The 1,153,433-nt window shown below is 40.5% G+C and overlaps 7 protein-coding genes, 6 long non-coding RNA genes, 2 other non-coding genes and 3 pseudogenes across 29 annotated transcripts; 10 read left to right on the forward strand and 8 right to left on the reverse strand.

Annotated features, from left to right (window-relative positions):
• Positions 1-102,237: 102,237 nt before the first annotated feature.
• CYYR1 (cysteine and tyrosine rich 1) lies at positions 102,238-213,847 on the forward strand. Its single transcript, XM_060640334.3, has 4 exons — positions 102,238-102,838; positions 108,433-108,535; positions 193,857-194,014; positions 205,928-213,847. The coding sequence occupies exons 1-4, from the start codon at positions 102,766-102,768 to the stop codon at positions 206,110-206,112; spliced, it is 519 nt and encodes a 172-aa protein (XP_060496317.1). The 5' UTR covers positions 102,238-102,765; the 3' UTR covers positions 206,113-213,847.
• On the reverse strand, positions 110,393-560,893 carry LOC145712433 (uncharacterized). Its single transcript, XM_081790145.1, has 11 exons — positions 560,663-560,893; positions 556,556-556,886; positions 437,533-438,043; positions 432,494-432,688; positions 366,198-366,326; positions 164,442-164,615; positions 152,426-152,494; positions 148,855-150,813; positions 143,249-143,332; positions 119,146-119,256; positions 110,393-110,483 (listed from the first exon to the last, which is right to left on the reverse strand). The coding sequence occupies exons 1-5, from the start codon at positions 560,891-560,893 to the stop codon at positions 366,236-366,238; spliced, it is 1,359 nt and encodes a 452-aa protein (XP_081646271.1). The 3' UTR covers positions 110,393-110,483; positions 119,146-119,256; positions 143,249-143,332; positions 148,855-150,813; positions 152,426-152,494; positions 164,442-164,615; positions 366,198-366,235.
• On the forward strand, positions 422,330-422,527 carry LOC132683901 (SNRPN upstream reading frame protein pseudogene; annotated as a pseudogene).
• On the forward strand, positions 437,795-712,295 carry APP (amyloid beta precursor protein). Of its 7 annotated transcripts, XM_060640325.3 has the most exons (18): positions 437,795-438,010; positions 500,670-500,837; positions 522,946-523,075; positions 554,062-554,174; positions 556,566-556,759; positions 591,994-592,196; positions 607,157-607,324; positions 609,620-609,676; positions 623,690-623,823; positions 629,918-629,992; positions 630,685-630,843; positions 647,446-647,574; positions 648,463-648,562; positions 683,715-683,936; positions 691,893-691,946; positions 698,889-698,989; positions 702,441-702,587; positions 711,332-712,295. In XM_060640325.3, the coding sequence occupies exons 1-18, from the start codon at positions 437,954-437,956 to the stop codon at positions 711,431-711,433; spliced, it is 2,313 nt and encodes a 770-aa protein (XP_060496308.1). In that variant the 5' UTR covers positions 437,795-437,953; the 3' UTR covers positions 711,434-712,295. The 7 variants fall into 7 exon arrangements, with proteins under 7 accessions (XP_060496308.1, XP_060496310.1, XP_060496312.1 ...); XM_060640327.3 differs by lacking the exon at positions 609,620-609,676; XM_060640329.3 differs by lacking the exon at positions 607,157-607,324.
• On the forward strand, positions 658,394-658,500 carry LOC132684444 (U6 spliceosomal RNA). Its single transcript, XR_009612665.1, has one exon. It is a non-coding gene; the product is annotated as a U6 spliceosomal RNA (small nuclear RNA).
• On the reverse strand, positions 690,420-692,008 carry LOC132683904 (uncharacterized). Its single transcript, XR_009612463.2, has 3 exons — positions 691,842-692,008; positions 691,263-691,289; positions 690,420-690,677 (listed from the first exon to the last, which is right to left on the reverse strand). It is a non-coding gene; the product is annotated as an uncharacterized LOC132683904 (long non-coding RNA).
• A 104,711-nt stretch (positions 712,296-817,006) lies between the features above and the next one.
• GABPA (GA binding protein transcription factor subunit alpha) lies at positions 817,007-858,699 on the reverse strand. Of its 3 annotated transcripts, none has more exons than XM_060640316.3 (10): positions 858,583-858,699; positions 850,328-850,430; positions 847,606-847,750; positions 843,535-843,619; positions 839,691-839,936; positions 831,093-831,287; positions 826,394-826,447; positions 825,316-825,456; positions 824,888-825,080; positions 817,007-820,617 (listed from the first exon to the last, which is right to left on the reverse strand). In XM_060640316.3, the coding sequence occupies exons 2-10, from the start codon at positions 850,402-850,404 to the stop codon at positions 820,389-820,391; spliced, it is 1,365 nt and encodes a 454-aa protein (XP_060496299.1). In that variant the 5' UTR covers positions 850,405-850,430; positions 858,583-858,699; the 3' UTR covers positions 817,007-820,388. The 3 variants fall into 3 exon arrangements, with proteins under 3 accessions (XP_060496299.1, XP_060496297.1, XP_060496296.1); XM_060640314.2 differs by lacking the exon at positions 858,583-858,699 and adding an exon at positions 857,684-857,790; XM_060640313.3 differs by lacking the exon at positions 858,583-858,699 and adding an exon at positions 857,174-857,364.
• ATP5PF (ATP synthase peripheral stalk subunit F6) lies at positions 857,668-867,622 on the forward strand. Of its 2 annotated transcripts, none has more exons than XM_060640322.2 (4): positions 857,668-857,765; positions 861,965-862,141; positions 866,758-866,882; positions 867,438-867,622. In XM_060640322.2, the coding sequence occupies exons 2-4, from the start codon at positions 861,978-861,980 to the stop codon at positions 867,473-867,475; spliced, it is 327 nt and encodes a 108-aa protein (XP_060496305.1). In that variant the 5' UTR covers positions 857,668-857,765; positions 861,965-861,977; the 3' UTR covers positions 867,476-867,622. The 2 variants fall into 2 exon arrangements, with proteins under 2 accessions (XP_060496305.1, XP_060496306.1); XM_060640323.2 differs by lacking the exon at positions 857,668-857,765 and adding an exon at positions 857,789-857,898.
• Positions 867,495-868,737, reverse strand: LOC144617403 (uncharacterized). The gene is made up of 2 exons (XR_013557850.1): positions 867,993-868,737; positions 867,495-867,764 (listed from the first exon to the last, which is right to left on the reverse strand). It is a non-coding gene; the product is annotated as an uncharacterized LOC144617403 (long non-coding RNA).
• Positions 868,738-871,950: 3,213 nt separating this feature from the next.
• On the reverse strand, positions 871,951-933,086 carry JAM2 (junctional adhesion molecule 2). 4 transcript variants are annotated; one of them, XR_009612458.3, is made up of 11 exons: positions 932,593-933,086; positions 898,978-899,043; positions 893,056-893,163; positions 890,651-890,803; positions 888,827-889,029; positions 886,878-886,977; positions 880,447-880,554; positions 878,517-878,532; positions 878,024-878,167; positions 875,852-875,894; positions 871,951-874,038 (listed from the first exon to the last, which is right to left on the reverse strand). XR_009612458.3 is itself a non-coding variant. In XM_060640319.3 (10 exons), exons 1-9 carry the CDS (start codon positions 932,657-932,659, stop codon positions 875,860-875,862), a joined length of 984 nt encoding a protein of 327 aa, XP_060496302.1. In that variant the 5' UTR covers positions 932,660-933,086; the 3' UTR covers positions 871,951-874,038; positions 875,852-875,859. The 4 variants fall into 4 exon arrangements, 3 of the variants coding, with proteins under 3 accessions (XP_060496302.1, XP_060496303.1, XP_060496304.1); XM_060640319.3 differs by lacking the exon at positions 878,517-878,532; XM_060640320.3 differs by lacking the exon at positions 878,024-878,167 and having other exon boundaries at positions 932,593-933,017.
• A 183-nt stretch (positions 933,087-933,269) lies between these two features.
• On the forward strand, positions 933,270-934,218 carry LOC132683896 (uncharacterized). The gene is made up of 2 exons (XR_009612459.3): positions 933,270-933,670; positions 933,805-934,218. It is a non-coding gene; the product is annotated as an uncharacterized LOC132683896 (long non-coding RNA).
• Positions 934,219-944,804: 10,586 nt separating this feature from the next.
• On the forward strand, positions 944,805-960,790 carry LOC132683898 (uncharacterized). Its single transcript, XR_009612461.2, has 4 exons — positions 944,805-944,880; positions 947,525-947,603; positions 956,730-956,885; positions 960,006-960,790. It is a non-coding gene; the product is annotated as an uncharacterized LOC132683898 (long non-coding RNA).
• Positions 944,874-960,891, reverse strand: LOC132683897 (uncharacterized). Its single transcript, XR_009612460.2, has 3 exons — positions 960,806-960,891; positions 959,637-959,784; positions 944,874-945,581 (listed from the first exon to the last, which is right to left on the reverse strand). It is a non-coding gene; the product is annotated as an uncharacterized LOC132683897 (long non-coding RNA).
• On the reverse strand, positions 951,852-951,958 carry LOC132684418 (U6 spliceosomal RNA). The gene has a single exon (XR_009612641.1). It is a non-coding gene; the product is annotated as a U6 spliceosomal RNA (small nuclear RNA).
• MRPL39 (mitochondrial ribosomal protein L39) lies at positions 960,876-981,102 on the forward strand. Of its 2 annotated transcripts, none has more exons than XM_060640317.2 (10): positions 960,876-961,065; positions 961,828-962,034; positions 963,769-963,908; positions 966,550-966,649; positions 967,837-967,904; positions 970,735-970,847; positions 973,364-973,429; positions 974,339-974,492; positions 978,704-978,751; positions 980,999-981,102. In XM_060640317.2, exons 1-10 carry the CDS (start codon positions 960,891-960,893, stop codon positions 981,047-981,049), a joined length of 1,122 nt encoding a protein of 373 aa, XP_060496300.2. In that variant the 5' UTR covers positions 960,876-960,890; the 3' UTR covers positions 981,050-981,102. The 2 variants fall into 2 exon arrangements, with proteins under 2 accessions (XP_060496300.2, XP_060496301.2); XM_060640318.3 differs by lacking the exon at positions 980,999-981,102 and adding an exon at positions 979,729-980,992 and having other exon boundaries at positions 978,704-978,750.
• Positions 981,103-1,022,018: 40,916 nt separating this feature from the next.
• Positions 1,022,019-1,031,771, forward strand: LOC132682789 (uncharacterized). 2 transcript variants are annotated; one of them, XR_009611865.1, is made up of 3 exons: positions 1,022,019-1,022,108; positions 1,022,874-1,022,982; positions 1,031,608-1,031,771. It is a non-coding gene; the product is annotated as an uncharacterized LOC132682789 (long non-coding RNA). The 2 variants fall into 2 exon arrangements; XR_009611864.3 differs by lacking the exon at positions 1,022,019-1,022,108 and adding an exon at positions 1,022,310-1,022,575.
• A 63,080-nt stretch (positions 1,031,772-1,094,851) lies between these two features.
• LOC132684359 (large ribosomal subunit protein uL30 pseudogene) lies at positions 1,094,852-1,097,142 on the forward strand (annotated as a pseudogene).
• A 29,712-nt stretch (positions 1,097,143-1,126,854) lies between these two features.
• Positions 1,126,855-1,127,492, reverse strand: LOC132684358 (peptidyl-prolyl cis-trans isomerase A pseudogene; annotated as a pseudogene).
• Positions 1,127,493-1,153,433: the final 25,941 nt, after the last annotated feature.

Consider the following 1,153,433-nt stretch of genomic DNA (forward strand, 5'->3'; position numbering starts at 1 on the left):
GAGGGGAACGGCATTTCATGCAGAAGGAAGAGCATGTACCAAGGCTCTGACGTCAAAAAAAGCCTTGTCATTTCCAGTAGAAGAGAAAGGACCATCAGGGCTATAGAGTATGGGTTGAGGGGCAAGGTGAGGTGGGGAGAATGTGAGGTACACGCTGAGACTGCAACGGTGATGGCTGGACATTCAACTCTTGCTAAGCAGTTCATATTTCCAAGTGCAGTGAAAGACCAGCTTACGGTTTACACGGGCCAATGATATGGTCTATTTCACTGTGAAAAGAATGGACCGGGGAGTTCAGAATAAAAGCAGAGATACAAGTTGGAAGACTCCATGGCAATAATCCAGGGGGGAACATATTGTGTCGTTCAAGGTCTGGTGAGAAAAGCGGAATCCACTCAAAGTATCTTAACATGAGGGAATTTAATGCAAGGAATTGGTTATCCCTATAATGGAATCGATGAGGAGTGAAACAGGAGATGACAGTGAGATACTCCATGGATGAACAATATCAAGAAGCCACTAGCATCCCAAAGCCAGAGGGTCAGCGGGAGGAGGTGATATCAGCAGAATCCAAGGCTGCATCACTGGGTGGAAGCAGGAACCACAGCGGAACAGTTCAGAAGGAGCTGAAGCCAGGATGGGGATGAGGCGATTTTGAAGGGTGGAGCCCAAGGCAAGAGGCATCATCTGACACTGTCACTCACCCCAAAATGCTTCCCACTGACAAAGTCCAGCTGGAACCCAGCTTCCCCTGGAGCCTGGGAAATTCAGACCGCAGGAATCAGCCACGTTCAATGGAGAAGAGAAAAATGGAAGGACGAACAGACCAGGAACCGCCTGTAGGCTTGGAGGGTAGAATCCAGTACAACTGGAAGATTAAGTGAAGAGAGAAGCAGAAACGTGGAGTTAAGCAGGACCTGTGTGTCTCCGGCGTAAACACCTAGGTAGATGGTGATAACGTTGACTTACAAATGACAGAGAAAGAGAAGCGAGTTATAATGGCCAGGGGCCCAGTTTGTGATATGTCAGATTTGACAAGCCAGTGAAGCATTGGTATGGAGAAGTCAAAGAGGATTGAAAAGAGAAAGTTAGCTAGAAAGAAAATAGTCAGTGATAGACGCAAGTTCAGAACAGCATTGATATGTTTGTAAGGGGGGTGGAATGGGATTTGGGAGGTATAAAGAAGGTTCATCTCCATTGAATTATTTTACTTTTTACAAGTTGTAGGGGCACCGGGATTGGGGAGGGGGGCAGGGCTCAATCCGTTAAACCTCTGACTCTTGATTTTGGCTCAGGTCACGATCTCATGGTTCGTGGAATCCAGCCCTACACTGGGATCCGTGCTGATAATGTGAAGCCTGCTTGGGATTCTCCCTCTCCCTTTGCCCCTACTCACAAGCTCTCTCTCCGTCTCTGTCTCTGTCTCTCTAAAAATAAATAAACATTAAAAGTAAAAATAAAAAGTTATAAGGCACGACGATAGCTATACTTGTGGAGAGCATAGCTTAAGGTATAGAGCTGTCAGAGCGTGATGTCATATACCTAAAACTAATGTAACATTGTATGCCAATGATACTTGAATAAAAAAGTAAGTAATTATAAAGAAGTTAGGAAGCAAATTTTTCAAAATGCTAAGACTTTACAAAATCAGGTGGGAAGTACCTGAATGGCCATTATGTTATTCTCTATCTTTTTCTTATTGCTTAACACACGTACTACTAGTAACAAAGAAAGACCGGATGGGACAAAGGCATAGAGACGGCAGGTGCAGACTGGCTTTGGACAGTGTTTGGCTATAAAGGAGTGAAGAGAATTTGCATCAGGAAGATAGGCATTAAGGGAAGGTTTGTTTGCTTTCAGTTTAGTTTTGGTTTTTTAATATCAACGATACCACAGGGTATTTCTCTGCTGAAGGAAATTATTTTGCAGAGAGAGAGATTTAAGGATGCCTGGTCCAGACATGATAAAGCAAGGGGTATGATCCTTGAGGATGTGAGAGGGGCTTTTACCCAGAGCACACGTGAAGGTGTGGCCTTTATAGAAGGAGAGAAGCTGAGTTAATTAACCGGAGTAAGTCTCCAGGAATAATTGTTTAAATTTATAAAGATATCTTCGCAAGTCACGTCAAAAATACAGCATTCAAAATTCGTTGTTTTAATACAAAATGGAAACACGAGAACTATTTTCCTTTACTACAACTAGATCTTATTTTAAGTGATTTTCACTAGAACATGAAATTGGGGGAGTGTGTACAGGTTTATGTACTGATTTCTTTCTTTCAGAAAACTGACCGTAAGCAGATAACTTCATTATATCGTTGGTTTAGTTACCCTGAAGGCACAGACAGGAGTCCTTAGCATTTCATTACTGTGAAATGTCAGCGTACACAGGATGATAGGAAATGAGACCCCAAAAAAGATCCCAAGTAATTTTCTGCTTTGTTTCTTTCCCTCAGAAGAAGCGTAAACACTATGTCTCTCTCAAAGTTAAAGCTCAGTCCTACCAATGGAAGATAGTCGGCAGGAGGAGAAAGACCATCTTGTCATGATTCTCTGCAAAATCCATCAGATGACCTTTCTGTCAGGAGGCAGTTCAATCATTGTCATCCCATTGTTTATTAAGTAGGAGCATATTCTCCCTAAGTAGTCATAGTTTTATAGTCTTGCATATGAACCAATACTCCAGCTGCCTCTCCCAGAAAGGTTGCCTAAAATCCCCTCATTTCACACCTCATTTGCACCTTTGCAAGAAACAACCATGTTGAAATTGAGCAGAAAAGGTAATTAAAATCGAGTCCTTTTATATTGAAACCAATTTTGCTGTAGGTTAAATACGTTGAGGAGAGGTCTGTGGTTGGAGCTTAAAGACCTTAGTAAAATGGCGTCATTTCTGTTTCCTACAGATCCAGTAACGGAGACAGACCATCACCCTCTCTCCCAGCATTGAAAGGGACATTTCAAAGCAACGGATGATAAAGGCCAACTAGCAGACAGAGAGTAGGCCAGAAATTACACAACATCTCTATAAGATTCATGGGTGGTAAGCAAAATAACGGTCCCCAAGGAGTTTCACATTATACTGCCCGGACCAATGAGCGTGTTGCCTTGCATAGAAAAAGGCGCTTACTTTGCAGATGTGATTAAGGATGTCGAGAAGCAAAAATTCACCTGGATTGTCTGGGTGAGCCCGATACAATCACAAGGGTCAAGCGGGATACCAGTGAGACAGGAGGGTCAAGTTCAGAGAAGTTGTAATGCAGAGGTCAGAATGATATGCAGGGCCATAAGTCAAGGAATAGGGCCAACTCTTGGGCCTAGAGGAGACAAGGAAAGAGATTCCCCATTACAGCCTCCACGAGGAACACAGCCCCATGATCCATTTCAGACTTCTGACCTCCAGAACTGTAACATGATACGTGTGTGTTTTTCCAGCCACCACGTTTGTGTCATTGTTGTGGCAGCAGGGGGAAACTACTAGAACATATATAAAGTTCTGAACACAATGCTGGCCACACAGCCTTATTTGAAAATAATGAATTATTATTACCATCGAATATTTTTCTTATTCTACCTTGCTTTATAGATTTTGCTAGCTTGCCATTGTTCAATTCTAGATATTTGTAGAAATAAACTTTCTATTCTAATTGGTATCATTTTCCAGTATGGGATCTTAAAAAAAAAAAAACAAAAAAAAAAAAAAAACAAAAAAAAAAACCTCTCCCCTGTTTTAGAGATTATTAGAAACAGAAAACAACAGCACTGTTTTGACAATTGTCCTTGTGTTAGAAATGACAGTTTCACTAACCAACTAAAAAATGCTAAATTCTTGTGTTCATTCACATAGAAAGTTGGACTGCTAATTTTGTGATGTATTTGGAAGCACAGGGGGTATGGTACTTCTCAGGGGTTGAACAGGTGACATGTATATGAATTCCTCCTTCTTTTCCTTTGATCTCTAAAAATATCTGGATGCTGTAATGAATTTTTGTTTAAGTGGAAACTATCCCAGGCTTTCCCTTATCATTTTGTTCTGAATAATGCTAACTTAAACTTGCATTGTAATACTGCCTTTGTAATTGCTGCAGCCTGTTCACAGCACAATACCTATCTTTTCCATGGAGTCTCCCTAACATTTTCCCCTTGAAGTAAATCCACGCAGAAAAACTGAAACTAGTCCCTTAAAAGAGAATTTTGCTTTGCAAATGGCCAGGCCGCCTCTCAGATACGGTTTTTGTAACCCACCCTGTCCATTTCCCCTCAATTTAAGCCGCAGGGACTCCTGTTATCATGCAATGTTGATTCTCCACCCATGTCAGAATGTTCTGACTGTCCTCCATGCAACTCTGTGATTACAAAAACACGGGGCTTAGAAAATTCCTAAGAAGCTTCTCAATCAATTATCAAGTTTGTAGAGCAACACCTAGAACAATGAAGCCAAATTTAACTCAGGTGGTGAAGAGACGAAAACTTTGTGGAGCTAAACGTTGCATATTATAAACTTTTAGATAATTTCCCAGGAAGAGACTGCAATCTATCTGAAAGATACATTCTCAGCCACATTTATGGATCGGGCTGCTTTTTGCTCTCTACCTCTACGTGTATACTGCTTATACTGAGAAAAGAAAACCTGCTTTCTGTGAATATAAAACAAGGTATGCAATAAAATATTCATAATGCCAAACTTGCAGGCTTCAATACATGCACTTTCTAGAATACCAACTATAATGAAGACTCCAATTAGAACTGAGTTTGGTTCTTTTTTATCCATTCATATTTTACATTACCTGTGTGTGTGCATGCTATATATAGGTGCCCTTTCTTCATGTAACCTTCAGCTGTCTTGGATGAATTTTAAAACTCCCTTTGCAAATTCTTATAGCCTTTAGTGTTAAATAAGTCCTCACTGACATTTACAAGTCATACCATTTACAAGAGTGCACTGTGGTCTTCATGTTTATTCCCCATTCATTGCAATAAACTGTGACGTTTAATGCTCTATTGATTATTGCTGCAGTCACAAGTGACACTTTTAACGAGTGATTTTCTTTTCTAGGCTTCATCCCGGATGCACATTACACAGATATATTCTATGTTTAAAAAAGTGTTTACTTGCATGCAATAATAAGGTTAAGCAAGCCACTTTCTTCCATTTATGAAAAAGTATAACAACAGCGCAAATAATATTATTAATATGGAGATGTAAAATAGATTGTTTTTCCAAAGACACCAATTTTATGGTGGTTAAGACATTCCCTCCCTAGTGTTGAAATCATTAAAAGTTTATCATTTTTTTCCTTGGTGAATCTAGAAATTGAAAGCTGACATACATTCCCTATTTATATGCCAGTTATATGAGCTGTGGGGGTGGATGTTTTGTGTTGGGTTTTAAATAACACCTTGCAGCAGGGAATGAAGGGGGAAAGAAACCGTAATATTTGAATGCTAACTTAAAAGTTTGGAAATTGGACATGTGTCCTTTAATTATAAGGTTTTTATAGTTATTTTTTGCTAGAGGATTATGTCCTTATTTTCATGATGGGGGTGGGGGGAGAAGAGTCCCTTATAAAATAAAGGACTTTTGGCTTTTTGCGTTCATGTTTAATTACATTCAAAATGCCCCCAAAACAACTAAAGCATGTGTCTACATGCACAGCTAATGTGCCCATGGTTATCCAGTCACTGAGGAAAAAAAATTGAGTCATGTAAGTTTTTTGAAATGTTTATCCATTTTTAGTTCATTTTTTCTTTTTGACTGGATCATCACAAAAACTCACGAATGGCCCTAAACTGTAAAGAAGCTTAGATGTGGCTTTCTTGACATCAGGAAGCTCCATTCGTTCCCCCAAGTCATTACTATCCTGCACGTTAGACTTTAAATATCATCATTCTTTAATTTTCTTTTTTTTTTCATTTTTCAAATAATTGTTCCCAGGAGAAAATGCAAGCACTACTGTGAAGGCTGGAAGATTAGGCCTTATCAGATATTTACTCTCCAGCTAATGATTCGTTATTTCCTTTTCTAACTTGACAGCTTGCTAAGAGCCGATTCCTGTAGACCGGCGCCTCTGGAGAGCGGTAAGCATGCGGAGCAAGGACTCCATCCATGGATGCCAATATCAGAGGACCGTAACATGAGGGCTCTGCATAGCCATGGGAACTGGATATCCATATCCATAAGTCAGCAGCATATGGATGGGTGTTTGGGGTACAAAGAAAAAGATGGGGAAGATGGTCAACAGAGTGTTGGATGCGCCCCATTGGCAGACATCACGTGCTTCCCATTCAGCCCGAGTACCATGTCAAAAACACGAGATGTCAAAAACAGGAGAGCTTAGTGCCACAGGCTAAGAAAGGAGTAAAGAGGGAAGAGTCATTATGTCACAGACACAAGGCAAAGACAATGTTGGAAGAAAAGATTTAATGATATGGTTAATCTGAATCGCTCTTGTTCTGCCTTTTCCACCCACTCCCTCTAAATCATCCAAACAAATCCACCCCAAGTTTATGCCGCTCATCGCTAACATCCTGGCGTCCTTGATTTGCAGGCTGCAAGTAACATACAGGAATATAGAAGTGTCCTTAAGATGCTTTTGGAGTGAATTATGATCCAAAATATGGTAGGTTCTGACTTTAGAGTTCACTCAATTTCCCTATTTAAATGCATAGCTCCTGTGTTGTTTATAAAATGAACACTATGAAAAACAGTTGCTTATAATCACTGTTTTTTTAAGGCAAAAATGACAATCAGTATATGTTCTTTGTCATCCTATGGCTCTCTGAGATGATATGAATATATTCATTTAATAGGTATGCATGTGAATCTGACTCCAGATGGGGACTGAACAAATACAGTTTCAGAAACCGAACCCCATCATGAAAAATTAGGTCTTCTCTATACCAGATGAATGTCTGTAATAACTATGTATTTTACCATGTCTTCGATCCGTTGTAAGCAGGGTGGTGCCTATAGATAATGATACTGTGCATTTGTCCAACCAAACATATACTGAATCCATAATAGGCACTTGTGATTGTGCTGGGTCCTGTATTCAACAGCAAGCCAGGCACAAAATCCCTGACCTCAAAGAGATTATAGTCCATGGAGACAAACACAGTCAAGGGCAGACTATCAACTAGGCATGGAGCCCCACTGGAAGAAAGCCAGCGAACCATAGGCTTAAGAGATGAACAGACATTAGCTAAGCAAGTCAACTGTAGCTAGTCACAAAGACATTTGGAAAACCCAAAATGTCTTTGACGAGAAGAGGTGAGAAGAAAGATTTTATCCAGGGAGAATTTTGCCTAATAATGGTCCATAAAACCGTTCATTTAATTTCTGCCCAGAAATCTCATATCATAAAAGACAGACATATAAAACATTCCATCCTTTCAATTATGACTTGAGATTGTTTAGAATGATGTGCTTTCTCTAGAAACATTAATTCGTTCAAAAAATATTTATTGAGGCCACACTTTTAGTCACTAGCATGCAATGCTGATGAAGACAGAGATGACACCCAACTCTAGGGGACATTTGACAGGTCTTTCAACTACCCAGCAGTTGAACATCTTTCTTTCTTTGAAGAAGTTTCCAGTTTTTTTTTTTTTTTTTGAGTCTTGGTAGGGCACACAGACTTTCTCTGCCTAGAAGTACTGAGAATGTTCAGTATTTTCCTGCCTCCCTTGAAGCTAGCTATGGGCATCTCAGTTAGGCTCTGCCCGTTGGAATGAATAACATAAAAAGAAAGGACAGAGAGGTCGCTTTTCTCTCTGGCAATGACAGCGGTAGCAGTGGCTACAAAATTGGACTCCATGCGGACGTAAAGGTTGCTCAGTGGGCGGCACTTGCCACAGTAACATCCAGTGGCCAGTGGCAAATGGAGTAGTTTCTTTGCAGAGCAGCAAAGTTTAAGACATTGAGCCCGACTTTCCAATTCATTCAATGATTTCCAAATCATTGGTCGCGTTCGGTGAGCTACTCCACATCTTTACAAGAAATGTGTTTTGCTTTTGCTGTGCTTTTTCTGACCCAATAGGCTTCTGTTGCTTCCAACAGAGAACCACAAATAACAGACCAACTTCAGAGCCAACCAGCCATCAGGAGAAGCAACAGTTAGAACAAAGAACATAACAAGACCTATGGGACTCGGCAGCTTTCCACATGTGGTTTCTCAATAGCATTTCACTATAAAACTAAAAAAAAATCATTCATTTTGGCTTTGAGCTCTCTCGCTGTTAAATGTTTGTATCAGTCTTCTCAGGCTGCAATAACAAAATGCCATATGCTGGGTGGCTTAAACAGCAGACATTTATTTTTCACAGTTCTGGAGGCTGGGAAGTCCAAGATCAAGGTGCTGGCACATTGGATTCCTGGTGAGAGCCCGCTTTGTGGCTTGTGGACAGACTGCTTTCTCTTTGTGTTATCACAAGGCAAGGAGATCTGTCTCTCTTTCTGTTTTTATAAAGACCCTAAGCCCATCAAGAGAGCCCCACACTCACAATAACCTCATCTAATCCCAATCACCTCCCAAAGTCCCCATTCCCAAACAGCATCCCATTAGAGATGGAGCTTCAACATAAGAATTGTGAGGGGGGGGGCATATAGAAATTTTATATTTTTTTAATCTTGAATAACGAATATGACATGCCTTCATCAAGCTGTCTAATTCACTGTGGGCCCTTTCTCCATCAGGGAATCTTCAGGTTGTGCCCTTGATGAAGAAGCAAACAGCAACTCTAACTCTTCCTCTGGAGCCTTCTAATTTTACTCAAATAATCCCTCTCCCCATATTGGCTACATATTCAACATCCTCGATGCTGCCTTTTTCAGCAAAATCAACACCCATGACATTTCCTGAAACCATGTTTTGTGTCCACACAGCACTTTCTTTATGATAGTGTGCTTGTAGTGCTCACAGGGCTATCATGAGAATATTCTTTCAGCTCTATGCTACAAGGAGTCTAGTGGACCAAGGGCTTCAGCTATTGTGAGCCCATCCCATGTTCGCACTCACACTTCCCACCGGCTGCTCCTAGCCCATGACTGAGCATAACAGCTTTGCTGACGCAGGTCCATTGCTAATAGTGAGGAGACTCTTCTGATGGTGAGTTTGACTCAAGAACTCTGTAGAACTCTGTGTGGTCTAAGAGGCTTCCAACTTTCCTTTCTTCCTTCCCTCCCTCTTTCACTGGGGGTCAGACCCACTTTATGATCAGACAGCTGTCCCAGCCTCTCCCTGTTGTCTCCCCATCCTCCGCTACAGGCAATCCTTCTAGTACATTCCTTGCACCTTTAATCCGTCCTGGGTGTCTGCTTCTAAGAAGACCCCAACTAACACACCCTGTGTCATAATGCCATTGCTCAAGTTGCTGGCCATCAGCACCCATGTGTTTCATTTGGTTAGACAAGAAAACAACTAGGAATGGGTTGTTTTTCATTTCAGGTGGAATACAGGACAAGTATCTTATCTCCCTGCCCCTTTTTGCCACATATTCCCAAATGTTTGTCTGAAAATCCTATCTGTAAACTCACCACTATACCCACCCACCCCACTCTTATAAATCAAAACAGAATAAAGATATGAAATATTTTAAATCACCATATTTGATGTCATCATATCATTAAGTCATTAAGTGAAATATATTTTAGCCATGTGTCACTCTCCTTGGCAGGCTGCCCTGGCTCTATCTATATACTGTGCCCCTAGAACTGTGCCCTAAGCCCAAGCTCCCTCCCCAATGTCATTCTGATGTCAAGACACTATGTAGAAATGCACCATATTCCAAATCACAGTGTGCATACGCTTGGCTCTCATTTTATCTTCATTCCAAATCCCTTTTCCAGTAATGTTTAATCCAAGCATTTCCTCAAGAAGCTTGGAACCCATTGCTTTTCTCTCCAGACTTCCCCTAAACCCATGGCTCTGCTCCCAGAAAGATAAGGTCTTTCTACGCTCAGAGAGACCTTTCAGATATAATGAAGCGTCTATGTAGACTTTTGAATACTACCTCTCTAACTCTATCTGTTGGGAAATCTACTTGATCTTGTATGAAACATTGGCCTAATAAAACAGTGGTCACAGCTATAACCTTGGAGATGAGCTTTAATTTGCCATGCAGATCTACCTCTATCTGGTGGGCTAATCTATACCCCAAACCTGCCCAACTCTAGTAAATAATGCAAATGTTAGGCCTTTCTTTTCCTTCAAGCTGCTTTAGTAATACCTCATGGACAAATCCTAACATATAAAATAGGAAAATGGAATAAACAAGCCAACTTTCTCTCTCTAAAATTGTTCTTCCTAAAGTAAGCAGTAAACTCAGTATCCAAAAGAATAAGATATTTGAGATATAAACTCTGGTAGTTCATGGAAACAGATGAAAAGAATGTAAAGAAATACTACCCACAGTATTTTCATTCAAAAATCCTGAGAATAGACAAATTCATAGCAACAGTTTTGGAATAGGCAGTTTCAGATTTCAAGTTCCATAAAAGAATCACTAAGCATCTCTTTTGTACCAGTCTGGTCGTATGTTCAAATGGTATGAGGCCCCGGGAAATATAAAACACGATGCTGCCTCCAGGCGCTAACAATCTCCTTGGGGAGAAAAGTCCAACATGAAGGAAAAATTGAAGACCACCACAAGATAATTCAACAATAGCACACATTTGGTATATAATAGGTAGCTTTCTGAAAGCAAGCGTGTTCTGAAAGTCCCCACAGAGAAAAAACTTGAGCCTGAATCTTGATGAGGCCAAATGTGATGAGCTGAGAGGAACACAGTCCTGGGAGAGAGACAGTCTGTACAATGAACAGAATGTAGCTTCTAATCACTGACAACTACAGAAACTATGAGGACACTTTGACACTTCATGCTCAGAGGATCTGGGGGGTGGTGCCCAAGGGCATCAAAGTGCTTCAGGTTTGCAGTGCTCAGTACAAAACATGCGAGTGCTGCCCGTAGAGACAGTGACAGGTTCTCCCGGGCACCTGTCTGGGGTCTGGAGTCAGCTACCTGGAGGCAGAGCTTGTTGACACTGAAAGTAGGCTAACTAACCTCTCAGTAATCATCTCTTCTGGAACTTTTCTTTCTCAAATCATCCGTAACTTCATCTTGTCATCCTGTCTTTTCCCAACTCTACCACGGATGGAGGTTCTTTAAATCCTCGGGCTCCATGTTTGTTCATCAGCCAGACTGGCCTCCACCAGGGAGCCCGCACCTGAGAAAGCTCTCTCTGGCCCATCCCACCTCACTGTTACTTATCCCATGTTCTACCTTGATATGAGCAGTCAGTCATAGCCAGGTGAACTACAATAACTACAGGCAAACAATGCCAAGAGCTCCGAATTCTGATTTGGGGTTCTCTCATCAACTAGCCTTTATGACATAGGAAGAATATTACTAATTCTAAAAGCCAATTCAAATGCAAGTTCGAGTTGAGCATTGCCAGCAATTTATTATCCTAAAATAACCAGAAACCAGTATCCTACTAAACTGGTGTTCTACCCAAGAGTTATCTTGGTACGGCATATGCTATTTGAGTAGAGAAGAGGGTGACAGGAAAGAAATGTCACTGTAATTGATTATCTACTCAATAAATAATGGCACCCCCATTTCACAGGTAAGGAAATAGGTGTTCAGAAAGATAACAGAACTGGCAGAACCAGTTCATGCCTCTGACAACAAAATGATGTCACTGTATTGATTTCTGATTTTTGATTTGTGATTGCCTAACAATGCATCCTTTCACAAAATGCCTACGCATGTTCAAAGTTTCTCCACAAAGATCGTAAGTGTTTCCAGGCAGCAGACTGGAGTGAAAGAAAGGCTTCCCAGAATGTGAACATTTTCATAAATGCATTAAATAGAAGCTTCAAGGCCTTATCCTCATATATATTTATGAGTGAGGATCATATAAGCCCAAATAGATCATGGGTCATTTTCTATAAAAATGTAGGAGAAGATGCATTGCAATATGACCACCTTGTTTTCCATCTTAGATATATTCCCGAGGAGCTGAGCATAAAGTGAAAAATTTTTACATCAAAGCTTACCCGATTTTATATTAAAGCATCTTTCATATATGGGTTCAAAAAATCCCGACTAAAAGGAAAAGGCCATTTTTGTTTCTAAGACAAATCCATCAAGTTATAGGCCAGTTTTGAAATAAGTCAAATTCTAAATACCTACATCAAACTTCTGCACTTACGGCATTATGTCAGAATACAGTCCCCTCAAGTTCAGAGTCTATTAATCACCAAATCACAAAGGACTCCCTTTTCCAATGAAATATACCCGCGCCTTTACTCCTAAAGATTCTACTCTTGACTCACTTTCAAAGTTTTTGTTTGTTTGTTTGGTGTTTTGTCCCATTCAGCTTTTCCAACCCTGTTATCTCTCATCTAGAGGACTGCAACCAGCTTCTGGCTGATCTGTTTATCGGAGGTGTGTTGTAAGTATCTCCGACGTCCTTGCTTCTTGGTTCATTCTTCTCACTGCTACAAAGTCAGGCCCTGCTTAAAAGCCCCCAGGGGTTACTACAAATTTTCAGAAGTATGTATTTCTTAGCTTGACATAGAAGACCCTTCGTGTTATGGTCCCAGCTTGGCTGTACTAAGCTTCTCTCCATTTCCACACTTGCCATCTTCTTGCTGATCTCTTTCCTTGGGTCATGTGTTCACACTCTAAGGATGCCTTTCCTGGCTTAATTGCGTATCCAAATCCAAATCTTGAGTTAAAATCCAGTGTTCGGGAGTCCTGAACGGTGAGTTACTGTTTTTTAGACATTTGTGCCCAAGCCACTGTTTTTCAGCTTCGACTGTTGCAGAAAGGCCGGTGCCCACCCAACAACAACCACGAGAAAAATAAATAAATGAAAAAAGAGCTTCTCATCACCGAACTATTAATAGGAGTTACCTCCAAGGAGTGGACTCAGGATGGAAGAGGAGAGGGCACTTTTACTTTGCATTGTATTTTTCCTCCTTGCGATTAAAATATTTTACAACAGCAACAAAAATAAAGTAAAATTTTAAAAAAATAAAATAAAATAAAAATAAAATAAAACCCAGCGTTCAGTTTACTCGTCCAATTCAGCACCAATATTGACTGTTCTGTCAATTAAGTACAATTAATCTTATACATCTTATCATGCCATGAGATCTCCAGTTTCTTGAAGTCAGAGATTGTGTGTGATCGAGTCCCTGTGCTCTCAGCTCTTCCCGTTAGTCTGAGATGTGGTAGGTATGAAACAAAGGACTGTTCCGTGGATAAATGAATCAATGGAGGTGATGAATTGGTATTAATCCAGATTTTCCTGTGGAAAATGACATATCTTCATAAAACAGCCAACTAACTTAGAGAGGTTGAGTCAATTTATTGGTACAACGCAATACAGCTCAGAACTTTGGGGAAAAAAGCACCCTTTTCCTGTATTTTCTTTCAGAGTTTATTAATGTATTTTTGACTGAGAGAGACCACACGCCCGTGCCAGAGGGACAGAGAGAGAGGGAGAGCAAAATCCCAAGCAGGCTCCACACTGTCAGCGCAGAGCCCCACGTGGGGCTCAAACTCACAAACAGTGAGATCATGACCTGAGCTGAAATCAAGAGTCGGTTGCTTCACAGACCGAGCCACCCAGGTGCCCCTTTCTTGTGCTTCATTTTTAATTCACCATCCCACCATCTAATTTTTGAAGGCACAGCATATATCTTTATTGAGTAAATAATGAATGAGTACCTTTCCATTTTGCAATTCACAACTTTCAGAGGTAAAGATAAAATTCTTATGAGGATAGTCAGAGCCAGTATTTACGGAGAATTTACTATGCGTCTGGCACTGTGCTAGGCATTTTCTATGGATTTATCTCATTTAAAACTCACAACAGAATGTTATGCTAAATACGAGTCTTATTCCCATTTTACAGAAGAAAAAAATAATAATAACAAGACAGAGAAATAACAGACGCAGGAACTGAATACAGACAGTGTTGGGACAAATGCCCAGTTCCCGACTATGGTGCTACCCTGTTCTTTGGGGGGCAATACACCGAATGGGAAAACTTCAGATTCCTTTTCCTAATTGCAGGGTTTGTCTCTATAAATCCCCGTAGTTTCTGGTAGCAAATGTCAACCATACAGCTTATGCAATGCGTAGCCTTCTGTAACTAAAGTCTGCCTGTCAAGTTTCTATCCCACAGTCCAATAAGTCAAGTTTAGTTATTCCTACATCAAATCCTTCTGTTCCTTTTTTTCTCCCAGCCCTAGATCTGAAACAGGAAAAGAATTACATGAAGAAGACAAAGTATTTCTTTTCTCTACTGAGCAAATAAATTGGGACACAGCTTACTTTGTGTGTGGGGGGGGGGTTTGTGTGGAGAAAAAAAAATTATTTTCTAGAGCAATGTCGGAAGCTCATTTTAAAGTAATCTGTTCATGACAAGAAATGAATGCTTTACCACAGCTCTCTGAGTGAAATACCTTGTTGGACGAGGAGAGATTGGCAAGGCCTGCAGCTCTACGACAGCATTTTGCCCAGTGAAGCGTGTTGGCTCTTTTAATCTATAATTCAATTGCTCTCCTGGCTCAGCAAAACACTTAAGAAGGCTCTGAGACCCTTCCGTTAAGTGTATTTTACGAGTGTGGTCTCAAATGTGGTGAGCCGCCCTGAAAAACCATTGAGTGATGCCATTCAAGGACTTACCTGAATAAAATACACCAGGAGATATAAGGGAATCTGAAATAAACAGTAAGAGCATTCATTCGTATGCAACTGTACTTTATAGGACTGTTCATTTCCGATTTGCTCAGCAAAGGAAAAGATTTCAGGTGAACATGCTTACCTTAAACAGAATAATTTATAAGTCCCTATTTCACAGGTTAGGAGCATGAGATAATGGGGAGAGTACACGCGATTTCTGCTGAAAATGGCAATTTAGAGTTGATCTAATATAACTCTAAATATCATAGGCAGTGGTTGCATGAGAAAGAACAAACTTGCTGTACTGGATCTTAGAAGGCTTTCCCTTTGCCCTTAACTTTACGGCCATGACTAGATTAGGAATATACGCCAAACTGTGTAAGTGAATAGTGTGAAATATTATGAAGCATTAAATTACAGGTGATTAAGCTATAGAAATGAAAATGAAAGCTTTTAGAAAGAATTCCAATGACTTCCAGGGATCGTAAGTAAAAGAGACAAAAATAGAAAAGCTTTTAATCACAAAATGTCAATGTTATAGAAAATTATTTTAAAAAGTGTTTCAGTTCTCTGATTTCCAAAATATCATTTGGGTTCACCCCAACTGACTTTGAACGGGTCTTCTAAATTTGGATATCTCCCATGGGTTGAGATGATGTTGAATAGAATTTTTAAACCTCCAATTAGCTTTGAAGAAAGGAAGATTAGTTTGCATAGAAGTGTAACTAAGCTTATAAGTTGTTTTTTTTCCCCCCAAACATATTAATTTACTATGTATGCTATGGTAGCTTTTCTGTTTAAGAAGCAAGATTATAATATTTAGTATGCCAGAAATGTAATGTCTTCGGTAAGCTTTCTCATTTTTATATCAACAAATTCATGCAATATTAAAAAATTACCTTATTAGCAAAACCATTTTAGCAAGGCATGCTAAGGAGCATAACACTCTACCAAGTGGATGTTTTCTAGGATTTTTTGCAAATTGTCCCAACTATATAATGGCACAAGTCATGGTGTTCTTGAAGAAATGAGGTTTTTAATCCTAATTGTAGAGTAAAAGCTTCTGAATCTGAAAAACATCCCACTATGCTTTATCACAAAATTATTCCACTCTGACAGTGTCTGTATTGAGAAATGTTATTAATTCTTCCCCAAAAGATTATAACTTGAGAAGACATGTAATATGAACAATTGTACTACTATCTTAAATCTTTCTAAAAAACTTTCGTTAATTTTTAAAATAAAATTTGTTGGGGGGGGGGGCACCTGGATGGTTCAGTCGGTTAAGCATCCAACTTTGACTCAGGTCATGATCTCTCAGTTCATGAGTTCAAGCATCGCATTGGGCTCCGTACTGACAGCAGAGAATCTGGAGCCTGCTTCAGATTCTGTATCTCCCTCTCTCTCTGCCTATCCCCTGCTCATGATTTTTCTCTCTCTCGTAAAAATAAATATTAAAACATTTTTTAAATAAAATTTTAGGGGTGCTGGGTTGGCCTAGTTGGTTGAACATCCAACTCTTGAATTTGGGTCAGGTCATGATCCCAGGGCTGTGGGATCGAGCCCTGTGTCAGGCTCAGCACTTAGCATGGAGTCTGCTTAGGGTTCTCTCTCTCCCTCCATCCCTCTCCCCTGCTCACACTTTCACTCTCTCTTTCTGTCTAAAATTAGAAAAAATAGTAAATAAATAAATGGATGAATGAATAAATAAATAAAATGAAATTTATATTGGTAAAATATGCAACTGGTTCATTAAGTCATTTATATCAACTGCAGTTTATGAAAGTGACTCATTATTAGGAAGGTAACAAAAAAGTGGCTTTTACTGATTTGAAAATAAATAAACAAGGAATTGGTTCTTTCTAAAAAAATGTAGCAAAGATAATATGGTTAAGAGAAATCTTTTAAGGTTGGGGAGAATATCTTATCAACAGGGAACTATGCTGGAATGATGTCCTCAGCAACTACATTTTATCTTTTTTTATTTGTTTCTTTTAGAACGGGCGATTTTATGAAATCTTCATAAATATCTTCAGCTTTGGACAAACAAAAAAAACTAAACAAAAGCAGCCATATCCGAGAGCGACCTTAGAATCATCCAGAATTTTTTAGAAGCTCTCAGTGTTCCTGACCAGGCTTCTTATCTCCTCACTGCTCATGGCGGTCCTAGCTCCTGTGATTATCAGAGACAATATGGAGAAGAAAAAGTTTAATATGATTCAAAGGACCTTAGAAGGTAGGCTTGAATTCGGGATGTCCAGAGGATCCTATGGTAGCAGAATTTACGCTGTGCAAGCCTGACTTTTAACAACAACAATTTGTCATCATCTTACACATGAATCCTGGTCAAATGTCTTCATTCTCCTCTCAAATCTTTTTCCACATCCTCCTCACCCATTAGCAAAACTACTTATATGCTATCATAAACTAGAAAAACATACTTTTTTCGGATACTTTACACTCTAGAACCTGTTAATTAATTAATTTTGGATGCCGACATTTCCCACTCTAATTTTAAATGCAATTAATACTTGAAAGATTTTGTATTGGCTCCATTGTTTTTTCAGGAGCTAGGAAAATTAGATTTCTATCATTGAACAATAAAACAACGCAGATAAGAAAATTGCAGGTATAATAGTGAGTCTAAAGCAATTTGCTGGGAATAAAGTGAACTCTATGAATTTGGTAAGAAAGCCCAAGTGGTGAGCTCATACTCATCATAGTTCATTTCAAAAGTGTTCCAATTTCTAGTGTTATTTTACTTTTTTATTCAAGCAAGAGAAAGCCATCGAGAACACACCCATTCACACACATGCGCATGTGCATGCAAACACGCGCACACACACACACACACACACACACACACACAGTATCTCTTATGAATAAAAGACAGTGAGAGGGGAAAAAAACCCTGCTTTACTAAGATTAGTTAAGAGCACATCCCACTCTTCAGTAAATAACTTGAAGTTTGCTTCAAAAAGAGACCTGGGATCCAGCTACAGCATGAGACTCCTCTGCGTTGCAAACCACGTTGTTCTATCAAGGTGACACCTTGAGATCCAATTCTATTTTTTTGGATGGGATATTTGGCAGAAACCCAGTTCAACCCTGACACAATTTTCGATGAGCTATTATAATCTTTTTTTATTTTTTCCAGTCATATTTTCTTCGATGGAGAACTTACAAACCTCGAGAATGTCCTGGAACCAAGAATGGGCAACACGATGTGGGGGAGAACGGGCATTTGGCACCATTGGTTGTTATTTTATTCACGGCACGTGGTAAATCAGCCCTATTTCCAGTTTTAAGTGTTCGTGCTTGAGGATTCGATTTTATCTTCCCCGGCTCATGAGTTTGAAAAGACTGAGATAAACCCCTCCCCCCTTGTCCTTATTACTTCGCAAGTATGAAAGCCACTTCAAGCAGGTTGAGACCTGACCTACAAGACTGAAACCACATGATTCCTCGTCACTACAGTTGATAATTTTGTGCCATTTTACACTCTTCAGAGGCCATTTTGTTTGTATGGGTACTCGTACGTGGAAGCCTCAACATCCCCAGTCATGCTGAATTCACCTCCAAGGTGAGGTCCGTGTCCCAGGTCGTGCCATCGGTTCATCACACCCAACTACTACACAGAAGCAATTTAAATCAGTTTCAGAAACTCTGCGTCTCAGTTTGTCAAACTCTGCACTTCATGGCCCCCTCAATCCCACCCATCGTGCCAAGACATTCACCCTCCACAATAGTGTATTAAGGCTTTGCAACATTTGGGCAAACCTCGCTGTCTCCCTGTCTCCACGTTCCCCTTCCTCACTGCAAATATAGAATCCCCTGTTCCCACATAGCTTTTGTGAGTGCCTCTCGTCCCTCTCACTGCCCTATATGTTAACAATTCCTAGCCCCCTTTGCACCTGGTTGTGTTCATGTGACTCAAGCAACGTGAGTGGCGGTGATGTGTGCACCTTCTGGGTCACTCCTTTCAACTTTTTTAAATGTTTATTTATTCTGGAGAGAGAGAAAGAGACAGAATGGGAGCGGGGGAGGGGCGGAGAGGGAGGGGGAGACACAGACTCCGAAGCAGGCTCCAGGCTCTGAGCTGGCAGCACAGAGCTCAAGGCGGGGGCTCCAACTCAGAAACTGAGAGATCGTGACCTGAGCCAAAGTTGGCCGCCTAACCGACTAAGCCCCCCAGGCGCCCCCTGGATCACTTCTTTAGAAAGGAAGTTGCTTCCCTTCACTTCACTTTCCCTGCTTCTGAGGTCAAGGTGGAGGTAACAATTAAGCAGCTAGTGTAGACTCAGTGATAAAATTCCGAACCTGGACTTGCTGTGGATCTTCTGCCCAGCTCTGAATCAAACACGAGAGAGAAACACATTCATATCTTGTGTAAACCAGTGTAGTTTTGCAGGCTAGCCTGAACTTTAAATAATATATCAAGCTGTAAAGAGCACTGTTTAACTATTAATAACCTAGTTCAACCAAAATTTATGATAATAAAGCTAGAAGTCTTAGTGAAAAACTAGTGTTCTAACAGCATGGTGATTTAAGGAATGGAACGTAGCTCAATTGTGTCTTGGAATTTGCATATTTTCCATTGTTTCTTAGAATTTGCATATTTTCAAATATACACTAAGTTAGCGACCAATTTTGTTGTTTATCTAGCTCTTATAATTGGTTTTGTTTTCTTTTACCTATTTTTTAAAATGTTTATTCATTTATTTTGCGAGATCGCGAGAGAGGAGGGGGAGAGAGAGTGTACAAGTTCATACGTGCAAGGGAGGGCCAGAGAGAGACAGAGAGAGAGAGAGAATCCCAAGCTGATAGTGCAGATCCTACTGCCGGGCTTAACCTCACGAACGTGAAAGCATGACCTGAGTCGAAACCAAGAGTCAGACACTTAACCGACAGAGACACCCAGGCACCCCTCTTTTACCTATTTTAGTTGATATATATGCTTATATACACAGATACATAAAGCGATATATATGTTGGTTATAAAGCAGAACACAAGGTAATGAACACTCATGAGTATTTCATCTAAGCTAATAACAAGAACCTTACTAATAACTTCCATATACTTAAGTGTTCCTCATCTTCTAATACCTCTATCGCCAGCCCAGAAGTACTCAGGATCCCACTATTTAAGAAAACAAATCCAAAGAATGTTAATATCACTTGTGAATCACACATAAAAGTTAACCATGACTCAGATTCTGGAGCAAGTTCTAAACCTTTAACCATTCTAAGCCTTGTTCGGTAAAACACCGTATTAACTCCTCCCTCGCAGATCAGCTTCAAAGTTTCGACGAGACGAAGAAGGTGAAAGCCCAGTCATTTCTCAGAACGTCGCACATAGTGTGTGTGTGTTGTTACTGACGGGAAAAGAAAGAGGCAGGGAGAAGGAAGGAGGCTGAGGTGGGGTCGAGTGTGTCCAGCCCAGCCAAAGCGGAGAGAATGCGGAGCACACAGCCAGGGATCTGGCGGGCATCCTTGTCTGTGAGAAAGTAAGGTGAGCTATGTGGGACAGAGCCAGTGAAGACAGATGATCCTTTTCTGCGATCTTGGACTCTGCTATAAGATGATGTCGTTACTGATGCATATGAAATGCGGAGAATAGTGCTGGGCACCTAGCATGATTCAAATGTTTGTTCAAACTGTAGCACTCGGGTAAGGACATAGAAAAGCTACCCTGCTGTACACACAAGTTGTTCCTTTAGATAAAGGTCATTAAAATGTAGAGCTGCCTTTTTATTTATTTATACCAAGTCATTAGGATTTAAGCCACTAGAATGTGCTTACGTTATAGTAATTTACACTCTACTGACTCAGGCTAAATAAAGGGATCAGTGTTACTTATGTTTATCTAGTTTGGTGATGCATCCCCAGTGCCCATCCACATGTCTGGCATATAGTGGATGTTCGACAATATTTACTGAATAAATGTCTAAGAAATCAAAAATTTCCAGCATCCAAGCATCCAAGTTGCTCTCTGGCTTTGGGATAACAAATATACAAGTAGGCAAGAAGACGGCATGTTCCTAAATAAATTATCATGAGTCAGAAACTGTTAAGTTTGACTAATGGTTCCAAAACCTGGCCACTGAACAGAATTATCTGGAAATTTCTAAATACAGACTACTGGACCCAACACAGGAGAATCTCAATGAGTAGATCTATATTTTTGTTTGTTTTCCTTAGTTAAAGTCAAAGTTTTATCTGCACCTCAAAAATCTACTGTATAAATTAAATCATAAGCAATTGTTACAATATCAATTGCCCAAGCATACTTTTTCATGAATGAATAACAACACTCCGTTGAATGAATATGCCATAATTTATATTACTCTTCATTTTCACTGAACACTTAGGTTATTTGCATTCTTTTTATCACAATAATATATTTAAAAGTTAATTGGTACATTTAAAGCAGGTGTATTTCAAGGAGTATTTTTGTTGACAACATTTTTTATTGTTAATTTTTAAATTTATTTTATTTTTTTTTTATAATTTATTGTCAAATTGGTTTCCATACAACATGCAGTGCTCATCCCAACAGGTACCCTCCTCAATGCCCACCACCCACCCTCTCCTCTCCCTCCCCCCACCAACCCTCAGTTTGTTCTCAGTATTCAAGAGTCTCTCATGTTTGCCTCCTTCCCTATGTGCAACCTTTTTTTTTCCCTTCCCCTCCCCCATGGTCTTCTGTTCAGTTTCTCAGGATCCACATAGGAGTGAAAGCATATGGCATCTGTCTTTCTCTGACTTACTTCACTTAGCATAATACTCTCCAGTTCCATCCACATTGCTACAAATGGCCAGATTTCATTATTTCTCGTTGCCAAGTAGTATTCCATTGTGTATATAAACCACATCTTCTTTACCCATTCGTCAGTTGATGGACATTTTGGCTCTTTCCATAACTTGGCTATTGCCGAAAGTGCTGCTATAAACATTGGGGTACAAGTGCCCCTATGCATCAGCACTCCTGTACCCCATGGGTAAATTCCTAGCAGTGCTATTCCTGGGTCACAGGGTAGAGATCTATTTTTAATTTTTTGAGGAACCTCCACACTGTTTCCCAGAGTGGCTGCACCAATTTGCATTCCCACCAACAGTGCAAGAGGGACTTTCTCCACCACCTCTCCAGCATCTATAGTCCCCTGATTCGTTCATTTTAGCCACTCTGACCAGCGTGAGGTGGTATCTCAGTGTGGTTTTGATTTGTATTTCCCTGATGAGGAGTGACATTGAGCATCTTTTCATGTGCCTGTTGGCCATCTGGATGTCTTCTTTAGAGAAGTGTCTATTCGTGTCTTCTGCTCATTTCTTCACTGGATTATTTGTTTTTCGGGTGTGGAGTTTGGTGAGTTCTTTATAGATTTTGGATACTAGCCCTTTGTCTGATATGGCATTTGCAAATATCTTTTCCCATTCCATCGGTTGCCTTTTAGTTTTGTTGATTGTTTCCTTTGTAGTGCAAAGGAAAAGCTTTGCAAAAAGAAGCTTTTTATCTTGATGAGGTCCCAATAGTTCATTTTTGCTTTTGATTCCCTTGCCTTTGGAGATGTGTTGAGTAAGAAATTGCTGCGGCTGAGGTCAGAGAGGTTTTTTCCTGCTTTCTCCTCTGGGTTTTGATGGTTTCCTCTCTCACATTCAGGTCCTTCATCCATTTTGAGTTCATTTTTGTGAATGATGTAAGAAAGTGGTCTAGTTTCATTCTTCTGCATGCTGCTGTCCAGCTTTCCCAGCACCATTTGTTAAAGAGACTGTCTTTTTTTCCATCGGATACTCTTCTCTGCTTTGTCAAAGATTAGCTGGCCATACATTTGTGGGTCCAATTCTGGAGTCTCTATTCTATTCCATTGGTCTATGTGTCTGTTTTTGTGCCAATACCATACTCTCTTGATGATTACAGCTTTGTAGTAGTCTGGGATTGTAATGCCTCCTGCTTTGGTTTTCTTCTTCAATATTACTTTGGCTATTCAGGGTCTTTTGTGGTTCCATACAAATCTTAGGATTGCTTGTTCTAGCTTCGAGAAGAATGCTGGTGCAATTTTGATTGGGATTGCATTGAATGTGTAGATTGCTTTGGATAGTATTGACCTTTTAACAATATTTATTCTTCTAATCCATGAGCATGGAATGTTTTTCCATTTCTTTGTATCTTCTTCAATTTCCTTCATAAGCTTTCTAGTTTCCAGCATACAGATCTTTTACATCTTTGGTTAGGTTTATTTCTAGGTATTTTATGCTTCTTGGTGCAATTGTGAATGGAATCAGTTTCTTTATTTGTCTTTCTGTTGCTTCATTATTGGTGTATAAAAATGCCACTGACTTCTGTACATTAATTTTGTATCCTGTGACTTTGCTGAATTCATGTATCAGTTCTAGCAGACTTTTGGTGGAGTCTATTGGGTTTTCCATATATAGTATCATGTCATCTGCAAAAAGTGAATGCTTGACTTCATCTTTGCCAATTTTGATGCCTTTTGATTTCCTTTTGTTGTCTGATTGCTGATGCCAGAACTTCCAACACTGTTAAACAACAGCAGTGAGAGCGGCCATCCCTGTTGTGATCCTGACCTCAGGGGGAAAGCCCTAAAGAGACTAGTGAAACAAGTTACTTCCACCTTCCTTTTGTAGGGTACGTATTATAGGGTAAGTATCATATAGCGCCTCCATAAACACCCCACCAAATCCTGTTCTGATTTTGTTTTCAAAATATCTCAAATTCTTCTGCTCTTTTCTAAAACACTGTGGTTACCCAAATCTAGAACTTCAAACTCATACCTCGAGTACCGAGAATAATTCCTTACAACAGTCCTGACTATCCTCTAGACTTTGAATTTCTACCCGCCCCAAACCAATTCATTCTGCTACTAATGTAAAATTTTCAAACAGCTAAAATTATGACTCTCATTCAAATATAAGATGAGCAAGAATCAAAGTGAGGGAATTAATGACTGAGGGAATCAATGCTAAAGTAGTTCAAAGGAGGGGCACTTGGCTCAGTTGGTTAAGCGTCTGACTTGGGCTCGGGTCATGACGTTGCAGTTCGTGAGTTCGAGCCTCGTGTCAGGCTGTGTGCTGACAGGTAGGAGCCAAGAGCCTGCTTCGGATTCTGGGTCTCCCTCTCTCTCTGCCCTTCCCCTGCTCACACTCTGTCTCTGTCTCTCTCTCTTAAAAATATATTTTAAAAAAGACATTAAAAGTAGTTCAAAAGAGAACAGAATATATATATATACACACATATATGTACATATATATGTATACGTGTGCACATGTATACATAGGTGTATATGTGTGTATATAAAATCAGGAATGCTAAACTGAAGTTGGTAGTAGATGCAAAACTGATTAATATCCAGTAAGACAATAAAATGTGGTGTTTGAGCTCATCTTTGCTAGAGAGCAGAAATTAATGTTATCAAAATTTATTTGTATCACTATCAGATTTCTACAACCCAAGTTCTTTCCCTACTGAGTTGCAATAGTCAATATGCACAATCAAAGATGACTATTTCTGTACAATCAGATAAACCACCATTTCACTGAAAAAACACCCAATAATCACTTCTGATTTAAGTTGCTTATAATTACTGTTTATTTCTGTTTCAGCTTTTAAAATACAGTCTACAGGGGCACCTGGGTGGCTCAGTCGGTTGAGCTTTCGACTTCAGCCCAGGTCATGATCTCGCCGGTCAGGGTTCAAGCCCCACGTCAGGCTCTGTGCTGACAGCTCAGAGTCTGGAGCCTGTTTCGGATTCTGTGTCTCCCTCTCTCTCTGCCCCTCCCCCGTTCATGCTCTGTCTCTCTCTGTCTCAAAAATAAATAAACGTTAAAAAAAATTAAAAAAAAAAACATTAAAAAAGAAAATAAAATGCAGCCTACATCATGCCCCTCCCCCTGCATCTGAATTAATTATCCCTCCACTCAATCCAGGTCAATGTTTGTCATTTCCTGCACATTCCAGCAGTTTCTTTTTCCACCATTCAACCTTCCTCCAAAATGATTCAGCCACCCTGTGTGGTGGGTTCTCAGCACACAGTGAGAATGACTATATTTTCTACCATCATGAGGATTTGCAGTCTAACATGCTTTTCTCTTTTCTCTATGAACTTAACTGCTCTTTACGGTTCAGTACCCAAAGAATTCCTCTACTCCCGCAAGAAGCCTTCTCCAGCTGCTCCAGCCACCAGTGAGCCACACAATAACTCACCTGCCACAGACGGAAGGTGTCACGTGGGCTTGGAATTCCTGATTGCTTTACGCCAACATCGAGGACAGCCACTCTGCCTTAGCCTTTTATTTTTAACAACTTCTACAACATCTACGACTTTGTGGTTTAAAACGGATAACTGTTCCTGGAGAGGCAGGGATGATGCATAAGGCTCAACGATTCTTCCAGTCTCTGGAACACTTTTGCTATCAAACTTTTTCAATGTGGCTAATTGAGTTTATTCCAGTTTATGATTCAAGACGCTTTGATTTCAGAGTGAGAGGTGTCATGCAAATGTAGATTAAAATGAGCATAAATATGCAGGTGCTGGTCTATAAAAAACATCTGTACCATGAAGCAAACCACTTTGAAAACACCAACGAAGAAAATTTTCTGGGGTAGGAGGTAGACATGGTTACAACCCAAATGTTTAATAAAGACACTGCTATTCCCTTGATTCCTTCATTTATTGAGAGCTTCCACCATAGTGGCAATCTTACTCTCTTCTGTTAAGAATGAATAGGTACCCCCCAAACCAAGAGCACGCTATACACACTGCATGTTAGCCAATTTGGCAATAAATTATATTTCAAAAAATGCAAAAAAAGAAAGAGTGGGTAAAAGTTACACATCTCCAGGAAGCTGTGCTTTTCAAAATGAAAGTAAGAGAAAATATAGTTCCGTAGGGTTAGAATATCAGCATAAAGCAATTTCAAGTCCCTGGTGATATTATTATGGGTCTCTACTTGTAACAGTAGATCCTGAATGGTTTCAATATTTTCAACGGAAATAGAAGATATGATCTGAATGCAGAATCAAATGAGCATCTACAACTGTACTTTTTATGTTGATAGTTGTATCATCTTGTTACTAACTCTTGTAACAAGAACATGGTGCAAGCTTCGGTCAGGAGGCTATTTTTTAATTTAGAATGTCATGCCCTACTGTAAAAGTTTCAAAGGAAGCATATGCATCCCATTACTTTCCCTTAGAAGCACAATTCTAAGTTTAGGTAGAGCCAAATTGCTTGCCTCATTGGTTACAGATAGATGATTAGGACTAAAATGACAATGAACTTGCACTTAGGACTGAATGGATGACATAATCCCCTAATGACTACATTAGAGTGAGGAAGAGCTTTATTTCCATCTGTCCGTAGTCGCCCAATCTAGTCGACTAAACTCTATAAAGGCTGAGTCACTGAGGCATACAGGCAAAAATAGAACATTTACTCAAATGATTTTTTTAATTTTTATTTATTTATTTATTTAAAAAAAAATTTTTTTTTTCAACGTTTTTTATTTATTTTTGGGACAGAGAGAGACAGAGCATGAACGGGGGAGGGGCAGAGAGAGAGGGAGACACAGAATCGGAAACAGGCTCCAGGCTCCGAGCCATCAGCCCAGAGCCTGACGCGGGGCTCGAACTCACGGACCGCGAGATCGTGACCTGGCTGAAGTCGGACGCTTAACCGACTGCGCCACCCAGGTGCCCCTCAAATGATTTTTTTAATTTTTATTTATTTTTTTATTTTTTGAGAGAGACAGAGCCAGAGAGAGAGGGGGAGCACATGAGCAGGGAAGGGGCAGAGAAAGAGAGAGAATCTTAAGTAGATTCCATGCTCAGCACAGAGCCAATGCAGGCTCAAATCTCAACCATGAGATCGTGACCTGAGCCGAAATCAAGAGTTTGACGCTTAACCAACGGAGCCACCCAGCTGCTCCTCAAACAAAGTTTTTTAAAGTATCTTGCTTTCTTCCCGAGCTCTGTTCCTACACCCCTCCTGGTTTTTGCTGTGAGAATTGAAAACGAATTCAGTCAAAAATTTGGAGTAATGGAAACTAAGGTTGTTTCCTTGTTGGCCATTTATCGTGAAATTATGGAAATCCACCTTACTAGCACTTTTATTCTCCCTCTGAAAATAAAAGACCAAAACGTTGGATCAAGTAAAATAAAATTATAGCTGCTAAAAGCAATTCTGAAACCAAAGACTTTACGACTGGCTGACCTAGGTAACCAAAACATTAGAAGATTTACCGAGAAGAAAAATTAAAAGGCTACCCATTTTCTGTAAGATTGGGAACGGCAAAAATCTGAATGAAAACAACAGCATGGGCGTGAAAGAACATGTCATGTCAGAAAAATAATAAATATGATTTTAACAGAATTGATGAACAGAGCGTATTCAGGGGCCAAAAGGGAAGCTAGTTTTATGGAATTTGTTCCACCTAAGGAAGAATAATCATTTTGGATTTGATAGTAAATCATTTGTTTCCTTACACCATTTCTCTTTTTTTTAATTTTTTAATGTTTTATTTCTATTTTTATTTTTGAGAGAGAGAGACAGAGTGAGTGGGGGAGGGGCAGAGAGAGAGGGAGACACAGAATCCGAAGCCGGCTCCAGGCTCTGAGCTGTCAGCACAGAGCCCGACGCAGGGCTCAAACTCACCAGCCATGAGATCATGACCTGAGCCGAAGTCGGACACCCAACCGACTGAGCCACCCAGGCGCCCCACCATTTCTTTTTTTAAAGTTTATTCATTTATTTTGAGAGAGTGTGTATGTGTGTGAGTGGGGGAGGGGCAAAGAGAGAGGGAGAGAGGGAATCCCAAGAAGGCTCCGGGCTATCAGCACAGAGCCCAACTGTGTGGGAACTCCACCGCAGAAACCATGAGATCAGAAACCTGAGCCGAAATCAGGAGTCAAACACTTAACTGACTGCACCACCCAGATGCCCCTTCTGGCACCATTTCAATGGGAAAACTGACTTTTGTAACTATTAAAATTTAATATTCACTATATATGTTGCAATCTGTATGGCAAAAGCATGGGTCTATTTGCTATTAAAGTCAATGTCCTTTCTAATACATACATAAAATGCAAATTACCAAGTTTGGAGCCCAGTAATGTTCATATATTTCATGAATGTTTGGTTCTTTGTATGGCTACTTTCCAGTAACATGCTTGACCAAAAGGAGTTTAAAACATTTAAATACCTGTCTCGTCGGGGCGCCTGGTTGGCTGAATCGGTTAGGCGTCCGACTTCGGCTCTGGTCATGATCTCCCTAGTTTGTGGGTCCGAGACCCACATCGGGCTCTGTGCTGACAGCTCAGAGCCTGGAGCCTGCTTAGGATGCTGTGTCTCCCTCTCTTTCTGCCCTTCCCCAGCTCCCACTCTGTCTCTCTCAGAAATAAATAAACATTAAAAAGAAATTAAATACCTCTCGCGTCTACTTAATAAGATTGGACAATTGGTGACCAGGAAACATCTTCTTAAAAGTACCCAGATGATTCTGATGTTGGTGGTACAAGATCATACTTTAAGAAAAACTGCTTTAAAAAAATCACCCCATCATGGATGCTGGTATTGATTCTTTTTTTTAATGTATCTTTTGGTGAGGTGTGATGGCATCCATCTCTCAACTATCCATGGTACTTGAAGGAAGAGACATGATATAACTTATCTAAAAGAGTGGAGAACATAGGTATTGTTAATTGACTTTCCAATATATTATTTGCTTTACTAGCTTTGCTGAATATAATTTTGAAGGAAGTGATGTTCCTAGCCACATCCTGGGTAGGTTGTGAGAAAAGATGGTCCCGTAATATGCTGAATCATTGAGAAGAGATCAAATTGATGGTTCTCTATTACAAGCTTTTGAAATATGGTACATTACTGTAATATCATAAAATGTTGGAATAGACTCTTGGTCCCATTATGCCAACGTCGATGATGCCATATTGCCTGGAATTTTCCAAACCGAAGAAAGATTCAAAATGACAGTGGAGGGCAAAACAAATGATCTTATAATTGACTAAAACCTCAGCTAGTTATGATACTCGATCCCCTCTCCAAACACAAGAATGCAACAAAAAGCACAAAAACATGGACTAGACTTGGACAAGAAATGTTTGGTGCACATGCCAGGGTTTCAAAAGAACCGCCACTGGTCACTTCCCACATCGCTCTAACAATCACCGGAAATGGGAATTTTCCAAAATGGCTCCAAGACCAGAAGCGTTTGTGTGCAGTGGAAACTATTCACCCTTTAATTTTCAAACGAGCAATTTCTTCCGCTTCAACTTCTTCTGGGTCCCAAATAGACACCGCTAACGCACCTTTAAAAAAAAGAAGTCAGAATTTTAAAGAAATAGTGCATGAAACTGTAAGACCAGTTCATTAAATGTGCATCATTGGTGCCGGTTCTCAATTTTAGCTCTTTTCTCCCCTCATTGGGCACACAACACTTTCATTAACATTCAGGGAGTTGCATGGATGCAATAAGGAGAAGAAAGTTCTTCCAGAGTAATGAGGCCAGAAATGTAGAACAACATCATCGCTTCTCCCTCTTGCTTCGTACTTACATTCAATACCCCCTCTGCTCTCCCCAGATAAGCCTTCTCAGCCTTATTTTCTAAACACAGATATACGAAGCCACTCTTTGTTAGTTCCTGACCACTGCTACTTTAATTTTACAGAAAGCTAAGCACACTGGAATGTGTGTTTTTGGAAGGAGAGGAATGACTTAAACGATTTCCTTTAACATCTGCTAACTTCCATGTCTGGAAATGCATTGAATTCTGACTACAAATTTGCCAGGGCCTATTAAAGAACTTGCAGAAGAAAGTCCCTGCTGTGTCCGGGCTCACGACTTAAAGAAATAAAGCAAATAATAAAATAAGCACAATAATTTGCATCTGTATAGCTTTTGTGATTAACCAATCACTTCCCCTGCCTTATTTCAAAAGTCCATGCTCCAAACTACCTTAAAAGACAAGCATTATGACATTTTTACTCCAATGCTGTGTACAGACTTACTGAAATTATAGAAGCCTTAAGCGACTCAGGTCAGGGGACTAACAGCCAGAGCTATGTTTGTGTTTGCTGACTCTTACACCAGTACTCTTTCCACGTGCCAAGTTAATACGACTTTTTGATAGTTGCTTGTACATTATCCCATGGGTGGAAAGATTAGATTGCCAGCCCATTGAGAAGAACAATAAAAGCCTTTCTTATACTATTTGCATAGTTTTCTGACAGTTGATGGAGTTGAGCCTTCTGAGGGGAAAGAGACAGAGACAGACAGAGATACCTAATTTGAACAGAACCTAAGGAAAGCAGGAGAGTGGGGGGCGGGGGGTGGGAAAGAGAGAAGAAACAAAGACTAGATGCTCTAGAAAGAACACGAAATGTAGGGAAGACAAAACCTAGAGGTGACTCTCCATGAAATAAAGTCACACCAAATGGTCTAGAGAGGATGATGTTTGCCATTTCTAAAGGCAGGGCACTTTGGAGTTCTTTTCGCAAGTGTGGTTAAAGGGGGGACAATCCATGGCTCAAAGTAAAAACTGACCAAACCCTTTTTATATCTGAACTGAACCTAAAATGATCTGGGGTTGGGACCCCTGGGTGGCTCAGTCGGTTGAGCAACCGACTTTTGACTTTGACTCAAGTCATGATCCCTGAGTCGTGGGATCGAGCCCCTATATGAGATTCTTTCTCTCTCTCTCTCCCTCTCTCTCTCTGTCTCTGCCCTTCCCCTCCAAATAACTTAAATACATACATACATATATAAAATAATCTGGGATAGAAATTGAGAAATGCACATTAACTACCGGGAAGAAAGAAAAATGCTAGAGACCTGAACCACAGTGAGAAAATGAAGAGACCAGCGAAGGAGAGAGGACATCAATCAGTGAATGGTCAAAGGTCTTACCTTCTAAAGTCCAAGCTCTGGGATGCACAGTACAATTTATCCCACGAGTTAGGAAAATGGGGGAAGGAAACCAAGAAGTTTAGTTGAATTCTGACTACAAATTTGCCAGGGCCTATTAAAAAACTCCCAGAAGAAAGTTTCCTGAAATCCTATGATTCTGAAGATTCGGGTCGGAAATCTCTGAAAATAAAAGAACTCAGAAGGTAGTTGATCCACATTAATTAAACTAAGACACCGTCAAGAGTAATACATCCAGCTTGTATGTTGATGAATTTCTGCCTCTTTTGACTAGTCAATATCAACCAGGACACCATTAGCTGCCTTACGTTAATGGATAAATTCCGTTTGGCTGATGTTTGGATAATGATATACTGAAATATCTTCTGGTGCGTAAAACAGCAACAATGCCTACGTTCTGATGGGCAAATAGCTCATTTTTTCGAAACCAGATAGGATGCTTGTCTCACCTTTTCTCAGGTTTTGCTCTTTCATTCAAGCTGATAAAACAGGGGAAGAAATATCGAAATGAGTTTCATATTCTCTTCATCACATTGGTCTTCAGGTCAGAAGTAACCAATCAAGCTCACGTGCTGACTGACCTTCTAAGCTTGGTTATACTCAAGTGGCTGACTTTTAAGATTAGCGAAGCAGAACCTGGCTCATTTTTATTTCTTTTTATTTATCTTAATTGGATGTGTAATTTTATGTTACAAAAGAAAGAGAGTTTTAAAACAGGTTACTTTTTGGTTCAATTTGGGAAAACCACTAAACCATTCTCTTTCACCTTTTGGGTTATTAAGACAATCTTTAAACAACGGTTCTAATTATTTCAGACTCTTCCCAAACACAAAATAAACTAATTATTGTAGTTACATCGACTGCAGTTTTCTTTTGTGTCAAACCAACCTTCTAGGTTCTGAATACTTCTTTTTAACATATACAACAGAGAACGTTTAAAAGCGCTTAACCAGTTAATACAAATGAAGCAAAACAAACATGAGTGTTTTCTTTGAGAGTTTCATGTTATGTTAATATAACATATGCTGACAATTAAAAAAAATTTTTTTTAACATTTATTTATTATTGAGAGACAGAGAGAGACAGAGCAGGGGAGGGGCAGAGAAAGAGGGAGACACAGAATGCAAAGGAGGTTCCAGGCTCTGAGCTCTCAACACAGAGCCCGACGTGGGGCTCGAACTCACAAACCACGAGATCACGACCTGAGCCAAAGTTGAACGTTGAACCGACTGAGCCACCCGGGCGCCCCTTTATGCTGACGATTTTAAAGAATAATTTCCACAGGCCTAAAGTTCTTCTTGTATGTAAATCAGTTGTCTGTGTAAGTAACATTAATCCCTTTTTTAGTTCGAGGGTGAGGAAGGAAGATGACTTTTAAAAACATAATATTTATGGCCAAGGTTTCTTCCTACTTATCACATGATCTGGGAATACCAAAGCAATGCCTTTCCTGACGTTTTGATTCTGTTTGCTATGGGAAGAGAAAACAGTATTCTGACCTTTATCGTGATATGGTTTATGTTCACAGCTAGTCAGTCTCTTTTCCCACTGAATCATGGGTTTCTCTGCTCCATTTGCAATGCAAAGTGAAGTTTTCCCCCTGCCTCATTAATTTAAATGATCAGTCAAATATGTTTATGAGACCTAAGTAAAGAAATATAATTTCCATCCTAACTTGAGCTTCACTGGGCTCTTCTCCCCTAAGGGAGGATATACTCAGTTTTATCTCCAGTGTTGTAAAACATGAAGGTCTTGCAGTGTGGGACTGAAAGATTCCTCTACACTTTCACGCTCTCCTTTTGGTGGTTTTTGAACTGCTTGAAACCGCTTTTCTTTACGCCACTTTTAATTTTTAGAGATAGTAGAGTTGTCAGTGACTTCTTTTAAGCAGAAGGAGAGAAACTACATTCCTTAGAGATTGAAGCAAAGGCAGACTTGAGTATCTGGATAGCTCTACACTCAGTCCAACAAAATACTGTCCAGTGCTTGTGTTCTTGGAATAGTTCTTACCTTAGCCATCCTGTGACTTGGGAGAATAATGCTCTATCATCGTCTGATCACCCAGCTGTGACCGTGTGACTGTTCTTATGACATTGGCTGGCAAATAGGAGTCCCGAAAGAGCAAAACAATGAAATCAGCAATAGTGTAGAGGAGCCGAGCTTCCTGGGCATTTGGGTCTAAGAAACTGAAGTCCAGAAAAAAATGTGCCGTGGTTGTGAGGTCAGTAATTACTGCATGTGTTTTCTAGATTGAGTCTGCTGAGGACATACTAGGTTGAAAAATGGTCTAAAATGGAGGTTTGTGGGCCCTAGTGAGGATAATGAAGAAGGAAGGAAGGAAGGAAAGGAGGAAGGAAGGAAGGAAGGAAGGAAGGAAGGAAGGAAGGAAGAAAGAAAGAAAGAGAAAAGAAAAGAGGGAGGGAGGAAGGGAGGGAGAATGAAAGGACATAATGACCAATACATATATCACTTTCTTCTGCCAGGCAAATATTTTATATGTTTTATCTTAATTCATCACTGCCTCAACCCTATGAGATGGTCTTATTACCTTCATTTTTCAGCAGTGAAAATGAGGGACAGAAAACTTAAATAATTTTTCTAGCTAGTAACAGAATCATTGTGACGTGGTTAAAAAATGTGTCATGTCAACCCGGTTCATCACTGACATAGGCTAATATGATTTACTATATATTTACTAGATGGGGTATTGGAAGTTTGATAAACTTAACCCCTTCTCCTCTCCTCATTATTATTTAAAAGAGTATAAAGTCCTTGGTGACCTAAGAATTTATCGTATGTCAGAGAAAAAAGTATGGCTTTTTTCAAAGAAGTGGATCAAAAAAATTGACTGATAAAACTGACAGACAAATTGATTACACAAACTATCAATGTTGTTGTACTTCAATATTTACTCCTTCCTTTGTTCAGACCATCAGTTTCTAAAGAAACAGATACCAAAAGAAATAATTTCACACATACTCCCTTAAGATTTTCAGTATCATTTCATTTCATCACATCAACAGTAAAGTCAGCTTACTTCAGCCAACAAAATCCTGAGAATGAGGAACTCTTTAAGTGTTAAGCCAGCATTAGATTATTTGAGATTTCAAGTACAGCTGAATACATGAAAGCAAATACAGTAAATCTACATGAAAGGCGTAAATTATCTATGATTTTCACATACTTCTAAACATTGAAGGGATGTTAGAAGTTGTCTCTTTTTTTAATTTTTTAATGTATATTTATTTTTGAGAGAGAGAGAGAGAGACAGAGGGCGAGCAGGGGAGGGGCAGAGACAGAGGGAGACACAGAATCCGAAGCAGGTTCCAGACTCTCAGCTGTCAACACAGAACCAGACGCAGGGTTCAAACCCACGAACTACAAGATCGTGACCTGAGCCGAAGTCAGATGCTTAACTGACTGAGCCAGCCAGGCGCCCCAAGAAGCTGTCTTGTTTTGTTCAGGCCGCTATAACAAAGTCCCAGACTGGGTGGCTTATAAACCACAGGGATTTATTCCTCACAGTTGTGGAGGCTGGAAGTGACAGGTAAGGGTGCCATCATGACTGGTTCTGGTGAGAGCCCTCTTGCAGATTGCAGACTATCATCTTCTCCCTTTATCCTCATATAACAAGGATCAGGAGAGTTCCTTTCACGAGGGCACTAACTCCATTCACGGGGGCCCCACACTCATGACCCACCTCCTAATGCCATCTCATTGGAAATGAGGATTTTGACACATGAATTTTGCAGGGACACAAATATTTAGTCCTTAATAGATAGATAGCAGACAACTAACACCAAGAAGAACATGATGTGCCCTCTTAACACGTAGGATAGAATATGAATCCCACTCCCCAACTGCCTAGGCTCAAATCCCAGCCGTGCCACTTACCAGCCATGTTACCTTAAGCACATGACTTAAACTTTGTGCCTCAAGGTCATCATCTATAAAATAACAGTGTCTCACACGTTGGTTTTAAAGATGAAATGAGTTAACTTATGCAAAATTCCTGGTTAATAGGAGATGGCATATAAATATTAGCTATTTTATTAGGATCAGCTGGGAGAAAAGAAAACTACTCTATGTATTTTTAAAAAGTAGGGATTTAATACAAGAACTTGTTCACAATGATGTTAAAAAGGGTGGAGGAGGGGCGCCTGGGTGGCTCAGTCGGTTAAGCGTCCGACTTCGGCTCAGGTCATGATCTCACGGTCCGTGAGTTTGAGCCTCACTTCGGGCTCTGTGCTGACTGCTCAGAGCCTGGAGCCTGTTTCAGATTCTGTGTCTCCCTCTCTCTCTGCCCCTCCCCTGTTCATGCTCTGTCTCTCTCTGTCTCAGAAATAAATAAACATTAAAAAAAATTTTTAAAAAAAAGGGTGGAGAAGCAAAAAGAAGGGGAATTGTTAGATAAGAAAAAAAAAGAAAGAAGAAAGAAAGAAAGAAAGAAAGAAAGAAAGAAAGAAGAAAGAAAGAAAAGGAAAGGAGGGAGGGAAGGAAGGAAGGAAGAAAGAAAAGAAGGAAGGAAGGAAGGAAGGAAGGAAGGAAACATCCTGAAATCAGGAAATTGTTCAAGCCCATTAGCTTGAGCAATTGACCAAAAGAAGTTTCTCCACTGTTGGGACTGCTGGAATCTTTCTCTCTTTTGGCCCTGTTGCCTCTACGGTAAACACCAACAAGTGTGGCCACTGTTGGAGAGAGCAACGAAATGCTTCTTCTCTCCCCTTTCCTTCTAACCTGCCAGCACACCGCCCCCTAACAGGACTTAACAGGAACATGGTTGGCCAGATAGTCTGGGGAATGTAGCTTACAGGCACCCCGCCCCACAGCCTAGATGAGTTAGCAGAAGTCCAGCCTGAGCCCCACCACCTGAGGGGCTCTGGGCCACGAATGGCCCTACAGGCTCGTCCTTTTTTGAGGCAAAGAGCCTTTTTTGAATCTTTCATATTTCCATCTTTGTCGCATGCTACCTCCTAGGGTGCAGCCTAAGCCCTCAATGATTTCCCAGATAGGTGGGGTGGCTTCTAACAACTCAGGGCAAGTCTCAGACGGACGCAGTGGGCTATTGGTGGCCAACACTCACGAGTGGGACACAGGTGCACTGGCTCCTTAAAATAAAACCTGTCTATTGGTGTCTTTGGCCTAAGAATTTACGGAGGGGAACATGTATTAAGTAGGGGCACCTGCTGGCATCTGTCAATTCCTCAGTCTTGAAGTTTCAAAATCTCTAGAAGAGGAGGGGAGGGGGGAACCCCACCGAACTTTAAGAAAACTTTAAATATGGAACTACTTAGAGGCACCGGGGGGGTGGTGCTCAGTTGGTTAAGCATCTGATTCTTGATCTCAGCTCTGGTCTTGATCCCAGGGTTGTGAGTTTGAGCCCCACACTGGGCTTCACGTCCGGTGTGGAGCCTACTTAAAAATTTTTTTAAATAAATAAATACTTACATTAAAATAAAAATTTGCATATTAAATATGGGGTGCGTGTAGAAAATCAGCCAAAACCTTTCATTAAAAGTAATCTTTAGAGATAATTAGCTGCTTCTGGAAGTTTTTTCCCATCATTTCCGTTAGATTTTACCACTGATCTGTCACCAACCTTTTCATACCTAAGGTAGTTTAAAATCAGACTGAAGACTCAAATTCACTATTAGTCCCACGTCTTTGATTAGACCATTCAAAACTGGTGTTCAACATTCTACAAGGAGGCACTCTCGAAGCTCTCCTGGGCTTTCTACTCTCCGTCTTAGAAAACGTCACTGCATAAGAAAATAGCAACAAGTTTTACACGGTAGTGGTTATCAGTGCCATGCTTCTGCATTAGAACTTTCTACAAGCTTTGGCTGGTGAGATTTTTCAGTCCCGTGTACTGTATTATGAAAGTTGGAATGGATTTTACACCTGCAATCTCTCTCCCTAGTGGCATGTAAGAACATTGAGGATTATTGAAATGTAATGACTTTTACAAAATATCAGGGCTAGTTAAGGGCGGAACAGGAACCAAACAGCGATTCTCCAGTTTTAGCCTTGCTACTGCACCACGCATATGTGCAGTTGTTGCTACTTAATGCAGACTGAATTCTATTATCTATTCTTATCTATTATCTATCTGTTCACCTGTCGATCATCTATCTGTCTATTTGCACATCAGCTTGATTCGAAAAGGATACAGGCTGGCTTACAAAAAACAGACACAACACAACGAGACGGTAAATACTTAATACACGAAGTGAAAGGAACATAAATTTGGGAACCATAAGCTGAAACCATGCATGAGGATAGTAAATAAATGGCTTTGGTGGGAATTTTCCACTGGCTAAAGGTGAGATGTTCATTAGGACCTGAGATTTCTACTCTGCCAACCAAGAAACAAGGATCCCATGATCATACCAGGGTAGATCAGATAACTGGTTCACTGGTTACAATGGATCACAGGCTGCAAAATACAAATAAGCCGGTTGTTTAAGAGAGCAGTCAATACTTGCTGACAAAAGTAATAAGCTGCTTTCTTGAAGAAAATGGCATCTCTCCAAGGAAAGAAATTGCAAATAAAATCAGCTTGATGCTCTTTTCGGACCATGTGTTCCGTCAGCACGTAGAGAGAACTAAGTACAACATTTTTTCATTATAGTTTTGCAAGAATTATAAATAGATCTGTTAAAATGTTATAACTTAAAACACGGCCTGCCTTACTATAATTATACCAGCATATTTAAGGATAGTTTCACGTAAAGTCGCAGTAGGTAGTAAAATTGTTGGCCCACAATATCATTTTCCTACGGAAGCCTGAAAGCCAGTCATTTTAAGGTGAGATGTCTAAGGTAGAGGGAATGTCAGGAAGGTGGCAAGGGCGTGAAAAGTCCGAAAGATGAGTGACTAAGTCTGTGGTCACAGGTAGCAGTCATCTAAAAATTTCACACTTTAGAAATCAGCTCAATTTATTCATTTAAACTTTACCTAGTTTCTTTAAACACTGTTTGAATACAGTTTATTATGCCTCCAAGAATGATTAAGAAATGTGTAGAAATGGAAATATGGCTCCAATTACCTCCATACCATTTCTAGGTCAAGCTCACTGATGTTACATAGGTGGAAAGAAGGTTGCCCAGTAATTTAGTGTGAAAACATTTCTGGTTGATGAAAGCAAAAACCCTTTATCTTTGATCTCTCAGAAGCTCAACATTATTTTTCCTCCAAGACGTTGATTCAAATCAGCCATATTGTTATTTTTTTTTCTGTATTAGCTGTGGCTTTCCATAGGATCCAGATTCATGTTTGGGTTTTTTTTATGTTGTTTATTTTGTCTCATATTTCATGTCCATAGTCCCTTTGGTCAGGTAAGCAAATTTCCTGTCAAACACATTCTTTCCAGAACTCATGAGATGGACTACTCCATTCAAAAGACATGTTGGAATCATACATCATTCGGCAGAAAACCAAATTGCATTTTTGCATCAACTTTGAGGAGGAAAATTTCATTCTGCATGACAGATAAAGGTAAAAGATTTCCATGTGGCCTCAGTCATCAATTGTCTTCCAAGATTTCAATTGCCTTAATATTTCTAGTTCATTCTCATAATAGAACTTGTTTCTGCATAAATCAGTAGACATGGGAGTTTCGATGGGTTTGTTCGCTCTCAGAAGTTTCTTTGCTGCATATCAGATACTTAATGTGAGAAGACAGCTCATCTATAAAATACACTTTGCCACTCGTGCGCCATTTCTCAGAAAATTATCAGTAAGCATAGTTCTCTCTTTCTTGAGAGACCAGAATCATCCTTCCAACCATCAAATTACCCCTTTGTTCCCTGTGGCATTGGGTACTACCATTTAAGCAGCTCTGGAATCAGCCTCCTTGAAAAAAGGTTTTACCTATTGCCTGATTTACAGTGCCATAGAACTTAGAGTAATTCTTTTAAGCACCATATTTTTTCTCATTGACTTCTTGATAATGCTTTTGGTATTGCTATACCTTTTTAAAAAATGCCTTTTTGACATCCTTCCTGGATTATTTTTTTCGTTCTATCTAGCAGCTTGTCATCTTTACTAGTGGATTAGAAAGGAGGGGAGTGAGGCTTATACCTTTCACCTTGTGCTCAAATGGTCCAATCTGTTCTCAGAGCACCAGTACTCGGGAAATGTTTTGGCTCAAGATGTCAAATAACACAGCATATATCTGCATGTTATTAAAATAATTCTTTATGTTTCCATACCAACAACTGGGACTTGGGTAAACTATAGTCCTCGTTGCCTACCCTGTGTATGTACACACACACACACACACACACACACACACACATACACACATCTCATCTCCTATTTTTAAAACCCAGAAAATTATTACAAGTGTATATGGCAAACCATCTGTTTTTAACACTTATTTTACTGTGATTGCATAAATCAGGAAGCATTTTCAGAAATAAAGCCATGAAGTTAGCCCAATCTCTTTCCCGTGGATCTCTGCTAATTGGGAAAACTGTGAACGATGTCAACCTAGCTCCTTTCTGCATGTTCTTTATTGTGGAATCCTTGGTTTTATGATAATATAATACAAGTCTACTAACTTGAAAGTATGGGCTTTACAGACACATATCCAAACTGCAGATTTAGTTGTTGTATCAGTAGGGGTGTTGGTAAGAAAAGAAGCCATGCTCAAACTGAGTAATTTATTATTTTGGGGGGGGGGGTAATTGTTTATTTTTGCCAATATATGAAATTTATTGTCAAATTGGTTTCCATACTACACCCAGTGCTCATCCCAAAAGGTGCCCTCCTCAATACCCATCACCCACCCTCCCCTCCCCCCCACCCCCCCATCAACCCTCAGTCAAACTAATTTAAAGAGAGTTTAATAAAAGGCTGATTTAAAAGGCGCTGTCAGGAATTAGGGAAACTTAGTAAGGAATAGTGTTGAATTTGATTCCACTAACTTAGAGGGGTGTTATCCCTAGGTTAGAAGGAGAAGGGTCAGAAGCAATGATTTGAACTTGAAAAGGACATTAATATCGAAAGGGATTCCTGAAGAATCTTTGGCCTCCGGTAGAGGGAAGAAATAACCAACACTCAGGAGGGGATCTGAGGAATATAAAGCCTAATTTCTGTGCTTCCCATTGGTTGAACCCAACCTGAATTCAGAGGACTGGAGACCTGTGGTCTAGACCAGCATCCTGGGGCATAAGTAGGGTGGAAAGCGGAACTAGGGGAGAAAATGGAAAATATTCCGCAGATAGGAGACCGAAAATGGTAACCACATGAGGACACACAGCAGGCACAACAGGGCCCATCTTTCAGTCCAAGGCAGACAATTTGAGCTTTAGAATGGCATTCCAGAAGTGGAATACGAGTAGTCTCTTTAGAATTCAACCTGCACAATCTATCATCATACCCTTACAATAACTTCCGAAATAATTTGTCTCGGTATCTCCTATATGGTCACATATAGTCTTATCACAGTAAATTCTCAGTAAACTCTAGTAGAGTCATAAAATAACTTGCCTCTTAGGTCCCCAGCCACAGCTGTCAGTTTTTTATCTTGTATGCATTTCCATAAACAATGTTTCCAAGTTCCAAGTCATTGTGTCCACATGTAATGACCCACCAGATCTGGACAAATAATACAGAATGCTGTATTTTAAAAGTTGTGATCAAGGTAAAGGATTCCTGCACTATCCAAAAGAAGTGGGGTCAGGAGCAAAGCACCTCTGTCAAATGAATTCATTTAGAAAAGCCTCGTGGAATAGTTTGTAGTCTCGCTGTGACGCTGTCTCGTAGTCTCGCAGAGTTAAAATGATATGGATGAACATGTTCCAAAGAGATTCACAAACTCCTCCTTTCCTCAATTTCACTATGGAAAAAAAAAGGGAGTGCTGGCCAGTTTTGGGGGGAAACAGATGCAAGAACATCTTCTTCTGCCCCACAAAGATGAATAATTGCCTGCCATTTGAAAATTGTGGTCTCAAATTCGAAGCATCAACGGCGTATTTTAAAAAGCAGGTAAGTACTGTTCTAATGGAAATGCACAAGGTTCACTCTTATGCAGAATACACTGCACCCAAGAAAAGGAGGTTTTTTTTTTCTCCTCTAAAATTTCAGTATCTTGGGTGACCTATGGGGGAAAAATCTGTATTGGGTAGTACAATAAAGGCTACATACACATAAGTATGCAGCTGTGTTACTTTTTGGGCAGACGAGCAAATTCTTTATGTTCTAGAAGCTAATTAAGATAAAGATTTGCTTGGCACGCAATTTTGCTTCCTTAACGTCTTTTATATTGAAGTCACTCTGACTTACAGAGCATCCTACATTTTAGTCACTGACCCATAACATACAAATGCAAGCCGGTTAAAGGATAACAACACGCATTCTGAATGACTTGTGAGGAAATGCTTCAAACTTGAAAGACATTTTAATAACAATTCACCAGCCAATTCCATTAGTCTTAAAGACTAGAGAAACACAAAGAGAAAATTTGAATTACATAGAATTTAAAGACACTTGCTGGAATTTAAAGACATTTCAAGCTAAATTTAAACCTTTTGGAGGTGGTATCGTGCTGTTTTTGAGCTAGCAAAACGCGAGATCCTAATGGCAAAACCCAATTAATGATAAACTCGATTTCTGTACTTCACAGTCTGCTCCTAGTGAGTGTCATTTATATCTCAGCATTGTATTTTAAAAAGCTTTCTCCGTTTAAAGAAACATACCAAGCACAGGTGACTTAAACCGGTTTCATGATATAATGATGACACCGACTTTTTAAAAATAAGGTGTTTCTCCTGTGCGTCAACTTCAATCTTTTTGTCAATATCTCCTGTAGCGTACATTTCTGTTCTACCCGTGCTGCACACACACTGTCGGCAGGCCCTGTGAATGAATCTAGTTGTTTCTGACCCCTGTTTCAAATGATAATCTTGGGGGTTTTTCATTTTCATAGGTTTTTGCATGTATGTTAATTTTCTGGGACTGGTGTAGCAAAGTGCCCCAAACTGGGCAGCTTAATACAATAGGCATTTATTGTCTCACAAGAAATTCCAGAGGCTGGCAGTCCTAGATCAAGGCGTCTGCAGACCTGGTTCCTTCCGAAGGCTGTAGAAGCATCCGTTTCATTGCCCTCTCTGGGATTGTGGCGGTCTGCAGGCGATCTGGCTCTCCTTGGCTTGTAGATGCATCACCACGATCTCTGCCTTCATCCACACATGGCATTCTCCCTGGGTGTCTGTGCCCAAACTTCTCAGTTTTTAAAAGGACATCAGCAGAGGGGCCGCTCTAACTCCAGGGTGACCTAATCTTAATCAATGACGTCTGCGAAGACTCTATTTCCAAATATTGTCACATTCTTAGATACTGGAGGTTAGTACTTCAACATATGAACGGCGGGGGGCGGGGGCTGGACAGCACACAATTCATCCTAGGACAGCATGTTGGGCCATGACTTTCAGTCTTTTTGTGTGTGTGTGCCTACGTTTCTAGAGTTTCAATTACTTCCCTTTCAAGTTTACTAATGAACTTCTAGACTTCAATGTCTATTCTGCATTTAAGCCAATGAGTTGTTTCCTGATCTTTGTTTTGCATGTTCTTTGTTCTATATGTTCTTTGTGTGCTATTCTATTTCTATTCTCATTATGTTCCTTTCCCTTTAAATGCTTGAACACATTGAGAATGCTTATATAAGCTCTTTTAATGTCCTTGTCCACTAATTCCATCATTTTTGCCACTTAGGATTTTTTTCTATCACCTATTTTTTTTCTCCTGTGAATGTGTGACATTTTTTTTCTTCTTTGCATGTCTTTGCATGTCCGGTAATTTAGGACATGGTGTGCTTATGTTAATGAGGACTAAGTTTTGTAATCTTCCTTCCAAGAGTGTTAAACTTTGTCCTGTCAAGTATTTAAGTTCATTGCAAAGCAGCTTGCTCTTCTCCGAGCTTCTTTTTCACCTTTGTTATGGTGGGTCTAGAGTAGCCATTATTCTGGCGCTTAGCCCACTACAAAGGCATGGCCATTCTGCCAGTCTCACTGGATGTCCCAGGTATTGAATGATGACACTCTTTCTGTCAAGCTGAAACATAGTGTCTTACAGCCCTTGGTGAGGTCTGAGAACCGTTCGGAGTACATCCTCCTGGTTGTTCTTTTCCCAATCTCATGGCATTTTACCCTATCCATAGAAGGCTTGGTAGACATCAACTCAGTCAAGGGTATCTCTATATGATTTCTAGAACTTCCTCCACACAGTTCTCTTCCTCCCTAGTACTTTTCCTTGCAAATTGTTGCTAACTCATTCTTCCAAAACTGGACTCCATCCCCTCAAATCCAGGGGACTATCGTGCTCTCCCTATGGTTCCACTCCCTGCATCATGATCCAGAAAGTGCTTCCACACAGATTACCAGAGGGTTCCTCCACTCCCTTCCTGTGTTCCCCATTGACTCATGGATCACTGTTCTGTGTTCTGTTTTCAAATATCTAAAAACCACTACCAATGTTGCCCAGCATTCTCATTGTTTATGGCAGAACCCACTTATTCTCATAGCAGAAGACTTAATATGCGTTTTGATAAACAATTTTAAGAGAAATTCTTCTTTAATGGTTAGTGAGGGGGGTTGTCCTGTTTCATCAAGATTGGGAAGATACTCATTTGAATTTTCCTCTAATATCTTCATGGTTTCGCTTTTAAGCAATTTTCTTCTGAAAAAAAAAATGTTTTCTTCTGTAAGGTGAGTTAGGGCCAAAATTATTTTTTCCACATTGAATATCCACATAGCCTAGTCTATTTATTAAAAACACCTTAATTAATGAACTGCTCTGTAATAATCTAGAGAGAAAATATAAGACTTTCAGCTTTGTTTTGTAAAAGATTGCCTTGACCATCGTTGGCCCTTTGCATGTCCTAATGCGTTTTAATTCAGCCTAGTGATTTTCAGTAAATCAATACATACGTAGATACATACACAAATATTCATGCTATTTTTTACTCAATCTTATTGAATCTAAGGTTAGTATGAGAATAATTTAAAACTTTACCAGAGTGGGGGCATCTAGGTGGCTCAGCCAGTTAAGTATCCAACTCTTGATCCCAGCTCAAGGTGATCTCTGGGTTATGAGATCAAGCCCCACGTTGTGCTCCACGCTGGACCAATGCATGAAGCTCAATTAAACAATAAATAAATAAATAAATAAATAAATAAATAAATAAATACATACATACTTTATAACAGTGAGACTTCTAAAAATTCATGAAAAAAATCTTTCTAAAATCTTTCTATCTTTCTTGTAAAAATATTTCCATGTATATAAGCTTCACTTAATTTCTGCCAATTCATTCTTAGATTTTAGTAAAGAGATTTTGCCCATCACTGTTTAGATTTATTGCCATATATCTGATGGCTCTGATGTTATTATAAGCAATATCTTTCTTACAACTGTTTTTATTAATTCATTGCTGGTACATAAATGTACAATTGTTTTTTGTTTTAATCATCAACATAGTGGCATTGCTCAATCTGCTACTAATTTAATAGTTTTAAAAGTATTTTAGAATTTCCATGTGCATGATCATCTTATTTTACAAGTAATGACATCTTCATTTTCCTCTGCATTATCCTTATACTTTCCTTTCCTTCTTGCTTTATTTTATTGGCTAAGGACCTAATTAAAATATTGACTAAAAGAGCTATCATCATCTTGTTCTTAATCTTGAGGGGATATTTTCACCTTAGTGTATGATTTTTGCTATGGGTTATTTACTGAAATCCTTTGTCACATTAAGAAAATGCCTATTTCTAATTCATAAAAAGAATTCTGTTTGTTTTAATCATAAATGAGTATTGAATTTAACTAAATGTTTTTCTCTGTATCTACATGACCTTTACTTTTTATTCAATAATGTAACAAATTATGTTGATTTTTTTTTAAATCTACCTGGATGTTTATCCACCTGGAACAAACCCCATTCAGTCTGGTAGATAGAACTATCTAATATCTCTTAAAGCATCTTCTCAGACAAGTTGGTTACAAATACACATAGAGTTTTTCCTGAAATTTGTCAGAAAGGAAAGAGCTATGAACATGACAATTCAGATAATTCCTCTGAGAAGGACATTTCATGAAGGAAAATGGCTATAACAGTCTTAGATCATGTAAAATAGTCTTAGACAGTGGTTAATAGTTTAACAGCTGGCTGAACATTGTAGACTGCGAGATCGGTTTGAGGACGTTAGGTTTTCCTAAGGGTGAACACCATTAGGATTTTAGGAGAGGTTCTAAAGTTTATCAATGCCTATCACAAAACTCCTAGAGAATTTTATCAGGAACAGTAATTACTTCCAGAAGGACCACCTAATCACATTAGACAGTAAAAATCGTCTCGGTTTTGGGCAGTTCTTTTTAATGTCAAACAAAGGATCTGTTCCTTAACTAAGAGGGTTATGAAAAGCTATGAAACCTTCCCAAGATTTCATCCAGTTGTAGAACGAAAGACTCAGTTCACAATGGAAGTTTAAAGGACAGTGGTGGGAAGGTTAAAGATGCTGTTTTCTGGTGTCCTATTGAGTCCAGCTGATCGCTATACCATGGCACATACTTTGTTTGTTTTTTATTTTTTATTTATTTTTTATTTATTTTTTCAATATATGAAATTTATTGTCAAATTGGTTTCCATACAACACCCAGTGCTCATCCCAAAAGGTGCCCTCCTCAATACCCATCACCCACCCTGCCCTCCCTCCCACCCCCCATCAACCCTCAGTTTGTTCTCAGTTTTTAACAGTCTCTTATGCTTTGGCTCTCTCCCACTCTAACCTCTTTTTTTTTTCCTTCCTCTCCCCCATGGGTTTCTGTTAAGTTTCTCAGGATCCACATAAGAGTGAACACATATGGTATCTGTCTTTCTCTGTATGGCTTATTTCACTTAGCATAACACTCTCCAGTTCCATCCATGTTGCTACAAAAGGCCGTATTTCATTCTTTCTCATTGCCACATGGTATTCCATTGTGTATATAAACCACAATTTCTTTATCCATTCATCAGTTGATGGACATTTAGGCTCTTTCCATAATTTGGCTATTGTTGAGAGTGCTGCTATCAATATTGGGGTCCAAGTGCCCTATGCATCAGCCCTCTTGTATCCCTTGGGTAAATTCCTAGCAGTGGTATTGCTGGGTCATAGGGTAGGTCTATTTTTAATTTTTTGAGGAAACTCCACACTGTTTTCCAGAGCGGCTGCACCAATTTGCATTCCCATCAACAGTGCAAGAGGGTTTCCATTTCTCCACATCCTCTCCAGCATCTATAGTCTCCTGATTTGTTCATTTTGGCCATGGCACATACTTTGATCAATTATTTATATTTTTAGTTATTTGACATAAGGAGTAATCAAGTATGAATCACATATATAGCTATTAAGATTTTCATTGTAACATGGCTTATACCAAAAATAAGTAAGAAAACAAGACAAGGCGAGTTAAGGGGGAAAAAAAGCAAACTTCAATGCTTATCACCAAGGAAATGATTACAGAATTAGGATCCATTAGTAAAACTAAATAATTCTCAGAAACCATTCAAATGACCATTACAGCATGTTTTCATTAACATTAATATTAGCCACACATTGTTAAATGAACAATATTCAATGAATATGTTCTCATTAAAAATAATACATATACAAATACTGTACCCAGAAATCATTTATACAGTGATGTGAAAGGCTATGTTAAATTATTTCTGGGATGATAGCTTATTTTGATTTTCCTTTTGATTTTTTAATATCTTTATTACATGGGTTTTTCTTTTATAATAAGAAAAAAATCAATCTTGTGGGAATGTATTTTGCTGTGAGAAACAAATACAACCTCCGTGTATTACTTTATAAAAGCCTCGAATGAAAGCCTCTAAAACCCCTTTATTTTTCTTTTAATTAATTTATTTATTTTGAGAGAGAGTGTGTGTGTCTGTGTGCGCAGGGGAGGGGCAGAGAGAGAGAGAGAAAGGAAATCCCAAGCAAGCTCTGCTCCGCGGGGGTCAGAGCCCAACGCAGGGCTCCATCTCAAGAACTGTGAGATCATGACCTGAGCCAAAATCGAGAGTCGGACGCTAAACTGAATGAGCCACCCAAGCACCCCTCAAACCCCTTTAAAAAAGATTTCTTCCCTGTGAAGCAATTCTCCAACATGCTTTACTGAATGCATAATAGAAGGCCAAGAGAGCTTCCCCGTTTCACTTTTGTCTTATTTCCTACAATGCCCTGTTGAGAATACCCCATTAGTGTGTTTTTATTCTATGTCCGCCACAAATAGAACACGTTATTTCACCATACTCCGTGGCATCCTTCGTGCACATCAGCTGTCAAGTAACCCACCAAAGGCAATTTATCCACTTCTCCTTACACTTGCTGGGGATCCTGGAATTAGAGTCACTGGCCGTTTTCCCCATAATATTTGGTTACCCCTTCAAGCACTAGAATTTGCCTGTACAACAGGGACAGACATAAGATGCAGTGAACCTAAGTGTCATCTAGTCACTGGTGGTGACAGTCCTGAAAGCAGGTTAATAACGAGGGGACAAGTGCTTGGGTGAGTCAACCAGATTCCCGTTCTATGTTTGAAGAATGTATTGCCAAGTCATAGTAGCCAGCTGCCCGTCAGCACAGCATGGTTTTTACAAAAGCCAGCAAAGAGTACATGGTTCTGGAGCTCATCAGCTTCTTTCATTTGGGCGGGATTCAGATCGGAAAAATGATCGCTGAAGTGTTTCAAGTCCAGTGTGTATCCTATGGGTTCTTACTATCGCTGCATATCCTACCTCAGAGATAATAGCCCAGAAAAAGAGGAGATACTGTTCCCATGTGCAAGGTGGAAATCAGTTTCCAAGTGCCAGTATATGTCTCTTATTCATAAGTGACACATTAAATTTCATGGGACTACATCTCCTATTAGCCATTATTGTTTGCAATGAAATTAATTAACATAAAAATTTTCCTTTCAGATATTCCATACCTCAGTACCATACACAAACACTTGTCACCAAACGACAAAATATTTATTGAATGTATTGATCAAACCACAAATAACCAGTTCTCTAGAAGAATGCAGTATGCTAGACAAGTTAAATATCCAAATGACTGGAACATCACCCTTTTGGTACTGAATTTTTCATTGATAACTTTTAAAAGTGTTATATATTTCTAGCTTTCTAAACCATTATATAAAATATAATGTATGCATTATTCCTATATAGCCCCAACTTTTGTGATAACCTATAGATATACAAATTTAGGCCATTGGATAAAATATATGTTCTCCTGGGCACCTGCTTTATTAAAAAAAATTATGATTTCGTTGTTCTTATTTATTATTTGTACCTTTCTTTTATTTTTTTAAAAACAGGTTTTTTTTGTTTATTTTTGAAAGAGAGAGAGAGACACCAAGTGTGAATGGGGGAGGGACAGAGAGAAGGAGACACAGAATCGAAAGCAGGCTGCAGGCTCTGAGCCATCAGCACAGAGCCCGATGCAGGGCTTGAACTCACGAACCGCAAGATCATGACCTGAGCTAAAGTCAGATACTTAACCGACTGAGCCACCCAGGTGTCCCTGTACCTTTTTTGTAAATGTGAAAAACTAGTTCTAATCTCTATAGCACAGTTATCTGTGTATACACAAAAAACCTTTAGAAGATTATCTTCTTGGCTGTTGCCATTAATAATATTTGTAGTACTATGGTCTCATAATATGATTTACAAAATATTTATCACTGAAACAATGTAACCTCTTCCTTATTAGTTTAATCTTATCTGCTTTCTCATTGTATGGCATTTTGGGGTAGGGTGTATGAAGGGCACTTAATTATCAGTATTTGTGAATTGTTATTTAATGAATGGTTTATGATTTTTTTTCATCTAAAACAGAGCATATTGTCACATAATTTTTCCAATTTAATTTCTTTTATGTTTAGCTTTTAACAGATATCTACATGGTAGCAAAAGCCTTGAATGTAACAAGATAAACATTTCATGTTCTCTTCAAGCAATAGAAGACTAGCTTGTTTCTGGTGAATATTTCCGTTAAGAACAATTAGAAAAACTAAAGAAGACTTAGATATAAATATATATACTTGAAGACATTAGAAGGCTACCAAGCCAGCAAGGATTTGTGAGACTGAGAGGATGTCAAGAGAGATGAGCTTAATATTTAGTGCACCTGCCCCTTAAGAATTTCCCTTTTTTAATTTAAAAGGGAATTTTATTTAATTTAAAATAAATCAATTAATTAATTTTATTTAATTTAAAATAAATTTTTTTAACGTTTTATTCAATTTTTTTGAGAGAGTGTGCGAGTGGGGGAGGGGCAGAGGGAGAGGAAGACACAGAATCTGAAGCAGGCTCCAGGCTTCAAGCAAGCTATCAGCACAGTGCCCAACGCTGGGCTCGAACTCAGGAACCAAATGCCGAGATCATGACCTGAGCCAAAGTCAGAGGCTTAACCAACTGAGACATCCAGGTGCCCTATTTGAAAATAGTAAAGGGAGTGGGAAGTTGAGCAGCTTCATAGAAATAGATTTGTCAATGAAAAGGAACCCTGGTAAACTCCCAAGGCTTTCAACTTGAACATCAAAGACTATAGCCTACGAGTTTGTCTACCAGAAATAGACTAGCACTTATAAGGACTGAAGCCCAGATTCTAACCTGTTCAAACCCTAACTAGATTGATTAGATTATAGTAATAAACTAATAGCTCAAGAGCCTGCCAGTAGGAAAATTAAATCCTCTCTAGAGGAAAACGATAATTCAGAGACTCAAATTATGTTTACATTGTTTATGCACTATATCTGGAATCAATCAAAAATAACTAGGCCTACAAAGAGACAAAATATTTAAAAAAAAAAACCCAAGAAAAAACAGAATCAGAATCATAAGAGAAATATCTTTGAAAAATGAAGGCAAGAGACTTTCACCGCTGGCCATGAGTATCGTATATGCAAAAAATCCAATGTACTATGTAGATTAACCGTTAGAATTAATAAGGGAACAGTATGATCACCATAAATAATGTCAGTATACAAAAAGCATTTACATTCTTATCTATCAGCAACAAAAAATGAGAAAAAGGAACTCTTAAAAATATTATTGATAGCATCAAGACTGCAAATAAGTAGGAAGGAAAACTTTTTAAAGTGTGTAAGAACTCTGTACAAAAAACTAGGAAGCATTATTAACAAAATTAAAGGTATCCTAAATAAATAGAGGGACGTACTGTGTTAATGGAAAGACTATTTACAAATGCAGTTGTAACAAATGGCTTATTATTCAATATAAATCCAATCAAAATCACAACAGACAAATTTTGAGAAACGACAAGCTGATTTTAAAATACATATGGAACTGAAAACAGCGAAAAATATCCAAGAAAATCTTGGAAGACCAAAAAGGACAAAGCTGGAGAGATTTGTCCTCCCAGTTACAAAAATTTTTAAATCTTTAGTAATCACACATGAGATATTGGCACGGTGACATATAAATAAACAAGTAAATCAGAATAAAAGATCTAGAAACAGACCCACACATACATGGGTACTTGACTCTGACAAAGACAGAATTAAAGATTCCTGAGGAAAAATACTGTCTTTTCAGCAAATTGCGTTAGATCAATAACATATCTACATGGAAATAAATTATCCTTGCTAACACACTGCATGCAAAAACCAATATCAGGTTGATTATAGCTCTAAGGATAAAAGGTAAAACAATAAAATTTCTGATCGAAACATAGGAGAATTTTTTCTTGACCTTGGGCTAGCAAAGATTTCTTATCAAGTTAGCATGAACCATTAGGGTTTAATAAAAATGGACTATAGTAAAGGAGGGACACATACTAACCAAAAGACATCATTAATACAGTGAAAATACAAATCATAGAAAGGCAAAAAGACATTTCTAATATCGACAACCAACAAAGGCCTTGTATCTGGGGTCATTCTTTTTTAACTTTAAAAATCAATGAAAGATTGAGAATACCATAGAAAATACATGAGCGAAAGATTTGAACCGTCTTCTCAAATGACCAATAGACCTGTAAAAAGTTTCTTGGCCTCACAAACAACAAGGAAACGAATATTAAGTACATGCTGTCCTGACCCAAGTTAAAAAGACTAGCAACATGGCATTGGCTAAAATATGAAGCAACAGCGATCATCATATCCTGCTGATGAGAATGTAAATGTATGTAACCACTTTGGAAAGCTGGTGGTAGTTACTAAAGCTTAGCAAATGCATGCCTTACGACCCAGCAATTACACAGATCGGTATATAACCAACAGAATTCTGTATTTATCCGTGCCAAAAAAGTGAGAGTGTGCATCACAGCACTGCCAAATCTCCTATTCTCATTCGGAAATATTTTGCAGTGCCATTTGCAACAGCCCAAACTCAACACAAACATATGTTGGTCAACTCCAATGTCTGTGAATTTTGGTGTATTTATGGAATGGAATGTCATTGGGCAATGAAAAATATTGCCGCGGGCATCGGCAAGGAGGAATCTCGCAAACGTAATGTTGAATAAAAGAAGGCAAGCACGAAACATGACATAGAGTATGATTTCACTTTTACCCAAATATACAACAAGCAGTAGTAAATTGTGGTGTGAGAAGTAAGTACCGTAGGCATCCTGTGGTTGGAGGAAGAATTTCCGGAAGGAGGCGTGAGGGGGCACCTGGGATGCTTTTCTAGATTTACCCTCTTTAGGAAACCTTTCGATTTGTGCACTTTTCTGAACATATGTCTTAAGTCAATGAAAGTGTATTGAAAACATTTTTAACCATGCAAAATTAATCTATGATATTAAAAATCAGAATAGCAATGACCTTTGGATAGGGATCGGGGCGGCGCTCTGGAGCAGGTCTGAAGGGGGCACCTAGAATGTTGGTAATATGAACACTGCTGCAGAACTCGAACCATGTTTACATGAGTGTTCCTACTATGATTTGTGAAATTTCTCCGTATCTATTTCAGTGAAAACATTATTAATCATTGTTTAAGATAAATTTTTGGTATTTTTTCCTTATGTGTGTGTTGTATTTTACATTTTTAAAATATTTAAAAACAATGATATCTTCATCTAATTTTTTTTCACTGATAGGCATGTCAACTACATAATCAATATTAAAAACTATTTCTGTTAGGGTAACTCTAAATACATATAGCAATACAATGAGGTTCTCTATTATAAAATATATGTGCCTGGGGTGCCTGAGTGGCTCGGTCGGTTAAGCGTCCACTTCAGCTCAGGTCATGATCTCACAGTTTGTGGGTTGGAGCCCCGCATCTGGCTCTGTGCTGACAGCTCGGAGCCTGGAGCCTGCTTCAGATTCTGGGTCTCCCTCTTTCTCTGCCCCTCCCCCTCTCGCACTCTGTCTCTCTCTCTCTCTCTCAAAAATAAATAAACATTAAAAAAATTTAAACAAAAATAAAAAAATAATCTGCCTATTTTCTAATTATCTAAATAAAGGTTATGACTCATCATTCTCTTACATGATACATATAATAAAGTAGAACTCTTTAACTGAACCTTTTTGGATCTTTCCTCATTGAAAATCTTGTCAACTTTTTAAAGCCGATCAACACAAAATAATATCAAATGCCACATGCAAAGCATGACATGGCAAAGGAAGGGACTGTGCAATCTCTTCTCAAGTGTATTGCTCAGATTCAACCAGAGCCAGAAACCACATTGGGGGAAATCTAGCAGTGTGGCATTTTGGAACAAGGGTATTATGCCAGAATTTGAAACACACAAAATCTAATTAATGTCTCGGCTGTTTTGCCTTCGTTCTTCGGTAACATGGAAATACTGATGCCTAAATACTAAACTTATAAGGAAATACTAAAGAAAAAAAACCCCAAAACCTCTCAATAAAGAGTACATCTGGGCAAATCTATGTCTATGCTATTGGCATCCAATGCTTTTCACACTGAACCTGGATGGAAAAATAGAAAAATGTAAAAGAATGTAGAAATAAGAGAGAATCTACAACAGCATCCGAGACGGCAGAAGTGTCCCAATGACATGATGTGAAATTAGCGTTATCCATAACTTAAGTAAGCAAGTTGGGGCTAGAATAAAAGATTTGCCTAAGAGCCTACTGGTAACCCTCTTTCCCAAGAAAGCAAGGGAGGGAGAAAATGCCTAGAGGAACTTCTGGCAGAGCTGCAGCAACGTCCTAAAGCACAAAGGAGAAAGGGCTGGAGATGAGGCTGGCAGACCCCTTAGAGGAAGAGAACGCCTCCAGGACGCCCTCCATGCTGCGGGGTCACAACAACTGGAAGAGGATGATTGCCTCAAGAAGGGAGTGGAAGGTTACAGTGGTCCCCGGTGTCCCGCCAGATACCCAAACTTCCTAGGCTTCCAGCTCCCTACTTCCTTCAGGTTCTGGTTTCACAGAACTGGTCAGGAAAACTGATATTAATGTATGTCCACAAAAGACTTACCCCAAATATAGCAGTTTAGTGAAAGCAGTCCCAGACAGGGAATAACCTAAAATGCTGGTGATAAGAAAAGAGTTAAACAAAAGGATGTTCGAATCGTGTTCGCCAGCGCCGCCTCTTAGCTCCCCAAGCTCCAGTGGAAGGAGAAGGGGGGGTAGGTAAGGTGGTCTCTCTACCGAGGCTCATCCAAAACCCACTGGTCCCAAATCTACTGGTAGGAAAGCACCAAGGAAGCAACTGGCAAGAGTGCGCCCTCTACTGGCGGGTGAGGAAACCTCACTGTTCTTGGCCTGGTGGGAAAGCGCTTAAGGAAAGGAGAAGTGATCAGAAAAGCCCCTGAACTTCCCATCCGCAAGCTTCCTTGCCAGCGTTTGGTGGAGAAACTGCTCAGGACCTCAAAACAGATCCGCACTTCCAGACCATTGGTGCTCCGCCGGAAGCAAGACCTAGCTGGTGGGCCTTCTGGAAGACGCTAACCTGTGTGCTCTCCACGTCAAACGCATTAACATTTGTGCCCCAAGACGTCCAGCTGGCATGCCGCGGACGCGAAGAACGTGCTGACGAAGAATCCACTATGATGGAAAATATTTCTTTCTTAAAAAAAATCTTATTATTGGTAGTTCTGAATGTTACATGTTCCGCCCCACCCCGTGGGGTCAAAAGGTACCCTAAGTATATGATTGCAATTGGAAAAGTAAGGGATAGAAATCGGGTATTGCCAGTGTTTCCATTTTCATTTGTGTGAATTTTTAATATAAATGCAGGGACCGAAAGCATTAATTGATGCAAGTCAAAATGTTTCAGTGAATGGTTTAGCAGTTCATCTTTATAACAATTCTAAATAAGCCTCTTAAATTTTTCTGAACAATGCCAGCATTTTGATTTTTCTTAAACAAATACATTTCTTATTGACAGCAAACACCCACACACACAAAAGCAAGCAAGCAAACAAACGCCCCCCCCCCCCAAAGCACGAGTACCAATAATGCAGCAACATAAACGAATGTAAAAACTTTCTCTTACCAAATAATGCATTAACCAGAGAATGCATCTTTATGAAAATATCCTTTATTGTAAGGTTCAAGAACAGGCAACACTAACCTATGGTGGTGGAAATCAGAAGAGCGATTGTCTGGAAGAATCGCCTGAATGGAGTCTGAGAGAGTTTGGGGGTGATGGTGATGTTTAATGTCATGTTGTTCGATGGGTATATTCATTTGTGACAAATGATTGAATTTAATCCCTAATATCTGTGCATTTCACAAAATGTAAACTTTGCCCCAATTTAAATACATGTATATGTGTGTGTGTGTGTGTGTGTGTGTGTGTGTGTGTATTACCATGACTCAGTTATATGCTTTTCATTGCTTTCCAAATTCATGGCACCCCCCGTATTACTGTAAAGTGAGTAATATATAGTATGCATTTTCCTGTGTGCTTACTTTAAACTTGGCTTAATTATTTCCACATCTTTGTTTGTTTTTTTTGGGGGGGGGGGGATTGATTACTCCTATTTATTTTATTCTGGGCTGTGTGTGTGTGTATGTGTGCGTGTGTGTGTGAATATGTAAAACTAAAGGGATGATTCTGGCTCCACTGTATGATGAGAGACTTTCTTTTTCCTTCTGTTTTTCCAAAAGCAACCCTTTTATCCTTTGATCTCAGCTAAAACACACTACAGGGAAATTACCAAACATGAACAAAACCAGCTTTTCTGTTGACTGCACCCATCTGAGATGAAACTGCTTCCTCTGGGCTAGACTAAAATCACAAGATAAGAATTGTTAATATAACTGCTCCAGTGACTTTCTTTGAACTGAATGCTTAATAAACTTAGAAGGCAAAGAAATTCTATTTTATCTTGTTATTATCTTTTTCTTGATATTCTAAGAGAACCATTTATATGGTGACTATACGTAAAAAAAAAAAAAGAGTAAGGTAATCATTTCAACCCTATCAACATCAGGATAGATGAGGGGGGAAAAGTTCCTTATTCCTCACTCCTGTTTTATGATATGAAAAGTTTTACCCACCCTGGTATTGCTCTGTTAACAAGTCCTGCAAGATATACATCTTCTGAAAGAAAATAGCCAAAGAAGAAACATAAGTCATGCTTATTGAGTTTTTGTGTTTAAAGAAAAACATGTCAACGAAAAGTGCTTCAACGACCAACATCATAAGATAGTAAAATAAATTCCGTGGGAGCTATTCTGGCCCTCGTTCAGCCTTGCTGGGTCCATTTCTAAAGTATCTCTATGGTGTCCTTCTCTGTCCCCCCCAACATTCCATAAGCTGTTGTTTCCTACAACCATACTCTGACACCTAGGATTTATTTATTCCTTCTAATGGCAATTGTCCATTGCCAAGGTGGTCACCTACTTCAGGTACACTTTTTACCTCCCCTGGGTTTCATTTATTTATTTATCTATCTTGTCTATCTATCTATCTATCTATCTATCCATCTATCTATTTATTTTTGAGAGACAGCAGAGAAGAGGGGCAGAGGCAGAGAGAGAGAGAGAGAGAGAGAGAGAGAGAGAGAGAATCTGAAGCAGGCTCCATGCTCAGTGTGGAGTCTGTCTCAGGGTGGATCCCACAACCCTGGGATCATGACGTGAGCTGAAATCAAGACTCAATCACTCAGCCTTCTGAGACACCCAGGCGCCTCCTACCTGGATTACTTTTACCTTCTATCTGGTCTCCACACCTCTAATGGCTCCTAGGGGTGTGGCATTAACGGCTAAACACTATGTTTTAGTTAAGTCAGACAGAGATAACAAAGTAACACAGACTGGGTGGCTTTGAAACAACAGAAATCTATTTCTTACGGTTCTGGAAGCCGGAAGTCCAAGATCAAGGCTCCAGAAGATTCATTGTCTGGTGAGGCCCCACTTCCTGGTTCATGGACAGCCATCGTTTTGCTGTGATCTCGTAGAATAAAAGGGATGAAGGATCTCCCCAGAATCTCTTTTATAAGAGCACTAACCCCATTCAGGGTCTGCTCCCTACCAAAGGCCCCATCTCCAAAATACCATCACAGCAGGATTAAACTTCAATAGAAGAATTTTGGAGGGACACAAACATTCAGTGCCTAGCACACCAACACAACAATATTGAGCACACTATTTCCCTGCTCAGAAACCTTCAGCTGTTCTCCTGCTGCTAAACAATCTCCACCTGCTCTCCTAGAACAGTGCATAACTGGCCTACACCCTCCCAACTACCTCTGCTCTGCTTTAATCCTCCTTACATCCGTACTTTTGAAACTTGTAACTGGAAAAGTAATCTATTCTGGCCACAAAACAAATCAATTTGTAGAGTGTATACCAGAAAAGATGACAAAGTCACTCTTTTCCCACCTCTTTCCCCCATTTCTAAACTGGTTATTGCTGTTAGTATTTCGCTCTGTTCTTCCCCCCATAAACTAAATACACTTGCATATTGTATAGGGACAGAAATGTGAAGGTAGAATTATGTTTGTGGACTTAGCTTTTTTCTATGTAATTTTTAGATATGAATATTTCTTCAAAGTCATGAATGATTTATTCTTTTTATAATTGCCTTTATTCTATTAATAAGATATACCATAATTTATTTAATTGGTCTCTATTAGTGCATACTTAGGCTGCTTCTATTTTTAACCCTTCTGTACAATACTAACTGGAATATCTTAGTATCTATATCTTAGATGCACCTGTGCAAAAGTTGTAATTTTTCTCAAAGTGAAATAATTGAATCAAATGCCATGTTCATATTTATTTTGAAAAATATTACCTAATATTTCTCTAAAAAGCCTGCACTAATGTATGCCCATTTCCCTCCTTCCTTGTTGGCAACCGTAGGTAATAAAAATGCCTTTAAATCTCTCTAACAGCTAAGGAATGGTATGTCCTTTTAAATTTTTCATTTAAAAAATCATTAGTGAATTTGAACATCTTTGCTAATGTCAATAGGTCATATATGTCTCTGTTTTGAACTGTTTATTTATTCCACACCAGAATTTATGGAGTTCCTGGTCTTTTCCATATTGATTTCTATGAGCTCCTTTGAACTAATCAATTTCATCGTTTCTCCATCATGTTAGATACAAATAACTTCCCTATTTCATTGCTCGCATTTACACTTTTGAATGATTTTTTTGCCCGCTTTTGCCACAAATAATGATCTTTTAATGTAATCAAACATATCCCTCTACTCTTCATAGAAGCAGTTCTCAAATTAGCATGTGTAAGAAGCATATGAAATGGCTATAATAAATGTACATTCCAGGAAAAGAAGAAACCAACGTTATGCTGATTAAACAAAAGAATTGAAGCATTTTCCTTCTTTTTCTATGCTCTTCAAGAGTTTAACTAGATTTAGAAGGATCTTTTCCTTAATGCTAACAAACAATAATCTTGTGAAACTATCTGGTCTTATCCTTTCCCTGCTGTGTGTATTAGCTCCTTGACAAGTATCTCATTTTCTTTCATTTCTTCTAGTTATTTTTCTTTCCTTCTGGGCTCAGTATTGGTAACTTACATTTTTCTTTAAAAGCATATATTTCGTATGAGTTCTCAATTTGTTTTCAAAGATTTGTGTAAATTAATTTTTGTATGTTTTTTATATCTTTTCTATGTGTGTCTGTGTGTGTACATTTTATTTTTCTCATGTGTAATCTGAATATAACTGGAACATGATACCGCTATTTCATATCTCCACATTTATGAGATGAAATTTCCAAAGTTAGACCTATATTACTTAAATTAGACCTATATTACTTAGATGAAAACGGTCTCACAAAAGGAGAGAGTTTTTCAGAATTAAAGCAATTTCAGGTACTTGAATTATTCATAAAAAGGTACAGATAATACTACATTTTATAATTTTAAGCCAGATATACAAGTTAAAAATTTAAGACTTACTCCTAAAATATAAAAATGAATATAAGTTTCACACCATAAAAATAAGAAACGAAAGAGACAAAGACATTTTACTAGTCTAATGGAAAGATAGAAAAAAAAATAACAAAAGCATGGAAAATCAAGGTAAATAGAAAGAACAAAGTAAGGTGGTAGAAATAAATCCAAATATATGAGTCATTACAATAATATAAGTAGGCTAAATAGCTTTTAATAGGTAGATATTTATAAATATAACTTAAAACTCACCTGTCTACTATTTATGAAGTCCACATTTAAAATTTAATGACACATAAAGGTCAAAAAGAGTCATGATTCACCTATAACATCAGACAAGTTAGAATATGTAACAAAAATAAATCAATAGAGTAAAAAAAGTTACTTCACAACAATAAAAATAATATATCCAAGAACAAATAGTAGCTATAAACTTATGTGCACATACTAAAGCAGCCTTTAAAATGCAGCAAACAGGGGCGCCTGGGTGGCTCAGTCGGTTAGGTGTCCAACTTCGGCTCAGGTCATGATCTCTCGGTCCGTGAGTTTGAGCCCTGCATCGAGCTCTGTGCTGACAGCTCAGGGCCTGGAGCCTGTTTCAGATTCTGTGTCTCCCTCTCTCTCTGACCCTCCCCTGCTCATGCTCTGTCTCTCTCTGTCTCAAAAATAAATAAACATTAAAAAAAATTTTAAATAAAATAAAAAAATAAAATGCAGCAAACAAATTTTTATAGAATGAGCAAGAATATGACAATTCATATAACAGGAGTTTTATACAATCTCCCAGCAATTGATAAATCAAGCAGATAAAATACTAGTAAAGATACAGAAGAGTTGAACAGCATAACTTAACAAACTTTATCTATTGGTCATGTATAGATGGCTGCATCTTATAATTACAGAATATATGTGAAATTCTGAAACTGACTACATTTTAGAACTCAAAACTTATTTTAAAAAAGGAAAATGTTGCGGTGGTTAGGTCCTTAGTCAGTTTAGGTGTCTGACTTCAGCTCAAGTCATGATCTCATGGTTGGTGAGTTTGAGTCCCCCATCGGACTCTGTGCTGACAGCTCAGAGCCTGGAGCCTGCTTCAGATTCTGTGACCCCTCTCTCCCTGCCCCTCCCCCACTTGCACTCTGTCTCTTTCTCTCTCTCTTTCTCTCCCTCTCAAAAATAAGTAAACATTAAAATTTTAAAAAAATTGAAAAAGGAAAAATATTGGGGTGCCTGGGTGACTCAGTTGGTTAAGCAGTCTTGATTTTGGCTCAAGTCACAATCTCATAGTCGTGAGATCAAGCCCCACGTTGGGCTCTGCACTGGGCATGGAACCTGCTTAAGATTCTCTCTCTCCCTCTGCTCCTCTCCCACTCGCTCACACATTCTCTCTCTCTCAAAAAAAAAAAAAGTGTGGGGGGGGGAGATACTGCCATCACATAGAACATGAGATTAAAATAAAATTAATAATATCAAAGGCTAGGGGCACCTGGATGGCTCAGTTGGTTAAGCAGCCTACTTTGGCTCAGGTCATGATCTCACAGTTCGTGAGTTCGAGCCCCACATCCGGCTCTGTACTGACAGCATAGAGCCTGGAGCCTACTTCAAATTCTGTGTCTCCCTCTCTCTCCGCTCCTCCCTCGCTCATGCTCTGTCTCTCTCTCTCCTTCAAAAAAATAAATAAATACATAAAATAAAATAAATTAATAATATCAGAGGATAATGTGAGGAAATGCAAACATTTCAGTTACAAAACACATACATATCTAACTTCAGAGGTGAAGAATCATAGTGGCAATTATAAAGCACAACACTGAAAATGATGAAAATATTTACATAAAACTTTTTGGAATTTAGGCAACTCACTTCTTAGAAATTTGTAGTAATAAATTTTTATTTCGTGTAAAAAGGAAACACAGAACACTAGTGGTGAACACTCAGCAAATGTACAATTGAAGAGGTTAGAAACAGAACAGAGAATTTCTACATAAGAATGATAGGCTGGGACACCTGGGTGGCTCAATCTGTTGAGTGACCAATGTTTGACTTTGGCTCAGGTCATGATGCCAGGGTCTTGGGATTGAGCCCCCTGTCAGGCTCTGTGTTGAATGTGGAGCGTGCTTAAGATTCTTTCTCTCTCTCTCTCTCTCTCTCTTTCTCTCTCTAATAATAATAATAATAATCATAGCATAAAATTTTAAATATAGGAGAAAAATATAAACTCAAGATATAGATATAGATATAGATATAGATATAGATATAGATATAGATATAGATTTAGATATATATCCAAAAGCTATTTGTCTGAAAAAGCTCCTTACATAGACAAACATCTAGCAAAACTTATTAAGAAAATAAGAGCAAAGTCACAAATAAACAATATAGGAGTGAAAATACACTCTGACAAAATCCTACATTGAGCAATTTCATACGAATGAATTTGGGAATTTAAATGAATTTCAAAATTTCTTGGAAAACTAAAGCTTGTCAAATCTGACTGAGCACTTACAACATTTTACTACTTATATTTTACCATTGTCAGCTTGAGTAGTGAGACAAGATAATGAAATAAGAATCAGATAGGAAGAACTCAATCTCACAAATGATATCATTAAGTATATAGAAAGGCTAAGACAAACACAAGCATCATTAGAAGTAATAAGAATCGGTGAGTTTATTGAACATAAGGATCTAACATAAAAATTACTCCTCTCCCTATTAATTATCAATAAAAAATGTGTGATGTTAAGTTTTATTATTATAATAAATAATGTTTTCTGTGAATATGTACCAACATCTGTAGTAAAACTGTATGGGAAATAACATAAAACTTTATTAAAAACTTTGTTTTTACATTTATTTATTTTTGAGAGACAGAGTGAGTAGGGGAGGGGCAGAGAGAGAAGGAGACACAGAATCCTAGGCAGGCTTCATGCTCCTCCGATGCGGGGCTCGAACCCACGAATGGTGAGATCATGACCTGAGCGGAAGTCGGATGCTTAACGGACTGAGCCACCCAGGAGTCCCTATTAAAAACATTTTTAAAGTCTTGTAAATTAAATGGAAACATACAGTCACAGATAAGAAGGTATAATACCATAAAGACATAGAGTCATTAAATTATGGATAAACTGAATGTAATTATGACAAAAATTCTAGCAGGATTTTAGATGAATTTAACAAACTCATTTAAAAATATATTCAGAAGAACAAAGGGTCAAATATATCCAAAACAATTTTGAAGAAATACTTTAATTTTGACTGGTGAAGAGCATATTTTTCTACTGAATATCAAGGTTCATTATAAAACTACACTAATAAAGACAATATAGCCTTGACATAGGAATAAACAAATAGACCAATTGCACAAAATAGACATCCCAGGGAAAAAAAGAGACTGGTGTGAATATTATAATTTGATATAAACCAGAGATGGTATTAAAATTACAAATAAGGGGGCCCCACAGTGGCTCAGCCAGTTGAGCATCCAACTTCATGATCTGGCTAAATGTGGGTTCCAGCCCCGCATCAGGCCCTCTTGCTGTCGGCACAGAGCCAATTTCGTGTCATGTCTCCCTCTCTCTCTGCCCCTCCTTCACTTGCGCTCTCTCTCCCTCTCTCAAAAATAAATGAACATTAAAAATAATAATAATAATAATAAATAAAATTACAAATGAGGAAGAAGTAATGGGGCCATTTAATAAATGGCGATAGGATGATTGATTATTCAAATGAAGCAAAATAAATACCTGTAACACACAAATACATGCCTGTGCACATGTGCTCATACACACACATACAGATACACCTCCCCCCAAGTGGGTTAAGACTTTTAAAAAAAAACATTTTTTTTATTGTTTATTTATTTTTGAGAGGGGCAAAGAGAGAGGAAGACCCAGAATCCGAAACAGGCTCCAGGCTCTGAGTTGTCAGCACAGAGCCGGACATGGGGTTCGAACTCACGAATGCGAGATCATGACCTGAGCCAAAGTTGAATGCCTAACCGACTGAGCCACCCAGACGCCTCGGGTTAAGACTTAAAGTGAAAAGCAAAACATGAAAAATTTTAAAGAAAATATGAAAGAATACAGATATTTGAAACCAAGGTGTGGTAAATTTTTCTATTAAGAATAAAAGAAAGACAAACTATAAACGATAAATGAATAAATTAGACTACATTAGAATATGTCAGAAGATACCGTTTAGAAAGCAAAACCGCAAGCCCCTGGCATGAAGATGATCTTTGCAGTGCATATGATTCATAAAAACACTGGACGACAGAATGTGTCAAAAAGTTAGATACATCAAGAAGAAAAGTGCAAAGAACCCAACAGAAACATAGCTAATGGATATGATAAAAAATTCCAAAGTGTGTGTATGAAAATATGCCCAATCGTATAAACTTGAGAAAAACAAAACTGAGCAACACTGAGATAACATTTAACCTAGTCGGATCCCCAAAATCAAAAAGAAAAAAAATCAAACCATCACAACTAGGCAAGACTCTGGAGTAACTGGAACCCTCCTCATACATCGTTGATGGTTATACAAATAGCACCCGGCAACTTGGAAAGCAACTTGGCAATATCTTGTAATATTGAGCATACATACACCCTGTCTTAGGACCTAGCAATTCTACTTTAAGGTATCTGACCTAGAGGAGTTCTGACATTTATCTGTAAGGATTATGATGAGATTGTTCATCGCATCGTCATTTCTAACAGAGAAAAAAAATAAAAGAAAACAAACAAACAAACAAACAAACAAAAACCCTGACCATGTCGCCAGTAGGTAAACGAATAAAAGAGTGGTGGTATATTCACACGTACAAGTAATGTGAAACAAGAGTTACAAACATGAACTAGATGTATTCCAATATGGATAATTGCCATAACACAATCACGCTCTCCTAAAGTTCATAACTATCATTGCAAGCTTAGTATTTTGTGAGATAAAGCCTTTCGATTTTCTCTTACCACTTTAGAAGAGCATGACCACATGGGCAGCCACTAACCAAATTTATTGGACTGGTGACTTACCCCTGAGATGGAGGCAGAAAGGACATTTTCACATGCATACATCTTACTTTTCAATTATATTTTGAAGTCTTAAAAATCAAAGTCTGCAAACATAGAACATTACCCAAATTTGGTATTCAGTTGAATGCTTTCTGATAAAATTTTAACAGGAGATGATCTGAATTACTTCCATGACATTAGCATTCCGTTTGCTTCTGTAATGATTTCTCCATCATTTTCTATGCAGTAGTACAATTGCATAAAATATAAATACAAAATTGATACGAAAAATGCTCTATAGAAAAGGTCTATTATTTCCAATAGACAGGACTGCGATTCTTTTTCAGAATGAAAATGCACAGTTTGAAAGTGTAGCATATAAAATAATGATTATCCTTTTCTATTATGCATTATGCTATAGAGACACAATGAAAAATTAAAACATTTATTTTATTTAAGATAGAAAGTGCAGGATAATTGGCACGGTCTCTTCTTCTTTCTAGAGGTTTCCAGGTTCTGAAACTGCCAGAGGCTTTTTGCCTAGGGCTTTAACAAGCATAAAAGGTCATTAATCCAAGGTCATCATAGTAAACTTCCATGGGAGAATAATCAGTCATGTAGAAATTATTTAAATGACCACAGAAGCGCATACCAATTTAGCTTGGTGTTTTGCATGATCCCTGTTGACCACTTTTCTACACATTATAGCAATACTTCAGAAAGCTCATCCTTGGAGGAAGGGAGATAGATACATTTTAATTTTCAAACTCTGTGAAGTAAAGAAATGGAACCAGCACAATTAGCACACGATTAGCTCAAGTGCCACGCACACGCGCGCACACACACACACACACACACACACACACTCACCCTCCTGGAAAATGCATGCCTACCTTAGTTTAAAGCTTGAACAAAAGATGTCTTACCCCACTGGAGGCCGTGTTGGTAAGGATTTATCTCTGTATAAGTTTTAAAGTTGCTCCCTCAGCTCTAAAACGGTACCAATGACACTTCTGCGTTTGTGATGGGGATAAAAATTTAAGTAACATTTTATGTGCAGAATCTAACAGAGTGGCGAGCAGTGATACATGCCCCAAAATGGTAGCCTTTTTTGTTAGGTATTGTGCAAAACCCTAACAGACAATGATAAATATTAACCAAATGTTTTTCCTTCTTTAAACTCAGTTCAGTTTAACAACATTTGCTGAATTCCTACAGTGTATTAGGCAATGTGATAGGTAAATAAGAAATAGTTTGGGGCAAGAAATCCCATGTCTAGCAGGAAAGATACAAGTAAAATATACTTATAATGTAATAAATAAGATATAAAGATATAAGGTATAATGGGGAGCCTGGGTGGCTGAGTCGGTTAAGCGTCTGACTTCGGCTCAGGTCATGATCTTAGAGTTCGTGGGTTCGAGCCCCACATAGGGCTCTGTGCTGACAGCTCAGGGCCTGGAGCCTGCTTTAGATTCTGTGCCTCCTCTGTCTGTCCCTCCCCTGCTTCCCCTCTGTCAATTTCCCTTTCAAAAATAAATAAACGTTTAAATCAATAAATAAGCAAACAAACAAGTAAATAAGATATAAGGATCAATTAATAAATAAAAGATAAAAGACTTCCCAAGAGCAGGGAAGCTTAATCCAACGAAGTTATAAATGGAAGATTTCATAAAGAAAGCAATGTCTTAGTTAAATATTGAAGGATAAATAATAAGGCAGATATTTTTAAACTGAGAAAGACGTTCCAGGCAGAGAGAACAGGCTGAGCCTATATGTTTGAGAAATATAAATTCTTTAGTTGGGTAACAAGTGCAAGGAGTAAAATGTCAGGCCCAAATTAAAGCAGTGAAACTCCTGAGATGGGTGAGGGCCAGGTCATGGGGACTTCATATGATAGGGGCAGAGAAAGAGCATCTTTAGATGGATTTTTTAAAAGGTCACATTTATTTGGGATAATTTTTTTTTTTTTTTCTGGTGGTGGATGGATTTCAAAAAGGTCAAGCCTGAAAAAATGGGAGACCAATTAAGGAATTATTATAAAAGTTCAGGTGAGAGAGTCAATCAGAGCCTCAGTGAGATGGTGAGTCAGGACAAGATTGTAGAAATATTTAAGAAGGTTAAGCTGGGGGGCGTCTGGGTGGCTCAGTCCGTTAAGCGGCTGACTTCGGCTCCCGTGATGGTCTCACGGTTCGTGAGCTCGAGCCCCGCGTCGGGCTCTGTGTTGACCGCTCAGAGCCTGGAGCCTGCTTCGGATTCTGTGTCTCCCTCTCTCTCTGCTCCTGCCCTGATCGCTCTCTCTCTCTCTCTCTCTCTCCCTCCCTCAAGAATAAATAAATGTTTAAAAAAATTTTTTTTTACAACAAGGTTGAATTGGGAGGACTTGGATGTGTGGGTGAAGGGAAAGGGTAAGGTTAACATGATTCTTGGACTTCATGCTTGGGTGGCTGATGGGAATAGAGAGCGACATATCCGAAGCATGGATAAAAGGGAGACCGATAGATATGGAGCAAAGACGACAATGAGTTAAGTGTTAGGAGCCTTGGGAGAATCAGGATGGTTGATGCTGACGATATGAAGCCCGTGCGCAATGAAAACGCACCAAAACCGAAACCAGCAGGAAACCGAAAAAGGGAGGCAGAGAATTCAGGGTTACAGGGAAATGGATTTGAGCAGAACTCTGAGGAAAGACTGTGCTGAGAAGAAACAGAATATGAAAATGGATGAAAAAAATAAAACTGAAAGAGAAGAAAAGTCCTCTTACAGATCCTGAGGAAGAAAAACTTTAAGAAATCAGCAGCAGTGTCACGAACGGAGCTCCACTTGAAAACAATCTACATTTCCCCCCTACTTTCCCATGAAGATTTTCTGGTCATTTTAATGTACCTGAAGATAAACAGTACTTACGCTTTAATGCATATCTCCCAGAGCAGGTACGGTCGTATAAAGGAAATTTTCTGTACTCCCCACATAAGTTTTGCTTTTTTGTTTCGTTCTTTTTCTACTTTTCTATGTCTTATTGAAGTAAAACTTCCGGGAGATGTTGTCCTCATATCTCTACAATCCCTGAAACCTTGTTGGAAATGACATCCAGTCTCACCGAGAATGTAAGCCCATTCTCCGAATAAGGGAAGAACCCGAGAGTTTAAAGATCTACATTCACCGACCACCAGAAACAAACATTTTAAAGAAACCATTAAGAAAAGACACGAGAAGAATTCACCAAGTATTTGCCAGGGATTTGATTTGTGTTCTTCAATAAAGACTGAGTGCCTCCCAGTTTCCAGGCACTGTGCAGTATGCTAGGGACAGAATGACAATGACCACACAGTCCAGCGTCTTGACAGCTTCCCGGTCTGTAGAAGACAGAAATAAAAGAGCAAACCGTCACCTTAATGGGCCAGCAATTCTAAGAAAGATACAAGATGCTATCAGAACTTGGTGGAGAAAATGCTCAAAGTGCTATTTTTTATATTAAACAAATTGCCACCTTTACATTTTTAAAAATATTTTTAAACGTTTATTCATTTTGGAGAGACAGAGCATGAGAGGGGAAGGGGCAGAGAGAGGGAGACACAGAATCTGAAGCAGGCTCCAGGCTCTGAGCCGTCAGCACAGAGCCCTTCGCGGGGCTCGAACTCACAGACTGAGATATCATGACCTGAGCTGAAGTCGGATGCTCAACCGACTGAGCCACCCAGGCGCCCCAGATCATCACCTGCAAAAGGGAGTAGGGACGCCTGGGTGGGGCCAGTCGGTTAAGCATCTGACTTCAGCTCAGGTCATTGAGTTTGGGCCCCGGGTTAGGGCTCTGTGCTCACAGCTCAGCGCCTGGAGCCTGCTTCAAAATCTGTGTCTCTCTCTCCGTCCCCTCCTCCGCTCATGCTCTCTGTCTCTCTCTCAAGATAAATAAATAAAAACATTAAAAATTTTTTAAAGGGGACTACATATTTAAAAATTAATGCTTTAAAAATTAGGGTAGAACACTATATTAAACTCCTAATCGCGGAAAGCCCTTTTGCTCTTTCCCAGTGTGGCCCTCAGTGTCTCTACATTGAAGAAACAGGTTTTCATTTCCGTTTGGTTTGATTTGGAGTTCTCTCATCTTCCTAAATAATGCAACCTGGGTTGCAATAACATTTAGAAAGAGAAATTGGTGTTTGTTTATGGAAGCAATGAACAGGACATCTGTTATTATTATAAAATTTAGAGGGAAAAAATGTTACTGAGAAAACTTAATTCCGTGGATGCTGCATTTCTTGTAAATCAACAGATAAAATTAGCAGGTTTAAATATTATTTATGCAGTATTTCCACATGAAAAGCTGTAAAAAAAAAAAAAAACCACAAAAATAATTTTCTAACTTCCTGGGCTTTTTCTCTTACCCTGTGCGCTGAACAAGTACGAAAAGCTATTTTTACGTGTATTTTCCATACAACGTGTAAATGCATCCTTTTTCTTAGAAATGCCAACATCTTCTCTCCATGTTTTCTACCTTGTTATGTAAAAAGACGACTGTCCTTCAGATTTACATGCCTCGCTCTCCTGCCCTAGAGGTGCCTATTAAACAAAGAATAGAAAGGGTGAGAGAACGAGAAACAGTCTTAACTCATGGGCAGTCCAAATCAGAAGAGGGTTGCTCACATCGATTTCATTAGGATTCACAAAGGCAGTCTCCATAGCAACATCATTTTCACAAGGCACAGAAAGGCTGCATTTTATTTTGTTTTTTAATGGAAATGCCGAAGGTCAGATGATCATTTTTTCCCCCCCGTATACTGTTTGTCCTCCGCCCTCACACAGTTTTGATCGCATTTAAAAGGAGCTTTAAGGACATCAGAGATGGGTCCATTTTTAAGTGGAATAATACTCTTAACCAAGTTCCTAATAGACGTATATAGTGTTAGCGGCTTTGGGATAAATCCGAGGTGAACTACTCCTGAAATTTGAAACATATTACTTGACCCTCACTCTGAGGACTTGGGAGCTACTTATTCAAACATGACTGTGCAAATCCAACAAAGGAACTCCTTTAAGAGTCAAGTACAATCCAATTTGCGTGACCAAAGAGCTTGGGACACATTTGGCCTCTTCCTGTTTTTCCACTTGCTTTGAGGATTAAGTTGAGAAGGAGGATGATTAGAGGTTTAATAGTTTTTCAGTAATAAAAATATATTTATATTCTCCCTCAAGGTATTGTTGGTTTCTAAAATGTTTTCTTTTGGTCTTCATGAAAGATAGTGGTGGAGGAAGAAATCGAGGGAACAATTGACAATAATTCCTTACTCACTAGATTATTTAATGAATTATCCCTAGAAATTCCTTACTAATTTAAAATTATCTCTTCTCAGTATTCAAACACTGAATATCTAACATCTCTGGTTTTAATGTTAAACTGCATCTTAAGATTCTAATTGTATTACAATTGTATAAGTGCATTTACCTTTTTTTCCTGAAAAATTCTAAAATAGACTTTCACACAAGAGACTGGAATAATTCCATCATGAATAAATGCTTGTTTACTCAATAACCTAGAATGAGTTGAACTCTCGTGGTCCATTGATTAAACCCATAATTAGGTGAGAAATTTTCTGATGTTTTTAAACCAATCAGTGCATACATCAGACACACCAGAATGATGCTGATAAGAATATTTTATGTGATTAGTGAAACAAGTAATTCTTTCATGTTGATAAAGCAACTATTTTTCTTAAAAATAATATTTCTTCCAAGTAAATATCATGTTATTTTCTCTCTCTCTCTCTTTTTTTTTTTTTTTTGCTTCAAGTTTTTGTTTAAATTCTAGTTAGTTAACACATATGTTAGAGTTGGTTTCAGGAGTAGAATTTAGTTATTCATGACTTAACACACAACCCCCAGTGCTCATCACAACAGTGCCCCCCTTAATACCCATCACCCATTTAGCCCATCGCCTACCCATGTGCCTCCATCAACCCTCAGTTTGGATATGAAAGATTTTTAAAGTTAATTTGCATCAATTACAGTTACAAAAATGCAGAAGAAAGTATTAAATTCAAGTACCTAGATAGTATAGACCTTAACAGACTCTCTAACACCATACGTTTTTCTTCTGTTACTTGCTTGGAAATAATGGAGCTGAGGCTATGCTGAGGCTATTAGAAGGAAATTAGGCAACAGCAATAAAAAAATCACTTTTATCCATTTTATTAAAACTCACAATATCAATTATAGAGCTTCTAAGCACAAAATATAACTGTTTAGGTTAGGATTTACATTTTCTGAGAAGAGTAAAATTTACTTGTCCACAAAGAATATTGGAAGAATGGAAAAATATAAAAAATGGAAAAAGCTTAATTAACGTCAAGAAATCACCAACTCTAATGAAATACAGCAAAATTGACCAACAACTAAAAATTCTAAACAGATACAAAGTCAGTGAAGTAAATTGAGTTTCTAAAGACAAACCAGTTTTAAAGATTGTAAAAATATGTTAAGCAAACATCAATACCTAACTTTGATGTTATCCTTATTTGAATATGGAATATTTACACACGGCAACATTTCCTATTATATGAAAGGACCAAAAGAAATCAAATACTATTTATCTTAATACACATTAATATACATTGAGTAAATGTAGTCTCTTTATTGCTTATAACATGGTAACATAATTTTACCCACATATGGTTCTAGAATAATCTGTCAACATAATTCTAACTTTTTTTTTTTACTTTAATATGTTTGCTTTTTAAAACCCTCTAAGCACTTTTGGATCTTTTATATCATTGAACCAAATAGAAACTTCTTTAGTATCAAACAGAAACTTATATTGCATTTACTTATCTCTGGCAATATTACTCATTTCATCCATCTGTTCTGATACCTATCATTTTTCTTACCCCAAAACACCTTCCTTGCCAGCCCTGGCTTGGGGGTCATCTACACACATTTCTCACTTTTCTACCTATCCACCTGAGTCTTCCTCCAAGCCCCAGACCACTTGAAACAGCTTTTTCCATCCTGCCTGCTATCTCGCAGCCCACGGCTCCTTTAAACAGTGCTGCAAATCTTGTATCTTTGGAAAAACTTGTCCCAGAAAACCTCACCTTTTCTTAAACCTACCAGCAGAGTATCCATCTATGGAGTTTCTATAATTACTGTTCCCTTGTATGTTTCTAGGCTCCATGAATACTTCCTATTTCCCTTCATGTTGTCAATTGCAAGGACAGGGAGAACATACACTATGTAATACACAATGTATTATATTACATAGTAAATATTTAACATATAAAAATTTGTAAAATAAATAAAAAGATTAATATATAATATAATATATATAATATATATAATATAATAAATAATATAATATAATATAATATAATATAATATAATATAATATATATAATATATATAATATTATATAATATACATAAAATATATAATATCTTGACCAGGACATGAGTTCTGACATTGAGTCATTGTGGAACTTCTAATTTGTTTATTTACTTTTTAAGTATGCACACTTTTTAAAAATATTTATTTTTGAGGGGCGCCTGGGTGGCTCAGTCGGTTAAGCGTCCGACTTCGGCTCAGGTCATGATCTCGCAGTCCGCGAGTTCGAGCCCCGCCTCGGGCTCTGTGCTGACTGCTCAGAGCCTGGAGCCTGTTTCAGATTCTGTGTCTCCCTCTCTCTCTGACCCTCCTCCGTTCGTGCTCTGTCTCTCTCTGTCTCAAAAATAAATAAACGTTAAAAAAAATTTTTTTAAAAATATTTATTTTTGAGAGAGAGAGAGCACATGAGCAGGGAGGGGCAGAGAGGGAAGGAGGGAGACAGTGGGCTCTGCGCCGAGAGCAGCAAACCCAACGTGGGGCTCGAACTCACAAACTGCAAGATCATGACCTGAGCCGAAGTCAGATGTTCAACCAAGTGAGCCACCCAGGCATCCCTGGGACTTCTAATTTATAAAGTGCTTTCAAATTTCCCCCAAATGGCTGAATACTGGGGTTTATATATGATGTAATTGTATAAATGAATTTTACCTTGAAGGTATACCGACCAAATAATGTGATTATGCAGAAACTATCACTGGTAAAAGTTCATGTTTATGTTTAACTGGCACCTGGCCCCTCACCACATCTTCTCCAACGAAGACCTGAGTGGGCTCAAGGGGCCATGGTCATTGAGCGTTCTCCAGCCTGACAGCCACTCATGCTTTTGCTACAAATTTGTCCCCTGAATTTATCAGCCATAATTTCCATAAAGTCTGTGTGTCGGAGTGATCATTTTCCCCAAGCAGGATCTCTAGGACATTGCAATCTTTGTCTAGTTTACGCAGTTTTCTTTTGATATTCTTTGATGTATGGCCTAAATTACATTAATTTTTTTTTTAATTTTCATGATTGATTTTTGAGAAAGAGAGAGACAGAACACGAGCAAGGGAGGGGCAGAGAGAGAGGGAGACACAGAATCTGAAGCAGGCTCCAGGCTCTGAGCTGTCAGCACAGAGCCTGATGCAGGGCTTGAACTCTTGAACCACGAGATCATGCCCTGAGCCTAAGTCGGACAGTTAACCAACTGAGTCACCCAGGGACCTCTGGCCTAAATTACATTTTAACCACAAAAGTTGGGAAGGGTATACATAACATAATATACAAATACATATTATACAGCAAATAAATAAATATAGATGCCTATCCCATCCCCCACTGACAGGGTATATCACCCCAGAAAAGACCACATTTTTCTTTTCTTTTCTTTTCTTTTTTCCTTTTCTTTTTCTCCTTCTTTTTTTTTTTTTTTTTTTTTTTTTCATGTTCATCCAGTGTCCAGTGGCTGAAAAGTCTGACATGGCCAGTCTCAATTTGAACCAACTGTTGTGTCTCATGATGACGGCATTTATTCCTTGGGCTCTAAAATCTCCAAAGCAATACATCCCAGAGTCGGGGGACAGAAACAACATTTTGCATGCATGTGTAAATATAAGAATTGCCACCTTCACTTCTGCACCCTACTCTCAGAATATATTTGGCAATATATATTACCTTCTGATTCATACTGTATCTTGCAAAAATACACTTCCAGCTTGGCTATAACTAGGTCACAATAATCCTTTTCTTTGTTCTGGAAGACTAGAAACTTCTAACTTACAGGGCACATAAGAAGACTAGGGAATCCAATGAGTCTCAGCCTTCACTTTCTTCTTTTTTTTTTTTTTTTTTCATTATAAAATGAGTTGTTTGATTAGAAGCAATGTTGTACTTGGTACTATGATGAATTTTTCAGGTATTCGGTAATTTCAAGGATGAAGGTATTTATAGCATGGTAGGAAAGATAGAAAATCCAAATCTAAGATGAGAGTGTAAGTCACAAAGGGCAAATTATTTCCTTCCATGATGGAAGGAGCCCAAAGTAATCAACCTGGAGCCTGGAAAATTGCTGATATCCCCCATGTATGGTTCTATATTAAAGGGAGTATTCATTAGAAAGTTTTCAGATGCAAGTGAGAGAGCAAACACCCAAGATGTAGGCTGAATAATGGCTTCCAGTGATATTCAGGTCCTAATCTTTAGAAGCTGTGAATGTTACCTTACATGGAAAAAAAGGGACCTTGCAGATGTGATTAAGTTTAGGATCTTGACAGGGAAGATTATTCTGGATTGTCCAAGTGGACTCTAAGTATAATCATCAAGTGTCCTTATAAGAGGAAGGGAAAGGGAGATGTGGCCTCAGTGACAGAAAGCAATGTGAGGAAACAGAGACAAATTTGGTTTTAAAAATGGAGGGAGGGACACAAGCCAAGGAATGCAACAACAACAATAGCAAAATGTAGCTCTAAAAGCTAGAAAAGGAAAGTAAACTGATTCTCCCCAAGTATGATCTTGCCTACACCTTGATTTCAGCCTAGCAACACTGATTGTAGAATTCAGACCTCCAGAACTGTAGGAGAATAAATGTTTTGCTCTGTTTTGTTTTAAACCGCCAAGTTTGTAGTCGTTTGTTACGGAAGGCTTATGACACTAACGCACCCAAGAAAAAGTGGTTTAAATAATAAAGATTTATCCTCTCGTGTCACAGCAATCCAGAGGTAATTCAGCAGCTCAAAGATGTTCAGGTGTTTGGGTTAAGTTTTTCTGTGAATCTGTTGGCTCTCTTCACCATGTGGTAAAATGGTTGCCAGAGTTCTGAGCTTCATGCTATGCTGTGATGCTATCCAAAGGCAGAAAGAAAGGGCAGGTATTTATTTCTTCTTTGTATCTCTCCTCTGTCAGGATATAACTCTTGAGTAGGCAATCAATGACATCTGCCATATGGGCTCAGATTTTACTTCTGCTCGTGGCAAATTGGACGTCCAGTCGTCGGATAAGACTCGGTACAGCGCAGTCCGCCTTATTAAACTCATGCATTTCTATTATCTTGGTCCCTTTAACACCACGGAGCCAGGGATGGGGTTGTTGGAGAATGAGATTGGCTGACATCTACAGAGTGGGTATCATTGTCCACCTGGTTATTAAGAGCTGTCTCTTTAGAAAGGGAATGTCTTGTTCAGTTTAGGCTGCTTTCACAAATTACCACAGAGTGAGGAGCATAAACAAACATATATTTCTCACAGTTCTGGAGGATGGGAAGTCCAAGATCAAGGTGCCAGCAGATTGCATATCTGGTGAGGTAACTCTTCCGGATTTGCAGATGGTGGTCTTCTTGCTGTGTCCTTACATGGCAGAGAGCAGAAAGAGGGCCAGCTCTCTTCTTCTTCTTCTTGTAAGCACACTAATTCCATCATGAAGGCTCCACCCTTATGACATAATTGCCTTCCAAGGCCCTCACCTCCAAATACCATCACATTAGTGCTCCAAGCATATGAATTGGGGGATGGGGGTGAGGGACATAAACATTCAGTCCATAGCAGTGAGCATTCACATGGAACCCAAGTAACCCCATACTTTAGTCTCATCCACATGTCTCTACCCAACCTTTTTTCTCTCCGATTTTCATAACCTAGACCAACCGACAAAACTAAGGAAATAATGTTAACCTTTACTTCAGACTCTTCTTCCGGGCAAAAATGGACAATCCAGTGGAAAGCTCTGCCTGCTTTCCTTTCTCTGAAAAGAATTCCATTCTGCACTTTCCTTCAGAGTCATACGTCGTAGGATCGTAATGTTACACATCTACTTACAGCCCATTTTAGAATTTTGGGAAGAGCCATCTGTAAACTGGGATTTATACAGGGATTTTCAGCCAACATCTCAAATGGAACTCCCCATGAGACCCTAGCTATAGATTCTGGAACAGGGGGTAGCTGTGAAGCATGACGGATGCTAGGAGTGAGAACAATCTATTCCCATGATTTAGTTGGGCGCTTTGGATCGGGTGGTACCCGATCCCATATATATACCATTTCTATTCAATAATACTGTGGCCTGGGCAGCCCCTCCTTTATGGACCAGTGGATCAGAGAACATCCAGTTCGAGAAGAGTACTATGCTCCTCCAGTGTTACCATCAGGGACTCAGTCTCTATCTTCCAGTTCCCAGTACCACGCCCAGAGCTGTTTCTTGAAAGAAAACAAGTTATTCGACCAAGCGGGCATGACTTCGCTCAAATATCCTAAAGAAGTGGGTTTCCAAAATCGTGGCCTTAGGATGCTGTAGGAAATGCATTTTAATGTGTAATCCAATACACTCAGAAGATCTTGAGCAAAATAAACAAGTTTTAATGAATGTTGCCCTTACTACAGGCAATGTATTCTGGTATTTTCCTTTCTATCCTATCCTCTTTCATATTTTAAAAAATGCTGCTCTAGACTTGTTAAATGGATTTCACAACTCACTGGTGGGTCACAACACACAGCGTGAGGCATGCCGCCCTGGAGGCCTCACAGTCATTCTACCGGGATTTGCTAGAAGAACCACGGAACAATCCAATCTGCTGCAGAAAGTTCAAGCAAAATTGATTCTGCTGGCTCAAAAGGTCCAAATGGCATAGTCGCTTGCCCTCCAGGACCTGCTGAAGAAGCTTCTCTGGGCCACACTTCAGCTTAGCAGGCAGAGGGTCACCCAGTAAGTGGCTCAGAGCAGCACCTCCCTGCCTAGCGTGATAAACGTCGCCATCAGAATTAAAGGGCCCACGAAGCAATTTTTTTCCTCTCCTAATACAAGAGGCAGCGACTTGGTTTTCACTTGTAAGGGATTTAACTATTATTCTTTTGCAATAGGAATGATATGATTCAAATAGTACCCGAAATACCCTTCTTACTGCTAGGGAAGGAGGAAGATGAATCCCACTCTGGGAAGTTGAAGGAAAGAACGGACACAGGAGAAGTCCCTGCTAGACAAAAAGGGAAGGAGAGACTTTCTAGGTTCCATGTAGAGCCTGAGGAAAGAGGAGGGAAAAGAATGTACAGGAGGTTAGACACTCATGCTCAGGCTTATGCAATGGTGAATTTGCTTCCAGGCGAATGGCCTGGAAGGGAGTCTGACTTTTTCTTGCCCTCAGTGGCAACGGAAGGTTCTTAGGAATTCTTGAGCAGTTATGGAAAATAATGACACTATTACACTTTATAACATAATGAGTTTATATGTGTACATAATGGATCCTACTACCCCTCTGATCTGGGTTCAAGTTTATGAAACCAAATGAAGGTGTCATGCTTGAAAGTTATTTGTGCACCAAAATGATCTGTGCATGTTGGGCTATAGTGAATGAGGGAAAATTCATTTTCTTTGGGAAAAAAAACCCTATTCATTCAAACATATTCATTCATCCAATGAAATGGTGGCTGGACAGCGTCGTCATGAACATGCGATCCAAAACTACACTTTGCAGATGTAGTAAATGTATAAATGAGACCCAGAGAGATACAACTGCTTGGTCGACATCCCACACAAAGTTAATAGCAGAGGCAGGACTGAAATCCAATCGAGCACACTGTTGACTTCAGAAATTAATGCCCTGAAACTCTCCTTTATGTAAACCTAACCTAGATCTGTAAATGGAGCATAAAAGTAGAATAACATCTGTATATTAAATTTCTACTCACTACTCATCAGCCGAAAAGGTGATGCAGGAGGTAAGTCAAATACTTCAATAACCTACTTCTGCAGTATTCATGTATTATGTATGAGCAAGAAGGATATCTAATTGCCATTATAACCTCCAAACAGAGATTAGAGGGTGAAGAGAATTTTTCATTAAGAACCTGTGGTACACAAGTAAAACACACATCAGGGAGATAGATAATTATCAAGACAATAAAAATGTTTAGCCGTGGGTCTAAAGGCAGAAAGTTACGTAAAGTAATAGATTTTATATAAAATGGCATTTGCTTGGAAAACAATAATAAATTGTGTTTATAACATATCGAGCCATATTCAGGTAAACCAAAGTTCTAGACTAAGGCCACAACTCTAAAGACAGAAATGCGTATAAGCTCTCCTTTGAGCGAACTTCTTTTTGGACTCGGAAATAGGCTGAGATTCCAACCCACATCTTCCATTCTTCGAAGGGGCTATAGTGCTACCTGCCTCCCACCCATCCATTTCTCCTGTCTCTATCTCACTTTCCATCCCTGTAACCCCTAAATAGCCCATGTTCACTCCCCTCAACCCTGGCTGGGAGATGTTCTAGTTTGGCTCATGGATCCTCCTTCCTGACTGATGGGCTCCTACTCCAGGACTGAGTGCCCGCCTCCTCTATGTGGTTATTCTCCACAAAAGAAGGCCATCTTGATCCAAGTCACGTCCCCTTCCCAGGGGCTGCCGGCATTCAGTGACTGGGAGACGTGAGGGTACAGAGGCCTGGACCCCTGACCCTATTTGGGATGACTCTCGAGGAGCCTCCTCCTCGGCAGCTTTAGCTGCCTGCCAACCTGGCAGAGACCTGATTGTGGTTATGCGAGATCTGGGCTTCTCTCCCCTTCCAGTTTACTGCCTCCATTCTCCCACAAAGTCGATCCCGAGAGCACTCCTCAGGGACAGCTTCCTGAACTCCAAAATCTGCCGCACAGTCAGCTTCCTAGGGAACCTGTGCTTAATAGACTGCCCTTTCGCTGAGATACTAAACTCTCCATGAAGCTACCCATGTTAAGGAGCTACTTTGTTCCCTCACGACCACTAACATTCATATCAACAACTACCTATAGATAATGAACACAAAATCATATTTATGGTTTATATTTAAGAATTTTTTATGGTGATAAAAAGCACATAACATGGGGCGCCTGGGTGGCTCAGTCAGTTAAGCGTCTGACTTCAGCTCAGGTCACGATCTCTTGGTTTGTGAGTTCCAGCCCCGCGTCAGGCTCTGTGCTGACAGCTCGGAGCCTGGAGCCTGCTTCGGATTCTGTGTCTGCCCCTCCCCTGCTCACTTTCTGTGTCTGTCTCTCAAGAATAAACACACATTAAAAAAACTTTTTTTAAAAAAGCATATAGCGTGAAATCTACCATTTTCACAAAGTTTTGGGTGAAAAGTACAGAACTGCTAACAGCATAAGCGTTGTTGTATGGAAGATTTCTAGAACTTTTCACCTTGCATGACTTCTTCATCTTGCATGACCCATTGCAAGAAGCAATGTTCCATTTCCCCCTTTCCCTAGTCTCTGGTAGCCACCATTTCACTTTCTACTGCTGTGAGTTTAACTGCTTCAGATCCCTCATATAAATGAAATCATACAGATTTGTCTTTCTGTGGCTGGTTTATTTCACTTAGTATAATAGCCTCCAGAGTCCTCCGTATTGTCAGGTATGACGGCCTTTCCTTCATTTTCCATTCTGGATAATATCCCATTGTGTGTATACATCACATTTTCTTTATCCATTCATCCACTGATGGATAGTTAGGTTGTTTCCACCTCTTAGCTATGGTAAACAATGCTGTAATGAACATGAAAATGCAAGTATCTGTTCAAAATGTTATTTTCAGTTCTTTTGGATACATACTCAGACGTGCCCTTTACTATGAATTGTCTTGTTTACTTACTGATCTTATTATACACATACCTTAATATCCTTATTGATCAATAGAAACATATAAAAATACACACATTTGGATTCTGTTTACAATATCCTAATCTTTGCACATTATGCGGCTATAAACCCCAGGAAATCTGAGGAGGGGTATTATTTACAGGGCTGATTTGATCTTGCCGAGACGAGGGGCATGAACTAGATCAGCTTTTCACAATCTACGATTTGTAAATGTCCAACAGTGGGTCAAAGCACTTGGGAGAGTTCATGACAACTATTTCCATTTCTCCAATGTTAATCCATTCATGAAACAAAATTTTTAAATGTTTTCTTTGTAACGCAGCATGGAGTGAGCTGGTAGAGATCAAGTGAGAGATGTAATTAAGCCCTTGAGTATCACGCACGGATGTATGTATGTATGACTCAATTGTACCTGACTGGACACCAAGGTAGTTTTGAGGGGTATGAAAGTTTAATTTTTTTTACTACTTTTAATTTTGATCATATCCTGTGTAATGTGTACCCATATTAGATCATTCATTAAAAGCAGGAAACATGAAGCATGAATGAATGAAATTTAATGAAAAGCATACGAAGGACAAAAATCTAAAATTTTGTTTCATGGTGATCTTTACTACATCTAACTGGTCAAAATTCTTAACTGGAATTTTAAATGTATTCTTTGAGCTTAAAAATCAATGCTAAAAAGATAAAACACCTGGATGGAATACCGCTAACTTGACCTTTACGTCTTTGGAAATAATGATTACCCAAACTCACAAAGCATTTTGCAAAATATGACTGAAATAATTTTAAATGGCCTCTCCTATTTGTTCACCTATAAACAAAACACAGAATTATTAGAAAAAAATTACAAATTGCAAGATTTCCCAATAGCAGATAAAGAAAGTTGCTTCTATAAACATTTAATTTTTTTTAACATTTATTCATTTTTGAGAGTGAGAGAGACAGAGTGTGAGTGGGAAGGGGCAGAGAGAGAGGGAGACACAGAATCTGAAGCAGGCTCCAGGCTCTGACATGTCAGCACAGAGCCCAACGCGGGGCTCGAACTCACGGATGGAGATATCATGACCTGAGCTGAAGTCGGATGCTTAACTGACTGAGCCACCCAGGCGCCCGGCTTCTATACACATTTAATACCATCATACTTAATATTCCATATACATTTGACTTCAAAATAAAGTGCATCATTTAATTTTTATTATTTATTTCTAAATCACACTTTTCGTGTATAATTAATTTAAAAGAAATTAATGGGTAGATGTCATTTATCATTTGTAAAAAAGCTAAAACTTCTGTGTCTTAAGAATAGCCATAAAATGTACTAAAATGTAACAAATTACACCAGGGTGTCTCAGGAGACACTGTATCCTGGGTCTATCTCAGCAGAGAGAATACATTTAGATGAAGCATCACTGCGACATCCAAGAGAAATTGGAAGGCAATTTAAATTTTTTACTGCTGCTTTTGGAAAGCATTAAAGAGAAACTATATTTTTAACTCTGAGCAAAATGTGTTTAAAATCTCTTTATCTGAGACTCTCTTTCAGTGTCTTTGGCAAGGCATTTGCCCTTAATCTCCCTTCTCTCTCCTCCTCACGCCTCCGAATTCTTTCTCCCTAAATCTTTGCATGCTTCTGATTAACTTACATATGTAAAACCATATGAAATAAAAAGGCATCCCAGGGAGCTACTCAAGCAATAAGGGACTCTTTCTCTTAATGCGGATATCTACGCTCTTATTTTCTTCTAATATTCTTTCTTTTAAATTGATTTATGATTTACAGTCTATAAAATGTATAGATCCTAAATGTACAGCTTGGTGAGTTTTGACAAATACATACACTTTGTAACCAATTCCCAGTATTATTATAGAACATTTCTATTAATCCGGAAAGCCCCTTTGCACCCCTGTTAGGCGGTTCCCCGCAATTAACAGAGCCAATCAGCATGATAATTCCTAATAATTATTTTTGGATCTATCCATATTTTTCACGTAGCAGTACTTTGTTCCTTCTGGTGCTAAGTGGTATTTTGCTGTATGAATATAGCATCACGTGCTTATCCATTGTCGTGTTGAGGTACATTTGGACTTTTCCAGTTTTTGGCTGTCTTGCTACTTTGTGTATAGTAACATATTCATCTATTATGCCTTTGCTTAAAACCACCTTGTTAATTTCTTATCCATCATACCAGCCAACATTTGAGTCTAACAGTAGCATATTTAGGGCAGATTATGTAGCAACCAGAACAATTACATTCTGCTGGATGGGATGTAAATTATTGTAATCACTGTGACAAGCAATTTGGTGATCATTAAGAAAGTTGTAGGGGCACATTCACCACTATCCAGTAATCCCACTCCTGTTTATACCATTTGAAGAAATTCTCAGATTCATGTGTAAGGAGTTCTTTACAAAAATGTTCATGGCAGCATTTTTTACAAAGACCAAAAAAAATTAAAACAGCACAAATGTGTTGTCAACAGAATGGATAAACTGTGATATATATCGTTAAATTAGATATTATATAGCAATGAAAATAACTAAATATGAGCTACTTGGGTAATTGTCAGAAATGCAATATTGAGCAAAAAAAAACCAAGTTTAACAGATGTTATGATCCTTTTTGTTCAGATACTTAAAAGAATAAAAGAATAGATATATTATGTGAGAATATATCAAGAAATATATAGAAATGGTAACCATCATAGGGAGAATATTAGCTACCTTTGCAGAAATGAAAAGAGAATAAGAGAAAGCTTCAACTAATTTTTTTCACTGGGATGTGGATACCTGAGTGATCATCATAATATCTCTTGTGTTTTCTATTATGTCTGAAATATTTAATAATAGCAAATTTTCTTTCATGGTACTAACTCACTCAGAAGCGACCCTGTGATTCAACAAATTCCTAAGAGGATATCAAAGTAAAAAGAGTTGAAGCCAGAATGTTTGGGAGAGGTCGAAGTAGCTGAAATTCTAGATTCTTGATTCTGTGAATCAGCATTGCAAATAGTTAAGCATGATGAGCGAGACACTGGGTAACCATTAAAGAATATCTGATCTTTTCTCAAGACTGGGGAGGTTGCTTTGAAAACATTTTCTGTTTGATCCTTTTTACTGTGTTGTGCTCAAATATAACATTTAATTAGATCAAAATATGAATATATAGATAACTTGGGGGCAGTGGTATGCTGGTAAATGTTTAGCAACCTGTGTAGGGGCAGGAGGGCAATAAAAGCTTGATTTGTAGCAATGGCCCATTCCAGTGGTGTAAACACTCCACCAATGTTGATTTATGCTACCATAAATCAATGATCTGAAGAATGCAAAGTTGGAAAGAGATGTGCACAGTTGGCCAGTATGAGCAGACTCTGGCATATTTAGGTCAGAAAGAGTTGTCACAGAAGACTTGTAGCGGTTGGAGAGGTCTGACACAGTAGAGGTCACCCACTGCCCAAGATGATACCAGATTTCCCCCAATGATTAAATGAATACGGAGTGACTCAACAAATACACTGGGGGAGGGGAAAAAAAGGGTAGAAGAATAGGATCTTTTTAAAAAATTTTTTCTAATGTTTATTTTATTTTTGACAGAGAGAGAGTGTGAGCAGGGGAGGGGCAGAGAGAGAGGGAGACACAGAATCAGAAGTAGGCTCCAGGCTCCCAGCTGTCAGCACAGAGCCCGATGTGGGGCTCGAACTCACAGACCGTGAGATCATGACCTGAGCCGAAGTTGGACGCTCAACCGACAGAGCCACCCAGGCGCCCGGAGAATAGGATCTTACTAGAGAAAGTTAAGGGTATTTCCCATGTTGATCTAAAAGTACAAGTTTACAACCTTTCCTGCATTTCAGAAGGTAAGTTTTATCCTTCTCGAAAACAGATGTTTCCAGTGAAATGCTTCCATGTCTCAAATACTCTAAATCAGAGGTAGTACATTGTTACCACAATGAAATGATGACATCCTTGATAGAACGAAGTCAAGTAGTTAAAAGAGAGAAACCTATAGCAAAATATCTGGAAATGTGTGGACTTGGTTACATAAGGGGGAGATTACACATAGGCACAGTTTCTCAATTCCCAGGACTATCATGGAAAGAGCTAGAGATGGACAGCTGTGCATGATTTCATCTGTGAGGAGAAAGCATACAACCACGTGAGAGAAGTTTTTCGCACATCCGCATAGAGGTCTCGGGCCCTCTTGAACCTCCTTCTCATTGCTTCACTGTTGGAAAGTCTTAGAATATGACTCTGGCTGTTCAGCAGGTGCATGAATCCAGTATAAAGCAACCCCCAAAACTAAATGCTGCTAAACGTTTCCTGAAAGTCAGGAGTCAATTTTCCAGGCTCTTTTCTAAGCCCATGCAGACTTCAGACCTGTTTGAAGTTTACTCTTCCTGAAGGCAAATTAAGAAAAACTTAGTGACAAGATTAAAACCTCAAATAATGTAGGAAATATTGTAATTTAAGAAGAATTTTTGTTTTGTGAATCATTACCTTCAGCTCAGCACCCCTGACATCCACAGTCATTAAATGATGGCATTCAATACGCGAACTTTTTCTTTAACCTTAGATCAAAACTAGAAAGATGATCTAACCGCAGAAGTTTCTTGTTTAAAGTTAAAAAGGATGACAGCCTGACCGATGGGATCTTCCTAGGAGGACTTAACATTTCTATCTCAGCTTCTTTGTTAAAAGATTTAACATCCAATAAAATGTCTAAAATTTTCATTTGGCAATGTTCTGCACATGTAGCTGGCTTATAGTAAATATTGCTATATATATAACTTAAAAAAACACTTCTATTATTTCCAGAGAGCCATAAAAATAAATTTTGCTGTTCTCACTGTTTAATAATAGATTTTTAATTACTGCTTATTTTTTCCTTGGGATTTGGGAGGTTTGTTTCATTTTCTGTCTACTTTATGAAGAAATAACATACCCAATTTATTTTTCAAGAATTTATGAACACTTTCAAGAACTTGTTTCTTATGTTGGTTCCGTGGTCTTTCCAGCTACCAAGGCTTCAAGGCACGGGAAATACAAACAGTAATTTAAAAGAGAGCTGCTTTTCAGAGATCCCACACAATTGACTATCAGATGACGTTCTTAACTTCTTTATGCCCTCAACTGAAATGCTTTTAAAAATGCATTTTTCATAAATTGAACTGACACTTAGAAATTTGTAGGGGGGGAGGAGTTTTTTCCCCTAATCTTTTGGAGTATAAACAAATGGCTTAGAAATTCCACCTAACTTAATTAAAAAGTAGCCCCATTGTAAAATATAATGACTTTGTTGGAAAAAATATACTCCTTTTTATGATCTTTTTTGATTCACTCAGTTATTTATCTACAATAGGTAACTTTTGGTTAATATCATACCAAATGCTAAAACCAATTGCTAGTATCTCAGGGAAGAGCAGGTTTTCTGAACTGACCCAGATTAATCAGATTAGATTGGAGATGATCGTCTATCCCCAAGCACTTGTCTCAGCCTGAAATTTCAATCAAGAGTTATTTCTTGGTAGTCTAAAAGTCTTTTTGGTCTTTTAGATTTCCACTTAAAAGAAATTCCACTATTTCTTTGTATCTGTCTGTATTTTTTTTCTTGCGGCAAAGAGAATGCATTCCTTTTAGAGTATGAAAAAATATATGCAGTGTTTCTAGATAGGCTAATTCTTTAAGCTGCTATCAACTAATGTCTTGATGGAGATGAACTGACAGCTGGTTGAGAACTTTATAGGTACCTTTCAGGGCATAAGTGAGATGGAAATAGGAAGAAGACATAGAAAGAAAGGCGAAGAGGAAAGACGTACTTCCCCCTCGTTCCAAATACTGTCTCAGGGACATCTGTTTGAAAATGGCAGATTGGACAGGTGCATTTTCTCATGCTGCCTTCAGGAATCTAACCAAAAAGACAATAAAGAGACAAAAAAAGGTAAAAGCCATCATCCCACAGGGTTAAAGAGAGTAGTAGAGAAGTCAAGAGCAGACAGGTCAAAAAGAAATCTAGAAATAGAAAAAGACACAGATAAATGATAAAGCATTCAGGTGGCTGGAGAAAACTGAAAGCTACCTGCTTTTCCAGAAAGCAGATCCGTTGTCCCCAGAGAACTACGAAAAGGCTGAGGACCGACATGTGGTGGGCAGATGCATCTCAAAAAAGGAAGGATGGTTGAGATTCCCTATAAGAGGCCGTTCGGACACTGATCCTCCCTCACCCAATGGCCCAGAATTGAGCACACTCTTGAGAAAAGGACTTGGGTTGTGAACAGTGGGGATCACAGCCTCACCATACTCTATCCCCAGACCTGGACAAGAAGGAAGGACCAGGAGGGGGAATATGAGTTTCTTGGGCACCAACACATGGTGTAATAATGAAGTTCTGAGGTCACTACTTAGATTTAAACAGACATCTCTCTTGGGAATCTGTGGCACATAACTCAAATGAGCATGTAGTTAAAAAATCATTTCTATTTAGTTGTGAATTGCATTATAAAAATTACAGCTTTTTAATTTTTTACACATTTTCTTAATGATGTTTTGCTTTGTGCAATATTAAAATTAGTTTTAATTCCCCATGCACTTGCTGGCTAAGAGTGAGGAGAGGTAGCCTGAAAATGGAGTGGGTGTTTACAAATGCAGAAACCACAACGATGGATACCTGGTAAACACCTTCTCGCATAAAATGGCAATGAAGTTAAATTTATCCCGGATCTCCAAGACTGATACAATTCCAGCCATTTTAAGAATCTGTAACAGTCAGTAATGATTCCAGGAATCAAGATGATCATTCAGGGCATATTTATTCCAAGTGAATAAAAGGCAGATGACTTGAATCAACAGCAAAATAGTCACAAAATTAAATGCAAGGAATGACATCATCTCAACAGATTTCATCTCCCAGAATAGTGGCAAAACTCAAGAATAGTCAGCAACATACACAAACTGATCTCCAGTCTTGTTACTTGACAGGTCAAAGATGCCCATCCCTACACGTTAATGTTGTGCAGTGGGTTGGATGAGAATCTTCCTCATTAAAAAAACAAAACAGCAAAACAAGGAAGCCACAAACCTTTTACAGAATCAGCAGCAATGGTTATGTGCCCCGAGTGGATTTTCATCTGCTCATATGCACTGGTGGGCATAGGTAATCATCTGCATGTTTCCAGGAGGTATATGCTCACAAAGAGTTTTTAAATATACGATATCGCAAAATATTTTTTGTCCCAAGCCAGCTTGTGTCCAAAGAGAATTCATGTCTTCCTCTTTCATATTCTCTCTCACTTTCTTTTCTTCTTTTTCCTTTTTCTTTTTTCATTTTTTTTGTCAGTTAGTGAGATGTTCATACTACCATGGAAATAGATAAACCTTCTATAACACAGAGTTGCACTGCACATCCTCCCTCAGAGATCTTCTTTTCAAAGGCGATTCTTTAAGTTATATGTAATTAAAGGAGGAATGAAGCATTTTATGAAGAAAAATGGAATGCAATTTTTCAAGTAAAACAAAGTTAATACATTTTTCTTGACATCATCTTAGCATTCAACATGTCAATGATTTAGAGCGCAATCATTATTTCTTCAATGCATATTCTCAGGGTTAGAGGAAAGACATGTTTCTTATGAGACAGGAAGGTAAATGAAAAGCTATTAAAGATAGTGATGTATTCACCAGGCTTGAAGGTCACATGTCTATGAATGCCCCAAAGTGCCACAACTCTGAGCCCATATCTACCCTCCTGGAAACTTAATAATATTCTAATTACATCTGTGAGTTTTCCATGATTCTTTCTAAATATGCTGTCCTTCCCGTGGGGCTGGCCATTGATGCTTTGGCATAAGATTGCCACTCTGCCAGGCTTAGCCACCTGGGGCTAATAATGGGGAAATTACAACACAGAATAACTATTGGTGTCTGCTGTAAATACATGGCCTCAGAGACCCTGGGTTCATGGTCATTCGCAGAGTCACAGAGTGTTCCTAACTGCTGGCCGCACTCAACATGGAGGTGTCAACTCACATCTCTAACAAAGCTTCTTATCATCATACCTCTCAGTATAGCCTCTCCTGTCCCGAGACCCCAACTGAAAGAATATCTCCCTTTCACCTTACTGTGAGCTTTGTCTTCTTGTCACAACTCTCCATTTTTCCTAGTTGATTAACCGGAAACTAGTTTTTCTAGTTGATTAACTCAAGAAGAGACACTTCCCCCTACCCACACCCATCACGGAGACGTAGCCTTTTCCTCTGGCCCTAACAGGACAATTGTACCTGAACACAGTAGCCCTGCATGGAGTCATTTCTTAGCATCCAGGTCATTCAGCTCTTAGACAAGCTCATTGCTAAGAAACCAAAGGCCCACAAAAGCGTTCACACACAAAAACAAATGTCCTTCCTTTCCTGGTTTCTTTCCAGTGCAAGTTTAAAATTATGCCTGTATCTCTTTCTTGAAGTCGTCTTCATCTGAGATTCTCATTCCAAAAAACAGCTGCTCAAGCAAGAATACATGCAATCTCAAAGAATAAATTACAGTATACAAGCAGCCGACATTATAAATATATTCATAAAGCAGAAACACATCTCTCAAAGAAGCAACAAAATCTGTAGAGACATAGCTTTGCCAAAAACTTATGCACAACAGTTAAAATTACCAAAGAGACTACATAGTTTCTCAGTTTATAACATCTGCAGTCATGTTTACATACTGAGGAAAAGAGCCAGAGAGGAAGGAGATGCTAAAATGCAGAATAAGAGATCCATGCAGATAAAAAGATCTCTTAAGAGGACTCTAATTAGGGAACAGAATGAAATGGAAGTTGGAACACGAATGGGTACAGTGAACTTGGGAAGAAGGTAAAGTTGGTTAAGGTTCGGAAATAGAGGTCTTGGAAAAGACTTCAACCTAATAACAGAAACCTCTAATATGATTGGGGAATAGATAGGATCCAACAGCAGATTTATTTCAATTCCACTGGTAACTTCTGCGTGGTTAGTAAATAAGCCTCTTCACTGGCCTGAGTTTGAATTAACTTCATAAAACAGAAGTATCACTGTATCCCTGCTTATGTGTCCCATTAAAACATAGAAATACCAAATGTGTGGCCATGGAGAAGTAGAAGACAGCCCTCAGGCATATAATATCTTATCTACGAGCCAGAGGCCATATATACAAGAAGCCTTGTATACTTGCGGGATAATGAGAGCACAGGCACTAATTGAAGCAGACAGAAGGCAAGAGTCTCTCCTCATTAGTTTGAATGTCTCATACTGAAGGCAGTTAATCATTAGGTCTATGACATGGGACATGAGCTGCATCAGATGTTGTGAAGGAGATTCCCAAATAGCACCATATTCACCATTTGGAAAGGTTGCCTGCTCTCAGAATTCTGGTGGAAAGAGAATGAGTTTTGAAGTTCTGTTATCTTAATATTCCATCTCCGTTGTTTATTATCTGTGAGCCAGACATGTCTATAAATCCCTTTAACAAGATGGCGATAAAAATGGTACCTCACGAGTTGGCCAGCCTTTCTCTCTCATCTTAGTGAGAGAGCACTGGTTTGAGTCAGTGTAAAAGACAGAAGTGCAAGGGCAACCGCAGGGAACAGGATGATAAAAATGTCCAGAGAGTCTACGTAGGATAACATAAGTTGTCTATGTGGGAAGAAAATGCTTGGATACCACTGGGGTCAGAAACCAGTCAGAAACTGAGGCAACACCATAGAATCTCACAGATGGAGTGCCTCAGGGCTCAGTTATTGTATATATTCTCTGCATATATTCTGTATATATTCTGTCACTGAATGTTTTCATCCAGATCCTCGCCTTTAAATACCAACTTACTAGTTTCCTGGCATTGCCATAGCCTTGGTGGTTACCACAAACCAGGGGGCTTAAAACCACAGAAATGTGTCGTCTCACGGTTCTGAAGGCTAAAGATCCAAAATCAAGGTTTCAACAGGTCCAAGTTTCCCTTTCCCCTGTAGGGGAGAATCCATTCTTACCTCTTCCTAGTTTTTGGTGGTTTGTTGGCAATCCTTGGTTTTCTTTGGTTTACAGCTCCATCCCTCCCATCTCTGCCTCCATCAACACATGGCATCCACCCCCTCCCATGAGTCTGTATTTCTGTGTCTATTCTCCATTTCCTTCCCATAAGGACACCCACCAGTCACATTAGATTTAGGGCCCATCCTAAATTAGTCCTCTTGCCTTGACTAGTTACATCTGCAACGACCACATTTCCAAAAAAGTCTATATTCGAAGGCACTAGGGGTTAGGACTTCAACATATCTTTTTGGAGGGCACAGTTCAACCCATAATAACATCCATACACTCATGATTCCCAAATGTGTATCTTTATAATGATCCTGAGCAATTTCCCAATTGCTTCCTTGGCATCCCCACTTGGATATCTAAATGGGCATTTCAACACATGCAAAACGTATCAACTGTCCTACCTCCCCAAGTCGCCTTTGTCTTATTGTATGGGGCTGACATCTGCCTCACTATTCAGTCTCAAAATCCACAAGTCATCTGTTGTTCCTCCCTTACCTTCGTCTCCTACGTGTATCCCATTAACAGTTTTTCTTATTCTTTGACCTCCATGAGGGGGGAGGAATAATTCATTTCTCTCATCAGTTCTGGCACCATACAGGTCCAAATCACCATGAAACACAAAAAAAATAGTCTCCAAAATTATCTCCTTGCTTATCTCATCATCCTTCTAGAATCCATTCTCCATATGGCAATCTGTCATTTTTTTTAAAGACAAATCGAATCACAACATCCCTCTTTTTGGAATTCTTAAGTCTTCCTGCCATATTTAGAATGAATTTTGAACTTCTCACCACGGTCTGCCAAAACTAATGAGGCTTGAGTCCAACACCACCCTCCCGTCCCACTCCTCCGCCACTTGTCTTAGCCCAGCCATGCTTGGAGTCACTGCAGAAACTCTCTCACTCAAATTGTCCAGGGTCCAAATCTGAAAGGCTCGTGAAAGTAGGGAGGAGAGGAGTGGAAGAGCGGGGAGAGAAGGAAAGAATAGCAATGGGCATTTCATGGTTGCAGGGAGACATAGAGAGCACCCACTTTTATATATTCGCGTTCACCCAATCCCTTTTGTTTCACTGCTGCTTTCCGGTTTACCTGATACCTCCAAGTTCCGAGCATTGCAACCGGGTTACCTTTTGCAGATACTTCAGCGGAGGTGTCTTTTCTCTCTGCTAGGTCAGGTGCTTCTCCTCTAATGGACTCCCTAGCTTCCAAAACTCACAGCAGTCTCTTCTACAGATGCCTTCTCTCCTATTCTGTTTGGCCTTATGGATTGATACACTTTTAATTCTTACTTTGTCCTCAGTGAAGGTTGGGAGTGAGAGTAGATCCATGAGTGTAATCAATCTGCCTGATTTCTAGGAAGTACCCTTTCCATTTATTTGGTTTCTCTATTCCAACTCTTCTATTACCAGTGGCAGAAAACCCCTGGATTTTTAGCAAAGTAAATATGATGTCATGTGGGTAAGAACAATGAATGGGGGGATAGGTTAGAGTAGCATTTGTCCGCCTCAGCACTATTGACATTTGGGGCCGGAGAACTCTTTGTTGTGGGAAGCTGTCCTGTGCATTGTAGGATATTTAGCAGCATCTCTGGTCACCACACATGCTCCCAGTTGTAACAAACAAATGCATTCAGATATCATTAGATTTCTCCTGGAGGGTTTCATGGGGGAGATCTCCCCTGATTGAGAACCACCAATTTAGAGAAAAATGGGAGTACTGTTACCAGGGCAAGGAGGAGAGGGTGACAAACACAAGAACGATCCTCTATTTTCATCCACGAAAATATGACTTAGAAAACCTCTCAGCAAGATATATCTTCATACTTTCCACCCTATCAAAAGGAGATAAACTTCCAGATATAAAATAAGTAAGTCACAGTGGTGCATTATCGGACAGCATGGCGACTATAGTTAATAACACTGTGTTGTATGTTTGAAAGTTGGTAAGAGAGCAGATCTTAACACTTCTTATCACAAGAAGAAGATTTTTGGTAACTATGTGTGTGACATTGGATGTCACCAGACTTTCGGTGGTGATCATTGGGCAATGTCCGCAAATATCAAATTATTGTGTCATCGACCCGAAACTAATATAAAGTCATATGTCAGTTATACCTCAGTAAGGAAATTCTTTTGACTCTACATTATCATATGACCTCAGGAAAAGGAAATCAGACCCGAGGAGAAGCAGGAAGTGGAAAGCGCCAAGGTGGCTCTGAGGAACCCAGCAGTAGGATCCTTCCATCTTCATACATATGTTCCACGATTTACAACATTCAGCATCTCTGCAGCGCCAAGTGTTTGTTTTCTGTCACCAACCTTCCAATATATGGCATATAAGATTTTAATTTATCACATATTCTTTTAAGGAATATTTACTTCCTCCTTCCATATGTCAGAGACCACTGAGGGTACTGCACATACAGCAATTGTATGTGATATTCAGAGACGCTGCCTCCGTGGTGCTTATATTCATGCAGGGCAACTGATAGTGAATAGCAAACTGATCAATAAGCAAATTAATTCGGGTGGTGATAAATGCTACACAGAAAATAAAAGGGCGTAATGTGTTGGAAATTAACGGCGGTGGGGGAGGAAGCAGAGAGGCAAGATTAGACTGGGAAATTGGGGAAGACTCGCTAAAGAGGTGACATCTCACTCAAAACCCAAAAGACAATTGCAGGAGATAATTAAAGGTTTCCCGTACGAAGACCTAGAAAGAGAAATCTAGAAGTAAAGAGCCAGTGCCAAATATATGTGGGTGTGTATGTGTATACACATGTGTGCATGTGCCCCATGATCTGAATGTTCGTGTCCCCCCAATATTCGTATGTTGAAATCCCAGCTCTCACAGGTGATAGTACTAGGGGGAAGGGGCCTTTGGGTGGTGACTGAGCCATGAGGGTGGAACCTTCAGGAATGGGATTAGCGCTCTTACGAGAGAGACCCCACAGAGCTCCCCAGCTCCTTCTACCATGTGAGGACACAGTGAAGAGACAGTCAACTAGGTGCAGGTTCTCACTAGACACCGAATCTGCCAGCACCTCTATCTTGGACTTCCTGACTTCCACCCAATCTATGGTATATATATATATATATATATATATATATATATACCTTATATATTTTTACAGCAACCCAGACGACACTATGCACACACGCACACACACACACACACACACACACATTTATGTTAACTTGTCTACTTCCTCATTCTATTCATTCATAGTAGCCTCTCCCTCATTGACACAGGCCAGCAAATGGTCATCGGAGTTGCCTGCTGTCTCCTAGTCCGACCTCCTCCACCTTGAGCTCCCACTATTACCTGCCTAATTATTGTGGTATTTCCCAACTTGAAATCATCTGATGGGCTGAATTTACCTTTTGGTTCCAAGTAATGCCATAAACTGCTTGCCAGTCCAGGGATTGACTTGTACATCAGATACCCTTTCCTAATGTCATCAAGTCTGTGACGGAAAAAGATCAGTTAGCACCAGAATACCTGCCTGGAGTTTCCGAAGAGCCCGAATGCAGTCACGTCAGTTTCTTTTAAAGAGCCTGTGGGTAAGCAAGCTTCCTGACTGACATATCTCTTGAAATCACCAGCTGAATCACCCTTTGCTGTGTACTCAAAGTCATTCTGCCCTTCAGCTCTGCTATCATTCATGTTCCATTTTTAATTTATCATCCAGAGAAATCCCTGGAAGGTATCAGAAAAATCGTCCTGGCAGGAGCAGAGGTCAAAAGCAAATAGATAAGTATATGTCTCCCTCACAACAGTGTTGAAACTGACTTTCTGTGGACACTGAAATGAACATATATTTTGTATTTCTTAGTTCACATTCTCTGGTGTGAATCATAAACTCGAGTACTAAACCAAAAATCGTTGCACAGCCATTTGAGCCAAATTACATTTAAAGCTCTGGGTAGACTATCCACAAACAGAAAAGATGCGATTCCTACCTTTAAGGGTTTACGCTGTGGTGGAGAAATGCAGTGGCTATTTACCACACGTCTGTGACTGCCCAGAACTCTTTGAGTACCCTTCCGGTGTTTTTCAAATTTTCCACATGAGCTGGTCTGATTCCAGGAAGATGCTAAAAACTCAACATCTCAGCCTCTCTGGCAACCAAGGCACAGGCATATGACTGTGCCCTTCTGGTCACACGCATTGTTAAGATATAAAATATAGAAGAAGGTACTGTGAAGACGAAGGCATAAATAGAATCTTTTTTTTTTTTTTTTTTTGGTGAGGGTGGCATGGCTTTGCAAAGTCATCCATGCCAGAGAGAAATAATTTATAGAGATTCTTATATTAGTTTTTGGTGCCCAAAGTGTAGAGTCCCCAGTTGGGCGGGCTTACAGTATAATTTGGCATTTTCTAGATTTGTGCCACCCAATATGGTAGCTAATAGCTCTATGCATCTGTCCACCTTTCAGAATGTGGCTCATATAACTGATGAACTAAATTTAAAATTAATTTAAAGTAGTATTTTAGGGGCACCTGGGTGGCTTAGTCAGTTAAGTATCCGATTCTGGATTTTGGTTCAGGTCATGATCTCACAGTTCGTGTGCGCTGACAGTACAGGGTCTGTTTGGGATTCTTTCTCTCTCTCTCTCTCTCTGTCTCTCTCTGCCCCTCCCCCAGTCACATGTGCACCCTCTCTTTCTCAAAATAGTTTTTTTATGTTTTTTAATGTTTACTTACTTATTTTGTGAGACAGAGAGAGAACGAGTGATGGAAGGACAGAGAGAGGAGAAAGAGAATCCCAAGCAGGCTCCTCACTGTCAGTACAGAGGGCTTGAACTCATGAACCATAAGATCGTGACCTTAGCTGCAATCATGAGTCAGATGCTCAACCAACTGAGCCACCCAGGCACCACCCCCCTAAAAATAAATTAGTATTTTAAAGCAGCCACTTCATTTAGTTATTGGAAGACATTTAAGTATAGTATTTAGAACAACTTTTGGTATGTGTATCTACTTTTTCAACTATAAATTTTATGAAGCCAAAATCCAGATCAGATTGTCTGATGGAAGTTTAGTATTCAAATCGAGATAAGCTGTTAAGGATAAAATACACAAAGGATTTTATTTTATTTACTTTTTATTTATTTTTTCAAGTTTACTTATTTATTTTGAGAGAGAGAGAGAGAGAGAGAGAGTCGGGGAGGGACTGAGAGAAGGAGAGAGAGAGAAGCCCAGGCAAGATGTTCACCATCAGTGCAGAGGCCAATGCGGGGCTCAAACCCACAGAACCATGAGATCACGACCTGAGCCAAAGTCAGATGCTTAACCAGTTGAGTCCCCCAGGTGCCCCAAATATACAAAGGATTTTAAAGACTTCTTATAAAAAAGAATGTAAAATATCTCACTAATACTATAATTAGTAATTACTCATACCTTAATACTACTATACATTGATGGTGTGTTCTAATAATATTTTGGATTGATCAAGGTAAAGAAAATATATCTTTAAGTTAATTTCACCTCTTTCATTTTACTTTTTTAACATGGCTGTGGAAGACTTTCAATTACGTATGTGGCTCGTGTTATGATTTTATTGGACAGCAATTTCCTAGACCAGTGGTTCTCACATTTTAATATGCATCAGAATTACCTGGAAGGCATGGTGAACGAATACAGTGTTTTCATTGAGAATGGCAGAAGGAGATGAATGAAGCAGGGAATCTGAAGAAGTGACCTTTCAGGTGAGGTCTGAAGGTGAAGGTTTGGGAAGAGGACAGCCACAAAGAGAAGGAATAGTAGGAAGTAGGGTCAGAGGCAAGAGAATGAGCGGTACTTCCGAGAAGCTCCAAGAGGCTCTTGTAGCCAGATCGCAGAGCAGAAAGATGAAAATGTGGTTAAGAAATCGGAAAGGCAGATAGGAACCAAATTGTGCATGGCTCTGTCGATCTTGGTAAGGAATCTGAATTTTATTCAAGGTGCAAAGGAAACACATGAGAGAATTTCAATCAGTAGAATATGGGATCTGATAACATTTCTTTTTTTTTTTATTTTTTTTAATGTTTATTTATTTTTGAGAGACAGAGACAGAGCATGAGCGGGGAAAGGGCAGAGAGAGGGAGACACAGAATCCGAAGCAGGCTCAGGCTCTTAGCTGTCAGCACGGAGCCCGATGCAGGGTTTGAACTCATGAACTGCGAGATCATGACCTGAGCTGAAGTCGGACACTCAACCGACTGAGCCTCCCAGGCACCTCTATAACATTTCTAAAAGACTACCCAAGCTAACACTTGGAAAACAGATTGAATATGAGCAAAGCAGGTATGGGCTGAGCACTAAAAAGTCTATCGCAATAATAAAGGGGGGGGGGGTTAAGTAAAATATACTAAAACAACCAAATGGAATTCTAAGCAGCTACTGACAGTAATGATTATGAAAATTGTACAAATGCTGAAAATGTTTAGAATTCAATATTACCTGACACAAACATGGAATATAAAATTGAGCAGACATTATGCTTCAACTATGTGAAGTTATATATGCATACAAAGACTACATGGGAATTTATGCCACCTACATCAAAGAAGAAAATACTAGTAAGAACATGGATGATACTTTTCCTTTCCCAAAGGAATAATTTTACTTAATATTACTTTAGAACAATATAAATTGGGACACTTCTTTCAGTTCATTGAAAGAGTTCTCTTGCCTACCCTCTTAGTAAGGTGAGATATTTTTATCAGCCCAGAAGGTAAAATTGTTGATAATATAATTGTTGATAATATGAGCCACATCTGCATTTGTGTTTAACCCTCCAGAGTGAGTTCCAGTTTGTGTTTTATGACGGAGACACTACTTTTTCTAGACAAGTCTTTGCACGATACCACAAAGAAGATATTATCCACTTGAAGAATTCCTAATTCTTTTAAAAGCAAATGCATCAGATCTCCAATTGGAAAGCAATGGTGACCATCTGATTTCAAATCTCCTCATATAACCTCACACCAACAAAAACACGCGAAGTATCTTCTAACTAGTTCTGATTTGTGTACTTAAATGCTTAATGATTGTTGCATGCTAACTTTATATCCTGCTACCCTACTGAACCACCTAACCACAAAGAGAGCAAAATGTATAAAATGAAAGCACACGAGGACTGTTTTTGGAGGTGCATTCCTCTATAACCTGGGAGTAAGAAGAGGCTCTCTAACCATGACTTCAAAAGTCAGATACCAAAAAAAATAAAAGTAAAAAAATTTGACCTCTTAAGAATTAAAATAACTTGCATGGCATAAGCACCAAAAGACAAAGGAAAAACTGGTAGAAAAAAATTGCAAAACATGTAACTTTAAAAGATCAAACATGTAATAATTTTTTAATTGAGGGGAAAAAGCCCCACCAAACTCCTATAGAAAAATAAGCAAAGATGTGAATAGCGAATTCACAAAATGATTGAAAGTAACCTATAGAAAGATGTTTGTGGTCACTCATAATAGCAGAAATGCAAAGGATACCACCTTTCCCATCAAACTGACCAAACAGAACAAAAATCAAAAGCTTAACAATGCGTTATGTTGGCAGAGCTGGGGAGAAACAGGCACTCATACGCACTTCTGGTAGAAATGGAAAAATGGTACATTCTCTCAATGAGAGAATTTAGCAATATTTAACAAAAGCACATATGCATTTACCCTTCAACCCAGCAATTCTAAATTTACCCTAAAAATACAGCAATAATACATATTTTCAAGGCTATTTATTGCAGCATTATTTGTAATTGTACATTGGAAGCTATAATGCCACAACATACTAGAAAAGTATGGTACACATCTTCGACAGAATACTATAGAGCCTTAACAAATTATGGAGGGTATTCGCGCTGGTTGCTGTAGGAATCCATGTATCTATGGTGAGGGGTAGGAAGGACCTGTGCCCACCAGCTCTTTTGTCCTTGGAGAAGTTTCCTTAAGATCCCCACCCCTCACTTGTTCTGAGATTAGTAAACAAATATCCTTCCCAATGCCCCAGGCACCTTTTAAACTGCTGCTTCTATGCTGTTCCTAGCAGGTTGTTTGCTATGCTGGCTCTTTAAGGGCAGGGGACTGTTTCCCATCCCAGCCCCCCCCCCCCCAGATTTTCTCCTGCCCACTGAATTTCTAAAGTTCCTGATGGTAAGCCTGCTGGTTATAAAAACTTGCAAAGTTAAGCGCCACTGATTTTCAAAGCCAAATGTTATGAAGACTCATCTTCCCATGTGGGTCCCCCATGCCTGGGGTGCCTGGTGTGGGTCTACTCCTCTCCCCTCCTTAGGTTTGTGGGGTTGGTTAATCTCCCTAGGCGTTTAGTTCCTGATCATGTCTCCACCCCTTTCATCCTTTTGATGTGGCCTCCTCTCTGTGATCTTCTGGGTTGGGTGCACTGATGTGGCTGTCGTCTAGGGGCATCCATGGGACGAGGTGAGGGTAGGATTCTCCTACTCCGCCATCTTCCCAGAAATCCTGGAGCAATAAAAAATGAATGAAGACAAACCCTATGAACTGATACGGAGTGATTTCCAAGATGTATTATTCAGTGAACTTACTTCCCTATAGACAGACTTTTTAAACTAAATTAATATTTCAAAGCATATGGTTATTACATGAACTCTCTCCCAAATTTCCTTTGAAAAGCTGATATAGCCATATTGAGTGAGGACCCCCACAAACTCAAAACCCACTTTTAATTATGAGATGCCCGTCAAATATCCTTAGGAGACATACAAATGAAGACTTCTAAAGGGTGGTTTGCCTAAACCTAGTGTGAATCCGGGATAGGTTTAAAGATCTGTGTTTTAACAGACTCTGCTCCTACAACAAGGGTGATAATAATTGCATCCACTTCATCAAGAGGCTGAGAGTAATTACAGTGTTAAAGAACTTAGAAACGGTTCTGACACAAAGTAAGCATCCAATACTCTTCCTGTACTCTGAGTGCCATATTTTAGGTTATCTCCTTCTCTCTTTTTCTTCCCCCCTGCTTGCTTTCTTCTAGATTTTTTTTGCCTTTGTATGAGTCTTGCTTTTCTTGGCATCCACACATCTTCTAATGAAGATAAAGACCAGATACAAGTAGAACCCTAAATGTACCCACTTTTTTTTTTACTTATTAATGAGTAACTAATTGCAAGGAGTTACACTGATCTGACTCTATGGTGAAATATATTATCTGAAGAAAGAAAGTATGTGTCAGAAGAACTCAAAGGGAACCATCATGAAACTCAGACATATTCTATCATATCATTACCAAAATCCGATATACGACCTCTCCCCATGGGGACTGCTGGGCCTCAGAAACAGACCTGGACAATCTGTGAAATCCTGTTCTCTTCTAACTCTCTGGTTCTAAATAATACTATAGGTTAACATTACTCACCTCTCATATGTCACCTATAGCTTTTTAATCATCTTCAGACGTTTGAAATGTTGGCTCATGCATCATCCAAAGGCAGAACTATAATATAAATCCAACAACATCAAATTACACATGATACATAATAAATGCTCATTGCTAAATATACATCTTAAAGTTTCTTAAAGTTCTCAAAGTTTCAGAAAGCCCACTAAAGAACAAATTTAAAGTTCTTAAAGTTTCAGAACTATGGCAGGAATTAAAATATCTTCAGAGATAAAACTGTTCAATTTTCAAAATGCGATAGTATGTAAAAGCTTTCATATTGTTAGGAAATATCCACTCTAAATGACATGACCAGACTAAAAGATTTTATTTAAAAACCCATTTTTTTCCCTATAAAATAATACACGCCTATTGTAAGATATATGGAAACCGTAAGCAAGAATAAAGAAGTATGTATCTATCTATGTGTTCCCTAAATTAGTATCTCAAAGGAAATACAATTTTGTTTCTTCCTTAGAAAGACTATGAGCATTTTTCTGTATTATTATTCTCCATAGACATGAGTTTAATAATGTAATATTGCAAAAATGGATGCCATCTTTTTTTTAAAGTTTGTTTATTTATTTATTTATTTATTTATTTATTTATTTTGAGAGAGAGAGAGAGAGAGAGCACATTCACATGCAAGCAGGGGAGGGGCAGAGAGAATGGGAAAGAGAGAATCCAAAGCAGGCCCTGCACTGTCAGCATGGAGCCCGATACGGAGCTTGAATTCATGAACCATGAGATCGTGACCTGAGCCATAACCAAGAGTCGGACACTTAACCAACTGAGTCCCCCAGGTGCCCCTGGATACCATCTTTTTAAAGCCAGTATTTATTATATGCTATGAGCTATGTATAGCTATAGTGAAGATTCAGGGGGAATTATTAAATAACAATTAATTAGAATTCTAGCCGTCAAAAAATAGCTATTTTTACAAATTTGTGTGTACTCTTATCTCCCATGTATGTATTAGCAATAGCTTTTAAAAAATCAACTTCCTTGAGGCATAATTTACATACTCCAGAACATGCATATTTTAAGTGTACTGTTAATGTGCATTTCCATGACTTCAGCACATGTATGCATCTGGGTGATGGCCACCATTATTAAGATATAGAACTTTGCCATCACCCCCAAACGTTCCCTCACGAGACTCTGCAATAAAACTTATATTCCTACCCCCATTCCAGGGCAGCCATTAATCTGCTTTCTGTCATTATAGATCAATTTTGCCTTTTCTACAATATCATGCAAACAATGTTATACAGTAATTTGTTTGTGTCTGGCTTCTTTGCTCAGCATATTCATCCGGAGATTCATCCAATGTGTTCCATATTCCTCAAACTTGTTTTTACTGCCAAGTTGTGTTTCACTGTATGAATATACAGCACAACATGTTTATCCATGGATTACTTCCCTTGGATACTTCCCTTTCCCATTTTTCGTCTTAACTATATATCTCAAGGACTTTCCCCCATTATCTTAAAGTATTGGATATTAATCCATAATATGGATGTATCCTAATTCACTTAACTGGACATGTAAGCTCTTTATCATGTTTTAAAGTTATTATAAATACTGTTATAAACATGTTAACAAACTCAAATGTTAATGGAATCTGATTTGGAAATAGGATTCTTGGGCTATTGCCTTTATCTTTCAAAGGTACAGAAATATTTTTGCTCTTTTAAATTCTAAGGTTGCAAATGAGAAGTCTGATGTCGGATGCTTTTTCTAAGCAAACTTATTTTATTATGTAGAAAAATTTATATTATTTTAAGTTAATGCTAGTTCAAATAGGTCTCTAGGACATGTATATATGCATTTCTCTTTTAAAAAAGGTTTCCTGGAACTCACTCACCATTTTCAATTTGAAAATTCAAATTTTATTATAGCTTGGAATAGTAAACAATAATCTAATATTTGTTTCTTCATTTTTTTTTCTTTTAAAACTGCATCTAGCTTGCATATTATTTTCATATTCGGTCTCTTCTTTATGCCGTAGCATTTTTTATATTTTTATTCATGGTTTGTATTTCTTTGCATATTTTTCTGTTAGGAATTATGCCCTCTCCTTGAGCCTATCCCCTCTAACAGCCTAAGTTGTTTTTTTTTTTTAATCTGTGACAATTTTGTAATTTTTCTGTGATATTTTAAAAATTCCAAGTCAAGTTTTATTTTAATTTCCAGAAACTCTTTTCTTCCCTCTAATGCTGTGTTTTAAGGGTTTTCATTTCATATAGATTTGTGTAGGCATGTACATACATATATACATACGTATTTTGCACCTAAAGCACCTGAGTACTTTAAGGTGGACCATCTTTTGCAATGGCAAACCAGCAGGCAAGCCTGCTTGGCCTTTTCCATTGACATGTATGAGGACAAGGTTCTCTGTTCTCAAAAGCAAGCTGGGATCAACATATTCCACTTGCCACTGGCCTCATTGGCAACAAGCTGCCAGTCCCAGAGCTGTGTGCAACAACTGGGTGGGAGCAGTCTTGCCCTTCATCTCCAGATGCCTGTCCCCACCACCCCAGTCCTAGGGTTCTGCATCCAGTGTTATCTGCCGAGGAAAGCATCTTTCCATTCCAAAAACCTTCAATATCCTTCTCCAGCTTTGCAAATACTCGCTCACATGCGTATCTTCTTCTTTTAGGACGTAAAATCCTATATACCTGAGACTTCCTCCAGTTATTTACAAATTCTCCCAGCTACTTAGCAATTGTGTTCCCCAGCAGAATGTTGAGATCAGGTTAAGAACAACAGAACCCACTGATAAAGCTTCTCAAAAACCATGGATTAAATGTCTGGATTTTAACCCAAGAGCAAAACGAGTGCACTGGGTTTTAAACCAGTGAGTGAATGTGATAAAATCTCTAACTTAAGAAGAAATATTCTAGTTTCAGTCTGGAGGATATCCTTGGAGGCAGGGAGACTGGTTGTAATGGAGACTCTAAGCGCCTAGCTTAGAGCAGAGATAGAAGGCAAAATGCAAATATATTTGAATGTTGTTTGGGCGCACCATCAGGAAAACTGTGTGATAGATCAGCTGTTGGAACTGAGAGAGAGGAGCAATTGACCGGGCTTCTTATTGGACGTGTGGATGGCTAGGCCTTCGCTGAAGCATACAGCCTGCTAGGGCTCTCCGGTTATATTTATTCTGAAGGTGGTTTTTTGTCCCATCTTCTTACACCAAAGCAACAGCATATTGATAGGACTAACCTCCTAGAGGAGGACAAACTGCATTAAACTGAATGTGTATTTGAATTTTGATACATATTGCCACATTGTTTTTAAAAGTTGGGTTGTTGGTTTTTATTTTTTATTTTATTTATTTATTTATTTATTTATTTATTTGGTTGATCTGATATATGAAAGAATGATGTCTCACTGTCATTTTGGTTTTCACTTTCATTTCTTTTTGGGGAGTTAGGATGTTTAGAAGACTAGAAGACCTAGATAGATAGATAGGTAGATCAATCTATTAATATTCCTGCTCAGTTTTCTATTGGTTTTCTTTTCCTTATTGGTTTTTTTAAAATTTTTTAATGTTTATTCATTATTGAGAGACAGAGAGACAGAGCATGAGCACGGGAGGGGCAGAGAGAGGGGGAGACACAGAATCCGAAGCAGGCTCTGGGCTCTGAGCTGTCAGCACAGAGCCCGACGCGGGGCTTGAACTCACAAACTGCAAGATCATGACCCGAGCCGAAGTCGGACATTTAACTGACTGAGCCACCCAGGTGCCCCTTCCTTATTGATTTTGAAGTTCCTTACATATTAAGGAGATCAGGACTTTACCTATCCTACGCATTGTAAATATTTTTCCCAGTTAAATGTATGGCTTGTCATATACAGACAGTTTTATTTCTTATGGAGTCAAATTGGTCAATTTGTTTCTTTTATGACTTCTGCGATCATATAATGCTTAGAAAAGCTTTCCATAATTATTTACATGTCATCTTTCCATTTTTTATCCAATATTTTTATAATTGTATCTTCAAGTTTAAATACTTGATTCGTATGCTACTGTTTGATGAAAGGAGATAAGAATCCACAGACGCTTACTTAAGGCCCCAGCACTATTCACTGAGTAACCCATCACTTCCTCTTCTGCTTTAAAAGTATCTTTTTTAAAACTATAAATTTAATTTCTATGCATATGTATCTCTATTTTTGGATTCTCCAGTCTGTTCCATTAAGCCTATCTATTCTAGTGTTAATGAAAACTGTTTCAATCATTGTGATGTTATAATATGGTTATTTTCTATTGAGGCTTATCCCATTCATCACTCTTTTGAATTTCTTTAATAAATAAAGAGAATTATCGTTATTCATTTACTCATGCTTTTTTTTTCTTTCATGCCTAAAACAGAACTTTCTAATCGATTCTAATTTGCATGAAAGAAAATGATTGAGTCTCTGTAACTCTCTTTAAGAGCTGTATAGTTGATTCTGTCTGATTTTCCACATACACAAGCATATCATTTGCCAGTGGTAATTTTTGCTTCCAATTTTTATAACTTTTTTCTTTCTCTTGCCTAATTGCATAGGCCAGTAACTCCAGAACAGCATCAACTAATAGCGATGACAGTGTACATTCTTGTTGTGTTTTCCACTTTACTAACAATGCTTTAGGTGTTTAACAAATAAACATTTTATCAGCTCTCAGCAGAGAAGCTACACACTGCCTCTGACTTTCCAATTCTTCTGGGCTTTCCTTAGTGGCTTCCTTTGTCCAGAACCTTCAACCCTGAGACTGCCCTACCTTTGTTGAAAGGTGAAAAGTTAGATTCTTCGTCACCTATTGCCTCCAAAGGAAAAATTGGAGCGCAGGGCTGGAATTCAAAAGAGCAGCTGCCAGAGGACCGGGTTGGAAGAAGTTCCCTCTTGCTCCAGGACTCAAGCCACAGAAGGAAGAACCCGAGGGTGGGGAGGAGTCGGGGCCACCCCCGCCCCCAGCCCCACGTCGGTGCCACCCGCGGAGATGAAATGTGAGCCCGGGTGGCCCAGGACGCCGGAGTGGCTGCCTCGCCTGCCGCCTGAGCGCCGCGGGCAGAGACAAAGAGACCTCGGCCCCAGCGCAGCCCCGCGCGCCCCGGCCGGGCTCCCCTCGAAGTCGCTCAGGGCAATGGCCCGGTCCCCGCGCGACCCCCCTCTCGGGAGCGCTGCCCTCTCCCTCTGATCGCGCTCCGGCTCCTCCGCGGCCCGGGCTCTCCCTTCTCCCCCCCATCAGCCCTCTCTCCAGTCTGTGCGTCTGTCCGTCTGTCCTGGCGCGCAACCTCCGGCCACCGGCTTGGATGGACGCGCTGAGGCTGCCCGGGGGTCCAGGAATCTTGCTTCCGAAGCTGGTCCTGCTCTTTGTCTACGCAGGTCAGTGGCCTGGGGCGGCGGGAGAGGGGAACGAGACTTGGGACTGAGCTCGGGTCGCCCTCTGGCCACGCGGGTTGGGCGGGAGGCACGGGGACCCTGGTGGGAGAGCCGAGACGGGGTGGTCCCCGCCTGGCAGCCAGGGAAGCCGGCGTGCTGCGACCCTCGGCTCGACCTCCCCCGAGGTTTGGTTTTGTTTTGTTTTGCTCCTTTTCTTTAACTTTCCCTTTCCCCTCTCCTCCTCCCTTCTCTCTCTGCAAGCAATTTAAAACTCCCAGTCCAATTTAAAAATCCCAAACGCGCATTTAGAGGATTTCACTCTCTGGATAGCGTTCCATTGATCCTGTCCACGACTCAGGAATCTGGGGGTTGAGGGCAGAGACTGAGGGGTGGGAGAAAAGCATTTTTTTTTTAAAAAGTACCCAAGATTTAGAGGTATTTGCTGAAGTTTTAACATGAACTAATGTGGTGACTTTTCCATTTCAAGGTAGTTATCTCCTCTCCTTGTTCAAGGTAGTCTATCTCCTCTCCTTGCTACCCCCACATTCTGAGTATTTCGAAATATAAAGCCTTAGACCATCGGGTTTCTTGTTTTGTTTTTTTCACTTTAGAAGTTGATTCTCAAGTGTGGTAGTCTGGATAATTGGATGCTTTGAGTTCAAATAGGAGGTTTTCGGGAGGCGTAAATTCACCCAGAGTCTAATCCTGTTTTCATCGATTTCGTGAAGCACTGTTTATAGGTGAAAGGAATTTCATTTCCCTCCTCCTAATTATTCTTCCTGAGAATTGCTAATAATTGATGGAGCAAAGCGGTTTTCTTGTTTCATGATTGATATGGAACTCAAAATGGCTTTTCACTGGTTATTCATGTATAAAGTTAATTACACATGTGGTTTTGCATTTGCTTCCTATTCACAAAAGAAGCTGAAAGCAAAGTTCTTTGTAAAATGTTTTCATGTCTCTCGCTTCCTAGGACAAAAAAAAAAAAAAAATCACAGGCTTACCTGTGACCTTGCAATAGTAAATTTATGTAGCACTGTGATTTATTTCTTGATACTTAACGAAGATTGCGACTGACATGGAGAGGTTCTTCAACATTATTGAACGTGAACGTCAAGAGCATTGAACTTCTCATTCAACCTTGCCAGAAATGACTCCCCAAACTTCTATAGAAATTTTCAATTGATACACTAAAATGTGAATTAGTAGCTGTCTATAAGTTATTTAAAAGATATTTTATTGCAAGGAAAACGCTGACTTTCAAATGCAAAAATTCATCAAAGTAGGAAAAGACCTTCCTACTTAATGAGGAGAAACTGCATTGTAATCCGTTTGCTTATTTCTGTACCTTAAAGTGTATTCCAGAATTTGCGAAGCTAAAAGAAACAATTGCGTTATTGGTTTTATATTAAAATCTTCCCATTAGTTCATTTGAAGCAATGATTCTTTTCACCTCCTCTGTTTATCCAAAAACAAAAATAAAAATAAGAAAATAGAACAAAACCTCACTCATCTTTACTCAAGCACAACAACTTGAGTTGAACAACAACTGACTCCTTGTCTATTTTATTCCCTGTTGTAAACTGAAAGCTTCTAATGCACACGCTTTTCCTTCCTTTCGTCCTGTTCCCCCACCCCATGCCCACCCCACCTCCACCCCCACCCCACCCTGTGCTTGGTGAACAATCCCCAGGGTTCAGGAAATCTGCAAAGCCTTCTGGCAACAAGTTTGGTTAGTTTAGAAAGTTTTTCTGCGTTCATTTCTTCTCTTCTTAGGCATACCCCCCTCAAAAGCTACAGAATAACTACAAGCCAATAATACTAAATTAATTTACTATCTTTGATAAGGAATATTTAGCCAATGTGTTCTTTGGTGTTAACTCCCGAACTCTTTGCTTCAGAAATCCCTTTATGCTTGCCTTATTTATTTACCCAATATTCACTGAGGCATTTTGAGTGTTATATAGGACAGAGGCCTTGCTCTGAGTTTCATCTGGGAGATAAAGGAGGCCTATTATAATGTATAAAAGGCTGTGTCATAGGCGAATTACAGTCATGTGCCAGAACTGTTCACAGGAGGGAACCTCATAGCTGGCTTAGGAGAGTAAACTCCATGAAGATGATGTCTGTTTTGTTCAGCATGATATTCAGATTCTGGCAAAATACCTGGCCCATAAGAAGAACCCAATAAGTAATCTCTCAGAGAAATTGAACTTAAGGAGGAATTTAGGGACTAGATAGGGAAGCCTTGGACATAAGGAAATGGAGGAGGATATAATGTGAACAAAGGCAAAAACCATGAGATATATATTTGTAATGATACAGAATTCATTTTGGTTGCAACTAAGACATGTGGCTGGAAGTGAGGACTGGGGGATGATGAGGAAACAATGCCGATCTAACAGTTGAGACACCCTGTTAAATAAATTTCCAGCTTTAATGGGACAAAAACCTATGCAGATGCACTGCCTATAATCTGAATTATTTTCCCCCAAAGCAGATGCACTAAATTCATGCTCCCTTTGATAAGGAGGTACGGGCGAAGTTTCTGTGCCTAAAGCATCACGTTTTGCTGTGGAACCACCTTCGGAAAGAGACCCGATGACATTTATGCTGTTATCCAACTCCCACCGCAGGCAACAAAGACAGGATTTGGCCAAGGTTTTACCTTCCCAGCCTCAGCCAGTGACTGCTGTCCCCTCCCTTTCCTTCCTCCCTTATCCTCAGCTGTAGCTTACAAGAGCCATTTCTGAGCATGTGCTTTGCAACCAGATGTCGCTTTTCCTGTGCCACGAATTCCTTGAGGTGGGGGTGAGGGTTGGAGAACCTTCTTCCACATCATGCCTTTGATTCAAGTCACTGAAGAAAGTTTGAACTGGCTACTTTTCAAGAATATTCACTCGAACATTAGAGGTAATATCAATTATCTTCTGAAACAATTGGAATGTTCCATTCCTTACAAGTGAGAAAATGCTCTGGTGCCTTCCAAATCCAATTTTCACAGAATTGAAAATCGGATTTCAATTTTCTCTCCACTAAACTGGAGAGAGCAACTAACATAGAAGATTTGACGTGTGGTCAAAACCTCGGTTTGAGAATGTTGTGATTGTGAATCTGTTTGCCATACTGTTACATCTGCCCTTGTCAGTTGTTTAATTCTGGGAAGTAGACAGGAGTGCTAGAAAATGCCATCAAAATAAGGAACAACTTGTGACACGATCCTGATGTTTGCTGCAGGTGTAATCCAGCTCGTTGGCTACAAGATGTTGGGCTTGGTTTCCTGTAACATTGGTTCAAAATATTTTGATAACACCACGTCCTTATAATAGTAGTAACTGGAATACAATAATAGTAATTGAACCTTTGATATTCATGGAGAGTTTAATAAGATGTCACTATCAAGGGCATCATTCCGAAGGCACCCCATGAAGCTACCTACATATGGGTTGTCCTGCTCACACAGAAAAAATGGGGACATCGGCTCTTCCGCTCTCCGAATGGCTTTTTTTTTTTTTTTTTTTTTTAATTTTTTTTTTTTCAACGTTTTTTATTTTTGGGACAGAGAGAGACAGAGCATGAACAGGGGAGGGGCAGAGAGAGAGGGAGACACAGAATCGGAAACAGGCTCCAGGCTCCGAGCCATCAGCCCAGAGCCTGACGCGGGGCTCGAACTCACGGACCGCGAGATCGTGACCTGGCTGAAGTCGGACGCTTAACCGACTACGCCACCCAGGCGCCCCCGAATGGCTTTAAAGAACATGCAGCAAAACATCCCTGTTAAGCCTCTTGAGACAACTAACTAATCTAAATGTTTGAATTAACTAAACAGCACTAAAAATGAGAGCTATAGAAGTTCATAGGGAAAAATGAGAAGATAAATAGCCTTAAAAAGTGTGATGCACTCTGCAAAGAGCATACCCTGTCAGTAGGTCATTAGATTGTGCTTCTGTCTTCAAAATTTAGCAGTGGTTTTCAGTAGAGTTACTGAATCTTACAAAGTAATTATTTCTTCCTCTCCTTTCTTCTTACCTCATCTCAGAAGAAAACATTAAGGTTTATTAATTTATGGGGTAGAAGTAAAATGGAGGGGGAAAAAAAGGTGAACGTTTTCACGTGTTCTGCAAAGGCCATGCATTATTGAAAAAGATCAATGAACTTTGCTACTTTCTGATATTCATTTGTCAAGAATCATCCTGTCAAGGAGGTGATTTAAAAACAAAATCTAGGGGCACCTGGGTGGCTCAGTCGGTTCAGCGTCCAGCTTCGGCTCAGGTCATGATCTCACATCTTGTGGGTTCGAGCCCCGTGTCGGGCTCTGTGCTGACAGCTCAGAGCCTCGAGCCTGCTTCAGATTCTGTGTCTCCCTCTCTCTTTGCCCCTCCCACCTTGTCCTCTCTCTCTCTCTCTCTCTCTCTCTCAAAAATAAATATACATTAATTTTTTTTTTAATCTAAATTTTTCTTTCTGGATAAATCAATCACCTGGACACACAGACATAATGTAACATCTTGTACTTTTCGGTTATGGTTTGACAGACAAGCAAAAGTGTTACATAATTTAGATAATAGTGGATATTACCTCTAGGGATTGAGTTGGAAAGGACTTCCTTTGTGATTCTTGAACATGTAACTTAAATTACCAGACTATATTTAGTGCGTTTCTAATCATGTACCTCAAACTCACATATCCATGATAATTTATACCAGTGATTGTAATTAAATAATCATCTGAACTTGTTAAACATAAATCATTTAGGTGGCACGAAGAATTTTTAAAAGCTAGGGCAATTTTTATTCAAATTTGGGGTCTAATTTTCCTTGCCAAAAACATCTGGAAGAAAAAAGACATACTGAATAAAAAAGACGGTTTTATCAGCTCCTACATGTCCTTTCTACTCAGAAAGCACCTTTTTCCCTTCCCATAGTGCTGTTTCATAACTTGTTGATTCTGAAATCTAACATTAAATAAATTCCTAATTATTCACGAGATAGTTATCTACGGAAACGCCTTCCTACAACTAACCCATTATCTTCCAGTCCAGATGAATTGACAGGATATGCAGACTCATTTGTGTTACCATATGTATGCAAACTGTCATTATGAGGGTAAAACAAAATGTACAGAAAGAGTAACATATAATGCATTGTCATAAAAACATACATTATCTAAAAAGTATCTCCAGTTGACAATATACACGTCAATAACACATTCCATCAAAGGACCTTAATGTGACCCTCAAGTCAAAAGACTATCATTTCGAAATTGTTATAAGAATTCTGTTGCAAAATTGAACGGCTGATCTGTTGGATCATTCGTTTCTCCTTCCGTTGTCCCATTCAGCACTTTCAACTACCAGTTATGGTGTTGGATGAAGGAAATTCAAAACAGAATGGTCTTTGCCTCTTCTGGATTTACGTCCAATAGGGAAGGAAGACTAGTTTAGATGCTTATTCATGTTTGAGAATTCTGAGTATGCAAAATGAATATCTAAATGCACCGAAGTGTGGTCGCTGACCGATGGAGCTATAAAATAGAATACTTTTCATGAAGCTGTGATTTCAGAACTGTAAAGGACGTGTGTGGTGTTTCTTTTGCAGAGGATTGCCTTGCTCAGTGTGGCAAAGACTGCAGATCTTACTGCTGCGATGGGGCCACGCCCTACTGTTGTTCCTACTACGCCTATATTGGGAATATCCTCTCGTGAGTACTGGTCAAGTTCGGCAATACTGACGCTCTTTCCATTCCTCAGTTACGTGTTCACAAAGTACCAAGGTACATAGGTAGGGGCAAGAAATTTTAAAAGGGGTTATTTTTTTTTAAGTTTATTTATTTATTTTGAGATAGGGAGAGGAGCGGGGGTGGGGGGGCGTCCCAAGCAGGCTCCACGCTGTTACATGAAATGCTACGTGTGACCTGAGCTGAGACCACATGAAACGCTTGATCACACGAAACACTAGATGTGACCTGATCTGAAATCAAGGGTGGGACGCTCAACTGACCGAGCCACACGGGTGCCCAAAGAGTGGTTATTGACGTAAAGCCTTCCCTGGAGATATTAAACACTCATCACTATCTACAGTGTTATATTATCTAACAAAATATGCAAAGTGACATGCAACATAAGCTGCTTTTGTTAGAAGAGGGTTAAGAAGTATTCTTTTACGCTTAATTTGTGTTCCATAATAACAATGTTTTTAGTCCACCACATGCATATTATTGATCATTTTTTAACATTGTCAATGATATGGTTTTGTCTGCTTTGTTGAAGGATTTGTAAGTTAGAATTTGTCATTTAATTATGGCTGGTGTATTTTGCCATGTATTTGTCTATCTCATTCAGTAGATGAGAGACATTATGAATAAAAACAGTTAAGATATGAAATGTCAATTTTCTATATAATGTATGTCAAACAACTTCGGGAAGTAAGCTTAGAGCCCAAGAAAGTCTAAGCATCAACCCTATACAGTGGTAACCAAGTACAAACACGAGTGAAACAAACACACATAGACTGTGTTTAACATTCCTCCATAACAAATTGAGAATTAATTTTGGAGATGCCCCTGGGCAACGGGACATGGAGAAGCTGGAAGGGCCTTCAGGGTTATATGTCTGAAAGGTTTGCAATTCTTTGTTCTTCTACACGGATCTTAAAGTCAAGAAATTAGAAAATTAGGAACGTAAGACTTTTCAGAGTCAAAAATCACACGTGGCTTTCAAATAACAGCCAGGATCTAGTCTTTTAGACTAGCTCCTTAGTTTTTATTTTTCAAGTGAATATCACGATAACTCATTCTCCATTCCCTGAGGACAGAAGAGCTGGCACCACATACACTTTCTAAAATCAAAGTTGGGGCTGATAGTGGAGATCATAACTGTCTGAATAAGGCCAAAAATAATCATACTTCAGGATACTCTTGAAGTCTGACATGGCTCTAAGAATTGTCAGGCTATAATAAAGATTGATGAACGGAATTTAAGCATTCTTGAAATGCAAAATAAACTGTAAATAAAATGTTTGACATTTTCTCCCGGAAGTCTTGCTGAAAAAGGGTTTAAGTCTCCTTCTTATATTAGAGATCAGTCAGAATGATTTTTACAGGATTAATCAGCTCAGAATATGCTCAATATAAATATATAAGGATGTTTCACATTTGTATGTCACTTCTCACTCTTGAAGTACTTTAAAATAGGGGCGCCTGGGTGGCTCAGTCGGTTGTGCGTCCAACTCAGGTCATGAGTTCAGTTTGTGAGTTCGAGCCCCGTGTCAGGCTTTATGCTGACAGCTCAGAGCCTGGAACCTGTTTCGGATTTTGTGTCTTCCTCTGTCTCTCTGCCCTCCCCCGTTCACGCTCCGTCTTTCTCTCTCTCTCTGGAAAATAAATAAACATTAAAAAAAATTTTGCAATTTAAAATAATTTAAAATACATAATTGCTAAATTCCAATTTCATTTTCCAGTGGATTCCACATGCCAGCTGTTGGTGTTTCAGGTAGATGTGCAGGTGGGCTCAGAAGGTGGTATAGATTTGAGGAAACAAGCTTCAGAGTGATTCCGTGATTCTCTGGTCCCCTGGCTCCTGGTCCCATCCACTAATATCCATTACTGTGTGCGTTGTGTCCTTATTTGTCACCTCACAGCTAACTGCACCCTGGGAAATACAGAGAGAAGAAAAAATTACTAAAATCAGAACTTTAAAGTTTTAAATTTACAGATGCGCTTTGTATGTTTTATATTGGCATTCAGATTTACATTTTTATGGTATGCATTGTAACTCTTTAATTTTACTCTTGGTTAAAGAGTTAGTGGAATTGATCTATTTGTCCGGGTTATTAGGGCCATGGACTGGTTATATTTGAAGAGAAGAATTGTGTTTTGAGTTGGGGGGAATATAAACACAGATGGCATTATATTTCAGGTGGTTATAACTGAATTCTGTGTTCAGAATAGAAGCCATTAAGTAAATCCTTTGGTAAACAATTCTCAGGAGAAAAAAAAAAAAAAAAAAGAGAAGCTTTAAAGTGTTTTCCCCCACTGAATAAAGGAGAATACATTTTCAGGATTTCCAGTAATTGTTTAAGATTTGAAAAGAGTTCTTAACTCCACCCAAAGCTTTTTTTTTTTAAGTTGTGGGGGGAAAGGAGATAGAAACAAAATCATTCCAAGAATGCTTACAAAAGTTCTTTCATGCACATGTTTTCAAATATTGCTATTTTGGAACACATAAACTACCTTCTTCTCTTCCAAGTATCCAGGCACATTCTTGCTAAAATCATTTTAATTATCTTAACAGAAAGTTAAATCTTTGTCCTTATTAGAAAAGTAATAAGGAAGAAAGCTGTAAACACAATGGGATGTAATGTATCCTAAATGGCTAATTTTATAAATTGGTTATAATTTGCTTTCTATTTTTGTATGTTTTCAAAATAGAAGATATCTTGGCTCAGCTTAAAATGAACTAAAAAGAGTGCAAAGTACAATCTGGGTCATTCTAAACTGTTCACAAATCAGTAAGGTAATGTGCAGTCAATCCTCATCGCTGAGGCCCCTCTAAAATAATCAGAGAGAAGTGTTCAGCCCTAACTCTGTTTCCTTCAACTCCCTTTTCTGTTTTACAAATGAACCACTAAGCTTCATTTGTAAAGAGATCCCAAGAGCTAAATTTACCTTTTAGTTGAAAAGCCTTACTTACATTACTCAGGTCCCTTGTTTTTAGACATTTTACATTCTAAATATGAGTTAATTTTGACAAATAAATTTAGATTCTACATCCCCACATTTTTTTTCTTTTTTCAGTTAGGAATTTTTTAAAGTTTATTTATTTATTTTCAGGGAGAGGGAGAGAGGGAGAACATGGGTGGGGTAGAAGCAAAGAAAATTCCAAACAAGGTCCACACTGTCAGCACAGAGCCTGACACGGGGCTTGAACTCACAAACTATGAGATCGTGACCCGAGCTGAAATCAAGAGTTGGACGCTTAAACGACTGAGCCACCCAGGCGCTCCTTCAGTCAGGAATTTTTAATTTTACATGTGTCTCCTGAAAAATTTTAAAAATTCAACTTTTAAAATGGCATATCTACTTTTTAATTGGAGTATAGTTGGCATATAACATTATGTTAGTTTCAGGTGTGCAACATATTGATTCAATATTTGTACATATTGCAAAATGATCACCACAGTGAGTCTATTTTAAATAGCATATTTATTTTTGATCATTATGGTCACACATACTAAGTTCAATATAGAAAAATAGTCCCATTTTCCAGAATTTAAGAATGTTTTCACAGAAGTCAGCATATACTATGTAATCAGTTATTTACAGATACATATTGAGTGCTCATTAATTACTCTAGCAGTACTGAGCTAGGTTCTGGGATCCAAGGATGAATAAATGATATACCTTGACCTCTAGGAACTCACAATCTCATAAGAGAAGAAAGTGAAGAACATTTAATTCTGATTCAGTGAATTAATCTATCAAGTGTTATTGGAGGGCCAGGAAGAGAGAAAACAGCCAAGTCTTTGTGTGTAGTGTTTGGAAAGAAATGTTTGGGGAAAGTCTCATAAACATGAAATTGGATCAGAGCATTGAAAGATATTTATATAAATGGACAGTCAAGAAAGGGAGGTACATTCCAGAGAGAGACTGTCACTTGCAAAGGCAAAGATATAAGAATGGAACCGGTCAGTTTGAGAAAACCCATGTTATTCAATGTTGCTGTAGAAGGAAGGTTAAACTTTAAATATAACATACGAATAAGTAGGGAAGACAAAAGATAGGTCCTTACGTTCACATACTTTTAGTGGTCATGCTTAACAAAACTGAAACAAAATAATGTATTATTTTTCTTGATTAAGATAGCTGGTTTTATATAGAAATGACATACTCTTAGGTACTACTATGACAAAGGACATGGGTGAGAAGGGTACCAAATGGACATTATTTTATTTATGCCATAAAGAAAGGATTTGGAATAAACACTTTGAGATGTTGTGCTATTTAGAACAACTTATGACAGGATACGTGACCTTGGAATTATTTCTCCCTTTTTGAGACTTTTTGTCATCATGAGGGTAATTACCTGAAGATTACAATCCTCACTGTGCTTGAAAATGAGAATTGGGTCAACTCAAGAAGTAAACAATTTCTCATCAAAATGATTCTCAAACATTTCATTTAACCACTCTTCCCCGTGAAAAATAAATATCCGTGATGAATATGAAAAGGGATATTTCAATTTTTTGCTGCTGATGAAGTTTAATTGACATGCCTGAGGGAGAGGATCCAGCATAAAGACGTGGTTTGTAGAGTACTCTTTAGCATTGGAAGAATTCAAGGGGATAGAGGGTGCACTTGAGTGGCTAATTACTGTCAGTAATGGAATAAAGTAAAAACTTTACTGGACGTGAAGGGAAACTGCTATGTGAGTAAAAAAAAGTATTGTCTGGTGTCGAATAGGAGCCCAATAATGCCTAGGATGGACTTAGTGAGCCCGATAACAAGATGTAAGATTTAATCCTTTTATTCAGAAATAGATATTTGCTTTTCCAGTGTGCCTCTGTAAAATACAGCTCTGTCGAGGGATTCCTCAGAGCACCATCTGGCCAACACAAAATCCCCGTGGGGAAAAAAATCAAGAGGGAGAACTAATAATGGAGATCCTGGTGGGATTAAGTTTCTTTTCTCCTCAATGGAATGTGAAAGATGTATTGCCCACAGTTTTGCAAAGACAGCTAATAAATATCACCACTGTGATTTTAGAACCATGTTACGCATGAAAGCAAAACCGAGCTAAAAGATAAAGGTTTCATATTTTCAAATGGCATTTGAAGCGTATGCTCATTAAGTAGCTGAACGTTCTGAATAAAACACGTGGGGCTCTTCAAATACTGACTGGGACATAATGTATTTTGAAAGGCCCTTTGGTATTGGGAACATCGTTTAAAGTAATTAAAATAAAATATTCTTAGTACTTAGATATGAGAAAAACAACTCTGAAAGGTGCTTACTGAGCAAACCAAAGTTGGTGGGGTGAGGGGGGAGGGTCTTACCTTTAGTATGACACAAAGATAAATAATTAATATAATGTTAAAACAAATATGAATTTGGCTTCAAATGTAGTAACAAATTTTGTTTGATTAAGAATAACGTCAGTGTGCCTCAGAAGACATTTCTATTTTATGGGTTATTTTATAAAGATGTTTATACAATAAACATCTAGAAATCTAAAACTCTTCTCTGTCAAATCTTACATTCTATTTCATCGTAATTGCCTCTGTAAATTAAGCTTCAATGTCAGAAACATAATTTGTGTTTAGAAAGAAATAGATGAAGTTTCTAGAACAGGTTCTCAGGAATTTGTATCTATAAATATGTGGAGAGAGATTCTGTGTTCTACACCAGGTTCTGGGGGATAGAGCCTTGAACCAAACATGGTTCTTGCCCTTGAATTATTTATAAGCTACTGGGGAGCATAGACCTATAAAGAGATAGTTTAATCTACTGGGGAAAGTGCAAAATGCAGTGGAATTAGGGAAGAGAAGCTTTTAGTCCAGTTTGAGGGTTCTAGGAAAGCTTCTTGAAGGAGCGTAATTCTAAGATTAACCTCGAAAAGAAAAGCAATTGATAAAATGCATCGCTTACTTGGAGTTAAAAGAAAAGATTTAGCAAACTAAGAATACAGAGGAAAGTCTCTTCACCTTATAAATCTCTCAAAAAAGAAAAATCTCCAAAAAACAAAAAAACCCTATGTCAAACACCAGACTTAGTGGTACGATATTATATATAACCTTTCCCTTTAAAGCCATCCGTAAGGCAAGCTGGCATCTTGGGCTTCTATTCAGCATCCTGGTCAGTGTAACTAACAAGACAAGTTAAAAAGAGGTGATAAGAATTGGATAGGGGGGAGCTAAGTTGTTATTTATTAATGGTATGATTGCCTGTACTCTTCAGACTATAAAAATGAATGAGAATTCACCAAGATTGCCGTATATAAGCTCAGCGTACAAAAATTAGTGCATCCCTCTATAGCAGCAACATTCAGACAATGTAATATGTATGTGTGTACCCAAATCTCATTTATAACATCAAAAATGATAAGATACCTAGTCAGAGATCCAGTAATAGTATATGCATGGCATTTATGGAGTAATATAAATATATAAACATTTTGAGAGAAGAAAGAGAGAGCTACAGAAATGAAAAGATCTATCAAATTTTAGATGTGAATATTGTAAGCATATCAATACTGGTATATGTCAGTTCTTCCTGAACTGTATGTCAATTCAGTGGAGTTCTAATCACAACCCACAAGACCATTCTTTTTGTTGTTGCTGAGTTTGATAGACTGAGTGTAACGTTTTCATGGGATAGCAAAGGGTGTGAGAAAAAAAGATATGAAGAAGAACAAAGTGAGAAGACATGCCTTGGAGACATCAAGATTTATTAGAAAGTTATAGTAAATAAATTGTGTGATATTGGTTTACAGGTAAACCAATAGAATATAGAACTTAGAAATTGACTCATATATATATCGGGCTTTGACAGATAACAGATGGCCTTACAGACCAGTGGAGGTGGGTGGGTTACTCAATAAATGGTGCATTAGCTATCCATATGGGTAAACATTAAATTCGCTCACTCCATCACACCGCACCCAGAAGTCTATTCGTTCCTATTGGATTAATTACATAAATGCAAGAAGCCAACATTTATCGCTTTTAAAAAAGGGAGAGAATGACATTATGGTATCAGGATAGGAAAGAGTTCTCAAATAAAAGGTAAAAACACAAGTACAACTACTAAAACTAAAAACCAATGAACTGTATACATTTTAAAAAAGATTTTCAGGGGCGCCTGGGTGGCGCAGTCGGTTAAGCGTCCGACTTCAGCCAGGTCACGATCTCGCGGTCCGTGAGTTCGAGCCCCGCGTCAGGCTCTGGGCTGACAGCTCGGAACCTGGAGCCTCTTTCCGATTCTGTGTCTCCTTTTCTCTCTGCCCCTCCCCCGTTCATGCTCTGTCTCTCTCTGTCCCAAAAATAAATAAAAAAACGTTGAAAAAAAAAATTAAAAAAAAAAAAAAAAAAGATTTTCATCCCCATGACTTCTTTATTTTGTGACAGGCTGTTTGTATCTCTTAATCTTAACCCTTAATCCGCATGGCCAATGTGTGTGCACAAAAAAAATAGCAGAGCAGAGAAGTGGAAGGGCAATAAATGTACAGAAGATGCTCCACCCAGCGAGCCAAAGCTGGGAAATGAAATACCATCTCACACCCCTCAGGCTGGCAGTGCTGCTCAGTGTGACATGAGCCGCTGTTCAGTGAGCCGCATGAGCCGAGGTGAACGGAGCTCACATTGCTGCGGAAAGAACGTCACCTGTTATCAGCACTTGGGGAGCAATTTGACCAAGTACAGTAAAGATGAACGTGGGCATACTTTGGAGGTTAGCAATTCCTCTTCCACGTATATTCCCTACAAATTTCCCAAATATGCAACAAGATTTATAATACTGGCAGACGTGTTAAACTAGCAAAACATTGGAAGCAACCTCAATTTCCATCAGAAGAAAATGGATCCAGTATATTCATACAATGGAACGGGATCCAGAAATTACAGTGAATCCGTGCATGTTGGGGCACCTGGGTGGCTCATTCGGTTAAGCGTCTGACTCTTGGTTTCGGCTCAGGTTACCATCTCATGGTTTCGTGAGTTCAAGCCCTGGGTGGGGCCCTGTGCTGGCAGCCCGGAGCCTTCTTGGCATTCCCTGTCTCCCTCTCTCTCTCTCTCTGCCTCTCCCCCGCTCATGCTGTCTCAGTCTCTCTAAAAAATAAATAAATAAGCTTAAAAAAAATCCGTGCATGTTAATGCATCACTATAGTAAATCTCAAAACTGGTAATGCTATGTGAAAAAGAGCTAACAGAAACAGACTGTGCAAAACATGATACTATTTGTGTGAAGTTAAACACATAAAATAATTCTGTGCATTACTTAGGAAACACGGGCATGTGGTAAATGTGTAAATATCTGAGGGAGCGAAGGGTATACATGAATTTGAGGATTTCCCAGGACTGAGGGATTTCCTGGAATGCAGAATTTTCAGTGCCACAATGGAGACAGCCCTTGGCAAACTGGGACAAGTTGGTCGCCTAGACACCGTTGAGCAATGAACTCAATTCTGCTACCGTGTGGAGAGAGCCTCAGATCCCAGAGGCGAAGGCCTCCATCGTACAAGACATCCTTCCACTTCAGCCACCAGGGGCAAGTCCAGGTGGCCAGCTGTGCTTCTGACCAGCTACAGATTGACGAATTTGTTGGAGTGGCCCGCAGAACCCAGAGAAACATTTTACTTGGTTATAAAAGGATCCAACTCAGGAACAGCAAGATGGAAGAGTGCAAAGGTCAAGGCCTGGGGAGAAGACTCCGAGCTTCTGTGTCCCCCTGGCAATCTGTTGTCCTCAACTCTCTGTGTGTTCACCAACCAGGAAACTCTCCAAACTCTGTCCTTTGGGGGTTTGATGGGAGCTTCATTCCAGAGGCATGATTGGACTCAGTCTCCAGCCCCACTCCCCTCCCCAGAGGTGGGTGGGTGGGACTGAAAATTTTCCATCCCTTATTACCAGGTTGGTTGCCCTGGCCACCAGCCCCCATCCTCAGGTGCTTTCCAAAAGTCACCTCTTTAACCTAACAAAAGACACCTTTAGGAAATTTCAAGCACCTGGGGAGCTCTGTGCCAGAAATAGAAGGAGGGCCAAATATAGATTTCTTATTATAAGCCTCAACAGCCCCTCGTTATCATGCAGATTCTGGTTTGGTAGCTGTGGGGTAAGACCCGAAATTCTGCAATTTTCACCACCTCCGATGGGCTGTCGACGCAGCCCAGCCTCCAAGCACACTTGGGTAGAGGAGGCTGGCGTGACTTGACAACGTCCTAACCTATGGAATGAAATGGTAGAAGAGATTAGGACTGGAGGACTGCAGGCATGCGGGGCTAGTGACTGGGGCTAAAAGAAAGAACAAGCCCACATTTAATTCTGGAGCTCCTGCTTTGGATGATTGGGTGGATGGTGTGCTGGAACTAATAGGAAATATTCAAGAAGGTTCCGAGAGGGGAATTAATTCCATTTTTAATATGTTGAGTGGCGGGCCAGTAGGGGAGCAGCGGTAATAGACTTTATAGCCTATGGGCTCAATTCAGTGGGTCTTCAAATGGTGAAATGGACTAATCTGAACTCCGTGGGAAGCCTGGAGCAGGCACAGATAGATTTGAGAGGACAAAGCCTAGAGGTGCTGGTTGAAAAAGGTGTAGAGAGAGGTGTATGAAAGAGAACAGCAAGCCAACCAGAGAGCCCCGGGGAGATTCGGGAATACACTGTGAGTTCTTCCCTTTCTATATTTAATCAGTCTTTTGAAAAGTGTTCTACATCTATTTCAGCCTCCCTTGGAATGTTTTCTATCCCTTTGATATTCCTTCGCCTCTGTGTAAATCGATCTGTTCTTCACTAATCAGCCTGACTATACCTCCCGTGGTGGGGACCCTAAATGTCCTTATTTTCTCCTATGTGCTTTTTGTGTTTTATTATCTAAAATATATTAGTTTAAATTAAATTAATTAAATTAAAAATATATTAGTTTATTAATCTTCAGAATGGCCCTCATGACCGAGGTATTGTTATTTCTGTCTGTACAGATGAGGAAATTAAACTCAGAGCTGGGTAATCTCTCTAATTTTATACAGCTACCGTGTAATGAGCTGGCACTTAAAACTGTGTGTGCTTGACGTCTTACTGCCACTCCCCACTGGCTCCGGAAGATCTGAAGATTTCAAAAGGGATGAGTAGACACTGCTCATTGCTGTAAGACCTTATGGAGACCTAAACACCGTACTTTGGGGAGAGCGCTTTTTTACCCCTAACATCTGGATTAAATTCCCTCCCTTATGCTGCCATAACATTATCCTTTCTCTACTCTGTTATTATTTATCGCTTAGCTCAGGTTCCAAAATTATCTTTCTGCCCTTCCATACTCTAGACCCTGAGAGGGTAAGAAGCCAGTGTGGCAATTTACCATCAAAGGTAGAGAGTGGAACCAACTGAATGATCCCTAATGGGCTGTTGTTTTTTTTTTAAGTTTTTATTTATTTTTGAGAGAGAGGTACAGATTGGAGAGGCAGAGAGAGAGAGAGAGAGAGAGAGGGAGAGAGAGAGAATCCCAAGCAAGCCCCATGCTGACAGCAAGGAGCCCAACGTGGGGCTTGAACCCACGAAACGCAAGATCATGACCTGAGCCGAAATCAAGAGTTGGATGCTTACCTGACCGAGCCACCCAGGCGCCCCCATAATGGATTGTTTAAATGCAGGTCAGTCCTTCATGTGCTCCCGAAGAACCGGATATATTGTGGGTTCTACACAAATATGTATCACCTGGATAAATACAAAACAAATTCGGAAATGTTATTGATTTTAGAGAATTTCTTTTCCTGGAGTATAAATCAGGTGTCATTAATGGAATGGTCTCTATGTAACCACGCATCAGTTTCTACTCACACCGTTTAGGATAAATTATAATCAGATGACAGGGATCAGACTTTGAAGACCGATTTGATTATGACGATTTGACCTCTTGTCACATCTGTGGTGTGAATGTGCTCCTTCCAGGATGCCAGCCCATGATTAGTAAGGGAACAGCCTCCTTGCGACTCGAGTCACCTGCATAATTTGGGGAGATAAAATGTTTTGCTGACAAAATTGAGGAGGGAAGAATTAGGCACACACGGTGCTTTATACGGGATTATCCTGGGCGAGTTCTGGTGGGCAGCTACGGGCCAGAACCCATGTCTCCCGCCTACAAAATGTTAGGATGAACACATCCACAGCTGATGAAAATTTCAGAGGGCAGTGATAACCTCATAAAGTGTCATAGGATTCCAACTGAAAGGGCCACGGGTGAAAGCCTCGACCGTTTAACCCATAGTAACTCAGAGACAAATGGAATTTGTAGTTTTAGTATTCATTTGTAAGGAAAGAGGAAGAAGAAAGATCTGACACGTAACAAGAATGCTTTTTTTTTAATGCCCCTGCACCAATCTGCCAAAAATAGAGCAAAACATGACAAATGACTCCAAGCATACTCTGTATGAATTCAGGCTGTTAAAAAAGGTGGGCAGAACTATATCTCCCTGAGCTGCATTTTGCAAAAAGTAAGTGCCGCCTGTGGTTGCAAATAATCACCTGCGCAGCGTTGATACAACATTCTTTCTCTGCAGACACCAGGAATAATATAAGGTCAACCTCCAAAGTATTGTACGTGAAGAAATACTTAAATGTATCAAGTTAGTGGTGAAAACGCCACTTGACAATTGCAATCCTGAGCGATACGTATCCTTACGTTAAGCAAATAGACCTCTTTGCCCTTTGCCAGGTGGAATTCAACAAAAAACAATTCTTTGTGATTTCTCTTATTAACTGATAGTAGTCTTAGTGATAGGAACTTGTAGAAGAAAGACCAAGAATGTTTGGATTCACAAAAAAATGCATTTGAGTTTCTCTTGCTCTTATGCTCTGCAAACTTTATTCTCCTAATGTCACCGAGCCTGGGTTTATTAATTTGTAAAGAGGGAACGGTAGTAACAAGTTGCCTACCTCTCAGAATTTAGCTAAAGGATATATTTGTTATTAAAAGCATTTAGAAAGGGGCGCCTGGGTGGCTTAGTGGGTTGAGCATCTGACTTTGGCTCAGGTCGTGATCTCATGGTTTGTGAGTTGGATCCTCGCATCAGTCTCTCTACTGTCAGCATAGATCCTGCTTCGGATCCTCTGTCCCCTCTGTCTCTCTGCCACTCCCCGCTTGCTCTCTCTCTCTCTCTCTCTCTCTCTCTCAAAATAAATAAATAAACTTAAAACATTTAGAAGAACTGTGCACATTTCCCTGTCATTAATGAAAACATCGGGCTTTGCAAATCTCTGGAGTTGAGAAGAGAGAAGCAAAGTGACTTCTCCAAGGTCATTCAGAAATCCATGACTGATCTGCAAAGTGAGTGCCACTTTGGGTGTAAGACCTCCTTGGTCCTCCAGGCCAAAACATAGGCTTCTGCCCTCAGGAAAGCACCCTCAGCCTTGAATGAAATAAACGACCTTTTTAATCAAACGTGATTACCATCTCTTAACCGCAAAATCTACTAATTAAGCACAGTGTTCTGCCGCCCAGCAATTGCTAAAAGCGTAATACAGCCCAGAAAGTCATGTGCATACGATAGACAAACGCTCCGTGTTGCCCTAGGCTGACCTATGAATCAGAGAAGCCAACTCAACACTGGGGTAAGGAAGTCCAAATAAAAATATATAAACCTGATTTATTAAAAAAGCACACAGGTAATAGCAAATATCGGGGAGGCAATGATTTGTTTTACTAAACTATTCCTTATAGGGTTCCAATTAATTCCCCTTTCAAAATTTATTTTATTCACAACTTTTCAGAAATGTATATTGTACATAAGCCTGGTTCAGCTCTGTGGATGACATGTCAGTAATTAATACACAAAAAACGTGTTCTACCTGCTGACCACTTAGGGGCACGTGGGTGGCTCAGTTGGTTGAGTGTCCGACGTCGGTTCAGGTCATGATCTCTCAGTTTGTGGGTTTGAGCCCGGCGTCGGGCTCTGTGCTGACATCTTCGAGCCTGGAGCCTGCTTGAGATTCTGTGTGTGTGTCTGTGTGTGTCTCTCTCTCTACCCCTCCCCAGCTTGTTCACTCTCCCTCTCTCTGTCTCTCTCTGTCTCTCAAAAATAGATAGACATTAACAGCTGACCATTTCAACAGTGATCACAGTACTCTATAGATCTGAGTGTGCCTTTGCATGTAAAAGCTTAGAAATGCCCTGATTAGGCTTTTTAAAAAATGTCTTAATCAGCAGTAAGTTAGTGCGTAAAAGACAAAAATTAAAAAGGCAATGACTTGCCTCTGATGATATTGTACATAACCTACATTTGCCACATCGCCAGATTGAAAATATTTTAGGTGGTAACGAGTAAATGCCAGATGGTATGCTGAGTAAAAAGTCATTGATCATGGCAAGGATCAGCTGAGGTCTATCAGTCCTAAAATGAATTCCTGTGTACTCAGTTTGTTGGCTTGAAACAGCCAGCTTATTGCACATGCTATATATTTCGTTTCGCGTTTGTGGTACAATCGTTTCATCTCACTACCTTTCATGGCAAGGATTGGCTCCAGTTCTGGGGGAGACACAGAAAGTGTGCTCCACTCTCTGCCTCCCGCTGAATGCAGCTATAGAATTGGGGTGGGATGCAGGAAAAGCCCTTTCAGGTGTATGGAAAGTAAACAGTAGCAAACAGATTGGGGAACAAGACCAGAATTCAAAGTACTGCCTAACTAGCCATGAGTTTACCAGTTGTTTTTTCCCCCTCTGTTTACTCCACTCTGGACTAAACGTAGCCCAAAACACAGAGGTAGCTTACACGGACAGTCAAGTAGATACAGCAGAATCTCTCCAGCTAAGTAACCGAGGACTCCGCGTGCCGGAAGACCGTGGGGGAAAATACCCCGATATTTTTTCTTTGCTCTGCTCTCTTGCGTAGCTCCCAAGTGATCCTTTGGTTGCTGCAGCAGGGCCAGGGGTAATGGCAGCAGCAGGAGCCTAACATTCCAAGAAAGGGGAATCTTCCTTTCTGATCAGAGTGATGTTATACCAGGACGATGGGGCAAATCCCCACTGCTTTTCTTCTGTCTTTGTCCTCCTGGGGTCCACCCCGGCTATGAGCCCATTTGTAGAAACGCGCAGAGAGCAAAGTAAATAAAGCCCATTTTTTTGACCAGAGAACTGCAAGTGTTGTCCCAGGGAACCAGAAAGTACCGGTGAGATCTTTGTGCTCGCTTTGGCTGCACACGTACTAAAACGGAGATTGGCAAGGCCCTGAGTGAGGATGGCATGCAAATTTGTGCAGCGTTTCATTTTTTTTTTTTTTTTTTAATGCATGGATCCAACCCTAAATGGTATCCACAGAACTTGAGAGCTGAACACAGACAGGCTAGGCAACTAGCAACTAGATCCAAACCTGACTGCAAAGGCTCTGGAAATGGAACTCACATTAAAACCACAACCAGCAGTCTGACTGAAGCTTGTGGTCTGAATTGAAACTGGTTGGTCGCCTGCTGAAACAAAAATCTCAGAATTCTCCATACATGTCACACCAAAATCCTCATAGCATAAGACTCAAAGTCCAGGATATAATTCAGAAGCACCCAGCATACAAACAAACAATCAAACAAACAAGGAATCTTAACTCAAAAGGCAAACAGTCCTCAAGCAACAGACAGGTTGGAATTCTCTGACAGAGCCTCTAAAGCAGCTATGAGGAATAGGACCCAAAAAGTAAGGACAAACCCTATTTGAAATTCATGAGAAGACTGAAACAGAAAAAAGAAGGAATGGGAAACCTGAGGAACCAAATGGTAATTTCAGAACAAAAAAAATTCAGGAGCTAAGGTTTAAAAGATTCACCGGATGGGCTCAGTAGCAGAGTAAAGCATACGTGAACTTGGGGACAGAGTAGTAGAAATTACTCAATCTGAGCAACAGAGAGAAAAAATATTGAAGAAGAAGAAAAGAACAGGGTCTCAGGGAAAAGTCTAGCGTTGATGTCACAGAGTCCAAGAGAAGAGGACCACGATGCTTAACACTTCCCAAGTGGGAGAAACCACATATTCAAGAAAATTCAATAAACTCCCAAGAGGCTAAACTTAAAGAAATCCATACCAGACACATCCTAATCAAACTACTAAGAACTAGAGAAAATAAGATCTTGAAAGCAGCTAAAAAATAAGCAACAAATTACCTCCTGAAGAGCTACGATTTGAAGGAGTCCACATTTGTCATCAGAAACCATGGAGGACAAAGTGTCAACATTTTGTGATGTGATTTATGTGATGAAAGAACAGAAAGATGAGTCCACACTTCTATAACTAGCAAAAATATCCTTCTGGAATAAAAGTGAAATAAAGATATTTTCAGATTTTTTAAAGTCTATTTACTTATTTTAAGAACGATTGGGGCGTGGGGGGGGGCGGTGCAGAGAGAGAGGGAGACACAGAATCCGAAGCAGGCTCCAGGCTTTGAGCTGTCAGCACAGAGCCGGATGAGGGGCTCAAATCCACGAACAGTGAGATCATGACCCGAGCTGAAGTTCAACACTTAACCAACTGAGCCACCCAGGTGCCCCGAGACATTTGCAGGGTTTAGAAAAACTAAGAAAATATTTAGCAGTCAGACCTGATCCAAAAGGGTTGCTAAAGGAACTTCTTCAGAAAGAAGGCAAATGATGCCGGAAGGAAATTTGCAATATCAGAAAGGAAAGAAGAGTACAAAATTGGCATGTATTTGGGTAAATATAATAGCGTAATTTCCCCCTTTTGAGTCCTTTAAAAGATGTTAGACTGTTGGATGCAGAAACATATACATTGTAGGTTTGTGTTTTCAGTGGAGGGAAATGCTATGCATAACACAACCATAGCGTAACGCGGAGAGATTAAGGGATCTGTAAGACAGTGAGGTTCCGCCTTCCAGCTAAAGTATAAAAGTGATTCTCAGCGATGATGAAAAGTATGTGTTCTGCAATCCTGAGAGCATCCACTAAAAAAAGTAAATAAAAATAATTTAAAAATAAACAAAAAGCAAAAAAAAAAAAAAAAAAAAAAAAAAAGAACCAAAGCAAAAACCTATAGCGTAATACAGTTAAAAGAAGGCAGGAGAAAAGGGGAATTGGAATGAAAAACAAAGAAAACAAACAGAACGTAAATAATACATGATAGACCCAACGTATCAGTAATTACATGGGTGGTCAAAACACATCAACTAAAGGACAGAGAATGGATTTTTTTTTTAACTGACAGAAATTTGTCCTGTCTACCTGATACTTCAACTACAATGATATAGGTAGCTTAAAAGAATGGGAGGAGGGAAAATGGGGAGATGTTGGTCCAGGGGTACAAAGTTTCAGGCATACAAGATGAATTAAGTCCTGGAGGTCTGCTGTGTAACCATGTGACTATAGTTAGCAATACTCTATTGTGTGATTGCTAAAGGCATAGATCTTACATTTTTCTCAACACACACACAAAAGAAAAAGGTAACTGTGAGATGAGGGATATGTTGATTACCTTGATTGTCGTGATTAGTTTACAATATATGAAAATATTGAATAACCAGGTTGTATACCTTAAATCTACGCAATTTTTAAATTAATTACCTCTTAATACAGCAGGGGAGGGTTGGGAAATGAGCTATCAAGCCATGAAAAGAAAAAAAAAAAGTAAAAGGATAGAGAAAATACAGACCGTGCAAACTTGAACCAAAAGAAAGCTAGTGTGGCTACATGAGTGTGAGACAAAGTAAAGTCCAGAGCAGAAAGTATTACCAGAGACAAAAAGTGATATTGCACAGTGAGAAAAGGGTCCATCGATCAAGAAGACATAACCATCAAAAAGAGAAACATGTTTGGTTTCCGTAAACAGCAAACAGACTCATTATTTGTTGCTGAAGCGCATCTTAGGAGAGAGCAGTGTGTGTCTCTTGACGTACATACAGGGTTAGATGAAATTATTTGCATTTTCCCTTTGTTCATCTTTTTTCTTTTTAATTATGAGTCATGTCAGCGAATTGTAGATAATACCAGGGAAGCTTAGATTTACTGTATTCTAATTCTAAACCAACCTAAAACTTGGCAATTCCTGGCATTTTTATGTGTAATCACCTCAACTAGGAAATGAGATATTTAAGGAGGTGGCCCACACGTGTGGTACACCAAAAACCCGTCGCAGTGATGGCAGAGATATTAATTTAATGGTACCAGATGCAGGGGCGCCTGGGTGGCTCAGTCAGTTAAGCATCCGACTTCAGGTCATGATCTCACGGTTCGTGAGTTCAAGCCCCACATCAGGCTCTGTGCTGACAGTTCAGAGCCTGGAGCCTGTTTCACATTCTATGTCTCCCTCTCTCTCGGCTCTTCCCCTGCTCACGTTCTGTGTGTATGTGTCTCTCTCTCTCTCTCAAAAATAAATAAACATTAAAGGGGGAAAAAAAAGTACCAGATAGACAGAGTGCCCTGCAGATGACGTGAAAGGAAGATAAAGACACAAGCAACAGAAAATGAAGAGAATCGATAAATGAATTTTGTGGTAAAAGTGACTACAATAATGAATTTCAACTTAGGCTTATTAAGAGAAATACATTACTTCATGAAATGTAAAAGAGAATTTCGGAAAGAGAAAGAATAGAATATTAAAACCAAGAATCTAATCAGTGGCAGGCTTTCCCAACTATGTTCGTACATTTAAAAAAAAAAATTCATTAAACTATTTAAAAGAATGATCTTGGCTTTTCTCTTCTAATCTAAATATTTATGAGAAAGGAGAACTCACCAGGAACTGCAAGACCCAAAAATTCATTCCTTTCCTGGTGCAGGAAGAAAGTAGTTCATGAGGGAAAAGAGCTTATCCTGAAATGATTTATCCAAAGCCAGTAAAATCTGTTCTACTTTTCAGATTATGCTATTAGGAAGACTAACCCCCAGGTGTTTCCATTAATCGATAGTATGATTTAAAGACCTGCACAACTTTGTAGGTTTTTTTTTTTCCCCCGTGCTGCGTCATTTATTTCAAATAACGCTTTTAAGGCTATATTAGCATACAAGAAACAAAAACGTATTTATCCATTTCTTAAATCACACCCAAGCTTTTAAATGTCTTGCAGTTGTAAACACCAGACATTAATTATGTCTGTTCATAGGAAAGTAGAGATTTCACAGCATTTACATTAGTTTATTTATTTTTAATTTTTTAACATTTATTTGTTTTTGAGAGACAGAGGGAGACAGAGCATGAGCAGGGGAGGAGTAGAGAGAGGCACACACAGAATCCAAAGCAGGCTCCAGGCTCTGAGCTGTCCGCACAGAGCCCGACACAGGGCTCCAGTCCACAAACCTGAGCTGAAGTCATGACCTGAGCCGAAGTTAGTCCCCTAACTGACTGAGCCGCTCGGGCGCCCCTACATTAGTTTAAATTAGAGGTTCCTAAACTTCAGTATGCATCAGAATCACCTGAGAGTGCTTGTTAAAACTACATTTTTCCTAGGACCTAATGTAGAAATTCAGGTTCAGTAGGTCCAAAATGGGAGCCAGAAATCTATATTTTTATTAACCAACAAATAGCCCTTGGGCTACACTAGTCTAAGTTAACTATACCAAAGTACATTTCATTTTGGACTCTACTATCCTGTTTAGTTTTCAAATTAAGAAATAGAATCGAATTGTCATATAATGAACCGTAACTTCTTTGCCTTTATGCAGACTTAATAAAGACAGTTCAAATAACTATGGTAAGTGTTTTCAGGAGTATTTATATTGAAAATAAAAGGCTATAAAGCTTTACTTAGGTTTGATCAAAGTAATTGAATAGAAGGAATGACCAATGACTTCTTGGTAAGCCCACAGCAGTCATACTTACAGAGCTTTTACCGTTACCAACAGTAACGGATTGTAAAATGGGGATAATATTAGAATCTGTCCCATGGGTGGCTACGAAGAATAGATTAGTTTGAACTTATGGGCCACTTAGAACAAGAGCTAGTGCTCAATAATTTTTGGCTACTATCTCTTCTTCTCCATCATTATCAGTTATATGCTCCATGTTGGGCAAAGCAGGTAATGGCATGAGTGTGACACAGAAACTGTGCTGGTTCAAACATTTTTTCCTTGGCAAAGAGAATCAAAAACGCAGGAATATAAATACAGTCTTCACCAGGAAAGGCCAAGACCCTTAGCTTAAATGCTGCACGTGGGAGACCTTCTCTTGCTCCATTGTAAGAAAAATAAAAATGAGTCTTTGCACCTGGGGTTCCCCATCTAGAAAAATGTACTCTCAGCCTTGCTCAGCTCTTGACTTTTGGTAGATTACGCTTCCATCTGCATTGCCTCAGTGCTGGGGAGCTGACATTTCCACCTGATGGTTTTTGTGCCTATTTATTTATTTATTTATTTATTTTAAGGTTTATTTATTTCTGAGACAGAGATAGAGCCTGAGTGGGGGAGGGGCAGACACAGAATCCGAAACAGGCTCCAGGCTCCGAGCTGCCAGCACAGAGCCCCACGCGGGGCTTGAACCCACGAACCACAAGATCATAACCTGAGTCGAAGTCGGATGCTCAACCGACTGAGCCACCCAGGCGCCCCTGTGCCTTTTTAATATCCTCTGAGGCAGCCTCCGGCCACAGTGAGCTTCCTGCCTGAGCTGGGCAAGTTATTTCCTGAGCATCCATTATTGTTGCTGGAATACTCAGTCTGAGCTCAGTAGAATCTATGGTGGCCCTAATGAAGCTTTCTTTCTTATTTTTTGCATGGGCCCCTTCATTGCATCGAAGGGAGTGCATTTTTGTAGCACTTGTAAAGTAGGATATTTTGACTGTTTCTTTTAAGACCACAATCTTTCCACTTCAATTACTTCTCCCTCAGGGGCTTTGGAATGGCTGTACCGTTTTAGGGACCAGCTGGGAGGTAACGGGAATTGTAGGATATATTTTTTCTAAGTTTAGTATATATTTATGTGGTTTATAGTCACTTCCATATATAGCTGTAACTGTTAGCCATTTCTGTATAGGAACGCTTCCCCCAAATGATCAAACAGCCCCATCCATCATGTTAGAGGAAAGACTGCATTATCTTTCTCTTCTCTGTCTAGGAAAAGATATTATGAGTTACTGTTACATGAAAAGGAGCTCAAAGAATTTGCAGCCACAAAATGTAGTAAAACACAAAGGAATTTGTTCTGCTGAGTTGTGTCAGTCAGTTAATCAACTGTATCTTCTTTAAAATAAAGGGTCCTCGGGGCGCCTGGGTGACGCAGTCGGTTAAGCGTCCAACTTCAGCCAGGTCACCATCTCGCGGTCCGTGAGTTCGAGCCCCGCGTCAGGCTCTGGGCTGATGGCTTGGAGCCTGGAGCCTGTTTCTGATTCTGTGTCTCCCTCTCTCTCTGCCCCTCCCCCATTTGTGCTCTGTCTCTCTCTGTCCCCAAAATAAATAAAAAACGTTGAAAAAAAATTAAAAAAAAAAAAAAAAGAAAAGAAAATAAAGGGTCCTCAAAAGTCTGCAAGCTTCAGACTCCAGGAAACGCTGATCTACCTACCGCTGGTTTTTGATTAACTGACCTGTCTATACTCTGTAGTCCTATTACTTTTAATTTTTAATTCATGATATTGTAGAACTTTTCATAACCCAGGACTACATACATCATGTTCTAGCAGAAACATCAGTTGCTGTTATATTATTACCATTATTAATTATTATTATTGTTATCAATGCAATTATTGGACCTTGGGATGAGGGGAGGGGGATATATTGAACCAAACCTGTTCGATAATAGGAAGTGATTTCCTAAAGTCATTTTGTATTTATGTTTTATTTATAAATTTTTATACTGGGGGCGCCTGGGTGGCGCAGTCGGTTAAGCGTCCGACTTCAGCCAGGTCACGATCTCGCGGTCCGTGAGTTCGAGCCCCGCGTCAGGCTCTGGGCTGATGGCTCGGAGCCTGGAGCCTGTTTCCGATTCTGTGTCTCCCTCTCTCTCTGCCCCTCCCCCGTTCATGCTCTGTCTCTCTCTGTCCCAAAAATAAATAAAAAACGTTGAAAAAAAAATTAAAAAAAAAAAATAAAAAAATAAAAAAATTTTTTATACTGTATTTTTAAAACCACATTTTAAGAAAAATCAAGAGACTTAAAGCACATAGAAATATTATCCTAACTTTTTCTTAAGTTAAAAACTAAGCAAGGGTGCCTGGGTGGCTTAGTTGGTTAAGCGTCTGACTTTGGCTCAGGTCATGATCTTGCAGTTCATGAGTTCAAACCCAGCGTCAGGATTTGTGCTGCTCACAGCTCAGAGCCTGGAGCCTGCTTCCAATTCTGTCTCCCTGTCTCTCTGCCCCTCCCCCCCCTCAAAATAAATAAACATTTAAAAAAAGACTAAGCAGATCATAGTTTTATTCATATATTTACTGAAATTGCGTTCTGTTTTAATAGTTACAATTTCTTCCAGCTTTATTTTGTTTCGGAAATCTCTAATATCTAAAGGTAGCAAGGTCCATCCCATGTCCATCTAAGAAAACACCTAATGTCAACATTTATTCAAATTATTTTAAAGTATCTGTTTAAGCTTTCATTATTGAAAAGTGAATGAGGTGAACCATCTTTCACTTTGTTAGGAGTACCGAGTTAACCAGGAGGTAGAAACTTCACCATAGAACTGTTTGCATGTGTAATCACTCACTCACTTTGCTATTTGGGAATTAACCTTCTGGTTGCTTCTTTGTAAAAAAAAATTTTAACGTGTGTTTATTATTGAGAGACACAGAGAGAGATAGAGCATGAGCGGGGGAGGGGCTGAGAGAGAGAAGGAGACACAGAATCCCAAGCAGCTCCAGGCTCCGAGCTGGCAGCACAGAGCCCAACGCGGGGCTCAAACTCACGAACCGCGAGATCATGACCTGAGCTGAAGTTGGACGCTTAACCGACTGAGCCACCCAGACACCCCCACCTTCTAGTTGCTTCTTAGTATCTTTCAATAAATAAATGTATATATAATTTCTAAATTATATAAATATTTATTTCAATAAATAAATAAATAAGTTTAACTTGAGAGCGATGTGGGTGGGCCCTAGAGATGTGATATTTGAGCAGAGAAATAAAACCAAATGAGGAAGTCAGCTAGATTAAAGAATACCATTTCACCAGGTGGGAGGCAGATCTGGAGACCCTGAAAGAATGTGATAAATGAGAAAACAGAACTTTAAAAGTAACGTATGTTGAAATAGTGCAAATATCTTGTATTTGTAATAAAATTTAAAATTTTAACATAGAATTGTTTTCCAAATTAGGAATTAAATACAGACCAGAATTCATAGTACAGAAATGTCGTATTAATGTTTTCTGGAACATTTAACCTGTTCTGAAATGGTTTTGCCATTTAGCTAAATTGTTCTTTTGGTGTCATTTTATACTCAAATTATAATTTATTTTATTCTCTAAATATTTGAACCCATCTGTCTATAATAGTAAAAATATATAAATAGATGCTGTGTTTTAATTACAAAGTTAACCTTTAAAACCCATTTAAATGTTAAGCAAATTTAATAAAATTATCTTTCCTTCTGATCCTGTCATTAATCAATGTAACCTAAGTATCACCAGTATACATCACAATCTATACCCCTCACAAGTGTCATCAGAGCTGGACCCTGACTACAAAGAGCTTATAAATTTAGTTGTGTAAGTCAGACAAGATTTATAAACATTGCATTCTTATGATAAACATTCAGCTAATAAATCCTAAATAAGTTTTGATTTATAAATCCTTTCATTGCCCTTGAGATTCTAGGGACTGATTTATGAGTCGGTATGCTAAAATCTATAATTTGATCAGGCATAAATCTTATTCTGTGACTTCTGTTTTAGCCCGTAATTCATAAATCCTGGTCAGTGTAGGTGTTCAGTTTTCTAAGTGTTCTGCATTTACAGTGGGTCTCAGAAGTACATATTTTAGGGTGTTAATGATTAAAAGGGATAATTTGCATATAATTCGATTAAACAAATACAGCAGCTGAATAGAACTTGCTCTGTATTCTAGGGAGTGAGTTTATAGAAATGAACTCTAAACTCAATGATGATTTCAAAGTATTGTAGCTGGAAGAACAATAAAATATTAAAATTAAAGTCATTGTTGACTGTACCTGCCAGGGTAGGATTGGTGTGCCAGAAACCATTAATTGTCTTCAAGTATCCACTCTCTTTTTCCGTAGTAATGTAATTTTCACAGAGCACAATATGTGCCCAGGATAAACACATTTCCCAGTCTTCCTTGCAGCTGGGTGTGACCATGTGACTAACCTACAGCCAATGGTACATGGGCAGAGGTGATAAGTACAATTTCAGTACATATACTCTAGCTGGAACGCAAAAGTGGTTCAGGTCCAAGTGGGGAAGGAAGGAGTGTAGCCCCCCCGTATGATGCTATCTTTTGTTGTCTGGTACACTTATTCCATGACAGATAGATGAGGGAGAAAACAATTTCTAACATCCTAAGACATTAATTAAATCTCTGTTATAGCGCACATTTAATAAATATTACATTTTATATATTTATGCGTTAAATGTGTTATTTTTATATTGTACATTTTATTTAAAAAATTCCGTTTGCCAGGAACTCTGCTAATCACTGTGGAAATACAGGTAAACATGATTCAGTCCTTGCCTTTGTTAAATTTACCCCTACGTAGTAACTTGTTTCTTAACACTTGAATACACGGAATTGTTTGTAAATTTGTTTTCTGTTGGCTGGCAGAATATAAAAATATAATTAGGGTTTGTATATAAACCCTGTCAACCACCCTACTAAATTCACCAATACCTCACTTTGTACGGTAGTTTGGATTTTCCATGTAAAAAATTATCTGCAAACCGAGTTATACTTCTTCCTTTATGTGTATGCTTTTTTTTTCTTACTTCATTGCCCTAGAAATATTGAATATCTTTGCCTTGCTCCAGAACTTAGGAAGAAGCAACATTCATTAAGTATGACAACTGAATTTTTTTTTCATTGATCTTCTTTGTCAGATTGAGGAAATTCTCTTCTGTTCCTCATGATTGTGGGTTCAATTTCATCAAATACTTTTTTGCCTCTCCTGAAATGATTGTATGCTTAGCTTTCTTGTAATGGGAATTATATCGTTTTTCAAATTTTAAACCACCCTAACATTCCCGGGAGTATCCCTACTTAGTCATGATTTTTTAAGAAAATCTTTTTATATGTTTCTGGCTTTAATTTGGTAAAGACTTTGTCATGAATTTTTGCATCTATGCTCATGAGGGAAATTGGTCTGTAATTTTATTGCCTTGTAAAGTCTTGTTGTGTGCTCAGGGTTATACCAACCTCATATAACAGCTGAGGATGTGTTCTTTCCATCTCTATTTGCTGAAAGAATTTTGTGAGATTGATTTATTTCTTCCTTAAAGGCTGGATGGAATTTTATCAGTGAAGCCATCTGAGTCCACAGTTCTATTTGGGGGAATATTTTTAATAATGACTTTAATTTTAATTTTTAATATTCATGAGGCTATTTAAATTTTCCATTTCCATTTATATATTTTAAAAAATTCTTTTCACCTGAATCTTCAAATTTAATTTTATTGAGTTCATAATATTCCCTTACTATCCTTTACTATCTGTAGGATTTTTAGTGATAAACCTTCTTTTATTCTTTTTTTTTTTAATTTTTTTTTTAATGTTTTTATTTATTTTTGAGACAGAGAGAGACAGAGCATGAACGGGAGAGGGGCAGAGAGAGAGGGAGACACAGAATCGGAAACAGGCTCCAGGCTCTGAGCCATCAGCCCAGAGCCCGACGCGGGGCTCGAACTCACGGACCGTGAGATCGTGACCTGAGCCAAAGTCGGACGCTTAACCGACTGAGCCACCCGGGCGCCCCAAACCTTCTTTTATTCTAAGTATTGCTAATTTGTATTCTTGTTCTCTTTCTTTTTTAAATTAGCCTGTCTTATCTAGGAGTTTTTCAATCTTATTGATATTTGCAAAGAAAAAAGTTTTTTTGAGGATGGGTTTGCAAGGGTGATCTTTCAGCAACTATTTTTTGAGCAGTCACATCTGCCAGGTCCTGGGATCCACACAGTCCCTGCCCTCGTGGGCTTAGTTCCTGGAAGGAGCCCTGTGGAAAGTCTTGGAGAAACCTGAGGCAGTGGGCAGCTTCCTTTTCTTGGGCAGAGTGGCCAGGGATGTAAAGAACAGAGTGGCCTGGCTCTCAGACATGCCCTCTCGGCCAAAGAGGACTTAAGTCCCCTTGCCCAGATTCCATGTAGCCCTTCATTCCTTGGTTTTTACCTTTGGGCTTTGTTAATGTTCTCTGTTGTTTTCTCACTCACTGATTTCTGGTCTTAGTTATTTCCTCGTATTTATTTTATGTTTGCACTGATCTTCTTTTTCTAGCTTCTTAAGTTGGAAGCTTAGATCACTGATGTTATAACTTCTTTTCTAATATAGCCATTTAAAGGTATTAGTGTCTCTCCAAGCATCATAGAGTTACATCCCACAAATGTTATGATGAACTTTCATGATCATTGACATGAAAGTGTACTCTAATTTCCTTGATGACTTGTTTTTTTGATTCGTCAGTTACTTGGAAGTGTGTTTCTTGAATTCCGGATATTTGTAAGTTTTCTTACTTAATATCATTTTATTATTGATTTCTAATTTAGTTCTCTTTTGGTTGGAGAACATACTCTGGAATATTTCAAATTTTAAACTCTGTTAAGATTTGTGGGGGCGCTTGGGTGGCTCAGTCGGTTGAGCATCCGACTTCGGCTCAGGTCATGATCTCGCGGTTTGTGAGTTCAAGTCCCACGTCCGGCTCTGTGCTGACAGCTCAGAGCCCGGAGCCTGCTTCGGATTCTGTGTCTCCCTCTCTCTCTGACTCTCCCCTCCTCATGTTCATGCACTCTCTCTATCTCTCAACAATAAAGGTTAAAATTTTTTTTTTAGAAAAGATTTGTGTCTGGTCCAACATGTGGCTTTAGTGAATGGCCCCTGTGCACTTGAAAAGAAGGCTGTATACTACACTTGTTAGGTGCAGTGTTCTATAAATGTCAATTATTCAAGGTTGTTGATAGTCCTGTTCAGGCGATCTGTATTCTTCCTGACTTCTTACATAGTTGTTCTATTAACTGCTGAGAGAAGTTGTTAAAAGTCCAACCAAAATTGTGAATTTTTCTATTCCTCCCTTTAATTCTACTAATTTTTGCCCTGTGAATTTTGAAACTTTTTGTTTCTAAGTGCAAAGGCATTTCTGAATATTAAGTCTTCTGTTCAATTTTTATTTTAGCATTATGAAAGTATTTATGTATTTATATGTTTTCTTCCCTGTCTTTAAGAAAGTTTTATTCCAAGTTTATTTATTTTTGAGAGAAAGAGAGAGGGAATCCCAACCAGGCTCCCCCACTGTCAGTGGGGAGCCCATTGCAAGGCTTGAACTCAGGAACCATGAGATCATGACCTGAGCCAAAATCAAGAGTTGGGACACCTAACGTATTGAGCCACCCAGGCGCCCCTTTAAGTAAGTCTTTGAATTCAGAGTACATCTAACTGAATTTTTTTATTTAAAGTAACTTCCAGGCAGACAGCATATAGTGCCTTTTAACCAACCAATTCTGACAATTCCTGCCTTTTCATTGGAGTATTTAATTTGTAATTAATGTAACTTTTGATGTGGCTGGATTAGGTCAACGTGGTTACTATTTGTTTTCTGTTTTTCCCATTTGTTTTGTGTTCCTCTGTCCCTCTTCTCCTATCATTTTGAGTTCATTGAAATTGCTTTTAAAATTTCATTTTAATTATCAAGTGGCTGTTTTGCTTACCTCTTTGTATTATTATTTTAGTGGTGATCTACAAAGTACAACAAACGTCCTTGATTTTTCAGTCTGTTGGAAGTTAATAACATAAAATGTAACTTTGCAATCTTTTTGGTTTTTTTTAGTGCAATCTTATAGGTTTTTTTACACCCTGTAATTTATGTTATAGTTCTCATGTTTATTACACAAGCTATGCATACTAGTATTTTTACCTTAAATGGTCATAAATATTTTTTAATTAAAATCTGAATTTTTATCTGGAATCATTTCCCTTGCGCTTGAAGAACTTACTTTAGCTTTTCTTGAACGCAAAGTCTGCTGGAGAATTACCTTTGTTTTTGTTAATCTGAAACTGCCTTTATTTCACCTTTATTCCTAAAAGTTATTTCTGTTCCATGGAGAATGCTGGGTTGACAATTTGTTGTTTTTATTTGACACTTTAAAGGTGTCATTCAACTATATTTTGGCCTCCAGTGTTTCTGCTGAGAGAAGTCATTGGTAACTTGTATTTTTGCCCTGTATATGTTATGTGTCCCTTTTTCTTCTGGAAACTTTTAAGATTTTCTTTATTTTTTGTTTTCATTTGTTTAATAACTGTCACCCTTCCAACTCTTGTGTTCGTTTGTTTGCTTTTTTTCTATTTATACCACATAGAGTTCTCTGAGGTTTTTGAATCTATAAAATTTGGGAAACTTTTGTCCATTCTTTCTTCAAATGTTGGGTTACCCAATTCTCTCTCTCATCTTTTTCTAAAACTCCATATGTAGTTGCTGTTTTGATACAGTGAACTAATCACTGAGACTCAGGTTTTTTCCTATCATTTTTTTCCTCTTTGTTCTCCACACTGGATAATTTCAGTGGAGTGATCTTCAATCACTGACTCTTTTATTTCCAACATGGTTGTCCAGCCTATCCAATGACGTTTTTGTCTCAGATACTGTATTTTTCACTTCCAGAATTTCCGTTTGATTCTTTTCTTATGGTTACTATCTCGCTGTTGAGATATCCTGTTTATCCATTCATCACAAATATATTTTCTTTTATATCCTTGAGCATACTCATAACAGCTAAATTAAATTTTTTGTGCTCTAATTCTGGCGTCTGGGTCATCTCAGTTGCCTTTCCTCTCGATTATGTGTCTAGTAATTTGAGATGTATCTTGGATGTTGTGAAAAATACATGATAGAGATTAAATTCCGGTATTTCCCTGAGTATTTGATTGTTTGTTTGTTTCATCAGGCAGTTAACATGACAGGACTCAAGTCCTAATGTTTGTCACTTCTGCAGTGGGTATCTGCTAAAATCTGTTCAATTCTTTTAGCCTCAGGGCTGCTCACAGTTTATGCATGCATAGTTCAGATGCCATCCTGATTTTTTCTTCCAGAATTTACGTGCACGGTTTGATATTTCCCCTTCCCCCTTTCCCCAGAGTTTCTCCTTTCCCTGATTTCCTCCCTCATTTTCCATCTGCTTTGACAGTCCTAAATTCTGACCTCTAATTCTTAAAAATGGTACACTGCAAAGATGTCTATCCAAGATTTAGTGAATCTGTTTAATCTGACCAGCGCATGCCCTTTAGCAAAAATCCTGATCAACAGGAAACTCACCAGTTCCTATTCGCTTCTTCCAAGTTTTGACTCTCTTCCAATTTATGCCTGCTTTTCGTTTCCCTCCAGTGACTTCAGGGAGATGTGTTTTATATTGACGAATAACTCACTTGCTACCTGTGGTAGGGTTGTACCCACAAGAGCTACTCCACGTTTACCATTGTACCAGAAGAAAAAACTGCCCACATCCCTGAATGTTGACTTTGCGAAACTCAGTGTAGTGTCCTAAGCAGAGACACTAAAAGCAGTTAGGGAGAGTCTGAGAAAAGTTCGTTAAGAAATGATTTCCTTAAAACACAGAATAGATGTCTTCCTTAAAGTGGCATTGCATATCAACCTTGTTGTCTCACTTTTATATTAAATCAGAGAGAAGGAGATATGCTACTATGAGCAGAAAAAAAGATGTGAATCCCAGACACAATAAAATGCTACTTATGAATTTATGAATGCATCAAAGCGCTGTTTAAACAGCATAGGCTGAATGCAAATGTCTATCTGAACTTCCTCCTAAAGCTTCACAAAGCAATGACAGTAAAGGAATTAAGAGAAAAAAAATTCACAAGGACAAAAAGAAGACAGCAGACAACAAAAGTAACATTTTGAAATCTGGGAAATAGTTTAACCACCGGTAGCTGCTTTAGACTGGAGAACGCAGCAATCTGAGTCTGTTGAGGCAGGAAGCCAGAAAGCCATTTTCGCATAAAACTATGAAAATACTCAGACTGGAGACAACCAGTGCTTGGAACGCAGGTGTGCAAAAAATGGGGCTGAAATCTGGAGTGTGAACTAAACATTTTTTTAAAGATTTATTTATTTTTGAGAGAGAGAGAGAACACAAGTGGGGAAGGGACGGGGGTGGGGGTACAGAAGATCTGAAGCGGGCTCTGCCCTGATAGCAGCAAGCCCAATGCGGGGCTCGAACTCACAAACTGGGAGATCATGATCTGAGCCGAAATTGGATGCTCAACCGACGGAGACACCCAGGTGCCTCTGAACCGAACATCTTTAAAAGAGAAGCCAGACTTCCCATCTTCCCTCTCCACCCTGGCTCCATCAAAACAAAACCTGGGATCTATTTTTAGAGAGGTTTGATCAGATAGCCTCTGGATTTGGAGACAGCAAGAAGAGTTGAGGTTGGAGGGTGAGTTACTATGCTGAAATCAGAGGGATTATGGGAAAATCTTCCCACTGAAGAGAGATTTGTTCCCTGCATGGCTCTGGAAAGGCCTGCAGCCAGGCATACATACTTGAGGTTGGAGATTGGTGAACTGCCTCCTGGAAGAAAATTGATCCACTCAAAAGTATAGACTTACAGTAGGATTTTTAACCATAGGGTCCATGAGCACAAAAATTCATTTTTGTTTCCACTAACCTGAAAATTAGCATCTCTGTCATTTTTGAATGTAGGTTACAAACCATTGTAATAATCGCAGTACCCGTCACTTTGTCACCGGTAGGAATCACGGTAATTTTTTTTATCACATTATCCATCGCGTATATCTTGAAATAATATTTTCATTCATCATTACTTCAGCAGTTATTAGATCGAACTCTAAAGCTTATTATATGATGCATTAATAAAAAGCACGCATTATTGTTTCACGGGTTTATTTTTAAAACTTTGCTATAATTGGTTCCATGCATTTAAGTACATTCTGAAATAAGGTCTACAGGCTTCACCAGACTGCCATGGCACAAAATAAGTTAAGAACCCCTAAAATGCAGATACAGGCATTTGGAGATTTCCCCCAGCCAAACAAATGATCTCATAGTGAGATGCACAGATCACGAAACTACACTTATGCTTCCCAGTCTAGTTCATTTGGGCCTCACTTTTAAATATGATTTGACAGCTAAGGAAGACCAGACATTAAGGACAGCTTCTACTCTGAAAGGTAGAACCAGAACAAAACACAATAGGGAGAAACAAAGAAGGGAGAGGAACAAAGTGGTAAAATAAACTCATGAAAAAAGAACATCATGATTAATATCCAAAGAGAACTAAGAGACTCTATTTCATCTGTAAAACAAGACCAGAACAATACACATACAAAGGAGCAAAGAATCCAAAGGACTTCTTGAAAACTCAATTAAGATAGATTCAATAAGGGTGCCTGAATGGCTCAGTCTGTTGAACACCCGACTCTTGAGTTTGGCTCATGGTTCATGAGATGGAGCCCCACGTTTGGGATTCTCTCTCCTCTCTCTTTCTGTCCCTCCCCACTTCCTGCTCACTTGTGCACTTTTCTCTCTCTCTCAAAATAAATAAACATTAAAAAAAAAGATTCTCTCTTCTTGTGTCCCTCTAAAATAAAAGAAAAAGATAGCTTCAATAAAATGTTCAACAGATGTGTGGAAAATAACATTAAGGACAACATTACTCTTTTCCTTCTTCCAGGAAGTGGGAAAAAAAGTCAAAGAAATGAAAATGGTATTTTATTTGCTCTGCCTAGTCTCCATTTCCAAATCATTGTCGTGGTTAGTGAACACCTGCTGATCTCCACTTCTGCACCCCATCACTCCCCTACAATGCCCCCACCCACACCTATTCACCTATATAGGGGCAGCTGGTTGACAATGAGAGGGCAGAAAATGGGTTGGTTTTAGGCAGGGTACCAGTAACTTGCTCTTTCCATGGACCACAGTATCTGATAAACGAAAGTTCATCTCTATGCTGACCGCTACTGTTCTTACCAGATATTTCTAGTTGTCTGCCTACCAGCCTCATGGCGGTAGGCTCCTCCTTCTCCGTAGTTTGAGGTCAAGCATTGCCCTGTGGCTTACTTCGGTCTTACATCTGCTCTTTATGTGTTCTGGGTGGTGAACCATAGGGGGATGCGACGCCACACCAAAGAACGACATAGAAGAAGCCAGCTTGGACCCTTTGGTATCTGAGCCCTGATCTTATGCATAAGTTACCTGGAGCCCAGTGGTTTTAAGTCAAACACTACATACATCAGTACCTGATTCTAGCACCACATGGTCTCTGAGTCCCTGCCTATACCATTCTTTCTATCTGATAAGCTCTCCCTAGGCCTTCTCCTGTACCCTTCACTTAATTAATTAGCACACTTATCCATCACAGTCCTTTCCAATAATTCCCCTAGGAAAGCTTCTCTGAATCCACACATCATGTAAGGTTCCCTGGCTATATGCTCCTACCCTTGTACTTTTCCTTCACAGCGTTTACAAATTCTTGGCTCTTTCGCATGATTCTTTGAGTGCAGGATCTTTGGCTGGGCCTGGTACACAGTAGGTTCTCCATAAATATCTATTGAATGACGGAACAAGTGCACCTAACGTCAAGAAAGCTGAGAATAAGTCTGGAGGATATAGAAATGATGTGTTGGGGGAATGCAGAAATAAAGATCAAGGCACAGATGCAAAGAGCCAGTCGAAGGGCTGGTGTGGTGGTGCTCAGATAACATCCAGAAGCAGGTCCATTTCCATTCCAGGGTCTCAGGGCTGCCAGTGTTATAAAAATAGTGACTGGAAATCAAAGGGGAAACGTTACCACTTTCTTTCTACCTACGTATTGAATTTTAAAAGCAAACCTTCAGGCCCTTTATAATCACATTAGAGTGACTCCTGCCATGCTTTTCTAAAACGAAAGCCTCTGAAGTATGGAGGCCATGCTGTTTAAAATGTACTAAGTAAGGAGACTTACACCATCTGAAAAAAATCCCAAGTTCCTGCCATACCCGATTTTGAAATTCTATAATTTGATATTGCCTTCCTCTGGTAATGTACACTATTTCTTAATTCATAATAGATCATACATATGCCCATTTGTTAAAAGCATAATAAAACAGCTCATAGAAAAGCAGAGCTTAAGACCTGTGTGGCTTTCAACGATATATTACTTCTTTCTCTTTCATGCTTCTCTGGAAACTCTGAGTCTTAAGTAGCCTTACGTAAGGAGACATACAAACGCACTGGTGGTCTACTGGAGAGGCAAGTTACAAATATCTCCACGTGAAAGTACCTCAGAGTTCACTCAACTCTTGAGCCTGGTAGAGAAACTGAAGCAGCCCTTGGAGGGTGGGATCTGAGAGTGACCATTGACCTACTGTGGCCCTCAGACAACCCTCAGAATGCTGACAGGGCGTATATAATGAATGAAATTAGAGAGTCTTTTACATTTTAAAGGGTGCTGTAACAAAACCCGATTTAAAGCTCATTGACTTTCCTCCATAGCCATAGTAAAGGTCTCATAAGCCTGTCTCTCTCCACCCAAACGAATAGAATGAGCAAAACTCCAACAGTACTGTTCTTTCTTCGTTTAATGTTTTATTTATTTTTGAGAGAGAGAGAGAGAGAGCGGGAGAGAGGGAGACACAGAATCCGAAGCAGGTCCAGGCTCCGAGCTGTCAGCCCAGAGCCCACCACGGGGCTCGAACTTAGGAACTATGAGATCATGATCTGAGCCAAAGTCGGATGCCTAACCGACTGAGCCACCCAGGTGCCCCAGTATTGTTTTTTTATAATAGCTAAAGTATTCTGCATTCCTCCTTTTATAAATTTCCCCCTCCTGCTCTTTTCCCTCACTCAGCAAAACTAGTTTACTCCCTTAAACTAGTTTACTCTTTTATCCAAAAGAGATACTCACTTTGAGCCAGGCTGTGTTGTGCCACTCTGTTTTAACAGGAATTACACCTAGCAGCTGCAGTGTCCACAGACAAATGCCCAGTGGCTTCTGGGAAACAAAATGAACAAAGAATGAATGAGTGAATGGAAATAATGCAAGTTCTAGGTAGAGTGTATTTCTGTCACAGCCATTCTTTGAAATGGGAGTAGTCCTATTTTCCTTGCAAGCGTAAAGAGTAACATTAATTGTTTAAGAGTTATGCAAGCAGCCATATGGTAACTGTCAAGTTCCTAGCAGGAAGCAGCACACTCAAAGGGGAGATTGGAGAGAGTTTAATAAAAGGATCTTTCATAAAGGTGCAGATGGGGAGTGGAGAAACCAAGAAAAGATGGTGCAATGTTCTAGGCTATCAACAGCTGAGAGCCTTTCCCAATCTCTAAGACTGAGAGGGACAAGGAAAGAGAGTAGTTACCCAAGTCCAGACAGAGTACCTGTATGAAAAGGACCTCCCACCAGAGCTATGGCTATCCCTGGAAGGCAGCCAACTGACTGGAGGGATAGCCATAGCGTCCTAGGACTCATTCTCCTGTTCCTTTCAACCTCCAATCCCCCCTATCCAGTTTGGCCAAACCCAAGCATACGTCGGAAGGCAAGTTGGTGTATTGGCACAGTTGTTATGGGTCAGCCTTCCTGACTATTGAGCAAGACGGAGAGGGCTGGAAGGTGGGTCAGGAGGGATAAGAAAATATCCAGTATATTAACACAGAGTAGAGACGGAATGCATGGCCACCGACTCTGAAGCTGAGTGTGATAAAGTAAGAAAGCGGTGACTCCTATTCATTGATTCACTCATTTAACATTAGCCCTTTATTCAGCCCCCATCCTGTAAAAGGATTCTCCTAGGTCCTGAGCATACAAAGAAATAAAGCATGATTTCTGCCTACAAGGAGTTGTAATGGGGCAATCAGACAAGTAAATAAGCAACTGACAACACATCATAGTGATATTAGTGAAATATTGACAACGTATTTTACAAGGTCATTCTTTTGAGATTCTGGTTGACAAATTCCTTACACTGATTTGAGACACATGCCGACAGAGTGCCAGAAATACTGGTGAATAGCATGACAGGTGTGCTTACAGCTCCATGTACTTAGAATTTGCTACTAAATTTTATATTATTTGAATCAGTCTTAGAGCAAATACATCTGAGTTTTAAATTCTTCAAACCTTCTAGGCCTTTTGCCGTGAGAGAGTAAGTGGCTTTGGCTGGTTATGTTCCATGACCAGTGTTTGCTAACATTCACTTTTGCAATTGGTCCCCTCTCAGAACCAATCCCAAGCATCGCACACAAAATACACACACACACACACACACACACACACACACACACACACACACACCCTGCTACCACCACCACCACCACCAATGACAACAGCGACAGCCTAGTTGATGTTTTGTCATGACCAGTTCTGGCACACGCTGCATGCCGTGTGGCCGAAGTGACAGGGTACTCAACTTCTATACCAGTAAAATTCCTCCATTAACAACACATAACTTGATGGCGGCAGAAAACGATCGTGCGGGCTGATTATGAAGAGCTGAATTCCATAAGCATTTCTCAGCTCCGACGACTTTTACAACACACAAATACAAGCAGATTGACCGACCTAAGCTTCACAGTGTACGTCAAATGATATGGTGTGGGTTTGTTAGTCTCCAATGGAAGATCTGTTCATGTACTCACCATCATTGTAGAGCTGTTGACCAATACATGGTCGTATTCCTGAAGATATCTATACCAGTGTTGTGCCATAACTCATCATTGTCACTAGAAAAAATGGGATGGGTGCAGTAACCTAAAACTGTCAAGAAAGGAGTCCTCATGGGTATTTACCCAAAGAAAATGAAAACACTAACTCGAAAAGATACATTCACCCCTATGTTTATTGCAGCATTGTTTACAATAGCCAAGATATGGACGCAACCTAAGTGTCCAGAGATAGATGAATGGATAAAGATGTAGTGTGTATATACAATATGTGCAACGGAATATTACTCAGCAACAAAAAAGAATGTTGCCATTTGCAACAGCATGGCCGGACCTATGGTATTTTGCTTACTGGAATAAGTCAGACAGAGAAAGGCAGTTACTGTGTGATTTCAATCATATGTGGACTCTAAAAAAAAAAAAAAAAAACCAAATGAACAAAGAAAAAGCAGAAATAGGCCCATAAATACAGAGAACAAACTGGTGGTTGCCACAGGGGCAGTGGTGGGGGGTGGGCAAAATGGATGAAGGCGAGTAGAAGGTTACGGAATGAATGAATCAAAAGGATGAAAGTTACGGCGCAGGGAACATAGTCAGTGGTTTTGTAACGTCATGGCATGGTGACAGATGGTAGCGACATTGGCAGTGAGTACAACATACAGGATAGAGAAGGTGAATCACTGTGTTGTATACCTGAAACTAATGTAACATTGTGTGTCGATACTATACTTCAAGAAAAAATTAATTTTAATTTTTCTTAACATTTATTCATTTTTGAGAGTGAGAGAGACAGAGTATGAGCGGGGGAGGGGCAGAGAGACAGAGGGAGACACAGAATCCGAAGCCGGCTCCAGGCTCAGAGCTGTCAGCACAGGGCCCGACGCGGGGCTCGAACCCATGAACCGCGAGATCATGACCTGAGCCGAAGTCGGACGCTCAACCGACTGAGCCACCCAGGCGCCCCAAAAAATTAATTTAAAAAAAAAGCAAGGATCTTCCAAAGATCTTTTGCTTCCTTGTTTTGAAGACCCATTATTACCAAAGGGCTAAGAGCTAACTCCCTCCAAATATACCTCTGCTCCTCAATCATTCTAGCAAACAGCTTAAGTGCTTAATCACGTAAAATCCAGTAGCACTGAACCACAGTGACCTCTGTCAAAAACAACATCACCTGCAGCTGATAATTTTAAATTAAGTAAAATAGAGACTGGTGGTATTGTCCCTGACGGTCGCAAGCTGTGTCTCCCTGTGCCTTCAGGATCTTGTGTCTTTTTGTGCCACACTGTCAGTCCAGCCAGCCTCCGGGTCTGCAGTAGTGTGCCCTGATTCCCAGCCCGCGCCAACGGCTGCTGCTGGCTCCAGCAAAACCGTGTTCTGTATACATTTCACCCATTTGAAGCAAAGCCGAGAGTGATCATTTGTATTCTAAGATTCAGTTCGAAGTTGTGGTTATCTGTTTTCTTCACGCATTTTATGCTTTACAAATGTAATGCATAACACTCATTAATTCAATATATGAATTACATGTGTGTGTTCCATATTAATACATGACTCAACCTATAAAAGGTCATTTGTATCCAGTTTATCAGAAGCTCATTTATTTCATGAAACTCTTGTACCTTTCTAAAACGATGCAAAAGGAGCATATGTAACAAAATCTGATGTGACACAGAATGGGCTTTGAACTCAGTAAGTAGACTTCTATTCAAATCGCACATTTGCCGCTTACTCACCAGGTGACTTTAGACAACTTAGTAAACCCCTCTGAGCCTTACTGTCTTTGTATGGCCAGTGGCAATGACAATACACAACTATTGGATTGTTGTGAGAAATAAGCAAAATGAGTAAAGTAGCTTTGTAAAACATAGAGAGGAAGGACTCAGTATTTTAATTTCTTTATGTCCCTTTGTTTGCTATTAATAACGGACGAGGTGTGTGTGAAATAGATACCAAACCAACAAAACTTTATGGTTTAGCCTGCCTGTCCCAGAAAACCTGTGTTGAAAAGGCTCATGAGAGATTTATTTGAATGTGCTTCCTTCTCTTACACACTTTCTTGTCTGACGGCCACAGATACTCAGTAACCGAGCTCCTCAATAACAAGGCAAATTGATTTCCAATTCGGACATTTCTTCCGATTATATAAATAAAGATACCATCTCAGTAGATTGAACTGAATCTTAGATTTTATTTTCACATTTTCCCCCATTTTAGGGTCTTTCCAACAAATTTCTAGCAAATGCTATTTACAGGAATTTCTAAAAAGAGACCAAAGGCTTTTAATTGTAAACCTTTTGAGCTAAAAGCAGAAATTCAGTAACTAACAAAATGGTAACATGTTGGCTCAAAATTAATATTTCTATTTCTCTTCTGCCAAAATGGTTTGCTTCTTTTTGATTGATAGTTAACCATATTTCTACCGGAGCATTTCCAGATTTTTAAGTTTTTCCTTTACCCTTTCTTTATAGAATTGCTAAAGTTTATTTCTTGACATTTCTGTATGATGTTTTCATAAAACAGTCCACTCCTTTGTCTAACTATATTTTGTCTGAGCTTTTTTTTTTAAAAAAAGGTAACAATAATGCCTTAATATTCATTACCTCAGACTTCGTAAAATATCGTATTTCTAAAGACACAACAGGTGAACAGAACCTCTGATCGCTGAGGTGTTACATTATTTGAACAAAATATTCTCGGGGACCTATGCGAGATTCTGATACCCAAAACCTGAATTTAGCTTTGAATTTGGCAGTGGAGCTCTTAGTAAAATAGCAGTGCTCCGGAGGAGCTGAGCTTTCTTTATGTATGATTCATCTGGCCATATTCATGCAAACTAAAAGAAATGTACAGAGACAGCAACGAAATGGAATACGTTCATCCCAACATAAGCCAGTTATACTTGATGAAAGTGGGAACCATTCAACAATCAAGTAACTGGGGCGCCTGGGTGGCTCAGTTGGTTAAGCATCTGACTTCGGCTCCAGTCATGATCTCATGGTTCGTGGGTTCAAGCCCCGCGTCCGACTCTGCTGACAGCTCAGAGCCTGGAGCCTGCTTCAGATTCTGTGTCTCCCTCTGTCCCTACCCCACTCATGCTCTGTTTCTCTCTCTCTCTCTCTCAAAAATAAAGAAACATAAAAAAAATTTTAAAGTGAAAGATTTCTAAATTCGTGGATAATATAAAGAACTACTATTAGATATTCTTTTTTGGTTGACTTTCTAACCTTCGAGGTTTATACAGCATTCCTTGAGAAAAGTAACAGTGGTTTGACTTTAATTTGTTATGTAACTTGGGTTATGCTACATAATTAAAATATAATGAGCTTACGGAACTTCATGCCTGAAAAAAAATTAAAAACCGTAATATTTTAGAAGTTGTGCTTGCAGCTTATTGACAGGAAACACTTGTTTTGGTAATATTTTGGCCTGTGGACAAAGAAAAGTAGGAAGCTGGCAGTGCTCCTGGCCTTTGCTCTGGCTTTAATTTGCTTCAAGTGTCCAAATGCCCTTCTCTATGTTTCCTGGACAGAAGAAAGTTATGTGAGGGCAGCCTTTCCTTGACTTCTGATCATTCATGTCATAAACACAATATTTGCAAGAAAAATAAAAAACAATAGAAGTGTCCAGAGCTTCTTCACTGAAGGAGTCAACTTTCTTTACTGTCTAATTCATTGCAAGCGATTGACTTGAACTCTTGGCTTATGTTGTGCACGGAAAGGAATGCCTTCGCTCAGATTTTTGAGAATTAACAGGGCCGCAGTGCTTGGAGGACATGGGATTTGTTCTCTAGATGGGGTTCCTGAATCTTAAAATGCCTCACCTTCCTGTCTCCTTTGATATCTAGAACCCTGAAGTAAGGACAAGAGTTCCGACACCACTTTAAAGATGCAAACAAACAAACAAAACCAAGAGTCACAGAGGTGACGTGTTTCCCATAAGGCTCCTACAGTCACTTAGTTAAAACAGAGTTGTAGTAGTGGGCTCAAAAAGAAGATGGGAGAAAAAGAAATAGAAATATACAGACGTTAGTCAGGATGTTCATCAGGGCTGAGGCCTCTGGAGAATGATTTGATTTGTATTTTATTGTAAATGGCCACTCACTTTCATGTGGAGTCCGGATTGTAAGGGGCGAGAGAGAAAGCAGGGACCCCAGTTCAGAGCCACTTTGGGGAACAAGAGAGAGGAAGATGATTGTGATCCTTCTATAGGCTACGATAAAAAAGAAATTTCTATAAATAAAAAAAAAATAGGGACAAGAATATCTATTCTATTACTAATTCAAGATTTTTTTTTCCAGGAGCTTCCTGGTATTTTTGGTCTGGCCTCATCTTATCCACCAGAGTCAGATTTCTAAACTAATTCGATTCTCTCTCTCCTCTATCTGACACCTTCAATACTTTTTCCTCACCTTACATATGCAACTCCAAACTCTTAGGATGGTCCCAAGGCTCTTTGGAGCCTGGCCTCATCTTTCCAGACTTCCTTTCAGCCAAGCTCTCCACCCCTGTCCCCCAAGCCTGTGTTCTCACAAAACTGAATGGTCACGCTTTCATACCTGTTGTTCTTTGTGCCCAGAACACTCTAACTTTCTTCCTGGCCTAGAAAAGCATAGTCATCTTCCCAGTGCCAATAACCCAGATCTTTTCTGGGAAATCAGTTATCCCAGGGATAAAACCACCATTGAATTCATTTCCCTAATAATGTTTTTCACAATATATGCTCAATAGCTGTGTCTCCATCTCTCCCAATAGACTGTGAGATTCTCAAGGTCAAGAACCTGGTCTTTTTATCTTTTCTCATCATTGTATCCCTCAGTGTATGGTAGGGGCTCATCAGTGCTGATTGAAATAAATTAAGGTCTGTCTCATTATAAAAAAATAATGACAGGTAAAATAAAATATTTTCTCTAGAAAATCAAGATGTGAAAGCAAAAGGTCCATTTTGATCAAAACAAAACTAAATTTTGTGAGCAATCAAACTGTACATAAATTGAGAGTATTCTTCTGATATATAAATAACCCTTAAAAAGTACCATCTGTGCATTTTTCCACGTCAGTGTTTTTTTAAGTTTTTTTTTTTTTCCAAAGAGGGGTGATGTCACAGGTTCCTTTAAGAGTGTGATAAAAACTGTTGGATCATTTCACAAATTCATATGAACACACAACTTTGCAAATAATTTTGGAGGCTTTCAAGCCCACTAAAATCCCCTCATGGGATAGATCAAGACTAGGTGAAAGTATCTTCTGTAAGCTTTTAAAAATATATGGTAAATCTTCTCTATAGTTGGAATATTGCTCACATTGCCAACTGTTACTGCTCTCATAATGTGTCAATGTGCTAATAACTAAAGGTGAAATATTATGTTGTAGGCAGCATATCGTTTTGACAAAATATCACATAGAACATTACAACATCAGTATAAAACTATGTGGATTTTCATTCCAGATAGAATTCATTTGCAAATGATCACAGTGTAACCTTTTCAATCCGTACCACCACAGATCCTTTCCTGAAGGGCAAAACAGCTAACAAGGAGCTCCAAAAAGAGAGAGACAGAGAGAGAGAAACATTTGAAATCCCACCTTAATCAGCTAAAGAAATTAGTTGAATTCTTCCCAAATGTGAGCAAATATTTTATTCTCTCTCTTCCTGTTTTTTTTTTCTTTGCTTTTAATTCAGAAGCTATGTCACAGATGAGCTATGAGTAGGTATAACAGAATGTATAGCGTGTATCCAGGACTGATTTTGTTGATCATTCTCTTTGGGACGAGATACACTCAAGAGTTCAACAGAGGTAGCAGTCCCATCAAGGATTGTTTAAAAAAAAAAAAATGATGGCAATATTATCACTTGGTCAAAATTAAAACAAATTAACGGAGGCCATTATTAGCTATTATTGATTGATGTGAATTTGAATGTTCCTTTCGGGTAAGTTAGTCCTGATGGTTCTTATGGGAGTTTGTGTGAAGTTGGTGTCCATTCATTGTACCACCTGCTCACAAAATGTAAGAATTAAAAAACATACCCGGGCATTTCTCGAGGTGAAATGTATTGGCAGAGCTGTATCTATCTAAATAGATTTCTTTAGCATATGTATAAAGTCGTTTCAGTCTGGGCTAGCTAGCATCGGTAACTTAACTCATGGAGAACCAAGGTCGCTGATTTCATCTCTGAAAAATACCTCTCACCTGGATTACTGCCATTGCCTCCTAGTTCTCTTTCTCAGGTTAACCTCATTCCTGACCGTCTCTTGTCAGCCCAGCAACCGGAGGGATTCCTTCCAAAACCCAGTTTTGGATCATGTCACTCCTCTGCTCGGAACCCTTTAGCAGCACCCTATGTCCATGTAGAGTAAGAGCCAAAGTTCTTAAATGGTCTCCCAGTCCCTCTGGACCTGACCTGCTAACCTCTGACCTCATCTCCTACCATTTTCCCCCTGCGGCACTCTCCCTCAGCTACGCTGACCTCCTTGCTTGACTGAGACCCAAATTATTCTCCTTCTCTGGTGGCTGTGCCATCTGCTTGGAGTGCCCTTTTCCAGGTGTTCGCCTGGCCAACTCTTTCACTGCCTTCAAGTCGTTGTATCTCAACTCTCTTGTATCCCTTCCTCTGATCCTCCTTATCCTGCTGACTTATCCTTTTATTCCTTGTAGAATTTAGTATCTTCTGACAATATTTGTACTTTGTTATGTTTATTGCCTGTTCCTCCACTCCTTCCAAAATGTAATCTCTTCAAGGACAAGTGTCTTAATAATGTATTCCAAATATCTCAAATAGTACTTGGCACATGGTAGGCTCTCAATAAATATTTGTTGAATCAAATGAATGAATTGATTACTATACAGCCTAAGATTTACATATTAATTCATTCTGAAGATACAACAATGAATAAGAAGACAGGATCCTGTACAAAAACTAACCGATGTTGTCTCTACCATTAGGATCTATGTTAAACTGTTTGCCACTGACCACAGACAGCCCTGAGTAAAGGAACAGGGATGGTTCTACCACATCTATTCAATTTTGGGAGAAAAGACATCTGTTGCAAGGATTTCAATGATACTTCAAGAATGTAAATTACTGCCTAATTTTTGAACTCAGAGTGAGGCATGATCCTGAGCCCTTTCCCATTCTTAAGGTAATCAGTTGGTGTAAAGCTAAATCCTACCATTTGTTGGTATGTCAGCAGGCTGAACTTTAGGAGGATAATAGTCTGAGAGCCTCGTAAAACACGGATGTACAAGGAGTAAAGTAGCATAATTTCTTCTTTTCATAATGAGATTAAAACAATAGCTTCAAAAACTAGTGTCCTAGACAACCATGCTGGGTGTCTAAGTCTGAATCTCAGACGATTGCAGATGTAGGACCAGACACGTCTCAGCATTGCCTTCCCAAATGCTCAGAGAGTGGCACCAACATCTTCAGCCAGCTGTGTGCAGTCAGCATAGGTGCTGTGACACCAAGATTCATGATCTTGTCGGCCAAGACTTCAAGGGCCACGTGAGAGGAACACTGACAATCCTTATCCTCTATCCAGTTTGCTGTAACAGAATACCATACTGGGTAGCTTCAACAATCGACATTTATTTCTTCTAGCTCTAGGAAGTCTAGACTTCTAGGGAAGTCTAAAATCAGTTAGCATGGTTGAGTGCTTGGTCCGGCCCCTGTTTCTGATTTAGAGACAGCTGCTTTCTTTCTCCACTGGAGGCGGGGGTGGGGTGGGGGGAGAGAGACCAAGCTCATAAGTGGACTAATCCCATCATGGGGGCTCTACCTTCTTGACCCCATCTAAATGTAATTGTTTCTCAAAGGCCCCACCTTCACATATATTGCACTGAGATTAGGTCTTCAACATACGAATCTTGAGGGGACACAAATACTCAATTCGTAATAGTCCCCAAGAAATATCTGTGGAAATTTTCCGGGGCTCCTAGAGATTTAATGAAGAATTGTCTGGTCTGTGTCAAGTCCTGGGATTTGCTACGCCTTCTCTACCCACCTTCATCTTACTTTTGCCAATATGTCTGATACCTCATCCACTTGAGTCTTCTTTTAGAGAAAAAAATAAAGAAGGAAATATTTTAATATGAACTGAATATATCTAAATGGGCGACTAAGTTTTCTGCTACATTTTTCTTTCAGTAGCAAGCCATTTCTAGGAAATAATTAGGTTTATCTGACAGCAGTACTTGAAAGATTAGAAGTAATACCATATTAAAACTGCATATAACATGAAAAGTAAAAAAAAAAAATGGATTCTAGAAAGAATCAGCTTAGATAATCCTATACAGGGTGTTCTATTTCTTTCTTATAATTCACTTTATTTGATAGGTACATTATTTTTAGCCTTAATCGTAGTCAATATTATAATTGGTTAGATTATCCTAGTGAATTCTTCAATCCTGGCTAAACATTTCTTTTATTATTCCATAGAATCCCTTCATTACTTGCTGGCTTGTAGAATAATCTTCATATTAAGTTAAGCAAAGAATTTTAAAGCAATATCCTTAAAGTATTTAACACATTCTAGAGGCCAATATAAGTGGCTTTAAGTTTTATGTATATTAAGCCATAATATTGTCTATTTACACAGACAATTTAAAATGATTGCATTTTGGGAGGCCTCTATCAAAACGAGGGAGCTTATCCAGCAGAAACCATCAGATATTCTCTCATTAATATTTTTCAGGTGCAGTTTCCAGAAGAATATATTTTATATTTTCAGCTTTAGTAATAGTTAACTTTCTTATAATAACTGCACACTCAAGATTATTTTTTTCATAATTTAGGACAACCCTAAATGGTTGTCCATCAATAAATGCATTAATATTTATCAAATGAGAAAAAAATACCGTTTAATATGCTTTTAAAATGTTCTAAATATAAGTCTTTCAAGGGGTCCCTGTGAACTATCAGACTGTTACAATGATGTAAATTATACAATAAAAGAAATTATACAGTTATTTAAATAGCACTTCTTAGAAGAATACACGATCAGAGGAAGAATACTCGAATCAGTATTTTTGTTAAAGACTTTGAAAAACAGATTGTATGCCAATAGGCCTGTATATCCTACTGGTAGTGAAAAGTACTTTTAGACTCAGATCCTTGCATTGGCTTTGGAACTGGTATAAAATGAAAAGCCTTAGTTACCTTCAATATACCGTCGTCTTCCATTTCATACAACTGCTTCTTTGAAAGAATTCCAGTGACCGGAAAGAACTGTATTAATTGAAAAGAACCAAGTCAAACATAAGGTGAGTGTGGGAACAAACCTCCGAGGGAAAAAATGCCCACATTGAGGAGCCTAAGAAAGTGAAATTTCGTGTGTACATTGTTCTTTAATACATTTTTGAACACTTTTTGTATGAATGCCATTCTAAGGCACTGTTGCTGGGGTGGGGGGTGGGGGGTGGACAAAAAGATGTAAACAAACTCTAAAGCTCCTGGAGCTTATATGCAACTATTATTTCAGATTAAGGATAGAGCCATATAAATGGCATAGAAAGAAATGTCTATCAGAGTGGAGGAAAGAAAGAGATACCATTTCTGCATAAAGAGATCAAGGAGGGTTTTATTGAGGGAACATTTAACATGCAGGGAACGAGGTGTACCAGGGTTAATTGGAAGACGGTGAGTACCCAGGGGGACTGAGCAAACTAAAATGAATCTGGAAATGGAATTTGGACATGTTTCTGAAAATGACTTGGAAGGCCAGAAATCCAAAGCACCTGACCACAGCAACCAATATGTTTTTAGATTTTTTCGTGTGCAGGTTGGCACATGAGACACAGAGTACCCATGAGTGAGTTGTGAGTTTGAGTTCAATGGGCCAGTAATAAAAGAGACAAATATCTGTGCTCTCACATTTACCATGTTGAACTGTAAAAAGACCGTTTTGTCATTTCTCTATCTGCATTATTCATTTAATAGATATTTATTGAAAAAGTGTGACGGGCAATGGTAGGTAGCAGGGGGAATTGGTGTGGCTTCATTTATGGCTGCCTTCTTACCTCAGCTCCACTAATAATCTCTAAGCCACAGTTTCTTCTTCTGTAAAATGGGGATATGCTGCTTCCTTGCAGCTCTTATGCATGTCAAATGAGGTATTGTAAGTAAAAGCCTTATCAAGGCCTGACGTGTGGTTAGGGCTCATTTAATTCTCTCTACCCTGGCCTTTCCCAGGCTTTGCTCTCCCCCTCCCTCTGCGTCTCTTGTCTTCCCCCACTGCTAGAGCCACTTAAGCCTTCTTTATAGATTTCTCTGCTCCATAAATCTCAGAATTAAATCCAAACCTAAGCAAGAATAATTTAAGGAGTCCTTACACAATATTTGGGACTCAGCTCCAGTCATTGTCTTGGTAGTAGCCTAGCTCTGACCTTGAGTGTGTTTCTGTCTTTGGACTTTTGCCCAGTCACCTCTTTACAACTCCGGTCTTTCTAAGACCCGGCTGCTATTTTCTCCTGGCCAAACGCCACAGCCTCACTTTATCCCCTTTTTTATTGGCTCTGTTGCCCTGGACCCCGGTCTGGTGAATGGAATCTCACTACTTATTGAATGTTGCCGATGTTTAGGGCCTGTCTGTTCTTCGGTGTATTTGCCTGCTTCTGGGTTGGGTCCTGGGCTTGTGCCCTTCCAAGATTTTGTTTGTTTTTATGGAACTGAGCCACCCCTCCCCATAGCAGCTTTATTAGAGCACTGACTTGGGTCTTTTGCCATGCCACTGGAATTTCCTTGGACACTGCAACTAAGGAAATACGTGATTGCCCGTGTGCAGAGGCCTGGATGGATGCTGGCATTTGTCCCTCAGTCGACCGGGATCGTCACCAGGCCTGTCCATACCCACACCATTCGTAAAGGTACAAAGGGAACCTAAGGCAAGTCCTTACACTCAAGGATTGCAGGACAAAGTAGGAGAAATGACACAAGAGTATGACTAAGTAGAGTGCAGGGCAAGATACGGTAAGTGTGTCAGAGAAGATCAAGACACTGCGAATTCACAGAAGCGAGGAATCCTATCAGGTAGACGCATTTCTGAGCTGCCAGGTTCAAAGTGACATCTGAGCTGGGATTTCAGGTTGGATATCAACAGACAGATGAAGCTACACAGATGTCAACACACAGCTACAACATGGAAGCAACATAAAAAGCTGCAGGGTACCGAGGAAAGAGTAAGTAGTGGGTGGGAAGGCTGGAGAGAATCTGGTCTGGGCCTAGCTTATGGAAAATCTTAAATGCCTAAGCTCGAGAAAAAGCACTTAAAGGGATGAGTATTAGAGATCAGGTGTAGTAGACAGCCACACAGGCTAGGTACCACTCAACCCCAGGAGGTCCCATTTGCATAGTGGGGGCTGGCAAACTTCTGTTTTATTTGGCCAGACAGTCAATATTTGAGGCTTTGCAGACCATGTGGTCTGTGTTGCAACTGCTCAAATCTGCCTTTGCAGCCAAAAGAAGGCACAGACAGCATACAAACAAATGAGTATAGATGTGCTCCAATAAAACCTTGTTTATGGACACTGAAATTTGAGTTTCACAGCATATTATTATTTTGATTGGTTTCAACCATTTAAAAATGTAAAAAAAAGGGGGGACGCCTGGGTGGCTCCCTCAGTTGAGCATCCGACTTCAGCTCGGGTCATGATTTCATGGTTTGTGACTTCAAGCTCCGCATCGGGCTCTCTGCTGTCAGTACAGAGCCCCCTTTGGATCCTCTGCCCCCCTCTCACTTTACCCCTTCCCCGCTCATGCCCTCTCTTTCAAAATTAATAAACAGTTTTTTAATATAAAAGATGTTTTAAGGGGCGCCTGGGTGGCTCAGTCGGTTAAGCGTCTGACTTCAACTCAGGTCACGATCTCGCAGTCTGTGAGTTCGAGCCCCGCGTCGGGCTCTGGGCTGACGGCTCAGAGCCCGGAGCCTGCTTCCGATTCTGTGTCTCCCTCTCTCTCTGCCCCTCCCCCATTCATGCTCTGTCTCTCTCTGTCTCAAAAATAAATAAACGTTAAGAAAACAGATGTTTTTAGCTAATAAGCATACAAAATAGGCAGCAGACCAGATTTGGCCCATAGGTTATTATTTGCCGACCTCAATCTAGACTCCATGTGAATGATACTCCTGGAATTAAGATACAGGCCATGATTGAAAACCATTGATGGCATTTATTAAAGACAAGCACGATACTGTCAAATCTGAATAAGAAAGAGATTAGTAAGAAGAGAGAGATAAGAGATCATAGTTCAAGCTGTGTGTATCTGTGTTTGTGTGTGCACGTGCGCTATTTTGGACACAGTTTTTAACTGCCATGTAGAAAGTTCCTTCTGATTCGGACTGTTTATTTTTCTATACTCTCTATTCCAAAGTGTCCACACAATGTATGGTCATCAACTTGGAACTGTGACCAGCTCTGTGAATGTCTTTTATCCACGAGAGCAGCAGAAGTGTTTCAAGAGAAGAAAAAGAATCATTCTCGAGGTTGTAATCTTCGTGGGAGGTGGGAAGCAACCCAAACCCTTGAGTCAAGGCAATAGTACATAGAAGTTGTTAGCAAAAGGAAACAAAGGAGCATTCGCTTGGCAATAGCCCGGACCTATTTTATCATAGCGTCACATAAAACATCCCATAAAATTCACTCCCTGTGCTTTCTGTTACGCTCCATTTTAAAAGCCAGCACTTGGCCATGTGTCAGAAATCTTGGTTCGGTGACCTTCTGCTTCAGAAGGCTTTATCTCATTGTTGATATGCTATCTGCATTCCAGCACGTGGCCGTGGGTATCTATTTGCAGCTGGCTTTATTGGATCCATTTCTTTTGTTCGTCACCGTAGAGTTAGGTGGGCCAATGACCAGGCAGAAAAATTCCATGACAAAGTTCAATTAGCAGATTTTTTATGTGGATTTTTGTGGGTTGGTTACCACAGTACTGACTGGTTCCTGGACTCTAATATTTTAGGCTGTAACCGATCTGTGACCTTTCAATGACCATATAGGTGTTCCTAATGTTTCGTGTGTGTATAATACTATTACTAGCAGCAAGAAACGTTTTCTGAACTAGAATCATAGGGGGAGCTTCTGTGGAGGCCCATCTGTTTAATGTAGGAAATACTCGTCTATCAGACATAGATACATGCAGGCAGAATGAGCTTTCTCAGAAAATAAATGGCAGGCTGAGTTAAAAAGAAGCTCTCTATAGGGACAGTTTGTCACTTTAAAACAGGTGACTTGGACTCTTTCTGTCATGATGCTGTAGATTTCACTGAGTTTTCCAGAGAACCCAAAGCATATTTTAATAGTAGAATTCACACGTTTGAGTATTTTGCATGACATCTATTTATAAGATTACGCCTGCTATTGATGACATTTTTTGCATACGGAAAAATGATCAATAATCATGATTATCATTATTACCATTAAAATTTCACCATCACGAGCAATCTTGAGGTGACTTACAAAATAACTACATGTACGTTCAGTACCGTTTGATGTCTGACAACAAATATACTCATTAATTAGCCAAATCTGTAAAAATTGGTGTCTTTAAAAGACTGATATCGCCTCAAATACATGGTAATGAAATTTTTCAAATAGCTGACAGTTAGCCAGTATTATACCCTGTCCTAACTACACATCCATCCTTGGAACATAGGGTCGGCTTTGTGGCCTAGACGCTCTCTAGCAACAGAGCATCAGATACCACAAGAGCCGCCAAACTTGTGTTTTGGGTAATCTTTAACGTTTAACATATATCATAATTTCCTTTGCATTTTCTTCATACTCCGTACATAGAAAATACACCAGTGCCGATACGTAAACAGCTCCTTACTTCGCTGCTTAGGCATCTCAGCCGTTAAGCAAGCAAGACTGGACATGGTACCGTTGTTTACGGCTCTAACAATGTTGATGTAGAACAGCATAATTCGTTATATCTCATCCAGACAGGCTTTCTAGGTTTCATACTGCATTATTTATGTACTCGCATTTGAACAGTCGCCTAAATACGGTAATTCTGCTTGCAGACTTTTGTAGCGGAAACTAAAAAGTCTCGCTAATACAAGCAGGGTAGGTATTATTTTCCCCATTTGGTGGATTTGAAAACTGAGACCCAGAGGTAATGATTGATTTACTCAAGGCAACATGGGTAGTGACTGGTTCAACAAGATCTATGCTCAGCTCTGCTGGATCCTACTCCTGTGCTCTCTCCATCTTAAGGAAGCCATTCCAAAGCTGGCTGTTGTGCGAAACTTGAGAAGTGCTCACCAATGCCCAGGGTTCCTTTCCTTGAAGGGCCCTTAGAAGACTACACTTCCCAACCAGTCCTCTTATAGTTAAGTGGGACCATGGAACTAGCTGACCATTGGACCATGAGCAGAAGTGATGTATGTCACTTCTGGCCTGAGTTATGTAAAAGACTCTGTGGGACCTTTCAACACAATCTCCTTCCTTTTGGGGGCAAGCATGGAGGCCATATGTTGACCGATTGGGGCCATGAGCTACAATGAGCCTGGACTCCTGAGTCACTGCATGGAGGAGAGCCATCATGGTTAGTCACCTGACTTAAACAGACTTTGAGGAAGAAAGAAGCTATCTCAGTTAAGCCACTGAGTTTTGGGCTCGTGAGTCAAGGCAGCACAAGCTCAGCCTATTCTACTAAAACCCATCTAGATCCTCTCTACAGATGCTATCAACAGATGCTATCACCATTATCTCCCGCTATGATGTTGGGAGGGAGTACAAAAATTATACTTTGGCACTACTGAGAAAATAAAGCAGAAGGTAATATCAGGGTGCCTGGGTGGCTCAGTCGGTTAAGTGTCAGGTCATGATCTCACAGTTCGCGAGTTTGAGCCCTGGGTCGGGCTCTGTGCTGGCAGCATGGAACCTGGATTCTGTGTCTCCCTTTCTCTCTGCCCCTACCTCACTCACTCTCTCTCTCTCTCTCAAAAATAAATAAACATTTTTTTAAAAAAAAGAAGGTAATAGGGATTGGTAAAAAAATTAGCTGCCACAATTTAAAATCAATGGTCAAGGAAGGACTCACTTAAAAGATAACATTTGACCAATAAGTCAAAACCATGCAGATAAATCTGCAGGAAACACATTATCAGCAAAAGGGAATGGTCACGTTTCTGACATTTGAGGAATAGCAAAGAGGCCAGTGTAGCTGGAATACAGTGACTGGGGGAAGACAGTAATGAGAAATGGAGTCAGAGAGTTAAGGAGAAAGAGGCACATCATGGACAGCTTTGTGGGCTGTCATAAGGACTTTGGCTCTTACTCTGAGGGAAAGCAGAAACCACCGGGAAGTGTAGTGACATAGTTTAATTTATATTTTTAAAAGATTGTTTGCTAAAAGCCTATTTATGACGTTAAACAGTTATTTACATTGGATGATGTTGTTGCAATACAACCCTGATTTCAGGATGTGGGGTTTGGATACATGACTAATTCACACCAAACCGACGCTGGTGGTGTTAACTCACACTGCAAATTATATGGATGACAATCAGACCTCTATCAAGGTTCCCAGTGACACCCTAGACTACAGTGCCCTTATTTGAAACACTTGCCATAAAGCTATCAAAGAAATCCTTGCAAGAGTCCTTATTCTCCTGAACCTCCACTGTAAATCATCAAAAATACTTGCATATAATTTCAAACCAGCACTTTGAAGCACTGAAACCAGCGCTTGAAGTGTCCTAGGCAATGACAGAATGAAGACATTAATCTTCCAAACTCTTTGCTTTGTCATTTCCATCTGGATATTCAAAAGACACTTTTCGGCTCAGTGTCTCCCAAAATAGAACCATTCTCCACTCGCACCAGTCTACTACTCCAGAACCTAGGCCCACTGGATTCCTGGTCTTTGTTCAGAAAACCCTTATTACTCTGGTAGCTCAAGTCAGAAACCCCAGAGATTGCTAACCATTTCTAGAAAGTTCTTTGTCCTACACAATTCAACCCTTTCCCCTCACTTTCTCCAGTGCGACCTCGAAGCCAGCCCGTGTTCCCTCTCATGCAAATTGCTGGAACAGTCCATAATGGATCTCCTAGGTCCCATTCTTTGCACACAGCTACACGAAGTATCTTTCTAAAACACGAATCTGATTGTGTCACTCCCCTCTTTGCAAGGATGAGCTAAACTCTTTGGACTTAAAGATCCCGTACCATCAAGTTCCTGCGTGCATTTTTAGCCACATCTCTTGTCACTTCTAGATTGCAATTTTTACAGCAGCTACACAAGACTGCTTGTTGTTTTCCAGAATCCTAAGCCACTTCACACATCTGTGACTTGGCACGTGCCCTCTGCTGGAATATCGTTTCACCTTGTCTGACTGACAAATTCCTACCGCTTTCAGCCTCTGCTTATAGGTCACACCATCTGTGAAGCCTTCCCCGACCCCGCCTCCAGGGCCCCTCAGATGTAACTGTATTTCAGTGGTGCCTTAGAACTCATATCTGTTGCCCACACCACACAATACTTTATATGCCAAGCCCCTGAGACAGAGGGAAAGGATATATATAGGAGGTGATAAGTCCACGTTGAATGAATTAATAACTCTAAATACCATTCTGACTCTATTGCCTGGTGTTAATATAATTAAGGGGATGTCACATCTGTATGTTGACCCGCATCCTGTGCTGCTCGGTGGGTAGAAAAATGGCATTGTGTTATCACATCCTTCTTGAGGGAAAATGTAGTAATTTCTTTAAGTAGTTTGTTGGGTAAGTTGATTAAAAAAAACACTAATTTTGAATTTGTTTTTGCTCGGGTTTCTGGGTTGTTTGTTTGTTTGTTTTGTTTTTTTTTTTGGCTTTTTATTGCTTCAGATTGACTTACTTTTGTAATTCTTTGGCTTGTTATTAAATGATTACCGATGTTATTAAATGATTACCATTCTTCTTAGGGCTGACCTCATTTTCTTGTCCAGCGGACGCTTTGACTATGAAGGGGAAACCTGTTGAGAAAAATCAGCCTCTAGCTTCTTGGTTCCTACGGGGATCTGAATTCTAAAACTGTGTAAAAATAGACTTGAGTTAAGAGAGCAGCTACTCTAAAAGTAATAATCAAACAGTGGGAAAAAAGTAAAGATGCTTGAGTTTTTAAGGACTACATTTTAATGATACCACATTGTTTAGTATTTATATATATATATATTTTTTTCTTATTACAGGATAGCGCATGTTCTATTGGGACATTGCTGTTTTTGCCTCATTAACTTGAAAGCCCTCTCTAGTCAGCATAAGGCATGTTTGGATGATGACTGCAATAATCTGCTGTTAGAACTGGCAGCTGAGTCATCTGTTTTTACAGGATGGTAGTGTAAAGAACTGAGTCATACATCTCGTGTCAAAATTGAGTGTGAATTTTAAAGTCAAACGTAAAATGAACCCTTGAGCGCACTCAAGTGAAAATCACGGCAACCCGAGGGCTGAGGGTTTTTGTAGCTACTATTTGATTTTTGACCCAGTTGTATTATTATAGTCCTTGTATTTTCATGCAGCAAGTGGAAAAATCCAAGCTCAGAACTCACTAGCACCGTTATGAAGAGGATGATATTAGAAATGATTTGAGTTTTTCTGCGATTGTCTATAAACTGTGATCCTTTGCTCATTATGGGCTTATTTTCTTGTACAGTCATCAGTGGTCTAGTGCTTAAATGAGGGGTTAGTGTCATTTTGGCAAGTGGGCACCCACCTAGATTGGGTAGGGAGCCTACATAGGTCAGTGCACCTTTTGGGCCTGTTTCTTTTCCCTAAAATGGAAGGATTCCCAGGCTGGGCACCTGGGTCAGGTATCCAAGGTAAGATTCGGAGCATAGAACACACTGATGATAGAAACGTGTGGAGAGCTGCTTCAGACCAAGAACACCAAGCTCATTCTGCTGTTGCACCATGATTTAACTCTAACTAGGACCAGAAAATCTTCTTTGGGGAATTTGAGTTTGAAAATGTAGCTGCCCGGGGGCATCTGAGTGGTTCAGTCAGTTAAGCAACCGACGGTTGGTTTCCGCTCAGGTCATGATCTCATGGTTTGTGGGTTCAAGCCCCATGTCGGGCTCTGTGCTGACAGCACAAAACCTGCTTGGGATTCTCCCTCTCCCTCTCTCTCTGCCCCTCCCCCACATGCTTTCTCTCTCTCTCTCTCTCTCTGTCTGTCTCTCTCTCTCTCTCTCCCCCTCCCTTCTCTCTCTCTCTCTCTCTCTGGCTGTCTCTCAATAAATAAATAAACTTTAAAAAGAAAAATGTAGCTACCTGTACAGTTCACCTTCAGGTCTTTTTAAAGCTTATTTTCTCTGTCACCTTCTTAGCATTGGCCCAGGATGCTTTGGAAAATACAGTGCAATGATGGTTGTAGAATTTGTGAATCAAAAAATGCAATGAAACATCATTAATGTATAGTGGAGGGAAAGTCCCCTAAATATCAGATGAATGTCACACAGTTCATCAGCTGTTCCTGTCTAGAGAATACTTAACATAGTACAGATTAATTAGATTAAGGGCATGTTGATGACAAGGTGACTGTTGGCTAGAGGCAAGGGGACATTGAAGGTGGGTGAAGTAAAGGCAGTGGATTAGGAGTCAAGTCTAGTTGGGGTACAGAATGAAGGCTTTGAATTTCTCACAAGCCCCTTTTCTAGATTGGGAAGGGGATCCGAAGCCTCATATCAACAGAGTGATTGCCTTTGGGGCCTGGATGGTGTTTTGACTGTTAGTGAGCACAAGGGGGCTTATTGAGATGGTGGATAAGATCTACATGTTGATGAGTAGGGGTTTACATGACATATGCATAAAATCATTCATCAAGCAGTATGTTTAATATTTATGTACTTATGTACTTTATGTACTTATACCTACACACACACACACACACACACACACACACACACACACAAAACAAACAGATGGGATAGAACTGTGCAGGACCTTGATTTTATACTTCTCCCAAGAATAAATAGTTCCTAATGCAGCATTACCGCCATTTCTTCTCTCACATCTCCAAAAAGCATTAAAAACACTTTTTTTTTCCTAATCTTAACCTAGTTTCTTCAGAATGTACTCTTTGGTACTATGTAGACAATAGCTTCCTTTTATTTTCTTAAACAGCAGCTCACAATTAGCTATGTGACTCTGTCATTGCCCTCAAACTCAGTCTCAGAACTTTATGATCCTATTGGCTTAATATAACTTAATAGGAATGATAATGATAATAGCTCCTGTTTATTAAGTGCTTATAAAGTTCCAGGGACCTGGCTACATACCTACTTATTTGATTTTCATAACAACCTTAGGAGTTCCATACAATAAATATGTGCATTTTTCTTGCAGAAGAAAAATGAAGTTTAGGGAGGTTGAACAGCCAATACATGGTCACATTGTGAAATATGGCAGAAATTTAGTTTTGTCTGTTATTAAAGCACAATCTTAAGCTTTCTGGAATGTACCACCTCCCAGCAGCCTCCAAATGCTCATGGAGAGGCACATCTTAATTGCAATTCAGGCTTGTATGGCCTTTTACTTGCTTGGAGATAAAGAATTTTGGAGGAAATGTTAATTCTAAATAACGTACCATACCTTGGCAACCATGAGGCACTGTATGAAAAACGAAGTGTAATTAAGAGCATCAAAGCCATAAATGTTTAGCAAAGAAGGGCCATTGTTTTCTTTCTAATTTCATCTCTGAGCTGTGTTTTAATTCACATTAAATTTCTACTTTACAAAAGTTTTTTTTTCCTTTGAGCATGAACATTTAAAAAATAGTTTATCTGCCAGAAATGCAAAATATTACTCAAATACATCCTAGCTTCTTAAACAGGGCATACCTTCCACCAAATATTAATCTCTTCTTGATCCTTGGACACCACTAAGATGTGCTGCACTCTTCGATCCTAATCAGAATGTCCCAAGGTGATATGAGGCTCTTCTGGGTTTTCTTTACGGGATTTATCTGTATTATTTTATTATATTCCAAAATTATAATTATGTCGTCATTCTTTTTTTTTATGTCATCATTCTTAACACCTGTCACCTCATGTAGTTACCAAAAGGCTTTTTTCCCTTGTAATGAGAACTTGTAAGATCTACTGTGTTAGCAGCTTTCAAGTACACCATACAGCATTAATTATAGTTATTTCATTTCCTTTGTGTATGTACTCAGAAGTGGAATTGTTGGATATGAAAGTTCCACTGCTAATTGTTTGACGATCCTCCATACTGTTTTCCATAGTGGCTGCACCAATTTACATTTCCACCAGCAGTGCACCCAGAGAAGTTTCCCTTTCTCCACATCCTCGCCAGCATTGATCTCTGGTCATGTTGATGATGACCATTCTAACAGGCGTAAGGTGATATCTCAGAGTGGTTTTGATTTGCATTTGCCTGATCAGTCACGTTGAGCACCTTTTCATGTACCTGTTGGCCATCTGAATAACCTCTTTGGGAAAGTGCCTATTCAGGTCCTTTGCCCATTTTTAATCGGATTATTTTCTTTTTCGTTATTAAGTTGTATGAAGTCTTCATATATTTTGGATATTAACCTGTTATCAGATGTATGATTTGCAGATATTTCCTCCCATTCTGTAGGCTGCCTTCTCATTTTGTTGATTTTGCAATATGGAGTTCTTATAGCTGTGTTTTATCTCCTTCACTCACTTTTTTTCACAGTTGGCCTTATGCAATTTTATTGAATTTTCTGCTTCACAACTCCTTTCGGCTAACAAGAATGTTAATAGAAAAATAACAGAGCTAAAAATACAGATAGTAGAGCCTTTAAGAATAGTTCGAAAAAAATAGTTTGAAAAACTGGGGGGAGTGGAAACGTTCTTCTATTTAAAAAAAAAGTTGGGGTGCCTGGGTGGCTCAGTCGGTTGAGTGACCGACTTCGGTTCAGGTCATGATCTCACAGTTTGTGAGTTTGAGCCCCGCGTCGGGCTCTGTGCTGCCAGCTCAGAGCCTGGAGCCTGCTTCAGATTCTGTGTCTCCCTCTCTCTCTGACCCTCCCCACTCGTGCTCTGTGTCTCTCTGCCTCAGAAATAAATAAACATTAAAAAAAAATTTTAAAAAGTGCACATTTAGGTTTTTTGTCCCACCTCCTTTTTGTATGGATTCGTAGAATTTAGATTTTTCTAAAGGTACTTTTTCTTCTTTGTATCCTATGCTTTAGTTGTTACGGTTACCTGAAATACGTAATATCCAGACAAGTGCTTTATGGTGATTTTAAAAAAATGCTACTTTCTCAGGAGCAAGCTGATGGTTTCTGTCAGCTCCTTATTAGATGCCTTAAATCTCCAAGAGGCCACAGCAATGGATGTTCAAGAGTGGTCTCCAGGCAACGGGATCCCTGGCAGTTACTGCAGAGAGAGGACACAAAAGTGAACAGAAATGAGATGAGACGGTTAGTTTGAAGAAAGGAAGAATTCAGCAGAAATGTAGATGTATTTGAGATATATATAGATATATATCAGAACTTTCTAGTATCTTGGAGATAGGTGTTGAGAGAAAAATTTTAATCTAGGATTTATTTCTTAAGTTAGATGACATTTTTAATCATTTATTCAGGAGTTGTTTAATAGCATTTACATTTTTATCAGTAAAATGTAATGCAGAGTACTCTGAAAATATCATTTTGATTCAATTTGATCCAATGCTCAAGTGACTTTTATCCTTTTTAAAGACTAAAATAAGCAGTTTAGGAAGGCGGGACTTACATGTTTCAAAGTGTGTCCCACGGCGAAAGAACAGACTCTAAATTATGTCACTAGTATCCAAAATAAATGAAGTCCCGGAATATTCTCTCCATTATAATAGTATCTCCAAGTGCTTTTAATGGTGATAAAACTGCCCTACTGAAATTAGGATCCACCTACTTTTATTTTCATTGTTCACTTACCTCCAGAATTGAGTATAAAACAGACACCTCTAACTACAGCACATACACTGAGACCATATTTGGGGAAAAAAACAAACATTTGGGGGAAAAAACTAACATATGTGAATAAAGAAGAAAAAGAAAAAAATTTATCACAAAAAATATTTATCTATAAGAGCACAGCACCATCTGTTCCACATGGTATTAAAAATCAGAGAATTTATTTCACCTTATTTTATTTTTTCAGGAGTAGAATTTAGTGATTCATCACTTACGTGTAACACCCAGAGCTCATCCCAACAAATGCCCTCCTTAATACCCATCACCCGTTTGGCCCGTCCCACTACCTAACACCCCTCCAGCACCCCTCAGTTTGTTTTCTGTATTTAAGAGTCTCTTACGGTTTGCCCCCTCTCTGTTTTTATCTTATTTTTGCTTCCCTTTCCCATGTTAATCTGTTTTGTTTCTTAAATTCCACATATAAGTGAAATCATATAATATCTTTCTCTGACTAACTTATTTCCCTTAGCATAAACACTCTAGTTCCATCCACAGTGTTGCAAATGGCAATGGCAAGATTTCATTCTTTTTGATCACCAAGTAATATTCCAGTGTGTGTGTGTGTGTGTGTGTGTGTGTGTGTGTGTGTGTGTGTATGCCACATATTTTTATCCATTTGTCAGTCGATGTAAATTTGGGCTCCTTCCATAATTTGGCTATTGTTGATAGTGCTGCTACAAATATTGGGGTACATATGCCCCTTTGAATAAGCATTTAAAAAAAATTTTTAGGGGCGCCTGGGTGGCTCAGTCGGTTAAGCGGTTGACTTCGGCTCAGGTCATGATCTCACGGTCTGTGAGTTTGAGCCCCGCGTCAGGCTCCGTGCTGACAGCTCGGAGCACTCTGTCTCTCTCAAAAGTAAATACACATAATGTTTATTTACTTTTGACAGAGAGAGAGAGAGAGAGAGCGTGCGCACGCGCGCGCATGAGTGGGGGAGGGTCAGAGAGAGAGGGAGACACAGAATCTGAAGCAGGCTCCAGGCTCTGAGCTGTCAACACGGAGCCCAACGCCAGGCTCGAACTCACAAACCTTGAGATCGTGACCTGAGCTGAAGTTGATGCCCAACCAGCTGAGCCACCCAGACGCCCCTTGAATCAGCATTTTTGTACCCTGTGGATAAATACCTAGTAATGCAATTGCTCGGTTATAGGGTAGCTCTATTTTTAATTTTTTGAGGATTTAAACTAAACGTCTTAACATTAAAATTAGCTACAGCCCACTGGTGCATTACAACATAAAGACAAACAATATGGGAGAGAAAATAAATTTGTCATTAAATATATTATGAATGGACCTAGACAGCATTTTAAAGTATACAAGGAATTGGAGCCCTCTCAAAGAAAAGACAGACACTGCCATATCTAATGCTTCTGGGTGCAAAGACCAAGAGAAATTGTAAAGGCCAAAATAATTTAATATTTCCAGTTTGCTTGAGGGCTTTACAGCCTGGAATAATTAGCGTGCAGGAAAGAAACAGTGACTTTAACTTTCTTTTAAAATGCTCAGATTCATAAATAACATATTCGTCTCTTATTGCTCTATAAATGTAACTTACTACTGTCAAACTTGCTGTGCCTTTTCATCTGCTCCCCGACTATCCTCCAAAGTAAGCAATATTCATATCTCCATTTCATCTCTTTTTGCAAGACCAACAACAATAAAAGCAGTTATCAAATTTATACACAGCAGATGAATTCTGCCCATGCCGCATTTTGAACTGGGGAGGAAAGTATCTTTGATCTCTTTGCCTTGGTTTTATTTCTGAACATCTCTGTCTTTAGTCCCTTGCCTTCCTGTACAGACTATTCTAAAATTTCAAGGCATACATTACATCGTGGGTGTTTAAACCAGTGCTTTATTTTAAAAAGTTAGCTAGATTTTTTAAGATGCAACGAGTATCTCTCTATTCATATGTTTACGGTCATGGGTGGTCAGGTTTTGTTTTTGCTTTATTTTGTTTTGCTTTATTTTTCTACTTGGATAATATGTATATTCCTTTCTACCCTAACTCATTGAGGTATTACGGCAAGCAAGCCACGATCCTTTTGCTGCATGAATTTCCCATGTTTATTAAAATATCCTTATCCATTGATACTTTTTTTAAAATTTTTTTTAACGTTTATTTATTTTTGAGACAGGGAGAGACAGAGCACGAACGGGGGAGGGTCAGAGAGAGAGGGAGACACAGAATCCGAAACAGGCTCCAGACTCTGAGCTGTCAGCACAGAGCCCGACGCGGGGCTCGAACTCACGGACCGCGAGATCATGACCTGAGCCGACTGATACTTTTAAATGATACTTAACAACTCCCTTAGGATGTGCTCTTCATCTTCAGTGCATTTTGCAGACCATCATTAATTCTCATGACACTTCAGGGAGGTAGATAAGTGGGCATTACTGGCCAGAACTGTATTTGGTCTAACTGTGGGAATCCATGCATCAGGAAAACAAAATGAAATTGAGACTCATTACCACCACTGTACAGATGAAGGAAAGGAGACCAAAAGATTAAGTGGTGAACCAAGGAGGAAAAGGGAGCCTGTGTGAATGGAATGGAAAAGCTTTTTCAGTTCTGCTGCTCAACCCTACGTCTTTTGTATCTACCTGGTTGCACACCTTCCCCTTGGCCAGGGAAAACAAATGGAACCTGTGTGTGATGCATCCTGTACCAAAATTTCTCTTAAGAATGATAAGATGTAGCAAAGTTAAAGAAAAACATTGCTTAATAATCACACCATGATGTAAGTATCCTAAATTTAGCACTAGAACTGGGGAAGCATCTGTTCAGAGTGGACCTTTACCACCTTAGTGATTGTATTCTGAGGAAATACATTGATTACTGGGATGTCTTAGAGGAAATGTCTGTCTTTTTCTTTAAATGTCTAAACAGTATATTGAACAAGCAGGACGTTTGATAAGCAAAATTCAACTCTAACCCACTACCTTTTCACAGGAAGCTTTTCTGGTGGATCTGTGACTTTCCTGCTCACTCTTAGTCCTTAAATCTTCTAAATTCAAAACACTCCTGTTTGGAAATTAAAAAAATTTTTTTCTAATCTTTATTTTTGAGAGACAGACAAAGTGTGAGCAGGGGAGGAGCAGAGAGAGAGGGAGACACAGAATCCGAAGCAGGCTCCAGGCTCCGAGCTGTCAGCACAGAGCCTGACACGGGGCAACTCGAACTCACAAACCGTGAGATCATGACCTGAGCCGAAGTCAGACGCTCAACCCACTGACCCACCCAGGCGCCCCTCCTGTTTGGAAATTTTATTTTTTTTATTTATTTTTTTAAATTTTTTTTAATGTTTATTTATTTTTGAGACAGAGAGAGACAGAGCATGAGCAGGGAAGGGGCAGAGAGAGAGGGAGACACAGAACGTGAAGCAGGCTCCAGGCTCTGAGCTGTCAGCACAGAGCCCGACGCGGGGCTCAAACTCACGAACTGTGAGATCATGACCTGAGCCGAAGTCAGATGCTTAACCGACTGAGCCACCCAGGCGCCCCAGGAAATTTTAAATGCCTAATTTAAGATGCAAACCTTTCAAACTTCGGCCCAGGCTTCTCCCCATCTTCTCACTGTGGACAATATTTGGTGGGTCACCTGTGTTTGGAAGGAGAAATGTGGCCAAGTGCTCTTTTCCCACCCGTTTCCCACCCAGCAGCTCCCCCCCCCCACCCCCCACCCCCCAGTGCATACCCAACCAACTGGTATGAAAGCTGCAGGACAGAAGAGTGAAAAGAAGGGCACAGGAAAGTTCCAGCTCAGTTCCTAATACTTAGCCGGCTTCTTACCCTGTGCTGGGCCCCTCAGACAGCAGTCTTCAGGAGTTGGAGCTTCTCGGGGCACCTGGGTGGCTCAGTCGGCTAAGCATCCGATTTGGGCTCAGATCATGATCTCACGGTTCATGAGTTCAAGCCTCATCAGGTTCTGTGCAGACAGCTCGGAGCCTGGAGCCTGCTTCGGATTCTGTGTCTCCCTCTCTCTCTGCCCCTCCCCCACTCGTTCTCTCATTCTCTCTCAATCTCTCTCTCTCAAAAATAGATAAACGTTGTTTTTTTAAGGAGCTAGAGCTTCTCCTCGGCCGTCCTAACCTCAATGTAATGATATTAGGTGGTGGGGCCTTTGGGAGGTGACTGGGTTTAGATGAGCTCATGAGGGTGAAGCCCCCATGGTGAGATTAGTGCCCTTCTAAGACGAGGAAGGGACACTAGAGCTTTCTCTTCCTGCCGTGGGAGGATTCATTGGGAAGGAAGACAGGAACAAGATAGGAGGGGGGCCCTCGCCCAAAACCAAACCTGCCAACACCTGGATATTCAACGTCCTAGAGTCCAGAAAGGTCTGTCGAGAAAATAAATGCCTGTGGTTTAAGTCGCATAGTCTGTGGTATGTTTATTGAAGCCTGAGTTGACTAAGACACTGCTCTGTACTTGCTGGGGTGCAAATTCCCCACACCCAGCCCTTTCCCCCTCCCTCTCTGCACTGCCACAGACCCCCTTTCTGCCAAAAAGTATTGCATTTTGTTCCTTTTTCCTCTCTTTCCAGTTTCTCTTCCCATTCCTCAAGACCATGATTCTTCTTCAGCCAGTCTGATCCACTCACTGATATTTTGGCATCCCATGTGCATTCAGACCCAGGATCTTTTCACTAATACAGCCTCTTGCTTGGCTGTCCAACCTCATTTCTGGCCTCTTACTCACAAATGCCCTTGGATTCTGCTCTATGGGCTTTTTTCAGTGTCCCAAATGCACTGTATTTCCGCCTCATGTGTCTTTTTCTTGCCTTGTTGTATTAGTTACTTGTGGATGCTATAACAAATTACCAAAAACTGTTGCTTAACAGAGAACAACAGAAATTTGTTGTCATATTTCTGGGGGCAGAAATCCAAAATCAAGGTGTATGAAGGACCGTGCTTCCTCTGATGGCTATAAAGGAGAATTCTTCCTTGCCTCTTCCAGTTTCTCATGGCTGTCCACATTCCTTGGGCTCATGTTCAAACTTCTGCCTCCATGGTCACATTGCCTTCTCTTCTTCGGTCTGCCGAATCTCCCCTATGTGTCTCTTATAAGGATACTTGTCATTGGATTCGGAATCCATTTAGGTAATCCAGGGTCATCTCGTGATCTCAAAATCCTTAATTTAATTACATCTGCAAAAACTCTTTCCAAATAAGGTAACGTTCACAGGCTCTGGGAATTGGGACATGGACATAATCTTTTGGGGACCACCATTCCAACCACTATACTTGCCCATTACTTCCCTCGTCTCTTTTGCAACCTTCCGAGTAGCATCTCTGTCTCCATTTTTGCCTCTCCATATTCTCTGACATCTTCCTGAAACACAACCCTATTCCTGCTACCAACCCTTCTGCTTTATAGTTTCCCCTTTACCATGGCTTTCAAAGCCCTTCATGATCTCATCCCAGTTTAGCTCACCAAACTCACGTGCAACCGCTAGTCAGCTATCTTCCTGCCATCAAAACTGTATACAGTGCTTGCTGTACTGAACTTTTCTGTTTTGAAATATGCCCTGTTCTCTCTCTTGCTTTTCCACAGGTTGTTTCTTCTTCCTGAGTACTTTCTTTTCATCCTGGGCTAACTCACCTTTCAAACCTCATTTTAATTACTACTTCCTTGATATTTCTTACTGTCTTTTTGTTTAGTTGTCTTTCTTTCCTGGTAGAGAGGCCACTCAGACACCTTCTATGTCACTGTTGTGTCCACACCTTCTAGACGTATACCTGGATAGGTACTTCATCCATAGATGATGAATACATGAAGAGATATATCCATCACACTTTTTCAAGAACTTATCAAATGTAAAAGATGGAAATCTCGTAAAGCCGATGACAAATTTAGCTGCTCAAATTTCGAACCAAATGAAAATATGACACAGGTGAAATAAAGGAAGTAAACGTGAGATTCAATTCAGACTTTCTAATTCAATGGAGAGCATAAAGTCAATATTTACACCTGGGTCTCCCTAAAAAAACCATGTTTTGCTTGGCTTTCAGTGTAGAAAAGAATATGTATTTCTTATGTTTTAAAACACAACATTCAGGCACCTTGATCTTAAATTGATTGATCCCCCAAAAAGCAATTATTAGTTTCACATTGTCATAATGTTGTTGTCAGGGACAGTATGTATGACTCCTTCTCAGGTTGGTCATGTGACATGAGCCACACTTCACTGAGTCCATGGCATTTTAATAACTTGAACTTAAAATAGTAAAAGACCAAATTATATTTGTTAGCCTCATGTGGTGCAAGAACTTCCCTTAGGGAATGATATGAGAAGCAAACTATCCTCTAGTAGCAAAAGGGAATAAAAGAGGTCAAGATTTATGGAATGGAGCTGAAAGGCTTAATGGCTACTTTTCTTTGTAGGCATGCTTCCCACAGCACTCCTGCTAGCTGATTTGCTTTTAAAAAATGACCTTGTCTGTCTTATAGATTAAAATCCAAATTCTTGTTAATGGTTTATTTTATGTTCTGTGACTTGAGTGATAGAAGATTGATAAAACAGTCTTTGAAATCACAAAATGGTGAATTGATGGGCATGATCCCAAACTGTTTGCATGAAATCAGTTATTGGTGTTGTTCCCTAAAACTTTTTATGATTTGTATTTCCTAATGAGGGTACATTGGTGAGAAAGGATCATTTTTAAATTAAATCTGAGCAGATGTGTGAATATTTTAAGGACCATTCAAAATTATTAAGACTGCTGACTTTGACTTTAAGTTAAGAAGAAAAAATAGAAAGCTTTGGTGTCGATGCAACTTAGTTACATAAGCTGGGTATTCTTTAGGAACCTCTGTACATCATCAAAAGCAAATAATTAATATGTCACTGTCCAATCAATACCTGTCGTTACCAGCAGATAGTTTTGAGTTTGTCATCTCACTGAACCTTAGCAGTCCAAAAACAGGAGAAATCTGAGTAACGGTTATAAATGACTATAGGAAATTAAGGGTCACCTTCCCATTAAGATTCATTCACATCTGGTAGGAAACTGATCTTCCTTGCTAAATGTGGGTTGATCATAAATAGAATAGGACATTGAAACAATGGGATTGAATCAGTATGGCAATTTCTAGATTGCCGGGCTAAATTTTCTCCTCATTTAGGAAACAGCAATCTGCCTATTTTCATAGCCCAACATCTCTTTTAATGGCTATACATGTAAAGGTCGCAAGCATTGTTTAATTTCTGTACCACTTTATTAATATTTTACTAATTTTGTATATAAGCAATCAAATACTTTTCTCTATTGAATATTAATTTTGTAACTTCTTTCCACACTTTAAGTGCATTTAGTAGGTTTGAGAATCTGAAATAGGACTGAAAAGAAAATAATAATAGCATTCATAACAGCACCCCATCCATTTAATTTCTGTAAATGAAAATGTGTTGACTTAAACTACTGTCTCTGTTTTGTTGAGAAATTGCTGCTAAAATCACCTTTTTTTCCTCAGTTCCACATCACTGAATCCACCTGACTTTTCCCCTGGGCTCCATCCTTCACCTCCTGAACCAATTTCAACTGAGGCAGAAAGTCCTTAAGCAGCTCTAAACCCTCTTTGTTACACTTAGTCATTGATTACCCACTTTGACTCATATTAGCACCACCAGGATAACATTAAAAATATAACCCCTAGGGGCGCCTAGGTGGCTCAGTCGGTTAAGCGCCGACTTCAGCTCAGGTCACGATCTCACGGTCCGTGAGTTCGAGCCCCGCGTCGGGCTCTGGGCTGATGATGGCCCAGAGCCTGGAGCCTGCTTCTGATTCTGTGTCTCCCTCTCTCTCTGACCCTCCCCTGTTCATGCTCTGCCTCTCTCTGTCTCAAAAATAAATAAACGTTAAAAAAATATAACCCCTAGCTGGATCTCATCCCCAGGGATTCTGATTTAATTGATTTGGGTTAGGGCTTGGGCATCAGTATTTTTGTGATGTAATTTAAATCTAATGCGGATCCAGAGTTGACTGCAGCCTTCATTCCAAGACAAAATGAGACTGGCTTTCATATTCTGTATCAAGTCAGGTGCCCTGTGGGGCCTATTCAGCTCTACAATTCTGGGAGCCTGATAACCTGGGTCCTTGGAAGTTTCATCTCTCTTGGAAGATAGTCTTTCCAGGACCCACCCATGGGCTTCATTTTGTTTCCTGAGTTGGAACTCCTTACAATGTCTCTTTCTATCATCAAGATTCTTGCCCCCAAAACAGAATTTCAGAGAGGTCAAGTCACAGAGCTCATTGATAATGGAGACGGGATTCAAAAACTGGTATGCTGATTTCATATCCTGTGCTCTGACTCACACCAGTGCATTAATCAGGATAATTATGCAGAAACTGATAAACCCTGAAATCTCAATGGCTTGGCCCAACACCATTTTATTTCTTGATCACATCCGCAGCTCACCTGCGTGGCTGTCTCAAGCCATGCCTCGGTGACTCAGCCTCCTCCCATATTGTGAGCTTACCATCCCAGAATCCTTTGCTTCGAGTCACAGAGACAGGCTAGGGTGGAAGAGGTGAAGAAGAAACACCAAATCTTAACTAACCTTGACAGGAAGTGATGCATCGTTCCCTTTAAGATTCTGTCGGGAAGAATTATTCACACAGTCCCTCCTCTCCAAACTGCAGGAGAACATGAGAAATGGAGAGGAGCACGTGGCTGTTACTATTCCTGCAGCAACTGCCTGCCTTAGGTGCCTCTGCGGAACGAAAGATTATTATTTCCTTAATCTCCTGTGGCTGTGTTGCTCTTTATTGGATCTGCTTCTTTCTGTCCAATCAGCATTAATTTGTCAGAAGAATTGTTAAAGAAGAATCTTTAATCTACAGTAATGACTTACACTGTAATTTGCTATTCTGCCTGTCCACACAGGCAATAGAAGTTACTTGAGTAAGTATAGGTATTCTGCCAGGCTGCACCGTTTACATTGGCTAGTTTTCTTCTTGCTGGTAGAATTGTTATTTCTCAGGCCACGCCTCCTGCCTTTAGTTTTTCCTAATAGATGGGATAGGATGAAGTTTGCCTGACTTCTGAGACATGCAAAAAGATGGTTCACTCAGATGGTTCAAACCAGGCATAATTCCTTCCCTGTAGGTTGCATGGCTCTAGGAATGAGTAGCCCCTTGGCCTACTGGAATGTCAAAGAATACAGTGAAATGTTCAATCACATTGTAATAGTTACTCTTAAAAATGTGCAGAATCCACTTGATTTTTGGGTCTTTTATTCTCTTTATTAAAAAATAGCATGTAAGATATCTTCTATTCTGTTGTGTCATGGTATAACCATTTTTTGTCAAGATCCTTAAGATAAAACTACATCCAAAGTAGGAGTAATCAATTAAGAGCTGATTAGATAATATGAATGAGTACATGCAGTTATAATTACTTATGTAAGATATGTAATACTACCTTGATAATTAATTACATCTCCACAGACTTGAGAGTGTTGTTTGTATTAACTATAAATGAGATAAGAAATACTGAAAAGAGATAGTCTCTTTCCACCTCAGAATTGGAGGCGATGTTGGGAAAGAGATTTGTGTGAATGAATATAGCTTGAATTACAATTAGCCAACATTCCTAAAATTCTGTTCTTGTTGGAGTGTGATTAATTATCACACTGAAATTTAACCCTCTTCTAATCTTTTCTCAATGTTCATTAGGCTGAGATTTCCACCTCTGGTTTTGCTTTCCTTTTTTTGACCTGCAGCCGCTGTGTGATTAAAGTGGAATTTCTGCTAACTGGTTGTGGTGGTAGGGAGCTGGAGGTCCGGACCTCTGGCATCATCTGATCCAGTTAGATTCTAACTGTACAAAGACCTGGATAAGAAGATCAGATTTCATGAAGCAATCTAAGAAAGACTCAAAGATTATTATTTTTAATATACATTTTGCAGAGGTTTAAAGACAGTTGTTTCAAAGAAGGATGGTTAAGAGCTCGTTGATTATACAAATAAAGCGAAACTTCTATCCATGCATGCTCGTTATGTTAAAAATTTACGTAATACAATATTACGGAGCAGATATGCCTTTTATAAACATATTCATCTTTGGCAAACACACTTGATTAAAGACAGACCAGGAAAATTTATCTCCTGCGCTTGGTATGGCACCTTCTGGGCTGGACCCTTCCCTTCTTCCCTGTGACAGGTCTCTTCTTTGGGAGAGAGAAGATTTCTGGTGAACTAAATCCCACTGAAGTGTCACACATTTACAGGGTAGCGTTGCACAGTGAAATCAGGTGCCTCCAGATTCAATGACTTCTAAGTCCTGGGAATGTCCAACAGCTTTGGATGACTGGTGGATAACACAGAATTATGATAATCCTTTCAGAGTTTGAACTTGATGACTTTAAGGCACTGCTAATTCTACTTTCTATGCTGTTCTTGAACTCCCTCCTGTCTGCCTTCCTCCATATCCCACTACTGTGGTCAGGTTCAGTCTCTTGACATCTTTTTCCCAGATAATTACAAAGATCTTGTAATAGGACTGCCCGGACACAGGCTGGTACCCATCAACTCCACTCCACTCCACATTACTCTTTGGCCTGTGCTTACAGCTTTTCACTTGTTTTCCATAAATTACAATAAAAAACCAAGATCTCGGCAGTATCAATGAAGATCTTCCCAATCTGTTCCCTAAATCATGGCTTACTCTTCAAGAGATTTGCCTCTTTCCTGGTCCAGCAGCCCTTGACTTTTCATAATCCCTTTAACACATCATGATACACTACATTCCTATGGCATTTATATGTTGTTCTTTTGATCTTGAGTGGGCTTCTGCTCTAATCTCCTCAATTCCCTTTGATTAAGTCCTAATCTTCTTTTAGTAATCAGAAGGGGTTTACCTCCTTCAGGAATCTATCTTCAAACACCCCCCAAACACTTATACACTGCACCCTCTTTCACTCACACTCTCACACGTACCCAATCTCTACCCACACATGCTAGCACGAATACTAACACATTTGGAATCGGCACTGACTGCTCTCACGGAACCTGGACTAGGCTTCCCCATTTGCACCTAATGCCATGCATGACTACATGCATGTGTGTCTGTGTCTTCGCAGTCTTTGTGTTTCTTGAACCTTCGACATCGTATCTAAGCCAGAAGAGATGCTAAGAAGTGTTTGATATTGCATAATTCATGATTCTGTCCAACCTTGAGATTAAATTATTTTTTTTTTAAATAAAGTCAGCCAGAATAGATGGCCACTAGAAATCCTCATAGTTCTACACGTGCAAACCTGCCTGAAGCTACCTTTTTGACTTTGTAGCACCTTTAATATATTTGGATGCAGGACAGACAAAACCAGGATTTGAGGGCATTTGTCTTTTTCATTCTTTATCATTGTAGCTCATACTCATAAATTCAAACTTGGACCTGGAATCCTAATCATGTCAACTACACAGAGTTATAGTGTGTGTGACAGTCTGTGTCATTGTATGCCAAAACTTTTCCTTTCTTCCTGAATTGACCATCTCTATTTCCCCCATGTCTTTCCTCATTGGTTATATATTGCAGGTCTGGGGCCAAGCATCCGACCCAAGCTGGGCCAATTGTGATATTCCTGGCTGTGGGCAAGTGGATTGATCTAGAGGTGGGTCCCCAACTCCAGCTAGGTCAATCTCATTCCTTCACTGGAAGTGTAACTACTGGAATGACACATTGTTGAAATCAGTTTTTCTCTCATGGCTAATTGTAAGCCATAAAGCTCAGAAATTGTTTGAAGCTGCGTAGAGGCAGCCACCTACAGTGAAAAAGAATGATGTTGATGCTATGGTAAGGATGTATTGATTGTGCATGACTTTAAGAGTCATTAAAATGAGCCTGAGGCTAGATCCTACAAAGAAGCCAAAGTGTAACACTTCCGATCAACCACATCAGGCTGGCACAGCTGAGGTTGTGAGCAAGACGTTCAGAGAGGTGTGATCCAACAGCAGCTCTTGGGTCTGGGCAGTCCCAGGCTCGTGAGAGTTGTTGGCCGATACTAACTGTCAGAACTGAGCAAATCATTGACAAGCCTAAAACACAAGATGGCCCCAGCAGACAGTGATCAGTTGCAGGCTTGTCTCAGCTGAGGATGGGGACTTGCCAAGGTCCAGGAAGAAGATCACAGTTGTTTGGGTGGGAAGGCCAACGTATAATGTATAGTCTAGCCATTGGTAAAACCACATGAGGAAACACCAGGCTAGGCAGCACATGGGCTCGCTACCAACGACCCATTACAATATCAAGGTCTGTTACCAGCTTCAGCAGTTAATTTGGAAAGGTTTACAACCTCCAACATCCACCCAAGTCCTATGGGAACCTTATTAAATTTTTAGAAGTCTATGCCTGGAGGGCAGCTGTTATTCTACCAGGTCCATAACTGGCCTCTCTCCATGCTGGAGTCAATGAAAGGGAAAACAGATTACTCTGAGGGCTCTGAATTTTCATATTCAGATTCACTCTCTTACATCTTAGATGCTCTCAGGACTTAAATCTCAACAAATACATTTTCAGTAGAAATCCCCATAGTCACTGTTAAGAAACTGGTTTGTGATTTTTTTCCCCACTCAAAATATGACTTAAAAAAAGTACCGAAAGAAAAAGATAGTCCTGCCTAAAGTAATTATCATAAGCAAGTTAAGGTAATTAGCTCAGTATGAAGTTCCAGCAAAGGTTACTTCAAAACGGTGAACTGTGCCAACGCACTATAAATGAGAGTATTATATCTACAAGCAATTGGAAATTTTTTAGGTTTGAAAGACAAACTTATGTGGACATAGGGAAACCTATGGTAATGTATCCATTTAAATCTAGCTTATGATTGCATATCTCATATAGTCTTCATTTCAACACATTTTTATGAACTGCATTTCATGCAGCAAGGGGCCATGACCCCGAAGACATTCTGCACTCTGGCCTCTTGCTTACTCTCCAATTCAATCAGTCATCAGGTCTTAGAGCTTCAATTTCCCACACATTCCAGGAATCCTTTCTCCTCTCCTTCTCTGCTTTCCTCCGAGACTGTTCATCTTTATATGCCTAGTGCTTATTAGTAGAGTGAAGGGACTCCGTAAACTTTTGCTGAATGGATGAGACAATGAGAGCAGGCAGTCCACTGGAATATAACCAGCTCTGTAGGGGGAATTAGGACCAGTGAGCTCTATTCTTTACCACGAAACTGGCTAGAAGATCTTTATCTTCACCTCTCACAGATTTGGTTTTCTCACTTGCAAAACAAGTGGGTCCGTTTCTATTTCACAACGGTACCCTGCGGATCAAAAACTTTTATATGCTACTAAGAAGTATTAAGAAATCATTGCTGCTGTCTTTAGTCTATGACATTTATACTGTTTTAAAAAAAACAACAACAGTTCTCTTTTGCTGAGTCTGATCATATCCTTTAATTATTTTCTTGTCTTCATCTTATATGCCTACAGATAGGGTCTAAAATTCTTGAAGGCAGGCACCATATATCATTCAAATTTTTTTTGTATCATTCAGATTTTATCTCAGCACCCAGAAGAGTGGCTACCACACATTAGATGCTCAGAACATATTTCATGAATGGAATAATGAATGTTGCTATCTAGCAGCGGCCATTTAGAATTGCAGGCATAATGCTAGAACTAAATCAAACACCTCAAGGGCATGACTGGAAAATAAGCTGATTTAATTGTGGATCAATACCACTTTTTGAGATATTGCTGTTTTATAAACAATGAAATGAAACGTTTTCTGCATTTGCAAGAAAAAGGTTCTAGGACCTTCTGTAACTATGAATTGTTGCATTTAGACATTGACTGACAGTACATTATGTTGTGCTATCCCAAGTCTGTATTGGCAGCTAATCGGATAAATGATATTTGGAATCCACACACTGTATAGAACATATCATGGGATATAGTTTAGGGAATCTTCAATCAGATTGCTGTTTTCCTAAATGAAAGTCAAATATATTTATATTTATAAATAACCGTTATTATTGATATTACTATTATTTTATTACACGCATTTGATCTTCATTGAACTTACTTCATAAATCTAATATAGGTATGGGGAACTTGTTCAGAAAATTTGGTCAGTGGAGATAACTGAAAAGCAACCAATCCTCAAAGGGTATCTTCTGGTTTGAATTATTCTTGCTTTCTTCATCGGTCAAATCATTTACCATTGAACTCCAGTGATAAAATGTTATTGTGTAGATCACCCTACCAGTCACAACACATTCAAGATCATTTGTCATTCTCATTTTGTATTCTCTTTGACATCGAGGCATTGTAGAGATTTCTTGAAGGTCTCTCACTGAATCATTAAAATTTAGCTGTATATAAGATGCAAGATGAATGATCCCAATTTAATAGAAGTTGGATGTAGTCTCTCATGCTTTCTTGGTTTTGACATGCTTTTTTGGAACTTTTTCACGGGGATGTCAGAGTACCTGTATGCTACTTAAAACTGCTCCTCCATATTGAAGTTTTCTTTTTGTTTATACTGTATGCTAATCTTGGCGAAGGATCTGTATTATGTAAGCTTGGGTCAAGGATTGTGTCACACACACACAAAACACACACATACACACACACACAAAGTGAAATAACAAAGGTTTTAACACACACACACACACACACACAAAGTGAAATAACAAAGGTTTTAATAATTTTTTAAGGCATTTCTTTCTCTCTCATGAAATCCAGAGATAAGCAATTCAAGGCTGATACAGCATCTCCTTCAAACTTCCATCCCGAGGAGGGCTGTCTTCATTTCAGAAAGCAGGACAGATGGAGGGACAAAAAACCCATTCAAGCAATTTTTTAAGGAGGTTTCTTGAGAGATGTCACAAAATATTTTACTTACAACTTACTTTTCCAGAACTTTATCACATAAAAAAAGACCAGCTTTAAGAATCAGGGAGGTAAGCAATAGTATTTATTTCAGGTAGGCATGAGTTAACCGGCAAGAGTTCTTTTATTAAGGGAAACATACAGAACAAATACTGAAGTAGACAACTCTCTACTACAGGATTGAGTCAGGAGATTAGGTAGATTTATTCATGTAGAGAAACATTGTGCTCACTTTGGCAGCACATATACAGAGAAACATTAGTTTCTAATTTTTTTTTAAATTTTTTAGGGCTTATTTTATTTTTGCCAGGGCGGGGGAGACAGACTGCAAGTGGGAGAGGGGCAGAGAGAGAGGGAGACACAGAATCCGAAGCAGGTTCCAGGCTCTGAGCTGTCAGCACAGAGCCCAGTGTGGGGCTCGAACTCACAAACTGTGAGATCGTGACCTGAGCCGAAGTTGGACACTTAACTGCCCGAGCCGCCCAGATGCCCCTAGGTTCTAATTTGACTATGAGGATAACAAAGAAGTTACTGGTAAACCACCTCTCCCAAAAGGATAATTTGAATGAAGTTAGTAAAGAAGATTAGCATGATAAAAGGCAAAATAAATTATCTTGAGCATATCTGAATTTTACAGGATTTTTTTTTGCAAGTAACATAGACTTATTGGGAGAATCTTATGGATTGATGTTTCTACCCTCCTAAAATAAGCATTTTATATATAGGGTTATAACAATATTTGGTCATGCTTTAACCATTTGAAATTATAGTAGTCTTACTTGATTTATATATTCTGTATATATTTATATATTTATATCAGATATCAGATATAAATATATATCAGATATATATATATATATATCAGATGATATATATATATAAATATAAATATATATATAAATATATATATAAATGATATACATATATAAATATATCAGATATAAATATATCTGTATATATTTATTTATATATTTATATCAGATATATATATCTGATTTATATATTCTGATTGATTTATATATAAGAGAATATATAAATTCTTTATTACATTATAGGTGTACGTGTAGCTGGCTAGAGAGAGAGATATAAACATAGATATATGTAGTTCTGGGGTCCTCTTGTAACTAATGGAAGTTACAGAACTAAATATTTTTAATATTGAAAGCCATACTCCATTGGGTTTGTTTTTCTTTCTTAACATTCTGTAATAACTTATCAAAGCAAGAAAATGCATCATTTTTAAATTAAGTAGTTCAGAATTTTACTAAATCCTATACCTTATCGATTGTCAATACATTTAGAATAAAATATTGGTTTTAAAGACTTCCGGACATGAAAATATTATACCAAAATATTTTAATGCATTGGATAAAAGAACAGTTATTGAGCAAATGGAATAATAGATTGAGGAAAAAATTTTGCCAAGCTTTATTCTGTCCACGTGTGCATTTTACTTTCAGCACTACAGTTGGGATATTTTTTTCTTTGCTTTAACTCATTGCATATGGATCATCATAAATAAATAGGATTATTTAGTAGTCCCTTCTTTAATAAAGAGGGCCTCTGTTTCACTTAAAATTTTCATTGTAATAGGAGATGAAGCCATTTTAAGTTTATTCTTTTGAAATCGTGGTCATTTTTTTTCCAGAAAACTCCCTCTTCTAAAAATTGTCTCTTCCTTATTTTTCATGTACTTCTTAAAAACTCTTTTGTCCATATACAAAGTTTCTCCTAATGGAAATATTCTGTAGCTCTGCCTGTATCTTATATGGGCATCAAATATTTCTGTGGCCCTTTTTATTATCTTATTTTATCGAGACTGGTGTTATTAGATTATTGCATAGAATATTCACTTGTTCTTTGTATTATGCTGTTTTATAAAATGCATTTGTAAGTTGGTTATGTCAAAGAAAAGAAATATCACAGTGGTATTTTTTCATATCTATTACTTACCTCAAACATTATTTTTTTTTAACGTTTATTTATTTTTGAGACAGAGAGAGACAGAGCATGAACGGGGGAGGGGCAGAGAGAGAGGGAGACACAGAATCGGAAGCAGGCTCCAGGCTCTGAGCCATCAGCCCAGAGCCTGATGCGGGGCTCGAACTCACGGACTGTGAGATCGTGACCTGAGCTGAAGTCGGACGCTTAACAGACTGAGCCACCCAGGCGCCCCTACCTCAAACATTATTTAATTGTAAAACCATGTCAAGATATCTGTATTAAGTTGCTAGATAACAGTGCTGACCCTAAAAGTGTGTCATAAGTATTACTGTGCCAATGGCAACATTATGAGAATCTTTTTGACTTATGAAAAGCTATTTATGGAATGAAATATATTATCTCTGAGCCTTGTAATAGACCACAGATTTATAGTATCATTAGAGCCACTACAAATACATTTAATATCTTACTTATAAAGTCTCATTTTGGTACAGATTTTCAATCTATAATTTCATTCAAAAGTTTTTCATTATCAGCAGGTGGTCAGTATCTACCCATGGAGTTAAACAATACACACTAATAGGCATTTACAAATATTTTGGAGAACAGAGAAGGAAGCATGTGGGGTGTCTTTCCTCCTGACAGGAATCACTTCTCCTATCAACGGAGTGTCCTACAGTTCAACTCAATTCTGACACTAAGTCCCTGAGTTGGCGTCAGACTCCACAGGTTTAAGGACTCAGTCCCACAAGACTGTCCTCATTTCAGATGCCAGTCACCAGTATCACGTTCCCGGGTTAGCCACACTTCCATCTAACGTGGCTGTAAAGTCAGGGATTCCCACAGCCTCCTCCTTCGGGGTTGAATCAATGCTAGAATTCACAGGACTCAGGAAAACACTTTACTTGGAATGACCAGCTTACCATAAAGGATACAATACAGGAACAGCAAATGAAAGAGCTGCGTAGTGCAAGGTCTGGGGGGAGGTGGGGCATGGAGCTTCCAGAACTTCCAAGCACTTTTTAGATACTCCCCCTTCTACAGCATTATCTTGTGCTCACCAACCCAGAAGCTCTCTGAACCCATCGCATAGGGGTTTTTTGGAGGTCTCCCTGTGCATGCATGATTAAATCACTGGTCATTGGTGATTAACTAATTTGCAGCCCCAGGCCACTTTCTCCGAGGTCAGAAGTAGAGCTGAAAGTTCCAACCCATTAATAGTGCTTAGGACTTTTTGTAGAGATCAGCCCTCTTCTTAAAGCTGTCTAGGGGCCTCCAGCTACCAGAGATCTCATTAGCATACAAAAGACACTTTTATCACTCTGTAGATTCTAAGGGTTTGAAGAGCTGTATGCCAGGACCCTGGACCAGACCAAACGTTTATTTTTTTTTTATTATACCACAAAGCAGGAGTAATTTTTGTATTGAAGTAGCAACAGAAATGAACTACGGTAAATATCAGTAGGGGTAATCAAAAAGTATATTCAAACTTGGCAACTCTCATGAGTTTCTAATTAATAGAATTAAAAGATCTTCCAAATACCATAGACTGTTAGATCTTCAGTACAAATTGCCCGGCCTATGCAACCACTTGCTTTGTTACAATATCATTAGTGGCATAACGTTTTAGAAAAAGTCATCTAGGAAAAACCAACATTAATTTATTCGCAAGTGAATTAAATCAGACATCAGTATACTTTTTCTGCAACAGGTGAGAGTAAATATTTTAGACTTTATAGACCATGTGGTCTCACAACTATTCAACTTTGACATTGGAGCACCAAACCAGTCAGACAACATGTAAACAGATGGGTTGGGCTTTGTTCCAATAAAACTTTTATTTGCTAAAACAACTGGGCATGGCCTTAGTTTGCCTACTGCAGGACTAGGCTGAGTAAAACAGCATTCACTATAATAAATGATTAAAATGAACAATTAAAAAAAATAATTTGCTTTAACAAACTTGGATTTTTGCCTATTGATTGTTGTATATAACCAAGAAAACTGAATGTTTTTGTTTATTACTAAGCTTACAGAATTATTAAATACTGTGAGAAGATAATTATTTCTGAAATTTTTTAGAATTCATGAAAGGTTTTGCAGTAGTCTCCTGAGAACAGAAAATTGTCTTTGCATACATATTTACCCAAATTGTGCTTTAAAAAAATTTTTTTTAATGTTTATTCAGTTTTGAGAGAAAGAGAGAGAGAGAGAGCATGAGCAGTGTAGGGGCAGAGAGAGAATGAGACACAGCATCTGAAGCAGGCTCCAGGCTCTGAGCTGTCAGCACAGAGCCCGATACGGGGCTCGAACCCACGAACATGAGATCATGACCCGAGCTGAAGTCGGACGCCCAACCCACTGAGCCACCCAGCGGTCCCTCAAATTGTGCTTTATAATCCAGAAATCAGAAGTTAAAATTTAACAAATTAATAGCATCAAAAATTTTAAAAATATTAAAAATTAACAGCATTTTCTTTTCTCAAGAAAACTGCCCTTTCAGGTTTAATTTAATAATAAAGAAGTGCCAGTAAGAAGTACTTCCATTACATTACAGATGGCCAACAGACACATGAAGAGATGCTCAGCGTCACTAATCATTCACTAATCAGCCATGTGAGTTATCCGCCTTACACCTGTCAGGACTGCCCTTGCCAAAAAGAGAAGAAATAGAAGTGTTGGCAAGAATGTAGAGGCAAAGGAACCCTTGGGCCCTGTTAGTGTGGCCACTGTATGAAAATAGTATGAAATTCTTTAAAATATATATAATTTTTATATTGATACATATGGTATATAATAAATGTTACCTATTTGATATATTAATGTATATATGTACATACATATACATACAATGAAATATTACTCAGCCACAAGAAAAGGTAAAACCTTGTCATTTGCAGCAACACGGATGGACCTCGAGAATATTCTAAGTGAAATAAGTCAGACAGAGAAAGACAAATACCGTATGATCTTACTCCTATGTGGACTCTAAAAAAAAACAAAACAAATGAACCTCAGGCCAAAAAAAGCAGAATCAGACCTATAACTACAGAGAACAATCTGATGGTTGCCAGAGGGGAGGGGGATGAGGAGTGGACAAAGTAAACGAAGGGGAGGGGAGACACAGGCTTCCAGTTATGGAATGGATAGGGGGATGAAAGGTGCAACATAGGGAATATAGTCAGTAGCCCTGCAATAACGTGGTATGGCGACAGGTTGTAGCTACTCTTGAGTGTAGCAAAACCATAGAGTTAGCTAATCATTACGTTGACCGCTTGAAACTAATGGCACATTGTAGGTCAATTGCGTTTCAATTAAACAAAGAAATACTTTCATTACAGGGAAAGAATTTTATAGGTGATATTTCCATCACAGTTAAAGAAATGTGAGATAGCTTCATTCATTGATTTATTGAAGATTTTTTGAGCACCTCTAATATGCACAGGAAAAGGTTTGGAATCATATATGTATGCCAATAACATACGATTTTTGCCCTGCCAGCCTAAATTAACAGCTATATCTTTAAAGATATTTATCACATTTTCATCTCTTCTAAAAAGGTGTTTCTATATTTCGCTTTAAAAAATCACTTTATAATTTTAAACAATTACCTTTTTTGCCAGTATTTTATTTCTCAAAGCCCCATTGCCTGACTGGACCTACTTTTTCCTATTCTTCCCTCTAAGTACAACTTGAAAACCCTAGATGTTATATATAAAACAAACAAGAAAAGTTTGAAAGGTGAAGAGAAGGTGCTAGAGCAGCTAGGATTCCCATGCCTAAAGAACACAAGAGTGAATTCCTTGTGCTTTCTCTTGACTCATTTATCCCAGACTTGGAGGGAACCGGCAACCCAGAAACACCAGTGGACACATACAATAAAAGCCCCAACAAAAGCCTAATCTTTCCAGCCGCAGCACCAGTAAAGAGGCAGCCTCGCAAGACAGAAATCTTTTAGACAATAACAATTTGACTACAAAACAACAAAGGAAACAAATACAGCCCCATCCTAACATCTACCAGTAAAGGTCAAACGGGGAGCCCAAACCCAACAGAAGAGCTACAAAATACATGGAGCAAAACTGATGAAAATGAAGGGAGAAACAGACAAATATTTAGTATAGTTGGAGCCTTCAACATCCTCACTCATCAATTAGTAGAATAACTAGACAGAAAATCAACTAGGATACAGAAGAACTGAACATCATCAACCAGCTGAATCTAATCATTTACCAAACACCCTATTCAACAACAGAAAAATAAACCCCAGAAATAGTCCCAAATAAGCATGGCCAACTATTTTTGTTAATGTTTATTATTTGTTTTTGAGAGAGACAGAGCATGAGTCAGGGGAGGGGCAGAGAGAGAGAGGGAGACACAGAATCCGAAGCAGGCTCCAGGCTCTGAGCTGTCAGCACAGAGCCTGACATGGGGCTCGAACCCACAAACTGTGAGATCGTGACCTGAGCCAAAATTGGACGCTTAACTGGCTGAGCCACCCAGGCGCCCCAGGGCCAACTAATTTTTTTAACAAAGGTACAAAAACAATGCAATGGGGGAAGGACAGTGTTTTCAATCAATGGTACTGGGGCAGTTGGATGGATATCCATGGGCAAAAAAATTACCTTCAACCTCAACCTGACACTTTATCCAAAAATTAAACCAAAATGGACTATAGGTTTAAATGTCAAACATAAACCTAATAAATCTTTTAGAAAGAAACATAGGTGAAGTCTTCAGAACCTTGGGCTTGGTGAAGAATTCATAGGCACGACACCAAAAGCTTAATCCATTAAAGAAAAAATTGAAAAACTGGACTTTATTAAAAGTAATTTTTTTTTTCTCTGCAAAAGACTGTTAAGAGGATGGAAAGACAAAATACAGACTGAGAAAATATTTGCAAAGTATATATCTGATAAAAGACTTCTATCTAGAATTTATGAAGAATTCTTAAAAGTTCAATAGTAAAAACACAAACAATCCAATTGGAACATGAATAAAAGACATGAAGAGATATTTCACTGAAAAACAAATCCACCAATAGGGGGCCCCCCGCGGGGCTCACTCAGTTGAGTGTCCGACTTCAGCTCAAGTCATGATCTCACGATTTGTGAGTTCAAGCCCCATATCAGGCTCGCTGCTGTTAGGCTGTCAGCCCAGAGCTCGCTTCAGATCCTTTGTCCTCCTCTCTCTGCCCCTCCCCCACTTGCACTCTTCCAAAAATAAATACATATTTTTTAAAAAAAGATAATACACAGATGGTAACTAAGCCCATGAAAAGATGTTTATACCCCTGCCCTCAGCCATTAGGAAATGTAAGTTAAGATCACAATGAGATATCACTACACGCCTATTTAAAAAAAACCTAAAATACAAAATAATGACAATACCAAATGCTGGCAGGGATGTAGAGAAACTGGATGTCTCATACTCTGGTGGTAGGAATGTAAAATAGTACAGCCCTTCAGGAAAATACTTTGGCTGTATCTTTTCAAATTGAACGTATACTTTTCAAATAACCCAGCAATCCCACTTTGGGGCATTTGTCCCAGAGACATGAATACTTATGCCCACACAAAAACCTGTACATGATTGTCCATGGCAGTTTTATTTGCAAAAGCCAAAACTGGAAATAACCAACATGCCCTACAATAGGTCCTGGATAACCAAACTGTTATATCCATACCAGGAAATACTACTTAATGATAAAAAGGAATGCATTGGTATGCACAAAAGCTAGGATGGGCTCCAAGGGTATTATGCTCAGTAAAAAAAGTCCATCTCAAAAGGTGATATACTACGTGACTCCATTTGCATAACACTCTTGAAATGACAAAATTATAAAAATGGAGAACAGACTAGTGATTTGAGCAGTTATTAACGGTGGGGAGGAGGGAGATGGGTCTAACTATAAAGAAACAGCACGGGGAAAATATTTGTGGGCAAAATATTTGCTTGCCATAGTGACTGCATGATCTCTGCCTGTGTTAAAATGACACAGAACTATGCACACGCTTCATCCTAATGTCACCTTCCTGATTTTGATGTCGTACTGTAGCCACCGGGCGGAAGAGACACAAGGATCTCTCCGTACTATTTTTACAACTTTCTAGGAATCTATAACTATTTCAAAATAAAAGCTTAAAAAGGAAAATATGTACACCTGGCAGTCCATTCTTTCAAAAAAAAGTACATTCCCTACACTTTTTTTCAAGATCTTTATGATGCCCAATTTCTCACACGAATAGCTTCTCTCTTTCCGACAGTTGACGGAACCAAATTATTTATGTGCCAGAAGGTTACTGCTTGTTTATTGTTTCTCTTAATTAATAATGGAGTAAATAATGCTATAAATGTTTTACTTGCCATGTCTTTAATAACTAATTTACAGTTGCTAATGGGTGTCGAAAGATCAAGGACACCAAAATCATGATTTAATCAGAAACCTCATTTAACACATTAGTTGCACCCTCAGTAGTGACCTCGCAGGCACTTTTGCTGGAGCTGCTAACAGGAAAACGAAATGTGACTCGTTTTCTACTTTCCTCTGTTTAAAAAATGAATTAATGAATATAAATATGTACCGACTTGATACCTTAACAGCTCCCATCACACTTATTTCGGAAACTCTATGCCTGCATAATTGGGCCATTGATTACTTCTGAAGCATAAATTAAGCCCACCAAATCAATCTTATTTGGACTTCAAAATTACAATAAAAAGGTTTCCAGATGACTTTTGATTTACTTATTTCAAATTATTTCCTTTGATAAATCTTTCTTTTTTGAAAAGACTTATGTATTAAATTGTTAGACTCGGTCATTCTTTAAGTACTAATAACGGCACATCCAAATACATCTCACATTCTGCTTTCATAATTTACTAACAAAGTTAAGATGCATGTAGGAGTATTTTATTTTTTTAATGCTTATTTATTTATTTTGAGAGAGGGAGAGAGTGTGTGTACATGAGCAGGGGAGAAGCAAAGAGAGAGGAGAGAGAATCCCAAGCAGGCTCCACGTTGCAAATGTGGAGCCCCATGCGGGGCTCAATCCCACAAACCACAAGATCATGACCTGAGCTGAAATCAAGTGTCAGAAGCTTAACCGACTGAGCAACACAGGTGCCTCAACATGTAGGAATATTTTAAAGAAGTCTATTGGAGTCTATTGGAATTATTAGTGGCATTCTGTTTTTTAAGAGCGGGAAAAGTCATAAAAAGGAAATCTCTTCTGAAAAGAACAAATACGTGTTCACAATTCCTGACCTGCAGTTCTGAAATCCTCCAAACAAAACAATGACAAATGTATGTATCTCCTCACCTTTACTGGGGCGCCTGGGTGACTCAGTTGGTTAAGCGTCCGACTCCTGATTTCGGCTCAGAGCATGAGCTCACGGTGCGTCAGGCTCTGCGCTAACATCTCAGAGCCTGCGTGGGTTTCTCTTTCCCTCTCTCTCAACCTCTCTCTCTCTCTATCTCTCTCTGTGTCTCTCATAATAAACTAATAAACTTAAAAAAATATTCTCACCTTTACTGCAGAAATGTAAATGTGGGGGTGCCTGGGTGGCTCAGTCAGCTAAGCATCTGACTTCACTCAGGTCATGATCTCACAGTTTGTGGGTTCGAGGCCCACATCAGGTTCTGTGCTGACAGCTCACAGCCTGGAGCCTGTTTCCGATTCTGTGTCTCCCTCTCTCTCTGCCCCTCCCCTGCTGGTGCTCTCTCTCTCTTCTGAAATAAATAAAATAAAAACATAAAAAAAAATTTTTAAGGAAATGTAAATGTGTATGTGCTCAGGATACTGGCCCTGGAAGAAGTATCCTACAATATAGGGTGTATGTACTATATTCCCTTTACAAAATCTTAAAATTTCTGATTTAAGAGAAATATCTGGCCTCAAGGGTTTGGGACGAGAATCACAGAGCTGTCTTAGAAAAGTCTAGGACAGATTATAGGATAGAAACAAAGTATAGGATAAAAAAGGATAGAGGGATGCCTGCGTGACTCAGGGAGTTAAGCATTGCCCACTCTTGATTTTGGCTCAGGTCATGATCTCACAGTTGTGCGATTGAGCCCTCCACACCCAGTGTGGAGCCTTCTTAAGATTCTCTCTCTTACTCTTCCTCTGCCCCTCCCCTGATTATCATGCCCACACTCTCTCTCTCAAAAACTAATGAAATAACTAACTAAATAAATAAAAGTATAGGATAGATATTTATATGGCATGAAAATATGCCAGATATATATCTGGCAAATGAGTCCAGGAGTACAGATATTTCGTGATATGAAATCTGAGAAAAGAGTCAGATAATCACCATGCTGACCTCCGTTTAATTAGTAAGAAAACTAGATGGGTGGGGGGCATTCAGCAACTTGCCCAAGGTTACTCAGCTACAGCTGGAACCCGGGCAGTCTGGCTTTAGAAATCATTCTTTTGAACCACAAAAATTATGTTACTGAAGACTAATTTTGAATGGTTCCGCTGTCGCAACAGAGTGGGATGCAGTCTCTAAGTTAAAAGCACAAGGATTTGTGGAAGTTCATGCCCTTAGAGGCAAAACTCTAGGCTCCAAGAAAGTGTCAGGCTGGCTCATACATAACATTGGAGGATCCTGTTCATTGGGCACCATGAACAGCCCCAAAGAAAAAACTATGGGTGCTCTTACACCGTGGATTTCATCTGTCCAATGGTAGCCTTCCACACTGAACTTTCAAGCAGCTAATCAGTGCTTCTTTTTTAAAGAGCAGAAAATTCAGGATCACCAAACATTTAAGGAAAATGCCAAACATGAAACGGATCAAAATCATCCATAAAAAGGAACCTAAACAGGACGGAAGAAATACAAAGTGTAGAAGAGAACATTTCAAAAAATTATACATCATTGTACACCATTCTTATAAGAGGAGCCAATAGATAATACATGAAAATAAAGGGGCGCCTGGGTGCTCAAGTTGGTTGAGCATCTATTTGTACCTTCAGAGATTAGAAGAAACTATATCCATGAAAGCAAAACAAGACATTATACAATAAGGGGGTGGGTGCAATGGACGATAAGATAGAGCATCCAGAAATTAAAAATATGACAACTGAAAATTCAATAAAACTTTGGAAGGTAAAGTCAATGAAGTTCCCCAGAAAGTAGTTCAAGAAAACAGAGATCAGAAAACTTAGAGAAGTTATCCTGGAAGTTATTTCAGAAAAAGCTTCCAGAAAGAGAAACACATAAAATGGTGGAACGGAAATCATCCATGTATGGAACAATTTTAAGAACTGAAGAATGAGGGGCGCCTGGGTGGCTCAGTCGGTTAAGCGTCTGACTTCGGCTCAGGTCACGATCTCGTGGTCCGTGAGTTCGAGCCCCGCGTCGGGCTCTGGGCTGATGGCTCAGAGCCTGGAGCCTGTTTCGGATTCTGTGTCTCCCTCTCTCTCTGCCCCTCCCCTGTTCATGCTATGTCTCTCTCTGTCTCAAAAATAAATAAATAAAATGTTAAAAAAAAAAAAAAAAAAAAAAAAAAGAACTGAAGAATGAGTCTCCAGACATGAAAAATCCAAAGGGACTGGAAAAATAATTTATAAAAAAAATCCAAGCACATTATGCAACTTCAGAATACTAGTGAAAAGAAAATGCTAACAACTTCTGGTAACTGTTTGAAAATTTTCTTAAGAATTTGGGGGTGGGGGCTAATAGCAACATGCATATGGAAAGATGGGAACTCATGGAAATTCCATAAACAAAGTAAGTGTAAGAGAGATGAAAGTTACCAATGTACCTTGCTTGACTCAGCAGCAAGCGATGTCATGGTAAATGTCAATACTGATGACTGATTTAACCATGGATCAAGTTTGTCTGTGGGATCGAAATTCCCAAATACTTGTAAGAGGAGCCAATAGATAATCCATAAAAATAAAGGGGCGCCTAGGTGGCTCAAGTCCGTTGAGCGTCTGACTATTGATTTCGGCTCAGGTCATGAAATCACAGTTCATGGGTTCAAGCCCCTCATCTGCCTCTGTACTGACATGTTGGAGCCTGCTTGGGATTCTCTCTCAATCTCTCTCTCTCTCTCTCTCTCTCTCTCTCTCTGCCCCTCCCCCACTTGTGCATGCTCTCTCTCTCCTTTCTCTCAAATGAATAAACATTTAAAAACAATAAAGGAATGTAACTGTATTAATGAGAAATAAGAAGAAAGGTACTAAAACAATGTTTGAAAGAGTTGAAATGGTTACTTCTGGGGAGTTACCCAAATTAGAAAGTGAAATTTTTCTTTATTGTCCCATGTCTATACACTGTTTTTTGTTTAAAGTCTATTTATTTATTTTGAGAGAGACAGAGACAGTGCAGAGAGAGAGAGAGAGAGAGAGAGAATCCCAATTAGGTTCCATGCTGTCGGCGCAGAGCCCTACGTAAGCCTCGAACTCAGGAAATTGTGAGATTATGACCTGAGCCAAAATGACAATCCGGACGCTTAACTGAGCCACCCAGGCACTGATCCCATATGCTTAAAATAAATCTTTAGATATACATTCAAAATTTTGAAATATAAAAATATAATTTTCTCCTTGCAATCATCTGTCAATACTGGTATTCTGCGAACATTTGCCTTTTCACTTGTAATATTAAGTTAACCATGTACCATGAACATTTCACCCCAATCCATGTGGACCTCTTCATCTTTTTAAGTCACTATACAGGATTCATTCTCTGGTGCATTACATTTTTTTTCTTTTTGTAATTTTCTTGATATGGATATTAAGGTGCTTCTGATATTTTGTTATTAGCAACAACACATTGAGAAATACCCTTGTTACATTATTTGTGCCCACACGTGCTGTATTTCCTCAGAAAGCATTGCTAGAAATGATGCTGCCTGTTGAAAATTTACCTTTTCACAAAGATTTCCCCCATTACTTTCCAAAATGTGGACAAATGTAGACTCTTACAAATCATACCGTGTGCACATAATGATAATGGCGATTCTTTCATGCGGTATTTTTCCCTTCTATGATTTTGTTGTGAGAGATAAAAGCCTTCCAGAGAAAAACATAACGTTAAAGAACAAAGGTGTTGCTTGCATTGTTTCCAAATTTAATGAGAATATTGTTTGTCGTAACTGTTTTCTGAATAATTTTTTAAAACTGTTTGGTTTGGGGGCACCTTGGTGGCTCAGTCAGTTGAGCGTCCAACTTCAGTTCAGGTCATGATCTCACAGTTTGTGGGTTCGAGCCCCGCATTGGGCTCTGGGCTGACAGCTCAGAGCCTGGAGCCTGATTTGGATTTTGGATTTTGGAATCCAAAATCTCTCTCCCCGCCCATCCCCAGCTCATGCTCTCTTTCGCTCTGTCTCAAAAATAAATAAATAAACTTAAAAAAAAAAAGTTTGGTTTGGTTTTCTCTGTTTTGTCAAGAAAAAAAAAATCCCAGTTCTACTTTGTGAAGAGTTTTAATAAAGATAAACGTTAAATCTTCTTTAATATTTTGGTATTTATCAAATTGTTTTCAGTAAATGTGTACTCAGACAATAGGTAAATTCTTTGCTGCTGAAGTACACAGCAGAATGTTTTTTTAATCATTGTTTTCGAGAGCATATCTGGATAATTGTGTTTTGTATAAATATATGGATTTCTAAAACCAGAATCTGAATGATAGTTTTACTGTACTGAAAGAGGATTCCCTGTCGGCTTATAACGTTTTCCTATCTATTGAAATACACAAGACTACTCACTTGACTGATTCAGGGAATTACCTTTTTTTTTTTTTTAACATTATCCTTAAGAAGATTTGTAAAGGAGCATTAGTCACATAGTCATGGAGCTGTATTTGAAAGACTTTTGAGCCTTTTCAACAAATGTACTTTTGTTTTTCTTTTTTAGGGGCACCGCAATTGCTGGCATCGTGTTTGGAATTGTATTCATCATGGGGGTCATTGCTGGGATTGCCATATGTATCTGCATGTGCATGAAAAACAACCGTGGGACCCGGGTGGGCGTCATCAGGACCACCCACATCAATGCCATCTCCTCCTATCCTGGTAAGCACAATCACTTACTCCTTCTGAAGGAAGAGTCAGATTTGTTAGTTATGCTCTATGCCTTGGAGAGAGGAAACATTGAAGAGGCCACCACAATCATCTCCAAGAAGGTAGGGCATTTCTAAATTAACGTAGATTGAAGCTCTAACTTTCAATGGAGATTAATTAGATCCAGGTAACAAAATCTACCTCACATCTGAAGGTATTCGTATTTTTAATGCCTGTCTCATTGACCGCAATTCCCAATCAGCCGGAGTTAAGAGAAATAGACGATTCACGCCCACTGTGTCTACCAGCCAGAGTTCTGACAAATAATTCTAGAGAAAGTGTAAGTGACATGTCTTAACAAACTGGCATCTGACCTAGTAGGTATGTATGTCTTAAGGAAAAGTATTAACTAAAGTTTTTACGTGTCCTCTTTATGCAAGGAAAACCCTCTTAACATAATAGCAAACTTCTCAACAAAGAAAATTCTCAACAAAGGTAATACATTAATAATTTGACAGGTATTTGACGAGAATCTGCTAGAAGTTCTACATATAAACATATTGAATACATATGACTCTATAACCAAATACTCCATTTTACATTAGGTGATTACACAGTAGAGTTTTCTAGGTCAGTCTGTATATGTACATTTTGACATATAAAGAGGAGTCAAGTTTTAAATGTAATACATTCTTAAAAAGATAAATTCCCATCCACTGTATGTTCTTTCTCAGCTCCTTTATTTATTTTTATTTTTTTAATGTTTTTTTTTATTATTTTTGAGACAGAGAGAGACAAAGCATGAGCAGGGGAGGGGCAGAGAGAGAGGGAGACACAGAATCTGAAGCAGGCTCCAGGCTCTGAGCTTTCAGAACAAAGCCCGATGCAGGGCTCGAACCCACGGAGTGTGAGATCATGACCTGAGCTGAAGTCGGACGCTTAACCAACTGAGCCACCCAGGCGCCCTCTCAGCTCCTTTAGAAAAGAGGGTACCTCGGGGTACCCTCTCCAGAGGAACAGTCAAAGCCAGGGGTTCCTCATTTTAGCCAAAGTAAATGGCAAATTCCTGACTGGGGGCTAGAAGGCAATGCATGAACTGGCTCCTCTTTTTATTTGTCTGACGTCATTTCGTTCTCTACTCCCTCTTGCCACTCTGGCTCTAGTCACACTCTTCCTTGAACACAGAAACAGGCTCCGTGTGCTCTGTGAACACAACAGGGCACACTCCCATCTTAGGCCTTTGCCTAGAACACGGACTCCCGCACTCAATTCAACTCTTTGCTCAAAAATCACCTCCTGACTGAGGGCTGCTCTGCCCACTCTATTTAAGAGTGTATTGTGTCCCTCCCCATTGTGTCCTTATTCTACCCAGTTTTTTTCCCCCAGAGTACTTTTAATCTTCTAAGATACCATATAGTTTATCTCATTGTTATATTTACTGTTTATTGTCCATCCCCTCCTTCTAGAATATTAGCTCCACAAAGAAGAAATCATTGTCTATTCTGTTCACCACTCAATCCCAAGTATAATACCGGGACTGGCACATAATGGCCATTTAAACAGATGTAGTTGAACAAGAGAGGAACACCACTCATGACAAGATCTGATGTAGTTATATACAAAAACCTAGAGAATTTACTTTAAATTCCACCCTGGAATATGTAGCTTTTACTCACACAAAAGCAATTCACAATGTGGATTCTTTCCAACTTAGTAAAAATATTGTTGGGATTAGTGTAATGATGTTAGAACTCGAGGAAAGGGGAGAAAAGGGGGGGTTGTTTTTTATTCTTCACATCTCCCTGTTTTTACCTGGTCAGCCCATAACTCAAGAGAACAGAGGAGAGTCAGAGAGAGACATTAACTAGAAAGAAGACAAGGAGAAGCCCTCTGTAGATAATATTCCAGATACACTTAAAAAAAAATTCTTAATGTTTATTTATCTTTGAGAGAGAGAGAGAGAGAAAGCAAGTGGGGTAGGGTCAGAGAGAGAGGGAGACATAGGATCCGAAGCAGGCTCCAGGCTCCGAGCTCTCAGCACGGAGCCCGACGTGGGGCTCGAACTCACGAACTGGGAGATCATGACCTGAGCCAAAGTTGGACGCTCAACCAAACTGAGCAGCGCAGGAGCCCCCAGATACACTTTTGCTTGACCAAAAAAAAGCTTAAATTAAACATTAAACATTTTAAAACATTAAAAAATATTTTGGGGGGCACCTGGGTGGCTCAGTCAGTTAAGCATCCGACTTCGGCTCAGGTCATGATCTCACGGTCTGTGAGTTCGAGCCCCGCGTCGAGCTCCGTGCTGACAGCTCGGAGCCTGGAGCCTGCTTCGGATTCTGTATCTCCTTCTCTCCCTGCCCCTTCCCCACTTGTGCTCTCTCTCTATCAAAAATAAGTAAATGTAAAAAAATTTTTTTTTAATATTTTTTATAAAAGTAGAATGTAAAATACAAAATATTTGAATGTGAGGGCTTATGTTTTCTCGGGTTTGAAGTTTCTATTTCATGCTTGGATACATGTTTTTGAGTGGCGTCATATATTCTGGCAGATCACGACAGCATGTTGCATTTTCAGTAAATGCATTGTTCTGGGAACCGAATACCGTGAGAAACATAATAAGCCTTATGGTGGAAGCATTTTTACTGCAGAAAGGCTAGGTCTTCACAAACATAATGTGCTTGATCACTTCTCATTTCCTTCGCAAAGTAACTAATTAAGCTTTTACTTAAGAGATAGGAAAACACACAGAGTAGTACTGAATGCTTTTCAAAATCTTTCATCTGTAGACATATTACATATTTTTCCTCACAGTAATGAAATAACCTTGTGATAAATGAGGCAACCACCCAATTTATTGTATAGTCTTACAGCCCGAGGGCCACATGCATGAGTAGAAAATAATTTGGCCAAGGCCATCTTATTCCTTGCTGAAAGGGCTCAGTGAGGACACCTGCAGTGAATGCTATTTCTGTGCACTAGAGAGATTACTGAGAAAAGGTAGTCTGCCACCCCCAATACTTTGTTGGACAATGACCTTCCAAAATAGTTTTTGTTCCTGCCATGTTGGGTAGAGTGAACAGTGTCCAGTTTAATTACAATTATTTGTCAAGTCTTATAACTTCCACTACTTTCCAGAACTTCATTGTGAGCAAAGGAAAGTGATCGTGCTAACCCTTTTTTAAAAAATAGGTTTGGATGATACACACTTGAAAGAAAAGAATACAGAAAGACCACAACAGAAGGCTTTGCAAAGATATAAAAATCAACAAAAGGAAAGCAGGGAATTTCAATGCTATCAAGAAGTCTGAGATCTGAAGTACATTGTTGAGTCCCCTGCTGATTGCCTAATAGATGATAGATAGATAGATAGATAGATAGATAGATAGATAGATAGACAGACAGACTGATTTGGGTAAACAGTGGAAAAGGAGGGGAAGTTCTTGCAAATGGAAAAATGACAAAGGATACATGTAGAAAGGGGTTGTGGAATTGGAAAAAATCATCATCTTTAAAACCATCATAAGAAAAGGTTGGGGGGGTGCTTGTGTGGCTCAGTAGATTAGGCAGCCAACTCTTGGTTTCGGCTCAGGTCACGGTCTCATGGTTCGTGGGTTTGAGCCCCACATTGGTTCTGCAATGACAGTGTGGAGCTGCTTGGGATTCTCTCTCTTCCCCTCTCTCTCTGCCCCTCCATGCTTCTCTCTCCCTCTCTCAAAATAAACAAATAAACCTAAAAAAAAAAAAAGTTTGGGACAAGAGTCATTAATGATGCTGAATCTGGGGGAAGAGGCTGCAGGGGGACAGGACATTTGCAAGTATCTACTCCCAGGTTTGCTGCTAGTTATAAGGGGAAAGATAGAAACCAGACAGTAGAGAAATCAAACAACATCTTGACCAGCCAGTAAAGTCACCAAAAAAGGACAGATGGACATCTTGCACCTTTGGGTATTAGTTACTCTGAAGATGACACAATTGTATATGTGTAGGATTCTGGTTGAAAGTTTACAGCTTGAATCTAAGCATGAAAAAAAAAATCTGACAAAGCCAAGTTGAGAAGCATTCCATAAAATAACTGACTTATGGTCTTTAAAATCTCCTGGAAATATTTCATTAAGAAATCAAAACTCTAGGGTGCCTGGCAGGTTTAGTCAATTAAACGTCTGAGTCTTGATTTCGGCTCAGGTCATGATCTCACGGTTTGTGAGTTCAAGCCCCGCATCAAGCTCTGCACTGACAGTGCGGAGCCTGCTTGGGATCCTTTCTCTCCCTCTCTCTGCCCTTCCCCTGCTCATGCTCTCTCTTTCTTAAAATAAATAAATAAAGCTTTTAAAGAATTTAAAAAAACTCAAAACTCTAGGGGCACCTAAGTGACTTAGCTATTGAAGCGGCCAACTCTTGATTTCAGCTCAGGTCATGATCTCACAGTTCATGAGATGAAGGCTTGTGTCCGGTCCTGTGCTGAGTGGAACCTGCTCTCTCCCCTCTCCCTTTGTCCCTCCCATGCCCATGCACTGTCTCTCTCTTTTAAAGTAATTAAACATTCAAAAAAAGAAATCAAAAATCTATTTGCATCATTGAATTCACAAATGAGGGTAACCTTATTAGTATTTGCACTGAACACACAAAGACTTTCATATACTTATCAAAGGATTTGGTGATAGGAGGATAGTATCTTCTGATTGTGCCTATATTCTTACAGAAATTAGAAACAAGTCTTGTTCTGAAAGTGGATTGAGGAGATGTTTATAGTTAAGGAATCTCAGAGGGGCAGGGAAATACCTAAAGAAATACATAATTTCCAAGCAATGCCAAGGGTTTCCACACTTAAGAATATAGTCATTCCTTGAAAGTGAAATCAGTTGTTTTAATTGTTCATTTTTCTCTAGCCACTTTAAGCTCCTAGGTACCAGTCTGGGAGAGCCAAAATGTTGAATTTAATCAAGATTGGATATTTATCAGGCAATGAGGAGAAAAAGAGATAAGAAAGTTGATAAATGCACAGAAATAATTTTACTGATGGATGATAAATCTAAGCTTAATAAAGAAAGATAGGAAGACAGGAAAGAGGTGACATCAGTTTAAATTAACTTTTTTATAATTTTTTTTAAATTTTCTTTTAATGTTTATTTATTTTTGAGACGGAGAGAGACAGAGCATGAATGGGGGAGGGGCAGAGAGAGAAGGAGACACAGAATCGGAAGCAGGCTCCAGGCTCTGAGCCATCAGCCCAGAGCCTGACTCGGGGCTCAAACTCACGAACCGTGAGATCGTGACCTGAGCTGAAGTTGGACGCCCAACCGACTGAGCCACCCAGGCGCCCCTAAATTAACTTTTTTAAATGCCATCAGTGAAACTGGAAATCTAGGTGAAGTTCAAGATATGTTGGCGTGCGTATTCTAGAAAGGTAAAGAGTTGCGGTCAGATTTACATACATACCATTCCGTTATTGGTTACAGCAAGGGTGAGAAAAAGATTTTTGCAGGCAAAAAAGTTCAAGTGTGAAAAATACTGTTTAACACTTCATGAAGTGGACAGTCTTCATGCAGAGAGCTGCAAAATAGGTGGAAGGAAGGGAGCTTTTAGAGGATAAAAAAATAAAGAACAAAGAAGAGAAAAATAGGAAATATCTGATTGGCTGCCGCATAAACCTTGTTTGGAGTGAGAAGGAAAAGGAAGTAAGTATAGAGCCCAGAGTTGGCTTGGGGTTTGGGGATTAGCTGACTGGATCTACTAAGTTCCAGGTCAAGTGGAGCTTCGTAGGGACATGATGGTTATCTAAGCTTTGGTTTGCTGCCATAGCACCCTGGGCAGAAGTAAGCTCCATCTTGGGGCTAGAAATTAACTTCAACACATGAATGTTGAAATCATCAACATGCTAATAGAAGTCATGATGTGGAGAAAGATAATGGGCCAGATGCTAAATCTTCAATGGATGAGAGTCTAGAGCAGAGCAGACCACAGGTATTGATAACGAGGAGGAGTAGAAAGTAGTATAATCTCACAGTGTGTGCTACAAAAGAGCCCAGGTTTTTAAAGAGGGAACATAAGCCACGGTTTGAAAAATGGCTATGAGAATCCCAGAAGACACCCAGTGCACCTGCTGGCCCTATAGGACGTAGGATACGGGAGAAAAAGAAGACCTCTGATTTAATACTGCTGTAGAGGAAGCTGCCCTCTCAGGACAGATCTGACTTGAATGAAAACAGAAAGTGAATGTTCACTTCCTGAGATAATTATCTCCTGTATTCTTCCTTCTTCTCAAAAGCTCAAAAACCCCTTTATTTTTCTCGCTCTCAGCAGATCTCATTTCTCTGGAAAACAGGCACAGTTAGAAGAAGACTGCCTCATATTCTGAGCTAGAGTAATGTGTAAAGGGATGAAAAGGTGAGGATACAAAGGGCTTTTCTGACGACAGACTTTGTGGTCTACTGAGTACAGTGAAAGGGGGTGGGGAAAGTTTAGAAAATTAATTAAATTCATGCCTAAAGCCTTCCGGAGTTAGAGGTCTACAATGAAGGATGTTCTCGTAGCTTGTCTAGTAACTTGTTTCTCTGGTAACAGAGAGATGTAAAACATGACTGGACTAGGTCTCGATGTCATCTGAGGGGAAGGGGAATGACAGCTTCTAACAATATCATCTTTTTGGGAAGTGCATCTTAGGCCACTATTGAGAAAAAGTGGGCAGGACTGGGTCCGTGTGGTGGGGATGGAAGCAGTGGAGAGGTCCTGCTGGGAGCTCTGTGGGCTTCTGCTCTGAGTACGGTTCAGGCAAATTGTGAGTAGTGGGATTTGGGAGACGATGGAGGAGAAGATTTTCTCCTAGCAATAATATTAGGAGTTATCTTTAAAATTAAGTTGTGAGCTGGAGCCCTGGGTGGCTCAGTCAGTTAGGCAGCCAACTTCAGCTCAGGTCACGGTCTTGTGATTCGTGAGTTTGAGCCCTGCATCGGCCTCTGTGATAACAGCTCAGAGCCTGGAGCCTGATTCAGATTCTGTCTCTCTCTCTCTCTCTGCTCTCCTTCACTCTCTCTCTCTCTCTCTCTCAAAAATAAATAAGCATTTTTAAAAAATTAAAAATAAGTTGTAAGCGAACACTAAAGTATATTAAAAGATAAATTGAGGCATATTAAAACTTTAAGAGTTTATCTGAGCAAAAATTGATTTGAATCAGACAGCACCAACCAGAAGTTGTTAGGAGTACCCTGCCTTATATAGAGAAAGTGTGGAAGTGAAGAAATGCTCAGCTACAGCTTAAATCCTAGTTGGCTCTTTGTGATTGGTTGCCTTTTTGTAACTTTGAAGCATTTATAGGCTTACATCTTGGTTTGCTTACCGTGACAGTGGAGTCACCTCAGTGTAATGGGCTCCTTGTTTAATTAATTTCACAGGTGGTAATCATATTGCAATATATAAACATGTCAAATCAACATTTTGTACATCTCAAACTTACATGATGCTATATGTCAATTTATCTAGTAAGAAAAAATTTTTTTGAAACATGTTTTAAAAAAGTCATGAGATTCACCTGGCCTACCAGCTATTAAAACCATTTAAAATCAATAATAACTAAATGGGATATTAGTACAAAAATACATGCCTTGTTCATTGGAATAGAACAAATAGATTAAAATTTCACAAACAAAAGGAGAGACAACAAAGCAATGTGAAAAATGAGGATTAAGAAGGCACGTAGATAATTTGGCTTAGCCAAAAATTTTAAATTTAGAAAAAATAAACTTTGATGCAAATATACACCAAATCAAATAATACATAAATTTAAATGGAAAACCTCAGAAATAGTTTGGTTACGTATCAGATATCTGAAAGAGGAGATAAATGTCTAAGTTTAGAAACAACACAGAAGAGATAAAAAAAGATGAAGCATATATTTTAAGTACAAGTTTTCAACTGTGGTATGTCAAGGTAAAAAAATATAATTAATCATTTTGACAGTTATTTTTAGAAAAATACCTAGAAAAGATACACACTTCTGTATATTTGTTCATATCATATTATGTTAATTATATCTTGATTCGAATTAAGATCCCACTTTTTAAATTACCAACCTAAAACAAACTAAAAATCACCCAATATAAACTACAAACAGCAAACAAGTTATAGAACAATGTGAAATCCAGCTACTACCAAAGAAATGTAAAATAAAGAGCTATTGTTTTTACCATTAAATTACCAAAGTCTTAAGTGATAGCCAGTTAGTTGATTCTTGGAATTTTATTTTAACAAACTAAATCAAAATAATAATACAAAAAAAACCTATGTGTAGAAAGAAAGTCATCACTCCATTATTTATAATAATAAAAAATTGTTAATTTCAAAATAACTGAAGAGTCAGAATAATATGCAGACATTAACAATAAAGTTTATGAAGAATATGTAGTAGAATGAAAAAGACTATGTTATAATACAAAGTAAAAAAAAAAGCATATACCCATTTTACATGACTACAAGGATATAAAAACCATAAATGACTAGAAGAGATTATATAAAGATAGTTGTTAAATCATGGCGACAAAATTATGGATGATTTTCCTGCTTCCAAATTTTTTAAAATAATGTTGTATATGTTTTGGTAACACTGTGCATCTTCCCCTTTACGTTTGCTTTAGAGATGTTGGCCTGAGTGGATGAAAAGCATTATGTTTCTTCTATGAATTACATAACGTCTGTAAATTTTATAATATTGTAGAAAACTATAATGACATTAAGGATAAACAGCATAGGTGCACCTGGGTGGCTCAGTTGGTTAAGCATCTGACTTTAACTGAGGTCATGATCTCGCGATCAGTGAGTCCAGCACTGCATCGGGCTCCATGTTGGCAATGTGGAGCCTGCTTGGATCTCTCACTCTCTTCTCTCTCTCTGCCCCTCCCCTGCTTCTCCCCGTGGTTTCTCTTTCTCTCAAAATAAAATAGATAAATTTAAATTTTAAAAAAGGATAAATGGCATATTTTCCCTACTTAAATCATAGAATTGGAGTATTGATTATGAAAGAATTTCAAAGGCACCATCCCTCCAGCTGCATCCATACATCTTTGAAAGATGATTGACCTTTAAGAACAAAACCTCTTAGAGTTAGTCAGGAATTTTCTAGAATTGATACCTTAAAAAGTTTTCTTCCTAGTGAAACCTTATTATCGCAAGAAGGAAAGATTATCACAGTCCACAGTTATACAAGTCTTATTTCAAAGTATCTTCCAGTAGCTGGTATTATAAAAGATGTGCCATGTTTATTTCATGATGGACAGTCCTCAAAATATTGCTCTTCTGCATTATGTTATCACTTTATCAAAATTCAAAGGCTGTATGAGTAGAAAGCTATATGGCTCTAATCATGTCTTAAATTTTCATGTTCAGCATGCAGCTGTATAAACCATAGGGAATCTCACTGAAATGTCCTCTAGCAGTTTTAATGCAGATGGCAAAACATAAACACTTTGTTACATAAATAGACACTGTCACCGCTTCATGACAGAGAATGATGCAGAGTCAATCTGTAGAATCATTCTACGTGTGCTCCTCGAGTGGGAGGCAGGGAAACCTTCCGTATAAAAACAGCTTAGAACCACACGTTTATAAGAAACAGTTCAATGGATATCCAGCTGTAACTTCCTGTTTTACATGGAGCCTGCATTTCTTGGCTTGGATGAAGTATATTATAAATCTCTTTGTCTCAGTCTTCCTAGATATAATGAAGCAAAGGAGTGGGTGTAATACAGCGGGAGTGTGTGCTTTGAGTCCACAGGGGTTGTTCCATTTTGTTATAGAAAACAAAGCTTGTGATAGCCCAGACTCCAAATGTTTAATTAAAGCAGGCTTAGAGAAGCTGTATACAGCTGTGTCCTCTGCCATGAGGCCTTGGCCTGTAGAGCCCACCAGACACTGGCAAAGCCTTTGCTCAGGAGAGCAGTCCTCAGAGGACATCCTGCCCAGTTCTGTGTCTCCATTTTCCTCTTTTCTCAGGTGACTCAGTCCTGTGTCCTCACATCCCTGAGTACAGGCAGATCAGTAAGTGGTTCAAGTCATCAAGCTCTTGGTAAAGCAAGCCAAGTTAAAGGGATCCAGAAGAAACATTGTTCGTGTTGCATACAGGGTGAAGCCCTATGTTTGTGCACGCATATCAATCAGAACACTATCGTAATCTTATTGGTAAGAGCACAATTTAGAAGACTTTTTTTAAAGATTTTATTTCTAAGTAATCTCTGCACCCAACATGGTGCTCGAATCCACCACCTGAAGATCAAAAGTCACACGCTCCACCAACTGAGCCAGCCAGGTGTCCCTGGAAGATATTTTAGAAATAAGTTTATTGAAATGCTGCTTGTTCTTTTCTTCCATTGTAACGTTTTTTTGCATTATTATGCAAATGCCATTTTTTGCATTATTATGACAGTAGTCCTGTGATTTAGGCTACATTCATAGTAAGCCATTAAGGCATGTCAATTTCCAATTAGAATCATGATCGTGGTGATCATTCAACTACTGCCAAATCATCAGAGGCGTTGCTCAGATGTTGCAGAATGATTGGTTCTTGAAGACATGGAGTACATAAGGGGTGCTTCTCTTCCAACCCTCAACACGGGATTGGCACACTACAAAATAGACATCCATACAGAGTCATGATAAAGTGTATTAAATGTGATTTAAAACACACTGACATATATTAACAATAAGAAATTAAGAAAATTTTTCAAACAATACTTAGAAAACGAAATTCTTCATTCCTATTCACAAACGTGCTTGCCTAAAGCGAGAAAAACCCTCACTTTTTTTCTTATTCCTATAATGGTTCCATGACCTTCTGAGTTGCAGGAGCCCAATAAAGGGTGCCCAATACCTGAACACCTTCTTTCACTCTCCATCTCTTTCTTCACCTACCCAGTGATCAAGTAAGCACTCAGCTGCTCAAGATCTCTTCTGATTTTTTCACTCAATGCCATGACTCCCTTACACTCTTTCACATATGCTATTACATCATTTCTCCTTTCCTTCTGCCCACTTCAATCCATATGGCTGAGACAATCACCTTCCCAAAGCATATTTACCAGCATATTAATATATATATATATATATACGTGTATATATATACGTGTATATATATATATATATATATACACACGTATATATATATATACACGTATATATATATATATATATATATATACGTATTTATATATCTGTTGTGCCTGGGTGGCTCCATCAATTGAGCGTCCAACTTCAGCTCAGGTCATGATCTCACGGTTTGTGAGTTCGAGCCCCACGTCAGGTTCTATGCTGACAGCTCAGAGCCTGGAGCCTGCTTCGGATTCTGTGTCTCCCTCCCTCTCTCTGCCCCTCCCCCACTTGTGCTCTGTCTCTCAAAAATAAATAAATGTAAAAAAATTTTTAAATATATATATTTATATATATTATAAATAAATATAAATATATATTTAAATATATATATATAATATATATACATATATATTATATATATATATATCTGGTAAATGCACATCACACACTCCTTATGTGATATTCAGAGCCCTCCATGATGATGCTACAATCGGATTCCTCAACACTTTTTCCCATTTCCACCCTCCATGTACTTTTTGCTTTCAACAAAAATGTTCTTCTGCTTCTGTGCTTTTGCTCAGTCTTGAATTAGCCCCTAGTCTTTAATTTATCTGCCCTTTCACATAATTCCAAGAAACTTCCCTAAGCAGCCAATTCTAAACATTTTGGCCAATGGCGCCATTTTTTATAGCACCTACCCTTTCATATACGTGCATCTTCAAATAAAACTAAGATTTTTTTCAGACAAAAATTATGTCACCTCCCAAAGTGCTCAGTCCAGTGGCTGAAACATAGTAGACACTTAAGTATTTGCTAAATGTCTGACGCCCTTTACCTTTCCTTTTTCAGTGGCACCACCGCCCTATAGTTATGACCATGAGATGGAATACTGTGCCGACTTGCCGCCTCCCTACTCTCCCACCCCACAGGCTTCCGCGCAGCGTTCTCCACCCCCTCCTTACCCTGGAAATTCAAGAAAACAGTCCTTCTCCCAGAACAGAATATGTGCCAATCAGAGATCTTGCTTGGAATAAAAGGCTTGCTCTAAGGAATACATTTTTGGGTGAAACAATATGTCAAGTGGAATGTCCAGGCTAAGAAACACTGAGTTTTTATCCTTCTCTGAGCTGACCCCATCTGACGTACTGTTCGATTTGATGGTATCATGTTTGAAGAGATGTACCAGTCAATGTAAGCACATTCAGAGAAGAGTAACAAGATAGACCAAACATCTGAAAATCATGTTGCTTAAGGAAATTGCAATACTGATCCTGGAAAAGAGAAGAATTAGGAAAGACAGGAGGACAGCCTGGACTACCTAAGGAGACAACTATATTCTGCACTGCTTTAAAAGTTGGAACAAGAATTATTCATTCTTTCGTTCATCAATAAATACTGTTCAAGTGCCTAAGAGCTCACTCTGTGTCTTCCACTGTTTGTGAAGCACTGGATGGAAGCTACAGGAACTTTGGTTTCTGGATGAGAACAAGGAACTTTGGTTTCAGTATAAGAAAGAGGAGTTGGAGCTTCCTTATTCACTAGATTGTTTTGTGAAGTTCTCTATTACCAAGACTTCAAACAGAATCTGTCTATCTGATAGAGACATGCTCTAGAAAGGACAGCTAAATCAAATGGTAGATGGATCCACTGGGCCCCAAACATTCTGTTCATGTTTTAGGCAAGAGTGAAGTAAGTCTCTATGCCTCCAAGAATTAAAACAACTGGAAGAGTTGAATCTTCTCTATTGAGTTTGACAGCTAAAACAGGATCAAAGGGACTCAACAGCTGCTTAAAGCCAAGTGCTAGCTACTGCTATCTAAAAATCATGTGACTTTAAGTAGTGTTTTATTACGAAAAAGGTTATTCCAACTGTGGGGGGGGAAACCCGTATTGAGTTCCACAAGCAACAAATACTTCTCTTCAGATTAAGAGATTAGAAGCCAAATATTCCCATGGGATTTTACATCAAGGAGTAGACTCGTAGAACTTGACAAAAAAGATATACAACAATTTACAAAAAGAAGAGAGGAAAATAAAATTTGGATTCTGTTCTGTGGAACTCCATTCATATGTAGCTTAGTCAAATTTGTTTCCCTTTTCTTTTGTAATACTTTAAAAACCTACTCCCTTGAAAAAGTTATACAGTTAATAGAAAGGTTATGATAGTGACACCAAACGGTTGCCTTTTGCCAAAATCCAAATGTTACGAAGTGCCTACCTTCAACCATAAAAGTTTTTACTAAATAATTCTAATGTGCCATATTTTGCTGCAAGTAACCTTAGCATTTATATTTTTATGTGGGTCCTTTCATGTTTTTAAAATTTACATTGACAAAATATTGGGGGAGAGGGATGTCACCAAGATGGTGACATACATCATTCCTGAATTTGCTCCCCCTCACAAGAAGAACAAGTAACAACTATCCAAAACCAGACACCACTGAGAGAATCCTAGAACACAGGAGTGAGGCTGAAGCACCCCCTGAACTTCAGAGACCAAGACAGACTGTAGTAGAGGGGTAAGAGAAGCGACTGCATGTTGACTGCATTGCCCCTCCCTCAGGACAGTGCAGCACCACGGGAAGAGATGTCTCCTGAGCCTCCAGTTCCTCCAGTGGAAAAGAGAACCCAAAGGAGGACTAACTGCCCCACCCCCACCCCAGGATGGTGGATCACTCTGTGGCAACCCCTACTCTGATCTCATACCACTGGATTGCAGGGCTCAGCCACTGTAAATATAACTGTGACAGAGAATGAGGAGGAGCTTGCAACAACCAGCCCATGGATGTTGGCAGACCAAGTTCATACTGGCAGTGCCCAAATAGTAATCTCAACCAGGGGCTTTGCTCATCTGTAGAGCCAAGTTGGGAGCACACTCTGACCAGGGAACCCAGAGGGGTGCAGATCTGCCTTATTCACATCCTCAAACAAGAAGTTTGTCAGCCCTACAGCCCAGTTTTCTCACACCCAGGAAGGGTACTGAGTCACAGCCCCGCCAACTGTGGAGATTGCCTTCAGCCCCATCTGACCAGAAGGGCTAGAGACGACTCCTGGAAGCTGCGTGACCGAGTGACACTTGAGCTGAAAGAAGAGCAGACAGAGGTGATAGTTTGCAGAGCCAATGGCCTCATTTGGCCAGGGAACTTGTGGTGTGGGTCTGCTTGAGTTAAGGCAACAAAGAGCTGTACTGGTTTTAGAGCTGCTCCTCTTCTTGCATCCAGGCAGGGAATCTAATTCATAGCCTTGCTTATTGCTGAAGACAGCCTGCAGCCTATCTGAGCAGGGAGCTTAACCAGAGCACACAGGAAGCTGCACAGCCCATCTAACAGCCCTACATACCGTGGGACTCGAAGAGAGTGCAGCCCTTGGCTTCCTCCATCTGCAGAGCATCACCTGACAAGGGAATTCAGTGGACACTCAGGGCTGATTTGTGCCCCAAACAATGATTTGTATGGGTCCTGAGCCCTGGCTGCTGCCCTGCCAGAGCAGAGAAGCAGGTAAGATAGCTCCATCTACTACTGAATATAGACCCAGTCCCAAACATCTAGTAAGTCTGAGCAGAGAATAAGACAACAGAGGACCCCATCCTATAGCTTCATATGGATAGGGAACCAAGCCAGCAATCATATCCAAGTATTTTCAGCCAGTGGTAAACACACTCCATCCCTCTCTTCAGTGTTTGAATAGATGCCTTGCCCAAAGAAGTCCATAATAGCAGGTCCCACCTGCCCAAAGGCATTCCAACAGACACACCCACCTAAAATGAGCTGACTACTGAAGAGCTATCTCTGCCAAAACAAACCTGTAAAGTCTGGAAAAGGAGGTTAATTACTCAAATGCTCAGGGCTACCTGGGTGGCTCAGTCAGCTAAGTGTCTGACTTCAGCTCAAGTCATGGTCTCACAGTTTGTGGGCTCAAGCCTCACGTCAGGCTCTGTGCTGATAGAAAGCGCCTAGAACCTGCTTCAGATTCTGTGTCTCCCTCTCTCTCTGCCCCTCTCCAACTCTCTCTCTCTCTCTCTCAAAAAAATAAGTAAACATTAAAAAATTTTTTTAATTACTCAAATGCTCAGATACCTATGCAAGAAATCAAGTCTCATGAAAAATCAGGTAAATATGTCACCACCAAAGGAAACAAATTAAGCCCCAGTGACTGACCCTAACGAAATGGAAATCTATAAACTATCAGACAAAAAATTCAGAATAATACTCCTAAGGAAATTTAGTGAATGATGTGAAAGCAGAGACAGACAACTAAACAAAATTAGGAAAACAATGCAGGAACAAAAAGAGTTTGACAAAGAAATAGCAACCAGCAAAAAATCAAAACAAAAACAGAAATCCTGCAGTTAAAAGATACAATAACTGAACTGAAGAATTCAATAGAGAGTTTCAAAAGTAGACCTAAACATGCAGAGGATCAAATCAGCAACCTGAAGGATAGGGCATTGGAAATTACCCAGTCAAAGGAGAAAAATGAAATTAAAACGGCAAAGAAAACCCTATGGAAATTAAAGGATAATGAAAACCAACAATATTTGCATCATAAGAATTCCAAAGGAATAAAAGGAGAAAGGGACAGAGAGTCTATTTAGAGCAAAAATGGTTGAAAACTTACTGAACTTGGGGAGATAAATGGATATCTAGATCCATGAGGCCCAAAGGATCCCAAATAGGTTGAACCTAAGGGTATAGGGCTACTCTAAGAGACATTATAATTATATTGCCAAAAATAAAAGGCAAACAACAACAACATTTAATAGCACCAGGAGAAAAGAGAACTTACATACAAGGAACCCCCCATATGACTATTAGTGAATTTCTCAACAGAAACTCTTCAGGCCAGGAGAAAATGGGGTGACATACAAAATACTAAAAGAAAATAACTGTCAACAAAAATTCTATACCCAGAAAAGCTGTCCTTCAAAAATGAAGGAGGGATAAAGATTGTCCTGAACAAACAAAAGCTGAGGGGGGTTCATTACAACCAGACCTGTCTTGCAAGAAATGCTAAAGGGAGTTCTTTAACTCCCCTTATAATTAACACAAAAATAAAAACACAAAAAGGTAGCATGAATCTCACTGACAATGGCAAATATATAGTCACAATTGGATTATGCAATTTGGTAATAGTGATACACCATTCACAACTCTAGTTTAAAAATATTTTTTAAGAATGTAGCAAAAATAACCATAAATACAATAACCTGTTGTTCTTTGCACCATATAAAAAAACCATAAATTGTAACAACAATAATCTAAAATGTGAGAGGCAGAGGGGAGCCTAGGAGGCTCAGTTGGTTAAGCATCTGACCTTGACTCAGGTTATGATCTCACGGCTGGTGAGTTCGAGCCCTGCATTGGGCTCTGTGCTGGCCGCTTGAAGCCTGGAGCCTGCTTCAGATTCTGTGTCTCCCTCTCTCTGCCCCTCCCTTGCTCGTGCTCTCTCTCTCAAAAATAAATAAACATTAAAATGTGAGGGGCCGAAATAAAAATGTAAAGTATAAAAATTCTATTTAAGTTATTAATAGGTTTAATATAGGTTTAAAATAGAGTGTTATAAGTTTAAGATATATTATGCATGCCTCATGGTAACCACAAGGGAAAATCTTGTAGTAATAACACAAGAGAACACAATAAATAAGTCAAACTATATTGATACAAAAAAAAAATCAAAAACACACACAAAAAAGACAGCAAGATAGGAAACAAGGAACAATGGATCTACAAAAGAATGAGAAAAAAATTAGCAAAATGGCAATAGTAAGCCCTTACCTATAAATAATTACAATAAATGTAAATGGATTATATTCTTCAATCAAAAGAATGGCAGAGCGGATAAAAAAATTCAACAATATCAGCCTTAAAAAAGACTCACTTTAACCTTAAATAAAAGACAAAAAAGGCAAGTATAGCTACACTTATATCAGACAAAATAAACTTTAAAAATAATAAAAAAAGAGTCAAAGAAGGTTATTATGTGATGATAAAGGAATCAATACATCAAGAAGATACACAATTGTAAATATTTAGGTGCCCAAGAGAAGAGCACTTTAATACATAAAGCAAAAACTAACAGAGTTAAAAGGAAAAATAAACAGTAATCCAATAATAGTTGGAAACTTTAATACCCCACTCTCAACAATGGATAGATCATCCAGACAGAGAATCAATAAGGAAACAGTGGATTTGAACAACACTATAGAACAAATAGACCTAGCAGATGTACACAGAACATTCTGTCCAACAGCAGAATACACAATCTTCTCAAGAGCACCTAGAACATTTTCTAGGACAGACCATATGTTAGGCCACAAAACAGGCCAGCAAATTCAAGAAGACTGAACTCATACCAGTAGTGTGAAACTAGGAATCAGTAATAAGAGGAAAACTGGAAAATTCACAAACACATAGAAATTAACATTTTCCTGAGCAACCAGTGGGTCAAAGAAGAAATTAGAGGAGAAATAAAAGTTTATTGAGACAAATGAAAATGGAAACACAACACACCAGAACTTATGGGATGCAGCAAAAGCAGTTCTAAGAGAGAAGTTCATAACAATAAATGCCTACATGAGAAGTAAGAAAGTTCTCAAACAACCTAACTGTATGCCGTAAGGAATTAGAAAAAGAAGAACAAATTGACCCCAAGGTTTGCAGAAGAAAGGAAATAAGATCAGCACGGAAATAGAGAATAGAAAAACAATAGAAAAGATAAACCAACTAAGAGTTCTTCTTTGAAAAGATAGAATTGACAAAATCCTAGCCAGACCAACCAAGGAAATAAGAGAAAAAAATTAAACAAATCAACAAAATTACAAATAGAAAAAGAAACATTACAGCTATTATAGAAATTCAAAGGAACACAAGAGACTGTTAGAACATAAATTAGTGCAGCCACTATGGAAAATAATATGGAGGAATCATTAAAAAATTAAAAATAGAACTACCATATGATCCTGCAATTCTGCTCCTAAGAACATAACCAAAGATACTGAAAACACTACCTCAAAAAAGATATTTTGTACCCTCATATGAGTTCATAACAGCATTATTGACTATAGCTGAGACATGTAAACAGTCTAAGTATCCATCAATAGATGAATGGATAAGGAAGGTATGGGGTGTAGGGTGGTGTGTGTGTGTGTGTGTGTGTGTGTGTGTGTGTACACAATGGAATGTCATTCAGCCATTAAAAAATGAAGAAATCCTACTATTTGGGACAACAACAATGGACCTTAAAAGTAATATGCTAAGTGAAATAAGACAAAAATAATCCTGTATGATCTCACTTATATGTGGAATCTTAAAACAGTAACAACTCATAGATAAAGAGCTCAGCCTTGTGGTTTCCAAAGGTGGGAGGCGGGAGGAGGGGGGATAAGAGGAAGGTGGTCAAAAGCTATAAATTTCCAGTTTAAGATAAATAAGCACTAGGGATGTAATGTACAACGTAATGACTAGAGCTAACACTGCTGTATGGTATATAGGAAAGGTGTTAAGAGAGTAAATTCCAAGAGTTGTCATCATAAGAAGACAATTTTTTCTTTTATTCTTCTTTACTTTCCTTTTATCGTATCTATATGAGAAGACGGATGTTAGTTAAACCTATTGTGGTAATCATTTTACAATATATGTAAATGAAACCTTCATGCTGTGTGCCTTAAACTTACACAGTGATGCATGTGAATTATTTCTCAATAAAACTGAACAACAAAACTGTGTATCACTTCTATTCATTGAAAGAACACTGTGATAATCATAACTTCCTAGTAGCTGGTTAGAAAGATCTTTATTACAAGTCTGCCTAAACACTGCACTGCATGCCTAAAAGAACACTGGGAGCAGATGATCAAATGTTTGTGTCATTTGGCAGTTAAATCTAAAAAGTTTAATCCAACGTCATTATTATAATTTGGTGAAATCCCAAAATGACACTAAGAATTTTGCTGAATAAAATAATCAAAAGAAATGCCTTAAGGTTTAAAATTACGGTTCCGGTCCTCGTAGTTAGGAAACTTAGTAGTTAATATACATAGCACATTTTTCTTTCAAATACATTGATCTGACTGAAATGCACTCTGTCAGTAAGATCTAAAAGCTGGATTTGTTTTGAATGTACTTGCTTGATGAGTCTTAGGCACTGACGATTTTCTGGCTTATAAGACACAAAGCATTCAAGAGCTCCAGCCTATTCTAGTGACTGAGATTTTAGCATAGTTTTAACAGTACATGTGCTTTATCTCTCTCCTGTAAGTGTGATCACATCCAATTACACCGCAGCTATGTGACTCAGTGCTGGGGTCTCTGTGACGTTCACAGTGTTGGTTGCAAATGAACCGTAAATTCCTTAGGAAAAATGGAGAGGAAAGGAGCAGCGGAAATTGAATTCTCATCATCTTCGCCATCAATAAACATTTACTGCGTACCTCCTATGTTCTGCAAACATTACCCCCATAGGAGCCATTTCAGTCCACACCATATCTCTTCTTTGAGTTGTTTTACGGCTACCCTTAAGGCTCAGCACAGGCCCAAAGACCTACAACCGATGTCTATTTTTACTATTTGTAGTTAGTGTCACAAGAGCATAAAGGTGAACATTACCAGTATAGACTTTTGGAGCTCACTGATATTTTCATAGATGATACATCTGAAAGGAAAACAGCATATAATGTGAAAGCTTTGAATTACGGTTGTTCAAAAACCAATGTGTGTGCTGTGGCCAGTGTCTGCAATATGCAATAAAGTGAAATGACTCATTATACCGAGGATTATATTTTAATTGTCTTGTGTCCATTTTGTTTCACCCTCCATTTCTGCTGATTTAGCCTCATTCTTTTGTACAGAAACACAGAGCTGAAGCCGGATAGACTTTACGTTGAATCCTGTCTCCTGCCTGTATTATTTGAGAGGGGCCACTTCATCTCTATGAAATTTAACTTTCTGCTCTGGAAAATGTAAATAATATAACGAGGTTCATCAGGTTTTGTGAAAATTGGATGATACACGCAATATTCTAAGTATAGTGCCTGGCACATAGAAAATGTTCTCTAAATATTAACCAAAAATAAGTTAACAAAAGAATAACGTAAGGACAGCAGCCTCTGGAATCGTGCTGTCCAACACATTAGCCACCAGCTACATATGGTTAAATTTAAATAAATCAAATTTAAATTAGATGAAAAATTCTTTTTTTTTTTTTTTTTGGAAAATTCACGTCTTCAGTCTCACTAACGCATTTCAAATGCTGTATAGCCTCAAGTGACCAGTGGCTACCACACTGGACAGTGCTGCTCTAGAAGAATCTAGGCAAAGTGCAGTGAGGTAGCAGGAAGGAGGTTATGAAGAAGGATACAGTCATCTCGTCCAGGAGAAACTGAGCTTTGCCAGCGAATGGTGACATCCTCCACAAATATGTGCAAAGAGGCCTTTGCTGTGGAAGTGAGGCTGGGGTCTGCAAGAAGCCCACTCGGTCTCTCCTCAGGGCCAGAAGCAGGGGAGGTATTGCAAGAGCTGAAGGGCTGAATCTAGAGGAGGGACCCTGGCCCAGGAGCTGGGGAGACAGAACCACAGGCCCTTCTCAAAGTCTACTCAGTTCTGCTGAACTGCCCTGCTCCACTGTGGAAGCCATTACAGGAGCATCCAGGGCCAAACGTATCTTCCTAAGGTGAGGCACTGAGGTGTGCTTTTCCATTATCTCATAATCTTGTTCCCACCACCAAATGAAAGCCGCGCTTACCATTCTTCCATTCTATTCCCAATCCGTCCCTGCTTAGCCAAACCCATTTTGCCAACTTTTGGCCGTAAGTGAGGTCAAGTCCAGGATGCATCAGACTATGTTGAGTCTGTCAAAATAGTGGAGAGCTGGGTGCTATTGCTTTATTTTTAACTTAGTTAAAACACCCTAACACCACAATGCCAAAGTCATATGCTCACATAATCGCTTTCCAGATCCTCAATCTGAATGTGGTTGAAATGCAGTTTTAATTATAGGGCCGAGTTGCAAGGGAGACAGCTGAACTTGTAAGGCCAGTGCTTTTCTGGTACGACCCCACTGTGTGGTATGACTCATTTCAAACCGCGTCAGGACCTCCAGAAACGAAAGCAACATAACTGGATTCAAAAAGACCTCCAGATGATTCTGATGTCCACCCTAATCCCCACCACACCCCTTGCCACTTACAATGGTTAAGGCAGAAGAAGGAATGAAGGCTTCAGAGTGAGAGACCGTGTTTTCTCTCACCTCCGTCGCCTTCTAGCTACGTGTTCCGAGCCGAGTAACTTGGTCTCCACAACCTCGGTTTTATCTAAAATATGGGAACACCACCACCTTTGCCAGGTTGTGGCCATGATTATAAACAGTATACAGAAAACAGCTGTCATAAAGATTCTCTCTGGGTTGCTGAGTCCGACAGATACAAATATATATGCCAATTCTCTTTCCAATGCTTGTTCTCCCACTTCTGAGCCTTACCACTTCTGTGAGCAGATATAATAGTTATCCATTGCTGCGTAACAAACTACCCGAGAATTTACAACCTTGAAACAATGTTAACGATCTCAGTTTCTATAGGCCTGGAACCTGGGTATGGCTTAGCGGGGTCCTCTGACTCAGGGACTCCCACGGGTCACCTCCACGTGCACCTGACGAGGGCCTGCCTCCAAGCTCTTTCCTGTGCCTGGAGGACTCTGTTGACAGGCTTCTATTCCTGGCGGGCTTTTGGACTAAGGCCCGATTTACTCACTGGCTGTTGGCCAGGGACCACCTGCAACTTGAAATATGTCTGCTTGCTTCCCCAGCGCGAGCAAGCAACAAGAGCCCTAAGGCGAAAGAACACGCTAGCAAAACATAGTGCCAACGAGAGGGGAGTCACAGAGTTAAACGCTAATCTTGGAACTGACGTCCCATCACTTTTGCCACGTTCAGTTCCTTCGAATAAGGTCACCAGGTCAAGTCTACACAAAAGAGAAGGAGATTACACAAGGGCACAAATACCAGGAGGTGAGAGCACTGGCTATCTTAGTAGTCAGCCTACCACAGGAGGGATATTTTTTCTCATCCTCTGTGGGTCCATTATGTGGAGTTTAGGCAATCTTTCCTAACAGGACTGTACCAGCTCCACAGCTGAAAGAATCACAGGGCCAAGCTTGGCTGTGATCAAATTGCTTTTAGTGAGCTGACGGGGGCAGAAAGGAGCCGCGACGATCCCAGAGACATGCTGACTTGGGTGAGTGTTGCATTCCTAAGGAACACTGAACCAAGATCCACAACGTTTGTGTCTCTCGTGAACTTCGTCTATGAGCTGCGATACAGCACATCGAATTTTGGCAGGGGAACAAAGTAAACCACGTACCACATACCTTATGGACAAGTCTTAACATGGCCCCGGTTCTAACCTTTGTTTCAACTTCGTGCCAAGATATTTAATCTCCATTAAGAAGAGAATTCCCAGACGAGTTTCCAGATGAGTGTTCAGTGGACCAAGCTGCTACCTAACCTAATCTGGAATACCTTCACTAAACATGGGAAACAAATCTAAGGAAATGTTTGCGACCGCAGGAACGTGTGCTGGGGACTTTGCCTTCTCTGGATGCGTTAAGAAATAAATGGTTTTAAAATGTTCAGCTAGACCCTTCGATTTTAACCTGTTTCAGCTCTGCCTTCCCTTTTCCCACCCAGCTTTGAGCAGCTTTCCAGTGTGTGCAGCCCGCCTCCTATTAGTGCAAAGGGGAGGCAGGGGGATCCCTTTCTGAATCACATTTGGTCATAGGCAATCCGTGAATAAGAGATCTCATATTGTCTCCATGATCTGAAGGACGGATAGAACCAAGTGATCTGATTTTCCCATTTCTGTATCTCATTGTGAGTTAATGTCTCCATTATCACACAACTTGCACCTTATTTTCGTGGTGGACTGGGAAGAACGCGAAGGCAGTTCAGAAGAATGAAGTCGCTAAAGTCCAGTCCTTTCTGCTTTGTCTATGAAAATGCATTTGGAGACCACGCCCTGGGTCTCTCACCACTCCCTGAACACACAAGACAAACTTGCTTCTTCCTCTTCTTCTTTTTTTTTTTTAATGTTTATTTATTTTTGAGAGACAGAGAGTTTGAGCACAAACAGGGGAGGGGCAGAGAGAGAGAGAGAGAATCTGAAGCAGGCTTCAGGCTCTGAGCTGTCAGCACAGAGCCTGACGTGGGGCTCGAACTCACAAGCCGTGAGATCATGACCTGAGCCCAAGTCAGACTCCTAACAGACTGAGCCAACCAGGCACCCCCAAACTTGCTTCTTCAAAAGGCTTCTCAGTTCTGTGGACCCCCTGCTCATCTTCCCACATGTAGCAAAAGGGCTTATACTCTGGGAAGTGTGATGATTTCTCCCGTCAAAATTCACAGATTCCCACTTCTGCCCCTGCTTCTACCTAGTTTGTACCCTCCTTGTATCCCTTGTTACAGATTTGTTAAATGTCTGTTTTTAAGAATTAGAAGAGGGGCGCCTGGGTGGCTCAGTAGGTTAAGCTTCTGACTTCGGCTCAGGTCATGACCTCACAGTCCGTGGGTTTGAGCCCCGCGTCAGGCTCTGTGCTGACAGCTCAGAGCCCGGAGCCTGCTTCGGATCCTGTGTCTCCCTCTCCCTCCCTGCCTCTCCCCACTCATGCTCTGTCTCTCTCAAAAATAAATAAACATTAAATTTTTTTTAAAAAAGAACTAGAAGAAGAGAGTTTACAGTGAGTAGCATATTCTCAGTGGGGTCCGTAATCCAAGATAGGGGTCAGAGAACTGGCACAAAGGCTATAGTCTCAGTTTTTAATTGATGGTATACATCGATCCAGATGTAGCTGGATTGTGTCATTAAGTACGATATTAACACATGTCACTCAAGCAAATGAACATGCTCCTCTTGACTGACTCACTTAGTGGGAACGAGACCACACACCAGTTTGGGAGCTGTGCTCTTATAATTCTTCAGATTAAATCCGGGCTCATTTTTTACATAAAAAGAATACCAACCAAATATCAGAAAATAATTGTCTCATAAATCACATTTCCCATAGAACAGATTACAATGTAATTTAGACTTCACAAGCAGTGTCCAAAGGATTTGCTAAAGGCATTTTTACTAAAATAAGATTTCATCGTTTTCCCATTACCATTTCCTCAGGGTATGTTAAAAAAAAAAAAAAAGAAAGAAAAGAAAAGAAAAAGGAAAAGAAAAGAAAAGAAAAGAAAAGAAAAGAAAACACTGAATATTCAGAAATGAAGCAAAAAAAAAAAGAAGAAAGAAAAAGAAAACTGGTGGAAATAGGTTATAAAATGGCTGCTATCCTTTGTGCCGTTATCATTTGATACGTATAGAGAGCATTAGTGCGTTTATCCAAGTTCTGAAAAAGCAGTTATACGATTGTAAAAAGATTCTCAATGAAAGGATCCTTAGAAATGTATTACCTTACATCATAATAATTTTTCTGATGCCAGGCACTGTTCTAAACATTTTACATTTAATTACATTGAATCTGCCGATCTCATCGTATAGGTATTATTATCATCCTCATTTTGCAGATCTAGGAACTGTAAATGTATCATTTCATAGTCCTAAAAAAAAAAAAAAACATCTTTCGGTGAGAATAGATTTCTAATGATGCAAAGAAATATATCCATATTTACTCTTTGCTTGTAGAGCTACCTGTGGTGATCCTGTCACTGATCACAGAAGCTGCCTTTCCATGGCTTGGGTTCTAAACAGATAATTTTACGTGTTTGAACAATCTTAATGACTCATATCCTTCCTTTCATCCTTCTGTTGCAATTCATCACTTTCTCTTCTTCAGTTCCCACTTTTATGTACACTGTCGATGTGATGGAGAGTAAAAGGTCCCTCTGTTCCCTGATAAAGCACCTGGTCCCAGCAGACACCTGCACCCAATTATCTCTCAGGGCATGACTTTCACCAATACAGAAACCACTCGGAATTTTCTGTGAATGTCCTATATTTCTTTGGACCAGTACAAATGAATGAGTCAATATTTATTTTTTAAAAAAAAGAGAGAGATGGGGCGCCTGGGTGGCTCAGTCGGTTAAGCATCCGACTTCGGCTCAGGTCATGATCTCGCGGTCCGTGAGTTCGAGCCCCGCATCAGGCTCTGTGCTGACAGCTCAGAGCCTGGAGCCCGTTTCAGATTCTGTGTCTCTCTCTCTCTCTGCCCCTCCCCTGTTCATGCTCTGTCTCTCTCTGTCTCAAAAATAAATAAACGTTAAAAAAAATTTTTTTTAAAAAGAGAGAGATAAAGGAAGAGGATATCTGCAGAGTGATGTAAATTTTTAAGTGATTTTGAAGGGACAGTCATGAATGTTGATAGAGTATATGAAAACTGTGAACACTGGCATCTACTTTGTCAGTATCTCAATATTCCTATGGAACTGGTTGTTGGCTTTCTGTTATACATTCAAAAAGTAAAAGAAAAAAACTCAAGATCCCTGCAGAATTTTAAAGGGAAAATTACCTACAAGCAATAAAATAATAAATTAGACAATAGCAATATGTTAGAAGAGTTAGGGGAAATGTTTAAATAAGAAAAAGGCAGTAATCGGGGCGCCTGGGTGGCGCAGTCGGTTGAGCGTCCGACTTCAGCCAGGTCGCGATCTCGCGGTCTGTGAGTTCGAGCCCCGCGTCAGGCTCTGGGCTGATGGCTCGGAGCCTGGAGCCTGTTTCCGATTCTGTGTCTCCCTCTCTCTCTGCCCCTCCCCCGTTCATGCTCTGTCTCTCTCTGTCCCAAAAATACATAAAAAAAACGTTGGAAAAAAAAGAAAAAGAAAAAAAAAAAAAAAAAAAAAAGAAAAAGGCAGTAATAGTCTTCTAGATAATTCTGCATAAACAGCAGCATTCTCCAGGAATCCAGGAATAAAGTAGTTTTGCCCAGCACAAAGCTATATATGAATGAATGTCAAAATTAAAATATTTATGAGGTCTGCGTTTCTCCAGGCCAGAGCAATCTAATAAAGGGTATTGCCCCTTTCTGGGCCTCATTCGTTATTGTAGGACTTCCAGACTCCTGAAAAGTATAACCTGTGATTAGATTTGGGAGTCACCAGAGTATTTCTGGGACCTCTCAGTTATCAGGTAGCATCTTCTGCACCTCCTCTCTTATGGAGGTTATTGACCGGACATGCCAACCACTAAATTGCACAAAGGTCACGTGGCACTGCCATGCTGCTAGGGACACTGGTAAGATGGTTTGGTGTGCCCAGCAACCAGCACCATCATTGCTGCGGGAGATCCTGTGTTGTATCGTCACTGTCCACTATTGCAGCGGCAGAACTATCCTGGAGAATGACTGGGGTGCTATGTCTGCCTCTGGCTGTTGTTGAAACCTACTGGCTGAGGACTCCAATAAAGTTGGGACACAGACACCTTGAGGCCTGGGCCACTGGAAGGGTAGAGACCCCAATATGCTAGCGCTTCCTATATTCTTTCCATCTTTTAACAAACGAATAAAATGTTGTACCCTGAGCTAAATGGGAAAAGAACTCTTTCTCTTTTACTGAAGATGCCAAGCTCAAAGCAGTTCCCAATGTCTCAGGGGCTATCTTGTGAAACTATTTCTTTCATTTTTGACCTAGCATCCTTTTCTCTCCCTTAAACTTAGACCATAGATCTACAAGGAAATAACTGTAGGACAAATTCTAGTGACAGACATTGTGCTCTTTTCATTAAAAAAAAATTCTACTCTTCTCTGAAAACTAGGACATTTTATGGGAACGTAATTCTGCCTCTTTTCCTCCCTTGAGATGAAACTTGCCCAGGAGACTTAATCATCTCTCATACAAATAAAATCTCAGTGGATCTGCTCTACCACTTAGACTTTCGGACATGCTGGGAATGAACAGTTGAAATTCAAAGTGGGCAACTGCATTCTGCACTACAAGCAAAATACAGTGGTTTCAATGACTCCAAGTATGTCTCCCAGTAAAGAACAAATAGCCATGGGGCGCCTGGATGGCTCAGTTGGTTAAATGTCTGACTCTTGATTTTTGGCTCAGGTCATGATCTCATAATTCATGAGTTTGAGCCCCACATCAGGCTCTGTGATGACAAGCGCGAAGCCTCCTTGGGATTCTCTATCTCTGCCCCTTTCCTGCTCGTGCTCTCTCTCTATGAAAATAAATAAATAAACTTTAAAAACTTAAATTAAAAAAATAAGAACAAATTTCCATAAAGCAGAGCTTAATTGAAACTAGTGTTTGGTCAAATTCAGATGAACTGAGAAAATAACTTTATCAACCTATTTAGATGGACTCATTATTTACTTCAATTTTTTATGTGAATTTGACTGTCATTTTGGCAATCAGTAGACATGTTCTTAAAGATAGGTCAGTAGAAACCAAAATAAAGGCCAAATGTTTATCTATAATAATTTTTAAGCAAATATATGGCATGACATAAGATAACCTAAAGTATTGATGAAAAAAAAAACGTTGAATAGATAGAAAAGTTAAAAATACTCTTTGCATAAAGCCTTTCTGTATCACATACCTCCCATTCTGTCCATCCAGATCTAATCTCCACCCCTCTTCCCTGTATCTCTTCCCAGGGAGTCATACTGTATGGACTACACCAGTGAGCTCCCTTGCCTATTGGGCTTCTGGTTGAGTTTGGCCAACAGGGAGCCCCCTCAAGAGAGCAGAAGGAAAACAAAGAATAGGATAGGGTATTTACTTGGGTTATTTATTTGGGCTGTGCCTCTTACAAAGAAGTCTTGATTCTCATGGGATTCACTCATCAAGCAGCTGTTTCTGCCAACTCTTTCCTCTGCCCCATTCAGACCCAGGGCTGGTAACACTCCACACTGATACTAGCCTGGGTATACTGTGCAGCCACTTGCAATTTCCCTATACTCTACCCACACATGTCATTAAAGGCTCTTCCAATTACCCAGTTTGAGTGTGCCATTTGTTTCTTGTCCTGACTGAAACATGCATTCTTTTTTTTAAATTTTTTAAATGTTTTTATTTATTTTTGAGACAGAGAGAGACAGAGTATGACAGAGAGATTGGGAGAATCCGAAGCAGGCTCCAGGCTCTGAGCTGTCAGCACAGAGCCTGACACGGGGCTTGAACTCACGGAGTGTGAGATTGTGACCTGAGCTGAAGTTGGACGCTTAACCGACTGAGCCACCTAGGTGCCCGAAACATGCATTCTTAAGAACATATATCTGAATACGAATCATGTAATATATTAAAATAGACCAAAGGTCTCTTCTCAACTGCTCTGGGTTTTGTTACCTATTTATTTGAGAAAGCAAGCAGGACACCTGAATTCTAGTCCCAGCTCTACCACTAACCAGCTTCAGGACCGTGAAGAATTCTCCAGAACCACTGTTTTCTTGAAAACAAAATAAAGGTGTTAGATTAAATGACCTCTAAGATCATTTCTAGTTCTGTGATCCTAGGAGGAACTAACAAATTTCTTCTGGCAGCTTCTGGCAGCTTCCAAGAATGAACAAGCCAATAAAAATAATTGCATAGACTCATAAGGATATTTTCATGTAACATCGCTATTTCTTAAGTGAGGAAATAGACACAGAATAGACAGACTTTTTCAAAGTCACTGGTGATAAGCAAACTCATCAGGACCTCAAAGTCATTGCTTTTATCCACTGCACTATGCCACTTCTCTCCACACTTGTTGGTTCAGCGTGTTATTGCCACACCCTTTCCTGTGCTTTGCACATACTGATGCCCCGTCTTTCTTATTTCCTGATCTCATTTGAAATACCAAATGATAATATTAGGGCTTCTCTAACAACCTGATCTGATTAAGTCTCTAACGGCGCCTTACCGTTGCTCTGCAGCGCTATCTCCCGTGTGCTGCCTTCACAGCACTTATCTCCAGATGTACTTAAATATTGTTTACTTGTTTCTGTTCTGTCCCCTTTCTCCATTAGACTGTAAGTTCCCCGGGACCAGGGGCATGTCTGTTTAATGTATAACTCTATACCCAGCATCCAGTAAAATGTCTGGAAAAATATAGGCACTCAGTAAAAGTATCTGTTAAATTCATCATTGAATGTGTTTTCCAGAACTGCAAACTAGGGTATGGGATGTCGTTGCCCAAATGCTATAATAAGAGAACGTTTTTAAATTTAAGCCCACAGTTCTTACATTTGAAGCGATCATCTCAAGACACTCTCTCCTTCCCTCTTTTCTCCTTTTCTCTACAGCCTTCCCTGATGGGAATGATTCAGAATGATGGGTGGTACCACCACCACCAAGAACCAGGGAGTCTTTGAAACAATGTGGTAGCATTTCAGGTGACACTATGTCTATGGAGATGCTACTGACATTTAGTACACCACAGATGGCAATCACATAAAACAAAAAATCGTCCTGCCCCAAATGCCCCAGGGGTCAATATTTTCTCCAAGATCTTCCTCAGATACCTCCGAGTCAACCCAAAAGGTACAAATCCATGATTACGTGAAGCATCATTAATTTTTAATGTTTCGGATAGTTAATGACCCTAACACATGCCATTAGCAATGTCAGCTGACTGGCCGGCCTGAGGAACAAAGGGAGTCGTAAACGTTCCACCTCTATTCTCTTTTTCGAACTTCAGAGACTGATGGTTACACAGCAAGAATATCTCAAGTAGGGTATTGGCCTCTCTCACTGCAATTTTGCTTTGACTGCTACGTTTCACCCAAGTGATGGCCACACGTTGCTGCCTCCAAGAGACAGATGCAAATATCTATTGTTCGAGTCAGGATGTATTTTTACCTGAGAGCAACCTGCATTCTATTCAAAGCGGAGCTTCATTTTATTGTCGGTGAAGAGGCCAGTGATAAGTTGTGAGTGTACAAGTTGTTGGGAATATGAATAACTGACATTGAACATAAGTCCTTTTTATGGTCTCCATTCATTAGGGGAAAATCCAATCAGGCAGCACTGTTTTCATGTCATCAGGCTTGAAATATGGTTTGGAAATAAAAACATTGGCTTCTACTTGTCTTCAGCATGGATTTAAGTAAGTCAGGCCTTAAAACTATGAGATAGCGTGAAAATTAAAATAGTAGAGGCAATATTTCTACTTATATGAAGGGGAATAAAATAGAAAAGTCCATCAGGTTACCCAAAAGTAAGCCTGGTACATTTGTAGGCGTCCACTTTAAAATCACTTTTATCCACTTATTCATGCATTCGGGCATTTACTCAATCAACAGATTTTTATGGAGAACATATTTTGTGTCAGACACTAAAGGCTGGGTTGCTAGCAATGAAGAAAATGGGCACGGTCCCTTGACTCATAGAGATTACAGTAATCTCCGTGTTCTGTACCAGGAAAAAAAAAAAAAAACAACACAAAACACGAGTCACTACAAAATTAATGTATTAAATTCAATTGTAGGAATTTATCAAATGCAACTGTCAGGTCACATTATCCTAAGAGCAACCGTATAGGTCATTAAGATTGAACATGTTATCTCAGAGGCAGGAATGCTGACATCCTGGGAGGTGAAATGGCTTAGCTGAGTATAATCAGAGGAAGCAGCCAGCCTGGGGCTCTTACCAGGTAAACACAGAGGAAGCAGAGAAGATCTTCATCCACACCTAAGGCTGACAGGACCACTAAAAGACAAAATACAACCGTGTGTGCACTTCAGCTAAAGTTAGGCTCATAGCTCATGTCATCTAAAGATTCTTGCCACTTGCTACAGCGTGGATGGAACTAAGGTGTATTATGCTAAGCGAAATAAATCAATCAGAGAAAGAGAAATTCACAATTTCACTCATATGTGGAATTTAAGAAACAAAACAGATGAACATAGGGGAAGGGAAGCAAAAGTAAGATAAAAACAGAGAGGGGGGCAAACCGAAAGAGACTCTAAAATATAGAGAACAAACTGAGGGCTGCTGGAGGGGAGAGGAGTGGGAGGAAGGACTAAACGGGTGATGGGCACTAAGGAGGGCACTTGTTGCCATGAGCACTGGGTGTTATATGTAAGTGATGAATCATTAAATTCAACTCCTGAAACCATTATTACGCTATATTGGTTAACTAGCTTGGATTTAAATAAAATTAAATTTTTTTTAAAAAAAATTGGTGTATCTGAATAAAGAATATATGGTGGTGGGGGGGGGGCGCGGGGAGAAAGAATAATGGTCTTCGAAACCCAGGAGTTTTCCTTTTGTTTTTTTTTTTTAATGTGACTTACTTAATGGTGGCTGTTTTCATTTGGTTTTGTTTCTTAAGCCTTTTGGTTATACAACTGTGGTTCGTTTGCTTCTTGGTTGGTTTTAGCAAGGCTCAAGTATGTTAGGGTTGGAAAAAGCCCTTTCTAGAAGCCAATGTGAAAAGAAAGGCTCCATAGTATATGATTCTACTATAGGACATTATGGGAAAGGCAAAACGATGGAGACAATAAAACAGTCAGTAGTTGCCAGAGTTTAGGAAGGATTATTAGGGCAGTGAAACTAATATATGTTACTCTAATGGTGGACCCATGTCCATTACACATTTGTCCAAACAAATGTTCGAGCCCCACATCAGGCTCTGTGCTGAGGGCACATGGAACCTGCTTGGGATTCTCTCTCTCCCTCTCTCTCTGCCCCTCCCCTGCTTGCGTTCTATCTCTCAAACTAAATAAACATTTTTTTAAAAAGGATGTACTGGGAGAGGGAAGAGCAAAAGCTAAGAGGGAGGATTTCTGGTTCCCTGAAGTTTTGGGTGGTTTTTTGGGGGGGGTAGGGGGAGTTGTTTTTTACTTCTAAATGTCCCCTGCCTTATGCCTGGAGAATACTGCGGTCAAGTTCTACCCAGCCCTTCTTAGCCGGCTCAGAGAGGCACACCGAGAAATAAAATTTCACAGGATAAGATTAGGTCTCAAATATTCATTTTCATCTTAATTTTTTTTTTAAAGTAGGCTCCACACTGGGCATGGGGGCTTGAGCTCACAACCCTGAGATCAAGACCTGAGGTGAGATCAAGAGTCGGATGCTCAACTGAATGAGCCACCCAGGCTCCCCTCGTTTTCATTTTTAAAAGCCCTTAGGTCTTCTCCCTGAAATATTCTACCACTCTATTTATTGTTTCCTGGACTGAAGAATCAGGGTCTATGTGTGGTTCTGTCTATAATTCTGAATGTTTATCATCTCTATGCTACCACACAAAAATACACAGCTGATTTCATCCCTTTTACGGCTGGTGAATAGAGACGAGAAAGGTTGTGCCAATAACTAAAAGTATACGAGGACTGGTAAGTCCTGGGATCTTATGAATGTTCTTATGGAATGTTTTACTAGCTTTCTGCCAGAACTGACATGCAGCATGGGAACCTTTCACTCCCTAAAGGTATTGTAATTTGTGGTATATATTTAATATTCTTTGTGCATTCTTTTGGGCAGATACAAAGTAAAGATGGGAAATATTATTATCCTTCCCCTTTAAAATGAATTTAAGGAGTGTGTGCACATCTAAAGTAGAAATTTCTAGTTTATTGCTGTAACTTTTCAATACTTTCGACATTTCTAATGGTGAGTAATTTGGTGTGTGTATGTGTGTCTGATGCTCATTTAAGCATTCATAGCAGATGGATATGGAGGTAATGTTAAAATCTAGAGAATTCATCTTATGTTTATGAATATAAATTATTGTTTGTCCACAAATTAGTCAATTACTAAATAAAACGTACAAACCAACCAAATGTCTTCTATGTCAATTACCACATTTAAATTGCTCACCTACCTGAAACATTCAAAGGAGAGATCTCCAATTGGAAAATAGCTACACTGTTTTCCATTGTAAGATTAGCATTTTCCTTGAGTCAAGAGTTCATAGCATTTCCCAGCTTTCTCCCAAAGCTATCCTCATAAGGTGAGTCAAAGGAAAAAAAGATAAATGTGGACATTTTCAAGAAATCTGCTATCTCTGCAATCAAATTTCCTTTTTCTGAAATAACCATGCCCCCTCCTAACTCACAGACAAAACATGATGATTTAGGGGTTGAATGATTATATTCCAATGAAGTAGTGCCATTTGATTTCTAACTGCTTAAATTTCACATTTCTTATTTCCCAGCGGCATACAGCTCTTCATACACACACTGAATGTATGAGGGTACGCAATACCCTAAGATATAGCTAGCTGATAAAAAATGGAATATTCTAATCTCCCTGAAAAGAGGGAAGGGGTAAGAAAGGAGTCTAAAAAGTTCTAAAATGCTCCCCACATATGAAGACTGATGCTTCCAAATACATATATTTTAGAATACTTCAAACAATTGATAGGGTTATTGACTTTCCTCTTAAGCTCTGCTCATAGAAGATTCAGCCCCAACTACAGATCCCTGAATAATTTTCATATGTCTGAAAATGGCGGAATATTTTCTTAAAAGACGGCCTAAACAAAATCATGAGGTTTCAGTTTGTTAGCGTAAGAGCTGCTTTCCTTTCTGACTCAGTTTATCCCCACTCGATGGTGCATCCTCCCCCTTCAGATGTCAGTGATTATGAGAGTTGATAGGGGTTACTTTCTCTTTTCTATGATGTGGATTTTCCAGGGATCAGGCTAAAAGAGTAAGAGAGGTTAATGCGTGGGGCCAGAGGAGGTGTGTGTGTGTGGTCGAGCGTGTTGCATGAATATGAATATGTGGGTGTGTGCACAGTGTGAATGCATGTAGGTGTATATGTTGGGGGTGGGGCGTGAACATGCAATGAACACAGTAGACTTGGGAATCAGTCAGAGAGAGATTTAAGTCCCAGTCCCACTGCTTACAAGCTACAGGACCTTGTTGAACTTACATAGTTTCTCTGAGCCAAGGTTTCCTCATCTATAAATGGTACACCATTTAGTGTGGGCTATTGCTTTGTCTAAGCTTCCAAGAACCATCTGTGAGGGTAAATTGTGTATGTCAAATTGCCTAGGCTACAGTGCCTAGTTGTTTGGACGAATACTAGTCCAGATGCTTCTGTGAAGGTATTTGTGTATATGATTAACAATTGCAACCAATTGACTTAAATAGATTACCTTCCAAATCATGGGTGGTCATAAGAACAAAGACTGAGGTTTCTCCCAAGGAGGAGGAGATCATTGTGCCTCAAGACTGCAGCATAGAAACCTTGCCTCAGTTTTCAGCCTACCAGTCAGATTTTGGGTCTGCCAGTCCCCACAATTACATGAATTAATTCCTTAAAAATAAAATCTCTCTCTCTCTTTCTCTCTGAACACACACACACACACACACACACACACACACACACACACACACTCACTCACAACATGGTTCTGTTTTCTGGAGAGCCCTGACTAACATACTATCTCATGTTGTTGCCATGGAAATGAAAGAAGTCCAGTATGGGGCTAGAATGCTGCACATGTTCGATAAATTTTGGTCCCTTACCCCATTACTCCCTCTCCCCCACCCCCAGAGTTACAGGAGATCCACTCATAAGGCAAATTCTGAAAGCAAACTGCCTTTGTCCTTTGGGCTTTGTAGGTAAGTTGGGAAGGGGGAAGAAGGAAACAAAGTCTCACAGGATGGGCTCTCTCACAGGAGCTTCCTGGGACAAAAAAAAAAAAAAAAAATCCAGTGTGTCATTTGCTATCTTTCAGCCCTAGGCTAGGCCTTATTCCACCAGAGGAGAGGGCTCTAAGCCTGGCTGGCATCATTATCTTTTAAATGAGAGCTACTGGCCTGATTTCTGGAAACCATCTCACATCAAACCCAGACCCAAACTGTGTTTCACTTGGGCTCTGGCCTCTCAAAAGCAATTGAAGAAAAGGGATTCAAAAATATCTCCACGAGAAGAAGCACTATAAAGTGAAGGTGAGGCTTTTCTTTGTCACTGAATGTGATAAAAATAATGCAATACTTTAAATACCATCACCACTCCTTACCAGAATTTCTAAGGGAGAAACTTAAACCAAAATCAGCTCAACTACAGAGTTGACACTATTCTCGTAAGAATATTGATACAGTCTTTTGTCTCAATAACCAGACATATAATTCACTCTCATCTCTCTCTAGAGTCCCTCAAACCTTCTAATATAGGTTAACTTGATTTCACTTGGGACGATGTTGAATTTTATGATCATGGCTTATGAAAACACAATCACAAACTTCAACAGTCAAATTAAACCAATTCATGATTTCAAAATTTTGGTGGCTTTCTTAACATATCGAAAAACCTATTTCCAAAGACATGTGTCTAGTTAAGATGTGGGGTACGGGGACAACTCACGCCCTATTAGCATGTAAGTTGGGCAAATCTTCCTGAAGAGCAGTTTGATAACATACACCAAAATGCAAAATGTGCATATGTTTTGACTCTATATTTTCACTTTGAGGACACGATTTAAAAGAAGGAAGACAAATATGCACTTATTTAGCTATTGGTTGAAGATTATTTCCATATTTTAACTATGCTACAGCTGTTCTTATGCATCTTCAATTTATGCAACTGGCATTAAGACTAATTCTAGAAACCATGCCCTAAATCAGGATTCCCTGAAGCCAGCAGTACAAAATGTGGGCATTCTTCCCTCTGAAGGACATTTGGCAACACCTGGAGACATTTGTGGTTGTCACAAATGGGGGAAGGAGCTATTAGCACTTAGAGGGTAGAGAGAAGGAATGCTGCTAAACGTCCTACGGTTTCCACAATAGTTACCTAATCAATGATACTTCAATTGAAAAAAAAAATGGAAAAATTAGATGGCCCAAAATGGCAATAGTGCCGAAGTTGAGAAATACTGCCTTGAGCCTTGCATAAAAGTTATAATAAAGTCTTCTAATAATATTCCTTTATGGAATTAATTGTTATTTCAGTGGCCCAAATAATCCAATAGGACATGACACAGAAATAACTTCAAAGCTGAGACTATCTGTGCTCCTCATAATGTGAAGCATATCTCTCTTGCTCTTTGATAAGACACAGGAAACTTCAGACACAGTAACATCTTCAGATTAGTTCGGCATACCAAAGGCACTGAACAATTTACTTATGTTCCATTTGCAAAGTCAAAAATACCAAGCACAGATTCTTTAAGAATAGCCACATGTTCAGAAAAAATTGGCAAGTTATTTCCCCAAAGAGCTCAGACTAAACTATTAACCTGAGCATAAGATGATTAAAAGTTTGTTATATGTAAATTTCCCTAGACAAGATGCTTTAAGAACTACTATAGACTGAATGTTTGTGCCACCCCCAAATTCATATGTTAAAACCTAATCCTCAGTGTGATGGTATTTGGAGGTGGGGCCTTTTGCAGTTGGAGGCAATCAGGGCAAGACAGTTGAGACCTCATGAATGGGATTAGTGCTCTTAGGAAAAGAACCCCAGAGGGGCACCTGCGTGGCTCAGTCGGTTAAGCATCCGACTTTGGCTCAGGTCATGATCTCATGATTTGTGAGTCTGAGCCCCCACGTCGGGCTCTGTGCTGACAGCTCAGAGCCTGGAGCCTGCTTTGGATTCTGTGTCTCCCTCTCTCTGTTCCTCCCCTGCTCGCACTCAGTCTCTCTCTCAAAAATAAATAAATATTTTTTTTAATTAAGGGAAAAAAAAACCCAGGGAGCTCCCTTGCCCTTTCCAACAGGTGCACGGACAGAGTAAAAAGACAGCCGACTATGAACCAGGGAGCAAATTCTCACCAGGCACCAAATCTGCCTGTGCCTCGATCTTGGACTCCCCAGCATCCGGAACTGTGAGAAATAAATTTCTGTTGTTTACAGACCATTCAGTCTATGGTATTTGTTATAGCAGCCTCAACAGACTAAAAGCAAGCAGCAGCATTTACCCCCATTCTTATAAATTTTTGTGTGTACAAGATGGACGGTGACTCTGATATGACTTATTTCTAACTAGGATCTTTGGGGTCAAGATCCTTAACCAGTGGTTTGTCTGTGTGAATGTGTGTCTGTGTACATGCTTGCGTCCGTAAGTCTAACAATCACAGACTTGATGACATCGCTGTAGTAGGAGTTTACAAATGTGCTGTGTGGCACCATTAGTGAGAAGCTTCATCCATCCTACAGAGAGAGGAAGGCTCAAATGCTTCTTGAGAGGAAAATGCTTCATGTTCTTGGAATTTTGTATTCTAGTATTCAGTATACATGCCATTAGAGATACTTGATTATTGAAAAGTATCTAGGCATTTTCCCAAGGCACATTTTAAGGAATTGTGGATTTAAAGGAGAAAAATCATATTTACGCCAGCCAGGGCGCAAACCCACTAAAAGGTAGAAAGATATATTTTTTCCCTCAGAATTATATAATCAAGACACATCCTATCTCTACCAATGGTCATCAACACGATCTGAAGTTGATGTGGTTTTTCATAAAGCACTTATCCAAAGCCAACTCCTATCATGAATCAACCATCACTCTTTCCGCTTAGGAGAAAGACCTTTGCACAATTTGATGTTGCCCAGGCTTATGAGCAGTACAAATAATACATGTCCAGGTACTTCAAAAAGTGGCATTTCTCAAAACAATATTTAATGGCCATTTTTAATGGTTCTTCTCCCCTGGAATTGCTCAGCCATTTATGGAGTTCTAGAACTCCAGACATAACACTGTTCTTTTAATGATCTCCATGGCATGGGATCTGCAGAAGGTGAATTCACAGAAAGACTTCAAAGTCATACACTTTTGGATATAGCAAGGGCCGAAGTGAAAAAATAGGCAGAAAATAGCAACTTGCAATGTGAGCAAATATTTGAAAGTTTCTACCATGCATTTCTTCTACAAAAGCCTCTTCGGTTGCACAACAATGTGAATGTACTTAATGTTGCTGAATTGTGCACTTATAAATGGTTAAAATGGGAAATGTTATGTTATGTACATTTTACCCAAAACATAAAAATACAAAATAAAAAGCCTAGTAGGAAAAGCCAATCCATGGAGTGAAAATTCTCAAGATGAGTCTCTTTTTAGAATTAGATTGTATTAAAATCTGAGTCTGTGCTATAATCTCAGTATCAACACCTGTTTCCTGACCTGTCTCTAACTTTGATGGGCTGGCTGTGTATCCCACCAGAATGTCTTGTGTATTGGATGTCTCTTGTGCCTTTTCTCACGCCCTCTTGGCTCAACTTTTTACCGCAAGCTGTCACTCAAGACCCACCTCAATGCAAGTGTAGCTTCGCGCACCTCTTCTCATCCGTACCACCCCCCCCCCCCCCCCGGCCACCACCACCACCACTTTCTACCTGATGGCTTCTCTGCTGCTACTGCCTGGTACACCTGTGGAAACCACTCAGACATTCTGATGCATGTGCCGTCTGGAAGTACGAGGGAGCCAACACCAGACAGGAAATCAGGAAACTCTACCTAGCTCATTAGAGGCTCCCCAACATATAGCATATTTATATCTGTAGATGTATATGTTTATATATGCAGCACAGAATCTCTCTGGAAGGATACCCAAGGAATTGGTGACATTCTTATCTCCAGGAAATGTAATTGGGTGGCTGAAAGACAAGGGTGAAGAGAGAATTTTCAATGAATATTCTTTGGTGCCTTTTGAACCATGTGACTATATTGCTGATTTAAAAATTAAATAAAATTAAAATTGAAATACATAAAATTATCCTTCATTAATGTTAGGACATCTTATCTGATACAAGAAAACCTGAATATTCAGGTTGATTGCTGTCATATAGGTGGGGGAAAATAAATTAGATAGGCCACGGTTGTCACTTTGAGAAACTACCTTAAAAAGTCAAGCTTGTCACAGATTATCTGCCCATAAAGATGCTTTTTATAGAGAAAATAGCAGGAGAAGTTCAGAAAGCAATCATCACATTATCTTGGTCACATTTTAGACAGTACATGTCGGAAATGTTGGAATGAAACTGTTGGTTAGAAGCTATTTCTGCTGACCTCGAATTGCTTATATATCAAAGGTAGTAGAAAGGTGTGCATCATACATAAGACTACTAAACTAACTGACAGAGGCAATTTGCTTTTCTGTGATATTTTATGCAGAAACCTTGATCTAGAAGCACATTCAGGTGAATCCGGACAAATTTTGTGAGATCATTTCAGAGGAATTCCTTGATTTGGGCAGACTTGAAAAATGGCCCAAAGGGCTTCTAACGCTATACCAAACTTTGGCTACAAAACAGATTTTCATATCACAAAATATGGAAACTCTGTCTACCTTCATGAAGTCTATTATAAACACAGGCGCTTTATTGATGGTTTCTGCCATGCTTCCAGCAAGCATGAGAAATGAAAATATGTTTTGCAGGAAGATTAATCAGTGACATTTCAAACAACCAGTTCAACCTTAGTGAATTTAATCTGCTATTCATATAATCTAGATATACAATGAAAACTTTCAGCAATGTTTTTGTGCATAAAACATGGGTATCATGTTTCATATTGCTTGAGGCAAATTTCTTGCTACATTTTTTTTGTACCATCCTTCTAAAAGTAGCATCCATTAACTGCAATTTTTCCATTTTTATACAGGAGAAAATAAGCTAGAAGATGGTTCTGGCTTGCCTTTCTCACTTACTGTATCAGTACAGGAAAATATGTAAAGGTTTTCAACCTCCACGGCAGGCACCAAAAGAAGGGACCTGCTCCTTTGCATGTGGCTAAACCATGGGATGTGTGGTCCCTACTTCCCTTCTGCGTTTTGTTAATTAGAGATTTATTCTTGGTCAAATTACAAGATCAAATGTGAGTTAAATCAAATTAAAGAAAAATGATAAAACTAGGCACTCTTAAGCACAATAGAAAGGCGTAAGAACCACCACACAATGCAGCTACTCTAAAAATTACACTATTGGTGGCTGTCCCAAGTGTTTGTCCACAATAATTCATAAGAAATACCATCACATGCTGGAAGATAGCATAATTAAGATTGCCTGTTGGCATTGCCCTGCATAATATAATTTGTTTATTCAGAAGCTCCACTTTGTCTTCTGAAGGTTGATTCGAGAGCTTCTTAATCCGACAAGATATGGTTTATTATGTTTTCCTTTGCAATGAATATTGGAATAGCTAATGTAGGGACTGATTCTTTATTGAAAACAATGTATTACAGGGAAAAACTCTTATTCTGCCTGTGAGAGCAATCTGGTGTGGGTTTATTAACCATCTAAATTTGATCTTCTCATGAAGCTAATCTTTAATTGTCCAACAAGTACATGTAAGGTCTTTTATACCAAAATAAAAAAAAAGTGACTATTTTAAGCTAAACACTTATTAAGTATCAAAAGCAACGGACCTCACTTAGTACTTAATAGGCCTTATATTTACTGAAACCTGAAACTCTAGGTTATTACCACTTATATAACATTAAACTTAGTGCTTATGTGAGAGCATGACAGAGGTGACATTGGCCAAATTTAAAAACTCCCCATTAGAAATTGCCTACTGGTCAACAAGGGACGTTTTAGAACTACCTGGAGAGGCGCAAAACTAAAGGAAGTTTCTGGGGTGGTTTAGAAAGTAAGTCCTGGAATTCTAGGGATGAAACGTTTAATTCTGAAACATCAATTCCCCTTCCCCGGCTCGACACTACTATGGAAGAACACAGTTTTTCGTGCCAGATACGTCTTTCCTGGACTCCTCCTAACATCCATTTTCTTTCTTCACCATTCCGACAATCCATAATTTCCCTAGGAACAATGAGAAGTTTTTGGTTTTTTCTTTGTTTGTTTGTTTTTTCACAAAAATAGTGTCTGTTCAATTCCAAAATAATCAAGGCACTTTTCTGGCAAATAAATCAGTCTCTTATTCAACCCAATCAAATCTGTGATGTCATGTTAACAACAACAACAACATCATTGGTGATGATATTTAATTATTTGACCTTTCATTGGGTAATTTTAGAGGTTGAAGAGACAAACTATGAGTCTATGTCTTCAACTCCTAACCCAGATCAAATTTATTCTCAGTGCAACCTTGGAGGGGACCAGATGAAACACCAACGAGCTATTTCAAGGATCATGTTCTGGAGTAAATTTTTTTTTTAATTTTTTTTTTAACGTTTATTTATATTTAAGACAGAGAGACACAGAGCATGAACGGGGGAGGGTCACAGAGAGAGGGAGACACAGAATCTGAAACAGGCTCCAGGCTCTGAGCTGTCAGCACAGAGCCCGATGCGGGGCTCGAACCCACAGACCGTGAGATCATGACCTGAGCCAAAGTCGGACGCTTAACCGACCGAGCCACCCAGGTGTCCCCTGGAGTAAATTTTAAGGAGTGAAGAATCTGAACTATTTTTGTTTCAGAACTTACCTGGAGCACCTTTAAACTACGAGCACATCTTTTTTTTTAAATTTTTTTTTTAACTTTTATTTATTTTTGAGACAGAGAGAGACAGAGCATGAACGGGGGGGGGGGGGGGGGAGGGGGGGGCAGAGAGAGAGGGAGACACAGAATCTGAAACGGGCTCCAGGCTCTGAGCTGTCAGCACAGAGGCCAACGCGGGGCTCGAACTCACAGATGGCGAGATCATGACCTGAGCTGAAGTCGGATGCTTAACTGACTGAGCCACCCAGGTGCCCCCGAACACATCTTATCCATGCACTTGTTCAAAACATTCTTCTATTGGCGACTCTCGGTAGCAGACAATCCCCCCAGGAGCTACTCTGGGCATGTTAAACATGACGGACCTGACAATACATGGAATGAAAAATGGCAGGCTGACCCTCCAGGTGAAATCGATCTGTTCCTTTAAACTTTGAAGCTTAAAGAGTTATTTGTCATTTTCACTCACTCTGCAGGTATGGAATTCTCTTGTAACAGTGTACAGGGTCAAAGCTTTGGTCACTGTGCAATACTCTATTTCTTTTCCTACTGCAGGGATGCAAGAACTCAACATGACTTATAGCCCAGGCAGTAACCAAAATGACAACGTGTAAGAAAGAATAAATCGACTGACCCCAGAGCTCAGCATCCATCTCAGAGATTTACAGTAGGGACCATGAAGAGATATCTAGTAAGTCAAGAAGTACTCCTAGACTCCTTGAATTTATGGTATTCTTCACTGCAACCCACCTAAGAAATTGGGGTTGAAACAAGCATTGTCTTCTATTCCCCCACATACTACAGTAATTGTGGTAATGGTAGTCATGCTCTCGGTAGTAAGAGCAATAATTGTCATAGAAACATTGCAGCCTGATATTCTTAGAGTTCTATGATAGATTTGACTACAACTTTCTAAAGAAGGCTGACTGAATCTAACTGAAAAAAGAACAATCAGCCTATTCTATGTGTGGTAAAGTCTCTTTTTCCCCCATGTTATACTGAGATATCATTGACACACAGCACCATAAAAGTTCAAGGAATATAGCATAGTGACTAGACTTTCATATATTGTGAAGTGATGATCACAGTAAGTTCAGTTAACACACAGATACCAAAACAAAGCAAAACAAAATGAAACAAAATAAAGAACAAAAAACAAAAAACCATCAAACACAAAAAAGGAAAGGAAGAAAGAAAGAAAGAAAGAAAGAAAGAAAGAAAGAAAGAAAGAAAAAGGAAGGAAGGAAGGAAGGAAGGAAGGAAGGAAGGAAGGAAGGAAAAATTTTTTTTTCCTTGTGATGAGAATTCTTAGGATCTATTCTTTTAAAGTCTCTTGCCAAGAGGAAAAAGGAAAAAGCTTTAGGTGCTGCAGAACAAATTAGTGAGGCCAAGCAAAGAATTTGGATGGCCAAGCAAAAAATGTATGCCCTTAATTAACTATCCAAACTTGAGTTATTTATTGAAACTCCCTGGCTCTCAATTTTATCATTCTCTCAGTGAGAGATTAAATGACATCTAATTTCCATCTCAACTCAGAAATTCTAAGATTCTATGATTAAATACATCAGCAAAAAAAAAATGAGTGAATATTATTTTCTCACCAAAATTACTGCCAAGCCTACATTTCACACTTTTGTATAAACACAAAGAGCTATTTTTTTTTTCATATTTAACCCTGAGTTAATACTTGAGAAGGTGCTTGACCAAGACTATCAGATACATTTATTTCCTCGTAGGGTGACCAGCAGTTAAAACAGGACTGTCTTAGTTTTACAACTCAAAGGCCCATGTCCCAGAAATCTCTTCTTAATCCTGGACAAACCAGGAAGGCTAGTCACCCCATGTCACCACGTCACTGCTACTGTCACTCTGACCCACAGCCTATAGGAACTAATTCCCCTCAACCAGAAGATTCCATTCCACCCAGTTAGTGATTTCATTTCAACCAAGAAAGACTTTATATAAGGAACCGCCATTTAGATTTGTGGTTCTATTTCTCACCTGCCATCTAATGGGCCTGAAAAGGACATTGGCCAGATACTTGCCTACTGAGAATACATTCCTGTAGTGGATCTGAAATCCTGCTATAATGCCCCGACCTCTTATCTATGGGTTTAACAACCCGCCACACCCTTCCCCCCTTCCCACGAGAGGGTTATGCCTGCCATTTGTACTCCCTGATGAAGGCCAGAGTCTTCTTTTGAACCAGTTCAACTTCTCATCTGACAGTGACTTCCACTACTCCCCTCATTTCTGTACAACAACCCCCAGACCTGGCTCTCCTCTCACTATTCCAAACCTCCCATTAGTTCCTGAAAGAGAATCCAGGCCAGCCCAGACCAAGCTGAGATGAACTTGTTTGAGCAAGCAGCCACCTCTGCAACCACCACTGGTTCTTCTCAGTCCTGGTCTCTCCATTCTCCCACTGGCTTACAGTATTGTTGGAGATGCCAGCCCAAGCCACAGCCAAGCTTGGCGACATTTGGATATGGCCCTGTCGTCTTAAGCATGACATGCCTCATATTTGACTCCTTCAGCTTTAATTTACTGCTGAAATCTGTCATGACATAGGTGGTATTAGTGTCCAAGGCCCTGCTTCTCCCCCCACGTTGGTATCAGCTATGCCTCAATGTTGTTAGAACACAGCCACCGAAAGGATTAAATCGGTAAGAGAAGGCAATTGCTAATGCACATGAGTCTCTTCAGACACTTAATGGACAATTAGAATTTTGTGCAATTTCAAATATACTTGTATTCTATTATTTTAATATGGAAACACTGTTATAGATGAGGAGTCATGATCTTCAACTTCAAAGGACACCTTCCAGGGGATACTGGGTATGAATCAGATCTTCTGTCTTTGCCGGTTCCTACAGCAATCAGGAGAATTGTTTGAACCTAATTCACACTTCCTGGTGGAGCTTTTCAATCCTAAGTAGCAGGCCCCAGGAATAACGAGAACAAGCCCCATGAGGAGCTAAGACCTCCCCTACCCAGTTAAGACAGTGGCCAGGCTGCAACCTTTAGGAAAACAGATCCTCACTCTAAGCTAAGACATGCACCTCATTCAAGGCCCAGTCAGATGCGGAAGGAGATGAAAAGCACAAAGGTAGGTACTGTCCAGTAGCCCTTTCCCCAAGAGCAATGACAAGACAGGATTCAAGTGATTAAAGTCAAATCTCAGAGTCAAAAGACCTGCACTTGCTCCCTGCTGGTAGGGGAATGCCACATGGATTGGGGAGTCTGGGGTAAAGAAGACAGACAGAGGCAAATTAAGTAGCATCGGAGAGGTGAGTGTCAGGAGGCAGGAAGCCAAGAGCTGCTGGAGCTAGAAACTGCTGAAGACGCAAGTTGGCGGCAACTCTGAGAGAGAGATGATGGGAACCAACCAAGTCAGAGCAGCAACCAGCTGAGTCAGAGCAAAGCTGAGCTCTGTCTGCACAAGACAAAGCCAGACTGGGACCCAAAGAGAAGTCACAGGGGTGACTCACTAACACGACAGGGAACCACGGAGATGCGGAGTTCGTGGGTCTGCTTTCCCATTATGATGTCACTCTTTAAACTCTGGACAAAAGGCACACATTGGTTAGTTCTTGTTCCAGCTTTGCGTCACTTTTCATGTGTCAGAAGAATTAGGTGTGTGAAACCACATCAGTGACCAACCAGATATGTAGGGAGCAAACTACCATATCTCCAAGACCGTACAGTCAAGGACAGCGGAACAAAACAGTAGCTACAGCGACTTATACCCACTGAAGATTACACAGAAGGTGATGGAATTTGGCCAGACTCACTTTGCAGATAGCTGTCACTGCTGCTATTGAATTTCGGGTGTGTGAGATGGAGTACAGGAGAGACAGTTGGCTTAGAAAAGGAAAGTGTCTTTCTCTACTGATCTTCCAGTTATTTCTGCCATGCCCCCCTACCCTAACAAGAAAACAAAACCCGAAAAACAATCCACATTGGAATGAGAAACTTGAAAAAAGAGTTAAGGAACCAAAAGCCAAGATAATGATATGCCACTCATAAATTATAAAATACTAGACATCACCTAAATGTTTAGGGACTCAGTTCCTTTATCTATAAAATGAGGGGGGGGGGGAGTGAGGTCGCTTTTTCAATTTTATCATAAATGTAAAATAAGAAAGTGAAATGTGAAGAAAGTTTAGGTGCTACAAATATACACTACAATTGTGACCGTATAAGGATAATGTGAGACATTTTTTAATCTCTATTTTATTTCTCTCTTACTTCATTTCTTCCTTGTTTCTCTTTTTACTTCTCTACCGAAGCGTATAGGGAATACGCTACTTTCAGGTTGAAAAGCCTTCCAAAAGCAATAAAATATGAAGAAGTACAGAGAAGCCAAAAGGAATGTCAGGCTAATCAGAAATGCTATTTATTAAGAGCAATTGCTGGCTAATGTCTACACACTTATCGCTGACGGAAGATTAGCATTAGCTCAAAAGCATGAAGACATTACCAACAGCCCTTCCTCTGTTTTCCTTCTTATCCTTCCCACGTTGTACGTTTTGCTTTGCTCTCCCTTCAAAATGGTGTCATTTTCCTGATTTTCAGCCAAGTAAGTCTTCTGTCCTTATGTATCGAATTTAATTCGATACACTTGATTATACATAAAAAACATTACTAAAACAGATTTCATTTTAAAATGTCTACATAATACAGTGGCTATGTCTATTATTCATCAGAGACTCCATCTAATGGAGACAAATTCTGAAGCCACTGTTCTGGCCTTACAGCTTTCTTTACACTCTTTTTCTATGAAAAAGAAAGAGGACAAGGGAAAGTAGAATGGAGAGAAATTGGGGGTGGCTGGCTTGTTGGTGGAGTATGTGACTCTTGATCTCGGGGTTGTAGGTCTGAGCCCCATGCTGGGTGTAAAAATTACTTAAAAAATAAAAAATTTAAAAATAATAATAAATACATGGAGACGAATCAGAACATTGAAAATATTAGATATATTTTCATTTAAAAATCGAAGATGTCTTATGCTATGCACTGAATATTTGTTTTCCCATAAAATTCATATGTTCAAACCTCATCCCCAATGTAATGGTATTTGGGAGTGGGTTCTGTGGGGATGATTAAGTCATGAGGGTGGAGTCCTCAGGAATGGGATCGGTGCCCTTATAAAAGAGGCCACTGAGAGACCCCTTGCCTTTCCACCATGTGAGGAAACAGTATGAAGGCGCTGTCTATGAACAAGGAATCAGACACTCACCAGATACTGAATATGCCAGCATGATGATCTTGGACTTTCAAGCTTCCAGAACTGTGAGAATTAAATTGCTATTGTTCAGAAACCACCCAGTCTATGGTATTTTGTTTTAGGAACCTGAATAGACTAAGACATTCTGGAATCCCTTCACTCTCCATTTCCTATATCCAACTGGTCAATACACCTATCTTTTAAATATACGTCCACTCTAGCCCTTCCCTCGGTTGCTGCCTCTTCCAAATCCTCATAATCATACCATCGACTCTGCCAGTATAGTGGTGTCATGCAAGATTCCCAAATCTGCATAATCCTAACTCTTATAATACTCTTGTAACTGCTTCATTCTCTTAGCCCTCCATTCTTTCAGTCCAGCCTATAACTGTCCTTAGGCTTCTCTGTTTAAAAGCTTCCAATGGTGGGGTACCTGGCTGGCTCGGTCAGTGGAGCATGCAACTCTTGATCTCGGAGTTGTGAGTTTCAGCCACACGTTGGGTGTAGAGATTCCTTAAAAAGAAAATATTTTTTAAAAGCCTCCAATGGTTCCTTGTAGTTTACAGACTGACATCAAATATCTAGAGCTCACCCCCAGATCATACATCTTTAACACTTTTTCACTACGCATCCTTCTCTTCAATCAAAGTGGGCTATTTGTAAATTATCACCAGAGCATGATTTTTTAAAATGAAATCTCATTAAAAAATCATTTTAGAATTATTATATGGTTTGAACTTTGAAGATTAGTTTTTCATGTAAAATTCCTTATGTTCAGGAAATTACTATTGTCCTCATAGAACTTAAGAGTCAGGGAGAAAAACATTACCAAGGTGTGCTCGCTTATTTCTTTCATTTTTTCAATAAACATTTACACAGTGTTCATCATGCGTTCCTTATAGTGCTTGGTGCAGCAGACCAAGTGAATGGTCGCTGCCAAATGGAACTGTTAAGGGATGTCTTGTAGAAGAAACAGAAATCCATTTAAGGCCCTGTAGATAGCAGGGATAAAGAACATTCCAAATGAAATGTTACAAGCATGCACACGTATGAGGGACAGGTTGAAGAATGACATGATTATAATGGGTATAGTGTGTTGGAAAACGTAAACTTAGTATAGAATGCCAAAGTATAGTACCACCTAAACGTTAAGGAATTTTTATAGTAACTTTTTGAGATAAGAGTCATTATTATCTGATTGGGGGTGGATCAAAGTTAAGGATAAGCTTCATGATATATCATAAATATTTAATGGGCCACCTTCTGCATCTAGGCATGACAGGGTTCCTCGTATAGAGGATTTTTGGTGAAGCACATGTATGGAGAAAGAAGAAGCAAGAAGAAGGAATATCCCTAAATTAGGGTGTATGTAAATATCTTCAAGTATTTGGATCTTACACGAAAGACAAAATGGTACCCTGAATGGTTTCTTTGATGGCATCATTTGTTCTACCAGAAGATGTGTTGATAATATTAATCTTTTGGGACTGACTGACTGACTGACTGGGTCAAACCATTTCTTTTAGGATTGGAGTTGAGTTTCAGCAATAATTTATTTTGAGAGCATACTAATTATTTATTTTCATGTTACTCTTGGAGTAGCAGAACAAAAATAGTTTCAAAATAGTTGAGGAACAGAGAATGCAGAAACAGACTCAGACATTTCTGTTCAGTTGAGTTGCAACAACCGGCAGAGAGTAGGAAACACTTGACAATAAACAAGGAATAACTACTGACATCCTCAAAGCCATGGACAGATCTCAAAAATAATATGATGAGTGAAAGAAACCAGGCACAGAAAACAATATATTGCACAATCCTATTTATATGAAGTCTGAGAATAGTCAAAACTAATCTATAGTGATAGAAATCAGATCAGCATTTTTCCTTGAGTAGGGAGTAAACATTGAGCATATGGAGATGCCAGGAAGGTTCTGGGGCAAGGAGAATGTTGTATATCTTACATGGTATATCCTAGTTTCCTAGGGCCACCATCACTAAGTATCACAAACTGAGTGGCTTAAACAGCGGAAATTTACTGTCTCATTATTCTGGAGGCTGGAAATCTAAAATCAAGGGGTCAGCGGAATCATGTTTCCCTGGAAGGCACCAACAGTTCTGACCCAAGCCTTTCTTCAAGTTTGGGTGTTGTTTGGCTTCTGGAAATGTAACTTCAATCTTCATAGGACATTCTCTCTGTGTGCATACCCCTGTGTTCAAATTTATTCTTTTTATAAAGTTAACTGTAATATTAAATTAGGGCCTACCCAAATGACTTTATTTGAACTTGACCACTTCTGTAAAGACTCTCCAAATATGGTCACATTCTAAGGTACTAGGGTTTAGGACTCCAATATATCTCTTCTGGGGGGAGGGGAGCACAATTCAACTCATAGCCCATGGCTTGTACATTTGGCACAACTCATAGAACTGTACACTTAAAATGTGTGCATTAGGCTGCCTGTAAATTATAGTCCAATAAAGTTGATTTTGAAAAATTGGACATGTCTGAAAATTCTGACATGTAAAATGCATATTAGAAACTTGCGTTCTTCTCTAAGCACAATAGTGTGCTAAAAGGACAAACCTTGATTTTGTTCTGCATCCTTCAACTATATTAGAGCCGGCATATTAAAATCAGCAAAAAGACGCCCATTCATCCTGTGCATAACATTAACCAACTCTTGTTGAATGCTGCTTATATTTCATGCAAACCAAGTGATTTCCTGATAAAGAACCGACTTTAAAAACATAGGAATGTGAATCGTGTTAATGCTGAAGCAATAAAAAGAGTGACCATAATTTAGAATTCCAAATGATTTTAAGCCACTCTGCTTTGGTCTCATCCTTGGCATGCAATGTTGAAGACGGCTGCACTTCGGTGGGAGGAAATCTCACCCTGGAATGAATTGTTGGGAACTCCATAAATCCAGAGACTTGCAGAATGAAAAGCCCTCTTAGCGGCCAAGAAGAATACCTTCTTTTTAGGGAGGTTAGGTGGTTTGCCCAAGGTCACATGGCTAATGAGAGGTAAAATGGAGACTGGAAACCACATTTCCTGACAATTTAACCGATGTTCATTCCAAACCCCTGCTCTGTCCACACTCAGTTCTTGTTATGCTCTGGGTGAAATGCAAAGGAAAGAAGCATTTAACCTGATTGGCACAGAAAGGAGGGGACAGAATTTCATGCCCAAGAATGTCAAACCCTAATTTCTTTGTATGATGAAAATGCAAGACTGGAAGAAAACAATACTCCAAAACTGAATAAATTATATTGCTTATATTTGGATATGTCTTTACTGTGGATATACAGTTTTTCAAGAAATTCCTGTCATGTGGAGTTACCTGATGTGTGAAAGCTTGAAAACACAGAAAATTTTTGTCTTCAATGGTTCTCAGACTACAATTTAAGTATATTTGTAAGAATTTGTATCTTTAGTTAATTAAGATACACTCATATTTTTCTTTCACTTATAGAATGTTCTTACCTTGAAACCTAATGGAGCCACAGACAAAGGATGTCACAATCTTTCTAAAACTCACAAAGCTAAGTGAAATGTATTTTATTTACCACACTAAGTAACATTTTTAATATGGGAAGGATAGTAGCCGCAAAATAAATCATCTGACGATCTAGTAATTTGTAACATGATCTCTGTGTATCCCATATACGTATACTTGTATTCATTCTTTCATTTGTTCAACAAAAAGTTGCTGAGCACTTATCATGGGTCCGGTTCCTCACCGTTCAGTTTTAAAACATAAAAATGTAAAATGTTTAAAATGTTCTTTCTGTTTCCTTATCAGAAATAGTCCCTTGGACCATCACAACTGCTAGAAGAAGATAACTCCAGGCCATCTGTCAAATGCTTACCATTCTCAAAACTCTCCTTGGGGAAGATCCAACTCTGGCTCGCCTCACCAGCAATAAGTTAATTTTTCCCAGTCTTAAAATGTTCGAGGTGCCCCAGACACAACAAAGAAATAAAATAAGCCTCTGACTCTAAGAAGCTTACATTCCATTGGAAGAAACAACAACAAACACATACATATATAATTTAACGTTAGGCAGTAAAAAGTTCAGAAAGATAGCTGGGAGCAGGTGGGAAGTTAGTATTCAAATACAGTGGTCTAGGAAGTCCTCTGAGTAGGTGGCATTTTCACAGAGACCTGAATAAAATAATAAAGTAAGTCTGTACGGATTTTGTCAAAAAGCACTGTAGCCAAAGGACAGAGCAAGGGTGAAAATCTAGGTCCAAACATATCTAGGGTGTTCAAGGAATGGGAAGACCCGTGTGGCTAAGGTGCATGGGAAAGGGGGAGCATGGCAGAAACACAGGGCCTTGTCTTTGTATTTAGTGGTCAGTGTCATGCAAAGTCTTTTGGAAAGTTCTGAGATAAGAAGGGACATAATCTGACTGGCATTTCTAAAAGGTCTCTTTGTTTTCTGTATGCAAACTAGACTCTAGGAGAGCAACCAGAGTGGAAAAGCAGCTATAAGGCTTTTGTTGACACTCCAGGCAAAGGCTTTGACCAGGGCAATAACGACAAGGAGCTTAGAACTAGTTGGATTTTAGACATATTTCAGAGACAGAGCCAGAGGACGCATAAATGTATTTTGGGCATAAGGGGAAAGAGCCATGATAGTTGGGCTTGAGCAACCAGGTGAGGGGTGGTGTCATTTGCCGAAACGAGAAATCCTGGAGAGAGGAGGAAATCAGTGTTCAGTTTGGGGTCCTGGTAAGTTTGAGACATTCACTAGGCATCTAAACAGAGATGTCTAACAGTTGGACACTTGAGACTGCAGTTCAGGGAGAGCTCACAGCTAGAAAGAAAGATTGGAGAAACACCATTCTATTGATAATTTTTAAAACCACAGGATTGATGAGGGCACCTGCAAAATGAGTGTCTATTCAGAAAGAAGAGAGCCAAAGACGGAGTCCTGAGTTTTTTGTTTTTGCTTTTTTTTAATTTTTTTTAACGTTTTATTTATTTTTGAGACAGGGAGAGACAGAGCATGAACAGGGGAGGGTCAGAGAGAGGAAGACACGAATCTGAAACAGGCTCCAGGCTCTGAGCTGTCAGCACAGAGCCCGACGCGGGGCTCGAACTCACGGACCGCGAGATCATGACCTGAGCCGGAGTCAGAGGCTTAACCGACTGAGCCACCCAGGCGCCCCCAGAGTCCTGAGTTTTTAACAGGATCTTACAGACATGGAAGGCCAGGAAGAGTCAGCAAAGGAATCTGATAAGGGATCTCTAAGGAAGAAGCAGGAAAATTAGAAAATGTGAGAGCCGAGAAGGCAACCGAAGTATTTTGAGATGGACAAAATTATCAACTGAGTCAGACATGGTTGAGAGAACAAGATAAGGACTAAACATTCATTGCATGGAAATCAAGCTGGAGAGCATTAATGGCCTCCATGAACAATACAGGGACAATGCCTGAACAGAGTGGATACCAGGGAGCGTGGAAGGTGATGGTAATGTAGCCAACGAGGATAAAAACATCTTCCAGGAATTTTGCTATAAAGAACAGAGATGTGTGGCAGTAGCTGAAGCCTGTTTATGTATCCCAGAGTTTCTGGTTACAGCTATAAAATAGCTTCCGCCCTATAATCAATTTAATGTCCACAGGTGGGGGTTTCTAAATGTGCAGGCCTTCTCTTAAATTATAAATTTTAATTTTAATAATAGCCAGAATAAAACTAATTGAAGCTCGGGGTGCACTTTCCATATTATCTGGAAATGTTCAGCAGGAAAAAGTGCTGAGAAATGCAAAGCAACATTCACTTTCATTTAAGCTACCCAGCGTCTTAGAGTTCTTCTGGAGCTCTCAGAGGGCATAACCAATTACTGTGCATACCAAAACTCAATAAATTCCAGTTGGAATGACTTTTATGCCACCAAATCCAGAGAAATTAAGGTTTAAAGGAATGCCAAAACAAAATATCTGAGATTGCCTACCGATCAGGACTCTGCCAAGAAATCTTAATGGCCTTGTTCCTAAAGTGTAGTATTAAGCCAAAGCGACTACTTGGGCAATTTGGGTAAGAAACATCTAAAACGAAATCTGTAAAAGCTAGAAAACTGAAACTGAATTAACCAACGAAGAGATGGATAGATGGTGGGAATTCTCCTACATTCTTATCTCACTGTTTATGGATTTCTTTACCAGCCATGGGGGGGGGGGGCGGGGGGGGGGACTCTTTCCAAAATGTTGCATCAGTTCGCCACGTAATCGTTTGGGTTTCTTTTCCCTGAGTCTGGCAACATTTGCAAGAGCATTTCCTTTAATTAAAATAATCTTGGCTCTGCACCCTGAGGAAACGTGCCCCCTCCATACACTCAAAATTCCCGTCTTCTGGAGACAAGAGAAAACCTCACGTCCTCAAAGTAACACCCCATCTCCCCAGCCTCCACACATCACTCAGAAGCCACGGAGGGGGTGTCCTCACTCCTCACTACCTTTCCCTATTTGAAGACTCAACACCACTCTGCCTTGAGACTGCCAGGAGTCATCACATGATAGCTGTTTGCACTATTTATATGCATCATCCCAAGAGGCCCAGATTGCTCGAGTCTGTCCCAATCCCTGACTCTTCCCCAACTCTTGAACCTCTTCCATGTGCCCTTATCCCCCAAACACCCAACCACCTCAACCTTTCCCCGGGGCTTTATCGCCCTTCTTAGTTTAACCAGTATCAATCTTGTGAGGGCATGGTGCGCCTCAAGCCCCCTCAAGGTTGGTTGTCTTCTCCCACAGCCCTAAATGGGGATCTTGACAAGTGTCTTCTCTGTTTCTCATTGCCACTTCCACACCCTTGTATGCTTCCTAAGAAACCCAGCTTTGAATTTCTCTTGTTTTGCAAACAAACCCACAGCATCCAGCTCACTGTTACTCTCTTTCCAAAACCACTGCTACCACTCATCCCGCTGATTTCAATATTCATATGAATGATTTTTTTAACACCACGGGCTCTTGGCTCATTAAACTCCTCTCGCCCATAGTCACAATTCCAACAATGCCTCAGCCACACACTCCCATGGCCGTAACCCAGGACTGTCATAATAAAGAAACGCAACTCCCCCTTGATCTCAATTTCAAAACTTCATTTCTCTGACATACAACAATCCCTCTGCTCCAATGAATCTTCCTTCCTTTAACCTTGCCCCCTCTCCACTCATTCCCCAACTGTCTCTGTTTTCCTCCTTACCTAAATGTAAAGTCCATTTCAATCATTAGAGAACCTCCCTTGTGAACACTCCCAATCCCTGACTCCCCTCTTATCTCACTGCACTCATTGAGCAAAACTTGAACCCTGGTCAAATGCATCTCTCTACTTTATCTACACTTCCATCTATGCAACTAAGTGTGGCTCGAGTGAAATGTGCAAGCATGCTGGTTAGTCTCATTTTAAATGTATGACTTCAAATTTCAAGTAAGCTTTTATTGATGTCCCCAAATTGTGTCACATTTCCTTAGGCCACTCACACTCCCATGTATTAAATGATTATAAGATACCTCCTCCTCTCTCTCTCTGAACCTTCCACACCTTCTTACCCTTTCACACTGCCAAATGATGACCTTTCTTTTCACCTCACTGATAATATAATTGAAAGAGAACTTCTTTAAGTTCCCACCACCACTACATTGACCCACCCACCAGCATTGGCCCCTATACACTGACTTTGCTGCTATTATTGTGGTTGATGGGATCAAGCCCTGAGTTGGGCTCTGTGCTGACAGAAAGGAGCCAGCTTGGGATTCTCTGTCTCCCTCTCTCTCTCTCTCTGCCCCCCCCTCAAATAAATAAACTTAAAAAAAAAATAAAGCAGTCTGTTTTCTTTTCTTTTCTTTTCTTTTTTTTTAACCAGCAAAAAGAAGTTCATTTAAGAATAACAGATAATTGCAATTTGGGACATGCAAACTATGGCAAAATCATAGATAAGTCCGACAAACAAAAAAGAAGAATGTTATTTTATGGAGAAGAAGGAGGAAGTTGAGAGGGGTTGTTTTGAATGAAAGTCCGTTGCAGAAAAGCAAGAGTTCATGGTGATAATAGTTTCTCCTCTGCTGAGCTGCAAGGATAGTCAATTTTTCTAGGAAATGCAATATACATCTTTCCCTGTTAGGTCCTGTATTTGATGTTTTTTCTGTTGAGGTTCTTCTGTTGGGGTCCATAACTGACCATTCTCCCTCTAGTTGACATTGGGTGACCCAGCTCCCCTTTCCAGCCTCCCCTTCTAACCTCCGGGGTCCATGGTAGCGAGGTTTCCCTTTAGTAATTTTCACAAGGCCAATGGGGAGCCCAGCAGAAATCTGAAGTGGGGAAGAGAGTGAGGCTAGTCTCTTTTTCGCTCCTTTCCCGTGCTTCTTTCCGGCAGTGTTGCAGGTCCTATATCCCTCAACCTCGGGGTACAGCTCCTGTCAGGCAGATTTCCAACACAGTTGTTTGTTACTCCAAGTTCTAATAACCACTTACCAGTCACCCGCTCAGGCTCAGTGATGATCATAGGGCTCTACTGTCTCTAGTTGCTGAACACTATACCATTCTTGGCCATTTCCCTACAACCTGTGCACTTCTCTAAACACTACACCGTTCTTTGTCATTTCCCCTACAACCCATGCACATCTCTGTAAATAATCACTTTTGTCAACTCTCCTCAAAATATCCCATTTGATTGAAACATTGGTCTCCTGCTCAGACTGATGCAGGGCCTTTGCATATGCTCTATTTCCTCTACCTGCAGCACTCTTCCCCACATCACTCACTCACTCCCAAGCCTCGGTCTTTGGTCAAACGTCACCTTCTCAGTGAGGCTTTCCCTGTAATACGGATTTAGACTTGCACTTCTCACCTTCTTTTTCCTGTACGTTTTCCCGACTTTATTTTTTTTCTCTGGCACTTTGAAAGTGCCAAGACCTCGTTCCCACCTCTTGATCGTCACATGGAAGCACCTTCTTCATATCTCAGAAACTCTGCCACCCCTCTTGATGGATACGATGGGCAGAATCACACCAGAAGGTAAAGTTCCCCTCTACTCTATCAACTATTCACTAATTTATTTTATTTATGGCTTTCTCCCTCCCCCCACTAGGTGCTAAAGTCCCTGAAGGCAGAAATTTTTGTTTGGTTTTATTCACAGTGCCTAGCTGTAAGAAGTTATCATAGAATAAACATTTTTTTTTAATGCATGCAAAACTAAAACAGAAACAACAAACCGAAAGCCCTCCTAAACCCCCAGAGAGTTAAGAGAGCTTGAAAATCTTGCCAAATCTTGTGAAATTACTCTGTGATGAGTTTAGCCTTATCCAAAATCAGGTGAGTCATTTAACTAGAGATTTTATTGAGTCTCACCACCGGTGACTTAAGATTCCTATTTGAACAGGTAAAATTTAGAAAGACAGATTTGCCCTTCAAACTCCACTTTTAAAGTAAATGTTAAAGTCCATAAATCATTTCAGTTGCTTAATTAGACATAAAGCCAGGTCTCAGAAGTATACAGCAGGAACAGTTTTAGTTTGATAAGTGTGATTACTCAGTGTTTTCTATCTCCTGGCAGTGTATCGATCCTCTATTTTGCGAGTTTGCAGAGAAAAGTAATTTTTTACTCAAGTAATTTTGCATGGATGAATCCCAACACCTCGGTGCAGTTAAATTCCCGACAGATGTCGAAAAGCCAACAGCCCTGCCTTTCTCTCAGCCTTTGGATCTGTAATTCTCTGCACCATCTTCTTGCTCCCTTAGTTCATTTTTCTTTCATTGCAATTAGGAAAGTTTTATTCTTTTGTGAATGAAGCCCTCTTGACATCAGCCCACCCAAGATGCAGGTACATAAACCATAAATAATTTAAAGTTAAAAGAGCTGTCACTCTGACGATTTCACTTGCACCTTCCTTTTAATATCTAAAGTGACTCCCGTTGCATATGCCAATATCAAACTGACAAATAGCAACCAATATGGCAGAACAATCATTTTCTTCCAGCTCCACAGGAGAATTCATAATTCCTTGATTTATTAGGATGGAATGTGTTTGTGTACATGATAGGGGCCTGCACATAATAATCTGAAGTGGATTCTTAATACGTAACTAACTGCTCAACAGTTAAGATTACTGGTTGCCATATATCATGTTAATTTTCATTTATTGTTTATTAAAAAGGCATTTTTATTCATTGCTAGAAAGGCGGGATACACAGAAATGCAAACTGAAGGAAAATAACAGTCACTCTTACTCCCATATGGCAGACATGGAGATCTGTCACTCAGATTCCTTTTCAAAGAAGAAATCGCTGCCCAGCTTCAAGGAGCATGCCTGCCTGACAGCCTCCAACTGTTAACTCCTTCAGCGTCTGCCTCAGCTTTCAGGCGGAGGTCCTGCTCATCTCAGAGCAACCCTTCATCAATGACTGAGTAAGGCATGGGGGCCAAATTCATGATAACCAAAATTAAGGGGTGATGCGAAAGCCTAGCCATACCCACCCAATGCAACGCCTTCTGACAGGCAAACTTTGCTCCAGAACTCCTACTAGCCCACTGGCGACTGTCTGCATCACAGTGTGATAGGTCCCCTGCGTAATTCTCCTTCCTTTCCTTTTTCCTTAACAGGTGTTACTCCCCACTAATCTCTTTAAGTTGTGGTAAAATACACATAACATACAGTTTACCTTATTAGCCATTTTTAAGTATGCAATTCATTCATCTTAAGTATATTCACACTGTTGAGCAACCAACCTTCGTAGCTTTCACCTTGCAGAAATAAACCTCTGTACCCATTAAACAACAATTGCCCATCCCGCCCTCCCCCAGGCCCTGCGAACCACAGGGCCTGTTTTCTATGAATTTGTTTCTTTCTGTTTCTGTGAATTTGACTACTCCGCATACCTTATGCAAGTGTAATCATTTAGTATCTTTTTTGTGTGACCAGCTTATTTCATTTAATATAATGTAGCATGTTTGAAAATTTCCTTCCCTTTTTAAGCTAAACAATAGTACGGTGTGTACATAGAATATTTTGTTTGCCCATTCATGGTCTATGGACACTGGGGCTGCTTTCACCTTTTGGTTATTGTGAATAATGCTGCTATGGACACGGACACAGAAATGCAAAGATTTCATTGATACTCTTCTTCCAGCTCTCTTGGATACATACCCAGAAATGGAAAGGCTGTATCATATGGTAAGTATATTTTTAGGTTTTTGAGGAGCTACCATATCGTTTTCCATAGCGTTGCATTCCCATAACAGTGCACAAGGGTTTTATTTTCTCCACATCCTCATAAACACATTTCTCCACATCCTCATCAACATTGGTTTTTAATTTATTGATGGATTCATAGTAGTCATCCTAACGACTATGAGGCTGTATCTCATTGTGGGTTTGATTGGCATTTCCCTAATGATGAGTGATGTTGAACACCTTTCAATATGCTTGCCGGGCACCTGGATGTCTTCTTTGGAGAATTGTCTATTCAAGTTCTTTGCCCATTTTTAATAGGATTACTTGTTTGTTGTTACTGTTATTGAGTTGTAGGAATTATTTATATATTTTAGATGCTAACTTAATATCAAACATATAATTTGCAAATATTTTCTCCTGTTCTATTGGTTGCTTTTTTGCCCTGATGATTGTGTCCTTTGATACACAAAGGTTTTTGATTTTGTTGGAGTCCAATTTATCCATTTTTCTTTTTATTGCCTGTGCTTTCGGTGTCATATCTAAGAACCATCATCAGATCCAATGCTATCAACCTTTCCCCCTGTTTTCTCCTAAGGGTTTTGTAGTTTTAAGTCTTATATTTAGGTCTGTGATCCATTTTGAATTAATTTTTGTATATGGTAAGGGTCCAACTTTTATTTTACGTGTGGATTTCAGTTTTCCCCAGCGCCATTTGTTGAATCCTCAGTAATCCTTTGGCACTCTTAACTGTGTCACAATGTCTGCTTCCCAGATAACCCAAACTGAACCAGAGGTAGCAACTGCTAAGAGTTTGTATGTATCCTTCTAGTCCTGTCCCTATTTCTCCCTCTCTCCCTACACACACACACACACACACACACACACACACACACACAAACACACACACACTGTTATATATGCTGCTCTTTAAAAATAACAATATATTGTGCTGTTTCATTATGTATTTTCAGCAGCATCAAGTTTAAAAACTCTGTAGTGACTCATTCTGTGGATGTACCATTATTTACTCAACCAATACATTATTTTTAATGGACCATATACTTAAATTTTATTTTTTAAAAATTCTGTTTCCTTTAGAAAATTGGCTTATGAAAAAACTCTATGCTTGAATTGCGGAAAAAAGGTTTATTGGTCACTTACTTGATTATGTTCCAATTATTCTTGTTTTCACTCTTCCTTTACATGCTTTTGTGAAAAATACGCAAAAATACATTTTTGGCTTCCGTGCATTACATAAAAATAGAATTTGCTAGGGGCGCCTGGGTGGCTCAGTCGGTTGAGCGTCCGACTTCGGCTCAGGTCATGATCTCTTGGTTTGTGAGTTTGAGCCCCGCGTCGGGCTCTGTGCTGACCGCTCAGAGCCTGGAGCCTGTTTCGGATTCTGTGTCTCCCTCTCTCTCTGCCCCTCCCCCATTCATGCTCTGTCTCTCTCTGTCTCAAAAATGAATAAACGTTTAAAAAAATAGAATTGGCTAGATCCTTCATGTGATGCTTCATGAGATCTAAGAACATGCGTCATCCAAGTCTGCTTAGAGGTGACGGGCTTTAATTTCTCAAGGGCAAAGCTATTCAATGCTACTAATATTGCATTTGACCTCAAGGCTGACCAATGCTAAGAAACCCATCCTCCAGCAACCTCCAAGCTCTCTTTGCCCCAGAACTCCTAAACCCAGGAACTTAACTGATTTTACTGGCTGCTATAACGCTGAAAGATTCCTGACACCAGGGCAGGAGCAACCATAGGCAGAGAAAAGCCACGGAAGACAGAAAAATAAGCTCCCCTTAGCCTTTTGCTGGCTCTGTGACTCTAGCCACAGCCCTTACGTATTTTGAGCCCTGTTTTCCCCATCTGTAAATTAGCAGTAGTAATTACCTTCTCTTCAATGTTGTTATGAGCTTCAAATAAGGTGCCATGTTGGAAAGTAATATATAAATAAAATGCATAAAACAAATTTTGGTTGTTATTCTTAATAATTAGTAAGTATGGTGCAAGTAAGCAAGTAACTAGCGATGTCAGCACCCTGAGCTTCCTGGGAAAACAGGAGACGGGGCAAACTTCAATTCTTAACTGTAACCAACAACTCACCACAGCTGGCCACATTTTCGCCAAACTGTGCTAAGGCTCCCAAACACTACTTATTGATCGACTGACCTACAGGTTTCAGCTCAATCAGTGCCAGCTCTTAAGTTACCATTGAGTATCCACAGGAGCCAGTGTGAAGATTTTGTTCATTCAGTGGTGCATTCAGTGGTGCCCAGCTAGAGCACCAAAGTCCGCTTACCAGAATAACCTTGGATTCCAACAGGGTCAGCATAAGCCCCCGCCAGAACAAGCAAAATGGTTCCAGGCCATTTGACGTTGCCTAAGAGTGAAGTCACTGGCACTCAGATGTGAACAGTGCCGACTGCTGCACTTACCCTCAGGAAAAATGAAAGTCTGCATACAAGTACCAAAAGGCAGAGCCAACCTGGTAATCTACATCTTCCAGCATCCTCTGTCTCTGAGGTATAAAAAAAAGACTCCATCTGAAGAAGTGTCCCCACCCACTTTACCCTTGCTATCTCCACTCCCTCCCCACCCACCCCCATTGCAATCAAATGCTTCTGAAATCAATGAACTCCACCTTATTTAAAGTCTTTAACTTGTGAACATAAAGATGAAGATAATGTTCACGGTGGTCCCTCTATAAGATTATAAGTGCCTGTGCCCCTACTCTAGTTAAGAGAGGGAGAAGCTATTTCCTGATCCTTGTCTGGAAACACCTGAACTAGGACATTGTTCAGTCTTTCACTCAAGAGAGTGAGAGCTGGAATCGAGGACACAGACTGCTTCGAAGGGAGGAATCAAGACTTCTGGGAATAGAGAGTCAGTTTGACATTGCTAACAACTCTGGATACTGCAGTGTGTCAAACAGGCATCCCGGTCCAGCTCAAAATCTTCTGCCGGCAGTACTGTGGTAGGGGCTGCTAACACTAACTTACTGAAAGAAAACAAATGTATTGGTGGTGAATTAAAAATCAGAACTTCTATTCTCCAAGTCCTATGCTTCATTAGATAGAAAAAAAGAGAGGTGAAGGAGGAAAGAAAGAAAACAAAAACTATTTTATACTTAAAGAGGTAATATTTGTGCAGGTTGCAAGCCTGAATAAAGCTAAAAGGATATATATAAATAGCACCCCTCCTCCCCTATCTCACATGCATGTTTGAAACAAGTCAGAACTCTATCTCTGAGGTTTCCCAGCATAATCGTTATTCAAGAATCATCTTTCCTTGGAGTTTCCTGGAGTCCGTCCCTCCCAAATCACTTCCACAGCCCCTCCCAAAAATCCTTCCCGTGACCCCAACCTGCTCTTAGCCACCATTGCACGCCTCCCTTGCCTACACCTGGGCTGTTCTTTGGAACAAAGAAATATTTTGAACAATGAGCCTGATACCATCAAATAAAATGGACATATTTCTGTTCTTACCTTACTTGTCCTTGTTGTGATATTGTCCATTGTTGCCCATTTCCTCAATCTGGAATCCCTCCTGGGTCTGGGATCTCTCTCTCCTCACTTTATTCCTATTTCTCCTTCTGTTTCCTCTCAGACTCTTTTTGCAGGTTTTCTTCCTCTTGTAAATCTACTAAATGTTCAGTTTCCATGGTTCTACCCTAAGCTCTCTGCTCTAATTAGTCTACCAACCATCCCTTGGTCAATTACCCGTGTTTATGTGCTAACAGTTAGTTGTCCTCTAGCTCACAGCCCTCTATGGCGCTTCAATCCTGTACATCCAACTGCCGATGTTCTACAAGCCCCTCAAACTCAACACATCTGAACCCTTCCAAGCCTAATATACCCATATTTCTGCAAATGGCCCTACCTTCCACCCAGTTACCATGGCCATAAACCTCACAAACATTCATTCTTTTACTTGTTCTTCCACATCCCGTTAGTCACCATCCCACAAATTATATCTTCTTCATTTGTCTCAAAATCATCTTTTCCCTCATCTCCACTACTGTCGTTCCAGTTCCCACTCCCATCATTTCCCTCCACATTTAGTGAAATTGTGTGCTAACTCATCGCCCTGTGCCGATTCTGCCACTCTTCCCTCGGCCTCTTTTCTAGGCACCACTGATAATGGTGATGAAAAGTTTCAGAATTTTGAAATAGAGGTCTGAGAACCCTGAGAATCCCCACATCCCTATGGGAAGTTGTCTAAATTTCTGTTTCCTAAACATTAGAATGAGCCTAATCATACTTTCCCTAATAATAACTTAATTAGTTATTTTTCTTTCCTGATTATAATCCTAAAATTGCTTTCCAGAGCACCCAGAATAAGTTCAGACCCTTCATTTTAATTTCTATGAACTTCATAATTTGGCCTCTGCCCACCTTTAACTTCATCTCCTTAATCATCCCCACATGCCATCTCTTCCCTGGACACATGGGACCACTGTAGTTTCCAAAACATACCCTATTGTACTCTCAGCATCTCCACACTGCTGTCACACCTCTATGTAAAATGCCTTTCTTGAGGTACCTGGGTGGCTCAGTCGGTTAAGCATCAGACTTCAGCTCAGGTCATAATCTCACAGTCCATGAGGTTTGAGCCCCATATTGGGCTCTCTGCTGTCAGCACAGAGCCTGGAGCCTGCTTCGGATCCTCTGTCCCCTCCCCCCTCTGCCCCTCCCCCACTCACGTGAGTTCTGTCTCTCTCTCTCTCAAAAATAAATATTTAAAAAAAATAATAAATAAAATGCATGTCTCCTTTTTATCAGCTAGAAGGTTCCTATTCATTCTTTAAAATTCAGACCAAATCTCAGGCTCCTGGCAATGTCCTCTTTTCCCCACGGTCTCATTTACAGCCTCCTCCATATTTTGGGGAACAGCTCCTTGGGTATATCTACATCTTCTTGTAGCCATATTAAAGCTTTTATCACCTTGTTCTATTTGTACCGCTCAGCCAGACTGTCTCCCCCTGCCGCCCCCCCAACACAACCCAGTGCCATCTACTCCGTAGTTATAAGAATCATGTCTGTCTCTTCACCTCATTGTATATCTGACACATTAGTAAGGGCTCAGTACAAGTAGATGAATGAAAAAAAGAACGAAGGAATGGAGTAACAAAAAGTTAAGAATGAATGGATAAAAGAAGGGAAAACAGCTATCTCTCACCATGCTAAAGTCTCTGGGCATTTTTTTTCCTTCAGCTTCTGAAAACCCATAGACCCCATTATCCTGCCACAAGAGGTGTTTTAACTTCTCGTGTAGAGTCCGTGACTTCATCTCCCTGCAAACAATCTCCCAGGCAGTTCTGTTCTGGCGCTCCCCACTGAATCAAATCCCTGCCTCCAGCCTTTTGTATCCACTGTGATCTGCAAATCTTCATCCTAACAAATGATCCTTTAGTAATTTGGAGAGAATTATTCCTTTGACTTCTTATAGTACCCTTACAATGAGAAGAACAAAGACAACCTGTAAAAGGAGCTAGAGAGAGGAATTTATGCTTTCCTTGTATTATTCCTCAGTAACTCAGGGATTCATTGAACAAACACATTTTGGGCACCTGCTCTTTGCCTACAGTGCATTCTGCACAAGAAATACAGAAGTTGATAAGCCAAGGTCTTCACTTCACAAGGAGCTCACAAATTAACCTATCTTTCAACTAACATTGCTTTGAGTGCCTATTGTATGCCAGGCACTGTACTAAGTATTGGGAAAATAGCAGTGAACAAAACAGAAAAGTTTCCTGCTCTCATGGCAGTGACACTCTAGTAAGGAAAGCAGACAATAAATACTTGGGCTGCTGTAAGGATAAAAAATGAAAAGGAGCAAAGGTGGACATTGGGAGATCAGTTATCCACTCGAGGTTGTCCAGTCAAGAGGTAATTGGACATTTCTTAGCACAGGGTTGTAACAGTGGTGAAAACTTCTGAATTCTGTAAAACCAACTGGATCTGCTGAAAGATTAGATATGAGCTATAATAAGAAAAATGGGTCAATCTTGACACCAAGTATTTTGTCTGCATACCTGGGAGAAAAGAATTGCCTACACTTGAGTTTGAAAACTCAGCATGAGGAATAGGTTTTTTTCAGTGAAATAAGAAGCAAGATCATGATCTGAGAGTAAAATGGAGAGGAGATTTAGAAGTTGAGAAGAAAGAAAGGAGAACCAATTGGGAAAGTATTTAATTGTCTATGCCCCCTGTGGTTTGAAGGTTAGGGGAAGATGAACAATAAAATGTTTAATTTTAGATGTGGTGCGTTTGAGATGCCTAGAAATAATAACAGCAAACATTTATACAGTAACCACTATAAGAGGTAATCCCAAAAAGATGTATAATGCAAACTTAAATCAGGATGTGTTGTGTTGATGGAGTTATAACAGTGATGTAATATATAAGGTAGGTGTTCAGGACATCGTTCTCCTGCATTAGAGTTAAGAGGGGGGAACATCCTGTATTTTAGAAAAGAACTGTTTTATTTTTTTGTGGATTAGGATAAAGGATCACCGATCCTTTAAGAGTATTATGCTTCTTAACGGAAGTAGGAGCCATAGATCTTGAGTAATGGTTTATGTAGTAGAAATAAATGAACATTCACAGACAGCAGAGAAAAATTAACTCCTCTCTGAAGGGACATTGGTTTATTGCACATCCAGATTTATTAACTCTTTAGCCTCAGTTTTAAAAACTGTGGAAAGCACAGCTCTCAGTTCGCTTCCCAGAAGAACAGAATGTGTCTCAAATGCTTATCATCTCTATTTTGATCAAGGGAAGCACTTTTTAAACAGTAGATTTTATGGTTCATTTGTATGCTGATGGAAATGATATGGCGAGAGGGAAAATTGATGATGCAGGAGAACAGAAGACCTGGGGTAACAGACAAAATGGGAACTAATGATAAAGTAGAGGAAATGGCTATAGATGAAATGAGGGAGGGCCGATCCACCACGGTTATTGGAGTTAAGGCAAAGAAAGAAGTATTAGATTTACTAGCAGAACATGTCAGATTCCCTTTTAATTGCTTTCAAGTTTCAGTGAAATAAAAATCAAGGTTGAGACTGAGAAATGGAGCAGTGACGTTGGAGGCTTTAGAAGAGAGCGAAAGTTATGAATAGCTGCCTGGGAGAGTTTTTAATTCTCTGCCCTCTCTGTGGAATATGTACTGCAGAAGACCCTATCAAAATCTAAATTTGGTTAATCCCGTCTTCCCTAAAACCTAAGCCTTTTGGATAGGTCAGGAAGTGAGGACCTCACACAAGATGGATGAATACTGATTACTTCCATGGGAATTTTGGACCTGGAAATGAGAGAGTCAATCTCCCTTGAAAGGCTTGATTTGTGGAGACATAAATCCTTGTTTCATGCCATGAGAAAATGAGAAGCATGTCTGTGGGGGCCTTGTGAATGGGCGACTGGCCACTAACAGTATGATAGGAGGGATTCAGGAAAGTGAGCCTTGAGCAAAACATCTTCCCTGATTCACCAGCTGTGGTTTATGAAAGTCCACAGTGAGAGTGAAAGGGTACCCCCATTTATTTACAGAGTACCGTCTAGAAGTCTAACCCCAAGCTAGGTGTCTTTAAAATATTATCTCATCTAGATAGTCCATCAGCACTGCAAAAAAAGCTCATTCTTCCAAAAACCATGGAAGAAATATCTCTTCCCAAAATGTGTATGTCCAAAATAGTATTGTTTGCTCCAGCATTAGGTGGAAGTGACATTAATTGTAAAAACCATATTTAGAAATGTTAAAATTACAATTTAGTGACTGAAAAAAAAAAAAAATCAGTGAGCCAGCAAATGAATACCTGAACTGGAGACCAAGACATTGGAAATAGGATTGGGGGCAGAGGACAGAGGGCTTGGAGTCAAGTGCAAGTCCCAAAAGGCACAACAACAGACAGGGGGAATCAGATTTAAAAAAAAAAAAAAAAGGCTTGAAAGCTGTAGGCAGCTATTGAAATAAACTTGTCCAGGCAGATAAAACATGTCTGGGAAAGAGAGAGACTGGTTCATGGAAATGCCTATTAAGGGAATCACTTAGTTATGTCCTTAGTTATGAGAATTTCAAGAAAGATCTGCCTGGACTCAGATTAGGAGCCAGTGCAGAAAAAAAAAAATGCAACACAGAGTAAATGCCTATGAAAGCCAGCGCTCTATTCCATGGAAAGGTTTTTATTTCCAGCTAGAATAAATATGAGGATGTTGTACTTATTGTGATTTAGCTACCAAAACAGAGAGATAGCTAATGCATATATATTTATATAGTATATATCCAAGATATATGGGATTTCTCTCTGATTTGGTAAATTATAAATATATAAATATATTTATTATACACAGAAATATATATATATAATATACATACAACATACATATATATGTATATATACAATATACATATACACAAAAGTATAAATATACTATATATAATATATACATATACAATACATACATATATACACACAATATATATAGACTATATATAGACTATATATATATAGAGAGACTATATATAGACTCTCTCTCTCTCTCTCTCTCTCTATATATATATATATATATACACACAAATAATATATTTGGTAATATATATACATATATATATATATACATATATACACACACACACACATATATATGCTTTCCCAGCATCCAGGGCCCATTAGAAGACAGCAGCTACAATCTGTGAAGTGTTCATTCAATTCTTGAAACTCAGTTCTTCCTTCCCCCTTTTCTTCTCTCATATGAGTCTCATTTGAGAGATACTCCCTCCAGCAAGTCTCCAATCAGGGTGTGGAAAAATATTTCTGAACAAAAGGAAATGTAATGCTTTTCAAAATGACATATTCGAATGTGATTTCGAATCTCTAAACCCAAACTTCAAAATGTTGATCATTACCACAGACACATAGAATGCTAGGTCTGGAAAGGAATTTAGAGGTCACCTGGTACAAAACATTCATTTTGTTCATAAATAAACTAAAGCCCAGATAGTCAAAGTGAGGGAGAGGGGCCAAGGCCACACTGATTGTATCACACAACTGAAAGGAGAGGAGAGGGATTGCACTTCCAGCCCCAAATTCTTCTGAAATATACCTTTTTCTTTTTTAAAGAACTTGCCTACAACCTTGATGACATTTGGATCCAGACACTAATAGATAATATAAAAGAGATCACTAAAAAAGACAACTAATTCAAGAATCTCAACAGCATATACCCTCTTTGTGAATGAAACTAAGCAATTCAGTAAAAAATGGAAGAGGGGAATTATAAATAATAAAAATAATGCTCTAGAGTTAAAGTTTTATGATCTAGTTATTCATGTACCACATAGATGATTACCATAAAGTTACCAAAAAACCTCACTCATTTATAAGTTCACCAAAAATGACTCTGAATAAACAAAAACAACAGTAGAAACCCGGAAGGAGTGGTTATGGGCAGAGGGTTTCCAGTTGAAGGTGTTCTGCTCCTTTCTCATCAAAAAGTGTTGGCCGCAGGCCACAGCAGGTCTTTGTCCAAGAAGATAGCTGACACAATGCTAGGCCAGCTGGACAGACACACCAGAACTGTGAATGTCTCTATTAAATTTGGGAACTGTTTTAAACAGAAAAGAAGGTTTTTAAAATTTGAGAATGGAGGCATTGATTAAACAGTGAACCAAAGTAGATTTCACTGGAGCCACTGAAGACTCAGGGAGGCACTCACAGCAGCCCAGGCTTGGCCCCTCATTTCCCTAACCCGGCAGTACCCAGAGATGGAAAATGTCAGCTGACTGGAGTGAGGTCTTTTCCAGGGCAATTTAGGAAGGATGGAAAGACAGGAAACTCAATGTAGGAAGAAAGGTAAGGGAAAGCCCTGCAGGAATAGGGAGGAAATGGGAATAAAGTTGAGTCAGTTACCAAGAGAGACTGGGGCCTTGGAAGCCAACAAGCACACTAGTTGGGTAAGTAAGCTGATGGGTCATCAGCCGCCCCCAAGGGCAAGAGACCTGGTAGGACTCCGGTAGCCATCTTGGTTCTGTCTTAAAGGACCCTTTGATGAGGCAACATGGGGTCTTAGCTTATTCCACACCATTAATGACTATGAGTCATGTGTTTTAACATGAGCCATTCTAATATAATGCCAAATGAAACTAAAGAAAATAGGCTGCCTGCCCAAAGGAGCAGAAATGATGGGTCTGCTCTCCCCTCAGGGTATTAACCTTCAGGGGAAAAAATGACTTTACGGACATTGGAAGCAGCAGCTTCTCAAGCATTAAGAAGATTAAGGGAAATAGTATTGGACTGGCACAGAGAGGAAATTATTTGCCTGTCTCAGACAGAACAGTTCTGTTGTTATTGCCCCTATAAACTATCTTTACCCTCGATTCCAAATCGGGCAGGGCTGATGGGATTTGTTGAGGCAATATATCAAATTAGTCCTGCTGAGGAAACTCCAGAGGGAGGCCTGGTGCCAAGAGCACCCTGAAATTCATCTATGTGACAGGGAACATAGAGAAGCAAATGGAGCCCCGAGCTTGCCACTGTCGACACCATAGCCAAAATGATGCTAATTAGAAGAAGACCCACGCCTTTGGTTCCAGGGAGAAAACGAAGATTCAAAGAGTAAACCAATGACCACCTAAAGGCTTTTTACCAGGCTTGAACTTGGGTGGAAATGGAAGAAAATGCCATGAGCTCAATCAGAAGTTCAGGGATTACCAGCAGTGTTAGGAGAAAACACGAGGACTATCATGATGCACTCGTGCCCCATGCATTGGATTACGAATGATCAAGATCGTGTAACTATTACAATAGCAAATAAACCGTCTACCTAGCTTTAAGGGAAGAGGATGTGGAAAGATATTCTGCAGCTGAATCAACCCTGAGGGTCCCCAAAGAGCTCTGAGGAGCCCTCTCTGCCCCTTGCAGCTTCCTTTTTATCACCCTCAGGGTATAGGAGGCATAAAGGGTGCATAGCAATGCCGCAAGACATATCCAAACAATCTCTGTGTAATGCACAGTCAGCTGTAACAGATCACAGCCAAGCACATTCTACTTATTTATGTTCTTGAGGGTTCGTAGACTCTTCTTCACCTCTTCTTCACATGAACCAACTCAGCCTGTCCTTCTCCCCGCACCCCCACTCCCCACCAATCTTCTCTGTCCCAAGCTGGTTTCCACAGGAAGCACACTCTAGGACGGAGTTTTACATGCAAAATGTGCACTTAGGAGAGCCCTAAGATTCAACACCTGAGGAGGGAAAGAAAAGAAAGCAGGGTTTGGCAGAAGCAGTTGAGTCATAACCCAGACTCATGACAGCCTCAACGACGACAGCTCTGATGCATCATGCATCAAGCCCCTTCAGAATTGTCCTGAGTTAGATCAAGATGGCCAGGACTTTAAGCCATCACTGAGCAGTCATTGGATGTGTGCCATTCCAGGAAAGGGTGCCGGCCACCCTTGGGCAGGGCAGCTCACTGTAGCTCAGGCAGTCCCAGAAGGGGCTGACAGGTGAGGGCTGATGACAACAGAATCCCAATAGCTGGAGCAACAAATTCTTTCTTTTCTTCATTTTTTAAAAAATGTTTATTTATTTTTGAGAGAGAGAGAGAGAGAGAGAGAGAGTGTGTGTGTGTGTGTGTGTGTGTGTGTGTGTGTAAGCAGGGGAGGGGCAGAGAGAGAGGGAGACACAGAATCCAAAATAGGCTCCAGGCTCTGAGCTGTCAGCACAGAGCCCAGTGCGGGGCTCGAACTCACAAGCTGTGAGATCATGACCTGAGCCGAAGTCGGACACTTAAGCGACCCAGCCACTGGGCACCCCAACAAATTATCCCTTAAAGAAGGATCTGGACAGCACATCATGCTCTCTACCACACGCTCCTCATGTATATTTTCAAAATGCACAAAATCCCAGGAAGTGAACCTTCCAACCTTTTCAGTGCAGAAATCATAGTAGGAAAAGAAAAACTGTGAGACATGAAAAATTCTTTGACTCCAAGCGCCCTGAAGAATTAAAATAACTACAGCCTCTGGTCCTGCAACTGTGAGACAAAGACAGAAAAGTTGCCCGGCTCCGAAACAATGTCTTCCCTTTGTCTGCCTCCGAGAAATGTTTACGAGTTTCATTCAGTCAGCGACTTCTCACTGAGGGTCTGTATGTGCTCAGCATTACATTAGATCTAGCGATGGGAGATGCCAGGGAAATACATAACACGGTCTGTAACTTTGAGGATGCTGCAGGCTCCTGGGAGGTTGAGGTAACACAGTAGAGCGAAACGATCCAGAGGAACCTGGGTTCAGACCTTGACTCTTTTCTTTACTATATGAAGTTGGTCACACTGTTGATGTAAGGTTGGTCAAGACACCTACATCTCTAAGAACCAGTTTCCTCATTTTTTCAATGGATCGACCACACCTAGCTAGTAGATGTGAATGTAAATTGAATGAGGCAAGGGTTGTAAACAGGTTTCGTAGGTCATAAGAAACAATGCGAATGTTTGCTGCTCTTTTCGTTCCTCTTACAGTGTCTGCGAAGGGTGAGAAAAACTGATAAGAACTGAAGACGTCAACAGAGTAGAAGTTCTGAACCTTTGAACGAGGGCTGTGAGCTGGCAACATTCTACTGGCACCACATGCCCACAACTTCCACGATCTCACATGCATGATGCTCCGTCTTGTTTAATTTGAATACCTTTAGAAGGGGCAAATCATTCCAAACCCGCTGTGGGGTTAGAGCCAAACACATCATTCCTACTGTCTGGAACACCCAGTGATGAAGGCGCACAGGGGACAGAGCTGGGTCCCGTTACTGAACTCAACCGGGCACAGGAGAAACACGTTCCCCAGGAACCACAGCCACTGGGGCAGTGGAGAGGAGCTGGGAGGAGCTTCCTACCAGACGTGGACCTGTGTTGGAGGATTGTGGGGAGGATTTAAGGAAGACGGAACAAGTTGTGGGCTGGAGACTGCCAGGAGGTGGGGTTTCTCATGACCGGTTAGTTTATTATGCTTTATGTAGGAGGTGGGGGAGTTAAATTGAGGTTTAGAGTTATCATGGGCAAAGCAACAGACAGAAGGGAGTGGGGTCATTTTCGGGTCTGCAGTGTGACTGTGTCTGACCTGTGACTGAGCCCCAGATATGGTCACAGGGTGGCCACTGTTCACAGTCTGAACAATGTATATATTCTGTGAAGATGTTTATGATCCATTGGGAGGCTGCCGGCACGACCACTTTTCCTTTCTCATGTCGTGCATCTTGCCAAAGGCATTTGCATAACCGTCTGGGTCCCCTTTGGTAGTCCTCTGAGTTTGCTACTCCTACGAGCTGAACTGTGTCTCCTTAAATTCCTATGTTGAACATCTGGCCCTTCATTCCTCAGAATGTGACTGTATTGGGAGATCGGGCCTTTACAGATGTGATTAAGTTTAAAGGAGGCCATGAGGGTGGGCTCTAATCCAATCTGTGTCCCTATAAGAAGAGGAGATTAAGGACACACAGAGACACATCAGGGAGGTCTGGGCACAGCAGAAAGACCGTGTGAGGGCAAGTGAGAAGACGGCTGTCTTCAAGCCAAGCAGAGAGGCCTCAGAAGAAACCAGCCCCGCGGACACAATGCTCTTGGATTTCCGGCCTCCAGAACTATGAGAACATACATTTCTGTTGTTTAAGCTCCCCAGCCTGTGGTGTCCTGTATGGCAACACTAGGAAACCAGAGCAGCTACCCTGCCTTAATCAAGGTACGACAGTTCGTGAGTGGGAACAGAGGCTGAAGAGAAGCCTAACTGTGCCAGGGGAAGCTGTCACGGAGGAGGTGATGTGGAGACAAGTCTTGAAAAATGAGTTTGAACATGGCAAGTGGAGAAGGAGACAAAGCAGAGATTCTCAAAGTGTGGTCCCTGGACCAGCAGCAGCGGCCCACCTTGAGAACTTGCTAGAAATGCAAATTCTCGGGGCCCCTCCCCACCCCTGCTGAATCAGAAACTGTGGGCTGGGGCCCGGACATGTGTGTTTAACAAGTGTGTTTAACAAGTCCTCCAGGCGATGCTGGTGCAGACTGGGGTGTGGGATCCCCAGCCCTGCAGGGGCAAAAATGCTCACCGTGAACAACTATGACTTGTTCAGTGTGGCTAATAAATACTAGACGGGCCAGGGAAGGTGAAAAGGGAGAAATGGTCGTTGGGCTGGGCCTTAAAAAGAGGTGGAAAGGTGGCTGGGCAGGAGGAGGAGAGGCAGTCGGAGACAGAAATAATGGGAGTGGAGGCTTCTGCCTCTGGCTTAATCCTTCACTTGGACCTTGAGACCCAAACACTGCAGTGCTCGAAGCTCAAAATGACCCTAAAAATAAGATGCTTACCACCAAGGGCATATTATTCTGGATTTTCTACCAGAACAAAGACTTACTGAAGAACTCTCTCAACATTAATCTGGTGAATTATGTGTTAAATGGTCCATCCGGGATAGTTATCAGTCAGAGAACTATGGTCACTGAAAGAGACCCTTTAGAGCCAAAATGAAGAGTATGTGAAAGTTGCATTAATCGTCCAACGGGCATCCTTTGTGTTGAATTTGAGAAGGCAACCTCTGCTGTAGGCTTTTAGTGAAATTAAATCTCTTCACACCTGCCAAACTGTGACTTTCCCGTATGAAGGACTGAACCTTCGCTCCTGGAAAAGATTACTACAGAGCTCATCTGCCAATGTCTTACAACAGGGGGATGTGATGCAGAGGCTGAGAAAGAACAAAAACCCTGGTCCCTGGGAAGAAAAGCCAATCTCCATCATGACACTTTGGACTTCACGAAACTCTGTGCTAACAAACCGAGTCATTCAAATCTAAGACTGGAAAGGGTTTTTGTTTTGTTTCTGTTTATTTATTTATTTTGAGAGAGAGAGCATGAGCAGGGAAAGGGTAGAGAGAGAATCCCAAGCAGGCTCCATGCTGGCAGTGTAGAGCCCCACGCGGGGCCCCATGCTCAAAGGAACTGTTGAGATCATGACCTGAGCCAAAACCAAGAGTTGGAAGCTCAACCGGCTGAGCCACCCACGCACCCCTGGAAAGTTTTAATTAGCCTTTCATTCACGTTGGTTTGGTTTGGTTTTTTGTTTTCTAATACAATCAGTTGAGTTCCTTTCGCCCTTCCATGTCACGTGAATGCCTCTGACCAATTATTCATCCTTTCTACCCCTTTGACAGTGATGAGTTTATGTTCTGTCAGTCATCGTCCCATTCAGCTTAGTGGCCTGAAACTTGGGACTTCTGTGTGTGACTATGTTCACGCTCTGCCTCCTCCCCTTCTCCATACCTTGCACAGATGTTATCATCTATGCGTGAGCTTTTCCAGATCCCTTTATAGCATGAACGAGTTCCTTCATGTTCATTTAACTGCACCCTGAGAAATTATCTATCCACATACTCAGTGGCAAGAGACAATAGCAGATGGCTCTAAAATTGAAATAGGAGTTCTTCTGGAAACCTAAAGGGGAAGATTGTGTTCGGGGACTGGATTATGTCAATTTCACATTTTTTGGTTCCCATAAAAAAATGATCACTTCCTCAAATCTGATATAGATTGGACAAAACCATTTATTCAGCAATGGCCAACTTGCCTTTCTTCAGCAGTGGCCTAAAATAGATGGCTTTAGGAAAACAGAGCATTTTCTTTCCTCACTGATAGGAAAACTATTCAAAGGCACTGCCATAATATTTATTTGATTAGGCCGCAGAACTCTTTCTGTGGAGAAGTAAATGCAAGTCTTTCTTCTTTCCTCTTTAGACCTATAAAATAAAGCGGACTTCCAGTAGTACAGTACCTTTGTGTGATTTCAGTCTTCCAAAAGATGAAATTTGGAAAATACAAATTTAAAAGGAGCCTCATATAAACTGCACTGCTATTTTAATCAGCACTTCTACTCACATCCCCCCCTTTTTTTTTATTTGCCAGCTTTCCTTTTGATTGTATCATAATAACTGTCTAGACTCTGTTCTCAACCGTGATAGATTTTAGGAGACTTTGTACAAATGATGCTGGAAAAAAAATAAATTACCAGTGCCATGCATTAAAGTGCCACAGTTTAAAAAGTTATGAATAGAAAAATCATTGACTATAGACATACCAGTGAAGATAGCCTGGTATCTATTCATTTCCTCAAGGTTATAACCAGTGATTGGAAAATTCTTATCCACCTGCTGTCAAAATGTACAATAAATAATGTCCTAATAATAAAAGTAAGTTTCTACATCCCTATTTAATTTTTTGTTTATACTAGATGCAAGGGATAATCCAGATTCATGCATGAATCCAGATTCATGAGAATCTGGTTAAGTGAAGTCAGAGATGTCAGGGCTATGATTGTAATTGTAATAAGGATGGGTTTCTGGCTTCTTTTGTTATGGGAAGGACTGCCTTAAGGTTCAAAGCCACAGCTATTAAGGTTTAACTTGAAACAGCACAACAATCACAATGACAGCCAATAATGCCTGAAACAACTCTCCCTGGTTGATATTTAGTAAGAGAGGAGATGATTAACTGTGCTCTGCAATGTCATAAGAGACATATTCAACCCCCAAAGTTAGAATATGGGAACATTTGTAGGGAAGGAGGATTCTGCCTACAGGCTTGCATGTATTTAGCAGATGTGCCCCCACACAGATCTCCTTCACTAGGTCAATGCAGCGTCGGCTGCTGGTATTGGTTTCCAGGGGCTCACAGATGCACCCTCTTCTGGATATTTGCCGTCAGCCATGGCGAGCCCCCTTGCCTGGAGATGCCTGGGAGGAATGCTTCCAGCACAACTAGAGTAGCCAGCACCTAACGACCCATTCTATGCCTGGCATCCTTGCAGGACAGTCTTGTGGCACCATTCACCCCCCAGAGCTCCTGTGGAATCGGGCAGACGCTAGGTGCTAGGTCGCAGTAACCACACCTCTGTTTAGGTTCCCCCCTTCACTTTCCTGCTTTCTTCCTATCCTTGTAGATTTCTCCTGCAAGCACTCCCTTAAAGGATCCCTGTACACACTCCATTTTTAGAGGACCCAGTGCATGTTTTAGAGACAGAATCAAAGACTTCGTTCTTTCTACTATAAATTGAAAAAAAATCAAGTGGACAATTTTTAGCCCTTTTATCAAATAAATTTGAGGGATGTTAGTGCTGTTTAACTTTGATTTTCTATAAATTATACCATTAGGAACCTAAAGTAGATTGAAGTTCTGTTTTTCTTTTCTGTTGCAATATTTTTTTTTCTTTTTGTTGGACCTTCATTGTTGACACACATGTTTTCCTTCTGTTTTCTCCCACTTCTGATTTGTAGACCACCAATTAGCCACTTCAGCTAATAATGAAAGGTATCTTCATATTTTTGTTTGCCCTTCCAGATCCACTCTCTGCCCTTCTCCACTCTGCTCTGAACCCCAAGACTAACCTCTAGGGATGACGCCAATAGGCTTCCTTGTCCTCTAATTTCTAGGGCAGCCAATGGAAGATATGTGCCAATAAATTGTAAGATCAGTGGAGAGTGAAGAGGGCACTTTTATCCAATAGCAACCTCCCTGCCATGCCATCACAAGTTGGCTCTGACCCTCTACCTGAGGCCACAGTTTCTACTGAGCAAATGTTTCCACCCAGTTACTCTCTCTATGTTCCAGTAACTAATTGCTTCCCATACAGCCCCCTCAGAATTCCTGCTTTTGCTGGTTCCAGGCTACTGCACCACCCTTTGTTGTGTTACTACACTTACCCCTGCCCACATCACTGGAAACACTCCCTTCCTTAAACTCTCTTCAATGGTCCTTTTGACTATGTTGTTTCCTGCCTGGACACTGGGTGAAACAACAGGATATCCTAAGTTGGCTAATATTGAAACTGAAAATATTTCTTACTTGGAAAAAAATGCAATGTGATAAAAATATTTAAGTAATTCCTATGGTATCTTATTACTTAACAACTCCTTTATACTCATTTTTACCCACTGATTTTTGGTTATTACATTCGATCATCCCTTTATTCATTTACTCCACAACCAGTTATTGATCACAGCTATGACTGATATATAAGCTATAGTAACCATGCACAGCATAGGACTGTTGTCTCATACACTGCATCACAAATTTCTCCCTGTGAGCAATTTCCAGGTTACCTTTGAACAGTGACTGTAGGTGAACAAAAATATTAAAGAGTGGAAGGAAAACACTCTGGCCTCAGATTGGGACCAACAGGAGAAACTTACGGATTAAAGGAGCAAAAATGACTTGTTAAAACCAATTCTCTTACATTTAGCAACGGAAGTATCACTCCAAAGGGCTCAATAAATGAAGGTGATAAACCCTTTGTACTGAGAAACCTGTGCCTGAGAAGATGTCTGGTAGTTAAGTGGACGGTCTTGAAGCTATGCTGATCATTTGGGTGCAAAAAGCTGTGAGTCCCAAATGCTTCGGAAACAACTTCCCAGGCTGTCCTACCTCAGGGGCACATCATCCCACAAATGACTAAACAGTCAATTTAGCAAAAACCAGTCAAATAAACTGCTTGATATTCTCAAGACTGAAAAAACCAATTGTGTGACTGAATTTTTCATTTTTCAAGGCAGTCGTTGTAGAGAGAATCTAAATTTTGCAGATGATTGCTTTTAGAATAACACTGATGTTTAATCTCCGAGTCATTCTTTCTGCTACAGACAGCTTGAAACAGAGGAAATAAATGCTGTAGAGAGAGGAAAAAAAGAAAAAAGAAAAAAGAAAAAGGAAAAAAATACCTTCAGGACAAAACCCTGACTTAGAGTGTCACTTACAAAATATCTCTAAACTTTAACTCACTTTCTATAACTGCTGGAACATAACTCAGTATTTTCTCAAAAAAAAAAAAAAGTATTTATTCAAATAGAAGAAGCTGAGAAAATTCTGATACAATCAAGAAAAGGTATTGCGCTTAACCAAAGTAGCGAGGGTGGCCTAACCCTCGCCCGCCATTACCTAATCTAGTTCTTGGCACTTCTGTTGTGTTATACAGATTGTTGAATGACTAAAACAGAGCAGAGTTATTTGTAGATGGCAGTAATCCCATCTGAGCAATGAAGAGATATTTGATAAAGACACTGACTGACCAGTGTAGCAAGTTGGCCGATCCGTATAATGCGAATTTACTTGAAATCACATTACGCGGAGATCTGTAAGCCCATGTTGAAATATAAAGATTTGCTGACATTTTGGTGACATACGGTCTTATTTCTAGCATCTGCTCATATTCATCACTCCTGCCATACGCATCGTAAGACATGATGGGGAATGGGAAGCATTATCTGCTCTAGGTACAAATTTATCTTCCAGAGGAGTAGGACGGACTGATTGACACTCCTTGGCAAAATATCCAAATGCGGAACACTGTTGGTTAGTTGATTTCGGTTAAATACAAGGGTTCCCTTATAGGGTATGAAGTCGATGGTCAGCACAGGACCTCTGAGTGCCTCGGGAACTGGATGGTATACCATTTATCTTCACATTCCAAAACCTAGGCCAGTGTTTGCTTGTCTGGTAGACACAGTGTATGCTGAACGCTGGTTGGAAACATTTGTGAAGTGAATCAGTGCATTCTGAGTTTTAGCAAAAAGTAACATTCACCGCACCTCCCTAGAGGGTGATGGTGTTAAAACAATAAATGACCTCGTTTGGTAGATGACATGTATTATAGCACAATTTAACATGAAGTAACTGTGGGGGATAAACATAATAAGTATGATATATGTATCTTCCTGGAAAACAAATAGATTCCATTTGTATTTAAGCCTAAAGGTTTGGTTCTTTATGTGTAATCCTCAGTGGTCATCTGGGGTAGAGGTGAATTTAGTCTAACATTAAGTAGAAGAAATAGCACATCTTTATTTACTGAAACCAACTTAGTTCAACTGTGACCCACGCCGTTGGAATTCCCACATATGTTTAATCCCATCCTCTAACTTCCCCACCGCTAGGTGTGCATGCAAGCACACACACACACACACACACACACACACACACACACACACTTTATACATAAAGCAATGGTTAGGATAAGACAAAGTTACAGTTTTCGGAAAGGTCCTTTTAAGACCTTTCGATTTTCACTCTACTTCTGGGAACACTTATGTTCTCCTTGTGTCCTGCGATCTGGCCCCTGGGTCACACTTAGGGCATGTGGATTTGGGTGAGTCTGGGAAAACAGAGCCATTCCTTCTGAGGATTCCTCATTCCCGCTAGTGCTGCTGGATTGCTCGAATCCACAACACAAGCAGCTTGTGGTCCTCTCTCCCCTTCCCATTCTGACTTAGCTCCTCCCTTGCTTCTCAAAAGCTCTCCCCCATATCTCACCAAGTTGGAGACTTCACCTCCTCTAGAGGGCTAATGTTTATATACAGAACAAAAATGAAGCCTTGGATTTAAGACTGCTTATATTTTCTGCCAGGCAAACACCCATACGGCAAGGGATATCAAAGTCTGGATTCTGCCTTGAAATGGAGCAAGGAAAAAGGAGAGGCAGAACAAATATAATGTCTTAAATTATCTGCTGCAAGACAAAGTCCAAGAGCTCTTGGTGAATTTAAGGTGGTGGGTGGGGGTGGGGGATGTAAATGGATATCTCTAATACCCAAGCAGGCTAAAAATACAGGTCATGAAAGATGAATTTTAAAACCCTGTTTCAGGAATTGTTTATTGATTAATCATTATGATTTTGAAAGAATCACTGTAATTCCATATTTCTATTCTTCTTATCTGGAATTCTAGTCTATCAAGTAGTAGATGTGGGGTGGGATTGCATTCACTGTGATTTTTGAGGGGGTATCTGTGTGTGTTTCCATATAGACTCTTATTTTGCAGTATAATTTCTCTCCTAGAAGCTTAGTTGCTTTGAGAAATAAATTTGGAACTAGGGTGGAATGTCTGCTAAATAAAACCACATAAGCCTGAAAACAAAAACAACACAGAAAGCCTGGAAAACAACTTTCTCTAATATAGGAATCTACCTCCAATTGGTACGATTTACCACAATGTTATTTTGAGCTTGACTCAACCTCTCCATACATACTTTTCATATATGGCACATGTTATCAAATATTTTATTTTAAATACAAAGAAAATTTCTTTGTGAAAAAAAATGATTTTTTTCTCTGAAATGTGGTATAAAGCAATTTTTAAAACTAATATAAAATTCTTTTTTCTTTTGACAAGATTATCCTTAGGCTAAGAAAGAAAAAGTGGTATTTGTAGTACGTAGTAAGAAAATGGATGGATAGATGCATTTTGTATTAGGAAAGAGTAATAAATATTCAAGACCCATAGGCATACCACTGAGCTATGTTCCATGGCTTTGTGTGAAGTTTGGTTTCCTAAAATGTTGACCACCTATAGTTTCTTGAGGAAAAAAAAAACAACAAAAAACAAGTTATATAGTCACTAAACAGACAATTAGATACCTGTTTTCAAGGACAATTATACATATCGTATGTGTGCACATGGTTACCAAATGTTTTCAAAATGCTTTAGAACTCAAACGTGCTCTAGGAATTGGCACCACTCTCAAATATCTCAAGGGTTCTATAGTTCCTAGTAATAACCTGAATCACAGGCCATTACTGCGTCCCTGATGGGCTCGACATCTGTTCTGAATATGTGTTTACCGGTGAACACTGTAAGAAGGTAGAGGTTAGTCTAGAAGGACCAGATCAACCTAACTTGTATTTTAATGTTCCATGTAATCTGTATTTATTTATTTATTTATTTATTTATTTAATTTTTTTTTTTTAACGTTTATTTATTTTTGAGACAGAGAGAGGCAGAGCATGAACGGGGGAGGGTCACAGAGAGAGGGAGACACAGAATCTGAAACAGGCTCCAGGCTCTGAGCTGTCAGCACAGAGCCCGACGCGGGGCTTGAACCCACGGACCGTGAGATCATGACCTGAGCCGAAGTCGGACGCTTAACCGACCGAGCCACCCAGGCGCCCCCATGTGATCTGTATTTAAACAATTTGCTGAATCTTTATACTTTTCCATTGAAGTTCCTGTCTAATATCAAAGACAAAAGGTGTGGGAGAATCCTTTTTATTACTAGTATTTGTTATAGGTGGTTAGCAGATGTAGTCTGATAAAGAATAAGGAGTCTTCACAGGTGAGAAGGGTCTCAGATGTGGGCTCTTTCCTTGGCTTTATAAACTTTATTACTGTTTCTGAAATGGACTCTTAACCTGTTATCGACAAACCTATTTCACTGCATGACTTACAGGAATGTTGGTTGTCTTCAGGGCTTGTATTTGGCTGGTATGTCTGGTTATTAAAATACTAAAATCCTTGAGTGTCCTTAGAATTATCCCAGTATTGTCTCCCCCACAACCTCTGTCTCCCCTGAACTCCCCATGATCCGGCAAACACTCCAGTTCTATGACTGTGTCTATTCTGATCATTTGTTGTCCATTCCATCCAGTTAAATATTTTTCATATTATCTAAATTCTCTTCATTATTCTTGCTATTCTATGCTTGGCAATAGTAAGCTAGATTTGATGGTAGGGTTACCAGAATATTCTTTGCTGGGTGAGCCGTTCCCCATTATGGAGTCAACCTTTTAATTCAAGCAGTGTATTACTTTGGAGATCTTACTAATATTATCAGCAGGGCAGGTAGGAATTGAAAATTAGGTCATACACCCAGTGTCTTTCTATCCCTAGGTTCTCCTAATGACCCACGGAGCTGGCCCTTCTGGTCTGTTGTGCAATGTGTATGTCTTCTTCCCATCCCATCCCTTCCCACTCCCTACATACATATACCTCACTCTCAAATTGATTTTCCTCATTCAACTCGCCCTACCTGGGACATCCGATGTTCACCTACACAACTTCCTCCTATCCTTTATACTTACTCCCTCTGTCCATATGGTTCCATGTTCTCATCCTTAGAATGCTGCTTTTGGCATCTGGAAGAATCAATTGCCTAAACTTCACTGCTGTTGTGATCATTACTACTACCTTGAGAAGGAAAGACTTGTATCTGGTAAACTGGGTCTTAACTGTGACATTTTGGAGACAGGGTCCTCACCTGTCCTTTGTTAGTCAACCCAAAGTACACTCTCAGTCAGTGAGTCCTACAGACTTGGAAAAGCATGCTGACTCATAAGAGGCTGGCTGAACCTTGTGGGGCCACCATTACTCATGTCTCCTTCCCATCTGTGCAGTCCTTTCCGGGAGAATGAACATTTTCCAAAACGGTATTTATACAGCTCAAGTGAAGAAGAGGTTTTTATACCATTATTTAACGAGTTAAGAGACTGTTCACATTGCCTGCCTGCATGGGGCAAACAAGAAGGAATAAATCAGTCTGCTTTAATTTTTCAGAATGGCTGGATTGGGTCCCAGATCATCAAGTTCTTATGGCACCTTCGTTTTGCTTTGGCTCTGGAGTCACTGCTGGGGAATATTATCTAACCCAATTATACTCGCCCTTCTCTCGAGTCCTCTTGGGTTCAATAAGGAGAGGCATTACTCAACGGTATGTTACTCTTCAAAAAGGTTTCGAACACATGAATATTAGACTCTATTTCTTCTAGCACATCTCACTGCTTGATACTTCATACCTAAAATATTTAAAATCTACTCACTATTTGCTCATTCTAATTCAAATAAGAATCCATCATGCCAAACAAAATTTATCTCAGCTTGAGGGTCTTTTTGCGTGGGCGTGGAGGAGCCCGGATATTCTTCCTCTGCCTATATTCTGCAAGGGTATTTATGTGTCATGCGGCTCTTAATCTGATATTTAAGAAAAATCATCAGAATATACAGGTTTGCTAAAAATGACCCAAACCACTTGAAGGAGAAACAGTAGCCAAGTGTGTGGAGGTGGAAATGGCAAACGTGTTGCTGGTTTTCAGAAATATCAAGACCATCTGCTATGTCAACAACATTTCTGCCACAGTCAAAACCAGCTGAAACCAGCTGGTTGAGAATAAAGGGCTTTCAGGATGGCTGCCCCTGAGATGAGAGGAGATGGCCCTCCCATCATGGCAAAGCTTGTTTTGGAAGAGGTTCGACACTCAGAGGAGAGAGCCAGTGGGGAGCTGCAGGCCACAATAAGGTCCATGTTTGCAAACAAAGCATAAATCATACCGCTGATGAGTGCTGCTTTGTCCTGGACGCATCTCAAGAACGCATTAGTCACACATACGGCATATATAGAAGTGAGCCACCAAATTACTCAGTGGAACCCCATGTCCACACCTTGACTGGAAGTGTTATGGGGCATCCATCAATGTGATTCTCTACTCTTCTTCTTGTAGTTGTCCTGGGAGGGCATGAGAAAGCAACATAAGGAAGCTGGGCATGGTGGAATGGGGGGAATGTCTTAAGAATATTCTGGGCAGTGGTGCATGAGCCTACGTGAAGAAGTAAAGGGTCAGATGACTAACTAGAGGAAGCAGAGAGTGCCTTCCCAGGAAAACGTTCCCCTAAGCTATATTTACCCAGAAAACAGGTCATTCTGGTCACCATTTATTTCTTCTTGGCTCCAAATATCCAACAAAGCTCATGATTCAGGTTAATCTAATCACCTCATAAAGAATGTCATCATCATTTCAAGGCAGACAGAATATAATTTGATAAAAAGTATAACAAAGGCTTGCATTAGATTAAATGTATCTTTAAGGTCTGATAATTAAAATGAAAAAGATGTGATTCAATTGTACTTGGGTTTCAACGCTGTAGAATGCTATAATCGGTATGACCTTGCCATTTATAGGTCCAGTCTTTGACATTATATAGTAGTTACCTTTAGCCTCCTTCAAACTTCTATAAATATAATAATTCAGAATATGTTGTGAAACCTTTATGCATGGGCATGTGTGCATGCCCGGGCGCATCCCTGGCTTTAAATCCAGCTATTGACCTGTACTGTTCTGTTGTACTGTACTAGGGGCAATAGGTTTTCAATAAAATAAGCAAGTGATCAACTCTATTTTAGTACATATTGGATACTCTCCTAAAAAAGTAAAATGACTTCTTCTATGTCAAGAGGGAATAGTACACCCTCCCAATTTGACTTTATTTATATAGGTAATTCTCAAAATCCCTGCAGTAGCCAGTTCCCAAGACATTTTCCTCTAATAATCCATAAGATCACCTGTATTGCACTATAGTCCAAATGTGAATATTGCAGACATTTTTTTCCAGCAGTTCATAAATATAATGTTTCCTTTTTAGCTAGATGTGTCACTAACCAGCGTTTTGTTACGACATTTACGAGGCGGGCATCAAAGCCAAGTTCTATTTCTTCATACTAAAGATATTTGTAACAATACTTCCAAAAACAACTACTCAGATTCATTAAGCACAGCCATAAATCTTTCTCCTGAAATGGTGATTCTGTCAGTCTGCACAAGTCTCTGCAGGACGCACGGCGCTAACTCTGCTATAGGTTGAGTTTAGCCTGCAGATAGGCTGCTACTGAGAAACATCGTGGGCTGGTGGACACTGTGAAAATAATCCACTCCCCCGTCCTGCTCTGAGATCTCAGGCAACCTTAACCAAGTCATCTGGACTTTTCTTTGCACTTTCGTTTCTTTCTACAACAATGGAAAAATTTATACATATTTTCTCTTTGTAGGGATCATTCTAGTATCACCTTAATTTCTTCCTATTATGTGCATTCTCTTTATTATTGGTTTTCTATTTGCCAATCCTTATGATACAGCCATCCAACATTCCTGGTTAGCTGTGTAATTACATCAGAGTCCAAGGAAATATTTCTTTGGGCAGAAAGGTAACTAAAAATGATAAGGGAACTGTAAAGGCCTATCATTCTCCTTCATTTCTCATTCTTCATTGAAAATTTATCCACTATGAACTGTATTTTCTTAATCGCCTTATTTCTTTCATATCTGCTCCATGCCCCTTCCCCAGTCTTTTTTTATGTAGCCCACATTGTTTCTCAACATTCCAAACTCCCTAAATAAAAGAAAGCGCCCCATATTACTGAGTTCTAGTACATGCCAGATGCTTTATTCCTCCAACAAGTATGTAATCAATAACAAAGTGACTGTCAGACAAAAACAGGACAATGTTGGGAGAGAGTTTCAAAGAGATAAATTTTGACTCAACATAAATGTTTTCTTCCCACGCAGACTCATCTGGATGGGAGACATGTAGGAGGAGAGCACTACACTACTAGAAGAAAAAAAAGAAGGGAATTTGGGTTACCACCATGACCTGTGTGCACCCACCCCAGGTACAGTCTGGGTAGCAGAGTCACTGAGTGGTCCAGTGTGTTGTCAGAATGGGTCTGATAAAAGCAAGAGGTGATACCAGTGGGCTCAATTCAGTTATTGGGAAGAATAACTGGCAAGGAGAAATCAAGGTGGCAGGCTATGATATGAAGTCAGATTTTAGGGTTTCACAACATTATCCTATCTTTAGCAGCCCCCTAACCATCACCACTGCCATTCTCTGTAAAAGGGACTGTCTAGAAATGGCCATAGCATTAGCCCCAACATACATGGACTGTGGCAGTGTCCTATCAGAAAGAAACTGGGCAAGAAAAGAAAAAGAAAAAGAAAAGAAAAAAAGAAAAAGGAAGAGGAAAAGAAAAAGGAAAAGGAAAAGGAAAGGAAAGAAAAGAAAAAGAAAAAAGAAAAGAAAAGCAAACTGGGCGGTATTACCATGTAAACTATTGAGAAGAGGAAAAAAGAAAAAACAGCTCTTGAACAAAAAGTGGCCTTGCACGAATGGCTGGGCCATGTTATTCTCCTATTGGATATAAACAATCTCAGTGAATACCAACATCAGGCAAGGTTACTCAGAGACCATAATAAAGTGAGACAAACAAGTCTACTTCATAATTTTGTCTAAGTGCAGATAAAACGAAGGTCACCGTATCACCCATAAAACACCAAACACTCCACCTCTTGGCACAAATAATTGACTGCTACTTCTTTCCTACTCCGCCCTCTCTATAGATAAGATTTATTGATCCTCAATCATAGAATTGCCCATGCTTTCTGAGAGCACTCAATCTAGGGTGAACTCCTGCTTTCGTAGACCCTCCCTCGTATCAACCAAAGGCTAAATCCTGCAAGTGGATCTAACACCCTCTACTGAGATACCTTGTGGTTTCCCGTGGTGTGTGTTCTCTCTCACCAACACAAGCAATAAACCCAACTGGTGGATCACAGGTATGTTCCTGGTGGTCTTTGCCTGGAGGGCATGGACACCACAAGGTTGGATTCAAGACAGAAGCCCAGGTCTAAAGAATGGGCCAACATGTAGAGGATGAACACTTATTAAAACTGCAACAAGTTAGGAGCTACACAGCAGCGAGGCTTGTCCCAGGGCCCAGGGTCTTGGAAATAGTTCTCAGCACAACCTAATTCCAAACCACACCAGGAAGTAGGGCTGATGTCACAGTTCCAGCTGAAAGTTGCCTCTTCTTTTTGTTTACTGTTTATTGATTTTTGACAGAAAGAGACGGAGCGCAAGTGGGACAGGGGCAGAAAGAGAGGGAGACACAGAATCTGAAGCAGAACCCGAATCCTGAGCCATCAGCACAGGGCCTGATGAGGGGCTTGAACCCACAAACTGCGAGATCATGACCTGAGCCGAAGTCAGACACTCAACTGATTGAGCCACCCAGGCGCCCCTGAAAGCAGGCTCTTTAAGATGACAAATAACACTTGGGCCTACAGTAGGGACTTAGGGAAATAAGGGCAAATAGAGAAGAAAGCACCAATTAGTGAGCTGAGCTGTTTCTATAATGCTGGTAAAGCCTTGAAATAGTATAAACCAGGATCTTTGTGATCAGAATTGTCAAATCTCTCAATCACCCAGAGACACATTAAAGAAAACCAAAAGTAATAATAACATAGTTGCTAGAATATAGGAAAATCTTAAGGATGTCTAGCTTTAAGGCCATTTATACCATCTCCTTTTTATTTAGTTTATTCTCTCTCAGTCTCATCCCTACACACACACACACACACACACACACATACCTTATCAATATATTTTTATGCTTTTCTTTTTTCAAGCCCTTTATACTTGTTGCAAGGCTAGACGCTCTAACTTGTGTTATCCTTTGCTTAAAGCAGTGGTTCTTAACTTCAGCTACACATTAAAATCCCCCGGGAAATACTTTAAAAAAGCCCAGTGTCCAGTACGTACCCCAGACCAGGTGAATTAGAATCCCTAGACTAAGACTCTGATATCATCTTTGGTTTTTGTTTGATTTTTGTCTTTTTTCTTATGTGCAGGTGACTCCAATGTACAACCAAGACGGAGACCACCTGGCTTAGAGTTTCTTCCTCAGCTTTGACAACAGACTCGTTTAACTGGCGAATTCCTTTCCAAATAGTGGGCCATACCTTCAGGCTATGTTCTTCTAGTTCTTAACCTGCCTACAGATCCCACCTGGGGGTGTGGGGGGGTTAATGTGAGAGTTCCAGGGTAGGCTTAGTCACCGGTATGGACTCCAAAGAACCATGGAAGTTTGAATAAAGAAGTAAAAGAATAATGGAAGCTCTTTCACCAGGTGCACAGGCGTAATATCTAAAACCACTAAGAACAAGTTGACACCACCCAATCAATATGTGCAATGGCAATTGAGCTGGGGTGGGGGTGGGAGGATCAGAGAGATCTCCCACTGTGCTAAGTGTCAAATTTTAATTGCTGAATTAAAGTGAGGCCCTGAGGATCCTAAGAAGGGGTCTGGGAAGCCAGGGCACTGAAGGGTCATTTGGGGAACTTTAAAGAGTGAACATAAATCAGTAAAGAAGCATTCTAATGTTTAACAACAGGTGCAGCCTTTCCTGCAAGTACCCACAGAGTATCAGCCCACCCCAAAACAAGCCTGCAGCTAGGGTAGCTATCATTCTTATATTGCAATTATGTCTTTGCATATGTTCTCTCTGCGAATACATATCATGTGCGCGACAAATGCCTGATAAGTTCATGAATGAATGGACTTGTCTTATGTAGACAGCCCTTTAATTCTTTCTTGTCATCTGTAAAACTAATTTCCTCTTTTAGACCACAACTACCATTTCAGTGTTTTTATAACTGTAAACACTGTGATGTTTCATAATTGCATTTTTTTTTCAGTATTACGTATCCTGTGTACTTACCATGGTGTTAGATATTACAAAAAAAATAAAAGAAAGTATAAACTGAGATTTCTGAGTGTCAGGTACTTATGGACACCAATGATTCCACGTTAGACCCTGATGCCATTTCATCCCATGGTGTTACCAGGCCCTGTTGAATCAGCACCCAGGGAGGCATCTACAATGACAGCATCTCAGGTCCCATGGCTTGCTTTTGGGGGAGGTCATTTTGGCACACAAAGATTTTTCCATTACCCTATTCCCCACAAATAACAAATAACTTCCTACTGATAGGCACAAGGGATGAAATTTCCTTATCTATAGATATCAAACTATATGTTCCTTGATGTACATTATTGTAAGAGATGCCTCTTGGGCCAATTACTTAAAATTACAGTGGAAGTTAAGGTCAAAACATTTAACCGTCCTAAACCCAGTATGTCACTGATTCTCATTATTTTTCACGTCTCCTTCGCAAAGAAAATTAAACCACAAACCACCCGTAGGTAATAAAGCAGAAAGTAAAACTGTATTTTATTCCCTAGAAAGAGCCCATAGTGGAAAGTGAGCAAACACTTTAGCATTCTAAAAATCTTAAAGTGGTTTATTGATTCCTAAAATGTCCCAATTCTAAAGAATCCAGACAAATACATTTCTTTGCATTTTTAAATATATGTGTCTATATTCAATTTGGTTTATATTTTTAAGTTTATTTATTTATTTTGAGAGAAAGAGAGGGAGAGAGCATGTGCACACAGCAGGGGCAGAGAGAGGGAGAGAGAGAGAATTCCAACCAGGCTCCACGCTGTCAGCACAGAGCCCGACGCAGGGCTTGATCCCACATACCACGAGATCGTGACATGAGCTGAAATCGGGAGTCGGATGCTTAACTGACTGAGCCACCCAGGATCTTCTGATTTGTTTTAAATATTTTATATCCCCACAATGATTCAATATGGCACATGCATTTAAATCAGTCTTTAGAATTAATAATGATTATACTTACTATCACGAAATATCCACCCAAAGGTGCTCTCATGGACATTCAGTGTCATAAACAAATGTGTCCCTGGACTATAACTCTAACTTTAAGGACTACCTTCCTGGTGTTTCTCTAAAGACAGAGTTTATGGTACTTCCATAAATACAGTGACTGTCTTGACTTTTGGTACAACACACCATCTGGGCCCTGTTACTTTAAGACCAATACGGCTATGGGTTTTCTCCTCTCTTTATCTTAGAATGTTTCTTTGCTACAGCGGCATTGATAATTTTCACAATTAGTTAATATTGAATACAGATCCATAAAGATAAATACTGGTATATCCTATTAATGACTAATATAAATTATTCTATTACCCACGCACAGGAGAAGCCCATTTACATGTTGGTGTCAGAAAACAGACCAAATGGCCATAATTTAATCGTATCACCACAGAGTATTATAGTATGAAGCTCTTAGCATTCAAGAGCTTAATTTGATGGTTGGTATTCTTTACATCAAATGTCTGTGTAATATTAGGTTTTATCCCAGTTATTTGACTATGTACCCAGTGGAGCTTTAACATTCTGTTAAGGTCCACTTTCGGAAAATAAGCTGTGAGTTTAAATCCTTTTAATGTATTCCATATTTGCTATCTCTCTACTTTTTATTTTTATGAACACCTGTTTCAATAGAAGACGGCTGAGTGAATTTGCAGCTGGAATAATGCATAAGCAGGAAAATATGCTGGGAACCCTTATGAAGAGATGAAGCTTTGAATGAAAGGCTCGGCTAGCACCAAATTAGATGAAGCTGAGAAATACTAACTCACAGAAGGAGAAGTGGCTCCACGCAGAAGGAGAAAAACATTTATGTAAAAAGGATAGGCGTAAACTCAAGCTGAGTCTTGGCCAGCCTAGAAGGGGTCTGTATTGAGGAACCAGGATGGAATGACGCACTGGGAGTCGTCTGCAATGGCAGCTGTTCACGCCTCACGTGAGACAAGGGGATTTGCAACTGGAGGCATGCATACAAAGTAAACACCCAAAAACCTGGGGCATGGGTTAGAATGAAATGGCAACAGTAAACTCCCCAGTCCACCGGCTGAGACATCAGTGTTAGCACTGCAGCCCACACCTAGCCAAACCCACAAATGGATCACACAGGAAAGGCTGTCACTGATAGGGTTGCAATGAGATGCTCCTGCCTAGCAGGTAAGGTTCCATTTGCCTCTGGGCACTTGAACATTAAGACTGGCTTGAAGGGTATTTCCAGACCTTCTTGGTCACTGGCTACTGACTGAGGGGACAGTCAAAAGATAGGTGTGAGAAATAAGTTAGAAAGGAGAATGGAAAGGATGGTAACAGAAGTAATGCAAAGTCCTAGGACTTACTGATATGGGGTTCCATTAGTAAATCAGGTCAGTTCTAGAGCATATCTGCCCTTCATCAAGACTAAGTTTTCAAATGCAAATTAGCCTCCAGTAAAATCCAACTAGATTCAAAAGGAATCGTATTTAAAAAGACAAATTTTGGGGCGCCTGGGTGGCTCAGTCGGTTAAGCCTCCGACTTCAGCTCAGGTCACGATCTCACGGTCCGTGAATTCGAGCCCCGCGTCGGGCTCTGGGCTGATGGCTCAGAGCCTGGAGCCTGCTTCCGATTCTGTGTCTCCCTCTCTCTCTGCCCCTCACCCGTTCATGCTCTCTCTCTGTCTCAAAAATAAATAAACGTTAAAAAAAATTAAAAAAAAAAAAAAAAGACAATTTTTTTTTAACTAAAAAAAATTGAATGATAAAACCAGATGCAACACCATGGCAGCTCACTGCTTGCAGATGCATTAACTCATTAATTTATCTATTGAGCAAACATTTGTTGACATATGGTAGGCATTGTTCTAAGTATCACCATTGGTGGATTATCCTAATGGGGTGGGTACCACAGAATTAATAAGAAAAATACAAAATGATTCCAGATATTGATTGTCGTGGGAGGATAATAAAGCAGGACCTTACAATAGAGACTGACTGTGGAGGGGAAGGGAAATGACTTCTTTAAACAGAGTGATCAGGAAGGGTCTTTCCCAACAAGGTGTAGTTTCTGACTGAGACCTGAATGGTGCGAAGGAACTAGCAGGGGAACGGAGTTCCAAGCAGAGAGCTAAGTAGTATCTGTTGCTAGGGCTCAAGCACGTCTGGGCATGTTTGACGAACTGGCTTTCAGGTCCAAGAGATCTCGGTTTCCATGATTTAATTTGCCCATAGCCCTTGGATTTTGGCTGAAAGAGAAAGGAGTAATGACCCATAAAAGAAGACAGAAGCATTGAGGAAGACCAGTCAGGTGTCTTATCCAGCCTGGGTCCAGAGACCACCATCTGAGATGAATGAAAAGACGACCATCTGAGATGGAGGAATGCACTGTTTTCACAAGGGGCTCATGAGACACAAAAGAATAATGGTCTGGGGGACAAAGCACATTCCAGAGTACATGAGGATCATACCCCCTACTTCTTAGGAAGTGCAGTGTATTTCATGCTCATTATGGACAAAGAGGGAAAGAACACCATTTTGATACTTTGAGGGGTGTAGAAAGGGCAGGTAGCGGCAGGTGTTCACTCAGGGTGCCACCACTGAGACGGTGGGAATTGCAAGTCTTCCAGAAACCATCAGAAAGGGGAGGCTCCTCAGATGAGCTAGGGTAGAATGAGAAGCATGAGAAGAATGTTCATAAACATATATTTGATATCCCACTCCTAGAAGTATTGGGGGTCTACAAAAGAAACAGGGGATTATGTTAGTAAAGAATAAAGTATGTTACCATACACCTCGCCACAAAAACTCCTACAACTTCACCCTCTTCTCTGAATCCTTCCTTTACATTTTGTACAGTTTTCCCTGCTGCCCTCTCTGGGAATGGCTTTGAGAACACTGGATCTAACGGTAGGGTAGGTGTCCTCACTGTTCTTTGAGGCAACTCTCACTCTCTTTTTCTTAACCTCCCTCTCTGGTCTTGTAACAATAATCATCGGTGTTTGGGGCCCAGTTGTGTCCCCCTAAATTCACGTGTTAAAGTCCTAACCCCCAGTACATCAGAAAGTGACTGTATTTGGAGACAGGGTCTGTACAGAGTTAATTACTATTAAATGAGGTCACTGAGGTGAGTACTAATCCAATATGACTGGTGTCCTTATAAGAGGAGCAAATTGGACACTGACATGCACAGAGGAGAGAACATATGAGGACAAAGGGAAAAGACAGCCATCTACAAGCCAAGCAGAGAGGCTTCAGAAGAAACCAATTCTGCTGGCACTGATCTCAGATATATCTAGCCTCTGGAACTGTGAGAAGATAAATGTTGTTTAGGCTGTCCAGCCTGTGGTATTTGTTATGGAGGCCCTGGATGGCTAACACAACCCAGATACCCGCTTTCCTTGCTGCTGTTATCTGCAGCCCTCTCTGGAGATTTCAGAATTGGTTTAGTCCTACTCCTCTCTCCTAAACAACCTATGTCATAATCCTTGGTGATTTCTAGATCTAGGCCTCGGTGTTTGTATTTCAATGAGGAAAATGTGACTTTGCTGCTATACAAGAGACAAATTAACCTCTTATGTAAACCATAGTCTGAGACACAGCCTGAGAGTAGGAAATCCTTGTGGCAGCACTCCCACACCTACACGCCTCTCTTCTCACTCTCCACGTTGTGGTTATTATGGCAACTTTGTTTTCAGGGATCTGTATTATTATTTTTTTTTTTAGATATTGCTCATCACAGCTGTTGACAAGAACATTTACGCACTTGTCTTCAAGGATAGGGTGAAGCCACTGCTGATATTCTGCAAAGGGTGGTTCCATGTGCTTTTTAAGAATTGGATGTGACGGTATATTTTGAAAGAAAAAAAAAATCACTCAACGTGGATAAGGAAAGGTTCAGTAGCCTACAGAAAATGGTGCAATCTGCTCAGATGTCCTATTATTACTTGCCTAGTATCTTCAAAATTCTGTAACTTCCTCTCTTCTAAAGGTTCATGTACGTATTTTCAAACTCTCTTGCTCAACTAATTTCGTGGAGCCATGAAATTGCAACGCTCGGCAAGACCGTGAGACTTCATGATAACTGCAGCTTCCCCACCAAGACCAACCCTCTCAGTCTTCCATATGCCATTGACTAGAAGATTTCACCCACATGCCCACTTAAAACTCTGTCTCTTTGGCCCCCCTCATCTTACCCCCACCTCTTCCCAATTATACATGTCTCTTTTACTCTTATTGCTCCATTTACTTTACTATTTTACTCGGAATTACTTAGAGTCCAGATAATAGAAGCACCTGGGTGGCTCAATCGATTAAGCATCCAATTTCGGCTGAAGTCATGACCTCCTGGTTTGTGGGTTTGGGCCCCGCGTGGGGCTCTGGGCTGACCGCTCAGAGCCTGGAGCCTGCTTCGGATTCTGTGTCTCCCTCTCTCTCTGCCCCTCCTCTGTTCATGCTCTGTCTCTCAAAAATAAATACAAATATTTAAAAAAAATAAAAATAACTAAAAATAAAAAAGTCCAGATAACATATGCCTCGTGAAAAGAGTAGGTTTCAAAAATATCAAAAAACATTATTGCATATTATTGTTCAGCCTACTGGGATTTTTTTTAAAAGAATTTAATGTGTATTCTTATCTCAGAGTGATGTCCATGGATAGCTAAAGCTACACATGGATTTATGATCGTTATTAGCACTTTGTTCATACTTTACAACACTTACTATTGTATATTATAGTCAACCTCTTAGGTGTCTGTTTCCCCAAATGTTCAGTTTAGAACTTATTGTTTAATAAGTTATTCAAGGGCAAGTACCAGGTCTTATTCATATTTATAGCCCCCTAATCTTGCCAAGAGACGAGAGCCTAGAATAAGTTGAATAACAATTTGTTGAGTGGAAAAAGATGACAGGAAGTCATTTAATTTTGTGTGTATATTTATGCAAAAAATAAACTGGCTGTTGAGTTCTACCCTCAAGAAAATAAATTAAAAAATAGGATAAAATTCTATTTCAGGAATTTTTGAAAGAGACCTATAACCAAAAATATGTCATTGCAGAAGTAGAGAAGCAGTCACATTGCAAAACTGCAATGCCACCAAGAATAGAAGAAATCTCAGCTTGCCAACAGAACACAACGTGTAATTCACATTTGAATCACTATTCTTGAGGTCAAAATATTTCTCTTCTAGTTTACTTTCTCTCTCTCTCTCTCTCTCTCTCTCCATATATACATACTACACATATGCTTCACACATACACAGACAACGTATATGCGTATATACTCTCCTAATTTCAAGTTTATGCTTCATGTCAGTCCGTATAAAATTATACCCAACTATCTCGAGTCACTTTGGGAAGAAAAATAATGGATTACATTAGTTGAGTAACTGATTATTTAAAAAAAATTTTTTTAATCTTTACTCATTTTTGAGAGGGAGAGAGAGAGAGAAAGAGAGAGTGCGAGCAGGGGAGGAACAGAGAGAGAGGGAGACACAGAATCCGAAGCAGGCTCCAGGCTCTGAGCTGTCAGCACAGAGCCTGACACGGGACTCAAACTCATAGACGGCGGGATCATGACCTGAGCCGAAGTCAGATGCTTAACTGACTGAGCCACCCAGTCACCCTCAGCAACTGACTATTTTAATAGCCAACTGAATCTAATCAATTTATTAAGAAGCAGTTATTCAGTCATTCAGTCATTATTCTATTTTATGTAGTTTATCAGGGAAGAGTTTTATTCATCCCTCTCGCCCCCATCATAACCGATTTCTTTCCTACGGATTACTGCTCATTTACCAGCCACCATCTGAGAGAATTGAGAACTGACAATAATGTAAACCTTATAGTGACTATATAGGAAAAAATTTTGTTAAATAAAGAGACAATCTCCCACGTGAAAAATAATAATAACAATTGAAGTGAAGTTGGTTGTCTCCAATCCGATAGTCTAGGCATGCACATAGGCCCACAAGGAGCATTCATTAGTGATCATTGCACACAGACACCCTAATAAGAAATGTAAAAATCTGTGAAGCTGCCCCAAATGTAACGTTATGGGTAAAGAATGTTTAGATTCTCTTTTTTGAAGAAGAACATACATACTCTAGTATAAAGTCTGCATGGAAGAGCAAACCTTTAAATTTTCGAAAAACCAATCAAGAAATCAGGTACGATGAGTGAAATTTGGGAAAAGAAATCAAGTAAAATATTTTGATATCTTATAATGTATTATTCAGACAGTCCTTTTCATTGTTTCCAAATTGTAATTGAAATATAAGTATATTAGGGGTGCCTGGGTGGCTCAGTGGGTCAAGCATCCAACTCTCCGTTTCCGCTCACGTCATGATCTCACACTTTCGTGAGTTCCAGCCCCACGTCAGGCTCTGCGCTGACAGTGTGGAGCCTGCTGGGGATTCTCTTTCTCTCCCTCTATCTCTGCCCCTCCCCTGCTCACACTGTCTCTGTCTCGCTCAAAATAAATAAATATACTTAAAAAAATAAAAATAAAGAAATAAATTTAAGTATATTAGAGTTTGAAATGGATGGAGGTTAACTTAAAAAATGACATAACTTGGGGCGCCTGGGTGGCGCAGTCGGTTGAGCGTCCGACGTCAGCCAGGTCACGATCTCGCGGTCCGTGAGTTCGAGCCCGGCGTCAGGCTCTGGGCTGATGGCTCGGAGCCTGGAGCCTGTTTCCGATTCTGTGTCTCCCTCTCTCTCTGCCCCTCCCCCGTTCATGCTCTGTCTCTCTCTGTCCCAAAAATAAATAAAAAACGTTGAAAAAAAAATTTAAAAAAAAAAATGACATAACTTGCTCAATTTATATATAGTGATTTGGAGTAAAGAAACCTTTATGAATATTACTATTTTAAGAGACAAGATATGTTTTAAAAATATCTTTAAAAACAGGAATGAGATATGATTTGACATTTTATTATTAAATGGGATAGACTGTTTATGGGAAATATATGTGGAGATGACCCAGTTAACATACGCTCCTATAAAGCCCAACTAGATATCCTAGTATGACACACTCTAAGAAGTCCATATATATTTCACACAAAAATAAGCAACCAATGCCAAAAAAATTTACTTTATCCGGAAGCAACCCAGTGTAAAAGTATTGGTATCTTATGAAAGGAATACTTCAGACCAGTCAGACCTTATATAAAAGCAGGTTTTTTAAGCAGAAGTCAGGAGGCTTTGGGATAGACATTCTAAAGAGAAAACCCTATTCACCAGACTTAAGAGGGTTGTTAGTCAGCTCACACACTGGCTTACCCTATTCCCAAAGAAGCACTGGCATCCATTTTGGATGAACACGTAGTCTTCCATCTTGAATTACTTATCTTTTATAGTCTACTTGGTGAAACTGGAGCCGGGGGAAGTGCCACCTCCAGACTTGATTTCCCCCCACGTCTCTTGTTAGAATAAATCATTGAGACAGTGGCAAATTAGCAAGAAAGTTTTTCTCTTGGTGTTTTGACTTCCTCATATGATTATGGCTGGTTCCATTGCTTTTGAACGGATATTCTCGCTTCTCTATTTCCTAAGAGGTGAATATATTCAATGCATTCATTTTATGAGAAACTTTCCCTCCCGAGAACATTTTTCAATGCTGGCAACCTTCCTGGAAGCTGAAGAATTCACAAGAAGTAGGTTTTCTTAGTAGCCTAATCACAGCCTGGAAAGAAGTATGCTAATGTTTTCACCATGCTTCATCTACCTCACACAACATTATACAGATTGATTTGAGTAGAAAAATCACTCCCAAACTGGAGCTGGAAATGGAGTTAGGAAAATAAACAGGCTTTTTTCTTCACTTTTTAATGTCTTCATTGATATGACCCCCCAAAAAGGAAGATGTGAACACTAAATTCTACCTTCATATACACCAAATACCTTTGATTTGAAACAACACTGGCATTCATCCTTTGGAATTTTCATTAATAATTAATAGCATTATAGTTTTCATTTATGTACTACATTGTATTATTCCAGTCTATCTAGTCTCTACTGAAGAGACTAAGTAAAATGTTTCTATTTCTATTTATAAATCAGAAATTTAATTCTCCTAAGTTCACTCAAGTTCTCACCAAGATAAAACTAGAACCTGGAGCCACGGTCCCTGAAATGTTTATTCTGTATCATCAAGATTCATTGTTATCTGGACAAATATTAACTTCTTCAGAGAAAACAACAGGCAATGCAGTTGCTTTGCACACAACGTATTTTGAAAATACACATGCTCATATATTTATTCATATTTCTTTTGTGAGACTTCTAACTAAAATCTTGCAGATTCATTTTTCCTATATGACACAAAATCAACCATCAAGCCATACAGATAATAAGCATAATTTTTTGAGGGTTGCATAAGGCTTTAGGAAAATATTATCATACATACTTACAGACTTTTTTCAAAATATATAACATATATTCAAGAAAAGAAATTCAAATAAAATTATTACATTAAGTTCTAATCATAGTACTAATAGTAGAATTTGAAATGGAAGGAAGGAAGGAAGGAAGGGAGGGAGGAAGGGAGGAAGGGAGGAAGGGAGGAAGGAAGGAAAGAAGGAAAGAAGGGGGGGGAGGAAGGGAGGGAGGGAAGGAGACAGGGAGGGATAGCCTACCTAAGCCTACCTAACCCACTAGGCTTTTTCTAACATCCTAAACTCAGAGAAGGCTGAATTCTGAATTCAACCCAGTCTGGAATGGATGGGTTGAAGAGTGTATCAGCTAAATGTATTAGACTGTGAATAGCAGAAAATACAGAATGCGGTTGTGCAAATAATTTATTTTTATCTCACAGAAAAAATCCACAAGGAGATGCTCGAGGACTGGTGTACTTGTGTAAATATTATCAAGGGATTAGGCTCCTTCTATATGTCAGCTCTACTACCTTCAGTGTGTGGGTATTGTCCTCAGCGTCACAAAGTGGCTTCCCGGCCTACTCCTATCATTTGCTCATTCCAGGTAGGAAGAAAGAGGGGGAAGAGAAGGCAAAGAGCTTCTCCTGGTGGGACTTCTCTATGTCATCAGTCCTCACTGTCACATGGCCATTTCTAGCTGCAAGGGAAACTGGCTCTCCAAGTATTTCCCTTTGAGGCCTGCATAGTACAGGAAGGCAATGGGAGAGGGTGTGATTGAATGAATCCACCCAGAGCACCTCCCACAGAATGTTGGACTGTAAGGCCTTTCTAGAAGAGGAAAAAATGAAACAAACCCTCAAAACTAAGTCCCGAGTATAGTGCGAGAAGGGAAATGAAGACAGAAGCACACAATGAAAATTCTACAGGGTGAGTGTTGTTTTCTCTTTGACACTGTAAATCCTAATAAATTAAAATAGACCCAAGTGATATTCAAAGACAGGAAATCTCCAAGAAGCCCATATGAGTGCATATTATGGTCTCGATAAATATTTATTGAGCAACTGAAGGGATGGATCGTAGTCTTGCTTCTGTTGCCAATGTCATTTGCTTATTTAAGCTAAAGTTTTTGTTATGCTGTTCATGTTTCAAAGCGAATTCCTTGAGTTCAGCTCTCTATGGTGAAAGGTAAAAGCTTGATAGTATGCTTTCAATACTGATCACTAGAATTAAATCTGAAAGCCACTCTTACATAAGCCATTAGTGTTAGCATTTGAAGCCTAGAGAGAAACACACTATTCGTTTGTTTTTACTCCCTGATGAAACATTTCTAGAAAATAGATGGCTACAAAATCTCCATTACTTGCACCACTCCTCACTTTACTTTTAATTTCCTTTAAAATAAATGAAGCAGTAACTTTATAATATATCAAGTGAAAAAGTAATGTTGAGCTTTTGCAATGAACTGGACAAAAGCAGCTTTTTTTATTTTTTATTTTTTATGGGAGGGACCTCACCCAACTGATCTCACCTGAGCTGTAGAAAATGAAGGTAGACCATGTAACGTACTAGACAGAGATTGACTCCTTTTCACAGGAAAAGAAAATTCTAAGCTAGGGCTCATGTAATAATCTGAACAAGATGGAAGATTTTCTTGCTAAAAAATAAGAAAGAGAAATTGTGAGTACATAATACGATTTAGTTCTCAAGAAAACAACACCAACTACATAATGTTCTCCATTTCAGGAAACTATTGTCTTAGAAGATAGATTCTGAATGCTGAACAGGGATATGTAATGATTCAATTCCATGCAATCTGCATCTATTGTGTTCCCGCTTTATGGCTGTAGATTGTCATAGGCCAAGGGAAATAGACATGAAACTGCACGACCTCTGCCTTTATATTATTTATGATCTTGTGAGGAAGGAGGGCAGATATAAACAACAAACAGACTGAAGACTGCTATGAGGGTGTTTATGGAGGCACCAAAAAGATACATATAGGCTAATATACCTGGAGGACAAGGGAGAAGATCACAAAAAAGTTGATGGCCCCAACAACCTGGACCCCTGGTATTCTAGCTTTTGTATGGTTCCCTCCCACACTGCTCTGGTGACCAATAGACTACTGAGGAAGTGACACTGTGTGGGGTCTAAGACAAGATCATAAAAGATATTTCCATTCCTGTCTTTTTCTCTCTCGCATCACTTACTCTGGAGGAAGCCAACTTCTGTGTTGTAAGAACACTCGAACAGCCCTAAGGAGTAGTCTCCAAGCCCAGGAACTAAGACCTCCTGCCAGAAGCCAACACCAATTTGCGAGTAACCATGTGAGCAAGCAATCCTCAAAACAGAACCTCCAACTCTAAGCCTTCAAATTAACTACATCTTGACTACAGCTGCATGACAGACCCCAAGTTAGAAGCGCTCATCTAAGCCGATCCCAAATTCTTGAACTGTGTGTGAGATAGATGTTTATTATTATTTCATGTCATTAATTTAAGGGTTAATCTGTTATGCAGCAATAGACAGCTAATTCAGGTCCTAATGGATCCACTGGAAAGAGCCAGATAGAGGAGTGGTAAAATTCATTCCAGGAATAAGAAGCAGAATATGCAAAGGCAGAGACGTAAAACAACACGATGTATTTAGGAAATAATGAGAGACTCAAAATGCAGTAGTTGGGATGTGTGGAATGGCAGGACTGTGTAAACCAAGATAAGGAGCTAGAGTTTTATCCCTGTAGGCACTGGGCGGCACTGAAGCTTCGAAGTAGTAGCAATCAGCAGCCGCAGCAGCAGCACATATAGAGGACTGACAATATGCCAGGCCCTGTTTGGTTTTTGTTTCATTTTTTTTTAATGCTTATTTATTTATGAAAGAGAGTGTGAGTGGGGGAAGGGCAGAGAAAGGAAACACAGAGGATCCAAAGCAGGCTCCACGCTGACAGCAGAGAGCCCAATGGGAGGCTGGAACTCAGGAACCCTGAGATCATGGCCTGAGCCAAGGTCAGATGCTTAACCAACAGAGCCACCCAGGTGCCCCAAAACCAGGCACTGTTTTAAGCATTTTCCATAGATTCATTTAATCCTCACCACCATCGCATAAAATAGGCTCTTCTTTTATTCCTGTCTTACAAAGTGGGGAACCAAAGAGCAGGAAAAGAGGGATAGAAATTGAGGATGTTTGAAAGGTAATGACTAACAAGATAGATGAAGAGAATGGGACGTGAGGTACTCATGAGAAAGGACAGCACCGGTACTCATCCACGGCACCTCACAGGGAGGCTGAGGTCAAAGTATGGAGCAAGTAAACGAAAACGGAAGAGGTTGCAGTTTCAGAAAGGAGACCAAATGAAAGAGGAAGATTATCACTGCAAAGAAGAAAGGAAACCATGAAAGAGTAAGGTTCAGGAAGATACAGAAGATTAAACCCAAGGCACAATGAAAGGGAAGGAAATCTCATAAACAGAAGAAGAGAAAGACATTTACATGAGGGAGGAAGGAAAGTTTGAAGGCGTACAAGAAGAGGGCCTCGGTATGCTCTGTGAAATGAGATTTCAGGCTGCCTATTAAGAGTGAAGGGATTTGGTCTGAGACAGAACGTTAAGAAGAGTACAAAGGATTTGTGATGACAGCCATGGGAAGAGAGGGGAGCTCACAGTACCAAACACCATCACCAGGTAATACTAAGATCTTCTTGGATTTGGATGTCAAAGAAATTCTTTTTAGGGAATGATTTACTGGCTAGAGAATAATCTTCCACTTTTGTGGAAGGACACAGAATTAATCCATTCACTTTGTTTCTCACTTTAAAAAAAAATTTAATGTTTGTTTAACTTTTGAGAGAGAGAGACAGAGACAGAGACAGAGCGCAAGCAGGGGAGGGGCAGAGAGAGAGGGAGATGCGGAATCTGAAGCAGGCTCCTGGCTCTGAGCTGTCAGCACAGAGCCCGACGCAGGACTTGAACCCACAAATCGTGAGATCATGACCTGAGTCGAAGTCGGACACTTAACTGACTGATCCACCCAGGCACCCCAAGCCATTCATTTAGTAAGTAGTTAAGTAGCTTAGTGAGAGGAGAGAGAACCTGGTTTATTTTCTTTGTTCAACATTTTGTTCCGAAAGAATTTACTCTATTCAAAAAGTACTACGTTGTTGGGAGAGTGAAGTCAACACAGTGGTAGAAGAGGTGGCCCTGTCTTCCTGCAGGTGCACTAAAGACACAGCATCACACAGAGCAGTTCTCACTGGGAGAAATTCAGAAACTAGTGGGTCCCGCACACCAGGCAACGGAGAAAGCACCCACCCTGAAACAGGCAGGTAAAGCTGAGACACTCTTGCCATGAACCCCATCACTGGCACAGTACCCTACACTTGGGAGGGAACACCCAACTCTCACCTTGTCCCTGAGCAGTGAAGGGTTGGAACCATACCCCATGCCCCAACTTTTTCAGCTGCTACCCAAGGGACTGGTGCAGTCAGGTTTGCCTGTCCCTAAAGGCTGGCAGCCTGGAATTTGCTAGTCCCCCACGAACACAGGTGGGAAAGGGTGGCTTTAAATGGGCACATGAACACTTACCCTGTTTCCAACCTGATCAGCTCAGACTGAGCAGGCAATAAAGTCCCCCTCCCAGCTGCTTCCTGGAAAGAGTGGGACCGCACATCTAATTCCCCAATTTATCAAGCTGCTGCCTGAGGCTGTGGCTTTTACCTCGCTTGTCTCTGGGGGCTGATGGGGCAGTACTCCCCTGGGAGTTTGAATGGCTGTGAGGGCACTTCCTGAGGCTCCTCGCCACAGCTCACTTTAGCAATAAAACCAAGCCTGTCGCTTCTTCCTAGACGTCGTTGGACTAGACGTCCAGTGTCCCAACTTTTCTAGCTGCTATTCGAGGCACTGACTTTGAACACACCTGCCTATGAAAGCTGATGAGGCCTGGCGCAGGGTCTGTAATGGTGGTGGATAAGTCATTTTTAATTCTAATATAAAAGTTAGAAGACGAAAGTATTAAAAATGCCTATAACTAAATTGCTAATGGATATGCAATATAAATAGATGTAAATTACGACACCAAGGGCATATAATGTGGAAACAGGAGAGGTAAGGATGTAGCATTTGGGTGAACCTGGGTGGCTCAGTCGGTAAGCGTCCGACTTCGGCTCAGGTCACGATCTCGCGGTTCCTGAGTTCGAGCACCGCGTTGGGCTCTGTGCTGACAGCTCAGAGCCTGGAACCTGCTTCGGATTCTGTGTCTCCTTCTCTCTCTGACCCTCCCCTGTTCACGCTCTGTCTCTCTCTGTCTCAAAAATAAATAAACATTAAAAAAATTAGGGGCACCTGGGTGGCTCAGTCGGTTGGGCATCCGACTTCGGCTCAGGTCATGACCTCGCGGTCCGTGAATTCGAGCCCCGCATCGGGCTCTGGGCTGACAGCTCAGAGCCTGGAGCCTGTTTCGGATTCTGTGTCTCCCTCTCTCTCTGCCCCTCGCCTGCTCATGCTCTGTCTCTCTCTGTCTCAAAAATAAATAAATGTTTAAAAAAAAATTTTAAAAAAATTGTGTAATGTTTACTTTTTAGAGAGAGATAGAGAGAACATGTGAGAGTAGGGGTGGGGGGCAAAGAGAGAGGGGGACAGAGGATTCAAAGTGGGCTCTGCGCTGAGAGCAGCGAGCTGGACATTGGCCTCAAACTCACAAAGCGTGAGATCATGACCAGAGCTGAAGTTGACGCTTAGCCAACTGAGCCGCCCCGGCACCCCTGTTTTTAATTTAAATTTTAGTTACTTTAACATACAGCGGAATATTGGTTTTAGGAGTAGAATTTAGTGATTCATCACCTACCTACAACACCCAGTGCTTATCACAAGTGCCCTCCTTAACACCCATCAAAACAGATGAACACAGGGGAAGGTGGGGTGGGGGGAGCAGAGAGGGAAACAAACCACAAGAGATTCTTAACAATGAAGAACAAACTGAGGGTTGATGGAGGGAGGTGGGTGGGAAGTGAGCTAGAAGAAACTCATTTTATATTCAAAGATACACACTGGCTAAACGTGAAGGGATGGAAAAAGATATTCCACAAAAGAAAGCAAGGATGGCCAACTTATATCAGACAAAATGGATTTGAAGGCAAAAACTATCTCTAGAGACAAAGAAGGTCATTACATAATGGTAAAAGGATCAATTCAGGAGGAAGATATAACAGTGGTAAATGCACATGCATGAAACATCACAGCATCTAAATATATAAAGCAAATAAATATAGACAGATCTGAAAAAGAAACTAATAGAAATACTGTAATAGTAGGAGACTTCAGTACCCGCTTTCAATAATCAACAGATCACCCGGACATAAAATCAATAAAGAAACAGCAGACTTAAACAACTTGATAGAGCAAGTAGACCCAGCAGCTGTCCACAACTTTCCACTCAACAGAAGAGGACACATTCTTCTCAAGTGCACAGTGAACATTCTCCAGGATGGATCACAAAGTTGGGCTGCAAAACAAGTCTTAACAAATTTAAGATCGAAATCATACTAAGTATTTGCTCTGACCACAATAAAATGAAACTAAAAGTCAATAACAGTAAGAAAGCAGGAAAAGTCACAAATGTGCAGAAACTAAACAACACACCCTTGAATCACTGGGTCAATGAAATAATCAAAAGGGGGTTTTGAAAATATCTTGAAATAAATGAAAACAAAAACACAACAGGCCAAAACTTATAAGATGCAGCAGAAACAGTCCTACCTACAAGGAAAGCTTATAGCAACAAACACCTTTAAACACCATTTAAAAAGAAGAAAGATCTCAGGGCTCCTGGATGGGTCAGTCAGTTAAGCGTCCCACTTCGGTTCAGGTCATGATCTCATGGTTCATGGGTTGGAACCCTGCATTGGGCTCTGCACTGACAGTGTGGAGCCTGCTTCAAATTCTCTGTCTCCCCCTTCTCCCTGCCCCTCCCCAGCTTGCTCTCTCTCTCTCTCTCTCTCTCAAAAATAAATAAATGAACATTTAAAAAAGAAGAAGTAAGATCTCAACTTTACACCTTAAGGAACTAGAAAAACAAGAGCAAACTCGGTCCAAAATTATCCAAAGAAAAGAAATAATGAATATTAGAGTATAAATCAATCAAATGAGAATAGAAAATTAAAAAAAAAACTAAAATTGGCTCTTTGAAAAGATAAAATCTGTAAACCCTTAGCTACAGAAATGACAAATTAAAGGGGAGACATTACAACAGATACCTCAGAAATAAAAAGGATCAAAAGGGACTATTATAATAATATGCCAACAGTATGGATAACCTAGTAGAAATGGATACATCCCTAGAAACATACAACTTACCAAGACAGAATTAAGGAAAACTTGAAACCATTAACACACCAGTAACAAATAAGGAGATTTAATCAATAATCAAAAACCTCTCAACAAAGAAAAACCTAGGACCAGAAGTCTTCACCAGTGAATTATACCAAAGAATATTAATCTTTCTTAGATGCTTCCCCCAAAAAAGGAAAGAAGAGGGAACACTTCCAAACTTATTTTATAAAGCCAGCATCACCCTGATACCAAAGCCAAAGAAACCACAAAAGAAGAAAACTACAGTCCAATGTCCCTAATGAAAATTGATGCAAAATTCTTCAATGAAATACTAGCGAACAAAATTCAACATTACATTAAAATGATTATATACCAGGGACACCTGAGTGGCTCAGTCAGTTAGCATCCCACTCTTGATATCAGCTCAGGTTGTGATCTTGCTGTCATAAGACTGAGCCCCACATCTCTTTCCTCTTTCCCTGCCCCTCCTCTGCTCACACACTCTCTTTCTCAAATAAATAAACATTAAAAAAATAATAAATAAATAAATAAATAAATAAATAAATAAATAAAGGGATTATACAGCATGACCAAGTGGGATATATCCCTAGGATATAAGGAGGATTCAACATATGCAAATCAATTAATGTGATACACCACATTAATGAAATGAAAGATGAAAACCACATGATCATCTCAGTAGAAGCATAAAATGCATTTGACAAAATTTAACATCCATTCATGATAAAAATCTCTCAAAATAGGTATAGATGGAACTTCACTCAACACAATAAAAGCTACATACCAAAAGCCCACAGATAATATCATAATCAATGGGGAAAACTGAAAGTCTTTTCTCTAATATTTGGTACAAGACAAGGATATCCACTCTCACTATTTCTATTCAACATAATTCTGGAAGTCCTACCCAGACCAATTAGACAAGAAAAATAAATAAAAGGCATCCAAGTCAACAAAAGAGTAAAATTACCTGTTTGTGGTAGATATGATCTTAAATATAGAAAAGCCTAAATACTAAACAACAACAAAAAACCTGTTAAAACTAATGAATGAATTCAGAATCTTGCAGGATATGAAATAAACCCTCAAAAATTGGTAATATTTCTACACACTAACAATCAGCTATCCAAAAAAAAAAAAAAAATTAAGAAAACAATTCCATTTGCAACTGCAACAAAAATAATGAAATATTTAAGAATAAACCTAACCAGAGAGGTGAAGGATTTGTATACATAAAATTATAAGACATTTATGGAGGACATTTAAAAAGACATACATAAATGTGCTCATGTATTAGAAGAATTAATTTGTTTAAAAGTACATACTATACAAAATTATCTACAGATTCAATGTAACCCTTATCAAAATCCCGATGGCATTCTTTACAAATAGCCAAAGCAATCTTGAATAAGAAGAACAAAGCTGGAAACATCATACTCCCTGATTTCAAAATATATCACAAAGCTACAAGAACCAAAACAGTATGGTACTGGCATAAAAACAAACATATAGATTAATAGAACACAACAGAAAGCCCAGAAATAAATCCACACATTTACGGTCAACAAGGGTTCCAAGAACACACAGTAGGGAAAGGACAGTCTCTTCAATAAATGGTGTTTGGAAAACTGGATATGTATATGCAGAATTAAATTGGACCTTTATTGCACATCATATACAAAAATCAACTCAAAACAAATTAAAGGATTACAGGTAAGACATGAAATTATAAAACTACTAGAAGAAAACATATGGGAAAAGCTTCTTGATATTAGTCTTGGCAACCATACTATGGTTATGATACCAAAACTACAGACAATGAAAGCAAAAATAAACAAGTGGGATTACATCAAACTAAAAAGCTTCTTCACAGCAAAGGAAACAACAAAATGAAAAAGATGACATATGGAATGAGAGAAAATATTTGCAACTATATATCAAATAATACATACAAAATATATGAGTCAGAGAACTCAATTAAAAAAAATGCCAAGGGGCGCCTGGGTGGCTGAGTCGGTTAAGCGTCCGACTTCAGCTCAGGTCATGATCTCGCGGTCTGTGAGTTCGAGCCCCGCGTCGGGCTCTGGGCAGATGGCTCAGAGCCTGGAGCCTGCTTCCGATTCTGTGTCTCCCTCTCTCTCTGCCCCTCCCCTGTTCATGCTCTGTCTCTCTCTGTCTCAAAAATAAATAAAACGTTAAAAAATTAAAAAAAAAATGCCAATATGCTAATTAAAAAGTAGGCAAGTGACCTAAACAGACATTTCTCAAAAGAGTTCAAATGGCCAAAAGTGCATGGAAAGGCACTCAATATCAGTAATTGTCAGAGACATGCAAGTCAAAACCACAGTGAGATATCACCTCACACCTATTAGAATGGCTATTATCAAAAAGACAAAAAGATAGGGGTGCCTGGGTGGCTCAGTCAGTTGAGCGTCCAACTTCGGCTCAGGTCATGATCTCATGTCTTGTGGGTTCAAGCCCCAGCTTGGGCTCTGTGCTGACAGCTCAGAGCCTGGAGCCTGCTTCAGATTCTGTGTGTCTCTCTCTCTCTGTCCCTCCCCCACTTGTACTTTCTCTCTCTCTCTCTCTTTCTCTCTCTCTCTCTCAAAAATAAATAAACATTAAAAAAAATTTTTAGGGGCACCTGGGTGGCTCAGCCGGTTAAGCGTCCGACTTCAGCTCAGGTCATGATCTCACAGTTCGTGGGTTCGAGCCCCTCATCGGGCTCTGTGCTGACAGCTCAGAGCCTGGAGCCTGTTTCAGATTCTGTGTCTCCCTCTCTCTCTGCCCCTCCCCTCTTCACGCTCTGTCTCTGTCTCAAGAACACATAAACATAAAAAAAATTTTTTTTTAATTTTGTAAAGGACAAAAGATAACAAGTATTGGTAAGGATATAAAAAAAAAGGGAACCCTCATGCACAGCTGGTAGGAATTTGCACTGGTGTGGCCACCATGGAAAACGGTATGGAAGCTTCTCAGAAAAGTAAAAATAAAACCACCATATGATCCAGCAATTCCATTTCTGGGTACAGATCCAAAGGAAATAAAATCTGGGTTTCAAAATCATATCTGCACTCCCATGTCTACTGCAGCATTAATCATAGCAGCCAACATATGGAAACAGCTTACATGTCCACAGACAGATAAGTGTTTAAAGAAAATGTGGTAATACAATGGAATATTTTTCAGCCATAAAAAAGAAGGGAATCCTGCCATTTACAACATGGATGAACCTGAAGAACACTATGTTAAATGAAATAAGCCAGATACAGAAAGACAAAAACTACATGATCTTATATGCAGAATCTAAACCAGTTGAACTCATAAAAGCAAAGAGTAGAATGGTGATTGCCAGGGGAAGGAAGGAAGGGGAAAAACTACCAACGTTGATCGAAGGGTACCAAGTTTCAATTATGCAAGAGGAATGAATTCTGGAGATGTATCGTACAACATGGTGACTACAATTAACAATACTATTGTTATACCTGAAATGTGCTAAGAGGGTAAATCTAAGGGTTTGCCCTTAAAAGAAACACAAAAAGAAAGCTAAAGAAAAAAAAAAGAAAATGCTAACTATATGAGGTGATGGATATGTTGATTAGTTTGACTGTGGTGATATTTCATAATGTATACAGATACCAAAACATTCAGTTGTACACCATAAACACTTATACAATTCCTGGGTGTCATTATGCCCCAATAAAGGTGAAAAAAAAGAGAAAAAGTACCAGATTCTTAAGACCAAGCTGAGTATTAGGATAAAGCTCCCTGCCCATATCACTCTTCTAGTCAGTTTGGTAAGGTAAAATCAATTCACATAAGAATCGAATCAAATATTAAATGCAGAATTATTCCTAGTAAGACGGGTAAACCTTTTGTTATATATGGTTAATATCCAATCTGGAGGTTTATCACTTAACTAAATGCTGAGTGATACGGATAATAGCAAATATTTATTAAATGTTTGCAATTGTTATAATAAATAATGAATATGTCCATAACCAATAGTCATTGTGTAGAAAATGTAGTTTATCACAAGAAGACTCTTCCCTCAAGGATATTTTTAGGGTAGCTATAAAATGATCATATCACCTCACTTTTCTTTTCCACAGAGATTCTCAGGGAAAACTCCCTGTCTAAATGGAGGCTATGATTTTTGTCACCTCCCCACTGGGAATTCTCAGTAACTTTGTATTTTACAAGATGCTTCAAACTCCCAGAGGGAAAAGGTGTTGTGAAATCACTATTATTATCCAGCTTGTGTTTTCATCTGTGTTTATTTCTCTAAGTCCTATTGATTGTTTCTGTAGAAGCCAAACACAGAATGTTACCTTGGGGTGTTAACAAATCATTAAAAATCACCCAGAATTGCTTCTGAAGCGAAGGAAAAGTGCAGCAAAAAGGAAAGACCATGTAGAAGGAAAATCAGAATGAATACACCTATTGTTAAAGATAAGCCTGCCCAAGACGTTAAGTAATCAGCTATTGACCTAACTTCTCACCTACATAGTGAGGTTCATTAAGAGCCACTCCATCTCGGTTACACCATCTTGTAGAATCAGTATGAATGGGGCCAGCACTAGCTCCCTGAAGTACCCGAGATCTCACAACAAGGTTTATCTACTACAAGATTTTAAGTTCTGCATTTCCTCCTCTACTCACCCACACCGTTTGCATACCTTATTATGCCACATATAATTCTGCATCGTGATTGATCATATTCTTGTTTTACCTACTTTTCCTTAAATTTATCCAAGGAACTGGGGAGCCACTGGGTGGCTCAGTGGGCAGGCATCCAACTCTTGGTTTCGGCTCAGGTCATGATCTCGCGGTTCATGAGTTCAGGTCCTGAGTCGGGATCTGCGTTGACAGTGCAGACTCTGCTTGGGATTCTTTCTCTCTCCCTCTCTCTCTACCGCTCCTGCACTCTCTCTACCTCTCTGAAAATTAATAAACTTAAAAAAAATATTCGTCCAGGGGTGCCTGGGCGGCTCAGTTCATTGAGTGTCTGACTTCAGCTCAGGTAATGATCTCACAGTTTGTGGGTTTGAGCCCCGTGTCAGGCTCTGTGCTGATAGCTTGGAGCCTGGCACCTGCTTCTGATTCTGTGTGTCTGTCTGCCTGTCTGTCTCTCTTTGTACCCCTTCCCTGCTTGCCCTCTGTCTCTGTGTCTCAAAAATAAAAATAAACATTAAAAAATTATATATATATATTTTTTTTTCATCCAAGGAACTAACTACATCTTATTCATTTTGAATCACTGTAGTATGTAGCAGAGTTCGCAATAAAAGATAAATAAGTGTTCTAATACTAGGTTATCCAATTGATCAATTTTACCCAAATATCAGTATGTCAGTTCTTTCACTGAAAATTACCTTTTTAAATATGAAAGGCAAAAAATATTAAGGTGGAAAGTAGTGGTAAACAGAAAACAAGCTGAGTGACTAGTCCTGGGAATATGTTAAAGGGAGACTGAAACCCACTGATGGGTCAAGAGCTCCTTCCCAACATTACCTCTAGGTTATAGTATATGAAATATGGTAATTTGTGCAACACTGGATTTAGTTACTCGTGCTTTACTCATCTGTATCCCCAGTGCTTGCCATAAGGTAAGTGTCCAATAAAATTAAGCTATTGAAATTTCTAAGCTCTGGGACTTAACTTCCTAAGAAAAATAAAGACAATGGATGTTTACATATTATGATCCATCTTTAAAGAAGTATCTTTTCTTTCTCTGTCCCTCTTCTCTTAAGCATAATAAACTCATTCAAGTTTCTGTTCAGTTCTCACCTCCTCCAAGAGAGCTTCCCTGACAACTTTTTCTGAAGTGCCCCCCCGCCTTTGTACCTCTTTATCCTTTTCTTCTATTTCTGTTCTTGCTGTTGGCACTGAGTTCCTCTTATACATATGTTTATGCTTGTTCTCCTTTTTCACACCAGAACATAGTTGCCTGTGAGCAAGGCCATCATCTGAGCAAGGTTTGCCATTGCATACACTATCTAGAACAAACATGCTCAAATCTGGCTCTATATTGGAAACTCTGATACCCAGGCCCAATCCAGAAGAGTTAAATCAGACAGACTCTTTGGTGCAAGACACTCAAGCATCGCTGCTTCATCCTGGTGTAAGTTTAACAAGGAGTTTTTTGCAGCCAGATTTGAGAACCACTGACTTAGAACATAATGGAAGATTAGAAAGTATGAGAACAATCAACTAGAACTCACTGCTCATTGCTCAGCATTTAATTTTTATGTAGGAAACATCCCTTGGCTTAGTTTCAAAGCCACAGCTGTAACCCTAAGTAACTGTCTTGGAAACGATAGCTTTTAGGTAAGCATCATCCTTTTGCTGCTCGCTACTGGAAAAGCTACTCATAGTAGGTCAGGAGCAGATTCTGTTTATCAAGGGCAGTGCACTGTGGAACCAGAATGAGTAAAGGGAATCCTTGGGATATCTGAAGATGAAAAGTCCTGTACATGCAAACAGATGGGTGTGACAAGGGAATCGGTTAGCACAAACCATGCCAAACACAAGCCTTTATGAAAAAGAGAGATGTCAGCTATCCAGACAAAGCCAACACACAATATTCAAAATCACCATAACATGAAATCTTTTGAAAATACTCTTGAAAATATTTGTTTTACTCTGCCTTCTCTCGATCAATAAACTCATGCAGTTCTCAGAGGAGGAGATTTTCAGAATGATTATATCTTGCCCTTCAGTGAGCTTCTTGGGCTGGATAGATTTATGCCTGCGTTTTGTAAGTTATTTCATCACCCATTCACAGTCTCAGCCAGTAGCAGAGAAAACATTAAAAATCCTATCAACTTCTGACATTCTAGGAAACAGTCAAGATTCTCCCTTTGGGTAATCCACATTTTTCTTTAGTCTTTCCTATCAGGTATGGAATAACCAAAAACAAGAAGCTGGTTGAAAAGATTTATTCAATTTATTGGAGGGGAACCTTTTCTCTTCTTCACAAAATTCGGTTCCCTCCATCCTTCCTACAAGTGGCTGATGCCAGGCTATATGGATTTTGGTTAAGTATCATTTTATCTGATGTCTAAATCATTAAAATGCCACAGGTAACAACTAGGAATTATAGTTACTTAAGAGGACCAACAATTCTTCAGGGTCAATACATACATGGAATTAACTTTGGATTAAATATTATGGGGTAAACTATTTTTTTCTAAGGTGAGGATGATTGATTTGACTCTACATAATACTCAAAAAGATAAAAGAGATAGAAAGAAGTCTTATAGTTTAAAAGAGATACCAACCAATTGCAACATATGGATCTTATTTAGAACCCAATTCAAATAAAATGAAAACTAATTTTTAAATTCTATAAGACAACTGGGGAAAGATGAACACCAACAAGGTATTTGATGATATAAATGAAATCATATTTTGTGATGATATAAATGAAACATGTATAAATGAAAGTTGTCAGGGTTATAAATGAAATATATTTTTGTGATAATGGTATGGTTACATCATACTGAAGAGTCCTTTTCTTATAGAGAGAGATACATACTGAAATATGTATTATGAGATCATATGTCTGGGAATTGCTTCCAAACAATCTAGAAGTGGGAATGGATGGGGGTACTGATGAAACAAGAATCGTCATATATTAGGAAGTGTGGAAGCTAGATAATTAGTATATAGGGATTAATTTCCTCCTCTGTGAGTGTATATGTAGATACATAAATATGTGTATGTACCTATACTTTTATTTTTTATTATGGGAAATTTAAAATATATATGTATATATTTCCATTATATATGTATATTTCAAAGTCTACATAATATAAATGTATGAAATGTATATTGTATATATCATGTATATACTGTAAATAGAATATATAATAACACATAAAAATATAAATAATATATAAATATAAATACATATAAAATATAATATATAATACATATTTGTATATAATTTAGAATATATATGTATATATATGTGTGTGTATATATGAAATTCCCCATAATAAAAGTGATTTTTAGGAGAATTTTTTATTATGGGAACTTTTATCAAAATTTTCAAATACATATATAGGTATATAAAATTCCCATAACAAAAATAAATAAACAACTAAAAACAAAACCCCAGAAAATAGTAAGGTCAAAGATTAAAACAATTAGATATTTCTTAGTGTGGTAATGCCAGAAGAAGCCAATAAATACAAAAGTGTATAGTAAACTTTTATATATTTATGACCCTCTTTCATATCATTGAATGAAGAAAAATCTTCAGTCCAGAACAATTCCATCTAGGACTCTATCAAAGGACGTTTCATTTTGAAGAGTAACAAAGAGTCTTACTATATAAAATAGTCCCCCACATGGAGTAGGAGTCTAGGTTGCTCTACTTAAATGTAATGCTCTCCTTTTAAAATAAATTTCACTTTACCATTCATTCTTTCCATAAATATTCTTCAGTGTTTATTATATCCTAGAGACTGGTCTAGATGCTGGGGAGGTAATGATAAATCGTATGGTCTCTGTTCTGAGACTCTGGGATAAAAGCTATTAAACAGATAAATCAAACAAACATAACATATAACTAGATTTGTGGTAAGTGCTATAAAATAAAAATAACAATTTATTATACAGGGATACTGTTGTATGGGAACATAGAACAAGGCCATGTGTTCTCTCTGGATGAAGGTGATGGGTGGCAAACAGCTCATAGAAGACTACCCTGAGTCTTGCTCCTAACAGGAATGGGAAGCCTATGCAGGCTTTTAAGTAGACAAGACACGATCAGTTTTTATTCTTGTAAACTAACTTATGCCAGTAGAACATAGAGGGTAAGTACATGATAAATCCCAGTTTTGCCTCATAGTGGCTATGTCACCATCAGTGTTCACAACCTTCAAAGTTGTAAAACAATAATTCCTCCTCTGAGGAGCCTATTAGGGATTAAATAAAATAATCCAGAGCAAGTGTTCAAAAATAGTACCAATTTTTAACACATGAGAAAAAAGATGGGAACTTGGATCAGTTTGTCAAATTCCAAGGGTTTCATTTGATGATGAAAGAAAAACCGCATTTCCTTTCCATTAAGTATGCCTTTATAAAATCAATAATTGACTTTTGAAAGTCTGTAAAAGTATAACCCATTTTTCAAAATAAAAATAGTCAATTTTCAATTTGATGATTAATGTAGAATATTCCCATGTTAAAAGATTAATAACACTTCCAAAGAATCTATTTCATGTTCATATGCCATGCCCGTTGCTCATTTACGAGAATATCAATTCAGCTAACATGCATTAATAACATCAAAGTATTCAACTATAGCCATATTTTTCTAATTTCATCATCAGGTTCTGTCATGTTCATAGTCATGAAAATTACAGCTTGGCTAAGTTAGGAATTAGCCTGATTTTGATTCCTACTTAAATATTTCATCTTGTATCATTCAGATAATTTCAGATTTTTTTAAATCTCCATGTTTTTCATGTATTCTATCTTCATTACCAATGTTAAAGAGAAAAGACGTACAAGGCCTTTTATTCACCAATTTTGGTTGCTGCAAACTTCATGACAAGGTAAAGAACTATGTTATTCCTTTGTTTCTTAAAAAATGTTTGCCATGGGGTGCCTGGGTGGCTGAGTTTTTTGGGCGTCTCACTTCGGTTCAGGTCATGATCTCACAGTTCATGGGTTCGAGCCCCACTCCGGGCTCTGTGCTGACAGCTCGGATCCTGGAGCCTGCTTTGGGTTCCCTCTCTCTCTCTTTCTCTCTCTCTCTCTGTCCTTCCCCTGCTCACACTGTCTCTGTCTCTCAAAAAATGAATAAATGTTAAAAAAAATGTTTTTTCATGTTTGGCAAATGTTGACATTGCTATTCTAATAACTGAGCTATGTTCCGAAATCTGTTTCCTTATTTTTGTTTTCCTTATGTAATAAATTCCATTGTTGGTGAAGTGACATACATCTAACAATGAAGAGCAAAGATGAACCGTTCTGGTCACTACTGCTTGCTGCTTTCACCAGCACAGCATTGTGCCCGTGGCAGGGGCTGCTAAGAGAGGAAAGAACACGACCCCGGAAGTGACTTCGAAATGGGATAGTTGTGTGGCTTTGGTAAGCCTTTCAAACTTACCAGAACATATTATCCACAAAATAAAGCATGGTTGACCACACTAGGGATTACACATTGGGTGTCTATGGACCACATTTCACTGCAAGCCAAATCCATTGTCTTTTCCAGCCTGCAAAATGTTATACAGGCAGGACCTTCACTTGCTAGGAGGTCACAGACCCACTCTTTTCCTTTAATCTTTTAGAAATTAATAGACTTCATTTTTTGAACAGTTGTAGATTTACAGAAAAATTGACAAGATACTACAGAGTTCTCACATATCCCCTGCAGACCTCTTCCAGACCTCTTCTTACGGTTTTATATCAGTCATGCTACATTTGTCACAAGTAACGAACCAATAAGGATAGACCATTATTAAGTGAAATCATTAGTTTATTTGAATTTCCTTCCTTGTTGCCTAATGTCCTTTTTGTGTTCCAGGATCCCATTCAGGTATTACATTACATTTAGTCATCATGTCTCCTTAGGCTCCTGTGGGCTGCGACAGTTTCTTAGACTTTTCCTTGTTTCGATGACTTTGACAGTTTTGAGGAGTACTGGTCAGGTATTTTGCAGGCTGCTTATCTATTAGAATTTGTCTGACGTGTTTCTCATAACTAGACTCATGTCGTGGGTTTTGGGGAGGAAGATCACAGAATAAAGTGCCATTTTTATCAAATCATATCAAGGGTACATACAATCGGCCTGATTTATGACTGTTGATATTGACTTGATCACCTGGCTGAAGTAGTGTTAGGCTTTTCCACTGTAAAGTTACTTTTTCCTCCTTTCTATACAGGGAAGTAACTCTGTGCAGCCTACTCTTAAGAGTGGTTAGTTACGTTCCTCGTCCCCAAAGTGGAATATCTACATAAATTATTTGGAATTCTTCTGCATGGGAAATTTGTCTCTTCTCTACCTTTCAAATGTGTTCAGCCATTTATTTATATCAATATGGGCTAATGGATAGTTATTTTATAATTTGGATTATAATCCAATACTACTTTATTGATTTCACTGCTCAAATTGTTCTTGTGTTTGCTATATGAAACTTTTGCAATTGGATACAGTTCTCCTTTGACACATCCCCCTCAATATAGTTTTTTTTTTATTTTTTTAAGCACTTTATTGCTTTCTGATACTAAAAGATGCTCATGACTCAGTTTTAGATCTCCTGTACCAGTCCTAGAATCATCCAGTTCTCCAAGGGCCCTGGTTCCCTTTACTGGAGAATAGTATTAGAAACCAAGATCTCCTCCCACTGGTCAGAGTGGCTAACATTAACAACTCAGGAAACAACAGATGTAGGTGAGGATGCGGAGAAACGGGAACCCTCTTGCACTGTTGGTGGGAATGCAAACTGGTGCAGCTGCTCTGGAAAACAGTATGGAGATTCCTCAAAAAATTAAAAATAGAACTACCCTACAACCCAGCAATAGCACTGCTAGGAATTTACCCAAGGGATACAGGAGTGCTGATGCATAGGGGCACACGTACCCCAATTTTTATAGCAGCACTTTCAACAATAGCCAAGTTGTAGAAAGAGCCTAAATACCCATCAACTGATGAATGGATAAAGAAGATGTGGTTTATATACACAATGGAATATTACTTGGCAATGAGAAAGAATGAGATCCTGCCATTTGTAATAACGTGGATGGAACTGGAGGGTATTATGCTGAGTGAAATAAGTAAGTCAGAGAAAGACAGATACATGTTTTCACTCATATGTGAACTTGAGAAACTTAACAGAAGACCATGGGGGAAGGGGAGGGGAAAAAATAGTTTCAAACAGAGGGAGGCACACCATAAGAGACTCTTAAATACAGAGAACAAAATGAGGATTGATGGGGGCTTGGGGGTGAGGGGAAAATAGGTGATGGGCATTGAGGAGGGCACTTGTTGGGATGAGCACTGGATGTTGTATGTAAACGATGAATCACAGGACTCTACCCCTGAAGCCAAGAGCACACTGTATACACCATATGTTAGCTAACTTGACAATAAAATTATATTTTAAAGAAAGAAAAGAAAAGAAAAAAGACACCAAGATCTGGGGGTGTCTAAGTGGCTCAGTCAATTAAGCTACTGGCTCTTGATTTTGGCTCAGGTCATTATCTCCTGGTTCATAGGACAAAGCCCTGCCTCAGGCTCTGCATTGACAGTGTGAAACTTTCTTGGGATTCTCGCTTTCCCTCCCCTTCCCCTTGCTCAAGCTCTCTCCCTCTGTCTCTCAAAATAAACTAAAAAAAAAAAAAAAGAAAGAAAGAAACCAAGATCTGGGTGGTAGGTATGCTCATTGTTACTAGGGTGTTGTTTCTTTTAAGTCCCGTAAGCTAACAGGACCCCTCTTGACTTTACACCTCGCCTGAGTCACACAGTCTGGCCACTGAAGACATCAGAGTTCCTGACCCAGGATCTAGATTACTTTTAAGGTTCCTTCCAAGTTGAATAGACTTGTTAGGACTCTGTCAAGGAAAGGAAAGGTAATCATGGTTCCAAATTGAAATGCAAGAAATGAAGATAAGCAGATCCAAGACAAGCTTTCTATGGGCTCTAACCAATCAAGCACATACTCCCCTGGGTTCATTCTTTATGAAGACTCTGACATACATTTCTTCATTTATTTACATTTTACCCTAGTCCAGATCTGTCTCATCTCCACAGGACTTCCTAATGCAAGGTGTCCCAACTTTACGAATATTTTAGGCTGGATCATTCTTTGTTGTGAAGGGCTGTCCAGCACATTGTAGGATGTGCATCCGGGGTGTCTACCCACTAGATACCAGAAGCGCCGCCATCCATTTTGGTATGACAACTAAAATTATCTCCAGACGTCACCAAATGTTCTCTAGGGGGCCCAAGCACCCTGGGATAAGAACCAATGCCCTAATATGAAAAGTTAAATTTTCAGAACCTGTTGCCACATCCTTCTGCCACCACAGTCCATCTGCCTGCCTAGACAGATACGTTCCCTGGCAACGGAGCCTGTACCTGTGATCTCAGGGTTCTCATTTTCCTACACTACCTTGGCCAATGACTGAAACAGCTCTGGCTGTGAAAAGCTCATCGTCTCTATCCTTTTGGTGTTTGTCAGACGGAACCTTGAGCTCTTATCTCTTCGCGTGAATGCTTCCATCTCCACATCTAACCCGCGAACACTTCAAAGTCAATGACTATAATCTGAGATCCTCTTTATCTCCAGCGTGTTTAGAAATGGCCATTCTATATAACTTGGTTCATCGATCTTTATTTCAACTCTTTACATTAAGGCATCTCAGTACATCAGAAGAGTTTCTTAAAAACATCAGTAATAATTGGGAACAAGAGTGAAGCAAGTTTATCTTCTTTGTCAGTTAACAATATTACTTTAATGGAGTGAGAAGCTTTTATTGTTCTGGATCCCTACTCGAAAATTTATAAGGAGCATTGGGGGAATTATGTTTTCCCCCAACTGATGTTGGAGCTCTTCTACAACATTTACCCCTTGGTTAGGGTAAATTTTTTGTAACTATGAGACTAGAGGAGCAAAAGTTTGAATAAAGATGAAAATTCATTTTTTATCTTGTTTATTTATACTCTGGCCTATACTTCAGTGATGACATCATGTCTATACACAGTGGATGTATTTTCCGGTCTTCCCAACACCTTTACCTGCTTCTGCCAACAGCATTCCCTGACCTCCTTTAGGAAAACACACCTCCTCACTCAAGATATGACTTTGAAGGTTGAAGTCTCAGTCCTTTTCTTTCAACCACATAGAGCGGACACATGGATATGGCCCATCAGTCATCTTGCGGTAAAGCAAGAACTCCTTCTCACAAATTGGTCCTTCAAGGTTATTCAAAACTAAGCCCTGTCCTTCTGCTTTTTGTTGCTAATTGGGGGAAGGTATACCTAGGACTGCTGTAGACTTCCTCCTACTTTCAATAGTTGGAAAGAATGCAGCTAAAACAGAAAGAAGCATAGGTGGTCACAGATGTGCCCCCAATTCGATGTCTGTCCCCATCTTCAGTGATACGTCTCAATATCTGTGGTAGATTCTACTATTGTTCACAGTGATCTGTTGCCCTCTCTGTGAAAAGGCTCTGGGTCCTCCTATGGTCATGTCACATGCAGAATATCTCTTTGGGGGAGGATTGGCCATGTGGCTTGCTTAAAACGATAAAATACCAGCAGAGGAAATTTATGATACAGCCACACGGAAACTGGTCGTATGATTATTTTTTTCTTCCTCCACAAGACTGAGACAGGGGCTGGAGACAGGAGACCTTTCAGCCCAGGTCCCGGAACGGGAAGGTATAGAGAACGCAGCCACACCAGAAGGTAACATGAACGACACACAAAACCTTTGTTATTGTACAACAAAACCTCCTTCTAATAAATCTGTATCTGTCTTTCTGTCTCTCTCTCCTCTGTCTCTATGTCTCTTTCTATATCTCTCTCTCTCCCAGGAGACAGTTCCACCAGGTTTCTATACCTGTGACTAGAAGCATTCTAATTACCCCATGACTAACACTGTTTATTCCATGACTAATACATACAATTTAGCATCACATTTATACAGCAAATTACCAAAGTCAACATGTGTGACAAGTATACATTAAGCTAGTCTATTCCAGAAATGACTATTTCAATGTCTAATAAAAAATTATTTTCAACATTAAACATATGCTCCTAGATCCTAGATAAGTTTTCATGGCCACCTTAATTTGTTCTAACACTCATATTTACATCATAGCTAGTGTTTGTTTTAAGCCTCTCATCGTCAAATACAATACTTATAATTTTCACTTCCTTTAATAATTCTTTCAATGGGGGCGCCTGAGTGGCTCAGTCCGTTAAATGTCTGACTTCGGCTCAGGTCATGATCTCACGGCTGGTGAGTTTGAACCCCGCGTCGGGTTCTGTGCTGACAGCTCAGAGCCTGGAGCCTGCTTCAGATTCTGTGTCTCCCTCTCTCTCTGCTCCTCCCCCACTCATGCTCTGTCTCTCTCTCTCTCTCTCTCTCTCTCTCAAAAATAAACAAACATTAAAAATTTTTTTTAAATAATTCTTTCAATGTATTTTCACTATAAATGCTTCTTTTTACAGCTTAGTCAATTTAATTAGCTCTTAAGAATTGTTAAATTTACTTTGGACGTGCAATATTGTTCGTTTTAGGTTAAAATTAAAATACATCAACATTTTCACATATGTCTAGAGATATAGTAAAAGGATGAAACTTCTCTATTTCTGTTAGCTCATGTATTACAGACTACTAGTACATAGCTGTATCTGCTTCTCTTCCTTCCTATAAAAACCAGATGACCTCTTTCCCCCTAGTAGTCCCGCAGTTACAGCTAAAGGACTAGCCCCAGTTCAGTGGTTTTGAAACAAGAGCAATTTTCTTCCCAACCTCCCCCAACCACCAGGGAACATTTAATAATGTCTGGAGATACCTTTGGTTATCACAGCCACAGGCAGTGCCTATTGGCATCTAGGGTGAAGAGCCCAGGGATGCTGGGATCCTACCAAGCACAGCAAAGCCCCCCCAACAACAAACAACTATTCAGCCCCAAATGCCAAAAGTCAAAGTGGAGAAACCCTGTTCTAAGCAATGAAATTTAAGTGTAAGTACTGCAGGTCATTTCCAGACTGTGGCCTTCAAGAGCCTGTCTTCCCTTTAAGAAGCAACTACGGAAGTCATGTGTTGAAATGGACGTGCTACAAGAAGCCAATGGCCTGGCTTTCTGAGTCATCACATAGAGAGAAACTAACCTGGAGAACTGCCTGAACCTTAACAGTCTTTGTGTAACTATTACATAAAACCCTTGTCGTCCTTAACCTTTGTTACATGTCTTAAACTGGATTTCAGGGCTAACTTGTTACCACAGCATAATCCATCCTAGCCTGACTAATAAATCTAGTTTCACAAATTGTCACTTATGTGCACATAAGGTACCACATTCTTAAAATGGCAGCTCATAGTATATGCACAGCATCAAGCACCTTTCAAATATAACTTATTTTTAAAGCAGATATCTTTTATTATTCCAGTCATTGATACATACTGAAGACAGAGATGGCATTATTCAAGCAAAAACAGGATTCGAAGGATGTATATTAAAGACCAGTTGGTAGTACACTCAATAATCTTCAGAACGTAGAACATAATTGGGTGCATAGGAAAGAGATCACCCAAGTCTGCAACTGAAACTGAGAAGCTGTAAGTTCCAGGGAGTGTACAATGTTTGGGTCCAAAAGTCATAAGAATATAAAACAAGAAATTTGAAAATGATTTTTTTTCCTCAGCAGAGTAGATACCACGCTGCATTTCACAGCTGCCTAGCTACAGCAAGTTGATGTATGTTCACAACACAGTGGATGGTGGTTTAGGAAGGGAATCCAATAAAATCAGTGCTGGAGCCAAGAACAAGATCCAAGGAAAATGCCTCTAGTTAATCACTCCAATAACTCCCCATGTGTGCCCGAGAAGGGCTCACTTCCCAATCAGTCTTACTATAGATTATTGAAAATAGCCAAGAGCAGTGGTATAAGGCTAAGGCCCCCCAAATTTTAACTCAAGGCAAAACTACCTATTTTTTATACTTTCCATTTTTTTCCCTTCTCAGTGAAAGATGTAATAAAAATTTGTAAAAATTCAATTCATGCTTCAGAGTCTTTAATGGCCATCCCGTTGGGAGACCTAGGTGTTGTGTGAAAAGGAACAAAAGGAAATAAGAAATGTGGGTCCTACTATAACTCCTCCAGCGTGCAAAATACTGACAAGCTCCAAAATGGTGATACATGCAGCAAATGGGTATTGACTTCAGGTTTTCCCAGTGGAAATAGTCTACTGCCAAGGAGGCAATTAAAACCAGAACTCATATCTACCATTTTTAAAAATCTGAAATTAGGGGCACCTGGCTGGCTCAGTAGGTGAAGCATCCGACTCTTGATTTTGGCCCAGGTCATGATCTCACTGTTTGTGAGATTAAGCCCCACATCAGGCTCCATGCTGACAGTGTGGAGCCTGCTTGGGATTCTCTCTCTCCCTCTTTCTCTGCCCCTTTCCTGCTTGGGCGCACTCTTTCTCTCTCGCAAAATACATAAATAAACATTTTAAAAAATAAAATAAAAATCCAAAATAATTTCTATAGGTGCATATTCCACGGCTAGAGACCATTTTGATATAAGCAAAGGAAAAAAAATGCCTTGCCAGATAATTTCGACCTTGTGATGCTGCTCATTTCTCTAATACAGTCCTGTGGAAGTGAGACTGCATGATGTTCTGGAAGGAACACCTGACTAGTAGTTCTGTGATTCAAATTCTGATACTAAAGAACTTTAAAAACTCCAGACTGGTTATGCAAATATTGCTGAACCTCAGACTCCACCACAAAACACAAGGACCTCACCATTACCTGGACAGGAGAAGAGGAGAAGTCCACATTTGAGATGACTGAATATTCAACTCGTTGTAGACATAAGAAAACAATTAATGTACTTTGTTCAGGGTCATGCAGAGAAGTCGGCCTATTTCACACAGGTATGACTTCTCAAGAAGGTTCAATCCAAAAGATGGGATGGACCGACCGAAGGGGGCATCAGCGACAACGCTGGTTCCCAATAATGTTCAGCGAGGGACAAAAGTCAAGTAGCTAGTAGTATAGGAAGGCTAATATAGCATCATGAATGAAACGTCAGGGCCTTGGCCTCACAGGGTTGGGTTCCAGACACTACAGGAGACAGAAGCACTAAAGATACAGAGATGCAAACCTAACCCTCGATCTGGGCTACCTAACCCTCAAAAGAGGGATGCACAGGTTATCCAAGCACAAAGATGACCAGAATAGTGTCTATAATAACTATATTACACTACAGCACCCTGGTGTTACTAAAACTGCCAACTTACTCCCCACCCTAGTCAGAACTGGTTTCAAGACCAGAAATCAGAGATGTTCATTTCTACTCACTTCAGAGTCAGGGAAAGGCAATGACTGAAAAAAGTATGAAAAATGAGTACATTTAGCTCCTGAAATCTTTTTTTGTTTATCTTACACTACAAAAAAATGTGTCTATAGTTTCCCTGAAAGTGCTAATGCAATCTCCTTCTAATCCAAAGGCTTTTCAATAAGTAAGCATTCCAGCACTGTGGATAAATGGAGTCAGTATTATAATTTCATAATGACAGTACAGAAGAAATTAGAAATTCAAAGGTTACAAATAAGAGAAAATATACTCAGTTGCTTAGAATTGTTACATAGTCAGAAACCAGAATAAATATTGAAATCAGTTTGTTGGAAGTATAAAACAATTTATCATTGAGTGTAACATGTTATATCACATAACCTTTATTTTCTGACTGCATTTAAATTGTATCCAGCCGAGCCTTTGCTAGAGTGTGAAGATGGGTAATACGTATTCTTCTTCTTTATAACTCTTCCAGTTACGTGACTCATAGTAGGTACTTCTTCAGTTAGTGTTTTCCAAAGCAATACATTCAAACCAAGGCTGTGACATTAATGAAAAACATTAGCTTTATGATCTCAAGTTTGACAGCACGTTTACCACACTGAAAACTGTGGCTATTTTACCCAGATGATTGATCAATAAAGCAATAATATTTTTTAACAAGAACAAAACCCCCTGAGGTTTCATGAATTCAGTCCTAATTTATCTATAGGGAAAGTCACGGTGATTCTAACTCCAAAATACAGTTATCACACTGCAACCGTAGACCTTCATGCAATTGACTGGAGTTGGGTAATAGTTGTCCCTTTTAACTAAGCATGAGCTCAGTTTCCCATGATCACAACTGCTTCTTAACTCTGAGGTCTGCTATTTGCTTTCTGTCACTCCATTTGAGTAGTTAAACTCAGCCTGCCCAGTCCCTGTGGGCATTTCAGTTTGCCCCTGCTGTTTAGCCTTGACCAAAGAAAGGTGCTGCTTTATCTTCTCATCCCTCTCGATACCTCTAACATCTCCTGGAAAGCTCTGGAAAGGACACATGGAGCTGTGATTAAGGTGAAGGGCACTCACACAGCAGCCAGACCGACCGTCCTCAGCCCACAACACCAGTGGGAACAACTACTGCCCTCAAGACCTCAAAATCATCCTTTTTTTTTAACATTTCACATGCAAATATCCATGAGGCCCATACGTTACGTTTGAATGCCCGTAGTGATTTCCACTATGTATTCTTAAAATGCCAAGCATATCAAGAACCAGTTGTTCTGTTGTTTTATATCCCACCATTTTTAAAGGCAAAAACATAAGGCAATTTTCTTGGTATCATGATGTGATCATTATTTACCAGAACTTCACAGGCTATGTATGTAGTTGTCCAACCAAACTCAACGATGAGATCTTTAGAAAGAGAGATAACAGGCCATTGAAGATATACTGTTTTTGCTGAAGGTCTCTAGTCCTTCACCAAGTTCATTTTTCTGAATGCCCACTTTCTCCTTCAGTGGCTTTGATTAAAATTCTGGAAACAGATGCAACTTGCTAGTAATATAGTAGGCAAATGTAAAGCAGGCCATATTAATCTGCCACTAAGCTTTAAATATTCCTTCTCTTGTCTCATACAAAAGGAGCCTCATCCACCATGTATTTTCATTCCTCCAGCTCCTTTCAGGTTATTGATCTTTGTATTATTTCTGCAAGCACATGGCAAGGTTTTATGGGTATGAATTAAATCTATGATGCACAGAGGCTGCTCTACTCAGCTGAATATGTCTTTAATGCACTTCGAAGTGAATCTTAAAAAAAAATCCTCATTAAGAGTGTTTCCCATTATAACTTCTAAAGTTACTTGATAGCCTTATGCAGTTTTACAACATGCACTAAATATAAATGAAGAGCAAATAAAAATAAATATTACACATCAGGAATGCTCATAAAACCACTGTGCAATTGTTCTGTCCTCGATCCAAGCCCAAGAAAGTAGCACCTAAAATCCTGATTTTAATGTTCTATACTTTCTGTTAAAACCTTATGACTGTTCCTTAGATAAGGCCATATGCTTCAAGCCAACATTAGGCAATTTCTCTTTCTCTCCCCGTTAAAACAACAAAACAACACCAAAAAATCCAGAAGCTAAGTAAATCTTAGCTTTAGGTTTTTAGTATCAACTTTTTAAAATTAGGATGATAAGGCATTTTAATATTAAAAGCAAATTATTTATTCCTCAGGGATTTATTTTTCATAATATATAATACTAAATGTTCTAAACACATTATTTTATCCAGTAGATACGTCTGTTGCCCCAGGGCAAAGATACACACCATGATATTCTAACAACCAAAACCAGTTTATTTTCTTATCACTTACAATGGTTTTATTCGATAATAGCATTTATGATGTGTTAAGAAAATAAACCAAGAACAACTTGAGAGAAAAATATAGAACAGTCTCTACAGAGATCAAAAAATACAGCTGAATGAAAAATATAAATCTGAGTAGTTGGGACGCTCCAACACTAATCTTGGGTATTCAACTTCATATAAATCATTTATTCTCTCATTAATCACTATCATTAATATTATTACCATACACATTAATTAACATTACATGTTAACATATTACTATAGATGTTCCTATAATATTAATAATATAGTAATTGTATTAATGTGAACTGATATTTGATAAACAATGAATCTATAGAGATATATAACTTATGTATGTATCCAAAAGATTGTGCATTCTGATAACAGATGACATAACAATGGCTTTATAATCAAAAATTATTTGGGGGACTACAATTAAGATAGAAAAACTGAAGAACCAGAGTCAAAATCTACAATGTATACAAAGATGAACACATTATGCGTCAAGATTTAAAGCTCTCTGAGAATAAATCGATGCACAGAAAAGTTAAATTCTGACCATGAAGGAGTGACTATTTCTGCTCGTGATTGCCCAAGTAAAAATAGAAAGGTATTTTCAATTAAAAAAAGGAAAAAAAATAATGAGCAAAAGCCTTAAAAAGGCATTTTATGAAAGAGGCTATCAACATAGCCGATAAGCACATCAAAAGATGCTCAACATCATAACCCAATAGGGAAGTGCAAATTAAAATCCAAAATAAAATACCTCTAACTGCCTACCTAAATGGCAAAAACTAAAAAGGCTAATAATTCTAAGTATTGGCAAGGATATAAAACAAGTGAAATTTTCATACACTGACAGTGGGAGTATAAATTGATATAATAACTTTGGAATGGTACTTGATAGTAACTATTGAAACTAAATACATGCCTACTATGGCCAATAATTCCACTCTTACATATATTTCCAAGAAAAACGAGTGAGTATGTCTACTAAAAAATAAGACAAGAATTCTTAACAACTTTCTTCATGATCACCAAAAACTAACAATCCAAATGTTCATTAATAGTAGAATAAATCAATATTTTTGAGAACTATTCACTCGCCTAGGAGTTAAAAAAGAAAAAGAAGTATTGCTTAATACAATTAACATGAATGATTTTTATGGATATAATCATGAACAAAATGACTCAATAAAATGACAACCTGTGTTTTTATAAAATTAGTTTAAATTAAAAAAAAATTTTTTTAATGTTTTTATTTATTTTTGAGACAGAGAGAGACAGAGCATGAGCAGGCGAGGGGCAGAGAGGAGGGAGACACAGAATCAGAAGCAGGCTCCAGGCTCTGAGCTGTCAGCACAGAGCCTGACGCGGGGCTCGAACTCACGGACCGTGAGATAATGACCTGAGCTGAAGTCGGATGCTTCACTGACTTATCTGAGTTCTTCTTTCAGTAGAGAGCATGAGATGAACATTCCTGATGGCTTGTGTTCTTCCCTCTTACCCGGCATGAACCATCAACAACAATGGGTCATTTGTTTTCTTCAGCATGTTGTGCTCTGCCTGTATGATGTGTGTGTTGATTTCTTGAGCTGCCATAATAAAATAGCAGAGATGTATTCCCTCACAGTTCTAGAGACCAGAAGTCCAAAATCAAGATGTCAGTAGGGTTGCACTTCCTCAAAAGTCTCCAGGGGAGAAGTGTGCCTTGTCTCTTCTAGCTTCCGGTGGCTGTAAATGTCCTTGACTTGTGGCCTGTGTCACTCCCATCTCTGCTTCTGTCTTCCACTGGCCTTCTCTGGGTCTCTGTGTATTTTCTTCTGCCACAAGAACACTTGTCATTGGATTTAGGCTCACCCAGACAACTTAGAATGATCTTACCTAACGACCTTTAACTTCATTACATCTTCCAAGACCCTTTCTCCAAATAAGGTCATATTCACAGGTTCTAGGTATTAGGATATGGACATATCTTTTGAGGGGGCACCATTCCACTACAATGTGTGTGGATTAAAATGAATGCGGAGCGCCTGCGTGGCTCAGTCGGTTGGGCGTCCAACTTCAGCTCAGGTCACCATCTCGCGGTCTGTGAGTTCGAGCCCCGTGTCGGGCTCTGGGCTGATGGCTCAGAGCCTGGAGCCTGCTTCCGATTCTGTGTCTCCCAATCTCTCTGCCCCTCCCCCGTTCATGCTCTGTCTCTCTCTGTCTCAAAAATAAATAAACGTTAAAAAAAAATTTTAAATGAATGCAACTCCCCATTATAGTAAAATTAAGATAATATCATGTGTAACCTCTATCCAGTTAATAACAATAAAAGTGTATGTTTGCTTCATGTTTTCCAGATGTAAAAAGTTTTGATTTTTTCAATCTGATTTGACCATTATAATCGGACTCATTTAATAATTTAAAAGGAGAGATTGACTGTGGTAACAAGAATATATTTACTCATCACCTCCTCATTTATTTAAATAATAGGAACCCTATTAGCAGGATATAGTATTCAAAGTTTTAGTTCATAAGAGAAAATTGGTTTGAGTCCATTATAAAGGGGAGTATGGCACTTAACTCTTAGCTCACTGCCTAAGGAAAGACTTTGAAGTTACTTCAACAGGAACATCTATGGAATAGGATGGCATGTGACAGAGGACAAAATTCTTCAGGTAAAACTTCCTGAGAAACAAGTTAAACAAGCAAACATAGAAATGTTGCACTAAAAGTATAAAATTGGTCCTTAACTAAATCAAGAAGCCCTGTTTTCTGCTTTCTTCTTTTATGGTTGCTAATTTTGCCCACCTTAGACCAGAATAATATATTATTTCCTATAATATAATACATTTACTTTTCAAATGTCAAACATTATACTTACAATTTTAGAAATATCAATGTCTTACAAATATGCATTGTTTCTTTTCTTTCTCAAACTGTTACAAATATGCATACTTTATATGTGCTCTGTACGTGTACTACATATGTTCTTTTTAAAAACAAATTCGCTACCATAATTAAGTAACTGAATTCACATTAGTGAATATTGAGCAACTGTTTATACAAAACAAACATTCTACTATTAAAAAAATCCTATAAGTAATTCATGGAAATTATATATTTAAAATGCAATTCCATTTAAAATTTTTTGATTTTCATACAACTGTTTATGCATAGGATGAGACTCATCTTGTTACTTATTTAAAATGCAGTGGTTATTACATTGTAAGAAACAACTTTGGCTTTCATGAACAGTGTAAGTAATTATCTCAAACCAAATATCCTTAACTACTCTTTTGTCCTCTCAAACTTGAGAAGAGAATTTTAATTTGCTAAATAGCTGCACAGAAATGGAGAATGGCCTTTTATTGTTGTGCAAAAGACCAGCTTCTATGAAAACTGCTAAGAAGCATTTTCCTGCAACAGGATATTATGAGGTGTAAACTTAAAAAGGCTTTTCTATCACCAATATTGAAACCGGGCAGATGTCTGCCGCATATACCACATCTGCATTAAGAGGCAGATTTCCCGAACTGGTGACTATTGGGAACATTTTAGATGATAGCACAAGATACTCATTGATTATTTTGCAAATGAAAATTTTAGTCCCCTTGACAATTTTGGTGGTGTTTTGGAAGATGGCCTTTAAAATGGAAAGTACAAGGCAAATAGCAAACCAGATTCAAGACCATAAAGGAAATTAGCAGAAGCTGAAGGCTACACATTTTATAGTAGCCAGTAGCTGGGTCCTATCATGGATGCATCTTCCTCAAGACATGCTGGGATTCCAAATGGTCTGGCAAGATCAGGAAAGATGCCAGAAACTAGCCTACCTGAGTTAGGAGAGACCACTTGGTTGCAGATGCAAGCTAGGGGAGAATAATTAACGATAGAGCAAAGTGTGCTTAAATTTCAGGCACACCCAAATTCAAAGACTATGTTAACTATGTGCTAGTTGTATAGTAAATAATCTATTCTGACATCTTAAGACTTAGTCTTCTTATCTGAAAAAGAAGGATTGAAGTACAGTCTACCTTATAGAGTTATGATTGACATTTAGTAAAAACTAAATAAATGGTATTACCATTATTATTGTTTATTATTGCATAAGCAGTTAATAAAGTAAGACTCAATTAGTTGTTAGTATTTAATTAGCATGTGAGCATTGTACAATGGTGTACAAACAGCAAGTTTCTGGAAGGCGGTGCTGTTTGTTACCACGTAAGTGGTAGGTCTGGTCACTCTTCGATGCAAGTGTAAGACCTCGGTCAATCCTTGGTAGTACTGGGGACCTTGGTATTTAATGAGAGATATGCCTTAGAATTTAATAAAAATACACCTTTTCTTTTTCCTTTTTTCTGAAGTAGCTGTCTACTGATTCTGGTGCTTAACCTAAGGTGAGAGCCTCAACCACAAGGAGAGAAATTTGTTAAGAGTTAAGCAGTATATCCAGTTAGCACCATGCAGACTAAGATATAAGGAAGCTGGAACATATATTCAGAAGCCAGTCAATGGAAAAGACAAAATATGCAGATTTGGCAAACTCAACAGGGATTTGAGAAAATCTCATCTCTACAGACATGTCAGTCTTAAGAGTCTTAGCCCAGACCCACTGGCTTAGGAAAATTCCTCATGCTGATGGGCCATGGCCTTTATTCTATTACAAAACTTGTTTAGGATTATCAAGAGGGTCAGCCTCTGCTGGAGACAGGTTGCCATGGGTTGATTTGCACCCCTCCAAATTCATATAATTAAGCCCTGACCCCGCTACCTCATAATATAACTGTATTTAAAGATAGAGCCTTTAAAGATTAATTAAGTTAAGATGAGGTCCTTAGGGTGGCTCCAATTCAATCTGACTGGTGTCCTTATAAGAAGAGGAATTTGGATACAGACATGAACAGAGGGAAGATGATGTAAAGATACAGGGAGAGGATAGCCATCTACAGGTCAAGGAGAGAGGCATGGAACAGATTCTTCCCTCACGGCCCTCGGAAGAAGCCAAACTTGCAGACGTTGTGATCAAACATCTGGCCTCCAGAACTGTGAAAAAGTAATTTCTCTATTTAAGCCACCCAGCTTGTGGTATTTTGTTTTGGCAGCCCTAACAAACTAAGCCAGGCCTTCATGGGCTCAGGAGGTTCTCTGACAGGCAGAAAGAATGGAAGTGTTTCTACTCAGTTCACGAGTTCTGGCCAGAAATAAAAAATTGGGACCCAAAGAGACAAATTAGTTCAAAAAGTGGAAATTTGAGGGAAAAAATGGGCAGAACAACAGTTTCAGTTTGCCAAGGGCTGTTGGGCAGGCTTCTTCCCAACCCTCCTGTGAGGTGTCTTTGAGCCCTCACCAAGCACCTGATATTATTTGGGCACCGTTAACCAGAAAATTTCAGCAATCCCCATACGATTAAGACTAAGCAAAAATTGCTTCTTAACACTTACCTGCCTTCTTAAGTAAGAGACACTAGGACCTAAATAGATAAGCTCCGAACAATGGCAAGGTATTCTTGATGTGTGTGTGTGTGTGTGTGTGTGTGTGTGTGTGTGTGTGTGTGTGTTTTCCCCCTTGAGAAAAAAAGATGACTGGGTTTGCCCATGGTTTTCTTGTTGTCATCTTTTCATCTGTCTTCACTTAATCTGATAATGCAAATCACCCACACACATACCTCCTATCCCCGTGCTTTAATAAAACCAACGTTTTGCACCAAAGATGCCTCAAGAACTATTTCTGGTCCATCAGCTCCAAACCCCAACACTTCAAACCACATCAGTAGCTGTATGAGAAAAACTACCAAGAGAGTGAGCTAGAGAATAACAGTGGGAGAGTAGCTATTTCATAGGATAGTCTGTAAAGACCTCTCTGATGAGATGGCATTTCTTTCAAACTTGACAATTGGACTGTAATCATGGCAAATTCTGTTCCATGGTTAGAAGAGCATTTTCGCTATAAGGTACAGTGTGAAAGTGACAAATTTCTTCAACCAAACCAAAGTTACATGCCTCATATCCTTCTAAAAGCACGAAGATCCCCTGGACACTAAAAAGTTCATGTAAAAAGAAGATAAATGATTAGACTCTGGTGCACAGTCTTCTAGCCTTATGAAATTCCAAACTCACTGTAAATAGCTTACAGAAATACGCAGTTCATTGGGTTCAGTGCTTGGCAAGGCAGCACACGGCACTTAATCCCAGCCAAAGCACTACCTGTACATTCCAGTCCACAAGAGAAATAAATTTCAGCATTCAATTATCAGCTCTAGTCACAGTGAATAGAAAAAAGGGAAAGATGTACTTCGCCAGCATGAGAATAACCCGAGTCTCAAGCAGGTTAGCTGCTTTAGTAAGTTTTCATAAAGTACTACATGGTTCAGCCAATGGTATAGCCAAATGTATATAATATATACAGTGATTTCTAAGTTTTCAATGACTGTAATTTGCTTGATTTGGGGAATTTTCCTTTAGTAAACGAGCTATAGGTGTTTATCCAGGAAAGATCACAAGATGCAGAAAAGCAAAAAAAAAAAAAAAAAAAAAGGTAAAAAAAAAATGACTGCAGTGGTAGATCAAAGGTAGTAATGGCCCCGGTTTGTCACTCCTTCCTGTATCTACAAACTTAGTCTGTAGCTCTATAGTGCTTTCCCATTCTGTGCTAGGTCATTTGACTTGCTTTAGGCCAATGAGATTATGACAAGTGTGATGCAAGCAAAGGCAAAAAAGGCACCTGCATGATTGAACTCACTTGCTCAGACTCTCTGCCACTATGATACGAAGGACATGCCCATGCTAGCCCTCTTGTGCCAGGAAGAGGAGAGACACAAGGACCAGAGCTCAGTTGCCCCAGTTATCCTAGTCAAAGTCATCCTAGAAGACACTTACACTTGTAAGAGATCCTAGCCAAGATCAGCAGAGCCATCTACCCAACCTACAGCTGACGGTTAACTCAAGATAAGCCCAGTCCAGGCCTGATCAGCTGAACCCTGCTGACTCAGAAGCTAAAAAAGCACTTGCCACTGTATCCCACTGAGACTGTAACAAACTTTATTAGGGAGAATTGTTGTGATAATCAATTTCTGATATGCTGACCACCCTGAAACAGAACAATTTAACATTGCTCTAACTTTACTTTAGTTTTTTGATCAATTTATGGACTTTTTGAAGGTTAAAGATAACTACCTTCATCAGCATAGAGCACTGTGAGTTCTAGTTTCCAGGATTTAATCATCACATTGGGGTAGAAGAGATATTAGCAGAGAAAAATCCAACTGTAGTTCTGACAGTAAAGTTTACTAGGGTAAAATAAGCAATTTCTGATTTGCCATTCAGGCAATCAGCAAAGAAAATCACAGGGAGTTGGGGAGAGTAGACTGTATCATCAAGTCAGGAGAGTAAAATTAGCTAGATGTACAGAGTGAACCTGAAAGTAGGGTTGGGTTGGAGGAAGGTAGTCCAAATGGAAGTGACACTTAGGGCTCTTGCCAGGCAAGCAATTAGAGCCAACTGAGGTAAACAAAAGAACTTATTGGAAAGACTCTGGGTAGCTCACAGAATCAAAAAAGAAGACAACACAGCAAGCTTAAATAATATAGGAAAAGGGTACCCTTAGAAAGCTCAGTAATACTAATATGTCTCTTCTGGATGCTTCCTCTAGAACAAGTCAGTTTTAACCACCTTTAGCTTAAGTTGTTATTTTGCTCAGAATCAAAAACCTAGCAAAGATTATCCAAATGGTCTCAGGTTATACATGCCCCTCCCCCACTCAGTGAGCAGGGGAAGGGGAGATAGACACTGTGATTGACAGTGTTAAAAAGGATAAAAAAAAACCACAAAAAACAAAATGGAGTCATTTGCATGACAGCAAACCAAGACTTAATTACAGTTTCAATCTACCCCAGGAATGTAACCTTTTAATGGTCAATCTGAATTTTGGTTGAATTTTATTGTTTAACAACAGCTACACCAGATTCATGGAATGAGTAGGAGGAATATCCATAAACTAAGGGGAAAATGTTTCGGGACAGGCAAGAGGAATAAATGCCTACTAGAAACCAGAAGAGCAAGTGCAAATGTTCTAGTTTATATGAGACAATAAAGGGGAATAATCTACCTACTTTGGATTGGTCCCTGGTAGAGAAGGGAAATGGTCTATTTGCATCAAAAGATAGACGTCCCCCAGAAAGGTCTCTCCATCTAAGTGAGGGCTGGTCTTCTATTGCCCTAAAGGAGTTTAGCATCTGGGAGATGTCCTTGCCATGAAATTATGATTGTTTCCCAGCATGGCTCCCAATGGCTCAGAGAGTACTGGAAAACAATCCTGTAAAAATAGCTACTCCAACACATATAGATCTGAGACAAAAGGCAGTGGGGGCCATATGACTGACTAGGACAGGTAGAAATGAATCTGACTATAATTCCTAAGCAGAAATTCTGTATACCCCATTTTCTTTTTCTAAACAAGGTAGACTAAAGTATAACATGAAAAAAAGTAAATTTTAGGGCTTCAGTTGGGAAAATTTTTACTTCTCACATGTGCTAAATTGATCCTTGTGTCGTGCAAATTTCTCCCGCCAAATTTATCCTACAGTGATCCAACAGGGATAGGTGATCAGCTAAACCCCCCTTCCACATTTGCAGGGCTCGGGGCAAGAGTATAAACGGGGGCTCATATTCCATCTGTCTAGAGATATAAAAAGATTTAAACTAAGTGTTAAATAACACAGGTTCTACTCTTCTACCTTGACAACTACTCCTGCAAAACAACCTGGGAAGTCAGGTTCAAATTTAGAATTCTCTGGCCATTTGGGGTGCTGGGCCAGAATACAAAGTGTATGAAGAACCTGCCCCAAGCCTCTGGCCTGAGGCATGCTCCAATTTTCTTCCTACCACAGCTCCATCCCACACCTCAAAAGCCTTCATGAACACACATGTAGAAATCCCAGCTCACCATCAATGCCCCATATCCGACAATCAGCCTTCCACTGGCCACACTGGGGAGCAGGGGTATATGCGCCAGTGCAGTTGTCTCCTCTTATGATGACAGTCCCCAGTAAAGGGTCTGTTAAAGTGAGCCCTGTGTTGTAACACCAAGATTGCCCCTCAGTGAAAGACGGGGGGTTGCCTCATTTTATGGGAGTGCAGTGGGCAGATACTTTTTAGTTTATCAGCCCCTTTAGGATTACTTCAACTGCAGAAGGTTGCATCACCAAGGCCATGCTCATTCTAGGCACAATCCACATTCAGTGACTGATTGATGTGCCCTCCCTGGGCCTTTCACACAACTGATCACTTTCTCCTCTTTCTTTCTATCTCATTCTGCTTTCTTTACTTCGTATCGCATCTTCTAGTTTTTTTTTCTCTTACCATTCTATACTCTCCATCTCAGTCTTGTTTGACTACCCCTTCTTAACTCCCTATAATCCTAACTTCAGAATGTCCCTGATACTTACCTGTTTGGGGCTGAACTGTATCCCTGTAAAATCTGTATACTAAAGAAGCCCTAATCCCCGGTACTTTAGAATGTGACTGTTTTGGGAGTTAGGGTCTTTGAAGAGGTAGTTAAGGTAAATGAGGTCATAAGGAAAGAGACTACCAGAGGGGCACACACAGTGAGAAAAGGCCACCTGAGGACACAGAGAGCAGGCGCCATCTATATGCTAAAGAGAGAGGCCTCAGGAGAAACCACTACTGTGGGCACTCTGATCTTGGACCTCCAGCCTCCGTAGCTATGAAAAATAAAATTCTTTTTCAGCCACCCGGTCTGTGGTATTTTGTTATGACAACCCTAGCAGACTAATATACCATATTTGGATCCCTTCTCTTTTCTATCCACACATATTCCCTTGGAAATCTCATCCAAGAAGTTTCAAAATGTCATCTATATACTAGTAACTCCCTAATTTATACCTCCAGCTCTGGCCTTTCTTACATCCAAACTCATATCTGCAACCACCTACTTCCCTTGAATTCCCCAAGGGGTGTAATAAATAGATTTATTTAATATGCAGTTTATTTAATATGGATATTTAGTATGTAGAAAGTTGGGCTCTGAATAGGCCTCCTCAAACCTTCCCTTCTCTCACCCACTTCACCAAACCACAATTCTTCCAGTTTCTCAGCTCAAACACCTTGGGACTGTCCATGATTCCTAACCTCTCTCACATCCCATGTCCTATCCATCCATCAGCAAATTCTGTAAAGTTCAGCTTCGGAATATATTCAGAATCAAACACATCTCACCACCTCGACTGCTAAGACTCAAGTCCAAGCCACATTCATCTTTCTCCTGGATTCCTGCAATAACTTCCTACCTGGTCTCTGCTTCTACCTTTGTCATCCCAAGAACTATTCTTAGTACAGTGGCCAGAATAATTGTTTTTATCCATGAGATTCTTCTGCTCGAAACTCTCCAGTAGTTTCCTATCAAACGCAAAGCAAACAGCAAAGACCTTCAAGTTCCTATGTGCTCTAACATCTGGTTAGCTCCCTAACCATTCTCCTCTTCTGTCACCTTGCAGCACCACACTGGTCTTCCCCATACTTCTGCATGCTCCAGACAGGCTCCCACCATGGGGCCCGGGTATTTGCTGTCTTCTCAGATGGAATATTTTTCTTACAAATAGTGACATGGTTCACTCCCTCACCTTCTTCAGATCTTTATTCAAATGAGAACTTCTCAATAAGGTCACCCCTGTCCATACTGTCTGAAATTACAACCCCAGACATTTCATAGCTCCCTTACTTTTTTCTCTTTGGTACTTATGAACTTCAGTATCTTATTTATTGTGTTCATTTTCTTCCTGTTGCACTAGAATGTAGCTTCCTGATGGCCAGAATTTGAGTCTGTGTCCCCATCCCTCACAACAAGGTACCTGGCACCTGGTCAGCACTCAATACATAATGGCCGCATTAGTTAAGTGAATGTTCTACAGTGGGAGGGGAAGAGCTCAGCACTGCTGGAGAAGAAGGGAAAGGATAGTGTCTTCATTTAGGGTTCCCCCAGAGGAGAGCCCAGACTAAGGACTTGGTTACAGTTGGTTTATTAGGAAGCTAATTTTAAGAAACAGGAGTGAGGGAGTAAAGAGAGTCAGAACACTGAAGAAGGAAGGCCATAATATGTTGCATTATTAGAATCTCCGCTATTGGCAGAAAGAGTGGGATTCTGCCAGAAATCCTGAGAAGCACAAATGGAATGCCTCCCAGAATTGATCACCCAAAGGATGGGCGACTGGAACATTTTTTCACTGATTCCCATCTCCTTTCAGTTCAGGGCTCCCCCTGATGCGAATCCCCCACCCCATTCATGTACCTTTGGGCTATCCAACGCCAGCTAGCTAGAAGACTCATGTGTTGGAGAAGGCCCTGGGGCAGACTGCAGACAGCAGCAAGCACTTGTAGCAAGGTTCTGGCAGGGAGAGAAGAGTCTGACCTTTCAAGATCTATCTACCACAGCTGGGGTTGAAATCAGATGAGAGCCGAGTAAATGCAACACAGACACCAAGGGCCTCTGTTTCAGATGAGGACAAGCATAAGGAATGTTATGTGTGATATGTGTGATATGTGTGATATTTGTGACTATCACTGAATGAAGATTTCTCATTTTGCCATAATGGCTTCACAACAATAATACTCCCAAATATTCTATTCATACAGCACTTTCACACATATTTGTGTCTCCCAGTTTCTCCATGAAACAACTATTATCATTATTTTTCAAGACTAACAAAAGGAAGGGAAGAATGATATTTCCTATAAAGCTACTAATGTAGCAATCAGAGATTAAAAGATAAAGATTTAAATTAAAACAATGAGAGTTTTGCCAAGCAAATTGGCAGAGTTGTTCTTAGCATCATATTCCCCAGCGTCGATGAGAATACAATGAAATGGCACCCGTCTATATGAAGAAGGGAAAACTCACACATCTCTTCCAGAGAAGAAGTTGAAAATATGAACCAAACATCATTTAAAAACAGTCATTCATTGCAAATTGGTGAAGCCTCTCTGGAGGACAGTATGAAGGTTCCTCAAAAAACGAAATATAGAACTACCCTACAATCCCACAATTGCATTACTAGGTATTTACTCAAAGGATACAAAATTACAGATTCAAAGGGGGACATGCACACCAATGTCTATAGCAGCATTATCAACAATAGCCAAACTGTGGAGAGAACCCAAATGTCCATTGATTGATGAATGGATAGAGAAGATGTAGTAGATAGAGACAGAGACAGAGACAGAGATAGAGACAGAGACAGAGATAGAGATAGAGATAGAGATAGAGATAGAGAAATAGAGAGATGTATAGATAATATAGTGGAATGTTACTCAGCCATCAAAAAGAATTAAATCTTGCCATTTGCAATGATGTGGATGGAACTAGTGTATTATGCCAAGTGAAATAAATCAGTCAGAGAAAGACAAATACCATGTGATTTCACTCATATGTGGAATTTAAAAACAAAACAGATGAATCTTTGGGAAGGGGATGGGAGAAGAGGAGACAGGGAAACAAACCATAAGAGACTCTTAACAATAGAGAACGAACTGAGGGTTAATGGAGGGAGGTAGGTGGTGGATGGGCTAGAAGGGTGATGGGTACTAAGGAGGGCACTTGTGATGAGCACTGGGTGTTGTATGTAAGTGATAAATCACTGAATTCTATTCCTGAAACCAATATTGCACTGCAATAAACAAAATATAAAAATAAACAAAAAATAAGATTCACCATCTGTTTTCTAATATATATACACATATATATACATATATATACATATGGATATACATATATATACATATATATGTGTATGTATATTAGAAAACAGATGGTGAATCTTATTTTTTGTTTATTGTCTTACATTTCTTACATTTTCTTACGTTTGTTTATTTTCTTACATTTGGTCACAATACTTTATTTTATATGTATTTTATATGTATATATGTATATATTTATATATGTGTATATATATACACATATATATACATAATCATTCATGACCCTTGACCCAGTGATTCCCTCAAAAGTAGAAAATGTATATATAAAAATACTAGTGTAGTCTAATTTTTAATAATAAACAGTTAGAAACTACTGAAATGCCCAAAAACAGGATAGTAAAAAAAATATATGGTGTATTCATATGTTCTTATCCTTTGGATACTTTAAAATTCATATTTTTGAAGAATACTCTAATTTAGGTGACAAAGCATCTTTTAAAACTATTATGCACCATACTATAAATTCGGTTTAAGTATAACCATATACAAATATACACATATGCTATACACAAATATGGTAATCTGTATATTTATATATGTGCTAATATAGCTAATAGAAAAAAGCATGAGAAGAAAGTAAAAAAAAAATAGTAGTAGTGGGTAATTCTGAGTAGTTAGAGTAGTTACCTGAGTAGTCAATAATTCAAGGTACCTTTTATTTTGTTTGTGTACAGTTTTGTTTGTTCAGTTTTTAAATTTTCAGACATAAATTGAGAAATAATTGTTTCAATGTGTAAGAAAATCAGTAACAGCTTTCTTTATTTAAGGAAAGAGGATCGCTAAGTATTCCAAAGATAAATAAAATATCAAATAATCCATATTCCTTTCATTTGTACCCCTTACATTTTTAATAAGCTGTTTATGCTGTATTTGGAAAGATGAATGACTAGCCTTCCTTTGTGCAAACTAGAATTTTAAATAAATCAATATTAAGGAGGTAAAGAGATCTACTGAGTTCTTCTGGGGGAAGAAAAAACTGTAGATTATATCGATTGTGAAAATTCTTCAGAGGAAATGAAAAACAAGGCAGCAAGCTTTGTATTTCCTACAGATTCTTGCCTCCAGCTATGATATAGTTATCCAAGCTTCGTAGCTTGGGCAAGATCACAAAGGAGTCTGTCTGCAAAACGCCTCTACCGGTCAGGCAGGGTCACTGAATTACAGGATAGGAGCCAGCCTGAAGCAAAATTTGGAAACCAACAAATTTTGTCTTCTGCACTGTATGTGCCACACGCACGTGCACAAACCTATCCTTGTTTGGAGTCCTTCCTTCCACTCTGTGGCTGTAAAGCCCCCCGTCCGGTATCTGGGCACACTGTCACACTCACCCAGTTGTCAGAATTGGCCCATCACAGTTCATGCTGCCTTCTCAGTAATAGCTCAACCCATGTGACTTCTGCCACTCTTCCCCTTGTCTGTCCCCAGTCTCCAACCAGTCTGGGGAATCACTTTGTCCTTTAAAACAAATTTAAAGAGTTGACTGAGTATGAAAATTGGTTATGGGGTTTCCTTCTCTAGGCAGCAGACTCAGATTAACAAGGGCCTTCCAGAGGTCATGAGTAGGTCAGAAGTATGGTGACAGCCATGAGGACAGGGCAACAGGTATTGGTGTTCGACCAGTAGTGGAAATACTCTGGGGCAGGCAAGCCTTTTGAGTCACCCATATCAACAGCCAGCCATTCTGACTTGTAGTGCAAAGCCCTGTTCAACGGAGTAAATGTTAGTTAACTATAAGAATAATTAAGCAGCATTTCGCTGGAGTTTTGGGGGGCAGTAAAAAGGGAAGAGGAGGCAAGAAATGGCACGGAAGCCTAGAATCTGAGACGATGGGAATACCCAAAGCACTGCATGGAAACAGAAGGTCAACTCAACAGGCCATCCGCTGACTCTTTCCATTACACCATGTCTACAGTCAAGTTGGAGACTCACACAGTCTCATGTGCCCAATGGTCCTCACTGGGAGCAGCTAAGTGAGGAAAAGGATAAGAATCCTCAAAAGGACTCAAGGAGCCATCTTCTGAACTTCTTCAGCAAAATAAGAGTCTCTGAGACAAAAAAAAGAAAAGAGAAAAAGAAAAACTGACTGCTCCCTGGGAGCCCTACGTGCTACTCAGTCTCTTGATCTTCTACCCCCAGTGAGAACGGGCTCTAGTCGGTTTCACAGGATTCTCCAAGGCATAAGACAGGTGAGCTACAGATGCTAAGTTGAAATATGAAACATCAGTGCCATCCCATAATCGCACAACATGGCCAAGATAATGCCTTCCCATCAGATCAGGCATTTCCTACAAAAGCTACTGAATAAAAGCTATCAGGTCATGGTTTTCTTTCCTCCTCACCATTTCACTTAGGTCTTTCAGGACCAGAAGGTCTACCAGGATGTACCCGAGCAAATGTCGCCCAGAAATAGTGAACCCAGGGCAAGCTGATTAATACTTTTTGTCAAGGATACTTTAGATCATTTGAAAGTAAGAGGGGTCATTTTGTTGCATTTTCTTGTTCACAGTGAAGCTACAGGACACAATCACTCAACCTGCCTACTTGCTGTCTGGTTCAAACAAACAGCATCACCTGGTAGCGCACCAGTATTTTTAACTCTTTCCTAGTCGGCTGCCTTTTCCTTCTCTCCCCTCTCCCATCAACTCAAAATTTATCATTTTCTTGAATCTCTCAATCCAAATATCACCCCCTTTAACTCCCCAGTGACTCACTGGCGCATAAGTAACAGTGTTTACGCATGTGCGTCTCTACTTCTCCAAAATGCCTTCCTTGTTATATCAAAGACATGACCTTTGAGCTTGGCACTTAGGGAACATTTAGTATTACTCGTTGAATAAAGGAAAGGTCCCCTCCCCCTGTCAGGGGCTTTGCACTTCCCCTGGAATTCTTTTCCCACAGCTTTCTGGATGTCTAGCACTGTCTCATCCCGAGGTCTTTGACTCAACTGTAACTTTTTATTGATATTTCTTTTCTCTAAAGAAGCCCTCGGCCCCAGTCACTCTCTTAGGCATCGTATTATTGATTTTCTTCATAGCAAAGGTCACAGTCTGTATTTATCTTATTTCTTTTTATTTTTTTTATTTTTTTTAACGTTTATTATTTTTGAGACAGAGAGAGACAGAGCATGAATGGGGGAGGGTCAGAGAGAGGGAGACACAGAATCTGAAGCGGCCTCCAGGCTCTGAGCTGTCAGCACAGAGCCCGACGCGGGGCTCGAACTCACGAACCGTGAGATCATGACCTAGCCGAAGTCGGACACTTAACCGACTGAGCCACCCAGGCGCCCCGTGTATTTATCTTATTTCTTTCTGTTCTTTTTCAGTAATGCCTGGCTTATGAATTATCTGAGAGCAGGAACCTTGCAAGTGCTATTTACAGCTTCCTCCTTAACACCTAGAACATAGAAGGCATCAGATTTTTGTTGAAAGGATGATTACCAGGTCTGGGTTGACAGCAGTTTTGTATTAGGACTTTCTGCCCAAGACATAAACTGAGAAATACCAGACATCCAGCCAGTAGTTTCTCCGTTTGAATGTTTTTGCCTCCATGCTAGGTCTGCACTTACTTGTTAGGCCTGTGAGCTGTGACACTTGATACAACAACATAAATCTTACTAGCCTATCTGTGCAAATGGCTCTACATAGGGAACCATGGCAAACCCATCAGCCAAGGTCCAAATTCATGTTGGACGTGTTTACCAGCCAAGTGGTACACAGCTGAAAAGAATGCTGAAGATTTTCCTTTTAGACACATATAATTCCAAGGAGGCTTTGGTTTATTTTGTTCTCATATATCCATCTTTTTTTTTTTTTGGCAGGGGTTAGGGGGAGCAGAGAGGATTTGGTTCTTCCATCAAAAATGTCTGTTAAGTCTTAAATTTAAATGTATTTAATCTTGTTCTAAACTTCCACAAGAGCAGTAATGTTTTTAGGAATGAAAGTTATATCTATCTACATGTCAGGATTACTTACCACACTAAGTATTTGAATAAATTTGCCTGTAAATCTCTGCATGTACACAGAGGAGCCTTAAGAAATCTAGAAAAGTGCACCAATATTTTTCTTTTTGCAAACTTTATCTTATTCTAAGTGCTTTGATGCTTTCTAATAATGGCAAAACTTATTTTAATGACACAACCCTCCAGATAACATCATCATGAAAACTGACATTTTTAAAATTCTCTTTAGGACAAAGTTATGGCTTTGGAACATATGTTCATTTCCCTTAAGAATATAACATATCTTGGGGCACCTGGGTGGCTCAATTGGTTAAGTGTCTGACTTAGGCTCAGGTCATTATCTCACGGTTTGTGAGTTGGAGCCCCACATCAGGCTCACTGCTGACAGTGTGGAGCCTGCTTGGAATTCTTGCCTGCTTGTGATTCTCTCTCTCTCTCTCTCTCTCTCTCTCTCTCTCTCTCTCTCTTTGTCTCTGTCTCTCTGTCTCTCTCTCTCTCTCTCAGCCCCTCCCCTGCTCAAGCACTCTCTCTCTCTCAAAAATAAACAAACATTAAAAAAAATATATAACACTTTTGATAAAGAGAACATGTTTTTTCCCATGAAAATATCTTCCTGCTTCTATTTTGTATATACTTGTTGAACAGCCCATTTTAATTTTCTGTCAAAAGCTAATGTGGAAAACATATTTTGTTGTGGCCAAACAATTTTATTTCATTTGTCTTATTTTAATTTTTGTATACAAATATCACAAAGCCAGTCAGTCAGGAGAAGTAAATTTGTGAGTGTTTTTATATAAACCATTATCTGCTTAAAAGTAAAAAGCAAAAACAAAAAGTAAAAAGCAAATTATTTGCGGGGAGATGAAAAGCCAAGAAATCTAATATAAAATACGACTTTATGTATAATTGGTCAATAAACATTCTAAACCAAGTAGGCATTTTTTATCAATCTATTTTGTCAATTAAATTCACTATTCTTATCAAAACCAGTTTATACGTCTACTCACCAGTGAGAGACAGACCATCAGTGATAAAGTCTCTCAACCACCCTTATTGCTACATTTCAGCCTTCCCAATAAAGCAAAGGCTCCCTAGCCTGGCATCCAGGGTCCTCAAGATACAACACGTGGGTCCTTTTCCCCTCACTCTTCCCCGCACTGTATTTTCTAGGCACAATGGACTATTCTCCATCGTCAGATCACTGGCACGAACACTCTGACTTCTGTGCCTTTCTGCATTATGTTTCAGGCTTTAGAATTCCCAACTATCCAGCCCAGACAAATAATTAATTCCTCTGTGTCCCCATACAACTTGATATATCTACTTATCAAATTAATTGTTCACAGGTCTGCCTCCCCATCTCCCACCTCCCCAACTCCTCTGGAATAGCAATCATGTGGTATTAGTTTTTGTATTCCTAGTAACAGATCATCATGCTAGCATATTCTGAACAGTGAAGCACTCAAAAGTTGTCTGAACTTTGTTAAATTAATTGTTTAAATCTGCATTACTGTTTCTGCTTTGGTCTGATTTTGCCAACTATTGCCAAAGAAAGTTACAACTAATAAAAATACTATCTGTTAATTCTCGGAAGACTTAAATAACGGTCAGAGAAAACTATAGAATTTATATTGCTATGTATTTAAAAAAAATCCTGGGCGCCTGGGTGGCTCAGTCAGTTAAGCGGCCGGCTTCGGCTCAGGCCATGATCTCACAGTTTGTGGGTTCAAGCCCCGCGTCAGGCTCTGTGCTGACAGCTTGGAGCCTGGAACCTGCTTCAGATTCTGTGCCTCCCTCTCTCTCTGCACCTCTCCCACTCACACTCTATCTCTCTCTCTCAAAAAATAAACACTAAAAAAAATTTTTTTAAAGCCTTATTGACTGACTGTTATGTCATTTATCCGGGTGAATTGATCAATTGAGTATCTTCCACATTCTCTTTAAAACAGAGGAGACATCATGTGCATTATGCTAAGAACTAGGGGGAAATATCAAAATCCCTTACTCCTTACTAATTCTTACTAATTTAAATAATTCATATTATGTGATTAATTCCCTGAACCAGGAGTACACTAGGAAATCAAGTGAAGATGAGTGTGTTTGCTGAAAGACCTGATGAAAACATTAAAAAGGATAAATTTACACCAAGAAATTATGCATCTATTATTAGCAATCTATGATTCATATCAGAGCAAAAGCATAGATCACATTAGCTGTCTCTGTCAATCTTCTAACATAAATTACATTTCTACCTCTGTTCAAAATGAAAATTTTGTCTCCCCAGTACAAACAGAAAATTGTGTAAAATCTAGCTCTTTTTGCTATGGTCAGATCTATTAATATGGAGAGGAGTGATTTTTGTTTATGGCCATACCTTCATGTTCAATTTCACTGGAATATAAAGACACTGGTGGAAACACTGGGGCTCAGGGCTTTGCAGTGGCACAGAAGGTGAGGCTCTCTTAGGCCAGGCGACTGTCTTTGCCGCCAGTGTAGTTATAATGACAGATCACTCTCTCTAGGACTACCATTGCTACGTGTCTTCCGGGATTAATATATTTACTGGACAGCCAAAATGTTAAATCTTCTATGTTTTGTACGTATGGCTGTGTACTAAGATTTATTTTTCTCAATGTCTATTAAAAGAGCAAGTTGAATGACTCTACCAACCTCTAAAAACTCTCCGACTGTGACACTGTGTACATCCCTAAATTAAAGACAATCTTTAAAATCCCAACAATATAGGAATGAAATAATTTAAGGTATAGTTAGCAGAAGAATGGGTAGGAAGTTAAAACTAAAGTTTGGATGATGGAAAAAATTCTGTATCAGAAATCTTACTAAATCATTACTATTTAAGACGAAAACAAAACTTCAAATCATTCTACATGCTGCAGAGGAATTAGCTATATATTTTTTGTCAATATCAAGAAAGGGACTGAGATTCTGTGAAGGATGGAAGAAAGAAAACTCACATCTGTGGGAGTGTTTTCTCCAAAAGATTTACCTATTCAACATTTTGATTCCTCATTAATACACCCCACATCCTGTATTGAAAGAATAAGATTTTCAAATTATTTGAAGAATGGAGCAGCTAATATATTTCCATTTTTCCACTGCGGAATAAGAAAAGTAAATTTTCTCTAATGGGATACCAGCAGGACTGGTTTTGATTTTCAGAACATTGCTCAGCCATAAAAAAGAATTAAATCTTGCCATTTGCAATGATGTGGATGGCGCTGGAGAGTATTATGCTAAGCAAAATAAGTCAGTCAGAGAAAGACAAATACCATATGATTTCACTCGTATGTGGAATTTAAGAAACAAAACAAAGGAGCAAAGAGAAAAAAGAGGGAGAAAGACACAAACCAAGAAACAGACTCTTAACTACAGAGAACAAACTGATGGTTACCAGAAGGGAGGTGAGTAGGGGGATGGATAAAATAGGTGATGGGGATTAAGGAGGGCACTTGTTGTGATGAGCACTGGGTGTTATATGAAAGTGTTGAATTACTAGATTTTATACCTGAAACCTATTACACTGTGTGTTAACTAACTAGAATTTAAATTTAAAAATTTTTTAATAAAAATTTTAAAAATAAATAAATAAAAATTTTAAAAACTAAAAAAAATTGCAATAGTCAATCATTTGATTAGCTTAACCTTCTTTTGGACCAGTTTTTATAGGAAACAACATTCGAGAAGAGTGGTAAAGAAATAAGGCATGAAAGAATAAAGTAACAATTTTTATTGTTAGTGTATACTAGTTCTTAAACTCTCAAAAACACGGAAAATAGCATAAGAAAAATCTACTTTAGAGAGAGGTCATAATGATATGCAGAATGTTACCAAATGGGATCCTGCTTATTTAAGACTATAACCTTGTGGCCTTTCTCAGAAGCAGAATTCAGCACCTGATGGTTGTTTCATATTATCTGTACATACATCAATGTGTAAAGACATCAAAATGAAATCTGAAAATAAATAGCAAAGCATAATACATCAATGTCTGACAGGATCTTTTTCCCATTATAGAAACTATACAATATCTGTAACCTATTTAGCGAGTTACTTTGGGCAAAAATTACACAGATGTGCATATACATACACATACTGACACTCACACACACACACACACACACACACACACACACACACACAGACCACCCTTCTTTGTAATAATTGTTTTATATTCTAGGGGCGGCTGGATGGCTCAGTTGGTAAGAGCATGCAACTCTTGATCTCAGGGGGTCGTGAGTTCGAGCCCATATTGTGTGTAGAGATTACTTAAAAATAAAATCTCTTTAAAAATTTAAAAATTAAAAAAATAAATTTGTTTTCTATTCTAAAGTTTCTCAAGATCATAATACTATACAATGCTACTGCCCTCTCCTCTGGAGACTAGATAATAAGTCAGTTCATAGTGTGGATTTGGAAGTCAAAATACTCAAGTTTAAATCCCAACTCTTCCATTCAATATGTATGAACTTGGGAAATTTACTTAATGTCTCTATTTCTCAGTTTTCTCATATGTAAAGTGAGGATTTTATCTATTCCTTATGGTTGTAAAGAAGTAGATTTTGAAATATGAAAACAATAGTCTATAAATATGAATATTGTAATAAAAGTAACCCCTTTAGTTCCTACTCTGAAATACTGTTAGAAATTTAAAAGTAAACAAAATTTTCATTAATGATGTGAAAAAGCCACAATTGGTTTATTTTCTTTTTCCAGATATGACTTATAATTATTATCACAAATGATGTTTTCTGTAGGCAAGCTTTGATTTGTTACTTATTTTCTATGTTCAATGTTAGCTAATTCATTCATTTAATTACTTATTTAGAGGGGAAAAAATCCCAGCAAATAAAATTTAAATATGTTCCATATTAATAAATCTCTACTATCCACACACCAATCAAATTATTTTAAAACATAATTTGTTTCTAAAATAGCTACACTGTAATTACTGAACTTTAGGCTAAAATATGTTATCATTCCTTCATAACTTATCAGTCATTCATATGTTGGATAATGTCTTCCTAAGGCATAAGAAGAATTATAGGATCGATCTGGATTACATAGCTAACCAATACTCCAGTTTTGCTTTGTTTGTTAAGTCAATCATGTTAAGATATGGTGACAAGTTGTCTAAATTCCATTTGAAGTAGAAAATAATTGGTTCTAAGTAGACTTTGAAAAGTCAAATATATATATTGCAATCCCTAGACAACCACTACGTAAACTATATAAATATAATTGAAACTGGAAATCAACAACAGGTAGAAAGCTGGAAATTTTATAAGCATGTGCAAACTAAACCAACACACTCTTAAAAAACCAATGACAGTGTGCCCAGATACCGGACTGGGCAGCTTTATAGGCACAGAGTGGATAACACATGTCATCAGGATTTGTAGAACACATCTAAGGCTGTGCTTAGAAGGTAATTTATAGAAATAAATGCTTATGTAGATAACCCTAGCTTTAAAAAGTCCCAATATACAAAAATTTCCTTTACCATAGTTTAAATAAATAATATCAGCCCCCAATAACACTGTTCAAATTTTAATTGCTACAATATATTTACTGTGAGTAATTGCATGATGTGAAAACTCCATAAATCACTACATAAATAACAGATGTACATCATGATAGGTGACCAATCAACTACTTCTTCCAAAGTTTGTCAATGATTGGTCACTGTACATCAGTTATTCAGTTCATGCACATACACCAGAAAGTATAATTGTGTTGTCTCCTTGTCTCCCAGTGATAAACCCATCTGGCATTTTTTAAAATGTACAATCAAAAGAGAAAACTGGCCAACAAAGATGAATGTGTAACAAAAAATAAAGTAAAATTTGAATCCAACATAAATGGGATTATAGAGGAAATAGCTGGCCATGGAAATGTTGACCATGCTGCCATTCAAAAGGCTCTAAATATGCAGCCACATGAATTCAGTAAAGGTGAGTGTGTTAACAGAAATGAGGACAGTGGTAGTGAAAACAGGAGAAAGATGCCTCAGAAGAAGTGACAATGACAAAACTTCACATTAAAGGAACAATTGGAAATACTTTACAATATTTGAGGTACAAAGGATAAACTGTTGGAAACCAATCCGCAACTTAGAAAGCAATGAGACAAACTGCCAAAGCACAGATAAGATGCTTGTTCTCACTGTAAATTATACAATGAGAAGCTCACAGTACTTCTATTGCATTTTTATAAACAAAAGACTTCAATTCTCAAAATTCATAATGTCTTAAATTGTGGCCTATTAAGTAAGTATTAATTTCACTTTTTTTTTCATTTGCCAAACATTTATAATCCACAGCAAGACATATTCTAATGTATTTACAAAAAAAAAATGTTAACAGTCATGGAAAAATCAAAAATGTTCCTATTGATTATTAAGATTACTTTGAACAGTTTGACCTTACACGGTCATTTTTATAGTGGAACACTACCAGGCAAAGAAAGGACCACTTGTATTAGAAAAAAAGGAAAGTCATAACCCAATAATATAAGCTCCCACCTTAAATTACAAAAAGGAAAGCAAACAAAACCAAAGCAAGTATAGGAAAGAAATAATAAAAATGAAGGCAGAAACTAATGAAATAGGAAATAAAAGAAGGAAAAAATGATAAAGTCAAAAGCTCATTTCTTAGATCAATAAAATTGATAAACCTCTAGTAAGTCTCACAAAGAAAAAAAGAAAGACAGAAATTACCAATATAAGGAATGAAGGAGAATATGTCATTACAGACCTTACTGACATTAAAGGAATCCTAAGATTATACTGCAAACAACTCGGTGCACATAAATGAGACAACTTAGGTGAAATAAAACAATTCCTCAAAAATGTATGCAAAATGAAATAGACCCCTGAATAGTCCTATACCTCTTCAATTTAATTTCTGGTCAAAACCCTTCTGAGAATGAAATATACAAGTATAGATGACTTCACTAGTGAATTCTATCAAACGTTTCAAGAAGAAATAACACCAGTTTAACACAGTCTCTTCCAGAAAAGAGGAAAGAAGGGGATATACCTCCTGACTCATTTTATGAGGGCAGTATTACCCTAGTATCAAAACCAAAGTGGGTAGGAAAAGAAAACGACGGACCAGTATCTCTCATGAAGTAGACACAAAAAGATCCCCACCAAAAAAAAAGCAAAACAAATCCAGGAATATATAAAACTAATACACCCTGACCAATTGGAGTTTGCCCCAGGAAAGCAAGGCTGGTTCAACATTTAAAAATCAATCAATGCAATCTATCATGTTAACTGTTAACACAGCCTAAAGGAAAAACAAAACAAAACAAAAACAAAAAACAAAACAAAACAAAAAAACCACGATCATATTAGCTGATGCAAAAGAATATTTGACAAAATTCAATATTAACTCATGATAAAAAAAAAACCCTCAGGAAACTAGGAATAGAATGAAATATCCACAATATGATAAAGGGCATTGATGGATAACCTACACCCATATAACACTTAATGGTGAAAGACTGAATGCTTTTATCCCAAGAACAGGAACAAAACTAGGCTGTCCACTCTCGTCACTCCTATTTAATATTATACTGGAAGTCCTAATCAGAACAATAAGGGGTGTGGGGAGCGGGCAGTCAAATAGATCATAAGGAAAAAAATAAAATTGTCTCTACTCACAGAAAACATGATTTTCCATGCAGATAATCTCAAGGAATCTACGAAAAAAAAAAAAAGTCAACGTACAAAATTCAATAATATATTCCCATCTACTAATAAAAAATGATAAGCAATAAAAAATGATTTCTTAATATACACATAATAACTGCAAAAAAATATAAAATCTATGTTCATTGATTGCAAGACCCAATACAGCAAAAATACTAACTCTGCCCCAGTGAATCTACAGATAAAACACAGTTGCAATCAAATCTCCAGCAGGATTTTTGTTTTGTAGATATGGACTAGCTGATTCCAAAATTCACATAGATGAGCAAAGCCAAAGTATTTTGAAAAAGAATAACAAATTGGAAGAATCACAATTGTTAGGCCAACAATAAAAATATACTACAGTGTCGGTGGAGAGATAAACATACACACAGTTCAATGAAACAGAATGGAGTTTAGAAATAGACCTCCACAGGGGCGCCTGGGTGGCTCAGTCGGTTGAGCGTCCAACTTCGGCTCAGGTCATGATCTCGCAGTTGGTGAGTTTGAGCCCCACATCATGCTCTGCGCTGACAGCTCAGAGCCTGGAGCCTGCTTTGGATTCTGTGTCTCCCTCTCTCTCTCCCCCTCCCCCACTCATGCTCTGTCTCTCTCTGTCTCTCAAAAATGAATAAATGTTAAAAAAAATTTTTTTTAAAAAAAGAAAGAAAGGGGCGCCTGGGTGGCGCAGTCGGTTAAGCGTCCGACTTCAGCCAGGTCACGATCTCGCGGTCTGTGAGTTCGAGCCCCGCGTCAGGCTCTGGGCTGATGGCTCGGAGCCTGGAGCCTGTTTCCGATTCTGTGTCTCCCTCTCTCTCTGCCCCTCCCCCGTTCATGCTCTGTCTCTCTCTGTCCCAAAAATAAATAAAAAACGTTGAAAAAAAAAAAAAATTAAAAAAAAAAAAATTTAAAAAAAAAAAATAATAAAAAAAGAAAGAAATAGACCTCCACATATATGGCCAATTGATTGTCTTTGATTATCTCCTTCCCCCCGCACCAAATCCTCTGTGTTCTACCTATCTATCCCTTCCTCCTCATAACCCCTGGCAACCACCGATATTTTTACTGTCTCCACAGTTTTGCTTTTTTGAAGAATGGCATATAATTGGACTCATACAGTAGGCAGCCTTTTCAGATTGGCTACTTTCATTTAGTAATATGCATTTAAGGTCCATCCATGTCTTTTTATGGCTTGATAGGTCATTTCTTTTCAGCACTGAGTAACTGTCCATTTTTTAGATGTACCACAGTTTATGTTTCCATTCACCTACTGGACATACTGATTGCTCCCATGTTTCACCAACTATAAATAAAGCTGCTATAAACATCTGCATACATGTATTTATACGGACATAAGTTTTCAAGCCCTGCGGGTAAATATAAGGAACATAGCTGTTAGATTGTATGGTAAGAGTATGTGTAGTTTTAATAAGAAACTGCCAAATTCCTTCCAAAGTGTCTGGACCGTTTCACATTCTCACCAGCCATGAATGAGAGTTCTTGTTGCTCAGTTTCTATACCAGTGCTGCTCTCAGTGTTTAGGATTTTGGTGTTTACTGATACCACATTGCGGTTTCAATTTGCAATTCACTAATGACACATGATATTAAGCATCTTTTCATATGCTTATTTGCCATCTGTACATCTTTTTGGGTAAGGTATCTGTTCAAGTCCTTTTTTGTGGTTGTTAAATTCAAGTTAGTTAACATACAGTGTAGTATCGGTTTCATGAGCAGAACCCAGTGAGTGATTGCTTACAACACCCAGTGCTCATCCCAACAAGTGCCCTCCTTAATGCCCATCACCCATTTAGCCCATCCTCCCACCCACCTCCCCCCCAGCAACCTTCAGTTTGTTCTCTGTATTTAAGAGTCTCTTATGGTTTGCCTCCCTCTCTGTTTTTATCTTATTTTTCCTTCCCTTCCCCAATGATCATCTGTTGTGTTTCTTAAATTTCAAATATGTGTGAAATCATATGATACTTGTCTTTCTCTGACTTATTTCACCTAGCATAATACATTCTAGTTCCATCCATGTTGTTGCAAATGTCAAGATTTCATTTTTTTGATTGCCAAGTAATATTCCATGGTATATAAATACTACATCTGCTTTATCCATTTGTCAGCTGATGAACATTTAAGCTCTTCCCATAGTTTGGCTATTGTAGATAGTGCTGCTATAAACATTGGGGCATTGAGCCCCTTCAAATCAGCATTTTTGTACCCTTTGGATAAATACCTGGTATTGCAATTGCTGGGATGTAACATAGTTCTATTTTCAATTTTTTGATAAACCTCCATACTGTTCTCCAGAAGAGCTGCACCAGTTTGCATTCGCACCAACAGTGCAAAAGTGTTCCCCTTTCTCCACATCCTCTCCAACATCTGTTGTCTCCTGAATTGTTCATTTAGCCACTCTGACTGGTGTGAGGTGGTACCTCGTTATGGTTTTGATTTGTATTTCCCTGATGATGAGTGATATTGAGCATCTTTTCATGTGTCTGTTAGCCATCTGGATGTCTTCTTTGGAAAAGTGTCTATTCATGTCTTCTGCCCATTTCTTCACTTCACGCAGTATTTATTTTGGGGGTGCTGAGTTTGATAAGCTCTTTATAGATTTGGGGTACTAACTCCTTATCCGATCTGTGATTTGCAAATATCTTCTCCCATTCCGTTAGTTGCCTTTTAGTTTTCTTGATTTTTCCTTGTTTAGGTCTTATAACGATTTTTTTAAGCTTATTTATTTTTGAGAGAGAGAGAGATAGAGAACGAGCAGGGAGGGGCAGAGAGAGAGAGGGAGACACTGAATCGGAAGCAGGCCCTAGGCTGTGAGCTCTGAGCACAGAGCCCGACATGGGGCTCAAACCCACAAACTGTGAGATCATGATCTGAGCCAAAGTCAGACACCCAATCAACTGAGTCACCCAGGTGCCCCTCTTTTAACTATTTTTTTTGAAATTAGACTATTCATTGTTTAAATGCTAGTTTTAAGAGTTCTTTGTATAGTTTGTATACCAGTCTTTTATCAGATATATATTTTGCAAACATTTTCTTCTAGGCTAGGGCTTGCTTTCTCATTCCCTTGAGCTAACAGGTTTTTACAAAAGGGCAAAGGTAATTAAACAGGGAAAATATAGTATTTTCCACAAATGGTTAGGACAATTGAACATACGTAAGCAAAACAAAACAAAACACAACAAAAAACAAAATATAACCTCATTCAAATAGTAACTCAAAATTTATCATGGATGTGCATATAAATATAAAACTGAACCTTTTCAAATAATAGGAGAAAATCTTCATTTCTTCAATAAGGAAAAAATTCTTAGATATTACACCAAAAGCATGATCCCTACAAAAGAAACTATAAATCAGACTTCACCAAAGTTAAAATGTTTCCCTCTTAAAAGACACTGTTAAGACGGGGAGCCTGGGTGGCTCAGTTGGTTGAGCGTCCAACTTCGGCTCAGGTCATGGTCTCACAGTTCGTGGGTTCAAGCCCCACGTTGGGCTCTGTGCTAACAAACAGCTCAGAGCCTGGAGACTGCTTTGGATTCTTTCTGTCTCTGTCTCTCTCTCTCTCTCCCCCTCCCCTACTCATGCTCTGCCTCTCTCTCTGTCTCTCAAAAATAGATAAGTGTTAAAAAAAATTTTTTTTAAAGACACTGTTCAGAGAATGAAAACATAAGCTATAGACCAGAAGAAGTTATTTGCAAGTCACATATCTGGCAAGGATTTGAATTTAGAATATATAAAAAACCCTTTAAACTCACCAGTAAGGAAACAATCCAATTACAAAATAGACAAAATGTTAAAAAAAAATAGCCAAAACATTTCACCAAAGAGGAGAAACAGATGGCTAGTAAGCACATGAAAAGATGCTCAACAATGCTTATTAGCCACTAGGGAGATGCAAATTGAAACCACTAGAAGATATCACCCCATACCTATTAGAATGGCTAAAATAAACAATACTGACAATACTAAGTGCTAACAAGGACATAGAACATCTGTAATTCTTACATATTGTTGGTGATAATGCAAAATAGTAAAGCCGCTCTAAAAAATAGCTTGGCAGTTTCTTTTTTTTTTTTTTTTTTTTTTTTTTTTAAATGTTTATCGTACAATTTTTAATATGTCCCATCTAGGCCTCAACTGCTTGGATGGCTTTTTAAAATAAATCCTGTGATTTCTTTTTTTTTTTTTTTATTTTTTTTTATTTTTTAATATATGAAATTTACTGTCAAATTGGTTTCCATACAACACCCAGTGCTCATCCCAAAAGGTGCCCTCCTCAATACCCATCACCCACCCTGCCCTCCCTCCCACCCCCCATCAACCCTCAGTTTGTTCTCAGTTTTTAACAGTCTCTTATACTTTGGCTCTCTCCCACTCTAACCTCTTTTTTTTTTTTTTTTTTTTTTCCTTCCCCTCCCCCATGGGTTTCTGTTATGTTTCTCAGGATCCACATAAGAGTGAAACCATATGGTATCTGTCTTTCTCTGTATGGCTTATTTCACTTAGCATCACACTCTCCAGTTCCATCCATGTTGCTACAAAAGGCCATATTTCATTTTTTCTCATTGCCACGTAGTATTCCATTGTGTATATAAACCACAATTTCTTTATCGATTCATCAGTTGATGGACATTTAGGCTCTTTCCATAATTTGGCTATTGTAACTTGGCAGTTTCTAATAAAGTTACATATACTTACCATATCATCATTATGATCCAGCAATCCCATTCTTGAGAATTTACCCCCAGAGAAATAAAAATGTACGTTCATACAAAAATCTTTGCATGAATATTTATAGCAGTTCTATTGGTAATCAAACAATCCAAATGCCCTTCAATAGGTAATGAAAAACAAACTGTGATACATTCATAAATGCAGTACCACCCAGCAGTAAAAAGGATTGAGCTATTTGTATATCAAACAACTTGGATGAATCTCAAAGGCACTAAGCCTAGTGAAAGAAGTCAGTCTCAAGTTTACATACTGTACGATTCCATTTACATGACATTCTTTAAGAAACAAAACTACAGTGACAGAAAACAGGACAGTATTTGCCAAGGATTGGGAGGAGGGGAGGGAGGGAAGGGTGTGACTTTGTTCAAAGGGAAACCAAGAGGAAGTTCTTTTAGAGTGGTGAAATTGTCTCATCCTGATTATGGTGTGATCATACAAATTCATTCATGTGTTAACATGTATAGAACTGTACACCTAAAATAGCCAACTTTATGTTAATTTTAAATTTTAAATTTTTTAGAAGTTAATTCTTAGAAAAAGCAATGTTGGGTGAACTCATTTTAAGATGATCTTATCTTGAGATGTTTCTTTGAATAATTATTTTTATATCTTTTAGATTCCTATACATTTCTTTTCCAATTTTATCATAAACTATCTCTTTTTGCCCCTTTGTTTTTCCTGCTATTAGAACTTGCAGCTCATTCATTCTTGAGATACTTTAGAACTCTTTGTCCTTATATTTTAAAGAAAGCAGATATATGGCACCAGGACAGCATTCTTCAACTTTTATGACCATGGGAATCTGATAAGATGTGTGTCAAAAAAGATTTCTTATCTTCCCCCTCAGAAGTCATTTAGGTGATCTAGATTAGGTCCTTCAAAATCACCACATGATATGAATGCGGGTGTTCCAGTGACTGCTCTTGGAAAAGCACTGCACTAGAGGCATATAAAATTAAAAAAATAAGAACTCCTTTAGTCTGTTGAGAGTCTCTCTATAAAATGACTCATTGAGCCTGGAAATTGGTAGAAGACAACATACGTCCGACGAACTTCAGTTCTTATTTTAATCTAGAAGCTACTGGGGAGCCTGGGTGGCTCAGTCGGTTAAGCGTCCGACTTCGGCTCAGGTCACGATCTCGCGGTCCGTGAGTTTGAGCCCCGCGTCAGGCTCTGGGCTGATGGCTCAGAGCCTGGAGCCTGCTTCCGATTCTGTATCTCCCTCTCTCTCTGCCCCTTCCCCGTTCATGCTCTGTCTCTCTCTGTCTCAAAAATAAATAAAAAACCTTAAAAAAAAAAAACCTAGAAGGTACTCATAGATTTGCCTATGAGGGTATAGACTTCATGACCAGTATTTGAGTAATGTACCGGCTACTTGCTGGAGATTGAATTTTTGAGTGCGATATATTAAGACTGTTACTCTGATAGAAACATCTCCTACAACTTTTACAAAAAATGGATCAAGTTTTTTCTCACCAGAAAAATATAATCACAAATTGTACTTTCTCCAAAGATTCAACCACAAGTTAACAGATGTGCATAGCAATATGTGAAAAAACAAAGCAACAACTGTTAGCAGTGTATTTGTTTACATATTTAAATGATACCTTGAGCCTTATAAAATGAATATATTTGTGTGTGCATGTGTGTATCAGTATACATATACATATATATACATGCAATATATATGTATGTACATACATGCATATACATACACTTGTATGTATATATAAGTGTTGTTGATAACAATTCTAGGTATTAAATACATTGAGCTAATCGCTTTGTATTCATTTTCTTGTTTCAGCTTGGAAGGAACATATTATACTGTCACTTTACAGATGATAAAATCAAGGGCCAATTAAAAAAATGCTTACTATCCTATTTAATTACGTCAATTTTCTTGTTTTGATATTATACTACTACAGTATAGGAAGCTCGGTGATGGTTCAAGGGATTATAGAATCCCTTAATTATAAGCAGATTATAGAATCTACTTTTGCAACTTCTGATAAGTCTGCAATGGTTTCAAAATAAAGAGTTAAGGGGCGCCTGGGTGGCTCAGTCGGTTAGGCATCTGACTTCGGCTCAGGTCATGATCTCGTGTCGTGGTCTGTGAGTTCGAGCCCCACGTCAGGCTCTGTGCTGACAGCTCAGAGCCTGGAGCCTGTTTCAGATTCTGTGTCTCCCTCTCTCTCTGACCCTCCCCCGTTCATGCTGTCTCTCCCTGTCTCAAAAATGAATAAACGTTGAAAAAAAATTTTTTTTAAATAAAGAGTTAAAATAAACTTGGCTGCATCCAAATATTTGAAGGCTTTCCAAAGCTAAAATAGGAAAATAAGAAGAACTTGTCTTATCCTTCCATAATCCTCTCCGTATCTCAAACTAAAACTTAGAGACAGCTTTAGAAGAGAAAAGAAGTCTCATGTGAATGTCAGGGGAGGAGAAGGGCAGGGGCAGGGGATAGCAGACTGAATACCAGTAAGAGTCCTTGGCCTTGGTACTATTGAGTCTTTGGATCTCTTTGGATGATTTCATTTGCAAGTAATAGAGGATCCAACACAAACTCACTTAAAAAGTAATGCACTGGCTTATGCAGTCTAGAGGACATTAAAACTTTCTGATATGATTTGTTAAGGACTCCAGACTATTTCTCTGTAATCCATTGAGCTCTGCCCATCCTGATGCATCAGCTTTATCTTGAGACTGACTTTCCTCATAAGAGCAAAATATTTGGAGCAGTTCTAGGCCTCATATCAAGACATCACACCATCCAGGCGAGATGATGTTTCCTCTCCCAATTTCTGAATAAATGGCACGACCTACATCATGTGACAATCCTGAATTAATTATTGTGACCAGGGAGATGGGATCGCACTACAGGCTAGGCCAATTAGAATACACTTTGGAAGCTGGAGATCATATCAATTACCTAAATAGTTCAAAAAGATAAGGAACTTAAACAGAAATGTGTACTGATTTATTCTTGTTTCACTTAATAAATATGGCTGCAGCAATAGTGCTCATCCTACTTTTGCTTAAAATGTGATCTTTACATCACTCCCATCAAGTTGTAGTGCCCACGTCACCCTTTCTTTGAAGCTTGTTGGATCCAACCTTGTGACTGTCTTATCCAAGAGTATGGCAGAAGTGAGTTCATGTGACTTTCAAGGCTAAGTCACAAATGCCATCCATTTCAGCCTTGATCTCTTGGGGTTTCAGGTCTTGACATCTACCTGCCATGCCCAAGCTTGCCATGTCAGGAAGCCCAAGCTTCCTTTCCAACCTAAGCAAAGGTATCCCTTCAACACAGAAAACCTGAAGGCCACAATTCCATCAGGATCTCCCTTATACACTTTCCTAATACTGGCTGCTTTTCTTATAGACCCATTAAAACAACAGTGAGTGATTAACTACTTGAATATTTATTCATTCACAGACATCATCTCCCACTAGAATTCAATTCCAGGAGGACATCAACTGAGTCTGTCTCATTCTCGTCACCCTTGCAGCTAAGGCGCCCACATTATGGGCAGTCAACAAATGGCAACTGAATTCAAGAAGAAATAAAACTTTGAAATTTGAAAGCCTCCAGAAGGACCATGGCTATTGTACTAAAGATTAAATGCTCATAAAGCTTATGTCTAAAGAAGCCGGGCACTCAATGCTCATTTGCACCCAAAATTAGTTATCTGGCACCACAACCCTCTTTGTTGGCAGGAGGATCTTCCCTTCGAAGCCCTCTCAGAAAGCTCTGGAGTCTTCATCAGGATGTGTCACGTGCTGGCGGAATGGATCCAGTCTTTGGTCCAAGGACATCTCCATTTTCCTTTCTTTATCAAAACCATGATAGTGCCACACAGATGCTAGTTAGTCATAGACGGTGGCACTATTGGTAGTTTGGGCCAAATCATTTTTCATATGGTGGGGAGGGGGGGACTGCCCTAAGTATTGTGATAGGTACAGCACCATCCCTGGCCTCCACCCACCAGACAGAGATGGTACTAATGTTGGAGAAGCAACAATAGCATCCACTGCAGACAAACTCACATTTCAAGAACAGCAGCTGTGCCTGCCTAACAACCATTTGGATAGTATTGACCAGAGAGATCTGTTACTTCATTCAAGTAACAGATCCACTCAATGACATATGCAGGGTGAAGGATGCTTTTTGCCCAATTGGCCAGCAAGCCGTTTTCTTTTTAATAATTAGACAATTGAATCATTATTTCATTACATTCACAAGATGCCTTGAGAGAATGGGTATCCAAACATTGGTTAAATTTTGAGTGTGATTCAGACTGTGTTTACGTCGGTCTGGTGTTTCAAGGATTTTACTGTCAATTTAAAGAAATCAATCAATTAAAGCAACCAAATAACTTACTCCTTTTAAGAGGATTCATCAATAACCAAGGGCTAACACAATTACACTTTGTGTGCACAAGGTAAATTCAACCAGTTGAAAAGGTGGGGAGACTTGGAGAGTAGGCAAGTATTTTCTTTCCTCTGCAAGTTAACATATAACTGATTTATTACTCCGTCCTCCTCTGCTCTCAAATTCACTTGTAATTTTATCAGATCAACTGGGTGTCCTGGCACCATAAAGCTTCAATATATATTCAAGCTGTTTGCCCAGTAAATTAACTGCAATATTATAGAAGCATTTTTCATATGCAAATATGCACTCTGAAGTGTAGCAAACTGAACACCACCAGCAGTTTCCTCTAAAACTTGAAAATCAACTCTTAAAATTTATCTTCTTTAACCATCTGGTCATGATGCTAAATGACTTAGTAGAGAAACTGTTTCACATTTTTACTGGCTTGCGAGAGGGTGAATTTTTGTTTTCAATATTTTCTATGAATCTTGCGTTCAAAGGGACAAGTAGAAAGATGCTGACATTAGTATAAATTTCTGTAAAGCTCAGATACCTACTGTGAGTATATTGTACAGTATTTTTTATCTTCTAGAATTGTCCTTTTCCAAAGAATCCCATTTAATGTGTTACGGTTATTCTCTTCTAGCCACACAGTTCTTTTTTAAACAGTGGTTTTATACATACAAAGAGATCTTTTCTTTGTTTTTTTTTAATCTTCTGATCCTGATGAATTCATGGTCATCCCCCTCTTTAATTATACTGTGGCATCCTCAACCTGATTTTCTTTTGCCCGTTAGGTGCAAATGTTCATGCACATGCACTGAGTGGCTTTTATTTTTCAAACTCAATATACACATTATTTCTCCCAGGATTTCTGGATCAGGATATTTTTAATAATTAGATAATCTTCACAGATTTGCAAAAAGAAATTTTGCTCCTTTGTTTCTCTCAAGATTTGGACATCAGGGAGAGCTCTGAGACTTCCTAGACCAGAAAACAAGAGTGCAAGACATTTTACTTATAGAAAAGGGAGTATGTCAACTGAGCAACTGTGAGAAGAAATATCCAAATGTAAGATTTTAGAAATTTCAAAACCACATCTTCATCTGTTTCTCTCTGACCTAAATACAGTCCTTTTCTAAATTATAATTTTTAAAAACGCAAAGCTAATTTCCTGAATCAACATAATATTCTGCAGCAGAAAAGATTAGGAACAGGCCTTCAAGAAGGCAATTTTCACCACCACAGCTATTTCCTTTAGCCATTTCCTCTTCTTTCTGCAAATATCCTTGAGAGAACTACAATACAAATTGTCTTGAAACGAAAATATATTGATTTCCAGTTAACGCCTTTTCTTCCTTATGTAACTTAATCTTTAACCAGAAAAGAAACGAGAAAGAAAAAAAGAAAAAAAAAGAAAAAGAAAAGTAAAAGGGCACCTGGGTGGCTCAGTTAGCTAAGCGTCTGACTCTTGATTTTGGTTCAGGCCGTGACCTCAATCGTGAGATGGAGCCCGTGCATGGGCTCTGTGCTGGGTGTGAAACCCGTTTAAGATTCATTCTCTCGCTCCCTCTCTCCTCCTCTTCCCTCTGCCCCTCCCCCACTTGCACATGCTCTCTCTCTTCCTCTCAAAATAAATAAATAATAATAATAAAGGAAACCACTGTTTTGCAATGATAGGTTTGTCTTATATTCTCGGGGAGAGATACAACAAGCAATTTAGTAATTACATGACCAGAGAAGTTGTCATGCTTTTTCTTCCACTGAAATAACTAACTAACCCGAAGACGGCAAACTTCATGGTTCTGCTGCCATGAATTCAGCCCAGGAGAAACTCCTTTGCAGCCGCTGGTCACAAGGTGGAAAGACCTCTCTGGCCATCGGTATTCTGCACACACATCATCCAACCTGAATTGCACAGGAGCGGGCCAGCACCCCACTCCACCCCTGCCCGAGCACTACAATGACTTCACACGGACTTGTTTTCAGACCCTAAACTCTGCTCCAGTTTCTATTCATAACCTCTTCTCTTATTTCCCTCCATTAGTAAGAAGGAGAACATTACAGTGTAAATCTCATGGAGTCGTTATAAAGGTTAAATGAGATTATACATCAAAGATGTATGACACATAAGCCTTACTTGAAAATAAATTCCGGGGGTGCCTGGGTGACTCAGTCGGTTAAGCACCTGACTCTGGCTCAAGTCATGATCTCATGGTTCGTGGGTTTGAGCCCTGTGTTGGGCTCTGTGTTGACAAATCAGAGCCTGGAGCCTGCTTCGGACTCTGTCTCCCTCTCTGTCTATCCCTTCCCCACTAGTGCTCTGTCTCTTTCTCTCTCTCTCTCCGTCAAAAATAAACATTAAAAATATGTATTTAAAAAAAAGAAAGGAAATTCCCAATCTCACCTTTTTTCATCAAAGATCTAGAAAAAGGTTGTTTTTCCTTGACGCCTTTTCCTGACCCATACGGAGAGAGTTGAGGAAAACGTTCAAATGTCAACTCTTCACATCATTCGAATATATGGACTCATTAATAATCAAACATCATTTGGTTTTCCATACAGCAAAAGGCATACCTCCAGCACCAAAAAATGGCGTGATAGTTTAATAAAGAGAAAGTTGGTTCTCTCTTAAATTTTTCTTCAAAAAAAACACAATGGAATATTATAACAGGAAACATCTACAAAGCATTTACTCTCTGCCATGCACGCATATTGGTCATTTAATAATACTAGGGTCTTATTATTAAACCTACTTTAGAGAGGAGAAAATGAAATGACAGAGAACTTCATTTTCCCAGGGGCACCAAGCAAACAAATAGTAGAGCTGTGCTCGAGACCACATAGGATCTATGCTTTTAAATCTCCCCATGTGTGAGGTTTTATAATCACACCATTCTGATGCCATTAATGCTTAGCATTTGGTTCCTACAAGATGTGAACCAGTCCTTTCCTAAGAGGTATCTGTGCATCCCCTCTTGAGATGGCAAGAATCAATTTTCTATCCAGAGGTAAAAGTACATTTACAACACATCTGTACAGCTCTACACGCTAACAGTTTGGCCTTGAGCAGGACAAAGGACCTTGAAAATAAACAGCTTTGATGACTTAAACCGTTTTCATGTTTATTAACAAAAAGCATTCACAATGTGTTCCTTTTCCTCTAACATTCACAATTAAGTATGCGAGTTGCTGCAAATCTGTGGAAACTTGAAGCATCTAACACAGAAACTTCTGAAAATGGGGCAAACCTAACATTTCACAGCCATGTAATTAATCATTATTACCTGGTGATGAGAATAGTATGACAGATCATGGGCTTGATTCTGATGGGTTTTAAATCACAATTGATTTCCTCAAAGTAAAACTTCTTCGATCATTTACATTCGATAACCTAGGTTCTATGGCGATCATGGTATGTGCCTCAGGGGTTCAAAAAATCTTCTGTGGTGGATGCTGTGATGTGCCCCCCCTCAGAACTGAAATATTTATGCTGTTCGTGTCTAAAGGGAGTCATTTCGCCGAAAGCTCTGCCCCCTCCTCTGGCTCAGCCCATATCCAAAGATGATTAATACCAGGACGTAAGGCCCTGGTCCCTTTGTCTCCAGTTGGCACACTCTAGGGCCATATCAGTTCCACAATACCCCACAGGATCAGTCCATTCTTCCAGAGGTGTTGATGTCAATCCCCAATAAACTTTCTGCCACACACCTGTTTTAGAGTCTTTTCTGGGGTCTCGACCTACAACAATTATTTAACAAAAGAAGTCTGCACATCTTCTGGGGCAAATACTTCCTACCTTCTGCAGATGATCCTGGCCGTGTCCTCTGCTTTTACATGATAAACAATATTTGTATTCTGTGATACACTGGTCCTTCTGGCAAGGACGTTTTCTCAGGTCAACATAATTATGAAAATGGTGTCAGCCAAGGGCTGTCATGGCAGGACTGTATTGTAAACTTAAGGCACAAGTTAATCCCATAATGTCATCTAAGAAATCCTTAAAATTTAAAGTTCAAACAGTACACTCTACAAAATAAGCAGGAATAACTTTACTCGACCATTGACTCCACCTGTGAACTTCAAATCTCTTAACAGATACCACCAGTAAAAATGAAAAGTATTATCTCAATGGGCAAAATTTTATAAACCATTCATTTCAGGTAAGATGGGGAGAATATTTTTCTGCAAAATGCTGCTTTTCGCCCAATTTTTCAGGAGTATGCATTTCACCTCTTCGGAGTTCTCCATTTTGTTTGCTCCACATGGAGAAGATTTCATTGTTAACAAATGGAGAAAAACCACATAAAAACAAGGTGTACTCCATCACAGGAAGCTGTTTACAATTACCGACAAATACCAGAGTGTCTTCTTTACACATCAATCTTGTCCAGCTTTTTTCTCAACAAAAATCGAATTTCATAAATGGGGAAGAAGAACTTCTGTTAGACTACATCTTTAAAACAGGCAAAATAAAAAATAGCATCTCACTAAGAGCAAAACACTTTGTTTTTACAAAACCGCTTTCGACTTACAGCACCCCTTGGCAACTACAAGATCTTAAATGAACCTAAACAATTTTCCAAAGGATTGAAAATTTGACCATTAGGGGGTGCCAGGGTGGCTCAGTCAGTTGAGCGTCCGATTTTGGCTCAGGTTACGATCTCATGGTGCATGGGTTTGAGCCCCATGTCCAACTCTGTGCTCAGAGCCTGGAGCCTACTTCAGATTCTGTGTCTCCCTCTCTCTCTCTGCCCCTCCCCTGTTCATGCTCTGTCTCTGTCTCTCAAAAATAAATAAATGTTTAAAAAAATTTTTTTAATCTGACCATAAGACTAAGATTCCTAAGTTATTATCGTATTCACCAGTCTAGTTTCTTACAATTTGTAGCTTTTCGTTTAGTGATTATCTTTTATTGATTTAGCATTATCTCTTTATTTAGAGAGATATTTATACTATCTCTATATTTCTTACAGTTTTATCTCTGGCTTAAAAAAAGGGATTTAAACAGAAATGTGTACTGATTTATTCTTGTTTCACTTAATAGCAGACTGCGTTTTCCAAATATGGCTGCAGCAATAGTGCTCATCCTACTTTTGCTTAAAATGTGATCTTTACATCACTCCCATCAAGTTGTAGTGCCCACGTCACCCTTTCTTTGAAGCTTGTTGGATCCAACCTTGTGACTGTCTTATCCAAGAGTATGGCAGAAGTGAGTTCATGTGACTTTCAAGGCTAAGTCACAAATGCCATCCATTTCAGCCTTGATCTCTTGGGGTTTCAGGTCTTGACATCTACCTGCCATGCCCAAGCTTGCCATGTCAGGAAGCCCAAGCTTCCTTTCCAACCTAAGCAAAGGTATCCCTTCAACACAGAAAACCTGAAGGCCACAATTCCATCAGGATCTCCCTTATACACTTTCCTAATACTGGCTGCTTTTCTTATAGACCCATTAAAACAACAGTGACTGATTAACTACTTGAATATTTATTCATTCACAGACATCATCTCCCATTAGAATTCAATTCCAGGAGGACATCAACTGAGTCTGTCTCATTCTCGTCACCCTTGCAGCTAAGGCGCCCATATTATGGGCAGTCAACAAATGGCAACTGAATTCAGGAAGAAATAAAACTGCCAAGCAACTGGTAATACCTCCCTTCAGGTATCTGACCATAAGGATGAGGTAAAGCTCTTTCTGGTGATTTGAAAGCCTCTGGAAGGACCATGGCTATTGTACTAAAGATTAAATGCTCATAAAGCTTATATCTAAAGAAGCTGGGCACTCAATACTCATTTGCACTCAAAATTAGTTATCTGGCACCACAACCCTGTTTGTTGGCAAGAGGATCTTCCCTCTGAAGTCACCTCAGAAAGCCCTGCGATCCCCATCAGGGTGTGTCCCATGTGCTGGTGGAATGGATCATGTCATTTGCTCAGAGAGACCTCTGTGTCCTGCTTTCTTTATCAAAACCACAATAGTGATACAGTCAGAGATGTGAATTAGTCACAGATGTTAGCACTATTGACATATTGGACCAGATAACACCTTGTTTTGTAGGGGAGGAGGGCACTGTCCTGAGCATGTTGGGATGTATAGCAACATTCTTGGTTCCCACCCATCAGATGACAGTAGTAACATCTCCCCCATCCCCACCACACACACCCCACTGAATTGTAAGCACTAAAAATGTCTCTGAACATTGCAAGGTACCCTCTGGCAGGAAAAATTGCCAGTATTTGAGAAGCAGGGGCCACAGAGAAAACACAGAAAAGCTGCCAGCATAGCAACATACTTCTAGATATATTTCTACAGGCAAAGGAAACAAAAGCAAAAATAAACGATTTGGGCTGTAGCAAAATAAAAAGCTTTTTGCATGATGAAGAGAATCATCAATAAAACAAAAAGGCAACCTACTGAATGTGAAAAGATATTTGCATGCGATAGATCCATTAAGGGGTTAACATACAAAATATATAAAGCACTTCTACAATTCAACACTAGAAAAAATGAACAATCTAGTTAAAAAATGGGCAGAGGACCTGAAGAGACATTTTTCCAGAGAAGACACACAGATGGTCAACAGACCCATGAAAAGATGATCATCGTGTCATCACTAATCATCAGGGAAATGTCGATAAAACCACAATGAGGGGCGCCTGGGTGGCTCAGTCGGTTAGGCGTCCGACTTCAGCTCAGGTCATGATCTCACAGTTCGTGAGTTTGAGCCCTGCTTTGGGCTCTGTGCTGACAACTCAGAGCCTGGAGCCTGCTTCGGATTCTGTGTCTCCCTCTCTCTCTCTGCCCCTCCCCCACTCCCAGTCTGTCTGCCTCCATCTCTCAAAAACGAATAAACGCTAAAAAAATTAAAAAAAACACACACACAATGAGATATCACCTATACTTGTGAGAATGGCTAAAATAAAAAATAGAATAAACAGCGAGCGTTGGTAACAAGGTGGAGAAAAAGGAACTTTCATGCCCTGTTGCTGGGAATGTAAACTGATGCAGCCACTGTGGAAAACAGTATGGAGGTTCCTCAAAAAATTAAAAATAGAAATACCATATGATCCAGTAATTCCACTACTAGATAGTTGCCCCCAAATAAAAATACTAATTCAAAAAGATATATGCATTCCTATGTTTATTGCAGTATTATTTACAATAGCCAAGTTATGGAAACAACCTAAGTGTCTATTGACAGACAAATGGATAAGGAAGATACGGTGTGTGTGTGTGTGTGTGTATCACATATACATTTTTATAATGTATATATTATATATATATATATATAGGAATATTACACAACCATAAAAAAGAGGAGATCTTGTAATTTGCAGCAACATGGACGGACCCAGAAGGTATTATGCTAAGCGAAGTAAGTCAGACTGAGAAATTCAAATACCATATGATTTCGCTCACATGTGCAATCAAAAATGAAACAAAACAAACGAATACACAAACAAAAAGGAGAATCAGACCTATAAATACAGAAAACAAACTGAATGCTGCCAGAGGGAAGGGGGATGAGTGGGTCAGCAAAATGCATGAAGAGAAGCGGGAGATACAGGCCTCCAGGTGTGGAATGGATAAATCATGGGCATAAAGGGCACAGTAGAGTCTAAGCCAGCGATACTGTAATCCTGCTGGAGGATGACAGGTGGTAGCCATACTTGTGGTGAGCACAGTATGACAAATAGAGAAGCCGAATCACTGTGTGGACCTGAGACTAATGTGACGTGTGTCAGCTACTCTAAAAGATTTAGGAAAGGAAGGCAGGCAGGCAGGCAGGAAGGAGGAAAGGAAGGAAGAAAGGAAAGAAAAGCTTCCAGGCAGCCTAAAGAAGCCTCAAGTTTCTGCCTAAGGGGCGCAGTGCTATCTATCTGTGTTGATCTCAAGGGTGTCATACCCACAGTGTGGCTGGTGGGCGCTCCAGCTTCCCCTCTATAGCCAGTTCCAGGCGGGTCTGGCGTCAGGATACATTGTCTCATTTTGTTCCATACAAGTGCATGTGCCTACTGAGCCTCCACAGGTGAGCGCTCCTCACCGACCTCTATGGCTACACTCTGCAATAAAAGCCACAAAACAATGCCTTCGTACATTCCATACCTTGCAGAGGTCTTGGACAAATAACTCCTGTATACCTATTCTGTCTTTTATTGTAATCCCGCATCACAGGGTCTGGAATAACACCACATGCCCATCCAAAGTGCAAGTGATAGACACTGGGACACTCAGGACCCCCACTACCCTCTCAAAGGACTCCTTCAGGACTCAGCACATACCCAAATATATAGGAATCCGCAGATGAGCATGGCCTAGACTCAGACTGCTGCCTTTACCATAACTGTGCATGAAATAAGTAATGCTCATAGCAGGAAAGAGCAATAAGTAATCCTATTTCTATTCCCAAAACTAGCTAGAAAATATTAGCTAAAAACTATTAGCTAACATTTACTTTGTAACAATGATGTTCACTTACAGATACCAGGCAAGTAAGTGTCATGAAATGAATAGCTCTCCACATTTCTTAAAGTAGCCAGGCTTTTCCAGTGGTCATTTTCCAAATGAGATTCCCTCAAACACAGTTGCACATTTCAATACATTAAAATTGATAGTGTCTCCCGAGTCCCAGACAGTAGAAATGCAATAACTCATACGGCTTTCTGCTTTCCTGCTGGTCTGTTTATAGAGGAGGCAGGCTGCTTACAAATTATTGAAACAGGAAAGCCAGATAATGATGTGTTTTGAGAACAGCCTCAGAAACATTGCTCATGCTCATTCCCTCTTGTGTTTCAGAGCTGTCTATATTATCTGGCCGCAAGGGCTCTAGTTTAATGGGAGTGATGCACTGTGGCCCAGCACCCGCACAGCTCTCTTTACAAAGCAGGGGTCCCTGTACAGAGCATACAGACCCTCCCAGCAAACATGTGCTGGCCACTGTCTGTGATTTTTAAGCCTTGTGTTTGCAAATATTCTCACCTAGGATTGAAAAAATAGAATGGAGAGATTTTGTCTTCCTTGTCAATAGTATCCAATGGCTTGGAGATGGATTTAAGGACATTGTTCAAGACTGAATGAATCACCCACCACTTCTTGGTTCATTTGCTATGTGGAATTTTCAAAAATTATTTTACGTTGTTTAGTAGTTCAGAGAAATCTTTACCTATGATGAAGTGATCTAACAGTGGAAATCTTTTTTTTTTTTTTCCTTGTAACTAGAATACTGAGAGTGAGATTTGAGGTCATATTCCCCTACAGTGAAATACGTATATGTGCTGTTTTTATTGCATCCATAAACAAGAAGTTTCTAGAATCTCAAATAGTCTAGGACATGAATATTCAGGTTATTTATGATGAAACAGAACTCATCACTCACATAGATGTCAATGACTCTCACCTACCTGCCCTGTATAATAGGGGACCTGTCAATGAAGCACTTAGGATGCACAGTACATGCTTCGGAGGGTCAGGAACCTGAGCAGGGCAAAACTCCAAGCAAGAAGAGCATCCCGTACCTTCCCAAAGGGGACAAGTGAATAAGGAATCACAGGACACCAGCCAGTAGTATTTAACAATTGCCTGTACTATAAACAGTATCAGGCTCATCAGCTTTGAGTGGCAAAAGAATGTTCCTCCATTTTAGGCAATTATTTCGGTCAGCCTTTTAAAATCTCAATCCAACGAGGGGCACGTGGGTGGCACAGTCAGTTAAGTGCTCGACTTCGGCTCAGGTCATGATCTCACGGCTAGTGAGTTCGAGCCTCGCACAAGGCTCTGTGCTGATGGTGTGGAGCCTGCTTGGGATTCTGTCTCTCCTTCTCTCTGCCCCCTCCCCTGTTTGTTCTCTCTCTCTCCCTCTCTCACAATAAATTTAAAAATATTTAAAAAATTTTAAATATCAATCCAATGAGAAAACTATTTCAAGCAGTAGTGTTCTTTGGTTCCCTAAAAAAAGTTAAAAGTTTACGAGAGACCGTGACCTTAGCATAATTTGGAAGGGAAGAAAATAATAATAAATAATAAACTGCATCAGCAACCTGAAGAGCAGATCCCAAGCCTACTCAACTAGAGGTTTCATTTGAGACAAAGCTTAACAGCTTTTCTGTCTTATTTATTAGACTTTCTACATGCTTGATGCTTGATATTCATTTTTGCTTCAAGACTCTAGGGCAAGAATTGCTACCATTTTCCACTTAGACTCTTCCCTGAGAACCAAAGCAGGTAAGCCTCATTAGGAATATAAGCGAGGGAAAATGTAATGCAGAAGTCATGGTATTTGAAATCACCAACCCATGCTTGGGGTAGCATTTGGGATAGATTTCTGAGCTCTTCTGCTTCTGTTTATGTTGTCAGCTAACTGCAGAAAAGTAAATGTGGTGGAACAAATGAAGTAAAAATGGCAGAGAAAGAAAATTATATAAGCATATTCTGAAATACTATGAGAAACAACAGGAGCTATGCCAAATAATGAGCATAAACAAAACGTGAAACTAAATGTAGCTAAAACTGTCAAGACTCTCAATATTTACTTAAGTGCCCAATTTTACCATTGCTGTGACCACTGTTGGAATGCCTTTGTTGCTACCTTGGAAAGATCTAGTCTGAGAACTAAAAAAATGACATTCAGGAGAAGAAAATGTGTTCAAATTCCGGTATTTGGATGTGTCTATTCTAGTTCATCGTATACCTTCCCGACAGGGCGTTGTTGTCTAGACTTCAATTTGGCTATGGTGCCATGGTGCTCTGTCCAGATCCTTTTTTGAGGGTGAAGGCGCCCATCTCCCAGTTGCTGAGGGCTCACAGCTGCACCTCTCACTGGGAATTGCCACTGCCTTGCCTAAGGCTACACTTCCGGGGACGGTGGTCCCACGGCTAGTGACTGGTTGCTATGGCCAAGCACCCTGTCCTCAACTTGAATGACCATCCCAACTCTAGAACCTCTCTTGGGATCAGCTGAAGCCTCTTTTGTAACTCTATTGGAGGTCAGCTGCTCAGTGTTCTCAATCCTACCACCGATTCCTAACCAGTGAATCTACCAAAGCCACTCCCCTAAAACTTTCTTCTTCTGCTTACAACTTCTTATCTCAGAATCTCTTTCCAAGGAACTAAGTGAGTTGATGCCAGGAGTGGTTCCAGAAACAAGACGCTGACGTGGGATTTGGGAACCAGATCGCCTACCAGTGGGCTGGCAATGAGGAAGCCACCAATAATGGAAGTGGGGTATGGAGAACATTTGGCACGCTATGGCAGTGCAACTGTTCAAACGTTCACTAGTGGTACCATGAATGTGATACCCATGGAAGGGGAAGCACTAGCTAAGGCATGAATCTAGTGTTTAAGAGATATGAGGAAAAAGACAAGCGCGAGAATGGAATTTGGTGAGGGTGCCTGGGTGGCTCAGCATCTGACTCTTGATTTCGGCTCAGGTCATGATCTCCAGGTTCCCGAGTTCCAGCTCCACATTAAGCTCTGCACTAACAGGGAAGCCTGCTTGGGATTCTCTCCCTCTCCTCTCTCTCTGCCCCCTCTCTGTCTCTCTCTCTCTCAACATAAATAAACTTTAAAAAAAAATTTGTAAAAAGAATGTTTGATGGCTGCTACGTGTCATTGACTCATGAAAAAAGACTAAGGATGATTAAGCACCAGTTCAAGGCAAAAGTGAAAACCTGCTGCGAGGTCTGGCTAACATATACTACCAGGAACTTGGAAAGTATGCATGGGAGTATGGATTCCAAAAGAATGTTAGGGGCGTGTGGGTGGCTCAGTTGGTTAAGCCTCCAACTATTGATTTCAGCACAGGTCATGATCTCACAGTTTGTGAAATTGAGCCCCACATCTGGCTCTGGGCTAGCAGTGCACAGCCTGCTTGGGATTCTCTCTCTCTCCTTCTTTCTCTGTCCTTTCCCTGCTCATTTTCTAGAAAGAAAGAAAGAAAGAAAGAGAGAGAGAAAGAAAGAAAGAAAGAAGAAAGGATCTCCTTCTCTCTCTGTCCTTTCCCTGCTCATTTTCTAGAAAGAAAGAAAGAAAGAAAGAAAGAAAGAAAGAAAGAAAGGGAAAGGAAAGAATGTTAGATCCAGGGGAAAAGAGAGGAATGTGAAATTGGAACAGGGAGAGCTTATTAACATGGGCCATTCTCAGAATACAGGTTTAATACTATGGCAAGAACCTTGGAAAATGATGCTTATTCACTATTAGGATGGCTCTTGGAAGCTTAGACAAAGCAGTAGCCTAAACTAAGTGAAGTAGAAATGCCAGAACCAGTATAATAGCGGATGGCATGAGGAATCAAAAGGCTCAGAAAAGTAGGCATGGTTAAGTGGCTATACTTCATAAAGTCTACTATCTTCTGCAAGAAGATACACGGAACACTCCCTTTGCTGACGCAGTAAGAATGCACTGGTGAGAAGGGCACCAGTACCACTGAGAAGGTTGCTAGTGGCCGTCCTCTGAAGAGCAGGGCCAGGCTTGGCAACATAATGTTCAAAGCCCAACGCAAAATGAAAACGTGGAGTCCCTTGTTAAAAAAGAATTGCAGGACTGCAACAGCAGAGCACTAAACAAAGTATGGGACCCTTCTAAGCGTAGGGCTCTGTGCAAATGCACAGGTCGCATGTCCATGAAACCAGTTATAAATAGGGCTAACGGTAAAACTTATGGTTACAGAACTGGGCTCCCTCATGATTAAGGAAATGCTGGGATCCTGCCAAAATAGAAACCAAGGGCCAGCGTATGCGCCCAGAAGCAAGTGAGCACAAGTATCACAATAAGAAGCAAGGTTGGAATAGCTTTCACACAGCTTTGGAGATGCTCAATAGAAGACAGTGTTTCTAGAAGCAAAATACATGGGCAGTAAATGAGAGTAGTCCATAACTTACATAAAGAAGATGATCAGGAAGCTGACAGCGGCTACCTCAATAAAAATTGAGTATCACTTGGCCAATTTCCAGACATAAGCCTGTTCTCAGACCCAGAGCCCAATAACTAAATGAGAGATCAGTTCCTTTGAAGAAAGATTCTGACACATCACAGTAGATATATTCAGTAGCAAGCTCCCAAGTCCTTCAGCAAAGGGGCCCCAATGCCATTTACTTAACTAACCATGTGCTGAGGACAAAGGAATGCCCAGACCTTTCAAGAATTGAAAGAATCTAAATTAGCACTCATACCCAGGTAGCCAAAGCATCACCACGGTCCGCCCATGTTGGGGCACAGAGAAACCAGTAATAAATGGAGTCCTAACTTAGGGCCAGGTCACAGTTAAGCTATTGGACCCATGAACCTATCCAGTGGTCATTTCTTCCAGACTCCAACTACATCATTGGAATAGACAGACTTGGCAGTTGAAAAAAGTGCTAATTTTGATTCCTTGATATTGGTTCCTTAATATGGTAGCATAAGAGCTTCATAATGAAGAAAGTCAAGTTCTTCCTTGACCAAGATAGTAAATTTTCTTAGGTGGGTCAACTCAGTAGTAGCTCCAGGCTTTATGCTGTTTGCTATGACCTCACTCAGTCCTCAGGGCTACATTGAAAACTTCATAAGGCCAGAAAGTTTGTCTATCTGGTTCACCATTTAATCACCAAGGCCCAGTACAGTGGTTACCTGGTAGGTATTCTATCCATGAATATTTATTGACCCCATAATACATACCAAGTCCTGCGTGGGTGCTAGGAATACAGCAGGAAACACAACAGAATTTACCGAACCTTAGTAGATTCAATAAATACTTGTTGAAGAACGAAAGAACCACTCTTTATCATCCAAGGTCCTGCCAGGAATCAGAATCCAATCAAAATGGCTAAAAATTCTTTCTCATGATATGGTCAGAGACCAGAAAGAGTGGGAAGGTTTTACCACCCCTAGATTTAAAGGTACCAAAGGGGAGGGTGGCATTAGGGAATTTGATTTGAAAATATGAAGCTAGAACCATCCAGAAGCTACAGTTGAGGGACCCACACATTGCATGAAATATGGCCCAGAGCAGAAAGAGAGCCTAGAAGAAACACCTGAGCTCTCTCTCCTCCTTCACCCTCATGTCTCCACCAGTGTCTCTCTTTGGCAACAACTGGAAGCCAACTAACTGGAAAGGGAGGCCTGGTGATGTCACCCCCAGGGATCTGCTGCCACAGACTCAATGAGAGCAGAGAAGATGAAACAACGGATGGGGGGTAGGGGCAAAAGGACAAATGGAGAAAACAGAATACAGACTTTGAGAGAACTATCTTTTCCCAATTTAACAGATGAGAAAACGGAGACAGACTGATCCCACAAGTAAAATTATAATAGAGACAGAATTCAAACCCAGGACAAGTAATTCCAAAATCACTCCTTTTAATCAACACCTTATCTTGTTTCTAGGCATTCTGATTTCTGGAGAAGTTGAATGTGCATAGATTTCATAAATTGTATTTCTATTCCCATACACATCTATAAATTAGAGTCTCAGTAAATGGTGCCCGATAAGGTAACAGAATCCTAATGAGAGAGCCTGGAAATTTGATCATAGAAAATCATGTGATGGGCAATTCATTTCAAAGGAGAGTGTGCACCATGTCTAGGGGTTGCTGACCTTTACCAAAGACAGTCCTTGGCATATTGGACCTACTGATATGATGGCATGAAGTAACAATGGAAAGGGTCATACCTTCTGCTCCTCCTCTGTGCATCTGGATTGTGTACTCCTTAGTAGGGGTACCTGAAAACTTCCCTGAAGATACGCAACACGGTGGCTTTAAGTGAATCCATTTCCAGATCCTCAACTTCCATACGTAACCTTCGAAAATAAATTTGCTTGATGACATGCCTGCAGGTTTCTCATTCTTTACCACCTCTCATCTCATAATCACTATTCTCCCACTTTACAAAAGAAAGGCCTACCTCTCACTCATCCGGAGACCTTCCATGGTACCCTGCCCCATAGTTTACTAGCCTCCCCGGCACCAAACACAAGAACATACTGGAGAACCCACTGTCCTTGAGCGCCAGTCCTTTAAGCACAAATTAAGAAATACTCGAGGCAAAGCTCCCTAGTGAAGCTACCTGGCTAACTAGTTTTCTGCATCCAATCAGTTAATCGTCCTAGAATGCGTATTCCAAAATGAGGCTGTCACATATTAACAAATGTATGTGAATGAAAACATTGCACCTGACTCTTTTCTGATGGGAAGTAAGCGATCTGACTGAATGACTTGACAATAAGCATCGGCTTTGTGAACGAGAAGGCTTGGCAACAAGCACCATACACAGGATGAGCCAAGTCCACAACTTCAGTTTTGATAAAAATATATTAAAAACTCACATGCAATATACAATGCGGTGAAAACTACATTGTTTTGTAACTAATTAAACTTATACCATGTGGACTTAAAAATGTGGGGGCACATACCTTTTTAAAATTCTTTTAGGGAGCACGTGAGCGAAACAGTTGGACGATACTATTCTAGATCCTATAGTAGGATACATTTTAGACCAGGAAGGGATATGGTTATTTGGTGCAACTTTCTTTATAGAGAAGCAAATAAACACAGAAATTAAAGGGCCTGCAACCAGTTGATGACAGAACTGGAGTTAGAACCTGAATCTCCTGGTCCCTGAGGCATGTTTCGACTTGATTCACTTCGCTCCAAGAATCCTGCCCTCTCTCCCACACCCCGCCAGTCCATCAAAAAGCCCTTAATGCAGAAAGTAGACATAAGTTAAATAAATGAACCATTCTCTTTAGAGCAGAAATGCCAAAGGAGGCAGGATCTACATGGCTGCTTATCTTTAATGGACCTTAGCTATGACACCAATGGGACTAAGTGGGGTGAAATCCTTGGAGTCGGAAAGGTTAACGTGAGTCACAAAAATATCTTGATTGGGTTACTTCACGGTCCCAGACCAGTCATGGAACTGAAAGATCAATTTCACCCCAGCCTCACACAGTGACCACCTCTGTCTTCTGAAATGTGTGTTCCTTGAACACACCCAGCTCCTCTCACTGTACCCCCAGACTCCGGCCTGACCCCTGGTAGCTTCCCAAGATGTCTCCCTTTCAGATTTAATTAGCATGGCGCTCTAGGGGTGCCCCTCACAGAGGTACAGTGGCCCGTGTCCAGAGCACATGTGATCACGATTTTGCCTCACAGGCAAAGAAATTATATCCCCTGCTGATCCAGTCATAACTTCCCTATGACACAGTTCATGTTCTCTGCTTTATTTATCTGCTTTTTCCCCCCTATTCTACAGAATTTCTATTTTTCTATTCAGCTTAACTGAAGATGTTTACCTGCTTTGGGCTCAGAGGAACGAAGGCATATAAATTATGTCTGGGAGCAGGTGAGGGAAGGCATGGGAGTTTGTAAGATTCCACTGGTTTTCATTTGCAATGATTAGTTGTGCTAACTAGACTAAAATCGAACACTATATGTTAATAGCAAAAGAATCATCCATGTTAATTGGGCATACGATTACAGTGGAACATTTAATAAGCAAAAAACTCGGGCCAAGCGGGCTCAGAACAAAAATCATTAAAAGAAGTTCAGTGACTATTGATTTTGAATGGTTGGCATTAATTTATGAGCAATCAATACTCTTTTAATTGGAATTTTGCTGTCTCTGGGTACATACATAGCACAGTCTATTAAGGCAAACGATAAGTCCCCTTTGTTTTAGAGCTTATGGCAGGGAATTAGAGATGAGATCTTAGAGTGGGGCCTTTATTTCACTCACCAGTATCATTTACCTATGAAATAAAATCAAAGAAGCAGTTCTATTTACCCCAGAGACTCCGAATCTAAAGAGGCACTCTCCTCCTCTGTATATGTAAATAATGCTGCTGCCCACCCCCGCCCCGCCTCCTTACTATCCACTATTTCAGAGAAAGCAAGGCCATGTACTTTAGAGATGGAATTTTTTTTTCTGCTTGAGAGATTAGATACTAGAAAAATCTATAGAACAGAGTGAGAGCTCCAGGTTTCGTTCGGATGCCATCACTTATCCCGTACACGACTTTTCTGAGCTTCAGTTGCATCCTATAAAATAAGGATAATAATATTTACTTCCTCAAAAAAGTGGTAAGGACTGAATGGCAGAAGAATTCTACAATGTAAGTCAGTATGATGACCTTGGCAAATGAACTCTCCTGGGTGAATATTTCAATTGCCAGTCTTAAATACTCACCCACTCTACGAAACAGAAAAGTCTCAAGATTCTAGGAGACCAGGTAGGTCCACGGACAGTATATCATAATCATTTCCATATTACATTTCCCTGCCTCCTCTGCACCTTCAAAACTCACGTCGTTCCACAGGCCATTCCCGGAAAAAGCCAACTACCCTCTGAGCTGAGTTGAATAATATCAAACCATGTTCCAGTTTCAGACAAAGTGAAAACGGGGACTACTGCCCTCAAATCGAGGGAGGGGAGCGAGGGCAGATGCTGGAGGGGCTTGCTGTCTGTCTGGCCTGATTCTAAGCAAATCAGTCCTGAGTGTTTTTCTAAACATCATCTCTCACCTCTCAAGACTAACGTTCGACGGAGAAATATGTGAAGACGAAAGCCCCTTAAAAGGATAAGTTGCAGCAAAATTCTGAAAGCCTTGAAAATGAGGGAGAAAACTGCCAGAAGAGGAAACTAGGAGAGTGTTATGCCCAAATGCATCATCTGTTCTGACAGGCAAATTTCACGAGGAGCCAAACCTTGACAATTCTCCTCCCTGTTTTTTAAAAATTGCTTCCCTGGAAACCTCTTCCCAAGCTACAGCAGTCACACCACACTGCAGGTGCACACTCTCCTTTCATCCCCCTCTCCGTGAGACTGATGCATTCGGGCGAACGGTGCAGATGGAGAGTGAAGGGGTGGGCAGTAGATGGAGGTCTGTGCCCATCTCCACTGTCCCCCAGGCCTGTGAGTCCCAGGTTTTGGGGTGAGATAGCACATTTTCCCTTTGCGCACAGCTCTTGTAATTTACAAATTTCCCATCTCTAAAATGCTACGGAAGGGTAGTGAGTTAGATTATTTGCTTGGGGGCGTTTGTTTTATTTCCTTGATAGCAAGTAGGATAGCAAAACAATGCCAATTCACTATAGGGTGTTGACATATTTTATAAACATCACAGAAGAGCCAGCAACATAATGACCAAATCTCGCACAGTGAGAGTTTTGTATATTTAAATTGTGGTAGTGGAAGGGAATAAAAAGGAAGGTTGAAAATAAATGAACAAAAACTACAAGCGTTGCTGAGATGATTGCATGAGATGTGAAGCGTGCGTGCGCGCGCGCACACACACACACACACACACACACACACACACACTCAGGAACGCATACACATATGCACACACGCACACATACACACATACATGCACGCACACACGCAAATCTAAGCTTAGCAAATATTAGACTAGCATTTTAAAGAGGGGACCCTGTCCTTAAAATCTACTATTTTAGCAAATGAAGAGATACAGCTCTGAGATACTTTAATAAATATTTACTTAATATGGCTATCCAAACTCCAGAGGCTAAAGCAATAGTAAGTTTGCCTTTGGCATGGCTGCAATGCTACAGGCAGATGCTAATTCCATTGTCCTGTACATTTGCAGCAACAACAGGAGATACACGTCTCCACTGACCTACGTGTTTCTGTTTTAAGCTTTAAACCGTCTCTACCGTCCTGACCCAGCGGTGATTGGGAAGTTGAACCAGAATATCCCCCAGAAATATATCAGTCTTCGAGCTTTTTAAGGACTTTGCAATATTTGTCTCAAATGGTAACTCCTTTCTTAAAAGGACAAAAGCTAGATTGATGTGTTTTCCCAATACATTGAAGTAAGTTTTATCTTCCAGTCCAAATCCCAACTCCTCTCCCCAGTACAGCTCCCTTGGTCGAAAAACATTTATTTACCATTCTAGAACGAGATGGTGACGAGGCAGGCTCCTGAATTCCCCTCCTCCCACACACGCAGCGAATGTGCAGCTATACACGGAGCAATTCCCTCCCCTGGAGAGAAATTCAGAAACTAACTGAGCGACTCCCACATATGGGACTGCCGGGGAAAGGCTGAGAAACCTCGCCATGAGTAACACCCCCAGCACGATGACACACAGTTGGGAGGGAACCCCCAAATACCGGCTTCTCCCTGAGGAGAAAGGGGTTTGGACCGCCATCTAGCTCCCCAACTTTGAAGACTTCCGCCAGACAGAGGGCCCCAAAGCACTCGCCTCTGAGAGGCAGCAGGACTTTCACTCAGGAGTCCCAAGGCGCCTTGGCCAACAAAGCAGCAGCTGTTAACGGACAGAGAGCAGGCGAAGCGCGCATCTCCCAGTCTTTCCCTCCAAGGGTCTGACTGTGTACTTCACGATCGCTGTGGAAGAGTCCAGTTTCTAACCAGCACGCATCTAGGAGATCCTCCCCAGAGCCCGCGATGAGCAGAGGCGGTGAGCACTCCCCAGCCACCCGGCTCTGGCACACTCCAACAAGGAAACTCCGGAGTCTCCCTGGAAGGACCTTGTCCACGTAGCTAGTGCTCTGACTCTGACAGCAGCCACTTGACCTGGCTCCGAGAGCCAACAGACCTTGCACTGAATCCCACAGGACTACAACAAACAGAGAAGCAGCTTTGAAACCCCTGCGGGAGCCCCCCAAGCCCCCGCAACCATACTCCTGGGGCTCAGCACAGAGGCAACCGGCAGCCCGGCCCGGCTCCCAGTTTCTCCCAGGAAGGAGACTGGGTGCAGAGGGTCCCAGCTGCCGCCCCGGGGGGCCCAGCTTCCAATCAGCCTGAGTCATCAGGGAAAAGCAAATCAATACCACAATAAGATACCACCTCACACCTATTAGCACTTTTCTGACTGAAAAGGTCAGAGTTAACAAGTGCCGGCCAGGCTGTCGAGGAAAGGAGACCCTCTTGGCGCTGTTGGTGGGAATGTAAATTGGGACCCCTACCCTACCCTGGAAAGCAGTATGGTGGTTCCTCGAGAAATTAAAAATAGTTGGAGCCGCTAAAAGCAGAAATGGCAATTTTTGACGCATAAATATGCACACAGTTACGCACAGAGCCACGGCTGGGTAGAGGTGGGTACTGACCCAACGAAGTCACCATTTGCTTTCAGGAAGGAACAGTGGACCCTTCCTTGGGTGGGGCTGGCCAGCGCGTCAAGGAGATCACAGAGAAACAACTGAATAATCCTGGCACTCTCCACTGCCTGGTGGGATCCAATCCCTTGAAAAACATTCTGGTCAAAAGTCTGTTCAAATTTCGCAACATGAGGCGACGACATTTAACTTCTAGGAACAGCCTAAGTTAACGATCCAAATATGGGGAAGCTTCTTATAGGTGTCTATCACTACATTATTAAAATGAGTCAAGTAAGTAGTCTATATCTGGCTGGAATCATGGTTGCTTGGATGTAAGCATTTATCTAAACTCATTAAATTAGTCACTTAGACTCTGTACATTTCACTGTAACTTTTATCTCAAAAAAAAAAAAAACAATAAATGTGTATAAATAAAATTTCCTTTTTAAAAATAAAATAGCCAAATAGCAATTGACCCAAATGGCCCTACACAGGGAAATACTACCCTTGGAGGATCCATTTGATTGTATCTTATGACATTATTAAAGTATGGATTTAATCACGAATATTTCTAGTAATATAAGAAACACGTAGTAAGATGTTAATTGAAAAGTAAATACAAAATGCTATAGAGAATGCAATCACAAGAATGTTAAAATATGCGTAAGGAGAAGACTAAAAGTGAATGTATCTACACATTAATAGCAATTGTCATAATAGAATTATGAATGATTCTTTCATTCCTTCTATTTTTCTGTATTTTCTCCATGTTATATAAGGAGCTTCATTAAAGCCTGAAAAAAAAATTTTTATTTTTTAAAATAGTGAATAAAGTGCTGCTCCCAGTCACTCCCTGCCCACTCTCCACTCAGTTCGTGAGCAAATTAGCAGGGCTGGATGACACTATCCCTGACCAGGAATAAGAATTAATCAAAAAGGATCTAACGTGAAGTCTGTGCATAAATAAAATCTAACACCCCCTTCAAAAAGGAAATAAGTTGGCAACGCTGGAGACAAGGTTTACCAGCTGAACAGCAAAGTATGGGGTTTCTAGAAGTGATAAAGCAATAGCAAATAGATTGGCAACATATTCCAAAAGAGGAACCCCTCTCAGTAGACAAATAAAACAACCCAAAAGGTGCTCTTTCCCAGAGGAACTCCAGAAGAATGCCACAGTCAGAGGCAGTGGATGCAGGAAGGAGCATGTCACAGTGTTTCAGGTCATCAACTGAAGAGTGGCACAGATAAGACAGCCACTCCCCATTCCTCTGCCCCCCTACTGCATTTGTCCCCAGATGAGAGTTATGAGACCCCTTCTAACAACTCTGACATAAGAGACTACTAGGGTGGCTACTGAGAAAGAAAGAGTTTCTGTCTGCCAGGAGGTACTGGGAGCCTCGTCCCCAAAAGTCAAGTCTCATTTTTACTTTAGCCACACATGGGTACTCTTTTCCTACAGACTCACCAAGGTGATTAGTTTGCATCAACTGCCAGACAAACGGGGATCCTCATTTAGCTTGAGAAAATACACTCCGAAAGCAATGAACTGTTCGATCTAGAAACTCAACCACAAAAGCAAACAAGAAACACTAAGTATTTAAGGAATTTAACACCATAAAAGAGACACTCTGAATTTAATAAATACCTATGATAGGGAAAAAAAAATTTTTTTAACTGAAAAAACCTTTAAAATATTAGAAGAGGGGCGCCTGGGTGGCTCAGTCAGTTAAGCGTCCCACTGCAGCTCCAGTCATGATCTCGCAGTCTGTGGGTTCGAGCCCCACATCGGGTTCAGTGCTGACAGCTCAGAGCCTGGAGCCTGCTTCAGATTCTGTGTCTCCCTCTCTCTCTCTGCCCCTCCCCCGCTCACACTCTGTCTCTCTCACAAATAAATAAACATTACAAAAATTAATAAAAAAATAAAGTATTAGAAGAAATAATTGTAAATATTGGAAAGAAAAAGACAAAACTATATTAGCTAACAATATGAATGTCCACCTAGGACACACAGTCTACTAATAAACTTTTAGAACAGAGAAATTAGCCAGATGGACACAAGATCAACATGTAAGAATTAATGGTTATTTTTTTATACCTGAAATAACTAAGTAGCATGTATTTAAGAGCAAAGAAAATAACATACACATAATTAAGTCTAATAAGAGACGCACACTTGGGGAGTCTGGGTGGCTCAGTAGATTAAGCATCTGACTTTGGCTCAGGCCATGATCTCAGTTTATGAGTTCAAGCCCCACGTCGGGCACTCTGCTGACAGCTCAGAGCCTGGAGCCTACTTCTGATTCTACAACTCTCTCCCTCTCTCTGCCACTCCCCTGCTTGCACTCTGTCTCTATAGTTCTCTCAAAAATAAATAAACATTATTTTTTTAAATAAGAGATGCATATTTATGAAGAATTTTGTAACATTTTACTGAAGAAAGTAAAAGAAGTTCTAAAGTAATAGAAAGGCAAACTATGTTTCTAGATGGAAAGATCCCAGTATTGAAAGGTATCAGATCTCTCTAAATTATATATAAATTTGATATAATTCTTAATCAACATCTTAATGAAATGAAATGAAATACGATAAAATGAAATAAATAGTACAATTTCGCAAAGAATAATGAGGAGGGAATTTCTGGACCATTCTAAATTTTAAAAAGAGTGTTTCACTGCTCCAAGAATCGATAAATAGATCAATATGAAAAGATAAAGCATGTGATATTTCAAATCAGGAGAGAAAAGACCAACAATTCAATAAATGATTTGGAATAACAGGATAGCTATTTATAGACAGATTAAAAACTAAGCTCAATAAAACATTAAAGGTATTAAAAATTACGTAAGTATTGGGAAAAATACAGGAGGACTTGATGTCTTAAAGTGGAGAATACTTTCATGAGCAAAGACACAAAAACCATAAAGTGAAAACATTTTAAAAATTTAAATACTTTGAATAATGTAAAAATTCACCTAAAGGAGAAAAATCACAATGGCCTCAGATTTCAGCACCAAAAAAAATTGGGAGCCAAGAAGTTTAGAAATAGCCCTCCTTGGAGAAAACCACTTGATAATAAATTCTCATCAAACAAGTGCTGTAATCAAAAGAAATGAGAAAGAAAGAATTAATGGCATAAAAGTATTTGTAATTTGCACTAAACTGATTAGAATATAGAAGGCTAAAAATTATGCAAACGTATAAACACTGAAGTGTATAAGTAAGCACATAGCTAAGAAAAAATGGGCAAGGCAGGGAAATGGGGTCAGGAGAAAAGTACAAATATGTCCATTTCTTAATCTTTCATATCAGGAGTTAAAAGATGTTATTTATTCCTGATATTCCACGTTTCCTTCTGATATTCCCCTTCTGTTTGAAGTGGTTCCTTTAGCAATTCTTTAGCAGTAATGTAAGGTTCGTTTAACATTAAGAAAAAAAAAATGTGAGTCACCATATATTAACAGACCAAAAAAGAGTGATGACATGAACATCTCAATACATGCAAGAGAAAAGTATTCTACACACTTCAACGCCCAATCATGATAGAAACACGGCAAACTGGAAATAAAACAGGATCTCCTCAATCCAAAAAAAAAAAAAAAAAAAAAAGGCATCTATAGGAAACCTGGAGATGGAAAACTACTGAATATTGCTGAAAGGAATTTACAAAGACTAGAGAAATGGAGTACTGTGTTCATCAACCCAAAAATACAACATTGTTAAAATAAGGTATCAATTCTCCTCAAGTTGATCTATAGATTTGACACCATTTCAAAATGTGTTTTGTGTAGAAATTACAATCTGATTCTCAAATTGATACAGAAATCCAAACCTCCTAGAAGAGCCAACGGAAAGACAAAGTTAAAAGTCTTTCAAAAATGAAAAACAAAATTGGAAGTCTTAAACTCCCACTGAGCATAATGCGTACACTCAGACTCAGTATAAATCTACAGTAATCAAGTTAGTGTTCTATTGACATGAAAATCAATGGAAAAAGCAGTGAGTCCAGAAATACCTGCACGTAATACAGCTCGCTGATTACCAACAAAGGTGCCAATGTATTTCAGTGTGGAAAGGATATTCAACCCTTCTCCTCACACCATATCCAAAATTTAGCTCAGAAAGGAGAGACCTCAACGTAAGACTTAAATTTTTTTAACTTGTACAAGAACATGTAGGAGAAAAAAAAAATTTTTTTACCTCTAGTTACACTGGATTTCTATAAAAACATAAACTGTGGGGTGCCTGGGTGGCTCAGTCCCTTGAGCGGTGGAGCACCCACTTCGGCTCCAGTCATGATCTCATGGTCTCTCTGCCCCTCCCCCACTCACATACTGTCTCTCTCTCAAAACTAAACATTAAAAAAAAAAAAAGATAAAAACAAACCATAAAAGCAAAATAATAAAGTGGGCTTCAAAAATTAAAAAGCTTGTTCTTCAAAAGATACTGTTAAGAAAATAAAAAGGTAAGTCATAAACTGGGATAAAATATTTGCTACGCATAATAGTTGACAAAGTATTTGTTTGGAGAATATATAAAGGACTCAGGACACAATAAGACAAACAATCCAATTAAAAAATTGGGGAAATTTTTTTAAAAGACACTTCATCAAACAAAATAGGTAAATGTAAGTGAGCATATACGAAGATGCTCAGTATCATTAGTCATTAGGGAAATGCACAGTGTTAAAACCACACTGATAAGCCACAAACACTCACAAGAATTAAAAAAAACAAACAAACTAATTTACGATACAAAATGCTGGTGGCGCAGCTGGCTGACTCACCTGTTGGGGGCAGAAACGTAAAATGGTCCAGCCTTGTGACCAACAGTTTAGCAGCTTCCTTTAAAGTGAAATCCACTCTTACCGAGCATCTCCGCAATCTCACTCTAAGTATTTCCCCAAGAGAAATGTTAACATATGCCCAAAGACATGCATTTGAATGTTCATAGCCACTTTTTTCATTAACAGCCAGAAATTTGCAAATATCCATCAACTAGTGAATATAAACAAATTGTTGTATATCCATATAATGGAGTACCAAATGGAGAAGGCCAGACACAAAAAGATTGCATAGTGTATGGCTCCATTTATACTAAACTCTAGAAAGGGCAAAATTACAATGACAAAAAGCCATTTAGTGGTTGCCAGGGGCCACGCATAGGAAGAAACAAGAAAAAAGCCAGAAGGGAACTTTCCGGAGGAGCTCTACATCATGATTGCGGTGGTTATTCACGACAGCGATATAAACTAAGTTTTTATGTAATTATACAAAAATACAACTTATAAAGTAGTTTTATGTAACTACACAGAAAACAGCTGTATACGTTTGTTAAAACTCAGAATTGCCAACTTAAAATTGTCAAATTCTGTTGTTTATATATTTACTTCATTCACAGCGATACTTTTTAAAGCAGGAAATTAGAAAGAAGGTCGTATTGAAGTAAGTCATACAGAGAAAGACAGATACCATATGTTTTCACTCTTATGTGGATCCTGAGAAACTTAACAGAAGACCATGGGGGAGGGGAAGAAAAAAAAAAAAGGTTAGAGAGGGAGGGAGCCAAACCATAAGAGACTCTTAAAAACTGAGAACAATCTGAGGGTTGATGGGGGGTGGGAGGGAGGGGAGGGTGGGTGACGGGTACTGAGGAGGGCACCTTTTGGGATGAGCATTGGGTGTTGTATGGAAACCAATTCGACAATAAATCTCATATTAAAAATAAAGAAAAAGAAAGAAGGTCATATTCTACAATAAAATCCATTCCATAATAAAAGTCTAATCTCATAGATAGGATGCTTTATATTCTTTGTAGATGATTATTGTGAACTTGAAAACCCCCCATAGAAATCCTCCAAAGACTGGCAGAATAGTAAAATAAAAAAAAAAAAACAAACCTATAACAGGAAAACATCACCTTTAAAAATTCACAAATATACAAATTGATGGCTGGGGGGTAGGGGGAGGGTCAGAGGATGGGCATAATGGGTGAAGGGGAGTGGGAGACACAGGCTTTCAGTCATGGAATGAGTAAGTCATGGGGATAAAAGGTATAGCATAGGGAATATCGTGGATGATACTGTAATAACATTGTATGGTAAACGAGGGTAGCTACACTTAAGGTGAGCTCAGCATAACGTATAGACTTGTCCAATCACTATGTTGTACACCTGAAACTATTGTAACATTGTGTGTCAACTATACCTCAATAAAAAAAAATTTAATTCACAAATATATAAAATACATCTTCAACACCTATGAAGAAAGTTTCAAGACACTCCTGAGAAAAAAAGAAAAAAGAAACAACAGGTAACTGTAAAGGCATACTCAGCTCTCGGTTAGCAAAATTTTGTACTGAAAGTCTTTTTCTCCCCTAAATTGAACTATAAATTAGTTACAATCTGAATCAGTAGAATAGACTCTAGAAATGGTCCCAAATACACATTCTCACTTTGAATATGACTAATAGGTTACTTCAAGTCATTGGGGAAAAGACAAAGTATTTAATAAATGATACTGGAATAATTTTCAAGCTTCTGGAAAATACGTTTACATGTATATCTCACTCCTTTTACATACAATAAATCCTATTTACCTCAAAGATTTAATATACTAAAAATAAAACCATAAAGTTTGAAATAAAATATGAGTTTTTTTTTAATTACCCTACAGTTGGGAAGAATTATCTAAGCCTACACAAAATTCAAAATTCAGAAAGATAAAAACTAATAAATTTGACTACATAAAACTTGTCACTATCTGCAATACAAAAATTTACTGTAATTAAATTCAAATGATAAATTACAAACAGAGTAAAAACAAATTGGCAACACACATGACAAAGGGCTAATTTCCTTAAAATTAAAATTGCTCTTATAAGTTAATAAAGAGACAGCTAACCAAATAGAAAATATGGCAAAGAACATAAAGAAGGAATCAGAGAAAAGAAGTGCAAATGGCCTATAAAATGAAAAGATGCTCAACTTCACTTATAATTTAAAAAATTAATATCAAATAGGAATGAGGTGGGGCTGCTGGGCTTGGTGTGTTGGGCATTGACTTTTGATTTTGGCTGAGGTCATGATCTCATGTTTGGTGAGACCAAGCCCCGCATCCAGCTCTGGGCTGACAGCGTGGAGCCTGCTTCGGATTTTCTCTCTCTCTCAATCCCTCTCTATCTCTATTTCTCTCTCAAAAATAAATAATAAACTTCAAAAAAAAGAAAAAAGAAAAAAATAGGAATAAGGTGCCATTTTTCAGATAGACAAGAAGCCAAATTTTGATTATTATCTGGCCATGGCCACTGTAGCATCCTAATGTGGTAAGAAATAGGACACAGAGCTTTGTAACTGTGGAGCAGCAGAGTTTGCCTTTCAGGAGAATAATTGCTCACTGAGTGCCAGTTTGGCTCCTACCTCATCCAAATGGTAGGAGGTACAGAGAATATGTAACCCTGGACACCTTCAAACTTGAACCAGAGAATTCCAGGTTCAACTCCAAGATCCATAGAAGAGGCACGGGGGGGAACTGTGTCCTCATTTGATCAAACTCTACTGTGCCGGTTCTCAAACTTTGGCAAGTATCAGAATCCCCTGGAGGACTTGCTAAAACACAGATTTCTGGGCCCTGCCATGAGAATTTATAAATCAGGAGGTCTAGGGTGAGACCTGAGAACTTGCAGTTGTAACAATGTAACACACTTTGAGAACCTCGGTTCAGGGACCACTCCACGCCCTGCTTGTTTGCTGTTTCAGCGGCAAACTGAAATAAAAGCAACATTGATTGGAGTCTCATTGCCAATCTTCAAAGCCAGACCAGCCCTCTGTGGTTTGGCCAAACTTACCATTTGGTAAAGATGGATAATAAAATCCTTTCCCACAGTGCTAGTGAGAGAACAAACATATGCAGTCCTTCTAAATTTGGCAATATTTCTCAAAATTCACATGCATTTATCTTTGGCCCAGGAATTCCATTTCTAGGTATTTATTCTGCATATATGCTCCTCCCAAAATGCACAAAGATTATGTGTACAAAGAAAGATGTTTGGTGTAGCATATTGGTAAAAGCTGAAACCAGATGCAAATGTCAATTAGGAATTGTTGAAATAAATTAGGATACATCTCAAGGGAATTCTTTGCAGCCATTGGAATGAATGTGGTACATTCATTGTACTGAAATGAAAATATGCCCACAGTGTATAATTACGTGCAAAAGACAAACTGCAAAATAGTACATGAGTGTGATCCATTTTTGTCAAAATTAGAAAGATACAACATATATAAGATATGACAAATGGTATGAATAATATGATATATATAATGATTGATATATATGCACAGTATACGCATGTGTGTATATAAGCAAGGTTTCTGAAAAGCCCCTTATAAACTTAGCCTAGAGAAAGGGGGCTAGAGTCTCAAAGACAGTGATACTGTCTGGCTAAGGGGAAAACATATATGACATTGAAAGATGTTAACTTTGGGGCACCCGAGTGCCTCAGTCGGTTAAGCGTCTGACTTTGGCTCAGGTCATGATCTCACAGTTCATGGGTTCAAGCCCCGTGTCCAGCTCTGTGCTGACAGCTCAGAGCCTGGAGCCTGCTTTGTATTCTGTTTCTCCCTCTCTCTGCCCCTCCCCTGCTCGCACTCTCTCTCTCTCTCAAAAATAAACATTAAAAAAAAAAAAAAAGGAAGATATTAACTTTAAAATGTTCCTTCTTGAATTATTTTATAACAAGCACATATACTGTTTAACTTATTTAAAACCCATTTTTTTAAGTCAATGAAAGAGCAAGAACTTAACACCTCCAGTGCCTTGGTGTTAATTTTTATCTACTGGTCACAGATGGCTTGCCAGGGCCTCTGTTGGGGAACTCTATCAATCACTGTGTATAACTGAAATTAATAAAACAATGCCTCATGAAAGATGTTAAAATGAGATAGGAAACAAACAAGGTACAAGCCACAAACAGATAGGGAAACAGTAGGCCTGTACTGCTCTCACGCCCTGTCCTTTGCCCTCATTTTAATTTACTCTCCAAATGACTTGAAGAAAATTTAGCATCATTATATGATTGAAAATGTAAATGTTTATATTAAGTATCCAATTTCTGGAGCACCTACGTGGCTCAGTTGGTTAAGCGTCTGACCTCAGCTCTAGTCATGATCTCATGGTTCTTGGGTTCAAGCTCTGCATAGGGCTCTGTGCTCACAGCTCAGAGTTTGGAGCCCGCTTCTTTGTCTCTCTCTCTCTCTCTGCCCCTCCCCTGCTCATGCTCTGTCTCTCTTTCTCTTTCAAAAATACATAAACATTAAAAACAATTTAAGCATCTGCAGTTTCTCTGTTGACTCAATACTGCTTTGGTATGACCCCTGCCTACTTCACGTGGCCCCCATTTCTATGAGTTCTGGGAATGTGACAATAATGACAGCATATGATACCAGTACATGATGACGGTATATATGCCAGGATGTGCTAAAATACAGAGGACCTAAATCCTCTCTGGCAAGGGTGTCCCTGAAATTAGCATTACTTAGGAGAGTAACAGGAAATTACCAACTTGTAAGAGAAATTAATTAATTCTGTCGCGGGCCTGACATTCAAGACTTGCAGGCAGCTAGGTCAAGCTGGCATTTCAATATGCAAACCTACTGCTCTAAGGTATAAGGCCAGCTCTCAGGGGAGAGAGAGCAGGGCCAGAGGTACAATCCAATCTTAAACTTCTCCTTAGAGTCATGAAAGCTTAAGCCATGATATAAATATTTATATGTTCTGGATTTTTTTTAAATCTGAAAAGCCATTAGGGAGCAATATCCCACATTATTTCCCAACCTGAAAGAATAAAATAAGACTCAGAATTCCAATGAATCACACATTTTCTCATTTCCCCAAAATCATATGGAGAGAGAGGCCCTATTGCAATCTCTTAGTTACTCCATAAAGAGGCACCGGCAGTTTCCATAAAGTTGGTATCATTTGGTGGAAAATTCTCTAAGAGTGGATCATTGACATCAATACAGACCCCAAATTTTATGTATCAAATAATACAAACTAAGAAGTTTCTTTCCTCCTGGAACCAGCTGTCCTTTTTCCTTGGCAGGCCAGGAACATCATGTGTTACAGGTCATATGTCAAGTGCCAATGAACATAATGTTTTGGTATGTTCCTGATTGATTTCGGTCACTCATTGATTATCTTTCTCTACTCAAGCCACCTTAATTGTTTTCTTTATTTGCCTTAAGATCAGCTCAAAATCCTCTAACTTTTCTATTTTATACATTGACCCAAGGTGTTAATTGGATTATAGCACTGTCATTTGGGATGCATGATATCATTGCATCCTTGTAATTGTGTAAAGGGAACTAGGGTAGAATTGGGAAAGCCACAGAAAAGCAGTTGAACTACAAAAAAAAAAAAAAAAAAAAAAAAAAAAAAAGCATGGGGAATCAGAGACTCAAGCAATGCAATAAGACTTTGTAACTAATAATACCACTTAAATCTTCGTGTTCCTGGTTTTACTCTATGCAGCTCAAAGCTCTTCACAGCAATTATTACATGAATCACCCAAACATTCTTGCACATCAGCAGGCAGAAGGTACTATAATAGTCACAAAATGAGTTGGAAAAACTGTACCGCAGAAAAGTTAACTGATTTACCAAATATGACAAAATGAGTCAGAATGACAACAGAAAATAGGTCTCAATGACACTGATCTGGTCAACGGTCCTAGCTGAATAAGCACCTCTCTGTTTTAACATTCTTCCATAACGGAGACTAGCAAAGGATTTAATCATCTCCCTGTTGACTGTTGTTTGTTGGTTCTCTTTTGTTTCTCCTGAGTTTTACTCCACAATAATGGAAATGATGCTTGTAATACTTGAACAGCATCATATGTGACAGAGTCTTTTACATTCATGATCTCCTCTAATTAAGCAAGCCCACCTCTGCCTTCTGCATTTCTTCCCTCAATCCTTGACTCAAGCTAACTTGGAGTTGTCAAAAGATACCACGTATGAAATACAAAAGGGAGAATGAGATTTCTCTTATCCACTGTTTCCATTGAAGATAATCAAGATGTCCCTGTCATCTTGGGTTGTTTTATTTAACAAACATTTGTTAGGCACCGATCTGTGTCAGGCAATGCAAAGTGTGGAGGATATGAAGATAATTAAGATAGTCCTTAAATGAAGGAGCTTGTGGTCCAAACATGGGAATAATTCACAAATACGATATGGCAGGTGCCTCCGTTGAGGTATGAATAAAATGTTCATGGAATATCAGTGAGAAAGCAACAAGTTCTGCTTGGGGGAATCAGAGGAAGCTGCTGTGCGGAATTATCTTAATTTGCACCCTCCTCCCCATATCCTCTCTCCACCTGCTCTGTACCCCAGGGAGCTAACTGTGGCGGACTGTACTACCGTGTTTCCTTGCTTGTCTTCTAGGTTTTGGTGGGTTGGTCAATGGACACTCCCAGCAGGAGAGCCGAGGACACGCAGAAATAGGTTGGGTGCTTATTTTCCCAGATCCTTCCCTACCCTTTTACAGTTTGGACCTGACTATATTCCTCTATCAAAGGCCAGCAGCCCTATTCTAAAATCGCAAGTCATTCTGGGTCACTGTTCCCTTGTTTGCTTCCTCAGGCCCAGGGGTGGTAAGCTGCCATTCTCACTAGCCTCAGAGACCTCCACTGTCTTTGTATCATCCTAACCCTTTGTAAATAATTTCCCCATTAAGTCTTTTCAGCAGGAGAGTGACCAAATGAGTTTAGAGCAGGGAGTTGTTCAAGAAGACTCTAGAGCAGGGGTCCTAATTCGAAAGCTGCTGGGATCTTGCATTCATGCATGAGGACAGTGGTAGCACAGAGTGAAAAGGAGATAACGGACCTGCAACATAATTTTGGAGGCTGAATTGCCAGGCCAGGCAACTAACTGGACAGTGAGGAAAGTGAGTCAAGGTGAAGACAATTTTCAGACTTTGAGAAAAATACACATTCCTTAAAAAATTGTTTTAAACTTTGCGGTGCCACATGTGATACATTTTTAATTAAAGATAATTTGGCAATAATGCTGCTGTTTATTAAGCGTCCTGCTCTTGCATTTGGCATGAAAACAAGACTCAACTTCAACAGGGCTTGCACAGCAAACTAGCAACCTGAGCACACGTGTCCATCTTGGGTGCACTCCCCCCACTACTGCACACGCATGCCACCAACAGGGCCTCCCACGGAGGATGTGCAGCATTGCAAAGCCATGTAGGAGAGCAGAGAAGATCACATGCCCTTGGAGCCCACTCGCTCGTTTCATGTACAGTAAAGTCAATATCTTTTGACAGTTTGGACACTGAAATTATCCCTCAGTCTAAATATACTGGGATGGGGTCCAGTCAGTTAGGTGTCCGACCCTTGATTTCAGCTCAGGTCATGATCTCACTCACAGTTCATGAGTTCAAGCCCCACATCGGGCTCTGTGCTGACAGTGCGGAGCCTGCTTGGGATTCTCGCTCTCCCTCTCTCTCTCTGACCCTCTTCTGCTCACGCTCTCTCCCTAAATAAATAAGATTTAAACAAACAAACAAACTGGGATGTAGATAAGAGCATGACACATTCTAGCATTCATCTGAATGGCAATAAACCTGCTGTTATTATGCCTGAGTGAGGTAAGTCGGACGGTGAAAAAGACAAATATATGATCTCATATGTGGAATCTAAGAAAACAAACTCAAGCAGCTGGGTGGCTCAGTTGGTTGAGCATCCAACTTCAGCTCAGGTCATGATCTCATGGTTCCATGAGTTCAAGCCCCACATCAGACTCTCTGCTGTCAGTGTGTAACCCGCTTTGGATCCTCTGTCTCCCCCTCTCTCTGCCCCTTCCCCTCTCACATATGTGCACTCGCTCTCTCTCTCAAAAATAAACATTAAAAAATAAATGAATAAATAAATAAATAAATAAATAAATAAATAAATAAATAAATTTAAGAAAAAAATTAAAAATAAGTAAAAAAGCAGACTCACAGAAACAAAGGTTAGATTTGTAGGCAGGGGCGTGGATACTGGGTGAAGGGGGTCAAAAAGTACAAACTTTTAGTTATAACATAAATAAGGTCCGGGGACTAACATGATATCTATAATTAATACTGTACCGTATATTTGGAAGTTACTAAGATAGCAGATCCTAAAAGTTCTCATCACAGGGAAGAAAATGTAACTATGTGTGTTGATGAATGTTAACTAAACTTATTGTGATCATTTCACAACACATGCATACATCAAATCATTATGTTGTAGACCTTAAATGACTACGATGTTATATGTCAAGTGTATCTCAATAAAACAGGGGGAAACACTCGTGTTATTGTTGCTTTCTTTCTAGGGCTCTGCTGTTGTCAGGGGAGGTCATCGAGAGGATGTGACCACTGGGTGACCCACTAGATGAACCGAGGCACTCAGAGGCTCCTCATACCCCCTGCCCTGTCCTTGGAATGTACATTCTGCCCACTGTTCCCACAGTGGGAGCCATTTCAAGGACACAGCCTCGAGAGAGTAATGTGTTATTGAGACCATCTGGACGGTATATAGGTGACTGAACTTCATTAAGGCTGCCATATAAACTTTTAAAGATTCTGGCAGGCGGGTGCAGAGATCTACTCATCTTGCAGATGTCCAGAACAAGTCACATCGGTAAGTTTCCTTGCTTATTAAACCTGCTACCCACCAACCTCTTTCTTCGGTCTTCGCTTACCCTCTGATATGGGGGCCAGTTTCAATTTCACATGGAAAGTTCCCAAGGGTGCAGACCAGCAGCTGCCCACCCACACTTCAAATTTCCATTAATTTTAAAAGCACAAAGTGAAAACAAAGACTTCTTTCATTTTATCATCAGACGACTTCCACATGGTTGAAATTCCTAGGGAAATTCTTGTAAAATATATACCTATAAATGAGTATAAACCTGGGTGAAGGTAAAATCCCAGAGGTCGTAAAAAATACATTATTCTTCCTGGAATATTAATAATCAGATATTATGACCACACTGTCAATGCATTCTAATTTTCTCAAAGATAGAAACTGAACCTTAACAACTATTCATACTCAAATAAAAACAGAGCCTCAAATGACCTTAATATTTCTTCCACTTATGAAATCAGAAAACTTTGTTAGGTCTTTATAAGAAAATCTTTTTCTTCAAATACAATCACATCAAGTCCAAGGAAGCAGCAACTTTTCTGGAGGTACTCTGGCACAATGAAACATGTGACATGTGCATGGAAAAAAATGACTTAACATGTGCAAAAACGTATGTACAGGGATATTGATGATGTTACTGGTAATGGCTAAAAACCACATGCAGGAATATTCAAAAATAGAGAACTGGTTTAGTACATCTCCTTGGGCAACAAGGGATAACTCTTTTGTACATGTATAACACGGGGTCACTGGGGCAGTCTACTCTCTTCTCAAGGTGAACGTCTTTCTGGAGTTCTTGGTGGTCTTTCTCCTCTGCAGCGCTTGATCATCGCAAAGGTTTCCTTAACACTGAATTTTGAAAAGAAAGATTAGTGTCTCTTCCAGAAGGCACTGGGGCTTCTTATGCAAATTATCTTCCATCACTACCTGCATACAAAGAGGAAGGGCAGAAATGAAAAGTGACACAGCCCTTTCAAAGTGGCTCAAATTGAAAGCATGTGTTTATGTCTTCTGTTCTCCCTCAAAATACTGCTAAAATGATGATTTAAAAAAAATTCACCTGCAAAAATAAGAGGAGGAAAGGAAATAACAGCAGGCAAGCTCAGATGCCAAAAAGCAGACAGCAAAGCTGTAACTGAGAAAGAGAAAGATAGGTTGCAGCCACAGGTCAGGAGTCAGAAGGACATCTGCCTTCTTAACAGAAACACTGGACACAAGAAGACAATAAAGTAATGCCTCCAAAACCCTGAGAAAAATGACTTCCAACTGGGAACTCTATATTAAGCTACACTCTTATTAGAATATGCAAGTAAAATAAAGATTTTCCCAGACATGTAAAATTTCAAAAAATGTTTATTCCCAATATAGCTTTTCCTCATGAAACTACCAGATAAGTGTTCCCCAAAACAAGAGAATTTACCAAGACAGCAAAATCCAGACACCTTGGGGTCCATTTAGGACAAGCTACAACATGTACAGGGCCTGGTGCAAAATGAAAACAGAGCCTTCACAATGTTTGAAGACTTTCAAGATGGCGACGGCAAAGCACTAACCCAAATGCAGAGCCTTTCGAAGTGTAATTGTGCAGGACGCAGAAGTTACGAAACTGGTCTTGGGTCCGCTCCAGAAGAGGGAAGAGAGAATTCTCAGAATGATGACGAAGAAAGACCCCAGGACAGCAGCTGTGCAAGTCCAGACAATCACCAGTCCACACTGGAGCCAGAATGTGAGTACATCAAGATGGGTTGTTGTTTAAGTGGTTGGTTAAGTGGCCGACTTCAGCTCAGGTCATGATCTCATGGGTCAGGAATTTGAGCCCCACATAAGGCTCTGCACTGTCAGTGTGGAGGCTGCTTGGGATTCTCTCTCTCCCTCTCTCTCTGCCCCTCCCCCACTTGTGCATATGTGTGTGTGTGTGTGTGTGTGTGTGTGTGTGTGCATGCTCTCTCTCTCTCTCTCTCTCTCTCAAAATAAATAAATAAACTTAAAGAAAAAAAGATGGATATCTTCAAGGAAAAGAATGAAATACAGAGATTACTCAATGCATTTTAATGGACTGAGAGGGCATTTCCACTTCTTGGGGAAAGTATACGAAAGAATTAGTGGTGGGCACAGTTAAAGCAACATTCCAGACAAATCAATTAGTGGTCAGTGTCAATATTTTATGACAAACTTGCTCTTACAGAGCAAAACCACTGTGCTCTAGAAACTGTGAAGACAGATAAGCAAGAAACTGACCTGCAAGCTGTTACATAGTTTTGGGATGCACACATGTGAATCAAAGCCAGTCTTGGTACTATAGTAGGACTTTTCTAGGAATTCAAGATGGACAGTGACGTTCTGGCCCCACATTGAACAAGTACAAAGGCATGACAGAGCACAAACAATTCTGAACAAGCCTAGACAAACAACCCTCTTCACTGATGATGAGTGCCAGAATGGGGAAATGTTCTAGATTTCTCTCTCACTGTCCCCCACAAAGTTCCATTCAAAGACAGATGTGCTAGAAATATATGCTAGTAAACAGATTTTATTTGGGATACTATTTGGACCTGTAAAACAAGCACATTTTGTTTTGTGTATATTGATTCCAGTGTATCGATTTTAATTTATTTGCTGTAATTAAACTTGTGTAATTATTGAAAGAAAATTTAATGAAAACAGGCTCAGACATTTCTTTTACAGCAGTGCTCCATGTTGCTCTGGTTTCTTGGGATTCTCTTGTGGCTTGATGTTAGGAATCCACGGTCAAAGTCATATGCTCCCCAAATGCAGGGGGAGAGAGTAAGAGTCAGGTACCCTTACAGAACAGAATTATTTTTCCTTTGAAATTACATTTATTACTGTTCTTATAAAACATGCTGATATTTTGAAAGTTCAAACAGTAAAGAAAATCTCAAGGGAGAAACAAAAAGGTAATCCCAAGCCCTACCCCTTTAGAGGGAAGCACTTTTACCAGTTATCCTGTTGGTCGTCTCCTTATGTATACAAACACAGAGAGAAAAAGGTGAACACTTTCACACAAATGATAAAATGGCATTTTACTCTGTGATCCACTGTGTTCACTCAGGGATAGAGTAGTCCCCCGCCCCGCCACCCCTTACTCCCCCCAACCTTTCTTATGGTTTTGCTTCCTGGGGTATCAGTGACCTGTGGTCAACCAAGGTCAGGAAGCAGATGATCCTCCTGAACTTATGGTCAGGTCAACAGTAGCCTAACACTACATCACAGGGCCTACATCACTCGCCTCACTTCAACGCATCATGTGGGCATTTATCATCTCACATCATCACAAGCAGAAGGGTAGGTACAGTACAATAAGATATTTTGAGAGATCCCATTCATATAACTTTTATTATATTCTAACTGTTCTATTTTATTATTAATTATTATTGTTAATCTCTTACTGTGCCTAATTTATAAATCAAACTTTATCATGTATGAATGCATGGGGAAAGCATAGTATATATAGGGTTCAGTACTGTCTGTGATTGCAGGCATCCACTGGGGGTCTTGGAACATACACGTGGATAATGGGGGACTACTGTATACCATGGGTAGTCTATGTGTCAAAATATTTCCATATCATCATTGAAAAAAGTTTTTTTACATTATTTCTTGAGAAACATAGGGAGACAGAGCACAAGTTGGGGAGGGGCAGAGAGAGAAGGAGACACAGAATCCGAAGCAGGCTCCAGGCTCTGAGCTGTCAGCACAGAGCCTGATGTGGGGCTCGAACTCACAAACCGTGAGATCGTGACCTGAGCCGAAGTTAGATACTTAACTGACTGAGCCACCCAGGTGTCCCCATATCATCATTTTTAATAACTTCATAGCATATCAACTTACGTATACAATTATTTTTTAAAAACCTTCCAATTATTTTTTACTGTGGAAAAATAAAAGCTGCCATCACTTGAGCACATATCATCTCCTACTTCTGTAATTATCTCATTGAGGTAAATTCCTATAAGCAAGTTTGTTGGCTCAAAAGAACAACTTGCCAAACCGTCTTCCAGAGTTTTTTTTTTTTTAAATCAATTTACACTTCCACTTAACAGCCTAAGAATACACAAATGACCAAGAAGCAGATGAAAAGCTATTCAACATCATTAGCCATCAGGGAAATGCAAATCAAAACCACAATGAGATATCACTTCGCACCTACTAGTATGGCTATAATCAAAATGACAGACAGTAACAAGCATTGTTGAGGCCATGAAGAAGCTGGACCCCTCAGACACCACTGCTGGCAATGTAAATTGGTGCAGCCACTTTGTAAAGCAGTCTGGCAGTTCTCCAAACAGAGTCCTCAAAGGACCCAGCAATTCCACTCCTAGGTATGTACCCAAAAGAATTGAAATCAGGGACTCATAACAAATATCTGCATGGTAATGTTCATTGCAGCATTATTCACAAGAGCCAGAAAGTAGAAACCACCCAAATAGTCATCAACAGGTGAGTGGATAAACAAAATGTGATCTATCCATTCAATGGAATAGTCTTAATATTCATAAAAAGGAACAAAGCTCTGATATATGCTGCAACACAGACCATCCTTGAAAACCTTGATAAGTGAAACAAGCCAAACACAAAAGGGCAATTATTGTGGATTCCACTTACATGAAATATCTAGAGTAGGCAAGTTCATAGAGACAGAAGGGAGATTAGGGAGGCTCAGGAGAAGGGAGATGGGGTGCTACGGCTTACTGGTTATAGTTTCCATTCGGGGTGATGAAAACACTGGAAATAGTGGTGATGGTTACACAACATTGTTAGTGTAATTAATGCCACTGACTTGTGCATTTAAGAATGGTTAAAATGACAAATTTCATGTTATATATATTTTACCCAATTAAAAAGGTGCAAAAAAAAGTTCTTAAGTTTAAAAAAAAAAAAAGATAGGAATGAAGCGGATACATGCTACAATATGGATAAACCTTGAAAACATTTTGCTAAGTAAAATACGCTAGTCACAAAATACAGCATATTGTTTGATTCTACATAAAATGTCCAGAACTGGCAGATGTATAGAGATGGGAAGTAAATTAGTAGTTGCTTAGGGCTGGATGGTGGGGGTCTAGTGGGAGTGAAGGGAGGAGTAAGTACTATAGGATATGGGGTTTTTATGAGGGAGAGTGAAAATGTTCTAAAATTAATTATGGTGATGGCTGTACAACTCTGTGAATATGCTAAAAAAAAACACTGAAATATACACCATAAATATACGAATTATATGGTATGTTGATTATATCTCAAGAAAGCTGTTATTTTTTTAAAGTAGGCTCCATGGCCAGCATGGAACCCAACAAGAGGCTTGAACTCATGACCTAAACTGAGATCAAGAGTTGGACGCTTAACTGACTGAGCTACCCAGGCACCCCACGTTATTTTTTTTCTTTTTTTTTTTTTTCTTTTTTTTTTAACGCTTATTTATTTTTGAGACAGAGAGAGACAGAGCATGAACGGGGGAGGGTCAGAGAGAGAGGGAGACACAGAATCAGAAGCAGGCTCCAGGCTCTGAGCCATCAGCCCAGAGTCCGACGCGGGGCTCGAACTCACGGACCATGAGATCGTGACCTGGGCCGAAGTTGGACGTCTAACCGACTGAGCCACCCAGGCACCCCCCACATTATTTTTTTAATTGTATATTTTTTTGATGATGAGTTGGACCATCTTTTCACATTCGTTGCACATTTGTGTTTATTCTGTTGTAAATGACTTGTTCATCTTCTTTGCTCTGTTTTGTTTTTGTTTTTAATAATGCAAAAACTCATTTGGAGTCTACACTGACAAGTATTTTGTAAGCACATTATGTTCTTGAAGTTGGTGCAAAGTATTACAGATGGCATAACTCCAGCCAATAGACAAGGCCGGTTCTAGAGGCTGACAGGCTAACAGGTTGAATTAATTTTATCCGTAACAGAGTGAACACAGCATGGAAGAGTAACACAAAGAGAAGACTCCTTGATTCGTGGGTGCCGTAACAGGTGCTTTGCAAATATGCTCTCATAGAATCCATCACCCCCATTTACAAAGAAGGGAGGCCAACTTCCTCAAGGTCACACAGCCAGCTGTTGCAAGTGGAACTGGAACCTGGTTCTCTCTGCCCCCAAAGTGCTACTCCACCTTAAGTGCCCTCTGAAGAGTGCTGATCGCATATGCATGACCAACAATAATAGGAAGCTATGATGCTGCCCTTTGTGCCTTCCGAGCTCCAGACACTTATGACTGGAATGATGCTGAGAAGGCACTGGCATTATGAAGTTGAAGCTGTCCGAATATACATTTTCTTCATTGCTCCCAGGGAGGCCATGAGGAGAAATTTATCAACAGAAACATAAATTCTTCAAGGTCCCTCAAACGTCCCTGTGAGGAATTATGAGCCACTCTGGGTCATAAGAATTGCATTTGGACATCTCTGATCAGCCAAAGTCCTGATTCAGAATGGCACAGTAATAGGTCAGATGTCACAGAGACCCGGAAATGACAAAGTCACAAAAAAAATGATAGACAGCCATTGAAGGAGCTCACAAATACCGTATTTGGGAAATCTGGAGGTTCCGTAGGATTACATTACCCCTCTGTGTAATTACGGATGGTGTCATGCAAGGATCAAATTTTTAATTTGAAAAAGACCTTAGAATTTATCTACTCAAACCTTGAACTTTACAGATGCAGTAACTGCGATCCTAAGATTTTAATGAACTACTTTACTTAGAAAAATCTCAGCGAGGGGAAGACAGAACAATTTCTGCTGACTCCAAACTCCAAACTCCTGGATTTGTTGCCCTTCCTCCTCACTCTGAGAAACCTCCCAAGTCGCTTTTCAATGGTAAAACCTCAGTCTGAGAATTTAATATTTTTCAGCTGTCTATGCCGCACTGGGGGTTGTTCAACTCTAACTCCCGTTAGCCATGAAGACTGGGAGAGAATATAATTCTCAGCACTGCTCATGTTTTCAAGTCACATGTCCTCAGGTTGCTAAAAATTTCTGGTCTGTGAAACATGAAATGAAATGCCAGGATGCTATTTTTGATTGACAACGGAAGCAAGGGAGCAAATTTATAACCATTGGCAAAATCTTACGATGACAGTGAGAAATTGCTAGTGATGAGCTATGTAACCACATAGCATTGATGAAGGTTCTACCCTTCCTGTTGATTGAGGTTATTTCCCTCTAGCCTCCAGTTTCTAACAAACTAGACATTTAATTTTATCTTTAAATTAATTATAAATGTAATGGTTTCATAAGTATGATTTAGTGAGGATGGGTGAAAAGAACCACACTTGGGAAGAAAATGCATACTATTTTTTTTCCAATTTTTCATTTTACTTATGTTTTCCTTCACTTGGAATTTGTTTTAACATCATTTAATTTTTTTTATTTTTTAAAGATTTTCTTAATGTTTATTTTTGAGACAGAGAGAGAGAGAGAGTGTGTGTGTGTATGTGTGAGTGGAGGAGGGGCAGATAGAGGGGGTACAGAGGGTCTGAAGTAGGTTCTGTGCCGACAGCAGAGAGTTCAATGCAGGGCTTGAACTCACAAACTGTGAGATCATGACCTGAGCCTAAGTCTCATGCTTAACCAACTGAGCCACCCAGGTGCCCCAATTTAAGTTTTTTGAAGCATACCCCTGCTTAAAACCTCCAACTAGTTTATTTTTTAAAACGTTTATTTTGAGAGAGAGAGAGAGCATGAGTGGGCAACGGGCAGAGAGAGAGGGAGAGACAGAATCCCAACCAGGCTCCGTGCTGTCAGCGCAGAGCCCAATGTGGGGCTTGATTCCACAAAGTGTGAGATCACGACCTGAGCTGAAAGCAAGAGTTGGAGGCCAGACTGAGTCACCCAGATGCCCCAGTTTAATTTAATTTTTAAAAATACTTCTGTAACTGGGAATGCTCAGAAAAAGCAGACAAAGGAATGTTTCAAGTAGAGAAGGTATTACAGAGAACAACACCTAGCTCAGTAACTGTAAATGTTTTTTTGATCCTTATGTATATTCTAGGACAATAGAATGAGTTGCTCTAAAGGTAGAAAGTGTTCATTTACTTAAAAAAAAATACTTCATGTATTTTGGTCATCAGCCAGTCCAGTACCACAGCAGTAGGCAACTTAAGACAAGCACACTTGAAAAATAAGGAAGGTACACAAAATGTCAAGTCTGTGGCACATGTACATAGCAATACAGAATTCTGCTCCACTCTTTGACTAATGAACATAATGGTCAGACTTAAAAATAAATACTTCATATGCAGTATCTAACAAATTTATATTTAATATATGTTTATGTAATATATATTAAATAATATATGCTTACATTTAATGTATATTAAATAAGTATTTGAGAATGGAATATGATTGGAATCCTTGGGAAAATTCAAAATTTAATTCTGTATGTACACAGATAGCCATACCTATCCCGAATTAAATATATATTATTTAAAATGTAACTATAAATCAATATAAAATGTAACTACACATATATCAAACAAATATACATGTATATTTGACATATGTATATATTCACACACATGTATATACATATACATATCTATGTATACATATTTGTTTGATATATGTGTATATGTCTGAATTTTCTTTTTTTTTCTTCCACTTAATTAACTGGTCATTTGTTTTCACCATCATGTAGTTACAAATACAAACAAGAATCTGCACTTAGCCGGCAAAGAACCTGAAGTATCATCTTTTAATTTTAACTCCTCTTTTATTGCCCCTCATTTTCTAAGGGAATAGACTCCTTCCGGACGTCAGTGTCTTTATGTTGGTTTTTTCCAAGTTGATTTTGTTTTACTCTTTAAGTTCACGCCATTGTTTGCTGACATAGTGAAATGTGATTTACAGCACAATAACCAGCCGACTGGAGAACATATTAAGTGGAAACTGGGAATGCAAGCAGTAAAGGATGTCAGGATCCACTAAAAATAGAAGGTTCCATACTTTCAGTTTAGTCATCTTTGGTTGGTATAAAAATCTCTGACTTCAGCTCATTGTGAGTTTGTTTTTTGGGTGATTTTGTTTCTTTTTCTTTTCTTTCTTTCTTTCTTCTTTCTTTCTTTCTTTCTTTCTTTTTTAAAAGCATACGGAATGAACAATTCAATGTGAAAATTCCTTTTTAAAAACTGGGGTACTTTTTTAGCCCATCAAATTTCAGTATACATGGTTAATAACCACTTCAAATTGCTATGCCAGGAGAAACTTTTACCTAATTGCCTGCCAAGGCTCATAAAGCACCTCTGTGTCATTGGCAATTCATTGGTCTATTGATGTCATAACTCACACTGATATTTTCTGGCTCTCATTTTTCACTCATACTGATGCTCACATCCTTTGATAATTTTTACATCCAGTAGTTCCAAAACTCAGGGCTATGCCTTGACTATAAAATTTTCAGAAGGTTGTATTACACTTTCTTTTACATGGATTTTCTCTTTCCCTACAATACGTGCACACGCACACGCACGCGCACGCACACACACACACACACACGTGCGTGCACATCAATGCATGCATGCACACACACACTTTAAATGTCTGAATACATTCTCTTCCAAGTGGAATTTTTTTCATTAGACTCAAACATTTTATTTTCATATTGATCTACAGGTCCTTTTAAAGCTATTCCGAAGCCCCTCTTTATGTGACATAATAGTGATCAAACCACTTTACCTCAGAATGCCAGAATTTTATAAGATCACAGCTAACGAGTTACTTTCCAGCAAGGTGTCATGGGGATCAGTTCCTAGAATTGAATCACACGTCAGTTCTTTCCACAGGGCACATCTTCTCTGTTGGTATAGAGTGCCCTGCATGGCCAGCACTGGGCAAAGGGAAAGAGCTCCTATCAGGACATCTCTGTCATTTTCCCCTAGATGACTGTAAGGTGTGAAGAAAGAATGTTCACACCTGCCAATTCTGCCAAACTTCTTGCTTTCATGCCGCACACCAATTAGTTTCACGTTCTCTGGAGGAAGGTGAGAGTGTGAAAAGCTGTCTTTTGGCTCTAACATAACTGTCCTCTACAACCTCAGAAGAGGATAGCAGTCACCTTCACTAGTGGGATGGAGGAAAGTTTGAGGTGCGATGGGAAATCGTTCCTCTAAGGAGAAAAGTTTTCTTGGACATGTCAATACATTGTCAGCTCAGTGAACATGGCGACCCATGTCCAAGCGAGCCAAACTCCTCATTCCCTCAACTCCACTTCCTGAGTTATTTAAAGACCCAAGCAAAGGGTGGAAATGTGGTCAATGAGGGCTGTGTAACCCCCAGATGGGCAGGTTAAATGCAACAAAGAAATGAGTCATTGTACAAAGATTGGTCCATTTCATAGAGCTATAGGGGTGCCACATGCCTCACAATTCTGAATGCAAAATGTACATTTGGATCATTTTCCAGAAAGGGGCGAAAGCATTACACAGCAGTTGTATGTAGCTTTGACGCTAATTAGTTCACATTTTTTTAAAAACCATACAAGCTTACAATGGTAAGCTACTGAAGTTATTGCCTGTGTCCACCTCACCGATCTTGAGGTAACTTAACAGAGCCATCTGAATGACTAAATAGCAATCAAGGAACCATTTGCAAAATGATTTTCTCCATCAAAGATTGTCTCACTGACCTCCTCAGGTGAACCAGCTACTCCCCAGGTCTGGTACTACTTCTGTCACATTTTTTTTTTTAGTCCTAGGACTTTCCTTTTTCTAGTTGTTGCTTCATTAAAGGCCACATCCTGAAAATCTCAAAAGAAATATGCTGTCAAGTCAACGCTCGGCATTCCTTAGATGATGTTGTGACGTTGTGATTTATAGGAAGAAATATACATCGAGTCTTTGTCCCACTTCTGGCACAGAGCTCCTAAAACTCTCAGAATTTCCTAAATGTGTCTCTTGTTATGTCGATGAGATGACTTACAGAAAGCACAAAAGGATGAAGGCTGTTTGTCAAGGGAACCAACCCAGCAATTACAGGGTTGGAACTTTCAGCCCCACCCCTCTAAACTCTGGGGAGGAGAGGAGGCTGAAGACTGACTTATTGCCAACAGTCGGTGACTTAATCAGTCAAGTTTATGTAATGAGCCTCCATAAAACCTCGAAAGGATGACACTGGGAAATCTTCTAGGTTGGTGAGTGACACATGGAGATTCGAAGAGTGTGGTGGACCTGGAGAAACCATGGGTGGGGTTGGGTATGGGATCTCTATGCCCCTACACGGTACTTTGCCCTATCCATCTCTTCCATCTGGTTGTTCCTGCATTATATATTTTTATAAGAAACTGGTAATCCGGTAAGTAAAACGATTCTGAGTTCTGTGAGCCACCGCAGCAAAATCAAACCTGTAGCTGATCAGTCAGGTGGACTTTCAACTAGCATCTTAAGTGAGGAAAGGGAGAGGGTCTTGTAGGACTGAGCCCTCAACCTGTGGAATCAGAAACATCTCCAGGTAGATAATGTCAGAGTTGAGTTGAATTACAGGACACTCAGCTGGTGCAGGAGACTTGCTTGGTGGTTTGGGAGTAACCCAAATACACATACCCCTTGGAATTGGGTAGAGTTGGAGATGTGCCTTGAGGGGAGAAGAACCTGAGACTTGAAAGTTGTGAGCTTTCCTGTGTAGGGACGTGAGTAGCGGAGGATGGCTGTAAGGGGAAAAAGAAAACATCAGTGGGCGTAGAAACAATCTGTGATGAAGGGCTAATCGTTCCTCCAATTTGTATTTAAAATTAAAAACAAAAGAAAGGAAGATCTTGCAAGTCCAAAGCACACACAGAATAAGCCCACTGATTCCACACTTGGATATCACGCAATGTCAAGTTGCTATCGAGTTCTCCTGACGTTCACTCTCAATCCCTCACTCAGGACCTGAGAAGCAATTCACAGGTGTCGACCTCACCTCACCAACGAAACCGGCAGCCATTGCACGTGGGCCTGCTGGTGCGTTAGATCTGGCAGAGTTTTAGGACCTGAGTTGCCAGTGTTTTTGCAGGCTGTGGCCCCAAGAGAGCAACAACCCCTTTGCTCTGGGTTGCTGTATTTCAGCCCTCCGGAGAGTCCTGGAATGCTGATTCTCAGATGAAAATAGGCTCTCTCAATCTCTGCCAACCTTCTTCTCATTCATCTAGAGAGCTCTATGGTCCTGAGGCCTGGGGTTGTGTTCTCACCTCCGAGATAGTGCAGTTTCCCAAAACATGTGCTTTCTATGTTAACAGCTGGTTTTACAGCTTGGAGAAGCTTAACTGCTTTCTTTATGCTTTTGGAAATGATGACATGACCATTTTAGGTAGAATAGGTGGATGGATTCCATGATCTTAATTTCTCTCTCTCCTCTTATGGCTTAGGTGTATTCCAGAGCTTGTTCCCCATCCCGCTTTGACCCTCCTGCTCAATGTGGGGGTTCGGTCTGAGAAATGCAACCTATCCACAGCTCATTTGAAGAGCTCAGGTGATTTACATATGCCAGACATATCAATGTTTCCTTTACCGGTCCAAATCTAATTTCGCTCCTAACGGCAGGATGCTAACTCTTGCCACCCGCGATCGTGGCACAAAAATTTGACATCAAAAACCCTCCCCACGCATCAGGAATGCTGTTATATATAAAGACAGGAGAGTTGTTCTCTCACACCCCTTCAGGAAAGCAGATACAAGATTTATGGATGTTCGGTGGCATTTTTCCTGACTCCTGGTGACTGTCTGCACAGAAACAGGGAAGATTTATTTTCTGACTGGCCCTCATATGTGCAAGCTCAGTCATCTGCAACCCAGCTAATTAGAAAGGTCAGTGGTACCTTTTGAGCAAAGCAGAGAAAGAGACTGGAGCCAAACTGCAAATGTACATATTACTGATGACGGTGCCACACTGAAGCAGTGAAAGGACTAAGAATAATGCTCACGCCTCCTGGAGAACCTTCGCGAGACATTTTTTTAAGGCAAAGGAGTGAATGCTACTGCTTGGAGAGGTCGCTGTCAGCAGGCTTTGTGCAAAATTAATAACAGAATGTGGTCAGTCCCGTGCTTCATTGTTCCTGTGGAAGGCGATGGCTGCATTATGAAGAAAGGGCAATTATAAGGATAAGAAAGAAAAGATGAAGTATGAAATAGTCCAAGTTCAATAACAGACTGTAGCCGAGCATACAGAAACTACAGAGTGCCACCTGACTCTTTCCTCTAGTGCAAAAAAGGGCATCGTATTTCCTGGGCATTTGGTATGTTCCAGACATTGGATTAAGGTGATTTTCTATATTACAGAAGTAATATACTTTTGTCCTCTTTTTATAGTTGAAAAGAAGAGATTCAGAGAAGTTAAATAACATGTTCAAGGTCATACAACCAGCAAGGGGAAAAGCTGGGACCAATGTCTGTCTGAATCCAAAGCTTATTCTCTATGTACCAATTATCAGTGCAAAGCAGATGGGCGAAATGTCTTTGATATCAGATCACTGTATACATCATTGCTACTTCAATTCTACTTTGTTATCAAAATTAAATAAGTGTGAATTAATATTACATTAGATTATAATAAAAACACTAGGACAGTGCATAGCCTGTGCCTGTTAAATAATGCAACTTAGAAATAATATATGAAACCTAAATATATAGTATATAAGTACACAGGCACAAATCCATTAATCCTTCTATATTATCCAAACAGATGTTATCAAAAGAGCTGCACAACATTTTATTCTATTAGATTACATTCCGATGTAAGAACTGTAAGTACACTCAGAACCTCAACACACTTATTTATCTGAAAGAACTTGATGAAAAAAAAAATGCAACTTCTCAGAACACCTCAGGATTTAACGTCTCAGGAAATTATGCCACCCGTGGAGGTTGGAATATTTTATGAAGCCCTCTGCTACTGATGTGACTATTATTTTATTTATAATAGGAAGTTCTACCAAAACTATCCTAGTCCAGTTGAGCTGCAAGTTCAAAGTACTATCTTCATTCCCAAGTGATGGGTTTGACATGTCTCCAGAGATAAGTATCTGCCTTAGGTATGAATACGACCCTTGTAAGAACCTATGTTTGTGAATATGCAGATTCTTAGACCTTACCCCATAGAACTTTCATTCCAATAGGCCTCAGGTAGGGCGCAGGAATCTTCATTTCAACATACATCAGTTTCTACCACAGGTGGTCTAATGCCTATTGATTGAAGATCACTAGACTAGAAGATCCTTCCCTCTGGTTTGGAATTAGTCCCTTAAATTCTTGCTTATATTCACAGTAGAGCTACCACAGGCTTTCCAAATGAAATTTTCCCAGCTTCTCAAATTGCTGGAGTGTTGCTTAAACTGAACCAAGTCTCGATGTGATAAATCCCAAGGACATACCTGCAGGAGACTGGCCTTTACAAGCAGCAGAACTGCTGAAGTCCTGTTCAGATAAGAAGTTGCTTCCTTTTATTTGCTCTCCTTCCTACCTTAGGCTGTTCTAAAAATAAAGCTGTGAACTAGAAGAATTTGGTTCTTATATCTTACTTCCTCTGCCTTCACCACTTCTAACTTCAATATCCAAACCACAAATTGGTAACTAAAGCTTCTTGTCTACTCAGGATCTTCAACTGGGGCATCCAACCAAAGCAGTCTGGCCCTCCTTCCCATGCTCTGGATCTCTCTCTATTTCCTCCACCAACACGTATTTCATCCATTTCCCATCTGGTCAGGATCCTAGCATCAGAACAGTGACAAACTTTCATATAATACATTAAAATAAACTAACAGACTAATATTTTATTTAGGAACCAAACTAGCGTGAAAAGAGGAAGATTTTGTGTTGGGTCGAACACATTGCAAAAGGAAGTCGATAAAGTTAGAATAGTGGCATCAGGTGATGTGGAAAGGCAAAGACATTCCTTGCTCCACTTTTCTGCTGGAGAAAATAAATACCTACTTCATCAGTAATCCACAACCTTTGCTGACAATTCAACAAGGTCATGGAAAGACGTAGCCAGCTAATGGGACATGGAATTCCATACGACAAAAACTGGACTCTAAATATGCTTTCATTTTGGGGCGCCTGGGTGGCTCAGTCAGTTGAGCTTCAGACTTCGGCTCAGGTCATGATCTCGTGGCTTGTGAGTTCAAGCCCTGCCTTGGGCTCTGTGCTGACAGCTCAGAGCCTGGAGCCTGCTTCGGATTCTGTGCCCCTCTCTCACTCTGCTTCTCCCCAGCTCATGCTCTGTCTCTCTCTCTCTCAAGAATAAATGAAACATATAAAAATATATATACACCTTAATATCTTAAAGGGAAATTCAAGATAATTTATTAGAATACAAAATATAATCAAAATCAAAGAGAAGGGGCACCTGGATGGCTCAGTTGGTTAAGTGTCCAACTCTTGATTTTAGCTCAGGTCATGATCTCACAGTTCCTGGGATCAAGCCCCTTATCAGGCTCTGTGCTGACAGTGTGGAATCTGCTTAGGATTCTCTCTTTCTCTCCCTCTCTCTCTCTTTGCCCCTGCCCCACTCATGCTTGCTCCCTCTTTATCTCTCAAAATAAATAAATAAACATTAAAAAAAAAACAAAGATAAGGATGTGTACCAACAACCTGTTGATTAAACATGAGGTTCCATGGCAATGTACAAAATCACAGTTCCAACCTGAGACCAAGTACTATAGCATTAGGACAGACCCAACAGTCAAGTAAAATTCTCAAGAGACAAAGAAGGAAACCAATGCTCCCATAAAGCTCTAAAAAGGAAGCAGACTCAGTATATTTTAGATCATCTTTGATGACCTCACAGTATCCACCATGATTAACACTTAAACATATCATGAAATATGAAATAGGCGGGGAAGATTCCATAATGTGTTGATTTTTTTGCAGCATTAGAATCATTCAAACCTTGGCTCTGTCCTTGGACCCAGACATATCTAGGAGCCTTTGGCTTCTTAGTAATAAATCATTTAGCCATAACTTTCAAACTTCATGATTATAATTAACACTTAAGCCTTGATAGATGCTAATGGGTTACTTTTTTTAGGTAGTATGTTATTTTAATAGGGGCTTTTTATACACAAGGCCTTATAAATTCCAAGGAATGACTCTTAGAGATAGAAACTTCAGGTACTATCATAAGATAGGAGGAAAGATTTCAGGGAGGCAGGTAAGTGGGCTTGTAACCTCTAAAATAATTCTACGTTGTCACCCATGGCCCCCAAAGTATAGGGGAAAAAAAACAACCTTGCTTTATTACAGGGCTTACCACATGGTACAAAATCATGTGTAGCATAAAATAAGGTGGAGAGCATAAATATGGTTCCTATTGAAAAAGATCTCCATCAAGAGATAAAACATAAAGAATCTGAAGCAGGCTCCAGGCCCTGAGCTGTCAGCACAGAGCCCAACATGGGGCTCAAATGCACAAACTTCAAGATCATGACCTGAGCTGAAGTCCAATGATTAGCCGACTGAGCCACCCAGGTGTCCCTGAACCATAGATTTCTGAAGAGACCTTGGTGGGCTTTGGAGAGTAGGAGAAGAAACACAGGGAGTCCTCTGCAGAACCTCACTTCCAGATGAGGTGAGCTCCCGGGAAGCTGGCATGTCAGGATCGTATATTGTGTACATATGAGCATACGGTGGGGGCTCAAAACGGACACAATGATAGTAATAACAGTCCTAGCTGCCACTGACTATTTCCTTAGCACAAACCACTGCGCTCAGCTCTGCACTGTGTCCGTGCAGCAGAGCTCGACATTTCTCTCACGCCTGGGCAATGATCATAATGATCCATGTCTCTAAGGCCACAGTGAAGATGAAATGAGATGGCCAGTTGCAACACGTGACAAGTGTCACACAATTCTTAAGTGTTTGTGATCCGAAGCCAAATGTTTTTCTCTCCTCTGCATATCTCTCAGTAAATGAGTTGGCCCTACCCATATACAGAGAAGCCTTTAGAATCACAAACAACTAAAATTCTAACACTTGTTAAGGGAGGCCTATTTACAAGCTGATTGAGTTTCTGACAAATAAAATTGGCAGAATTATTAAACATGTTTTAGAGACTTGTAAGAAATTTTACTGCAGTAGAGTAGGAGGATGACTGGAGAACCAGTGCCCCAGCTATTTATCTGCAGGACAGAGACCAAGGGATTAATTCCCCAACCCATTCCCGGTGTCCCAAACGATATTGACCTGGTGGTGGACATTTTGCCCTCGCTTCACAGGTAGTATTTCAGTTCAACGTCATTCTCTCAGAGAAAAGCAAAGCACCGACCTCATTCCAGACGAAGTCAGAGTCTTCTGTTACACTCTCTCATAGCATTTTGTATTTCCTTTCTTAGCACCTAGCATAACTGATAAATAACATTTCTTTGTGTGATTCTTTGATTAATGTCTGCTCCCTCTCAAGTATAAGCTGGTTAGTGTGGAAATCGTGACCACTGAACTCATCGTCGTATCAACTCAGAGCCTAGCATAAGGTCTGGTACGTGGAAGGAGTTAAATAAATATTTGGTGCTTTGATGAGGAGTGAAAACTTGAAGCCAAATCCTCTAACACCAAAGCCAGGGTTAATTTTATTACCAAAGAAATGGCTCCACCTAAGAATTACCTGGGCAGCCCAGAAAACACAGATTCCCAGGCCTTATTCTGACCCTGTAGCATCAGAAACTCCTGGAAGAATCTGTATTTTCAAAGTGCACCCCGTTCGTGGACCAGCTGTATGAACCACTGCACTCCACATACATATGCATCAGCTATAATCCAAAACAATGTGTTTATAAATAGAGAATCTAGAATTTTCACTGCCTACTCTCTGCTCCATGCTGAAAGAGTCCTCCAATCTGTCTCCTATTATTCCAAGAAAATGAACAAGTATCAAAAGCAGCTCCTATGTCTTCACATAGAACATGCACTGTGTAATTCTTTGCATTAAGTAGAATTCCATACATTTTTTAAAAAGATGAAACTTTGCATCATACTGCTCAATGGAAAAAGTCAGCCTGAAAATGCTACATATTATATGGTTCCACCTATATAGTTGCAAAAGGTAAAACTATAGAGACAGAAAAATGACTTCTGGCTTCCAGGAGCGGGTGCAGGCAGTGGTCGTGATAGATGGAGCACAGGCGACTTTTAGGGTGGTAAACTTGTTCTGTTTGAAACTATAACAACAGATACATGACATCCCCCATTTATCAAAACCCAGAGAACTATACACACACACAGTGAACCCTGATAGAAACTGTGGAGTATTGGTAATAATAATGTATCAATATTGGTTCATTAATTGTAACAAAGGAACCACACTAATGCCAGATGTTTAATATAGGAAATAAGAAGGAAATGGGAGAGTGGCAGATACATGGAACTCTATATACTATCTGCTCAATTATTCTGTAAATCTAAAACTGCATTTTTTTAAAGCCTGAAAAATCAAAATGCACCAAAAAAAAAAAAAAAAAAAAAAGTGACGCGGGGTGGAGCATGCAGCAATCATTACCTTCACATTCATTGCTATTCACTCTGTGGGGAGCACCAAACTAAGCATTTTCAAACACCGTATTTAACCTGACGAGACTCCTCTAAGGCAGCTGCTATCAATTTCATCAGATGCACTTAAGGGTTGAGAGAACTGACAGTGAGTGCAGGGAAGCCTTTGCCCAAAGCAAAGTGCCAGCCAGTGTTCCTAGGTTTCAAACTCGGGTCCCAGCCTTGCCCAGAGCCTGCATGTATACCCACTGTCCCAACCCACTGTGATGTATTGCTTTGCCCACATACAAAAGGAGTGGGTTACTACAAAGCTTAATCAGTAACTATAGGCCAACATGATTAGAATATTGTAATGCATAACCGGATGAAAAGATTCTCACAATCAGGCAATGCCTATTGATAAGCCAGGGATACCCAAGGAGTAAAAAAACAAACAGTGCCCTCCAGGAGCATGGGATGGTAGAAAGGCACATGGTATGTTCAGCACAGAATCATGTGTCCAATAAACCAATCCTGGGACACTGATGTATGGACTGAAATGACAATATTTTGCTTTAAAACTGGACTCTTTCTTTTATTTAAAAACAATGTTTTTAATGTTCATTTATTTTTGAGAGAGAGAGAGAGAGAGAGAGAGAGAGAGAGAGAGTATGAGCAGAGGAGGGGCAGAGAGAGAAAGGGAGACACAGAATCCAAAACAGGCTCCAGGCTCTGAGCTGTCAGCACACAGCTGGACGCAGGGCTTGAACCCACAGACCACGAGATCATGACCTGAGCCGAAGTCAGTCACTTAGCAGAGTGAGGTGTCCCTAGACTATTTTTTAACAATAACAACAACAACAGAAAGTCCATAAGAGGGGCGCCTAGGTGGCTCAGTCAGTCAAGCATTTTTAAACATTAAAAAAAAATGTTAAAAAAAAAAAAAAAAAAGAAAGTCCATAAGAAAGAGACGCACTGAGAACTATCACAACTACAAGAAACTTAGGGGCCATATCTGCCTAATGCAATGGGTGAATGTCATATGGATCTTTTTTTATTTATTTTTTATAGTTTTTTTTAATGTTTATTTATTTTGAGACAGAGGGACAGAAACAGAGACAGTGGGGGCAGGGGGGGCAGAGAGAGAGAATCCCAAGCAGGCTCTGCACTGTCAGCACAGAGCCTGATGTGGGGCCTGATCCCACAAACCATGAGACCATGATCTGAGCCAAAACCAAGAGACAGACGCTTAACCAACTGAGTCACCCAGGCCCCCCATGTCTCATATGGATCTTTATTCAAACACACTATGGCGAATAAACTTTGAACACAGACTGAACATTATATGATACTAAGGAGTTAAGTTTTAGATGTAACAATTTTATTAAAATTAGGTTTTTTTTTTTAAAAAGATCAAAACTATTAAAGATAAACCCAATAGAGATTTGCTTCAAAACCATTTGAAGAGGAATGGAATGTGGGTATAGGTCAAATAAAATAGACTGAACTGATAATTGTATAATTGTTGGAGTGGAGTGATGGGAACATGGGGTTCATTGATACTATTCTCTCTCCCTTTGAATAGATTTGAAATTTTCCATCATGATAGGGTTTTTTAAAATTTCTTATCCACCATTAGTTCTATTGCTTATTCAACCGTGTCCATTGTCTTCATTCAATAAATATAGATATGAGTATTCATGATAAAAATAATAATTGAAATTAAAACATAACAGTACCCTATTTAAGTATTTTCACTCAGATTGTAACTCCTGCCCTGTCGCTTCTGTTAACCTTTCTAGGAAACAGCCCACGTCGATCTTCATGGCTTCTGTTGTCCTCTGTCCTCTCATTACTCGTTTCTTTCAAGCACTTATGGCCAGAAAAGGACATCCAGGGCAGAAAGAAAAAGTCCAAGGGGCGCTGTTACCTGTTGGTGTTTTCTAGTCAAGTAGGGGCCAGAATAAGCTCGGGGATGTTGGCAGCTGCTCTGAATACAGGCAACGGGTCTCCTTCACCGTGGGCATCACCCACTGCCACAGACACCCATCCTTGGGCCTGGGGGATCTGGCGCATCTGATAAGAGTCTGTATCATCCCCCCTGAGTTTGGATTAGTTCTTCACTCTTGAGATACCCAAGAAGTATGAATCCAAGGACTCTGAGTGATTCATCGGAGATACATAAAGAAAAATGAGGTTCTATCTCCTTCCCAAACAGAGCAGGAAAAGCTCTTGGCTAGCCACAGACATTGGGGGTCCCCACCCCCCAATGTTGGGCAGGCTGGTGCCAAACAAAAGGAAACAGTGAATATGCCATTTCCCCAGCAACAAAAGTGTAAGTCAAAGTCATGAAGCACCTTCCTGAAATTCAACTTCAGAGGCTGGTACGTTATTTTGTTGCAGAAATTTCTTGACAGCAATGTCCTAGGTCTGCCCAGACCTAGATGACCATAGCACTCTGGACCCCACAGGCCTCCTTGGATAAAAAAAAAATTGGTTTTGTGTTATATATAATGTGTATTAATAAATATGCAGCACATTCTGTCTCCAGAGGTGGCAAGAGGTGAATGCTCTTACCTGTTACCCTCTTCTCCCTAAGGAGTCCCTTATTTGGAGGAAGAAAAATTCTGCAGACAAGTTAAATGAACATTTCAACTTTAGGTGATTCACTCAGCCAGTTGTTAGGGTGTTCTTTAAAACTCTTGTCATGGGGTGCCTGGGTGGCTCAGTCGGTTAAGCGGCCGACTTCGGCCCAGGTCACGATCTCGCGGTCCGTGAGTTCGAGCCCCGCGTCGGGCTCTGTGCTGACAGCTCAGAGCCTGGAGCCTGTTTCAGATTCTGTGTCTCCCTCTCTCTCTGCCCCTCCCCTGTTCATGCTCTGTCTCTCTCTGTCTCAAAAATAAATAAACGTTAAAAAAAAAAAAATTAAAAAAAAAAATAAATAAAAAATAAATAAAACTATTGTCATTTGTGCAGTTTTAACTTCTGGTATTCAAAATATTCTAAGTGCCTACATTCGTATGCCTTTCTACAAGTTTCCAAAGGTGTCTGGGGAATTTCACTAAGCCCAGTGATTTACAATTCTAAAGGTCAGGAAGTGTATCGCTGAGTACTTAAACAATGACCCTGCAATAGTACAAAAGTGAAATACTGATTATGAAAATTGACAAGTGCATATTATCTACCATGTTGTTGCAAAACATTGAACTGAATTCCAGGAGGGGGTGGGGGTTCCAGTCCTGGCCTGTCCACTCACAAACTCTGTGATATTAGGTAAATTATCACAGTCCCATGAGCCTCTATAAAATAAGGGGCAGATTAGATGGGTGTTGATGGTCATCAAAGATGTCAGATTCAGTGAAATACTTATTACTCTAATGACCCTTCCATTTACAATGATTTGGTTTTTCTCTGGGATGGTAAGAATTTGAAACATGATAATAAGCCTCCAAGAGACTGCCTCAAACCAGAGCTCTGATAACGCTACTGCACCTATTGGTAGCTTTATCTGAAAACTGGCCATTTGCAAACTCCATTCCTGAGGGTAGGTCCATCTGGAACACCAAATTACAGATCAGACATGACTTAATGAATTTAGGATCAGAACGTCCGACACTGTGTTTTTAAAAACCTGCTTCTTTCAAACTAAAATAGCTTGTTAAACTTCAGCCATTACAGAAATACATCAATTGAGATACTCAACATCAATCACGAGAATCACAGTGTTCTCTGCTCTGATGAATTCTAGAGAAATGCCTTTAATGCTCATTTTCCACTTCATTTGGCCTCATGACCCTACAACTACGACATTACCTCACCTCTATTATAAATAATTCGATAATGACTTTTGTTACACTCTCTGTTTCCTCTTCCTTCCAGCAGGCACTTGGAGAGTCTTGGCCATATCCCTTGGCCCACCAGATTTCAACACAACTATGAAGGACAATTCCGTGCAAGTGACCAGTGTAGGGGAGCAGAATTTACCACCCCAAAATATGTCTCTTTGGCATAAAGATTATTTTAGGGTGGCTATTTTTATTCCAGTTTGTTTGTTTGTTTGTTTGTTTAGAGCATGAGCAGGGGAGGGGCAGAGAGAGAGGAAAAGAGAGAATCCCAAGCAGGCTCTGCGCTGTCAGCACAAGGCCTAACACAGGCGCAGTGTCACGAATGGTGAGATCATGACCTGAGCCCAAATCAAGAGTCTGATTCTTATAGATCTACCCTATGACCCAGCAATGGCACTGCTAGGAATTTACCCAAGGGATACAGGAGTGCTGGTGCATAGGGGCACTTGTACCCCAATGTTTATAGCAGCACTTTCAACAATAGCCAAATTATGGAAAGAGCCCAAATGTCCATCAACTGATGAATGGATAAAGAAATTGTGGTTTATATACACAATGGAATACTACGTGGCAATGAGAAAGAATGAAATATGGCCCTTTGTAGCAACGTGGATGGAACTGGAGAGTGTTATGCTAAGTGAAATAAGTCATACAGAGAAAGACAGATACCATATGTTTTCACTCTTATGTGGATCCTGACAAACTTAACAGAAGACCATGGGGGAGGGGAAGGAAAAATAAAAAGTTAGAGAGGGAGAGAGCCAAACCATAAGAGACTTTTAAAAACTAAGAATAAACTGAGGGTTGATGGGGGGTGGAAGGGAGGGGAGGGTGGGTGATGGGCATTGAGGAGGGCACCCGTTGGGATGAGCACTGGATGTTGTATGGAAACCAATTTGACAATAAATTTCATATTAAAAAAAAAAAAGTCAGATTTTTAATGGACTGAGCCACCCCCGGGTGCCCCAAGGCTAGCTACTTTTAAGAAACTGAAAAGAAGTTCTGAAAACCAAGTAGAAGTTAGCCTTTTGTAAGAGACATTTACATTTATAAATGTGGGGGTGTCTCATTCATTATACCAGGAAGAGAAGGATGACTCTTCATCTCTAGAAACTGTTACCAATAAAGAAGCATGGAATTTAAATCTTCATTACAGCCTTAACTCTTGTTTATTGTATTCGTTGTATAATCTACCATAACTGACTTAGAATCAGCTGTTCAATTCATTTTGAATAAATCTTAACACTACCCCTTACATTAACATGCTTAAGACTTACCACTTAGAGATGATTTGGGGTACGAAAGGCATACCACCCTTGAAATTAAACCTGCTTTTACAAGGTAAAGACTTTTTGAATTAACACTTTTGAAACTTTTTGGAATTTATAGTAACTACCTAAACATTAAAAGAGCAAATATATTTGCATTCATTAAGTCCAAAAACAAATTTACATTTGCAAATTTGCATTTTACAAAACCGAAGTTCTGGCAACAGTTTTTTTTTTTAATTTTTTTTTAACGTTTATTTTATTTTTGAGACAGAGACAGAGCATGAACAGGGGAGGGGCCGAGAGAGGAAGACACAGAATCTGAAACGGGCTCCAGGCCCTGAGCGGTCAGCACAGAGCCCAATGCGGGGCTCAAACTCACAGACCGTGAGATCGTGACCTGAGCCAAAGTCGGATGCTTAACCGACTGAGCCACCCAGGCGCTCCTGTCAACAGTTCTTAAGGTAATTTTATTTACGTTATTAGTTCACTTTCGTTTGGATTCTTTCTTAGTGAATTGTTTTACGTTTAAATAAATGATTTTTTTTTTACAAAATACTAATAGTGCCCTACATTTGCACAGCACTTTCAAGTATTGAAATGATTTGACTTTATTTATTTTAACTGAGGCTCAACAAAAAACTTTGTGAGATAATGATAAGGCCCTATTTTACAAATGAGGAAACTGAGGCCACACTGCTAGTAGGTAACTGTGTCCATATTCAAATCTAGGTCTCCCCGTTTGACACAAGAAGATATCCAGATGGCTAACAGACACATGAAAAGATACTCAACACCACTCATTATCAGGGAAATACAAATCAAAACCACAAGGAGATATCACCTCACACCTGTCAAAATGGCTAAAACTAACAACAGGAAACAACAGAGGTTGGCAAGGAGGCAGAGAAAAGAAGACCTTCTTACATGGCTGGCGGGAATGCAAACTGGTGCAGCCGCTTTGGAAAACAGTATGGGGGTTACGCAAAAAGTTGAAAATAGAACTACCCTGGGGTGCTTGAGTGGCTCAGTTGGTTAAGCATCCAACTTTGGCTCAGGTCATGATCTCATGGTTCACGGGTTCGAGCCTCGTGTTGGGCTCTGTGCCGACAGCTCAGAGCCTAGAGCCGGTTTCGCACTCTGCGTCTCCCTCTCTCTTTGCCCCTCCCTCACTCACTCTTTCTCTCTCTCCCTCTCTCTCTCAAAAATAAATAAACATTTAAAAAAAGATAGAACTACCCTAGGATCCAAAAGTTGCACTTCTGGGTACTTGTTCAAAGGATACAAAAATACTGATTTGAGGGGATATCTGCACCCCGATGTTTATAAGCAGCATTATCAACAACAGCCAAATTACGGAAAGAGTCCAGATGTCCCTCAACTGATGAATGGATAATGAAGAGGTGATACGTATACACAATGGAATATTGCTCAGCCATTAAAAAAAGAACGAAGTCTTGCCATTTGCAATGACATGGATGGAGCTAAAAAGTATTCTGCTAAGTGAAATACGTCAGTCAGGCAATGAAAAATACCATTTGATTTCACTCATATGTGGAATTTAAGAAACTTAAGAGATGAACATGGGGGAAAGAAAGGGAGGCAAACCAGAGAACAGAGTCTTAACTACAGAGAACAAATTGGGGCTTGCTGGAGGGGAGGTTGGTGGGGGGATGGGTTAAGTGGGGGATGAGTATTAAGGAACGCTCGTTGATGAGCACTGGGTATTGTGTGTAAGTGATGAATCATGAAATCCTACACCTGAAACTAAAAACAAAAGCAAAAACAAAAGCAAAACAAAACAAAAACAAACCTAGGTCTCCCAGCTCCAACTAGAATATTAAGCCATTCCTCCCTTAAGTATTAACATTTCCTTGAAGAATGCCTTAAAAATCACCTCAAGTATTCTGGGGTGCCTGAGTGGCTCAGTCGGTTGACCTTCCAACTTCGGCTCAGGTCATGATCTCACAGCTCTGTGAGTTCAAGCCCCGCATGGGGCTCTGCGCTGACGGCTCAGAGCCTGGAGCCTGCTTTGGATTCTGTGTCTCCCTCTCTCTCTGTTCCTAACCCACTTGCATTGTCTGTCTCTCTCAAAAATAAATAAACATTTAAAAAAATCACCTCAAGTATTCCACAGAGTGAAATAGAAGCACTTTTTAGCAGTGGCCTTCAATAAAAAGTCAAAAAGTGGTCTCTCCTTCACGGAATGAAAAACCGAAATAAGAAGCCATAGCAGTTCATCAAGAAGAGACATCGGTCACCTCCCAGGTGTCCGGAAAGATGGCTTCATTGAGCCTGCAAGGCAACTGCAGCAAGCTGATAAAACACAAGGGCTTTAAGAAACTCCTTTTGATTTATTAAATCAATGGTCCATCAAGTCAAAAATCTCTCTAAAGTAGAATTTGCCATGATAGACTGTAACAAGTATGTGAGTTCTGTTCAGGCTTATTTCATTCATGGCATTCTGCATGTAGCCAATAGACTAGAGCAAATCTTAAAGGCATGTTGATGCTCAGAAAAGAAGTAACTATTGATCAGTGACATGACCTGGTGGGGTGTTAATGCTGGAGTCCTAGGCAAACGCCCCCTGTGGTTCCTTCTGAGAAATTCCACCACCACCAGCTTCTGTGTGAAGGTAACTTTGCTATGCTCCCGTCTTACTCACTGTTTTATTATATTTTGCAATTATATTTTGAGGAAGCCAATGCCCATCTCTCATATGAAATGTGTTTGGTACTCTGTGACTTAGCGAAGTAACAAACGAGTTAAAATGGCTTATACCAGGAAAATATTAAGAGTGTTAACTCTGATGATATCGAAAGGTCAGTCCCTCACAACCACAAACTCTAGGACCATTTCTAAGCAGCAAAAAAATAAATAAAAATAAAAATAAAAAAGGAACCATCATAAAAAAGACTGAAGGAGGGAAAATGGGCCCTAAAACTCCATCTGTTTGAAACTGTATTGGTGACTCACCTCTACCCCATTGAAACCATTGATCAAGGCTCTTTCTTCCATGGTGCTGCAAGTCATTTGCCAGCAAAGCATATCCTTCATCCCACACTGTTTTTATAAACTAATAGCAAACAAAGAAACAAAAAAAACCTCCAAAAACAAAAAAACCCCTCCCTTTCCAGAAATACGCCATCCTTCTCTTCACAATATACTAAATAATAATAATAATAATAATAATAATACTACATTAAATTATTTATTTTAGAAATTTGGCACTTAATAAATCTAATGACTGGTGGTTCCCTTTCCATTTGTTTCTTTCCTGGAGAATTTAATCATGAACCCAATAAATTAGGGCACAGCAAAATAGGCAAACAGGCCAGCAGGGGTCGGGGCATGGGGAGCTGAATGGCTCAGCTCAGGGTACCACGAGCAGAAGGCAGTGAGGACATCTGTCCAGGAAGGTTATCCAGGGTGGGGTGTCAAAGCCTAGAAGAGCAAGGACAGCCTGGTGCAGGGCTGGGGCAATGGAAGTGTGGTTACATACAGGGGTGTGACCAAATAAGCAAATAAGCAAATATATTCCGTATAACTGGAGCTGGGTTTCTCACTGTCAGAGAAGAAACATACAAATATTGAAATGGAAAAAAAAAATAGAAAGAACTCAAAGGTGATAAGTTGAAATTGAAGGTATTGGTATGAACTTACGGATTTCAATCTATCTGCTAGATAAAGTAAGAAATTGGGGCATCTGAGTGGCTCAGTCAGTTAAGCCTCTAATGGCTCTGGTCATGATCTCATGGCTCATGAGTTCAAGCCCCACACAGGGCTCGGCGTTGGGCTCTCTGCTGTCAGCACACAGCCTGCTTTGGATCCTCTGTCTCCCTCTCTCTCTGCCCCTCACCCCTTTCCTGCTTGTGCATGCACACACACACTCTCTTTCTCTCTTAAAAAAAAAATGGGGGCACCTGGGTGGCTGAGTCCATTAACTGTCCGACTTCGGCTCAGGTCATGATCTCATAGTTCTTGAGTTTGAGCCCCACATCGGGCTCTGTGCTGACAGTCCAGAACCTGGAGCCTGCTTTGGATTCTGTGTCTCCTTCTCTCTCTGCCCCTCCCCACTCACACTGTCTCTCTCTTTCTCTCTCTCTCTCAAAAATAAACACACACACAAATTTTTTTAATAAAACTAAAAATTAAAAAAAATTAAAAAGAAACAAATATATCTGTGCACATATGTTTACTTTCATATACTCTTTAGTTTTACCCTCTGAGATAGTCTGGAAGAAGTGATGCCCCAATAGCAATGAGCACATTTACCATCCAAACCTTGGCTTCTAAATATTCTCACTAGAAGGAACAAGATTCCTTAGAAAAATGACGAATACTAGGATGGGACAGGAAAAGTATAAGATGAGACTAGAATGTTTTATTATGCTGGAAAGTAAAGAAATGCTCAAAGAATAATGGAGACACATCAAAAGAATATAGAAACAATCAAAGTGGCTCCCACAACAATTTTAGCATCAAAAGAAATATAGTAGTAGATTTTAGTCCATTAAATAAAACAGCAGACCATGAGTCTATAAAAACATAAACAAATAAGTGAATAACTCAAAATCTGAAGAGGAATGAAATGCTTACACTGTTTTAAAGTACCTCCCCATGAAATACTTACTAGCTACAAAGAGTGAGTAACTGTACTGTGAATAAACCTGCAGAAACCACTTTAACCTAGTTATCAAAGTGCACATCAACAGTAATTGGACAGCTCGAAATCCTGCACCTCTGTCAAGATGCGATGAAAAGAAAGCAGCATCACTTTTATAATATTCTTGCCAAAGATGTATTAATTTAATCACAAGGCAAAACCAGACATATCCAAATTGAAGGACATTCCACAAAATAACTGGTCCTTAAGCTTTAAAGGTGTCCAATTTATGAGATTTAAGGAGACTGAAGACTTTCTTAAACCTACAGAGTCTAAAGAGACAGCGCAGTTAAATACGTGCATTATTCTAAACTGGATCTTTCTACTAAGATGGGCGTTATTGAAATAACTGGGGAAACTTGAATGGGATGGAGGACTGGATGATAGTAATATAGCAATGTTAATTTCCTGATTTTGATGGTTCTCTGGCAAAGTGTCTTTGTTTGTTGGCTATGGAGGTATTCTGGGGTCATGGGGTATGATGTTGACAGCTTGCTTCCAAATGGATTTGGGGGTCCAAAATTCTTTGTACCTGCTAAGAAGATATATTCTTCATTGGGAGTGATAAAAAGCTTGCTAATTTTTGGCTATTTCTGTGTTTGTCTTCTGATATGCACACCTGAGGACCAACCCGAGTAATATGAATCATATTAAAAATTCAAGCTATTTAGAGGATACCAATGAATCAGTAAACAATAGTAGAAATGTATGGACCGAGGAAGCAGTAAATGGAATCTATAAAATGTAACATACTTTTGCTACTTCAAGATTAAATTATTTTGTTTATTAAGACTTTTCTTAGAAATTATTTACTTTGAAATTAATTTTCTTAGAAATTAACAAATGAGGGGCATCTGGGTGGCTCAGTTAGTTAAGCATCTGACTTCGGCTCAGGTCGTGATCTCATGGTTTGCAGATGTGAGCTCAGCTTCGGGGTCTCTGCTGTCAGCATGGAGCCCACTTCAGATCCTCTGTTCCCTTCTCTCCCTGCCCCTCCTCTGCTTGTGCTCTCTCTCTCTCTCTCTCTCTCAAATAAACGAACAATTAAAAAAAGAAATTAACAAATGAACTATGAATCAGGTTATAACTATTTGAATTCTGAATGTTTCTTAAGGTATGTAATTTATGCCCATTGTTTCATTTTGCGAATTATTTGCAGAATATAAGCTTTAACAATGTGGTAAAATGAATAGAAGGTTGATAAGTAATATAATTATTCCTCATTAGTTAATTTTCTGAGATTGAATATTGAAAAAAAAAAGAATTCTTGGTCACATCAGATAAAATATTGCTTTCCTTTTCAATTAGGTATCTACTCTTCTGTACAGAGTCTACTTGATCCAAATGGATTTTTAAAAATCCAACAGCCCATAGATCTGAGTAGGAGGCATACTCATGAGCATTAAGTTGACACAGGCACAAGCACACCGGTAAGAGTCTAATGATGAAGATAATTTATATAAAGAATTTGTTTATACACTAATATAAGGCACAGCAGTGTAAGATTTATTCTCAGACAGTGTGGTTTTATGAAAAGAAAGACACTTAATGGAAATTCAAAGTGGTTCCCCAAGTCCAAATTTCATTTACATACTTCTATTTAAAAATTAAGATAAAAATCCTTATATCATTAAGAGAAAAATAACACTCGTCCATTAACAGATGAAAGAACCATCATAAATAATTTTCTTTAAACTACTTGAGAAATTTATTCCCATCGATTTATCTCAAAATGTGGTCAAAATATTCACCAAAATGTAACAAGCTGTATTAGCACACTGGACCAAACCCCTGTTCTATAGGAGGTTAACTTTCAGCTACTTATTCAGAATTCCAAATGCTGTACTCAGCAAAACTCACACACTATTAAAACATTGAACTTACTAAGATAAAATCCTCAAAGTTGTGACAAATCAGATGTCATGAAAAATATTCACAAATACTAGTTGCTATGATTACTGAACTATAGATGGGTTAAGGACTGAATAGAATAAATAAATCAAGACATCAAAATCTAATACATGATACAGGATGGACTGACTAATCTCTTAAACATGGGAGTTCTTGTGTCCAAAGTCTTGAAGAACTTTACAGCATGGATGCTAACCTTTAGCATCAAACTCCCAACGATATAAGTAGCATTTTCATTTTTTCAGGAAAAAACAATTAAGACACATAATATTTAAAGACAAATACTCATACATTAAATCATCATAACTGCAGGATTATTTAGGGGAGGGGTAAAGGCAATAGATCCAATTTTCCCTGTGACAATTCTGGAATATAAATTAACAGAGGAGTTTAAGGCAATCGGGAAAGGCTTAGACATTGTTAAATATTTGAAAGCCCTAGGAAACCACAAAAATGTAGACAGAGCCTATAAATTCCAGAAATCATTTGCAAAAAGGATGGAAGTCAGACCAGGCATGATTACAGCAGCAAATTTGGCTTGGGAGCTCATTTCTGCCTTTTCATGTCTATAACCACAGCAACAAGCATGGGACCCCAGAACAGAAGAGGTGCTCCTTAAATATGGGTTGAATAAATAAATGAATGAGCCTCAAGCTCAAATCTGTTGTCTTTTTCTTTAGAAAAATCAGGACAGAACTTCTCATCCAGTGTCTGACTCAGCAACTGGCATTTCCCCTCCTGCTCATTCCCGAGTTTTGTGCTTTTCTGGACTTACATAAACTCCTCTGGACAGATGGGAGTCCAGAGAGATGACAATATTACAGACAGATGTGAGTTTTATCCCTTGATCATTTAGGGTAAAATATGATTGTTCCAATTTCATTGCCCTTTGAGAACACAATTTAAAACTTCTGTAATCTTTGTCCTCTCCAAACCAACAGTCAACACTTAATAAAGTGCATTAAAGATTCTGTTTTTACATGATTCATAATGCTAATGAATTCATCAATCCATTATTACACTTCTTTCTGTAAATGTCAAACAGGATGTAGCTGACAGGGTCATGATCATTAAATGTAAGTTCATAGATGTACACACTTGTTCTTGATGGGAGTCATCTATGGACAACTTTTGGCTTTCTGTGCTTCAATTACTTGAATGTCAATCATTGGATATAATATTCACATTACTCTGTCACTATATGTCAAACTTTCCAAACATCTATGCATATTTTTATAAATTTAGATGGATATCCTTTAATACTTTGTAAAGTTCCTTTTTCCAAAAATGGTTTCTATTGCTTTGTTTTATTTTAATTTTTTTTTATATTTACCCTCATTTGAAACTAATGAGTGTTTTCACATAGAGTCTCAGATGGGGTTTCTTGAGGTGGGTCTGAGATAAAGATCTTTACACAAGTGATTTATGGAGGGAGTGTTTCAGAAGAAACTTGTAAAGATGTGAAGGAAGCAGGATAAGGTGGGAATGAAGCAAAGCAAAGATGTAGTTACAGCTGAAGTCTAGGCTCAGCTTGATCCTACCGGGAGTCTGGAAACAAGAGTAACACACAAAAATTGTCCCACCCTGAGGCAAATGGGCAAGTTGGGCAGCTGTAGCCATTAACAGCTCACACAACAGCAGGGCAGAGGGAACGGAGGGAGGCCTCCCAGTGGGTTTCCTTCTGATATTTAATTTCCCAAAAGAAAATAGAACTTCCTATGGATTGATGGTCTACTTTCATTGTCTTAGTAACATACATACAAATCATGTTTTCCATATGTAAAACATTTTCTGTAAAATAATAAAACTGAAGTAACTTGGTAACCCACCACTGGACAACTAAAGACTGATGAAGCAGATGAAAATAAAATGCGTAAGTGGTGCTTGTACTAAAACCTTAAATTCCAAACAGCCTTATCCTAGGCGTTCAGTTCTGGAAATCACATTCCATGAACAACAGCCACCATGGAAATTTCAGATTATGCAACTTTAAAATTTTGAGGTCACAAACGGTGGTAATTGTGACTCGAAAGTGAATAGCAGCTTTACCAGCAATGATGGAAATTTCACTTTCACCAGGGGAAGGTCTCCCTTTATTAATCACAATGCACCCACGTCAGCAATGGCTCTTCTGAAGAAGTACTGTAAAGGAGAGTGTACTACTAAGTGCTCCTAGAGCAACTTGAGAACATAGGTATTAGTTACTTAATTAAACCTTTCCTCCAACGTCATAGTGTACCTTTAATTTATTCTTTCTATGCCCTTTACATTTAGTGTCTTGCAGGTTCCATCATGTTCCATGCCATTCAGTATTTGTTCCTCTTTCATGGGGATAACTATTAAAGAAGGAAGACAACCTCTCAGATGGATCAAGTGGATGGAAGAATCAGAAATCTCTCCCTCTTGTGCCTATGTATGCTTATGACTGAGCCCATTATTTGGGGACAGTTCTGTTTGGGCATCAAAGCTACTCCTGGTCTTCCTTATAGCTTTATCAATATGGGGTGATGGATAAAAGCAGAGGCTCTGGAGGTAGGCACATGTCAAACTTAAAGAGCTGCTGTGGCTCTTTCTATTCTCTTTGCTTGTGTATGGAGGTGCTGAGCTAGAGACAGTAAATGAAGATAAAAAAATAAAGCTGTATAGGTTTCGAAAAGGGAGAGAGGAACTAAATGACCACTGCTAGCATACATCTAAGAATAAAATGTGATGCAGTCCTTACAGAGTTTCCTATATCTTTTTTTTTTAAGTTTGCCATTTATTTATTTAGAGAAATAAATGAGAAAGGGTGGGGGGAGAGAACCAGCAGGGGAGGGGCAGAGAGCGAGGGGGACAGAGGATCTGAAGCTGGCTCTGTGCTGATAGCAGAGAGCCCGACACAGGACTGGAACTCAAGAACTGTGAGATCATGACCTGAGCTGAAGTTGGACACTTAACCAACTGAGCTACCCAGGTGCGCTCCTCCTGTATGATCTTAAAGACACAGAAATATCCAAATTTTACAGGAGAAGGTAGCCACCACTTTATCTATGAAGAAATGAGTACTGAGTACTATGGGATAGCTACATAGCTTACAATGATCTACAATCCACAATCTGCCGAGATGCCTCAAGTGTTCCAAAACAACTATTAGGGGAGGATTTGAAGTCAGATAAAAGGTGTGTCCTTTTCATGACTCATGAAGGGTGGAGCTGGAGAAGGATAAGAGCAGACTTGAAATTGGGGTTTGGAAAGTTTCTTCTGTAGGCGGTTGGCATCAGTGGGGCACCAAGCCAGGTTCCAAATTCATCTGCTTCCTTATTTCAGAGTCCTTTACTTCAATCTGTTTAATCTGGAATCCAATCTATGACATATCTCCTCCATTCTATATAGTTTTATCTGTCCAAGCCTTGGCTATATTTGGGACAATATTAGAAAGTTCATTAGGACTTTAATTTTGTTTTAGCAATTCATGGGTCACTTTAGAAAGGAGATATCCATAAAGTGTATTTCCCACTCAACATTTGATAACAAATGAGGCACAGAGAGGTTAATGGCTTGTCTGATATCACACAGCTATTCAGTGGGGAGTTGTAAATCACTGCATAATCTTTGTTCTCTTAATGATTAATTCCTACCGGCAGGCCACACATTAAGCAATTATATTTTCCCTCTGAAGATTCTTTGTCCCAGAAGCACGCTATAATCCAGCAATACCGAATTATTCGTACCATATTTCTTTCTTCTGCATCTGTTTACACCAATTTCTCTTCCTGGAAAGTTCCCTAAACTATCTCTATATCCATGTTCTACATCTCTATATTTCAGTAAGCCTTCTGCAGTAACCCCAAGATGGATTACGGACATTTCACCAGTACCATATTGTATTATAACAACCTATTTATGTGTATTTCTCTCCAATAAGAAGTGCATGTCTTAAATATCTTTATATCCATCAAGTCTAGTACAGTGACTGACAGAAGGTAGGTGTTTAATAAATTTGTATTGAGTGAATGAATGAGCACAATAATGAATACAAATATGAGTGCATGAATGAGCAGTGAAAGAAGCTTCTATGAGAGGGGCGCCTGCGTGGCTCAGTTGGTTAAGTATCTGACTCTGTTTCAGCTCAGGTCATGATCTCACAATTTGTGAATTCAAGCCCCACACTGGGCTCTATGCTGACAATGAGGAACCTACCTGGGATTCTCTCTCTCCTTTCCTTCCTGCCCAACCCTCTGTCTGTCCCTCTCTCTCTCTCTCTCTCTCTCTCAAAATAAAAAAAAATAAACTTTTTTTGAGATGCTATTTTTTATTTTTTATTATTTTTTTCAATATATGAAGTTTATTGTCAAATTGGTTTCCATACAACACCCAGTGCTCATCCCAAAAGGTGCCCTCCTCAATACCCATCACCCACCCTCCTCTCCCTCCCACCCCCATCAACCCTCAGTTTGTTCTCAGTTTTTAAATAAATAAACTTTTAAAAAAATAAAAAAAGAAGCTTGTATGAGAGGTTATAGAGGTATTTATAATAGGAGCTGAGAAACGATGGCAGTTTATTTCTTACTTCTTAAATAACCAAGAAAGATGCAGGTTAAGGGCTATTTTTGCTTTCCTGTATAATGGAGTCTACAATTATGTTTGCTGCAGAAAAAAGTAGTTACCCTACTGTCAGGTTCTGTCTAGATCCTGAAGAGCCTGGAACCCAAAGTGCCCACCAAAGCTGCTGAGGAGCGGGAACATTACTTGATAAGCAAAAGTTGCTCACAGGGAAGTATTTTAGGGAGATAAGAGTAGAATGACTAACTCTTTCCCGTCCCAAGGATAGGAGCACAAAAGAAGGCTGCAATCCAGCAATTCCACCCTGAGATACAGATGCAACGGAAATAAAAACATACATCCACACAAAAACTGGTACACAAATGATACTGCAGCATTATTCATAACGACAAAAGGGGAGAAGACAACCCAAATGTCCACCAACTGACAAATGGATAAACAAGATGTAGGACTCTATACAATAGAATTATTTGGCCGTAAAAAGGAATGAAGTACTGGAACATTCTACCGCATGGATGAACCTTGAAAACATTATGCTAAGTGAAAGAAGCCAGTTACAAAAGACCACATATTACATGATGCCATTCACATGAGATGTCCAGAACAGGGAAATCTACAAAGATAGAGTGTAGGTTAGCAGCTGCTTGTGGCTGGTAGGGGTGGAAGGTGATAGGTAAAGAATATGAGGGCTTTTTAAAAAAATTTTTTTTAACATTTACTTATTTTTGAGAGAGACAGAGACAGAGTGTGAGCAGGGGAGGGGCAGAGAGAGAAGGAGACACAGAATCTGAAGCAGGCTCCAGGCTCTGAGCTGTCAGCACAGAGCCCGACGCGGGGCTCAAACTCACGAACTACAAGATCATAACCTGAGCTGAAGTCGGACAGCCAACCGATGGAGCCATGCAGGCACCCCAAGGATATGAGGGCTTTTTAAGGTTATTTATTTATTTTTGAGAGAGAGAGACTGTGAGTGAGGGAGGGGCAGAGAGACAGGGAGACAGAGAGAAGTGAGGGTTTTTTTTTTTTTTTTAGAGATGACGAAAATGTACTAAAATTGGGGCAATGATTGCACATATCTGTGATATACTAATAACCATTAAAGTGAATTTTAATTTTTTAATCATTTTTAGAGACAGAGAGAGTGTGTGTATACAAGAAGGAGAGAGGAGTAGAGGGATAGAGGGAGAGAGAATCTTAAGCAGGCAACACAGAGCCTTATGCGGGACTTGATCCCACAACCCTGGGATCATGACCTGAGCTGAAAGCAAGAGTTGGACACTCAACAGACTAAGCCACTCAGGTGCCCCTAAAGTGTACACTTTAAGTTGTAAATTGTATTGTGTTTAAATTATGCCTCAATGAAGCTGTTAAAAAGTGACAAAGAAAAAGAGAGCGAGAAGAGAGAGAGAGGTTGAAAACATCTCAGACTATAGGCTGCCATCAGAATCCTCCCAGCATGTTAACAAGATTCATTTCAGGTATTTGCTAAAGATGTCCCAGTCTCTTACCCTCATTTCTACCTTGCACATTTCCAAGGCCCCAACCACAGCTCACTAACACTCAGCCTGTTTTTAGCCAACTATCACATCATGAACTCTTCTTTCGTGTGTGTGAGTGTGTGTGTGTGTGTGCGTGTATGATAACCAGCTGAACCAGATAAGTCCTTGTCTGTGCCACATCCACAGTTTCAATACCAAAGCACCATTTATTGAATGCCCATCGTGTGCCCAGCACTCGGCATCTGTCATCACTAAGCCTCATAACAACCCCAGGAGGTAGGCTGCATTACTTCATTTCACAGAGGAAGATGTGAGACCAAGCCTCGCTAATTGCCTGGTACCACTACGTGGGAACTGACAGACCCGGGTTGAAGATGTGTGTGATTCGCAGTATCTGTGCTCTATTTACAATTCGTGTCCTCAAAGTCTAGAATGGAACAGAAATAAAACTAGCCCAAGAGAGGTAATAAAGAAGGAGAGTATGGAACGGCTGATGAAGACAAATAACCTGATTGGTGTTCCAGAGTGGAACAGTGATATGAGGATTCTGGTTTAAAATCCTGCCCTAATGGCCTGGACAATGACAAAGAGTTCTCCTGGGTCTGTGCCTACTCAACCTGTCTGCTTGGTGAGAGAGCCTTTAAATCTTGTTCTAGCTGAGCAAGCAATAGCATACTCTCAAGTCAGTTTCTTTTGTAAAAGAGCTATGCTTTTGCTCCTAATGCTAGTCGTCAGTCCTATTCCAGCAGGACTCGGTGCATCTTAAAGCCACATGAACTTTCCTGTGTAAAAACGTCAGACTGCGGGAGCGGAGTGGTCGCCAGAGATGCCCGACGGTCTGTTCTGAGGAGTGGCCAGCAGCACAATGGAGGGCACCAGGGACCACTGACACCTGAGACAGACTACAGATCAGCACATACCAGAGGTGGAAATCCAAGTCAAACACAGAAGGACAGCCTCACTGAGCAACCAAGAGTGTCAGTGTGCCCAAGGCGATCTCAGCCGCAGCAAGTACCTGTGGTGGAGACAGGCATTCTTCGCTGAGACACCAAGAGGTGGTTAAAGCAATCCGGGCAGCCGATGTCCCAGTGACAGACCAGCTGACAATGTGCCAATGTATTTGATTCAGCTAATGTAATAAAAATATTATCCATGAAACATAAGTAAATAAAATATCAGATTGCTTTTATGTCTTACACCATCAACTGTGGCATGTAGACATCAGAGGCACCACTGAAGTTTGACTCGTTAATCTACGTCCTGTTATTTTTACGTGAGGATGTCTGAGGGTGCTGTTTTTCTGCTACTTCTCACGCTCCTTTCTCCTCTTCCTTGGTGCACTTTTATCTAGACATCATCCTCCATCCCCCCCCCCCCCCCCCCCCCGCCTTTGGCCATTTTGAAAGCACATTGGCCAGTCTCTTGTCATGTGGTCCTTCATGAAATGCAAACTCCTTCTTGCCTGTAATATTTTAGAATACTAAATTCAGGTCCAATAAATCAAACCCAGCTTTGCTACCATCAAACGGCGGGTGGTTGTTCATTTTCCTGTTTTCCTTTCTCCTCTGAAGTCAGTAACTTCAACTATCAGAAAATAAGAAAAGACTCCCTCCACATTAATGAGAGTAAGCATGCAGACCAAAAGACTAAAAGGCTGGCGTAAGGACACACAGAAGAGGAAGCAGGGATCTCTGGAAGCTTCAGCTGGCACAGACTTACTGGGAAATGCCTGCCAGACTAACCTTTATTAGATAAGTGTGGCTGGCGTGGCACTTTTGGACTTTAACAGAGCGTATGACTAAGACTCTCGTGACACTTTTATGGACAAGCTATATTGGATTAGATAAGAACCTAATTGGATATAGCCATACCTGGCTGGACAGTCCTAATAAAAATATTATAACTGATGGGTACTTAGTAGCTTTGTCCTCACGAACTTACATAAAGATGTCCAAGGCAAGCATAGCAAATTCAGAGTGACTGCAAAGAATATTGCACGTTAAGTATGACTTTAAAATGATTTCGGTAGAGTGGATAGCAATGCAATGGTATCAAAATAATTTTTAATTGGTTATGTTCTATATGTCAAGTTAACAAAGGATAAGTCGTGTATATATGTGTGTATATATATATATATGTATATACACACATATATACACATAAAAGATTGAATATATTACAGTATTACAGTACGTTTGTATTCTGGAAAAAATGTCCTATAGAAATCGTGCAACATTTACATCCTCATCATGACCACTTGGACCCATACTGTCACTATGATGCCCACCAGCTACATGTGGCCAGTGAGCACTTGAAATGTGTGTGCTCTGAATTGAGATGTGCTGTGAGCATAATATCCACAACAAACTTCGAAGACAAAGTGTAAAAAAGGATGTCAAATATCTCATTAATAATTTTTATACGGGGGGGGGGGGGGGTGTGCCTGGGGCGCTCAGTCAGTTAAGCATCCGACTCTTGATTTCACTCAGGTCATGATCTCGCAGTTCATGGTATTGAGTCCTGTGTCAGGCTCTGTGCTGACAGAATGGAGCCTGCTTGGGATTCTCTCTCTCTCTCTCTCTCTCTCTCTCTCTCTCTCTGCCTCTCCCCAGCTCACTTGTACCCACACAAAAAAAAAAACTTAAATATTTTTATACTGATTACATGTTGAAATGATAATATTTCACATATATTAAGTAACAGAAAATATGTTACTAAAATTAAGTTCACTTGTTCCTTTTTCTTTTTAATATGGCTACAGAAAAGTTTGTAGTTCTCTATGTAGTTTGCATTATATTTCTACTGCCTGCACAAATTTAGGGCAGCATGGCAAATTTCATTGTGTTCTTTTCCTGGTTTGTATTAGTCACCCAAAAAGCCCTAGATTCCTAGCACATCCCTCACCTTTCATCAGCCTTGAATATCCCCCGATCCAAACACCCTCCACAAATCCTGAATCTCTTTCATTGTGCCTTGTGGAACCAACGGCCCATCGTTAGCCCGTTAGCCAAATCCCCCTATCCCTCGCCTCTTCTTTGCACATTTCCTTCCCCTTCTTACTCTAATTCAGTGGTTCTAAAACACATCTGTGCATTAGAATCATGTTGGGGATTTTAAATGAATCAATGCCCAGGACTCATTTTCAGAATGTTCAATCAGAACCTTTGCCATGGGGATAAAGCTTCTGAATGTTTTAATAGCTCACCCAAGTGGTTCTAATGCGCAGCTGGGATTGAGAACTACCCATTAAACCAGTGTCAACCTCCCACCAACTCCAACCCCACGTCTGTACTGGTGAACATGGCTGGAGAAAAACACACAGCATGCTGACTAGTCTCCGTAGCCTACCCTAATGTGGATTTAAAGCTGTCCAGCACTCCTACAATGTTTCCCTTGTCCGTGCACTATCTTTTATCTGCTAGAGAAATATCCTTTTCCCCCATCCTCACTCTCAGCCCATGACCTTGCTGCCTAGTTAGGCGAAAACATGGAAGAATTACTAACAACCTTCCACAAGATCCCTCCACTGCATCTAGCCTCCTCCGTATATATTCTGCCTTTCCCCATTACTATAGCTCAGGCTGTCCAACAGAACTTTCTGCGATACTAAGAATGTTCTAGGCTGGCGCTGTCCAGTACTGTAATCACTGGCCACTAAGGGGATCTGGTAACCAAAGCCTATAGGCCACAGTTCAGAAAATCAGATATTTAGGTGTGAGAAGAGAAGAGGCACCTAAGGGAATGCTGGAGAAGTGTTTTAAAACTTCTGAAGGGGTGTCCTGTGGATGAAAGTGGAGTCACTCTTTGCATTTAGCTTTACTCCACGTGGCAGAAATTGGGACTAAAAACTGGAAGTAAAGAGAAGGTAAATTGTAATTAATTAATTTATTATTTACGTATAATTAATATGCGGCCTTCTACTGGTTTCAGGCGTATAACATAATGATTCAACATTTGTATACATTTCTCAGTGCTCATCACGATAAATGTACTCTTAATCCCCTTTACCTTTTTCATCCATCCCCCTACCCACCTCCCCTCTGGCAACCATCAATTTGTTGTCTGTATTTAAGAGTCTGGTTTTTTTTGTTTGTCTCTTTTCTTTGTTTTGTTTCTTAAATTCCACACAGGAGTGAAATCATATGGTATTTGACTTTCTCTGATTTGCTTCACTTAGCATTATGCCCCCTAAGGCCATCCCTGTTGTCACAAATGGCAAGATCTCATCCTTTTTTATGGCTGAGTCATATTCTATCATATATAGGTATAGATGATATATTTATCCACTCATCTGTGGCTGGACACATGAGTTGTTTTCATATCTTGGCTTTTGCAAATAAATACTGCAATAAATAGAAGGGTGGATCTATCTTTTTGAATTAGCGTTGACATTTTCTTTACGTAAATATACAGTAGTAGAATTACTGGATCATATGGTATTCTATTTTTAGTTTTTTGAAGAATCCCACCAAAGTGCATGAGGCTTCCTTTTTTTCTACCTCCTCCCCAACACTTAATGTGTCTTTTTTATTTTGGCCATTCTGATAGGTGTGAGGTGATATCTCATTGTGGTTTTGATCTGCTCATTTTCTTGATTAGTGATGTTGAGCATCTTTTCATGTGTCTGTTGGTCACTTGTATGTCTTCTTGGAAAAACTGCCTATTCAGGTCCTCTGCCCATTTTTAATTGGATTATTTGTAGTAATCGAATTATTTGGATATTAACGCCTTATTGGATATATCATCTGCAAATATCTTCTCTCGTTCTTCAGGTGGCTTGTCATCTTGGTGGTGGTTTCCTTCACTGTGGAAAGGTTTTTTATTTTGGTGTAATCCCAATAGCTTAGTTGTGCTTTTGTTTCCCTTGCCCGAGGAGACATATCTAGAAAAATGTTTCTACTGCCAACGTCAAAACAATTATAGCCTGTGTTTTCTTCCAGGATTTATACGATTTCAAGTCTCACATTTAGGTCTTTAATCCATTTTGAGTTTATTTTTGTGGGTGGTGTATAATAAAGTGGTCCAGGTTCATTCTTTTGCATGTATCTTCCCGTTTTCCCAGCTCCATTTGTTGAAGAGACTGTCTTTTCCCCGTTGTATATTCTTGCCTCTTTTTTCACAGAAAAGGTAACTTTTAGCTTGATTTAACAACAAAAACATCCTAGTGAAATTTTTATGTTTCCTGAAGACAGCTCCTAATAACATAATAAGAAAGCAGAAACCAAATAATTGTCTCAAGAATACTGCAGGTGAGAGACCTCCATTCGTTGGAGTATCAAACAGGTGATTTCCACGTTGGGCTGCAACTCCCAAGTTTTTATTGTTTTTCATTTTTACGTTTATTTTTTTTAATGTTTATTTATTTTTGAGAGAGAGAGAGAGACAGAGACAAAGCATGAGCAGGAGAGGGGCAGAGAGAGAGAGGGAGACACAGAATCCAAAGCAGGCTCCAGGCTCTGAGCTGTCAGCACAGAGCCCAAGGCGGGGCTCAAACTCACTAGTCACGAGATCATGACCTGAACCAAAGTTGGATGCTCAACTGACTGAGCCACCAAGGCGTCCTTATTGTTTTCTATTTTTTAAGTTTATTTATTTTTGAGAGAGAGAGAGAGAGAGGGAGAGAGAGAGAGAGTCAGGGAGAGAGGAAGAGAGAGAGGATCCCAAACAGGCTCTGCACTGATAGCACAGAGCCTGATGCAGGGCTTGAACTTACAGACCATGAGATCGTGACCTGAGCCAACCAAAAGTTGGACACTTAACCGACTGAGCCACCCAGATGCCCCAGCAACTCCCAAGTTTTTAGAAAGATAAACCAAGTTTAGATGAGGAAAAATACCATGATTTTATAAACTATGGTTGGCCTCCGTGCCTCGCTGCTTTCATGACTCAGGTCTGGCGAGATGGCCAGACGAGAGGAAATGAGAATGAGAAGTCAGGGGCACCAGGGCCAAGCTTTGCCCCTAAGGAGTCAGAGGACCGGATGCAAGTTACCCCACTTCTCTGGGGTGCCAATAAGCCCTCAACAGAGGAAGGCTCGGCCTGGATGAGCCCTACGTCCACTTCAGTTCTAAACACTAAAATTCTGTGTTCTTTTTCAACTTATAGGCACTGAAAAAGGGCTGGAGATGAATGGGTGAAGCGGTCACAGGATAGTACAAGATGAGGGAGGGGGCACCTGGCATGCTCAGAGTAAAGGAAAACCAGGGTAAATCAGATTCTTCCTTCCCAGATAAATGAAAGATAAGGTTCCTCAGGGCCAGCCGGCCAACATCTTCCCTTCAAGTGTGTGGAAGATGAGAGAGCGCCAAGCTTGAAAAATCAGGGTGAAATTGCTACTTATATACAGAACTGCTTCTCAATCCCAAGGGATGAATAAAGCCCAAGGTTGTGCTGTTGTGGTTCATGGAGACTAAAGCGTACACTGAGTGATCATCACTGAAGACTGATTTCAAAAAAACGTAAGCCTAGGAGCGAATGCACCTCACTGTGCATGCTGGAGCTCCTTCGTCTCGACTGAAAAAATCTCTCATGGATGTTGTCTAGGTGTTAAATTATAGAGACTAATGAGACAGTACTAAGAACTTGAGTTACTCCAGCTGTTCCTAATATATCGGTCTACATTCTTCTATTTTTTTTTTTTTTAAAGTTTATTTTGAGAGAGAGGAAAAGCAGAGAAGGGGCAGAGACAGAGGAAGACAGAAAACTCCAAGTAGGTTCTGCGCGGTCAGCACAGAGACTGATGAAGCGCTTGATCTCACCAACCTGGAGATCATGACCTGAACCCACATCAAGAGTCAGACGCTAAAACTGACTAAGCCACCCAGGCGCCCCTACCTTCTTCTAGATATAACCTGCGTACGGCTTTTGGACTTGTTTAGACATTTGGGTGGAAAAGTACCAAACGATGTTGATAGAATCTGAGTAAAAAAAAAGAAAAAGTATTTCCCAGTATCACCCAGATAGGTGATGCCAAAATGCTCCAATGGAGTTTAAGCAAATCTATGACTTGCTTCCTTCCTTAGGCCAAAATTAGTACTAAAAACTTGACATTTTCTAAGATTTAGGTCAGGGTTGAGGCCAGGGCTCTAGAATCATCTGAAAACCAAGACTCGTGTCTTCACCGTTTCCTCTGTTTATTTCCATCTCATTTTATTCTTCCTCTGTGAAAGGAACTGACCTGCCTTGTTCCCCTTTTTCATTTTTTTATTTAAAAAAAAATTTTTTTTAACGTTTATTTATTTTTGAGACAGAGAGAGACAGAGCATGAACAGGGGAGGGGCAGAGAGAGAGGGAGACACAGAATCTGAAACAGGCTCCAGGCTCTGAGCTGTCGGCACAGAGCCCGACGCGGGGCTCGAACTCACGGACCGCGAGATCATGACCTGAGCCGAAGTCGGACGCTTAACCGACCGAGCCACCCAGGCACCCCTCCCCTTTTTATTTAGTCAGTATCTCTTACCAGGCTTCACAGACTCACCAGAACAAGGTGGTTATCTGGACCCTTCGCTCTGCGAAGTTTAGATAACAGAATCAATTTTTACCAGATAGTTGGAAAACAGAAATGACAACATTCCTTTCCAGACTGGGCTCCCTAAACCTTTTCATGATTTTTCTTTTTGGTACAATGAGGGCTGACGGGGCCTCTTGACACCATTAGCAGCAAATGAATTTTTCAATAAAGACTAACAGAGAAAAAGTATGGGAATTTGGATTTTTTTTTTTGACCCAGAGAGCTATATCTCCTTATGTCTTTACTTTCCATGTATACTCTATGGGAAATTTCAGCAAAAGCTTCTTAAAATTAATCCAATAGCTGTCTCCTTCAATTCTCTTTCCTGAAAGTCTTCACTCATCTATGGAGAGGTCTTGGCCACTTCTTAAGGGCTCCTATCCAGGAAGATTAAAGGCAGCGCAGTGAACTCAAGTTTTATCCTGAGGCATATCTTTGTAAACTTAGCAATACTTCCTTCTTTTTACATGAGGAAATTTAAAGCGAAGCAGGCTCAGATGTGAATTGGATTCTGTCCTATTTCTCCCCCCAAACTGGGAAGACACTGGTCGTATACTCGCACATTCGTATTATAAATATTCAAAGGCTCTAATCCGGTCTCCTCCATATAACACACATTTTAACTCCTACTTTAAACTTCCAGAATGCTTTTTTTTTGGCATCTCTTATGCCCTACTTTACAATGTCTGTCAGCCTAGTATTTCTACCTTCTTCTTTTATTAATCTATCTTCAAGGTCACGTGTGGAAACACCTTTCAGTGGAAAGAACCCATCCACTTTGACAAAAACGTACACTATAAACCTTCATTACTGCAAGGATCTTAAAAAAAAAAGTCCAAAAAAAATGCCTTCAAAGCAGAGTTCCCTAAAATTTGCTTGGGGCAACACTGGTCCCAGGAGTTGATGCAGTAAACAAAAACAAAAACAGGGGAGCGAGGGGGATGCTGTACAAAGAGCTACAAAATTCAAAAAGCAATAAAATTCCAATTGTACAGCAGCATTTTGAAGGGTGGTAGACATTCTAAAGTAAAAATATATATTTAATTTTGTGTAACTGCATATTTCTCAAACTTCTTTGATTATGGAACTACTTTCACGTATGTATTTAACACTTAGTAACATACTGCTGTACTAGGGTTCCACGGTACACAGTTTGGAAATTGTGCTAAAAGACGTTACTCTTCCATTTTTCAAGAATTATTATTCTAGCTCATTCATGTATTGGAAAATAACCTTGAGATATAAATATAACTCATTTCTTCTTCACACTGTATTTACAGGAGAATTTATGGTTCATCTCTGAAATACCAAATCTCTGAGTGACTATTTGGCTGTTGCAAGTAAACACAAAACATCTCTGCTTTTTCGTAATATTACGGTAACTTCATCTGAACAGTTCTTGGCTCATGTGCTGGGGACAGGCCGTCAGTCATCACAGACAATTGCCACACTCACATGGCCAATATTCATCTCTCATTTGCCACTCTTCAGTCTTCATATATCATATTCAAGTTACTGCCTACCATATGTGCTTCTCATACCTACATCCAAACAAACTAAAAGTCATATTTATTATTTCCCTCACTAAAAGAAAAAATGTAATTAATGGTGTCCAGGTGAGACAGAACAGAGTACAAATCCTTCCTCCTCTTTGAGGGAGGGAGGGAGGGAGGGAGGGAGAGAGAGAGAGCAGGCACAAGGGAGGTAGGGACAGAGAGAGAGGGAGAGAGAGAATCCCAAGCAGGCTCTGTGCTAACAGTGCACAGAGCCTGATGTGGGGCTTGAACCCACAAACTGTGAGACCATGACCTGAGCTGAAACCAAGAGCCAGACGTTTAACCAACTGAGCCACCCAGGTGTCTCAGACCCTTTCTGGTTCTGTTAACCTCGGTCACCTCCTCATCTGTGACATGGGAGGTTAACCCAACACAACTCACAAGTATTCAGTGAGATCCTGCATGTAAATTCCTCAGGCTGGCACACAATAATCCTTTGTTCTTATTAGTAATGAAGTGTCCTACGATGATTTTTCACAAACGTTTTACAGATTTCATCCATGGTCATCCCTGAAACTTCTGGCAATTCTCCCTATTTTTCCCAATCGATTCCAACTTTTTCACCCTCCAAATTTCCCTACACCTTGCCCACTGACAAACCTTTTTCTAGAAATAATTAGAAAATGCCAGACTGATTAGGAACCTGTAGTGAGCAGTATTAGTCCACTGCTGCCCATTCCAGCTGACCTAAATTCCTCGCTCCTCAAACATTAACATGTTCCCCCCCACACCTCAGTCCCAATTACCAGCCCCATCATGAACCTTCTAGATGTATTTACGTGGTTCTTCTTTAGAATATCCTCCCTCTCACCCCCTTTTCTTTTCTTTTTATTGTTAGTATCAAATCCCCTGCAAAAAAACCCTCTTCCTGATGTCCCTGATTAACCCTTTCCTTTTTTTACGTTTATCTGTCTGAGAGACAGAGAGCATGAATGGGGGAGGGGCAGAGAGAGAATCACAAGCAGGCTCCACACTGTCAGCAAGGACCCCGATGTGGGGTTCGAACTCATGAACTGCGAGATCAACCTGGGCCCAAATCAAGAATGGGACTCTTAACTGACTGAGCCATCCAGGCGCCCCCGATCAACCCTTTCAAGGGCTATAGATTTATGACTCTAATTTTCTTCTGACACATTCATATATATACACACACAGACTTTATACCAAGTTGTACTTACTGATGTTAAGTTTCCCACTCTACTATGCCTGTTATTTTTTTTAAGTTGAGATGTAATCGACATATAACAACGTATTAGTGTTAAGTGTACAACCTGAGGATATATGTATATATTGTGAAACTGATTACCACGGTAAGTTTAGTTAACATCCCTCACTACCATAATTACAACATTTTTTTCCCTTGTGATGAGAACTTTTAACATAGACATTCTTAGCCACTTTCAAGTATACAATACAGTGTTGTTAACTAGAATCACCATTCGCTTTGTCTTTTTCCTCCCAGATAGTTTTCTCATATAAACATAAAGCTTTTTAAGTGGAGTGAATGTATCAGGTTTTTCTCCTTCCCACAATGGAAGCGTAAAAATACTTGATTGATCCATCAATGCTAAACCCTTTCATTCTCAGTAGTTATATATACTTTAATGGGAATAAAAATCCCATGGGACATTTGGGGGCTACAGCAAAGTAAGGTGTTTGTTTCAGGACAAAAGCTGTATACGGAGTGCCTGTGAAGTTGTCATTTATTTGTTGGTTGGTTGGAGTGTTTTGTCATTCAGGATGTTATTGACCAAAGGTGTTCATGAATACTTAAAGCATATCTGCCTGGAATCTTCCCAATCATTTTAGGGTTAGGTAACACTTCTCTGGCGATAGCCTTTGCTAGGATTTTGAAAGTTGGGTTACTTATCAAAGATTCTAGAACTTCTCTCTCCTTAAGGAGGCGAACGTAAAGGGCAATCTCTAAGTATGATACGTGTGGAGACAAAGAGGTCTTCAATACCTTGCAGCAGAACATCCCTCAGCTTCAAAGTCTGTCACCTGTAGGGGCTGGCAATGGCCCCAGGCCACTGCGAGCTGTGGTTTCTGGCAGGTACTCTGGGAAGTTATTCCTCTTCCCCTCCATTCTGCAGGAGGCAGCCTGTCCTGTGAAATCCTCTCAGCACCTCTGCCAAGCAGCCTTTCCAAGCCTTTCCATCTGCAAACCAAGATGCATATCTTTCACATACCTGCCATGTGCCCTTGGGAGGGGTCAAAGTTTTGCCTAATTCTTAGCATATCCCGTAGTCCTACAGCTCTGTCCCCTTCTCCCCCACTCAAGAAAGCATATTGGAATACAAACGAATAGGCTGATGAAAGAGTCACCTTGAATCTGCTCTCATTTATGTGTTTTAAAAAAGTAAATCACTCACGAATTTGGGACGTTTATCGGCAGAGCATTACTCAGGGATCCACCTAAGTAGCCCTGGCCTGACAGTTACTGTACCAAATGACCGTCCCTGGCAAGGTCGATGCAAGGTCAAATTAAGACTATCCTTGTCACTAAATGACAGCTAATGTAAATTCCTGTTCTGTCAAGAAAAGAGAACTGCTTTCTATTATAAAGCAGGCACTGTGTTAAGCATCTTCTCAGTTCGGCACCACACCACCTGACAAGGGGGGATTTTCAGTAATGGAGGCTCTGGTAGCTCCCGTTACTATTTTCAGTACCGATACATAGCAGTCAAGATTTTTCAAAGCCTGAGTCCTTTTCGACCATCACTTATTGCTGCCCAATTAAAAATCTCTGAAGAAACAAATTGGTGTAATTTTCATCCAGTCTCCATTAAGCCTTCCTGCTACTGGGCTGATTTTACGCTCCTTACCTCCACCCAAGAGCTAATTTTAAAAGTATTGTATGGGGGCGCCTGGGTGGCTCAGTCGGTTGAGCGTCCGACTTCAGCTCAGGTCATGATCTCGCGGTCTGTGAGTTCGAGCCCTGAGTCAGGCTCTGTGCTGACCGCTCAGAGCCTGGAGCCTGTTTCAGATTCTGTGTCTCCCTCTCTCTCTGACCCTCCCCCGTTCATGCTCTGTCTCTCTCTGTCTCAAAAATAAATAAACGTTAAAAAAAAATTTTTTTTTAATATTTAAAAAAAATTAAAAAATAAAAAAAAAATAAAAGTATTGTATGGGGCACCTGGGTGGCTCAGTTGGCTAAAGCATCCAACTCTTGATTTGGACTCCTGTCATGATCTCCCGGTTCATGAGTTTAGGCCCCATGCTGGGCTCTGCACTGACAGTGCGGAGCCTGTTTGGGATTCTCTCTCTCTCTCTCTCTCTCTCTCTCTCTCTCTCTCTCTGTGTATCTCTCAAAATAAATAAAAAAACTAAAAAAAAAAAAAAAAGTATTGTATTGGTTGAAGATATATGAACACTTCATGGATGCCATAGTGAAGTAAAGGCCCATGAATGAATCGTAACTGAAGAAAAATGGCAAGTGAAATGTCTCACCCTCTGTCTTTGTGCAGGCCTATTAGATATGTGGAGTTAAATGTAGGTATGCTAAATGCTAATTATCCACTTAAGACTTTCTTTACGTCTATTCGTTAGAAAGAAGAAAAAAATCTCACTATGAATGAAAGCTGCGCTCATCATTGGGAGAAAACATTTTATGGTGAAAAGTTTGAATGCTATTTACAGTTTAGACTTCTGTAGATATTGAAGACTGCGGTCAAGTCAAGGCAATAATAATGTCCTTTTGTCTTTGGGAAGGTAGAAAAAGATGAGTGAGAATACAATTCAAGACCTCCTTCTGGTTTACAAAAAGGAATCAGCATGAAGTTTCAGAAGGGAAGACAAGTTAACAGGCATGTGAAACTCTCAAATACGTCACAGTGCCATCACAGAAGAAACCAACCCTGCCGACAGCTTGATGGTGGCCTATTAGATTCCAGAATCATGAGAGACCAAATTTCTGTTGCTAAGCCACCCACGCTGGGCTACTTTACCATGGCAGCCCTATGAAACGAACACAGCACCCAACTTCCAGCTTCTATGGAGCTTGCTTTCGGTGATATTTGCAGGGCGCAGATAACACCTTAAACGCACAACGGCAACACTATTCACGAAATACATTTGGGAGGTTTGGTAGTGAACGTGACCAGTGTGAATCCACAAAGTCAAAGGCCACGCTAGCCTGCAGACTGAGGCGGCAGTCGACTACTCCACGCTGCAGTGATCACCGCACTCCCGGAGCACTAGGAAAAGACAGGGACAACCAGCATATGCTCAGAGGACAATGGCCAGAGGATGGGAGGCACCAGAACCCATGCAATTTGCACAACTGTTCAGAGAAGCGCTTCGGTTACTCTGTGAAGAGAGGGCACTGGAGGCAGAAGCGGTGCGAAAACAGTTGGCAAATACGTGAAGCTCTGTGGTGTGGAAAAGACTAGTTTGGCCCGGATATGGGGGTACAGAAAGGACAGCTAAGTGGAGGTTAAAGGAGATGAATGTGAGAGATGCCTGGGTGGCTCAGTCGGTTAAGCGTCTGACTTCGGCTCAGGTTGTGATCTCTCAGTCGGTGAGTTCGAGCCCCGTGTCGGGCTCTGTGCTGACAGCTCAGAGCCCGGAGCTTGCTTCGGATTCTGGGTGTCCCTCTCTCTCTGCCCCTCCCCCACTCGTGCTCTGTCTCCCTCTCTCTCTCTCTCTGCCCCTCCCCCAGCCCCCTAACATTCTGTCTCTGTCTCTCAAAAATGAATAAATGTGAAAAAAATTTTTTTAAGGAAAGCAATATGGCCCCTCCCCCACCCCCACTGTCTATGTCTCTCAAAAATGAATAAATGTTAAAAAAAATGTTAAGGAAAGGAATGTGGGCTTTATTTTTAACTTTTTTTTTAAGTTATTTACTTTGAGAGAGAGAGGAGAGAGAACAAGCTGGGGAGGAGGCAGAGAGAGTGAGGCAGAGAGAGAATCTCAAGCAGGCTCCACAATGTCAGCATGGTGCATGGAACTCAATGTGGGGCTCAAACTCACGGAACCGTGAGATCATGACCATAGCCAAGGCCTAGAATCAGATGCTTAAACCACTGAGCCACCCAGGTGCCCCAAGGAATATGTGCTTCAAATGCGGCAAGAACTTTCTAGTAACTAGAACAGCCCAAAGACAGAATGCATGCCTGAAGAGCGAGTGAACCTCTCCCAAGCCGAGGCATTTAAGCCTCAGAATGGTGTTGCAGACCTCCCTGCCAATGGGTGGTCAGTCCCTTCCACAGCTTTCCCGTGTTCTTGTGGCTAGGGATGTTCTTGTATTTCCTGCTCAGGGGATCCAGAAGGCACGTCAGGGCAGGAAATGACATTAAATGCAGAACAGAGAGAGTCACTGGAAAGTAAAAGCCATCAGGATCTCTGAGTAGTGATAGAACAGGGGAAAATGTAAAGAAAGTCCATCATTCTGACACAGTCAGGACCTCACCCTCTTTCCCTGGGGAACATCTTGTCCAAGGGATGTGTGAGGGGGGTGAATTTCAACAGGGGAAAGAGCAAATACTAAACCTGAGAACTTTTTATTTTTACAGATTATAACCCCACCTCTGTATTTTTGAATCTGTGCTTAATAACATCCCGTATTCTTAAAAAATTGCTTCCTCCTCTCTAGGACTGGCTTCATGGGCACGCGATCTGCATGACCGGGGCCTGGTGATTGGTTTAATGTTCTGCTGTTGCCGCCTTAAAATACTTCGTTTTGGAACAAAGGGTCCCTCCTTTTCATTTTGCAGTGCACTCTGCACAATTTCTAACTGGCCCTGTTCCCTCTCCATCTCGGAGTGATGCTCCTTTTTGCATTCAGAGGCTTTCACTTGTTCATACCAACCTAGGGAGAACAGGGAATTGGGGTGGTGGGTAAACGCCTGTTATTTGCTCTCAGGATTTGCTTAGGCAGCTCCCTAACTTATCACTGGGAATAACAGCAAGGGCCTCGCTGGCTTTTGTAGGTAGCATAGAATATAGAGCATGTAAACGAATATTGCACTATAACAAGTATTTGCTACTATTTGCTGGAGACCTTCCAAGAACAGGGGGCAAAGGAATCCAGGGGTCAGACTGGAGGCCTGGAAGGGGGAGCGGACAGCTGAATGCTGACTTCTCAGGAAGGAAGCCAGCATCCTCCAGGCTGAGCCTTGATTCCAGTGGCCAGAGTCTGTGGCTTGCTTCCCTCCCACTCAGCACCACAGTGGACCGTGGCTTAGCGACTTCCGCTCCTTCAGGTCAAGAGCAGGGAATAGGGCTGGGCAGTTCTAGACCATTCTAGCCCAGCTAAACACTAACTGGGGATTGGACAGCTTGTGTCTAATCTAGGAGACCGTGGCTTCCCAGCAGGTTCATTTCTGTCATCTAGGGCAGACACAATGGAGAACAAGGACAGAGTTTGAGGTCAGGAGTTCTCAGTCATGGGGGTCTAATAGGAATCCTCTCTCGAAATCCTTTCCCGCTGACCTTTCACTTCACCCTCGTCTCAGATGGATGTTACATCCCTGCCTGACAACCCCCCCCCCCAAAAACAGCAACAACAAACCCTGCTGATTGTTCCCTTCCCCAAACAAAAACCAAAAACACCCAACAAATAAGCAAAACTTTTTTCTTAAACCCTTCCTTCAAGGAGAAGTAAATAGGTCGCCCCTCGTTCACCAGGTCCAGGGCCTTTCTCCTTTGGTTTGTTCTAAAGATAGATATGCCAGGTTGCTCCCGGCTGCTTTTGACGGGAAAATATATATATATACATACGTATATTAAGCTTTTACTCTCTCAACAAGCAAAGAAATTCCTGTTTCCTTTCAGCTTGTCCGGTTCCTGGTCTCTTCCAGAAACACCTCCTCCCCCCCCCTCCCCCGCAAACCAAGACAAAAAAAAAAAAAAAAAAAACCGAAATGCGGATAAAAACACACCCCAGCAGCAGCCCTTTATACGACATCCCTGAGAGGCCTGCGGGGTCGGATGAGTCAAGCTCACGGGGACGAGCGGCGAGCGCTCCCGACTTTTCTGGAGCCCGAACGTCCTACGACTCACCTTTCCCTGATCCTGCTCCGGTCCTCTCCCGGCCCCAGACTCTCGCTCCGGCTCGCGGAGGCCCCGGGGGCCGGCGGCCGGCGGCCGGGGCGGGGCGCGCAGGAGCGGAGGCCGCCGCACCTGTGGGCGCCGGGGGCGCGGGCCCCTCCCGGCCCGCGCGCGCGCAGCTCCCCGGCGGCTCCGCTAGGGGTCCCTCTCGGGTGCCGAACGGGGTGGGCTGGATCAGCTGACTCGCCGGGCTCCGAGCCCAGCCGCCGCGCTCCAGCTCCGTCAGTTTCCTCGGCAGCGGCTGGAGAGAGCAGCCGGAGCGGCGCGAGCGCGGGGGCCATCGGAGACGGCGGCGGCGACGGCACCGGCGGAGCCAGGGCGCGGCGGATCCCACTCGCACAGCAGCGCGCTCGGTGCCCCGCGCAGGGTCGCGATGCTGCCTGCTTTGGCACTGGTCCTACTGGCCGCCTGGACGGCTCGGGCGTTGGAGGTGGGTGCCGCGCCTCGGAATTGGGGGTGGGGGCTGCGGTGGGAATCCCACGCCCCTAAATCTTTAATCCGAAGAAGCCGGGGGCAGTCCAGGGAACCCCTCTTCCCTCCACGTCCCACGCCCCCGCTTGCGGGTGCCCTGCGCATCCGCGCCTCCGGCCCAGCCCTGGCCCGGGAACGCGCGCTCCGGCCGGCGGAGAGGGAGCTCGCGAGGCGTCGGGCTCCCGGGGTCCGCGCCGGTTGTGGGAGAGGAGGGGTGGAGGCGATCCTGAGCTCTGACCCTGACTCAGTCCCTGCCTCGCGGGCGGGGGCTGGGGGGAGAGGCGAGAGACTTCCAGATGGGGGGTGGGGGGGAAGGGGGACGGAGCACGTGGGGAAAACCGAAAACGCAGCGTCCCTGGATCCCGTCCTCGGCTCTATCGGTGCCCTTCCTTCTTTCCGGCCCTGGGGAGGAGGAGCCGGGACAGCTCGGGAAGCAGCCCCCCTTTCCCTTTGCCTTTTCTGCCCCGTTTCACCTTCTCTTCTTATCCCCAGCACCTCTTCCCTGCCCGACCTCTCGCTCCTTCCCTTTGGCGGCCGCTCGCTGCGGCCGCCTCAGTGCGACCCCAGAGGGTCGCGCACCACCTTCCTTAGGCAAACTTTGTACATTCTGCGTCTCCCTTTTGTGTAAGTTGAGAGAGATGGGAGGGGTCGAAGACCCACGGCCACCTCGCACCTTCCCCAAAGCCTGGACGGCCCTGGCGTTCGCTCCGCACCTTCAGCTCCTTCCGGAGAGGGAGAAGGTTCCCGGGAACAAAAGCCGCGACACCCCGCCCTCGCCAGCCCGGGGCGCGGTGGCTGAGCCAGCCGCCTGGGTCTGTGCGCCACCGAGGCTCCCGCCCGACTCCCTTCCCGGAGCTGCGCGTCTGTCCCAGAGGGGGCTGGGGCGCTGCTGGGGCCGCTTTGGCGGAGCCTCGGGGGGGCCCCTCCACGGCCACTCCTCGTCACCTCCGGGGCTTGCTAATTCTGTGTCGGGCTGGAAAGTCCTTGGGGAGAAATTCGCGGACAGTGGGGTGTGCGTCTGATTAGGGCAGTGGCGGGCGGAGGGGAGGCGCGAGCTCTTCTCCCCTGCTGTGCATCAAAGGAGGCGTTTGTCTGATTAAGGCGCGGTCTCTTCCCTGGCAGCGCTGGGCAGTCTGGTTTAGTCCCCCTGGGGGCGCGGGCTGCCGGGGAGGGTCCTCAGGGTCTTTTTTTTAGGGTGCAGATAAAAGGATTGAATTGAGTGAAGATTAAGACGGAGAAGATGGCGCCTCTGCAGTGCAGCAAAGAAAAGCTGTGTGGAGGCTGCAGCCTGGTGAAATCCACCCACCACTAGGTGTATAACAAGTCTTCCCCATTCATCCAACTCTCGAACATTCAGCTAACGCCTGTGCAAGATGACTATTTTTCTTTTTACCTAAGGATGCTAAGAAGTTGTTTGCGTGACAGGAGGGGCAGACGAGCTTGCATGTCTCATCGTTTGGGTTCCCTTTTGGTATCTTAGCACTTGCAGTCTCTCCCAATTTTTCCATTTTTTTTTTCCTCCTTTTCCCCTACCTCATGGTAATTTTCCAAAAAAAGCAATTCCCAGACCAGTGTTTTTCTGTAATTACCCTGAGGCTATGCAGATTACCACACCACTATGGTTTTTGAGTCCCTAATTTACAAGGTCATTGAACTTTTCCCCCTTCTTTTTACCTGTAAGTGGCTCAGAAATCATCTTAGGGCTGGTTAAGACTGATTTAAGAAGTGAAGAATTTGGTTTTCCATATTTTTTAAAAAATGCATTTAATGAAGGGGATTCTTTTTTCCTCCAATTACTTACATTTACTCCTACAAGTGTTGCTGTTATTTTCCTGACTGTCTTTCTACATGCTAAAAAACAGAAATTAAGTAATTAAAAGCATATCATAACCTTTACATTTGGAGTTTTTGCCCAAATGTGAATATTTAACTTTTTTGAGCACTGGTTTTTTTTTTTTTTTTTTTTTTTTTCCTGTATAAAAAGAGGCAGCATTTAGGCAAATATGAGTCAGGTTTATTTTATTTTTTTGGCCTGTTTGCATTTCTTTGCTCTTTCTGCCATTCTTTTGGACATTTTTACTTGTTACTGCCACTTCTTTCAAATAGTGGAGGTGAAATTCACAGTCCATTTTGCAAAGCATTGGTGGAAGGGTAGGCAATTCACTCTAATGAGGTTTGAGGAGGATTAATTCAGCTATATCTATGTCCACTGAAAGATGTAATTATGAGTTGAGTGTTTTTTGTAGGCCTTAGAAAATAGGTCTACTGCAGCTGGCTCTAAAAAAAGAAGTGAATAAGGGCAATGTTAATGGGGCCTCGACTTTTGGGGTTATTACCTGAGTCGATGAATTTGCCTGGTGTATTGACAGAGTATAAAATTAAAAGGCTCTAACATTTATTTGTTTAAATAATAGTGCTTCTTACATTTTAGTTTACCCTATTGAGGGGTTTAACCTAAACAGGGGAGGTGAACCTAAAAACAATTACTTGTTTTGATAATGGTGGTAATTCACAGATTATGGATACCTAGTCATACTGACTAGTCCTGCCTTAGGAGTAGACATCTATACACAGAATCGTGAAGCCCAGATTTGATCGTGATCTTTAAGGAGTCACCGTTTCTTGCTAATCAATGGGAAATCATGATAACTGGCAGGGCACAAAAGCTTCTCTCTTGTCACCCTAACCAGAAGAGGTGCCTGATGGCATTTGGGAAGCTATTAGTACTGCGGAGAAGTATTCCAGATAGAATAATGATCCCTGGTCCTGATGGGGGAAGTGAAAAGGAACATGCAACTGAACAGATCTCAAGGTTAAGTTAGGAATGACTGATGGAAAAAAAATACAAAAGAAATAATGTGGCCCATTGAATAATGGTTTAAAGGAAAACAGATTATGTTTGTGGATGAGGCTTTCTCCTTGTTGCTAGAGGATCCCTATTGTTATGCTACTGTTAATGGCATACTGGAGACTTCTATAGAGATATTTATAAGAAGATGAAGGGTGTCAGTCATTCCAGAAATAAGCATAGCTATTATATGCCTTTCATGTAGCCACTAAACTGTCACCAAAGAAATGCAATAAAATTCAGTAGAAATGTGCATTTTGTTTCTGCAAATTTGATCTAGGTGGGGACATGTATTACCTTAAGAGACTTACAAAGCATCTTTAATATATATTCCTTCTTTATTCCCAGCTTCATTATGTCAATTACAAATGCAAAGGTAAACCTTATACATGTATTTTAGATGTAAAGCCCTGGGTGGGAAGGTTTAATTTGACTGTATTTGCCTCATTACCACCCACCCGCATTCCCCTGCTCACCCAAAGTTTGCAGACTAAATAAGACAGGCACAGGATTGTTAAAGGAAATAGAAAGTGTTGAATACCAGGAGGAAAGGACAGATTAAGTGGTTTACTGAATAAAAGCCTTACAGTGTAAACATCTATATTTGAGGAATAAAGAACAATGAGATGAGATAATCCTAGAGAATTTCCTGGTAGGAAAATTCCAGCCAGTATTGTACCCCAGGTCTGGGGAAGGGAGTTTAAGTCTTAGCATTTACAGCATTTGTTTACATGCCTGTCCCAACCTTCTCCCTCCCAGAGACAGAGGGACACACACACACACACACACACACACACACACACACACACTACACCTGAGGTGAGGGTGGAGCCAATGTGGTGTTTGATTTTCCTAAACACTGCATCTTTTCATTTGGGACAGTTGTACTGATTCTCTTCTTGGGCCAAACACAGTCCACAGCTCTGAAAACGTTGTGAGCAACACAGTCTTTTCCTTCATGAAGCTTCCAGTCTAGTGGGGAGGACAGACCATAAATCACTATAAATGAACGTTCATGAACTGAGACAGATGCCAAGACAGAAAGGAGGGGGCAGGGTACAATCTGGCGAAGAGTAGGGGCTTCGGAATAAGGGGTTGAGGGGCGTGAGGGAAGGGGCTGCAAGTAAGATCTCAGCGCTCAGCTGCAGTACCTTCAGTAGGACCTTCACTAAGGAAGTGAGTACATGACGAAAAAAGTGATTCGCTGGGCCACTGGGAGGAGGGCGGGAAAATACAATGTTAAATGTCTGTTTTGGGTTTTGCTGGTGGTTTCTACTTCTCCGCGTTCTACATCGTTGTGAAATGGTTTCCTTTTCGTAGTGGGATCCCAGATACAAGTGTACGGGGTGGGGGGTGATGCCACATACGACCTCCTGCAAATCTCTGGAAATTCTGTCACCCTGTGTCTCAGAGCCAGTATACAGATACACCCTCATAAGGGGCTGGAAGGAGCGGGAGGGGTGGCAGGCAGAGGAAGTTAAGGAATGAGCATCCCCCCTGATTGAGTAGCAAGTTTAATCAAAATGTCTATTTCTTAATTTGTTGTTGTTAATAAAAAAATACGGTCGGGGCGCCTGGGTGGCTCAGTCGGTTGAGCGTCCGACTTCGGCTCAGGTCATGATCTCACGGTCTGTGAGTTCGAGCCCCGCATTGCGCTCTGTGCTGACAGCTCAGAGCCTGGAGCCTGCTTCGGATTCTGTGTCTCCCTCTCTCTCTTCCCCTCCCCTGCTCATGCTCTGTCTCTCTCTGTCTCAAAAATAAATAAAAACATTAAAAAAGAAAATACGGTCAACAGTACCTAAACCCTCAAACTGAATTTGCAGATGAAAACCATGGTGAAGAGGAAAATGTTACGTAACCATTTCTTCAGTGTCCTAGGGATAGCTTAAGAAATAACCGTGTCTGTGAGGGCACGAGTGTTTTTTCTTTGAAAAAAGTGTCTTGTGAGTTTTCCCTCTTGAGAGTAAATCCTGATTAATAGATAGGCATCCCTCTTTAGAAGTCCACCAGAAACTGGGTTAGAATGGTCAAGAAATAAAGCACAGTACAAATAGCCTACTCTTGTAGCCTTACCAATAGCATAGTTCGTTAGCGCGTAGTTTGTATATGTATTATGTATGGATTCTTAACAAAAGAGGAAGCTAGAGAAAAGAAGATGTCAGTAGGCAAATCCTAAGGAAGAGAAAGGACATTAATAGGACTGTATTGTATTTAACAGAAAAGGTCTGCGTGTAAGTGGACCCTTGTTCAAACCCTTGTTCAAGAATCAACTAATTCGTTACAAAAAAAAAAACAGTCCAACATGTTCATCAGTTAATAGTTTTATGAAAATGTGATGCTTAATAGATTAGTTTGCCGACTCTTCAAAGTAGGATGGATACAGAGGGCTCCCGTTCATATGTATGAAATTTTAGCTGCAGTAAGGAGCTTAGATTTAGTTGGGCCACATTTCTGAAGAAACCTACAATACAGATTTAGCTTGAACTATGTTAGGATTATAGTATTTTATGAAAGAAGGTAGTGCTGCTTCAAATGGGGAAGACAAGAGGTATTTAAAAGCCTGCCTCTGTGGTAAGGAGTGGAATTGTCCCCACATTTGTAATGGTAATTTCGGTACCCATGTGATGTTAGGCAACACCTGATTATTGAGATTGTCACGTGTTCAGGGAAGGTAACATCTCACACTGATGCAGAGCCCGGGCTAGAGCAGGATTGCCTGGGCTTAAATGCTGGCTCTGTCCCTTGTGAGCTATTGACTGTGGGCTAGCTCCGGACCTCATTTTTTCCTTTGTGAAATGGGGACGTATATAGAAAAACATATATGTGTAAAATGCTTGCATTTTACAACGGGATATGAGTTAATATATACAGTATGATGTGGCACTTTATAAGAGCTGTGTGTCAGTTACTACTGTATGTGATGATGATATAAAATGGATATATTTAAGTCACACAGAGTTGAAAGGTACAAAGGCAAGACAAAACACCTATATGATGTTTTACTTATATATTGAGTAATGCACTTAACTGACCAGCTAAGATTATTGCAGGAAATGGGCAGTTCTCTAAAAAACAAATGAATTTTATTTAAAGGATGACATACCACAGATAACATTTGCAGAATACATGTTTAAAATTTCATTTACTAAACATGCATATTTTGTATTTCAGTTGGCTTTTTAAGAAAACATTAAAATATATTGTGTTCATTGAAACATTTAAACAGTACAGAAATGTGTAAAGCAGCATAAGCAGTTTTTGCACAAATGGACAGACCGATTTTAAATGTATGCATATGGGCAGCCTGCCACATTTGTCTAATACTGAGCGAATTTGTATACTGGCTTGATTATTAACTCCGCTATTAGTTGACTATCAGCTGTATGCAAGGAGCTGTGAAGAAGCTTGGTTTAGTTTTTAGCAAAATCTCTTCTAAAAAAAAATGACTAAACAGGTTTTGCCAATCAAGGCCAAAATGGAAGGTTTCAAATGCCAGCAAAAGATTTTTGGTCTTAAAATGAAAGTGTGAAACGAGCTTCACCAGCATGTACAAGGAAACCGAAAAGCAGACTGCTTGAGGGTGCAGCATTTCTATAAGAACTAGGTTTTAAAATAAAACGAATTAGTTATGGGGTGCCTCGGTGGCTCAGTCGGTTGAGCGACCGACTTCGGCTCAGGTCATGATCTTGCAGTTTGTGAGTTCGAGCCCCGTGTCGGGCTCTGTGCTGGTGGCTCAGAGCCTGGAGCCTGCTTCGGATTCTGTGTCTCCTTCTCTCTGCCCTGTCTCCGCTCATGATCTGTCTCACTCTGTCTCTCAAAATTGAATAAACATTGAAAAAAAAAAATAACGAATTAGTTATCAGATGATGAGTATAATGGTCTGCTTAATTAAAAGCAGACTCTTTAAGAATCAGCGTATTTTGTTTATTATATAATACAAGGTTTCAGTCTCAATTTCAAAATTAGGCTAAGGATATTTGAGAGTACACAGAACTGGTGTTACTGAAGTTCAGGAGCGATTAACACATTGGAGAATGAATAAGCAAAGTCCCAAGGAATCTGCGGGTTTTTGTTAAACCACTTTTGTATTTATCCTTGTCCTACTCAATCAAAAAAAAAGTGGGTTCAAGTAAGAGAATGTAGCCATGTTTGAAATAAACCTGCTGAGAGTAGATCCAGTGAGCAGCGAATGAGATGGGTCCACAGCCACAGGTAAAGGTCAGTGAGGAGGGACAAGGAATACGCAAGACAAGCGTTTCAGAAAAGGGAAAATAACAATCCGCGTATTTTGTACATGAATGGATTCTAGAATTCTTAAGGTCTTATCGGTGATGGACCCCAAATTGTGTTTGTATCTTTCAATTTCCAGATGGTCCTTGTCTTTCTATTTTTTCTTCCCAAGTGCAGATGATTTTTAGCTGAGAAATTTGAGCGAGAAAAGTCCATGTTGTGGCCAAGGAGGGGTTTATTTTGTTGATGTGAAATTGTTTTTGGCCTAATTCTTTCTTTGAGAATCTAACAGTTTGTCCTATGCTCTCAGTTTGCTTCCACACAAACCACATCCTGTCTTCATTGAAGGATGTAAGGAAGTCTCCTAGATGATAGAGACTGATAAATTACTTTTCGGCCTTAAAGGATACTTCGTGAGAATAAGAGATCTGGTATATCAAGAAAAGTCATTTGTATTAAGTGAAGAAATGCGTGATTACTCTTGTGGCTTCGTTAAACTTCAAACCTTTAATGACTAACATATTTTGGCCATAGATGGGGAAATTTTGCAGGAAGAAACACAAGAGATTTAATCCCACCCTTGAGGTATATATGTGTACCTTAGACCCCTTACCCCCAGCTACCACAAACTCATTTGTTCAGTTTTCCATGTCTGCATGTGCTTAATTACAATCAAATTAATGAGGCAACATAAGTTTAAGTTTTAATCAAAAATAAAATAATATTGTCTGTCAAGGCTTGATTAGTCCAAAAAGGAACTTAAAAAAATTTTTTTGTAATGTTTATTTATTTTTGAGGGGGGGGGGGTGGGGAGAGGGAGAGAATGAGAGTGAGAAGAGAAGACAGGGAGGAAGACACAGAATCCGAAGCAGTTTCCAGGCTCTAGTACAGAGCCCGACATGGGGCTTCAACTCACAAACCGCGAAATCATGACCTGAGCCGAAGTCGGACCCTTAACTGACTGAGCCACCCAGGCGCCCCCAAAAGGAACTTTTTATATCTGCCCTTACTGTTGGGGGAATTTTCATAAGCATAATTATTGTTTTTATCAATAACACTACTCAGTTTTTTTATAATGGAATTAATAGATACACATGATAAAGATAGACATAACGCTGTCTTAACCATATTTATTGGAAGTATCCTCATTTTTTTAAAAGTTTATTTATTTTATTTTATTTTGAGAGAGATAGAGACAGTGTGAGTGGGGAAGGGCAGAGAGAAGGAGAGAGAATCCCAAGCAAGCTCTGCGATTTCAGTTTGGAGCCTGATGTGGGGCTTGACCTCATGAAACAGATCATGACCTGAGCTGAAACCAACAGTTGGACATTCAAGCAGCTGAGCCACCCAGGTGCCCCAAAAGTGTCCTCATTTACTTTGAAGGTTGAACCTTTAAAACTGATGCAGATTTTTGAAATCATAGCTTAACTTTCAGGCACTCAAATTAGAACATATCATGCAAATTGATATTAGAGAGCAAATCTTTCCTTTACTGATGCTCTTATAATTGCTTATTATGGTTTGTTTAAAATAAATAACAGTTTTGTCAATGCAGCATATTAGTTTGAAAATGTAAGTGATGAGTCTTAAGAAACTCCCATAGAAACTTGCAAATATGGGGTGCCTGGGTGGCTCAGTGGGTTGAGTATCCGACTCTTGATTTCAGCTCGAGTCATGATCCCAGGGTCATGGGATCAAGCCCAGCGTGCAGCTGATCGAAGAACCTGGTTGAGATTCTCTCGCTCTCTCTGCCCCTCTTGCCCACTCACCTGCATATGTATGGGTGCTCGCTCGCTCTCTCTCAAAAATAAATAAATAAATAAATAAATAAATAAATAGAAATTTGCAAACATGCAAACTAATCATCCTAAGAATAATATAGTCACAGACACTTACCTATTAAATCTATTAGCAATTCAAAATTAAAATTAGATTTTTATAAGAAAGTTAATAGCTTTTTTTACATAGAGGAACAGATTTTTAAGGGCACACCATGCAAAAGAAAATTCACTTTTTCATATAACAAATATTTCTGAGTCCCCTGCCCTCAAGGGAGCTTACAATATAGTGAGGGGCAGACAAAATAAACAGGATGTAGTAGACTTGGAAAAATTAAGTTGGGTAAGGGATATGAGGGAATGCTATGTGGAAGTCTCTTGTGGATGTAATCTTTTATGGGGTATTATCGGGAAAGGTCTCTGATCTTGTCACTATCCAAATGGAAAGTTAGCTATCTGGAGGAGAGAATTACGTACTCACCATAACGTAAGAGAATAACTGGGGACAGGGATCTACTTTGGAGTGGTTAAATAATTAAAAACAACAATGGTGGGGTAGAAAATTAATATGGATTGGGATCACAGTTTACCACACCTGTTTCATCACTTACCACCACCATTGCATTTAGCATTTTCTAAATATTTGATAAATATTTTTAATGAGTGCTCTAGAAATTTTATATTGTGACGGTAAAGAATCATGTTTGATTCTTGACAGTTGAATTAACATACGTTTAAAAAATTGTGAATGACCCTTAACTATAGTGTAGGGAGAATATTAAAGTCTTTTAAAGAAGGTTTATTTTTTTAGCCTTTTCTGAAACATTTTATTGTGAAAAGATTTCACATAAATGTTGTCAATAACTTAATGTTCAGTCATTTGCAACTCTTTATTTCAGAAATTCAGTTGACCTAGCAAAAAAGGTCTCATTCTTGAAATGTTTTGTGAATCCTCAGATTGAGTGGGACAGTTTCAGTTGAGGGTGCCTAGAAATGATTTTGTTTGAGTCAAATTTGTGTGCAGGAATGAAATCGAAATGGAAATTTCATTATCATTGTCTTTTTTTCAGTTTGTTGCGCTTTTTTTTTGCCGTTATACAGCTAATATTTACTTTTTACTTTAGTGTGAGCCAGGATCAAAAGTTTGCCTTTAAGGCAAAAACAGGGCTGTTACTTCTATTCTCTAAAAGAATTGTGCTGTTCCAGTTCAAGGGCTTGAAGCCAATGACACTATATGCTATTAACTTGACAGGCATTGAAAATCTAATTGAGGTCGTTATGATGAGTCTTGTATCTTGCTAGTGTTTTCTCAGGCTTGTTTTTAATGTTTGATGTCAAGTGTTAAATCCTCTTACAACCCTGAATCCAGAAAATTTAAATCCAATAAAAGTAAACTAAATTTTAAAATCCTACGGTTGTTTTGTGTGGGCAGCGTTCTTGGCTGATAGGATATTTGAATGTGAGGGCAGCTTGCATATTGCTGTTAGTTTGAGGAATGAGAAGGGCCCACTTTCAAGAGTACATTTGTGACAAAATTGCAGTTTGGAAGTTACTGCATACTTGTTCAGTGAAGTATGAAAGGAGGGACTGCTCCCAGGGTGGCCATGTGACTGGGTGGCCCAAGCAGTAGGAGCGAGGTGCTGGACTGAGAGGTCCTTAAAACAGTGCGAGTCCTGGGAACTGGGGACTGAGTAATTTATCAGCATGGCCATTGGAGATAGCCAGGACGAAGGTAATGAACATTTGGTGGCAGGGAGGACATACTTCAATGAGCAAGATAGGAAGTACTTTGTTTCCAGGCAATTCCTTTCCTTGTCTGTGTTTGCAATTTGAATATTTCACATCACTTTTGCGAGCTGGACTCAGATTAAATTTTTTATCATCGTGAATTTTATTATGGTGAAATTTTTGTCATGTTGTAAGGGCACGGATGGGAAGTATTCAGTTTGTTGGGAGTATTTCTTAATGTGTGTATGTTTTTAGTTGTATTTGTTGATTTTGTAAAGAACCAATAAAGAGATCAGAAAGAAATTTTAGCATAATCCCCCCCCCAGGGGGAAAAGAAAAACATTGGTTAAAATAGAATTCTAAAGGTTTATTGCCATTGTTAAATTATTTATGCTTTTTAAAAATTCTGACATGTAACCTCATTGCTTGCTTGCTCATTCATCTCAGAAGTAGAACACCGAACACAAACCCAAGCCTATTATTGATTGATTCTTCTAGCAGATGAGGGGAAGCTTAAATGCAGCAGATTTAATTGGCTATTTGAATTCTGCCTTCATCTGCTTTTTCTCTATTCCAAATCTTCTCAGAGCATTTGTGATTGACTTCTGTGATATTGACCCTGATTTGGAGTTACATATTTTTTATTATTACTAATTTATTGTCATTACTATTAGTAATTTATTGTCATATTGCATTTTTCTCCCCTTTTTCTTGAAATTTTAAAAACATCATTCATTTGATGGGCGGGTACTGGATGCCTTCTGTGTTTCAGGGGTGACAGGAGCACTAGTATCTTTGTGGGGCTGCAAGGAAACAAAGAACTCACATTGTGTGTTGAAGGATTTTGCACCCTTATGGGGGAAGAAAAAAGATGTAGAAATAATTAGGCCCGGTATGCCACGGGCTACAGTGGAAGAATATACAGAGTCCTGATAGCAAAGGCAGCCAGTATTTAAACTGGGTTTCCAGGGGCGCCTGGGTGGCTCGGTCGGTTAAGCGTCTGACTTCGGCTCAGGTCATGATCTCACGGTCTGTGAGTTCGAGCCTCGCGTCAGGCTCTGTGCTGACAGCTCAGAGCCTGGAGCCTGTTTCCGATTCTGTGTCTCCCTCTCTCTCTCTCTGCCCCTCCCCTGTTCATGCTCTGTCTCTCTCTGTCTCAAAAATAAATAAACGTTAAAAAAAAATTTTTTTTTTAAATACATAAATAAATAAATAAATAAATAAACTGGGTTTCCAGATTGAGTGGAGGTTAACTCTGGGGCGTGGCAAGGATTTCCAGACTGAAGGAATAGTGAAGGTGTAGACAGGTTCAAAAGAGGAAGCCAGAGGAATGTGGGTGGGGGAGATGATGTGGGGATGCTAGGAGGTTAACAGTTGGGGATGCCTTGAGGAGTTTGAACTTCATTTTCTCAGCAGTGGGGGTATTTTTAGATGTTCCTAAAATGGAGGTAGCCATTGATAACTATGGTTCAGCTACATTTAGTAGCCTTTGCTGAAGTCCTTGTCAATGTCTGCTTAATTCCATTAGCTAGACCTTAGCCCGCAATTCCAAGAGAGGCTGGTACCTGTAGCGTATTACCTGGGAATATTACCACCAGGAATACATTCTAGACTCTTATGGGATACGGAGAGGGGAGGATATTGAGTGACAAAGAGCTGGCATTCGGGAATGTGCAGGACATGCGGTACAAAGGGATGTAGAGGAGAGTGGGTAGATTCAGAAACATTCTGATTCAAACCAAAGGAAAGATTCTATCTACATGAGCAATTAGGGTAGGTTTTTGTGATTTGCTCACTTCTTATCTGTTGGCTAGCCACATAGGAAGCACATCTTTAAGAATGGAGGAGGAGGTGGGGAGTGCTTTTTTGTTTTTATGGCAGGAACACCCAAGAGCTGAGCCTTCACTCTGGCCATTTGTACCCACTATGGTTTAGACTTGTGTTCCTGGGAACCCCTTCCAATCACAGTGATGGAAAAAGGGATAATTCCAGTGGCCCTGTGGAAAGTAATGGCAAGGTCAGTTTACTCTCCCTATACTCTCCCTGTGCCGGCTTTCATTTGATCTAGAGCCTTCCCTAAAGCAACCTTGTGCTCGTGCTTTGCAAGGACTAGCAGGTAAAACAAGCTTTGACATTTTTAGAAAGTATCACAATACTGAGAACCTCTTTTGAGCTAGAATTGCCTACCATGCTCAACTTGTTTTTCATAGCTACACAGACTTTGAGATATGTTTATGTGCACTTGTGTCATTAAAAGTTTCCTCTATGAAAAAGAGGAAAATAAATCTTAATACATTTACATGAGTAACAATGGGACCGCCATTTAAATTCATCTTAATTACTTATCTATTTTTTTTTTATTCATTTCAATTATTCTAGAAGTGGCCGAATGAAGATACTTACCAGGAAGTGTGTGATGATATAAAGATGTGGGAACAACTTAGAATCCTGAGCAGACAGGGTATACTTCTTAACATAAGGGAGTGTTTGAGGTTTTATAGTACATATTTTATTAGCACCTAAAGATGTATTTAACATATGTCCTAATAGTTTGATATATTGTACGTGGTTCTGTCGTAAGGAAATGTCTAAACTATCAAGGTTCCTCCTGGTTTTATTTCTTGCGTTACTTCTTTATGAACCCTTGATTCTCTTTAAGAGGAATCAAAGTGTAATTCAAGACCGATCATCTTAAATCTGGCATTTATTTTCTTTTTGTTTTGATTTTGAAGTATCTATCAAGGAAGTATTTTATCAGTTCTAGAGACTGCGTTCAGAAAAACAGATGTTGTGGCACCTGTGTGACTTGGTTAAGTGTCCGACTTCCACTCAGGTCATGATCTCACAGTTTGTGAGTTCGAGCCCCATGTCAGGCTCTGTGCTGACAGTGCGGAGCCTGGAGCCTGCTTCGGATTCTGTGTCTCCTCCTCTCTCTGCCCCTCCCCTGCTCATGCTCTGTCTCTCTCTGCCTCTCAAAAATAAATAAACATTAAAAAAATTAAAAAAAAAAAAAAGAAAAAACAGATGATAATTTGTATGTGTCTAGAATAGTCGATTGATTGATAATGAGAATCAGAGAGAACGGCCATTGTGTATTTGAATATATATTTCTCTCATGTTACCCCTGGCCATGTTTTGAAATTATACTTTTTCTCCTCCCCCCCCAAAAAAAGAGTAGGTGGTCATTATATAAGTTTGAAAAAAATTTTTACATTTTGGTAGATAGAATTTGAAAGTATAAGAAAATCGTGTTCTTTAATTCCAGTATAACTTTATAATGGTCATATAGTGTGTGTATAATTTGAGAAACTAATTTCACCAAAGGACATATATTTTATGCTGAATTCTGTTCTATTTTTATATATTTGAAAACACTTGACCTGATAACTGGTTGTGACTTAAGGCCGGTCTGAAATGGGTTTGCCTTTAGTTGGCTCTGGATGGTAGAGTTCAGGACTATTGCTGCTGGCTTTGTTGACTTTAAACAGTTGGTAGTTTATTTTGTGGGCAGTTAGATGTATGTCTTTGTTTAAGATCACCTCATTGAAAAAGTTGGCAGTCCAAGAATATGTTCTGAGAAGAATACTTGAGTATTCATTCTCAATTTACCTGAATCGTATAAATATTTTATTAGGTTTGTTCATAATCTATTGTATTTCTAAGTAAACAAGCTCTCTAGAAATGATTTCTACTTCTTTGATCATTTAAAATGCATCAGGGGCGCCTGGGTGCCTCAGTCTGTTGGGCAGTTGGGCGTCTGAGTCTTGATTTCGGCTCAGGGCATGATCTCACAGTCATGTGATCATGAGCCCAGCCCCAGGGGCTCTGCACTGGGTATAGAGCCTGCTTAAGATGTTCTCTCTCTCCTTCTCCCTCTGCCCCTCCCCCCTCCCAAAAATAATAAATGAAAATTAAAAAATACATTAAATAAATTGATACAGATCACAAAGATTAGTGGGAAAGTTTCTAGCTAGATACCAGTGAAATGTCTCTGTGCAAGTTCATTTTAGTTGTTCCTGTTAAATTCAAGTGTAAGTTTTAAAAAAAGATTGTGGTCTTGTTTATGAACTAAATGATTATTTTGCATATTTAATTCAAAGGGAACTGAAAAAACAGGCTATAAGTGCCTATGGAAAGGCACATGCATTTATGATTATGCTTAAAGCTTGCAGTTGAAAATTAAGATTTAGCCTTAGAGTCAATGAATTGATACTAATTTTAGGCCAATTATTTGCTGTTTGTTATTTGCCACTGATTCATTGTTGGTGAGCAAAATGGCTTTAAAACAGCCGTCTATACATTTTGTATGGAAAACAGTTAAACTCCAAGTCCTAATGGTGAAGAAGCAGGGAATGACTGCTTCCATTCTGATGCTCTCCTGGTGTCATTTCATCTCATAATTCCCCTCGCCTTTACTTAATCCTCAAGGCTAACTCTAAAGCAAAACTCTTCAATGAAAGTATAATGGGATCACAGATGCAATTCAAACTCTTCTAGAAGCCACATAAAAGAGTGAAACAAAACAGGTATTATTAGTTTTAATATGTTGTACCGAACCCAATAAATCAAATTATTATTGCAACATGTACTCAGTATGAAAACTATCAATCAAACCTATTACATTCTTTTTTTTACTTTATATCTTGAGACTTTTATCTGTAGAGCATATTTTAATTTGGACCAGCCACATTTGAAGTACTCAATAGCTACGTGTGGCTAGTGGCTACCATATTGGACAGCATAGCTGTAGAAAAGCCAACTCAACATACTGGTGTCCAGGAAAGAAATCAGGTTTGGGAGCAGGTAGTATCCATAGCGCTTTCTCAGTTTCCTCATTTTACAGATGAAAAAAACTGGAATCAAGAAAAGTTGGATTGCCCGGTATCAAAGCCCAGACCCTTTCCTCTGACTTCTGGTCTCTTTCGTCATCACCCTGGCTCTTCCTTTTCCTGTTCCACATTCTGTGACTGCTTCAGTGTGTCCCAAATGTCAGGTGGTTGCCATCAGTTATTTAAGCGAGGAGCCTTAAGATCTTCCCCACTAAAGAACATATAGTCCGATCTGGACAACTCTGTTTTGGGGCAGAGTAAATAAAATTGCCAGGTATATCTAGAACCTTTTTTTGGTATGCGCACTGTTGGAGTAGGAAATGGGGAGATCCTTTGGGACCCAGGGTGTGTGACCCAACACTAGTTGGACTGTCAGCTGCCCACTGAAAGGAAAGATCTACAGGGCTCTATTAACAAACATTTTGTTGTGTATATGCAGTCTGTTTCTGGAAACAATGGGGTTAAGTTTTCCTTTTTCTTCTTTTATTTTCTGGAAGGCTGCGCCTGTGTGTGCCCATAGTTCTTACCCAATTATACATAAAGTGTGATGTTTTTTGACAACTTAAGCCCAGTGCACTCCTGGCATGTTATTTTCAGAATGTAAGCAAATGTGGAAAGCTTTCTGCATGGCATGGTGGGTTGGCAAAGACGGGATCAGCGTGCTCTTGGGATCGTTGATGTAAAGTATTTGTTTTACAATATGAAAATGCATGTTGGGTGAACTTTGAGAGTTGGAGGTTATTTTCCTAAAATATTCATCAGCCTGGATTTTGTAGATTGTGTAAGAGTGCTTTGAAAAGAATTTTAAGTTTACTCATGTGACTTAGGTTGTGATTTTAGGTTTCGTGTTAAATTTAACCATTTTTCTATATGAACCTTAGGACTTCTCATCTGGGCTAGCCTTTACCCACAAAAGCACTCCTGATCGTTAATTTAAGCATGCATTATATTTTCTTCATATTCTGTGAATAAAATAATTGTATCCTGCAAATCCTGATGTATGGGATAATAACTGAGAAGATGCACGTCTTCCAGGAATGACTTAAAAGTACAGAGATATCTGTATTTCCTTTAGCAATTGTCTATTAAAAAATTATCTTTAAACTTAAAAAATTCACCGTTCTTTTTAGCAATTTTGCCAATATTTTGCATAGTAAATATAACCAAGAGGAATAGAAGTTTAGAGATTTTAATGTTTGAGGGAGTCTTTTTTATTATGATTCTGTTTAAGTTAGAATTTTTTAAATGGAAAAGTATTACAAGTACATTGTAGGTAACTTAGAGAAAATAGAAAATCACATATAATCCTACCGCCGACAAATACGTGTTTTATGTCATGTTTTTAAAAAGTTTGTTTGTTTATAAATAATACACACACACATGAATGAATGAGTTGGGGAGGGGCAGAAAGAGAGAGGGAGAGAGAGAGACTCCCAAGCAGGCTCTGCATTTTCAGCGCAGAGCCTGATGTGGGACTCAAAGTGTGAGATCATGACCTGAGCTCAAATCAAGAGTCAGGCACTTAACTGACTGAGCCACCCAGGCTCATTTTTTGAAATGTCGTTTTTAAAAAGCAATTTATTTATTTATTTATTCATTCATTTATTTATTTATTTATTTATAATTTACATCTAAGTTAGTTAGCATATAGTGCAATAATGACTTCAGGAGTAGATTCCAGTGATTCATCCCCTATGTGTAATACCCAGTGCTCATCCCAACAAGTGTCTCCCTTAATGCCCCTTATCCAGTTAGCCCATGCCCCCCTGGGTGGCTCCGTAGGTTGACTCTTTATTTCATCTCAGGTCGTGATCTCACGGTGCATGGGATTGAGCCCCGCATCAGGCTCTGTGTGGAGCCTACTTGGGGTTCTCTCTCTTCCCCCCCCCCACCCCTTCCCTGCTTGTGCTTGCTCTCTCTCTCTCTCAAAATAAATAAACTTAAAAAAAATACAGCATTTTTGAGATCATGCTGTAAATTCTATCATATATCCTGCACTTTATTCCTTAACATGAAATCTTAGGCTGTGATAAGCTCTTTGTGAATATAATGTTGAATGGGTATATGAATCTGTTTAGGGCAACAGGAGCTATATAATTATGGGTGTGTGCTTTTTTAATTTGGCATTTCCAACCCAAACTGAGGTTGGAAGTAGTGACGTCAGAAAGGATCGTGTGCCAAATACCTGTTAATATTTTTTAAGTGTTTATTGAGTGACCTATATTGCTGCCCTCAAGTAGTGTTCAACATGGTGGTCCTTCACCTATAATGTAGTACTTAAAGAAAATGAGATGGACAGAAACCATGGGATTAACCACCACAAAGAAAGAAGGACAACCTGAGGTCCCAATTCAGTCACGCAATCCTCTTATTTAATAATTCCATGATCACTTGTATAGGAAGAAGTTTGACCATAAGAAGTTGTTAAACTTGACAGGCAGACATAGCCAGGGCTCGAGTGTAGACATCAGTGAAACTGTGCTTTCAGCCATTCAGTGGAAGCATTAATTTTGTTACATGATTACACGGATGTAAATAAAGCTCTGTCCTTTCCATTTCCCTGCTTTTCAAAAGTCTCTCCTGACAGGTCACCTGGGTGGCTCAGTCGGTTAAGCATCAGACTTCTTTCTCCTCAGGTCATGATCTCGAGGTTTGTGAGTTCAAGCCCCTCACGCATCGGGCTCTCCACTGTCAGTGCTGAGCCCGCTTCTGATCCTCTGTTTCCCCCTCTCTCTGCCCCTCCCCTGCTCGTTCTGCCTGTCTCTCTCTCTCAAAAATAAATAAACATTTAAAACAACAAAGTCTCTCCTGACTTAATGTGGCTAAAAAATGTCAGAAACATTTAGTCTCAGAAGTTCCCAAAGGTAGGAATATTTAGCCACAAAAAAGAACTAGATTTGTCTTTATTTTTAAAATTTTTTTTTTGGGATGAGCACTGGGTGTTGTATGGAAACCAATTTGACAGTAAATTTCATATATTAAAAAAAAAAAAAAAGCCAAATGGAAAAAAAAAAAAAAAAAAGCCAAATGGAAAAAAAAAAAATTTTTTTTTTAACATTTATTTATTTTTGAGACAGAGACAGAGCATGAACGGGGGAGGGGCGCAGAGAGAGGGAAACACAGAATCGGAAGCAGGCTCCAGGCTCTGAGCCATCAGCCCAGAGCCCGACGCAGGGCTCGAGCGAGATCATGACCTGATGCTTAACCAACTGAGCCACCCAGGCGCCCCCTAGATTTGTCTTTAAATTTAACAGTGTGTGATGAGATTCCTCCTCTGTAGAACCTTTCGTAAGGTTGTGGATCTCATTTAGGCAAACCCATATAATCTGTGATTATTAACTGCTGTTTACCTGGCCAGTAAACCAGTTTTATGGTCTGTTTCACTTTCTAGGTTTTTGGAGCAGGGACTATGTTGTTTACTTATTCTTTACTTACTATAAATAAATATAGTGCTGTAAATTTATAGTGAATAAATGCCACCCCAGTAGCCTAAACCTTTTTCTTTTTCTTCTCATGTCTCCACAATCTACTGCTCTTTGTTGAAATGGAATGTAACCTTTCACAACTAACCGTATCTTTGAGCTTCCACTTTTTTTGTTTTTTAACTTTCTTTACCCTCTCATTCCCCCCATCCCATATCCAATAAAATTTCTAGGCCTTTTCTCCTGTTGATCTGCCTTTTGTCAGTTTAAGTTGCATGGCCTCGGTATGCTGAACCAAGAGGGTAGAGGAAAACCTTTTTCCCTTTCCTTTAAGTATATGCAAAGGCTGTGAGGTGGGACCATGCTGGGGCATGCTGTCTGAGGAGGTATGTGAGCCGTTACAAATGTCCCACCAATCGTGTATACGTAATTTATCAATAACAGTTCACGTTGATGAATCGTTTGTAAAAATCGGCAGTAAGTGTCTTCCATACTGGATTTACTCAGTCTTGGAGAAGAATGTATATTTCAATCCAAAGGAATTTATGGAAGACCTTCTGTATTCTAAACACTTAAGATAGCTCTTACAGTACATAATAATTTCTCTTGGCCTCTGCATTTAATGATTTTTTTAAGACGGGGAAAAGTACTGTCTTACATTTATTTTAGTTTGGTGTGTGTGTGTGTGTGTCCCAACTGAAAGAACTTGGCGTTAGAAACTTGGCAGTTAATCATGTCATACTGTTGTGATTTATTAGTTCTGAGATAAACACCTCTATTTTTAGCATATGTAAAAATAGATGCTTCCTTGGCTTTTGCTAGAATAATAAGAATAAGAAGAAACTTACATACCTCCTTCTATGACCCAGGCACTGTGGGAAGTGCTTTTCATGTAATCCTCAACAGCATCCTGTGAGGTAGCTACTGGTATCTCCATTTCTTTTTTGTTTGTTTTAAGTTTATTTGTTTTTGAGGGAGAGAGAGAGAGAGAGAGAGAGAGTGGAGGGGGGTTGGCAGAGAGAGAAGGAGAGAGAGAATCCCAAGCAGGCTCTGCACTGTCAGCACAGAGCCTGATGTAGGGCTCGAACTCACAAACTGTGAGATCGTGACCTGAGCTGAAACCAAGAGTCAGATGCTTAACCGACTGAGCCACCCAGGTGCTCCTGGTATCCCCATTTCTTATATCAACTGTCAGCTGGCGGGGGCAGGGGACAGCTTAAAAAGCTGTCTTCTTTTTAATGTTTATTTATTTAGAGAGTTGGGGAGGGGAGGACGGAGGAGGGGCCGAGAGAGAGAATCCCAAGCAGGTTCCACACTATCAGTGCAGAGTCGGACACAGGGCTCGATCTCATGTGAGATCATGACCTGAGCCGAAATCAAGAGTCTGACATACAACCGACTGAGTCACCCAGGTGCCCCTTCGCTGTCTGTCTGCTTAACCACTTGTGTCCCCTGCCTCCAGCAAAGTGGAATGATGGGTGGAGTTCAGCCAGTCATTCCTCTTGGACCGGGCAGTTAGCTCCTTGAGGAAGCAAGCTTTGACAGCCACTGTTTGGTAAGAAGAAGGTCTGACCAGTTCCACCCTCAGTTCTGCTGCTCCCCTCCCTCCGGCCTCACTTGTATGAACTTCTGAGCACCCATGTCTCCACAAGAAGTCTTTCCCTTCCTCTGCAGCCACACCCATTCCTCCCCTTTCTCTCACCCCAGATAGAATGATCCAGACCGTAAGCGTTGGAGTCATTTAGACTTTGCATCTGAGTTCACAGCTTCTTTAGTTACTAACTAGAGCTATGACCGCAGGAAAATGGCTTCACTTCCCTTCACCTAAATGTCCGTGTCTGTGAAATATCTGTAAATAGGCTGGTCAGCAGAGAAATTTGGACTAAGAATAAGGTAGAAAGTCCAGAGCCTGGCCCGTAGTGGGCTCTGAAAGAACAATGGCTCTGATTTTCCACTTCAAGCCTCTTTGTAACATCTCCTCTTGGACCCTTCAGAACTGTCCTTGGTGTTCAAGTCAGCTACACTTTACCCCGTGAAGATGCCACGGCTGGGGGAGAGGTCCCGTTGCCTATGGCACTGCACCCCTTTTTCAGCTCTATCAAACAGCTGCAAGGTGGTAGCATCTCCACATTTCGTTGGTAACATTTTTGACATCTGAAAATAGGAATGACATTTAAAATTCTGCCTAGGGACGCCTGGTGGCTCAGTCACTTGAGCGTCCGACTTTTGATTTCGGCTCAGGTCATGATCTCACCGTTCATGGGTTCGAGCCCCGCATCGGGCTCCATGCTGGTAGCACAGAACCTGCTTGAGATTCTCTGTCTGCCCCTCTCCCTCTTGTTCTCTCCCTCCCCCCACTTCAAAAAAAAATAAGCATTTAAAATAAATACATAAAATGCTACGTAAACTTTGTGGTCGAGTTACTAGAGTTTGAAACGTCTGTGAACCCAGTAGAAAAAAACCACTTGGGAAGGAATCTAAAGAATGCTTGTCCAGGATGCAGCTCTGTTGCCTGTCCCCTTTCCTGCCCCTCCTCCTTCTGCCCCTCCTTGGCATTTTCAGCGGTGACCCTGCACAAGTGACAGCTTTGGCTACTTAAGACCAGCTGGAGACAGCCACCAAATTCCTGACTGCTATCTCTCAACGATCTCTGCTAACCCCTTTGAAAACAAAGAGATTGTTTACCGCACATCACAGGGGACTGGAAAGGAGGTAATTGAGAGATCTTTCTGGAGGGACCTGTGGCTTCTGAGCCCCGGCAGAAGATTCCTGAAATGGTAGTAGGCAGGACTTATGGATCTGTTCACGTGTAGCATTGACCGTGTATTAGAAATGTGCATTTCTTTTTTTTTTTTTTTTTAACGGCAGGGAACTTGTGTTTATTTTTTTAAGTTTATTTATTTATTTTGAGAGAGTGAGCATGAGTGGGGGAGGGGCAGAGAGAGAGAGAGAATCCCAAGTAGGTTTTGTATCATCAGTGCAGAGCCCGAACCGTGAGACTGTGACCTGAGCTGAGATCAAGAGTAGGACGCCCGGGGCGCCTGGTGGCTCAGTCCAAGCATCCGACTTCAGCTCAGGTCATGATCTTGCCGTTTGTGAGTTCAGGCCCCATGTTGGGCTCTGTGCTGACAGCTCAGAGCCTGAAGCCTGCTTTGTATTCTGTGTCTTCCCTTCTCTGTGCCCCTCCCATGCTCATGCTCTGTCCCTGTTTCTTGATAATAAATAAACGTTAAAAAAAAGAAAAAAAGAGTAGGACACTTAACCTATTGAGCCACCCAGGTGCCCCTAGAAATGTGCATTTGCCATCATATTCAATCCCTGTATTTCTGGACTCAGGTCATGAGGACATTAGATTCAGGAGAAAATCACCATGTACCTTTGGTGGTTTCAGGCGACTTTTAAATTCTGTGAATTCACAAAAGGTGATTTCCATGTAGCAGTCTGTGTTTTGGTTTGTGTAGGTTTAATTTTAGGGTGGGGTCTTATTCTGGAGTGGGGGAGGGACTGGAGTTTTCAAGACAAACCCAGGGTACTAGTGGGGTTTTGATGTTTTGATTCTAGAAGGATATACTCCACCCCCTCCCCCCACTTCTTCCTTCTGTCCTGGCATGTGTAAGGCCCTATCAGGTGTTAGTCTGTGTGATCCTATTACACCCACATCCTGTAGCTGCATCCAAGTGCTTTGAGGCCGACTTAATATGGATTAATTTAACAGTTGCTCTGTGAAAGCAGTTGCTCTCGGCTTCTGATCTCTAATGAATTAATCAAGCCATATAAAAGGTGTTTTTCCCCTTTAAGAAGTCACATCTTCCTACAAATCTATAGACCGATAAAGTGAAACTAAAATGCTTCCCTCTAAAATTAGTGTATTATATTTAAAACCTTTTGCCTGAGACTGGTTATGACATGCTCCTTTATTAAATTCCTAGTCAGGTGCTTCTTCATGAAAAGAAAGCTTATATAAATGGTAGTCCTCAAAGGTTACACTATTCTGTTTTGGCAGTTTGACCTTTCACAGTAGCCAAATAAATATTTTTTACACCGAGAAGAGAATTATTTAACATTTGTGCTACAGCAGTATGCCAAGTGAATTCAGAGCCTGAATGCAATAGATGAGACTCTAGGTGGAAAATACACTGGTGGAAGAGAGAAGACCAGTCTATACTGTGTTAAGGAGGTAGCTGTATAGGGAGGGATGTTTGTAATAGACACTCAGGAAAATTGACACAATGAAGTCATATCGGAAAACCATTAGGGTAAGAATAGCCAGAAAAGTCTAAAGAAAACCGTAAAACTGTAGAAATCACAACTGCATAGCGAGTGCAAAGACAAATCAGTGGGGCAAAATGGAAGTGTAGAATTAAGCTTGTGTGAATATTACTTTCATATGTAATTAGTACAGGATATGAAATTAGCACCGGAGAAGGGTGCTGTTCCACATCAGGAAGGGTAAAGGATAGATTATTCAGTAAGTGGTATTGGGATATCTGCCCACAGAGAGAAGCTAGGTGATTATAATATTTACAGTCTGTAACAAAGGGCACATTTCTTGATTCCACAAAGTGCTCTTACAAATCAATTAGAAATACTAAATATGAACATCCTGAGGGAAAATGAGTGAGACGTTTCAAAAACTTTTATGAAAAAGATGAAAACATTTATAAAAGAGAGTAGTATGATGAATCCCCCAATACCTGTCATCCAGCCTCTGAAATTATAAACTTATCACCAACCTTATTATCTCTTATTATCTTTAGCTAAATGCCTCCCTCACTTTTCCTCACTGGGTTCTTTTGAAATAAATTCATTCATGTCATTTTACCCATCATATTTCTTTTTTTTTTTTTTTTTTAAATTTTTTTTTTCAATGTTTTTTATTTATTTTTGGGACAGAGAGAGACAGAGCATGAACGGGGGAGGGGCAGAGAGAGAGGGAGACACAGAATCGGAAACAGGCTCCAGGCTCCGAGCCATCAGCCCAGAGCCCGACGCGGGGCTCGAACTCACGGACCGCGAGATCGTGACCTGGCTGAAGTCGGAGGCTTAACCGACTGCTCCACCCAGGCGCCCCTACCCATCATATTTCATTGTGGTATCCTATCATAATCAATTCCGAAAGAATTAAAAGGAAATACCCAAGGGAAAAATATTTAATAGAGAGTAGTCAGGAAAAATATACATAGCCAATAAACCTATGAAGTTATGCTCAATCTCATTAGTAATTTGGGAAATGCAAATTAAAAGTGGGCTAACAGTATTTAGCCATCTGATTGGCAGGGACTGAAAAGTCTTGTCAGAGTTGGCAAGAATGTGAAGAAACACATTTTCTTCTACTGTCAGTGGTACAGAAGTCTTTAAGAGCAGTTATTCAAAACTTTACGTGCATACCCCTCGATTTAGCAATTCTAGGAATTAGGAGCAATGTATATTGTATGAGTGCCCACAGAAGAGGACATTATTGGAGCATTGATTGTATCACTTGAACAAATGTATCTTTTCTACTGCACCAAACTTGGAATAGAATTCCATCATACCTCTAAAATAGTGTTGAGTGAAAAAAGGAATTTGCAGAAAGCAAGCATAATGAATGCTGAGGAAAATTATATACATATATATATATAATATGTCTATATCATATATGTAATACATAAATACATATAATATAATATATAATATGTATATACACACATATATATACAAAAAACAAAATTTATGTGCATTGGACATAGCTGGACAAGTGGGAATATTCACCTCTATACTAATGAGGACAGTGGCTGCATAGAATGTCTCTGAAAGAGTCAAGTAAATCTAAGAAAATTTGCCTCTGGATAATGAGACATTGGAATGGAGGAGAGGGTAGGGCATATTACTTTTTATGCTGTCACCTTCTATATGTTTTAGTCTTTGTCACTGTAAGCAGACACTTTATTTTTTTAATGTTTATTTTGAGAGAGAGAGCAAGAGAGAGCATGAGCAGGGGAGGGGCAGAGAGAAAGAGGGGACAGGATCTGAAGCAGGCTGTGTCCTGACAGCAGAGAGCCTGATGCGGGAAGACCTGTATTTGATGTAATACGTAGAATCTTTCCTATATATCACTAGCTATAGATTTCTTTTTTTTTTAATTTTTTTTTAACGTTTATTTATTTTTGAGACAGAGAGAGACAGAGCATGAATGGGGAGGGGCAGAGAGAGAGGGAGACACAGAATCTGAAACAGGCTCCAGGCCCTGAGCTGTCGGCACAGAGCCCGACGCGGGGCTCGAACTCACAGACTGTGAGATCATGACCTGAGCCAAAGTCGGATGCTTAACCAACCAAGCCACCCAGGCGCCCCTAGATTTCTTATCAATTGAATGGCAATGTTCTCTCTCCCACTGAATGCCATACTGGAATTTGTTATATTTCCTGAATTTTAATCCAGAAAGTTACTGAAAAGAATGGACCATGAGAAAATACTTGTTTTTGATCTTACTGATAGTTTCCTAATAGATGGAAATTATAACTGCCTTTTTAATTAAAGGTTGAATGTAGACCCTCCTAAGTTAACAAATGTTTTAATGACTCTTTGGGTATGGGAGATTCTAATGAAACATACATCACTTAAGATTAAAATAATCTGTGCAATATCATGCCTAATTAAAACAGTAAACTGAGAGTATATCAGGCGATAATGTAAACTAAATATGATATATGAAGAACATTCTTTCCTTCATAACAAAGGCAGGGCAAAGACTATCTCAAAATGAAAGATGAACAAAATTAGGTTTAGTGAGTCTGCATAATTTGCCCCCAAATTACAGGAACAACAGGGCTGAGGTTGGAACTCGGGCTCCTGATATTTCATGTCAAAGTGACTTGACCACAGCCCCTCTCTGCAGTATGAAGTAAAAAAGGACAGTAACCCCAAAAGGCTTGATTTTCAAAACTTCATTATTTTTGAAGGCATCTTTGTTACTTACCTTTTAACATGGGTTTTTTTTTTTTTTTTTTTTTTTTTTTTGGCTTAAATGTGAAATACTTAACATTTAAGTTTTTTTTTTTTCCTGTCTTAAAATTGATTTTCCGTGTTCAGTTGATGGATCAAAACTATATCAGAATCTGTTCCCTTTCCACATTGGCTATAAAAGTTGGAGGTTATGGCAAGTAAAGTAATATTGGATTTTTCTAAAGCTGTCTTTGACCTTGAATAAATTAAATTTCTGATCAACTTAAGTGATTTTTTTTTTTATATCGACCTCTTTTTGTATAAATACAGTATTGATGCTTCCACCATAAGTTTTGCTGATAACTGAAATACAGGTAGGGTGTATTTTTACTCCTTTTCTTAAGTGACACTGAGTGACAGTGTCTTAATTTTGAGTCCAGGAACCTCTAACAGGATTGAAATGGGTCTGCAGAAAAGTGAGTGAAACAGGCTCCAGGCTCTGAGTGGTCAGCACAGAGCCCGACGCGGGGCTCGAACTCACGGACAGTGAGATCGTGACCTGAGCTGAAGTCGGATGCTTAACCGACCAAGCCACCCAGGCGCCCTGGGTACCCTGTTATCTAGACCTGACATCTGTGTACGGCTCTCCTTCCCCGTGCAGTGCTGTCCATGGGTTACATAGTGTGACTGGTAACACACATGTGCTCCTTCACAGTTGGTTATTTATCTACGAGCTGTTGGCCTTCTGTGCAAATCAGAGGCCTTCTTTAGGTCCAGCAAAAACAGCTCATTATCTTTCTGAATTCTGGAACGCTTTATTTGTGAAACTCTTTACGTAATAACTGTTTATATTATAGTTTCTTTTTGAAAGCTCATCTTACTCTTACGAAGATTAGAAGAGATAATACAGCCGGGAGGACAATAGTGTCAGCACAATAAATATTTATTATTATTACTACTGCCATCAGCCAGCGTTGGTGATTGGCTCAGAACATTTGCCAGACGGTTTTAGTGGCTCTGTCCCTGTACACACCCATGTTGATGAGTGACAGCATGTAACCTTAGCCCTCTGCCTTGTCCCCAAAGTGAAAGAACTCAGTCATCCACAGCCCTGCCTATACATATTATCAGTGGAAAATTACAAGCAGTCTGTCGTCTTCCCTTTGGTTTTGTTGCTTGCTTTCCTCTTGTAATGTGGCTGTGCCCAAAATGTAGGCAAAATTAGGAAATTGTAAAATACATACTGTCAGGCTATTCATGAAACGTTAAGTAACATTCAGGTTGATTTGTGGTTTTAGCAAACTTCTGAGGCTTATAGGGGACAAATGGCATGTAGTTTTCCGAGAGTTTTAATGAGACTCTTTGTGTTGGTATTTGCAACTTCAGATTTACATGTCCTTGTTGGCATTCCTGTTGTTGCTTCTTAAGCAATTTTCATCTCATTCTTACAGTGTTCTCTGAGGTAGGTACAATTTTATCCCCTAATTTACAGATGAGGAGCCCCAATCACGGCCTTTTGTCCATGGTCACAGTTAGGGGGTCGAATTTAAGCCTGTATGCTGTCTGATTCCAAATTTCTTCTCTTTTCTACTCTAGAATGTCTACATAAATGAATTGTTTTCCTAGACTTCTAGTGTCAAAGCTAGAAAGGAACTTGAGAACCTTAACCCAGGCACTCACCATGATGGTTGTAATACCTGTTGCCATTCTTTCAATAGTTAATTGCTTTAATTTGGCAGTTGAAAGTATCTATTGACCCCAGCACCACTCCCACCCCTGCTGCCTTAGCTACTAGTGTTTATCACCAGATTTTTAAAGGTGTTAATTCAGCCATTTTCTAATAAGTTTCCTATATTGGTTAAACTTAAGTTACTCTCCTTCTGGTTGAGATGCAGTAGACTTTGAATTTGCTGAAATCCAAACTGTCCTCTTGATTCCAGCTGTGTTTTTAGAGGTCTGATTTGGACGAAGCAGTTAGAATGAACTCACTGGTAAACCTCTGACAGAATTTCAGGCCATCCCTGTTTAGCATTCTGCTCCTCCTGCCCTACGCTGCCACTATGCTTTGTGTTGAGAAATTTACAAAAGGAAATTGTTTTACTGTATCCGGGCTGTGGTTGTCCATTGTTGGCTCTACATCACCTCTTAACTTGGCCCCAGTGCCTGTGATCCACGCCTAAATCGCATGGCCTTGCTGTGCTCAGTGGGAATTGGGTTAGTTCTGATGCCCTGGTGATTCACCCTGCCTGGGACAGAAAGGTCTGACGAGTGCGGGTCAGTTGTGGTCACTGTAGCAACAGTTTGTTGATCTTAGGGAGCATTCCACAGCTGCTGATGTAATTGGAAATGATTGGAGCAAGGACCCCCCCCGCCAGATTCAAATGGACCTATGAGAGGGCCTGGCACCCAGCTTATTAACTGTTTAAGCGAGTTCTGTGAAGGATGCATTTTTTGTTTTAAGTCTGTGTTGGGGTAAGGTGAAACTCTGTTCTCAGACATTAGTATCTTTCCGTAAGTTGCAACATTATAAAAATTTGGAACTATCAGTAGGGATGACGTTTACAAATTATTCAGTACCTATGTAATTTGTGAGTCCCTGAAATGCAATTCTCTAACCAGGGTGATAACTCTTTGTAAAACACTCTTGCTCCGCCTGAAAATTCTGTTTAGTGAGATGCTTCTCTTGGAGGGTGTATTGGGCTTTTAAAAATTATAGCTCCTTTTTAAAAAAAAAATATGGTAATTTGCAGGAATGGATCATGGAATAACCCCTAGTGTGGTCTGGGGGAAGGCCAGTGATTTAAATTTTTTTTTAATGTTTTTACTTATTTTTGAGACAGAGAGAGACAGAGCATGAGCAGGGGAGGGGCAGACACAGAATCTGAAGCAGGCTCCAGGCTCTGAGCTGTCAGCACAGAGCCCAACGCAGGGCTTGAACTCACAGAGTGTGAGATCATGACCTGAGCGAAAGTCGGAGGCTCAACCGACTGAGCCACCCAAGTGCCCCAAGGCCAGTGATTTAATGATCATTCTAGTGGATGCTGATGGAAGCTAACATCACTAAAGTATATTTACCTGTAGAGTTACAAAATGTTGACCAGACTGTGAGCTTTTAGAAGCAACCCTTTGGACCCTTCACAAGGGAAAAGGATAGTTTTATACACAATTATTTGATAATGAGTTACCTTTGATTTTAAAGTTTTTCCTCATGATAAAATGCATTCTTCTCAAGGGCAAGGGGATGGACTGTTAGCTCTTCTGTGTATTAACATACCTTCTTCCCTTTCTTTACTTATTTCAGATCTTTTACTTACATTGGCTCATGGTGTTTCTTGTAGCCCCTGCAGTTCAAGATATTGATCAACGTTTTCTACCATATTAAAACGTACAGACTCGATCTGAAATCATGGTTCAGAGTAATATGACATCTTACAAAAGTACAGTTGACTTAAATTTTTTTTTTTTTAATTTAAATCGCATGTTAGTGAACATAGTATAATAATGGTTTCAGGAGTAGAATTCTTACATATAACACCCAGTGCTCATTCCAACAAGTGCCCCCCTACAGTTGACTTTTGAACAAAGCAAGGGTAGGGTCACTGACCAGCCAGCCCCCCGCTTGGGTCGTTGAAAATCCACATATGATTTTTGACTCCCCCAAAACTCAACTACCAATAGTCTACTGTTGACTGGAAGTCTTATCAATAACATAAACCAATTAACACGTATTTTAAATATCATAATATATACTGTATTATAAGGTAAGCTAGAGAAACTATTACTAAGAAAATCATAAAGAAGAGAAAATACATTTACAGTTTTGTAACGTATTGATCAAAAAAATTTTGTATAAATGGACCCACGCAGTTCAGACCTGTGTTGTTCACTGGTCACCTGTATGAGAGTGTCATGATGTTTCCCCACGGTCTGCATACGTTTGCGAACACCTCATTGCTCGCCAAGAAGGTAAGCAATAGTGTTGAAGGAAGTCTTCCTTTACCTTTCCTTAGATCAAATAGTAAGTAACCAAACCACAGTTTGCTTTTTGAGTCAGATTTCCATTTTGTGTTTGCAGTTGATAAATAAAGAGTAAGAGTTACCATGATGTTGTATCCATTGGAAACTCTCTACTGACAAATTATTTATGAAATTGGGGGAATGATGTTTTATAAATTCTTTTAATCCTTTGGTTTAATCCTGCATTTTAATCTTATAACATGCATACCGTTTGTGTGTAGTTTACATAATCTGACAAATTTCCAAAGGGATTCAAAAGACTTTGTAATGTTTATTTTTGACAGAGAGAGAGAGAGAGAGAGAGAGGGTCAGAGCACAAGTAGGGGAAGGGCAGAGAGAGAGGGAGACAGAGTCCAAAGCAGGCTTCAGGCTTCAAGCTGTCAGCACAGAGCCCCTTGTGGGGGCTCAAACTCACAAGCTATGAGATCAGGACCGGAGTTTAACCGACTGAGCTACCCAAGTACCCCAAAACATTTTTATTATGAAAAATTTCAAGCATACATCTCATTCACCTTCAACAATTGACTACATTTTGCTGTTCTTGTTTAAGTGCACACACACACATATATTTTTGTTAGTTGTTTGTACTATAAGCTCTAGGCATCATATCATTTTACCTGTAAATACTTTTGGTCGTAGGTTTCTAAACGGATCTGATGCAAGATTTTACATTTAGAGCGGTATCGACTAGAAAAAAAGCCACCAGATATTAGTACATGTTTTGTTATTAACTTAGAGAATCTTGGTGCATCTGGGCAGCTCAGTCCTCTGCCCCTCTCCCACTCATGCTCTGTGTCTGTCTCCCTCTCAAAAATAAACATTAAAAAAAATTTGGAGAATCTTTATAAAATATATTAAAGTGCTTATAAATTTTCTAAATATTCATTAGAGCCACAAAAAATACCAACAATTCCCGTTTAAGAGGCAAATGAGTTCCCTAGGAAGCTCTTTGTTTACAGAACAAATACGTATTTTGTTTCATCAGTAAAATCCTAGGGACGGCCATGACTCATATCCACTAAATGAAGGAACAGAAATAAGATCTCTCCTGTCTTTTTATTTATCCCTGGGATGGAAGACCAGAATACTTTTATATTATTGCTAAGTGATTTTTGAAGAACTCTGACATATTATTTAAATTTTAGGGTTATATATATATACACACACAGATTTAACCGAATTCTACATATACATTTTTGTCTAGTGTTTCCAGATGAGAGATTATAGCTCCTAAAATTTGTCTGGTTTTGGTGTCTTGTTTTCTTCTCTCACGCTCTACAGGGAAGGGGTCTTGTTGGGAGTGTTTCCTCTTTAGGATGACAAAGCCTCCTCCCCCCAGCCCACCTCCCACCTACTTGTTTTGTGACAGGTGAAAATCATAGCAACTTGAAACCTTTTGGAGTGTGATCACTACTACACATTTGGGATACTGTAATTGGCATAGAACATTAGTCTCAGGTGTACAACATGATGCAATATTCGTATGTATTGCAAAGTGATCCCCAGAGTAAGTCTAGTTAACATCCATCATCCTACACAGTTTCAAAATTCTGCTTCTAATTATAATGTTCTAGAGTGTGTAGGGCATGGGTTTTCACTGGGGTTCAAGAGTAAGGCAGCATAACCAATTTTCCTTTTCAAACATTTTGTTTGATTAGGTAGGACCTCAGTCTATAAAAGTGGTTGTGGAAACCCGTTTGCTTTCATCGAAGCCTTAACAACCCATACCCTTACTTAGCGTCCTCTCAACTACCGAAGCACCTCTAAGGAACCCCAAGGTTCCAGAGAGTACAGTTTGAAAACCAGTGACCTAAGAGGGCCGGTTTCTGGTTTATCAGGGGGAGGGTCATTGTAGCCTCTTCACAGATCTAGCAGCAGGAGACAGATGTGCCTTGCAGTCAAGGCCAAGACTTCATTCTGCGTTAGAAACAAGCTTTAGTTTTTCAGAAAATAATCAACCTGTGTTCTGGGTTTAGCGTCTACCTTCTAGGTTGCTCATAGCTTAGATACAAGGAAGTAATCACAAATTTTTACAATAGCATTTCTGAAAATGGATTAGGTACACGGAGGTAAATTACCTGCTCATTAAAAATCCATATTCTGACGGGTGCCTGGGTGGCTCAGGTCATGATCCCTTGGTTTGTGAGACTGAGCCCCGCATCAGGCTCACTGATGTCAGCACAGAGCCCTCTTTGGATCCTCTGTCTCCCCCCTCTCTGCCCCTCCTCTACTTGCGCTCTCTTTTTCTCAAAAAGAAACATTTAAAAAAATCCACATTTCGAAGTTATTTATGACTCAAATTGCTATAGAAGCCAAAGATGAATTCTAGAGTTCAGACTTGTGTCTAATAAAATTCAAATGTCAGTTTTTCTTAGGGGGGCAAACATTGTAGAAACCTTACTGAGAGCCTGAAAGATTTTGTGCACGTTAAAAAATAACATTCCTTACAGCCTGATGGCACCGAGATGGAGTAGAATCATCAGATTATCTATTTTTTTAAAGCTTTATTGTGATGGGTGATTGCATATCACATGTGGGGTGGTGGGTGTGAATGGTGGGGGGGGGGTTGTGTGGGGTGTGGACGTGGTAAGTTTGGTGCATACGAGTGTGTTGGTTGGGTAAGTCGGTGTGTGTGTGTGTGTGTGTGTGTGCGCACGAGTCTATTCTCACTCAGAGAGGCAGTGGGGTACAGGACGAGAGGAGCACATATGTGCACGTGACAAAACTACTTCTGAAAGACAGTTCCGAATACTCCTGCCTCTTGTTTTCTCTGTTGCTTCCTCAGTGTATACAAAATACTCCTGGTTTAGTGAAGTTGAGAACATGGAAGCCTAGGACAAGAAAGAGGGAAAGTCAGGTAAGGCTCTTAGACTTCCAGAATCTTCAGGAAAGGCTTGCATTTAACATTTGGCAAAGGCAGATATTTCGGAATGAGTTTGAGAAAATAATAAGTATGTCGACTTCCCTAAGTAGCTTGCATTTTTCCTGAGATAGGACAGTGGAAATCGAAAATGAAAATTTGGGGTGGTAAACATGAACAAAGGTCTGTATGAAGTGATTGGATTGAATTGACATTGAATTAAGAAACCTTCTGGATTTGGAATGTGTTTTTCGTGGTTCTGTGGTTACAAGCTAGCAAGTGGTAGAAAATTAAATAATTTCCATTGATATGTACTTGAATGTCCTTCAGTTACGGAAGTCTTTGCATCTCAGGGGGCTGCTTTCAGTCCCTATAAGCTTTCTGACAGATTGGAGAGGTCTTGAATCCGAGGTGAGAAAGTCTGGTGCTGCTGCTATAGAGGTAGTAATATGCACCTGCTTTATCTTCTTGATAAGCTAAGAATTTAGGAAGGTAATTCTAATCCTGGCTTTATCTTTGGCTTGCTGTCTGATTATGCTCAGAGCATAATTATAAGGGATAGTGTCTCTTGCTTCCTATTCACTAGAAACAGGGTAAGTGCATGGCTGTCTTAAAATACTAGGGAGGGCTTCTGGGTGGCTCAGTCGGTTAAGCATCTGACTCTTGATATTGGCTCAGGTTATGATCTCCTGGTTAGTAGATCGAGCCCTGAGTCGGGCTCCGAACTGAGTGGAGCCTGCTTGGGATTCTCTCTCTCCCTCTCTCTATCTCTCTCTCCCCTGCTCCTCCACTCACGTGTGTGTGTGTGTGTGTGTGTGTGTGTGCGCAAGTGCTCTCTATCTCAGAATAAATAAACTTAAAAAAATACTAGAGGATGGGCACTGTTGTATATGCAGAGGGATGTGATGAAATGTTAACAATGCTGAATGATTTTGACTGAGAATCTTGTTGCACGTGGAATGATGAAAATTTTATTTTTAGATACTTGGAAATATTTGGGTTATAAGAATTACCAAGTAGGGGTGCCTGGGTGGCTCAGTCGGTTGGGCATCCAACTCCAGCTCAGGTCATGGTCTCACAGCTCATGAGTTCGAGCCCCCCGTCAAGCTCTGTGCTGACAGCTCAGAGCCTGGAGCCTGCTTCAGATTCTATGTCTCCCTCTCTCTCTGCCCCTCCCCCACTCACACTCGGTCTCTCTCCCTCTCTCTCTCTCTCTCTCTCTCTCTCTCTGTCAAAAATAAACAAACATTAAAAAATAAATTAAAAAAAAAAAAAAAGAATTACCAAGTATCTTCACTTCAAGAAAATGTTCAGTTGTGGTCTTTTGGGAAATCATTCTAAATCATGTATTAAAAACATACAGTCTCATTCTGAAGTTTGACATATTCACAATAGATTCTACAAAGTAATTATGGAAGATTATTATTATCACTGTTCTGGGGCAGAGCGGTGGGAACTGAAGAGAACAAATGGAGGGTTCTGCATTTTCTCCTAGAATCACACTTAGAAAATTGCTGTGCTGTGAGAAGCAAATTGTTTTAAAAGAAAAACATTCACACTTTGTGTTAACTAACAAAGGGTGAATATATTCCTATTGGAAGGATTTCAAGAGTGGATATATATTTAAAAAAAAAAAAATTTTTTTTTTTAACGTTTATTTATTTTTGAGACAGAGAGAGACAGAGCATGAACGGGAGGGGCAGAGACAGAGGGAGACACAGAATCGGAAGCAGGCTCCAGGCTCTGAGCCATCAGCCCAGAGCCTGACGCGGGGCTCGAACTCACGGACCGTGAGATCATGACCTGAGCTGAAGTCGGACGCTTAACCGACTGAGCCACCCAGGCGCCCCAAGAGTGGATATATATTTTTTTTAATTCTGCTTCACAAAATGGCCTTGATTTTGTTCTCCATTGATTACCTTTTTGAGTTAATTCTCTGCTCTGTTAAGCTGACTTTTTTTTTTTTAATTTATTTTTTTTAAACGTTTGTTTATTTTTGAGACAGAGAGAGACAGAGCATGAATGGGGGAGGGTCAGAGAGAGAGAGGGAGACACAGAATCTGAAACAGGCTCCGGGCTCTGAGCTGTCAGCACAGAGCCCGACGCGGGGCTCGAACTCACAGACTGTGAGATCATGACCTGAGCCGAAGTCGGACGCTCAACTGACCGAGCCACCCAGGCGCCCCTAAGCTGACTTTTAATTGATTTGTAGTTGAGGTTGTCTTATTTGCACTATTAATAATACTAATGATTTCATATTTATTATTGTTAGTACTTTTATTATTATTATTATTATTATTATTATTATTATTATTTGAGAGAGAGAGAGAGAGTGCACGAGCGGGAGAAGGGCAGAGGGAGAGAGAGATTGAGAATCTCAAGCAGGCTCCACACCCAGCACTCCATCCCACGACCCCGGGATCTTGACCCAGGCCGAAATCAAGTCAACTGACTGAGCCACCAAGGCACCTCTGTCGGTACTTTTGAAAAGAGTGTATTTTAGGGTATTGCTTCTTAGATATGCAAAATATGGGCTGGGAATGGAAACAAGTCTGTAGATAATCATAGACCAGCAAACATTGCTTTTCCTTTAAATGGTGTATTTTTAAAAAAAAATTTTTTTTAACGTTTATTTATTTTTGAGACAGAGACAGAGCATGAACGGGGGAGGGGCAGAGAGAGAGAGGGAGACACAGAATCTGAAACAGGCTCCAGGCTCTGAGCTGTCAGCACAGAGCCCGACGTGGGGCTCGAACTCACGGACCGTGAGATCATGACCTGAGCTGAAGTCGGACGCTTAACCGACCAAGCCACCCAGGCGCCCCTAAATGGTGTATTTTAACAGCTTGGGAATTCCTGGAAAGGAGTAAGTCAGTATAAAAGGTTGAATGTCATTTTGTATTTGTCTGAGCGCAAGGTCATTAACCAATTTACGTTCTAGGTTAGAGCCAGGCAGAGAGATTTATATCTAGGCAGCTGTAACATCTCCATTTTGATGCAGGAAATTTTTCTTGTATTGGTTCTGATTGGTTTTATATTGAAAAGGGAACATTTTCCTTTATTCTAATTGTTAATCAACTAATAGCCAAAAAGATATGGAACAAGATTGTACACCTAATCCATGGTCTAATGATTCATCTCCTCAGTAATTGTAATGAGTAATTAAGACATTCAGACTTAATCTGGATCTAGTATCACACAAACATTAGGTGAGTCCTAAAGTCAAAATGTTGTGGCAAGTGTGTTAATAAAAATTGCATATGCAGTATTAATAGTTTCCTTCTGATTACTCAGGAGCTATCAGATCTTTTTTTAATCTTTTTGACATTGAGCTTCAGCAATGAAGTATTTGTAATAAACTTCTAGTGTAGAATACATGAATCAGAAATCACACATTCCTTTACTTTCTTGTATCAAATAAAGCCAGTTTTTTTTTATTTTTAGTGTTTATTTATTTTTGAAGGGCGAAGAGCGAGGGAGACACAGAATGTGAAGCAGACTCCAGGCTCTGAGCTGTCAGCACAGAGCCCGATGCACGGCTTGAACCCTTGAACTGGTGAGATCATGACCTGAGCCGAAGTCAGATGCTTAACCGACTGAGCCACCCAGGTGCCCCCAAATAAGGCCCGTTCTTAATGCATTTTTACTTTTGGCATCTTTGCACTTAGATTTTAATAGAGGCCCTCAAGAAGGGTTCTTTTTGGAGTCAATACAGATTATTTTCCTTAGAAAATAATCTGTCTGGCTGGCTCAGCCAGAAAAGCATATGACTCTTGATCTCAGGGTCGTGAGTTCGAGCCCCACTTTGGGTGTAGAGATTACTTATAAATAAACTTTAAAAAAAAAAGAATGGCTTTAAAACTCAAACTACTGTATTTGGTAACATAATTTCCTGGGTTTTTAAAACTAAGTTGAAGTAACCAAATATTTTGTTCTTTGGGCAAACACTATGCCAGTGGATTCAGGACTTACGGAGATAAATATATGCTGTGGATGCTAAACCAATATCCAGGTAATAAGGCAGATATCATATGCTGCGTAACGGAAAATTTAAAGTTCCGTCGTAGGTAAGGAGTAAGAAAGATTTTTATTTTAATGTGGGGGACAACTAAAATTAATTACTTAAAGAGGCGTGACTTTTATATCCTGGAGTCTAGAAGTCTTAATTCAGTGCGCTGGGACCTTGTTCTTTTTGTAGATTTTAGTTTAATGACTTTTAGTTTACTGAAACATGTAATGGGTGCAAGGTGCAGATTTAATTAGAAGGCTGAGCTGAAATCAGAATTAAGGCATATGGCATTTATAATATTAATTTAAAACTTTTTCCCACCGGACTGAGTCCTATCTGGTGAGCTTCAGATGGCATATATGAGGCGTAACTTCTTACTATGGCCAGGCAACTTTTTCTTGAATTTGTTTGTCTTAACTGTCCCTGTTTACAGGATTAATCCTTTATCTAGTGGCAGAGCTCAACTGATCAGTTGTCATTGAGAGCCTAGATGGGCAGTTTGTTTATTTGTGGCTGTTAAATATGGTGAGGAGTTTGTTTTAGAAAACAAGGTCTGGGTGAAAAAACCTAATTAATTCACACTAACCTGTGTAATGTAGAGACTCCTCTGTGATAAATTGAGTGTCAAATTCAAGTTTCACGATTAATTATTCTGAAGGTTTGAGATGCCAGACTATGCTGTCTTTTAACCGTATCATGTTATATATAACATTTATATTATATCAAGTTTCTCACTGATGAAATCAGTTAGGTTGATCTCTTAGATAGATTGAATTAGGTATTCAAGTTAATTGTCAATAAATTAGGCCTTGCAATTTAGAGGAGCTTGTTATATGATTGGGTGTTTTTCTCAGTTGTTACTGAGTAGCTTGTTTTGGCTATAAGAATTCTCCATCAATACTTAAATTTTACTTAGTACAGTAGACATTTTCTTATTTCCTTAAAAAAATTTTGTAATGTTTATTTATTTTTGAGAGACAGAGCATGAGCAGGGGAGGGGCAGAGAGAGAGGGAGACACAGAATCAGAAGCAGGCTCCAGGCTCTGAGGTGTCAGCACAGAGCCCAGCGCGGGGCTGTGAGATCATGACCTGAGCCGAAGTTGGCCGCTTAACTGACTGAGGCATCCAGGTGCCCCTTCTTGTTCCCTTTACTATTTAAAAAAAAATTTTTTTTAATGTTTATTTTTAAGAGAGAGACAGACAGATAGACAGACGGAGTATGAGCTGGGGAGGGGCAGAGAGAGAGGGAGACACAGAATGTGAGTCAGGCTCCAGGCTCTGAGCTGTCAGCACAGAGCCCGATGCATGGCTTGAACCCTTGAACTGGTGAGATCATGACCTGAGCCGAAGTCAGACACCCAGCCGACTGAGCCACCCAGGCGCCCCTAGACTCGATGTCTTTAAGGGAAAAAAAAAAAAAAAAGCTTATAGAACCACCGTGAACTATAAAATGGTTAACATTTTGCTAGAAAACTGTGGTGCTCCTTGGGTAAATAATGAAGTGTTTTACTTTATGGGCCTTTTCAGTACTTTATTGATAACATAAATTTATATTACCCAGGAATAGGCATGCTCAAAGGAAAAGAATAGAATTTATTCTTAGTAGTGAACTCCCATCTAAAAGATGGTTTGGGCTGTTTTAAGTAGATTTTTTTTTTTTCCCCTGCTTTTCTGTGGCGGTGAGGGATGGAAAGAAGGGAAGGCTTACCGACTAAAAATATGGATTGTTAAGTAGAAAGTAGAGTCTTTTTGTTTGGGCGTTTAAAGCTCACATATTTGTGCTGTCCAGACCTGACACATTTAGAAACAGGAATTTTGCCTGTAGCATAATCTTAACATAACATAAAACTGTTTAGTCATTCCCGGAGATTTTAGTGTTATAGAATATCCTGTGGAATGTTCTGAATACCTAAAACCGCTTTCCTTGAAGATTTTGAGTGTTGTAAAATATGGAGACATAGGGGGATTCGCAGAGCAGGTACCGAAAATTCAATGACGATTGGTAGCTGGTGTGCTTTTCAGCTCTAAGCCACTATTTTCATGGGCAAGCATGTCTCCTTATGAAGAAGGTCTTTGTTCTTTTCTGCAGAAGCGTCGTCTTGCCTTGAAAAATCCGTGCAGTGCTACTGCGTCCAGAGAAACCACTCTGTCAGTCTTCAAACAGAAACTCAGAGCAAGAGACTTTTCCTTCATGGATGTTTTAAACTTTACCGCTGAATCTATTCTGTGAACAGCCAGAGGACCTAATTTATGGCAATTAAAACACACACACACACACACACACACACACACAGACACACACACACACACCCAGATTCTGCTGTGTCTTAAACATAACAGAATAATGCTCTGTGTCTAGTTTGGATTCTGAATGTAGCCTTCATAGAAATTACAGTCTGCTCATTTCTCGCGGGAAGTATGACCAGTCTGGCTTTCACGTGACATTGAACCCTTTATAGCTTCTTTATAGTGAAAATTAACCCACCAGTTCAATATAATATTTAATTAAAGGAAAACATTATTTAAGAAATAGTGAAGTTCTGGGTATTATGTTAAATTGTCCTTTACTTATCTGGTGTTTTTTACTTATCACCATCGTTGAGCTCCCCAGTGTCACAAGACAGGTATAAAGATCTGTACAGTTTCTTCTAAAGGACTTTCCTTTGTAGAAAGGGAAGTTTAAGAGTTGGGCTGATTTCACTCTCACTTGTGCGAAAATGGGAAAATCAGAAGTAATTTGTATTCTCTATTGTGAAATCAGTAATAGCTCATGCTCATGTAGAAAGAAAAGCATTAATTGTTTCTACGCTTAGCTATGTGCTTTTAGTTCAGAGTTAACTATATCAAGGTCTTCTGCCTTTTCTTAGTTCTTATCCATTTGTTATTTTTACTAGTATCACATTATTGAATTTTACAACTGTGATATTGGAATCCAGGGATGTGATGTAGGTGTTTGCACCTGTCATCAACCATCCCACATTTATTTCACTAAATGAAACTCTAACTTTACTTTTGTAATAAACCACATTGATTCAGTTTACCTGTATAGTTTAAGAGACAAAAGACGTTGAACTTTGCACTGTATTGAAACCTTATGAAGTTCTCGATTTTTACTTTTTTTGCGTGTTTCTAAATGCCCATGATTTATTTTTGAAATATTCTGGTGGTGAACACATATTTATTCTTATCCTCTGTTTTTTTGCTCTGCGTGCTACATGTCGTAAAATTACTTTGTCTAGAGCCAGATCTGACGCCTTATTATCATACATTCTGTGGGCACTTGGTGACATTGACTGCCCTTGTTCCCTTAAAGACTTCTTTTGGTTTTATTTATTCTGATATACTCAAAAAGGTCTGATTAAATTTTGCTTGGCCATTCATTTCAAATATCTTAGCATGTTTTTCGAATTCTGTTCCAAGTATGTTAAATGTGCTATATTAGAAGACTCCCGTGGCCAAATACGTTTGGGAAACTTAGTGTAAAAATAGTTAAGCTGGCTTCATTATTACAGGATTTTCACAAAGCCTCCATCTTGAAGGGTCCATTTCCCATATGTGTTTGACAAGAGTATCACCCCATCCTCCTTGCCTCAGGAATAACTGTTAACATCTCTTGGAAACTGTTTTTGAGGACACTGATTTAGGAATTACATGAGGGATTTATTAATAATTTGAAAAATCTATCTTACACTTCACTTAGTCCCCTTTGAATATATGTTTCTTAGTGATTAATGACTTGCCACAAAAAGTTTGTGAGCTTGCCACAAAAAGTTTCTTATGTAAGAGAAGCTCTCTGTAAAGAAATGCATTGAATACATTGTGGCTAAACCAAAAATTCTTACCATCTTGAAATTTGTTACAGCCCCTTGACCCAGGTTAGAGTCCTTGCCACTCACGGAGAGTAAACTGTATCGGAGTGGACTTCATGAACCTTACAATAGACATTTGAAACCTGCACGAATTAAAATATCTTCAGTGCTTCAAAAATACTATGTCAACGTGGTGACTCAGATCTGCCACAGTGAGCATGCAGGTTGTGGCTGGGAATGATGGCGCTGTGTCGTTACTAGTTTGTTTCTCTTAGAAACAACTTGGCAGGCAGACATCTTGCAGATAAATGAGGAAAGATGGTCTATTTCAAGTGGCATAAGACATTCTTTAAACCAGTGTGTCATATCTGGTTATATAGTCAGCATTTTCTTCAGAGCAGAAAATCCTCTCTCGGGATTCCTAAATAAGGAGCAGACACATCTTTGTGGGGATAGCACTCAGGAGAGTTCAAGTGCTGCATTTCCTTTTGCTCAGTCTCTCTGGGTGTCCCAGAAGGGTCTCATATTGGAATAATTCCTTTGTTCCTGCCAAATCCAAGTAGAGTCAATATGATTAGCTCTTTTAAAAACAAATGACCTGCTCTCCATCTTATGTGTATTATTGGATTTTAACCTCATAGGAACACGTGAGGTAGGGTGTTGTTACATCCATTTTAGAGATGAAAAGAATCAAGAGGTAAAGAGTTTCCCTCCAGGGGCACCTGGGTTCCTCAGTCAGTTAAGCCACTTTGGCTCAGGTCAGGTCTCACGGTTCATGAGTTCAGGCTCCGCATCGGGCTCCACTTCTGATCCTCTGTCCCCCTCTCTCTCTGCCTCTTCCCTGCCTGCACTATCTCTCTCTGTCTCTCTCAAAAGTAAACATTAAAAAAAAAAGGTTTCCCCCCCAAATTTCCCTCCCAACAGGTGGTAAATACCAGACAGAATTTGACCAATTTTCTCTTTTGATTCCAAGATTCATATTGGTACCTTCAGGTGTGGGTTCCCTCCACCAGATGCTCCTACCAGGATCCTGAACCATCTGTAAGCTCCCTGAGGTCTCTCGAAGTAGAGACAGTGTTGGATTAGACCAAGTTTATAGGTGTGCGGTTACAGGGCGTGAAGAAGTTTCTGGAAACAGTAGTTTTTAGTCATGTCTGTTTATAGGGCTTTTGATTTATGTAACCTGTTAGCATACACATGTAATTCTTGTAGAGTTAATAAGTCGTGCAGAGGGATTCCAATGGTTTAGCCCTCTCTCGCTTTGTCTGAGTCCTTCATTATGAAAAGAGTGGCTAGAATGAGGCCAGAATTACCCATGGACAGAAGGGCTGGTTGGATTCCTTGGTCTTCGAGTCCTTGTAATGAGTGCATGGTCCTGTTTTGTCAGCTTTGCTTAGAAGCAGTTACCTCGCCTTTTGTGTATGTTTGTAGATTGGACAGTTAGCCCTCAAGGCTTCTTAATTGTTGTTAGAGTATTGCTATAGATTGACCCCACAAGGGAGTTAATACAGTAAAGTTATTTTTTTGGTATGGTCTACAAAATAATCCCGGGCCAATCTTGACTGGGATGCTTTATCATGCTTCATGTTAATAACTTTTGATAGTCCAGGTATCTTTTAAAAATTAACATATGTATCTGTTTTTGTATCTGCGGGAGGCAAAGTATATTTTGTAGAACTTACATAATTGTACTTTTTACATTACTTCAGTTGGATTAGTTATTTCAATATGTTCTGGGAGAAATTCTATTCGGTTCAACCGGTATTTGGGTGCCAATATTGTGCTAAGTATTATCCTAGAAATATAGAGACGAGTAAGACGTGACTCTTTCACTCTGCGGAAAAGGCTAGATTAGGGTTTTCTTCAACCTAGGGGCACTACTGACGTTTTGAGCCAGGTGATTCTTAGTTGGAGAAGGCTGGCGGAGGCTGCTTGGCGAGTGTTTAGTAACAAAGGCCACACCAAAGTCGTGACAGTTAACTTTCCCTAGAACCTCGAGCCTCTACCCAGAAACAGTTCATGGAGCTCAAAAAGCAAGATGGCTCATGATCCGTGTGGGCTGAAAAGCCCTCCCTGCTAGAGCCGCACCGCACAGCTGAACAGCATCGGAAGGCGAGTGCCAAGTTAAAGCAGCTGTTTACGAAGGTTGGCTTTGCGTGTGGATATTTGAGAGTTTTGCCTTCCTCAGGCCAGAGTAGCTTCGTGTCAGGTACACACTCCCATCAGTCGTTCCCTCTTTAGGAAGAAAGCCAGGCCCTGTGAAACACCTTCTAGCAAATCTGAAAAAGGTACCTCCATTCCAATTACTTAAAATTCTTATTACTTAGAATGATACACCGTGAGCAACTACGGTAATGTGCGAAGCCTGAATCTATATGCCGTCGAGTGTGTGTGTATGTGTGTGTGGTCACAGTTGTGTACTTCTCTTGCTTTCTTTGGACAAATTTGTTTTCTTGAAAAAAATTTTTTTTAATGTTTATTTTTATTTTTGAGAGAGAGCACGAGCAGGAGAGGGGCAGAGAAAGAGAGAGAGAGACAGAATCTGAAGCAGGCTGCAGGCCCTGAGCCGTCAGCACAGAGCCCGACGCAGGGCTCAAACCCACGAGCTGTGAGATCGCGACCTGAGCTGAAGTCAGAAGCTTAACTGACTGAGCCACCCAGACGCCCCTGGACAAATTTGTTTTAAAAGTTTAGCTTACATAAACACTCCATGGTTCGATTTCTTGGTAGAACTTAAATCTTTGCAACACTGTATAAAGGGGCAGGGGCAGGGTGTAGCCTTTGTGGCACGTTCTTTCTCTGTTTGAGGGCTGTTCCTCCGTGCACATGCGGGCAAGACTTCCCTGTGGCTCAGGAATGGATTAGTGATGCAAGACTGCGGACCATCCTTTCCCCAGGTTACATAGACACACCGCTCCATGAAGCGTGTGCTAGTTTTGAAACTTAAAATAACTTCCCATCACTCAAGGCAACGACCTGCAGATGGGTTGATCAACCATACTGAGTACGAGAACTCCTGCTGGGATGTGGGGCACACGGAGGTGGTGGCCGAATAGGCTGTTGCTGATGAACCAGGGAAGCGGTGACTAGAGCGTTTCTTTCCTTCCTCCGTTCCATTGGGATGAACTCGAGTTCTCCAGCATGATGTATTCTGACACCCGTTGAGGTTGGCTGGGAAGGTACTGCAAACTCACCCCCCACCACCAGCACCCCATGCGTTGCCATCCTTGACGTTCACAAGCCTCAGTTCTGTCCACCCCTGCTTCCGTTTTCTGCCTTCGCTGCCTGTTTTCCTCATGCGTGCTGTGCTTCTTGGCTTCTCCCCTGTCCCTCACCCCAGGCCCGGGTTCTCCACTATTGCATGGTAGGCACGGTGCTTTGGGCCCATGAAAATATTTCAATTTTTTTTTTAGATGTTTATTTATTTTTTGAGAGGGAGAGACAGAGTGTGAGCGGGGGAGAGGCAAGAGAGAGAGGGAGACACAGAATCTGAAGCAGGCTCCAGGCTCTGAGCTGTCAGCACAGAGCCCGACGCGGGGCTCGAACTCACCAGCCATGAGATCATGACCTGAGCCTAAGTCAGATGCTTAACTGACTGAGCCACCCAGGCACCCCGACAATATTTCAATTTTAATTTCTTTTAAAATGAGAAGGGAAAGGGGGCACCTGGGTGACTCCATCTGTTAAGCATCTGCCTTGACTTTGGCTCAGGTCATGATCTCGCAGTTCGTGAGTTTGAGCTCTGCATCCAGCTCTGAGCTGACAGCATGGAACCCGCTTGAGACTCTCTCTCTCTCTGTCTCTCTCTCCTCCCTCACTTTGTGCTCTCGCCCTCTCTCTCTGTCTCTCTTGCTCTCTTTCTCAGAATAAACTTTAAAATCAGAAGGAAAAAAATGACTATAGTCAGGAATAATATGGTAATGAATCTAGCCTGAATTACAATCACCTTTATGCAAACACAGCCTTAAAACATAAATTTTAAATTTTTTTAGACACAGATGGGCTGTTGCTCTCTGTGAAATGTGGCGATTGTTCTCCTTTGCTTTGGATATTATTTCAAAGTCAAGGTCATGTATACCTAGCCCTGTCTTACCTTTCACACGTGCTCTCCCTATATTCCTCCCATGTCCATTTTCTGCTCCGGTCTTTGGTCTGCCTACTCCTTGCCAACTCTGTCCATCTCTTCCTTCTCCAAGCCAACCTAGTCACTGCTATGTCACTTTAACACCTTTTTCACTAGTGCACGGGGCCTCCTCGTTTTTGTCTTCTTCGTTCACTTTGTCCACTGAAGTCAGGGATGTTTGGCTCCCCCCAGCCCCCAGGCTTGCGTGTGATCGGTACCTGGGAAATGTTTATCTTCATATAAGGCATCAAGCCAGAACTTTCCTGAAACTTAACCCAGGAATCAAATTCTGAAACCTTCTCTGTTAGAAGTGAGAAGGACAAGTATTTGATAGCAATCAGCAAGTGCTGTTGAGCTTAGCTGTCCAACAAATAGTTTCTGTCTCCTCCTTGTAATATTTTCAGGTGTATTTTTTTACACTAGCCTTCACTTTAGGTGTCAGGTTACGTCGCAATCTCTGAGAATCCGTTTCATGCTGCTGAGGGCCTTCCGCTGCAGGAATGTTTTAAATAGTTGACTGGATGCTTTATGAAAGGAGTCTGGCCGCCCACACCGTTTGTGCAAATCTTGGAGTCTAGTGCGATAATCTGATTTTTTTTTTTTTTTAAATGTTGCCTGAATTGTAGAATGATACTCCTCTCAGGAATGGGTTACCAAAGAGTCAGGAAATTAACATTGAAGGTTACTGAGCCATAAGGATCACAAGCCACCCTGCTTTTTGCACCCTGTTGTTTTTTTTCTTAGAGGAACTGGAGGTCCTCAAACAAGTCAGGCTGTGGCTGGTACCTGGGAGTTGGTAAAGACAGGCGTGTGGGTGCTGTATTTTCTTTTTTCCGCATTAGGAAATGACTCTCCTGGTGCCACAGTAAAAAGAATCTCATGGGTATCCAAGTTGGAATGTATTTTGTATTGTTCTATGCCTTTGTCAATGATGATGGATTCTACACGCTGGTTATTACTGTTCGTGTTTTTCATGCCAGGCATTCCCTAATGCTTTCCATACTTGTTTATTCAGTGCTTGTATGTGGGGAGAGAGAGAGGCAAGGGGGTCTCAGGTGGACAGTGAGGTACCGATGATTCAACGTGAGACTTTGTAGTTTCAGGATAATGTGAAACAAAAGCAATACGCTTTCAGTATAAACTGTACTTTTGAATTTGGATCTTTTCCCGGGTTGGCAGTCTGTGGTACAATCCTCTCTCGTGATCCTGGGTGGCAGCAGCCAGCCACAGCTCCCAGGGTAAACGGGGCAATCGCGAGAGTAAACAGCCGATACAATGACAACCATTCTGGTTTTCGCTTTCGGTACCGTGTTTAAGAAATTGCATATGAGGTATTCCACACTTTAGTATGAAATAGGCCTGTGTTAGGCACTTTTGCCCAACTGTGGGCCAGTGTGAGTGTCAGCATGTTTAAGGGAGAATAGACTAAGTTATGATGTTTAGTAGGTTAGGTGTATTAAATGCATTTTCAACATGAGATGTTTTGAATTTACAATGGGTTTATGGGGATGTAACCCCACTGTAAGTCAGGGAAGATCTGTAACTCATCTTGTTTGCGTTTACATTGAAAAAAAAAAAAGACTTGGGAATCCTTGTGCACACGCTCGAAGCATGTACACATTCTCTTCTGCTCTGACAGATAAAACTTAGGTGAATACTTACGGGGGTACCATCAACTGCATCCTCGTAGTAATAGCACCATTTAGATGTTTTGTCACTGAAATTGACATTGTAAGTAAGTGGAAAAGTAAGGCTCCAAATACATATATATGTATATACATATGTGTATATATACATATATATGTATATCTATCTCTATATATGTAGATAGATATATACACGTATATCTACACACACACACACATATATATACATATATGTATACATATGTATATATATACATATACATATACATATACATATACATATACATATACATATACATATTCTTTTGCTCCTGGCCTTCTATTGTTTCTGCAACATGTTTTTTAACATAGCCAAGAAAATAGAAACAGAGTCTTCACTTGGCCTCCCTTCAGAATGATTTTCTCCTGGTATTGTAGTTCATAATGTTCTTTATTCTGATAGGAAAGGCAATTTGAACAATTCTCATTGTGAGTCTTGAGCTCCAGAAAGGGAAAGCTTCTTTGAGAATTGCCTTGGTGCCTTATTTAAGAAGGATAATCTGCCTCTGCTTATCAAGCAAATAGCCTGAAACTTAAACGTTGAGTACTCTTCAGTGTTACAACCCTGGAGGAAAAGAAACAATCTTGGCTTACACTAAAAGTGGTAAGTTAACAGACTACAGTTTGAACAATGAGTAGGAATGCTGTTTGAACGTTATCGTAGCGTCTTCACATCAACTTAATACTCTCTCCGACCTTCTATTACATTTTGCAAAGCGGTTTTCTCCTGTACCGAAAGTCCTAGTAATAAAAACACAATAAATAGCACGAGGCTTTTAAGCGGACCGGGAAGGTAGACGATAAGTAAATATTATGCAACTTTGAAAGGAAATAAACCAAAGGGCGTAATGTAAATATCTTCTGTGCATGTTAAAAATAAGGTACTTCATGTTCTCATTCTGAAACAGTTCGATAAATATTCTAAAAATAGCATTAAGTTTAAAGATCATGAATTCCCTGATGCCACTTGACATATAGGTATTCAAATTCTTACCCCGTATAACATGCTAATTTATAATCTTTCTTGGTCCAGCAGACTGTAGGTGGCTTCTTATCTATGGGTAAACATGAAAGTATGTGTGAATGTGTATATGTATGAAGAGGTATGAACAGATGTAAATGATAAATATCTGAATTCCTTGGTCTCAGCTTTCACAGAGCAAATTCTTTTATTCCCTCTTCTTTCTCTTCCCGTGTGCCTGATCTCCTCTGAACGTGACTTGCTTTAAAGCTGTTTCAAAACACTTTGCATGTAATTTGTTATTTATCATTCTCCCACTTAAGAGCTTCCTTGTTAATTGAAAGCAGTCTACTGATGGTGATGGCCAGTAGGTACCGTTTTCTAGGACACGAGCTCACGGACCCCTGCTAACACATACAAGTCCCTTAAATTTGGCACTTATATGACAGCAGGCCAACGGACTCGAGAGTGTTCTGAACACTCCACCTCAGGCTAGTCGGAAATCAGGTGGAAATGACTTCCTGGAGAGGTTAGCGAGGCTCTGGGGTTGATGTGTGCACCCCTTATCCCCCTGAGCGCTGTTCTGAGAGTGTAATGTAATTTGAAGGACAGTATTATATCTTTTAACTTACCTACGAAGTGAGCATTTTTGTAAGGAGGAGCTGCAACCTTGTAAGTAGTTTTGTACCATTTTAGTGCTAGAAATTATAGAGCTATTAAAGGAGGTGGATAGTCTGGAATGTACCAGGACAAGATGCGTGTATACTGGCTCCTTCCCTAAGAATAGCCCAAGACCAAAGATCCCATTCACCACCTCTACCTGTTTTAGCTCCGTTGGTCTCTCTGCCTACATGGGGTTCACAGTCACCTGAAGCCTGACACGTGATAGAGACTGTGAAGGAAAATAGGGATGTATTTCTGGGCTGACAAAGGCTAAAGGAATATGCCCATTCCCTCCCCACCCCCCCTGCTTCCCCCCCTCCGCGGTCGGTCGAATGGATAACTCTAAGATGCAGCCCTGTGGGCATGGCCCTCCTGTACATGTTCTAATTAATTGATAAACTGGCTCCGTTTATAAATCCACAACCTGTTCTGGAAGCTCGTTTTCCATTTTTTCCCGCCAGCTACAGTTTGTTCAGAAACTTCCTGTTCTTTTCTCCCCATCTAATGATGCCTTGGGACTGTTTCTTCTATGCCAAACACGACTAGTGGGGTCAATAATGCAGCGGGAAAAGGAAAAAGAGAAAATAAAAGAAGTAAACGGTTTTTACATTTGCACTCACTTGTACCTTAAGCAAGTTAGCCTGAGCCCTGTGCCTCAGAATATCCATTGCAGCGCTACAGATACAGTGCTATCAATAAAGTCCACTTTAGAGCTGTATCATTAGACAGTGATGAATAGGGTATTGGATAAAAGATACAGATAAGTGCTTCTGCCGGATGATGAGTGAGGTGTCACAAATATCACGTCAACATCCAGAGTCCCGTATCAAAGAGAGAAATGACCCCCAGGAATAGTCCTAACTATTTAGCTTGCAGATTATATGGGGATAGTATATTCCCAGGTAACGTGATAAATTATATCTAGAACTCATAAGCATTCTACTTTACTTGTCTATGTGCACTAAACCCAGGCGATACGGAGGCTTTAACTTCAGGACTTGTTTGGTGCCATGTGGGAGAAATCTGGTATGATCTCAGTGTGAGGTATCGAGTGACATAAGTGCTTGTTTCCATGTTCCCAAACTCCATGGCGTCCTCGTTTTTCTTACACACCTCTACCTTCTTGAGGGGGCTGCTCCAGGCTCTGCGTGGCAAGTATCCACAACTGCTTGTGTTCATACTGCCTGGTGGGGTGTGATCTTCGTGTTTAGTGATGAAATTTGCATGTTCTTTGCTGGGAGAAGTGTAATTAGAACACAATTTTGCATTCACACAGCCACATGTGAAATGTGAGCCAGAAGCCTTGTCTATTCAATAGCCTTAGACTGTTTTCATTAAAATACTTCCCTTTAAAAACCTATTGAGTGAAAACCAAATACATTTAATTAAAAAAAAAAAAAAAATCTGTCCTTAAACAAAGTGTCATTTACAGAGATACAAAGAAAAAGAAAGAAAAGATTTAGAAGCCCACAAAATCAGATTTAAAGATAGCAGCAATCGATTGCTATCTTCTTAAAAGCTTCGCTGCGTGTATGTAGAGCATCTTATTTACGCCTTAGTTTTTAGCTCTAGGAGATAAAGCAAAGAGAATATGGCTCGAATGCCACAGCTAAGCCATTGTTTCATCTCATCCCTATCTCATATCAAATATTCATCAGGTTCCTGGATATAAATGTGCTGGTCTGGGCCAACGGAACTAATTGAAGTCCTCGCTTTCCAAGACTTGATAAAAAAGACTGAGAGGAAGTGATAGGAGTGCAGTAAGATTAATTAAAGAAAATGGGTAACATGTTGACATGAATATTTCATTACAGTTTTGTTTTTTTTTTTTTTTCAATTCTGCATTGGCTTGTGCCTGACATGGTTAGGGTGGCACTGTCCAAAAGAAATGTAACTGTGGGGCGCCTGGGTGGCTCGGTTGGTTAAGCGTCGGACTCTTGATTTCGGCTCAGGTCGTGATTTCATGATTGTGAGATCTAGCTCTGTATTGGCCTCTGTGCTGGGCACGGAGCCTCCTTGGGATGCTCTCTGTCCCTTTCTCTCCGCCCCTCCACTGCTTGCACTCTCTTTTTCAAAAATATAACGTGATCACATATGTAATTAATTCTAGGAGCCACATTTTAAGAAAGTAAAGAAACTATTGGAATTAAAAAAAAAAAATTTTTTAATGTTTATTTTTTTTATTTTTGAGAGAGAGAGAGAGGAGCCAGTGTGAGCAGGGCAGGGGCAGAGAGAGGGAGTCACAGAATCTGAAGCAGACTCCAGGCCCTGAGCTGTCAGCACAGAGCCAGACGCGGTACTCGAACCCACAAACTGTGAGATCATGACCTGAGCTGAAGTCGGACGCTCAACCGACTGAGCCACCCAGGCGCCCTGGAATTAATTTTAATAATATTCTTTTATTTGACCCAATGATTATCATCTGGCATGTAAAAATTATTAATGAAGCAGTTTACAACATAATCTTTCATACTAAGTCACCACAATCTCCACTGGAACACTAAATTTACCTCGAAAAGTTTTGAGAAGAGTTGATAAAATTTACACTCAAAAAGTGGATTTGCTTATTCAAGTTGTAAACATCCTTAGAAGTTTCTCAATAGTAGGACTCATTGGGCTTGAAAATTTTTTAATTTACATTAATTACAGTGAAATCAAATGAAAAATCGAGTATCTTCCATTCAAACAGCTGGGGTTTACCCTTAACCGGTTCAGGGTACTCAACAGTATAGTTAGTCATTTTCTTGAGAACTGTGTTAAGTATGTGGTACCAGAAGGGAGCAAAGGGGTTCGAGGGTACAGGGTAGTAAGGCCCATAGGCTAACAACAGGAAAGACAGCAGAAAAGCAAATCTGGGGAGAGACCAGTGTTCCACAAGCTGTGTGAAGCTGAAATCCAGATTTAGAGGGGGAGGTGCCCAGCTACGAGGGGTTCACAAAGAATTTTGTTTGAGCACAAGATCCTACTGCTTTAACCTTCTGAAAACTTCTAACCTCTTCCACCTTCCCACCCCATGGAGCAGCCTCCTCTGAAACTCTGACAGATGGTTTTCCGTCCACCTGAGTGTCTCCTTGATGAGGTGCTCGCCGTCTGCTTGATGTCCCTTCTCAGCCACTCTCCATCGCTGTTGTCATATTGATAGACTTGACCTTGTGATGTTCCTTCAGATGTTGGCTTCCAGGTTTATTTTTTCTTCTTTTCTCTAAAGTTGCCTGATTGGGGGGCGCCTGGATGGCTAGGTCGGTTGAGCAGCCAGCTTCGTCTCAGGTCATGATCTCACAGGTCATGAGTTCAAGCCCCATGTCGGGCTCTGTGCTGACAGCTCAGAGCTTAGAGCCTGCTTCAGATTCTGTGTCTGTCTCTCTCTCTGCCCCTTCCCTGCTCACGTGTTCTCTCTCCCTCTCCCCTCTCTCTCAAATATAAATACACGTTAAAAAAAATAAATTAAAAAAAAAGTTGTCCGATTGGGGCACCTGGGTGGCTCAGTGGGTTAAGCATCTGACCCTTGGTTTCGGCTCAGGTCATGATCTCGTGGTTTGTGAGTTCAAGCTCCTGTAAGGTTCTGCACTGACAGCTCAGAGACTGTTTGGGATTCTCTCTCCCTTGCTCTCTGCTCCTCTCCTGCGCTCTCTCTCTCTCTCTCTCTCTCTCTGTCTCTCAGAAAAATATTTTAAAAATATAAAAGAAAATAAAGTTCCCGAATAAAATTTTGTTTCCCGTGTCAACCTTAAAACTAAACCAGCAAAATGGGTTCATTTGGGAATAGCAGAGGAATTGCATCTTGGGACACACGAGCTGTGGCAAACCAAAGGAGATCAAAGGACGGGAACTGTTACTTCATATAGAGAAAAGGGGGCAGTTGGGAGGGGCTGCTTTGAGTAAAAGTCCTTCGAAGGAAAGCAAGAGTTCACAGTGGTGGTTTCTCAGTGGCTGAGCTGGGGAATTTTCTTATTGGCTGCGCTTGTTGCTAGGCAAGGAGAAATTCCTCCTCTTGCTGGGGTAGCAAAGTAAGCTTTTTCCTGTTGGGCATGTGAGGTTCCTCTCTTCCTGTCCATCTGCAATTGAAGACTATCCATAGTGTGTTAGTTAGACCTCTCCTTTCTGGCCTTCCGACTCAGTTTTAAATGAGGTGTCCTTTATTCAATTGCACACCCTCTGGAGGAATCTTTTTTAAAAATTTTTTTAATGTTTGTCTAAAAATGTGAATACGTCCTTGTAGATGGGAATTGGCACAGCAAGATTTGCCATGATCATCTGGAGCCTTGTATTTGTAAAACATAAAAAAGAGTGAGTTAGCTTGTTCCCCCGAACCCCCCCCCCTCCCCTTTCATTTTCATGTCTTAAAACCTTTGGAAGTTTTTCTTACAGAACTGCTCCCCAGCTGTGCCTTTCCTGTCCTGCACTTACTTCAAAGAATTATTTCAAGCAAAAATACAGGATATTGTATATACTTAAAAAATTCAGTTTGAAAAAGTTTCTACCTTCTGAAATAATTTTGAGCCCTGATTCTATTACTTAGTATTTTAGTATTCCTATCAAATACATGCCTGTATTAGTTTCTGTTGCAACAATAATGGTGCAAAGCCACAACCCACCCCAAAATTCAGTGGCTTAAAATAATAACCGTTTTAATGTAGCTCGGGCCTATGGGTCCACTGATCTTGGCTGAGTTTGGACAGATTTGGTAGAAAATAGTAAAACTTAGGAAATTGAACATGTATAGAATTGTTCTTGTGTCAAAAATGGAGAGGAGTACTCCCTCTCTCTCTCTCTCTCAAAAAGAAATGAACATTAAAAAAATTAAAAAACAAAACAAAACCGGGGCACCCAGGTGGCTCAGTCAGTTAAGCATCCGACATTTCGAGGTTCATGAGTTCAAGCCCCGAGTCAAGATCTGTGCTGACAGGTCAGAGCCTGGAGCCTGCTTCTGATTCTGTGTCTCCTCTCTCTCTGCCCCTCCCCCACTCTCTCTGTGTCTCAAAAATAAGTAAAACATTAAAAAAAAAATTTTTTTTTAATCCAATGGAGAGGAGTAATAGAATTTAAATGTTCTGTGTTGCATTATGTACTGAACGCTCATGTGCCCTAGCTGTCAGAACTAGTAGAAATTATACTGGAAAACTGTCCATTTGTTATCATCAAATTTCTTCACAGTGAATGTCATTCAAACCAGCATCTGTGAGAAGCCCAGTTTCAAGGTCTTCCAGCTGGTTAGCAATAGGACTTAAATGCATTAAGTCTAGAATGAGAATTTAACGAAGCACTGTCATGTGAAATTTCCTTTAATTGATCTCCATCAGTAAACCACGTGTGTGTGCATGTGTGTTTACTGCTATCCCTGGCTAGCTGGATAGTATGTTTATATACAGCGATATGCATATATCCCTGAAAATATAGATGAAGTAAGGTAAGGATGGATGTGCATACATTAACAGTTGGAATGTTGGGGATTCTGGGCCCCTGCTTTGTAGATTCAGTTGGCTGCTTCCGACTTAAGGAAAGAACAAATTTAGGAGGAAGTTTTCATTTGCATTTCAAGGGAGATTCCAAACATTACGCTAAGGTTCTAGTAATTTAAATTTCAGAAATGCAGATTAAACACTTACACTGTGGATTTGCTCCCCCCTTTTTGCTTCCTCGAAGAATAATATTTTAAAAAGCCGGTAACAAAGAACCACAAAATATTACTGCCATCGTGGGAAAAAGTTGTTTGAAAATAATATTCAAGATTTAAAAATAAAAAAGGCTTTGAGAACTAGTAGAAGGGATGCCAGCTGGCTTAGTATGAAGAAAAGCAAGCATAGGCTGTAGAGTAACAGACTTGATTAGACTCCTAGGCAGGTTTTGAGCTTTTCTGATTATTTAAGCAGATGTGAAAGGGACTATCTCGGTTTTTCTCAGTCAAATGAGATCATGAAAGGAAAGGCCTAAGTAGATGCTTTGATTTTTGCCCCTTCCCCTTTTCCTATCTCCCGGCTCACAAGGTCAAGGCTGATAAGACAGCAATGCTGAGTGAAAATAGTATAAAGATGTGATAACTGTGTGTTTGTTGTCGGGCGACTATATAAAACATACCAGTGAAACTTACAAGGAAAGACTGAATTAAAGGGATAAACGATTTCTACATCAAAATGACCTTAGAAAGAATTTTTGAGGGGCGCCTGGGTGGCTCAGTCAGTTAAGCGTCCGACTTCAGCTCAAGTCATGATGTCACAGTCCGTGGGTTTAAGCCCCGCGTCGGGCTCTGTGCTGACAGCTCAGAGCCTGGAGCCTGCTTCCGATTCTGTGTCTCCCTCTCTCCCTGCCCCTCCCCTACTCATGCTCTGTCTCTCTGTGTCTCAAAAATAAATAAAAACATTTAAAAAAAATTTAAAAAAATTTTTTTGACTATTACCAATGTAAGTACATTAGACAAATATAGGGCATAGTATATATGATATATGTAAGCATGTGGTCTAAATATACTACATATCAAATATAAAACATTTACTGTTTAGGACTAAATGGGCATTAATTAGATAGTTAATTTTTAGGCATATAGTTTGATTGCCATCTATGAAGCGCTATTTTTTTTTAATTCCAGTATTACAGCTGTTCTAGACAATGGACATCACTCTTTCTTGGGCCTGCCTAAAATTCATGCTTTAAATGTTGATAATTTAATTTGGTGGGTACTGAATAGCAAAGGTTTCTGTTGAGAGAGCTCCTGATACTGGCCACAAGCAGCAAGAATTATTTACTGGACTTGCTATGAAATGGAAGGGGCTTGGGGACTGGTTTAGAATATCCGTCTTTTGGGCAGAGAGAAAATCTTGATATTGTCAAATGACAAAACTAAAACATTTTAGGTTATGAGTTGGATGTCCTTCAAAAGAAAAGAGCCCATGAATTGGGGAAGCACTGTGTTCCCAGGGATTTGGGGAAAGAAAGAGTTTTAAAGAGCTTTAGGAGAGGCAATCCGGAAACAGGCATAATTGGCCAAAGTGGGAAATTTCCTTATAAAGCTAGCAGGTCCTCTTTTCGAAGGTCAAGTAAACTAGCTAAAGCTTAGTTGGCACCTTGTGAATGGTGTACGTTAAAATTCCCTGGGGCGCCTGGGTGGCTCAGTCGGTTAAGCGTCAGACTTCAGCTCAGGTCACGATCTTGCGGTCCGGTCCGCGAGTTCGAGCCCCGCGTCGGGCTCTGGGCTGATGGCTCAGAGCCTGGAGCTTGCTTCCGATTCTGTGTCTCCTTCTCTCTCTGCCCCTCCCCCGTTCATGCTGTGTCTCTCTCTGTCTCAAAAATAAATAAACGTTAAAAAAAAAAAAAATTTAAAATTCCCGGACAGGTGTTTTCCCTTAAGTGCCAGCTGATTTAGGTTTAGATTTGTGCTGTGGGCCCCGGCCACTGGGGTGGTCTCCATTGTGTGGGTCCCTATATAAGAATTAACTTTACCATATCAACAGAGACGATGTACTCATCAAAGAGGGATAACTTGTCATTTGAAGCCAGGTCAACAGTGTTCCAAAAAGAATGTCAGATTTTGGGGTGCCTGGGTGGCTCTGTCTTTTAAGCGTCTGACTCTTGATCTCAGCTCAGGTCTTATATCAGGGTCTTGAGTTTAAGCCCCGTGTTGGGCTCTGAGCTGGGCATGAAGCCTACTTAAAAAAAAAAAAAAAGTCAAATTTCAAGGAGTGAAATCTGCAGATTAGTTCTCAGAAAGAATCTTTTCTGTCTTGCGGCAAATCATTGTTGGCCTGAAACTGGAGATCTGAAATAATTGTGCAGCAGACGGTGGGTGTAATGAATTTGTCTACTCTCCACACGGGTAAATCAAAACTGTGTACAGTTTCTCTAATCACATTTCGTTTTTCCGTATGCGTTGACTGGCCTCTCCATTCTTTCCCCCGGCAAATACATGCACCCACACACAGGGGGCAAAAGCTAGGAAAATTTCAATTTTCTGTTTTAATTTGAGAGTCATCCTGGTCATGTAAACAAAACCTTGATGGAGTAGGCCCAACCCCCACCCTTTGGTCTTCGTGACACTGTGGCCTCAGATGAATCCTTATCAGAGCCTTTTCCTTCTCTTTAGAATTGGAATGGGTGATTTTACAGATTCTTCAGTTCTAGGAATCTTAATTTCAATGTCCCGTTGCCCTGTTTTAGACACAAAGTGGGCAATTGCGGATGTTATGGTTCTGCTTATGATTTTGGGGGGGGGGCATTTCAAGGGAATAGTCTTTTCCTTTGGAGAATGCGAATTTGTTTATGTTAAGTGTAAACGTACTGCGTTTCCCCTTGAAAGGGGTTCACTCTCACATCCCCTCGATTGTGATTCTTAGGGAACAGTTATAATTACATTGAACATGGAAAAATCTGAATGTTTTAAAAGTAAACTTAAAGTAATTTTGTGGGGTATAATTGAGTTATGCCCAGGTTAAGGGAAGACTGTGTTTACGTGAGGAAACCTTGCATGTGATTGAAATGGTATCGCTGCGTGCTTTTAAAAAGATACTGTACAAGAATCCGGGGCCCCGGGGGAAATCGTGAACTGATTAAATAGGACGGTATGAGGCTGGCCATTCAGACCAGTGAGAAGTCCGTTTAAATGCACAAACCAGATGGTTTTCATTTGCCACAACCCCTAAAATTACATAAATCCACGGATGCAACTAAGCTATGGATCCCTGCCCTCTTCTTGCCAAGCAGGACTTTTCAGCCAGCAAAACAGAGCGTTCCTTGTTCCCTTTCCCTTTTAGTCAGGACTGCGTGGGAGCATGTCTGCCAAGCCAGCTCTATAAGGAATTTTGATCTCCTTGATGATAATAGAGAAACTTTTTTGGGAAAGGGAACACCCAGTGTGAAAGACTGCAGGGGACCTTGTTGGAGAAGCTGGCTTTGCCCTTGCAAAGTGCATCAGTTCTTGGTGTAGGTTTCCAGGTTCACCTCCAGGGATGGGCTAAACTAGGTAAATATGTTTCTTTCTGTTTAATTTCCCCGTAAGCCCTTTTAAACCCCCTTTCTAGCTAACTTGCTTTGAAAGTCCATTCTCACTTCAGTATCCTATATATTAAGGCCCTACAATATTTTTCTGGTAGCCAAGGATTGTTTTTAAAAGATTTACAGCATTTTTAGGTCATTAGGTCTCTGTAGTTCAGACATTCTGTAACAGGCTGTTGCTTTTGAGGCAGCGTGTGGATGCACCTTTGTTTTAGCCAGTTATTTTGTTCATTGTCACTGAACACTGTTTTCCCATGGGAAAGCGTCTCTGGTCTTATGATGTCAGTGGAAAGTCATTCCATTTACAAGAATTATCTTCATTTTCAGTCTCTCAGAAATGCGTGCACCACGAATGGCCAATTATGCCAGGGTTCCAGTCTTGTAGGTGTTACCTTGGATTTCCACGAAGCAACCTTAAGTTACCTTAGTGTTCAAATGAAAACAAAATTAAAATATAAGCATTATTTAAGTGGCTGTATTTCCCATCTACTAGAATTTTGTATTTCTTTTCTGTTTAAAGGAGTAAAGTGTTTTTTTTTTAATTAATTAATTATTTACTTTGAGAGAGAGTGTGTGCACATGCAGGGGAGGGGCAGAGAGAGAGGGGGAAGGAGAGAGAGAGAACCCCAAGCAGGCTCTGCACATCAGTGCAGAGCCCGACATGGGGCTTGCACCCATAAACCTTGAGATCATGACTTGAGCCAAAACCAAGCGTTGGACACTTCACCGACTAAACCACCCAGGCACCCCAAAAGGAGGAATATTTATTTTTAGGATGACTTTGACAGAATATGCATTTTCACTGGCAGCAAATGACTTCCTCTGGGACCAGATGATTTCAGTTTTAAGACTGCCCATGTTAACAGGTCCTGAATTGGACCTTGTGAATAATTTAATAAGCCACTTTTTAAGGCTTCATTCAGAAAAAGGGATTTGAGTAAAACTGTCAGGCCCTTAGATGATGGCTCAGTATTCTCTCCTGTGTGACCATCTTGGCTGGCAATGGTTTCCCTCTGGCTGGATGCCAGAGAGGGGACTGCTTTTGGCAGCCGGGCTTTGTTTCTTAAATCCGTTATTTGATGCAGGTGAGGATCCTTATGGGTCGTTCTTCTTTTAATTAGCAGAGCCAGGAAAATGTTACTTAAAACGTGGAATTCTTTGCAGGTGGGCTTCGGTAAGAAGAGAAAAGCTTCTTGTTCTGTTTGCATTTCCCAGCTAATTGCTGTGATCTCATACACAGCTGGTAGGTATTGCTTTGGGAGAGAATTTTTGCCCGAGAAACGTGTTTCTGTGAATTGAGTATTAATTTGTGAAGGGCCTCTTGTAATGTCAAATGTAACAGATGTATACATACCGCCAATTTTGTAATTTCTAGTATAATAATTTGCCCTAATTATTGAGGAATCAAAGTTTGGACTATTAAACAATGTCCACTGTCAGCAAATGGAGCATGTTAATGGTCATGACTCACCATAGTTATTTTTTAAAGTTAACATTAGATCTCATCTGGGGGCATGTGGGTGGCTCAGTCAGTTAAGCATCCGACTTTGGCTCAGGTCATGATCTCGTGGTTTGTGAGTTCAAGCCCCACATTGGGCTCTCTGCTGTCAGTATAGAACCTTCTTCAGATCCTCTGTCTCCCTCTCTCTGCTCCTCCCCTGCTTGCTCTTTCTCTCTCTCAAAATAAACAAATGCATATTAAAAAAGAAAAAAGATTAGATCTCATCTAATGGAAAATCCAAAAGGAACTGAAACATGTATCTTCTGGCCTTAACTGCCGTTGTTCAATGAAAGAGATCATAAGGCAATTAAAAATGTTTTCCAGTAATATGATAGAGCCATAATCCATTCATTTGAGATGTGAGAAAGATTACCACCATTTGGTAGTGGGCTTGTGCAAACACACACTCTGATGACATCAAAATAACTATAAAGTCAGAAAGAGGGAAGGATGACGAAGTGCAGAATGGAAGAAATAAAAAAGAAGAAGTCAAGGTAGGAACAAAGGAAACACATCTACTCAATGTGTTTGTCCCGTAGGATGACGTTGTCTCAGCCTGCCAGGGACTTTCCCAGTTTCAGCACTTAAAAGTCTTGCATCCTGGAAACCCCACAGTCCCAGGCCAACTGGGGTGGGTGGACACCCTGTTGTCAAGGCAAGGACTTGGCCTGATTTACCACTTTGTTCCCAGAACTAGTTCAGTGCCTAGCACGTGTTGGGTCCTCATAAAGAAATGTTAATTGCTGTCCTTTACAACTGTTGTGGTTTCATCGGAGTCGCCTCTCTGTAGTGAGGGGTTCGAAGAGATCATGAAGACTTTTGTAAGGAAGGTAGAAGAGAAGCGACCACCCCCCCCCCACCCCGCATCTTTAGGAATGTCTTCTGCTATGGAATTGAAGGCTTGTGAGTTAGTAATGGGTTAATCAAAGGGGTAAGGAGACCTCTGTTCATTCCAACAGAGGCCGAGGGAAAAGACTCACAAGGAAGAATTCGTCAATGGCAAAGAAGTTGAAAAGCAACAGGTACTGAAGAAAAAGCCTATTTGGTTTCTGCAGAGGTCCTATGCAAGCTTTGAGAAGGCAATCTGAGTTGATGGGTGGAATGTAAAGCAGACAGCAGGGGGTCTACGGGGCAGGTGAGAAGGTGGTGTCAGTGGGTGTTGAAATCACCAGCTCATATAATTTGTTGGAAGAAATGGGAGGAAGATAGTTCTTCTAGAAAAGGGACAGGGAAATGACGGCCCATTGGCCGAATCTGGCGGACTGCCTGCATTGTAAATACAGTTTTGTTGTAAAACAGCCACACCCATTTGCGTGTTGTCCGAGGGTTGAGTAGTCACAGCAGAGACTGGCTCACAAAACGTATATTTACTATCTGGCCCCCAGCAGAAGAAATTTATTCACCCTCTGCTCTGGAGGATAAGAGAATGGAGGAAGTTTTGTGGGGGTTTTTTTTTGTTGTTTTTTTCTTTTGTCTGTTGTTTGCTTTTTTCAGTAGAGGAGATCAAAGGCTATTTGTGGATGCCTCATGGGGCTGGAAAAGAAAGAGCTTGTTAGGTATCTGCTGCTGTGTAGCCGGTTACCCCAAATTTAATGATTTAAAAAAAAAAAACAAAACAAACATTCAGTCTCTCAGTTTCTGTGGGTCAGGAATTTGGGAGTGTCTTCTGGGTGGTTCTGGCTCCAGGTTTCAGTCATGCCAGCCAGGACTGCAGTCACGAAGGCTTGATGTGGCTGTAGGCTGTTGACACGGAGGCCTCGGTTCCGCATCTCATTACGTGGGCCCCTCCGTAGAGCTGCCTGAATGTCAGTACGACATGGCAGCTGACCTTCTCCCAACGCGAGGGATCCCAGAGAGCAAGAAAGATGCCGGGGTGCCTTTTTTGACCTTTCCTTGGAAGTCATATATGATTTTTTGCCGTATTCTATTTGTTGCACAGACAGACTTCTACGCATTAGGGGATAGCACTGACAAGAGCTTGAACACCAGGAGGCAGGGATCCTTGGGGGCCTTGTTGGAGGCCGGCTGCCACAGGGAGAGAAAGTGGCACTGAAGTGTTCTTGAGGAGAAGGTACAGAATGAAGGGCACTTTTACTGGCGAGGATGTAGAAGCCTGTAGTGAACAGATTGTGGAGAGTCTGAGGTACAGAGAAATTTTGAGCCAGCAAGGGGGAAAGTCAATAAAATAATTACCAACTGTGCTGGGGGAATCAATAGTCTCTCTGTTCAGTTAGAGATAAGTTACCAAGATTCTGCTAAGACTGGAGATCTTGGGGACAAGGAATGAGTTTGAGCAGAGTAAAGTATCATGGGGAATCCAGTGGTGATTTCATTACTAGATTGTACATGCCCTGATGGCGAGACTTATATTTTACGTATGAATAAGTAAATTTTATATATTAAAAATATCTTTATAACCTTCATAGTCTCTAATACAGGGCCTTACCTATAGGTGCCTGATTATTGTCTGCCTTTCTTGCAGTGTCATTATCTTCCTCCTTCCTTCAATAAAATTGGCAAAATTTGTATTCTGATTTTTAGAATCAAGGTTTTGAACTTCCTCCTATGCCCTCAGGAAAGCTGTGAAACTTAAGTTTGTGGAGCATTCTCCTTAGACTGCTTTTTGCATCTGTTGGAGAATGAGCCTCCCAGGTTCCGGCTTGGAAATTGTGGGAGGTGTGCAAGGGGCCCAGCTCTTCTTGTTGATGACCCGATGCCGTGGCCTCAGCTGCTGTTTTGTTCCATCTGGCAATGTCGAGGCCAAATTCTGTTTGGTATGCCTTACAGGGTAGAATTAGACATGGAGAAAATGTTACCTGAAATACGATTCTAGAGATTCTGCCAGGAGCTCTTGCACTCAGGTCTGTGATGGGTCTCAGCTGGGTTCAGTGCAAGATTGTTTTTTTCTTTTTTAAACAACAGATCTTCTGCTGTGGTTGGACAAAATATATATGAAGATGACTAGAACGGACAGATGTTTGATCTATTTTTACATTTCTGTGGGAAGAAATGTCAAGAAGCTATTTCTTAACTGAAATCTCTCAGTGCAATTTTAGTATTTTGTTTTTTATTCCCTCCTGTGAACAATTTTTAGAAATGATACGCTTTATTATAGAATCCTCCAGTCCTTGGCTGCATGAATGGCTTCTGGTGGCAGTTAACTCTTCTCGACACGGGTCTCACACGCTTCCTCAGCAGCTGGCTTTAACAAAGGAGGAATTACTTTGCTTAATGTGTCTTTTGATTCCCTGGTTTCAAATAACGCTTTTTACTCCTGTGGATTTATTTATTTTTTTTATCCCTCGCTGTTATCTGTCTTCTTGGCGTTTCAGAACGTCCATTTTCCCTTTTTAAAATATTTATATGAAAAAAAAATTTTTTAATGTTTATGTGAAGGTAATACCCGTGCACAGAAGGCTTTGGAAATACAGAAGGGCAACCTTTTCCTTTATTTTGGGCAAATGGTATATTGCCTCCAGTGGTAGTGGCCAAGACCTACTAAGAGCTTACTACACAGCAGATACTCTGACAGTCTCGGAGAGTCTGCATCCTTCCATAGCAAAGTTGGGGAGATGAGACTCCAGCACCCTTAATCTATTCTTAAGACCTGAGAGAGTGATAACCAGAGAATATTCGGGGGAAAACCATTGGAATGGCCGACATATTCAGTCACATTTGTGCATGGCAAATCCTACAGTAGTTTTTATGTTCAAACGATCATAATGTCCACTTGCTAGCTAATAAGCACACTAACACCATGGTGTCTGCTCCAGGAGGCACTGTGCAACCTTATTCTTAGACCTGGTCATCAGGCAGGGACTTGGCATTGTTCTTTGTGTGAGTCCGTTGGAGATGATTAGGAGAATACGGTTTCCTTCAGGGTGATTGTATTTATTTCAGAAAAACACCTTATTTTATTTTCAGAACCTTTTCAGGAGGCACGGCAAAATCTGCTGTGGGGAATCGCATACACTTTTCAGTGAATACATTCTTCTCCATCTTGTTAATTCCTGTGTTTCAGTGTGAAAAAAGCACTATATTGTAGGTGGCTGGAGATAAAGGTAACACACATTCTACTTAACTCAAAGGAACGTTGAAGGCAAGGCTAATCCCTGCTTGGAGGAACCTCCGAAAGCGAGAATAAACTATTTTTGGTACCTCTCTGTGCCAGGTTCCTCTTTACCACCCTTCCCCAAGCCCATCCGCGGAGCTGTGGATTTGGATAACTAACCTAAACTTCTTTTTCTAGGTGCCCACTGACGGCAATGCTGGCTTGCTTGCGGAACCCCAGGTTGCCATGTTCTGTGGCAAGCTGAACATGCACATGAACGTGCAGAATGGGAAGTGGGAGTCCGATCCATCGGGGACCAAAACGTGCATCGGCACCAAGGAAGACATCTTGCAGTATTGCCAAGAAGTAAGTCCCTTCTGAGAGCCAGCCATTCTTGTGGGATCACACGCGTTCGGTGTTTTTTTTTTTTACTTTAACTTCTTAAATATTTATGTTTTGTCTCTTGCAGTAATGATCTTGGTTCCTAATGATCACTATACTATTTTTTTTAAGTTAATTTATTTTGAGAGAAAGAGACTGAGAGAGTGAGTGGGGGAGGAGCAGAGAGAGAGGGGGAGACAGAGGATCCCAAGCAGGCTCCGTGTTGTCAGCACAAAGCCCAATGTGGGGCTCCAACACATGAACCCTGGGATCATGTCCCGAGCTAAAAACAAGAGTTGGGCGCTTAACCAACTGAGCCACCCAGGCGCCCCTCACTATGCTACTAATATATTTACTTGCTTTGCCATATATAATATGTATAAATTAAAAAAAAAAAATTAGGATGTCAGGGGCGCCTGGGTGGCTCAGTCGGTTGGGTGTCCGACTTCGGCTCAGGTCATGATCTCCCGGTTTTTGAGTTCGAGCCCCACATCGGGCTCTGTGCTGACAGCTCCGAGCCTGGAGCCTGCTTCTGATTCTGTGTCTCCCTCTCTCTCTGCCCCTCCCCCACTCGCTCCCTCTCTCTCTCTCAAAAATAAGTAAACATTAAAAAAATTTTTTTTAATTATGATATATTACAACCATCAACAAACCAACTGAGTAAAGCTTAAGATATCTTGGCACTCCATTTATCTTTAGAATGTATCTCACCATGACTTTACAGATTTACAGATAATGTTGTGGTTTTTTTTTTAAATTTATTTATTTATTTTTGAGAATGAAAGAGAGAGAGCTTGAGGGAATGGCAGAGAGAGAGAGAGAGAGAGAGAGAGACAGAGAATCCCAAGCAGGCTCCACACTGTCACCACAGAGCCCGATGTGGGGCTCCAACTCATGAACCATGAGATCATGACCTGAGCTGAAATCAAGAGCTGGTCACTTAACCAGCTGAGCCACCCAGGCGCCCCAAGATAATGTATTTAAAAGTTGGTAGAATTAATTTTCCCTATTTATGTTACCAGTTTGGTATATTTTACTTCTGTTTATCTTCAATTTTAGTTTTTCCCTCCTTATTAATTTTATGTCTTGAAAACGTGATTCACATTGCTAAAGCTTAGAAACTCTTAAAAAGTTGCCCTTGTCCTCTGTTGATAAACATTTTCATTGTTCCTGATTTATCCTTATAACAAAGAAGGATATATGGTTTTCCTTCTTTTTCTTATAAAAACGGTGCTTTCAGGAAGCATTCATAAAGATTTTCATCCTTTTTGTAATTTCTCTAGTTTACTTTCTATAATTGTATAGGGTATTCTTTCCTTATTAATTCAGTTTAAAATAACTGGAGTCTGGGGGTGCCTGGGTGGCTCAGTCGGTTAAACGTCCGACTTCAGCTCAGGTCATGATCCCGCAGTTTGTGGGTTTGAGCCCCACATCGGGTTCTGTGCTGACAGCTCAGAGCCTGGAGCCTGCTTCCGATTCTGTGTCTCCCTCTCTTTCTGCCCCTCCCCCGCTCATGCTCTGTCTCTCTGTCTCTCAAAAATAAATAAACATAAAAAAAAAATTAAAACACTGCAGTCCAAGACATTTTATCCCACGCTTCCAGACAATTACCTATTCTAGGTTATGTGGCTGTTTGTGTTTTAAGAACATTTAAAGGAATTAGTCTTATGCCTCTTGGCAAAACTTCCTTATCCTTCATAGAAACAGCAGATAACCTGGCAACATTTTCTTTGTTGTATTCTTTTATGTACTAGAAAATTTCCTTTAGTCTTTTTGGATCCAAAATGAGTATTTAATGAAGTATGTGTACGTGTGTGTGTGTGTGTTGTTAATAATATTTGTATTAAAATATGTAACTTTTTACATATATACACAATTTTTTTGGTAGCACTCCAAGGAAGGACAGTCTCTAAATATTAACTCTTCTGTTTTGAGAAGCAAAACTGCATCCATATCATCACAATATATTACATATCAAGTCATTTGTATCTTGAAGAAGTATGAACCATGCTGTAAAAGGATAATTCTTCTAATTTAAGTAAAAGTCACTAATATTTAAGTCTATTATATTTCTTATTAGAAGCATTTATTAAGGGACACCTGGGTGGCTCAGTCGGCTCAGGTCTTGATTTCACGGTTCATGAGTTCAAGCCTGGCGTTGGGCTCTGTGCTGACAGCTCAGATTCTGGAGCTTGCTTCAGATTCTGTGTCTCCCTCTGTCTCTGCCCCTCCTCCACTCTCTCTCTCTCTCTCTCTCTCAAAAATAAATAAATGTTAAAAAACTTTTTTTTTAATTAAAAAAAAAAGCATTTATTAAATAGGGATTGATAAGAAATTAACTTTTGCCCGGATATGGCATTTCTAAAATATACATTTTGGAAAAATAATATTCATATTCTATGAAAGAGTTCCTCTTTGCATTTTAAAAAGTCATCCTCTTGCTTTATCACTCTGACCCTACATCTAGATTCTGGGTTCCTTGCTGGAGCCTCTGTGCTGTTAAGTAAGTATGCTCTAGTACAGTTTTGTAATGAGTTATGAGTTGGATAAGTTAGAACTCTGTGCATGCTTATAGGTTTTTCATATCATTTCACTTCTCTTGATACACATAGAGATTATGCATTCGGAATGTTAGATTAATTTTTTTTTTTAAAGGCTAGAATTCAGACTCAGTTAATGATGTTGACCACATCATCTTTTTCGGTTGAATGGCTAATTGATGCACGTGTCATAGTTTGCGTCTAAAGTTTTCCTCTGTTACTGCCACTTCTGAGTAATCACATGCTTTTGCATTTGTATGATGACCCTATAAAAATTACTTTTCACGACCCTGAGAACAACCCTTATTCGCTCCCACACCACTTAGCGATCCCACTAATGTCTAGCTTCACTTCTTGTCTTAGTCTGTTTTTTGTTCCAGGGCTAAGCCACAGGGTAGTTCTTCTGGGTCCCAGACTTCTGGGTCCCAGATTGTTGTGGCTATGGGACTGGAGAGTAAGTAAGCTTCTTGGTTGTTTCTCGTTTGTCTCGCAATTCTGGTATGATTTGCCTGTCTCACCTCACTACCCACAGAGGTCTTCTAAAATGATGTGCACAGGCCAGAGACTTAAGGTGGTTTAAACAAACATTAGTCCATAGAAGTACGAAAGGGCCAGAACCTCGGACTTGTGAGCCTCTTAATGAATTGGTTTTTCTCCATAACAGCAGGAAGTCATTGGAAGTATTTATTTATTTTTAAAGAAGGGGAAGGACTGTAGGTTTGCATTTCAAAAAGTCATGCTTTGTCACTCTGACCCTATATCTAGAATCTCAGTTCCCCACTAGATGCTGTTCAGTAAGGTAACCACTAGCCACATGTGGCCGTTGAGCATTCCCAGTGTGGCTAGTCCAAACTAATGTGTTCTGGAAGTGTAAGATAAATACTGTATTTTAAAGATTTACATGAAAAAAGAATATAAAATGCCACATTAATTTCATATCCATTTCATTTTGAAATATTTTGTATATACTGACTTAAACATCATGTGTATGTTTTTAAATTGTAAATGCTATGTTATTAAAATGAATTTCACCTGTTTGTTTTACTTTTTAATGTGGCTACCAGGGAATTTAAAATTACATAGAAGTATATTTCCATTATATTTCCAGTGAACTGTGTGGCCGTCCCCGCTGCCTCATGCTGCTAGTGAGTCTGGGCTTTAAGGGTCTCAAATCCCATCATCTGCAAGTGGGAGAGGGAAGCAGAGGTGAGGAGTCCCCCCCAGACCTTCCACCAGAACCTAACTGGTGATTGGAAATCAGGGAGGAAGGCTTGTTTGGGGGGCATTTTTAATACATCTTTCATTAGAAATATTTTATCGCAAGGGGATTATATGAATACCTTTTGAGGGTCCAATGGTCTCTCGCTCCCTCAAACATGTATCTCTGGGCGCTAAGGAGGTTGTGATACGTGGAACACATGACTTGTCCTTAAAGGGGGATCTAGAGTGGGGCGCCTGGGTGGCTCAGTCGGTTAAGCATCCGACTTTGGCTCAGGTTAGGATCTCACATTTTGTGAGCTCAAGCCCCATGTCAGGCTTTGTGCTGACAGCTTGGAGCCTACAGCCTGCAGCCTGCTTCGGATTCTGTGTCTTCCTCTCTCTCTGCCCCTTTCCACTTGCACGCTCTCTCTCTCTCTCTCTCTCTCTCTCAAAAATAAATAAACATTTAAATATTTTTTTAAAAGGGGGATCTAGGGAGAGAGAAAGGCTTGTAGAATACTTTTAGCAACTTAGAAACCGACAATGTTGATGATGCTAATACCAGCTAACTTTTACTGAGCATTAACAAGGTGCTAAGCTACCTTGCTAAGTGCTTGCTCTCATTTTGCCCTTATGATGCCTCTGGGGAAGAATCTGGAGAAGAATCTTGCTAAATTGCACCATTTAAGGAGAACAAGTGAAAGAACGCCATCCAGCCAGCCATCCAGCCATCCATCCGTGGAGGAGGAGTAGTGGCCAGAGACCTAGGAACAGAACTAGGAGCTGGCATGTGCAGGAAGTCAGGCCAGGTTAATTTCTACATGAAGGAAATGATAAGTGCAAGTGTGATGTAGACCAAAAGGCTGAAGTATAAGTTTTGACAGTGCAAAAGCTTGGCTCTTGCAAAATGAACACACATCAAACATTTTATTCAGTTCATTAATGAATGAGGTGACCTGGAAGATGCTAAAACTGGTTCAGATTGACCAGAAGAGATTTAAATTCCTTTCCCAACAGAGTTCATGTGCAGGGCTATGAAGGGGACCCATCTGACTGGCATTGCATGGGACAGGAAACATTTGCACTGCTATCCGATGTCTACATCATCTACCCTTACAGAGCTGTAAAATAGCCCACTCAGTAGCAGCCGCAAGTTACTCAGAAGAATACACCCTGTAGAATCAGATCTTTTCTCCTCCTGCCCCTGGCTCTCAAAAACCACACCTGCATGTCACTGCTGAGACACCCAGTAATCTCTCTTGCCCATCTCTTTTTTTTTTTTAGTTTTTTTTTTTTTTAACGTTTATTTATTTTTGAGAGACAGAGACAGAGAGTGAGTGGGGGATGGGGGTGGCAGAGAGAGAGGGAGACACAAAATCCGAAGCAGGCTCCAGGCTCTGAGCTGTCAACCCACGAAACTGTGATATCGTGACCTGAGACCTGAACCGAAGTACGACACTTAACCAACTGAGCCACCCAGGCACCGTTTCTCATGCCCATTTCCAAGTCACAGGTCATTGTTGATCTTTATGATAACAATTTCAGTGGAAGAGCCTGGGACAGGTCAATTTGCAAGAAGTTACAGGAAGAATAACATGAATGGATGGTGAGGACATCTGTGAACTCTTTGAGGAAAGACCTAGAGGCAGAGAGCTTGAGGGCAATTCAAGGAAAAGAGAAAAGGCTTTGTTTTTTGTTGTGTCTTTGGTTTTTTCTTGAAGGGAATTAACTTAAAAGCCAAGAGAAGCCTAAGCTAAACTTAGGGGGGAGGGTAGATGTCCACTAAAAGAAAACTAGGCTCAGGTATCTATAGGAATCAAGTAGGGATGAGATCCAGGGGATAAGGCGGAGTCTTAGAAGAAAGAAAAGATGGGAAAATTGTAAGGGTGGGTTAATTAGGCAGTTTCTGTTGCCAGGTGACAGAAACCCACTAAACATTTTACACATGGAGAATATTTTGGTTGGACCAAAAAAGCAGGACCTACCTGTGTATCAGTTACCGTATCTACAAGGACTCACTGCTTGTAGACTGGGACTGGTCCACCTTGGCCTTGAAGGCATGTGGCCTGTTTGACATCCCAACCAGATGGAATGGGGAGAGGGGCTTTTGCCAGAAAAAGGGTGAAGAGTGAGTGGCACGGGGATGAAATAGAAGAATGGCCATAGTCCCAACATAATGGACTTAGAAAGATGCAGTGCATTAGACAAGTTACAGGCTTGGAGAGTAGGCAGCTGAGAGAATTCATAGCGTATCACGACTGTAACTGGCTTTTGAGAAACTGTGGGAGGTTAGAGAGATGGCCACTCAGAACTTTTAAACAGCGTTTGGCGTTTTCTTATGGAGTGGTGCATCCTGAACTATTCGGAATATTCCTTATTGATGTTTTAAGGTCTTCCTGCCACTTCTCGCTTTGTACGTGTTCTGATAGTTTGCTTTTATAATTTGAAGTAAAGAATAGTTTTCTGTTGAAGGATTGAATTTTTTCCGTATTGTGGGAAAATAGTTCTTTTCCTTTATTCCTTTTTTTGACTCCCATGTTTTTGTTTTAGGCAGTATTGAAGGTTTTTTTTTTTTTTTTTTGCTTGCTAGGAACGCCAAGGGAAAGAATATTCACAATTTTTCTATCTCCTCAATTTTTCTGTCTCCTCACAGGGTTTATAAGTTACAGTAATTTATTATTTTCAAAGTTGTAATACTACAGTCCGTTTCATTGCCATAATAATCACAGTGGCAGGTTATTTATTTATTTTTTTTTTTTTACGTTTATTTATTTTTGAGACAGAGAGAGACAGAGCATGAGTGGGAGAGGGTCAGAGAGAGAGAGGGAGACACAGAATCGGAGGCAGGCTCCAGGCTCTGAGCTGTCAGCACAGAGCCCGACGAGGGGCTCAAACTCACAGACCGTGAGATCATGACCTGAGTCGAAGTCGGACGCTTAACCGACCAAGCCACCCAGGCGCCCCAGCAGGTTCTGACTTTAACTGGGTTTATTGTTGATAACAAATCCTTCCACCAAAGTATGTCTATTGCTATATTATTATTTTTGTTGGATGACCATTATCTTGGTTATTTCTAACTGCTTATTGAACAATGGCTTAGTTTAGAGTTAGGAATGGCATATTTGTTCAGCATCACGAAGATATTTATCCACTGTATTCTGGCATCTATCATTGTCCAAATGCCTTTTTTTAAAAAATAAGCAGAAACGAATACTATTAGTTAACGTTTACAGTGCTACTCATGTCCTGATTATTTTTGTCCTGATAGCGATGAATAATTTTTTTCTTTATGTTCTCAGTCCCTCTTGTGACCAAAACACAGATGTTTTAGAGACAGCTGGCTGAGTCGGAGAGGCAGCTGTTAGCAGTCTGTGGTCCGATGACAAGACGAAACCGACTGAACTCATGACCGTGACCTCATTTTGACCTTTTGCTAACCAATTTAACTCACTTGTCAAATTTATTCTTCCAACAGGTTGCGTGTATAGCTGCACAGTGTATGTGTTGATGCTTTGTTTAATGTGACGTGTCAAATAGTATTATTTCTTTTTTATTAAAAAAAATTTTTTTTTAATGTTTATTTATTTTTGAGAGAGAGAGAGAGACCGAGCATGAGCGGGGGAGGATCAGAGAGGGAGACACAGAATCCGAAACAGGCTCCAGGCTCTGAGCTGTCGACACAGAGCCCGACGCGGGGCTCAAACCCATGATCCGCGAGATCATGACCTGAGCCGAAGCTGGACGCTCAACCGACTGAGCCACCCAGGCGCCCCCAAATAGTATTATTTCGATGGTGAATTATCTAGTCCATGTCCTTCGTATTCTCATGTTCCTCTCAATTTGTGTTCCCTGCTCTTGGTTGTTTTGTTATCAATATTGTCATTTTTGCCTCCTGATTTCTTCAGCAATATCCTTGTTCAAGAGCAAGATTAGGCACATAAAGTAAAAATCGAGTCTTTTATTTTTGTACCTGGTTAAAACCCCTGAGGAAGTTTGATTGGGAAGATAGTTTGAAACTTGGGGTTTAAATTGAGTATTTGTTTCATCTGTATTTTATCCCAAATCGTCCATTCTTGGTACCCATAAATGCCCTGTTTTCTCTAACCCTAATAGTTACACTTCTGATCTTTGCATTTCTTTACTTCCTTTTTGTTTGTTTTATTAACACAGTCTGTACTATTTGAGGATTTTCTTTCATTTCTTCATCAAATATGTATTGAGGACTGTAATGCACTGAATGTTTGTGTCCGTTCCCCCCCCTTCAATTTCATATGTTGAAGCCCTGACATCCAAGGTGATGGTATTTGGAGGTAGGGCCTTTGGAAGCTAATTAGGGCTAGATGAGGTCGTGAGGGTGGGGCCTCATGATGGGATCAGCGTCCATAGACGCAGAGACAACAGAGAGTGGTACCATTTACCGCTGTGCACGCAAGGCCTGGTTAATCATTGCGGCCTTCCTTGCAGTAGTCTGGCCGGCAGCACCCTGTGGAGAATTGCCCAGTTAACCCACAGAATAGTGAGAAATTCTAAATGATTTCGTGGTAGCTAGCTAGCCTCCCGGCTGCCTTCCAGCGGAACTTGCACTCACTCCTGTGCATAGTCTTTTCCTACACTCTGCGGGGCTGACACCCACAACCAGGAGGACATCAGAGAAATGATGGCGTGTGACTTTTGAGGGTAGGTCGCGAAGACCCGTGACTTCCACCTTGCATACTTGGTACAGTAAAGCCAGCTGCCGTATCGTGGGGATGTGACTTGGGCGTGAGTGGTTATCTAGTCGTAAGCGTGGGACGGGGTGAGCTTAGGGTCCCCCGACTCTGCCGCCTTCCCGGCACCCCTCAGGCAGCACCATGGAGATGTACGTGTGGTGAGGAACTCAAAGCCTGCTGCCCACAGCCAGCACTGGCTTGTCAGGCACGAAAATGGACCTCCTGGAGGTGCTTCCCGTAGCCAAGTGGAGCCTTCGTGTGACCATGGCCAACATCTTAACAGCGCCCTCATAAACGTCCATATCACTCCCCGATTCCAGACCCACAGAAACGGTGCGAGCTGAGAAATGCTTATTGTTTGAAGCCACCGTGTTTTGGGCTGGTTCGTCCGCAAGGGTTGCTGACCACAACAGATACTCGCTCAATTATTACTTTCCTCTGTGGTCCTGTGGTGGAAAGCAGGACCTTTCCTCTGTTCTCTACTAGACACAGAAAGTGCCGCCATCACGGAAACAACTTGAAACTAACTGTATGAATTATTCATCATTTAACAGCCTAAAGTGGCCACTTGCCTTAATGAACTGTTACATTACCCCAACCGTTAGATTGTTCTAAGGAACTAGGAGTCTTATAAATAGAGCAGACATAGGATAATACTCCCCTTGAAATATACAGCGAAGCCTACAACAACTATTGCAATTTTTAGATTTTATTGTCCTGTTTTTCTTTTGAATGAAGTAAGATTAAAAGAACAATAACAACAACATTGTTTTACTTAAACCGAAGGCTTCGGGATGGGAGAATAAAAAATTGGAAGTGTAGGGGCACCTGGGTGGCTCAGTCAGTTAAGCATCTCCGACTTCAGCTCAGTTCATGATCTCATGGTTTGTGGGTTCAAGCCCCACGTCGGGCTCTGGGCTGACAGCTCGGAGCCTGGAGCCTGCTTCCAATTCTGTGTCTCCCTCTCTCTCTGCCTCTCCCCCGTTCATGCTCTGTCTCAAAAATAAATAAACATTAAAAAAAAAAGAAAACTTGGCCTGTATCCGAGGGTAGGTTGGATTAGGAAGAGAAGGGGATTCAGATGTTCCACAGGTCAGCGTGAAAAGGTAAGGTAAAGGATCATCCTGGTGTGGAGAAGATCATACAATAAGGGAGCCCTAGGGCTCAAGTGCCAGGAAAGGGGAACATGGGCTTCACCGGACAGACCTTTCAAATCCAGCCTTTGCTCTCTCGACACCTGAACGGTCCAGGAAAAGCTGCCTAACCAGTCTTAGAGCGTGTCCTCGCTGTGTGATAGGAACCTACAGGTGTGGGCTGTTCAAGTTAAATACCATCCGTTAAATGAGAGATTATAGAAGCCCCACCATTATTACTCCTTTTTTAAGGAGAGAAATGAAAACATAGGCCCTGCTGTCCTCTGGATCCCTACCAGTCAGAGCACCTTTCGTAAGGTAGGCCTGAGAGCAGGGGGTTGACTCACCTGGGGAGCAGGTCTCTGGAAGAGGGGTCTGGAACAGGTTCAGCCTCAAGCAGGGGCAGAGATTCTCCGCTGGGAAAGTCAGGTGAATATGGCTGTGCTTGTAATCTCTTCAGTTCAATTATGGGTTATCCTCTCTTTTTCCTAAGTGTTAACCACAGCTAACAACATGTGTTCCCTGTTTTGTTTTGTTTTGTTTTTTAATTTTCTTTCTCTAAATGAGCAGCTGTTTTGTCTGCAAATTAACAGGATCACCAAACAAAACAAAATCTGCCTGTTTCATAAGTTGAACAAAACCATTTCCCTTGCCGGGCTTCCTTCTATAAAACGTGTCACCAAACGTGGGTTTCCCGGGCAAGAATTATTCTTCACCCTTGATTCTGCAATAGCGTGGAATTAAAATTAAGTTAAACACACAAGCATCACGTGTGATTCTTTTAATTTTTTTTTTAATGTTTTTTTTTTTTTTTTTTTTATTTTTGAGACAGAGAGAGACAGAGCATGAACGGGGGAGGGGCAGAGAGAGAGGGAGACACAGAATCGGAAGCAGGCTCCAGGCTCTGAGCCATCAGCCCAGAGCCCGACGCGGGGCTCGAACTCACGGACCGTGAGATCGTGACCCGAGCCGAAGTCAGAGGCTCAACCGACTGAGCCACCCAGGCGCCCCACGTGTGATTCTTTTAATCTGACCAGGTTTGAGGACGTGCTGCATACACAGTGAAGTGCTAAAGCTGTGGCAGGTTCTTGGCTGTTATTATTATTTTGCTTTGTGCTCCATCCACCCCTGTAGACTTGAAATGGATCCACAAATTACAGGCGCAGATGCTTTGTGGTTTCAGTATTTGAAAGATCCAAAAATTCGTGTGAGGTCAGACAGTTTTCTAATAGAGGCATCCCGGCCGCCTGTCTATGAGAACGGATATGTTTTATGCATTAATGGCTTGTATACTTGTAAGGATTGTTTGCACAAACCATAGGGTTTGGAGCTAAATAAAAGAGATGCTACCAAGTTAGGATTTTTTTTTTTTTAAATGCATTTGTCATTTAATCAAATTAACATTTGATTTAACTTTTGTCCTTGTTCTCACGTAGCACTTTGTTAAATGGGTAATTATTACACATTTGCAGGCATACTATGTAATTTTGTAGTATAATACTATATTCTGTAAGGTTATAGATAATACTGTGTACTTTTATGTACATGTAATACTGTGGACTTGTGTATTTCATATGTAATTAATTGATATGCTGGAAGACTTTTCCTGTAGCATATTTTTTTTCTCTTTTCAGAGGTATAATCGTCAAATAAAGCTGTGTAGTTTGGGTATTTTAAAAAATAGCCGTAAACTGACAAAGAATGAGAGTCTAGGTTATATGCATACATATCTGAGTATGTTTTCACAATCGTCTATTTTAGTAATTCTCCCTGCCCCATCTGTTCCTGCACTCAGCACTTCTGGAGTAAGACTTGTTCCTTATGCATTGAACAAAGTTCTTTGACAATACTTTCCAACCCTGAATATGAGTGTATGTATATAACAATATATGTATGTCCAGTGTCGAAAGCAGACTTGGGCCAGATTATTGGGAAATAGGCTGGTGCCCTGCCTTTTACGTCCCTGGCTTTTGCATAAGATCGTCGTTGTGAAAACCCAGTGCCACTCACACCTCCCATTGTTGCACTCATGTTTCATCAGCTGCATGCTGCCCCTTAGCACCTTGTTACACCATAAGCAGAGACCGTTTTCGGTTTCCAGTTCTTTCTCAATTAAATTAGATCTTGTGTTCCCAATATCCCTAGCATTATTAAAAGAATTAGAGTGGAGGGCAGTTTTATAGGCTTTTTCTTTGTATTTCGGAAGACTTTAAAAGGAGAGATAAGTACATTTAATCCAGAGACAGAAATGTATTGTCTGGGACATACTTTGTTTTGGTTTACATACTGCAGCGTAAAACTTATTTTAAACTTAGAATTAATGCACTCCGAGTGCTCAGAAAGGGCACTGACTTCGGTAGTGGATGACTGGCTCCATCAGTTTGATCTGTGAAACGGAGCAGTTGCTGAGGACGGCAGGCTCTCGGCTGCACGTAAAACCTTTGCAATGACTCTGGCACATGGGAAATCATTACTGTGTCTTTCTTAGTCTCCTCTTGGATATGTTCTTTGAAAAGGAACTTGGTATGTAAAAGCTTTCACATGAAAGTGTCTCCTGTTTACCTCCCTACCACTTTGCCATGGAGTTTCCGATTCTTTGTTTCTTTTTTTTTTCATAGAGTTTATTGTCAAACTGGTTTCCTTACAACACTCAGCGTTCACCCCAACAAGCGCCCTCCTCCATGCCCATCACCCACTTTCCTCCATCACCCACCCATCCCCCCTCAACCCTCAGTTTGTTCCCAGTCCTTAAGAGTCTCTTATGGTGTGCCTCCCTCTCCGTAACTTTTTTCCCCCTCCCATCCCCTCCCTCCCCCATGGTCTCCTGTTAAGTTTCTCAAGATCCACATGTGAGTGAAAACATGGTATCTTTCTCTGCCTGACTTATTTCACTTAGCATAATACCCTCCAGTTCCATCCACGTTGCTGCAAATGGCCAGATTTCAATCTTTCTCATTGCCAAGTAGCATTCCATTGTACATATAAACCACATCTTCTTTATCCATTTGTCAGCTGATGAACATTTAGGCTCTTTCCGTAACTTGGCTACTGTTGAAAGTGCTGCTACAAACATTGGGGTGCATGTGCCCGTAGGCATCAGCACTCCTGAGAGACTGTCTCCAAGTCTTTGTTTCATGGGTATATATGCCCACTGCATTCGTGCATATGCTGTTTGGATCTTTGTGTTTTCACTTGTAGATTTAGAAATTGGACTCTGTTTCCACTGGACTAGTTTTGTTGTTGTTGTTGTTGTTGTTTTACCTTTAATTCAAAATTTCAAGTGCATATTAAAGCAGACAGAATGGTATACTGGATGCCCCAGGTGCCTGTCACTCAACTGCAGTAATGATAGAATCTAGTCACTCTGGTTTGTGGGGGAGTCTGGAATGCACGTGCTCTATCCTGCCTCCTTCAAGGTCTGCATTATGTTTGGCCAGCCCCTCGTGCAGCTATGTGGCTTGTCCCCTTGGCAGAGCTGTAAATCGATTTAAGACAAACCAAAGCATCCTGTTATTTGTCGACTTCATACTTAATATATTTAAAACATAATTTTATTAAGTAATGTTACATACTTTCTAGCATCTTTTTTTCCAAACAGAAATATCTTTGGGAATTTGGTTATAAATTTATGTCAAAATTTAATAGGCTAGAAGAACAGTAGGCCATTTATGTTCAGAATTTGTAGCAGTTCTTTTTATTATGACCGTTAATTCTGTTTTCAGCTTTTCCCTAGCTGCATTTGATTTTGTGGTCTTGAATGTCCTTGATCACTTGGAATTTAGCTGTCTTGTCAATAGGCCTTGCGGCATTAATCATTTGTCCCGGGGGCCTGTTTGCAAAAGGGACTTGGAGAGTTCCCCCTTTGCTTTAAATGTTGGAAATAGAAGAAAGTTCTGCAGGGCTTTGGTAACATATGTCAGATATAGAAATATAAAATATATACATAAGATATATATGTAAATGATATATAATAATTTATATGACATATTATAATAAATAATATAAAGATACATGAAGTATTTTTATATATTGTATATGTAATAGCATGTTCTTGGCCTCCTTAAATATCATCAATGTCGGGGCATTCACTTTCCAATGTCCCCTCTCTATAAAGAGAACTTTCCTCTATTCTTACTTTCTAATCTTATACTTTAATAAACTTTAAAAAATATATTATCAGTGTCTTTTCTAGCTTTATGTACTTGACAACTGAAAAGTTATCTTTAGGGGCGCCTGGGTGGCTCAGTCGGTTGAGCACCTGACTTCGGCTCAGGTCATGATCTCACTGTCCGAGAGTTCGAGTTCCGCGTTGGCCTCTGTGCAGACAGCTCAGAGCCTGGAGCTTATTTCAGATTCTGTGTCTCTCTCTCTCTCTTTGCCCCTCCCCCGCTCATGCTCGCGCGCGCTCTCTCTCTCTCTCTCTCTGTCAAAAATAAATAAACATTAAAAAAATTTCTTTAACTTATCTTTGGATTAATATATTAATCATATCAATATTAATATTATTAATATGTTTCCAGTTTTGATAGAGAAAGAGAGACTTTAGGTTTTTTAAAATGTAGAATGAGAATGTTCTGATGGTGAGGGAGACATAGAATCTGAAGCAGGTTCCAGGCTCTGAGCTGTCAGCACAGAACCCGATGTGGAGCTGGAACCCACAAACCGCAAGATCATGACCTGAGCCGAAGTCAGACGCTTAACCAACTGAGCCACGCAGGTGCCCCCTCAAGTCTCTTTAAAAAAATAATAATAATTGGGGCGCCTGGGTGGCGCAGTCGGTTAGGCGTCCGACTTCAGCCAGGTCACGATCTCGCGGTCCGTGAGTTCGAGCCCCGCGTCAGGCTCTGGGCTGATGGCTCAGAGCCTGGAGCCTGTTTCCGAGTCTGTGTCTCCCTCTCTCTCTGCCCCTCCCCCGTTCATGCTCTGTCTCTCTCTGTCCCAAAAATAAATAAAAAACGTTGAAAAAAAAAATTAAAAAAAAAAAATAATAATAATAATTTATGTACTGATAACATATGCTTTTCAAAGATAAAACCTATTTCTATGGCCTGGAGAGTAAGCCACTTTTCAGGTTCCTGGAACCAAAGTGTCTAAGTAAGAGCTTGACTTCTAATTCTTGCTGTGCATCTTCTCTCTCACTTTGTATTTATTAACATTAATGTACTGCCTCTTTTTTTTTTAAGTTTATTTTTTTTAATAATTTTTTTTTTGTTTATTTATTTTTGAGACAGAGAGAGACAGAGCATGAACGGGGGAGGGTCAGAGAGAGGGAGACACAGAATCTGAAACAGGCTCCAGGCTCTGAGCGGTCAGCACAGAGCCCGACACAGGGCTCGAACTCACGGACCACGAGATCATGAGCCGAGCCAAAGTCGGACGCTTAACCGACTGAGCCACCCAGGCGCCCCAAGTTTATTTATTTTTGACAGAGACAGAGTGCGAGCATGAGCTGGAGAGGGGCAGAGAGAGAGGAAGACACAGAATCGGAAGCAGGCTCCAGGCTCCAAGCTGTCAGCACAGAGCCCGACACGGGGCTCGAACTCACGAACCGTGAGATCATGACCTGGGCTGAAGTCGGATGCTTCACCGACTGCGCCACCCAGGCGCCCCACATACTGCATCTTATCTGAGGCTATTATTTATATAAGTTGTCACATCACACGTGGCGGAACAATATTGGAGGGCACTGAGATGCTTATTTTTCTCAAATGCTCATTGTCCAACTGTAATAGTATACTATTGAGATTATTTTAAGAGACACATGGCTAATACCTGATGGGAGTTTAAAATATCCTGAATTTCCCTATAATTCATGGATTTTGAACTTAAACAGGGTAATTATATATAATAGGTATAAGTAAATATCCATTAAGTATCTGTCAGGCACTTGCTGTGCTGTCCCAGTGTTGGCCACAGTGAAGGGAACACAAGGAAGAATCCTGTTGTCCCTGCCTTCGAGGAATGTGTATTCTAATAGGGCAGAAAGACCCATAAGTGTCACAGAAGGTAGAAAGTGGTAAGCGTTCGCATGAAAATGGTCAGATAAAATGCTCTGGATGCAGAGATTGAAGGGATCAGGGAGGGCTTTGTGGGGTTTTTGTTTGTTTCTTTGTTTCTTGTTTTCTGTTTTTGGTGAACCAGCATTTGAGCTGGGCCCTTTCCTTGGGTGTGTTCAATTGGAAGGAAAATAAAGGCAGCAGAGGAGCTTATGTTTAAAAACGGGGGCTTGTAGGAGGGGCCCCTGGAGTTAGAGGTATGCCGTGCGTTCTTGGAGTTGTGGGTAACTGGCAGCCCCTGTCTGCCCCTCTGTCTTGTCCGTCTGTCTCCGTCTCGTGTGCCTGCCTCGCTCAGCTCTCTCCCTGCGCGCACATCTTCCTGCTTCATCCCGCAGCCCGCTGCTGCTTCCAGATGCCTTATTCTCCTTCACTCGCAGGTCTTGAGATGTGCGCCGTCTCCGACGATGATTCATCTGGCCTGCCTGCCAGCCAGGGGCGGTCCCCTATGTAGCCAGACCTCATAGGTGCCCATTCAGAGCTCTGGAGGAAGAGAATACGATTTACAGTTTGCTTTTTCCTTGGATTCTCATTAGCTACAGGGACAGAGCCACAGAGTTACAACACGGCCACTAATGAAGACTCCTTCAGAAGGCTGCGGGCTGGAGCACCGCAGAGAGCGGGAGGGGGTGGGCAGCCTCCCCAGAGCCTTAAACCAAAGGTAATGAACATGGAGAACCGGAGGGAGGCTACGGGGCGCCATATTGTGTTTCCTGCCCTTCAGGAAAGTGCTTTTGCCCTGGGAAGGCGGTATACATATGTACTTAACACAAAGGAGAGGCACACTATGATAAATACCATAAAGCATTCCTGAAGTGGGAGAGAGGGATTAACATTGCATTACACTGCGAGTGGGGGAAGTTTGTCGACGTGGGGGAACCCTAACAGACTTGGGCATCTGCAGTATGTTGAAAGGGTCTTATGTAGGAGTGTGTTTAGCGCATACTGTGCGTATTTGTACAGCGATTGTTCTGGGCAGCTGTCATTTAGGAAGATTTGGAGGCACAGAGGACAGCTTCCTTCGCCAGTAACTGACACAGGTCTAGATTTGCTTCTGCTTTAAAAATTGATTAATGTAGCTCTGGTCACCTAAATTTTTTTATTAATCAAGAAAATGGTTGCTCCTATTTGGGAGCAACAGGAAGCATTTTAGAAAAGAAGGGGGCCAGGGCACCTGCTTAGTCGATGGAGCGTCCGACTCTTGATTTCGGTTCAGGTCATGATACCCAGGTCATGGGTCATCGAGCCCCACATCGAGCTCCACACTGACCAGGGAGCCTGCTTAAGGTTCTCTCTCTCTCTGTCTCTCTCTCCCCACTCCCTCGCTCTCTCTCACACACACACACACAGACACACACTCTGTCTCTCTCTCTCTAAAATAAGAAAAAAAAAATTTTTTAAAGAAATGAAGGGAGCTACATAAAAAGTTCATTTGCTAATCCTGCAGAAGCACATTAGTAATCCTTGTTGTGTTAGCACATGCATTGCATGTGTTGGAAACTTGCAGAGGAACTCAGATACCTTTCTTTTATGTTAAGATTTGAGATGCCACAAAGAAAATATAGAACATTGAACTGTGCTTATAATTAATTATGGTGAAAAGTCAGGGACTTAACTAGCCGCGAATACATTTGTGTGTCTAATTACTTTAATTTTTATTCTTGCCTAACCCTGTGAGCTATGCTGTTTTTTTGTTTTTTGTTTTTTGTTTTTTGTTTTTTGTTTTTTTTTTTTTTTCAGTATAAAATGGTTATCTCTGGGCACCTGCTGGAGCTGCTTAATAAAAAACTAGGTGTCCAGTACTTGAATTTTTGGTCAGAAACTGTTACATTTTTTTTCATTGTATTGTTTTGTTTTTGTTTTCTGAGTGGGGGCTTATGTGGCATGTGGTAATTGCTTGGACTTCCTGGGGCTTTCTGTGTGCTTCCAAAGAAATTTTGTTACCTGTCTTGTCGATGTTTCTCCCTCTTTCAAAATAAACCTCCTGATTTTGGGGGGCGGGGGGGGGGGCTCTGACTCTTGATATTGCCTCAGGTTGTGATCTTGTGGTTGTGAGTTCAAGCCCTGCGTTGGGCTCTGCAATGAGCATGGAGCCTGCTTGGGATTCTCTCTCTCTCTCTCTCTCTCTCTCTCTGTCTCTGTCTCTGTCTCTCTGTCCCTCTCTCTCTGTCTCTACCCCTCTGTCAATCGTGCTCTCTCTCTCTCTCAAAATAAATAAACATTTACAAACAAAACAATAACAAATAAACAAAAAAATAAAATAAAATAAAGTAAAATAAAACAAATAAAATAAAATAAGATAAAACAAAATAAAATAAAAACCTCTTGATTTCAGAACAGCAAATTTTTACTATTGGCAGATCCAAATTCGTAACTCCTTGTCTCTGAAAAATAGGTGATTCAGGTTGGAGTTACTTCTGCAGACTGTGTGTGGAATTCATGCAGTTCAAGGTTTCTCCTCTCGTCATCCGCTTGCATATTAACATGTTCATTGTCAGCATTCTGGAGAGAGAAGTTGAAGCACAGGAAGTAACACATATGTCCTATGTTGCATGGTCGGAACTGGAAGTAAATTCTGTGTTTATCACTTTCTGAAGCTCTAGTGATCTTGGGGAGAAGCCTTGTCTTCACTGATTTTATTTTGTCAGTATGCAACTCTGTCTGCTGGACAATTACCAACTAAGTTACTGCTCTGTTGCCCAGAGATTACTATTGTAAACTGAAGATGGTGTGCAGCATGATGAGAGAGTCTTCCTTTCCTCCTTATCAATTTGCACCCTGCAAATGTTTTGTTGTTGTTGGTGGTGGTGGTGGTGGTGGTTTGGAATTAAAAAGAAAACAATGTGACTTATCTGTGCCTGCCACAGACGGAAGACTCGGGAGAAAATTCTCAGCAGGGTGGTATTTCTGTGAAGTGGCCAGAAGCCCTTAAGAAAAATGTCGTAACTCACACTTTAAGGTGCATAAAATCATGTCCCTCAGGGCAAACTCTCTAGTGTCATAGAGTTTATGACTCATGAGTGCTGTACTTTTGTGACCTAATAAACAAGGAAAAGTGGTGGGAGAATTACATTCCTGTACGAAGAGCCACTTTACCGTTCATTGTATGGAAGAAAGCCATGGGGATATTAAATTTTTAGTGGCATTTTCAGGTTGAGCATTATCTGTGACTGAAATGCATGCGTCGAGGTGTTAAGGTACTTAAGAACAAAATAAAATAAAGGGAAGGTGGCTGTTTCCATTTGGAGCTGAATTACTGGCAGTGTTTTTGAAAAGTAACTTCCTCGGTACCCACCCCCCAGGATTCAGATTCAGATCCCCTTTTCTGTGCGTGTTCTCATAGCACATACCTCTATCATTGTGCCCCACACTACACAGATCAGTGCCTTACTGGATTTTATTTTTTTTTTTAATGTTTATTTATTTTTGAGAGAGAAACATGAGTGTGAGTGGGAGAGGGGCAGAGAGAGAGGGAGACAATCCAAAGCGGGCTCCAGGCTCCGAGCTGTCAGAGCAGAGCCCGACCTGGGGCTTGAACCCACGAACTGTGAGATCATGACCTGAGCTGACGTCGGACGCTTAACCGACAGAGCCACCCAGGCGCCCCTTTTTAATTGTTTAAAAAATACACTTTATATTTGAGAGTAGTTTCAGGTTCACGGCAAAATTGAGAAGGTGGCCCAGGGATTTCTTATGTGTCCCCTGTCGCCCCTCTTCATCATCCCATCATCCACACCCCCCCACCAGTGGTACATTTCTTCCAGTTGATGAATTTACCCTGACATCGCAATCACCCAGAGCCCAGGGTTTACGTTAGGGTTAGCTCTTAGTCTTGTACATTCTATAGGTTTGGACAAATGTATTATGACACATACTCACTATTACAGTATCATATAGAATAATTTCACAGCCCTAAAAATCCTCTGTGTTCCTTCTCTTCAGCCTTCCCTTTCCCTGACTCCTGGTTACCACTAATCTTTTTTACTGAAATGGCTTTGCCTTTTCCAGAATGTCTATAGTTGGAATCCTACAGTATGGAGCATTTTCAGATTGACTTCTTTCCCTTCGTAATATGCACTAAGGCTCCTCCAGGTCTTTGTGGCTTGGTAGTTCGTTTCTGTTTGATGCTGGATAACTCATTGTTTGGATGTACCACGGTTTTTTCAATCTGTTCTTGTTGCTTTACTTACTTATTTTTTGACTGATTTATCTCGGGGCTGGGACTAGGGTGCGGTGAGCGAGGCACTCAGGAACCAGATAATATTTTAACGCAGTATTTTAAAAGTCAAAATTAATCCCAAAAGCCCACCGTGAACAAAATAACAAGTTCAAACGAAGGTAGGATCATGGCAGGTTCTTTCTGAACGTCACTGACAGTCAAAAGCGAAATTCCCCATACCCATAGCCCACGCTGCGGGTGTTATCTTCTTGCTTGGAAACCTGGTTCTCCCCCACAAGCACTGCTCCCCCTGGTAGAAGTTCTTCCCCCACAGCCCTCCTAGCGCTGTGCCTACAGGGGGGGATGGCCTCTTTCCTCTCCTTCCTCCTCGTTTTCACTTCTGAACCATGTTTCCCCTCTTCCCCGTGAACGCCCCCCTGCCCCACACATAAGGCGCGTGCGTGCGACCTAGATTACCTTTCTGTTCTGTCTGTTGGGAGTCCTCTGGATGCCTCAGTGGCATTCCCCGCCCAGTCTTCGAAGGGTTTAGTTCTTGGCTTTCTGTCACCCAAACCACGTCAACCTCGACGGCCCTTCCACGATTCCATTGCCCCCAGTTCCTTGATCTTTCATTCCGCCAGTGATCTTGCCATCAGCCATTCCCTCCCATGGTCGGATTGTACTCTTTGAAATTACTCATAACGTCACTCCTCCAAAGTCATAAATTTCAACGCTCTGATGCTGCAAGTACCAATTCCAACCACCGCACTTGCTTCAGTACCTTTACGCCAAAATTCTGTAGCCCGCACCGGGACTCACTGATACTACAGCCTTTGAAGCAGGTATCGTAGCAGGATTCTCGCACAGAGAGTCGTGACCCGGGGGATTGTCTTTCCAGGAAGCAACTTTATTCCTATCGGCATGGTTTAGTTGGGGTCGTACCCGAAGAACTGAGCCCCCCAAACGCCACGTGGTGTAGTTTCTTCTATATTTTTCTACTTCTTCATCTCCCATATATGGTAACACACAAACATGTGGTCTGATTAAGTGGTTTCGCGTTACAAGGTCATGAGGGATGTTGTCACTAAGCCTATAGCCAGGTTGCCTTGAGGTTGTTGTTTTTTCTTTTTTTCTTTTTTTTCTTTTTTTCTTTCCTTAGGGAAGGAATCCTACCACAGTGTCCCACCTTCATATTCCCAGTTTAGATTTCACGGCCCATCATTATAACCATTCGTTTGCTGATCACCTCAGTTGTCTTAGGCTTTTCTCTCTTTATTGTCTTTAGGACATTAGCAACCCTGGAGAAGTGCAAGATTCATGCAAGGGAAAGCCTACTTGGGAAATACATTTTTATGGGTTTTTTTTTCTTTCAAGTCTCTACTTACTATTATTAATAGAAGTGATCTGGTATTTCACACATACAGTTGACCAAGTTTTCACATTTTATTCCAAGTGTTCAGGAAACACCATGATTACAGAGATCAGTGATCAAACCGAAGGGCTGTAGTTAGTTCTCAAGGGAAGAGATTCCTGAATGCAATTCTTTATCTAAATGACACCCATGAGAACTGTTTGATAAATTATATTTATATAAAATTACATTGACTAAAGAGAAGGGTTTTTATATGGAAAGCTTGCTATGTGTCAAATCCTGTATGTAAAATGTTTGCTTAATTAACCAAAGAAGGGTGGGTTGAATTTAAGTAATGGTAATATTCCCAGAGGTATCTACTGTAACATTTTTTTTTTAATGTTTATTTTTGAGAGAGAGTGAGCAAGCCCAGAGGAGGGGCAGAGAGAGAAGGGGACAGAGGATTTGAAGCGGGCTGTGCACTGATAGCAGAGAGCCCAATGTGGGACTTGAACTCCAGAACTGTGAGATCATGACCTGAGCCGAAGTCGGCCGCTCAACGGACTGAGCCACCCAGGCGCCCCTCTGCTATAACATTTATTTAGGGCATTACAGAATATCATTCTCATACCAGTGTATTTTGCATTAAAATAACCCTGTACTTATTAGAGGGTCCCCTTCTGTTTCTGTTTTATCTTCCCTGGGAAAAAAAAAAGTATCTTAAGCCCGAATGGGTGCAGGAAGATTTTATAAAAGTCACCTCATTTGATATTTTGAATGGAACGATTAGGTTCTTGTCACTTACATCTTTTTCTCTACCCTGAATGTTCGAGGCTTGCGCAAACACCGGAGATCGCGGTGCCTTCGAACGGCAACCATGGATGGGGTGTGTGCACAGTTTCACGGTTTGTCTGCTTCACAGTTTGTCCTTCTTGTGTGCTCCCCCAGGTCTACCCTGAACTGCAGATCACCAACGTGGTGGAAGCCAACCAACCAGTGACCATCCAGAACTGGTGCAAGAGGGGCCACAAGCAATGCAAGACCCACGCCCGCATTGTGATTCCCTACCGCTGCTTAGGTGAGCTGGCCAGCCGCGTCACTGACGCGGATTGTTTTGGACTTTGGGGGTGAAAAAGAAGGATGTTGTTTGTTTGTTTAATGTCTATTTTAGGGAGAGAGAGTACATACGTGCGCGTGCGCTCAATTTGGGGAGGGGCAGGGACAGAGAGGGAGGCATAGACTCCAAAGCGGGCTCTGGGTTCTCAGCTGTCTGCACAGAGCTCAATGTGGGTCTCGAACCCACAAACCAGGAGATCATGACCTGAGCCGAAGCCGGACACTTAACCAACTGAGCCACCCAGGCGCCCAAGAAGGATGTTTTAATTAAATCTATATGCAGTTTCTTTCTGCCACTCTATATTGGACTGTATTTTAGACTATTAAGGTGTCAACACAGGAGCAATATTTCTGAACTCCCTGCTTCAGAATGAATTTACCTAATATGTTTATTCAAATGACAAATTCTTGGACCGATTCCATAACTGCTGAATGAAAAGACCTGGGGGCGGGGCCCAGGAATTTTCATTTTACCAAATCCCATAGGTGATTCTCATGCACGCTAACTGTCTAGACGTGGAGAATTGGGGCCGTGTGTGTTTTGTCTCCTGACTCCATAGAAGAGAAAATGATACGCGAAGCTCCTCTATTCTGCTCATTTCTTAAAAACCTCTTTTCCTGAGACAACTTGATTATTCTTCCTGGCTGTAGTTGGGACAGTAGAGTTGGTGAACTCTTTTTTTCTGCTTCTATCAAACTGGAGGACCCAGTTAGATCACTAAGGTTTAACTGGGTGCTTCTTGCACAAACCTCAAATTTTACTTCCCCCGTCTGTTTTAAAAACTGAGCTGTTTAATGTGATGTCTGACTTTTTTCCTCTGGAAACACTGTCACACTCCATATTTAATCTGACTTGGTTATTAGTCTCTTCCTAGTTGATATTTTTATATAACCAGGCAATGTGGAAATCCGCAGTCTTTGGTCTGGTGGTTAACATGGTGGTTTATGCATGGGTATAAACAAGAACATAGAGGTCTATACAGGGAGACCTTGGACAAATACTGATATACATATATACATTCTAGCGACTTCTTGTAAAGACTAAAAGGGATCTTTTTTTCACAAAGTCCCAACAGCAAACTTAGGATAAGTGCCGAAGATTCTGGAGATCTGTTTAATACTTCATCAAACATGAATGTCATGAGAGCATACGTGCTGATTACTGGTCATGCTTGTGCATAATTTGAGACATTCACAGAACGCACTGGCCATTGGAATGAAGTTTTCATTTGGTGGATTTACTGCTCACGATAGAATTGATGGACAGAGCGTGGAAAACCAGATTCTTAAACATTTGATGATTCAAGACTTCCCCTGTTCCTCCTTATTCTTTATTCTTAAATACTTTACAAGGGCTCTAGCCCTTTTCTGTCTGACTGGTTAAGAACTGAAAATTTAATAAGATGAAAATAAGTAATGTTTAAATATAGAGGTCAGCTGTCTCCGGGAACTGTGTATTTCAAACCAATTTAGTTATTATGTCAAGAGACCGTTTAATTCAGTGTAAGTTAAGAAGTAGATCATGAACCAGTTACTTAGGTGGGCCAGATCTTGTTAATGATTTCTTTCTTTTGGTTCTCACCCATTCTGTGAAATGTTTCAGATATATTTCGATGAGAATATAAGCTCACCGGGAACCAGGTCACAGGTCTTTGGATGAGCATCATTGCTGATGACACCTGCTAGGTCACTTGCAACTGCACCTGTTTCCAAAGTGAACATGTATCATTTTGCTTGCGATCTCCCCACTTCTTAACTATTCAGAAGTGTGAGAGCTGACTAAACGGTGGAATTGACCGTAAGATTATAGTTCGCCACCATGGTGCCGCTTAGTTGTGGCAAATTTCCTTTGACCCCAAACTTCCTGTGGCCCCAAACTGGTTGTCTTCCCTCTCCTTACCCCCACTCTGTGCCCCTCCCCTTGGCAAGAGGGAATTGAAACTCCCAAGGGAACAAAATACTGTCAAAAGGATGTATGAAACGATGTATGAAATGTCTTCAGATCTAAATGTGAAGTCAAAAAATTTTATGATAATGCTGTGATGAACTGTCAGGATGTTTTTATTGTGAGAAAACATGTTATACCCCATGTAGGAAGGCTCATCCTAAGTGGTCTCACTTCTCAGGCACAAATATTGAGAGTCGCGAGGGGGGGATGTCTCGCTGTACCCCACAGAGGTGTTTGTGGCAGATTTAGGACCAAAGCCCATGACCTTTCAGTTCACACTCCAGTGTTCCTTACAGTATGAACAGAAAATTGTGCTGGAGCTAATAACCACCTGATTTACAAAATCAGATCATTGAGGAAAAGTTGTGAATTGCAGGCAATAAATAACTTTTTTTTAAAGTCACAACACACGTTGTGTTCATAAAAGAAACGATCCTGACTCTGGTACAGGGTAAATCTTTCCTTGATAACGTTTTCCACTTTGTGGTAGGAATGGGCAACATTGTTGTAAATTACTTGCTGCTTGAACAAGTAATTAGTGTTTAGCATTAATATAAGTACTCTGCAAACTCTATGGCTATATGCAAACATCCTTTAGACAAGAGATGATTTTACTGAAGGTAATTCTCAGAAAGGCACTACCTAGAAAACAAAGTACAATGGGCTCAAACATTAAGCATATTAAAACCGAAAACAAAGCGTGAGACAGAAATGCCAGTTACATCTAGCATGCACCCTTCCTGACCCTTCTATCGGATGCAGGATCGGTGTCATACTGGGTTGTTTTTCCTCAAATCCTGTGTTTGTCTTGGGCATACTTGCTCGGCACTCTCTTGCACTCTTTGTCTAGTTGGAGAGAGTATATTAGGCTGTGGTTGACACTTTCCTTCCTTGGAGCGAGTGGGTGATGTCCCTTGAGGGTGAGCTGGCTTTCTCATCTTACCCTTTGCTTTTGATTGTGTTTCTAGAATCAGAATGTAAGATCGCTCTTAATCATATGAACATTTTTATTGAACTTTCTGTCAATATTTATTTTAGAGAGAGAGAGAGAGAGAGAGAGAGAGAACGGGGGAGGGGCAGAGCGAAAGGGAGGCACAGAATCTGAAGCAGGCTCCAGGCTCTGAGCTCTCAGCACAGAGCCCAAAGTGGGGCTCAAACTCACAAACCATGAGATCATGACCCGAGCTGAAGTCGGATGCTTAACCCACTGGGCCACCCAGGCGCCCCTCATATGAACATTTTAATCATGATCTCATGCGGAATTAAGCACATCATTACCATTACACAAGGAGAGTATTTTCTTTGCAAAGCCTTCAACCCCTTTCTACTTGAACGACTGCTCTTCATGGTGTAATAGAACCGCTGAAACCGGAGCTCCTCTGGACTTGGTCCTGTCCAGTACAGGCAAAGCGGGTTGCGTAAGACAAATTACTGATCTCTGAGGGCAAAGTCCGGTTAATAGCTTAACCCAAAGGAATTTAGAAATTAAGGAATTGCTACCTTAAGTGTCATTCTATTTAATTTTACATTCAAGACTCTCCAAACATACAAGTAGTAATGACCAGGAAACCATTCAGATAGGGTCAGATGAGAAACTGAAGATACTTGCTTCATTGATTTTGAATTTTCTGCATTAATAAAGTTTGATTTTTTGTGTGCCTTTTTTTAAAAAACACTTATTTATTTTTGAGAGAGATAGAGACAGAGCGTGAGCATGGGAGGGGCAGAGAGAGAGGGAGACACAGAATCGGAAGCAGGCTCCAGGCTCCGAGCTGTCAGCACAGAGCCCGACGTGGGGCTCGAGCTCACAAACCGTGAGATCATGACCTGAGCTGAAGTCGGACGCTCAACCGACTGAGCCACCCAGGTGCCCCAGTAAAGTTTTAAGACAGTCGTACCTTGTCTTTTGGTGGCTACTTTTGTGTGAATTGTCTACAACTATCTTCATCTTCTGTAGTGTGAAAAGTTTGTTGTTGGATATTCTGACACATACTGCACCAGAGTAGTTTTTTGGATTTGACGCTGAACAACAGCTACTCTTGAGTCCCATCATATAGCAGAACAATATCCAGGAATGTTGCACGAGACTTCACCTAATTTTAAGAATGGGGCTGGGCACGGAAGAACATTTTTATTGTAGATTCTAGGCTCTCACAGATGCCCAGATGCCCGCTGAGGAAGTCCGGGGAGATTGTGTGTGGGGTTATATACGTACACACCGTGGGAGTGGTGCTTGATGAGCCCGGCTTTTACACACAAGAGGGATAGAAATTCTTGAATAGCCTATGGGTTTTTTTTTTTAATTTATTTTATTTATTTATATATTTTTAAGTTTATTGATGAATTTTGAGAGAGAGACAGAGAGACAGAGAACAAGCTGGGGAGGGCCAGAGGGAAGGAGAGAAGGAATCCCAAGCAGGCACTGCCCTGTCAGTACAGCGCCCCATGCCTGGCTCGGACTCAAAAAAAACGTAAGATCATGACCTGAGTCGGACGCTTAACCAACTACACCACCCAGGTGGCCCGAATATCCTGCGTTTTTCAGAATTGTCTGCATCATGCTATCACAAAGAATGTCCAGAACCCCTGGACTTTTCTTCATCAGGGAAGGCTGATCACTCACTGTTCCTTGAGTGTTCAGTCTGATATCACTGAGCTATCAGACTTCTTTCTTATGTGGTCTTTCACGTGAGACCTTTGAATATTCCAGGTTAGTCATACTTCAGGACCACTATGTCCAGGCTGATTTGCAACTATGTAAAAGAAAACATGAATGGAAAAGAAATCTTAGCAGTGTTTATCTACAACCAATGGGATTACGGGTGATTTTGATTTTTTTGAAGTTTTTTTTTTTTCCTGTTAATTTCTATAATAAGTGAATTTTATCAGAAAAACATATGAAATCATACATAAAATGTCATATCCATCAACGGGTAGTGAGAGTTGAAAAAGAACTCAAGGGGCACTTGGGTGCCTCACTCGGTTAAGTGTCCAGCTTTGGCTCAGGTCATGACCTGACCTCTTAGAGTTCATGAGTTCGAGCCCTACGTCAGGCTCTGTGCTCACAGCTCAGAGCCTGGAGCCTGCTTCCTATTCTGTGTCTCCCTCTCTCTCTGCCCCTCCCCTCCTCATGCTCTGTCTCTCTCAAAAATAAATAAACATTAAAAAAAGTTTTTTTAAAAAGGAAAAGAAGTCAAAAAGCTTGAAAGAGCACACAGAATAATCGTTATATCTGCTGGTTGTTGTGCTTTTCGAGCTTTATACAGTAGTAATAACTTCTTATGGGAAAATATTTTAGTTTTAAACACAGCATACTGCCAAAGTAAAAGAAAATGTCTCCATTCTTTAGCTACATATAAGCAGCATTCATCATTACTAATTCTTCAGAAATGTCCTTGATCTTGTTTTGTGCTTATTTTCTCCCCAAATTTGTATATGGGAGCTACATTTGTTCCAGGGAGGATTGTTAAATGGGAAGAAACTACATTTTCCCTATAGATTCCTTCGTGTTGGAAAGGACATTTCATTAAGTAGGAGAAGCGAAGCAAATAATTTCCTTCTGGGTAGGTTATCTCCCTCTGCCGGCTCCCCATTGGCCGTAATTATATTGGCCCTAGATGGATTTGCTTTCTAAAGTAGAAAAGATTGATACTTTAAAAATAAATCCAATTTTGGGGCACCTGGGTGGCTCAGTGGGTTAAGCGTCCGACTTCGGCTCAGGTCATGATCTCGCGGTCTGTGAGCTTGAGCCCCGCATCGGGCTCTGTGCCGACAGCTCAGAGCCTGGAGCGTGTTTCAGATTCTGTGTCTCCCTCTCTGTCTGACCCTCCCCCGTTCATGCTCTGTCTCTCTCTGTCTCAAAATAAATAAACGTTAAAAAAAATTTTTTTAAATAAATCCAATTTTGAAAAATAATTAGTCTTTTTTGGCTCCAATTCTAATTTAGTTTCATCTTCTTGTTTTAATTATTGTATCTGCTATTATGGCTTCTTTCTGGGACTTTTAACAACTTGTGTTTTGTCTGGGATGAGAGCTAGGATACCATGAATGATTTGCTTAGTTAAATCCTTAATTTTGCCTTTTTTTTTTAACTGAAGATAATATTCAGAAGTCATTAACATTAATTACATAAAGAAAAACAACAATCTTTGAAAGTCTCCTGTTACGGCTTGGGGGGGTGCTCTGTTGTGAGTGCTTTATTAAAACACAGAATTTATCGATGCAGGTCCCTAATGACAGGCATAGAAAAGAAACCTCCGTTTATTTATTTAAAATAGCACTGTTCCCATGCTTCTCAGTAATGCATTGAAAAGTACATGGCGTGAGGTTAATGGGCATTGTCCTTCGCAGTACGTGCTAGAATTATAAGCGTGTACTTAAACTTCTCTGATTACAAAAGTAATACCTGGTCATCATACCAAGTTTAAGAAATGCAGCCACTACCAAGGAATAACAGCTTCCTTTCACTCTGTATTTTCTGCTTATATTTTGTTTTCAGTATTTTTAGCAGTTATAGGTATTTTTTTAACTTTATTTACTTATTTTGACAGAGAGAGAGAGAAAGTGTGCGTGCACACGGGGGAAGGGCAGAGAGAGAGGGAGAGAGAATCCCAAGCAGGCTCTGCTCAGTGCAGACCCCGATGCGGGGCCCAATCTCACAACTGAACTGTGAGATCACGACCTGAGCCACCATCAAGAGTCAGGTGCTTAACCGACCGAGCCAGCCACCCAGGCACCTCTAACAGTTACGTGATTCTTGTTTCCTATTTTGTGACCTTTGTTTCACCTAGCATTTTTATAATACTTCATGCATGAAATGAAATTATCTTGGAAAGCACAGCTTTTAAACTAACATTATGCTGGACACTACAATGTGTTTTATTCCTTACTTTGGGTCATTTAATTGTTTACTTTGTAGTGGTGGCTGTTATAAATGGTGCATTGATAAACATCATGGTGAATACTTTGCATTCATTTGTGGGTTTTCTGGGAACCGATTCTTGGCCAAATGTCTTGCAAATCTTGTAGTTGCTTTAATAAAATATATGCTATTTAATTCTATGAAAATATGAAGGAAATTTTTATAAATTTTGTTAATGCGTATTTATTTATTTATTTATTTATTTATTTATTTTTTTAAGTTTATTTATTTTTGTGACAGAGAGAGACAGAGCATGAACGGGGGAGGGTCAGAGAGAGAAGGAGACACAGAATCTGAAACAGGCTCCAGGCTCTGAGCTGTCAGCACAGAGCCCGACGCGGGGCTCGAACTCACGGACCGTGAGATCATGACCTGAGCCGAAGTCGGCCGCTCAACCGACTGAGCCACCCAGGCACCCCAATGCGTATTTATTTTTAAGAGATAGAGACAGAGCGTGAGCAGGGGGTGAGCAGAGAGAGAGAGAGAGAGAGAGAGAGAGAGGGAGACACAGAAACTGAGGCAGGCTCCAGGCTCTGAGCTGTCAGCACAGAGCCCAACTCGGGGCTCAGACTCACATATTGCGAGATCACGACCAGAGCCGAAATCGGACGTTCAACGGACTGAGCTACCCAGGTGCTCCTAAAGGAAATTTTTAATACCGATTTTTGATTCTGAGTTGAAAGATCCTCCTATTTTTTAATTGACAGTAAGTGTAAAATCTGCAATTTTATTATTTGTTAGTAATAAAGGGACTATTTAGCAGGCTCCTTGCTGTCAGTGCAGAGCCGGACGTGGCGCCCAGACCCACGAACTGTGAGATCGTGGCCTGAGCCATAACGAAGAGTGGGATGCTTAACCAACTGAGCCACCCAGGCACCTCTAAAATGTTTCAGTTTTAATACTGTGCATTGGGCCTATAGCTTATTTTTGCAGTATCTCTAAACAGTACCCATGAAAGTATAACTGTCTATTTATTGTAAAGGAAAGATTTAATTATACAAGAATACTGAAGTAAAATTAAGGAAAATGATTTCTCTCCAGTATTTCCATACATTTTTTAAAAATGTGATTTGCTGTTGGTACGTAATGAAAGAGTTGGTCAAAAAGCATTGAAGAAAAAAGTATGCTCTTTTTTAATAGTTACACACAAAAAGCAGCACGAATGTAAGAAATGACATAAAGATGACAGTGAATCTAAAGCTGGAGTTAAGATGTATTTCAATTTCAGTATCAAAGGATTGTGTGAAATATTTCAGTTTTAGCACTTGATGCAGAAAACTCTCAATATTTGTTTTACTGTAGAATCTAGGGATAAATTCTCTTCAAAAAGAATTTTTTTTAAATTTTTGAGTGAGTGAGAGAGAGAGAGAGAGAGAGAGAGAGAGCGTGAGTGAGGGAGGGGCAGAGAGAGGAGGAGACATGGAATCAAGCAGGTTCCAGGCTCTGAGCGGTCAGTGCAGAGCCCGATGGGGGGCTCGAACTCACAAACTGTGAGATCTTGACCTGAGCCGAAGTCAGACGCTTAACCGACTGAGCCACCCAGGTGCCCCTGGGGATAAATTTTCTTAACCTGGATGTCTTCATTAAACTGTCCCTCTTTTCCACATCCCTCAGTGAATTTTAGTTCATATTGGTGATATACATCCCTGGAGTCTTTTTGCTTTCGTTCCTCCCCACCCTGCCTCTCTTTTTTCCTGTCTGTGAGTCTCAGGCTTTAGCTTGAAACCTGATGGCGAAGGGAAGTCCCATGGCAACATCTGTGCAGCAGTTGGAGAGCAGTCAGTCCAGACTGGAGGGGACCAGGAGGGTCCCTAGGGGGAGGTCTCCAGGAAAAAAACAAAAATGGCACAGATGTGCTACCTGCTGGACGTGCCTGTGCTTAGAGTGGTTTTAGAGTTCTTTTGGAGAATTTGGAAGACATCCAGTCCAGAAGGATGCACAGAAAATAAAGCAAATTTTAAAATGGGGCATGTATTAACTTGAGAAGAAGAAAACCCAAAAGGTGAAGAATAACAAAGTTGTAACATGAAAAGAAAGGATCCGTCGTTGCCCAGGTCTGAGAGGTATTGGCACAGCGATAATGCAGATTCCAGGTAGAACTATACCAGGAGGCTGGTGGGCAGAGAAAGGGTGGGCTCAGGCGTGCAATTTCACCCTCACAGTGAGAAGGCCTACAGTGAAAAAATCAAGAAAAACAGCTATGTAAGCACAGAATTCGGCAATGGAGGAGGGAGTCGTGTAGCAGAAGTGACCGCTCAATGAGATAACAATCAATGATTTTTATTACCTCTTTGTGCTACGGAGAAATTTATCACATAGGTCTGGCAGGAAGAAGGGGAGTTTAAGGCTTCCAGGCAGTTTTTCTAGTTTAGAAAATACCTTCTAATATTACAAGTTGCAAGTCAAATTACTTTTAAAGGGGTCTCCTTATTTAGCTAACTTTTTTTTTTTAATTTTTTAAATGTTTATTTATTTTTGAGGGAGACAGAGCACAAGCAGGGGAGGTGCAGAGAGAGAGGGAGACACAGAATGGAAGCAGGCTCCAGGCTCTGAGCTGTCAGCACAGAGCCCGACACGGGGCTCGAACCCACGACCTGTGAGATCATGACCCAAGATGAAGTCGGACGCTAACTGACTGAGCCACCCAGGCGCCCCTAGCTGTCTAACTTTTAACTGGAAAAAACTAACCTCTGATTGGATAGCTGAGCTTGTTGTGGGGTATATATCGACCTCATAAGATGTGTGCTTCTCCTTGGCTCTAATTTATGACTGTACGTAGATAAAATTACCTTTATACCTATTTTATAGAATTTAGGGCATTAACGACGTGAGATGTTACAGAGGTTTGTATTTGTGATAGTCTTTACTCTGGAAACACACTGATCCTCTCTAGTTTAGCAACAGGGGTTTGTTCAGGGACCAGACTCAAAGATGATCAAAACCAGCCTCTTCTTCCCTGGAAGTTTCCCCTCCCCACCCACCCACAAATTTCCAGTCCTAGTAAGCATCCACTTCATGACCGGATTAATGTGAACTTTTTTTTGGTTAAGTATTAGGATGAAGGATTGGTTTAAGAATAGGAGTTAGGGGCGCCTGGGTGGCTTGGTCGGTTAAGCTTCCGACTTCAGCTCAGGTCATGATCTCACGGTCTGTGAGTTCGAGCCCCGCGTCGGGCTCTGTGCTGACAGCTCAGAGCCTGGAGCCTGTTTCAGATTCTGTGTTTCCCTCTCTCTCTGCTCCTCCCCCGTTCATGCTCTGTCTCTCTCTGTCTCAAAAATAAAATAAAACGTTAAAAAAAAAAATTAAAAAAAAAAAAAAAAGAATAGGAGTTAGGGAGACGGTGATGGTGATAGAGTGCCCTGGAGCAAAGCATAGAAGCTTCTTGAGAGTAAAGGGTAGAGGATCGTTTTAGCAGAAAATCATTTTCGAATACCATTTATAATGGTAATGGAGTTTAGAAACTTCTTTTGGATTTTCATGTTGTACCTTAAGAGTTAGGGTCATAGGGGCGCCTGGGTGGCTCAGTCGGTTGAACATCCAACTCTTGATTTCAGCTTGAGTCATGATCTTATGATTTGTGAGTTTGAGCCCCACGTTGGGCTCTCTGCTGACAGTGTGGAGCCTGCTGAAGATTCTCTCTCTCTCCCTCTCTCTCTGCCCCTCCCCTGCTCGTGCTGTCTTTCTCTCTCTCTCCCTCAAAATAAATAAAATTTTATTTTATTTAGAATTCCAAGAAAAGAGAGTAATGTTTATGAATGCTGACCATTAATTCCTGTCGTATTTACATGCTTTTGTTAAATGATGGGATGTATGTGGTGTTTAGTAGGTGCTTGATGTGTAGATGTAAACCTCTCGAGGGGGAGTACTTCTATCTTTCTATGACATTAAAATTTGGGGCCATCCTGTTGGTTTGTTGATTAGGTTCATGCATTTTCAAGAATGTGTCACCTAGCTCAAATTTCCCCTAAACCTTACCCTTCAGTATTAACCACTTTGCTAAGAATGTGGCATGTGACCTTGTTTGTGTTTATAACCTAACGGTGTGGCCATCACTGAAGAAGGCCCCCTTCTTTATTGTGGGGTGTCTTTATCAGTTCAGGATTGTTAGATTCTAATGATTGGGTCATGTGGTTCTCTGTTTTTGCTTTATTGAGAACGTAGAATTATCATATCAGGGGCTATGATATTCTGTGTTCTCTAAAGCATATTTAATACATGAGGCTCATGTTCAATGTGCCAAGAAGTTACTGTCTTTAAAATTTGAGCTTTTTTCTCTTCTTCCACTTTTGTTGTCAATTTAAGTTCTTAGAATTCCCGATTGAGTCTAAATTCATGGGAACCAATGCACATATTTTCTTCAGTAAATGTTAACTATGTTGTCTATGATCTTTGACTTTAAGTACCTTTGGTCACTAGACCCTTCACTGCACTTCATATGTCAGTAACTTTTAACCTCCTGGTATTTCCCGATTCCCCAGAGACCCCCGGGCCCTCACATTAGTCACTTGACCCCACGTCTTTAACCTCCACCGATCAGTGAGCGTTCAGTGAGCTCTGCTCACTCACAGCTGTGCTTCCTGACTTGACGTGGTGGTCAGCCATTCCTGTTGTATCTGCCTAACCTCAGGCTCCCTCCGCAGGCAGCTGTTCCAGGCATCCCTCCCTTCAGCTCCCTGGAATGGGCTCTCTGCTGCCTTTCCCATCAGGTCCTTCAGAAGCCTCTCTGTCCTCTTTAACCTCCCAGTGGTCTCTAACTCTGTGGCCCAGTGCCTTCTCCCCACACCATTATTATGCTGCTGCTTCTGTTTATCTGCTGACTCTCCTTCTCCTTCTCTGGCTCGTTTTTCTGTAGCCCACTTCGAAAAGCCTCAATATCGGTGTTTCATAGGAGTCCTCCCGGGTGGTTCATTTTCTCGCAATACACATAACTTCCTAGGAAGCCCCATCAGTGCAGTGGCTTCCCAAGGGCTGGCTTGATGATTCTCGAGCTATTAATCCATGGTTATGTGAGTTTCCATAACTATAATCAACAAATGGTTAATGTGGCCTTCTCGAATTAAGCAAAGAACACAGGAGCATGGGCTATGCCTATTCCATTTTTCTCTGTTGGTTTATTGTACCATTTGGGATACAAATCTGTTTGAGGCAAAGGGTTGGATTGTTTTCAGCTTCTATTAAAAGCCTCCTGGACCCTTGATTTCATGCAGAAGAATTAATTGGATTTGAATGAGGTTAATGTAGAAACTCTAATATTGATGCGGAAATACACCTCACACTGGGCAATCTGTCATGTTTTGAGTTTTCTGCCCGTCAATGACAACTAGTAGCAAGAATAAAATGAATCAAGTTTAAATCCCTAGGGAGTACTTATATATTCACTTTTCACATATATTTTTAAAGAGATGAGGATACAATTATAGAAATAAAGAAATGGATGACAGGCTGAACCTCAAAAAAAAAAAAAAAAGAAATGAAGCTAGACATGGTAAGCAAAATCCTTTCTTATATTTCAAAAAGCATTTTTAGATACTTTAACTTAAATAAGATTTCTTGCTTTATATATATATACATATATAGATGTGATCTCAGTGTTGGAATTAGCATCTTCCACTGTGAGGAAATGTTACATTTGTACTAAAAGTGTAACTTGGAAAGAAGAGAATTAATTTCTTCTGAAGGCAAAACGTTTTTGGAAAACTGCCCTAATGTAAGAATGGCAATTCAACAGCTGCCCAGATGAGTAAAGTTACCTAAGGATTTATTGTTGCAGTTAATGAATGTTCACTTGTACGTGAGAACTGTTACCAGGGATGTCTTTTGTACTCAGTGGGATTGTTGGCTTCTCATGCCATTACCTCTGTTTTTCAAAAAGGGAGCCTCCTATAGATGGTCTTAAATTCACCTCTTATATGGATTTAGGTAAACAGCCAGCTATCCAGACGGTTTGAACATCAACCAAAAAAATGAAACATCTAGAATTACCATGTCATGAGTAGCATGAGTGGGAAGGGTGTCAGGCCAAGAGAGGGGACTGACCTTTTGTTTCTTTTGACTGGGAGAGAGACAGTCATGAATAAATACTGCATTAAACCATAAAATGTGTTGCTTTTAACTTAGGTAATGGAGATCCTGTGTCCTGTTAGCCTTAATGCATTTTTAGAAAGTCTACTTCTGGGGCACCTGGGTGGCTCAGTCAGTTAAGTGTCCGACTCTTGATTTCAGTTCAGGCCATGATCTCACGGTTTGTGAGATCGAGCCCCACATGTTACCACAGACCCCACTTGGGATTCTCTCTCTCCCCTCTCTTCTCTGCCTTTCCCCTGCTCTCTCTCTCAAAGTAAATAAACTTAAAAAAAGAAAATGTGCTTTTGCCCATGAAATGGCAAATCAACTTACACTTTTCTTAGAAGGTTCGGATAACCAGTGTTCTTACCCCAAGTCAAAGGTCTGTCCTCAGCTTTTTTCTAAAACCACAACATTTCCGGGTTAAAACAACTGAGACTCTAACTTTCGTCTAATCTACATTTTAGTCATGTTTATAATTTTAAGTGAAAGACAGAAACTGTAATATTTGGAATGAGAGGTACCCTAAAATTAATCACCCCGTGTCATTATCAGCCCTAATCATACTCAGATTCCTCATTTATAAATGTGAAGGCTAAATGAGAGCTTTGCCTTCTTCAAACACCTTCTGTGTGCTCCAGGGCCTTCCTTTGAAAAACTACTTAAAGATCTAGTTTGATTTAAAGGCTGAGCTCCCGCATGCCTGAAATGCTTCCCCTTCAAAATATTTGCTCCCTGGAGAGGTCAGCTGAAGATGAAGTTTTCATGTGACTTTAGATTGTTGACCTGGAAGACCATTTGGGTCATGGAAATGGCTTTGGCACAGTTTCACCGCTTTCTGGTTGACAAGGGGCCAGGACGGGAGGGCGGGGCTGGCTGTGCAGAGCCGGGAGGAACTAGGCTGAGAACGTTTGAAGCCTGAATGCACCTACTTCTGGGGCCTTTGCTTTTGCTTGAGAGAATTTTAAACTATGGCATGTGTAAATGTGCCATAGCTTGTATGGGCACACCTTTAAATGATTCTGCAGCCACAAAATGCATTCGCTCTTTGCCCGGCGTGTAAAATTTGAATGATGCTTGTGCTCTGTTGGAAGGGCACAGACGTTTTCATTATAAAATTCATTCAAGCAGAAAAGGAGCAGAGTGAGCAGAAATTTTCATTTACATCCGTGATTGAAGTTGCGACGATAAAAGAAAATTACTAGGTTTAAGAATAGCCATGTTCTCATTCTCTCACACGACCCAAGGAGTTGCGTCAATATGGAAAATAATACGTTATTGGGGAAGGCTCTGATCAGTAGCCTCAAGTTTTGCATATCCTTTAACTGACCTCAGATTTTTCTAGGGTTTTTGAGTTATCTTGAAACAGATTACGATACTCCCTTTTTAAAAATCAGGTCCATTATTTGTTACAATGTGGGCTTTATGTTTCATTACCACAGAGATTCACAGCAGTTTCTTAGCTTTTATTGTATTAGCAGGTGTAGACAGATAACTCAGGCCAGTCTTAGAAGCCATGAGATACTGGATTAGAGACGTGGAATCAGAATTTTCCGGGGAGAATTTTCTGCTGAACAGTTTGTGATATACATCTTGGAAGCCTTAAGGTGGTAATTTCATGCCCCAAACCCTCTTCGTTAGAAGTCCAGAAATTCAGTTCTCTCGGGAATGGCAAGCCTTGGCAGATCGATTTATAATAATGAAACTAAGCCGTGTGTACGAGTCTGAGTGGCAATTTCTAAGTCCACAGTGGAGTGGTAAGACAGGGAGAGATTCTTTTTTTATTTTTAAATATTTATGTATTTATTTTGAGAAAGAGAGCATGCACATTTGAATGGCAGAAGGACAGAGAGAATCCCAAGCAGGCTCCATGCTGTCAGCTAAGAGCCTGATGCAAGGGCTCAGGCTCGTGAACCATGAGATCACGAGCTGAGCGGAAATCAAGAGCCAGACGCTTAACTGATTGAGCCACCTGGGCACCCCAGGACAAGGCAAGATTCTGATTTAGCTGAGATCCAATCCCCATTGAAAAAAATCACATGATTTTTGAAACACAACTCAGTGGAACTGGGTAATTTCTAAAACATATTTTTTTTTTTTTAAATTTTTTTTTCAACGTTTTTTATTTATTTTTGGGACAGAGAGAGACAGAGCATGAACGGGGGAGGGGCAGAGAGAGAGGGAGACACAGAATCGGAAACAGGCTCCAGGCTCCGAGCCATCAGCCCAGAGCCTGACGCGGGGCTCGAACTCACGGACCGCGAGATCGTGACCTGGCTGAAGTCGGACGCTTAACCGACTGCGCCACCCAGGCGCCCCATCTAAAACATATTTTTATTGAAGAGCTTGATGAATCGTGTATCCTTATTATATTTATTCTATTAGATAGAATAAATCCTTCTTCCCTAGATGGTGTTGCAGGTACAGTGACAGAACTCTAATTCTTTTTTCAATGTTTTTAACAAAGCCTTGAGGACTTAGCAATGTTCTGATACCAGTAGAAGGTTGTGCTGATTCCAAATACTGTACCCTAATTATTTCCTAGCTAGCTCTTTTGTTAAATACTGTCATGTCTTGGGGCGCCTGGGTGGCTCAGTCGGTTGAGCGTCCAACTTCAGCTCAAGTCACGATCTCACAGTTTGTGAGTTCGAGCCCCGCATCAGGCTCTGGGCTGATGGCTCAGAGCCTGGAGCCTGCTTCCGATTCTGTGTCTCCCTCTCTCTCTGCCCCTCCCCCGTTCATGCTCTGTCTCTCTCTGTCTCAAAAATAAATAAACATTAAAAAAAAAAAATTAAAAATAAAAAAAAATACTGTCATGTCTTTTCTTTTTCATTTTTTATTCCCTCTTTACCTCCTTTTGCCCTAAATAGCTATGTATCTGCTATATATATATATATATATATATATATATATATAGTTTTTGAGAGAGAGCCATGAGCGGGGGAGAGGGGCAGAGGGGGACCAAAGACAGAGAGAGAGAGAGAGAGAGAGAGAGAGAGAGAGAGAGAGAGAGAGAATCTTAAGAACCTGACACAGGGCTCAATCCCACAACCCTGGGATCATAACCTGAGCCAAAATCAAGAGTTGGACGCTCAACTGCCTGAATCACCCAGGTACCCCTATATTTTGTTTTTCCTAGAAGTTTTGAGTTGAAGACCCCCTGAAATATAAAGCCATATTTATTCCTCTGGTCACTAGGAGACAACTCCATTGTCTCCCAATACTGGACATTTCAAGTCGGGGCTGGACACAAGAGGACCCAGAAGGGACACTTACTGAGCACCCAAGGGGCACAGTGTGGCAGCTGGGTCTCAGGGGTCTCACGCTTACGAGAGAGACAAGCTGGAACAATAGGTGTGAGCATGATGAGTGCGTGGGGAGGTCGCTAGCTGATGGTCAGCACTGGTGATTCATGGATTCGTGTCCCAGGCCAGACTGGCAGGGACTTGGGAAACCTTCTCTGCCAACCTTAGTGAGTGATGAAGAGTTGGGGACGCAGGGGCATAATGAGTAGCTGTAGTGGATGAAGAGGAGTAGGGAGAGCTCAGAGGTAAGTTTCTGCTCACAAAGCGGTTCACTGGATGGAGTTCAACATTTCAGAACATTTCCACGTGTGACACGATAGGTGGTCCAGCTTCTGGAATATGGACAATCTGAGTGTTGCAGAGGTACAGTCCGTGAGGATTGGCACATGAATTGTGACACATATTAATTGAGAAACAGAAGCGTTATTAAGTGAGCAGGGGGACCTGGGTGTTATAACCACGTAGAATTTGTTCAGCAGGCCCTGCCATGTTTGGCTCCCCTAAAATGTTGGATGTTGGCGCTATTCCCTTCTCTTGCTTCCACATAAGATAGATTTTTGACCTGAGGCACCTGGGTGGCTCAGTCGGTTAAGCATCCAACTCTTGATTTCGGCTCAAGTCATGATCTCATGGTTCATGAGTTCGAGCCCTACGTCGAACTCTGTGCTGTCAGCTCTCTGTCTGCTTGGGATTCTCCCTCTCTCTCTCTTTCTGTCTTTCTACCCCTCCCCCATTTGCACTCTCTCTCACTCCCTGTATCTCTCAAAATAAATAAATAATCATTAAAAAAAATAAAAAGATAGATTCTGACCCAGTGAGGAAGTGCTTATTATTCTTTGGGTACAGTTCTAAAATTTGGCGGTCCAGTGTCCGTCTGCTAAAGTCAGTACCCTCTCAAGTAGGTGTCCAGCTAGTGACTGGAATGTCAACTGAAAAGTCAACATTGAAAGACTAGAGGAAGTTGTTGAACCCCTAGGCATGGATGACAATACAGTTGACTCTTGAGCAACATGGGGTTTAGGGGTGTTGAGCCCAAAGTCAAAGTAAAAAAAAAATCACATATAACTTCTGACTCCCCAAAACTCAACTACTAATGGTCTACTCTTGACCTTTCTGATACCATAAAGTCACTTAACACAGACTTCATATATTATACGTATTATATACTGTATTCTTACAATAAAGTAAGGCGGAGAAAAGAAAATGTTACTAAGAAAACCCTAAGGGAAAGAGTACTGTACTGTGTTTGTTGAGGACATTTTGTGTGTGAGTGGACCCGCACAGTTCAAACCCGTGTTGTTCAGGGGCCGATTATATCTGAATGAGAAAGTAGGAGCACAAAGTAGAGGGCGGTTGTCTTGTTTTAAAATCAGAATTACTATTTTTTTTAATGAAACACATTTATTTATATTCTGCAACCTAGATAATAAAACAATATAGGAGGCCTGAAGTGAATATAAAATGTCAAAGCTAATAGCATAATCTTATATTCAGCCTCTGATCCAATGATTACTCCTTAGATAAAAATTTATCTACATTAAAAACTGACTTGAGATGATAAAATCAGAATTATTAAAAGATGAATCAGTGAGGGATGCCTGGGTGGCTCAGTCGGTTGAGCATCCGACTTCGGCTCAGGTCGTGATCTCGAGGGTGGTGAGTTCGAGCCCCACATTGGGCTCTCTGCACAGAGCCTGCTTCAGATCCTCTGTCCCGCCTCTGTCTCTGCCCCTCCCCTGCTTGTGTGCATGCGCTCTCTCTCTCTCTCTCTCTCTCTCTCTCAAAAACGAATAAACAGGAAAAAAATAAAAGATGACCCAGTAAAAGGGAAAGAACAAGTAGCTCAGGACAGCGAATGAAATACAAGTGCTGTCTCCAGAATCGGGAAGCTAGAGAAGAAGAAAAGAGCCAACTACTGTGGTGAAGAAAACGGACAGCAAACTTGAGAGCAGATTAATATGCTTGTTGCTCTAAACCTTAAGAGAAGACTTGAGGGGCGCCTGGCTGGCTCAGTCTGTTAAGCATCCGACTTCAGCTCAGATCATGATCTCACGGTTGGTGAGTTCGAGCCCTGCATTGGGCTCTCTGCTGACAGCTCGGAGCCCGGAGTCTGCTTTGGATCCTGTGTCTCCCTCTCTCTCTCTGCCCCTCCCCTGCTCATGTTCTGTCCCTCTCTGTCTCTCAAAAATAAATAAACGTTAAAAAAAATTTTTTTTAAAAAAAGAGAGAGAAAGAGAGAGAGAAGACTTGAGGAAGATTGTTCCAGCAAGGCCAGATGGTAACGGGCTGGAAAAAGGCAGTCAGGGGTTTGGAAGTGATAGTCCCCAACTCTGTTGAGAGGTTTATCCGTGAAAATGCCTCTTCCTGTCTTGATGACGGCCTACTTCACACGTGGGTTTCTGAGTCTGGTATGTGGAAAAAACGGGCTGTGTATTTTTACCTCTCTGTATAATTTAAGGTTTTGGTAATAAGTGGTGGTTCTCTGGCCTCACGGCACCTCATGCTGATTGGTATTTTGTTAGCAATTATGTGGCTTTTTAAAAGGCCCATATATAACCCTAATTAATTGCATCTTTAAAATCTATCAGCCTATGAATATTTTAATAAGGCAGAAAGAAAGTGTTAGGAGAAAGCAGCCAGTGAGGATACTTGTGTTTCCGAGAGACAGAATAAAGAATTTAGGACACTATCCCTCTACTTTCTGCTTTTCCCCCCTCTCCTCTCCATATTCAACACTGGGCTAGGCTAAAGATGAGTCGGCTTAGGTATAAAGGAAGCCTGATTTAAATTTCCACATCCAAATTGATCACATACTCTATAAATAAAAATTAAAATATGAGAACTGCAAAAGGAGAAGTGAGAGAAAAGGGCTGTTTGCTGGTAAATAGGGTTAATGGTGGTAACAAATTGAATTGTAGTGATCTTCCTCTTGGTGATTAAAATGTACGATATTCCAGGGATGCCCGGGTGGCTCAGGCGGTTAAGCGTCCGACTCTTGCTTTCTGCTCAGGTCATGATCTCCCGGTTTATGGGTTCGAGCCCCACATCGGGCTCTGTGCGGACGGCCTGGAGACCGCATGGGATTCTTTGTCTCTGCCCCTCCCTGCTGTGCTCTTTGTCTCTCTCAAAATAAATAAATAAACTCAAAACAAAATGTCTGGCATTCTGATAGCATATAGAACTATGAATACAGCCTTTTCAGTGTATTCACACTTAGGATTTATTTCTCCGTGTAGGCCTTTATCTTTGGATTTATCTTTGGATTCAGATTTCACCCCATAACCTCAACCTGCCCACATGCAACTGCCTACTCGTTGAAAGATATTCCTGATCTCTGAAATTTGGCCCTAAGCTAGTACTGCCCTGTGGTGGCCCCCAGCCCCGTGTGGCTGTTGAGCATTTGAATTGTGGCCAGTCCAGACTGACACGTGCCATAATGTAAAATACATGGCAGATATTGAAGAGTTAGTCTGGAAAATGGTGGGGGGAGAATGTAGACCGTTTTAGGGATAATTTTTTACATGGATTGCATGTTGAAATGACAACGTTTAGGATCTGCTGGGTGAAATAAAGACTGTTACCAAAACTAAGTTGACCTTTTTTGACTCCTAGAAATTTAAAACTGCTTACGTGGCCTGTGTTCCAGTGGACAGCACTCCTCTGTGCTCTTTAATGAAGGACTCTGTGTCTCCTTCATGGAGCTGGGTCCACAGTGGGATTCAGCAGTACTGAATGGGAGCAGAGATGATCTCTTAAAATTAAACCAAATTGTTTCAGGTGTTAATTTTTATCCTTGTCCCTCATCTTCTCTGAGCTCCTGTGGCCAGAAGGTATCACTCTCCTCCCCTTTTCATGCATGGAAATCACTAAATCCTCCTGAGTCACTGTGTCACTTTCTCCCTTCCGGCTTCAAATGCAGAATTCTTTCTACCCTATTCCTAAAATTGTGCCAGAATGAGAAATCTATGGGACAAGACCCAGGCTTATGGGAAGAAGGCATGAATAACTTGATTATGTATATATACATATATATATGTATGTATATATATATATTTAACGTTTATTTATTTTTGAGAGACAGAGACAGGGCACAAGCATGGGAGCGGCAGAGAGAGGGGGGAGACACAGAATCCGAAGCAGGCTCCAGGCTCAGAGCTGTCAGCACAGAGCCCGACGCGGGGCTCAAACCCACGGACCGCGAGATCATGACCTGAGCTGAAGTCGGACGCTTAACCGACTGAGCCCCCCAGGCGCCCCGTTATGCTGTGCGTATTTTAACGTAATTAAAAGAAAAGGCAAAAGACAGGCCATTGTAACAAGTGTTTCATAATAACCTGTAACCTGAAAAAACAAAGCAGCCCAAAACGTTAATAAGATTAGTTATAATGGATTACCTTCAGTCGATTCTCGCTGCCTGAAGGAACAGCTGAATCAAATCACTTGGGAACTTGTTACACAGGCAGACTGGGTCCCACCTTCAACCTGTCCAGTCAGAGATTGTGCTTTAACTAGATCCCCAGGCGATGCGTGTGCGCCTCGAAGCCCGAGAAGCCCCCTGCTGTTCGCACAGTTTCTCAGTGTAGTCGGTGAACCACCTGAATCAGAATCCCTCTGGGGAGGTCTGTTTTTCAGGCACATCCCACACGCCCAGATGCAGGTGCTGGGATCAGAGGAAGGGAGGATGGGTCTATATGCTGAGGCCGCACGCCAGGGGTTTCCGAAGCATTTTAGAGTTTGTACACCCCTGATCTGGAAAGACTTAGCCATTATTTTCATAATTCTGTCTTTTAACTGATGTTGGAATTACTACAGATGTAAGTAACAGAGAAGGCCCATTGTTGATAAAACAATGAATATGAGTAATACAACAAAAGAGAGGCAACAGATTTAACTAATCTAGGGTCGGTTAGCCAGGAAGCCGTGACGCAGAATTTGTGGAATGTGGTAACACTTTACTCGGGTGTAGTGAGCATTACAGTTGAGCCAGACCTGGAGCCCAGCCTGGTTCTGTTATTAGCTGTGCGGAAATTATTCTTCAAGCGTGAGATTCCTCACTTGTGAAGGGTAATTGAATTCTATGATGTTGCATGTACATTTCTAAGTCAAGGTTAAACTTAGAAACCAAAGCGTCTCCTTTCCTATTGATATGTGTGAGGACTCTGAAATTCTTCAGGTTTTTAAAAGAATTTAAATGCTGCACATCACACAAATGATTTGGTGAGAGATTTGCTTAGAATACTGTAAACCAAGCTCTGTCTAGTTATTATAAATGCCATAGAAGAGAAGCCCGTCTTAGCAAGATCTTTTTAACCCCAGTTTCTTCGCAGCTATAGTAATTTCACGGACACCGTTTTGAAGGCCAGAATGGTGATGCAAAGGCAAATGGGTATGAAATTTTATATGGAGACTTCCAGAAAAGTTTTTAAGTCAACTTGAAGTTTTAGACTTAGAGAAAAATTGAGATGATGGCCCAGAGGATGCCCATATACCCCCTCAACCAAGTTTCCCTTATTATTAACATCTTCCATTGGTCTGGTACATTCCTTACAATCAATGAACCAGTATTGAAACCTTATTATTGATAAAGTTCATACTTTGTTCAGATTTTTTTTTAATTTTCAGGGTCCCCTTTAGGAAACCCATCACATTTGGTTGTCAGATCTCCTTAGCCTCCACTTCGCTGTGACAGCTTCTCAGACTTGCCGTGTTTTAAATGACCACGGCAGTTTTTAGGGGTACCCGTCAGGTATTTTAGGTCGTGCTCCTGTGTTGGAATTGTCTCATGGTTGGACTGGTGTCACGAGTGTTTTGGAAGACCACAGGAGTAAGATGCTCTTCTCATCGTATGTTATTTGCGCATGTTATCAACTTGGTATGTCACCGTTGAGACTGACCGCGATCGCCTGGTTGGGGTGGGGTTTGTCAGCTTTGTCCAGTGTAAAGTTACTCCCTTTTCTACCATTGCCTGCTGTGTTCCGGAAGGAAGTCACCATGGGTAGCCTACAAGGAAAGGAGTAGAGATTTATGCTTCACCTCGTAGAGTGAGGGTAGAGTATCTATGTAGATTATTTGGAACTGCCCTGCACATACTTGTCCCTTTCCACCTATTTATTTATTTATTCAGTCACTTGTACTTAGGAATACTTTGAGTTATAATCCAAGACTACTTGATATATTTTATGGCTCAAATTATTTCCGCGCTGGCCACTGGGAGCTTTTTCAGTGGGCTCTTGTGCTTATTTGAAACATCTTCTTCTTCTTTTTCTTTCTTTCTTCTTCTTTTTTTTTTTTTTTTTCTGAACAAGATGCTCCAGGCTCCCTGTTGTTTATTTTCTGCACCACCCCCTAGAATCAGCCATTTCTTCAAAAAGCCTGTGTTCCTTTTATTGGAGAATGGTATTAATAATGGTGATGCAAAGGCAAATGGGTATGAAATTTTATATGGAGACTTCCAAAAAAGTTTTTAAGTAAACTTGAAGTTTTAGACTTAGAGAAAAATTGAGATGATGGCCAATTGAGATCTCCAATGGTATTGGAGAACTGAGATGTGGATGCTAAGTGTGGTCATTGCCTCCAGAATTCCTTACCTACTGGGTCCTCTCAGCTGAAAGAGGGAGCAATATATTTCTGTCCACTCACCCTTGTGTTCTACATATCTGTACATACTCTTAAAGCCACGCATCTGTATCTGTATTAAGCCAGATACGAGTTCATCTTGATGTCTCCAACTCTCCTGTATTCCTACCACATGGATCATTTCACCTGCTCTACTTATCGGTAAATTCTCATTCCAACAGTGAAAAGCCTGGCTTCCAGCAGCCATCATCCATTTAGTTAATTATTCAATTTCAGCACACTTGCATAACCCAATCAGACTTGTTAACTCATTCCTACGCGAGGTTTTTTAAAAGCTGCAGAACTGCCAACAAATCTTCATTTTGTTCCTGTCTTTTAAAAATATATCCGTTGCACTGTTTTCATTGGTTAAGACCAGTGTTATTCAGAGTCTTGGTCAAACGCTATTTCTTTTACCCAACCTGGCATTTATGCGTGTGTATAAGGCTGTGCTCCCCTCACTTGAATAAATCAGACAGACAATTTAAGTGAACCTTCTGGTTTTCACTTTATTTTTGCCTTTACCTTAACATGATCCATTTAGTGCCTGCCCTCTGGCAGAGACTTCTGAGGCTAAGAATGCTCAGTTCTGTTATCTAGTAATAGTTACAATGAAATGTTGGCAGTAACAACAGTCCCTTCTTAAAGCAGTTTGTAATTCACCCTTTTGTCCCCTTGGAGAACCCAGTAACTCCCTCTATGAAGCAAAACTTAACCACAGTTTTATCACAGGAGGAGGTTTGTTGAGAAATATTTTGGCTACTCCGTAAGTATTCTTCCCATCTCTTGAGTACAAGTGCCTCCCAGAAAAATTTCTGTTTGTTAACATATGGAAGTTACAGAATACTGACGCGTAATGAACAAATTCAAGAAAAAAATGTCCATGGAGGGAGAATCTAAAATGGTAAAGTAAAAATTTGCCGGAGTCAGTATCTGTCTACGGTCCTCATCATGCTATGCATTATGTAGTTGTGTGGGTTAATAAGCATGTAAATCTAGGACATTCTGCTTGTCTGCATGGCCACGAGGGACAGATGGAAGGTTCTTGTCCAGCCTGGTTTTGGTCATTGTCAGTATAAAGTATCCTCTAGCTACTGGAATAGGAACAAGTGAGATCCTTGACTCTGTTTGTCCTACACCCTTAGTTGATCCTTCAGATTCTTCCTTCAAACTTTATCCAGAATCTTACCATTGCTCACCATTCTCTACTATCATCTTGGTGCAAGACATTGTCATCTCCCACCTGGATTATTTTAACAGTTCCCTACCAGGTCTTTGTACTTCCAATCTGGACCTGTAGGACAGTAAGAATTCATTTAGAAAAACACTCCAGAGTCTTCTTGTGTTACTTAGGGTTCTGGCCAGAGTGTGGGCAATGTTTAGGACCCCGCACAGTCCACTGTCACTCACTCTCCCATTGACCTCCTCCCCCTGTCATTCCTTTGTGGCAACACTGGCCGCCTCCCTATTCTGTGAACTCAGCAGGCATGCTCCTGCCTCAGGACCTTTGCACTTGTTCTTTCCTCTGCCCTGAATATTCTTTCCTCTGTTATCTTTCTGATTTGTTCCCTCACTTCCTTAGGCCTTCACTCAAATGCCATATTTTCAGGGAGGCTTTCCCTGACTACTCTATTTAAAATTCCACCTCCTCTGCATGACCCCCTCCCACCAATCCCTCTCCCTTTATCTGCTTTATCTCCATAGTGTTTATTACTGTTTGACATTCTGGTTTTGGGTTTTTTTTTCATCGTTTCCCACTAGAATTTCATTTAGTTTCATCTCTTTTGTCCACTGTTGTATTCTCAGCATTAATTAAAAGTAGAAAGTATGCGGTTAAGAGTTAGCACAGGAAGCACTGACTGCCAGAGGGAATCCAGGAAACCCCGCCCCTCACAGCCATACCCTCTGTAGAAAGTGAAAAGATTGGTCACGTGGATTCTGCCCTCATAGGGACTCCATCCCGCTGTGTTGACCATGATTATTTATCCATTACATCATAAGCAATGCGCCAGCATAGAACCGTGGGACTATAACTGAACAGTGATGATGTACTGAGAATAAAACCTCACTGCCTTCAGTAGGCACATAGTAGGTGATCAGTAAACAATGAAGAGTAGTTGTTTCTATTCTTATTAACTATAATTAATATTAATAGGAGAAGCAGTAGTGGTTGATGAATGGATGCTGGGGTGGGGGGGAGTAATAATTCCAGCAATAATAATTGTTGCAGGCACGGAGCTGAGTGCTATATGAATATTAACTCATTTCGTTTTCCCAGCTCTCCCATTTACTGTGTGTGACCTGGGCTGATTATATAATTTCTCAGGCTCACCTTCTCCCCTTACACAGTGAGACCATTGTAGTTGCCTCTGAGTGTGGCGTGAAGTGATGTACACAGAGCATTTATGGCCACGCCAGGCACGGAGTCCAGAATCACTGAAACCGTCCACATCTTACCTGGAGGGCCAGGTCTGGGCCATGTCTCCTCTCTCATGGTCAAGTATAGCACAAAGAAGCAAACAGGCTTTGCCACTTTTCAGTAATTATGTTGCCGGAACATTCTTACCCCGACCCCCTTTCTCATCTCCCCTTTCCTGAATCATTTTTAACTCTTGAGAGACCAGGAAGAGAGGACGCCCTTTGACCAAATCCGTAGACCTCTGACATTTTTAGCCCTTTTATTCCCACGATTCTGGCCGACACCACTTTAGTCTTTGCGAGTTCATAGAAATATTTTTAAATTCTGAAATCTCTGTGCCTTGAAGTTCTTAATTATGGTTCTGGAATCTGTAATCAATCTATTCAGTCCCACTGTGACTCTGAAAAATCTCAGCCGTGTGCGATGTTGCTCTTTTCCTCTGACAGCCCCCAGCCCGTTTCTCCCCGTGCCGTGAATTCAAGGTCCAGGTGGTTTTCATTGTAGCACCTCATACTCAATTCTGGCTTCTTCCTGGAATCATCTGTCTTTTGAAAAGGCAGCCAAAGAAAATTGAAAAATACATTCCTAGATTTGAATTCCATGATCCGGGAGACTCCACTACTTGCCTGTTTAATATTTATTCCCACTTCTTCCTTTCTAAAAGAACCCCAGATTTTTTTTGTTCACAATGACAATGTGCTCTGCTGAAAATAGTCTCACAGATTCCCTTGCAGCTGAGTGCGGCCAGATAACATAGGGCTGGCATGTAGGATGTAGATAATGGGGAGGAGGAGGGTGTCCATCCCGTGTAAAACAGCCAAGCTGCAGTAGGGCAGGAAAACAGACAGGAAGCCATCATCCCTTGGCCTGTTCCTCCTGTTTCCTGCATGCAACTTGGACTTGAAATGAAGACTTCAGTTACCGTGGCCATTTTGACCACGGAACATGAAGACAAAAACCACCGTGCTAAGGATGGCAATACAGAAAGATGGGAATAGCCTGGACCATGAGTGCATCATTGAAAATGTCTAGCAGCCCTAGCCTCAGTACCAGACTTCTTGTGTGAGACAAAGAACCCCGTCGTGTCTTTAAGCCACTGCTCATCGTGTCCTGTTGTATGCCGTGCAGTGCATCCCCAGCTGTTTTATGTGGCTTGCCAGGTAATTTAAGTCTAGTTTTATCGTCAAATAGACTGCATCGTCGGTTATAACATTTCAGCCCTTTCTAGTCTAAAAGTGAATCTGCTTTTATAAAAGCCGAAGAGAATTTGCCAAATAACCCATTTCAACCAGAGTTTAAACAATGAGTTGAGTTACCACTCCTGGATGAAAAGCTTAGAGACTCAGATTTTTAGGCCAATTCCACCGCCAACTGGCTCTATGGGCAAGCCACTTGACCTCCCATCTGCAGAATGAGGTAATTTGAGCTAGACAATCCTCTCCAAGACCACCAAGGAGCCAGTGGATTTAAGGCCTGCAGAGTCCCGGTTGAACTGGGCATCATTGTGCATCTTGCCAAGACTTTTTGGCCAAACCCAGATCTTGTTCATTAGCTTTGAAAATCCCCTTTCAGTTGGAGTGTGTGTGGTGTGTGTGTGTGTGTGTGTGTGATATAAATTGTGAATTTTTTTCAACAAGAAACCAGATTGTATGCTTATTCATAAATGTGCACAGTATATATTGATGAATTTATCCCTAGGATTAAATGGTGCCAAATGCCCCAGAGGTCAGCATTAACAGGAATCTGATTTCTCATTATGGTACTTAATTTATTTTGATCGCTTTCACTTGAATTCTTTTAAAAATTGTGTGTATTTTTGGTTTTGGTTTTGGTTACCTGAAAGATCAAACCAAAGAAAACCAGAAGGTTTTTTTAAAAAATTAAAAAATATTTATTTAAAAAATATGTTTCATACAGAAACTCCACGTAATACTGTCAGGGTTTTTTTTTTGTTTTGTTTTAATTAAAAGACTATTTTTTAAAGCAATTTTAGATTCACAGCAGCATTGAACGGAAAGTACAGAGAGTTCCCATGTGTCTCCAGTTGTATCATAGACATTTAAGAATAATTCTTTTAGACATTTAAGAATAATTCTTTTAGAATTAAAAGGGGAAAGAATATAGGCCATATTAAGCTAAACTAGCTTGTGAGAATGGATTTGTTATATTTTTACCACTGCTTTTTAATTCTTTATTAAAAATTGTTAACAGATTTTTGTGGTTTAATTGCTTAAAATTTCTGATGTGGAACATTCTAGTATGTTTCATCAATTTTGAAAGTAATAATTTAAGCAGGGCTGTAAAACCATCAAGTCATTGCCAAATTTTATTTTAATGTTAGAGTACAATGAGTTTCCTATTTTGCCATTAGTCCTGAGGGCTTATTAAATAACCAGTATTTATCCTTGGGGAAAAAAAAGCAATTTCATTTGAGGAGGCATATATTTCTTGGCTATATACATTGTTAGAAACCCAAGAGCATCTTTACAATGCTAAATGGAGGCTCCTTTTGCAAATTAAAAAAATTCTAATATCTTTTTACAAATTAATGCAATATGTGTCCTTTTGATGAACATGACATTTACCAAGGCAAGTATCTTTCAACAACTTTGGCTTTTTGCATTAAAATCTAGTCTTCTGCAGACTGGCCTAAAGGCAAGTAAAACAAGACCTTCTGTTTGGGAGCTGTTAGCCAGTTTATGCTGCAAGAATTCTTTCAGGTCAAGGTTGAGAGTATCCAATATTTGCTCCTTATTGTCTCATGAACTGATTTAATAGCCTTGGGCCAGGCATTTGTCTTTCCAATAATTACTTGTAAAATTTAAAAAAAAAAAAAAAAAAAAAAAGAGCACTTAGTGGTTGGACATTTGTGAATATGGCGGTATGGCTTGACTGACCAGAGCCAATAAATGAAGGAGATATCTTCAAGCCTTTGATCACTTGTGGCCTCCTGTGGCCTTGAAAATTGGGATGCTGAGATATCAAGTATTCTTGCTAACAGCTACAGTTGACTGCCTTTCCTGAGAAACCATCAAGAGTCCACCTGGGGAAGGTGTATTGGCTTTGGATGAGATTACTTTTATTTTCCATTCTCCATCTCCTCTGGATTTTAGTTTGGTTATTTTTGTTTTGTGTGATCGTATTCTGTACGTGCCCTATACTGTACATCTTACCGTTCATCTCCGGGACTAGGTTATCATCTCCTGAGAGTAGGTGGCCTTCAGCACGTGTCTTGGCAGTCTTTTCTCCCGCGGGAAGTGAGATTGATGCTATAAAAGGTCTGCGCACGGCTGTTGTGACGCTGAGGTGCAGTGATGTATGTGACTAGGTGTGTGGGTCCAAGGTGCCCAGGACTCCTGGGTTCCTTTGCCACGCCCCCTACTTGCAGCCTTTGGCGGCTCATATTTCTTGCATTCTCTGTGACTCACAATACGTTGCTCGGAGCATCATAGATTGTCTTAAAAGATTTAAGGAATGATAGGATGAAAGGCTCTTTATCCTCTATGATTTGGTTAGGTTTTTATATAAATATTATTAATTAGACTAAGTGCTTAAGTATCAGGAAACATCTTGCGTGTTTGAGCCACAAACCGACTAAAGTTTAAGCGCCTTTATAGAAAATTTTAAAGAACTCTTTTCTATAACGGGAATAAACAAGTTTTTTTTCTGCCCCCCTCTGAGGGCCTTTATTGCTCTTCAGGGTGCATTTCAGAATATTTTATGTTAACACCCTGTGAAAGAAGAAAATGTGTTCTTTGCTGGAGTGTGGACAACTTTTATATCTTATTTGGAGTCATTGGTTTAAATATGTTCTTGCATGTCTTGCCCAAAGGATGGCGGCACCCTACTCTGTGGCCTCCCTGCTTTCCTGGTCTACCTACGCTCGCTTGGTAAAAGAGTTTCTCAGAAAAACAAACTTGAGCATGTCATTCCTGTTTAAAGTATCTTTTGGCTTATGTTGCCTTTAAAATGGTATCCAGAACCTTAAATTCTCCAGGTAGGAGTCCACCATTTTTCTCCAGCCTCATTTACTTCTGGACTCCCTTATCCACTCACCTTGTATTCCAGCCATATTGTGCTTTTGTCTCCTCTACAAATACCCTTGCCCTTTTTTCTCTTTTTTACACAAGAAATTCCCTCCTTCTGAAGGGCCTTTTGCCATTCATCCATCCATCTCTCCAGGATGGTCATGTCTGCCAGAACTGGGCCAGGGATTGGGAGCTGAATGTTATACAAGACAGGTAACTGTCCTTACATCATGGAGCTTCCATACATTTCTACACGGCATCCTCCCACGTGTCCATTTGGACTCCTCTCTGATGTTGTTTCTACTTTGAGTTTTTCCCCAGTGCCTCCAAGCGGATGTGTTCACTCTTTGGGCCCAGTCTACATGTGTTACATCTCTTCTTTATCTCTGTTACAGCATTTCGTGTCTTCATCAAGATACCGGTTGCCTGTTGTGTACAGAATCTATGCTAAAAGCTGGGGATACTTGGGGGATACGAAGTGTGGCTCAGTCGGTTGAGCGTCCAACTTCGGCTCAAATCACGATCTCGCGGTTTGTGAGTTCGAGCCCCGTCTCGGGTTGTGTGCTGACAGCTCAGAGCCTGGAGCCTGCTTCGGATTCTGTGTCTCCCTCTCTCTCTGCCCCTACCCCACTCATTCTCTGTCTCCCTCTCTCTGTCAAAAATAAATAAACATTAATTTTTTTTTTCAATCTGGGGATACTCTAGTGAACAAAACAAATAAAAAACTAAGCCTGTAGCTTACATATTGGAATTATCCAACTTTTACCCTCATAAGAATGTAAGCATTCTTATAGGACTTTATGTAATATCTTTATTATATCTGTGGTACCAAGAATGCTAGAAATAATTTGCATGATCCACATTTTCTTTAAAAATATAGCAAAAGTATAAGGCACAGTCTTCATAATTTAATTGAATTAATCTCTGTGTGTGTGTCACATATATAAACATATGTATGTCTATAATTTTAGGAAGTAGAAAAATGCTAAATTTTGTAATAGTTTACAAACAGATTAAATGTCCAAGAAGGGGAGGGAGGGATGAATAATTATTTATATTGATTCCACTCAAATGATTGCCCAGACAGTGTCAATCTGCATTTTTTTCCTCCTCGTTGTAATTCACTGGAAGCCTTTTGCATGATTAACTTTGCAGTCAGAGATACATGTTAATTACATAAAGATTTCGCTTAAAACATGTAGGAAGTATTTTCTTTTAATTTTTTTTTATGTTTATTTATTTTTGAGAGAGAGAGCAGGGGAGGGGCAGAGAAAGAGAGGGAGATACAGAATGTGACACAGGCTCCAGGCTCTAAGCCGTCAGCACAGAGCCTGACATGGGGCTCGAACTCAAGAACCACGAGATCATGATGTGAGCTGAAGTCAGAAGCTTAATCGACTGAGTCACCGAGGTGCCCCATGTAGGAAGTATTTTAACCGTCAAGGTTGATATAGCAAGACACTGGGCTCAGGACACAGGACTCTACATTGTAACAGTACTTGTCTTTCAGTACTGGATTGATTACTTGGTCATTCAAAAAGCCGTATAACTTCTGAAGTACTTTTAGCCCTTCTTTGCTTGATATCAGCCCAGTGATAAGACATCTGTGATGCAGATGGAATGACACGAAGTGTTTTCCTTTCTTGCAGTTGGCGAGTTTGTAAGTGATGCCCTCCTTGTTCCCGACAAATGCAAATTCTTACACCAGGAGAGGATGGATGTTTGTGAAACCCACCTTCACTGGCACACCGTCGCCAAAGAGGTACCAGCCATACATTTGTTCTTTTAAAGTGAAGATTTCCTAAGGAGACGTGTCACGACATGTTAGAATGTATTTTCAGGCAATAGCTATGTTGATAAACAAGTTATATTTTTTAAATTTTATTTTTTAAGGATTTATTTATTATTATTAGTTTAATGTTTATTCTTGAGAGACAGAGAGAGAGAGAGAGAGAGAGCTTGTGTGCACTAGCCAATGGAGGAGGGGCAGAGAGAGAGAGAGAGGGAGACACAGAATCGGAAGCAGGTTCCAGGCTCTGAGCTATCAGCACAGAGCCCAACGCAGGGCTCAAACCCATGGACTGCAAGATCATGACCTGAGCCGAAGTCGGACGCTCAACCGACTGAGCCACCCAGGCGCTCCTTATTTATTTATTTTTTATTATTTATTTTTGAGGGAAAGAGAGAGACAGAGTGTGAGCAGGGGAGGGGCAGAGAGAGAGGGAGACACAGAATCTGAAGCAGACTCCAGGCTCCGAGCTGTCAGCCAGAGCCTGATGTGGGCTCAAACTCCCGAACCAGGAGATCATGACCTGAGCCAAAGTCGGACACTTAACCGACTGAGCCACCCAGGCACCCCTATATTTATTTATTTTTTTTTAAGAACTGTCGAGGAGTAAACTCTTAGGAGTCCAAAACAGATTTAGTTAGCTAGATCTATTATGTGTCTATGCCATGTTGTATAAATCAGAAGCTAGAATCTTACACTGCATAAACCTTAAAATATACCTTTTTCCCGATGATTTTTTGCCAAATTATTTTTTTTAGCCAATTGTTTTATTTTGTCATATACAAAGCTTTTGTAATTTGACCTTTTTCCCTGTCGTCTCTTGGGGAATACAGTGGTGGAAGAGGAAGTAGCTTGTCCAGTACCAGTGGTCTCTTCAGTTACGCCATCCAATTTTGTGTTTGCCACACCATACTGCCACCTTCATTTTTCCACAGTGGTTGTCAACACTGGATTCACCAGTGCATACCTTTGTCAACCCCTGCTTTTGGCAAAGTGGACAAGACCGAAGACAATTAGCATAAAAGGTCCCTTTTTATTATCATCTTCAAAAGTGCTTTGTGCCTTGATATATTATGAAAGTGTTCTCATAAGTGTATATCGTTTTTGAGGAAGACCAGTCTCCTAGAATTAGGCTCCTTTGTCTAGTCTAGTTCATTGGTTCTCAAATGCAGTCAATTTTATTTCCTTCTCCTTCCCCAGGTACATATGCCAACGTCTGGAGACATTTTTGATTGTCACAGTTGGAAGGGGAGGTGTTAACTGGCATTTGGGGGGGCAGAGGTCAGAGATTCTACTAAACATTCTTCAGTGAACAAGACAGCCTCTCCTCCCTCTGTCCCCTGTCCCCAAGAATTATCAGGTCCAAAATGTCAATAGTACTGAGGCTGAGAAACCCTGATCTGGCTCACATAGCTTTGAAGTTGTTAGGCAGAAAACACCCCTTAAGAGTTAGCATTAATTTTGCCTTTTATAAAAAAAAAAAAAAAAACAAACTTCTGATTTACTGTAAAACAAAATTTTCTTTATAAAAAAGAAGAGCTTTTTCGATCTTAAAAAAAACAGACCAGATACTTTGAAGCTTAGCTACCCATCTAATAACCTCATTTTCTTTTCTTCTTGAGTTAAAAAAGAAAAAATTGTTACTAAGAAAGAAAAATGACTTTAATTCCTATGAGGTCAAAATACAGTCTGTAATATTTTCATTGTTTATCCATATGTGTTGAATTATTAATATTTCCTCTGTCACCAGTGGATGCCTTCAAAGCTTTATGTTAATCTCGAGTTGTGCAAACCTCACAAATCCCAGGAAAGCAAAAAAAATGGTGAAAGAGAAATCTCTAATTTAGACTGTAAATTTTGATTCATAGCAGAGGATAATTTCTTTTCTTCCCAGGATTGTTATTCTGGAAGTGAGCCAAGAGAGTTCGAATTTCTAGAGTAAGATACATCCAAGTGAGAGAAACTTCCATCTGTAACGGAGATGGAAGTAAGCTGGGGATGTACATCGAGCCGTCATGTCTTCCTGATACGCTAATGACGCAAGAAAGCACTGGTTCTCTGATATTCACAATACAGTTCTCTTCTAGATCCTTTTTCCCAATTAGTTTCCATTCCGGTTGTTTTTTATTAATTTCCGTAATATCACAACGTAGCCTTCTTAAATAAGTAATACGTAGGTTTTAAAATAAGGGTGCCAAAGTGGTCTGTGCTCAAGACACTTGTAAATCCACTCAAAAACGCAGATGGTCCTTTGCACTGTCCAACCAGCCCTTGGTACGTTGGGTCTCTGTCAGTTACGAGATTCGGGCTTTTCTTACAAAGAAACCAACGCACTCTCGCTGTCTCCTCCTTACCTTGCTGTAGACCTGCAGTGAGAAGAGTACCAGCTTGCATGACTATGGCATGTTGCTGCCCTGTGGAATCGACAAGTTCCGAGGAGTGGAATTTGTCTGTTGCCCGCTGACCGAGGAGAGTGACAATATTGATTCGGCAGATGCAGAGGAGGATGACTCGGACGTCTGGTGGGGCGGAGCAGATGCAGACTATGCCGATGGGAGGTAAGGTGGCTTTTGTGTTTGCTCTCTCGTGGACGCCAGAACGTTCAGATGACAGTCTTGTTTCTTCTACAGATGTATCTTCCCGTTTCTCGTTAAAGGGATCTCTGCCCACTCCTGTCCAAGTTTGCTTGTGGGAGGGAAATAAAATCTAAACCACGAAGTCCTATTATGGTAATGGCCACCCGTGTAACCTAATTGATCAACCACCACTGAGTTACTTTTAGCTGTTTTCTGTCGGTGTCCAAAGTTGGGATCAAAATACCACTGATACTATAATAGGTAGTTCTGTAGAGAATTGAAATCTGAGTGAGTGACTGGCATTCTGTTTTGGTCTATAGTTTAGAAATATTTTTTAAACAAGATTTTGGAATTGCTTCATCAGTCAGTAGCTAAGTCTGAATTTTTTGTTAGAAAGGTTGGTTTTGTCTTTTGGTTCATTTTTGTCAGGTTTTTTGGCATTTAATCATCTCTTTGTGCACGACGTCAGAGGCATTCATAAATGTTTGCTTAAAGTTCTTTATCTTTGATTTCATGATAGTTAAAAGAATTGTATTTTCACCTCTTTGGGATCTTAAACCCATAACTTCTAGATTCTTATCTTTTATTAAAAGCAAACCTCTATATTCACATCATCAAGTTATAAAACTAGAAGTTGGGGGTTAGAAAGGTTACCTGCTTCAGTCATCAGTTTCACGTTCCATCATCCCCCAGTGGTGATGATTATCTCACTTCTCCTTTTCCTTCAGGAACCCCTCAAATGTTCCCTGGTATCACAGGTTTTCCAATAGAACATTAAGTATGAATTTGTTAAGACTGATGGTTATTAATATAAAGTTTTCTGACTTACAGAGTCAGGTACAGATCTTTTATAATGTATTTTGTAGAATTTAAAAATTAAATTTAAAAAATAATTTTACAAAAATACAACTAGATTTTTCAAACATATAAGGCATCCTAATTGTCATTTCTTACCAGTTTAATAATATCAGGTTTCCCTTTAGTGGCTATTTTCCAGTTTTACCGTAACTTTTTTTGTTAGTTAAGCTCTTTTGTGTTCCCTCTTTGCTAGATTGAGAAAAATTGTGTTCAGTGTAGCAGGATATGGAGCTAAATAAACAAATCGGGGAATTACAAGAGAGAAAGAAATAAGGGAAAAGCCAACTGTATGCTTCACAGTATTCCTCCCTGTAAAAGTTGGAAGTTCATTAGAATAAACTCCTTCTCTGAGGCCATTAACCCCAGGGAGAGCAGGACTTGCCAGTGGGAAACCATCTGAGCTCTTTTTCCACAGGACGGATGGATTGTGTTCTGGGCCGTGGCTGGGCCCCCACCGGTATTCCATGAGCCAGGTGTAGAGAAATGTCTGTTGGTTTGGGTTTAATGGCTGCTTTGTCTAAAAGTTGGAATTGCCTAGTTCTTTTTGCTTTTATGATAGTTTTTTCGTATTTTTCTTCAGTCATATCTAGATTTGAAAGTTTCAGAGTGAGTTCTTGAAAAAATTCTTGTCATCGGGGCTCTTACTACATTATGCCAGTGCAATCAGTATTGAACAGGGAATTTGAAGTTGAACAGCCATTTTCTTTGTTCATAGCCTGTTAGATACTTGATCATTCCACATCACTAAATTGACTCCGTACTTCATCAACAACCCAAATAATGGCGAGTAAACCAAGAGAGCTCCATGATTGCTGTTAAAATTAGACAGCTAGCTGTGCACTTGTAACCCTGTATCAAGGTTGGTGACCAACCATTCATGACCATTCATATAGAAGGGACTTCTGTAATTAAGACTGGGTATTTTGGGGCACCTGGGTGGCTCAGTCGGTTAAGTGTTTGACTCTTGATGTCAGCTCAGATCATGATCTCACAGTTCACAAGATCAAGACCCATATCAGCCTCTGCACGGACAGTGTGGAGCCTGCATGGGATTCTCTTTCTCTTTCTCTCTGCCCCTTTCCTGCTCATGTGCATGTGCACCTGTTCTTTCTCTTGCTCTCAAAATAAATAAATAAAAAGAATGGATATTCTTGTTGTATCCTGAGAGTGACAGGCTTTTGCCAGGGTCTCTTTTTTCCCTCAGTTAACACTTTTTTTTTATGTCTTGTAAAACCTACTTTCTATTGGGAATAGATTTTTTTTTCCTTCTGCAATCCCTTCAACTTACTGACCTAATTGAAAGCATTACTAACATGATATCTTATGAAAACCTTCTCAGTGGCCCTTTCTTTTCCTACACCCCTTCTCACCAGTGTTGGAAAGAGATCCATAGGGCTTCCTCATTTATTTATTACTGTTATTCAGTAATTAGATTCTTTGATATCCAATCTCTTTGGTTAAAACCACTGTCTTCTGTGGCAGTCACCAAACTATAGGATGCCAGTGTATTATTCTTTAATGTTGTTTGTTGCTTTTTTAATTTGCTATATTACCTACAACTAGGGCAACTATGCAATATATTATTCAAACCAGATTTGACCCTAGGACCACAGTGTATAAGCACAAACTGAGCTATATGGTCATATTAGCTATCTCTATCTTTAGCCATATCACCATCCAGGTTGGCAGCTAGCTGAAATGCTAGCTGGCTCCTTCCTAGTCCCCTTTATTTAAATTCCATTTCTGCTGGCTGCAACACAGATATCCCTTGGACTCTGTCATCACTTAGAAATACTGTACCCATAGGGTTTGTCAGCTTTGACATTCCTCTCTGACCAGGATCTTCTCATCTTACACCCAAAACACTCATTGAGTCTTCTTGAATTTCACCCTGCTTTCATAATCCCTTCCCCAATTCAGGCTCTTAATCCATTATCCTCTTTTTCTTTTCTTTCTTTCTTTCTTTCTTTCTTTCTTTCTTTCTTTTTTTTTTCTGTTTTGGTTGGGAGGGAGGGCCTTTCCTAATGTGGATGGACCCGATGGGTAACCATTTCTACATATTCATTTGAATATCCTGGAGTTGTCGATACCTGTCACATTTTCTTACCAATTTTTGTCAATCTTTTGTATTTGGGAAAAAGTAGTTTCTCCCTTTTAATGCTTCCGAGTTTTGTAAGGTTGATGTATCATGTCATGTAACCCTACCAGTTAATTCTATTTCTTATTCATGCTGTAACATCAGCTGGGATCTTAGTGTTAGTAGATGTGTCTAATTGTCATTATTTGATGACCTATCACCTTCCACATAGCAGCTGACCCAAGCCACCTTCATTCTCCTTGGTTCCTGGCATCACTCTCCTTCATGCTCCACACATGACCCCTAAATAGTCCCTTATCATGAATTTCTGCATCATGGTACCTGGGAGTTTATAGGTGCTTGTACATGTTTGTTGAGTAAATTCATGAATTTTCTTGATATCGGCTTGAGGTATCTTGAGAGGTACCTCAGCATCTTTCTCTTTCTACCTTCTTCCATTTCTTTGTTTCCCATTTTCCCTGTTATGATTATGTTCTAGCTGAACACGACTTGATTACCTCCACTCCTTTTCTTGGATTTTTTTAACAAAATGTATTCAAGACTTTTTTAATGTAGTTTTAGGGTGACTCAATCAGTTGAGCGTCCGACTTCGGCTTTGGTCGTGATTTCACAGTTCATGAGTTCAAGCTCCACATCAGGCTCTGAGCTGACAGCTCAGAGCCTGGAGCCTATTTCAGATTCTATGTCTCCCTCTCTCTCTCCCCGCCCCCCCCCCCCCAATTGCTTGATATCTCTCTCTCTCTCTCTCTCAAAAAATTAATGTTTAAAAAAATTTTAAATAATAAAGTAGTTCTAGGTGAGCAGAATGTACACAGAGGTCCCAGATATCCCCGCCCCCCCTCATACACGCATAGCCTCCGCATCATCAACAGCTCCCACCAGAGCAATACGTTCGTTACAAATGACACATTATCATCCCACTTCCCTACTTTCCAGTCAGGGCCCAGCTCGCCCTTGGGGTACATACTGTGGGTTAGGACAGATGCGTAATGACATGTACCCATCCTCACGGTGTCGTACAGAGTATTTTCACTAAAATCCCTTTGTGTTTCCGCCTGTTCATCCCTCCCACCCTTCAGCCCCTGGCAACCACTGATCTTTCTCTTGTCTTCGTAGTTCCACCTTATCCAGAATGTCACATCATTGGAATCATACAGCATGTAGCCTTTTTCAGATGAGGTGCTTTTGCTTAGTTAGTAATATGCATTTAAGATTCCTTCATGTCTTTTCATGGCTGTCTTTCTAGCTTGTTTCTTTTTAGTGCTGAATAATACTTCATTGTCTGGATGAACACAATTTATTTGTCCATTCATCTACTCCAAGACAGCTGGATTGCTTCCAGGTTTGGGCAGTGTGACTAAAGCTGCTGTAAGCATCCATGTGCAGGTTTTTGTGTGAACCTAAGTTTTTTGTTCCGTTGGGTAAATACCCAGAAGCCCGATTGCTGGATCATATGGTAAGAGTATGTTTAGTTACAGGAAAGCGGCAAACTGTCTTCCAAAGCGGGTGTCCTATTTTGCATTCCCACCAGCAGTGAGTGACAGTTTCTGATGGTCCACTTCCCCACCAGCTAGTGGTGTCATCAGTGTTCTAGATTTTGGCCATTCAGATGGGGGTGTAGTGGTATCTCGTTGCTTTAATTTGTATTTCCCTGATGACATACGACATGGAGCATCTCTTCATACGCTTTATGCCATTCACATATCCTTTTTTTTTTTTAATTTTCAGTCTTCCTTATCATTTATTTGCTCCTTCACCTCTACCCACAGAGTGCTGTTTGTGTCCCGAACTGACACTGCCTGAGTTCAGATCGTCATTTACTGGCTACTAGTCTAACTCTCGTGACTATCCCTTACTACCTCAGCGGCTCACTTGCCCCGGTTAACCTTGGTGCTTTTTTTTCTTAAAGGACTCACCATACCTTGACTTCTTATTACTTGGCATTCATTCTACCTGACCCACAAACCTCTGTTTATTCTCTTCCCAGATCATTCTCCATGCCTGAGTCATGTTCCCATTTTGCGTTTCTGATCCTGTTGACACTTGGTAGAAAATACTGGATGATTCCTGCAGCCTATAGGAAAGTTCAGATTCCCTTGCAGGCCATCCAGAAGTCATTACCTGGCCCTAGCCTGCATTTCACCATTCTACGTGTGCCTCACCTTACCTACTGCACCTGCACACCTCGACCTTTTCTTTGCCTAGGCTATCGATCCCACCTTTCTAACCCCTTCTGCAATCAAATGCTCTACCCCTGAGCTATACCCCCTCTAACCCCTTCTGAAAATGTGTTTCCTTTTTCAGAAGATGGTGTTAACACGCCACGAAGACATTTGTCAATTCTAAAGTGCTAGACCTGTAAAATCCTATGTATTTTTTAACATTCACCCCAGAAGACCCCTCTTTTACAAGTCTGCTCTGACTATCCCTTGAAATACTTTGCTTCACTGTCCTACCCTTGCTTTGTATTATTTTATTTATATTGAGTTTTCTTCCAGTTGATTGTAGTCATTTCTTTCTTTATCTGACACAATCTAACCTGTAGTTTATGTACCAAAAATGTCTTGCACATTGGTCTTCAAGAAATATTAGCCAAATTCAATTATTTATTTAAAAACATTTTTCATAGCTTTTGGTAAGGACTTCGTGGCCCATAAATAGATGTTATAGACACGCTTGTGTTTCAGCTCAGTTGTGTCCCTTAGAAATACAAGGTGAGCCACACAATGCACATTATACTTTCTAATAGCCACTTTTGAAAATAGCAAGAAAAAGCTGGTGAATCCATTTTGATAAGATTTAATCCAGTATATTCAAATATTATCATTTCAACATGTAAATAATCTGAAAAAGTTGTTAGTGAGGTATTTTGTGGGGTTTTTTGTTTGTCTCTTTCATACAAGGTCTTTAAAATCTAGCACATGCTTTACGCCTATAGCCCGTCTCATTGGGACTTGCCACAGTCCAGGCATTCTGTGGTCACACATGGCTGGTGGCTCCCGTACTGGACATCATAGCCCTTGATACTTCAGATTTCGAATCACTCTTTATTTTCCGTTAAGACAATGGGTTATATAGCCAGTAACACATTCTAAGGTGGAATTCTTACTTTTTTATTACTTTTATAACTATCCGTGTTTTTAAAATTTAAAAGAATTGTTTTGAACTTACTATGGTTAGGGTATCCGGTTCCTTGTATCACTTCATTTTTTTCAGTGTTTTTCTGTTAGCCCTGCAGGCGTGTATTCCTTTATCCGCATCTGGCAAAGCAAGTGGGAAAAGGAAGAGCTTTTGCATCACTGACCTGCCCACAAGCTGGGCTCCTGCCAGCTGGCAGCTTCCCAGTTCCAGGAGCTAGCCCTCCTTGTGACACTTGAAATGCAGAATCAGTACAGGAATTTGACACATCTTTCTTAAAACTTCCTCTGGGGACACCATATGACAGTTTTTGAAGAGGAGAAAACGTAGTGTTACTCTGATCCTCCCAGAAACAAAATTTGACCCACAGTTGAATACACTTTGTTGGTTGGTGGGTAATGAGATTTGTTTTGGTAGGAGGTGAGGGCTTTCCTATGGCTAATGCGGCATTTAGAAGAACATTCTTGGTAGGATGAGCTCTGTTAATGACCTTACTGAAAAAGAGGTTAGTCTTTCGAAAGAATGAATGTGGACAAATCAGTTATTTGTAAAGTTCTTTGGTAAATAACTCAGTATTTATCTCTCCAGTGTTAACAGTGATTAAGTTCTCAGACCCCCTCAAAATACCTTTTTATGCGATCAGTAACGTAGCTTGCTTATGTTAATAGGATGCAGATTCCAACTATCATGGGTAAGAATTTTCTATTGGAAAATTCACTAGAAAACTAACATACGCAGTCTGGCCTTGCGAGTGCAGATCTGGGGTGCAAATTTGCTCCCACCTGTATCCATAGAATACAACCGAAAATCCGTATCATCCACAGGGCTTGTTGAATTTGTACAGCAAATAACATAAGGGAAGACCCTAATAACAGCATTTTCCCTCGTGGGAGTGGGTCCTTCCTCTCCAAAGTAGGTCCCCACATTGTTTCCCCCCAAACAAAATCTCAAATGATATAGCTTCTTGTTTTCAGGGTTGCAAACATAGATGAGTCTGTTTCGAGAGGTAACCTAGTGTATCTTCTTAGATAATGAGAGGATATTTCTTTCTTTTTAATTAAAAAAAAACCCCACTTAAAATAGATCCAGATGACTGATTGCTTTTGACTGCATCTCACTGTGCCCTTCTTTGAACTGTATTTTGTAGCTCAGGAGAGTTTTCTTTCATTGATTAAGGTTTCCTCAACAGTGTGTGTGTATGTGTGTGTGTACACGCATGTGTGGGCACCTGGGAACACACAATATCTTAACAGCACTCACTGAGCCCAGGCAACTGAAACACTTCTGTCGGCCTTGCCCTGCTTTGTACCATAAAAGCCAGCCCAGCACCACTGACTTATCAAGGTACTGAGGACCCTTTATATTATTATGATTTCTTATACTTGAAATTATCTTACAAAAGAAAGAATAAAGGGATAGTGAAAAATAGCTTTGTTTAGAAATTTTAATAAGAATTAATATAGTAAAGGGCCACCTTTATAGTAAAGGGGCACCGTATAGTAAAGGGTGGCTCAGTCGATTAAGGAGCCAACTTCGGCTCAGGTCATGATCTCACAGTTCATGAGTTCGAGCCCCGCGTTGGGCTCTGATGCCTGGAGCCTGTTTCAGATTCTGTGTCTCCCTCTCTTTCTGCCCCTCCCCTGATTGAGCTCTGTCTCTCTCTGTCTCTCAAGAAAATAAATGTTAAGAAAAATTTTTTTTAAGAATTAATATAGTAAACATTTTAATTTGAATTAAAATTTGAGTACGGTAAACCCAGATTTTTGTTACATCTTTTCTTGATTTTGAAGGTAGAGATTTCTGAAACGGGCAGTATTTTGTTTTTAATGGAACTAGCTGCTCAACAGTCACCTGCTGCGCATGAACCTGGGCTATATTCATCTTAAAAATACCGACTGCAGATTTAAAATACATCTCTATTAGGTTACATCCTGTTGTACTTGTTGGTTTTTTTCTTGAGTTTTCACTTGATAATTGTAAAAAGAATCAATACTTTAAAACTTGGAGAGCTCACAATTTTGTTGAAGAGACGAGCCACTTTCTGTCCATTATTACAAAATATTTCTAAGTTTGGATATATAAATCCCCATGAGATTCATCAATCCATTTTTTTTCTTTTCAACTTTACATTGGTTCTTCTAATCACCTTTGTACGCCCTCCTGCCTTTGGTAGTTGTCTGTTTACAAACCACGTACAAAAAATTTTGTTGCCTAAACATGATAAAATTTATTATGCAAGCATCCTAAAGGAGGAGAAAATGCTGTCACACATCTTTTTAGCAAAAATAGTGAACGGTGTCCTCCTTCCTGTGGAATGACTCCTTGGGTGAGAATCCTGTATTTCCTTCTTTGCTTAGAATTCTAACACTGCTCCCTCTTCAGTTCTCCGCCCTGAGAAAATCCATCTAGGATATCGTCATCTGAAGATATCTGATATCTGATATCGTCTGTGGTCTTGCCTGTGTGATCAGTTTCATTCATAGCCAAATTTGTCTAATATTTGTGAAGTACCTCCTGTCGCTTTTCTTCTGTTTGCTAATGTGGAAAGTGAGCATTTTTGATTTTCAGTTCTGTTCAATTAAAGTCTCCTGACGTAGTTTATAACTTCTGGAAAGGGGATGCAGTATTTTGGAAATGCAGGAATAAAACTGTGATAATCTCCCTGTTGCCTCATCCTTGTAGGTAACTCCTTCAGCCCTTCATTCTTTTTTTAAATTTTTTTTAATGTTTTTATTTATTTTTGAGACAGCGAGAGGCAGAGCATGAACGGGGGAGGGGCAGAGAGAGAGGGAGACACAGAATAGGAAGCAGGCTCCAGGCTCCGAGCTGTCAGCACAGAGCCCGATGCAGGGCTTGAACTCAAGACTGTGAGATCATGACCTGAGCCAAAGTCGGACACTTACCCGACTGAGCCACCCAGGCACCCCAGCTGCTTTTTTTTTTTTAAAGTAGGTTCCACCCCCAGGATGGGGCTCGAACTCAAAACCCTGAGATCAAGAGTCACATGCGCCACTGACTGAGCCAACCAGGCGCCCCTATTCTTTCATTTTCATATTATTTGGTCTTTTTCGGCATAGTTGGAAATAGTCAATGAGAAATGATGAAATAATTCTTGGAATGTTAAAAAATAGGAAAATGTTGCAAAAAATTTTAGTTACATAAAAAGTTGCGGTGGACTGGTAACAGTAATTACAAGATAAAGCAAGCTTTTATTCAATGTTTTAAAAAATAAAATCTCTCTAAAAAGGGTAAAAGCCAGACATATCAACCCTTATAAGAACTTTTCAAAATGAAACTCAAAAGGTAAAATTATGTCTAGTGGATCCTCTTGGTGTTCTGAGGGTTAATAGCTGATTGTGCTTCTCAGGGGCTTATGTTTGTTAGATCTCTGTGACTTGACACATTAAAATATTCAGCCTTGGGGCGCCTGGGTGGCTCAGTCAGTTAAGCATCCAACTCTTGATTTCAACTCGGGTCACGATCTCAAGGTTTGTGGGTTCAAGCCGCACGGTGCGGAGCCTGCTTGGGATTCTCTCTCTCCCTCTCTCTCTGCCCCCCCCCCCAATAAAAAACTTAAAAAATATATATGGCCTAATTTTCTGCAAACTAGGGGCCCAACACATACTAATGGAACTTTAAACAAAAACTACTAAGAAATAACATTCCAGATAGACAATAGTTAAGTGAAATTGCATCAGAAGTCTCTAAATATTTTTAAGCTGGAAATACTGAAAAAAAAATGCTAGGACCTGTGGAGTATTTTTAACAACTGCTTAGCACCATTACTGTAGTTACTGCTTGAATATCTTTTGATGGCTTCGAAAAATGAAATGAAATAGAATGACATTGGAATTCTGAATGAAGGTAAGATTCATCTCTCTCTGAGCTTTGGAAGAAAAAGTCCATTCTTAGAGTAGCTTTCCTATTTGAACCAAGTAACTATCTTTTGTTCTTCGGTGTCAAATTGGACGTCTTGACTACAAATAAAGAACAGCAGGACGTACGAGTTACAGTCATGAGACTTGCTCAGCCCGTTAGCTGTTGGCAAGCACTGTGTGATTGTAAGAAACAAATAAATAAACATCACTTTAGAGCCGTGGTTCTCAACTGGGAGTGATTTTGCTGCCCGAGGGACCATTGGAATTGCCTGCAGACATTTTTAGTTGCCACAGCTAAGGAGGGTGGGTGCTCCTGGCATTTGGTGGGTGTTGGGACTGGAAATACTGCTTAGCACCCCTAACACACAGGGCAGCCCACAGCAAAGAAATGTCAATAGAGCCGAGGTTGAGAAACTGGTGCAGAGGTCTCTTCAGTCCTGGGAAGCTTGGGAAATGATTCTTTAAAAAAAAAAACCAAAAACCAAAAACAAACCTCCATTCCAAGATTGTGTCTCACCCTGATCTCCTGTGGGCAGAAACGCAAACACCGCAGGAATATAGGTCTCTTAAGGGCAGCTCTTGTACAGATGGAAATGCTTGAGATGAAAACAAACTTTGCAAACATCTGCCTCCATAGCTTCAAAGACCATCCTCAAGATGCACTCAAACACAAAAAAGATGATTAAGGCTTCCGATTTGGACCCAGTTACTTCATTAATTCTAATCATTATGTCTTTTTTTTTTTTTTTTTCCTTTTATTAGTATCACTGCTCTCCATTTTGACTACAGTGAATACTAACATTTTCCTGGGGCAAAATGATCCCATTTGGAAATATTTGATGTATTTAGAAATATATATGTATTTCCTATCTTTACCTAAAATGTGTTTTTCATTGCATATAACTAGAAAAATAATTTAAGTATGATATTTTCTTAGAAGGTTTTGAGTTAGGGAAAATCACCTGTAATTTGGCCTTGTTGTAAATTTTGTGTTCCTATTTGTTTTTGTTCATATGGATATGTTTTCATTTAGTTGTGGCTAAAATATCAAATCTTTGTTTTTAAATAATATTTTAAAATTTAAAAATACACTTATAGTCTTCATATCTATTCCTTTAATTATGTCTATTCCTTAAAAGTTTGTGCATCTATGTGATTATATTGTCAGACATTTTTTTTGCTTTTTCTTTTTTTTAATATACTTTTTTAACATTTATTATTTTTAAACGCTTTTATTTATTTTTCGACAAAGAGAGACAGAGCATGAGCAGGGGAGGGGCAGAGAGAGAGAGGGAGACACAGAATCTGAAGCAGGCTCCAGGCTCTGAGCTGTCAGCACAGAGCCCGACGTGGGGCTCGAACTCACGGAGTGTGAAATCATGACCTGAGCCGAAGTCAGATGCTTAACCGACTGAGCCACCCAGGCACCCCAAACATTTATGTATTTTTGAGAGAAAGAGAGAGGCAGAGTATGAGTAAGGGAGGGGCAGAGAGGGAGACAGAATCTGAAGCAGGCTCCAGGCTCTGAGTTGTCGAGAACGTGGGGCTCGAATTCATGAACCATGAGATCATAACCTGAAGTTGGAAGTTTAACCGACTGAGCCACGCAGGCACCCCTGCTTTTTCTTTTTTAATGTTACAGGGGCCATGCTTTTGAATTCCTTAATGACCCTAGATTTTCTTCCCATATTATATAATTGCTTGAAGGTATCTTTCCAAAATTAGGATTACTGAGTTAAAAGATAAGAATAGTTTTGACAGTACCTGAAATGTATCTCAATAATGCTTATGCATCATTGCATACTCCCCAGTACTGGATTTGAGTTGTTGTTATTAATAACATGGCCTCTGCCTCATAACCTCCAAGCTTATAGGGTTTTCTAGGCTGAATTTCCTGAGCGTATGGACTAGGTTTTAGTGCCTTCTTTTTTTTTTTTTTTTTTAATTTTTTTTTTTTTAACGTTTATTTTATTTTTGAGACAGAGAGAGACAGAGCATGAACGGGAGGGGCAGAGACAGAGGGAGACACAGAATCGGAAGCAGGCTCCAGGCTCTGAGCCATCAGCCCAGAGCCCTACACGGGGCTCGAACTCACGGACCGCGAGATCGTGACCTGAGCTGAAGTCGGACGCTTAACCGACTGAGCCACCCAGGCGCCCCTTTAGTGCCTTCTTATACCTTTGTCTGCACATGACTAGGAACAATCATCGTAGATGTTATAGAGTCTTGCTGTGTGCAAACCACTGTTCTGAACACCTTGCAAATGTTAACCCGTTTTACGTTCACAAAGCTTTTTTAAGGTCTATAGTTATTTGTTGGATGATTTACTGAGTTTTGTATAGGCTTTTCCAAAGTTAGGAATAAATTTGTGCTGATGTATCTGTAGTTGAAGATTTCGTTTGTTTATTTTTGTTGTTTTTTTTTTTTGTCTTGTGCCAAGCAAATAGTATAGGTATATCAAATATAAACTTCAGCTGAGCTCACTTGCAGATTCTCATTCCCTAAGTTCTACATCAATGAAGTCTAATTAATAATCTGCACTTTTCTCATTCAGCTACATTGCTTCTATTTCACCTAAGAGCACATACAAGTCAGAACTTTAATGACTAACTTTTTTAAATTTTATGTGTTTTTGAGAGACGGCGAGAGTGAGCAGGATAGGAGCAGAGAGAGAGAATCCCAAACGGGCTGTGCACTGTGAGCACAGAGCCCGATGTGGGGCTCGAGCTCATACACCGTGAGATCATGACCTGAGCTGAAACCAAGAGTCGAATGCTTAACCGACTGAGCCACCCAGGCACCCCATAAGTCATAACTTTAAAAAGTGATTAATTCGTTTGGCTTTAATTATTACAAAGTTTCAGATCATAAAATTTCAAACCAATAATTAATTTTGACTGAACGATTCATATATATTTCAGGGAAGTTAAAAGTCCTTGATTTTGACGCATTACGTATACAGTATATGTTGATTCCATAAACAGTTTAATCTGCCCTAGTTAGAAGCTTTAGATTTGTTTAACACAGACGGGAAAGAAACAGAAGCAAAATGTAGGTTGTGACACATGCCTAGAAAAGACCAGAAACTGCAGAAGGCTTACTTACTCCACTTGAAAAACATCAGTTGGACCTAAACTGAGCAAGCTATTCCTTTCCAAGTTCCTGCCTTTTATTTATTTGTGTGAGAGTGGGGGGACAGAAGGTATATAGATCCTGCTTCTACATCAGTAGAGGTCTGTCCAGTGTAATTCTCTTCCAAAGAAGAGAAAGCCATCTTACTCATATTTCTGTGCAGAATTCCCACAAAGATGTCTTTTTTTTATAGAGACTGGGTTTATGAACATAGAGAAACACACATAAAAATTGCATCATCATTTGATCAGCAGCTAGGCCATCTAAATGCTGCTATTTTGGGCTAAGGTGGTCCTTCTTTGAGTCAAGTAGGATAGAGAGGGAACTAGTTATGTAGCTTGTAAGTCCATCGTGTTAAAACTGTTTGTGGAGGGGGGAAAAATGAAACTATTTATGGAGGGGAAGTGATAATCCAGGAGCCCCAACCCAAGATAACATGTCACAGTATAAAAGATGGGAATGCTAAACTTATCTTATTCTTTTTTTAATTTTTTTTATGTTTTCATTTTTATTTTTGAGAGAGAGAGAGAGAGAGAGAGTGCGAGGGGAGAGGGGCAGAGAGAGAGACACACACACACAGAATCTGAAGCAGGCTCCGGGCTCTGAGCTGTCAGCACAGAGCCCGACACGGGACTCGAGCCCACAGACCGTGAGATCATGACCTGAGCCGAAGTTGGAAGCTTAATGGACCGAGCCACCCAGGTGCCCCTAAGCTTATCTTATTCTGAATTGAGGACAGCCAGGTCCATGGCTTCATTTGAAGCTGTTGGTGGCCTTACAGCATAGAGGACAGGAACATGACTTCGCGGTGTCTTCATCTACCTTTCCTCCAAGAACTTGGGGGCACAATAAATACGTCAACATAGCCCATACAGTTGGGAGCATTTTTCGTACCCTACACACGAGCACAAGTTAGGAGATACTTTAAATCCATTTATCAAGCCCCCCAGGGACGTGGACTTAGGCATTCGCTCTTCCAGAGAGAATGGAAGGTGGTCATAATGCTGGGTGCTGCCCATATGCACTCATTTCCCAGAAACTCGAGCAGAGGCCCACACCAGCAGATACTGAGCATAAGGGGGGAGATCGTAGTCGTGATCGTTATCGCGGTTCGCATAGAAAGTGTTTGTTAAGGCTCCATTTGTGGTAGTGCAGTGCTGGGTGTAGATGAAACCTGACTGAACTCTGGTCTGCGTGTTCCAAGGGCTCTTCTCAGAAAATAATCACCGGATGGTAGTATGGAGGGAGTGCATGTCACAAATACAGTATTGGTGGTTTATGAAAACTTATCGTTGAGTCATGTGGTATGTTATATACATGTTGGCTTCCAGTTAGCTTGGGATGTGGAAACATTCATGGCCTCAGCTAATCTCAGGCTGTCTTGAAAATACAGGGCTGTTGGCGGGTCTGTAGTTTTCTCTGTCTTTAAGATTGGTTTTGACAAAGAATGGGAGAGGCTTTATCTGACTAAATCTTACTTGGAGCTCTGGAGTTAAAATCCTTTGAATATACAATCTTTCAGCTGCCTTTGTGCCTTGCATTTTGAGAAAATGGTATTAAATGCTCAAAGGGGGAAGAAACTAACCACTTCGGAGGCGAATCACAAAGTGAATCATCGAAATGATAAATTCCAGGCTTAAATCTTTGCCAGTGGATGAGTCAAGTGGAATGGATTTGATGAAACAGTTTGTGGCTTTGAGACGTAACTGCCACCTTGCTGGCTGGCAGCTTCCAGCACTGTTTGAGGCTGCGACTGTATCACTGTGTCTTGTACTGAAATAAGGGAACTAATTTGAAAATGATGAATAGGAGAAAAGCAGAAGCTTGCATTTTCTCTTGAGGCAACTGGCCGCCAGCTCTGGGGTCTTACTAAAAATGCTGAATTTCTGTATTTAATAAGCTTGGACCTTGTGTATAGCAAGAAGAAAAACAAATTATTTTAATAGTCTTAACCAGAGTACAGTTGCGTGGCCAAACCAGTAGGGTTTGGTCTGATTTCCAAGTTTGTAATAGTTACTTAGAGGGCTGGATCTTTCACTGCCAAGGAGTTTACACCGTTGAGGAAAGGAAGACCTCTTTGTCCTCCTGATGTCTTTGAATTAAACTGTTCAGGTTTCCTGGATTACAAAAGAGGAAGAAAAGAGGAAGAAAATCGAGAGCCTCGTGATTTAAACAGTCCTGGCAGTGGTGCCCTCATGCATGAATTCCATGTTGAAACCAACATGGAATCTGGATATTGTTATTCTCACTGTAAAACCCCTAATTTAGATGGGCTTCACCATTATTCTACGTAAAGTTGGCCCTTAGAAATATGTACTATTCATTTTTTTGTTTTCTTTCCCCCTTTGGCCTCAAGATCTACATCAACATGTTAATGCCCAAAGAGGTTTCTTTTACTTGAGCCATGTCGTTCATCAAATCTTTGGTAATAATAAATTGCATGCTGGAACGTTATTTGGTAGTTAATAATAATAAACTAGCTTCCAGAAACCCTAAAATAGGAAATCAAGGTATATTGTACATGATGTCTGTGTCTCCCCATCTAAGTCTAAACTAGTACCAAGAACTTATTCCAAAAAAACGAAGCAAAATTTTAAGAAGCCTGTGTATGGTTTGGAAGGAAGCCATTCATAAGGAAAATAATTTGGGGATACTCAAAACTCATTTCTTTTGATGAGAGGTAGAAAAGAAACAAAATCTTTCCCAAGTAAGGACTAACTATAGCTTCCTTTTTCACCCTCCATATTTACAAAGTCACACTTTTCAGCGTTCCCGTGTACAGTTTCAGAGGGTGGAATTATTCTACTTCACTGACGCTGGTGGTCACGTGGACCATCTGCCTATGTTCCCCATCTGCATGATCTCTTGATGCTTTATTTGTTTTGAAATGGTCCTAAAGGAATAGTGTTCTTTCCTCCCTTCCGAAATAGGCTCCCTTAGCTGCAAATGAAATTGTTTCCTCACTTAACCTGTAGTAAATTTCCTGTAAGGAGACATTAGAACAGTAATCTTAATTAGTTCAAATTCTACAATGCACACCATTTTTAAAGAAATGTGTTCATTACTATCAGATAAATACAGCCGCTCCAAGTAATGATTTTGTATTCCAGTTATTATCCATAGTATTTTTGTCTACCATTTGTATATTTATTTTGTGTATATATATATATATATATATATATATATATATATATATATATATTTATAGATTTATTTATAAAAAACATTGTTATTTATTTGTAGCTGAGCAAAACAATATGGTGTTGGTAACAGTATTTACTTAACTTCCCCCTCCCACCCCCGCCCCGACACAGATCATATAAATATAAGCGCATTTTTGTCTTTTGTGAAACTATATCACGGATCATATTTGAGCAGCTTCAAATGAGGGTGATTTTACTTGCATCAGATGTTATGGTTATCTTTAATCGATGAGGTTTCTGTAGGAAGTAATAACATTATACATGTAATGTTTTATCCACCCTGGCCTCTTTCCCTGATGTCTTAACTGTATACATAAACTAGTATCATACTGTTTAATAGCAAGCGTCTCCATCAACTTTTTGAAGGCAGCTGAAGTGCAAGCTATGAATGTTTCTGTATTTTTAACTAATCCAAGTAATAAGTGGTTCCTTCAGCTCCACATCTTATAATGTCTATTCATGCCTTGTTAATTTCAAAACTAAGTGAAGGACACACTGAGCATCTTTCTGGTCGTGTTGACGCAGTTGAAGACACAGCAGATGGGTGTTCATTCTTGTCATTTATGTCCTGTTTTCTACCAAACACGTTTTGCCCTTATTCTAAATCGTTATAAAGAGAACTGAATATTGAGCATCTGATAGGCTATGAATGTTTGTGTACTGACTAAATTGTTTTAGTAAAGCATAACGTGTCGTTCTGGGAGGGTTTACCCAAAGATATCCGAAAGTCCAGTATGCTGTTGGAAGTTACTTGAAAATACATTTGTAGGATAGCAACATTTTATTGAGAACAACGGTAAGTCAGCCTATATAAATGATTTGTTATTGTATGGTCCTTGAGGCATATAATTGAAATCTTCTTTTGCATTTGAGACCATCGTTTGAATTTGGTCCTAAGTTTTCTGCTTAGCGACCTCTTGCCAATCTGATGTGAGGCTATAACTGTATCGTTGAAGGACACAGTAGATATCTGCTCCCCTTCTGTCAGCTGCTCCAATACCGGTAGTTAGGAGATTAATGTTGTCGGGTTCTAAAACCATTAACATAACACTGGCTACCAGACTGCAAAAGAGATTATCATTATGATGGAAAGGACAGTATTACATTTAGAATCGTTTAATGTGTTTGTAAATCAGATCTGCATAAAAAGGCACAGTGAAGAAACAGAACTCCAATGTAATAGATGCACCCAGAGAGTTTAGAAAAGACTTGTTAGTAAATACGATGATTCTGGCTTCAGAAATGCCTTCAAAGGTTTTAAAGGATGCTTTGAGCCTAATAAAGTCTTCTGGAACCTATTCCTTTACATCGAACGTGGAGAAAATTGCTGTCACCTGTTATCGTTGTACTTGCTTTCAGAACGGAGTTAAAGATATGGTAGCATGTTGAACTAAAATGTGCAACAGGCTCGTTCATGGTGCCTTGAGTGGAATTGTAAGGGAGGGCAGGCCAGGGTGGGACTGCTGGTTCCTTAGTCGGTCTACCCTCCCACCTCTTAGCTCGCATAGTCAAATAGAAAAGCTCTCCTTAGGGCATAATGACTGATCTCCCACCTCTGGTTTGATAATCATGGCTGTTATAACATGTTCCTTTTTAATTAGGTCTTTAAAAAGTATTGTGGGCCTTGTAATAATTACAACCAATAGTAATAGATAATGACTTCAGCACTTTCCGTCCTAGATGAGGTTTAGAACATTATTAAAATAGGCTTTAGTAGAAAACAAGTAATGCTATTCCTATTTTATGAATTTAAATACATATGTAGGGAGTCCTTTTTATTTTAGGGAAGCAACACATTAGAAAATGTGATTTTTTTTAGGATTGGAAAATAGCCGTAAAAATTAATATGGAATCAGTTTGGGCTCTTTGGGACATTTGAAATAGAAAGTCAGTAGGTATTCAAATAGCAGTAAGGTCATTCTACCCTCGACTTCTGTGTATTTGCAGATCTTCAATTTTATATTTAAATTATATTTCAGGAATAGTTCTGAGGCGCCTGGGTGGCTCAGTTGGTTAAGTGTTGGACTTCAGCTCAGGTCATGATCTCACGGTTCATGAGTTCGAGCCCCGCATCAGGCTCTGTGCTGACAACTCAGAGCCTGGAGCCTGCTTCAGATTCTGTGTCTCCCTCTCTCTCTCTCTGCCCCTTCCCTGCTTGTGCTCGCTCTCTTGCTCTCTCTTTCTCTCTCTCTCTCTCAAAAATAAATAAATAAACATTAAAAATTCTTTTTAATAAAAAAGAGAAATAGTTTTAAAAGAGTGATGACATCTTTAACTTTACTAATAAGTAGGGGCAGCCCCATCACAGTTTTTTAATCTTTTATTTCCTGGAATATGCTGTTCATTTGTTCCCCTTTAAGTGTTTCATACATCCTTTGAGTGGTAATCGGTTAGCCTCAAGTGGTTCTCAGGAGAATTTTGTAGTTACTGTTATCGGAAAATTGGAACCAAAGAGTCGTACACCTGTCGACACAGTAATGAAGCACTTAGGTTTTACAAAACTGTTTACAGGGTAGTCACAGGACAACAACACTGCATTTAAGGTAATTGACCATGGTGGCACCAATCACAGAGGAACAAGATGCCGAGACCACACTTTAGAGCATCTCTGTACCTGGTCCGGCTTCATATAAAACTCCCTGTTGGTGCCGAAACACACCTAGCAGCACTGACGTGCACAGAACATTTCATAATGAGGTAGCTTTGTCACCTCTTCCTATTTGGGGAGGAACATGCACATTGGTAAATTGACTCTGTATGTCACATCTTGTCTTGAATACTATATATAGAACATCTGTGATCTTTGGCCATGAACCCTCAGTAGGACTGAATATGCCCTTCCTCTATCTTTGCTATTAGTTGACATACAAATAAGGTAGTACTTTTCCTCATAACCTCTTTATCTGCCTAATCAAAGTACCAGTGCAGACAGACCCAGATGCTTCTGGAATTTCCATACAAAGCACCTTAAGGTTAATAATCCCTTAGAACCGATTCTTTTTGCTTTTTCTCGGAAGCCTTTTTTCTTATATAACTTGTTTGTCTTCATTTCCAGTCTTTCTTTCCTAGACATTCTTTGCACAAGGCTTTGGAGGTTTTCTGTTTGCTTCTTTTTAGCTCTCCTGACATCACTGTGTTTTGTTTCGCTTTGGTTTTAAATTTCTGACTCGAGTTATCTCCTTTGGATTATTACAGTATTTCCTTTACTGGACCGTTCATCTTGGTTGCTGTAATCAACAGCCTTGACTTTATATACCAGTTGTATTTATTAGCCCTGGCTAGCTGGGGTGAGTCCCCCAAGTGGGAAGCTCAAATGTCTATGTGGTCAGATTGAAGAACTAAAGCCAGATGGATGGTTTCCTAATGCGTCCGGGAGAGTTCTTAGTTTCTATACCCCACACCCATCTTGGTTCTCTTGAAGCTGTCCTGTCATGATAATGGCCCCACCCCATCTCTTAGGAGTTACAGCTAAGTACCTGGGACTCATGTTACCCTTTCCACAAATCCTGCCTGTTCTGGATTCATGCATGCACTTGTCTCCCATCTTCTCTAGTACAATCCTAGTACCATTATTTCTTGCTGGAGTTACTGTAGTATCCTACTGATTTCTGCTCCCTTTGTGTCCCTGCTGTATACCCACTGTTTCCACACACAAGTCTTAAGCCACTGTATACACCACAGCCAGGACATGGAGTGTGTGTGTGTGTGTGTGTGTATTTATATTTATATTTGCATTTGTATTTATATTTGTATTTATGTTTATATATAAATAAAGCTGATCTTGGAACTCCCAAGGCGAAGGTGGGCTAGTGGCTTTCCAGCACACTTAACAACCAAATACACAGAGAAAAAGCAGTGAGCCCTTTTGTTGGGATGCCAAGGATGATGTTGACCGAACAGTGACTCAACATGTATTTTGCATTCTTATCCAGGTATGAATGTATTTGGTCCAGCTTCTCTGTGCCTTCCTGGCATCATCACCATGTTCCTGTCTCTCCTCACTGCTGTCTCTGTATCACGCAAAACATGGCAGGCCTTCCCTACCCCACAGTCGACGAATCTCCCTGTAAAATTTCCCCAGTTCTCTAGGTTTCTTTTTATCCTTAGCCTCAGCCTCACTGTCCCGTTCTCAAAATACATTCCCCTGGGGGCGCCTGGGTGGCTCAGTCGGTTGAGCGTCCGACTTCGGCTCGGGTCACGATCTCACGGTCCGTGAGTTTGAGCCCCGCATCGGGCTGTGGGCTGATGGCTCAGAGCCTGGAGCCTGCTTCTGATTCTGTGTCTCCCTCTCTCTCTCTGCCCCTCCCCTGTTCATGCTCTGTCTCTCTCTGTCTCAAAAATAAATAAACGTTAAAAAAAAAATTAAAAAAAAAAAAATACATTCCCCTGATCACTTTGCAAAACACTCTCCTCCCAATATTCCCAGTCTTCGCAGCCTATTTATTTCATCCTGACATGAATTATGCCTTTTAGTATTGTATCTGCTGATCGTTTTTCTCCCCGCTAATAGAATGTAGGCTCCCTGAAGGCAGAGATCTTATCCTTTTCTCTTTCAGAGCCTCAGATCTGGCAGACTGCCTGGTGCATAGTTGATATCCACTAACATTTGTTGAGTGAATGACTTTTCTTCTGCTATTATAGTAGGATGTAGTAGGACGTTCCTGATTAGGCTCTTTAATCAATACAGAAAACATCTCCTTGGGGAATTTTTCACATGGATCACTGAATCGGGAGGCAGCTGGAATTCTGCTTGTGGGGAAAGAGGAGAAGCAGAGAAGAAAAGCATAATTAGACTTCAGGAGGCTAGATTTTGTTTCTAGTCAGATAGGATATCATAACAGGACATACCAACAAGGCAGAAAAAGCATGGCTGTTCTGGTCTATTATCTGCAGCCTTTCAAAATGGTAGCTCTTGAGTTTTTAGAAAACAACAACAAAAACGTGCATTGCTGTTGACCTAATGGAAATAGAAACACAATGGCTCCCAGATCCATATTATATTCTGGGCCCGGATTTCTAGTGCTCTGTTTCTGGCTAGCAGCTGGAGGCCCCCGATACCGTCTTACAGCATCCGAAATCTATCCTGGTCCAAGCCGGCCCTTCTTCCCTCTGTTACCCTCAATAACCTTTCTCCAGTCAGTTGCTCCATCTCAACACATCAGCTTCATGCTGTCACCAGCCCCCTTCATCCAGTCACCAGTGCTGCTGGGTTCTTTTTCCAAGCTCTCACCTCCCTCATCCTCCTTGGCCAGGCTTCTGGAAGAGCCTTCTCCCACGCCCACCTGTCACTCCTCCACCTGTCTGTCCTTCATACTTCCGCCAGCTCATACTTCTTGAAATACAACTAACTTTGCCACTCTTCTGCTTAAAGTTTCTCTCCTAGCCTCTGAATCACGGGTAGAATGAAGACAAACTCCTTAGCCTTTCAAACAAGGCCCTTGGTAATGTGTCTGCATTCCACTCCCTTCCCGGTGCCCATCCTGTCTCCCCAGCCCCGCTCAGCTACCCGCACTTCCTGCCAGACGCTTGCTGTCTTTACAGGTGCCGGGTCCGGTCTCTGCCATGCCCCTTGGCCATCGTCCTCTCTGTAGATCTCTGTTCACTCATCAGTTCCCCGCTCACCTCTAAACCATCTCGATCCGTCCCTCCCAAGTCCTATTAACAGACCTTTTTAAAAATCCGATACAGTTGATGTTCGTATCTCTTACATCACTGTTCTGTGCTTGTTTATATATCCATCTCTGCAGGACTCTGAGCCTGTGGTCAGCAATTGGGACTTTACTAGGCACTGTACCTGGTAAAGAATAAGACTGGGGCGCCTGGGTGGCTCAGTCAGTTAGCGTCAACTTCGGCTCAGGTCATGATTTTGCAGTCTTTGAGTTCAAGCCCTGCATTGGGCTCTGTGCTGACAGCTCAGAGCCTGGAACCTGTTTTGGATTCTGTGTCTCCTTCTCTTTCTCTCTCTCTCTCTCTCTCTCTGCCCCTTCCCTGCTTATGCTCTTGCCTCTGTCTCTCAAAAAATAAACAAACATTTAAAAAATTTTTAAAACAAGAATAGGTCTTTATAGATTTTTTTTCTGAAATAATAAACCCCAAGGAAAGTAATTTATATGAAGAACTAATGATAACTTTTTATTTGCATCATTTTCAAAACCTAATAACATTAAAAAGGAAAAAAACATAACTGTCATACATAAATTTAAGCCCTAGTCTCATAACAGCAAATAGGTATGGTATTTAGTGCTACGCTTTTTCTAAGTGTTTGTCATACGTTAACTGCTCACAGCATCTCAAGAGGTGGGTAATGTTTTCATCCCATTTTAAAGATGGAGAAACTGAGTCAGGGCAGGGTAAGTCACATGTCCATGGTCACACCATAGCCGGTAGGTGGCTTCCAAGAACGTGCCTTTAATTACCATAGTGTTTTCCTTCTGTATGTCTCAGAGAATGAAGACACTGAATTAACTGGAGTGAACTGCAATGTAATTTTCCCTTCAGAAAGAGAATTTTCAAAAACGGCTGTTATCAGTGATTTAACCTAAAAAGTAATGGCTCAGTCGGTCAGGCTTTGGCTCAGGTCGTGATCTCACAGTTTGTAAGTTTGAGCCCCGTGTCGGGCTCTGTGCTGACAGCTCAGAACCTGGAGCCTGGATTCTGTGTGTCCTTCTCTTTCTGCCCCTCCCCCCCCCCCGCCCTCTCTCTCTTTTTCTCAAAAATAAACATTAAAAAATTTTTTTTAATATAAAAAAAAGTAACGCACTTCCACATTCATTTTACCCCACATTTGTTGCATCGTTCGTGCAGGATCAACACGTGATATTTTGACTTTACAGCTTTCTCAAATGGCAGCTACAAATACTTTTTTTTTTTTTTTTTTTTTTTAAATTTTTTTTTTTCAACGTTTTTCATTTATTTTTGGGACAGAGAGAGACAGAGCATGAACGGGGGAGGGGCAGTGAGAGAGGGAGACACAGAATCGGAAACAGGCTCCAGGCTCCGAGCCATCAGCCCAGAGCCCGACGCGGGGCTCGAACTCACGGACCGCGAGATCGTGACCTGGCTGAAGTCGGACGCCCAACCGACTGCGCCACCCAGGCGCCCCTACAAATACTTTTTAAAAGAAACTTAGGAACAAGGAAGCAGGCTTGCTGGAAGAAGAAGCTGACTCACCTGTGGAAATGAACGAGAAGTTTTACTTCTCCAGTACACGCTTTTCCCATAAATCTGCCTGATCCAAGACTCCCATCGTCAAGCAGCCTATGCTTGTCATTGGTTCTTGTCTCCATCTTTTCCACACAATTCGGAATACTTGTTTCAGGGCCACCCGGGTGGCTCAGCGTCCGGTTCTTGATTTCAGCTCAGGTCATGATCCCCGGGGCCGTGGGATCGAGCCCCGCGTTGGTCTCCGTGCTGGGCGTGGAGGCTGCTTAGGACTCTGCCTCCTTCTCCCTCTGCCCCTCCCTCACTCTCTCTCTCTCTCTCTCTCTCTCTCTCTCTTCAAATAAAATAAAATACTTGTTTCGAGCTGTAAAAACAAAGGGGCAAAGGCGTCCTCGGGCTTGTTTTAAGGATAAATGGCACTTGGCACCACCTGAGGATGGGGGCAGGTGTACCCATGGGCCCCACTGCAGACTCTGGGGGAGGACAAGGGATAAACTGATGCAGTGTGTGTGGTGGCAAGAGCAGCAGGGTGGTTTTCTCTTGTCACAGGAGAGAAGAGGAAAGCCCACAGAAGCGGCAGGGTGCTTCCCTTCTCTCTAAGGACAAGGTACTTCACAAGGTGTCTTTGAAAGAAAGCTGCCTTGTGGCTTTTCTAGAAGGCTTTGTAGCCGTTGTATACACAGACCATCTGTAGCTTTATAGTAGTCCCTCTGTGTATAGACACAGTGGAAGACAATGCGAAGCACATAGTATTTGCTGAAAGGACACCTGTTCAGGGCATTGTTCTCTTAATATTCTCTTTATTTATTTTTGGTTTTTTTTTAACGTTTATTTATTTTTGGAAGAGAGAGAGAGTGAGTTGGGGAGGGGCAGAGAGACAGGGAGACACAGAATCGGAAGCAGGCTCCAGGCTCCGAGCTGTCCGCACAGAGCCCAACACAGGGCTCGAACCCACAAACCGCAAGATCATGACCGGAGCTGAAGTCAGACTCTTAACCTACCGCGCCAGCCAGGCGCCCCGCTCACTAGTCTCTTGAAATGTTAATTACATCAAACCTCCCTACTCTCCCCTCCCGCACACCTCATCTGGTTTTCCTGCTTTCGTACCTGCCCATAGCACTTGTCACGCGTAACGTGCAGTGTAACCATCTTCGCTTTGGCTTCTTACACTGTCACCTGTCCCCCGAGTAGACCGGAAGTGCCACGAGGGCAGGGAATTTTAGTCTCTTTCGTTCCCAGCAGTAACTTCCGTGCATGGAATGGACCCTTCAGAGCCTAGTTCACCCTCAGATATGTTAAATGACTGAAGAGCATGTGTTTCCAATTCTTCACCCAAAACGCATGCAGACCACCTGCACTTAGCAACACCCAGCTTCTCTAGGTCTGAGGAAGGTGCTCACAGTTTTCTGGCAAAGCGTCTGATTAACCAAGGTTGGGTTTCACTTATCAAGATTTTTAAAAGACTCTGAAAGTTTTTATCACCTTAGGTGCTTCTCCTTAGTCCTAGTCGGTTCATAAAGCTGTCAGGAAAAGAATGTGCTTTTGATTATATATGGCTTTTCATGCCTCCGAGATGGTCTTTAAGAAAGCAATTTAGCTTTTTACTATAATTACATGCTAAACTTTACATTCCTTAAGTCTTGCCAGAATATCATTTTCCCCCTTTTCCAGCATACCTTTTTTTATGATTTAAACTAAAGTCCTAGCAGCAAATATTATTAACAACTACTTCTACATCTTTAAAAATCTAATCACATTTTTCTGCGGAGCTCAAAGGATACCATCTCACCCACAAAATTAACGGTCATTTTTTAAAAAATATCAGCAGATACTGAGTCCATAGTCGGATTTTCCCTGAGCCCCAGACATGGCCTTCATGGCTCATTTTTCTACACCACATTCCATCCAGCACCAACCCCAGCATTCTACATCCTTCACACTCAGCACTGGGAACAACCCTTTTTGTACCTTTACACCAACAGGCTGAAGAAGCTTCGGCAATACTCTGTGAAGCCTTCTCCGGCTTTTGATTTGTCTCATGTCTTAGGGGTATCACTTAAATTGGTTTCCTCTGTTGCTGCAATGCTTCTTTGCATATGTAGGGAGAGAGTGGTTCCTCCCGTGTTCTAGCCTTGCTAGTTTACATCCAGGCTTGGATTCTTCTCTTCTCTCCGCCTATTTCGGCCTCATACTTTGCAAGTTCACTAAATCAAATAGGCCAGAGTTTACAGGCCTGTGTGAAGAGCAGTTGATTTTATACTGAACCACCCTTTTCGTAACGTTCCTTCAATTTTCTTTCATGCGTGGCCCTTTTTAGTGAAGGCAGCTAGTTTTATTCCCAGTGTTGGCAAAAACCTTAGTAGCCAGTACATTACGTGAATTTAATACTGGGTCGTGTGGTGGTATCCTATTAATGTCGTTGTGCCACATGGTGCTAGAATTCTGAAAGTATCGTCTGTAACAGGATTTCTTGTTTTCCTTTAAAGATTAACTGATTTGGGGGGCGCCTGGGTGGCTCAGTCGGTTAAGCGTCCGGCTTCGGCTCAGGTCATGATCTCACGGTTCGCGAGTTTGAGCCCCGCGTCGGGCTCCATGCAGACAGCTCAGAGCCTACAACCTGCTTTCGATTCCGTGTCTCCCTCTCTCTCTGCCCCTCCCCTACTCGCGCTCTGTCTCTCTGTCTCTCTTATAAATAAACATTAAAAAAATTAAGGATTACGTAATTGTGTATTCTCTTAAAATCTTTCAAGAGAACAACCTAATATTTGACCCTTTTATGTTTTCTAATAGAGAGGAAAATCAAACTGTGTGTAATTGTCAGAGAATACACCAGTTCTGAGTGTTCTGGAGGAATGTCTCAGCGGTATTTAGTCCTAACATCCATTCATTCAACACATTTTTTTTTTTTTTTTTGAGCTATTTTCAGTAGCTACTGTTTGAGCTATTGTCTGTCAGGTACTGTGTGTGTGGCCTTTGACCGCTTACATGCTACTCATGGTGAGTCAGGTGCTGTTCTAAGTGCATCCCAAGTATTAACCCGATTTCTCGTCGTGCCCCTGTAGAACGGAAGCACCTCCTGTAAGTTTGCCATTTTACAGATGAAGACATGAGAGGCACAGAGAGGTTAACTAACGTGCTCAAGGCCACAGAGCCAGGATTCAAATCCAGGCGGGCCGGCCCCAGGGTTCACAGCTCCACCACGCGGCAAGATACCCCGTCTCATTGCGCCCTGTGTTCTGCTGGCTCCGAAGGAGGCAAGAAGCAGGGATCGCTGTTGTTTCTGCTCTAGAATTTTACAACTTGGACATCCTAGATGCTTTTTGCTTTGTTTCGTTCTATCTCATTTCAAATCAGGACAAAGCACAGTTGTTTGGATATATCTTTTTTTTTTCTTTTCATAATTCTTTAAAAATGTAAAAACTGCTCTTAACTTATAGGATGTGTAAAAATAAGCTAGGAGCCATATGCTCCATGCCATTGATCATTTGTCCTTCTTTGATTACTCTCTGTGTTTTCAGCCAACTCTGTTTCAGACTCTCAGGATTTCCTCCCACCACCGGACCTTTGCATATGCTCTGCCTGCCCTGGTGCAGAGTGGTCTTTATCCTCCAGACCGCATTCACCTTGGTTCTTCTCTAGGTCACATTTCAGTCATCCCTTCTTCATGTCTCCCTTGCTGTGCACCCCAGGTCTGGTCAGATCTTATTCTTTTGGGTCTCGTAGTCATTCATAATTGTTATCACCACAGTAATGTCACATTTAATATGGATGATGATGTCATTGTCCTTTTGGCTTTAGCCTCATGAGCTACCCTTGCTCCCCAGTGTGTTTCTCCCAATGTCCCAGCTGCCATTCTTGTCTTCCTAGAGTCCACTCTCCACCCTAAGTAGCCAGAGCCATCCTTAAAACTTATATCTCATTGAGTCATTTCCATTGCAAATGAGTAAACTTGCCGTTTCTTAACATGACCAACATGGCCTCCCAGCCTTCCCATCTGGCTCCAACCTTAATTTCTCCTGAGAACCTCGTCCTCTGCCCCCTATGCTAGCTGGCTTTCTCTGCATCATGCTAAGCTTGCCCTCACCCCAGGGCCTTTGCATTTGTTCTTCCTTCTGCCCCAACCATCCCCCCATGCTGACTCTTCCAGGCTTCTCTGTCTCAGTGGCCTTCCCCGACCATCCTATTTGAAATGCTGCTCCCATCCCTCCCTCCACAAACACATCTATTGTAGTCACTGATTAGCACATTAGCCCCTTTCCTTTCTTTGTATACTTATGAATTTTTTTTTTCTTATTTATTTGCTCCTCTTGTGCCTTACCCACTAAAATGTATGTTCCAGGAAAGCAGAAGCTTTGTCATACTCACAAGTCCACTGCCGGTGTCTCGAATAGCACCTGGCACTTGGCAAAAGCACCGTAGACATTGTTGATCCGATGGCCAGCATGCAGTATAGACAGGGCTCAGTGGATAGGTGAATTAATGCCTTGCCCTTGTTTTTGCTCATTAAAGTTGATGCCCATTTCTTTCAACTCAAATACTTAACTATCCATTGACTAAAGGAAAAATGTCTGGATCCTTGGTCTCTGCAATTTAGCGTTCCTCACTGTTAAAATTCAGTACCACATTGAATTATTTTATTGTCAACCTTATGTATTTGTTGTTCCTGATTGTGCATTCTGTGGCTATCCCTACCTCATCCTTACACCCACTTTCCATGTCCTTACCAGCTCACACACTTCTAGCTGACAAGAATCACTTCCCCCTTTGAATTTCTGAAGCATTTAATAGGCAGTGTGTCTGTTACTCATATAGTAATTAGTGTAGATTCTCTTGCCCAGAAGAGATAGTCGTTAAATCTGTAACGATGATACATTCTCACTTCAGATGAAGGTTTGTCTATATATCTCACCCTTAATGCCTGAGTCATGAATTTTTGGCATCTCAGTTTTGTTCTTATCTTCCTTAAGCAGGAGTCCATAACCTAGTGTCTGGGGGAAGCATTTAAACCATCTGCAAGGAATGCTTTTAGCTGCGAATAACTGAAAACCCAGATCTTGGTGGTAGGGAGCCCTGCCCTGGTGCAGCAAGGCAGAGATGTGACCTTTCTGGATCTTTCCATCCCAGCACCTTTATCACCTTCTGCATCTGAATGTTTATCAACTAACCCTTGACAGATGGCTGTTGCCCTTCCAGGGAGAAAGTAGAAACACAGAAGGGCAAAGGAACAAAAACACTCCGACTACTCAGTATGATGAGTGTTCTCATCTGGAAAGTAAAACCTTCCTAGACACCCCACCTGGAGGTCCAAGCAGATGCCCTCTGGCATCTCATTATCCTGAGACGTGGCAGTCGCATGACCTTCTCTACCTGCAAGGGAGACGGGGTATGGAGTGTTCGGTGTCTTACTATCTCTGATCGATGAAGGGATGGCAGAAAGGAGTTAGGTATGGCTTTGGGGTAGCTTACATTTTCTGCTACGGCACAGTTTTGGGGAGAGAAGGTGGGAGAGATTCTAATAGTACAACATTAAAGGAGAGTAACTTTTGTTTTTCTGTAGTAATCATCAACATATGTGGATTGAATTCTATACGATCCTCAAATTCATTTACAAAATGTCTGTATTAATGAACTAATTACTTTGGAGAATTAATTACTTAACCCATATAGTCTAGTTAGTGAGGCCATGGCTGAAGGAGCCATATACGTATACATATATACATATATACATGTATATGTATATACATGTATACGTATATGGCTCCTTCAGCCATGGCCTCACTAACTAGACACACTATATATATATATATATATATATATATACATATATACATATATATATGTGCATGTGTGTGTATACATGTACATATGTGTATGTTTATATATATGTGTTTATACGTATGTACATGTGTATGCGTAAATATGTATAAACATATACATTATTAGTTGCATTTCCTTCAGATCATGATTTTCACTAGTGAAAAAATTCATACATATATTATGTGTAATTATTATATATAATATATCATATACCATTATTATTATTGTTAATATTATCATGCTTCTACCTTCATAACTTGTGCCCTAACTGGATTGAGGGTTTGGAGTTGAGAGGTATTTTTTTCAGGTTTGGAGACCTTGAAAATACAATTATTATATCAATTAAAGAGCTCTTATTCTAGCCCAATTGTGAGAATATTTAAGAAGAGTGGGACAGTGTAGTAACAGCATCCTCTCCCTTTTTTTTTGTTTTTTTTGTTACAATTTTTTAGGGGCGCCTGGGTGACTCAGTTGGTTAAGCCTCCGACTTCGGCTCAGGTCATGATCTCATGGTTCATGGGTTCGAGCTCCGCATCGGGCTCTGTGCTGACAGCTCAGAGCCTGGAACCTGCTTTGGATTCTGTGTCTCCCTCTCTCTCTGCCCCTCCCCCACGCATGCTCTATCTCTGTCTCTCAAAACTAAATAAACATTAAAAAAAATTTTTTTTTAATTTATTTTGAGAGAGAGAAAGGGACCGCATGAGGGAGCTTGGGGGAGGGACCAAGAGAGGGAGAGAGAAAGCAGGCTCGATGCTGTCAGCACAGAGCCCGACACAGGGCTCGAACCCGCAAAACCTGTGAGATGATGACCTGAGCTGAAATCGGGAGTCCAGCACTCAACCACCTGAGCGCCCAGCATCCTCTCCCTTTTATCCCTCTTTCCTGAACTGTAACTTACATAAAGAGAAATGGCACATAACATGGGTACACATGGCTCGTGAATTTCAAAATTGAGCATACGGGATAGCAGACACCCAGATCCCAGCACCGCCTGGCCAGCCCCCGCAGAGGCCTCTCTCCTGTTCCCTGCCAGTCACAAATCTCCCCCTTGCCAAAGTGCAGTGCCTCTGAGCTCTGGCAGCAGCGTGGAGGGTGCCTGTTTTCACACTGTATGTAAGTGGAATCAGGCCCTGCATCCAATTGTACATTTGGCTTCCAACAGTCCCTTTAGATGGGAGAGATACCGGCTTTTTCTTACTTAGCTCTGCCCCCTCTTGAACCATTTACTGGGAACCATGAAAAATAAGCTTCTATTCTTTTCTATTTTCTCACGTTTTCTGACAACTACTAATTTTCCTAATTTCGCAGCAGCAATTTTCTTTTTTTTAGTGTTTATTATTTAAAGAAAGACAAAGCGTGAGTGAGGGACGGACAGGGAGAGAGGGAGACACAAAATCCAAAGCAGGCTCCAGGCCCTGAGCTGTCAGCACAGAGCCCGACGCAGGGCTCGAACCCACACACCATGAGATCGTGACCTGAGCCGAAGTCGGATGCTTAACTGACTGAGCCATCCAGGTGCCCTGCAGCAGTAATTGTTATAGATACTGCTTTCTGGAACAAACTGACTCTTCAGCCCTTGTACCCTCCAGGTTAAACTCTGAGAGCATGAAGAACTGGGGCAGAGAAAAAAATTTGCTTTATTTTCCTTTCCTATATCCTGACTCTGGGTGACGCTTTCTTCCCCTTTCTAGTACAATAAACATACATGTGTCTGGGCATCTTCCTGTTGAGACTTGCCCCCACCCTGGCCCGGGGTTGATCTTAACATTTGGAGAATTGACAGCTGTTCTGTTTCATATCCCCCACCCTCCCCCCCTACTCCCCCCACCTCTGCCATCACTGGGTGTTCAGGTCTCATGATTGTCCAGTTCACATAAAGCATGGGAATCACAGCTTTTTTTCATGCTGTTTCCTCTCCTTTGTCCTACAAAGGGGCGGAAGAAAGTCGAGTCTTAGGAGACACTATGAAAGAGTAAACACAGCTCTTTTAGAGAATGCAAATGGTGACTTGTTTTGCATGACTCAAACAAAAAGGAATTAAAACTGGTATGTGAATCAAAATCTTTCACTGTCTGAAGGGAACATCACAGAGGAAACCACAAGTGGAAGGTATTAAGGTCAGCCTTTATTTAGAAATTGAAGGAGAGTCACCTTCGTGATGGAGTGTATCCTTCACTAAAGTAAACTCTTGCATGCTGACACGTAAAATTTCATTCTCGGTGATTTAATTCCTCATAGAAATGTCCCTCTGACCCTTTAACCTTCTTATTAAAGTCAGGTACTCCTTAGATGATCAGCATTTTCAGATAGTTCCCTCGTTCTTTAGAAGCGTTTCTCATTATTGGAATTTAAAAGCTATACAAGCTGTCTACTATACATTGACAGACGCAAAGATGTGTGAATGTGATATGAATATTCTACTGTGTTACCAAGGGACTGTTTCCTTGTCCGTCCTTTGATTATTTGTAAGGAAATTGCTTCATGATGCCCAGCCTCACACTTCCCCAACTGGCCCCTCCTTGGCCCTTTCTTGCGCGGTGCTCAGCTCGCCTCAGTCACATCCAGGAGCAGAGCCGTCCAGCAATTGAAGAGTCGGTGGAAGATTAATTTTTCTCCCCTTTCTGGGTTTCCTGCTATTGGTGAAAAGTGTGGCAGGCAGTGGAATGCTGGCGTTTGGCATTCTTTGGGAAGATGCACCATTGTGAAAACATAAGTGCGCGCTGCTGTTTTAATAGTGTCCAAATAGATCATTGAATTTATGGACATCTAAATTTAATTCCAGAAATCAAAGCTATGGTAATAAGAGCTGGACCTGCGTTCTCTTAGGCCAAGTAATTTAATTCCTGAGCGAGTTGAACTATTATGTATTTCTGTTCCTTATTATGCCAGTAAATTGCTCAGGCAGATGCAGTGATGGATGATGGGCATGTATTTCACTCTTTTTTTTTTTTTTATGGCTAGACACATTCTAGAATGCAGATCACTTTAAACGCAGCTGTTTTCATAACCGTGTTTTCTGTTTGGAGCCTAAGTCAAGTCCTAACAGGGGAGGTTGGGGGAGGCTCTTGGGGGTACCCATAGTCATACTTTTATTGTCCCGCCTAGAAGCACAACGCTGTCTTAACCCTGGGTCACATCCTTGGACGCTGTCATTCCATTCGTGCCTCAACACAGCATTTATACTTCGTGCTTTAAGGAGAATATTGGCTTGGTCTGGTTTGTCTCCTGGGCTCTACCTCACTTTTCTACTTAATTTGGAGACTTAATTTGACTGGACACAGAAGGGAATAAATCAGCGGGGGGCACACGTCGGATCATTCTTCTGTGCACACGACTACAACAGTGAGATCCTATAGAAAAGTGAGGAAGCAGGATACTGTGTAAAATTCAGGGCATCTGAGCACCTGTTAAGAATTCTTGGGAACTGTTGCCTCAACTAGACTTTTGTGCGGGAATGCAGGCTGTCGAGAAACAATGATTGCACCCTGTTTATCTCTAAGTGGATGAAGGCTTCTATCACCTGATTATCAATGCCAACATTTTCCCTTCTTACTTTTTCTTCATGGCCTCATGGAAGTGTTAAAATTCCTGGTCAGGGTCTTCTCTGTTCCATTTGTTTCATTACCACACTAGTAAGTTATCATTAATATTATTCTGCTTAGTAAGTTTCTCCTTTTTCTCTGGGCACATGCTTCAATTTCTTTGGATGTGTTCATTCATGATCCTTGCATCAATAATCAGCACCAGAAAGGTGGTCCACTTGGCAGGCCATACACATTTTTATAGAACTTCCATAAAAGTTCCTTATGTTATGAGTTAATTGATAAAAGGAATTCCTTCTAGTGCTATATCCATCTCTTTACATACCTTTTTTTTGTTGTTTATTTTTGGGAGAGAGAGAGACAGTGCAAGTGGGGGAGGGGCAGAGAGAAAGGGAGAGGAGGACACAGAATCTGAAGCACAGAGCCTGACGCGGGGCTCGAACCCACGAACCAGGAGACCATGACCCGAGCTGAAGTCGGATGCTCAACCGACTGAGCTACCCAGGCGCCCGTAGCTTTTTCTTTTTCATTCTCGGCGAAATGACTTGGAGCTGTCTTTCAGACTTCATTTGCAGGTGCCTTTTGCCATCTCCCTTCCTGTCCCCCCACACCACAGAATCCTACTGTTCTAGTTCCGTAACATGTTCGAAATCTGATTCCCTGTGCAATGCCCAGCTCACTTGGAGCTTTCCCAGGCTCCAGGTGTGGCTCACACAAAGTCTTTAGGTTCCTGTCGCTTCTCCCAACCACAAGCTTCTTATAGGCAAGAATCAGCTGTGGGGCCACGATACCCCGGTCTCTTTTTTTTCCGTGGACAGAAATTGTCAGCATGGCAACCCTCGATCCTATTCTTGTGGTCTTGTCACATAAGACCTGTGGCAGTTGCTCTGGTAGCTTGAAACGCCCAGCACGCGTAGATCTTCCTCCTGTACTGTTTTTGTGATCTAAGCTAGGATGAAATGTGTGTTTCTGCTATCTGGCCAGACGGTATGTGATGTATACTTTCACTTGTTTAATGCTTAGGTTCCTGTCTTCGTTTATCACCTTTCAAATGCTCTTGACCATGTCTGCACTGCAGGTACTTGATTTCTACAAGGATGTCTCGCTCGGGCTTTCTGATTTTGTTCGAGACTACCCTTCTGCCCTCCAAATGTGCTGATTTATTATTCAACACTGTGCATCAGGATATGCATACTTAATGCCTTATGTATTATTTCTGATCCCCTTCCCAATTATACTGTGATTTACTGGCTATCTGTTAACCATTATTCTCAGCATTGCATATTTCAGTGGTTCTCAGAATATCGTACCCTGAATACACCAGCATCAGTATTGCCCAGGAAGTTGTTAGAAATACAAATTCTCAGACCCCGTCCTAAACCCACTGATTCAGAAACCTTGGTGGGTGGTGCCTGGTGGTCTGTGTTTCAAGAAGCCTTCCAAGTAATTCTGATAGTCGCTGACATTTGACAACCCCTGAAATACTTGATATTCTACAGCATGCCACAGGGAGCAAGAGTAGGGAAGACCACTGTATAGTTTCAGTAGGTCTCGCTGACCGCTGGGTATTACAGATTTATTTACACCAGTTTCTTCTTCCTCATCTATATCCAGTTGAATAGCAGTATTTCAACTGATTTCCGCCTTTACTGAGTGTCTATACCATGCAGATGCTGTGTGGTATTTTCGCATACATTATGAGAAATCATCCTACACAGCAGATTCAGCTTGGATATTCCCCTTCCTCTCTCCTGTTTAAACACGCTTTGTTTTTTTTAGAGCACTTTTAGGTTTACAGAAAATTTGAGCAGCGAGTAGAAAGAACGCCCCCCTCCCCTCTCTCCCCCTACCCCCACACTTCCTCTGTTGTTAACGTCTTTATTAGTATAGTACCTCTGACCCAATATTGATACATTAGTGATCAAGTACATAGTTTATATTAGAGTTCACTTCTTGTGTCGTACAGTTGTGTTGGTTTTGACAAACGCATGTGTCCTGTGTTCACTGCGACCGTATCTTACAGAGCCTGCTCTAAAAAATCCCCTATGCTCTGCCTGCTCATCCCTCCCTTCTTCACCCCGACCGCCACCCCCACCAGGAACCACTCCGTAATTTTGCCTTTTCCAGAAAAGCATTTAGTCGGACTCATGGAATAGCATTCTTGCAGCCGTGTGAACTAAGAAGAGCTGTGCCCAAGGGGCAGAACACTGTAGACCTAGTGAGCTAGGATTCCCACATACACCTGCTGGCTTCCAGCCTCGTGTGTGTTGTTTGCCCCGAGGGCCACGTTGCCTCCAAAATCACTACCGTCCTTTGTTGTCGCTTCCCCCCTCCCCTTTCTGAAATTTCTTTAAATGACTGTCACCGTTGTTTCCATCTCCTGCTGCAGTGAGGACAAAGTAGTAGAAGTAGCCGAGGAAGAAGAGGGGGCTGACGTCGAGGACGAAGAGGCCGAGGATGACGAGGATGACGAAGATGGTGATGAGGTGGAGGAAGAGGCGGAAGAACCCTATGAAGAGGCCACCGAGCGAACCACCAGCATCGCCACGACCACCACCACCACCACGGAGTCTGTGGAAGAGGTGGTGCGAGGTAATGCGCTGTTTGTTGGGATTTCCTCCGTCAGGGAAAAGGAAAGCCTCGTGCCCGCTCCCCAGCCCAGCACCACCGCCGTCCCCAGCCAAAAATAAGATGCACGATTACAGGTCTTAACGCTTGTGAAGCTCTCTTTGGCTTAACCAGCAGTCCAACAATTCATTTCAAATGATGTCAAGTCCCGATGATACGCACTGTTCCGCTTGGCACACGCCAGCTTGTTGTGCAAAACTCCAGCCGACCGGGTGTGATCTCACTCGGCTGAGGCTGAGTTAGGTGACCTGGTTGGCACGTCCCTGGCAGTGGGTGTTTAGTACGGTCTTATTACCTGTTGTCTCTTTCACCACTTGAACTATGAGCATCTCGAGGGCAAGGACTGGCTTTTATTTATCATGCAGAGTGCCTGCTTTGTAGAAACTTCTAGATAAATCTTAGGCGAGTGAGTAGTTGGAAGTAAATGCCATTGAACGACAACTTTTGGTGGGGTATCACATTACTTGTGGCTGTGAAATGTAACGGGGATGATTTTTGTGTTGTCTTTACACTGTTTTACTGGGGGAGGTGGCACAGGGCCTTCTTTGAGAGATAGATGTTGTGTTAATATCTTAAGACTTTCTTTTTTGGTACTTAATTAATGCTCCTATTAAGAATGTTGTGACACGAATGAACTAACAGACTTCCTTTTTTGTCTCCCTGAAACGAAAGCAAGGGTTGAGTTTACACTGAACAACCAAATGTCATGATAGCAACTAGTGAACTGTAGGGTTGTGTTTCTTAAAGGGGATGCCTTTGTTTTGCAAATAGTGAAAGATGGTCCTAGAATGAGATCCAGTGACTATGGAAGGATGGAGTTTTAATGTATTCAAATACTTTTAAAGTCCGCCACAAATGCTACAATATTGTAAGTTTTCCTCTCACTTTTTATTAAGGTAAAATGAGTTTAGCGCTGTTGTTAAATTGGAGCTTAAAATGGGTTAGTTTCTCTGCCTTAAGTAGATTCCTAATGACCGCTGTAATATCTTCTTTCCTTCACTGCAAATTATCTTTAATTTACATATAATTTACATATAAAATTCACTCATTTTAAGTGTATTAGTGTATAATTCAGTGGCTTTAATAAATTTACCAAATTAAGCAACCACCCTCATAATCCAGTCTTAGAACATTGTCATCATCCCGATAAGATCCCTCACACCCATTCAGTTAATCCTTGCTGTCACCGCCAGCCCCCAGCAACAACCAATGTACTTTACGTCTCTACAGATTTGCTTTTTCTAGACATTTAATGTAAGTGGGATCATACATGCTCTTTTGTGTCTGGCTTCTTTCACTTAAAATAGTGTTTTTGAAGCTCTGGGTTTCTTTACCTTGTAGCTTTTAAGAAAGACTGACATTATTCTGGGGCGCCTGGGCGGCTTAGTCAGTTAAGCGCCGACTTCGGCTCAGGTCATGATCTCAGGGTTCACGAGTTCAAACCCCGCGTCGGGCTGTGTTCTGACAGCTCAGAGCCTGGAGCCTGCTTCGGGATTCTGTGTCTCCCTCTCTGTCTGCCTCTTCCCTCACACTCTGTCTCTCTCAAAAATAAGTAAACATTAAAAAAAAATTTCTTTAAGTAAAACACTCAGACTTAACTGAAAATTCATTGAAAGAGTCACATATTCTTTAAAAAATGTAGCAGAAAATAGATTGCTTAACTTTATCATTCTCTGCTTAATGATAACTTCTTATTATATTTAGCACATAAGGGCTTCTGTAAGTAGATCTATATTTAAGTAAATGCAGGTTTTATTTGAGCCGCTGCTTTCTCAAAACTCCAGACATCCTTTCCTGGAATGTTCTTCGTGTACCTCTTAGGATCACCTGTGGCAGAACTGACTAAATGAACTTGTTAGCTTCTCTTTTCCTAGAAAAGAAAAGAGGGATTTTTTCGGAGCTTCTCTTCTTGAAACCTAAGAAGACTACAAATTACTGCAGTTAGTATTCTGCAGTGACTCTGACTTTTTCGGGGTCTCCACCAGGGTAGCTATTTACATAATAATGTCCGTCTACTCAACATTGGTTTTTGGGGGGGTGCCTTTTGGGTACAAGCCATTTTGCTGGGCTTGGTGAATCATAGGATGAGAACACACGGGATAGCCAGCCCTCATGGATGTTAAAATCTCGTAGGAAATTTACATCAAAGAAACACAGAGAGTCATCTGTGTTAAAAAGCAGGAGCCCAGAACCTACTTCAAAGAGTAAGAGATTGATCAGAGAAGGATCTATGGAAGGAGATGGAAGTGGAAAGGCTCATGGCAGCGCTACCAACGGATTTTATTTTAGTGTACCTTAGAGTCCGTGGGGATAGCAAAACAGATTTGCCCCGGGAGGGTACATGGCAAGTCTGGGAGACAAGGGTAGTCTGATTTAAACTAGAGCAGATGTCTTAGATAAGAGAGTTACGGGGAATTCGGTTGGGGCTAAAATGTGGAGACCTTCAGTGCCAGGCCGGCAAGCATGAGCATGAGCTGACGGGGATCACTTCTGCCACGTGCGGAGAAATTTTCTGGTAGAAACAGTGAAGGGATTTTGTTGTGATGTTGCTGCCATGAGGAGATAGGGGAACAGGGAGTAACACAATGAATGCAGTGTAATGAGAAAATACCACGTAAACTTTTGCCGATATTCCAAACCAACAGAATTCCCTTGAGATAATACGGTCTTATTATGTTCTGAATAAGAGAGAGAAGTCTCTTGAGATAATGGGGTCTTGTTATGTTCTGAACAAGTCCAGATCTTTTGCCTGAGGTTTTCTCTCGATGTAGCGTTATTAGCTAAGATCAAACCAGAGGGGGACGTAGGTTGCAATATTTTCTGTAGGAAGACAAAGGCGATTAAATGATTGGTTTTAAATCTCCAAGCAAGAGACTTTTTTTGGTGTATTGGGTCCATGTCAGAGAGTTTGCTGAATTCCCAGCTAACTCCAACAGAGAAGTAGAAGTTTAAACGGTTAATGTTAAAGGGGCCAGCTGCAGAGAGCTCATTCCCTCCTGGTCACTGGTGTAGGTGAGTTATGGTTCTTCCCTGAGGAAGAACAACGGTAATGCCATACGTGATGGCTGACTTTGTACAACTCTGCTTCAAAGTAGCCCAGCTCCTGTGCTGAAAATAAAAACCACAAGTGACTTGCAAGGAAGAGATATTGAAAAGAGGCTCACAATATAGTTGTCACTGGTAATGTTTCAGTGCCTGAGAGAAAATGTGATTCACACCTATACTTAATAAGAAAACTGTTTCTTCATTACCAACATACTGCTACTAATACGATTCCTTAACGTGCTTCGTAACAAAAACTCAATCCCTTTGTAACCTGTTTAAATTTGAAAGAAATAACTAGGGGGAAGGAAAGTCTAAGACGCTTCGACATGGTCATCAAATTTTCAGCTATTTTGTATTAGAATCAATGATGCTGAAGTAGAAGATGTCAGTTCTAACTCTGTTAGCAATTCCAGAGGAAAAAGTGAACACACTACCGTATCCATCTGGCTTTAGGATTTATTGGTTTAGGTGCTTAAGGAAAACTTGGATATTGATCCAGTGGAATAAGCCAATACCAATTTGAGTGAAACCACAGTATATTTAGACTCTTGCTCCTAATTTTCTTTGATTTGAGAAGGAATAACACTTCATGAACCCAAGACGTCAGGGCGATTTCTGACTCACTCATGGATTCTAAACTGGTTGGACCTTGGTATTATAGGGGCACCTGCGTGACTCAGTTGGTTAAGTGTCTGACTGTAGGTTTCAGCTCAGGTCATGATCCCACGAGCCCCACGTCAGGCTCTGCCCTGACAGAGCATGGAGCCTGCTTGGGATTCTCTCTCTCTCTCTCTCTCTCTCTCGCTCTCGCTCTCGCTCTCGCTCTCTCTCCCTCTCCCTCTCTCTCTCGCTCTCTCTCTCTGCCTCTCCCTCTCCCTCTCCCTCTCCCTCTCTCCCTCCTTCTCTCCCTCCCCCTCTGTCTGCCGCTTCCCTCAATACACTCACTCTCTCTCTCTCAAAATAAATAAATAAATAAACTTTAAAAAAGCAATTGTTTCAGGGCACCTGGGTGGCTCAGTCAGTTAAGCGTCCGACTTCGGCTCAGGTCATGATCTCACAGTTCATGAGTTCAAGCCCCGCATCGGGCTCTGTGCAGACAGCTCGGAGCCTGAAGCCTGCTTCAGATTCTGTGTCTCCCTCTCTCTCTGGCCCTTCCCCTCTCTCTCTCTCTGTCTCTCTCAAAAATAAATAAACATTTAAAAATTTTTTTTTAAAAAGCAATTGTTTCTATCTTTTAATCCTTGTGACAGTGCTGTGTGGTAGAAATCTCATTTCTCCATTTACAACTAAGACAACTAAGGGCTAGAAAAAAAAATTTTTTTAATTGCCCATGGTCACAAAGGTGAGAGGCATGAAGGCAACACTGAGATCCAAATGGACCAGGGTATTTCTACTACATTAATGTCAAAATTTTCTTTTTCCTTTTCCTCTTGTTTACAAATACTATTTCAGTTTAACCTGTACTCCCTGGTAGATGTGGATCCCTTTTCTGTAGTCCTGTATTCATCCTATAATATTTCACATGGAACGCTTCCTAAATTTTAGAATTATTATTTAGATACTAATAATAATAATCGGGGCACCCGGGTGGCTCAGTTGGTTAGGCATTGAACTCATGATCTGGGCTTAGGTCGTGAGCTCGGTGAGATCAGGTCCCGAGTCAGGTTCTGTGCTGACACTTCCCAGCCTGCTTGTGATTCTCTGTCTCTCTCTGCCCCTCCCCCACTTGTTCTCTCTTTCTCTCTCTAAATAAATAAACATAAAAATATTTTAAAAATAACAAAAAACACTGTGATAAGTAATAATAATAATAATAATCAGGGATCAGCAAACTATGACCATGGGGCCATGTGGCCAGTTACCTATTTCCTAATACAAAGGTTTTCTTAGGGCACAGCCAATCCCTTTGTTTATATACTGTCTGTAGCTGCTTTCATGCTACAGGTGAATATTTGCAAGAAAACGCCATATGGCCTTCTAAACTGGAAGTGTTTACTGTCTGGGTCCTTACAGAAAACTGAAGAAACTGGTTATTAGAAAAGTATGAGGGAGTTTTTTTTATTTCAAATAGTACTTTCATTAAGGTAGTTTTATTAAGTTTAGTGGCAGACTGCTATGGTGTTTAATAGAGAATTTTTAATGATTTCGTGGCCTTGGGCTGGTTAAGTAACATGTGAGTCTATTTTCATGGGTATGGTATAGACACTGATAGGACGTTCCATGTGTGTTGAACAAATTACTTTGGACAATCCATGTTGAGCATTTACTATAATGCCTGGCACATTGTAAGTATTTGGTTTCCTTTAGAAACACAGGCTGCCTTCGGGCACCTGGTGGGGGGCCCAGTCGGTTATGCATCTGTTGGTTTCAGCTCAGGTCACGATCTCACGGTTCATGAGTTCGAGCCCTGCGTCGGGCTCCACGCTGACAGTGGGGAACCTGTTTGGGATTCTCTCTCTCTCCCTCTTTCTCTGCCCCTCGCCTGTTCACGCTTGCGTGCACGCACTCTCTCTGTCTCTGTCTCTCTCTCTCTCAAAATAAATAAACTTATTAAAAAAAATTAAAACAGCACAGGCTGCCCAGAATCAAATCCCAGTTCTACCACCTAACCATGTAGATTTGTATCAGTCAGGGAATCTGTAAGTCACGCTGCTTCTGTACGTCATTTTAATTGTTTTGGGAAGATTCAATGAAATACAATCTATGAGCAACATTTAGCACAGTTCTGGTAGACAGTAAGGGTTCAAATAACCCAAAGTGCTATAGCTGTCTTGATTATAAGCATTATTCTGATTTTTCAGAGAACTAATGTTTACTACTAATTAGGAATGACCAAGGTAAACCAACAGACTGGTTTTTTAATAATAAAAAACATAAATGTGATACATCCACATCTATCAGTATAATAGAGGTGGTATTCATAGACACATGTTAAGAATAACGAGCAACTTAAACTCAATTTGTTGGTTAAAATTTTAAGATTTTTTTGTTTTGTTTATTTTGAGAGAGTGAGAGAGAGAGCAAGCGTGGAGGAGGGGCAAAGAGAGAGAGAGGGAGAGAGAGGAAAGAGGATCCCAAGCAGCCTCCATGCTGTCAGCACCGAGCCTAATGCGGGGCTTGAACCCACAAACCGTGAGATCATGACCTGAGCCGAGATCGAACGTTGGCCGCTTAACTGACTGAGCCACCCAGCTGCCCTTGTTTAAAATAGTTTTTAGGAATATACATTGTATATTAAAATACCTGCAGTTAAAGTTTATGTCTAGGTGACGATTAAACCCAGATACTATTAAATGCTACTGCATTTCAAGATAGTGTTTCGCTTCTTGCGGGTATTTTGAACCTCTTGGAAGTTCATCTATTAAATGGACCGAGACACAGATACAGGTAGCTCTTTAAGCATCGCAGACTGATGAGGTTAAAAAGTTTGATCTCGTGTTGCTTGCCTTGGGCTAGATGGCCGAACGCCACAGAATTATAAAATCTTTCTTCTCCCTCTCGTAGCCATTAACCTGGGAGTAGCACGATATGATTTACTGCTGTATGTTGTACCAGCATCAACCCTCACATTTAACTTTTCACAGAATTTGGGGGAAAACTGAACCGAACTGGCACACATGAAAATGTGTTCACATACTCTTGTCGGAAGCCTCGTGGCAGCGTGCTGCCCAAAACTGAAAATAAAGCTCCAGTTTGTATTTGGGAACAAGGCAAAGGGATAACGACTCCTCCCTTTCCTGGAAGCCTTTACCTCAGTGTTAATGACTAAGGGCAAGCAAGATCCACCCCTGTTCCCGGACCAGAACGTAGCATCCTTCCTAACGATGTCAAGAGAACCCGTGTTGGCCCTGGGCCATAGATGTGACAGGTGGCAGCCTGTTATTTTGTGCCAATGGCATGGCAGCCATTGATTTTGAGGTATTTGGTATATCCTTTAATAGAGGCAGAGGGAAGCATGGCTTTGACACCTTCTTTCCATATTGCTTGATAGTCCTGATTCAGAGAGCCCAGTCAGGTAGTTTGGTTAAAATGTGACAGTGAGGAACACAGTCATATAAAAAATTGTGTGTGTGTGCAGACATAACTTTCTATTTTTTAATAACAAATTTATTGAGATATGATTTGCCTAATTGTAAAGTACAGAATTCAGTGGTCTTAGTATATTCACATAGGAAATGTTTTTGAACTTCATTTTGCTTGGTATTTCACATGACTAGTAGTGCTCATGGCCAGTACTTTCCATCTTCCATTTCTACCCTGTGTGTATAAAGACGCCATGTCAGAGGGGCGCCTGGGCGGCTCGGTCAGTTAAGCATCTGACTCTTGATTTCAGCTCAGGTCATAATCTCACGATTTGTGAGTTCAAGCCCTGCATCAGACTCTGTACTTATCAGCACGGAGTCTGCCTGAGATTCTCTCTCTACCCCTCCCCCGCTCATGCGTGCCCTCCCTCCCTCCATCTCTTTCTCTCTCTCTCCCTCTCTCTCTCTCTCTCTCTCAAAAGTAAACAAATGAGGGGCGCCTGGGTGGCGCAGTCGGTTAAGCGTCCAACTTCAGCTCAGGTCACGATCTCGCGGTCCGTGAGTTCGAGCCCTGCGTCGGGCTCTGGGCTGATGGCTCAGAGCCTGGAGCCTGCTTCCGATTCTGTGTCTCCCTCTCTCTCTGCCCCCCCCCCCCCCCCCCCCGTTCATGCTCTGTCTCTCTCTGTCTCAAAAATAAATAAACGTTAAAAAAAAATTTTTTTTAAAAAAGTAAACAAATGAACTTTTAAAAAAAAAGATTCAATGTTAGAATAATGGACATAATAAGCCAAAGGTATTTTAATGCAATTATGTTTACCTCTATTAAAAGTATATTTTTATTCTAGTTCAGTTAAAGTCCAGAAACCTGATCTTTCTCATGTTTTTCCCCAAATCAGTTGCTGTTCAAAAAATATACAAATGCCTCAGATAACAACAATTGCATATATCTCCACAACGTGAAGTTTGCAATTAAAAAAATCAAGGGGCACCTGGGTGGCTCAGTCGGTTAAGCGTCTGATTCTTTGGCTCAGGTCATGATCTCACGGTGAGTTTGAGTCCCATGTCAGCCTCCACACTGAGCATGAGAGCCTGCTTGGGATTCATTCTGTCCCTCTCCTTCAGTCCCTGCTCGCTCGCTCTCAAAATAAACATTTTTTAAAAAATCAACCCTAATAAAAGAAATCCAGCAAATGAGAGGAAACTTCATTTAAACACCATGTCGTTTCCAGAGGCACTGCCTTTTAGTGGTCCATACACCTCCCTGAGGAGGGTCTCAGATTCCACCGGCAGATCCCAGAATTGGGGGTTTTCATGGAAATCTGTAGTTCCCTTGTAGACAGATGCTTTCTGGACTTTGTAAGCAGGGTGGGTTACACCTCTTTCTCTCAACCATGAACCATTTTGCCCTTCTGACACTTCATTGCTGATTTCCAGCCACCCTTCCAACGTCTGACCTGTTAGGATTTTGTTAAAAGTGTGAGAAATCAAGGTGAGGTGAGGCTGATATTCAGGAAAACCCTTCAGCCTTCCAGACAGCAAAAAAAAGCCCAAATTTTAAAAAGTAAGACACTCCCGGGGCACCTGGCTGGCTTGCTCTGAAAAGCATGTGACTCTTGATCTCGGATGGTGATTTCGAGCCCCACATTGGGTGTAAAGATGACTAAAAAAAATAAGTCAGTAAATGTTAAAAAAAAATAAAAATATGAAAATTAAGAGACTCTTGAAATGGAAAAAGGAGTTTTGAACAGAAGACTGGTAAAGCTGCACTGTGTTTAGTTTATAATGGTAAGACTGTTCAGGTATTTAACTGTGAGGACAGGGTTATCTCTCTTTTTCTTGAATTTATTTATGTTCTTGTTAGATATAATTTCTGAGACAGAATATGAAAGTATCACAGACTAGGGACAGAAATTTTGTGTTCTTGCATGCAAGCTCGAATTCCTAATGTTTCATGCTAGAAGCATAGAAAGCCCTTGCTGGGCAGTCTCATGACTAAATCCATTCTGGAATTTTTTTTTTTTTTTAAGTTTTTGGGGTTTTTTAAAATATTTATTTATTTTTGAGAGAGACACAGAGCGTGAACGGGGAAGGGGCAGAGAGAGAGGGAGACACAGACCCGAAGCAGGCTCCAGGCTCCAAGCTGTCAGCACAGGCACCAATGCGGGGCCCGAACCCACAAACCGCAAGATCATGACCTGAGCTGAAGTTGGACGCTTAACCAACCGAGCCACCCAGGTGCCCCTGGAATTGTTTTTTAAATTTATTTATTTATTTTGAGAGAGAGCGCGCGCACAAGCAGGGAAGGGGCAGAGAGAGAGGGAGAGACAGAATCCCAAGCAGGTTCCACACTGTCAGTGCAGAGCCCCACATGGGGCTGGAACTCATGAACCGTGAGATCATGACCTGAGCCGATGTCAAGAGTCAGATGCTTACCCGACTGAGCCACCCAGGTGCCCCTGTCCTGAAATTCAATGCCGGTTGTTAGGCCAGATTTGTGAGGTGTCAGTGACTGTTGCTTATTATCCCCCCCAGTCTCAGGATTGGGCACAATTACTAAAATGCCACGTGAAATCTTCTGGTAGTAGGTTGGACTGAGGCAGGGCTTTTCAGCCACAGCATTAACAGTGTTTGGGGCCCGATGGTTCTTTGTTGGTACTCTCCTGCTCATTTTAGGATGTTCAGTAGCACCATCCCTCCCACCTGGTACCAGTAACACCCCCCAGCTGTGACAGCTCCAACTGTCTCTAGGCATTGCTGGATGTGTCGTGGGAGGGGATGGTTGGGGACAGATCCTCTCTGGTTGCAGACCACTGGGCTGTGCTACTGAGATCTACAGTGATGCCCAGCGTTAAATCTATCTGAGCAGAGAAACTCCCCTGCAGTATCGTGTCTCGTCTTAATGCCAGCCGTAACCCTTTGCTCGGCACTTTGCACACCCGTAGGTAGTCGATGCAGAATAAGCAAACAAAACCTATGGTAAAACAAAGAGGGTAAATATTCATTTATAAGGTGAAAACAGATATTTGAGATGTAGTGTAGTTTCATAGCTTAGAGAGAAGTCGCAAAATATTTTTTAAATACTATGTGTGCACATTTGCCATATAAGCAGTGAGAGATGGAGAAAAACTGCCTTCCTCACTTTGTTTTATATTCTTCCAAAAGCAGTTTGCTCTCCCCTGGTGCACTGTTTTAAAATCGCAAATGGGTGGGTAGCAATCAGAGACACGTGTTCTCAGCTGGAGGCTGCCCAGCCTTCCTGCCGGGCTCTGTGACAAGAGACCAGCTAAAATGGCAAGGTGGACACGCTCAGTCTCCTCCAGAAAAGAGCCTGAAACAGCAGGACCATCCTCCAACCTCTGCCTCGCTTATCCTGGAGCATCCTTCTTGTAGGAAGAACAACGCCTACATAATAACCGTTTCTTTAAGGAGAGGTGCTACAAAGAAAGTAAATTTCAAGTCTCCTTCGTTGTGTCTTTATTTGTCTAAATAAAAATAATAGCTGTGATATTTCTGGTGTTCTGGCATGTTCCAAGAACATCACTTCCATTCAGATTTCGGAGAAGTGTAAGTTCTCATAGACTTAAATGTAAGTATGGTAGTTATTATCTCAGTATTGGATTTAAGGCACACGTATTGAAACCCTGCCAAAGAAATATGTATCTCTAACATATTTAAGTTTTTGAGATACAGCATATTTGAATTTTACAGCTCTACTAAAATATGTCCTATTCCTCTTCTCCCAAATAGATGTGGACTTCTTTTTGTAAGCCAAAACCTACGCTGCCTTTGACTGATCCTCCCCCTCTTGGTCATTTTGGAAAGTGATTGGGTCTTACATTTCTGGCTTTGACATTTCAACGGCTCATAAAAGGTGTAGGGGGGATCACGCTGCTTTCTCAAACATTAACGCCCATTTGGGTCACTGAGGCATTTGCTACACGTGGATTCGGAGACAGGGTTCTGGAGTGGATCCCGAGTCCCGGGTATGCTGGCCCAGCGGATCATGGACGGCACGTCGAGGGATAGTTTCTAGTAGCAATTCATGCCCCCCCGTCCTTTGCAGTTGTAGGAGATTGAGACAGGGAATAAGAAACGGAAAGGGAAAACTATCCTTATCTTTCTCTTTCATGCAAAGTGTGAAAGAACCCTGATGTGTCTTCCCGCTGAGCAGCTTTGTAAAAATTCAGCTTTCAAAGACCAAGCAAATTAGAAGAGTCTTACTATCTTCCTCCATGTACCTGTGACGAGTATCACTTGTGCCCTTCTTTCCTCTCATTGGTGTGGTGTGGACAACTGCTAGCCTGTAAAAGATAATTCAAGGGTACAGGAATCTGGTGAGCCACAGCCACTGGTAGCTTGAAATACCCATGGCGGGACTGTTTACACCGTGGACATCGTTGAACATTATAAATCACACTCCCCCACCCCCCACTGGAGATAACCAGTTTCCCAGCATACCCTGCCATTCCTGTCAGTGAGAATAATCGCTTTGCCTTGTTTCCAGCAGAGGACACGGCATCTTATCTTATTCGGAGTTTGGAGCTTCTTGTAATACTGTGTTGCACTTCTACACAGCTTAGTGAAAAACAGGTTTATTCCCATAACAAAGTGGAAACAAAGGACTCGGGAAAAGTCCCAGTGGTGCCCTCTTGTGAATGCTTGCCAGCACGTCACCACGAGAAGACTGATGGGTCTAAATACTTACAAATGGATCGCCTTGAGGTGGCATTTTATAAAAATACTCTCTCCTCATGGAGAGATGTGAGAACTGGGTCAGGTGTAAATGGAGTGACAGGTGTATTGGGTAGCCTCAGAGAATCGACACAATTTGGTAAAGGGCCGGTCAACCACAGATACCTTGTAGAGACTTCCGTGACACCCGTCATTTCATACTGAGTCAGTGAGTTCATTACCGCACACAGCTGTTCTCCTCATTTGCTTATCTGGCCCAACCCGTATTTGGGGCTTAAGTGAGATTTCTAATAAGACGTTCGTTCAGCCTTGCTTACCTGTATCTATATGTCTCTATTTAATAAAATAGGATTACTATATAATAAATACCCAGTCATTTATTGTCCTGATCAGAATTATTTTCTGTTGGGCAGGTTTTCTGATAACTACTTGCTAATTGCAGGCATATTATAAAATCTCCTTTTAATTAAAAGTACATATACCGGGGCGCCTGGGTGGCCCAGTCAGTTAAGCATCCGACTTTAGCTCAAGTCATGATCTCACAGTTTGTGAATTTGAGCCCCACGATGGGCTCTACGCTAACAGCTCAGAGCCTGGAGCCTGCTTTGGATTGTGTGTTTCCCTCTCCCTCTGCCCCTCCCCTGCTTGCGCTCTGTCTCTGTCTCTCTCTCAAAAATAAACATTAAAAAGAAAAAAAAGAAAGTACGTGTATCTATTGTTGCAAAAAACACACTCTTAAAAAAATAATTGTTTTTCTAGTACGTTGACTTTCTAAAATTTTTCTTAGAAGAGTTCAACACAGATGTGGCCACTTCATTCTTCAACAGAATATGAGATGTGTTGTAATAAACTTAGGCTCACAAAGTTGCACCCTAGAGCGATGTTTAGAATTGCAAGGACAAATGAAGCTGAAGAGTAGCTATTCTAAACTTATCATTTGCATTTAGAACATAGGAGATTCCGTAAAAACAGGTCTCCTGCCCCTGCATAGCTGTGATGTTGGGGGGGGGGGGGCGGTGTCTGTGGCAGACAAGTACAAGAAGACACATTTTGGTACTCTTAAGAGGTCTAAAATGGGAGGATTGCTATGAGTTACAGAGCCGTGATGAGTTTTGTTGCCTATGCTCCTGGGGTCATGCCATGGGGGAGAGGCATTCGAGTGCCAGCTTCAACCACAGCGGAGGCTCAGAGGACACCGTTGTCTGGGAGTCTTGTTGGAATTAGTACAGCCTGAGGAAGAGGTTAATGATGAATACTGTCATGTCTTAGAAACAAGAAAGAAAGAGCATGTCACATGAACATGTACAGATTGGTGAGGGGAATGCAGAAGAGAGAGCCTGTAGGTATTTCTTACAACTGACAGGGAGAGAAACTAAGGTCCGTGAGTGGAGACAGCTTAATGGCTGTGGTTTGCCAGGGACCCCACATCTGGGGCATGTGGCTTTTAGCTCTGTAGCCCAGAAGCTGCTTTGTCAGTAGCTCAGAGGTGATCAGACTCTCTCCCCTCCCAAAACTGTCTGACCCTTTATAAGTATGAATACCAGTTCTTTAATTTGTGGGGGATAAATCAGATTGCCAAGGGGGTGGGAAACTTGTGTGAATGGATTGGCAGATTTTCATCAGACAGGAGAGCTCTGTGCAGAAATCAAATTGAAAACACATCATGGCTTGACAAGGATGGACTTTTAAAGCAGCAGTTGAATGGGAAGACCTTAGTGACGTGCCATGGAGCTTGATGCTCCCAGAGCCAGATATTTCCATCCGAAAACCACCTAAAGAGAGCCAGAAGCACCTTAGACATCTGTTACGCTGGTGTTTCTCCTGCACAGTGTTTGACCTCCACCTTCTGAGCTCAGTGCTGACCGTCCTTCCCTACTCTGTTGACGTCATCATGATGGTGGTAACTTCTGGTTTTGCTATCACCTCTTTGTCTCAATAGGAAAGAGCTTTAAGTGGTGTGTATAAGCAAGTTAAATAGTAGTTCTCTTTTACATAGACCTTGTCGATCTTTATCTTTGAGTGAATGATTAGTCAGTCTGTTAAATATTCCTACTTTGGAAGCTCTGAACTCTGCATGACTTTTATCTTTTAGAAGGATGCTTTTCCTTGGTATGACAGTAAAATTAATAATCAAGACATCTGTGTGTGCTAAGGCATCAGCAGGCTCTCTAGAAGCCTAGCTAGGGCAAGACATAAACTCAGAGGGAGAACTGTTTTCCCTTTAAAAAAATGGAATATACGTGGGAGGTAAGGTTCCTATTCTACTCACGATAACTTTACAAATGGAATCAGATAAGTTATTGCGCTTGTATCAATCAAGGATCATGAAATTGATCTTGGGGAGGGTGGCCAAGCATGCTGACAGGTAAGATATATTTTCATGTAAGAGCATACGTGGTGTGTGTTAACAAATCAGAATTGATTGACTTTGTTTTGTTGTTTGGGGCATTATTGTCCAAGGGACGGATTAATGAAAAATCAAAAATTATATTTTACTAGAGTTAATATAACTGGCTGTCAATCCCATTTACAGATGTTGACATACGTTTTCAAATATGGTCAGTGGACAGGCTGGTTCTCTGGAAACTGGATCACATTCGAAGTATATTTATTTTATACTTTATAATTTTTTAATGAAATTTAATATTTATTTTATACTTTATAATTATTTTATACTTTGAGTCAAGGCTGTTCTTCGTGAAGGAAAACAGTCAGATGTTCGTGAGAAGACAACGTTCTTTGCATCGTAAACAGACACAACCCTTTTACCTTTAAAGCTGACTGGAGGTTCCTTGAGAAATTTGTTTCTTACCGGGAAGAAATGTTTCCGCGTGCAGACCCTTTGGGGCACTTGCTATCAATCTAAAAGCAGCTACCAGATGTGCTCACGTTCTAGCAGGAATCCTTTCATTCCTACTGAGCCACTCATTAAACCAGATGAGAATGCACTGCTTTGTTTCGGAGGGAATTCTAACCTCCTGGCTGGAGATTAAAGTCCTCGGTACATGTTTGGCAGAGGCCGCCCAATAATCCCAGCCCCGGTGACCCCCCCCCGGGGGGTGGGGGTGGGGAATGAATAAGGTGTAAGAAAAGTAAACATGCACGGGAACAGCGAGCAGGTGCCTTTTCATGCTAAATGTGGTTCCCCACGTCTCCTCTGATTAGAGGTGTGCTCTGAACAAGCCGAGACGGGGCCATGCCGCGCAATGATCTCCCGCTGGTACTTTGATGTGACCGAAGGCAAGTGCGCCCCGTTCTTTTACGGCGGATGTGGCGGGAACCGAAACAACTTTGACACAGAGGAGTACTGCATGGCCGTGTGCGGCAGCGTCAGTAAGTGGACCTTCCCCGAGCCTGGCCACCTCTCGTCTTTTCTCGCCACTGACTCTGCTCTTCGTAACAGATTGGTTTTCCTGGCTCTTGGGAGTGGGTCTGTCGCTGCCACTAACCACGTTTCTGTCCCCTTCTCTAATTGCCCGGCGTCTCCTCCCGTATGTTCGATCCCGAGCACCCATCTCCGTCTTTCTCTAATAAAGCATGGCCGCGGGTGTGTTCCCTTCCCAGCTGTGGTGCCTCCGTCTTGCGGTCTCTAGGGACTTCTCTCGAGTGCCCCTCTTGAAGCCACGCCGGAGTCACTGTGTTGTCTTCTCGACTGTCTGTGCAAACGGATACTTGTGTGTTTGTCTGTGCACATGCGTGTTCAGGTCTATGCATGTGCAGTACATGTGCAAGTAAGGTTTCCCGCCGGAAGCCTGGCGGGTGCGGCTTCGTTTGCACTGGCAAAAGGCGCACTGCTGTGATGAGCACCTTTAAGCTGTTTTGTAACGTGTGACTTTTATTGCGGCCGCAGAGAATGTGCTTGAATGGAGCATACGCACGTCGAATCCAGAAGACAGAAAGGGCCCCAGGGGCCTCTGAGCTCACACACGGACGCTTGCAGTATCAATGTTTCGTGCCCTCTCTTGGAAATCGAAGAAAACTCTTCACTTAACATTAGAAACCTTGAAGGACAAAAGACTCAGGGAATATAATTTTCACAGCCTTTTCTCTTGAACTTTCAGTTTTTCATAACGCTGGGGGAGAGAGACGCGGAGTGATAATGACTCAAATACGAGATGAAACTCTGTCCACAGAGGTGATACTCAGGAGGGAGTGAGCCAGACATAGGGGACTTCTGTTCCTGTGAACAGCCTCCCAAGTTAAAGTCCCAAGTTAAAGTTAAAATAATTTTATTTATTTACTATTGTTCGTGAGTAGGACATTTGAAGTACTCAAGGGAGATTTGCTCACCTTGATAAACTAAAGATTAAATTCATTAATTGTGCATTTCTTTAAGAGACTCCTGCCTTTTCTCCCTTGTGCTTAGGCAGGCGATAGCTCCCACTTCCTGCCTGGGATTCCTAGGGATAGTATACATTGTTTTCCACTGCGATCCTAGGCTTAAGCTAAACAACAAAAGGACCTCACCATTAAGACCTTCTATTGTGAAGCCGAGCATCTAAGTGGAACCTAATGGAAAAGTTCCCACTGGTCTCCTGTATGAGGGATGACTCCATTTCTGTCATGTGTGAGAACAGGTGTAGGAATTGGTAACCCCAAGGGCCTCTTTCCTGGCCGCCATTGGATGATTGTGGCTTCTTGCGGCAAGGACTCCTTTCTTCAGTTTCAAACAAAGAAGTTAATTAGGTCAGGTAACCGGGAACACAATGGGGGATTCTGTTGCCTGCAGCCTCTTGAACAAAGAACTTTTGTTACAGAGATTCTAACTGGCTTAGCTGCTGAGGGAGATTTCTTGGCACATTTCCAAACTGTTTTCCTCTATTTCCCTGAGGTGGATTTATTTTTTGGAATATAAATTGTATGTGTGTGCGCGCGCGCATGTAATAAGAAAGGGTTTTTGAAAATTATCGGCAGTGAGGAATTTGCCTCGAGTTGGAAATGATCCCCCCACCAAAACACGACAGCGGCCTATACGCACACAGTCTCCATTTGATCAGTCTGATTTGACTCAGGCTGGGAGCGAACAGTGGGCAACACAGGTCATTTGGAGCCTCTGGAGGTGCCCTGGATGGTACACCTTTTGCTGAAAGATTTGCAAAAGGCGGAGATTCCCAACAAATGTGTAATGGATAAGCCAAGCAGTCCGTATTTAGTTCCAGGGTAAGGAGGTTATAGAATAGTTTATCAAGAAAGCAAATGTGAGAGGCTTAAGGTCAGTCAGAAGGGTGGACAGACCTGAGGGGACAGTGAAGCCTCAACATGTGGCCCGAGATGAGAGCTGGAGGCTGCCCTACGAATGGGTGAAAGGAGTGGATCCTTGGGACCTTGGTGATGGTTGACACTAAGGAGGGAGAATGGGAGCAGGAAATCCTCGGGATGTTACTTACAAGTGGTATTGGAGACAAAATACCCAGCACGCTGAGATATTATCGGGCAAATATATTTATGTTTACTTTGGTCCTGAGCTGGGGCCAAGCCTGAAGGTGTTTGTGCAGTTTTGTTTTAGTTTTTAATCCAATGTTTTTGTTTTTGTTTTTCCCTTTGGTCAGTGGAATCATGTAAGTTTCAGCCACCATTCCCATGTTTCTATTTTTTGTTTTTAGTTATGTTCTCTTATTTTCTCCATAGTGTCCCAAAGCTTACTCAAGACTACCCAGGAACCTCTTCCCCAAGATGCTGTTAAACGTATGTTGTCGTTCGCTGGAGGGGGTTGGGGGGAAGGAGGAGATAGTACAGTGCATGGATGTATAACTCCAGCATCATCACTTTCTTTGCATGGTTCTGTGTTTCTTGAACACCTGTCTTTCCATAAGATGTGTATTTCCATTGCTTTGCTCGTAACTGTGTCCAGTTTTGCCAGACAACTTCAGATGCCAGGCTACAAGGATTGACTCAACTTCTATTTCTGATGAAAAATTTTTTTTCAGCTTCATGTCATTCTGCTACATACCGTACGTATAACATTACTGTGTTTTATTTGGCATCACTATTCTATTTCCTAAAGCTGTCAAGATGCCATAGCTTTACAAGAGGCCATGAATATAAGTGACTCGTTTCCCAGAAAAATACATCATATACATGCGTGGTGCTGACTCCACGGACCAGTGTGTATGCACGGGCTTCACTTATGTGTTGTAAGGCAGATGTTAAGCCTTAGGAAGTGAAAGACTACCTTTAGATTCCCTAACCACCTCTTCCTCCTCTCCCTGAATGCACCTTACTAGGGCAAAAGTGCCCGACCTCAGGTTTTATCATTAGGTTGTGGAAAGATTCTCCCAAAGAAATCATCATCCAACCTTAGAATGTCTGTGTTTTGTGATTGATTTCACTTGGTGTATCTGACTACCTTGGTTTTAAAATGTTAACACACAGGTATTTATTATTATTTTTTTAATGTTTATTTTTGAGAGAGAGACAGAGCGTGAGGAGGGGAGGGACAGAGAGAGGGAGGCACAGAATCTGAAGCAGGCTCCAGGTTCCGAGCTATCAGCACAGAGCCCGACATGGGGCTCGATCTCATGAGCCGTGAGATCATGACCTAAGCTGAAGTCAGACGCTAAACTGACTGAGCCACCCAGGAGCCCCCACAAGTACTTATATTAAAATGTGGATTATATCCATAAATAAATTTATCCTTCTTTAGGTTAAGGATGATACATGTGCACACACACACACATTATTGATGCTTATAGTTGCTAGAAAAAGAGACCCGATTTCAGCTCGTGTTCATATATAATGAAAATGAGCATATATTTATATTATCCTTAAAAAACCTGGTCTCCAAATTGATGAAACCAATTACCTTTAAAAAAAGGGATAAATAACAGTTGGAGAATTATGTAACTTACAATTTCATCATAGACCATTAAGGTTTTTTAATGGCCACCATGAGATTCACATTCATTCACTTGATATATAACTTTTGAAAGATGTGGGAGTTTCACTAGTATAGTCCACATATTTTTGTGATTGTGACAAAGCATTTTTTTCTAACAACATTGAAAGTATTACAAGTGAGTAGACACACAGGACTGGAGAAAACTGGATATTACACTGTAGGATTGATACTATATTGATCTTTGTGGCAGGTTGCAATTTACCCGGTGTTTTCATGGATCATTTATTTTTCTCAGGAACACTTTGTGGGCATTTTCCTCATTTCCTTTATACATACGAGAAAATGATGGCTGTGAGAGCCATCAAACGTGGCAGGACCAGCTTTGAAACCTAAATGGTATCGTGGCTCTGCACTTACACTCCATACGGTCAAGTATTGGGCTCTGTTTTTTACGTTAGAAAAATTAGTATTTGGAGTTCAAAATGCATTTTAAGAATACAGAAAATAACAGAAAGAGGAAGAATATTAAAAACATTTTTTCTAAATGCATTAAATAAAACATGTATCAATAAATGAAGTATCTTCCCCCCTTTTATAAAAAATATTTCATTTCATAGCATGTTAGCATACAATTGTATTTTTCCATTTTTAGTAATTAACAGAAATGAACATGACTTGATAAATTTATTTTCATGAAGTACCTGTGTCCTCAGATTTTCCAAACAGACGTTGAAGATCTCTCGCAATTTTCTCTTTCCCAGTAATTTTCTCCGACTACTTGCAGTGTATTTGGGATCATGACACCTTTCCTTTCTGGGAGGGGAAGTGATTTTGGCAGCTATATTTTCTCGTCTACCTGCAGAGACTATTCATCACAGGGAGTGAAGTGATCTGCAGTGCTGGTACAAACAGACTAGAGAAAGCATATAATTTCCAGTTATTCATAGCCTGCGCAGCTATGCTTCCTTATTTATAGCAAAGTTACACATCTGATTTAAAGGATTCACGGTCATCTGGAGGTCAAATGCAGATGGCAGGATGTAGTCGGAGGAAAAGAGCCCAAAAAGAAGGTGAGCAAGCCCATAGGATTTAGCAAGATGGGCTTGCACTTGGCTTCTCCACCAGTCTAGGCTTTACTGGAGGATCTCTCTTTTCCCCAGAGTGGTTTGTTTGATGGGTTTCTCAGTTTGAGTTGCTTCTAGCCAAATAAGAAATATGAAAGGAGATAGGAAAAGCTTCTCCGTCAAACTGATGTAACATTGCACACAAGGAGGGGCGCCTGGGTGGCTCAGTCGGTTAAAGCGTCCGACTTCAGCTCAGGTCATGATCTCACGGTCCGTGAGTTCGAGCCCCGCGTCGGGCTCTGGGCTGATGGCTCAGAGCCTGGAGCCTGCTTCCGATTCTGTGTCTCCCTCTCTCTCTGCCCCTCCCCCGTTCATGCTCTGTCTCTCTGTCTCAAAAATAAATAAATGTTAAAAAAAAAAAAAAATTTAAAAAAAAAAAAAACATTGCACACAAGGAGAAGATGTGTGATGGTCTACATTACACGTACAATATTTTTCCTCTTCAAAGCGGGTTATGATCAGGTTAAATCTTTGTCATAAAAACCACTTCTGAGCATTGCAATTTTAAGGAATACTGATTTATTATTATTATTATTATTATTATTTTGTTCATAGAAGATAAGACTAAACCACAGGTAGAGAGAGAGATGAGGTTAAGAGCTTTCATTTTATTCATAAACTTGTGGATTTGAGTCCTTTAAAAAAAAAATCCTTTCCTGTTTGAAAAAAGTATCTGGTGAGACCTGAGTTGTTTCTGACATTATTTTGTGTCTGCCCATTTGGGTTTAGAACAACACAGAAGGTTCACATTCATTCTGCCCAGTGCAATGTTTGCTAACAACAGTGAAAGTACTATATAAATATCTATTGATTAGTTTCTGTTTCAAATGAGAGAATCATTTTTTTTCTAGTGTTCTTCCCATCAGATTGCATCTCAAAAGGCAAACAGAATGACTCCTTAATGGCATTTGATGTCACACAGAGCATCGTGCCCGTATTTAGTCAGCTGATTGCACAAAAGGGTCTGGCCAAAGAGAATGACAAATGACCCATCTTTTCCTCTTTTCTTGCAGTGAGTTGTGGCACAGACAATAAATAAACCCAAGTCTCTCAACCTTGACACTGTTGGCATTTGGGGCTAGATAATTCATTCTTGCGGATGCTGTCCTGTGCATGGAGGACGTTTAGCAGTATCCCCACCCTCTACCCGCTGGCTGCCAGTAACGGCATCCCAACTGTGTGAACTTAAACTGTCTCCAGACTTTGCCAGATTGTACCCTGAAGCAGGGACGGGCAAAGTCACCCCCAGTTGAGAGCCCCTGATCTAGACTAACGGTGAGCCCACAGCTGACGGAAAGATACAACCAGGCTGGTGCAAACAGTCACACTTTGCATGAACTCTGAGGGCATGTTGCTGCGTTGTCGGTCAGAAGCCTCCGATTCTCGGTTGACGTTTGTGAAAATTGAATCTGTTAGACCCGCATCCCTGCTCTCCGTATGTACAAACAAGTTGGGGTAGAAGTCGCTGTTGCTGCCCTGACTGTAGTCTTAGTTAGAGGTCTCAGTTTTTCTACTCTGACGCGAGTGCTGCTGGGGAGGCAGAGAACAGGCCAGCGAACCCCTGCGCCACCCCCTCCTCCTCTGTGTGTTTCATCTTCGTTTCACAGAATCCCAGCATATGCTAGAGAACAGCCATCTGTCATGATGCCGCACAGCCTTGCCACACAGATGACTTGGCATCTAGGATGCTCTTCGGGATCGTGTTTATGGCCTTAGGGTCTGTGCAAAGGCTGGATCTGGCCTCATGCAGGATCCAGAAAGGAAAAACATTATTTTTGTCCTCACATCAAAATGGCCAAGATACCATAGAATAGACTAATACACTGCCAGAGTGTATAAAAATAACAAGGACAAGGGTGCCTGGGTGGCTCCCTCTGCTAAGCATCTGACTCTTGGTTTTAGCGCAGGTCATGATCTCACGGTTCATGAGTTTGAGCCCCGCTTCAGCTTTGCACTGACAGCGCAGAGCCCGCTTGGAATTCTGTCTCCCTCCCTCTCTGCCCCTTCCCTGCTCACACACGCATGTTCTCCCTAAATAAATAAATGGGATTCTCTCTCCCTCTCTCTCTCTCTGCCCCTTCCCTGCTCACACACACATGTTCTCTCTAAATAAATAAACAAACTTCAAAAAAAAATAATGAGGATGTCAAATCAGGCCAGATCACCACCCCAAGTTCTAAAGCTGCCGCAGTGGCTCACAATTTGCAAACCACAGATAACTCACTGTGCACCCTTTGAATGGAATGTGCCTCCTTCGCCGCCGATTTGTCGTATCCTGTCCTAACACCCAGGCATTCGGTGTTTGGCCAGACTTGAACCATTGTTCTTAATCACACTGTACATGTTCTTCTGATGGCAACAAGCAAATATTAGTCCTCATTAGCACATTCTCGAATACTAATGGAACTGTGATATTTTTCTAAAACTACCAAGCACTATTAACAACAATTAAAACCATTAAAACATCAGTGGCAGTAAAATCTATTAGATTGACACATGAGAAGCCACATCTTTGGTATTGAGAAATAACCAGAATAAAAAATGGCTTTTTCCTCCAAGCTATCAGAGGGAGAGATCCTGAGATTGACAGGAATTGATTTGCTCAGCAAACTGGCATTTAAAAAAAAAACAAAAAACAAAAAACTCATCTACTCAGAACACTAAAAAATGCCCACCATATATATATATATATATATATATATATATATATATATATGCTCTATTCTCCAGCTATTTCCAAAGAAGAGTAAGTAGATAGTTTAATAAAAGTTTTGGCAAAAATTTTTCCACAAAAGACCAGAGAGTCAATATTTGAGGTTTTGCAGGCCATATGGTCTCTGTTATACATACTCAACTTGGCAGTTACAGCTGTGAAAACAGCCACAGACAATAGGTAAACAAATAGATAACAACTGTGTTCCAGTAACACATTATTTACAAAAAAAAAAAAAAAAAAAAAAAAAGACCAGCATGCCAACCTTTGATTTAATAAAGCCGTTAACTTCTGAGCTCAGGATGTGCTGGTGCTAAGCTGGGTATTTTGAGGGACACCAACAAAGTAAACCAAGTTCCCTGCTTCCAATAACTTGACAGTTTTATTGATGAGATGAGACCTCGGTGTGTGATAGGATTAAATAACAATATAACGTTAAAACATACAAGTGTAGAGAAGGACTGGTGTGGACGGCCTGAGGAAAATGAAATTGGTTTTATCCTTAAGACCTCCGTAGAGGTTAACAGCTCCATCTGCCTTTTACTGCTACAGTTCCTTTGAAAGTAGATAATATTGCAGATTTTGACTCTTTGAACTCATCTGTGGAGTGTTGAGTGTGACAGGTAATCTCTTTATGATCCACCATTAATGAAGTTGAGAATGGCTTCCGACACATGGACAGAAAACAATAACCGGAGGTTAAGGCAGCCTAGATGCCAGTTACTACGGCTGTGGCTGCACATGTGGTTTTCAGATGCAGACTCGAGGTTGCTCTCCAATTTTGTGGTGCACTGTGATATTAATAAAAACAATGCCAGCCTTCATGCCTCCACGCTCCTTTCACAGATCGACGCAATTCCCACATCAGTACGTGTCCATAAGACATAAAAAAGAAATGTAGCTTGACTAGAGTAAACACGGCATAGATTACATTTTTATTACCTTCTGTCGGTACGATGCAGGGTCGGCCAGCTATGATCGCACTGCCTATAAAACAAGTGTGGAGCCGGGGCGTGCCGGGGAAAGGGCCTTTGTTCCTTTCTTCTTTTTCATTTTTAGAAAAGTCTGAAACGATATTTAAGGGTCGCACAAGCTGTTTTCGCATCACAAGCGGCCCCTCTCACCTGGACCTCACGGGTGTGATAAATATTTGAGTTTAGGATGTGTTTGGGATTTAAGTAAGTCATTTTGGAATGAGAGAAATGGACTTTTCCTTCTTTTTCTTTTCATTCAAGTCAGGGTGGCAATCTGCATGCTCTGCCTTGTTTTGGGGTTAAATTTTCAGGTTCATGTTTCACCTGTATGTGAAGGACCCTTACTGCCACCTCTCATAGGAAGCACTGCCATTTCTACTCCCACTGTTGCCAGCACTGGATCAAAGAGCATTTTCAGTGATAAAGCAGTGACTGGAATAGGTCTTTATTGACTTTCATCTTCTGTTGTCAGTGCTGTGGAGATAAATTGCCTTTCTCCTGATGAAAGGAGACTAACCAGACTTTCTTGTTAGAATCTAACACTGGTATATTGACCAAATGCCATTCACGGGCCTCTGTTTGGGGAAACATTCTGCCTTCTGGCTTGTAGGTCGTCAGAGTTGTTACTGTTTGAAGGTGGGGTCATTCCTCCTTCTACATCCTGAGCCCTTCTTGACTCTAGAACTATGTATCCCCTACGGGGCACCTGGGTGGTTCAGTCGGTTAAGCGTCTGACTTCGGCTCAGGTCATGATCTCACAGTTTGTGGGTTCGAGCCCCGTGTCGGGCTCTGTGCTGATGGCTCAGAGCCCGGAGCCTGCTTCGGATTCTGTGTCTCCCTCTCTCTCTGCCCCCCTCCTGCTCGCACTCGGTCTGTCTCCCAAAAATAAATAAACGTTAAAAAAAATTTTTTTTTATATTATGTGTCTCCTAGAGATTGAGGAAACAAGTGAATGTCAAAATGATGGAGGCAGTTTTTCATGATGTCTGCAGTGTTTTGACTCTACATTCTTGCCGTCTTGGGTATGAAATGGAGTACATCGTAGTGATTATATAGTCAGAACGAAAATGAACTAAAAATTTAGCATCAACTTTGATTTATTAGCTGAATTTGATCGTGTCCCTGATACAGAGCTTCTTCCTAACGGGCAAGGGGAGGGACTTTTACCACATCCTAAAAATAATACCAGTTTTCCCCTCGTTTGGAAGTGAGTTTCCTAAAAATTGTAACCTTTTCTCAGGGGAAATGCTGCAATGGAAGCGTTTCATTGGCATCGTGTCCCCAGTGATGGTGATGTATTTTGTTACAGGAACATAGGGTGCAGCACCAGGTGTCACTAATAAACTGAAAGCAGATGTGTGCCAGACTCCATCCACCAAAAAAAAAAAGGCTCCGACAGGTGCCAAGAGAGTTTACAATCAACGTGAAGTGAGAATATTGTGACACCCATTGGTACAAAATTATTAAAACTGAAATGAACGCGCGCACACACACACACACACACACACATACACATGAAAAGAATTTCTCCCTTAGTATCTGGTTACCTGTGGTTTAGGTGATGAGAAAGCAAATCTGTGATTCGTCTTATGTCTGGGAGGAGGGGTGGAGAGCCTTCCAAGAGAACGCCTCACTGTCTCCTGCTGCTTTTCCAACCCACCCTCATTTTTATCTTTTACCCTTGAGAGACCTCCTTCCTCTTCTTTGCCCCTTGGCAAAGACAGAGTGACCTTTTTTTTTTTTCTTTTTTAATGTTTATTTATTTTTGAGAGAGAGGGAGACATAGAATCCATAGCAGGCTCCGGGCTCTGAGCTGTTGGCACAGAACCCGACGCGGGGCTCGAACCCACAAACCGCGAGATCATGACCTGACTGAAGTCAGCCGCTTAACCGACTGAGCCACCCAGGCACCCTTAGAGTGGCCCTTTTAAAGCATCATATCACATATTTCCCGTTCTCAAAACAACTCCCATTGGCTCCTCGCCATCCTTATGGTGGGTAGCAGGCTTCGCCTGATGTGACCAGCGTTTCCTCTCTGCCTCTTCGCTACTTACTGTCTCCCTTGCTTCTTCAGCTCTGGCCACACTGACCTAGCTTGTCCAGGAATTTTCCAGACACTCTCACCTCTTAGGGCCTTTGTGCTAGTTTCTGCATCTGCCTGCTATGTTCTTGCAGCTGCTGACAGGGAGGTGGGGCTTCAATTCTTTGTCTAAACATCACCTCGATTAGACCCGGCCTGGCCACCTCCTTCCTGCTGTGGTCTCTCACCCACCCCCAGCTCCCTTCCCCTGCACCCCCTGATTCTTGCCAGCCCTGCTATAGTTTTCTTTTTTCTCCATGATAGAAATTGCATTCTAACAACGTGTCTTAATTTTGTCTTTTTTTTTTTCTCCTGAAGCGGTGGTTTCTCTCTCTAGAATATGATTCCCCAAGAACAGAGGTCTCTGTTGTCTTCATTGGTTTGTCCCGTGCGTCTCACATTAGTGTGGGGTGTAATTTTTGTGAAACAGAGGGATAAAGGAATGAACGGGCACACTCGAGGCGGCACAGTCTACATCCGAGCCGCCGTCTCGGCTTTTCAGATACCTCTGACCTCCCAGAGTAGCAAACAAGCCAGGATGAGGTTCATATTGAAAGCATTAGTCATCCAGAATGCACTGGATTTGGGGAAGCAGAATGTTCACCTTGAGGCGGTAAAGTGCTGTGAAGTAGAACTGCTTTCCTGTAGCGTTTTTGTTTTTTTTTTTTAATTTGGTATTCCATTCAGACACCCATTCTTAGTATGAAAAGGTGTATGTCCTACCATGGTTTATAAGGCTGTTTTGAGACACGAAGAAAATCAAGACGAAGGTCATTTGACAGTTTAGAAGCCCACGCATAGGACGGTGTCATGTGCCGCTAATGATTTGGCGGCTAGAGGTCAAAACCCAGAGCTAAAGGCGTTTGACCCTGAATTTTAAGTCCAGTTTTCCGCGGAAGGGGAATATACCCAGCGAGCTTGCTTGCAGAAGGCATGAATGAGCACGACAGAGCAGGGGCCGAAGGCTAAAAGATCATCCAGCTTCACACGCCTGGCCCCAGTCTCATAACCCTACTTCTGCTCAACGTTGGTTGGAGGTCATTTGCCAGATAACATTCAGGGCAGGAACGGCTGTTTGCTAGAAAACGGGTCTGCAGGTAACTTAGCAGAGCATATTTTTCGCCAATTGTCGTTCAATAACAAAAGCAAATACTTTCCAGTGCCCTGGACGTATCGATGGGATTAACCCTCTTCTGCTCTAACAGTTCACTTTATAAGCCTTTTCATGGTTTACCTAATCTTCAACTCAGACCTGTTTGTGGGTCGGGGATATGAGGAGCTGTGTTAAATGCACAATAAATGCAATGGGGTAATTCTTGATTCTCCCCACGTATTAAATGGGGACACCTGGAAAGCACCTAGCGTGGTAGAAGCAAATGAACGTGGGCTATTATTATTTGGCCAACTTGGAAATCTGAGCCTGTGTCTCAATTTTTAAGGAGCCTCAGAGGTCTCTGGACAGGGCAGACTGCTGTATGTTAGCTTATAAAACCACAACAAAAGTAAATGTCCTAAGTCCAGTTTGCTTCTACTTTCTTCGTTGTTGAAATGACCTATGTTTTGGCGTGCCTGGGTGGCTCAGTCGGTTAAGCATCCAACTCTTGGTTTCAACTCAGGTCGTGATTTCGCAGTTTCATGAGATCAAGCCCCACATCGGGCTCTGTGCTGACAGCATGGAGCCTGCTTGGGATTCTCTCTCTCCCTGTCTCTCTCTGCCCCTTCTCATGCTATTTCTGTCTCCCTCTCAAAAAATAAATAAATAGATGCGCCTGGCTGGCTCAGTCAGTTGAACGTCCAACTTCGGCACAGGTCATCATCTCACAGTTTGTGAGTTCAAGCCCCGCATCCAGCTCTGTGCTGACAGTTCAGAGCCTGGAGCCTGCTTCCAATTCCTGTCTCCCTCTCTCTCTGCCCCTCCCCTGCTCACACTGTGCGTCTCTCTCTCTCTCCCTCTCTCTCTCTCTCTCTCTCTCTCTCTCTCTCAAGAATAAACATTAAAAAAACTTTTAACAATACATAAACTTAAAAGATATTTTTTAATGACCTATGTTTTAAGTGACCCGTGATATACAGCTTCCCGTTCCTTTGTGGCCTGTAACATACCCTGTCGTTCCTCGAACCTCTCTTTTCCCAAAGGAAGCACGTTTTTGAAAGGGCACAGGGTTCCTGCCCCTGCCCACACGGTCCTCGTTATCCTGTGTCTGGCCTACCGTGGACTTTATCACAAACCATCAGCTGTTCCTCATGTGACCATGTCTTTAGGACATGGGAATATTAGAGAAATAGAAGCCGAGCTCTCTGTACAAACCCCTCCTTAAAAACATTCTTCCCTTCCTCCCTACCAGCTGCAGGGTAGTGATAATGAAATAGTAAATTCATTTGCACATATCAAGATGTACCATCATTCTTCTGTCCTTGCCTGTACAGTGATCTGGTTTGCTCATTGGTATGAATACAGGAATGTTTCACTCACACTAATTGAAATGGAAGGTTAGTGTGAATGGCTACAATGTTTGATTTAAAGATTAAAAGAGAGACTGCTTCCTTTAAAGTCCTTAACTAAAGGAAATAACAAGAGCCGCTTACAAGGATTTACTCGAAGGGAAATACTGGGTTCAATGGAATAAATCAGTAATACAGTATTTGTATTTATTTCCATGTGCCTAAAAAGAAGGTTTAACACTTGAAATATTCTTAATCCTATTAAATATACCTTGCATGCTCATTTCTTTATGATTCTTTTATTCTTAATATTGCAAAGCTACATTTTAACATAGGCTATAATGCGATTATACTGACTCGGATTTTCGTGTTGATCTCCTTTCCATAAAACAGTAGACAATATTTGCAAATCATAAGACTTGGAGAAAACCATAAAATTTGCCAACCATAAAAATTGGATGGAGAACTTCCCCTACTTATGTAGTAACTTTTATAATTCCAGTTTTCGAAGAGGATGCTGTTATGGTTCTTTTTTTTTTTTTTTTTCTTTTTTTAATGTTTATTTATTTTTGACAGAGAGAGAGAGAGACAGAGCATGAGTGGAGGAGGGTCAGAGAGAGAGGGAGACACAGAATCCGAAACCTGCTCCGGGCTCTGAGCTGTCAGCACAGAGCCCGACGTGGGGCTTGAACCCACAAACCATAAGATGGTGAGCTGAGCCGGAGTCGGACTTTCAACCGACTGAGCCATCCAGGTGCCCCAGTTATGGTTCTGACACTTAACGGATGGCTATCTCGATCAGTGAAAATAGCCTCAAACATTTATACATTTTCATGTGTTCAAAATGAAAAGTACTGTTTGCCTAATTTTGTCATTCTGCCAGATTGCACTGTGCTGAAAAGAACTTAACTCGTTCTCGCTTGAGCCATACCAGTTTAAAGATGAAAAAATGATTAACACCATGGGAAGCAAATTTAACATGCTAAACATCACTTCCATTTCAAGTGGGGAAAATGATGAAGTAAAATATACTTGCATATTGATTTGCTTGAATTTATGCAGAAAAATACTTGCCTTTGATTTTCTTTTAAAAAAAGATTTTAAATTGAAAATGATTTTCAGTGTTAAAAATTAAGGACTCATTTTCAATAATCTGTGGGCCTTTTATGTGGGTTATACCGAAGATCTTTTTTTTTTTTAATTTTTTTTAACGTTTATTTATTTTTGAGACAGAGAGAGACAGAACATGAACGGGGGAGGGTCAGAGAGAGAGGGAGACACAGAATCCGAAGCAGGCTCCAGGCTCTGAACCATCAGCCCAGAGCCGGACGCGGGGCTCGAACTCACGGACCGCGAGATCGTGACCTGAGTCGAAGTCGGACGCTTAACCGACTGAGCCACCCAGGCGCCCCCCCGAAGATCTTTTAGAAAAATACCTACTGCTTTTCCTTTGGGTGGTGGTCCTGTGTGTGAAATAAAAGCTCATTTTTTCTATGGTTTGTTTACGCTCCAAGATTTGGATTATGTGTGATGCCAGGGAAGAGACTGAGGGCACTGACGTGAAGGACCCTGGGTGCCACCCTGGGTGCAGGCTGTGTAACACACATGGGGTGGCATCTCATTTTCTCAGTGCACCTAGCATGCTGGCTGACAGATAAAGAAACTGGTACATAGATGACTCACGTTACCTGCCCTGGGTCACAGCCAGTCTAAGAAACACGAGCATCAAGGTGTGCCTAATTCCAACGCTTTCCCTGTTCGCTGCCGAAACACGTTCTCGCTCACCTACCACACAGAAGATGGGACCAGATGCTTTTTAATATGTACGTCCTGTGCCAGTCCCAGACCTATTGACTCAGAATCCCCTGGTGGCAGCCGAAGAGGGAACACAAAGTGTTTTGAAAAATAATTCCAGGAATATGCCCCACTTCCCTTCCTTCCACTTGAAAGCAGCCATCTATGTAGACACCTAAACTGCTCTTTTTTTTGTTGTTGTTAATAATAATAATTCTTAAACCTTGATTAAAGAAAAAGGGGAAGAAATCTGAACAGATATTTTCTCTTTAAAATTAAAGATATTGTTTGATTATGTAACAAAAAAAGCCTTCTGGTTTTGGTTCAAATCTTGAAGCCTTTGGGTTGTGGAGATTCCAGGCGTTTTTTCTCAAAGCATGTATAAAAGACATTTATCTCAGAATTTAGTTGCCAAATGATTTAGCCATAAATACTTCTCATTTAACTCTTTGGGATATTATATCTCAAATGTAGAAGTCAACAACTAGATAAAATCAGTGAAGAGTAGTACCTAGAACATGGGTGATATTTTAATAATCTTTTGAATAAAACACTTGAGTTGATTTGACCCAAAAACATAGTGAAAACACCTAATTTCACTGTTTTGGTTGAACATACTCTATTCTTTAAATCAAAGTCATTTTTTTTTCCTTTGTTTCTTTTTTAAATTATTTTTTAATGTTTATTTTTGAGAGAGACGGAGCACAAGCAGGGCAGGGGCAGAGAGAGAGGGAGACAGAATCCGAAGCAGGTTCTAGGCTCTGAGCTGTCAGCACAGACCTCGACGCAGGGCTCGAACCCACGGACCGCGAGATCATGACCTGAGCCAAGTCGGACACCCAACCGACTGAGCCACCCAGGCTCCCCTCTTTTTTTTTTTTTTTTTTTAAGTATGCTCATAAGTGCTCTGAATTCCCACTAATCATTGCTAATCTTTTGGAAAATTGCTTGTTTAGGCATTACAATTCACTCAGCTCATGAGTTAAAATAGTTTTGTTTTATCATACTCTTCAATTTTATGGGTATTTATGTTTCCACATAATTTAGCGGTATATGTTGCAACTCAGTAATATTGCTTAGCAGTTTTAGTTGAATTCAAAGTAGAAATCACTTTCTTTCTTTGTGACAACTCTAATGAATTGGTCGGCTCTTGTCAAATTTTGCGAAGGCAGAAAGGTCCCTTTGTGATTTCGAAAATGCATTTATTGACGTTTGTGGGGTTTGGGGTAGTGTTTCAAACACTCTCACCAAAAGATGGCTTTGAAATCAAGCTATCTGAAAATGCCGTAGAATTTACCTTTTTACTCTATGGTGCCGTTATTCTGCAATAGACTTGGAGATTTGTTCAGTTTCTGTAGGAATCCTAAGCTGTGATATTGATAACGTATCTTACTGTCAAGACTACAAAAGTTAATTTTGCAAGACATCGGGATTTGGGACAAAATGCGTTAAACACCAACTGGTTTCACTCTACGCACGCTTGTTTTGCAAAGAAATTTAAATATAACGCTACACTTGCAAAATGGACTGTTTTATAGATTTTCCTTCACCCTGTCCTTGAAAGGTGTCCTGTGCTGGGAAGTGTCTCATGGTGTTCTCTTAAACAGCATTAACTTCTTGTCTGTGCTTCTCTACTAAAGTCTTTGTTTTGGAGTAAACGGAAAAAAAATGGCTTTCTTTGAAATGATTGGATACCGTTTCCCTTCTCAAACCTCCTTCTTTCTGCCTTCTAGTTCCTACAACAGCAGCCAGCACACCTGATGCCGTGGACAAATATCTTGAGACACCCGGAGATGAGAATGAACATGCCCATTTCCAGAAAGCCAAAGAGAGGCTGGAGGCCAAGCACCGCGAGAGAATGTCCCAGGTAATGTGACTTTTCCGTCCTGTAGTCTACAACAAAGGGGAAGTCTGGACTTGCCTCTGCCTCAGAGTCTCCCCAGGGACCCTATGGCTGATGAATGCCTAGGAATGGGAGGGGTCTTTAATTTTATCCAGCTCTTTAAAGGCGTAAAGTCTTAGTTTTAAATGTTTGCTCGGAGGGTACCTGTTTGGGGTTTTTAGAATCTTCCTTGAGCATGCCACCTAGGAGAGATCCATTGACACTAAGGATAGCAGGATTTTGTAAGCACAAATTCGGTTACGTCTACAACATTCCCTCTGGTTTTATTACCCGGGTGTATGCGGACCCATAACTATGGTGTTGTCCATTAAACTCCCTTAGAATGATCTGTAGTAAAGATGAGTATTTTTTTATTAGTTGCCAAATTATTATAACTTTGAACCTAACATGTCTTACAAAGCGAATTCATAGAACCACAGGAACGTAAAAGCAAAGTGAACCATAACGGTCATACCATCTTGTTTCATCAATGATAGATAATGCAGTGTGGTTCAAGAGTGTGACTTCGCACTCTAGAAGAACGCAATATAAGTAACGCGAGAGACAGGCATTTGGAACTGGAGCCTTTCTTGCTCCTGATATAGTGCTCTTTTCAGTACACTGTGCGGCAAACACTGGTTTTGTTTGTTTCTTTGTTTGTTCGGGTTTTTTTTTTTTTTGGCAGATTCTTTATGAAACAAATTAAAAAATAATTTGTTCAAAAACTGATTTATGTATAATAATATCAATTTATGATGCCTATACCAGGTGCTGGATGTTGTATATATTAGAGATAGATAATATTAATTTTAGCCCTTTCTCAGATTCTTCGTTCATTCATTCATTCATTCATTCATTCATTTATTCAACAAATATGTATCAGCACTTACTTGCCAATCACTGGCCAACTTGTGTCCACAATGTAGAGTGTGAAAAAAACATACAAAGAGTCAGATTTAAGGAACCATAAGTGAGTAAATGAGGAAAGCTCTCAGGTTAAAGTCAACCATTCCCTTATTTGGTGTTAACATTCTGTGGTAAATATAGGAAGGTATTACTAATTCTTGTACTGTTTAGCAGAAATACTTGTAAGTTTTCATAATAGACATTAAATAGGATTCATGAGTCTGCTGTATGTTTTCTAAGACCACAGTAAGTCTTTAGTAACAGCATTAATCATGGTGTTTTGACATGTGGGGCCTTACTAACTGTAGGGAGACCTCCCCCTCCAAGAGTTAGCCAGTTCTAGAGGTAGCAAATGACTAGCCTTTGGGCACACCTTCCATGATGTCAAACCAACCACTTCAAAGCCTATATCCCCCAACTACCTTCTTCAGACTCTTACACTCTGACCCACTATCTACCTCCTCACCCCAAGTCTAGGTACCAGACATCTAGGGAGAGCCCCTGTACCCCAGAACCTATAAAAACTGTTCAAACTAGCCGAATCTAAGCCTGCTTACCCTGACTCACCCATTCCTTCTCAAGGAACCCAGACTCCTGGCTACATTTTCCCTCATGCCCTCTACCTCCTGATCCACCCTGGTGCTTCCCCGCCCTCCTCCCCTCAATGACATGCCATGTCGCCTCCTCTTGGGAAGTGTGTGTGAGTAACAGTCTTTTTTCAATGGCATTTTTCTCCTGATCTGTTGACCTCACCATACTTGAATATTTAAAAAAAAAAAAAAAAAAAAAAAACCTATATTTTTAATTTAATTTAATTTTATTTTTTATGAAATTTATTGTCAAATTGGTTTCCATACAACACCCAGTGCTCATCCCAACCAAAAAAAAAAAACCCCTACATTTTAAAACAGAACTGCTAATGGATCTAGAAGACACAACACAATTAGTTGGGGTTTTTTGTTTGTTTTGTTTTGTTTTGTTTTTAAGAGGAATGACCATAATACTTGGATCCATTTTGGAATAATAACAAGTGGGGGGAGAGTTAAAATTCTTTGAATCTGGAATGTAACGTGCAATTGTAGTTGTTGGCCATGATGAAAACATAAAAGCAAGTTGAACTAGAAAGCTAGGTAGAATGGAATACTGAGGTTTCACCCGAAGGCAGTCCCTCTGAAAAACAGGACTTTTCATTAGGAAAAAACGCAGGCTGGTATATAATCACTGTTAAGAAAGTATAGGATGACTTGGAGTTGTATTTATTACCTCTGAAATAACACCTTTTAAGCTTAAATCCTGTCTCACATTTTGCTTCTGAAGCTTTCAGAGCCTTCTTGCTGGTCTCAAAATCATTTCAGGCACAACGAAGTCCAAAAAAGAATAATAACAAAAATAAACACTGAAAGCTTGGCTTGGCTTTTCCAGTACTGAGTGATTTATTAGTGATTTTTTTGATACATATGTCAGTTTCAGATACTCCAGATGTCTCCTAGAATAGCAACTTAATTTTATTTTAGCAAATCTATTTAACCCATGACTTAGTCCATATAAATCTTTACAGAGTTTCCTCATCTCTTAGTTATTAGTTATATCTGAGATATGAGATGTTATATAAGATATGAGATATATATACATATATATATATATATACATATATATATATATATGTATATATATATATATATATATATATATATAAGATGTTATATAAGATATAAGAGATGTTATGCTAGAGCAGAGAGTGCATTGGTCTGCTAATTCCAGTGGTCGTAGGAAAGTGAGATGCCTGAGATTAACATTTATCTTCATAATCTGTGGTCCTGAATTCTGGGGACTGTTTGACTTTGAACTTGCCTGCCTCTTAAATCTCTATCTATGTACTAGTTGTCATTTTTTCTACATAAAATAACTAAGTCTTTGAAGATCCATAAATCCAATGATAACTGATAACTTTTGTTCATCCAGTGGAAAATTGCTTCATAAGACTATATGGAAGAACCTGAGACTTCTAATTGATTTTTATTGTAATTTTTGTTAACTATTTGTTTTCTTATGAAAACAGACATTTTGGAGGGTTTTTTTTTTTTGGTATTTGGTTGCTGGGGCTCATGATAACTAAACATATAGATTGCTGTTGAATAGGGTCTAGCAAATCTAAGATTCTGAATAGTCTATGAATGCTTTTTATTCTATATATATATATATATATATATATATATATATATCATGTAATAATTATATATGTTACTTACTTAGTAGTTTTACTATATCATTAAAATGAAGTTTTTCAAAATGAAAGTTGACATTTCTCTAAATTTATTATTTTTAAGATAAGCATCAACATCTTAGGAACAATCCTTTTCCTGTCACCAAATAAAAAGAAACTTAGCTCACCTATTGAATTTGCCTTTGTTTTATGTTATTATATAAATATTATATATTTTATATATATTTATGTATATTTATAAATATACATGTATAACATATATTATTTATGTGGATATATAAACACATAATTTATATAAGTTATATATATATACATATATATATAATGTATATGTAATTTTTGTATTTTTTAATGGCACATTGGGCCATGGAAGATAAAAGCATGGTCTTTAGAGCTACAATGATCTTGGTGTATGTCCTTCCTTCTCCATTTTTTTTTCCTCCGTAACCTCGAGCAGGTAGCTTAACCTGGTCCATAAAATGGAGATCGCCATGACTCATCTCATGGACTGCTTAAGTCGTCAGTTAAGCAAGATAGACTTTATGAAGCTCTTAATACAAGGTCTGCCATGTAGCAAATGTACAGTAATGTTTGTCATTGGAGCACTGCAGTGGAAGCCACTGTTCCAGGAGAGAGATTGAGCCTGTGGTGTGTGTTTATCTTGCATTAAATAGGCCTAGGGTGATGGTATGAGTGAATTGTTTTCTTTGGGAGGGTATAGGGTATGGTTAAATTGCTCTGAAAGTCAAAATTCAATTTCATTTTGTAGTAGTATTTATTTTCAATGCATCAGCCAAATCAGTCTCTTTAATTATTCCATGTATTTCCCAAGCTTAAAGTTTACAGGCCAGGTTCGGAATGTACTAGGTGAGATGGCAGAAATGTAAAGGTAATACAGGAAATCAGTCTTCACATTCCAATAAGCCACTTGGCTTCTCTCTCAGACGAATTTTGAGATTCCTTGCCGTAAGAGTTCATGGTAGAGCACCGCCACCGTGAACATTCTCAAAGCAGAAATTGAAATATTTTTTATTGCAAGCCGTATCTCATCCATAAAGCAGAGGTGGTCTTTGTAGCCCCCTCCCTACAGGTGCCCTTTATTAACTCTTAGAGACACCAAAGCATCTGGGACCACGTGTTCTTTTGTGTTCTGTTCTTATTCATAACAGTAGGACATTGGTTCCAATTTTGTTGTGACCTGTTTAGGTTATTTTTTACATGTTCTTCAAGTATAATAGAAAATTCACTCCATTCTGTTTTCTCCATAATTTCATAAAAACAACACAAGGAAGCTAGTCTTGTATCCTATATAACAAATTAATGCTAGTAGCTAATAAAATATCTAAATAAGGAGCGCCTGGGTGGCTCAGTGGGTTAGGCGGCCGACTTCAGCTCAGGTCATGATCTCGCAGTCCGTGAGTTCGAGCCCCGTGCCGGGCTCTGTGCTGACAGCTCAGAGCCTGGAGCCTGTTTCAGATTCTGTGTCTCCCTCTCTCTGACCCTCCCCTGTTCATGCTCTGTCTCTCCCTGTCTCAAAAAAATAAATAAATAAATAAATAATGTTAAAAAAAAAAATAAAATATCTAAATAAAAACCTACATGGTGATTTGATATGGTATTATCTCATAAAAGTTCTCTGTCAATAGTTTTTTATTCTAAGTCTCTCTCTCTCTCTCTCTCTTTTTCTGATCTTGAAGGATGTCAGAAAAAAAATCAGTTCTTTAGGGATAAATACCTATAAATAACAGGCTTTGATAGTACAGATATTAGGTTCTTTTGTGCTTTGTATATCTACAAAGTATGTAAGTACATATCTGTCAACAGACCATTATTTTGCTTACTTGATCTTTCTATTCTTTATTCTACCTAGTTCCGGTATGAGTTGCACTTACAAAAGCTCTGCCTGACAGAGTATAGTACACTGGGAAAGGAAAGGCAGCCATAGGTGGTAAGAATCTAGTTTCATTCCATTTCAACAACATGCACGCAGCTGCAGACTTCTTGGCGTTCAGGCCAATGAATGAACCTCTCTCAGCGTAACCCTGGGTGGACTTCGAGGATGAGAAGAGCAAGTGTTCTTTTCCTACAGAGCAGATTAGCCTGGTTACTAAATTAGCAGTACTTGCTAAGAATACGTTTTGCTACATTCAGAACATTATAATGTGTACTCTCTTGGAATTTCTGGAGGTATATAGGGTCTTCTTTGCTGTTCATGATGGGGTTTGGCGAGCAAAGGCCCCCCCTTACCCATCAGTGGGGCGGACCTGAGGCTTTCTGACAATAGAAGTCTTCTTTTTCTTCCTCCATTATGTACTTCTTTTGGGGAGTGTGTTCATGGCATGTATACACATCCGTTAAATATTCATGCCTTCCCCACTCCCCCACCCCCGACCCCATTTACTGTTGAAAAATACACAGTTGGAAATTTTGTAACTCGCTTTCACAAAAAACTAAAGTATTCAATTTAATGTTGGAAATCCTTGTTCAAGAAATATATATAGGGGCGTCTGGGTGGCTCAGTCGTTTAAGCATCTTAACTCTTAATCTCGGCTCAGGTCATGATTTCACAGTTCGAGAGATAGAGTCCCACGTCAGGCTCTGTGCTGACAGTGCAGAGCCTGCAAGAAAAAAAAAACTACATATCTATATGCCCTTTATGGATCGTTGACATTTGTGCACATCAAACAAAATGACTTGCAGCCACTTCTCAGGAAAATAAAAAAAGACTACCTTTGTTTCAAAGGGCCATGTTCCTTCGATGAACGTGAACATTGCTGTGTAATATACTGCTATGCGAAATGATACACTTCTTAGCGGGAGGTCAAACAGTTTGGAGATAGGACTGGAATGCGATAATTTTCTTAATGTTTACAGTGTCAAATACAGAAAGAATAGATCTTTGAGAAAAGAACCGATGGTTTTAAATTGAAATGTTTTCTCATCTTGTAGGTCATGCGAGAATGGGAAGAGGCAGAAAGGCAAGCAAAGAACTTGCCTAAAGCGGACAAGAAGGCAGTCATCCAGGTAAAACCCAGGCGGGTTCTCCACCGGGCAGCATGGGCTAGCACCTCTAGAACCCCCAGGGTGATTGTTCACATTCCCACTAATTTGGACTATTGTTCATCATTGTCCAGGAATTCAGTTTCTTCAGCTCTTCCTTGTATTTGCTCTTAATTAGCTCAAGTTTTAATTCATTGCCATTCAGAGCTCAAGGTTTAATTCATTCATCCCCTATTGTTCCTTGCATTCTGCTTTTGGTTGCCAAATTCTTCCTTTACCTCTTCCCCTGGCACAAATCACACACCATGATTAGACTTTTGCGACAGGAACTCCTCTCACAGCTGCCTTAAGCAAATTGTAAGATCCTCGTGGTCACTTTCCTATTAAAATACGTTGAGGAAGAGCGGAGTTGTTTTGGTTGGTTTTTTTGTTTGTTTGCAATGTAATTTCGAGTTTTAAAAGTAACAGAAATTTAGCCTGTGCTACGGCTCGTCCAGTCAGTCTTCGGGGGCCATAGAGAAGAACGATTTACAGTGAGAAATCAGGATTGAGGATGGGGTGCAGGAAAGGGAGGCAACCCATAGAGCATGCCGAATTAGTCAAAATGTTGGAAGGACTGTAAATCTTGGAGTCAAATGGAGTAGGATACCCCCTTGGGAAGCCCCATGCTGCACGTCCAGTCCCGTGTTGATGTGTGCACGTGTTTGCAACGGCAGCATTTCCAGGAGAAAGTGGAGTCCCTGGAGCAGGAAGCAGCCAACGAGAGGCAGCAGCTGGTGGAGACGCACATGGCCCGAGTGGAAGCCATGCTCAATGACCGCCGTCGCCTGGCTCTGGAGAATTACATCACTGCCCTGCAGGCTGTGCCCCCTCGGGTAGGTCTGGCGAGGCCTCCTTTTACAACTCGCTTCGGGGCCCAACACAAACAGGAGGCGTGGGGGCACGGGGGGTGCTGAAGGCCACCGGAAGGAAATCTGGGAACTGTTACGAGCACCGTTAGGTACAGGTTTGGCCTCGGTTCCCTTGTCTTGAAGGTTATGGGGTCACAGGGGAGCCGCCTGCACAGGGTCATCTCAGTGCAACAGAGCCGTCAGGCAGGCTTCCCAGGGACTCGACGCGCAAGACCTGACCCCAGTTAATGTGCCTGGGACAGTGACGTGTCAGGAAACGTGTCAGTGACAGCCGAAGTCAGGAAACCGCAAAAGCTGACAGGACTTTCTGTGTAACCATCTAATGACAAATAACCGAGGGTTAAGAAAAGTCGGGGCGTGGTCGGGCTGTAAGGATTTCTGTCGGGATTTTGAGGAACTAGAACTCAAGTTTCCTGCTGAGGAAAGCAGTCATATTCTCTGGTGGGAAGCCCTCATCAGTCATGGTGTCCACAGAGAAGAGGCCTTGTTTGAGGTTTTCAGCAATAAATGCCCAGAAAGGCTTCCTGAGCAATGCAAGCGGATCTCCTCAGTGAGGCTTCATGGGAGAGTTTACTTTGGACATAAGGAACATTCTGAGCAGGAGTGTGTGTGTACTATGTCCGTTAGTTTATCCGTTACTGAGTGAGCGACATTAAAATCTCTGCTATTTTCTCATGTGATGCTATCAGCTTCTGCTTTTTGTATTTTTGAGGCTTTGTTTTTAGGTGCAGAAACATCCAGAGCTCTTACGTCCTCCTTCACGCCACCCCCCCCCCCCATTATCATTATGACATGACCTCTTTATCCCTGGTACTATGTTTTGCTGTGAAGTTACTGTGTCTGATATTAAAGGTATTTCAGCTTTCTTCTGATCAATGTTATCATAGCATATCATTTTTCCATCCTCGTGCTTTTATTTAACCTGTCTTTACAGTTGAAGTGCATTTCTTATAGGCAGCATACAGTTGAATCTTGCCTTTTAAAATTGCGAACACCATGTAATGAAGTTATTGATACAGTTATGCCTAAATCTGTCGTCTTGCTGCATCTCCTATTTGTTTCATCTATTCTTTGTTCCCTTTCTCTTCTTTTTTCTGCCAACTTTTGGACTAATAAGATATTTTTTTTATGGTTTTCTTATATGCCCGTTGTAGGGTTTTTAGAACTGTAACTCTTTCTTTCGTTATTTTAGCGTTTGCCTCAGAGTTTTAGAAAATGTTTCTAACACTTCCCAATATTATACCAGCACAAGTGATACTATGCCACTTCATGTACATTACAAGAACCTCATCAAATTCTTCCATTTCCCCTTTCCCAATCTTTGGTCTGTTGTTGCCATACTTTTTCCATACTACATTATTGTTAGTTTTCTTTTAAACAATGAATTATCTTTTAAAGAGTTACATAATAAGAAAAATAGTTATCTAGATAGTTACCATTTCTGGTGCTCCTTAATCCTTATATAGATCCATCTGGAATTATCTTCGTTCTAGTCAGAGGACTTCCTTGAAAGTTTCTTTTAATGCATGTAGATTGGTGAAGAATTCTTTTGCTTGGGTATATCTGGAAAGATCTCTATTTCACTTTTGTTTTTGAAAGACATTTTTGCTGGGTATAGAATTATAGGTAGAAGTTTTCTGCAGCTACTTTAATGATGATGTTCCATTGTCTTATTTGCATGGTTTCCAACAAGAATGCTAATACCCTTTTCTTTATCTCTGTAAATAATATATCTTTTTTTTTTTAATCTGGCCACTCTGAGGATTTTCTCTTTATCACCAGTTTTGAGCAATTTGATTATGATGTGCCATGTGTATTTCAGTCAGCTATTTATCCCATATGGCTGTTTTTTGTCTCCTACATTGTAGCTTTCACATCTAGAAGTTTAGTCTGGCTTTTGTTTGTTATTTTCATATCTCTCATTTCTTCACCTAAGTTTTTAAACTTTTGGAATGCATTTATAGTTACTTTTAATATCTTTGGTTGCTACCTCTAATATCAGCTTTGGGTCAATTTTGATTGATTTTGTTGATTGTTTTCATTATATGTAGTATTTTCCTTCATCATTTCATACCTAGTAGTTTTTTATTGGCTGTCAGACATCGTGAACTTGACTTTGTTGAGTGCTGGGTACTTTTGTACACCTCTATTTTTTTTTATATATATTTTTTAATGTTTATTCATTTTTGGAAAAAAAGGGAGACAGAGTGCAAGCCGGGGAGTGGTAGAGAGAGGGGGAGACACAGGATCTGAAGCAGGCCCCGGGCTCTGAGCTGTCAAGCACAGAGCCCGACATGGTGCTCAAACTCACAAACCACGAGATCGTGACCTGAGATGAAGTCAGACACTTAACCGACTAAGCCACCCAGGTGCCCCTGTATACCTCTGTTCTTGAGCTTTGTTCTGTAATGTTAAAGTACTCAGAAACAGTTTGATCCTTTTGGGTTTTGCTTTTAAGACTTGTTAGGTGGGTTCAGGGCAAGTTATCAGCTTATGGCTCATTCAGCAATACAGAGGTAAGATTCTTCTGAGTAATCTACTGTGAACACTGAGTTTTCCCATCTGGATGGTGGGAACAGGTGCTATCCCTGACCCTGTGTGAACACCAGGCGCTGTTGCCGCTGATCTTTTTTGGGTGTTTTTTCCCCCCATGGTCTCAGCTGGATTCTTTCACTTGTATGCTTTGATCATGAGTCAGCTACTTTTTGCATAGGGACATTATATGCAAATCTGGGTTCTCTGAGCAACTCAGTCCTCCCTAGCACTCCTGCAGTTCTAGAGCTCACCTCCTTCATGTCCCCTTTCTCAGTGTTCACTGTCCTTCACCTGACGTCAGATGTCTTTTAGAAGCATAGTTCTGTATATTTTGTCCATATTTTGGTTGTTACAGGCGGTCGGGTAAATCTGGTTCTCATTACTCCCATCTTGGCTGAAAGCAGCAGTTGGCATGTATGATGTGACTAAACCAAAAAGTCTCCCACTTACACTGATTCTCCTCATTTTGATTTTTCCTTTGATGCTAAAGTTACAGCCCAGAAAGCTCTGAGGAACCATAGAAGAGCTTCCAGTACTCTTGTATAGATAGTGAGATTGAATTGACCTTGTTCTACCAGTGACATCACTGAGATTGAGTGTCTGGTCCGGGGTGACACCACCACACTGGTTCATGGACAGGGTGGAGCTGTCACAGCCGACCACTGAAGTGCCTTCTTACTAGACCACACTTCCTCTCTGAACAAAAGGCTTTTGAAAAAGAATATCACATTAGCATTTTCATGTTCTATTCAGAAAAACAGTCTCTGTTCTAGCCCTGTTCGGTAAAATCCTGTTTACATGCGTTTGGAGAAGAAGTTCCTTGGTTACTCTCTTTTTCTAGAGTACTCGATTTTGGAGTCAGGGCCGTTAGGATCGTTCGCCAGAGCAGGGCTGGGTGTGGGTGTTGAGACCAGAATCTCAATCACTGACAGTTTACTGGAATGTTCCAGCTGAAAGTCTAGTCTCTGAAGTAGAAGGGTCTTTGCAGTGTGGTCATTGATGGAGCTAAAAATAAGATGGGGACTGAATGGAGTCCTGAACCAAAGCACATTTCAGAATTTTCAGTTCTGTCCCATCTGCCATCACAGGAAAGATGGTGATGAGAAGAGTATTTGCCAAAGCTTCCTGTATTACCAAAGGGGATACTTTCAGACTGGTCACAATCGTATTCATTCTGGGCCTGTTGGTCTCTTCATGCAGAATTAAACATCATGTTAATTTGAAATAAAAATTAAAGACTGGATTAGGGGCTATTTTACTGTCAAAAAAATCAGATTGTTGTTGATTGATCCAAGAAGTCTATTGAATTCTTCCCTAGAAATGCATAAAACTCTCCCATGTAATAAAAACTGGGGCTGGATAGTCATGGGGCTGCAATCTTGCTATCACCTGCCATTTAAAAAAAAATTCTTTTTTAGGGGCGCCTGGGTGGCTCAGTAGGTTGGTGTCTGACTTCAGCTCAGGTCATGAGCTCATGGCTCGTGAGTTTGAGCCCCACATCAGGCTCTGTGCTGACAGCTCAGAGCCTGGAGCCTGCTTCGGATTCTGTGTCTCCCTCTCTCTCTCTGTCCCTCCCCACCTTCTCTCTCTCTCTCTCTCTCTCTCTCTCTCTCTCTCTCTCTCTCCTCTGTCAGTAATAAATAAACACTAAAGAAAATTTTAATTAAAAATTAAATTTAAATTAAAATTTAAAATTTAAATTAAAAATAAAAATAAAAAATTTTTTAACATTTATTTATTTTTGAGAGACAGCATGAGTCAGGGAGGGGCAGAGAGAGAGGGAGACACATAATACAAAGCAAGCACCGGGCTCTGAGCTGTCAGCACAGATCCCAATGCAGGGCTGAAACCTACTAACTGTGAGAACATGACCTGAGCCAAAGTCAGACACTGAACAGACTGAGCCACCCAGGCACCCCCATCACCTGCCATGTTTAAGTTAATGAGCATCTTATTTAAATTTTATTTCACGTGTTTATTTGAACATATAGCTGGACCTGGCTCTGCACTTCAGAAAAATGCAAGAAAATTCTAAGTCCCCTTTTAAGGACTTTTCTGAATTCCTGTTAAAAGACAAATCAGGAGCATGCCGGTTACTGTCCAAGGAAGGTGGCATCTTATATTGGAGCCATAAATACATTTTTCTGAGATCTCCCTCATGCTTAACACAGTGCCTGGAAAAGATGAGGTATTCAGTAAATGTTAGTTGAATATAGGAAATGAATTAGTCAGTGTTTTTTCTGTGGATTCTATAGCTGATAGCACCTTCAAAATAATTATCCCCTTAACCCTGACCATACTGTGCCGGTCCCGGCCTTTGCCACATGGGAATCTGAAACAACGTGGATTGTTTTCAACTTTGAGGCTCATATTTAATCTGTATTTTTATCTATAATTTTGAACCCAAGCTTGGAAGTGTTATGTGATGATGTTTTGATGATGTTTTCATGCAGCTAGGATTCCTTGCCGTACTATGAATTTCATTTGTGAGTCCCCATGGCTGTGTGTGCTTTATGTTCTAAAATTTCCTTTTTAATTAATTATGTGCCTGCTGGCCAATACCGTAAATGGCTAATCTAAAAGTGCATTGGAATTATACTTAGAATTTTGCCATGTCCAAATACTTCCAACATCACAGGAGATAAAACAGTTGTATTTCCTCAGGAATAGTTTGGTCTTTGCACTCAGGATAAACTCTTAATCTGTAGAGGGCGAGTGACTCTTCTAAGGACCAGCCCCTTTCATTTTAACTCTTTTCTTAAAGTTTCCTTGGAAAATCAAGGAGTTGCACCCTTTCTCTTTCCCCTAGAATTGTTAAATTCCTCTCCAGAGTTGCATCACACATGGTCAGCCTTCCGCCACTCTTCGATCACTACCAAACTTAAGTACAACTTAAAACTAAATTATCATTTGACCACCAGATCTCTCTACCTATGCTTCTCACTTCTTACTTTATCAGAGCTCATATTCAGTCACCTTACGGCCTCATGAATGATGAGCTGAATGTGATCTGAGCCTTCCTTTTTGTAACTGTCAGGATTCCACTTCACAGACGGAGAGAAGACGAAGCTCTTGCCTTACTGTCCATCATTCTCTTCAATATGCAGACCAGTTAGCCTTTAGCAGGCTCCCGTACAGTTAAACTAAAGGCTAGGCTAGATCAGAATTTCTGTTTAAAATAAACATGGTAGGCTGAGGTCTGAAAAAACTTAGGAGTTCCTAATTAGTAAGAATGGAAATGTGTTAAACATGGGAGCCAAATAACAAAAGCTTTCTTTATAATTCAGAGATTCTCGGTGTCTTTACAGATATTTATTCCAAATCTTCCATTAGACAGCGTTCTAATTATCATCTTGACCACAGAGGACTTTGAAGCATTTTCTACATGGAAGTGAGAATGAGGAAATGTTTTCGTGTAGATCTTGTCTTGTCTGTGTGCCCCTGGTGTTGTGTGTTTGTGGTGGTGGTGGTGGTGTTTTCCAGTGTCTCCCAATTGCAGTCATCTTCTGTGCGCTAAAATTAATTTCATGCTTATATCGGATGCCTCACATTCACATTCAGACTTCCAACATTCAGCTGAGGGGGAAGAAGTTCCTTTGGCACCAACACTCTTTCCTTTCTCATTTCTGATTAGTTCAGCCAAATGTTAAATTTCCTGAGATTCCGGAAAACTGCCTCATAGAATTCCTTGGTAGGACATTAATGTAACGACTTGTGAGATTTATCATCAAGGAACATGGTCTTGTCCCTAGGTGGAGATTTTGCTCAGTGCTGTTTAGTGAATTCTAACAGCAGGGAAATAAATATCCAATAAGAAGCAGCAAAATCATTGGAGAAAATCAAGGACAGAAATTCATGAGTGCGAAACAAAGGCGTTTAACTTGGCCATTTTAAAAAGTTTTCCTGTAACCTTGCAAACTGCCCTTCTCCCTACAACTCTTCATTTTCTGCTAATCGCTTCGGGTCCAAAAAGACATATGAGCATTTATAGAATATATGCAGACAGCACGCATCCACATGCCAAGGTGAATCTGGTACATCTGCACCTCAATATAAGGGACAGGAAATAAGTTAAAAACCATTTGCCTAGTTCTTCATATGTGAAGGACCTGAGACAGAAGAGTCCCAAGGTGTTTGAGGCATTCTATCCTCAAGCTTTCAATATAATACAAACTTTGTAAAGCTGATATGAATGTACTTAAAAGTTAAAAGACTGCTAGGTTGAAAATCACCTTTGAGATATAGAAGTAATTATCTTAAACCTTACATATTTACTATTCATCCATTCATCATTCATTTATTTTTAGTTGCAATTTGTAAAATTGGTGGGCACAAGGAGGCTCGTTAACTTGAGAGCTTTTTTTTTTTAATTTTTTTTTTAATTTTATTTATTTATCCTGAGAGAGACAGAGATAATGCAAGTGGAGGAGGGAAGGAGGGAGGGAGGGAGGGAGGGAGAGAGAGAGAGAGAGAGAGAATCCCAAGCAGGCTCCACACTGCCAGCACAGAGCCCAAGGTGGGGCTCAGACTCACGAAAGCATGAGATCATGTCCTGAGCCGAAACCAAGAGTCAGATGCTTAACCGACTGAGCCACCCAGGCGCCCCTAACTTAAGAGCTTTTAAGGACAGACCCAGTAACAAACAGATGGAAAGGAAAACAGGAGAATTAGCATTCATTGGACAAAATCCTACAGACTCTGCTGACTGATTTGCACACTATTTCCATAAAACCTCTTAATATGACCCCCTTACCTTGCTTTGAATCTGTACCCATCTTGATAGACGGATCTAAAGACCAGCAGGCGATACGGAACCAGAGACGCTAGTGCTTTCTGTTTTTAATTGAATTAAGTTAAACAGAAAATTACGAAATATGTAGTAAAGGCGTTAGCTTGAAAGCTGTCCTGTGCCCCTGAATCCACATTCATCCCCCGGATTCCCTCCACCGCAGAGCCCTGCTTCGGGACTGCCTTCAAAGTCGGAAGGGCTCTTCATCGGATACTGTCAAAACCTACAGCACTGGGATGTCCTGTTTCTTTCCGGGATAGGTTGCATGTACGCATTTATATGATGATATCTGTTTTCATTTCATCCTTGAAAATCAAAACCCATCACGAACACGTAAATGTTTTGTTTTTCAGACAAATGCATAATAGCACATTATTTAACGACGCAGGGGTTACTTACCTTTCTGGCCTCACAGACGTCTACCCTGTGGGGGCAGATAGTAGCCCGGGTCTTCCCCTTAGAAACATGCACGCACAAAAAAAAAAAAGAAACATGCACGCACATGATGTTCATCCACTGATCAATTTAATTGCATTTGGGTTTTTATAAGCGTTGTTTTGGGTTTCCTCGCATTAATGTTGCCAGTAGGTCAAGGCGCTGTGGTTAGCTGGAGTATGAGGAGAGGGGGAAATTAAAAGAGATATGAACGTACGTGTCTTTGAGCATGGTGCAGCCAGTTGGAGGATGTGGGAAGCAAAAATGCCAAAATGCAAGTATGGAGATGCAAAATGGAAACATACTATTTCACCTCTCTTCTAAAAAGTCAAGATTATGTCACAGTTGGCATTTGTGGGGTGATCAGACCACGTGGCAAATCTTTGCAAAGTTCTGTGGTATCCTTTCGAACGTGCTTCGTTTATGGTTTCTTCCGTTAACTCCGTAGGCTTTGCCTTTGGGGTTGTATTAATAATCCAACTCGTCATGAAGAGCTTCAGCGTGTTTCACTGCTTGCCTAAATAAGAATTGAGTACCTGCAGCTCCAGAGAATTTCTGGCCCTTCTTGGCTCTCAGCTTGGTTGATCTAAGCTCCGCATCCAGTGGATGCTACAGTTGATCCAAAAGCATTGATCCTGGGTTTGGATCAGGTGCTGAATTTCAGTTCTGTATGCTGCCTTCGCTGATTTATAGCTGTGGTCTGTGTGACTCTACTCTCAATATTCTGACACCAAATGTGAGGATTTTTTTTTCCCCCTCACGTTTGATAATTATGACACTCCCCATCATTAGCATAAGCCCTGCAGATTGAGGGCTCCGTCCTACCAGACTGCCCCCCCCATTTCAGCCACCCATCCCGAGCCTCAGATTTTCAGTCACATTTTTTTCCTTCTGACGAACCAGCCATGCATCAGAGGTTCCCACGACCCCCTTCTTGGGTTTGATAATTTACTGGAACAACGCACAGAATTCAAATCAGTGCTTTACTTACTGTTAGCAACATATTCTAAGGGATATAACCCAGGAATAGCCAGATGGCAGTGACACATGGGGCAAGGCGTAGGGGAAGGGATGGGGCACTGGGATGTCCGCTCTGCCTGTGCTCTCCTGGCACCCCACTGTGTTCCCCAACCAGGAACCTGTCTGAACCCCACTGTGAGCATTTTTTTTGTGGAGGTTCCATTCGGTAGGCACAACGGATTAAATCCCCGGCCTTTGGTGACTGAACTCAATCTCCAGTCCCTCTCCCCTCTCAGGAGGGTGGAACTAAAAATTCCAAACCTCTAATCACTGGGTTTGAACCATCCTCCAAGAGTCACTGGGAGAGTGTACCAAAGACAACACTTTATCGCTTCAGGGGTCCTAGAAGCTCCTGTGGCGGGAACCAGAGGCTCAGACTGAATATTCTGAAAAAAGATGCTCCTGTCACCCCTGTCACTCAGGAAATTACTAGAGTTTTAGGAGCTCTGTGTCAAAGACTAGGGAAAGAGACCAAATAATAGATTTCCTTATGATGTCACTGTACCCAGAATAAATTATTTCTGACAACTAGATTAAAACCACTCTTATTTTCTAAATTTTATAGATGTCAACACCTGTCTTTAATTCCCAGGTTTGCCATCCATAAAACCTGTAACTTGGAACAGATGACTTAATGGAAAGGATTCTTCCTCCTTCGTTTGCAAAATGGGGTTAATTGTTATCTTTTACAATTAGCCTCGTTCTAGCTTTCTTAGCCATATTAGAAAAACAAAAGGATTAATCAGAGGTTGGGCTGAGATTGTGAAGTAGGGAGAAGAGAAAGGCTAGAATATACTCGTCTCCTCCCCGAGAAGAGAAAGGCTAGAATATACTGTAAAAACACCAGAAAGGGAGGCTTTGTTGCCAAGTCCCTGTTAGGAAGTCCACTTCCCTGTGGAGAAGGGAAGGGGTAGAAGATGACTTTCTGTTCTCCTGGGGGCCACCGTCTTCCGTTAACAGCACAAGGCCAAGAGCCGTTACTGGATAGGCCAGGAGGGGAGGATATCTAATGCCTCCCCGTTCTCCAACCTTGAGAAATACTGAATGGAGGCAGGCCCAAGAATCTGGTGCCATTTCCCCGGCCGCTTCCTCAAGACTTCCTTCAGTGTTCAACTTGGCATAGAATTGTCATTTGCCTTCGTAAACTCATTTTAAACTACAGAAATCGTGTATGTGCTCTTCTGAAGAAAGGAATGTTGATGAATTTTGCAGTGAACTTTAAAATTTTAGTTCAACTCCTAGCTTTAAAGACAAACACAGCTGTGATCCAAAGGTTCCCGTGGACACTTCCCTGTCTCTTTTATCCCCCAGATTTTTCTTGCAACAGTGAAGGTACTTGTGAAATGCTGAAATTCTGAGGGCCAAAGTATCGAAAAAAACTTAACTGAGACCATCTCAAGCAGAGAAAGGTTTAACTCTAAGGGTGTTTTTTTAAAACCTGCACAGAAATTGTATACATTTTACACTTAGATGCTTAAGATTTCTTGAAATCCAAGATGAAAATAATGGCCTTAGCCTGTTTGTGAAAACAGGAGAGACTTGTGTTTTCTTGATAGGCAATTAAGTTTCCTGGTTACATGGTTAGAAACCAGTGGGATGCAATTTAATGCTCCAGGAGGCGGCTTTCTGAATAAGTCCCTAGCCACCTGGAAAGTTTTGGGTGCTCCTCATAAAGTGACCCATTTATTTCCTCCTCCCTGGTGAGATTACACCCAGTGCCTTTAAAGACTCTTGACCTATCATTCCCTCTCCTCGAGAAAATGGCTTAAGACACAAGTGTATTGTGATAAGATACCAGATTTCCAAATCAAGCATAAAGCATGGAGTAAAATGGGATCAGTTGGCCATGTTTTAATATGCCTCCCACATGAACTACACATCCAGACATGATTGCATGGAATCAGTTAGACGTGTGTGATTGACCCCAAGTCCAGCAACACGAAATGTATGAAATTGCATAAAAACCCAGTGAAAAGGCAATACAGTTGAGAAGAGGGGAAATCTTTTTTTTTTTAATGTTAAATTTTATAGAGGAGGCCCATGAACTTTCTTTCAAAATTATTTACATCAACCTGGCATCAAAACCCAAACCATAAGACGAGCTATGTCATCTTTTGAAATTAATGAGATGAATTCTTGTTGATATTAGTTTGAACGTGCCATGGAGTGCATGAAATATTTTCTGGGAAGTGTTCCTCGTTAAAACAACGTTCTAAAGGACTCCAGCATACTGGATAGATAGGTCAAGTGGGGTTGAAAAATCAGTATGTCTCATGAAAATCGGGAGTGCGTCTTAGTGGAGAGATGCTTATTATCAACTCAGATACCATGAAGGATAGATTTTGTTACTGGAACCACGCGTGAAATTACAATTAGGTCTAGGTTATTCAATAATTTAATTAACAAACATTTTTAGCAACCAAATTGTGCCAGGATCTGTGCCGGCAGCCAGAGTTATGCTCTTGTTCCAAGAAAAGAAAATGGTTAACGTTCCAAAAGATAAATCTTCTGTTTTAGGTTAAATCTAATCCATTTTAGTAATGCCCAGTCTCAATCCGTTAAGAAATTCTTTTTGAAATGATTTTTGAAAATGCATTGTGATAGTGAAGTGAATTTAGTGCAAACTGAAAAGTGTCACATCAGATGCAAATAGGCATTTTGTTGTTATGGGCTAAACACCCAGAAACAATAGTGACGCTAAAAATGGATTGGATGTAATTAGTCCCCCCGGGGCAGATCTTTTCCTTTTATTTTCTCTGCTCTTTGCTATAAATTTTAATAATAAGATCAGCCATCCTATGCCAATGTAATCAGATTGTAGTATTTATATGTACAATATGTAAATTGTGAAATAAAGGAAATTTGTCAGGAAAAAAAACGTGATTTACTAGTTACGGAAGATTTAAAGACTTGAGAATGATGGGAAGTAAATGCATAGAGGTTAAACACAGGTTCCTTACACTGTTTCCTGTGACTATGTTTGAACCACTGAATTCTTATGCTCGTATTTCTAATCATACGAACAATCTTGTCATAAATGTAACTATTGTGACAATAGTAGAATCATTTAAGAGAATACATTTCTGTAGAGATGTTTTTTTTCTCTTATTTTTGTATATTACTGTGTTTTTAATTACAATTTTAAGAAACTTATCTTTGTCTTAGCATAATGAAATAAACCCCCAAGAGATTCCCTTTTATCCTGAAATGTATGGATGAAATGCATGGGTGGTACATCTCTAGAAATAACTAGTTTTAATCCTTGGTAATTCTGTAGTCTGGCTAAAAGTGGTAAAAGCAATTACTTCTTTGATTAAAATATGCAGTGAATCATATACCAAAGGCAACGCCCTTTTTGGCTTTTTTTTTTTTTTTAACTTAAAGCAAATGAAAGATATAAAAGCATAGAGAAATGTTAATGTTTTCCTTTGTTACCTAAGAATGATATTTGTTTCTCAGGTGCAGACATAACCACCATTTTATTTGGTGTGATATATCTGCCTGTTCCAACATAAGAGCTAATCTGATTTTTTTTTTTTTTCATTTCTAAGCACGATTCTTAGAAATGTGTTTGCATGGATGCATCAACTGAGCAGAACCATGTAATTCATTTATTGAGGGGCATGGTAATGTCTTCCTGAATTATCTCATGTCCCGAGGCGTAGGCATTAGGAAGAAAAAGGCTTATGTTTATATTAGACACACACACACAATGTGTGTCTGAGCTCATATAAACAATGATGAGGTCATAGCTTACAATGGGCTCTTAGGGCTCATTATTCTTGCTGGAGCTTTGTTTCCTGGTAAAGTGAGGGCAAGCCATGCTGAGGCCTTGGGGAATCATGAGATCCTGGTGTGCTTCTGGTTCATTGTCAAGCTCTAGGGATTTGTTGGGGGAAGTTAGAAATATATTTCTGAAATGAAGAAATGTTGGTGTTAAATAAGATAAGCAATTTTAAACATGTGAACACAATGACCATTTAATTTTCCATCTTAATAGGCGATAAGTAAGGAAGGATGGATTGAGAACTAGAATCTGTGCGTGTCATAAAAGGCTAACTTTTAACTAATACCTTTAATCGTTTTCTAGTAATCCTAAACAAATTGACAAAGGACATTCCTGTCTTGCCATTTCACCTCCCTACATCTGACACAGTAGCTGAAAATGGAGTGCCAGAAAGCAGGAACAGCAGTTGAGAGACTGAATAAGCTAAATCTGGATGGTCTTCTGCACAATGATAAGAGCGGGTGTGATCATGTCCCCAAAGAATATCATCTGAGCTTATAAGCACTAGAGATTTAGGCGAGGACTCCTAGAACAGACTCATTTCTAACCACTCAATTATTTCTCTCTGTATTCAACTATGCAAGTTGCTTTTGGAATTATTTTTAGCTTGACCCATGTTAGAGTTTCCTTGAAAGGCATGATCACATAGCAGATCGGGAGAACAGGGTTAAGAGCCAGAGCCAGACTCTCTGTTCTCACTATACCACAGACTAGCTCTGTAACTAGCTGTGTAACCAGCCATATAAACCTGTACCTTCTTTGTGCTGTGTTTTATCTATGATAAAACCCCAGCCATAGGGTTGATAGGAAGAGTTGGTGAGTTACTATGCATAAAGCACATGGTCTCACTCATTCATATAAATAGCCAATAAGTGTTGAGCTGTTACTGCTTAGAGGAAAGAAAAGGGGCTGGGCATTGGAGGCAAGGACTGAGTGGAAGAAATAGATGTGTACTGTGCACCTGCTGTGAACTAAGCATTACCCTCGACAGCTAACACAGAACGTGGTTAATACTCAGTGTACTCTGTATGAAAGATACTCTTATCTGAATTGCACAAAAGAAAAATTTGAGGCCTGGATAATATGGGGGACTCTCAAATTCATTTTAAAATTCATGTTAACAGTAATAATTTGCAAGTGGGAATGTGTGCTGTTTTGGGCGATAGTGGAAGAAAAAGGGGAGACCCAAGTGTTAGTTGTCAGAAGTTACCCCTCCATCGTCCAATTTGAGATTCGGCTTTAATGCAGTAATGACAAGGCCAGTGTGGCGCCTTTATATTCTGGTGCACACGCTCTTTGGTGACCGGCATTTCAAGACAAAAATGCCTTATAGAAACATTCATAGGTGACTGGCTGCAAAATAAATAAGAAGGAAAGAAGGTTATAAGAAAGCAATCCTTATGTTTAATTGAAGTATTTTTTCTTATGTGAACTCTTTAAAAGAAAAAAAATTTCCATTTTCCTCAAAACAATGAAGCCTTTTCAAGAGAAAATAATGAAATAGAGCTAAGAAAGCACATGCAGTCAGTCAGCTTGCACACATCAGGGGCAGGGACATTGTGAATAGATGCAATTAGATGCTTTCTGTCTCCAGCCTTGGAGGGATCATCGTGATAGAAATAGAGGGAATTATTTATTTTTTTTATATTAAATATAATTTACTGTCAAATTGGTTTCCATACAACACCCAGTGCTCATCCCAACAGTTGCCCTCCTGAATGCCCATCACCCACTTTCCCCTCTCCCCCACCCCCCATCAACCCTCAGTTTGTTCTTAGTATTTAAGAGTCTCTTATGGTTTGCCTCCCTCCTAGAGGGAGTTTTTTAAAGGCCTTGGTGTTAAATAACAAGCAAGGGGATCAAGGGTTTGTAATATCCTGACTGCACAATCCTGCATATAAAGTATCCATTACATTCAATAATATCCTGCCGTTAAATGAATCGTCTTTTAAATATATACATACACACACACACACACACACACATACACACATACATATATATAATCAATGTAGCTGGTCAGTTGTTATCTCTTTTATTACTTTTCTTCTCTGGGGTTTAAAAGATCATTCTCTGATTTGTAGACTCAACTAGACTTCAGAGTACAAATGAGAATTATAATGATGCATTGCCAAAAGCTATGTTGCTAGCTGTGATGTCTGCCTTTTTTTGGAATTATGGAGAAATAAGTTTCTTGTAGGATGGAAGAAATAAGGCAGATGAGCACAGGCTTATTTTGTTTTTATTGTATTTGTTTCCTTTCTTAAGTGTAGGAAGGTGGCCTGCAGACAGCTAAAGCAAGCAAGTACAGGGTACCCTCTCTGCATCAGGCACTGGGTACTGTGTGATCCCTGATAAAGAAACACCAAATCTGGCCCTTAAAGATGTCAACAGTTCAAGAAAGCAGTCAGAAACATAAGTAATTGAGGCTGCCCAGGTGGCTCAGTCAGTTAAGCATCCGGTTTTTGATCTTGGCTCAGGTCATGATCTCATGGTTTGTTGGATCCAGCCCCACGTCAGGCCCTGTGCTGAGAGCAGAGCGCGGAACCTTCTTGGGTTTCTCTCTCTCTTTTCCTCTCTCTCTCTGTCTCTCAAAATAAGTAAACTTTAAAAAGAAAATACAAGAGAAATAATTTAATAGACTGTGGTTAAATGCAATAATGGAGATATATGTAGCATTTCATGGGGTATAAAAAAAGGATACCACTTCTCCCCGGGATATCGGGGAGGTGACCGCTAACTCAGCCAAAGGAGAAGAGCAGGAACATCCCATAAAATACTACAGCCTTCACCCTACTCCCAATATACCATCTCTGGAAATAAATTCTATACCTTCCAGCTAGTTTTCAAGATGCCCATGGCCTGGTTAGTAATAACTGGGTTTGCCCAAATGGCGCAAATTCTATTCCTGACATGAACTTTCATAGGGTTCGTTTGCTTGTTTGTTTGTTTGTTTGTTTGTTTTAATGAAGGAGAAATGTGTATCTTTGGAAATCACTTCACAAAATCACATAGTAGGATGCTTTAGTAGAATACACATAGCAGTGGAATCATTGAAGGCAAAGGAGCCTTTGTCCTTTTTTTAATTAGGATGAATGTTTTCAAGTAACTCTAGAGTAAAAATGAAATACAACCAATCAGGAAAAAAAAAAAGCACCTAAGAAACTTAATTGTTGCTGAAAGAATTAGAATCTGATGGCATAGAAAGAATTTAATTACATTTCAAAGTAAAATAACTACAGTTTCACATTGGCCTTTCTCCTGGGAAACTAACGTGCCTGAAAGCTTGTGAGTTATTCCTTGGCCTACAAATTAGTAGTGGTTAAGTTGTCTATTATTTTTCTCATCTTGATTATTGTATTTTATATGCTACTGGTGATGGGGTTATTTGTGCAGTGTTACTATGGAGATAACCACTAAGACTACACATGTAGAAATGTAGTCTTACATATGCCCCTATATATTTGGTTGGGGAGAGGGGAGGGACCTAACGTAAATATTACAGCTCCAAAACCATCTCTTTGGGGCACCTGGCTGGCTCAGTTGGTTGAGCGTCCGACTCTTGATTTTGGCTCAGGTCACGATCCCAGGGTTGTGGATCGAGCCCCGCATCAGGCTCTGCGCTGAGCGTGTAGCCTGCTTAAGATTCTCTTTCTCTCTCCCTCTGCCCCTCTCCCCCCCTTGCACATACTCTCTCTCTCTCTCTCTTAAAAATAAAAATCATCTCTTTCTGTAGCAGTATACTGCCATTTAAAAAGAAAATGTTGATTAAGGACAGTCATCCTGTATGCCGAATGCTAAATGCTCTTGTCAAAATGAAAAATGGCCAATCAACTAAGTAATTACCCATTAAGAAAGTAGTGGGAAAATTGCAAAAAGATGACTCATAATCCTTTCACATGATGGGATGAGTTCGTGGGACCTCTGACCCAGAGCCCCTGGAAGAAGCAGTATTTTGCACAGACCTGAAAGGTGTGGGTTTTTTTTTTTTCCACAACAGCCTCGTCATGTGTTCAACATGCTAAAGAAGTATGTCCGCGCTGAACAGAAGGACAGGCAACACACCCTGAAGCATTTTGAACACGTACGCATGGTGGACCCAAAGAAAGCTGCTCAGATCCGGTCCCAGGTGAGCACTGAGTGTGGTCATCATGTGCAACCTTGATAGCACAGTGGCCTTGCAAGGTATTCCCTGAGTACTTGTGGGTGCTTGACCTCTGTAGCAAAAGTTCTTTAACACCTGGTAAATTCTACAGGCTTGTCTTACACCAACATGTGCTTTGACATTTCCTGATTTATGAAAATAATAAGGAATATAAAAATCCTGAGTGTCCATGCTGCCGATTCTTAAGGATCCATTTAAAACTCTGATGACTAAAGTGAAGAAAACCAAAGTTGTATTAACCGAAACCTCTAAAATTGGTTCAATTAGATTGTGACGGGCAATCATAAATTCCACTGCTACCACAGTGCTTGGATATAATGGGAGCCTAGGTGAAGCCCTTGTAATAATGTGTTTTATTCACATTCCCAATGGTTGACAGATGAAATCTACCTCTGGCAATCTGAAATTTTACATTTCCTGAAATAGAAGAATTTTAAACAGGTAGGTAGGTGGGTAGGTCGATCAATCGATCGATAGAAAAAGAGGGAGGAAGGAAAGGAAGGAAGGGGGGAAGAGAAAGATCCAGTCAAATTGAAATGTGTTCCGATCTTTTGGAAAATTTGTGCAGAAATATAATTAGAGCACTAGGGGTTATTTAGGGAGTCTAAATATTAGGAATCAGTGTTGGGCAGAAATGCTCTTTTCAGTTGGCCTTGTAATTTATGGCTCCAAGCATACAATACAATAGGAACTTGAAAACAGCTCTGAAGTTAGAGAATAAAAAAATGGAAGAACAAGAAAAATAAGAATGCCCTTTTAGGTCACAAGTTCCAGCATTTTGTCAGTTTTATTTTGGAAATTTGTATCTATCTGTGGTGCTCGGTGAGGAAAAAACTTTTCCCTTTATCGCAGGTTATGACACATCTGCGTGTGATTTACGAGCGCATGAACCAGTCTCTGTCCCTGCTCTACAATGTGCCTGCCGTGGCCGAGGAGATTCAGGATGAAGTTGGTAAGTCAGCTGTTCTTTTCATGCCGAACCTTTAAACATAGTTCTCTCCTGTAGGAGAAGATCAGGTAACTGAGTTCGTCTGCAGCAGGCATCCCCAGTGCTCTGATCTATGGAAGGAAAAAGAGCAGACTTCCCTTTCACAGTGAAAGATCTCACGGGGCAGGGCGGGGGGGGGAGGGGGGAAAGAACTAATCATAACCTTATACGTGGGCATGATATTTCCATTTTATGGGTGAAAGAGCTCAAACCTAGAATTTAAGAAACTTACTTGCCTGTGTCACATGTCCTCCGTAGTAGAGCAAGAGCACAAAACCGTGTCTTCTGACATGGAAGTTCAGTAACCGTTCTTTCTGATGCCCCGCCCCCAATGGCCATGTGTGTTCTCTGAACCGTGTTGTTGTTTAAACTTCAGTAAATATGTGCCTCTCATCTTTAATTAAGCCTTTATTTTGACATAATCACACACTCATGGAACACTAATACAGAGAGGTCCAGTATACACATCACCCCCCTTCCTCAACAGTAACATCTTACAGAACTATGATATATCATCAAAACCAGGAAATTGGCGTTGTGTGTCCACCGTCTTTTATGTCCCTAGTTTTCCTAACGTCATATTTAATATTTCAAATCAGTGCGTTTTCACATTTTTGTTTTTCTTAGAAAGGGAGTGAAGTATCACGTAATACCATTCTCCACAACCCGCCCCCTGCCCCCGCCGAATGCCCATATTTGTTTGGCTTTACCAGGCAAAAGCCCATAGATGGCAGTTATGTTAATGAATCTTTCAATCTAAAGGAAATGTATGTGTCCTGGAGATTGGTCCATAAACTGTCAGGAAATAAGCAATATATCCCTGTCCATAATAAACCTGCCCTTTGTTAATTGGGTTGGAAATAGAGGTAGGTTGTCTGAAATCAGAACACCCAGGACATTGTAGATGGGTACACCCATTACAGGAATTCCTCCTGTAAAAGTGCCTGAAACACCACTTGGCTTGCTTTGTTACATTTCGTGCCAATCCTATTGTACTCTTTCTTTTCTAGCTCAGTCCTGCCTTGTAAATATTGTGAGTATTGCTCTCAAGTATTCGGCATGTATCAGGTGTTGGCAGTCTGCTCATACTGTGTGTTAACAGATGGGTTCAAGTATCCTTCAGGCTACATGGTTAAAAAAGAGACTTCATGATAGTGTTCTCTAAACTTCTTCTCAAGTCAATGTTGACCAAGATCTTAAGAGGACAGTCCGGAGAGTTTTTAATGTAGACCATGGATTGAAGACAGGCTTTCCAATTAATCTTTCGTGCTATTATATTTCTAAAAGAAATGAGTATTCTTGTTAGATGTATTTGGGGATAGAAAATTGGAAGGAACCTTTAAATATTGTGTGTTAAAGAAGTATAAGAAAGTCCTCCAGGGTCGCGTGGTTGGCTCCGTTGGTTAAGCAGCTCAGGTCATGATCTCTCAGTTTGTAGGTTCAGGCCCTACATCAGGCTCTGTACTGACAGCTCAGGGCCTGGAGCCTGCTTTGGATTCTGTGTTTCCCTCTCTCTCTGTCCCTTCCCCACTCGTGCTCTGTCTCTTTCTCTCAAAATTAAACACGTTTAGAAAGAAAGAAAGAAAGAAAGAAAGAAAGAAAGAAAGAAAGAAAGAGAAAAGAGAGAAAAGAAAAGAAAAGAAAGAAAGAAAGAAAGAAAGAAAGAAAGAAAGAAAGAAAGAAAGAGAGAGAGAAAAGAAAGTCCTCCAGGGATGCCTGGAAGGAAAGAAAAGAGAGAGAGAGAGAGAGAGAGAGAGAGAGAGAAAAGAAAGTCCTCCAGGGATGCCTGGGTGGCTCAGCGTCTGACTGGATCTCACGGTTCATGGGTTCGAGCACCTCATCAGGCTCTGTGCTGACAGCTTGGAGCCTGGAGCCTGCTTTGGTTTCTGTGTCTCCCTCTTTCTGCCCCTCCCCAGCTCACTAGCTCGCTCTCTCTCTCTCTCTCTCTCTCTCTCTCAAAAATAAACATTAAAAAAATAAACATAAAAAAGAAAGTCCTCCAATAAGTTGTAGAAGGGACAAAATCAAAGAAATCATCACTCTTAATGAAGTGGAGTTCAGATCTTCTGGATGAATGCATTTTTGCCTTATACCTGTCTTAATAAGCTTATTTTCTTATGTGTCTTCAACTGAGATGCTGTTAGTAATACCAAACTATAGGGGAATAAGCTATTGCAAAGGATTAGAAAGTTAATGACCTCACCCAGTAATTATGGTGGACTCTTTCTCACTAAATTATCAGAGCTTTTTATTCAGCAAAATGCTGCTGAAAACAGTGGCTACTCATGAGTTCCACTTCCACAGAACAGATGGTGATTCAGCTATCTTGAGTGTTGCAAAATGCCCAAGAATAGGACAATACAGTGAACTTCAGATCTCAGTTGACAGGGAGGATATTCACATAATTCAGAATCGTGGGACTTTTTTTTTTTTCTTACAAAAAAACAAGCCTCAACTCTGAAGTTGGATTATGAGCATGTTGTTTAAAAAAAAAAAAAATTGTCCTTCTAAATGTACTAGATATCAAATCCTAAAATAATCTTTTAATAAAAAATCCTTCTTGCTTCCATTTTTAAATGGCTGTTTTCTGTAGAACAAGGCATTTGCCTTAATGAATGTCCATGAACTAGACCTATTTACCTCTGATTAGAACTCCCAGTATCAAAGCTATGGAAGAGAGCACCCTGGGGAGAATGCCTTTTCTGGATTGAGCTTAGTTATCTTCTTCATTTGAAGGAACATTTAAAAATAACTCACTTTTTGGGGCGCCTTGGTGGCTCAGTTGGTTGGGCAACTGACTTCAGCTCAGGTCATGATCTCACAGTTCGTGGGTTCAAGCCCCGCGTCAGGCTCTGTACTGACAGCTCAGAGCCTGGAGCCTGCTTCGGATTCTGTGTCTCCCCCTCTCTCTGCCCCTCCCCTGCTCACTCTCTGTGTCCCTCTGTCTCTCGATAATAAATAAGCGTTAAAAAATTAACAAAAAATAATAACTCACCTTTAAAGGACGAATCTACATGAAAGAAGGTCGGCAACAGTGCTAATCTGTTTAAGCAGAGTGGGATCCCTTCATAGTATTCTCTTTCCTTTTGTAAAAGTTTTAAATTTTCCACGGTAGAAGTTGTTGGGGTTGGTTTTTGTTTGGTTTTTAGCCTACTTTCTAAATAGGATCTTCATAGATTTCTTCCGGCTTACTTCTTGTACTCTTTCTAATAATTTCGGATAGTCTTTGTCTTTAGTCTGACTTGCATTTTTAATATTATCAAACTTTAAATGTTTATTTATTTTTTGAGAGAGAGAGAGAGAGAGAGAGAGAGCAAGCAGGGGAGGGGCAGAGAGAGAGAGAGAGAGAGAGAGAGAATTCCAAGCAAGCTCCACACTGTCAGCACAGAGCCTGACTCAGGGTTCAAACCCATGAACCATGAGATTGTGACCTGAGCCAAATCCAAGAGTTGGATGCTTAACTGACCAAGCCACCCAGGAGCCCCTATATAGTCAAATTTTAGATTTAGAGCCAGTTCTGTGCAAATAAGGATACTAAAATTTAGATCCACTGGCAAAGCAAGATTGGAAGTACCTATGAATGCATGCCTGTATAAAAGTTTGTGCTTATGAATGTGGGCAATTAGGACATGTTTAATGCAGTAAAATATCTAGAGAAAAAACACAGTCGTTTTATTAAATAAGGAAAACAGGTGCTCTTGAAGGGTTTTTGCCAGTCTCAGGAACTGCTGGAAGCTTTAGTGACACAGCTGTATCTGTTTCACTAAATTTATGTTCCCATTAGAGTAGAATTCTCTGATAGGAACAAAAATGAGGAAGAAACTAGCCATAGTAGAAAGAAGGGAAGGGCATGGATTGGCATGAAATTTGTACTAACGGTAAAGTGACTGACTGGACCGTAGCATTCATCATGCCAGTGAATTCGGCTCTGGCCTTGTTCGCCATTTTGCTTTCCTGAGGAATCTGCTCTGTCTGTGCTATTTCACTGTTAACCCCAGGAAATTCCAAATCCCTAGGTCTAGCAACAGCCTGTCCACTAAATCCCAGTAACATATCCCAGACTATCAGAATATCCCACACATTTCTCACACTTCAGCCAGTGTGTATAAGGAAGAAATCACTGTATTTCTCTTGAAATTGATTCATACTACAGTCTCCATTATGGGTTCTCCCAGTTGACCTGTATTTATCCATGACACCTTCCTCTCCTGCAGCCATGATTTCTTACCATTCTCAAGACCTGTAAATGGTTCTTCCTTGTTTCAAAAATGGCATCCTTCAATACTGAACTGAAATGTCCATGCTCCTATAAAACCTTGACTAGTGTATAGGGAGCAAGAGAGAAGGGCTGGTAGTTGAGTGACAGCCATGTAGCAAACTAATGTGTATGTGTTAGGATGATGTTGACAGTCCAAGTTGTTTGTGAACATTCACCCTTGAGGTCCAGGGCCGCCACATACAGATGCGGCAGGTGGTTTAAGTGAAGAGTACAGCTGACATTCTGCATCCCACTCACAGAGCCAAGCCCTCTGATGTTGGGCCATGTCCACTTGAAGAAGCAGAGCTTTCTTGTAATTCACCCAAATGCAGCATGGGAGCTAGCGACAACACTGATGAATTCAATGATAGCATCCGCTGTCTGCAGTTGCAAAAACCAACCGAACCTTAGAGAGAGGTTGCTAACTCGTCCTTACAGATTGTAGTGGTGATGGTGACGTTGGACCCAAGGTCTACCCAAGTCCAACATTCATGCTTTCTCTGCTACCCGTTCTCCTCTCTCACGTAGAATTTTCTTCTACTTAACCACAGCGTCTAAAGCACCATGTATCCACCTCTAACACTCTACTTGGTATTTAATTCTTTGTTTACATGTCTACCCACCCCACATCCTCTTCCCAGACACGTCTTGGTCTTCTTTACATCCTTAGGATCTAGCAGAGGACCTGGTGTTTATAGGTATTAGTAATTGTAGACAAGGTTGAAGCAAATCCCCAGGCTGCAAGATAGATGCTCCTTCACTTAGGTTGATCAGATGGGCTCCTTCATAACCCCAAAGACCCACCCTGAGCTCCTTCCTTAGCGTCTAACAATGTTGCACCAAACAAATCTCTTTCCTTGGCTACAGCATCCTCTGTGGCTGTAAATGATCAAGCCAACAAACTGGGTGCAGTTGGCAAAGGTATCAAAGCAATTTGATATAATTTCCATGACCTTCTGCTCTTTGGTTATCTGTCCAACTCACATACTTTGACACTCGACTTAACTAAGTATGTTGTCTGGTTTGACTCTCCTGTCGATCAGAGTCTGAGGCTACTTATTTGATTTGCTTCCCCAGTAAGTAGGATTATCAAAATGGCCCTCTTAGTTTTATAAAAGCTTCTTTTCTTATTATTTTATAACAATTTTTCAGTTCGGTTTGAATTATTATGTGCAAGTTCCCAGGCACAGCCATATATTACTTAATGTTTTCCCTTTAAAAAAAGTCATTTGCATGCAAATTATGAAGTTTTATTGCAAAAAAAAAAAAGGCTTAAGACATTGTAGACGGGAAAAAAATCCCCTCATTCATTTAAAATAGCTGTTTAGGACTTTGCTTTTCATTCGGCAAATGATAGAATCCATATTTTAATGAAAATATGCACCCTCTTGAGTGTCCACATTCAGTTTTAATTGTCTTTTAACCCTTCCAAAAGGCAGAGTCCCTTCACCTCTGCTGTTCAGCTCAACCTTCACGTTGGCAAACTGCTATCTCAGAATGCTTGGGTTTTTTTGCCCTTTGTAATCTTCCTTAAGTCTGTGCTAAAAGGATTCTTTTCTACATTTTCTATCAGCTCTGAGGTTATTTATCAAACGTGCTTCCTTTTGCAGCTACCTCAAGGCTAAAACTATTGGTGCTCACAACTGAGAGATGGCTGTATCACAGAACGCGGTGATAACCAATTTATGAGAAAGGCAGTAGGAAGGAAAGGGGAAAGGAAGGCATAATTGTTTCATACCCTGGGATTGTTTTTTTTCCTTTTAGCATTCCAAATTAATAAAAACACGTATTATTATAAAACAGATGTTGGAAGGATCTCTGGCTGAATAAATCCACAGTGAATGGGGTAGGATTGAAATATGTGGCAGGAGACCAAGAAACTAGTGCTAATGAAAGAATGCTTCTAATTTATTATTACAATTTTACTGTGCCCTCTTGATAAAATGTTCTACTCTTTGGGAAAAATTCAGCATGTTTATTTCAAAGACAGTGTTTCCATTCTCTGCCCCTAACAAACCTATTGATTTTGGGATTTAATGAATCCAAAGTAGTCTAAGTTTAAAATAGAATATTTATAGCACTTGCCAAACCAACAGAATGGGACATTCATTTGTACCGAGAATTTTAAGTATCCTTATATGTATAACTGTTAGTCAAGGAAAGGAATCAAGGAGAAAATAAATCATAAGAGAAAGTGAGAGAGAGAGAGAGAGAGAGCTATCAACTTATTCGACTCATACTCTTCATTTTTCATAACGAATGACTTCTCAATTAGGTAGATTTTATATTTATTTTATTTTATTTTATTTATTTTAGAGAGAGTGTACACGAGGAGGGGGAGGGGCAGAGAGAATCCCAAGCAGGCTGTACGCTCAGCGTGGAGCCCAACTCAGGACTCCACAACCCTGGAATCATGACCTGAGCCGAAACCGAAAGTCAAATGCTCAACCGACTGAGCCACACAGGCACCCCCGGGTTTGTTTCTTGACTCTCAATTCCATTCCTTTGCTCTGTATGTCTGTCTTCTTACAATATGACATGGTTTTGATTACAATATGTAGTAAGTTTTGAAATTGAGAGGTATGAGTCTGCCACCTTTGTTCTTTTTTTAAGGTTGTTTTGACCGTGTGGGGCCCCTTGCTTTTCATATGGATTTTAGGGAACTTTTTTTTCCCCCATCTGTGCGAAAAAGAGAGTGGCAATTTTAAAAGGGATGGCATTGGATCTATAGATCAATCTGGGTGGTACTGCTGTTGTTTTTAAAGCACCATCGCTCCTTGAAGAGGTATCCATTATGAGATGATTCCACTCTGACCCATTTATGAGGGTAACTAACTGTCTAGAAGTAGGAGGAAAATTAATTTAGCAAACTGTCACCTTTTACTCCAAATTTTGCTTTTTCTTTAATTACGATGAGCAGTACACATCAGTAGTTTTTGTCTGTTCTCGTGCCGTATCTCGTGTGTGTGTGTGTGTGTGTGTGTGTGTGCGCGCGCGTGTGCGCGCACCCTGACCACGTGGGTAAAGCTGAGGCAGTGCCTTCCACACTAAGCTCTACCAATTCCTCTGATGGTCCAGCGCAGCTCTGGAGTTTTCTATTAACTCATCAGCTCTTACGTATGGCCCTATAATTTGAATCAAATTCCAAAAAGAAATCCTTAGCAACTAAAAATGATTGAGGAGTAAAGTTTGACCACAGTGGTGGCTGCTAGGCTACTTCTTGGCATAGAACCTTACAGCAGATGTGTCCTGAATTTTTTTTTTTTTTTTTTTTTTTTATCGAGTCTTGGGAACAACCAGTGATTTTTAGACTGGAAGAAAGCTGGTGATTTGGTTTTTTGCAAGCAGCTGCCGTCAAGGTCCATATTTTTAAAAAAGGAGAAAAAAATGGCAGTATTTCTGCCACCCTGGATATAGAGATGCATTGAAATTGAGATTAATTTTGAAATATATTTCCACAAAGACTCACCAGGAATGAGATGAATGTGTTTGCATGTGAGGCAAGGTATGGAAGGAATGTTAATTTGCCTCTTGCTGTTTAACTCAGAAACACATTTGACAGTGTATTCCCCTAGTTAGCCCCATTACTTTTGGTTAACTGTTCTCCTGTCATATATACTGTGGGCTGCTTGAGAAAGTCAGTCATGGACAGTGGGGAACCATTTCTGATCGAGAATAAGAGAAAAACCCATTAACCTGTTTCAAATTATGAGGCACTTGTGCAAAGGAGTGTTGACTGGGTATGAATCAAAATACTATTCAGAAAGAATCTTTTGGACTGAGAGTCAGAAACCAAGTGGTCAGAGGCCCAGGACAGGGGTACTACTTAATTTCAACTATTATTCACAGATTTATTGACCTAAAACAGTGGGTTTAAAATAGCCTATTTAGTATGTTTAATTTTTTATGAATATTATTTATTTACCTATGTTCGTGGAAACATGAGTTAAGGGCACCTGGTTGGCTCAGTTGGTTAAGTGTCCAACTCTTGATTTCGGCTCAGGTCATGATCCCAGGGTCATGGGATTGAGCCCCGGGTCAGGCTCTGTACTGTGCATGGAGCCTGCTTGGGATTCTCTCTCCCTGTGCTCCTCCCCCACTCATTCTCTCTCTCTCTCTCTCTCTCTCTCTCTCTCTCTCTCTCTCTCTCAAAAAATAAAAACATGAGTTATATCTTACTGCATCTTGGACACAGTAAATGGTAATGGTGACGCCCTATATCGTGTACGGCTCTGTCTTTGCTTTTGGTTTAGGTGGCACTTAGAGGAGTCTGCCCATCTCCTCAGAGCAGATGGAAGAACCATGTGTTCAGCTTCCTCTTTAACAATGAACTTGGTAAAGCTGGTCCAAAGACCCATGGAGACCAGAGATATTATCATCTCCAGGAAGGAAAAAGGGGCAGCTACCAGATTCACGCCTCTCGGAAGCAGTAGCCTGAGCCAGTTTGGCCTTGGCAAACTAGTCGTGTCTTCTCTTCCAGAGGCTGTAACAGTGAGGTGTGGCCGCGAAGCCATAGCCAGCTGCTTCTGAAGCTTTGCAAAGTTATGGAGGAACTTCCTGGGACATGAGCAGTGGAGGGCTGAGAGTGCAAGAGGGAGCATATCATGTTAATATGGCTGTACTTACTAGCACTTTGTACTGTTTTCATTTAGGAAACTCTAGAAGCAAACCGAATTTCACATTCTGGGTTTAGGGCGGGGGGTTTTTTGGGAGGTTGAAAGATTGCTGTTCACAATTTTAAATTAGTCACTCTTTTGTGAAAAAAACGTACCTTCATTTTGTTGAGTACTAAGACTCAAAAGAATTAAAATGGGTTTTCTCTCAAATGGTAGTCGGTTTATGTGATAAAAAGGAGAGGTGCCAATATGCTCTTTTTGATATGACATACACCATAAGAAAAGTAGTGTGTATGTAGCTGGATATGAAGGCATTAGTCATTCATTAATCATTCATAACGTGACCTTTCTTTATTACATTAAAACTGTTTTCTTTACCCAGGCACCTGGTGGCTCAGTCGGTTAAATGTCTGGCTCTTGATTTCGGCTCAGGTCGTGATCTCACAGTTCGTGAGTTCAAGCCCCACTTTGGGCTCTGTGCTGAAAGGCACAGAGCCTGCTTGGGATTCTCTCTCTCCCCTTCTCTGCCCCTCCCTGCTCTCAGTCTCTCTCTCTCTCTCTCTCTCTCTCTCTCTCTCTCTCTCTCTCCTCTCTCTCAAAAATAAACATTAAAAAAGGAGAACTTTTCTTTACTTAATGACTATGACCAAACAACATACACTTCTTGCTGTTTATAAGTCTCCAATGATACCAGTAAGTCATTTTCTAAAATTTTCACTTATGAAACTTTGTTCGTAGTTACAGCTAATAGTTACAGTTTTTAAATTGTTACAGTTTTCTGTTATCAAACAGATTTTATTAAATAAAAAGAAAACTAACGTTACCTTTGCCACTGACCTATCACTAACAAACGCTGTAGTTCTCAGTAACCACTCACAGAATTTGTAAGCAGTACTAGAAGGTTTCAGAAGTATCTCCGTGGGGCTTACTTCAGTAGCACACCTGCTAAAATTGGAACACTAAAGAAAAGATTAACACGGCTCCAACGCGAGTATGAGATGCAAATTTCTGGAGTGTCCCATATTTTTTTTTTTTATCTCACTTATATCTAGAGTATAACTAGAGGTATCTGGAGTAATAAATTCAGAGACTGAAAGTTGAATAGTCATTGTCAGGTCCTGGGGGAAGGAGGAAATGGAGAGTTAGGGTTTAATGGTGCAGAGTTTCAGTTTAGGAAGATAAAAAAGTTCTGGAGAAAGATGGTGGCGATGATTTCACGACACTGGCTGTATTTAATGCCAATGAACTGTACACGTGCAAATGGTTAAAATAGTAAGGTTCGTGTTATGTACGTTTTGCCATAATAAAAGTACATACACATTTATTATATCATTTGCTGTGGTAAGCAGCAAGGGAATCCAAGAATCAAGGATGTTGGGTCTTCCATAAGTATTTATTAAATGCCTACCATATTCCAGATTCCATGCTCATTGGTAGATATATTGCAGGTGTAGAGCACAATCTTTCCTACTTAGAATCTGCCTGGGGAGACTTTGGGTAAAGATAGTCGGGAAGGAGACTTCGCTCATTAAGCTGAGGGATGTCGATTGCCATGTCTCTTGGTATTAGGTAGTAACATCTGACAGCCATTCCTTCCTTACTTGCTGAAGATTATTAGAGGAGGGAACCTTAGTTTTCAGCTGGCTCAACTACATCGTTTCATAAGCTCAGAGAAACGGTGATGTGCCCAGCATCATACATCTGCTTAGTAAGACCTGAAGACCCATTCCGTTCTGATGTCTTTGTATCCCCTGGTATTTGTTCTACCTCACTAGTGACACCTAGCTAAACAAAACTGGGTTTGGAGAGCTACTTATTCAGCCTCAACAACTTTTCTTTGAAAGTGTCCCCTCTTTCAGCAGATATGACTCAGGAGAGATGGCTTCCGAAGTTCAAAGACTCAACACCCTTGAATACTTAAGTCAATGCTAAGGTGTTTAGAAAGGACATAAAAATCGGCTACGTTGTACCTTTTGCAGGATTTTTTGTCACATTTGTATTCTGTATTTGCTTAAAAGTCATTTATCAACACACGGAAATTGACAACTACCATGCCTTCTCGTCCATAATTGCCACTAGATTTTTCTATGCAGGACAAGCACAGATTTCTCTGAAAGCGTAAGGTAATAATCGCTAGCCAGGGCTTAATCGCTTGTAAGGGATCCGACATAAAGGTTTTAGCTCTGTGAATGTCGGTGTCTGAAGACCTTCAAATCATACACAGCGTTAGGCAGTCTCCCAAGCCAGGACAGGGAACCATTTTCACGACTGTGCGGGCGTAGTTCATTTGGTGCCACTCAAATGTATTTAGAAAAAGGAATAGAGGAAGAACGAAAAAGAATTTAATGGAAGATTTTATGGATATTTTTTGTGAGTTTATCTTATTTTCTTTTTTGCTTTCTTTTCATAAAGACTCACTTGGTCCTTAAAATAACCATGGACAGGCAGGGCAGATACTTATTCCTTTTGTTCTGCATGAACCTGACTTTCCAGGAGAGCTGATAATATCCCTACAGTCCTGGCCTGGATACATTTATTGATGCTGTTCTGTTTGTCTGCAGCACCCATGCCCAATCAGCTTTTAAAACCCCACCTCTCATGTTATCTCCCTTTTTAAACCTTTGATTAACACAAAACATCTGTCCTCTGATCATATATTTTATATATTACGTGTCCACTATTGTTTTGATGTGTGCATAGTCAACTAATTGCCGCATCCTAAGTAAAAGCTCTTGGAGGGTATGAATCAAATCTCATGCATTTGTCTCTCCTGAAGCAGATTTTCAATATAAGTAATTACAGATGCCTGTCTCCAAGGAATTCTTCAGTTAGAACCATTCTAGGACTGGCACTATCAGCATCCCCGGCAAACTTGTTAGAAATGCACATTCCCCGGGGCGCCTGGCTGGCTCAATCAGTAGAGTAAGCAACTCTTGATCTGGGGGTCGTGAGTTCAAGCCCCATGTTGGGTGGAAAGATTACTTAAATAAACTTTAAAAAAAAAAATGCACATTCTCTGGTCCCACCCCTGACCTTCTGAACCAGCAACACCGGGGTGAGGATCAGCGATCTTTTAGCAAGCTGTCCAGCTGACCCTGATGCATGCTAAACTTTGTGAACGACTGATCTAGAATGTATTTAACTTGCGAAAAGTGAATAAACAGTAAGGATCTGTCCTAGCACCCCAGGGAGCCCGTTTCATCACGTAAATCCACATGACAAAAACTGCATGCCACAACAAAAATGCTTAAGAAGAAAACCTGAGTGAATTATTGTATCTGCTTAATTCATAGACTACAGCAGCTCTAGTTCCCAGGAAAAGATAAATAATTACTGAGCAGTCATAGACGATGCACAACTCTCATGATTAAATAGTACAAATCAAAACATAATTTTTTCAAATTAGTCATTTTAAAAATCTTGTCCTACTGCTGTCACGACAAGGGTAACTGGAAAGTCACTTACCTAAGCTACAGCCCAGTATAAGGGTGTAACCTGCAGGACCATTTGACTCTCCCTAACAAATATAAAACGTGCCGTCTTTTCTAATTTCGCACCAGATGCCTGCGGATACACTGGGACACTTGTGGAGACGCTGCTGCTTATAATTTTCATGCCCCTCAGTACTGCATATACTTTTTTGATAAGCATTACCACCTTTAAAGTGACTATTAGAAAAGGATGAATGATAGACAAGACTCACTTTCCCCTTCTCAGACACCTCTTTAGTTTATCTTTCTCTCATTTTGGGGTTCAGTGCCTCTAAAATTATAGGGGAACTGCAGTATGTGATGTTGGCTTGAAATGCAATGTTCCAAGAAACAAAATAGTCTAAGCCACCAATTTAAATAACCAGTGAAAGCATTAGAGCATCTCTGTTTTCTTCTCCCAGGATTTTATTTAAATTCCATGGTCACCCACAAAGCTCTCAGTTTTTCTGTAATTCTGGTGAAAAGGAATGAAATACTTCCTACTACACGATTGCTATCCTTTCTATTTATTAGGGTAGTTGATGTCAGTCAAAGTGAGTTCTAGAAGTTCTTAGCAATTTTCTTTTGTCTTTTTTTAAATAATTTTTTAAGTTTATTTATTTAGAGAGAGAGACAACATGAGCCAGGGAGGGGCAGAGAGAGAGGAGAGCGAGAATCCCAAGCAGTCTCCATGCTGTCATCACAGAGCCCAGTGCAGGGCTCGAATTCACGAAACCGTGAGATCATGACCTGAGCCTGAACCGAGAGTCAGATGCTTAGCCGACTGAGCCACCCAAGCACCCCAGCAACTTTTTTTTTTCAATACTAAGAGCAAACAGTTGGAGCAAACTAACCAAATTAAAGTGTTTTGAGGATAGTAACAGCAATAGGAACAGCCCCTCAATTTTCTGCTAAGAATCAAATTGAATAGTTTCCAAACTGCTGTTAGCAAATGCCCATTATCATGAGGAAGAGAAAAAAGAAACTGCTTCAAGAAAAGGAGGGATAGATGAGAATATTGGGAGGCATCTCTTTAATCCAGCATTTAGGCCATGCCGGAACGTGTTTAGAATTTATAGGATGAGTCCCTCCATCAGTTGTCTTGCCTCCTTTTCCTCTTTAAGGAGGAAGTCTTCCTGTACCTGAAGTATTTCCTTTAGGTATAAGAGAAATTAAGGTGACACTATCTATGAGTTTACTAAAACACAGTTATCAAAAAGGGGGGGGGGGGTCCTAGAGAGCCTATCGATTATCATGCAGTCGATGTAAGTCAGATGTAGTATGAAAATATGAAAGAGACCTTGCTTTCTAGAACGCCTTGATGTAAAATGAAGAGGTAGGTCCCTTCCTACATTCAGTATGGACCTGTATCCACTCTGCTGCCTGTACCTCTTCGAAGGAGCAGAAAAGTGGAATCAGACCTTTCGTTGTTCAGATTAAGGATTCTGGCTGATTTAGAGGCTTGATCAAAATCAGAGACTTGTGAATGTGCTATAAAAACAGCCAAAGGCCAAGAGGTTCCATATGTCTTGCCATAGCCCTTCAGAAATCAAAGCAGGTCTTCACATACTTGGGTGTGGACAAATACGATGTGTTTTCGAAAAAATATTCACATTGGAACAGAATGTTCGCCTGTGTGGGCGATTGGGTCTGAGTGTTCTGGTTTTACATACAGCCTTGTTCATCTGGGCTTCAAGCCCTTGGAACAACCCACTAATCGAGCAGGCTAGTATAATGAGCTGATTGATCCATAGCACATAACTTGAGCTTTCCTCACTGTTTCGTGTGGTTGCTACACCTTTGTGCCATCAGCCGGTGGATACAGACTATCTGGCATTCACTGATGTCTTCAGTCTGGTTGCTCTAAGCCCTTGGACCTGAAAGGCATCTCAGAGTTCATCTAACACACACCCTGTGGAAATTGTTATTCTGGTAGCCATTGTTTCTTAATGTGTTCTTGGGGCCAGTCAAAGCACAATAACATGGAGGAACCCTTGTTACAAATACACGTTCCTAGGACGCCTGGGTGGCTCAGTCGGTTAAGTGTCTGACTTCAGCTCAGGTCATGATCTCACAGTCTGTGAGTTAAAGCCCCGTGTCCGGCTCTGTGCTGACAGCTCGGAGCCTGGAGCCTGCTTCGGATTCTGTGTCTCCTTCTCTCTCTCTGCCCCTCCCCTGCTCATGCTCTGTCTCTGTCTCAAAAAAATAAATAAATAAAAACATTAAAAAAAAAAAAAAAAACACGTTCCTGGGCCCCACCTCTGAGCTACAGAAAACTGCATTTCTCTTACCCCCTCAGTTGATTCTTAAATACTCAGAAGTCTTGGGACACCTGAGTGGCTTACTCAGTTAAGCGTCTGACTTTGGCTCAGGTCATGATCTCATGATTCATGAGTGAGTTTGAGCCCCACATCTGGCTCCCTGCTGTCAGCACAGAGCCCACTTCAGTTCCTCTGTCCCCATCTCTCTGCCCCTCTCCCACTTGCTCACGTGAGCGCTCGCTCTCTCTCTCTCAAAAATAAACATTTTTTAAAAATATTCAGAAGTCTTATATGAAATAGCAAAAAGTTAAGAATTCTTACAGCCTTAGATTACAGTTAGATTAGTCTTGAAATAGAATAGCCATTGTTGTCATTGAGAATTCATATATCCTGGTAATTAGGCCATGTGGATTTCTAGTGGTCGCTTGTTTCCAATGCTGTGACTTGTATGAAATATGAAAGTGAAGCATTATTAACCTTGAGGTTCAGATTCGTTGGGAATTGGTTTTAGGTGCGACAGAGTTGATGGTTTTATTTATCCAAGTTAAGACTTCTTATTAACTATGAAAAAGGATTAGCATAAAGTGCTTATCAGTGTTGATTAACTGTATCTAAAAGGACTAAATAGTACAAGCAGAGAGCAGTCTTCGGTCGGAAAATGCCATCTTTCATAACGTTTTCCCCATTTACTTTTTCATGTGCTCTTCCAGAAACTGTGAATCTACTACTCTGTCTTCTCTTCCCTCTTTAGATTCTTCATTTTTTATTATAGATACTGACATTTTACTTGCAGAAATTACCCATTTAGGCTCTCTTCAAATTCAGAGTGATCTTCTTTTAATAAGAAGTGAGAGGGGAAATTGACAAAATACACTTGGAGTTGTCAGCGTTGTACATGGCAAACAGTAAAAGCTTATTCTTAGAGGATTGTCAGAGAGCTTAGTGCTACCTCAGGTTGTCAGAGAATTTAACGTGTGTTCTCAGGGAATTGACAAAAAAATTACCAAGAAAAGGCGTGCTCTGAACCACCTCCAGGTGCCCAACCTGAGAAACAACTCACTCTGTTAAGCAACGGCATACGTATTTTGCAGGTTATACGGGAAAGCAAACTATATTCCTTTGCTTCTTAAACTATCTTGTGTGGTGACTTGGTATGGAAAACACGTACCATCTCCTCGTTTCCCCCAAAGCAAATAGACAACATAACTAGAAATGTCCCAGACACGTAGGGAAGTTGTCATTTGGACTTTTCCCTGCCACCTGTAGTGAAGGAAGAAGGCAGCAGAGGGGAGCACTTGAGAACTTCTTGGCGAATGGCCATGAAAAATAAAGAAAACTGAAAAACCCCAAAGGTCAGGTGCACTTCCAAACCCCGAACTGAGTGACACCGGAAATAAATCACTTCCTTGTCATTTCCATGAAAGGTGCAGTACAAGAGATTCCCTGGTGACCTCTTGATCACGTATACTACTTTTCTCATCTTTAGCTGTTGTCTTTCTTCAAACACACACACACACAGAAGAAAGAAACAAAATGCTGCAGAGAAAGCTGCTCTGACCTTTGCTTCTTCTTTGACCTGGGTATGACAAAGTGAGTGTCTTAGTGACTTCAAGCTGCCATAACAAAACTCCACACACCAGGTGGCTGAAGCATCAGAAATGGGCTCCCCCCAACCCCCAAATTCTGGAAGCTGGAAATCTAAGATCAAGGTCTCAACTAGTTTGGTTGACTCCTGAAGTCTCTCTCCGTGGCTTGTGGGTGGCTGCCTTCGTGCTTTGTGCCTTCGTGCCTTGACACGGCCTTTTCTCTCACAGAGTGACAGAGATGCTTGCTGTCTCTTCCTTTTATGAAGGACACCAATCCTATCGGAAGAGGGCCCCTCCCTGATGACCTCATTTAACCTGAATTACCTCCTTAAAGGCCCTGTCTCCAAATGTAGTCACATTGAAGGTTAAGGCTTCAACATACCATTTTGGGGGGAAAACATGAAAACATGGTTGAGTCTGTAAAATTTGACTAAACGTGCATTTGTATATATCCAGTGTACCGTACCCCTCTCTCTTCAACAGTCCTTAACTTTCATCTTTGTAGTGCACACGGGTTCATGTTAAGAAAGTCAGGGGAGGGCGCCTGGGTGGCTCAGTCAGTTAAGCGTCCGACTCTTGATTTCTGCTCAAGTCACAATCTCACGGTTCGTGAGTTCAAGCCCTGTGTCAGGCTCTCCAATGACAGTGCAGAGCCTGCTTGGGATTCCCTCTCTCTCTCTCTCTCTCTCTCTCTCTCTTTCTCTTTCTCTTTCTCTCTCTCCCCCTCCCCGACTCATGCGATTGCCTGCTCTCTCTCAAATAAATATACTTGAAAAAAACAAGAAAGTGGTGACCATGGAAGATATTCTCCCTAAATCATTGGAACTGGGTTTCCCTTTGGCAGCCTACACTCTGCCTTTATGAACTTAATATAAGACCTTGTTGATAAAAAAGGTCTTATATATATAAGCATACATTTGACGTGGAGAGAGATTTGGTGGGTTTTTATAATTTGTTTCTCACTAATTTATCCACACACTCTTATGGGGTTTTTTGTTTGTTTGTTTGTTTTTTAAATATTTATTTATTTTTGAGAGAGAGAGAGAGTGCGAGCTAGGGAGGGGCAGAGAGAGAGGGAGACACAGAATCCGAAGCGGGCTCCAGGCTCTGAGCTGTTAGCACAGAGCCCGATGCGGGGCTGGAACTCACGAGCTGTGAGATCATGACCTGAGCCGAAGCCGGACGCCCAACTGACTGAGCCACCCAGGTGCCCCTTGTTTGGTTTTTTTGGTTTTTTTTGAGTAACTAAAGCCAAGCATTCCCAGTAGGAATGTGGAAGGACAGACCAGACAGTGTAACGAAATATGTAACACGATATGGCCTGTAACCTGGCATTGGTAGCCATATTTTCCTCCTCTCTTGAGCCAAAGGGTCACAAATAACCCAGAAGTTGCTATTAAACACTCTACTTTATAAAAGTATTCTATTCCAATCATCTGTGTGCCATACAAGAATAAAGAAAAACTTGGGGCACCTGGGTGGCTCAGTCGGTCAAGCATCTGACTTTGGCTCAGGTCATGATCTTGCGGCTCATGGGTTCAAGCCCCACGTCGGGCTCTCTGCTGACAGCTCAGAGCCTGGAGCCTGCTTCAGATTCTGTGTCTCCCTCTCCCTCTCTCCCTCCACTCACACTCACTCTCTCTCTCTCAAATATAAATATTTCAAAAAAATTTTTTTAAAGAAAGTATAAAGAAAAACTTGTAGGCTACAGAGTATTTTTTTTCAAGATCTGACTTGTCGAATGTGAATTTTAAATTGCCACTGATGAGCTCAATGCTATAGATTGACTCCAGGCTGTTCCAACTTCCCTCAGTGTAGTTGCTGAACGCAGGTATGGTAGCAAACTCGGTTCTGGCATTAGTGATGGTGGTGTTTTCATCACCCTGGAGTTAGTAAAGCCTGAAACCTGCCAGGCATTTGCCACACGGTGTGCTGCCAGGGAGGGCTCAGCTTCTGGCTTCTTAGAGAGGATATGGCAGGACCTTTGTGCTTACAAGGTATTTGAAACCGAAGCCTTTTCACTTCCTTGCTGAGCTTAAGAGTTGACACTGGTGTCCCAAATTCCTTTGGCCTTATCGGGATAAGGCATGCAGTCATTGATGGCCAAGAAAGGGAAGTGGATGGTATTCTCTCTAGATGGGAGAGAGTTGCTGAAATGAAGGGACCATTTAGTCTCCCCAAAACACTTGCTGGTGTTCAGGGGAAAACATTTCTGTACTAACGGCAGAGCTCTTTACTCTTCTCCCCAGTCTACCTATTCCAACCTGGAGTAAAGGGCTCAGGAAGAAACCACATTCTATTCCCAGGTGATTATTATAGCCAGAAATGGTTGTCTTATTTGCAGATGGTTCATATTCACCTGTATGGGTGGTATTTTAGTTTCTTAGGGTGGCTAGAACTAACTACAACAAATCGGGTGCCCTGAAACAACAGAAATCTCTTTTCTCATCATTCTGGAGACCAGGAGTCCAAAATCAAGATGTCCTCAGGGTCATGCTCCCTCTGAAGGCTCTAGGGGAGAATCTCTTCCATTTCTTTCTCTTGTTTCTGGTGCTGGTGACAATCCCGGACATACTTTGGCTTGTAGATACTCCAGTCTCTGCCTTCACATAGTGTTCTCCCCTCTTCTCCAGAATGATCAAGAGCCCACCTTAACTCCAGTGGGGTCTACCCTACTCCATATTGGATGAGGGCCTGTCTTATTCCAGTATGATCTCATCTTCACCTGATTACATCTACAAAGACCCTCTTTCCATATAAGGTCATTTTCATAGGTAGTGGGCATGAGGACTTGAACATATCTTTTAGGGAGACATAACTTGACCCATATCATGCAGCTATATTTTTTCCTTTCCCTTGACTTTCACGAATCTGAAAAATTGTCCACGTTTCCTTCTAAAACACTGTCAAATTTAAGTCAAAGGGCTGCATGTCTTGAATTTATGACCTCTTCTTTTAAAGAAAAATAAGTTCTGTGTAAAATTGGTTCAAATTATGAAAGGCTTTAAATGCTTTGCATTTGCTTGAGGCTGATTAATGGGTAAATTTGTAAACCATGGTTGTTTTAATTAGCCAGGGTTAATTAATGTTTACTGCGCTTGGAAGATGAAAAGACATGTATAAATGCACCATAATGTGAATCATTTTTTAATTTGTTGTTGAAGCTTGAAATATATTCAAATAAAGATTTGCTTACATCACATCAAAAATTTCAAAAAGCTGTTGGAGCACTATGAGAATTAGTATAGAGGACTCTGAATTTTAAAGCGAATTAATTATGGGGGCACCTGGGTAGCTCAGTAGGTTAAGCATCCAACTTCAGCTCGGGTCTTAATCTCACAGTTCGTGAGTTCAAGCTGCTCATCAGGTTCTGCTCTGACAGCTCAGAGCCTGGAGCCTGCTTTGGATTCTGTGTCTCCCTGTCTCTCTGCCTGTGTCCCATGCACACTCTTGTCTCTCTCTCAAACATAAATGTTAGAAATAATTTTAAAGTAAATTACGTATTATCGAAGATGATCATGTTTTAGTATTATGTATTCAGAGAATGGTAGTTACATTTTTTTTTTAATTTTTTTTTTCAACATTTATTTTTGAGACAGAACATGAATGGGGGAGGGTCAGAGAGAGGGAGACACAGAATCTGAAACAGGCTCCAGGCTCTGAGCTGTCAGCACAGAGCCCGACGCGGGGCTCAAACTCACGGACCGCGAGATCATGACCTGAGCCGAAGTCGGCCGCTTAACCGACTGAGCCACCCAGGTGCCCCGGTAGTTACATTTTTAAGGCTGATTACGTAAAAAGGAAATAGTAGAAATCTCAGACCCAACTGATAACTTTTCATAAAATGTGTCATAATTTGAGGTGAAGTCTGCTTTTTGTTTTTGTTTTTTTTATTTCTAAGTCGAGACTTTTTCAGAGCAGGGTAGAGGACAGACCAGATTGAACTGTGCTGAGATGAGAATAACACAAGCAATTTTTTTGAAGAAACTACTAGAATTCCGTGTAAATTTTCAACAGGAAAAGCATCGGGGACTTGGCTGAGGTCTAGTGCAGAGACCCGGAAATGTGGAGATTAGAAGCCCTTTAAAAAGGAAATAGCGGGGCAAGGTCTCCCACATGGGGCTAGAAGCTGTACGTCATGGAAGGCGGTTGTCTCTGGCAGTGAAAAGGGCTATCCGTTCTCACTAAGAAAGTGGCCCCCTAGGGTAATTTCCCAACATGCTCAGAATATACCTTCTGGCACCAGGATTCATGGTTCACTTGGTAACTTTAAAGCACAGCCAGACTCAGTGGTAACCAGTCCCATTTGACTTGATCATTGTCTAAGAGGAGAGCGTCTCCAAAGTTAAATTAGCAGAAAGGTTGGGTCTACTTTATTTTTCACCTCCCACACAATTTTCTCTTTGTGCTTTGCAGAGTAAAAAAAATAAGGTTGATTTTTTTTTCTTTTTAACATCTCATGGATATTGACAATGAGGTGATTGGAGAAAAAACAAAAGACCCATAACCCTCTATTGGGATAAGAAATCGCTTGCTCCTTGTAGTTCTTAACCATAACTACTAATTTGACATTATTGGCAAGCACTACAGGTTGACACTCGAAAGAATCTTCAGCTGGAATGAGACACTTCGTTCTGGGTGGTGCCGTGTCGTATTATCTAACAGAATTCAATTCCTGATAAACCCCTCTTCGGGAATCGAGTATGGGCTTCTCCCCCCAGAACACTTGCAGGATTGTGCTAAAATCTGGGAAACTTTCCATTTTCGCATCTGTGCTTCCCCTTGGGCTGTTTCAACATGGCCATGAGCTCTCCGGGCCCGTATTTCCAGGGGCTGCAGGACATCGCCATCACGATGTGCTGGAGTATCACAAACATGTCGGAGGAGAAGTTGTCTTTCTCCCCCATCTTTGCTCTTCCGATAGACACAACTCCAGTCAAGACTGAAAAATATTAACGGCTCCCCTGTCCCGGTCACAACCTCCCCCACCCCCACCACCATCAAAATAGCACCGTTCTTCCTCCTATCACTTCCTTAAACGTGTTTCTGGTTTGATCAGTGTAGTATACACCTTGCCCACTCCCTTCCCCAGTTTTTTAATGTTGACATGTCTCTCAAGTATCCCCTGCCTTTCTGTACAGTTGGCCTATTCATGAGCTGCAGGTACCAACAGAACCCATAGAATTTGTGAATGGCATACACCTAGTGTAGGTCAGCGTGTTCCTCTCCCCTCTGGGTTCCACGCTCTAGAGCTCCTGGCTTCTGAGCTGCTTCCTTTTTACTTCCCTCGTGCCAGAAAAGTCCCAGCCTTTGGGCAGCCCACTCTCTATACCTTGGCAGTCTCTCTTCCGTAACAGCATCATCCACTGTCTCCAGCTGGAAAATCCAAGCTCATTTCTTTCTCGCTCGGTCCATACCCCTTCCCATAGCACTTGCATGGAACTACTTCTATGCTCATCTGTCCTCTGGGCCGTGAGCACTGAGTAAAAAGAAATTACCTTAGTTAGTTCCTGCACTGGCCTGGAAGATGATAGGATTGCTGAACAGGTAGATAAATGAACAAATAAATGAATGAGCTCATTAATTGATGATAAGATGTTTTTATTTTTCTTGGCTTCAGATTATTTTCCTTACAGCGAGTTCTTTCAGTCTCTCCACTCCCCTGCACTGTTCATGCTTAAGACAGACACTTCCCTTCTGTCTCCAAGCATTTTCCATCTCCAGGCTAGGTGTCCCTATGCGTTGTTGAAGGATTGTATGAGTCAGCTGATTAGAAGAGGAAGGGCCATTGCTGTTCCAGAAATGTTTAGTACGGAGCGAGTTTTGTGTTAAACACAGCTATGTTCATGGTCAGAAGACCATACAGAATTGATATGGGCTTTTTTGTTTATCTGCATAAACATACATTTCAAATGAGCTATCGTGTATATAAATATGATGTGCTGTCAACAGGAACAGATCTCTTCCTCCCCTGTGATGAGATATATATCTATCTATATCTGCATAGATAAATACATAGAGATGGATGGATGGATAGATATAGATAGATAGATAGATAGATAGATAGATAGATAGATAGATAGATTTGTGCTGATCTTATCCATACTTGCCTGTTACCCTTATAATTATCAGCATAAATCCTTAGGCTCTTTGAGTGAAATTAACTATTTATGAATGTTGAAATCTTACTTTCTCCCATGACCTGACCTGCCTTGCTTAACCAGTACTTTCCATCATTCTAAATATAGAATTCCACCAATGAAGCACTTATCAGATAGGAGTCCATTAGAATGCACTTTTTTTCAGAGAATAGCAGAGAAAGATTGCTCACTGTTGAGGGGGCACACTGTGTGCCATTCCTTTGGCCCACCTTCCAGGTATTTCTTACTCCGGTAAGAAGGGCTAATCTCACAAGTCTGGGAAGGGGTGCTGATCGGGCAGGATCACCACTTACCTTGTGCAGGTTGGACAGGACACAGGGGTGTCGCTCAGACTCCCTCTTCTGTCATGTGCAGCTGAGGGTTCAGGTTGGAGCTGAAATTTGTCTACACTGCACATGGCTTGACAAGCCATGTGCCCTACATGTGACTCACTCCCCAAAGAAAGCATTGTGTGGGTTAGTAAGGGCCTGGCTTTTATCACAGGTAAAGATGATGTTTTCATCTCTACCTGTTCCCTCTTAATTGGCTCAGAGCTCAGGGGGCAAGGCGGGGATATTATGGATGGATGCCCAGAGCACCCCAACACGAGCAGTGATGGCTCCAGGGGAATATGAGCCCAGATTGTATGCAGTTGCCAGAATGACTTGGCCTTTATAAAACTGCAAGAGCGGTAAAATTGTCTTTTCAGTATTTTGTGTTTAAATAACCTTTCCCATTTTACTTACTTGGACTCACTAAAGACATTAGCAGTTTTTAAAAAATGAAATGTGATACTAACCTCGATAGAGCAAGCCTCGGGTTTATTTTAGTTTTCCAATTTGCTTCATATCTGATAACTTATTTGGAAGTAAAAACAAACAAAAAACTGCACCAACTATGCAGAACAGCCTACCAGAAAAATCGAGAAATACATACTCAAGAATGAAACTGGAGGAAAATTCCCTTCATGATTTCATGTCTGTGTCCTCAGACCTAATTGTTCTGATTCCAAGGGCCTCCCCGCCTGCTTCAGGAACCTCATAGAATCCATTCTCATTGACCACAGTAATAAAAATTAGATAATAAAATGGTTGAAGATAATAAATGATATTTAAAAAATATCTCGGTTATCTTGCTGGTGGGATTGCAAGTGAATTATTGTTATTTTTTTGTTCTGTTTTCTGTGTTTTTTTGCACCAAATTTATGTTATCCTTATAATTACTACCAATGCCACATTTTTTTTAATGTTTATTTATTTTTGAGAGACAGAGAGACAGAGTATGAGCAGGGGAGTGGCAGAGATAGAGGGAGACACAGGATCTGAAGCAGGCTCCAGGCTCTGAGCCATCAGCACAGAGCCGGATGCAGGGCTCGAACTCACAAACCATGATATTATGACCTGAGCCAAAGTCAGACACTTAACAGACTGAGCTACCCAAGGCACCCCTCAAATGCCACGTTTTTATATAAAAGCGGAATCACAGTGAAGTCCTAGCTTGTGCTGCTGGGGTTAGGCTCTTTTTAAAGATAGATTTGAAGAGAAATTCCTCAATCATAATTACTTTGAAACCCCTTCAGTGAAACAGTAAAAGTACACATCTCTCAACTAGCCCAAGACGGACAGCTTTTCCTCCAGCACGTGAAGAAACCAGTGTTTCCTGGCTTGAAAATTACATGAAATAATTGACTTATGTTTAAGGGGGATGACTCATCAAAATGTTCATCCATTTTTATTTTACTTTGCAGAGGACGTGTCATTTGTATCTGTTTATGCCAATGGTCATGTATGCGTTTCCCCTATATATTGACCGGAGGAAAACATCCGGATAGATACAGGTTAAAGCCGGTACTACAGTTCAGTGCCACGGTCCTGAACTTTTCATTTTAATATAATTCCAGACTTAGAGAATTCCAAGCAGGCTCCACACTGCCAGTGCAGAGGCCAACGCGGGACTCCATCTCACGAACCGTGAGATCATGACCTGAGCTGAAAAACCGAGTCAGAGGCTTAAGCGACTGAGCCACCCAAGCGTCCCATAAAATTTCTTGAGAGGGACTTGAAGACATAGTGGCTCTTTACCCCTAAGTTCTTCACCGTGTGTTTCCTCAAAACAAAGACACTTATTTGTATATGCAAATTATAACCTCAGTACAGCCTGCTTTCAAAGAGTCTCTCTATAATCTGTAAACTTGGTTTGTTGTCTAAACTTGAGAAGGTTTTTCCTCTCCGGATTGCTTAGACTTCCAACCACGCAGGCAGGACCAAGATTCCTAAGGTAGTTGGAAATAGGATCACAACTTTGGCACAGATCCTACAAAGAAGCACGGAGAGGAAACTCTTTAATCTGTTTTTTGATGCCAGGGAGATGGACTGACTTTTCTCCTGATTTCTGACTGATGTCATTGGTTAGATCAAAGTTGTTTGATCTCTGTTGTTTGAAAGTCAAAAAAAGGAAATCTGTCTTAAATAGAAAGGGACTTCTTTCGTACCCTCAGCCTTAAGCTGGACAAGTGATACTTTTAAGCAATGTCACTTGGCAGTAGGAAATATTCTCACAAGTAACGTGTAGCTGTGTTTGTGTCCCCTCCGGGGACAGATTGTTGCCACAAGTGGACGAAGCATGCTTCGTTTAAAATCTATGTCCAGGGGCGCCTGGGTGGCTCAGTCGGTTAGGCGGCCGACTTCGGCTCAGGTCATGATCTCGCAGTCTGTGAGTTCGAGCCCCGCGTCGGGCTCTGTGCTGACAGCTCAGAGCCTGGAGCCTGTTTCAGATTCTGTGTCTCCCTCTCTCTGACCCTCCCCTGTTCATGCTCTGTCTCTCTCTGTCTCAAAAATAAATAAACGTTAAAAAAAAAAAAAAAAATTATAAAAAAAAAAATCTATGTCCAACAAAGTACTAAAGCAAAATAAACCCAGATTCAGAGAGATTCTCGATTGCTAGTGTGGCTAAAAATAAGAGGACTGACCCAATTTTATGGAGGTCGAAATACAAACTAGATTTGTGGAACAGCATTACGTTGTGATAATATGTCTATAATCTTTTGCCCAAGGTGGAAATGCAGCATCCTACAGGGCTGTTTCGCTCTTTTTAAGTTCTTTTTTAATGTTTATTTATTTTTGAAGGAGAGAGAGACAGAGCATGAGTGGGAGAGGGGCAGAGAGAGAAGGAGACGCAGAATCCGAAGCAGGCTCCAGGCTCTGAGCTGTCAGCATAGAGCCCGACGTGGGGCTCAAACTCACGAACCGTGAGATCATGACCTGAGCCGAAGTCTCAGGCTTAACTGACTGAGCCACCCAGGTGCTTCTTAGGCCGTTTGGCTCTTGACCACTGAAGTGTTCAAGTCCCTGCACCATTGATGAGAAGGGATATTTGGGATAAGTATGCAGAGTTCAACCATTTACTTGGCTCAAAACCCAAAGGTGTCTACATTATCTTAAATTTGACTCCGAATTGATGATACCTGATAACAGTTCACATAGCTACCCTGCTATGCCGGTCTTCCAGAGAAAGGGAAATCTAAAGAAGTGGGAGATACGTGTCCACAGGGGATGGGCTGTCAAAATGGCTCCCTTAATTAGAGGAGGGAACAGTGGATGGCTGTGCAGCTGGGAACCACCTGGCTTTTCAGCTCTGCTCCTTCATCATGGAAGAGCTCTATGACCTTGGCCCATGGCAAAAATCTCTTATCTTGGTTCCTTTGTGTGAAGAAAAAAAAAAAAAAAGATACCACTGAATTCTTCACTTTCCAAATCTGTCAAAAATTATGAGAGGGGCATCCGGGTGGCTCAGTCATTCAAGTGTCCGACTTCAGCTCAGGTCATGATCTTGAGGTTTTTGAGTTCAAGCCCCGCGTCGGTCTCTGTGCTGACAGTGCAGAGCCTGCTTAGGATTCTGTCTTTGTGTCTCTCCCTCTGTCCCACTCACTCTCTCTGTCTCTCAAAATTAATAAACCAACTTTAAAAAAGATTACGAGAAACAGGATACATGTGATGATAGATGTGTATGTATTTCTATAATATTAGTCAGTAATCAAATAGCCTTGTCAACCGTAAAATAGAATGTTTCATGGAATAGTGAAAACATTTGGACTCGGAATCAGGATACTTGGGTTCGGATCTCAATTCTGCCACCTGATAACTGTGCTTTCTCAAGAGGGATGTCACAGTTTGGTCAGCCATCAGTGGGGATAGCATCCCACAATGCAGACCGTTGTGGATATGAAAGGAGCTAATGGTTATGAAAAGGCAACTGAAGTGGAAGGTGTCTCTGTAGGGTTGATCTCCTGCTTTCGAGATGCCCTAGCATAACACAGTCCCGCCACAGTATGGCTGTCCCACAAGTCACACGTGGATCAAGACGTCCCGACCATGTACAATAATCCCTTGAAGACCACATAGGTTCTCCCCCAGATTACCGTTTTATTTATTTTTCTTAATGTTTGTTTATTGGGTGGGGTGGGGGTGGGCTAATTGAGAGAAAAGGACAGAGGATCCAAATCAGGCTCAGTGCTGTCAGCACAGAGCCCGACGTGGGGCTCAAACCCACGAACCGTGTGAGAGATCATGACCCGAGCCAAAGTCAGACGCTTAACTGACTGAGCCACCCAGGCATCCCACCAATTAGCATTGTAAACAGCTTCTGCTCCATTGAACTATGCTTAGAAGTAAAAGAGTCACCAGCTAGGGCTGGTCTTCAGTAGAGGGAAGCAGAGCAATGAAGTGTGTCCTCTAGTACTCTTTTTTTTTTTTAATTTTTTTTTTTTAACGTTTATTTATTTTTGAGACAGCGAGAGACAAAGCATGAACGGGGGAGGGTCAGAGAGAGGGAGACACAGAATCTGAAACAGGCTCCAGGCTCTGAGCCATCAGCACAGAGCCTGACGCGGGGCTCGAACTCACGGACCGCGAGATCGTGACCTGAGCTGAAGTCGGCCACTTAACCGACTGAGCCACCCAGGCGCCCCCCTTCTAGTACTCTTAATACTTAAGTATTAAGTTCATATTCTTTTTCTCAGAGTCTGAACAATGCTGACCTGTCTCCCGAGCACTTCCCTGCTCTGGCTCCTGTGTAATTTCCTGCCTGACAAATGTTCTGGCAAAAAAGGAAATTCCTAACTAGCCTTTCCTTTTCCCGTGGCTTTCTGACTCAGAAACGTTGTCGTGAATGATAGTTTCAAGGCAACAGAGTGGGTTGGGTTCTGAGAACATGACTTGGAGGTGTTCAGACGTAAGGTTTCTTCTGGCAGTGTTCTTTGTTGACCGTGCTCGTCTTTCACACCTTGTTTCCAAGACTTGTTTTGTCTTTTATGAAGTGATAACTGAGATAGTTGTGTAGTGATGCCTCTTTACAACTTGTGGCAGTGGTTGGACTGTAATGTGACTAAGAATCATGTGGGTGGGGGGAGCCTGGGTGGCTCAGTTAAGTGTCCGATTTCAGCTCAGGTCACGATCTCTCACGGTTTGTGGGTTTGAGCCCCATGTCAGGCTCTGTGCTGACAGCTCAGAGCCTGGAGCCTGCTTCGGATTCTGTGTCTCCCTCTCTCTCTCTCTCTGTCCCTTCCCCCGTCTCAAAAATAAATAGAACATTAAAAAAAAAAAGAATCACCTGGGGACCACAGTGGGGTGCAGATTCCGGTTCCCTAGCTCTGGCAGGGGCAGGGGCACACCTACCTAGCAAGAGTATAGGTAATAGAATTCAAAGTGAAGGAACTGCTAAGACCATCCATCCAACCTCCTCTAATTTGATGGGTGAGGAATTGCAAGCCTTAGGGGGTTTCATGCACAGAACTGTGATTGGAAAATTAAATCTGATCTAGTCCTGGTGTGGGCAAAATGCCTAGAATGGATGACAGCAGATTTATAGTAGAGCTTCTTGATAGGAGAAAAATGACATCCCTTTCATAAATACTTCCCATGCAGCTGTGGTGGCATGGGGGAGGGGGGTGCATTGTTCAGAGGTGGAATCCTCAATCCTTTGAGATGTGTAAGTATTTATGAAACAGGTAAGAATTGTGAAAACATAAATGGACGGATCACCGCAGAGAAACACATAAATTATGCTTTCTTATTTATTTAAAAAAAAGAGGTAAGCATTGGTCATATAAGAGTCCCCTGTTAGAGTTGAAGGGAAATTTCCATTTTGGAGAGAGGCTATGGATAAATACATATTTTCCACGAGGAACCAGAAGAATCAGAAAATAGAAAAAAATAATAATAATGAAAGCAATGCCGTTTCAATCCTATAAGTAGAAAAACCAGCAAGCCTAGGGGACCTCAGTTGGTGCCAGTCTCCAAATCAGACCTTTATTTTATTTTATTTTTTAACGTTTTATTTATTTTTGAGACAGAGAGAGACAGAGCATGAACGGGGAAGGGGCAGAGAGAGAGGGAGACACAGAATCAGAAGCAGGCTCCAGGCTCTGAGCCATCAGCCCAGAGCCTGACGCGGGGCTCGAACTCACGGACCGCGAGATCGTGACCTGAGCTGAAGTCGGACGCTTAACCGACTGAGCCACCCAGGTGCCCCTCCAAATCAGACCTTTAATAGGTGTGTATTACAGAGGAAAAGGCTGAGGCTGAACTTCCTTTACATGAAGGAGATTGTCCTCCCCCCACCCCAAGCGTGTTTAAAAGGTAGAAGAGATAGTTAATCGATTATAACTGAAGCTTGTGAAAGAGAACTGCTTCAATGTTTATAAACTGTATTTCCTTGAAACCGAAAATATGGCAGTTAAATCTTTAGGAGGTTGGCGAGGAGATTAATCATTTGAAGAGGCATGTGAAACAAATGATCTAGAATTCCTCTGTTTTCCCATTCAGCAATCCTTTCATGAGGCCATTTCTCTCAAACTATGGTGGAAGTCTATTCCACACCACAAAAACAAAGTATTTTAGTCATTTGAAGATGGCATCACTGTTGGGTGACTCTCTTGATGTTGCTTTCTTCAAAATATTTTTTTAGGTTTTTATTTAAATTCCAGTTCCTTAACAGACAGTATAACATTAGCTTCAGGAGTCCAGTATAGTGATTTCCAAGCTTTCGTACAGCACCTGGTACTCATCACAAGTGTGCCCCTTAATCCCCATCACCTCAAAATATTTTAAATATTTCCTCCGATAACTACGTGCTGAGGCGTTTTTTGTTTCCTTTTCTCTTTACTATTAAGTATGCCTAGTGTAGGTTCTCAGCACACTTTTCAAAAGGGCAAGGTTTGCCATATGTTTCATATTTGAAATTGAGTATCTCTGTTTGGTTTAAGCTGTAGGTTAAAATTACCATCACTGAACCCAGTTGAGTGAGTATTCCCGCTTCTAACTACAGCGCTCGTGCGTGCTGAGTATTCTAGAAGAGACTAAATCTGACTCCGGAGATAATTGCCGCAACTCTGGGCAATAACAAATAGCTTTTACAAAGGGGGGAGGGGGGGAGAGGAGAGTCTCGGGGGAGAAATGAACCTAGTGTCTTAGTTTAATATAGCAGCTGGCAAATGTAGATGTTTAAAAGCTTTGGAAATCGCCAATATATGGCATCGGGCGCATTGTAACAAAATATTAAATTAAGTCCGATAAACAGGTAATCCATCAGGGCCAGCAGCATACCAGATGTGTGGTTTCTGTGTGATGAGTCTTACCACAGAATTCGAAGATGAAGCCCCACTTAGAAGGAGCAATGAAATAATTATATACGTGGCTCTTTGTGTGTGTGTGTGTGTGTGTGTGTTTTAATCACAGGCAGAATAGCCTGGTGCCGATTATCTTAGCCATTGGTAAAATCCTGAGCCCTTAATAATACCAAGAGGTAGCTGGCTGCCTTCGACATTTTATGATCACAAAATGGAATAATCCTTCACCAACTAACGATAATCCATCATTTCCACCTGCTTTTTGTCCCTTAAAAACCCCACAGACAGACCTCATTGTTCCAAATGAGATAACCAGAGGTGGTTGTTTCTAAATCTCCCGTGTTAAACTGAGGTAAGAGCACTTACTTCTGCTCTCTTGTACTCCCCCAAAAAAGCCTAAGTGCTTTTCACTCTGCCAGAAATGTAACATTTCTTGAATGTGTCATTCTCTAATTTTCTGCACATGAATAAACCAGGCAAATTAACCACCATGGGGCTCAACATTTTAGTGGCCATTTGGAGGAAATTTTCTGCCAACAATAAAAGAAATAAAAGAGAAAAAGAGGCACCGCAATTTGCTGCAAGCCAAAGTGTCCTGGATATTTTATGAAGCACAGATGTAAGGTTTTCCTCTGTGACTGTTTCCTGCTTCACCCTTTTTACTGCCGTGGGCCGAGATGGGGACAGGACTTCCTTCAGCTCCTGGGCCTGGAAACTGCCTATTTGAAGGCGCAAAAGCAATATAGCCATTCCATGGGGCTGGTGGTATTTGAGTCCGGTTGCAGCCCTGTAAATGTGCAGAACATTCTGGAACAGTCAGACGTACAATCACTCTGCAAATGAGCAGCGCAGACCTGAGACCAGGAGTGAGCCCTCCTTTGGTACCGTGGAGGCTAGATGGGTGGGGGTCGCCGGGAGGAAGGCTGGTTTTCTGCAGCCCAGATCTTGCACTTCAGCACAGATGCTTACTGACCATGGGATCTTAAAGAGATTCAGCCACCCCTCCTCGCCTCAGTTTCCTGGCCCATAAAAGTCATAATGCTTGTAACCCTCATAAAGTTGTTGAGAGCAGAGTTAGAGAGGAGAGGGCGTTTGAGCTGGGCTTTCAAGAGTTCATATAATTTAGGGGCGCTTGGGTGGCTCAGTTGGTTAAGCGTCCAACCTCAGCTCAGGTCATGATCTCACAGTTTGTGAGTTCGAGCCCCGCGTCGGGCTCTGTGGTGACAGCTCACAGTCTGCAGCCTGCTTTGGATTCTGTGTCCCCCTGTCTCTCTGCCCCTCCTCCGCTTGCACTCAGTCTCTTCTCTCTCATAAATAAACGTTTAAAAAAACGAGTTCATATAATTTAGATAAGCAGAAATGGTCTTCCTGTGTAGCAGGAACAGAGAGCAAAGGTGCCCTGATGGGAATGCATGGTCCCATCTGGGCATAATCCAAGCTACTCAGCTTGAGAGAGCTGTGGGTCCAATTCCAATGTGTGGGTTTTTCCCCACACCACCAAGCAGTTTTCCTACATCAACTGGAGAATTCAATCATTCAACCCAATTCTGCCACCATCTACCCAGAGGTAGTGCAGATCCCACAAGAGTTATGGGCTCAGTCCTCGGACTCCCCTCCCCCACCCCCAACATCCAGTCGAAAGTCCAGATTGTCACCTGTGCTGCTGATGACCAATTGTACATCAGAAGTTCCTTCTCCTTGGGTTCTATTAATTTGCTAGAACGGCTCATAGAACAGAGGGAAACATTTCACTCACTAGATTACTAGTTTAGTATAAACAGATACAACCCAGGAAAAGTTAAAAGTAGGGTAAGGTTTGTGGAAAAGGGCTCACAGCTTCCAGCACGTTTGCCCCCCACCCACACACACCTGCACGTGTTCATCAACTTGAGGCTCCCAGAACCCTGTCCTTTCAGGTTTTTACAGAAGCTTCATTACATAGACTTGACTGATTTATTTATTGGCCATTGGTGATTGAGCTCAATCCCCAGCCCCTCTCCCTTCGCAGAGTGTGGGACTGAAACTTCTTTTTTTTTTTAATTTTTTTTAACGTGTATTTATTTTTGAGACAGAGAGAGACAGAGCATGAACGGGGGAGGGTCATAGAGAGGGAGACACAGAGTCTGAAACAGGCTCCAGGCTCCGAGCTGTCAGCACAGAGCCCAATGCGGGGCTCGAACTCATGGACCATGAGATCATGACCTGAGCCGAAGTCGGCCGCTCAACCGACTGAGCCACCCAGGCGCCCCTGGGACTGAAACTTCTAACCCTCTGATCACATGGTCACTTCCTCTGGGCACCAGCCCCCCATCCTTAGGTGACCTACAGGCTTTTCAAAAGTCACTTCATGACATAACGAAAAATACCTTTATTCCTCCCATCACCTATGAAATTTCAAGGGTTTTAGGAGCTCTCTGCCTACAGAGACCAAATATATGTTTCTTACTATAAATCACAGTAGCATAGGTATATACAGCAGAAAGTTTAAAAGCCTCATCGTTAGAAAGATGAGGTGAGCCCAGATCACAGAGGGCCTTTACCATCTGGCAAAGTAGTCTGGGATTCATTCAGTAGGAAATGAGTTACCGAGACGAGGCAGAGCCTTTCGGAGAGGGATGAAAGGTAGAGCAGAGACCACAAGAGACCATCACAGTGATCAAGGCAGAAAGTAACGATGGTTCAAGGGAGGTAGGCAGTAGAAAGGGAGAGTGAGAAATGAATAAGAGAGAATCCGGAAATGGAATTTTAAAGGGAGGTGTCAGTAATAGGAGTATGGGACACAAAGAAATACAGAGAGCCGCAGACAGTTATGAAGGTTTCACCCCGTAGCTCTGAAAGTTCATGAGAGATATAAGCTAACAGACCCAGCGGACTTAGAAATGCAAAGAGCCTGGGTAGGAGGCGTGGGAGGGACAAGGGAAAGCTAGGAAAATACATTTCAGATTCATCCGTAGAGTTTCAGGAGTGGGAGGGATTTCCAGATGAAAACTTGCAGAAAGAGATGGATGGAGATCCGAAAAGATAATAGATGGACAAAGAGATTTTAAAAAAAGGAACAAGAGGAGTTATTCAGAGAAGTCACAGGGAACCAGCTTGGTACTGAGTATGCAAGACAAAGACAAAACGTTTCCAGATGGAAGGGGAGGTGGTTAAGTGACTGTAAATGCCACAAAGGTACCAACATGGCCCCAGGTGGGGCCGAGAGTGGATCATGCTGGTGAAGGTTATTCCCTTCCAAGATGAACTTGTGAGCACCAATAATTATTCCAAAAGATCATCTCTTCAGTATTGTAAGTGCTTAACAGTCACAAGCATGAGATTTATATAAAAGAAATGCCCATTAAATTCATTAAAGCAGACATTGGCTAAGTTATTAGCCATTACCTATGACTCTGTGAGACATGAAAAAGTTGAAGTAGATCTAATGGGGACCTTTCATCTGCATAGGAAAGTCATTACAAGCATCAAATACTGAATTTAGAATGGTGCTGCAGAAAATAGCTATACATTATAACTCAAATTAGATTTCAGGAGGACTGATTGGCTTGAGATTTCATCATTTAAAATAATATCTTGCAATAAACCTGACTCCATAGGAGGATATTAATCTCATGCTTTAATGCTATCCTATCAAATTGTTTTAATAGATATATTTGAACAGAATTTTAATTTTTCAAGTAAAAAAAATTCCACTTAAAAGAGAATGTGAGGGATGACAGTAAAATGTTACAAGTCAAATTTAAATCCTGATTTTATTTTCTGCATTTTTTGCAGCAGTAATACTAACCAACACTTGGTTTGAAAGATCTAGTACAGTAAATTCTTGACAGAGGCATGATTGGGAAATGAGATACTCTGGTGACTATCATTTCTAATGGCGCCCATGCTATTCATGGGTGTCTCATTTTTAAAAATACGTCACACAGAAAAATCTGGTGAACTGTGGCCGCATAACAGGGGATTCACTAATCTTATGATAACCCTGTATTTAAAGCAACGATTACAGTTGGTGCCGGGTTATATTCCCAGCTCTCTTTTCTAGTAAAAATGCACTGCCATCATGAAACGTATAATTTAGGAATTTTCACCAGCCCACAAGGACTTCAGATAAGTCAGTTCTGGTCCTCAAAGTTGATGTAGTTTAGTTCCGTTGTTTACAAAAGGGGGTAACTGATAGCATCTTTTTTTTTTAACGTTTTATTTATTTTTGAGACAGGGAGAGACAGCATGAACAGGGGAGGGTCAGAGGGAGAAGGAGACACAGAATCTGAAACAGGCTCCAGGCTCTGAGCTGTCAGCACAGAGCCCGACACGGGGCTCGAACCCACAGACCGTGAGATCATGACCTGAGCCGAACTCGGCCACTTAACCGACTGAGCCACCCAGGCGCCCCCGATAGCGTCTTTTGCAAAGAGAGGCAGCAGAGGGGAGAGGCGGGAAATCTGGTCTGAGGTGGCATGAGATGTGCTGGGAGTCAGGGAGGTTTCACCCAAGGAAGAGGCTGGAGCAGAACTTTGTGCCCATAAGGCCACAGCCGGGAAGGCAAGGCGACTGCTTCCCTGTTGCCTCAGAACACAGATCATGTGGCCCCGAGGGGGCCTTTGAGGAAGGCAGATCTATTCAAAGCAAAACAAGGAGAACTGTTCGAGAATAGAGGAGGCTGCCGTCATTTAGGCTCCCGCATGTTCAAGGGAAGACTAGGGAGGGATTCACTAGATTATATCCTCCAGCGTGAAAGTAACTGTACCTCATATGATGCCACCGCTTCCCGTCAGACACCTCACCACAGCACACTATTGATTCCTCTGCAATCACAGGATCCTAGAATCCGTGTCAGAGGAGGAAGTGGAGGTACAGCTCTCAAGGTCATTCATCCCTGGGAGGAACGGTGGGGTCATTCGGAGCATCAGCCTGGGTGTTAGCCATTCTCCCTGGGCTCCAGTCCTGCCTTGAGCTTGCTATGATTTTGCCCACGTGGCTCAACTCCCACGGGCCTCAGTTTTCACATCTGTAAGATGGAAACGATGCCGGTGCCCACCTCATGGCTCCACGTGAGCTCACGGGTGTAGAACAGTTACAGTCGTGTCTGGCAGACAGAAAATGGGAGCCACTGCTGCACTGTCACTGGGACCCACCAAAGGCATGGCTTTGTTTTGTTTAGATGAGCTGCTTCAGAAAGAGCAAAACTACTCGGATGACGTCTTGGCCAACATGATCAGCGAACCAAGAATCAGTTACGGAAACGATGCCCTCATGCCGTCTTTGACCGAGACGAAAACCACCGTGGAGCTTCTTCCCGTGAACGGGGAGTTCAGCCTGGACGATCTGCAGCCCTGGCATCCTTTCGGGGTCGACTCGGTGCCGGCCAATACAGAAAACGAAGGTAAGAGGCCCCGGAGACAACAAGAACATTCTAGCATGGGTACATCTTTCTGATATTCTCGAGTGGTGACTTCTTATATGAAGTTGAAAAATGTACTTTCTCACTGAGAGGTATTCTGTTGCCTCTGGGGAAAAAAATTTAAAAAAAGAACAATATTCAGTGTATGTTTATGAGGCAGTGGCCATTCAGAGCAAACAGGATGAAATGATGTGAATCACAGTTCACCCCATGAGGAAGCGTTTTCGCGGGCCCTGTTTAAATGGAGGCTTGAAAAGCACCCAGGTAGTTTTTGTTGATTATTTATTCTAATGCATCAAATTTCAGATTGCATTGAGTGTTAAAGACAAAGGTAAAAAATCACCTGCAGATAAAATGTAATTTTACCCAAGACTTAAATAACTTTGTGTTTAGAAAGTTAAATTTAAGACCGCTGTCAAAATTAGGATGCGTATTAATTAGTACGGGTTTTTTCCTGTGACAGCTCAGAGATTTTCTCTGTCAACAGATTTGCACATTGGATGATGTACTTTCTGATGCACTGTCTTTCACAGGGATTTCTTAGCAGAAACTTCTAAATATCTCTTCAGGAGAGGGTATCTTTTAGTTCTCTTCCGTGATCATTTTTACAGGTTGGGAAGTATAAAATTTCAAACACAGGAACACCTTGATTTCTAAATACTAATAGCATATTTTTTAAGAACACAAGATTTTCCCTGTGAGTTTCTTTGTTAAAGTAGCAAATTTGGATAGTGGTAATATTTGTAATACGAATATTTATAGTATGGATATCTCGAAACGCAATCAGTATACACATCAGACTAAATATGAATTCCATAGTAGACCTTCAGTGTACTACAAAAGTTTGGTTTTTTTAAGAACCATTACAGAAAATATTGGACCATTTCCATATGAGAAATCACTCCAAATTTGTTTCAATTTGAAAAAGGGCACCTTATACTCATAATATCAGATCCAAACAGCGATGTTCTATATAACATAAAAGTAAGACTTTACCAGTTATAAAAATAATTTTTACATAGAGGAAAAAAATTAAGACTTCTGCAAAAATTTAAAAACTTTAGTTATGAGGCTAACTTCCTTATTAAATTAAAATAGAGTGCTTGTTATACCATTTTTTTTTTTAATAGGTGGATGCATTTTGGCCATTTAAAATCCTCATCATTCAGTCACTAATGAGAATTCTTTGTAGAAAATGTCCAGTCTCATTTGTAAATTGAATGCACACTAGGTTTCCTCTTTTCCTTTAGAACATTGAATTGTTTAATTCAGGGAGAAATAGGTACCACATCTGAAGTCTGATGAACTTCCTTGAGTAGGAAATTACAATCTTAATTCCCTTTATACCAAATAATGTTAAATGTTTGTCATTTATGTTCACCTCCTAGCTTTTTATGAAAAAATTTAAATCTATAAATTAGACTTTTTTTTTCTTAAAAAATTCCCTCTGCTTTGGAGAATTTTTTCATCTGCAGTGATTCTAAAATTATAATTTGTAAAGAATTTCGAATTGGTTTCTCATAATCTAAGACCGTTTCACATCTTTCAAATATATAGTTTCTATAAGTAAAATGTTCCCATTTAATACTTTCCATTACTTATTGATTTTGGAAAAGTAGGATAAAGCCTATTTCAGAGCCTACCCGAATTTTTATGGCCACACACACACACACAAATAATAGAAACTAGAAATTATAATTTATTTACAGTAAACTTTATAGAAAGAGGTTTAGAAAGCCAAAGGAAGCTATATCAGAGTAAAAATTAATTTACAGAAATTATTGTGTACGTTTGATGTAATACTTGGTATTTCTCTTAAATGTTGTAAATCCTTTACAAATGTAGACTGTACAAAGTTTAACAACAGAGAAAAAGACACTCAAGCCCTGTTTATGTTAACCTTCAAGTTTAGCGAATACAGTGAAATGCAATGATCTTGGTCCCACATAGCACAATCTAGAAGAGCCAAATAGTGTATATTTTTCTCGAAGGTGTTGCATTTCCTGAATTTCAGATTTTTCTTTTTACTTAATCAGATACTGAGAGCTTAACTGCTTACTATGAATATCATATTTTGTCGGTATCTTTAATGAGGTAAATTTAACTTTACATTTATCATATTAGTAGTATAAATAATACCAACAGGTAAATAAATCTGCCTTTATACGCTCTAAGCATTTCATCTTGACTTTGTATGTATTCATGTGCATATATGTGGCCTCCATTAAAAATTATATGCATTCTGTTAAACACTCTGCTTATATTAAAGTTTTTAAACAGTAGCCAAACTGACCCATTCTGTTTAGGGGGGAAAAATGCAAGGATATCAGTTGTTCTTTTTGCATAGAAATAGAGAGAGGAACTATTTTACCGAAGCAACTTCCTACAATCCAAACCTCGATGCCATTGTCAGCATATCCACTGTTTGCCTGGTCTTCTGCCCCTTGACAATCCTCCCAAATCAAATAAGAAAGAAGCCTTGGTCCAAGCTAGAAACCAAGTAGTGATTCTCCCTGCAACTCTTGCTAAATAATCCAGAGAAAGAAGATTAGATTCACTACTGGGTTTCCCCAAAGTGATCAGTTTTTGGAAGACTAGGAACAACAGATTTTGGGTTTAAACACATCTGCTCAGAAGTAGACTCTGAGAGTGGCCTGTGGCCATTGGTGCTAGGAGACAGTCTCTGCTTTTGCACATATACACACACCCTGGTCCCTTGGGTGTTGCCAAGATGCCCCCTTGGGCTCAGTCCTTGAATGCCTCTGGATCCTTGACAGGCAGGACACAGCTGTTACATTGCCCAAGCCTCATCAGAAGAGCTGATACTCTTGTTAAATAAAGATCTGTTACTGATAAATAGTGCAATCTTACATGAAAGTGTTACAAGGCAATAATATTTAGGATCTCAGAGCTTGAGTTCTTGTTCTCACTGTTATCAGACCCAACACTGCCTTTATCGCATTTTGAAAAGCCTTCTTAACAATGAATCGTAAAATGGGCTGACCAAATAAATAATTAATTAATTAATTAATTAATTAAAAAAACCGATCTGACAATGTTTGGGGGGAGAGGAGAAATCAATATAATAGGTGTAATTTATAAGTATTTCAACATGTAAGTATTGAGGCTTGACTACTAATGGAAATAATGGCATGATCAGGTGTTTGTCCTGAATGGATGTGACAAATACAAATGCAGACTGATACAAGGGCTGATTCCATGATTCAGGCTTTGTGAGCAACAGTGGGTGATTTTCCCACACCGTAAATAACTCCTGAGAAGGCGCTAAATAAAGCAGTCTTTCCTCGTCTTACCCAATGGTGAGCTCTTAAGGGTATCCAGATTACAGTAAGAACTGTGCAAAAAATGCTTTGTGTTTCAACTGAGTTAGGTTCTGGACTCACATAATCATAGATAAAGGAATGTCCAGCAGGAATTTAGGAGATCGTATAGGATGCTATTTTGTGTGTGTGTGGGATTGCCCTGTGCACGGCGTCTAGCATCCTTGGTCCCCGTCTGCTAGAAGCCAGTAGTGTCCTCCCTTCCCCTGTGGCCGTGGTGACCACCAAAACCAGCCCCACATCCCCACCATCCCACAGGATAGAAGCTACCCCACATTCCTGAATGGTGTGGATCAGAGTTTAAATTCCAGTGCTGCTGTGTGTTGTGGGCAAGTTAGAGAGCCTCTCTGGCTAGTTCCTGGTCTGTCAAACAAAGGTGACAATAATTCCTAATTCAGAGATAGGGTATGAGCATTAAAAGAGATGGCAGAGAAAGCTCTTAGCTAAGATTCTGCAACACAGTAAATGTTTAGTGTAGCTTGCTCTTTCTTGCTTGCTTGCTTCCTTTCCTTTCTTTCTTTCTGTCTCTTCCCTCCCTCCCTCCCTCCCTTCCTTCCTTCCATCCCTCCCTCCCTTCTTTTCCTCTCCCTCCCTTCCTTCCTTCTTTCCTTCCTTCCTTCCTCCCTTCCTCCCTTCCTTCCTTCCTCCCTTCCTCCCTTCCTTCCTCCCTTCCTCCCTTCCTCCCTTCCTTCCTTCCTTCCTTCCTTCCTTCCCTCCCTTCAATTCCCCTCCCTCCCTTCCTTCCTTCCTTCTTTCCTTCCTTCCTTCCTTCCTCCCTCCCTCCCTCCCTTCCTTCCTTCTTCCTTCCTTCCTTCTTTCCTTCCTTCCTTCCTATAGAATCAGGACCTTATCAGCGAGGTTATACCAGCTGGTCTTAGAATCACCCTATGGCTCAAACAGTATATCCTTAAAAATGCATGACTGTAACAAGCCATATCATGACACAGTCCTAAAATCTTGCCCTTTCTCTCTCCCCATCTCCCTTTACTCTCTCTCCCCAGGGTCTTATTCCTTGTAACCATCTCAGACAGGTGCTTACACACAGAGCCATGACAAACATCGAAAATTCTCAAAGGATTTCCTTTCGTTGTTCATGCAGTCCTCACCATCACAGCTTCAAACGCCTACAGTTTATTGCTTTTTCTTAAGAACAGTCCAGAGAGAGGGTCAGGCAGCCAGGCATTCTTTTAATTTATATTGAAAAACTAAGCATATCACAGTTTCCCAATATTTGAGGCTCTTTGACCAGCTGTAGTTTTCGTTGAGGGGTTTTCTGTGGTTTTTTTCAGATCCATAAACCCTAACTGGATACACTGAAGTGAGGCTGTTGTTGATCAAACCCTCGGTCTTACGGACCGTGAAGTCATCTGGCTAAAGGCATTTGTGTTTCTCCTGTTTTTCCACAACTGCCTGAGCAGGCCCGCCAAGAAGTGGCCACCGGTCAGCCTCTTCGTATAGAATGCATGCATGAAATACTATAATATTCCCAGAGAGGCACAGCAGGTTTTGGTAAGACCGTATGCATGTAATAGAGGGGCAATGACCAAATCACTTTAAATGGTGAATTTGAAATTAAGTAATGTCCTTTTCACACCTGTGTTCTATACGTGTAACACTGTTTTCCTGCCGATTCCTCCATTACCTTTGGCCTGGTGACATGTTCAAGCAGCATCCAACTCAGGATTGGTCTGTTACAAGAGGTACGAGAAGAAACTCAGAAGCCCTAGAATGTTGATCAGTTTCTCCCCTGCCCTAGGGAGAGTTTTGACTCAGAGCTACTGAAGGCAGGGGAATAACGCATTTCCGCTTAAGGTTTATCTAAACTCTCTAAGATGACCTCCTTCTTATTTTTAATTTATGAAACAGCTAGTGTAAAATGTCGTGAACACTGTACCGAAATTACTTTCAGGTTCAACCTGTAATAGTTCATTTGGAAAATTAGAAAGTGTTTATGTTGGGCTGGGAAATAACGCACCACTTTGTCCTGTTGATATGTATTCATTTGGGGCAACAGTGTCATAACTGTCTTCTAAAAAAATTGATGTCTGCTCACTGAACACAAGAGTTACTTATTTTTTGAATATTAATTCATACTGAATCAGTCTCAAGCCATGAAAGCAGACGAGGGCTTAAGTCTGTAAAACTACTCATTGTTTTATCTTCCAAAAAATAGACAAGGTTTTATTACTGTTTTCAAATAATACACACACATTGGGAAGAAAAGACAGAGAAGTTTGTAAAAAAAAGTCTTTTCACCCAGAAATAACTAATGATAGCTTTTGGTGGTAATAATATCTTTCGGACCTTTTTCTCTACATACATTTGATGCTTTTTCTGTATTTCTTTAAGTAATTGGGGAATGGGGCTTTATCATTTGTAAGGTTCTTATGCGTATGTGTGCACATTTGAGCCCTGGAGATACCCTATTTACTTAGAACAGAACTGAGAATAGGAGAGAATGTGGCTTCCCAAGATCACAGAGTAAACAAATGGTGCCATGAAACTGGACCCTGGGACCAACCACCAGCTCTTCAGCCTGCGTTTAAACCACAGATGAATTGCTGCTTCTCTCATGAGTCAAATACAGTCTCCGACGATTTAGCCATTGATGAATGGGATCACCACTTAAAGATACTTTTTCGCTCTGTGAGTGTGCTTTGGCACACTGTTACCTTCACCTGAAGAACCGTCGGAGCTCTTGTTAGGGCTTCTTGAGGAAATTCTCAAAAAAGAAATAATCCCTCTGTTAACTCTATTTTACAAGGAATAATAAAGTCCCTTGCTGAATACTGTTGCAGATGGGGGAAAAAGTGAAATACAGAGCAACTCTATCATTCAAATGGATAAGGATCATTCAAATGCAGAAGGAAGCATGTCGTTTAATCTATCATACCAGTAAAGTACTAGAAGTTAGTCATCCTTCTCCATAATAAACAGGACATTCAATAAATGCAGTCGTGTAATATTTGAGCGTTTCTGAACCAGCTTTTTCATTTTTGGAATATTTCACTACAGTTAGAAGATGCTAGCTTACATATGAAGAAACGGCCTCAGAAGGGGTCATTCGCCCACAGTTGCTTCCATCGTGAACGTTGGGTTTAGACACCTCCATCTCCCCCTTCACCATGTTGCCGGTCTGCATGATGAAGGACCAGCCCACGCTGCTCTTTTTGTTTCATCCAAATGTCTCAGAATTCTCAGCAACCTGATTTTTTTTCATATTTTAAAGGCTTGACTTGCTGCCACTTTCTTCTCCCTCGCTGTTCTGCCAACATGTGACATTCAGAATCAATTTGGGTTTGTAATCCCACCTTGGAATGGCTGGGCTGTGTGCACCAGTAAGCTGTGTGGTCTCATTGAAATTGCTGATCCCAAAGCCATCCTGTCGAGCACACGGTATCTTCCCGTGGACGTCGCCCACCTTTCTTTCCCTTCTTACCCTGTATTTCCCAGGTTTTACCCAAGGGGCTTTTCCCCTCCCTCGGCTTCATTTGCCCCTTGTTCAATTATTAATCCTTAAACCTTGGTTTCTCTCCCTTGCCTGTTTCTTCAAAGACCAGTCTAAGTTCAAGTTAATATTTTCTGAGAATCAAGGGGCACCTGAGTGGCTCCATCAGTTAAGCGGCCGACTTCGGCTAGGTCACGATCTCACTGTTCCTGAGTTCGAGCCCCGTGTCAGGCTCTGTGCTGACAGCTAGGAGCCTGGAGCCTGCTTCAGATTCCGTGTCTCCCTCTCTCTCTGCTCCTCCCCCACTCATGCTCTCTGTCTCTCAAAAATAAATAAGCATTTAAAAAAAATTTTTTTTTTTAATTTTTTTCTGAGAATCAGAAGCACTTTGGAAATACCAGCTAATTATAAGCAGTGGTGGGGCACCGTTGTCCCACCTGCACTGTTTTTTTGGGTCTGGCCCAGAATACTCACAAAGGAAAACAGTGAAAGTTGAGAAATACGAAAGGAAATACTCACATCGCACACATTTCAGCTGTATGTCATCTATGAAAAGAGAAACCAGCCTTTAAAATTAGAGAGAGACTGACTTTCCGGCTTACTTCTTTTACCCCCAAACTGGGAGCAAATTTGATTCACTAAAATGGCAGATTATGTGGTGAAACTTTTCTCTCCCGATAAATTCACGTTGGCATTTCCCCTGGGGATTTAATGGAGCCCTTTTGTAGTTAATTAACCGTAAAATAAGGTAAGATCGGACGGTTGTAAAAGGAGGTATCTTTAAGTTTTTCCGCCAGGCTGGGTATAATGTATTTTATTTCTAATCAAAAGCCAAGAAACCATCTCTAAACCTGATGAGAGGTAAATCCACACTCCCCAGCCCCTCCTCTTTGATGTGTCCTGGTGGGTGCTTTTATGAGAAAACTAAGTAGCAGGGTTGGCCCATCAGTAGCGAGAAGCCTTTTGAGGTGGTACCCCTCCCCTGTTCCTTGATACTCAGGATTAACTCACTGTGGTTCTTTTCCAGCTGCTGCTTTTTTTATAACTTGTGTATTTCACATGCTTTGCCCTGCCCTGTGTTCAGGAGCCACCACTTACCATCTTGATTTGTCTTGTTTGCTTTCCGTGTTTCTTGCTTCCTGTGCCCAGTTGAGCCTGTCGACGCCCGCCCTGCTGCCGACCGAGGACTGACCACCCGACCAGGTATAACCCGGTTACTTCTATGTCTCCGCATCGTGCGCTTGAGCAGACGCTGTCCCCTTCCTTCATCAATAGCCTCTCTAACCTGCAAATAGTGAGAGAGAGGATGTGAAATGACCTTGGAAGCCAGACTTGCTTTCCCTTCCACTTTACCTTCCGAGTTCCTATTTAAGTGATCTGTTTTTTTCTTTCTGAGCTTCCCTTTTCAAACAGTAAAACAGCCCTTCCAACTTAGGGTTTGTTTTTTTGTTTTTTGTTGTTTTTTTTTCTCCTTCTTAAGTAGAGAAGATTAAATAGACCTCTCTGTCCTCAAAAATGGAAACCTACAGAGATGCAGGTTCTGTCTGGTGGTGACTTGGTGTCTCCTATGAATATCTCCTCCTTCCTTTCTTGTCTGGTATGCAGATGGGTCCTTTTCTGCCTGAATTGGGCTCAGACTTTAGTCGGTTTCTCAAGTCGATGTGACTTCCTAAAAATACCAGGATGGGACTACCTCTAGAGCCCTGAAATACTTGCATTTTCTCTTCTGTGGGTTGTATGGACTTATTCCCCATGAGTAACTAAAATGACAGAAAGGATGTGTGTGCACAGTTTTATGTAGAAGTCTTTTATTTTTCATACCACTTAACATGCCCATTAACACTAAAATAGACACTTTTTTCTTTCTTTTTTTTTAATTTTTTATGGTTTCCCAAGCGTTAAGAAATGCACCTTCACCCTTTTTTCTGTATTTAGGCTGTGTCTCAAACTGTTTTAAAAATAATGTCGCACCACAACAGAAGCACACACGAGCCTGGTTTTTGACTTTGTGCACAACTCTGCCCGACTCACAGGAGCCATCGTTTTCAGCGGATCAAAGACAGTAGTTACTAAATTGACCAATCTGTATAGTCTAGAAAGATTTAACTCCACAAACAGTGCATATACCTTCTTGTATTTATTTCCTTCCTCATCCTCATCATGTCCCCGTGGGATCATGAAGGAACAGGGAATTCACCTTGTTCGGAGATGCTAACACTTGGAGGTCCCTGTTTCCAGTACAGTTGGTCACAGGCCAAGAACAGAACCTGCCCATCTCATGGCCGGTGCAGGCTCAGGCCACCACTGTCCCCAACCACAGTCATTGATGAGAACTCCAAATCTGCCCTGTGGCATTGTCATGCCCTCTGTGTAGTTATTAACAGGGCAGCGGGGACAGTGGAGTGACACATCTTGACGGCTGATGTCATTGATTTTATGAATCTCTGCCTTCAGGGCTTTTCAGAAGAACTTAAATTATAGTAAGTCAGACACCATTTTGGCTCTCCTAATGTCTCCCATATTGCCATTGTCACACCAGTGAATTTTAAGGAGCCAGCAGTCGACATCCAGTTGACATCCGCATTCTGCTCAGCCCGTGGTGGAGCTCAGGGCTGAGGGCCAGCTCCATTTTAACTGTGACCAAGACCAGCTGAGGACTGTCATTTGCCTTGGGCCTTTTCTTATGGCACTTTCTATTTTGTTTTTAAGAAAGAGATGCTTTTCATCTACAAGAATAAAAAGTGTATTACAAGCACTCTTTCAACCAATTTTATAAAGTTCCTGCATTGGGCCTTCTAGGCTAATATGTTCTTATTGAAATTTGGGCGGAGGTGGGGAGAATGACACCAAAAAAATTGATTTTTTTCCCCCATCTTTTAAAAAAATCTAACATGAAAATAACTTTTCCGTACATTCCCCAAAACAATCTGCTGTAAGGAAAGAGCTAGAAAATAGAGGTGTTCTATAGAGGGAAGAAGCCATCTGAAGTCTTTATTATAACAATATTTCAGTAACAGCAGTGTCTCATTTTTATATCTCACAAAGATCAGTGCATTAAATGCTAAGGTGGGTGGAAAGAAATGAAATGAGAAGGTGCCTGTTCTCAGGGGCTTGATGTATAATAGAAGGAACACACTTTGCGTATTTAAAAGAGGAGATGGAATTTAAAAGAGGAGATGGAAAGGAATCCAAAGCACCGTAAAAGTATAAACCAGGGTGTCTGTGATGTAAGCAGATGGGGCACTCACCAAGGGATGTGTTAACCTGGGCACGTGCTGGAAGACGACTTGGAGAAAGGTTTTGAAAGATTTGAGTCTCATCCATTGGCAAAGAAGGGGGGAAGGAGTCAAAGATGAGAGAATGGCCTCAGTTCTGCTCTCTTCTACTGTGTAAGGCTAGGGTTTCCCAAATAAAAGAAGGCCATAGGCAAGAAAGACCGATCAGATACGAAGTGAGGAAGATTCTAGTTTATGAATAGCTCTATTTGCTGGATCTGTATTAAGACATATATACATATGCTCTCTATTTCTGTGCTTACAGTGAGTCTCCCAAGCATCTGGACCAATTCCCCGCTACGTTCGTAGCATTAGTTCTGGTTCTTCCAACATCACACTTCAGGAGACCGCATGCTTGAGTCTGATGTGCCAAAGTATATCTTTAGACTTTCCAGACTTAGAGACTCTTCCCAGGATTGTCCTATCATGTCATTCCGTTGATGGCATCGCTGTTGAATGATTGCTGTTGTCGCTCTGAAACAAGTAAAGAAAGGGTTTTTGTATAATCATGACCGAGGAACATGACTTCTCTTTGTCTTTCATACCTGAAAAACCAGGGCACTGGAACTTTCAGAAAGTAGGGTCATGTCAAATAGGGGAAACAGCGGTAGCAGTGGAGATTTCTGGGCAGAGTGGCCATTCCAGCTACTCCCCTGGCTTATTTCCAGGGAACAATGGACTCTGAAGGTCAAGTTACACCTTTTGACCAGAATAAAGAGGAAAAATACTTAGCAGGCTCTCCACAGGGGAGGGAAAGCTACTCTTTCCACTATAATTTATTACCACCCTTCTCCGATCCCCATGAAAGAGACCAAGTCCTTGACCCCAAGCCATGTGACAGGTTTCATGAGGGACATGCCTCCTTCCCCCTTCAAGTGAACTACAGATTCTGCCCACTTACTATGAGGTAGACAACTGGAGCCACACCAGGGCTTAGAATGGAATCCACACAACTGAGAAAACACTGTCTGACGAGCCTGTAAGCAAAGGTCCTTGTGGTGTATTTAAATCTACGCTTAATATTTAATCACGTATGTAGTATGAGCTTGTTACCCACGATGTTTGCCTGTACGCAAACGTATTAATTTTTCTTACCTTGTGGTGAGATTTGCTTAGTGTATAGACAGTCTTTCCACTAAGCGATTGTACATGCGATACAAAAAATGACCTAGAAAGATCTCTTTCTGCCAAGAATCTCACAAACTGTTGAACTATATTATCTGTTCTGACTTGTTACACGAATTTGAAATTTTTTGGGGCTCTCAAAAGTATTTTCAGTATTCTTTTAGAAATAATGTGGGCTTTTGCAATTTTGAGTGGAGAGCTCATATTTTTTAAGTAATTGTTTGGTCCGCTAAATTTTTAAAACGACTATTCAAGATACTTTTTTTAAAATCTCAGAAATATAGGGGGCGTCTGAGTGGCTCAGTCGATTAAGCACCCGACTCTTGATTTCAGCTCCGGTCATGATCTCACAGTTGTGAGATCGAGCCCCAGGTCGGTCTCCATGCTGAGTGTGGAGCCTGCTTGGGATTCTGTCTCTCTCCTCTCTCTCTGTCCCTTCCCCACTTGCATGCCCACACTCTTTCTCGAAAATAAATACATAAACAATAAAGAAATCCCAGAAATACAATTGTAACTGTTGCGTTGCTAGATCCTGATGACAGAAAAAGGGTAGGCTATAAAGAAATCACTGTGGTTACACCAGCATCTCAGATTTAAAAGGGGCTATAGAAAGATAAAAATATACAGCTGTTGTATTATATAGGCAAAAATATTCTCTGTTAGGAGAAACAACAGAGCATTAGCATCACAGCCCGATAAAAATAGTGTCAGGAAGATTATAGGTCAGAATGAGTTGAAAATCATGAGAAAATGGAAATAATTTTAAAGCAATTTAAATAGAGAACAGAGAGCCCTGCAGCTCTCAGGACAGGGCCAGGCGTTAAGGGATGGTTAACAAAAGACGCCAGCAAAAGATGAGAGAGAAAGGGAAACTGTCCCACTTTGTGCTTCTGCCTTTATGTCTATAACAAAGATAGTAGGAAATTAAAGCCCAAGGTAGATCAAGACAAAAAAAGGAAGCACTTGTTCCTTGTAGTAGTTATCTGCTAATGTAACAAATAAATAATTCCATAACTTAGCAACTTAAAACAACAAGCATTTCGTTTCTTACAGTTACTGTAATGCTCAGGATTTCAGGCATGGGTTAGCTGGGTGCCTCTGGCTCAGAGTTTCTCATGAGGTTGCAATCAGAACATGGTCCAAAGCTGCAACCATCTGAAGACTTGAATCTTGACCCTGGTGGGTCTGTTTCCAGGATGGTGCACTCACATGGCTGTTGGCAAGAGACCGCCACACCTCGTTATGGGAACCTTTTTATAGAGCTGCTTGAGTGTCCTCCTGACATGGCTGCTGGCTTTCCCAGACCAAGTGATCCAAGAAAGAGAACAAGAAGGAAGCTGCATTGCCCTTTTTTTTGTTTGTTTTGACCTAGACTCAGAACTCATCCAGGATCACTTTCTCTATTTTCTATTCATTAGAAGCAAGGAACTCCATCTAGTCCACACTGAAGGGAAAGGAATTAAGTCCCACCTCGGGAAAGGGGGAGTATTAACAGATCTGTGGGTCTGTTTTAAATGTTTTTATTTATTTTTGAGAGAGACAGAGACAGAGCACAAGTGAGGGAGGTCCAGAGGGGGACACAGAATCCAAAGCAGGCTCCAGGCTCCGAGCTGTCAGCACAGCCTGATGCAGAGCTTGAACTCCGGAACCGTGAGATCATGACCTGAGCTGAAGTTGGACGCTTAACCTACTGAGCCACCCAGGCGCCCCTGTGGGTCTATTTTAAATCTACAACACCTCTGTACCCACATCCAAGTCCTTGTGACCCAGACAAATTGTAGGCTAGGAGAACTTAGGGGTGAAAGCCTGGAACTGCTCTCCATAATCGTTGTGTATGTCTGGGAAGATAGAAGAAACTAATTCTGATCAAGAGGAGAGAAGATAGGGGGCGCCTGGGTGGCTCGGTCGGTTAAGCGTCCGACTTCGGCTCAGGTCATGATCTCGCGGTCTGTGAGTTCGAGCCCTGCGTCGGGCTTTGTGCTGACAGCTCAGAGCCTGGAGCCTGTTTCAGATTCTGTGTCTCCCTCTCTCTCTGTCTCTCTCTCTCTGACCCTCCCCCGTTCATGCTCTGTCTCTGTCTCAAAAATAAATAAACGTTAAAAAAAAAATTTTAATAAAAAAAAAAAGAGGACAGAAGATAGGGTGACAGCCTACAGGCCAGGGGTAGATTGACATTGGTCTTGGATCTGTTTTCGGATGAGTTATTAAATGGAAGCTTTGTGAACAGTTTGACAAGGAATCAGGGATCTCTCGCAACCAGCATGGGTGCCCATGGTCTTGTCCAGTTATCCTCCCTTTCTTTTTATATGAGCCGTGCCGTTAGACTGGCACACGGTATTTTGTGGACATTGTGCATTTCATTTCCAACAAGGTGTGTGACAAGTCTCACAGCCCCTGGTGGACAAGACTGTAAGAGTGACTAGACAAAAAGCAAGAAATTAGGTCCCATGGGAGCTGAAAGACCTGGTAACATGTAGCCTGAGCAAGAACCATCAGGAACATGATGCCTCTCCTGGAGTGTCTGATCTGTTCAAGGCCGTAACACGGGGGAGGTTTTGGCTTGCTCTGCTGCACAGGCTCGAAGAGTCGCTGCTGTAGGGGACCTGATTTAGGCTTAATGGAAGAAAGGACATCATTCTTGTAGGCAGGGCTGTCTGAAATGGAGGTAAATGTATAGATTTTTTTTTCCACTCAGGAGCGGGGGGTTTGCCGCCCACCCCCACCCCTGCCCCCCACCCCCGTAGGAAGACTGTAGAGGATGTGATTTTGTTAAGTCTTTCTCATCCTAAAGTTCTGACACTTGATCTTTAAATGCTACAGTATGGGAACTGATGTTTATATTTTGTGCTTTCAGGTTTTGTGTTAAAACTGGCTTTATATTTTGTTTTTTAGCCTCAAATTATTATTTGAAAAATGAAATTTATTATAACCATTAGTGTAAGGAATCATATAGCAATTTGTAGAGAAGGAGTTAGTAAGTTACAAATTCTGTTAGCCCCACAGAAACATTTTCAAAAATGATGTACTGCAGCTCTTTATTCAGCAGATGAACCGATTACATTCTATATCTATAACTGAGTCACTTAATTAAATAAATGATAGGATTTTTACAATGCTTCGCTGCATAGGTACATGAACATAATTTATTTGTAGTTGGAACAAAGCCCTAAAGTAGCAGATTGATTCTACCACGTAATTAATGCTCATTTTTTAAAGACTTTTATTATTTTTTCTGGAGGAATGAGAACACATGAGAAAAGACACAGAATAGACTAGACTATTAATAAGCCCCCCAAAACAAGCCAGTATATTCTGGGAACACATCCTTGCTAACCTCCCAGCTGGCATTTAACTTCTGGTTTTCCCCATGAAAAATATATATATGTGTGTATGTATATATATATGTGTGTGTGTGTATATATATATATGTATGTATATATTTAAAGGCAATTGATATATTATATATATATATATGTATTAAAGGTGTGTGTTTAAAGGCAGTAGAAGCTTTAACTTTGGATTTCTTTAATCTTTAATTTCTTTTTGTTTAAAATAGGTAAGGGTTAAGGGTTTAAATACAGGGTGTCAGTTTCCTTGAAGAAAGTCATTAATCTATTTCCTCTCACTCCAGGCCTAGAAAGAAGGTTTTGGTAGCCTTTGTGTTACAGTCTCATTGTTTACAGATAAAATGAATTGACCGCCCTGTGTAATTTAATTACGGTGCGATGCTTATGGATTAATGCAGGTTCGGGCTTGACGAACATCAAGACGGAGGAGATCTCTGAGGTAAAGATGGATGCCGAGTTCCGACATGAGTCAGGATACGAAGTTCATCATCAAAAACTGGTACGTCAACTAATTTACCTCTTCCTGCCAAATGACCTGTTAACGCTTGTTCGTTGTGGGCCAGAAATCCACAAAAATACAGCGCTTGCCTATATAGGATCATCATGGAAACATAAAGAAAAGGAGGGTCTTTATATAGTAGTTCTTTACACCTAGAAGGTTAGCTGAGCCCAGGGAGGGCTTCAAGTGGAATTAATTTATATAATCATATCCGCTCTAGGGGGCGCCTGGGTGGCTCAGTCAGTTAAGTGTCCGACATCAGCTCAGGTCATAATCTCATGCTCCGTGAGTTCAAGCCCCACATCGGGCTCTGTGCCGACAGCTCAGAGCCTAGAGCCTGCTTTGGATTCTGTGTCTCCCTCTCCCTCTCTCTGCCCCTCCCCATCTCATGTTTTCTCTCTCTCTCTCTCTCTCTCTCTCTCTCTCTCTCTCTCAAAAATAAAAACATTAAAAAATAATAAAAATATCCACTCTAATTAATTTCCACTCTGTTTTCTAGGAAGACAGGTGATAAGAGGTGGATTTGAAATAACAAAATCTCAAATGAACCCGTGTGCGAACATTACTTGGTTTCCCAGAACACGTTTTATGGCTCTTCTCTTCAGTTGACGTTTATAATTGTCTTGCTTGTGCCACTTCATCTCTCCTTCTTGTCCCTCCCTGTCCCTTCCCCAACGCCCACATTTTAGGTTCTGCAGGGCCAGGATCTTTGGGTTTCTACCGAGGTGGGTGGAGGCAGGAGGTAAGCAGGACATGACTTTCCCAACAGGGTTGCTCATTGAAAGGTTGGAGCAAAGAAGATTATTTTTGAGGGAGAGAGAGACAGAACACAAGCAAAGGGGTGGGCAGAGAAAGAGGGAGACACAGAATCCGAAGCAGGCTCCAGGCTCCGAGCTGTCAGCACAGAGCCCGACACGGGGCTCGAACTCACGGACCGCGAGAGCATGACCTGAGCCTAAGTCTGACACTCAACCGACTGAGCCCCCCAGGAGCCCCAAGGGTTTCTTTCATCTTATCAGTAAGCATGGTAAGGAGGTTAAATAAACAAAGAAGACGATTGTATTGCACAGTCAGTACTCAGCAAAAAATGGTAATAAGGTTCTCCTAGCAATAATAATGCTTGAGAAGAACTCGCTCTCAGGCACGGAAGTGTACGCGTGTGTGTTTGGGCACGTGCGTGCTCTTTCAGGGGGGAATATCTTTCCAATATTCACCAATAAAATGTATAAATCTCAGTAGTCAATTCCAAAAGAAATGCCTGTGAAGTATTGTGTAGGCCTCTTGTCACTTAACAATCGGCGCAAATCCCAAACTGACTTGTGGTTCAGATTTGCATTGTGACTCCCATAAGCGTTTTTGTACAAGAACATTTCTCTTTTTTTGAAGCACGATTTTCATTGGCGGGTTAATCCAGTCTCGGTTATTATAGAATCAGGGGCACTCTTGATCTGGCTACTGCTGAAGAGGTTAAAAAACCCTGTGGGGGGGCGCCTGGGTGGCTCAGTCGGTTGAGCGGCCGACTTCGGCTCAGGTCATGATCTCGCGGTCCATGAGTTCGAGCCCCGCGTCAGGCTCTGTGCTGACAGCTCAGAGCCTAGAGCCTGTTTCAGATTCTGTGTCTCCCTCTGTCTGACCCTCCCCTGTTCATGCTCTGTCCCTCTCTCTCTCAAAAATAAATAAACGTTAAAAAAAAAAAAAAAAAACCTGTGGGGGGGTTCCCTGGGTGGCTCAGTCGGTTAAGCGTCCGACTTCGGCTCAGGTCATCATCTCACAGTTCCTGAGTTCAAGCCCCGGGTTGGACTCTGTGCTGACAGCTCGGAGCCTGGAGCCTGCTTCCGATTCTGTGTCTCCTTCTCTCTGTGCCCCTCCCCCACTCTCACTCTCTCTTTCTCTCTCACTCTTTCAAAAATAAATAAACGTTAAAAAGAACAATACAAAACAAAACCCTGGGGGAACTACTGAAGAGTTGGGGGCTTGTGGGGCACAGAGCCAAAGATTAATGTGTAGACTTGCATTTTCTGGAGCCTGTGTCATAAAAACCCATCTCCACGGTTACACTAACTCCTGTAACGTGACAGTGACTAATGGCAGTGCAGCAATTAGGAGAATCCGCTCCCTCAACTGAGCTACTTGATAAGATAATGTACTATAATTAGTGCGATGAATATTACAAAATTACAGTATTTTCTTAAAGGCATAGGAAGATGTCCAGGCTTGCAGTTATTCCTGATTACCTCACTCTTGTATCATTAGCTAATTAACGATTTGCTTTTTTATAAGTCTGTTGAACTAGCATATTTGTTGAGAAAGTGGAGTAATTATGAACAGTTTCTCATTTTGTTGCAGCTACACCCTGAGTAAGACTCCTTTAGTAATTGGCTTCATTGGCTGTATTTTATGTTGCCTTTCCAGATTGCTAGGATGTTCCTTTTCCCTGTGAAAATCAGTCATTTTACTATGCTGCGGTTGTACTGAAAGAAATTATTTAGGGAGCTGTTTTTATTAATTTAGGTGCTAAATATGGTGCGTGTTTAGTAGTCGTGAGGCCCAGTGATCTGGCCCATCTCCTTACATAACAGGATTCTAGAAGGTGCAGTGTGGTCTTCTAATTCCCTTTAGCTTAGATGAGGTTGAAAATAGCGACTTGCTTTATAAACAGTAGGAAGGAATGCTGCACAGCAAAGTGAATGCATATCTTCGGCCGTGTTTTCCAAATTTTTTGTATGTTAAATCCAAATGGACAGCAAGAGTAAAACGACAGCTTTACTTGGGTTTCTCGAGAAAACAGCCAGCAGGAGTTCTGCGTCGCTATTAAAATTCTCACCTCGTCGCCTCCTACCTCTTCCCTTTGAAAGAAAACTGTCTTTGAAGCATCACGCTTCTCAAGGTTAAGTATCGTCCTCTTGAATTATTGAAGTATTGGCTAAAAGGAGGTAACAAGATGTCCTTTTTCTTCTGATGAACTCCTTTGTTTCAGGTGCTTGATTCCTACGTATTAATGTCCATCTGAGGAAGTTGGGACATCTGGGGGGTTTGAAAAGGACCTAAGGCGTCGTGGTCACGCATCAGGTCTCCCAGCTGATCTGCTTTCAAAATCACGCTCGGTGCCACTGATAGGTCCCCGCCCCACCTCTCACTGGTGTTCCACCTGTCGAGGGTTTCAGGGTTCCTCTTGGCTTCTGTTTTGCCTTTCTAGAGACATGCAGGGGATGGCAGGGGAGGGAGTAGACTTCCCAGAACTGGGGAAGCCACATGCTGTACTTTGTTGTGTAGACCACAGATGTCATTCTTGGTAAATAGAATGTGTGGGTTTTTTGGGGGTTTTTTTTCCCCCAAGTACACAGCAGGTAACAAAGTAGCCTCTAACTCACACTTCCATACTGAAACTTTTCACATACCTTCTCCGGTTGTCGCCTGCGATTACAGTCCTTTTTCTTGATTTGTTTTCAAGGTGTTCTTTGCAGAAGATGTGGGTTCAAACAAAGGTGCCATCATTGGACTCATGGTGGGCGGCGTTGTCATAGCAACGGTGATTGTCATCACCTTGGTGATGCTGAAGAAGAAACAGTACACGTCCATCCATCATGGTGTCGTGGAGGTAGGTGACCTTGGCCGCATGCTTGCAAGTGGGAGTTGAAGGCTACGAGGGAGATTGTCCGTGGCATTAAGCTCAGAATCCTGCAGGTGTCTCTTCTTTGAAAAGGAAAGTCCACATTCCCGCATGGTGCTCACTCAGGGTGGCAGCTGTGTTCTTATTCTGTCTTCATGCACTCCGACTTAGAAATACTGTGATCAAGGCCTTGGGTTGGATGCCGCTCCCTCAGCTTCCTATAATACGCATGGAAATGTCAAAATTCTACTGAGTATAATGCCTGACTTCAAGAGATTGCGATCACCCTCCAGCATGTAAAAGAAAAGAAAAAAAGACAACAGAAGTCAGAAGTGAAAAGGAATGAGGAAGTCTGCTTCGAAAAAAACCTAAACCCTAGGTTTATTCCCTAACCTTTTTAAAAGTTTACTTATTTATTTTTGAGAGAGAGAGACAGAGAGCAGGGGAGAGGCAGAGAGAGGGGGAGAGAGGGAATCCCGAACAGGCTCCCCACTGTCAGCCCAGAGCCTGACGCGGGGCTTGAACTCACGAACCATGAGATCATGACCTGAGCCGAAATCAAGAGTCAGACGCTTAACCGAGCGAGCCACCCAGGCGCCCCTATTCCCTTATATTTTTTTTTTTGTCTTAAAGACTGACTCGTAACTAAAACCAGGGAATAGTAACTAATGCTAATTTTCAGGTGAGTTTCACAGGAAATGACATTATACCAAATAGCCAAGCAGAGCCTTCAAGGTCATTCCAGATGTTCAGCCTGTTATCCTGCACGTCTGGCTGAAATACCTGTTTTTCAGAGTTTAGTGTAGTCACACTGGGGGTAGAGAGAAGGTTCACCCAGTGACAGTCACGATTACTGCACAGTTACGCTTCAAGATTTTGTCCCCATGGGCCAATATGTGACTGACGTGTGTATAGCACAGAAGTCACGAGTTGCACCAAGAAAAGACAGTAGCTGCAAGGTTCATATACGACTTTTGGGGGCCCCTGCGTGGCTCATGCCATTAAGCTGTCCAACTGGATTTTTGGCTCAGGTCATGATCTCATGATTTGTGAGTCTGAGCCCCGCATCGGGCTCTGTGCTAACAGCACAAAGCCTGCTTGGGATTCTCCTTCTCTCCCTCTCTCTCTGCCCCTCCCCAACTTGCATGCTTTCTCATGCACACTCTCTCTCTCTCTCTCTCTCTCTCTCTCTCAAAATAAACAGTTAAAAAAAAATAATAAAATAAAAAATAAGACTTCTTAATCCCACAATACAAAATATTGAAAAATAAAGTTTAGGGGCGCCTGGGTGGCGCAGTCGGTTAAGCGTCCGACTTCAGCCAGGTCACGATCTCGCGGTCCGTGAGTTCGAGCCCCTCGTCAGGCTCTGGGCTGATGGCTCGGAGCCTGGAGCCTGTTTCCGATTCTGTGTCTCCCTCTCTCTCTGCCCCTCCCCCATTCATGCTCTGTCTCTCTCTGTCCCAAAAATAAATAAAAAACGTTGAAAAAAAAATTAAAAAAAAAAAAGAAAAAGAAAGTTTACAAGTAAGTTCTTCTTATGAATTTTTTTTTTAAGATTTTATTGTTGGGGCACCTGGGTGGCTTAGTCTGTTAAGCGTCTTGATTTTGGCTCAGGTCATGATCTCACGGTTCGTGAATTCAAGCCCTGTGTCAGGGTCGGCGCTGGCAGTGAGGAGCCTACTTGGGGTTCTCTCTCTGACCCACCCCTACTTGTGTGCGCTCTCTCTCTCTCTCTGTCTCTCTCTGTCAAAATAAATAAAACATTTTTTTAAAAAAGATTTTACCGGTAAGTCATCTCTACCCCCAGCGTGGGCTTGAACTCACAACCCCAAGATCAACTCACAACCCTCCACCAACTGAACCAGCCAGGTGCCCCCTATGCATTTAAAATGCGGTTCTGGTGTTGTGGCAGAGAGATCCTCGTAGTATATGCAATTTTTTAGGAAACTGTTGGAGAAAGTGAATGAATACATCTTGAGAAGTATTCGAATTTTTCAAACTAAAGAGATCTCAGTGACCAAATTTATCTTTTCATTTTGTAGATGAGAAAACAACCACACAAAAGTGCTCACCCAGCGTCAAATATAGGGCCAAGGTCCAAATACAGATTGTCTCGTGTCCTAGTCATTGTTTCTTCTATCAGAGAAAAGTCCAGATACTTCCAGTGAGTCAAACTTCTCATCAGCCCCACATGGGCTCCAAATCATTCTTGATCAGAGAAGGGCAGGAAAAGTTTAAAGAAGTTAAACGTATGGCAAAGCCAAAAACCTCGTTTTGTTCAGCACTTACATTCTCGAGGCTACTTACTTATGGGATCTGCTGGTGGAAATTGGGTTTGAGTCTTCTTTTCCCTCTCCGTTCTGGTGTGGACATGGTAGAGATCTGACCCAGGGAAGCACTAACAGGTTTTCAGTGTTGTTGGCCTGTGTGTTTGAGAAGCCTGAAGTCATTGAGATAAAACCTAGCATCAAAAATCGGAAAGCAAGTAGCTTGTGCAGAAGGACTAGAAAACATTGGCTGGTTTGGCTAAAGCATAATTAGGGCAGGATGCATAGGCTAGATTTTCTGCTTTTCGAAAGTTGGAATTGTAATAAAAGTTTTTTGATATGCGAGTTCAGTTTTCAGTAGCAAAGAGTACAGGCTCTTATTAAAATTGAGACTTGTTGGGGCACCTGGGCGGCTCAGTTGGTTGAGCGTCTGACTTCGGCTCAGGTCATGATCTCCCCGTCCATGAGTTTGAGTCCCACATCGGGCTCTGTGCTGACAGCTCAGAGCCTGGAGCCTGCTTCCGATTCTGTGTCTCCCTCTCTCTCTGCCCCTCCCCCACTCATACTGTGTCTCTCTCTGTCTCAAAAATAAACATTAAAAAAAAATTTTCTTTAATTGAGACTTGTTTGGGAAAAAAAGAGAGATGGGGCACCTGGGTGCTCAGGGCTCAGGCAGTTAAGTGTCCCAACCCTAGATTTCGGCTCAGGTCATGATCTCCTGGTGCGTGAGTTCGAGCCCTGCATCGGGCTCTGTGCTGACAGCGGGGAGCCTGCTTGGGATTTTCTCTCTCTCCTCTTTGCTCTCTGCCCTTCCCTCTGTCTCTCTCTCTCTCTCTCTCTCTCTCTGTCTCTCTCTCTCTCTCAAAATAAAGAAACATTTTTTTAAAAAAGAGAAAAAGCTGTGAAAGCACAGAATGATTGACAGATTAGACGGTAAGCACATCAAATGAGCGACGACGGCACCATCGACTCTGGGGTGTTGCTCTTCTAATAGTATTTCAGAGCTTGTGTCTTTTGAAACCGTGTGAGATGTATCATTGTAAGCATCAGCTGACTTCCTTTCTACTCAAAACATGACTCTTTTCATTTCAGGTTTGGGCCAAAAAAAAAAAAAAACAAAGTGTTTTCATACTTGGGTAATTAAACCGCCCCTTTTTAATTCTTTATTGTGCCGTATGGGAATTTCGTTGTTTTTAATTGAAGATGAAGACTCACTGTGTTTTGGTAGTTGCCGGTGTGCAACCAAGTGACCTGCCGATTCGGTGCCTTACACGGTGCTCAGCACAGTAGGTGCAGCTGCTGTCTGTCACCTGTAATTGCACGTTTTGACACATACAATTGGACTGACAGACCTCCCCCAGAGGCCTCTTCCTTCTGATCAGTTCCGAGTGCCCGTTCCAAACAGCCGATATAAACAACAAAAATTTATCTCCTCACAATTCTGGAAGCTAGAAGTCTCAGTTATCTTTTCCTGTTTGTTTGTTTGTTTAATGTTTTTTATTTATTTCTGAGAGAGACGGAGAGCGAGCAGGGGAGGGGCAGAGAGAAAGGGAGACACAGACTCCGAAGCAGGCTCCAGGCTCCGAGCTGTCGGCACAGAGCCCGACGCGGGGCTCGAACTCACGAACCGTGAGATCATGACCTGAGCCGAAGTCCGTCGCTCAACCAACTGAGCCACCCAGACACCCCGCTTTGTTATCTTTTTATAGAGTTATGGCACATGACGTTTCCTGATGAATGTGCCATCATACTGATGTGATTAAAAAAAATATGTCCAGGGAGCGCCTGGGTAGCTCAGTCTGTTAAGTATCTGACTTCAGCTCGGGTCATGGGTTTGAGCCCCATGTCAGGCTCTCTGCTGTCAGCGCAAAGCCTACTTCAGATCTTGTCTCTCTCTGCCTCTCCCCCTCTCGTGCTCTGTCTCTCTCTGCCTCTCCCCCACTCGTGCTCTGTCTCTCTCAAAAATAAATAAACATTTTTTTAAGTTACTTACTTTGAAAAAAAAAAAAAAAAAAAATATATATATATATATATATATATATATATATATATATATATATGTCCTTAAGTGTCCTTTCTTCCTGGCAAGAAGTTGGCCCACCAGGATGGAGGTACAAACACTAATGTGGGTGTTGCAGAACAGCTGGACAGAATGGTCAAGTTAAATGGCAAGAAGAGGAGCAGAAAAGTGTGGCTGGACCCAAAATCTCTTGTGGCTGGAAGCAGACAGCCGGGAGAGGTATTGGGAGGTCAAAAGAAAGCGTCAGTGATCAATGACGATGAAGGCCTAGCAAAGAGTCCATCGCCTGCCTGAAAGATCCCTTAAACGTGGGCAGTAAACCTAAGTGAACCAATTCTAGAAAGATGGAATTACAGTTAAGAAAATGAACGTGGGGGCGCCTGGGTGGCTCGATCGGCTGAGCGCCTGACTTGGGCTCAGGTCACGATCTTGCAGTTCGTGGGTTCGAGCCCCGCGTTGGGCTCTGTGGAGCCCGCTTTGGATTCTGTGTCTCCTTCTTCCTCTCTTCCTCCCCCACTCACGCTCTGTCCCTCGCTCCTTCAAAAATAAATAAACATTTTTTAAATTTAAAAAAAAAAAAAAGAAAATGAACACGGACACAACTGAACAGAAAACCAACAGTGCAGAATCAGAGGAGGAAGAATGACCAACTTGAAAACGTGGTTGTTGTTTGCTCTGTTTTCCTTCCTGTAGTACGAGCTCCTTTGATCTTCTTGCCCTCTATGCGGTTGTGGATTAAGTCGCTGTGATTTATCTTTTTCTCCTTTAGAATAACAACTTCGTTGTTGTGTCATTCCATCCAGAACAGGCAGCTCTGTCTCCCAATTTCCCCCGACTGCTTTAGGGGAAATAATAGTGAGGTGTTCGTGCTGAGGCCCTGCCTGCCCGGGGCCGCAGTGGGCTGGCCCGGACCTGGTGGCCCCCACCAGTGCAGTAGCTTAGCCATGAGGGACCTGTCGCCAATCCCCACTGGGGAGGAAGGCTCCCCGTTACCTGCCGTTCTTCCTCTAGCTGTAGGTTTATCCCTGAATGTGAGTACCCAGTGTTTCACTTCAAGCTGCCATGGGGCCGGGGACAAAGAGACACAACCCAGGCTCCTTGGGTGCCATTTTGTAAAAATAATCTCCCTGCTCTGGCTCCTGAGCCAGCCGTCTGAGGGTGGAAGGCTAAGCCTCCGCACCACTTGAGCTGCCCTCCCAGCAACAAAAGATAATAATGAGGATCAGCAGGGAGAAAGGAGGCCAAGAAGACAGAAAAGTTAGATGCGTGGGTTGAGCACCGGCCTCAGCCTCGAATTTCTGACAGGGCTGTTTTAAGCGTTTGGCTTTGGTCTTTGAAGAAGAGAGAAACTATTAAGTTGCCGGGTGTTCCCCTGACCTTGATGAATGCAGATGACAGGTGACAGCCAGTGTGAGGGTTGATGTGCTTCCTGGAGGACATAGAGCTCTGATATTCTAACAGTGGAGCAGCGTTTTTTTCTACACTCAGAAATACAGCAGCTTTGTACTGGCTCTTTCCCTCAGCGAGACGTTTTGTTGTTGCGTTTTGTTTTCTTTTTAAATCCTGACGCTCTTTGAAATATCAGTTAAAAGGTGGCACAGAAACCAGAAGGTGGCCCAAGTTCGAATGGCCTCATGCTATATACAGGCCGTTCCCTGGCAAGCAGATCTGGAGAGTGGTCAGAATCTCTTACTATCGGTGCTAATCTTTGATGATGACATTTTAGCTTACTAGTCCGGGGCTAATTACCCAATTGCCGATTAACGCACGGTGACCTCATTTGTTGACAACATAGCAGGTCAAAGGAAGAGGAAGGGATGGGAAAAACATCCATAATTATTCCCATAAGGACGAGGGTGCTGAACATCCACTTGTGCAGTGTCGTCGGAGTACCGACTTGGCGAGAGCTTGTTTGGTGGCTTTGTTCTAAGGGGAAGTGCCCAGACTTGTCACTAGAACAGGAGAACTTGCCCAGAATGTAGCAGCTCTGACGAGGCCACGTTAGGGGAATGTTCTGTGGATGGGGACTCGAGAAGCATGCACGTGACGGGCAGTCTGAGGGAGCTGCCCTGGGATTCTCTAAAGCAGTAATTCCAGTTCATTCTGGTGAGGTGGAGTCCTGCGCAGGGTCCCTGGCAGAGCCAGAGTGTTCCGGTTGTGTTGAAACGGAACCGACCTATAACGCCGTATTAGCGTTAAGCGCTCAACATGATGATTCGATATGTGTGTGTATTGTGAAATGATTACCACGGTATGAACTGAGCTAACACCCATCACCAGACAGTTACAGTTTGTTTCCTTGTGATGAGAACTTTTAAGATCTACTCTTTTAGCAACTTTGAAATCTACAGCACAGTGTTACCAACTTACAGCCGCCGTGCTATACACGTAGCCCCAGAACTTACTTATCTTATAATTGGAAGTTTGTATCTTTGGGCCACTGTCACCCGTTTTTCCCACCCCTGGCAACCGCTAATTCTCTGTATCTTTGAGTTTGTTTTTTTTTTTCAGATTCCACATATAAGTAAGATCACACAGTATTTGTCTTTCTTTGTCTGGCCTGTCTCACTTAGCAGAATGCCCTCACGGCCCATCCACGTCAGCAAATGACAGTGGTTCCCTCTTCGTGGCTGTGTAATATTCCACTGAATAATAATCCATTCCTCCGTTGGTGGACACTAAGGTTGTTTCCATGGTGTGACTGTTGTAAATAATGCTGCCTTGAACATGAGGAAGCAGATATCCTTTTGACGTAGCGATTTCATTTCCTTCAGATAAATGCCCAGGAGTGGAATTGCCAGATTGTTTTAGTGTATTCAGAAACTCCACACTGCTTTCCATAGTGATCGTACGAAAATTTCAGTCTAAATTTGCCATTAGCCAGTGTGGTTTAGTCATATCAGGCTGCATCCCTAGACCTGGTGTCTTAGCCTCCAGCACTCCTGCTCTCTGGTATTTTTACTTCTTTGGGCTCAGGGATGGTACTTCAAGAAGACAGGTGTGTGGGTTCAGAACCATGCCACCAGATGGGCTGTCGGTAGGGAAAGATGTATGAAGAGCTGAATGTCACCTTGCAAACAACACTCAGCTGTGGGGAATGGGCAGGCCGTATTCTCCTAAAATGATGGGGACCCCAGTTCCATCACGGGCAGAATAGACTGCATCCTTTTGAAGGAAAGACCGTCTTCTGCACAGCACATTCTAACTTTTCGGTGGCAAACATGGTTCTCCATTCTGGTTAAATTTGTGTCCATTCTCTTTATCTTCCAATGGTCATACAGAAGAGGAATTTTTAAAACAACAAAACTAGGCTTTCACTCACTCAGCAAAGAGTTAAGTACTTTGGCCCGTCTGTTCGGTGTGAGTGGTACAGCAGATAAGAACAGCCACTCCCCACCTTACCGGACTAAGTCCACCTTGCCGGGTGTGCAGACAGTCAATACCCCTGCACAGCTCTGTCCTAACCGTGATGCGGGGGTGGGCGTGGGCAGGTTTACAGCCGGCCCGATCTTAGAGGGAAAGCACCACATCACCACAGAGGATCTGTTTGCAAATCTTTAGCTGGACATACTTCCATAGTCTTAGTGCTCTGTTTTAAAAAAATGCATGGATAGGGGCGCCTGGGTGGCTCGTCGGTTGAGCGTTGAACTTCAGCTCAGGTCATGATCTCGCGGTCTGTGAGTCCGAGCCCCGCGTTGGGCTCCGTGCTGACCGCTCAGAGCCTGGAGCCTGCTTGGGATTCTGTGTCTCCCTCCCTCTCTGCCCCTCCCCCACTTGTGCTCTGTCTCTCTCTGTCAAAAATAAATAAACATTTAAAAAAATTTTTTTAAATACATATATACATGTACAATCTGCAACAGCATATTCTTTCAATGTTTCCTTTTCTCCTGCGCCAAGTAGCGCCTTTGATATATGTAGATCATTTTAATTAAAAGATTCTCAGACCTCTCGTCATCATGTTAAATTTAGTGAAAACAGGGACAAATTAAAATGAGCATGGCAAGATAATCAGTCTACATTTATTTGCCTCCCGGTCTACTTTGCTGACGCTCCGTGATGCTCTTGGATTTTTTTTTTTTTTTTCCGGCTTACCACCACACTTTCAAGTAAAACAGTTTTTGCACTGTGACCTTTTTATCCCTTGTTGGGCCAACAGGGAAGAAACAAAATATTTATTGTGCCGCATACATCCAGTTACTGTTAAGTTGGGGAAGCAACCGCCGCGGAGCACTTTGCAAGCCGAGCCAGCTGGGCAAGGTTTGAAGCGCCACCTGGTGGCCGGACGGAGCATCTGTGTAACTGGTGGGCGCAGGCGTTGTGCTCTGAGATGGGAGAGGAGGGAGAAAAGAATACCCCGCTCTTTCTCCTTTACTGTTCAACGTGAGCGCTCCTGAAAGATTGATTTTCTTTTTTTTTATTCATTTTTCCTCGCCCTTGCTTTTCAGGTCGACGCTGCTGTGACCCCAGAGGAGCGCCACCTCTCCAAGATGCAGCAGAACGGATACGAAAATCCAACTTACAAGTTCTTTGAGCAGATGCAGAACTAGACCACCGCCACAGCAGCCTCTCGAGTTGGACAGCAGAAACCATTGCTTCACGACCCATCGGTGTTCATTTATAGAATAATGTGGAAAAGAAACAAACCCTCCCGTTTTCTTCTTTACTCATCATCGCCTTTTGACAGCCGTGCTGTAACACAAGTAGATGCCTGAACTTGAATTAATCCACAAATCAGTAATGTATTCTCTCTCTTTACATTTTGGTCTCTACATTATTAATGGGTTTTGTGTACTGTAAAGAATGTAGCTGTATCAGACCTAGTGCATGAATAGATTCTCTCCTGATTATTTATCACGTAGCCGCTTAGCCAGTTGAATATTATTCTTGTGGTTTGTGACCCAATTAAGTCCTACTTGAAATATGCTTTAAGAATCGATGGGGGATGCTTCATGTGAACGTGGGACTATAGCTGCTTCTCTTGCCTAAGTATTCTTTTCCTGATCACTATGCATTTTAAAGTTCGGCATTTTTAAGTATTCCAAATGATTTCGAGAATTTTTTTTTTCCATGATTGCATTTTACTGTACAGATTGCTGCTTCTGCTATATTTGTGATATAGGAATTACGAGGATACACATTTATTTCTTTGTGCCTGTTTTATATGCACACATTAGGCATTGAGAATTGAAACTTTTTTGTCCATGTATCTTTGGATCTTTGATAAAGAAAAGAATCCCTGTTCATTGTAAGCACTTTTATGGGGGGGGGGGGGTGGCGGGAGTGTTCTGCTGGCCTCAAATTACCAAGAATTCTCCCAAAAAATTTTCCACAGGACGATTGTACAGAATCATTGCTTATGACCATGATAGCTTTCTACACTGTATTACATAAATAAATTAAATAAAATCACCCTGGGCAAGAGTTTTCTTTGAAGGATAACTATGGATGTTAAATATTCACAGTAATTGGGGAAGGGGGGAGCGGAAAGAAGCAGATTCAGTTTCTTTTAACCAGTCTAAAACATTTTATTTATGATAGCAAAAGAAAGTGAGAGGGGAAGGGGCAAAATCAGGGAATGGGGAAGTCCTGCCTGGACAAACCCTTTTAAGATTTGTCTTCAATTTGTATAAACTGGTGTTTTCATGTAAATAAATACATTCTTGGAGGAGCGCCATTGTGCTGGTGTGAATGATTCCATGGTAACCACCGTTTGACCATGTAGTCCTTAAAGCCTGGTGAGGAACCTTCTGACGTAATCTGCTCTTGGACATCCAACAGATTTGTATCTTAAGTGCAAGGTATCTGAGTAGGAAACATGCATCTTCCAGTGCTAGTAAAATACCTCATTGATCTAACTCAGTTTTTAGCTTGGTCCAAAGTATGTTTGCTGCTGTATCTTGGTCCTCAAGTTGGTCTCTGTCGTAGTCTGTTCGGACCGCCATAATAAAATACCGCAGACTAAACAACAGAAATTTACTTTTCGCAGTTCTGCAGATTGGAAGTCCCGGGGCAAGGTGCCAGCACGGCCGTGTGTGACCTTCCGGGTTGCAGATTTCTCATTGTACAAGGTCACTGGTCCCATTTTAAGGATCCTCATGACCTTAGTCCCCTCCCAAAGGCCCCACCTCCTGGTAGGAGCACATTGGGCATTATAATTTCAACACAAGAATTGGGGGAGAGGGGACAGACATTCAGACAGACCATAACAGTCCCAAATAAGAGCTGAAGAGAGAAGCTCCAGAGAAGTAAAGACTAAGACAAGCTGATGGCTAGCTCTAAAGCAGATCTTCTGAGTGCTGACACAACTGACATTTTGGAAGGAATCCTTCCTTGCTGGGAGTCTGTCCTGAGCACTGATGGATTTCCGGTCTGTACTCACGAGACGCCAGGAGCACTCCCCACGTGATAATCAAAAATGTCTCCAGACATTGCCACGCGTCCCTTGGGGGGAACTAAATCGCCCCCATTTACGAACCACAGCTCTGTAGCTTTTTTTTCTTTTTTTTTTTCTTTTTTTTTTTTTTTTTGAGATAGCATTAGTAGGTGAGAGGCAGAGAGAGAGAGAGAGAGAGTCCCCAAGCAAACTCCACACTCAGCCCGGAGCCTGACACAGGGCTCAATCCCACCACCTGAGTCAAAATCGAGATTTGAGTGCTCAACCGAGCCACCCAGGCACCCCTGTAGCTATTTTAAAACAATGTCCTGGGCACATGATTTTTAGTTGGAGAGCCTGTCCCATCTGCTATCCCAAAGGTCTAAGAACACATTGATTGACCTGGTGTTTTTACCGTGTTGTGCTTGGAACCAGGTGAGCACGTGCATCAACCTTCCCATTTGAGCTCTGGATTTAACCTTTTAAACCAAAACACGAAACACAGAATTTTAAATTCGTTTCCTCACGTCACTGTGCTCTAAGAACAGACTCCATTAAAACTCACCCGAGTGAGGGCGCCTGGGTGGTTCAGTGAGATAGATAAGCGTCCGACTCTTGATTTCAGCTCAGGTCGTGATCTCACGGTTCTTGAGTTCGAGCCCTGCGTCAGGATCTGTGCTGACAGCACGGAGCCTGCTTGGGATTCTCTCTACTTCTGACAGCACGGAGCCTGCTTGGGATTCTCTCTACTTCTCTCTCCCTCTCTCTCTCTCTCAGAATAAGTAAATAAACATTAAAAAAAAAAACTCGTCTGTGTCCTGTTCTCTTGTGAACAAAACAACTCTCTCCCTTATCCTGTTAAGGGCAAGTAGATGTGAAGGCTATATGAAGGTGTGTTAAGGTATGACCATTTGGGTATAAGCTGCGATTCCATTTTGCCTCGCTAGAAGGTGGCCAACGGGGGGAAAGTTAGTCCTAGTATGATGGTACATTTCTCATGACACTAATGAATTAAAACCGAACTTTCTCATAGGTATGGAATGTTACTCCCAGGCAGGCTTCAGTCCCAATAACTGCAAGCTTTAGTTTTGATCATTTCAGAGCTAAGGAGGAAATTTTTAAAGCATAGAGAGTGAGCTTAGAGAGCTTATATAGGTAGAATTTATGAAAAGAAATGATACTGCCTTATAGTCTTGGTTCTCAGATTGAGGTATAATGAAAGGATTCTCCAGATGGCCTGGGGATTAATCAATAGGTAATTTATCCAGCCCAAAGATCAATGAGATCTTGGGGGGTGGCGGGGAGGGTTGCATGACCGACCTGATGGGTGAGGGATGGCCTCTCAACACGCTTTTCATTTGCATTTAGTTTATTATGAATAAAACTTGATATGCTCAAGGGCCATTTTGTATTTCTGAATTTTCTCTTTACATCTTTTTGTTTGGGGCTTGAAATCTATTTTGCCATCAGGATTGCAGTCCCTGCTGTCTTACTGTTTCCATTTGCCTGATAAATTTTTGTCCACCCTCTTTATTTTTAGCCTTGTCAATTGCTGCATTTTCAGGGCATGCCATGTACACAGCACAGAGCTGGGTTTTTGTTATATGAGCCAATTTGGAAGTCTTTTTGGTTTAATAGGCAAGTTAGACCCACTCGGTTTTATGATATGACTATGTTTGCTCTGAGTTCTGTCAATTGTTGTAGTTACTAAGTATTATATTTAATGTGTCTCTATGGAAGGAGGATTCTTACCCGCGTGTGTGTGTGTGTGTGGTTTATAGGAAGCGTATTTTTATTCTAGTGGTTACTTTTTTACAAATGATTTTTGCAGTGCTCTTAAATCCCTTTTTTTCTTAACCTTTACTAGCTGTCTTTTCCAAATGATGTTCTTTGATCCCTTCCCACTGTCAACAGTGAATGGTCTTACCCTACCCTCTCCCTTTTCTTTCCCTTCTCCCATTTTGTCAGTTGTTATTTGTTCTATTTATTCAGACATAAATGTTGATATATTTTTCTTCAACCCTGATCCCACCCGATTTTAGTCTCTACAGTGGAATATGTGAAATGCTCTCCACCAGTCTTTTATCCCCAGACATCTTTTGGTTGGATGAAGCTCACCCTTCTAATTAGAAACTGTTAGAATTCCTTAGCAAGAGTGGCTAAAATGAACAAATCAGGAGACTACAGATGCTGGTGAGGATGTGGACAAATGGGAACCCTCTTGCACTGTTGGTGGGAATGCAAACTGGTGCAGCCGCTCTGAAAAACACTGCAAAGGTTCCTCAAAAAATTAAAAATAGATCTACCCTATGACCCAGCGATAGCACTGCTAGGAATTTACCCAAGGGATGCAGGAGTGCTGATGCATAGGGGCACTTGTACCCCAATGTTCATAGCAGCCCTTTCAACAATAGCCAAATTATGGAAAGAGCCTAAATGTCCATCAACTGATGAATGGATAAAGAAGATGTGGTTTATATATACAATGGAATACTACTTGGCAATGAGAAAGATTGAAATCTGGCCATTTGCAGCAACATGGATGCAACTGGAGGGTATTATGCTACGTGAAATAAGTCAGGCAAAGAAAGACAGATACCATATGTTTTCACTCATATGTGGATCCTGAGAAACTTAACAGAAGACCAGAGCGGGGGGGAAAGGGGGGGGGGAAGTTACGGAGAGGGAGGGAGGCAAACCATAAGAGACTCTTAAATACTGAGAACAAACTGAGGGTTGATGGGGGGTGGGATGATCACTGGGTGTTGTCTGGAAGCCAATTTGACAATAAAATTATATTTAATAATAAAAAAAAAAGAATTCCTCAGCAAGAGCATGTGTGAGGGGCACCTGGCTGGCTCAACCAGTAGAGCATGTGACTCTTGATCTCAGGGTTATGAGTTCAAGCCCCTCTACACATTGGGTGTAGAGGTTACTAAGAAATTAATTAATTAATTAATTAATTAATTAAAATAAAAACACATGGACCGTATCTCTGGAGTCCTAACACATTCAAAACTGATCTTTACGACCTTGAAACTTGAAAGGCAGCTTCTTTATCCTTCGGTGTCTAGAAAAATGCTGCTCTACTGTTTCCTTGCCTCGTATGTTATTTTTGAGAAATCCGAGGCCGTCTACTTCCCTTTCCTTTGTTAAGTGTTTTCATTTTCTGCCTAGAGGCTCTGACAATTTTGTTCCTTTAAAGTCTAATAATTCAAAGTTGATTATACGGGGTCAGTTTTCCAGGTAACCCCCAGGACTCTTTCACTGTGTGGATTCAGTTCCTTGTTTCTGGGAACTTTTTTTTGGATTACAGTTGTAAATATTCTGTTCCATAATTTTATTTTCTTCTTCAGATATATCATTAGCACACACTTTGGGGCTCCTTTGCCTCATTTCCATTTCAACCTCTTTCTGATCCTTTTTATGTATTTGTTGTCTCGTGTTCATTTCTCTCGGTGGTTTCCCTTCTTTTATTCGGTTCCCTCCATTAAATTTCTATTTGAACCCATTCTCCCGCGGGCACCTCGTGACCTGTTCTTTATCACTGATACAGTTCTGTGATTTTCCTCCTCCGTCTTTCCTAAATTCGATCAGCTCTTGTTTCATTTCTTCCTGATTCTTTCTTGATCTCTCTACTTAGTTTTTCTATTTCTGATCCGGGGCATTTTCCATCTTCCCAGATGCATGATGCATGGTGCAGACTGTTTAATTGAATCTTGTGTTGCATGTTTTCTGTTCGTATTCGTGTCTGGGCAGGTGCCTGGTTTAGAGCACATTCTTCTGTCTGTCCTTTCATGGATGGCGTTGGGAGGGCAGGACGCGATGTGTCTTGTTCCTGCTTTCTGTAGGATCCTCCATTTCGCTCGTTTCCTTCTTTCCCTTCATTGCCTGTCTCCCAGGAGCAACCCCTCTTCTCCATATTTCATTCTCCTGCAGATCCATGGCTTCTGCAAGTCACCCGCTCTGGTCCTGCACACTTTGAGACCCCTCTCTATAGCCAGGGAGATAACGCTACCAATCCCCCTCTCTGTTCGTTATTTTTGTGTATGTTCTTTCACTTTCTCTTTTGAGGGTGGTTTTGTCTTTTTTCCCCCTCAAACTCCCCTGCTTCCCTCCAGTCTTTCCCCAGGATTTCCAGACCTCTCTCTGTCCCTGTCTGCACCCACCCATTGGTTCGGGGTGGCTGCAGCAAGCCAGCAGAGGACATGCTGTTGACATTGATTTTGATTTGTTTGTTTCCTCTGCTTACACACAATTGGAAGGTTGCAGTTTCTCTTCCTCTCAATAATGCTGAAGAGGGAGAGTCAACCAACATTATGGGGAAATCTCCACAATGGTAGGTTTTAAAAGCTCCCCCAGGTGGGGGCACCTGGGTGGCCCTGTCGCTTAATCATCTTGGTTTCCGCTCAGGTCATGATTGGCGCGGAGCCCGTTTGGGATTTTCACTCCTTCTCTCTCTGCTCCTCCCCCGCTCGTGCTGTCTCTGGCTTTCTCAAAAATAAATAAACTTTTAAAAAAGTTAAGAAAAAATTTCCCCCAAGTGATTCCACTACGCAGTAGGGTGGAGAACCACTTATTATATCACAACGTGCTTTTAATTTGTTTTACACGTATTGCTTCAAAAATCCTTCAGCTTCCTGGCCGTGACTCTCTGGCTTTCTTTCTACCTGCACCCTCCATGGAGTGCTGGTCTTCAGATCTGTGTTTCTCAAAGGCTCTTTCATTCTCTCATATCAGAATTACCTGGAGGCCTTGCCAAAAGAATACAATTTCCTGGATCTCATCTTGGATCTACTTAGATAATCTCTGGACCCAGGACTCCTCATTTTGTATGATTTTTTTCATGTTTATTATTTTTGAGAGTCAGAGAGAGAGAGAGATTGCAGGAGAGGGGCAGAGAGAGAGGGAGGGAGAGAATCCCAAGCAAGCACCGGGCTGACAGCACAGAGCGATGCGGGGCTCCAACTCACAAGCCGTGAGATCGTGACCTGAGCCAAAGTCTGATGCTTAACCGCCTGAGCCACCCAGGCGCCCAAGGACTCCTGATTTTGAATAAGCAATTCTCCCCATGATTATTCAAGCCACGGAAGGTCGTAAGAATTGCAGCTTTAGATGTTGGGGGACCCCAAGGCTCTGGCCTCAGTTTTCCCTTCTATACACTGTCTCTAAGTTACCACGGCCACACGGAAAGTATTAGTTATAACTCATATACAAAGCTTAAACCTCGATCTTTTCCCTGGGTCTCAGGCCCAGATGCCTATTTCTGCTTTAACAATATATGTCGTGATTATAAATGCTGTCTGCGCTAATTGTACGTAAGACAAAATGTAGGAAGAAAAAGGATTCACCCATAATCCCACCATCCAGACAGAAGTACTGTTAATACTTTTGCATATACACTATCAGTATTTTTAAATCACATGCATTTATCTCACTTTCCATTCTCTCATATCTCGTAGCCTACGTGCTGTTTTTCCATTTGCTTTAATATATGCATATTCTCATATCACCTAAAAATTTCTTAACTATTTTTTAAAATTTTTTACTGTATTTATTTATTTTGAGAGAGAGAAAGAAAGAACAAGATGGGAAGGGACAGAAAGGGAGGGGACAGAGGATCCAAAGCAGGCTCTGTGCTGACAGCAGAGAGCCTGATATGGGGCTCAAACTCACAAACCGTAAGATCGTGACCTGAGCCGAAGCCCAATGCTTATCCGGCTGAGCCACCCAGGCGCCCCTCTTCACTATTTTTAATGACCACATAAGGCTATCTAATCCACCTTCTTTGGGAAATTTTTCTGCTAAGATTTTAAGCCAATCTCATCGACCACAAATCAATGTGTTCTTTAGTTTTTGCTTTTTAATAAAAGATAGTTTAACATCTGCTTCAAGACTGCACACCTGAGTCAGGCTCTGCCTCAGTCTCCCGCTTTGTAAAAATAAAATAATAATAGCTCTTCATTCGGTGGTGACGAGGATTAAATTTGTTAAAATATATGAAGTTTTCAGAAGTAAATGGTAGAGAAGCGTTAGCTACTCAGGAGAGTGTCAGAGAAGTAGAAGGGCATTTGTACTTCTTATCCCTTTTTGAAAAAGGAAGTCCCACCCTCATCAGTAATATTCGTGAGTGCCCTCTCAAAGTACCACAGGACTCAGGGGGACTTGGGTAATGTCACATATTGCCAAGTTGAAATGAAAAAAGAGAGACTAATTTTGGCTTCACTGTACACACCATTTTCCTATGAGGCTGGTCATCTAGGAATAATTCTCTTGTAGAAGATTCCTGAAAGGTCCCTGTGGCCATTCTCTTCTATTCCTTCTTTCCTACACGCAGATCTAAGGGCCCTACAGTAGTGTGATTTTCTATATATAGGAAAAATCAGAGCAGAAATCACCATGTAATTCCCTTGCTTTGATTATATTTACATTTGCAGATCACATCAGAATATCCACTGGGGCTACTAAAGCAACAAAAGTTACGCCTCTTCAGGCAACAGGCTCTGAGGCTACCCAACAGGCAATGTCGCTCTCTCGCTCTCTCTCTTTTAATGTCTTATTTATTTTTGAGAGGTGGGGGCCAGAGAGAGGAAGACAGAGGATCCGAAGCAGGCTCTGCACTGACAGCAGAGAGCCCAACGCGGGGCTTGAACTCACGACGGTGAGATTATGACCTGAGCCCAAGTCAGACACTTAACCAACCGAGCTACCCAGGCACCCTGGCAATGTCTCATTTCTGACATCGCGGTCTTTGAAAAGGTTTTAGAGTGATTTCCAGGGTTGATCATTTTAATTGTAAGTTGTCTGGGATAACAAAGTATTCTTGGATAACCTGCTTTAACCTGAGAGCATACTATAATTTTTAACCACCCTAAATTTAGTTTTTTCTTTTTTTTTTAAGTTTGTTTATTAATTTTGAGAGAGAGAGAAAGAGAGGGCGGGGGGGGGGAGGGGTCAAAGAGAGGGAGAGAAAGAATCCCAAGTGCGCAAGGAGCTTGATCCCACAACCACACGTTCATGACCTGAGCCCATATCAAGAGCGAGACGCTTCACCGACTGAGCCACCCAGGTGCCCCTAAACTTAGTTTTTCTTAGGCTGAACTCTGTTCCTCCAAACTAGGACTCTTTCTCAAACAATCCTCCTCCGGTGTGTAAGGTGGCCACAGCGGCTTCATCTCGAGTCATTCGTTCACGTAACACTCTTATTGAATGTCTACTGTATACACTCAGACAATGCCAGTGATGGGGGATACAGTGGTTAAAAAAAACAAGCATGTGGTTCCACTCTCAAGACCTTACAAATCTCCAAGTAACCGTGACTAAACGGTGCTTATACACTAACAATTTTTATTTTGCCACAAATCTGCAATTTGAACAGGGCTTGATGGAGAAGGGTCGTGTCCCCATAGTATCAACTGGGGCAGCCCGACCAAAGCCTAGAGGATCTGTTTCCAAGATGGCACATTCACACGGCTGGCCGGTTGGTACAAGCCATCAGCCTGGGAGTTTGGCTAGAAACCTCAGTGCCTCTAAACGTGTGCCTCTTCACGCGGCCGGGGCATTCTGATAGCATGGTGGCAGAGTTCCAACGGTGAATGTCCCAAAAAGAGGGCAGAAGCTATATTGCCTTTTATGTCTTAGTCTCGGAATTTCCATGACATCACTTCTGTCATACCCAATTCATGGAGGTAGTCACAAGGATGTTCCCCAGGTGAAGGAGAGGGCACAGAGACCCTTATCTCTTGATGAAAACCATGTCAGAAAACAAAACCACTACATTAAGAAAAATATATATATTCCATTCAGATAAAGTAGAGGTGACAACCATTCCTCTTTCTTGATCTGCCTAGCATAACTGACTGGTGATGAAAGACAGTTTGGGACACACAGTGATGAACGATGTAGCTCAATTCCCTTGGGTAGGACAATTTCTTTTCACATTTCCCTTTTTGGACCTGTCCCCTGAACTTCAGATTCCCTGTTGCCTGCTGATATCTGCTTCTTTTTTTTCTTTTTTCTTTTCTTTTCTTTTTTTTTATTCTCAAGTTAGTTAACATACAGTGTAGTCTTGGCTTCAGGAGTAGAACCCAGTGGTTCATCACTTACATATGACACCCGTGCTCATCCCAACAAGTGTCCTCCTTGATGCCCATCACCCATTTAACCCATCCCCCCCATCCCCCTCCCCTCCAGCAACCTTCAGTTTGTGCTCCGGCTCTAATGGTTTGCCTCCCTCTCTGTTTTTATCTTATTTTTCCTTCCCTTCTCCTACGTTTATCTGTTTTGTTTCTCAAATCCCACATATGAGTGGAATCATGTGATATCTGTCTCTCTCTAACTTATTTTGCTTAGCATAATACATTCTAGTTCTATCCACGTTGTTGCAAATGGCAAGATTTCACCCTTTTTCATTGCCGAGTAGTATTCCACTGTATAGACATACCACATCTTCTTTATCCATTCTTCAGTCAATGGACATTTGGGTTTTCCATAATTTGACTATTGTTGATAGTGCTGCTATAAACATTGGGGTGCCTGTGCCCCTTCGAAACTGATATCTCCATCCGAATATTTCACAGACATCTTGTCCTTAACATGGTCAGCATCCAGCTCCAGATGTCTTCCTCCCCCTTTTGCCTTTCCATTCTTTTTTAAAATTTTTTTTAATGTTTATTTATTTTTGACAGAGAGAGACAGAGCCAGAGCATGGGTGGGGGAGGGGCAGAGAGAGAGGGAGACACAGAATCCAAAGCAGGCTCCAGGCTCCAAGCTGTCAGCACAGAGCCCGACACAGGGCTCGAACTCACAAACCACGAGATCATGACCTGAGCCGAAGTCAGACGCTCAACCAACTGAGCCACCCAGGCACCCCTGCCTTTCCCTTCTTACTAAACAACTCTGCTCTCCCAGTTGCTGGGACCAAAAATCACCACCCACTGGTTATCCATTCACCTTATTCCTTTATCTTCTGTAGGTCTTTGACCCAATGTCATCATTTTGATGCTATTGTTCCTGACCATACTGGTTAAAACCAAACTCCCTCCCTGCCCCCGACCATTTCCTACACCCCTGCCCCCCATCGTTTGTCCCCTTGGCCCCATTTTACTTCCATTTGCTCACGGTTCTCCTTTCATTACAATACAAACTCCACAAAGGCAAGACTTTGTTTCTATTTTGTTCGCTAATGAATCCTTAGTGCCGAGAACAGCGGCTCACCCATGATTGCTCAATGAGCATTTGTTTGAATAAATGCATCAAATTGAGTTATCACACTTGGACAATGAGCACAGAGAAAAGACTGAGAAGGGGGCAAACTGGGAGGAAAGGGAATGACTTACTCAAATATGTTAGAAAAACTGGAGAGAACCAACACAGCTCCATATCTTGTTTTGCGTTCTCAAGATCCAGTCACAGACTGAAGAGTCTTAAATACTCTTCACAGTGTGTAGGCTTTGCTAGTTTCAGTTTCCTGTGGTGGTTTCCTCCACGTGGACGTGGAGCGATGGCCTGGCAGGGGAAATAGGCTTCTGCTACGTTTCCGTGGCAAAGAAAAACCAGCTCTCAATTGCCCCCATCGTTTCTATTCATCCTTCCAAACCAGAGGGTTTTTATCTACGGCCAGCAGCCCTTTTACATCAAGGGACAGAGCTCCAGCCATAAGAAAAGGCAAGCGGTCGTTTAATGAAAATTACACCTATTACTGAAGAATTGTACTTCAGCCTAAAAACTACGATCCAAGCTTTGGGGAATTGCACCATGAAATACAGATAGTTAATAGAACAGAGAAAAATGGCGAACTCAGAGAAGTAAGCACCTCAGGAGTAGTCAACCAAAGGCGAGCGCAGTGTAGAATCTTTAATAAGCTTTAGGGATTGAAGAAGCAAAATTGAGAGGAAATGAGCCTAAGAGAGATGAGTTTCTGGAAGTTCGATTTCAGTGTATATTTATAATCACATGTGTGCTCTCTCCTGGCTCATTTTAACCCTAAGGTACCCCTAAAAGCTCTGCATATATGGAAGAAGATTCTTTTCAAACCTAAAGGTGATCCCTAAAACTCTGGAGTCCCAGCAGACACCTCAGCACTGTCCTCTAGAGCGTTCCCTGACAGAGGCCCACGTGCCTGCAGGGCCCGGCCCCTGGACTCTTCTGAGACTCTCTAAAGATATTTCTGGCTCAAGATTTTGTGTCTTTATCTCCAAGAGAGTAGAAAAGCGTTACATCTGACTTTATGACTGTTTCTAAAAAAGAAAGAAAGAAGTAGTTCTCAGGTCCCCATGCTACCCGTCTCATTCCAGTCACCCAAATTTTGTCCAAATGCTTAAGATCAGAGAAATACCAAAGGTGAAGGGGCATTAGAGATTATTTGGTTAGGTCCCTTATTTTACTGAGCAGGAAACTAAGGCCCAGTGATGTGAGGTGACTTACCCGCAGCTCTGGAAGATATAAGCAAGAATCTGGTCCATTCCTTTTACCTCCAGCTCTCCCTGAAGACTCCATACTACAGCCTGTAAAACACTCCCTTAAAACGAAGTCCTGGCTCCCCCAGACCTCTACCTTGTCTCCCCAACAGCCTCATCAGCTGCGGCTTCCCCACTGTCATCCAGTGGTAGAGTGCAAAGTGCCCCTCAGTGAATTCAAGGAATTTACCTGACGACAGCATTTAGGGTAATCTCACCAGAAGAAATAACCCATATGGGGGAGGAGGCCAAAAAGTATCATTTGGTCTTTCTCCCAGGTATACCATATGGAATCAGGTATGTGCCACTTTTCACGATGGTAAGTGTTGGACTGCCAAGACCAAATTCATCTTACGTGTCACAGCCAAATTGTATAAATACATTATGTTTTGTTTCCAAACTATGTCAGGAAAAGATGAACCACAAGGTGCTAATAAGGTAAAATAGAAAGCCATGTCGCTAATAGGCCACACAAATAAGGGATGTGATAATTATCCCACAAGATCCTCATCCTCTGAAAGTCCCCCACCCTGTCATCAATAGCGTTAACCACATAAATATGATTTTGTTGCATCAGCAGAATGAGTTATGTCTCCAGTTTTCACTGTGGTGAATAACTGCACCTAAGATTGTTGAAGGGGCCAAGGAGGCCAGGTTAGGACTGAAAATTGACTAGAAAAAAATTAAGAAGTCCTCTGGTTCTGATGATTTTATTCTCTAATGGGCAAAAACTCAGGGGCAAAGAGATAAGAAAAATGCATGCCATGGTGGTATTCTCCCCCGCTTCTTTCCAGAAGAAGGTTAAAGGAAGCATCTCCATGTCTTGGTTACAACGGGGCTGCAGGTGCACCGTGGGTTTCAGCTGCTGTCTGCTGAGAAGTGCTTACACTCTTCCTTTTGCCTTTCGAATGTCAAGACCAGCAGAGAGAGTGCTACCGGCAGTTACCTAGAAGGATGGAAGCAAAACCACAGCACAAGCTGCCCATCACTTCTGCCCATCATCTTGGAGGCAGGAACCGCTTCTGCAAAGGAGAAACAGAATTTTCTCAAAGGACAGCTGGAGGGAAATGTTTCTGTTTCCTGTCCTAGCCGGTAGGCAGAAATTCTAACATAAGAAAACTTTGAGGAAAAGAGAAAACACACACACACACACACACACACACACTCAAAAACCTTAACGGAACACAGATGTTTTATTTAGAAAAAGGAAAGGCACAAGAGCCATATATAAAGGAACCTAGAATTAATGTCCAAAAACGGTTTAGCCTATTATGATGTACATCGCTCTGACACCAAGCATTTTCTCTGTATCTGCATTTTACTAAACTAATTGCAAAGCCAGCCCTGTGTTGTCTGACCATTGGTCTTTTTATTGTTTATGCTAATGGGTTTTGTGGATCGTGGAGTAGTTGCATTTTAATGCCCAGAGGCAAAAAGATGAAAATATTCCAATGACAGTAATGGATGAAAAAGCACCCTACTGTTTGCCGTTTCAGACACAGAACTATGTGATTTTTTGTTTTCATGTTATGTTGCCTGTGCCAGATTAACCATTTTGACAACCACAGAGACTTTTCGCAAACAATCCAAGGTGTCCCGCATATGATTTTTCTCTAGACCATCCTCTACATTGCTCCTTAAAATTTCCTAAAATTATAGGTGAGTCTGGCAAATGTATATGGCTCACTGTACATGAATCTAATTCTCACATGTAAAAGTGGATTCATGTAAGGGAAGGAAAATTACATGACTCTAATATATATATATATATATATACACACACACACACATATATATATGACGTATATGACATATATATATGTTAAAGTTGGCAAAATTTTGAGAGGAATGGAGAGAAGGTTTGGGGCTTATAGACCAGCCAAGGCTTGGAGAATATTTACTCGGCTGAGCGGTGAGTCTATCTTAGCATGATAACATGATCTTACCCACAACCAGTATAATGTTTCCTGTCCTGAAGCTTGGCAGACACAAATGGCCTTGTGAGATCTTGTCTTTTCTTTCGGAAAGCAATGCAAGTACCACAAACATTCCACAACTTAATGCAGTAATTATCCGTTCTCGACTACCAGTGTGGAGCCTTCTTAGATTAAATTCAGATGGGCCAGAAGCACATGCTCATCTCACTGGCAGTGAGGCTCCAATGGGCATTTAAACAACCCAGACAACAGACTGCCCAGGGTTCCTCTCCCTTTTCTTTGGAGTGAGGAGGGAGTAGTACGGGAAGTAGAGAGAGCTTAGAGATGCTGCAAATGACTCTTGCAAATAAATCTTTTCCAATCTGAATAGCAAATTGATCCTTGAACTTTTCGTGTATGGCTCCTTTGTTCATCTCGTCAATCCAGCACATATAAAAATTGTTGAATCACTATGTTCTACACCTGAAACTACTATAACCTATGTCACGTACATTTTTAAAAAAAGAAAAAGAGCAGAAAACCAAGATGTTAACAATAGGGGAGAGTGAGGGAAGGGTATATGGAGTGCTCTGTACTATTTTTGAGCCTTTCTGTAAGTCTAAAAGTATTTCAGAGTAAAAGATTAAAAATAGTATTATATGGTCCAAGACTATTAAAAGAGAGATATAATAAAAGTCCAGAGTCTATGTGACTGCCTCTTTTTTGGATGATTATCACGTTAATCCTTGTGGCCACTGCCATTATGTATGAAAAGTTAAATACTTTCATGGGGACTCAATAGTATTGACAATGAAAACCTCAAGGTGCCCCAATTTGAATCAGAATTTAGATTGAAATGACACGAAATATACGCTAAGGAAGAACCAGTTAATCAAGAACCATGAAATTTCCAGATAACCCAGAAGTCTTTATGAGCAGTCTTGTAAGGGGAAATAAATTTGGTCCCAATGGGAGGAAAGAATACATTTGGGTCCCTATACTTTTTACATGGTCTGCTGCCTGGTTCACTTATTTCTAACAATCCCTCCAATTTCCACTTCAATACACTGATTTTGAACTTTCTATACAAAATGGCAATACTGGTAAGCAATTCGCATGGAGTACTTTCAATTTACTGTAAAATTTTCTGTACTATTACTCTTTTATCATCTAGGCTATTATATCTTTTACCCTTTTATTTTTTAAAATAAAAAATCAAGAATTGCATTTGTTAGGAAAACAAATACATTTTTTTTATTTTTTTAGTTTTGAGAGAGAGAGAGAGAAAGGGTAAGCATGAGTGGGGGAGGGGCAGAGAGAGGGAGACACAGGATCCAAAGCAGGCTCCAGGCTCTGAGCTGTCAGCACAGAGCCCAATGCAGGGCTCGAACCCACAAACCATGAAACCATGACCTGAACCCAAGTCGAATGCTCAACTGATTGAGCCACCCGGGTGCCCCAAAAAACAAATAACATTTTATTTTAGAATATTCTTGTATACACATGCCATGTCCCTTGACATCCTCAATCTTCTAATTATTAAAAGTACATGTTCTGTGGCCCGAAATTGTGGCACTGAAAGTCACTTGGGGACAGGAAAAGAGGTGAGGGCACAAGTTAGAGAAAAAAAAAAAGTCCTTGAACCCTTGAACAGCAAAGGGATCAATACACTCCTGTGGAAACATGGGTAGGCAATTAGTGACTATGTGGTTAAATGAATATTTCAAATAGTTTGCCCCAAGGAAGCACTCCAAAGGCATGGGAATGAGGAAGGGCTGACTATAAGGCTTGGTCCTGCCCCAACTTGGAAACAATTGAAACAAATGTGTAATTTACAAGATAAAGCAAAAACCACAGATCTTCTTGGACAACATGAACCAATGGATGAAATTAAAAGTGGAGAGACTGCCAGTCAGCCAAATATTTGAAAAATTAAGGTTTTTAGCTGCCTGAATATTCTGTTTAATTAACCTTAAACAGATTTGGATTGCCAATTAAAAAAAAAAAAAAAGGAAATCAACATTTGACTTTTATTGAATAATATTTGGTCTTTGTTTAGCTTTTTTTTTTTTTTTAATGTTTATTTACTTTTGAGAAAGAGAGAGAGACAGAGTGTGAGTTGGGGAAGGGCAGAGACAGAAGGAGACACCGAATCGGAAGCAGGCTGCAGGCTCTGAGCTGTCAGCATAGAGCCCAACTTGGGGCCCGAACTCATGAACCACGAGATCATGACCTGAGCCAAAGTCAGATGCTCAACCGACTGAGCCACCCAGGCGCCCTGTTCAGCTATTTAATAGAACCGCTGAGAACTTGCAATGCTTTTGTGTGATTCATTTCTTCATTTAACAAAATATTTATTAAGTATTCCCGGTGTTCCAGGTGCTGGGGATAGAGCAGTTAACAAAATAGACAAAATGAGTGCCCTTGTGGACTTTACATTCTAGTGTTAGTCTGGAAAATGTCAGTTATCACAGATGTTCAGAGAGGTGGTAATTTCTGTTAGTTCATGGACCACTGAGAATGTGTTGAAAACTGTGACTCTTCTGTCTATAATTAATTCATTGATAGAAAAATTTATGAACATATTCATATAATTTGGTATAAATAACAGCTGTGACTATTGTTGCCACATCATCTGAGATTTCAGAGCTTCTACTCTGGTTTTTGAGCCCTGAACCTGTAATGCATAGATTTATTCAAACAGAAAGCAGATATAAATTGGTCTACGTTGGCTAATTTCAGATTATTTTAAAGAACCACTAAGCTGTCTTCTGGAATGAGAAAGTTTACATATGATATATAATGACAGAAGCCCCCTGGCCTTTGTTTTCTTTGAGTCATATCATTGGATCATTGGGTATATCCTATTGATTGCCCATGCCTTGGGTTAAATTATTAAATTATTAAACTGGATTAAATTCTATTCTAATACACAGAGTCACTCTTTTTAACAGAAAGCAATTATGAATTGCATGAAGAAACACTGACTTCAGCCAAAAGGAGAAAATGCATCAAGTTATTTAACTGTTACAGGAACCATGTTTAGAAGGCATATCTTTAGGTTACTAAATATATTCTTTTTTAGCATAAAAAATTAGAGCAGGCAGCATTCAGATGAAAGGATAATTAAGAAACACCCTTGGTTGCTGAGTTGTTTTGTCATGAAATGAGGCACTCAAATTTTCATAACCCAGGAAAAAGAAATTTATTTACCACTAAATCAAATTTATTCACCACTAAAAATTCATTTGCATTTTAAAGTGATATAAAAAAAAAAACCAAAAAACAACCTGGTAATCTTTCCATAGACTATGTAACTTAATCCTGAGTCGGGATCCCCTGAAGAGACTCTAAGTCAATCCTAGGTGCCAAGGGGAGAGGTATAGTAAAAAGGTGGAGTGGGTGAAGCTCACTAAAGACTGAGTTATTGAATTTTAAACCAGTCTCCAAATCCCCTTTTACTGCAAGCAAATATTTTGTCATGCTGAACACAAAATGGCACCGCAAAATAGTCAAGCACCGCAGTCTCTTTCTCTGTGGGGTAATACGGAAGCCGCTGCTGCTGGGGTCAGGTTGGAACGGAGTAGGCTAGGCAATGTTGACTGCTCTTAGTATGTCTTTGACACCAAGTACTGTCTGAACTGTGGGGGTCACAAAAAAGAAAGAAAAGAAGAAAAATGAGAAGAAAAGAAGGTAAATAAGGAGGAAAGGAAGGAGGGAGGATGCTTCCTGATCTCTATATTAGATTATAACTTCTTCCCTCCTGAATAAGGAAAGCAAGTGACGGGCCCAACTAAGCTGGGAATTCCATTAATTTTATAAAGATTGTCACTTTAATTGATGATCCCTATAACCAAAACCACGTCCTTTCATATCATTTTTTAGAAACTTCCTGGCAGTTGATCTATTACATTCCTCATTAGACATCCTGGCTCTTAGTTTTGTAGCCCAGTTTCTTGGACTTGAATCGATCTTTCGACCCTTAGGAGATTCCTAATAGATGCAACGCCAAGCCCTTTTGTTTGATCAAATTGTGATAAGTTAATGACTTCACCAAAGTGTATTCTTCATCCAAGCTTCCTCGAGCACGCAGACTTTTTAAAGGAACAGTATTTTCATACTTGGAGAAAAATACAACAGAGCTTTAAAAATATTCAATTTCCTTTCTTGGCGTCCTGGCTGAAAGCTGTCTTAATCCTCCATAGAGGTTTTAAAGGAAATAAGTATAAATCACCTGCTTGACTAAAGTTAACCTTCAAACACTTAGGTGGACTATAGGTGATGGTCTTTTCTGATTTATATTATACAACTCTCCCAAAGGGGCTAGTGAATAATGAGCCAGTTCAGGAGAGGCAGAAAGCCCAGGGTACAAGCCCTGCTGAGCAACCTTGATTAAGCCTTGCTTTTTGGTTCCAGATTCTATGTCTCTGAAGTAGGCTCCCAGGACTTTTCTGAGAAAGAGGCAGAGAGGAGAATGGGCAGAAGCACGAATATCTGCTGAGGTCATTAGAGGCAGGAAATTGAAGATCCAAAGGGGTTGCCTGTCAGCAAGCTGCAGTCAGGCAGAACTGCTTAAGCTCCGAACACTAGCTCTTTTCCAGCATCGGATGTGATAAGTGAAAGGCTGTTGCAACGATAAACTCCTATAGTCAATGTAAATGTAGTTTCCAGTTACGACTTATCATTGTTAGTGTGAAATGTAATTTATGAACTCGGCAAGTAGAACATTGTCTTTCAAAATAAAGTGATCCATCTTGATTAAAAATAGAAAAAAAAAACCCGGAGTCATTATGGCTGTATTGGTTAAAAGCAGGGTGGGGTGTCCGGGTGGCTCAGTTGGTTGAGCTTCAGACTTCGGCTCAGGTCATGATCTCTCGGTTCATGGGTTCGAGCCCTGTGTCAGGCTCTGTGCTGACAGCTCACAGCCTGGAGCCTGCTTCGAATTCTGTCTGTCTCTCTCTCTTTCTCTCTCTGCCCTTCCCCAGCTCATGCTCTGTCTCTGTCTCTCTCTCAAAAATAGGTAAGCATTTAAAAAACAATAATAATAATTAAAAATTTTTAAAAGTAGGGTTTCTCAAACAGCACTAGTGATGTTTTGGGCCAGGTAAGTCTCTGTTGGGGGTACTGAGTACTTGGCCCGCCGAGCACAAGGCGCCATTGCAGCATATTTAAGCAGCATCCCTGGCCTCTCCCCGAGTGTTAATGGAACCACCCCCACCCCAGTCATGACAATAAAACATGTCTCCATACATTGGAAAATGTCCCCTGGAAGGCAAGATCACCCCTGGCTGAAACCACTGATTTCGATTTTGGTGGAAAGATAGGGAGCCACTTATGATATTTTAAAAGCACGTTTCGTTTTTGCGCGAAACCCTCAGGTCCAAATTTTTGAAGCTTTGGCTGAGTTCGTGAAGGACACCCACAGCTTCTCATTTGAGAGCTCTCACTTTAAGAGACTGGGACTATGGTGATTATCTGAGGCTTGAATGTTTGCAGAGGCAAACAAGGCTGCTCCCTGGGGACAGAAATCATGGATTTCCCACCTAGGCTACAGACCAGCTCCTGGCTTAGTGCCAACACATAGTAAGCCCTCAGTAAGTACTAGATGGATGAACGGATGGATAGATGGAAAAGGCCAGTAAGAATGAAATCAAGCTAGGGAGATTTGGATTTATTTTCTTCGCTTGTCTCTAGGTGTACATCAGGTTTCCTTTACCTACACGAGTGTACTGAAAAGAGCGTCTTAGTGATGAAAGGACAGTCAATGCGTCTGACTCTAAGAGAAATCCCACTGAGTTTCTGAAGGGAAGGACCAGATGCCCCCTGTGATACTTTGGGCCTTTCATCCGTTCTGCAATAAATCATGCGGGTAAGTTGCGAATTACATCAGCCATGGTCCTGGTCTGGGGAAGCAAATAGGCACATAAATACACCAAGGTGTAAGACCCTCTTCTATGACCTGCATTACTCTGCTCGTTCCTTCTACCCTTTTGGAGAAAAAGAGCTGAAAGTAGGTCAGCAGTCTGTATAGAAGATGCAAGCTTCTCAGGGAAAGCTCTCAGCTCCAACGACACTTGGTGTTCCAGGCCGCCTGAGGTCTGTGAATGCAAATTCCTTTTCCACAGCAGTAATTTAATATGCCATCCTCTATTGCGGTTGGCCAAGTTTGCTAAATTACTTACCCCTTCTGTGACGCCGAAACTTGACCTGGTACATTTGTTTTTGGAAAATTCTTTTTGTAGTCTGAAATCAGTTGGTTTCCAGTTTGAAGATACCGCCTTTATGTTATATAAATAAACAAACTTTTAACAAAACAACCCCAGGCTCAGTGGGCTCTGACTTTTCTAAAAGAACAAAGTTGGGGCCTGTGGGAGGCTGGGGATGGACAGTTCCTGATGTTTCCGTTTTGTGGAAGGTGTTTTTATTGCTATAGAAGTAAGTGGAATATACCCCACTGGTCCCAATTACCATGGCCCCTTCATTAATGGATCCTGCCAGGACCCCGTCTCTTCAGTGGGGAAAATGGCTTGTTCACAAAGCCATTCACAGCAGGACTATTTGGTTCCCACCCACAAATGTACCATAGGGATTTTCTGCTTCCTGGAAATTATTCTCTTTCTAACTCAGGGAAGAGACTGCTCTTGACTGTTTTAAATGGCACCCTGTGCTCAGCAGGCTAAACAAGGAAGAGAAGCTAATCAACCCTTTTAAGGACTAAAATTGAGCACCGAGGCAGAGATGGCAAAAGACAAAGAAGAAAAGAAGAAGAAGGAGAAGGAGGAGGAGGAGGAGGAGGAGGAGGAAGAGAAGGAGAAGGAGAAGAAGAAGAAAGCTTCAGAACATTGGAAATACAAAGAAAAAGAATTTAAGTATTTAATAGTGTTGCCTTCCACCTCTGTGTGGAAGCCCAGTGCTTTGTGACCCACTGTGCCTCCAATCTCTCTGTGCACAGGGCCCCAAAGCTCAAAGACGAGTAAGACCAGAAGGAGACCAGTCCCTGATCCTCAAAGATTGAAAACCCAGATGTGTAGTCGGGGGAGAAATAATAAATACTTACAAATAACAACAAAAGACAGAATATGATGGCATGAATGTCCAAATGGCTCTAAGGTCTGGTAGAATGACAAAACATTCTGGGGGATGGAGGGGTGAACAATGACTTCACGGCTTGTGAAATGGATCTTGAAGAATGGATTGAATTTGTATGGAAAGACATGAGTGTGTGCAGAAGAGGGAAGGCTATATTTCATGTGACACCAAGAACGAGCCAAGAACAACTGTGGGAAAGCGCTCAGGAGTGGGAAGGAGAACAGGAAGAAGTCCATTTTGTACTTAGAGGTCACATCATTCAGGGTCTACCCAGGAGCAAGAAATCACATCAGCTACGAAAAGTTAATATAAAGAATAGTTAACTAATATAAAATTCTGAACTACGTAAATGAAAAGGCAGTGCTGTGCTGAGCCATATTGAAGCCTGAGGCAAAAGGAAAAGTTGTGCATGACTGTATCCTATTGTATGTATTCTTTAAATACCAAATTCTTCCAGAACATTAAAGTAGTTGAAAATATAATGAAAAATCCAAAAGTAGGTGTATTAAAATTCACAGTGTTATTTTAAATTTAAATATTTAATTTATGCCAAAACCTAATTTTTATCATTTTACATTAGCTTAAGCTAATTCAGAATCATTCAAGATCATCCCTTGGACAGGAGAAATGATCAAACATGGCAATTCTCGCAACTGAAAATGAAGTAAGCAAAGAAGTAAATTTTGAAAATACTATTGATGAGCTTGTTTCTATTAAAACCAGTGGAGCACATTTTTCTTTTTGCCTTAGGCTATAATGTACCTCACCTTGGCACTGGTCTGCAAAATGTTGATATTTTGTTCATCATGGTTTTTTGCATTTCATTTTGATTTTTTGTTTTAGTGTATTTATTTATTTTTTTTTTTTGAGAGAGAGAGACAGAGAGAGAGCACAAATGTGGGGAGGGGGGGCACCTGGGTGGCTCAGTCAGTTAAGCGTCCAACTTCGGCTCAAGTCACAGTCTTGCAGTCCGTGAGTTCGAGCTCCGCATCAGGCTCTGTGCTGTCAGCACAGAGCCTGGAACCTGCCTCCGATTCTGTGTCGCCCTCTCTCTCTGCCCCTTCCCCACTCACGCTCTGTCTCTGTCTCTCAATAATAAAGAAATAAATGCTAAAAAAAAAAAATTAAAAATGTGGGGAGAGGCAGAAAGAGAGGAGAGAGAGAATTCCAAGCAGACTCCACACTGATCTCACGTCTTGTGAGATCATGACCTGAGCCTAAATCTAGAGTCAGACGCTAACTGACTGAGCCACCTGGTGCCCCTAATTTTTATTTTAAAAATATTGCATTAGGACGTAACATATTGGAGTTCCTGAGTATTCTGGCGAACCCTTCAATTTTGTGTCTGAGGAAAACGCCTCACGGACCTCACTCCAGTCCCTGCCCTGTGAAAAGGTAAAATGAGAATCCACAGCCAAAGTGAAGAGGTGTTGCCAGCTCATAGGAGCAGACAGCCAGAGGGAAGGACCCAGAAAACAGAGAAGGATCAGACCCTTCTTCCTCCTCCAGCACTGCAATCTCCCTCTATCACCCCCTATAGGTAAAGTCTAACAAGGAGCCTGCCAGCAAAGTAGAAATGCAGGCTGTTGAGTCCTGGCCCCAACATCACAAAACCAACCACAGAGGGGTGAGTTTGGAGCTAAGAGGTAACAGACTAATAACTGGCAAATAGGTGATTTCTCCTGAGTTAGATACTGAAGGGCAAGCAGGGTAATATTTTTTCAAGCATCACACTAAGCTCTTTACAATGCCACACAGTTAATACGCGAAAGTGTCCTGAAATCCACACCTAGTTCAATCTCACTCCAAAGCACATGCTCTCAACCACTCTGCTGTAATGAAGGAGAGGACGTTCCAGGAAAACAATACGGTAAGATGAAGAGTTGAAAATTAACATGGCATCTGATGGAAACAAATAGTGTGGTGTTACTCTAACTAACATTATAGACCATCTATTATGTGTCAGATGCTTTACTGAGTGGTTTATAATAATTATTTGATTTTTTATTTTAGGTGCTTTTTAAAAATTCTTTAATGTTTACTTACTTTTGAGAGAGAGAGAGAGAGCACAAGCAGGGGAGGAGCAGAGAGAGAGGGAGACACAGAATCTGAAGCAGGCTCCAGGTTCTGAGCTGTCAACACAAAGCCCGATGCGGGGTTCGAACCCACAAATCGCAAGATCATGACCTCGGCTGAAGTCAGATGCTCAACCAACTAAGCCACTCAGGTGTCCCTAGGTGCTTTTTAAAAATTTTTTATTCCTACTTTACATATGGGGAAACTGAGTTATAGAAGATAATTACATTTGCCCAGGGTCACTCAGCTCACAGAGGAAGCAAACAGAATACAAATACAGACACTTAGACTCCAGAGCACTTGCTCTTAGTCACTTAGCCATCCTGCCTCCCCCAGAATGGAAGATAAACATGAGTCCAGAGATATGTAAGAACCAGGTCATGAAAGCCATCCTAAGGTGCATGGGCTTTATTTTCTGAAGGAAGAAGGACTGCTAAAGCATTTAATTTTTTTAAATGTTTAATGTTTATTTATTTTTGAGATGTTTAATATTTATTTTTGAGATGTTTAATGTTTATTTATTTTTGAGAGAGAGAGCACGAGTGGGGGAAGGGCAGAGAGAGAAGGGGGACAGAGGATGTGAAGCAGGCTCTGTGCTGACAATGCGATGAGGGACTCAAACTCGTGAGATCACACCTGAGCCAAAGTCAGATGCGTAACTGACTGAGCCACCCAGGTGTCCCTGCTAAAGCAGTTTAAATAGCAGCAGTTTTATATTTGGAATGGATCACGCTGGCCTGAGCCCAGTTTGGAGGATGGATTTAAAATACAGACCTAGGAATTAGACACAGTAATTAAGAAGCTCTTGCAATGATTCTTTGGGCAAAGCATGGAGTTCTGATAGTAAAAGTTGAGATTAGGGGACATGAGAGGCTAGAGACATTTATGACACTAACGATTCGATATGGATGATGAAGAACAGGGAAGAATATTGGACAAGCAGGCTTTTTTTGGATGGCTAATACGTGAGCATGCCATCCACTGATCGAAATACTAGAAAAGGAACAATCTAAGTGCAGTAGATTAGTAACTTTCAACATTTGAGTTCTCTGGAGCTTTGAGCATATGTGGAAGCGTAAGTTAAGCCAAATCCATATTTTCTTGGCGATTCAATGCCAGCTAAGGAATTTTAACTCAATTTTATTGGAAACGAGGACCTCAAAAAATTATGTCTTAATAAAGTGCTATGACTGCACTGAAAGAACCCCAGATTTGCTCCTCCCTTGGTAGAAACACATGTGGTAACTCAGGTCTCTAGAACATACCCAATTTTAAATATGTTTCAACACATATATCTACTGAGCTAGTGAGTATCAAGCTACTAAGAACCTGATCAGTACTGTAAAGTATCTGATATTTTACCTGACTTTCCAGCCAACACATTATCTTACCACAATTTCAGAGGTGCCGCAGGAGACAAGAGACTCCTGGTCAGAGACAAAGGACTTTATTACCTGTAGCGATAGCTATAGGCAGAGAATCAGCATTTGTACCAGTTTCCTGAGACTCAATTCCCACAGGACAAGGTGCAGAGAGAGAGAGAGAGAGAGAGAGAGAATACCTATATAAACAAGGGAATGTGTTACAGGAGAAGCCCAAACAAAAGAAACCCTTATCTTTTGCAATAAGCATTGCACTACTTTGCTCCAGAGGGAGATACTCATTTTATCTTCCCAGGCTGAGCAAACTTTCCTTTGGTTCTGGAGAGAGACACCATCTCTAGCTTCCACGACACAATTCTTGAGAAGATAGCCTGGAAAAAAGGCAGCTCTGATCATAAGACATGTATAAATGTGGGATCTATGAAGATTAAGCTTTCAACAGTTAAATATTTTTACAATTTTCAAGTAACTATATAGAACACTTGGCTTGGCTTGGCGTGTGTATGCCACAAAAGTTTTAAACGCATAAAACATAAGGAGAAAGAATTAAGGTGGCTCAACAAATAGAATGTGTAGTAACAGCTAACACAAATAAATTAGCTAGATCAAACTCACTGGGAAATGGAGAGGCATCCACAGATACTGATTCCAGCAATGCTTTGGGAAGTGAGGAACAGGGGGCCAAGAACAGACTACAAAACAGATGCTACTTATCTCCAGAAGAAAGAACAAAAGAACTGGGGGGTGGTTCCCTTGCTTGCTGGGGCTGACATCTGCAGTTGTCTCTGCAGCAGAAGAATATACCAGAAATTGGAGACCAGTGATTCATATCCTGGCTGCAAAGATACTACAGTAAGGAGTCAGGGATTAGAATGGGTTTTAATGAGAAGTAATAATCCCATCTTGTACTCACACTTGACTGTCTGAAACAGTTTTTACAGATGTCGTCTTACATGCTTTCAATCAGCCAGAGATCAACATAATAAGAAAATACAAGAGGCTCACAGGAAGCTGGGAGTGAAAGGAAAGGAAGTGCTTCCCACCACCCCCCCCCACCCCCCCCCCCCGCCCCACTTTTTGAGAAAGCCACAAACTTGTACTGGGAATGATGTTGCTAGGCAACCACCAACTTCTATAGGCTTTGGGACTAGATGTTCCTGCTCACTGGTAGAAAGAAATATCAGATTGAAGGCACGGGGCAGAGAAGAATGATTTGCTTGTTGATGGCGGTGAACTTGCCTATACCATGAGGGGCATTGATCCCTGGGTTAACTCCAAGGGAAGTCATGGATCCAAGGCAGGCCTCACGCAAATTGAATTTTGGAGATTTTTTGAAAGCTTCTCTAGACAGCTATAAAATTTATTTTGCCTTTCAGAGATTAGCAACCAATCAAACATAATTACACACAGCCTCTGGAGAAGCTCGTGTGGCAGTGTTGAAGTGCTACAGGACGAAAGAGTCCAGCTCCCTTTCATGCTGCCCAAGTTTTTTTTTTTATTTACAGAAGAGAAGAACAGGGAGAGGGAGAAAATGAAAAGGCCAAGGCTCCCTGGGCCATGCATTATTTAAGAAAATAAGAAGAATGAATATTAAAACCACTCAAAACTCCATCCACAAATAGGCCCAGCTACATGATTTTTTCCCCAGTAATATTCATCGGCATCTATGCAGTCAAGGAAAACAGGGATGGTGTTCTAGGGCTGTTGATTTACTAAATTAGCTATAGTGGAGGGAGAGAGGGATAAGTCGCTTGGTGTAGATTCAAAGAAAGGATATAATGATGAATTCAAACATCTAAATTGGGTAAAGAGGAAAGTGAAACCACAAAGTATTAAAGAGAGAAGACAGTGAGTTGAAAATCCTTATAGAATACAGCAAAATTGGGCTCAACACTTTCCTTCTATCAATAGATGGAACTTATTTTCTCACTCCTTAGGTTTGAGCTAGTGTTATGTCTTGTTTTGATCCATAGAGTATGGCAGAAGTGATATGCAAATGAGCCCCAAGCCTTGACTTTAAAAGCCCTAAACACTTCTTTTGTTGCTCTTAGAATTCTTCAAATTACACATGAATAAGCCCAAGCTGGCCTGTTGCTGGAGGAGAGACCACATGGAGGGAGACTTCAGCCATCCCAGTAGTCCCAGCCATCCCAGTTGAGGCCATCATCACCCAGCCAGCTCTAGCCGCCCCAACTGCTGACCACAGATGGATAAGAAAGCATAGCCAAGAGATCAGCTGAGCCTGGCCAAGAATTGAAGAACTTCTCAGCTGAGTACCTCCCAGGTCGTCAATATAGAGAATCGTGAGCTGAAAAAAATGGATTCTTGTTCTAATCCACTAAGTTTTGGGGTAGTTGATCATGTAGCAAAAGCTAAATTTTACATACTAATGAGAGAAAAGAATAATTTTTATGAGGTATTTTACGCAAGTGAGCTACAAAGATAAGGAGTCGTTGTTGGCGAATACGATGTTCAAACTCGTAATGTTCACAGTAATGTTTCTGTTGAAGACAAGGCCCAGATGGTGGCCATTCTTAACCATGTGGCTAAGAAAGAGTAGATGAAAATATCTTTGGGAGTGGGGAGGTAGAAAAACTTAGCAGTTAGAGTAACTGATGGCACATGGGCACTACCAAGGATGATAACAGGAGTAGGACTAGAAAAGAAGTTACGATGTCAAGGTCAAAAAATAATGAACAACCCAAGTGAGGGCAAAGTGAAGTTGGGTGATGGGAAAGCCAGATGCCACAGGCTGTCAAGGGACTGGTGTCCTAGAAGTGGGCAGAGGAGTAGTGGTCTGAGACGGGCATCAGAGAACGAGAAGACGCGGACGTGGCACTCCCGCCTTCGGTATCGGTGGGAATATGTGAAGATCTTGTCCTCGAGAGCAGCGTGGACTGAGTACCATCCTCAGAAGGCACAGTCGACGCTGGGGAGAGGAAATGAAGGGTATGGAGTAGATGAAAATGAGGTGCAAGAGATGAGAAGGAAAAAGAGATAGAGGTGGGAAGACTTTGAGAATATGCAGAGGGTGACACCCGCTGAGATGGCGTTCCCCAGAACCTCATAAACAGGTCGAGGGAGTTGTATCCAGTGGTGAGGGGGTGGCATGAACAAAGCAGAATAAGGTGAGATTGGGGGAGATCATGGACAGTTAGCCAGGCAGAGTATAACAAGGATGTGGGATTTGGTGGAGCTAGTCCCTGGAGTCTCAAGCAGAGTGGTGAGAACTTGGTCATGGTGGTGAGGTCCTAAAGGTGCAAGGCAATGGCTCGGTGCTGAAGGAGTTAAGCTGGTGTATCGTGGGGGGATGCGGGAGCTATCCTGGCAGGCGTCAGCTTGAAGGGGGCCTGTGTGGCGTACTTTTGGTAAACCTTCCATGTTTGAGAAGCAGATACTTACCGGTCCTGCTCAGCTGCAGGGGAAACTAGCCCCACAGGAGGGGGTGGCAGGGGCTCTCCTGCTATTTGAGGAGGTGACAAGTAGATGTCCAGGCAGGGCTATGTCACATGGCCTCATGGCTGGACCGGGGATCCCAGAGCGGTGTGGGTATGGTCTATGGCAAAGCCATGGACACCACACTTCATGGTGAAGATGTGAGTTCTGGGGCACCTGGGTGGCTCGGTCAGTTGAGCATCCAGCGCTTGATTTCAGCTCAGCTCGTGATCTCCCAGTGCGGAGCCCTGCCATCGGGCTCTGTGCTGACAGCATGGAGCCTGCTTGGGATTCTCTGTCTCCCTCCCCCCTCTCCCCCACCCCCGTCTCTCTCTTTCTCTCAAGATAAATAAGGAAGCCTTTTAAAAAAAAAATGTGAGGCCTATAGCGCAGTAGAATATAGATGGGGCCAGAGGATCAAGAGGTCAGTCTCTTGCATTTCAGAGATAGGACCCATGCCAACTGAAAACAGAATACAGAAGCTGACTTCAAGACCAGCACTTGCCACTCCTATAGAAGCTTCATGTGAAAAACACAGGTCTTGTTTGGCACACAGATGAGGTTCTTATCCGGAGAGAGACTGAGAAGTGGACCCTGAAGCCTCTCCCCGAGATCTCAATCCACACTCTAACACATAATTGGGAAAATGGGAACTTTAGCAGACAGGAGCAGAGATAAAGGTCAGGGCACTTATTAGCATCCATCTTAGAGGACACTCCATGTGAGGGGCAAAGAACGCTCTGAGGAGCCACGGTGGGTGTGCTGAGGGATGAGACAAGGTCGAGAAACTGCCTTCTAAGTGTTAGCCTGACTGTGTGCTTAGCAACGTGGATCACACAAGTCTGGAGAAATAACGAAGAAACTCAGCATAGCCCCCTATATCCCCAACTCCTCTTCTTTCTCCGAACGGCACTTAGCCTCTTCTTCTTACCCACGTGGGAACTTTGTGAAAGCATTTTTGCTCGGAAGGATGCCAGATTTACTAGTCTGCCTCAGTAGCCACTTCTCCATCTGGCTCTGACTTGTGGTAACTTGTTTTCCTAACCAAATGGCATTTTGAAGTCCCTTAAGGGCTACACCAAACTCTCTGTAGTTTACCTCTTTCCAGGCCCGATCTGGTCTGAAACAGAGCTCATCAGGGCACTGCATTCATGGAAGATTTAAAATGTCTCTTTGAGGAAACGCGCATAACATCACAGAGGCAGAGGCTGCTGATAACTTTTTACATTATGTCCGCCTCGCCCAAGAACAGATTCTGACAGTGAACAGTCCATTGTTCTCTAACACTGAGTAGCTCAGGGAGCAAGTAGCTAATCCCTGGGGTATTAGCTGATTAATTAGCTAATTAATCCCTGGGGTAATTAGCTAATAGGGGTATTCAGCTGGTCGATCTACACGACAGTGCTGTCATGACGAATCGTATCAGAGGGATGCTAGGCTCCACTGAAGAAAGGAGATATAAATACTGCCCTGAAAAAGAGTTCTCTAGAACGGAGACTGATGAATCAATTAGTTTAAGGCAGGTTTCACTGCCTGTCATCCTCTAAGTTTAAATAAAGATGTTTATGCTCCAGAGCAAGAATTTTGAGATGAGGGTATTACGAACACACGTCTTAATAGCATATGATAACCAGGTTACACAAATAGATAAATGCAAACAAAGACCTGTCAATAATACCAAGTTGACCACAACCATTCCCAGCCACGGAGAACCAAGAGTTCCAGCTACCTGTCTATAGCATCTATGCGGCAGGTGACAAAACCAATGTTGAGAAATGAAACAGATGGGGCGATTCAACTGTAATGTACCCTCTAGGACGGGCATTTGTATCTATACACATAGATCGGTAAATCTTCTATTGGTGGTGTTTTTTTCCCCCATTGTTAACTTACTATAACTCAGTGCTATATGCACTAGATTCTGGGGATGAAGAAATAAAAGATGGTCCTTGCCCTTAAGGTAGACAGAGAACAACGGAGGAGAGAGTTATGGAAACAAACAATTGCAGTATGAAAGGTTCATTGCTATGATAGAGGTATTAGGTGCAGGGGAGACCCAAAGGAACTAAGGCAGTTCCCCAGAGAAGTAGACACCAGACAATGGTTTAGATGGATGTGCTGAAACTATAAAACCCGAACGAGGACAAAATCTCCAAGCAAGTCCTCTGTCAAGACGTGAAGTGGGGTCCTCAAATTACAATTCTTTTTTTTTTCACTTTGTCTGCAAATTCCTGCTAGTTAACACAAAATGTAATATTAATTTCCGTTGTGCAATTGAGTGATTCAATCCATACCTCCAATAGCTGCTGTTCGTCACAACAAGTGCCCTTCTTAAACCCCATCACCTATTTAACCCATCCCCTCTGCCCTCCAATTGCAATTCTTGATAAATGTGGTGTATGTGCCATAGTCATAGATTGCAGAAAAAAACTATCATCTCTGCCCTCAGAGGATTGAGACGGAGTGATTCGTTGAGCCAAACCAGACGTTGATATCAGGAAAAGCCAGCAAAATTAAAACCTGACCATCATCTCAGAGATTTACTTCTGTTTAGCCCACCATCCAATGAATACATCTGTTTGTGACCTGTTTCCTCCGTCAGAATGCAAGGTCTTTGAGGGCAGAGATCACTGTGGTGTCCCCTCAAAGTGCCTGGCATTTAAGAAGAGTTCAATAAATATTTGTTGAATGAGTGAGTATACATATGAATGAATAAGATGTTATGTGAGTTTTTGAGTCTCTTTATCTGTAAGATATCTCAGAAACAAGTTTCATGAAGACATTGAGGTGGCTTACATAAAACCGGTTCTGCCTAACACTGTGACAACCACATAAAAATCACTCAATATTAGCTATCATTTTTCTGAGTACTGTCTTCATCAATACTGCCATTTGCAACAAGGCAGTCACTGAGTTAAATACGTTAAAGACATTATAGCTTGTTCTCTCCCCAGTCCTTTCAAGAACGCAAGAAAAGTAGATAGGTAGGCTTATTTTCACTTTGTAGATCAGAAAGTGAGATTTAGAGAGGCTTACTAATTTGCCCAAGGTCACAGAGAGAGTTGAGTAACCAGGATTGTGATCTTATCTCCAATGCCCACTGTCTCCTTCACCATGATCCAGAGAGAGCTAGTTGTGTGTTAAGCACCTAACATTTGCCCCACTCAGCTGTGAGCTCCCCAAGGGAGGGGGCTGGGTCTGTCCATCTTTGTAGCAACTTGCAGAAGCGGGTTTCCAGCTAAATTCTGCAAGCCCAAGAGGTTGTCTTGGTGTTCCTTGGGGACTCCCACAAGGCAAAAAAGCAGCGGAATTCTCTGAGCCTTGTTTCCCACCTCAGTTATTTGCTTTTCCAAATAGGTTTCGATACCGTTTCCATTGAAGAGGGGACTCTGGGTAGGGAAAAAAAAGTCAAGCTCTAGAATCCATCAGTGCCTGAGCAGTTAATGCTGTTAAATAAAGCCTAGGTAGAAGCAGAGGACAGACTCTAGGTGTGCGGAGTATGGAAGGAATTAGTGTTCTTCACGCTTTAGTCATTTCTGTGTTACTTATGTGAATAAATCTAAACCTTGAGTGGTATCGTCCCACATCACAAGCAGCTTAATACATATAATATGGATGCAAGAGAGAAATTCAATCTTCTACCTCAACCGCTTCTGGTATGAGGCCACCTGTTACACTGGACAGCAAAAAGGGAACATGAAACTAATTTTTTTTTTTAAGGCCAAAAAAGGCATACTTAAACTTGCTTATATAACTGAGAGGCAACAGACTTGAAAGGGGGTGTAAATTTAGTGTCATTCTCAGAGTTGAGCCTAGGAACATGCCCACATATAACAGAGCCAGGAGAAGACACGCTTTCTCCATAGCAACGACCTGGAAATACAGCGCCACTCTCATTACCAGAGAACATTTGACAGAGAAATCTTGAGAGGCAGTTTCCCGCGCCACCAACCCCCCCACCCCCCCACCCCGCCCCAAGAGATGTATCAGGCTGCAGAAAGGGACATGTGGAGGAGAAATTGAAAAAGAACGAGTGCCAGGAGACGGAGTTACCAAGGTGTGGGAGGTGCTAAATGGGGGAGAAGCAGAGAGGAATCCACAGAAATTATTTCAAAAATTCAAAAACATTGATGCCACATAGAATGGTGGATTAACCGAGTGCTGAACCACTCCCCCACAAACCCTAATCCTTCTGCACCAAAGCAGGGAGGCTGAAGAGCAAATTACTCACTCTTGACGAGGAGGCCATGCCGGTCCCTCAAAAAGTGGCCGTGATGTCAGTCTCATTTGTCCCCTCGATAGGCCAACTACTGACTCTACAGATGGGCCCTTGCCAAGGAGGGTCCGACCCACGAAGCTACCTGAGGAGGCACTGTGCTGAGATGCGTAAACATTCCGAAAGCTTCTCCAGCACGTGAAAGGACACCAGAATGCCCAGGTGGCCACTTTCTGTGCCAGTCTGAGAAACTCCATCGAATCTGGGGTTAAAATTCATTCATTCAATCCATTTCGGAAGCATTTATGGAGCAGTTAGACACTGAGGTAGAAGTTATAGATGCAAAAATGAATTACATGGTCTAGGTGCTCAAGGCACCTAGAAAGGCATTTGCTTGGTGCCATACTGGAGGGTTGAGGACAGGGTGGTCTTTGGGTCCCTGCCGTCAGAAAGACCTGGGTTTGAGTTCTAGGTTGGCAGTTTCCCAACTGTACACATTGCTTTAATCCCCCCTTGCCTCAGTGTGGACAGGAATCATTCCTCCCTTGCAGGACTGTTTTCAGGACTTTTGTGCTGGCGTAGAGAAGGTTCCCAGCACTGACCTGAAAGCATTATAATTGCTAAAAAAAATTAAAATAAATAAATAAATAAATAAATAAAGGGAGAGATTTTATTCCTTACTATTTACTGTCACGTACCGTGCATCGAGAACACAGAAAATGGCTGTGCGACTTGTTTCTCTCTCGACTCTTGAAGATTCTGTTCTTAGCCTATAGTTGGCAGCTGCCAAGACACCGATACCAAAAAGGGATTAAACTACCCTTCTGGATCGAAACAGCAAACACACACACACTAGCGACAGCGCCACGGCGTGAAACAACATGGCACCCAGGGTCACACCGCAATAATCGGCCAACACTCACCACGTGCGTCCTTCCTAACAAGTCTCCCACGTCTGTCAGCGCGCACGTTGCCACAGCATCCAAGGGCATCCATCCTAACTCCGGGGCTTAAGGAGCCTCCACCTGAATACCGCCCAGATTAAGGCTGTTCACGTCCTTTGTCACCTCAAAGCGTGAAGGACACTTCCCAGAGGGAAAGTTTCAAAAATACCCTCGCTGCAAATCACTCCAGCGGAAAGCAAGAGAGGGCCTCAATAAGCAACTGTAATGAACAGCGGCCTCTGAACGTACTGTCAAAAATGTCATCTTGCCGCGATATGCGCCCCTGCTCAGAGTCCGGTTCGTTATTTCTCAGCCCCCAAGGGTGACAGAATCGAATTTCAAGGGATCTGGGAACGAGGAATGTGGGCAGGGAATAGGTAATGAGATCCCAAGGCACTGGCTCTCTCAGGAGGTGCTAACCCTTCTCAGGAGAGGGTGAAGAAGCCCCTGGCCTGAGTCAGAACAGCAGGCCTTGTTTGAGGCCGCCATGCTGTGTGCCTCGGGCAGGTCCCCACCGTGCTTTCTGCCTTGCTTGTGCCACGTACAAAATGGAACCCCTTCCATTGCCTTCTCTCCTCCTCACGTGGGGATATGGTGTCCGCTGCTTGCTTCGTTCCGGCGAGCCAACTTGAACGACCGTGAGCAAGTTGTTGGTAACATTCACGCATAGAAGAGCTGGGCTTCACAAAATAAAATACAGACCTGCAAAGTGAGGACCTCAGATGGTTTTCCTCCATCTCTGCCTTGCTTACCCTGCCTCCCTCTGAAGACCCGCTTTCGTTGCTCCAGCATCCATGGTCCCAGGTAGACTTGTCATCAAGTTCATGAAGCGTAAGCCTCGGGATCTCTCCCTTGCAGAGTCTCTTCCAAATATGTATTCTATGTCACACTCTATTTTGTCCGTGTGTGTGTGTGTGTGTGGGTAGGACCCTTACATTGTACATGCTTCCATAATCTGAATCAGTCCTTGCCCGTGAAGCGTATGTTACCAGAGCTTACACATTTCATGCTTCACATACCTACCATCTAATGTTACTTAGCCCCGAATTTAAGTGGCCTCCATACCTGGAGTTTTAAAGAAGTTGGCTAGATGATTTTTTTTTTTTTTTTTTTTAATGAATGGATTTTATTTTCTTAGAACAGTTTTAGGTTTACAGAGATACTGAGCAGTCAGGACAGTGTGCTTCCCACACCCAGCTTCCGCTATTATTAACATTTTACATTGGTGTGGTACGTTTGTTACAATTGATGCACCAATATTAATATGTTCTTATTAACTAATGTCCCTAGTTTACATGGGGTTCACTCTTTGTGTTGGACAGACAGAGTTTTTGAGTCTCGATTCCAAGGTCCTAGATGAGAATATCTAAGGGGCTTCATTAAACAGGTATTCACCACAGCCAGGGGGTGAAACTACAAGGTCTGTTGCCCACTCAGCGGGGCTAAGAACAGGTCCGGTGAGGTGGGAGGGTGGCCGTGGCTGTGCCAGTGATAAATGGGGTGTGTGTTGGGCAAGCATCTCTATAGACGAAAAGAGGTATTACGTGTATAAAGGAGTATTATGTATACAGAGGATGTGATTCCTGCTATGTATGTGAAAAAGCTTCTCTTCCATTGTCCATTTCTGTCTGAATGGGTCCAAACTGGTTCTAAGAATGAGTCAGATTTTTGCTTGATGCCCTCCTCAAAATCATTGGATTTGCTATTTACAATCAAACGTTGGCGCACCTGGATGACCCAGTCGGTTGAGTGACAGACTCTTGATTTCTGCTCAGGTCATAGTCCCAGGGTCGTGGAATCAAGCCCTGCTTCAGGCTCTGTGCTCAGCTTGGAGCCTGCTTGAGATTCTTTCTCTCTCTCTCTCCTCCTCTGTCCCTCTCCCCTGCTCACTCACTCTCTCTTAAAAAAAATAAAATAAAATAAAGTCAAATAAAATCAAACATTGACGGTTAAAGGAAGAGGGTACTACAATTCCATGATCTGATTTGGGCAGTGCGGATGGTGGATAATAAAGCAAAAACTGGGTGTGGTTTGAGACTTGAGATTTCAATTATCTGTCACTCCACCCAGTACCAGAATGGCTAAATATATTTATATTTTTATGAAACATATTTACCAAGAAGAACAGTTCTGGAAAGCCTCCCACCATTTTTAGCCAAAGAGGACATCTGACTAACACTTGGTGTCTACCCCCTGCTCTGAGCTGGAGAATGGGCCCCCGGAAATGTCCATGTCTTAATCCCCAGAACCCGTGGATATGTCAGGGTAGGTGGCAAGGGAAATTAAGTTGCAAGTCAGCTGGATTAAAACAAAATTATCCTGGGTTTCCTGGGTGGGCCCAAAGTAATCACAAGACCCATTAAAAGTCGAAGAAAGAGACAGAAGTCAGTGTCAGCAATGAGACATGAGTGAGACGTGACCAGCGATTGCAGGCTTTGCAGATGGAGGGGGGTGGGGGGGGCCTATGAGCAGGAATGCAGGCAGAAGCTAGAAAAAGCACGAAAACAGACCCTCCTCTGGAGCCTCCAGAAGGAATCGGCCATGCCAACGCTCTGATGTAATCCCGGAGAGACCCACACCAGACTTCTCACCTCCCGAACTGTAACATGATACATGCGTGGTGTTCTAATTCACCAGATTTGAGGTACTTTGTTACAGGAACAAAAGGAAACTAACACACTCAACATTCTGCCGTTCTTGCAATTGGTTCATTCTTGGGAATTGAGGCAATAAGATGGCTGAGGGCAGAGATACTTCCGAGCCTAGATTCTCTGTGAGTTCCAGTCTTTTTTTTTTTTTAATTTTTTTTAATGTTTATTTTATTTCTGAGACAGAGAGAGACAGCATGAGTGGGAGAGGGGCAGAGAGAGAGGGAGACACAGAATCTGAAGCAGGCTCCAGGCCCCAAGATGTCAGCACAGAGCCCGATGTGGGGCTCGAACTCACGGACCATGAGATCACGACCTGAGCCAAAGTCGGACACTTAACCGACTGAGCCACCCAGGCGCCCCGAGTTCCAGTCTTTAATGCATTGCTCTGCACACAGCAAGCCTTCGGGAAATAGAGACCGAGTTCATGCTTCCATCTCAATGCAGATCAACACGAAACAGGAATGTGGAAAGGACCGTCCAATTCCATTATTTACCAGTTCTATCTGCTTCTCAAAACGTTTTAATTAGAATTTCTGAACACTGATATGAGGGAGGAAAGATTGATATCGAAAATTCTCCTTTCAAGGGACTGCTCACCCATTCTGTCAATGTATTGGAATTTAGCAGACTGAATTATTTGTGACAGCTGGTGTAATGAAAATTATTAGCTCTAGCCAGCTCCAAAACACGCGGGTCCCTAGTGACGTAAAGTCAGTTCAGGAAGAGTTCTGTCTGCTATGACATCTTTGAGCCCAAGGAAAGTAACAGCACAGATACACAATAATATAAGAATTTAAAAAATTACAAAACAAAATGAAGCCAAAGGAAACCGAGAGCAAAATCATTCTAATTGTAAGGAAATAAATACTTGGCTTATTTTGAAAGACCTTAATACTCAGAGTACAATTCATCATGGAAGTCACTCAAATACAAAGGCCAAGTCAGCCAAATGCCCTAAAATAAGCTATACCAATTTTGATAAGTTCCAGGTACCCTGGGAGATCATCAGGACAATGCCTTTCTAGCCTCAATGCACATAAAAGTCTGAGAGTTGAATGTCCTGATTAAGGAGATGGTACTCTCCCAAGGTACAGCATATCGAAAACGACTACAACTTTGACTAATTTTAAGTGGTTTGTGGAATTTTAAGAGTGTATGCACTCAGTTTTGCAGTTTCCACGTCAGACTTGCTCAATTTGAAAGGAGCGAATGTTCTCTTGAGGCTAGACTCGGGGGGTTAATCTGTTTTCCACTACCAAAAATTCCATGATATAAAAAAATCTGCGGGATTTTTCATTTTCCCAGAGAGATCTCAGCTTTGACCAAAGCTTGAATACAAAGGCATCATTTGTTACTCAGCACACCATGTTCATTCCCTGCATGCTAAGTATTGACTCTTCTGTTGGGCTTATCTAACTCCCTACTTCTCAGTAGCCTTCTGTTGTTGGTTGAACTGAGTCCCCACAAAAGATATGTGGAAGTCCTAACCTTTGGTACAAGTGGATGAAAATCTACTTGGAAAATGGATTTTTGCAGATGTAATCAAGTTAAGATGAGGCCATACCAGATGAGGGGGAGCCCTACTTCCAATGACTTATAAGAAGGTCATATGAAGACACAGGGACACACAGACCCACAGGGAGAACACCATGAGGTGATGCAAGCAGAGAGAGAGGAGGGATCCAGTTGCAAACCAAGGAATGCCAACGATGGCTGGGAACCATCAGAGACCGGCAGAGAGGCACGGAACGGACTCTCCTTCAGAGCCTTCTGAAGAACCAGTCTTGCTGACACCTTCATTTTGGACCGTCTGGCCTCCACAATGGTAGGAGAAGACATTTCTGTTGTTTTAAGCCACCCAGTTCTCCGTGATTTGTTGCGGCAGCCCTGGGTGACGAATACATCTACCAAGGCTCGTTTCAAAATCAGATCCGGTTTTTGCTTTACACTTGGTTTTCATTCCCAGCAAGGTCCTCAGAAGGAATTATTATTGTTATTAGTTTCAGGAAAAGTAGAACTCTCTTACGTAATTGCTGACGAACGAGTAAGATCATGGATCATATTCTGTGCTCTTATGCCAACACACACAGGGTGCGGTTGCTGGAGCCTGAAGAAAAAAGCGGGGGCCAACCACTCAGGCTGATTTTTCCCACACTCACAAGCCCACCGGCCTCAAATCGCCAGTGCACAATGCACAGTACAGAGACATTTCTCATGCCCGTGGATTTGTGCAATTATTATACACTCATGGTGTACTGTGTATCAATGTGTATCATCGATATTCACAAAAAATGGTTAAGATGGTTACCAAGGCTCAAATTGGATAAGAGTGTTCAATATTTAAAAACCAAACTGGGGCGGGATCACTGGGTGGCTCAGTCGGTTAAGTGTCTGACTTCAGTTAAGGTGATGATCTCACAATCTGTGAGACAGAGCCTCATGTTGGGCTCTGTGCCGACAGCTCAGAGCCCGGAACCTGTTTTGGATTCTGTGTCTCCCTATCTCTCTGCCCCTCCCCGCCTCATGCTCCGTCTCTCTCTGCCTCTAAAAAATGAATAAACCTTAAAAAAAAAAAATTGAAAACAAAAAACAAAAAACAGAAAACAAAACCGGGGCACCTGGGTGGCTCAGTCAGTTGAGCATCCGACTTTGGCTCAGGTCATGATCACACAGTTTGTCGGTTCAAGCCCCACGTCAGGCTCTGTGCCGACCGCTCAGAGCCTGGAGCCTGCTTCAGATTGTGTCTCCTCTCTCTGCCCCTCCCAGCTCACACTCTGTCTGTCTCTCTTTCAAAAATAAATAAGCATTAAAAAAAATTCTTTTTTAAACAAAATAAAGTTCACTGCTTTAAATTTTGTTTACCTCCACTCTGATAATTATTAGAACTTGATTTGTATAGTTATGCTGGGGGACTCTAGATTTTATATCAATCTGTCTGTGTCATAATATGTGAATGTGTGGTCTGAAGCTTGTAGGGAAGACATTTTTTAAAAAAGGCAATATATGAGTCTTTGCAAGTTTGTTAGGTGCCAGACGTGAGGAACCGGAGAGGGGTCAAGTTCCAGTAGGTGACAAGGAGACCTGCCTTAGGAGAACACATATTTCAAAAGCACACTTTCTCAAAAGGCTTTCCTCTCAACACTGGTGCCAAAGCCTCGGCAAAGATGCCTCTGTGGACCCAGACCTGCTCAATATAGAGTTTAGAAATGGTCCCAACGTACAGAGCGGAGACCTACTGAGTGCCACCTTCAGAGACGGTCGCTCATTTCCAGTGCTGTGTGGCATGTCCAAATATCTCTCATCTTAAAAACAAAAACCAAAAATCAAAAACCAATTTCCTTTTGGCCCAGTGTCTACTGAGGAGATCTCCCTCCTTGGTTCAAAAAAATTCTTCTTAAGAGAAACCAGGGCGCCTGTGTGGCTCAGTCAGTCAAGCGCCCGACTTCGGCTCAGGTCATGATCTCACAGGTCATGAGTTCGAGCCCCGCGTCGGGCTCTGTGCTGACAGCTTGGAGCCTGGAGCCTGCTTCGGATTCTGTGTCTCCCTCTCTCCCTGCCCCTCCCCTGCTCACACTCTGTTTCTCTCAAAAATAAACAAACATTAAAAATTAAAACAAAAAAAAGATTTTCTCTTTCTGTCCCTCTGCCCCTCTCCCCTGCTTGCACTCTGTCTCTCTTAAAAAAAAGTATATATATATATATGTACATATATATGTACATATATATTTTTTTGTGTATGTATATTGTGTATATATATAACATATATATATACTATATACTATATACTCAATATAATAACTGATAATATAATGATAATATATACAATATACTCAATATAATAATTGTATAGTATATATTATATATAATATACATACAAAGCAATATATATATGTATATATATTTATATATATATACACACACAAATATATATATTTATATATATACACACAAATATATATATACACAAATATATATATTTTTATATATACACACAAATATATATATTTATATATACACACAAATATATATATTTATATATATACACACAAATATATATATATTTATATATATATACACACAAATATATATACACACAAATATATATATACACAAATATATATATTTTTATATATACACAAATATATATATACACAAATATATATATTTTTATATATACACAAATATATATATTTATATATATACACACAAATATATATATTTATATATATACACACAAATATATATATATTTATATATATATAAACACACAAATATATATATGTGAAACCTATATTCCCCCAGGTCTTGTTTACTCCTCAAACCATGGCAATCTGGCTTTCCAAAAACTCTTATTCAGTCATTTCAAAAAAGCTCTCACTAGCACTGACAAAACCTCTTTAGATAAGAAACCAAAAGGTTTGTGGGAATCTCTCTTGACCTTGCTGAGGCATTTCATCACTTTCCAGGGACAATATCTCCTCCCTTACCTCTTCCCTCTGTTCTGATGTTCATTTGTAACTTCCTTGCAAAGCCTGTCCTAGATCTCTCTTTGATATTTGTGTTCTGTGCAGTTCCTTCTGGGACCCTCCTCTCCTTCTACTGGTCGTCAAAGCCATGGCTTGAACCAAGTCTGATTCAATGAACTACATCCCTCCCTTTAGCTCCAGACTCCTATGTCCCCAGCTGTCAGCTGGGCGTGTCCACAGGAATATCCAAACAGGCAGTTCAAAAATCATCAGACTCAAAACTGGTACCATTTCCCTCTCCTTCCCACCTGACCCTTTCCCTACGATTCCAATCTCAGGAGCTGTTCCAGGTACGGGAATAAGGCAACACACAAAATAGCCAAAGCTCCTACTCCTGTGGAGTTTTATTCTAGTTGGAAGAGATGAATAATAAATAAACTACTAAGCATGTAAAACATCAGGTGGGAGGAAGTGCTGGGGAAAAAAATGGAGCGGGGCCAGTGTTTAGAGAGGGAGACAGAGATGAGCTTTGTATGGGTGCTGAGGGAAATCTCACTGATGAGACGGTATCTGAGCGGAAAGCAAAGGTGCTGAAGCATGGAGCCAGCTGAGTACTTAGGAGAAGGCAATTCCAGGCAGAGGAAGAAGCCAGTGCAGGCTTCCTGAGGGCAGAGCATGTCTGGTAGGTTGGGCTTGGAGGACGAAGGCATTCTGGGCGGCTGGGACAGAGTGAGCTAGAGGTGGCTGCTCGGAAGGCCAGAGAAGTAGCACACGGCACATGATGCAGGACCTTGTCGGCTAGAGCAGGAACTTTGGATCGTATTTTTATTGGCACCAGAAGCCACTGTAGATAAGCCCTGACATGTTTTAAAACTATTCTCCTGCCTGCCACGTGGAGAAGAGACGGCAGGGAGGTTATGCATCAAGGTCCAGGCAGGAAATAGAAATCACCCCAGGTATTTCAGGACGATCCTGAGCAGAGCAAAAAAGGAAAAAGAGAGCCTTTTCTGCTTCCTCCTACTTTCCAGTATCTTTCTACTGCCCTCCTTCATGGGGACTAGCAGGAAGCCAAGGGGCAAAGGAGACGGGGAATTTGTGCAAAGCAGAATCCAGACAGCAGTTTGTATCACTAGGGATGAAAAAACATGCAAGTCAGAAAGAAATTCACTAACAGTGGCTTAAATAAATAAGGAAATATTTAACAGAAAGAAATGTGAACGTACGTGGCTACAAGTTCAGTTATTGAAGGCGTCAGACACGCATCTTGGAAATTCTCTGGGTGGCTACAGTTCCAGGCATCACACTCAGAGCGCCTGGAATGAGGAAGGGTAGCTTCAGCTCACAGAGGCCCTCGATCACAATTCTTCTGACCTTTCATCGACCAGAGCACTGTCCAATGACCTCTCCCCACTGCAAAGAAGCCTTGACGTGAGTGCTGGGTTTCTAGCTTCGCTAGTGGATATTGGCAAGGGAGAAGGGCATCCGTGTTGAGAGAGACAATAGTGACGACCGCTGCCCTTGATCCAAGGGGTCAAGCTTTTGAATCCATTTGAGCAAGAGTAGAGAATACTATGAATGACTCAATGAACAAGGTTACTAACGAATGTTCCTCAAGGAAAAGAAATTCCTACCTGGCTCTGTCCGAGGCAGTAGACTCGAACAGCCACATGTGGCTGTAACTGAAATGTAGCTAGTCTGAATTCAGGTGCCCCGTATGTGTGAAGATCCCAAATTTGTAATGCGAAAAAAAAAAAAAAAAAAGTATTTAAACTATCTCATCAGTAGTGTGTTATATTGATTACACGCTACAGTGATATATTGGATATATATCGAAAATTGATCTTACCTGTTTCTTTTTACTCTGTTTAATGTGGCTGCCAGATAATTTTTAATTACATATGTGTTCGTATAATATTTCTATCTGATAACGTTGTTCTTGATTATTGAATGACCCTTTCTTTCTCGAAGGCAAGTCCCTAGTTTCTAGCCTCTAAGCCAACATTTCCCTCTCTGGAGGATGCGGGTTGTCATGGTTTTCTAAATCTGGGAAGATCTTACCAGAAATGCATGCTCCATGATCTTTATTGGTCTGACAGCTCAAAAAGGTATTTTCTGGTGACGGGTTAAACAACAATAACAACAACAAATTCTTTTCATAAGGAACAAACTGTGACCATTGTAGATAGTTCAAGCTGAACTAGATAAGATACATTATAAAGATGATTAATTCAAGGAAAAGATTCAGGGGAGGAATCAAAGTAGTCACCATCAGTAACACCCCCAGGCTATCAAATGAGCTGATTTGAAAAACTGCTGGGAGCACGATCGCAGTTTTACTTGGTGCTTTACTTAATCTTTAACTTTTTTTCATCAGATGCAAGGAATCATGAAATTCTAATCTGCTACATGCTACAAGCTTTTCCATGACTTCCCATTAAAAAATTTCTTCAGGGGCACCTGGGTGGCTCAGTTGGTTGAGCATCTGACTTCGGCTCATGTCATGACCTCATGGTTAGTGAGTGCGAGGCCCATGTCCCAGGCTCTGTGCTGACAGCTTAGAGCCTGGAGCCTGCTTCAGATTCTGTGTCTCCCTCTCTCTCTGCCCCTCCCCCACTGGTGCGCGCTCTCTCTCTCTCTCTCTCTCTCTCTCAAAAATAAATAAACATTAAAAAAAATTTTAAAAGACATTAAAAAAATTTTTTCAGTGACTCTGGTGAGAAAATGGATGTTGGAACATGAAATCTATAACCAACCTGCAACAGGCAGAGTTATGTCCCCAAAGATGTCCATGGAATTGGCATCTTTCCCCATTGGAATCAGAGGGAGATGTGACTACAAAAAAAAAAAAAAAAAAAGGCAGGGGTGGGACCAAATCATGCAACATTGATTGCTCTGGAGAGTTGGGAAAGGAGGACTGAGCCAAAAACTGTGTGTGGCATCTTGAATCTGGAAAAACAGAAGGAAATAGATTCTCCCTGACAACCTCTAGAAAGGAACACAGCCCTGCTCACACCTTAGCCCAGTGTGATCTGTGTCACCTTCTAACCTCCACATGGTAGAATAATATGTTCATGTCATTGGGTGCCTGGGTGGCTCAGGTAGCTAAGTGCCTGACTTCTGATTTTGGCTCAGGTCACGATCTCACACTTCGTGAGATCAAACCCCATGTTGGGTTCTGCACTGACAGTGTGGAGCCTGCTTGGGATTCTCTCTCCGCCCCTCCCCTGCTCTCCTGTGCGAGTTCTTTCTCTCTCTCGCAAAATAAATAAACGTTTTTTTAAATTGAAAAAAATAAATTTGTGTCATTTTAAGATACTGTTTGTCTTAGTAATTTGTTCCGGCAGCAATGAGAAACTAGGAGGCAACTCAGAAAAACAAACATTAAAATAAAAAAGAAAACAATGATTTTTTAAAAATATTGCTATCCGCAAAAATTTTACCCTCATAAAATTCTCACCAGCCTCCATGCCAGCTATCAGAAGCTAGAAGTCATAGAACAACTGGCTTAAGAGAAGTTATTCTGCTGTGATGTTCCTGATTTCTAGTTGCATTATTCCTCCCCCGCACCCCTCACCCCCCTCACCCCTGCCCCTGAACTCAACAACACACACAAGAAAAACCTCATTACCATTTCTTAGAGGATTAAAAACAAACTTCCCTCTCTTGCCTCTCACTGTTTTTAAATAATAGAAAATACCACTAAGTTTGGAGGAAGAAGGATTTTTTCTTTTTTCATGTTTATACCTTATCTTAACTAGCTTACACGTTGATTTCTTTTACCTTACAATTTTTCTTAGTTTCTTTCTTACAAGACAGCAGTCATTCTAATCCATTCCCCTCAACTACATTGTACTTAAACTACCATGACTTGCTCACTATCTTCTGTCTGTGTAAGGAAATATGTTCATGCAAGAGAATTTTGTTGTCAACAATAGGGGGGATGAAAACCTCTATCCATTTTGTGTTTAGACTAGTTGAAGTTGAACACAGCCATAAATGATGAAACACTATCTGCTTCCTAAGCAAGAGTTTATTTGAAAATTCAGCATCAGGGGTGCCAGTTAAGCGTCCGACTTCAGCTCAGGTCATGATCTCATGGTCTGTGAGTTTGAGCCCCGCATCAGCCTCTGTGCTGACAACTCAGAGCCTGGAGCCTGCTTTGGATTCTGTCTCCCTCTCTCTCTCTGCCCCTCCCCTGCTCACGCTCTGTCTCTCTCTCTCAAAAATAAGTAAACATTAAAAAAAAAAAGGAAAGAAAGAATATTCAACACCAGGCTGACAATAAGAATGACAGAAAACTAGGAAAACATAATAATGAAAAAAAGAAATGGTGAGGAGATAGCCATATGTTTTCCAAGTCAAGGTTCCTCTTTCAGATCTGCAGGGAGACTTGAGAATGGTTAGTGAACCTCTTACTATGTAACTGAAAGTTCCTAGGTCTTCCAGTTATGAAATAGGTTTAGATGGGATAACTCAAAGCCTGTGCATATAAGTCTAGGGATTCTGGCACACTTACCCCTGATTCTGAGGAGTCTCAGACCAAAGTCCTGCTCCTATGTATTCTTCCATCATGTCTGACAGTTTAAATCTGCCTCCTGATACTGCTTTATGTCTCTCTGGTCTGCCTGCCTTGATCCTGAGCCCCAAAACATGATTCATTAACAAAGTCTATATAGTGTATGAAGATTTGGATTGCTGAAAACAAGACAGCAGGCCCCAAATGGAGTCATTTATGTAAAGCCCCACAACATCAAATCAAGACTTGACTTAATTTCAGTTTCAGCTCTCTCAGAAATGGAATCTTAAACCAGCCAACCAGGAATCTGCCTGGTAGATTCCGTTCATCCTCTAAAGGAAAGTAACCTTGAAATAACCAATATGTTTTTGTGCTTAGTATAACTTCCTTTTTCCTCCTCCCTTCTGCCCATGAAAGCCTCTCATTTTGTACAGCTTCTTGGAGCTCTTTTCTATCTGCTAGATTGGATGCTATCCAATTTGAATCGTTTCTGCTAAAAAAAAAAAAAAAAAAAACTCAATTCTTAAAATGTTTAATATGCCTCAGCATACCTTTTATCAATTCAAAAGAGAATAATTTGCAACAGGCAGAATCAGACAGCACTGCTTCTAAAGTTGATCCACCATTCCCTGCCCCAGGGCATCTTTTGCTCACTCTCCCCTCTAACCATCTCCATGATGTCACTTCAGCCCCTTCCCTCCTGTCTTCTCCAAGTTCTAGAGATCTGAAACCAACTCTTTCTGGAGTGTGGTCAATGGAAACCCACAAGCAGTTGCCATGTTAGATCATTCTCTCCACCCCCAGGGAGGTCATCATTTTAGCTGGCCATGAAGAGCAGTTGAACACCCCTTGCTACCTCCTCTCTGATCCAGACTGGTTTTATGACCAAAGGGCCCACTAAGCAGTTTTTCTAAACAAAAGCATAACATTTTCCATGAATCTGCTATCCCTACAGAATAAAAATGTGGCTAGTCAATTGAGGGTTTTTTTTAATAATAATATTTTCCTTCCCACTGCAATATAAGATATATTTTTTCATCTGTTTTTGTTGTGTAAGCCCACAAATAGTTGCATTAACATGGGATGTTGGTTTTAACAAAATGCTATCACAGCACATTGGAAAGTGTCCCTGCCTATCCAGTGAGGGGTATGAAAGTGCTTTTAAGAGGAAGAAAGCATTGGGTTAGATACTAATCGTATCTTATGCCCCGAAATAATGCCCAAAAGGACACCTCAAAATGAAATTTTCTTCTACTCTAGCATCATATAAATTGAAATGGCAACTTCTGAGTGTATCCAGAATTTCTCCTAATTTCCTGTTATAGTTTAGGTCTTTTTTCTCAACATGTATATAGTCTAGAGACCACTGGATTGGAATAACCTGTGCCTATTAAAAGAATAGATTCCTTACAGACAACAAACTGAAGGTGGACAGGGGAGAGGGGAGGGAAAATGGGTGATGGGCAGGCATTGAGGAGGGCACTTGTTGGGATGAGCACCAGGTGTTGTATGTAAGCCAATTTGATAATAAATTATATTTTTTTAAAAAATATAGATTCCTGCCAGGGCCTCCCTATCCAAATGAATCAGAATCTTCAAGGGTTGGAACCCTGGAAAGAGCTTTATTTTTAATTTTTTTATGTATGTATTTATTTTGTTTTTAGAGAGAGAGAGGGGAGAGAGGCAGGTGAGAGAGAGAGAGAGAGAGAGGGAGAGAGAGAGGGAGAGAGAGAGAGAGAAATACAGAGAGAATCTTAAGCAGGTTCCATGCTCAGCATGGAGCCCAACACAGGGCTTGATCCCACAACACTGGGATCATGACCTGAGCTGAAATTATGGCTGGCCAGCCTTCTTATCCATGGTAAAGTAGATTCAATACATAGGTTAAACAATTAAGCATTCCAACAAGCATATGGTATCCTCTGCATTCATATCTCCCCAGAATAAAAAATGCAAATCAAAATAAAGAGTAACTTTACAGTGGAGAAACCTGACAAATACTTCCTCAGCCAAGTGATTGATGTTGACATCAACAGTGATAAATTATATTGATGTTATGCACCTGGATATGATATGATATGATATGATATGATATGATATGATAAAAATGGCACTTCACCCCTGGGTCTTTACCTCTGAACCCATAATTCCAATCTAACCATGACAAATGCAGCAGACAGATCTCAACGGAGAGACATTGTACAAAATCCTGGCCAGAATTTCTCAAATCTGTCAAGGTCGTCGAAAAGCAGGAAAGTTTGAGAACTGTCAAAGCCAAGAGAAGCGTTGGGAGACATGATGACTGAATGTGATTCCCTGGGTGGGATCTTGGGACAGAAAAGACATTAGGGAGAAACTAAAGAAATCTAAAGAAAGTATGGGCTTTAGTTAATAATAATATATTGACATTGGTTCACTAATTGGGACAAGTAAACAGTGAAAGATGGATGTGGGTTATATGGAAACTTTCTGTACCTACCTTCACAACTTTTCTGTAAATCTAAACCTGTTCTAAAGTTAAAAGTTCATTTAGAACATTTTTCTTTTAATGGGAGTAAGACAAAGAAAACTTAAATTGATCTATGCTCATTTACTTCACATTCCCTCTAAAAACCAACTACACAGTACATTGGTCAAGCCTTCATCTCACACAGGTTAACATCATCAAGATGAGAAAATTGATCAGATGAGTGACATCAAGGTATATTTAACTAATAGGCTTAATTCTTCTCTAGTGTTTACTCACAGGGCTCCCGTGTTATACAATTCTATGGCGTTCTATTCCCACAAAGTGTGAGTGAGGAAAATCATGGCTACAGAACTATAGGAGAGGAAAGACTTGCCTTCTACACTCTTAAATCTAATAGTTGGGTCTGAAATAAACTGAAAATAGGTCAACAGGAAATAAGGTTTACAAATCTATTAACTGTTAGGATTAAGTGTATGAAGGCACCACAGGGGAAAAAAAGTGAATGCTCAAAAGAAAGGTGATATTTGAGAGCGTATGAGTGCACTGTCTTACGAGGAGGGGGGTAGGCCACATAAAGGAAAAAAAGTGAGTTTTAGGAGAGATGAAGTGGCCCTTAGAAGAATAAATGGGAGACAGAATAGCTTGTGACAAAGTTTGCCTGGGTGTGGTGTCCACTTCTAGTCTCTTCCTGTGATGAAAGCCAATCTTCCCCAGTTAATGAAACTCCTGGAGAGAAGACTCATGACAACTGAGTTCCTTCTGGAGGACCTGTCTTTAGGTAGATGCAGGGCGTTCGGAGAAAGCCTCCCCCTGCATTTGCTGTTTTTCAAGTACTCCCAGCTCAAAAATAATCAATATACCAAAACAGTATATTTTGGGGTGGCACGTCCTGAACTGCAGAACACAATATAACTCTAGGATTATTAACTGCTAGCTTCCTTACACATTCCAAGTAGAAATTATCAATTCAATTAATTTTGAATTAAATTTGAATTATTCAATTCAATTTTACCTGTAGATGGTAAAAAAAAAATGGGGAAAGGGGTGATAGATGCATTTAAATAGATGTGATACATTTAAATAAATTGGTGTGCCATATTTATTTCTCAAGTGACTCTACCAAGAATAAAATAAAAGCCATCTCTATATCTGCTTCCCACACCGCTAATCTTCACTTAATGAATACTCTATTCATCGTCTCCACTGACAAGACACTGCTTCTCTCCATCAGTAGTTACCTGCCGTTCTCTTCCTTCTCACTGCTTTTTAGATAACTCAGTCTCCTCCAACTGAGATCCCACTTCTTTCCACTCAGATCAAAATGAGAAGAGAAGAGTTTAAAGGGACACATGGCCTTGAAGTTCTTTTTCTCCCCAACCCCTACTCCATCTGGGGTTCATTAGAGCAAGTGTTTAATGACTTGCTTGCAAGAATCTGTTGTTAAATTTACAGGAATCTTGTAAACTGGTTGTTTAACCAATTCCATCGCGGCTTAAGTATTTATATAATTCAGGACTGCTTTTCCCCAGCACTCCCCACCACATCTTTTTTTTTTTTTTTTTTTTTCATAAATGCGTCTACAGACCTCAGAGCTCTGCTCTTCTCAGTTCCTGTAAAGGCTTGTGGGGTTTTCCTCTGAAAAGCAGAAGATAGGTCTCTTTGATCCTTAAAGACCTAGCTTCATGATCTTGGTCAAATCGTTTTGTTCTCAAGAAACTGAGCTCCTGTCATGGTAGCTGGAAAAAAAAAAAAAAAAAAAAAAAAGGTTTGGGATAGGAACGGAAAAGACACAGAAGAATCTCAGACAAACAAGGCAGAAAGGACACAGTCTGATGTTAAGGTACACTGGAAACCCAACAGATTTCCACCAGTGAGAATGACCAGATTGGCTGGTCTATGATACACTCAGCTGCAGGCTGGGGAATCTCTTGATAAGTTTGTCAGCGCCTTTCCTTCGGGGGCCAAAGTTCACACAGGCTAACCCAGTGAAACATGGCCAGTATATCTTCCTATAAGATTCATTGCTTGTTGTCTTTCCTTACAGCGTCGGGGTGAAAATAGATGCCCTATTTTTATTTAACTGTTTGCAATGAAATTGACAATATGTGCCAAAAAATCTGAGTTCTTACACCAGTGACAGAAGAAGTAGGAGAGAAACTATCAAATTATACAATTCTCCTTGCAACCGATCAGGAATGGTTAGAAACTGGAGGGATTTCATGTCAACAAATATAAACCCCTAATATGTGAAGGACAATGTGGTTAGACAGTCATGGTAAGGGCTTTATCAAGGATCAATCTTTTAGGAACTCCTTGCTTAATAAGAAGCTCATGATCTAACTTAAAATAAGTGTAATAACAGTAGAGTTTGTAGTATGCTATAGAGTAAGCCCTGGGAGCCTCAAAAAAGCCGATTAATTTCAGAGGTTTTCCTGCAGATGGTTCTTGCTTTGAAGGCTCTTTGTTTCCACCTAATGCCTCAATCTCATTCTTTGGTCCAGAGGAAGCCACTTCCTGCTTCGGAGGAGAATGGAAGCATCATTACTTTCAAAGACAGCAAGTGGAGGGTGGAAAGAAGTGTGGTCCCTAATTTCACTTTTTTAAAAATGTTTATTCATTTTTCGAGAGAGAGGGAGACAGAGCACTAGTGGGGGAGGGGCAGAGAGAGAAGGAGACACAGAATCCGAAGCAAGCTCTAGGCTCTGAGCTGTCAGCACAGAGCCCGACGTGGGGCTTGAACTCACAAACCATGAGATCATGATCTGAGCCCAAGTCAGATGCTCAACTGACTGAGCCACCCAGGCGCCCCCTGAATTTCACTTTTAAGAAAGATGCATTTCTGGCTCCCTAAATGGAGAGCCTGTAAATATCTTTGCTTAAGATCATTACAAATGGTGGCTGGATTTTTTAGTACCATTCATATTGAATTATCCTTCATCAATAGTGAGACTAATAGGATTCCTTGGGCTGATTGTAGAACCTACTGCCTAATATTGCTACTCTAGGAAAAATACACTTCAGGTAACACCACCAGATTGTATGTGCTTAGCTTTTGGAACCTACTGTATGCTTCCCAGCCAGCAGAACTAGGACTGTTGATCAGGGCACAGGCTCCACTCTACCAGCCTCCCCTTTCTCACCTTGCAAGTATGCTTGCAAATTAGGAGAAACAGAAAGGGAACACTGAGAGCGGAATCATGAGTTATTGTGGCAAATTAATTGAATTCTTGACTGGAGACTTCCCAGATGCGGAGGGCTTCCTATTCACATATAGATATATTTCTGGAATTATTTTTATTCTTCAGTTGTAAGAGTAAAGGAGATTTGGAAGTGCATGACTGGGAAAATTATGGATTCACAGTCTCTCTTTTCAAGTCTAACACTCCAAAAATAATGTTCTAAGCACTTTTCATAGATGAAAACAGCTAATGTGGAAATAAACTTCCATCGTCTGAACTGTGGTTGTTACAAGACATCACTGTCTCCCTCTAGGACGTGCTGAGCTCTTTTTGTGTTTGGGTTATGAACATAAGCAGCCAGCTGCTCCTAATTCCTAAATTACAGAGTCTGGGGAAAACAAGAAATAAACAAGGCAAGAAGGCAAGTTGAGAGCCTTGCCAGTCACCCCATGTATTCATTCAATTGCTATTAAGTCACTCCCAAACATTTATTGAGCACCACTATCTGCCAGGCACTGTAGTTTGGCACTGGGGATATACTGGTGCACAAAAAAGATATGTTCCCTGGGATGCCTGAGGGCTCAGTTGGTTAAGTGGTTACCTCTTGATTTCAGCTCAGGGCGTGATCTCACGGTTTGTGAGATCGAGCCCCAAGCCGGGCTCTGGGCTGACAGCACAGAGCCTGCTTGGTATTCTTTCTCTCCCTCTCTTTCTCCCCCTCCCTTGCTTGTACTCTCTCTCTCTCTCTCTCTCTCTCTCTCTCTCTCTCTCTCAAAATAAATAAATAAACTTTTTTTTAAAAAGATATGTCTCCTGTTAAGAGCCCTAATGAAGAAGTCCTAGCTAATGTTTATACAGTGTTTACCAGTTTCAGGCTTGTTCTCAGCATTTTCTTATATTGAATTTATTTAATTAAATCTATCAAGTAGGTACTGTTACTATCTCTGTTTTAAAGATGACAAAACTTAAACAGAGTTTAAAATGGTAATCACATAATCTCATGAGTATATATAATTTCAAACTAATCTAAGGTCCCTGAAGGAAGGTCCCTGAAGTTGTTTCAATAACAGAAAGAGAAATCAAGGAATCAATCCCATTTACAATTGCACCAAAAACAATAAAATACCTAGGAATAAATCTAACCAAAGAGGTGAAAAGTCTATACACTGAAAACTATAGGAAGCTTATGAAAGAAATTGAAGAAGACACAAAAAAAATGGAAAAAGATTCCACGCTCCTGGATAGGAAGAACAAATATTGCTAAAATGTCGATACTACCCAAAGCAATCTACATATTCAATGCAATCCCTATCAAAATAACACCAGCATTCTTCACAGAGCTAGAAAAAATAATCCTAAAAATTTTATGGAACCAGAAAAGATCCCGAATAGCCAAAGAAATCTTGAAAAAGAAAACCAAAGCAGGAGGCATCGCAATCCCAGACTTCAAGCTGTACTACAAAGCTGTAATCATCAAGGCAGTATGGTACTGGCACAAGAACAGGCAATCAGATCAGTGGAACAGAATAGAGAACCCAGAAATGGACCCACAAACGTCTGGCCAACTAATCTTTGACAAAGCAGGAAAGAATATCCAATGGAATAAAGACAGTCTCTTCAGCAAGTGGTGATGGGAAAACTGGACAGTGACATGCAGAAGAATGAACCTGGACCACTTTCTTACACCAGACACAAAAAGAAACTCAAAATGGATGAAAGACCTCAATGTAAGACAGGAAGCCATCAAAATCCTCGAGGAGAAAGCAGGCAAAAACTTCTTTGATCTTGCCCGCAGCAACGTCTTACTCAACACGTCTCCGATGGCAAGGGAAACAAAAGCAAAAATGAACTATTGGGACCTCATCAAAATAAAAAGCTTCTGCACAGTGAAGGAAATAATCAGCAAAACTAAAAGGCAACCTACAGAATGGGAGAAGATATTTGCAAATGACATCAGATAAAGGGTTAGTATCCAAAATCTATAAAAAACTTATCAAACTCAACACCCAAAAAACAAATAATCCAGTGAAAAAATGGGCAAAAGACATGAATACGTGAATAGACACTTCTCCAAAGAAGACATCCAGATGGCCAACCGACACATGAAAAAATGCTCAACGTCACTCATCATCAGGGAAATACAAATCAAAACCACAATGAGATACCACCTGACACCTGTCAGAATGGCTCACATTAACAACTCAGGCAACAACAGATGTTGGCAAGGATGCAGAGAAAGGATCTCTTTTGCATTTTTGGTGGGAATGCAAGCTGGTGCAGCCACTCTGGAAAACAGTATGGAGGTTCCTCAAAAAATTAAAAATAGAACTACCCTATGACCCAGCAATTGCACCACTAGGAATTAATCCAAAGGATACAGGAGTGCTGATTCATAGGGGCACATGTACCCCAATGTTTATAGCAGCACTATCAGCAATAGCCAAATTATGGAAAGAGCCCAAATGTCCACTGATGGATGAATAGATAAAGAAGTTGTGATATATATATGTGTGTATACACACACACACACACACACACACACACACACACAATGGAGTATTACTCAGCAATCAAAAAGAATGAAATCTTACCATTTACAACTACGTGGATGGAACTGGAGGGTATTATGCTAAGTGAAATTAGTCGGTCAGAAAAAGACAAATATCATACGGCTTCACTCATATGAGGACTTTAAGAGACAAAACAGATGAACATAAGGGAAGGGAAACAAAAATCATATAAAAACAGGGAGGCGGACAAAACATAAGAGACTCTTAAATATGGAGAACAGAGGGTTACTGGATGGGTTGTGGGGGCGGGGGGGATGGCCTAAATGGGTAAGAGGTCTTAAGGAGTCTACTCCTGAAATCATTGTTATACTATATGCTAACTAATTTGGATGTAAATTTAAAAAAAGAATTAAATTAAAAAAAAAAGATTTGCTTCAAGCAGTGGGCCCTGGAATTGTAAAGGATTCTTTGAACATCTGTGTGAAAGGGCAGATCCGAAAGATGTGTTATTATGCACGTGGCCTTAATCTTCAAAAAAGAGCAGTCAGTTAACAACAGGGGAACTGTCTCCCATTCTATATCTCTTTCTACCATCACCCTTCGATGAAATGTTGTCATAAGTCTTGGTCTTCCTGTTTTAGGGCAAAACATCTCCTACAAGACTGATGTCTGAATGAAGTTTGAACCATTTTCAGATATTACTGTAAAAAAATGTCCTATTGGCATGCCAACCAATACATTTGAATTTTGTGCTGTAGCAACGATGGATGGGTACACCTCCCCCTGGTGACCCAGTGACGTGCATTGGTAACGTGTGAAGTGAATCAAGAGTTCTAATCTTGCCAGGGGGACAGTTTCCTCCTCCTTACAGGTAACTGACACCTTTGTCTCATCAGCTCTGTGCTCTTATCAACCAAGCTTACTAGACCCGCTCAAGCGCTAATTGCAATGGCAGAATCTACCTCTCCAAAGAAATGTGCAACGTTAGGTGACAACTAACATCATTTTGCTGTGTTTTTGCAATTTCAAAAGATGGAAGCAAAGGAAATGTTCAGAATAGGGAAATGGCTAATTAAATTAGGACCCAATCATTTGAAATTCACGCATGCATTGAAAAGAATAATAGAAGACTACATAGAAACAGTACCGTGAAAATGATAGTACAAAGGCTATAGAGAAACATAATTTGTGATTTGAATTGATGGGGGAAAATAGGATTTAAAACTACATGAACTATATTTATAGCTAAATGATATACGGAAACACCAAAGACTAGAAAGTCACAGAAATGAAAAAGAGGTCAAGATTGCATCAGAGTGAAGAAATTATGACACTTCCTGTATCTTTCTAGCTTTTTGTAATGGGTTTTGTCTTTTTAAATTGAAAAGAAAAATGTAATGTTTACTTGCCATTTTAAAATGTCAAAGGCCTTGGTTTAGTGCTAACTGCTCTTGTCAAGGTTCAGAAATGAGAGCCATATCTCAACGAGAGCTTATGAATCCACAGAGTTAGCATGGCCTCCATCATCAAAATAGAAATCCTAAAAAAGAAAAAAAAGTCATCTGCATATCTCCAGCGCACAGAAAATCACGTAGTAATTTTGCTTAATAAGACATACACAGTCTTTTTTTTTTTATTTTTCTTTAGCCAGGTTCTCGAATACTGCATATTTGTCTCCAGTCTTAAAGTCACGTGATGCTCTGGGCTCAAAGAAATTAAGATTTTGTCAGGGTGTCTCTGTTCACCCAGGCAGCTTCCAGTGGTCAAGGCTGGCCATTCATGCCTGGGAAGGGTCGGAAGGAACCAGTAAATTCTGAGACTTTGTCACACGGACATTTATACACTTGATAGAGTTAATGCTATTCTGGTGATTCCCAAATTGTGGTTCCTTGAATAGTAGCCGCAGCACTTAGAATCTCATCAGAAATGCACATTTTTTTCAGCTTCTCCCACCACCCCCAACCCCCCGCCCCTCCGATCTACCTAATCAGAACCTCTGGATGAAAGCTTAAACAAGACCTCTGGGTGATTCTGATGCACACTATAGAACCGTGCTGTTCTACAAAACGAATCATAATACGTTTCTATTCAGATACAAACACAGCAGCAAGAGTATATACCACTTTTTATTTTTATTTTTTTTAATCTTTTAATGTTTATTTATTTTTGAGACAGAGAGACAGAGCATGGTGGGGAAGGGGCAGAAAGAGAGGGAGACACAGAATCCGAAGCAGGCTCCAGGCTCCGAGCTGCCAGCACAGAGCCCCCCACTGGGGGCTCCAACCCAGGAACCCTGAGATCATGACCTGAGCCAAAGTCCAGCGCTTAACTGACTGAGCCACCCAGGAGCCCCTAACGCTTTTAATATCTAATTTGCTATTGTAACCACAGATTTGCTTAACATTTCATTTCTGAAACAATTATGGAATTATAGAAGAATTGCAAACAATGGTACAAAGACTGTCCATGTACCCTCCACCTTGCTTCCCTAATGTTTTTTTTTTTAATATTTATTTATTTTTGGGAGAGAGAGAGAGAGTGTGAGTCAGTGGGGGAGGGGCAGAGAGCGAGAGGGAGACAGAGAATCCCAAGCCGGCTCTGAGCGTTCAGTGCAGAGCCCAACAGGAGTCTCCATCTCAAGTGAGATCACTACCTGAGCCTCCCCTCACATAATAATGGTGTTAAGTAGAAACTAGACTGGAGCAGTGGAAGGAAAGCCCGAGGCAGAGTCCCAAGTCCTTGAAGGACAATGATACAGGCACGAGCTGGTGGCTAGGAAAGTGATGAATAGGTTGCATATTGGAAGCTTGGGGCACAATGAATGTCCTGAACCGTACTTCGAAGACCTTGGGCTTGACAGATCTAGAGCCACAGGTGCAGAGCTGGTACTCTCCTCTTCCGCTTCAGCCCCAGGATAACCCCTAGACCCATTAAATGCATTTGCCTTGTGGTGATAGCCCTCCGCCCCGTGGAGAACGGCAGCCTTGACCTTTCCGGTTCAACCCTTATAAGGTCAAAAACTCCCCCTCCCAACCTGTGGGAGGAGTTTCCCGAAGGATTGGAAGCAGCCTCCTTTAGAGACCAGCCCCACTGGCTCCTCCCAGCCCAGAGAGACTGAAAATACCCAAACCCAAAACTACCTGGGGCTAGTTCCGTTTAGGATCCCGCCCTCTCTCCCACCTTGGGAGTGTACTTTTGCTTTAATACACTGCTTTGTGCTTGCTACTTTGCTTCTGGCAGTTTTTATTTGAGCACAGATCCTCACGTAACACTTTTCCTGGGAAATAGGGAAATCCAAGGTGCGAGACCTCCATTCTCACAGCGCAGACTCTCCCGCCAGTTACAATGGGACGTGAGTCAAAACCAGGAAATTAATTCTGGCACCAGACTATTAATTAAACTACGGTCCCCATTTGGATTTCGCCAATCTTCCCACCAATGTTCCTTCACTGTCGCAGGATCCATTCCTGGAATCCGCTTTGCATTTAATCCTCACGTCTCCTTGGTCTCCAATCTGTGACAATTCCTTGGTCTTCCCTTGCTTTTCATGATCCTGACATTTTTGAAGAGTACTAGTCAGTTAGTTGCTTGTAGAATATCACTCCATTTGAGTTGCTCTGATATTTTCTCATGATGAAATTGAGGTCATGTATTTTGGGGAAAACACCACAGTTGGTGACGCACATTTCTCATTGCATCATGTTAGGTGACACGGTATGTTGATGCATCTTACTGCTGGTGATGTTACCTTGATCACTTAGTTGAGATGGTATCTGCCAGGTCTCTTTACTATAAAGTTACTATTTTTCTCATTATAATTAATAAATACATATTTGGAGGAAGACACTTTGGGACTATGCAAATACCCAGTTTCTCTTTAAACTTCCATTCCACTGGGGCGCCTGGGTGGCTCAGTTGGCTGAGCGTCCGACTCTTGATTTCAGCTCAGGTCATGATCTCAGGGTTTCTGAGATCCCGCCCTGGTAGGGCTCTGCCCCAACAGTGCTCACGCAGCCTTCTTGGGATTCTCTCTCTACCCCTCCCTGCCCCCTCTTGCAAACTAAATAAATAAAATAAAATACACCGTTAAGCTTTCGTCCACTAACTTTAGTGCTCTTTGGATAATCACATCTTTTTAAAGACACTTCCCTAAATCCACATCACCAGAGTTTAGTGGCTCTGGCTGAGACACACTGAGTGGTATACACAGGTCTTGTCTGTGACAATGACATTTGGGGCATTTGCTCAGATAAGAAACAGAAGACCCGGGGAAGCAGGACAAGAGGATCACAGTTCTCCACACCAGTGCCAGGAATACCCGGGACCCCTGTAGAATACAACCGAAGGGAATGATCTCCAGCAGAGATTTGAAGAGATGTGTGTCATAAGCTGTACTGCAGTGAAGCTCAGGTGACAAAATGGAGCCCTGAGCTGGGCAGACAGGCGTACTCGTTTTCGCATGGAACACAGAGAAAGTGCAGTAACTGCAAAGAAAACACAAGAAACTTTCTGGCAGGAAAGTCATGTCTTCCTCAGGGCGTGAGTGAGGTAAATTCCATCTAGGAACTGGGCAGCCACCTTCAGTGAGGATGTCAGAACCAAAAACAAGAAAAAAGAGTGGTCCTGGGGAGCCTGGGTGGCTCAGTCACTTAAGCGGCTGACTCTTGATTTCGGCTCAGGTCATGATCTCACGGTTTGTGAGTTCGAGCCCTGCGTCAGGCTCTGTGCTCACACCTCGGAGCCTGCTTCAGATCCTCGTCTGCCTCTTTCTGCCCCTTCCCCATTTGCACTCTCTCTTTCTCTCAAAAATAACTAAACATTAAAAAAAAAAAAAGTTCTGTTTCAGAGCTGGGGGAAATTCTATGAGGAGGTAGCGAGAAGGGTAGAGGTAGGAATGTGAGGCAGTGAGTTGCCAGATGAGTGAATAAGCCAGGAAACAAGAATGATTAGTATCGCGTCACTGCATCTGCACCCAAAAACTGTGGTGGAGGCAGAGAGGAAGCGTCTGGGCATATGACAGTGCTGTCGTACATTCAATTCATCAAATTTGTCACATGACCTGATCAATGCTATTTTGGCTGTATTATTGTGGGTCTGCCTTACCATCTCACTTGGAGGAGATTACTGAAACATAATCTTCAGGTTTGTGTGGATTCCATCTTATTATTGGCCTTCGGATGTAGCATGGGTTCTGTGCCCATCCCCACCACATCACAATGCAGTTCTCAAACTAGCTTTTCTTGGTTTTTACCCCCTTTTCTTATCACTGGCAACCATTATGTTGGTCCCACTTTCCAGTCCCTCACCTTAGACCAGTTCTGGAGGATCCTCTAAAATTTGTTGCTTCTGAATATTTTCGAACTCTGGTCACTACAAATACACTAGAATGATCTTAGATGTTGAGACCGCATGAGCCCCCAAGGCCCTGGGGGAATATCTAGTATCCAGTTAGACGTCGTTTCGGTATCTAGTAAGAGTTGTGAGCTTAGAAGATAAGGAAATATGAAGAGGATGCTGAATGCTCTCAATTCAAAGTGTTTAGACCTATCCGTGGAAATATTGAAATATATGAAGCTCGTGCACACACACACACACACACACACACACACACACATCAAGTGAACTAGTATCCTAAGTTTTAGGTTGCAATTTTGTATTAGCAGAGGAAAGAAAGAGGTCATGGTATCAGGCCAACTCAGTTTTGATGATTGACTTTATGCATCAACTTAACTGAAGTAGAGGTGCCCGGATATTTGGTTAAGCGTTACTTCTGGGTGTATCTGTGAGGTTTTTCCAGATGAGATTCGCACTTGAATCTGTGGACTCAGGAAAGCAGATGGCATTCTCCAGCGTGGGTGGGCATCATGCAATCCACTGAGGGCCCGAATAGACAAAAAGCAGAAGAGAGTGATGGGGTTTTGGAGTGGTTGGGGTCCAGAGCTGATGGCCGAAAAAGAATTCTTGACACGTCTTTGGTGCAAAAAGATGATTTTATGAAAGCACAGGGATGGGACCTGTGGGCAGAAAGAGCTGCATTATAAGTGTGAGAGGTGACTGATTATATACTTAGGAGTTGGGGGAGGCAAGGAAAAGGGAGAGTTCCAAAAGGACTTTCATATGCTATAGAAGACTCATGAGACACTGGAGGCCTAGCTATTGTCAAGCTAAGGTTGTTTTTTCTCTAGTAAAGCATTAACATTAAGATAGTAGGGAGTTCTTGGGGCGCCCGGGTGGCTCAGCTGGTTGGGCGACCGACTTCAGCTTGGGTCATGATCTCGCAGTTTGTGAGCTCGAGCCCCGCGTCGTGCTCTGTGCTGACAGCTCGGAGCCTGGAGCCTACTTTGGATTCTGTGTCTCCCCCTCTCTCCACCCCTCCCCTGCTCACTCTCTGTGTCTCTCTGTCTCTCAATAATAAATAAACGTTAAAAAATAAAAATTAAAAAAAAAAAAAAAGACAGTAGGGAGTTCCTTGGAGGAATGTTCTACTAGGCTTGTCTCAAGTGTTTATCAGTGGGCTGCAGGTTGTAAGGAAATTTAATTTCACCTGCTATTTCCTTCTTGCTTGTTCCCCACATCACTATGGAGGGGAGGATGATGTTAAGGCTCCAGGAAACTGGGTCTTTGGGTTTCTGGAGGTTAGGTTATTGATAAGATTGCCTTTTTCCTGTAATTTACTAAGACATTTGTAATCTGAGGAGACTCCTGTCTTGCATGACCGTGATCTCTATCAGTTAACCGTTCGTCTTCTCCCTTTCTCAGCTTTAGGGCAGCCAGGAATGCCTGAGGAATGTCACACGTATCCCACCTGAGGTGGAGGGTTTTGTGGGGTCTCAGCTTGCCTTATGCTCCCTCATCAGGAGAAGTCACCCCTTTTTTGTCTTACTGTTTCAGCTGAGACATGGATCTTCTCTGCTTTTGGGCCTGACTTATACCATCAGTTCCCTTAGCATTCAGGCCTTCAGGCTCAAACACAACTATAGCATTGACTTTCCTCAGTCTCTAGCTTGTGGATGGCTAATCAGGAGACTTCTCAGCCTCCGTAAGCATGTGAGCCAATTCCACACGATGTATACATATACATACATACACACACACACGTACATATACATACATATATATGTACATATATATACATACATATATACTCTGAAGAACTTTGACTAATACTCAAGGAAAATGACAACCACCTTCTCTAAATGCGGAAATCATCATACAGGGACTGAAAGTCTTGGCTTATCCGTTGGGGATTGAAAAAAACCAATCCTGGCCAAAATTTCGGCTTGTCATGCCACCTCAACCAATTGTGTTCTGGGAATTTTTAGCATTGTCCAGAAATGTTTAGGAGAATCAAGCCCATGGTATAAATATTTTTTTGGCATCGTGCTGAAGAAAAATACCCATAGTATTTGGTACTTACATCAAACTTGTCACACTTCAAAGAATATGGCTTAGACACATTTCAGTCTTGTGATTCCAACTTAAAACGTGTAAATGTTAATTGACCTGAACTTATTATTTTAGTGGAAAAGAATGAGAAAAATTCTTACTGAGCTGATGACATTGAAGTTACGAGAAGATTTAGGATTAATATAGATATACTATATTAATACATTTTATGTATTAGAGTTAAGCAAATTTAGGTTCCCTGGAAGGTTTATTTGTCAGATAACTGAAGTTTTAAAAGGTTTTAATTATTTTTTTAAGTTTATTTATTTATTTTGAGAGGGAGCAGCAGAGAGAGGGAGAGAGAGAGTCCAAAGCAGGCTCCTTGCTGTCAGGGCAGAGCCCAGCATGGGGCTCAATCCCATGAACTGTGAGATCATGACTCGAGCCAAAATCCAGAGTCAGATGCTTAACCGACTGAGGCAACCAGGTACCCCAAAGGCAATTAACAACTTAAACTAAAGTTTTCATTGTTTAAAGAAGTTTATTTATAAATGAAACCAAGGATCAATCCTCCCCCACTCATACCGATGTCTATAGCTGCTGTAAAAATCGCCACCAACTAGGTGGCTTAAAATAACAGAAATGTACTGTCTCCTAGTTCTGGAGGCCGGGAGCCTGAGATAAAGGTGTCAGCAGGGCCATGTTCCCTCTGAAGTTTCTAGGAGAGAATCCTTCTTGTGTCTTCTTGCTTCTGGGGGCTCCCGGCTTTCTTTGGTTCATGGCTACATAACTATAACCTCTGTCCCCATCTTCACAGGACCTTCTCTGTGTATCCTTTTTGTCCCTAGATGGACACCCTCACTGTATTTAAGGCCCTCCTAAATCCAGTGTGATCTCATCTCTATCACCACCTAAATCTCATCTGCAAAGCTCTTATTTCCAAATAAGGTCACATTCTGAGGTTCCCGGTAGATATGAATCTGGGGAGAACACAGTTCTACCCACTACGTCCCCTTAAGCGTGGTCATTATAGGTTGCTAGATTTACAAGTAGAAAAATAAGACTTTTCATTTTTAAGACTACTAAGAACAAGGCCTTTGGAAGTGTTTCTTTAACAAACTGATTATTAATTTGAAAACCAAGGTAACCTCTGAGTAATCTAATTCTGCACCCAACTCACTCTCAAGGTCACCAAACAACGCATATTAACACCAAAGAATTCTTTGATTAAAAAACTCTGGCAAGATAGCTTTTCTCATTCTTATGCTACTCTACCATTTCTCTCTGAAGAGACCAGAGTCTCTGCCTGAGATTCACCTAAGCTAAGAAGTCCTGGGAAGAATGAATCCCCGTCAGGATAAAGCAGCTTAAGGATCGGATTCCCTATCGAAGGCCAAAAGAATACTGAAAAAATGGATATGAAACAGCACTAAAGAACACAGCTACGAAGATTTAGTCTCATGTTGAGCGAAAACACTCTTTAGCCAATTAAAGGAAAGTAGACCACAACAAAATCATAATTCATTAGTTTTTTCTATTTTGAAAGCCTTCAGAAGGCAGAATTCTAAGACAGAAATGATTTTCAGATAAAAACATCTTGGGCAACTCCAGTCTATCTTCCAAAAGTCAAATGATCCTGAGTAGAGAGGAATTCCTTCCAGAATTCTTGGATAATGGATTTGACTCCACTGAGGTCAAGGCCGGGTTCAAGGCAGGGGGGCTGCAGGGGCTGAGTTCTGCCTATGAGAACATTCTAGATCTTCATTACATCCTAGAGACAGCCTACAGCAAGACTCTGGAGGAAACAGTGTGCAACATGGCTGTCCCCAGGCTCCGGTTCTGCAACAGGGCCAGAGGAGTAATAAGGAAGCCTCTGTTTGAAAGAGAGAGATTAGAAGCTGCACAAGATGCGACACTCAACTCAGCGTTACAAAGTTCAAGAGAAGCAAAGTCACCGATGGCAACAATTCCTAGAGGCTGATTTACCTGAAGGAAGCCTACATAAAACTGTATGCAATTGTAAGAAATAGGCTTTGTTTTTAACAGCTACTATATGCAGCTTTTCAAAAAATAGACTTCAGATTGGGGATGGGGTGGGTGCGGGGGAGAGAAGAAATACAGAAAATAGAAACTCTAACTGACATAATCATTGGGAAGGGGGCGCCTGGGTGGCTCAGTCCGTTGAGCATCTGACTTTGGCTCAGGTCAGGATCTGGAGGTCTGTGAGTTCGAGCCCCGCCCCGTGGGACTCCGTGCTGACAGCTGGGAGCCTGGAGCCTGCTTCCGATTCTGTGTCTCCCTCTCTCTCTGCTCCACCCCCGCTCATGCTCTGTGTCTCTCTCTCTCTCTCTCTCTCTCTCTCTCTCTGTCAAAAATAAATAAACATCCAAAAAAAAATTTTTTTTTTAATCATTGGGAAGACTTTTCTAGATGTAAAAGAAAAATGTATACAAGATGCTACAAACAAATTAAATACAAATAATAGGCTAAAAAGACGTTTTCAAATAATAAAACTATAATGGAAACAGTTAACAGCCTTAGTTTATAAAGAGCTCTACTATCAATGAGAAAATAATAATAGGCCATTACAATCTGGCAAAGGACTTGAACAAACATTTCCCAAAAGAAAAATAAATGACCCAAAACATGAATATTTCACATTATTAATCAACAAAGACATTTACCACAGAAGCCGTTTTCAGCTAATGACAGGCTCAGATTTAATGCGTATGTAGCACTTACTGAACACTGTTATATAGCACTATTCTAAGTATTTTACATCTGCCAGCCACTTAATCCTTGCAACAACTCAACATTAGTAGGGACCATTATTATCCCCATTTTACAGACAAGGAAACTGGAACCCAGCAATGTGAGTAATTTGACGAAGTTCATGTAGCTTTAAACCCAACAGTCTGGCTCCCTACCCGTGCTCTTAACCACTATGCTTCACTTCCTTCCCGAGCGCTTGCAATGGACTGAATGTTTGTGTCCACTGCAAATTCATATGTTGAAATCTTTGCCCCCAGTGTGATGGTATTAGAAGCTGGGGCTTTTGAGAGGTAAGCAGACCATGACCGAGTTCTCACAAAGAGGATTAGTATCCTCATAAAGGAGACCCACAGAGAGCTCTCTCATTCAGTGAGAAGTCAGTAGGCTGAAACCTGGGAGAGGGCTCTCACAAGAGCAGGGCTATGCTGCTCTTGAACTTCCTGCCTCTAGAACTGTGAGAAATAAATGTCTAATCTTGAACTTCCAGCCTCTGGAATGGGGAAAATAAATTTCTGTTGTTTATTAAGCCACCATCTCTATGGTTATTTTTTTTTTTAACATTTATTTATTTATTTTCATACATATATATGTATACATATATGTATATATATGTACATATGTATATGTGTATATATATATATTTTTTTTAATGTTTTATTTATTTCTGACAGAGAAAGAGAGAGTGCATGAGTTGGGGAGGGGTAGAGAGAGAGGAAGATAGAGGGTCTGAAGCTGGCTCTGTGCTGAGAGCAGAGAGTCCAACGTGGGGCTTGAACTCACAAACTGTGAGATCATGTCCTGAGCCAAAGTCCATGCTTAATTGACTGAGCCACACAGGTGCCCCAATTTTTTTTTGAGAGAGAAAGAGGGAGTAAGTGAGCAAGGGGGAGAGAGAGAGAGAGAGAATCAGGGCCCACCTGAAGTGGGGCTCCTGTTTTTACCCGAAGTGGAGCTTGAGCTCATGAACCATGAGATGTTTAACTGACTGAGCCACCAGGCGTCCCAATGTCTACAGCCTGAACTAACACGGGAGGGTTGGGTGCAGTGAAACTCCCTTTCACATACTGTTGACGGGACAGGCCAACTGGTACAGTTGTTGTATGGGTACAAATGGCAAGGGGAGCAGGGGCTTGTGTGAAAGTTCTGAAATACCTTTGGATGCGATAAGATACATTCTTTCAAAGGGATGAAAGCGTTGATGACAACGAATAGCCTCTGTGTGGAATGGACCCCCCTGGAAGCTTCGGCACCGGGTGTGAACACAGAGAAAGGGTCTCACTTCAGGGCTGGGTTGAGGGCAAAGCTGCAGCCAGAGAAACACAAAGAAGTAAAGGGTTAAACACGTGTGACTGAGGAAGTCGCATTCGATGGCCTCATCTTTCCAATAACTTTCGAGGCCCGGTCACTAGCAGAAAGCTAAGTCATGGAAAGGGAGAGAGAGAGGATGTCAGGTGTAATCACCCATGGATCGTGGTGGGGAATCAGAAGAGATGAATTCCACGTTTTTCTGAGATGCAGAAAGAGGACATTTGAGCCAGGCAAGGGGAATTTTCGACCGACTTGGATTTGGTGGTGAGCTGTGTTAGTCTAGACTCAGGGGTTCAAGACAGGGGCAGGGATCCAAGGATGGGGGCTGACAGGAAGTCAAGGGAAAAAGACATTAAGATCATGGACCATTACAACAGGATTCCGGGTAAATGTCAGTCAACAGTGCCCAGGAATACCAGGCACAAACCCCTTAGTTTCGCATTTGTGAATCAAGTCAGCGGGAGTTCTTAGTATCACCTAGCTGAAAATGTCAGAGGACAAATCAACATTCTTACAGAAAACCAAGCATCTAGAAGAAAAAGGATGAAAATTTCTTACTGTCGCTCACGGCCTTTATCAGAATCTTGGAAATCGACTTTCAATGAGTGAGAGTGTTGCTTTCTTCCTCCAGTACTGATCGCAGAAATGGCCGCCGACACAATGAAGATATAGAACATTTCCGTCACCCTAACCAGCTTCCTCATACCCCTCTGCACTCAATTTCCTGCCCCTCCTCTTCTAGCCCGATCTGCTGCCACCATTAGATTCGTTTTGCCTGGTCTATAAATTCATATCAATGGTTCATAATACGTACTCTTTGGTTCTGTCTTCTTTCGCTCGGCATTAAACATTCATCCTCATTGAGTATCAATAGTTTGCTCCTTTATATTGCTAAAAAGTATTCCAATGTATGAATATCACAATTCATTGATCCATTTACTGGTGGACGGATACCCAGGCCTTTTCCACTTCTGGGCTATTAATTAAGCTGCTGTGAACATTCATGTACATATCATTTTGAGGACATATTTTCATTTTTTTATGGGTAAAACCGTAGCAGTGGAATCTCTGGGTCTAAGGTAAAGCATGTTTAACTTTATAGGAAAGTGCCAAATCGTTTTCCAAAGTGGTTATACCATACTGTTTTTTCATTTTTGTCTTTATTTTCAATTGTGGTAAAATACACCTACCACATACCATATTAATAACCGTTTTTTTAAATGTTTATTTATTTATTTTGAGAGGGGTGGGGGAGAGAGAGAGAGAGGGAGAGAGAGAATCCCAAGTAGGCTCCACCCTGTCAGCACAGAGCTTGACCCAGGGCTCAGTCTCACCCCTGTGAGATCATGACCTGAGCCTAAATCAAGAGCCGGCTGTTCAACCCACTGAGCCACCCAGATGCCCCTACTAACAATCATTTTTGAGTGTATAGCTCAGTAATGTTAGTACATTCACATTGTTGTACAACTGATCTTCAGAACTCTTTTCACTTTGCAAAACTGACACTCTTCACCCATTAAACAACTCCCCATGGCCCTCCTCCCTTCCCACCTGCCCCTGATAGCTACCATTCAATTTCTGTCTCTATGAGTGTGACTACTCTAGGTACCTCATATAAATTGAATCATATAGTATTTGTCTTTTTGTGACTGGCTTATTTCACTTAGCATAAAGTCCTCAAATTTCACCCATGTGTTCTTTGTTTTTAACGCTGAGTAATACTCTATCATACATATATACCATATTTCGTTTATCTGTTGATCTGTTGATGAACACTTGGGTCGCTTCTCCTTTTTGGCCATTATAAATAATATGTGGATTATTTATTTTACATGGAACATGGATATACAAATATGTCTTCACCATCTTGATAGCAATTCTCTTGGCTATATGCCCAGGAATGGAATTGCTTGATCATATGGTAAAAAAATATTTTTGTTTATTTCTGAGAGAGGGGCGAGGGGCAGAGAGAGAGAGGGAAACAGAGGATCTAAAGTGGGGCTCCGTTCTGGACCTGATATGGGGCTCAGAACCATGAACTGTGAGATCATGACCTGAGCCGAAGTCGAATGTTTGACTGAGCCACCCAGGAGATCCAGTAAAAATATTTTTAATGTTTTGAGGAAACTCCATACTGTTTTCCATAATGGCTACACCATCGTAGATTCCCACCTACAGTGCACAAGAGTCCCAGTTTCTCCACATCTTCATCAACACTTATATTGTTTTTTGTTTTGTTTTGTTTAATATTTATTTATTTTTGAGAGAGAGAGAGACAGGTGGGGAAGAGGCAGAGAGAGAGGGAGATATAGAATTCAAACCAGGTTCCAGGCTCTGAGCTGTCAGCACAGAGCCTGACATGGGACTCGAACTCACAAACTGTGAGATCATGACGTGAGCCGAAGTTGGACACTTAACCGGCTGAGCCACCCAGGCGCCCCAACACTTGTTCTATTGTTTGGTTTTTTTTTTTTTGATAGCCATTCTACTGGGTAAAGATCTCATTGTAGTTTTGGTGTGCATTTTTCCTAATGATTAATGATGTTGAGTATCTTTCTATGTGCCTTTTGGCCATTTGTATATCTTCTTTGGACAAATGTCTATTCAAGACTCCTTTGCCCATTTTTTTAATTAGGTTATTTTTGTTGTTGCTGAGTTGAAGGAGTTCTTTATATATTCTGGATATTAACCTCTTATCAGACATATGATTTGTAAATATTTTCTTCCATTCTGGAGGTTGCTTTTCCACTCATTTTAATGAGACCTCCCGATGATTTATATGCAAATTTCGGTTTGAGAAGTGGTAGCCCAGATCTTGTTTCTAGGTTGACTGGAACTCACAGCCAATCTTTTATTATAACTGGCAACAAATCCAGATGCCACATGGGTAGATATATTAGAATGCATCTGTAAAAGACAAGAACTCTTTAAAAAACATATCCACACTACTTTATCACATTGAAAACAACTGACAATGACTCCATAATATCATGAAATATAGAACAGTCTTGTTGATGGTTGAAGTTGCCAGTTATTGTGACAGGAATTGATGTGAATATCAAGGTTGACAGTCAGGAACCGATATACACTCCCTCGCTCCCATGAGCGGAAGTGACAGGGTTGTCACCAGATGATGAAGATAAAGAGAGGGGAAGTTTTCAAGTCCCGTAGTTTAAACCCCAAGGGTGTGGGTGAAATCCCAACACCGCTCACCCCTATCTCCAAGAAAGGTGGAGATGTGGTTTGGAAATGGCAATGAGAAACAAAGAGGGAAACTTTGAGCTGGGTGCAAGGTGTATAACAGCAAAAATGGCCACTACTTGAGAGATTTGAAGGAAGAGAGTAGTCACAGGGAAAGCCAGGTTTCAGGTGAATTCAGGAGGTGAAAGAAACATTCAACAAAGAGACTGAATGTATGAGGGTCACTTGATTGCAGACCTGGAAGGCACAGTGAAAAATATGGATACGGGTGAGGATGAGGCAGGTAGAGAATTATGTGAGATTTATGGGGGAGATGTTCTGGACAGTGTGGGTCATGATTAGGATGACAATACATCCCCAGTTTTCCCAAGACCATCCTAGTTTATATCTGTCATCCTGACATGCAATTTAGCATATGTCTGGGTTCAGACAATAAATTATGTGATCTCCCCAGACATAAAGTCTGATTGAAAAAGTTCGTTCTCCAGGCAGTGGCTGGGCGAAGAAGGATGTGCAGTGTGGCAGGTGGGTCCTGAGAGCCAACCTGTTCTAGTTCCACGTAACCTTGGAGTGACTAACCCACTTCCGTGCTGGGAGCCAGTGTCTAGGATGGTCTTTTCTCCATCCGTAAGCCCATTTGGGGTGAATAATGTTACACTTATGATGCAGAAATTCTGCAGCTGAGAGTCTCTCCCTAAGAAGGCAGTCAATACTGCAAAGATTATTTATGAAAAGATGCTGTTCCAGTATTATTTATAACAAGCTGGATTTCCCAAGATAAATTAGAGAATAATTAACTATCTTTAAAAGAAATAGCTTTACTTCTCTCCTGGGGAAGAAATTATGCAGAATTATCCATGCTTGACATATCTGAGTCTCTTATTTGACCTACAATCACAGTGCCCGCCATTGTGACCTTTGATTTTTGAGACTCATATTGGACACCATTTAAATAGCTATCTGTGGAGGTTTTGACAATATCAGTGAATTTAAAATACTTATTATTTGTTGAGTTTTCTGTTTTTCGAGCTAATTTTAATGCATGTTTCCTAGATACTTAAAAATGTTGCAAAATTTTTCAAAACGTATTGGTATAAAGTTGTTCAGAGTGGTCACTCATGATTTCTTAATTCCTTATATTTTTATTTGTTCTCTGTCTTGTAATTTGATCCAGTTCTAGTTTTCTTGACTTTATGATTTCTTGTTTTATATCTCATTCATTGCTAGTCCTGCCTTTCTGTCCTTATACTTATTTATTGATCAAGCTCTTGAGGTAACTTCTTAATTCATTTCTTTTCATATTTCTTGCTTTCAAATGAAAAAGAAGGCATTTAAGGTTGTAACTTTACTTCTAAATATGGATATTTGAATTCCACAAGTTTTGATACACCATACTTTAGTTTTAAGTATTTTATAATTCTCTTCCATGAATTCTTTTAGAGTAATTTTTTAAGATTTAAGCCATATGGTATTTTTTAAAGTAATTTTAGTCTTGATTTCTCATTTAATTGGATTATGGTGAGACCACATGGTCTGTATCATGTTGACTCTTTAACAATTGCTGAAATATCTTAGTGATCCAGAGTGTGGTTCATTTTTGAAATGGCCTGTGTACTTTTTGTGAATGTACTCTAACAACGTATAATATTTATTTGTTACAGGCAGCGTTCTAGATATCTATTAGATAAAGCTAGTTTATCTTGTAAATCTTGGGGTCTAATTTATTGGATTCTGATAGAGACATATTAAAGTATGCCACTATTTTGTGGTTTTGTTCACCTCTTGTGGTAATCCTATCACTTTCTTTCATATAATTCTGGGCTTTGTTTATTATAGATATAGTCAAGCTCATAAATATTACATGTTCTCCGTGAGTTTTCCCTTCAATTATTAGGGATTGATCCTTTTTATCACTATTTTTTTTTGTATTATATTTGATTTTGTATGGTAATAATATTACTACACCCCTTTCTTTCTTTTTTTTTAAAGTAATCTCTATGCCCAATGTGGGGTTCGGACTTACGACCCTAAGATCAAGAATCACACATTCTACCAACTGAGTCAGCCAGCGACCCCTTACCCCTTTCTTTTGGTTATTTGAATGGCATATCTTTTCCCCATCCCTCTTTTTAAATATAATTCTTTATTTTGAAATAATTATATACTCCAGAAATTTGCAGCACAAAAAAATGTACAAGGAGATTCGTGCACACTGCAGCTTTCCTCAGTGTTCACGTCTTGCAGAACTACACTTCTCTTCATTTTAAATGTTTATTTATTTTTGAGAGAGAGAGAGAGTACAAGCGAGGGAAGGCAGAGAGAGAGGGAGACACAGAATCTGAAGCAGGGTCCAGGCTCTGAGCTGTCAGCACAGAGCATGACTCAGGACTCGAACTCACGAACTGTGCGATTGTGATCTGAGCCAAAGTCAGTCAGATAGATAGATAGATAGATAGATGATAGATACACATACTCACACACCACATCTTCTTTATCCATTCATCTATCATTGAACACTTGGGCTGATTTCATAATTTGGCTATTGTAAATAATACTGCAATGAACATAGGGGTGCTTATATCCTTTCAAATTAGTGTTTTCATATTCTTTGGGTAAATACCAGTAGGGTGATTACTGCAGTTCTATTTTTAATTTTTTGAGGAAACTCCATACTGTTTTCCAGCAGCTACACCAGTCTGCATTCCCACCAGCAGTGCACAAGGGTTCCTTTTCCTCCACATCCCTGACAACAGTTGTCATTTCTTGTGTTTTTTATTTTAGCCATTCTGACAGGTGTGAGGTGATTTCTTATTGTGGTTTTGATTTGCATTTCCTTGATGAGTGATGTTGAGCATCTTTTCATGTGTCTGTGGCTATCTGTATGTCTTTTTTTTGGAGACATGTCTTCTGCCCATTTTTAATTGGATTGTTTATTTGTTTGTTTGTTTGGTGTTGACTCATATCAGTTCTTTTAAAAACTAACCTTTTATTGGATATGTCATTTGCAAACATCTTCTCCCATTCTATAGGTTGCCTTTTAGTTTTGTTGATTGCTTCCTTCACTGTGCAGAAGCTTTTTATTTTGATGTAGTCCCAATAGTTTATTTTTGGTTTTGTTTCCCTTGCCTCTAGAGACATTTCCAATAAGAAGATGCTATGGCCAATATCCAAGAGGTTACTGCCTGTGCTCTTTTCTAGCATTTTTATGGTTTCAGGTCTCACATTTAGGTCTTTAAGCCGTTTTGAGCTTTATTGTTGTGTATGTTGTAAGAAAGTGGTCCCCTTTTACTCTTTTGCATGCAGCTGTCCAGTTTGCCCAACACCATTTGTTGAAGGGACTGTCTTTTTTCCGTTGCTTATTCTTGTCTCCTTTGTCAAAGATTAATTGACCGTATAATTCATGGGTTTATTTGTGGGCTTTCTGTTCTGTTCCATTGATCTAAGTGTCTATTTTTTGTGCCAGTGCCATACTGTTTTGATTACTACAGCTTTGTAGTATAACAACTTCCAGTATAAAATCTGGAATTGAGACACCCCCAATTTTGTTTTTCTTTTTTAAGATTGCTTTGGCTGTTTGGGGTCTTCTGTGGTTCCGTACAAATTTTGAGATTATTTGGTCTATTTCCGTGAAAAATGCTGGTGCTATTTTGATAGGGATTTCATTAAATGTGTAGATTGCTTTGAGTCGTATGGGCACTTTAATAATGTTTCTTCTTCCAGTCCATGAGCATGAAATAGCTTTCAATTTATTTGTGTCTTCTTCAATATCTTTCATCACTATTTTATAGTTCTCAGAATACAGATCTTCCATCTGCTTGGTTAAGTTTATTCCTAGACATTTTATTATTTTTGGTGTAATTATAATTTCCGTCATTTAAAAATTTTATTTTTTATTTTGTTTATCTTATTTTTTTAAAGATGTTTTTAGTATTTATTTGTTTTTGAGAGAATAAGAACACACAGGAGCAGGAGGAAGGGCTGAGCGAGGGAGACAGAAGATCCAAAGCAGGCTCCGCTCCGACAGCAGAGAGCCCCATGTGGGGCACAGCTCTTGACCTGAGCCAAAGTCAGATGCTTAACCTACTGAGCCACCCAGGTGCCCCCAATTTCAGTCATTTTAAAAGGTGACTTTAATCTGTTGCCGTTAGAGTTGTTACTGATATCGCTGGGATAGTTTCTACTTTCTTTTTCTTTTTCTTTTTCTTTATTTATTTTGGGGGGGGTGGGCGCAGAGAGAGAAGAAGAGAGAGAATGCCAGGCAGGCTCCATACAGTCAGCACAGAGCCCAGTGCGGGGCTCAAACTCACGAACCGTGAGATCACGACCTGAGCCAAAACTAAGAGTCCAATGCTTAACTGCTGAGCCACCCAGGCACCCCACCTCCCATTTTTTTTTTTTTTTAATTGTCAAGATGTGTGTAGTAAATTCTGGTCTTAGTATATCTGTCATTCTCTGAGTATAAAAGTCTAGGTGGATAATTATTTGCCTTTAGGACATTTGAGATATATCTCTATGCATCTATCTCTGCTGATGATACTTTTACAGTCATTAAAATGGGGAAATCTGTCTTTTTGCTTGATAACTTTTCTTAGAGAGTTTTATTATAATATATCTTGTTTAGATTTATTTTTATTCATCTTCCTTGGTACTTTGAATAACTACCCTTTTCATTTAAAAACTCTTGTTTGGGGGCACCTGGGTGGCTCATTCGATTGAGTGTCAAACTCTTGATTTTGGCTCAGGTCATGATCTCAAGGTTCTCAGGATTGAGTCCCTCATCAGGCTCTGCGCTGACAGGTGGACCCTGCTTGGAATTCTCTCTCTTTCCCTTTGTCTCTCTCTCTCTCTCTCTCTGCCCACCACTCCCCCATGCATGTTCATGTGCTCTCTCTCTCCCAAAATAAATAAACTTAATAAATAAACTTAATAAATAAATAAATAAATAAATAAATAAATACTTATGTTTGGATTCAATTCTGGAAAAGCCTTTACTAATCTCTTTAAATATAATTTTTCCACCCTCCTCTCATTTTCTTTCTCTGTACCTGCCAACATTGCTTTTCAATGTAATCACTATTTCTGGGTGAATATTTCCATTAACTAATTTTTTCCCTTCCATTAGGTGCAATAGTTTATTCCCTTTCTTAAGGTATATTTATGCCTACATTTTTTCATTTCTAATATTTATAACTCATTATAGTTCATATCCACCCATTCTTGGTTCATCTATGCCAATTTTGTTCCATAATATTTTCTTTCCCATTTACTTTTCTTTTTGAGGAAGATGTTTCCATTTATTTTCTCTTTAAGCATCTTAAAATATTTATGTTACAACCTTTTCAGAAATTCCTATCATTTTTAATTCATCTGAACTGCGTTTACTTCATGATTTTGCCAGTTGTCCTTCTTGACATTATAATTCTATCTGCATTATGAATATTCGCTTTGCAGGCTCTTTGGATGCTGTTTCTGTTTTTGTTTTCGCCCTCCCGGTGTGCACCCCACATCGTCACGTGGTTGTAACTGCGCCCACGCAGGTGCCCCTGGAGCTGTTGCAGTTCAGTCACTGAGCCGCTAGGCGGCCTATTTCGTGCATCTCTCGCCCTCTTAACACCGCATTTGTCCCAGAGACCCTAGTGGCAAGAAGTGTGCACAGCAGGAATTCTGAATTCAATTTCAGATGCAGAGGATCCACACCAGCCTTTGCTTCAGTAGTGGGCTGGCTCTGGCTTCTGTCTTTTGTGGAGCGATTGACCCTCCAGAGCCCAGTGCCCGTTTCTCTCTGCCGGGTTCCAGAAGCACAGTTCTGGTCTTCCTTCAACCCACTCACTTCTCGCTGGTTGCTGGTCTACGTTGATCTTTATTTTGTTTTTGAATATAATCATGTCTTTGTATTTTTCCCTTTTATGCTCTACCACTGCTGGGTGTTTGGAAGGGAAGGAATGTCCCAAAGTGTGAAGTTAATGCCCACTAGAGATTCTGTATTAATTCAGACTCAAAGGACTTAAAAGGAAAAATTGTCTCTTCAGCAAATGGTGCTGGGAAAACTGGACAGCGACATGCAGAAGAATGAACCTGGACCACTTTCTTACACCATACACAAAAAGAAACTCAAAATGGATGAAAGACCTAAGGTTAAGACAGAAAACTGTCAAAATCCTCAAAGAGAAAGCAGGTAAAAAGTTCTTTGACCTTGGACACAGCAACTTCTTACTCAGCACATCTCCAGAGGCAATGGAAACAAAAGCAAAAATGAACTACTGGGACCTCATCAAAATAAAAAGCTTCTGCACAGCAAAGGAAACAATCAGCAAAACTAAAAGGCAACTGACAGAATGGGAGAGGATATTTGCAAATGACATATCAGATAAAGGGTTAGTATCCAAAATCTATAAAGAACTTATCAAACTCCACACCCAAAAAAAACAAATAATCCAGTGAAAAAAATGGGCAAAACACATGAATAGACACTTCTCCAAAGAAGACATCCAGATGGCCAACTGACTTATGAAAAAAATGCTCAACATCACTCATCATCAGGGTAACACAAATCAAAACCACAATGAGATACCACTTCACACCTGTCACAATGGTTAACATTAACAACTCAGGCAACGACAGATGTTGGTGAGGATGCGGAGAAAGGATCTCTTTTGCAGTGTTGGTGGGAATGCAAGCTGGTGCAGCCACTCTGAAAAAAAGTATGGAGGTTCTTCAAAAAATTAAAAATAGAACTATCCTACGACCCGGCAATTGCACTACTAGGTATTTATCCAAGGGATACAGGTGTGCTGTTTCGAAGGGACACGTGCACCCCCTTGCTTATAGCAGCACTATCAACAATGGCCAAAGTATGGAAAGAGCCCAAATGTCCACTGATGGATGAATGGGTAAAGAAGATGTGGTATATATATACAATGGAGTATTACTCGGCAATCAAAAAGAATGAAATCTTGCCATTTGCAACTATGTGGATGGAACTGGAGGGTATTATGCTAAGTAAAATTAGTCAGTCAGAGAAAGACAAAAATCATATGACTTCACTCTTATGGGGACTTTAAGAGACAAAACAGATGAATATAAGGGAAGGGAAGCAAAAATCATATAAAAACAGGGAGAGGGACAAAACATAAGATACTCTTAAATATAGAGAACAAACAGAGGGTCACTGAAGGGGCTGTGGGAGGGGGGATGGGCTACATGGGTAAGTGGCATTAAGGAATCTACTCCTGAAATCATTGTTGCACTAGATGCTAACTAATTTGGATGCAAATTAAAAATAAATAAATAATTTCAAAAAAGAAAAAGAAAATAAAAAGACTTGGATTATTAAAAAAAGGAAAAATATGGTTTTAATGGTTGGAATATTGTATTGTAGTTTCTCAAAAGTGTTGCAAGGCATAGTAACTATGTGCTCTGATAAATAAGGGCTGGTAACAACCCTGTGTTCAGTGGCTAAGAGGTGGGATTTGTAAAGCCTTTATATAGCAACTGCCCACTAAGCATTTCATTGTGTCTTGTGATTTCTTTTCTCTTTGAAAACTGGGACTTTTCCCAAATGTATGTCCAGACTCCTAGTCTTTTCACTTTCGTGAGAATTGCAACAATCAATAAGGAAAATTAAAACCTCAGAGGACAAAATGTTGCCAAACTAGTAACGGCAGGTACTGAAAGCAGCAGAAAAATAGAATATCAGAACACAAAGCGTGACTTTATCTTTCCTAGTTCTGTTCCCTGATGGAAAGATGATCTTATTCCTCAGGGGTTGCTAGGAGAACGGAAGAGAACGTAATTTCTGAATCGCAATTGGTTATGGGGGAGGAAAAAAAAGCTATGCCTTGGAGAATAATTTTTTTCCTAAAAACATATTTTTAGTTTTAGCTTCATGCTGTTTTAATTCTCTCCGGGTATGATGCCCCTGACATTTTCTTCAACAAAATTCATGCCAAAATGGAAGCTCTTCTTGAAATATGCATTTCTTACATTCAATGTAATGGAATGTTGAGTCTAAATTTAAAAAAAAAAAACGTTTTTGAGTGTTTATTTATTTTTGAGACAATGCGAGAGACAGAGTGCCAGCAGTGGAGGGGCAGACAGAGGGAGACACGGAATCCGAAGCAGGCTCCAGGCTCTGAGCTGTCAGCCCAGAGTCCGACGCGGGGCTCAAATTCACGAACCACGAGATCACGACCTGAGCCGAAGTCAGTCACTTAACCAACTGAGCCGCCCAGGCGCCCCTGAGTCTAAATTTTAAAGCGTGAATATAATAGAAATGGCTTGTGCATAGCTTAAAGCCTTATATTTGAAGACTATTCAGGATAGAGTTCATCATATTGATTCCTAGCTTGTTAGCATATCGGTGATGGTGTGTGTTTAGTCTAACTATATTGAACAAGTTACTATACAAATAACAACACGGAATGGTGAATATTGCATGGTTATTGGTCCCAATTATCAAAAGGCATCATCTCTTTTATTTTCCCATAGTGGGTTTAAGAGTTTTTATTTCTGGGTCACCTGTGCCTCCGTTTCTCAGTTGGTTAAGCGTCCAACTCTTGATTTTGGCTCAGGTCATGATCTCATGGTTTGTGGGATCGAGCCCCACATCTGGCTCTGTGCAGACAGCATGGAGCCTGCTTGGGATTCTCTCTCTCAAAATAAATAAATAAAAAAATTGTTTAAGAGTTTTTATTTCCTTTATAAGCAATAAGCTCTATTTTTCTATATGTTGCCCATTAGAAAGAATTTTGGTACTTTTTTCAAAAAGAGTTTTGTGGATGCCATGCGCGTGAATGTGAGTCTAAATATGCACACAGACATTTACATACACAATACATATATTGGCTGAAAGAGACCTGTCAATGAACATCCTAACTCCATTCTCTTAGGACAAGTTTTATAGATTTAACATCCTAGTTTTAGGCATAGAATTGCTAATTGTGTAAAGAAGGCTGTGAAGTTGCTTGCTCAACAGTAAGAGGAACGGTCAAATCCATAAGCCTCTCATACCGAAAGCCAAACTATAGCAGCACTTTGGGAAGGAAGGACGTTGCGAGAGAGAAACCACTGACGGTGGAGCCAGGTGGATCTGGACTGGACCCTCCTGTGCCGCCAATTTACTGTGTAACCTTGGGGACTTGGGAGCCTCTTTCTACGCATCTCCCTACCTGTACAGAGAAGATGACCTCTGCCTTGAACACTCCTGTGACGTCAACGACCGTTGTCACGACGTGATATCAAGAAGACGTCATCCTCTTTGACCGATGGTGCATCCAGAAACTAGGACAGGGACGCTCTTGGAAGAAGAAAATAGGAGGATTACGAACATAAAAGTATGTGTCAAAGCAAGTGGCATGCAATGTAAACTAGATATCTAAAGACGCATGGGCGGCTATTTGCTGAGAAAAGCAGTCTTATCTGAGGTAGCCTAGCTTCATATGGTACATACTGGTCACGAGAGTCTGTGTCCTGAACTCTTTCATTGTGTCTCACTCCTTAAGGCTCCCTAGCTATAACCTACTAAAACTCGTACAGACTATTAGGTGTCTATTCAAATGTTTTCTGACGGCATCAGGGATGGGTCACGTATCCCAACATTTGTTAGAAGATTAAGAAACATAGCAGGTCAACAAATTTTAGAGTGTCAGGAGCCATTTCGTAACTACAACAAGGCACCCTTGTAGGAGCTTTAAAAATGAACTTCACGTTGAAAGTGGCACCTGGAGGGGTGCCTGGGTAGCTCAGTCAGTCAAGCCTCTCTGCCCCTTGATTTCGGCTCAGGTCGTGATCTCATGGTTCGTGAGTTTGAGACCCACATCGGGCTCTGTGCTGACAGCATGGAGTCTGCTTGAGATTCTCTCTCACCCCCTCTCTCTCTGCCCCTCCCCACTCACACTCTCTCTTTCTCTCTTTCAAAAATAAATAGACATTTAAAAAAGGTGGGGGGGCACGTGGAGAGGATCTCCTACTGCAGTCACTGCTAAACCGTGTTGGACATCTCTGCAAACACTAACAACGATAAAAACTCACAGGGCACTGAAAACCAAACTGACATACAACGGCTGCCTGAATGCCAGAGATGTACCCCCCAATTATAAGAAAGATGAAGACAAAATAGGAAAATTAGTCATGGTCTGCCCTCTGCCCTAACCCCGGAAGCACTTGCGGCGCCTTCCAGAATCCACCCCCCCCCCCCCCCAAACGCAACTGTCTTGCTCTCACCCCTTAGTATCCCAGGACACAACACAGGGGTATAAACACAGCACCCCTCCACACCCACCCGATGAAACCTACATTTGTCCCTCATATTTATGCCCAACACATTCCTCACTCAAAGTCTGAGTAGTAGTTAAAATGGTGAGGACAATAATCACCACCACAGCCCATCATGAGCCAGATACTGTTGGCATCAATTTTACAGATGGGAAAACCAAGCCCTGGTTCATCTGCCTCCAAATCTGATATGAAAATAAAATGCACTTTTTATTGTTTAAGCCTCTGTGAATTGGAGTGTTCCAGTTCCTAGAAACCCAAACTAGGAGATACAGCAATATAATACCCCATCTTTGTTTGTTTGTTTGTTTGTTTGTTTGTTTAATGTTTTTTATCTTTGAGAGAGAGAGAGAGAGAGTGCAAATGGGAGAGGGGCAGAGAGAGAAGGAGACACAGAATCTGAAGCAGGATCCAGGCTCTGAGCTGTCAGCACAGAGCCTGACGTGGGGCTGGAACTCACAAACCTCGGGATCGTGACATGAGCCGAAGTCAGATGCCCAACTGACTGAGTCACCCAGGTGCCCCAATACTCCATCTTTTCTAAAGCTGATTTTGTGTGATCCATGATCCTTTCTCCTTTCTTTCAAAACGGCTTAAAAAAAGGGGGGCAGGGGGAGGAGAAAAGCAAGCTCTTGTTAACCTAAGCAGTTTCTGCAAGTCTCCGGTCATGCTGAACTTTCACTTTTTAAATGCTATTTCCAGAGATAACCTTTCTGTCTTTTCTCTATGTCCTTGCTTTTCTATCCCTTTTACACATGATCTTTTAAAATCCATAAACTTATTTATATCCTGCCCCATTAGGAAATGGATGGCAGGTTAGTGCTTAGAGATCTTAGATCATTTCATATTCAAGGAACCCAAAATATGACTTGCCTGAGCCTTGGCTCTGTCTGACCTGAGCCACCCCGAATATATGGGTATTATTGTTATTCTCACAGTTTTTTTAAAAAGGTGTGTCTGCCAACTTGCTTAGTAATGAGGTCACCTTCTCAAGCCAGGTAATTAATTTTAAAAAAAACAAACTTTATTTGATGTATTTTTTTAATGTTTATTTTTGAGAGAGGCAGAGACAGAATGCGAGTGGGTTAGGGGCAGAGAGAGAGGGAGACACAGAATCCGAAGCAGGCTCCAGGCTCCGAGCTGTCAGCACAGAGCCCGACGTGGGGTCAAACTCACAGACCGTGGGATCATGACCTGAGCCGAAGCTGCACGCTCAACCGACTGAGCCACCCAGGCACCCCAATAAATTTTATTTTTATAATCATTTTGGATTTACAAAGAAAATGAAAAAAATAATATAGGGAATTCCGAGAGGTACACACGCTCTGTGCCCAGAGTCCCCTTATTAACATTAGTCTCAGGTAGTTTGTCACAGCTCTTGAACCAGCAGTGACACAACATTACTTTACTAAGGTCCAGCTTGTCATTCATTCCATTTGAATGGTTTCACTCATTTTCCATACTGATTTCTTGTTTTCAATTTCAATGATTACTGCTCTGTTTATTTTATTGTTTCCTGCTTACTTTCGTCTTAAATTGCCCTTCTTTCTCTAGTTTCCTACAGTGGGAGCTTACATTATTGACGTTAGACCTTTCTTATCTTGTAACACGTGCATTTAATGCTATGAATTTCCCTTGAAGCTCTGCTTTCACTGCATCCCAAGAATTTTGATAAATTGTGTTTTCATTTTCATTTAGTGCAAAACATTTATCATATCTCTTAAGACTTCATCTTTGACCCATGGGTTGTTTAGGAAAGTGTTGCTTAATTTCCAAACATTAGCATTTTTCTAGCTACCTTTCTGTTGTCTATTCCTAGTTTAATTCCATCATGATCTGAGAACATTCTTCGTCTGATTTCTTTTAAAAAAAATTTTTTTTTATTCATGTGTGTTCTGTGGTCTCTTGATATATTTTTCATGTAAGCTTGAGAAGAATGTGTGTTTTGCTGTTTTGGATGAAGAATTCTATGACTGTCTATTAGATCCAGTTGATTAATGATACTGTTCAAATAAACTCTGTCCTTACTGATTTTCTGCCTGCTTGAACTATCCATTACTCAAAAAGAGGAGCGTTGAAGTCTCCAACTATAATATCGGATTTATCTATTTCTCCTTGAAGTTCCATCCATTTTTGTATCTTGACACTGTGGCAAGGTGCATAAATGTTAAAGATTATTTTATCTTCTTGGAAAATTAACCCATTAGTTTTATGTAATGCCCGGAAATATTTCCTTACTCTGAAGAGTTTATTTCATCTGAAATTTATATAGCTATTCCATCTTTTTAAAAATTAATGCTAGCATGATATACCTTTCTCTATCCCTTTACTTTTAATGAGTCTTTATATTTAGAGTGGGTTTCTTGTAGACAACATATAATTGAGTTTTGATTTTTAATCCATTTTGACAATCTTTGTCTTTTAATTCATATATGTAGACCATTCTCCTTTAATGCAACTCTTGATATATTTGACTTAATACCTATTTTTTATTTGTTGTCTTTATTCTTTATTTTCCTCTTTTTCTGCCTCCTTTGCTTTTAATTGGGTATTTAATATGGTTCCATTTTACCTCCTTTCTTTGTATATCAACTATGCTTCTAATTTTTAGTGGTTGCTCTAGAGTTTGCATTACACATTTTTTTTTTGCAATATACATTTTTGACTAATCTAAGTCAACCTTCAGATAACATAATGCCACACATCATGCAGACACTCTATAACAGAGTATCCCGATTCCTCCTTTTCATAAAAGATTGTATTCTATTTTCACGTATCCCTTTTCCAGCATCTTCTTTCTTCACGTAGATCTGAGTTTCTACATCCGTGTCAGCTTTCTTTTCCTTGAAGAACATCTTTAAACATTTCTTGTAGGACATGTCTGTTGGCAGTGGACCCCCTCAATTTTTGCTTGCCTGAAAAAAGTCTTTATTTCCCTTTCATTTTTAAAGGATAATCTTGTGGGATTTAGAATTCTAGGTTGGTGGGGTTTTTCCTCTCTATGCTCTAAATATTTCACTTCACTCTTCTTACTTGTGGGTTTTTTGATGAGATGTCGGCTGTAATTCTTATCCTTGTTCTTCGAGATGTGAGGATTTTTTTTTCATTCAAACTGAAGATTTCTCTTTGTCTTTGGCTTTCTGCAGTTTGAATGTGAATGTGATATGCCTATGTACAGACTTTTTTTGGTGTTTATCTAGCTGGTGTTCTCTGAGCTTCCTAGACCTGTTGTTTTATGTCTTATTAATTTTGGAAAATTCTCGGCTACAAGTCCTTCAAACATTTCTCCTCCTTCAGTCTCTTTATTCTTTTTCTGGTATTCTAGTTAGGGACAAGTTACACTTTCTGAAATTAATCCACATGCGTTGGATGATCTGTTCCATTTTATTCATTCTTTTTTTTTTCTTTTTGAATTTCAGTTTGGGAAGTTTCTATTGACAAATCAAACTCACCGATTCTTTTCTCTGTTATTTTCCTTTAATGCTTTTTTTTTTAAAATTTATTTTTGAAAGAGAGTGAGCGAGTGGAGGAGAGGCAGAGAGAGACACAGAATCTGAAGCACGCTCCAGGCTCTGAGCTGTCAGCACAGAGCCTGATGTGGGGCTCGAACCCACAGACCGCGAGATCATGATCCGAGCTGAAGTCAGACGCTCAACCGACTGAGCCACCCAGGCGCCCCTCTTTTCTCTGTTACATCCAGTCTACTAATAAACACACCATGAGCATTCTGCATTTCTGTTTCAGGACTTTGAATTCTAGCAGTTAATTTTGATTCTTAGAGCTCCCATCTTTCTGCTCACATTTTCCATCTGCTATTGCATGTTACCTACTTTTTCCATTCCAGCTCAGGCCACAGCAATCATACTTATTTTAAATTCCCTGCTTGATCCAAACCTTGTGTCATATCCGAGTCTTGTTCTGATGCTCATACTGTCTCTGGGTTTTTCTTTTTTTTTTTTTCTTTTTTTTTTTTTGCCTTTCAGCATGTCTGGAAAATTTTCTGAAGGCCAGACGTTATGTATCAGGTAATAAGACCTAAGTTATAAGGCTTTACAATGCGTTTTTTTAATGTTAATTTAAGAAATTGGGCTGCGTTTACTGTAACTGTAGGTGCTAATGGCTTCAGACTCCTCTAGTGTCCGTGTTTTTGTCTCCCCTGTTGATTTTGCGACCCCTTAAGAACTACTCCGTAGCCTGCAGCCTGCAGGTTTTTATTTTCTAAGAAAAGAATCAAAAGGAAATGCGAGGAATCAAAGACATTGTAACAGCAGTCCACTATTATGATACCTGAGCAGTGTGGGTGTGGTGATAAGGTGTGGGGGGCAGAGACGCATTCTTTAATCTCTGGATTAAATCCCAGCATTTCTGTCGGTCTCTGGGCTGTGACCTTCACAAACGTTTCTTATCTTCCCTCCTTAAGGGAGAAGTCTGGTGGTGGGTAGAGTGGCAGAGATGCCCTTCCCCAGTGGAGATAATGCTCTGGGGAAGTCTATTCGACAGAGTTCTCCTTTGTTATGGAGAATGCTCTGGGCCGTTTACAAAGGCTATTCTTTCTCTCCACTAGAGTCAGAGGGGATCTTTCCCGGCTCTTCATCATGAGAAGGTGATGGGACTCCTGAGGTAAAATGTAGGGAGGTTTTAGGGGGCACCTGGGCGGCTCAGTGGGTTAAGCATCCAACTTTGGCTCAGGTCATGATCTCTCAGTCCGTGAGTTCAAGCCCCACATTGGGCTCTGTGCTGACAGCTCAGAGCCTGGAGCCTGCTTCCAATTCTGTATCTCCCTCTCTCTCTCTCTGCCCCTCCCCTGCTTGCGTTCTGTCTCTCTCTCAAAAATAAATAAACATTATTATTATTTTTAATGTAGGAAAGTCTTCGGTAAAATGTAGGAAAGGCCCCTTTTAGACTGGGCCTCAGGGGTTTCCAACCCTCAAGCTAATTCATCTGCAGCCTTCAGGAGTTGATCAAACTTGCGAGTTAAGTCTTCATACTAGTTTATAGTTCCCAAGTTTTGTTCCTTTTAAGCAGGTATTGGCGGTGACTCTGAATACAACTTGCCTGTCCACCCTGTAACTTCAACTCTCTGATGGATCCAAGAAAAGCTGTGGCTTTTCAGTTTGTTCAGCCTTTTCTTATCGTGAACCCAGGAATGTCAACTTTCAAGCTCTTTACACGTTGGAACCGAAACCAGAAGGTCTCCAGATATTTAATTTTCATTTTTCCATGCTAAATTCAAGAAGAAGATGCTGTGAATGTGACATAATATTCCCACAGTCGAGATTTATTCCCAAGTATAGGTAGAGATATTTTCAATTCACTCTCGTGCCGTATCCAAAAAGAAGCATAAATATATCGTATCGTATCAGAATGCACCGTTTTAGGCCAAGAATTTCATGCTCCCAGTGATTTGTTGATGTGACCGTCACATTTAGACTGCCACCACCATGCCGAAGGCTGTAGTGTTTTCTTTCCTCTCTTCTTTCCTCTCTGTGTTGAGTATCATTTGCTGAGGAAGTTTTTATGCATATGCTGACAGCTCTTAGCGTCATGAAATACTTTTGTGTGTTTTGTTAAGCTTTTTCCTACTGTGATGTAAAACCTTATTGTTACATCTCTTGTTTCATTTTCCGTGAACTTGGAAACTTAAAACTCCTTGTCTCATTGGAAAACAGACCCCGGAATTTTAAGACGTGAAAGAATTGGAACTGGTAATAAGGTACAACATTTACAGAAGCACCAACGACATCCGGTGATTGAAGTAAACAATATTTTGATGCAATGTTTTTTTTGTTTTTGTTTTTTTATTTATTTTTGAGACAGAGAGAGACAGAGCATGAACGGGGAGGGTCAGAGAGAGGGAGACACAGAATCCGAAACAGGCTCCAGGCTCTGAGCTGTCAGCACAGAGCCTGACGCGGGGCTCGAACTCACGGACCGTGAGATCATGACCTGAGCCGAGGTCGGCCGCCCAACCGACTGAGCCACCCAGGTGCCCCGATGCAATGTTTTTTTAATGAATGCAAAAAAATCCACGATGAACAAAATATAAAAAGTTTTAAATCACATCAAGACATCCGTGTCTTGTCTAACGATGGCAAAGCCTTCGCACGTGGGGCAAGTGCAGAACCAGCTCTTTGTTTTCTCATTGCACAGTTGAGACAGGTTGCAGTCTTTAGTAAGACTTTACTCAAGGTTCAGGGTTATAGAAAGTCATTTCAATGCAATGGACAACAGTTTTCTTTTAGCTCTCAATGGACACGGCGGCTGCCAGAGCCCCTCGGACAAGAGTCACCCTTGTTGGGTGCCTTGACCCAACGTGCATGGAGACAGGGAGTCTCATTCTCTGCTAGAGTACCCTTGAGCTGGTCTCCTGACGTTAGCATCCCATCCTACCAGCAGAAAACCCACACAACGGAGCCAGACTCCATCCACTTCCCCGCTGAGTCTTCCTCTAGATGGGTTTACATCCCAAGCCAATCTAACCCTGAATTATCAGTTTCCATTCCCTCCTGTAGAACGCACTTCTTCCTGGGATAATTAACGTGAGAATATCCCTTGCCTACAGGGCTTTAGATTTGTCATAGGGCCTCTGTAGGGAATTAACGTCAGAACACATGAGTACAACATCAGAACGTGTCTCCAAATATGGATGATTCTGTTTTAACAGCTCTGCAAACAGCAGTTCAGCAGCATAGTCTGGGCTGAATTCCATCTGGGCTGTTACTTCCCTCTTTGTGCAAGATGAAGACGGGGCTTCCCAGGGTTTTCACCAACATCACGTCTCAGCTCCTGATCACCGGCGAACAATTTCTCAAATGACAGAAGCAACAACACACACACACGTCCATAAAAACGAGTAGCAAATCATAGGCGTGTGCAGTTAAATTCAAGCAGAGAAATGTGATACACTGTCTACAAGTGCCCCCCTGTCTTAATTCCTCCCCCCACCAACCCCTCTCTTTCAATTATATTACACAGACCCTTCTACATCTTTAGGCGTTCCTTTTTGGTTTACGGTATCTGGTTAATCTACCCCTAGCCAAATAATCCCTTCTGGCGGTTTCCCCAGAATGGAGGCCTCGGTATATATTTAGATCTTCACTTCCTGCAATGTGTCTGCCAGTGTGATTAAGGTTTTGAAATACCACAGTTTAGTTAGAGCACCACGTTACAATTACTTTGTTCTCAGGGATCCTGGGTGTCTCAGCTGGTTGAGCGTCCAACTCTTGATTTTGGTCAGGTCACGATCCCAGGGTCATGGGATTGAGCCCTGCATCAAGCCCCATGTTGTGAGCATGGAACCTGCTTAAGATTCTCTCTCTCTCTCTCTCTCTCTCTCTTTCTCCCTCTCTCCCTCTCTCCCTCTCTAAAAAACCCAAAAAACAAAAACCAAAGATAAACCCACAATTACTTTGTTCTCTCTTCTGGCAGATCAGCATCAGTCACTAATAAAGATGTCAAGATTTTGCTGGTCCTAAAAACAAAGACATATCTATAAATGTTTGCTTTTAAAGTTGATTGTATTTAAAGAATACTCCTTTATTCCTTGATTATTCTTTGAAAAAAAATTTTTTAATGTTTATTTATTTTTAAAAGAGAGAGAGAGAGAGACAGAGCATGGCAATGGGCGGGGTGAGGGGAGGTAGAGAGAAGGGGAGACACAGAATCCAAAGCAGGCTCCAGGCTCTGAGCCGTCAGCATGGAGCCCAGTGTGGGGCTTGAACTCACAGACCATGAGATCATGACCTGAGCTGAAGTTGGATGCTTAACTGACTGAGCCACACAGGGGCCCCTATTCCTTGACTGTTCTTTAATAATGAATCTTTTATTAATCAAGAAATTATTTAACACTTAATCATTTATTACTGATTTATTATTTATTCTTTTTTCCCACTAATAAATTATTTCCTTTATTAAATTACGATAATAGTGAAGGGGAGCAGAATATACCATCCCAAAATATGCCACTTTGGCGTGATGGTTATTACAAATTAAAGTTACTCGAGAAATTGTCAGTGCAAGGACACTCTGACAATCCTTTGTCCCCCTGAGAGCAGGAAGTAGATCTCCCCTCTGAAAGGTACCCACCCGCCCTCCCTGTACCAGGAGGGTAGAAGTCATTCTTATCATCAGAGGTAGACTTTAGGACTGAGAAGTCTGTGTAAGCAAACTTTGTTACTTCCTCACTAATTTACTACTCCAAGCCCAAATCCCTTTGTGTTGTCAATTCTTCATGCATTTATTGGGGTTTTGTGTGTGTGTGTGTGTGTGTGTGTGTGTGTGTGTATCTAAAAGAACATCAACTTCCTGGGGCGCCTGGGTGGCGCAGTCGGTTGAGCCTCCGACTTCAGCCAGGTCACGATCTCGCGGTCCGTGAGTTCGAGCCCCGCGTCAGGCTCTGGGCTGATGGCTCGGAGCCTGGAGCCTGTTTCCGATTCTGTGTCTCCCTCTCTCTCTGCCCCTCCCCCGTTCATGCTCTGTCTCTCTCTGTCCCAAAAATAAATAAAAAACGTTGAAAAAAAAAATTTTAAAAAAGAACATCAACTTCCTGCTGTGGTCACTTTTTTAGCCCCATATTTTTCTGGGGCTCTCACATGTATGAAAATTACATCTGGCTTTTTTCCTGTTAAGCTGTCTTACTTCAGTTTAATGATTAGGCCATCCAAAGAACCTAGAAAGGAAGAAAGGCAAAATTTTCCTTCCCTACAATATCATGTGTTGGTATTTTTAAACTCCTGACTTGGCCAAATGAAATGTCTGAAGCCGTGTGTCATCCACCTGGGATTACCGGTTTGTGGGTTTGTTCACCTTGTTTGCTGTGGGCTCGGCTGTGTCTCCCCACCCATTCATATGCTGACCACTAGTCCTTCAAAATAAGGAGCATAGAATTTAGTCCTTCAAAATTTTAGTCTTTCAAAATAATACCTTTAAGGAGGTAGTTAAGTTAAACTGAGGTTATTAAAGTGAAACCTGACCCAATATGACTGGTGTCCTCATGAGAGATTAGGACACAGACATGCAGACGTATAAAGGGAAGACTGTGCGAAGACAACAGACAAGATGGCCATCCATCCGCCAAGAAGAGAGAGTCCTCAGAAGAATCCAACTCTGCTGACACACTGATCTTGGACTTCCAGCCTCCAGAACTGTAAATTAAATGTTTATGATACGAGAAGATAGGACTCATTAGGCAGAGAAGGAAGGGTTAGGACCTGAGGTCCCTGGGTGGGAAAAAAACACACACTTGGGAACAAGGCTGGGAGGGTCTGACCACAGCAAACCCCCTCCCGTGTATTAACGCAGCCCTAGCAAAATGAGATATTATTGTTTGTATTGTTTTTGTAATTTTATCCTACCATGAAATCTCAATCCTAGAGTCCTTTCAATGTATTATGGGGCAGTTTGGTAAGGGTATCACAAATGCTTCTTTTATACTGCTAGCACAAACAGACATTTAATCAAAATTTGTTGAAACCTAGAGATACAGAGGAAATTCCCAGAAAGATCACTGGGAAATTCTGGATTAAGAAAATAGTTCACCTGACTTCGGCTCAGGTCATGATCTCACAGCTCGTGGGTTCGAGCCCGCGTGAGGCTCTGTGCTGACAGCTCAGAGCCAAGAGCCTGCTTCGGATTTTGTGTCTCCCTCTCTCTCTGCCCCTCCCCTGCTCACGATCCGTGTGTCTCTGTCTCTCAAAAATAAATCAACATTAAAAAAAAAAAAATACTTAAACACAGTTCCAACAGACAAATTGGCAACTGTCTGGCTACGAATACTAAACCCAAACTTGAAAAACGAGATTCATTTGGACAAAATTTGCTTTACAAGGACGACTTTCTTTCTAGATTTTATTCTGTGAACAGGAATCATCATTTCCTCTCATCTCTTTCCCATTCTCCACTTCACCTTTGTCATTATGACTGTCCCTCTTCCTTGGATTTTTCTCTCCTCCTCCATGTGATTAAGTTACTTCAGAGATCTTTTCTAGGAACAAACTGTGTGTTCCTAGTATAATAGGAAAAGATAGGATTCAGTAGGCACAGAGGGAAAGATGTGGACCTGAGTTCCCTGGGTGGGAAAAAGCACACATTTGGGAACAATGCTGGGAGGGCCTGACAACAGCAAACCCCCTCTGGTGTAAGTTGCCTCTTAAGAATGTAACAGACCCCACAAACTCCCCTTCAGGTTTCCCTCAGGAATGTGACGAAAGACCTAACTAAAAATAAGTAGTTGACCGTAAAACATATGACCCACAAGGAACCATATGGCCACCCTTCGTGCAATGAAAATGAGCCAATCAGGAATGGACAACTCAGCACTTAGAGTTATCCAGTTGATAAGGGTAAAACCTGAGAAGGAACAAGAGGGAAGGGAAGGTGGGGGGAGGGGGCAACCAGGCCTTATAAAACAAAGGCCTTTGCCTATAGTCCAGGGGCATTCACTTTCGAATGTCCCCGCTCAGCAAAGAGAGCTTTCATACTATTCTTACTTTCTAATCTTACTCAATGACACTTTTTCCTGCTGCTTATTTTACTCTTTGTCCAGCTCTTTATTCTCTGAAACAGCAAGACAACGAATCCCGGGTATTGAGGTAAAAAAAAATCTGACAATACTAGGAATCCCATTCAAGGTCCACATGTTAGAGTAGGCAGTTTAGGTTCTACGAGGATACCTGGAGGCCAGCAAAGGGGAAGTCACAGCCAGCTATGGGGAAAGTCACAGGCCTGTCCTGTGGCACTCCACAGGAAGCCAATCACACCAGAGGGGCCTAAGATAGCGCCTGCCATGACAGGAAATCCCTGACCAAATAAGGAAGAACAGGCAGGAGACTCTGTTTCCAAGAAATCTCCACCTTGTGTGATGAATATTTCACCTCCTAGCTAACTGTTAGAAGATAGAAACCCAAACCCCAGGGCGCACAGCTCGAGGGCTCTCTCAAACTCACCCACTCTCTTATCTCTCTTATCTCCAGAGTGTACTTTTGCTTTAAGCTTTCCTGTTTGTGTTGCTTATTTGCTGTGCTGTCTGTCCTGAATTCTTTCCCTTTTTTTTAAAAAATTTTTTTAACATGTATTTATTTTTGAGAGAGAGAGACACACAGAGTGCAAGCGGGGGAGAAGCAGAGAGAGAGAGAGGGAGAAGCAGAGAGAGAGAGAGGGAGACACAGAACCCAAAGCAGGCTCCAGGCTCTGAGCTGTCAGCACAGAGCCTGACAAGGGGCTCAAACGCATGAACTGTGACATCATGACCTGAGCCAAAGTCGGACGTTTAACCGACTGAGCCATCCAGGCGCGCCTGTCCTGAATTGTTTCTTATGACACCAAGAACCTTCTGCAACATTTTTTGGGCTGAGCAGAGTCAAGACCCTGGGGCCTAGAGTCTCCCTAGTTCACCAGCAATACGCTTGTAATCAAGTCCTAGTCAAGGGCATGAAAACCCTAGTCACCTCTGTGGCTTTCAAGCCATCTCATTGTTTCAGTGCCTGTTTTGTTTTTTGTTTTTTTAATAATTTATTATTTATTTATTATTTTTATTTATTTTATTTTTATTTAATGATTTATTTTTATTATTTAATCTTACCCACGGACCGCTAGATCAGGAGCTGAAGTCAGATGCTTAACCAACTAAGCCACCCAGGCGCCCCTCAGTGCCTGTTTTTAGAATACCTATGAGGGATTTAAGACACTGATTTTCTCCCATCTCTGCATCTGAGGACGGAGTGCCTTCCACATAAATCCCTGCCCCAGGCCTTCCCCTGAGGGCTATGACTTTACCAACAGAGGACTTCAGCAGGCAAAGCTGTGGATGACAAGGAAGGGCCACACCATCCCGACTTTCTCCAGCAGAATTCCACATACAGGCTGCGCTCCATGATCGCCATTATTACCGATTCATAAGATTTAAAACAGGAAAAGCAATTCTTAGTTGATGTGTTCAGTTCTAGCTTTAGTACCAATGACATCTCGCAGTCTTACCTTGAATTTCCTTCAGCTTTGCAAAAACCACTGTCTTCACTGGGGTGGAGTGAATTGAATCTTTTTTTTTTTTTCTTTTCCAAATTGAATCTTAAACAGGTTCAGTTTCCTACTTTTGGACAGAAAGAAAACAATAACCCCAAACTTTTAAAAACCACACACACACACAAGAATAGCTATTCTTGTAAACAAGGCAAGATGCAACTTATTGTTGTCTTAATTGGAAAAACCACCTTTCACCTCAAGCATGACAACAGGAAATGGTCTAAAATGAGAATCTCCTTGAAAATCAAGGTCCCGTAAAGGCAGGTTTCGTCACAGAAAACATTCGTGTGACCTCGGCTCCCGCACTTTCCACTTGCGAATATCACAATATGCTCTGTGGGGAGTGTTAATGGATACATCTGTTTGCCTCCCTGCACAGCTGAATCGTGTCTGAAAACAGGCATGTTTTTCCCATTTCAGAAAAATACCCAGTGAATGCTCGCTGATGAACGGTGGTGAGTTATGTAAGTTCCTTTACCTTGTCACTTAACACTGACACTGAGAGATGCAGGTGCCCCCAAACAGCTGCTGGAACTTAAGGACCTATTACTTACTTCGGAGCCATAAAGGGCCCAGGCAGTCATTTTTATCCCGAACTTCTGTTGATTTTCAGACACTCGGAATCATCACCACTCCTTTTAATAAACAAGGCTGTGCTGGCTTCCGACTTCCTTGGTTATCTGTCCTGTGGTCCTGCGGGGGACGGAGACACTATCCCAGACCATTGCCAGAAATACAGCCTTAAGGGGTCCATTTCCTTCTTTCTAAAGAGCATAGAAGCCGCAGTAAAGGGTGTAACCTGCTACCTCAATGCTTCTCTGCTTCGGTGGCAAAGATTTACCTGCTCGGTCATCACAAAGAGAAGCCGGTTCAGCAGCTTCCAAACTCATTACAGCTTTGTTCCCTATTTGCTGACTCAGATAAGATCAGACAAATGCGTCCCAAGAACTGAATTCTGATGTTTTGCCCCCCTCCCCATCCTCATTTTAGCAAATTTACCAAAATATACGCCTCCTCTTGGTTCAGTCACATTATTAGGTTTGTATTCTCTCCTCTCTACTGCTTTTACGCCAGATGTTTCAGATACCTTTGCCACAGTGACATCAACTGGAAATAGTTGGAACTGGACCCTCTAAGCATCACAGAAACCCCCAAATTCATATTTTTGCCTATCTTACTTAGAAATACTACTCACAAAAAAGTACTTCTCAAATAATCTCCATATAAGTACCACAAAAAGAATCTCCGCTGTTTTTCAAAAAAGGACTTTTCAAATTCCAATGTAAATAATAAAAATTATTTTTTATTACTATAAAAACGACCATGAGAACTAACTAGTCCATATTTTTGGCTCGCACCTTGAAGAAACATACTAGCAATAATGAGTGATTTTATTTTATTTTTTAAATGTTTATTTTTTTTTATTTTAAGACAGAGAGAGCACAAGCAGGGGAGGGGTAGAGAGAAAGGAAGAGAGAATCCCAAGCAGGTTCTGGGCTGTCAGCGCAGAGCCTGACATGGGGCTTAAATTCACAAAACTGGGAGATCATGACCTGAGCAGAGATCAAGAGTTGGACGCTTAACTGACTGACTCACCCAAGATGACTGATTTTTTTTTTAATATAATTTGTTGTCAAATTGGCTTCCATACAACACCCAGTGCTCATCCCAACAGGTGCCCTCCTCAGTGCCCCCAAGATGAGTGATTCTTAAGCTGACCCTCACATTTTAAAAAAAGTAGAATTATACAAATTAGATGGCAATTAATACTTTTGGATAACTCTATGTAATAGTCATTTATTATTAGGCAGACATAATTTTGAAATCAGATTATAATAAAGTATCACCAATGCAAGAGAGCTACAAATATACATACATCTTGGGTCTTCTTGGTCTCCCAGGAATCTGCAACACAACTAGATAAAATCATTTACAGTGCAACTGGATAAAACCCACAAAATATAGGCTCTGTTAAGTGCCATAAAAGAATGCTAAAGTAATTTCTTTTTTTTTAGTGCTTGTTCATTTTTGAGAGTGAGAGCCTGAGTGGGGGAGGGGCAGAGAGCGGGGAACAGAGGATCCAAAGCAGGCTCTGAGCTGACAGCAGTGAGCTGATGTGGGGCTGGAACTCATCAACCCTGAGATCATGACCTGAGCCAGAGTCAGACCCTCAACCGACTAAGCCAACCAGGAGCCCCAGAATGCTAAAAATAATTTAAAAGAAGAAAATCAATGGGAATGCAAACTAGTGAATCCACTGTGGAAAACAGTATGGAGGTTCCTCAAAAAATTAAAAATAGAACTACCCTATGACCCAGCAATTGCACTACTAGGCATTTATCCAAGGGATACAGGTGTGCTGTTTCAAAGGGGTACATGCACCCCCATGTTTATAGCAGCGCTATCAACAGTAGCCAAAGTATGGAAAGAGCCCAAATGTCCATTGACGGATTAATGGATAAAGAAGATGTGGTATATATATACACAATGGAGTATTACTCAGCAATCAAAAAGAATGAAATCTTGCCATTTGCAACTATGTGGATGGAACTAGAAGGTATTTTGCTAAGCAAAATTAGTCAGGAAAAGACAAATATGGGACTGGGACAAAACAGAAGAGACTCTTAAATATGGAGAACTAACAGAGGGTTACTGGAGGGGCTGTGGGAGGGGGGATGGGGCTAAATGGGTAAGGGGCTTTAAGGAATCTACTCCTGAAATCATTGTTGCACTATATGCTAACTAACTTAGATGTAAATTAAAAAAAAAATAAATTAAATAAAAATTTAAAAAATAATAAAAGAAGAAAATCAATTAGCATTTTTACTTGGAATTTGAGGGCTAAGGTTTTTGGTTTTTTGTTTTTGTTTTTGTTTTTAATAATGTAATGAAGCAATGCTTTATTATGTTTCATTCCTGCTGGTATCTTTTTAATTTTTTTTAATGTTTATTTATTTGAGACAGAGAGCCCAGGCGGGGAAGGGGCTGAAAGAGAGGAGGACAGAGGATCTGAAAGCAGGCTACATGCTGATACCGGCCAGCCCGGTGCAGGGCTCGACCTCACAACCGCGAGATCATGACCTGAGCTGAAGTCTGACGCTCAACCGACTGAGCCACCTGGCTGCCCCCTTACTGGTAATCTTGAACTTCATCCTGGAACGAGGCTTGCTTTTTAAGCTTTGTTATCTGGGACCAGGGCAAACGTAAGTAGCTAGCCTGAGAACTCCACTCCTGGATGAATTGAATTCCACCTCTATCTGGTGGAAGCACGTATGGCTGTATGTGAGCTCCTGTCGGGGGGCTCTCTCCTGGCCGTGGGGAGTCCCACATATGGGACACCTGCCATTGTGCTCTGCACACTCCGGCTGCCTCGGCTTCCCGCTCTTCTCTCTCTGGGCTCCGTGTCCCCCCACTGCGAGCTGCATGCTGGACTCAGTCCGTGCAGTAAACCGGGTCATCGTAGGGCTCATCTCATTTGAGCCCTCATCTCATTTCCTTCCCTGAGGATCCTGGTTCTGTGCTGCCTGGTTTTCCATGTCTGAAAAAGGTTTTACATTCCCCCACCCCCTGGTTTTGCATATGTTTATGGAGGGAAGATAGATCCAGTCCCGTGTCTTAGTCCATTCGGGCCGCCATAACAAAGGACCTCAGACTGGGTGGCTTCTAAACAACAAAAATTCATTCCTGAAGTTCTGGAGGCTGTAATTCCAAGATCAGGTGCCAGCAGGGCAGGGGGAGGGCCCTCTTCCAGGCTGTCTTCACGTGCTGGAGGGTCTAGCTCTCTCTCTCTCAGGCCTCAGGTAGGTTATTAATCTCATTCATGGGGGCTCCTCCCTCATGACCTTCACCTCCTAATCTCATCACCTTGGGTCGTAGGATTTCAACACGTGAATTTCTGGAGGACGCAGACATTCAGACCATACTACCTCTTACTCCATTTTGACCGTGATTGAAAGTGCGAGTACAGTGATATAGTTTTAATGTAGAAAATGTGGAATATACAAATTTTTAAAAGTCATAATTCTCTCACCTAGAGATAACAAATGTTTGTATTTTAGTGAATTACTTAAACGTCATACACAGATATACTCAAATGTAGACACACACAAACACAATGTCAGCGGGGAGGCTTTCCACTCTTGAAGATTCAGTTACGTTTCTTGGCGGATTTGGTGCCTCCAAATCTACCTATTCAGTCCATTTGTACTGGAGACAGAATTGTGCAGGTGCAAGCAGGGGATAGTGAAGGGTATATAGCAAGGCCAACATCTTAGAATTCCACATTTGGAATCCATCTTGCTAAGAGATTCTGCAACTCAACCTTCACAGACACCACACTCAGCTTTCCTCTTCTCCCTTATTTTCTGGGTCAACGGGAACAAAATTTTATCTTTTTTTCTTTTCTTTTTTTTTTTTTTCCATTTTTTTTTAGAGAGAGGGAGCTCGAGTGGGGGAAAGGAGCAGAGGGAGAAAGAGAGAGAATCTTAAGCAGGCTGCACGCTCAGCACAGAGCCCGAAGAGGGTCTCGATCTTACAACCCTGAGATCATGACTTGAGCCGAAATTAAGAGTCGGAGGCTCAACCGACTGAGCCACCTAGGCTCCCCCCCAAATTTTATCCTCTTATGTGGAACAGTTCAGCTATCCTCAAACCCTACTTGTAGGCTCAGTTCTAGGTTTTCTTTCACATGGCCAAAGTCATGAAGATTCTGAAGAGAGTAAAAAGGTCTGGTGAGGAACAATATCCACATTTCTTAAAAGTTAGCTGTAGTGTAAATATCACATATACGTAAATGTACATGATTTACATATATAGCTGACCCTTGAATAATGTGGGTTTGGGGCACCTGGGTGGCTCAGTCAGTTAAGCATCCAACTTCAGCTCAGGTCATGATCTCACAGTTTGTGAGTTCAAGCCCCACATTGGGCTCTGTGCTGACAGCTCAGAGCCTAGAGCCTGCTTCGGATTCTGTGTCTCCCTCTCTCTCTGCCCCTCCCCTGCTTGTATGCTCTCTTTCTCTCTCTCTCAGAAATAATAAATAAACAAAGTTTATAAAAAAAAAAAAAACCAACAATGTGGGTTCGAACTGCATGGGTCCACTTATGCATGGGTTTTTTTCAGTAAATACAGTACAGTATTTTAAATGTAATTTCTCTTCCTTATGACTTTCTTAGTAACATCTTTAGTTTAGCTTCCTTTATTGTGAGAATACAGCATATGATACATATACAAATTATGTATTAATTGACTGCTTATGTTATCATGAAATGCCCAGAGTCTAAGAGACCCCCAAAAATGAACCACCAGAGTCCAGAGTCAAAGCTAAGCAGCAAGGGTCATTTATTGCAGGTTCGAACCTGGACCTCTGCGCCCTCGTTGCCAGTGACGCCGAGAGGTCCTGAGAGAGGTTTTTACACCCCTTTTATAGACAGGTACAAACAAGTCATGGGGAAATCAGGAATTTTCCACAGTTACAGAGCTGCGATTGGTTGGTGTTTAAAGTTGGACACTTAACAGTATTCGATTGGTTCCTGCCTTTAGGTCAGACCACAACCGGGGGTACGGGTATCACAATGATTGATCAGGAATACACGGATGTGCCAGGCAACAATGATTGATCAGGAATACATGGGCGCGCCAAGCAATTGTACAGAAGCGGAACAAGCTGGTTAAGCTTGGTTAGGTTTCAGTTTCCCGTAACTTAAGCTTTTAAGTTTTAATTTTCTCAGGCCTCTCAATCAGTAAGACTCTTGGTCAACAGCAGGCTGTAGTAAATATTTGAGGACTCAAAAGTTACACCAATCCCTGCCTTTTTCAAGGGCCAACTGTACAGATGTACATATACCTCAAAGTGAAATATTTGAGTAGTAGGTCCTAACCTGTTTTCCCCCTTAATAAAATGTGCTTCATTTGTCCTATAATACGTAATGTCAGGTGTTTGTTTGTTTGTTTTGTTTTGTTTTGTCTTGTTTTTGAGAGAGAGAGGGAGGAAGAGGGGCAGAGGAAGAGGGAAAGAGAGAATCTTAAGCAGGCGGGCTCCATGCTTAAGCCCAGGACCCCAGGATCATAACCCCGGGATGGTCCTGGTCACTCAGGACCCCGGGATCATAACCAGAGCCAAAGTCAAGAGTTGGGCCCTCAACTTGACTGACCTACCCAGGTGCTCCATGCAGTATCATTAAGTTTTTTTAAATTTTTAAATTATTATTTATTTATTTATTTGAGAGAGAGAGAGCGCACCAGCAGGGGAGGGGTAGAGAAAGAGGGAGAGAGAGAATCCCAAGCAGACTCTGGGCTGTCAGCACAGAGCCCAATCCGGGGCTCGAACTGACAAACCTGTGAAATCATGATCTGAGCCAAAAGAAATCAAGAGTAGAACACTCAACCTACTGAGTCACCCAGACGCCCCTATGTAGCATCATTGTAAAAAAATTTTAATGGAGTGTATGTAACATTATGTTAATTTCAGGTGTAGAACATGATTCAATATTTGTACGTATTGCAAAGTGATCACCACAATGTCTCATTAACATTTGTCACCACACACAGTTACAAATTTTTTTCTCTCTTGTGATGAGAACTTTTGTGATACATTTCGTTAACAACTTTAAGATGTGCAACACAATATTAACTATAGTGGCCATGCTACCCATTGCTTCACAATGACTTACTTGTTTTGTAACTCAAAACTTGTATCTTTTGATCCCCATCACCAGTTTGACCACCCCTCACCCCCTGCCTCTGGCAACCACTAATCTGTATCTATGAGCTCGTTTCTTAGGGTTTTTGCTTTTGTTTTGTTTTTACATTTTTTAATTTTTTAATTTTTTTTTCAGATTCCACACGTACATGAGATCATACGGTATTTGTCTTCATCATTTTTCGCAGATTGAATTTTTATGGGTTTCCATAATAAATGTAAACAATACCCTTCTGAGAAATGTGGGTTATTTATAAATTTTTATAATTATAAAAAGACTGTAATAAATATTCGAAATTAAACAACATATTTTAAAACTGCCAAGGGTGCAAAGAGGAAATCATAAGAGAAGTTAGAATATATTTGAACTGAATTATAATGAAACTATAATGTTCTAAAATTTGTGTGATGCAGATAAAGCTGTGTTTAGGAGAAATGTTCAGCTTTATTTTTATTTTTTATTTTTTAGAGAGAGAGAGCATGAGCAGAGGGGTTGCTAAGAGATTCTGCAACTCAGAGGGAGAGAGAGAGAGAGAGAGAGAGAGAGAGTGAGAGAGAGAGACAGAGAGAATCTTAAGAGGGTTCCATGCTCAGTGCATAGAGCCCAACTTGGGGCTCGATCCCACAACCCTGGGATCATGACCTGAGCCAAAACCAAGAGTTGGATGCTCAAACGACTGAGCCACACAGGCACCCCAAGCTTTAAATATTTATGGTAAAAAAGTAATTAGTGTGTAAAATCAATAGACATAAGTTTCCATTCTAATAAACCAAAAGAGTATGATTATATTAAATCCAGACAAGAAGGAAAGCAATAAAGGTAAGAGTAATACATCAGTAAAGTAGAAAATAAATAGTATAGAAAATTAATCAAGCCACAAAAATGATTCTTTGACAAGATTAATAATATTGACAAATCTCTAGTAACACCAGCCAAGAGAAAAGAGACAAACCCAGATTACCAATAACAAGAATGCAAGCAAGGTTATCACTATAGATTCTATAGACATTCAAAGAAAAATAGTATCTTTATGCCAACAATTTGACAACGTAGATGAAATTGACAAATTTCCTGAAGAAAAGATCAGCTTATCCTAAGTGACTCAAAATGAAATAAAAAATCTTAATTTTGCTAAGTGAAATAAGTCAGTCAGAGAAAGACAAATATTGTATGATTCCACTCATATGTGGAAGTTAAGAAACAAAACAAATGAACACAGGAAAAAGAGAGAGAGAGAGAGAGAGAGAGACCAAGAAACCAACTCTTAACTATAGAGAGAAAACTGATTGTTACCAGCAGAGGGGAAGTGGGAGGGGGGGTTGGGTGGGATAGGTGTTGGGGATTAAGAGTACACTTACCATGATGGACACTGAGGAAAGATGTATAGTATTATTGAATCACTACATGGTACATCTCATGTTAACTGTACTGGAATTAAAATCATAAACTTAATGTCTTCTCACAAAGACAACTCCAGGGCTAGATGATTTCAGTGGTGAATTCTATCAAATATTTAAGGAAGAAGTAATATCAATATTATCCAGAATTTAGAGAAGAAGGAAACCCTTTCAACTTATTTTATGGGGTCAGGATAAAATGGATAACCCAAGTCTGACAAGAAAATAATATTACAGGTGCATATCGTTATAATTATAGAAGCCCCCTGCAAAAAAAAAAAAAAAAAAAAACAAACAAACAAAAAAAAAAAACCTCAACAAAATACTAGTAAATTCAATACAGCAATGTATCAAAATGATGATATATATCAGGACCAAGTGGGATTAATTCCAGGAAAGCCAGATTGGTTTAACATTAAAAAATTACTCAATATAACTTACCATATTAGAAGAGGCTCTTCCTGAAATCCACATTGAGTGTTAGGGGCTTGGACAATGGGGTTAGTAGTAGTGGGGGTGCAAGAGAGGGGATGGACGATATTAGTGATCAAATATTTACTGATAGATTGGATGTAAGAATGAGAAAAACAGAGGAATCAGGAAAATTTTGAGTCCTTCCTTTTGAGCAGTTGAGTGGATTGGGGTGCTATGTACTGAGAAGGGAAAAACTGACAAGAGCAGAAGTGAGTTGGAGAATTAAAACTCTCTCTTTTTTTTGACCCACAGTAAGGCCTTGGATTGTGAGGTACTTGTTCTGCAAGTGCTCCACAAGACAAGCAAACATTTCTAATGCCTTTTAACTTGATAAACAAGTGATGTCCTGCAATATGAATATTGTGTGATGCTGAACGTCACATGATCACAACTGAACTAACGGTTCTTCTCTCTCTCTCTCTCACGCACGCGTTGCGGGATTGTGGGTGATTGTCTCCCATGCTTGGATGCTCGGTCTCAGGCCGTGGGGTTTGGCAGAAATCAGTGATTTTTCAGAACGTTGGAAGGTGCCCGCAACTGGCACTGGTGAATTTCCAAGCCCCTATGGACAGTCCTTCGCTTTTCCATACAAGAGTAAGCTTAGGAATGCTTTGCTTCATTCTAGGTCAGGCTGCCTGCAGATAGAGACGCTTTCCTCTGCTGCCTCATTGCCAGTTACATGAAATACAATATATGACAAGAGCTTATTAACACAGTACATGTAGTCAATGTCCATGCGAGCATATACAATGGTCCCCATGCAGAAAAAGGTTGAAAAGAAAGGTGGTAAGAAGAAGGAGATGAGTAGAGTGGACGTTAAGAAGGAGATCACCAAGAAGCACGAACGAGGCATGTGAGTGGCTGAAATTGCAAGATTTTATAAGAAGTCTGCGTCTGTCTCTCATCTGCAGAGGAGGAGGAAAAGGAGGAGGAGGAATCCCTCATTTCAAATGAGATAATGGAGATGTGTAAAATGTGGAAAATAGTGCAAAATTTTGCAGAAAATCACCGCCCGAATAAGGCTGTAGCATTGTGAGAGATGAATCTGTTTAACCACAATGCGATGTCACATTTCCGCGAAATCCTCAGAAGGAGGCAAACAAGTGCCATTGGATAGGTTCCTTGTTAAAGTTGTACAGAAAGAAGAAGATTCCATTGAGCCAATAGCAGGGATTCCCTTAGTGATAGTGAAAGTCATTCCACACAATAACCCTCCTCTCCCTTGTCTCCCTCACACCAGCCACAAAGGTTTTCAAAGGTAAATACAGGTGAATTTATTTTTCTTTACATTTTGTATTTTCTTCATTATTTTGTATTATATTACAGGATTGTAATCATTTTTATATGACTGTTTTTGGGTTCTGGAATGAATCATCTGAGTTTCCATTATTTCTTATGGGGAAATCTGCTTTGATATACAAGTGTTTTGGAATACAAGCATGTTTCTGGAACGAATTATGCTCACAGACCAAGGTTTTACTGTATTTAGATTAAAATGTTCTATTATATGTCCTTGTCAGCAGGTGAAGATATTATTCTTGGATTCTGCGAGAGGTCAAGTGTAGATAATTGACATTTGCTATCGCATAGATGGCTTAGATGGAAACGAAAGTATGTTTGAGAAGGAGAGAATGACCAATTCAGGACAATAAAGAACAATAAGATTTTTGACAGGCAGAGAACTGGGAAGAAAAGAAGGACAAAAAGAAAAAGCATGTCAATTAGAGAGAACAGGGTGAAGAAATACTGTCCCTATCCACACTCCACCTCAAAAGAGACACTAAATTGATCTAGTTATCAGCTTTTGGGGAATGGAGAAAACATAGGAAGATTTACTCCAGGAAACCAGTATCCTGACTCTGGAGTAAAGATGTCTAAAGCACAACATTCACTCCTGATTTCTGGGATGCTTTTTAGTAGGCTGAGATAATCATTGACACTCAGAAGGAGTGAACACGGCTTCTGGCTTCCACGGTGTATCTCATTTACTCTGAATGGGTCCCACAAGGTGATACAAGTTCAACTACTTCTCATCTGAGAGAGAACACTCAGGATCATTCTGTTTCAAAGATTTTGCCAATGACTTGAAAACCAAATAGCCAAAGGACATTCCGATATCGTCGCAAAGTGAAAATGTAGAAAATAACCTTACTTTTATTTTTCTTTGGGAAGATACGTGGCATTATTTATTTCTCAACAGGGATGAGAGGAGATCATTTTTACTCAGGAAATAAATAGGAGAGAATGTTTTCCCCAGCAGTATGAAAGTTTATCCAGTACATATCAGGGAATATGTCAGCCCTAAATCCACCCAGCTGAAAGATTTCACCTCTGAAAGCCTTTTGACTTCCTGTTTGCTAAATTCTCCTGAAACTTAACTGCTCTCAGACTTCACTGCTTTGCTTCGTTTGGTTCTCAGAATTTGACAAGAACTTGTCATAAGAATTTTGCTTGACAGCTGCTTTTTTTCAGCTTGTGGAACAAGAAAGGTGAGGATGAATTTTGAGTCCCTGAATAATGTCTTAGCAGGATGGGAATCCTGCCATTTCTGGAACTCGACACCAAAAATTTTGACTTAAAAAATACAATACCGCAGATTTGTCTAATCATCCCCTCTTTGCTTTTTTTTAAATTCCATTTCTTTTTTTTTTTTTTTTTAATGTTTTTATTTATTTTTGAGACAGAGAGAGACAGAGCATGAGCAGGGGAGGGGCAGAGAGAGAGGGAGACACAGAATCCGAAGCAGGCTCCAGGCTCTGAGCTGTCAGCACAGAGCCTGATGCAGGGCTCGAACTCACAAACCACAAGATCATGACCTGATCCGAAGTTGGACGCTTAACCGACTTGAGCCATCCAGGCGCCCCCCGGAAAAAAAAATTTTTTTTAAGTGGATATGTACCTTAATCTTTTTCATTTTGTTTTTCTAGCAATTCAGTTTTTAACTTCGTTGAGGTGTAATTTAGGTATCCTCATGCCTGCCATTTTAAATGTACATTTAAATGAGTTTTTGGAGGGGCGCCTGGGTGGCTCAGTCGGTTAAGCGTCCGACTTCGGCTCAGGTCACGATCTCGCCGTCCGTGAGGTCACGATCTCACGGTCCGTGAGTTCGAGCCCCGCGTCGGCCTCTGGGCTGATGGCTCAGAGCCTGGAGCCTGCTTCCGATTCTGTGCCTCCCTCTCTCTGCCTCTCCCCCGTTCATGCTCTGTCTCTGTCTCAGAAATAATAAAATAAACATTAAAAAAAAAAAGTTTTTGGCAAATTTTTCCAGCCATGGAATCATTGACAAAACATAATGTAGGGATATATTCATTACCCCTCAAAATTTCATTGTGCCCAATACAGAAAGTTACCCTCATCCCCAGCCCTAGGTGGCCCCTGATCTGCCTTCTGTCCTTAGAGATGAGATATGCCTTTCCTAGAGGGGCTCAGTTCTTTTTATTGCTGTCTGGGTATTCCACAATTTATTCAGTTCCCTGTCGACAGGCATTTGGATTGTTCACAGTTTGGGGCCATTATGAATAAAGTGCTGTAAACACCAGTATACAGTCCTTCAATAGGTATTCTGTTTAGATAACCGTTTCTGTTAGGTAAACACCTAGGATTGGAATTGCTGGCTTGGGACAAAAATGTGTCTACCTTTCCCAAAGAAGTGTGCTAGTTTACATTTTCACCAGCAATGTGCATACTTTCCACGGGGCCCATGCCACCGCCAGCACTTGGTGTCGTGAGACTTTTTAAATTTTCGACAATTTTAGCTTTCATATGCTTTGCTGGATGTCTGTATATCATTTTTTTTGGTGAAGTATTTGTTGAAACCTGTTGGCCATGAACTCTTAGGAATTCTATAGTTTTGTGAAATAAGAACTTTGTAAGATTATGTTTTGCAATTATTTTTCCCAGTCTGTGTTTTGCCTTTTAAAATGATCTATCAAAAAACTGAGGTTTCAACAAACGGTGATGCAGTTGATTTTGCTGACCTAAAAAAAAAAAAATTATTTATTTTGAGAGAAACAGAGACAGGGAGAGAGGGAGCGAGAACCCCAAGCAGGCTCTGCAGCGTCGACACAGAGCCTGATATATGGCTTGAAATCAGGAACCGTGAGTTCATGACCTGAGCGGAAGCGGGACGCTTCAACTCCTGAGCCACCCAGGTGCCCGATTTTACTGACTTTTTAATGCTTTTGCTTTTTCTATCTTATCTAAGAAATCTTTACCCCAAGATCATGAAAATTTCGTTTTATGTTTTAGAGTCTTGGTCTTTATATTTAGGTTGACGATCTGTTTCTTTATCCATCTGATGTTTACGTGTGATACGAGGTAGGGAGTGACGCTCATTCTTCTCCATAAACATATCCAGTGTTCCAACATTCGTTGAAAAGACCATCCTTCCCCTATTGAATTACCTTGGCACCTTTGCCAAAAAATCAATTAACTATCTACATGTGAGTCTTTTTCTGGACTCTATTCTGTTCATTGGTCGTGTCTATTCCTATTTCAACACCACATCTTAATTACTGTAGCTTTTTTTTTAAGTTTAACAACTTAAAACATTTTTTTTAATTTTTTTTTTTTTTTTTTTTTTTTTTTGAGAAAGGGAGTGAGAGCGGGAGAAAGAGACAGACAGACACAGAGAGACAGTGAGAGACAGAATCTTCAGTAGGCCCCACGCTCAGTGAAGAGCTTGACTTGGGACTCGATCCCACAACCCTGGGATCACAACCTGAGCAAAATCAAGAGTAGGATGCTCAACTGACTGAGCCACCCAGGCACCCCGTAGTGTGGTGTTAAATAGCAAATCTTTACATAATGCCACTACTCTAATTTCTTCTCAAAATTATTTTGGCTATTCTGGGTCATTTGCACTTACAAATAAATTTCACCATCAGCTCGTTTACAAAAAAAGACTCCTAGAATTTTGAGTTGAATTGCACTATTTATACACCAACTTAGGGACAGTTAACATTTACAAAATTAAGACTTCCAATTCACAATTACGGTATACCTCTCCATTCAGATTTTCATTAGTTTCTTAGCAGTTTCTGTGGTTTTCGTTGGATGAGTCTTGCACAAATTTTGTTACATTTGTCCCTAATTATTTCATGTTTTCAAAATACTATTGTAAATGGTAACTTTTAAATTTCAATTTCCAATTATTTGTTGGTAGCATGTAGAAATAACATTGAGTTTTGTACATTGACCTGGTACCATACCTTACTAAATTCATTGATTAATTCTAGTTGTTTTCATTAATTCTAATTGTTGTGGTGGTGGTTTTAAAGTTCATTTTGAGAGAGGGAGAGAGAATCCCAAGCAAGCTCCGCACTATCAGGGTTCAATCCCAAGAACGGTGAGGTCATGACCTGAGCTGAAGTCGGATGCTAAACTGTCACCAAGGAGCCTCTAACTGTAGTTGTTTTGTTTTGTTTTGTTTTGTTTTAATCGGTATGCTTTCTCTTATTTTACAGGCTCTATCTCTTTGCCTTTTCACAAATCTTAGAAGGAAGACAAACTATTATGTATGAAGTTAGCTACAGGTTTTTCAGAGATATTGTATCAGGTTAAGGAAGTTCTCTTAATTCTAGTTTGTTCAGTTTTTATCAGGAGCAGATGTGAAATTTTACTGGATACTCTTCCTGCCTCTATTGAGATGATCAGGTTTGTCCCCCTGTATTGTGTAATATGGTGAGTTACATGGAATTATTAAATTCTTCTTGTGATTCGTTTTTCAAAAAAACAGTTATATTGTGGTAAAATAGACCATTTACCGTCTTGCCCACATGTATGTGTACAGTTTGGTAATGTTAAATATATTCATTCTTGTGTAACCAATATCCAGAAATTTTTCGTCTTACAAAGCTAAAAATTTATACCCTTTAAACAATTTCCCATGTCCTCCACCCCTCTACTCATGCATCTGAGAGTTTTATGTAAGAGTTTCGGTCTCTGACACACTGGAAATAAAAAAGTGGTCCTTCACCAGAGGTTTTTAAAATCAGTCTAAGTTAGTATTTTCAATCAGTTTGCTAGTAGTAAAAAACCTTTTAAACAAGTGGTTGGCTTGCAAATGAAGCTTTCGAGTCGTACACACACACAAAAAGCCAGTGTTTTGAGAGAACAAATGCACCTAATTTTCCGATTATTTTCATGACTTCAAGCTTAGTAAAATTAGATTGTGTTTTAAAGCAGTTCATTTCACCAAGCCGTAATTTTTGAAGCATGTCAGAGTTTGGCTTGACCATAAATAACATACAGCACGTTTTTCCCTGAATCCTTTGATTCCGTATACTCTGGTCCTGGCTGAAGTGTCTTGTTGTTACACAGGCAACATAAACAGGTAATTCTTTTTAGTTTAAAAAAAAAAAAAAAATGGCTTACCAAGAACCTCTACCTGAAGAATCATTGGCTTGCCTTTTGACAATTACTAACACTCAGTGTCACCATTTCTTCTGTTGCCGTTCTAAACCCGTTTGGCTCTGTGGATGTGATTTCATCTATTTTCTCATAAAGACTAAACTCTAGGGGCATCTGAGTGGCTCCGTCGGTTGAGCAGCCGACTCAGGCTCAGGTCACGATCTCCTGGTTCGTGAGTTTGAGCCCGGCATCTGGCTGTGCACTGACAGCTGATGGTGTGGAGCCTCCTTGGGATTCTCTCTGCCCCTCCTCCTCCCCCACTCCTGCTCTTTCTCTCTCTCAAAATAACTAAATGAATAAACTTAAAAAATAAAGACTAAACTGTAACATCTAATTTTAGTTGTGGAGTCAGTTCTTCCCAAATCGATAGTTAAGTACATGGGACTCATGCACAATACAGCAGATGTAGACGGTCATATTTTCCTCCAACCCAATATTCCAGGAATTTGACAACCATTTTTTTTTTTATGCAGGGAAAAAAACTACCAAAAACACAGAAATATACTGTATAATAGTTTTATTTTTCTCATATTACTATTTTTACATTTTATGCACAAATATTTTATCTGAGTAAAAATAGAAAATAACTGTTTTATGTAAAATTACAAAAAAAATAAAACCCACAAAGAAATACATAATTGTTATTATGACCGTATAAGTGTCTTTATTTAAAGAGTAAAAATGTAGGCAAAAATCCTCCTTCCTTTTACAAAAGACTGAGAATATTTTTTTTTTCTGGCAGCAAGTGAAATATCACTGAAATATCAATATTTTTACACCTTCTAGATGTGAAGACATCAAGTTAGTCACAGGTTGTTTGGTAATTATGAATCTTAAAACATTTTTGTGCTATTTCAAAGATACACTAGTTCTTTTTAAAAGGCGGTAGCATAAAACGATGAGTATGGAAAACAGCTGACCTCACCCAAAGTGATGGGAGGTACAGCCCTTGAAAGGAGTATCATACTCGAGTGTCCCCATTAATCGGGAGAGAAAAACAAGTACTTAACGGACACGGATGCACACATGCGAACATGTCGAGCCGGTCGTTCCACGTGAAGGTCAACCACATGGCATTTCTGTTTAATGTGTCTGACTTTCCAATATCAACACGCATTTTCCAACTTCGGGCTAGGTATGCATGAAAGTTGGCTCAGGGAGAACCTCATGCGGAAAACAAGTTTTAAAACAAAAACGGGCATTTCCTTATTTTTGTACTTAGAGGGTAGAAAAGATGGCCAATGATTCTTTCTTCCTTTAAGTATACTGTAAATTCTCCTATGGAAAATTTATTCATAAGAACAGCAAGGAGTGAATAACATGAATTCTATTTTCTCTTACGACACAAGTTATCTTTCAATAAAAGAAGAGACTACCTGGCTTTCTGATGATTTGTAACCTCAACACGGACGATGGGAACAATTTAGTATGTAAGTTGAGAAAAAGTCACTCGAGTTTCTTGACTCCACTGGGGAAATGAGTCTCATGACTTCACCTATGTTACAGTATACGAAGTGATGATGACAGGTGAAGAAGAAAGAAGTAGCACCTGATCCTGTAGGAGAATGATCCTTGTTCAAGTGATAATGGGGAATAAAAACCGCCAAAGGAAGAAAAATGGGTAGGATGTATTTAAAAAAAAAAAGGAACCTGAGGACTTAGAGAAAAGAAGCAATAGTTTGACTTTAGGATCTAAAAGAACGTGGGTGTTCCTTGCCTTAAAATACACATATACAGATAACTGCAACATAGAGGAAGTCTGTCATCTTTGCTAAAACTTTAAAATAATGTCTCCGCAAAAGCATTTTAAATGTTAAAGTCAAAACTTTTAAGTTGCTGATAATATACCAGAAGAGTAAACTTTTTCATGGTTTTACAACTACAAGCAACGTGTCAACTCTCCAGACCAGAAGATGGGGCAAAACCTTTTTAGTGATCTATTTCTTACGTGAACCTGGAGCTTCTACACAGGACTTCCTGCTGTCATTCTACTCAGATACTCTTACAGTCGCCGTGCCCAAAGTAAACTAATAGTTTGTCAGTCTCTTCTGTATGTGTTTATAAAAAGGTAAAAATAGAAGCTACAAGTTTTATTTTTTCCCGGCATCTACCGGGGGGCCTTAAATGACTTGATAATATAAAGGGACCGACATTACGCAGTCCTCCAGCCACAGCACTTCAAGTCACGATCTGAGGTGACCGGAAAAGAAGATCCTTCCTCTCCTGCTTGTTCCTAAATTCGCCTCCTGCTACGGCTCAACACAAACGACCATCTGGTTCTGGTGGCAGCGACTGCTAGCGATGCCTCCTCGACTCACTACCACCGCCTTTCCTCCGGGTTAGACAAAAGCATCAGCTGAGCTTTTATAAAGCTGTTCAGGGAGATGGCCATAAAGGAAATGATGAGGGAGAAGGTGCATAAAGAAATATCTGAGAATCAATCTCCTGCTCTAAGAGGATTAAAAAGCTCTCTGCCAGTATCTCCTTTCATGATTCATGTATCGCAGCCTTAAAACAAAAAACAAAAAGAAAAAAAGAAAGGAAACCAAGCAAAAAAGAAAGACATTTCTAGTGATTTCTGTTTAGTGTTGGATTGTGATGACGTTTTCATAGATATGGGGATCATTTAATTAAAAGTTTTTTTTAAATGAGGTATTGTCTTTTAAGATACATTTCCTTTTGAATATCATCATGTATTCATATATGTGTACAGTTATACATACAACAAAATGGTCAATTGGACATGTATACAGATATATGGGTACTCACACATATATAATATTCAAAAGGAAAAAGTTAAATAGATGGGAAATTTGGTTTTGAGAGAAGACTTGCCTATACTGGAGGTCAGAATTTCCTTTTAAATGTACTGGCAACTAGTTTATTGTTGTCTCAAAAGGTAAGGTTAACTGCAGACTGATTTCAAGGCTTCCTTTGATCAGAAACACAATGCTCTATAAGCTGCTTTTGCATAATACACCTGCAGGCAGAATAGGCAATGAAAACAAAGAAACAAAGCAAGCCATACCAAACCAAACTAAACCACACTTTTATTTTCTGGCTGAGGTATACCTTTCCGGTGTTTTCAATCTCTGACAGGAAAAACAGAGATCATTTCAGGATTTTTGTAATAGTTGGTTTATTAGAATTAAATGCCTCTCTTAAAATAATTTAAATCCTGGCCTGACATTATGAATAATCTATACAGAAAATCCTTAAAATTAGCTGGAGTTAAGCCAGATTTCAACCTGGATCTCCTTCTTCGGCAGTGCTCTTCTGCCAGTCGACTTCTTATTGTCCTTTGCTTGCAAATATATAAACTATTTTAATAACTTGATGCTCTCAGTTTAGTAACTTATTAATATTATAGTTTTATTTGATATGAATATTTTAGCTCTGCTTGATTAGATGAAACAGGCACACATGCTGTAGCTGTGAAAAATTCCACTTTCTGGTTCTATGTAAAGCAACATCTAAAGCAGCAGAGAGGGGAAACAGTTATATTTTCAAAAATAGTTAAGCCAGACTGTTTCCTGGAGATACTTCATTCATTCTTCATCCTCAGATGCTACTGGCTATTTTTGGTAGGGCTAGACATTAATACTGACCAGTTTAGCTTTCCTGACTGTTACCAAACTATCCCACAATGAGCCTGACTTCACGCTGAAGACATTGTGGTGATCCTTAACATACACGTATTCTAAAATATATGCTTCAAAGTAAAAAGATCCAAATTCACAAGAGTATGAAACATTTATAAAAAAATCATGCATCAGATTGTACAGTCTAGAAATAAAAGAAGATTCAAATTCAGTAATAAAGGTAAGAGCAACACTTGCTCTAACGTTTAAGAAAGACCTTGGGCTCCCAGAAGGTCCGGGCTCAATTATCCTTTTCCGTTTGCAGAGAAGCAGTGGCCAGGGCGACCGCCGTGACCGGCTGGGCAATCCCGTGAAGCTGCATCTTCGCCAGTTTCTTCTGTTCACACTCCGTGACCAAGCGGTTCAACTCTGCCGCACTGTATCCGATAAGAGTCTTCAAGTCACAGACAAACTTGTACACAAATCTCTTGCCTTGGACTTTACAAATCATGTCCCCATCATAATAATACCTTTAAAAAGAGAAGGACACATTGGGACCATGTAAAAAATACAGAATTGGGACTTCTTACTTACGATATTTCACAGATTCTTCCATAAACAGGAGCCTGGTAGAGTATTGCGTCTACCCCAACAGCAATTAACATTGAAGTTATGGTCCAAGCAAACTTCAAAACATGACTTACTAAAATTTCAATGCTCAACGACACATTTCCACAATTATGATAAAATACTACTTTAAAAATAGACAATGTTAAAACAAAAAACCGTGGGAGTGGTCACAGAACCTAAGAACAAGGGCCTGGAGTCAGAATGTCAAGATTCAAAACCCAGCGTCTCTACTTAACTACCTTTGTGATTTTGTGACCACAGGAAAGCCAAATTTTCTCTAAGTTGTTTTTGTTTTTTAAAGTAGGCTCTGCACCCAATGGGGGGCTTGAACTCATGACCCTGAGATCCTAGAGTTGGATGTTGTACTGACTGAGCCAGCCAGGTGCCCCGCAAAGTTTTTATTCCCCATCTATACAATGAGGTTAAAAATAGTACTTACCCTCACAGAATTGTTGAGAATTAAAAGGATTATCTTTGCAAAGTGCTTACTTGGCACACAATGACTGGCACATAGCCCTCTATAAAGTATAAGCTAGGGGCGCCTGGGTGGCGCAGTCGGTTAAGCGTCCGACTTCAGCCAGGTCACGATCTCGCGGTCCGTGAGTTCGAGCCCCGCGTCAGGCTCTGGGCTGATGGCTTAGAGCCTGGAGCCTGTTTCTGGTTCTGTGTCTCCCTCTCTCTCTGCCCCTCCCCCGTTCATGCTCTGTCTCTCTCTGTCCCAAAAATAAATAAAACACGTTGAAAAAAAAAAAAAATTAAAAAAAAAAAAAAAAGTATAAGCTATGTCAATAATTAAGAACCCATATAGTAAGAAGAAAATTTTAATATACATATTCAATGGATTGTGGGAATGTCCCCTTCTTTTCTGCATTGTACAAAATCCTTTGTGATGCAGCCACACCTTCACCATCACCATTTTAATATGTAAAGGCTCAACTTGGAGAGAAGTTCTCCGAATCTAACAGGGAGCCTCAAAAGTAGAAGTAAAAGGCCAGAAGAAAGACGGGATACAGAAAACCAGGAAAGAGGACATCATAAAGAAACAAGAGTTGTCTCTGTGGGAAACCCTCTAGAAGTCAAGCTTACTGCTGGTTTGTATGGAGATGGAAATAGAGCTAGATTTATACTCCGAAAAACAGACCTGATTTCCTGTCATGCGCTGCCAATTCCAGTAACAGGGAAAAGGTAAGTCAAGACTTATCTGGGCAGGTGGAATGTGAAGGCTTTGTTTTAAAACTGCACTGCCCATCTGTACCAATCTGACAATGAGCAGTTATGAAAGGAATGACTATTTGCCCAAATACCAGTGGTGTAAACTACCACAGCTGGCAGGATTTTATTACAAAAGTCGTTCAATTTAATCAGGAGTCCACTAGTGAAAAGGCGGATCTATATGCAGGAAATTAAGTCACTTTTCTTTAATTCCAGAAGAGCAAAAGTGTCACAGTCAGTCACGTTGACTCTCTCAGTAAGGAAGACCACACACTGGGTGGGCACAGTTCTTGTGTTTCCTTTTGTGCCAATCACGTTAATACAGAATTTAGATCTCAGCCCAAAAACCACCAACTTCCTGTCACCCAGTTTAAAACGAGATTCATATTTCAGCTTCTCAAGAAAATTTCTACATAATACGTAAAGCTGTAACAGACACTTGAGAAAAAAGTAAAATAAAAGAAGAAAGTGGTTTTACATGTCAAGGAGAAAAACGGAGTTGGTATAATCTTGTCTCTTGGTAAGAACGGATAAAGAATACAAACACTAAATTTAATTTTACTTAACGTGTCTTTCAATCTACTAGATGCATCATACAACCACACCTAATAGCAAGCATCACATCTGTACCCTCTCTACAATGAAGTCGAAAGGTACACAATACCTGTATTTTCATGGATAGGATTTTTCTTAATCTTGTCTTTTTTTAACCTTTTAAGTTGTGAACTATATTACATAAACAGAAAGCACACCCAAGTGAACAGCTCAGTGATTTATTTCAGTGAACACTCGCCTGTTAACTACAACCTAGGTCAGGAGACAGAACACTGCCAGCCCCCAGAATCCCTCCAAGGCCCTTCCCAGAAATCACCACCCCTCCTTTACTCTAAAAGGTAAACACCATCCAATCCTGTTCCATGATGATAATTCATGGCTTGTATTTACATTCTCCTCACCCAAAAGTGCATCCCTAAACTCTGCAATTTAGTTTTCGTTTCTTGAACTTTACACTATAAATGTAATCATATACAGTCTTTTGGGTCTGATTCTTTGACTGAACATTACATTACGTTGCATTTGTTTCAGCGCTTGTAGCTTTGTTCATTTTCTTGGATACACAGTCCACTCTCGTTTACCATAATTCATTTATTTACTCTCCTGCAGACGGATACTTGGTTTCTGGATATTATAAATAATGCTGCTATGAGCACATGTGCGGACATATGCAGACGCTTCCGTTGGGTAAATATTTAGGAGAGAAACCGCTGGGTTCCAGGTTCCGTCCCTACCAAAAGTGCAGAAGCACCCCCGTGCTCACAACACCTGGTACCAGCGATCTTTTGAATTTTAGCCATTCGAAGATACGTGTTGTGCCATTTTATGGTGGTTTCCAACCAAGTTTCCCTGATTACGAATGAGGTTGTGCACCACGGCATATGGTCACTGGCCATTTGTATCATCTAAATTCTGAAGTGTCTATTTAAGTCTCTTGCCTATTTTTTCTAGTTTTCCTATCGACTTGCTACATGGAACCGATTTCTAGTATAGTATAAGGAAGGGCTCAAGTTTCACTTTGTCCATATGGATGGTCAACTGTCCTGGCTCTGCTGATTGAAAAGCAAGTCTTTCCCCCACTGCCATCTTTAAATCAAATCCTCTTATATACCTGGCTCTATGTGGGCTCTCCATTGTAGTAACCTGCAGTCTGTTCGTCTCTCCGAGGCAAGCCATGCGCTGTCTTACTGTCGAAGCTTTCCAGCACTTCCCGCACTGCTCTCCTCCCTCACATGCCCTGCTTACTGCGCACTTTATGTTCCCATATATGTTTTACAATCAGCATGTCAAGTTCTACAAAGAAACTTATCCGGATGGTCTCTGCATTGAAACTTAATATCAATCTGGGGGAAAACTGACATCTTAATGATTAATTCTAATACTTTATCTGTAATTTTGAAGGGACTTGTATATATACATTCATAGCAACCATCAAAAATGAAAGTTTTAACTCTAAGTATATGGAAAGGATCTTTAGATAGCTGGCAAAGTGTGTGAGACTAAATAAGTGATAAGCACATTGAAAAGAAAGCATTTTAGTTACTTAGGAATGCTATTTTGGAAAAGTAAATAATCCTGTAACAGTACTCACATGATCATGATCCTGTAACTGTGAATATTGATCTAACCACAATTTCCATGTAATTATGTAATGACAAGAGAGTGGAGAAAGTGTGTGTGTGTGTGTGTGTGTGTGTGTGTGTGTGGTGATGGGAGGTAAATCATAATCTCTCAGTGTGAAATTCACAATGTTCAAGTGAATCATGAAGTAGCAGTAAAAGCATATTATTTAGAAATACAGAGGTAAATTGCAAAGCTATTTTACACTATATTCACTCTTCCAAAAAAAAGACAGTAATTCCATGATATTTCTATATATCCCACTTCTCAGTTACTTAAATGAACATACTGAATTTCCCACTGTAGTAAGCATAATTTCTGAAAGTAATTCTGTCAAAAAAATTCATACAAGTTATGGGATATTATAAATAATTTTATTCTATTCGAATTCAGTGTGAAGGTTGGATATTCAGAGTTAGGCAGGTTGAAGGGGAAGAAAAAATAGAGGAATGGGTCGACCTTTTGCACCTAATTATAAAAAAGGGAAAATATCTGCATCTTTGCTAAACTTTACACTCAATTCACCTATGCAAATGGCAGCATCTTTATCTGTTAGGTAAATGACAGAAAACTCAGAGATTAAACAGTTAAACACATATATTCTTTTCACCCAGATAAAAACAAATAAGCTTGGAATCATCTTTTAAAGAAACTGTTCCTCAAAATTATCACTAAAGATCTTTGCAAAAAGTCATTTTTAACATAAATGTAAAACCTTTAGCTTTCTGGGGTCATTTTTTAGAAAGGTTTAATGTTAAAAAGAAAAAAAAAATCATCGCCTACCTTAATGCACGACTTAGTTTCTCATAGTTCATTGTAGGCTTATTTTTACGTTGTCCCCATTTTTGTGCAACCAGTTCAGGCTGATTTAGCTTAAACTCGCCTTCGTCACCAACCCAAGAAATGCAGTCTCGAGCATCCTTGTCAGTAAGAAGTTCTAGCAAAAACTGCCATAGTTGAATTTGGCCATTGTTTCCTACATGGACAAGAAGGACAAGTGCTGACCACAGTGCTATGAATTTAACAGCAGGCCAAAGACAACAAACAGATTCTCTGGGTCATTCCTTCCCAGCCATGCTAAAAATACATCTGTTTACAAATGCTGTTTAAATACTGCCAGGGAAATAGCATATTCACATTTTCATACAATGAAATGAAATACACATTAATTTGACAAATTTTAAAAATACCATTAGGTAATGCAAAAATACCTGTTCTGTTCCCAGGAGAACTTCTATCTTCTCCTGAAATCCTAGGAGCTCTCTGTACTTTAGCTGCCTTTGCACTACTATTTATGACTTTAATGGTCGTTGGTGTAGCAGACTGCACGGATGCTGGGATAATTTGCACAGCTGCAAAGAAAAACAAGGAGAAATTTTCTTCTCTTCCACAACAAGCAGTGAAAAAAATTACTGAAAGACACAGAATGCAGTTAGTTTTACTAATGCCCCTCTAATTAGCTCAACAAAAGGCCTCGTTTCAAAAAAGCCTTAATCCACAACAGTTTTGAACAAAATTACCAAAAAAGTTCAGGGGATAAGGTATGATGTTTGCTGTATGGTTTGAAATCTTAACTTGAGGAGTAAGTGTTGATCTTATTTGGAATTAACTTAGTGGTGTGTATATGTTAGGCAAAGAATTATGAAAACATTTGTTTTCAAAATATTTCTTCATTAACAACAGCGTGTCAAATGTTGGAGAAAATACGGACAAACGAGAACTCCCATGCACTGCTGGTGAGAGCAAACCCCTGCCCCCACTTTGAGAAAAGCTACAGTAATCCCTCATCAGGTGGGAAGCATAGAACTCCTGGGATAGAGAATCTCACACTCATTCTTACAATTACTCATTCAGTGCCAGTCACAGAGTTTTAAGAACAATATTTAACAGCAGTGAAAATGAATGAAATTACACCGCCAAGTATCGATATGGGTCTCATAGCTGTCAAACAAAAAAGCAAGCTACAGAAGGATATGTACAGTTTATGATCATTTTACCGAAAAAGTTTAAATATGTGTAAAACAATACTATAAAGTGTGGTTACCTACTTGATAAAAAATATAAAATATGCACAGAATAATAAACACCAAATTCAGGACAGTCATTTAACGCGATATATAAAAGTTCTAATTCTTATGGTGTACATAAATGGTTATACTTCATTTCTTGGTATGTCTAAAATATTTCATCAAAAGTTTAAAAATTAATTTTTCTTTTTATTACCTTGCAGTGAATTAAAAAAAAAAATTTGTGACAAATGGGCCACATGTTATGTGCATGAATACTCACGCTGATCAATTGTAACTATCTCATTCATCTGTTGTTCTTGGCTTGCCAACACATCTGAAGAACATACATAAAAAAAATTTCTGTTTATATTTAAATCCAGAAAATCAAACTCAAGTTAGTAAAACCCACCCGAACCAACCAACCAAACAAAAAAGCAAAGCATTCAACAAAACTCATTGGCACAATAACCTAAGAAATACTTGATAGTCACTTTGCAAGGAAAAGATATTTTTAAGACAAGTAGCAGATGGAAAGCTCTAATTCTTTGAATGGTAAGAAAAGTTATTCAGAGAATCACGGTTTTCTAAACATAAATATCTGTATCTATATCTCCTTCTGTATAAAACCATGTAAAACAGGGGACTCTTCAAGATCAGATCAAAGATGAGACTATATACACCACACTGAAATGGCTTAGATCTACATTCTTTAGATGTACGTTCTCAGTCAAGATGACAGATCTTCATAATTTATTAATCTAACAGACTGGATAAAAGTTTTGAATAAGATTGTTTTAGCTTTATAAAGGCTCCTTCTTAAAGATAGCTAAATTTTCAATAAAATTGTAGTGGTCCTAAAAGTCACAAGTGAATCAAATAATGTAATAATGGTTACAAATATAGCTCTCATATGAGAGTTACATTGCAAAAAGTCCTAATATAACCCTTTAGAGAACCATTCATCACTCATCTGTTGCTGTTCCCTACTCAAATGCTACCCTTTCTTTTTTTTAAAGATTTATTTATTTTTGAGAGAGAGAACGCACAAGCGGGGAAGCGGAAGAGAAAGAGGGGGACAGAGGATCTGAGGGGGGCTCTGCGCTGACAGCAGTGAGCCCAATGTGGGGCTTGAGCTCACGAACAGCAAAATCATGACCTGAACTGAAATCGGACACTCAACTGCCTGAACCACCCAGGCGCCCCTATTCTTTATTTCTTAAACAAGAGTTCCTATTTCCCAGTCTCTAACACTCCAACCTATTTAGTGTCCATCATGGATTGGATTCTTTTCTCTTGAAATTGTTCCTACCAGCAATCGCCTGTGTACTGAGTGAGTCCTAGAGCCTGGGCGCCCAACGCAGCTCTACTTAGGGCACCATGCCAGGGCCCGGTTCCAGGCACACAGAACTGGGAAGCGCTGAGAAACTAAAAAGAAGTCTAAACCCTACCTGTCAGAAGGGAGCTTTCTTTGGGGGTCCTGAGTTTGGGGGATTATACAATTATATGGGACTGGCCTCGATAGATCTTCGTTCTGATCTTAGCCCTCACTTACTGGCTGTGTGACTTTGGTAAATTATTCAACCAACTTAAACATTAATTTCCTCAGGTTTAAATGAGATATCCCCACCCATCACCTCACAAGGTTGTTATGAGGATTAAAGAAAAATGCTTTCAAATAGCACAATGCCGAGGGTGCCTGGGTGGCTCAGTTGGTTAAGTGTCTGACTTCGGCTCAGGTCATGACCTCGCAGTTTGTGGGTTCAAGCCCTGTGTCAGGCTCTGTGTAGACAGTGCAGAGCCTGCCTGGGACTTTCTCTTCCTCTCAGAGCTCCTCTCTGACTTGTGCTTTCTCTCTCTCAAAATAAATTAATAAACTTAAACAAACAAACAAAAAGCATAATGCATGAAACAAAGCTTAACTTTCCAGAAACTGAAGATGTTACTATTTCATCCAGATTCCTAGTTCTGAGCATTCTCCTCAAGAACTGTTGTCTCTCTTGAAGAAAAATCCATGCCCTACATTTGTAGATTTCCCCCCAAATTTTATAAAGGCACCTTGAAGAAGCAAAGTGCTACTGAAACAGAAATTGTTCCATTTGTGGCTTAAATGAACACAGATGCCCTAGCCTAAAAAGAGGCAAAAGAAGGGCACCTGGGTGGCTCAGTCAGTTGAGCGTCTGATTCTTGATTTCAGCTCAGGTCATGATCTCACAAGTTCATGAAATTGAGCCCCACACTGGGCTCTGTCCTGACAGTGTGGAGCCACCTTGGGATTCCCCACCCGCCTCCTACTCCCATGCTCTCTCTCTCTCTCAAAGATAAATAAATAAATATTTAAAAAATATATTTTTAAAAAAAAAGAGGCAAAACAGGGAGTCACCATCGCAAAACCCATGTGTTACCAACCTGTAAGATCAGCTTGTAAGCTCTGAGTCTCAGAATGGAGTTTGGTCTGTCTCCTGGGAACTCTCAAGATTAAGGCACAACACAGAGGAGGTTTTGAAAACTGGGTTCAAGACCACACAGACTACCTATCATATTCCTCTATTGTAGCCCTCAAATCCTGGCCACGTACAAAAGAATCATCCTAAGAGGCAGCGCTCTGGGTGAAATGAATCCGTTTTATGAAGAAACTTTAGACACTAAAGATACAAGGCAATTCTTTTTCCTAAAGGAGGTCCTCTGCAAACTGAGAGCTTTGGCTTTGGTGACAGCATTTCAAGAGGCTCTTCAAAAAGCTGTCAGTAATGGAATATTCCTAATTATCCTCGCGAGTACAGCAGGACTCGGTGAAGTTTCCATATGAACTGCAGGAAGGTGGGGGTGACCCAGGTGGAGAATCTAACATAAATGAAGAAGAAGCTCGATCTGTGCAGCACTGCTTCTTCTTGAAAGATCACGGAGGACGACTAGATGATAGATGCTGGGTTCGTAAGACATACGCTATAGACTTCACGCTACAAGACGGGCCAGAGTACCTGACTGTGCTCAGAAAAGCCTGTTCTGGGAAATGAGGCTTGTGAATTACAGAAAATCTGCCAGAAATAGCCTTTACACATCAGCCTACCAATCCCCCAATTCAGAACTGGGCATTAGGATCCCAAACCAGATGGGACCTTCCTTGCCAGGACAAAGCAAAGAACCATGGCCAGATAAGCAAGGAATTTGCAAGATACTTATCTAAGCTGTGGGGATTTGTTACTTTTGAAAATAAAATTCCAGGGCAGAGTTTTTCTGAGGAAGACCCGTTCCACTTCAAGGAAATGAATGAACAGATACACGAGATTCCTCTACTCCCCATACCAGGAAAAGTCGCTGAATGAGCTTTAAAGATTTTGGGAAGCACTAGGAGAACCAGACAGCCACAACAAAGTGCTGCCCTCGGGGAGAGAGAAAACCTGCCAATCTGAGAAAAATCAAACTGCAGTCTAAGCACCGCCTTTGTCCTGTCCTAATCTTTAGAGTTCCTATATGAAAACATTTCAGTAAACATGACTCATATGCTAAAAATCTGAAACAATTCAAGAGTTTTCATTATTTATCTGAAAGGCACGAAGGAGAAAAAAAAACCGTGAAATCAAGGACAAAACTTAAACTAGAACATTTAATTTCTTTACCTATTAAGAAAACTGGAAATAAACCCTGTAAATGTAATGAATGTAGTGAGTCAGTGTCATAGATACGTTTTCCCTCTAATATTTGAGATTCCATAAAAGAGACAAACTATAATCAGTGAAGGAAAAACCCTGTCTCCAGAGCTCATTTCTTACTCAGCAGTAGAGAATGCACCCCAGGCGGTCAATTACTATGTAAAATCCCTCCAACCCGAGCTGTTCTTTTACTGGGCACATAACAGAATAAACCCTACCAGGTACCTTTATACACCATTACAAAACCAAAGTCAGAGTTTGTCCTGTTCACCCATTCTGAAAAGTATGTGTCTGGCTAGCATCTCTGGCCTCTAAACTGGGTGTCAGGGAACAGGTTCCTGCTAAAATATTTTAACAGATAGTCACTGTTGGATTAAAGGGATTAAGATGGATTAAAATTCAAACAAAATAATTTGCATTTACTTGAGCTTTTTGTTGGTCAGCCAAGTAGTTTCTAATTTCTGTATATAGTCACTTAATCATAATAATAATGTCTGTGGAGCCAACATGGAAACACTTACAACCAGCTGCTTTCGATTCAAGATGGAGGGATGCACACTTACACTTCTTTCTCTTTTTTTTTTTTTCAAGGTTTTTATTTATTTATTTTTGAGACAGAGAGAGACAGAGCATGAACGGGGGAGGGGCAGAGAGAGAGGGAGACACAGAATCGGAAGCAGGCTCCAGGCTCTGAGCCATCAGCCCAGAGCCCGATGCGGGGCTCGAACTCACGGACCGCGAGATCGTGACCTGAGCTGAAGTCGGACGCTTAACCGACTGAGCCACCCAGGCGCCCCTACACTTCTTTCTCTTAAGATCCCATTCAATTAAAAGAAATTGTAGAAGATTTAATTCCACTAATGATGAAAAGAAACAGGGACGACATCTGTGGACAATCTTAAGTTTCTAGAAGATAAACAGTAAATGAAAGAACTGACGGATGAAATAAAAGTCAATGACTAAAATTTATGAAGAGAGCTAAGTATGCGGCACAGCATCTTAAGAACTGAGATTCTAGTGTTCACCAGCCTGGTTTTGGATCCTGGCCCTGCCACTCCCTAGCCTTGTACTGTCTAAGAGACGGTACAAGAGAGCTAAGAGAGCTGTCTAAGCCTCACTTTCCTATCTAAAAAATAGGGAAAGTAAGGATCTGTGGCATTAGAAGGATTAAATGAGATAATGCATATAAAGCTCCCAGCACAGCCTTATACAATTGTTAATTATTATTGCTATTATCTATGATCACAATGCACAATGAAGACAAAATTATAACGAAATAAAATTAAACTGAAGTTACAACGCAAATAGGTAATAACTTAAATTGTATACATTTTCGAAGAAGCTCCAGATGACTCCACAGAATTTCTCCCCGAGGGACTCGCTGAAAAAAATCTTCTTGGTTGAGACTGCATAATTCTCTTCCGGAAATGTTGAGTGTAGTAAGGTCTATATCAGTCATGCTGAATTCCTTCATTACCCAAACCACCCAGTGCAGGACTTGGTCTGTGGACCACTGTATAGGATCTAAAGAGAAAAATATTACCATTAGCCTAGCTCTATCTCGACACTACATGAATTCATGGTTAATTTGTCAATACGTATAAATATATATATACACACATATATATGGAGATAAAATCCAGACAGGTTTTTTTTTCCCCAAGTAAAGTATATAAACTCAAATAAAATTAAAAAAGAATTTGTTTAAAGTTTATTTACTTTGAGAGAGAGAGAGGGGTGGGGGCACCGAGAAGGGGCAGAGGGAGGAGGCAGAGAACCCCAAGCAGGCTCCGTGTTGTCAGTGCAGGGCCCGATGCGGGGTTCAATCTCATGAACTGTGAGATCGTGACCTGCCCAAGCTGTGATCCAGAGTCGGATGCTTAACCGACTGAGCCACCTTAGGTGCCCCCAAATAAGTTTTAATGATGTATTTTCTCCTCAGCTCCTTTTGAATTTTTCAACCTAAATTTGTAATGACTTCATCTGGTTTTACATCTGTTAGTCTGGAGTTTTACTAAGAAAAACGGTATAAAATTGCTCTCTAATGGGTCAACTAGAAGAATAAAATATGTGATTACTTTAGAGAGAATGGAGTTAAGTTATTCAAGTTTCAAACATTATTTTGTAGCTGGGTACAATTTGGTGCACTGAAAAAAACCCAAAAAAATCCATAAGGGGCTTTTGAGGAGCTAAACTTATTCTCCAAAATGTGCACAACATAACCTTCCCTCCCTTTTGCTTCTTGTAAAAAGCTAGTGCTCCTGTATCTCTACCCTTTGGTGGCACTTACAACATGCAAATTGCATGTTTACTCAGCTGTCTTTCCCTGTAACACGTTAAGGTCTTGAATATAAGGGCTGTGTCTTGTAAACCACTGTATCTTCAGCGTTTACCACAATGCCTTATGCATAATTTGTTAAATCTATAAAAAGTAAATACAAATAAATTCATTTTCCCAAACATTTGTTACTATCTAATTGAATTCACAAATGAAAAGGATGGCCAACATGTACGAATATTTAATTGTTGTATCCCCGGCATCTAACAGAGTATTTTACCCATATAAATTTAATAAATACTGACTGAATTAATTTTGATACAGATACTTCTGCATGGAGAAGATGACCTATCCAAATAGCGTTGGTTACATGCCCTAAGCTGCAGGCTATTCAATAGGAGTAAGTGGGGAAAAAAACATTTAGGTACTTATCAAGAGCCAATTTATAGTAAAAAATGAATCAAACATAATAGAGGATTGATAGTCACAGAACTGATTTTTTATTTGAAATTTTCACAAAGAGGTGAAGGGAGGAGGATGGCAGTGAAGTTTTTTAATGTCTCTAAATGCACATGTTAAAAAAACACCACTAAAAGCGACTAGAGAGCAAAACCAAAAATCCAGGTATATTTACAAAAAAACGAGGTGACAAGCTATCCCCAGGAAAGCCCAAATACACACAGGTGAAGACAAAGCTGTAACAGTCACAGACCTTCATGGTGTCAGTTATCTGTGCAGGAGACAGCAAAGTGGGGAGGAAGCAAAGGGACATGTGACCCATTCTTCATTCTGAGCACGAGAGAATTCGAACACAGCCAGGGAGTTCTTACTGAAAGCACGACAGGCCAAGCCAAAGCAGCAGCTCAACCAGTCCTGCCCAATCCAGTAACAGGTGAGCCCAAAGGTCTGAGGTAAAGGCGAAGGGGCTGGAGCAGTGTAGCATCTGTGAGCTCTAAAAACTGAGCCTGCGGATCACATCCAGGAGAGTGGACCACAATGAGGAGAAACCGGGGGGAATGGGATCGAAATTGAGTAGCATAGGAACACCAAGGAAAAAGAGAGAGGAGGTCCAGATAAAAGTGGAGTAAGGGAACAGGCAGGAACTGAGCAAGCAAGTGGCTCTTTTTTAAAGTTTTATTTATTTAAGTAATCTCTACAACCAACGTGGGGGCTTGAACACACGACCCCAAGATCAAGAGTCACATGCTCTTCTGACTGAGCCAGCCAGGGGCCCCTACTGGCTCCATTTTTTAATATTAATTGAAAATAACAGATGAAGGAGTTCTGGGAAGTTAGAGAAGCTATCCTGAAACACAACTCCCTTTAAAAATTCAAGTAACCTCATTTTACAAAAACATGAAGAAAGTGTCAAGATCAAAAAAGTTGGGGGAAAATAGAAGTAGTCTGATTTGTTTTCTTAAATAACATTAGGACTTCTGTCCTACGTTAGGACTTCTTAACGTAACTAATTGTCCATGCATATTCGCCTGCTTATTTTCTCTAAGACCCTAGTAAAATTATAGTTAAGGATTTTTTAAAAGAAGTAAACTCACAGGACCATGAGTGGAAATGACAAATGGATGGGAGATTTTCAACTTATTTTTGAAGATCATAAGCAGAGTGAAAATCCAGTGAAGCAGGAGAAGCTATGACCTAATATATCTTTCAAGGAGGATATAGCAAGAAGAGTTTCTTGCCTGCAGAACCCCCTTATTGGCTCAGGTCATGGTGGCACCAGGTAGCAGAAGAGGTGTGCATGGTAAATGAGGGGACTGATTTCTTTCTTTCTTTATTTTTAATATGAAATTTATTGTCAAACTCGTTTCCATCCAACACCCAGTGCTCATCCCAACAGGTGCCCTCCTCAATGCCCATCACCCACCCTCCCGCCCTCCATCAACCCTCAGTTTATTCTCAGTTTTTTTTTAATTTTTTTTTTTTTTTTAATTTATTTTTGAGGCAGAGAGCATGAGCAGGGGAGGGTCAGAGAGAGAGGGAGACACAGAATCTGAAGCAGGCTCCAGGCTCCAAGCTGTCAGCACAGAGCCTGATGTGGGGCTTGAACCCACAGACTGTGAGATCATGACCTGAGCTGAAGTCAGACACCCAACTGACTGAGCCACCCAGGCGCCCCTATTCTCAGTTTTTAAGAGTCTCTTATGGTTTGGCTCCCTCCCTCTCTAACTTTTTATTTTTCCTTCCCCTCCCCCATGGTCTTCTATTAAGTTTCTCAGGATCCACATGAGAGTGAAAACATGGTGTCTGTCTTTGTCCGTATGACTTATTTCACTTAGCATAACGCTCTCCAGTTCCATCCACATTGCTATAAAAGGCCATATTTCATTCTTTCTCATTGCCAAGTAGTATTCCATTGTGTACATAAACCACAATTTCTTTATCCATTCATCAGTTGATGGACATTTGGGCTCTTTCCCTAACTTGGCTATTGGTGAAAGTGCTGCTATAAACATTGGGGTACAAGTGCCCCTAGGCATCAGCACTCCTGTATCCCTTGGGTAAATTCCAAGCAGTGCTATTGCTGGGGAATTAAAAGCAAAAATGAACTATTGGGACCTCATGAAGATAAAAATCTTCTGCACTGCAAAGGACACAATCATCAAAACTAAAAGGCAACTGACGGAATGGGAAAAGATATTTGCAAATGCCATATTGGACAAAGGGCTAGTATCCAAAATCTATAAAGAACTCACCAAACTCCACATCCGAAAAACAAATAATCCAGTGAAGAAATGGGCAGAAGACATGAATAGGCACTTCTCTAAAGAAGACATCCAGGGGCACCTGGGTGGCTCAGTCGGTTAAGCGTCTGATTTTGGCTCAGGTCATGATCTCACGGTTCGGGAGTTTGAGCCCCACATTGGGCTCTGTGCTGACAGCTCAGAGCCTGGGTCCTGCTTCAGACTCAGTGTCTCCCTCTCCCTCTGCCCTTCGCCCACTCATGCTCTGCCTCTCTCTGTCTCTCAAAAATAAACATTAAAAATTTTTTTTTTAAAAAAATAAAAAAAAAAAAAAAGAAGACATCCAGATGGCCAACAGGCACATGAAAAGATGCTCAACGTCGCTCCTCATCAGGGAAATACAAATCAGGGGACTGATTTTAAGTGTATGGTGGTGTCAGAACCTTCAGGGCCTCTCCTTCATTCTCAGGAGCCAACTGAACAGAAGCATCCCTCAACACACATGTCCATAACCCTTCCCCCACTCCCAGGAACACTTTAAGATCAGTGACAGACATTAAACAGATCTTGGGAGAACAGATCCCAGTAATAAAAGTCTACAAACTGAAGAGTGAGACCCTCTGCCCTTCCCTTTCCACTTCCACAATGCAGCATTCACATACAAGTCAACCATAAATCCTCACTGCAATGTTCTACCCCTGTTAGGTATTTGGCCAATTCTCCAGAAAAGTTAAAGAAACCCAGGAAAAAGAGCTATACATACTGGCACTTTCAAATCTTTTAATGAAATGACCAATACCCCATTTTACCTGTGTATGGTCAAGAAACCCCTTCCAGAGCTTCAAACTAATTAGCTTTAAAGTTATTCACTCTGGGGCGCCTGGGTGGCTCAGTCGGTTGAGCATCTGACTTCAGCTCAGGTCATGATCTCAGAGTTCATGAGTTCAAGCCCCACATCTGGCTCACTGTTGTCCGTGCAGAGCATGCTTTGGATACTCTGTCTCCCACTCTCTCTGCCCCTCCCCCGCTGAAGCTATCTCAAAAATAAGTAAACATTAAAAAAAAGTTAGGGGTGCCTGGGTGGCTCAGTTGGTTGAGCATCCAACTTCTGCTCAGGTCATGATCTTGTGGTTCATGGGTTCAAGCCCCGCATCGGGCTCTGTGCTGACAGCTCAGAGCCTGGAGCCTGCTTCGGATTCTGTCTCCCTTTCTCTTTGCCCCTCTCCCATTCACCTCTGTCTCTTTCTCTCTCTCTTTCTCTCTCTCTCTCTCTCAAAATTAAACATTAAAAAAAAAGTTATTCACTCAATGAACAGATGAGCAGGAATAATCAGATATTTCAGTCTAAAAAAAAAACAAAAATAAACAGAAAAATAGAACACAGAAAAGACAGAAATAATGCCATAACAAAATGGAAAACAAATTTTTACAAACCCCAACACAACGATGAAAATATTCAGAGAGGTAAGAGAAAACATGATATCCATAATACTGAGCTCAGAATACTAAAATCAACAAACAAATATCAAGAGTCCTTGTAAAGTGAAAGTAACTCTCAGGACAGGTTGTTATATAAAGACAAGAAATTTGGCAAAGTTGTACAGACAGATACAGAAATGACAAGTGGAAGAGTAAAGACACAGAGGATCAGCCCATGAGATTGAACGGGAATTTGAGAGAAAAGAAAAGAAAAACACAGAAGGTAATTATCAAAAGACTAATACAGGAAAATTTCCCAGAACTGAAGGCTACAATTGTCTAGATCAGCAGCTGTCCAATAGAAATATAATGCAGGGTACTATGTAATTTAAAAATTTTCTAACAGCTACATTAAAAAATAAAGAAATTAGGTGAAATTTACTTTAACAATAATTTCATTTAATGAATCCAAATGTTATTTCAGCATGTAATCAACATAAACAATTTTACATTCTTCTCTTTTTGTAGCAGGTATTTTACACTTGTAGTACTAAAAAAAATTTTTTTAATGTTTATTTTTGAGGGAGAGAGAAAGAGAGAGACATGAGCAGGGGGACAGAGAGAGAGGAAGACACAGAATCTGAAGCAGGCTCCAAGCTGTCAGCACAGAGCCTGACATGGGGCTCGAACCTATGAACCATGAGATCATGACCTGAGCTGAAGTCGGAAGCTCGACTGACTGAGCCACCCAGGTGCCCCAACACTTGTAATATTTTAAAATGTTAATATTTGACAATTTTGGGAGCCAAAAACGTGACTATCTTTCTTAATTATTCAAACAACTGAAAGAAAAAATAAAAATAAATATAGTCATCTTTTTAATATTCTTGTTAAAAAAGGACAAGAATAGATACTTTTAGTCAGTTTGAACATCCCATTTGACCAGACTTCTAACTACTATAAATTCATTAATTTGAGTTTCATCGACAGCTTTTAAATGTGAAATAGTAAACAAAACAAAAACAAAACAGCAGGAAAATAGAGTCCTGGAAAAATCTAAAAGTGAAGGGATTGTACATATATGAACAGGTGGTTCTAAGTTCCTGTCCAGATATAAAACTGATACGTATAAAACAAACTTTAAGGAACTGTCCAATGTGAACCAATATTTCAAAGAGATTTAAAGTAGCTACGACCAGTCAGCCATATTTCAATTTTGCACAGAATTAACAAGCGATTGCAAAATGACTACCCTTATGTGCAGAAAGAAACCTGAAACGATAGTTTCCTAAGAAAACAGTAATTACATTCCTAAAACTTTCCAGTTGCTAATGATTTTAGGAACAAAAAAAAAAACCCAATGATTTAAAAAAAATCTTCCTATACCTAAATAAATGTCAAGTGTTTGAAAAGAGCTTTATTCTAAGTAAGTAATACCCGTGGTTGGAACTTTGAGTCAAAGTTTATAATCTTGCTCTCTACAATTCATTTTTAAATATTACTCTCCATAAAAGATTCTACTCCTTGGGGGAGGAGGCAAAATGGGTGATGGGCATTGAGGAGAGTACTTCTTGGGATGAACACAGGGTGTTGTATGTAAGCAATGAATCACGGGAATCTACCCCCAAAACCAAAAGCACACTGTATACACTGTGTGTTAGCTACCTTGACAATAAATTAAAAAAAAAAAAAAAAAAAAAAGGATTCTACTCCCCAAAAGGTTCTTGTTGCAAGTCTAGCAAACCATAAAATATTATTTCAAATGTTTTTATGCTCCTTCTTTCCTTCTCAGCATTTCCCCTCTCAGGGGTGACTCAGTAACAAGAAAGTCAAGTACAACATCTATGCTGGCTTCCACACGTCAAAAATAGGTAAGAATACTGTCAACTACACCGTCTCTGAGGAACAGCTTGATCTCCTCCAAACTGGACTTACCTTCTTATGTTGCAATTAAAAGTCCCTCTCGTGGCTTTCTTCATCTACCCTTTTCCGGCTAGTGCCATATCATTTTATCTACCAATACTCAGCTTATCAACAACTCTTGAACCTTCAATAACATTTACTTATTCTCTCAACACTCTTCCCATTTGCCCTCCCCATCAAAGGTTAATATTCAGTTTTTTCCATTTCCATGTCTATTTATTTCCTGTAACTCATCTTTAACTCTACAGTTACTTTTTTTCTAAATCTACCAATAAACCTCTGATCACCAAATTTAACAGATACTACTCAGTTGGCATTTCTTTACTTTGCTGGCAGTGTGGAGATTCTTGCCCATCTAAAACTCTTTCTCAATTCCACAGTCACTATATACATTTCTTGTTTTCCTTCTATCTCTTCAGCCATTCTGTGTCTCCCTTCTTTTCTCCTCAAGCTGAAATTCTGACAAGCTCCAGGAACCAGTCTTTAACACTGTGTTCCTTTCCATTTTCTCTCTCTCCATCAGAGACTGCATACACTCTATGGCTTCAATATAAATTCAACACAGTGGAGTCCCAGAAAACATCTTTATCTCCAGTCCAAATCTTGTATACCTGAAAATACTTTCTGGTTACCTTTAGTTAAGTCGGTACTATTCAAAAGTAGAACCACTTTCCCTTGAAAAAAATCTTCCCAATACCAGACTTCCCCAACTCTCCCACTTAAGCTCCGGAGGGCATGGACTATCTTTCTTATGCACCATCAAAAGCCCAGCATTTAACATGATGCCTGGCATATGTAGTTCACTACACATGTAATGAAGATGTCACCAATTCTCATCAATATCATGATTACCCTACATGCACCCAAGCTTGAGAAGTTGCATCAGTACTTGAATCTCTCCTCTCTGCCCTCACACAATCCATGAGTCAGCTGCTCAGCCCCATCACTATTTTCATTCATTTCTTTCCCCAGAAATTATCAAGTTTAAGCTGACCTAGACATTATCACCTAGCCACAACTCAACTATAACATGCCTCTGTTTTCCCTTCATTCGGTCTCCATGTGCACCAACATATGCTATGCACTCCCACCACGTGGTCACGTCCATCAATCAAAACAGTTCTACACTGTTAAGAGTTAACTCCACCAAACCTCACTACTCCTGAATACTCACTCCCATGTCTAACTTTTGCACATGTGTTTCCTGTCTGGTCTGCCCTTCTCTGTCCATCAGTTTCTTTGTCTGTAAAAAACCTTTTCCCAGTTTCCACACAGGCCACTGTGATCCCTTGAGACTGTGACAGCATATTCCCTTTATATATGTAAGTTACAGCTTAAAACCATGCTACCTTTTATGGCAACTATTTCCTTTCACTTAGCTTCTCTGTCTTCAACTACATTATGAACACCTTGAAGGCAGATTTTATTTCTTTGTATTCCCAACATCTGCAAAAATATTTGTCCAAAGGGGATAAAAAAAATACGGAAAACGATATTCTTCCTAAATATTCTACATTTAAAATAGATTATAACTTACTCACCCTAGTATCTTCTATGTCAAGCTTAATTCCTATTATACTACTAGCACATAATTAAGTATTTTATTACCATAAGGTATCCCGAGGCGTTCTTGCTCTTTCCTGTAACCTTCCAGTGCGGCAGCCCATCTTGTCACTTGTTCTGAGGTTTCATCTGAAATAGTTGTGATGTGTTTTGTGCCATCAAGAGTTATTACTTGAGCTTCTTCAACAAGATGTGCTTCTGCTTCAGCATGGTGGGCATCTGGATCAATAACTACTTCAACTGTTTCCGCCGGTTTAACAATTTCAAGGATGTTTAGCTTAGGCTCAATTCCTTAAGAATGAATAAAAAAAAAAGTAAATTCAAATGGATACATAAAAGTCACTAAAAAGTCATTAGCTTAGTTTATGCGCTCTCAAATGGTAGAGCAAATACTCTCTTGTAGACATAAATACAATTATTCAATGGAACTTTAGTAGATAACAGTATTGTGTCAAGACTAATTTCCTGATTTTGATAATTGTAATGTCATGCAAAAGAATTCCTTGTTTTCAGAAAACACATACACTGATGTATTTAGGGACAGAAAAAGATCATGTATGCAACACGTATTCTTTTTTTTATGTTCGTTTATTTTTTTTTAAATGTTTGTTTATTTTTGAGAGAGGGAAACAGAGCGTGAGCGAGGGAGGGACAGAGAGAGAGGGAGACACAGGATCCGAGGCATGCTCCAGGCTCTGAGCTGTCAGCACAGAATCTGACGTGGGGCTCGAACTGATGAACAGTGAGATCATGACCTGAGCTGAAGTCAGACACCAAATGACTGAGCCACCCAGGCACCCCACGTTTATATATTTTTGAGAGACAGAGACAGAGCGTGAGCAGGCGAGGGGCACAGAGAGAGGGCAACACAGAATCCGAAGCAGCCTCCACGCTCTGAGATGTCAGCACAGAGCCTGACATGGGGCTTAAACCCATGAGCTGTGAGATCACACTTAAGCTGAAGTTGGATGCTTAACTGACTGAGCCACCCAGGCACCCCCTGCAACTTATTCTTAAACAGGGCAAAAAAGATAACAAGGGGACAGGTGGACGGAGAACAAAGCAAATGAAATAAAAGTTAACATTTGGGGAATCTAGGTAAAGGACATCCAGGAATTCTTTTACTCCTCTTGTAACATTTTTGTTTTTTGTTTTTTTTTTTAATGTTTATTTTCAAGAGAGAGAGAGAGAGAGGGGGGCAGGGAGGGAGGAGCGGGGGAGGGGCAAGAGAGAGGGACACACAGAATCCGAAAGCAGGCTCCAGGCTCTGAGCTGACAGCACAGAGCCCTACGTGGGGCTCGATCTCAGCTGAAATCTAGCGCTTACCTGACTGAGCCACCCAGGCAGCCCTGCAACTTTCCTACTAAGTCTAAGATAATTTAACACCATCACCACCACCACTACTACCACCACACGCACAGCTACTTATGAACATTTATTAGAAAGAAAAAGTACCAATATGGATTAGAAAATAAAAACTAGACTAGGGAGAATATAAAGGAGTAGCTACTCACCTGCAGAATTTGTAGAAGTCCTTCTAAGCAAATTAAGATTATTTACTGACTGATTTTCTTTTAAATTTTTTTTTATGTTTATTTTTGAGAGAGAGAGAGAGACAGAGCACAAGCATGGGAGGAGCAGAGAGGGAGACACAGAATCCAAAGCAGGCTCCAGACTCTGAGCCGTCAGCAAAGAGCCCGATGCGGGGCTCGAACTCACAAACCGTGAGATCATGACCTGAGCTGAAGTCGGACGCTTAACTGACTGAGCCACCCAGGCGCCCCTGACTGCTCTTCTTTTCAAGGGTCAAAGTACATGTGTTAAAAATGAATTGGCACTGAGTTTGCTAAATACACATTATTAACTTCTGATTTCCATTTTCAATTGAATGAAAAAAAAATACCCCAAATTCTTAAGATATTCAAAACAGAATAAACTAGGCCTTTATAAAATCATCTCAGATACTTCTGTTATGATGACAGCTCTAAGAAACTATCATATTACTTAACAGCTACTGTTTGGTCATTGTGTCTGTTACAATCTATATCAAATTTAATCAAAGTATATTTGAAAGAAAAAACAAAAGTCAACTTTAAAGTTGAAAACCTTGAAACCTCTTTGAAAACCAACTCTATAATAAACTGTATTGCTTATCATTCATTTTCTGATACAAAGATAAGTCAGTTTTCAAATATACATGAGAAAAAGAACTAGAATTTTTGAAAAAAAATTTCCTAAAATTAATCTCTAATCCTCCATTCAAATTTCATCAAGTCAACTCTCCCTACGCTTGCAAGAAGTCACTAGGCTTTTAAAGAAAACAAAGAATTTTTGGGAATGCAAGCTGGTGCAGCCACTCTGGAAAACAGTATGGAGGTTCTTCAGAAAAATAAAAATACAACTACCCTACGACCCAGCAATTGCACTACTAGGCATTTATCCAAGGGATACAGGTGTGCTGTTTCGAAGGGACACATGCACCCCCTTGTTTATAGCAGCACTATCAACAATAGCCAAAATATGGAAAGAGCCCAAATGTCCATCGATGGATGAATGGATAAAGAAGATGTGATACACACACACACACACACACACACACACACACACACACACACACAATGGAGTATTACTTGGCAATCAAAAAGAATGAATTCTTACCATTTGCAACTACGTGGATGGAACCAGAGGGTATTATACTAAGTGAAATTAGTCAGTCAGAGAAAGACAAAAATCATATGACTTCACTTATATGAAGACTTTAAGAAACAAAACAGATGAACATAAGGGAAGGGAAACAAAAATCATATAAAAACAGGGAGGGGGACAAAACAGAAGAGACTCATAAATATGGAGAACAAACTGAGCATTGCTGGAGGGGTTGTGGGAGGGGGGATGGGTTAAATGGGTAGGGGGCATTAAGGAATTTACTCTTGAAATCATTGCTTCACTATATGCTAACTAATTTGGATGTAAATTTTAAAAAATAAAAAATAAAACAAGTTAAAAATAAAAAAAAGAAGAAAACAAAGAATTTCTTTCTTATTGCCAACGATGGTCATTCTGGGGGAAATTGTAGATCAGGAGATAGCTACCATTTTCATAGTTTGAGAATACTTTGATTTGTGAAATGCGATTATAAGCAATACATTATGTTCAAACATGTAAATTAGTCTAAAACTGTGGTCAGAACTCCCAACAAGCCACATTTTTAAAAACCAAAATTCAACCTACCCAAAATGGTTTCCTACTTTTCTAATTTTTGTACTTAAACAAGATTAGTAAAATACTGGGTTGGATATAGGTGACTGAGTCACTCTATATCTTTTGCAAATTCCTCTCTCTGTGCTAAACTGTAGAGACTAGATTTCCTTGGAGCTACGGTTCCAGTTGGGATTCAGGTTGTAGAATCACTGGCATAAGCCTGCTGTTAGGAAATGAGTAAAGAAGGGACAAGCAGGCACATGACATCCATGTTTTTGGCTAATGTGGATCACTGTGGGGGCAGCATGGTTCTAAGTTGACAGCTATTTAGTGGTGGCTTTTAGATCTGGCATTTTCCAGATCATGGCAGGGCAACAGCTTCCTCGGCAATCCAGTTCTGCAGTGTGGCTAAACTGTTCTGAGAAAAATCAACCAGAACGTGTATTTCCACCTTTCTCTACTTTAAAATACATTCTTCTCTGAGTAAACTAGTAGAATATGTTATACTATCTACTTCACCCTGACAGATATAATAATTAAACCAAAGACAGGAATATGTGACTATAACATCACATAAAGTAATTCAGACAACCACGTAAAACACCTCAAACTTGTAAAACTGAGTTCTCTCATATTTAAAAAAAACACAAACTAGACTTTAAAGTAACAACATTAAAAGCAGCTTACCTTGGTAAGAAATTACCTGTACACTAAGTTGTACAGTTCCATCTGTCTTTACTCCTTGGTCAAACAAACTTCGTTCTGGGTCCAGCTAAACATGGGAAAATGATAAAGGCAAATTTTAGTTCAGTCATCTGGTTTAATATAAATGGATGCACCAAACAGGACTTAATTACTGAGGCATACTAATGGGATTATAAGAACACATCTAATTAGCCAAGTTGTCATATCACTTAATTCTTTGTCGAAATTAAAAATATTTTAACCACCATGGTAGTAATTAAAGACAACATAAATTAACCAAATGTATTTGAGGTGGTGGTTTTCTCTAGCTCTGGAGTTTAGGATTTTAAATAATGTCAAAAGGCATTATTACTGTTTATTCTGCATATATATTTAAAGTAGAAGATAATGCAATTTTCCTGTCATAAATAAAGAAGGGTGTTTAATTAGTGGGGAGATTTATATAAATCTATTAACATAATTTTTGCCAAGTCCCCTGAATTACCAATGCCACACATTTAAGATCAAGGTTAACTCTAAATCTCTGGCAATACAGTTAATAAAGTTAAAGGACTTATGAGCTCACACCTGACCTAGCTTTGGTATCTTCCACAATAAGTCTATATCCTTTCAGTATTAGTGCTTTTATCCTTCACCTCGCCTAACAGCCAATGCATTTCACACAATGGGAAATTGATGACAAAATGTAAGGTTCTGTCTTCCAGACATTCTGTCACCATTTTAAAAGCACACTAGCACTATAATTATCTTGAATAATGTATACATCTGTGTGTCTGCATTCCACGCAGCTGGAGGCACAAAGCTCCTCCCATTCCCCTTCCCAAGAATTCAGTCAATGCTGTAGTCATGGTACAAACACATTTTCTAATATTAAAAAAGCAGTCATACAAATAAAACCTAAAATCTTAAATGACTTTAGGTCTAAATGCGAACACAGACAAAACACTCTGTATAACCCTGCAGAAAGACAGGTCAAACATGGTAGTTTCACTCCTTAAAAGAAGTCTCTGCTTAACGCTCTGTTAAAAACTCTCCCGATACCCAGATTCCTCCTCTCTGCGGTAGGCACGGGTATGATCCAGCAGAAGCTACAGCATGTGGAACTCTGACAGTGAACTCTCACACAGTACTGTATATCCTAGCTAGTTCACATACTCCTCAAAGGAGCACAACTCTGCCACTCCCCATCAGCCTTCAAGTCGACATTCATCTGAAAATACAAAAGCATCACCACAAGCAGCAAGCATTCTGACTCCAGATGCATGTGGTTAATTGTTATGAAGATGAGAAGCTGCTATCCTCACATTCTTTTTAAGAGAGAAAGGGAGACAGGGAGGACTGCAAAAGGCTTTAGATACTACGGTAGCTCTGAATTCTGTGATACTACGAATGATGCATATTTCCAATATTGTTCAACTAATATTTACTGAGAACTTCTGATACTTTGGGTACTTTGCAGGTAATACTTTCATTTTGGTCAGGTCAGGTATGATTAAAAAAAAAAACAATAAATGTTAGAGCTGAAAGACAAGAGATCAAGTCCAGATTCCCCTTTATTTTAGAGGTAAAGCCCAGTGACACTAAGTTAATACAAACTTTTTTAAAAGTCTGCCTTAAACAAGTAGAGTTTGGAGTCACATAGGCCTGTGTTCAAATTCCAATGTACCTCTTTGTAGCTATGCATTGGGCAAATTTTTAACTTCTTTAAATTTCAGTTTCTACATCTGTAGAATGTAATTAAGAATATGCTGATTTGGGGGCTACTAGATGGCTAGTTGGTTGAACATCTGATGCTTGATTTCGACTCAGGTCATGATCCTAGGGTCATGGGATCGACACCTGTGATGGGTTCCGTGTTTAGTATGGAGCTTGCTTAAGGTTCTCTCTCTCCCCAACTCTGTCCCTCTCCTTACTCCTGCTCTCTCTAAAATTAAAAAAAAAAAAAAAAAAAAAAAAGCTGATTTCAAAAACTGATGTGAATGTTAAATGATATAATGTAGCAGTGTCCTGCAATTATTATTTTTTAAAGTTTATTTATTTTGAGAGAGACATTTTTGACATTTAAGTCTTCTCTTGGAGAGAGAATAAATTAGTACAGTCTTTTTGGAAAGTAATCTGGTATTTAGTGTCTATTAATATTGAATGTGAAATACCTAGTAGCTCACCTCAGTAAATTGTTATAAATTGACACAGAGACACCAAGAATAGGGGAGAGGCAGAGAGAAGAAAAAGAGAATCCCAAGCAGGCTCCATGCTGTCGGCACAGAGCCCGAAGTGAGGTTCAATCCCATGATCTTCCACAACTGCGAGATCACGACCTGAGCCAAAATCAAGAGTTGGGTGACTAACCGACTGAGCCACCCAGACACCCCTGCAATTATGTTTTCATTCAAGGTAAACTGCCCATACAGTTCCATTTCACCAATTTTTAACGGCTGTCTTAAATGCCAATCTACAGAAGTTATTTATCTAAGTCCGTTTTTGGAACATTTGAGTTATTTTCAGTTTCTGCACAACAATGCAATGAATATCTCAGATGTATAACTGTTCACCTAGGTGAGGATTTCTGTAAGAACAATTTATTGAGGTGAGCTACTAGGTATTTCACATTCAATATTAGTAGACACTAAATGCCAGACTACCTTCCAAAAAGACTGTGCTAATTTATTCTCTCCAAGAGAAGAAAAGACTTAAATGTCAAAAATTCTAATATTATTAGACTCACATACATTCTCTAATTCTAGAAGAGCAAGATCCTTGTCCCTTTCAACATTCACTAGATTTACTGAAAGGAAAAGATAAAAGTATGGTTGAGTGGCAAGTGAAATGCACAAATTTCATCTAAACATTTCAACTTATTCTACATCAAAATATTATTTAAAAATAATAGACAGGGGTGCCTGGGTGGCTCAGATGGTGGAGCATCAGATTCTTGGTTTCAGTTCAGGTCATGATCCTACGGTTCATGAGTTTGAGCCCCACATCGGGCTCTGCACTGACAATGCAGAGCCTGTTTGGCATTCTCTCTCTCTCTTCCCCTCCCGCGCACTCTCTCTCAAAATAATAAACATAAAAAAAAAAAATAGACATACGATGATTTGAATTTCTAAAAAACTAAGGTAAAAGTCCTACAACACATGGAGTACCTACGTCATAAGGCAAACAAAGGGGAGAAGAGATTAAACAAACCAAATAATCCCCAAAAGGACACCATTTGTATTCATATAAATTAGCATACAAAAACAGTATAAAACTCTAATACTTACTCTTATATTCAAGGAAGATCTAGAGAAACTATTTGAGCAATTCTATCTAAACCACTACCTTTTACACATGAAAATACTACCTTTCTTGAAAGAATACCATAAAATACGACTATGAATATGCTGAAAACATAATATACTGTTAAAATACTACCACAGGTAAAATCCTATTGCAATAAACTCTAAGAAATATATACACTGGTACTTAAGTTCTTATCTGAAATTCACTGCTGGAGCAAATAAATATGGAAGGGAATATAAAAATCATTTAGGCAATTTTTTTCTTTTTGAAGATAAGGAAACTAATGCACAAAGAAGCTAAAAGCTAGTTAGAAACAGGATGTGAGGAGGGCACACTGCAGGTTCCAACGTCAATGTGCTTCTCACTACTTTATGTTTAGGCTTTGATTCATATGTATTTGAACTTATTTTATATTTGTGAAAGTAAAAAGCAACTGTTTCGTTTAGTACTCAATCTTTTAAATGTAATTTTGAATGGAGAGAATTTTGCTGGAATAACTTTTACTCCTAAATGCTTAAATTTTGTAAAACAGGTCAAATTTAGTTATAATGACTATAGCTGTACAGATAAAAGGCTAACAAGAAAACATTTCTGGGACGCCTGGCTGGCTCAAGTTGGTAGATCATGCAACTATTGATCTGGGGGTTCTAAGTTTGAGCCCCACCTTGGGTGTAACGATTACTTAAAAAAAAAAAATTCTAATGCAGACTTAAATGCTGAAACATAAATCTAAAAAAAAAAAAAACAAACCAAAACTTTTTTTTTTACCTGGATATCTTGCAGGCAAATTTCATGAGCATCCAAAGAACACTGTAGTCTTGGTTCTAGCAGTTTCTTTAAATTGCCTATTGGCTCATTGATGTCTATAGCCTGGCTTACACATTCAGCCGGAGTGTAGGTTTGTTCTACAATGCTAAATGTTAAAGGACATAATTGTTAACATTTTTACCCTGGATATTAAAGTAACAATACGCTCAAACCAAAACTCAATATCAAAACACATTTCTGGTCTTTGAAACTCATTTCTGCATAGACACCATTCAGTGGTAGGCCTGTCACCAACTAGTGTTGCCAAATTGAATACTGAATTGCAGAGAAATGTGAGCTTGAAATGTGAAGATACAGTCTTGCAGACGTATCTCTCTAGGTATATAAATGTCCATATGTGTGTATACATATAGAAATACTACATATACAATATTTACAGGGAAATGTTTGCATTATGTTACATTTTCAAGTCATTTTGAAAAAATTTAGGCCCAGAATGGAAGGTAAAAGTCTCCTTAAAATTTGTATGCCATCTCTACTAGTCAATTTCCTTTCCCAACATAAATGTAAATAATAAGGCTGGAAAATGTTAAGTTACATAAAATACTTCTGATTTAACTTAACTGAGAACTACTGGTTATAATCAGCATAATTCCACATTAAAAAAATTACATTCCTGCTTTAAAGCTTTCTGAGGCTCCTCCGTATTGTTATTTCATACTTTGAATTTTATGAAATCATAAGTTCCATGAGAGTAAAATCTTGGCAAACAATTCTACATACTTTTTGAAATCCTTATATGGTGTCGAATAGAAGACACACATCAAATAATATCTGCTAAATTAGTGAATCTGGAGTTCAACGAAGTTTCACAGCATGTTTAATATGATTTGAATCTTATTTGCATCATGTATTTAAAAATTTGTCCAGTTCCATTTTCACATAAATTCCAAGTATAATGTGATATATGCATGATATTCCTAAATATCACTTACTAGTGTACATAACCTGAATTTCTTCTAAAACTTTAACAAAAGTTCATAATAGAACACTCATGATTAAAAACAAAGATTATTTTTAAATACTAGTAAACTATTACTATTATTTTTATTAAGGTAAAACAATTGGGTCTTTTGGCCAAGTATTTCTAACAAATTCCTTAGCTATAGCACAATAGGCTATCTTTTCCTTTTTCTGTAACAATCATTCTTTAAAAGAAATGTCACTTTAAGACAGATTTTAAAGACCCACTTTATGTGAGCTCAACATTTAAAAAATTTTTAAATATTTTGTTGATACTACTTAAACTTTGGAAAGTTTCATGCAAAACTGAGTTTCTCTTGAAAAACTGAGAATGTTCTCATATCCCTGGACCTAAATTCCTGCACAACAACAATGTACAGACGACAGCTTCATAGCAATAACTGCTCCTTTACAGCTACTCCCCTGGTCAATGTAGTAGCTATCAATTTCTTACAAGAGACATCTGCAGAGATTTTCTATAAAGGGCCAAACAGTAAACACTTTAGGTTATGTGGGCCATTTGTGTGTGTTACATAAACATAAATATACGCAAGTCAGGCTCCAAGAGCCCAAATGATCCTCACTCACCTCCTAATAATCTACCTTTTAGTAGTTACCTTCCACACTGTTTGGAGGTTGGACTGTGTGACCAAAAGACTAAGACAGAAGTGATATATCACCTCTTAGGTAATTTAGAAAGAGACTACAATGTCTATCTTGGAAAGCACTATGTCAGACCATTTGTGTTTTTTTTAATTTACATCCAAGTAGTTAGCATATAGTGCAACAATGATTTCAGGAGTAGATTCCTTAATGCCCCTTACTCATTTAGCCCATCCCCCCTCCCACAACCCTCCAGTAACCCTCTGTTTGCTCTCTGTATTTAAGAGTCTCTTATGGTTTTGGCAGACCATTTATTTTAGGGGGAGCCAGCTTCCACGTCATGAGTAGCCACAGAGAAAGCCCACGTGGGTCAGGAAGTGAGTGGTCCTGCCACATGCCACATGAGTGATCTTGGAAGCAAATATGCTCGCCCCAGTCAACTTTTCAGATGACAGTGGCCCAGAGTGACAGACAGCTTAACTATAAGGTCATGAAATACCCTGAGCCAGAACCATCCAGCTAAATTGCTTCCAGGTTCTTGACTCTGAGAACCTGCAATAATAAATGCTGCACGTTTCAAGTAGCTAAGTCTTGGGGTAATTTGTGACATAAACAAATGTACATATACACACACACGTATCTGATAATTAAAGGAAGAGAAAATAGCATAATCAAACATGCTGGAAAGCTCTATTAAAAATTTAAGTTTTAAATTTCAGCTCTACTCTCAATGCTCAGCATCCTTGTCAACCTTAGTAATTCTGTCCATTCAATACAGAATTGTTCTAAACCTTTTTATTCCACAGAAGTCCTCTACTCTTCAATTCCTTTTACTTTCAATGTATTATGTCATCTGATTTACAGAGAAAAGTAGGGACCCATTATCAGCTATATTTATTACTAACTTTAGTTTAAAACTGTCTCTCCCTCCCAGCTACAAAGCCATTAAGTCAAAGGTAAAAAAGCAATACATTATCTCCCCAAAATGCTAAGGTCATTTGGAAAAAAAAAGCCTCTCCCCACCAAAAACTATGGCTTGATTTTTAAGTAGGTATGCTGAGAATTATAAAAAGTAGTAAATTCAGAAAATACCAACCTTTCTTCTGTGCACTCTGGTTTCTCTGTCCCATCAATCTCAATTTCTATCAGCTCCTCTGCTTCTCTTTTAGTCATGGTTAGAGTATTTCAATAGGTCAGTCCTGCAAGAGTTAAGGCAGAAATGCTACACAAAAAGCAGAAATCCAATTTAAATAAAAGCAGAGGGTAAGCAGAAGAGGAGGAAGTAATCTTCGCACATAAAAGAAAATCCACAACGATTATTTATATTAACCTGACATGACTTCATCATTCCACTGTATTTATTGGGATGTTTTCTGGCCCAAACTCTTGGTCAATAAACTCATCCAAGTTACTTCAATATCAAGTGAAAGGTTTGTCAATTCTATTATAGCAACTCAGTCTTAATAACAGATTCAAACCTGTACCCTAAAAATTAACATGGAGATGAACCATAGTTGTTCAGCTAAAAGCTATACATTAGTAGCAGAACTTACAGCAAAGCATTATAATGACAGAGTGTAGATTAAAGTTCATTACAGCTAGCATTTGTGTTACAAATTACAGGTCTTATAAAGGTCAGTACAGCATTCTAAAATAGCAAAATAAAATAGCAAATCATTATAGATAGGCACATTATTGTCCTGATTATATGTTATAATCTTGAGATTTTTTTAGATGTGCTTTTATGTATTTTAAACAAAGCACTAATTTCAATTTTTATTTCTCTCATGTAAAATTATTACCTGCTGCTTTAAACTATCATTGATACAAAACCATTATAATTTTAAAAATGCTAAGTAATGCATAAGAGAGCTATATATATTGATACTTCTTTGTGGCCATTTCTGAGGTATTAATGCTGTTAAGTTCCAGGTTCTGTTACTATCTCACCGGAGATCAATGAATTTGTCTTTGGACTCCATATACAGTCCAGAGTAGTTTTCTAAGTTTACTATCATATCTAAAAGGCACTTCTAAGTGTCTTTGACTTACAAGGAAATGGTCCATTAAATTTGGTATTCTAATATCTGCAAGAGTCTCCCACTTAGAAGACTTGACAAAATGAAGAATTTAAATATTCATTCCAAATAATAACCACAATTTATGGAGTGCAGGGCACAAGCATTCAAATGCTTTAGAATCTTCACAACAGGACAATGTTATTTTGAGTATATATGAGTACACACACACACACACACACACACACGCGCGCGCGCGCATGTCCTCACATGACAACTATTCAGAGGTCAGTGATGCTTAGCTGCTTGTGGCTCCACGAGACACTTTAGGTGTAACAACCTAAGTCCATATTCTTCCAGGTGGGACTGAACCGTGGTTTGTTCAAAGACAGGCTCTATATCGCAAATGCACACGAGTACGAGAACCACCACCATCTCTAAGCTGGAATACTGCCACAACCCCTGCTAACACGTTTCCCCCTTCCTGTGCCCTTGCTCTCACTACCGTCCGTTCTCAGTCAGTACAACAGCCAGTGTGATCGTCTTTAAACTGTACACTCCTGGGGCGCCTGGGTGGCTCAGTCGGTTGAGCGTCCGACTTCGGCTCAGGTCATGAGCTCGTGTTTCAGGAGCTCGAGCCCCACGTCAAGCTCTGTGCTGACAGCTCAGAGCCTGGAGCCTGCTTTGGATTCTGTGTCTCCCTCTCTCTGGTTGGTCACGCTCTATCTCTCTCTCAAAAATAAATAAACATTAAAAAAAAATTTTTTTTTTAAACTGTAGCACTCCTTTGATCAATACCAGTCACAGTAGAACCTAAACACTTCACAGTGGCCAGCAAGGCCCTACCAGATCTACCCCCAGCCCCACCCCATTACTGCTCCAATCTTGCTGCTACAGCCTTTGCTCCTGCTATTCTGTCTGGCTGGCACCTATTTCCCCCACATGTCCTCCGGGCTAAATCCCTCACCTCTTTGATGTCTCTGCTCAAATCTCCTTTTCCCAATGAGGTATACCCTGACTACCCCCATTTAATTCTGTAATCGGCCTTCTCCATACCCCTTTCTTCTGTCTTGTTGTCTGCAGCACCTAACATACTTTATTATGAATTTATGTATTCACTGTCTTTCTTCCTCCATTCTATTATCATCAAAGCACAAAGACCATATTGTCCAAGTGACTCCAGGAACGTAAATTGGTTTGTCTAGACCAGGGACTTTGTCTAGCTTCTTGAGGTGGAAAGAGTTTTGCCAGGTTTCAACTTCTCAAGGGACCAAAGTCTCTGTGAGAGACACAATAACCCCAAACCTGTGACTATATGAAGTTACATGGCAAAGGGGAATTAGGGTTACTAATCAGCTGATCTTAAAATAGAGATTATCCTGGCTTATCTAGTTGGGCCCAACAAAATCTCAAGAGTCCTTAAAAATGGAAGAGGGAATCTGAAGAGATCCAGAATGATTCAAAGGGAGAAAGACTCAGGGGTCAGTTATGACTGACTGGCTTTGATGATGGAGGCAAGGCGCCACAAGCCAAGAACACAGGCAGCCTCTAGAAGATGAAAAAAGAAACACATTGTCTCCTGAAATCTCTAGAAGAAACACAGTTCTGCCCACATCTGATTTTAGGCCAGAAAGACCCATTTCAGACTTGATTTCCAGAACAGCATATAAGTAATTGATGGTATATTTAAGTCACTACCTGTGTAGTAATTTGTCACACAGTAGAAGAAAACGGTCTTTTTTCCCACTTTAGAAGGAGTATAACTCTCCTTCAGGCCCACCATCTCTAACAGCTGGGGCTGGTTTTCTGACAAGTTAGTCTCTAGCTAGTACCTAAATCTAGACTGACTGGTGTAAGATAATCTGATTTTCCCCACATTATCAAGGTTGCTCTCACATCTGCCCTATAAGGAAGAATAAGGGGATGAGTTCTCCACTTGAATAGGTACACAACATGTACACCCAGCAGACTGACTTGGCCCCAGGTGACTTTTGTTTGGGATGGTTTAAAGATTAAGGCCTGTTCTTGTTGACTTTGGACTAATTAAGTTTTCCGTTCTCCCCACAAAGCCTGCCCCGTAACTGATGCTATGTATAAAATTGTGGAATTCAAACTGAGCACTATAGCAAAATAGGTGATGAGCCAGTAGGCACCTACCTGATAGGATAACTGAAGCTCCCAGGGCAAGAGTATTTGTTTACACACGTATACAAAGTACAGTACTGGGACCGGTGCCTCACCCTTAGCAGGCATTCCATTAGTATGTGTTGAAAAAGCAAATGCTATAAGGACTATTACACATCATATAAAATTGACTCCAGATTCTAAAAGGCTTAAACACGAAAGGTAAAAGTATAAAGCTAATAGAAGAAAATGGTGGGGAATGTTTTGCAGTCTAAGGATAGAAAGGATTTCTTAAATAAAATCCCAAACACATTAACCATAAGGTGAAAAACTGATGGATTTGATTGCATAAAAATTAAGATTTATGTTCAACAGTCAGGCTACAGAGTAGGAAAATATACTTCCAGTGTTCAAAAGTGGCAAGGGACTGGGGCGCCTGGGTGGCTCCGTCGGTTGGGCGTCCAACTTCGGCTCAGGCATGATCTCACAGTTTGTGAGTTCGAGCCCCGCACTGGGCTCTGTGCTGACAGCTTGGAGCCTGGAGCCTGCTGTGGATTCTGTGATTCCCTCTCTCTCTGCCCCTCCTCCACTCGCATTCTCTCTCAAAAATAAATAAAAACGTTAAAAAAAATTTTTTTTTAAAAGTGACAAGGGACTAATAATTGGAATATTAGAAAATGAATTCCTTGAATTGATAACAAAAAAATCAGGAAAAATCAGAAGACCAAAGCATGTTAAGAAAAGGAAATTCACATGAAAAGAAAACAAACTGGTGAAGGATATGAAGAAATGCTCAAATTCAAATCATCCAAAATGCAATTTAAAATAAAGAATTATCACTTTATACCATGTGCTGGTGTATGTATGGCAAAACTTAGAATGTTGACTACAGAAAATAGTAGGGACATGAGGACACGAAAATCCTCTACCTCTGTATGGACAGGTGTAGCATTCTGGAGAAAAATCTAGCAGCACTTGCTCAACTGAAGTATGCTTATATTTACGACCCAGTAATACTGCCCTTAGATAAGCACTACAGATATTCTCACACGGATTGATAATAGGATGTCCAGGGCAGCTTTGTTGCTAATAGCCAGAAGCTGAAGCCAATAGGAGTATCCATTGTAAAAAAGCAGCACATGCTAGGAAACTTTATTAGCACAGAGAAACAACAAAATAATGTTTACACACACAATCACAAAGCTGTTCCATATAGGAAAAAGCAAGAATAAGGTTTATAGCAGAACGACACTTAAAAAGATCACTTACGTTTTGTTTTCAGGGCTTACATTTATTGCTCACTTTCACCTCCATTACTTACTTACTTATTTATTATTAGTTTTTTAATCAGGAGGCTCCACACCTAACGTGGGGGTTGAACTCAGGACCTAGAGATCAAGAGTCGCATGCTCTACCAACTGAGCCAGCCATGAGCCTCTCCATTAGCCAACTTGGCAAAAGAATTAGAAAACAAGTGAAATTTCTGGGAACTATGGAAAAACAGAAATGAAGAAGTAACCAGAGGCTGAGAAATGGCCCTACAGGCTTCACAGCAGGGATACCTGTGGTTGGACTTAAAACAAGCACTAAAACAGGGAGGTGTTTAAAAGTCATTTATCCTGTGAGCTTCCAAAAAAGTTATAGATCAGTGCCCACAAGGTGCCAAATAAAGCAAAAAATGAGCACACTTTATGTGCTTTCGGAAAAAATCACATTACTCATGAATTGATCTCAGAATTGATCTCTTTCTCTCTCACTCCAGGCTAGAGAAACAGTGGCGAGGTTTGGGAAATGATCCAAATCTTTGATATCACTGCTTGAGCTTACTTCTTTTTCTGGAACCAATTCTCCACAATTTTATGTCAATACTTAAGAAAATGAGGAAGAGAGCATTACTTGGTGCCTCTCCCCATGAGGGCTTCCCCCCAAAACCCTGTTTCTCCTAGATTAAATCTAACCTGGAATTCAGAACACTTCACAAAATGGATACAAACTAACTTCAAAAATTTCTAGAAAGGCTAGTTTTCTTTAAAATACAGTTATGAATGGGACACCTAGGTGGCTCAATCGGTTAAGGGTCCGACTTCAGCTAGGGTCACGGTCTCTCAGTTTGTGGGTTCCGGCCATTCGTTGGGCTCTGTGCTGACAGCTCGGACCCTGGAGCCTGCTTCAGATTCTGTGTCTTCCTCTCTCTGCCCCTGCCCTGCTCGTGCTCAGTATCTCTCTCTCTCAAAAATAAACATTAAAAAAAATTTTTTTTAAAAATACAGTTATGTTTAATATTCTCTTTTGGGGTCACAGATAAATTTGAGGATTGTATTTCTTCATTGGAATGCATTGCTGCTTTACAGAATTTAAGAAAATTTTGCCCAATAAAGGAAAATAAATAAAGGATAAAATAAATAGAAGTATGGTGTGGCAGGACCTGCAAGGATGACAGCACATTTCCCCAAGCTAACAAACACTTTTAAGTATCAGAGGAAATTAAAAGACATTTTGAAAAATAAAGTCAACGGTTAAGAAAAAACAAAACACATGCATCTGTGTGTGTAGAGAGTAAGAAAGCAAGTATGGAGAAAGGCTAACACTTGGTGACCACCCACCCCCACCCCCGCCTGGGGAGGTTTTCACTGCATAATTTCCAGGAATGCAGATTTGAAGTTTTACAAACAGAAGTTGGAGAGGGAGTAAACTCAACAGTTTTAATTTAGTAGTCAGCCTCCCCATAACTCAGCTCTCATAACTCATCTCAATTTAACATCTAGCTCCTTGTTACTTCGAGACTATGTATCTCTCATGACATGCATACAATTTCAGGTAAAATTGCCTTAAGTCCACCTAGTGCCAGACTATGTCTAAAAAAACAAACAAAAACAAAAAAAACTTCGAAAGCCTGGGTCAAATCCTGATACACACAAGTTGTTCCCCTAAAGTTGCTGTTTACGAGTTGATCAGTTTCTCCTTAAGCTTAAAATCACACAGGACCTAGGAATGTTATCACTGCTCAGCTCTTTGCTCCCGGGAACGTTTCTAAATCTCCTCCCACGAGTCAGACCTAGAATTCCTGCTAGTGAAACTCACTAGTGGAAACTATGAAGTGGGCAGTATTTCTAAATCACTACTCATCATCTTGCAAGGCAGTATCACGCACTGTTTGGCTGTTAACCAAAGCAAGTCAGGATTCCCTAATACACTGCAAACACGTACGGCTTATCTTCTAGCACACGAAATACTAAAAATGTTGGCAAACTACATTAACCCATTGTTTCCCTTTTCTCACTTCCCCATTTCTAAAATAGATCCCTACGGACATCATATACAGTAATAAATGGCTTTGAGGCTATTGTAGGGCAGTTCTAGAAAGAGAACTGGAGTTGAAGTGTTGGCGCAACGCTGGGTCGGCGAGGAGACTGGTTGAGAACATTCCTCTGAAATCCCGGGGGCGTCAGGGTCTCGTCCCGACCTCGGCGACTGCGGACCGCCGCGGACTGGCGAGGACGGGACAGCAGGGGAAGAGAGCAGCGAAAGGTGACACGGGTAGCCCGGGGCCCGGGGGCGCGCGGCTTCCCTGGGCCCCGCGCCGCGCGCCCCTCCCCTCCGCTCCCCGCACTGCCTCACCCGCCCCTCCCCACCCGGCTCCCTCAAGTCTCCACGAACGGAAATGGGAGTCACAGCGCCGGGGACCAGCGGAAACAAAACACAGAGGCGGCCGCGGGGGGGCCGCTGTGGGTGAGAAGGCCCCGGAACGAGGCCGGCCCGCGCGGGCCCGCGCTCCCTTCCTCCCCCGCGGCCGCACTCACCCGCTCCGGAATCGGCCCCGTCGCCCCCACCCGCGCTCCAGAGCCGGCTGAGAACAGCAGGGGCGCGGGCTCCACGTGCAGCGCTTCTCCCAGTAAGACCCGCCGCTCCTGCGACTCGAAGTGTAAGGCCCCTGGGCCTTTCCCGCGGAATCGGCGCTGAGAAACTCCAACCCCCCTCCCGCCTCCCAGGCACCCCCGGGTCCAGGACTACAACTCCCAGCAGGTTGCGCGAAACGAACGCCCGAGGCAACGGATGCTCACGAGGCACAAGAATGCCCAACGCCCCAATCCGCTTTGTTTTACATTCTCACTTTCCGGGCAAAACCATACACCTCAACAACCACAAAGAACAGGATGCTGACTTGGGTCCGGGAGGACTGAACTAGGGGACAGGCCAACCACAGTGCGCATGCGTACACTACAAGGATTCCAGGAGGGAAAAAGACAGCAGGTCAAGTTAGGCGAAGGAAAGATGGCGGAGGCTTCGCCAAGGGACCCGGAAGCACTTACCCTCCACTTCCTCCTCCTGTTTGGCTTCTGTCTCACCTAGAGCTGTCCGGTCGCAGACCGCCTCCGAGACGTTTCCTGTCCGGTGAGTGTCGACCGACTGAAACGGCGGCCCATAATGCATTGCGATGGCGGGTAGGCGGGTGGGGGTGGAGCCAGGGCCGGAAGTAGAACGGTGGCGGCAGCGGAGGCCCCGGCAGCTCGGGACTGAGTGCAAGGTGACTGGGAGGGTTGCTAGACTAGCTTGGCCTCTTGGGACTCAGATTCTGGGTTTCTTCTTGGGGCCTGGGCCGCCTATTACCTCTGTCCTTCAGGAGTATAGAGCAGCCTGGTGTCACAAGCACCTTTACCGTCTGGCCCAGGGTCACTGTTGACCTCGGCGCCCTTCGGTTTTGAAGTTTGCGGTAGATTCCGGCGTGGTCATCCCTGCTCTGAGGGTAAACCGGGGTGGTACGCGAGGCAAGGAGGCCAGGGGTTCCCGGACCCGCGGCTCAGCTGGGGCAGCTCAAGGTCATTCCCACGGGACAGGTCTGCGGCCAGGCCTGCCCTACCGGGGCGCGCAGGAGGTCGTGCCCAACTATTGAAAGCAGAATGCGCACCATAGGAGGGAAAGGGGTGACGGTGATCTTAAAAGTTTGCATCCCACCTGAAAATATTGATAGTGCTGAAACGTGGCTAGGCAGCTTTGTTTTACACTCTCATTTTCCTGCACAATCTTACACCTCACCCCCAAGAAACAATACGCTGACTGGGGTAGAAGGGGTTCTTGAGTTAGGGGTGAGGCCAAAGTTCGCAGGCGAACAAAACAAGGTTTCCAGGAGGGCGAAAGAGAACGGGTCAGGTTAGGCGGGTTGTGGATTGACTTCAGGAATATGCACGGAATGGGCCGCGAAAGTACTAACCTAGGCTGGTCAGTCATCTCTGTAAACTGGAGAACCCTGCACCGTCTCACCACAAGGCCTCTTCTCATGTGTACCTTTTCTTGCTGTTGCCTTCCCCAGTCTTTCTATGTCAAATCCCAGTCACAGGTTCGGGGGGGGGGGGGGGGGCGGCGATCGTACTTGAATAGAGAACTTACCACACTTGGTATTTTACACCTATTTGTGTAATAACATGTGTCTTCTGCGTGACGGTGGACTGACAGTGGACACTCATATTACTCAGTGAAAAAATAAAAGGGAGTAAAAGAGAAAGAACAAGTTTTGATAGTGAGATTATGTGTTCAGTTTTTAGACAGGTTGAATTTGATGGTCCCGTAGGACTTAGGAAAGGAAAAGACCTGTTGAATGGGTAGGTTTAGGGTTCAGAAAAAACGACTAAAATTAGAGGTGTGATTTGGGAGTCGTTAATACTTAGATGATAGAGGGGTCCCTGGCTGGCTCAGTTGGTGCAGCGTGCAACTCTTCATCTCCAGGTCTGAGTTCAAGCCCCACATTGGGCGTAGAGCTTACTTAAATAAAATACTTAGATGATAGAAATTGAAAAAATGAAAACAGACTTTACCTAATAGGAATAACACGATTTTTGCCATCAGAGTTAGAGCAAATTGACTGTGGAGATACGGGCAGTGTAATAACTTTTCTTTGACGTAGTTTTATTTTCTGTAAAGGAGGGATAAGGACACTTTCCCCTAATTGTTAATAGTGTTTTCCTAAGGGTTGAAGAGGAGAATTTATATGGAAATACTTTGCAAAGTATTTTGGGATGAACCAATGTTAGGTGACCTTATTGCTGAGTATTAAGCATGTCCTTAAATTGCTATAAGGGAAAATAGCACCTTGAATTGCATGATTTTCTTAAAAAAAAAAAAAAAATGTTTATTTATTTTTTGAGAGAACACAGGCTCCTTGAACCGGGGAGGGGCAGGGAGAGGCAGAGAGAGAAAGAGAGAGTGAGAGAGAGAGGGAGAGAGAATGAATCCCAAGTAGGCTCAGTGCTGATACTACGAACTGGGAGATCATGACCTGAGCTGAAGTCAAGAGTCAGACGTTCAACCGACTGAGCCACCCAGGCACCCTGAGTTGCACAATTTTTAAAATAGATCTGTGTCCACCTAGATTCTACCGTGTAACCTTGGGCCAGATACTTAATCTCTAAGCCTCAGTTTATGTGTATGTAAAATGGGAATGGTAATATGTAGCACTTTGAGGTTATGTGTTGTTTGCTTTGAGTCTTCTTAAGTATTTTTCTCTGATGGGGTATAAGGGGTGATGTATGGTGAATTTCTCCAAATAGTTTGCTTTCGGGGCAGGTGAAGGATATTTTGTTGATTATGGGAGTTCTTTTGGTAGTTTTTATGTGCGATTCCAGGGCTTCTCAGCCTTTGTTTTGCATTATTGACATTTTGGACCAGATAATTCTTTGTTGTGGGATGGCTGTTATTTTGTTTTGGTTTTTATAGGATGTTTAGCAACATCCCTGGCCTTTACCCACCGGAGGCCAGTAATACCCCGGTCGGGACAACCAAAAATGTCTTCAGACATTGCCAGTAATCCCTTGAGGTATACTGCTGTCCCTACTCAAGAACTACTGTGTTACTCTACGGTCTTCTAGCTGAGTGCTTCTCAAACTGTCAGTAGTAGAGGACCATTTTGCCCCTAACCCTGTGGCTTCCTTTGAAAACTACAATAAAAGTTACTGTAAAAGTTAGATGAAAGAACATACAGTGAAGACACCCAAAATACAAACTGATTTTTTATTATTCAACAGATATATGTGACTCTGTCAAATTGTTATAAAAGTTTCTAAATCGTTATTAACGATTTTTGTTACGATAGACCAGTAACACAATTTGTATACTATTGCTGGCCCACAGACCACACTTTGAGCACTTTAATAGAAGTTCATCATCAAGATGACAGTGATCATGGTTATTAATAGGTAATTTTGGAGGCTCATGGGACTCAGGTTAGCATGGCAGGTTTCATTTTATCTGTAAGATTCAGAAATTTTAACCAGGCTATATTGAGATGTGAATCTTGGATCCCCATTTCAACGTAGGGTTTACTAAACTCTGTTTAATAGACATCTTCTTTCTCAATCTGAGGGAAATTTCTTCTAATTATTTGTGGCTTTCTTATCTATTTCTTTTGGAATTCTTGTTTGCATTTATTTCTTGTAATTTGGAAATTTTTTTGGCATTTGATCTTTCAGGGTACTAAATTAGGTCTCAACTGAAATCATCTTCTGTTTTACCTGCTGAAATGCTTAAAAAAAATTTTTTTTAATGTTTATTTTTGAGAGAGTTGAGTTGAGCGGGGGAGGGGCAGAGAGACAGAGACACAGAATCTGAAGCAGGCTCCAGGCTCTGAGCCGTCAACACAGCACGATGCGGGGCTCAAACCCACGAACCCGCAAGATCATGACCTGAGGCGAAGTCGGACACAACCGACAGAGCCACCCAGATGCCCTTATTTGCTGAAATGTTTTAGTTAGAAAATCATATATTTTAGTTTCAGGAGCTCTAAAGACTTGGAAATCTTTAAGTCCTTATTTTTCTTTCTTTTTATTTTTTAAAAAATGCTTATTTATTTTTGAGAGCCTGATGTGGGGCTCAAACCCACGAACTGTGAGATCATGACCTGAGCCAAAATCAAGAGCCAGACTCTCAAACGACTGAGCCACCCAGGCACCCCTTTCATTCTGTTTTATTGATTAGGTTGTACTGTTTGATTTTCTCTCTCTTACTGGTGGGCTCCCTTGGGATGGTTCTTTTGAACTTAGATTTGGCTGTTACAGTATTCTTGAATGCCTGGAATCCTACAGTTGGAATAGGCAGAACACTTTCCCTTGCTATGGGGCCCGTGTCTCCGTGCTCAGCTCCCTTTTGGTCTTCTGAGGGGGCTCGGGGTAACCTGGCACATTAATCTGGAGGCCAGTGTTCTTTTCTGCCTGAGATGGGCAGTTAATCTAACATGCTACCTTGACTATGCTTATTCTTGACCTGTGGTCCAAGACCAAGTTTATGGAGAAGAAATACCTCATCCTAGATTTTGTGCTTTCTTTCTGCATCTAACCCAGCACACAGGCCTGAGTTGTTTCTAACTGCCCCTAGGTCCCGGGGCCTTTTGGTTAAGAAGCAAAAAAACTTGCGGTGGGGAGTGGAGAGGGGGAAGGGAGCTCTGGTCAGGTGACTGTTCTTAGCATTCAGCAAGTTCTGGTGTGATTTATGATTGACTTCTGTAACAATTAGTAGAATTAGATTCCCACTATATAATATACTTAGACGTGTTTTACAATTATGTACATTTTAAAGTATGTTAATACTCTCGTGCTTGTTTTCAGTACTAGAATCACCATGATTCTCCAGAGGCTCTTCAGGTTCTCCTCTCTCATGCGGTCCATGGTCTCAGTGCATCTGAGGAGGAACATCGGTGTTACAGCAGTGGCATTTAATAAGGAACTTGATCCTGTACAGAAACTCTTCGTGGATAAGATTAGAGAATACAAAACTAAGCGACAGTAAGTGGGTAGATAACCACCTGTGGTGTAAATATAAATATTCAAGATATATGTAAGTTGTGAGATGGGGAAAAGAAATTACTAGGTGTTTGAAACTGTTAAGACCTTCACTGAGCTGATTGCTGACATAGAGGTTCATTAGGCGCTCCAAAAGAAGATAAAGATCTTGATTCTTTTTTTTAAAGTCCCAAATTTTATCTTATATGAGTTCCAAGGGAGAATTCCATTATATCTATTGTCATTTTAATGTTTATTTTTGAGAGAGAGAGAGAGACAGAGCATGAGTGGTAGAGGGGCAGAGAGAGAGAGAGAGAGAAAGAGAGAGAGAGGGAGGGAGGGAGGGAGGGAGGGAGATAGACATAGAATTAGAAGCTGGCTCCAGGCTCCGAGCTGTCAGCACAGAGCCCGACGCGGGGCCCAAACTCACAAACTGCAAGATCATGACCTGAGCTGAAGTCAGACACCCAACCGACTGAGCCACCCAGGCACCCCTCTATTGTCATTTTAGATGTATTGTCATTATAATGTCATTTATTATAAACTAGAGCCAATTCTTAGAAGTCTATAGGATCTTGGAAATCATTTAGGAACTGTATTTGAAAAAATTGAGTCCCTTAGACATTAATTAGCCTAAGGTCATAAAACTAATTGTAGGAAAAACATATTATCAAAATATTCTAACTATCAATTTAGTGCCCTTTCTTTGACATCATGATTTGGGGGGGAAATGTATGAACACAGCATTTTTTTCTTTAATGCTATTTCCATAGTTCTGTATTTCTGGGAATGTCAAAGGTCAAGAGGGAAGTGGCATAAAGCAAAGTCCAGGATAAACACGGTTACGGAACCACACAGCTTTGGAGGTGAATGATGACGTTAGCCATCGTCAGATTCAACCCCCGATCTTATGAAAAGCAATACAGAGCAGTTTGGTGTTCATTTTATTTAGTTGTCTACCATGTGCAAAGCACTGGGCTATTAACTGTGGTAGGCCGCAGAAGGAAGCCATACAGCATTTCCATAATATTCTTGAAATCTGATGGGGGTGGAAAGCTTGTAGGAATGTACAAGGTAATCTATGAGGAAAAATGGGTTAGATACTAACATAGTGACACATTCAGTGTTTGGGGACTTCATAGAAAAGAATGTTCCTTTCTTGCTGGAGGCAGTATTTGAGATCCTTAAAAAAAAGTTTTTTTTTTTAACATTGTTCATTTTTTGAGAGACAGAGACAGTACAAGTGGGGGAAGGACAGAGAGAGAGGGAGACACAGAATCGGAAGCAGGGTTCAGGCTCTGAGCTGTCAGCACAGAGCCCGACGCGGGGCTCGAACCCACATACCGTGAGATCATGACCTGAGCCGAACAACCGACTGAACCGCCCAGGTGCCCCTGAGATCTTTTATCCCTTTTAAGAATGTGGACAGCCATGGATCAGCCCTTCAGTTTAAAACTGTGAAGAACTTACTCACATGATTTTGTTTATAGCTTCAAAGGGTTCTCAAAACCAAGAAAGGCTATCAGTACATATCTCTACCTCTGGTTGTGAACAATTGGTGTGAAGGTTGCACAGATAAATGGGAGGGGGAGAAGGATATATTTTAGGGAGAAAGAGTGGTGTGAGCTAAAGCATGAAAACTGAAATGACCAGGTCGGTTTGAGAAATTGTGTAATGCTGCTCCCCAGGGCCGTAGAGTGTATGAGGAGAGTGGGGAGCAGTAAGGGTGAGAATGGGGTCGGAATGAGGGGATTATGAGAGGCCTCGATTATAGATGGGCAGGTAAAGTATTAGATGATAGGCATTTATGAGGAGTTAAAGGTTTTTGACCAGGATGGTGGGATGAAACAAGGTTACTCTGTATTAGGAAGATAATTTTAATCAGAGTATTAGGAAGGTTGGAATGAGTAGAGAAGACGGACAGACATGGTAGGAAACTTGTAACAGTCCAAGCATTGGATTGACAAGGTTGATGAGAACCTTGTCTTTACAGCAGTGGGAACATAAAAGTGACAGTCGAGACACTGAGGGACTGAGAACTGGGTCTTGGTTATCTGGTGGAGAGAGAGAGGAGAAGGAACAGTTAAAGAGCCCTGAGACTTTGAGACTGGGCAACTAACAAAAAAGGTTTTGTTCTTACCACAGCTAAGGATGGAGAGAGCTAAAGGATTAAAATGAAGACATTGTTAAGAAATTCTCACAACAGTCTTACAGATCTTATCCCCTTATTACATGTTAGAAAAGCAAGGCTAAAAGAGAAGAATTTGTCTAAAATCACACTATTCAGTAAGCAGGTGTGCAGGATCCATTGACACTCATTTGAGTGTCTTCTGTCCAGAGGTAGTGTGGCATCTTACTCTTGATGCTGTTTGCACTCCAATTGTCCTTAAAAAGCCTGTCCAATAAGAAGTCAATCCTGAGGCGTACTCTTTTTTTTTAAGTAAGCTCTGCGCCCAAAGGAGGCTTGAATTCAGGACCCTCAAGAGGGGAGGGTGAGCTCCAGGTGGAGCTCAGACATGCTCTACCCTCTGAGCCAGCTAGGTGCCCCTGGGATGTACTCTGAATCTAAGGGGACTCTAGTTCATTCATTTGTGCAAATTGTGTGGGAAAATGTTCTGCGCACGGACTCTGACCTGGAATGCAGCTCTGAAACTTATTAGCACTTGGGCCTTGGGCAGGTTATTCAAATGCTATACCTTATTTGTACGTAACATGGGGGTGATAATAACAGCACGTATTTCAGAGGATGTTATAAAAATGAAGTGATTCAGTAAGTTAGCATGCCTAGTATTTTTTACATGAAATAAACAAGGATCCTTTGAGTGTCTGCTTTGTCCGGGTCGCCATGCTAGATCCTGGGGATATAATAATAAGATGGGCTGGGAGACATACTCAGTTGAGGAGGTAGATGAGATCTGGCCTCTTTCTATCATAGGAATCCACATGAAAGTTCTCTAGCAGCCATCATCTGTCAGTAACCAGAATATTGGTGAGACTGGCTGGATGTACTCAAAGCACTGTCTGAAACTTGTAGCTCCCAGAGTTAGAAGACAGTCATTAAAGTGTCGGGTTGAAGACTCCACTGTCTTATTTCATTAGCCATTGTCCACATGTGCCTATTGAAATCTAATTAATTGCAGTTAAGTATAAATACAAATTCAGGTCCTTAGTTACATTTCTAGTGCTCACTAGCCACATATGGCTAGTGGCCACCTTAATTAGCGCAGATACAATTCATTACGGAAGGTTCTATTGCATGTGCTGATGTAGAAGAAAACTGAGTCCATGAGAACAAGCATCATTAACAAGTTCTTAAATTAGAGCTGTCTCTGGAAAAACACAAAACAAAAAAACCAGAGTTGTCTGTGTATTTTTTGTGGAAATTCTGTAACATAAGGCCCTCTACTTTGATCATAGGCATATGTAAAAATATTATTACCCTTAATGGAGTTCTCACTTAACGAAGTTTTTATTTATTATGTTGTTCATGATAGGCGGGCAGTAACATGACAAACACAGAATTTCTGCAAAGAATTAATTACATCTAATTGGCCCCACTGCTGGTCTTGATGCTATATTTATCTTCCCAAAGCACAACTGTAATTTTGTCATTTTATTGCTTAACACATAAAATACACACTCCCCCCGCCTTAACCTGCCAGGCCTCCCATGACCTGAGTCCTGCTGGCTTTTCCATCTAGATGGCTGATTCTCCCCAGACAGCCAGTTTTTTATTACCTCCACTCTTTGCTTTTTCAGTCTTAGAATGTCTGAAATTAAAATCTGACCCAAACGCATCATTTGTCACAAATGCCACGTTTGTAAAATGAAACTTTTTTCCAATTAGCTCCGCAAAAATGCTCTCTCCTCAACTTGAGTAGCTGTTTGATAAGCCATGTCTTTGAAGCTTATCAATAACTCTCTTATAGCACGGATGTTTCTAAACATTTTTTTTTCCCCTAAATGGCAAAATCTCTGAGGGTAAGAAATATTTGCAGCTTTGTTAGGCCCATATTATAGAGACTTAAAGTTACTAAGACCTTTTAAAAGACGTTTAGTGGTGGGTGAATTAAATCGGATAATAATAATAATAGCACTTACTGGCCACTATGTCACCTCACTGTGGGCCAGGTACTGTTAAGTGGTACATGTACATTATCTCTGTAATTCTCGTCACACCATCGTTAGGTAGGGCCCTCAGTTTTAGATGCGGAAACTAAAGTTTAGAGTGTTTCATGCCTTGCTTCAGTTTTATGTAGTTTCAATAAACTGTAGAGCTGACATTGAAACAGAAGTAGTCATTGACTCAGGGAACCCATGGACTTAGCCATTATATCTTATCACAACTTAGACCTCAAGAGATTATGACTTGATAAACATCCTTGATACTCAAACCTTGAATGTTAGAAGTTTGTTTGAAGTTGCCTCATTTATGTGATGCCTCATCATTATAGAAGTTTGAATTGAAATTCAAGCGGAAATGCTTTGTTTCAGAAGCTACGTTTTTCCCTATATGATGACTTTTAAAAGGTCTATTGAAACTTGATGGTAAAAAGTAATTTTGGTTTTATAAACTAGTGCATAAGAAGAGTTTTTACTTGTTCATTTGCCCACAACAGGGCATCCGGAGGACCTGTTGATACTGGCCCAGAGTATCAGCAAGAGCTGGAGAGAGAGCTTTTTAAGCTTAAGCAGATGTATGGTAAAGCAGACATGAATACTTTCCCTAACTTCAATTTTGAAGGTAAGTGTCTTCAATCATGGATTCATTCTTGGGGGAGATTTGTTTTAAGTCGAGACTATTTATGCCTTATACTTGGGTTGTTTAGAGGATTAAATGACGATCACACGTAAATTTATTAGGACAGTGACATTTGCATGAGAAGCTCTCGTACAAATGCTTGCCATCAGTCTAGGAGATTATGTAACAGGTCAAATGGTGGGGATTTGAAATCAAACTCCCTAATCTTGAATCGTGACACTATCACCTATGAAGTGTGTGATCTTGGATAGTTAACTGGTGACTGTTTCCCATCTGACATTCGGGGAGAATTCTAATACCTCTCTCGTGGTTGTAATTAAATGACATAAAATATGTGAAGTCAGTTAATAGCCTGGTTTATAGTAAGTGCTTAATAAATCATTATCAATTGTAATAGTTCTATGTAGGTGTTAAAAAACCATAGATACTAAAAAAAAAAAAAAATCAAAAAATTGATCAGTTAAATATTGAAGCCTTCTAGATAATGCATTTTATTGCAATATAGCTAAGCGTGCACCTTTTTGTTCCTTTTCTTAGATCCCAAATTTGAAGTCATCGACAAACCCCAGTCCTGAAGAAATAGTGTAAAATGTATTTGGTAATTTGTCCTAGATTAGTTGTACAACTGGTCGGAAGTATCGGGACAAACGTACGTTTCTCAACTGTCAAATGTGTTCTTTTAATTCTGATTCCAAATAAATTATTTGGTGATGTTGAGTGTACATTTGAGTGTATTGAATTCTGTGTTTCAGCATTGTTTTTAAATCTGCCCAGTTGGCTCTAATGAAACAGGTGGAGATCTTGGGTCAGTTGGCCACAACTTGCCCACAACCTGCCAGACTCCTCTCGGTGTGCAGGGCTCGCCTTTTTTTTTTTTTAACGTTTATTTATTTTTGAGACAGAGAGAGACAGAGCATGAACGGGGGAGGGTCACAGAGAGAGGGAGACACAGAATCTGAAACAGGCTCCAGGCTCTGAGCTGTCAGCACAGAGCCCGACGCGGGGCCCAAACCCACCGACCGTGAGATCGTGACCTGAGCCGAAGTCGGACGCTTAACCGACCAAGCCACCCAGGTGCCCCGCAGGGCTCACCTTTTACTAGTGGAGACTTCCCGCCTCAGGGGGCCGCCCTGACCTAAGAAATGTTTGCCACAGAAGGATGTTACATCCGTTCCCAGAATATAAAGGCTTGTAAACCTTTTATCATAACTTTTCCAGGAAATTCAAGTTAAGCTTGAATACGCATGGGAACATTCATTGTGTTTTAACTACCATCTCCTCAAACGTTAAATGCTTTTATCCCAACAGCCAGGTCCCTCCTCTTCCCTTGCAGTTTATGATCGTAGATCTATTACTGTGCTACACAGATGGAGGAAGGAAAGCTGGGAGCAGGCGGGGGATCTACAAAGGAACCTCCTTGGAAAGAGTAAGCTGTATGGTGTTGTTTTGCCCAAGCGATGGGAGACCCAGCAAGTAGGCGGCATAACAGGCACATCAAGATTTCAGTTAGCGTAGCTGGCTCTTGAGGAAATGATTTTTTTTTTTTTCAAAAGGAAATCAGCTGTGCCTTTTTATATCTGACAATCTGACTCGTGTCAGTAACTACGGATCTTAATAAACCTTTAAAGGCTTTTTTTGTTTGTTTTTTGGTACCGATTTTAAATATAATTTTATTTAAGACATTGTATTTTCCACTTAAAAAATACAGTGCTTACAAAGTGCAATGTTTATTTCCTTTCCCTGGGCACATAGTCCATATTCAAGTATCAAGAATGACCGGTTTATTTACTATGGCAACTCGACTTTGTAATAGCCATGGAATTTGCTACAAATTTGGGTCCTTCAAATGTTGTGTGTGGAACATGCCTTGTCTGGGCCCAGAGGAGGCAGCACCAGATGGGGGAGCTGCACCACCAGGGAAGCCTCCAGGCATTCCTCCCACGTGCCCCTTGCGCTTTGGTACAGCTTCGTAACCATGGGGTTGCAGACTTTCTCCAGGTCTTTCTGCTGATAAAGGTTTTTGTTTTTGTTTTTTAAATATGAAGTCAAAAGTCAGCCTTCCTTATGAGGTTAGCTCACTCAAAAAGAGGAATAGATTTTTACTGTGGGTGCCATTCTAGCTGGAGTCAAACCTGCTCCGGACTACCTTTTCCAAAAGACCTGCAAACATTTCCTAGTGATACAGGTGTGATTAAACTAGTAACATATGTGGAATCGGAATTGGGGAGGGTAAAGTATTAGGAAGAAGAGCCCCAGTTTTTTCAAATGCTAAGCAGTGACAGTTCAGTTGACCTCCTTTTATTTAAATAACTGCAGACACTGAAACAATTCAATGTTTTTTTAATGGCGCTATTTAAAGGTAACTGAGGAAGCAGAGTTGCTCAGGTTCTTCTCTAACCTCCCCCGAAGCACCTCCACCCACCTGCGACAGGCAAGCTGCCTGACTCCGAGGTGCAGAGGCCCGTCTAGAGGGGCCTGATCCTTTTCAGCACCTGCTTCGTCTCCCTTTCCTCACTCTGCCACTCAGGTTAGTTGTATTTTACCTTTTATAATTTCACACCTACTTTCTCATACACGTTTGAGAGAGCAGAGCACGAGCAGGGAAGGGGCAGAGAGAATCCCAAGCTGGCTCTGCACTGTCAGCACAGAGCCCGATGTGGGGTTCGATCTCACAAACTGGGCGATGATCATGACCTGAGCCTAAATCAGGAGTTGTTTGCTCAACCAACTGAGCCACCCAGATACCCCTCATATTTTTAAAAATCTGTCCTGCAACTATTTGGAGTTTGCTTCAACATCCCAATCTCTTCATTCATTATGTAAACATAAGGATTCGGGGCTGTAAGAATACTGCATTAAGTACCCTACTCCCAGGCCCTACATCATAGGGCATTTATTGCTAACTTTTGGCCAGGGAAGTACGCCCTTTTTCCCGGCTGAATGCTACAGTGGTGCTTTGAGTCAGATGTTAAAGGCCTCATCTTCCTCAGAGCCCCTTCCTCTTTCTGGTGAGGCTGCCCCAACCTTGCAAACTCCAGCCTTTATCTGTCACTTCAGTCTGCCAGTACACTCCTTATCCTGTACTTACTACCTGAGATGTTTATCACAAATGACCTCAGCCTTCTAGGTTTTCGTGTTGAAAGTAACTTTTCTTCTCCCATGCCTGGTGTCACAGGTTGAAGTGTGTTCCCCTAAAATTCATTTATGGAAGTCCTAAGCCCCGGCACCTCTGGATGTGATTGTATTTGGAGATAGGACTTTTAGATGGGATTAAGTTAAAGTTAGGCCCTTTGGGTGGGCCTGAATCCACTCCTGACTACCATCCTTTTCAAAAGAGGGAATTTGAGTTGAAGAAAGGTACAAAGAACTGGAAAGGGACACATGTCTTATCTAGTGTTACCTCTTTTTTTTTTTAAGTTTATTTATTTTGAGAGAGAATGTGAGCAGGGGAGGGGCAGTGACTGGGAGAGGGAATCCCAAGCAGGCCCCATGGTCTCAGCATGGAGCCTGATGCAGAGCTCGAACCCATGAACTGTGAGATCATGACTTGAGCTGAAACCAAGAGTCAGATGCTTAAACAACTGAGCCACCCAGGTGCCCCTCTAGTGTTACCTTTAATGATAACCAAAGAAGACTTCTGTTCTAGGCAATTTTTGCTTATTTAAATCCATTTAGTGTGGGATTTTCTTTGTCTTTGTTACTAGTTCTCTGCTGCTGCCCTTGCTTTAGCAGAGCCTATAAATGCTGGCTCTCTCTGGTTAGGGGCTGCATGTATAAATTCTTGGGGGGCTCTTTGGGCCAGGAGGTCTTCCTGTTGTACAGATTACCTAAGTGGGAGGTCTGTTTCAACTCCACCTCTTCCAAACTCCCCTCTGTTCCCCATCCCAGTGGGACAGTCTTATTTCAGATGTTTGACCTCAGTAAGACACTGGCAAGAAGGCACAAGGCCAATTACTTTAGATGATGCCTCTGCTTGAGTACGGGAAACTTATCATTCTTGTCCTAAGAATCTGGGGAAACAGGTCCTTCACCATCTCCTGCTGTCTCCTTTGATACCTTTTGCCAACTCTTTCATCCTGCTCAAAAAAGTATTTCCTTTTTGGCAGGCACTTACAATTTTCAATTTGCAAAATTTGGGGATAGGCAAGACAGAAAAAGGTTATGAGCTGTGAGACTGGGGAGGGGTGAACTAGCCAGAGATTACTAAGGGTGAAGAGAGGGTGTGGCATGAGAGAAGTAAGAATCTAAAAGAAAGTATGTTGGGGGCAAGAGAAAAAACATCTTGTATGAAACATCCTGGATCAGATGGACCTGTGTTTCTTAGACCATGAGCCCTTACTTCCCTTTGTGAACTTGGCAGACTGACTCTTGAGTTTGTTTCCTGGTCTGCAAATGACCACATGATCCGCTTTATAATACCATTGAGATGAATGAGATTGTATACACCTGCACCTCCATCCACCCCCACTTCACATGTATAAAATGTTTAATAGTTCTGACTTTTTATTTGCAAGGTATTTTCTTTTTCCCCCAGCATTTGGGAAGTTGGCAGGCACCCAGAAGAAAGATGAGATTCTAATCTTAAGCAGCTGAAGAGCTAACCTCGTAGCTACAGATGGTAAGAGGGCATAGTTTCCCAGGTTTTATTGAACGGTATGTGGATGACTTTTCCCCTGCACTGGTTAAATGGGCCTAAAAAGTTGAACAAGCTCAGCTATTTTTGTTAACATAGACTTTAATCAAACAAAACCACTCATGAGGTGAAGGAAATTCTTCGCAAAGTTATACTAAAAAACAATCGTTCCAGATTTAGTTAGGTTAAACCCCTAACTAAAAATAAATTAAATCTAGTTACAATAACAACAACGATAATTAAAACCAAGCAAAACTTGCTATTAGAGATTTTAGAGCCCTCATCCTTATAGGACACAATTTCACTGCGGGAAAAGAAAATCAAAACTCTCTATGAATTATAATGAGGTTTTACCTCAATATTATAATATTGTTAATATTCAAGTTCCTCAAAAGCAAATGGAAACACAAGTCCAGATATAGGTGGATATACTTTTAATAAATGGAAAACGAGTGCTCAACATTATGTCCTTTGTGTGGGAGCAAGCATCCTGTACACAATGACTTACTTAGCTACGTACAATATATTAAGATAATGTATAATATATATTTGACTCAGAGAGTGTTATATGTTAGCACTTTATAAGATGAATCTTCTAGCCAAATGGCTCAGCAGCTTTCACGCGTTAGTAAGGCACTGCATGTTTTCCCCCACAATCTGTGTCATTTAAATTGAAGAAGTTGATCTTGTGTGCTGGTAGGTATGCCTGAAGAGCCGCCTTTGAGACTCACATACACTCTTGGACCCCTGGCCATGCAACAAGAAAGCCTTCCTCATACCAAACCAAATCAAAGCATGGGCGACATTTAGCTTAATTTATTTTTTATTTTTATTTTTTTTGGCAAAAGCTTATAGATAGGTGTTTTTCTCATGCTTCAGCACCAGGCGTTGGGAAAGTATGCGTGTGGGCCCAGTCCTGTCTATGCCTGCTGTTTTTGTAAATTAAGTTTTGTGGGAACACAAACGTGCCATTTATTATTGTCTACGGCTGCTTTTGTGCTACCAAGGTGGAGTCGAGTAGTTGTAACAGGCACCGTAAAACCAGTATGGCTTAAAATATCTACTATCTGGCCCTTTATAGGAAATATTGCAAGGAGTCTGGTGAGAAGCATCCAATGCCACAGAAGAGTGGGGGGCAAGGCACAGTCTGACAACAGACATCTTCCCAGTGACCTGGTGTGGTATCCAGGTACCATTTGTTGGCCCAGTGAATCCTGGGATTTGCTTTGTCTATTGGGGGAAAAATGGATTCCTTTAAAAGTAGCTTAACCATGTTCAAAGTTGTCAAAGTTTGTAAAGCTTTTCATCCAGGTTTGCCCAGAACTGGAAATGCCCTACCCATATTTTATTTTCAAGATAAATTGAATAATCACAGAAAGTTATAGAAGATTATGCTTTTTAACACAGCCTAGTTACTCTTACGTGGATCATTGGAATTTTCACTTTGTAACACTAGCTTGGACACCGTGGAGAAACCAGATGATTGGACCCATTTTTCATTTCATTTGTTAGACAACTCTTTCTCCTCTCTGTATCTCTGGCTCTTCAATAAGCAGGACTGGATCTGATTATTAATTCTGGACTTGACCCAGCCCAGAATTTCACTGCATGATTATCAGAGACAAATATGAAGTCCCCATCATGCAGAGAAGGGTGCCTGCCTGCAAGGTTATGTGTGTGGGGTCCAGTGGCGAGGTCTGATGGCAAGTTCACTGATGATCTTGAAAGCGGTCTTAGGAGAAGGAAACAGCAACAAGCAACTCAAGGGAAAGAAGACATTTGGGTTTGGGTTCGACTCTCAAAGTTACATTTAATGAAGAAATCAATGACATCAGGTGAGTGAGCTCTGGTCATTAGGTATTTCTTCGTGTTGTTTTTGGTTCTCAGAAATAAAAATAAACACCCAGTGCAAATCCTTGGGAATAAGACCCACTCCTGCTACCTCCCTTCTGTGAATAGATTAGTGATAAATGAGCAGTGGAATAAAGATTGTATTAGGGGAGAAAAGAGGATTCTGGTAGAAATAAGACCAGAGGTTCTTTTTGCATCTGTCAAAGTGTTTTAGAGTGCATCTGTCTTAGAGTGTTTTCTGAACCCTCTAAATCAGACTCTTGTACAGAAAGTGGATACAGTTTATATTTTCATGCTCTGTGGGTTCATTTCACAATCGAACTTCCTCCAGAAGTTAGGGCATTTAACATCTCATAAACCCCAGAATACTATAAAGTATTGTGATTCTTTTAGCTTTGTCCAGACACAAGAAGCCAGACCGTATTTTATTTAGGTGCTGACAGAACTATTTGTTTAAAATAACAATTTCAAGTAATTTAGCGATCATAAAAATTAGAATGAAATAACAATTTAATCTCCTCATGTACCTCCTTGCAAATGTAAGACAAAGCAGAGATTTAAATCTTTTAATAGCTTGGTGTAACAACTGTGGTTTTGGTGTATCTCAAAGGTGGCATTATTTTAAATTATAAAAGATTTTGTATGCTTGAAATCCTAGGAAAAGGAAAAAAAAAACAAGTTTAAGTATAATGTATTCATTCATATTTAAAGAAATAAGTACATTTTATGAGTATAAAGCTACATGCACTATGAGAATCTTACAGGTACAACCCAGCATATATTTAACTAACTCTATTTTGCGGGGAATTAAATAAATACTAGGAGACAAGATCTTTGAAACTTTGCCTAAAGAGTAAGGAAGTAAATGTGGGAGTTAGAGCAGGAGAAATCTTATTTGCTATGGGTATACTACTGGTAGCGACAGGGTGGAGGTTGGGTGCTGCTAAGCATTCTATAATGCACGGTACAGCCCCCCCAGCAAAGACTTCTACAAAATTGTAAGATTTCATTATAGCAGAATTCATAGAAGAAATTACAAATATAATGGGGCACGTGGGTGGCTCAGTCAGCTAAGTGTCCAACTCTTGATTTTGGCTCAGGTCATGATCCCACAGTTCATGAATTCGAGCCCTGTGTTGGGCTCTATGGTGACAGTGCGGAGCCTGCTTGGGATTCTCTCTCTCTCGCTCTCTCAAAATAAATAAACAAAGCTTAAAAAAAAATTACAACATAAGAATTATAAGAAATTGTCAGTAATGCCAAGACCAAGAAATTCTGCTCTGGGGCAAATTGGAGGCTCGACAATTGGAGGCTCGACTTCTCAGTGGATGAGGGCAACTGAGAGGAAGACAGTGAAAAAAATGAAATGTTTTTGCTCTTCTGACTACACCACAAAGTATCTTTTAAAAAAACCTTTTTTTAATGTTTATTTTATTTTTGAGAGAGACAGAGCATGAGCGGGGGAGGGGCGGAGAGAGAGGGAGACACAGAATCCGAAGCAGGCTCCAGGCTCCCAGCTGTCAGCACAGAGCCTGACGTGGGGCTCGAATCCATGAACCGTGAGATCATGACCTGAGCCAAAATCGGACGCCCAATTGACTGAGCCACCCAGGTGCCCCACAAAGTGTCTCTTACTGTTTGGTAGGATGCGATTATTTCATTCCACATTTAAGGAGTATTTTCTAGAAATTATAGGAGTTACATATTGCTTTCTATAAATATGGGGTTATAGACTGCTTATCTACTAATGAAAATATGATTTTGGCGTAGTAAACTACAAATAAAGTGACTTCTGTGATGGAGTTTGGAGTAGACAATTTTAGGAAATCAAATTTTGACAGAAAACAAGAATCCATGCAGCAGGACGTGGGTCATAAAGTTGAGTGTATCTCAACTTTCTCCTCAGGGATTTCCTCAGGGATTTCTAGAATGTGCCTTTCAGTATTAGCAGAGGATCTTCCATATCCATAAATTTTCCAACTTCTCTGTATAACCAAAGGAGAGTCCTGGAATCACAGATCTGTTGGAAGCCATCTGCTGAGGCAAGCTGACAAGAGTCAAGGTCCCTGAATCCAGTGCTACCACTGTAATCCTGTGAGAACTTGTGTCTTAATGTTCTTATCTATGAAATGGAGCTGATAATACCCGACTTAATGATGCTAAGAAGGCTGACTAATAATAGCAAACATCATGAAAGAAAATTGTGGTATGGCAAAGCCCCGACTGGTCTACAAACGCTGGACAACTTTATCATACCGTCCTAGACAGAGGATGGAAACTAACATTTACTCAGCTCCCTCTAAAGACCAGTAATAATAAAAAATAAATAAATAAATAAATACCAGTAATAGACACTAGCACAAAGTATATTAAAAGTCAAAATTCATCATTTCTGTACAATCACTTCACTTCCCTGCCCCATTTCCCAAACACATCTGGTCTATAAATATGCTTTAAACATACTCACATTTTCACTCATTGTGGTGGCTTTAGATGCAGAATTACTTCTCCTGTTTATAGAATATAAAAGACAGTATTAAAAAAAAAAAAAAAAAGGCCAGCAATCCCAACTGAATTTCTTCCGTTTGTAGACAAATTTCACAGAGAAAGCCGTGCAGCAAGGGATTGGCCCGGGAAACCCTAGGTATCTCATTGTAGCCCTAGGACTAAAGATTTCTGTGGATTATGCCAACAGAAACTTACTCACTTTTAACTTACCAATTTTTTAACATTTAGCATTTTGAAAGCTTGATCAATTATCATCAAAGTTCACTTTTTCCCATGGGAAGAAAGCTTTACACAGTAACTAGGGTTCTAGTCATCTGTTGTAGGCTGAACTGTATTCCCCTCAAAAATTCATGCTAAAGTCCCAGCTACCAGTACCTCAAAATGTGACTGTATTTGGAGATAGAGACTTTAAAATAGTAATTAAATTCAAATAAGGTCATTAGGGTGGGCCCTAATCCAATATGGCTGGCGGCCTTATAGGAAGAGTAAATTTAGACACAAACACAGGCAGACAGAAGACAATGTGAAGACAGAGAGAAGACTATCTATAAGCCAAGGAGAGAGGTCTGAAAGAGATCCTTCCCTTGTCGTCCTCAGAAGGAACCAACCTTGCTGTCACCTTGATCTGGATCCCTAGCCTCCAGAAGTGTAAGAAAACAAATTTCTGTTTAAGCCACTCAGTCTGTGGCACTTCGTTACGGCAGCCCTAGCAAATTAATATAACATCCAATTCATTATCCCCAAAATTTTGAGGGTGATGGATTTGACAAACGGCAAAAACGTATCTAGGAGAAAAGATATTGCCTCCCAGATTCCTACCTGCGTTAACAAAGACATCGTGATTGAAGAAAAGAATTACCTTCTCGCCATAGCAATGCCAGCCTTTCCCCTTGTATAAGATGATGCTGTCCAAAACCCCCAATTACTTTCTACCTTATTCAATAAAAGTGGAAGTCCCTACAATTGCCTAGGGTGGAATGCAGAGTGGCTATATCATCAGGCAACCTGTTTTCTGAACTTTTCCCCTTTGCTACTGCTATCCCTGATAACTTGGAGGTCATCTTGGACTTGTAGTGGGATATTATTAGACAGAGAGACCAGGGTTGAGTAGGAAGTCTGGGAACAGGAAATCAAAGGCAGCTAAGTCTTCAAAATGACTTAGAAGATGAGCAAGTATCTGAGGCCACGCAGCTGAGAGTAGAGGGGAATGACCATAGATCTGGGTTGGGTCTGCCATTTCCACGTACACAGAACGGACCGTCACAAATCAAGTGCACGTAAACTTGGTGATCTCTGATTCCTAGATTTCTAATCCTAGTTAACATATGTCCCCCAAACTCCAGGTTTATACATTCTGTTACTTACTAATACCTCCTTTTGGAAGCTTAGTAGGCATCTCAAATATTAAAATTCCAAAACATTCAGACCTTCCCATCTAAGCCCCCCAAACCTGCTCCCCTGAAGTCTTGCACATTTCAGTAAATGGTAACTCTATTCTTCTCAGATCCTTGGAGCTATCTTTGATTTTTCTTTTTCTCCCATATCCACATCCAGCAAATCAGTAAATTGTTTAAAATATATCCAGAATCCTATCATTTCTCAACATCTCCAACACCATCGCTTTGGAACCAGCCACCATTTTCTCTCGGCTAGATTACTGGGTAGTTTCCTAACTGGTCTCCCTGCTTCCTCCACTCTATGTCACCTTATAGTTTATTCCTCACAGAACAGCTAATGTGAGCTTCTAAGAATTAAGTAACAGGATACTACTCCCTCATTCAAAACCTTCCAGTGACTTCCCATCTTACTCAGAATCAAAGTCAAACTCCTCACAACTGTCCGGAAGGGGCTCCATGTAATCTGGCCTCCATTACTTTTGTGCATCCCCTCTCTCCATTGTCCTCAATCTGTTTCAGCCACATCAATCCCCTCGATATGCCTCAGATACTCCAGGCAAGCCGGGCCTCAAGACCTTTCCATCCGTTCTTTCTCCTCTGCTTGAATGCTCTTCTCATGGGTATCAGACAGATTTCTGCTCCTTCGGGTCTTTCTCAAATATCACTTCATCAGTGAGGCCCTTCCTAACCACCCTAAAGGACAGTCTCCACTCCCACCCTGTGCATTCTCTTACCCGCTTTAGTTTTCGCCATAATACTATGACAATCTGACAAACTGCAGAGTTTACATTTGTGTGTATTGTCCATCTTTTTCAATGTAAGCTCCGTGAGGCAGAGAGTTATTTGGTCTGTTTTGTTCACTGCCGTATTGCCATTCCCTAGGACAGGGTTGGGCACAAAATAAGTATTCAATTAAATGTGAAAATGCTGTTAAGTAAAAACTTATTTGAAAATTTTCAATTTAGCAAAATACAGCAAATATATTTTCCAAAGTAGTACTATGGAAATGCCTACAGGGGCAAATTAGTGACTACATTTCTTCTCTAGGTAATTGAGCAACATTGACAGATAGGCATGAGGCATGAGGTGGGATGTATTTCTTGATAAGTATGAGTCACTTCCGTAGGATACTTCACAACCAACTTTTCATGTTTGACTTGAAACAGATGATTAACAGAAAATTAGTTGAGGTGGGGGAAAGGCATGCATTTAAGAAAGTATACTTACTGGAACGAGGTCTCTTCTACAAAAGAATAAGTGTATATCATTAATGCAAGAGTTAATATAGTATGATGCAGATTAATATATTAATATATTAACATATGTTAATATATTAATATAAAAGTGAGTTTAGGCTTAATTTCTTTTTCTCAATGTTGATTCTCTCTTGTTATATCCGTACTTTCTAACCAAGGTTGGCAAACATTTTCTGTAAAGGGCCACTAGGCAAATATTTAAGCTTTGTAGGCCAATAGGTAAAACTGAGGATATTATGTAGGTACTTGTATAATAAGAGAGAACAAGTTTCCGAAAATTTTTATTAATAAAACTCAACATATAAAAATAATCAAAGTCTTAAGTATAGGTCTATTAATCGGAAGACTAGAATTCTTCTTTGGGGAGGGAATAACATTTCTCTTAATTAAGATTCAAAGTTAGTGTTCCTTGTTATCAAACAGATTGCAAATGTTCATTTGTAAAAACCATTTTTAGCCTGTGGGCCACAGAAAAACAGGTGGCAGGCCGGATATGGTCCACAGGTCATAGTTTGCCAATTCTTATCGGAAATGCAAGCAAGTTTAAGAAAATGATCCCCTTGGATAGGTTGTGGAGTAATATTCTTCACTAATGAATTCGTAATACCCAAGGAGAATCTTTAATTATTTTAAGAAAAATGTATTCACCAAGTCTCCAATAAAAACATTCAGACAGATACTTTTTACAAGTGGAGATAAAGATGGCAAGAATTCTGGAGTAATCTTATCTGTCTGTACTTTCACTGGTGGCCAGCAGGGGGACTCAGCTGGATTCCATGCAGAAAGTCCCATTTACACTAGTCTAAGACTGGAGCACTAAGGAAAAGAGCTATTAATTCACAGAGCAGTTATTCTTAATTATAGGGAACATTCTTGAAACAATGCTCATGGAAACATTTTATGACATAGTATCTATTTATAGGTTAAGTTTTGTGTTGCATAAAATGTTTTTTAAACCTAAATTCTAAAATTAATGTTCACTGTGAAACAATGGGTCTAAAACTTGCTTATGCTATAAATGTACTCTTCTGTTTAAAAAAACTCTGCTTTCTACACTATTGCCAATGGACGCGATGAAGTTCTACGGCTTTTGAGCTCTCAGATAATTTTAAAGACCGGGAGTAGAGAAATATGTTAAGAGAATAAAACATTATTTTTTTCATAATTCATATTATAATCACTCATATCAAACATATTTTATCATCAAATGGGGGTGTGGAGTTATAAAAAGTCTAAACTTGAAGAAGTAAAAACTATGTGGGGCACTTAGGTGGCTCAGTAAGTGGTTAAACGCCCAACTCTTGATTTTCACTCAGGTCATGACTTCATGGTTCCTGAGATCAATCCTGGCATCAGGCTCTGCACTGACACCGGGGGGCCTGCTAGAGAGTCTCTCTCTTTGCCCCTCCCCCACTTGTTTTTATTGAATAATTCTCTTGTATATACAGTGGTGCTAAATTTGATATTCCACATTCCGCTGTTCGACGCTGATAGAATATTTCACTGAAACTTCTTATGATAAAAGTGGAAATCAATTTACATCTTGAGATATGTAATTCCTAACGTAAAGAGATCTTAAATACATGTAAATATACTGGAACTATCCATGGATGTTGACTATCTCCCAGTAAGTGCTGCGGCATTACGCCACTCCAGGGCGCCTCTCACATACTCTGTGGTGTTTCCTGAATGTTCCGATGAGGCAGCTCTGCCTTTTGTCCCTATGTTTGCCAAAGTGCTTCATAACTCACCTACATGTCATGTTGAACATTTTCTTCTGCAGAAAAACCAATGAAAAATAGTATCTAGGGTTTGTTAGAACTAATTGGGAGAAACAATGTCTCATAAGAAAACTATATCCACCGGAAGTTGTCTAGCAAAGAAGGGTGAAATCCACTTACTTGAAAAGTAGCCTTTCCTCTGAGCATAGCACACACCAAGGCCACAAACAGAAATCACAAAGGCCACACCTACTACAGCTGCTATGATGCCACGTATGTTGAGATTGTCTGGAATGCAAAATAAACCATGCATGAATTTGGGTCAAACAGACAGACAGATGTAGTTATTGAATTGAAAAAAAAAATCACAAAAGCTCCCCTTGGCTTCTATACCATAAACATGGATAGTTTCATGCTGTTAAAGCCTGTTCAATTGACTCACTTCCAGGACAATGTTCAAAATTGCTTGAAAATATTAACAGAGGGCGCCTGGGTGGCTCAGTCGGTTGGGCGTCCGACTTCGGCTCAGGTCACGATCTCGCGGTATGTGAGTTCGAGCCCCGCATTGGGCTCTGTGCTGACTGCTCAGAGCCTGGAGCCCGTTTCCGATTCTGTGTCTCCCTCTCTCTCTGACCCTCCCCCGTTCATGCTCTGTCTCTCTCTGTCTCAAAAATAAATAAATGTTAAAAAAAAAAAATTTAAAAAAAGAAAATATTAACAGAATTAAGTTTTGAGGGGCACCTGGGTGACTCAGTCGGTTAAGCAGCTAACTCTTCGTTTCAGCTTAGGTCATGATCTCACTGTTCGTGGGATTGAGCCCCACCTCAGGGTCTGTGAAGGGCCCGCTTGGGATTCTCTCTCTCCCTCTCTCTGCCCCTCCCTCTCTTGCGCACACAATCTCTCTCTCAAAATAAATACACTTAAAAAAAAAAAAAGAACTGGGGTGCCTGGGTGACTCAGTCGGTTGGGCATCCGACTTCAGCTCAGGTCATGATCTCACAGTTTGTGAGTTCGAGCCCTGCATTGGGCTCTGTGCTGGCAGCTTGGAGCCTGGAGCCTGCTTCAGATTCTGTGTGTCTCTCTCTCTCTCTCTCTGCCCCTCCTCCGCCCACACCCTGTCTCTCTCTCTCCCTCTCTCTCAAATAAACATTAAACAAATTTTTTAAATAAAAAAAAGTTTTGCAAGAATCTTACATTTAAAGAAACTCTAGCTTCAGAAATAATACGTATGGTATATTCTCTTGCAGTCATTTGTAGAGGTAAAACTTCAAAAGATTAAATATCACACTGGAAGTGACCTTCAAAGTTCAGTGAATTCAAGTATTACACCACCACATACCCCCCAAATTCTACTTAAAATTCTTCTACATCATCATCTGTGTCAATTTCACCAATGCTGGAAAACTCAATCAGCTCCAAAGAAAGCTGTGCCACTGTTGTTCTATAAAACTAAGAATCGGCAACATCTTTCTTGAATTTAATGAGGCTTGTGTGTGTGTCCATATACACATATACACATATACACACCCACCTACATATATGCCATTAAGCTGTCATCCCATTAGGTTTAAAATGAACTAAACTCCCCAAGACTTTTTCCTGTTGTTATTAAGTCATCTTCTCTCTAACCTAAACAACTGGATTTTTTGGAACTCACTTTGAAATCACTACCATTGTTACCAACCTACGAGGCTTTTTCAGATTCTGTTGTCCAAGAATTAGATTATTAACCTTTCAAGATTAATATTTATGTAATTGGGAACTGCCTCAAAAATACCCTCATTCAAGTAATTAATAAAATGATGATTATGATTTTGTTAGGGAAAGAACTATGGAAGAGGCTATTACACAACCCCCTTCATATAATAGGATCTATTACACCCTCTGGGTATGGGATCCAACTATGTGTGAATCCGTCTAAATATTTAATTTGGATCACATTTCTCCAGCTCGTCCATAAGGATTTCGTGAGCCCCACTCCTCTGTCATTTGGGTACTGCCTGTGTATTGATTAATATGTAGATTACCTATACATTTTAAAGGAACAATTCCTCAAAGGGTTCTTGTTTTTAAAAGCAAGTATTAATTAGCATGTGATTAAATAACTTGGAGAAAATTTTAGGTAGCATTTTCTCAACAGTAATTTTAGATATTTAAAAGTACCACACATTTTGGGAAAGATTTTTTTAAAAGAAACATTATTTGAGTATGCTTATCATAAAACTCTCTGGTCTCAAATTTTTTTTTAAATTTTTATTTATTTTTGAGAGAGAGAGAGAGAGAGAGAAAACATAAGCAGGGGAGGGACAAAGAGAGAGGGAGACACAGAATCTGAAGCAGGCTCCAGGCTCTGAGCTGTTTGCACAGAGCCTGACGCGGGGCTCAAACTCACTAACCGTGAGATTGTGACCTGAGCTGAAGTCGGACGCTTAACCAACTGAGCCACCCAGGCACCCCACAAAATTTTTTTCTAATGCCAAGTGTTATTAATTTTCTCGTATATCTCTGAAATGTTAACTGATTGTTTTAAGAAAGAAAACTGGATACACCTTTTGAAAGGCTGAGTAATTTGACCAGAGTAGAAAGCATTATTTATTGCTTGGTATAAACTCAATTCATTTTTAGGGTCAGCTGGCTGGCTCAATTGGTAGAGCATGTGACTCTTGATCTCAGGGTTGTAAGTTCGAGCCCCATGTTGGGTGTAGAGATTACTTAAAAGTAAAATCTTAAACCAACAAACAAAACAACAACTCAGGAGCACCTTGGTGGCTCAGTTGGTTAAGCATCTGACTTTGGCTTAGGTCATGATCTCACGGTTCATGAATTCAAGCCCCACTTTGGGCTCTGTGCTGGCAGCTCAGAGCCTAGAGCCTGCTTCGAATTCTGTGTTTCCCTCCCTTTCTCTGCCCTCCCCCTCTAAGAAAATTTTAAAAAATAAACTCAGTTCAATTTTGCTTAAGTATTCAGAGGTCAATGAGACCCACCTATTTATTTACTTAAAACAATAGAGGAGGGGCGCCTGGGTGGCTCAATCAGTTAAGCATCCGACTCTCGATATTGGCTCAGGTCATGATCTCATGGTTCGTGGGTTTGAGCCCAAAGTCGGGCTTTGTGCTAACAGCAAGGAGCCTGGTTGGGATTTTCTCTCTCCTCTCTCGCTGCCCCTTCCTTTCAAAAATAAATGAATAAACTTTAAAAACAAAATAATCTTTATAAAAATAGCAGAGAGGCAATATCCACAGTATTCAGTCTTTTTTTCTTTTTTTTTTTAAGTTTATTTATTTATTTATTTAGAGAGAAATAAATTTATTTAGTGAGACAGAGGGAGAGAGAGAATCCCAAGCAGAGCTTGACGTGGGCCTCAAACTCACAAACTGTGAGATCATGACCTGAGCTGAAGTCAGACGCTTAACTGACAGGCACCCTACAATATTCATAATCGAAGCCAAAATGAAATTAATAGGGGAAAAAATCCACAATAATCATAATCTAAGGCAAATTGGTAACTAAATGAAACTCCTTAGAACCAAACTGTATCTACTATTTTCTTTGCAGTAGTCAAAGAATGTGGTATCTGTGGAGTTTTCAACCTCAAGGTTATTATCTGACAAAAATCTGTCTTACAGTTTGACAGTGAATTTGACATCTCACAACGACAAAAAAAAATGTCTTCTCCTGTAAGACACAGTATAAATTTTATTTTATTTTTTTTTAGTGAAATGGAAGGAGTCTTGTAAGTTAGAGGTAAGATGTTCTCATGCCATTTGCCATGTACTGCGAGACTGAGAACAAGTTCTAAAGCCGCCTTATGTCTTACTATAGAGAAAATGTAACACACACAAATCTATTGTGTTCTTTCTTTGAGAAAAAAAAAAAAAAGTCCAGTATGAAAGGAAGGTATCATTATTCTCACTGAAAGGAAAGGAGCCAAACTGTTAAAATACTAAGTGGGAGTGGGGTCTTGTGGAGTTTTACAGGGACAGCTTGGGAATGATCACCAGACCCATGATTTACCTTCTTTCTGAACTTCAAAAAGAGCTTCTTTAAAGCAGTTAACAGATTCTGTTTGGGGTTACAAGTTACTACCGATGGTTTACCAAAAAAACCTTTGATATGTGATTTCATGAATTCTTACGGATTTCAAAAGATACACATTCCAAACCAAGGGCATGAAACACCTAGGATCAATGGATGAGCATTAAACAAACTAAATTTTAACTTGTAAGCTAACTTATACCAGAAAGAGGAGATAATGGTAAAATCCTAGTGAAATTATAGTGATGATACTAAAAAAACACCAACTACTGAATTTCATCTAGTATGTATTTATTTACTCCAGGCCAGGGAAAAACATTCACTAGTCCATTAAAACCATGCCTTCGCAGATAGGATTTCTTAAGGTGAGACTACATTAGGCACTGAAATTAAATGGGACCATGTAAAGAAAAAAAACTAAAACAGTAATACTGCAGGGGGAATAAGGCTACCGTAAAAAACATGAGGATAGTATGTGAATGAATGAAGTTGGGGAAACACTGTACTAATGCATTAATTTTAAACATGTTCTGATAAATTTTTCTAATGATAACTCCAAAGCAGCACTAAGAGGGATACTTTCTTTTTTTTTTTTCTTTTTTTTTTAATGTTTATTTTTATTTTTAAGAGAGAGAGAGACAGAGCATGAGCAGGGCCAGGGCAGAGAGAGAGAGACAGACAGAATCCAAAGCAGGCTCCAGGCTCTGAGCTGTCGGCACAGAGCTCTACGCAGGGCTTGAACTCACAAACCTCGAGACTATGACCTGGGCTGAAGTGGGACGCTTAACTGACTAAGCCACCCAGGCGCCCCAAGAGGGATGCTTTCTGATATTTTAAGCAAACACTTATGTTTGACTGTTACCATCAACACTTGGAGTGAATTTGGTAGATAATAAGTATCTCTGAATTTCAAAAAGACACTTGTGGAAATTAGAATACCCTATTGAGTTTCTTATACGTTAGGGTATCCTGACCTCTAACAAGATCAATCATATTTTCTTTAAAAGACAATGCCAAGAATTTAACCGCACATAAACAACACAAATTAGTGTGCATGTATCTGCATATCTCCGAGCACAGCGAAAAAGCAAATTTCTGACCTCACAAAGATGAAGACAAGCTCCTAAACCCAGGGGAGCCATGGGTATTCAGCTTCAGGGTGCAGCCCTCCTGAGTGACCTTTCACCCCGCAGGTGCGACCTCCGGCTACCCCCCTCCATTACACAACCATTTGCAAAACACAGGACTTTCACAAAGGGAGGACTGAACCCACTTATTAAAAATAAAATGAAAGTAAATATCTGCTCTGGAACTCATATAATCTGAAAAGATTCCCGAGTACTAATTTTTTGAATTCTAAGAAGCTTACGTTGTGAAATATGGCAGGTATGTTTTATAGCAAATAGGGATTCATGACTACATTTAACATGTCTCATTTTTTTAAATTTAAATCAAAGTTAGTTAACATACAGCATGATAATGGTTTCGGGAGTAGAATGTAGTGATTCATCACGTACATATAACACCCGTGTACATCCCAAAAGTGCCCTCCTTAATGCCCATCGCCCATACAGCTCATCCCCCCCCCCAACACACACACTCCAGCAACTCTCAGTTTGTTCTTTGTAAGATCTCTTATGGTTTGCCTTGAGAGCCTACTCTGATAAGTAAAGCACTGTATTTTAGGAGATTGAAAAAAATTACCAATAATAATCTGATAACAACAACTAAAATAGCCAACAATCTGCCAGTGCTATTTCAATAACCCTTTGAGTTTTTTTTGTTTAAAAAAAATTTTTTTTAACGTTTATTTTATTTATTTTTGAGACAGAGAGAGACAGAGCATGAGCGGGGGAGGGTCAGAGAGAGGGAGACACAGAATCCAAAGCAGGCTCCAGGCTCTGAGCTGTCAGCACAGAGCCCGACGCGGGGCTCGAACTCACGGACCGCGAGATCATGACCTGAGCCGAAGTCAGACGCTTAACTGACTGAGCCACCCAGGCGCCCCTGTTTTGTTTTTTTTTAAAGTAAGCTCTACTCCCAACATGGGACTTGAACTCACGACCCCAAGATCAAGAGTCTCATGCTGTACTGACTGAGCCAGCCAGGCACCCCCTCAAATACTGATTATTTGAATCTTCATAATAACCCTATGAAGACAGCGTGTTACTACTTCCATCTTGGGGAAGCTGAGGCTAAATAATTTGCCCAAGAATATGTAGCTAGGAAGTGATGGAGCTAGAAATCCAACACCATACCGAATCCTTGACCCTGCGCAATTTATAACAGTCACAGTGTTTGAAAAAGGCCGCCTGGACAAGCATATTTTTAAAACAATTATCTGAAAAATTAAGAAACTTCAACAGTATAATGCTAAACATTCTTGGCTCGTTTGGGAGACGAACTAAGAACAGAATGTGTGCTTTTTGCAACACATCATGTCCAAGCGAATTTTAAACACTCCGTCTGGCTTATCTTTCCAATCACTCGGCCCGATCCTACCCCTTGCTCCTTCTCCCCAAGCACTCGTGCGTTCTGGCTGCCAACCACTGCTCCTCCCGGTATCTCATGCTTACCTACTTGCATTCGCTTCGCGTGACACCTGCGACGTCCCACGGAATTATGGGCTTCACAGAAATATTCTCCACTGTCTAGTTTTGAAACAGTGTTAAATTGCTATTTGCGGAAGGAAAACAAACATATATGTTAAGCAATAAATCTCTAAGTAGACTCCTAAAGCAACCGCATCCCTTGAATTTTAGCCATCAGTAGGCCTTTCCTTTTTCACCACCTAGGCCTTTATACCTTTACCGCGAATTCAAAAATCTGCCATGACTTCCAGGCGTAATTAGCCAGGCTTCCTGTTTATTTTGCCAGAGAAGGACTTAAATATATACGGGGAAGTGTCTTTGTTTTGTGATACTGAGGAGGCGGTATGGTTAAGAAGGCAGTGGGCATTTTTCACAGTTTACAGCACATGGTACTATGACGTTTTGTCAGTATTTCTAAGTCCTGGGACGTACCACTCGGAAAGGCAGGCCTCCTTGGCCTGAAGGGGCTAATGCAGTTTTCTCAGCCATGAGTGAGTTCGCTGCAGCAGCAAACAATCAACACTTCCTCTAAAGGGCCAGAAGTCCTACCAGGAAGTAGCTTAGCGCCTAGGAAAATCCTAATGGGTGTAGCTTACAGGGTTACAAATCCTCTCCGTGGTAGAATTCTTGAAAATTCTGAAAGAATAAAGGGCTAACTTTTGCTCCTTCTACTCTCTGCCACAATAACTGAAAGGTAAGACTTTGGTATTATAGGCTTCGTAGTTTTTATTAGTGGATTTATTCCCTTTGTGAATTTCTGGAAGGAAGGAAGGAAGGAAGGAAGGAAGGAAGGAAGGAAGGAAGGCAAGGAGGGAGAGAGGGAAGGAAGGGAAGGAGGGAGGGAATGCAGTGGGTCCTGAACACCTTAAAGGATCCTGCCAGTGCAGAGGATGAGAGGGGTACTCAGAATCATTCTTTCGGTGCCCTCCTGGTCACACCCTCAATACTGCAGTGGTCACTGTGGACTGCATCCATGACAGCCACGAATCTCTAAGGAGCACCTCCTCATTGTCTTAGATCCTCATGCAATACATGTTCCTAAAAACCAGGCTTTTGATCCACGAACTCCCTTTTCTCTCTCCCTTTCCATCACCCACCACCTACACATCGCCCTTTTTTTCTGTATACTTCAACATGATAGGACAGAAAGCTTCTCCTCGTGTATTTCACTTTATGAAATCATCTCTCACTGTCCCCAAAGCCAGACTATAAAAATATTCACCAGGAATGTAAGGCCAAGGGTAAGTATTCACAACAAGTTAGACTAAAACCATAAATGATTTACTGGTGCATAAGTAGTAATTGAAAGGAAGTCATTATCATCCATCCGCTGGAGTCTTTGTTGCTTATTTCTCAGGAAATAACCCATCCTTGTCCTGCCCTGGTGCCTCCCTTTGACATCATAAGATATTTCAAGGGTTGAGGCTAAGTGGGGAAGGTGAATCTATATCGTTTCAAACTCACCTTGAGGCTTTTATCACCTGCTCTGAGAAAAAATAAATTTGAAAAGTAAATATAGCGAAGTGTGACGGCAGGTCTTCTGCCCAAGTTCTCAGTGTAAAATTCATCGGACCTGCTGACTGAGCCCGCTGACGCTGCAAGGGCTGGAGTGCGGCCCTCCTCAAGGAGCCACAGCCAACAATATGCTTTATTATTTCCCAGAGGATCTGGTATTTAAATGTTACGGTGCGCGTGTAGATTGAAGGAACGAACCTTTTGACAGTTGTTAAAATTATTATTGTTAGTTCTTTGTATTGCCTTCCCATCTCCTTTTCCATCACTTCCGTGGGCATGTGCCATCTGTCCGGCACCCCCCTCCATCTCTCCACTTAAGCAATGGTTATCAGCCCTCTATTCTCCATCATTTTAGTTCTAATAATTTTTCTTCTCCAAACACAAGACTGCTATTAGGCCAATGCTTATCATGACCTTACCAGAGTCCCAGATTTTGTATTCATTGTATATGAGCTGTTGCTGCCTTGGGGGCCACGTCTCGGATTCTCTAACAAATTGACGCCATCTTTAAACCACGTGTACTCAGGAGCTGGATTCCCTTCTTTGTCGTGACATCGCAGCTCTACCACAGTTCCACTCAGAGCAGAGCTGGGGACGTTACACAACGGTACTGCTGGAGCCACTGAAGGATGGAAGTCAAACGGCACTGGTTATTTATAAGCTAAACAAGAATTTTAACAGCCAGGTAAAGATGGGTTTATTGGACCCCTGGGATAGAGACTGGCTACTTGTTCAAGAGATCCCTTTCCTTTCTTCATGGGGACACAGCTAGACCACGTTTGCCAGGCCCCTTGCAGCCAGATGGAGTCACATGCATGAGTTCTGGCCAATGGCGCGTGGGAAAAGTGATATATGCCATTTCTGGACCTGATTCTAGACCATAAACACTAATCTAGGTACTACTTCGAAGAGATTTTGGAGCTGTAACTAAGGTCCCAGATCTACTGTCTTTTAAAATAGGGAGATAACATAGATGGGTCTGACCTAATTGCATGACCCCTTGAAAAGTCATTTTCTCTGGTCGGTCACAGAAGGGAAAGTCAGAGATTCAAAGCACAGGAAGGATTCAACATGCTTTTGTCGGACTCTAGGTGGAGAGGGCCACGTGGCAAGAGACGTGGCGCCTCCAGGAGCCGAGTGTGGCCCTCAGCTCACAGCCAGCATGGAATGGAGACTTCAGTAGTGCAGCCACAGGAACTGAAATCTGCCAACAATAGTGAGCTTGGCAGTGGGCATCTCTGCGGAGCCTCCAGGCAAGAACTCAGCCCAGCTGACTCCCTGATTTCATCCTTGTGATACCCTAGGCAGAGAGCACGGCCTTACCTCCTGGACTTCTCTGAGCTACAGAACTGTGAGCTCATAAGTGGCTGGTGTTTTAAGCTGCTAGGCTTGTGATCATTTGTTCTGTAGCAATGGAAGACTCATGTACCAGCTGAATCTCCTGCAAGGTTTTCTGAATTAAATTTCTACTATACTGGTGCATCGCTAGCATTTTAGGAAGACCCTGGGTTGTATAGAAAAAGGAAGAGGAGTTATTTGACTCTCTATGATCAACAGTTTATATTAATATCTATGGAGAAGAAAAGACCATGTTCCTCCACTAACTGTCAGCATGAGCTATTAGGATCTATCGATGAGTCTCAGAGTAACTAAATATATTGGCTTTGGAGTTAATTCCACCAGGGTCCGAATCCTGGTCCAGACACTTATTGGCTGTGTAGACTTGGGAAATCATTTAGCTTCTGTTTTCTCATCTATAAAACTGAAGTTGTCAGTGAAGATTAAGTAAAATTACATATGTGAAAGAGCCTAACACATACTAGTTGCACGGTAAATTTCCCCTCTTTACCAAATAACCTCTAACTCTTTCTCTGGCCTACTTTTTCGTTTTATTGCTTTTCCATCATCTCATGTGATAGGATTTTATGTGGTAAGAGATATACCACATATACTGAAAGGTACTGAAAAATAAACTCTTAGGGGAACTGCTCCTATGTACAGGATAGGGCCATTAAGATTCACCTTAATCTTAAATGATAAGAGATCTTGTCAGAAAAAATTAGTCAGAGTAAAATTTCAGCAGCAAATGAGGTGAAGAGGAGATACAGCCAAGATTTTGCAGGAAAGGTGCTGATTTCTAGAACTTTCCTGACTGGGGCCCCAGGTTGCCTCATTGCCCAGGGCTGGGGGATGAGGGAGGGAGGGTGGACAACAGTAATCCCACAGATACAAGCGCATCATACCTAGTACTTCCAGAGTAACCGTATCTTCTTCCAGGTTTTGGCCTTTCTTAGATGGGGCACTAATTTCACAACGATATTTCCCAGCATCATTTCTTGTAACATTTTTGATCCGTATACTGAAATCTATCATCTCAGCTCGATATTTAAAATCACCTTTTAGAAAAAGAAGACAATGACGTTAATAAGAATGCAACTAACTTTCCCTATACTACCTTCCTCAAGTCACCTCGCTTTTATTCTATTTGTGCCTCTAAGCACTGAATTATTTTGAGGCAAATTATTTTATTTTATTTTATTTTATTTTATTTTTTGAGGCAAATTATTTTAGCATGTCATCTATTATTATCAATGCTTTAAAAGCTCATTACATATTCAACAGGAAAAACAGGAAGTGGAAAGAAGTGTATAATAAATTAAAAATTAAAAATAAAGCCCCACTAGGGGCGCCTGGGTGGCTCAGTCAGTTAAGCGTCTGACTTCAGCTCAGGTCATGATCTTACGGTTTGTGGGTTTGAGCCCCGCATCAGGCTCTGTGCTCACAGCTCAGAGCCTGGAGCATGCTTCGGATTCTGTGTCTCCCTCTCTCTTTCTCTGGCCCTCTACTGCTCACACTCTGTCTCTCTGTCTCTCAAAAATAAATAAACACTAAAAAACAAATAAAAAAAAATAAAGCGCCAGTTAAAGGTAGTTGTATTTACCCTCTACCCACTCCCCTCCCCATAAGCCTAAGTCTTAACTCCTTAGGCTTGTTAGTGATGGCCTAGCTTTCTAGACGGTGATATGGACATAGGGTAACATGACAACGACTGAGCAATGACCCTCCACCTCACTTCCACACCATCCCTTCCTCCTTTCTCTCAAGAGTCTAATCTACTGAGCCAGCAAGAACAATTGCATTTTACATCCTTTACAAATGAGCTGAGACATGAAGGGTCCAGGGTCTCCACGGACTTCGCCTTCTTCTGTTCTCTGTCCTGTTTTGGGGGTGTTGTGTTCTAGGTCTCAGTCATTGTTGGTTTCATCTCATACTTACAAAACATATTCTCTTTCACCATACACAAAAATAAACTCAAAATGGATTAAACCTAAATGTGAGACCTGAAACCATAAAAATCCTCGAAGAGAGCATAGGCAATAATCTTTCTGACAGCAGTCATAACAACATTTTTCTAGACAGATCTCCTGAGGCAAGAGAAATAACAGCAAAAATAAACTATTGGGACTACATCAAAACAAAAAGTTTCTTCAATGAAGGAAACAATTAACAAAATTAAAAGGCAGCCTATGGAATGGAAGAAGATATCTGCAAATTATATATTTGCTAAAGGGTTAGGATCCAAAATATATAAAGCACTGATATGACTCAATACCCCAAAACAAATAATCCAATTAAAAAATGGGCGGAAGACATGAACAGACATTTCTCCCAAGAAGACATACAGATGCCCAAAAGACACATGGAAAGATGCTCAACATCACGCCTCATCAAGGCAAATCAAAACTACAATGAGATATCACTTCATACCGGTCAAATGGCTAACATCAAAAACACAACAAACAACAAGTGTTGGTGAAGTTATAGAGAAAAAGGAACCCTTGTACACTGCTTGTGGGGATGCAAACTGGTGCAGCTATTGTGGAAAACTGTATGGAAGTTCCTCAAAAATTAAAAATAGAACTACCGTATGGACCAGGAATCGTACCCCTGGGTATTTACACAAAAGATACAAAAATTCTAATTCAAAGCGGTAACACACACCCCTATGTTTATTGCAGCGCAATTTACAATAGTCAAATTATGGAAGCAGCCTAAGTGTCCATCAATAGATGTATGGATAAAGAAGATGAGGTATATATACAAAATGGAATATTACTCAGCCATAAAAAGAATGAAATCTTGCCATTTGCAATAACATGGATAGAGCTGGAGGCTATTACCCTAAAAGAAATAAATCAGTCAGAGGAAGACAAACGCCGTATGATTTTCACTCATATGTGGAACTTAAGAAACAAATGAGCAAAGGAAAAAAAAAAAAAAACAACAGAGAGAGAGAGAGAGAGAGAGAGAGAGAGAGAGACAAACCAAGAAAAAGACTCTTAATTGTAGAGAACAAACTTATGGTTACCAGAGGGGAGATGGGTAGGGGAATGGGGGAAATATGGGATAGGGATTAAAGAGTATTGTTATCATGATGAAAATAAAATAAAAATGAAATAAAATAAAATAAAATGAAATAAAATGAAATAAAATAAAGTAAAATGAAATAAAATGAAATAAAATAAAATGATAAAAACCCCCACATTGTCCATAATTAGCCCTGTCCTGTTTTTATTTGTAAATTAAAGAATCTGGGCTACATTTGGTGTTCTCTTGCTCTCACCTCCTCAAGTCTACAGCATCTTACCTTGAAGAGACTGTTGGTAGTAGACAAAGGAGACACTCCGGCCCAGTTTCTTCCACTCTAACCTGGAGGACATGGTCTTCTTTGCATATTTGCAGGCTAATATAACCTCTAGGAACAACAACAAAAATACTTGTTTTCTAATTGTTCCTATGAATTTATATTTTACTTAAGTAAATTGTTAAACAGCCTTCAGCTATTCCCATTCATTCATTCATTCACTCATAAATCACTTCAACAGACTCCATGATGAACCTGAGAGCATTACAGCTCTTCTCCATAATAATTGCACGACACTATGTTACTCACCCTACTTCTTGAGCCTCGGTTACCATCTGTAAAATGAGACCGTATTTCCTAGAGTTGAAGTGAGTCCTCAAATACAATAATATATGCAAAACACACATGCCTGGACATAGTAAGTAATGTGAAAATGGCAGTCATGGTCAACGATTTATCTCACTATTCCCAGTCTCAGTCATCAAGGTTACAGTTTGGTAGAAGAGGCAAACAAGATCATGTAATTTTGATCCATTGTGATAAGTGCCATGAGTGCCATGGAGGTTAACAGAGAGGGTGCTTCACACCTAGTGCCTAAGAAAGGCTCCCAGTCCAGCCTGTGGAATCCACAAACATTCCATCAACAAGCTACAATCTCATTCAGGTTCCTTTTTTGATAACCCTCTCTATGGATGTATTAATACAAACCCAGTATGGACTTCTACTAAATCATGGATTCCTATTCTTTATCCAGATAAATTATGAAAAGATTCAGTCTTGGCATCAAGTTTAACTGCCTCCCTGTAGTTCATTTCAGTTACTTTATTACAGGAAATTTACTGCAGTCACATCTTTAAAGAATTCCTGGAACCTTGAAGGAACCCCCACTTAACTGTCCAAACAAGATCACCAAGGTGGGGAGAAATCCTGTGTCTGCTTTGAGTTACCAAAGGAAACTCTGCTTGTAAATATTTTTAAGGCACATTTCAATCAGGCAATCTAGAGTGTCACCTTCATATTTCTGAGATTTTTTTCCCCCACGATGCATCTAGTTTGACCCCAAAACACCAATCTTTGACTAGAAGAGACATTATGTTAAAATCCTTTCCATATCTCTGATTTTGATGTAGGAGATTGAATGCCATTTTAAAAAAGAATTCAGGATATTATATGATATGGTAGATTAGAAAGCAATTCTTGTACTATCCCAGGTTTATTAATATGCACACAAATATGGACAAAAAGCCTGTAGGAATATGTATGAAAATATTAACCCAGTGGTGATTTTTGTGAGATAGGATTATGACTTTTCTTTTTGTTATATGTAGCTTCTAATTTTTCTTTTAGTTTTACACATGTTGTTAGGATAAAAGGTAATGGAAAAAAGAAAACAGAACAGAGAAAAGAAAGGCAAGGGGGGGGGGGGGAAGCCCACAAAATTTGCTATCAAGAATGCCTGAAGTTTTTAGAGCAGGTTTACATTACGAAGAGACATCGTTTTACAGGCATGTTTACAACTATGCCACAAAGACAAATGTGTGCTGAGGGACTTGTCTGAGGAAACACGGTTCTGTTCTGTTGATTAAGGAGAATGGGTGGTGACTTTCCGGAGTCTTGAGTTTTAGATAGGTTTCCTTCCCGTATTTTGTTGAGTTTCCAACAATTAAACACACACCCACATTCTTTTTTAGCCCACACGCCTACATCTTAGGAATAAATTTGTATTCAGTCACACTGCTCATATATTTCATATACTTAACTAGACACACACGCACACATACACACACACGGCTCTTTTTACCAAGAAGATCTGACTTCTCTCCTCGCTGCTCCATGGAAAACCTCTGCAGAAATTATATTCAAAAATGAAACCAATGGGTTGCCTAAATACAGTGACACCACTCCAGCTTCACTCCAATGACCATGTAAGATGTGGAGGAATGTTCTCTCCAACTGGTCCAACTATTGAGTACTTACTGGGTGTCCACCTTTGTTCCTGAGCTATATCAGTGAGCAAAACAAAGATCCCTGTTCTTTTGGGTCTTGCAATTTGCAGGGGGAGTCAGGTACGTAAGAAATATCATAAAGTGAATTAAATACCACATTAGGAGGCAAGGAGCGCTATGGAAATAAAGTAGAGTAAATCAGAATAGAGAATGAGTGCTATGGAAATAAAAATAGATCAGGAATGTTGGGGTGCAGTAAAAAGAAAAAGAAATGGAGTAGTCAGAGTTCAACTCAATTAGAGAGTGACATTTGCCAAAGACTTAAAGAAAGAAATTAGAATTCTTTAGAATTTAAATACAAATTTCCTAGAATCCGAAATTGGAATTCATCATGTGTTTCTTCGGGAGTATTCCAAGCAGGGCAATGGCCGGTGCCTAGATCTAAAGGTGCCAACACCATGACCTCCAGAACTGTGAGAAACAGTAAGTCAAATGGAACCATGGCGTCAACATCTGAGGATAAAGAACCAAATGAATGGAGAAGCTAACTACCACAGACTCTCCTCTCTCTTTGCAGCTAAAATACAGCACTTACGATCAGAGTAATTCTGTAGGTAGCCCTCAGGGTTATTAAACCCTAATGTAGTAGTTTAAGGCACGGACTTTGGAGTTGGAGCTCTCCCATATACAATGTGTGCGATGTTGGGCAAATTACTTAACTCTTTTTGAACGTTATATTCGCATTCGTATAAAGGAAAAAAAATGATGGTATTCATCTTATGAAGTTATTGTGAAGATTACATGAGGTAATATACTTATACACTTGGGTATGTACTTATATATACTAATATGCTTGAGGTAATATACTTATATAGTTGGTACACAGCAGGTGCCCCCTCAATGGTTATAACTGCTTTCACTCATGAGAAACGTCTTGTCATTGTAGTTGAAGTACGCCTTGACGTGATAGAAACCCACGCTTTCTACAACCCAAATTTACCTAAAAAAATCACTCGAATTTGAACTAAAATGTTATCTCAGTTGTAGACAGCAAAAAATAGGATACAGACATAAATCATATTTTCCCAAAGCAAGGCATACTGAAGCATACAAATGTACCATGTTTTTTATTGTTTTTTATTTTATTTTTTTTAATATATTAAATTTACTGTCAAATTGGTTTCCATACAACACCCAGTGCTCATCCCAAAAGGTGCCCTCCTCAATACCCATCACCCACCCTCCCCTCCCTCCCACCCCCCATCCACCCTCAGTTTGTTCTCAGTTTTTAACAGTCTGTACCATGTTTTTTAAATAAGATGATCATTTCATTTCCAAAAACATGTCTCTCTTGATTCGAGGAAAGAGATTTCTTTGTTTAGAAGAACTATTAGCAATAATTATTTTCATGTAGCAAAACAGCCACTTTTAGGAATCACATCGATAGAAAGCACTGTGGGTTTTAGTTTTTCTAGGATTCTGTACTGCCACTTATCTTCTGACTTTATTCTCTGTGCTCAAGTTAAAAAATCATCAGAATCTGATGTAACGCAAAAACAGAATCGATGCTACCAAAGCAGTTCTGAAGACTTATGAAGAAATTACTTCTGTGAGAAAAAGGCGTTCTATTAAACTGATTTATAGCTCTCAGGATTGGACACTCTGCATAAAGGCTGCTTATATAATTTATAAGCCTAGCAAAGCTGCCCTCACTTCAGTCTTGCTCTGTTCTTGGCACCGCTATGGGAAGTGACACAAAACAGCAGTACCGAAAAGAAGGAATTAATTCATGATTTGTTGACATCGGAGAGACAAGAAACAAAAAATGAATGAGGTGGAAAGTACCTACACAGAGACATAAATTACAAAATATTTTAGACTTGAACTGAAATTAAGTTACTGCATAAGATATCCTGCAACTAAAATGTGGATGAAGATAGAAATTTATTTTTGCCTTTAAGGAGAGCTAGATTGGAATGACTGGAGCACATATGAAATCGAATCAAAGTACAATTCTTAAGTAAAAGGAGCAAAGGGGAAACAAAACAATAGAAAATGCTTACTTGGGGGTAAGACTAACATTTGATTGCAATACATCATAGAAGGATTTTTTATATTGAAAATAGAACACGCATTAAAAAGTAATGTAAATAGTATAAGATTTTATTTGGAGCGATGGAAATTTTTGCAACTAGACAGAAGTGGTTGTTACACAACATTGTGCATGTACTAAATGCTACTGAATCACTCATTCGAATGTGAATTTCACCTCAATACATTTTAAGTTTATTTATGAGAGAGAGAGAAAGAGAGACAGGAAGGGAGCAGGCAAGGGGCAGAGAGAAAGAGAGAGAGAGAATCCCAAGCAGGCTCCACACTGTCAGTGCAGAGCCCAACACAGGGCTTGAACTCTCGAACTGTGAGATATGACCTGAGCCGAGATCAAAAGTTGGATGCCTAACTGATTGAGCCACCCAGGCCCCCCTCATCTCAGTACATTTGTTGAAAAGTAATGTAAGACTGAAGAATATAATTTTGGCGACCTCACTGAGATATCATGCCATAGGGCCTGGGCAGAAGCGGGGGCAGGGACATATATTCATGGTACCCAGCTGGTTCCAACAGTAAGAACCTCCAGGAAAGTACAAAGTAGGACGGTTCACTTCCTTTGTCCCTCACAGAGTCCTGGCCCATCTTCTCTTCCCTTTTGGCCTTTCTTGTCAACTTTTTGACATCTTGTCCAGCCCTGTTTATCCTCCAAAGCCCTAAATTACCCCCAATCATTAATTTGCTCTTCCCACTTCTTTCCACTTAAAACTAATTCATGATAAAGAAGAAGTGTTTTGTTAGCTTAATCATATAAAATATTAGGACTTTTGAAAGAACTCAGTTGACTGAAATAGTTATTTAAGTGGTTTGTTATCAACTGATGTGTTACTTTTGAATGGCAGGCTGGTGGTTACGATAACACATTTTTACTGCACAAGCTTAGGTAACACTATGTGCCAGGCACTGTGCAAATACTAGTTAAATACTAATCTACTTAGTTCCTCCCCACCCAGTTCTCTTCTTCAATCTCTGTCTCTTTCCTTCAAACCTGTCTCTCTACACTCCAGGAACCTAAGACGTGCCTGAAGAAGAAGGATCAGACACATTTGAAACTTGTTTCTTAAATGTTTACAATCTCGGGCCTAAACAAGCAGCACACTCAGGAAATAGTAATTCTTCTGTCTGCGTAGTATTATTGTGTTCTAGGCAAAAGAGCCTTCAGAAAAGTAGCAGGTAGTCAATATTTGAAGTAAACTTATAAAGCCCTTAAAAAGTTTTTCTTGGTTATTAGAGCTTTGAAATTTTTTTTTTTAATTGTGGTTAAATACACATAACCTCTGCCATCTTAATAACCTTTAACTTTTTGCCACCTTAATGATTTTTAATTTTTCAGTAGTGTTAAGTACATTCACATTGTTAAGCAACCAATCTCTAGAACTTTTTATCTTGCAAAAGTGAAACTTTATACCCATTAAACACCAACTCCCTGTTATAAATGTACTTGACAGGACAAAATCATAACAAAATGGTACCCCCAAATAGGCTATATTAATGTCATCTTAAATACGTTAAGTAGAGTGGGGTTTGCAGTGTTAATTTCCATTTGCCATATCCAGCTGGCTGGAAACTTTGCAAGACCTCCAGATCTTTGCAAGATCTACCAGTTTCACAAATTAGATTTGCTTTGTTGCAGAAAATTTACCCAACAAGAGGCCTTCTTTGTACATCAGGTCTTTCATCAAATGTCCAAAATTTCCATTGAGGAGGTGGAGAAAGAATTCTCAAGTGGAAATAGCACAGAGTGGCATGTTGGAAGGAAGGGTCAGTATGAGGCAAGGCAAAGGGTCCCAACAAATAGAAAGATAACATCATACGCATCATACTTTTGAGGTAAACAACCCAGCCCGTGAAAATCAGTAAGTTACTCTACCTTGATACTCTATTGCTGTGACTACTTGATGGCCTTTTGGGGCAGACGATCCATAGGCCTTATGATCTGAAAGATTAAAACAGATAAGACAATTAAAACAGCACCAAAGGCCACTTGCAACTATCTGAATGGAATGGAACAATAAGGAAAAATGGTCTAAAGTTTGATGACTGCTTCACACATTCGTAACACATAGGTGTTAAAGTATCAAAATAAGAAAAACGAAGCCAAACCTTGTATGTCTCTTCCATTTTTTTGTACTGTGCTTTTCTGCTTTTCTTTCACAAAGCCAAACCCATGAATCTATTAGGGCTCCATGACAGACAACACAATCTCTTAACAAAGCCTGATTGTTAAACAGATGTTTTTGCCCTTAATTTAGCTTAATATGCAATATACTGCCTAAGATAGTGTCCCTTTAAGATAAAAGCTAATTGTTTAAGGGTTTAAGTTGCTTTACAAACTTATCCCTTGATTATACCTATATTATATAGAAATAGGTCATTTAACGTATTTTGTACTATGAAACATATATATAATATATACTGCATATAAATTTTATATACACAATTTTGACGAAAAATGCAAGCAGAATATCTTTATTTTTTCCCCAAACATTTCAATGTTTTTCCACGATTGGTCTATAGGATTGAAATGACTGACCAGTTATGGTGGCTCATGTGATCTAATAATAATAATAATAATAATAATAATAAGATGATGATGATGATGATGATGGTGTATCATCACTTTCATAAGCCTACACAGAAATTTTCATTTTAAAAAGAGCTTTTACTTTTTTTTTTTATTTGATACAATTCAACATTCAAAAGGACTTGGTGTGGTAGGCATGATTAAGACTTCAACAACAAAGTAGTAGAACCAGGAATTAAAACTTTTTTTTTAATGTTTATTTATTTTTGAGAGAGAGAGAGAGAGAGAGCGCACACGGGTGGGGGAAGGGCAGAGAGCGAGGGAGACAGAATCTGAAGCAGGCTCCAGGCTCTGAGCTGTCAGCACAAAACATGACGCGGGGCTCGAACCCACGAACCACGAGATCATGACCTGGGCTGCAGTCGTCTAACCGACTGAGCCACCCAGGCACCCCAAAACTTTTTTTTATATTTATTTTTGAGACAGAGAGAGAGAGATAGGGAGAGAGAGAGAGAGAGAGAGACAGAGCATGAGTGGGGGAGGGGCAGAGAGAGAGAGACACAGAATCCGAACCAGGCTCTAGGCTCCGAGCTGTCAGCAGAGAGCCCGATGCGGGGCTGGAACCCACAAACCGTGAGATCATGACCTGAGCTGAAGTTGGACGCTTAACCGACTGAGCCATCCAGGTGCCCCTAGAATTTCTTAACTATGAAATAATTTACTACATTTCTGGGAAGGAAGAAAAAATGCTTCCTAAAACATGCCATCTTTGATTTATCCATCTATATGTACATTGGCATGTAAATTAATCTTCCCTGTGTTCAGTTTCATCACTCCTAAGGAATACATGCTATTTTGGATAACTTTCTTTCTTTTTCTCTCTCTTAGAAGCCTGGACAGTGAAATTAAAACTCTCAGAAACCTACAGGCCTCAAATGTCTAGCTCTCCTGTCTAACACTGTATAACTATTCAGGTTCTATATCTCTAAATTGCAAACATCCTTGTTAGGCAAGTCAGCAAAGGTGGTGTCTATGAGAAGAATGTAGAATTGAGCTGGTCCTTTTTATTGGCATTTGTAAATATATATATATATATACATATACATATATACACACACACACATATATATACACAAATATATATATGTATACATATATATATATATTTTTTTTTTTTTAAGATTTTTATTTTTAAGTAAACTCTACACCCAACATAGGGCTTGAACTCACAACCCCAAGATCAAAAGTCACACACTCCATTGACTAAGCCAGCCAGGTGCCCCCACAGTTGTAAATATATTTATATACAGCAGACTTATGTGGCTCAGTCTTAGAGAGGCTTCAGGTCACCAAAGAATGATCTCATAATATCACTTTTGCTTGTATAGTAATAAAAAAAAAAAAAAAAATGAAGGGGTCCAAGCAATCTTTTTAAGTATCTCCCTTTTCCCTTTTCCCTTTTCCATATATGTCTGTCACATACCCAGAATATGTGCTATAATCCTCTGAACCCCACTGTCACCCCTATTTGCCTTCCTTTTCCAGTTTCTCCTCTCCTTCCCCAACTTTGTTTTGTAGATTCCAAAGGGAGGATCCAGATCTCCAGAGATCATCGGGAGGGAAGACCCTAAGCTGGCCAAGCTCAAAGAGTCAGGATCTCATACGTTCCTGCTGCATGATCGCGGACTGTTTTTCCAGTGATTCTGATTCCAAACCATTTTTCTGTGACACTTTCAAAGCTCACTCTGAAAAAGCCTCTTTTCTCCGTTAGCAATGGGTAAATTAGTGCCCTCAGAGAAGTTCTGATTGTGACAGGCATTTCTTGTGATTTTTGAACTATTTTAGTACCTTTTTTAGACAAAACAATTACAATTTCTATTCCCTAGAAGCCAGTTGAGGGAGAAATCTGGGCAAAAGAGAAAAAGAAAATCTTTGTTCCCTCCACATCATCACATCTTTGAACTTTTCAAACACTGCACTGCCTACTGAGAAAGTTTATTTTCTTCAGCAGGCTTAGGTCTGCTTTCATTTGAGGCGAATGTTAGTCTCATCTGAGATCGGAAGATTTAGCCCTGGACTCAATTGTTTTCCCCTCTTCTCAATCCCAGTTTCCTATTTGCTAAAACATCCTTTGAGAAAGATTTCTTAAATTTTCAAAAATCGCTTGAAAAGTCCTATGGAAAAGTAGCAGCGGTGAACTTCAGAAACGTGATCAATTTCTTCAGAACTTGTATATGTATACATACGAATAGGAAAAAAAAAGTGTCCCAGATACTAAGAAAGAGAGGATTGACTGAATGGGAAAAACTATGAAGGCCAAACAAATTATCAAGGGGATTAGTTTTAGTAAATTAATAAATAGATGCTACTTCTTGATACCTGAATCTTTATTTCTGCGATTTTAAGTGATGTCTTCTAGCTACCTTGCTTCCTCTGGTTCTATTTACTTCTAGGCTTGCTTTTATTTAAGTAAAAATATCAAAAATGTGTGGTCATCTATGATGAACTTATTTAAACAGAAAGCTGTGAATCTTAAAAGAAATCATTTATTATAAGATTTCTGTCTTGTTTCAAGCCTTTCTGGTCTTGGAATTCAGTTGTGTTTTGTTTGTTGGTGGTGGTGGTGGTGTTTAACTTGAATCCGGTAACTTTATGAAAACAAACGTTGGGTTTTATATCAACATTTTACTAACAGATTTTAGGAAGAGTCTCTGTTGGCTGTTTTCTTGAACTGATTTTTATTTTTTCTTCACTTTTCCAGAATGAGTTTAAAAAGAAAACAAACAAAAAATTGTCCTGTAGGTCTGCTGGCTGAGGTCAACAATTGTTTTAAAGTTAGCTACAAAACATCTCTAATAGTTTTTGGATGTGTTCCAAAATCACTGGCAGAAGTTCATAAAATGAGGTTAAGAGAGAATTATTTCCATAATTGTTAACAACTCCAAGTCAAGTAATCCCTAACCAAATGAAACCTTTTATGTTAAGAGTACACTACAGAGAGTACCAAGCAAGTTCTTTAAAAACTGTGGATATTAGTTATAAGTTTTCAAAAATGAAAATAAAATGTGGCTTTAACAGTCACTAATATACAATCATTGTGCTAATGAATATTGAAAAGATGCATGGGGCTAGTGGTAATAGATAAAATAATACCATCCAGTATTTATTATGGATTAGTGTATTTATAAGGTAGAAATAACCCAATGAAGTAGGAATTAGGAGTTAGATAATATACTTATCTATCTCACTATCATGCAAGGGGGGAGAGGATGAGAGGATCAGGGAGAGGGGGAGAGGGAAGGGGAGGGAGAGAGAGACGCACACAAACAGACGTGTCCTAGTCTCTCAAACTGGACATTCTGGCCCTTCCCTTTAACGAGACCTTGACATCCTATATGCAGAGAAAGGGAAGTCACGCCAAAGTATAAGGAAAAATAAAAGATGTGACTTTGGACCTACCCGTGGCTGATGTCCTGATGAGTTAATGATGATCTAAAGAATTAAAGGGTGATTTTGACTGTGAATAAATTTTCCCCTTAAGAACGTAGCATCTAAATAAGATGCGACTCCACTGTGTTAATATCCTCATTTGACAGATGTGACGATTGAGAGAGGTCCTTGCTCAAGGTCACAATGTTAGAAAGCAGAGAAGCAAAGATGTGCAGTTTCTTCTAGTTAGTGTGGCTGCACAGACCCTTCCCCCTCCTCTCATTCTCAAATCAGCACAAGGCATTGTGAGAAAGTCATGTAAAACTGGATTCTGTGAGAAGCTCTGCAGATGGCTTCACATCCATTTTCTTCCCCTTTTTTTTAAAGTTTATTTATTTTGAGAGAGAGTGTGAGCAGGGGAGGGGCAGAGAGAGGGAGGGAGAGAGAATCTCAAGCAGGCTCCGTGCTGTCAGCACAGAGCCCGACACAGGGTTCCATCTCACAAACCGTGAGATCATGATCTGAGCCGAAATTAAGAGTCAGACGCTTAAAGGACGGAGCCAGCCAGCACCCCCACACTCATTTTCAATCTTTAGGGTTGTAAAGATATTGTTCTGAAATATAACAAATTGTCATTTTAACAGAGCAAGTGTTAACAGGCAAATATTCATGATGAATGAATAATTTGAATAAACCTTGTATATTTACTATATACTCCACTAAAGTTTTATGCCCTCTCCTCGTTTCTGTTTTTTTAATCACTTGAGTATAAAAAGAATGATTGGTGCTTCAGAATTGAGTATATAGTTGTTTTCATATAAGTTATATGCTTTAGCATATTTAGGGAAACTTTCAGGGCATTCTGTTACCAAAACCACTGAATGATTAAATTTGGGGGAGGGGGGGGTGATATTAGATAGAGATGAAGTAAATTAACTTCTTAAAGTAAAATAAATTCTCAAAAAATGTTTAAAATGTTCTTCAAGCCCATCTTGCAATGTTTAATGGTGGCCTGTGATATTGGAAAGCTATCAACTGGCTGAATTTCTCACTAGGTACTCCCCATTAGGACATGAAAGAAACCATTTTAGGATTCTGAGATCTTTCTTTAATATTCCCCAAGTGACAATCCCAGTCAAACACAGTATGTTCACCAATGGCATTAACCATAGATTTAAAAATTTTTTTAATGTTTTTTTTTGAGAGGGAGAGAGGCAGAGGAGAGGAGGGGTAGGGGCAGAGAGAGAAGGAGACACAGAATCGAAGGAGGCTCCAGGCTCTGAGCTGTCAGCACAGAGCTCGACGCAGGGCTTGAACTCACAGACGGCGAGATCATGACCTGGGCTGAAGTCAGGTGCTCAACCGACTGAGCCACCCAGGCGCCCGTAACCATAGATTTTAGATAGACGACAACAGTCAACTGAACTCCAGTAGGCTCTCAAGGTAAGATGAAGAAATGCCAGGGTGCCTGGGTGGCTCAGTCAGTGAAGTGTCCGACTCCTGATTTTGGCTCAGGTCATGATCTCATGGTTTGTGGGATGGAGCCCCGCATGGGGCTCTACAGTGACATCACTGAGCCTGCTTGGGATTCCCTCTCTCTGCATCTCTCCCTCTCTCAAAATAAATAAATAAACATTAAAAAAAAAGATGGAGATGTTAATATGAGTCACATACTCAATGGAAGGTATGGATGTCGACCATTCTATGTTCTGATCGGTTCTCCCTAAGATTAAGGTGCCAGGAAGCCTAAATCTTTGTAAAAGTAAGATAAATTGTTACTAAAGATGTCAGCTATCAAAATAGACACATGGTGTAAAGGCAAAGAACATTAAAATGGGAGAGATCAAGAAAATAAACCTGAGTGTCTCTCCTAATTGACTCATGTGGTCAGGATTGTGTCTCAGGCACATCCTTTTATTAGAGATGGTGCATCAAGCTTTGAGAGCTTGATGACATTTTAACTTAACATTATTCATTGCCCTTTGATCTGAAATTGTAGTCACTAACTCCTAACTTGCAATATGGTTTTTCACGATTCAAAGTACAGAACTACCACCAATATCTGATAGTTATATTCCCAAGCAGAAATGGACATACTAGTATAATTGTCAAATAAATAATTTTTGAGAGCAGGTATTGTAAATCATTTCTCCAGAGTTCGGATCAGCTCTGGGCAAAGAGAGCTAAAACCACGTTTCTGAATCTGGGTTCTGCACTCTGGTTCTGAATCACCGAAGTGTGTGAGTCTGGGAATCCCTGCCCCAAATGTCCTAACAGCTGATACACACAGATCACTCAGTGGCTGACTGAGTCAGGGGATAGTGAAATGGTTATTCTGCGGTCATGTGATATGTATAAAGCCACTTAAGCAACATATGCGAGCAGAACTCTACCATCTACTAAGCTCTTTCCACCCTGACCCTACATAGATGCTTGTTTTAAACTCGCTGGACCTCCAGAGTCTTACTTCTCTGCTTTACTGAATGAATTTGGGGAATCACTTTGATGCATCCAATGTTTTCATGTTTTGAAACCACAATCATGCAGTAGTGAGTACAAATTAAGTTTTACAGGGATTAGCACAGAATGTTGAAAATATTCTCTAATATTTCTAATCTGTCAAGTTTATAGCCTGCAAATAAAGTTATCTTTGCATTTCTTTTTTTATTTTTTTAATTTAATTTTTTATTTTTTAAAATTTACATCCAAATTAGTTAGCATATAGTGCAACAATGATTTCAGGAGTAGATTCCTCAGTGCCCCTTACCCATTTAGCCCATCCCCTCTCCTACAACCCCTCCAGAACCCTCAGTTTGTTCTCCATATTTATGATCTCTTCTGTTTTGTCCCCCTCCCTGTTTTTATATTATTTTTCTTTCCCTTCCCTTATGTTCATCTGTTTTGTCTCTTAAAGTCCTCATAAGAGTGAAGTCATATGATTTTTGTCTTTCTCTAATTTCACTTAGCAGAATACCTTCAAGTTCCATCCACGTAGTTGCAAATGGCAAGACTTCATTCTTTTTGATTGCCGAGTAATACTCCATTGTATATATAAACCACATCTTCTTTATCCATTCATCCATCGATGGACATTTGGGCTCTCTCCATACTTTGGCTATTGTTGATAGTGCTGCGATAAACATGGGGTGTGTGTGTCCCTTCGAAATAGGACACCTGTATCCCGTGGATAAATGCGTAGTAGTACAATTGCTGGGTCGTAGGGTAGTCCTATTTTTAGTTTTTTGAGCAACCTCCACACTGTTTTCCAGAGTGGCTGCACCAGCTTGCATTCCCATACATTTCTTAAATGAAGACAGAGCACTGCTAATGTTTAAATCTTTCTCTGAGTTAGGAGATTTACAAATAATGAATAAATGCATCAAGGGAGGCCAGACGTGAATTGAACAAGGCTTAAGCTTTGGGGCCCTCCCTCGCAATAGCACCTCCGATGCCCTGGGTGGGAAGGCCTAGCAATGGGTGTACATTCTGTAAAACTTGCAAGGACAAGATTTTTTTTTTTCTTGGTACAATTTTTCTTAGCGAGGGCTCTAATAATCCATCTTTGCACAGAATTATGGGCTTCTCCATATTGAGTTTACTTAGCTTTCTAGACTTGACTACCTATAATAAAGAAAGCGATCTCCAGAAATCATTGTCTGATAGTTCAACCTTTAAAGCACTAAGGATTTTATATGGTCAACAACTTAGTGCACCCCTGCCCTCTCCCTCTGTCTCAACTTTCATTTCTTAAAATATGGGGGTTGCATGAATCTTATTTTTCATCTCTTCTGCTGGATGATGATTCTTAAAAGCTTTAGCCCTTACAGGGCATACATATGTTATTAATTAAATTCTATTACCATAAACACTTGCAGAAGAGATTTGAAAACTAAGGGAAACCCTCCCAATTTTTATTGTTGCTTCATGTTTCCTTTCATTAGTCTTCAGGAAGCCAGAGGAACAAGAACCATTTATTCTGAAAGGCAGAACATGGAAACAATGGTTTGGCATTGCTTAACTGTCATATTTTACCACTGTTAGGTAAGACTCCTCAGAATTAAGTACCCTGATTTCTCAGGTGCTTTACATCCAGGGACTATAATCCCCCCCCCCCCCACTTTTTTTAGGTAAAGACAGTTCTCTCACTCATTATTTTCATTTTGAAACTGGTTCTACACAACCAGCAGTGAGCTAACACCAAAACATACCTTTTAAAGTCAGTCAACTAGCCCAGTCAACTAGGAAATGGTTTAATGAAAGTTTGTGTCATGGATTGAATGTTTGTGTCCATCCCCCCCTCACTCCCAAAATTCGCGCGTTGAAATCCTAACGCCCAATATGGTGGGATCAGGAAGCAGGGCTTTGGGGATGAGTAGGTCATGAGGACGAAGACTTCCCAACTGGGAATAGTGCCCTTATGAGAGAGACCCCAGAGATGCCCATCTCAGCCACGTGAGGACCCAACAGGAAGGTGGCAGTGTCTAACCAGGAAGCAGGCTCTCACCAGACACCGGATCTGCCACCACCTTGGTCATGGAATTTCTAACCTCCAGAACCACGAGAAATAGAGGTTTGTTTCTGAGCCACCCGGTCTACGGTGTCTTCCCTCTTGCAGCCTGAACTAAGACAATCTGTCGACATTCAAATCAGAGCTGCGTCCTGAGCTGCTCAGGACATGAGCAGGTACCATTCAAGATCCTATTTTTGAAACTTATTCAGATGAAGCAGTTAAAAATGGACAAAGGTATCTGTGCACAAATAGGGTGTAGAAGTCTAATTGCCACAACACTATTCAGGTGAAACGGTTGTTTGATATCTTGTGTAGCGTGGGGATGACTGGATTTGTGACAGAATCAACCAGATAGTTTCAATGTAGAGGCAATCTTAGCACTTCATTTTTTGATGAGGTGCTATCAGAACTGACTTCTCATCCAATGGGATAAAGAGCGAAATACACCAGCGCCATTTTCAACAGCTTGGCTTTTTGACTAAACTGTTGATTATCTGAAATCAAACAAAGAGCAACATTCAAGCCCAGATGGCTGAGGAAAGGGTTGTCTGTTTAAAGGTGGCAGCCCAAGGCTTGATTACAGATGAGGACAGAATAAATCTTTGTCTTCAGGAAATCACAACTAATAGAGATAAAATGAGACCTAACTGGCTTTGAAACCCAGTGCTATGAATTACTGGTCACACCGCCTTGGGCAAGCTACAGCCTTAACCTTGTAAACCTGTTTCCATTTTTGTAAAATGAAGCTAGTGGTGCCTTCCCTCATTGGTTATAAGATTAAATAAAGTACGTAATTGCTTAGCCCACCTCCTGGCACACAGTGGATGCTCTACACATGTTTGCTTCTTAGCTCGCTCCTCTCACTTGACTGCTTTTTATCCAATGTGGCAATGCGAGTTCAGTGCATTACAAATGATTCCGCGGATTGCATGGATGGATTGCAAAAACAGTGAATGAATTGGTAGGGTTATATTTTTTCTTCCTTTTTAAATGATTAGCATGATGTCCTCATTGCAGTGGCCCCTCAGAGTGGTGGGAAGTCCTGTGTTTAAATTCTACCTCCTCTTTATGTTTGCTGTGACATATTTGGGACAGCTATAGCCTCTTTGGGCTGCAAAACATGACGCATGACTTATGATGATGAAGCCTTCCCTAACTACTTTCACTGACACAAGCCACCACACCCTTCACCTTGGTAACACCTTCTACTCTTAGCATCCAGGACAACACGCTTCCCTGCTTTTCCTTCTCACAAGTCTTATTCTTGGTCCTCTCCTCTTCTCTATGCTTCTCCATTAATACTGTGATCCAGACTCATGGCATCAAAACACCCCCAGATCCTAACAATTCCCAAGTATATGTGTCCAGTCTGGATCTCTGCTGAACTCTGGACTTGGATTCAAATGCCTATTTATCTTTGCCACTGGAAGACTTAACAGCCATTTCAAACACTATGTCCAAACCTCATCTTTCTCTCTAAACCTACCTCACTTACCTCACCTCAGATGATGGCAACTCTATTATTCCAATTGCTCTGGCCAAAAAGTTTGCACTTGTCCTTAATGAGTCCCGTTGCTATAGCCCATGTCCAATTCACCAGCAAATCCTATTAGCTCTACCTTCAACATGCATCCAGAACTATTTCTTACTACCGCCACTCCTACCACCTGCTCTGAGCACCATACTCTCTGCCTGGACCACTGCAATAGACTCCTGACTGGTCTTCTACTCTATCCTGGCCCTCTCAGATCTAATGTCAGCACATCCACTAGAGTGATCTGTTAAAATGCTAAGTCGGATCACGGCACTCTTGCTCAAAACCTTGGACCAGTTCTCCATTTTCCCCAGACTAACGGTAGAAGCCCTTACACTGGCCTGGAAACCCTACACAGTCTGGTCTCACTTCCTTTCAACCTCCTCTCCTCAATTCTTCCCTCCCTCTGGCCTCCCGGTTCATCCTCAAAACAGGCCAGGTTTAGGCTGCTCCCTCTGCCCCAAAGGCTCTTCCTTCAGATGTCGACTGTGTTCAAAGGACACCTCCTTATTGAAGGCTACTCTGGGCATCCTATTCAATATTGCAACCCCACCTTTATCTGGCCTTTTTCCTTCCAAACTTCCTGATTTCCTTTATCCTGCTTTGATGTTTCTTTTTCCCATCGTACCTATCACCTTCTAACATACTATATAATGTACTGAGGCACTGAAGGCAGGGACCTTTATTTTCCTACCTGTATCCCAAGGGTCAAGAAGTGTTTGATATGTAGTAAACACTAAGTAAATATTTGCCAAATGAATGGAAACAAAGTTCATTTATGGGGGGAATGAAAATGGAATATAAAGAGCTATGCTTAATTTTTTTAATTAAGAGATGTGCTGCACAAGATTGATCTGTGAAAGATTTTGAAGCAGCTAATTGTGAAATTAAAAACACTTTATCACAATGGAATCATTTTCACATTATGCTGCAGCAAAAAATAATGCTGTAATGGTAGTAGTATATAATAGGTAGTATGTAGGAATAGTTACCTAAAATGTGATTTTAAAAGGCACAAATCACCGTTCTTGTTTTTAGAAATATGTTTTAAAAATGTATAATTTAGTAAAAAAAAATTCTAATTTTAATAACACAAGATGAGAAGTTTTAGTTTTTTAATTTTTAAAAAAATGTTTATTTATTTTTGGGAGAGCAAGAGACCACGTGAGCAGGGGAGGGGCAGAGAGAGACACACACACACACACACACACACACACACACACACACACACACAGAGAATCCACTGGTTCCAGGCTCTGATCTGTCAGCACAGAGCCTGACGTGGGGCTCAAACTCATGAACTACAAGATCATGACCTGAGCTGAAGTCGGACACTTAACAGACCTGGGTGCCCTGAGAAGTTTTATTTTTTAAAGTAAAATTATTTGCTTTAAAACTTTTGATATATAATTTAAAATAACATTGTGATGGTTAATTTTGTGTTAATTTGGACGGGCCAGAATGTCCAGATATGTGGTCAGAGATTATTCTAGATGTTTCTGTGAAGGATGAAATTAACACTTCAATGGACAGCTTTCGAGTCAAGCAGCTTGCCCTTCATAATGTGGGTGGGCTTCATCCAATGAGTTGGACTGACCTCCCCCGAGCAAGAGGACAGCCGGCAGACAGCCACTGGACTTGGCTCTTCCAACGTTGGCTCTTCCTAAGTCTCCAGCCTGCTGGCCACTCTGCAGATTTTAGACTTGTTGGCCTCCTTAATCGCACAAGTCAAGTCCTCAAAATAAATCTTTTTATTTATATACACATCCTCTTGGTTCTGTTTCTCTGAAGAACTCTAATACCAGAATCATAATGAATTACAGTGATATATTAATTTGGGGGTGTCTACTTTAATACAAGTGTGCTTTGTATCTTAGCAGTTCTTTTCGGAGGTTCAGCAATGTACCGTAATATTTTAGAATGTTCCATAGTCATTTAAGTTCCAAGAAGAGTGACCTAGAACAAACACCCTGCTCTGAGCCATGTCTATATCCTCAAGGACAATGAGTAGTCTTCCTTATCTTTTCACACAGCCTTCACTTGGAGAGGAGGTGGGCACAGGAGTGGAAGCTCAGCCTCCTCTCCATTAAAATTCTCTCCAATCTTCAAGGCCTCTCCTAAGTCTCACCACCTCTAGCAAGTTCTCCTGTCAGAGCTGTAGGTAACATCTTGACTACCCATGGAACTTTCCTTCCCCATCCACTAAGAGAAAGTTAAATAGCATTTATAATTTGTCAAAGTGGATGGCTTTTGTGACACAGTTCTCTCCTGGTTCTCTTCTCTGACGCCCCTTTCCTGTCTCCTCTCCCTCAGACTGGCCACTGACTTTTAGCATTTTAGAGAAGGATGAAGGTTCCATGGTCATGAAAGTTTGAGAAAATTCCATTAATGAGTTAAACAGGGGGGTACTTGGCTGGTTCAGTCAGTACAACATGCGATTCTTGATCTTGATCTTGATCTTGATCTTGGTGAGTTCGAACCCCATGTTGGGTGTAGAGATTACTTAAAAATAAAATCTTTTATTAGATTTTTTTTAAGTAGGTTCCACACTTGGTGGAGCCCCAACATGGGGCTTGAAATCACAATCCTGAGATCAAGACCTGAGCTAAGATCAAGAGTTGGATATTCAACCCACCGAGCCACCCAGGCACCCCAAAAATAAAATCTTAAAAAAATTAAAATTCTTCATTGTGGGAGATATTAGAGTCTTTACGCTAGGAAGCATTGTGACTCTCCAAGAGGAAGCGTAATTTAGAGCATGAACACTGGAGTAGAATAAGAGAGAAAAAAGCCCAAGAAAAACTCCTATAAAAGAGAAGAGAATCAGAGAAACAAGAAAAACTAGGGCAGAATGATGTCATGGAAGTCAAGGATGGGCAGACTTTCAAGGAGGGAGAGTCAACAATGTTGGATGTTCCAGAGGGTCAAGTAAGGTTTTGACTGAAAGTAAGCTGTGAATTTAGAGACTAGTAAATCGTTGGCAATACAGTGATAGCAAGTTCAATGGCATGAGAAAGGAAGTCTGCAGTGGGCTGAACAGTCAGTAAAAAAACAGAGACCAATAGAGATCACCGATTCCAGAACTTTATTACAGAATCATGGTGAGTATTTTTCCCCACTGAAATTGTAGAGACTTGAACATGTGTGTAACCCATGATGAGAGAGCTGGCAATGAAAATAAGGTGAAGGTATATGAGGGAGGATGGAAAAAAGGACCCAAGGAGACTCTCATGAGCAAAAGAAACTAGCTTTCAACAGGAGGGAGGGCTCTTTGGTTCAGGAGGGAAATTACGAAGGATGAGTAATGAATGTGCACAAGTTTGTAATTCATCTGCCTCACTCCTGCATGAGGTAGTTTCTTCTTCTTTTTTTTTGTTACAAAGAATTTTTAAATTTTATTTATTTTTGAGAGAGAGAGGGAGAGAGCATGGGTGTGTGCAAGCAAATGGGGGAGGGGCAGAGGGAGAGAGGGAGACACAGAATCCAAAGCAGGCTCCAGGCTCTGAGCTGTCAGCACAGAGCCCAATACAGGGCTCGAACTCATGAACCTCAGGAACCGTGAGATCATGGCCTGAACCGAAGTGAGACGCTTAACCAACTGAGCCACCCAGGCGCCCCATGAGGTAGCTTCTTAAAATACAACCTGATCCTACGTAGCTTCCTTCAGTGGCTTCCCCTTGACTTCAGGATCAATGCCAAATTCCCTTAAATAGCCTTTCAGAACTGGCTTGTCTTTCCAGCCTCCCCCTCAATCGCTGACCCCCCCCCCGAACAAACCCCATGTTCAAGTCCCCCCATCTCCCATAGGGCTCCCACGCTCCTTGAACACCACATTTGCAATGTCCATCCTCTCTTCCTGGAGTCCCCTCCCTCCAATACTCCTCTGACAAATGGTGAACTTCTGTGGATAACTCAATGTCCCAGTCAAATGTCATGAAAGGTAAAGCCTTCCCCAGCCCCTTCGATCCTTCAGTGCATAGTCAGCCCTCCCTCTAACTGACGCAGCACTTTTTATAAGCCTTTATTACTTTTTTATTACAAACTCTCTTTTACATATCAGTTTCTTCCATTGAATAGTGTTAGGAACATGATGATGTTAGGAACTGTTGACATGTTTGTATCTACATCATACAATAAGAGATAATTAAATGTCTGTTGTAAACAAAACTGAACGTGTCTTGTCTTCAAATGAGATGTACACACTTTTTTTTTTACTGTATTTTACATATAGTATAACTATATTTATAAATAGCATAAAATATATTTTAAATATAGTATAGGGGCACCTGGCTGGCTCAGTTGGTGGAGCGTGTGACTCTTGATCTTGGGGTTTTGGGTTTGAGCCCCACCCTGGGTGTGTAGATTACTTAAAAATAAAATCTTAAAATATATATATATGTGTATATATATATATATATATATATACATATATATATATATATATATACAGTATGAACAACATATCTTTGTAATTTAGCATACCACCTGGCATACTAGACCCATAAATATTAGTTGATTTAAAATATAGTATTAGGCTCTAGTTATATTTTAACAATTCTTTGATAATATTAAAGGTTTATAGCCTCTTTGCACAAAAATCTACAAGGAATTTTCACACTGCAGAAATCTAAACTACCCTCACCATGACTACATATAAAAGGAAAAAATGACAAACATTTTAGTGAAATGTGTGTGCTTGTACACATAGGTATTCTTCAGTGCATTCTGCAGAGTCATTTTAACATTTTTCTCCCATTTAATTTTTTTTCTCACATCAGCTAAGAATGAACCTTAGAAAGGGAAAAGCTAAAAATAGAATATATAATAAATTTCCTGTCTTCAACTGCCACAAACTGAAGAATTTACTGTAGTAATGAAATACATGTAATTTGCATCCATTTATTTTAATTGGTTGGTTTTCAGCACTACCAGAAGCTCTTTTTCTAATAAATTTTTGATGCCCTTCACTATCCTGAAACAATTTATGGGTAATATAACATTTTATATGTTCATATATATATGTTATGTGTGTATATATATATATAGTTATATATATATAGTTATATATATATAGTTATATATATATAGTTATACACACACACACACATATATGCATACATCAAATTTGGAAAACTAAATATGATGTTCTTTTAATGGTCAAAGAGAAATAAAAAGAAAATTTATAGTAAAATAATACATACTTCAACTGATAAATGTTTGTACACAAATACACTAGAACGACACAATGATGAAGAATTCAGATATCAGCCTGTACTTATAATGTTACATTGGATTTAGGAGAAAAAAAACCAGAAGCCATTCCAAATGGTACAGGAAAATGAAGAAAAGGCTTACTGTGGACACTGGAATAGAAGCGTGTATATTTAGTTACGTAAGAAGGTTGTGCAAAAAACAATTTTGTTTACAGCTAAATTAGTGTTAGTTATAGGCTCAGATGGTCATAAAGTCCTCACTTATAGGGACATTCAGTGAGACCTGGGAGAGAGTCCCTGCAGGGGGAGGCACACAAAGAAATTCTTTATTTTACCACATTGTCTGGCACACGGAGATTTATCAGCTCTGGTCCCTGCCCAGCAGATGTATAGCACCCAGCCACTCTTGTGACAAATAGGTCCCCCGGAACCCCCACAACACTCCCTGGGGCCGTGAGGCCCCTCCTGTTGGTAGCTCCCCCATTGAATTCCTTGGACACACTTTCAGCTAACAGAAACTTGGAAGCTTTGCATTACAAACTGAGTGTTCTCCACTGAGCTGAGGGAACGTGGCTTATAAAGTTAATTTTTTAAGGGCCTGCGATTTCCCGTGTTCCACTGGTGGTACTTGTTCACACAGGAAAATTACGAAGGAGGTTTTGGAGAGGACACGGGATTTACCGAGGCCTTTTGGGTACAGTTTGGTGGCTTTTCAATGCTGTTATTTTCTATCCCACCTCTTGAGTTTCAATCACTCACTGCCAAATCTAAGCCCAATATAATTCTTCCTACTCACAATATGCTGGTTTCAAAGGATAGCATTTTTAGCTAAGACACATTTAACCAATTTTGATGATTTAACTGAGATAATTGATGTCTCTTAAGTCTTCTTATCTGTCAAGAATAGTAAGCCTAAAGATATTTCTTTCCTTTTTTTTTTAGGCATGCACTCCCACGCCCTTAAATGATTTTTAGAGCTCTCTGCCCCAAATCTTTAATAAAAATCTTTGACAAGCAAACACATCATGCGATCATAACCCACTTTTCTTTACCTTCAAAGATGTAACACAGAGACTCATGTTAATTAAGCTGCAAGTGCCTGAAGCCTAATTAGGAATCCTGGACTCAACATTCTGAAAGAGTCCCACATATTTTCTGACTGATCCTGCTCCCATGGAAACTAAAGTTGGGAAGTAGTAAAAGCCAGAAGAAATTACAAAATGGTACCACAGAAATTAGCTAAAGGAGTTATTCTTCATTTCAAAATAAAGGGAAAAAAAAATCCTTGTTTCCTATCATCAGGTAGCACATGGTAATTTAAAAGGCAATACATATAAGAAATTTAGGAAGGGCGTGATATATGAAAATATTTATTTTTGCTTATGACAACATTAATGTTTTTCTTTTAATATCAGCTTTTAGAAAGCAAGCCAGAAAATTATGGGGACTTTTTCTATTTCCCTTGTAAATGATCTGTGTTGCCGTAGTGTGACTAAATTTGATAATAAATCCCTCAACGATATTGAATGATCTCATGTTTGAGTATTTTTCCCCATTTAAGTAAACAATATTTTTCAGATCATGAAATATGTATTACAGGCTTATGGCTTACCCTTCAGGTGAATATCGCTTTGAATTCAATTTGAGTTGTGAATGCAGAAGGCATTTGTATATGTTAAGAGACAACTAGGCTACAAATATACGAAATGTGAAAAAGCATTTTAATAACATATTATGATATTGAAGCCATTAACCATGGTCTAAATGGAGGACTCAAATTCTTTTCTTTTCTTTAATTTTTTTTTAATGTTTTTCTTTATTTTTGAGAGAGACAGAAACAGAATGCGAGTGGGTTAGGGGCAGAGAGAGAGGGAGGCACAGAATCCGAAGCAGGCTCCAGGCTCTGAGCTGTCAGCACAGAGCCCCACGAGGGGCTCGAACTCACGATCTGTGAGATCATGACCTGAGCAGAAGTCAGATGCTCAACCGACTGAGCCACCCAGGCACCCCTCGAATTATTTTCTTATTATGACAAAAAACATCAGCCATTTTTGCAGTGCCCCTGCAGGATACTGTATGCTGAGTCTAAATCTGTACATGGGAGAGGGCCCCCCTCTTTTGTCCTTGGGACTTTATAGGGCCAAAGTGAACACCAGAAAAGAGCGCCTTCAATGGCGCCTTCAAAGAGCGCCTTCAAAATCTCCTCAATCCTTTACCTTTCCTTAGACTTTCCAGTATCCTCATCCCCTACATGGAAAAACAAGGGATCTGGAGTCAGCAGTTCCAATTTCTTCAAGTTCTGCCTCTGTGTGTCCCTAAAAATATTCTGAGCCTCTGCTTCTCATTTATGAAGACTTGATAAAAAATAGTTCTAGGATAGCTCGCAAGAACAATAACAGGAAAATCAAGTAATGTAATTCCTGTGAAGTGTTTTGTCAATCGTAATTCCATTCAAATGCTAATTTTTTCTTTTTTAATCCTTCAGGTTAGCCAAGACTTCACTCTGATCTCCCTTCGTTCTTTCTGGCCTCCAGATAATAACCGACTTGGCAAAATTCCTCCCCGCTTCCATGACTTCCATGATGCTGGTGCTGTTGGCTGTCTATTATTATTTCCCGGGGGCACTTTTTCTTCATTGTCTCTGCTCTTTTATATTCTTTAACGGAGCGTGTTCTCAGGAGTTCAGTCCTTTGGCCCTACTCATCAGCCTCCATGTATTCTCCCAGAGAATGTCTTCTCCCTGAGTGAATTGAACTTTCTGTTTTTGTTTGCCACTTAAGTACAGGGGATAGGTACAGATGATTTACACTTTCATCCTCTTTCCAATGCTCTATAGAGGCATTTTTAGTTGCATATTTTGTTGCCTCTTGATATATACAAAATAATCATTCCTTCTTGGTTTAAATACTATGGTTTTGCTGGTTCTTCAAATTTACAAATTGAAATTACTGTTTTGATTCCTTTGATGTCTCCCTCTATTTAATCAGCCACTAAATCTTACCAACTTCTAATTTCCAAGCCTTCTGGATTTAACTCTTCCTAAACAGCGTTGACAGGTGCTACCTTAATCCTGTACCCCATCACCTCATGCTTGGGCTATGGTCACCTCTTTCCTTCTAAGTCTATCCTATATATAAGGCTCAAAATTATTGTTTACCTTAAATACCATTTTTTTTTTGTATATTGCTTTAACCTTCAAAACTTCCAGCAACTTCCTAATAACTACTGCATCAAACAGAGACTTTAGGCATAATATATAATCGACTTCACATATACAAAGCCATTTCTTGCTTCTTTTCAGAACAAGCTCTGTGTTCTATCCAATAAGAACTGTGAAAAAGGCAGTTTAGACGAAAACATATTCTCAATGCCATACAAAATAATTTTATCATCTAAGTATGGTCCGTTTTTTTTGCATTTGAAAACAAAATATTAAATTATAAAGAACTCTAATCATCATTAAATCAAACCTCCTCATTTCACAAATAAGGAAAACAAGATGCAAATAAAATAATTTTCTAAAGCCTTATCATAACCAAGACCAGAACTGACACCACCTTAGTTCTTTGCACCCCCAAGCTCCATTTTATTTAGACCATACTTTTTGCTTCCTTGTAAACATGTGACATTTCTGGTTTAAAGTATAAGGAGGTCCTTTGACCCTCCAGTAGAGACTTTTCACCTGGACATTTAACTGACGAATCCAACAAGGTACCAAAGTCAAACATACTCAGAATTCTAATTTATAAAACTGAACAATTTAAAAAGTGAAGGTGATTCTGCCCACCATCCCAGTCAGGGGAAATGTGACTCCTATTCTTTCAGGTAAAAGATGAGAATCCGTTGTGCTCTGAGAAAACAATGTATATTCAACACACTCACTGGTGAGATAACTCGGCTGTCCAAAAGCAGTGTTTCTGTATCCCATTTCCAAAATTATTTGTCCTTTTATTTTCTAATAGTAAGAAATAAATTTTCTCAAACATTCTAGCCCATGAAATGAAAAAGTCTTACTTTTTTTTTTTTTAGTGTTTGAGAGAGAGAAAGAGAGAGAACATGCACGCGGAGGAGGGGCAGAGAGAGAAGGAGAGCGAGAATCCCAAGCAGGCTCTGCAACGTCAGCACAGAGCCTGATGTGGGGCTCAAACTCACCCATTGTGAGATCGCGACGTGAGCTAAAATCAAGAGTCTGATGCGTAACCGACGGGGCCACTCCCAGTAAAGGCTTGTCTTAACTGATCTCATCATTACTCAGCAGATTTCGGTATCTCACCACCAAAGACAGCAGTTGAATGTACGGGAAGGCACAAGCAAGGGAGATGTGACCTGTTTGTTCACATAAGGAGGGCTCTAAATAAATATAAATTCTGTTAGAGGACTGAACGCGGGCTTCCTTCCACTCTAAACCTAAGAGGTTTGTAGGGGATGGGAGGTGAAGTGAAAGTCCCGCCTCTATTTTCTCTTGCTCATGAATTCGTGGTGTATCTGGAGTAAGTGTAATCCTGCATAGAAACAGCTTCTGACATAAAGGGCTACAATGAGAGTGTGCATACGCTGCCGACACAGGCTCTGGGCTGCCCGTAATGCCTCTACTTCTTTCATTCTTCCCCCATAACCAGAGTCTTCTCTAGAGAAATCGTTAGAGCTTTGGAGTCCTCAAGGTTCCAGGAACCATGGGAAATTAAGTCCTACCAGGAACTCATTGGGAACTTGATATTAAGTTATTAATGACACGGATTTGAACATGAAATGAATATTTTAGAAAGCGCGAGCAATTCTGAAGTGTGCTTGAGTTGGTACATTAAATGCTGGATATGCCCTTACCCCATAAAAAAGACTGTTGTTCAGAAGAGCCGGAGGGTTCACAAAGGAGGCTTGATTGGACTGCCCTCCATTAAATAAATGCAAGGGAAATTTTTTAAGTTTTTAGGAATTTAATCAACTCTTTTTTACATTCACCTTTCTTGCCATCAGTCTATGACTGTGACATGCATTCATCTATTGGGTACTTTTACATTTTAGGGAATAAAATATTAAAGTCCCTTTCAAAGGAAATGCACTGAAAGGTTCATGCTACATTATGAAGAAATGTAGCTGTTATGCAGATTTACTAATGGATTTTGCCGTATAACCCAGGATCTTGGAGTTCAGTTAATGACAGGGTGTTTTGTTTGTGTTAAGGCATTTTATTTTTCTGTTTGTGTGAAATAGACTAACTAAAGAGGGGGCTATTCAGACAGAATTTGGGTTTCTTATACTGACTAGCTAAGGTATAGAGCTTAAGAGAGCACATATTTCAGATATTTCAAGTAGACTCTGGTCTATTTATTCTTTCATTAAACCAGTAGACTTTAAGGTGGATTGTCCAACAAAACCCAGGTGAAGAAAATAAATATTGGATTTTTTTATATATTTATCACACTCTTTTTTCTGTTTTTATGGGTTTAGTTTTTTTAGTATGACAAATTTTCTTTTTTTTTTAAGTTTATTTTTTTTCAGAGAGAGCACACGTGAGGGTGTGAGTACAGAGAACACACGTGAGGGGCAGAGAACGAGGGAGAGAGAGAATCCCAAGCAGGCTTTGCACTGTCAGTACAGAGCTCAACCCGGGGCTTGAACTCACGAACTGTTGAGATCATGACCCGAGCTGAAATCAAGAGTCAGATGCTTAACCAACCGAGCCACCCAGGCACCCTTAAAGATTTATTTGTTTAAGTAATCTATACACCTAACATGGGGCTCGATCTCACAACCCTGAGATCAAGAATCTCACGCTTTACCAACTGAGCCACCCAGGCACCCCTACAACAAATTTGCAAATAGAAACAAAAGTAGAGCGAACAGAACGATAAACTCCATATATTCCTAATTTTGATTCAACAGTTGTAAAGACTGCCACATTTACTTCATCTATCCTTTTTGTCGTTGAGAGTTTTAAAGCAAATCACACATATCAATCTCTTTTCTTTATTATTTTAGTAGTATCGATACAAATTAAAGACATATAGCTATGATAACATTAAATGACAAATTATAATTCATTCCTTAATATAATCTAATACCTCACCCTAGTCCAATTCCCCTAATATCTTGCTTGAATTGGGATCCGCATTTCAGTATTACACTTGCCTCCTGGGCTCTTTGTCTCATCTTGTTTTTAATCTAGAGTTAACCTGCCCTCTTCTCCCTTCTGCCTTTATTTTTTCCTTCCATGACATTGACTTGTCATGGAAAGCTGGTCAGTTATTCTATAGAACCACCCACTTTCTAAGTTTATCCGTATCTTTAATTTGTGTATCTACCTTCCTGTAAAGAGATGTTAGCTTGGTTAGAGGCTCGATCCAAATAAAGGTCAATTATTCTTATTTTTTTTTGAGGGGATGAGCATAAACACTACATGGGGAACGCTATGTGCCTCCTGTTGTATCATACAATGTTTGAGTGTCCTACTTTTAATGATGTTAAGATTAGTCAGTAGTTTCAGGTGATAACAGACTGGTCCTTCCATAGCCTCCCAGTAGTGGGGTTGATGAGTCAGAGTAGACATGTAATTTTTGTACGAATTGCTGAATTCCTCTCCATAGCAGATTAATCACTACACAGCCCATCAGCAGCGAGAGTGCCTGTTTGCACACAGCTTCAATAGTAGAGTATGCAGATGAGTTCTGGTGTTTTTGCTAATCTGGCAGCGAAGAGACGTTATCTCTGTGACAGTTTAATTTGCATTTAAGTGATGTTGAGGGCAGCGTTGTATTTGAAGAACTATTACAATTTTTCTTCTGGGAACTCTCTGGGGTTTGTGTTGTATGTGCACCATTTTTCTATTTTGTTCTTTATATTTTTATTTTCTTTCCATATTTAGGGCTTGTTCATACGTCAGTGACAATACTGTTTGGTTGAGATTTAAATTGCAGACATCTTTTTTAATTTTTTTTTTAACGTTTATTTATTTTTGAGACAGAGAGACAGAGCATGAACAGGGGAGGATCGGAGAGAGAGGGAGACACAGAATCTGAAACAGGCTTCAGGCTCTGAGCGGTCAGCACAGAGCCCGACGCGGGGCTTGAACTCACGGACCGTGAGATCATGACCTGAGCCGAAGTCGGGCACCCAACCGACTGAGCCACCCAGGCACCCCATGCAGACATCTTTTTTTAATCAGTCATTTGTCTTTTGACTTGTGTATGTTATTTTTTTTTCATGCAGATGCTCTTTTGATATATATTTTATAGAAAAATGTACCCATGCTTTTGGGGTTTTTTTTGGGGGGGGGGTGAGTTTATTACTCACTTACATTTAGATCTTTGATCCATTCGGACTTTATCTTCATGCACAGTGTCAGGATCAGATCCATTTTCCCTCGAATGGCTACCCAATCATAATGATATTTGTTAAGCATTCTCTATGGTTTGAGATGCTAGTATTTTATATACATAAATAGAAAGATAGGTCTCACATCTATACTAAATTTCCAATGAACTTGGGCCAACTTATATTCTGTTCTATTAGTCTGTGAGTCTATTCAGTACCAGTCTCACAGAGTTTTAATGATAGAGGTTTTATCATATCAAGCAAGGGCTGTAATATGGGGCCATTACCACCTCATTTCTGCCCCAAGACGTTACTACTTATTTTTCATTATCTCATTTGTTTTTTTTACTTTACATATGTTTTATAATTAGTATAATATATTGATACAGAAATACATGTATATAATCCATTACTAAAAATGTATGTTGGGGCACATGCTCTTTTTAAGAGAAGTAGGGCATGGAATAAAAAAAAAAGTCTAGGGCCAGTGTTCCAGGCAGTGTTTTTCAAACATTTCAACATGCTCATTAGATTTTATGGGGGCGAGTAGTGCAAAGAGCTGAATTTCTTAGGATGCATCGAATCCTAGCATTTGCAATGAGACGATACCCTTGGACCTTCTTGATGAATCATCTGGATCCAGAAAAAAAATTTTTTCCCTGCTAATGAGCAGGTGTCAAAATCCCACAAGAAGATATGGTTACTGGAGAAGAATGCCTAGGAAAGTCATCTTTGGTTTGGAAATAAAGATAACTTTATAAGGCCCCCTCTCTTTTATCAAACTTTTACCTACTGTGGGACATGGGTTGCTATGATATCAATTGTGGCAGAGGGATTGGACCGTGAGGGGAAAAACTGGACCCTTATCCCAGAGAGTACTTTTACCACTCTCTAATATCCTGTATTGTGTTTTATCTCAGGCAACTTGTGAGGAGGTATTCTTTTATTCATCTGAGCTTTTAGTCAAGCTTATTAATCCAAGAGGAGCTTATATGGGTTTTTTTTTTCTTCTTACAATACAAGGAGGCATCAGGCAATCAGTAAAATGTCTTAAAACTCCCTAAGGCAGACCAGTCTGTATGTTACCTTGTAACTCTAAACTCTAGGGAAACCATATTAACAGGGGAGGAGGGAGTTCTAAGAGCAGTAAAATTATGCATTCATTAGGAAATACTCATTTTACATATGTCTTGCAACTTTCATTATTAAAATGTTATTCTAGGGGCACCTTGGTGGCTCAGTCTGTTAAGCGTCAAACTCTTGGTTTCAGCTCAGATCATGATCTCATGGTCATGAGACTGAGTCCTGTGTCAGGCTCCAGGCAGAGTGTGGAGCTTGCTTAAGATTCTCTCTCTCTCTCTCTCTCTCTCTCTCTCTCTCTCTCTTTCTCTCTCTGCCTGTCTCTCCTGCTTGCACTCGCTCTGTCTCTCAAAAAAATTTTAAAAAAAATTGTTAAATGTAATTTTAGGAAGGTAAGAAACAAATAAACATTACACTTGAGGTTACTTACTTACATTCAACTAATTACTAGAGAACCATTAGGTGTCAGGCACGATTCTAGGTGCTAGAGACACAAAGATGTGTTGTCTCTGGCCTTAAGAAACTCACATCCAGAGAGAAGCACATGTAAACATGGTAAGGGTCCAGCCCAGTAAGTACCATAAGAGAACCAGGAACACACTAACATCACCGGGAATGGGGAATTGAGGAGGGTTAAGAGAACAAGGAAGGGGCTTAGACCTTCAGGGAGGAGTTGCATTTGGCACACGGAGAAAATTTCAACAATGACAACAGAAGAGCAGAGAAGATGGCTGGGAAGGAGAAACACTGTATCTAAAATGGCATAGTTCACTCCCTTACACACACAGGACACAAAAGCACCTGACTTGTTCTGGGACCAAAAGTATTGCACGGAGCCAAAGGGCAACAATCCATGGCTCCAATCAGCTTATGTAGAATTTTTATCCTATCTTTTAAGACATAGCCAACTGCGTGTTTAGATTATTGGACAGACACTCAAGTTACTATCCATGCTACTGTGGGAGTTCTGACTTCTGATTCGAATCCATTCCTATTTGAAAGTGCCTCTCGAGCCTTTTTTAAAACATGAGCACAATACTGCCTTTTCAAATTTAGCACTTTCCCAGTAGTTCAACGTGTTCCCTTTTTATTTGCGGTCATTACTTCTTCTTTGGTCTCCTTTAAAAATAGCACCAGTTTGCACTTGTCTGTAAGTCTTAGCTGGTGCTGGTGTTGGTTTTCTCTGGGCGTTGGCCTTTACACTTTTCTTTGGACTTTTTCATTGCATCTGAGTTGGAATTTCTCCCTTCCTAGGTTTCGTCACTGGTCTGGGAATTTATCTCCCTCTGTTTTGTTCTATTCACTTTGTTTCACTATTTACTTTTGTTGGTTTGCTGTATTTTACCTCAAGGATTTTTTTTTTTTTTTTTTTTTTATACCTTAAGGATTTTAAAGGCCTCTGCGAGATGCTGTCACGAGTCCTGTTTGTGACAAGTTGCTTTGGGTTGTGGCTTCATTACTAGTAAAAATAAAGCTTTGCAGGAAGTCACAGAATATCATACATAATATGATCTGGTTTGTTGGAAGGACAGAACAAGAAGCACAGTAAATTTTTATTTATCTTTATTTTTTTTATTAAATTTTTTTAACATTTATTTATTTTTGAGAGACAGAACACAGCATGGGTGGGGGAGGCACAGAGAGAGAGGGAGACACAGGATCCAAAGCAGGCTCCAGGCTCCGAGCTGTCAGCACAGAGCCCGACGTGGAGCGCGAACCCACAAACCGTGAGGCCATGACCTGTGTCAAAGTCAGAGGCTTAACTGACTGAGCCACCCAGGTACCCCTAAATTTTGAGTCTTTATTTTTAAAGAAACTATACAGGTATGCTCATATGTGCTAGAACTATATTTTTCCCCCAAGTTTTCTGAAACTATATGCCAAAAACTTAAGAGTGGGTTATCTGTGAGGAGTGGAATAGAAGGCCAGGGGTGGGGGGCTGGAGAGTTATTTTTCACCTTATAACCTTTCTGTACTGTTTGAACTTACCATATACATACACTGTTTTTAATGAAACGTGTAAGTAAATGCATTCAACAGTGATCTATTTTTGTCTTTGATTATGGCCATAATAATGTATTTAGCAAGTTTTTAGAGTGTGGGCAAAGCTAAAACTAAAAACCAAAAACAAGGGACTGTTTTGACAAAATGAGAGTGAGTGAACTAGAAACACCCAGAATAATGGAGTAAGCCCAGGTCAGGCTTTTTCACTCTTTGCCATTATAAAAACAACTCAGTCCCAAACCGTCCCTGTAAAAAATGTTGAAAACTGAAACAGAACAGAAAATCTAATGAAACAAATAAAACCTTGATGCCGTTGACATAAGAAAGAAAGAGAGAAAGGCAAAAGTTCTCAGTTAAGCACTAAAACTCCTATCTGTTAAGATCACAAGGCTTCCTGCTCAGGGCTGTTTGACCCAAGACCATGCAGAGCTAAGAGGGTAGCTCTTGAAACACCTTCAAGGGACCAGGTGCAGGAGCTCTTTGCTTCTCTGTTCAGAAAATGTAGGAAGAATTCAAACTACAGAACATTTCGAATCCACTCACCGGCCTAAAGGTCCCAAGAGTAGGATTTTGTGGTCCTGTTACCAGGCATTCATGTGAGCACACACATTCTCTCCCTCTCTCTCTCCCCACCCCTACCTCTCTCTTTCTGTGTCTCCGACTCATACGTGCACACCCTCACATACTTACTAACACAGAAGGCTATTCCTCTCCCTATCAAATGCAATCCAGTCACCTGTCTAAGGATGGCAACATAGGAAATACGTAAGACGATACTGAAGGAAGATAAACCCAGGGGTGGGAAAGAGAATAATACTGAAAAATGATAAATAGTAGCCCCCAAAGCTACTGTTTCATGCTTAGATGTTAGGGGCTGAACAGAAACTTAGAAACATTTGCAGCACACACAATTTTTAAAAATTCCTTAAAAGCCAATGAACAATTTTTTCTCAAATCCCTGATTAAATTCAATTAACTACATCTCAGATATAAAACAATTTTCTGTGGGTGTGTGGGTTTGGCTTTTGGCTTTGTCCAGCAAAGCCGAGGGCAGCAGAAAGAATTACTCAAGACTCCATGCAAGTCAAGAGAGGTGAGAGGGAGGCTAAGAGAAGTCTCCCCAAGCTGCTCTCAAGCTCCCATATTTATTAGGCATACATCAAAGGGAAGACATTGCGTAGTATGTCAGTGGCTACGTGCCCGAAAGAACATATGGGAAGCGCGTGCTTCCCAAGACTACAAAAGAGCAGATGCCGAAAGCAGGGTGGAGAACAAGATAAGATATTCCATAGATAACACAGTCTAAGGAATTCATGAGTACAGGTAAGACCTGACTTCTATATATCATTGACTAGATACTGGTCAGCTGTTTTCAGCAGGGCCAGAAAGCAGTGTAATGTGTTCCCTATAATTTCCTTAACCAGGACCTAGCTATTTGATTTCCCACGTGGGTGAATGTAAATGTCTAATTATATATGTGCACATATAGGGGCGCCTGGGTGGCTCGGTCGGTTGAACATCCGACTTCAGCTCAGGTCATGATCTCATGGTTCATGAGTTCGAGCCCCACATCGGGCTCTTTGCTGATGACTCAGAGCCTGGAGCGTGTTTCGGATTCTGTGTCTCCCTCTCTCTCTGCTCCTCCCCCACTTGTCTCTGTCACTCAAAAATAAATAAATTATATATATATATATATATATATATATATATATATATATTCATGTATAGATTTCAATAAGTCATATCAAGGAAATACTTAGGATGTGATAGCCTGGACCACTCTACTAACATCTCACCGGGTTCCTCACCTCAACTTCCCATCCATCCACCCTGCCCATTCTCATTACTCCATCCAATTTGTTCTCTTTGAAATGCAAATCTAACTGATATTCAGTGATTAAAAACCTTCAATGGGCTTCTCCTAGTTTTGAGGATAAATTCAAACATCCTAAATCTGTCCCACAAGGCCCTCCGCCACCTGGGTGCTGCCTTTTTCCCTCTCCTCTCCTCCACGTTCTGGCCATAAGGGACTTCTTCCATTCCTGCTTGCTCTTGCCCAAGTACCTCTGGGCAACATCGTTCCCTCCGTATCTGAAGTGGTCTCCACCCCCACTTTGACTTGCCTAGCATGTTCTTTTCATGGAGATAGGTATACAGATATACAGTCCTATTAGACAGGACTCTCATATATACAGGAAATCCATTATAAACAATAACATGAATATTTAACTCCACTGCCTCCAAATGTTGTCAATACTAACAGGACCATTTTTCTAACGTGTGCTATACGTGTGTACACATTTCATTCTCCCTATGCCTCTAGGACGTGAGTCTATTACTAGGATTATCGCCAGTACAGATGGGTAAAGTGACACACACAGAAATCAAATAACTTGTACAAGGTCATACAGTTAGTTAGTAACTGAACATAGAGCTCAGCCTCAGAGTGCATGGTCACTACTGCTACAATACGTGATCTGAAATATGACTCAAAAAACACAATTCTATATCACGATGAATTATAATTTAAAGGTAACTGTTACAGGGGCTCCTGGGTGGCTCAGTGGGTTAAGCGTCCGACTTTGGCTCTGGTCATGATCTCGCGGTCTGTGAGTTCGAGCCCCGTGTCGGGCTCTGTGCTGACAGCTCAGAGCCTGGAGCCTGCTTCGGATTATTTGTCTCCCTCTCTCTCTACCCCTCCCCCACTTGCACTCTCTCTCTCTCTCTCTCTCAAAAATAAATAAACATTAAAACCATTTAAAAAAATACTAAAGGTAAGAGTTACAGTTGTCCCATGGGATCTAGAACATTCTTGGCTACAGCGCTGATTGCACTGCTTCTGTGCACTTCGTAATTTTGGTTGGTGCGATGGCCTCCCAGAGATGTCTACATCCTAATCCCGGGAACCTATACACGTGTTATTTCACATGGTAAATAGGATTTAAGATTGTAGATGGAATTAAAGTTGCTAACCAGCTAACTTTGGGATGGATAGATTATCCTGGATTACCTAGGTGGGCCCAATGTAATTATGAGGGTCCTTTTAAGTGGAAGAGGGAGGCTGAGAGACAGAACCAGATTGGTGGCAGCCTGGCACCGCTGGCTTTGAGGCTGAAGGAATGACACGATGAGGCGGTGGCCTCTAGAAGCTGGAAAAACACCTTGGAAGCTGATTCTCCCCTAGAACTTCCAGAAGATAGCTGCCCTTTGCGTACTTTGATTTTACTTTTTTTTTTCTTTTTTTAGTGTTTGTTTATTTTTGAGAGAGAGAGAGAGAAATGGAGTGTGACTAGGCGGTGGGGGGAGAGAGGGAGACGCAGAATCCAAAGCAGGCTCCAGGCTCCGAGCTGTCAGCACAGAGCCCGACACGGGGCTCGAACTCATGATCCGTGCGGTCATAACCTGAGCTGCAGTTGGACTGATGCTTAACCGACTGAGCCACCCAGGCGCCCCAAGCATAATGTGATTTTCGCCAAGTGACACCTATTTCAGACTTCTGGTGTCCAGAACTTTAAGGTAATAAGTCTGTGTTGCATTAAATCTGTGGTAATTTGTTTCTGCAGCAATAGGAAACTAACACAGTTGGGTTGTTTTTCTGAGTCCCAGTCATGTTAAGAGTAACCCCTCCCAAGAAAACAGTACCCGGTTTTACGTTTTCTTTCTCTGCTTTTGCCAAAGTAAGCACTTGACCTACATCCTGGCCCCCTTTTCCCCTCCTCGACTTTATCTTCCTCAAAGCATCAATCTGGCAACACAGGAGTACTGAGTCAGCAGTGCTATGGGATGAAAAGGTTATTTTAAATAATGGCCTTTACAGAGATCTTCTGGTCCAACTTCGACAAACAGAGCAGCGCTAGCTTGCATAGTTTAAAACATCTTCTCTACCAGCAAGGCCAGCAGGAGGAAACCAAAGTGATAGAAAATGGGTAGAGCAAACATACGTAAATTCACACAGACTCCTCTCATTAAACTGCTCCGGGGGAAAGATAAAGGAGTGTTCTCAGCCAAGGGGAACTCACGGTTCTCTTTATGCTAACTTTTTGTTTTAGACTTATTTTTGAATGCCATTTGTGTCTGAGTCTTAAACCGGTCATCAGGTCTACCAGCAAGCCCAGTTTGACCTTTACGTTCATCAAATAATTAAGACCATGCCTGGATGGAGCCAGTTCTCCCCCCACAAATGGATTGTGCTTTGTTCTTAACAATGTTTATAGAGGGCAGGATTTTCCTGGCACTGGATCCCTGGTGTGCTGTTTTGGGTAAGTCCCACCCCTGGGGCAGAACCTTGTGATTTTGCAGAAGATCCAGATTTCTCCCTGCTCCACAGTCCTCATCAGTTGATGAGAGATTACAGACTCACAGGCCAAGTGGCCTGGCTTTGGTTCCAGTCCAGATTTGAGGACCGACTGCTACCAGCCATGTAGTGTTAAGAACAGCACATTGCTCTCATTCACATTTGACTCCTTGGCTTAGATGTCGCCTCAGAGAAATCTGAGACGTCACCTACTTAGAATTAGGGCTTCATGATGTGTATCAGAATCATTAATTCCACCCATACATTTCTTTCATTTATTCCACCTCATTCTCTTCAGAGCTGGTCAACAGATATCTATTTACACTTACTATTAGCCAGGCACTGTGCTCAGCATTGCACATACACAGTGGTGTGCAAACATGAAGAAATTCTTCCCCTCGTGGAGTTCCCATTTTAATGGTAAAGAAAAATACAGTTCCACTAAACACACAAATAAATGCCCATATATCAACAGGTACACCGAAATCATAGTTTAAATAACAGCAGCAACCACAAAAATCTTCTAGACTACTAAGAAAGAGATGAAAATACGGGCAAATAGAAATGAAAGAATGGAATAAGTGTGATATTATATATATAATAGGATCAAGGATAAAAGGGTGGTACAGTTATATTTGGGGTGGATATTAAGAAGATGAGTATATAATTAGAGCATAAGAAGTCCACAGTCTTGGGGCGCCTGGGTGGCTCAGTCGGTTAAGCGTCCGACTTCGGCTCAGGTCATGATCTCACGGTCTGTGAGTTCGAGTCCCACGTTGGGCTCTGTGCTCATAACTCAGAGCCCGGAGCCTGTTTCAGATTCTGTGTCTCCCTCTCTCTGACCCTCCCCCCTTCATGTTCTGTCTCTCTCTGTCTCACAAACAAATAAACATTAAAAAAATTTAAAAAAAAAAAAAAAAAGAAATCCACAGTCTTTTCCTGAATGAAGACAGCGGAAAGGGTTCAGTGCTTGGATTCAAAAAGAAAGAGAGAAGTCCAATAATCTATGGAACAAATCCTCAGACCCTCAAATCCCAGCTTCACTTCTTTTCAGCCTCCGTAAGTGAGCTTTCCTGAGCCTTGGGGGTCATTATCTGTAAGTTGAAGATATGTTCAGTCTTGTGCATTTTTGAGAACTTAAAAAAAGAATATTCAAGAAAGTCCCTAGAACAGTGGCTGATATATACATAGCCTGTAATACCCAGTTTTGGGATCTGGACATGAAACCTGAATGGATAAACCACAAACAGGATTGTGGAGTGAAACCTGGCCCTGAAGAAGACTCTTGTTTTTCAACAACACTGACAGCACGTTGGTTTCTAACCGTTCTCCACTACAAGGAACCAGGGCTCCTGAGAGAAACGGCTCATCCTAGGACTAGAGCAGGAAATACACACGATCAGCATGAGGCATTTTGTGTTGCCAGAAAGTGAGGAAGCACTAAAAACAAACAAAAAGGCACATATACATTTATACAACGAGAGGGTTATGTCCAAGGATACAGAAACCACTGGAAGAACTCCCAATGGCCAAAGCTGGAAGAATGTTAGCACTAAAATAAATACAATCATATTAGACTGTAATCCAAAGTATAAAATAAATATTCACAAGCCCATACTGGTATAGAAATCATGAGAAAACATCAGAAAAATACCCACTAAGGGCCATTCTACAAAGTACTTCACCAGTACTCCTCCAACTTGACAAGGTAAAAAAAAGGTAAGTCTGAGGAATTATCACAGCCAAGAGCCTAAGGAGACATGACTACTAAGTGTAATATGGTATCCTGCATGAGGTCCTGCAATAAAAAAGGACATTAGATAAGAATGAAAGAAATCTGAATAAAGTGTGGACTTTAGTTAATAATAATGTGTCAAAATTGTTTCATTAATTATGACAAATGTAACGGACTAATGTAAAATATTAATAAAAGGAGAAAGTGGGTGTGGTATGTATGGGAAATCTCCATACTATCTTCACAATATTTGTTTAAATCAACTGTTATAAAATAACAAAGTTAATTAAAAAAAAAAAAGACAAAGAAATGAAAACATTCTTGCAATGCCAGACTTTTAGGCATCCTAGGAACCATATAGAAAAGATCCCCCCACACACCCAAATTATTCCTCCACTGGAGTCAGGGTGAGAAGAGCCAATGGTTAGATTTAATCAAAGCCTGAAGAAGAGGTTATTCCTCCCATTTGATCACTGAATAAGAAGGAGCAGAGTAAAACCATTTGGTCTGTTTTCAATTAGTGACAATTCTTAAAGTCAGTCTTGTTTTAATTTGAAATTTAGGACCATCAACAAAATATGTATCCTTTCCAGCAGTTTTGTTACAGTTGCCCCACTGTGTGTCTTTGCTGCCTTTCTTCATCACTGCATTTCTTTTGTGTGTTCAACCTGATACCAATTGATATTTCAAAATTGCATAATGGTTTTATTGTGAAGCCTTGCCTCCCCGGTTTGATTTTCTATAATATAGGTCAGCGCACCCCATTCCCTGAGACAACTTGTGCCTTCCTCCCCCAGGAACAAAGCTCACGTCACGTCGAGTTCAGGAATACTCACTTTGGCAGTAAGAGCGTGAGAAAAAAGTCACTGTATTATGGTATTAGACACTTATCCGGCGGGTTATTTTAAATACTATATTACCAGAACTTGAATAGCAACAATAACCCATTCTGTTAAAAAAAAAAAAAAAAAGAGGAAAAAAAATAAAACAAAGTAAAAGGAGGATTGCTTAAGTGCTTCAGATCTATTGCAATTTCGTCCATTTTCCTAAAAAGTTAAGGCGAAGAAAACAAAATAATAGGAAACGTTCCCAGGATTTTAAATCTCATGAGCTCAGAATCCGTGCAAATCCTGTTTAGAACCACCCCGTGAAATTGGCTTTGGGACGTCCCCCCGCTACTCGTTCATTCAGCTTCTGAATCTAACAATCATTCCGCTGCAAGTCCCCTGAGGACACAGCAGCTGGCTGGAATCCCCAGACCAGACCTCCCTAACCGAATGCAGAAGTGCAGGTGGGAGGATAAAAGGAATTCTGGCTCAGCAGTCACGAACTCCCCTCATCCGCTGCCCCGCAAGGGCACTGCGTCGCACCCGTGCGGCCGGGAGCCTCGGAAACCCGAGAAAGACTCTGACCCTACCCCCTTCTCTGGTCCTGAGGAGTGTGGCCAGCGCCTGCCTCCCTGTGATGCCATCTTGAGATCTCAGCATCTTAGAAGTAGCGCTTGAGTTTTGCGTTCTGTTCGCGTCCCTGGGTCTCTGAAAACTTACCCCAACTTTGCAAGAAGCCTGCTGGTGTGGACTCTTAATGTTCTTGAACCAGAACTGACAAAATCGGAGGCTATCGACCGCGGATGCCCGCCCTCCCCCCCCCCCCCGCCGCCCCCGCGCCGGCCCGCACCCCGATTCCCGCTCGCCGGGGTGCCAAGCCAGACGGCCCCCGCGGCACACGCGCGCAGCCCGGGGCGCCAGAGACAGCCGTCGGCGCGCGCCGCGTCCCGGGGCTGGAGGTCCGGGTGGGGGGAACGGTCCCAGCACGCGCGGGCGGAAGGGTGGAGGTACCCCAGCAACTTACAGCCCAGGGCGACCACCAGGTAGCGCAGCAGCAGCAGGAGGAGGCGGTGGCGGCTCCTCCTCGCCATCTTCTCGGGGTCCGAGCTGGCTGCGCCTCGGAAGCCGAGGGTCCCGGCGGCCGGAGCGCGGGAGGGCCCGGGCTGGGGGGTGGGGGGTGGGGGCCGGGCGGGGGCTGAACTTCTGGGGCAGGAGAGGAGAGGCCGGCTCCGGGGAGACCAGGGGAGAGGTGGGCGGACCCCAATGGATGTCAGTTTCCCCCTGCCGGGGGCGCCTTCTCAGCCGGCCGCCTAGGGGCAGGTCTGGCTTGGCCGGGGACTGGGGGGGGGGGGGGCTCTGGGCTGTTCCTTTTGTGGGGTGGAGGGTGGGAGCGGGAGGGCAGTGGATGCCGGGCGAGGTGTGGGCTGGGTCCTAATGAGGGGGCAGAAGGAGGCGAGGAGCGGAAGGGAAGACCCGGCGGGCGTCCCCCCGCCCCCGCGCCGCCGGGATTGATCGGCTTTGTGTCTGGTCCGGCGCGGGGGCTGCCAGCTGTCCCCGGGGTGAGGAGCCGGGGGGGGGGGGGGGGGTGTTGGCGGGAGGCGCGGGCGGCGGGCGCTCGGGCGGGGGTGGGGGGAGGCGGCGGTGGAGGGCAACTCCGCCCGCCTCGCTCCAACTCCTTTCTTCCCTCTCCTTGGCACAAAACTTTTCGGGTTTTCAGCCTAGGGGTGGAGATTTTTGGAAAATTTCTGTCCAACGGGCGAAGCTGCGGGGGGGCGGGGGCGCTGCCGGGAGATGGGATCCGCCGGCTCCGCCTTGGACGCGAGAGGGGAAAAAAAAAAAAAAAAAAAAAAAAAAAAAGCAATGAGGACTCACGCTGGAAGGCAGGGCTCCGATTTTAGCAAGAGCCTTGGCCCCTTCTCAGCGTAAGCTTTGTGCTCTTTGGAGAGTTAAGGTGTGTTTTGTGTTCTTTGCTTTTCACGTGTCAGAGTTGGAAGTTCATCTAACGGTGTGAAATATTTATTATGTTTCTTTTCTTTCCAGTTACATAACTGCTGCCTGTGGAGTTTTCCACATGTTAAAACTCTACAGCTGCCCTTTGTCAGGTTTATTTTTGGTCTACTGTGCTTTTAAAAGGGAAACCCATTATGAATGCTCTGTTGCCTGCTTTAAAATTGACCTGCACTTATACTGCACACACTCCAAGGGCTAAACAGACAATTTTTCTATTTGCTCCCAGGGACCAAAAATGTCTGGTGCATTCAAGAATAGTGACAGGTCTGGAAAAAGGCCATTCCCAAGAGAAGAAATTGTGATACATCAGTTTTTCAAAGGTAGAATAATGGATAAAGTTCTGAATAGAAGACAGTTGATTTAGTGGTGTGCACATGAAGAATTTAGCTCACTGGACAAAGGCGACCAGAGTTTAGATATGCGGAGCTGTGAGGAATGAGACCTCCCTGCTGTTTCCTTGGTGACAGGGATGGAAGCTTCATACTCAAGGCAGGAGACGGGCAGAGGACCCAGAAAGTCAAAATGGCAAAAACGTAAGAGCTACACTCCAGTCAAGCAAGGAGACAGGACACAGATTTAACAACACACTTTTATGCCAGTTTTCTGGGCAGTGACCAGAAAAATACAATGCTTTACAAGAGTTGTTGGCATTCTCTTTTCTTGTTCTTGCCACTATGGATCTCTTTTGCTCCTCCCTAAAGATACACACAAAAAGGCATACTTTTTTTTTTCTGCGACATCCTAGGTGAATAAGTGATTCCCTCAGTTGTCATCAGTTAAAGCATTTGTCAAATAGCTACAGTGTGTTGGATGCTGGGGTACAATGATGAACAAGACTGAGTCTTTGCTACTAACGAGCTCACGGTCTTGAGAGAGAAAGTCCCATCTGGAAAGATTTCTAATATCACATAAGTGTTGTGGGAGAACAGAAAATAATAACAGCACTTTTTACTGAGTGCTTTCTCAGTGGGAGAGTCTGGCTAGTGCCACACTGAATCCCCCAACAACTCCGTAAGGGAGAAAATGTTATCATTCCCACTTTGCAGATGAAAACTGGACTGCTAGATGCCAATGGCTTGTTCAAGGTCAAGAATAAGGGGGATGTTCCTCTACTGAAGGGTGTGTGCAGGGCTTTATAAGGCATGAAAAATTGTAGCTGTTGAAAGGAAGAAAATAAGCAAATGGCATTCTAGGTAGAGAAAAGAGCAAGATGAAAAGCTGGAAAATTCTGGCTTGTTTAGGTAAAGCAATGTTCTACAGTGCCAGCGGAAGTGGCGAGAACCGAAAAGGCGGTTGGATTATGAGAGTCATTCAGTGCCATACTACAGACTCTGGACCTTATCCTGCAGTTAAAGAGCTTTTTGAAAGCACTAGAGTAGGATATGAAAAGAAGAAACAAAAATCATGTTTTAAAACTGTGCTATCCCATATGGCAGCCTCCAGATCCATGTAGCTGTGTCGATTTGGATTCAGTCAAATTTAAAATTCAAGTCTCCGGTCACGCTAGCCATGTTTGATGTTCTCAATAGGAACATAGGGGGTAATGGCTAATCTATTGGCCGGTGCAGATATGGAGCATTTCCATCAGTGCAGGAAGTTTTACAAGACATCACTGCCTTAGAATGATGACTGGTATGGAAATGTAAAGTGGATTAGAGATCAGAGAATCAGGAGGTTAGATAATTCTGAAAACTATTGCAATATTCTGAGAAAGAGCTGAGGCGTGAGGTAAATGATCACAGTGGGGGAAGTAAAGAAGCAAGTAGATTCAAATGATATTTCACAAACCTGGTTAGCAGGATTGTCATGGATTAGGTATGGGGGTGGGAAGGGGGAGAGGGTAACTGAGATTTTTAGCCTGGGTTGGTGTATGCGTTTGTTATAAATAGCACATTAACTGAATAAGAAACATAGGGGGTATACATAGTTCCAGCAGATTTGGAATGAGTTGACTGATTTGCTAGAATTGCTTACAGAATTCAAGGAAACTTACTGACTTACTGTCCCCTGTTTATTAAGAAGGATGCAACCAAACAGCCAGATGAAGAGATACATAGGGTGAGGTGTGGAAGGGTCCTGAGTACGGGAGCTTTTACCTCATGGAGTTGGGGGACACCGTCCTCCTGGTATATGGATACATTCGCTAACCTGGAAAATCTCTGATCCCTGTAGTAAAGGGGTTTTTATGGAGGTTTTGTTAGGTAGGTATGACTAAAGAAATCATTGGCCATTGATGATTAACTCAATCTCCAGCCCCTCACCCCTCTGGAGGTGTGAGGCGGGGCTGAAAGTTCTATCTAACCCTCTAATCATGCCCAGGTCCTTCTGGTGACCAGCCCCCAATCTGAAGCTATCTGGGAGCCCCCAGCCACTAGACATCTCATTAGCATTCAAAAGACACTCACCGTTCCAGAGATCCCAAGGGTCTTAGAAGCTTTTGTGTTAGGAAACTGGGACTAAGATCAAATATCATAACAAAAGATGCTGCTATCAGCCCATCACTCGGGAAATTACAAGGATTTTAGGAGCTCTGTACAGGAATCAGGGATGGAGACCAAATATATATGTCTTATTATATCACAATATCACGCTATACAGTCTAGTAATTATGCTTCTTGGAATTTATCCAAAGGAGCTGAAAAACTTATGTCCACACAAAAACCTGCTCATGGATGGTTGGAACAGCTTTATCCATAATTGTCAAAACTGGGAACCAATCAAGATGTTCTTCAGTAGGTGAATGGATAAATAACCTATAGTACATGCAGACAGTGGAATACTATTCAGAGCTAAAAAAGAAATGAATCCATGAAAAGAACTGGAGGAACCTTAAATGCAGATCACAAAGTGAAAGAAGCCAATATCCCCAATGGCTACATCTGGTATGATTCTGACTATATGACATTCTGGAAAAGTCAAAAGTATGGAGGCAGTAAAAATCAGTGGTTTTCAGGGATTAGGGGAGACAGAGGGATGGATAGGTGGAATACAGAAGATTTTTTAGGGTAGTGAAGCTACCTACCCTACAGCGGTGAATACATATCAACATATATTTGTCCAAACCCACCCATAGAGTATACAACACCAAGAGTGAACCGTAATGCAAACTGTGGACTCTGGGTGATCGTGATGTGTCAGTGTAGGTTTATGAATTTAACCAACGTATCATTCTGGTGGGGGATGCTGATATTGGGGGAGGGTATGTGGGAAATCTCTGTGACCTTCTGCTTAATTTTGCTGGGAACCTAAAATTGCTCTAAAAAAAACCCCCAAAATCTAGCAAAATTAAAACAAACCAAAAGAAGACCTAGAGAAAGATCACAGAAAAGAGCAGTCAAAAAAGAGTGAGAGGAAATGGGAGAGAATTAGGAGCAAAGGTGTTTACAGCGTCACATGCCAAAAGAAGAGGACTGAGAATTTCTCCTGCAGTTAGCAATTATGAGGGCATTGACCCCTTGGACAACAGAGAAAGCAAGCCTCCACCCAACTTTTAGAAAAAATGTAGACACTTGTGTTCCATACTTAACAAGGTATAAAACTAGGGCATGGGATAGAAACAAATACTGACGTGATTACAAACATCAGCGGCCGGATGCTGGAAGGAATAGCAGTGGTTAATACTGCACAGTTAGTGCTTGGGAGCTGGTTTCATTATCTCCCTGATGGCAAGAATCCCTGCCCTGAGGCAGCATGGGGCGTTTGTCAGGAGGCCTGGAGGGGAAACACAGGAGTCCCTCAACCTCCCTTCTATTCTCCGTGCTCCTACTGGGCTCCCCCTCTCCCCACGTGTCATAATCCCTCTTACTATGACACTATAAACAGTTTTGTCAGGCCAGCATCCATGGGGACTTGGTGCTTTGGGACATCTTACCATTGTTTGTTCTTTCCACCCACCCTCATTCTGAATTCAAGGGAAAGTTGAGGAGGTGTGGAGGCAGTGGAGAGAAGGCTGGGTTTAAATTGAGTGACTTCTCACAACATCTCAGATTTGGTATTTCTGTGTTGGATGGGTTATTTTTCTTCATGGGTGTGGAGAAGATGCTGGAAAGTGTGCCCACACTCTGCAATTTAGAGAAAAGAAGGGGGAAAAAAAGTCTTTCGCTTCCTGAACCACATAGATTCCCAAGTGTCTCTCCTATAAATTTTAAACTGTGGGTAGAATTTAAGGTCTTTAACTAATGGGATTCTTAGGACTTGTCCCTCAATTATTATCTCCTCAGATCACTTTCTGGAATAAGCCTCATTCGACATTCCATTCTGATATGTATATAAGCACACTCATGGCTTGTGTTCAAACCACATCCCTTTCCAGCCAGATAAACCTATTCAGAGAAACCCACAGTGTTTCCCCAGCATGCAGCCTTCATTACTGTCCCAAAGTGACGTCTTTCTTCAGGTACATTATAACAAAACTTTCTTCCAAGAAAAACAAACAAAAACCTCTCACTAGCCTCACCTGGTTCTAATTACTACAAGCAGGAATATCTTTCACATTCTTTACTCTCATATAATTTAACATCACTAAGGTGGTTCTACATATCAATTAAATGAAGTTCATCGGCAATCAGTAAATTATTAATGCTTTCATTTTTAAAAGCACATTATCAACTCAATGGTTGGCTTCTTTATTGAATGACAATTAGCAATTTTATAAAGAATTAGATAATATAAAAATGGTATTTTTTTTGTACATGAAATTTCCTTGGGGGAGGAGCTAGCATCTAACAAACATTTGCTAGGATCAGTGAAGAAGGGACAGGCACCAATTAGTCTAGAAGCATGGAATCATAACACCTACAACTTGGGGAGAACTTAGAGATAATTCGCAGCTCTGTTCCGCCCTCCGTTCTCCCCTTTCTCATGTCACAGTTAAAGATGATAGATAATGAGACCCAAACGGTGAAATGACTTACTCAAGGTCACATGGCTAGATAAGAAACGAGCCAGGCCTGGAAGGGACCCTAGTGATATTTTGGGGTGGAGTCCCCAAAATGGATCCTCTGCATTGGCTGGGAATAGGTTTGCCTTTCTGTATACACCTTGACCCAAACTATTACCTGATTTTCCCCCATGGATCCCTTGCCTGGGATGACGACACTTAACGTGTCCTAATTAAAGAGAGAGTGGGGAAGGTAAGAACTCTCCATTGTGTTGCAGGGAACTCTGCCATCTCACTCAACATCTTGGATCTGGGGCAATACAGCCCAGAAGAGAGGATACTGAAAGAATTTGGGCAAGATTCAATGATTCCTCCATTTGGTCACTGCTTTCCAGAACACTCCTAACGATAATGATACTGTATTAATTGTTCACATTTATTAAGCACTACTTATGCCTGGCACTGTGCAAAGCCCATCATAGGTGTCACCTAATAAACAACTTTGGGAAGAGGGGCTATTATTATCTTATAGATTGGAAGAAAGACTTAAGAAAACTAAGTCCCCGATTCAGGACTAGACCGCTACGAAATAATTGAGCCGGGTTTACACCCAAGTTATTTGGACTTCCGAGACCCATGTTCTTAACTGCTAAGGTATCTGAAAAGATGGACTCCAGTGGAATGTGTTTCTCTCTTTTCCTAGGATGGAAAAAAAAAAAAAAAGATATTATCATGGCTATTATCACGTAATCTCTATCATGATAATGGCATCTTCATGTGTTTGATTTCTGTTTGAGATTTTGCATGTTCTCCACAACAACCCAGTGACGGAGCTGGGGAGAGGTAAAATTATGCATATCTCTAACTGACAGATATCAGTCTGAACTTGAGAAACTCCAGATGCCAAGTCAATGGAAATATCTCATTTTTCTGTATGGTTAACATTCAGGGTAACCTGGGTGACCAGCTGGGTAGGTGTAAGCAGCCTGGCTACATGGGAAGCACGTTGTTGAAAGCGTGACTGGCTATGATAGGGTCCTACCTATGTCTTGTTCTTAAAGGAGGCCTAGAGACTTAGCAACCTGCCCACACAGGTACTGACCCCAAAAGATCTGTCTCCAAAGGCCCTGCTATTCCCCATTCCCTTGCTTCAGCCATTTTGCGTAATGTTTTTATTCATTTTTGAGAGAGTGAGAGTGAGAGCGAGAGGAAAAGAGAGAGAGAGGAGAGGACAGAGAGAGAGAATCCCAAGCAGGCTCCACACTGTCAGTGCAAAGCCCAACGCGGGTTCAAACCCACAAAACGCGGGATCATGACCTGAGCCGAAACTAAGAGTCAGACCCTAGGTGCCCCACTATTGTTCATATTCTAATGACCCTAAACATGTCTCCAGCTTAGATCTCTCAAAGTCCAGATCAGTTTTCTCTCTTTTTAGAACATCTGTACATAGATGGGCCACACAAAATCAATTTAAGTTGATTTTAAAAATGTGAAGTTAAAATCGAGTCCAATACTGAGCCGATTTCATTGATTCTTCACCCCATCTCATTTTTCTCCTTTTTAAAAAAAATTTTTTTTAATGTTTATTTATTCTTGAGACAGAGACAGAGCGTGAACAGGGGAGGGGCAGAGAGAGAGGGAGACACAGAATCCGAAACAGGCTCCAGGCTCTGACTCAGCACAGAGTCTGATGCGGGGCTCGAACCTACAAACTGTGAGATCATGACCTGAGCCGAAGTCGGATGCTTAACCGACTGAGCCACCCAGGCGTTCCCCCCCCACACTTTTTTTTTTTTGTTGTTACCTTCCTCCTTCTCTTCCAACCTTTGTGTCTTCCCATTACCTACTATGAAATCAACATCTACTAGAGGCCAACCACTGTGCTAATGGTAGGGGACACAATGAGGCACAGTAACTGACAGTGCCTCGTCTCTGGAGATGTAGGTGGGGGAGACAGACCTCAATCAGGCAAAGCGAGCTTGCACTCTAGGGGAGCTATTAACTAGGGTTTGGCTGGTTGGGGTCAAGCTTCTCTGAAGAAGTGGCACTTAGCCTGAAATCTGAAGCAAGTAGGAGAAGACAAGTGGAAAGAACAGTCTATGATGAGGAACCAGCATGTGCAAAGGTGGGCAGGTGGGGCTGTATGTAGCACTACGCTTGAGAGGGAAAATGATGGAGACCCTGGAGTTCCCGCTGCTTAAATCCTTCAATGGCTTCCAGCAGCTTTCAGAATAAAAGGAGAATTTCCAACAGGGAAGGAAGCCCTGTGTTTGTCATCATGCTGCCCCAGGGACTTTGCATACCCTATTCCCTCTTTGCACTTGGGTCTTCATTCTTTGTCCTCCCTGTCCCCCCCCCTCCCCCCCCGCCGCCAACTTTGGTATTCTCTAGCATTTATTAAATATATTCCGAATATTGGGCACCATGCTAAGCTCTTTTCATTTTGTCTATTTTGACTCTCGTAACAATCATATTAAATAAGGAGATCTGTTATGTCCATTTTACAGGTGAGGTCACTGCTATGGAGAAATTGAGTGGCAGGCCCCGAATCATGACTGGGATTCTGTGGGTGGTAAGGTGAGCTTTGGGACAGCGCCCGGCTCACTCCAGCCTCAATTTGCTTAACCATTATGTGCACTGCTTCCCATATGCTTCCCTCTCACGCGGTCAAAGCCCACTTATTTTTCTGTCTCTGCTAAAATGCAGTTTCCTTAGGAAACTTCCCTGCCCTTCCTGATTGGATCAAATCCTACCATTGCAAGCTCTCATTACCCCCTTCCTCTCCGGCATCCCAGTTGGGATATTAAACTCAATTAGTCATAACCAGTCACCAGTAGTAGACTGTGGACCCCATGAAGGCAGAAGTTTGTCTAATTTTTAGTTCACTATTATAGTCTCTTTTACCAAAAAAGGGCTTGTCAGCTATTAAATGCTCAATAAGTATTTGGCTACTAGAGGAACATACAGATCGATAAATGTTTGACGAGAATGTGATTGTACTGTAAGTTTTTTTTTTAACCTAATAACTTAGTTTCTTTAGGCTGCTATAACGAAGTACAGATACCAGGTGGCTTACAAACAACAGAAATCTATTTCTCACATTCTGGGGGCCAGAAGCCTAAGATCGGGGTGTCGGCATGATCAGCTTTTAGCAAGGGTCCTCCTCTGGGTTGCAGACAGCCAACTTTTCATGGTATCCTCACGTGGCAGAATGAGAGCTGGTTGCTTCTCTGGCCTCTTTTTATATATATGTACATAGATGGGCCACACAAAATCAATTTCAGTTGATTTTAAAAATGTGAAATTAAAATCGAGTTTAAAATTGAGCTGATTTCATTGATTCTTCACCCCATCTCATTTTTCTCCTTTTTTAAAAAAAATTCTTTTTAATGTTTATTTATTCTTGAGACAGAAACAGAGCATGAACAGGGGAGGGGCAGAGAGAGAGGGAGACACAGAATCCGAAACAGGTTCCAGGATCTGACTCAGCACAGAGTCCGACGCGGGGCTCGAACCTACAAACTGTGAGATCATGACCTGAGCCGAAGTCGGACGCTTAACCGACTGAGCCACCCAGGCGCACCCCCCCCCACTTTTTTTTTATGCCTTCCTCCTTCTCTTCCAACCTTTCTGTCTTCCCATTACCTATTAATGGTATTAATCCCCTTCATGAGGGTTCCGCCCTTATGACGTAATCCCCTTCCAAAGGCTCCACCTCCAAAATGCCATCACATTCGGATTGGGGCTTCAACATATAAATTTGTGGGAACACAAACATTCAGTCCATAGCACCTAACAGTATCTTTTTCAAGTCACTGGTACTTTTAAGCTTCAGTATCTCCATATGCCCATCTCATTGCCCAGTGCTCTATTTTCATTATCTCCTTCGATTGCACACTGGAGGAAGTGAGGGTAGGAGTGAGGTCCAAAACATTGACACAGGCCACCCAGTTGGCCAGTGGCAGAACAAAAGATGGTTCCATGTCTGCCTGCGTCTAAAGCCATTACAACACTGCCATGTGACCTCCGCTCTTGTGACCATCTTTGCGAGTAACCAGTCTACTGCAGCAGCATTACTTATGGCGCCTTTGCATTTATTGTAGGGATTTCATAATTATTTGATGGATTCATATTTCGTTTACTTTGAGGTGGGTCTGATTTTTTTAACAGCACAAAGTATGATACACATTCTTTTTTTTATTAAAAAAAATTTTTTTAATGTTTATTTTTGAGAGCGAGAGAGACTGAGCGTGAGCGGGGGAGGGGCAGAGAGCGAGGGAGACACAGAATCCGAAGCAGGCTCCGGGCTCCGAGCTGCCAGCCCAGAGCCTGACACGGGGCTTGAACTCATGAACCGTGAGATCATGATCTGAGCCGAAGTTGGACGCTCAACCACCCAGGTGCCCCTATGATACACATTTTTATGTACCTGTCTCCAAAGGTCCCGCTATTATTATTGTCTGTTACCTCAAGGTAGTTGTGTGTAAAAAATTCGGAAGTTTTTGGCTCATGGCCAAACTGACAATGGCAATATTTGAGTTTTTAGTAGTAGAGTCTCTTACCTGCTTATTTGCCAAGAGAGTATTTCTGCCATTGAACCAAAAAAGAAAAACGTGACTTAAAAGTATTCTTTGGGGGCACCTGGGTGGCTCAGTCGGTTGAGTGTCCACCTCTTGATTTTGGCTCGGGTCATAATCCCAGGGTCATGGGATCGAACCCTGTGTTGGGCTCCACACTGAGCATGGAGCCTGCTTGAGATTTGCTCGCTCTCTCTCTCTCTCTGTGCTCCTCTACCCTACTTATGTGCAAGCTCTCTCTCTCTCTCTCTCTCTCTCTCTCTCTCAAATAAATTTAAAAAATTAAAGCATTCTTTGCATTTCGGTTAATTTTTCTTGAATTACAGATAGAAAAAGATAGAAGCCACTGCAGCCCTTTGTCTTTAGCCCTAGTCCTCAAGCCCTCTTTTGAATTTTTTTTAATGTTTATTTACTTTTGAGGGAGAGAGAGAGACAGAGAGACAGGGAGAGCACGCTCTCGCACACAAGTTGGGGAGGGACAGAGAGAGAAGGAGACGCGGAATCCGAAGCAGGCTCCAGGCTCCGACCTGTCAGCGCAGAGCCCGCCGTGGGGGCTAGAACTCTCAGAGAGCAAGATCATGACCTGGGCCGAAGTTGGACGCTCAACCGACTGAGCCACCCAGGCGCCCCTCAAGGCCCTCCTCTGAAGTACGGAGTTCAGTATGTCCTCCAACATAAGGCAGATAAGTAGAAGTGCGTGTAGCAAACGGACTGTTTATTATTTATTTGGTGTTTATATCCCGAACATATTTTAATGTTTTGCATAATCAAGTTCTTAATGCTATACTTAGCATTCGATACTCAAAACAACTTTTCCTACCAGCATCTCAACTGTGTTCTTTCATCTTTAAGATCTTTGGGAGAGGGTTGGAGAACACAAATGAACTTGATGTACCTTGCTCTGGCAAAAACTGGATGAGGTGGACAAGGAACAGAATGATGCCTTTTTGCTCCCAAAGATTTAAGAATCCACTGTGTTCTTGGATCCATCCTCTTTAAACCAGGTGGATAGTGTTAGTCTTTCCAGAATGCTTTTTTTTTTTTTTTTTTTTTTTGGCCCTGATGAAAAGTAGCTCAAATTAACCTTTAGTTTTGCCACTAAAAACACTGTAAGTGACAACATTCTGTCCACCATGTAAGCCAAGGTTTATGTTTCTTTGGAAAAGTCAAGAGAGGGCATATTTTCTCATATGATAGGCTTTAAAACTCTGTCATCTCACCGAATTTTTAAGGCTTGCCTTGTGCCTTATAGATGTAAATACTCCTGCGAATTAGAACACTCTGCGAAAATATTTTTTTTCCTGGAAGTGTAATACTATAAAGAAAGCCAGGCTGTTGGTTCCCTGAAGGGCTAGGAATCATCTCAGGTGCAGAAGTTCAAATGCTTGTCTGCTGGCTTGGAGCCAGTGAACACAATGGCTGGCAACAGTGGAGACTTTGAAAATGCCCCGTGGGGAGGGATGCTGTTTAGCAAGCAGCATGCCGGATTAGAGTCCTGGTGGTAGGAGTGGCCATCCTCATCAGTCCTTCCTAGGATAGGGACTAAACATCCTGGAGTACTGAAAATCAGAAGTGAGGATATACTGGTCATTCCAGAAGTAACATCTCTGTTTCCTAGAGACACTCTTAGATGAGCCACCTAATGCCTCTGGAACCTCAGTTCCTAATATATAGAAAATGGGTCTGAGGTAGGATTTTATTTTTTTTTATTAAAAAAATTTTTTTTAACATTTATTCATTTTTGAGAGACAGAGAGAGACAGAGCATGAGCAGGGAAGGGGCAGAGAGAGGGAGATACAGAATCCAAAGCAGGCTCCAGGCCCTGAGCTGTCAGCACAGAGCTGAGGTAGGTGATTTTAAAGACACTTTCCCGGCACCTGGGTGGCTCATGGTTCCTGAGTTCAAGCCCCGCCTCAGGCTCTCGGCTCTCTGCTGTCATCCCAAAGCCTGCTTTGGATCCTCTGACCTCCTCTCTCTGCCCCTCCCCTTCTTGCCCCCAGCCACTAAACACACGCACACACACACACACACACACACACACGCGCGCGCGCACACACACACACACACACACACCACACCTCTCATGAACTGTCTAAAATATATTTAATTTTATCCTGGTAAGTCGAGATGTAGAAAGGGATATTGGGAGATATAAGAAAGAGATGCCTTTTGAGGGGCATTTGAGTTGGGGTTTTGAGTTGAGTGGCATTTGAGTTGAGTTGAAGTTGTTTCTTCTCTCTTCTGATCTTCCTCTTACCTCTTTTCTATACTCTCTTCTCTTCCTTCTGCATTTAAAAGCTCCAACTTTTTAGCTGAGTTTCTTGATTAAGAAAAAGTGGCTGGCATTTAGCCTAATCTTCCACAGCATTTTTCAACGAGGAGCACTTTGGCTTTTGGCCTAACTTGACCGCGGTCTTTGTCAATAGTGGAGAATTTTAAAGAGAACTTGGCTTTCTGCTGTCAAGGCTCCTCTGGAAACATCAAAAAATAAAGACTCAGCTGGTACTTGGACCAAGTCTGACAGGTCCAGGGTTTTTTTCTCATTCCCTGTAGTCGGAGAAAACGCCATGGAAATAACAATGGAAGATTCATGGTAGTGGAACTCTCTCTAGTGTTAACCTCAAAAGTCTTAGTTAAGTAAAACTCATGAATAAATATTAAAATGTTTCAGAAAAATATGGAAGCAGCTAAACGCGGCAGATTGTTCACCTGGGTAGTAGGTATATGGTTATTTGCTAGCCTATGTCTTCTGTATGACTGAGATGTTTCACATTTATTTCACACGCGTTTCAAAATTTCATTCTTAGACCCCCCAAAATTAATGAAAAACTTAACTCTATCTTTATAAATAAGGAGCCAAAGTGAATTAACTCGGTATCTTCTCATCCTCATGCTAACTTGCAGGCTCTTTGAAACAGTCAAGTAGATAAAAATCTCTTTGCTTTATTACTGGCTCCTTCTGTCACCTGATCCAAGTGAAATTATTATTATCAAAACAGGCTTCATTTTATGGACAGCGAGGTGAGGCTTCATAGGGATTTTTCACTTGCTTAGAAGGACATAAAATTAACCTTTCTCAAACAAACAAAACACACCCATTTCTGTGTTTAAGAAAATAATATCGGGGCGCCTGGGTGGCGCAGTCGGTTGAGCGTCCGACTTCAGCTGGGTCACGATCTCGCGGTCCGTGAGTTCGAGCCCCGCGTCGGGCTCTGGGCTGATGGCTCGGAGCCTGGAGCCTGTTTCCGATTCTGGGTCTCCCTCTCTCTCTGCCCCTCCCCCGTTCATGCTCTGTCTCTCTCTGTCCCGAAAATAAATTAAAAAAAAAAAAAAAAAAGAAAATAATATCGATGGGGGGGCCTGGGTGGCTCAGTTGTTAAGCATCTGACTTTGGCTCAGGTCATGATCTCATGGTACGTGAGTTCAAGTCCCATCTGGTGAACTCGAGCCCCACCTCGGGTGAGCCACGCTTCTCTCTCTCTCTCTCTCTCTCTCTGCCCTTCCTGGGATTCTCTCTCTTTGTCTGCCCCTCACTCACTTGCACACCTCTCTCTCTCTAAAAAAGAAAAAAAGAATACTGATGACCAAAAAAATTTGGTGTATTAGTCAGAACTTGCGAGGAAGGGGTGGGTTACCTAAAACCTGGTTTCAGGGCCCAGGCATATTCTTTCCATTCACACATTAACTTAATGTTTCCTAACTGAGTAGAGGACTGTAGTCTAAACCAGTGCTTCTCAGACTAATGGACATCTGAATTAACAGAAGATCATGTTCAGATGAGATTCTGATGGAGGAGGTCTGAGGTGGGGCTGAAAGTCTGCATTTCTAACAAGCTACTGGGTAATGGTGATGCTGTTGATCCATGGACCACACTGAATTAGCATGGCAATATTCGAGTGTTTTTCGAATGTATTTCTTTTTCAATTAATTAAAAATGTTTATTTATTTTGAGGGGGGGATGAGGGAGGGGAGGGGCAGAGAGAGAGGATCTCAAGCAGGCTCTGCACTGTCAGCGTGGGGCCAGATGTGGGGCTCGACCTCACAATTGTGAGACCTAAGGTGACATCAAGGGTTGGATGCTTAATTGACTGAGCCACCCAGGTGCCCCTCAAGTGTATTTTTGCTACTGAAATAACAAATGGCAGGAGGAGGAAGTTTACCATGTAAACTTTGAATACTAGAATTAGGCCATGAATTCTCAATGGGTGCAATATTGCCCCCAAGGGGGGACAATTCTTTTGTTGGTGGTAAAAAAGCTTCAACAGATATATAGTCTAGCTGACCTGGAACAGCAGGGCTTTGAACTGCATGAGTCCACTTATACATGGATTTTTTCCCCCAGTAAATACAGTACTGTAAGTGTATTTTCTCTTCCTTATGGTTTCTCAATAACATTTTCTTTGCTCTAGCTTACTGCTTTGTAAGAATACAGTATATAATACACACAGCATACAAAATATGTGTTAATATACTGTTTGTGTTATCCGTAGGCTTCTGGTCAAAAGCATGAGGCACCTGGATGGCTCAGCCGGTTAAGTGGCCGACTTCCGCTCAGGTCGTGATCTCGAGGTCCGTGAGTTCGAGCCCCGCGTCGGGCTCTGTGCTGGTAGCTAGGAACCTGGAGCCTGCTTCTGTTTCTGTGTCTCCCTCTCTCTCTGCCCCTTTCTATTCGCACCCTGTTTCTCTCTGCCTTTCAAAAATTAATAAATGTTAAAAAGGGGCGTCTGGGTGGCTCAGTCGGTTAAGCGTCCGACTTCAGCTCAGGTCACGATCTCGTGGTCTGTGAGTTCGAGCCCCGCGTGGGGCTCTGGGCTGATGGCTCACAGCCTGGAGCCTGCTTCCGATTCTGTATCTCCCTCGCTCTTTGCCCCTCCCCCATTCATGCTCTGTCTCTCTCTGTCTCAAAAATAAATAAATGTTAAAAAAATTTTAAAAAGAAAACAAAAATGAATAAATGTTAAAAAAAATTTTAAAAAGGCTATTAGGAGTTAAGTTTTGGGTGGGGGGATTAAAAGTTATATGTGGATTTTCAAGTATGTGAGAGGTTGGTGCTCTAATCCCCTTGTTGTTCAAGGGTCAACTCTGTATCAGTGATACTAAAACGTCATGGAGGGGGTCACCTGGCTGGCTCAGTTTGTAGAGCATGCAACTCTTGATCTCAGGGTTGTGAATTTGAGCCCCACATTGGGTGTGGAAATTACTTAAAAATAAAATGTCATGGGGGTGGGTACTAGGAAAAAGTCTAAAAAAGCTACTCAGGGAAGATATAGAACCACTGCTCTAAACTATTATAAAAGCTCATGAAAGTGTCACAAGTAAAAAACAAAAAAAGTCAGCCAGCCTGTCTGTTTATAAATACTCAGTTACCAACATTTGAGATATCTGTTATATATTACTACCTGGATTCTCAAATTCTCATTGACAAACATGATGGAAATTTCTTATTGAAGAGAACACTGAATTGAATTTTCCAGCTTGTCAAAGTATCTAAATACTGTAGATTGCAAAGGAAAGGGATGAGAATAAATACACGATGATTATCAGAGATGACTTATACCAACAGGAAAATTAACCTAAGTTGAATAAAAAAACACAATCAGGTTACAAGTAAGTCAAAAGTTTAAAACTAGAATTGCAAATACACTCCCTTCTTTCAATGTTTTAAATGTGCACTACATTCTATTCTTTAAAAAAAATGTTTATTTTTGAGAGAAAGAGAGAGAGAGAGAGAGAGAGAGAGAGAGAGAGAGAGAGAGAGAGAGAGAGGATGTGCACATGTGAGCAAGCAGGGGAGGGGCAGAGAGACTGGGAGACAGAGGATCCGAAGCAGGCTCTGAGCTCAGCGCAGAGCCTGATGCTGGGCTCAAACCCATGAACCTTGAGATCATGACCTGGACTGAAGTCGGTCGCTTAACTGACTGAGCCACCCAGGTGCCCTTTCAATGTTCACTATCTTCTAAGTGCATTTCTTTATACTCCAAATCTATTTTATGTGTAATTATTTTTATAAGAATGAGATAATATGTGTCCCTTTAGTTGTTACACACTTGATGCAGAAAATGTTCTAATTAAAAACACGTAATTCCCCTTAACTATGGATTTGCACTAAACTACCTCCCATGCCCAAATGGCTGTGCTGCCCACCCACAGCATAGCAAAGAGGGCTGGTGCCTTCTGCTATGTAACAGAGCCCAGTGAAGCCAACTGATGTTATCTCCATGTGAAGTAAAGTGAGAAATCATCCAAATGTGGCCGGAACTAGACCCACAAGGGTCAGAGTATGAACAGGCAACTCCCAGTAACAAAAACTGATCTCACTGAGTATACCCATTAGTGTGCTAAATGCCTATGTATTAACTGCTTTAATTGTCCCCAGATGCTACAAGGTGTTATAATGGCTCCAATTTTTTATGATTAATTAGAAGGATGAGGTGCAAATAAACTAATAAAAGTCAAGGGCTAAAAAGTGGAGAGGAGGGATTTGAACAAAGGCAGCTTATCTCTGGAGCTGTGCTATCTCACCGGCATTTCACGTTGGTTGTATCCAACTAATTTGGGGTGGCTTTACGTGGTCAGGACCCAGCTTGCCTTCTCTCTGGGGCATGTCAAGTTTGCTGGGAAGAGGCAGGCAAGTGTCATAACCAAGGGAGTAGGAATAAGGTATCCTTCGGTCAGAATTTTTTTTAAAAACAGCTTTGTTAAGGTATAAGTCCCATGCTATACAATCTACCCATTTAAAGTGTAAATTCAGTGTTGTTCAGTATATTTATAGGGATGTGAAACCATCGCCATATCTAATTTTAGAACATCTTATTTTGACTGTCACAACTGTTACCCACAGATACATCTATATAAAACAGAAAACAAATTCTCAATAAACAATACTTGTCTTCAAAAAAAATTTTAAAAAAGAACATTTTAGTTTTTTCCTAAAAGAAACCTAGTACCCATTGCATTCACCCTCAGTCTCAACCCCTTTTCTCCAGTCCTAATCAACCACTAACCTACTTTCTGTCTCTATAGAGTTTCCTGTTCTGAACACTCAATATAAATTGAACCCTACACTATGTCATCTTTTCTGATGGGCTTCTTTTACTTCGCATGTTTTCTAGACTCATCCATGTTGTAGCATGTATCAGTACTTTATTCCTTTTCACTGATGAATAATATTCTGTCATATGGATTCACTACATTTTGGTTTTCATCCATTAGTTGTTGGACTTTTGGGTTGTTTCCACTTTTTGGCTGTTATGGCTAATGCTGCTATGAATATTCAGGTACAGCTTTTTGTTTGGATGTATGTTTTCATTTCTCTTGGTATATGCCTACGAGTTGAATTGCTAGGTTACACGATAACTGTACATTCAACATTTCAAGGAACTGCCAGACTGTTTTTCAAAGCAGCTGTACCACTTTCCATTCACACCAGCAGTGCCTGAAGTTTCCAGTATCTCCATATCCTCATCAGCACTTGTTAACAACTGCCTTTTTAATTATAGCCAACCTAATGGGTGTGAAGTAATAACTCACTTGGTTTAGATGTGCTTTCCCTGATGGTTAGTGATGTCGCTTTCACGCCTGCTGGCTATTTGCATATCTTCTTTGATAAATGTCTATTCAAACGTTTTGCCCACTTTTAATTTAGATTGGTTGCCCCTTTTTTGTTATTGAGTTGTGTTTTTTATATGTTCTGGATACAAGTTTCTTGTCGGATATATGATTTGCAATTTTTTTTTCCCATTCTGTGGAAATCTGATCACTTTCTTGATGCTTTGTGCAGAAAGTTTGATGTAGTGCAATTTATTTTTTTCTATTTTTACTTATGCTTTTTTTTTTTTTTTTAATCTAAGAAACCACTGCCTAACTCAAGGTCAAAATGGTTTACTCTTAAATTTTTTTCTAAGAGTTTTGTAGTTTTCGCACTTTCATTTAGGTTTATAATCCATTGAATTAATTTTGTGTATATGTTGTGAAGAAGTCATATAACTTTTGTGTATGTTGTCTGATATGGGAAATAAATCTCAGAAATAAACTCTGTTCTTTTCATGTGGATATCTGGTTGTCCCAGAAATATATATTGAAGATATTGTTCTCTCCCTATTATGTCTTGGTACATTTGTCAAAAATCAATTGACCATAAACGTAAGGGTTCATTTGTGGACTCTCAATTTTTCCATCATTCTATGTTTATCTGTAAGCCAGTGACACATCATCTTAAATACTGTAGCTTTATAGTTAAATTTTGAAAGCAGGAAGCATGCTTCTTCAAACTTTATTCTTCATTTTTTTAAGATTTTTTTTGTTTTTCTGGGTTCTTTGCAATTTTATATGAATTTTACGATCAGCTTGTCCATTTTTTCAAAAGCCAACTGGGATTTTGATAGGAATTATATTGCATCTTTTAATCAGTTTGGGGAGTATTACCATCTTGACAATATTAAGTTTTCTGATCCATGAATATAGAATATCTTTCCATTTTTTTAGGTCTTTATTTTCAATGATGTTTTGTAGTTTTCAGCGTACAAGTCTTGCGCTTCCTTTGCTAAATTTATACCTAAATAATTTACTCTTTTTGATGCTGTTGTAAATGGTATTGTTTTCTTAATTTTATTTTCAGAACTTTCAATGCCAGTCTATAGAAATACCATAGATTTTTGTATATTGATCTTGTATCCTGCAACCTTCTTGTACTCTTATTAGTTCTAATACATTTTTAATGGATTCCTTAGGATTTTCTATGTACAAAATCATGTCATCTTCAAATAGAGATAGTTTTGCTTCTTTTTTTTTTTTCAATCCAGATACTCATTTGCTCTTTTTTTAATGGAATGCTTCATGAATTTGTGTCTAATCCTGGTTCAGGGGCCATGCTAATCTTCATTGTATTGTTCCAATTTTAGTATATGTGCTGCTGAAGTGAGCACTTTTATTTCCTTTTCATGCCTAATTGTCCGGATATGACATTCAGTACAATGTTAAATAGAAGTGAAAGAGTGGGCATCCTTTTCTTTCTTGTTCCTACTTAAGGGCAAGTATTCAGTCTTTTAGCATCATGTATGATGTTATCTGTGGATGGTTGAGCAAGTTCCCTTCCATTCCTGATTTGTTGAGCATATTGATGAAGAAAGCATGTTAGATTTCATCAAATGCTTTTTCTGCATCTGTTGAGATTATCATGTGGTTTTTTTTGTCATTTATTCTATATATAGTGTATTACATTGATTAATATTCATATATTACACCACCCTTGAATTTCTGGGATAAATTTGGTCCTGGCATACAATCTTTTTATATTGCTGGATTCAGTTTGCTAGTATTTTGTTGAAGATTTTTTACATCTATATTCATAAGGGATTTTGGTCTACAGTTTGTTTTTTTCCTTGTGATGTATTTTTCTGGTTTTGGTATCAGATTATTCTGGCCTCATAACATGAATTAAAAGTGTTCCTGCCTCTCCAATATTTTGGAAGAGTTTGTAAAGAAAATTTTAAATTACTAATTTTATCTCTTTACTTATTATTGGCCTATTCAGATTTTTAATTTTTTTCTTGAGTTAGTTTGGGCAGTTTGTGTCTTTCTAGGAACTTGTACATTTCATCCAAGTTATCTGATTTGTTGGCATACAGTTGTTCATAGCTTTCCTTAAAATCTAACTTATTACTAGAAGGTTGGGAGTAACGTGCCCTCTTTTATTCCTGATTTTAGTAATTTGTGTTTTCTCTCTTTTTTCTTGGGCAGCTTAGCTAAAGGTTTTGTTTGATTTTGTTTATCTTTTCAAATAACTGACTTTTGGATTCATTTTCTCTGTTGTTTTTTCTGTTCACTATTTCATTGATCTCTGTTCTAATTTCCTCATTTCCCTCCTTTTGCTGCCTTTGGGTTTCGTTTGCTCTTTCTTATTCTAGTTCCTTAAGGCATAATGGTAGCTATTGCTTTGAAATCTTTTTAAATGTAGGCATTTACAGATATACATTTAGGAAGGAATGTGCACTTTTATTTGGTATAAAGAAAGTCTAATAGTTGACCCAAAACCTACCAGTGGGATTGAGTTACAATTGTACTTGGGTGCCTTTGCTTAGATTCTGATTCTGTGGCACAGAAGCAACCAAAATACACAAGTTTAAATATATCGACTCCAGTAGGCTTGTGTTTCAGTGGTGACAATTATTCAGAGTTCGTATACTTTTTCTTAATTTTGAAGGGCCATTTATTTGATGACAATTGTGAAACGTTCCCAAACCTGTCACATGTAGTAAGTCTGCGGTCTGAGAAAGCGTTACTGGCATTTGCAAGCATTGCAGAAATTTAATAAACTGTCGCCAAACCATTTGCTTGTTCGAATGCCAAGGTTTCCTTCCCCACATCACATGCAGTGTCCTGCTGCCAACACTTATCAAAATACTCCCACAGTTGTCACAGAGAACTGTTCAGGGAGTTTCTATTTCTTTCTCTAGTTGTCCCTGTATGTCACTGCCTTTGCCACTTCTACTTGGGGATTCATTTGAACAACCTGAATACTATCAGTACGCGGAGCAGTTGAGTATCAAATCGTGGACTGAAAACCTAAGCATGGCTGAGATGTAGCTACAGATATTGACATATAGGGTGCAGCGAGACTGGGAAGGACAACTCATGCTTTGCTCTCTATGGGTTTGAATTTTTATAGAGACGTTATGTTGTTTGTGTAATGTAAAAGAGCAATAAAAGCATTAAGAACATTTGAGAGGGAATCTGGAGGAAAACACTAAGGGAAGTCTGGATAGAACAACTCATTCTAATTGCAGATATACAATTAGGTAGTACAAGCATCTATATAATAGGATTGAGAGATATAATCCAGCGCTTTGAAACAGAGATTGGCAAATTACTGGCTCTGAGTTTGCATTTCCTCTGAGTACTCCAACAGATAAGCGCCAGACTCAAACAGGTAAATGCCAGGCCACATTTAAAAAGCTCTTGCGTACGAAGCGGGAAAGGAGGAAGATGAGAGGGTGTGACTTTGGACCCCATTCACCCATTCAAAGATGCATGAAAGCGTAGCCTTTTACCACTATGATAATATCTGCAACTTTCATCTGGAACAAACACATCTCTGCTTTGTCTTGTTGGTTAATGGCTTTGATGGACATTTTGGCAGAGTACCTATCAAAATTTCAAACACATATACCCTGGACCAAACAATTCCACTGCTAGGAACCTGTGCTGAAGAAATATACCAGTGCACAGATTTTAGATAGCAGATGCTCACTGCAGCAAAATAGTTCAAATATCCTGAGTGTACTTCAGAGAGAGTATGTTTAAGTAAATTATGGTCCAACTGTCCCAAGGTCATAGGGCTAAGAAGTAGAGATCTGGGATCTAATACATGCTTTTACTTCCTCACGTAAATACATTTCATGAGTTAGTCAGTGGGTGTGGGTGGTTTTGGGGCATTCAGGACTCAGCTTGTGTGTTCTTCCCAGGGCAGGTCAAGATTGGATGGTGGGGAGAGGAGGAGGGACAGGCGAGTGTCATGGCCAAGGAATAAGGAATAAGACAGGGGAAAGTCCAAAGTTTAAAACAACAATAAAAAGTGGGAAAAAAAGGAGTTATGCATAATTAGGGAGAGGAACTCTGGAGGAAAGTATTTCACTTCACCAAAGAGCATCACTTTAGCTAATTTTCACCCTCAGGAGCCATCCTGAAAGACGCTAAGTGAACTGGAAGGTACTCACTCTGAAACCGGATGGAGGAAGGAAGGAGGAGCTTAATTCTGGAGAATATATCTGTCCCTTTTCATCAAAGAAAATCCATATTAACATGTGTTTGAGGGATTAGTACATCTTTGAAGTCCTAAGCAAATGGGAAGAGAATTCTTGCAGTGTTCCCAGAACTGTGAAATGAAGGGTTTGGTGTGGCTGTTGCAGGGTGGGATGATTCAGAGCATTTTAAGGAGCACATGCCAATTTTCAGAAGTCCTGGCATTTTCCACATGCCCTGGTGTTTCCAGTTTTCCCAGATGCTACCCTCGCATTCTGCATGACCTTGAGCCAAATACCGATCTTTCTGTGAATCATCTTCTCCATCTAGTAAATGAGGCGGCTGGAATAAATGATCCACACACTGCCTTCAACTTGTGATTCAATGTCTCATCCTCAAGACTTACTGAATCATTAACATTTTAAATCAGCATTACTTGGTATTTATTAATGAAGGTTAGAAGCAAAAAGTGTACTTTCCTAACACAATTCTTACATGCATGCACACACGCACGCACACACACACACACACACACACACACATTTGTCAAATGAAATAGAAAATATTACCTAAAAAAAACCCTTTCACGTTGGTGATTTGTATCTCTGGTCCTCTCTTGTTTACTAGTAACAAAGAATGGATTTTCTTGTGGTGTGAGCAAGAAAGGAATGGCTTAAAGGAGGAATGCTAGCGGAAGGAGTGGGCGATACGTATATTTTTATATTCAACTGCATTTCATTTCTCCAGAAGCCCATAGATTCTCTCTCTCTCTCTCTCTCTCTCTCTCTCTCTCCACTGCTGCCTCAAAGTGAAGGTACCAATTTGCCCCATGGTATCACACTAACAGAAAGAAAAGCCTTGAGTTGCGCCTGATTTTTCCTGTGTTCTTATAATCTCAGGAGTTGTGTGTTTGTCTGTACCTTTCAGGCCACGTGGATGTGGAGGGTGTTGAGCCCTGCTATGAGATCATTGACAGAAATGTTTGCGTGTGACTATTATGTAGTAAGTGTAAAATGCATGGCAAGTGCTTCTTTCATTATTTGATTTCTTAAATACAGCTCGTTTTGAGTGCGTCATAGATGTCTAATTACAGGGGGGTGTCATGACCGAGAGCCCCAGACACTGAACTCTGAAATCCACCGTTTGCTCTGAGGGCACACCTCCCACCGGCTGCTCCCAGCCGGGAGGCTGAGTGTGGCCGGCCTGCCCCTGGGAGACTGGGAGCCTTCTAGTGGTAGGCTTGGGCTTAAGGAGTCCCCCCCCTTCCTTTCTTGGTCTTGACCAGGCTTCCTTATTCTGCTTGGGTGGGGGGGGGGGGGGGGTCAGGAATGCCTCCATTGTCTCTTCCTTTCCCTTGGATTTCACGTGAAGCCAGTCTTCCCCTCTTCTCTCACTGGTATGGAGCCCAAATGAAATCTTTGCATATTTAACTCTGTCTTGGTGCCCATCCTCAAGAGAACTGTACGAACAGATTGACGTTGATTCAAAGCACAGCTTTGCAAGGCAAAGAACTATGTGTTTGCTATGCTACATTTTAGGTCATAAAGGGGGAGGAAATAAGTCTATACATTTGGGTTAGCTGATAGAGGCACCCAGAACTCTCAAGGATACACAAAAAAATTAATAACAGTGATATCCTGTGTGAGGTTTTTGGGGATGAATGGGGATAAGAACTGGGACAGAAACTTTTCAAGGTATACCTTATATATTTTCTCGAGTTTTCAAGCAAATAAATGTATAACAATTTGAAAACGTAAAATCAAATGTTTTCATTAAAAAAACACATGAATTTGAGAGAAAAACAAAGCATGACTTTTGGAGATGGACCTGAGCTGGAGTCCCTTATCAGCTAGTGATCTTGGGAAAATAACCAGTCTTGGGTGGGTAACCGAGCAATTGGATTCTAGATGTCAGTGAGTTATTTTTCTCCTTGAATTCGATAACCTCATTCGCCAGATCCCAAGAAGGCATACACTGCCCACTGGATTGCCACCGGGCTTGGCCATTGAAATTGCTGGGGCTAGGGGACCATGAGGCCGAGAGCTAGTGAGCCTGAGAAGATTTCAAGAACCAGTGCACTGAGCAGACCAAACTCTCCCTTCCCTCCGCCAGGTAACCACAAGTCCCAGGCTGGTGGGGGGTGGCCGGGGGGCCGTTTGGATTCCGGAATGAAATTGCTGAACCTGTAGCATTGCAATGTGAGCAAACTTCTGTGGTTGAAAACTGTGGTTTATTCCCCCAACTTTTCATTTTGAAAAATTTCAGAATACACTTGAAAGAGTAATATAATCAGCACCTCACTTAGCCTCACCAGTTGCTGACATTTTGCCACATTTGCTGAATTTCTCTTGCTTCCTCTCCAGATATAAAGCCCTCCATTTTTACTGAGCCATTAGAGAATTAGTTATAGGCAGGAGGATACTTACTCCTAAATATTCCCCCATCCTACGAACATGGATTTCCTCCTTCATGACCATAATTCTGTTATCAAATCCAAGAAATACAACATTGATCCAATAATATTTACTATACAGTTCATATTCAAATTTGTCATACTAATGTCCTCGGAATTTTTTTGCTTTCAAATCCCAAACCTGAATAAGGATCATACATGGCCATTCATTGCCTATCTCTTTAGGCTCCCTTAATTTAGAACAGCTCCCGAATTTTTTTGGTTCATCTGTCGTGGAACCGATATTTTTGAAGAGCTTAGGCCAGTTGCTTTGTAGAATGTGTCATTTTCTGGATATATCTGATTTCTTTTCCTCGCGGTTCTTTAGAATCAGGTTAGACATTTATACTACATGGGTGATGTTTATATCACAACCAGGAGGCACAAATAGTGTCAGATGGTCCCATTTTGGGTGATGATAATTTTGACCACTTGGGTAAGGTGGTGTGCAGTAGATTTCTCCATTGAAATTTCCTTTATCCCTTTGGGGGATAACCTCTGGGGTGATAGACACCAGGAGAATATCTTGATCTTGGAAAAATGTTCCCCAATGCTGTTAGCATCCACAGGTGACTCATTTCTGAAACAATTGTTACACTGGTAGATGCAGAGTGGTGATTTTTCCCCATTCTGTGGTTCTACCCTCTGGATTTTGTAAAGAAAACTTCCTCTCTGCTCCCATTTATTTTTTAGTATCGCTATGAACTGGATTTTTAACATATACAATAATGTTAGACTCCTTTATCAGTATTCTTTTTGTTATTTAAACAGTCCTAAATTTGTACAATGAAAACCCTTGTCAAGCTGGATCCTGTGCCCTTTGAGCATGTTTCTGCCTGTCTTTGAGTATTTTCTTGCTTTCTGACACAACAAGACGTTCTATCTAGGCCGACCTTTGATAGTTACTGCCACAGACCTGATGACTCTTTTTGTTTGGGAGAGAGACCGAGAGAGTGAGGCTAAGATTTGGGGAGAAAGTTGGTAAAGAAGGAGGTCAGAAAGGAGATTTAGTGTAAGGAAATATTTTGGGGGAGTTCTTGATCTACTGTGGGTAGGTCTCCCAGGTTCTCCAAACCTGCATTTCCTCTTCTGGAAAATAAAGATTATTATGTGCCTATTGAAGGAGTAGGTTGCAAGAATTAATAAACCTGATTGATTGGCATATGTTCAACACCTGTTGGACATTACCATTACTAACATCCTTCCAAGTTAATTTCTGTGATAATTGTGGCTTCCAATTATCCTCCCAATGTGACATATATAGGATTAAACTTGCTTAAATTTATGTTCTGAGGTTTTGTTTAAATATTGCTCTAAAATGTTCTGAAGGCAACTAGATGGGGTTCAAGTCTAAAGGGACTGATAAAACAAAGATCTTTCAAGAGAGTAATTGTATGCAAGTTTAAGGAGAAAGCAAAAGACACACACATCATACATACATGTGTATCTATATTTCATAGTTTGAAATTGTATCTTAAATGAGAAGTGGCCTAGTAAAATTTGGCTGGCATTATCAAAGCTCTACTGCTTATTTACATTTCTTCCCCTCTCCACGCCTCCCATTTTTTATTTTAATTTTTTTTTAATGTTTATTTTTGAGAGAGAGAGAGAGAGAGAGAGAGAGAGACAGAGTGAGCAGGGGAGGGGCAAAGAGAGGGCCACGAAGAATGGGAAGCAGGCTCCAGGCTCTGGGCTGTCAGCACAGAACCCAGTGGGGGGCTCGAACCCACAAACCGTGAGATCATGACTTGAGCTGAAGTTGGATGCTCAACCTACTGAGCCACCCAGGTGCCCCTGCATTTCTTATTTTAAAACCAAAGATAATTACACTCCCTGAGCTGTTGGGAATATAAAATTCAGGCCACGGAGACACATCTATGGAGGCAGGGAATCTCTGTTGTTGTCTTCCAGTTTTATAAGTGACATACAACACTTTCAGTTTAAGGCGTACAGCACAAAGACTTAAAATACATGCATACAGCACGAGGATTAGCACAATAAGTTAACACGAGTGGCTTCACTGTGTTTGTGATGAGAACTTTCAAGATTTACTTTTTTTAAGCAACTTTCAAATACACCATACAGTACTGTTAATTATAGTCGTCATGCTGTACATTAGCTCCCAAGTGCTGATTTGTCTTATAACTGGGAGTTTGTGATTCGTGACCACATTCACCCAGTTTCCCAAGGGAAGGCACGGAGCCCTGCCTGGTATTTGTTCCTTAGCAAGTACCGCCCCCTGGTGGTGATATGTTCCCATGGCAAGTCAGAACCCAGCGGGGGGGGGGGAGCGGGGGGGGGCGGGGGGGGCGGGGGGGGGGAAGGACATGGGTTGAATTTGTGAACTTAACAAGCCTTAAGTAAAGCCACAGCATTCGACCACTTTGAATAAAAAGCATTATCATACTTACCATCTACGGAATGCTTCCTTCAATGGCAATAACATCCTGGGGTATAATAACGGTATTAGACGCTGCTCTGGAACTGCCCGCAAAGACAGTCAATCATTCAACACGTACCTACAGAGCTCGTACTGTGTGCCATGCATCGTTCCGGGCCCTTGGGATGAGACAAAAATTCCACCCCAGTGAGATAGGGAAACTGAAGGGCTCCATAGAACTCTTTTTCTTCCTTTTCCTACTTCTATTTCCCCCTCTGCTATTCTTGCTAGGACCTGCACCCCCATTTTACACATGCCTTATAATGCAAATAGTGTATGTCGTCCTTGTAAGGGACTTCTTTAGAATAGATAACTTTTTTTTTATCCTATTCTATCCTAGTCTGGTGAGAATGACCAGAGGAAGCTATCATACAGTATTCCAGACCACCTGCGCTAGACATCTGGACACCAAGATACCCTGGCTTGAAGGAGTAAGACCTGGACCCTCATCTTTGTTCTCACTGGTTCCTGGATGCCTAAGAGGACACCTACACCCGACCACCGACTGTCCTCAGTGAAAAACCCCAGACCCCAAGCAAAGACGAGGCTCTCTCTTTTCCTTTGAATCCCCCCGACGCTGTCTGTGATCGTACTCTCTCTGTACCTTCAACAAACTCTGTTTTCGCCTCCTGCACGCATCCTGCACGCATCCAGGGACCCTCTTAAGTACCCCCTTAAGACTCTGGGTCCGCAGAACGGCCTGCCAGCATCACCGGGATGCCTTTTTACATGCTGTTTATATTCTCTGTATACTACACAAACGAATCTAACTTGTAAAGAGCTATACGAATTATAGAGTTCCCTTCAATGGCTCAATAAATGGAGAACCCTGGCGCAGATCACCCTCACAAAACCGAGAGTTAAGATGCCATTAGCTTGACCGGCCGGGCAGACCACGAAAGCAAATCCACAGAAGCTGTCTTTGCCCAGTTCTTCTCCCCAGAAATATTCTTTGCGGGGAGCAAGGGTTTCTCCCAGCCTTTCGGGCTCGAACTCGCGGAGGGAGGAGGGTGATGGCGCGGGTCGGACTCTGCGACCCCAAAGAGGACGCCCGTCTCCCTGCACAGCTCCCGGGGGTGGCGGACCCGTCGCCCTGCGGTCCAGCACCTCTTGGTCACCCTCTGCGCCCCTGGAACGTACCCCAGCTCCAGACCTCCTGACCTGCCGCCACTAATCCTCAGCGAGACGCAAACGCGCCCCCTGGTGGAGGCGTGCAGCGCGGCCGATGGGACCGGAACAAAAGTGTTCTACGGAACGCGGTGCGGGCTCAGAGTTTCCGGGGAGGAGGGCAGAGGAGGACCTGTACGAGGCGGTTCCTTCAGCAGCGGAGGAGGCAATGGCTTTGGGGGTCCGGGGGCTGCGTCTCTGGCGGGCCGCCCCTGCTGGCGGGGCTGGCTGGAGTGAGTTTCAGCGGCCGTGAGGACGGAGAGAGAGGATTAAAGGATTGTCGGCTCGGATTGGGCCTGAGGGGGGTCCTGGGAGGTCTCACGGAGCTGCGGGCGCAGGAGGGTCTTTACGTCCTGGCTGTGGCGGCCACCCCTTCCCGGCCCGGGGAAACAGATCTCGGGGCGCTGGGTGGGTACGGGGCCGTGGGAGGAGCTTGGGGCGTCTCTGAGAAGGATCCCGCGTCGTGGTGCAAACGTGTCCTTGTTTTCCCATTGGAATACTCGTACTGGCTTTGTCAAATCCTCTGATTGAGGGTTTGGAAAATAAGCTCAGCATTTCTCGCTCCAGATATCGATAGTTTTGGCGAGGGAGCCCCAGTCTCCTGGAGCTTTCTTGTCCCCAAAACGTTTCAAGGCGACAACTTTGCTCACCTTCCCAATGACTAGTGTGACTTTGACTACTTCCTGGTTACCTTTTGCCTCTTATTGTAAAGCACAGTTTGGAATACGACAGAGGAAATTGATGGGCAATGGGGATCTGATGGTGAGAGACCCAAGTTGAAGGAAAGGTGTGGATCTGGGCTAGCTGCGGGTTTCTTCCCTTGGCATTTTTGTTATTAATATTAGAAAGTGGTTTAAGTTAATCTCTGAGCGCATTTTGGCGAACGGCGTTTTAAACTCGTGTTGCCCCGCATTCTTGTAGGACGGTGGTGCGGGGTGGGGTATCATCGGTGTGTTACTCATTCACTGTTTATATTTATCGTAACTTCTACACAGGATTGATAGCAACATCGCCAGCTTCGCACCTGTCACCGACAGAACTGATAGAAATGCAGAATGACCTCTTTAATAAAGAGAAAAACAGGCAGTTATCATTAACTCCTCGAACTGAGAAGATTGAAGTTAAACACGTTGGGAAAACGGACCCTGGCACTATCTTCGTGATGAATAAAAACGTTTCAACTCCTTATAGTTGTGCTATGCGTAAGTAGTGAATCAGGATACAGTTTTGACTTTCCCATGAGCTGTGCAGAAGGACTGGTTCAGAAGAGACAAGACTCGGTAATTGCTCCCTAACCTTACAGAAGTTCTTTATCCAGCATCTTCTTCTCTCTTCACTGTCACTTTAGCTCTGGAGGGTCCTGTGGGTCTTGAAAGGTTGGTACTGTGATGCACAGGTTTCCTGGCACTCAAACTTGAATCTGGCTAGGTTTGGGGTGCCGTAATTGTTTCTGGCAGAAGAAGACGGAGGTGAAAGCCTTGTTACTATACTAGTGTGCTTGCCTTTTTTAGACAGCACCCATGGGGGGCTCGTTAAAGGAATTTGGGATAGAGGGACTGCCCAGGCCTCCGAGGACCAGCTTTTTAGGCCTTCTTTTCCTTTCTAGCTCTTTATGGCCTAACTTAAACCTTAGGTGCTTCCCGCTTGCCTGATTGTGTGTTATGTGTTTCTTTATACGTCCGTGTACATGTAGTGAATGTGTAAGTGGAAGTGTGCATGGGGTGAATGCGGTTAGGGTAAAAGTGTGTGTTGGGATTCATATCTTAAAGGAGAGGACTGTGCCCTGTGTGTGATTTGGTGTGTAAATGAAGGGAACAGAGCCTCTGTATGGATTATTTTTGATCAAAATGCTTTCAAAGCAGCTTTGATAGAATTGGTAATATTTAAATTTAGAAAGCTCCCCAAATAGGTATATACACCAGGATGCTCATTTAAACCACATTGTTTAAATTTTTGGAAAACGGAGTAGTGATTCCATTCAAGTAATTAACAATTTTAGTTAAAAGCTTAAGATAGTCTACATTCTCAGTCTTTTTTTCACTCTGGCACTTGGATGAGTCCTTATGACTGTTGTTTGGTTGTTCTGTGAACATTTATTTGAACCTTTGCTGTGTGATAGGCATTAGGATTACAGAGGAGGGTTAGGACGAAGCACAGGCCCTTGAGGGGTTTTGTGGGTTTTGAGGGGTGGAGATGAAGCCTTTGTGCCCCCCCTCAGCATGACACCTGCACTGACAAGTGCTTCTCCTTCATACTTTCGACCGTTCAGTACACTTTTGAGTATTTACTGTATTACAGGCCTGGGGCTAGGTTCTGGATATACTGATGAGTGAACAAAAACGGACGTGATCCTCTCTCTGTGGGACTTATTTAGACTCTAGCCCTGTAGTTTGAGCACTTCTGTGACTAGCTGTGTACTTGAAGAACATCTAATCAGGCTTAGAGTTAGAGTTGCATTCCGGTCAAAGAACAGACCAGGGCTGATGGGCTTATATGTGAATTCATACCCATAATTAAAAACTGTTAAGGTATTTCACTTGGACAGTCCATTTAGGGAAGGACGAGGTGGTGTAGGAGCAAGACACCCAACCCGTTTTGACCAGATTTACTATGGATGTATATTTATGTATACAAGTGTAACTCTTGGCAGATTGTTTTACTACTTAATAATAGATTAACTTCAAATTAGACTTAGCCTCAATGGTTTTTGTAAACGGTTTGGGCAGTTTTGTTAATAATAACACATTGGGTGTGTTGGGTATTATTTTTTTATTGGTACAGAGGTACTATGTAATGCTTTTTTTTCTCCCAGAGGAAGTCAGCTTGCAGAATCTTGCCTTTCTGTTGGTTTTATTTCTTAATGTAGCACTTAAACACGTAACTCTTCAATTTGAGTTTTGTTAGATTCAGACCTTCAATCTATTTTAAATTCCTAGATTTAAGTGAGTGGCACTGCGGGAAGTCCATTCTGGCTCTTGTGGACGGACAGCCTTGGGACATGTATAAACCTTTGACCAAATCCTGTGAAATTGAATTTCTTACTTTCAAAGATCGTGATCCTGGAGAAGTGAATAAGGTATTTCTACTTCTGTGTTCTTTTTTTTTCCTCCTAGTGTTCTTCTTCTTCTTTAACATCTGTTTTGCTTTGGAGTATGAGATGTGCAAACGTGGCCAAGGTCAAATGTTGTAATGCCCGTGATAATCAGCGTTTTGATTTTTTTGCATTTTCACAAGCTCACAAAGTACCAGTGGCATCCTTTCTTTGTATTTTGGTTTGAGAAAACTGTGTGACTTGTATTTTACTTTCATGACTTTGTTCCACAGACATTTGTTGATTATCCTCTATATTTCATTCTCTCTGCTGCTTGAATTCAGCCGTTGACCATCGTTGGATTATTTCAGTAGCTTTTTAACTCTCTGTCCCCACCTCCCTTTTTAATACTAAAGTCTTCCTTAGTAGGCCTGTAAGACTTTTTTTTTTTTTTTTAATTTTTTTTTTAACGTTTATTTTTGAGACAGAGAGAGACAGAGCATGAACGGGGGAGGGGCGGAGAGAGAGGGAGACACAGAATCGGAAGCAGGCTCCAGGCTCTGAGCCATCAGCCCAGAGCCCGACGCGGGGCTCGAACTCACGGATCGCGAGATCGTGACCTGAGCTGAAGTCGGACACTTAACCGACTGAGCCACCCAGGCGCCCCAGGCCTGTAAGACTTTTATTAAGCGACATGACTGAGTGTTGTGTCATTTCTTCCTCATGACTTTTCAGGCCCTGTGGGATCTGACCCCAGCGTGGCTTTCAAGCTTCACCTTCGCTGCATCTTTCCACTTCCTCTCTGCTGTGGCCACATTTGAGGACGTGGTCACTAGTGGTTTTTGCTGTGTGAGCCTCCTGGCTTTTATGGGTGTCCTTCTTCAACTCTGGGTATTTTCTTTCCTCCCTGTTAAAATCCTGTTTATCTTTTATAGTTCTATTAAAATGCTGTCTGCTCTGTGGAATCTTCCCAGTTTCTTCTTGTCAGGATGAATCCCTCTGTTCTTTAGGGCCTCACACTTGGCTAACTTCTTCAGATACAGTATTTTAATCATGCCTTGTGATGTGAACTGTTGAATGCATTGGATTCTCGGCTCTGTGAAGACAGGGATCACATCCTCTGTTGGACCCAGTCCTTGACTTACAGACAATGGGTATTTAATAAATACATGTTGAAATGAAACACTTAAGCAAGAAAACGATAGATATGATAATAGTAGCTTATATCAAGTATTAATTATGTATCAGGCACTGTCTTAGGTGATTTACAGGTATTAACTCATTTAATCTTCATAAAAACCACATAAAAATAGATGCTATCGTTCCCATTTCCCAGAAAAATAAACCGAGGCAAAGAGAGGTTCGGTAGCTTGACCAAGGTTACGAGTTTAGGAAATACTAGAGCCTGGATTTTAGTCCAGGCATTCTGATTCTGGAGTTCAACGGACATTAAACACATTTAAGTAGGATAGACGAGGAAGTGCGTTTTGCTACTTGCCTTCAAGACCTGAGTTTGTACTCCTTTTTAGTGTATGTTGTGTGGTTCTGTAGGATACGTTCTGGAGCAGTCTCTGCTGCACACAGCGAAGTGGGCCCACTCTTGTCCGCAGATGTGAAGAGCTTGTGAAAGTCAAGTGCCCAGTTGTAGTAGTGCCAGTATGGGGCACGAGATAGGCGGGTATGATAGGACTTGAGTTTCTCTTTACGACTCTGATAAGGTCATTGCATGGATACCCACATTAGGCATGTCCATGGGTCAAAACGTGCGAGTAAAACGAAAGCCCAGTTAATAGTGAGTTTGCTCTGCCGTAAATATGAGTAACTTGGGTGATGTGCTCTGTGGTGTTAGGCATAGGAGAGGAGTCACGAGTTCTGAAGAGTTCAGCGTTCCCTCTCTATTATATATGGCGTAAACAGGTGTATATTAATATGTATATATTTTTTTACTTTAGTACAGGTTTGTTAACAAGTTATCTTTATCCTGGGTTAGAGAGAAAAGTTGCTACCGGATAGTAAAACTACCTTGTGTTTGATAAACATCGTAGTGTGTGATATCTTGTACAGAAACACTGCTAACAACAGAAGTTGGCACTTCATTCTTCAGTGCTTTTTGCTCGGTAGAGGTAGTGTCGTGGCCTGATGTTAACTATTGCTACGTGCCAAGGATGGATAGAAAAATAGTTCCTAAGGCAAAAGTTAACCAAAAAATTTTTTTTATTTACTTATTTATTTTTCAATTTACATTCAAATTAGTTAGCGTATAGTGCTACTATCATGATTTCAGGAGTAGATTCCAGTGATTCATTCCCAATGTGTAACACCCGGTACTCATCCCGACAGGTGTCCTCCCTAATGCCTCTTACCCATTTAGCCCATTCCCCCTTCCCCCACAGCCCCTCCAGCAACCCTCAGTTTGTTCTCTGTGTTTAAGAGCCTCTTTTGTTTTGTCTCCCTCTTTGTTTTAATACTATTTTTGCTTCCCTTCCCTTATGTACATCTGTTTTGTATCTTAAATTCTTCATATGAGTGAAGTCCTATGATATTTGTCTTCCTTTGACTGGTTCATTTTGCTTAGCGTAATACCCTCCAGTTCCATCCATGTAGTTGAAAGTTAACCTAAATTTTAATATTGAAGAAACAGTGAACCTTAGTGTGTATTATGTTTGTGTATGTTTTATTTTTCTAGGCTTATTGGCGTTCCTGTGCCATGATGATGGGCTGTGTGATAGAGAGGGCATTCAAAGATGAATATGTGGTCAGTTTGGTCAGAGCTCCAGAAGTTCCTGGTAATGTACATATGCGTGCACGCACATTTTGTAATCATTGAATATTTTGGTACCTATTTTTGATATTTTATAGAGCTTCTATTTTTTCTTTTTTAATTTTTTTTAATGTTTTTATTTATTATTGAAGGAGAGAGAGAGACAGAACATGGGCAGGGGAGGAGCAGAGAGAGAGAGGGAGACACAGAATCCAAAGCAGGCTCCAGGCTCTGAGCTGTCAACACAGAGCCCGATAAGGGGCTCGAACTCACGAACCGTGAGATCATGTCCTGAGCCGAAGTCAGACACTTAACTGACTGAGCCACCCAGGCGCCCCGAGCTTCTTTTTTTTCTTTTTTTAGCTCATTTCTAATTTTATGTGATAGAAATTACTGTCGTACATACAATCCATTTATAACCGGTAACAAAATCCATCTTATTTAATTACTGGAGGTCAATAATTAACATAATACAATTCGAGGATAATGTTTCTCTTGAATATGAATTCTGTGTAATTACCCTGTTTCAGTGTTTGTTTCCTACCACTTTAGGCACTTATTTCTAAATCGAATGTGTGGAGGAGGAGGAAATAGGAGTATAAATAGAATTCTGGAAAAAGCTATGTTTAGGAGGTACCATTTCAGCAGAAATGACATGGCTCTGGGGCGGGGGGGGGGACGCTTTTGAGAAGATGGAAGAGCTCACAGTCTTTGCAATTTTGCCAAGATTCCGCATCAGTATGTGCAATAGGGTCGCATTTGTAAATTTTCGAAAAAAGATAGAAGTATACGCGCCAAAAAACTTAAAAAAGCTCAATAAGTGATTCTAAGAACAAAACAACAAAAACAAAGCTTAGAAGACATTAAAAAATTCAACATTTCACGCCCACGTAGTCATTTGTCTACACATTAAATATCTGATTCTTTTGAAGTTTTATGTCTAGTAACTGTGCAGTCTCTATAGTGATAATATTCTGGACGAAAATGTGAATGTTTAAAAAGTACTAGGGATTTTGGTTCAACAAAAAGAGAGTGAGTGAGGGAAAGCTGCTAGAGAGAGCTCTGGCAAGAGCTGGGATAATGGTAACTTTTATAATTTGTCGAGTTGGCAGAGATTGCTGCCCTTCCCTTTTATGGTCTAAATATTCAGTTGTTGCAAATTAGTAACTCTAGTAGATTTGACTTTGCCTCTCATTTTGGTTGGATTTACAGTAATCTCTGGAGCCTTCTGCTATGATGTAGTTCTGGATAAGAGACTTGATGAGTGGATGCCAACAAAAGTAAGTATAGTGTTTAGAATATGAATTTTAGAGTATGTACCTTCTTTGGTTAGAACGATTCTTGTGTCAGTGTTGTTGAGTGATACTGCATGTTGAGGATATTTGAAAGACCTTACCTGCCTACCTGTGTTGCATTGTCAGTGTATTCAAGACAGAGCATAGGACTGGGGGTTTTCCTCATGTGGTCAACTTTATGTCCTGCTTGACCTTTTCTGGAAGTGCTTTCTTCCTTGTACTGTTCATTCCTTTTCTTAAGATAGTGGTTTTCAAGATGCCCAAGCTATCAGATTTACAAGTTTAATTGTCTTGGAGCCTTACTAACTTCCTGGGTCCTCAGAGCACAATGTAAAACTCATTGCCCTAACCGTTTTAACCTGTTGCATACTGCGAGGTCTCCCTGTATACCAGGGTTACGTTGAGAGGAGGGGTGGAGGGGGTAGACGGTTAGTGAATTAAGAATCAGACTTTGACAAAGCTAAGGTAACTCAAATAGCAACAGACTAGACTCTTGGTGAATGGTCTGATTGCACGATGAGCTTTCTCCTGTTTGATCTGGGAGTTGGGTAGCACCAGGGACCTGGCTGACAAAGACGATCTGGATCAGATTCTCTGTGGGCAGGATGTGCCGGTGGCTTTCAGATGTCCAGCCCAGAGATTTTAGTTATGATTAACAAGGCAGATGCCTGATTCTTTTTTTTTTTTTTAATTTTTTTTTAACGTTTATTTATTTTTGAGACAGAGGGAGACAGAGCATGAATGGGGGAGGGTCAGAGAGAGGGAGACACAGAATCTGAAACAGGCTCCAGGCTCTGAGCTGTCAGCACAGAGCCCAACGCGGGGCTCGAACTCACGGACCGTAAGATCATGACCTGAGCCGAAGTCGGCCGCTTAACTGACTGAGCCACCCAGGTGCCCCATGCCTGATTCTTAATTAAGCAAAACCGTATGTTCTACAGATTGAAAGTCTGGAGGTCAGAAAAGGAAAGGCAGTGTAGCATAGCATTTTGTCAATTCCACAGTGTACGTTTTTTTCACATTTTAGTATCTCTGGAAACGTCTTTAAAAAATTTTTTTTTTAATGTTTATTTCTGAGAGAGACAGAGAGAGAGCAGAGAGCGAGCAGGGGAGGGACAGAGAGACGGAGGTACAGAATCTGAAGCAGGCTCCAGGCTCTGAGCTCTCAGCACAGAGCCTGACGCAGGGCTTGAACTCACGAACCATGAGATCATGACCTGAGCTGAAGTCTGATGCTTAACCGACTGAGCCTCCCAGGCGCCCCCAAAATGTGTCTTATAATAGATGGCATCTTATGATTATAATTGCTAGTGTTTTTTTCCTTAGTGGTACATTTTAGTGAAATATTATAGTTCCTAAAAGCAAAATTTTGGAGTCAAAGCAGATTCAGGCTTAAATTCTGACTTTGGAAGTTATTTCTTATATAATCCTGCTCATGTTGCTTAGTGTCAAGAGGGAGAGAGGAGGGAAACAGGAAAGAACAAAGAAAGGGAGGGAAGAGAGGTAGAAAGAGAGATAGGGAAGGGGGCAGGGAAAGGATTGAAACTTTTTCTTCGTGATCTCTGAACTGTGCTCAATATAATTTATTTTTCAGATATGCCCTCAAGTTGAAGAAGTGATTCTTACTTTATATATTTGCGTTATTTATGTCATAAAAATGAACGCAGTCAAGATTCACTTCTGAGCTGTAAAACTTGCTGCTTCTTTTTCCTGTTTTAAATATAAAACTTAAAAGGGCACCTGGGTGGCTCACTTGGTTGAGCCTCTGACTCTTGATTTCAGCTCAGGTCATTATCTCACGGTTCTTTAAGTTCGAGACCCACATAGGGCTCTGTGCTGACAGTGCAGAGCCTGCTTGGGATTCTCTCTCCCTACCTCTTTGCCCTTCTGCCACTGTCTCTTTCAAGATAGGTAAATAAACTGACAAAAACAAGTTTTAAATATAAAACTTAAAAGGCACTGGCTAATTGCAGGCATCATGGTATTAGGTGGACTGCTTAGAAGAAGTGGTAGAGAGTTACGCAAGGAACAGCTGTATAAACTGTGAATGTGGATTTGTTATACAGTCAGTTATCCCTTTAAGAATGGAGAAGAGTCATTCGTGCAAAGAAAGTCTCATAGTTTATGGAAATAATTTTATTACAAAAGTTGTGTAACAGTGCCTGGTTTTTCTGTATCAGTAATGAAGGATCTATAGTATGAAAACTCAATTATGGTTTTAATAAAAATCTCAGATATTGTTAATGTGTATTAATGATTTTAATTGCATAAAATCTCTTCATTAAACAGGTTTTTAATATTAGATATATGCCATATTTGGGGCAGGGCCAATGATGACATTACGTTTCCTGGTGAAACTTTCTGAATCACATAAACAGTGTTTTCCCTGTGCATTTATAAGAGCTTAGTTTTGCTTACAATGTAAACAGATTTTTATATCTTTTATTTCTTAGCGTTTCTAACTGCATCGTTGTTTTAATGAACATTTGTTTAATTATGTAATTCGAATGAAAACTTAAAATTTCTTTGTAGGATTATCTTTAATAATTATTAATATAGACTGATATCTTAATTACAAGTAAATTACAAGTTTATAGTTCATAGAGTTGAGATAAATTGTTGACCTTACATTTTACGGTCTAAAAATGGTCTAAATAATTGTCGCAAATTAGTAACTTTCTTTCCGAATAAGTTTGCTTCTGCTTTTTCTTTTAGTTGGATTTATAATATTTAGCATACGATTTTATCTTACCTTCCTTATGGAGAAATGCTTTTAAGTAAATTGTTACAAGAGGTTAATACTTTCCTTTCGAAGGAGAACCTGCGTTCCTTCACAAAAGATGCCCGTGCTTTAATTTATAAAGATCTTCCATTTGAAACTCTGGAAGTGGAAGCAAAAGTGGCATTGGAAATATTTCAGCACAACAAGTAAGTGTTGGCTTCCTTGAAAGCAAGGCTAAACCCCCCAAAGTTACATGTAATGAAGGAAATCAGCTCTTAAGAATCTTTATATCTGATGTGGGTAGGACACTGTTCTATTTTTAGCTCTAAGATCTCTTTTTCTGTACCAACCTATTTACTTTCATTCATCCCACTTCCCAGCCTCTTTACTTATTTACTTACTCATCCCATTATTTATTTCCCTGAGAAAAAAACTTCGCTCACCTTTAGTAATTTTCTCACTTGGTCTCACTTCTCTGTTTCTCTGGCTGGTCCGTCCTTCATATCAGCTTGGCGGTGTGTTTCCCTCTTTTCCTTCCATCGTGAGGTGATAGCATACACGAAGCTGTATCATTTTGCACGTTCAGCAGCCTTTCCTTCTCATCCTCTACTCTGTAAACGAGAAGGGTGAGATAGAGAATGCCTGTGGTCTGGAGGGAGCTAAGGGGAGAAGTGAAACGTTTACACAGCCGGGTGGGTCTTCATCTTCTGCACCAAATTATCCATTAGGGGGATTTTCTTTGCCAGCATTTTAAATCCTCCCTGCGTTCTTAATTCCCTTTCTCACTCGGAAAACTTCCAGTTTACCTTTTACTAATTGTAACAACATAAACTATATTTTAGTATTAATCTAATTGAAGCTAGAACTAGTTAGGGAAATCTACATTGCAAAGAAAATAACATAGACTCTAGATTCTGAAGACAGAATATGCTCTTGCAAATTGTTCAAGGTTCTGGATTGGAAAATCTTTAGGTATTTGTGAATTGAGACCTACGTTCTCGTAATGGTAGTTTATAATATTTTGCGTAGCCTGGAACCAGTGAATTAGAAAGCAATAGGAATGTACTATTTTAACTGAACTAGAGTGCAGATAGTTCTGTAGAACCAAACCAACGTTGATTCTATGAGAAAATTCCTTGGATTGCTAGAACATATCAAGACACTTCCAGTGCCCCAATTCTAGGGTCATGCTGTCCAATAGAGATATAATGTGAGACATCTAGAGAAGTAAGTTTTCTGGTAGCTACAGTAAAAAAGTCAAAAGAAAAGGTGAAGTAAATTTTAATAATACATTTTATTTAAAGTGCATGTAAATGTTATTTCAACATGTGATCAGTATTTAGAAATTAATGATATTTTGTATTCTCTTTTTCATACTAAGTCCTCAGAATCTGGTGCGTTTTACTCTTGAGGCACATTTCAGTTAGGACTAATTACATTTAAGTGCTCCATAGCTTCCATAGTTTATTTACTCTAGCTGTTCATTCCATGTGATTTCCCATCCCCTCCACTGGACTTTCAAAGTCCAGGAGAGGCTTATAGGACTTTGGTAAGTTAGTTGAATATGTGGAAGGACGTAGGGATGGCTTGGGGCAAGTCTGAAGGGACAGAGTTTTGGGTGGTTGAAGGTAGATCTGTGATTGGGCTTTTCTGCTGCAGGGGGAGTTTTAAGTGGCTTCGGCTCCCCGGGGACAGGTGCATGTCTTCGAGTCGGGTCAAGAGAGACAGGTAGTCAAGGGAACTGACTTCCTTAGTAATGCATGGGGGCTTTGGCAGAAGGGGTGTGGGCAGTAGGTAGACGTTTGCACGTGAACTGATGCTTCCCGACTTTGCCATATACAAACGTAATACTTTTTAGCACTCTGGCGTGAAGAGAGAAGGCTCTTGGTAGTGAGTGGTCAAGTTATGGTTTGTACCTGGGCTGTGCAGTTCCGTCTGTGCTATTGGCTGTAGTGACAGAACTGGGTAGGTTTGAGAGACATTTCGGCAGTAGCATTGACGTGATTTGGCAATGCGTTGGATGGAGGGGGTGTGGTAGGTGAAGCAGGAATCGGGGAGATCCCTGCAGCTTTTCTCTCAGACACGTGGGTGGTTGGTGGTGCAATTTGCTAAGCGAGGAAATTCAGCAATGAGGGTAAGTGTGGTGGGAAAAGAAGGAGTAAGTTTTCACTCTGTTTGAGAATTCAGGAGTGTAAGATGCTTGTGGAACAGCCTAGTGCGTGTCCGGGAGGGTCTTAGATACGTAGTTTAGGGCTCAGAAGAAGGATGTGGATTAGACGCTGAGATGTGGAAGATAAGGACACAGAAGTGGTAATTAGAGCTGTGTGCATCAAGGAGCCAGCCCAGGGAGGATGCTTGCTTGAAAGGAGGCTTTAGGACAGGTCCCCTGCAGGGGAGAGGGGAGGAAGAGTGGCCAGAGAGTTGAAATAACAAGCTGTAGGGACTGCCACAGACACCAGTGGAAATGAGCGCTTTGACAGATGGAGGTGAACAGTGGAAATAAGGACAGAAAGCTGTCCGTTAGGGTGAGGCCAGGGAGGTACCTATGGCTTTGGCGGAGCCGTGAGCTTGTGGCCAGACTGAAGGAGGTGAGGTGTGAAGAGGAGACTCCGAGTGTAAACCCGTCTGAAAAACTCTGGCCAACGAGGAAGAGAGGGGAGATGTCCGTAAATCCCTTTTTGTGCGTTTAGGAGTAAGTTGCTTTTTCTTTGTTCCTCTTTAGGTACAAAACGGATTTCATAGAAGAGAAGGCATCTCAGAACCCTGAGAGGATAGTCAAGCTGCACAGGTAAGTAAAAATAAAGTTGCTGTCCTGCTAATTTATAGGAAGACTTAGGCAGTGGAATTGACGTGACTGAACGTACAGTTATGACTGAAAAAGACGAATCTGTGCCATAATTTGTTATTCTTGTTACCTTATTTTCTGTTGCTTTGTGCATTGTTTTGGTACAGTGGTAATTGGAAGGTTTAAATTCTCTTCAGGAGCCATTGTGGTTTCTGTTCCTCATTTTATTGTTTCTTATTTCTATTTCCGCATTTCAAGAGTTGAAAACCATTGTTTAAAAATGTGATTTTTAAAACTTAACTTTGAAATTGGGCAAAATATTTATTGTTGTGAATTGAGCATAATTCACGTGTATGTGCAAATATGGATACTGACTGGTAACTACTTATGTTACGTGTAAGTGAAATAGGAATGTGCTGATACTGGGATGAGGGAGGTAAGACCGTGCATAATGGATTTGCAGAAATGACTTCATGGCCTGTATCTGTGTTCTCAGCTTCATGTTTTCATGACTCAGTTAATTTTTTTCTTTTAGAAAGCTGCTCTTTGGACAATCTGTCCTGTATAGTGAGTTCTAAACTCTATTACAGTGAGTTGTTATGAGGTCGTAGATGATCAGTTTTAGACATTGGATTCACTTGAGAGCATGATGTGTTCAATGATCTTAAAAATCTCTAAAGTTCTATCAATGCTAGTAAGGAACAAGGTTCACTTGACTTTAATTTTCATAGTTTTAGCCGCTTCACTTGAGATTATTACGTCAGGGGTAATTAGAGATTGAATTGAGCCATATAGAATGTTCTTGATTGTGGACATTGCCTCAAAGAGATTGAATAGATTCTTTTTTCCCCCCAAACTACTCTAAACGATTTGATTTTGAGGTTTTATTTGTTTATTTTTAAAATCAATCAGATTTGGTGACTTCATTGATGTGAGTGAGGGTCCTCTTATTCCAAGAACAAGTATTTGTTTCCAGTATGAAGTATCAGCAGTTCACAATCTTCAAGCCACGCAGTTGAGTCTTGTACGAAGATTCCAGGGTCTGTCTTTACCGGTACACTTAAGAGTAAGTAAAGCTGAAAGTTTCAGGTCGTCCAATTTGGGAGTGGATGTCATTCTGGTTCTTGATTTTATACTAATTTGAAGGATGTACATTTTAATTTTCATTAAATTTTGTGACACTAATATTTTGTAAATTCATGTTTATGCTAAGAACAATTTTGCTCAGAATGTAAACGGATAATTCACGAAAGAGATATTAGTTGAAAAAGTTGAATCAAACTGAGATAGTTATTTTACTTTTTCAAATTAATATAGGGGAGGGTGCATTGAGATTATTGGAGTGCATGTTGGTAAGACCCTCTAGAATGCCTTTTGGTCTTAGGTTTGGCATGATCTATTCATGACTCAGAGTCTTTTATTTTCCATATTGCTCCCACCCGTCACTAATTTTTTTTTTTTTTTTTTTTTTTTTTTTTAAACCCAAGTCAGTTAACACATAGTATAATAATGCTTTCAGGGGTAGAATTTAGTGATTCTTCACTTACATATAACACCCAGTGCTCATCCCGACACTAGCCATCCTCCTTAATGCCCCTTGCCTGTTTAGCCCATCCCCCCCACCCAACACCCATCCAGTACCCCTCAGTTTGTTCTCTGTATTTAAGGGCCTCTTAGGGTTTGTCTCCCCCTCTGTTTGTATCTTATTTTTGCTTCCCTTTCCCTATGTTAATCTGTTTTGTTTCTTAAAATTCCACATATGAGTGAAATGATATATTTGTCTTTCTCTGACTGACTTACTTCACTTAGCATAATACACTCTAGTTCCATCCACGTTGTTGCAAATGACAAGATTTCATTCTTTTTCTTCGCCGAGTAGTATTCCATGGTGTGTGTGTGTGTGTGTGTGTGTGTGTACGTGTGTACACACATATATATTCACACCACATTTTTATCCATTCATCAGTGGATGGACATTTGAGCTCTTTCCATACTTCGGCTATTGTCGATAGTGCTGCTTTAAACATTGGGGTGCATGTGCCCCTTCGAATCAGCATTTTTTAATCTTTTGGATAAATACCTGGTAGTGCAATTGCTGGCTTGTAGGGTAGTTCTATTAATCAACTTTGGATTCTGAGATAGTTCAAAATCTTTGTAGGTTCACATGCAGTTATAAGAAGTAATATAGAGATCCTTGATCCCTTTACCTAGTTTCCCCAATGCTGACACCTTGCAAACTTTCGCAACCGATGTATGGACTGTGACACAGTGAAGATGTAGTACAGTGTCTTCACACGGCTCTCTCCTATTGGCCATCGATAGCCACGCCCACTCTCCTCTGCCCCACCCCCACCTCCTTGCCCCTGGCAAATACTCATCTGTTCTCTGTTCCTATGCATTTTCATTTCAAGAGTATCATATGAATAGGATCATGCATTGTGCAGTCTTTTGGGATTGGGTTTTTTTCACTCAGTAGTAATTCTCTGAGGATTCATCCAAGTTGTATGTATCGGTAGCTTGCTTTCTTTCTCTTTCTTTCTTTCTTTCTTTCTTTCTTTCTTTTTTTTAAATTGCTGAGTAGTATTCTGTGGTATGGATCTACTGTGGTTGGTTGAACCATTCACCCATTAAAGGACATTTGGGTTGTTTCTAGTTCTTTGGCTATTACGAATAAGGCTGCTATGAACATTGGTGTACCGGTTTTTGTGAATATATGTTTTCATCTTTCTGGGATAAATGTCCAGGAGTAAAGTTGCTGGGTCAGAAGGCACATATTTAGTTTTTAGGAAACTATCACACTGAGTTCCACAGTGACTGCCATTTTGCCATTCCCGGTATTTGACATTGTCACTATTTTTTATCTGAGCCATTATGATAAGTTTGTATGATTTCTCATTGTGGTTTTAATTTGTGTTTTGCTATTGGCTAATTGTGTTGACATCTTTTCCTGTGTTTATATGCCATCTGTATATCTTTTCTGGTGGGAAATTAATGTTTTTTGCTTATGTTCTAACTGGATTGTTTGCTTTTTACTGTGGAATTTTGAGAGTTTTTTTCCTAGTATATTCTAGATATCGGTCCTTTGTTAGATACATAGTTTGCAAATATTTTCTCTCTGTGGTTTGTCTTTTTATCTTCTTAACAAAAGATCAGAAGTTTTGCAGACCAGAAGTTTTAAATTAAAAAAAAAATTTTTTTTAATGTTTATTTTTGAGAGAGAGAGCATGAGCAGGAGAGTCAAGAGAGAGAAGGAGACACAGAATCCAAAGCAGGCTCTGAGCTGTCAACACAGAGCCCAGCGTGGGGCTTGAGCCCATGAACTGTGAGATCATGACCTGAGGCGAAGTTGGACGCTTAACCGACTGAGCCCCCCAGGCTCCCCAGAAGTTTTTAATCTTGATGAAGTCCAGTTTATTAGTTTTTGTTTATGGATCATGCTTTTGGTGTTAATTCCAAGAATTCTTGGCCTGGATCTAGATCCCAAAGATTTGTCTTCCTCTTTTTCTCCCTAAAAGTTTTATAGTTTTATATAGGTTTGTGGTCCACTTTGTGTTAAGTTTTGTACACGGCGTGAGAAGGAGGTGGAGGTGCACTTTTCCTGCCTGTACATGTCAAGGTTCTCCAGCACCATTTGTTGGAAAGGCTGTCCTTCCTCCAGTAAATTGCTTTCACCCTTATTAAAAATCAGTTGGGCATATTTAATGGGTCTATTTCTGGGTTCCCTGTTCTGTTCCATTGATGTGTGTCTCTGTCCTGCCAGTATCACAGTCTTGATTACTGTAGCTGTAAATAGTTCTTCAAATCAGGTGGAATAATTCATCCCATGTTGTTATTATTTACAAAAATTGTTTTAACTATTTTAGATTCTTTGCCTTTTCATTTAATTTTAGGATAATCTTTCTGATTTGACAAATCTTGCTGAGATTTTGATAGGAATTGAGTTAAACCCGTATAATTTAGGGAGAATTGACATCATTACTAAATTGAGTCTTCTAGTCTATGAACACAGTATATTTTTTGTTTGAATCCTCATCTCTTTCATCAACATTTTGTAATTTTTAGCATATGTTCTGTTTTTCGCCACATACCTGCTTCCTTTCCTAGCTTTCTGCATTTCAGTAAATGGCATCATCATCTGCTTAGCTGTGAAGTGATCCTTGGCTTTTCTCTCTCCCTCCCAGCCGTGCTCCGTCCCGTCCATCAGCAAGACCTTTCAGCTCAACTCTGAAACATGCCCTGAATCCTTCCATCACGTAGCGTCTCATCTGTGCTCACCACTCTTTCCAAGCCCCTTACTCATCACCGAGGATGCTCCCCCTCCAAAGCACATTCCCTGCTTAGTAGCCAGAATGGCCTTTTTCATACTCAGATCACGTAATCCCTTTGCCCCAAACACTCCAGTGGCTTCTTGTAAACAGATCCCAACCTTGTAGCCTGTCTCACGAAGGCCTGCATTACGTGGCCCCTGCCTGCCCCTCTGATCTCTCATAGCACTTTCTCTGTCATCTGCTGTCTTCCAGCCACACACTCCGGGGTCTGCACCAGCAGTCCATTCGGCTGTCTTCCCTTTAAACATGCGATGCTGCCCTTTTCTCCAGAAGGGCTTACGTGTACATATAGTAATTTTACCTCTTATCATGGATTCTGCCAGGTCGTTCATGTGACTTAGTAAAATTGATGTGGTCCTTACGCATTTGGCACAGTTTTCATCTGCATTCTGATGATCCCTTGCTGTATAAAATTGTTAAGGATTAAGTAAATTGGTTTTATAATTTTATTATTGTCTGCGTTAGTTTCTACTTGTTCTTAGGGTAATTAGGTAAAACCTCTGGGGCTCCCATTTCAGTGTGAAGATATCAGTCGGTTTCAGATGAACCTCTCCTTGTGACTGCTGATGGTGTGGAGAATGACCTCTAGCTGGTTGTAAATGGCTATTTAAGGAAAGAACTACAACCTGTGGGAAGATGGGGCACAGTTTTGCTTCCTGTTAGAAGAAACACTGTCTATGATGCTGATGATTAAGGACAAAAGAGGAAGAATGGCATGTTCTTTAAAAAGTCTTAAAAAAAGACTTAGTCTTTTTTGCTTAAATGCCAAACAAAGTGGCTGTCCCATTAAATACCTTTTCAGGGGTAATCCACTTCTGTAACCACTTAACCTCATTAGTACTGCCTTCTTTTTTATGTGTTTGCTTGCTTAAAACCTATATAAGACTCGGCTACTTTTATTTTAACTTCATTGCTATATTTAATTCATCGTGACTCTTTTCTTTTCAAGGCACATTTTACTATATGGAATAAGCTATTGGAGAGATCTCGGAAAATGGTAAGTATTTTTGACAGCTAATGAGTACTGTTCCATGAAGAAAGTTGTTTTGAAATTAAGCAACAACAAAACAGTAAATAAAGAAATAAAAGAACACAGAAGAAAAAAATTAATTGGTTGTCTCTGTAGCTAAAGCGGTGTTGTAGCTGTTGACCCCGGTAGCATCTTGGCAAGAGAGGAGCTGTGATTTGGCAGTTCTCTTGTTTTTATTTGTGAATATTGTGGAAATGATGTTGTGGAACCTGAAGAAGAATAAGGGGACCGCTGTATAGTAGCGAGAGTTCTTAAGGGGGTCCAGTGGTGTTAATTGGGTCTTCAAGAGATGGTAGTTTTTGTAAGCTTAATGAACATTTAAAGAGTGAGATTTGTCACGTGTATTTTGAAGCTGCCTTGACTGTTGGTTGACAGATGTGCAAATTTCCTGGGTACTTGCGTTTGTAGCTCATTCTGTGTCATTAGTATTTACATTTCACAAGTAGGAATGATTATATTTCTTGACCAGTTCTATCCCTGTTTACTCTTTCATAGACTAAGTACTTAGCCTTTAGTTACATTATCTGAGAGCTATTCTGTGTAGTCTGGCCTCCTTGAACTCATCCTGGTTATTGTAATTTTCCACTCTAGTCAAGCTTGCAAATACACTCAAACTTTTTTTTTTTTTTTTTTTAGTTTACATTCTTATATCACTTTATTTCTTCCCAGCTTTACTGAGATGTATGACACCTAACATTGTTTAAGTGTAAGACGTACCCTGCAATCATTTGATGTGTGTATGGATTGCAGACCATTACACAACAAGGTTAGCTAGCATATCCATCACCTCACAGAGTGACATATTCTGTGTGTGTGTGTGTGTGTGTGTGTGTGTGATGAGAACTTTTAAAATCTACTTTCAGCAACCTTCAAATATACAACACTAGTATTCTTAACTCAGACTTGTTTTCTGGTTTGTTTATTCATGGCAGTTTTTCTTTCTGGACTCTGTTTCCCTTTCTCCTCCTGTATATAAATGAAACATCCGACTCATTCTTCAGTACTTCGTCCAAGTCTTACTGTTTCCATGAAACCTTCTCAGAGCCATCACCGAACAAATATCTATTCCTACAGTTCCTGCTGGATTATATGCCTCCTCGTATAGTTTTCTAATTGTTTCTGCTAGTGCCTTTACATTCAGTCTGTGAACCCAGTCAGTGCTTGTTATGTATGTGTCATGCCAAATTTTGAGCTCACCCTTTGGTATGTGGGGTTGCTTGGGGCTGGGTTGGGGGGGCTGGCTTGGGAGTTATCTCAGAGGAAACTGCTTGCCTAAAAGCACGGAGAAATGGAGAGCACGGTGACTAGAACATAAACCTGGGTGTGCGGTCGTATGTAGTGTGGGCGATGAGTCCAACAAAGTGAGCTTCTTGGAAATAGCATCTGAGGGGCTTGTCTTCCATGGTAGGGAATTTGCATTCCCCTCCTGAAGGTGATTGGAGGCAACTGGGAATTTGAGAAAGGAAGTGACCTATTGGTCAGCTATTCCTGTTCCAGAGCTCACTCTGGGGCAGCACGGAAGAAAGCTGTGACGTAAGCCTGCGGTCTGTAGAGGGATGGAAGAGATGAGAGCCTCAAGTTCAGGTGTTGCGGTGAGAGCCCCGGGTAGAGTTCGTTGAATTCTTGTTGATTGAAATGTGCACAGAAGAGAACCTATATTCTGCAGTGGCAGGCTCGGGTAGCTGGGCAGAACCCCTCAGCGAGATAGGTAATGCACGACGTGGGGCAGGTTTTAGGGTGATGAGTATAGTTTAGCTGTTTGATGGATGTGTTTGAGTGACACAGACTAGAAATAGGGACATACAGGTCCCTATTTCTACTAAACCTGTAATATTCTATGTTTAAAATAGAATTATGTCTCTCAAGAAACTCTGTTGATTTAAAATACTGTGTTACAGCATTACTGGGCTTTTTCTCACACTAAGGATTTCATTTTGTAATTGAAAAATAAAACGACAAACTTGGCAAGCCTAGATGGATGCCTCATTATATTTTGAGTGGAATTGTTGTACTTTACTTGATAATTTCTGTTGTGACCCTGGCCTTGTAAGGTTTCTTCTTTTTCTACTTACCTTTCTTTAATAATTACTAACGAAGGAGAAAGACCAGGGGTCATTATAGGAGAAGGACTGTGGAATGATCTAAAATGGTGGGGGGAGGGTGGAACTAAAAGTTGTTTTTATTAGAAAAGTAAAGCTATTCATGTTTTTACAGGTAACTGAAGATCAAACTAAACCTACAGAGGAAAGTGCATCGACCCAGTAATTTCCTAAAAATTAAATATATATAGTAAATTAAAATAAAAGTTTTCTACAAAATGTTTGTGTGGGCTTATAAAGATTAACTGTCTTTTTCTCCCTAAGATTTATACTAATTTATACGTTTTCCTTCCTTTAAAGGATAAGACAGCTTATGCTGTTCACAATAAGAATTTTACGCAGAAACAACCCTGCGCCCTCCAGCTCCCCAGATATAACACCTTGACAAGTTTTCTCCATTCAGTTCTTTTTTCTACATGTATAAGCATATGTACAAATACAAGTGGAATCTTTTGAAAACAAAGGATCACACTAGTTTCCGTTTTTGCTATCTTATTTTATTTTTTTATTTTTGAGAGAGAGAGAGTGAGTGGGAGAGGTGCAGAGAGAGAGGGGGATAGAGGGTCACTCTGACTGCAGTGAGCCCGATGTGGGGCTCGAACTCGTGAACCACAAGATCACAACCCGAGCTGCGGTCAGACACTGAACTGACTGGGCTACCTGGGCGCCCCCATTTTTGCTATTTTAAACAATGGCACGGTAAACATTTTTGTACAAAATGTTTTAAGTGTTTTGTGGTTAGATTAGTTGAGTATTGACCAAGTTAACAGTATTTCCTATGTTCTGGCCATGGTGCTAAGCCTTTCACATGGAATCTCTTATTTAATCCTCAAAATGTGTTGAGAAGGTGTTTCCATTTTGTAAGGGAGGAAACCTACAGACCATAGAACTGGCCAGTAGCAAAGCTGGAATGTGGACCCACGTAACTTCACCCGCATGCTCTACACTGCCTCACATATATAAGTGACGTCAGAGGAATAGACTCTGGTAGTAGAATTATTGACAGATGCTACCAGAGCTCAGCCTCCACAAGGTTTTGCCAAATGGCATTCCCAACAACAGTCTGGGAGTGCCTGCTTCCCGTGTCTGGGGCAAATCTTGATTATCAGCCCTTTTAAAACAGTTTGGCCAAAAGATTTCTTTCTGTTCCAGGGTGAACACTTTGTTTCTGGGCTTAGTGCACAGGTTTCTTCTGAAGATTTGATTTCTTGCCTGGGTGGGATCTACTTCCTAGAGACCATATCTTCCTGTTCCTTTATGAACTTTCTCATTGTGTTGGAATCTCTAGTGAGTTCCATCTTAAGAAAAAGCGTCTAAGAGGTGAGCCCTTGCATGTCTAAAGGAGCTTTGCTTTGCAACTTACATGTGGTCAACTGGCTAGAGTTGTAGACTGAAATGTAATTTTCTTTTTACGCTTATTTATTATTGAGAGAGAGAGACAGAGCATAAGTGCAGGAGGGGCAGAGAGAGAGGGAGACAGAATCTGAAGTAGGCTCCAGGCTCTGAGCTGTCAGCACAGAGCCCAATGTGGGCTCAGACTCACAGACCGCAAGATCGTGACCTGACACTTAACTGACTGGGCTACCCTGGTGCCCCTGAAAGGTAATTTTCTGTCAAGATTTTGAAAGCAACTCAGGTTAACTTCTGGCATCTGATGTTGCTAATGAAAAGTCTGATACGCTGTCTGATTTTGTTCCTTTTTATATATACTGTTCTCTTAAACCTGCCTTCCTCCATATCACCTGCCCTACCACACCCCCACATGCATACACACTTGGGGTACTTTTAGGACCTTGATGTTCTAGATGACCTAGATGTTTCATATCTATCTAGGTTTTTAATTATTCTGGTGCTTTCAATTTTGATAACTCTTTTGAGCTCTAGGGAATTTTTCTTTTTAAATATTCCTTTTTCTGTTTCTCTAATACCATTTAGTTAGGTTTTAGATCTGTATTTTTCCCTCTCTCTTCTTTCTTTCTTTCTTTCTTTCTTTCTTTCTTTCTTTCTTTCTATGTATATCTTTATCTTTTTAATTGAAATTCATGTATAACAGACAGTGTATCTTTCTGAACCTTTTGTTTATTTATTTTTTTAAGTGGGCTCCATGCCGAATGTGGGACTTGAACTCATGACCCTGAGATCAAGAGTTGCGTCCTCTACCAGAGAGCCAGCCCTCTGTGTGACTCTAAAGAACAGATAGAATTATATGCATTTATTTCCTGGTCCCTGAATTCTATCTTTCCTCAAGTGATAGATTTTTTTGCTTATCTCAATTTTTCATGTTTCAGGGTTTTCCCCCCAGCCTCCAAAATCTAGTGATTGTTGGTTACTAGTTTTAGTTGGAGAGGTGGTTATGGGCAGATTGGATGGCAGCTCTGTGGTCCAGGCAACGTTCAGCTTCTGTGAGGATGAGTACTGATGCTGGCTGTTACGATGGGGATTTTCGAAATGCTCAAATGATGGGGTCTTCGGTTCCGGTGACAGATGCCTATATTGACTGCTCTTGTTCCTCCCAGACAGTTCTTTCCCTTATGAGATCCCTCCAACATTTTGCCTGGGGGGAGATAACCTGGACTCAGGCCTTTCTGTATTTGGAGATCGGGGATAAGGGGTTGAGGTCAACTGGTTTGTATATAGACCTCTAATCCCCCTTTTAGCTCCTCTTCTGTCTTTTACCACCTCTGGGCTTCTCCAGGCCCATCGGCTCTCTCTTCTGATGGGCTCCCTCCACATCCAGTCTAGGTGGTGACATCCTCTACTGTTGTATTAGTCACATCTTTTGGAGATGGCTGGAAATTTCTTGTCTGCTCCTGCTTTCCTCTCCCATCCCCTTTGTGGATTTATACTTTGATTTTTTTTTTTTTTTTTTTTGAATTATGAGCTATTTTAAACAAAATAGTTGTGTATTTTTATACAGAGACATGCAGAACTTCACCCTTATGTGAGTGGACATCTGTCATGCTTTTCGGAGACCTAGCACTGTGTGAACATCCACTCTGGTGACTTCCCCTTTTATGGATCTTATCTCAGCAAGTGCAAGAGTGGAACTTACTTTCCGAAATTGCCTGGCAGCTGGGGCTCAGCCAGGCTTCATGCCCAACATGGGACTTGAACTCACGATTCTGAGATCAGGAGTCGCGTGCTTTACCAACTGAGCGAGCCTAGCTCAGCAAGAGTCACCAGCAGACACACTTGTGTGACATTTGGGAGTGACACCAGGAAGACAGAGTGGCACACGGGATGCACTTTGTCGAGGGGAGCAGTGACTTGTGGCTTCCAAGGCAGCAGTGCTCCAAGGGTGCCAGCAGGTCCCCCTCTGCAGCCACTCTGGCGTAAGGGCATTTCTTCAAGCTGTGTAACCCGATTTCCAAGCCTGGGGCTGTCCGCGAGCCATTTGTTTCCTGCGTAAACTAGCTAGAGCGGATCCCCGTCATTCGCAACCGGGCTTGTTGACGTGTGGCCACTACCCAAGTGTAACCATTGTTAACCTTTTCCCTTAGTTACTTCAGATCCTTCTGTTTTTAAATAAAAAGCGACCTCTTCATTGAAAATCTTCCTCTTCTCATTTCCTTCCAAGAACTGCTCTCCTTTTTGTGCAGAGCTGGACCCTTCATGATTTGCAGTGTGTCGTATCCTCCGTGTTTTCAACTAAACGCAGTTGGTTTCGTGACACATGTCCCTTTGAAACGTCTCACTCAGCATTATGTTTTCACGTTGAACCTGTTGATATGTGCATAGCTGGTCGATACGTGTAGTATTCGTTCTGTGATTAATCCCATGATTAATTCATTTCTCCTATCGGTGGCCATTGAGGGTGGGCTTTTTAGTGTTACAAAAAGAACATCCTTGTGTAGGTTTCTTTGTGTACACATTTGAAGGGGAACATGCATCTTCAACTCCACTAGATGTTACCAATCACGCCAATAGTTGTACCAGCTTACTCCCTATCAGCGGTGACAGTCCTGTCTCCCCTCCCCCTCACACACACTTGCCATCGTCAGACATTTAGGTTGATTGGCTCTGCCTGACCCTGTCTTTTGATTTAGTTTGTTTAATACCGAGCAGAACAGAGACCATGAGCATCTTTTCATTTGTTTTTTATCCAGCACGGTTTCCTCCTTTCTGTGTTACCAGTTTATAGCCTTTGCCTCTCATTTTGCCTCCCCAACTGGATCTTTTGTCCTTTTGACAGGAGTTCTTTACATATTCAGAAAGTTAAACCTTTGCCACTGTACATATCTTTCTCTAGGCTGGCTTACCTTTTAACTTTGTCGTGCTGGCTTTCATTTTACTGGGGTCACAATTACCCATTTTTTCCTTTATGATTTATATGTGTTTAAAGAAAGCCCTTTCTGACTTGAAGTAGCTCGGGGTGTTGTGTGGAAATGACGAATCACTCAATTGTACACCTGAAACTAATATTAACACTGTGTGTTAACCCACTGGGATTTAAATAAAAACTTGGAGAAAAATAAAAGGCATCGTTCTGTGCTTTGTAATATTTTCAAGTCTCGTTTTTCACATTTTTTAGTCGTGTACTTGACGTATACTTTTGCATATAGAGGGAGGGAAGGGATTGATTTGATTTTGAATTCCTGCCTACCCCACGCAGATAGTCACTTATTCTCTACCATGTTCTTTCTCTCCACCCTGTGCTCCTGCCTTGCTGTCCTGTGTCCGATTCCTTCACATTCCCCGGGGGTTTTCACCGGCCCATGTGTCTGCCCTGTGCTACTGCCTTGCAGTTTTCATTAGTACAGCTGTCTAGCATGTTCCGAGTTCTTGCTTATTCTCCTTTTTCAAAATTGTGGTTATTGTAGGACCAACTTGTCAGCTTCTGAGCGACTTGTCTTAAAATCTGTTCTTCTGATTCTGAAATTTCTCCACCAGGTTTCTTTAGGTGATGGCAAATATTCTTTTACTCCTTTGGCCTTTCGTGTCGCAATGTGTTAGGTTTTCTCTTAAAAAAAAGCATGGGGGTGGCACCTGGGTGGCTCAGTTGGCTGAGCGTCCGACTCCGGCTCAGGTCATGATCTCACGGTTCGTGGGATCGAGGGCCGCATTAGGCTCTGTGCTGACAAAGCCTGTGTCTCCCTCTCTCTCTGCCCCTCCCCTTTGTGTGCTCTGTCTCTCTCTCTCTCAAAAATAAACGTTAAAAAATAATTTAAAAAAAAAAGCATAGAGGAATCGTTTTTCCCCTTAAATCCATGTTCCTGCAAAGATTGTAGATCTGACAATTTCTGCTGTAATTAAATTAGTATTTGCTCAATATTTTGAGACTATTTTGTTAGCACCATGTATTCTGGTTTGCGGTTTTTATAACTTGCTGGCAAATTGTTTCTTTTTTGTCATTAAATAAGGGTCTTCTGTATCCCTTATAATGATTTTATCCCCTTTAATTTGGTTTCTCTAATCTATTTTTTTGTTTAATCTGGTTCTATTATTACCTTGTTTTTTTTGTTGTTATTGTTGTTTTTCTTTTTCTTTTCTTTTTTTTTTTTTTTGAGAGAGAGAGTGAGAGTATGAGCAGGGGAAACAGGCAGGGGGAGAGAGAGAGGGAAAGAGAGAGGGAGAATCTTAAGCAGGCTCCACACTCAGCACAGAGCCCGGCCAGGGGCTTGATCCCACGACCCTGAGATCATGACCTGAGCTGAAATCAAGAGTCGGATGCTCAATGACTGAGCCACCCAGGCTCCCCTTACTTTGGGTTTTTAACATTTTCTTGGTATATGTTTTTTCTGTCGCTTTACTATTAACTTTTCAACTCTTTTTTTCTTTTTTTTTTTTTTTGGTCATGAAGTTTCAAGTCTTTTGCAAACAGCATAAAACTGTTGTTTCCTTTTAAAATCCAGTCTTGGAATTACTGTCCTTTACTAGATAAGTTTTAGTGCATGTACATTTTACTGTGATTATCTATTTCTTATATTTTTTTTGTTTCTTGCCAAGTATTAGATTGATCTGATTTTCCTTATTTTCTCTTTCTTTTTTCTCTTCTATTTCAGAATTTACACATTTTGTTCCTATTCTTTCAGTAGATAGTATTGCATTTATAGGTGTACCATTATTTAATCAGTCCCTGTTGATGGTTGATTTTTAATTTTTGGTATTCAAGTAATGCTTCAAGTAACCCAGTACATACGATTCTACACATGTGCTTGTAGGTCTAGAATATAAATTCTTATAGGTGATCCTGTGGATCAAAGAGTATGTGTATTTTAAGTTTCGATAATGTAGACAAAGATAAATTTATTCAAGTGAGTAGATTTTAGGTTTCCTACATGATTAAATATGTTGAAAGAAAGGGGAAATATTTAGGGGAAAGTTTTAGGAGAGGCTACTACTGCAATGTTATTTTGTTGCATTTATTAAAACAAATTTTAATGTTTATTTTTGAGTGGGAGAGAAAGAGAATGAGTGGGGGAGGGGCAGAGAGCAAGGGAGACACAGAAACTGAAGCAGGTTCCAGGCTCTGAGCTGTCAGCACAGATCCTGACGCAGGATCTTATGAACTGCGAGATCATAACCTGAGCCGAAGTTGGATGCTTAACCAACCGAGCCACCCAGGTGCCCGGAAAATTTATTTACTTTTAAGTAGGTTCCATGCTCAGCATTGAGGCCAATGCAGGGCTTGAACTCACGACCCTGAGATGAAGACCTGAACTGAGATCAAGAGTTGGATGCTAAACCGACTGAACCACCCACCCCTGTAATTTATTTCCAACGGATCTCGAAGTTGGGTGTTATTGTGAAGCCTGCCTGTAGAGATTAAAAGGACAAGTTTTCATATATATTTTTTCAATAATGGAATTTCTTAAAATGAATCTGGAGACGGCCTCCTTTATGTGCAGAATTCAGGAAGAGCCAAATTGATGCTTGAGCTGTCTGCGATAAGTCCATACAGGTCAACTTGAAAAACAGTTCTTCTAGTCGGGATATATACATATGCCAGGTACAGATAGTCTCCAACATCGGAACAAGCTGTATTTCCAAAGTCGGTGGAGACTTGGATACAGTTTCCCATTCTACTTAAGCAACTGTGAGCAAGGTCCTGAGCTGAGTGGGATACAGAAAAGTATAAAACGGTTTTATACTGTAGGAAGTGTTTCTTTCTACAGGAGCTCATGATCTAGAAGAGAGGACAGCCTGTAAGCAAGTAACAAATGTGGGGGCACCGTGAGAAGCACTTGTTTATAGGGGAGCTACAAGCTGTACTTTGGGAGAACAGAGGAAAAAGATCATGCTGGATGGAACCCTTTGCAGAGTTCTTTTCCTATGTGCCGGGCATGGGCTAAAGGATCAGAAATTGTTGAATGTCAGCATTTGGGAAAGGGTTGTATTTTCCTAAGGGGAGACTGGATATCTCGATTGGTGAAGCTTTGACAGCACGAGGTGAGCCAGGATGGCGGTGACGTTTTGTGATTGTTCCATCAGGTCAGCCCGCTCTTTCCGAGGCAGGAACAGGCACCCAGTCCCTTCTCCCTGACCTTCCCTAACAGCTGCCCTAAGCAGCAGCCGATAGCTTGGACATGGATAGTTCAAGGTCATTGATTAGCTGCAGCTGGGGACAGAACACAGGGCACCTGATTTCAGTGGGCAACTTTCAAGTCAGGTGGATTTTATGGAGATGGTTAGGACGTTTTTGGTGGGGAGGGCTAATGGGACCTGAAATTGCTCCTCATCCCACAAAGAGACCAAGGACAGGGCACCTCCCCACGCCACCCGTGTCACAGAGCCTCTCATTGCACAGAATAAATGCCGTATAAACAGTAAACAGAAGCGCATCTGTATGTTGCAGGATTTCTGCTGAGCATTCCCAACTGTCACATGGACAGTAGTGCTGGGTATAAGCCACTGTCTCTCAGTTGGTTTATGAACCACTTGCCTCTAGGTCACTTGGTGAGCCTGGTAAAAAGGCAGTTTCCTCAGCTCCACTGCAGGATTGAGAGCCCTGGGGTGGGATCCTGGAGACAGATTCTCAAAGTGAGAATCACTGCCCCAGCTCTTCAGTTATAGGTAGCATTTTTCAGTCATTTGTTTGCTGCGAGGAGTTTCTTTTTCCCAAAAATCGCCTCCTTGAGCCTATGGGTATAAAGTGAAATGTTTCATGGTATTTAAATCTACTTATTTTTACAATTGGACTTGGAATAATCAAAGATCTAAATCTGCAAGATGGTGGAGACTGTCGCTTCTCACAGTGCGGTCATTTACACACCACAACCAGTTATGATGCATTGTGTTCAGTGCTAGTGACCTGGGAAATCCCTGAGTTCTGCAAAGAAGTGAGGAAGAGTTACATTTGAGCAATCTACCTAAAAAAAAAAATAAAATCCATTACCTGAGTGGTTAGGAATATAATATATGTGTTAACCAGCTGGAGATGAATACTGGAAGACTTAGATCTGTTATAATAGCAACAGAAAAAAACCCAACCCCTTTATGTGTATGTTAGTCCCTTATCCTTATTGAAGCCAAAGTGGAAAGCTGAACTCTCATGTGTAAGTTTAATCTGTTGGTTTCACTGTTTCCTACTAGAAAACCACCTAATGGGCCAACTTTTCTTGAGTGCTTCCCATTTATAGACTTCTTATTTTCTTCAAGCTCTTTTTCCTCTTTGACCAAAGTACTGGGGTCGTCTTTTTATTTTTGGAAAAATTCTAATACTCCATGTTTTCTATATATTCTTCAATCTCCTGACTTCATCCCTCCCCTCCCCCCCGTCCTTGTTCTATTTTTTAGCTACTGGGTCTTACTGCTGACACTGAATAGGAAAAGCCTGGTCTCTAATTCAGCAAATTTCTGGGGAAGTGGGTCAGATCCTAGGCAACCCTCTTGACATTCTTTTTTTTTTTTTTTTTTTAAAGAAACCATGTCCTGCATAACGTAGTGTTTCCTTCGATTCATTATTCTGGGTTCCTTTTACCTTCTCCATGTAACACAGAACACACTATTACTTCAAGCACCCTTAGTTTGTTGCTTCAACACACACACACACACACACTCCAACCTAAACACACACCCAGTCTTATGCATGTTCCAAGAGTTTTTGGCATGACTGAACATATCGGTCAAGAGGACTCCATCTAAGACCAAGAGAACAGGAACCAGCAGCCTAACGAGATGAGAGCCGGGCATCAGAGAAAATCCAGCCACCCTGGCACATCTAGGTTCTCTGGGTTGTCACCACGGGATTATGGTTAGGTTGGAGCTAATGCATCACCAGGGAGGTGTGCTACAGTAGATCATTTATTTGATTTAATGACTGAAATTTAGAACTTTTAAAGCTAGTGTTCATTTAACACGTATTGCGTAATAGACATCGTGCACTTTACGCTATCTCACTTAAGCCCACCGTCCTTCTGAAACAGTCGTCATTTTACTGGTGAGAAAATTGAGGCCTACAGAGATTAAGGAACCCACCCAAGTTTCATGTAGTCTAGTGCTCTTCAAATAAAGCATTTCACAGCACAGTTTTTCTCAAGCTGCCTTTTTGGTGTTCATAGCTTTTCATTAGAACAGCAGGAAAAGGATACCTGATCAGGCCAAAACATGCCTAACATTCTGGCTGTAGGCAGCAAGCAGGGTTTTGGAGAATTGGGACTCAAAACAAGGACTCCTTTTATGAGATTAGCAGTGTAGATAAAATGCACAGTCTGAAGAAACACCCTTGAATGTGACGTGCCTACTTCGGAGCTCCATGGAACCAGAGGTTCGTTCCAAGCGCTAAGAGGAGAAATTGATCTTGGCAGGACAAGAGCTTGACCACAAATGTGGGCTAGGCTGAGGGGATGCCCTCAGAGGAGAATACCATGTCCTAGGGGTCATGGCTGTTCCTTTGGTATTCTCATAATTTTTTCCCATTGTCTTTTTTTTTTTTTTTTTGGTGTGAATGACTTCTGAAGTTACAGTTTGTACTTCGCAAAAGAAAAAAGGCCATAAATGAAACATGATTTTAAATCAACTAAGGGCTAAAAGAGATTTATTTGGTTACAGTGCATAACTGTTTGACAAAATGTTGAGAAGTCGCTAATACCAACATACATTAAATATGCTCACAATTACAATTAACTATTTATTTGTAAATGATATAGTCAATTATGGGGAAAAAAAAAACTGCATGGAAAGCCAAACCTGAAAAAATCTGTAAATTAAATCATTAGCTTTTCTCTAACAAAGTCGGGAAGGTGGGGGACTAGTTCTTGGATTAATTTTACTGTAACATTAATGTAATGCTTTGTCTTTTTCAAAATAGTTCTCTATTCCGTGTAAGACTCACAGCAACCTTGTGAAGTGTCAGCTGCATTCTGTGGGTGAAAAAACAGCCTTAGAGAGGAAAAGTGGATTCTCTGACCCCACGACATTATTATGTGGCCAAGCTATTATGCTTGAACCTAGATTTGGGACTTAATTTCAAATATGAAATTTTTAAAATTAAGTCTTTGTATCTTGTAGGGAAAAGACAGGGGTTGTCTCTCAGACATCATTTACCATGCTAAATGGGAAAATATTTCATTTTTTAAAAATATTGCATTTTTAAAAAACAAATTCATGCTCAAAGCCTTTCCATTCCCTCTTAAGTTTCAAATAAAAGTCCTAACTTTATTTAAAAAAATTTTTTGAAGTGCTAACTTTAGAGTTGTGAATAGAAAATTGTCGGGGCACCTGGGTGGCTTAGTAGGTTAAGCGTCTGACTTCGGCTCAGGTCACGATCTCATGGTTTGTGAGTTCGAGCCCCAAGTTGGGCTCTGTGCTGACAGCTCAGAGCCTAGAGACTGCTTCACATTCTGTGTCTCCGTCTCTCTCTGCTCCTCCCCAACTCCCTCTCTCTCTCTCTCTCTCTCTCTCACAAATAAATATGAAAAAAAATTAAAAAAAGAAAATTGTTAAACAAGGGGGAAAATAATACCAACTTTTCTGTTTAAAAATGCTGCCAGACCATCCATGATGTAACTGGAGAGGAGCAGTCCTTCTAAGTTTTAACTACAAAGATATTCTAGAAATTTCTTGCAGAATGAGTTTAGTCCATATTTCTTCCAGGGCAGTTATGAAAAGTACTTATGGACAGTTACGATGAATAAACCATAACTCTGAATTAAAAAACGACACGAATACGTTTTCCACTAAAAGATACAAAAATGGGGACTTGAGGATGAAAGTATAAATGCTTGCGTTCAGAATGCTGCTGATCAATCTTTTAAATGACATTACTCTCTTAAAACTTAATTTAAGGTGGAAGGAACGTCCTGGTGACCAGATCATGATTAACAGAATATAAGACAGCTTGAAGTCTTAAGTTTATCCAGCGGGGTGACTCATGCTTCTTTGTCGTCCTCCCACGGCAGCAATTTGTTCCATGCGAATGCTAGTAACAGGCATCATACCCTGTTAATGCTAACATGTAGGAGTCAGTCGGAGGTAAAAACCCCTATCACGATTAGCATTAACAGCATACAGCCTACAGCAAGCCTCGAGCATTCAGGGGATGAGGCATAAAGAATTTAAACCACAGATTTCCCCTTCCTGGTCTGCGCCACCTGCAAGAGAGAGAGAAATGGTTGTGTGTGCACATGCGGTTCTAAAGCTGGAGTGAGGGAATATAAGTCTGAGAGCAAAAATGGCCTTTCTTTTCTTTTTAAGGGAGAGAGTTAGCTCATGAAATCCTCGCAAGTAATTTGTTGGAAAGGCTAGAGAAATTGGCAATCACAAGACATTTTTACCTTTAGGTCTACTTGAAGACTATTTGTAAATTTATGGTTTGGGGTGCCTGGGTGGCTTAGTTGGTTGAGCATCTGACTCTTGATTTTGGCTCAGGTCATGAATCCAGGGCGGTGGGTTCCACACTGAGTATGGAGCCTGCTTAGGATTCTCTCTCTCTCTGTGTCTCTCTCTCTCTCCCTTTGCCCGCCCCCTGCTTTCTCTCTCTCTCTCTCTCTCTCTGTCTAAAAAAATATGTTTTAAATTCTATTCTGTAATGTGAATTGTTTATGCACAGGTATCATCTTCTTTTGAAACAAAACAAAACAACTCTTCAAAAGTTGCCAAATGCTAAAATGCAAACAGGGGATTCTGAATTCTGATAGTACTATCTTTTTTGATTTATGTTTTACCTGGGAACTAGATGATTTAAGTAAAGGGCCAAAATGTTCAACATAGTACTTTCTGATTTGTAAGAATTAAAACCGAATTAGCCTAATTTGTAAAGGTTGAGTTCAGGCTAGAATTTTACTCGTGGTAAACACTTGAGGCTTTACCTTTATTTTTTCCAACAGATATGGTGCACGCAGTGGGGATCTCTCCTATAAATGAATCCATCATAAAATGGCCCCATCTGCTATTTAGAGATTCCTGTGGCCAAAGCGCTACCCAGTGGCTTTGGTTTTTGATCTACGTAAAGGAAGTATGACTTAAAAGTGCTGTTTCTCAAACCTCTTGTCTTCAGCAAGGAGTGGATTAAAAAAAGACAAAGATGAATTTGCTACTTCCTGTTGGAGTCTGATTTTACTCTCTCAGATAAAGTGACATTTCTCCCACAAGCTTCTGGTTTCGGTGTTACTATAGCAGAACCTAGAAGTTAGAGTACCATTCAAGCATGTGGTCTCTTCTGTGCAAGAGGGGAATCACCTTCTCCTTTATTTCATCATGAAACCAGCTAGATGTAAAACTGTGATTAAGTTCAAAAGAAATGTATAAAGTTAAAAATTCCCCAATGAATGTATTTTGACAGAGCAGAATACCGTGGTTTGGAAATTTCCAAACCAAGGAAATATATCATTCTTACTGATAGTAATTTTTTTTCTTAACTCTGCTGTTTTTTGAGATGAATTAACTTAAGGATGAAGAGCTCTAAACAATGATGCCAATTCAGGACTTTAATTCATTTTTACAGATTTTCGGTCAATAAAGATTATAAAAATAACCTTTTCCCCCTATCCACAGTGCCTTAGATACAGTAAATACTCAACACATGTTACTATCCCAATGTTGGTTCCTCTCCAACCAATATAATTCAACCCTTTCTTAAAGAGTTATGTCTAATTCAAATTTAAGGTAAATTGTTTGCATCTTGTTCTACCCATAAATTTTTCTCCTATTCTCTAAAGGTGACATCTGATCACAGGTATTAAAATACATGTAGTATAATAATTGGATTTTTTTCTCTTTCATCTTTTTTTTTTTTAACAGATTGCCTGATTACAGTGCTCAGAAAAGTGACCAGTTGTTCACAATGTTCTACACTATAGTCAACATTCTAACATCTTTTTTTTTTTATTGGTTCAAACTTGAAAAGTATGCCGAAGTGAAAAGGGTCACATAGGTCTTTTGTTCTCAGTGCTCAAACACAAACTGTGCTATTGTGTATCTAGACAGACTTCTCAGGCACAGTTTGTCTAACTACACTACACAGTCTGAAATCTCACTTAAAACATAAGGAGAGGTGAAAAACATTAACCCCAGTACACAGAATAAAGGAGAAAATATCTTAGAATGGCCTAAGAAGTATATTCAATAGACTTTTAGATGTTCGATTGGCCAGAAGGCCCATTAGTGTGGAAGTGATGCTCACTTCCAGTGTTTTTGACTAGGCTTCCTAACCAAATTAACCAACAACTGAAGTTTTCTGCCTTCCACCGTTTTCCAGAATTGCTCCGTGTCTGAGTGGAAACTAGTGACCACAGACAACAAAGGTTAGTCTAATAGCCAAGACACTGGGCAGAAGATGCTGTCATGAGGCAATGAGGAGTGAAGTGGCCCTTTCTGGCACCAGTACAGTCACCCCACTGGCAGGAGAAGAATTAGACACAGTGACAGACCCAGCCATCGGCAGCCCCCAGCCGCTAAGCATTTGATAAGAATGCGACAAGCATGATTTCCAATGTATAGCAATACAAGGACAATTTATATGGCTCACTCAAAATAGAGGCTTCACTAGGGTAATTCTGAAAACCTACCTCAAACTCCCTCACTCCACAATACTTTCAGGCCCACATCCATTGTCAAGATAAGCTTTACCACTGAACATCTTTTGAATAATGATATAGGTTCCAGGCTAAATCTAGTACTTTGGAGAATTTGTTACTCAGTCATTGTCAAAACCATCCCTTCTCACCTTGGATAAAAAATCTACCAAGATGAAGTCCTGGATATGTACTAGATAAATAATAATACTGGATACCTTTTATCATATGGCAGGCCTATTTTTCCTCTCTGGTAAGGCATTACCAGAGGTATCTCTGAAGGGTGCATTCTGGGAAACTTTTCCTCAAATTATGCTTTTCCTGAGAATGACTTTTTTCTTTTTTTTTTCTGGAGGAGGGCCATGTCATTTCAGTATATACTTTTTTTTTTTTTTTTTAAAGTAAACTCTGCACCCAAGTTGGGGCTCAGACTCACGACTCTGAGATCAAGAGTCGCATGCTCTACCAACTGAACCAGCCAGGCACGCCCTGATCCTTTCATTCTTACCTTACTCATTTGCCAGGAAAGACGTTATCAGCTATGTATTCAGAGCAGAATATATCCTAAGTTTGTCACTAAGGATCTCTTCTCATAATGAATCATGACATATCCTTCCATAATTTTATATATCTCTATATTTCCCCATTTTTCTTATTCCCAGCACCAACTACTTAATTTTTGCATACCAGAAGAACTGCATGCCATAAAGTTTTCTTTTAAAAGAGTCACGTGGGTGAATTTCATAACTAAGCCATCATGAGTTGATTCATCCTGAAATGTGCAAATATTTGGAAACTATTAATTTGTTGTCAAAAAGTGAATATACACGAATTTCTACTGAAAGGCAGGATCCTGTATTGATGTAGCAGTAAGGGCAAATTCTAGTCCAAAGCCATCTTAATGGGTGAAAAGTAATTAGGCTTTTGAAAATTAAAATGATTAAATTTAGATACGTTAAGTATTTCCCATTTTCTTATACACCAGGGAAAAACATAATCATTAAGATGGCATTCAATGTTGATCCATATTTGGATCCGATCACTAGAAGTGACTAGTATACAACTGGGTAAGAGAGCGTTGTCTGGCTTTCCCACCAGAACTCACGCTGATTCTCTATATTCTGAAATTGCTGTTTTGGCTCAGGTCATGAAAGTAAGCAGTGAAGATTAATGCAGGTATGTAAGGATCAAGGACCCGAGAAAATTTGGACCTGTCGTAGTTAATCTTTACAGTGACAATTTCTTCATTACCTTTTTGACCTAAGGTCAGAAGATGAAGGTGGTTGAAAACACAGTCCTCAAAGACCTTCCCCTCTAAAAATGCCACATCTGTCATAGTGCCTCGCGTTCCTTCCACTCCGTCTGCATTTCTTACCATTCGAACCATGTCCTTTGGGCGGGAGAAGCAAGGTGCCAGGTAGGGTTTCAGGTAAGCTGTTCTTGAAATGGAAAGGAGGTATCTGGAGAGGGAGAAGCCCCTCTCATTGGCACTGGAACTTAGACTTATTTAGTGGGTTGGTTAGCTAGTCATCTTTGAAAGCAGAGATCAAGGACTGAGAAGAGAGGACTCAGGGTGGATAAGTTTTAATGGGGATGAAGAATGATTTAGAGGAAAGATGATGATGTACTCCCACCAGTTCAAGAGCTCGTCCTTTTCCTGTCCGGCATGAAACAGTCACCAATTGAGTACCTGAAGCAGTATTGCCTGAGTTTTAGTTCAGTCCTCTGTGTCTGAATTTCCTACATGGTCTAAAATTTCCTAGAAAAGTGTACCATCTCAGTAATTCCTCATACAGACCTTTAATATTGTGAAAAAAGAAATATTCACAGGAATGGTTTTCTAAACTGTTTTTTTTTAACGTGTGTGCAATTTTTTAATCGTATGTGTTCTGTAGCATATGATCATTCTGTGTTACATCTCAGCAAATGAGAAGCGAAGGCAACTTCTGTGCTGTCAGGAAATGGGGCAAAGAATATTACGATTCCTCTCGAATTCACATGAGTTCCCTCAGTAAAAAGGGGTTGACCGTGTGGCTTGCTACTGATTGAGATGGTCAGTGATGGGGGTCATGTCTTCAAAAGCACACAAATGCATCTTCTAAAAGTAAAATGCGTGGTCTGTAAGTGGCATCCATATCCTGACCTCCGGGTGAATGGTTAAGTTACTCTTCATATTATTAACTTTTTTCTTACATTTAAGAAAAACTCCCTATAGAAGTCATTGCTGGGGAAAAAATGATCGTCAACTCTCTATGTCATGATATTTTCTTTCACCCATTTTCACAAAAATCTAGCATCCCTTGATAGTTCTAATTATGAATCCTTTAAGGCAAATACCTGCTATTTGCCAAATAAGGGCTCCTTCTTGAAAAGGCGGGTTTGCATGTGGAACAGCTGTAATACAACATACCTTTCTGTATTTTGAAATCCAGAAAATGAATGTTTTTAAAGATATATGCCAGTAATGATATTAACACATAAAACTAAGCATGACATACTTTTGCACTGTCTCAGAAGACAGCCAGTGTGGAATTCACAGGATCACTATGGAAACATCATATTGAGTGGCCGTTTTAACTGTGAATGTACAAATGAGAAAGAATCTGGACCTTAGAGGATTACTCTGCTTTTCCCAATTTTAAAACCAGAAAATTTCACTGAAACCACTTGTGGATCTTATGTACAAGCTAAGCAGCCTTCCCAATAGATTTTTATTATAGACAGTGATTAATACCTTCACTTTTTCAGATAAGGATGTGGGGAAAAAAACAGGTTAGAAGTATCTGCCCCCAGAGCCATTCTGTAGCGTAAGCAGAAGTGGGTCCAGAGCCAGCATGAGTCCCCTCCCCTCCTGTCCTGAACCAGCGTCTCAACACCGGACCTCACACTGGCTCAGCTGCCAGCCCCAAACTTGCGGAATATGTTACTAAGCAAACATGGATGAAAACAAGGAGCAGGAAGGAGAGAGCTTGGGATGGGGGGAGACGCATTCTTTCTCTTTAAATCACGGCCATTCATTCTTACTTCATAAGTACTCACTCAAAGGTTTTTCCACGTGCCTAACCACTTAAACTTTTTAATATCATACTTCCATAAGAGAATTTTGATAATCATTTTCTTTGTTTGCAATTTATTTTCAATATCCTTGCTCCCCTCTCTATCCCCATCTCCCCCCAGAGAAAGGAAACGTGATGGCAGTTGTCAACTCTGGCGTGCTCTGTCATCCTTGGAAGAGTCTCCTCCTCCAGAGACCTTCTCTGTGCACTTGAATTCACTGTGTTTATTCCCAACGTGGAACGTCAATAAAACGCCTCCTTTGGAACTTACTATGTGCAACCTGTTTGTCACTTACGTGGACTTCCTCGCAGGAAAAGTCCTCTTTTCTATTTCTACACACAGCGATGGCCCCACACAAGGAAGAATTTGTGTCCTGGGAAGGATGTGAGACAAACTGATGGAGTCTGTGGGGAACAAGAGGCTTGGTTTTTGCCTGCTTAAAAATCAGTTTTCTCATGATGTATGGCAAGACCCTGTTACACAGCAAACACCATCCCATCCCCTACTTACAGCCCCGCGGTGTTTTACGCAATGTCTTCACGTACCAAATGAGGGTCGTATTTGGTGCTCCCCAAGATGTCCTCTGCAGACGTCATGTCGCATGTACACTTAGGCACTAGGACACCTACTTCCAATTGCTCCTAGGATACGGACTGGCCCTCCTTGCCTTCTTCTTCTTAGTTCTTCTCTCACAGAGCAAATTCTTGGAGGCTGGGCCCTCTTCAGTGCCCGGCGCGACCCTTCCCTCACTGCCTCCCCCAAGACGGTTAGTCCTGGTTCTGACTTCCATCAAAGCTGTTTTCACACTACGCTGGGATGATTTCTTCTTGTCTCTTCTGAGGTATACTTGAGGGCAGAGACTGGGTCCTACCTCAGTGCTTGATACATGACTGACAGTAAATGCTGTTGGGTAAACCCCTGAGATGCTCCAGGGGTATTTCTGTCTGCACACTCGCTTTGGCTTTGGCCCTGGGGCATGACCGAACTAACACGCAGATTCTTGGAGAACTGGCGTAGTGGCAGTTTATGAATGCGGAAATGTATTAATGAGGTCTGTTGCTTTTCCGCATTAGTAACTCACATTTAGCGGATTTGAGGCTTGGAACTGAGTCCACAAAGTATAATCATTAAAGGATAAAGCTGGAGAATGCTACCAGAAATAATCTGAAGTTGTGGGTAGAAACTAGGTTCCATTCCTGTGTTTTAAAACCACACTTGGATGTCATAATACGTGTTTTCATTGTTGGTAGGGGTGTGCCCTTATTAGGAGATAAGTGCCCAGGCATCTAGAGGTGAGATGCCAGGTCTTCGTAGAGACAGAGAGAGATAGGCAGACGGACAGGCACAGAGAGAAAGAAGGCAAATGTGGCAAATGTTAACAATTAATGTCTCAAAGTGAAAGGTCGAGGCGTGTTATTGGTCTGTTGTTTTCAACCTGCCTGCGTTCCGTTCCTGACCACAGCAATGGTCCTAGCTGTGCGGTGTTCGGCAATTTAACTAAACTCTGTGTTAGCTGCTTCTTTAAAAATGGAGATAATGATAGAACCTGCTCAGAAGGTCGTCGTGAAGATGAAGTGACACAATGATCATAAAGCATTGAGGGTGGGCGCCAGGCCCACACTCAGGGCTCAATGGATGTTAGCTGCGGTACTAACGACATCGGTCACGAATACCTGCTGAGTCCCTGAAATTACCTGGCTATGTGCCGCCTGCTGCCTTGGCCGTTTGAAAAGTACAAGATACATTTACAACTGCATGGTTGAGTCATCCCCTAAATTAGAGGCTAGCAACAAACACATACAAGTCGGAGGAAAATCATCCTTTGGTATTCTAATCTTTGAATCATAAAGGTACGCCAAAATGTTTCCGTGGAAGCAATTTTCCAAAGTGTTTTATGAGTTTCTTGGGGCTACGGAGGGAAAAAAAACGTATTATGAAACTGTTAAAAACCCATCAAAACCGAACAACCTTGTCAAGAACTTCTAGAGGCCATTTTGTACCTACATACCTCACTCTTTCGGACTGGTTTTGTATCTCACTTTCCAAATTGGTTTCTTGAAATACGCAAGATCATACACGTATGCACGCTAACTGCAAACACTTCCATGGGTCTCTGGGCCATGCACTCGTTTGACTTCTTCTTCCTCATAGCAGCCTTAGGAATGACTTTTATCATCCTCTCCATTTATCCCTGGTGGCACTGGGGCTCAGGCAAGTGAAGTCATTTGCCCAAGGCTAAAGGGTGCGTAAGCAGGGGTGCCGCTAGAATACAAACTCGAGCAATCTGCCACCGGTGTCCGTGCTCTGAACCACTGCTGGCCCCATGGTGGCTGCACAACATAAAGGAGCACAGCACTTCGTTAGGACAGCCAGGAACTTACACCGTATATACAGCATTCTCATCATGGAGAATTGCGTAAATGCCGCTGAATGTCATTCACTTCTCCAAACATCAGCTTCACAACTTGATCACACGAGCTGTGTGATATTCTTCACTAACCTTTCTGCCTTTGCCTTAACCCCATCTGCCCGCATGTGGGTATTGTTTTCCAGAACTGATTCTGAGTTGGCACAACCCGTCAAGCCATGCCGCTGGACCCATGTGAAGTCTCTTTTTCTGGCTAGTATGTCACCGGCGTCTACGGGTGGGAATTGTGCCTTTTGGTTCGCTCTTCTTCCACGCTGCAGAGAGAGAGCCTTGGAGCCATGAATGAAGATGCTGAACTGCTCAGATGTGTGATGTGTTCATTTGAGGATAAGTGTGCTTTTGGCCCTGACTCTTGTAAGCCCCAAGACAAGACTGACGGACACGGCTTCAGTGTTTTATGGCAGGTGAGTCTTATGCAGCAATGAACAAATAAACATTGTTGTTTTCTTTAAGAGTCTGAGATAAAGGGAATATATACATATAAGAAAGATGTAGTCAGAGAAAAGGTGGGATAAAGAGCAGCCTTTCAAACTTTAGCATTTTTCCTTGAGACAGAGTGTGTCATGATTTTCTTATTCTGTCCAACTCAGCAAACGTGTGACAGCTTGGAAGCCAGTAAGATGGATGAAAGACAAACATACATTCTCCAGTCACTTGTACTGGTGCTTACTGACTCTGACTCTTTGGACAGAGGGGATATGGATTCACTGGGTCGGGCTCTGTCTTAGAAGATGTATGAAAGTGAAGTGAAGTGGTAAGTAATCATATGCTGGAATCACAGAATTTCTTCATCACTTTGAGGGACTCTAGAGATGACTCAGTCCCCACCACCCATTTTAGAGATGAGAAGAATGAGGCACAGGAATTTGCACAGAGGTGGGACTAGAGTCCTACCATGGTTCTCAGGCTGGTACCTCTTCCAAAATACCAGGCTTTTGCTCTGTGGGCGGCAGGCCCACCACCAAAGCAGGAAAGCTATTAAAATCAATAGCTTGAGCTATGATTCACAGGTAGTGACTCACAAAAATGTAGAGACACCAACGAGTCAAGGACCAAGACGTCCTGTCTAGGTGCAAGGTGGAGTCCACACGTCACTCTCTATCTTTCAAGCTATTCAAGTTCTACCAGGTTAGAATAGGGATGGATGAGCAAAGTCCACCCCAGGAGGGTTGTGCCTGAGCTTCAAGGAAGGCTGGAGCCCACTGACACGAATACAAAATTGTGTGTGAGGATGCATATTTTCGCTTCTTACCATTTCTGAGAAAAGCGCACATGGCTTCCATTAGATTTAAGGTAGGAAAAAAGGGGCTTAAGAACTAATGCTCTAAAATGAAAAACCTCCTTTAGACTGAATGGTAGATCTTAGTCATGACATAAAATAGCTGATGAAAAAACTCTTCAGAAGTTGAAACCTAGGGGGCTTTTTAGGGGTGGATTTTTTGATTCACCGAAGACTGATCTGATGAGCTATGAAGAAAGATGAAGGTTATTAATTTTCCATGTATGCCACTGGAACGTAGAGAATGACCAAATTCACAGCACATCCTAAGTAGTTTAACTACTTATGTTACATGCCGTTGACACAGCAATGTGCTGTTAGCCTTTCCTCCAACTTTTAAGATTCCTGAGGGTAGGGCTGTGCTGTTTGTTCACTGCTGACTGCTCTCCAGCGTCCAGCACAGTGTCTGGCCCAGACAGAACGTGATGATGGCCTTCCCATTTAGGGAACGTGGCATTTACGGATTTTTTTTTTCTTTTAAAAACCAGTAAGTTATACTTTTTACATATGACTAGTTAGGTAAAAACAGAGTAGAAGTTTGTGCAAATGCCACTGTTCGGTCTTGAAACAGTGTAGGTCTCAGCCAGCACTCATGTTACTCTTTCTTAATACGTGTGGTGATGAAACTCTGTCCTGTGGCCAAGGTGAGCTGCCCCCGCCATGTGAGAGAACCCAGTTATTACAGGCCATTACGGAGTAGCCTGTGCAGCAGAAGTAATGACTAAAAGCGCTGCGGTTCTAAGGAAGGAATCAGGGAGGCAGCAAAGTATGATGGGAATGAGCCTGAGCTGAGAGGTTTCATGTCCCAAGTCCCCCACCCACCACCGGCCAACCCCCAACATCCCACATCTCACATCTGCCCCTAACAGTAGGCTTTACACTAAGAACCTAATAACCTTACCAGAGAAAACACAAATTCTCTGAGCCACAAGTCCCCACGGACAAAATGGGGATAACACCACCTAACCCTGCAGTTTCTTATCATTATGACTATTAGAGTAGACAATATGCAGGAAATTGCTTTGTCACCTTCATAGCTTATATCACTGTTCGCATAGATAAGCAATTAAATATACATGCCCATTTTAAAAGATCAGTCCTGTGATTATTAAAAGTTTGGCTGCCCTAGTTCATTTAGATTCTACATTATGTTAAAGCCATATAAAAGAGGCACTACTTCTTCAGGGAGATGAACGGAGATAATGAGCGACTTTGACTTGGAAACATCTACATAACATTAGGGGAAAAGTCTATCTCCATTGAACCTCAACTATTTGGCGCAAAATATAAATTAAATTACAAGCATCGTTAGGTACTGTCGGCCTCTTGAAATCATAGGGGAATCCTAGATTTGCTGTGTGGCACCAGAGAAGTAACTTCACCTCTCTCGGCCTCAGCCCTCAGTCATTTTTAAAGACTGGCTTCTCATTTGTATCTCTGTCAGCCGGCAGCTTCAGTAATTCTAGCTTAAAGTTTATTCATAACCGTCCCAATATGCCTGCTTAGGACGATATAAAATTCGAAAGACCGGGCCCTGGGGTTTTACGAGAATAAAGAAAGATATCCAACGTGCTCCGCAAAAACAAAACAAAACAAAACAAACACAGAAACTAAACAACCCCCCCGCCCCCCCCCCCCCCCGCCCCCTGGCACCACGGGGGCAAATCAATCCCGAAGTTCAATGGCCTTACGTCCATTATACAGACATTGGGATCTGATAAGTTAGGACTCGGACTTTTGAAAAATTAAGCTATATGATTATGAGTTGCTTTTCCAAAGAAAATAGAAAGGACACGTGTTTTGAAGGCGGTCCCTTCAGATCGACCCTGTCCCTCCAAGTGTGTTTTGCACACACTTGGCCACCCCGCTGGCTAAGCTCGTCCAAGGCCAGGTCACGGGGACCTACCTCCTCCGCCAGCCAAGGGAACCTGGCACAGAAGCTGCGTGCGGGTCCTTCCACCCTCCCTTCCCCGCGCTCCCCCCCCCTCGCCCTCCGGACTCCCCCCCCTCCCCCAGCGGCCTCCCGTCCCGGGCGCGGCCCCGCGCACTGCGCCCCTCCGACGGGCGCTCGGCGGCCACGTGCGCGCGGGGCGGGGGCCGCGGCTCCGGGGGGCTCGGAAGGGCGGGCGGGGGCGCGGGGTCGGCGTACCTGGCGGCCCGGGCGGCCTGCGCTGCGCCCGCGCTCGCGTCGGCTCCGGTCCCGAGGCTGCAGGCGGCCCGACGTGGCCGGCCGCGCACAGGAAGCCCGCGCCAGCGAACGTGCGACCCTTTTATAACCCACTTGTGACTCATAACCGAACGGCCGCCTTTTCTGTAAAACCCCCCGCCTCGGCCCCCTCCTGCCTGTTCTTGGAACCTACAGCTTGAAAACTTTTTTTTCTTTTTAAAGGAAAAGTCGAAAAAGCCCAGCGCCCCGAGGATTGGTGTTTTCCCCTCTCCCTTTCTCGTGGGTCAGTGTGTGTGTGTGTGGGGTGTGTGTGTGCGTGTGTGTGTGTGTGTGTGTGTGTGTGTGTTCTCTCTCGACACACGCCGCGAACTTTCCTGCCCCCGCGCAGCCGAGCTCGGACTCCAACCTTTGTTCTTAATGAAAAGGAAACGCATTCAAATGAGCGCTCAGTCGGCCCGAGGGGAAGTTGCTACTTTTTGCAACTGGGTGGCAGGGGTGTCTTTACAAAATCCTCGCGCAGGAGAGCGAAGAGGGAGCCGCAGGGAAGCAGATGGGAGACTTTTCCTCCCCCACGGAGTCCGCGGGGGCAAGAGGGTCCCTCACAGAGGAAGCAGTGGTCAAGCGGCCCCTCCATGGGACTCCTCCCGTCTCTACCCTTCGAGAGTCAGCGTTTGGTTGGGGAAGTATCCGTGGGGTTTGATACAGCCCGTATCACCCACATTTGTAAGTGGGGATGCGAGGATACAGGGCTCGAATCTTCTTTCATTTTGACCTCAGCAACATTCTTTCCCTGATCCCTTCCCACTTCCAGAGCATATTCCTGGAGCATGTGAGACTTCAGTCTTTCAGAGTGAGGACTTCATTGCCTCCCTCTGGACTTCCCCCAACCTACCAAAGGACTGGGGGGGGGGGGGCATTTTCCTGGAGCAGGTCATTTGACACCCTGGATTGAAATGAATAAAATAGATCTAAGACATGGCACGTGCATACCGCAAGACTGCTTGGGTAACTCGTTCTTGAGCCTTGGTGTAATAAACTTTCAGACCTTGAGGAAGAAGAGAGGCGTGTGAGGGAGAGAGACGAGGTGGTCTGGTGTGGGTTTAGCCTCACCGACACGTGATTTGTGCCTCTTTGTAGATAAGACAGACTCACCGCTGGATCCCAGAGCGACTCTTTCATACTTGAATCTGCAGCCCAAGTGCAGAAGACATCTTAGAAGAGTTTGGGTTAAGCTGATGTCAAAAATTCGTTTCTGGGGCCTCTGAACGCAGAGAGCACATAGTCCTTAACTTACAGATAGCCCCAGTTGGTTAAGGAACTTGGGAGCATTCAAAAATTCTTCATTCTCAAGGCTTATATGGCTTATATGGCTTTAATGGTAACAAGTAATATTTCTAAAGCATCTATAAATTTACCGTGTGCCGGGCCATATTCCGAAACTCCTTGCACAAGGGACCCCGAGGCACAGAGACATCAAACATTTAGGTCCTAGTAAGGTCACAGAGTTGAGATTCAGACCCAGTGTGCATGGCTGGGCAGTACAGCCTCCCAGCCCCCTGGATCCACCATGCCTCCGGGATCCGGAGCAGAGTAGGGCGGTTGGCAGTGGGGAAAGGAATCATGGTCCTCACCCGGGTGCGTCGTACCTCTCTGCCGGTTAGAGACACCTGCAAAGCGCTTCTAAATTTCCCTTTTTTCATATTAAGTCATATGGTGCGGGACACCCAGTAATGGTGGACAAATAAATGGCTTTTGGGAGTCCAACTTGCAGCTCATTCTAGTTCTAGTGGTGGGACTGCGCTTAAGTTTCTTGTGCCTCGTTTCCTCATGTGTAAAATGAGGATGATAGTCTCTTCCACTGGGGATTGCGATGCAGTGAAGGGTGTGTCCCTGCCTCCCCGCCTCCCCCCTGCCCTTCATATGTGGAAGCCCTAACCTGTAATGTGAGTGTATCAGGAAACGGGGCCTATGAGAGGGAGACTAGGGTTAAATGAGGTCATAAGAGTGGGGCTCTAACCTTTATAAGAAGAGGAAGAGACCTAAGCACCCTCTCCGTATTTGCATAGAGAGATCATGTGACTACACAGTGGGATTTGCTGGGGCACGCGTGTTGTTCCCTGGATGTTGTTATGGGTTGCATTGTACCTCCCCCCAAATTAAATATTAAGTCAGTCCTAATCCCCCGTATCTTAGGTGGGGACCTTAGTTGGGAATAGGGTCATTGTGGATATAGCTCGTTAAGGTGAAGTCTTGGGGTGGGCTCCTAATCGATTGGACTGGTGTCCTTATTGAGAAAAGTGTTGTGTGCAGAGAAAGAGACACACGTGAGGGGAGATGATGTGAGGAGACACAGAGAGAAGTTGGCCACCTACAAGGCCTGGACCCGAACCTTCCCTCACAAAGCGTGGGAGGAACCATCCTGCGGAAAAGACGCATTTTCCCCCCCGATACATTTCTGTTAAGACACCCAGTTGGCGTTACTTTGTTGCGACAGCCCTAGCAAATGGATCCAGACGTTGCCGCTGACTTGGCTGGTGTCCTCAGCCCTGCTCAGGTGCCCCAGAGGCTGACCAGGTCAACCCAGTGACCTCCCAGGTAAGGGCCGCACGTGTTGCTCTTACTTCTCGCAGAGAATGATGAGTAGATTGTGGCAGCTGGCATCATTACCTACTATTGAAGAAATCTTGCTAAAAGCACCATAAGTTGATGAAATTCTGCAGAAAACTCAGTAATCACAGGGAATGGTTAGGAACCAGCCTACAGTCTCACTCCTTAAAAAATTAATCACGGAGAAAAAATAAATTCCTGGGGGCTTTGTTCTAAACTCATCTTGAAGAATATGAGAGACGTTTCTGAGAGCGGATAATACTTTTTAGATGGTGGGTGAAGAAATAGACATTTCAGGCTTGGCCAGCGTATTTAATGCAGCACAAGGTTTCAGCTCATTCTTTACTCTGTCGGACAATAAAATGGAGATAATGATGACTCTGTGAACTTGTGGATGCTCTCTCCCTGGGGATGAAGTGGGTTGAATCTGCTTCCTCTAGACCCCATTAGTGGCGCAACCATAATTAATGCCCGAGGTTAAAAATGTTTCCTCCATAAGATGTTCAGATTTAATAAATAGTGTTTGTTTTTATTTTTCAGACACAAAGCATCAGAAGTCTTTTTTTTTTCTGTCATAATTTAATTTTTATGCCTGTCACTGTTTATAACATCTTGGAAGCTCAAATCTGAACTCTTAGGTTTTTCTCAGCCACATTTCCTCTGTAAATGTGTTACTGGTTGAGAGTGTTATGTGACACTCTCACATATGCTGGGGTGCCTTTCCCTTCAGAGGATAAAGCAGTGGTCTCTCTCTCTCTCTCTCTCTCTCTCTCTCTTTTTAAGATCTCTTTTGGTTGGGGAGCCTGGGTGGCTCAGTTGATTAAGCATCTGACTTCGGTCGGCTCAGGTCATGATCTCAGGGCATGATCGCCAAGTTCCAGCCCACAGAGGTCTGTCTGTTCTCAGTGCAGAGCCCATTTCGAATCCTCTGTCTCCCTCTCTCTCTCTGCCCTGCCTCCCCTCTCTCTCTCAAAAATAAATAAACATTAAAAAATCATTAAAAAAATCTCTGTCAAAGAGATGGGGTTTACAAATTACAGGGAATTAACCTTTCAACTTTATCTTTCCCATTCACCCCCTCCCAAAGCACAGTGAAATGAAGACAGATCTCTGAATAGGACAGTAGCAGTTACTGCAATGAGTTACAGGCTCTGATTAGCTGGGCCCTAATTGTGTAATCATTTGTATGTACCAATTGTCTGATGAGAGTCCTTTGTTTGCATATGTGCTGCCTTCTATAGATAACTTCTTTCATAATCTGAATGTTTAAACTTCTTAGTAGTGAAGATCGTTTGCTCCAGGCTCATTTCTTCTTCTCCCCCACCTCCTTTTTCTCTTCCTCCTCCTCTTCCTCCTCCTCCTCCTCCTCCTTTTTCTTCTTCTTCTTCTTCTTCTTCTTCTTCTTCTTCTTCTTCTTCTTCTTCTTCTTTTCTTCTTCCCCTTCTCTTTCTCCTCCTTCTCCTTCTTTTCTTCTTCTTCTTCTTCTCCTTCTCCTTCTCTTTCTCCTCCTTCTCCTTCTTCTTTTCTTCTTCTTCTTCTTCTTCTTCTTCTTCTTCTTCTTCTTCTTCTTATGTTTTGGGAAGCCAGGTTGTCATTGTCTGTTGGAAATATTTTATATGGGAAGTGTTAGGGTCTTGGGACTGAACTGAGACTCTGAAAGTATTTTGGTTCATGAATAACATTGGCAGAGACCATTCTGCTTCCCTGTCTCCCATCATCATATAGAGAGAAAGTTCCTCTGCTCACCCCCATCACTCACTTCATCCATATCTGACCTCAGCCTCATTCTTACGTCCCCCGGCCCGGCTCAGTGTTCTCAACTTCAGTTGGTGAATTGATGAGTCACTCTTAGTAAATCACTCTCCACTGTCTTTTTTTTTTCCCCTTCCTCCCTGAAATGACCAAGGAGACTTCTCTGAGTGCCAGCACTGTCTGTTCTTCTGTTCTGTTTCTTCTGGAAGATCAATGCGTATAAATGGGCACTTGGAACCAGCTGTAAACTCAGTACTACTCTGATGTTGTTCACTGTTTTGGCTCTGGCTGCCAGAATAAAATACCACAGAGTGGGAGCCTTAAACATAGACATTTATTCCTCATAGTTCTGGAAGCTTGGAAGTACAGATCAAGATGCCAGCCAATTTAATTCCTGGTGATGACTCTCTTCCTGGCTTACAGATGACCACCTTCTTGCCACATGCTCACCTCGCCTTTTCTCGGAACATGCATATGGAACGTTCTCTCTCTCTCCTTTTCTTATAAGGTCATTCATCCTTGGATTCGGATCCTGCTCTTCTGACCGTCATTTAACCTTAATTTCCTCTGAAAAGCCTCATCTCCAAATAGAATCACACTGGGGGCTAGTTAGGGCTTCAATAAATGTGTTTGGTTTTCTCTTCGTATTCTTTTATGTGAATAGAATAATCCTAGTTGTCCTTTTACAGAAATTTGTTTTTAATATTATAGTTATATTTTAATTATTTTTAAAATATTATTTAACTGTTCCCAGTGGCTCTTTTATCCTCTTATGCATCTCCATGCCTGGTTTAAGAACAGTATTCTAATGTTTATTCTGTTGACTATAATTTAATAAGGATTCCAATGTTGGGCTTAGGAAATGGGAAAAAGTGGACTCAAGGGAGTAGCATTCACAAATTATCCTAACTGTGAAATGATATAAAAGAATTCAAGAAGGTTTACTCCCATTGGGTCAGTCGGTAGAGAACAGAAGATCCAATATCATATGGAGAAAAGGTATAGACAGATTACTAATCTACAAATAATTTTGGCCTCCCGGGAGGAATAAATTGTGTGTAAATACTAATATAATCTTTCAGGGAGTTAAATATCTTGGGACCACGCACTCACCGGGCAAGTGTTCAAGGATGAATAAAAGAATCTAGACAAGTTGCATATTTTTTTTTTTAAGAATTTTATTTACTTATTCTTTAAGTTTACTTATTCATTTTGAGAGATAGAGAGCCTGAGCAGGGCTGAGAGAGGGAGAGAAAGAGAATCCCAAGCAGGCTCTGTGCTGACAGCTCAGAGCCCAGTGCCAGGTTCGTCCTGGCAACAGTGAGATCATGACCGGAGCTGAAATCAAGATTTGGATGCTTAACCAGCTGAGCCACCCAGGTGCCCCAGTGAGTTCATCTTTTGTCTCCTCCCTCTCAGGGAAGCTGCAAGTGACCCTTCTTGCTAAAGCTAGTTGCCCATTCCATTTTACTGCTCCCGTCTCTCCAGTTTGTGTGAATATGAGTTCTGAATGTGTTGTGGGTTTTTCTGTTGTTATTCTTCTCTTCTCCATTACAGCATTACTATCTTCTATAATAAAATTTTGCTTGAGTTTACTGAGTGTGAAGTGCTTTCACTTGCTCTTATGAAAACGATCTATCGGAACTAGGCCCAACACTGTGGTTGACCACGATCGATAGCTTTAAGCAGGAGGATACAGTTGGTTTCCATGGATCAAAGAGCTTAAGAGCACTCAGCCTGCTGGATTGGTGTCCGCTGGGGAAAAATCATGGGCATAAGGGCAGTAGCAGACGTGAAATTTCCTTGTTTCCATTTATTCCCACTCTGAAGCAAGTTGCAGCAACGGGATGGGGCAAGATGCTAGCTTCTGGGAGACTGACCTTGATCCCTAGGCTGTAAGGCTTTAAGCATGACGATTAAGGAAGTGCTTGCCATTTTGATGTGATCAGGGCCAGGGTCCCAACTTTATGAAGCTGTACAATATAACAAGCTAGTGACAAAACTCGCCACTTTCCTTTTCATAGTTGGGGAAGCATCAACCTCTTTCCTGGCATGTTCTGAGTGGGATGCTAGGCAGAATAATGACCCTCTCAAAACTGTCCTTGCTCTAATTCCTGGGACCTGTGAATATGTTATGTTACAAGGTGAGTGAGAATTTAAGTTGTAGATGGAATTAAGTTTGCTAATCAGCTGACCTTAAAATAGAGAGATTATTCTGGATTCTTCAGGTGGGCCCAATGTGATCATAAGCATCATATAAATGTAGAAGCGGGAGAGAAGAAAACCACTGTGGCTCCCAACAGCATCAACATTACCACATTTGCTTTATCCTACTACACATACACATGCACACTTACACACAGACACACAAACACCTCCATACTACTGAAAACAGCTTAATAATTTATAATTTTTTTTCGGTTCTCTTTGTCCCACAAAGAATATAGTCCACATTGGGACGTGTGATCTATCTTGTTTTAAAGTCACTTGAAATAATTTCTCTCAGTTGGCTACTAACTTAATACACAATTAAGGTCATTTGTTTAATTTACTTTCAATTTTTAGGTATTGCTTTTTTAGGTTGAGTTGTTTTCATTTTATCTATTTCCACAATGCATTTGCATGGTTTCAGACCCAAGTTTATAAAACAAGGTATATTTTGAGACTATTGTCTTTCTTTTCCTTAAAATATATTTTTATACTTTATCCTTCAATTTTTTGAATCCATGCAAATATGTATCTCATCTTCCTTTTCTCTGACGAGTGTCAGTGTGCTGTCTACACGTTCCTCTTTTTTTTAAGTTTATTTATTTAAATTCAAGTTAGTTAACATACAGTGTAGCATTGGTTTCAGGAGCAGAACCCAGTGACTCATCACTTACCTATGACACCCAGTGCTCATCCCAAGAAATGCCCTCCTTAGTGACCATCACCCATTTAGCCCATTCCCCATACCCCACACCACTCTAGCAATCTTCAGCCTGTTGTCTATACTTAAGAGTCTCTTATGATTTGCCCCCCTCTCTGTTTTCATCTCATTTTCCTTTTCCTTCCCATATTCATCTGTTTTGTTTCTTAAATTCCACATGAGTGAAATCATATGGTATTTGTCTTTCTCTGACTGACTTATTTCGTTTAGTATAATACATTCTAGTTCCATCCATGTTGCTGTAGATGGCAAGATTTCATTCTTTTTGATCACTGAGTAATATTATATTATATATATACCACATCTTTTCCCATTCATCAGTCGATGGACATTTGGGGTCTTCATAATTTGGCCAATGTTGATAGTGCTGCTATAAACATTGGGGTGCTTGTGTCCCTTTGAATCAGCATTTTTATATCGTTTGGATAAATACCTAGTAGTGCAATTGCTGGGTCGTAAGGTAGCTCTATTTTTAATTTTTGGGGAATATCCATACTGTTCTCTAGAGTAGTTGTGTGAGTTTGCATTCCCATCAACAAAGCAGAAATGTTCACCTTTCTCTGCATCCTCGCCAACATCTGTTGTTTCCTGAGTTGTTAATTTTAGCCACACTTAGCCTCACCGGTGTGAGGTCGTATCTCAGCATAAGGTTTTGATTTGTATATCCCTGATAATGAGTGATGTTGAGCATCTTTTCATGTGTCTGTTAGCCATCTGGATGTCTTCTTTGGAAAAGTGTCTGTTCATGTCTTCTTCCCATTTCTCCACTGGATTATTTGTTTTTTAGGTTTTGAGTTTGATAAGTTCTTTAGTATTTTGGATACTAATCTTTTATCTGATATATCATTTCCCAGTATCTTCTCTTATTCCATCAGTTGCCTTTTAGTTTTGTTGATTGTTTCTTTTTCTATGCAGAAGACTTTTATCTTGATGAGGTCCCAATAGTTCATTTTTGCTTTTGTTTCCCTTGCCTCCGGAGAAGTGTTGAGTAAGAAGTTGTTGCAGCTGAGATGAAAGAGGTTGTTGCCTATTTTCATCTCTAGGATTTTAATATTTTCCTGTCTTACATTTAGGTCTTTCATCCATTTTGAGTTTATTTTTGTGTCTGGTGTAAGAAAGTGGTCCAGGTTCATTCTTCTGCATGTCACTGTTCAGTTTCCTCAACACCATTTACTGAAGAGACTATCTTTTTTCCATTGGATATTTTTTTCCTGCTTTGTTGAAGATTAGTTGGCCATACGTTTGGGGCCATACTATTCTATTCCATTGATTTATGTGTCTGTTTTTGTGCCAGTCTCACTACTGTCTTGATGATTACAGCCTTGTAATACAGCGTGAAGTCTGGAATTGTGATGCCTCCAGCTTTGGTTTTCTTTCTCAACATGACTTGGGCTATTCAGAGTCTTTTCTGGTTCCATACAAATTTTAGAATTGTTTGTTCTAGCTCCATGAGGAATGCTGGTGTTATTTTGACAGGGATTGCACTAAATGTGTAGATTGCTTTGGGTAGTATATACATTTTAACAATATTTTTTCCTCCAATCCATGAGCATGGAATGTTTTTCCATTTTTTTGTGTCGTCTTCACTCTCTCTCATAACTTTTCTATAGTTTTTAGTGTTCAGATCTTTCACCTCTTTGGTTAGGTTTATTCCTAGATATTTTATGGTGCAATTGTTTTTGAGTGCAATTTTTTTGGGTTTTTGGTGCAATTATAAATGGGATCAATTCCTTGATTTCTCTTTCTGCTGCTTTATTATTGATATAAAGAAATGCAACTGATTTCTGTACATTGATTATATATCCTATGACTTTGCTGAATTCATGTAACAGTTCTAATAGTTTTTTGGTGGAGTGTTTTGGGTTTTCCACATAGGGTATCATGTCATTTTAAAAGTGAAAGTTTGACTTCTTCCTTGCTGATTTGGATGCCTTTTATTTCTTTTTGTTGTCTGATTGCTGAAGCTAGGACTTCCAGTACTATGTTGAACAGCAGTGGTGAGTGTGGGCATCCCTGTCATGTTCTGATCTTAGGGGTAAAGCTCTCAGTGTTTTCCCATTAAGGATGATATTAGCTGTGGGTATTTTGTACATGGGCTTTATGATGTTGAAGTATGTTCCTTCTATCCCTACCGTCTTGAGGGTTTTTATCAAGAAAGGATGCTCTATTTTGTCAAATGCTTTTTCTGCACCTATTGAGAGGATCATGTGGTTCCTGTCCTTTCTTTTATTAATGTGATGTATCACAATTAATTTGCAGATATTGAACCAACCCTGCAGTCAGGAATAAATCCCACTTGATCTTGGTGAGTAATTCTTCCAGTGTAGTGTTGGATTCGATTTGCTAGTATCTTGTTGAGAATTTTTGCATCCATGTTCATCATGGAAATTGATCTGTAATTTTCCTTTTTAGTGGGGTCTTTGTCTGGTTTGGAATCAAGATAAAACTGGTCTTATAGAATGAATTTGGAAATTATCCTTCCATTTCTACTTTTTGGAACAGCTTTAAAACTTAGGTATTAACTCTTATTTAAATGCTTGGTACGATTACCCTGAGAAGTCATCCAGTCCTGGACTCTTGTTTGTTGGGAGATTTTTGAATTTTTTTTTTTTTCCACGTTTTTTTATTTATTTTTGGGACAGAGAGAGACAGAGCATGAACGGGGGAGGGGCAGAGAGAGAGGGAGACACAGAATCGGAAACAGGCTCCAGGCTCCGAGCCATCAGCCCAGAGCCTGACGTGGGGCTCGAACTCACAGACCGCGAGATCGTGACCTGGCTGAAGTCGGACGCTTAACCGACTGCGCCACCCAGGCGCCCCTGTTGGGAGATTTTTGATTCCTAATTCAATTTCTTTACAGGTTATGGGTTTGTTCAAATTTTTATTTCTTTCTGCTTTTGGTAGTTTTGGTAGTTTATAATTTTCTAGAAATTTATCAATTCCTTCCAGATTTCCAAATTTATTGGCATTAATTGCTCATAATATTATCTTATTGTTTATATATCTGCAGTGTTGGTTGTGATGTCTCCTCCTTCATTTGTTATTTTATTTATCTGGGAACTTTTCTTTCTGTTTTTGATAAATCTGGGTAGGGGTTTATCAATTTTGTTAATTCTTTCAAAGAACCACCTCCTAGTTTTTTTTAATATGTTCTATTTTTTATTATTTTTATTTCGATATCATTGATTTCTATGCAAATCTTTATTATTTCTCTTCCTCTGTTAGTTTTGGGCCTTATTTGCTGTTCTTTTTCAGGCTCCTTTAGGTGTAATATTCGGTCATGTATTTGAGACATTTCTTCCTTCTCTAGAACGGCCTGGATTGCTATATACTTCCCTCTTATGACCACCTTTGCTGCATCCCAGAGGCTTTGGATTGTCATGTTTTCATTTTCATTGGCTTTCATGTACTTTTTAATTTCCTCTTTAATTTTTTGGTCAACCCATTCATTCTTTAGTGGATGTTCTTTAATCTCCAAGTATTTGTGGTGTTTCCAAATTTTTTTCTGTGGTTGATTTCAAGTTTCATACCACTGTGGTCTGCAAATATGCATGGTGAATCTCAATCTTTCTGTACTTGTTGAGAGCTAATTTGTGAAACAGTATGTGTTTCACACATACTGGAAGATGGAGAATGTTCCATGTGCATGCAAGAAGCATGTGTATTCTTCTGCTTTAGGATGAGATGAATACACCTGTTAAGTCTATCGGTCTAGTGTGTCATTCAAAGCCATTGTTTCCTTGTTGATTTTCTACTCAGATGATCTGTCCATTGTTGTAAGTGGTGTGTTAAAGTCCTACTGTTGGGCCGCCTCGGTGGCTCAGTCGGTTAAGGGTCCAACTTCAGCTCAGGTCACGATCTCGCGGTCCGTGAGTTCGAGCCCCACATCGGGCTCTGGACTAATGGCTCAGAGCCTGGAGCCTGCTTCCGATTCTGTGTCTCCCTCTCTCTCTGCCCCTCCCCCGTTCATGCTTTCTCTCTGTCTCAAAAATAAATAAACATTAAAAAAAAATTTAAAGTCCTACTGTTATTGTATTATTCTCAATGAATTCCTTTATGTTTGTGATGCACTGATTTATGTATTTGCATTCTTTCAAGTTAGAAGCATAAATATTTACAATGGTTAGATCTTTGTGAATAGACTCCTTAATTATGATATAACACCCTTCTTCATCTCTTGTTACAGTCTTTGTTTTAAAATTCAGTTTGTCTGGGAGAGCTTGGGTGGCTCATTCGGTGAAGCATCCTACTCTTGATTTCAGCTGAGGTTGTGATATTAGGTTGAAGACTTGAATTGGGCTCTGTGATGACAGTGTGGAGCCTCCTTGGGGTTCTCTCTCTCCTTGTCTCTCTACCCCTCCCCGTGTTTTCTCGCTCTCTCTCTGTCTCAAAATAATAAATAAATAAAGTTAAAAAATAAAATTCAGTTTGTCTGATATAAGAATGGCTACTCTGTGTTTCTTGTGACAACTATTAGCATGATAGATGGTTCTCCATCCCTTTACTTTTGATCTGCAGGTGTCTTTAGGTCTAAAATGAGTCTCTTGTAGGCAGCATGTAGATGGGTCTTCTTATTATTACTTTTTTTTATCCATTCTGATACCCTATGTCTTTTGTTTGGAGCATTTAGTCCATTTGCATTTAGAGTGGTTATTGAAAGATATGAATTTAGTGCCACTCTGTTGCCTGTAGAGTTGATGTTTCTGGTAATGTTCTCTGGTCTTTTTTAGTCTGTGTTGCTTTTGGTCTTTTTGATTTTGTTTTGTTTTTTCTCCACTCAAAGAGTCCCCCTTCAAATTTCTTGCAGGGCTAGTTTAGTGGCCATGAATTCCTTTAGTTTTTGTTTATCTGAGAAACTCTTTATCTCTCCTTTTACTCTGAATGACAGCCTTACTGGATAAAGAATTCTTGGATGTACATTTTTCTGATTTAGCAAGTTGAATATACCCTGCCACTCTCTTCTGGCCTGCCAAGCTTCTGTGGACAGGTCTGCTGTGAACCTGATCTATCTTCCTTTGTAAATTAAGGATTAAAAAAAATGTTTATTTGAGAGAGAGAGAGAGAGAGAGAGAGAGAGAGAGAGAGAGAGAGAGATAGAGCAGGGGAAGGGCAGAGAGAGAGGGGGCAGAGGATCTGAAATGGGCTCTGAGCTGACAGCAGAGAGCCTGATGTGGGACTTGAACTCACCAACTGTGAGATCATGACCTGAGCCAAAGTCAGACGCTTAACTGACTGAGCTACCCAGGCGTCCCAGGACTTTTTTTCTCTTGATGCTTTCATGATTCTTTCCTTGTATGTGTATTTTGTGAATCTGCCTATGATATGCCTTGGTGATGGTCAGTTTTTGTTAAATCTAATGGGAATTCTCTGTGCTTCTTGGATTTTGATATCTGTGTACTTCCCCAGATTAGGAACGTTTTCAGCTATAATTTGCTCACAGAAACCTTATGCCCCTTTTCTCTCTCTTCATGTTCCAGGACTCCTATGATATGAATGTTATTCCTCCTTAATAAGTCGCTGAGTTCTCTAAGTGACCTTTTGCCTTTGTTTCCCTTTTTGTTTGCATTCCTACCAACAGTGCAAGAGGGTTCCTGTTTCTCCATATCCTCGCCAGCATCTGTTGTTTTCTGAGTTGTTAATTTTAGCCACTCTGGTGTGAGGTGGTATCTCAGTGTGGATTTGATTTGTATCTCCCTAATGATTAGTGACATTGAACATCTTTTCATGTGTCTGTTGGCCATCTGGATGTCTTCTTTGGAAAAGTGTCTATTCACATCTTCTGCCCATTTTTTCACTGGGTTATTTGTCAGGTGTTGAGTTTGGTAAGTTCTTTATAGATTTTGGATACTCACCCTTTATCTGATATGTCATTTGCAAAAATCTTTTCCCATTCCGTTGGTTGCCTTTCAGTTTTGTTGATTGTTTCCCTTGCAGTGCAGAAGCTTTTTATCTTGATGAGGTCCCAATAGTTCATTTTTGCTTTTAATTCCCTTGCTTTTGGAGATGTGTTGAGCAAGAAATTGCTGCAGCTGAGGTCAAAGAGGTTGTTGCCTGTTTTCTCCTCTAGGCTTTTGATGGTTTCCTGTCTCAAATTTAGGTCTTTCATCCATTTTGAGTTTATTTTTTGTGAATGGTGTAAGAAAGTGGTCCAGCTTCATTCTTCTGCATGTTGCTGTCCAGTTCTCCCAGCACCATTTGTTAAAGAGACTGTCTTTTGTCCATTGAATCCTCTTTCCTGCTTTGTCAAAGATTAGTTGGCCATACATTTGTGGGTCCAATTCTGGATTCTCTGTTCTATTCCATGGGTCTATGTGTCTGTTTTTGTGCTAATACCACACTGTGTTGATGATTACATATTTGTAGTAGAGGCTAAAGTCTGGGATTGTGATGCCTCCCTCTTTGGTTTTCTTCTTTGACATTACTTTGGCTATTTGGGGTCTTTTTGTGGTTCCATACAAATTTTAGGATTGTTTGTTCTAGCTTTGAGAAGAATGCCAGTGCAATTTTCATTGGGAGTGTGTTGAATGTGTAGATTGCTTTGGGTAGTATTGACATTTTAACAATATTTATTCTTTTAATCCACGAGCATGGAATGTTTTTCCATTTCTTTGTGTCTTCTTCAATTTCCTTCATAAGTTTTCTGTAGTTTTCAGCATACAGATCTTTTGCATCTTTGGTTAGGTTTATTCCTAGGTATTTTATGGTTATTGGTGCAATTGTCAATGGGATCAGTTCCTTGATTTCTTTTTCTGTTGTTTCATTATTGGTGTATAGAAATGCAACTGATTTCTGTACATTGATTTTGTACCCTGCAACTTTGCTGAATTCATGTGTCAGTTCTAGCAGTCTTTTGGTAGAGTCTTTTGGGTTTTCCATGTAGAGAATCACATCATCTATGAAAAGTGAAAGTTTGACTTCTTCTTTGCCAATTTTGATGCCTTTTATTTCAATTTGTCGTCTGATTGCTGATACTAGGACTTCCAACACTATGTCAAATAACAGTGGTAAGAGTGGATATCCCTGTCATGTTCCTGATCTCAGGGGGAAAGCTCTCAGTTTTTCCCCATTGAGGATGATATTAGCTGTGGGCTTTTCATATATGGCTTTTATGATGTTTAAGTATGTTCCTTCTATCACGACTTTCTTGAGGGTTTTTATTAAGAAAGGATGTTGTATTTTGTCAAGGGCTTTTTCTGCATCTATTGACAGGATCATATGGTTATTATCCTTTCTTTTATTAATGTGATGTATCACATTGATTGATTTGTGAATACTGAACCAGCCCTGCAGCCCAGGAATGAATCCCACTTGATCATGCTGAATAGTTCTTTTTATATGCTGTTGAATTCGATTTGCTAATATCTTGTTGAGAATATTTGCATCCATGTTCATCAGGGATATTGGCCTGTAATTCTCCTTTTTTTGTGGGGTCTCTGTCTGGTTTGGGAATCAAGGTAATGCTGGCATCATAGAATGAGTCCAGAAGTTTTCCTGCCATTTCTATTTTTTTGGAAAAGCTTGAGAAGGGTAAGTATTAACTCTGCTTTAAATGTCTGGTAGAATTCCCCTGAGAAGCCATCTGGCTCAGGACTCTTATTTGTTGGGAGATTTTTGATAACTGATTCAATTTTTTCACTAGTTATGAGTCTGTGCAAATTTTCTATTTCTTCCCATTTAAGTTTTGGTAATATGTAGGTGTCTAGGAATTTGTCCATTTCTTACAGGTTACCCAGTTTTTGGCATATAATTTTTTATAGTAATCTCTGATAATTGCTTGTATTTCTGAGGGATTGGTTGTGATAAATCCATTTTTCATTTATGATTTTATCTATTTGGGTCATCTTTCTTTTTGAGAAGTCTGGTTAGGGGTTTATCAATTTTGTTTATTTTTTCAAAAAACTAGCCCTTAGTTTCATTGATCTGTTCTACTGGGTTTTTTTTAATTTTTTTTATTCTATATTGTTTATTTTGGCTCTGATCTCTATTATTTCTCTTCTGCTGGCCTTGGGGTTTCTTTGCTGTTCTGCTTCTAGTTCCTTTAGGTGTGCTGTTAGATTTTGTATTTGGGATTTTTCTTGTTTCTTGAGATAGGCCTGGATTTCAATGTTTTTTCCTCTTAGGACTGCCTTTGCTGCATCCCAAAGGGTGTGGACTGTTGTGTTTTCATTTTCATTTGTTTCTATATATTTTTAAAATTTCTTCTTTAGTTGCCTAGCTGATCCATTCTTTCTTTTTTTTTTTTTTTTTTTTGCCCATTCATTCTTTAGTAGGATGTTTTTTTAACCTCCATATATTTGGAGGTTTTCCAAACCTTTTCCTGTGGTTGATTTCAAGTTTCATAGCATTGTGATCTGAAAGTGTGCATCGTATGATCTCAATATTGAAGGCTGTTTTATGACCCAATATATGATCTATCTTGGCGAATGTTCCATGTGTGCTCCAGGAGAATGTGTATTCTGCTGCTTTAGGATGAAAAGTTCTGAATGTGTCTGTTGAGTCCATCTGGTCCAGTGTATCCTTTAGGGCCATTGTTTCTTTATTTATTTTCTGTCTAGATGATCTTTCCACTGTTGTAAGTGGAGTATTAAAGTCCCCTGCAATTACCACATTCTTACCAATAAGATTGCTTATCTTTGTGATTAACTGGTTTATATATTTGTGTGCTATCAAATATGGTGCATAAACATTTATAATTGTTAGCTCTTCTTGATGGATAGACCCCATAATTATGACATAATGTCCTTCTTCATCTCTTGTTACAGCCTTTAGTTTAATAATCTAGTTTGTCTTATATAATTATGGCTACTCCAGCTTTCTTTTGACTTCCAGTAGCATGGTAGATAGTTCTCCATTCCCTCACTTTCTTTTTTTTTTTTTTTTTTTTTTTTTTTTTTAATTTTTGGGACAGAGAGAGACAGAGCATGAATGGGGGAGGGGCAGAGAGAGAGGGAGACACAGAATCGGAAACAGGCTCCAGGCTCCGAGCCATCAGCCCAGAGCCTGACGCGGGGCTCGAACTCACGGACCGCGAGATCGTGACCTGGCTGAAGTCGGACGCTTAACCGACTGCGCCACCCAGGCGCCCCGCCATTCCCTCACTTTCAACCTGAAGGTGTCCTCAGGTCTAAAATGGGTCTCTTATAGACGGCAAATAGATGGGTCTTGTTTTTTAATTTTTTTAATCCATTCTGATACCTTATGTCTTTTGATTGGAGCATTTAGTCCATTTATATTCAGTGTTATTATTGAAAGATATGGATTTAGAATCATTGTGTTATCTGCAGGTTTCATGCTTGTAGTGATGTCTCTGGTCCTTTGTGGTCTTTGCAACATTTCACTCAGAGTCCCCCTTAGGATCTCTTATAGGGCTGGTTTAGTGGTGATTAATTCCTTCAGTTTTTATTTGTCTTGGAAACCTTGATCTCTTCTATTTTGAATGAGAGGCTTGCTGGGTAAAGGATTCTTGGCTGCATATTTTTCATATTCAGCACATTGAAAATTTCCTGCCACTCCTTTCTGGCCTGCCAAGTTTCAGTAGATAGATCTGCTACTACCCTTATGTGTCTACCCTTGTCATTTAAGGCCCATTTGTCCCTAGCTGCTTTCAGAATTCTCTATCTTTGTATTTTGCCAGTTTTCCTATGTTATGTTGTGCAGAAGATCAATTCAAGTTATGTCTGAAGGGAGTTCTCTGTGCCTCCGGGATTTCAGTGTCTGTTTCCTTCCCTAGACTGGGTAAGTTCTCAGCTATGATTTGTTCAAGTACACCTTCCTCCCCCTTCTCTCTCTTCTTCTTCTTCTGGAACTCCTATGATATGGATATTATTCCATTCCATTGAATCCCTTAGTTCTCTAATTCTCCCCTCATGGTCCAGAATTTTTTTATCTCTCTTTTTCTCATCATATTTTTCCATAATTTATCTTTTATTTCACTTATTCTTCCCTTTGCCTCTTCAATCTTCGCTGCCATCACCTCTAGTTTATTTTGCATCCCATTTACAGCATTTTAAAATTCATCATGACTATTTTTTAGTTCCTTGATCTCTGCAGCAATAGATCTTCTGCTGTCTTCTATGGTTTTTTCAAGCCCAATGAGTAATCTTACGACTATTATTCTAAATTCTTGTTCAGTTACATTGTTTATATCTGTTTTGATCATTTCTTTAGCTGTCATTTCTTTGTCTAATTTCTTTTGAGGAGAATTCTTCCGTTTTGTCATTTTGGCTAGTTTTCTATCCCTTATGTGTTTTAAAAGCTTGTTATGTGTCCTGCACCTGTGAGCACCACCATATTAAAGAGGAGTCATACACTGTCCAGGGCCTGGCCCTTCAGGAGGTATTTTTTGGAGTGTGGTACTTGCTCTCCGTTGTTGTGACTTTGATTACTTTATCTCCCTACTCCTAGTGATGTTTTGGACCCTCCACCAGGTGTGCTTTTATTTGTCCATTGAAGTAGCCCTGGAAAGGAAAACAAACAAACAAAAAACAAACAGAAAATAAAAACAAACACAGAAGCAAACAAACAAAAACACCCCAAAACAAAAAAACCCAGAAACAACAACTACAAGTAAACAACAGGGTGGAGGTGGTGCTGATGGAAGAGGCCTTATCCCACGCAAAGAGAAATGACAGGGGCGGGGAAAAATTAAATAAAACAAAATTCACCAGACAGAGAAACGATACGGCTTAATCCGGAGAGAGAGAAAGGAAAGGAAAGCAGGAGGTGTAGAACATGTGTAAAGAGAATAGATTAAATGCGTCTGCCTAAACAAATCAACAACCAGAATAATCAGACTAGAGGAGGGAAGAAGTAAGAAGGAGAAAATGAAGGAAGAACATAAAGAGTTGTCTGTGAATTAAATCAGCCAAGGCAGCAGCGCTGGTCTGGACGAGGGACTGGCTGGCTGGTCAGCGTCAATCCGGCTCCCGGCTCCCGTAGATCCGCACTTAGCGGGCGCGGAGGGGCGTGGCTTGGTGTAGGTGGGTCCCGCCTCCACTGGGGGCCGGCTCTCTGTTCCCTGAGCCCCTACCTTGTTGGTGATGGCGAGGAAAACGGTGAGGCCCCAGTCTCTCCTCCGCGGACCTGGTGTCCCAAACGGCTCTGTTCGAGCCGTTCTCACTGTGCTATGGGCGCGAACGAGGCGGTTTGTCCTGCTCCGCCGACTCCCGTGCCTCCCTGGTGCTCAGCTGGGTCTTAAACCCGGAAGTCTTAAAGGTTCCGGTGCTGCGCACCCCAGTTCCGGGGGGAGTGCCGCTCCGCATCGCGGATATATGGCCTATGGCTGGCAGGCACAGGCAGTCTTTGTCCTTTGAACGGGTATATACCTTCTTGCCACGGCACTCCAGGGAGGGGACTGCTTTCTCCCACTGTGGACTGTGCCTCTGAACTAGCTACCGGCCCTGGACTGGCTCCCCTCCTCCCAAGGTGCACAAACAGGGCAGCCAGCCCCAGTCTGTAGAAAGCGCCACAGTTCGAGATTGGATCTTTCTCCATCCTGGCCCATGGTTTTTCTCTTGTCCAGGTACAGTCCTACGCTTCCTCAGCCTCTCTTTCTCTTCCTTTTGTCTCTCCCTAAAAGGGGATCCCTCCCCTCCATTCCTCTGCCACCCGTTTTATCTCTCCCGGTTCACAATCACGCACCCATGGCCCGCCGGGTTGTCCCTGTGGGTCCCTGAGGCATCTCTGTCACTTTGCTGCCCAGACTCTTAGAGTGCAGAGTCCTTTGGCCTCAACACTGCTGTGTTTGAGAGACGAGGGCACTTCGGATCCCCCTACTTCTTGGCCATGTTGGATTCCAACTTTCTCAAATCTCTTTGAAGGAAGGTATTTCTAGTTATGGAGCCATGAAGAGATTGGGCATTGGAGACCAACCAAAGGCAGATAACAAATCGAGGAGCCTTTATTCTTGGAAAGCTGCTAGAACTTCAGGTAAGAATAGTAGGAATACGTCTTCTCCACCCCCCCCCCCCCCCCCCAACTTAACTTGGCTGCCAAGAATAATAGTTTCATCAGCATGGGGGAGGAACACGAAAACCAACAGCTTTGTTGCCAGAGGGGATGAACTCAATCTGGGTGTGTGTGTCCGGGGGGGTGGTGGTGAAAATATTTGGCTTTATTGTTTAAAAGGGGTGGACATGGCTGGGGACAAAAAAGGAAAGTGCAGCTTTGCAAGCCTGACCGTATGGTTCTGGTTGGGGTGAATGGTGAGTGGTGGACCAGCCAGAAATATAATGGGGAAATCCTGGAGATGAGAGACCCATGGAAAGGCTGAGATAATCTCACCATATGTTCTTGACTGATTAGAAAACTCTCCATGCTTGGAGGAGACCTGAGGGAGGCTGGTGAACATTGAAAGCTGAGGGAGACTTGAGAATTGGCTGTAACTTGAGATACATTTTGCCAGCAACATAGAAATTAATCGATAGAGGTGAAAGCTTTGTGGGAATGAGGCATTTGACCTCAAGCTCTGCCCAAATCACTGGCTTACCACTAAGCTATGCACATAAAAGAGAGATCTTTAGGAAAATAGTCTAAAAACAAAAATAAGAATTAAAAAACTGAGCAGAGACATCAGTGATTCCACACTTTAAGTACAAGGAAGTTACTAAAAAAATTATTTAAAAATAGTGGCCCCATAACCTTAAGAAAAATAAAACAGAATCAAGAAGTAATGTCTTCTCACTCTATTTATTAATGAAACAGTAAGAAAAGATACAATGCAGGAAAAACACCAACCATTCTTTCACGTCAGGCTGAAAGAAGCACAATGATTTTTTCTTTCATTCCCCAATTCCCATATTCCCACCCACGTCAGTAGAAAAAAAAAAAAGAATTGCTACAGTATTTATCTAGAAATGTTGATTTTTAAAACGAAATTGACTAGGCATATAAGAAAGAGGAAAATATAATCTACACTCAATTAAAAAAAAAGACAGTCAATAGAAGTTGCTCAGGGTGAGCCCAGATGTTGCTTTATAGACCAAGACTTCAAAGCAGCTATTGTAAATATGTTCAGAGAATTAGAGGGAATTATGGGGTGCCCAGGTGGCTCAGTCGGTTAAGCGTCAGACTTCAGCTCAGGTTATAATCTCGTGGTGTGTGAGTTCGAGCCTTGTGTCAGGCTCTGTGCTGACAGCTCAGAGCCTGGAGCCTGCTTCGGATTCTGTGTCTCTCTCTCTCTCTGTCCCTCCGCCACTCATGCTGTCTCTCTCTGTCTCTCAAAAGTGAATAAACATTTAAAAATATATAAAAAAAAAAAGAATTACAGGATATTATGTTCAAATAATGAAAGCAAAATTTAATGACACTGACTTAACATACAAGAAATAGAGGTAGAGAACTAGAAAGTATAAGAAAAGAACCAAATGTAAATTCTAGAGTTGAAAAATGCAATACGGTAGTGTTTCCTTATCCATGGGGATTATGGTCTGAGAACCCCAGTGGGGGCCTGAAACCTTGGGTAGTACCAAACCCTAAATACACTATATTTTTATCTATATAGACATACCTGTGGTAACATTTGCTTTATAAATTAGCACAGTAAGAAATTAACAGCCCTAACTAATAACAAAATAGAACAATTATAACAATATATTGTAATAAAAGTTATGTCTCTCAAAATATCTTTTTTTTTTAAAGTTTATTTATTTGTTTTGAGAGAGAGAGAAGCAGAGAGTGAAGGAGAGAGAATTCCAACCAGGCTTTGCTGACAGTGTAGATGCGGGGCTCAATCCCATAAACCATGAGATCATGACCTGAGCTGAAATCAAGAGTTGGATGCTTGACTGACTAAGTCACCCACGTGCCCCTCAAAAGATATTATTGCACTGCATTCTTGTGATAAAGTGAGATGATCAAATGCCTGCATGATGAGATGAAGTGAGGTCAATGACCTAGGCATTGTCACATAGTGTTGGGCTACTATTGAGCGTGTGACAATACATCAGAAAAAGAATCATCTGCTTGTCCACTAGGGTTGACTGTGTGTAATTGAAACCATGGCAAGAAAACTGTGGATGATGGGGGACTACTTAACTGAAATAAAAATTTACTACATAGGCCCAGTAACATATTTGAGATGGCAGAAATAAAAATGAGACTTACAGAAAGATCGATAGAAATACTCCAATCAGAAAAATGAAGAGAAAAAAGATGGAAGAAAAAGGAAACTTTTGAATCACGTAAAGTGTGTAACATACATGTAATGGCAGTCAATGAAGGAGAGGCAAGACAGAGAGAGAAGGGTGTAGAAAAAAAAATATTTGAAGAAGTAATGACCCAAAACTCCCCAGATTTGATGAAAAACTTTTACCTAGATATCTAAGATTCTCAGCGAATCCTATTAGAAACATAAAGAGAACCACAGTTAGACATATCCTCGGCCAACTACCAAAAGCCAAAAATAAAGGGCAATCTTAGAATCAGCAAGAGAAAAGCGACTTCCCACACACAGAGCATTAACAATACGGTAGTAAACAGCTAGCTTCTCATCAGAAACAACAGAGACCCAAAAGCAGTGAAATGACAAAGTGCTGAAGAAAAACAAACCTGCCGATGGCCAACAAAAATACTCCTCAAAAATGAAGGTAACACTAGGACATTCCCAGATAAACAAAAGCTGGCAGAATTCATTTCTAGCCATCTTTTACTGCAAGAAATGCTAAAGGGAGCCCACCAGAGAGGAAGGAACTGACATGAGATTGTAACTGAGATCCACAGGAAAGATGAAGGCCATAGGAAATATTAAGTATATGGGCATACGTAAAAGACCACATATATATTTTTTCCTCTTTTCTCAGTTTCCTTAAAAAAACCCACACAGGAATGTTTAAAACAACGATGAACTAATTATAGCTCCATATTGTTGAATATATATTATATATGTAAAATATGCATTTGAAAAAATATATATTTGACAACATGCCACATAGGTGATAATAATAGCACAGAAGGAGGTAATGAAGCAACATCGGGGCAAATTTGCTTTACTTACCCCAGAGGTAATTACAGCAGCCAGCTGCCACAAGGGTGGCGGTGGTGACCCTATTCCGGATGGAGTTCAGTTCATTTCATATCATTCATTTTATTTCATTTCAGTACGGAGGTTAATAACGACTTGGCTACTCATTTAAAGTAAACATTTACCAAGCCCATTGTTTACAAAATCAGATACAGAGACTGAAGTTTAAAAACCACAGTTCTGCCCCATCCCTCCCACTCCGGCTTCTGCTTCCCAGAGAGCAATTTTAAACACTTTTCCCTGCTTTTCCAGGTGATTTCAACCATATTTCTAAATGAAATATTTATGTCACTCACTGTTTTTTACTTTTTCAGATTTAGACGTTTCGCTCATTGACACCATACGTTCCCTTCTTCCTGTCTTCTCAGTGTGATTCCATCATCCCCTTTGATTTCTGTATTGGTTAACTTCCACTTCTTTATTACTTGTTACATCAGAGCCGTGCCTCATTTTGTAGGAAGAAGATATTATAAGGAGCGGGAGTTATCCCTTAAGTCTCCTCTCCCTTTAATCTTTCAACTTCTTTCATCTGTATTTTTACTTTTACACGGTAGTGATTGGTGATCTTTACTTTCTGTTCTGCAGCCTTGGTTAAATCTTTCACGTTTGCTTACAGATGGATGCTACAAGTTGAAATTCAATATTCAGTGTTTATGTTACTTATTAGTGTATAATATTGGAGGTAATAGAGTTCCCTCCTTGAAACTTCTGAAAGGGGCCAGATAGTAACTATTTTAGACTCTGTGGGTCACAGGGCTTATGTTGCAACTACTCAGCTCTGCCTTTGTAGCATAAAAGAAGCTATAGACAAGAGGTAAATGAATGAGTCTGGCTGTGTTCTAGTAAAACTTCATTTTCAAAAGAAGCAGCAGGCAGGATTTGTCCCACGGGATGGAGTTTGTCAATCCTTGCTTTAGAACTTTGAAGACATGTTTTCATTGTATTTCTAATGATGCTCAACTGACCCTTGTTCCTTTGTATGTGGCTTCCTTTTTTCTTTTTTCCTTTTTTTCTAGCTGGGAATAGTTTCAATTCTTGCATGCTACAATTTCACAATAATATGTACAGGAGAGGGCATTTACTCATTATTATTTTTTGACTATTGTCTCTGTCTTTTTTTAATGGAAACTTTCTTGGTCTGATTATGGGCCACCTGGATTAATCCTCTTTTGTGTCTAATCTTTTCTGTCTTTTTGGGAAGGGGTGTTCTGTGTCTTATTTTTTGAAATATATTGAACTATGTCTCTTAGAACTTTTACTGATGCTTTGTGGCAGAAATTTAGAACAATTTTTTTTTTTTTAATTTAGAGAGAGAGAGCGGAGAGAGGGGCAGAGGGGGAGAGAGAGAGAGAGAGAGAGAAAGAGAGAGAGAGAGAGAGAGAGAGAGAGAGAGAATCTCAAGCAGGCTCCATACTCAAAATGGAGGCCAACGTGGGACTTGGATCATGACCTCAGCTGAAATCAACAGTCAGATGCTCAACCAACTGAGCCACCCACGTGCCCTATCAGCAGTAACTTTTAAAAATACTTCTTTCTTGTTCTCTAACCTTCTCCACCTCCTCCTTTTTTTGTGTCTGTGCTAGAGTAGATTTGCCATGAAGCTGATTTCCCCACACTCAGGTCCTGGAAGTTTCTGGGAATTATAGAGTGTTCTCAGTGGGAAGGTACAGCTAGATTACAATCAGGAAGAATTTCTGGGGAAGTGTTTAGGCTAAATAGGTTTCAGAAGAAAGGGATTGGAACCTCTAAGATTCTGTAACTTAAATTGTGGCATATTTTCCACATATAAATATTTATTTTTTGTACCTAATTTTACATTCTAATTTCGTACTTTTAAAAAGGCCCTAAATATTGATTAAGCTTTAGGGTTACACAAAATCTAGATTTTCATTTTAGTTTAATTTCTCTGAGAGTACAAATTAGCATTTTTCTAGATTCTTTTCGGTGCTCTGTTTTGTTTTGTTTTGAATTTTATGTTTCCTTGAGGTAATTTTGTGGTTAGTATACTATTGTTCCCCCCCCCACCCCCCCACTCCCCCACTCCCCCAAATGTCTGGTGATTCTTGGTTTTCCATTCTTATTTAAAAGTGAGAAAATAGACAAGCTGACTCTGGGGTCTGTGAACACGGATGGGACATGTCAGCTGGCACATTTTCCTTTAGGAAAGCTGGAAGGAGATCTCTGAAGTGCTAATTCCCAGCTGCCTTTGTTCTCCCAAAGAGTTCATTCAATTTTTTCTTTTTTAAGAATTCATTCAGTTTTTCAAGAGAAGAATTCCCCATGTTCTCTTTGTTAGGAAGAAACACCTGGCTGTTAGGGAAGGATTGACTGTTTCCTCTATAGCCTCTTGCTTTTGGGCCCATACTTCACTTCCGCCAGCAGACAGGTAGCTCCTTCTGCCGGTACAGCCTCTGTCTGTGTGCTTTACGCTGCACCTTCCTGTGTTCTACAGCATTAGTACCTATTCCTCCTCATGCGTTGTGTCTTCGAGGAATTTATTGAGATTTCTTATTAACTGATAGTCACCCCTTGTTCTCTCAGCGGAGGGCCTTGGAAGAAAGAGATTAACGTGTACCCACTGCACCTTCAATCTGGAGTCTGTGGGCCTTTAATCTCACCAGCCAACTCCTAGCCTACTAGATGGCTCAGGTTTTGCTGCTTATGCTTTTAGGGGTTTTTCAGGGTTTCTACTGAGAACACATACAAAAACCCTACCAAACTCACTTTTTTGAGCAAAACTCTCATTTGTGGATATTTGATATCTTCTTTGGGAGGACATCTGGCTCTCAAGTTTCAGCATCCATCTTTTTTTTTTTTATAATTTTTTTTAACGTTTATTTTTGAGAGACGGAGAGAGAGACAGAGCACAAGTGGGGGAGGGGCAGAGAGAGAGAGGGAGACAGAATCAGAAGCAGGCTCCAGGCTCTGAGCTGTCAGCACAGAGACCAACGTGGGGCTCGAACACACGGAGTGTGAGATCATGACCTGAGATGAAGTTGGACGCTTAACCGACTGAGCCACACAGGAGCCTGCAGCATCCATCTTAACTCCTTTATATCTTCGAGAAATTCCTCACTGTTTCTGTCCAAGCCTTCGTGGCTTTCCTGCATTGTCATATTTGTTCATTTTTTAATATTTTGTCATTTTAAAGGGATTTGCAGTGGGGAGAAAAGTAAATGTGTGTGCTAAGTCAACCGTCTTCATCTGGAAGCTGGAACCTTCAAGTTTCTAAATGGTGTAATTAAATGGTCTTTTCTTTCTTTCTTTTTTTTTTTTTTTATTTAAAAAAATTTTTTTTAACGTTTTTATTTATTTTTGAGACAGAGAGAGACAGAGCATGAAGGGGGGAGGGGCAGAGAGAGAAGGAGACACAGAATTGGAAGCAGGCTCCAGGCTCTGAGTTATCAGCCCAGAGCCCGACGCGGGGCTCAAACTCACGGACTGCGAGATCGTGACCTGAGCTGAAGTCGGACGCTTAACCGACTGCGCCACCCAGGCGCCCCGGTCTTTTCTTTCTTAATAAAATCCTCATAGTCTATCAATCAGAAAGCTTTTAGAAAAAGCACTCTAAAAATATAATTATGCACACCCACTTATAGAAGCTTTTCATTAACTTCTCTTTAAATGTATTTGATCCTAAAGACATAATCTCAAACTTCTTATCACTTACATTCCATTTTTGACTTATTTTCTTCTCACAAGATATTCTTATCTGTCCCTTCCTCTTTTGGTTGGATATTTAACGCCTTGATACTGTATGATTTAAAATCTCCCCGTCTTTCTTTGAAATTGTACTGAGCTCTTAATTCTTATGTGACTCTTCTGCCAAATATTATTGATATTTTAGATGAATGAGAATCTGTTGAAAATTATAGGAAATACTGTGTGTTATGTTATTTAAACTGAAAGGAGAAGACAGTGTTTTTCTGAGTATTCTTAGATCTGTATATATCTATTAATTAATCCAATAAGAGGATTTTTGAATGCATACAACGCGCCAGGCATCTTTCAGGCTCTAAAAGTGACTGAGTGATCACTGACCAAGACAGAAAAATCTTTGACCTCATGATGTTTACTTTCTAGTGGGAAACAGATGGTAAACAGGATAACTAGGTGAGGATATGTGTATTAGGGTTCTCCAGAGAAACAGAACTAATAGGAGTTTATATGTAAAGATTTATTATAAAGATTATGTGATTATGGAAGCTGGCAAGTCCCAAGATCTTCTAGATGAGTCAGCAAGCTGGAGACCCAAGAGATATGATAGTTTAGTTCCAATCTGGGTCCTAAGGCCTGAGAACCAGGAAAATCAAATGTCTAGTCTCAGTCCAAAAGCTGGCAGGCTCAAGACCCAGGAAGAACCTAGGTTTCAGTTTGAGCTTGAAGGCAGGAAAAACCAATGTCCCAGCTCACAGGCAGTCAGGTAGGAGTTCCCTCTTTAGGGGAGGATCAGATTTTTATTCTGTTCAGACCTTCAACTGATTGGATGAAGGCATATCAGGGAAGATGATCTACTTTACTCAGTCTACCTATTAAAATGTTAATCTTGAAAATTAAAAAAGAAGTTTAGAGATGAAACTGACCATGAGGCTTAGAACATATTCTACTCATTCAGTTGTAACATATGCTTGGGGAACCGACTATAACACCCTGGAGATGCACAATGGAAGACTACAACACAAAGCTGATAGTGGAAGTGGCCCTGGAATTATCTCTGTTCTAAGCATTCAAGTCAATAATGGGCTGTGACAAGTAGTGTCTCTCAACGTGAATGGAAACTATACTAGATTGGTTCTAGATCTAGATGCAGTCCACACTGCATCAGGCACAGCCCTGGGGATTCCACTGCTGCCCCAAACGTGCCTCCTCCTCCTTCAAACTCCTTCTAACAGCAACTCAATCCAGAAGCCCAACTGATAAGATCAGTAGATCCTGATCTCTGCCTCTGCAAGAAACCTCCAGAGGAAAGACCTTCTCATCTTTACAGTGCCCAAAACAGCCTGTCTGAAGTGCAATTCCTGGCTCCTTTTAGGGTAAAGTGTGTGATGACAATGGGTATCACTGAGATATTTCAGATTCAATGTCAAGTGTTCCTCTGCCAGATATACAAGAATTCCCCAATTACAAGGTTATTGACGTGTAAACACCCCTGTACTCAGCAGATCCAAATACCATCGATACAGACTATCACCCTGGAGGTTATGACATTGAAAGTGATTTTCTACCACCAGCAGAAGAATTTCCTGTGCCTGATGAGTTACCATCACTGCTTCTAGAATTCAGTGATCAGTTTCAATCAGTGGACCCTCCTGGAGACATACTTTCTGCAGGTAGTTTGGGTTTTTCGTTGGGAAACTGGCAGGAGTTCAGCTTAAATCAGTGTATCTGCCCAATTTCTAACCTGTCAATATGTCTGAACTTCCCCGAACAGGCACTGGTGAGAACAGTGCTTGTAGAGAACTACTCACAGCATCAAAGAAACTTTGAAGCCTCTTCTGTAGAAAACATACCCACATCTGTGTGTACTTTCACAGCTTCTTGCTCTGATGGGTCGGCATGCTGTTGGAGTCCGAGGTCATGATGAGTGACCACGAGAGAGGAGACAGTGGGCGCTTCGAAGAGGTGACAATTCCTCCACCAGATCTGCAACAATTTAGGGAAGTCTGAGGCTTAAAACCCCCCTAGTACCTGCACTTTAATGAAGTTACAGAGATTATGTAAATAATCTGCATTGTTCTGGGTAGAGAGAGGGAGACACAGAATCTGAAGCAGGCTCCAGGCTCTGAGCTGTCAGCACAGAGCCTGACACAAGGCTTGAACTCACACACTGAGAGATTATAACCTGAGCTGAAGTCTGACGCTTAACTGACTGAGCCCCTTCTGCATTGTTCTTTGTAGCAGTGCTTAAGCACTTTTCTCAGTGAGCTAAAATGGGCCTGCCTACACTGATCCACATGCCTCTTGACATGTTAGCCATTTTCCGTGTCCTAACCCACTTTAACTGGGTGAGATTTATGTTGGCTATGCCATTTTCGAACATCTTTTTGTATTAATATTTGTGATGAAATAATGAAATAAAAATCAGTCCTACTATCTTGTTAGCATGATCATAGATTTATATAAAATTGATTATTTTAATTTTCCTGTCTTTTGGGGGGTAAATTTTATGTACAGATTTAACTTTTCATAGTTTCAACTGGACTTTCAAGATATTTTGTGCATTTGTTTTGGACTGAATTTTGGTGGTGTTAGTATCATTACCTAGCACCCTGATTTTTAAATATAATCAGGATTTCATTAGATCTTTTTTCCACTAAAGTATGATTATTTCATTAACACATTTCTATACACTCATTCATTTCTAGCTGTACATATGATAAGGAAAGATCTGATATATCAACATGTCTTAAATGGATTGTTTAGAAGTGTAAACATTTTTCATTATTGGAAAGAGTAATTGTACCTTCTGTATATCTGTTAATAAACCAAAATCATCATGACAGACTTTTAATGGTATCTGTATATTTTGATGCAATGGTCTTGTAAAGGTTTTTATTGAAAATGACCATTAGCCAGTCTTTCTTACTGACAATAAATTATAAATAAAATAAAATAAAATAAAATAAAATAAAATAAAATAAAATGTTAATCTCATCCAGAAACACCCTCACAGACACATTCAGAATAATTTTGAACAAATATCTGGGTACCCCAAGGCCCTGTCAAGTTAACACATAAATTAACCATCACAATGAGGTATATTAGATAAAGTGTGTCTGTCATGTTAAGAAACAGCAATGTATCTGCAGTGGAATGAACATGGGGCAAAGAAGGAAGAGATGAAACCAGAGAGGTAACGGGGGTGCCAGATATACTGGAGCCTGGTAGGCTCTTAAGAGTGGGAAACAATAAAAGGGATTTGAACAGAGAAGTTTTTTGTTATTGTTTGTTTATCTGTTTTTAAGTAAGCAGTATGCCCAACATGGGGCTCGAACTCAAGACTTTGAGATCAAGGGTCGCACCCGAACAGGGATGTCTTGATCTGATTTAAATGTTGAGTCCTGCCGGCTGCAGTATTGAGAACTGACTGAAGAAAGCAATGGCAAAATCAGAAAGTTTATTTAGGATGCCTGTAGTGGGTTGAATGGTGCCCCTTTCCCCCAATAAGTCCATATCCTAATCCCCAGAACCTGTGAATGTTACATTATTTGGAAAATGGATCTTTGTAGACATAATTAAACAAAATATCTTGAGATGAGAGATAATTCCGGATTATCCAGGTGGCTCTGATATCCAGAGACAAGTGTACTTACAAGAGAAACACACAGGAGGATTTGAGATGGACAGAAGAGGAGGACAGAATGGAGGCAGAGAGGAAGTGACGTGGTCACAAATGAAAGAATATTGACAGCCTCCAGAAGCTGGATGAGGCAAGGAAGGATTCTCCTTTAGAACCTCCAGAGGGAGCACAGCTCTACCCATACCTTGATTTTGGACTCCTGGTCTTCAGAGCTATGAGAGAATACATTTCTATTGTTTTAAGCCATCCACGTTGTAATTTGTTGCAGCAGCTACAGGAAATGAATGCAAGGCCTTTGTGATAGTCTCGGTGCAAGAGGTCTCTCTGTTAACAATTTTCCATGAGCTCTGGATCCTGATTGCCTAATGGCTGTCACCTAGATTAGCCAACATGCCAGTCAATCACAACTTCAAAATAGAAAATATTATTTCTTCTTTTCTCAGATTCTGTTCCATGCCTTGAATTCCCTATATCAGTTGATGGGACCTCATTCTTCTTGGAGTTTTACTGTGACTAGTTTTATATATTACTCATTTCCAAATAAAGTTCAGCACCATCTTTCGTTTTTCCCCCTTTGGACCTTGCCTATAGATCTCTAATAATATTTATTATGTTTTATTACATTTTTGTCTCTTTCACTACACACTCTGGAGAGCAGGGACTGTGTTTTGTTTATTTATCTTATGGTCTTATCACCTGGCGTATGGCCTGGTTAGAGGATAGGCTTAAAATGATTTGATGATTTTCAGAATAAATGATCCATCTTCCTAGCCACACGAGCCAGGAGTCTTAGAGGTGCTCTTGGTTCTTAATGCCTCATTAACCCCCTATACTTAATTGGCCATTTACTTCAATTTACTTTACTTTCCAAGTATCTTTTGTATCGGCTTTCCATCCGACATCCTTGCTGTCGTCAACTTGTTTTTCATAATTGTTCACTGGTACCATGTCAATGTCTCTTGCTTCCTCCAGTGCTATCCTTCTATGGTCTCTTCACCACATGACCACGAGGCTGAGGTTTCAAACATGCACGTTTGATCATATAATTTCCTGTTAAAATGACTTTGATAACTTTCAAAGACCTTATCTGGCATACAAGATTTTTCATGTTCAAGCCATTTTCCTGTATGTCCTTAAAATACTTCTGTCCTGAACTGCTTGCTCTTCATGCATGTAAATTTGTATATCTGTAAATTGATCTGCAAATTGATAGACCCTCAGGGCAGGGAGATTTATGACCATGATTCCTGTCCTCACTGAATCCCTGTTGCATATTGGAGACAGTGATTTTAAATAGTATAACTGCTCCAGTAAAATTGATTACAACAGTGATATAAATATTTGAAAATAATATGAAACCTACAGAGAGGGATGGACTTGTCAGACACAGCACAGACTTCTGATAAGATGAGTGGGAATTGAGTCAGGTCAAGAAGGAAAGGTAAGGTTTTAAATTTTTTTCCAGTTAGAACTACGTATGCAAAGAGAGAAGGTGTGTTGGTAGGGAAAATGGTTGCATAAGCCTGTGTGTATGAGTTGGGTAGAAATAAGGCTGCAATTAATGGAAGGGATTAGATCAGGAATGATCTTATATACCAGGTTAAGGGGTCTGCATGTTATATTCAAGGCAGTGAAGAGTTATTGAAAGAAGTAAGTGTGTAAGTGGCATGATCATATTTGTGTTTTAGGGAAATAATTCGGTGAGGAATCTAATGAATGGATTGGAGTAGAGCAAAAATGGAGACAATGGAAGACCTTGGCAATGATCCACCTGGTAAATTATGAGAATCTGAATTCAGTCAGTAGCAGGGAGCCAGAGAAGAAGGTATGAATTTGAAAGGTACAAATAGTAGTAATTGATGCCTGACGATATAGGTCAGGGAGAAGGATGAGTCAAGCAAGATGATCCTTACGTTTCTAGTTTGGGAGAAGAGAAAAACAAGTATATGAAGAAGGTGTTGGAAAGAAGATGATCAGAGCGAACGGAGATGCTCATTGGACATCCAAGGGGAGATGTGCATGCACAATTAGAAACGATGGTTTGGAACACAAAACATTCATTTTGGTTTCAGAGGTATATATTTTGGAGTTATTGGCATATAGGCATTAGTTGATGCCATGGAGATTATACAATGGCAATTAGGAAAAGTACTTGTGTAAGTGGAGGAGTTAAGAGGAGAAGTTTGTTTGAAAGTCTGAGAACCTCAGTATTTAAGAGATGATTGAAGAGGAGAAAGTAGAGGGACAAGAAAGGAGAAAAACCAGGAAAGAGTCTTAAAGCCAACTGAGGAGGACGGAATGACACAGGGAGATGATGTCCAGAGTTAGGTGTGGCAGGGACGTCCAGTAACATAAAAATTTAAAATTTTTCTTTCACTCTGGCAGCAAGAAGTTCTTTCATGATGTTAGTGTAGCAGTATTGGGAAAGAGTGAGGCTAGAAACTGGCTTGCAGCCGTGGTTTGAAGATCAGATAAGTGTTTACAACTTGGGGACATAAGATTGGAGACAACTTTTTCAAATAGGAAGTAGTTTGGCATTAGAGAGAAGGATGTAGAGTTGTGGTCAAGGAGCAAGACTTTTCAAACGGAAAGTAGGAAGAATATTTATATGCTGAAGGAAAAGAGCTGGAAAGAGAGAGCTAGAGATATAGTCAAGAAGGGATAATTAGTTTAGTGATGTCCCTAAAGACATGGAGGAAGAATTAAATACAGAGCTCAGGGGAAAATACTTAACCAGAATTTTCCAGGGAAAATAATAACTAAGGAATAGGGAGGTAACAACTTAAAAGGCCTGGATGTGAACACTAGAGCTAGTTGAAATGAAGGTTCATCTAACTTTATTAGAATCTGAGAAAAAAAAAAGTCAACATTTTCTCCTGAAAGTGAAAATATAGGATGCAATACTATTAAACTAGTGGCAAATATTTAAATATAAAATGTAAGATATTATTAATAACAACTGATAAATAATGGCGGTAGGGCTGGGGATTAAACATGTTCTAAATGAAATAAGGCAGCTGGAAAGATTTTGACTAACTCCCACTCGGTCTTACAGTCTCCACTTAGATGTTGCTTCCTCCATAAAGCGTAGTCAAGATGGGTCTCTTCTATGTGCATCGGTAGCATCTTTTGCTTTCCCTTAATTGTCTTAAAATGCTCAGCTGTAAACACCTTTTCATTCGCTTATATTTCAACTAGATTTTAAGCTGCGTACAGACAAGGACTAGGTTTATCTTTTTTGGCATTTGATTTTCAAATTTATTTATTTATTTATTTAAATTTTATTTTTTATTTTTAAAAATTTACATCCAAATTAGTTAGCATATAGTGAAACAATGATTTCAGGAGTAGATTCCTTAGTGCCCCTTACCCATTTAGGCCATCCCCCCTCCCACAACCCCTCTAGCTACCCTTAGTTTGTTCCCCATATTTAGGAGTCTCTTCTGTTTTGTCTTCCTCCCTGTTTTTATATAATTTTTGCTTCCTTTCCCTTATGTTCATCTGTTTTGTCTCTTAAAGTCCTCATATGAGTGAAGTCATACGATTTTTGTCTTTCTCTGACTAATTTCGCTTAGCATAATATCCTCCAGTTCCATCCACGTAGTTGCAAATGGCAAGATTTCATTCTTTTATATATACGATGGAGTATTACTTGGCAATCAGAAAGATTGATTTTCAAATTTTATCACAGTGGTTGCACAGAGTAAGGGCTCAAAATGTATTTATTCATTGAATATATGAGTTTCATTTTTGATTCTGAAGTTTAGATTTGTAGATTAAAAATTATTTAAAACAGGGGCAACCTGGATAGCTGATCCAACTTTGGCTCAGGTCATGAACTCCTGGTTCATGAGTTTGAGCCCCGTGTAGGGCTCTGTGCTGACAGCTCAGAGCCTGGAGCCTGCTTCAGATTCTGTCTGTCTGTCTGTCTCTCTCTCTGCCCCTTCCCCATTCACACTCTTTCTCTCTCTCAAAAATAAATACACATTAAAAATTATTTAACATAAACATAACTATAGAATTTTTACAAATAGGACATATTTTCCTATATATTAAGACTAGCATAGATAGCTGACTCATGTGGTAAGAAATGATTAAAAGCAGCATTAAAAAAGAGAATATGACCTATATACATTATAACAATATTTATAAATAAGTTGAACTCCTCTATTAAAAGAACAAGTTCATGTAGGATTTTAAAAAGTCAACCAGTTAATGGTGAAAAAAGATACCATTTAAGAAAAATCACCTAAAAAGTTAAAAGTTAAAGAATAAGCACAGGTCAATGCAAACAAAAAGAAAACTGACATCCAAAGCAAAATTCATATTGATAAAAAGTAAAATTCACATTTTGTCATCACTTTTTCATCTATCTCTATCCCTTTATGTTTGTGTCTGTTTAGTTAATGAGTTATTACTGTTGTGTTTTAAAGCATATTCTAGGTTATCTCACTTTTTCACTAATAACCCTTAAATAATGTAGATATTAGGAATTATTGTATCCTATAAACAGAGAATATATTCTTAAGATATTAAAGCATGACCACACATCAGAACATATAAAGCTCCGTATGTTACTTTAAAAAGCAGAAATTTGCAGGACACAACCCTTGAACATCAGTAGGAAAACAGAAATATAAACAATATAATTTTGACTTAAAGACTCAATCACTTGGAAATTAAAAAAAAATTATCCCTAGTAGCTTCCAGGTCTGGAGGAAAACAAAATTGCAATTACAAAATATTGAGACTAGTGTGACAGTCAGAATAGTAAGAGTGTGCTTGAGAATTTTAAATATGTTATTTATTAAAGAAGAAAAATAGAGATTAAAGAGGCTAAGCATTAATATAAGAAGCTAAGAAAGGGCAGTATAAGGAGTCTAAGAACATCAGTAGGATGGAACAAAATAGATTAAAGCAGAAAGTTAGGAAATAAAAAAATTCTAGATATTCTTTCAAAACAGTTCATTTAGAGGCTTAATTACTAGACAAATCGGAACCAAACAAAGAAAACGATAACAGCAACAGAAGAGAGATACACATTATGAATGATAATGGTAATCACCACTAATATGAGATTTCATTGTTATAGGGATAATAATTTTTCCCAAATCATTCGTAAATATGCATTTCAGTTAAAGTTGTAAAACTTTTTCAATGGCAGATTTGATAAAATGATACTAAAGTCATCTGTAAAACTAATGTTTTCTAAAGTGAAGAAACAAGTAAAATGGACAATGTTTGGTTAAACATGTAAAAATTATTTTAAAAAGTGGGAAAATGATAAACACAAAATTGAGGATAGTGGTTATGTCCAGGTATGTGTGTGGGGGGAAGAGACACAGGAGAATAGAATGGGAAGAATATGGGAAATGGAAGTTACTGTTAATGTTCCTTACCTTGGCCTGGGTGATGCATTTTTTTTTTAAGTAGGCTCTACACTCAACTTGGGGCTCAAACTCACAACCCTTAGATCAAGAGTCACATGCTCTACAGACTGAGCCAGCCAGGCGCCCTATGGGTGATGGATTAATGGGTATCCATCTCATTATTAAACAATCATTGAATAAATGTTAAATAAATAAAACAGTAAAATCGGTCTGTTTCAAGAACTAAGATTGACCAAGAATTATGATTAATCCAATTTCATGCACCCAAAACTCACTGTGAAAACTTAATAAGAGAATAGCTAAAGAAAACTTGAAATAGAATAATTGTGTGTATGGTGGGGCAGGGGGCATTAAGAACTAGGACTTAAACTTCTTGGTATTAAAATATACTGCATTTTATATTATTATATTTTTATATAATATATACTATATATATAATATCAAATATATAATATATTTTTATTAAAATATACTGTAAAGCTACCATAATAAAAATAGTGTGTTTCTGGTCCAGGAATTACACAATCTGATGAAACACATTTGAAGTCCAGAAATAGATGTGTGTGTGTGTGTGTGTGTGTGTGTATGTGTATTAATTATGATATATGATGTATTGAAGAGAATTTAGCATAGTGATCCTGGCTCATCTACTTCTCCATAGATATTTTTATTATCTTCATTATGTTGGTATTTTAAGTCAAATGTAAGCAAGAATAAACATTTAAACATTATTTTGAGATGATCATTACAAAGAAAAAGATTAAATTCCATCCCTTGCTTCCCTAATAACTAAAATAAATTCCAGTTGGATTAACCTTAAATAGAAAAGAGAAACATAGAGATTTTGGAAAACAATATGAACAAATATTTATATAATCAAAAAGAATGTGAAAATCTTTCTGGGTGTAACGTCAAAGAGATAAAAAGGCTTTTGAGTCTTACTTCTTCCATTAAACAGTATCTCAGAGTGTGCCTTCCCTCCCTCCCTTAGGATTTTGTGGATAGTTGCCTTCAGGAAGTCTTGGCCAGCCTGATTTCTGTGTCCTTTTCTAAGAAATTTGCTTTTTCTGGGTAGATATATGAATAATATTTGATTTTTCCTGACATTCCATCAATTAAAAAGGATAGTTATGAGGAAGCTATAGTTTGCAACAGACATACCTGAAACACACACTCTTGTGCTTGGCATATTGAAGTCATTTCTTCATTTTAGAAAGATTTTTCTGTATTACATCTTTGAATATTTTTAATAGAAGGTATTTTGCTGGATTTTGGAGGACCCATTTCTTTCTCTGCCAAATTTGAAAGCAAGCAAGCAAGCAAACCCAGGAGACAGGTTAATGGAGTTTAACGAAAGCTGGAAAATATGACTTGAGAGCTGAGGTCAAGTTTATGATATCAAGATTTATGATATTCCTCCTGAATTAGGAGACAGTTGTACTCACCTTGTGTCCCTCTGAAGCCTGTACCTCTCCACAAATAGGCAGACCAGAAGCAAGAGCCAAAGTGTACCCATCCACCCATTTTCAGTCTTTTATTCTAATTTCACCCATCAGACAAATCACTCTGTCCCTGGGGAAAAGGGAATAAAGCACAGAGTAAAGATGAAAATTTTGTTCCACAGGTTTTCTTCTTGGAGAATTGAGTAGAGCTTCCCTCCTCTCTATAGAAGGATGAGGCAAGGAGGAGTTTGACAAAGGCTCTGTCCTTGACCAGACTTCAGACAGGCTCCTGAACTTTCTCCTAGACCCATGTATGTCCCTCCTTGTAAAATCCAGTTTTAGAAGAACTGTGCTGAATTAGTTTAGTTAGATTCCACACTCTCAGTATCTGATCACCTTCAGTATCTGAACTGGATCCCTCCCCTCCACTCCCCCGAAGGATGTCTGATCACCCTGGCCTGTCTTCAGCAAAGAATCCTGTCATGTCCATTTAGCCAGAATCTCTCCTCATTCCAGATATTTCCTCTTAGTAATTTTCTATCCATTAACCCCCACCCTGCTCCTGTAAATTCCTACTTGTCATGCTGTATTTGAATCTATATCCTGCACTGTAAAATCCAAGTGCAGGGGTCCCTATACCTGTCACGATGAATGGTCCTGAATAAAGTCTGCCTTACCATCTTTCACAAAGGCCAATGGATATTTTTTTTCATTAATAGGGTTACTCCAACATTTTTGGGCAGTTTTCTGCTTCAGACATTAATTATGCCATACTATGTTTACCTGGATCTCATCATTCTCAGTTTCTCTCTGATTTAATCTCTTTTTCATCTGCCTTCAGCATGACTGTCTCCATCTTTCCTCCATGTCAATTATTTTGTCTGTATGCATGTGTGATAGTTTTCTGTTTTAAAATCCATCCATCAGGTCTTTGATAATAGTGTTTAGGTCCTTAAATAGTTTCATTAAACCTGTAATTTTCTCATGTTATCCTTCCTTTAAAAAATGTTTTTTAAATGTTTATTTATTTTTGAGAGAGACAGAGAGAGAGCGAGGAAGGGAGAGAGAAAGAGGGAGACACAGAATCTGAATCAGGCTCCAGGCTCTGAGCTGTCAACACAGAGCCTGATGTGGGGCTCGAACTCACAAATCGTGAGATCATGACCTGAGCCCAAGTCAGATGCTTAACCGACTGAGCCACCCAGGCGCCCCTCATGTTATCCTTCTTTTAAAAAAAAATCTATCTTTGAGCAAATTTGTTAATGTTCTAAGTAATTTGAAGCCCTTGTGAGGAATTCTTCACCCTTAGATTATACATATATCTCTTTTATGCTAGTTTCTTCCCCTCTCTTCCCCTTTCTTCCTTCCTTTTTTTCCCTCCCTTCCTTCCTTGCTTTCTTTTTCCTTCCTCTGTGTAGCTTCCATGCTTGCCATGCCATTTTTTTTTCTAGCTTATGCATGGTTAGGTGGCTCTGCCACGAAGTTTTATTAAATCTGGGAGAGCGTGAGAAGATTCTTACTTCTCTCTTCACCATACGTACCTTTGACATATATACTTCCTATACTGCTCCACAGTTTGCGTGCTGGATTCTTGGTGATCCTTCTGTTTTTTGTAGCACCATTTTTTGTGGCCAGGAGGATGCGCTCAGCTAAGCTCTCACCATTATTGGAACACCTGAGCTCTGCTGTCACTTCCAAGATTATGTAAATTAGTGGAGCCTTTGTAGGATCCCCTCGACCTTGTTGGGGCTAGTATTCCATTCCCAGGGAAGAATATCTTTGCATTTCAGGTGGGATCCTCAATTTGGTTGTATGTAGCTCTGGATCTTGTTTTCTGACAACTTTTCGCCAATTTCTCCCTATAAATCATTTGTAGTATTTTTGATTTAGAAGAGGGGAAAGATGATATCTCTAGCCCTTCGCATTTAGCTCCTTTTAGCTGTGGGTATGGCCAACAGAATGTCTCTCTCTACCCCAGAGATGTCTATGCCAGAATCTCTGGAACCTGTGAATATGTTATGTTACCTTGCAAAGAAGACTTTGCAGATGACCATAAAATAGGGAGGTTATCCTGGATTATCCAAGATAGCCCAGTCTAATTACGTGAGCATTTAAAGGCAGAGCACTTTCTCTAACTGGAGGCAGAGGAGATGTGGCATTTTAAAAGAGAAGTCAAAGAGAGTCCAAGCATGAGGAGGACTCCACAAGAAGTTGCTGGTTTGAAGGTGGAGGGCAACATGATGAGGAATTCAGGTGGCCTTACAAAGCTGAGAGAGGCTCCTGGCTGACAGCCAACAGGGAAACAGGGACCTCACCTCTGCAGCCTGAATAACTGAGTTCTGTCAACAGTCTGAATGAGCTTGGAAACAGATTCCCCCTCAGAGCCTCCAGATAAGTGTCCAGCTTGCCAACTAGTTGATCTCAGCCTGTGCAACTCAGGCCAGAGGAACGAGCTGAGCTCACCAGACTCCTGACCTACAGAACTGGGAGGTAATAAATTTGTGTTGTTTTGAGCGGCTAAATTTGTGGTAATTTATTATGGCAGCTACAGACAATGAACATGTGGAGATATTAGTAAGAAATGCCATGGTTTTGATTACTGACTAGCCTGTGATCAGGATGTGAGGAGGTATGGGTGGGACTCACCATGCTGTGCCACCTGATTCTGCTTTAAGTTCTTCTTCTTGGGTACTTTTTCTTTGGGAATTGATATATTTAGACTCTGCCATGCCACCCCCCTCCCCACCCCAACTTTTCCAAGTACTATTGGTGAACTTATTTTGTTAATTTTGAAGTATTTGTGCTTTAATTCATACGGCATTCTAAGAAAGAGGATCAGTATAGCTTCATTCAGTCATCTGAATCCAGAAATGTCTTGCTCATCAAATTGTCAGAAATGAGAGTGAAGGAGCATTTCACAAGTCTAGAATCAAAATATGTTAGTAAAAATAAAGGCTATTTGAAAATAAAATGAATTATATATATGTATGTGTGTGTGATAGTTACTTTAAAAAATGTATTTATTGTTGAGAGAGAGAGAGACAGAATATGAGTGGGGAAGGGACAGAGAGAGAGAGAGAGAGAGAGAGAGAGAGAGAGGGAGAGAAAGAGAGGGAGAGAAAGAGAAAGAGAAAGAGAGGGAGACACAATCCAAAGCAGGCTCCAGGCTCTGAGCTGTCACCACAGAGCCCAATGCAGGGCTCAAATTCATGAACTGTGAGATCATGACCTGAGCTGAAGTTAGATGCTTAACTGACTGAGCCACCCAGGTGCACCAGATTTTATGTGTCATCTTTCCTGGGCCATAGGATGCTCAGATATTTGCTTAAACATTATTTATGGGTGTGTCTCTGTCTGTCTGTCCATCCATCCATCCATCCATCCATCCATCCATCATCTATCATCTCCAATTGGTTCTATTTCTCTGGAGAACCTTGACTGTTACCCTATATATATATATTTATATGTACACAGACTTATGATGTGATATAGTTTCAGATTATTCATATATTGAAGCTGAAAATACCAGTTCTAAAATATTTTTAATCTTCCTGCTGGAAAGGAAAAGTATAAAAGGCAGTATTACCTTATCTTTGAAGAGAACATCAATAGTATATTGATCTATTGGTGACAGAAATGAAAACATTCATCTTGGTGACAGGAGTGAAAATTGGAATACAAGAAAAAATGAAGAGACCTAGATTTTATTGTTTGGTCTTTTAGTTTTCGCATCCCACAAAAATCTGCTGGGCACCCATCTTATGTCAGGTACAATAATAAATGTTGAGGAGTCAATGGTGGGCAAGGTGGACATTATGTCTGTCTTTTTAGAACATTTGTGGCAGCCCAAGAGAGCTGGTTTGGCCCATGAAATCAGCAAAGGTGGATTTTTACGGATATGAGTATGGTTGACACAGGTGCCCTTCTGGATCCTTGGACTGTGCCAGTGTTCCTGCTTTAGGGTGTACTGGGAAATACCAGTTGCTAAACAAATGTCATGGAGTATACAGGTCTATGGGAGTATGCAGTTGGGGGCCACACCCAGTCAGTAGCCAAATGAATACATTTCTTTAAGGAAACCTGTAAGAGATGGTGTTTAGAAGTTAATGAGTAGAGGTGGCTCAGTCAGTTGAGCTTCTGACTCTTGATTTTGACTCAGGTCATGATCCCAGGGTCGTGGGACTGAGCCCCGTGTGGGGCTCTGTGCTGAGTGTGGAGCTTGCTTGGGGTTTCTCTCTCTCTCTCTCTCTCTCTCTCTCTCTCTCTCTCTCTCCTGCTCATGCATGCTGTCTTTCTCTCTCACTTACTTTCTGTCTCAAACAAGAAGTTAATGAGTAGACAGGGGAGGCCTGGTGAACCTGCCAGGCTGAGGCAGCAGCAAGCTCAAAGACCTGGTAATACCATGTTTTCAGTCTTGACCAATTGCCACAGTAACTTGAGGAATTGGGGGATAAGCCTGATTTTTATTTTCATAGCTTCATTGACATATAATTGGCATATCACATTGTATAAGTTTAAGGTGTACAACATAGTGATTCCATACATATATTGCAAAATGATTACCACAATAAGATGCCTAGACACATCCGTCACCTCATTAGTTACATTTTTTGTGCTGTATGTGATGAGAACTTTTAAAACATGCTCTGTTAGCAAGTCTCAAATATACAATATAGCATTTTTCATTTTGTCATCGTGCTGTACATTACATCTCCAAAACGTATTTATCTTATAACTGGAAATTTGTACCCTTTGACCACTTTTACCCATTTTCTCTACCCCACACCCTCCACCTCTGGCAACCACTTGTTTCTAGGTGTTTGGTTTTTTTAAGTTCCACATATAAGTGAGGTCATACAGGATTGGTCTTCTCTGTTTGACTTATTTCACTCAGTATAATGCCCTCACGTTTCATCCATGTTGTTACAAATGACAGGATTTCTTTTTTTTATGGTTGAATAACATTCCATATATATGTTATATATATGTATATATAATAAGTGTGGTATATATGTTATATATAAATATATATATATAATAAATGTGGTCTATGTATCTCTATTTTCTATCTATCTATCATCTATTTTCTATCTATCTATCTATCTCACATTTTCTTTATCCATTTTGATAGATACTTAGTTTGTTTCCATATCTTGGCTACTATAGATAATGTTGCAATGAACATGGAGGTGCAGATATCTCTTTAAGATAGTAACTTAATTTTCTTCAGACACATACCCAGAAATGGAATTGACAGATCACATGGTTGGTCTAGTTTTTAGTTTTGGAGGAAACTCCACAATGTTTTTCATAGTGGCCGCACTGATTTACATTCTCACCAACAGTGCACAAGGCTTCCCTTCTCTCTACATCTCACCAGCACTATTGCCTCTTTCTTATCTTTTTGGTAATAGTTATTCTAACAGGTGTGAGGGGATATCTCATTGTGGTATTGATTTGCATTGCCCTGATGATGAGTGATGTTGAGCACCTCTTCATATATTTAAGTATGGTTTTCTTTCTTTCTTTCTTTCTTTCTTTCTTTCTTTCTTTCTTTCTTTCCTTCTTTCTTTCTCCCTCCCTCCCTCCCTCCCTCCCTCCCTCCCTCCCTCCCTCTTTCTTTCTTTCTTTCTTTCTTTCTTTCTTTCTTTCTTTCTTTCTTTCTTTCTACACATAATCTCTACCAGACAGGTTTTATGCACACTCAATAGAATGGAAAGGTTCAGGGAAGATGATGAGCCTCTGGGTCACTTGTTTGTCAACATATTATGTGTCTGGTGACCATTCTCTTATGTTTCAGGGACCCCAGAATGGGATTGCTAACTGCCCTATCTTTCTTTATTCACTAATTTTTTCATTCTTTCAACAAAAATTCATTGAATACTCTGTTCTTTTATTTGTTCTTAATTCTTGAGTACAGATCTGTATTGGTTTTCAATCACTGTCTAGCAAAATGCCACAAACTTAATGGCTTAAAACAACAGAAAATTATGATTTCATAGTTCCATAGGTCAGAAGTTGAATACTGACCTTACTGGGCTAAAATCAAGGTGTTGGTAAGGCTATAATCCTTCCTTGAGGTTCTAGGGGAGAATCTGTTTCTTTGCTTTGTCCAGCTTCTAGGGGCTCATATTCCTTGGCTTGGGGGCCTCCTTTCCATCTTCAAAGCTGACAGCATAGTGTCTCTCTGACTCCCCTCCTCCGTCGCATCTCTTTCTCTGATTCCCTTCTTTCTGTTTCTTTTTTTCCACTTCTAAAGACCCATATGAAGACATTGAGACTACCCAGATAAATCAGAAAATCTCTCTAGTTTAAGGTCATCTGAACAGCAACCGTAATTCCATCTTCAGCCTTAATTATTTTTGTTATGTAACATATTCACAGGTTGTAGGGATTAGAACATGGACATCTTTGGGAGGCCATATTCTGTCAACCACATGATCCTTGGTAATCTACTTCTTGCCTTTTCTTATTGGATGACACATAACTGATTTCTTGGCTTTTTTCCTCTGGACATTTCTCTACAGTATTTGATCTCTTGCCTGTTGTCCCCTCACTCCATGCTTTATCACTTCTGCGCCTCATACATTCCCATACCCATCAGCCGGGTTGACTCCCAGTCCTGACATTTTCTGGCCTACTTTTCCCATCATCTAGTATCAACCACAGTTTTGCATTTAGGCACATCTTATCCTTTGTGTTTGGGGAGCTACCCTATTAACTTCTTCCCAATGCTGAGAGTTGCATGGTTAAAATGTAGAGAGTTAATCATGCTGAGTGATTCTAATGATCCCTCCTATGGTTTTTGCTATGGGAAAAGACAGATATCGCCCTTCTGTGTTGTGTTATGCAGTCATAGCTGCTGTTCTTAAAATTTCAGTGCTAGCTCATTCGTCACTTTATTTTTCAATTAGCTTTACCATAGTAAGAACACTGTTAGAGATGGATTATGAAGAAGGACTTACAGAACTAGAGAGTATGTGAAACAGTCCAATTATCGCTTTAAATTTTTACATGGTGTGGAAAGTTCTTAGAATCAGGGAGATTATCTCTATTTGTATTTAGAGGACAGGTTAGTAGAGAAAACATTTTTAAACATTTTTTTAGTTTATTTATTCAGAGAGCAGGAGGGGGGCAGAGAGAGAGAGAGAGAAAGAGAGAGAGAGAATCCCAAGCATGCTCTGTACAGTCAGAGCTGAGCCTGATGTGGGGTTCAAACTCACGCATCATGAAATCATGACCTGAGCTGAAATCAAGAGTTGGACGCTTAACTGACTGAGCCACCCACGTGCTTCAGAGAAAACATTTTTAAAGAGAACATGCCAGCCAAACAAACTATTACTCATGTAAAAACACTGAAGAAGCTTTTAACTTGCACTTACAAACATAACAAATTAGGTGAAAATTTCCCAACAAATCACAAAAACCTATTAAGTTCTTGGCTGAAGAGGCTTTCAGTGGTATGACAATATTTTGTTATGCAATTTAGGTATTATATTTAATTCTATTAGAAATCTAAATTTACTATCAATGGAAAAAATGACTTAAAGGCACAATGATGATACTAACTTTCTGACATAGCAACTCGCACAATTTGGTTATATTCTATTTTAATTACAGGTAATGCTCATTTTCCTTTAATTTTTGATCGAAAGGAAAAGCAGTGTTCATTCTTATAAATTAAGTTCTTACATCTTAAATTTCTTGTGGACAAAAATTAAACCTACCTGGGAATATTTACATTTTCTTTCTAGAAGAAACCAGTTTCAAGGTTCTTGAAATATACAATAATATTTCAGTGAAAAGTGATAAAATAATATGTCCTTTCATGGTTTTTGAAAACTTTCCTTTTTAAAAAACATGCCAGGATATCAGCAGGAATGTTGTACATACTGTCGCAAGTAGTCGATGAAAAAAGAACTGTTTTGTTTCTTTGATGACTTTCAGGCTGAATTATCTCCCTCGGAGATTAAAGCCGGGGTTCATAGCCGGATAAAGTGGAAGAATAGAGTCTTTAACAGACTTTCAGGCCATTTTACCTGCAAACAGCCATTCAGAAAAGAGTGAAGTTAAACCCTGAAAATGTCTGAACATGACCTCTCAGAAGCCTACCCACCTGCCCTTGTCTCTTCAGCAAACAAATTGGTGGCAGGTGGTGGGTGTTTGACACTATAGACATTTGACATCCTGAGAGAGCTAGAGAAACGTTGGGCCAGTCTGTGTTCTTAGTTTGGGTTTTTCTCCTAAGGATCAATACTGAACAGCAGGTTTATGCGCAGCTATCTTAGGCATTCAGGTGAACTTCTGTTCGCTTGGCTCGTTCAGTGGAGCAGACGACTTACCACGTGGCAACAGTACATTTAAAAGCTTTGAGCAAATAAGGTACTTCAGCAAATTTTAGCGCCCCTGGAGTTCTAGATCAGCCATTTGAAAAGTAATTTGCTTGTAACAGTGGCAACAAATTCGATTAGTAAATGTTAACTTATCTGACAGATCTAATGTGCTTCTTTACAAGTGTACTATATTAGGAGGAGAGGCTTTTATTCAGAATCTTCTCTAGCCAGTATGAATCACGCTCAAATTTTCTGAGCCCTGTGTTGGAAAGGCTTCAAGAGGTCATTGGCAGGTCCTGTAGTTATCAGAAATCTGGGGGCAGAGAACAAATAAGACACGATGTGAGAGATACATAAAAAAGAATGGAAAATATAGTCCTTTATTTTTTAAGATATTGACAAAGTCAACTTAAAGAGCCGGTATTTGAGACGGAACATGAGCAGTATGGAGGGGGGACTTTTTTTTTTTTTCTTTTTAATGTGTGTGTGTGTTATGTTTCAGAAATGAGAGGAATCTAAATCATATTTCCTGTAATGTCCCGAGATTGAATGTTACATATTTGACTTTTAAAAAAGCACATGTTGAGAAAAAGAAACCAACACGTATTCAATACTAAGGAATAAGAAGGTTAGGACTTTGAGACATGCTTCAGAGAACAATGTGGGTGGGGAGTTTTTAAAATGAATTATCCACTTGCAACGTATTCAGAAAATTTTGATCAAGACAGTCCTTTGATTTTAGTAGCACATGGGATTTCACACTTTCTCTGAGCAATTCAAGTTTCCTTCTCAGAATCTTTTGACTGCTTAGCTTGAATTGTATCATATCATAAACTGAAGATTTTATGAGCTCGGATCTAAAATGATTCTCAAAAATAAAGTAGAAAAAACAATTTTAGTAACAAACCTTTTTGGTTCGAGATTTGAAAATTCTTATTCAATGTCGTACTCGGTGGAAGAGAAAAGACTTCCCAGATAGAAAAAAATAGATGCTAGGGACTCACCCTTCCATCCATACCTAAAGTCCTTATGCAGGAGAAGGTGGACAGTCAGAGATTGAATTTTAAAATTAATAAAAAATGCCTCCCATTTATGTAATTAAAAATTCAAGTGTGGGAAATTGTGTTAGGTATTTGGAGAAGAGTATAGGACACAAAAGTAATTAGTGAAAAATGAATTAGCATCAATAAAAAATAAAAATCATAGATAAAAATAAATAAGAAAAAAGAAAAATCATAAGATTTAATGGATCTTATTCTGGGAGACCTACTATTATCTGTCAATATAAAGAACTTAAAGCACAGGATTATATATTGGTTCTCTTCTGATTAACACTTTAAAATGTACTTAGTGTCCCAGGTGCCTGGGTGGCTCAGTTGGTTAAGTGTCTGACTCTTGGTTTTGGCTCACGTCATGATCTCACGGTTTGTGAGTTCAAGCTCCGTGTCGGGCTCTGTGCTGACACTGTGGAGTCTGCTCAGGATTCTCTCTTTCCCTTTCTCTCCACCCCCCCGTGCCCCAGCCCCGCGTGTGGCACTCTCTCTCAAAATACATAAATAAACTTTATAAAAAAAAAAATAAAATGGACTTAGTATAAACGAGAGTTTTGTTAGATAAAAACCAAGGTTGGTGGAAAACATGATAGTTTGAGATAATTGGACATTTTGGGTGATTTTGTTTCTGCGTACCTCTTTCTTCCTAAAATTCTACTGAAAGAAAAATGCTTCTGGAAGCAGTAGGCAGTTATGCTCTTACCTTAAATATTTACTTGGGACAAGATGATTTGAATTTTATTCATAAATGAATTTTGAAAGTGCTTGATTTTACAACGGTTGGGCATGAGTCAACATGGAGTTTTGACAAACAAATCCCGTCAAATAAATCGACTTTTCAAAAGCTGAAATAATCGTGGTCATAGATACATACCTCCTCCACACTTAAAAAAAAAACAAACCTGTCTAGACAGTTTTTATATAGTTACAGTTTGGTTTTAGGATTCCTGGAATATAGTAATAACACCTACCATTTGCTGGGCAACTACTTTATGCCAGACACTTTTCCAGGAACTTTTCATGGTTTCTCATTAAATTCTCAAAAAGTTATGGGGCAATTATCTTCATATTACAGGTAAAGAAAATGATGTCTCAGAGGTTAAATGACTTGTCCCAGATCATACTGTAAATGGCAGAGGCAGAATTGGAATAAAAGCCTCTTTTCCTGAACACCCTACCCTGTTCTTTGCCTCACCCTTCAGCTGCCTTGCCCAAGGTCAAAGATAGCACTGGCTCTAGGATGGCCAACTGTCCGAGGATTCCCAGGAAAGAGGGCTTCCAAGAATATGGGACTTCTAGGGCTAAGCTGGAGAAGGTCTTGGGCAAACCCAGGGGCATTGGTCTCTTTATGAGTAGTTTGTTCTTACGGCTGCTGCATGGTTAGCAAGGCCGTGCTGTTCTATTAGAAGCTTCCTATCCCTATTAAATTATCTGCACTGGTGAGGCTGTTTCTCTAACCAGGAAGATAAACCTCAGAGAGCTGCCTCCTGGAATAGCTGGAAAACTGTGCTGGCCCGCTCTTGACACATAGGAAGAATTAAGCCTGCGTTTTAGAAATCCATCCTAATTTTTAGCATAACTGTAGAACTCTTAGATACAATTTGGAAACCTTCTCTCACTCCACGACTCTATAAAGTTAAAGAGAATATTAATCAAAGATAGATTTGTTTATTTTGTCTCTAACGAAAGCAGAATTGGGGTGTTCTCTGCTTTTTAAAATGCTTTTCTTATAAATCTGGTGTACCACTTACCGGTCCTTTACTTTTCAATCTAATCCCTTACCCAGTGAGTATTCTCACATCTTTTTCATCGGATATATGTTTTTTTTTTTTTTTCCAGTAGGATTGTAAATTTCTTGATGTGGAATGCATACCATTAGGTCAGCATAATAGGTAAGATCACAGACTCTGGGGACAGACTGCTAATTTCTAGCCATTGACCATGAGCAAGATCACTTAACTTCCCTGTTCCTGGTTCCTTCATCTTTAAAATAGGGACAGTAGGGGTTCCTGGGTGGCTCAGTCAGTTAAGTGTCCAGCTTCGGCTCAGGTCATGATCTCACGGCTTGTGAGTTCGAGCCCCGCATCAGGCTCTGTGCTGACAGCTCGGATCCTGGAGGCTGCTTCAGATTCTGTGTCTCCCTCTCTCTGCTCCTCCCCTGCTCACGCTCTGTCTCTCTCTCTTAAAAATAAACATTAAAAAAATTTTAAATAGGGACAATAATAGTTCTTACCATATAGGTTATTGTGGAGATTGAGCTATTTACATTAAGCACTTAAAATAAAACCTGGCACAAATGAAGTGCTATGTAGGTGCCAGGTGTATTAATCATGTTTACTTTTACTGGTTTTAGATGATGCTGTGGTGTTCTTTGGATTGGGTGCACTCACGGTCACGGCTGACAAGTTGGCTACAGTTGGGGAGTGTTTGGCATGTAGCTTGTGTGCTGAAAACTTCACAGCCACTTTTTCCAAGAAATCGGGACTTGTTATTCTCTGTTTTTAATGTACTCATCAATCCTATGTTGGAAGGAAGAGTACAATGATTCTTATCAGGATTCAGAGAGATAGCCGTCTGAAATTTGAGGCTAGAATGTTCTCTGTGTATGAGCTGAAAACAATCTCTCTGGTCATTCTTGTTGCTCACTTTTTTTTTTCCCTGTGTAAATTGCAAACGATTCATAAATATTGAGAATAGTTTTGTTAAGGAGAAAATGCTCCCCAATTATTTATTATTATTTAAAAAAATTTTTTTAATGTTTTAATTTATTTTTGAAGGAGAGAGACAGAGCATGAGTGGGGGAGAAGCAGAAAGAGAGGGAGACAGAATTTGAAGCAGGCTCCAGGCTCTGAGCTGTCAGCACAGAGCCTGATGCGGGGCTCGAACTCACGAACCGTGAGATCGTGACCTGAGCCGAAGTTGGACGCTTAACCGACTGAGCCACCCAGGCGCCCCTCCCTGGTTATTTAAAATACACCTAAGGCATATTATTTATGTGCACGATCAACTCTTTTTAGCTAGTTGGCTAGGGTCGTCTTTAAGACACTAAAAGATTGCCAAGCAGTGACACTTGGCAGTGGCCTGTAAAGATTTACCTACTGTTACACCAAAGTGCTTCCGTTAAAATGTAAATATCAAGTGAGGGAAATTACACCTTTGTAATTTTGCCGTCCGGAGACTGACACACACTTTAGGATATATGCCTTTTAAATACCAAATGACTCCACTGACATCTGCCATGCCGACTTCATTGTGTCAGTGATTCAGAACACTTAACTGACATAGTGAGTCACTCTACTCTTGGTTAATCAAGAGAAGTTGCAATTGCTTGAAGGAGCCATGGCATGAGAGTCTGTAAGGAAAGCAGCTGGCTTTTAGCAACAACCCACATGTGTACATGAAAAAACAGTAAACAGAGGTACAGCTTTGAAGGAATCTGGATTCTCATTGCATGGTTTCTCTGTTTCATGTATAATGCCAAGTTATCTAACATAACAATATTAACAGTTGTTTATTAAATTTTAATAAGTGCCGAGAATTATGCTGAGGAGATTAGTAATAATTATTGTTTGGAATTAAAGATGGTGATCAACTTTGTGAAACATGACTGCAAATGTGAAACAGTGACAGAAGCTATTAAAGGTATTTATTTTGGTTGAATATTTATTTAATATGTTCTATTACAATAGAATAATAATTCTGGAAAATGCCAAGGCACTTCTATCTGAAGGTGTTATATTGGGAAAAATCAACATATCTTTACTGAAATTAGGGCTTCACCTTTTCTAAGAGGCTTCTGATCCTCTAATTTCCAAATATCTCCTTGGCCATTATATTAGAAGTGATGTAGTAATCTTTGAAATGCAGGAAGTCTTTCCGGAGTATTGACCTTAGAATATTTCAGACCAGTATTGCTGGACTATCCATCATTGGCATCTAAGTGTTGGGGTCCCCCCAGTGAGGAATACTTAAGTATGGCTGAGATGTTTAGAAACAGCCAGGAGCCAGGAGCTGATTCAGTGACAAAGGTCCAGCTTCTTTTCTTGCTTGTCTTATATTCCTCTGTCCTGAATACTGTTTTTTTGTGCTTGGGTACTCCTTTATTTTTTGAGAGATAGGGAACAACGGCCCAGAGAGCTGATTATAAAGGCCACTAAAGGGCCAGGGGAGTAAATTAGAAGTTTGCCACCAGTTAACTCAGCTTTCTACAAACCACACTCTAAATAATAGTTAATATATAATAATAAGTAAATATATAAATTTGCATCTCTCTCTGGGGACTGAGGGAGGGCTTTTCCTGTTCAGTAAAACCTGTCTGGAACATAGATGTGATGCTTGGGGGTGAGGCAGCTATTTTGTGAACATAATGACATTAGAAATCTTGAGAGAAAAAAAATGACATATGTGAATTTAGTGCTTGCAAGTGTAGATTATACACTATAATTACAGGTAGTATCACGGTCTCTAAGACCAGCCAGTTGATAGTTAGCTGAAGCTGATAGTTATCAGCAACTCACATTTTGAAGTGAAATATGGCATACACATTATTTCATGTATGAATGTTTTCAGACTTTCATTTTTCTCTGCCTGCCAAGAGGATTCTAGTTTCTGTGGGTCAGTGATGTTCCTCTCTGCACCCTTTGCGGGTAGCTGCGTTGACAGAAGGATTCTTTTTGTCTCTTACGGTGCAGAATCAAAACACAAGGGTGATGACAGAAAGGGCAATAGTCTTGCAGGCAGGTCAGGGGGAAAAGTTTCTTTTCTCTACTCTTTTAGGGACTGTGTATAAAAAAGACGCAAGAACAGCTGTGGCATGTGAGGAAACTGGTGATGAGGTTCAAGACACCCACATCTGGCAGGTGCTGAGGGTTTAGAAATTTCATGCCGTCTAGCCCCTGTATCCCTTGCCTTTCTCTAACGTAGAGCCTAGAAAGCAATGTGCTCAGTGTCTCGAGCGCCCTTGCAGGTTGGAGGGCCATAAAGGTGATTCTGGCTGGGAAGGCATGGGATAAAATGTATGGAGAGGCAAAAATTACATTTCGGAATAAAGCCTTACTGGGAGAAAGCTCTTGATACATTTCCTGTTATCCCTCTAGAACATGGAATACCTTGGAAACGTGACAATGAAAGTCCCTTGCCAAGGGTGGCAGCTTACGAGAAGGAAGGAGTGAAAGGCGGATCTCCCACCCTGAAACGGAATTGCCTACCTCTGGACATGGGGAAGTGAGGAAAGAAGAAAAAGGAAAACCTTATGTAACAGATACGGGCCTGGAAGGCACAAGATGTAGACCCAATTGGCTTTAAAAATAATTTCATGAAGAGACTCTTTACAGAGATGCGAGGGGAGATATAGGAAATGTGTTGCAGTTCTACAGAGAAATAAAACCAGTAGGTTCTTTCCTTTCTTTTCTCCTTTCTTCCTTCCCTTCCTCCCTCCTCCTTTCTTTTTTTTTTCCTTTCTTCCTTTCCTTCTTTCTTTCTTGGAAGCGGTTCATGTCATTATGGAGGCTGGCAAGTCTAAAGTCTGCAGGACTGATGTCTCAGTCTCGGTCCGAAGCCCAGCAGGTTGCTACAGAGCTAAGAAGAGCTGGTGGCTTAGCCCGAAGGCCATCAGGCAGGAGGATTCTGCCTTATCTGGGGAAGAGTCAGCTTTTCTGTTCTATCCAAGTCGTCAGCTGATTGGATCAGGCCCACCCACATCGGGGAGGACAATCCACTTTACTTGGTCTACCAATCTAACTGTTAAATCTCATCCCAAAACACCTCCACAGACACACTCAGAATAATGTCTGACAAAATATCTGGGCACCCTATGGCCCATGCAAATTGGCACACCAAACTGACCATCACAGGAACTAAGAAGAGAGGATGCAACACCCAGGGACTAGAAGCAGTGGGGATTCTGACAGGTTAAGGGGAGGAACAGTATTCAGTGGAGCCAGAGCCTGAGTCAGAGAAGAGATGCTACCTCATATGACCTGTGACTACAAAGGAAAGAAACTGCCAGAACCATAGCTGTGTAAGTAAGGGGGTGGGAGTGGAGATTATGGGAAATAATTATGTGATCCTTTCTCTTTCCACCTAAGCCAAAGGGCACTACAGCTTGGATGATGCTGCCCATGCAGGTCGGAGCAGCTCAGAGATTGGAGAACGTGAGGGAAATTAGGATTAACCGGAACACTTTAATAATTTAAGCCGTTCTGTAAATAATGACTTCATTATTTACAGAACTAACTTCATTAAGTTCCTTTAAAAAAGCCAGTGTAGGGTGATTCAGCCACTCAGTCAAGTGTAATCCTCGCTGACACAGAATGTGACAGATGAGTTTTTTGGTTGCCGGCCTTTGTGCCCTTGCTTGAAATACTATTCAGATCGGACCATATGGATGGTGATTTATATGTCTTTGCCCACCAAGGCCAGTTTGCTTGGAACAAATTGGACTATAGTGGTTTACTTTATGATTTACATGTTAAAGTGTATGTATATGTTTCTTAAATTTTCCTCACTGGAATAAATACAAATAGCAAATATAAATTAAATAGCTGCATACGATTTTTGAGAATCATAAAATTAGCTCCAGATTTTTGCTAAATGAACGTTGGATAAATATTTAAATAATATTTATTTATAGGGGACCTGAAGTACTTAGTCTGCCTTGTTCTCATGTTGGATCTCAGGTTCTAGCTAATTCCTACTTTATGGACCGAGGCGTCTCTAACGTCGGAAGAGACACTTTGGGCGTGTGGTTGGGTAAATACGATCTGGCTATTGCTGGGGCTTTCTTGGAGTTGACTAAGGTAGAGATTCATTTCAGTTGTGGGAATCAGCACATGGGACAATATCTGTGTCTTCCAGGATTCCAGCCTATTCCCATGGGCCTTGGAGTTTGGCTGAGGAAGTAGAAGGTTGCAGTTCTAGATTACATGACGCAGACCTTCTGGGGTTGGGAATGCTGGCCTTTCTGCTCATGGAGAAGACAGACGGTTTTCAGTAATACTACCAAGTGGTTTACCTGGATGGTGGGCAAATATTTACGTCAAATCGGCCATTAACTCATAATTCCTACTTGAAAGCGGACAGGACATGGCCAAGTGCTTATCTGACTCTGCTCTGATTTTAAAGCTAAATATCTTTAAACATATGGGTGTGGCAGTCCAGGATGCAAACAAGCCAACGATCTGAACTGCTCAGAGAAAATAACAACTCCGCTGATCCAAACTTGGCAACACTCTACACTGTTATTAAAGAGCACTGACTCATAGCAGTTGTGGTCATTTCCAAGTGGCCAAAAGGATTGGACGAAGGAACAGGAATCCCACAGTGTGCGACAATCACCTAAGCTGCATTGCTACGGTTCCTGGAGTGCTTTAACCTGTCTCAAGTATCCGAACCTGTGTTCCTTTGAGCCATCAAGGCTCGGTGGCACTTAGGGACCCCCATATACTGGAGAGTCCGGGTTTTGTTAACAGACCATAATATTGGCATGGTCTAGATGCTGAGAACTGGGTATTCTGTTAAGGACAGTATACCGCTTGGAAGATTCTCAGAGTCTAGATCTTTTACAGAGAAATGGTGGGTGGGTAGTGCTCTTGGAGGGGACTATTGACATAACCATGGAATTCTGACTATTTGTAGTCACTATAAATTGTTTGGATCACTGGAGATTTTTTTCAAATCGTACTTCTTTTTCCTGTTGCTGAATTTTTAATATTTTGAGCTATTATCATGAAAATCCAGTACTTTCTGTATGGGTATGAAAAGCTTGATTTTTGCGCTAATTATTCAGAACTTCTGGTTGGTATTACATGTATTGTCCATATAAGGTATGTATGTATGTATGTAAGTATGTATGTATGTATGTATTTTGGTTTTTTTTTTTTTCTGAATGTTTATTTTTGAGAGAGAGAGAAAGAGAGAGGCAGAGAGAGAGAGAGAGGGAGACAGAGGATCCAGAGTGGGCTCTGTGCTGACAAAAGTGAGTCCAATGCGGGGCTCGAATTCACGAACCGTGAGATCATGTCCTGAGCTGGAGTCGGATGCTTAACTGAGTGAGCCACCCAGGCGCCCCTGTTTTGTTTTGTTTTTTTAGTGGACTCTACCTCCAACGTGGGACTTGAACTCACAACCCCAAGATTAAGGGTGGCATGCCCTGCTGACTGAGCCAGCCAGGTGCCCCAATATAAGGCATTTATCTCTCACCTCTCCATCTCAGCACTGAGCTGACATCTCGAAATAACTGAAAAGCAAATTAATTCTTTTCAGTGCAATCTCTTGAGAGACTGCATTCATAACGTCCAGTTGAGTGTCTTAAAAATCTTCTTTTCCCATGTTTTCCCATGTGCCCATGTTATCTTTTGCTGTATAGCAAACCACCCCCCAATTTAATGGCTTATATCAATAACTAGGTTGACGATATCGGCTGGATGGTAGTTCTCTTATGCTTTTGGCAGGTACTGCAGTCCTTTGACAACTCATTTGGTGGGAACACCCAACGTGGCTCGTTCCCGGGCTGGCAGTAAGCGCTGGTTGTCAGCTGAGAGCTCAACTGAGACGGTCAGTCAGGATGTCTTGATTTCTTTTCACGCCCTGACTGTGGAATTCTCACAGCATGGCAGCCAGGTTCTAGGAGGGACCCTTCCAGGTTTGCGTAAGAGACCACTGCAGATCTTCTTAGGCTCTGCCTTGGAAGCTACACAGTTTCACTTCTGTCACATTCCGTTGGCCAAAGCAAGTCCCGGATTCAAAGGAATTGAAGAAGACTCTCCCCCTGGGCAGGTGTAGTGGCAATTTGTGGCCACCTCTCTTCTCCTATGCCTGGCTTTCTCAGGATCTCACCCACATAGTGGCTGCTTCCGGATCTTTCTCTTCTCTCATTCTCAACTCTATCTAGACCTGCCTTGCTCCAGTTCTGTTTCTCACAGTGTTTCTCTCACTTCCCTCCTGCTTCCTTTCCAACCCATACAATGCATCCTGCTGGTATACCTCCGCCCTTTCCAGTGCTAACCCAACTAGCTAGCCTTTCAGTGTGTCTGCTATTTCTTCCTTACTCATTTACCTTGGTTTTCGTAATAAATTGTTAGTTTTTTCAGGATTATTAAGGGGATTCTTAAAGAGCATCTTAAATTTTTTTTAATGTTTATTTATTTTTGAGAGGGAGACAGAGAGAGACAGAGCGCGAGCAGAGGAGGAGCAGAGAGAGAGGGAGACACAGAATCCGAAGCAGGCTCCAGGCTCCGAGCTGTCCGCACAGAGTCCGACGCGGGGCTGAAACCCACCAACCGTGAGATCCTGACCTGAGCCGAAGTCGGACGCCTAACCGACTGAGCCATCCAGGCGATCCCCCTCCTCCCCCACCCCCCCCACTTTTGAAAAGTTTATTTATTTGTTTTGAGAGTGAAAAAGAGAGAGCACAAGTGGGAAAGGGGCAGAGAGAGGGGAGCAGGGGATCCAAAGTGGGATCTGCTGAGAGCAGAGAGAGCCTGATGTGGGGCTTGAATTCATGAACCTTGAGACCATGACCTGAGCAGAGGTCAGATACTTAACAGACTGAGCTCACCCAGGTGCCCCGTGGGCATAATGCTTCTTAATGGGAGCAAGCAGGAGTGGAGAGTGGATATAATTTTAAATGTTATTCCTGTTATACCATGTTCAGGTGACACACAGCACAATGGAATTGATTCTGCTTTAACTGAAAATGACGTCGGTGGATTGTTAGCATGTGACACAGGGGCGGGCTAGCAGAGAAGGTAGACTTGATTCAGGACCGAGTCCTGGAAATCACCCAAGGCACATCCTGGTGGGATGGATGGCAGTGGTACTTACTGGGTACCATGTTATCTTGAAAAGCAGTGCTGGTCCCAGGGAAGTCCTAAAGAGTTTAATTGTGGCTTGACACTTAGGAGTAGATTCCTTGCAGAGGTTAGTTTCTTGAACTGTAGACGATGAACTTTAAGCATATAGGCCTTTCACAGGTCTGTCCCTAATATTGTCTGCAGACCAAGAGTGCAAATTGAGGCCCACAAACCATGTCCATCAAAAAATTATAATTGTTCTGTCCTCCTTCCTTAACAAATATACCTTCATATTGACCTGGGAGGCCAGGCAGAAATTCATAATTCTCAGACTTCTCAGAGTTCTATGCTAAAACGTGGCATCTTGACATTCTGAGAGTTGGCCTGCTCCCCATCTCTCCCCTACGAGCAGCACCCTCCTGGACTAGGAGGGACCTCACCACATGTGTGTGGGCACCTCAAAGCTGTGTCCACAGTTCCTAAATACAGCAGCCCTTTAGCTACCCCTCTGCCCTGAGAGGGGCAAATGGCCACTGCCATCTGCTTTCAGGAGTGAAGAATTTCATTCTGGCCTTACAAGCAGGCTCAGTGATGGCTGGGTAAGGAATTTCAGAGGTCCAGGTAGCCAGAGTCTGGTCTATAAGGAGAGGCATAGTTTCCACATGAGCACGTTTGGTTCCATGAACTTCTTGACTTGGGAGAGGCGTGGTGGCAGGGGCCCAGAATGAGACCTCTAAAGCATAGGACACAGTGCAGGGGCCTCATCCAGGTCAAGGGAAACACTGCTTTTAGCCATGGGTGTGCAAACAGTCAACCTATTTTTTCCACCGCAGGTTCAGCGGCCAGAGTTCCATCCTGCACTTTTCTCCCCGTGGTAAAAGTCCGTGAAGGAATGAAACAGTTGGGGGTTTGGTTGGGGTGTGAGTGGGTGGAAAATGCTGAGGTGAGTTAGAGAACGAAGGGGGCCCAGGCTGGTTGTGGGCTTTTGCTAAGAGGCAGTTGGGTGCCGAGCCAGTGTGGAGGTGCAGAGTGGGGCCATGTGACCTTGGTAGCATACAATTCTTGTCCAATGAGGCCACCTTACGTACATGGCCACACTGGGACTGTAAGGGTTTAGATTTTTCCGAACAGGCTGGTGTTCATAGAATACCCACGTGTAAGCTGTATGTAAGATGTCCAAAATATTCAAGAGTTTTTAAAGGCATTTCAGGCAGCCCTTTCTGCCCAGGGATTAAAGGAAGGAGAAAGTTCTTTACTGGATGTCCCGAACCACCTTTTCTTCTTGACCTGATTCAGCTTCCTTGGAAGTGCTTTCTGTGCATGGGTAATTATTTGTTTCTGGTACTTTCTGAGTCATGGGTTAGTGCAGGTTTGCACCATTAGATAACACCTTTTAAGTCGATCTCCAGAATGTTTTTTAGTCACTTTTTGTGATAGGATTTGTGTGTGTGCGTGTGTGTGTGTGTGTGTGTGTGTGTGTGTGTGTGTATGAAGGTGTGAGAAGGATTAGGTGTTTGGACCTCTGGAATTAACCACCACTCAATCATTTCCTAAAGTTTGAGACTCCCTGCTGCCTACTGATAACACTGTCAATGTCACCTCAGACTAAAGTACGGGTGCAGATTAAGTGAGCCTTCCCGAAGGCTGCTGCAGTGTACTACATGGGCAGCTGGTCTTCTGATCTGGACCCGGGTTATTCCTTTTTTTTTTTTTTTTTTTAACTTCTGTGATCCCTAAGCATCATGTAGTCAATAAAACCCGAGCTTTTGCAACTTAGGCTAGCTTCAGTTTTTAACCGAATTCTTTTGTGACTGCATTCAGGGCTACTGCTGAGGTCTAGGTTGTGCATTTCCCATTTGGGAAAATGGGCGGTGGGGCTAGAAAAGGGTTGACAATGCAGTTGTGTATATCTTTGTGTGTGTTCATGTGAATGTGCACACGTGTGTATGTGCCTGTGTGCCGGGTGGCTACCCCTGGAATCAAGCAGGAAATCTAAGGGTGGGCTTGAGGAGAGAACTATCTCCCAGGCTTGCAGAGTATTGGGAAATACAGAGTTTTTCAAAATGGGAGAGAATGGGTTAAATATAGCTTTGTGGCCACTGCCCAGGAAATTAAAACTCAGTAGAAGAATCAGAACATATTCCTTCTCTTAGTTTTCCACTTTTCCTCCTTCATTTGCATCTGAAAGGATATAAAAGAGAAAATTATTTTGATTTTGCAATTTACAGCTCCAAAAAAGTCAGGGTATAACAGGTAGTCATGTATTTGTTGAATCTAAAACAACACAAGCTTTCTGATTGAAAATATATCCCAGTCAGCACGAAATGGTGTTGGAAGTTTGTACCATGTGTTTTACTTCACTGGGTTAGGAGGCAGATTTCTGAAAGCTCTGCTGAAATCAGAAATGTTATCTGAAAAAAATTCACCTATTATTATCTCTCAGAAAGGATTGCATTTTATTCTAGATTGAGTGGAATAAACCAGGCAGTACAAGTACGTTCTATCATCTATCTATTATCTATCTATCTATCTATCTATCTATCTATCTATCATCTATCTATCTAATTTATCTTCTTCCAAGATTTTATTTAAATTGAAGCTAGTTAGCATATAATGTAGTATTGGTTTCATGAGTAGAATTTAGTGATTCATCACTTATGTATAACACCCAGTGCTCATCACAAGTGCCCTCCTCAATGCCCATCACCCACTTAGCTCATCCCCCTACCCACCTCCCCCCAGAAACCCTCAATTTGTTCTCTATAGTTAAGAGTCTCTTATGGTTTGTCTCTCTGCTTTTATCTTATTTTATTTTTCCTTACCTTCCCCTATGTTCATTAAATTCCATATATGAGTGAAATCATATGGTATTTGTCTTTGACTTATTTCACTTAGCATGATACATTTTAGATCCATCCATATCATTACAAATGGCAAGATTTCATTCTTTTGGATTGCTGAGTAATATTCCATTGTATGTGTGTGTGTGTGTGTGTGTACACACACATTTATCCATAATATCTATAAGTACCACATATTTATCCAAAGGCTAAAAAATGCTAATTCAAAGGGGTACATGCATCTCAATGTTTACAGTAACATTATCAATAATAGCCAAACTGTGGAAAGAACCAAAATGTCCATCGATGAATAAAGCACAAGTTTTTGTTCTTGTTTTTATATTTTTGAGAGAGAGAGTGTGAACTGGGGAGAGGGGCAAAGGGAGAAAGAGAAAGAATCTTAAGTGGGCTCTGCACTGAGGGTGGAGCTCAACGCTGGGCTGAATCCCAAGATCCTGGGCTCACGACCTGAGCTAAAATCAAGAGTTGGGTGCTCAACTGACTGAGCTATCCAGGTGCCCCCACAAGTACGTTTTATAAAGATCCCAAGGAGAGATCTGGGATGGGGAAGAGGCAGGTCTGTGTGGAGTACTTTTCAGGGAGGGCTCTGAATTACCAGAGGCTGGCTTGTGTGCACTGGGGGCCTGAGAGGAACAGTTGGAAGTACAGTAAAACTTTGGTTTACGAGCATAATTCATTCAGGAAACATGCTTGTAATCCAAAGCACTTGTACATCAAAGCGAGTCTCCCCATAAGAAATACTGAAAACTCAGATGAATCATGCCTCAACCCAAAAATATTCATGTGAAAATGATTACATATTGTGATATAACACAAAATAATAAAGAAAATAAAAAATATAAAGACAAATAAACAAATTAACCTGCACTTACCTTTGGAAACCTTCGTGGCTGGGGTGAGGGAGACGAGAGAGGAGGGTTATTGTGTAGGATGACTCTCACTAACACTAAGGGAATCACTGCTATCGATTGGCTCAATGGAATCTTATTCTTTTCATGCAACTTTAACAAGGAGCCCATCCAATGACACTTGCTTTTGCCTCCTTTTGAGGATTTCGCAGAAATGTGACATTGCATTGTGGTTAAACAGATTAATCACGTGCACTGCTACAGCCTTATTTGGGTGGTGCTTTTCTATAAAATTTTGCACTGTTTCCCACATATTACACATCTCCATAATCTCATTTGAAGTGAGGGATTCCTCCACATCTTTCTCCTCCTTCTCTGTAGACGAGATGCAGATGTAGACTTCTTATAAAATCTTGCAATTTCGGCAACTCTCCTACCTCGCTCGTACGTCTCGATGATCTCCTTAACTTCCCCTGTAATCATCTCCTTCTTCTTACCACTTTTCTATTCAACCTTTTTCTGCATGGGGGCCATTGTATACACTCACACAGATGTTGGCTACAGTACAGTATTGATAAACTCTTGTCATAGACTGTATTTAACATAACTGGCAATAGGTCAGCAGAGGAAAGGGTCTCTATCTGCAGGCAGCCTGACCTAGAATGAAGCAAAGAATTCCTAAGCTTACTCTTGTACATAAAAGCAAAGGATGGTCCATAGGTGCTTAGAAGTGACAAAAAGTACACTAGGCCAATTGTGGGCACTTTTCAATGTTCTGAAAAATCACTGATTTCTGCCAAACACTGTGGCCTGAGACTGAGCATTTGAGCATGGGAGATGATCACCCACAATCCCGGAGAGAGAGAGAGAGAGAGAGAGAGAGAACCACTGGCCCAGTTGTGAGCATGTGATGTTCAGTGTCACTAGTACTTGTATTGCAAGACATCGCTCATTTATCAAGTTAGAATTTGCTAGAAATGTTGGCTCGTCTTGCAGAACACTCACAGAACAAGTTACTCACAATCCAAGGTTTTACTCTACTTCAGAGAAAACAGGGAAAAGAATATAAGTTTTGACACTATACTTTTTTCTAGAGTAAACCTTGAACATTTATTTAGTGTCTTTCACAAATATTTGTTAGTGCTGTCTAAATGCCAACTATTACAAGTTACTTATTGATATTAGTGGCTACAAACCTCAAATTATGAGGCGGTTGCTGTTAATACTACCCTTATCATACACAGGTGAGGACACTGAGGAAGGGAGAATTTAGCTGCGCAGGCATTTAAGTAGCCATGGCCTTTAAAAAAAATTTTTTTTTTTAACATTTATTTATTTTTGAGACAGAGACAGAGCATGAACAGGGGAGGGGCAGAGAGAGAGGGAGACACAGAATCTGAAACAGGCTCCAGGCTCTGAGCTGTCAGCACAGAGCCCGACGCGGGGCTCGAACCTACAAACTGTGAGATCATGACCTGAGCCGAAGTCAGACCCTTAACCGACCGAGCCACCCAGGGGCCCCGCCATGGCCTTAAATCTAGGTGCTCCAAGTCAGCAGTCTTTTTGCTACACAAGCTGCCGGCCACGTACACACAACACACAGTCGTAATGAATGGCAGGGTCCATTGAGAAGCACAGATGTACTTACCCCTCTACCTTAATGTTTCTTTTAGAAAATCTGAGGATGATGATGTATCTTGCTGGTTTTAAGTTTGCTTCCAGTCTTTCCATTATCTAGGCCACATCTTCACATGCTGGGATGACATTCTTCCCTACTTCATTCATTCACTCTTTCCCTCGTTTATGCATTTATTCCTGTGCGGAACACAGCACGGTGCTCCCTTTGTTTGGCTTCTAATATCTGAAGGCGGAAGGGCTTGTGGACTGTGTCACAATGCTTCAGTTTATAAGAAATGAGTATTTGTAGGAAAGACAAACCAAAAACTAGTTCAGTAAAGGTTATTGAACACTTACTACGTATCGGGTGTTGTTACGTATATTACAAAGATTTGCTCATTTAATACCTCCAACCTATGAAGTGGCTACTGTTATTGCCTTCATTTTATGGATGAGAAAACAGGATTAAAGAAATAAAGATGGGAGAAGCAAAAGCAGCAAAAACAAAACAAAACATCTAGAAATTATCAGAGCCTAGATTTAAACAAGGGTTCAAGCTGTCTACATTAGAATGCTGGATTCAGCTTTATTACTGTAGATGAAAAATATTAGCACATAAAAATGAGATAGATCCACGTAGTTGCAAATGGCAAGGTTTCATTCTTTTTGATTGCCAAGTAATACTCCATCATATATATATATATATATATATATATATATATATATATATACACACACCGCACCTTTTTTAACCATTAATCCATCGATGGACATTTGCGCTCTTTCCATACTTTGGCTATTGTTGATAGTGCTGCTGTAAGGGTATTATGCTAAGCGAAATTAGTCAGAGAAAGACAAATATATGACTTCACTCGTATGAGGACTTTAAGATACAAAGCAGATGACCATAAGGGAAGGGAAGCAAAAATAATATAAAAACAGGGAAGGGGACAAAACATAAGAGACTCTTAAATATGGAGAAAAAACAGAGGGTTGCTGGAGGGATTGTGGGAGGGGGGATGGGCTAAATGGGTAAGGGGCATTAAGGATTCTGATCGTGAAATCACTGTTGCGCTATATGATAGCTAACTTGAATGTAAATTAAAAAAAATAAATTAAATTAAAAAAAGAGATAAACACCAGTTGATACAAAAGCAAGCCCTTAGTATAGAATAGCAATTAGTTTTTTTCAGTTTCAAAAGTTTTATGTTGTTTTTAGTTGATTAAACTTTTAAAAATGAAAGCCTTAGGTATATGAAGTGCACCTACCCTAAAGTGTAGAACTCATTTAGTTTTGACGAACTGACCACTCCCATGTAACCAGCACTCAGATCAAGAACACAATATGGCTAATACCCAGAGCTCCTTTTTGTCTCCTTCCTGGTGCTGTCCCTCAAGCCCCCAAGGTAACCACTATGTTGACTTCCAACTGCATTGATTGCTTTCCTCTGCTTTTGTTCTCATCTAAATGGAAGCATATAGTTTTATACTTTTGTCTTGGGCCTTTTTCACTCAAATTATGTTTGTGAGATTCATCCATATTATTACATGTAGTTAAGGATTTGCTCATTTAATACCTCCAACCTATGAAGTGGCTTATCTTACTGTATTACATTGTGGAAATACACTGCAATCTACTCATTCTACTGTTGACAGGCATTTGGTTAGTTTACAGTTTGGGGCACTTGCAGATAGTGCTGTCTTAAAGGTTCTAGTACATGTCTTTTTAAAAAAATTTTTTTTGAAGTTTATTTATTTTGAGAGAGATTGAGAGAGAGAGAGAGCAGGGTGGGAGCAGAGAGAGAAGGAAAGACAGAATCCCAAGCAGGCTCTGGACTGTCAGCATGGAGCCCGATGCGGGGTTCTAACTCACAAACCGTGAGGTCAAGACCTGAGCTGAAACCAAGAGTTGGACGCTTAACTGACTGAGCCACCCAGGCGCCCCTCTACTACATGTCTTTTGCTGAGCATATATTAGCTATTTTTATTAGCGATTATGTATGTTAGAGATAGTGCAGCATAATGATTTAGTCAGAAGGAGGTCAAGAAGAAGATCCCGAGTGATTAGCGTGTATTCAAAACTAATGTCAAGAGTGAGAAAATATAGCAAAACATAAATAAAAGAAAAAATAATCAGAACTCGGTAGAGCTGGCCATCGGTTCTCTGGTTCAAACCATGTTGTGTGAATGCGTGCCTTCAAAAAATAAGAAGCACTCCATAACTCACAGATAAAAAGGGGACGAAGGATGTTAGACCACGGGGGGATTCTGCTAGAGTTTCTAGAAGTTTGAGAGGGGTGAAGGTAATGCTGAGGTGAGGGCCATGATTGCCCACAGCAGATTCCACGTGGTCATTCAGGAGATGTGTTTATTTTTCAGGGTCACCTCTGAGTTGGGAGGAAGAATCTGTCAAGACTCATCAATCCACTCTCCACAGACCAAACAGTTTGGTGGAAAACAGGATGAGTCATGTTAAACAAGAGCAATTGGTAAGGAGTGTGTAACTGTGGTCCCAAATAATCACAGTTGGATATAATCAGCGTGTATGTCACATGGGAACAAACAACATAATAGGAAAGAGGGTGTGATGTGCTTCTAAATGTGATTTTAAAGTCTGGGGTGGGAAACTAAGTATGGGGTATTAATAGGTTCTTCTAATTGAAGGTTACAACTTGGAAGGGGAAGAGGATATGGATAGAAAATGGTTGGAGATAGATATTGCCAAAATATAAGAGTTGAGTTTTAGAGACGTTAGCTACTCACAAGAGACACGGTTGAAATGAGAAGTACTGGGAAAAGTATGTAGGTCAGATTTGTTCAGCTGATAAAACTAGCTTTACCTTTATTTTAAGGGGCAGGGGAAACATTCAGCTACAATTGGTAAGATAAATAGCGTGCCTTCAACTACACACACAACTCCCCCCCCCAAAAAAAAAAAAGTAACGGGGATAGTTTTGCCCAAATCAGAGCATTGAACATGGACATGTTATCTTTGAGAAGGTAAACCAGGCAGAGGGGGTGTCAGAGAAATTTAAGGTTAACAGACATCTTAGAGATTCGTCCAACCCGCACATTTTATAGATGAGTAAAATGGAAATTTGAATAGGCTGAGTCAGGCTCTCAAGTCAGTCAGGCTGTCTGGGTTCAAGTCGCAGCTATCAGCCTTACTCTCTGTGCCCATTTTTTTTTTTTTTTACTTGCAAAACGGGCTAATAATTATATCTATCTCTGAATTGTTTTGAAGATGAAATGACATAATCTATGTAGTGCTTAATGTCTGACATACAGCAAGAGTTAGCTACTGGTTTTAAGTGCCTGACCTACATTTTCACAGCTGGTTAGCAATCGAGTTGTAACTAGACCCCAAGTCTAGCGGGCTCTCAAACTTCCAATTTAGTGTCATCAAGCCATATCAGACCGTATACGTTGCCGGCGTTTCAGAAACGCTTTTATTCTTTGCTCTGAATTCAGAACCAGTTTTGGGGTAGACATGAGGGTCAGGCAGATGAGACCAAACTAATCAGTTCTCTTACTCCTAAAAGTGGATTGGAGGTTATGACGTGGATACAGGACAACAATTGGGTTCCTGCCCAATTTACTTGCCCCTGCCCCCACCTGCCCTAATTTAAACTTTGGTAGAGCACACCTAAAGGAAAATTTATCAGCAACTAAGACTGCTGTCTTGTTGGGATAGGGGTGAAAGTATGACAGAGGGGGAGAAAGGCAGAAAGATCTCAGATCCCTCTTATGTAGAAGTTTTGCAATATTAGTTCTATTCAGTCAAGAAATATGGACCGATGACTGATGATGTAGTCTACCTTCAGAGGTTGATTATTCAGAAGGTCTCTTTGGGAGATGACCAAAAGTTGATGACCAAAAGTTGATCAGAAAAAGAAGGGAAGAAAAGACCTTCTGGGCAGTAGGAACAGTGCATGAATAAGTCACTCTAGGAGATCAAAACAGTGAAGTGAATGAAGACTCTGGAAGGAGGGATGCTAGCAAATCAGGAGCAAATCAGCTTTTTTCTCCAACTTTTTCTAATATGGAAAGAGCAATCTGAGATTTAAAAATCGCGCAAAGAACTTGTTGACGATATGGAAATGAAGGGAACACAATTTGTTGAATTCACTCAACAAACATTCAACAATTGCGTTTTTAAATGCAAGCCACTTTGTATCACTATTTTTAAAGCCCTACAGTGGCTTATATTTGCACTAGAATAAAATCCAAACCCTTACCATGGCTTTCAAGGCCAAACCTGATCTGTCCTCTGCCTACCTCTCTTTCTTTCTTACTTGCTATGATCTGCTCACTTAGGCCTCTTTCTGTTCCTTGGGCAGGCTTGCTCCTGCTGTCAGGCCATAGACACTACATCCAGATCTTTTCCTTTCTTTTTTTTTTAAAGAAAATGTTTCAGAATCTTTTCACACCGAGCTTTATTGAGATATTACTGACATAAGATATATGTAAGTTTTGGGGGGATAATAGGATGATTTGATACATATAAATGTTGCACAATGATAGGACCACAGTGATAAGGTTAGTTAACATATTCATCCTCTCCATAATTACCATTTTTGTATATGTGTGTGGTGATAATGTTTAAAATCTACCTCTTTCACACTTTTCAAATATATGATACAGTATTGTTATAGGCACCATGCTATACATTATGTTCCCAGAATTATTTACTTTACAGCTGGTAGTCTGTACCTTTTGACCACCTTCATCCATCCCTCATCCCTTGGGCCCTGGAAACTACCATTTTACTCTGTTTCTTTGAGTTCACTTTTTTTAGATTCCTCATATAAATGAGATCACACAGTATTTGGCTTTCTCTGACTTATTTTAGTTAACATAATGCCCTCAAGTTCCATTCTATGCTGCTGCAAAGAGTAGAATTTCCTTCTCTTTTAGTAGCTGAATAATATTCCATTGTGTGTATTTATGTACGTGTGTGTGTGTGTGTGTGTACATACAGATACCTCTTTGAGATAGTGATTTTATTTCCTTCAGATACATACCCAAAAGTGGAATTTTTGGATCATTATTATCTTGTTCATTTACCTGCCTACTTGCTCATCGTCAGGCTTCATCCCACTAAGACACAAGCTTCCAGAGAACAAGGATATTGTTTGTGTCGTTCACTGCTGAGTTTTGGAGCCTGGAAGATTGGCATATAGTAGACTCTTGAAAAATGCTTTTAAATGAATGACTAAATGAGTAAATGAACGGATGAATGAATATAACGGAGAGGCACCAGGAACTTCTGGGTCTGTAGTCCTTCCAGAACTCACAGTCTAGGTAATTCATTTCAGTGCCATGTGCTGAGAGTTAGTAGAGGCACATGCAAATGTCATGGAGGAACAGAGATGGGAGACAGGAAGGCTTTAGAGAAAAGTGATTACTAAGTAGATTTCCTTAGGGGATGACAGAGTTGGCCAGAAAAAGGAGGGGAGAAAAGCCATTCTGGGCAGAGGGAACAGTGTGTGAATAGTCATTCGTGAAAATCAGAACAAAGAAGGGAGCTCAATTCGAGGCACTTGAAAATGTCATTCTGGACTTTGGTGGAACAAATTTCAAATACAACTAAAACAAAAAAGTGGTGTCATCCCTAGCAGGGATCCTAGTGTGTAGATAGTGTGGTTCAAGAGGGATTAGAAGAATCTTTCTAAACAATGAATCCCTAACAAGAAAGAAGGGGCATCTAAGAGGTTCTCGGGTGTATTTAGGTTTTGAAAGAAGAATGAACAGAATATTGACAAAGAAGTGCCATGCTCTTGGGAGACCTGGAATGAGTGAGATAAACCTGAAGAATTAAGGACTCCGTGAAGTCAGAAGTAACTGCAGTTTAGAAAACTTGTAACAGCCCAAAAGGACTTTCAGACCCTCTGAAAAAAAAAAGGGGGGAGAGAGAGAGAGGGGTGGGGGAAGATACAAATTAATAATGAAGAGGTAGTTGCTCTACTTATGGAAGTTGACAGAAAGAAGGCACATTTTTCAGACTGGAAATGCTACAAGCAGCAGGAAATAAAGATCAAGATAGATGAGTGCCATTTTATATGTGTTTGTGCTTCCAGACTAAAACCACATTCAAATTTATGAAATAATTGAAAGCTTTGGTAATGGAGAGATTTGCTAATTTCTCTGAAATAAGGAGAATGAGAGAAGGAAGTATCAGAACAAATAATGGCAAACACAGAAGAAAAAAGATTATTGTCCCATCCAGGAATGACTTATATAGGATATTTTAGTTAATTCTGGTTTAAGAGCACACAGAGATTGCTTTTACTCCCTCCCCAAAATACCCATTTGGATTATAGTAACTGTATCTAAATTCAGACATTTCCTGGCTTAGCTTTGTTGTAAGGAATTGGGTTTAGATTATTTTTAAGTATTTATGTATATTTTCCATTACATTTCTCTAAATCTCAGATATTTCTCCCAAAGGTGCCCTTTGGCTGAACTGTGAAATGTAGAAAATCTTTCAGAACCACAATATTTTGATTTGGGCATTGATCCCCTAATGAATATTAAAGAGTTGTTGTGAAATATTGAGATTTAACGAGCTTGTCCTCAACAATAGGGAAGACCGTCATTCAGCTCACAGGGACCTGCTTTTCCACTCCTAATTACTTAGCAGGAAATATATGTTCTGAATGTCTGTGGTACCTATGCACACGTATGACACATAACTGGATTTTTCTGATGTCTTTAAAAGGCAAAAGACAGAAATGATTAAAGCATCCCTGGGGAAATGTGAAGAACCCTTTGAGTCACAAAATTACCCCCAAATAGAGCATGTTCAAAGGGACTTTTTGTCCACATTGTGAATAAAATTATTTTTTTCATGCAAACTACATATACTTTTGCAGCTTAGAATTTAGCAACTCATCTAAACCACTGAACGTTAGGAAGTATTCCTGCCCAGTTTCTTAGAACTTTCACTGTTCCCTTTTCTTCTGAAGCCTGTTGTTATGAGCATATATGCCAGAAATGATTTGTGTGCTTCAGGATAAGTCTTGGTCCATGTTGTTATTCAAAATCTTCCTGTGCTGATTCAAGACTGCATCGAAAACAAATTTATGAGTTGACATGGTTGAGCTGTAAAAAACTGATGTTAAGGTTTTAGATTATTTCAAACAAATTGCCTTGCCGAGTTTCACACCTCTTTCTGTTCAAGTGGTTTAATTTTACATTGCATGAAGTCCATACACATAGAGATATTTATCATTTGCACTTACTAAATTTAAAATGACAAACAAGGAGGAAGTGGTTTTTTTGCCCTCAAGATATAGGTAATCATTTAGCAATACTAATTATATTCCAGATTATTGGTGTAAATTTTGTCTCAAAAAAGAATTTTTCCAATCAGTATCCTTTTAAGTTATATTTTCTAAGCATATACATTCCCAGACCATCAGAACATGCGTTCAAGATGTGCTCAAATCCAAATTTTTTCTGCTAAGTCCAGAAACTATGAAAGAAGAATCTATATGTATTGGAAGAATTTGTGAACCTTCTTTAACTTTTTCCTGTCAACCTTACAGTGAAAAGGGAAGACTTTCCAGGAGGATACTGAGAGGCCCTGTAATATATTGAAGCAATCCTAGAAATACTGTCAATAAATATGACCAAGCATGCTGAAATGTTCAAAGAAGTAAAGATCATCTGAGGGAAGATATGAAATAAAAAGAGAGGAGAACTGGGCTGGAGTCAATATAAATGTAAGACTTATGATATGAAACAAGATATTTATACCCTTCTGTAATGGCTATCTAAGACCAATCTCTTGCTGTAGGGTAGATGGTGGTTGTCACTCAAAAGGAAAAGATGGCTTGCAGTACAAAACAGGACAACGTCATGCCCCATGTCTGTCTTCCATGTCTGTCCTTCCCCACCCCCTTTTCCTCTCTTCCTCTTTTTCTTCCTACCTCTCCTTTGTATACTTGCCATGTGCTCTCACTGTGGTAAGTATTGGCCACAGTATGTTTAGCAAGAGAGGCTCCCTGCCCTTCTGGAGTTTGTCATATACAGATATACAAGTGGTGCCAGGAGGGGGATGTCCCTGAATTCTGTGCCTTGGTAGACTCTCCCAGTGCAAATGGCTGATTTCTTCTCTTGGCTGTTTCTTTAAATGTTCTCTTGCTTTTGCATTCTTAACAGCTTCTCTGTTAAAATGGCTATATGCTCAAGACTTTCAAATATGAAAAAAAATCTATGCTAAATTTTTGAGTCCCTTTCCTATTTTCTTTTCTTTGTTTCCTTTCAGTTTTTCTTTTTTTTAAGAAATGTGACACAGAACCTAGACAAACAGATGGCTTGGGTCTATAATCCCTATCTGAAAGGACAAAGGCCATTCTGAACTGAAAGCAGCTAAGAGGTGGAGCTGTGGCTAGAATCTCTTGGTGATGGAGAGAAGATAAGGGGCAGGGGCTACTCTGTCAAAGCAGGACAGAGGTCTTATCATATGCTCACTTCGCTCCCATCCTGTAGCCCACTCCACTATCAACCAGAAAAGATCCCGAATAGCCAAAGTGATGTTGAAAAGGAAAATGAAAGCTGGAGACATCACAGTTCCAGACTTCAAGCTGGAAGAATTCCAGACTCATCAAGACAGTTTGGTACTGGCACAAGAACAGACCCATAGATCAGTGGAACAGAACAGAGAACCCAGAGGTGGACCCAAAAATGTACAGCCAACTAATTTTTGACAAAGCAAGAAAGAATATCCAATGGAAAAAAGACAGTGTCTTCAGTAATGGTGTTGGGGAAATTGGACAGTGACATTTAGAAGACTGAACCTGGACCACTTTCTTACACCAGGCACAAAAATAAACTCAAAATGGATGAAAGACCTAAATGTAAGACAGGAAGCCGTCAAAATCCTCGAGGTGAAAATAGGCAACAACCTCTTTGACCTCAGCCGCAGCAACTTCTTACTAGACATGTCTCCTGAGGCAAGGGAAATAAAAGCAAAAATGAACGATTGGGACCCCATCAAGATAAAAAGCTTCTGCACAGCAAAAGGAAACAATCAATAAAACTAAAAGGCAACTGACAAAATGGGAGAATATTTGCAAATGGCATATTGGGTAAGGGATTAGTATCCAAAATCTGTAAAGAACTTATTAAACTCAACACTCAACAAACAAATAATCCAGTGAAGAGATGGGCAGAGGACATGAACAGACACTTTTCCAAAGAAGACATCTAGATGGCAAATAGACACATGAAAAGATGCTCAACATTGCTCCTCATCAGGGGAATACAAATCAAAACCACAATGAGGTATCACCTCATACCTGTCAGAATGGCTAAAATGAACATCCCAGGAAACAACAGGTGTTGGTGGGGATGTGGAGAAAGGGGAATACTTTTGCACTGTTGGTGGGAATGCAAACTGGTGCAGCCACTCTGGAAAACAGTATGGAAGTTCCTCAAAAAATTAAAAATAGAGCTACCCTGTGACCAATTGCACTAATACATATTTATCCAAAGGATACAAAATGCTGATTCAAAGGGGCACATGCAGCCCAAAGTTTTTGGCAGCATTATCAACAGTAGTCAAATTACGGAAAGAGCCCAAATGTTCATCGATGGATGAATGGATAAAGAAGATGTGGTGTACACACACACACACACACACACACACACACACACACACACACACACTGGAATATTACTTGGCAGTCAAAAAGAATGTAATCTTGCCATTTGCAACAATGTGGGTGGAACTAGAAGGTACCATGCTAAACGAAAGAAGTCAATCAAAAATAAAGATCACATGATTTCACTCACATGTGTAATTTAAGAAACACAACAGATGAACATAAAGGAAAGGAAGGAAAAATAAGGTAAAAACAATGATGGCGGCAAACCATAAGAGACTCTAAACTACAGAGAACAAACTGAGGGTTGCTGGAGTGGAGGTGGGTGGAGGGATGGGCTAAATGGGTGATGGGCGTTAAGGAGGGCACTTGGTGTGACCATTGGGTGTCATATATAAGTGATGAATCACTAAATTTTACTGAAACCATTATTATGCTGTATGTTAACTAAGTTGGATTTAAATTAAAAAAAAAAAGGATCTTTGTTGCTCCAGCTCCTCTTAGCTATAACAGCTTGTTGTTCTTAATTTTTTAAAATGTTTTTATGTATTCTTGAGAGAGAGGCAGAGTGTGAGCAGGGGAGGGGGAGAGAGAGGGAGACATAGGCTCTGAAGCAGGCTCCAGGTTCTGAGCTGTCAGCACGGAGTCTGATGCAGCGCTTGAACTGGTGAATCCCGAGATCATGACCTGAGCCGAAGCTGGATGCTTAAGTGACTGAGCCACCCAGGTGCCCCTACCCCATCTTGTAAGAATAAGCCCACAGACCTCACATTTACTTAAAAATCTGTACACAGAGAGAAATGAGGCGGATGGCCTGCCAGCCAGGAGCCCAGGATTATTTTAGTTCTCTTTTTATATATGAATAAAACCCAAGACACCCGTGATCTTTCTGGGTGTTGTTTTTGGATGCAAAGAGGAGAGAGTCCCTTGTACTCAAAAAGAAATACACTTATAAACTTATACTTTTGAGAGATTCAAGTATATATTTTGAAAACTGGGTGGAAAAGATATCATGGAGGTCATACATATATTTACAGATTCAAATTTATGTTTTTAAAAAATGTATTAAAATTTTTTTAAATGTTTTATTTATTTATTTATTTATTTATTTATTTATTTATTTATTTATTTTTTATTTTTTAATATATGAAATTTACTGTCAAATTGGTTTCCATACAACACCCAGTGCTCATCCCAAAAGGTGCCCTCCTCAATACCCATCACCCACCCTGCCCTCCCTCCCACCCCTCCCTCCCTCCCACCCCCCATCAACCCTCAGTTTGTTCTCAGTTTTTAACAGTCTCTTATGCTTTGGCTCTCTCCCACTCTAACCTCTTTTTTTTTTTTTTTTTTTTTTTCCTTCCCCTCCCCCATGGGTTTCTGTTATGTTTCTCAGGATCCACATAAGAGTGAAACCATATGGTATCTGTCTTTCTCTGTATGGCTTATTTCACTTAGCATCACACTCTCCAGTTCCATCCACGTTGCTACAAAGGGCCAGATTTCATTTTTTCTCATTGCCACGTAGTATTCCATTGTGTATATAAACCACAATTTCTTTATCCATTCATCAGTTGATGGACATTTAGGCTCTTTCCATAATTTGGCTATTGTTGAGAGTGCTGCTATAAACATTGGGGTACAAGTGCCCCTATGCATCAGTACTCCTGTATCCCTTGGATAAATTCCTAGCAGTGCTATTGCTGGGTCATAGGGTAGGTCTATTTTTAATTTTCTGAGGAACCTCCACACCGCTTTCCAGAGCGGCTGCACCAATTTGCATTCCCACCAACAGTGCAAGAGGGTTCCTGTTTCTCCACATCCTCTCCAGCATCTATAGTCCCCTGATTTCTTCATTTTGGCCACTCTGACTGGCGTGAGGTGGTATCTGAGTGTGGTTTTGATTTGTATTTCCCTGATAAGGAGCGACGTTGAACATCTTTTCATGTGCCTGTTGGCCATCCGGATGTCTTCTTTAGAGAAGTGTCTATTCATGTTTTCTGCCCATTTCTTCACTGGGTTATTTGTTTTTTGGGTATAAATGTTTTATTTATTTTTGAGAGAGAGAGAGAGAGAGAGAGAGAGAGAGCAGGAGTGGGGAAGGGGCAGAGAGAGAAGATACAGAATCTGAAGCTGGGCTCCGGGCTCCCAACTGTCAGCACATGACCTGAGGGGAAGTTGGAAGTCGGATGCTGAACTGACTGAGCCACCCAGGTGCACCTGAATTTACATTTTGAAAGCAAGGAGAATTGTAGTAAACAATGCAAAATATACCTGTGAAAAGGTGTTCGGGTTTATTTAAAAAACAAAACAAAACAATGGAGCCACCATATTTGTTCCAGAGAACAAAGGGAATAATGACAATGAGGGAATACAGCTTATAAGGTATTGTCTGTAGGTTGAATTTTTTTTTTTTTTTTTTTTTGAGAGAGAGGGCAAAAGTGAGTGAGGGGCAGAGTGAGAGAGAGAGAGAGAGAGAGAGAGAGAGAGAGAGGGAGAGAGAAAAGAGAGAGAATCCTATGAGGGGCAGGGAGAGAGAGAAAGAGGTAGAGAGAAAAGCAGGACTCACCCAGGGCTCCTGTTTTACCTGAAGTTGGGGCTCCTGCTCACCCTAAACCAGGCTGGTGTTCACCCAAAGCTGGGCTCGAGCTCACCCAAAGCGGGGCTCGTGCTCACCTGATGTGGGATTCAAACTCACGAACTGTGAGATCATGAACTGAGCCAAAGTCGGATGCTTAACGACTGAGCCACCCAGGCGCCCCTGAACTAAATTTTGAACACATGAAATCAATTTCTGTTGATTGTGATGGGGGGCCCTGATTTTGCTCATCAGAGGAGAGAGTTAAGTGTGGATTATGAAGAAGGACAGAGCAAGCTTTATAATAGTATTACAAACAATATCTATGGGAGCACAAAGAAGAGAGAGTTTTAACTCGGGCTGAGGGGCGGGGGGCAGAAGATACTTCATGGAAAAGATGTTAGTGGATGAGCCTGGAGGAAGAATCAACATTTCTAAATGCGGGGATGGGGAGGGCAGTAATCTGGGATGATGCTAGCTGAGAGGGTATGGACAGTCATCTGTTTATTCAGAAAATCTTCACTGAGCCCTTACTTTGTATCAGGTAATGATTTTCATTCACGAAGGGCGTTGTGTGATTGGAGCTTAGGAAGTGTTTAAGGGGGATAAAAGTAGATAAGATTGAAAAAAGGAGGTTGAGGCTTGGTGACATGTAACTGGCTTTAGTGTTTAGGCAATTTTATGTAACTTTGGTCAGTACTTGGTATCTTATTTAAAGGAAAGATTGTACAGAGTCCCAACAAGGGAAGTTCCTTTTCTTGGTAGGGGGGCTTGGAGCCCAATGTAGGGCTTAACCTCCTAACCCTGAGGTCAAGACCTGAGCTGAGATCAAGAGTCAGATGCTTAATTGACTGAACCAGCCAGGCATCCCTAAAATAAAGATTGTAAAAACAGAGGTTGCGAGTTGAGGGGTTGACTCTATCATATGCTAGCTTGCTTTCCTGCTGCACATTTTTTTAAAATAGCTTCTGTTGGCCATATATTTTAACCTTTAAGAGGGAACTCAACCCCCCTAGAAGGAAATCCTTCTGTCATCCCCCATCCATTCTCTAGGAGAATCATCTTTTTGTTTTACATTGTCTCTTTTGGAGATTTTTCATTTTCAGGTAAGATGTCTGGCTGTGAACCAACTTTCAGAGGAATCCTGGGCCTCAGAAAGATTTGGGAGTCCAGGGGTGCTTGGGTGACTCAGTTGGTTAAATGTCCGACTTTGGCTCAGGTCGTGATCTCATGGTTTGTGAGTTTGAGCCCCACCTCGGGCTCTGTGCTGACAGCTCAGAGCCTGGATCCTGCTTTGGATTCTGTGTCCTTCTCTCTCTGCCCCTCCCCACGTGTGCTCTGTTTCTCTGTCTCTCAAAAATAAATAAATGTAAAATAATTTTTTTTTTTTTTAAAAAAAGAAAGATTTGGGAGTCTAGGGTAAAGGGAGGATCAGGATGCCTTGGGTCACAGGTGGCCCAAATTAGGTGGCTGTTTAGGTGGTGCTAAGCAACATTGGGAGGTCAGAGTCCTAGCCAGTCCTAGCCTGATTGTGTTCTAGGTATTATATGCTTGAGCCTTTACTTACTTGGAAATCCCTATCTCCTACATCCTAGAAATCTGAGCATAATTTTAAATTTTATTTTACTTTTTATGTTTTTATTTTAAAGTGTAACATACATGGAGTAAAGTGGGTGAAACTATCCTAACTGTAAGACTTGCTGAGTTTTAAAACTATCCATATCAAGATACTGAATATTTCAAACATCCCATAAATTTCCCTCTATTTTCTCAGACAGTAACTACCCTCTCTTCAGAAACATCCACTATTTTGATTTCTATTATTATCTAGTAGTTCTGTTGTTGAACTTCGTATACGTGGAATCATATCATATGGACAATTTTATGTGTGGCTGCCTTCACTCAACATAGTGGCCATGAGATTCATTCATGCCTTGAGTGTGTATTTGAATACACGCTCTTCTTAATTCCAGTGCAGTTTTGCATTATGTTAGTATACTTCAATTTATTTTTCCGTTTCCCTTATTTGGGGCATTTGAATTATTTCCAGTTTCTGGTTATTCTGAATAAAGCTGCTTTGGACATTCTAATTAGGATTCCTATAGGAGTCGGACTGTGGATAGAAAGAAGTCTAACCTCAGGAGGTTGTACCAAGCAACTTTCCAAAGTGGTTGTGCCAATTTACACTCCACCGGCAAGGTTTGAGTGTTCAATTTGCTTCATATCCTTGCCAACACTTTATATGACAGTCTTTTTAATTTAGACAGTCTGTGGGTGTAGGTTTGTCTTATAGGGCTTCAGTTTATCTTCTCCCGATGAGTAATGACTGTGAACATCTTTTCAACTTTTGTTGCTCACTTCGATTCTTTTGTGACGTACCTTTTCGAGTTTTTTGCCCATTTAAAAAATTGGGCTGTTTGTCGTCTTAGTATAGATTTGTGGAAGTTACCTCTATATCTGGACACAAGTTCACTGTGGGATAGATTTATAATTAATATCTTTTTTCAGTCTGTGTCTTGCCTTTCCAATACCTGATGGTCTTCCCATAAAAAGGTGCTCTTAATTTTCAATGAAGTCATACGAATTTGTTTCCTATGGCTGCTGTAACAAACTTAGCGGCTTAAAACAACACATTTCTTATTATACAGTTCTGCATATCAGAAGTCAGACGCAACTCTCACTAGGCTGAGATCAAGATGTTAGCAAGACAGTAGTCCTTTCTGTGGGCTCCAGGAGAGAATTCATTTCTTTGATTTTTCTAGCTTCTAGGAATGCAGCTTCTGCATTTCTTGGCTTGTATTCCCTTCCTCCATCTTCAAAACCAGTAACCCTAATGCCATTTCAACCTTAATTCTCTTTTGCAATGTAGTCTAATACACACACAGATTCTGGGAATTGAGACCTGGACATCTTTGGGGAGCTATTGTTCTGTCTACGACATCATATTTATCAGTATTTTATTTTGTGGTGAGACTTTTTATTTGTGTGTGTCCTTTTTAGAAATCTGACTGTCCCAAGGTTATGAAGATGTTCTGTGTTCTCATCCAGAAGCTTGATTTATTTTAGCTTTCAGGTTTAGGTCTATAATCTGTATAAAATTAATTTTGGAGATAAAGGTCATTTTTTTCCACTCATAAATATTCAATGGATCCAAACGCATTTATTGAAAAGATCTTCTTTTCTCAACTGAATTGCAATCCTGTGTTGTTCAAGTTATTCTGTAAAGGTAGATCTGTGTTTGGAATCTCTTTTGTTTCTTCTTGTATTACTTTCCTAGGGTGGCCCTAAGAACCTACTACCAAAATGGGGACTTAAGACAAAAGAAATGTGTCTCAGTTGTGGATACTGGAAGTCTGAAATCCAGATGTTGTAGGACTAAGCTCCCTCTGTAGGCTGCAGGGGAGAATCATTTCTTCTTCCAGCTTCTGGTGGCTCCAGACATTTCTTGGCATGATTCCCATCTCTGCTTTCTTCCCAGTGGGTCTGAAGTCTGAAATGTCCCTCTGCTTTTCTCTTACAAGGATGCCTGTGATTGGATTTAGGACCCACCTTAACTACATCTACAATCTGATCACATCTGTTTTTCCAAATAAGATCACATTCACAGGTTCTGGAGTTTGGGACACAGATACATGTTTTTGGGGCTACCGCTCAACCTACTGTGCATTTCATTGGTCTATTTATTTATTCTCACACTAATACTCAATACCTAATGTCAATTACTGTAGCTTTACAGTAAGTTGTGAAATTGAATTATATAAACATTTCAACCTCAACTGCAAATCACTCGGGGTCAGTTTCAAAGCAAAAGGATAAGTAGCTTTCAGTCTGAGGTTAATGAAAAGGATGCTTGAGTGCCTCTCTGGTATATAGGACTCTGCACAGCCTCATTGTGAGGGTCCTCTTGGGACATTAATAGAGTTCTTGTATGTGGAGTTTTCACTGCTCTTCCGCCTTGGGAATATCAAACTCTTCTTTGCTCAATTATATTTAGCACATGCTTTGAATGAGCAGCTAAAGTCATTTCTACTTTTATGATTGGTGGCTAACTATATGAGTACTTCTGTTGTTCTTCCAGAAATAATAGACATTTTGACAGAAAGTAGAAGCTAATCGCTTCCAGAAACATCAGACAATTGGGGAGAAAGAGGTGCCCAAGGAATTCCAGGGTTCTTCCCCATTCTCGGTGAGGTCCTCTGAGATTCTCCTCCTGTCCCCAGCATGAAGGTTATATCCTGGCTTGTCATAAATGCCATTCTCTGAACACGAATGATCCATTGCCACCTCCGTCCCATAGCTCACACTGAGTCCTTGATGTCTTAGTCTGCTCTCATGGACTGGGAGGCTTAAATGACAAATATTTATTTCTTACAGTTACGGAGGCTGGGAAGTTTAAGATCAAGTTGCTGGCAGATGCAGTGTCTGGTGAGGATCTGCTTCCTGGCTTATAGACAGCTGCCTTCTACCTGTGTGCTCACATGGCTTTTCCTTGGTGCGTGCTGGCAGGGGTGGGGAGGATGAGCAGAGGAGAGGGAGAGAGAGATGAGAAAAGAGCAGGCTCTGGTGTCTCTTCTGATTATTTTAAGGTATTAATCCCATCATGAGGACACTGTCTCATGATCTCATCTAAACCTAATTACCCCTCAGATACAGGAGTACTGATGCATAGGGGCACTTGTATCCCAATGTTTATAGCAGCGCTCTCAACAATAGCCAAATTGTGGAAAGAGCCTAAATGTCCATCAACTGATGAATGGATAAAGAAATTGTGGTTTATATACCCAATGGAGTACTACGTGGCAATGAGAAAGAATGAAATACGGCCCTTTGTAGCAACGTGGATGGAACTGGAGAGTGTGATGCTAAGTGAAATAAGCCATACAGAGAAAGACAGATACCATATGTTTTCACTCTTATGTGGATCCTGAGAAATTTGACAGAAACCATGGGGAAGGGGAAGGAAAAAAAAAAAGAGGTTAGAGTGGGAGAGAGCCAAAGCATAAGAGACTCTCAAAAACTGAGAACAAACTGAGGGTTGATGGGGGGTGGGAGGGAGCGGAGGGTGGGTGATGGGCATTGAAGAGGGCATCTTTTGGGATGAGCACTGGGTGTTGTATGGAAGCCAACTTGACAATAAATTTCATATATTGAAAAAAAAATTAGAAAAAGTCCTTGAGTAGGAAAGAAAGGACAAAAAAAAAAAAAGGAATAAAGGAGCTAATGTCCAAAGATTCAAAAATAAATAAATAAATAAACCTAATTACCCCTCAAAAGCCCCACCTCAAAATACCATCACATTGGGTTTTAGGGCCTTACATGTGAATTTGGGAAGGATACAAATGTCCAGGCCATAGCACTTGGCATACACTTACCCACTAGCTTCCCCTGGTGGGGAAGCCATCATTGCTATTGAGTGGAGGGCACTTACTATATCAGGCTCTGGATTATATGCATTGCTTAATTTAATTCCCCAAACAGGCTTAGAAGATAGGAATCATCATTACCAACGTCATTACCTTTATAAATGGTAAAATTGAGTCTCGAGAGGCTGAGACCTTTCTGAATATCAGCCAGCATGTTGCGAAGGCAGGGATCCATCCCAGGTGCTTTAAATCAGTGGCTCTCAAATTGCGGTTATTGGACCAGTGGAATCAGCATTGCCTGGGAACTCAAATGCTTGAGTCCTACCCAGACCTACTAAATCAGAAGCATTGGTGGGGCCCAATGATCCATTCCAACCAACTTCCCAGGAAATTCTGATGCATGCTCCAGGGGAGAATCACTACTCTAAATAAGTATGAGAAAGAAAATTATAGATAATTGGTTACTTATTAGTGGAGTTAGTTGTTTCCATGTTAATATTGGGTATATGTTGATGTGAACAATATTCATCAGATGTACTATAACATTAAAACAGGAACCTGTGGCTCAAAACCACTGTATGGAAAACCTCCCCAACTTCCAAGGCCCATTTTGAATTTCACCTGCTCCATAAAGGTTTTGTTTTGCTTTATTTTGTTTTGCCTTGATCATTTCCATTCACTTGTATCACTCCTGTGGTTGATGTAAAAATATCATCTATTCATCTCCTTCAGGGTTGGGGTTATCTTTCATCACTTTGATTCAGCACATCAACAGGAAGTGTTTATTTCCCATATACTGTTTGCTGAATAAACATTTGCTGGATTATGAATGGGATTCTATTTACAGAAAAACTCTGGCTCCTTATTCTTAAAGTTTTATACCAGAATAAATATATATTTAATATATATATATATGCAAAAAATATATAAAATCAATATCAATATATATGCCAATATGATATCTATCTATATCTATATCTATATCTATATCTATATCTATATCTATATATACAAGCTAAAGGTTTTATCCCTTTTCACTCTGGTATATATTTATTTTGAGCTATTGCTAGCTCCCAACAGAGAGGAACACCCCATTACATTACTTTATAACAAAATCCACAGATACTTCCTAAATATGATGTTATTATTATGATTTTATTTGAGAAAGAGGCGGGGGGAGAGAGAAAGCACACTTGTGGGGGAGAGGGGCAGAGGGAAAGAACGAGAGAGAATCCCAAACAGGCTCCACTCTCATTGCAGAGGCCGATGCGGGGTCGATCCCATGACTCTGATATCAGGACCTGAGCCCAAATCAACAGTCAGACACTCAACTGACTGTGCCACCCAGGCACCCCCTAAATATGATATTAAATGGAAGGATAATACATAACAGTTTAAAATGCCCAAGCATTAAGGGAATAGGAGGGCTAAAGAAGGAAATTGGGAAATCTAAAAATATATAATGAATTTTTGGAATACTGAACACGGGACACATGCTGAATTGGCTTAAGATGAAACAAATTTTTGACAATGCTATTACTTTCTATTGCCTCCTATCTGCCTGTTTTCCAGTCCATCCATATGCTGTGCCCATTGTTATTTAACACGATACTATTAGGAATTTGGTCTCATTAGCAATAAAGCTAGACCCTGGTATATCCAAGTGACATTTTTGTCTAGTTTGCCATGTTTGTACTTGTTTGCACTAGTACGAAAGTCTGCTCTTGCATACATGGTCTGCACCCCTGGTTTCTATGATCATATGCTGCTTCATTCACCTGATATATCTTTGCATCCTAAGCAGGGTCCATCCACATAGGGTCAAAGAAGGACTAGCCAATGAGTACTTAACTTCGCAGCCACTTGGCCCTACAGATTCCATGGGATGCAGTGGATGTTGCTGACATCCATGATTCTCAGCTGACCAAGACTAATAGGGAGACTAAAAGCCAAGAGACTGCATTAACTGTGATGCTTGTAGAGCTAGTTCAGGTCTTCCTGATGGGTTGGGAGGGGATGAAACAATGTTACCCATTAACTGGATCTCCAAGAAAAAAAGCAAGAAGAGCCTTGATGTGTAGCATTTTCTGATTTCAACTCACCGGCATGAAAACGTGTACAATTCTCCAGCGTACTAGTGCGCAAAATGGAAATGGATTTTTTTTTTTTTTTTAAAGAACCAACCCCAATGCTTGCCTCAAATGCTTTAATAACAACCAGGGACTTAGCAACAAGTAAATACACAACATATTTCAAATATGTTTTGATTTTGGTTAAAACGTCATCCTATGCTAGTCAATACAAGAACTGAAGGTTGAAATTGAGAAAAATCTCTTTAAATGTCTATTTCAGATTTGTCTCAGATAGGTACTTATCTCCAAGAACTAATTTTTCACTTCCTTTCTCCCTTGAAGCCAAATTTTACCACAATCTTTGATATGTTCAGAATCAATAGAATCGTGTTTCATTCTCCAGCCGATGTGTGGACACAAAACTGTCAGATACAGTGTCTGTGGTCGTGCAGGAAGAGATGGGGACTGAGGACAGGAGAGTATTTCTTGTTTTAGTTTATGTTCACTAAAAACTCTTGCACTGCATATCAGGTAGGTTCAGAGGAATGAGTCTGACCAATAAAAGCGGGTAAGAATCTGAACAGAAAGAAAGGATGTATTGATGGTAGAGGGACAGTGGGCATATTTTTGAAGAGCTAAAACTAGTGATGAATTTTCTTATACAACATCCACGAACATCTGAGAAATAGGAGAACATTCTTTGTCTTAATGTTTTTCTCCAAATATAGAAGAAATATTTTGTCATTTGTCCTGAAATATCTGCAATCATTTTTGTCCTAATTGAGTAAATAACCTTCTGGAAATTTGTATAAATGCACAGATTTGTAAACTTTATTAAAAAGAACAATTTTTTTTGTGAGTCTATTATGAAATCTATGATCATAAAGGAAAAAATCAAAAGATGCAGACCAGCAGAAAGGATCTCAAATTGGTGACATTTTCGTGCATATACTTTCTGACATTGGATTGTAATGCTATTTTGTTGCCTTTTTTTCCTTGAAAGACTTTTCCATGCTAACAAACACTATCTACCACATGATTTGAACTGGCTTTACAGAATTTCATTATGTGGGTATCCCCTAACTTAACCAATCCCTTTTGTTGGATGTTTAGATCGTTACCGACTTTGCTATTCTATTCTGTGATATGATGATCATCTTTACAGCTTAATTTTTGTTCACACTGTACTATTTTTTTCATATAATATACATCTACATTATTTTCTTGGTATATAGATGTGGGATTACTGGGTCAAAGGTAAGAAATACTACTGGAATTATTTGCTTAAAAAATAGATGTGGAATTTTACGTCAAACATGTTATCCTGATTTCTTATACACATTACCACTCTCCCCAAACTTTGGGAGATTTATATATTTATATATAAATATATATATATATATATATATATATATATATATATATACCCATGAGGCATGTGCTATCACATGTGATGTAATGCATTTCCCTACCACAATTTCGTTTTATATATTTTCCCAGTATAATAAGTAAGACATTATAATAACTTCTCATTGTCTTACCTTTCATGTTAGGAATGTCTTTTAACATGTTCAGGGGCACCTGGGTGGCTCAGTTGGTTGGGTGGCCAACTTTGGCTCAGGTCATGATCTCGCGGTCTGTGAGTTTGAGCCCCGCGTCGGGCTCTGTGCTGACAGCTTGGAGCCTGGAGCCTGCTTCGGATTCTGTGTCTCCCTCTCTCTCTGCCCCTCCCCTGCTTGAGCTCTGTCTCAAAAGATGAATAAACGTTAAAAAAAAAAAAACTAAAATGATCAGCTATTGGGTCTTTTTTATGTTAAGTAGGATGTATTTGTTACCTATGGCCACCTTAGAGGTATCACAAATGTAGCCATTCAAAACAATCACAATTTATTATCCCCAGTTCTGTAGGTCAGGAGCCTGGTGAGCTCAGCTGGCTCCTCTGGCCAGAGTTACACAGGCTGAGATTAAGTTGTTGGCAAGCTGGACGCTTATCTAGAGGCTCTGAGGGGGAATTTGTTTCCAAGCTCATTCAAGCTGTTGACAGAATTCGGTTATTCAGGCTGCAGAGGTGAGGTCCCTGTTTCCTTGCTGGCTGTCAGCCAGGAGCCTCTCCTAGCTCCGTGAGGTCACCTGAATTCCTCACCATGTTGCCCCCCACCTTCAAACCAGCAACTTCCTGTGGAGTCCTCCTCATGCTTTGACTCCCTCGGATTCTTCTGCTGTTGCATATGCTCTGTCTCCATCTGGAGAAAGTTCTCTGCCTTTTTTTTTTTTTTTTTTTTTTTAATGTTTATTTATTCTTGAGAGAGAGAGAGAGAGAGACAGAGTGTGAGTTGGGGAGGGAGGGGCAGAGAGAGAGAGAGAGAGAGAGGCAGACACAGAATCTGAAACAGGCTCCAGGCTCTGAGCCCTCAGCCCAGAGCCCGAGGCCGGGCTTGAACTCTGGAACGGCAAGATCATGACCTAGGCCGAAGCTGGACGCTTAACCGACTGAACCACATAGACGCCCTGAAAGTTCTCTGCTTTTAAAGGCTCATGTGATAAGGTTACCCCCTCTTGGATAGGATAATCCAGGCTGTTCTTCCTGGTTTAGGTCTAGAAACTTAATTATATCTGTAAAGTCCCCTTTGCCACATAAGGTTGTTGTATTAGTCAGGATTCTCCAGAGAAACAGCTGATGGGATATGTGTATATATCCTATTTGAATATGTTCAAATATATAATGATTTATATACATTATTATATATTATATATTATAATGCATTATTAATATTGTATAATAACATAACATAATGTATATTATGCATTATACATATTTATTTAAACATAATATTTATTTAAAAATATATACTGATTTATTATGAGGAATTGGGTTATGTGATTATATGGGTACTGAGGAGTTCCATGATCTGTGTCTGCAGGTTGGAGATCCAGGAAAGCTAACGATGTACTGCCAGTCCAAAGCCCAAACGCCTAAGGACTGGGGGATCTGATGGTATGAATCCCAGTTCGATGAGGACAGAAGATGCCATGCGATGTTCAAGCTCAATCAGTGAGGCAGAAAAAAGAAGTCATTTCCTCTTCTCTCTGCCTTTTGTTCTATTCAGGCCCCCAGTGGGTTAGATGAGGCCCACCCACACTGGGGAGGGTAATTTACTGAGTCTGTCCGTTCAGACGCTAATCTCAGCCAGAAATACAGACACGCCAAGAAATAATGTTTCATTTGGGCATCCCATGCCAGTCAAGGTGACACAAAATTAATCGTCACGTAAGGTAATATGTTTTTCCATCTCAGGGGTTAGGGTGTGGGTATTTCTACGGAGCCATTCTGTCTACCACATCATAAAAGGACTTCACTATTTGATTTGCCTACCACATTCTAAAGCAGGAATATGAGGCTTTTGTCTTTGGGAACTGAGGGAAAATGTTCGCAAACATTTGTAATAGAATTATTTGCCACGATTTTTTTAAATGTTTATTTTTTTTTTGAGAGAGAGAGCGAGAAGAGGAGGGGCAGAGAAAGGGGAGGTGGTGGAGGGTCCAAAGCAGGCTCTGTGCTGACAGCAGGCAGCCCGATTCGGGACTCAGACTCAGGAACCGGAAGATCATGACCTGAACTGAAGTCAGACACTTAACTGACTCAGCCATCCAGGCGCCCCATATTTACTACTTATTTATTTAAAAAAGAACATACTCGAAAATGCTCAAAAGTAGCATGAACAGCACAAAGAAGTCCACATACCCATCGCACAGCTTCAACAATTATCAATATTTTGCCAATTTGACACAGCTATTTGTTCACACCCTGCTGTTTTGTGGTTTTGATATGTCTTTTGGTGCAAAAGAATCATTATTGGCAAAGACAAATGAAACTTCATATTTTATTGGGAATTGTAATAGTTTCATACAATACAAATTAAAGGACAAAACAGTAATAGCTTAACAAAGGCAAAAGAACACTAGTGTTTTCCTCTCATTTACTGGATGGGAAATCATGTGCGCAGTAGTAAAATCTTGCCCAACTTACATAATTGCCATTCTGATTCATTGACATTTGGGTTTGTCTCACATTATAGGATTCTCTTATTTCATTCATGTGCTGGTACATAAAGGAAAGCTGAATGAAAGGGTGTGTTTGAAGTAGACAGCTTGTCTCAGAGAATTTAAGAAATGAAACCCAAGTTGCATGACATTTCTGCTTATTTTCTTCTTTTCTCTCGATGCCAAGTCTTGGGTATTTGCAGGGTAAGTTATAAATAAAGCTTACTTAAGAAGATATTTTACTATTATAACACGATTACTGGCCGTCATTGGGGAGTACAGAGTTATATATAGACCAAAATCTGTGGCTAATCCAAAAATAACATTTCTGTACTTGCAATGTGTTTTCATATCATATTTAACCGAGCATGTGCTGATGTTCTGGGAATTTAGTTTGAACAGGATAATAAAAGTATACCATAAAAATCTGGCTTCGGTCTATGAACACCTGGTTCAGAGACTAGTACAGAATACTCTTTGCAAGTACTCCCTCGAATAGGGAAATCACGTTCAACTCTTCTATTTAAAAGGGCTCTTCTCGGTGTAAACATTTAAAAATTAAATCACATGTAAAATACATAGTTTGGAGAATCATCCTCAACTTTGTAATTTATTACCACACTGCATTATCTCTTACTCTTTGCTTCTCCCAGTTTTAGAGACTAACACATTCCTCTTTGAGAAAATCGAACATTTGTGCCTTTGTTCCAAACTTTCTCATCTCCTCTGGAGTCACACTCCATTAAATATCACTTCTTTCGTCTCTCTCTGCCTTTCTTGCATTTTCAATCACTCATATTTAATTTCTCAGTCACTTACAAGTAGACACAACTTCTGCCCTATCTGAGAAACACCGTTGCTCTATTTCTTTTTCCCTTTACCAATGGAGGTATTAAATACCGACTTTTTCAGCACCCATGTGGTTTTAAATTCATTCTAATTTATTTTCTGTTCCCCACTGTGTTTACACTGCGTTCTGGACACCCCCTAGCTACTTACTATTCACTGAATCCAATAGCCACTTTCTCTATTGTCATGGTCTTTAACCTCTTGTACCACTGGTCGACACCATTAACCAACTAACCCACCATCCTTTGCTAAAATCTCTCCTTTGTGTCTCTTGAGACACTTTGTTTTCCTACTCTTGTGCTACTCCTCCAACTACTCTCTTCTCTTCCTTCAATATGATACCCATTTAGATACAGGTGTTTAAATGGAGCATCTGTCTCTGGTTGCTTCCTTTTCTATTTTGCACTCTCCTCCTGGGCAATCTCAGCACATGACTTCAACTCTACTTTCCTCGTAAATGGCTTCTAAGTCCATGTTTACACTCCTGAGTTTCCCCCCAAAGTGCACTCTCAATTTTCCAATTTCTGGCTTGACATTTCTATCTGGATGTTCTTCTAGTACATTCTATTTTGCAATTCAAAGAATTGAACTCATCTTCCCTTTTAAATCTGTTTCCCTCACTATTGTCCACTTTTGTCACAACCGCTACCTTGCCATTAGGCTCAACCTATCACGGCCATCTTTGATTCCTGTCTTTGTTTCCCATTGTCAAAACAACAAACGTTGATAAGCCTGTTTGATTCTATACCCATAATAAGTGTCTCCCTCTGTAAATAAATAACACACAATCTGTCATTTCCAATTCCACGACCTCTTTTGTATTTCAGAACTCTATTATAATCTTTGAGCAGGAATATTGCAAAAAATATCTTCACTTTTTTCTCTTGCCTGCTCCACCCAGTTAGCATGGGAAGTCTTGCCAGTTCAATCGATTTTAGTTTTTATGTTATCTGCTGCTTCAAATCTTCAATGGGTCTCTCTTTTTTCTAAGTTTATTTATTTATCTTGAGAGAGACACAGATGGTACAAGCGGGGGTGGGGGGTAGGGCAGAAAGAGCAGGAGAATCCCAAGCGGGCTCTGCACTGTCCATACAGAGCCCTGTGTGAAGTCAAACTCATGAAACTGTGAGATCATGGCTTGAGCTGAAATCAAAAGTCAGATGCTTAACAGACTGAGCCACCCAGGCACGCCAACTCTTTCTTTTTAAAACAATAGTTCTCAAGTGGGAGCAATTTTGCCTCCCAGGGAATATTTGGCAACATCTGCAGACACGTTTGATTGCCACAACTAGAGACAAGGGTGCCTGGGATACTATCACATACCCTGCAATGCACTAGACAGTTCCCTATAGTAAAAAATGATCTGGCCCATAATGTTAATGCTGCTGAATTTGAAAAACCCTGGTCTAAAGAATAATCCACAAATAATTAATTTGGCATTCTTATTTTCTTCTAACTTTATTTACAACCCCATGGGATTTTTATAATTGTTCCTTTTCTCATTTCTTATACACTTTCCTCCCTCACTGGTATTTTTTTCTTATCTTCTTCTTTTATTTAGAAAAAATCCTGGGGCACCTGGGTGGCTCAGTCTGTTGAACATCCAGTGGTCAGCAGATAAGGAAGACCAAGCAAAGGAGGCAGAAAAGGAGAAAAGGCAGGTGAGTGCGGATTCCATCTCCTCATTAGATTGTCAACTGTGTGAGGACGGGAATCCCATGTGTTTGTTCGGTTATCTCTTTTTAGTATCGCATTCACAGGAAACAATAGTAAGTGCTGACCGAATGCGTAGGACAAGGTATCGATAGCTTGTATATGAAGCAGAGTTCTTTTCTGGGCTACCAGATTCGTGATTTTTTTTTTTTTTTTGAGGTACAATTGGTATATAACTTATAAGATTTAGGGGTACTTTCTGAATGTCCTTCTCTCAGGTACAGCGATTGAAGATGTACAGATTCTTCCTTTTCATATCCAGATGTGTCTTCCAAATGTCCTCTGGTCCTTTTGACCTGGTGACTCTGACCCAGTAGGGCAGCCGTTGGGTTATTCTTTTATTCTTCTAGATCGATCATGCAGGGCAAGGTGCTATCATCTGGACTAGCTTTTTTTTTTTTTTTGGCTCCTCTAAGACTCACAGATGATAATCAGCCTGAGGTTGCATTCTCAGGGAGCAAGAGGGGCCTTAGGTCTTTTCTTCTACGCTTTCCATATTTTCTTTTCTCCCGGCCCATCACGTCCTCCTGTTTGATGCTTTTGTGTTTTGGAGGAGAGTCACTTATGACCTCTCAAAGTCTCTTAAAGAGACTTTCACAACTGCCCAGGCTTCTGAGCCTTAATTTAGTACCATGTGCAGCACCGAGGCCTGCAACCAAGGACCCAGTGAGTCATTTTAGTCCCGTTTCTCTGGTAATATTGTAATAGGGGTACAACAAATTATCTCCTTGTTGGTGCCTAGAAACCGTGTATGTTGACCTAGTTACAAATGTTCTCCACATGATGCAAAACTATACGGTACGGAAGAATCTACTTGGACATATATTTTAGAGTCCAATGATATAACAAAGAATAAAACTCAGAATTTCACTTTCAAAATTTTTGCCTCAGAAAACAGTAGCAAATTTGATACATGAGGCTCATAACTATCAATAAAAAAGGCATAGCAAGTATAAGAGAATACGGTTTTGAGTTTTACCTTTCAAATGTTCATGTATCACTGTGGCAATTCTAAAGTTGGAGAGATCTGATAACAAATATGTCAGAATGACTGAGAAATTAGCACTGTCTTTCGGCCAGCAGCCGAATGCGGTAGATATGATTTTTGAAGGGAAAAAAAAAATGAAAAGAAAAGAAACAGCAAAAGCGGTGACCTTCAGAAGAACCAAACTATTGTCCTTCTTAAGTTGCCTGCACTTTCATGAAAATGTCAAGCATCTTTGTACTAATGGCTCAGAACATCCTTCTATTTAAAAGCTGGTAAATGTGAGAAAGTAACGTAGATCTGTATTTCTAAACCTACACTAATGTGGTCATTTGGGCATGAGAACAGTAAATGTGTTAAGTGTGTGTCACGTTTCAGAGTCCATTGCCTTCCTCCATAAAGGCAGCTTCCATCCAAGGAACTCTATAGGGAGGGTGGATTTACAAACTGCTCTCTTGCTAATTTTGGTCTGCAAATTTCTGATGACCAACTTTACATAAGAATCTGTCAAATCATGAGACACATACGAGACATAAATGACATTTCTTTTTGTGTGGGCTCCTATGCTTCATAAGAAACACTTGAAGCATTTCCTCTCTCCAAATTAGAAAATGTAGTGGGCTATAGTTTGAAAGTAACACTTATGCAATGTGTTACCAATCTTTGATGAAATCTAAGAAGAGACGGGGCCATTTGCATTAGGCTAAAATGGTTTTCAAGCTTTATTAGAGTTAATCAAATATAATCAAAGAGCCCTCTGTCAAATGACATGCAGGCTGAATAAATGGTTCTGCAAAGAACAAACCCTTTTTGTGTTGAAAGTAATTTACAGCTCATATTTTAAATTCCCCCCTCTCATCTACTTTGTTATGTACTATTCTCAAGCTTTCAGGTTACCCTTAAATTCACACATGTCAAATATTGTGCTAAAATTCATTCTTGGGCGATCATTATAATGACTTTAAGAAAGCCATTTTTCTTTGGTCTTGTTCATTGTCATAAAACCAGTGAAAAGCATTAGCATTTGTACTGGTTGTTGATTTGGTCTCCTTGTGCCGCCATAACAAAATACAAGAGACTGGGTGGCTTAAATACCAGAAACTTATTTCCTCATAGTTTGGAGACTGGAAGCCCAAGATCAAGATTCTAACCTGGTAAGAGAGCTCTTTTCCTGGCTTGTAGATGACCAGTTCTCCATCTGTGCTCACATAGCTTTCTTTCACTGGTGTGTTTGCCCAGAGATGTCTCTTTTCCTCTTACAAGGCCACCAATCCTATTGGATCAGGACTCTGCTTTTATGATCTTATTTAACCTTAATTACCTCCTAAAAGCCCAATATCCAAATATAATCACATTGCAGGTTAGGACTTCAATATAGGAATTTGCATGGGGCGGGGAGCAAAATTCAACCCATAGCCCTGGCATAACAACAGATCTAACTACAGTATTTCCAGTGGTTTAACATCAATGTTTCAATTTCTACATTCAGCATTTATGGAGCATGTACTCTGAACCTGACACTGTGCTAGATTTGGGGCATCGAAAAGATGAATGAAGAGCCTTCTGCCTGTCAGCTTGTAGACGAATGAGCGAGACTGATGTGCACACCCACTAACGTCATAATACCATGTGAGACACAAAAAGAAATGTGCACATGCTCTTCCAGAAAGAATGTCTCTTTTCACTGTATTTCCCATCAATATGTCTTTTTTCTTTTTTTGAGTAGGGTTCGTGTCCAGCGTGAAGCCCAGTGCGGGGCTGGAACTCACGACCCTGAGATCAAGACCTGAGCTGAGATCAAGAGTCAGACGCTTAACTGACTGAGCCAACCAGGTGTCCCTCCCATCAGTATAAATGAATCCGTGATTGTGTTTTTTTACATAGTAGTGTCCATTATTTTCTGCTCAGCTCTCTGACATATTGGGCACTGTGCAGTGAGTTATGCCCAGACTGTGTTATGTTTTAGATAGAGTATTTTATTCCTGAGCTACTCTGGGATCTTGTGCCAGATCCTACTTGCTTCAGGGACTGTGACAAACTTGTCCTTGTGGCATCATTTCTTAGCATTTTTTCTCTCTCGATGTACAATCAATATGAGTTGGAATGTTAGATGATTTTCACATCCTCTCCAAGTCAATACATTGCCCCTATCAACTAGTAGGACTGCTTTAAAAATTTTTTTGTAAGTTTATTTATTTATTTTGAGAGACACTAGGGGTGGGGAGAGGATGAGAGAGAGGGGGTGAGAGAGAGGGGGTGAGAGAGAATCCCAAGTAGGCTCCACACTCCCAGTGCGAGGCAGATGTGAGGCTCGAAGCCATGAACTATGAGATCGTGACCCGAGCCGAAATCAAGAATTGGGCTCTTAACCCACTGAGCCACCCAGGTGCCCCTAGTAAAGACTACTTCTAACTGTAGTTGAATCACTTGCCACTTACGAAGAATGATTTCTTGCCGACTATGAATTAAAATTGAATGAGTGTTAGTTTTACAATTGCATCAATTTCTGTTTTGATGTAAAATAAAATTAGGTGAGTCCATACACCAGTATGTTATGTAGTTTACGCTCGGTCATCCTTTCATTAGTCATGAATCATTCTGAAATCATGGGTGTCATGTGGGGCCAAAATTAGGACTGTAGTTAATACCCTTTTGAAACCTTTAATATCAATGCCAGTATCGGAACTTCTCAAGGATGTTCGACATTTAATTTCCCAAATTAGGCTGTGAAAGTTCAGGAGACACCCTGAAATTTGCAAGCAACTAGCCCCAGCTTTGTCTTACCTGCTTCCTCAGTACTATTGTAACTGTTAAGTTTTAAAACTGTTACTATGTGTTTTGCCCTTTTATTTACTTTAGCCAGTGGACACACCTTTTCCTTTTTAAACTGGTGTGTCAGTGGCCTTTTCCTTGTAATAACAGTTGACATAATCCTGTTGATCTTTAAGAAAACACTACCAAGGAAAAACACTGGCTATTTCCAACTTTCTCAGACCTCGGCAAAGAGGGAAGTAGGTCTGAAACAAGGGTCAGGTGGAGAAAGAGATACCAATGGGCGCAACTAAGAATTTCAGATTCTCAGGCATCGTTCTCTTTGCTTTGGATTTACTTCTTTGCCCCTGGCCTAGGATACTGAATTGCAACAGTAATACTTTTCACCCTTGAGACTGGGAAACGTTTTAAACAAGCAAAAACAGGGGCACCTGGGTGGCTCAGTCTTCCGAGTGTCCGTCGTCGGCTCAGGTCATGATCTCAAGGTACGTGAGTTTGAGCCCTGCGTTGGGCTCGTTGTTGTCAGCCCAGAGCCAGCTTCAGATCCTCTGTCCGTCTCTCTCTCTGCCCCTCCCCTGCTCATGCTCTCTCTCAAACAGAAATAAACATTTAAACAAGTAATAACAATTATTGCTGGCATATACTCAAGAATATGAGCATTCCAGTACTTTGGTGGCAGCAGTGTGAATTCTACTGTCTTGGTAAATAAACCTGACAGTGCTCATTTGAATCAGAATGACTATACGTTATATGGAAATTCTAGTTCGTGAATCCTAACTTACATGAAAAAGTGGGTGGCTCAGTCGATTAAGCGTTGGATTCTTGGCTTGGGCTCAGGTTATGATCTCATGGTTTTGTGAGTTCGAGCCCCACATCCTGCTCTGTCCTGACAGTACAGGGCCTGCTTGGGATTCTCTCTCTCCCTCTCTCTCTGCCCCTCCCCCTCTCATGCTGTCTCTCTCAAAATAAATAAATAAACTTAAAGAAAGGTCACATTTGATAAAGGACGTATATAGAGTAATGCTTTTTGTAGCATTGTTTGTAGGGTCAACAAACCGAAAGCAATCTGAATGCCCCTGAATAGGGAAATGAATAAATTATGGCATGGGCACATGTCTGCACACACAAACACACAGTGGGAAGTGATGTATTGGGATATATAAATGTCCCAAACAAGAGGGATGCTTACAATAAATAGTGAGGGGAAAAAAGCAAATTCAAAGTAAAGGGAATAACACCAACCTGTTAAAAAAATTACAAACTGGGGCGCCTGGGTGGCTCAGTCGGTTGAGCTTCTGACTACGGCTCAGGTCATGATCTCACCGTTCGTGAGTTCGAGCCCCGCGTCGGACTCTGTGCTGACAGCTCAGAGCCTGGAGCCTGCTTCGGATTCTGTGTCTCCCTCTCTCTCTGTCCCTCGCCCACTCATGCTCTGTCTCTCTTGCTCTTAAATAAACCCTTAAAAAATTAAAAAAAAAATAAAAAATGATAAACACGTTATGTGGTGCTCTTTTCTGGCTGGAGCCAGGGAAGATGCAGAAGAGAATAAAAAGATGGCTCCTGCTATGTCAGGAACCCCTAAGAAAAAGGAAAAGACAAACCAAAACAAAACAGACCAACAAAAAAACTTGAAAATCAAATGCTTAAGAAAGAAGTTAGCCCAAAGGATGTTTTGAAAGGCAAGGAAAAAGCTTATCTATGAAAAAGATAAGCTATCACAAAGAATATAGATGGATGTACAGAACCGATACGAGAATAGCTAGGATGGCAAGAAAAGCTGGCAACTTCTCTGCACCTGCAGAACCCAAATTGGCACTTGCCATCAGGATCGGTGTGACCCCCAAATTCTGAAAGGTGCTGCGGCTTCTTTGTATTCGCCAGACTTTCAGTGTACCTTTGTTAAGCTCAACAATGCTTCCATTAACTGGAAGTCCGTAAGTGAATGTTTTTCATGCATGGTTATGGCAGAATCAACAAGAGTTGATTGCCGCATCTCTTAGTAAATATGGCATTACTGGAGCGGAGGATGTAATTCATGAGATCTACACTGTTGGCAGACCCTTCAAAGTAGCAAACAGTGTCTACTGGTTCTTCCCATTATCTTCTGAACGAGGTGGCCGGAAGCACAAGACCATTCAGGGGCCCCTTAGGTGGCTCAGTCAGTTAAGCGTTTGACGTGGGCACAGGTCATGATCTCGTGGTCGTGAGTTCAAGCCCAGCGTCTGGCTCTGTGCTGACAGCCCAGAGCCTGGAGCCTGCTTCCGATTCTGTGTCTCCCTCTCTCTCTGCCCCTCCCCTGCTCACACATGTGCGCGCGCTCGCTCGCTCTCTCTCTCAAAAATAAATAAATATTTAAAAAATTAAAAGAAAAAGACCATTCATTTTGTAGAAGTTAGAGATGCTGGCAAAAGGGAAGACCAAATTAATAAGCTTATTAGAAGTGTTAAATAACAAAAATTCAACTGAGTACATTTTAAAGATCTAATGGGTTTATTAATTGATTTGTGAATGGGCCAGCATTCCATCTAGCAAGTAGAAGGGATCTCCAAAAGGATAGAGAAGAGAAAAGGTTTAAAGGTAGAGAGGGGGTGTAAGAAAGGAGATTATAAGCAGAGAATCCCTTGTTTCAGGTAAAGTTGCTTTCCTAAGGGGACCGAAAGGGTCTATCAGTAAATTTCCTAGCGCTGACCAGGAAATTCCCATGTTGACTGGCTAAAGGTTACCCTTTTAGGGGCTTGAAACTGCAGTTAGATTAGGTGTTAAGTCTTGGTTTACTGACCTGGGGCCTTAACCTAAGTGATACCACTTTTGGGTCTGTGGTTTTCTTAACAGAAGAATAAACTAAGGTATCTATCATGATTATTTTTGTAATCTGGCCAGTTAATAAACAGTTACCGCTTCCAAACTGAAATGTAAAACAAACAACCCCCCCCCAAAACAACAAGAACAAGAATAACAACAACAACAACAACAACAACAACAACAACAACAACAACAAACACAGGTTATGTGGTTGACCAAAGAGAAACTGGGACAAGTACACACCCAATTCTTCACATTTGTTACCTAAGGGAGGTTTGGTGGGGGGGATCATTTACTTTCCATGAATGAATGAATGAATGAATGAATGAATGAATGAAATCAGAAAAGGGAAGACACAGGCAGGAGAAAAGAAAAAGTAGAACACCATCCTGGTGATGGGTGCTAGGTGAGAGAAGGGCTGGATACCAATATGGCAGCCAGCCTCATTCTCTCCTCTCTAATGGGAACAGAGAGCTGCTTCTGACTTTTTGAGTGCAGAGATTTGGAGAAGGATGTTGCCTAGGGAGGAGGAGTATGGCTGGACTACCCAAGTTGCCTGCAATTCCGGATAGCCCCTCTTCTCTGTAGAGTTGTGTTCAGGTGGCCCAGGGCCAGTCTCCTCCCGGTTCTGTGCAGTCGTGCGGTAATATCCTGCCTCAGGAGAAGTTTTGCCCTTACTTGCGCCAAGCTCAAGCTCCTAGGGTGTAGGGATAAGGTCAGCGGAGGGCTATTGATGGATGAAGGCACATCAACTCCAGGCATGAGTGGAAACTTCTAGATGAGTCAAGAAATTTGCCAGACATCGATAATCTTCTCCTCACCCCACCCACAGAGCAAGCACTGATTTGTGTGTGGATGTCACTGTCTAAAGTTCTTCTAGGAAAAAATATGGCACAATACTCTGTTAAGTTATTAATCTGTGCTTTTTATGACACAATAATATGCTTTCTCTATTATGTATATTGTCTCTCTATTAGGTATACATATTATATATGTCTATTTTATATTTATCTTTATTTTTATGTGTCTTTTCCTCCTCATTTGTGCAAATAGTTGGTGCTGGGGAAGTGTGAGGCAGGATCATGTTTCTGGCTATTAAGTTCCAATAATGCAAGTCTGAAGAAGTCATGAGAGATTTTGCCAGAAAAGGCCAAATGGAGGATTTGTGGGCATTGACCAAGTGCTTGGGCCAGACACACGATGGGAGGTGAATTTTCCATGCTAGAAGGAGATTCCCATGGGAATAGGGGAGTGTCGGGAGGAGATGGGAGGAGTCTGTGGGAGCAAGGACATAAGGTCCTTGCCTGATTTTCAACCATATAAAGAAGGGAATAATAAGACTTCATGGAGGAAATAGATGCTTGGAATTGAGACAAATGAAATTAAGGGGATCCATTCTTCCAACAACAAACATTTTAGAATTATAGAAAATGTTGTACTGAATATTCTAATGTCTCTGTGCAAGAGTTTTTTTGTAATTTATGCTTTAGAAGTTGACTTGCTAGGTACTAACCTTCAAACTTTGCTAGATATTGTGAAAATGCCTTAAACGTTAAACCAATTTGCCCCCTCAATCTCTAACCTTTCTTTTCTCAAATTTAAACTATGCTCCATTTAGTAAAACTTCACTGTTCATTCATCATCAGGAATGTACATTAAGAATTTGAAAGTTCCTGTTTCCCCTCCTTCCTCACCACTACTTACTTTTGAATTTTTTCCAGTCTTGGGGACATGAAAAGGTACCTTGTTTTAATTTGCATGTTCCTATGACTCGCAAGTTACTTTTTTTTTTTTTAAATATCTTCCTTGGTCATATAGAGATTCTCTTCTGTGAACTGAAGGTTTATATTGATTTCTCATCAGGGCTTTTTGTGGTCTTACTTTTAGGATATTTTTATGTATTCTATATTAAATTTATTTCTCAAAAGTACTGTAAATATTTTCTCTGTCTGTAGCTTGTCTTTTAGCTTTGTTTCTGGTCCCTAATGTATAAAGATTTAACATCTTTATGTCATCAAATATATAGTTTGTACTTGAGGGCTCAGTCTTTTTTTTTCTTCATAGACTTTATTTTTTAAAGTTTTAAGTTCATACAAAATTGAGCAGAAGATACATGATCTCCCATACACCTTCTGTTCCAACTCCTGTATGACCTCTTCCATTATCAGCACCCCTATCAGAATTGTACATGTGTTACAACTACTGAATCTTTCTGTATTTTAAGGAATCTTGCCTGACTTTCCTCGTATAAGATAGTCTCCTACATTTTCTTCTAAAACTTTTAAGGGTTGCTTTTAGCTTTTAAGTCTTTGATCCACGTGGACTTTCTATTTGTTTATGGAATGGGGAGAATTTAATTTTCGGGTATATTTTAAGACTTGTTTCTTAATCACATGGGGTCAGCCCATCCTATTAGCAGATTCACCTGCAGCTTTACTGAAAAATCCAGGATAGCAAAGCTGGTCATGGCGGGCATCAGGACCAGACTTGTGGGTAAGTCACTGGGCTCGTAGATAAGCCTCAGAAACCAAAGAGCAAACTAGTGGTGTTACTTGGGTGAGTGAGTGATGTGACTTCTGTGGAGTCTTCTATCCTGTGGACATTGGCCAGTAGGAAACCAGGAACATTCACTGATTGAAAAAGGATATAATTGGCCTGGCCTCACAACTCGATATTCGTCTTGGGATCAAAACAAGCAAACAACAAGCAAATATGGGAGACCTAACACTGCCAAAGTATTTTTTTGAAGAAAATATGGATAACCTAGAGGAGATTTGTTTCTGGATAATGTTCCCTCCCTGTAGCATCACAAATTTATTTAACACATACTATGATCTTCTTCATGTTCTTAAAAAACTGAACGTGGCGGAACGGAAAAAATCCTATTTTAATGATTTAGTTGGGAAAAATAAAATTTATATTATTTCTCTGCGTCCTGGAAGAGAATAAAATAACATCAAGTTTAATAATTTGAGCAGAGATTCATTTCATGTTTTCCCAAAAAGTAAAACAATTACACAGAATTTCATGGTAATTTTAATATTTATACAGTTGTTTTAAAAGAAAATAAAAGAAAACCTTAACCTATATACAGCACTTCTACTGATGATTTCTGAAGTAAAAGGATAATATCAAAATTAAAAAGTATAACCCAGAATCCAGTGTACTTTCTAAGATGAGTGTCAATTTCAGTATTTGAAATAAAGATCGATCTTTGTAATAAAATTAAAAGTAAGTTAAAATAATTAGCTGGGACTATCCCACATGCATTCTAAATCCCCCAAGTAGTGTAGGTAATTTTTCTTATTCTTCCACAACACATGGCATTCTTTCTATGAATGACATCAGTTTGGAAATACCCTGTGGTTTTCTGAGTTATAAATGGATATCTCACTATGAACGCCTGATTATATTATGATTCATACTTTCACTTCTGTTTTTTTATACTATCATTTTGCAAAAGTGAAAATGAAACTGTTTCCTTGGCCAACAGTGTACAAGGGAGAAGAAAAATAAGGTTGAATGTAATGATTTACCAGATAGTTAGGGATTATAGTCTGAGAATATTGTGAAAATAACTTCTTAAGGAAAAAGCAATGTAGTTATGACAAAAATTCTCTTAGAAAGCTATTCTGGGACTTAACAATGGCCATTGCCAGAGCTCTGCTTTACATAAAAAATTTACTTATGATTTCTTTTGGCATCTATCTATCTATCTATCTATCTATCTATCTATCATCTATCCATCCATCTATAATTCTTTTAAAACTTTTTTTTTTTCATGGAACTGGGTTATGAATCCTAGCCTTCTACCTGTAGAATTTGTTCTTTTAACCAGTACATTATAATAGAAAGATGATGATAGCTACCTAGCTACTTAGGTAGATGCTAAATAAGAAAGAAAGAAAGGAAGAAAGAAAGAGAAAGAAAGAGCATGGAAGGAAGGAAGGAAGGAAGGAAGGAAGGAAGGAAGGAAGGAAGGAAGGAAGGATCATATGGAAAGTTCCAACATGAATCCATGTTTTAAAGGCGTTAGTGATAATTAAAGTTTCCTTAGGGCAGGGTCACACCTGCTCACTGCTGTGTCAGCTTCTGGCACATAGCAACATTCGACAAATATTTGTTGAATAAATGAACACAACAGAATAAAAGTAAATTCTTGTACTTCATGGTTTTCTGTGGAAAACCACAAGAAAAAAAATGTCTTCTGAGGTCTCAGCATTCTAGTAACCATGAAGTATCAGGAATCTAATGAGATCCTTCTCTTACAAGGTCTTTAAAATATTAATGCTCCTGGGGCACCTGGGTGGCTTAGTCAGTTGAACATCTGACTCTTGATTGTGGCACAGGTCATAATATCATGGTTGTGAGATTGAGCCCCCTGTCGGGCTCTGTGCTCACAGCATGGAGGCTGTTTAGGGTTCTCTCCCTCTCTCTCCCTCTGCCCCTCCCCTGCAAATAAATAAATAAACATTAAAAAAAAAAAAATACTAGTGCTCCTATCATGAGGTAGGAGATTGAAGGCTAGATGCCTCAATGCCATGTAATTCTTTAACATTACTTGTAGAGTGAAAATTTTGCTAGAGATTATAGACCCTTTGTAATGATGAATGTGATTAAAAAAAACCTTTGTATTAAATGTGATTACCTTCTTGGGCTGCGGGTTGCCATTTGGCAGTTCCTACCAAAGAATTATGTCTTATGGGTCAACATGTGTTTCCCTATAAATTAATTTAATTTCTCACCTTCAAATATTATACCCAGACCAAATATTTTTTTTTCTACCTATACTGCCTTGAAACTTGTATTTCAAAGTTACCAAATCCTTTAGCTTAAGGCATTGAAGAACGATCTTAATATCACTTGTATTTGTTTGTTTGTTTGTTTATTTATAAATATTTTATTTTAAAATAATCTCTATATGGTGGGGCTTGAACTTACAACCCCAAGATCAAGAGTCTCATGCTCTACTGGCTCAGCCAGCCAGGCACCCCACTGTCACCTGTGTTTAACCGTCATTAACACCTTAAGGTGGAATACTCTAACAGACCAGTTAGCTGGTCACTCTTTGGATTTCTGAGAAGTCAGAATACAGGAGGGATATCATTGTATAAGTGTAAGCAAGTAAAAAAAAAGTCCACAGTACAGCACATTTATGAGGATTGTTCACTAGGAAATATAAAAGTTACTCCTTCCAAATATTGTCTGTAGAACCCTAAAACACCATTTAAAAATATTAGAACATCTCATTGTCAGTTATACCAATAACCTGAGTTGAAAACTGAGAATGTGCTGAGAATAGCAGTGATATTGATAAATTGGTTCTTGTTTTAAGACACTATGTTTTGTGATAACCAGCAGTAGACGACCAGAATGGAATTCTTTGAAAGATTAAATGGATATTAACGAAAAGAAAGTCAAATGGTGAAATTCTTTTCGAAAACTTAAGGAAATTAAGAGCAGAAGCATGGAAGTCATCTTACAGAGACAGAAGAGTTTATAAACCATTAAAACTTGACTTGTAACTGGTTAAGTATTTTTAAAAGAAATAATGTGTTAAACAGAAAGGGGTTTGGTCAGCCTGGCATATGAAAGAATAAAACAAAGAATTCATGAAGTACACTTTGGCAGAGAATTCTAGTGCTATTTGTTCCCAAGTTTCTTCCTTTCTGATATAAACTGTTGAAGTTATAGCATTAGTTATTCTTTGCTTGGTGCCATTGAACATCTTGTTTAAATCAACCTCCACTTATTCTGAATTCATTTTCAGGAAGCAATATTTTGATTATAATTTGATTTCTGCTATCGCTTTACAAGGTAGGAATGCTTTGGGTAGAGGATGTGTTGGTAGTTGTATCTCTCATCAGAATTGATGTTTTCTCCCCCCTGAATTGTATAGAAGTCTCCCGAATCTGGTTACAATTCCCCAGTTTGACCAAGTCTGGGACACTGGAAAGATTGAGTTTTCAAATAGGCGAGAATGAGCCGTCGAGTTTGGGCTGCAGTGGCTTCCACAAGGCTTCTGCCATTTGGGTGAGTCCTCCTGACCTCACTGCTTGTGGGCACAGTGCGGAAGAATACCTGGGAAAATGTGTGGCACAGAGTGGTGCACAAGAAACGTTAGTTTTCATCCCAAAGTGTTTTCTCTGATGGCTTATATAGGGAAGACGCAGAGCAGGGAGGAAAAGGAGAGCAGTTTGCTGAAGGAATACTTGATTGACATATTAAGCTCTGATAGAAATCCCTCCTGTGATGGCATGTTGTGCCTTGTCAAGTATTCTGGCTAATTTTATGTGTCACCTTAACTGGACCGTAGGGTGTCCAGACATTTGGCCAAACGCTATTCTGAGTGTATCTGTGGGAGTGTGTCTGGATGAGATTAACATTTGAATCGGTAGGCTGAATGAAGCAGACTGCCCTCCCCAGGGTGGGTGGGCCTCATCTAATCAGTTGAAGGCCTTGGTAGAACAGAAGGCTGAACTTCTCCTGCAGGAGAAAGAACTCCTTCTGGCCGACAGCCCTTGAGACGAACAACAGTATTTTATTGTTTCCGACTCTAACTGAAACATCAGCTCTCCTGTGTCTCTAGCCTGCTGGCTGAAGATCTCAGAACTCATCAGCCTTCATAATCATGTGAGCCATTTCCCTGTATTAAATCTCTTTCTCTGTCTGTGTACATCTGATTGGTTCTGTTTCTTTGGAGAACACTGACTAAATAATTGGGTGTCTTATCAACTGGCGTAGTATCAAAATTTTACTTTTGCAAATGAATTAGGTCTTCTCATGTATTTACTGGCAGGGGAAAAATATTTCGCCTAAACTAGATTTTCTGTGACTTGGTGTGAATGTGTTTCCTATTTTTTTTCCCTTTAATGAGGATACATCCCATCTCATTAACACTTGTCAAATTTATCCTCAGTAATGGAAAATTATATGCAGTAATGAACTTAAAAATTTGGTGTACTCTTATGTCAGAGATGCCTGTGGTATATCTCACCCAGTTGGTTTTATTTGTGAGGCCGCTCCATTTCCTTTAGCTCAACCCGCTCTTCCCTCAAATCCCCAAACTCAAACCTGACTCATCTCCCCACTGAACCACCCACCACTACGTCAACAGCTCCACAGCTTGCAAGTCCTGCCCAAGTGTTTTTAAGAGTGATGTATTAAAGGAAAATGTACATCAACAAGTAGATATCCTCACCACAGCGACGTGAGACCATTCATTAATTCCACAAGCATTTTTTGAGCACCTGCCAAGGTATCAGACTGCATAAACAAAGACGAAACAAACACCAACCTTTTCCTTAAAGAGGAAAGATCAGAAAACACATATGGAGGCTAAGAGGGAAAGACAGCACGTGAGGTTAACTGAGCATCTATGCTGTACCAGGCAGGCACTCCATTAAGGGCTTTCCAATGGATCTTCACAGGGGCTGTTCAAGGTAGGTACTATTACCCTTCATTTGTGTATGAGAACATCTAGGCCCAGAGAGGTCCTCCTGTGAGTTTAAAATTATAGCTAGCCTTCCCTGAGCCTCAGTGACAGGGTAGAGTTCAAGCCCACCTTTCTCTGCTTCACCTTGTTGCTTTGCTCTCAATCCACACCGTGTGATGTGATAGCCACTAGCTACGTGAGGCTATTGGACACTTGAAATGCGGCCAATCCAAACTGAGAAGTGCTCTAAGCGTAAAATACAAACCAGATTTCAAAGCCTTAGTATGAAAAAGAATGTAAAATAACTCAATAGTTCTTGTATTTATTATGTGTAGAAATAATATTTTGGATATAATGATGTATTAGTCACCGTTTTCCAGAGGAACAGAACCCATAGTATTTCTCTGCCTATGTATCTATCAACAAAGGCAGAGAGATGAGAGAGGGAGAGGTGGGAATTTATGCCACTGGGTTGTACACTTTTAGGAGCTGGCAAGTCTGAAATGTGCGGAGCAGGCTAGTGGGCTGAAGTTGAGGTAAGAGTGGATGTTGCAGTCTTGAGTCTGAAGTCAGCAGGGTAGACCAGGCAGGTTGGAAACAGGCAGAGTAAGGGACCAAATTGTTGCCCCACCTCTACCAATTCATACGTTGAAGCCCTAATTTTTAATGTGACCATGTTTGAATATATGTCCTGTAAGAGGTAATTAAAGTTAAATGAGGTCATAAGTGTGGGTTCCTAATCTAATATGACTGGTGTCCTCATAAGAAAAGTAAGAGGCACCAATGATACATGACTACAGAGAACCAGCCCTGTGAAGGCATAGTAGGCAGGTGGCCCTCGGCAAGCCAAGGAGACCTCAGGAGAAACCAAACTGCTGACCTTGATCTTCAGACTTCCAGCTTCCAGAAATGTGAGAAATAAATTTCTATTGTTTAAACTCCCCCCCTCTCCGCACCGCCCCCCCCCCCCCCCCAGTCTGTTGTATTTTGTTATGACAGCCCTAGGAAGCTAAATAAGCAGGATTTATATATTGCCATCTTGAGGTCGAATTCCTTCTTTGGGAAACCTTGGTCTTTTCTCTGCAGGCCTTAAACTGATTGGATAAGGCCCACCCACGGAATGGAGAGTAATCTGCTTTACTTAAAATCTGATTTAAATGTTAATCAGGTCTAAAAAATATTGTCACAGCAATATCTGGATTGGTGTTTGACCAAACGACTGGGCACCATAGCCTAGCCACAGTGACACATAAAATTAACCGTCACACTTGGGCTCAATAAAATATATTAGTAAAATCATTTCCACCTCTTTCTTTTTTGCTTTTTAAAATGTGACTACTAGAAAATTTTATTTATTTATTTATGTATTTATTTAAAAATGTTTATTTGTTTTTAAGAGAGAGAGAGACAGAGCACAAGCAGGGGAGGGGCAGAGAGAGAGGGAGACACAGAATCTGAAGCAGGCTCCAGGCTCTGAGCTGTCAGCACAGAGCCTGATGTGGAGCTTGACCTCATGAGTTTTGAGATCATGGCCTGAGCCAAAGTCAGACGCTTATACAACTGAGCCTTCCAGGCACCCCTCCTAGAAAATTTTAAATTGTATGTGTGGTTCACGTTTGTCACTAACATTAGATTTCTAATGAACAGTATTGCTCCTGACATTTATGAAAATAGATACCAAGTTTCCTAAAGGATACATGCACAGGGTACCATGGAGCATGGAAGAAGTACATTGACATCTGCTTGGGGCTGGTAAAGAAGGCTTTGTAGAGCTGGGTAGATGATTAAAGCACAAACTCTAGAGCTGGGTTGCCTGGATTTGAATCTCTGTTCTGCCACATCACCAGATAGGTAGCCCAGAGCAAGATATTTACCCTTTCTGTGCTTTGTTTCCTTCATCTGTAAAATAAGGGTAGTAATTAAGCCTTGTGGACAGGGTTTTTGTGAGGGGTAACTGATTTTATACATTTACGTATTAAAACAGTACGTGAGACAGTGAATCTCCGCGAATATTAGTCAAAGAAGGTCATGCTTGAGCAGAATCAGGACAGATGAGGGGTTGGACAGAGCCTGAAGGGCTCATTGAAAAGGGATGAATTTCCAGTGAGGGGAACATCAAACCCTTTTCTTTGGGCTTCATTTACTGTTATATATGCTTGGCATATACTGGTATATATGCTCAGCAAGGTGCCTTTGGGTCCTCATTGTACCCTATCTCAGCAGTGCTCAGTTGTGCTGACCATGGCCTTCTTTTCAGAACATTGGATTTTTAGTATGATTGTCTCCTGGTTTTCTCCCACCTCCTTGGGTGCTTCACATTTGACTCCTTGGCACAGTCAGTCCTCTTCTGGGACAAGCTCAATCCTTCTCTCTCTCTCTCTTCATTCTATGCTTCCCCCCCAGAACATCCCATTCACACTCATGCATGGCCTTAGTTACCACAGATGTGACACATGACTCACAAGTTTGCATCTATAACCCAGACTTTTCCACTGAGCTCCAGATCTGAATACTCAAATGCCTACTTGTCTCAGAGTAATCTCATGTTCAACGTGTCCTAAAATGCATTCACCTGCCCCTCATCACATACCTGTTGTTCCTTTTCAGTGTTTCCAACTTGTATCTTACAAAGCCAGAGACTTATGAGTTATCCCTTATCCCACTCCTTTATTCTCCAAATTTAACCCAACAGCAAGACTTACCAGTTCTGTTCCACTTAATCCAAGGCAGCCATCATTTCTCATCTAGATCACTGGCTTACATCCTTGCATCTTTTTTGACCACCCACCCCTTCCATTTTTTTTGTCCACACTGTAGCCAGGCTGGTATTTTTGAATTTTATACCTCATCATATAATTTCTCTTCTAAAAATAATCAATGGTTTCTCACGCTCATTGGCTAAAGTTAAAATCTCTGTGCACTAACTACCATTCCAGCCCCATTTCACATCAGTCTTCCCTTCATTTAACCATTTAGATCTTGTCATTTCCTTGTTCCAATCACGTGACGTCTGGCCATAGGACCTGTTCCCTCTGCCTGCACTCTCCTATCGTATTCTCAGAACATTATTCTCCTTCAGAAAATTTAACATTACTGAGATTTATTCATGTAATCTTTTGACTATTGTCTTTGTTTCCCACTAGATCATAAGCCTCAAGAAGTCTGAAAGGGACCGTGTCTTTCTTTTCTTCCTATTGTATCTCTACCCTAGCAAAGTGCTGGCACACAGCAGAAGCTTGATAAATAAATGCATGGTCTCAGTTAGTGCTCATATCAACTTTGCCTTCATGGTACTTTCATTCCTCAATTTATATGCACAGCCAGAGAAGTTCAGTTCATTGATCAACATGCCCAAGACTGCAAAACTGATAGGTGGAAGAATTTGGAAGTGAAACCAAGTTATACTGTTTTTATTCTTCCTTACTATATTTTAGAGCTCCTTGTTTCTTAAGCTTGGAGAATAACAGGAACCATGTGACTACATCCATCTCCCCCCCGCCCCCACCTTTTTGTTGCTGGATTATACTGGGCATCTGGACTCTTAGTGATTGTACTTATTTCTGAACATGCATTTGTGTTTTGGAAAAATAACTTGATTAGCTTTTAATGAAATGTGATTAAGAAAAAATAATCTCAGATGGCCCCGAACCAGGAACTCTGGATATTTTTGATTAAGTGGAAGAAAAATATAGACTCAGAGAATTGAGATTTATCTTCCTTGATGAATTAAAGGATTGTTCCAGATATACTAAAAAAGTACGATTGGGAAAAGTTGGATGGTGTAACTCAAATATATAAATAACACATCAACAAAATTTTACCATCTGTATGCGTCATAATCAGGATGATTTGTCTGGTTATACTCATTATTCGCTTGGACCACATAAAATTGCTGATATGTGACCATTTTTTACCACAAAACAGCATTTTCTTATGGTTCATTTCCCTCATAAAGAGATATTTTTCTATCTCTCCTTTGTGTCCCAGGACACATTTCATTTCTCATGAACCCATTGAAAAGAGGCCAACTTTGATTGACTTTGCTGAAGTAAGACATTGATTCTCCCTTCTTCTCCATTACATGTCTGCATCCATTTTCCATCTGGAAGCCATGGGCCAGTTAGAAGGAATCTTCCATTTGATCAAGGGTAATGAGACCCCCATGTAATAAAAAGAATAGAGGAGCTCATGGAGATCCAAGAATCTACTGTAATTGTAACTCTCTAAGAGAGAAAATGGCCTGAAGCAGTATCTTCCTACAAACTTTGATGTGACTCATGGCAATTACTCATGTTGAGTGGAAACAATGAATACAATGGATTGGACCAGAGATCAGGAGGTAGTATGTTAGAAAGGAGACCAGAAATCATGTTAACCAAGAGAGATGACTACATTTTCAGAATTTTTAGTTCCTAGTCTGTCTCTAAGAGACCCTGCTGTGCTTTATTTCTCACCTATGAATACCCATGAAATTTTCCTTTTTGTAACTTTCTAATAAAACTCTTATTTGCCCTTGTGAAGGAAAACGTTTCCTCACCACCAAACAATCCCTGACCAAGACAAGAATTAAATGGGATGATGTATGTGAGTTCTTTTCTTTTGTAAATTATAAAGACAAATATGAAGAGCAGCTATTCTTTCTTTCCCTTGTGAAACTTGGCTTTCAGAATGGAAATTTATTTCATGTTGGCCAATTAGATTGTGAAAAACCAAGCAGAAGAAGATGTTGCATCAATGAGGTATGAAATGCATGTTATTAAATGGGTTTTATCTTAGGACAATAAGCATAAATGCACAAGTAAACATCATTCATTTGCAATCCAGAGACTTTGAAAAGTCATTCAGCTGAATTTCTCCTCTTTCCTTCAGAAAGGATTAATTGAGCTCCTACTGTTTATGGACAAGCAAAGAGATCACCTCTGGCCACACTATAAAATTTAGTTGTACATGGGTGCCTGGGTGGCTCAGTCAGGAAAGTGTCCAACTCTTGGTTTCAGCTCAGGTCATGATCTATCCGTTTGTAGGTTCAAGCCCCGCATCGGGCTCCATGCTGGCTATGTGGAGTGCTTGTGCTTGGGATTCTCTCTCTGCCCCTCCCCCAGTTCACTATCTCTCTCTCTCTTTCTCAAAATAAATAAATAAACTTAAAAAAAATTTAGTTGTGGGGTGCCTGGGTGGCTCAGTTGGTTAAGCGTCCGCCTTCAGCTCAGGTCATGATCTCATCGTCTGTGAGTTTGAGCCCCGCATCAGGCTCTGTGCTGACAGCTCAGAGCCTGGAGCTTGCCTTGGATTCTGTGTCTCCCTCTCTCTCTGCCCCTCCCCTCCCCTGCTCCCCTGCCCCTCCCCTGCTCTGTCTCTGTCTCAAAAATAAATGAAAACATTAAAAAAATTAAAAAAAATTTAGTTGTACAGCTATGAAATCAATTGGCCTAGACCTTAAGTCTCATTCCTTATGAAAATATTTCATCCCCGTGGCTGTGTGAACAAGTGTTTTTAGAAAAATTTTGTTGTTAAGGCATAGACAACATACTGCATTTACAAAATACATTTATTTTATTTATTTCACAAACTTTTTATTGACCTTCAGAGGGGGTTATTCAAACAAAGGTTGAGATGAACTTAAAGGGTAAAGATCTGAAATCAAAAGAGTTGTCTTCCTTCTTTCTTTCTTTTCTTTCTTTCTTTCTTTCTTTCTTTCTTTCTTTCTTTCTTTCTTCCTTCTTCCTTCCTTCCTCCCTCCCTCCCTTACTTCCTTCTCTCTCTCTCTGCTTCTTTCTTTCTTTCTTTCTTTCTTTCTTTCTTTCTTTCCATTCGTCATATCTCTCTAATATCTTGACTTTGCTTATCTATGGATAAGGAGATCAGGTTGACCTACATGATTGTTCAGTTATTTAGAGCAGATATCTTCATCTTTTTAATGTGTTATCCCTGGTACCAGATGTCAGTGGGGGTATAGAGCAATTTTTTTTTTATTATATGAAATTTATTGTCAAATTAGTTTCCATACAACACCCAGTGCTCATCCCAAAAGATGCCCTCCTCAATGCCCATCACCCACCCTCTCCTCCCTCCCACCCCCCATCAACCCTCAGTTTGTTCTCAGTTTTTAAGAGTCTCTTATGCTTTGGCTCTAGAGCCATTTTGGAACTTTCTAGTTTCAAATGTTGGGCCACCTCTCCCGAGCACCCAGGTGGGGAGGCTTAGAGTTGTACAAATGGATCTGGAACTCTGCAGAGAGGCCCAAGTTGAGCATATGCTTTGGAACTTATTGGCATCAAGGTAGTAATTCAAGTCATTAGAGAGGATGAGATTTTTAAGGGATAGGATGAAGAAAGAGAAAAAAGAGGATGGGTAGTAGAAACTCCAATATTCAAAGGATGGGTAGAGGAAGAGGAGCCTGTGAAAAGTAAAAAGAAGGAAAACCCAAGAGGTCAAAAGTAATCCAGGGCTGACTATAATCCATAAAACAAAAGCACATTGGAAATTCTAAAAGGGGTATTTGGGGAACAATTTCAAATTCTACAGAGAAGTGAGAAAAGATTGAAAAGCATCATTTGAATTTAGCAACAGAGGGATGATTGAAGTAACATTTCTGTTCACTTTAATGAAAACTCTCGTGCATCACTCTCTTCCCTGGGATAGGGTTTAGTGTGGTTAGAGATGGCTAGAGAAAGAGGGGCTAGCTTAGGGTTGCACACCATTCCACTATCTGCAAAGAGGGAGCATGGTAGAAAGGAATTTCTTTTGGCTTCCTGAAGTAATATACTGAAATCAACTTTATGTATTCTATTTGTGCACCCCACTCACGGACATCAAGGAATTGCTCCTTGGAAGGAGACTGTCGCAGGAATAAGGGTTTCTCCTTTTCCACCTTCAGAGCCTCCTCGTGTATAATCTATATAGCAAATGCTGTATGGAGAAACTGTATTTTCAGCCTCAGAAGTTGTGCAGGCCCAAATTATATGAATGTGTAGATTAGTTTTAAGAATATAAAGCCTACCAAAAAAACAAAAAAGAAAAGAAACAGACTATAACTTCTACCAATCATGCTGAGTGAGACTGTGCTTTTATAGCATCTGACACTGGGCAATGAATCAGAAATAAAAGCTTTTAATGGTTGAGCTTTAAGTCAGATAAGTGTGTGTTTGGACACTGCCTCATATATTCTGGGTGATCTTGTGCAGGTTACTTAATTTATTTTAGTTCCCATTTCCTCGTAGGTGAAGTGAGAATGATAATCTCTACCTCTTAAGATTTTTTAAGTATTTAAAAGATAATAAACATTGAGCATTTAAAAGAGTGCTTTGCACATGACATTCCTCAATGAATGTTAAACCACTATCATTTCTATTCTAGTTAACTTTTCTTCTCTGCCTGGGACCCATCCCAGATTGAGGCTTTTCAGACATTGCTCCCCAACCTCCGTAGGGTCCTCAACCTACTTTCTTTTCCTTCCTTCTTCCCTTCCTTCCTTCCTTCCTTCCTTCCTTCCTTCCATCCTTCTATCCTTCCTTCTTTCTTTACACACATTTTTTCTTGACATTGGTTATACTTAGAGGCCAACTACTTTAAACCAACTTTTTTCTTTGGATCCTGATGCCTATTGAATACATTTTTAATTTATTTTCTTCCTTTTCATTACCAACTCTTCAACACAGTCTACACTCACCTTCTCTTTTCCATGATCTGTTTTGTTTGTACACTTTGAAAGGGAATTTTAGCCTCCTGACTCTGCTTATGGGAAGGTCATAAGCAGTGACCTGTTTCCAGTGAAAATCAATGACCTTTTAAATTATCACCCTCTGGAGTTATTCAGCTGCATATGATTCTGTTGAGAATCCTTTCTTTGAAAAATCTCTTCCCTTTCTTTTCTGTGTCACCACAACATCCTCACTCTTTTCTTCTTTTCCCTCCCACATCCTGGTCGTCGGAATTTCTCAAGAATTACACGTTAGCCTTCTCTTCTTTTTGACACACTAATTTCTCCAGACTTTGATCTGCTCAGAGTTTATATTATAACCTTGATGATGAAAAACATCAAGTCTACACTTGTGCTCCGAGTTTTTAACTTGTGTTCCACCTTCATATTTCCAAACATTTAGAACCACTGCTATCTTCGCATCCTTCAGCAGGTAAGCTCAACTGTCACGCCTCTTTGGGGCTCTGCTACTTTCCAGCCAATAAAGATCTCTCCCTTTTCTATGTTTCTTTTAGGCTGTCCCATTCAGATTAGGATCTGTCTTAACTCTGTGAAAACCACTATTATACATAGCTTACATGTACTCAGAGGGCAGTACTCAGATTGATATTTCTTGTGTCAAACTTAAGTACTTGTTAATTACTGCTTCTACTTTTTCCAAATGTCAGTGTGGCAGATCAAACACGAAACATAGGTAAACCTCAGAAAAGAAATTGTTTTACATCTAGAGTGGTCTAATACTTATTTAGGAATTTGTGTTTGTTGTCAAGCTAAGTTTATTTAATAATATTAAAAGGCATAATTAGAATATGAGATTTAAGTGTATTAAATATTGAGGATCATATAAAACAAACACACTAAACAAATATGTTTCCTCTTTTTAAAAATTATTTGGCACTAGAATTTAATGTCATATGTTTCTACATAACCCTGGTTAGGAAATGAGTAGGGATTTTTTTTTTTTTTTTCTGGAACATTAAAATGGGATATTTAGCAAACATTTTCTGACTCACAATTTGGAGACTGCAATTAATTCTCAATATAATTACTTTAATTAAAATCCACTACAATCTGGTTTGTGTAGTTAATTAAAAAAAATCCAAGGGTGGCAAGTCTTATGTTGAAAAATATTTTGTTTTGTGTGGTATTGAGCAAAGCTTTCCTCAACTTTCATGTTTTTTATTTGAAAAGATCCAAACTAAATCTCAAATAAGCATAGATTTAGTAAAATAAAAATAAACAAGACAACCTCCTCGATACAAATCCATGCAAAAAGGAAGCGATTTTTTATTGATTTGAACAAAAGGACTATTTCTCGTATTTCTAACTAGTATACCTATGCCAATCTCAGAAAGTACATAGACTTGCTTATGTATTGTCTGGTTGAAAAATGACTAAGATTCTATTCTGGACAAGGCCATTTGGAAAGCCTCTTGGTGGTGGTCAAATAATAAATATGATACTATTTGGGGCTATATGGTAGAATACTGAAAGCTCAATTTGAATTCTTTTTAGCAGCTGAGTCACTGCAGGGCTTAGCAAGTGACTTTTATTTTTGTGCCTCAGTTTTTCTTGATCACAATTCAAAGGGAGAATTTCGATCAGAAAATATCATAAGTTGCTTAATGATGAGAAAAAGTTGAAGTCGGAGAAAGGGAAAAATAAAAATACTAATAAAGTCTTGTGGGAATTTTGCAAGCTAAGAGATGAAGGCCAGAGGTGGGTAAATTAACAACATTGACAAGTAGACACCATCAGTATTTTATGGGAGTCTGTCCAAAAGAAACGTGCCTCCGGGATGGCCTGTTTCTGGCACCAGGTGCCCGTTTATTTGATGTGTTGCTGCTGTGCCTTCATTTATTCACTCCCTTTATTCTATCAAACAGATTTGTGTTAACTAGCACCTATGGGATAGAGTGCTAGTGATTGGTGCCACCAGTAACGTGCGTGCTGATGTGACCGAACGTGACCTTGCTAAATTCTTCTCTTTCATCCTCACCCAGGCCTTATTTCAAGATGCGAGGCATTTGCAGGAATCACAAGATGTGGGTTAATATTTTAGGGATTGTGGGATCCATGGAGTTTGCAGTTCTGGGAAAACGTGCTTCTGGCTTTTGAACCCATCATCCTATTTCTTTTTCTTTCTTTCTTTCTTTCTTTCTTTCTTTCTTTCTTTCTTTCTTTCTTTTTTAACTTTTTTAAATGTTTATCTATTTTTGAGGGAGAGAGAGCCAGAGCGAGAATGGGGTAGTGGCAGAGAGGGAGACACAGAACCCGAAGCAGCCTCCAGGCTCCGAGCTGTCGGCACAGAGCCTGATGCGGGGCTCGGACCCACCAGCGGTGAGATCGTGACCCGAGCCGAAGTTGGACGCCCAACGGACTGAGGCACCCAGGCACCCCCCCATCGTCCTATTTCTCTTGTTGCCTTTATGCTACTGGAAAGAGCAAGGAATTCAAGACTAAGAGACAAAACTTGGAGAGTCTGAAACTTATTTTAAATAACTTTGGCTCCTGGAGGAGGAGATGGCCAGTGGGAGTTCCACTTGTGCATGGTGAGGGCAGTCTGCTGCCTAGATTATGCTTAACGGTTTTGTGATTTATGTTTAGGTGGTAGCTGAGACTTAGAAGATGGGAGACCCAAAAGAAAATGGACACAACCTTCTTTTAATATTTTCCCTCGCTTTCATGAATCACCTGTGTTCGCCCCTTTCAGTTCACGGGGTAATCTTCAAACAACTGCAGAAAGAATGGGTTTGTAGGTAGGTCCATTCTTTTTAAGAAGAGATTTTTTTTATTCCAGTTGTACTTTCCTTGTATCCTGTCTGCTTTCTCTCTTTCTCTCTCTCTCTTTTATTGTTACACTCTGTGTACCTTCAAAGATCTATTCCTTTTCTTAAAAAAAAAAAAAATGTAAAAGCTTTAGAGGTTTGTAAATCAGCACAGAAATGAACAATAGGTTGGTTTCTCCTTTTATAGTTAGGTTTATGAGAATGTAGAAGAAAATGACTTGGTTGGAAATAGATTGATTCCATGAAGCTAGGATAGGAAGGGCAAAGGAAAAGAGAATTTCTATGGCATTTTCATATGACACATGAATTCCATAGGGATTTGTCAGGTCTGAAGGATATTTTCTACATAGGGAGGACACTGACTGCTATGTAACCGATAACCTCCTAGGTCGTGTCCCTCCCTCTCTAGGCTTCTCTGACCCAGTGTAAGTTACAATCAGAGGGGAATTTCCTTATTTGAGGTCTTCTCACTTCAGTGACTTTCTAAGTAGAAATGAGAGAACCCAGAAAAGTTTTGAAAAAAGTTTTAGTTCTTCCTGGCAATTACATGTTCCCCCCACCCCCACCCCCACCCCGTATGTCATTTGGATGTGAGGAACTCTTACTACCTTAGGAACAAATATGGAATGGTTTTCTTGCAAAATGAACTTGATTTGGGGTCAAGAACTGGAGAATATTCCATTTTTTCTCCAGTGGCTTCACAATAAAATGTATGCTCAATATAACTGAGGAGAAAGACTAGAAATGTTTCTTTTTAGTCATGTGTGAATATTTGTATAAGTACAGTGAAGATAAAATTTGAGTAGTTAAGAATATAAAGGCAACACACTCTTCAATTTTCTTAACACTTAAAAATGTGCATACTATGGACAGATATCTAGGAATTTGCTTCAAATTTCCACTGGCTATGTTATGTAGAAACAGATACCATCATATTCCTTTTCTAAAAAGTGAAAAAGAGAAGTAACAAAGAATAAATGTTTCATGGGCCATTGATTATAGGACTCAATATGATTATGTGTAGTGTGTGGGTGTGTAAGAGTGAATGAGACAGAGAGGGAGAAAGAAAGACAATGAGAGAGAGAGAGAGAGAGAGAGAAAGGGAAAGATAGAAGAGAAAAAAGAGGTGTTTGATTGGTGGGATTAGGATATTTCTTACAATAATTTAAAAAATTCTACAGCTATGTTTAACACATGAATAAACTCTAGTCACAAACTTTTAACTCAGTTTATTCTTTAGATTTGATTTTTGTGTTTTCCTTCATCTAGCTGGCAAGATGGTCACTCTGTTGCTAAAAAGGATTTGGTAAAATTAAGATAATTATTTGTCATAATATCAGATCAATGAATTCGACCAGAATCATCCTCTGAAAGGTTTTAAAGTGGTCTAAATTAAATCTATTCAAAAATTTTGCCATAAAATAATGAAAAACAGACTAAAGGGACAGTACCAAGATAGACACATTTAAAATTTGAAACCATTCTCTTCATATTGAAATATCTATTAATACTCTTATTTTCATACAAGAAAATCAGTTTCCCAGAGTAATTCTTTTTCTAACTTTTAGAGAATTTTAAAATTTATTAAAATTTATTATTATTAAATTTTATTAAATTTATTAAATTTTAAATTTATTTTGAAAGAGAGAGAACACAAGTGGGGAAGGGGCAGAGAGAGGGCACGAGAGAATCCCAAACAGGCTTTGCACCACCAGTGCAGAGCCCAGTGTGGGGCTTGAACTCACGAACCATGAGTGCATGACCTGAACCAAAGTCGGACACTACTGACTGAGCCACCCAGGTGCTCCTGCTTTTCTAATTTTTAAAATGTTAGCTATTAGGGCATGAAACTGACCTCATTTCTGATGCCGGTAGGTATGTGACATGTTAATAAACTCAGACATTGCTTTTCTTCTTTTCTAGTTTAACTCTTGAATTAAAAATTTGTTTCATACTGATTGCTGATCGATGCCAGCATGCTCCTATGCCTAGTATGAATTTTGAGGTTTTTTCACTGTAATTTAATATAAATAGCCTGTTTACCTGTGAGTTCCTTGATGTTTGGGATTATTATGTAGCACAATGTTTGGTCCATAGTAGATACTCAGTAAGTGTTTGTGGAAAGAATAAAATTTTCAAACTGACTCTTCTAGATGGATTGGCTAGCTTTAATTTGCTCCCTAAAAGTAGACTGCTTTCCTAAACTTGTATACTATTTTGTAACTTTCTACTGTAAGTCATAACCAAACCCAGGCCTCTTAAGTATAGATGTACCTGAACTGATCTATCACTAATTCTACAAAAATGATTGAAAAATTTGTCCAAGGATTATTCCTTTGGATAAGTACATCACATATTAGTTGGTATTCAAATTAAATAGTAATCTACACATAAAAATTAAACTTAACAAAGTATGCCAAATTAAAAGTGAAAACCAAATATCTAACCTTACTACACATGACTGTTGCTGAATTGAGAATTGAGACAAGCTACTGTGCTGTCCATGTATTTGCCAAGGTCAGGTTCAGTTAACAGCCAACACCATGGAGCAGTGCGCAAAGGTGCTGTTTAGAAGGACGTGCCCACCCCCCACCCCATAAAACACTTGTAGGCAGTAAGAACTCCAGACACATATTAGTGAAGAGACTCTTACTAACTTATACACTGAACCCCCGAATTTCCCTCTGTATCTATACAGAGATGATGTTTGTGATGCAGAGAGCCTTAATATCCATAAATATCCAAATAACTCCAACAGACCATTTATTTATTTAAATTTTATTTAAATCCAAGTTGGTTAACATATAGTGTAATAATGGTTTCAGGAGTAGAATTTAGTGATTCATCACTTACATACAACACCCAGTGCTCATCCCAACAAGTGCCCTCCTTAATGCCCATTGCCCATTTAGCCCATTTGCCTACCCAACACCCCCCAGCAACCCTCAGTTTGTTTTATAGAGCATTTGAATCTTATACTTTCTAGATTATGGAAATGAACAACTTTTCCTGGAACATTATCTACTCTTTCAGGGAAGGTAAATAATCAAATGTCTTAAAGATACAGTACTAAGTATGCCTCCTGATTTTCTTGTTTGCCCTTAATTGATGAGCCTGTGCCTCGTCTACTACAGACCACTCTGAGTCTCCTTATAGATTATAGAATTTAAGGAGATTATAAATATCACTCATTCATTCATTCTTTAAATAATTCACCAACTATTGGGAGTTTCAATAAGTTTGTACTGGGGGTAGAGAAGTAAAAAGAAACCCCAAACTGGAAAACAAAGCAGCCAAAATAAAAAACAAATAAAGCCAGAAGTAACTTGTCTTCATAGGATGAACATGAAAAAGTTCATATACATAAAGATATTGTTATGAAGGAAACGCTTAATGCACTATTATCAGATGTAAAAGTTGGAAGGACCAAATAAGAAACACAGAAGTACACAGCATGCTGGTGTGTGTGTGTGTGTGTGTGTGTGTGTGTGTGTGTGTGTGTGTTTCCCAGCTATTGCATGCACCTACAATGCCCCCTTCAGGAGAACGTCACTGACCACTGTCCCACTCCCGGCGGGGCTAAGGAAACCATTGCTGCCTTCTCCGTACCTTCTGTGACCTCGTTTGTAGTTCTTCAGTTGTCTTTACCATGTGATTAGAAATGATCTCTTTGGAGCACCTAGTTGGTTCAGTCAGTGGAAAAGCTTTACTTTTGGGGGGACAGGGAACTGAAGTTCACTCTTGGGCTGTCAGTAGCAAGGTTGTGGCGGGAGCTGGAAAGGACACAGCATGTCCTAGGGTGGCCTGCTTTGGGCACGGAGTGTGGCAGCAGCTCTTGGTAGCCTGCATTTCTTCCTCTTAGCCCACCTCTGATTTCAGCCCAGCTTTGAGTGACATACCCTGGGAGTCCAGACTCATCTGCTGGCAGGTATGTCTTGTTTTCCTGGGAACGGGCTCAGAGAAATACAGACGGGGTGGCAGGGATACCTGTCCCTGGGAGCAATCCTTCACCAAGACTCAAATCAAGACACCAGCATAAGTAGCAGAGGTCACTAAGCACTAAGTGGCCGGCGCTTTTCTGCTCCAGATTTCCACATAATACCCAACACAATTTCTCTACAAACAGACACACACTTCCCTTGTTTGTAATTAAGTCCAGCCAAGGACAACTTGACTGATACTTTTTGTTTTAGAACATCTATCTTCTAATTGCTGTGTAAGATTTATATCATTTGAATATTTGTCTTATTGGGTGTCAGGGAACCCTGGATAGGAAACATGTACAAACCCAGGTAATAGCTCAAGGGATAAACTTGCCCAGCTCTACTTGGAAACCTTTATAATGACCAACGGTAGATGCTATGAGTTGCAAGATTTAAAGAATCCTCAGGAAGAAGAATGTATGAGCTGAGCGTTCCCAAAACCTTCAGCCTTCTGGGGTTACTCTGTCCTTTCAAATACAAATTCAATAGCTGAACCCCTCCTGCACAAAGGCACTAAATGATGCAGTCAGTCTAATACCTTGTCTCTTATTTCCCTGGGTAGGGGAGTGGAGGAGAATGCGTACAAGATGCTCTCAGCTCATATATCCTCCCATTGGCTGTTCCTGTCTCCCTTTAATTCACTCTGTATCAGCCATCCTGCTGTACCTGTCTCCTGCCCACACCAATTCATTCTAAGCCACAGTCACCTGTCCTCTATTCCTCTTTTGTAGCACCAGCCCCGACCTGCTACAGAGAACTTTACATGAAGGCTTGGTGAAAGTGGCAAGGAATTACAGCACAAATCAGAAAACAACCTAAGTTCGAGTAAGTGAATAACCTTATCTCAAGTTCATCGGCCATTTCTGCTCATATTTTCTTTTGGGCCACTGGCCTGCTGCCATTTTTGTGGGTCCATTCTCTCACTCTAGGGTCTTTTCCCCCCGCATCTTCCTCCTAGTTCCAAATTCACCTCCCACCCATTTCAAAGAAAACCTTTTCAAAATAGACATTATAACTACATGTAAAATGTACTGATAATTCGTTCCATGGAAGAATTTAGCTTCTGTTTTTCAACCTCCTTATTCCAGTCTGCCCCAGACTTTGCCTTTTGAAGTCCCAGTATATCCTCTCAAACAAAATGCCAGTTTGCAATACATATTTAGCAATCCAAGAATTGTTAGAAATTTTGAAAATCACAGCTTTTCTTTAACTGCTTAAAGATCAAATTCTTAGGTGGTTTCAAGGTCAGAGCATTACTCATAGCTCTGTGACCAGGGGCTTTTGTTAAAGGAAGCAGGACAGGAGTAGACTTTGTTACCCTTCCCTTTGTGAATAGAAAATCCAAGGTCAGAATTTACGCCATCTGCCCCTCCTCATGGCCAAATCCAGCTCCAACTGCCTAATATGGGCTGTGGTCCCATTGAGACTGAGGGTCCCACTGAGACTGAGGGTCCCATTGAGACTCAGACTGAGGTCTGAGAGACCTATACTGTAGCTCTAGAGGATGTCTCAGGTTCACATCATGGGGAAGGACCAGAAGTAAGAGAGATAGAAAAGAAGTTTTTACAACTTCTGCCAAAATATATATCTTTGAATTGGGCTTGGGATGCTACATTGACTGCCTTCTAGTGCTGCATCATGAAGCCAAAATTGTTTTCCCAAAATTCAGTAAGCCAGACTCTAGTTTCTAAGGATGCGTGAGGTGGGGAAAGCAGAGAGCTGTTGGTGCTAACTTAATGGTGTTATTCATTTCTTCATGTTCTTTTTCTGAGTACATTTCCAGTCCCATTCTCTTTCTCGCTCCTTTCTGGGACTCCAATGACACATAAGTTGGATATTTTGTTATAGTTCCACAGGTTCCTGAGGTGTCTCCCCTCTTCTTCCCCTGCCCTAGTCCTTCTGTTTTCTGTTTTCAGACTGGAAAATTTCCATTGTTCTGTCTTCAGCTTCATTGATTCTTCACTCTATCCTTTCCATTCTGCTATTGAGACCATCCATTAAGTTTTTTGTTTGTTTTTGTATTACATTTTTCAATTCTAAAATTTCCATTCGATTCTTCTTTATATTTTCTTTGCTGAGACTTCCTATTTTTTTTATTTATTTCAGTCATGTGTATAATTGTTTGCTGGAGCATGTTTGTTGGATTGCTGCTCTAAAATCATTGTTATTTATTTATTTATTTATTTATTTATTTATTCATTTTAGAGAGAGAGAGAGAGCATGAGCGAGGCAGAGGGGCAGAGGGAGAGAGAGAGAGAGAATCCCAAGTAGGCCATGCTCAGCACAGAGTTCAACATGGGGCTAGATCTCATGACCCTGGGATCATGACCCGAGCCAAAATCAACAGTTGGTTGCTCAACTCACTGAGCCACCCAGACACCTCCATTGTCAAGTATTCCTAGCCTCTGTGTCATCTGGGTGTTGGTGTTTGTTGGTTATGTTTTCTGATTCGTGCTGAGATTTTCCTGGTTCCTGATAGGCTGAGTGGTTTTTGACGAAAATATAGATGTCTGGATCTTATGTAAAACCTCTATGATAGTCGGCCTCCCCTGACTCAGATCAGGTAGGTGAAGAAGGGCACTGCCTCGTGACTGCCACGAGGGGTGGAAATCCACATTTCTCACTAACAGCTGGAGAAGAGGTGATCCTCATTATTGCTGGGTGTAGGTGTGGGTGGAAGGTCAGGCTTCTTGCTAGGTCTCTGCTGATACTACTCTGGCTTGGAGGCGGGCGGGAGTGCCTTGTTACTGCTCCTCACATGGCCTCCACCAACACCGTGGGGCTGAAGAGGTCCTTCTTACACTAGGCAGTGATCAAAGTTTTGATTTTTTTCTAGGCCACCTCTGACACCACCCAGTGGGATGAGGGAGGGGCAGGGATGGAAATCTAGCTTCCCCAGTGACACTAACGGGATGGAGTTGGATGGCGTATGGGACCTGGCATAGTGAAGAGCCCCGTCGTCATTTGGGTCTCCTTTGATACCAGTCTAGTGGAAGGGTTGGGGCACTTCATTATAGCCTGGCAAAGGTGGAAGGCTGTGTACCCTACTTGGACTTTGCTAGTGAGAGTACGGTTGGGGGGGGGCACAGTTTTGTCTGTGGTATTTAGCTGGATTAGGATGCTTATTTTACAGAAGTTTTCTGTCTAGCTGTGATGTTCCTTTGGATAATGGGAGCAGGTTTACTGTAGCTTTTTTTTTTTTTTTTTTTTGGTAGCTGTTGGTGTTTCTGAATTCCTGGCTTATCCAGAAAGCAGTCTGGAATACCCGAAGCAAAGAAAGCACAAAATCCCAAACCCAAAAACCTAGAGAACTTACCACTGTGTCTTTCCATGGTTCTCAAAATCTCTAGCCAGACTTCTTTGTTCTCTGTAGCTTTCAGGATCTTCTTACATTGGTTTTATGTATAATGTCTCTGTTTGTTTGTTTATGCTCTAGTTAGCATAAGGAAACTTAGGCTGGGGAAACTACTCCAGCTCCATTTTTCCAGAAGTAGAAATATCTCCGATGTCAAGATAGAGTAACTTTGAGGTTTTAGAGGCTCAGTGGGCTCTCCTGAGACTCTCATTTGTGGTTGTCTGTTTTGGTCTTAATGCTGAACCATTCCGAGCAGTATCTGGCTGTGTAAGAGGTGTGCCTCCTCCTGCCCAGACACTACCATGTTCCAAACCCATTACCCGGCTCCATCCTGATATCCTTATGTACGTATCTTCTCATGTGCTTCTACTGGGTCCTTCCCAGTGTCTAGTCTACGTCTGTCCTCTGTTGAGAAACTGAATAAAAATTCTCTGTAGGATGGAGAACGAGTACTAAGAGGGATAAAAATAATCTCAATTATGCTATAATTTGACATGCTCTAATATTTGTTCAAGTCAAATTTAAATTTATCATTTAGTGATTTTGTTTTTAAATGGGCGTATTTGAATCGCCCAAAACAACTGTTTTCTCGAGAGAAAAAAGTTTCATTCTCTTCGTAAGGAGACTGTTGTATGTGTGTTATATTGCTGAATAGTAGAGAAAGACTAAATAATATTGGAAATAATAGTGTAAATGAAAAAAATCTCCACTTAAATACTGTCGCTGTCTTGTTAGAGAATTAACTTGCATAATTATTTTTAATTCCAAATGCCTCCATATTGGCCATCTGTTTTTTCCTGGCATTGAGAGTCAAGAAAGATGAGGCAGAAAGTACGTGAAATAAAATGGTTCCTAATGAAGAAAGTGTGTTTAACCTTAGAACCCTAATATCAAACCCTAATATTAATTAAACTAATATTATGGCTTCATGATTTTCTTTCAAAAATAATTTCCCCCCTCTGAAATGTCTTGGACAAGCTACTTCTTTTTTTTTTTTTTTTTTTTTTTTTTTGGACAAGCTACTTCTTACTACCAGCCATGTCTCAAGGGATGTGTACTGACTGGAAATTTTGAGCTTCTATAAAAGTGTTTATTAAATTTTTGAATAATTGTATTAAATACCAACAATAAGCAATCATCATTTTCATGTTTGTTGAGCAATTGCTCCTTGTTGAACCACAAACTTGGGATACAGAATTCAGAATAAAGGGCAAAGTACAAGAAGTTCTTTGCATGGGTAATGTATTCATAGATACTAAGAAACAAATAAACCAACCAATCAACCAAACAAACCTCAACTAAAAATGAATTGAACATGAAAATAGCATTAGAACAAGTTTAAAATACCTGGGGGAAAAATAAATCATAATAACAGTGTGTATTAAACACATTTTTTTTGAAGAGCTTATGTCCACCTTTTCTCTGCTTTATGCAACTTTCCCCCCTTTAAACTTAGAATGGTTTAAGGGGAAGAGGGTTGTTATATCATTTATTTTTCTTTCAGTTACAAAGGAGACATGAGAGTGTGGAAATGTCTTCAGGACTCATATCCTCCAACTACCTGTCCAGTGAGGATATCCCTTCTAAGGATCATGTCTGTCTAAACTACAGCAGGAGCAGAGAACTGCTCCCACTTTGAGGCATGACTTTTTTTCCCCCTCTAGCTTCAATTGGTGGAGAGTCTTTCCTCATACTAAGCTGAAGTGTTCCTCTATGTTCTAGTTTGGCCATAGGGAGTAATTCTAGGCTCTCTTCCATATGATGGGCTTCAAATGATTTTTTTCTCTTGTAGGTTCAATATTCTCAGGTTCTTCAGCTATTCCATTTTGATAGTTATTCTAGACATTTTAGTACTGTAATAACCTTTTTCCTTCAATGCTCCCTAGGTCATAAATGTATCTACTAAAATATGATTAGAAAGTCAATTAAAAAAAATTCATTTCAGTTCAATTCAGGGAATAGTTATCAAGCACTTTTGATGTGCCAGACACTCTGTTGGGCCTTGGGGGCTATGAGAGTGAACACGACCATCTGTCCTCCTGAAGATCACAGTTAGCAGAGACAGATATTCAATGAGTAATTACAGCTGTGATGAGGGTTATGGAAGAAGTTGTAAAGTTGTCTAAAGCAAAGGGAGTTTAATGAATCCTGGAGAATCATGGAAGGCTTCTATGATGAGGAGATGTTTCAGTGAAGTCTTGAAGCATGAGTAGAAATTAGCCGGGATGCTAGAGGTTCAGGCAGTGGGAATGGTACGTGAGGAAGCCTTCAGGTTCCCAAAGTCCAAGGGAAGACACTGTTTAGGAGGAGGATTCCACGGTCTCATATCAGTGCAGAGTCTAGAGTGGCTGTCACCACTAGGTATTGGAAACTGCATTGTTCAGAAAGGAGCAAGCCCTTGACTCTTCTTTCTGTGTGTGTTCCCTGGCTTTCACACTGACGCCTCTACTTATTTACATCACAGTTTTAACAACTGCCCTGGTTATATGAACATATTATCTCAGAAATAAATGCTTCCAAGGTTTTACGTTTGGAAAAAGTGCTCAAGGCAGACAGTCACTCTTTCTACTTGGCTATATTTATGTGCCACATGGCCAATCAGATAAAGACCAAAAGGTGTTTAATAGATTTAGCATAAAGGAAGTCATTGGTGACATTCCAAAGAGCTCTTCGTGGCTTGGTGGGAGAGGAAGTCAGATGGCAGTGGGGTAGAGAGTGAATAAGAGGGGAGCTAGAAAATACAGAGAATGCAGACACTCTAAAGGATCTTGGGTGTAGAAAGAAGAAAAGAGATGGGATAAATATCCAGAGGACAAGAAGAATAAAGAAATGTCAGGGTTTTGTTATTTTTTTAAAGGAAAGATGATCACAAGATTAAACATTGCTGGAAGTACACGACTATTTATTTGAAAGTGAGAAATATGGGAAAAAGTTTCCCCCGAAAGAGGCCTTACCTATGACCTTTGGTTATTTCCAATTTGGTTTAGAAGGTAAATATGAAACATAAGTAATGGCATAAGAATAAGACATCCTATAAAAAGAACTTTTGTTGTGAACTAGTTGTGTGATGAGAAAGGGAAGAAAAGAGAAAAGAAAATTAGGTACTATACATTGAGGTGACAATGCTTTCAAAAGGTGGTAGCAAGCTAGAGACCAATGTGGGCTGGAGGTTTAAACACAGAAGAGAGCTTGAAGTTCATCTCCTTGACGTTCAATCAGTTTGACTTTAGGCAAGTTATGTAGCCTTTCGAAGCTTCTGCTTTCTGTTTGTAAAAAGGGGATCATGATGCTGAACTCACACGCTTTGTGTTTGTGAAGAGGAGATAGCTCTTGTAAAGCTCCTACTTTGATTAACGTACGATAAATGATAGTTCACGTAAAATAATAGAACATGGGACTTGAATGGCAGAGACGCTATTTCTCTATCATGGTTTGCACATAGTAGGTGTTCACAAACCACTGGAGAGAAAAAAGAAAAAAAGTGAAATGCACAATGTAAGCAAATATGTGAAACTTAAAAAATATATGTGAGGGCAAATGATGACAAATTAGATGGATCTAAAGTTCATTGTGTTCACGATATTAGGAAAATCTGGGCGATCAGGGTACTTGGAAGCTAACTCATAAATGGTAAATCATGATATATGTGTTAATGACATTATCTGTTATAACAGGTATAAATTTTAGTTCAGAATGATCCAGAAATGTAAGAAACATAACTTGATTCTTCTGTATAGCAACTAAATTTTTCTTTGAATTTTTTGTTGTTGCTGTTGTTTAGTTTTTATTTTATAATCGTTTTTTTTTTTTTTAAATTTTTTTTTTCAACGTTTTTTGTTTATTTTTGGGACAGAGAGAGACAGAGCATGAACGGGGGAGGGGCAGAGAGAGAGGGAGACACTGAATCGGAAACAGGCTCCAGGCTCCAAGCCATCAGCCCAGAGCCTGACGCGGGGCTCGAACTCACGGACCGCGAGATCGTGACCTGGCTGAAGTCGGACGCTTAACCGACTGCGCCACCCAGGCGCCCCTTTATTTTATAATCGTAACTTAACTCTGCAATACAGCTAGACCTGGAGGAGAGTAAGGAAACTATGGAACCCACAGTACTACAGTGAGAGCACAAAGATTATGGAATATTTCAAGCAGATGGGGGTGAAGGGGTGCTTTCCTGTGCTACAGAAGGAATGGCCTGATAGTTAAGATAAAACACAAGTCAAATTTATTAGGTTTGTCCATAGTCAGCAATGGTGATCTTCTTCCTGGTCTTGCCGTTCCTGGGCCCAAAAGTCTCCACAGCTTCCACAATATTCCTGCCCTCTTTCACCTTGCCAAAGATCATATGCTTGCCATCCAACCACTCAATCTTGGCAGTGCAGATGGAAAACTGGGACCCACATTAGTGTGGGTCTAGCATTTGCCATGGACAAGATGCCAGGACCTGTATGCTTCAGGATGAAATTCTCATCGTCACATTTCTCCCTATAGATGGACTTGCTGCGAGTGCCATTGTGGTGTGCGAAGTCACCACCCTGGCACCTAAATCCCAGAATAATCCTGTGAAAGCAGGAGATTTTAAACCAAATTCTCCGTCTCCAGTGCTCAGAGCACAAAAATTCTCAAAAGTTGTTGGAACTCTGTCTGCAAACAGCTCAAAGGAGACATGGCCCAAAGGCTCGCCCTCTAGCACGGTGTTGAAGAACACAGTGAGGTCGCAGGTGGCCTCAGGGGGCAGCATCTGTAAGACCTCTTTGAATCTTCAGTTCCTGAGGCCATCAGACACCTACACTGTCTCTCTTTTCCCTGGCTTGGGTCTAAGTTCCAGGGAGATGTATGCAATTTCAAGATGTTATATGACCTATTTTGTTTTTGAGTCATCCATCCACAGAAATATTTGCTGACCAATCCATGGTTCCATTTAGTCTTTGCTCTCTGATCCATATAGTAAACTCTTGAGACAACTCTCATTCTTGTCCATCGAGGGCCTCAGGTCCAATGGATCTCTCTGGTATTTTCATGTCAGGCTTGAAAACTGAAACATCAAGCTTTTATGCTATTCCCTAGTAAGGGACTTCTCCTAGGACGTATCTATGGCTTCATTTGCCTTGATGCCTAAGTTGTGCCTTTATCACTTCCTTGGGTTTATGATCTAAGAGAAGGGGCAAATATCCATCTTTGTTCTCTGTCTCCCAGACCACCTCAGGGTCTTGCCTCCTCAATGAAGTTCTAATATGGAGAGCAGAGTCAATACTATCTCTAAACCACCATACTTTTTCTTTCTTCTGCTGTCCCCCAGCCTAGTAGATTACTTTTCTAGTATTCAGGGAAGATCCCTCCCTTTATAATTTTTGATAGCTCCCCCCCACCCCAGATTCATTTTTGCCCCTCAAATAATCATTTTGTGGCATTATGATTTTGGCAGATATAAACCAGGCACTCATAGGAAGCTTCTGTTTTCTGCGTTACCCTGTCACGCCTGTATCCTGAAGAAATAACTAGAATAGACAGATTATTTGCCTGAATTAGGTGAGCAAGTGGAAAAGGGAAAGTGGGAACTTTAGGAAAAATCCATTCATATTTCAGCATCCTGTGATAATGACAATACATTGCATTACCTTACAATTTGCTGCATAACTTGTAAAAAGTAAATTGATAGAAGCCCTATATTGGTTATTGAAATTTGATCAGTCTCCTCCAGCAATGCACTTTTAGCACATTTTTATTCATCTGAATTCTTTATCCACATTGTTTGGAAACAAATTCTGTACAAATTCCTTTAGCTCACCTGATGAAAATTTAGACTAGTTGTTAATGTCTGACGATCACAATTCTGAGATTATAGTGGCAACATTTTTGGATGCTCATTACAGTTCATTTTACAAAGGAGATTACCCTAATCCAGACTCTGTTCTGTTGGAAGAGTCTTGGAAAGTCAGTATTGATTTTTGCCCAAGGTTTCTTGGTCACTTCCCAAGGGCATAAAATTACTCTTGGCAGTTTTGTGCTAAGTGGTATAACATATACTATTTTTACTTACTTAAAACTTTATTCAATATAAAAATCAATTAGCAGGTTGGAAGATTCCCAGTTTCAGTCAATGCCTTCATGGAAATAAATTTCTGATCTGTGCTTTGTATCATTGGCAAAATATTAGGATGAATTTCATTTCATTTTTGAATCTAAGGAGTGTTACATGGGTTTGTAATTGCTTTTGTTACCCAGGCAGTTTCTCTACGAGATATCCTCTCCACACCAACCTCAGGATAAAAGCTGGCATCCCTCAGAGATACCTGTCGGATTTGATGTTCTAGCATCAACATTTTTAATAACACGGCACAATGAAATTGGGGATTGGCAAGGTGATGACTCATGGCATAAGTATTCAAGATTGCCTTTCTAAATGTCCAAGTAAATATTCTAGGTTTTGGACATAAACCTCCAGTGCTATGTAGAAGGATTCACAGTTAAGGGTAATACAACCCTTTGGGAAGGTTCCTAAAGAAGTTTGTGATCTGTACTAGTTGCGAAAGCCCAAGGACGAGTGCAGCTGTAGGACTTCTTGCCCCCATGACAGCAGCAGGTATGTTGTTAAAATATACTACTATTCAAAGTGCGTGTGATGTTATTCTTGAACAATTGATGTCTCTGGGCCATCTGGCATTTCATGGGTAGGCACTGCACCAGCACCATGTGGTGAGGTGCCAGAGGCAGGAAATTGTGGTTTATTTCATTGTTTTGCTAAGAAAGACTCAGAAGTCAGTCATTGCATGACATTTCTGCAAGTGTCTTCCAGTTGGAGAGAACACACTTAGACAGTGGAATAATGAAAGGGTTGTGCAATGAGTTTGTATGTGTGTATGTGTGTGCAATACACAAAGTCACGCCAGGGGTATGTGAAGGTCTGGTTTTGTTTCTGGAGAAGATAGAGAGTGATATGACTGCTAGCACACTTCTGTTCAAACTGAGTGAAGTAATTCAAGGAGGCACACATCTTAAAAGGTTAGGATTCCATTTTTCTGTTTTCTTCCTGACTAAGATACATGATATATACAAATGAGGGACACCTCTTGAATCCTGCCTGAGTGTATCTGATATTAGTCCTGCGGTTCAGACACATTCACGTAGGATAACACAATAAGAATCCTAGGTGTCAGGGCTTTCATCAGGAGCATTAGAAAATTCCAGGCAGAATCTTGCAAAACCACCTTACTTGTAATGTCTCTCAACAGGTGTCAGTTTCATGTCTGTGGTAGTGTTTGTAATAATCAAAATCATTGCTGCACTTGGCCAGAACGTCACAGAGTGGCTAACTACAGGTCTTACTGTACAATTATATTTAAAATCAGAATGATGGACTTGAGATTTTCATGAGTTAAAGGGACCAGGATGATTTGGGCCCTGATGCCTATTACGTGTGAAGAGGGGCAAATTACTAAACCCACTAAACCCGTATCAGTTTCATTATGAAATCAATAATAACTTGCTTAAAGCATTGTTTTAAAGATAGTTGAGAAAACAAGTATGAGATCACAGACCTGGATTTAGGGTTCAATAACTTTTAGTTGAATCTTTTTAGGTAAATTTCAATTAACTTAAAAAACCCCCATTTCTAATGCGGTTTTAAATGAATAATGACTCCTAATAGAGTTTAGAGTACAAGGGGTGTGACTTTCTATTTGATTTTTGATTTTATTTTTTGAACAATGAATATCATTTCCCCTCCAGATTTTTGGTATGATAGAATGGATAAGGGTTTTGGATTTGTGTGTGTTTGAATTTTCCATTTGTTTCAGCCTCTTAGATTTTAAGAGATGGGTGTCTGTTGCAGGAGCTGAGAGGTTGCAAGAAAGCAGTAGCGATCAGCTCTGCTTCAGCAAAGTACAGAGAATGTGAATTGCCTAACAAGGTACAGGCTTTGAATAATGTTGCCTCTGAAACTCATTCATTTGTGACAACACGTTGGCCACTCTTACTTGGCACAATGTTAAAGATACCACTGATCAGTTTTCTTTTTTTAATGTTTATTTATTTGATGAGAGAGAGAGAAAGAGAGTGAGAGGGAGGGAGAGAGAAAGAGAGAGGGAGAGAGAATGAGTGGGGGAGGGGCAGACAGAGAGGATCCGAAGCGGGTTTTACACTGACAGTAGAGAGCCCGATATGGGGCTTGAACTCAGGAACTGTGAGATCAGGACCTGAGCTGAAGTTGGATGCTTAACCGACTGAGCCACCCCGGCACCCTGCACTAATCAGTTTTCAACTGGGTATTTGGGCCACATGGACGTAGCCAGCCTTCAGTTTCCAGAAACTTCTCTGGGTCATTTGGCATTGCTTTATGTTGGGCAGGAAAGAAGCTAGTCATCTGAATGCTTGTTTTTGAAAAATTCTCAGTCCTGAATAATTGAAGAATCACACATTTTTATTCTTAGAACTCACTTGATCATTTTAACATTCGATCATTTATTTCTTCATGCATTCAAGTTTTTAGTTATTCAAACATTCATACATTCACGCATTCAAGAAATAAGTTAAATGCTGGCACAGGTAAGGCATTGGGCTAGATCACCTACTCTGACTAATTCACCTGGACGAATGTTCAATGTGCTCGTCAGGATTGTGGGAGTCCCGGTTTGTATTAGGGCTCTCCAGAGAAACAGAACCAATGTGTTTGTTTGTTTCTTCCTTACAAGAAGTTGGCTCATGCAATTATGGAGGCTGAGAAATCAAAAAATCTGAAGTTTCTAGGCTCAAGACCCGAGAAGAACTGACATTTTAGTTGGAGTCTGAAGGCAAGAAAAGAACCATCATCTTGGTTCAAAGCAGTCGGGTGGGAGGAGTTCTCTTTTGCTTGTTTGAGAGCCAGGCTTTTTGTTCAAGTCTTCAACTAGTTGGATGAGGTCCACCCACATTACGGACCTGCTTCACGTAGTCTAATCCAATATGAATCTCACTTTAAAACACCCTTGTGGACACATGCAGCATAATGTTTGACCAAATATCTAGGCACCCCGTGGCCCAGTCAAGTTGAGACGTAACACTAATCACCACACTGTTTTCACTGTTGAAATAATAAAATGTTGAACTCAATAAAACACCATATTATAAATCAGAATTCGTCTTTAGAATGCTTATTTTCCAGAGCTTGATAGTTCTTCTTTAGAGAGTCTGTCATTTCCTCTCAGCTCTAGGACTTATTTTGTTTTCTTCAAAATTCCAAGTACTCCTAAAAGTTATTGACCAGTGTCCTGTTTTAGAATCCTCCTAAAGTTTGTCTATTTACCTGTTATTAAAATATTCAAATATAAATCCAGCCCTAGGAAGGAACAAATGTTACTTCAACTTTTCAAACCTCATCAACATCTTGAGGACCATAATATTTAAGAGCACATTTGTCTTATATTACATATGTCCTCAGATATTTCAAACTTTCCTGTGTGCAGAATTTCCACTGGAATGATTGTCTTTATTCAATTGCCATAAAACAACTCCCACACCAAGAAAGCCGCCTTGGGTTTTTACATATTTTAAGCAGGTTCATAAAAAACAGGTCCCTTGCCCTTTTGTAGAGAGAAAAGAGCAATAAATATATTTAATATCATTCCAAGAAGTGTGAACATAAAGTGAACTTCATGCATCTTGATTCTAATTGCAAATCATTCTTGCTCTGTTATGGTCACATCACAGATAATCAGATTCAATCAGAGGTTACCTTTAAGAGCAAATCCTTGGCCCAACCTACTTATTTTCTCCAACTTTCTGGCTCTCACCCTCCTCCGGCACCCTCAGGGTCTTTTGTTCTCCCTGCTAAATTCAAGATCTTCCCATGGGCTCTTGCTGTGGCTCCGGGGTTTGGAGTCACTCAACCCGAGTCTACAGCGATACCTCAAGATGAGAGGAAATAAGTGTGACTTCAGCTGAATCATGCCCTTCAGTGAGAATGCGTGTTAACCCATATGCCCTTTTTATGCTCTTCATCTAGTTAACGGTGACAATTTAAATCCGGTGAAAAAAGATTGTTAAAAATTAAATTCGCTTTGTGTTAAGATACGCAACGAACCATGACCATGTAAATAACTTTTTTTTTTTTTAATACTTTGCTCCAAGGTTGGCCCACCCTATAGCTAGAAGAGCTAGCTAGAATAGATGTGGCGTCCCTTGGAGCGATGTGCCCTATGCTGTTCACCACGTTTCTCCTGTGTTCTGACCTGTTGACAATAACAATAGACACTTAGGTGGTACTTATCACATGCCAAGAGCCGTTCTCCACCCCTCCTCTACCAAAAAGCGTTGGTACCCTGGGAGAAACTCTCAGTTCTCATGTGGTGGAACTCACACCCCCCACACCCTGCATTCTCCAGGTGGGAGTGTTTTCATTATCATTTCTCCACTGACTTCTTTTCCCTGCTAAAGTATCTACCACTCAAAATCCCACCAGAGGACACAAATCTTATTCTGGAAAACTATATATTCCGGAACAGGTCTTCCTAAATCTCACTAAAGAACCCTTCCTTCCCCTATGCCTTAGTTCAGTTAACACCTTAATTGATGAGTTTTTCATTTCAGTGATCAGAAATCTCATACCCTTGTTTTAGGTCTCTAACGCTTGACCACTGAACTTCCTTCATAAATAAATTCCATCTGCCCACAAGGCAGGCATCCAGTGGCTTATAGCTAGTTGAATTTTATTTTGAGGGCTAAATTACAGACAGATCTTTCTTCCTGAAATTAGTGAAGACTCAATTTGTATTGAATAAAAAAATTGACTCCATGAAATCAGATATTAGATTAAAATGCTTTTAGAACATTTTATAATATAATTATAAGATGATTAAACTTAAATTCAGAAATTGAAAGGATAATTTTTTTTAATGGAACACTTATTCTAAGTAAGACTATTAAAAGATTACATTGAATAAACAATCTGAAATTTCAAATGTAAGTAATAACATAGATTTTTAGTGGAGATTTCAGAGGAGATTTTTAGACATCATAATTTTCTGAAACTGGCATATATTATAGAAATAATTAGTTGCAGATTTCTAAAGTTCTAAAAAGAATCCATTTAATCTCTATCTCTTGTGTATTATGATGTAGAATGTATTCATGTCCAGATTCTTTCTTTAGGTGAACTGCTTGACTTGAATGAGACAGAATGTAACTGAATATTGATGGAAAAGTTTGAATATTTTTGACAGTTGAAATGGCTTCAGGCTTTCTACAACATTTATGACTTTCTTTTTGGTTTTACAGCAGTACTTGTGTAGGTTTTGTGTATCGCTCATATTAGCTCTCTGGAATTGAGAGATGAGGTGAGGCCTGGAAAACTCCCCCAACAAGGTCAAGTTCCTGTTGACTAATTCTATGATTGCCAAGAACAGTCTCTGAGTCCTTGAGGCCAAAGGCTGTGGTACAGGCTCTGCTTGGAGCTGAATGTGGTTTCTGAGAGGCTTCAGCTCAGGGGATGAGGAGAGGCTCCAGGAGGCCTTCAGTCACACATTCACAAACCAGTGTGATGGGGGGAAATTGTGGGGCTGGTGAAGGGTCTGTGGGTGTGATGAATGTCTGAATGACTCATGGGGGAGGGGAGTGTTAACAGGACTCTCCACCAGATGCCATTTGCTATAATTTTCATACGATACACTTGGAAAGCCCCCCTCATGGAAGAGAGGTTACTGTTATTTGTCTCTTTCAAAAGGGCTCCAGTAGAGAAGAGCATTTTCATTTTCAAAAGTCCTGACATTCCCTGAAAGGCTGTCTAACTAGTCTACGCACCTCAGCCCATCCCCTCGCCCGAAATATCGTTGCTTCTCCCTCTTTGAGACTTGCCTTCCTCCTACTGCAACTTGAATCACATGGGACCCACACTGGGGTCAGCTGTTCATCACTTCTTTCAGCTGCGTCTTAGCTACTCAAGGTTAAACTCTCTACTTGGGTCTTTGCTTTATATTTTAGTATTATTTTAAACACTAAATGAGCTTGGAGGACTTGTTTCCCCTATCATCCTGCCATAAAGGTAATAACTTCTTATCTTAGGAATGTTGGTAAAATAAAAAGAAAACACAATTATTTATGGTTCCACTCGACCAAAATAAACCATTTTTTATAAACACTAATTGTCCTAGCTCCTCAGCTCCTACCTTTGGCCCTGCATACCACTGTGGGACTCCTTTCAGTGTGGACTTTTATCATATAACTGTTTTAAGAGTTGCACATATCCACTTTAGATAATTCGGCAAATGAAAAAACTGTATGTACAAGAAGACATACCCACCACCAACGTTCACGTTCTAGCACCTTTCTCCACCAGTCACGGTTCACTGTTAGTGAGTATGAAAGAAGGTTTCTTTTATTGCCAAAACTTTCCATAAACATTACTTATGAAAGCTGAATAGAAGAGGACATTTTAGGGATCTACTAGATCCCTAAAACAATGTCTTCAGAGTATTTCCAGTCTATTATTTGGTGAAGAAACAAAGCATATGGACCATCACTGAAAAGCCTGGATCCCAGAGTAACTTCTTGTACACAATCCTGCCTTTTCTCCCTTCCTTTTGTAGACTTTGTTCTTTAATAAACGTCTTGTACCCAAACCACATCTCCAGGTCTGTTGCCCAACATCCATATCTATGACATTCAAAAGAAACCAGAAAACTTTTGTCTCATTTTGGTTTTTCCTCCAGAGTCCTGCAAATATGAATTCCCTGAAAATGTATGAAGAGTTACAGAAAGAAATGGTAACTTGTATTCTTTTAGTCCTTTTATATACTTCTTACTGCTTTGTTTTATCTGTATCTTTACAGATATTTATCTTTTATTTTATCTGTATCTTTATCTTTTATTTATTTGTAGTTCACATGGGATATTTCAAAACACAGATGATGATTATTTTTCACATAATAAAGAGTATGGAGTACCTTACTGAGGGCAAGGTGCATATTAAATGCACTTCCTGTTGTTGCTAAGAAATAAGACTGAATGAATAAATTCTATTTATTTTATAGAAGTAAACAGATTACAAACTCGAGGCCCTTCTCTGAAGTACAAGTTTTCAATTCAGACTCCAGAGAACCTCCTAATTGTATCAGACCACACCTGGAATGAGATTAGGAAAACAAAGATCCCAACTTCTGACAGTGTTTGGCAGAATCATAAATGTGATGATTTTCAAAGTTAGGATGTTTGAGTTAGAAAGCTTTTATTTAATGTTCCAAATAACCTTGAATTTTCCCTAGGTTTATTAACCAAAAATTACAGAAAGAAAGATTCTAGGAGCTTTTCACTGGCCATGGTCAACACAGACAGAATCATTTACAAAATTGCACAGGAAAAATCACAAGTAATGTTAATTGATCTAATTTTCTATGTGATTAATAAAGCATTCTGCTTACTATTCATGTGTGGTTAGAGATGTGACTTTTTTTTTCTATAGAAAAATCCCCAAGGGGGTGATTTTCTATTATATTTTACTTTTCTCTGTTGAGCATTGTTTTGAGAAAACTTTTTGTTGAAGTACCACACATGCAAAAAGGTGCACAAATCGCAAGTATACAGTTAGATGAATTTTCACAAAGGGAATACACTCATACTGCCAATGGCCTGACCAAGAACTAGAAACTTGGTTGTACCACACAGGCTTCTTGTGCCCTTTCTTCTCCTCCTCCTCCTCCTCCTTCTCCTCCTCCCCCCCCACCTCCTTCTTCTTCTCCCTCTTCTTTCTATTTTAATCACCCAGTACTCATCACAACAGGTGCACTTTTTGATCCCTATTGCACACTTCTATTTCACCCATCCCGACCCACCTGCCCTCTAGAGATGTGAACTTTTTATTCCCCTCCCTCCTTCCCTCATTGCCTACCCTCTCGTTTCCTACTTCCCTTCTGCCCTCTTTCCCTTTTTTCCTCCTTCCTTCTCTTTCTTCCTCCATTCTCTGTTTTCTTTTATGGAATTTTCTTTTCTTTTCTTTTTTATTTTTTTAAATTGACATCCAGATTAGCATAGAGTGCAACAAGGATTTCAGGAGTAGATTCCTTAGTGCCCCTTATCCATTTAGCCCATCCCCTCTCCCACAACCCCTCCCGTAACCCTCAGTTTGTTCTCCATATTTATGAGTCTCTTCTGTTTTGTCCCCCTCCCTGTTTTTATATTATTTTTGTTTCCCTTCCCTTATGTGCTTATGTGTTTTATGGAATTTTAAAGGGAGCTTTCAAGGTATAATATAAATGTGTGCTACAAAAGAGTTTTCTTTATATTACTGAGATATTACATATCAAATTACCATGGGATCCACCATTTCCCATATTTAAATGAGTATTTCATTGATCACAATAAATTTGTTTTAAAACAAATATGTTATGTGACTATTGAATGGTATTTTAAAACTAATTCACAAAAGAGTTTGTGTAAAAATCAGCAACCTTCCATTCGTGCCTGTGAGCTCCGCGGATCATTATCATTGAAATGGAGATGTGGGGAAGTGGTGTATTGACAAGGCCTAAGTTCTGGCAACTTTGGAGATTTTCTCTGAGGAGACATGAAGACTGAGCATTATTTCTCCCAACACTGAGCTGCTTCTTTCCCAGGCTGGCATTGTGATGAATAACATGAGCAACCTTGATATTGTCTCAGATTTGATTCTGGTTACACCAGTGGGTAGAGATAAAGGCCTTAACGAAGCGAAGCAATTTGGACTCTGACTAGTGAAGTGTGAGGGAGAAATAGATCAAATGGTTTCAGCTACAGCACTGGGATAGAACAGAGGGAGTATTACAGGGAGCAGCTGGAGGGTTTGATCTCGGAGTCAACAGCTTCCGCTTGAGGGACACATCGTAGAGGGTCCTACCATCCCTTTGCCCATGTGAAAGACCAATATTTCTCAGGCAGCTTAAATTTTTGTAGAAATGAGAGGATGGCAGGAGGCCAAAATAGGAATTTGCATCAGGGCCAAAATAGTGTCTAGAGGACAATTCAGTCTCTTTTGTAGCAGTTTGGGGCCATTCTTCAGTTTCAATGTCTGACATAAGCCATGGCGACTTGTCAACCTGCCTACTTCAGTTTGCATGGAGTGGGCTGGAACTCTGATGAAGAGGGTCATGAGTGAGCTCGTGAATATGAGTTAGGACTCCTATGACCTGAGAGGTCTGACAACTTAAGTACTTTACATTATTTATGGCCATTCTATCACCAGTGTTAATATGCCTGCACAGGAGATGGCAGTTTCAGGGTGCAGTGATTCTTATCTAATACCATTGATTGAAATTGTCCTCTTGAAAATATGAAACAAATGACTAGCAAGATCAAAAGCTCTGATATTCCCCTTCTGCCTTCTCTCTCTATTTCTCTCTTTTTTTTAAATAAATTCTAGCTCCAACATGGGGCTCCAACACATGACCCCAAGATCAAGAGTTGCATGTTTCACCGACTGAGCCAGCCAGGTGCCCCTGATATCCCTCTTTTTGAGTGTTAGTTATGGGTAGAGAAATACAGAAGATAGGATACAAAGGCAATTTTCAGGAAACATCCCAGAAAAGTATTTATTCAAAGTTAGGGAGTTTTGATTTTTTTTTTTTTTTTAAAGTTGGATTCACACTCAGTGTGGAGCTCACCATGGGGCTTGAACTCATGACCCTAAGATCAAGACCTGAGCTGAGATCAAGAGTCAGACACTTAACCCGCTGAGCCACCCAGGTGCCTATAGAGAGTTTTGATTTTATTTCTTGGCTGAGAGGCACCCAGAAGAATAACTAAGAAGGGGAGTGACACTGTATCTGTGAGAGAGGACGTTTCATCAGTCAGAGGTCTGCAGGATGTAATGGAGAGAGATACCTAAGGAAGGGGCAGTCAGTTGTCAAGGCATTAGCCCAAAGTCCAACTTCCAGAAAACTATTTCCAGCCCTAGAAAAGGGTGGGCCTGAGATAAATCCTCAGACCCTGGAAGCCAACAACCTCTACTCAGACTGAAGGACATGCCCTTAACTTGTATCCTCCATCCAACATAAGGATACCAAATACCATCTTGTGCAAATGAGAACAAATCTGTTGACATGAGACAAAGCACAGTCAAGGGGATACCGGGACTGGTAACATGTCTACTGTAGGTATCTGGGTAGGGAAGTGTTGAGGGTCCCCGCAAAAGGACCGCAGCCAGCCTCTTCTCAGAGCACTGAGACCTCCCAGCAGGAAACTCAGTGGTGTCTCAGACCGCTGGGGTCTGATGCCATCTGGTATAGTCTGGCCAAAACACTAGTCACAGCTCTTCTTCCGACTGACTTGGTACTGATTCCGTTTTTTAATCATCTTGACCTACCCGATCCTGCATGGGTGTTCATGCATGATCGAGCCACTTCCGTCAGTGACAGATTGGCCCCATTGCTCCCTGGCAGAGTCTCATGCTCTCATAGCCAAAACAATCCAGGAGATATGTGTATAAGTCAGTGGTAGCGGGAAGGGAGAAAAAGGTTTCCATTAGAGACATCTGGAAGGTTGAAGGGACAGAATTTGGTAGTGAACTGGGTGTGGCCATTCTAGAAGAGAGAAGAGTCACTAGGTCATGGTGTTCAAACTCTTTTGAGTTCTAAAGCTAAGGATAGTGTGAAGCTAAGGATAGGGTGTAAGGGAAGTGTGAAGGCTTGAGAACGTAACTGTGGAGAATGTCTACATTCATAGGTCTAAAAAGAGAAGGAGGCTGGCAAGGAGCTGGAGAATGAACAGAAAACATGTCATAGGAATGAGAGGAAGAGGAAGCTCTAGGAGGGGTGGTCTATTGGATAGGAGTGCTAGTTTGGCACTAATTCTCCAACTGCAATAATTCCATTGTTGTTGGAGAGTGTATGGAGGTTTTTACCCAAGAAAGTTCAATAGTCAAATTTTAACTTCAAGAAGATGATTTTGGCCACACAAAAAAAGTATTGGGTTACGGGAGAAACTGAAGTCCAGGTGGCCAGTTAGAAAATTAGGTAATAAGAACAACCCTGAAGACCTTAAGCATCTATAAAGCTGAAGAGAAAATAATCGTTTTCACTTTGAGAAAGAACTTTCCATTTTATTTTCTTGCAGTGAAAAATGAGGTGAGTGAAATTTTGGTAATTCAAAGCATATGTCTTCTGTTTATAGAATCCAGGAAAATGGGTCGCAATGAAGATCAGTGTCACAGATGATTAAGGATGCTTTGTGTGAGAAAAATAGAAAGATGTCAAGAAACTCAGGACACAAAAAATATAGGATTTCTCAGAAACAAAGGTTGTCTTTTTGTACAATTGTCCCATGTAGGAAAAAGAGAAAAGAACATTATTCCCCATCCTTGAGAACATGACAGTAGAAAAGAATGGTTTTTAAAAAGAATTTTTTTCTGGAGACTCTGGCTCCATAACTTTTGACTATTTCAGATACTTGTGTTTACAAATTGAACCTACTGTGTCCTAGGACATCCATTAATCAGACATTTTGATACATGAAATGATTTATTGGGAGCTCCATTAGGGCAAAGAATAGATCGAAGTCTATAAAAGTACCAAATTCAGGATATCAAGTAAAATGAGCTGAACGTTTGAAGGTATTCGGTTCCTGTTTAAATTTATATTATAAAACCTTTGCTAGTTTAAAGGGAAGAGGAAAAAGTGGTGGCAAAAGAAAATCAAAGGAAGTGATCATATGAGGAAACGAAACAAAAGGGAAGAGGCTGATCAATTAAAGACACTTGGAAAATAGTCAAATGGGGTGTATGAGTCAGACGTTGTGCTGGAGACTGTGTGTACAGAATTAGGATATGACCCTTATCTGTTGTAGATTAATAACCATAATAGTAATAATAAGAATAATAAATAGCAGTAGCTAACACTGATTAAGCATATGCTATTTACCAGGTAGTGTTTACATGTTCATAAGTTTTCATTTATGTATTTATCACAATAACCTCATGCAGCAGTTACTACCTCAATGTTATAGATGAGGCACAGTGAGATTAGGTAATTTGCCCAAAGTCACACATCCAGCTCATTCCTGCCTCCTAAAATGTCAGAAAGACACCAGTTGTGTCAGGCAGGCTTGGCTGGGTTATGCTATGGTAACAGCATATGGTAACAGATTTTAAAAATCTTAATTGTATCTAATAATAAGTTTTGTTTTTTTTTTTTAACTTCATTACAGGACATTTGGTCTGCTTCATTTCTGGACTTTTCCTGAAGAAGCAGCCCCTCTCTAGGACGCTGTTCATCTTTAGGCAGAGGAAATATAACGCCATGGAAGAACCATGTGATGGCTCCTACGGCTTCCACTGGGTGTGGAACATAGCACTTTTTCTCACATTTCTGTGGCTTAAGTAAGTTACATGGCAAGGCTGTCAATGGTGAGAAGTGCAATTCTTCTCTAGGGAGGGCCTTTGGAGTAAGAGGTCCCACAGGGAGGGATTTTTGTCTTTTTGTTGTTGTTGTTATAAGAATCTTTAGCTTTGCAAGCATGCAAACCAAGGAATAGTTGATTTGATGTCATTTCACACCGATGAGTTAATGTTATGACCCTGAAAATAATTCTTGGCAGTCAGTATTGACTGGGGAGTGACAGAGTAGTAGAGAGTCATGCAAATGGGGGACTATGAAATTGAGAGTAGCTACTTCTCTCTATGACCAGGAAGGGCATCAAGGGCACAGCCCAAATCCTTGCTGACCAAGGCACCCGGAGGAAGACTGAATTTCAATAATATGTCCGGTCATACACGACTGAAGGGAAGGGTTTACTGGTTTGAGAGCTGGTAGGGAAGGGTAGATCAAGCAAGGAAGTCACAATCTCAGGATCTGGTGAAGGCTGAAGGCTTAGTTCAGTTTTCAAGGGAGGAAACTTATTTTTGAGGGGCAAGGGCATGCCCTGAGTTCCTTTGTCTGAAAACCCCTCCCCTCCATGAATCCCCGGGGAGTATCCAAGGAACTCGTGGCAATGTATGCAAAGAAGAATAGTTACAGATAGTCCTATATATTAAAATGTAGAGAGATAATGGGCTCAACCAGATCTATACGAACCAAGCAGTTAGAACATAAACCCTTGCAGACAGTTAGGTAAAGCAGACACATGAGAAAGGAGAAGGACAATTTAATTCTTGAAGTAATGTTAAATTCTAGCCTGATCCTTTTGGGTAAATGTCTCATTTTCATGCAAATAAATCTGTTTTAAGGACTCTAAAAGTATTTCCACAATGATGTAAATCGTTCTGGATGAATTCAATAAAAGCAAGCAATGATCACCTTTTTGGAACTTCGAATAAATTCACATCAGGTGAGGGTATAACATTTAGAAATAAGACAATTTATTTTCTTTTCCAATGCTGAGGACCTGTAAAAGCTATGGCAACAAACTGGAGCATTTGGGAAATGGAGACAAATATAAGTTTTAATCTCATCCCTCATATACGCGACAGTTCTAATATTTGTGTATTGTTTATAGTTTTTCCCGTATACATATAAAAGCTGTGTAATTACAGACTCCATTTTCCATAAACAATCTTCCATATTGAAGCATAGTCCTTATGATCATAATGGCTGCAAATAGTTCATGGCATTGACATAATTTAATTCATTTAGTTTCTTTCCGTTTTCATCATTATTAATATTATTGCAGTAGATGGCTAAGTAGAACATATGTGTTAAAAATTTTGTTTGTGGTTGTTGAAGCAAAGTTCCAAAACTGGGGTTACTGGGCCAGAGGTTATACATACATTATGACGACATGTAAATTGACTTAAAAAAATGACTGCATCAATTTAAAATGTGAATGCAATTCACTACATGCTCACTGGGTTTAGGAATTATATTTAAAGACCATATAAATTGAAAATCAATAGGAAAATATGGTATTTTGTGTTAACTTTTATGTTTGAATACTTGTGAGGCTGAATATTGTTTCATGTGTTTATTTACCAACAGCATGGATCGTTATTCATTCATTCGATCCTTCTTTCATTCAGTCACTGCACAAATACTTTTTTGAGCACCCACAATGTATGTGAGAGGCACTATCTCTGTTTCGGAGCACACAGCAGTGGAGAAAACAAAAATCCCAGTCCTTATGAATTTTGTTTTCTGGGGTAAAGAAGATAATAAACATAACAAGTATTAAAATTGTGTAGTATTTGAATATTGTAACTGTTATGGAAAAAATAAAGCCGGATAAACATAAGAAATTTGTTGGGAAGAAGTTGCATTTATGAGTAGGGGTATCAGCGCAAAGTAAATGTTGGAACAAAGACTTGAATGAGGTGGGGCAGGTCCCATGTAGGTATTTGAGGAGAGAGTGTTGAGCCAGAAACGCTAAATCGTCCAAAGCCCCAAGGGGAGGCATGTCTGATGTGCTGGAGAATCAGGCCAGTTCAACCAGAGGGAAGGGAAACTTTGACTTTTACTAGGATGATGTTTGTCCGGTAGGAGGAGGATAACCAGAGAAAAAACGAAACCCAACAGAAGAAAAAGTTTCAAGAAAGAGGTTAACAAAGCCAAAATTAGCCAAAATATCCAAGGTGAAGAAAATGGAAACAATATTAACCACATTCAATGAAGATGAAGGCGGCCACAGCTCAGTCACGTGGTCACAACCCAGCTAAAGAGAGGCACTAAACGGAGTGGAGCTGTGAGCCCAGAATGAAGAGAATGCTGATGGTTTACAAAAAGCTTGCCAGCTTTGACCTCCAGTGTGGAATCAACAGGCATCATTATCAACTGGGATAATTGGGAAACTATCCCAGGCCCGTCCTCCAAATACGAGATCAACATATCAAGGGATGGGTCCTCTGAATAGTTTTTTTAATGACCGTGTGGGGCATTCATATTTGGAGACCACCGAGGGAGTAATTTATCTTTTGGAAATGAAAATGTATCAAAATGGTTCTTAAAAAAAAAAAAAAAAAAAATGAATAAAGTGGTTCTGGCTATAACACAGAAGAGCCACGAGGTGGCAGAAGAACTCCATTCTGTAAGCCTCTTGCTCGGTGCCTTAGCTCACCTTTCTCGTTCCTCCAGTTCCCACCCTCCCCGTCCCCCACTTTTTTTTTTTCTGGTTTGTTGGCTGCAAATGTATAGAAGTTAAGTTCCTTAAAAGGATTGATGCTAATAGTCTAGGTAGATCTCAATATTAAAAAATGTATAGAGAAGAAAAATACCTAGAGTATCAAGTTAGTGAACTATTCAGAATTAAGGCCATTAAATGTAACTTTTTGTTTTATGTTGAAGCAAAACGTGTTAACTGAATAAAACTAGATATTAGAAGGTCAAATAACCATAAGTAGCTTTTTTTTTGCTGTGTCATATAATTTGGACATATTATTAATATGCACTATATATGCTAAATTTATTCTTAAGAAAAACGTTAATTTTTGTTTTTATGAAGCTAAAAAACCCTAATGGTAATTTTATACACTGAATTCCAATGAGAAATGTCCTGGATTCTGAAGAGTCAAAGGCTACTGGATTCAAACATATTCTGTTTGGATCCAGACTCCACCTCTTTGGAGATTGACCTTGAGCAAATTTCTTACCACTTCTCCGCTTCTGCTATAAAATGAGGCAATAATGCCTAGTCTATAAGGATGCCATAAAGAGTCAATGATGTCACAGGCAAGTACTTGATGCATACAAAATTAGGAAAGTAAAGTAGATTAAAAAAATTCCTTCCTCTTTTCAAATTTTTCCAAGTGGCAATTGCTACTTGTGTTTTAAGGCAAGGCAGAATGCCGGATCCTAAGCTAGACGTTCAAAAACATCATGCTGTTAAAAGATTTCAGAGTTGAAAACCTGTGTTCACTGTTCTGAAATATCTCTCTACTTCCTGTTAGAAAACACAAGATTCTTCGAGATGGATTTTTTTGGCTCTATGTTTTGTAATTACACATTTGTTATATAAAGGGTATAATGACTTATGTACTATGGTGTTATTCAACACATTGTAGAAAAAGGAGAATGAAGAATGTGCTTTATCAGCAGGCAAGGATTGTCCTCTTTATCCTTTATCCTCTTTATCCTTGCATGTAATTTACTAAAGAGCTGACAAAGTCACAGCACAGGTGGCCTCTCACCAGATTATTCTGCAGACAGTGAAAAAACTGACACTGAGCCCATGCTTTCCAACGTGCGTCCACGTGAGAAATTGGATGAGCTTTTATACGGATTCATTTCTATACTATGAAAGAATGGGGTTGCTCATAAGAAGGAGACATAAAGGCCTGTGTTCCAGACAAGGCCACAGGTAAGGATGCCACGAGAATGCTTGGCCGCCCAGTATGTAAACAATGAAATGGCTTCAGATGCATCTTTCATTTGGCTGCAAAGGAGGAAGTCATTGAAACACAGATGAAGGAAAAGTTCTGAAAAAAATAGGAGGCACTGGGAAAAATATAGGCAGTTTGGGTCGCTGATCAAAGAGCTGGCTATGTGAGATACATGTAGTGATAGTTTGATACGTATGATTTAATTGTAAGTAAATTTTGTAATAACTATCTTTAAATCTAAGGATTGAAAACCTTAAGAGGATTTTAAATGTATAGTTAATTTTGGTACAGTACCCTGATGGACTTGGACATTAGGTTTCTTAAGTCCGTTTGGTGAACATAAGGACCAGAGGGGAACACTTTTGGGAGAACTTGAATGGGAGTGGGGGAGACCCTAGATTTCACGGAGCACCTCTTTATTCCTAAATATCAAATATTGCCTGTAGTGGCTGGCTTCTACTTCTCAGCTAGTTAGCAATCATGAAAATGGAAATTACCTTAGCAGATTGTTCAGAGCACGTTCTAGATGTAATTGAATAAGAGCCAATGTCTTGCTTCCGCAGTTGGAAAGCCTGGAATAATCTTCTCAACCTCTACTATGGAAATTCTCCCTGTTCTCAAGGTGTCTATCACGGGAAACCTCCATCTTATTTTTCCTGTGCTCTTTCCCCTTTCTGTGTCCCCATAGCCATGAGTTTATCAAATGGTATCCAGAGACACAGCTGCTTTTTATAACCTCTGACATTGGCGTATGGTTGTGGGTTTGGCATTTTTCTCAACTCCCAATATCAACGAAAATCAAAAACATTTTCTCCTCTCTGTGCACTCTCTCTGTCTATCTTTATGGTGGTAAAATAGACAAAATGTAAAAGTTACCTTCTTAGCCATTTTAGGTGTACGATTCAATAACATTAAGTAGACCCACATGGTTGTACAACCATTGCCATTCTACTCTACAGTTTTGGTGCATGTGTGGAAGTTTTAGGGTTTCTTACATATAAAATCATATTACCTGTGATTAGAGATAAATTTATGTCTTCCTCTCCAGTTTGGATGCCTTTTATTTCTTTTTCTTGCCTACTTGCTCTCGCTAGAACTTCTAATACTATATTGAATAGAGGCCAGAAATAAAAGAACAAATATGATATGATTTCACTTATTTGAAGACCTAGAATAGTCAAATTCACAGAGACAGAAAGTAGAGGAGTGTCTACCAGGGCTCTGGGGAGGAGTAATGAAGAGTTATTGTTGTTTAATGGATATGGAGTATCAGTTATGGATGATGTAAAAGGTTCGGACGTGGTATATGAACTTTTGGCTTAAGGCACTACTTTCAGAGGAAAACATACAATATATAACGTTCTTTTGTTATGATTATCAAATAGGAGTCTGGGAACCAAGGGAGCAGAAGTAAGATTGGCTCATTTAACTATCACTTCCGGCAATTCACTTGGGGAGCGGATCTGTCCTCATAATCTTAGGCTCTTCCAGAATACAACCCAGTAAGACTTCCACTGGATGAAGCTGTACCACCCCTGGTCACCCCTGGATCCTCATGTTGGTGGACCAGCAGGCAAAGACAGCAATTACTATATTGGTGGGGAACTTGAGTCTGATTATCATGAGGAGGTAGGTCTGCTGCTACATAATAGGATCAGAGGGGAGTAGGTCTGGAACATGGGAATTCACTGAGTTGCCTTTGGTGCTTCCCTAGTCAGTGACAGCTGTCAACAGGCAACTGAGTAACCTTGGCTAATAGACGGGGGAAAATCCTATTGGGGACAGAATAGTAGTGATAATACCCATCATGGTAGGCTTGATCAATTAAGTGAAACAGGAAAATTAAAAGGCTCTTCTGAGGACATACGTGAATTACCTTTCAGTATTCCCTAAGAAATTCCCATCACATGCTTAGTTTCCTTCATTTGGAGATTTTCTCATTAGCCCAGTGATTGATTGAGTAGAATTAAGTATAAAAATTATGCCAAAGAAGTGTGGTGTATATTTTGCAGTTATTAATTGGTGTCCCAAGAACGAAAGAGTACACTTCTGCCTTCTAGAACTTCTCCCTGCTGGATGCCTGATAGGGGGAATGATAAACTCAAGATTAATAGCCAGAAGAGAAGTAGAGTACCATTTCATCAATAGTGAAATGTCAACTTATTAAAGCTCTCTCAATCCAGGCTCATCAGCTCAACCAAAGCAAGACTCCTTTTCCCCTAAATCTAACACTGTTCAATTACATGCTCACAGAGAGAGAGAGAGAGAGAGAGAGAGAGAGCGAGATTCTGGAGAGGAGTCAGGCTTTGCCTGGATCTGCTTACTTTGCAAATATGGAAGGCAGGAAGAAAAAGCAGAGAGCTTTCAGCAATACTCTTTAAGGACAGGTTAATATTTAAGGTACCTAGTACAAGGTGCCTATGAACATCTCCATTTCTGAGGATTAGCTACTCCTCTCTTGTGGAGACTTCATAAGGGTGGGTGGGGGAGCAGAAGTGGGTGGGTGGGGAGACTGGAAGTGAAAGGGCCACAATCACACCTTGCACCCCAGGCACAGGCGGTGTGTGAGGAGGGGAGGAGGAGGTGTTTCCTTTGCTCCAAATGTTAGCACTAACTGTGTTCCCCCTTGTGCTTGGGGGATTTCACCTCAATCCCCCAACGCTTGATCTCCTGCTCAAGCTCTTAGTACCTGATGCATTAAGCAACTACCTGAGCCTGGAAGATGTATGCAAGGCAGTTAATCAAATGTTCAATAAGAGAGTCTCAGCTGAGAGCAGAGAAATCTGTAGTTCATTTATAAAAGGACTTTGCTGGACCATAAAAAAACCAAGGTAAACAAGATCCTCTGAGATTTACCTGAGAATGCAGAACATGTAATTCTTCACCTGAACCTGTTCCTGTGTTAGTCACAGAAGTGCAGTTTACATGAACTATAGAAGATAAAAATGAATGTGCTTTAGCTGCTTCTCCTTCTCCTCTCCTCCTCCTCCTCCTTCTTCTCTTCTTCTCCTTCTCCTTCTCTTCCTTCTCCTTCTCCTTCTCCTCCTCCTCCTCCTCCTCCTCCTCCTCCTCCTCCTCCTCCTTCTCCTTCTCCTTCTCCTACTTCTCTTTCTTCTTCTTCTTCTTCTTCTTCTTCTTCTTCTTCTTCTTCTTCTTCTTCTTCAGGGAAGGGGAGGAGGAGGGCTATATCTGTGGGTATTTTATCTGTGGAATCCTTTGAACAGGAGATTATTTATAATTACTCAGAACAAATACCGTTATGTACTAAGTAAGATCTCAGTTGTGTGCAACTCCTCTGTGAAAATGACTGTTCAGCCCAGTCAAGTTCAGAACATACGTCCAAGGCAACTCAACCAAATGGGACTACAGCATGTCCAGATCAGCCCATGATCCTACTGAACTGTTTGCCTTGGCAGCTGTTAGGTGTCTGTGGCTAAACTAAAGCCAGGAGGTAATGGTGACCATGTGAAAAAGGGAATCTCCTGTAGTTAGTGACTGGCAATTAATTAATAAACTTACATCTGCAGAGTACCTTTGAGCAGATTATGATGCAGGAAGTTTATTTGAATCAGATTATGCAGGTTGACTCTGGAAAACTGAATTTGCCTTGAACATGTCTCTTTTTCCCTTTTTAAGGACTCTGCTAACCCTAGAGTCACTTCTGATTATGGAGAAATATTGTTATTTTGGAAGGAATCTGGGATTTGGAGCTAGAAAAATGCTATGGTCTGAATGTTTCTGTCACCTCCAAAATTCTTATGCTGAAATCCTTAAAGCCCCATGTGATGGAATTAGGAGGTGGGCCTCTGGGAGGTGCGTAAGTCATGAGAATGGAGTCCTCAGGGATGAGATTAATGTCCTTATAAAAGTGTCTCGGAGAGCTAGTTTGTCTCTTCCCCCATGTGAGGACACAGTGAGAAGGCTCCAACTATGAACCAGGAAGAGAACCCTCACCAGAAACCAACCATGCTGGTGCTTTGATCTTGGTGCCCAGCCTGAAGAATCGAGAGAAACAAACTTCTGTTGTTAATAAGCCACCCAGGCTGTGGTATTGTGTTATAACAGCTCAAACAGACTAAGACAAAAAAAGTGATATGTAGTTCCCGCTATGCAGCTGGCCAACTGTGTGGCTTTGGGTAACTGATACAGCCCTGTTGTGCTGGCACTTCCTCATCTTTAAAATAAGGATTTGAGGGGCGCCTGGGTGGCTCAGTCGCTTAAGCGTCTGACCTGGGCTCAGATCATGATCTCACGGCTGGTGGGTTCGAGCCCCGCGTTGGGCTCTGTGCTGACAGCTGGGAACCTGGAGCCTGCTTCGGATTCTGTGTGTCCCTCTCTCTGTGCCCCTCCCCTGCTTGTGCTCTGTCTCTTTCTCTCTCTCAAAAATAAATAAACATTAAAAAATTAGAAAAAATAAAACAGGGATCTTAGGGGCATCTGAGTCAGTTGGGTCAGTTGATCATTTGACTCTTGATTTCGGTTCAGGTCATGATCTCCTGGTTCATGGGATTGAGCCCTATGTTGGGGTCTGTGCTGACAGTGTGGAACCTACTTAGGGTTCTCTCTCCTCTCTCTGCCACTCCCCTGCTCGCACTCTCTCTGTCCCTCCCAAGTTAAAAATAAGCATTAAAAAATAAAATAAGGGTTCTAACAATACCTATGTTATAGTATAGAATATCAAGTGATGTGTATGAAGTTATTTATAAGTAGTATAGCGCTGTCTACCTCCAAGTCCCAGACTCTCTTCTCTTCCTGGGAAAAGCTTGGGGACCTCCACAACATGAAAGGGATGTTACAGATTGGAAAATTTACCTTTTCTTATGCCTGTCCTTTTGTCTGCCTTATTCTTTGTCCCATTTGGAGGGCACGATGCCATCCAACTGTGCGTGGTTGTACACCTCAATAACAGCTCTGCAGAAATTGAACTTAATGTATGCTGCGATACGTGTCTGAAAATCAATGAGCTGTGCGAAGGGAAATGCCAGTTCTGCCTCCCTCCCAGTGAAATCAAGAGAAGACAGCTGTGCCCATAAAGGAGGCCATTTGAAGAGTTAACATGGAAGACAGCCCGACGTAATTGTGAACTTCTGTGGAACTACTCACAGACCATGCTCTAGAAATTAATAAAAGTACTAAAGAAGATGGGAAGGGTATACAAAATGAAAGCCAGATGAATGAATTAGTTTTCCCGTCTGGTTCAGCAGCATTGATTCCAAAGACTGCTAGGTTCTGCTGGTCTATGGCTTAAGTGGTATTTTGAATGATTTACACCAAGGCTATGTAGGAAGTCAAAGCCAAAGCAGGATAAAAATAAAGGATGATTACATTTGTGTTTCTGGTGGGTAAAAACACACTGGAAAAGAGAAATAGACTGATAATTAAAAATAAAGAATCCCTTATGTTTGTCGATAACTTGAAAGCTAACACACCATGTCTGTCAACATTTCCAACATTCACTGAATTGCCAAAGAGCTTCTCATCTACCCGAATGTTTGTTTGTTCATTCACCCATTCATCTAAAAAAAAAAAAAAATCAGTTTCTTCTATGTACCAGATAGCAGACTCAGAGCTTAAATATACTCCTCATTTAATTCTTAAGACAACCATTCTCAACAGGCATTATTACTATTCCAAGTTTTTAGTCCAGGAAATCGAGATGCTGAGCTCTTAGTAACATGTCAACGTGATCAGTTTAACTAGAAATGGAACTGGGATTAAAATCCAGGTTTTTTTCCTTTTAGTATCCAATATACTTTTTGCTATAATACTTGTTAAGTGCTCGACGGGTATGCTTACGTGAGTTGAAAGTTTTTCAATTTCAAAAATGTGAAGTGCTTTTTAGGGCTCCTGGGTGGCTCAATTGGTTAGGCATCCGACTTCGGCTCAGGTCATGATCTCACGGCTTGTGGGTTTGAGCCCCACATTGGGCTCTGTGCTGACAGCTCAGAGCCAGGAGCCTGCTTCAGATACTGTGCCCCTCCCTCTCTCTCTGCCTCTCCCCAGCCCGTGTTCTCTCTCTCAAGGATAAATAAGCATTAAAAATTAAAAAAAAATGTACAGCGTTTTTAGCAATTTCTTAATGGCCTCTGAAAATTGGAGGCAGCACAATCGGGGGCACTTACACTTACCTGTAGTGCAGCCCGAGTGGGAGAGGGTGGTAAACGTCTGTCTTCCTATTTGTGCCACTGAGCTATATTTTTACTGCCTTAATATATCATGGTTCATTCTGCCAGGTAGAAGATAATGTCTTTCTCTTATTTATTTCAGTTACCACCTAGGCCATGATTCCTTGTCAGAAACCTACATGGGGACCACCTGGCAAGTGTTATATATGCAGATTTGTGTGTTTTATCCCTGCCTTGTTGAATCAGACTTTCTGGGATTAGGCCAGGGAAGCTGCATTTTTAACAAGCAGACTGGTTCATTCTGACACATGCTCAAATTTGAGAACCAGTCTCCTACACGATCCTTTACCCGGAGCCCACCCACAGTGGTTGGTGGCAACCCTGCTGACCTTCTCAGAGTCTGAGTCAGCTTATAACTTCCAGGCTACTACTTCTGGGCCCACCGCGGGGTCCTTCCACGTATACCGCATCACTCGAAATTGCATCACATCAAAGCCCACATTCCAGGATGACTCCTAGTTCACCCAAGTCTGACTCCGAGTTCGGAATTGGCCTCCATAGACACTAGGAGTTCTGGCACATTTCCTATCACAGCCTCAGTCTGGGCTGTGGTCTTTGCTTCTCTACTGCCTTCAGTATCCTGGGCTACGAACCCGATGTGACCCCTGGATTCTTTCCTGGTCAACATAGACCTTTAATTCTACTGAAGAAATCTCTCACCACCCGGTAAATAAAATAATTTTTGTCTGGCTGATTTAGGTATTGAAATTAAAGATGTAAAAATGTTTATTTACTCAGTTAATGATAAATTAGCATCTTGCAGGAGTCACGATTAATCATGCTCCACCTGGAAGCAAGTGCCAAAATGACTCTGCTAACAGAGCCTATCAACGGTTGAAATAAATGTACCAAGGGCTGCTTTATTGTAAGTTCCTTAATTTTATATTCTACTTGCATATTGACATTCCCGACTAAAAATTGTTTAGATTCCACTCTGAAACATTTGGGGTGAGTCTCGAGGAGGTAATTTGCATTAGCTAAACACTGAATCATAAAACGATTTCCATTATTCTGGTGAGGCAAAACATCTTTTAGTCTATGAGATTTAAGCACTCATTTAACATGAATATTTAAGGAACCCTCAGGCATTAACCAAAACATTTCTTTTCTGCCTCCCATACATGAGTAGGTCAACATTTAGTGTGAGCAACGGCATAGCGGAGGTTAAGTGTAACTTTCCGGAAGTTTTCACTGTCAATGATTTTCTAGCTCAGAAAGTATTTTTGCTGCCAACTCAACTAACCATTGGCAGTCAGAAAAGGCCTTCACAATTCTCTGTGTTACTCGTCAGTTGTTTGCTTGGACTTTATTTTGTTACTGGTGGGAACGACAGGAAAAGGGAGGCATGCCCCGTAGAATCAAAGTGGCGAGGGCTGGCTCTAGACACACCTGTGGGGAATGGGGAGGCAATTTGATGTCTGTTACCATCTTCAGTTCTGAACTTTGGTGGAAATGTACTAACGATGATCTTTATAGTCCAAACTGAGTCTGAATCCTGACTCTTCCTTTTACAAGGAATCTGAGAGTCAAACTTTGGGCTCTCCTCTTACTTGTACGTGGAGTGTCTTGGCCTGAACTATCCTTGCCACATTTTTAAAACCTGGCTAATCCCAGGTGAAATGAGTCCTTACGCTTCATGAGTCAGCTTAGATACTAATTCCTCTTGGAGACCTCTCAATTCTCAGGCCAGACAGGTGACCCTTTTCTCTGTGCTTCATATTACTCATCATATTTACTTCAATTGCGTGTGGACATATCTGCACCTTTCTTTTATCTTTGAAGGCAGGTAACTTTGTAGCACAGTACATCAAGGATATGTGGATAAATATTTGTGGGAAATTTGGTCTAGAAAATGTGTCCCACCTGCATTGGGTGGGACCGAGGAGGTCCTTTGTGGCCCTGCCTTGCTTGGTTCATACTTTGGGAGTGCAATGAGTAATGCATGACTGTGGCTACCATCACCTTCATGAATGGGTACTGCCACCACACCCTGAGAAGACTGTGACCCGGGCGCAAATGCTGAGGCAGATTGAGAAGCAGCTGGCAGCTGGAGATGGTAGTTAGCCACAGTCCTCACAGCTGGGCAGTGAGTGTGTTCTTGATGGGGCATCTGGGCGGTGCATCTCTGTGTTTGCCACAGTGACAATTAAGGATTTAGAGAGTGTAGAGTAATTTCTTTCTTTTTTTTTTTTTTTTTTTAGGGATGTTGCATGTTTATAGAATTCTTTTAAAGAGTAAGAAAACTTATGAACCACAA

This window comes from Panthera onca, chromosome C2 (assembly GCF_046562875.1).
Source record: "Panthera onca isolate mPanOnc1 chromosome C2, mPanOnc1 haplotype 2, whole genome shotgun sequence".
Taxonomy (NCBI): domain Eukaryota; kingdom Metazoa; phylum Chordata; class Mammalia; order Carnivora; family Felidae; genus Panthera; species Panthera onca.

Bases quoted from the DNA above. Each gene is read 5' to 3' on its own strand.
- JAM2 (XM_060640319.3), bottom strand. From the start codon at position 932,659: ATGGCGAGGAGGAGCCGCCACCGCCTCCTCCTGCTGCTGCTGCGCTAC. The intron at 878,168-880,446 runs GTAAGTGGATTT...ACCCTGTCCTAG, and splicing joins GAGGAAAGGCTACTTTTCAA to GGAATGGCAATACGGCAGTG. The intron at 875,895-878,023 runs GTAAGAGAATGC...TTCTATAAACAG, and splicing joins TATGGCGAAAACTAAAGCGG to GAGAAGTAATTCTGCATCTA.
- APP (XM_060640325.3), top strand. From the start codon at position 437,954: ATGCTGCCTGCTTTGGCACTGGTCCTACTGGCCGCCTGGACGGCTCGG. The intron at 438,011-500,669 runs GTGGGTGCCGCG...TTCTTTTTCTAG, and splicing joins GGACGGCTCGGGCGTTGGAG to GTGCCCACTGACGGCAATGC. The intron at 523,076-554,061 runs GTGAGCTGGCCA...CCTTTCTTGCAG, and splicing joins GATTCCCTACCGCTGCTTAG to TTGGCGAGTTTGTAAGTGAT.
- GABPA (XM_060640316.3), bottom strand. From the start codon at position 850,404: ATGACTAAAAGAGAAGCAGAGGAGCTGATAGAAATTGAGATTGATGGG. The intron at 847,751-850,327 runs GTTGGTATTTTC...TTTAACATTTAG, and splicing joins CCAGAGTGCACAGAAGAAAG to CATTGTAGAACAAACCTACA. The intron at 826,448-831,092 runs GTATACAATTTA...TATGTTCTTCAG, and splicing joins TCTGGAGCTTCTTCGAAAAT to ATGTGTTGGCAAGCCAAGAA.
- ATP5PF (XM_060640322.2), top strand. From the start codon at position 861,978: ATGATTCTCCAGAGGCTCTTCAGGTTCTCCTCTCTCATGCGGTCCATG. The intron at 862,142-866,757 runs GTAAGTGGGTAG...TGCCCACAACAG, and splicing joins GAATACAAAACTAAGCGACA to GGCATCCGGAGGACCTGTTG. The intron at 866,883-867,437 runs GTAAGTGTCTTC...TCCTTTTCTTAG, and splicing joins CCCTAACTTCAATTTTGAAG to ATCCCAAATTTGAAGTCATC.
- MRPL39 (XM_060640318.3), top strand. From the start codon at position 960,891: ATGGGACCGGAACAAAAGTGTTCTACGGAACGCGGTGCGGGCTCAGAG. The intron at 966,650-967,836 runs GTAATGTACATA...TTGGATTTACAG, and splicing joins CAGAGCTCCAGAAGTTCCTG to TAATCTCTGGAGCCTTCTGC. The intron at 967,905-970,734 runs GTAAGTATAGTG...TTCCTTTCGAAG, and splicing joins ATGAGTGGATGCCAACAAAA to GAGAACCTGCGTTCCTTCAC.
- LOC145712433 (XM_081790145.1), bottom strand. From the start codon at position 560,893: ATGCTGTATGATTCCAATGATGTGACATTCTGGATAAGGTGGAACTAC. The intron at 556,887-560,662 runs GTAGGGAAGTGG...CCCTCCCACAAG, and splicing joins AGCTGGGCCCTGACTGGAAA to CAAACTTGGACAGGAGTGGG. The intron at 438,044-556,555 runs GTAAGGAGGAGA...TTCCCACCGCAG, and splicing joins CACTGCAGGTCTACAGCAAG to CCCCCACCCCCAATTCCGAG.
- CYYR1 (XM_060640334.3), top strand. From the start codon at position 102,766: ATGGACGCGCTGAGGCTGCCCGGGGGTCCAGGAATCTTGCTTCCGAAG. The intron at 102,839-108,432 runs GTCAGTGGCCTG...TTTCTTTTGCAG, and splicing joins CCTGCTCTTTGTCTACGCAG to AGGATTGCCTTGCTCAGTGT. The intron at 194,015-205,927 runs GTAAGCACAATC...TTCCTTTTTCAG, and splicing joins TGCCATCTCCTCCTATCCTG to TGGCACCACCGCCCTATAGT.